The 1,128,284-nt window shown below is 38.6% G+C and overlaps 53 protein-coding genes and 2 long non-coding RNA genes across 92 annotated transcripts in view; 20 read left to right on the top strand and 35 right to left on the bottom strand.

The window, feature by feature from the left end:
• Window positions 1–28,197: 28,197 nt before the first annotated feature.
• On the bottom strand, window positions 28,198–72,623 carry tbc1d22b (TBC1 domain family, member 22B). 2 transcript variants are annotated; one of them, XM_056772562.1, is made up of 13 exons: window positions 72,354–72,623; window positions 69,247–69,303; window positions 68,484–68,839; window positions 68,176–68,343; window positions 66,234–66,304; window positions 64,264–64,392; window positions 59,121–59,186; window positions 57,572–57,686; window positions 47,662–47,768; window positions 44,340–44,415; window positions 41,760–41,887; window positions 34,493–34,588; window positions 28,198–32,384 (listed from the first exon to the last, which is right to left on the bottom strand). In XM_056772562.1, exons 1-13 carry the CDS (start codon window positions 72,407–72,409, stop codon window positions 32,256–32,258), a joined length of 1,554 nt encoding a protein of 517 aa, XP_056628540.1. In that variant the 5' UTR covers window positions 72,410–72,623; the 3' UTR covers window positions 28,198–32,255. The 2 variants fall into 2 exon arrangements, with proteins under 2 accessions (XP_056628540.1, XP_056628541.1); XM_056772563.1 differs by lacking the exon at window positions 69,247–69,303.
• A 10,684-nt stretch (window positions 72,624–83,307) lies between these two features.
• On the bottom strand, window positions 83,308–87,004 carry pim1 (Pim-1 proto-oncogene, serine/threonine kinase). The gene is made up of 6 exons (XM_056729894.1): window positions 86,641–87,004; window positions 86,342–86,448; window positions 86,165–86,215; window positions 85,709–86,075; window positions 84,861–85,037; window positions 83,308–84,772 (listed from the first exon to the last, which is right to left on the bottom strand). The coding sequence occupies exons 1-6, from the start codon at window positions 86,711–86,713 to the stop codon at window positions 84,585–84,587; spliced, it is 963 nt and encodes a 320-aa protein (XP_056585872.1). The 5' UTR covers window positions 86,714–87,004; the 3' UTR covers window positions 83,308–84,584.
• A 78,872-nt stretch (window positions 87,005–165,876) lies between these two features.
• On the top strand, window positions 165,877–170,561 carry si:dkey-8e10.3 (serine/threonine-protein kinase SBK1). 2 transcript variants are annotated; one of them, XR_008904547.1, is made up of 5 exons: window positions 165,877–165,959; window positions 166,867–167,044; window positions 168,074–168,276; window positions 169,452–170,149; window positions 170,334–170,561. XR_008904547.1 is itself a non-coding variant. In XM_056729518.1 (4 exons), the coding sequence occupies exons 2-4, from the start codon at window positions 166,876–166,878 to the stop codon at window positions 170,094–170,096; spliced, it is 1,017 nt and encodes a 338-aa protein (XP_056585496.1). In that variant the 5' UTR covers window positions 165,877–165,959; window positions 166,867–166,875; the 3' UTR covers window positions 170,097–170,561. The 2 variants fall into 2 exon arrangements, 1 of the variants encoding a protein (XP_056585496.1); XM_056729518.1 differs by having other exon boundaries at window positions 169,452–170,561.
• A 3,985-nt stretch (window positions 170,562–174,546) lies between these two features.
• On the bottom strand, window positions 174,547–184,701 carry LOC130440401 (scavenger receptor cysteine-rich type 1 protein M130). Its single transcript, XM_056773507.1, has 16 exons — window positions 184,574–184,701; window positions 184,367–184,477; window positions 182,542–182,751; window positions 182,246–182,446; window positions 181,796–182,083; window positions 181,381–181,695; window positions 181,038–181,238; window positions 179,297–179,602; window positions 178,840–179,139; window positions 178,266–178,577; window positions 177,873–178,145; window positions 176,566–176,868; window positions 176,325–176,432; window positions 176,030–176,110; window positions 175,848–175,919; window positions 174,547–175,744 (listed from the first exon to the last, which is right to left on the bottom strand). Exons 1-16 carry the CDS (start codon window positions 184,680–184,682, stop codon window positions 175,317–175,319), a joined length of 3,618 nt encoding a protein of 1,205 aa, XP_056629485.1. The 5' UTR covers window positions 184,683–184,701; the 3' UTR covers window positions 174,547–175,316.
• Window positions 184,702–188,886: 4,185 nt separating this feature from the next.
• kcnd1 (potassium voltage-gated channel, Shal-related subfamily, member 1) lies at window positions 188,887–233,856 on the bottom strand. The gene is made up of 7 exons (XM_056773442.1): window positions 233,719–233,856; window positions 230,995–232,861; window positions 199,030–199,192; window positions 198,306–198,389; window positions 192,347–192,439; window positions 190,667–190,902; window positions 188,887–190,567 (listed from the first exon to the last, which is right to left on the bottom strand). Exons 2-7 carry the CDS (start codon window positions 232,107–232,109, stop codon window positions 190,363–190,365), a joined length of 1,896 nt encoding a protein of 631 aa, XP_056629420.1. The 5' UTR covers window positions 232,110–232,861; window positions 233,719–233,856; the 3' UTR covers window positions 188,887–190,362.
• A 16,721-nt stretch (window positions 233,857–250,577) lies between these two features.
• LOC130407036 (uncharacterized) lies at window positions 250,578–252,403 on the bottom strand. Its single transcript, XR_008904555.1, has 3 exons — window positions 251,365–252,403; window positions 251,003–251,133; window positions 250,578–250,791 (listed from the first exon to the last, which is right to left on the bottom strand). It is a non-coding gene; the product is annotated as an uncharacterized LOC130407036 (long non-coding RNA).
• Window positions 252,404–259,136: 6,733 nt separating this feature from the next.
• Window positions 259,137–294,276, bottom strand: gripap1 (GRIP1 associated protein 1). Of its 2 annotated transcripts, XM_056772998.1 has the most exons (28): window positions 294,065–294,276; window positions 293,217–293,283; window positions 292,576–292,637; window positions 292,048–292,074; window positions 291,818–291,925; window positions 291,283–291,439; window positions 291,038–291,159; window positions 290,393–290,441; window positions 290,123–290,193; window positions 289,391–289,438; window positions 289,225–289,256; window positions 288,518–288,565; window positions 287,741–287,840; window positions 287,385–287,462; window positions 285,262–285,354; window positions 284,439–284,573; window positions 283,856–283,951; window positions 282,714–282,926; window positions 282,341–282,454; window positions 282,044–282,121; window positions 281,277–281,372; window positions 280,322–280,378; window positions 279,385–279,484; window positions 277,463–277,596; window positions 275,756–275,872; window positions 275,124–275,217; window positions 265,768–265,937; window positions 259,137–261,237 (listed from the first exon to the last, which is right to left on the bottom strand). In XM_056772998.1, exons 1-28 carry the CDS (start codon window positions 294,104–294,106, stop codon window positions 261,157–261,159), a joined length of 2,589 nt encoding a protein of 862 aa, XP_056628976.1. In that variant the 5' UTR covers window positions 294,107–294,276; the 3' UTR covers window positions 259,137–261,156. The 2 variants fall into 2 exon arrangements, with proteins under 2 accessions (XP_056628976.1, XP_056628977.1); XM_056772999.1 differs by lacking the exon at window positions 285,262–285,354.
• Window positions 294,277–294,962: 686 nt separating this feature from the next.
• mon1ba (MON1 secretory trafficking family member Ba) lies at window positions 294,963–299,738 on the bottom strand. 3 transcript variants are annotated; one of them, XM_056729607.1, is made up of 4 exons: window positions 299,359–299,738; window positions 298,385–299,177; window positions 296,466–296,613; window positions 294,963–295,564 (listed from the first exon to the last, which is right to left on the bottom strand). In XM_056729607.1, the coding sequence occupies exons 1-4, from the start codon at window positions 299,666–299,668 to the stop codon at window positions 295,382–295,384; spliced, it is 1,434 nt and encodes a 477-aa protein (XP_056585585.1). In that variant the 5' UTR covers window positions 299,669–299,738; the 3' UTR covers window positions 294,963–295,381. The 3 variants fall into 3 exon arrangements, with proteins under 3 accessions (XP_056585585.1, XP_056585586.1, XP_056585587.1); XM_056729608.1 differs by having other exon boundaries at window positions 296,470–296,613; XM_056729609.1 differs by lacking the exon at window positions 296,466–296,613.
• A 2,197-nt stretch (window positions 299,739–301,935) lies between these two features.
• ptpn18 (protein tyrosine phosphatase non-receptor type 18) lies at window positions 301,936–320,168 on the top strand. The gene is made up of 17 exons (XM_056773197.1): window positions 301,936–302,287; window positions 305,938–306,046; window positions 306,918–306,994; window positions 307,426–307,521; window positions 308,354–308,392; window positions 308,501–308,569; window positions 309,696–309,758; window positions 310,137–310,279; window positions 310,681–310,747; window positions 311,204–311,281; window positions 311,490–311,561; window positions 313,230–313,318; window positions 315,487–315,782; window positions 316,107–316,138; window positions 317,513–317,546; window positions 318,855–318,944; window positions 319,783–320,168. Exons 1-17 carry the CDS (start codon window positions 302,210–302,212, stop codon window positions 319,854–319,856), a joined length of 1,506 nt encoding a protein of 501 aa, XP_056629175.1. The 5' UTR covers window positions 301,936–302,209; the 3' UTR covers window positions 319,857–320,168.
• Window positions 320,169–339,205: 19,037 nt separating this feature from the next.
• Window positions 339,206–477,117, top strand: plxna3 (plexin A3). Its single transcript, XM_056772406.1, has 32 exons — window positions 339,206–339,379; window positions 347,236–348,519; window positions 353,154–353,336; window positions 392,099–392,239; window positions 398,705–398,805; window positions 409,605–409,728; window positions 410,037–410,193; window positions 411,663–411,762; window positions 425,488–425,602; window positions 440,475–440,675; window positions 451,338–451,434; window positions 453,606–453,796; window positions 454,126–454,274; window positions 455,858–455,978; window positions 456,807–456,943; window positions 457,226–457,393; window positions 457,491–457,584; window positions 457,663–457,902; window positions 458,471–458,614; window positions 460,420–460,654; window positions 462,136–462,278; window positions 463,068–463,324; window positions 463,401–463,467; window positions 465,717–465,863; window positions 468,607–468,766; window positions 469,008–469,111; window positions 469,247–469,343; window positions 469,799–469,989; window positions 470,810–470,979; window positions 471,158–471,370; window positions 471,820–471,970; window positions 473,266–477,117. The coding sequence occupies exons 2-32, from the start codon at window positions 347,335–347,337 to the stop codon at window positions 473,359–473,361; spliced, it is 5,679 nt and encodes a 1,892-aa protein (XP_056628384.1). The 5' UTR covers window positions 339,206–339,379; window positions 347,236–347,334; the 3' UTR covers window positions 473,362–477,117.
• Window positions 477,118–494,093: 16,976 nt separating this feature from the next.
• Window positions 494,094–501,973, bottom strand: pnck (pregnancy up-regulated nonubiquitous CaM kinase). Of its 3 annotated transcripts, XM_056773122.1 has the most exons (13): window positions 501,897–501,973; window positions 501,490–501,636; window positions 500,994–501,088; window positions 500,400–500,531; window positions 500,183–500,257; window positions 499,532–499,670; window positions 499,228–499,351; window positions 498,489–498,564; window positions 498,295–498,407; window positions 497,202–497,280; window positions 495,911–495,998; window positions 495,303–495,384; window positions 494,094–495,165 (listed from the first exon to the last, which is right to left on the bottom strand). In XM_056773122.1, exons 3-13 carry the CDS (start codon window positions 501,068–501,070, stop codon window positions 495,155–495,157), a joined length of 996 nt encoding a protein of 331 aa, XP_056629100.1. In that variant the 5' UTR covers window positions 501,071–501,088; window positions 501,490–501,636; window positions 501,897–501,973; the 3' UTR covers window positions 494,094–495,154. The 3 variants fall into 3 exon arrangements, with proteins under 3 accessions (XP_056629100.1, XP_056629101.1, XP_056629102.1); XM_056773123.1 differs by lacking the exon at window positions 501,897–501,973 and having other exon boundaries at window positions 500,994–501,071; window positions 501,490–501,787; XM_056773124.1 differs by lacking the exons at window positions 494,094–495,165; window positions 495,303–495,384; window positions 501,897–501,973 and having other exon boundaries at window positions 495,950–496,041; window positions 501,490–501,787.
• Window positions 501,974–509,876: 7,903 nt separating this feature from the next.
• On the top strand, window positions 509,877–534,503 carry slc6a8 (solute carrier family 6 member 8). Its single transcript, XM_056730055.1, has 13 exons — window positions 509,877–511,281; window positions 518,383–518,514; window positions 518,848–519,112; window positions 519,634–519,766; window positions 522,719–522,853; window positions 523,625–523,728; window positions 524,622–524,746; window positions 529,021–529,133; window positions 529,272–529,409; window positions 530,505–530,607; window positions 530,736–530,836; window positions 531,178–531,348; window positions 532,516–534,503. Exons 1-13 carry the CDS (start codon window positions 510,978–510,980, stop codon window positions 532,654–532,656), a joined length of 1,965 nt encoding a protein of 654 aa, XP_056586033.1. The 5' UTR covers window positions 509,877–510,977; the 3' UTR covers window positions 532,657–534,503.
• Window positions 534,504–537,770: 3,267 nt separating this feature from the next.
• On the bottom strand, window positions 537,771–553,112 carry bcap31 (B cell receptor associated protein 31). Its single transcript, XM_056729656.1, has 8 exons — window positions 552,981–553,112; window positions 552,152–552,260; window positions 551,434–551,534; window positions 550,823–550,967; window positions 547,631–547,766; window positions 544,204–544,333; window positions 542,632–542,732; window positions 537,771–540,404 (listed from the first exon to the last, which is right to left on the bottom strand). Exons 2-8 carry the CDS (start codon window positions 552,241–552,243, stop codon window positions 540,366–540,368), a joined length of 744 nt encoding a protein of 247 aa, XP_056585634.1. The 5' UTR covers window positions 552,244–552,260; window positions 552,981–553,112; the 3' UTR covers window positions 537,771–540,365.
• A 307-nt stretch (window positions 553,113–553,419) lies between these two features.
• Window positions 553,420–562,202, bottom strand: slc35a2 (solute carrier family 35 member 2). The gene is made up of 5 exons (XM_056729524.1): window positions 561,923–562,202; window positions 560,329–560,511; window positions 559,788–559,939; window positions 558,872–559,566; window positions 553,420–554,124 (listed from the first exon to the last, which is right to left on the bottom strand). The coding sequence occupies exons 1-5, from the start codon at window positions 561,987–561,989 to the stop codon at window positions 554,091–554,093; spliced, it is 1,131 nt and encodes a 376-aa protein (XP_056585502.1). The 5' UTR covers window positions 561,990–562,202; the 3' UTR covers window positions 553,420–554,090.
• Window positions 562,203–564,714: 2,512 nt separating this feature from the next.
• On the bottom strand, window positions 564,715–568,114 carry pim2 (Pim-2 proto-oncogene, serine/threonine kinase). The gene is made up of 7 exons (XM_056772950.1): window positions 567,858–568,114; window positions 567,524–567,624; window positions 567,382–567,432; window positions 566,678–566,895; window positions 566,414–566,583; window positions 566,151–566,327; window positions 564,715–566,058 (listed from the first exon to the last, which is right to left on the bottom strand). The coding sequence occupies exons 1-7, from the start codon at window positions 567,919–567,921 to the stop codon at window positions 565,910–565,912; spliced, it is 930 nt and encodes a 309-aa protein (XP_056628928.1). The 5' UTR covers window positions 567,922–568,114; the 3' UTR covers window positions 564,715–565,909.
• Window positions 568,115–568,765: 651 nt separating this feature from the next.
• On the bottom strand, window positions 568,766–595,039 carry otud5a (OTU deubiquitinase 5a). 2 transcript variants are annotated; one of them, XM_056773509.1, is made up of 9 exons: window positions 594,017–595,039; window positions 593,029–593,119; window positions 576,674–576,738; window positions 576,417–576,573; window positions 575,996–576,144; window positions 572,534–572,719; window positions 571,233–571,440; window positions 570,882–570,998; window positions 568,766–569,330 (listed from the first exon to the last, which is right to left on the bottom strand). In XM_056773509.1, the coding sequence occupies exons 1-9, from the start codon at window positions 594,602–594,604 to the stop codon at window positions 569,209–569,211; spliced, it is 1,683 nt and encodes a 560-aa protein (XP_056629487.1). In that variant the 5' UTR covers window positions 594,605–595,039; the 3' UTR covers window positions 568,766–569,208. The 2 variants fall into 2 exon arrangements, with proteins under 2 accessions (XP_056629487.1, XP_056629486.1); XM_056773508.1 differs by having other exon boundaries at window positions 593,029–593,122; window positions 594,017–595,035.
• A 1,012-nt stretch (window positions 595,040–596,051) lies between these two features.
• si:ch211-180f4.1 (uncharacterized protein LOC100144405 homolog) lies at window positions 596,052–611,670 on the bottom strand. Its single transcript, XM_056772407.1, has 2 exons — window positions 611,439–611,670; window positions 596,052–600,275 (listed from the first exon to the last, which is right to left on the bottom strand). Exon 2 carries the CDS (start codon window positions 600,179–600,181, stop codon window positions 597,947–597,949), a length of 2,235 nt encoding a protein of 744 aa, XP_056628385.1. The 5' UTR covers window positions 600,182–600,275; window positions 611,439–611,670; the 3' UTR covers window positions 596,052–597,946.
• Window positions 611,671–619,189: 7,519 nt separating this feature from the next.
• elk1 (ETS transcription factor ELK1) lies at window positions 619,190–632,722 on the bottom strand. Its single transcript, XM_056772408.1, has 9 exons — window positions 631,800–632,722; window positions 627,770–627,978; window positions 627,227–627,613; window positions 627,009–627,143; window positions 625,805–626,038; window positions 625,577–625,721; window positions 625,036–625,253; window positions 624,019–624,120; window positions 619,190–623,227 (listed from the first exon to the last, which is right to left on the bottom strand). The coding sequence occupies exons 1-9, from the start codon at window positions 631,822–631,824 to the stop codon at window positions 623,129–623,131; spliced, it is 1,554 nt and encodes a 517-aa protein (XP_056628386.1). The 5' UTR covers window positions 631,825–632,722; the 3' UTR covers window positions 619,190–623,128.
• Window positions 632,723–633,881: 1,159 nt separating this feature from the next.
• uxt (ubiquitously-expressed, prefoldin-like chaperone) lies at window positions 633,882–635,178 on the bottom strand. The gene is made up of 6 exons (XM_056772991.1): window positions 634,896–635,178; window positions 634,678–634,759; window positions 634,463–634,530; window positions 634,265–634,372; window positions 634,117–634,180; window positions 633,882–634,032 (listed from the first exon to the last, which is right to left on the bottom strand). Exons 1-6 carry the CDS (start codon window positions 634,973–634,975, stop codon window positions 633,970–633,972), a joined length of 465 nt encoding a protein of 154 aa, XP_056628969.1. The 5' UTR covers window positions 634,976–635,178; the 3' UTR covers window positions 633,882–633,969.
• A 200-nt stretch (window positions 635,179–635,378) lies between these two features.
• On the top strand, window positions 635,379–638,206 carry zgc:86609 (ER membrane protein complex subunit 3-like). 2 transcript variants are annotated; one of them, XM_056772990.1, is made up of 8 exons: window positions 635,379–635,798; window positions 636,367–636,424; window positions 636,503–636,596; window positions 636,694–636,798; window positions 636,927–637,008; window positions 637,099–637,178; window positions 637,554–637,636; window positions 637,785–637,919. In XM_056772990.1, exons 1-8 carry the CDS (start codon window positions 635,644–635,646, stop codon window positions 637,830–637,832), a joined length of 705 nt encoding a protein of 234 aa, XP_056628968.1. In that variant the 5' UTR covers window positions 635,379–635,643; the 3' UTR covers window positions 637,833–637,919. The 2 variants fall into 2 exon arrangements, with proteins under 2 accessions (XP_056628968.1, XP_056628967.1); XM_056772989.1 differs by having other exon boundaries at window positions 635,383–635,798; window positions 637,846–638,206.
• Window positions 638,207–638,751: 545 nt separating this feature from the next.
• usp11 (ubiquitin specific peptidase 11) lies at window positions 638,752–651,176 on the bottom strand. Its single transcript, XM_056729699.1, has 21 exons — window positions 650,971–651,176; window positions 650,117–650,226; window positions 649,896–650,026; window positions 649,648–649,765; window positions 648,441–648,586; window positions 648,183–648,244; window positions 647,013–647,112; window positions 646,520–646,693; window positions 646,211–646,369; window positions 645,821–646,045; window positions 645,461–645,544; window positions 645,234–645,328; window positions 644,837–645,043; window positions 644,118–644,242; window positions 643,236–643,688; window positions 642,718–642,788; window positions 641,822–641,934; window positions 641,565–641,714; window positions 641,347–641,462; window positions 641,167–641,255; window positions 638,752–640,793 (listed from the first exon to the last, which is right to left on the bottom strand). Exons 1-21 carry the CDS (start codon window positions 651,084–651,086, stop codon window positions 640,629–640,631), a joined length of 3,009 nt encoding a protein of 1,002 aa, XP_056585677.1. The 5' UTR covers window positions 651,087–651,176; the 3' UTR covers window positions 638,752–640,628.
• Window positions 651,177–653,160: 1,984 nt separating this feature from the next.
• On the bottom strand, window positions 653,161–685,981 carry grm6a (glutamate receptor, metabotropic 6a). 3 transcript variants are annotated; one of them, XR_008909517.1, is made up of 13 exons: window positions 685,717–685,981; window positions 679,659–680,249; window positions 668,890–669,106; window positions 668,471–668,606; window positions 666,150–666,304; window positions 665,874–666,014; window positions 664,690–664,890; window positions 663,382–663,521; window positions 662,470–663,093; window positions 659,309–659,620; window positions 657,439–657,684; window positions 654,032–654,120; window positions 653,161–653,348 (listed from the first exon to the last, which is right to left on the bottom strand). XR_008909517.1 is itself a non-coding variant. In XM_056772826.1 (12 exons), exons 2-11 carry the CDS (start codon window positions 680,199–680,201, stop codon window positions 657,442–657,444), a joined length of 2,712 nt encoding a protein of 903 aa, XP_056628804.1. In that variant the 5' UTR covers window positions 680,202–680,249; window positions 685,717–685,981; the 3' UTR covers window positions 653,161–654,120; window positions 657,439–657,441. The 3 variants fall into 3 exon arrangements, 2 of the variants coding, with proteins under 2 accessions (XP_056628804.1, XP_056628806.1); XM_056772826.1 differs by having other exon boundaries at window positions 653,161–654,120; XM_056772828.1 differs by having other exon boundaries at window positions 653,161–654,120; window positions 668,471–668,603.
• A 5,558-nt stretch (window positions 685,982–691,539) lies between these two features.
• Window positions 691,540–693,348, top strand: abt1 (activator of basal transcription 1). The gene is made up of 4 exons (XM_056729601.1): window positions 691,540–691,674; window positions 691,893–692,227; window positions 692,477–692,652; window positions 692,850–693,348. The coding sequence occupies exons 2-4, from the start codon at window positions 691,909–691,911 to the stop codon at window positions 693,216–693,218; spliced, it is 864 nt and encodes a 287-aa protein (XP_056585579.1). The 5' UTR covers window positions 691,540–691,674; window positions 691,893–691,908; the 3' UTR covers window positions 693,219–693,348.
• A 397-nt stretch (window positions 693,349–693,745) lies between these two features.
• Window positions 693,746–700,021, bottom strand: comta (catechol-O-methyltransferase a). Of its 2 annotated transcripts, XM_056773221.1 has the most exons (7): window positions 700,007–700,021; window positions 699,691–699,887; window positions 697,222–697,393; window positions 696,748–696,865; window positions 695,696–695,889; window positions 695,143–695,274; window positions 693,746–695,060 (listed from the first exon to the last, which is right to left on the bottom strand). In XM_056773221.1, exons 3-7 carry the CDS (start codon window positions 697,390–697,392, stop codon window positions 694,881–694,883), a joined length of 795 nt encoding a protein of 264 aa, XP_056629199.1. In that variant the 5' UTR covers window position 697,393; window positions 699,691–699,887; window positions 700,007–700,021; the 3' UTR covers window positions 693,746–694,880. The 2 variants fall into 2 exon arrangements, with proteins under 2 accessions (XP_056629199.1, XP_056629198.1); XM_056773220.1 differs by lacking the exon at window positions 700,007–700,021 and having other exon boundaries at window positions 699,691–699,989.
• Window positions 700,022–702,906: 2,885 nt separating this feature from the next.
• On the top strand, window positions 702,907–727,462 carry cdk16 (cyclin dependent kinase 16). Of its 3 annotated transcripts, XM_056772435.1 has the most exons (18): window positions 702,907–703,569; window positions 709,505–709,685; window positions 713,587–713,751; window positions 715,562–715,695; window positions 716,001–716,126; window positions 717,439–717,495; window positions 717,874–717,988; window positions 718,263–718,357; window positions 719,340–719,402; window positions 719,494–719,617; window positions 719,737–719,857; window positions 720,156–720,253; window positions 720,369–720,474; window positions 720,586–720,628; window positions 721,652–721,742; window positions 722,021–722,098; window positions 723,193–723,231; window positions 724,515–727,462. In XM_056772435.1, the coding sequence occupies exons 2-18, from the start codon at window positions 709,565–709,567 to the stop codon at window positions 724,550–724,552; spliced, it is 1,614 nt and encodes a 537-aa protein (XP_056628413.1). In that variant the 5' UTR covers window positions 702,907–703,569; window positions 709,505–709,564; the 3' UTR covers window positions 724,553–727,462. The 3 variants fall into 3 exon arrangements, with proteins under 3 accessions (XP_056628413.1, XP_056628415.1, XP_056628414.1); XM_056772437.1 differs by lacking the exon at window positions 713,587–713,751 and having other exon boundaries at window positions 702,910–703,569; XM_056772436.1 differs by lacking the exon at window positions 723,193–723,231 and having other exon boundaries at window positions 702,918–703,569.
• Window positions 727,463–729,524: 2,062 nt separating this feature from the next.
• On the top strand, window positions 729,525–731,489 carry tsr2 (TSR2 ribosome maturation factor). The gene is made up of 5 exons (XM_056729514.1): window positions 729,525–729,638; window positions 729,873–729,963; window positions 730,047–730,138; window positions 730,229–730,384; window positions 730,463–731,489. The coding sequence occupies exons 1-5, from the start codon at window positions 729,540–729,542 to the stop codon at window positions 730,586–730,588; spliced, it is 564 nt and encodes a 187-aa protein (XP_056585492.1). The 5' UTR covers window positions 729,525–729,539; the 3' UTR covers window positions 730,589–731,489.
• Window positions 731,490–731,716: 227 nt separating this feature from the next.
• On the bottom strand, window positions 731,717–744,427 carry srpk3 (SRSF protein kinase 3). Its single transcript, XM_056729677.1, has 16 exons — window positions 744,350–744,427; window positions 743,832–743,943; window positions 742,057–742,445; window positions 741,784–741,892; window positions 741,547–741,634; window positions 741,380–741,467; window positions 739,699–739,805; window positions 739,328–739,493; window positions 738,715–738,740; window positions 735,478–735,649; window positions 735,123–735,329; window positions 734,630–734,727; window positions 734,412–734,519; window positions 734,180–734,249; window positions 733,150–733,242; window positions 731,717–732,418 (listed from the first exon to the last, which is right to left on the bottom strand). The coding sequence occupies exons 1-16, from the start codon at window positions 744,363–744,365 to the stop codon at window positions 732,234–732,236; spliced, it is 2,034 nt and encodes a 677-aa protein (XP_056585655.1). The 5' UTR covers window positions 744,366–744,427; the 3' UTR covers window positions 731,717–732,233.
• A 542-nt stretch (window positions 744,428–744,969) lies between these two features.
• plxnb3 (plexin B3) lies at window positions 744,970–798,762 on the bottom strand. Of its 2 annotated transcripts, none has more exons than XM_056772875.1 (35): window positions 798,599–798,762; window positions 770,992–772,102; window positions 768,509–768,688; window positions 765,135–765,263; window positions 764,752–764,852; window positions 763,635–763,767; window positions 762,101–762,260; window positions 761,488–761,596; window positions 758,850–758,958; window positions 757,691–757,816; window positions 757,363–757,479; window positions 757,077–757,167; window positions 756,523–756,689; window positions 755,714–755,865; window positions 754,940–755,206; window positions 754,680–754,853; window positions 754,444–754,588; window positions 754,012–754,248; window positions 753,449–753,607; window positions 752,566–752,714; window positions 752,333–752,433; window positions 751,906–752,123; window positions 751,258–751,436; window positions 750,763–750,829; window positions 750,431–750,577; window positions 750,194–750,353; window positions 749,979–750,082; window positions 749,798–749,879; window positions 749,555–749,721; window positions 749,293–749,453; window positions 748,992–749,139; window positions 748,606–748,670; window positions 748,403–748,478; window positions 748,001–748,075; window positions 744,970–747,922 (listed from the first exon to the last, which is right to left on the bottom strand). In XM_056772875.1, exons 2-35 carry the CDS (start codon window positions 772,087–772,089, stop codon window positions 747,818–747,820), a joined length of 5,658 nt encoding a protein of 1,885 aa, XP_056628853.1. In that variant the 5' UTR covers window positions 772,090–772,102; window positions 798,599–798,762; the 3' UTR covers window positions 744,970–747,817. The 2 variants fall into 2 exon arrangements, with proteins under 2 accessions (XP_056628853.1, XP_056628854.1); XM_056772876.1 differs by lacking the exon at window positions 798,599–798,762 and adding an exon at window positions 779,757–779,900.
• A 449-nt stretch (window positions 798,763–799,211) lies between these two features.
• Window positions 799,212–812,551, bottom strand: abcd1 (ATP-binding cassette, sub-family D (ALD), member 1). 2 transcript variants are annotated; one of them, XM_056772412.1, is made up of 11 exons: window positions 812,097–812,551; window positions 810,633–811,585; window positions 810,040–810,220; window positions 808,878–809,020; window positions 808,337–808,508; window positions 807,849–807,943; window positions 805,474–805,619; window positions 803,507–803,652; window positions 803,300–803,384; window positions 802,454–802,579; window positions 799,212–802,093 (listed from the first exon to the last, which is right to left on the bottom strand). In XM_056772412.1, the coding sequence occupies exons 2-11, from the start codon at window positions 811,545–811,547 to the stop codon at window positions 801,850–801,852; spliced, it is 2,253 nt and encodes a 750-aa protein (XP_056628390.1). In that variant the 5' UTR covers window positions 811,548–811,585; window positions 812,097–812,551; the 3' UTR covers window positions 799,212–801,849. The 2 variants fall into 2 exon arrangements, with proteins under 2 accessions (XP_056628390.1, XP_056628389.1); XM_056772411.1 differs by having other exon boundaries at window positions 810,633–812,551.
• A 256-nt stretch (window positions 812,552–812,807) lies between these two features.
• Window positions 812,808–850,147, bottom strand: ccdc120a (coiled-coil domain containing 120a). 5 transcript variants are annotated; one of them, XM_056772415.1, is made up of 11 exons: window positions 849,988–850,147; window positions 823,821–823,963; window positions 823,636–823,723; window positions 822,918–823,048; window positions 822,191–822,307; window positions 821,971–822,094; window positions 819,692–819,748; window positions 818,886–819,027; window positions 818,680–818,781; window positions 817,331–818,359; window positions 812,808–815,835 (listed from the first exon to the last, which is right to left on the bottom strand). In XM_056772415.1, the coding sequence occupies exons 3-11, from the start codon at window positions 823,673–823,675 to the stop codon at window positions 815,730–815,732; spliced, it is 1,848 nt and encodes a 615-aa protein (XP_056628393.1). In that variant the 5' UTR covers window positions 823,676–823,723; window positions 823,821–823,963; window positions 849,988–850,147; the 3' UTR covers window positions 812,808–815,729. The 5 variants fall into 5 exon arrangements, with proteins under 5 accessions (XP_056628393.1, XP_056628392.1, XP_056628395.1 ...); XM_056772414.1 differs by lacking the exon at window positions 849,988–850,147 and adding an exon at window positions 836,584–836,860; XM_056772417.1 differs by lacking the exon at window positions 849,988–850,147 and adding an exon at window positions 836,584–836,860 and having other exon boundaries at window positions 818,886–819,024.
• Window positions 850,148–851,358: 1,211 nt separating this feature from the next.
• mbd1a (methyl-CpG binding domain protein 1a) lies at window positions 851,359–862,968 on the bottom strand. Of its 6 annotated transcripts, XM_056772867.1 has the most exons (15): window positions 860,903–861,855; window positions 860,303–860,566; window positions 859,559–860,046; window positions 859,344–859,443; window positions 858,823–859,259; window positions 857,107–857,177; window positions 856,964–857,007; window positions 856,078–856,128; window positions 855,887–855,922; window positions 855,725–855,781; window positions 855,455–855,643; window positions 855,098–855,361; window positions 854,578–854,670; window positions 853,161–853,412; window positions 851,359–852,944 (listed from the first exon to the last, which is right to left on the bottom strand). In XM_056772867.1, the coding sequence occupies exons 3-15, from the start codon at window positions 859,795–859,797 to the stop codon at window positions 852,474–852,476; spliced, it is 2,304 nt and encodes a 767-aa protein (XP_056628845.1). In that variant the 5' UTR covers window positions 859,798–860,046; window positions 860,303–860,566; window positions 860,903–861,855; the 3' UTR covers window positions 851,359–852,473. The 6 variants fall into 6 exon arrangements, with proteins under 6 accessions (XP_056628845.1, XP_056628847.1, XP_056628844.1 ...); XM_056772869.1 differs by lacking the exons at window positions 860,303–860,566; window positions 860,903–861,855 and adding an exon at window positions 862,908–862,968; XM_056772866.1 differs by lacking the exons at window positions 860,303–860,566; window positions 860,903–861,855 and adding an exon at window positions 862,086–862,873.
• A 135-nt stretch (window positions 862,969–863,103) lies between these two features.
• Window positions 863,104–870,385, bottom strand: cxxc1a (CXXC finger protein 1a). Of its 2 annotated transcripts, XM_056772872.1 has the most exons (15): window positions 870,214–870,385; window positions 869,626–869,735; window positions 869,438–869,538; window positions 868,965–869,092; window positions 868,153–868,308; window positions 867,714–867,863; window positions 866,924–867,031; window positions 866,656–866,843; window positions 866,361–866,568; window positions 866,145–866,252; window positions 865,966–866,015; window positions 864,567–864,663; window positions 864,308–864,460; window positions 863,842–863,989; window positions 863,104–863,758 (listed from the first exon to the last, which is right to left on the bottom strand). In XM_056772872.1, the coding sequence occupies exons 1-14, from the start codon at window positions 870,214–870,216 to the stop codon at window positions 863,843–863,845; spliced, it is 1,707 nt and encodes a 568-aa protein (XP_056628850.1). In that variant the 5' UTR covers window positions 870,217–870,385; the 3' UTR covers window positions 863,104–863,758; window position 863,842. The 2 variants fall into 2 exon arrangements, with proteins under 2 accessions (XP_056628850.1, XP_056628851.1); XM_056772873.1 differs by lacking the exon at window positions 868,153–868,308.
• A 640-nt stretch (window positions 870,386–871,025) lies between these two features.
• Window positions 871,026–876,707, top strand: zgc:113363 (uncharacterized protein LOC791449 homolog). The gene is made up of 5 exons (XM_056729588.1): window positions 871,026–871,157; window positions 873,373–873,517; window positions 873,597–873,743; window positions 873,832–874,065; window positions 875,570–876,707. The coding sequence occupies exons 2-5, from the start codon at window positions 873,400–873,402 to the stop codon at window positions 875,830–875,832; spliced, it is 762 nt and encodes a 253-aa protein (XP_056585566.1). The 5' UTR covers window positions 871,026–871,157; window positions 873,373–873,399; the 3' UTR covers window positions 875,833–876,707.
• Window positions 876,708–878,900: 2,193 nt separating this feature from the next.
• tfe3a (transcription factor binding to IGHM enhancer 3a) lies at window positions 878,901–891,899 on the bottom strand. Of its 5 annotated transcripts, none has more exons than XM_056729897.1 (11): window positions 891,395–891,898; window positions 888,917–889,024; window positions 887,118–887,337; window positions 886,734–886,958; window positions 885,208–885,297; window positions 883,714–883,831; window positions 883,371–883,406; window positions 883,228–883,284; window positions 883,016–883,091; window positions 882,416–882,563; window positions 878,901–881,812 (listed from the first exon to the last, which is right to left on the bottom strand). In XM_056729897.1, exons 1-11 carry the CDS (start codon window positions 891,520–891,522, stop codon window positions 881,366–881,368), a joined length of 1,653 nt encoding a protein of 550 aa, XP_056585875.1. In that variant the 5' UTR covers window positions 891,523–891,898; the 3' UTR covers window positions 878,901–881,365. The 5 variants fall into 5 exon arrangements, with proteins under 5 accessions (XP_056585875.1, XP_056585880.1, XP_056585878.1 ...); XM_056729902.1 differs by lacking the exon at window positions 891,395–891,898 and adding an exon at window positions 889,492–889,663; XM_056729900.1 differs by lacking the exon at window positions 891,395–891,898 and adding an exon at window positions 888,056–888,193.
• A 494-nt stretch (window positions 891,900–892,393) lies between these two features.
• Window positions 892,394–928,853, bottom strand: fgd1 (FYVE, RhoGEF and PH domain containing 1). 2 transcript variants are annotated; one of them, XM_056729895.1, is made up of 17 exons: window positions 927,816–928,853; window positions 907,856–908,062; window positions 907,174–907,360; window positions 905,978–906,653; window positions 903,956–904,194; window positions 903,728–903,884; window positions 901,490–901,628; window positions 901,220–901,278; window positions 899,894–900,040; window positions 899,451–899,543; window positions 899,292–899,371; window positions 899,057–899,087; window positions 898,857–898,958; window positions 898,644–898,772; window positions 898,394–898,552; window positions 897,393–897,539; window positions 892,394–896,315 (listed from the first exon to the last, which is right to left on the bottom strand). In XM_056729895.1, the coding sequence occupies exons 1-17, from the start codon at window positions 927,934–927,936 to the stop codon at window positions 896,046–896,048; spliced, it is 2,943 nt and encodes a 980-aa protein (XP_056585873.1). In that variant the 5' UTR covers window positions 927,937–928,853; the 3' UTR covers window positions 892,394–896,045. The 2 variants fall into 2 exon arrangements, with proteins under 2 accessions (XP_056585873.1, XP_056585874.1); XM_056729896.1 differs by lacking the exons at window positions 907,174–907,360; window positions 907,856–908,062; window positions 927,816–928,853 and adding an exon at window positions 907,062–907,167.
• On the top strand, window positions 901,486–904,044 carry LOC130407182 (uncharacterized). The gene is made up of 4 exons (XR_008904575.1): window positions 901,486–901,602; window positions 902,473–902,726; window positions 903,836–903,896; window positions 903,979–904,044. It is a non-coding gene; the product is annotated as an uncharacterized LOC130407182 (long non-coding RNA).
• Window positions 928,854–930,820: 1,967 nt separating the features above from the next.
• On the bottom strand, window positions 930,821–934,475 carry LOC130440400 (uncharacterized). The gene is made up of 8 exons (XM_056773505.1): window positions 934,231–934,475; window positions 933,695–933,868; window positions 933,235–933,392; window positions 932,537–932,735; window positions 932,236–932,332; window positions 931,777–931,948; window positions 931,539–931,688; window positions 930,821–931,364 (listed from the first exon to the last, which is right to left on the bottom strand). Exons 1-8 carry the CDS (start codon window positions 934,473–934,475, stop codon window positions 931,216–931,218), a joined length of 1,344 nt encoding a protein of 447 aa, XP_056629483.1. The 3' UTR covers window positions 930,821–931,215.
• A 1,478-nt stretch (window positions 934,476–935,953) lies between these two features.
• Window positions 935,954–948,040, top strand: mecp2 (methyl CpG binding protein 2). 2 transcript variants are annotated; one of them, XM_056773061.1, is made up of 3 exons: window positions 935,954–936,075; window positions 941,174–941,542; window positions 942,136–948,040. In XM_056773061.1, the coding sequence occupies exons 1-3, from the start codon at window positions 936,044–936,046 to the stop codon at window positions 943,358–943,360; spliced, it is 1,626 nt and encodes a 541-aa protein (XP_056629039.1). In that variant the 5' UTR covers window positions 935,954–936,043; the 3' UTR covers window positions 943,361–948,040. The 2 variants fall into 2 exon arrangements, with proteins under 2 accessions (XP_056629039.1, XP_056629038.1); XM_056773060.1 differs by having other exon boundaries at window positions 935,977–936,075; window positions 941,171–941,542.
• An 883-nt stretch (window positions 948,041–948,923) lies between these two features.
• irak1 (interleukin-1 receptor-associated kinase 1) lies at window positions 948,924–959,755 on the top strand. The gene is made up of 14 exons (XM_056729850.1): window positions 948,924–949,518; window positions 950,512–950,679; window positions 951,967–952,047; window positions 952,364–952,443; window positions 952,662–952,847; window positions 953,083–953,147; window positions 953,548–953,662; window positions 953,850–953,959; window positions 954,817–955,024; window positions 955,184–955,252; window positions 955,344–955,565; window positions 956,328–956,766; window positions 956,865–956,972; window positions 958,951–959,755. The coding sequence occupies exons 1-14, from the start codon at window positions 949,407–949,409 to the stop codon at window positions 959,040–959,042; spliced, it is 2,055 nt and encodes a 684-aa protein (XP_056585828.1). The 5' UTR covers window positions 948,924–949,406; the 3' UTR covers window positions 959,043–959,755.
• A 470-nt stretch (window positions 959,756–960,225) lies between these two features.
• hcfc1b (host cell factor C1b) lies at window positions 960,226–978,418 on the top strand. Of its 3 annotated transcripts, none has more exons than XM_056772767.1 (29): window positions 960,226–960,363; window positions 961,688–961,901; window positions 963,696–963,844; window positions 963,993–964,153; window positions 964,260–964,468; window positions 964,566–964,650; window positions 964,856–964,962; window positions 965,383–965,562; window positions 965,642–965,965; window positions 966,683–966,834; window positions 966,931–967,122; window positions 967,287–967,511; window positions 967,609–967,710; window positions 967,800–968,010; window positions 968,177–968,310; window positions 968,414–968,552; window positions 971,366–971,562; window positions 971,662–972,382; window positions 972,449–973,504; window positions 973,710–973,852; window positions 974,051–974,296; window positions 974,389–974,638; window positions 974,838–975,095; window positions 975,244–975,362; window positions 975,458–975,595; window positions 975,713–975,898; window positions 975,998–976,295; window positions 976,539–976,602; window positions 976,716–978,418. In XM_056772767.1, exons 2-29 carry the CDS (start codon window positions 961,727–961,729, stop codon window positions 976,753–976,755), a joined length of 6,261 nt encoding a protein of 2,086 aa, XP_056628745.1. In that variant the 5' UTR covers window positions 960,226–960,363; window positions 961,688–961,726; the 3' UTR covers window positions 976,756–978,418. The 3 variants fall into 3 exon arrangements, with proteins under 3 accessions (XP_056628745.1, XP_056628746.1, XP_056628747.1); XM_056772768.1 differs by having other exon boundaries at window positions 960,240–960,363; window positions 960,446–961,901; XM_056772769.1 differs by having other exon boundaries at window positions 960,240–961,901; window positions 974,392–974,638.
• A 1,171-nt stretch (window positions 978,419–979,589) lies between these two features.
• cdk20 (cyclin dependent kinase 20) lies at window positions 979,590–982,522 on the top strand. Its single transcript, XM_056773141.1, has 8 exons — window positions 979,590–979,894; window positions 979,993–980,106; window positions 980,318–980,506; window positions 980,577–980,698; window positions 980,781–980,843; window positions 981,244–981,367; window positions 981,448–981,603; window positions 981,686–982,522. Exons 1-8 carry the CDS (start codon window positions 979,820–979,822, stop codon window positions 981,875–981,877), a joined length of 1,035 nt encoding a protein of 344 aa, XP_056629119.1. The 5' UTR covers window positions 979,590–979,819; the 3' UTR covers window positions 981,878–982,522.
• A 1,043-nt stretch (window positions 982,523–983,565) lies between these two features.
• Window positions 983,566–986,799, top strand: gata1b (GATA binding protein 1b). Its single transcript, XM_056773504.1, is given in 7 exon segments — window positions 983,566–983,617; window positions 984,140–984,375; window positions 984,542–985,008; window positions 985,355–985,489; window positions 985,615–985,740; window positions 986,510–986,725; window positions 986,728–986,799. Coding segments are annotated over 6 exon segments (1,221 nt in total). The 5' UTR covers window positions 983,566–983,617; window positions 984,140–984,170.
• A 6,086-nt stretch (window positions 986,800–992,885) lies between these two features.
• On the top strand, window positions 992,886–1,003,402 carry hdac6 (histone deacetylase 6). Its single transcript, XM_056730042.1, has 28 exons — window positions 992,886–993,195; window positions 993,458–993,558; window positions 993,919–994,029; window positions 994,526–994,611; window positions 994,862–994,946; window positions 995,020–995,060; window positions 995,157–995,253; window positions 995,360–995,457; window positions 995,555–995,659; window positions 995,794–995,862; window positions 995,972–996,098; window positions 996,447–996,512; window positions 996,594–996,653; window positions 996,733–996,822; window positions 996,894–997,000; window positions 997,089–997,156; window positions 997,338–997,464; window positions 997,576–997,704; window positions 997,820–997,988; window positions 998,081–998,283; window positions 998,380–998,572; window positions 998,660–998,809; window positions 999,694–999,868; window positions 999,972–1,000,357; window positions 1,000,511–1,000,627; window positions 1,000,758–1,000,904; window positions 1,002,049–1,002,177; window positions 1,002,439–1,003,402. The coding sequence occupies exons 2-28, from the start codon at window positions 993,475–993,477 to the stop codon at window positions 1,002,505–1,002,507; spliced, it is 3,288 nt and encodes a 1,095-aa protein (XP_056586020.1). The 5' UTR covers window positions 992,886–993,195; window positions 993,458–993,474; the 3' UTR covers window positions 1,002,508–1,003,402.
• A 567-nt stretch (window positions 1,003,403–1,003,969) lies between these two features.
• On the top strand, window positions 1,003,970–1,008,132 carry lhfpl4b (LHFPL tetraspan subfamily member 4b). The gene is made up of 5 exons (XM_056729883.1): window positions 1,003,970–1,004,095; window positions 1,005,356–1,005,780; window positions 1,005,890–1,006,123; window positions 1,006,379–1,006,432; window positions 1,006,914–1,008,132. Exons 2-4 carry the CDS (start codon window positions 1,005,363–1,005,365, stop codon window positions 1,006,402–1,006,404), a joined length of 678 nt encoding a protein of 225 aa, XP_056585861.1. The 5' UTR covers window positions 1,003,970–1,004,095; window positions 1,005,356–1,005,362; the 3' UTR covers window positions 1,006,405–1,006,432; window positions 1,006,914–1,008,132.
• A 211-nt stretch (window positions 1,008,133–1,008,343) lies between these two features.
• On the bottom strand, window positions 1,008,344–1,013,352 carry pcsk1nl (proprotein convertase subtilisin/kexin type 1 inhibitor, like). Its single transcript, XM_056729882.1, has 3 exons — window positions 1,013,219–1,013,352; window positions 1,009,256–1,009,737; window positions 1,008,344–1,009,034 (listed from the first exon to the last, which is right to left on the bottom strand). Exons 1-3 carry the CDS (start codon window positions 1,013,291–1,013,293, stop codon window positions 1,008,644–1,008,646), a joined length of 948 nt encoding a protein of 315 aa, XP_056585860.1. The 5' UTR covers window positions 1,013,294–1,013,352; the 3' UTR covers window positions 1,008,344–1,008,643.
• A 2,424-nt stretch (window positions 1,013,353–1,015,776) lies between these two features.
• Window positions 1,015,777–1,017,977, bottom strand: LOC130440350 (uncharacterized). 2 transcript variants are annotated; one of them, XR_008909536.1, is made up of 6 exons: window positions 1,017,848–1,017,977; window positions 1,017,700–1,017,728; window positions 1,017,549–1,017,621; window positions 1,016,834–1,017,157; window positions 1,016,353–1,016,614; window positions 1,015,777–1,016,201 (listed from the first exon to the last, which is right to left on the bottom strand). XR_008909536.1 is itself a non-coding variant. In XM_056773422.1 (6 exons), the coding sequence occupies exons 1-6, from the start codon at window positions 1,017,894–1,017,896 to the stop codon at window positions 1,016,158–1,016,160; spliced, it is 636 nt and encodes a 211-aa protein (XP_056629400.1). In that variant the 5' UTR covers window positions 1,017,897–1,017,973; the 3' UTR covers window positions 1,015,777–1,016,157. The 2 variants fall into 2 exon arrangements, 1 of the variants encoding a protein (XP_056629400.1); XM_056773422.1 differs by having other exon boundaries at window positions 1,016,353–1,016,469; window positions 1,017,848–1,017,973.
• Window positions 1,017,978–1,024,134: 6,157 nt separating this feature from the next.
• Window positions 1,024,135–1,031,928, bottom strand: LOC130440349 (protein SSUH2 homolog). The gene is given in 13 exon segments (XM_056773421.1): window positions 1,024,135–1,024,507; window positions 1,024,605–1,024,654; window positions 1,024,657–1,024,711; window positions 1,024,809–1,024,914; window positions 1,025,073–1,025,165; window positions 1,025,793–1,025,875; window positions 1,028,050–1,028,112; window positions 1,028,490–1,028,611; window positions 1,029,102–1,029,162; window positions 1,029,300–1,029,429; window positions 1,030,065–1,030,137; window positions 1,030,276–1,030,356; window positions 1,031,756–1,031,928. Coding segments are annotated over 12 exon segments (1,056 nt in total). The 5' UTR covers window positions 1,030,355–1,030,356; window positions 1,031,756–1,031,928; the 3' UTR covers window positions 1,024,135–1,024,366.
• A 2,713-nt stretch (window positions 1,031,929–1,034,641) lies between these two features.
• LOC130440238 (protein SSUH2 homolog) lies at window positions 1,034,642–1,042,553 on the bottom strand. Of its 2 annotated transcripts, XM_056773227.1 has the most exons (14): window positions 1,042,408–1,042,553; window positions 1,042,096–1,042,193; window positions 1,041,966–1,042,015; window positions 1,039,153–1,039,233; window positions 1,038,942–1,039,014; window positions 1,038,162–1,038,291; window positions 1,037,964–1,038,024; window positions 1,037,533–1,037,654; window positions 1,037,007–1,037,069; window positions 1,036,391–1,036,473; window positions 1,035,978–1,036,070; window positions 1,035,714–1,035,819; window positions 1,035,229–1,035,336; window positions 1,034,642–1,035,103 (listed from the first exon to the last, which is right to left on the bottom strand). In XM_056773227.1, exons 2-14 carry the CDS (start codon window positions 1,042,113–1,042,115, stop codon window positions 1,034,960–1,034,962), a joined length of 1,134 nt encoding a protein of 377 aa, XP_056629205.1. In that variant the 5' UTR covers window positions 1,042,116–1,042,193; window positions 1,042,408–1,042,553; the 3' UTR covers window positions 1,034,642–1,034,959. The 2 variants fall into 2 exon arrangements, with proteins under 2 accessions (XP_056629205.1, XP_056629203.1); XM_056773225.1 differs by lacking the exon at window positions 1,042,408–1,042,553 and having other exon boundaries at window positions 1,042,096–1,042,355.
• A 2,544-nt stretch (window positions 1,042,554–1,045,097) lies between these two features.
• Window positions 1,045,098–1,066,057, top strand: grip2a (glutamate receptor interacting protein 2a). The gene is given in 25 exon segments (XM_056773223.1): window positions 1,045,098–1,046,495; window positions 1,048,032–1,048,106; window positions 1,050,129–1,050,264; window positions 1,051,672–1,051,817; window positions 1,052,455–1,052,541; window positions 1,053,268–1,053,343; window positions 1,053,772–1,053,917; window positions 1,054,807–1,054,954; window positions 1,055,945–1,056,105; window positions 1,057,724–1,057,849; window positions 1,058,109–1,058,141; window positions 1,058,144–1,058,272; window positions 1,059,613–1,059,799; window positions 1,060,206–1,060,351; window positions 1,060,433–1,060,513; window positions 1,061,093–1,061,156; window positions 1,061,456–1,061,601; window positions 1,061,690–1,061,834; window positions 1,061,946–1,062,085; window positions 1,062,203–1,062,391; window positions 1,062,717–1,062,867; window positions 1,063,531–1,063,648; window positions 1,063,894–1,064,061; window positions 1,064,139–1,064,285; window positions 1,065,041–1,066,057. Coding segments are annotated over 25 exon segments (3,177 nt in total). The 5' UTR covers window positions 1,045,098–1,046,452; the 3' UTR covers window positions 1,065,230–1,066,057.
• A 2,614-nt stretch (window positions 1,066,058–1,068,671) lies between these two features.
• slc6a6a (solute carrier family 6 member 6a) lies at window positions 1,068,672–1,085,996 on the bottom strand. The gene is made up of 14 exons (XM_056773224.1): window positions 1,085,856–1,085,996; window positions 1,082,502–1,082,731; window positions 1,082,291–1,082,425; window positions 1,077,764–1,077,998; window positions 1,077,559–1,077,691; window positions 1,076,510–1,076,644; window positions 1,076,308–1,076,411; window positions 1,076,097–1,076,221; window positions 1,075,835–1,075,947; window positions 1,074,043–1,074,180; window positions 1,073,849–1,073,951; window positions 1,072,295–1,072,395; window positions 1,072,051–1,072,221; window positions 1,068,672–1,071,974 (listed from the first exon to the last, which is right to left on the bottom strand). The coding sequence occupies exons 2-14, from the start codon at window positions 1,082,728–1,082,730 to the stop codon at window positions 1,071,819–1,071,821; spliced, it is 1,878 nt and encodes a 625-aa protein (XP_056629202.1). The 5' UTR covers window position 1,082,731; window positions 1,085,856–1,085,996; the 3' UTR covers window positions 1,068,672–1,071,818.
• A 5,521-nt stretch (window positions 1,085,997–1,091,517) lies between these two features.
• Window positions 1,091,518–1,098,230, bottom strand: abtb1 (ankyrin repeat and BTB (POZ) domain containing 1). Its single transcript, XM_056730008.1, has 12 exons — window positions 1,098,004–1,098,230; window positions 1,097,065–1,097,127; window positions 1,096,928–1,096,983; window positions 1,096,551–1,096,695; window positions 1,096,317–1,096,476; window positions 1,096,122–1,096,167; window positions 1,095,916–1,096,032; window positions 1,095,136–1,095,248; window positions 1,094,550–1,094,648; window positions 1,093,456–1,093,623; window positions 1,093,146–1,093,346; window positions 1,091,518–1,092,798 (listed from the first exon to the last, which is right to left on the bottom strand). The coding sequence occupies exons 1-12, from the start codon at window positions 1,098,057–1,098,059 to the stop codon at window positions 1,092,592–1,092,594; spliced, it is 1,431 nt and encodes a 476-aa protein (XP_056585986.1). The 5' UTR covers window positions 1,098,060–1,098,230; the 3' UTR covers window positions 1,091,518–1,092,591.
• A 1,006-nt stretch (window positions 1,098,231–1,099,236) lies between these two features.
• On the top strand, window positions 1,099,237–1,102,402 carry si:dkey-222n6.2 (intermediate filament protein ON3). Its single transcript, XM_056772851.1, has 8 exons — window positions 1,099,237–1,099,567; window positions 1,100,276–1,100,484; window positions 1,100,864–1,100,924; window positions 1,101,028–1,101,123; window positions 1,101,202–1,101,366; window positions 1,101,542–1,101,667; window positions 1,101,828–1,102,048; window positions 1,102,271–1,102,402. The coding sequence occupies exons 1-8, from the start codon at window positions 1,099,295–1,099,297 to the stop codon at window positions 1,102,350–1,102,352; spliced, it is 1,233 nt and encodes a 410-aa protein (XP_056628829.1). The 5' UTR covers window positions 1,099,237–1,099,294; the 3' UTR covers window positions 1,102,353–1,102,402.
• Window positions 1,102,403–1,103,206: 804 nt separating this feature from the next.
• Window positions 1,103,207–1,111,997, top strand: si:ch73-233m11.2 (NACHT, LRR and PYD domains-containing protein 12). 2 transcript variants are annotated; one of them, XM_056772849.1, is made up of 9 exons: window positions 1,103,207–1,103,362; window positions 1,104,657–1,106,235; window positions 1,106,321–1,106,482; window positions 1,108,262–1,108,423; window positions 1,108,542–1,108,715; window positions 1,109,013–1,109,186; window positions 1,109,401–1,109,574; window positions 1,111,206–1,111,373; window positions 1,111,457–1,111,997. In XM_056772849.1, exons 1-9 carry the CDS (start codon window positions 1,103,335–1,103,337, stop codon window positions 1,111,524–1,111,526), a joined length of 2,691 nt encoding a protein of 896 aa, XP_056628827.1. In that variant the 5' UTR covers window positions 1,103,207–1,103,334; the 3' UTR covers window positions 1,111,527–1,111,997. The 2 variants fall into 2 exon arrangements, with proteins under 2 accessions (XP_056628827.1, XP_056628828.1); XM_056772850.1 differs by lacking the exons at window positions 1,111,206–1,111,373; window positions 1,111,457–1,111,997 and having other exon boundaries at window positions 1,109,013–1,109,188; window positions 1,109,401–1,109,532.
• Window positions 1,111,998–1,112,106: 109 nt separating this feature from the next.
• On the bottom strand, window positions 1,112,107–1,117,033 carry gpd1a (glycerol-3-phosphate dehydrogenase 1a). Its single transcript, XM_056772852.1, has 8 exons — window positions 1,116,885–1,117,033; window positions 1,115,768–1,115,945; window positions 1,115,190–1,115,330; window positions 1,114,919–1,115,057; window positions 1,114,722–1,114,834; window positions 1,114,174–1,114,410; window positions 1,112,745–1,112,851; window positions 1,112,107–1,112,670 (listed from the first exon to the last, which is right to left on the bottom strand). The coding sequence occupies exons 1-8, from the start codon at window positions 1,116,926–1,116,928 to the stop codon at window positions 1,112,574–1,112,576; spliced, it is 1,056 nt and encodes a 351-aa protein (XP_056628830.1). The 5' UTR covers window positions 1,116,929–1,117,033; the 3' UTR covers window positions 1,112,107–1,112,573.
• A 754-nt stretch (window positions 1,117,034–1,117,787) lies between these two features.
• Window positions 1,117,788–1,128,284, bottom strand: part of asic1a (acid-sensing (proton-gated) ion channel 1a) — a 13,376-nt gene continuing 2,879 nt past the window's right edge. Inside the window, exons 3-11 of the mRNA XM_056729962.1 lie at window positions 1,127,879–1,128,074; window positions 1,122,931–1,123,078; window positions 1,122,730–1,122,857; window positions 1,122,508–1,122,658; window positions 1,121,331–1,121,387; window positions 1,120,948–1,121,101; window positions 1,120,673–1,120,764; window positions 1,120,306–1,120,385; window positions 1,117,788–1,119,493 (exon numbers count right to left, since the gene is read on the bottom strand). Coding sequence (XP_056585940.1) covers window positions 1,119,374–1,119,493; window positions 1,120,306–1,120,385; window positions 1,120,673–1,120,764; window positions 1,120,948–1,121,101; window positions 1,121,331–1,121,387; window positions 1,122,508–1,122,658; window positions 1,122,730–1,122,857; window positions 1,122,931–1,123,078; window positions 1,127,879–1,128,074 — 1,126 coding nt within the window. The 3' untranslated portion in view covers window positions 1,117,788–1,119,373. The remainder of the gene's footprint in view (window positions 1,119,494–1,120,305; window positions 1,120,386–1,120,672; window positions 1,120,765–1,120,947; window positions 1,121,102–1,121,330; window positions 1,121,388–1,122,507; window positions 1,122,659–1,122,729; window positions 1,122,858–1,122,930; window positions 1,123,079–1,127,878; window positions 1,128,075–1,128,284) is intronic.

Genomic DNA, 1,128,284 nt, shown 5'->3' with positions numbered 1-1,128,284 from the left:
GCTCACACCCTCATGTTTATTCAAAGTTGTATGGCTCAATTGAAGAAAGACAAAATATGTTCTCACTTTCATTCAATGTTCTGAAAAAATTGGTGGAAAACGCGCCATCATCAAAATCACAATCTGTATTTAGTTAAAACTACAGCTTATTAAGAAAAGCTGACAATTTAGCTATGTTTTTGACTCAGAAAAGGATTTGTTTTAAACATTGGGGAATTGAACTGTCGACTACATCTGTCTTTATAAATCGTTATATAAATATTGGAGGAGGGGTTTTAATTGCTAGTTTTGATTGGTTTCCAAGTTGAATGGGTTTGCAAAGGTCATTGGTTCGATCCCCAGGGCCAGATGTGCAAATATAAATGTCAACTTTGTAATTAGATTACTCACTAATTAAACTGCCTAAAAAGTAAAGTCATACTCCTACTGATTCCTCAAATTCTTATCAACCACACGGGCAATAGAAATTAACCTCTTCAAACTTTTACAATTCTGAAACTTGAGCATTGCTGTAGCAAGCTGTAAACATGACACCTTTCAATACATTTTAAAATAAATTTTAACTTTTTTCTAATGCATTTTTACAACTTATTCACAACACAAACTTGCCAAAATTTCGAATACAACATGGTTTAATGCTAAACTTTAAAGGACATCCATTACATTAATGCAAGTACATCATGTATCTGTATTTAATAAAAAATGAAGAGTAAACTCTTTACTGTATTCAGAGGAAATGTAATTGAATTACAGCAATTACTTCAATAACATCAAAGACTGAATGCAATGTAACTTACAATGCACGACACTAAAACAAAATCTCATTCGATTGAACCTTCGTGGTCATTTTAAATTCTGCGGAGAACCTCTCTTGCCAACAAATCTGAGTGTAGCCTACCGCTTTATATTGTTTCAAAGACTAGTGGCCTTATCCGCTGATCCCAGACCTGTGTATGCACGTGTTTGATGAACTAAAGCTCTGAAGTCGGTACACACGGGCCATCTGTGCGGCCAATAAAGACGCTGTTTGTGGAGCACGCTGTCAGATTTAGCACCCTGCCGATGCCTTTCCATCTTCTAAATGACCGTCGTTAAAAACTCCCTACTCATACAGAACCATATCAATAATTCAGACCCAGACCCTAGAACCATCAACCTTCATTATGGTCCACGCAGCGGTCTCATGCCAGCACAGCGTCCAGCAGAAAAGGGTCTTGGTGATCACAGACTTAATTATCTTATGTTGATGATAACGTCACCTATGATCTGAGAAGGGTGATAAAGGTCACACGTCATGGAAAGAGCGCACGAGTGAAAGAAAGACCTTTGCCACGGAAGTCTATTAAAAAAGACCCTTGGTCATCATCCCCTGGGCCATCCATCCTTCATTTTAATGGTTTGAGAGTTTGAGGTTTCAGCTCTGTCCCTGCTCGGAGAGAACCGAACGGGTCTGGTGACTTTTCCGCAGGTGTCTGGAGAATCGGCGTATTTCATGCAAAGATGGAATGTGGTTGGCGTTTGTGTGGTTTACTTTTCCTTATTAGCATCCTCTACCTCATGCCTAGAGAGAAATAAAGCACTTCATCATTCTGTGGAAAAAGCATTTCTTTTGCAAGAACAATAAATGCAGACCTCACGCTATAGTAATCAATATTTTTGCATGTGTGCCCGTGACTGTGCATCTAGGGGTTTTATTGTGTGATTTTTTCGAGTGCTGTATGAGTTATGCTTCTGTTGTCCTTCCATCTTGCCGCAACACACAATCTGCAGGTTGACATTTTCTGCCAATTTGTACGAACTGGAAATGAATAGGATCCAATTACAGTAAATAACAGTTGTGCAGAGACACATAATGGATGCTATTAGTCTTTCCTGCTATGAATATATGAATACAGTATATGGTTTTGTCAGCTACATTAGTGATTCTCATGCAGAGGTACGTGCACCTCAGGGAGCTTTTAAAAAGTTTTCAATTTTGACTTGAAAATAAAAACAAATATATTCGTAAAATGAAGCACATTTATTGGAAAAGCAAAATACCTTTTTTTTTTACAATTTTTAGAGGATGCATTTTTTTATCACGTTTATTTTTCTCACCCCACCGGCGAATTAAACTTACTCACTAAATTTAGCAAGGTTCATGCTTGTAACAAGAAATACATTTTGCCAATGCGATAAGAAAAAGAAACCTACTCTCTAAAAATAAGCCTGGCTTGTTTTAAAGGTCCAATGTGTAATTTTTGGGACGATCTATTAACAGAAACTCAATATAATATACATAACTATGTCTTCAGAGGTGTATAAAGACCTAACATAATTATGAGTTTTTCTTAAATTAGAATGAGCTATTTCTATCTACATACACCACGGATCCACAAAATTCGCCATGTTGTTTCTACAGTGGCCCTAAACAGACAAACTGCTCTACAGAGCGAGTTTCATAAATAAGCTATCTCCTTTTCGCAAAGAAGCGAAAACGAAATGACATCTTGACGTCAGCCATCTTTTGAAAAAGGAGGGGTGGAGTGGGCCTTCACCACTAGACTTCATACACTGGACCTTTAAGGACGCTTAGATGGACAACAAATCAAAACTAGTTAAAAGATTATTTCGCATCGTCTCTTCTCTGCAGCAGAGCATCCCAATCCATCTCAACAAATGTCACAGGCAGTCAAACAAAACTTAAAGTAAATGCACTTATAAATCAGAAGCTTTGCTGTTTTAAGCTGCTAGCTATTTTTCAACCACAATATTGATTGCTTTTTCATTTAAAAGGGAAACGCTGTAGTAATCTCCATTTCACTAATATGAAATATTGCTAAATGATATCAAGAAGAGTCTTACTGGTGCGCCTGCGAGGCTGCACGAGTCTGAAAGCGGCGAGCTGCGCGATTCTTCGTATATTTAAAAGGCAAACTAGAGTAAAATATATGAAACTCTCGTCATGAGCACACAATAGCAATTTGGTTGTGATTAAGAGGATTCGCTATTGGCCATCTGGTTGGCGATTATAAGAATGATAATTTGGATTTTACAATGCATTTATATTGCTTTCTATAAAATGTCGGTGGCTTACACAGAATTATGACTTTCATTAGGGCCAAATAACAGTGATGTGGAAACAACAGCATCCCATCAGTAATAAAGACCCCTCCTGACTTGCACCTCCAGTCAGTGTTGACAAACAGCAGGAATAAAGCTTTCAAGGTCAAATCAATATTATACGGAATAGCTGAAATCATAGAAACGTTAATATGAACCATTAATATTATTTTTTTAAGCGACGTTTACCTATATGTCAAAATGTTTAGACACGCACCGCATGGCCATTTAATGAAAACATCAACATCACCGTTAATTCCTTGTTTGTTAAGTCTTCACTTTAGCTGTGACTGACAGCTAAATTATTTTTTACTTCGATTAGCTTTCTCCTCACCCCCATTCCTCCCACTGGTAAAAAACACTTTTTTGATCCAAACCCTGAACGGCACATTAAATAGAGGTAAAGCAGAACAAGGTCAGAATAAACAAACAACAAACCGATGCTTCCACCCGTCTTCAGACCCGAACACTACGCTGAAGAACATCTCATCTAGTGCGTAACAAATGTCAGATATTAAAAACTTTTTGCCCACATCACGCAGATGAGATTTTTGTTAATGACCGAGCATAATAGCATGTGTTTTGAGGATGGCATTATGGGTAATCACTTCTGTTTCTTATCTCACGCCTGTTAACGACAGCGTTCGTTAAAACAGCAAAATTGCCTCTGTCAAGTGCTTCTTTCATTGGAAATGAGCTCTTTATCGGAACCTGCAGCCAGAGGAAACATCATACATCAGCTCCTCCGCTTTATCGTATTTTCAATTCTTTCCTCTAATGGAGTTATCTGCAATTTCTCTGCTATCAGCGTGAACAGTGGAACTGAGCCGGTTTGAGGAATGTGGTTTGATTTGCATTGTTTAATAGCTTTTTTTCTCTTCTAACACTTTCAATGATTGGTGAACGTACTTGGCGGACAATGGCGCCATCCCATCATTAATCTTCTCGCGCTTGTTATTGTGGGAGTGAATAATCTGCTGGTGAATAATTACATCCGCGTTAATAAGAGTAAATAGGAAGTTCTTTACACATGAAAGAAATACTCAAAACTGTCCTCATCAGAATGTGCTCTGAAATGAGATGTTTGCTCATTAAAATCCAGCGATTCACTCTGGTGTAATAACTGAGAGACGGCCAAATCTCGGCCCTTTCTTCTCCGACTCATGGGTGATGAAAAGACCCGCGCGACCTGCTCTCAAGGTCACGCCGCCATCGAGTTTTTTCCGGTCTAGTGGTTCTCAAACTTTCAGGCCAAGTAGCACCTTTGATCAAATCATCAGACCGTCCATAAATTATGGTGTTGTAAGACAGACATCGATCTCTTGATCTCAGATCAGAGCAGCATCTAACACACACACACAGAGTACCATTTATGAATTACGAAATGTATATATTTTAACTTCAAACTGTTGAAGTGGGAGCTCCAACGACTGCTAGAATGTCATTTAAAAAGGACTGCCTCGAGACAAATTTAACATTGAGGTATCACTCACAGATGTTGAAGGCAACCAATTTAATATCTTTTCTGTGTGCATTCTAATGAGCGCACAGCTTGGAAACATTAATAACCACGTTGCTGAAGTGGAATGAGCTGAGCTTTAGAGGCGAAAAACCACATTTATACTGTAAATAGATCATATATTAAAAACAAAAACATACAATTCTATGAACCACTGATCTAGTGTGTGTGCCACCAAGGACGAAAAACAAATGAATGAAATGATCAACGGCCATAAATTTCAATGACTTTGAAGAGAGAATTATCTTCAACATTAAAAGACCAAAAAAGTGGAATAAAGCTCAGGGTTGTGCAAAGAATAAAACCTACAACAAAGACAAAGTATGAGAGAATATCAAAAATTATTACATTTATCAATTAATCTTAATAATATTTAATGGTGATACTTGTTATTTTTTAAAGTATATTAACAGTTATACCAGTAAAACAAAGTTAACTAAAGTAGTTGGATATATATTTTAGTACTGAAACTAAAGCAACAACAATCTAGGTATGTTTCAAATATAATTGTTTTCATGAAACTATGATCCAGAAAGCCCACTGACTGTATTGATTTCCTGCATCTGTGGACCAAACCTCTTCCACGAATGTGAAAAACCTGAAACCGAAAAACAATTCAACATGAACATTATTAAAACATTAAGAACCTCTTCCATCCAGCTCCGAGGCAACAAGAGACAAAGATTATTTGTGTGTTTGTCAAACAGTCACAAGCTCGCATTTATGCAAATGTTTCTGGTGGAAAATGATTTCCACTGCACTGCACGGGAACTCACTGTAACAAAACGCATTGATTCAGACGCACACTCCTACACAGCGAGGGGCATGCCACACACCGGCCCTTCACAAATGTACTGCGGTATTTATATCCTGTCATGTCCACTGAAATAGCAACAAGGGTCTGTGTAAGTGTATAAGGGGAGAGAAGAGCTAACTGCCTGCTGAAGACATCAAACCCACATTTCAACCCCGATGAAAAACATGCAGCTAAAAATATGCAGCGCAGACCTGAAATGCTAATTTCAGGTAATGTGAGCAAAGGTTGTCAGTCAGTGAGGCTTCTGGTGATTATCATGTCATGATCAAACACACACACACAAGGATGGAAACATGCATATGAGGTTTACACAAACATCTTTTGACATTTTTTTATTGTAAAGAAATTACCACTTTTGTAATTGTACAATTCCACAGAATTCCACAGAAACTATATACACATACAAATACATAAAGTTGCCATTAAAGGACCTTAATTTCCGAAGAACCTTTCAGTTTCACAAAAGGTTTTTTGTGGCGGAAAAAGGATATAAAAAGGAGAGAAAGAGATCGAATGGTTCTTTGTGACGTCATCGCACCGTTTAAGCACCTTTATTTTTAAGATTCACTGAATATATCATATTTTCTCTAACTGAAACATTAATTTCTTAACTTAACCCTCCCTTGTTTATAGTTTGTATTTAGATATCGTTTAGTATGTTTATTTAGCAGTTTTCTTTCTGGGAGCATTCTTTCCGATTTAGGTTATTTTAACTGTCCAAGTTGGGACATCCCCTTACCCGTCAAATTTTAGACACACTTGCTTAGAGCATAACTAAATACGGACAATCTACTGTTTTCACATTTACATTTAGTCATTTAGCGGACGCTTTTATAAAAAGAGTTCAGGGAGCAATACGTGATATGTCATACAGAAGCAATAATACAATAGATGCTAATACAAAGTTACTAGTTTCAACAAAAGCAAGACTACTACCTGTTGAGAGAAAGTCTGTCAAGTGTTCACAGAAGAGATGGGTTTTTGATAGTTAGTTTTGATTAGTTTAGTAGCAGACGCTTTTGTCCAAAGCGACTTACAGATGAGGGATGAGTATTCATGTAATGATACTGACCCAAACCTCACCTACAAATCACATGTGTACTTTTATTTATGAATCATTATTTCCAAACCAGGATGTTCTCAAATGTCCATAAATGATGGTTTTGTAAGATAAGTACAATTTGCCCAATTACTATATCTATTTACGCAAACACACGCACACAGACAATATGCAAGAACGTGACAGAGGCTATTGTAATAGTGCTCGGTTTTAAAGACCTTGTACAGTACATACTATTGTACAAAAAAAATGTATAGTAGCACAGCCTCACAATCCAAGTTATGATGCCATCCATCTTGATTTGTTCGTCAGGCACTGCCATCATGTCATTCCATACCCGTATGACCTAACCAACACAAGGTGTCAATGCAAGATGACTTGAGGTGTTGCTGGTTTCTGCTAGTTAAAGAAGATTGGACCCAGCACCTAAAACACAACATACTCCAGGATCGGCTATAAGTAACACCTTGATATGTCAGCAGTTAATGGCTAAAACAGAAGTTTTTCTTCAAACCCAGACAGACTTTGGCCAAATCCACATGTGGTCGGTTCCTACTATTAAATTCCTGAAACAATTACTGCCGCCGTACATTGTTTGGGAAGAGATGAACATATGCTCATGCATACTCTCGTTTGTAAAACAAAAACACAAAAGGGGCTTAAAGTCTTTCAACTACCTGAGCGGCCAAGCAGCAGACAGGAAATTAAAATAATTTATAATCTTCTCATCTCTGCTGTGAGATCTTTTTATTCCTCTGGTCCATGAAAACTTCATATCAGCGTAATTCACACAATTCCATTTTTGTACTGAAATATGAAAGAAAACGTGTGTGCCGTACCCCATATTGTTTCTACTGTGCATTAAAACAGGTTCATCATTATATCTTTGAAGCGCCAGTGCACAAGAATAAAAGAATAACAAAGTCTTTGAGGAATTTACAGTCTTATATGATATCAGGCTGCAAAACCTTATTAGAACGTTCATTACATCTAAAACTAATTTGTCTCTCTGAACAACAATAAAAACAAACTCAAACGTAGTCCGACCTAAAGCATCTCTAGTCTTTCCTGGTGGAATTAACACAACAATCCCTTCATAGCCAAAAAAAGTACAAAAAAAAGATGTGGTGACTGCGTGTGGACATAATAAAATGGGTTTTAATTTTCAACTTCATGTGAACCCGACAGGAGGGAGAGTGGATATTAGAAAATGGAACATGTGAAAAATGTAGAGGCTAAAAACACTAAACCACTGAAGAGGAGCTCCAGGGCAGAGCTGCTCATAGACACTCATGTAACAATAGCTAATCACATGTGACATTAATAACTTTTTAACCTCGATAGAGCAACACAAACTGTCAGACGAATGCACTCAGAACCTCTTTAACTACCTCTTACATCATCACATACTTCTTGAAACTTAAGGGTACTCGTCTCTGTCTGTGAAGTGCTAAATTATCATTTCAACGCAGCGTAAGAAAGAGAAAGAATGACCTAAATTACGTTGGTTGGGAATAAACTGGAAGGTCTCTTTTTTGGTTAAAAAAACAACAAAAGTGTAAACCATGTCAAATCAAGGATTAGTGGTCTCTATTCTCTAATTCAACCGCAGACTCAAGACCCCCCCCACCCAGATTCTCAGCCAACCAGGCGCTGCCAATATAGGGTTCACATTAGTTCATCACTTATTGTTCAAAAATATTATATAATGTTAATAAGTAAATAAACGTTTTAACATACTGTATATAAAATTGGTATGAAAACTGTTCATATATATATATATATATATATATATATTTCGTGATGTATTGCGGCCATTCCAGTCCAGTGTCTGTTGTATTTCAACAGAATCAAACCTCAGCATGACATAAGTCATCCAACAGCAATGTGCATGACGAGACACATGAAACTGTGATTAATTTTGAACTTTTCCTACGTGTACAGATATTACTTTTATATTGCTTAAAAGTAAATAGACTTGTTTTTCTTTGCAGTATTTGATGTTTGAAAACTATTTAATTTTTTTAATTAGTTATTTTCACATGTTTCTTCTGCAAATAAATGAAAATTGAAACAATGTTTTTATTTGACATTTGGGAGACATATTGTTAGTAATTAACAGAACGAAACAAAAATTATGATTTTACCCATACACATTCCTTTAAGTATATTTAGAAACAATGTTGAAATGGGCTTTTAACTTTCTGCAGCTTTGTCGTACAAAAACACACGGATACATACGTACACACACGTACACACGCACACACAGTATAAAATGTATATATACATTTATATAAAATATATATATATATTTATGAAGAGTTTGGTTCCAAAATGAGATACTTTTTTATCATGATTTTTATTGTGCATTCCAATTAATATCAATCAAACTGCTGTTAGTTTGTTTTGATTTAAGCCATAATAACAAATAATACAGCTAACTAACACAATATAACAAAATAAAAATATCATAACTAAACAGAGTTATCTCATTTTGGAATCAAACTCATCATATATACTGTATATATACAATATATACACACACTCACACACTGCAATTCAAGTCAAGTGGTTTGAGCATTATAACATCTCATGTGTGGTCTGTTCCCACAAGACACAGAGCCTCTATTTTTCTCTTAAGCTTCGACACACAAGCATTCCTGCAGTCTGGTCTCTGTGGACGCCCCCACAGTAAACGGTTCGGTCTCTGTCTCTAACATGCACAGACAGCCTTAAAATTGTTTAGTGCTGCTCATGGAGGTAACTGAAGCGTGCGCTGATGTGCAGCGTGCTGCACGTATATCGTCCTCAGTTCAGATCGCAACGCATGATGCTGACAGTAGATCTCTGAACAACAATCGCTGGATCTTAACACTGGACACTTACTATTGCGCTTTTAAACAATAACAATATTATTGTGAGATCATTATAGTTAAATAAACAAATAATAACGTCAGTTAAAGACACATACACACTCAATTGTCACTATTAAAAGTATAGATCACCCAAAAATATATCATAATATATATATCATTTCAAACCTATATGATTTGAACACAACAGAAGACATTTTGAAGAACATTGGTAACCAAACAACACTGGCCCCCATTGACTTCCATTGTATAAACACTTCCAGATACATTTCTCAAAATATCTTACTTTGTGTTCCACTGAACAAAGAATCATATACAGGTTTTGAATGACATGGACAGTTTTTTGGGGTGTGAACTATCCCTATAGGGAATTTTTTTTAAAAGTGCAATACCAATGATTACAATGTTGAAGTGTCAGCCGGATACTAGAGATGAATTACATACATTATTATCATGTGTGTAGTATAAACACAATATCAATAATATAAGTATTAACCGTATTAATTAGGGTTCGAGCCCGAAGGGCTAGAAACCTATTGTATTTGTATTATAATTATTTTTTTACTCCGCATCATATTCCACCCTAAAAAAGAAAACTGTTTTTATTGTATAAAAAAGCTTATTTTCAAGTTCAATGTTTTTCAAATGTTTTTTTCATGATGACTTTTGGAATTTAACAGCCCTCTATAATGCAAAATAATGTCGACATTTTGTAAATATTGAATAATGCTGTTCTCATGAATAATATGCCTGTAAATTAACGTCATTATTGTAATGGGCAAAATGTAATAAAAAATTTAATGGATGGCTGTTTTTAAACTATAACTACGCTGACATTTCATGTTTGAGAAAATATACGAAAGCATAAACAGATGAAAACAAACAGAGTTCTTCAAGCATGAAGCCATCTAACAATCCGCCGCATTCATGCTGTTTTTGTTTACTGTGAACATTATACTGTGCAACACAAATCATTGTCTTGATGATTCGTACAAAAGTACATTTACAATCATTGCTTAAGCGGATTATCATTCAAACCACCTGAACTGAATCTTCCCTCTCATGTTGATACGTCCCCTCCGTCTAAAAAAAACTTCAGGTCAGGCTTGGAGTCCAGAGTGTGAAACAGATGCTGCAAAGAGCTTGTGTGGAGTTGTCAGATTGTCAGGCGGTCGGTCGGGCGAACGGGGAAACGCTCGGCTGTCTGTGTCATTTTCACTAATGCAGCTTCACCCTGACAGCGGTAGAAACCATCTCCAGGCTCGCCGCCAAGCCCAAGCGCAGGCACACGGAGCAAAACATCCATTTTTCATTGGGCTGTTTTCCCAGAAAGCAGAACACTGTCTTTAAAAATGTCCGACCGATGTCGCCTTCGGGAAACTCTGCATTCTTAGGGAACAGAATAATATTTAAATACAAATTGATTTTTTTCTTCTCAGATTGACAGCAGTTCTTATAAAACATAAAGCGCGGTCCGGTCTCGGAGCGACTCTGATTCGCTCTAAATGGCTACGGAAGCGTTTTTGACTGTGATTTTACAGCCTTGCTTTAAAACCGTGTCTCATATTTAAGTCATAGGATAAAGGTAGTGCACGCTGCCGGGCTGGGACCTCAACACAGAGATAACTTATTGCAAATGTTAGAGCTCGTGTGAGCCTCTCCGAGCTCTACACTCCCGAACAATCTCTCCCACGAGCTTCCTGCGGCGTGATACATTGCTGCTTTCCAACACCTGCCTTGAGATACTGTTTTAGGTAAAGCTTTGGCTCTGTTAGAGGCGTCCCGATAAGAGATGGCTATCATCATACCTCTTCATGAATGATGATTCCTACAGTGCACACACACACGTAAACTTAACCTTCTGCTATCAAAGCCTCAAACCTTAAACACACATGTCCATCCACCCAGTCCTTAAAACCCATAATCTCCCCAGTGGCGAGCTTTGGAGAACTATTTAACAATCAAATTTTTGCTCTCTTCTCCCAAACTGAAGGATTCCTTCCAGTTTCATCTTTTTACCCATCTCATGCATTCTGTTCATTTGCGGGTCTCTAGGGAAGTAACGCAGTGTGCATTTCAACGGCGCAACCTGCACAGACTTTGGTTTCATAATAGTGTTTGAGACTCTCTTGCCTTTGTGAGATGTTGGAGACACCGGGCCCTTTTGTCTCCTCTCTGGGCTCGCGCTTCCTTTGTTCGGGAAAGTTCTTACACCGAAGTGCCAGCGTTTGCATCGCGAGACGCTGTCTCGGTTGTTACAGCCCCGAGGCACGTCTGCGAGAGTGATTAGTAACTTACACCGTCTTTTGTTCCACCAGCAACAGCAGTCTGTTGAATAGAAAGAAACGAAGTGTTATTTTTATTTCTCAAAATACAAAGCCTTTAAAAACCACGCACGGGTTGAGAAAAATGAAAGTTCAGTCTGTAGATGGAGTCGATGATCAAATCTCACTATTATCCTCCGCTGACAGAGCGGGTAGCTGCATGCAAAATGAATAGTGTGGGGTTGCTTAGCAACGTGCAGATTCTGACGATAGGCGCGTACTGTAAGATGAAGAGAGAACCTGGGTGTGTTCACGTCACTGTGACCCAGCACAAACACATAAAGTATTGTTATTGACTGCTAAGTGATGTCGAGATGGATTTGAACAATGCGTGTTTACTGCAAGGTTTTGCGCGCCGGATGCTGTACAAAGCAGCCACTTTCAGCAGCTGGAAATTATAGGTGGAGCAAAAAGCACACAGGAACATTGCGTGGGAGAATTCAATTCGGGGTCTGTTAGGAGAGTTGTCAGAGCTGTTTTGAATGTGTAACAGAGTAAATTAGATTTATCAACCATGTGACACTATTATAGATGCAAGAGGGGGAAATGTGAGCCGAATCAAACCAAGCTGTGATAAACAGAACATGGAGTTTTGAAGTAACTGTAATGTAACCTTTACATTAACTTCCCCTAAAATGAAAAAGTAACATCAACCCCTTCCACTTCGTAAAATCGGATTGGTTAACAGGAATGTTGCTCATGGTGAAATCCCATTGTAAAGTCTCAGCAGATATCCACGACTCTAATGTGACATCATAACCATCAGGAGTCAGAATTCTGCTGGTCTCAGAGTTTGACCTGAAGGCGTATTAAATATTTTGTGACTAATGTCTCATGTTTTCATGTGTCTTGGGTTTTGGCTTTTACAAAATGGATTACTCTCATCATACAGAATTTACACCTCCTGCTCCAGCTTCAGAAAATTTAGAAACTGAAAAACTTGCATTCAGCACTTGGTTTCAGTGTCTTCCTAGTAGAAGAGCTCCTGCTTCTAAACACCAGCCTAGATCTAAAAAACATTCAGTGAGATACGAAAAATAAACAAAATGTTAATAGAGAATCCACATTATGAATGAGCTAAAGCTGCGTGATCCATTAAGCCATTTGAGTTTGGTCTCTTTCTAATTATTTTAACATCACTACACAAATTTTCGGATCCTTTGAGCTGATACTGTACACAAAACTTAAGCGTAATAAACTCTTGGAAAATGCATGCGTATTTGTCTCTATTGTATCATTTGCCAACTGACCATCATTTTCAGCAAGTCTGTACTTATCCAGACGTCCACAGGCAAGCAGATTCTCAACCGCTTTGGAGCTTGAGCTTTATTATTATGAATTGTCATTACTGTTACTTGTTATCATTGGTTTGTTGGCATGCGGGCGATTTCACGAAAAGAAAAGTTGCCCACGAATGGCTCGCCAAAGTGGAGAATTGTATGATTTCAGCCAGACTGCACGGGCCTTACAGGCATTCCTGGTTAAAAAGGAAGTCACCGCTCACCCTTGTGAATGACCCTCGTATCAACTAATTCAGATCATCATCTGGTGAACAGAATGCACCCAGCCCTGAAATGTTGATTGAAACCAGAAAGCCCTTGACATGTAAAAACTGAGCTCTTTTTCACTGAAACGGCACCAGCATGCCAGATCCTAAATTATTTTATTTTAGACCTCTTTAATTGAAACAAAAGTGGCTAGAGCCAGCATGCATCGTGCCATTCTGGAGCAATATGTCAATCAACTGAACATCCGTTGCATCATCACCAGACCGGGCTTTTCCAGCGCAGACAGCTTTGGGAGCAAACTAGCTTTGTGCCATCTAGTTTTGTTTTGCATCAGTCTTGCCAGACAGAGTTGCCAGGCTGTTTTGTATTTTTGTCATAAAATCTAAATGAAAACACTGTAAAATGACAGCATGTTACAGCTGGGTACCAGGGGGAGGCAGACCATTGCAGCATTGGCCCAATAAACACTAACTTATATTCAACACCTGCCACTGCTGTGCATGATATAAACAGACGTTTATCATATCAGGGTCGTTCCTAGAGAGACCTGAGCTTTAGATTAGAACTGAACGACAAAAAAAGGACAGAAATTGACTAGAGCTGTGCTACTTCTGCGCATGGTGTTTTGGTGCAAAAACTTGTGATACAACCACCGCCAATACGGTGCGACCAAACATTGTCATGCACTCACTGTTAAAAGAATCCTTCATCCTATTTTCTAGTACAGTCGAGAAAAAGGTTAAAAGCTGTCAGCTGTCACTTAAGATACCTTGTCAAGAATCATTTACTATACATGAGACGGAAAATTACCTCAAATATAAAGTTGTTTGGAAACAATCATCGAAATTGAGTTCATGGTTAAAATGAACATCTGCAGTTTGGGGAAAGAAAAATCATCTTATTGTTAAAGAGTAAATAATACAATGTCCTTAAAATGACATTTCATGCAGTGCGTTATGTTGCTGTGTTTCAATGTAAGCAGTCTGCCAAGTTGTAAAGCTGAATAACGAGTCGTCTGTCGTTCTAATTTCAGTTCCAGGTCCGATTTGCGTCACTCCGTGTAATGCCCGCCTACATTCCATTTGCGAAACGTCAAGCGGTAGACCAATCACATCAGAGTAGACCATCTGACCAATCAAATCAGAGTAGGCAATTAGACAGATTAACCTTTTGAGAGTCAGTCAAAAGTAAGGTTATAATAACTGCCTATTATTAGAAAAGTGTTTTCACGACGTGTATGTACATAAACTTGTTGTTGGACACTCCATAAACCAAAGTAGTACCTTAAAAATCACAAATGTTTTACTCCAAGTTCTACAATTTACCTATTGAAATACTTAATTCAGGTGTATTGGTCTTACTCCATTTGCATATATTTGTTCTTGTTTTAAGCATAAACGTACTTTATTATTTTCTTGGATTATTTTCATTGATATGTTATTGGATATTTTGCAACCTTGGAATAACTGTATGATTGCTGTCCTCCCATTTTGTTAAAACTGAGTTATTCACATATTCTTATTATGTGACAACTCATTTACAGTATGTGAAGTTTTGTCTTTATGTTGTGTACATGTCGTTTAGTAAACAAAAGGCTTGTATCTACAAAGTCAAATGGAATTCCAAAACTTTAAAAGTGTCATGAATTAAGACATCAATTTTAACCCGAGTTTTTTGTTATATAAGAAGTAATTGTATTCAAGTGAACATCCTGTAAGTGTCAGAACTGAAAACGCCCTTGTTAATGAAATAACAAGTGTTATTGACACCAGGCACAGTGAACGCCAGGTCCTTGAATGCACCTATCTAGGTTGAACACCACCTCCACCGAAGAATATCAACGACTACTTCTCTAGCCCCGCCCATTGGTTCGCACATAACAGTACTGAAGTAACAAGGTGCGTGGAACCAGATAGAACGAGCAAGCAATAAACATGCCGTTAAAGATCGCAAAATATTGTGCAGTGCCTATTTGTAGTAGAACAATATCGCTGCTTAACCTTCCTTCATATTCCGACATTAAAAATAAACTTCAACCACGCATTATTTATAGACGTTCCAGCTCACGTGGGTAAAACATTGAGCGTATAAGATTCAAGTCACTAATGCTTTCCTACATGACTATCACTGGATCTGCACCGGCATACTTTCACACCCTCGTACACTCCATCAAGATCCCTGTGTTCAGCAAACCAGCGGCGTCTTGTATTGCCTTCCCATAAGGGCAGTAAATCGCTGTCCCTCTCATTCTCATTCACAACTCCTTCCTGGTGGAACATCCTTCCTAACTCGGTCATGTAACAACATTTCTCACAACATTCAAAAAACTACTTAAAACCCATCTTTTCTGTGAGTACTTGACAGACAAAAAAATACTCTAACACTAACCCTCTCTCTTTCTCTCAACATGTAGTGGTCTAGCTTTTGTTGAAACCTGTAACTTTGTATTGGCACCTCTTGTATTATTGCTCCTGTATGACATGTCGATTTTGCTCACTAAACTGTTTATATGTCGCTTTGGATAAAAGCGTCTTCTAAATGACTAAATGTAAATGTTTGTTCACTTCATTTCACCGCGAATTCCTTTGTGAACAAGGGCCAGGTCAATGCTGGATTTGCTTAGAGACTAAAATTAAAAAGCAGTGCTGTGCCGTCAATATTGGATCCGATAGGAATGGCGCAGAAATCTTATCTGAGTAAAACATATTTGTACTATGCGTCACTATTGCATTGCTAGAGATCGCTTGATATGTCCTGATAATGTGTAACCTAACGTTACGTGTCTAACCAAATTCACAGAAGGCTCCAACTAAGTTTACTACGCAAACTGCCATCCAATCATAGCAGTGGGGGAGTTTACTTCCAAGTCTTCAATGAGGCTCGCAAATTAAAACCGAGCATTTGTCGAGCCGGCCTCAAAACCCAGGTAGAAAATAGCCTATTACTTATTAATTTTGATGTTTTTGATATCACAAGTAGACCTCAAACAACAGTATAAAACAATAAAAATGGCCAGGATATGACACCTTTACGGTTCGATATCTCAAAACTCCTCAGAATGCAGAGGCCAAGACAAACATTTTTTACTTTGTCAAAATAGCACTATGGGTCTTAACATAAACTCTTTTAGAGCAAAAAAAATTATAAAGTATAAGTATTTATTCATTTAACAGACTCTTTTATCCACAGGGACTTTCATTGCATTATACTATACATTGTATCTAAGTATGTGCAATCCCCTGGGATCGAACCCATGACTTGCCGTTGCTAGCGCCATGCTTTTACCACTGAGCCTTTTTAACCTTTATGACCAGTAAAATTTATGTTTTTTACATTTTCTTTGCAAATGCCAAGCGGTAATTTATAAAATGATCATCGAATGATGATAAAACAGAGAATAATTTGAGCTACTACAGATGACAGTGTTAAATCAATGCAGTAACAATACAGTACTACACTACCGAGATGACTTAATTCTGCTCCCTCCAAAACCAACGACCTGACATTCAAAATCCCATTCATGAACCCCTGACACGACACAGACAGCGTGTGCAAATTAATGGCTCTATCAGCGTGCACTATTTATTCTTATCAAATTCCCCCAACAATTTGGTATTAACATAGCGTGAATCCCAAAATTCCACAGAGGCACTGCAGAGACAAGTGGGAGAAAAATAGAGAGCTAGAGTGAGAACGAGAAAGTAAATACAACATATTGTTTTTTCTCTGTGACTATTTGCAAATGCATCTAATGCCCTGGGTGACAGTTTTTTGTTTTTCGCATTTAAATAATTTCCCCATCAGGATTTCATTTCAAACATTCGTGACCGTGAGGGATGGAATGTAAATGCGCGTCGAAATTCCTCCGTACGAAACGTCACACGCCTCACCACACCTGAAGCTCCGCCGCCCGACCCGAGCACGCGTCGCCGCGTTCTCCGCCATAATTGAACCTTTGCTTTCCTTTCATTTACATTTGTTTGAACAGAACACCTGGCAAGGCACAGACATCATTGCACAGCGGGAAAACTATTTGCATTGTAGCTCCATTTGCTCGAATGAATTTTTCAGAAAGATGACAACCTCATGCATACTGAAACGACGTCTCTGTTTTGCACGGAACGGATCTTAATCTTCCGTTAGGACTTAACCGCCCTAATGGACAGTTTGGGAAACGAAGAAGAGCCGATGAGTGCCAAGTGTGCAGAGAGGGATGCAAGGCGGAGGTCGATTCGAATAAGCGTCCCTAACTTCTCTTGAGGTTACGACACGGGTTCCGGCGCTCGCTAAATAATGAGACGAGACAAAAACAGTAGAACTAATCTTACTGCTTTAAAGAGTGCAGAAGAACCAGATAAGTGAGAGGAGAGCGAGGGTGAGGCGATGCGGAGAGAGAGGAAAAGAGAAGGCGCAGATAAGACATAATCAGGCGTGAACACAATCTACAGAACGTACCGATATAATTTGGAATTCCTGCAAGAGCTCTTGCGCGGGCAGTCAAGGCAAAGCAATCATCATTTGCAAGAGAACGGTCCAAGAGTTCATTCTCCACTGCGAGTGTGAATGCGAACGCATCAATCAAGATCTCAGACAAACCCCGGATCAGTGCCTTTGCTCACAGAAGCTGCAGAAATCAGATTTTCTTGGTGTATCGGACTCACATTCGTTTAGCTGTTTTTTAGACCGAACAACACATAAAAAAGTCAGGATAGCTGCAGACATTTTAGACGTTTTGTGCACTTTTAATATTCAACAACACAAACTCCAACATTCAAACACACGAATGCCAATCCGATGTCAACAATCGGGAATTTGAAGGTTGCAAAGTTTTTGGCTTTTAGTGTGTATATTAATGCCTTAGAAGGAATTTTCACCCTCCCCCAAAAAACAGCCATTATTTATTCACTTTCATGTCGATTAAAACCTTTGTATGACTCTTTCTTCCTTAGTACATAAAATAAGACGTTTTGAGAAATGTCTGATTGGTTATGTTTCCAACAATGGAAGTCAATGGGAGGCAATATTGTTTGGTCAGCGTTGTTCCAAATATCTTCTTTTGTGTTCTGCTTAAGACAGAAAGTCATACATTTGTGACCCTGGATGACAAAACCAGTCTTAAAGGATCACTCCACTTTTTTTAAAAATATACTCATTCTCCAACTCCCCAAGAGTTAATTAATTTAGTTTTACCGTTTTGGAATGTATTCTGCCGATCTCCGGGTCTGGTGATAGCACTTTTAGCTTAGCATAGATCATTGAATCCAATTAGACCAGTAACATCGCGTTCAAAAATGACCAAAGAGTTTCGATATTTTTCCTATTTAAAACTTGACTCTTTTGTAGTTATATCGTGTACTAAGACAGGCGAAAAATTCAAAGTTTTTCTGGGCCGATTTGATTAGGAACTACACTCCTATTCACTGCACCTGCTGCGGCCATGGTACAGCACCAAACTTCCTTGATTACTACGCCGGAATAGGATTATAGTGAGAGATCGGCAGAATCCATTACAAAACGGTAAAACTCAATTTATTAACTCTTCAAAATTAGCATATTTCCAAAAAGAGCGGAGTGTTCCTTAAAGGGTCAATTTTTCGAAATTGAGATTTTTACATCATCTGAATGCTGAAGAAATAATCTTGAGGGTGCAAAAAAAAAGCTAAGTATTGAGAAAATCACCTTTGAAGTTGTTAATCTGAGGCGCTGTAGCAGGCCACCTAATAAAGTTTTCATACATTTACAGTAGGAAATGAACTAAAATCATTGACAAATTTGAGATTCAGAAGATACTGTAGATACATTGTGAACTGGTTTAAATGCACATCTGCGTTTTTAAAATCCCTTAGCTCTCACTTAAACTACATGTTAACATAGCAACAAAAGTTACTACAAATAACCGATAATAATGTAAGAATGTATGCATTGGTAAACGCTTTTATCCAACCCGAGATACTTTGTGTGGCAGTTCAAACCCTGCCCTGCTTTACTCTGAGAGGAGCTACAGGAAAGTTATGTTAAACAAATTCAGCTGTTCAATATAATTAACATACAAACAACGTGTGTCACGAATCAGCCGAGCATTTCCCTGTCTATTACCAGTCCAATTGTCTTTAAGGAGCTCGCAGTCCAGCGGATGCTGCGAACACACCCCGCCTCGACACCCCCATCAAACCGTGCAGGAAAATAATGACTGAGCGCAAATGGACCGAGTTCCGTTCGCAAGCCGAATTACATCATACCGGTAAATAAAGTGACCTGTCCTAATTAGTGGACAGAATAACAAGATTGTACCACTAATCTGGGCCTGTTTTTCTGCGGCGTTGCTGTCATTGACTGAGAGCAAAAAAACAGGAGCGGGAACTGAAGCAAAAGCTATTCATTAGCCATAGTCTCCAATGCAATCAATAACACGCCTTTCCAATTACACAGCTCGAGATCCGCAGGAAATTCCTGCTGTATTTAAAGCGGTTAGCTGCGAGACTTATCCACTAGACTCCCCCTGCAGCCAAATAAACTCAGGGAAAAAAGACACAGAAACAGCTCCCAGCCCTCGCCGAGTTCTTCTCGTTTTAATACGTGCTCGCTAAATGCGTTTTCGTCTTCTTAATTGACCGCGGATTCAATACAAGCTCAGCTGCGACTCGAATACCCTTTTCCTCCCCGGAGCCATAAAATTCTCTTCACACACTTTAATCAATGTTTTCAGAGACACGTCTACGGGAAATGATTAGGATAATGAAATATAAGGCAGCCTGATGAGATCCACTCCAGCGTTATTTCGATATATTGCACTGGTCGGATTAAGGGGGAACGGACGTAAACATCGTTTTTGTTTACAAAACATCGTTCAGAAAAGCTATTATAATCGGTTCTGACTCCTTCTATTTAGAAGGGACCTAGAATTGCAAACATAACGACTAGAGGTTATGGCGTTTAGTTAGCGTGGCGTTTCTGAACCAGAATGCAGGTGTGGGGCCAAATTATGACTAGGATTAGCTAATCCCCCAGGAGTCGTAATCTGGCGGGGAGTCAAAATTCGGCACAACAACGGGTCCCAACAAACTTTCACAGGAACGTTAAAATTACTTAAAGGGATAGGCTCATAACCAAAATTCTGTCATCGTTCACTCACTCTTGTCGATACAAAGCAGAAGGAGCCCAAAAATAGAAGAATGTTGGTAAACGATCAATAGGAGCACCCATTCCCAAATAGCTTACATACATCTGGCAGACATCTATTCGACATCTGCATTTTCAACTGCAAGACATCTGCTGTTTTTACACAGCAGTTGTTGTCCAGATCTCTAGATCTTAAGCAGGCATCTCACAGATGTACAAAACCAAGGAAGACAATGGGTACCGCGCACATGGTTCGTTTATCGACGTTCTTCTAAATATCTTCTTTTGCGATCTGATGATGACTGAATTTTCATTTTTGGTTGAACTATCCCTGTAAAGGAGTTTACTTTTATGATAATTTACTCACCCCCATGTCATCCAAGAAGTGTATGTATTTGTTTCTTTAGTCGAAAAGATTTTTGATGAAAGCATTCCAGGATCGTTGTCCACATAGTGGACTTCATAGGATTCCAAATAGTCGAAATAGTAGTTCAGTGCAGCTTCAAAGGCCTTTAAACGATACCAGACGATGAATAAAGGTCTTATCTAGTGAAACGATCAGTCATTTCATAAAAAAAAAAATATGTTTTGTATACAGAAATGCTCGCCTTGCTCTGTTCTGCGATGCGCGTTCAGGACTTCACAAAATACGTTATTACGTTGAAAAGGTCACGCTTGACGTATGCAGAAGTACAGAGTCGGTGTTTACAAGTTGAACGTGCAAGTTTTCAGCGTAATTACGTATTAAGTGAAGTCATGAATGCGCATCGCAGAACAGCGCAAGGCGAGCATTTCTGTTTATAAAGCATATACATCTTTTTTGGGGGGAAATTGACCGATCGTTTCACTAGTTAAGACATTTATTCATCGTCCGGTATCGTTTAAAGCTGCACTGAAGCTGTCATTTTGACCTTCAACCGTTTGGAGTCCATTGACGTCCACTACATGGAGAAAAATCTTGGATTGTCTGCATCAAAAACCTTCATTTCTTTTCGACTTAAAAAAAAAGCATGAACATTTTGGATGACATGGGGGTGAGTAAATGATCATGAAAATGTATTTTGAAAGTGAACTACTCCTTTAAGATGTATAGCTCAAAGTGCTTTGACATTTCGTTTCACTTAACTTCCTCGGTCTACAAATCTGCCCTCCAAACACATGCCGGCAAATCAACGTCTGCATGTTTTTCAATACGAACTCTTCCAAAGGGGTCTCAGGGAACTTAAAGGAACAAAAAGCATTAAAATAGGCCATTTTTTTATTTCTTAATGTTTGGTCTTCAATCTCAGGAATATGTTGTTGAATTGAAACGGTGAGTGGGGGCCTTTCAATGTTGTTTTGAAGTCGAAAAGGTTGAGATGTAAGATTGCATTGTACTCCAAAACCATTTTCGAGATAACAGGCAGAGCAGAATAGAAGAGGAGGCGAATAAACGTTTCATTTCACACAGAGCTCTAACAAGACTATAAACAGTACTCTGAATATTATTTATGCTAGAGCAATCAGTGTTACGACCGGTCACCAAGGAAACGGACAACAATTCTCAGGGGCATAAACCGAGAAGGGGTGCTTGCGTCACCCGGTCATTCGCAATGCCACCGAGGCATGCGCCGACAGCGGCCTGTTTATTTAACCGACAGGCACAACCGCAAAGCACACACACAGTCTTCCGTAACAGCGGCGATAATGCTGTTTACATCATCTCTCACCGAACGGACGGAGACAATCGCAATTATCTGGATATATCTGAAGTGTGCGCGGTGACAGCCCTATGCGTTATAAATAGCCCTGTTGTAGCTGGGAAGGAGAGAGCGAGCGCGACTGAACGCATGCCATAACACGCTATGATGTCTTCTTGCGGAGACCAGCACCCCTGGCCCCGCCCCCCACCTGCTTTAGCTGGGTAATGAAATATGTCTGCCGTGATGTATGGCTGCTGGAGAGCTCCAAATCGAAAATTGAATCACACTAACTTAATTTGCGGTCGGGGCAATCAAATTACTTGTTTTGGCCAGAGTATTTCAACCCGTGCCGGCGATGAATTCATCTTGGTGAGAGGCCTGTCAGAGAGAGGCATGTTTTGCGGGTACCACCTCGGGCTGTAGGAAGAGCTGTGTGGTCCGGGGAGCAGGAGGGATGCTGGCTGCCACCGTGGCGAGGTTATTATCCGACACGCAGCGGAGGGAAGCGTTCGAGGGAGTTTGAGTTGCAAAACTGGAACAATAGACGAGAAATTGCTGTTTGCTCATGTCTATAGTTGAAATGGAGTTGGGCACCTGAGCACTTGAAAAAGTATGAATGCCAATTCATGAGTTAGGAAATACAAAAGGAGCTTTTTACAGAAAGAACAACTACAATTTTCTTTGTTTTACATTGTCAACACATTTGAAAGAATATTCTGGTCATTCCTTCAGCGGAAGAGGATGAGGATTGTGGCTGTCAAACTCCGAAACAACAACAAACATCATAAAGGTTTCAGTAGTCCATTTCAAAAGAGATCGCCTTGGACGTGTCTGATTTTCACAAAAGTCTTTGTGTGGCTTCAGAAATCTTGTAATGTAGCGCAGTCATAAATATTTACTACTATTATAATGTTTTCATCATGATTTTGAATATTTTATACCTTGACAGTCCAGTTCTCATTCGCTTTCATCGTATAGGCTTGAATCACGCTGCCTTAAAATTCACCCGTTCCCTAGAACAAATAAAGATATATGGGTTTGTGACAAGTCTGAGTAAATGTATAGGTTTATTTTGGTGTGAACTGTTCCTTTAAAACACAACCATTACCTACACAAACTTTCAAATGGTTCTTCAAAGAATTGTTGCTGAGCGGCATCTTCGGAGTGCAGATGGCGAAGAACGACACGGCCACTTGTTTGCTCACCCCGCTGACGCCTGCGCTGTTCGAAGAAAGAAAATCAATCACCGTGACAGACTCATCCACCTCACAAACACTCCAACACTCTCTCACCTGTCACATCATTTATCCCAACACAACTGACAGGGCCGCATGCGCACACGCGCTCCGTTCCAGTTTCATCGTCTCGGTTCTTCTCTCTTCAAACCATTTATCAGCAGTTTAAGGGTTTCTGAAGGAGAAAGAGAATATTTGAAACACGCCACGTTTGAAATTCATCCGAGTCAGGCTGGGCTTATGAGAAGAGAGAGAAAATAAATTATAAGGAGTGCATAAGTTTTCAAAATAGAAACGTTCAATAGCCTGTTTGAATATGCAGTAGCTACAATGTAAAGCATTTTTAGCACCTGTCACACACCACTGGATCAATATATAGATTTTGCATGGGTAAGGTATGATAAAATGCAATATATTCATTATAGTTTATGAATGGAAATGTTTGAGGCTATAATGTTAAAGGTTCAGTATAAAAATGAAAACTGTCAATATTTACTCACTTTCATGTTTTTTAACCGATATTACTCGATATTACGTGCGTGCAGTTCTGGGTCTGAGCCTTTGAAACATGGGAAGCTTGGAGTTGTAGATAAACAGCTGTATAAAAGTGCAAATACAGAGAGAGAGTAAAGTAGTAAAAAATATATATTTTTCTTGAATCTTCTTAAATCGGTTATAAATATTTTTTTGGTGACTTTTTGTTCCAATGTTTGTGTCGTGTTAAACAAAGTACACAACATACTTGTTTTGAGTAATTGTGTTGTTTACCTCATCCGAAGTGGTCTATGTTGCTAATCTTGGTGAACTAACCAATATGAAAATAGTAATTTGCTAATTTTTTACACGACTCATGCACATACAAACAGTAACGCAAATTATATTTACACATTTAGGTCATCGTCTATTTAAATCCTCGATTCTGATTTGCTGGAAAACCATTTAATGAACAGATAGTTCCAGTCAGTTTGATCAATGTTTAATATTAACTCCGCTTCGCATCGGATGATTCTTGGCGTCTACGTTGTGCATTAACATCCTCTAATGCACACAAAGCCGTGGATTATCCCTTACTTGTTAGCTGCTTTTATCCCAGGCGTCTTACAGTGCATATACATTTCTAATCAGTATTTGTTTTCTCTGGAAACTGAACCCGTGACCTCTTTGCCGCCAAAGTCGTGTTATTTATGTGCAAATTGATAGGAACGGTTTGATTCTACCAAGGAGGCCGACTTGCTCATTTTCACACTGTCTGGGTCTCCAAAGTTTGGCATTATCAGATCTGGTTGTTGTTGTTGTTTTGAAAGTTGCTTGGCTATTATGTTCAAACTATCACATCTTTGGAGGTGTGCGCAACATATGCTGATTACAAACTATGAGAAGCGTGTGGGAGGGTAAGGGTAGGAGATAAGTGTGAAAAATCACAGTCCATCTGTGAGAAAACAAAGGGAAAAAAAAGCGTGAAAACGTGGATGAGAATCCATAGAATGCTTGCGAAATTATTCTGCAAGATTTACGTTCGTGCATTTGCCGGGCATGTAAAAATACATCAATTACTTTCTGCATTGTTTAGGATTGAACCTACGAACATGCAAAGTGTTTTTTATTCTGGGATGTATTGCGCATGTTTAACACAAACACATGCAGCTGAAAAATATTCAGGTGCATAAATTAAATAACCTGATATTGTAGTTAATAGAATACTGTACGTTCGACTGCATATCTTCCCAGCATGCAACATTAACTTTCTCTTGCGCATTAGCTTCCAACCAGGTAAAATAATTGACATTGACTTTTAGACCCTATGTACAGGCAATGTAAAGAACACAGGACATTATTCTCTAATGTCTCTTAATGTCCTTGCTCCGTCAGCCATGTTCAGTGACTGTTCAAAGGCAACAACCAGACCATTATCCATCCATCTGCAGATAAGAGAGAAACAGGGCAGGAGACACAGGTGGAGGGAAAGAGAGACAGAAAGCGAGACAGGGAGAGAGAGGGAGAGCGTGGGCTGAACTGTCACTCACTGATTAGCTACTAGATGGGAACAGCAAGGAAATGAGGATGTAGAGAGAGTGTAGAGAACCATCAATGACCTTTCAGTTTTAGCTTTTACTCTTACCCACAGAGAGAGAGAGCGAGAGCGTGAAAGAGAGAGAGATCTCCGTCCATTATTGAATTCCTGGATCAGCCTTCCTGAATAATGGCACTCCGGAGGAGGTACAAAGTAAAGGATCTGGAAGTAGTCTCTCTCTCTCTCTCTCTCTCTCATGCCCCCGGCACACATCTTTTCCCAGCCTTTCAGCACACTTGAGACAGAAAGAGCCACAAGTGCCTCCAGCTACACCTAATCACACAAAATCAGTCACTCCGTTCATTACCTCAATGACCCGAATGCTGTTGTGGGCTTTTGGTTGCCGGTTCTTGAGCACTTACCGTGTCCCACTATGATCAATATTTTAGTTGTGGATGGGTCCATGAAGAGGCCTCCCATGATAAATATGTGCATGGTAGAGTCATTCCATGTCTCAAGCTCCTCTATCACAGCTGATGGATGAGAGCTCCAGTGCAGGTTGAGGGACCGTGTAGCATGTGGATGCAGGAGAGGTAATATTTAGACAGATCACAACGGTCCAACTCCAAATTGGTTTGTGGATGAGAGCAAACCAGCTGGAAAGACAGAAATGGAGAATGACAGTGGAAAGCGAGCTTGGGGCTAGAATTAGCAAAGTTAGCAAAGCAGGTGGAAGCATTTAGTGACTGTTTGCATGAAGTGTACAAACACGTAATCTGAAGTAGAGCAGCAGGGAATTTCATGCATGTTTCTGCAGTGTTCAGGCGCCTGTCAATTACAACACTACATATTCATCTTTGATGTTTTCTCATTTAAAAGTGCTTTCGGCAATCATTGAAACATGAGCGTCCATGTATTTTATCCAAAATCAGTGCAGAAAATGTGAAGGAAGTCTGGCCACGGTCCTTGACACCTACGTGTAAAAAAAAGTGTTGGGTCAACCCAATGGGTCAACGGCCTGTCCCTTTTTCAAACCCATAAACCAACAAATTTGTGAAAAAAGAATGGTAGGTTATTAGAGTAAAATATGGACAATCCCATTTAAACCCTCAAATTGGTTTAAATTAAATGAATTAAATTAACATTTGACTCACACATTGGTTGAAACGACAAAACATAGGGTAATGTAAACCCTATGGTTGGGTTTGTAACAAAGCGTTCGTTTTAAAGTGCAATAATGCACAGCAAAAATATTTTTCTTTCTAGTTTTGTCTTTGTTTCCTTTATTATCTTTTTTTCCCATAATGTTATTATGACACTCTGAAAATGTTTGGTTATAAACCCATAAAAAAGGTTTATATTTGATCAAACAATGGGTTAAAAATCCCAGTATATTTGGTTGAAACAACCCAACATATGTTAACCCAACTGTTGTGTTTGTCCATTTTTGACCCCATGCTGGGTTGAAATAACTCATCATTTTGGAGTGTACAAAGCAATACAACACAGATTTTCTTTATGTTTAATGTTCACACAGCAAAAAATGTAATTCTCATTTAGTATTATTGTCTTGTTTCGATTGTCTTGTTTTTGTCTTTTGGCTAGCTGATCTATTCCCTGATATGTAAACTAAGGTTAATATTTGGTCTCTGTGGGATCTACGCAGTGATATAAACAGTGGTGAACAGGAGTTTACATTTGCATAGCGGTCACCAAGGAGTTTAAAGATACCTTGAGAGAGCTCTCCATTAGCTTTAGCACTCATTTTAATGGCAGGCACTTGGCTGGCACAAGCATTCCCGGAGGTAAGCAGCCTGAATATGTGCACCTGTGACCAGCTGATCCGTTGTTGACTGTAAACACCAACTGTTAGAATAATGAATAACATTAGCTCTTGGAAAATTTGTGGTTATTATTAATAAATATTGTATTGAGATAATTGATTGAACACTCATAGTCATATACCGCCCTTTAATAAAAGCAAAAAGCCACTTACGGCTGTGTTACGATGATTTTACCACGGTTAAGGGGGTTAAGCGTTTCCCGTCACGCCTAACAATGGCCCTTCACCGTGGCTTATTGCGTTATTCTGCCATTCGGGTGCGTGCAGTTACCTTTGTTATGTTCTTGCCCTGCTGGCGATGACATACAAAGGCCAACCATTCCCCCTAATTCAAAATGACTTAAAAATCTTCCCTCATCATTTCTCACGTCCCAAAACTCTTTACCTGTCAGTCATCAGAATCCTAACCTCTACTGTACTCCCTCTCTCTCTCTCTCGCTCTCTCTCACGAGACCCGGTTGCCTCTGCGGACTACTTGTCACCTAATATCAGGGTGTCGACGAAATCACCCTTTTGTCCTTTGTTTTTTGTCTTTTTTTACACCGCAGCTGACAGGACGGATCAATATAACGCGGCACTAAATCCTAATTTCACAATTAGCGATGATGACATCCTGAACTCTCCTAAATTCGCAAGAACCACGAGTGCCCGTCAACACCGCGGTCAAATTGAATAATAAATGTTTAACGGCGGTTTGGTCGCAGTCACTCAACAGTCAACAGACTGTGGCTGTGGGCAGCGAGACGATGAGGTCATTAACCCCTTCAATTTGCTTAACAAGCGCTAATTACAGCTGACATTTCCACAGGGCGCTTCCCGATGTCAGCTGCCCGAATTCACAGAGAGGACACTGTCATCCTCACACGCAAAAACATTTGTGTTTCTATCACAGGGCCGACTTTCTATAGTTTATACTCCGCTAATGATCTATCTTCTAACCTGATATCTTACCATTGCAGCATCCTTTTTGCATTTCTATGCTTTTAATTAAGACGTTTTTAATGTGTTTTTCTTGTTGGAGTTCCAACAAAGTACATGGTTTTAGGTTTTACTGACCTTGACAGGACGTTATAGGTCCCTACACACAGAATAATTCAAGTTAAACACAGTACCAACTGTTTAATAGAATCCAAAATCAAATATACAGCAACAAATATTTCCTTTTTTGTTAAGGCTAAAAGCAGTGTGGACTACAAAAGCACTCATTAAGCAGAATCCAGCGTAATGACTAGAGGATTTTGGCATTTTTTTTGCAGAGAGAGAAAAACAACGCAAGCGTCGGGACGAACCGTGAAGCTGTTACAGAGTCTTATTTGCATTGCGAACTGTGAACACAATCAGAACGCTATGAGCTGAATAAAGCACAGCACTGTTCTTTCACACAACACGTCTACATTATCATAAAACAGCACCCGCCCAAAAATATCATTCCGATGAAACACGCCACAAGTAGAATGACTAATACAGAGAGAAGCACCATTTCTATTTGCAGACCAAAGGCAAATATTTGATCCTAGAATTACGAGTACACTTTGAAAAAGAAATCGAAAAAGAAAGAAAGTCTATCTTCTAAACACAGTCCTGATGGACGAAGCGGATAAACGAAACAAGTAATAAGGCCAAGCGGGAAGCCAGAAATGGAGAGGGGAGAAACAGAAAATCCCAGGACAAATCACAGATATAAGACAAATAACTTAAGACACGGAGGACACGTCTATAAATAGACATGCCGCTGTAGCGGCAGGGCACATCATTTTCCTTTTTCTTCTTAAGAAAAGGTAACACAAACAAATTAAAAGTAAAGTACAATCCACACAGGTCTTGTTCTCTGTATTACAACCAAATAAGCGGAATCAAAATAAAAACAAAACAAATGTGTAAATTCATGAATAACATAAATACGATTTGGCTTCTTGTCGAGAAGCCGAAAGCTTCCTTAGTATAACACTAAATGTTTTGTTCCATAAGCACATAAAAGCGGTTTAATGTGCTTATGAAAAAGGTACACCCATGAAAAAAGGCAACACGTATAATACAATCAAGATGGGCTCGCGAAATCCAGAGTTTTCTTTTACGGTTCGATAATGTTCTGGCCGTTTTTATCATGATATTTATGTCAACATAAAATAGCGTTTGCAATCAATTTGATTCTCATAACTAAGAATATGAATAGATGATGCAAATGGAGATGATTTTATCCATTAGGACTGAAGCAGCTTTTACATAACATAATGAAGCCAGACCGAATGAGAATTTACTGTGCTTTTAAACGGCCACATCCATGTTTAAGAGGCTTTTTAACCTAGACGTGAGGATAAAGAGATCTACCGGATTGTTTAACGTTATTGCTCGAAATTTTGTTACTTAACATAAAACTGCAATTAAATGATAACTGAATGAATGACAACAGCCTAAAACAACTTGTAAATGTTAAAGCTACACTCCGTAACTTTTTCCTGATAATTGGGCAAGTACATAACCTAACCATGATTCACAGCGGTGAGCTTATTATACGCATTTAAGATTTGAGATACCAGTTGTTTTTGAACACATTTAAAGTACCTAAAGAAAGCTGTAATTTTATGTTTTAAACAGAGATGGTTAATTTACAGAATGCAGCTTTAACATTTTAACAATATTTTCACCTGTGCAACATCATTTAAAAATCCGTTTCAAACTTCGAAGAAAAGTTTGTTGAATTTAACACGCGAATGGGCAACAGATCCGCCCCGCCCTCTTCAAAACAGTGATGGTGACCAAAATTATTAATATGCCTTTAATATGGACTCCATAATAAACCTACTCAGAGCCGTAACCTAACCCGCACCTTCATTCAACACGTACCACATCACAGGGTGGTAAAATACGACCCTTTCATGAATAATTACTGACCCATCTTTTCGCGGGGTCAGCGTTTTTGACCTTTTAAAATAAGTCGCTCTTTCATTAGTGCACTTTAAAGGGGTGACGAGAAAACTAATTACCATCTCTGGAGTGAATTTCAGCTCATTATAGTATGCAAAGACATATTCTAGAAGTCAACCTGAACGAGAAAAAAAACTAGCGCAGCACTGTAAATGCTTCATCAAAAATGGATTGTAACAGCAAGACTGTATAGTGCAGGTGGTCTCAAATATCACTGACAGATGAATAGGAAGAGCGAGCTGACAAATGTACATTATTCAAGCGTTTCACATCAGCATGTTCACAAAATCCTCCATTCGGCATCACTTCTGAAACCTCACTCGAATCAATACAATTCATTCCCTTCGATAATAAGAGCAGAAAGACACATATTTCATTTATTATTCAGATTATCCATGCAGGCTTTTGGTCCTCGATGATTGCCACGTGATTCGACACGATTAGAGATTTTTAATGAAACCTTCTTCTTTTCAAAAAGTCGGAGAAGAAATCGCTTTGCATTACGCGGCAATTTATAAAGATCCCACTTCCACGCTCTGAAAAGGAATGATGGCGTAATTGAAGATTCAGATTAACTTTAACAATTAATCGCCAATCAAAATGTATCAGCCGCAGTTAATAAATGTACCAGGAGGTGAAACGGGGGTTCAAAGATAATCAAATCATCTGCATCTGATTAGCATAAACATCTGCATAAATCTGTTGCCCTGGGAGACCGAAGGGACGTGCCAATGGTTGAGTTGCTTTTCACAGTGATCTCAGACTAGATTTACTGTTTCCATAACAGTACTTAAGATTATGATTTGGGTTTGGGCCAAGACCAGCTGCTCGGAGAGTGGAGAGAAGATACCTGACAAACACGGCGCAGTACCAGACCGCGCTCAGTGTCTATAGCTAAAAACTAAATCCTTCAGTTGAAAGGGACAGTACACCCCAAAATAAAAACTATTTTAGCATTTACTCATGTCATTCCAAACATGTATGACTTTCTTTCCTCTGCGCAACACAAAAGAAGATATTTTGAAGAACTTTGATAACCAAACAACATTGGCCTCCGTTGACTTCCACTGTATGGACGCAAAACCATAAAATATGTGTTGTAAATATCTTTGTTCTGTTGAACAATATAAAGAAAGCAAACAGTTCAGGGGCACTTATTATGAAGTATTATTACAGTGTTCATCAGAACAAAGACATGTATACAGATTTGGAACTAGAGGTTGAGTAAATTAACTTCTATTTTGGGGTGAACTGTTCCTTTGAGTCAGTAGGTTGCACTATCCAGTCTAATATAACCACACTAATTCATTCTTTACAAACCAGTATGAATATTTCCCCACAGCAGTCTGTGCTGGAACATTATACCTCAGTAGTCATCCAGCTAATGATAAAACTCTAAAAAGTACCTATTTCTACGAAATAATTGTGCAAGAGGGTCATATGCATACAATGCCACTTCAGAAAGAACTGGGCTCTTAGATTGTTCAAATTCACAGTCTTCAGAGTCTGATAAACATAAAAGCACATCGCTCAGTCAATTGTCTATCGATTCTTCGAATCGGTCCAAATGTCACGCTCGACTGCGTCTTTTAAAATATGGCTCTTGAAGGCTGCCATAGTTTCTTGTATTGCAGATCTTCAATAATAGCGTCTGCGAGTGATTACAGGCGGGAATCGACCCATGTACCAGCCTGTGGTACAATCAATGTCGCAATGAGCAAAGAGGCCAAGAGGATCACATTATGGTGTAATAACACAAAACATGAGAATATTGGCTGAGATTCATAAAGGCGGGCTGGTTACTCCACATCAGGGGTAAGAAATGAAGGAGGATGAGGGGAACCCCTTTGAAAATCCAAAGTACTGGTGCTTCTGAAGAATGCCACGTCTTTCAGATTTAATGTGACGCTTTCGTACGTCCGTTGTTTTAGAGCTTGGCATCATTTTGTCAGTAATCTTCTGCAATAATCTCCAGGCAAATGAAACTGTCAGCCACAGAGATGGCTTGCCGGGAGTGTTTCCAAAATATCCCGTTTGCGCTTATTTACTTTGTCTCATCCTTGATCGTGAACTGTAACAGACGACGACACAAATTCGACGTCATGGGACGAAATTGGTGAGCTCTATCTTCACCATGTCAAATTAAACTGAGCTAAGAAGTAGCGTTTGGACAGATGCCATTGTTAAGTCGTATCATTGTCTGGGTTTCCGGGGTCATGATGTCCAGCGTTGGGTTCTCATCTCTTGTAGTGGCTCGGAGCGTCGGCAAACATGTATTTGAGTCTGTAGGCCTCCGCCAGGAGCAACCCCACCTCCTCGTTTCCCCAGTGTATTGTGGGAAGGTTCTGCAGGAGGATTAGCAAGCTCTGAAAAGACATAAAAAACACAGTTCTCAAAATGACAATCATTTAGTGGCTTTTACTTGAACCATTCCTGGAGCTGCAGGTAGCTGTCGCCCGCCTCAGAAATACAGTGTTTCTTGGCTATTATCTGTTCTTTGAAATGCATTTTAGTGTTCGTCACTGTTCATGTAATCATGGTATGATTACAACGTTAGGATAATGTGATTCATGATTGGCACTACTCTGAGGTCGCTGCTGCTTGCGTGTATGAGTGTGTGTCCGCCACCCACAGCTGCAGAAAGTGCACAGTACCAAATGTATTGAAATCAGCTTCACTCTGAATCTCGGGGTCATCAAATTAGGCTCAGTACCTTCTCACGATTTTTATTTTGTAAGAGAATAAATATAGAATTTAGGAATCTTTGTTAATGCAGCTGGTTACATCCACGCACTCCAAAGTGACGCAACAAAGCTTCGAAAATTCAATTTCGCAATGATCTGACCAACGGCAACAAACACCATTATTCAAATTAAGAGTTGACAAATATTGTTTCCGTTTGTCATTGTGAATTTGTCTTTCGCAAGATGTCAACACTGGTCCAGAAGCACATTTTTTTGTTTACTATTTTTTTAATCTTACACATATAATAACATTTTAAAGATATTAATAAATCATTTTGATTCAGTTAAAATTTTTCTGTTGGCTGTATTTTGTTCAAACGTTTGAGTAGTGTTAGCAAACTGAAACAGGAAGTTCTTCTGGACCAGTATGTTGTCTACATCTTCCGAATTGGTCTATTGAGTATAGTCTATATAAACTTCCATCAATAACGGTTGTGTTATCGTAATGTAATACAAAATATTATACAATAAATAGTACTATAAATTTTATTTTTAATTTATATGAATATTGTTATATTATAACCAAACACAGACCGGAAGTTAACTTTGGTCCAGACGCGTGTGGTCAATGAAACGCTCTATAGACAACCCAGGAAGGTCGAAGTTCTGTTACTATTTAAAATAAAAAAGCAAATAACAAAACAATTCGTCATAATACGAATTCATACATATAGCCCACTTAAGTCTAAAACCGTGGCAATACCGCACGTGAGTGGTGCAGTGCAACAAAAGCCAATAGAATGCACTTTAATCAGTGATGCTCTTAATGGGTTTCTTTTGTCTTTTGTTGTGGCGCGCCGCACGAATCAAGCGTAGAAAAACTGTGTGACTAGAAAACGTTTAAACTGCCTGTAGAAAAATAGCATAAGAGAGAACAGCCAACATGGATCGACCAAATAGTCTTTCATTACATCACAGCGTGTAAACTTATTGGATAACAGTTTCGAATTCGGATATATTCAATTTAATCCAATTCGATATAGTTTTTACAATAATGCATTATATCAAATCAGCTTTACAGTAAATATAATAGAGCGAAGTACAGGCAAAACATATAAAAAAGGTGTATGAATTATAGAAGATGTTTTTACAAAAAACAACTGTGAAAACCAGTCAAAATATCTGTGTATATAAGTGATGCTTACTGTAAAAATAGTAACTGGAATGGTGCTATTCATTCTTTATATTTGATATGTATATCTAGTCTCAATTTATCTCAATATATTCAGATAAATATACATTTATTAGTATATAGGCATCTTGGGAAATAAACTCATGACCTTCAGAAAGATCACGCTCTGCTCGATCATTCCAGCTCTCGAAAGCCTTGAGATTAATCACAATTAATTATGTACATAGACAGCCCCAGTATAAACGCTGGTGCTCCAACAATTGTCCATCAAACCCTTTCCCGCACCTGACAACGAGCCGAATTATAAATGAGTGTCGAGTGGCGGAGCGGAGCCGCGGAGAGCGAGATCAGGGCTGTATAACAGTACGTTCTCATTTCATGGCCGCTGAGGTGTGGTGAATGCGCTGGCCTGTGAAATTTAGTTACAGAAGAGGCTGCTCCACTGGAGGGCCAATTATTCCGATCGTCTTTGAGGAAGTGACGGCCGGGGCACTTTCCAGTGATGCGTGCGTGTGCAGGAAGCGTCCGGCACACGGAAAGCATTTATTTACTGCACGGATGGCAGCGATAAGCAAAACGCACTAGGTCATGTGTGTACCTGAAAGTCACCCATGGAGAGGATCTCCTTGCGCCATTTGATGAGGAAGGCGGCGCAGACGTACAGGTGGAAATGGGAGAAGCCTTCTGACTCCGCCTACAAATGAAGAACACATGTTGTTTTATTCAAAGTAAAGCGCACAGCAACAACTCTTGGAGCAACTTGGGGTAAAGTGCTGATCACTTGCCCCCTAAAACAACCAAGCTTCCAATGAAAAGCCCTGAGAATTAAAGAGACAGTTCACCACTTAAAAAATACATAGTATGTACAATATACAGTAGCAATTTCTGTGCTGCCTATACACCTACAACTGTGAACTCCTTTAGCCGGAAATAAACAATACTGTTTACTTCCATCATGAGTAATAAGGGTTTTAAGGCGGCACATATTATTCGTTAAATTATTCAGCTAGCTCAAGACTTGAACGCCTACACTGGGAGCTCCTAATGTAGTTTTCCCATCTCTGTAATTTATAGGATTGTGAAATAGGTCACGTTAGTAATTCCCAATGTGTCTAAATAAGACACCACCCATTCTGTCCCTGCGCTCTGCATGCGTCCTCTACTCTTCTCCTGAAAATCTCACTTGCTTGTGTCGAGTACAGTGTGGTACATTTAGTCACTGGAGAGGCAGCGAGTGGTTATAAATAGCTTTGTTTACTTTGTTTCTACGGTCCGCCTTGAAGCAGAAAGAGAAGGGGAAACGAAAGGAGGAAAAGAGGAGAAAAAAGGGGGAGAGCGAGGGGACAAAATAAAAAAAAGTTAGATTGTGTCAAGAGTAAAAACCAGGGGGCATTTCAGTCTTGGGGTCTCAAATCATGATACAGGTGAATGTTTCAGACATCGTGTCTGGGCGACAGAAAATTGATGCGAGCGTCTGACAGCTGCGTTCAGATACGGTCCACCGTGTATCCGAGCAAATGTGCGCAGCAGGTGAAGAATAACTCTCGATGTAATAAACTTGAAAGTTCTGTTATGACTGATTAGGGATGGATTCAGGGTAAAATAATAACCTTAGATAGTACACTACGGCCCCGTTTTAGGCAAACATCACAGATTTTTAAGAGAAGACGGCCGCGAGTTAATCGCAGAATTTCAGGTGGGCTGAGATGAAAGAGGGGGCTAGAGTCGCCTACGGCTTAAGGAGTGAGAAAGTGTGAAAATAAAAAAGAAAGAGAGAGGGGGTTTTTGGACAAGGGCCCGATAATACAACGGAGGTGTAAAACGACAGATTTTTAAAGTCGACTGGTCTGTTGGTTACGTCAACAACCTTGAGGAAGCCGTGTATTAGGCTAGTGTAGGGTCATGGACGCCAGATTCCATGAAGAACATACAGTTCACACAAAAAGGAAAATCATCATATTTAATCATATTTTAACCTTTATGTCAGGAGTCTTTAACTACCTTTCTTCAAGGTGATAGTTCTGTCATTATTTACTCACCCTCATGTAATTTCAAACCTGAATAAATGTCTTTGTTCCGATGAACAAAGAGAAAGATATTTGGAAGAATGTTAGTCAATTTCAGTTGCAGGACTTCATTGACTACCATAGTAAGAAGAATTCAATGAAAGATGCCCGAGAACCCTTTCCTAAATTCTTCAAACGATCTCATTATGTGTTCATCAGAACAAAAAATACAATATTTTTTTCCTACTATGGTAGTGGAGGATGTCCCAGAACTGAAAATTGCTAACATTCTTTCAAATATCTTTCTCTGTGATTATTGAAACAAAGAAATTTATAAAGGATTGAATCAACGTGAGAGTGAGTAAATGATGATGGATTATACATTTTAAGGGCCAGAATACATAAATATAAATACGTTTTTCATTATCATATCCTTTTTCCTTTCCTTCTGTTATTTTGTATTTCTGTAATTCACTGCAGTTTTTAAAACATTCACACAAATATTGCATCAATTATTTTTGCCTTTACATAACATTTAATCAAAAGGGATATTGTCTTCATAGTTGTATTTTCTATTTCTTAATGTGTTAGTTTACCCGAAATGAAATTGCTGTTAATTTACTCACCCCCAGTCCCCCAGTAAATCCAAGATGTGGTATTGTTTTTTCAAGAAGATATTTATAAAGAGATATTTAGTTGAATTAATGCAAATCAAAATGCTAATACATTCAACACAAAAGTAATCCCTGCCCCATGTGACGTTAAATTAGCGTCTTAAAAAGCTAACCTTTTTTGTGCGACCTATCGCGTGCGCAAAACGATTGCCTGCGGATTGCCAGCTTTAACATTGTAAATAACATTAAGTCCTTGGACAGACCGATCAAATCGATTTATAAGATGTCAAATCGCTACGAGCCGCAGAAATTACTTTTGTATTGAATGCAGCAGCGTTTTGGACTTTGCGGTGTCTCCGGCTGTGCGTCTCTCCTCTTATTTGAAATGTTAAAGCGGCCACAAGTTGTCTAGCCTGCCTTATGTCATTCAGAACCTGCTTTCTTTTTCTACGCAAAACACAAAAGGAGATATTTTGAAGAACAACATTGGACTGCACTGATCTCCATTGTATAAACACTTTTCTCGCAATATCTCCTTTTGTGTTCCACAAAAGAAAGAGTCTTAACCACACAATCTTATAACCTCACAGTGTAAATATTACAACATCAATACAATTCTATTATCTGCCGTGCGATTTACCTTACTTGAACAAATACAATCAATATGGTCATTACTGCGAGTACCATGGTGTTTTTATACAATGAAATCACTGCAACATATTTGTAGGAGTAAAAAAAGTGAAGGATTTAAAGAGACAAGAAAGAAAGAAGGGGATTAAGATGAGTGAAGACTAAACAACAAAAGCATCAGAAGAAAGAAGTGTCAATGATTAAGTCCTTCATGTCATGAACTTACTCACAGCCAAGAGTTTCTCCCGTCACCTCTCGCTGGAGCCCATCTCACTAATGGAGAGGATGCTTATGAACATCAGCCAGACATTAACATGACTTTCCTTTTTGTTTTCCCGGCTCTTGCTCGCTCTCTTTCTTCATTTTGCTCGCCCTCGCCACTCTCTCTCTGGCCCGAGCTCTTTGTGCGCCTCTAATTGATCTTGAGGGCTGAGTCTTTGTGCCAAACGTGCAATTACAGCGTGGACCAGATAAAAGCACTTCATCAGAAATCGAAGTTCTATTCTTTGGCTTTAGCCTCATATGAGTGGACGAACCCATCATCTGGTCGTGTTTTTTGGTCGCTGCGCCGCCTCTCACCTGACCTGCAACTCGTGCGGTCGCTGGAGAACTCTAATGACTGCGTTCATTAACATTTGTTCTCAAAGATATTATTCATAAAACCCAAGTGTCAGCGTAACAATGATAGCTTAATACAAAAATTAACACTCTTCTAATGGCAAAAATATATTTCAATGGTCTTATTCTGCGGGATTTTTCAATGCATGCTGTTTTTTTATAATGTAGTCGTGTTTTTCCGCTTCAGAAACGTCTTTCCTTTTCTGCAAACGTCATCATCTGAGCAGGCACGAGGTGGGTTAAAAAGCAGGGCAGGTTAGGTGTGAAAATACATAGTTTAACCTTCAAAACGCACGTGTCAGGCCATAGTTTCTCCCTCAGAGCTACACTGGCCTCATTCACACCCTGCCCTCCTCTACCTCTGCAAAGTGGACAAACGCAGCTGTTACTGCCCGTCCCGACCCTGACCCCGCCGTGAAGAGGCTTTGGGAAATTAACACCCCAAAAAAGAATTGTGACCAGGAAGAGATCTCCGTTTTGATTGGATGACTTCACTATACCAGAGTAGTTGTCAGGGCGAGCCAATATGTTGATACATTCAGTCTTAAGACAGTACTGATGTAGTTTTGCTCTAGAGAAGATTTTACTCCACTAAATAAAAAAAATACATGTCAGGTTTTTGAAACAACAATACTTGTGTTTTTTACCCTCCCTCATAACGTTTTATCTGCTTGCTTAGCGAGTGAGCATTTAAGGACTTCCAGTTCCTTCGCTCCATGTCTTTGGGTTTTCTAAATGGGTTTTTGGCAAATCGCCCGAAATTAGCTCTGTGGTTAACAAGACCTCTAAATATTTTCACATTTTATTTTATGACATAAAACACACCAAATATAACCCGCTCGTGAAACCTTATTGGGTCTTAAAAATGTTGGTTGCTAAAAGCAACTTCTTCCTCTGGATGGGACCTTACACGTCATCACCCATATAAATCTTGAAAACAATGCCATATGTGTTACCATCTTTAAAAACGCAGATGCGGATTCATTTACAGAGTAATTTCTTAACCAGGGAAAACATTTTTAATAAAGTTTAAGACTTGGCTTGGTGGTGGTGACGTTGATATCGACCATAGTGTAGTCTGTTTATAGCATAATGTTAGCTTTTTACTTCTGTTGATTGTATTTCGGCTTCAAAAGTAACAAATGTTGTGTTCATTTGTAAAGATTATCTTGATACACAAAACATGTAAGCATAAAAAGCCTTTTTTGACCACAGAGCTTATTTTTTGCGATCTTCCAAAAGTCAGTGGAAAAATGCTTAGGGTTTTGGTCGAGAGAACCACAGCAGCTAACTTCCGAGTTAGCCTACAAAAACACGTCATCTCTGCGGACAGTTTATTTTAACCAAAAACAAAGCTTTAAAATAAAGTAACATTACATAAAATACGAAGCGCTTAAAACATAATTTTTAGTTTGCTAGGCAAATAAAGAAATCATCTCTCTAAATCCATGTCAACTCTTGTGTGCAAAAGGTCAGATTAACTTGCATCCACTGAAGCACACGAGATGTTCTCTGAAACATTCTCAGATCACGCCAGATAACATGGATCATCAGGTTTTGCAGTCCATGCCAGCTTGATGGACTGATGTCACTAAAGCCAAAGGCGAACATTCAAGTGTACACTGAGAACACTATGAATACCAAAAACTAAAAAAATCTGAATTTAATAATCATTTGACAATTTTGTAATCAGATAATGCATTTCTAAAAAAAAAAACGCTTTAAAACCACTGTCCATTAGGAAATGTAAAATCCTAATTGGACTATATTATCATACGATATTATTTCGAATTCTGAATTGAGAGTCATTTTTGCAATACAGTTTCAGTAAATGGTCTGGCAACCTGAATATTATAGTATGTCTACACAGAACATCCAACTCGGCAAGAAAACACTGTTTTCCATAATGTGTCCCCTTTAAGGTTGCTTAAGGGAAAATGTCCACCGCCAGCGTCGGAGAGGAACAGCTCACTGACTCATAACAAAACCGAGGACAAATAAGTGCGTGTAAATGTTCCCCTCTCAACGTTTCCTCTCTCATCACCTGAAAACCAAACCCCTTTATCTAATAAAACCTAACTTGTGGGAACAGATGCATGTCAAAACGGCGAGCGAGAGAGATGGAGCGACAGATAGAGAGCGGCAGATGTAAAGGACAAAGAAATGAGCAAGGAGAGATATCAAAGGACGCCTCAGACATCGAGAGGACACGCGCACAGAACATCAGATGAGAAGATTCACACCTCAAAAGAATATTAATGAATGACAGAATACGACCAGTTCAGATCATATTCTGCAATTTTAACAAAAAAAAATGCTTATCATACAGTCTACAAGGACGTGTTACCCATGACTTCTGAAGTGAAGTTTATTTTGGGGGCAGTTTGTATGGTTGTCTGTAGAGCAGATAACTCAAGTGACATGGAGGTGAAAACAGTCGGTTCATCGATGATAAATCAACTAGGTTACTTAATTAATAACTGTATACTTAAAATACTGACAACCAGTGCATTACACATTTATTTTGGCCTTTAAATTGTTTTATCTTTTGACATAGTGCATCCCTGATTTTCCATATGTTCACTGTTACATGGTGGGGGCGCTGTTGTGTGTCATCTGAAAGATACTAATGCAAAAAGCTACGAATGCAAAAACAAAAACTTTGACCTTCATTCTGAATCTGATCGAAAACAAAATCTTGGATAAAAACAATTATTAGGCCTTTTGTTCAAATGTTATTTTTATGAAACGTACAAACAATGAAGTGTTGATTAAAAAACGAAAAAAACTAGAAAAATATGTTTTGGTTTTATTCTTTCTTTTGATTAATGTTTGCATATTCATAAAACAAATGAAAGGAATTTCAATTTTGTCAATATAATAAAAAATGTTGGCCCTTATGGAACTGAATCACCAAATTGCAGTGTTTAAAAGTGGGGGAGAAATGAAATGCCTGAATAAAATGTCTAAGAAATGTCAAAATGTGTTTTTAAATAATATATCACACATGAAACTGACATACCTGAACCAGACCATTTCATTCCAACTCTCATGCAATTAAATTATACATTATAAATGAATAATTTAATAACGTATTCAATTAAATAAAGAATTATAATATTTTTGTCCTTAATCTATCAATCAATCAAGTTTTATGTTATCTGAATTTACTTTTAGCATACAAACTTATTACAAACATTTTGAGAAAAATGTTAATCAGTATAACTGTATCTAAGACTCGTGATTAAAGGAACAGTTCACCTAAAATGAAAATTCTGTCTTAATACTTGTTACCAAACAGATCTTGACTACCGTAGTAGGGAAAATTGCTTCATAAAATTCTTTATTCTGTTGAACACAAAAAATATATTTTGAAGAATGTAGGAAACAGTTCTGGGGCACTTTTGACTACCATTGTAATTTTTCCTACTATTGTAGTCAAAGTTGGTTTAGAACTGTTTGGTTACAAGCATCCTTTCAGATGTCTTTCTCTGTGTTCATCAAAACATTGACATCAATACAGATCTGGAGCGTGAGTAACTCGAGCATGAGAAAATGAAGACAGAATTTTCCTTTTTGGCTGAACTGTCCCTTTAAGTGAGATACAGAAGCTAAAAAAAACTGAATTACTGCAAAAATACACTGAGGGGGAGTGGGTTAACAAAAGTTTTACAATCCTGACACCAGCAGTGAGGAGAGTCTAACAAAAACTCTTAACATTATATAAAGACAAAACTACAATTCTAATTGGGAGACAAACTTAAGAGAGGTAAAATCTATTTTCAAATGTTACATCAAATATTTATACACAAAGTAATTGTAACAGGTGAAACTGATGCAGACGACCTCCATAAGAACCGACACATCTGTGTCCTTGATCAAAGCACTTAACCCAAGTAGCTTTGAATAAAATCATCAGATTAATGACGATTTTGACATAGAAGTACATGCAAAGGCATATCTCAAAGTGTGAGCGTGTTTTCTGACACAACAGTACCTGGTAGGTGTCCCAAAGTCTAATGGTACATCGCAAGGGCAGTTCTCTCATCAGTAGATTGTTCATCCAGCGGAAAGCAAACTGCAGATACTCCACCTCACACCTCTGAAAGTGCACATGGACATCCTCTGTGGACACAGAGTAACAAAACAGGTGGGATTATAGCCATCGGGTGGTCGATTCTACAAAGCGCAGTACTGGGAATAGCCTATTGTAACCCGCCAATGACCCTCATTGTTCAGAGAAGCACTCCGGCCCGGAACTTAAACCCTTCGACTATTGTTGTATTCTCTCCACACCTGTTTCGCTGAATTAACATTATAGACCCCCAACATGTGTGTAATTACATTCGATTGAATTGAGAGAGAAAGAGAGTTGGAGTTCATTGAGAGAGGGATTTCTGATAAGCTCTAGTTCGGCCTTTGAACAGAATAAGAATGGCTTTCCAAAGCCGGCGCCTTGACTAGACTACAAATAGGGAAAAATGTGACAGTTCTCCAAAAGTACAGAGAACTGAAGTTGGGCGTCAAAAAAAAAATCTATCGATCTAATAATGAATTATTCTTTTTTGACTGGGATGCAGATTAAACATAAAAAATATAGATTTGCTTTGAAAAAAATATAAAGGATTAACATTTCACCACAAGGTTGTATTTGTTAACATTAGTTAATACATTAACTTACATAAACAAGCAATGTTAATGCCAACAAAACTGATTCTGTTTAAAATGATGTAAAAATGTTTCAATGTTAAAAAATATGAAAAATGGATCAATGAATGCCATGAACTAAGATGAATAAATGCTGTAGTAGTATAGCTAATACATTAACTAGTGCTAACACAACCTTTTTCGTGATGTAATTTCAATATAATGAATAAATGCCCAGTTTGTACCAAATCTCACGACATTAAAATAATATAAATAAAGTGCAATCAAAATCAAGTCAACTAAAATGTACTAATAAATATACATTTAAAAAGTAATTTTGCCAACTTGTTGTCCCCCTTGAAAGAACCTTGAAAACACTTTTAACATCCAGCAAAATAACAAAACATTTTAACTGTAACTAAGACCTAAACCGATCTTCAGAATTAAAGCATTAAAGGTGCATAAATAAGAAAGTAAACCAGCGAAAAACAAATGATTTTATACTATAATTTAAAAATCCTTGTGGATGAACCTATTTAAAACATGCATTAAAATAGCTAACGTGCTGTCAAACACATTGAAGGCGAGCAAATGCAGAGTTGCTAAATATACTGATTTATGTGTGATAAATGACAAGTTGGATACCGTGAACGTACGTAAATATGGTTAACATTGGAACTGTCATATTAATTATAGTCATACGAGTAGTTATCTGAACAACATCAGACTTCATTTATCAAGAGGAATTACGTCAATTTCCTGTTTCTAAAAGAAGATTAAAGTGTCGGGAAAAAACAAACACATTTGGAAGAGCTTGTTTTGGTGCTCTCCCTCGCCAGTGTACATCTATCACTCTCTTGCCCTCTGAAACCGCAATTTGTTTCCCCTGGGCTCCAGCCACTTCATTCCTCTTTCCTCTCCGCTCGCTTCCATTCGCCTTCACACCCTAATCGCAGGGGCTTATGGGGAATTGATTTCTCTCCTGTGCTGCCCGGTGAGACTGTGGGGTCTGCTATTGCTCACGGTGTTAGCGGATGCTGATGGATGGAAAAGGAGGCGCTCGGCGGCTTTTACCGAGAGGCTCGGTGTGGGCTGTTCAGCTTATCACACCAAACACTCAGAACAGGGGAGGAGACGTACAGATGGCACTATAACACTCTCACAGAAAAACATGAGGACTAGTGACATAACTTGTGATTCCAGGAAGAGAAACGGCCAAAAAGAGGCAAAGTGATACACAAGATGTTCGCTTCGAAAACAATTCCTCTGTGTTTTTATGTTTTAAGCTACTATTAACAGTTTGGAAGAGCTAGTTTACCTGTTCTATTTTTAAGGCCAAGCATAAAACAAATAGGAAAATTGAACAGAATACTAATTTTGATGTTTTGCTCCCTCGGTCTTGGCGTGTTTGTGCTGAAGCGTCTGAGGATGTGAACAAAACGGACCTGTTGCAAAACGTAGAAAAGTAGCACACGGTCAGGGCCCGGAGTAGTTTACGCCCGCTTTTGAGCTGTTAATAGAAAAATGTCAAACGTTGTGTGCTGCTCGGTGTAACCGTGATGACAACAACAGGCAAAAACCTACCACAAAAATAAATAAAACAATACTTAGTCGCTATGGCTTTGTTACAACACCAAAAGTGAAAATTTGGTGGAACAGCCCTCCCAAACATTCCCAGAAAATAAATTAAGTTCACCTTAAACTATCATCATTTATCCCTCTTTGTGCATCTGATAAGCTGTATGATTTACTCATACAGACGTTCTTTCTTATCTAGGACTGCAAAAGAATCATCCTAAATATTCATGCTGTGACATGAGCTATATGATAACAGTTTTTATTTTGGGATGAACGGCTCCTTTAACTCCCCCCCCCGTGTGAGCGAACGAAACTGATGAATGATGGTGTTTGCGAACATGATCTTCCTCACCATCTATTCTGCTGACAAGCTCCTCCAGCGCCTTCACTTTAATCTGAATGCCGGGCTGAGCGAACGTGTAGTTGTCCTGATTGAGAAAAAAACAAAGGTGATATTTAGAACACAGAACAATTCTTCAGTCACTCTTTAATGCCCCGACACGTCACCGGCATCTGGACTTTAACGCTTCGCTCAACATGAGCATTTTTTAACACGCCGCTTTGACCTCCCCGTGAAAAAGTGTTGCAGTTAGAGTTACGCTACAGTGATTTTACGAGGTTGCTAGGTAGCAAGAATACGCAAAGCGTACAGAATGCAAAAAGACACATTATGTGTGCGTGTTATACATACACACAAACATACAAAGAAAATACATATGTATAGAGAGATAGACATAAAGGAGATCTAGAGATAGAAATACAGTATAAAGACAGAATGTGAAGAATTTATTTGCATAAACAGACAACACTGTTTTTAATTACAAAAATGTTTTAAGTATGTTTTTATTGTGTTTTATTGTGCTAGTAAGCAGATTTTATTACAACCCAACTGTAGTTTGATTGATAATACTTGGAATGCACAAAAAAACAATAACAGTTATCTGTATTTGCAAATAAGCTCTATTTATTTTTATAACAAGTTTCTTATAAATGTAATTTGTATATTTAAATAAATACATATTATTTAATTGAATAATTATTGCATATGTTATGTAATTACTTGATAAAATGTATACATTGCATGTCTATTTTTAACTATGTAGGTATGTGCAGTATGCAGGTTTTTTTACTGGTACCACCCACATAATACACAACCCTTGGCGATTTGGTCACCTAATACCAGCTGAATAACCAGGGGCGCTGCAGCGTCACGTTTATGGCTATTTCATAATAATTTATAATTCTGTCCCGCTTCCGCTGTGGGTCATTAAGGGCCACTGGCCGTGTGCTGTGCTGCGATTTGTGTTTTCACCCCGGGGGACGAGCGCACGCGAAGACACATTCTGTGTTCTGATCTGTACGTGCGTTCTGCCCTTCAGCCCGGTTCCGCTCAGCCAATAGGAACGACACAGCATGGCCCATGGGACAACCTGATGCCGGCCTGCATCTGACCTTTGCTCCCGCCTGCAGATGAATGCCTCGACACGCTTGTCTCAATCTAACAGGGGGCCGCCCTTGAGGGAACGCCAGCTGAAGATCTGCATCCCCTAGCATAAACGTCCTGTCTCTTTCCCCGGAGCAGGCAAATGTCTTATTCTCAAGGGTTTAGGTGCATGAAAGCCGACCTGTTTTGCTTTTTTTTTAGATTGTACTCAACTCTGTAACTCTGTGCAAAAAAACAAAAGAAAATAATGACCATTAAAGCGTTTACTGGCTCTGTTTTTATTGTGGCACTACTTTCGTATAAAGGTACATCCCTCCAAGATAACTTGTTTTAGATCAAGGCCACAATGATTATAATGTCATGTTCAATGATTTAGGACCAATTCATGAAGGCTTTGGAGATGACCAAGCGAATATTGAATAACTGCAACGTTTATTTCACGGTGGAAATGAAACCTTAGGTGGCACAATTAATAATGAATTCATTTCATTCTGTCAACCGCTTCACTAGATGCATTTTTTTTTTATACTTTCCACTAAGCAAACACACAAGAATTATAGGCTGGATGAAGGCTACATTTATTCTACGAAAACAAAATTTTAGGCATCTTAGTGAGCATGAGCTTTTCAACAGTAGAAGGAATTGAAATCTATACTGGACTCATTTGCCTGCTCTTTATTCATTATTTGGTCCCGGTATTCCATTTAAAAAATATTTAGCTTTTATATAAAACTGTAGTTTTCTAATGACAGAAATCAATGTGTTGGCATAACTGTATTTTTTAAACAAAGGTAATTTCAAACGTTGAAACTTACACGTTTAGATAAAAAGATATTATGTATGCACAGTTAAGTCTCCTTGGATAAAGGGTACATACAGCCGCAGAAAAAATTAGGAGACTATTCCAAATGTTTATTTAATAAGCATTTCAGGATGTATAGTGTCTGTTGAATTACAACAAAATCAAACCTTTGACAAAGACATCCAACAGCAAAGTGAAAGACTGACAGCATGACAAGACATGAAAACTGATAAAAATCAAGGTTACCACAAAAAACCTTTTCTGTTATTTTGACCTGTTTCTGCGGTTCATTTTCTGCACATAAAGTCAAACAGAAACAATATTTTTATTTGAAATTTGGCAGAAATCTTGTTAGTAGTTCAGATAATGAAACGAAAAGGACCATTTTATTTAAACACATACCTATAAATAGTAAATTAAGAAAAACTGTAAAATGGTCTAAATAACCATATCAAGTGTTTGGCATCTTAGTAAACAGGATGGTTTTGGGAACAGCAAATCAAGCGTACAGCGTTAGTTCACGTGAGTAAAGGCCGCATCAGCTGATCCTCATCTTCCTATAGAAATATGACGCAATCACAGCATCCCTTTAAATTTCATTCAGCTGACAGCAGCTTATCGCGTTGCTCAGGAGCAAATTACCCTCCTCCGTCCCCGGCTCCACCTCTCATTTTCAATTGGGATTCGACTGTCATTCCTATTCACAGTCTCAATTACTTTACATTATGTGTTACAGTTTAATGCCATTAAGAACTAATGACATCGGCTTGTTCTGTTCTGTTTACCCTAAGGGGGTTATCGCTGTTGCCCAGAACTGAACCATACTGCCAATCATTTTGACGATAGTGAACTTGACAGAACAGCGTTTAAAGGGGTCATATGATGCGAATACATGTTTTTCTGTGACTTTGGTGTGTTATAAGTTACCCATGCCATGTATTAGACACGTAAAATTGCAAAAATTTAAGTGTCTGAACAAAACATTCATTCTTTCTTAAAGGGAATGCTCACTCAGACCTGCCGGAAATGCCTCGTGTAACCACACCCCCACAAATCTACGTCAGTTCGTGGTATGATTTGCTTAAGACCACCCAAATGTAAACGCAAGTAAGGTGTCAGTATAATTGCTTTGGCATTAAGGCATTACATTTCCATCACAAGCTTGCTGTATTCTACCAATCACTATGTTAACTGGTCAATCACAGCACACCTCGCTTTTCAGAGCGATGAGCTTTGTCAAAAATCTGCGCGTTTCAGAGAGACGGGGCAAAGAGGAGATAAAAACATGCACGGTGTGTGGAAAATACAGCGCTTTTGAACCTTAAATCTTGTATACACATTGCATTACATCTAAACAAGCGATAATATTCGTTTTAGACTTGTCGTATGACCCCTTTAAGGAAACCGTGGTTAAAGACAAACACACACCTGAATCCCATCCAGCAATTTGCTCATGCACCAAAAGCTGTCTGCTTCGATGTTTCGTTGCGTATCCAGGGGTAAGCTCGCCATTTCAAAATTTTCAACATCCTCCTCTAAGAAAAAGAACACCACAAAAACACAAAACAACACGTGGTTAGTCAATTTATATAAACACAAACACAGGGTTAAAAACATAGAAGCAAAATCTAACTCACTGAACCCCAACTTATTACTTATGTCATGTTACTGTTCCCACTTCTACACACATACTGCTTGTGCACTCAGCAGTCTGCGTTTTCTTGGCAGGGCGCTGCCGTCGTGACCTGCATCGTATGCACGGACGCCACCAAGCCATTAGATCATTAGCCAGCAAACTGCGTTCTTTATTCAACACATTCATCAACTCCTTCCCCCAGTTCTGTTCTCCCTCTGCAGGCTTTCCCCTAGCAGCTATAACCTTTCGCCTCTCTTTAAGCAGTATGTGCTAAATGACGCTGATACACATATTATGCCCCAGAGAGCCAGACCTGGCAGCAAAAGACTCGCGTGTGCCACTCGCCACACAACTAATGTACTGCTCGCTCTCTTCATCTCGCTCTCCCTCTTTTCGTAATAAGGATGGAGGGAGGTTTGAAGGGGAAAACAAGGAGCTATTTTGAAGAAGCATTGAGGAAAGCGAAAGATAGAGAGAGAGAGGCGTGTTTGCATTCAGCTTGCGCGCTGCCGAAGCAATTCAGTCAATCACGCAACTGTTATTGCAGAACATGAGAGCTTGAACTGAAGATAAGAAGAAGGTCACGTGCAAGGTTGAAGATGCAATGAAGAAAACATGCTCGAGATCAACCGTCGATACTCAACTAAAGCCGCCAATCTCAGATTTTTGGAAGCGCAATCTGATTCGGGCTTCATTACAAACAACTAAATAAAAATCACTCCGGTGTTTAACTGGAAAATCTTGATGTTAGCAATAAAATTGTGCATGTAATACTTCAAATTTAGATATACCCATCACCTTAAAAATTTTACTTTGTCACTTTAACCATAGATAACATAATGGTATTTGAATATAAAATTATTAATTTGTCTTCATATGCATCATTTTGTGAACTAAACAGTTATTTTAAAAGCATAGTTAAACCAAAATAAACTTTCCTTAATAATATATTCATCCTCATGTCATTGAAAAGTTGCACTTGATTCCTCTTCTGTTTTACATAAAAGAAGATATTTTGAGAAATGTCTCTGTGGTTTTGTGTCCATATGACGGAAGTCAATGGGGGCCAGTGTTGTTTGGTAACCAACGTCAAAAGTGAGTACATCATGAAATTATTTTCATTTCTGGGTGTACTGTGCCTTTAATGTGGAAAGTATCCAAATAGGGATCTAGCATAAAACGATTGTTTTTGTCAATTTTGAGATATGGTAGAATTTGATATTTCACGAGAGGCCGGTGGACTCAGAGGGCAGTGGCAGGAACGGCCGGGCACCTTTCTGCTCAAACTCTATGAGAGCAAACTGTCAGTAAACCTCTGCATTGCAGCAGGAGGAACAGCTGAAGTGGGCCGGGTGAGAGCCAGGGTGGGATTCAAGGGGAAAAGAGGGATTGAGAACGACAGGAAAGGGCTGGCAGAAAGAAAAACTGGAAAAGCGAAGTAAATAGACCTCTTTGACCACAAATGAAGCGTGCGGTGCCCTGCCGGTCATGGGCCGGGCCATATGTCACTGGCCACAGCGCTGGAGACTTTCCTGATCCATTTAGCTCTCAACATTTCCACATCACTCTCTAAAGCTTTAGACACACACACACACACGACTGCTGTGTAAAGCTGCTTTAAAGAATGCAGGAAAAATCCTGTTTGTGCCACCAAAAGAGGCTTTGGTGCCCTGTATTCTCACCCGTTAGGTAAAGGTGTTATTGTGGTATGGCGACGAGAGCCTTGTTCTTGATTTCTAAATGATCTCTCAGGCCGTTTCTCGGTCACCATCTATTGAGCATTTAATGAACTGTATTATACAGCTTTTTATTCAGACTGGACCAGACACTTGTGAAAATGTTATATTTAGCCATTTCATTTCTAACTCTTTCTTTCTTACTTTCTTCTGTGAAACACAAAAGGAGAAACTCTTAAAGATGCACTGGTTAATATTTCCGATGCAATTAACACATGCGAACGAGGACATAAAAGTCATTCAATGCGACTTGAACGGTCAAATAATCCTTTCAAGTGTGATTTTTTTAAATGAATCTGATATGATGATATGTACAGTGTCTAACAAATATATCACTCCATCTACTTGTCATAATAAAGAGAAAACACAAATGTTTTCGGAATCTGTCAAAACGTATTGTCATTTATTAGGAAAATAACAAACTGAGATGACTAAATAGTCTATTCATGTTTTTCTACCCAAATTTGAGCTGGCACATTCAAATTCTCTCAGAAGTCAGAAATTAATCAAGCATAAAATTCAACTATTAACATTTGTTTTCTATTAAGAAAATAACAAGCCAATTTCTGCCTTGTAAAACAGCACATTCTTATGAAAATCATTTTTGAATTATAAATACTACCGTCAAATTAATTCGTTAAGCACTGTATAGATTAAATATATTTAATTCTAGTCTAGTCTAGTCTAGTCAATGAAAAACAGCAAACGGCAGAGTAAAAGTTTGAATATGGCAAACTTTAGAGCAAATGAGGCAGTTTAATATTCTATTCTAGTCTAGTCTAGCCTAGCCTAATCATTGAAAAACAGCAAACGACAGAGTGAAAGTTGGCGAAAAGGGCGACCTTTGGAGCAGCTGAGGCAGCTAACTATTTTTCTATATTGTATTGTACTGTATTGCATTGCATTGCATTGCATTGCATTGCATTGCATTGCATTGCATTGCATTCTAGTCTAATCTAATCTAATCTAATCTAATCTTGTCTAGTCTAGTCTAGTCTAGTCTAGTCTAGTCTAGTCAATGAAAAACAGCAAACGGCAGAGTGAAATTTGGTGAAAATGCAGACCTTTGGAGCAGCTGAGGCAGCTAACTATTGTATTGTATTGTATTGTATTGTATTGTATTGTATTGTATTGTATTGTAGTCTAGTCTAGTCTAGTCTAGTCTAGTCAATGAAAAACAGCAAACGGCAGAGTGAAAGTTGGCGAAAAGGGCGACCTTTGAAGCAGTTGAGCCAGCTAACTATTGTACTGTATTGTACTGTATTGCATTGCATTGCATTGTAGTCTAGTCTAGTCTAGTCTAGTCAATGAAAAACAGCAAACAGCAGAGTGAACGTTGGCAAAAATGATGACTGTTAGAGCAATTGAGGCAGTTAACTATTCTATTTCTGTTCACAACACCAGTCGGGACTGAATCAATCTAATTCAGTTGCCCAGTTTAAGACTCAATCTTGTCACAATGTCTTGGTTCAAAGAACACAAGTCATATGGATCACTTCGATTCAACTTTTATGGTGCCTTTGTGTCCTTTCTACGCCTGAATATTGCCATGAAAAAACGAACAGCGCAGAATTTCTCCTGCGTTATTTGGGTTTGAAATGAAATGAGGAAATGAATAAAGGAATTTCACTTTTGGGTGACCTGTTCTTTTAATATGCCAAGTTTCTTGGCAACAGTAAATAGCCTACAGTTACTTGGTGGAAAACTATTACGACTATTATTAATAAATTCATATCATCTACTGAGCATTGTAGCTTTTTACAGGAAAATGATAAAACGCATTAAACCACAAGCCACCGCGCTTTACTGATTTTACCCCCTAACGGTTATAAAAAAACAACGGTAACAGTTGATATGTGGCCAACTGCTCAAATTGAACAACACTATCCACCAACAACAAACTTGTCCCAGAAAAACAATCAATCTAACACTAAAACCCCAACCTAACTGCGCAAATAACAGCCCGTAACCGAGGGAGGCAATAAATAAAAATGTGAGAATATCGCACATCTTCTACAGCCATAAAAACGGATGTATGTGTGTGACAGAGAGAGAGAAGAGCGAAAGAGAAAGAAAGAGTGCGGGGCATTGATGCTTTACAGAGCAGATTTCCCCGCTGTCCTCTTTGCTGTCAGGGTAAATGTGATGATTTACCCTTTGAGAATATCCTCACTCTCTCTCCCAGTCTCTCTCTCCACTTCAAATCCTTCGGTACATCAATACCAACACTTTAAACCGAAGGGCGCTGTGACTCTCCTACCTGCTGGCTACTCTTAAAAACACTACTCGCTGATATTGAGCTAAGTGTGAAGCGCCAATACTCTCATCCACGGTCTCTCTCTCTCTGAGGACGTCACTGCAGAAAGCAAAAAAACGCAAAGAGGAGCCCTAGAAAACCACTGAGGCGTGCCGTCCAATAAAAACAGCGAAGGGCTGAGTGGAAGTTGGCGAAAACGGCGACTTTTAAGATCAACCGAGGCTGCTGACGCCTAAGGTGCGCGTCTGACGGCGGGCATGAAACGCAGGGCTAGAAGGCCGCCTCGCAGGTGTCGACCTCCCTATTTTATCTCCTGTTGACAGCGTGTTGGGATCATGAGGTTCGTTCAGACACATCGATTGGCGGGTCGAGCCCCCCACCGTGAGCTCGGCACCCTCGCAGGCTTCTGTAAACACTCAAATCCAGAGGATCAATGCGGCTCATTCAACCTGCGCCATTGACTCGGGCACACGCGGCGAATCCCGAAACGCGCGCATTCACAAATAAATTAGAAGCAGACAGGGCCAACCGAACGAGGCCGAGTGCCCTGGTATGAAAAATCAGCTTTTCGGTAAATGAGCTTTGTGAAGAAAAGAGGGATGAGGGGAAGAGAGAGAACTGAGGGCGAGTGAGCGGCAGCAAAAGAGAAATCGATTGGTGATCCAGGTAATCTGTGGGTATGTCCTGGTGTCATTGCGGTAGCAGCACGGCGGAGAGATCAATGAGCCTGCTGTTGTTCTTCTGTAATCCTTAACTATCCATAAGTAATTAACCTTCAGATGAGACGACAGGAAATAAATACGGAAGGGAGGGGCAGAGTGCTGCTGGAGAGAGAATAACAATGAGAAGCACACAGTCTATTTTCTCCCATGACTATCTGTCTGTCTACCTGTCTGCCTCTCTTTCTCTTCCTTTCTGTCCTTCTCTCTCCCTCCTGTCTACCTCTCCCTAACTGTCTTACTCTTCGTGTCCAGCATCTCTTTCTGTCTGTCTGTCTCTCTCTCTCTCCCCAGGTATCTGCCCTGCCTGCCATCCCTGTCATTCTGTCTCTCTCTCCCCTTCTATCCACCTGTCTGTCATCGCTCTCTGTCTCTCTGTCTCTCTACAACTCTCTTTCTGTCCCCGTCTTTGCCTCGGTCAATCTTTTATTTTTTTTGTCTGTCTCTGCCAGTGTAAGTTACTCTGAAAAAGTAATTCATTACTAGTTACTAATTACATACTCAATAATGTATTCACCGTTTGCATATTGTTTTGCACTATTTGCCTGGCCGGGGGGGCTGCTTTAGAATTCAGAAGTTAGACATAATTAATATTGCACATAGTCTGTTTAATATTTGACCTGTGGTTCTCTCTCCTTTATCCCAAATGTGTGCTTTCACTGTGCGTGTGTGCGAGTGTGTTTGCGTGTGTGCGTCTATGTCAATGTGTGTAAGTATGTATGCATATTGTGTGTGTGGACCATTTGTATGTCTGTCTTTTGTTGTTTTCACCTTTTTCTTGTTTTTACAGGTATATATGCCTTTAGTTGTTTTTCCTGTATTCAATGTGTCTCATGTACTGCTGCTTTGTAACAATTAAAATTGTTAAAAGCGCTATATAAATAAAGTTGAGTTGAGTAGTGTAGTGTAATTAGATTACTGCACAAGTTACTCTCTCCAAAAAGTTTTTAATACTGATTACTAATAACTTTCTAAATCTTATATCAATCTTTATTAGTTAGTGATTCAAGGATAGACATAAAAAGGTTCTTTTATTTCACTCAAATATATAATATAAAACTACATAAGGTAGTATTATTGACTGAAGCATTACAAATGTGAGAAGAATACATCAAAGCACAGATTTTAAAGTTAGACTTTGAATTTTGATGTCAATTCCACTATTGCACACATACAGTATTTTACAGGCAGGTTAGTTGAAATACTTCAGAAGTATTTAATTAAATTACAGAAAAAACAAGTAATCCCTTACTTTACTTTTTCCATGGGAAAAGTTATTAAATTACAGTAACGTATGACTTCGTAACACTGGTCTCTGCCCACTATCCCTCTCTTTCCGTCACTCTCTCTTTCTATTTTGCTCTACATGTTTCTCAGTCTGTCTGTCTCTCCCTCCCTGCCTATCTTTCATTCTTTCTCCCTCTGTCTGTCTGTCTGTCTGTCTGTCTGCCGTCCCTCTCTGTCTGTTTCTCACCCTCTCTCTCTTTTCTCCCGTCTACCCCTGTCTGTCTGTCTTTCCTTCTCCGTCCATCTTTCCTTCTTTGTGCATCTGTCTGTCTCTCTCTCTCCCCATCTCTCTTTCTCTCCCTGTCTGCCTTCCCTAACTGTCTTTCTCTTCAAATCCGTCATCTCTTTCTTTCTGTCTGACTCTCTCACCCAATTATCTATTTTCTGTCTGTCTCGGCCCACACATCCCTCTCAAAATAAGGTGCTAAGTAACGTATAAAATATAGAGTTAAGTTTAAAATAAAGTATATGTAACTAAACACATTGACCAAAATATAAACAATTAACATCTATATAAAATGAAGTGTTTGTGTGCATTGATTGTAACAAATTAAGGCTGTAGATTGTTTCTGAGGGTGTGCAGCAGCATGTAGCTGCTCTCTCACCTCTTTAAATGCATCACAATGAAGGAGAAAGTGTGTCTCTGTCTCGACCTCGCAGGTGTCATAGTCGGCACAGACTCGTCTTCCTTTGGAAGTCATGTTCCACCGAGTCTGCCTTTCTCTATGTCCAGACTGTGATCACTGAGTCTGTATTTGGTCAGGATCCGTCTCTGTTTTAAATCTCGAACAGCGTAGAGATAATATGCCACATTGTATTTTCTGTTTAACATTCTCGTTTACTTTGCTTTTTACTTTTCTTTTCCCGATGGTCTAAATATGACTTTTGACTTTCTTTGGTAATCTAGTTGATTCTAATTTTGGGTCTGTTTAGTGGTGCTTGTCTGAAATTTTAGAGTCAGCTGGCAGAGGGCTTTAGGTCTCAGCTCTTGGGTTTTAAGTGCTTCATATCGAAGTGTGTTAGGAGAACTTGAATTAAGGGTCCAGAATTCGGAGGAAAGTTTTTGGATGTATTTTATCAGGGGGTATCTACCCAATTCAGCCCTGCATGCATTAGCAGAACGAATATGTTTCTATCATAGCATTCTATGGTCCGATTCACATTTTGCGTTTAAAACCCCACAGAAAAACTGGAGCTGTAATGCGTTCTCCTTTTTTCCAAAGCGCTCTCCTGGCGTCTGTCGTCGCTAAGCAACCATGAGCCACGATAGCCGTTGAGACGAGGAGGTATAAACAAAGGATATATGGATTATATGGACTGAAAATACCTTGCAATAACTCTGCCACTAGATTTAGTTATGCTGGATACAATAGTTTTAAGAGAGCCTCTTGCATTGCTGTAGGACTGTGCTTCAACATTTCTGTTCTGATGTTGTCTAAAGAGAGTTGTCTCTATACAACTCTGTTTCTCTCCATGTCTATGCCTCTCCCTGTCTTTTGCCCAACTGTCTTTTTCATGTCCATCTTTTCTTTTGTATGCATCTGTCTGTCTGACATTTCTTTCTGTCTGTCTCTGCCTGCCTTCCCTCTCATTCTGTCTCTCTATCCTTCTCTCCTTTATTCTGTCATTGCTCTCTGTCTCTCTACAACTATCTTGTCCCTGTCTATACTCTCTGTCTTTCCCTTACTGTCTTACTCTTCATGCCCATCTTTTTTGTCTGTCTCTCTCTCCCCTAATTATCTTTTCTTTGTCTGTCTATGCCCGTCATCCCTCTGATTCAGTCTCTCTGTCTTTTTATTTTGCTCTACCTGTCTGCTCTTCGGTCTCTTTGCCCAACTGTGTTTCTCTCCATGCCTGTCTCATAGACTCTCTTCTACATGTATATTGCTTCACTGTCTCTTTTACTCTCTATCTATCTTCCATCCTGTCTGCCTTTCCCTAACTGTCTTTCAGTTCTTCTCTCAAAAGTGATTTGTTGTCTCAACAACCATATTGTATTATGCTAAGTAGCTTCTACTTAAAAATATACAAATTCATAAAAGAATTAGCTGAACTTAAAATCCTTTGTTCATGCAACACAAAAATATAAATTACAAGGAAAGCTCATGAGTATGCACAAAGAAAATGGAAAGTTAAAATTAGGTAAACATAACATACATTTACAGAGCAATGAACTTTATATTATCAGTTTAAAAATGCCCTTGCGCCTGAAAAGTTTGATTATTCATGCATTTTTGAATAATCAGCACTTTTTGGGTAGTTATATAGCTGTCAATAAAATGTATAAAGATATTTAAGTTGTTTTAGTATTATTGATGTTGTTTTGTTGTGGATTATCGTTTTCTGTGAAGTTATCATTCAGGTGATTCTTGTTTGTTTTGGTAAGCATAGACCCTGTTCAACCCATCATATGTTTTACCTCAATAAGGAAAACATACATCAGAAATGCAATATGTTGTGTGCTTCTGTAGAGAATCATTCAATGACTGACATCAAATCAGTCGTCAATTATTTCAATACTACTTGTTATTCACAGTGCTATATGAACATTATGGTTAATGAATTAAATATTTAAGTAAAGCCTGCCTTAGCAATGTAAGTTGATTGAACTCGTGCTACATCATTTTTTAAGTAAAGAAGGTCAAGTGAACTCATATATTTTTGTAAACGCAACAAAGATTTTCTTGTTATTTTGACTTAAAGCCTCCTTAAGTTGAAATAACTTAAAAACCATGACGCACATACTGCATATTTTAAGTAAAGTCAACAAATAATTTTTTACAGTGTATGTATCTGTCTGTCTCTCTCCCCAACTGTTTTTCTCTCCCTGTCTGTTTCCTTCTTTCTGTCTAACTGTCTTTCTCTGTGTCTATCTTTCCTCCTGTCTTCCTCTGTCTGTTCTTTGCCAACTGTCAGTCTTTCATTGACTACTTTTCCTTCTGTCTGCAATCCCTCTTTTTCTATCTCTCTTTTCTCCTATATTACTTTCGCTGTCTCTCTCCCCAACTGTCTCTCTCTCTCTGTCATCCTTCTCTTTCTGCCTCTCATTCATCGATCTTTCTCTCCCTGTCTTCCTTTTCTTCTGAGTGTATCTGTCTGTCTCTCCCTTTCCACAAATATCTTTCTCTCTCTGTATATCTTTCCTCCTGTCTGTCTCTGTAGGTCTGTCCTCCCTCTCTGTCTGCCCAATTGTCTTTCTCTCGTATCTATCTATCCTTCTGTCTGCCTGTCATGCCTCTCTGTCTTTCTCTTTCCAACTGTCTTTCTCTCCGGCCTATCTATGTGTCTGTCCATCTCGCTTGCTGTTTTTCTGCCTATTGTTTCTCTCTGCCTGATCTCTTTTTCATTTTGTCTGTCACTCTCCCTAACTGCGTTCTATCTTTCCTTCTTTTTGCCATACCATTTTCTTCTTTTAGGTCTCTTTCATCACGCCAGTCTCTCTTTGTCCATCTGTTTTAAACATAATTGATGTTCTCACATTTGTGCATCTGGCATTATTGTCTAAAGGTTCATTTCACCTGACAGAATATTGTCAAGTTTGTTAACATTCATCCAACCATTTTCCACCCCTGTCTGTCATTCAAACGCCTGTCTGTCTACACATCTCCGACTTTGACAAATCACAGGCATCAAAGCAATATTAACAGAGCAAACGATCAGCATCAAGTGGGAGGCACAGACGACAGGCAGGACACTCACTTACCGACAAATTCAGAAAGGAAAACCACAAAAAAGGGTGTAACCAGGTCATTAATGCCCTGCACGTATCCACTAGCCGGGTGACGGATGGCCCAGATGAACAGAATCCTTTCAAACACCTGAAAAACAAAGAAAATCCTGCTTAACATCACGAAATTATTCATTTCTGGTCAGAACGGTAATTATCGTCAAGAATCGTAGAAGTTCATCGTTGCATAATTTACACTCTTGACAAAGCAACAGGTCCACTCCATCATCTGCATCTTCTAGCCCAGCTGCATTTGAAGTGCTCGCCGCTTTTAGGATTGTGCGTCTTAATTAACTGAATTGAGAATGACTTGTAAATTCCTAGTGAATTTGAGTTGAATTGAGGATTTAAACAAAATCATAATGCAAATTTGAATTTAAGGAATTAGAACGAAAACAAAACTAATTTCCTATAAAAAAAAAAAGAAATTAGCCGATAACAATAACCCGATAATTCTTTAGCATTGAAATCCGATAACCGATATATTGGCATACATACAGTCTCTAAATATGAATATAAAATTCCCTAAGACTGAAACAAAAGGCAATAATGTGGACAACTGCTTATTTTTAAAATCATTCACTGCAAAAAAACAAGGTTACCATTAGTTCTCTTTCTTCCCCTGAAACGATTCTTTAAACTTCAAATTTTTCTGGAATATTTTTTTATTTAATAAACAAATTATAGATGTTCTTCCACAGCAACCCAGATTTTTTTCTTAATAGCTATACATATACAGAAAGCATGCTGACAGCAGTCTGATTCAAACAATTTGCTTTTCTTCCTTTTATTTACACATTCAAAAAAACTGAATCTAAATACATCAACAATTATTGCTAATAGCAGTAAGTGGATGATCACGACAGAAAAACAGTGCTGTACTGTATTATAACTGTGAGCAGCGTGCAGGTGAAGACGTTTAACCAGAGGAAATGATTTATCTGCTATAATACATCAACCTAAATTTTATTATCGGCCGATACCGATACGGCCAATAATTTATTGTGCATCCCTATTCATAACCAGCCTGACAGTGATGTGTGCCCGGCTTCAGAGAAAAATCAGTTCAGAAAAAAAGATTCTTCATTTCAAAAACAAAAAGGCATAAGTCAAATTTATCTAATGTATATTTTACGTTTTGTCACAAATCTAATTTAATTTCTCTGTTGCGTGACTCGGTTTTCTTCTAAATTAAATAAATTCCTCTTTCCGTCATTCAGATTCAAATCCATTAAGACAAACAACTCAAGCTCATTGTTTAAACATAAAATTTGGTTCTTTGCTTTCTACCCTGGTTACAAGCATCTGCTTCTTAAAAACACCACAGCACCCCCTACTGGTTTGCATGCCATGGCACAAAGCTCAAATCCACCGACACAAATGAAAAACCTATCCACAAAAGTCAGCTTTGTGAGCGCATGAGGCGTGCGTTGCTTGTTGCCTGTGATCAGCCCTTTTGTGTGCCGCTTTTTGTGGGCGTCTGATACAGACTCTGGTGTTGATGCAGAAGAAGATTATCACCCACCTCCTGCACCTGAGGCTGCTGGAACAAAGGAACCAACGGGTTTGTCCTCGGGATATCGATGTGAATCTGCAAAAAAAAAAACACACACACAAACAGGTAAACTCCAAAACAAACCAGTTACCGATTCGGTGTGCCAGAAACACAAGTGACCCGGCTGAAAATAAGAACGTAAAATCAATATACCCCAAAGGACAAAATTGAATTACACATGCCTTTTTCCAACCAGTAAATGGAAGAAAACCATCAGGGTTCAAACTGCACGCGGCATCGATCCGGTTCGTAACGAGCTACGCGCGAAACCTGAATGAACTCTTTATGAAAATTTGCAACGCCACCTTCGGCTGGCGACCATCTGGCTCATTGCATTTTTACTTTAAAAATGGCTCGGCAGTAATGCAGGTCACCGGACGGTCACCCGAGTGTACTTCACTTGTATTCACCGCTGTTCTCTGGCCTCTCCTGACTGTCCACACTAAAAGGTCATTTAATGTTTCTCTCCAGACAGCCAGGGGCCAGTCCAACAGCTCCGTACGACCATATAAATCCTTTTAAAGGTCTGTGTCCGATTTGTACCGAGGTAGATGAAACGAGAGGGTTGGAGCCAGCGGGCCCTGAGAGGAGAGGAAGCTGGGAATAGCAATCGACTACCAGTCTTGCACCATTAACCTGAGTTTTACAGCCTATAAGCATATTGATCTCAACTCACAACATCTGGATGTGTTACCAAGGCTATCTGTAGCTTTCTGGCAGGTATAACTCAAAGGATTGTGGGATTGACTGGGGTGTTGCCAAGTCCAGTGGTTCTCAAACTGCCAGCCCCAGGGTGGATCTAGGGGGCCACAGATTTTTTGATCATAAATTTGATGCAGTCAAATGTCAGAAAATAAGACCACCAACCAAAAGAACTAATGTCCCCCGGCATTGTATATCTGATTATTTATTCAATTACAATTCTAAGTTTAAATCCTTATTTGGGGAGCTGCTAAGCGATGAACCCTACACAAACCACTGGCCTCCTCAGCCATTGGGGACTGATGTACATGGACAAAAGTATAGGAGCGCCCCCCTTAGAAAGAACGGGTTTGACTGCTTTAGTCATTTCTATGAGCACAAATCTTAAAGGGATAGTTCACCCAAAAATGTGATTTCTGTCAACATTTACGCACCCTCTTGTCATTTCAAGCCTATGTGATTTTCTTTCTTCTGTAGAACTCCAAAGAAGATATTTTGAAGAATGTTGTTACCTGGCACCCATTCACTTGCGTTGGTTTCGTGTCCATAGAATAAAAGTGAATGGGTGCCAACACAGTTCAGTTACCAACTTTCTTCAAAATATCTTCTTTTGTGAATGATGAAAGAATTTTCCTTTTTTGGGTGAACTATCCCTTTAATGCTACTGCACATAATTATATTCTAGAGAATCAGGAGCTTTTAATTTTAATAGCATCCATTTTTGCAGAGCCCTTTCCTATTCCAACGTCCCTGTGCACAAAGCAAGATTCATAAAGAACGTAAATCTAAAAGTGCAGAATCAAATACTGGATTTGTCGACTCTCTAAATGAAAAGCTTTTCGATTAAACTGATAGCCTTGAAAATAATAAAGAGCCATTGTCATGTATGGAAGTAGGCACTCGTATAACTATCCTCCAAGGTTTAATAACTTAACTCAAAATAATCATTTTATTATGAGGCATTCAAACAGAAGCTATATAAAGAAAAATTGTTAAAAGATGTAGTGCTTTTGGAAGACTCTTCTCATCGCATTACACGGGGAAGTGTGTGTTTTAATCACAGCGAGGTGTTCTCTGCTCATGATCATTTCAGCTCCCTAAGGCCATCTGTTTGGAAACCTGTTAGAAATTGCGGAAATCATTCTGAGAATATAAACACACTAGTCAAAATAAAGATCTGTGATGTACACTTCATTCTGACAAATATATGATGGTCGGGTAGGATAAATGACAGGCCCCGATGGACATGTTTGGTTGTATGGTGGGCCACTGGGCTGTCGAAATATCCTGTCAGCTGTCAGAATAGGCCGGATGATTAAGTACTGTACAGCACCATGCAGTTGGATTTGCATTTTTATGTTTTGCATGGCTCATTGTTACTGCTAAAAACAAATGCACGGATTAAAAAAGGACTTTTAGGATCTTGCTAGCACAGGTGACATTAACAATCTGTTTTATCACCTCGTTTCTAGTCCCGTTAACCCAACCAGTGTTTGCTCATGAATTACCATCATTGTGTCTTTGAGTAAGACACATTACCTCACATTGATCCAGAGAGACTATTCCAGTAATGAAGAAAACAGTCTGCAAAATTACAGTATTATTAGCAGGGATGTACTTATGCAAAAAGTTGAGTAGAAAGTTGTGTGTATTTGGTTCAGACTTTGAGATATTGTTTCTGTTTCTAAAACTGATGTGACACAGGTACAGTAATGCGCCTAACTGACATATTCAACAACAACCTATAACTATTCCTTCGGATGAGACGTTAAACCGAGATCCTGACTCTCTGTGGTCATTAAAAATCCCATATAAAAGAATAGGGGTGTTACCCCTCATCCTAGCCAAATTCGCCCATTCGCCCATTCGCCTCTATACATCACGGCCTCCTAATCATCCCCATATGTACTAATAAGCTTCGTAACTCTGTCTCCTCTCCACCAATCAGCGGTTGTGTGATGGGCGTTCTGGCGTAACATGGCTGCCGTCGCATCATCCAGCTGGATGCTGCACATAGGTGGTGCTTGAAGAGATTCCCCCCTCACATGTAAAGTGCTTGGAGTACCTAGAAAAGCGCTATATAAATGGAACAAATTATTATTATTAAGTTCACAAAACTACCATAGCCCTCACAAAAACAAGACCGATTGTGAATCACACAGAATAGGCGTCAAAACATGAGTGCTTCTCACAGCAGGCCTATTAAAGTCATTGTCTCAAGCCTGATTCACACATACTCCGTATTTTTTTACGTGCCGATGTAAACCGATTAGATCAGGGGTCTTCGACCAGGGGTCCGCGGTCGAACTGCAGCAGGTCCGATAATTACTGTTTACTCACAGGCAACGTTGTTTAAAATGTAAAGCTTGGGTACAGAAATATTACCACCGATGTTCTCTTTAAGCTGCGCACCTGCGCAGCCGCCGGGACTCATTGAAGCTCCTGCGCATCGCAATTTTAACCTGCGTGTGTGCAGACAAAAACATCCATTCAGGCAATGGAAGAAACGTAACATATGCCTCATAAACACCTTTAGGGTTAGAATAAGTGCATTCTCTGTCTCCCTCCCGATAGAAGTACACATGAAAGGAGTTGCGTGCAAATAAAGTGCATTCTCATGTTACTGATCTTCTACTCAAATTTGTTAAAGCTGTAAAGCGCTAATTTGACAGCCAAATGACACCACACCGCCTCTACATTGTAAACCCTTACAGAACTATCGTACGTGTTTAAAATCAATAAAAAACGTGCACAGTGTAGTACTGATGGTGCACGTCAAACAAGTTGCCACCGTGTACACGTTTTCATCGCATCATGTAGCTCTCCTTAGTCTGATATGATGCTCTGCAGAAAAAATGTTTTGTTCATTTTCGTGTAACAGCCGTGACAATGAGGATCCACAAGAAAGACAACTGAGCTCGGAATTATAAAATAGCGGTGTGTTCTGCAAAACACAGAGAAGCGGAAGAAAAGAATGACTCTTAATAAAACTCTGGCAAGGTTCGATTGTAATATGAATGCAACACAGACCGAAGCCATCTAACCGAACCAAAAACAGGAAGTCATAAGATACGACCCAAAAATCAAATGATTTGGTAATATAAAAGGAGTGTTTATTAGATCTGTCTTTGTGATTGTAACGGAGGAAGTCCAGGCACTGTTTTGACTGCATTTAACAATTTACAATATCTTTGCGTGTTACCGGCTTGCTAAAAACTCCATCATATGCACAGGCACACATTGAGCTTGTTTAACCCAGCCGCCACGATTCTTTTGGATGTCCGGTAACTTCTCTATCAAAATATACATCATGAAAGCTGACCAACCACATTACGACTTATTCTAATGCAGTTCGCTTCGATATCTTCTGGTTCGCTGTTAAAACGCCAGTGTGAACGCTAAGCAAACCAGGACTAAAATGTATTTACTTTTTTTGTCCGGACCAAAACAACCAAGAGAACCAAACTACAAATGTAAACACACCCTTACATACTAAACGCAACGACACAGCAATGGCACAAGTTTATTTTATCATACTAAACGTGCCACGTGTGAACAGAACACACCTTAGAGTTTTGAAGAGAAATGTGTGATTGATGCCAAAAACTCCCTTTACAATACAGTATCTATATCATTAAAACTACACAAAACATATTTTTACTCTAGTACAAAGCTGCATTACAAGTCAAAGCGATCATTATCAATAATGCATTAAGGTAACCCGTTTAAATGCACCGAGTTTAAGTATAGCGGTGTATTAGCAGCTTGTTTGTCCACTAAATTTCCCATCTGGATCAATAGTGCGTATCTAGCTATCTATCTACAAGACAGCCGGATTTCCACTGTTTGCCTTCAGCCATCATGAATTAGACTAATTTAATTAAAAGCGGGTGATAAATACTTCTTTTAAATATAACCAAGTAAGAATCAACTAACACAAATCTATAGTCGTGCTTTGGCTCCCCATCATTTATTTATGTGGTAAGTCAGGGTTGCCTGGGGCCGTGTCTTACTGCGGTTACTCAGGAACTAGTCTTAAATAGATGGCTTAGCTATTGCCATTAAATCTGGTCCGCTTTGTTGCTTATTCTGGTCTAAGAGCCACCAATTTACACAGAACAAGGTCATCCAACTAGCATGTAAAATCCAATACAAGTGAGTTTCCCAGTTAACCATGCTCTCCCTGTTATAGAAACAGTATACAGACATTTTTCAAAAGATCTGAACCTAACGAACATCAAATGCGGCGAAAAGTTTTTCATCAAAGGCACTCACTTCACATCCCTTTACATCCCACTTCAAGGTGACTTTCGCATACATTTTGCGAAACAGTCAATCAAAACGGATCTCCATTCTCATTCCTCTCGGCAAGTGCCGTTATGTTATACAACATGCATCAGACGGCCTTTACCTGTCGATACGTATCTCTGTGGTTGTCGTCTGTTCTGGAGTGGTAATACTGCTCGATAAAGCCAAAATATTCCTCCCTCTTCCTCTGGAGAACCAGATCCCTGCGTTCCTTATTGGCCGGAAGGTATCCCTGAGAAAAAGAACAGGAGAGGGAGGAAATAAGATGGGAGATTTTGTATGCCCACTTTCACCATGCTTTTCATTCTTGCCCTGTAACCAAAACATCGCTTATAAATAATGCAAACCGAACGATATTAAAGCATTATGTAAATTCTGTCTAATCGTGAAATATGCACCCTTGGATAAAAGAAAAGCTATAGGTTGGGTAATTTCAATACAATGGACTTCTGGATTGCGTACTTCCTACATTTTGAAAGTGCATTTATCAGGACCAGACCTCACGTGAGGATAATGTTCTTTTGTGTTTTTTGTTGTGATGCTTATACAATGAAAAATGTAAAACGCTTCTAACAAGAGATGTTTAATACACAATTACATTTCTGCTCACGCATGATGAATTCCAAACTACATTACCAGCAACCAGATTTTTACTTATCTAGAGATTTGGGAAGTACAAATACAGTTCGATACTTTTGTTTTGGGGTTTGTTGAAATCCCAAACTCTTCAACTTGATCAACAGTAATATCGACGATTTCCTAAGGACTAATTCACTATTACATAAAACACACAACTTCATTAAACCACGACAGAAATATTAAACCTCTAATCATGTGGCTATAAAACTAACACGGATGAAATTGTGTAAATGCGTAGTTAATATCTACAGAAGAGTCTCTTAAGAGAAGGCGACAAGTGTTTTTGTTGAGCAGACGTGGGGGCGTTGAAGCTGTCCGTTAGAGGCTTGTCGGGCACCTCCATCATGTTTCCAAAAAAACAGTTTTTAAAGCGTCTGCGCCCTATTGTTCTTCAACTCGTTTTAATGAGCACACACACAAAGTCGCCAACTGCAGAAATACATAAATAATAACTTATATTCAGATCAGAGTCTCGAGCACGTCTGTTGCTTCAGGCGAGGAATAAATGCGTAAACTCTCAGTCCATCCGCTCTTTCCAATCTGTCGCATCAGCAGCCCTCCGAACTATTATAATGCAATTACATTTTACACTGCAAATCAAAGTGATCTTCATACGAGTTTCAAGAGTTTGTATTCGTTACCACAATATATTTTTGCATTAGGTTTGCATCTACGGCCAGCTCATTTTAGACTACTGTATGCAATAATGCGTCATATGCAAACACAAATGTGCGGTTCCACATACGTGACATTTAAACGTGAGCTTACTAGAACTCTATGCCTCCCAAAAATAAATAATATAACAGATGCACGCTCAGAAATGCTTCATATTAGGATTCTTTCAGTGCGCATCTACCTCAATAACCTTATACATAAAGAATGATTCTGTTTAATCCCCTGCAAACATCGCATAAAGCAGGAAATGCTTGAAGAAGCCGGGTTGAGGTGTGTATCTTCTTGAACAGCTTAGCCTGGAGGTGTGTGTTATTGACTGTGTAAGCATGTGCCAGAAAGTCAAATGAGTCTTGTAAAGCGCTCTCCGAGCATCCTCACGCAAGCAGTCATAACGCGGCGACCCACTCGAGCCCTTCTATGATGGTGTTGGCAATTCTGCTGACATAAATTGCTCGCCAAGGGAAATAATGCAATACAAATCAATACCGCACATTAAACTGAGAATGCCAAAGAAGTTTTATACTCTCTAATAGTCTATGCAGAATAAAATCGAACGGTTGTGGCAGACATCTTGTGCTGCATGTAAATAATGTGCAATAAAATGTGTTTTTGTAAGTAGAATTGTTGGTTATCAAATAATGACAGCTAGTGTAAATCAGAATAGAAAATATTTGTAAGTTTTTTTTTTTTATAGCTTTTTAGAACGCCGACACAGAAAGTGCAAGCATGTAAAAATTAAAAGTACAGGTATCTACTTACTGATAACAGTCTCCAGGTGACTGGCCGAACTTCACGTGGCATACCTGACCAACTATGCTTTCGTAACTCTTCTGTAGAAATAAATAAAATAACATTTAAATTACATAAACACTTAAGAGCATCAACAATTTATCTGTATGCCGTGATAGATCATCATGCGAGATGCACATCGAATAAACAGTCAATCATTCATCGCAGGACAGGCAACACTCTAATTTATAGCTCCACCCATAAAGTCAATAAACAATTATTTTTAATTAACAAACGCAGTCACACCATACCACCGTGGTCTCTGGTAACTCCAATACGACAGTTACACCTGGTACTCGACCCGGGCATCGATTAAAAAATGTTTTGCTCAAGAATACAAGTGAACGAAGAATGCCTTGGGACGTTTAAAAAAAATATGAAATAAAAAGTTTTACAATAAGTGGCAAATAGTTGCCGTTACAACTAGTGAATTTACGACAAATTCTCACGGTCTTACTTTTGAGTTTTTATTAAAGGTTAACTTCACAAAAAAATGACAATTTTGTCATGAATTACTAAACCTCAATTTGGTCCAAACTTAAATAAATGTATTTGTTCTGTTCAACACAAAGATAGATATTTAGAAAAATGTTAGCAACTGATATTTCTGGGGCACCATTGAGTTCCATTATTTAAAATGAAAATATTTTTGAATGTTTTGAAAATGTTTTTCCAAATTCTTCAAAATATCTTCTTTTATGTTCGACAGAACAAAAATAATATACAATATTTTTTCTACTATGGTAGTCAATGGTGCCCCAGAAATTTCAGTTGCTAACATTCTTCCAAATATCTTCCTCTGCATTCAACCAAACAAAGAAAATTAACACAGGTTTAGAACAACTTGAGGGCGAGTAATTCATAACAGAATTAAAATTTTAAGGTGAACTATTAACTGGTTTATTTTTACCTTGTTGTTGTTGTTATAAAGACAATAACCTGCATAAATAACAACGCAGGTGGACGATAATGAACAATACATTTCCGACCTGCACAGGTGCTGAAATTTACAGTTCCGTTAGGGTCATCACGATTATTGTGCGTTAAAACCACATCTACGAAAACTCAAATGCTCACTGATAAACATCTGGCGAGATTGCTCCAGGGTCATTTTGAGTTACAACAAACACGAATGCGATATAAAAACGCTGTTGAAATACTAATGGTTTTGGACACCTGCCAAGCGTAATACGATAGCGAAATGATGAAAGATCTCAGAAGCCATTATGAACCCTGGATTCTGCGTGAGGAACCCCCTCCAACTATATCACCAGAACATTTTTCATAAGGCACTGAGAAAGAAGTGCATAAGCATGATTTTTCTCCAATGACTGATGATCTTCATTCCCCTGTGATTTGGGCCTGTCACTCAGGATGCTCGGGGCGTGCGGAGGCTGAAACTTCGTTAAAAAGCACAGAAGACTGAGTTTCGTTGATGCGATCATTATGGTATCTGCGGCACAAATGAGCAAAGGCACTTGTTTTTTCGCTCCGTCGGCTCGCAGGTGCGCTAGAAGATAAGATCGGTTGGAGGGCGTGAAGTGAACAGAAGGGCCTCTCAGCGTGAATTCAGGAAGACTGGGATAACACCACGGACGAGACTCATCTATCCTGCCATCCGACACCCTTCTACCTGGCAAACAGATTCGGCTGGAGGCGGGGAAACAGGCGGGAAAATGATGGTACAACAAATGAAGGACTTAAATATCTTACAAACAACCAGGGGACTAGAAATGACCTGAAAAGAGGGGAGAGAGACATTTCTAATCCCTACTAGTTTCCCATTTTCTATTTCTACATTTCTGTTTCCAAAAACATCTAAACAAAATATTTCCAAGTGTCCAGTTTGAAAGACACGCCATCATGTTCTAACTTTAATGCCAAAACAAATTAGCAGAAATGATCGACCTACCCAGGTCTGTGTTGGGGCTGGCAAGCAGCTGTTTAAATTTATCCAATCGAGTTTTCTCCCTCACTGTCATGGGCGGAGCTCCTGAGGAATTTTGGTCCGAAATGCGGGCGACCAGCGGTATAAGGGGCCGGACGGGAAGTGACTGCTGTTTCTGTAGGGTACTACGTGCTGTGTGGGATGAAGAACAAAGCAAAAAGTCACAAATACTGATAGTTATATATTTTAATTGACATCCCTCTGAACACATTTGACCTTTATGATTTTACATGCATAAGATGATATCTTTTAAATAGCAGCAACTTGCAAACCTGCGTTGACATTCAGCTGAGCATCGCTGCAGGACTTCACCACCCTGCCATTGGCCGTACCGCTCTCAACATCCAGCTGATCTGCATCAGGCTTTGTGCTGATTGGCTCCTGCTTGTTCAGTGGGGGGGGCTGTGTGTCTGTGTCCTCAAGGGCTTTGGAGAGTTTGAGGCTGGGAGTTTGAGGCGTGGATCGTGATTGGACAGGTGATGATGAGGTCTGTTTGAGACCGAATATACCATCATCCTCTTCATCATCAATGTCCCATGCGTCATTGGTACTGCGTGCAAATTCATGGAACGATGATGCCTTTTTGGATTTGGTGTTGACGATGCTTGCTTTTGGAGTGTCTTTAAATCTGAAAAAAACATGCAAGACAAACAACTTGAAAACAGATGTACTGCACACAAAGACACAGGCTGGGATTCAATTCGAAGGCTGCATCCTCTGGAGGTTTATTATTTCAGAAAAGAAGAATGAAACTGTATAATGTTTTTCATCTGAACGGCGACAACCACGATGGCGTCTGGGGTCAACACATGCGACCTCCGAAAGCCGCAGCCTTCAAGTTGAGATGCAGCTATACAGTTCATGAAAATAATAGAAAACACACATATATGCTATAAAATATATGATAAAAAGATGATGCACTTCTTGCAGGCAAAACACATGTTTATTAATAGATCCGTGAAAGTAAAAATGAAGAAAATGACCGGACGAAAAACTAAAGGGGGGATGCTTGACGTTACAGGTAACAGGACTTACTGACGGTGTCTCCGTGGATCCAAAGGGGGGTGCTGTGCTCCATATACTGGCTGTAAGCTAAGAGAAATAAAATCTTACATGGACTATAGTGTGAATAGAGTGAATAAAACAGAGCTGGGTGACAGACACTATTTTTTTTTTATCTATTACTATTTTCTTTATTATAATGTGTGTGAAGCTGCTTTGCAAAAATGAAATTGTGAAAAGCGCTATGTAAATAAAATTGACTTGACACAGAACCTTTTTTATTATGAGTGCATTATGACTAGTGTCATCAAAATGAATATGTAGCATTACTGCAATATCTACAAATATCAACAAAACATTTATTTTATACATATTAGCTTCTTTAAACTAACCTGGATTTACAGTTCCTAAATCAACAAACTTCATGAGGTGCATCATGGAATGGTTTTAAATTAAATTAAAGGAATTCCCATGTTTCCTGGCCACTTGTTGGCTGACTTTTCTATTGGTTTGATTATTTTTTGATTTGGACCAACAAATCAATAAATAATAAATGCAAATCCCGTAAAGTACTTAAAATCAAAAGCATAAATATTTTTGGACAATGTAATCTGGTGACATTCAAAGCACAACAATGAGCTTAAAACGGCGCTTAACGTCTCATAATAGCAAAAACAACAAAAGGATGTGAAATTGATCGCATGACAAAAAAATTAAACTCAGTGTGACGCGAACAATGCGGCTTAATTTTTAAATGTCAAAATTATGAGGAACAAAGAAGATTGTGATTGTCGGATGTGTCACCCAGCTCCAATCATAAACACAGGGAAAGCAAAGAAGACTACAGACACAGAGTTTAAGGCAATTCTTGACCAATGACAGCAGAAAGTACAGCTCGTATTAAAAAGCTACAAAACATAAAATAAAATAAAACTCTACAATAAGAGTGGCAATTTTGAGTTATCGTACGGTGTCCGGCATAATCATAAAGTGAGTCCAAAAATTCCCGTACTAAGCAGAATCTTCAAGGCAACACGGACCAGTTGGTACTTTGTTTGGTTTTTACAAGGCCATTTTTCTGTTGATAACCGCTGAAACCGTCCAAATAGTAAATGTATTATGTGCAAATGGAGACTTGAGATAATTGGCAAAAGAATGCACAATGCATTCCAAACTGGTCTCATCAATTTTCACACAGCTAGGTTGAATAAAAGGTAAATTACTTCCAGATATGTAAGCAAGCAGAATGCATTTGCATTAAATATTGGGTTGTGAGCGAGGAGCACGTTGGAGTTTCCCAGAGGGCACTGTTATCTTAAACACGTAGTGTTCCTTCCTCTTGTCTACACACATTGGGCCTTATCACACTACACATATAAAATGGTAAGAAAAAAACGCAGACAGAATACAAAAATGAATTTCCCTTCAAAAAATTATAGTAAAGACACGCTCTTTTGTGGCTCATATTGTTTGGCAAAGCACAAACTACAGTTGCTCAGAGGGATCTAGTAACAATTTGGCATCCTCTGTCCTTTCTGTTGACTGAGATAAGTTGGGGGGAAGTAACCACACCTCTTATGCACTTATGCTATGCCTACAGTGTCATCCAAGTGCAACGGATCCAGCCAAACAACAATTCAAAACCACTCCCTAACAAGGCTGCTTCTGCTCGGGTTGCTTATCTTCCTTCATCTCAACGGGGAATTCCATCCATTTTTCCGACATAATCACTCCATTCATAATAGCTGTCCAGACATCATGAGGACTACACTGGTTGTGATGTAGTGTTCGTGAAACCAAATGATTAGTTACTCATGAGAACAAATATTATCTGTTTTGGTAAAAAAATATTTTGGAAGCCACTAGAGTGTGTGGGACTTAATCTCTCCTTTCTACAACAAATGAACAAACAAAAACGTTCAAATATTGGTGACACTCTGGAGGCGTATTCAAGCATCTTTTGAATAATTTGAGAACCCTTTCTGCCCCAGGATAAGATTAGTATGATAAAGTGCATCCAAAAACTGACAATACAACAATTTTGTTATTTATTATTAAAATCTTGCTTTGGCTGTACACACGGATACAGTCGACAAGAGATTTACTAGTATATGCATGTAAATCCTTTCGTCAAACGCCAAACTGTCTCTACAACTCAAAACAAGACCTTGATCGATAATGACTAACATCAAGGTCAAATGAATAAGATAATCAGAAGCAATTGAGATATCATATGATCAGGAAGTTTCTGTGCCATAAAATTGCTATTTTTTATATATATATAAACATTGAGTCGGACTGAACCCAGACTCAGTGCTAAAACATCACTAAAATAAGGTGGAAATGACCCCTACGTATTTATCTTAAAAGAGTGCCATCATAAAAGGAAATCCACTTAAAATATATTCCACTGTTTTACGTTTTAATGTTTTCAACTGTAGTACACATGTGGTTAAAGTAATGATAGCAAAAAACTGATTGCATGCAAGTTCCTCTTAATGACAATTATGCAACCGCCAATGTAATATCCAAACTGTCCAGTCATCACAAGCAATATCCAAACTGTCAAGTCATCACAAGGGTTTTGATACAATCATCATCTCTCACTCATACAGAGTTGAACAGATTCTCATAAAACTCCAAAGAATCTGCAAAGTTAACAACTCTGTCCAGTCAAAACAAAAAGGTCCTTCACATACAGTTATGACACATTATAATTTAAACTAGCAGAACATACAAGCCTATGAGTTGAGTGTTTTGACAATAAGATTGCAAACAACAATTCATAACAACAATTACTGCCACAGTTTTAACAAATTGTATTGTTAGTTTTGATAGTGCTAAGTCTAGCTAGTAAATTCAGTAAGAGTTAACGAAAACCACGATAACTTGTAGGCATCACATGGCAACAAGTTTAAGACATAATAATATATTTCTCTTATGCCCCAAATAATCGGACTTTGTGCGTTAAAGGCGCACAGGCTCACAAATGCGGTCTAGTTAGTCAGCTCACTACATATTGAAACACAGCCACAGGGTTCAGCAAACAAAGCAGGTGGTCAGAGCTAAAACTAAATATGTAGTCATCTATAAGCATTAAAGTGTGTAGTTACGCGAGGGAAAAATATAATTAAATTCACCTTCCGGGAACCTTTGCGTTCCTTCTCCAGAAATGAATCCTGTTGTCGGTGGCCATGGCAGTAAGACGCCCGGATTCCCCTCTCTCTCAAACCGCCATAAAACCCGACAAAACGCCGATCCCCCACATGTGCCAATGTGCAGCAGCGAAAACGGCGCTATTTGTTTTGTCAGCAAATGTGTAACTTTGTTTCGATGAGTTATTGCTCGTATTTTGTCAACATAGAATAAGCATACCGCTGTTCTGGATGGACGCCGCCATCTTGGTGGCGCTTGAGGTCGCGCTGTGATTGGCCGAGATGAACAGGTGCATTGAAGCGAACCAATGGGATCAAAGCTTTATTGAAAGGCGTCGTGTAATTCAGTTGTGACAGTTCAGTTGAGTATTTCCGGAGTTTTATTTTCACAACCTATTTTATTTACAGCTGTTTTGAGAAGACTGATCACTTTTCTGAGCTTTGTTTTTTGAGTAAAATGTGGTTACTCGTTGCTGAAAGAAGATACAGGACATGGGCACGCTGAAGAATTATGTGTTACCATTAATATGAAGACAAATATGACACTCCATGTCACAACAAATGTATATGCTTGTTATTTCACGACTGGTGTTGTGCATGATATGAGGGGTTTGTTTATAAGATGATCTTCACTTGCAGCTAAAAAAGGTTAATAAATGTATTAATGTTATTAAATTAAAATACACTAATGGAAGCTTCATAACATTTATTTAAACTTTGTTTTAATCTCAAAACATTGATGCATTGCTTTAAACTGGTGACACTGGTCTTCACTTTTTACTGAAGGCTATTCCTCAATTGCAACACTAGATGGCAGTAACCTCAAATAAAACAAAGACCCTCCACATTAGACAGCGAGGCATTGGTGAAAACAAGAAGAGATGTAAAAAGTAACTGCTTCCGAAATATATTAGCTTGTATTGTTGACTTAAATATATATATATTTTTAACCCTAAATAAAACCCAGAACACAGACCGAAGCTTTATCTTTTCTATTGCAATTATTTGTGTTATACGCAAACAGAAGTGATGTTATATTTATAACATTAATATATAAAAAATATAATATAAAAATAGTAACAGAACTTAACATTATACAAATTAATATAAATATACTTGGAAAAAAACAATGCACGAACAAATCAACACAGATGCCCAGCGCAATATAGGCAGAAAATTTGATGTGGAAAGTTGGAAATAAGTCTGGAAATAAAGCACTTATGATTCCTAGAACATGTTGACTCAAATAGCTTTGCTATTGTTAATCTACAAGGGCCTTTAACAGGGAAGAGCTTTATCGACATTCATATTGTAACACTACCCCTCTCATCCGAGTTCATCGGAGTGCATTGCATATCACCACTAATGTGATGTTGACCTTCAACAATCAGCAAGTTTTTCCATTTACAATGTCTTAAAGAGGTGATACGGAAACTTTGAGGTTTGTGTCAATAGTGCACGTGGGAATGAGTGTTGTGGGTGTGAATGAGTTTGCTCCGCTCCTGTGTTTGTGTTTGTAAGACCCTCCAGGCTGAAGAGTCGCCCCTCATTACCAAACTCCCCTTTTTGACTTGACACACACACACACGAAGCAAACAGATGAAAGGTCACGCAGCCTCTGTCCTTCAGGAAGGTCTGGCATCTCTGGAATTCTGCAGTCTTTTCCTAGTAATTCCCTGTTTTTTTTTCTTTGTGGAGTGTGTGTGCGCGTGTGTGGAGGGGTTATCAAGTACATGCACCGGTCAGGTCTGTATGTGGTCAGCAGCTTGCATGAAAGACAATATCCTGCAACAATAACATGAATGTCATGCTACTCCAAAGGGGAAAAAACTCTGCATTAGCACTTTAAAGGCCACACAAAGGAAATGTATTAGTCGGAGAGAGAGAGAGAGAGAGAGAGAGAGAGAGGGAGAGAGAGAGAGACTACATTGAGTTCTTAATTGTGTTTAATAGAGAGACACATTGTGCTGATATAAAAAAAAAACAGATAATGGTTTAGATACATTATAGACTTCAAAATATAAATGTGAAATCACTTTGTAAATCATCTCTTTGATCATTTGGTCTTGGAAATATTTGATGAGCTGAGTCTTATAATGTAATAAGCAACTGTTAAAAATCTCTTCTGAATGTTTTGTGACATTACTGGGCTTTTGTGTCAAGAGAAAAAACACAAATTGCTCTACATTTAATCTCATTGCTGCATAGGAAAAATGAGACGGGCAAAACATAACATTATCATTTTTTCCTATATTTATATTCACACTGGGAAGCAGTGGAAAATAATCGCAGACTAAATGAAATTATTCAGTCTCAGTATGTTCTTTTACTCAGTTCCTGATACTTACAAAGAACTGATGAAGGGAGTGTATAAAACCTGATTATATCCCGGCTGGAACGTTCTGTGGTGCTATCTCAATGTAAATATTCGGAACTCCAGCAGATTCTTTCACTTTAATGACTGCCTTAAAGTCTGACACATCACAGTCCATAAAGAATGTGAACTTCACAGCTCCTCGCCAACAACAGTTTAAAACCACCCACGGAGAGTGTTAGTCACCGACTCCGTCCAGCACGAAATCTGTGTGTGTGTAAGAGAGACTCACAGATTTAAGACTGAATGGCAGAGAGTTATACAACAGGCCCGGTTGAGCCTGGCACCGCCAACGGATGGTAGGTCAGTGGTGATGCGCAGGAAGTGGGTCATAAAAGAAAGGAAGAAGGTCACAGCCTCGGTGCAGTAACTGGAAGAGCTGAGGAACTGAAAAAAAAAAAAGTGGCCACCCTTGACCTCCTCAAAGATGTTCTGTATTAAGAGCAGTCATATGAGCGAGTGAATATTTCACTACACCGGTCTTTAGACAGTAAGGAGATTAAATGGACACTTTGCATAAATCTCCTGCTTTTAAAAGAAGGTCAGGGGTGGGTGGAAGTTCGGGAAGCAAAGAGCATCTTTTGCTGTATATGGTACAAAGAAAATCCGTTCAACATGCGCTTTAAAAATCATTAAATATGAATACTGTTTATTCTTTATATATGATTAAATAAAATAATATTTTTAAAACATTCGTCGCGTGTCATGACATGTACTCAGTTGCTTCATCCAACTTTGAGGATTTCTGAATGTTTTAACACAATGGGAGGATTTTGCAACTGACGTCTATAAAATGCCAGAGAAGTGCCCCGACTACTGAACGTGGGACGCACCTTCATTTAGAATTCAGATCTTGTTTTTGTGCTTGAGTCATATGACAGTTGAGAAACTTCCAGAAATATAATACATTTTAAAGGTCCAGTGAGTGCAATTTACCTGCATCTAGAGATGATGTTGCAAATTGCAAGCAATGGCTCTTTCCACCCCTCACCACTGTTTTCGAAGCACTACGGTGGCTGACACAGGAATAAGATGTAATTTTGTTTTCGTTTCTTTGCTGAAGGAGAAACTTATTTACGAAACGCGCTCTGTAGAGCAGTTTGTCCCTTTAGGGGATTTATGGATGGTCTTTATACACCTCTGAAGACATAGTGCGTGTCAAAAATTGAACCTTTGACATAAACTTAAACACTTGTTCCCTCGGTTGCACTAAATATTAACAAGGTCAAAGTCTATACCTCATGCGGAAGGGCTGTCACCGGGACCAAAGGTCTCAGTCATAGCCCCACTGTTTACTTTTATAGACGATGACATTTTATTGTGCTGTTTAATAACATAATCATCACAACCGCTTCCTCTCACTTACTGTCCACGTGTTTTGTGTTCTGTTTGAAGAGTGACCACCATTTAGTGACACACCATTTCCTCATGTAATGTGACACAATGCGTCAAGAGGCAGAAGTTTTGCCAATGAGGAGGAACAGGAACCTCCCCCAACAATGTGTTCTCTATGGTTAGTGCAAGTAAAGGAAAAGTGGCGTTCTCGTGGCAATATATGGCAGATTTGAGATGTTACAAAATCTGTATCTTAAAGTTCATGACATTTCATCACGTGCCGTTCAGATCCGAGTGTTTACAGAATCTGGAAAACCCACATTGCCTACATGTCCAATGACCCTAGAAAGTACGCTAGGTTGCCACACATGTACGATTGACATTGCAATAGACATGAGAGAACAAAGCATGTGGTAACTGCAAACACATAACGCTAGAACTTTAAGAAGAATTTGTTTTAATTCAAAAGGGTCTTTTTGTGCCATTACGTTGAATCAACATGTGCCAGCTGAGTTTAGTGGATTTACACAGGTGTCCTGGCAGATTAACCACAGGTGTAGTTTATCACGTTAACTTGCATGTTTCAAAAAATTCTAAAAGCCAACCACAATGAGGGTTATTGAGCATTATACACATTGTTCTATTTGAAACCTAATAAATGCCTCTTCTCTGTACTCTGATAAAGTATTAAAAAGTGTTTAGTCCAAAGTCATTGTGTGCAATTAATCTCTCAGTCATTTGTACTCTCACCTGCAGTATTACTTTCATGCACCACAATTCATTCACTACATGAACCGCAAAGTCATAAAACGTCTTTCTAAGAAATGTTTGTGTTATCTTGTACCCACAACAGTGAATAGCCGCTCATGCACCATAAAGCAGAAATCTTCTCTGAAAAGGGAACGTTGAATGTATTTTGTTGAATTTATGTTTTTGGTGTATCATTGTTGTTTAAAGAGGCCACCTATCATGCAGGAGCGCTGGAAAGAGGAAGAGAGTGCAAGTATTCACTTGTCCATTTCTGAAGATAGGCTGGGGAATGAGGAAGCGATGCACGGCTTTACGGGAAACTTGGTAGGAGGGGCTGATGGGAAGGCATGGTATGTAGGATGTCTAACGACAGATGTCTAAAGAGATGTGTTCTGTTTGTAAACTCTTGTTGTGAAATCTCATTTCTCACTGAACATTTTTGACATGTTTGAAATTCTAAAGCCTTTCAGGAAAAGTTTCACTTTTAGGGCATTTCGAAATTCACACGCACTGAACTGACAAGTACGTCTGATAATTGGTTGAGCAACAAATATGTTTGAGTTTTTAAGGATGAGCAATCTCGTAAAACAGAACGATTCTTAACCTCATAAATATTGCCATTATTTTTTTCTAGATATCGGCTTGTTGCTTAAGTCTCCTGTCTCTCGGATATTTCTCCTGAGAAAAAGAGACTGAAATCTCACAAACGTCTTTAGAGTTTTAGAAGAGATCTCAAGAATATCAAAAACTGAGCTCAGATTTGCCAAAGCAGCAATCAAAACTCAATATTATTGAGAACCGAATACGAATTTCAACATTTCTCATCAATCTGAGGCAAATCCAGATTTTTTTACCTTTGCAGTCTACTTTCATTTTACACCTGCAATGGTCTCATTTGTTTCTATTTTTATTTCTCCTAATGACTTTTAAGAGAAACTTCCTACATAATCAACTTCATCCATAAGAACCATGTAAGTGCATACTTATGTTTAAATCTATTTCCCATTAATTTCAACGCGCTCATGAATATCTTCGCTTAACAACGATTCCACCCACCACAAGTCATTCTCCACCATGGGAACTGACTCCAGTGGAGTTCTCAAGTCACTCAAACTCCCATAAGTAATTCTGTTTGGGAAGAGGACACACAGGACGGTGTGCAAAACTCAAGCTCGTCCCATCCCTCATATTTGTCCGAACTTGACTTAGCTATTTACCCAAGCATGAATCACAAGAGTTTCGTCAACAGCCGCGTGTTTGCCGTGGCAGGTCGGGATATCGATTCCTTTGATTGTGCGGCAGGAATGTTGTGGAGGCGGGCACGCCTCTGCCCTAGCAAAACTGTGTATGCTCTCGGCCGGTGACCTTTAGCCTGAATGACTGATCTGTGATGAGCACTTCATCGCGGTGGAAAGAATGCTGGGTAGAAAAAGAAGCCGTTCACATGGGAGAAAGAGCTTTAACAGGTACCAACAGACTGTGATTAGAAAAAGAACAAGTTTCACTCCTAGCAACGCATTCCACACCGAGCAGCTCCGAAGGGTCCTGGAAACACAGGAAGAACAGCCTGGAAGCAAACACTGATCTCACTCCCACAGTCCTTTTCATTCAAAGACACACTGTGCATGTTAATGTGTTCCCAGAGGAAACTTTTATTGCTCAATGGTCGCTCTTTCATGATAACTCATGTGACTTTATAGAGCTCTCAGGCTTGTTCGCTTCTCATAAAATTGCTTAGGAGAAATAAAAACAGAAACGAACAAGACCCTTTTTGAAATACATGAAGAGTATGCAAAATAAATGTAGATTATAGGGATAAAATGATCTTGATTTTGGTACATTTGGTTGGAAATGTTTGAGTTAAATGGGTGATATCAAACGGCTGAAACGAATATTATCGTTTGTTTTAGATGTAATGCAATGTGTTTACACGATTTAAGGTTAAAAAGGCTGTATTTTCCACATACCGTGCATGCTTGTATCTCCCCTTTGCCCCGTCTCTCTGAAACGTGCATATTTTTTACAAAGTTTGTCGCTCTGAAAAGCGAGGTGTGCTATGATTGGACAGTTAACCAGTGCGTTGTGATTGGTAAAATACTGCAAGCGTGTGACGGAAATGTAACGCTTCTTACCATATTTGGAACATCAGGTTCCAAAGCAATTGACGGCTACGCCCACCTTACTTGCGTACTTATTTGTGCGGTCTTAGTCAAATCTAACCACAAACTGATGTAGATTTGTGGGGGTGTGGTTACACGAGGCGTTTCAGGCAGGAGAGCATTCGCTTTTTGATAGAATGAATCTTTTGTTCCGACACTTCCAGTATCTCATACCTGCATGGGCAACTTACAACACACCGAAGACACAGAATAACACGTATTTGTGCCATATGACCCTTTTAAAATTGAGATCATTAATAATATTGAATTTCAATTGCCGACTTGAAATATCTGAGCTAAGTTTGTGTTGAGATCTCTTCTGAAACTCTAAATGAGACATTTTTGAAACAAAGGAGACTTAAGCAAGTTTCCATTTTTACTCCATTTTATCTCATTTATTGTATGTAAATAGGGATCACATCTGTGACTTTTCTTTGTTATGGGTTGTTAACATTTCTCACCATAAAAAGCTTGAAAAAAGTCTGTTCATCTTTTACCGTCATATATCATGTCAAAGTGAAAAATGGGAAATTGTTTAACTTTCATATGAGCAATAATAATAATAAAGCCTGCCTTTGTAAACACAGTGGAGTATGTTGCTTTACTTTGTGTACACAATCATGCATGATGATTGTTCAGTTGAATATTGGATTTATAGATGCAGCTGAGCATGTGAGTGAGCAGCCAATCACACGCAACCACACACGCAAGCACACACATGCACGTGAAGCGCACAGGATGTAATCAGTGCGAGGCCACAGTGACCTTGCCCAAATCATCGTGCCCGTGTGTTGCAGAAACTCAATTATACAGGTGTACCCAACAGACACACCTGCAGCTGAGGGCGAGACTGAAAACTCTTTCAAAATTTAAGTCTCTTACTCTCAGTTCCTTTCCAGGAGAGTTTCAATTTTGTTAAAACTGTCCATCTGTGTGTGTGTCTGTGTGTGTGTTTGTGTGTGAGTGCTTGCGTGCGTGTGTGTGATTACCTAACAGATCCGGTTCTTTAAGAGATAGGTGAGTGCACATTGAGCCAGCTTACCATTTCCCAGCAGTGTGAAAGAAGAGCTAGAAAGAGAGAGAGAGAGAGAGAGAGAGAGAGAGAGTGAGTGAATGGAACAGCAACTAGAACTAGAACTCTTAACCCAAGCAGTGGAAATTCAGGGTCAGTTGAGTTAATATGTTAGATCATGTGGGTCTGATTTTTCCATTCGTTATGCAATGAATGATATTTACACTTTTTATGTCTACATTTAGTGCAATTAATGAACAATAAATAAGATATGTTTAATCACGGAAAAAATTGTCCGTAGGGTGTGAGTGCGTGAGTGAATGAGTGAGTGTGTGTGCCCTGCGATGGGTTGGCACTCCATCCAGGGTGTATCCTGCCTTGATGCCCGATGACTCCTGAGATAGGCGCAGGCTCCCCGTGACCCGAGGTAGTTCGGATAAGCGGTAGAAAATGGAATGTTTAATCACACGCACGGTCTGACAAATGTTCACAAACAATTAGAAAACAGTGTAGTGATTGTCAAAAGGATTGCTGGGAACTTTTGGTTCATGCAAACAAAATGACTGCTATTTAAAGAATACTCCACCCAAAATTCTGTCATCATTTATTCACTCTCAAGTTGTTCTGATCCTGTATAATTTCTTTGTTCTGAACACAAAGAAAGATATTTGGAAAAATGGTAGAAACTGACATTTCTGGGGCTCCATTGACTACCATTAAACAAATTCTACTATAGTAGTCAATGGTGTCCCAGAACGTTTTTCCGAATATCTTTCTTTGTGTTCAACAAATTGATACAGATTTTGAACAACTTGGTGTCGAGGGGGACGTATCCATTTAAACACTTTCATTCACATCCATCCATCCATGACAACATTGATTCTTTTTTTAACAAGGACTCTGTTTAAGCGACAGTTCACCCAAAAATTCTGTGAAGTTCTGTCATTATTTACTCAACCTCAAGTTGATGTATATATATATACAACAAATAAATGTATATAGCTTAAAGTCAGAATGTTCATTTTTGGGTGGAGTATCCCTTTAAATTTCATCCCCTAATATAATAATTTTATTATGAAAGTGCAAAACACACCATTTAATAATAGGACAAAGGTCGCAAAGTGGAGCACAAGCAACGCTATAAATAGTACACTACGGGTCAACCAGAAACAAGGGTAATGGCCACGTCGACATCACCAATAACACATCGTCTTTGTAAAGTGACATGAACTGAAAATGCTCTCCTGTGTGTACAGCTTCAACACAGCTTGCATTTGTAAATACTCAGAACATTCGTTTGGAAACTTGGGTGTGTTTATACTGTTTTGTGGTGATTATGCAACAGGGGCCAAAGTGATTCAGCAGCCAAATGTTCTCTATAGCTGGAGAGAATCACTCATATATTCCAAGCATGCAAATACCAGCTATTTGACTCTCATTTTAAAACCAGTTTGCATGACGCTTCGCTTTGCATTATGGGAGAGATGGCGTCCATTGACTAGTCTTTCCATTGATCGAAAGTCCAAACTAGGAAGCTGGGATTTGTTACTCAAATAAGATGTTGCTGTATCTCAGTGTTAACAGTGCATGGGTCGTAGGTTTGATTTCCAAAAAAACATTTATTGTTAAAAATTGTTTGGATAAAAATATTTTGCCAAATTAATAATGCAAACGTGTTAACAGGCCACAGAAGCCCAAACTTTTCCCAGTCAACACGAAAACAAAACTGACCCTGATTACTTTCTTCAAGAAACATGTTCATAATCCTGTGAACAATTCATTTTGAAAATAAATGTTTTTTGGCTGTTGCTTAGGCATTACAGAAAATCACTGAAGAACTTTTATTTTTAGTGCACGGCCCACACACACATCCCATCGACTGATCCTAAGACTGCCAGTTTATTTCCCAAAGCTCAAAACAGGATGTGTAAATGAATCAGATTGTGTTTCTAACACCTCTTGACAAGCTTAGTTAAAAACCATGTGAATGCCAGTCAGATCCCAACCAATAATCGCCCTCGGATACTTAGGACCTGAGGTCATATCCATTGTAATTCATTTAGAAAATAAACGCTGAGAAGGTTTTGTGAGAGGATTAATGAAGGGCTTAACAGGAACGTTCCCTGTCGGCGTTGTGTTTGTCCTTATTGAGAGGGCAGAGGTTTTGGGCCTGGTGGGGGATCAGGTCAGTCCGCCCCATGCTGAGGCCATGCTATCCTGGGTCATTCAGTCCATCGGAAGACTAATCTTACAAAAAGCATATACATTTTCTCCTCATAGACGGGGTAGACCTTTTAAATCAAACCTATCACAGAGATTGAGATGCTTCTAGTGTGACTTAAATGTTTAAAAGCCAAATTCCTGGATAAAAACTACATTACCCATTATCATGAATTTGCAACAAATCCAGAAAAATATCATTTTGTAACCATCGTAAACATTTGAATGGCAAATTTAACATTCAATGTTGTCTATGGCTGTGTCTCAATCAGCTCCCTAGCTCCTGAATCAGTATATCATGTACATGGGTTCGGGCACAGACTCACTTCACTTTGGGATATTGTTAATTTATTGTACTGTGATTTGACAGCTTAAGCGCGTTGTGATAATTCACAGCTGGTAATTATCACCAGGCCAAAACCGACATCTCTCTGACTTTATTCTTTAAATAATGGTTGATATACATTAAGAAAGACTTGAATTAATTTGTTACATATCTGCGCACACATTTGCTCTAATATTAAATTCAACTGTTAAGTACATTGTGTTCAACGCCTGTCTAGCAATGTTTGTTTATACATAAAATAAACGTTGTCTTTCAAAAGTTCTGTCGCGTTTCATTGAGTTTATTGAGTAGGCTTATGCAATTTCGGTTAGAAGGTTTCCAAATGAGTCATGCGATTTCCGGGAGCATAGTCAGTTTACTGGATGGATTTTGCGAATTAGACAGCCCTTAAAATGGCCAACTCCCTGACTACCGAACAAGGGACCTGATCGAGACGCACGCACCCTATAAAACGCTGATAAAGTTAAAAGAAATCAGGCATTTCTGGTTCAGAGTCCACCTTCAAGAAACCTGGGACCCCTGAGGTCATGATAATCCCAGATTAAAGATACACCATCAATATAAAAGGATAAGAATGTTATTAATCTTAGTTTAATGGATTTACAGCCAATACCGATGCAATCTGTCTAATTCTGCAATGACATCTGTTTGTTGTCAGATTAAGCCTTTTATTAGGGCCATAAAAGGATTTTGCAGTGGTTGTGAATTTGGGTGTGACTGTCAGTGATTCAAGAACACCAAGGTGAACGTTAAAAAAATATTTATTGACAATTGTGTAAAAAAATAGCTTTCTAAACAATTGATATTGCTAAAACAAAAAGACAAAATCCAGGTTGCATTTATGCCTACTAAAGGTGAAGGAAACACAATTTAACCATTCGGTCCTCAAACATTCACGAGGTAATTTCCTCCAACATATGCACAGCAGACAGTCTTGATGAGTTGGCGAACATGACAACACCAGACTGGTATCGTTTACCATCAGTAGACATTCAGTACACCATGCATCGAGAAACAGAAGTGCTTTCGAGGATTATTTACATATGTACATCTTTCTCAAAAAGAAAAGGCTTTAAATATGGTAAAAATACATTTAAATAATTTGTGGGCCCTTCAGTGGTGGAATGAGAAATTCTTCTGCAAAAAGTATCTATAAATAAATAAATAATTCCACTTCGATCTTTCATTTTAAGACACTCAAATAAATATAATTTACACATAAGCCTTGTCTTCGAAATCGAGTCATCCGAACAAGCCGTAACATATTTACATTATAAACAAAAATTTAAAAAGCAGAAAATGTAGTCTTTCACGTTATAGTTGCATTGCTCTGTGCATCTGTGACAGCAAGTGGTAGTTGTTGACGGTTACTCAGTAAAAAGAAAAGATACTCAAAGGGTTAATTGAAACAGTGAGGTAAGACTTTTCGTTCTGCAGAGGTTTCGTGAGGTCGATTTGTTTACTCTTTACGTATCAGAGTAAGCCCAACAGTTACCTGCACGAAGCAAGTAAAGTGGAAGCATGAAGGTAATAAAAAGACATCTGGTTAAGGAGTCGAGTGTTACAGTGGCTTTAACTCAATTCAAGTATTTCCACACAAAAAAAAAAAACTTGATCTTGCACAGAAGGCACTAAAATTATTAAACTCTGCTGATCTGCTTCTGTAGCCGCCACCTCGCAGCAGATTGGCTAGCCCTCAAAACAAGCACGGCTCATCTTGGTCCGCCCTGCTTCTCTACACCGGTCGAGGTCAAACTACCCGTTGTCATCTGGTTCCAACAAGACAGACTTTTGGAACCCTGAACCGCGGGTTAGCAGCAGACAAGACCCAACAGATCTTAAAGGTGGGCCTCTTCCTTTGGTGGCCTGGCCTAGCCTAGCCTAGCCTAGAACGGCCCCCTCCCGCCCAGCAGCAATGCTCAAAACAAAAAGATAAACATGTTTTTTTTGCACTGCTCGATCCAGAGATCCACGGGTGGCTTTCTATTGTAATGGAAAGTCTCTGCATGTGCGTTCAAAGTCATTTGCACACAGTGACGGTTGTGAAAGCAGCAGACTGATGCTCATGGCTGATGCTGTGGAGCCTGATCTCCGTGCCGTCCGTAGATGGCGCTGTGCTCTGCATCCACGGGTGGTTGATTATGTCCTCAAAGGACGGCCGCTCTGCAGGGCGGATGGCCAAGCACCACTTGATAAGCTGCTGGCATTCTGTAAATGACAGGATGAGAGATTATGGCACTGCAATAAAGATATCAAATCCTTGGAAAACGGATGTCATGTGACCAGCGTGTCTTACCTGTGGAGATTCTCCGCCTGAACAGAACCTGGCCACGTACAATCTCTTCGTCTTGCTCGAACGGGATGTCCCCGCAGACCATGTCGTACAGCAGAATGCCCAGAGACCACACAGTGGCAGATCTACCGTGGTAGCGATGAAATTTAATCCACTCTGGTGGGCTGTAAACACGAGTACCTATAAAAAAATAATGGAGAAAAATTAACAAATGTTTTTTTTTTAATCACAAAACAGAGGTAAATCCTCTTTATTAATGTATATAAACATATATAAATAGATATTTCATTTAAAAGCATGAGAGAAAGGACTATGAAAACAAACATTGTAGTAAAAAGGTGCGGCAGAAAAGGTAGGTCTGTTTGAACATCATTACTACAGTCATGCGCGCAGAAGTGTGACAGTAGGCGTGCTCGTGTGTGGAAACTGGTTGCCATGTGACTTGTGTTTACAAACTTTGAGTTGTAGCAATTCCGTCTCCCACCAATGGGGGCGACACCACGACAACTTATATTATCAAAGACAGATGTATCTGGCGTTTTAGCTTGACATGTGTGACCAATGCTGAAAAGGGTTTTAATCGTGTGTGTATATATTTATTTATATATATATCAGGCAACCAATGATCGGATAGCTTTGACGTGTTGGTTTTAAAAACAAAATGCATTTTTATCTTACAGACTGGGATTCAGTCTAACGTCACAATTTATATCAAAGACGAAAAATATTGGTTACTCCCTAGAAAATGTCAAGGCTTTCACCGATATTCAAAACGTTTTTAAAACGCATTACACTTGATTTTCCCATGAACGTGGGAACCCAAACGTCAAGGTCAAGCAAACGTCCCTTACCGTCGAAATCGGTGTAAACGGTGTCTTTGAGCAAAGCCCCGGATCCGAAGTCGATCAGTTTCAGATCGCCGCCTCGTAAATCGATCAGAATGTTCTCGTCTTTGATGTCGCGGTGCACGACGCCGCTGGCGTGGCAGTGACGCACCGCTTCCAGAACCTGGCGGAAAAAGTTCCTGGCCAGCTCCTCGGGTAACGCGCCCTTCTCCGTGATGAAGTCAAACAGGTCTTTGACGACCTCCGGTCTCTCCATGACGATGATGAAACTGTCCGACCGCTCGTACCAGTCAAGCATCTTGATCACGCCGCGGAATCCGGTGCCGACTTTTTTCAACAGGACGATCTCCATAGGGACACGGGCGCCATTGGGCTGAAAACGGGGAACATTGCTGTTTAATCGACGGCGCCTTAGATATTCAAAACACGACATTTGAAAGATGAAACCTTTTAAAAACTCACCAGTTCTCCCCATTCGGTCACGCGATCTTTTGCAACGTGCTTAATGGCAACCTGCAAATTGTAAATAAAACATTCCTTAGACATTTTTATAATGTTGCGAAATTAATTGCAAAAATAAGCAAACAGAGGGTCCATTCGGAACAATCCGTGCAAATTAGGTGGAAAAAAGACACCTACCGGCGCGCCATCAGCGACTCTCAACCCCGCGTACACCGTCCCGAAACCGCCGCTTCCGAGCACAGAGCCGACCTGATAAACCTTCTCGAAGGGCTCTTTCTCCTTCACTGTAGATAGAATAGAAGATAAATCCATAAGAACAAATATATCGTACATAAATATATAATAACGTGGGAATCTGACGCACGACTGGCGCTATTCCCAGCAGTCCTGCTGACGGGAGCGAGCGCGAGACCATAACACACACACACACACACACACACACACACAAACATACGCACAAGAAAATGTCCTCTAACCTTGAAGCTGGATCTTCGCCGGCATGTCTACGGTGGAGATGTGAGCAAACGTGTTTAATTTCGACAGGAGCATCTTGTTATAATCCGAAATGCAAATTCTTGGCGATTATTCCAATGTTGGGTGTCGAAATCCGTCGTGTGGTGAGGTCTGTGTCAGGCGTCCACGTTGCTGGGTCGGCTGTGGAAATCCTTTCTCATCGATGCGCTTTGATTTCTGAGACGAACCGCAAACGACCGCTCGAGGTCTATTCCAGCGTGGAATAAGCGAAAGCAAAATAAAAACAAACGATTTCGGTCGATTTTAATATAAATATTTACTTAGCGATGCGGACGCAACAACCGGCTTTCTAAAACACGAAGGGGGGGCGAGAACGGTTATATACCAGTAGTAAAGAGGTGGGGCTTCTCGGTGTACGTCTGCGAGGCCACGCCTGTAAACATGAATCAGCCAATGAGTAATGCGCCAGCCTCTGCAGAAAAGGTCAATCAAATATGAAAATAAAGAAAAACGTAGCAGAGCTCGACGACGTGGCGGGAATCAAAACGCGCCAAACAGTTCAGGTTCTTTGAGGGCGTGGGGAAGGGAGACGGAATGAATCATATCGTTTAACAAAAGCCTCCACAACAGATATGGGGAATCACTTTATAGAGATATGAATATACAAAAAAAATATGCTCCGTAAATGCAGTCATTTTTGAACGGGTGTTTTATATCACGAGCTGGTTAATTCGGATGAGTTTGCACGTTTTAAACCTGCTCACTTCAAATTATGGTCGCAGTGATTTGCACGAAATATTTCCATTTTGTACATTTCACCGATCTTCCCCTTGATCTTTTCCCAAACTGGGAATAATAATAATAATTCCCAAACTGGAGGGAAAATAAACGTTTGCATAAAACAATACAAGTACTTACAGGCAAAACTCACAATAAATGCATACAAAAATAGACAAAAATAAACATGCTACATTAAGTTAAATCTAGTGTTTTGCATTATGTTCGGCAATTTGCTTTGTAGGCTGCATGACGCATGCGTCAACTCTTCGGTTTGTTGTGTTTTGAAGTAGGTCGACAAAGCCTATGAACCTCGTGCACTCCATTACCTCATTAATCTCAAATTAGCGCGCAAAGTTTGTCTTCCCCATTGGCGGGCAGCGGCTTTTATTTAGATAGAGAACAATGCCGGTCGCTATGGAAATGAGGCACATACCAGGAATTCCTTCAAATTGGGTGGCCGGTTTGAAATTCGTCGGCAGGATGTGGGAAACTGGAGATAAAAGACTTAAGAGCCACCCCCACCTCTCTTCTCCTCTCTTTCCCGCGCAGATTATTCTTTCTCACAATGGCACTTGTCCTGTGCGTTTTCCACGCCCTATATTCCAAACATAAACAAAAACAATGTAAGAAGTTTCGTGTAGGAACAGCCAGCTATTGAAATAAAATCAATCGTAATAATATCTTGCAATGCAATCAGATTCTTTTTTTAATATTTATCACGATTTAATAATGTGCAATAGCCAGACAACATTCACTGAATTCAAATTAATAATGCGACAGGTCACGTGACTGCAATGTAACATTCTACTGTTACAATGTGTTGTTTTCTTTCACACACTTCATAAGAAGAAAATCATAAGATAGTAGACATGTAGTATACACTATATATTATAGTGTGCAGTAAGCCAAATGCTAATTTTACTTTTTGAAGATGGCGGGTGGGTCAATAATCTGAGTGAATCATATAATGCATCGTTTGGCTTTTGTGCCTGTGCGGCGTTTCTTTATTTATCCCGAATCCTATTTTTGTTCTGTTCAATCACAGCGTTCGCTTTCCGTTTTGATGACTCAGAGCTCTTTTTAGACAGAGAGCAGAAAGAAAACATTTTCAGAAACAATTGAGAAAGTAACAAAAAATCTTACAATTTTAAAAGTAACACAATGACAGTCGACCAAAAGGCTTTTGTTAACCATCCCTCAAATCAGCGTTAAGTCTTTTATGCTTGTCATGTACATTTCTCCGAGTGTGCATTAAGTCGTGTACATTATCCTCCGGTAGCCCCCATCGGGACTCACTCGGGCTGATTTAATGGAGGTTGTTTAACCGCTGCTACCCACTATATGAGTCGCCTTATGCACTTCAGTGCTACAGACCGGGATTTGGTAAGAGCGAGAGAAGCCCTGAAATAGAGACGCACTGGGGGTCTATGTAATATAAAGCTGTACAAGGGTACGCCAGCACTGACGTCTATGGCTGCCTGCTCAGCAGAGGAGAGACTGACAGCCGCACGGTGGCCCGGCTCATCTGACACGCACCGCGTTCTGCTCTTTTATTAGCCCGGGATGATAAAGACGACTCGGGTGCCAGTTTGAAACTTCAGTCCGCATTCCACCCGTGTCATTAAGTTTGCGCGACCCCCCTCTCCACCTCCCTGACTGGAAGAAGGGGATCCATGGGAAAAGCCATGAGTGGACATCAAAGCCTGGGGTGATGTGGGAAAGGCTACCGAAGAGCAGGGGTGCATGGGGTCAAGCTTAATGGCGGGGTCAGAGGTCACGGACATACCTGTTCGGCATTCAACAGCCCTCCTTCAGGAAATGACCCTCACTTGTCTCAATCTGTGGGGCCTCCAGCGAGTACGGTCTCGCTTAGAGCTCACAGCAAGTTGAAGAAGGAAATGTTTCCGTCTGTCAGGGCAGGACTGTCAGAGGACAGGATGGGTAATTTATTAAGATGTCTCCGCTGTTTGTTTGATTGTTCCGGGTTTGATCCTGGGCAAATAACCGATTGAGCACACATCAAAATAATTGTTCCCAGAGAAAAACCGAATGTAATATCTCGCCTGTTTTTCCAAGACACCAATGAGATTAAATGCGAGTGCTTGCTTATGGATTTTCAAACGGACTTTTGAACATGTGTAGTTTCTCCAATGAGAATATATATCACAAGAAATGACACAAACTGGATTCAGATATGCTTTTAAACAATATTGTTGTAGACTATCCTATTTGTCTGCCCTGTAGAAAAATGTCTCATGCTCCATTATTTCATAGTTTTTCATGGCAAGGAGCCCCAAATGTGATGTATCTTGTGTGAGAGACCCCGTTTCTAAAATACATAGCCTATCTATTTTTTGTCTCCGGATCCCAGTTTGACAACCTCTGCTCTGGATAAAAGCATCTTCTAAATAATAAATGTGAATATAAAATGTGCATGATTTACAGCATCACGATAATTGTGATATTAATAATTGTGACAACTGATATTGTGTGAATAATTTAGCACCAGTATCTGGTTGATACTCCATTATGGTTGAACCCAATGAACCCATTAATATTTGGTGTTAAGAGGCACAATGGTTACAAACTATATCTGTAATATAGTTAATGGTCTCTCTCTCTCTCTCTCTCTCTCTCTCTCTCTCTCTCTCTCTCTCTCGACAGTCACATTTTGAGTTAGATTCATTGGTCATCAAAAGAAAACAAAATAAAACATGAATGTGACTGATAGCATCATTTGTTTAATTCCAATAGATAAGGTGATATTAACATTATCATAAATTATTTTAGGAGTGATAATCGTGTAGTGTAAATCTGATACTGTGACAGCCCTAAACCCAACCTTGTAAGATACAGAAAAGCTGTCAGAAATGTCACTGCTTTGTGTCTCGGACGGCTTCCTATCAGCATTAACAGACACACTATGGTCGGCCGGCTTTTCTGGCCTCCCTCCCGCTTCACAGCAGATCTGCTGATATCCATTCACTACTGTAATGCTTTTAGTGGTTGCAAAGCGGCAAATTGTCCTCTGGAATGCGAGCCAGTGCAGAACGGCCCAGAATTCGCCAAAGCAGGTGTCATTCGTCTTCTCAGACGGAAGAAAAATGTCAAAGTGTGTTTGTCTGTGTACATTAATAGCTGGTCACCAAAAACAGAATGTTCTAATTCCTCCTTATCATCCTTCAACAAAACAAATAAAGTATCCATCTGATGTATCATCATGTTTTTTCTGCTCTGTTTTCAGTATGATTCATTACCTCATTCTGTTTTTGTGTTCATCTCATTTTTAGACAAGGGGATTTTTCGAAGTCATTTCCTCGTGATGACTGCCGGACCACCGGATCAAAGTTAAAAACAGAGACGTCATAGTTTCTCAACTTCATGTTAAAACCCCACACAGGCCGGGGGAGCTCTGAGCGCTTCCTGCTTATTTGCGTCACGAATGAATCCAACTGTCTGACTGCCCTGCCAAGCAACGGCCAATCACGTTGTTTGGCAACAGGAAGCCGTCTGACCTCACCGTAGAGAATCACTGTTGACATTTAATTTCTGCTCCCAGATGGAAAACAGTAGAGTTTGAGCCACATTCATGTTATGTCCCTTTACCCTCATTTAATGGATCCAATTGAGGTGATTTGGAGTTTCTGATTGTTTTGACAAGCTTTTAAATTGTTTAACATTTTGACCTTTCACTCTTAAAAGTTGTGTCAATCTATGAATGGGTGAAATATATACAAACCCAACTGTTGGTTGAAATGAACCTAGAAAATGTTCATATTTGACCAGCCATGGTTTTAAACACCCAACAGCTAGGATTGGCCATATTTTTTTAGGATATGTCCTATATTCTTTATTGAAGTTAAATTACACCAAATTTCCTGCGAAATCCTACTTGATAGCTCAAGATATATATCAATTTAACACACTCCAAGTTGGGTTATTTCAAAAAACTGACCCAAAAATGGACCCTAGAGTTTGGTTTTAAATTATCCTATGCTTTTTTATTTCAACCCATAAGGTAGTTTTAACCCATCGTTGGGTCAAATACAACAAAAATTGTGGTTTAATTTAACTCAACAGTTCCGTTTGTTAATTTTAGGATCCAATACTACTAAAATAACCCAACATTTTAGAGTGTAAAAATAAAGGGAGAACACTTTATTTAGGTACTTGCTCGATAAGCGATACCAGCTTATTTCTAACCAAAAAAGTTAGATTGCATCTTTAAGGAAACCATGTGGTTAAGAGGAGACATTTTTGCATTCAACAGCTGCAAAGCTGCACAATGGTACGGCACAGACGGCAAGGTCTCGTGTCTGTGTCAAAGGCATTTGTTTAAATTTGTTTAAATTCAATTTGTTTAAGTTAAACGTGATCGTAGTGGTGGTGCTGTAAAAGGGATTTGTTTAGAGACTTAAAGGAAGGTTTCACATTGCATGCTGTATAAAAATGTTTGGTTATCTCAACCCATCGTTGGGATCAAAAATGGACAAACCCAACCTTTGGGTTATAAAATCACTTATGCTGGTAATGTTGGGTTGTTTAAACACATTGTTGGGTCAAACATTAACATTCTCTGGGTTTATTCAAACCCACATTGGGGTTTGTCCATTTTTGACCCAATGATGGGTTGACATAACCTAACATTTGGTAATGTACAACAACACAAACAATATGTAAGAAAAACATGAGATAATCATCTCACCTATTCTCTAGTCAGTTATAACTCTTTACAGAGTTTATTTCGGTCATTCATCTAACTGCAGCTTTACAAGGTATAATGTACATGTATCTATTTTAAAAAAGTGTTTCCATTTAAATTTATTTTCGTTCACGTTTCGCCTGCTGCACACACGCACGTCATCATGCCTCCACAACTATTTTCCTAGCACAAGGGAAGCTCCTGCATGAATGTTTACAGTCCTTCATATTTTACGCCTGATGGAGCGGTTGCAGTTCTCGCGTGTTCCTTATAAGGAGGGTGTGAGATGTGTACACAGTCGAATGCGTATGGTTAAAAAAACTGTGTACATCCATCAAAGGGCGTTTCCCTAACATGGCTAAAGTTCCTTGAAGTAAAATCACTGATGGGATAGAAGTTACACCCTCCAGTCAAATATACATCAGCTCAAGAAACGTCACTGAGGGTGCTGTGTGTTTAGGGCTTAAGGAAACTCTACAAAGCATCATTATTGATCCAGGAGGGAAGATGCACCCCTTCATGCTGGAGAGACAGCATACAAATCTTTTATTCAAAGCTACGAGCCTTCATGATAGACGATTGATTCGTCTTCACAGACGTGGGGTGGTTTGGAGCATTGGAGATGTTTGCAGTATTGATTTGCACCGGCGGGGGTCATGTGCTTCGGATTTACTTTCCTTTGGGAATCTCATTTTGCTTGGAGCTGTGTACACCTTGATGCTATTTCCTGTTGCATGTGAGTGAATTGAAAGGAAGGATATACCGCAGTTAATGAAGTGTAAAAACTTGAATGCTGCTGAGGGGTCAAAAGACTACAGGCCTGTTGACATCAACAAACGAAAAAGCAAAATGAACAGCAGACAAAGAATTATTCGTACCAAGTGCAAACCCCCCCCCACATATTCATCCAGATGTTTTAATCCAAGATCAGCCCGACAAGACATAAATTACTTGCTTTAATGAAGGAATAAGGTCTTGATCTATATACTCTTGGTGATAACAGGCACTAAGACAAGAGTGTTAGCAGATGAACAGCAGTCAACAATAGTCACCATTGCCAAATTACTTTAATAGTATCAGGCGTGCACGTGCACGGCATCTCTTACGGTTCAGGTCTAGTCATGTGGTGATTTAGAGTGAGATCCTGTGTGACACAGACGCTAATACTCACAGTAGCGCTGAGGTTTATGACAGGGTCATTCAGATGAGCCCAGTCACGGGCCCACATGTGTCGCGCTCACATGTCTGCTCGACACGCTGTAGGCTTGACACCGAAGAGATGATTTTTTAACTATGTGCCTCTGTTCCAAACTCGTCTATGGGAGAGTTTCAGCACATTAACAGATTATTAGATGCATATTCTGAACGCTGAATATATGAATAAAATATTACAATTCTACAGACAAATATTTGAACAGATATTATCGCTAATGTAAAAAAAATGTTGTAAAAAAAATATATATAAAAAGTGTTATGAATAAGATCGTACAAATTCATCCAAATAGTCACCTCGTATAATAGTTATTCCCATGAGATGTGTTCTATAGTACATCTTATTTAAGTATTCTATGCCATGGAATATAATGCAATGTACTGTAAGTTGCTGTGGATAAAAGCATCTGCCAAATGCATACATGTAAACGCAATAGTGGAAAACATCTTTCTTTGAAATAAATTAAAATTACAGTCAAATTCAGGTAATAAAATAATGAAAACACATTATGAAATATATAGAAAACATTGGCTGCATTGAAAAGGTCAAATTAACTCCCACAGTGTATATATAATCAACACTGGAATATATATATATACACTGTGAGTGTTAATGTTACATTTTTTAACACTGTTCTATATATACTTTATTATATTTTCTCAATATTTTCTCATTACTTTCTTACCTTAATTTGACTGCATTTTTAATGTATTTCCAATAAAGATGTTTAGCACTATTGCATGTACATTTATGCATTTGGCACATGCTTTTATCCAAAGCACCTTACAGTATATTGCATTATGCTAGCACCATGCTCTAGCCACTGAGCTACAGGAAAGCTAATGCAAAAATCTGAAAATGGAGGTTTTGTTGATGTTTCATAGTATCTTTCCTGATACTGTAGTGGAGACCCATTGAAATATGTGTCATAAGATACGGCTGTAACAGCTTGAATATTTGTAGTTACAACCAGCTAAATAAAAATTTGATTTCATATTTTTGTTATTTAAAATGTGATGATATGAATTTCTCTCAGCAGACAAATCAGACAATCATGAGATGCAAACATAAATTTCCTTTTCTAAAGCTCATTGTTGACTAGAAACTGACTTTTATCCCGTTTCTGTGTCTCAAGATCGTTTCTAAATCCTTTTCCATTTATAGCCAAGACAGAACTTCTATCAATAGCCGGTCTAAACACACACACCGATACAGATTTAGAAGTTCCCATTTTTCCTGTTATCCGCCAACCTCCTATTCTCTCGCCCACTCGCTTTCCTACAAAACAGAAGCGCTCAGAAGGGAACAAAGACGTAAGGGCGGTAGAATTAAGCCTCGTCCATGTTTACAATCACGATTGTGGACGTCACCAGCAGAACACATCAGCACACAGGAGATGTTCTGTTTACTTATTAGCCTCATGGAGGATGCACATTAAACAAGAGGGAGGGTTAACTGTACTGGAAACAAACACATTGTTGACGGGACCTTGGCATTGACTGGGATGGAGATTGAGAAACTTGATCCGTCAGCAGACGTCACGGGCGATGACTGTCTCTTCTCAACAAATCCGCCGCAACATCACCGTCACCTTTGTTCTGCTGCTGACCTCATGGTTACAAAAACAAAACAGAGACAGCAGGTGATTAAAAATGGCTTCTCTTTTGTGATGTCATTAACATAAACCCCATCACCTGCATGTAACATGGAAGTGTCTGATACCTGTGTAACATGGTTCTTCTACTGTGTTTTTAAACGAATCGTTATATTGTGTAATATTTATATTTACAGCTGCTGTTATCCAGAACATTCAAGGTATGTATCATATTGTGCATTCTCTGGAAATCGAAATCAGGACTTGTTCTCTGCTAACACAATGCTGTACCTTTTCAGCTGCAGGAATATTATTATTATTATTGTGTAATGTCTCATAAAATATCCATCTATTTATATAACATACAGTATATTGAGATGTCCTTCTGTTGCATTTAACATAGTGTACATAACTCAATTCAATTCAACATTTAACAGAAATATTTAAATTCTATAATGTGTAGTAAGATTTAGGTTAACGTTTGTGGTTTGTTTGTGGCATAAAACCAAGCACCATCCAAACACTCTAAAAAATGTTGGGTTATTTATCTTCAACCCAGTGTTGGGTCAAAAATGGACAGACCCAACAGTTGAGTAAAATCAACCCAGAATTTTTTTATATTTGACTCAATATTGAACAAACAAACAACCAAGCAACCCAGTATTGGATTATTCACAACTCAGGGAGGCATTGAGTTTGTACATTTTTGACCTAATGCTGGGTTGAAATAATTTTGTTTTTTGAAGGAGCTCATTACATTAAATGAATAAAATAGTACAATGATTTTAATTGCTTTTTTCAAAAGTAGATGTTTGGCTTGGTTATTTCAACATAAACTTCTGTGAGTTCTGATTGATTCTAGGGGTCAAAAATGGAAAAATGAGATGTAACTAATATAAAACAAGTCTGATTAACATTGTAAGTAAATGTCAATAAAAACTCAAGTCAACATGAAATCCAAAATTGGCCCTTGACCTTCCCGATACAAATACCTGGCCTTATGACTCATTGGTTCAAATTTAACCAAATTAAATAAACATAGTTTTTCCTTGCAATCCTTTATCAAAATGTAAATACCTGCTCCGCTTCTGAAATGACATTTCTTTTGGCTTAGGTCACAATCACAAATGCTTTTTATTTTGAAACAACTCCCCTCTAAACAGCTGGATCTGTTCTGGTATGTCACGCCCACTTTTCACAGTCCAATAAAATCTTGATGGCTAACCTAAATTTTTGTCTCGTATTGAACTCAAAGTGAAGCATATCTGTTGACGGCATGTCAAGAGTTGCGAAACTGGAAGCATTAAACATGTTATGTAAAATAACTTTGGATAAAGAAATCCTTTAGCACAGAAGCAGGTCATTCAACAACACAACACACTGTTTACATGCTCCTGTACGTTCTTGAATTCAAGTATAAATATATTGAATGTGAAGTATAGATTGCTCAAGCAAGCATTGACATTTAAAAAAGCACAATAATACGAACACCATTACATACATGAGTGTGGACATACATCTGCATGCTTTGACACACAAATCTCTCTACAACATGCTATCTATTGTGGCATGTTTTAAAGGTTATCTAATTCAAGATACAGTGTTTGGTCATTGTGTACCGAAAAGTAGGTGAGGAACTGCTCGCGTGTCATGCCGCCCCCTCGACCCAGAAAAGAAACTGGATCTCAACACACTACAAAGAGTCTGTAAAATAAGAGGTCAGTTTGTACCACTGACTGTCTTATATGGTCTTACATTAGAGAACTGAAAGGTGCACTCAAGACTTCCAAGTATTGAGGGAACGGCATGTCCACTGAGCTGATATAGGAGGCCGGGGCATGCCATCAATTGTTCACTGTGTTCTGCACAAAATTTTGAGATATCAAGTGTGTGTGCTTGAGATATGAGTACATGTAATAGAGAAAGTGTGCTATTTCTGTAAATGCAAGTGAGAAAATGTGCATTTGAACACCACACAAATTAATGAAATTTAGTTATACTAAGGGAATAGTGCATCGGTATTGTTCATTGCCAAATTGCAATTAATTCAAAAAGCAAAAACTCCTTGGATAGCATTTCATAATGCCATGCAAAACATTTTTTATATTTTTTGAGAATAACATTGACATGGACTTTATTTTTTTATATTATGAGTTTAATGTATTGCTAACTTTAATTTTCAGAGTTTTGACATGAAAACAATTTTACAATGCTATGACTTTATATTTTATTTGAACTATATTAAAAAAATGTTAGGACTATCATTTTGTACAGCAACAACTTTATTCTCGAAATTTCAACATATTCTAAAAATATTATGACAATTATAATGCTATGACTTCATATTTTTACTTAATATACTATATATTTTAACTTAAATTATTCTCTAAATATTAGGACTTAAATTTTGTAAGGCTACAACTTTAGTCTTAATTATTACTTGATCTAAAAATATTATGACTTGAATGTCTTATCACTATCTTTAATTTTCATAGTTTTGACATTACAACTTTATTTTACAATGCCTTATTTTTTATTTTATCTATATATATATATATATATATATATATATATATATATATATAAAACGAAATATTAGGACTTTGATTTTGTACTTCTATACGAGGCAATTCTAGGTTTTCAATATTAGGGGGGATATATATTACTAGAATAAATTATTAAGAAAGTACATTCTGTATAAAGACAAGTTATTGTTATTAAAATGAATATAGCATTAATCGATCAATCTATAACATTTACATCGTCTTTCCGGTGCTCTCAAAACTACCGTCAGCTCTCTATCCACTTTATTTTTGGCATAAATGTGGGCGCCGCCATCTTTGACCTGTTTGTGTTTATACTGCCGGTGAGCCTCTACAGCTAATGGCAGTTGTATTGAGAATGAGACGCGTGGGGTGTTGTGACTGGGTAGTTAACATATATTATGGAACCCAAAGATACAAGCTTAATGTGTGCCATTGCCATAATGTCTGTTGCTAACACAAAAAAATGTCTACAAAACATTTGTTTTGACCATAATCCAGGGACTAGACCTGAATCTTGACGTTGCGCACCCTATGATCTGCATCTATCCATTATTTTAGCCTACTGGATGCCCTTTCTCCTTGACAATTGACCTACTTGACTACAATAACTAATAAACATTGTTCAAAGGCAGGCATTTACGGGGAGAGTGACACGAATTATAATTTCAACAACATGAACAACATGAAATAAATTATTCATTTAATAGACATAAAAACAGACAGTTATTGTTTAGTATTTGTTGAGTTGTTTTTAGAAAGTTGTGATGTATGCTGCAGCTCGGTGGAGACCTGCGATGCAAGAGCAACTAGCCGTCCGCATTCTTAGGTTATTAGTTGTAATGTTCCAGGAATGTTTGCTCCACTTTGACTGGGATTCACATTTGCTTTGTGGTCTGTCCTGACAAATTTCGACCGACTTTCCCAATGTGCATGGAACGTTACTGGTATGTCTCTGTGCTTTTATAAATGCACATGCAAGAACCGTCAACTCCGGAAGAAAATACGAAATAACTGAATTTATCTTCTTTATGAAATATCGGGCCACTTCATCCTCCCACTGTGTAAGAGTGCTTTGACACCTGACTCGTTTTGTACGGTTGAATCGCAATAGAGTTCGTTTTTCTTCTTGGTACTGTTCGTTTGGGTAGGTGTGAATTCTGCAATCACGCTCGTATGCGCACCAAAAGCAGACCACATAAGCGTAACCAGAACCCCTTGAAGAGGTGGTCTCATTACCCTTTCAAACGAACCCTGGAGCGGTTTGTTTGTGGTGAGAATGTGATTCGACCCCGAACAGACCCAAATGCAAAAAGTAATGCACTTTTTTGGACTAAATCTGCTGCTGTAGTCATGGTCTGAAGACCATATTACATCCCAACTTTCAAAAATTCACAAGAACCGCAAGATATTTTCATTGTTTAGCACAGATCTGTGAACAAAGCCGGTTTGAGGTAAAGAAACTCCGCCAGCGGTACATCGAAGTGCAGGATGTACAAGTTCCCCTGGTACAATGACCTCGATAATATATTTGGGACGTAACCGGCGGTTGACCCAGTGGATGTTGTTGAGATCGCCATCGCCGCTAACAATGATGCGAATGATGCTAGAACAGTTAACAGTGCTAATTTCCACATCTCACACGCGATGTTGATGGTGAGTTTATTTCGTTTAAAAAAACAGTTTAGGAAATACGTTCTCGCCAACGAGTGATGTGGATGTCACGTGACTGCATTTTGGTTCGTTTGGATCGGACCAAGCAATCAGTGTGGTGTGAAAACAATGAATAATTTTTTGCAATTTCTTCGGACCAAATTAACCGAACGTAAGGTGAGAAAGCACCCTAATACATCCCTGGTGTGAAAAATATTTACCAGAACTGTTTTACTTAGTGTTTTGAGCGTGCTCCCACGACACCCGCATCATACAAACAAAGAATGACAAAGATGCAGATGTCATGTTAACGCACACGTTGCACTCTGCTTACGACGTTCACTCCACTCTTTGCCGCTGTGAACTGAAGAATGCGCTGAATAATGCAGCCTGCCGCCGTTTTCATAATAAGAGTCTTCAAGAGGAATAAAACGATCTTTGAATTCATGTACAGATTACATAATTACACTGCTTCTACAACTTTATTCAGGCTACAACTTGTATTTATGCATTACAACTTATAATTTTGATTTATAATAATTGTTTTTATTATTTTGAATCTAATTCTCAAAAAATACTTTCATCATCTTGTTTGTTATTTATTATACATGGCACTTCAATCATCGTTTCGACCCGAAATACTTCACAAATAAAATCGGTTGCAAACGCCATTTCACGTAAAAATAAAAAAAGGACCATCCACAGTGAACAACAAAGAGCTATGAGTCATCTGAGAGGAGCTTTCATCCGATCGGAACTTCAGTATGTGTTCAATCCCACTGAAACTCGTACATGTGATGAAACAAAGAACAAACGAATCAGCATAATCGCCGTGAGAAAACAGCCCTCGCTAGGCAGTATTATGTCCTTCTGTTTATTTCTTAGGGTCACTTATGAATGGTGGCATTCTCAGCCTTTGATTCATTTAGAAAGCGCTGTATGTCTAAAAAGAAGGAAGTTTGGTTAAAGCTGACCTCAAAAGAAAAACAAAGATATCTCTGAAGTGAACCATTTGCTGATTCACGCAGCAATCGTTTCCCTATCTAATCGTTCATCCTCCCTATAGCTTCTAAGAGGAATGCTTGCTAATGATACAGTGTCCAGAGCAAACCTCCTTTAATCACTTACTCTTGCTCACTATTATGGGAAAGAGCGTGTGTAATATCTGTAGGGATGCCAGTAAACTGACACCTTGCATAACTATGCTATCCTAACCATGAGAAAATCCGTTAAACCACGCATTTCTGGAGGAACCCTCTTCTGCAGAAATCTCCCAGAGCTTATCTTTGCCAGAATTTATTCTTCCTCAGAGCCTGTACCGGCAGGTGTGTCTTACATAAACTTTAAAGGGGTCATATGACACAGCTAAAATGAATATTATCGTTTGTTTTAGATGTAATGCAATGTGTGTAGACGATTTAAGGTTAAAAAACTCTGTATTTTCCACATACCATGCATGTTTGTATCTCCACTTTTCCCCGCCTCTCTGAAACGCGCATATTTTTTACAAAACTCATCGCTATGAAAAGCGAGGTGTGCTATGATTGGCCAGTTAACCAGTGCGTAGTGATTGGTCGAATACTGCAAGCGTGTGACGGAAATGTAACACCTCTTACCATATTTGGAACATCAGGTTCCAAAATCATTGTACTGACAGGTACGCCCACCGTACTTGCATTTGCATTTTGGTGGTCTTAGTCAAATCATACCACAAACTGACGTAGATTTGTGGTGGTGTGGTTACACGAGGCAGGTCTGGGTGAGCATGCGCTTTTAGATAGAACGCATATTTTGTTCCGACACTTTCCTTTTTGCAATTTTACATGTCTAATACATGCATGGGCAACTTAAAACACACCAAAGACACTGAAAAACACGTATTCGCGCCATATGACCCCTTTAAGTAAAAAGAAACCTAAAAATTATTTTAATAATTCAAGCGAAACTAGAAATGTGCCTTTAGCAATACAATTAAATAAGTTGAGGCACAAAAACTCCAAAAAATTAATAAAATCGAAAAAAATTAATAATAAATAAATATAATATTACTGTTCATAAAGTACATCAAACATTACTCAAAATATTTTTTTTATTAACATGAATAATTTTTTTTTTTTTTTAATATTAATAAAACCACACTGAAACAAACAAACAAACAAACAAAATCTAAAATAAAGCAGATGACACAATATAGTTGTGAATGTATGGAATGGTCTAATGCCGGCGTTCACAGTGTCAGTGATGAAACCTGAAGTGACATCAGCGAAATTCCTACAACACCTAATAGGTGTCTACGAAAATTGCATTTGCATAGCGTCCTTGTGGTTCTCATTGTTTGCATTTTATCAACATTCAATGCTAACTTTCGCCCTTGATTTTAAATGACAAACAATAACAAACAAGAATCCAGTAAAAACAACTCAGACATTCAAATAAAAAGGCATTGGTTCACTTTCTACGATGAGATAAGTGTGCTGGAATCTAACACAATGTCACAATGACATACTGACCGACTGCTGTTTCTAAGGGGGGAAGTGACTTCATTACGGTCAGAAGTGTGTGTGTGTGGGGTAGCAAGACTGTTAAACAGCTGCGAGGGGCACTTAGCAACAAACAAACGTTTCATCCTGCTCAAAGAAGCATTTGTTGCTCAGGACTGTATTAAAAGGCCATTATGGCTCAAGATAGTGGGATGAGTCACCTGGGTCAATATGGATGGTAAACACACACTCACACATCTGTGTGTGTGTGTTTCATGGTGACGCACAACTCCCTGCGGTAGATACACCAAAACAAACAGTAGTGCAGGGTAAAGTTTCCAATCACAAAAGCATTCATCATTACATGACAGCACATGTGAACTCAAACTCCGGTAATTCACATTAAAACCGTCAAGCAATATAAGGTTCATATCTCATTTGCATCTGAAAAATTAAGTCTTCAGGACCATTAAAATTGTAATTCTTGTAATGACAATTAGGCACAACCGCAGCTCCCATTTTTCAGGAGCCTAATGTAACGTAAGAAATCTAATTCACATTACTGTTTTTATAGAAATGTAATTTAAATTGAAAGTTTTTCACGATGAATGTATAATATTTGCATTTTTTCATTTAGGAGACACTTTTATACCAAGAAACATTTAACATTTTGCCTTAAGCCACAATCCCCAAATGTTGCCTCTATGTCGCCATCTCTCTTTAAACATACAACTGCAGGTTAAGACAAATAATGTCAAACTGCCATTTCCAGCGAAATCGAACTTGACAGCTCAACTTATAAATCATTATCATAAGCTTACCGTTATGAATCAGACTTAAGAAATTCGCTTGAAAAGTGCTTAACTGTAATTAAGACACATTACTAAAAAAAATTATCTTTTGCAAAATATATGATATTAATAAAAATTCAATTTCTATAGTTTTGGGCTAAAATATGACCCATGCACTTCTTATAAGACTCATCTCAATTTTGCATTATTTTATATATTCTATGTAAGTTTTACAAGAAAAAGAGTATTGCATTGTTTACAAAGCTCCAGTAGCTGCAAACACAATCCCCCCCTGGGCACTTCTCCACCCCAAACAAATATTTTACTACTGCCGCCTCATAAAAGAGACACTAGATAATCAGACGGATGAAAAACTATGAGGCAACATCAAAAACACAGTCACATGCCGATGCATGTAAAAATCAAACGGTACAATGAGTTTCAATACCTGAGAATGCACACATCACAACTAATCTCTCATCACGCTGATGAAAACATCATGAGCCAATAAGGTCTCACCATTGTTCCGAGTTTGTTTGGGTGGAATGCTTTAACAAAGAATCGCCAGGAAATTTAAGGACATTGTTTATGATTTATTCAATTGTTCTGAGATACCCAACCGCAAAACAAAAGAAACGAAACCGCCGTTCGCACAGAGAGTGCAATATTCGGGAGTCACACCTGAAGGCGGGGTCAGGTGAATAGATGTTTCTGGGCGTTTGTTCATCTTTCAGAGGGAAGATGTGCAAATCTTCCCAAACTGAATATTTGACAAATGCTGGCACGGGTCCACCAGGGTGCGGTGAGAAATAGTACAGGTTGGGTCGTACATTTAAGGACAACATAAACCGTGTTGCTCAATGCATTATTTACTAAACAGAGATTCTAGTGTCAATACAAAACTTTCGTGTGCTTATGATCAGTGGTGTAGTCGAGGGTATACGCAGGTATAAAGCATATACCCACTTCTTTATCAGTCGGCATTTAATGATTTCTCATTCTTTAATTCTGTATCTATATTCTTTAAATGTTACCTGTTTTAAAATAATAAAAAACAAGTATCTGCAACTTTTGTAATTTGATGTTATTTAACTCAAAATGTTAAAGGGAAAGTTCACTCAAAACTGGACATTCTCTTATCACTCGTTTACCTTTGTCATTTCATACCCAAATGCTCAGGAAACTTAGATTGTATAATATTTGTATAAAAATATTGACCATGAGTTTATTTTTTTACTGATAATCATGAATTGACAGACATGGTTGTAGGTAAGCTATTGTTGTATCTAAATTGCTCTCTAAACATCTTAAAATGCACATAATATATAGATCAAGAAAGTAATGCTAGTTTTGGACATTGGTATTTCTAAAATCCTGCGTACTGCCCTGGGGTGCGTTTCCCAAAAGCACCGTTGGCCAACTGTGGTCGTAAGTTCCATCGTTCCAGCATAGTTACATAACGATTTGAGTGTTTCCCAAAATCATCCTTCGAATGATCAATCGCAAGCAGCATAGCAAAGTTGCGTGATTGGAACTACAGGTCTAGAGCTGTGGTAAGAAGCATCGTTCCTTATTATTATGATATCTAGACTTACATGCATCAAGCTTTTGATCAAAGTAAGCAAGCAACATGCAGCGCATTCCACATCCATCACTCGAAAAATATACAAATTTAATTGGACATCTTTTAGTTCATCAAGGAAATAGAAGCACTGTTTTTTAAACGTGCGCATGATCTGTGTGCGTTAGGACCCTGGGGAATCCCTGGGCGGATTGATGTAGGAGGACACTTATGAATGAATTAAATTTCATGAAATAAATCAACAGATAACAAAAATAGGATAAAAAAGTAGTCCTTTAAAGACATGCATGTTATTTACAGCAAGAGTTTGACAATAATTCGATCTGAAAGTATTAGTACAGGTCATTTCTCCTTCACCTGTGTGGCGACATCAACTAGATTGCTGAACCAACTTGGTTCAAACAATTGATCTCCGACAGAGTTACTACGGTTTCGGGACACAGTCGTCAGTACATCGTTAATTTACCCAATAATACAACTAACTATGGTGGTTAACCAGCGAGTTATGTCGTTGTTCGGGAATCACACCCTGGTTGTCTCTTCATATAGCCTGTATATGCCAAGATTAATAGCAGAATCTGTGGCCATCACTCATTTCAGATACGAAACTTCAAAATGTGCTTAAAACCAGGGAAACCTGGCTTCATTATTACACCGTGGCGTTAATCCTTTGCTGGGCCCCTTTGGGGGCATAAATGAACATTATACCCACTTCTCCAGACACCACTAAACCACTGCTTCTGATGTACATGAGCAGTAAATTAACATAATAACACATTACACTGGCCAGGACGCCTCTCAGATTAAGAAGTTTCCCCCATAACAGGTGTAGAAACACCAGTGATTTGAGCAGATAAAGGGATTTCACACCGTGACCCACCCAGATGTTGCTCACTTTTAGTAAACTGTTGAATCAGCTCCTAAAATCACACAGATTCCTGCGCTGACATCCCAAATAGATTCATGTATAAGTAACTGAAATCTTAAATCAGGGAGCCTGCTACAGTAAAATTTATGACCGTTCATTGCTAGTGCGTGATAAAATTGTATATATATATATATATATATATATATATATATTTGTATATTTTATTATTATTCCCAGTTTTCTTTTTTATGCTTGTCTATATATTCACATTATTTAAAACGGGCATAATGCAATAACTTATTTTATGAATATTTAAAAGAAGTATGCTTCAAACAGAATCATCATTTGATCTGGTCATTTGTACGTGCTCCAGCAGAGCATAAATATTATCGCATGCATTTACCACTTATGCATGAACAAATGTTAACAAAGGAATGAACTAATGTAAACAAATTCAACCTTAAAGTGCTTCCTATAGACGGTTTCATTGAACTCGAAGTTAACATTCCATAAGAATTTATTTTATATTTATATCAATATTTATTATACATTAATTGTATTAAATGAAATGAAAACTATACTCAATACTTTCTTTGGGCCACATAATGTTTGTTTAAGTTGTTGCCACGGAAACGTCTATACTGTATATTGTTTAGACCATTTTGGATGACGTAAACAACACTGGTCCAGAAGCATTTCCTGTTTTTCTTTATTTCAATTGTTAATTCAAAATAAAACCAAGAGAACATAAGAATTTGAATCAGCGAATTAATCATTTTAAGATTTATTTATATGAGTGAAATAAACACAAAAAATTGATGTTGTATTGTATAGTATTATATATAAATATATAACCAATAAATATATTTACAAAACATTATTATCATTACCTTTTTCATTTTAAAACAATGTATTTTTGTAAAATATGAAATGACAACAAAGTGGGACCCTGTCATTGAAAGTTTCAAAATCGAATTCTGATTTCAATCTTTAACATGGTCTTACTCAGTCAATATGAAAGATATCAAGTTTCTATAATTATTTTACAAAATGTTCTTTACACTATGTAGGATGGTTTCAGCCTATATGTAAAACAGTAAATCACTTACTTAATACATTTCTTTAGCTTGGTTTGCACGACTAGTTCACAAACAGTTTACACACGGTCACAATGTTCAGAGCATCCTGGAAGAAAACAATAACATCTCAGTCCTGTAATGATTAACGCATGCTATTTCAGTTCACCTGTACAATCACTTGTGTGTCACACGTCTCTATTTTCGGGATATGAAATAACAACGCTGCCCTCTCTGCGACCTCTCTGCCGCTTCAACTGGCGCATTGCCAACAAAGATTCTGAGTAACTAGACCAGCATATAAACACAAGCCATGACTACGGCAACAAAGTGAGAAGGACGCACGCACCCGGAGCTTTGTTTACATCCCAGCACCTCTGGCGCTCACTCGACAGCACAGCCAACACACAGAGAAATTCTGGGGAAGTTACGACCCTAGTGCTTATCTGTCAGTGTGTTTTTCTTCCTTTTCTGTGTGTGTCAGGTTCCATGGAAGTAAGCGAACGTTATGAAATGAGAAAGGGGGCTGGGAGGAGGTGTTTCAAACACGTGCTGATCGGCTCCAGGTAACCGTTACCTGTTTCAATGGAAAGTCATGGGGCCTCGATTCTGTGCACCGTTATCATCTGTTGAAAGGATCAAACGCTCGCCGCAGCCACGTGAACCTGCGTCTGGTGTACATATCTTGTGTTTTCGTGGAAAAGAGGCTTAAAAAAATGTCCCTGTCAATCAATAGTGCAAGCGGTCAAGGTCACTCACAACACAGAGAAGCATTCCTGGAAAATGGCAAGACCATTACTACATCCCGTTTTATTTACCCAGGTTAGACTAACACCCGACTTTAACCTCCACCTGTCCTTACTTTTTATAAGCTCTCTAACAAGCGCAACGGAAACCCCACTACTTTATCAGTGGCCTTGAAGTCATTTTTACCCATTCCGTTTTTCCACAGGGATATTGAAAAATTCTTAAAAGAAGGTCAAAGCAAAGTACTACACGGCTTTAAGACAAAAACTTTACGAACTTGAAACAAATTGAAAACACTACCCATGAGAACCCTATCCCATGATGCATAGCAAAAATATATAAACCTAGGATAATTTATTATAAAATATAAGTTACTGGGTTTGAATGAGATAATAAAGGAGGTTCATAAAGGACAACTTCTCATAATGTTTTAATTATGTACCTTTCTGAATTATCCATCAAAAAAAGAAATGCTTTTGTCGGAGCCGGTAGCCTAGTGGGCAGTGCGCATTGGGCAACCAAGTTCGATTCCTGTCTCGCGGTCCTTTCCCGAACCCACTCCCTTCTCCCTCCCACTTCGCTTACCGTCCTCTCTACTACTGACCATTACAAATAAAGGCAAAATGCCAAAAAACAAATCTTAAAAAAAAGGGGAAAAAATGCTTTTGAGAAATACGAATGCAACAAGGTATTATTTATTGGTAATATTTATTGGTAATATTCCAAAAAGGTAATATGTCTGTGGTGAAAATGAACAAGATTTTAACTTCTGAAACCCAACCTTGGCACCGCTCTCCAGTTTCGCACCTCTTCTCACACTCTGATGACCTCAGAACAGAGACACAGCGTTCGCAGTCCGGAGTTCCCAGAAAGCATTGCTAGGTGAGCTGGAACCATAAGCATTCTTTCAATAAGAGATCACTTTCCTGAACTCTTTTTCCTACACGCCCTCTCTCTACAGGCCTTCTTCTGACCCCGCTGAGCTGTCTCCACAACGAAACTCCAGATAAGCTGTTTTCCATGAATATGCTCTCTGAGTCACTGTCTCTGAATTCCAAGGTTTGGTGGAGCAGCACACATTCTTAGTGGTACTTTGGGTGTCGCCCAAGTACATGAACGAAAGGAACCAATTAGGGTCATTCCTGCTATGCGGTAAATTCTCATGTGCACATCAAATAAAGTTTCTTAAATATGAAAATGCTATTAGTTTATCTATTATTTTAGCTGGATACAATTAAGTGAATATGTTCTCAATTTATAAGTTAACCATTTTTTATAATTTCCTTTTTTTCCAATATTTACATTTACAGTTATGCCTTTGGCTGATGCTTTTATACGAGTGCATTTAAGGTTTACATTTTATGCATGCCTTATACGCCCTGGGGTTCAAACCCACAAACTTTGTGTTTGGCGGATACCAAGCTCTACCATCTAGAAAAACTAGATATTAGTCATATATTAAGCGACATTTTACTTTATATAAAGAAAAATGTGCAGGGAGTTAACAGCAGGCAGTCTGAACATTATCCCGCTTATTACACTGCGGCTTCCATCATAAGTAAGTTATTGAACAATGAATATTGATTTGAAATATTTTATGAGCTGGGCAATTCCGTGAAAATGTCACACATACCACGAAATAAGAAAGTTTTTACCAGGGGTTTTTACTATGGTAACGTTTACTAAAGTTTATCGCTTTCCAAAAAAGGCGTCCTTTTTTAGTCACATCCATAACGCATGTTTATTTCACTTTTTTTAAAATAGATTTATTTTTCATACACTGACATTTTTCGATGTTTAGACTCTATCAACAAGGGTTTAGTAAAATATAAACAGATTGTTCAATATTATAGTAACAAATTCATTCTCTGAGCATTTTCATGTCATGAATGCAGACCTTCCGCGAGGAAAACCTTTTTACGTAGGGTTTTAAAGGTCAAGTGAATGAACGTTAGTGGCATCTAGTGGTTAGGGTGCGAATTGCAAACAATGGCTCTCTCCACCCCTCCCTTTCAAGGACACTATGGCGGCTGACACTTAACTAAGATGTTGTCATGTTTTCACTTGTTTGCTGTAGGTGATAACATATTTACGAAACGCGTTCTGTAGAGTAGTTTGTACGTTTAGGGCTACTGTAGAATCAACATGGTGAATTCCATGTAAGGGGACCTACGGTGTATGTAGATAGAAATTGCTCATTCTTAAGTAATAAAACATAACGCTTCATTATGTAAGGTCTTTATACACCTCTGAAAACATTGTTATGTATATTATATTGCATTTCTGTCAATAGAAACCTTACCAAAAAGTACACAATGCCACGATTTGGTTTGACAATGTGTAAATATAATGTCATATATGTTATTAAAAGAAATTTACATTTAATGTCTGTGTAATACTAAACCATGCCTGTCAAATGATTTGCAGACTCTGGGTTACCAGGTGTTAGTCTTGAGCGGTTGTTATCTGGGAATATCCGACCTTGGAATGTAGGGATTGGCCACTCAGTATCAAGTATTCCAGAGTGCAATAAAGTAATATACATAATTTACAGCATATGCATTTTCATACATATTTAAAAGCTCCTGTAACAGCAATGACATGTTTGAGTATAAATAATCTGATTAATCAGACCGATCAAGTAAATTACAATTTTCAGATTATCATTTTAATCCGGTTATCAGAAATTATGTTATCATCACAACGAGTTTCTGTGTGCTTTTGTCAAGACAGACATAACAACCAACGCTACCTGTGTCCAAAACAAAAGGATGTCTGTGTAAATAAGCCTAATAGAGCAAAAGTCACAAATACATGCAATTAAACAACTGTGAATGTGACTGCATTTGCACATCAACATTCAATACACAGAACAGATATATTTGTTTACATTAGTTTTGACATACAGTCCCCAACTGGGTTTAGATGAAAGAGACAGTTGACCCAAAAATAAAAGCCTATCATCATTTATTCATCCTCATTTCATTCCGAACCTGTATGACTCGTTCTTTCGTTGGAACACAAAAGAAGATATTTTGAGAAATGTCTCAGTGGTTAAGTGTCCATGCAATATAAGTCAATGAGCGCCAGCAATGTTCGGTTACTATTTTCAAAATATCTTCATTTGTGTTCTGCAATTGACAGAATGTTGCAAACTGACGTAAGGGTGAGTAGATGAAAGAATTGTTATTTTTGAAACCCGGCTGCGATGGTCAGCTTGATGTAGTCATCGTACAGGCCTAACTTCTTGCGAGACATTGAATACATATGCAGATGTTTCAAAACTGTGTCTTAGGGACAGGAAAGTGGCCAGACTCCGTCAAGCTTTCGAGTCAAAGCGTCTTCATCTGAAATATATCTTATTATCAGCTTCCTTTCGCTCGGCCTGTTTGGATCTCTCACTGTCAAGTGCTCTCCCGAAAGATCCTGCCAGGCTTCTGCTTAGTGTTTAAGTGTCTCTCTCTTACTCTCCCTCTTTTTCCTCTCTAAAATGCATTACAGACACATCAACATTTCCATCCCTGTAAAGAAAGAGGTCATATCAAACGTAAAGGCTTTGAGAAGCCGTGTCCTCAGCTCGGGGTTATCGTGTCAATCAAAACCACAATGCAGCACCCGACCTCATCCTGTTTCTCACACATTTGAAGAACCTCTCGCTGCAACTTTCATAGCTGCAAAGATATTCAAAACAAAAACAACAGCGAGTTTCAGGTCGAAGCCTAAGCGAGTGTTTAGTCAAAGCATGAAAATGCTGCAATAAAGAGACAAACAACTTATTTACAGAGAAGACACGCCCCTTATTTTTACAAGCAAATGTGATATAAATGGTGAAGCATGTTAACAAGCGTGTGATTTATCCCAATTTGTGTATCATTACACACAACGCGTGCCAATATCTAATAACATTTCACTTCAGAGGATGCTAAATCATAACAGAGCTGTGGGAAACGTTACTGATGAACTTGTAAAAGCAGCGTGACCTGGAGGTAAGGTGAACTCAAACCGACTGCAGATTTTATTGGCAAACGCCCGGAATGTGCTCAGGGCGAGCGGCCAGGCCGCATTAACAGATGGACTGCTGACTTCCCAGAATACCACCACTCTACAAGTCCATTCCGGAAACGGCTCTCGCTCTTTATCTGCACAGGGGATGAATTAAGTGCCGTGACGTGGTTTCCCCTTTATAACTCGCTCTTCCTTCAAACCCTGAGACATCCAACCTTCTCCCCAGAGCTTGGAGAGTTTTGATGCCAGATTTGTAGAGCTCTTAGATGGGGGAGGGAAGAGTCACCGCTTCTCTAATGGGCCAGAGCGAACCACCAACATCCTCAAAGTCTAAACATCACGTTGTCTCTACCGCTGAAGAAATGTCGAGTCGTAGAATTAAATCTGCCAATGAGCTGATGTGAGATACAGCAGAATGCCCTTTGATTCAATGAATCATCAAACTGAATATAACGATGACAGCGTTTGCTGTGAAATTGAAGTCAAGTACACATCAGGGAGAAAGTTGTGTATAAAGTATAGTAAAGCATCTAATGTGACTTTTGTACATTGAGATGCCAATAGGTTGATGTGATGATGCACAGTGATTCAATGAATCATCAAACTAAATATAATGATGACAGCGTTTGGCTGTGAGGCTATAAGCAGAGGTCTTTTACACGTGTTTTATTACTGTTTGATGTCATATAAAGAATAAACATGATCACTTTGGTGAAACATAATGTGTCCAACGCATTTCACCAAAAATGCTTTTTAGGCCATGTTCACACTTGACTTATTTTTTGTCTGTTTTGAATAAAATTATTGAGTACAGCTTTCCTGTAGCTAAGTGGTAAGAGCATGGCGTTAACAACACCAAAGTCGTGGGTTCGATCCCAGGGGATTGCACATACTTTGATCCAAAGTGAATTGCATTGCATTATTCTATAGATTTTTGTTTTGAAGCGTCTGAGCTCTTTTTTAAACGTCAGCGCCAGCATCTTTTTCTGCAGCTCAGATCGTGTTATGAGGTCGAAAAAAGTGTTCTGAAAAAAGTGGCACTACGTCAAGCACCTTTTTCCAAAGCTAACCAATGACAGAGACCTTGTCGTTTCCATGAAAACATGCAAGGAACGTGATTGGTCGGGAAGGGTCAAGCCCGAAAAAATTAAATGGTGGCCGAAACGCCCGTTGGAGCACAAGATTGGATATAGCAAAGAAGCTCTCAGTTTATTATTCAGAAAGACTTCCGTCACACTGACTATGAAGCCTGTGTCTTTGTATCTTTGAACATTGCCAGCTGCTATTTGTAAACACAACGCTGCAAGTGTTTTTTAAATTAAAAAAGCAACATTGTCAATTCTTTCTTGTCAAAAAAGAAGTCAAGTGTGAACACAGCCTTAAATGTGCATTTATATCTTTTGTTGTGATGTGTCAGCGGGAAATGTCCTTATGGATTTCCAGACATTAACTGTAGTAAGTAAGAGTCATACAACAGATGGTATATGGACCACACACAGATCTGATTTCACCATGAAGCCGTTCAGGGATTGCATGAAGAGATCCCAGAATTCCATAAAAACTGTGACAACATCTCCAAGATGCTTCTGTCACGCTAAAGCAAACAAATATATAGAATTTGAATATAAATAAATAAATAATAATTGTTATTATAACTGAAAGATGGCAGAGATAGGGATTATATAAATGTAGATTGAGTTAAAACATTTAAAATACAGAGATGTTGGATAGATGGAAAGATTGGTTGGGAATTTTGATAATACAGTGAAGTTTGGGCCTTGAGGCAGAACATTATCAGGAAGGTATGTGCAGGTGGCAGAGCTCTCAGTGATTCTCTCGCTCTGTCTGTCGTCTAGCAGGAGCGCCGTGTTCCGTAACAGACAGCAGGAACAGAGTGTAAGAGATGATCTGTACGGATCTGCCACAGACACCCACTTCACAGCCCTGTGGAGGAGCGCAGGGGTGAGACAGCGTCTTGTGCTTTCAGACTGCGTCTGCTCCTTATGACACACTCACACAATCTGCAGGCGGGCAGGAAAAAGAGGAACAACAACCATGAGACAATGAATATAGAACAGGAAGGCCAGAGGCAGACAGTCTAAGACAGCCTCAAACCACATGCAGAGATTTGCTGCGTGTAGACGACAGACCACAAGCACACAAACCGTCGGCACAAACAGCTCGTAGGTGCCGACGATGAAAACTTAAATCCTGACCCAGACGTTAAACCTTATGCATTACACATCGCTCTCTCTCGCTCTGACTCACATCTTGGCAACATACAACCAAACACTCTTTAATTAAAAACATGTGGCGGTATAGAAGGACTTGTTCGTGCAGATTTGGGAAAGGGACGGCAAGTTTGAGCTCATCCAGAATTCATTCGGCTTTGGATACGGGCCCGGCGTAGCAGGAACTCAACATAACAATGTCTACGCTGGGTCAGGTAAATCCATTTCAACCCTCTCATGAACTCGGCGCCCCAGACTTGGGAGTCGGGGGGGAGAACTGGCAGCTGTTTGAGAGCCGTCTGCCTTTGTGAAATGCTATGAAGCACATTCCATTGTGTCTGTGGCCAGACATTGTTTTTATCAGTGTTTGGGGGATGAATAGTTGCGCATGGGGTTGTTTGGGTGGCTGGATCTTTCGGGTGTGTAAATAAGGGAGAGTTGAGACATCAGGAACATCTTCCAACACACATAAAAGCATGACGTCACAGCAGGCGCCGCAGACAGCGAGGGTGGAGAAATACGGCGATATTAAAATAACTTACTTTCATTGCCCTCGGAAAACAAATATTTGTTGTGGGTTTGCGGCTATGTTACGACAGCCAGCTATCCTGTTTTTAATGCACACTACACGCTGAATGACGTAACCAGGACGTTTTCACAACGTTATTTCAGCCCGCTTTTGGATTTTGATGCAATTCTGATGAAACTGTTTATTGTGATCGCCAAGTTTGTGGCGATGTCATCAAGATACTTGTTAAATTTGTGTACAATTGTGTACAATGACCAAGATTCACTGTGTAAAAGTTAAAGGGGTAGTGTAATCTTTTCATGCTTGACACGGTCAACTTGTCAAAAATGAGATGGGCGTATTACGTAGTACTTCTGTGCTCGATACACTCCCCCAGCGTTCGTAGAGGTTTCAGATTTTTTTAAATATAAAAAATCTGTTTCGCAACAACTTTTCCTAGTCCCCTATTGGGCAATTATACCGGAAAAGCATCCCACGGCAAGGCAAAAGAAATAGCCCGCCCACGCGCCAACCGTCGAGCGATAGGAAGACCCGCTTGCCATTTGTTGTGAGCCTGCAGCTGCAGTTCGTTACTCTTGCGATAGTGAGAGAAGTTGAAGTGTGTTTGTTTGAAATGAATAGATGGCGCGGTCCCAACGGTAAAATATTCTAGACGAACTGAGTCATATGTCTGTGTTTTGTTGGCAATGGGTGCGCACGTACTTTAGTTCGGACCCCCCATCCCCCCCGCAAGCATCGTAGGTTTTCTGATATAATTGTACAGCTTTATCTGTCTTTCATAAATGTGATTAAACTAAAGACTTATTTGAAGGATATTTGAAGGGTGTGATGCTATTCTGTAAGGACTCAAGATTAACATGAGATATGCAGAAATGTCTCAGTTATGGCCACTTTAACATTTCATCACACCACAAACAAAAAAGAATGCAGTAATGATGGCATTCGTAATGTATTTATGATTAAATTGTTAAAAATATTTGAGAAAGCGCTTCAATCGCCTCTAATTTATAATAGCCTGTCCCTCTCCTAAGCTGAACTGTGAACTTCAGTTACCTCTGAGGTAATGGCAACACCACGGGATTTAATGCGCTCCTATCCTCTCTAGAGTTCCAACCGAAATAGCACTCAAGCAAATGGGTATTGCTTACAACGTTAACCCTTACACTGACAATGTCAGAGCTCAAACCGGTGCAGACGAAACAGGCTTGTCTCCGTTTCTCGAACAGCTAATTCTCTGTGTTGTCTTTCGATCGCAGGTTCTGGCAGGAGGCCATGCACCCGCCGCAGTCTTACAGTGACCCATTTTCTGATAACCTCAATTTCCTGCAGAAAATCCTGCAGACGCTCCTATCTGGAGGTCATTAAGCTCTGATTAAGAACAGAGCGCTTGGATGAAATGGCTTTGTTTTCTAATATCACTTAATATGGAATTAGCGTGACCTGTTAACCGATTAATGAAAGAATGAATTCATAATGACAATGAAACCAAACGGACTAATAACCCAGATGAGGAAGTGAGGAATGGCCTTTAAAGGGAAGGTTCATCCAAAAATGAATATTCTTTCATCATTTATTATTCACCCGCATGTCATTCCAAACCTGCATGACTTTCTTTCTTTTGCAAAACACAGAAGATATTTTGAGTACCATGTGTCAAAACATCACAAGACAAACCACAATAAAGTTGTGACAGTCAAGAACAGAGGTTACCTCTTTACTCAATCCAATTGATGTATAATTTATAATTTCTATCACTTTTTTCTCAAATGTCTAAAAAAAAATGTTGAGGAAAAATAAATTAAATATATTTATTTAAAAATAAATATTTTTTTCATATATTTGATATGTCCATACATTTTATAATTATTTAATGAATAACCATTTAATTATTTGCATGGTATATTTGGCTAATAAAACTAAACATTTAGATTATATAATATATATATTTTAGAAACTTGTATATACATTTTTATTATTTCATTTGTATGTGAATTTCATAATCATTTAATTAATGATGATTTAAATATTTGTAGTAAATATTTGACGATATAAACTAAACGTTAGAATGATATAAAATACATCAAATAAATATTTATTTGAACACCTGCATTTCATGTGTGAGCCGTGAGTTCACAATGTCAAGATCTCATCAGTGAAACTCATTAGCATTGGCCCCTCCCCCAAGATGCAATTAGCTACATATATCTCACCCACCCCCGCCACACGCTAACACACGCTATCACGCAGCACAGGCATTCCAACATGAAATATATATGGATGGTCACAAAATCCCGCCAGCTACCAGCTGCGTTGGCACCTCTAAACAAGTCTTACCCATTTCCCATACATAAATTCTCTAAAATCTCAAAAGCAGCACAAAGCTCACTTTAGTAGTGCCGAGTGTGTTAAATTAATTGACGCCTGTCGTTTTGTGCCCTTTAACTCCTGCCAAATGAATGCAATGTCACCGAGCTGATTGTGAAGCCCGCGGTCCCGGTATATATTCTCCATATCCTGACCTTTCAGCGCAAGTCGGCGTACTGCTAGTGAGCTCGAGACATACAGAAGCCTTCGGGCTCTTCTCAAGCTAGATTTTCTGGCCAAGAACAGAGCAGAGAAGGAAGAGGAGTGAGATACTGGCGGCTTCCCAGCCCCCATCTGAAGCTCAGTCCGCAGGCCTCATATGGGCACCATTTGGCATGTGAATGTGCAGTTATTCAGCACAGCAGGTTCTCGTGAAACATTCTACCTGCTGTTGAGTTATGTGCCCGACATTACGTGCTTGGTACTCTATGCTCACATTGATTTTCTGCATTAAATTTCTCTTTCAATATAAAAATTGTGTTGGACATAAATGTTTTATGATCCCAACTTGCGTTTTATTGCAGCGGGTGCTGGTTTTACAGACAAGCACAAACCAACGGGGTCAGATTAGGGCCGTACTGTAATATTACATGAGTACATCCCTATAATCTTTTTAGAATGTGATGATACATAAAAAATGATTTCATTATTTCTTTACGATGACGTTTTATAATCCCAGGATGGTATTTGACCTGAAACAACAGCTATATTACAGCAAACATGCATTATATGCTTGTATATTCCACATATCCACGCATAAAGTGAGATTTTTTTTTAAATAAATACAGCCGCAATACCACTACAATGTAGTATTTCTAAATTATCCCTAAATTTTGAAAAAAAAAATATAATGTTTCTCCCAAATTCAAAATGAATATATGCATTTTCATTTATTTACAGAAAAAGGAAAAGAGACAAACCTGTCTAAATAACTAGAAGATGAAATGTTTGCAGAAAAAACACAATGCTAATGTTTTTACTACTGCATTTTATGATTTCAAAAATAATATAATCTTTTTTTCACAGCTTTCATGCATCTTTGCATCCTCTCAGTTGTTCACTTTGCTGTTGCATGACTTCCTGTGGTTAAAGATTAGGGGTTTGAAATTATTTTGGTAAAATAATAACCGTGCTGGCATATTAATTTCATCATTAGAAAACAAACCAAAATATTTAAAATAATAATGAATAAAAAGCATGCAATATGAGCTCACAGAAAAGAACCCTTCAGAACCGTTTAAAGGAGCCATTCTTTTGCTGTTTTAGAGACTTTGATTATATTTTTGGGGTGTATAAAAATGGATGATCATGTTTCTTTAAAAAAAAAACGCTTTATATTTCCCATATTTCAAGGCTATCACTCACCGTTGTCCTTATTCTAACAAAACGACTGGATGTTTTCCGGTCTATATAAAGTCCCTCCTTCCGAAACGCTCTGATTGGTTAAGCTGACCAGGTCTGTCGTGATTAGTTCCCCGGTTAGACTGTGTGTGTGAAGATGTCCCACCCATACCATATCAGCGAGCTTCCGCTTCTCAGGCTGTTGTGATTGGTCGGCGCCCCTCACGGTGCATGTGTATTCATAAACATTTGCAAGCAGGACTTCAAAGGACGTTTCATAGAAGTGTTTTAGAGGTAGGCTATGCTTACACACACACAATATCAGTGTATTACTATATGAGAATGTGTGTAACTGAATTCTTATTACCAGCTGTAGGACTGTAATGAAAGTGAAAGTAGTTTAGCTTGTAGCTCAGTCAAATGTGTACAATCTCTGATAACCAAACTCTAAAATAAGTGAAATGCCAGATTATCACAGGCCAATAAGTAATAACCCAAGAACGAACCACGCTAGCAATGCCATCCACATATCAACACACTAAAAGCCATTTTAAATTACCACCTTCGACAACAGCAACCATCGCCAGCATTTTCTTCACAGTGTCTTTCTAAGAAATCTAGTTTCTAAGATATACAGTAAGAAACAAAATTCTTCTTGCATCAAATGTTTTGTAAACTATAACATTGGGTTAGTACAGAATAAAACAACAAGACCAATGCAGATAACTTCTCCACAATCATTTGCATACATTTACATGTATGCACTTGGGAATCAACTTCCTTTATTCAAATGACAAAGTCAATCCCTGTAAAGGAAAACTGCCGATATATCATAGGCACGGAACAAACAATCCTTTGACCGTAAAAGACTGAATGTTGCACCCGGCGCCCGATCTATCCGACAGACATCTTCATCCCACGACAGTTCTGTTTCTGGCACAGCTCACCGCTAATCAGGGTTAAATTAAGCATCAGCTCTGCCGTGCCATACAGCAGCCGCAGCGAGCATCCTCAGCTCTCGTGAGACCTAATGAAAGCTTACACTAAACTGCAGGAGAGTTTGTTGGCAGATTCTGACCCTATACCATCTGCAACCCTTTGACATCAAAGCATGCCATTGATGAATAATGCATGCCAGAGTATGTGTGCAGAGTATAAGGATGCATGACTACGATAAATGTCTTCAGTGCACCGCATACGCCTAAAAAAGGCTTATGGTGGTTGGAGAGAGTGCAGCAGTTTCGGGAAGTGCACTTACGTGTCCACCCGCACGGAGTGAGCAGCGGCAAGTTGCCGTTTTTTATTTATTGCGTTGAACTGAGTGACAGGTTTTGTGGAGGATTGTGAGATTGACGATGCAAACAAATCCTTCATTCTCATGCAAAATACATTTTTTTAATCAAATGATCTCTGCAATAAAGATAATTTTCTCACGTAATTTACTCACATTCATGTTATTCCTCATGCATGTGACAAAACATGCATATGATAACTATGCTTTAATTCAGATTTCAAATGCATGATAAATTTGACATTTAGACATAAATTCATTCATAAGCATAAATTCAAGCTATATAATTTAGTGACATGATTTAATTTGCAAAATAATACTATTTCAATTTTGCAAACTGTAATCATCTATATAAGCACTGAACTGGTCTGAAGTTAACTTTTGATCTGTATTTGGTTACAATTTGCCTTTTTTTAATTAAATTGTTTAAATATTTTATTGTATATTAATTGTATAACATTAAATTAAAACAACTCAACAGTTATTGGTTCTTTCCGGAGGTCTACCGGAAGTTATGTTTTGGCCACATGACGTTGCTACATACATGCATTCATTCATACGTGGACATGTTGGTTTCATACACATCCATATGGTTGAACGAAATCCACAGTTTATGACTAATTAAAATAGTTCAATCAACCCAGTACAGATAAAATGAGGTTAACCATACAACATGAACCTCGCATCAACTGCATACGATTCCGCCATGGATGAGTGACTTATAATATCTTGTTTTGTTTATATACCCCCTAACAAGTGCTGATGCTCAGGTCAGCAGTTTCATCCCGTGCGTGATGGTGCACAGATGGCAGGTTGCATGTGAAGTACTGCAGGCATTGTTAGATAAAACAGATCAAATGTGCATTCATACGCACCGGCGACAAAACAAAAGACTGCATGGCTACCTATAGTCACCTGACACGCTTTCCTGGAAATTGCGTGTATGTGACACTAGCGCTGATGAGAGCTCAGGTGCATGCACATCTCCAGGGGATTTTCTGCCACTTTCTCTAATTGCATACAGCTAACCGTTCAAGCTCTAACAATGATTCAAAAACCTAGACTATAGACGTTAGGTTTTTAAGCATTTGAAGTGGACAGAACGGTGAGAATCTAAACCGAAACCGCATTAGACATGTTGGTTAATGAGCTGTTATTTGCTCTTTTTTGAGATTCCCGGCAGCCAAATCGTGCCCTGCAGGCCCATCCCTCCAACTATCTTTGTTTAAAAACAGTCTTGTTAAAAACAATTTTCGCAATATCTTGTATCAACATTACATCAGCCACACGGCTCTCCAAATATTAGCATTGGCCTTGACCAGAGAAAAACCTGTATTGGTCAACCACCACTTCTCACAGAGAAGTTTGACATGGAAACTGACTCTCTCCAGGGAAATACCCGAGACAGAAAAATCACAGATGAGAATGTAACTGACTTATTTCCCCTAAACAATGAAGAAATTAAATGGAGAGCAAATAGAAACTTAAGTTTACTCGTTTCTGAGATCCTTCTGAAAAAAGACCCAGAAATCTCACAAACGTTAGAGTTTCAGAAGAGACCTTAAGAATATCACAAATTGAGCTCAGATTTGTCAAGTCTGCAAACACAATACAATATTAATGTAGATCTTAATATGTACATCTCATCAAATTTACCCAAATCCAGATTATTTTACCTCTACAACCTACATTGATTTTACACCTCCATACTCTTCATGTAGTTTAAAAGTCTCCTCATATAATTCTTTTTTTATTTCTCCTCACCAATTTGAGGATGAACATCTGAGATTAAGTCGACACTTAACTAAAACACAACTGAAACTTCTCTTGAAATCTCTTAAGCTGTGAAATAATGACTAAAGGGCTTGGCATAGACCAGCGAATTGCACTTTTGTTCTGTGTTTTGGGGTAAAACAAAGCTCGAAAACGTTGAGATGGTTTACATGATGTAAGCTAAATAAAATTACAAGTTATCTTCCACAGACCGGGTGGCGCTACAAAACACACCCACCTATTATGTAATGGCCATGGACCAATGGTGGGTCGAGGGTGTTTACCGGCCAACACCAACTTTCCAGTAGAGTTCTGTTTGGTTTGCTGCAGCGAACTAGTGCAACGAATTGTCGTTTGGACCAGATTTTGTTCGAAATCAGGTCATAGACGGTCGTTTATCAATCTCGAATGTAGTATGCTGAGCCTTTATGTGATACAGTTTCCCTAAAACTCCATCTTCTCCATCCGAGATGATTTTATAAGACAGAATCTCCTGTCATGTTAATCACATTCATAAAGTAGGCCTATTCAAACGGACGCTCTCTCTCTTATATTTACGTTTGCGTCTCTTGAAAACCAACTTGAGCTTGCGTTAAATCTCCCCCATCTCATTTCCTCCAGATGAGTCTATATTGCTTTTGAAAAGGGCGGGTCGTAAAAAGTCAACAGCGAGACCTCTAGTAAATTTAAGAGCCTCCGGGGACTGTAATATATGCAAGGCAGAGTGTTTGCTAACATCTCAGGTCAATTAAAGAAGGCCTGTGATGTTCGAATATAGCCGCCCTTCTTTTCTCAGCTCCTCCGGGACGTTCGCGTTATTCGCACCTGCCGGACGACCGGCGTCACGCTCTGTTCCCATTAAATTACATGTCCACCGGCAGCCAGATGAACGCTGCTCAAATCCCAAGCCTCTCAACGGCTGTGACGCTTGTCAAAATGCTGCCACAGCAGATAAGCCCGACTGCTCAATGCATAATAAAGCAGTTCAGCGTCGGCTTCCAGAGGACCACTGATGCTGGGGTCAGCACATGCAAGAGGTGCTCGTGTGACGCCCAGTGGTGCAGGTGATTCTCGTGACAGGCTGTGTAATGTGCTTTTTATTAATAAAAAGAATGAACTTTTTCAGAGGCGTGTCATTGTGAAAAGGTCATGTCATTTGTAACTCTACTAACAGGGTTTTTCTGTTGAAACCGTAATGTGTTCATGCTTGTGTTCAACATTTGAAGGGAAATGGTGAAAAACTAATGGGTTGCTGAGAGAACATGCTACAGCTGTGAGTCAAGAACAGTTCATATAAAAATCAAATTTGGAAAATCATTTACCTTGATGTCATTCCAAACTCGTTCTTCATCTGTAAAGCGCAAATAGATTTGAGATAAGGAGTTAAGGTAATGTTCTTTCAAATCCAAGTGCAATGTGAAAAACAGATTCAGTCCAGCTTTATCTCAAGCTTTCATTGGTATTTTACGAGGTGGCTAATTTGTATGAATTCATATGATGGAAGTCGTACAAAAATGTACGAACATACATACCCCTTAAACAAAAACATCGGAGGCCCAAAAGCAAATCGTACTAAAAAGTACAAAAACTAAAAAATTTAAATTGAAGAAACACTCATTTACATACAATTAAAACCACTTAAAAATGGATCTGCCAAATGAATAAAAGTAACTAAAAGCATTCCCAAGCAATCTCTCAATAGGGAGCCGCAGAGATGACGTATTTTTTTATGCAAACCCCAGAAGCGAGTTAGCATTTTAGGATTTCCAGTTCCATCGCCCCAAGTCTACGGGATTTTTTTAAATGGGTTTTTGAAAAATTGCCTGAAATAAGGTCTGTGGTTAACAGAACCTCTAAATATTTTAATGTTTTACTCTATGACATAAAACACACCAGTCATAACACGTTCGCAATTTTTTAAAGCCTTATCTTTAAAACGGATGTTGCTAACAAGTTGCCAAAAGCGACTACTTCTCTTGGCAGGGACTATAGACATCATTGTGCATATAAAGCTCACAAATGCAACATGGACACAAATCTCTAAAAGCGTAGATACGGTTTCATCCAGGGAATAATTACTTAACAGTGAACACATTTTAATAAAGTTTGAAGAAGCTGTCGGAGGGTTGGTGTGGTGATGTTGACATCGAGCGACCATAGTGTAGTCTTCTTATACTGTAGCATCGTGTTAGCTTTTTACTCTGCCGATTGTATTTCTGCTTCAAAAGTAACACATTTTGTGTTCATTTGTAAAGATTATCTCATAGACAAAACGTATAAACATCACAAACTTTTGTTAATCACAGAGCTTATTTTTTGTAACCTTGCAAAAGTCTATGGGAAAATGTTTAGGCTTTCGCTCGAGGGAACTACTGCAGTGCTCATCTCCGGTAGAAGCTTTCTTCAGCCAAGGCCCACCCAAGTGGCCGTATGACTGACAGGTAAAGGAACCAATCATGTTTTGAAGCCGTGTCATGTTTAGAGGCGTGGAAATGCCCCCGCAGTAACAGACTGGTGTACATTCACAAATGTGTCAAAAGTTAACAGCAACGACGATTATAAGTTTATGCCGTGAACCTTGCACACTTTTAAGAATTAAGCATTTAGTCGATTGTGATGAATTCTTATTGCGACCGTTAATGAACGCGACACGCAGGTCTGCCGGAAACCCTGTGAAATTCAACTAATCAGATGATGACTTCGAACCTGCTGAAGTGTTTCCAGAAAAGTGTTCCTTATGCATCCGAGATTTAGCCAAGGGTCCAAGGGCATGACGTCTGAGGCTGAGACCACTGCAGCACTAACTTCCGGGTTGACCTACAAAAACACTCTGCAGCTCTATATAGACTGGTGCAGGGAATACGCATTTTTTAGGCAAACCCAGAAGTTAGCGCCGCACTGGTTCACTCTTACCGAAAGCCTTTGCAGTTTTTCCATTGACTTTTGGAAATCGCAAAAATAAGCTCTGTGATTAAAAGGATTATGATAATTACACGTTTGTCTATCAAGATATCTTTGAAAAACATACATAACATTTGTTATTCTAAGTATAGTCTAAATACAATCGGCAGAAGTAAAAAGCTAACTTGATGCTATAAACAGACTACACTATGGTTGCCTTGATATCAACGTCACAACGTCACCACCACAAAGCCTCCGACAACTCTTTCAAACTTTTAAAACCGTTCCCTGAATCTCCATCGTTTTTGATAGTTGTGCCCATGTTGTAATATTTGTTAGATTTATATGCATGCATCTAATGTCCCCGCCAAAGTATGTAATCACTTTTAGCAACTGCCGTTTTTAAGACATTGATAACGCTATAAAACACACAAGCAGGCTATAACTGGTGTCATATAATAAAACATGAAAACGTTTTGTTTAAAAATTTTGTTAACCACCGACCTTAATTTAGGAATTTAACCAAAAACCTGTAGAGTTTCCGCAAGTCTTAAATGCTAACTCGCTTCCAGGTTTTGCATACAAAAATACGTAATCTCTCCGGTGCTTTATATACAGAACATTGAAAATAAAGGTATCTGTTGCTAACAAAACAAAGATAAACATGAAACGAGATCATTTTCGTAAATCTTTTCAAATGGACGTTGAGGTCGTGTTGAAAGAGAGATGAAGATGAGTAATGTTTCACGTCCATGTGAGGCAGTGATGGAGAATGGGAAAGTCTGGGATATCACGTGTATGCATTTAAAAATATGTGCGAGGGATATTAATGAGCACAGAAGCATTAATATTTATAATCAATCTTACAAATGAGATGAATCATGGCACATTTTGCTCTATTTAGTATCATGTTTTGCTAGTGAGAGCTAATATGTAATTACAAATGCGCATCTTTGGGTAGAGGGACGCAATTATTTTGAAGGATTTGCATTTGAAAGATTAATAGATTTGCTTTATGCATTAAGGTTCTTCAAATAAGTTGCCTTCTCCCATAATGCATTGGAACAAGCTCAGATAGAAAATAAAGCTGAGACAGCAAACAAGTCATAATAGAAAAATAACCAAAAATTTCATTAAACACTGAAAAGCATCGACAAAGTAGTTTAAGATTAATTTAATTAAACGCAAACATAAATGAAGTACATTATGTGTCACACAGACTTGCTCCCTAGGTTGTGCATCACATTAAATCGATCACTTATGAAATTAGAGGATGCAACCTTTTCAAGGCAACAGCACATGTAGTTGAAGCCTCGCAGTTTCGAAAAAGGGATTAAAAGTCATCGTGCCACAAACATTTGTCACGAACACTCCAGGAGAAGGAAACCTTCTTGAATGTCTTTCTGTTCTGGATAAACAGACCACAGCGATCACATAAAGTACTTCTGTGATGAGGTGCGGCATTTCTGCAAGAACACAGAGAGAAGAACAAGATAATAAAACAGCTCATTCTAACAGGGCGAGATGTTCTGATGAACTCACAACGTTTTAATCTTCTATAACCTAGCCATCAATCACGGGGAGCGAGAGGAACACCGAGAACCGTGGCAAGGATTAAGATTTGTCTTCGTCCTTTTTTATGTCTTAATTGAAAGAGAGAGAGTGAGAGAGTATGTGTAAGAGAAAAACATATGGCACCGGCTGGAAGGCAAGAAAAATGAATAAAACTTTTAACAAGAATCCTGCTGTTTGAGAATAGTAATCACAGTATTTCTTTTCCAATCTATAATTTAATTGAGGGAATTCAAAAAGGTCTTTCAGTCTAGAACATCTTGACATCTTGACAGCCAGTTCCTGCCATTATTGAGCAAGGTTTTTATCTTAAGAAAATGTAAGTGGTGCTTGGCCATGCAAAATCCACTGCCACAATGACACAATGATCCGTCTTCTGTGATTCTGTCATCATTTATTCACCCTTATGTCATTCAAAATCTCTTTCTTCTGTTAAAAAAAACATTTTTAGAAATGTTTTAGTGAAGGCAATGGAGCTCAATGTTGTTTGGTTACCAGTAGGGCTGTTAAATCGCATCCAGAAGAAAAGTTTGTTTTTACATATGTTATGTAATGTATATATATATAACATGTATTTTAGAAAATATTAGCAAGTATACTTAAATATAAATATGTATAAACTAGGGCTGCCAATAGTTGAAATATTTTTAATCGCGATTAATCGCATCCTTTTCGTGCGATTAACTGTAATTAATCACACATGTAGAGTGAAATTAAACACTATTTATTCTAACAGGTAGGAAATTTACAGAAATAAAAATAGCTCTCAAACACAGTCTTTACTGCTAAATAAATGAAATACAGAAGAAACCTCATTAAATATAGTTTAAAGGCCTTTATATGAATAAGAGCGTGATTATATAATGTAACGCTAGACAAAGATGACAGAAAAAAGGATGTTGCGTTAATGGCGGTAAATCATTTAACACGTTAATCTGAAAAAACAATTCCATGTTTTAACGCGTTAACACCCCCTGAATAAATATTTATTGTTTGTTATATTTTTCGTAAATATATACATGTATGTGCATGTGTTTATAAATACCCATTTAAAATGCCCTGTACACGGACCTATATTACGAAAAAACTTATGTTGCGTTAATGGCGTAAAATAATTTTAACACGTTAATCTGAAAAAATGAATTGCATTCGTTAACAGCCCCTGAATAAATATTTATTGTTTATTATATTTTTCGAAAATATATACATGTATGTGCATGTGTAAACGTATGTTGCGTTAATTGCGTAAAATAATTTTAACACGTTAATCTGAAAAAATGTATCGCATGTGTTAACGCATTATCAACCCCGGTATAAATGTTTATTGTTTATTATATTTTTGGTAAATATATACATGTATGTGCATGTGTTTATAAATACCCATTTAAAATGCCCAGTACACCAATTATTCGGGATGTGATTAATCGTGACAGCACTAGTTACCAACATTCCAACATTAGTTGCCAACTAGTTGCCAACATTCCTCAAAATATAATTATTTCTGAAGATGGTCGTACAGGTTTAAAACGACACAAGGAGGAGTTCAATTTTCCTTAAATTTTCATTACTTTTTAAAGCACTTTAATAGTGAATATTCGGGCGGGTCACATGGCTTTCCGCATAACAAACCACCTTTTATAAGACAAAAAACACCTTTCAAAAAAAAAAATCTGTCACAAGATCCGTTTCATCTCTCCGGCTTTCCCCAATCCCCCACTGGAAGAGGGTTCCTCAGGCACAGAGAGGATTGCACAGGCCATTGGTCCCGCTGTGAGAGCAGCTGGAGGAGAGATCCATCAATTAATCAGTTTCATCTGGGTCGGGTCGAGGTGTAACCCTTGTTGCTTTCTTTGAAAAGAAGCAATTTTATCAGATGTCAAGGTTTCTTGTAGCATGTTCATTATAGATTCAACGGTTTCTTTCCTGACGCAATCAGCAGAAAATACACAGAAACGGGATGTTTTTGCTGTGAGATTGTGTTGCACCCACATATGCTGTTTATGTGTCGCCGATTGTTTGTTTTTAAAGACGGTTCTTGTGTTTTTAGCATGTTGACCTGTTTTGTCCGTTGTTTATTGGCGGTGATGTGATGATGAGGTGTGTCTGGGTGAGAAGTCAGTCAGTATCACTGTCTGAAAAGTGTGCAGTGAATCACTGCGATGGTCTGGACATGTTTTCTCACACCTCAAAGAGCTGAAACGTCACTCCTGGCCTTCAGTCTCAAAGAACCCGTCCACGTCTGTTTGAAGTGATCGTCACATCATACAAACACAACAAACAGATACATGTAATATGTAATGGCCTCCTCCTTTGATACAGCCATCACAATTATAACATGACATCATAAGCCTTAGAGACATTATAAAATATTCTTTATCTCATCAATAATGTTATATAGTCTTATTGTACTCATGTTGTTTGTATTACAAAATTCTGGGTAATTTTGAACTCTGTGTCCGATAAAAGGGAAATCCAAACATTGAGTCATGCTGGGTTGTTTCGACCCGAGTTTTTTTCATAACCATCGTTGGGTCAAATATAAACATCGTTCGGCTTAATTTAACTGGGTTGGGATAGTCTAGACCCAACGCTGGGTTTGATGTAAATATCTATATTTGTTCAATTTTCACATACGTTTAGATTTTGCAATTGAACGAATTTTTTTAGAGACCTTTAACTAAAGGTTTTTGGGTAACAAAAAATGGTTCTATGAAATTGCACCTAAGTGTAATTTTCCATTATGTAATTTAAAGACATTTAATTCTCAAAGCCAGATGGGCAGGGAACAATTATTTAAACTGTAATCATTAAAAGACAAAACAATTAGGCACTAACAAGTTTCACTCAAAAAGGACACACTTAAAAGGCAGATGTGCTTTCTATTTTGTCTTCCTTTCAAAGATTACATGAAAATAAAAATAAACGTTGTGCCATTATTTCATACTTTCATACATCTGCTGTTTAAGACTGGGCTCAAAAACTGTGCATCACAAAATCGTCCTTAAAGCCTCAACCGCCAAAGGCTTACGCACAAACGAACACACTCCATCACACCCCCTGCACACACAAGGGCCTCTCCATCACGGATCAGAGCACGAGGCGAGGATGGGCCAGGGCGTCGTCACCACGGCAACCGCGGCAAAGCCATTTGCCGAGACAGCAGCTCGATCAGCTAATTGAAGCAATCTCAGAAGAAACCAGACTGCTGCGCCAGATCAGATAACATCACCCATCCCCCTCCGACACAAGCCCCTCCCCCATCCTCGTTCTTATTCACAATTCAATCAGTTCCCATTATCCACCACAAATTCTCTCAGCGTGGGCTTTTCTCAGTCATTACCGAGGAATTGATTGGAGCAGGTTATCCTGTACGTACGCCGGTGATGCATGTGGCAGCGTCGTGTTGCTCTTTAAATTGCGACTTTAACGCCGCATGTATGAGAAAATGAGAGAGAAGCCATTTTTCTATGGAACCCGCTGAGAATGTCACTTTATACAGATTTTAAAGAGAAGTGAGAAAAAATTGTGAGCTAGCTGTGTAGTGCCTAAAGAGGCTTAAGTCAGCATCCTTTAATAACTGAAATCATCTAATTGACAAACAACTTAAACCGGCTTAAACTTGAGCCAGGCTTGCTGGTTTTAGGAAGGTTGGTCACTTTATGGGGTTTAAAGAGCAGCTAGACCAAGTTAAGATTAGGGGGGTTTACAATGATAGAAAAGCAAAGTACCCTTTCCAAAACTACACTTTTGCACCTAAAGAGTCCCTATTAGTACCTTACGTATCGGTACCAAACTTATATATATATTTACAGGCATGAAAAATATTTTGACCTGTTTCTCCAGTTTTCATTTTCTGCAAATAAATGCAGATATAAAAAATAATTTAACTTAAATTTGGGAGAAATATTGTTAGTAGTTCACAGAATAAAACAACTATTTAAAAAACATAATAGTAAAAAACATTTACTATTTACACATAAATAGTAAATTCAGGAAAATTTATTTTGAAATGGTCTCTTATTTTTTACGCAGGCATATTCAAGAAGGCATCGAAAGCCAAAAACTCCTTTTGACTCATAAAATACAAAATTGAATTAAAATTGACCATTGTAACCAAATTATAGTGTGTTTATGTATTTTTTTCATATTCCATTATCATAGTCAGGTTACCAACATCATAAATCAACAATCTCATGCTAATTATGAGAGAGAGAGCGGGAGAGAGAATTCAACAGACACATGTGAGATAGAAACAGACAGCCTGCGGTAACGTTATTAAAGGGTTGGTCGTGCACATGCACGGTTACTGCTATGTATCCATGTGTTTTATGTGCATGTTAAATGCATTCTGTGTGTAATTACTTTGAGATGTGCATGTCAGTGAGAGATCAAGTGTTTTTACTGGTCTGTAAATATGCACGCTTACGTGTCCCTTGAAGAGGGCGGCTACTTCCATGACCCGCATGAAATGTTTCTGGCCACACAGATTTTTTCAGAGCAAATGAAGAACTAGAATGATCTCGGTACGGCCTGCGACAGAGAACGTCTCAAGCACGCCTTCGGGCGAAGAGAGAAAAATATGTAATTATGGGTTGGTTGCAATATGTGAAACCATATCATTGAGTCACGTACATAAACAAAAAAACATAGATTATCTTATTTGTCCAACATAAGATGTGAACACTGGCCGACTGATGTATCAAATACATTTTCTATGTGTGTGCATCCTTAACAGGCTGTTCACCCTACGCCAATAGATGATATGTTATATTTCTTCTAAACTTGCATGCTGAAGTTGCACATATTCAACATTTGTAATACTAATAAAGTCAATTTTATTTTGATTGCCTGTCCATGTTTATCGTCCAACGCCTAGAAAAAAACAAAATCACAGTCCAAAACTGTACCATATTCTCCTAGATTTAGAAAGATTTATAAAAATTACACTAATCATCTTTGGTGTGAACGGCCTCAACACTACAATGTATAAAAATCTTCCATACTGGAATCTCGCCTTCTGATTGGCTAAGAGGCCGACTCTTACTACTCTATATATAATTGTAAAGCTTTGTATAAATTCAGCTGCTCATCTCTATTCTGCCCAGCAGGTATTCAGCAGAGAGAATTGGACAGTGCTGTTGTTATCTAGTACCGGCACATGTCAGCATGTGGACAAACTCATCACTGTAACCACTGGAGCGGCAGCCATCTTATCACAAACATGACCTGTGCTGTTCCTCCCTTCGTTGCCAAATTGTATCCCAGTGGTCACCCTGAATGGACTTGAGTGGAGCTTCTCAGCTCTTGACACCTCTCTTAACAGTTGAGATTATAGACGGAGGAGGCAGACGTCATTCTTTAGAACTGATTATCAGTCCCTGACACACCGTACATGTTCTGCATGCCTTGGTGTGATAATCTCGGTGTGTCAAAATGATTTTAAAGCAATTGGCTTGTATTAATCGCCACAATTCGTGTAAAACCTAATCTGAGTTCAAAATGTCCTTGATTTAGGAATTCCCAAAGCTCCCACTGGGAATCCCTTTACTGAATAGGTCATAGGCCCAAGTATTTGTTCACCCAAAAATAAAATTCCAGATATCATGCATTCACCCACGTGTCTTTCAAAACATTTTTATTTTGAGTAACACAGAAGAAGATATAAAATGATACACAATGCAGGTCAATGGGGTCCAATGGTGTTTGGCAACCAACATTCTTCAAAATACATTCTTTTGTATTCTGCAGAAATAAGAAAGACCCAAAGGATTGGAATGACATGAAGGTGAATAAATAATGGAGGAATTTTACACCTTTTGATAATTGCGCCTTTAAAGCATGAACACAGTAACAAAATCAAGCATTATTGGGTTATCCGGATTACACCGGAAAATGAGAAAAGTATCATTTATAAAAATTGATCATGAACAGAGAAGCAGAGTTTTACATTTCAAAACAATAAAGATTATTCAAATGTCACTCAGAGATCTTGTTTTTCATTGCCACTACAGAAAAAGCAATTTCTCAAAAGTAATGTTTTATTTACAAACATTTTGTGATATCTCAGCACACAAGTATTTTTAGATCACCCTTAAAGATCACAATTACTGTAACTAGAACTTGTCTAGCACTTCCCCACAAACCTTTGCTTTGATGGAAAGTATAAAGAGCAGGGGCCTTTGGAGCACATGTGAAGCTGAGGTTTATTATGAGCGAGGTGAAATGTGATATGAAGCCGCAACATTTTCCTCGCAGAAACTCCCCATCTGCTCAATAATTCACACACGGTCTGCCCAATTCGCCTCTCACAAGCCTTTAGTGACAAAAGCAGTGACAGACACCAGAACTGGAGCGGGTGACTGATGCACAGGAAACGCAGGCAGCGGCCCGAGGGCGGGGTCACAGGCCGTCACTCAGGGCATCTCCGTGACGTGCGCTCCCAGTTTACCACTTCTCTGACACACTCTTTCTCTCTATATATAGACGTGCTCTCGTTCTGTCCACCTGCCAGAGTGTCTAAATATAGCAGGGTGCTCATTTTCCTTCGCCTCCGCACTGGGCCGGCCGCTCAACTTTCAGGTCTGTGTGGGGAGGGGGTTCGAGGGGGTAGATCTGGCAAGATAGAGGGATGAGGAAACTGATATCCTCCTAGTTGTACATGGGTTTCACAGAAGGCCCAAAGCAATGTGACAATAAACAAAGCTCAACGAGTTTACCTTAAAAAATGATTTTTTTTATGATTTACTCACCTTGTGTCAATCCAAGCCTGTATGACTTTCTCTGTAGAGCATAAAAGATGATATTTTGAAAAATGTTGGTAAACCAAACAACAATTACCCCCATTGACTTCCATTGTACTGACACAAAACCACTGAAACATTTCCAAAAATATAACATGCTGGTTTTCAGCACAATTAGGATCAATAAATGATGAAGAAATTTTTATCTATTCCTTTAACATAGGTGAAATTATGTTTCCTGGTCATATGCTTTATTATTTATATTATTTACACAGCGTGACTCCATGTTTGCTTATTAAATACGCATAAAACATTTCACGTATAAGGATTCGTTCCAAACTGTTAACCAAGTACTCTTAAATATAATGATTTACTTTTTAACTCAATTCTAAAGAATGTACGAATAACCAAACGCTTCCTTGTCCCGCTGGTGTCTGTATCTTTGTGTCTATATGGGATACGGAAGGTGAAACTGGTTAAAAAGTAAAAACAAAATAACATTACCGTCCCTAAGGAGAAAGTTTCCTTCTTCCTGATCACGACGTTCGGCCCACTGCTCCTAAGCGCAAACAGGAAGAAGGAAACTTTGTTCTGTTCCATTCCAACAGGAAAGAAATCCCTAAAAAGATCTCATGACATTGGCATCAAATACCATAGGGAAGATGGCCATGAACACTTTGAAAAACAGTCAAGCCAAAAATACACAGTTAAATCTGTTCGCCGTTTACCGTAAACGCAATGCAGCATTTTCCACATGAGACAAATAGCTTGTCAGGATCTGGAGAATGAAAGAAACGCTGCCCGCAAAGAATGGCCTCTTTCCTTTTATTCACTGCCTAGAATTACATATCGCATTTAGAGGGCTGGGATTCTTTACCGAAAATTACACATTTTCCTAAACATTCCCCGGAACATCACTCTAGAAAAAGTCAACTTGGGAATTATGAGGCGGGTCTTGACACTTGAGTGCTTGTGCTGATGGAAAGATAACATGAATTTGCTGCTATTGAAAAGTCAAAAGTGATGTCCAACTTTGGAAAATGAAATCTTCTTCCTTTATTCAAACATAATATTAAAGATGTATTGCATATTTTCAGAACAAATATTATGCAAATATGCCCTCCTGACACCATTTTGGCCACTACTGTCTTTCAAAAATAAATGAATGGAAAACTGTATTTGAAAAGCATTGATTTGTAACACATGAAGTTTGTTAAGGGACTGAGAAGAAAGAATAAAAATAAATAGTATAATAAAAAATAATATAAAAAATAATATTTATATTGTATAATAAATATATTATATTATATAACAATTATATTAAATAATAATAAAATATATAAATTTGATATAAAAAATAAAGAAACACAAATAAAATAATAACTCAATTTATTTTTTTATTTTTTTGATAAAATAAAAATTATAACGATATCTCTTCCTACAGTAACTATTAACTATGCAAAATTGTGAAAAGCGCTTTGAAGTGCTTGAAGTAGCTACTCTAAAAGGGATATAAAAGTATACAAATAAAAACAATTGATTGTTTTGTTGTTTGCTACACGAATCCCATATATTTGGATTTTATATTTGATTTGTCGTATGATTTGTTGATCTACAAATGGATCCAAAGCATTAAGAACCGCTCCATCATTGTAATGCTTCAGGGCAGTGGTTTGCATCGAGCCCAATCCACAACACCATCTTATTCAAAAGACCTAATTTAATTTCTCATCCTATATGCCTATCTGCTAGTCCTTTACAGCTACTACATACACAAGAATGCTTCTTAAGATCTATGCGCGACCACACGTGTAACATAAATCATTTATTAAAACTGAATACATTGTCATGCCCCAGTGGTGAAGAGCATAATGGCTTGAGCCTTTTCGACATGGGGCAGGTCACGCGACGCATTAATAACATCTGACAGACCGGAAGAGGTACATTATGGATCGGATGGGATTCAAATGAACAAACCAGCAGCAGGAAGAACTGGTTACATTAAGATGTGCACAGGACATGTAGTGCTTTTAATACACCATGGATGGGAATCAATACCTCAGCTTCCTGGAGCAGCATCCCTCGTTTCACTGGAAAAGAGAAATGTGATGCTTTGTTGTGTCCCCCGGGGCATTATCATACAAATTACATGCAGCATGGAGGCTGAGTAGTTTAAGTGCATTGTTGAGGGATATTGCATCTAAAACGCGCTTTGAAACAGTCAAGGAGCAGCGTATCTCAATTTAGCTCAACCAAATGACTCTGAAAAGTGTTTCTCTATCAATGTCTCTATTTGAAAGATTAAAGTTTTTGAAAAACTTTGGTCCTATATTCCTACAACAAAAATTATGGAATGGTATACTGGACATGTGGAAGCACGCTTTTTACCAGAAAAAACCTGGTTTACAAGAGTGATGAGTCCGAAATGACTGTATTCCAAGCTGAAAATAACCCTGAAAGTTATTTTGGATAGAGTAAACAAAACAAAAAAAACACAAGGCCCAGTTGCCGTTACCAACACAGACACATGTCTGATCCATAACAACCAGTGCACACATGCCAGCCTATCTCCCGTCAATGTCCACAGAGGAGGAACAAAGCAGAGCTAAAGCCTGAAGCACGGCCTCTTTCAAACTGTGTAATTGGAGGATAAGAAAAAACCATAAAGCCCACAGACAAAAACATTAGAGAGGTCGGGATTGCCTGTCTGTGGACACACTAACCTCAGCGCACCGCCTGGCTTTAACTGGCATTCATTCAGGCTTCAAAGCATACATGTGCCATGACATCAGCCGGCCGGCCGCCCTGCTGAACGAGGTGCATTCTGGGGCCAATAATAGTCGGCAGCTGAGATGAGCTCAAAGTCTTCTGAGTTCAGGATCAAAACAGCTGTTGTGCTGAATGACAGACGGGGCCATGCGTCATGCGTCAGGTTTAGCTGCTGAAAGAAAGTTGAGTATGTGTTGTTGTGTAATAGAAAAATCATCTTTCCATTAGTCTGTGTGTGTGTACTATAATGCAAGTCTATGAGGACATGGGGCACTGCACTAAAACAAACATTTAAATTGTATTTAAAAGTCCAGTGTATGAAATTTACTTGCATCTAGTGGTGAGGTTCTGAATTGCAACCAATGGGTCACTCCACCCCTCCCTTTAAAAGCACAATGGTGATACAGGACTAAAATGTCGTCATGTTCTCGCTTCTTTGCCAAAGGAGATGACGTATGTACGAAACACACTCTGTAGAGTAGTTTGTCCGTTTAGGGCCACTGTAGAAACAACATTGAGAATTCCGTGCAATGGGACCCGCGTGTATAAAGATAGAAAAAGCTGATTCTAAGGTAATAAAAACACAACCATCATGTAAGGTCTTTGACATAATTATGTATATTATATATCATTTCTGTCAATAGATCCTCCAAATAATTACCAAACGGACCTTTAAAAAGTTGATTGTTTGGTCTGTTACATATGATAAACCTTACGCTTTTGATAAAACAATCTTACCGGGCATTAAAAGCAACTATTGTACTACTATAACCCCTCTGATATCGTTTTTGGCCATTACTGTATACACATACAGTTTTCTGGCTAATGGATGGAAAACCCGCAAACATACACACACACACACACCCACACACACACACATATGCACAAACACACACAGACAAAGCGAGAGAACCATGAGCTGTAAATATGGTTCTCTGTTATTCTAAGCCTGATGGAATATTGTTAATGGACTGGAACACAAAGACTATTTGGAAAAAGGCCATAAAATGGATTTTTAATAGGTTTTTATGACGTGCCCATGAAGCAGCGTTGGCTTTGGAGAGACACTCCTTCAATACATTTCATGTCACACCTGAACAGAGGTGTGACATGAAGTGGAGTGACACTCCTTCAATACATTTCATGTCACACCTGAACAGAGGCTCTATGAAGAAGAAAGAGGAATTGAACGGCTTTGGACCTCCGGGAGGAGAGGATCCGTGAGCATTATGATTGGATGAAGTCAATTAATGAATATTTCATTTATTTGATGCCATCGTTGCTGCTGACTGCTTTCCATTTACTGGTGTTTAACAAGAAGCAAGGAAAATTAAAACGAAGAATTTCCAATTAGCCTCATAAAAAAAAGGCCACATTTGACAACTCAGATGGCAACCCAATGTACCGTATGATTCATGAAGGGTGTTACCATACACTCGATGGGACACACGATACTGGGTTGATGATTATGAAAATTAAACAAATTGAAAACAAAATTAAACAGAAAATAAGTAACAGATCTGTTTTGAAAAAAATTACATTTATTAATGAATTGACAACATTCAAGGTTTAAGTGAATCTTCTGTGTGTAAATTTATTAAAATGGAATAGATCTGTCACTTTAAGAAAATGCAATTTTATGATGAAATTAAGTTGTAGAAATAGTAAAATCACAACATAAAAAAATCTAATCATAAAAGTAATACATTGTGATACAATATACATCAATAAATCATCACACCCCATGATAAAAAACAGTTTTATGTAATTTTTAGGAGTCAGACTGTCTACTGTTACAAAGTGTGTACCATCACACCGCCCCACATGACCTCACAATGGATGGACTGGCCCTGTATCCACTGTAAAAGTGCACAGAATCCGGCGTATCCCATGCAGACACGAACATAGCCTGTTTGATAAGGTCATGTGGGTAGAGAATTACACTTCCTGTTCTCCCCCACCGCCTCAAGCAAACCGAACATCCCTCATCATCCGACATCACTGAACGAACCTCTGCAGCATCCGCTAAAACCGCAGTCACAGGGGGGAGATGCGAGCGTCCACTCAGCTTCCTGTGTGCTATTAATACTGTCCAACCTCTCCGCTCCCCACCGCCCGCTCACACACATGTCCCAGCCAGAGACAATCAATATCCCACTCTGGAACATGTTGAGTATAATACCTGCCAGGCCCGAAGCTTTGACATGGACATCCTGTTCAATGTCACAAAGTTAGAAATTAGGAAATAACTGGATTTGATCCACAAAATCTGATGTCACAAGGGATATCGGGAATGAAATCTAATTTTAATAACAAATTAAATAAAGTAATGTTTTTCGACATTTAAAATAAAGAAACAATCAGATCGGAGACGAAAAGTTTCTGTGGGTTGATAACCACATCTTTGACCATGTTTACGTTTACGCATTTGGAAGACGCTTTTATCCAAAGCAACTTGCATTGCATTGTACAATACATTTGTTTCTGACTACCTGCCATCCCCTGGGATCGAACCCTTGACCTTGGTGTTGCTAGCGCCATGCTCTAACCACTGAGAAACAGAAAAGCGGAGAGGAAAAAAGTTAACTTTTGTTTACAAAATTACCAGATATGTGATATGTTTTCAAATCATAATTTAGTTGCATTGTAAGTCTTCCAAATGCATAAATGAAAATATATTGAAAACAATGTTTTTTTTTCTAAAAACGTGAATACAAAATGTATTTTCACTAGTGACTTCTGACTTTCTTAGCATTTTTTCCTGTATGTGTATTTCATTGCAAGACAAACAGTTGGCTGTACGCATGTGTAAATACTGTAACAGTGTCAATAGTAGTTACTGACACTGTTCAAATATTTCAAAGAACTGGATTCGCGGTTAGTGACGGTTGTGTAACCATTGTGAAGTATAGTGGCGAAAGACATAAAACAGCATCCCGACCCATTTTGCTTTTGTAATGGGACTCCTAAATGACACACAATATTCATTTGAAAAATGTAGGCCAGGGCTTGAGTTGATCTTTTGGGAATTGACTGGATTTTGAAAACTGAGCATTCCAAACCAGAATGGATCCAGACCTGAATAAAAGATGCAGGCGGATGTACGGACGACGCCCCTCCCGAAACCCCATCTACACCTGTAGGCTGAAACTTCGGCAGCTTTTGTGACATCATACGAAACTGAAAATCTGACAGAGGTTACTTTGAAACATGACTTTATAAATAAAGACTAAAGGCTCAGGGATGATAACAATGAAAATTCTTTTTCAATCCCATTGGATGGACCATGAGCGTTCATCGCTGTGTCCTTGAGAAAGACATCTAAGCTCTGGTTGCTCCACTGAGATTTTCCCAGTTGCATGGTTGTGGCCGCTTTCTGTAAATGGTCATCACATGAACACAGTCAAATTTAAGTCCACCAGTCATGTTTTGTGGTGAAAAAAATATTCAAATCTATTGAAATGTAATAGTACGCATTACTGTAGCCAGTTTTCAAATACAGATTTGCGCGAAACTTAAAGGAGATTCTAGCGGTAATGTTGAGAAATTGCAGCCAACGGCTCACTTCACCACTTCCCTTTCAAAGCAATACGGTGGCTGCACAGAACTAAGATGTCGTCACGTTTTCGCTTCTTTGCCAAAGATAACTTAAGCGATATTTTCTAAATGTTGATTCAAAATATTGCGAAATGACAGCGTTTCCATTAAATGTGTATTTTTATTCCATTAAAGTGTAATTATTCACTTTTTGCAAATGCAAAATGATGGTGTTTCCATTAAATGCGAATTTTCTGCTTTAAGTGTGATTATTTTCTTCTCGCTATAAGGCGTTCTGGCCAAACTTCTTTATAGGTTTTATGGGAGGTTGCGTATCAACTTTAGAGCTGCATAGTGCCACCATGAAAGAGTGAAGAGGAATGTCTATATCTCCCAATATGTTTTTAGATTTACTCACCGTTCCTAATAGATCTCAGTACTACACAGACACTTTTTACTGCATTGGCATATGGTATATGATATTACTTGATTTGAATTCCTTACATCGTATCTTTGCAAAAGCTCAGGCTAAACAAACTGCGTGGGCTGTAGTCAAGTCCACCTTTGTCGAGTACAAGACCAGGACTAGTCGAGACCGGTCTAAAGAGGTTTGAGTAAAAGTCAAGTCCAAAGAGGCTCTAGTCCAAGTCAAGACCGAGTCTGAATAAGACGGTCCAGACAGAGTCAGAAACAAGAATCCTCTTCAAAAATTAAGACCACATTCTATATTTGTAATGATCAAAAAGTGGATCAAATTAGATAATATTTATTTATTGTAAGTGTTGAAATTTTACCAAAGTCACAAAAAGCCAAAGTCCAACTTTCAGTCTTTTTTATTCTAGTGTAACAATCACATTCTGGGCTTCCAATGGAAAATATTCTCACCTTGTTGGCTTGTCAGTGGTAACTGCATTGAATCAACATCACTTTTGCCACCGCAATTAATGTTGAAAGAAAGTAGTTTCAACAAACATCACTATTGTGATCAGTATTTTCTTTAGCTGGGTTCTTGATTCTTGTGTTTTAACGATTGGTTTTCATTGTCTGTTATAACAGTGTGCTAAAATACAATTGTTGAGGCACAGTAACAGTTTAATTTGACACAGTATTTTAGCGTTGTGGACCACAACACTCAAATCAGTCATTTAGTAAGATTGTATTTAGCATTATTTTTCATCTTTTTTAACAGCTTGATACCCATCACAAAAAGTAACCAACTCCAAGAGGAAAGAGAATTAACTTAATGAAAGTCACGAAGCAAACATAAATGCTTCATCAATGGTTTAGTTTGGAAGGAGAAAATATCATCGGACTCGGACGAGACCAACTAAAAGATTTGGCGAGTCCAGATACCAACGTTCTTCGTACGCCACACGACTTGTAAACACGACAAAAAGTGTTTCCATCGCTGTTTTGCAAAATACGCCTTTATCTAATAAAACACCTCATGCTAGCTTGAAAATGTTCTGTGATATATGGGAGTTTTTGTGAACTTGACGTGTTTTCATTGGACGTGCAATATGAATTTCACATGACTGCTCTTATTCTCATCCTTGCATATCCAATAAAATTTTATTTAATCAAGTTAACTCCGTTTAATGTTGTAAACCATGAAAAATGCTGTCTTATGTTATTCTCGTCTAGCTTCTTTACATTATATACTTGCGAACGTAGCTTTGTGCTTCTGTTGCTTCTTAGGCAAATTGTTATACGCTCCCTCATTCGTAAGTCCCTTTGTACAAAAGCATATTTTACATGAAAACATGCAATTGCTGCTTTCATCTTATTTTTTTTTCAAATTTATTGTGTTCATTTATAATAAAGTCATGACGTAGATAGTTCAAAATGCACCCACACACTTAATAAAGTTTGACAAAACCACAGCACTGCATCATTTTCATTAGTCGTGTTGAGTCCTTGCGTGCTTGAACTCAGACTCTGGCATGTTATGCAAACGTAAGAGCTGGTGAAGAACAGCTCCCTGTGGCTCTCCTCAAAACAAGGCATTACACGTGTGAGAAAGCATGTTCACTCATTCCACATCATGAGACTCATCAAAACAAGACGGACGGAAAGAGCCGGAGGAAGGACGATCACATAGCTCTGGCTCTTTTATAACGGTGATGCTGCGACTGTGGAGAGCAGTACGACGTGCAGTCACGAGCGCGTGATGCCGCTCTAGGGGGGAGGGCGGCAGCAGCACAGAACAGCCCTCTCTGCTCATTTCTGTGCCAATGCGGAGGGGGCGTGCGGCACTGCTGCAGAGCAAAGACTGATTATAAAACCTGTTCGTGTCAAGGAAAAAGCCATGTTCTCTTCAGCCCGTGACGCAAATGCAGAGAGTTCTAGACTCCTGTATGACGCATACACGAGCTTGAACGCAGGTTAACTGCAGTGTGATTCATGAGCTCGTGAGCGTCTATCCGAGCGAGAGTACCGTCAGACAGCCAATCAGAGAGGAAGAGTCTACAATCATCATGACTAAAAACAACAACATTGGCATTTGACCATATTTGGAAATGTTCTGAGTGTATGGCAATGCAAAAAATGCTAAGTATTGTATAAATACACAGTGTCCTCACATTATTCGGAGCAATACTGTTATATGTCTTCTGAATATTGCTCAACAGCCTGTAAAGTCTAAAACGCAGTATATAAACTACAAACGTTGCAAGAAAATCATAAATTTATGACAATTTATTTGATTGATTTCCAATCCTTTTGCTTTTATCAAGAGCGGCTAACAGCTACTACAGTTGATCTGTTTGTGTGTTCCCTGAGAATCAAACTCGTTTCTTTTAAGATACTAATGCGATAGTTCACCAATTGAGCAAAAATAACTGTTCATTACAATAAAAGAACAACGGGCAAAACTCGAAGTCTACGGTTCCGATGTTAAATTCTGATCAGAGGATCTTTTTCTAGCTTTTCTTACGCATTTAATGCCCATGGTAAAGGCCTGTTCAAGGACGCTAAAGATGACTTCAATTTAGAACAACTTTTATCATTGTAGGTTAAGGAAATAAGGGAGAACACACCACAACTTCCACAAAAATGATACAGAGAAAGAATATCATTGGAGCCATTTATGACACTTACAAACCACAGCCTTAGAATAAAAATAGCAAATATTTTGTAGTTATCATTTTGAACATTCATTCTCTCTCTAAACTGAACAAATTCAATCCAAAGCAAACCAACACAAGCCGATTTCTGCACACACAGTTATGAGACGCTAGTGTCTGATGACAATCAAGCGCATTTAGCTGGCTGCCCTCAGTAACATGATGTCATGTGATAGATGACAAATCCTGTGACCCCATATTTCTGTCACCAGTCACACACACAAACACGCACTGAAATTCTGACACTGAACCCCCCTAGGGTCACTCATTATCCCCATGACCTTTGAACTGGAGCTGGGTTTGTAATGGGTCCCCCTGCTATTTCTACTCTGCCCTGATGTAATGCTCTTAATTTGGTTGAGCAACGTAAAGACGCCTTTCTTAACAAATGTTGACGGTCTCGCTGCATTCCATTGATCGATGTACAATGGTTTAGAAATTGTATAGAAAAATATTTCAATACTTGCTTATATTTATTGTAACTAATAAAACACGTTTTCTTGGTTTTAAAAAAGACGCTTTTGACATCACTACAGCTAACTATACGTGTCTGAGAACAACTGGCTGATATAAAAGCATTGCGCGTCTATACAAGGTAATTAAAATGCAACACTATTTACTCTAACAATGAACATGGGAATATTGATATATTGGTATTGTGCCAAATGACATTAAAGAGACTTACTTATTCTTTAGATACTGGGTACCTCGAATATAAGGGGAAGAGAGATACATCTAAACATCTAAAGGTTAATGTGCAGTTCGTTATTCCTTACATAAATATGTGTCTGTATGTGTACATCAAATGGATATATAATTAGAATTTAGAGAGATTATATATCATTACATCAATTATGTATAATGCATTCAAGTATCTGTGTATGTGCGTATTTATGCAGATATAAACAGACATGTTAATGTACACTATGTATATGTACAGCAATATAATGCACAGTTCATCATTGCTTATTATATGTGTCCTTATGTGTACATCAAAAATATTTATTATTAGAATTGAGACAAATTATGTGTGATATTACACATTATATATGTATAATGTATGTATGTGCATACTTACGCAGATATATACAGACATGTTAATGAACACTATGTATATCTACAGCAATATAATGTACAGTTCATTATTGCTTATTATATATGTGTCCTTATGTGTACATCAAAAATATTTATTATTAGAATTGAGACAAATTATGTGTGATATTACACATTATATATGTATAATGTATGTATGTGCATACTTACGCAGATATATACAGACATGTTAATGAACACTATGTATATGTACAGCAATATAATGTACATTTCATTATCCCTTATTATATATGTGTCCGCATCTTTACATCAAATAGAAGTGTTATTAAAATTAAGACAAATTATGTCTGAAATTACACATTATATATGAATAATGTATGTATGTGCCTATTTTCGCTGATATATATACATGTTAATGTACAGAATGTATATGTACAGCAATTTAATGTTCATTTCATTATCCGTTATTATATATGTGTCCGCATGTGTACATCAAATAGATATTTTATTAGAATTAAGACAAATTATGTGTAATATTACACATTATATATGTATGTATGTATATTTATATAATGGAAATATCTTCCCATGTGTATTTATATACGCAGAAACATATACACGCATGTATACATTCATACAAACTGAACATATAGTGTAAATCATGTGTGTGATTGCATTATTATTATTATATATTAACATCATATATATATATATATATATATATATATATATATACACCCCCAACCTTAACACACGCACCCATCCAAGGTCTACGCTTCAAACTCAGGCAGCCATTGGACGCAGAGTGGGTGGGGCCTGCTGCAGAGGCAGAGAGCGGGGGAGGGAAGGGATGGGCTTCCCCGCATGATCTGGAGACATGCGGCGGGTCTTCCCTCCTCGCACGCTGTGCCAGAGACGATGAAAACCAGCCCTCCTGCTGACACATCTGCTGTAAGGAAACATCCATATTCTTACAATCACTTGCCTCCAAGCAACATCGACACCAAATCATCAACGTGCAACATTGCCCGTGACATTTGCCCAATCCCCCGGTGGGATTTAAAAAAGACATGTGATTGTGAAGACCTCATCCAGTTATGTGCAGTTATGCTTTCTTGCGCGTACGGCAACCTGAGCATCAACAGCTGTTAGCCGTGAGGACTAGCTAGTGTTACAGCCCACTACGCCCTTCTCGGCGTGCTTCGCCTTAGAGGGAGACCTTACACCTTGCTGTAGTGACAGCTGCTAGGAAAGATGCGTGTTGGGGGAGGGCTCGCAGAGCACTCTTTCACCCTTGCTTTACCCGGTCCACTAACTGTACGGCATGGCGAGTTAATGCACGCAACGATGGTCGCCAAACCCGACGAATTCCTGCAGACGTAAATGTCGAGTGACATTTAGGGCCGTTAATTTGGACATATCGAACCCCCATTATTCAAATGCGACAGGAGGTGTTGCCATGACGAGGTGGGTGGATGTCGGGCTGTCAATCACGCCGTTTTTTCCCTGCAATATCAGCAGTACAGCTGGCTATGACATTTGGAGGGGGAGGGGTAGAGGGAGGCATGCACCCAAACACGCAAGACAGAGCAATAAGGTACAGAAAAAAGGATCGTTCAATTATACATGATCCATGCTGGTCTAAAGCAAACGGCTAATATCATCTCTATGACCGCCCATATATGATATAAGGTGGACGCTAAAACGGTTTGGTCGAAGCAGATGTGACTGATGAGGTGAGAATGAGACATGAACATTTTACTCGCAAATTGATATTAGTTGAGACGAGGTAGGCGTGCATTTAAGATGCATGTAAAAAGGCGGGACATTGCTTTTTTTGTGGAGACAGCTAGCATTAACTTAATCTGACGCATGTGTAATGCAAACCCATTGAATAAATTAAACCGTGTAAATCGCCAAGCATTTCTCTGAAAAATGTGCAAAACCTTCCTAAAACGAAAATGTAATATTCAATCACACCATCTTTTCGAAACCCCAACCCACACAGACATGTCAGCGCAAAATGATTGACAGGCAGAGAACAATTCAGATTGGCTCGGTTTTATGACTGCCCAAATGAAAAAAATAGCAGTGCCCCCTAGAGTCCAAGACCTACATCTGATACAAAAATAATTATAAAATGTCATAAAAAGATCAATAATATTACTCGCAGGTTCTTAAAATATCCTATTTTTCTAGGTATAACTTTTTATATACCCTTACAAAAAAATTATCACTGGGATGCCATAGATAGAGCAACCATTATTGGTTCCTCAAAGAACTATTTCTTAGGTTGTATTTCTTGTAATCTACACAACATTTTGTGCTAAAAGTTCTATATAGAACCGTATTGTTCTTCTATGGCACTGTGAAGCACCCGTTTAGATTACGTGATGTTAGATTGACAGGTTCACAAAACAATGTGCAGTTCCTCGATGTCAAGACTGTAAACTCTTACAGCTCAATTCATGGAAGGCTTCTAGTCGATGTCATTATTTCCTTCTGAAACAGACTAAGAATAACACAGCTAACAACAGAAGCGCAAGGCTCCATATAAGGCCAAAGAAAAGGAGGCCCAACATTAGACCCGTGTCTCCACGGATGGATCACAAGCCGTGTCTCTAAGTTGTGATGACGAACTAAGGGGGGCGAAGCGCTGGCCCGTGACTGAGGAATGCGCCACTGGAATGCACGGATCGGGAATTTGGTGTGAGGGACACGTGAAGCCTTCAGGATTTGATAAGATCATGAGCAACGCCACCATGTCCTGTCCTGTGATTCCGTTGTAAGGTCAGCAGATTACAGAGGCAACAGAGGCCTAGTGGTGGAATCACAGGAACTGTATTTTATAAGCGCTGACTTAACCGGCTCTGTGCATGACAAAATTGTATTTAATTACAAAGTGAGCGTCCTAAAATGGTTGTATGATGTGTGATTGGTTTACATTTATTAATATAAGACTTAAATCCAAAGAGACTTATAAATGAGACAGCATTAACATTTGATCATTTTGTAATTTGTTTAGCAAATATATCCAAGGTAGGGTGGAAAGTTAACTCTTCAACCCAAAAATATCCACAAAAATCATCATTTGATCAACCATCATTGTTCCAAACCTGTTTACATTTCTCTGTTCTGCTTAACGCAAAGAAAGATATTTGGAAGAATGTCTGTAACCAAACAGATCTCATCCCCTATTGACTTCCATAGTAACATGAGATCTGTTTGGTTACAAACATTCTTCCAAATATCTTTCTTTGTGTTCAGCAGAACAAAATAAATGTTTACAGATTTGTAACAACTTGAGGGTGTGATTTTCCTTTTTGGGTGAACTTTTCCTTTAATGTTTTATGGATTCAGGGAACCTACTGTGAAAATAAGCCTGATTTCCCAGGTAATTTACATCACAGAAGTGATATTAACATCATTTTAAATAGGTATAATTTATATATTTTTTGATAAACTTAGCTCTTCCTTGTTAGCAATAAATATTACATTTATTATCTAATAAAATAACTTGTATAATATAACTCATCTTTCACGCTGTTCTCTTCTCCTCTACAGTATCTTTAACACAATTCCTACATGCTGATTTGTCCATTAAATGTGTGCTCAGTGTTGGCTCTTAAGGCAGAAAATGAATTCTCTCATTTGCATGTCGCTCTGGATAAAAGCGTCTGCGCTATAAACAAATGAAAACACAAATCATATTGCTTCTCACCTAAAGGACTTTTCATGAAATACTAAATTAAACAATATGTTTAATGTTTGATGAAACCAGTCAGACCAATTATTTATTTAATTATTTTGTCATTTTGGGACTTTTAAAGCATCCATTACGCAAAAAAATCCTTGAGATCTTTTGTGTTCCGTCAGCCATAAAGAATGAGGTTTGGGTTCCTTGTACACTAACCTTTTATTTCAGGGGATCTCAACCTTGGGGCCGTGACCTTACTTGTGCTCACGTGGTCTCCGTGTAGTCGACACTAAACCAACTGCAAGAAACAAACACTATTCCCTGTATTTCTTCTGCTATCAGTGTGACCTTAGCCTGAATGTCAGTGTCACCTCGTACAGATGAGATCAAACATTTTAGATGAAATGCAATCAAAACTCTGGAATGTAAACATTTGCTAACTATACCAATTTTATCGTAAGCTTGTGGGGCGTGACAGTCCTCAACATTTATTAGCGATAACAAGGGGTAATGCCCTCACAGATGAAGGCATCATCTCCCTGTTTCCATAGCAATGTGACTCTCAACACCTGTCTGACTGTTTATGGTACAGTACGGACCACCCCAACGGATCACATGACCGGACTGTTTCTCATTAAGCGTGGCCCACCTGATCTCCCAGCACGACACTTAGCATTCACTGTACCCTCTGCTCCTGCAATCACAAAGCACAGCTGCTAAAACAATTACACCAGAGACACCAATGCAAATATCGCGGCTTGTTGAAAAGAGCTTGATTCCAAAAACACAACAATGATACTGCATAAGCATATAATGAAACATCACTTGTACACCCAGCAATGGTGAAAGCATATAGGACTATGATCTTTATAACAAAAGCACTGTTTCTCTTTGATATATCATCTGAAATGGTTCTGATGTGGAAAGAAAGAGAATAAAAGATGACCGGGACCTGGTGCATAAAGTGCATTAACTAGTCTTAGAAGTTAGTCATCTCCTTATTTTATTCAAAACTGGTCATACCTTCTCTAACTTAGTTAAAATAAAAGCTAGATTGCAAAATTTCAATATGAAAAGTAAGACTGAATTAGTCCTAACTGGTTGCTAGTCACTGAGACTAGTTGTTAACTTAGCAGCTAAGTTTATGCACCTGGGCCTGTTTAAACTTTACAACAATGAGCAAAATAGTTTTTTTAGTAAGTATTAATCTTTGTTAATGCCAATACAATTTCTCATGATAATTCATTGTCTCACCATCTAATTTTAACTAATATTCAATTTTTTTTAATTTAACATGAACCAAGAATAATAAATACTGCATTTTCATTGTTAGTTCAAGTTAAATAATGCATTAACCAATGTTAAGTGCAACCTTATTGTGAAGTATTACCAATGGCTCCTATAAAAATGCATCATTGGTTTTCTTAATTCGGTCAATAAACAATACATATGTATGCATTTTTGAAACACACAGAATTTTTTTATAATCTCAATATCATTACATATAAAATGCACATTCATTTTATTAACTGTAAATAAACATTTAGGTAGTGAAATAATCTCATATAGCAATTATTGAGGGGCTTTTTGTAAACGATGACTACGTTTCCATGCACCCTATAATGCAATTAAAATAGGATTTAAAAAACGATGCTCTTTTTCAGGAAATGTAAAAATTACTGTACTTTTTAAATGATCAAACACATTTTAGATATTTGCAAGACCCAGTGACAAACATAAAGGGTACTTATAATAATGATTAATAAATGATTGATGAAACTTCTTTATATAAAGTGCACAATTAACACTAGTGTCACTGATTGACACTTAGATTTTTTGTAACCTTTGCTGTACTTTATTATTCATATACTCGGGGATGAAACGGTAACCTACGGTACTTATAATATCCTGACACCTTTCTGCAAAGCTAGTTAATTGGGTCAAAAACTGACCACTTTAATTTCTCTTGGGGCTCATATTAAAAACCATCTTCAGCATAATATTATTACCTCCTGTTCCCCTTTTCCCACTGGCGGTTCTAAGACAAGGAGTCGCTCTGTCTGTGATAATAAGCTCTTTGCTCCTTGCTAATGAACATGAATGTATTAACCAGTCCACTTTTATCCAGCTGCTACACCTGCCATCAGACTCGCTCGAAACCTCAACTCTGAGTCCAGCTCCAACACCATCACATCATCTGCGATCTAATGAGGATTAATGACACGACTGATGATGGATCACAACTTATGAACCACATGTACTAAAAGAGACTTCTCTGTAACAGGTTCTACAGACTTATTAGCTGTCATGACTTTATGTAGTTGCCAAGGAGAAAAGTCAATATGGGAAGTTCATAAGGGTCAGCAGTCAGCAGGTGGAGGCGGCCAGGTGTGGAGTAACAAATCTGCATTGTTGTGTCGCAAACGACAGGCCCAAGCAGGTGGAAGTATGTCCGACAGCAAAAGGTGAAAATAAGAGAAGGAACCTGGGAAGATGAACAGGTGTTAAGCGACAGAAATGGGGTGATGATTTCACAGGAGGTGTCAAAGGTTAAACTGATGTCGTGTCCACACATCGGGAGAAAATGCGGGGGGGGAAAGGAAAGAACTAAAGAGATTACTGTCAATCATAATAGCTCGGTCCAAAAAAAATAAGGCTGCCTCATAGTGCACTTCCTACATAGTCAAGTCCATAAGCATCCTGTGAAGTGTTTAAATGACAAAGATTCTCATTTTGTTATCTTTTATTTTCTTATTTTATAAAGGCTGTTGGTCACAAATTGACACAAATTGAATTAGCCTTCCTTTGAGCTTTCTCTGCAATACGCTTATTAGCATAAAAATGCATCATGGGATAGCCTTGCCTCCAAATGATTTATGCCATGCTGTGTTAGTATTTAGAAAGGAAATATTTTAAAACACAGTCTCATTTAATTAAGTACGAGCGTAGTTCTGTCTTGGTTTTGGAGTCCATACTTAATCCTGGATAAATTAATTTGTTTGCCATTTATTGAATTGGTTATACAGTCCAGAACAGGGGACTTCTGAAAATCACCCGTCGTCTCACATGCACAAGCACACACGTCACACGGCTAATTTAGCAAAGGTTGAGCATGAGGAACGTGGTAACTGATGACGGTGAGGTTATGAATACCCCAGAGGTCTTTTCTAAACCAGTGGCCTTTCTCTGATTCTTTTGAAATACAACTCATGGCCTTTTTGCTTTGGAGCACATGACCGATCACATCTCACGGGACAAGAGACCCATGTGTGAGCTCCGATACCCCGCCGCCTGTCAAACACACTCATTCACAGCCGACAATCAGAGGCATGTGATTGTGATAGCGAACTTGTGTTGTTTAATAGCTGCTCTGTTTCTTTAGATTGCAATATTCCCATGTGATGATTTTTCATTAACCAATTTCAATAATCTATGGGCCGCTCTAATTGTGAGGAAAAAATAACACGTGCTGGACTTGTGTTTAGATCTCGATTACGAATTAGGCCATTTCTGCACGGCGGCGATACGAAACACGAGACGAGATCTATTTTCACAAGTCCCTAATGGAGAGGTTCTTGACAACAGGGGTGACCCGCTGGTAATTTGGTAGAACTCCCAAATCGACCGCAGCATTTCAAACGTGCCGTTGGTTAATGAATGACCTATTCAGACGCACAGGCATTATAGAAGAGAGCAAACCGAAAAAACATCACTGATATGCACAATCTGTAGGTTCAGTGGGGTGGGGAGATAGCATTATTCCCATTCTTAAAACACACAATCATTAATACGGTGGTTCGGGAAGTAAAAGGAGTAAAAGTCATTAGTGTATTTCTAAATTAACACACTCAGAGATGCTTATGCTTAAAACTAAAGACAGCTGATTGGTCACAAACACTTCTGTCAAAGGTACAAACATAAAAAGCAAATAAATAAAATAATACATTAAAATACATTACTAAAACTAAACAAATTAAATGATGATTTTCATAAAAAAATAAGTAACTGGCTAACTGGTTGCAATTTAACAAGAAAATACGTGTCATAAGTCTGACGATTGTGTTTTATGAAAAATGTAATTAAAAGTACTCAACAGGTATTGATTCTTTGCGGAGGTCTACCGGAAGTTTGGGCCACATAACATTTTTATGTTGATGCCGCTGAAACCCATCTAAACTTACATAAAAGTGGTACACACTCCACCATCTTAAGCTAAAAATTATCATTCAATCTCATGTGTGACACGTTGTTTATCATCAAAGAAAACCAAAGATATTAAACATAACTGGTTAAAGAGTTTATAAAGGAGGGCTTAATTATTCTAACACTTTAATCTCAATGTTTGATCTCTTGGTTTATAATTTTTTTAATACTTTAATAGGAGGACGAGAGAATGAACTCCGATCTATTGGTGCAGAACTATTAAAAGAACAAATGCGAGAAATTAAGTAATTGAAGTGGACTAGTCTTAGAAGTTAGTCATCTATATTTTTCTTCAAGACTGGTCGTGATTTCTTTAAATCAGATTTATAAAAAGGTCTATTGGGCTGATTGAAATCTGTAAAGTAAGACGGATTATCCCTTACTAAGTGGTAGTGAGTGAATAACTTGGCTGACGATTGATTGTCTATAAAAGATTTTTATAAGGCTTTGACATTATATAAGGGGGTTGCTATGTAGATACAGCAAGTCTGGAAACTAAAATCAACAAAAACAACAAAATTACAAGGCTAATACAACTCAAATGATGGAGAAATTATTTGAATGAACCGTGAGTGCAGATCAAGGACAGTGGATGTACAATGAAGCAGAGACTACAGATCACCCTTGTTTTCTAAGATTTCACAATAATTGCGGTTATGTGAAATAATTGCGATGAGACGATTATTTAATAATTGCGGCAGCCCTAGAAGGAAGGTAATAACTGCCTGTTATTAGAAAAAGAAAGTGTTTTTACGCAAATGTAGGCAAATGTGTTGTTGGACCCTCAATAAACTAAAGTAGGACCTAAAAAAATCACAAATTATTTACTCTTTAACAGCCAAGTCTATGCAACGGGGCCCATGTGACCTACGGCACCAATTCGCCCCAAAATCGCTCCATTAACACAGAACGAATGACTTTTTTACTATGTCCAATTAAACACTAATATGTTTCGTGTTAAAGAATGTGCCATGCAAGTGAAGCAATAAATAGCTTTCATTAAAGTCAATTTACTGGGATTGAAAAAAAAAAATGTCGTTGACTGGAATTACTGGAGCACCAACATGAAGCTCATTAGCCAGAAAGAAAGGGATAAATTGTGGAATTGAAAAATAATGAGAGAGAGAGATTGTGCTGTGATGCATGCGAGTATCGCCACAGGGGTCCTTAAAAAAGAATGCATGTGAAATCAAAGGAAAGGAAAGCCCACCTCTAAGGAAGAGCTAACAGCCACTGTCTCATATTTGGCTCTCCTATTGCCCTCTGCGAGACCCTGGTATTGTCCACATGCCCATTTAACCCACTGTGAAAGGAGCCAGCGGCTCTCCATCGAGGGTTAAGCACTTCAGAAACACACTGTTACAAGTTAATGGGAGCAGTTAAATGATCTATGACCCCAGACGCTCTCTCTCTCTTTCTTTCTCATTCTTTTCACTCCTCGTCTCTGATCTCTTTCTACGGCAGGGGGGTGGTGGCAAACGCATAATACATCGCTCAGACTTTTAAAAGAGTTTTTCAAAAGGTCCGACATCACAAAAGAAAAGAGATGCTTGGGAATGCAGATAAACAGTACCGTGGTACAGTGATGCTATCAGATACTTTGATATGTTACCATGAAAGTGGAAGATTATCATATTCATACCATAATATTTACAATCTGTACTGTTATATTAGAAAAATGCCACAGTCTTGCTGAAAAACACCTAAAACAGACAAAAAAATATTATGGGATTTTCCAAGTCTGAGCACCATAATATAACTGTACAGAATTCGTGGAAACTGCAGTTATAATGGTGAATTTCTGTGACTACATACTGTATTTACCAGTGGGTAATAATCTGTTCCTCACAGGAATGTATTGAAAGGCATTGACTGTGAAACCGCACTGATGGGAGGGTTGTGATACTTGGCGGGAATTCTAAAAGAATTCCCATGATGCACTGCTCCCTGTAGCTGCACGGAGACAGACAATGCTGGCTGTTCCAACTGCCTGAAGGCAGAGACGTAATTTTAGTATTCCACATTAGGCTCACGTTTTCATGAAAAATACGGTTGACAAATGACAGAAATCGTTTCTTAAATGTGTTAAAGAACGCTACGATCTTCACAAATTTACAACAGTATCCATCATTTCCGACAAAATAGTGAAACGATTACTTTATTTACACGTGGTTGAAAATATGGTTGAGAAATGGCAGAAAATGTATATTAAAGAATGCTTCGATCCTCATAATGCACCGTTTAATGACAACAATTGTCACCAATATACATTGCATTTAGCAGATGTTATTATACAAAGCAATAATATAGTTCAAATAACGTTACAAATAATTGTGCACAGGTCCCTTTTAGAAAAGCCACAAGTTTCACATGTGGTTTTAAAACATTTTTATTCCCATGTGAAACAGGTTTTTTATAAAATGTAAAAAAAAATAGATAATAACAATGCAATATCAAGTCACCACAATTCTCCTATTATACACATTAATAAATCATTAATTTCAACAAAATATCATAACAGGTCACATTATAAAAAATACAGACATAAATCTCACAGTCGCAGACAATACGGTTTACAATAAGGCAAGCCATTAGGAATCTAAGACGCAGTGTGAGGTTTATATATTTCTCAGAATAATATAGCTGAGTGCTGTCTATAGAGGCATAATCTCTGCTGCTTCAGCTCTCTAATGAGAGCAGATTGAATAAAAGACACTTCACAGCCGGAAGAGACAATGCAAATTGGGGCTATTCTCAGCCTGGACGTCTGTTTCTTGGAAAGCAGAGATGAAGAAATCAAACTCTGATGTTTATTTGATTTATGACCCCTGTGTCCATCCTCGACCAAACAAAATAAGAGAGAGACGTGTGTTTGTCTACTATTTAAAGCACACGAAGAAGGATGGAGTTTGAAAAGAGATCCCGTTATTCGTTTAATACACTAATAAAATGTAAAGGGGGTCAATCTTGAAAATACATCAAGCTGAAGTATATTTACAACAGTCAATAAACTGCCATGTTTCATAAAATATTAACGTAATAATTCTGCATTCAATTATTTTAAAAGAATCTGGAGGATTGACGTCCATTATCAAATTTCATTTTTTTGGTCTTCGTTTAGTCCAGCCTTTTCACTATTCAAATCACAACGCATTAGCGCACAAAGGCCCAACGAATGCGCTGATATCCTTTGATAGCTGCACCCTGCCACCCCACCGTCTTTGGTTTTCTACCCCGCTTTTGTGTCTTTGAGAACTTGGCTTCTTTGGGTACCCTCACAAAAGATTCCTGAAGAGCGAGGGTCTCGATTGTCACCGCGCCACACACAGACTCCAACTCACTGACACAGTGGGATGCCGAAACACACGCCCGATGCGCTCTTTCACAGACATCGGCACGTCACAACCGCTTAATCGCGGCAATGCTTTGCACTGGATGAACTCAATAACCCAGAAAGAAAATGGCGGGAACAAACTTTTTTTGATCTGATACAAAGAAGCCAAATATTCCTTTCAAAATGTGCTTTTCCGAGATGCAAAATGTTAAATAAGAAAACTTAAAGACTGTCTAAAGTACAAAACATATATTATAATATAGCAAAATATATATCAAATTTATATATATATATATATCACATTTTTTTCTTTCTTATAGAAGAACATTTTACTTGTGTGTTTTAAAAATGGATACACAAAGATCATAAAGAGTGCTTTTTAAAACTTATAGATAATGAAAAACTACATGCAATTATAAGCAGAGGATAAACTCTTGTGAAAACTTCCTACTTGGTTTCCTCGGCTCTGACCCCATCCATCCATCCCACCCACAATGCCCTGCTGGAATTCCAAATGGGAGGTGGGAGGGTGAACTCGGGGGGGGGGGGGGGGGTCGCTGGTGCTCCCAGCAGCATTCCGGCGCATAGATTCCAGCCAATGATCTAGATTGGAGAGGTGGAGAGAGAGGCGGGGGTTTGGCTTTGCAAGCTTCTTCCCATGAACCTCATGGAAACGTACACCAGAAGACAGCGTGCTCACACAGACTGTGAAAGAGAGTCCCGTCAGAACCAATTACAAATGACGGGGGGTGTCAAAGGAGACCATGGCCATAGGATGAAATTGGGGTCACAGAAAAGGTTCACAGGGGGCCTTCATGGGTCCAAGAGGTTACGGAGCAACTCCTGTAGCTTTTTGTCTTCTTCAATGCATGTGTGTGTTTAAAGATGCCTTACCATTAATAAAAAATGTGTCTTGAGGAATTATTACTTGAAAAAAGAGGAAGATGGATTGGGTTGAAAGAAGTGTTGCTTTGACAATTTTAGGCATACAACAATAGCAGAAAAGTGTGCTTGGCAAAACTATGGTTGTGTACTCCACTACAACGCAACAATACTGTAAATCACAAAATAATTGAAAATAGATGCTCAACCAAAAAATAAAGAGGTACAGCCACAAATCTAAAATTCATATTAATAAGAGTAGAAAATTAGGTTGAAAAAAACACTTTAGAACGAGAGATAAACATTATAACTATGCTAATAACTATAATATTAATAAAGTTTTACAATGCAAGTCATTTATTATTAATAGACGAATATAACAATACATCTTTCTGTTTATTTGTTAAAGGTAAAAGGTATGCAGTGTGCAAGTAATGTTTAACCTGGACTTACAACAGACAAGTTATGTAATTTGTCATCGTTTTATTTCAAAAGCTGTTAAATAAAAGAAATTGTAAGACAAAGAGGTTCAATTGTTTTTATATTTTTAATAACAAAAATGCAGGACAGGATGCATCAAATGGTGACCATCTGAACCGTTATCGTGAGGCACTAAGCCAGGTGTCCTAAAAACACCACATTTTCTAACTTAGAAGGGACAGTTCACCTAAAAATTTAAATTTTGTGCTCATTTACTCATTTACCAGATCTGTAACGTTTTATTTGTTCTGATGAACACAGAAAAAGATATTTTGAAAAATGGTTGTAACCAAACAGTTTTTGGCCATCACTGACTACCATAGTATGAAAAATGAAAGAAGTCAAAAGTGCACCAGAACGGTTTGCTTTCCAACATTCTTCAAAATGTCTTTTTGTCTTCAACAGATCAAATAAATGTATAAAAAATCATACTACAGTAGTCAATGGTGGCTAAGAACTGATTGTTTACAAGCATCCTCCCAAATATCTAAAGAAATTTTTACAGATTTGGAACAAGAGGATTTTGGAACAGACAGAATTTTAATTTTTGGGTGACCTGTTCCTTTAAAAAGGATACCTTAGTTTGCCCTTCCTCAGGAACCCTAATAAGGGGAAAGGAAAAGGGAACTGACACCTCGGTCAGTGCCAGACTGACTAATTCATCTGATAGCAAAATGTGGAAATAAGAGCCTTTTATGGAAATGTGGAAATGTTACAAACACAAAACAATGCGAGGATTAAATACCTCACTTCCTTCTCACCAGCGTTCCGATCAATGCAGAACCAAAAAAACAATCCTCTGCAGCTAAACACTGAATAAGAAATTCAAAGCTCTTTGAAATGGAGCCAGATTCACAGGACCTGCAGTAGGTTGACTTGCCAATAAGGCACAGAGTTCATTCCCTCAAGGGCGCCACCTGTTGAACAACTGAGGTACAACTGTGGCTGCTTCTCCAATGTTGCCGTCTTTAACACAAATAATCTCTTTCAAAGACCCTTTTCCACACATTATACTACAACAATCGAAGGCATGCTTGAAGATTTAAGGTGATGATGCAAAATAAGCATTGTACCTACATGTATCTTTCATTGTTGATGTCAAACTCCTGCTTCCTGTTAAACTGTATTTTGACACATATTCCTGTCACTTGATAGAAGCCAAAATTAAGCAAATGAAAACTCGGTCAGGTTGAGTAACCTGCTCCCAACCTCGGAAACTAAAAAAATATATATATACATACATATACATAAACACATACATATACATATATACATATACATATACACACACACACACACACACACACACACACACACACACACACATATATATACATATATATATAAACATATACATATACATACAAATACATATACATATATACACACACACACACACACATATATATAAACATAAACATATACATATACATACATATACATATACATATACATATATATATACACACATATATATAAACATATAGATATATATACATATATACACACACATATATATATAAACATATACATATATATACATATATACACACACATATATATGTAAACATATACATATACACATATATATATATATATATATATATATATATATATATATATATATATATATATATACATATACACACACACATATATGTTATATAATTGCGATGACGATAATAACATGCCAAACACAATTTTGGTACTGTATTCGGTTGTGACTTGATCATCTACATCTGAAGCAAATCCGGTTTGAAGAGACTGCTCTAAAAATACTCGTCACGCACTATAAATGACGTGATGGAGATTATTATACTTATTAAAAAGCAATGAATAACACACTTACAGACTGAACATCATTTGTTGACGCACTTACTCAAACTCTAGTAACCTGCCGTTCTAGAAGTGGAGGAAATATAAGAAAGGGCAGAGCGATGATGGTTGTATTTATGTCAAGTGTTATATAAAGAGTGTTGTGCGTGTATATTTAGCTCTGATTCAACAATGCTATTCAATACAGCGCAGGTTATGGCTGGTGGCCAGACACCTCGGTTACCATGGGAACCATTTACTCCAGTCTAGCATCACAAGAACCTTACGGCCCACAGGACGAAGCACCAGCTCCATCTGTGCAGAAGGGAGATGCACGTAGACCTGTGATTCAAACTCAACATCCTGGCCGAAGGTTGACAACTATGTATTAAAGATTTTGTGAAAATGGTCAATACCAGATGTCCAGATTTCAACAAAAGCAAAAAACTGTCAGCAGTTCTAGGAACAAACAGTCATGATCTCTTGAACGGGAATCTGAAACAAAAAAATCCAGGGCTATTCCATGGAAGAGGGAATGTGTCAACAGTTTGAAGTTACATCCTATAAGGGATTATGACGAAAAGCACGATTATAAGTGGTGGATATAACCGTAACTACAACAACATGAAACATTAAAGAAAGGAAATTTAAAAGAACACAGAGACTAAAATTGAAAGTGCATGACCTCATGAGGAATGAAATGATGATAAAATCACCTAAATTAAAAAAGCTTTGGGGAATCATTGGGAGCCAAGAATGTGATTCAGTCATACAGCGCCTCCTGCTGGAAATACCTGAAATAACAAAGAACACTGAAAAAAGTTCTAAAAAACTCTTATTTTCCATAAAACATTACGTTGCATATTCAAAGGCTAAAACGTTTACTCACGCTCTTCAAACATTGGACATTGTAAATGTTCAGATCTTATGGGATTTTTTTCTAACCCCAAAAATGAATACAGGGAGAGTCAACTATGCTTTCCTGTAGCTCAGTGGTAAGAGCATTGCGGTTGTGGGTTCGATCCCAGGGGATTGCACATACGCATGTATACATGTATAGGATGATAGGATAAAAGCGTCTGTCAAATGCATAAATGTAATTGTACTATTGATCTACTACACATTCACACCATATTGTCATAGGAAACAAAAAGTAACGAAAATAAATGTAAGTATCTTATTTCTACAGACATTACTGTCAGGGTTGCTATATTGTTGTTGTTTTTTATTTTCGTTTTATTATTATTTAAATGACATCATTTTAAATATCCCTTTAATCCTTTTTGTAGCTCAGAATTGTTTGACAAATTTCAGGTCAATATATGATTTTAAAAAACGGAAATATATTGAACATTTTCATTTTGTTTGTGAAATATGTGGAAGTGAAGCTTTAGTGGAAACTGGGAGGTCTTTTCCAGTAAAAGACCATTACACTTCTTCTTTCTGATCAACCGAAACTCTCACTTTTCATTTTCACTGAATGAGCTTCCTTTTTTATAATGTCAACACCAGGTGATGCTCAAAAGAGAAGAATGAGCAGAATTAACCTTTTTCACTTGTCTTTATGGCAGATGCAACTCGTCTTTACAATTGATATTAACACGGAATCAAGTAGATAAAATCCTCACACAGTACTGAACAGGTGCTCAATATTTTTTGTGGATCAAACCCGGCTTTCGCACAATGCACTCATATTTTTTAATAATCCAAACAAATGGATCGCAAGGAAGAGGCCTTGGCAGATCTAAATCCTAAACGTGATATATATAAATATATAAAACATATTTAAAGACATCACTTTTCCCTTCATGCTCACTAAAAAAAACTTTATTTCAACAGGTATTGTCCTAAAAAACTATTGCAAACTTGTTTATGAAATCTCACGGTAGTGCTTCCCTATGATGAATCGCTTTGTTGCTACAAAATGTCATTCCTTCTGACAAAAAAACATACAGTATGCATACTAGGTCATTTAAATTGAACACGTAATGATCAAAAACCATGAAAGAGATCAAACAAAAAAATGTAGGATACTATACTATAAACATACTAGGATAGGATGACAATTAAATTTAACATGCAATGATCACATATCATGAAAGAAATAGAAAACAATCGATGCATTATACTGTACAGCTGCACTACAAGATCTGCTTTTGAATATCATGCATACTGTAAAATGTTCCCACTAACTGACAAACCAAATTTTGTTTACAAAGTACAGCAAATATCTGACCACAGCCCACAACAGGACAACACAGCCCACAGTTGAACAAGCGAAAGCAAGAATCAAATCTAATTCTACACTTCATCCACTAGAGGGCTGTGTTGTTTGTATCTCTGTTGAAGTAAACCCCTTATATTATCTGTCTGATGTTATTCACAAAACAGGTTACACAGGCAAATATCATATAATAGTATAATACCCTCGTTCAACTTTTTCCCCATAAAAATGACTTGAAAGTATAAAAGATATAGAGCATTATTATTTTATAAATAACAACGTTAACATAACATGGGTTTGACTAAAAACAAACTAATATTAACTTTTTTACATGGCAGAGAAAACAAATCTATTTTCTGGACACTGTTCCCTAGAGCTGCTTCACATGCTTCAGTCACATGAAAGAGTCTGAACATCACAATTCAAAGACTCCCGAACTGAATATAAAACCAAACATCTCGTATTATTCACACAACGAATGCTAGAAGAAAGCTTAATATTATAGCAACAAGAACAAGTTATTCAAGAATATTTAAAGTGCAAATGCAAGTTTGTGTTATGTTCAGACAATGTACAGTGCACAAGTCGAAAAAGGTACACAAGATTGTACTTATAAATGTCCAAAAACGTTATGGTATGGACCAAACTGAGATCTGATCTCACCATCATCTGAGCGGTCTCTGTTCAACATCTATGAGTACCACAAGTTCACAACCGTGTAAACATAAAATGATGTCCCCTTAACTCTACAACCCTGTACAGTCAGACATACATCTCTGAAAAGGTTGAGATTTCCAGGACGTTCTGTCCATTTCAAAGTCATCCACACAAATCCTCAGCAAATGCAGGTTTTACTCTCAAACACTTTAATGATGTGAGGTGTTCTTTGTGCTCAAGCTGTCGTCGCACATGATTCTTCACACTTCATTACCCACACTCATAACATTCACAGGCCACTCGCTATAAATATTCTGCAGAGCCGCAGGAGCCACTTACAGATCGAATGGCAGTGACATCAAGATCTCCAAAATCCCCTCCTGATTAAAACATCAGTCTGAAAGGTTGCGATGCATCTCAAATACACACTGACAAATACAACAGAAAAATCACTTGATAGCCTCATAAAGGGTCTAGTAGAAGGCCCTTTCACACCAAGAATAGGGTTGGGAATTGAAAATGAATTCCAATTCCGGAGTCTGAAACGAATAGGAATCAATTTCTCTTCCACGTTTAAGAAAATGCGCATGTGTTGAAGATGAATTGTATTTTTACTATAATAAACAGTTTAAGTATGGAACTCATAGTAAAGCATCCAATAGTACACACAAATTAACCATAGTTTTATTATTGTAACTACAGTTAACAATGATTTTTGTAGTAAAACTATGGTAATAGAAATTGGTCAAAACATGGTTGCTATGCGTGTACATACAAAACTGTTCACACACATATATACTGTAGATATACACTGCCCGTCTCAAAAAAGTAACGCACTCTAATATTTCGTTTGACAACCTTTCGCTTTGATAATGGCACGCATTCACTATTGCATCGTTTCAATAAGCTTCTGCAATGTCAATTTTTTCCAATCCAGAGTTGCATAAATGTTTCGGCAAGATATTGAATTTACAACGGGAAAGTCTGACTGCTGCTCAAAGCAGATCCCAAAGATTCTCAATGGGGTTGAGGACTGGACTCTTTGGTGGCAAAACCATGTGTGAAAATGATGTCTCATGCTCCCTGAACCACTCTTTCACATTTTTAGCCTGATGAATCCTGGCATTGTCATCTTGGAATATGCCAGTGCCATCAGGGAAGAAAGAACCCGTTGATGGAATAACATGGTCATTCAGTATATTCTGTTGGTCAGCTGACCTCAAACTTTGCGCTCATAACGTTGATGAACCTAGCGGTCCTGCAACGCCCTTCAGCTTTATTGTGAGAGGGTGCGTTGACAGAGAAAAACTGTTTTGATTGACCGTGTTGTGTGATTGATTGTCAAGTTCCGCCCGTTTTTTGTGTTCGGTATGGACAAACAAATTGCTTATCGCAGGAATCTCATCGCGTTTGGTTAGGATGTGTTTGGAAAAAAAACTATATTAAAGAAACATTGGCATCCAATCAAACGCTTTGTAAATTGAAATAAAAAATTGAACTTGAAAATATTGAAAACATCGAAACTACGGCATTCAAGTTAAGAAAAATTATCCTCGCTTGGTGTGGATGACGCTAATACTATTATTGTTATCTTAAAAGTTATTTGTTCTTGTTGTGAACAGGACTTTAGTTTTCGTATTACACTGCTGAATCAAACAAAAAAATAAAGCCCCCAAAAAATAACATTTGCATTTAAAGCCTGATGTAGTGCTATTAAAATGTACAGTTGATGTCATCATCCTGCATTGACCAACATGAAGCAATTTATGGTTCTTTTTGAATAAGTTAATTTACAAAGTGCTTGTCAACGTTTCCCATATGGAAAATATAAATCAATTCATTTTTGTTTCGTTTGATGTCAAGGAAAAATATGACCCAGACATTTCCTTTGACACTCTCTGGCGTGTGAGATTTATTCCCCGCTGCATCTTTTCCAATATGGCTGTATTGCTCTCTATTTCAACCTGCGCATTTCTCAACGTGCTTTATATACAGCGATCATCTGGATGCACAGAAGCTGGCAGAAGGTATCGCATGTCACAGAGGTTGAAACATTAGCGTGCATTTGTTTGGCTCACGCTACAGACTCTTTGTTTGTTCCGATGACTAGATGGATAGACATTCCCCGACTGCTTCACAAGTGATAGCTGCTGTCTGTACGATCACACCATTCCTGAGCTCCAGTTAAACAGCTCTCTCACATTCTACGTAAGACAACACTCTGCTACCAAGCGCTTTGTTGACAAAACACTTCATACCTCGCTCGCTACCAACTAGGGTGGGAGGTCTGGTGGCCCATCAAGTAGCTCTGTGTTAAAGTGTGAGACAGAGAGGACGATATGAGAGTTTCAAACATTTTTGTCACCTTTTTTTTCGTAATCCTACTGCCACACTATTCCCTCGTAGCTGGCGTTCTCCTGCTGGGTTTGGCAGCGGGGGGCTCGTGCCATGCGATTCTCTACCCTTAACGCTGAGGAGGACTTCTGACTCCTAGACATTGTTCAGATCGGACTCCAATGTTGTAAACTATGCGTTACTGTTGTCTTACCACAAATCCCAGTAATTCTCTTCAAAATTAAAAGTTGGTGTAACATGGCAATGTTTTATTTTTAAGTCCCCATGTAGTCCAAATGTTTTTATTTTGGCTTTTAGTATGAACTTGTTAGGTGTGACTCTAAACTATAGTGCGATCCAAAAAATGGACAAAATTCACATTAAGAAGATATAATCATTCAAAATGTTGTTATGACATGATTCTTCACTTAAGCTTCACATTAAAGTTTTCTGACCAATCAAAAGCTCTCTTGAATCTTTAGAATCTTACCACAGCTATTGCTTATTTTAAAAGGGCAGAATTCACGTCCTATGTCCCACCCTGACTTCTTGTTTTAGAGGAAATTATTTCAAAGCATCAAACAAAGATGCAGATTTTAAAGGGGTCATATGGCGCAAACAGGTGTTTACTGTGTCTTTGGTGTGTTATATGTTGCCCATGTATCTATTAGACACATAATGTTGAAAAAATTAAAGTGTGGGAATGGAACATGCATTCTATCTTAGAGGCGAATGTTCTCCCAGACCTGCCTGAAACGCCTCGTGTAACCACACCCCCACAAATCCACATCAGTTTGAGGTATGAGTTGACTAAGACCGCCCTAATGTAAACGCAAGTAAGGTGGGCGTACCTGTCAGTACAATTGCTTTAGAACCTGATGATCCAAATATGGTAAGAGGCGTTACATTTCCGTCACACGCTTGCAGTATTCGACCAATCACTGCGCACTGGTTAACTGGCCAATCATAGCACAGCTCGCTTTTCAGAGCGATGACTTTTGTTAAAAATCTGCACGTTTCAGAGAGGCGGGGCAAAATAGGAGATACAAACATGCACGGTATGTGGAAAATACAGCGTTTTTTAACCTTAAATCATGTACACACATTGCATTACATCTAAAAAAAATGCAAAAAAATTTAGTTGTAGCCGTGTCATACTTTAAAGGGTCTGAAATTTCACTTCAGTTGTTCTTAAAAAAATTCTGTTCGCACTTCACAGAACCTCAAGAATGTTCTTAGCAGAGTTGTTCTCTTCAAACTACGTCCCCATTGATTTCCATAGCATGAACTGCTCCTTTAACGTGACCTTAAATTTGACTCTCATTTATTTGTAGGGAACAGAAATTGTTTTTCAAACCGACCCTTTTTATCAGAAATATTTCCTGATAGATTACTTAACAGAATCTCTGCTGTTTAACAAATGATTCTAATGCAAAAACTATATCAAACATTCACAGGTAAAAGGCACTTGGCACATAACTCGACTGCTTCTGACGGTGTTGATGTTACTAAAAACCTCCTTGTTCATTACTGACATTCATCCGTCTTCAACAGTCCAACCCAAATCCAGTTTAAGCTCGAATCAGAGAACGCTTGCCAGCGACAGTAATTAGCCTGTAAGAATAGCACCTATTGAATCCGCCGCTTCTAAAAGTGTGCTCTACAGAGACCTGCTGCCCTGTAATTCATCACTGGAGAGGACAGACGGACGGGCAGAAGCTCGCCCTCGAGCACACACCCAGAGGGCCTGCCAGCATGTGGAACTGAAACCATATCTCATAAGTCTGTCTTCACCTTCTCCATCCATTCTCAAAATGCATCTCTTCTAAAATAAACCTTTTGCTCTCCTTGTTCTAACCTGCTCACTGACGCTCAACGCGGCCCAGAAGTCACGCACATCTAAGAAGTCACACCGTCACCTTGTATTAAGATTAAATGTGATGCTTGTTGTGCATTGCAATAGTTCTTCGCTAAAAAAATTGAGATTTCTGATCTAAAATTATTTTAATCATTATTTCAGTTTTATAATCTAAAATAAAGTAATTTTTATTTCGTCAGCCTTTCTAGATGCATTGTGGCCATTCCAGTCCAGTGTCTGTTGAATGACCAGGTGACAAAGTCATCCAACAGCAATGTGAAAGACTGACAGCATGACACAACGCATGAAAACTGTGATAAAAATCCAGGTTATCACATTAAAAAATATATATGTTACATACTAATAAATAAATAAAAATGTTACTGTTGTCTTTGCAGTTTTTGAGGTTTGAAAAAACGGAGCATCTTTTCTGTTATTTTGACCTTTTTCTCCAGTTTTCATTTTCTGCAAATAAAAACAATATGTTTATTTGATACTTGGTATAAATATTTTTAGTAGTTCACAGAATGAAACAAAACAGATCAATGTAAGGAAAAAGTATCTTAATTGTTTACCGTAGCGGTTCATTTATAAAATATATGATGTACAATTGACATTAGATATCCAGAACTAACACTTGTTTGGACAACATAAAGTACAGTGTATATTTAGACATTTAAGTCAAGGTAAAGTGTATGAATGTCATCGCCTTACAGAGTGATAATTAACTTTCGACTTTTTGACGTTATCCCTTTTCAAAACATTAAAAATGCAGATTACGTTACAAACTTCTCTCTAAGCGTGTTAAAGTCAAATGACATCAGCAGTACCACAAATAATAAATCCTTATTATAAGTTTTGCATTGTGAATCTGGGTAGTTTGAACACAGTTTTTTTCTTTACTTCCTTAATTATTAATTTCTGTTTGTTTTTAACCAAGAGAGTTATTGCAGCCTTAAATACTTTAATTTGAAACCAAACTTGCTAAAAAAAAATACCAAACCTATATTTAGCCAATGCTTTTAAACAGCTGGAATCAAGCATACATATTTTTTATACACTACAGAAAGTGGCAATAGTCAAACCACAAGTTGAAATCAGATGCCAAATGGCACAAATGCAATGGCATTTATTGACATTAAATTAAGTACAGTCATTTCACATCTACAACTTCACAACACCTGATGATCTGATCGAGCAAATGTCTTTAAAAACTACGGCAGTATAACTTACAACATAAATGTGTGCGCACATACCACATGGGTCACACACAACACATAGGCACAGTGCGGAAATCGATACGTAACGTGATTAAAGTTAATCTATTTTATAACAGCAGGTGGAAAGAACCCAATACGGTACTCACACCATGTGCACAAGTGCAAAACGAAATCACCTTTTAAATCCAGCTTGTGATTTTAACTCCATATTAGCATTCCTTTGGCGATAAAGTAAGATTAGCTCATTGTAACCATTCTATGTACCCGTGAACATGATTTGTTTTCCTTCTTAATTTGCAAATCGCATTCCAGATCCGTGAAGATCACAGATAAGCAGTGTGTCGCATATTTTGGAAATTATGATTCGGACGCGGCAGCAGGCATTGACTGACTGTCTGTCTGCACCAAACTGTAATTCCATTCCCGAAGGCCTCACAGGAAATGTCAGGAAGACGCTGACGCCCGTAACGCTGTCCCTGAGTCTAGAAGTTCTTGACCAACGTGACATAACTGTGACTGCTTATAAGACTGATTGAGCAAGGAACGATGTGTTTGTGGTATTGAAGTTACCATGAGACAGACACAATTCACTAAGATCGAATCCTTAAACTATCACACAAACAAGAGAGTTGATATGAATAGAAGTGATTTGGCAAAAGGATTACATTTTACGATCACCTCCTATTTCAATGCTTTGAAGTTACTTTAATGGACTTATAACTCAAATAATGCCAAGTCTCTTTTGTGAAAGCACTGCTGAATGAAGATAAGAATAGAATCTGATGGTGCCGTTTGTGTATGCTAAAGATGTCGATACGATCGAGCTGATAAACTGCACTTGGACGGAGGGAGAGGGTGTATTTGTGTTCAACCTCATATGTGACCTTATCCCTAATACAACAGTATCAGATCTGTTTATTTACTATTCTGAACTACAAAAAGTATTCTTTGAATCCTTTATTGTCCAACATCAACATTTGGTCCCTGTATACATTCACAACTTACACATGTTTAAATTGAGGCATTTTTTACACCATGCATTTAATTTAAGACCCGAGCATGTATATGCATGCCTATAATGTAAAGAATATAAACCGAGCGTGTGTCTGCTATATGCAAGAGAACGTGAATGAGCATTAGTGCATGTGTTTACATGTTACGTACCCCTGTGGGGGGAGTCAGCCCCACAAAAGTGTAACTTTCCCAGAGTGTGCGTCTTCCATATAAAGTGTTTCAGGAGTGTTCTGCTCAAAGCCGTCGATTGGAGAGGAGATTTCACTCAGAGCTCGGCATTAGCTTCAGCTGCAGCGGTGGTGCTTCTGTCGTTTATCTGCGTGTCCTGCACAGCTGCAGAGAGGTGAGAGAAGGACAGAGAAAGAACATTGATAAAGTTAACTACTGGGCATTTTTCTGCATGCTTCTAGACACAAACACTACTGTTCACAGTTTTAAATGCAAACTGCATGCGCCTAATTTTTGCTTTGTTTGTTAGGCTCATCGCTGTTTTGTGATTTGTAAAGGATCTGGTTTGGAATGGTTTTCCAGATAAGCAAAAAGAAGAAAATCTAAACTGTTGCACCACATCACATGGCAGATTTTGTTTGTTTGTTTTGTATTTTGTTGTACTTTCGGAAACGCATTTGTATTTCTAAAAATGTTAAATTTCTTCAAATCAGTAAATCATTCCACGGAGTGGGCAACTGTTATTTTCTTATACAATAAGCAGACAACAATGTTGATTGCATTTGATTAAATACACTTATATAATGTAGATTACAACAGACATGTTGTGCTTAGGATAGCACGCAAGAAAGAATTATTTGTTTGGTCGGCTGGTCTTAACATGCGAGACATGTAAACATGCTTTGCATGCTTGCAGAGTATCAGAATACAGAACCACAGCAGGTTTAGAATGATCTGGAATGCATGTAGTAAGTGTTTAGGAGATGTGAGGGTATGTGCTGATTGTACAGCGATGACAGGAACATTGTAAGAGATTTAAGAGGAAACGCACAAACAGGCTCTGTGAGTTACACGCACAAAGAGTTGCATGAAAAGTAAAAAAACTTTATGACCTCTTATAATAAAAGTGTGTAATTGCTATTAATGGAGTAAACATATATCGGCTATAATATCATTTTTCGCCAATTCAATAGTCTATTTAACAACGGGCACAGTTTGGAGAACCGTTCTGACACCGAAACTGAACTTGACACTCTCTCAAGTGTGTAACAAACGAGTGTTGACTATTGTTTTGTTTTCAGTACAGTGAGATGATTGAACTGGGCTCAGTGGAGGAGGGCAGCAGTCTGATAGAGGAGCTCATAGAGTTAACATCTCAAAGTTTATGCAGGCTGGAGATTAAAGAACATTTCAACATTGTTAAAGAGATCGGCCGGGGCAAGTATGGCCGTGTGATGCTGGTCACCCACCTGTGTAAAGGTAAAGTCCCTCAAAACATGTATACTGTGGCATAAAACAACTGAATGGTTTAAAAAAAAAAGAAGTCACAAAATCCCTAAAAACATTTACGGCAACAATACATGGAGTTCATTGTGCAATCAGCCTCCTAATGAGCAATTTTAAAGACGGTTCCCAAGGTTAATTTCCGGTCTGTGTTTGGTTACATTAAAACAGTTTATTTGAGATCTAATTAATATATTAATTATTTATTTTAATATTCTATTGTATAATAATTGTATTCAATTACATTAAAACTACTCTACAGGTATTAGTTCTTTTGTGGAGGTCTACGGCATGTTAAGTGTGGGCCTCATTACATTTGTTGTTGAAGCTAAAACCGTTATAATATAGAGTATATAATACATCATTTTAGAATAGCCTAATAGATTTTAACGAAAAAAATAAAAACCAAGAATAGAGATAAAACTAAATTTCTGTCATGAAACGTTCAGTGTTTCAAAACGCGTGGAACATTTGGCACGTTATAGAATTTACTCACCGCCATGTTTGACTTCATAAAACAAGGATTATAACCCATCTAGACGCACATTCGATGATATGAGCCAAATATAATAGCTTGAGGTTGATTTGTGAGGTATTAAACCAAACATGAACCGCTATAACACATTCTATTCATTTCAATTTCACGTGCAGGTGCGCATGTTTGGTTTGAAGTTCGGTCTCGGCTTCCGTAGAAATTAACAGAAAACGCCCGTTCATGTAACCGCACATATGAGACTTGCATAGATTTTTTTAAATGCCAAAGGAAAATATGGATTTGAAAGGTTAACAACCTTTTTACATTTTCAATGTAATACAGCACTTGAATAAATATTACTATTTGACTATGCTTCCAACGCAATGCACATCTGTGCTGTAAATTAATGTAATATTAATCAAACAAGCTTCTGTTTCATATGATCCTATGATTAAATGTGACGATTTATTTTCATCTAGGGACTGACTAAACCTTATCCAGAAACACAAAGTCTTCTGTTTATCTGACAGGAACGCCAATGGCCCTAAAAGTGTTGCCCAAAGCTTCGACCAAACTGCAATGTTTCCTGAGAGAATATTGCATCTCACTGCTGCTGTCATGTCATCCCTGTATCGTGGGCCTGTTCGGCATCGCCTTTCAGTCAAACGAGCACTACGGGTTCGCTCAAGAGCTGGTCGAGGGTCGAGATCTCTTCGCCATCATTCAGCCACGGGTGGGTGCACAAACCTCATCATTCACAAGCTCTAAATATTGCAATAATGCATTTTGTCATGAGGCCTAACCCTCTTTTTAATGTCAAACCTTTATGACTTTTTTCTTCAGCAGAACACAAAAGAAGAGATTTTGAAGAATGTTGTTCTCTAGGACTCATTCAATTGCATTGGTTTTGTGTCCATTCCATAGCTCCGTTTATGTCCAGTCAATTGAAGTGAATGGGTGCCACCGCTGTTTGGTTAGCAACATTCTTCAAAATATCTCCTTTTGTGTTCTGCAGAAGAAAGAAAGTCATACAGGTCATACAGTGAATTTAAATCTACAATAGAGTGTATTGTGTCCTTACCCTTGTGTCCTTGTCCCAAATCAAATAATCATTTTTTACAGATATGTTAATCCGAATCAATTTCTTTGCAATAACTTACTGAGGATGTATGTGCCCAAATGAGGAGCTAGAGATAAAATATAAAGCATGTGGTGTGATACAGTGAACAAAACATCACTTTTCATAAACTACATAGAACTATATTAGCAATGTTTTTGGGTAGATGGTTTACTATTTAACCTTAATTTTACTACAAATACCATGGTAAAATGCATGAATATTTTGTTGTTAGGATTTTAGTGATATGCCATTGATAAAATACATTACAATTTTCCACAGAGAGAATAATATAATCTCAGATGTGTTGACATTTGTTTGATCGCAACAACAAAAAAAGGACATAAAAATGTCACAGCCACGCGACTTGAAACACAAGCACCGAATCCTGAAACTCACATCAAGTGGTCTGTACTACATGCAGGCATGTTCACATGCTCTTTGGACTGAATAAGAAGCGGAGAGTATGTCTGACATATTTCACATGTTCACATGTCCTCTTAGAAAATCTTGGAGGGTGTAATGTGCTGGTAAAGAGCAGACCAGCTGCTTTACTCTGTCAGCAATCGGGTCTCTGTCACTTCAGCAAATCCAGTGAAACTCTAAGCCAGACAACTTGAAAAGATTCAAGGGGGAAATAAAGCACCAGGGTTGTCTAAACTCATGCAACCTTATATTTTAATTTATCATGTTATGATCTGGCCATGTGCATCATTCACAAACTGTGAAATCTAAAAACGAGACTAAACATATTATTTTACTCATCAAGTTTATTGTCTGCATCTCTCAAGGTGGGCATCTCAGAATGTGCAGTCAAACGCTGTGCGGTCCAAATCTCCAGCGCTCTAGAGTTCATCCATCAGCGTGGCCTGGTGCACCGCGATATCAAACCCGAGAACATTCTCCTACTGGACAACCACTGCCGGCGAGTCAAGCTGGCTGATTTCGGCCTCACCCAGAGACACGGAACCTTCATCCGTTACATATCGGGCACGCTGCCGTATATGGCCCCTGAGCTGTGCGCCATGGTCATGGAGGAAGGCCAGACGGAGGTGAAAGCTCCTCCGCTCAGCGTGCAACCTAGTTTAGACACATGGGCGTTTGCCGTTCTGCTTTTCTGTATTCTCACTGGGTTCTTTCCTTGGGAGCGCTGCCTTGACGGCGACGATTTCTATGAGGAGTTCGCAGACTGGCGCAGGGCGCCCAATACGTCCTCCGTGCCATCTCAGTGGAAAAGGTTCACTCCCATGTGCTTGGAGATGTTTAAAAGGATGTTAGCGCTGGATGCCAGTGACAGGTGCTCGATAGGGGAGGTCAAAGGTTATGTGGTCGAGGACTGGGTCAGAGCGAAGGACATCAACGGATGGGTGGGGGGAAACGGGGAGGTCGGCACCCGCACACCGAGTCCTTGCAGAAGCAGCCGCAGTGGTGAATAATGAGTCATGCGATTCATGGAACAGCAAGATTTGGTGCTTCCGGTACAAAACAGGTTCCTATAGACTTTTTATTATCAATACATTTCCTCCTGATTTTCTTTTCCTCCTGAAATCTTTCACTTGTCCCTTTATGACCTTTTCATGTAACCCCGGTCATTCATCATTCACACACATACAGAAAATAGCACTGCAACCATCTCGGTCGAACTTTCAATAATCTCCTGGCATCTGTTACAGTTGGTGAGGTATTGATGGATCCTGACGTGGTGTTTGTTTTGGTCCCGCTCCAGAGAGACTGTCTCGGTGGGCTGTCGTCGTTCTGGAGGTCAGGGGGTGATGTTGATGAACTCCTGAGCTCAGCAGCTCCTTTTGCTATGCTGCATATTTAGGGAGTTACACTTACCAAGATTGTGTTACCTCCATCCCTCTAGGGTGGCCCACACACTTATCATCAAAGGTCTTTATAACTAAGTCCCAAACTGATTTTTTTTACTAGAATCTACTTAATAAAATCTTTGTAACAATTTGCATGTTGTTTTTTAAGTAAAATTTGCTGCTATAATTCAAGTACAACATACTAACCAGAATAAAGTAAATTCTACTTATTAAATAGGCTACATTTAGCTCTTGTTAAAATATCAAGTAAATGTTACTTAAGTAAACAAAAAGAATCATGCTGAACAAAAACATGTGTCTAACTCAAACTTCACAGATCAATTACTTTCGTATTGAAATATATTATTGTCAAGGAAGAAGAGACTGGTGTCTGTACTATCACAAGGACAGTTACTGCTCATTCATGACTGATGCCTCCCTCATCCCTGCGGCACAAGCACTGCTCTTCTGAACAACTGTGACAATTAAAAAAACCCAAACTTAAAAATAATATCAAAACTCTCCTAAATCTCAAAGATAAATCAACAAAAAATAAGAACGAGTCTTTATGTTAACTGAAAAACACTTCAAATGAAAGTTAAACTGGAAAATTAAACTCCTAATCAAGTCAGATCAAAGCTTGATGGGAACTACAGATCAACTGCTACATAAATGATTTATGTAGTCTCAAGACAAAACATTATATATTTTAAATTATATATTTACGTGTATAGTGGCCGCATAAAGTATTAGGACAAAGTCATACTTCAAAGCTATGAAATGTTAGAAAATAATTCAAAGCAGATTTTATTTCAAAGAAAAACTTTAAGAGAAAATAAGTAAAGAAAAGATCGAAAAGAGATTTGAAAAAGATTAAAAGAAAACATTTATGAATCTAGAACATAAATCTAAAAATAAATATATATATGATTACATTATTTAAATATATATATACAAAAGTGTTTTTACATATTTTAACTCTTTCCACATTTACTACACCTGCTTGAACTTGAGAGAATTTCTATCATAAAAAGAGAATTTTAACATTATTTTTTGTACAATAATCACATATTTATGTGAGATCAGGCTGATAAAAACTTTTAAACTCTGCTTAAAATGGCTTAAAAACTCTAAAACAAAATATTACTTAAAATAAAATTAAAAAGTGTTATTACATCATAAGGAATGTTCTCACTCAGACATTTGGCCAACGCTTTCTAAAGTTCTTATCAAAAATGGAAAGTTCACAAAAAAATTCTGTCATCATTTACTCAACCTTGAGTTGTTCCCAAATCTATATCTAAAATTCTCTGTCCAGTGAACATAGAGAAAGATATCTGGACAAATTATTGTAACCAAAAACATCTTGGTCTACCATAGCAGGGAAAATGAAAATCATAGTCAAAAGTGCCTCAAAACAGTTTGCTTTCCGCCATTCTTCAGAATATCTTCGTTTCCATTCATGATTAAGAAATATATAGAAATTTAGAACAAATTTTTTCATTTTTGGGTGAACTTTCACTGTTAGTGTCCGAATACATTTTGGCACCACTGCTGACCAACAAACCACAACAATGTTGCTGTCGCTAGTAAACATGACGATATGGTGTCTCTTCCTGGAACTCAGACTCTGTCTGACACCGGCTGAGGTGGAAATGAAGTCATCACATATTCACAGCAGTATCAGACTGTGGGATTACATCCATACGAGCTTTTAATTGGCCAATAAATTCCACTCAATTCTATACGACAGGTGAACACAGGTGGTTCATTATTAGATTATATCCACCCGGGTCACAAGTTTGATTCCCAGAGAACAAGTAATGTACTTTAAGCTTTTTGGGACGTAAGCATCTGCTAAATTAATAAATGTAAACTCTGACAGACTTGACAAGTCATCTGTCATTTACACTTTTTATGTGTTTTACGACGATACTAAAATACCATCCAGCGCAGCGGCCGCAGTAACACGAGTCAAACTAAATCTTCACAGCTCAAGTTAATAGCCTATAAATTCAAGTTTCAGATATATGAATTGCTTATTCACTACTACGGCAGGCTATAAAGTTGCATACAATAAATTCATCCTTAAATACTTCATTTACTGATCTTCCTTAGGGGAATAATATATTTGCCTTGCAATAAAAATAAAAGTGATTTCGTCAATATTTAATCAATACTATATTAACTTTAAAAAATAAAGGTGCATATATTCAAACTCGAAGCACATGTAAATTAGGTCTCTGGTTAAACTTTTTAGATGTTTTTTTTTTTCAGAAAACAAGCAAGAAGTCATGCCTTTTTTCCCTAAAATACGAGTTACGATACGTTGTCATTATTTTGAAATATATTCCCAATTTTGTCCCATGTAGCAAAGTGTGAACGTATTTACATCATGTGATTGGTTATATGACACATCCCATGAGGCTCTGAGGAACAGTTTAAATGTGCCACCAGCCTATAAGAAGGCCAAAGAGACGACGTGTCCCATTTTACAACCAGCCCCTCGTGCAGAGCAGTGCTACTCGCAATAAATCTTTGCGGTGTTATGGAAAACTTCATCTGGCGTCCAGTCTCGCAGCCAGCATCATCTTATAAAACCAATCCACAGGCATGTTTCTGATGAAGGTTATTTTCTGCTCTCACGGGTTGTGTGCTCGGACACGTGGAAACTTTGAGCAAAGCATCATATGAGATATGTTAAGACTGTAGCACTTCACACAGAGTGTCACACATTAACAATAATATGCATGAAGGTTGTTTATGGGTTGTTATTATGTTTATAGTTTGTATGTCGGGAAAATGTTTTAAAATAATTAAAGGGCTAGATATAAAAAACGTTAAGAAGATTATAACAGTGACTCTAATAACATCCCTGGGCCTTCCATAAAAGATGCAGAGTGACAATGATAAATGCAAGTACAACGGTTGCAGGGGCCAAAGGATTTTGTGGACATCCGCACAAGTTTACTTTACCTTAGCGATCTTAAGCTCTTCATGGAAAAGAGCGAATGTTCTATAAATCCTGGATAATCCTCTCTGAATTTCAGAATGTTCCCTGCTCTATTTCGAGATTCGGCTCCCTGCAGACACATCATTGGCTTGCTCTTCAAAAGAAACATGTTCTGTTTACACATAGCACTTATAAATGAGTCCCTCCGGATAAAAATGACATGCAAACTTCAATGGCTTCACAAAGACGTCACCAAACAGTGCCATACAGTAACCAGCACTACCAGTTATAGTACAACACAGCTGTCGGTTCATGTGTACAGTAAATGTGGGTCTGATGAGTAACACAAGTATAATTAGACATCAAAACATACAGCTTACATCAAAAACACATTCTTGATGAAATACAGAGAGCAAACTCATGCGCTGTGTATCAAACTATAGTCTTATGTAATAATACAGTTTAACACGCAGCACCAGAGCGGGTCTCCACACACATTCCCTTTAAGTTTCTCTGACAGCAGACATTCATTGGAGAGAAATTTAGCTGGATCTTTAAAAACATGCTGTAATGTAATAGAATCCCAGCAGTCAACACAGTTCATGTCAAATAAATGTTCAAATCAAATCTGTTTGAAGCAGTTTGATTCCAAAGCAAACTCATAAAATTGCAGAGCAAAGTTTCACAAGAGCAAATTGTTTAAGTTTGTTACAATCATGTATAATAAATGCAAACTAGGAAGATTTGATCTCATTGTAATGGAAAAGAAGCCTTTGAAAAGGAGTGTTAAGAAGGATGAAAAGGAACGCAACACTTTATGCATGCTCATGAATAAGCCGGGATAAAAACGGCTTTTTACATTTTGGGCACTGCACAAGAAAGAAAGAAAGAAAGAAAGAAAGACATTTACAAAAACTTTTATTTTAACATTCTTCTTTTTTTTCCTTCCTTAATTTTTAAAAAGCATGTACATACAAAAAACTTTAAAGAGCATTTACACATACACAATTCATTATCATAAAAAACACCAGAACCTTATATATATATATATATATATATATATATATATATATATTCCCATGAATTAAAACTACCAAATAAAAATCAGTCCTTCATCCTTAATCCACAATGACCAGTGCTTCCTTAACACACCATCTCCAATTAAAGAAGAGGATATCATTAATGTGATTATAATACGTGTATTCCATAACCACACGTGATTTCACCAAAGATTTAAACAAAGCCACAACACAAATATGAAGAAAGAAAGGCATTTGCATAAACGCTAAAACAAAACACAGACATAAAATCATAAAATTCCTTCATATTAATACAGTATATTATGCCCTATTATCAAAATAGTAAAAAAAATATTAAATGGAGCCATAATATTCAATAAAGAAGCACATGGGGGCAGGGAATGTATCAAGTTCAATAAATTTAAGACATCTGGTAAGAAATGAATCAAAAAATAATTTACAAAACCTATAATGAAGCATTAGTCTGTTCCACTTAGTATCTTAAAGATTTTCTCAAATATACAAATAAAAAATACAACATGTCTCCTTTTAATATTTTCTCTAACACCCTACATTGAAAGGGTAATTTATTCATTCTAATGTCATTCGAACCTGTTTTAATTTCTTTTTACAGCAGAACAGAAAAAGAAGATACTTTGAAGAAAGTTGGTAACCTGTCCATTGACTTGCATCGGTTTTGTGTCCATACAATAGAAGTCAATGGGTATAGACGCCGTTCAAGTTACCAACATTCTTCAAAATATCTTCAAAGAAAGTCATACAGGTTTGAAAGGACAAAAGGGTGAGTAAATGACGACACAATTTTACTTTATGAACTTAATGTGGAAGTTCCATGGTTACTCATCTTTCTGGTTAGGCGTGAACATCTACCTCCACTACCTCAATATTTGCATTTGTTTCAGCATCCATGATTACATCAGCTTGGGCTGGCGGGTCTGCCGTAGGTGTCCCTGCGTTCTCATTGGCCAGAGCCTCTATGGGAATGGCATCATCATAGTCCTGCTCTCCTTCTATCTCCACTTCATAGGTGACCTCATCTGCAAAAGTCACAGATATTCTCTCATGTGCACAAAAACAAAACACACACACACACACACAATGAGGAGGTTTGAATTTTAATGCTGTACCAAGCAAGGTCTCAGGTCTCTTGGGAAGCAGTGGAGGGTCAGGGTCGTCCTCATCGTGCGTTTGAGAATGGGAGACGTCATGGGCTTGTTCCTCAATGTCATCATATTCTGTACCAGCAGAACCTGCACTTTTATCATCTGCATCATCTTCTCCTGGTAAAAAAACTGATTAGATTGACAGATAGACCAAGAGATAGAATAGAAGACAGAATAACAAATGAAAAATATAGCAATAGACAAACCAGACAGATCTCACCTTTTCTTTTGGTTATGGCATCCACTTCCTCATAATCATCCTTTTCAAACAATGACACGTTTTCCTCAGAATCTGAAAAATGAGCTTGCTATATTTATTGCTGATGGATGTTTTACACGCACGAGTAACACTTCATGAACCATTAGCAAAAGCATTGTGATGAAATAATTATAATGGCAGACCTCTGTCCTCTGTCTCCATATCATTCATCTCATTTGCATTTAAGGTTTTGTCTTTGGCATCTTTTTTTCTGTAGCGTCTTACTAAAAAATGAAAAATCAAACAATTATGAATTTGAAGGAGATTGGGGTAGGTTAAGGTTATATTATTAGATTTTAGATTAACATGAATAGAAAGCAATTCAAATTTTAGTTAGATAAGTATTGGGAAACGCTGCCCACAGCAGACTAAATCGATTATTTAAATGTAGTCAAAATACAGAACTGTTTGTTTCTGTAATGTGCAAGTTGTACATACAAGCTGAAAGTAGTCGATTTCTCTGTGAAATCACACCCAGCAATCCCAGAATGCCCAGCAAAACACCGACTATAAGACCAACGTTTACTTGAGTTTTTTTCACTTGACCTGCCAGTTTAAATACACAGTTTAAGCCACTAAAGCAAAATGTTCAGCTTTGCAAAAATAAACAAGAAGAGGTGAAATAAACAATATAAGCTAAACTAGATTTTTGTGTGAGTACTGGATATAATGGATTTACCTTCACAAGTGATTTTAGCGCGTCCATTTTGGCATTTTTGATTCTTTTCTTTTTGTAAAAGCTGCACACACTGGTTAATGTTTTGGTACTTTTCAGGGCAGGTGACCGTCACCTGTATATCATTAGCCATCATCTCTGCGAATTGTTTTTCATCCAGTGCCGGACCTTTCTTGCAGTCGAGTGCTTTACAAACCTCCTCATTATCAGACTCACTAATGTTTCCACAGACAGATTCCCATTTATTCCGAAATTGGACCCCAAGAAATCCTCCGCATTTTTCTGTGGTGTTGAACTTAACACTCTCTGTTCAACAAAAAGTGGGAGTCAATTATACATACAGCTATATATAAAGCACAAACAACCATTAAAGGGATAGTTCACCCAAAAACGACAATTCTGTCATCGTTTTCTCAACCTCTTGTCATTTTAAACCTGTAGGCTACGAATTTCTTCTGCAGAACACAACATAAGATTTTTTGAAGAAGGTTGCACACATTAAATTGAATTGATGGTTTTGTGTCCATACAAAAGAAGTGTATGGGTGCAGGCACTGTTTGGTTAACAAAGTTATTCAAAATATCTTCTTTTGTGTTGTGCAAAAACAAGAAAGTCATACAGGTTTAAAATGACATGAGAGTGAGTAAATGAAGACAGGATATCCATTTTCGGATGAACTATCAGTTTAAGAGCACTCTCCTGTTTAGAGATGACAGAGCAAGCCAAAAGCTGTGATTAAAAATAATAATTATTTATTATTAATTTTATTATTTTTTAAGCATTGTGTTGTTAAAAATGAATAGGATTCAAGATTTGAAAAAAAATTGACCAGTTTGAACAGTTTTCAATGACTGTAAATGCTAATAATACATATATTTTTTTGGAATATGAGAGAAATATACACAAAACAGAAATGATCATTTTACTTAAACATATACCTGTGAATAGCACATTTTGAAAAACAAAGTAATTTTGTGAGTGGTCTTTTAATTTTTTTGACTATTTTTTTATTTTGCACAAAACAATACCAAAAGTTTTCTTTCTAAGCATTAATATCAATCTTTGACGGTCTCAATATTATTCATGTTATATTGTCACAGAATATTTTTTACAGTATGTAGGCCTAATGATTTTTAAGGTTCAAAGGACCCAGATTTTTTTTTTCTGAAAGTACATGTCTTAATATGTATAAAATATAGATACATATTTATATAGATTGATATAGATTGTGATATATTTATGCATGTCTCTGGGTCTTTACTTTTGGAGCCACTATAAATGTATATACTTTATAGGTGCAGTATACTTACTTTGACAGGCCATAGAGGTGGTATGATTACACGTGCCTTTCCAAGAGTAGCACTGCCACAGAAATGTCTCGTGTCCAATACAACTAAAATACCAGCCATTACGAGCAATCGGCCTAGTCCAGTCATGGATGACATTACCAAAACCGAGGTTGTTACATAACTGACTAAAAAGGACTTCCTTCTCTAACGAAACATACACTGCACACACATGCTCCTCATTTATGAGCATGTCCCCAGTGGATAAACCCGAGAGCGTAACGTTTGGATGTTTACCTGAAAAAGAGCAAAACCAGAGAACTAACCGTTACAGCAAATGCCATCTAGGATCAGACATGAGGCAGGACATGACTTTTTATACACAATACTGTTTACATTTATCCATATAGTTCTTACCATCACATTTGATGTTTAACTGCTTTCGCTCTATAATCTTCTGATCATCTCTTTCGCATTTCCATATATTTGTCGTCCCTGAGCAATTATAGGTCTTGTTCCACCATTCTGAATCTTCGATTGAATCTTTCATTGTATGAGATTTGTAGTTTCCGCACTGTAGATACTCGCACAACACCTGTCCTTCCTTTTTGGTCCACCCTTGGCTACTGACAAGCTTTACACTTATAGTTTTTTCTCCTCTGGAGCTCAGAGCGTGCACAGGACCACTGCATGCGTCTCCTTTCTTATAGAGAAACAGTCTGGTCCATCCTGATACACGAGGAGCAGAAACATCAGATGTCATCTACAGTATCTGTTTGTGCGTTTAAATGATAATTATACTGATCTTTACTTATTAGGACTGAACCTTAAATTTGTGTTGTAACGGAGTTGGAAATAAACTCTTCAAATGTAACCGCGCTACTCATCCAGGCTCACATATAGATACAATCAAATTTTTTGTCGCTAGTTTTGCACACAGAAAATGTCTGCACATGTCACTCCAGAAAAAAGAGATATGATAAATCTATACCTGAACATTTGAGATAGCCAGCGACGCAATCTTTTTTTTCCAAGTCATTGAGGTTACATTTGGCAACCGAGTCTGGGTTACTTTCACACTTGATTCCTGACAGCCCTTCAGTTTGGGAGAGTCCATACCGAGCCCCTCCAACAGATTCAGCCTGACCGCAGTTCAGTTCCCTGCAGATCGCATTCTGAAGACCTTCATCAAGACTGTCCTTGCAGACAGGCATCATTATCCCACCGTAAAACAACTTCACATTTCCGGCACATTTGTCTCTCGGATCCACCAGTTCAACTTTAATACTGTCTGCAAAAAAACACTGTTTATTTGGGGTTTCATAGGACGCTCAACCGTTAAAGAAATTTGATTTCATTTTACTGAAACATAAATCATATTCTTGCTAATCAAATACTGAACTTCACATATATAACTATTATATAGTATACTGTAGTGTGAACTTTACCTTTGCAAATCAGTGATGATTGATCCATGCAGGAGGAGTCTTTGTTGGGAACAAATTTGCACATGCTCAGATTTTTCATCTCCCCTAAACAGTACACACTATGGACCGTCACTGGTAAGCTTTTCATCTCGATGGGGTAAAGTGTCTTAACTGGATCTCCACAGCCCAGGTTTCCACAGATTTTCTCAGATTCAGTTGTTCTCCAGGTGTTTCGGCAGACCCCTCCACACCTGTTATCTCTACATACTTCCACTGTCCCCCAGCATCTCTCCTTGTTGGGGTTTGAAAGCTTCACACTCACTGACCCTACAGCCACACAAACCAAATATGTGACCCTGGATCACAAAACCAGTCTTAAGTAGCAGGGGAACATTTTTAGTAAACAACAAAAAAACATTTTATTGGTCAAAATTAAAGATTTTTCTTTTATGCCAAAAATCGTTAGGATATTAAGATCATGTTCCATTAAGATATTTTGTAAATGTCCTACCGTAAATATATAAAAACTTATTTTTTGTAAGTGCATGGCCTGCCACAGTATCCCTGATTAACAACTTCAAATGCAATTTTCTCAATATTTTTATATATTTGCACTCTCAGATTCCCAAGTTTTAAACGGTTGTATCTCAGCCAGATATTGTCCTAATCTAACAATTTATACATCAACAGAAATCTTATTTATTCAGCTTTCAGATTAAGTAAAAATCTCAATTTCTAAAAATGTACCCATGAGACTGGTTTTGTTGTCCAGGGTCAACATATATCTTTAAGAACATATGCATTTGTGACATTCTTATACAGACAATTTCTAATGCCAGTTTCCTTCCACTCGGACCATTTAAGCTTTCTTTTTACTTGAACAGAACTACTAGTACTATCAACATTTTTCAAAATATCTTCTTTTGTGTTCTGCAGTAGAAAGAATGTCATAACGGTTTAACTTGACAAGGAGGTGAACAAACAATTAAAAGGCGAATTAAGAGAAAATTTGATAACACTTCAGTATAGGGTGCAATTCTCACTATTCAGTAGTTGTTATTAGCATGACTAATATTGGCATATTGGCTGTTTATAAGTACTTATAAAGCACATATTCTGTATGACCGTACTCTACATCCCTTATCCTACACAATACCTACAGTAAACCTAACATCTACCGACTAACTATTAATAAGCAACAAATTAAGAGTTTATTAAGGAAAATTCAATTCAAGATTATTGAACTTGTGCATCCAAGGCAGCTTTCCAGGAGCAAAAAAGAAAAACAGAAAACATAGAAAGGTAAAACAAAGCACAGTGCATAGTGTTTATAGAACAAGAAAGATCATTCTAATAAATAATTAAATAGCGAGGAACCCAAACTCAAATGATTGATTAATGGAGAAAAAAATGGTTTGTTAATAGCGAGAATTGCCCCTTATACTGAAGTGTGACCGAAAGTATATATTTCAGCCTACTATTAAACCACAGCTATAAACTAGCTGAACTCAGCGTTAAAGTTTATTTAAAAGTACACTTTCATGAATTAAAATGGAGCTAACTTAGTCAAGTATACTAGTAGCATTTCAGTCCCTACAAGTATATTAGCTCTAGTACGTACACTCTGCCATTTATTTTACCCTCAAAACATGTAATCTTTACCAACTGTTCTGTTTCCTAACTCTGATGGATTTGCAATACATTAACACAAAAACTTCATTGTGAAGAAAAGGTATTGTAAGATGAAATAAAACCTGTGTACCTGCGCACTTGACAATGGGCTGGTTGGTGGTGTTTTCGAAGAACCCTTTGGATCCACAGCCCATTTCTTCGCAGAAACGAGGAGCCGTTTCATTGTTTAGTTCAACTTGTTTTTCACGTGAGATGTTCGTTCTCTCAAATGACAACTTGCGAACTCTTCCCTGGCAGGGCCGGTCACCTTCAATGAACACGAGTTCTTCCTCTGGTAAAAGGAAAGAAATAAAAAACCAGCAATACGTAAACTTACAAAATAATAATAATACAAAAAATGATGTTATGTTAAGTATATCGCATTTGCATATTATTTATTTTAGCCATGAATTGTATGTTAGATTATTTCTTACTTTGGCAAATGATTTCCTTTGTGATCTCCTTGGCAAATATGTTTTGATTTTTGTTTGATTTCTGAAGACATTCATGAAGCTTTGCTGAAGAGCTTTTGCATCGGACCATCCAATCCGTCCTTACCTGTTTCCCCTCTATAAACAGCTTTTGAGTTAAATCACTCGCTTCCCCGCAATCAAGATGTTTACACACCATATCAGAGTTCATATTGGTCCAGTCTTTGGTGCTTAAAGATTTCCAAGATCCCTCCAGCTTTACCTCTACACGTCCAGAACAGCGACCGAAACCATCTTTCAGACGCACCTCCAGACTATCTGACATCATTATAACAAAATTATAGTTCATTAAAACCATTCAAATAATGTTTAAGGTTATATCCAGATTGAAAAAAGTTGAATGCATAATGGCATGTACCTGAACATATGACTGTGGCACTTTGACATTTGGTGATCTGGTGTTTGGCCAGGCAATGAAACAGCGATTCTTCATCGCCTTGACACTCGACGTTACTCAGCCAGCCGTTTTCTGTCCACCTGTCCTGTTTCACACCAAACACCTCACCACATTTAAGCTCTCGACAGACCACTTTCCCCAGGTTATGGGACAGGTTGTCACTGTAACACACTCCACGATCAGAGCCATTAACAACAACAACCACAGGTCCAAAACATGGAGATGTAAAGTTGCGCAGCTTGACGACGTCTGCAAACACACAAACAAAAACTTGAGCTTAATATTTGAGGTTAACATTCAATCAAACACGAACTATGTAGAACTAAAATGATACTGTAGCTGTAACGGTATAGAGAGAGAGATTTCAGCTAAATATATTTTAATTGATGTATGTTGATTTGGACAAGTTACCTTGGCACGTCAGGTGTATGCTGGGATTTGTGTTTTCATGTGTTATCTTTCCAATGGCACCACAATTCATCTGTGCACATATGCTTTCTGGAGCAACGTCTATTTGCTGAAGAGAAACCCAGGATCTTGTAGCGACATTGTACTCTTGCAGTGACCCGGAGCAAAGATTGCTGCCATTCTGCAGTCGAAATCTCCTGTGTTCTGTGGAGAAACACACACATTTCTCTGTAAATGGCTCTCACCCGACGAACCCCAAAAAACGTTGAGAGAGCAATAATATAATAGTGCACACTTACTGGTGCAGATCACACTTGTGTATTCCGAGCAAGTGTCATTGTATGGCCATTTCATACACTGCCATAAGAACTTTGTGTTGTCTTTTCCCATAACACACTGTAAGTGTCCACTGTGACTGCTCGGTTGACCTTGAAAAATGTCCGATTTTGAAATGTAATGACTTTCCCCACAACCAAGTTCCTTACATGCGCTGTTTGCTTTCTCCTCATCTGTCCAGGATTTAAAAACATAATAATTGAATAATTGCACATCATTTTGTAGTAGTATAGTGTTCTTTGATTGTGAAAAGGTTGAAATCAGAGCAAATCATGTACTCAGTAAATTGTCCTCAAAGGATTACAAAGGTCATTATTTCATTTTAGATTACTCATTGTAAAGGGGTCATATGGCGCGAACAGGTGTTTGTCTGTGTCTTTGGTGTTTCCCATGCATGTATTAGACACGTAAAATTGCTAAAATTAAAGTGTGGGAATGTGCGTTCTATCTAAAAGCAAATGCTCACCTAGACATGCCTGAAACGCCTCGTGTAACCACACCCCTGATTTGACTAAGATCGCCCAAATGTATATGTAAGTAAATTGGGTTCCTTACTGTCAGTACAATTGCTTAAGAACCTGATGTTCCAAATATGGTATGAGACGTTACATTTCTAGTTAACTGGTTAACTGACCAATCATAGCAAACCTCGCTTTTCAGAGCGATGAGTTTTGTTAAAAATCTGTGCGTTTCAGAGAGACGGAGCAAAGAGGAGATACAAACATGCACGGTATGTGGAAAATACAGCGTTTTTTAACCTTAAATCGTGTATACACATTGAATTATGTCTAAAACAAACAATAATATTCCTTTAAGCCATGCCGTATGACCCCTTTAATACAAACTAGACATACCTTGGTATTTAACACAATGCAATATATTGCGGTAATAAACATGAAGGGTATTGTTACTGTGAACCTTTGTTAAAGTAGTTTATTATTCTAATTGTTTTTATTTTTAGGACACACAAGAGTGTTTTCAATGAGCCAGTTCAAATTGACAATGCTGTGAATACTGTTAATGTAAGTATGAATAAAAAAGAGACCATAGACGCCTGACAGAAATTAAGACATTTTAGTCAAAAACATAGTAAAGCGGAGGTCAAATATTTTACATTCAAATACTAATTCTATTTTTTTCTTCTTTATTTGTGTTCAATTATATTTGAAATGACTTCTTTTGAAATTTTATGTAAATATTTGTTCATATTTTAATAGGTTTTCAAACTTGATATTAAAAGGGAATACCACAGTCAAAGACATCAGGACACTTTTTGGCCAACAGTGTTGGTTGAATGCTGAGGTGGGAAGGTATCTGTAGTTTTTGGAGAAATACTTTTCTGCATTTATTTTATACTGTTCACAACATTTTATAAAAAAAAAAATATTTTAACACATTAAAAATCTACTTTCATTTGACTTAAATAAGGTAAAATTTGAAAGTACTTAAATAATGAATTTAATGAATATGTATTCACCAAACGTAGTGCAACAAAATGCATGATATATGCTTTATAATGTAGTGAATAAACACTGTCCAAAGTAAAACCACTGACAGAATACACATTTGAAAATGTACTTTAAAGTAAAAATACTCTTAAAATACACTTCTGGTAGAACGTGCATGTAGTGATGAAAAATAAATTAGAAAATGTGGCAATAAAATGAAGTTCAGCTGTCATTTGTTTATCAAAAATGTTGGGTGTCACTTAGATATGAATTAAACATAATTATTTATGCAAACTCTAATGATAAAAATCTGTTGTTTATTGGTGCCTCACACACTTACCCCACCCGGAGTTACAGATGCCAACAACACCGATCTGTGTTGTTGAGAACTGAACCACACCAGCACATTTATCCATCTGCCCATTCATATTCAAAGTCAGATTAACACTTCCTATGTAAAAAAATATTACATGTTAAAATAACCATGAGCTTATCTTAATTAATTCAAAAAATATTTATTCATCAGTAATCCTGTCGTAGCACCTACCAGCACATTCAACAACAACAAAGTTATCTTTGCAATTTCCATACGTTGGCGAAACATAGGAGCAATCCTCAAGTCTCTCTGATTCAGATGAACACTCTACCTGATCCATCCAGTATTTTTCAGGCAGAGAAGAATCTTTGTATTTTACCAGTTCTTTATCGGTAACCTCAAGGCCCCCGCACCCCAAAGATTTACACACCACCTCAGCGTTTCTGACACTCCATCCATGATGACACACCAAACCCCACTCCTGTTTATGAAAGACCTCCAGTCGGCCTTTACACGGGCTGACGGACCCCCGTAAAACCAACCGATCCAGACCTGAAAGCAGATTGTAGACATTTTAAGAAAGAAGAAAATTACACTCTTCAAAATGTCTCTTTTGGAGAACCGTTCTTTATTCAAAGGTTCTTAAATTAACCATTTAGTTTTATACGTTTTCATAGTCAAAAAAAACGTTTTTCCACTTCAGAACACTTCATGAAACACAAAAGTTTTTTCTTATGGAACAATACAGGCAAAAAAGTGGTTCTGTTATGGCAGCGTGTCGTGCGATTCCTCTGAGCTTTACAACGTAATATAAAGAATAAAAAAGTAATGATACATAAATATTAGCAGTGTAAAGGTGTCTTTCGTAACCTTATATGGTGTTTGGAAAATGTGGCTTTGAACTCTGTGAGTTGAGAGCTGAAACCACACAGTGTGCAGAAAGCGTGGTTTGTTATCTGTGGCCTCAGCTCTGAAAGTTTGTCAAGTTGCATGTGTTTGCAGATTGAGAGATAAACCCACTTCACGGTTATACCTGCGCATAACCACAGAAATAACCGTGCTTTTTAACACAGGCTCTGAGGGACTTGACATGATAACCAATGCTGGTCACTTTATGTTACTTAACCTGTTTTAATATGTTTTATTAAAGGCGTGAAATGCGTAAATTTGCTCTAATGTGTGTTCATAAATATATACAAACAACTACATGAGGTGATGCGCAACAGGGACGGTTACATGTACAGTGCAAATAACTGCAATAATATATGAAGCAACCAAATTAGAAGTTATATAAAGCATGTACATATATTACATCCACAGTAAAAAAAAATCTGTGTTTTCCTTAATATCAGTCTCAAAAGTCTAATAAAATGACCATTTTGAAATAGACTGAATTAAAGTTTTGGAAATTTCACATGCGGCTGTTAAAATACAACACATATGATATAATTAATCAAAACCTCATCTGAGCCAAGTGAACAATGTATATAGTCACTAGAAACTGTTTAGTTGAGGTTTTCGGATAATTTTGTACAATATTATTAGACTACACTGTCAGAAAAAAGGTTTAAAACTGTATCTTTGTACCTTTACAGGTATATAAACATGATATAATGTTTTAACCTTTTAGGGTTCCATAATGACCTAAAGGTACAGTTGCGTGTCTTGTACCCCCAATATTTAACTGGCACACAATAGGTCCTTAGGGTACAATAATGTACCTTAAAAAGGTACCGGTAAATTTACCGGTAATTACAAAAATGAACTTTTAAGGGTACACTGTAAAGAATTTCTTTAGAAATTACAGTACTGCTGGCAGCAGTTTGCCAGTAACTTACTGTAATTTTACATTTATGCCATTTACTGGCAACAGTTTGTGCAAAAATATATGATCATTTAACATTAACAAGTCTTTATCCCTACAGAAACTAAACGATAAAATAATAGCCTCATGCAAAGCATTCTGGGAACCAAAATTAGAAAAAAAGCTGAAAAAGGTTTATGTGGATTTCTGGTTAGGCTGCTATTTTATCGTTTAGGTTCTGTTAATGTTTAATGTTCATTTATCTTTGCACAAACTGTTGCGAATAAATTAGATAAAAATAAATCTACAGTAAGTTACTGGCAACTAGCTGCATAACTAAAGCAAAAATGTTTACAGTGAACCGCCTAAGCAACACAGCAGTCTTAAACCAGCGTATAAAATATATAATGTTCTTATTATTATTAATTTCCTGTTTCTTTTTAAATAGTTTAGACATTTATGTACTTAATGTCCAAGACAAAGTGCCCCTTTTATCTACAATCAGCATGGAGGAAACATTATTGTATAAATATTAAAGTATTGCAAAATGTGAATCTATTAAGTTTATTATTAAAAATGTAGACAAAGCAGCCATGTGATAACACTTTCTATAAAGACAGAGTAATATTACAGTCATTATGCTTTAAACTACACAGCGTATTTCAATGTTTCACATTATTTAATATTGTCATCGGGTCTAATGAAGACTTTCTAATGAATATATAGTATATTTCTAAAGAAGAATTTTAGGAGCAATGAATCAGTGTGCTGACACTTACCTTTTTTCTCTTGTTATTCATGATAATTTATAATTACAATGAGTAAAAAGGACTATGAATATATAGATGGGCTCCATTAAAATACCATTATAATAAGTTTTTAACAGGATTTGTTTAAATTAATGTATATGTCTTTTTTGTGTACAGCATTATCAGAAAATTTAAAGTGTCACTGTGATTTTCACACTTTAGACAAACCCCGAATGTGTGAACTAGATTTCCAACTGTAAATAAGTAAATAAACAAATTACTGTTACTATAGTTTATAACATTACTATATTCACAGTTAGTGTTTTAAACATGCATTGAAAAATAGATTAAAAATATGTAAAAAATTTAAACAATGCAAATCATGTGTGCTGCGTTAACAATACATGTTACTTATATTTTTAACAAGAAAAACAATAAAGATTCAGTAAAAGTCAATAATAAAGTCAATAATGAAATCTAAATCTGAGGACAAATTAAAAGGTAATATTTCCTAATTTATTCTGATCAGGTTTTGCACAAATCAGGAAATCCAAGCTTATTTTTTTACTCAAATTTTTGCAAAACATTATTTGCAATGAAAAAAATTTAATTTAAAGAAAACTGCATTCTACTAATGGTCCCTACCATATCATAAACGCACAGTTATCTAAATCAAATAAATGAACACATAAAATGACACTTGCCTTGAGCAGCAAATATTTGCAAATGGATAAGCAGAAACCACATGATCGCAGAGATGAGAACACAGAAAGAGAGAGAAGATTAAAGTTATACCTGCTTATAAGGGCTCTGTGATGTCACATCCTGTTCCCGCTCTTTCCACCTAAAACCAACTTCATTTCATTTAAAAAATGACCTTTGTAGGATGTAGACATTTACTCATTAGCAGACGCTTTTATCCAAAACAACTTACGGTGCATGTGTCTTTTATCAGTATGTGTGTTCCCTGGGATCAAACGCACAATCTTTGCATTATAAGAGCAAATAATGACATAACATTCATTTCTTGGTGAACTATTTTTTAAATCTTGCTGTATCTTGCATTCTCTTTCAATAACTAAATGCCGTTAAAGGGATAATTCACCCCAAATTTAAAAATGTAATTTTTAATTTACTCACCTTCGAGTTGTTCCAAATCTGTATGAAACATTGCTTATAACCGAACAGATTTTGCCCCCCATTGACTCCCATAGTAGGCAAAAATGATATTTATAATTATAAGTAATTATATATTCATAAATGTTTTTTGTTCTGTTGAACACAAAAGAAGATATTTTGAAGAATGAAAGACAGCAATCAGCTGAGTCAATGAGGGGCTGGTTATATATAATCTGTCTGGTTATAAGCATTCTTCCAAATATCTTTCTCTGTGTTCATGAGAACAAAGAAATGCATACAAATTTGAAAACAACAGGAAGGTGAGTAAATGATGACAGAATCTTCATTTTTGGGTGAAGTATCCCTTTAACAATAAAATGTGAGGGCTATATGTTGTTTGCAGCTAGAGGTCAGTGTTTTGTAACCATTGAATACTAACACTGATTAAAAATTATAAATAATTCAAAGATTTCTATTTTTAATCATTTGTAAAATAACATTAGTTGAAGTAAGAGGAAAAAGAGAAAGTAAGACATGAAACCAGTTAGGCAGACAAATATGAGGGAGAGAAAGAGAGAGAGAGAGAGAGAGAGGTGTAGTGTCTCTCTGCATGTCTGATCTGTCTCTACTACATGTCATTGGCCGTTCATCGCTATATTAAAAAAAGTACAGATTTCAACTCTAACCTTAATCATAAAATCACCAAGTTTATGGTCAAGTTCAAGTGACACAAGTGACATCCTGAAAAGAATGAACAATAATCTGCAAGTTTGAGAAGATATGAGACCTCAAACAGAAAAAAAAACAGAAAAATAGAAGCACTTAATCGAAGCAAAAAATGCACATCAGATGCCATTGAGAGGCGACACACATTCAGCTTCTGAGTTCACTTTATTAGTGAAATAGACTTTACACATCTGTGCTTTTGTTAACTAACTCTTTCATCTCCAACCGGGAGCCGTTTCATCCAACAATCCCTGCCGAACACAAGAGCAGGTCTGACCAATGACTACATTTACCACTTTACACCAGTTTAATGAAGCGAGAGAACCAACATTAAAATAACTTAATGCATGTAAACGGATTAACAATATATGTCTCATTACAGTCAAGTGCAAATTTGCATTCCTTACATTTTTTTTCATTTTCATATACAATCATATCTTACAATATTATGTTTCGTTTCTTTTTTAGTACAAAATAATTACAGTATTATTGCCTGTCTCGCTGCCGCGTATGATTATTAAAACCATAACAGATGAGCATCAAAACAAACGAGTGACCATGTTTTATAAGCATGTTAGATGCATTTACTGTAAAAATAGCCAACTGGGGTTCGCATGTACTCATCAAGCTAAATGAAAAATAAGTAATAACAGTGGTAACATCCTTCCGATCGCTTCGATTCAGAAAGACATGATGCATTAAAAACCCTCATTTTTTCCATTGGAGAAAACACATGCATGGATACCGCTGCGGATATTTTTACACCGTATGAGTGATCAATTAAAACAAGTCTTTCTCAATCACTCCTCATACACTCACACGAAGCCGCACCTCAGATGTCTGCGAAAAACATGCCTGAATGATTGTTTTTTATTTATTTCTTGTTCTTTTTTCTGTTAATGTGCACATCAGGGGCATCATATTTGTTCATTGCTACTCTTAAAATATCATTTTTTCAATGTCAAGAAATGAGGACGAACCAAACGAGTAAAATAAGTCACATGCAAAACTATGTGAGTAGCATGTCGGCGGCCTCATTCTCTGCCATGGAGTCTACTATACATCAACATGCATGTTCTGGGTAAGATTTGTCAGAATTTCTTTTTTTTGTGGGGTTTGAAGATGCATGTGCTCTAAAGAGATATGATACAAATATTGATACATATACACCATCTCGTTCATCATTTCCACAATCTGTTGCCATCAAATGCGGAACGCAATGTTGCATCTACAGTTTTGACATACTGTCATTATGACCTTTCGTAATCTCGCCACGCAACTGTGTTATACAGTGGACATATAGGCATAATTCCTGCTTGTTTAACATTGCATATTTTTTAAAAGGTTAAAGGCCTTCGATGCCACCACGACTGTAGATTTCAATGTCTCATCTCATCCACTCAGCGTCCAAAGAATGACGCTTCCGTCCGGTCTGCGTGAGTTGTCCGGGCGTCTCTGCCTGAAACAGGGTCACTAAAGTCAGGTCACCCGAGTCCACGCCTACAGATCTCCATTTTAGATTCGCGTCTTGTCTTTTCTGTGGCATTACGATCGTTCCTGGGAGAAGCCTCGTCCCCTTGGTTTCCATTGTGCAAAAGGGGAAGGTTTTGTGCTTGTGGTGGTTATAAGGAAGAGATCTTCACGGTCTCGTGGGTGAAGGAACCAGAGCGCGAGTTGCGTAAGATGCTGTGGAAGGCAGGAGACGGGGACAGGCTCTCGTCGGGGGTGTTGGCAGGAGGGGTGGGTATGCTGATTATAGCCGCTGTGAAATCTCTATCGTCACAGTTTAGCTTTAGGTCTTCTGTCCGGGCGTTGAGACTGGACCGACTGCACACGCACACACAAGAATTGTGCATTAATGATAATAATTGCAATAAAGTACTTGGATTTGCAAAACTGATTTGTACAGGGTTTGCGATGTCGTACCTTTGGTGTCTGAAGGGTTTGTGCACCTGCAGCGTGTCCAGCTCCTGCACGCTGCCGCGGCTGACAGATACGGTGGAGTTGGCCAGACGGATGGCTCTTCTCTTGGCCCTGCGGGGGCAGCAGGACGTCGACATCCCCTGCTGGCTGGAGATGGAAGTGCTACGGCTGGTGCGGTAGCCGATGGATTCTGTCATACACATCTCACTGAACGTAAGCTCGTCTGTGAACTCGTGGTTCTGTGGAAAAGAGACATCAAGAGGAAGATTAAAACTTTCATCCATTTTAGAGTGCACAAAAAGCATGTATTTATATTCAAGGGGTCGAATAGGTGTTTTTCTGTGTCTTTGGTGTGTTATAAGTTGCCCATGCATGTATTAGACATGTAAAATTGCAAAAATTAAAGTGTCAGAATGAAAGATGCATTCTATCTAAAAGCGAATGTTCACCCAGACCTGCCTAAAACGCCTCATGTAACCACACCCCCACAAATCTACTTCAGTTCGTGGTACGAGTTAACTAAGATCGCCCAAATGTATATGTAAGTAAGGTGGTGTACCTGTCAGTACAATTGCTTTAGAACCTGATGTTCCAAATATGGTAAGAAGCGTAACATTTCCGTCACACGCTTGCAGTATTCCACCAATCACTACGCACTGGTTAACTGGCCAATCATAGCACAGCTCGCTTTTCAGAGCGATGAGCTTTGTAAAAAAATCTGTGCGTTTCGGAGAGGCGGGGCAAAGAGGAGATACAAACATACACAGTTTGTGGAAAATACAGTGTTATTGTACCTTAAATCGTGTATGAAAATTGCATTAAATCTAAAACGATAATATTAATTTTAGCTCATAAAATGACTCCTTTAAAGTTGTGTCCTGCACACGGAACATTTCGTGATTTTGTTAAATTTCGAGACAAATTATAATATGTAAACATACTAAATATTATAAGCACAATACATAAACCATAACTGTATTAAAAGGCAAATTCTACAAGCAAAGTCTTTATTTTTTTATGTTTACTTATTTTTGGCCTTTAAAGTTTTAAACAGACAACAGGAAACGTGAGATGATAAAAGGGGAACAGAATGGTGCCCAGAGCACCATTGTGCAATATTTTGATGCTAAGTCTACTTACTGTAACTACTGCCACCAATAATGTTTATTACAATTTCTTACATTTTTAAGCACACTGTAAACATTTGTAGCCAACTAAAACTAATTTGGTCCAATTGATTTGTCCCATCTATTTGATTTAATTTTTTTTTGAGTGTGCAGTCAAATTAAATCTTCAAGGCAACTTACTATTTTGCTGTTAAAAGTCACCATAACTGCTTAATTTTTTAAGTTGTTATGAATAAGCTGCATTAAAATAAGTTGAAATCCAAAGTAAGTTAAAACAACAACAACAACTGGGTTGAATACAAAAAGGAAAAACTGAAATAATAAGTTGAAATCACTTGTTAAGGCAATTTGATTGTAATTGATTTAAAGGTTTTTTTGTTGTTGTTGACACTCTTAACAAAGCATTGCAGAACTACGAGTATGGTTATTTCTGTATTTTTACAAATGTTTCAAATGTAAAAACACCCCGTTTTCTATCACCGGCGATAAACAGAGTTTTCAAACTCGATGGAAGTATAAGAATGTGGAAAGAGACGTTCAGGAGATCAGTACTCACTGTGGTTTTCTCCAGACAGTGTAGCAGGTGATGATGTTGGTGTTCAAAAGTAGACCTGTTCTTCAGAAACATACCGCCATCGCCGTCTCGATTCTGAAGCATCAAAAACACAAGAATATATTTAGGACAGACATCTTTTACATCTTAAAACAAAACCCTTATGTTAATGCAACTCTATTTAAAGAATAAAGTGATTATTTTCAGGCTTCAAAGCATCGAAATAAGAGTAGTACATCACAGCTAAGGCATCTACTAAACAGCTGGATGTGTGTTAAACCCAAACACTGATTTTGATGTATTACCGTAGTCACCAAAAATTGATAAACTGTCGTCTTCGATCTTTATTTAAAAATGAGATCTGCCAAGTCTGACCGTGCCAAAGGTTCGACCTTGCTTCACCTCCTGTGACAGATCTTGTCAAAGCCATTGGCAGGTATCCGGTAACTTCTAAAACATCTTACTGTAAACCGATCACAGGAGAGGATGTTGTGCTGTAAAGAACCAGTCTGAAGGAGCATCGGTCACCGTGTCTTTCCTTTGTGCTTCACTGATATCATCTGGCCCCAGACTTCTTTGTTGTTCAGGTGTTTTACCACTATATCCCTGCCCTCATCTGGAATTAGCCTATCAGGAGCCTTCAAAAGCAGCAGATCTTATCGAGGGAAGACATGACGGTCATTGTAAGTGGGTGCCACGGTCAGGAAGGAGCAAGGACTTCTATGTCTTCTACGCGAAAAGAGCGACGTAAGCCAAACCTAAGATGAGTCCGCCAAGGTTTGGATGATAAGATCTTCAATAATCAGAGTAGGTTTGTTTTTGCTAAACTCAAACTCGCTTTATACAGGATTTGAAAGTTTCATCACGTAGGATGTGAGTTGGAGCGAAAAGCAATTTTACTTCTCTGATGGAAAATCAACACGTGTCAATTCTCAATCCGGATCCAACAGAACCTTCCAGATCTAGATCTGAGACCGACACAACAACTAACCAAAACAACTTATTCCAATATAATTCAACGCCACAAGTGTCCCAGAGAACCGCATATTCCAAAATTCCCCAAAGTTGCAAATAAATTCGAGAGCTGTTTCAATAAAGAACACAGTTTGTTATCTTGACGGAGCACAGTTCATTCCGCAGCCATGCGAAATGAGAAAATTAAAGAATCTCCATTTGTCATAATCTATTTGCTGTCTGACTGGAGTCGCAAAGTGAATTGTTTTGCCACCCGATCGCAAGTACCCAGGTTATAAATCCCAAATAAATACATTTCAGTGAAATCCACCGGCCACAATCCTCTCCTCCAGAACGCTCCATCAGGAGAGGAGATTTTCGTCACTGCAGAAGAACCTGAGAGCGTATTAAACCATTAATCACTGGCATCCCATTGGTGAAAAAGAGCCGATACGGACGTCACATTAACAACACTATTTTCTCAGTGGAGATAAGAGATCAAACCACTGGATAACAAAACTAGCATCGTCATACATGTACATAAGTAATTTATCACATCACAGGCCGACTAAATCTAATGTCCCTCAGGAAAATAAGAAGGGTTTTTATTATAGTAAAAGTATAGTAACAATGTTTCTAGGCAGATTTATTAACAATCGGATTACCATAGTTTTACTTCTACAAGCATATTAAAAAAATGAAAACTATGGTTAATTTTTGTGGTTCACAACATTTTTACCTTTAAAGCTGTTTTTACAGATATACTCAATCTATATCAAAAAGGTGTTAACATGTGCAAAGCTTGCCTTTATGATGCTGGTTATGACTAGAGCTGTCATACGATTCATCGCATCCAGAATAAAAGTGTGCAGCGCATACTTATTGTGTATTTATAAACGCAATAAAATACACATATTTATGAAATATTTATTAATTTAAATTATATATAACTGTATGAGAAAATATAATGTATACATGAATGTATTTGGATGTTATTATACATACAAAATGAACATACACAGTACACAGACCAATATTGTGTACACAAACACAATTAATGGCGATTAATCATTTGACATCCCTATGAGTGGTTTCAAGAGCGTTGCTTTGATGTTGCTAAAGTGTTGATAACAGATCACTATGTTGTTGCTACGGTTTTCTGGGTTTTTGCTTTCCACGTCTCACCTTCAATGTAAATCGATGGGATTTTCTTGTCATTGCAGTCCTAACTATGAGACTACAACCCAAAAAAAAAACATTGATGTGTCATTTTGCTGCAGGACTTTTTATTTTAAAGATATCTTTCATTTTTCACCCTCATTTCATTCCAAACATGTATGACTTTCTTCTGCGGTTCTCAAAAGAAGATATTTTGAAGAATGTCTTTATCAAACGACATTGACCTCCATTGACTGGACTTCAACTCAACTTTATTTATATAGCGCTTTTTACAATTTTCATTGTTACAAAGCAGCTGTACATGAGACACATTGAATACCTGAAAAAACAAGAAAAAGGTGAAAACAACAAAAGATAGACAAACAAATGCTCCACACACACAATATGCATACATACTTACACACATTGACATAGATGCACAGACACAAACACACTCGCACACACACACAGTGAAAGCACACATTTGGGATAAAGGAGAGAGAACCACAGGTCAAATATAAAACGGACTATAAACTCTTATATGCAATATTAATTATGTCTAACTTCTAAATTCTAAAGCAGCCCCCCCGGCCAGGCAAATAGTGCAAAACAATATGTAAACGGTCGCGAGGAACCCAAAACTCCAATTGAGAAAAAAATCTCAGGAGAACCCAGGCCCAACTAGGGGATTCCAGTTCCCCTCTGGCAAAAGCTGCTGCCTCTGCACAAGCTCAACAGTACTTGCACGACAAGGCTAAATAAAAAATAAATAAACTTACTAATAAGGTAAATTATAGATTTAAGATTACCATTAACAATCTAATAGCATTTGAAGTGTTGTAGAAAAATCTTCACTGAAACAAAATATCGAAATATCTTCTTTTGTGTTCTGCATAAGAAAAAGCCATACAGGTTTGGAATGACATGAAGGTGAATCAATATATTTTCCTAAAAACGTATATGTAGTCATCTATGCATTGGTTTACAGAGATTTTCCTATCGTCCTCTCAGCAGAGGTCGAGACTTGTGTGTTTTTCTTGAGCACTGAACGACAGTGTTGAGTTGCAAAGGAGAAATCAAATCCAGAACAGACAGAAGGCTCGAAAAAAAAAAAAACTTGGCCTGGTTTATAAATAGCACTGCAGGCCGGTTAGTAATGGCTTTATAGATCCGTGCTGAAAAAATACCCTCACTCGAGGATTGTAAATATTGGATTATTGTGGTTTTCACAACCTGAGAAGATTCTTGTGAATAATACCTGCCGCATTAGTGATGCTGTGGATTGAATCTCTCTTCATCTCTCTCTCCGTCTCAATCTCTCTCGGCTGCGGATAAACATTTGAATACAGCTAGTTTCTCCTGTGCCATGAATATAGATTTCAGTGTGTTTACAGGATAAAGCTTTGCTGTAATCCCTGTGGTTATGAATATGTTTGTGATGAAATGACAGCCAGCAGGCCAGTGACAGAATTTAAGGCTGCAACATTTTAGCATGAAAAGAATAAAACGAGTGAACAAATCTCATACTGTACAGACTCTATAGAAGCCTGGAGGAGGATTTTTATACATTTACATGATGTGTTTGCATTAGGGAGACGGTTTTATCCAAGGCGATTTATACTGATAAAAACAATCTATGCATGTTTTTATCAGTATGTGTCTTCGTCTTTGTTTCCTCTTCACATCCACAGGTTGAACGCTTAACTCAGAGTTGGTCATGTTGATCTAGTAGTACATTTCGAGTAAACACGCCCAAGGGCCGAACTGCAGCGCACGACATAAACACACATCCACAAACAGATATTTTAACACGCTTGTTTTCCCCAAGACGGAAATTACAGTAAAATAACTCTAACAAGCCAGTCACCGCAAAAGTGCATAGGCATATTTTTATTTCAATATAAAAACTGCACTTAATCTATCTTATCTCAAAGAAGAAAATATTATTATAGCAGAAAGGATGAAATGGCAAAAAGATATTTCCCGAAACGCTGAATCATCTTGTGATAAACAACCCTGTATTCTTACAGCAGATAGGAAGGAGAACCAGGACAGAGATACTTGTGCCGGATACACGTTTTTTTATATCTGTCCTGGTCCAAAAACGTCTCTCGATGTTGGCATCACTGCCCTCCCATCATTGTTATCGTTGTCAAGGTTACACACATCATAGTGGATGTAGTATGTGTGGAAAAGTATTACATTAAGATTTCAGCATTTATGCATCTTTTGTCCAAAGAGATGTAAATAGTGGGGAAAACAATAAAACAAAGTGATTCATCTTAAAAGGAGAGGTCACCCAAAAATACAAATTCTGTCATCATTAATACACATTTGCAATGACATGAGGGTGAATAAACAATGAAAGAATTCTCAGAGAATTTGTTTCCCCCTTTATTCTCTGTGCTGCTATTGCTCTTCTTCTTTCCTTTCCTTCAGTCTTGTTAATGATGTTTCCTTTACAACAGGTCATGGACCCGACGGAGAGTTTAGCTGACTCTAAATGTCATCGGTCGGATCTGAAACGCAGCCGTGCTGGTATTACAGAGTACATTTCAAACTGACAGTTTGTTCAGGGTCCAAACATCTGACCTTTATAATTCCTATAACGCTCTTTGATGAGATCCAAAAGATCTTTATATCTTATAAAACTGTTCGCCGCTTAATAACTGCTGGCAGTGATATACTGTTCAGTTATGAGTTGATAATATGCTTTAATGGCCTTTCATCACGATCCGGTTCCAGAAAGACCACGCTGTGAATATTAATACTTTAATGTTCTCTGGTTGCTGGGTTTGATTTGAAGCTTTTGATTAGATTTAATGTTTAAAATATATTCTTTTTTTATATCCAAGAAGTTTTGATTTATATTCCAATTCTTAGCGTTTGCCAGTGACCTTTGACAATTTAAAAAAAATGATTTTTGAAGTTTTTGCCATCAAACAAATTCGCACCGTTGTCATTCAGACGGCATGAATCCACAATTACCTCAACAGAGAAACGTTTTGTTATGGAAGATTGAATATCAAAGATTTCTGCTTGAGGGAAATATTGAGGCATCTATTACACGGTGTTACTGGAGACTGGATGAAAGAACATTTAAAGACTCCATCTTATCCAAACCCCTTTGCAAAATACACACGAATATCCTTCATCTGTATTCTAGAGAAGATCCGCCCACTTTGATTGTAAGCTGTTTGACTGACATGTACGGTGACCAATTAGGGCAGTGGTTCTCAAACATTTTAGCATTTGGTACCCCTCTTTATGATTTTTTTCAAGCCATTACCCCTTGACCAGAAAACAACATTTTACTTTAAAATACAGTGAAATGACAGTTAAACCTTTATTATATCTAATAATATTATCTAATAATTATATATTTTTTTATGCATCTTTGGGTAGTTCTAATTTCATATATAAATACTATTATCATAATTTACTGATTTTTATTATTTATTCCAAAATGTCAGTTTCTCTTACGTACCCGCTGCAGTACCCCAAAGTGCCCCTGGGGGTACGCGTACCCCCATTTGAGAACCACTGAATTAGGGTAAACACTTACAGTGAATGAATGTGAATTAAACATGACCCGTCAAACAAAACACAAACGTAATACCTTACAGCCCATATAGGAACTAATATGACAGATTGATGAAAATCGAATGTATTTCAGATCATTTTCCACCCAAAAATAAGACACTTTCATGTCATTTTGAATGGTCTGAGGCATTATTGACCGACTCTTTTGTAAACGAGGACTTTTTATTTTAGTGTAAACTATACCTTTACTGAGTCATATTCTCAATGTTTCTGAAAATATCACAGCACTAATAGGGAGATCATTTACCTGAAATCCTCCTTCTTCTTTATAGTGTAGAAAGGCATTAGTGGTTCCCTTCTTGGACAAGCGAATTCTGGCAAGTCGCACTTTCTGTAAAACAGCAAAGAATTTCTCTGAATCGATCGTGTTAGCAACACCCCACGTGGCGGCCAAGAGGTGAAATGATGCCAGTGATAGATTTCACGGGCTGTTTACATTAATAATGAAAAACAAAACCTGCAAGCTAACTGTTGATTTAAAACATTTCCAAAATGTATATAATAAAATTTCCACAAAGTTAAAATAATATATTAAAATACGACGTAAAATGAAATATTTGATTATTTCAAGACTGTCTTCGTCCCATGGCAAAGTAGGTTGCCCCACCTGTGTGAGATAAAAAACACCACCTGTAGATGGCGATCTATCATGTGAATCTTCAAATGAAACTACAAAAGTAAATCAATAAAAAAAATCTTTAGTCCATACACTTAAAATCTGACTGCTTAAGAGAAAAGCACAGATTCGCTAACATCCCTCACTAGAGCGAGTCTGTGAACTCATATTTAACAACACTGTCATGAATCTTTATCTTATACATTTCTCTTATAGCATTAAGACATTTTTAGAAATCCAGCTGAACTCTTTTATGAGTCAGAAACAGTTTTGCGGATGACTTTGCTTGTAAAACAAAGAAAAAATCATAAGATCTAAAACAGATCTGCCGTGGAATGAAAAGATTCTGTGGTACCTGCTGTGCTCGCATCTTGTCGGCTCTCTGGTTTTGATGATAGATCCGGCTGAAGTTGGACACGATGACCGGTACCGGAAGCGCGATGACCAACACGCCACTGAGAGAGCATATAGAGCCAAAGATTTTTCCAGCTATGGTGTTAGGAACCATGTCTCCATACCTGTAACAAACGTCAACATCAGTCAGCTGCAATAGGATGGACTTTGTTAGTGCATGTGAGAGAGCGAGAGACTAGTTAAATGAATATCAATACAGTGCTTTATTGACCAGTTCTTGCTCAGGATCTATTTACTGTAGCATGTAATCTAATTGTGCAAATTAGTAGGAAAACTGCTCTGCGATTTCAATTCACAAGACCCCCGAGCTCATCTCTGTGACCGACCGAGGGGCTACAAGACCCCTGATACAACCCATTACCCATGTTCAATAGCATAGTACACCATCAGCATTACAATCAGCTATTATGCACACACAAACACATATACTGTACTTTATATAAGCACGGTGACATTACAGAACCAGTCTGTCCTCGCAAGTAGAGTTAACTCATCATGTACAGGGATTGTCATACTTCAGCTGTAACCTGTAATCTTGAGAGTACTCTGAGAGTGAAAACACTTATTACGTTGTCGATGTACACAAAAACAATACCATAGGCCAAAATGCAATATGCAACAGAGCACACAGATTACTACATTACATGGTATACTGTGTCCCACAATGCTGTCATGATTTGGGTGAGGCACAAGGACAGAGGACCCAGGCGCAGACAGCGGGTAAGGGGTTAGCCCTTTAATGCAAAGTACTGAAATGCCTCAAAAATGGAGGTTTAAGTAGTGTGTGGTTCATATGTCATGTGTTAAATTGGGATTTGTTATATGGGGGGATTTTGAGGGGTGCGTATAAAAAGCTTATAATCTTGTTAATAGACAAACTATAAAATATAAATTGAGAGAGCCCTCTGCTATGAACAATAAAGTGCTGATCAAACTCATTCTGGATCCCAGCAGTTTACAGCTATATGTAAGAATAAAATCTTTCTGCAGACCTGTGCCATTTCCTTGCGTCAATATCAAATATCTTTATTTATTAAAGTCCACAGAATTGTACTTAAATGACCTGTTTATTTCCTGTACTGTTCTGTCAAAACTTCAAGCAACATTCTCAATGATTGCGACAACTCTTTAACTTGTGCATCGTTGCTGCCGCACACACCATGAATAAACCCCTTTAACTTCTTGAATTTGATTCAATGACCTCATTTGGAAGTCGAGCCTTTCTTCACAAACAGCTCATTATGACTTGAAATTTTAAACAACACTGCGCACCGGACGAGAAGCGGCGCATCATGTCTACAAGTCGCAAATAGGCAGTGTGTGGTTGGGCGCTGCAGAAAGGAAACACAAGCGCGCAGATACTCGATGCTTTCCGAACAGAACGATCTCTGGTCAAACTGCATATTTGAAGTTGAGTGCAATGCATTTGTCATGGTTCTGCCACTAGACCAAGAAAGACATGAAGAGGCAGAACCATGGCAGATCCTCATGTTTTATGTGGAGAAAGGGAATTTTGGCACTTATGGCCTTCCATACTCTCTGCTCTCTTCTTTGTCCCCGTCCCCTCGTTTCCTCATTATTGCTTGTTGTTGATTTCATGCCCTACACATGTTCCCTCTTGATTTGATCCCTTACTTAATGCCCCTGTGTTCTCTGTCTTGTGCTGGTTCATTTCGTTTCATGTGGTGAGTTCCTGTTTGAGTTCGGTGTAGTTATTTTTACCTAATGTCAATGTTTATCTTTAGTCTTGTCCAGTTTAGTTTAGTCCGTGTTCCTGTCACTCTGCCATGTTTTACCTGGTCCTTTGTATTTTACTCCCTCGTGGGTTTTTGTTTTGTCTTTTGTTAATGAATGTCTAATATCATATATTTTTTTAACATAGATGTACCGATGATTCAAATGATATCTGATGATGCAGATTCTTGTCCTGCAGATTGAATGAATATTTTGTAACTTTCTGAATGTTATTATTCATATAATGATTTTGTGTTTCCTGTTCTCTTTAGATTGACAGGATGTATTGGGATTGACTGTTTTTAACCTATCAGCCAATAGCCAAAAGTGTAAAAATTGCTTTAAACATTTATAAAATAATTAATTAAAAGTTGTATCTGTTAACATTAGTTAAAGGTGGGATGGTTGATGTGGAAAGCGCTAACATTAGCCTGCTAGCACATAGATTATAATCCCACCCTTTATGCGATTCGCGTCCAAAACCACGCGTCCTCCAAACTCATGAATGTGTTATTTGGTTCTACTCCTTACATAGACGAAATATGATTATAAAAATATTATTTAACCGCCATACTTCTTGATTACTATCTAGATGTAAAGAGATTTCCAATCAACATGACAAAAAAAAATTCTGGACTGGATCACCCACCATGCCTTTAATTCACATTGAAGAAACACGAACAATTGTATTGGCATTAACAAAGATTATTAAACGCTGAAAACTATGTTGCTCAGTGTTGGCTAATGCAATTACTAATGTTAGCAAAACAAATGTTATTGTAAAGTGTTAGCTTTTTTTTTCAAAGTTTACAAACATCCCTACTAAACAGTCTTCACAAAACTCAGATTGTATAATCAGATTTAAACTGTTTGATTCTAACATTAAGTTTCTTCAGAAGTATGAACCTCCACACCGAGTAAAAGCACAAGGTGAGACAAAAATTCCTTCCTTTGATTTCTTTCATTAATTCTGGTGTTTATGCATTCATCTCCACGACATCTAAAAGTTTAAAAGCAAGCAGTTTTTACGGCTTAGTTTATGGAGGAAGTTTTTCGTTTTAAAAGTATTTTTCATTCTACAACCCACTCTTTTACGTCGAAAGATCAAGGAAAACTGAATTCCTAATGATGTGAACCCTGAACATTTACGCTGCCCACCACATCAGCAGAACTTTTGAAAAACATTAGATCTGGTCTATGAACCATGACACGGTCCAGGCACAAGCTTCACACAAAGAAAATGGCAGACCTTTAAAAATCATTTGATGTAGCAGCAAGCTTCCTGGTGGGATACACATTTCCCTCTGCCTTCAGATCAGTCAGTGACAACACAACAAGACACAGAGAAAGAGAAAGAGAGAGAGAGAGAGAGAGAGAGAGCTAGTTCAAGTTCACATTATGTTCCAGCCCTTCACAGGAGACCGATCTGCAGGTGGCATAAATTAAAACATTAGTTTTCACAGCTGTGTTGATGTACAACACTTACTGTATATCATGCACCTGTTTACAGCATCATCAAACCAAAGGTGTCAGAAATATTCGATTGAATGTTACGGATTGCAGGAACATGGAAACGTGAGGATGTTTTACTGCAACCGAGAAATACACAAAGGCGATGTGAAACAGATGTGTGGCATTGCGGTGCTCAATGAAGACCGAGAGTGATGGACAGAGAGATGGAGCGATGCTGCATCTTACAGATGAAGACAGAAACCCTTTATTCTGGGACTATACTACAGAGAAAAATGTACTGTATGTATCAACTGTCAATCTTTTAACAACTTAAGTTAAGAAATTAAATATGAATTAATTATTAATGAAAATATTTTCTGTGTCATTTTTGACACAGCGCGTCCCAGCAGTCGACAAGTTTCCTAGATTTCAATGTTTTCACTGTTACACCGTAGGGGGCACTGTTACGCATCGTCTAAAGCAGGCAGGGGTTGCCAAGGACCCAAATAAGTGGAACCTTTGTGAGGGACCCCATTTTTCTATCCGTCTATAATTTTTTATGTGTAAAAAATCATTCAAACTGTTATGTTAAGAGTAAATGTGATTTTATATATAACACATATTTTTTTCAAGCTTTCACTTTGAGTACCAACAAAGGATCTGTTGTGAGAAAAACTCACTAGACATATACACATAAACAATTCTGGAATCTATGCATGTAGTAAAAAGACTTAAACAATTATTGCTGCATTTTTTCCTTGAATTTTTTTGGGGACTCTTTGCAACATTCTTGATTCCCCCGGACCCCAGTTAAAACCACCTGGTGGCCTAGATGTACAAATCCAAAAAACAAGCAAATAATCTGTTTTGTCATTATTCTGAATCCGGACAAAGTGTTTGACAAAAACACAACTTTCTGTTTATTCAAAATGTTATCTTTATTAAACTTTAAACACTGGCAAGAAATGAGTTAACAAGCTTTTCACAAAAATACTGTTTTACTTATTTACGCTGATTTGTTTTAAAACAACCTGTAAAATAACAACCTGCTCTCTTAACAGTACTCATACTTCATAAGTGGCACATATAAGTTTCTCATATAAATCATATAAAACATTTTAGGGCTTGGCACTTAAATAAGATGATCATAAACGACTGATCAGCAGAGAGAATCAAACACACCCTTAATTTTCTTTCAATACCCACAAACTCTCCACAATCATCTCCAGCATCCATCATTCGCCGGCCCCTCAGGTCACACTGCGCTCCCAGGACTAATCCACATCAGCCCGGGTGCCTAATCTCGTTCCCAACTGGAAAACGTCCAAATTACAGAGGTAAAGCGATAATCGGCCCGGGTGCACAGAGAGGGCAGGAAGCGGATATAGATTTTAATGATGACAATGCTTTTCATCCCTCTGATGTTATTTAGTTTTCTTGACTGTTGAATGTTCATTCCGTTGATGGTTAATGCTATTTCGAAATGCGTCTTTAGCTATAAAACAGAGATAAACCTCCAGCTGTTAAGCAAAAAAAAATTAAGCACCAAAAGAAAAGGTTCATGAACTCAACAACTCAGACATTCAGGTAACTGCAGCATCATAGTTTTATTTCACAACATTCATGTGTACCTTCAGGCATCAGAAAGGAGAGCTCACAAATTCTTTAATTTTCCCATAATAGACTGTCTTGGACAGACGTCCCGTAGGGAAGGAAGAGGCTGCCTGGCCTAGATGATGGTCTAGAAGGGGGTCAAGGAGGTTCACGGTGAAGATCAAGCGCTAAACAGCACAGGAGATTAAAGTGCAAAGCGAGGGAGAGCCGATGAGAGAAACTAAACACACATTTTCTCCCATCTGCTGATGTTGTCGATTTTCCCAGCTTCTCGTGAGCTTCCAGCACAGTAGCGTCACTGCTTACTCTCTCTAGCCGGAAATCTTATCGGAGATAAAAAGGACATTTATTTATCGGAGTGGAGGGCAACATTCAGAGAGCCCGAAATACATCTCCTTGGTCTATTTTTGCTCAGCCAATCTGACACAAGCGTTTTTCTCCAGCCTTGAAACATGACATCATTTCAACTCAGCAAATTTCAGCTATTAATAGCAGCAGATGTACGATTGCGACCGGGAGTGCATCCTCGTGAAGTCGTAGCATCCTTTAGTGCATGAGGAGAAGACTATTATTCTGACAACACGTGCACAACATTCTGATGGATATGACGGTATTAACTGTATACTGCAAATTCTGTGAAACCTACATATAAAGAGAGATAGATAGAAAGAGAGAGAATGAGAGGAAGAGAGAAAGAATCGGGATCAATAATTGGGGGTTGAAGTATAAAAGACTCAACAAGGTTGCAAAAAAAGTGATAAATCTTTAGGGAACACTGATACATAATGCATAAATAGTTTAGAATAGCACCCCTACGCAATTCCAAACATAGCCAGAGACAAAAAAACTGAGACGGAAAAGCAGTGGGAGGTCAGGGGTTAACTGGTGTTTTATCTTCCAGTGGAAATGGTGAACGCTTGAGCACAGATTACACTGTGGAAACAACACTTTATGGATTTCAGCACGGCCGTTTTTGTTCGGCACGGCCATTTCACCAGCCATCAATCATTCTCTTTTTTTTACAACCTTCATCTAACCCTCCCTTTGCATCCCTGCTGAGGCTGGTGACTCCTGATACAAATACATAGCTCTGACTGAATCCATTCTGACAGCATCCCGCCATCCAAATTCACATGCTATTAAATACTAAAGCATTTCAGAGTAGAATTAGTATGTCCCAAAATCACAATATGCTGAATTGAATTCTTTCAAGCGCCGGGAGGGTGTGCTTATTCTGGTGAAAAGTACAGATTCATGCAAACTAATGGATGATATCACCTCAGTGCGAGGAGTTCATTGATGGTGTACAGAATAAATAAATGATATCATATTATAAATATTACACAAGAAACAACAAATGAAGGAAAGCTGAATTTTAATTTAGTAATTTTGCTAAATCCATACACTTTTCCTATGCATTGTGCAACCAAATATACGCTATTTCCTATTTGGAAAAATAGTGCATACTTTTATAAGTAGACGAATTAGCATGTGGGCAATTCTGTGAACATATGGTGGTTCAAATACCCATGTGAGATCTCTCTTCAAATTTTTAAAGCATGTTTTATTTTTGGTGCATGATTTTTCATAGTCAGGTAAGTGACATTTTCAGGATTCTCACATCCATAAGGCTACATATTCCTCATAAATGGACACATGAAAATTAATATAAAGTAACTATTTTATGTTCTATAAAGAGGCATCCCTTCTCCATTCATTGGGTATTATTGCTTCAGGATTGCGCATTTTATTTTACAGAAATCCTACAAAGTTTATCGTCTCCCAAACAAACGTGTCCTTTCTTTGTCACATCCATAACGCACGTTTTATTTTTTTAAATATATGTATTTTTCATAAGCTGACAATTTTTTTATGTTTAGACTCTATCAACAAGAGTTCAGTAAGATATAAACAGACGGTTCAATATAATTGTGACAAATTTATTCTCCAAGCATTTTTACGCAAAATATCACGTCCACAACACTGGAATTGCCCATGTGCAAATGAACAGACAGATAGAAGCAGGTCTACAATTGGATGGCATGTTTTCTTCTTATGCAATGACTTCAATTGAAGTTTCAGCTATTGTTAAGTACCCTACATGGATTTTTTTTATTTCAAAACATTTAAATTTAAATTAAGAGAAGTCAGATCTTTTGACACAGGATTAAAACAATTACATTTATGCATTTGGCAGATGCTATTATCCAAAGTGCCTTACAGTGCATTGCAGACCTTGTCTATGTGTTCAGGTAAACTGATCGATTTTGTTTAATTCAGTGAACTTCTGACACAATTTCTCCCAAATTTCATTTAAAAATATTTGCGTTTATTTGCAGAAAACAAAAACTGGAGAATTTGTTTAAAATAACATCAATATATTTTCCCAGACCTCAAATTCTACAAGAAAACAAGTTTGTATTCACGTTTAGCACTACTATGTATAGTTAAAAAAAGTTTTTATAACTGCTGTGTTTTGTCACTTGTCAGTTTTTGGTGTTGGATGACCTAGGTTTGTCTCTATCGCACAATGGTAAGGTTGCTAAGCCAAATAAATGGCAAAATGCACCCAAAATATTTTAGAGATAAAATCCCTTCTGAGTTTCTGTGAGAAATATACTTATTCAGTGAAACTCTTTCCTTGACAGCTGCGCTCACCGTACACTTTCACTGGGGAAAAGATCAGCTTGGGCATTTAAGAACCGAGTCCATTTTGACGTGCTGTCAACGTTTTGATTACATCGTCAATACATAAACATCAAGTAATGAGCTACAAGAATTGCTCTGGAAGATAACGCCTATGTTGACAAAGCACAGGCCATGTTAGACATTTTTTATGTACATCAAATATGCATGAGGAGGCCGCCTACAATTACAAAGTCAGCGGTTGGGTACCGTTAACTCTAAAACACCTTATGAGAAAACATAACACTCAACGTTCAGCCTTTTTCCAAACATCAGCTGTCACTGTTAAACGTGTTGTGACACGGCCGCCGATTACGTTTGACAGTCCCGATTATCAAACGCTAGTCTTGCGGAGCTGACGTCCTTATGCTAAAGCCAGCGACGTGTCCAAAAATTGCCGCTTGACTTGCCAAGCGTTCCCATTCAAAAGCTGATCTCTCCAATCCTTCCCGCTCAGATTTAATCACATATAAGTAATTACTGATTCAATTATGAATGGGCAACTGTCAGCGCGTCCTGAAAATTAAATGAGGTGTTGAAGTTTCCACATGGCGTGCTAATATCATTAATCATCTCTGCTTAGAAAACACCTGGTCACCGCAAGCATGCTAAACACTCGGTGTATCATTAACTGCTGGGATAGATCAGTATTTCATGTGGATAAACCCGAGATCACCGGATGCTCTTAACTGTATTATGTGCCTGATGTTGGTATGATTAATTATGCTCTGAAACCACAAAAGAAAATACAGTAGTGGCCAAAATTAACAACCGACTTTGGAAAATCGCTTTATTTAAGTATATTATTAAAGATATATTAAAATGTTGTATGCATGTCTTTATGCTTGGAGTGTAAGAAGAATTGAGACTTGTCAATAGAAAAACACAAAGCTTGCAAAGCAAAGCTTACTACAATAAATAGGAAAATATGAATCAAGAAAATATGAATATATGATAAAAGAAATCCTGTAAGTATATGGTTTATCCGCATTTTTTAAATATTTGAAGAAAACAATATTTTTTGCCAAATACCCTAATGATAAATAAATAACTTAAAAGTGTACTGTTTGTTAATTTTCTACCATACAACTCATATTTTTGTTGTTTAATCTAACCTCTAAGCAAAGATTGTAGAATTATTTCATCCAGGCATCTTTTTTGGCCACTTCTGTCCACTTCAGAGAAAAGAAACTACCATATTTTGGGAATCTGGTGCATTATTAGAAACAATCAACAATATATATTCGATCACAGAGTCAATAATAAAAAAATGTTATGCATAAGGGAACAGTACACTGGCACTGCAATTTAAGTTTGGGCACATATATGCATTCTATATTAAAACTGTTTTTCTCAATATAGAATTGTCAAGTAGGAAATATTAAATAATAAAGGAACAAATTAATATTAAACAAATCAAAACCGTTTCAAAGTGACCATTAGTCTAGCTTGCTCGACAAACTTCTTGATGGGCATTCTGGGATAGTTTTTAAACCGTTTGTCTACACTGTGAAATGTTTTGCAGCAGTTTGCCAGAAACGTACTTACTTTTTTTTTAAACATAACGTATTTTTACAAGTTTATTAAACATAAACTGGATTAGTTCTTATGTTTTTTTCTAAATATCTGTAATACAACTCCATAAAAGGGAAGGAAGGAGTCGGGAACTGGAAGACATTCAAAACATTTAATAAAGTAATATAACAGCCGGCGGCCCCTCACGGACGACCGCCAGCGAACAAAACATAAATATAAATACAAATACAAATACAAATACAAATACAAATACAAACATAACACAAGTTCGGGCCCGGTCCTCTCTCTTCGACGGTCCGGTCGCTCGTTCCTTTTATATGCTCCCATCTCCTACGTGATTCTAGCCCGGTGTGCGCACAGCTGGCGCTAATTCACAATTACTCACCGGACTCGAACCACGGTCTCGCCCCGCCTACTCTACTACAATATCTTAGTTCACTTTTCTTGCATCGTAATTTAAAAAGTTTCAAATATTTTAACAAAAAGGCTTATGAAGACTATTTTTTGTAGTATTGTTGTGCTGATGCCAGACCAGTCTCTTGCTTATTTTGAATCTCAAACGTCATAGTGTTTTAATTTTGATTAAAGTAAAGTTCCACTCAAATTGAAAACAGTACTAATAGGAAAATAAGTTACTGGCAAACCTGCAGCAAAACTACAGAAAAGTTTATGTGGGTTACATAATGAATTATGCTCAAGTTGTCCACTTCAATTTTTTTCATTTAATGAATAGCAGGGTGGATGTTCTGGGTGTCTCAGAGAAACATTATGATATTCCTGCAACCGACCACATTCTGGGCTGCCAACACAATTGATTTATGAATTTCTACAGAATACAGAGAAATACATGTGACTGCTTCCACAGATCTCAGGTTTGACTCCTGTTTATGGGCAAGGTTTGATCATCTGATGGATAGAATGGAGAGACTTAAGTCAGGTAATACAGTTGTTTGCCTATTTTTGCTTCCAAACCTTTTTGATGTTCTTCTTTGTAAAACAAAAGTAGATGTTTGACAAATTTTAAATTTTACAGAATGTCAGTTAGGCTTGTCAATATTATAATAACATGTCCTATGTACAGTGTTAAAATGTTATGTCCAATGTCAAATATGTTCTTTTGGTTTTATACTTTTGCAAAAACTAATATTTTACAGGTTAAAAGTATTCCCGCAAGTAACAACTGCAAATTGTGTGGTCTTTAAACCTTGTGTAGTCTGTAAACCTTGATTTGCAGGATAAAGCCTGACTCCCACTGAAAACCATGTAATTTAGAGTTTACTGTCACAAAACACACTGGGCAACTTCACAAGAAACTGAATCTCTTTGGAACCAACCTTCCAAATACACCTGTTCAATAGCAAGTGACTGGCAAATATTATGTCTCATCTGTGCAGTAATGGATTTAATTTTTTGTGCAAGCTGACGATTTTTTAATTTGGGTTTGAGGAAGAAACAAAGTAATTTTTAAAGCAAGATCTCTAGATATTCACAAGGAAGTTGAAAACCAGTCAAATGGAAACGTTGTTTTTTCATTTTCTGTCCGAGTGGGGCTTGACTTCATTATCTAAAACAAATCAGTCGCTGCCTCCTTCTTTCACAAACAAAACCCAGTCTTAATCGCTAAGGACGCAGACAGTCAATGGCAATTCATTATAGAGAGATCTGAATCGTTTCCATTTCCAGAGCAATGGATTTGAAAGACCAAGAAGGGCTTAAAGTGGAAATAAAGAAGTTCCAAAGTCACAAAACAAGAATAAACAAACAAAGCGCTAAACCACTAAACCCTTCTCTGAAATCAAACAGGACCAGGAGTTCTTAGAGTCATTTGCAAGTCTCTACAATGTCTAAAGAGAAAAAAAGTTGCTAGGGCATTTTGGCGAATCCTATTGCTTTGATGCACGGTTGCTATCACAGACATCCGCCATCTTGAAAAACAGTCTCGACAAGTCGATCCCCGAACGATGAGATTCCATGAGATTCCAAGTCACAGTTCATCACTTAGCACAGCGTTCATGGATCGACTTGTCGAGAATGTTTTTCAAGATGGCGGATGTCTGTATACGCGTAATGTACTGTCTTTATAAAGTATCTTCTTATTAAGCTGTTTGTACACTTACAAAGTTCTCAATGCTTCGGTTTGCGTGTAGAGACCCTCATTATGCTACCGTGTTAGTGTGAGGCTATTTTGAGCCTTGTTAGTGGTATTAACTAGCAATTTAATTTGACTTACTCTGTGCCCCATATACTAGTGCTATAAACTAATTTTAAGAGATAAAACTCTTTAAATTCGATTTTCATGAAAACGCATCCCAGAGAACGATCTACTCGGTAATGATGTGTTAATTACCCCTAGGTTCATTTTTCACCGGAGTTGTCCTTTAACCACAATACAAGCAAAAGTCAGAGAAAAATATCTTGCAACATTCATATTGGTGAGCCATTTGGAAAAAGTTCAATTTGCACTAGACAATACACAAAAATCGCTTTGAAATAAACACCCACGATTACTTAAACACACAAATTGTGACGACTATACACTCAACTCAAGATCAACATATGCTGCCATATTTACAAGGAGCCTCGCTGGTTTAAAGCAGTTAAGTGTGTGATTATTCAGCACTTTCATGTGAGATTTTGGCTCTAGATGAAAGCGAAGGAAAAAAACACCCAAAGGAGATGACATTAAACCAATCCGTTTTTCTCTGCATGCTTTGGGCTTAGCTCTTTTCCCTCGCTGGTGTGAAAAGCCATTGTTAACATTCAATTAAGCAGCGCTGTTCACGAAGCCGAGCGTGATCAGAAAAGAGTTTGGGGTCAGGTGTCATCCCTACTGGACTGAGAGCTATATTTATCATCCGCCCTCCTAGAGCCACGCAGCCTAGGCAACTGAACCTCATGTTTCTCGTCTGCAGTACAAATCACAAGTGAACCATTTTAGGATATCTTAAATGCATGCTGCAAAACAACTAAAGTAGGAAAGAAAAAAGAACAAAGTGGAGGTTTATGATGCAGTTTTGATAGACAGGAACTGAATTAAAAATTCAATTTCAGGAATGGAAAGAAACCCGTCGAGAAAAGGTCCTGTTCTTCAAATCAAATGTGACGTCATTCATTCGTTTAATTTCAGTTATTTGTTTAAAGGAATAGTTCAAAATGCAAAACACAAAAGAAGATATTTTGAAAAATATCGGTTACAGTAAACCGTTGGTCCCAAATGACTTGCTTTGGTTTTGAGTCCATACAATAAAAGAAAATAACAAAAGTTTTTTAAGTTCCCAACATTTTTCTAAATATCTTCTTTTTGCGTTTTGCAGAAAAGAGAAAATCACACAGGTTTAAAATGACAAGAGGGTGAGAAAATGATGACAAAGTTTTTATTTTAAAGCGGAACTATTCATTTAATTGCAGTTAACTACTGTACTTTCTAATTGTATCATTTTCATTAAAGAAATTATTATAGTGCAAAAATATATAAACTGATGTGAAAATTAGACCACTGTATTATAGTACTTCATTATGTTAATATACAGTACTGGTGATATATGCTGATATAAAGAAATAAACTATCCCAATTGTTGCAATTATTATTTTTAAAAAACATACGTTTTGGAAATAAAATTGTACTCATTGAATACCTTTGCAGCCTTCCTATGCAGTAGCAAACTTAAACTTTCTATAACTAACAAAATAACATTACATCTGCAAATGCACAAACTCCCTAAAGAGGAAACAATAAAGCCAGTATGATCAGAAAGAGTTTTGTGGTATGCTAATGTAAATGTGACCTGTAGGACTGCTGATATCTGGGAAGAGAATCTCTGTGAAGTCTCTCCTAAATGAAGCTCCCTCATCTAATAAAACGAAAGCGATATGCATTAATGATGCAGATTATTGCTGCAACTGTGTGAGTTTTAACAGTCCACCCGTCAGGCAAACGATAAGCAGCCGGAGGTTTCACATATTAAGAGATTGAAGGGGATTGTTGGAATCCCAATTTAATACAGTGTGAAATATTACATATAACCGAGGAAGCTTTGCATGCGGAGAGCTAAAGAAACTCAAGATGAACAACAATCTAACAACTAGGCAGTTCAACAAGCTAAAAGCTAAAAGCATCAGCCTCAGGCTTTTCATTGTGTGATTCATCTATTGTGTATGCTGAATGTCATACAGACAGAAGGGCCATAACTTGAAAAAGTAACAAAAAAGTATTTTCAGTGAAAAAGCTACAAATATTTTGGATTCAATCACAGCTTCCTTTACATCAGACTGACAAATATTGGTCCTCAAATTGTATATGTTTAAAATTTGTATATGTCATATTAACTTAAACGCAAAACCAAGTTGTTTGTTGATTCAACGTCAATTTTAAGAACAATTTATATCATAAGATCCTCAATGTTGTAAGTTACTATGGATCTGCTACAGTACATGTAAATCCTGTAAACATAACTGACACCAAACCAAAAATGTGTTCTAAACCAAACTAGATTTGATATAAATGTTAACTTAAATATAAATAAATTCACATACTTTCATTTTTTTGTATTTAACTCTTTTCAAACATGTCTACCGAATAGCACAATTTTTCTGTGCGCCAATTCACAGAAATGTATAAGGCTTGAACACACAGTTTTTTGCATTTAAATGTAAATCAAATACAAAAGTTGATTTAAAATCTAAATAGTAAAGCTTTAAAAATGATTATTGCAAATGTAATTTAAATGGTAGAGCAATTTGTTAGCAACACAAAGATCGTGGGATTAAGCCACTGGTTGCAATTCACAACCTCAATGCTAGATGCCGCTAAATTGCATACACTGGACCTTTAAAAAAATGTGAGTAATATTTAACCAAAAAGTCTGATTTGTTTCTATAAAAAGAAAAGCTTTCCTGTAGCTCATTGGTAAGAGCATTGCGTTAACAACGCAAGGTTGTGGGTTCGATCACAGGGGATTGCAGATACCCAAGTATACATGTATTGGATAATGCAATGTAAGTCGCTTTGGATAAAAGCATCTGCCAAATTCATAAATGTAAATGTAAAAAGAAACTCAAGTCAATCAGGTTCCGCACATCTACCTGTATAGATGACAAAGAAAAATCGATTCTCTACCTGTGTGTTAATCACATCACATCCAAACAACCACTTCCTCCTCATTACAGCCTGATTTTCTTTCTTTGCCACTAACCATGAATAATAAATAACACAACGAAGAGCGCCAAAGTATATTTGTGCTGCTTTTACTCCTGTCCTTCAAGGTACCCCTGTTTAGGAAAGAAAATGCAACCCAAGCCGATCCAGACTGCTTGGCCTCCGGCCCAAAGCCGGAGACTGGAGTAATGTAGCGTCAGTGTCGGACCACACCAACAAGCTATTTAGGACGAAGGTCAATTTACATACGTTATGAAGAATAGAACGCCATGCGCAACATGATGCTAAAGGCTGATTTAATGTTTCAATTAGAGCGAGGTGCTATAGGGTTTAGCCACCTGAAGAATACAGGGGCTATCACATGTTTTGTTTATGATACCGCGGCGGCGCGGGGGAGAATTCAATATCAATGCATGCTTTATAATGCATACACACCACATAATACCTTTTGTTGTAAAGGATACGTCTTGATTGTCATTACTTAGTCATTATTTGGAAATCTTTGACTAATTGTAAGAGGCATTTACATTTACATTTAGCAGACGCTTTTATCCAAAGAGACTTACAAATTGGGTAAACAATGGAAGCAATTGGGTCAAACATTACGAAAAACATGTCTCACAAAGCCTACTACAGTGTACAGAGCCATGTTTAGTTTATCTAAGCTTAAATAAGATTTTGTGTTCAATAAAAGGTAAACCGGTTTTATGCACCCCACAGACTCCCCCACAGAAATGATGTCGGACACCAAACCAAAAATGTTAATAATTGACATCATTTAGCACTTTTTTTACGTTTATAAATCACCTTCTTAAAAAAGATCAATACTGTCTTTAAACAGCAGACTGATTTGTGTTTTGTTTCCTTAAAAACATTACGAAAAGCAATGAGATTAAATCACCACTCATTTGAATTATTAATGTTTTTGACCTTCAGAATGTGGGTGTGAGTTAATAAAGGACAAAACAACACATCAATGTCATCAAGGAAATCCGCTGCTGCCTGAAACACAGCATCCATCCATCAGAAAAAGCTTTGGAATCCGACGTCTATGAGCAAAACAAAACAACAGATAAAAGATAAATGCACTACACTTTCTCGGCATTCAGCTGTGAGCCCACCTCCACTTAACCTCTTTTTTCCTGGTGCTCATGAAAGACCCCCGGCTATGATTGACCTCTGCTCGACAAAAGACACCACAGGCTGGGGAGGAAGTGAAGTCATTACCTGAACTCCATCAGACCCAAAGGCACTGCAGCTACTGCTTGCAAAACCACAGGAAGACAAGGTCTCCTGCGGGATGTGTGAGGACAGGTTTTACCTGTGTCAAAGTCACAATTACAAAATGTGATTTATGTCTTAATATTTTTAAAGACCAAAAGTTCACCCCAAAAATATTCACTCTGAGGTAGTTTAAAACCTGTATATAACTTGGAAACGGAAAAGAAGATATTCAGAAAAATGTCTGCAGTTTTCTATCAATATAATGGAGGTCAAAGGAGTACCAACATCCTTCTTTTGTGTTAAAAAAAGGATGTTAAACTTGTTTGGAATAATATGAATGAATCATTTTATTTTTTGTAGGTGAACCGTACCTTTAAAATGAACTTGACTATAATTGGTTACACCTGGGCAATTCTGTGAGAATGTCAACCATACCATGAAAAATGTACGTTTTTACCGACGGTTCTTACTATGGTAACAGCACAGATATCAACAATCGATGGTTCAAATACCCCTTGTGAGGTCTCTCTTCACGTTTTTTTATCTCATGATTTTTTTATAGTCAGGACAGGATTGTCACATCCATAACAGTACATATTACTCATGAATGGACACATGAAAATTCAATTAAAGTCATTATTTTAAGTTCTATTAAGAGACATTCCTTCTCCATTCATTGGGTATTATTGCTTCAGGTTTGTGCATTTTAATTCACGGAAAGTTTGTCGTCCCCGAAAGACGCATCCTTTTTTTGTCACATCGATAACGCATGTTTATTTCCCTTTTTTAAAACAGAATATTTTTTCATAGACTAACGTTTATAGACTCTATTAACAAGGGTTTAGTAAAGTATAATATATTCGTAACAAATACATTCTCTGAGCAGTAACGCAAAATGTCATGTCCATTACGCTAGGATTGCCCACCTACGTAAGTACTTTTTACGGGTCAGATCAGGTAGAAATAGATTTTCACTTTGATAAAAACAAAAAGGAAAGAATAGTAAATGTATTGGTAATGTCCTCGCTGGAAAAAATAAACTGTACATACATTTCGGTGAACATTTAAACACAACGCAATTCAGTGCAAAATATACTGTACAATACAGACAAAACTAAAAATATATACGTTAAAATCTCTCATACTTATTTACTACATTGTACCCTGATCTTTTTAAACTGTACCTCTGCATTCTGCACATTTTCAAAACATTAGAAAACAAAAGAGGAAGGCAGAGAAAATGGGCTGTTGCTCTCATGCTAACAGGAAGCAGCAGGTGGAAGAAACAGTGGAATCATGACAGCTGCTTCTCAAATGTGGACGAGCTCTCGCACGAGACCGGATCCCTCACGGCCCGTAATCTAGCTGGCATGAGCTTTGAGCAAAGCAGACACATCTACTACAGGAAGATTTTTGTGAAGAAACGAACTAGCAAAGCGCAATGGAAAACGTAAAATATCAGAAGTTTATCTACAGTAGGATATCCAAAGTGGATCCCTGATCCAAAATGTGATATGTAGGCTACACTTGCACAGAGAGACTAGCACATATCTTATAGTGCTGCCAGAGACATATTGATCTGTGATGTTTGATAAAGATCAGCGTTGGGCGATGTCTAACGAATTGGTATCGGACGATGGCAACAGTGAAACATGGCGGATGATGACATCGCCCTGCGGTGTTATAAAGTAAGACGCGTCTCGCACATCTTCTTTATACAGCGCAAGCTCCACAGTTATAAAGTCAAGCTAGTTTGATCTGTGAAGTTTGAGGTTTTATGCCCATTAGCTTTGTATATATTTGTTCACAATGCGATTTCGTCACGTGACGAAATTGTAGGAATCACGATTATCATTCACCTGCTATTGTCCACTGGGGCAAAATTTAATTTTAGACAATGCCAGTAGCTCTTTTCAATGCCAAATTTGCAGAACACAAAGAAGGTCAAATACACCATAGGGCTCATTTATTATGAAGACACTTGAGGTACAGTAAGGTAAAAAAGTCAATACAACAATGACAACAGGGGTAAAACCATAAAACCTTCAAAAAAACTGATGCACATTTTGGTTGACTAAATATCTGCAATATATTCTGATCCGAATATTAGATAACATATCATGACATTACAGTCTCTGCGAGAGAGCGTTGGAAAGAGATTTGGCGATATGTCTGATTTCTGACTGATCTCGCCGCACTTTGACTTAAACTAAATTGACAACAAAAAGAGGCGTTAAGCATCAAAATGTGCCTGTGAAAGAAAAGATGCACTGAAACCAAATCTCTTCCCGAGGAGAACAACAGAAATTAAACTTATTTATAGAAGCAGGGTTTATTTTAGCTCCTTCTCTGGCCGCAATATCAATACACCTTCAGGGAACGGGTCGGATCAGCACGGAAGACGAATCACCTTCGTCTTTGGGTCATTGTTTTGGATTTTTGTAACTAACTTTAAAAGCTTCCGGGCAAAAGTCTACAGGCTCCTGTTTCACACATTCCTGTTCCACCTCTGAGACGTCAATCTGATGCTTCACATTGTATCCGAGCTTCGATACAAAACAATCGGGGCTGAGGATGGGCCATAAAAGGAAAGCAGATGGTGATGTTACATTGTATAAAGCCCGTTCTCTATCTACATGTGTCCACAGGTTTAATGGACCACACACATGCATAAACTAAACAGTATTCAAATCAGTTTAGGAATGGAAACAGGCCCGTCGCCAACTTATTTGGTATTAGATGGGCATCAAGGTAAAACATGATCTGTACACACTACTACTGTAAATATGAGCGTCGCGCCATTAAACCTGAAACGTAACTCCGTGTTCAAACTAAATATTTATAAAAGCCTCTGATCAGATATGGTGGTCTGATTGGATGACATGTTTTGCGTGACCGATTTCAATCTTCCAGGTGACATTTACACATGTTCTCACAGACTGTAAACAAAAGGTGATATCATAACAGCTCCGTCCTTAGCAATTAACAGATCTAAACAATGTGTGCATGAAATAAACACCAATAACGGGATAGTCATGCTTTTTTATACTAGTAGGATTTCACAATGAAATCTATCATTGTAGTCAAAGTTACTTACGAGACTGTATGTACAGTATTTGATACAAAGCTTTAGACTGCAGATTGTGATTTTATTATAGTCTATTAAAGTGAAAGTTCAACCAAAATTTTGAATTCTGTCATCATTTACTCACCCTCTTGTCATTTCAAACCACTATGACTTCCTTCCTTCCTTCCGCAGAACACAAAAAAATATATATTTTGAAGAAAGTTGGTAACCGAACAGCACCGGCCCCAATTCACTTCTATTGTATGGACACAAAACCAATGCAAGTGAATGGGGTTCAGTCAACAATGTTCTTTAAAATATCTTCTTTTGTGTTCTGTGGAAGGAAGTCATACAGGTTTAAAATGACAAGAGGGTGAGTAAATGATGACAGAATCATAACATTTTTGGTTGAACTACTTGACATTAACCATGAATCTGGTGTCGTCAATAAGCCGTTTACCGAATGTACTATACCTGCTAACAAATCAATCCCTCTTTATTGGGTTTGCATAGTTTTTGGTTTATTAACTGGGTCAGAACTAGAATTTATACTTTAAACACAGATTACTTTGTTGGATATTGAATGGACACTATTGGTAGCATATCAGCTAATCGGAACGCCTTGTTTTTTTCATTTAGAGACCAATGGATATGAAGTCGCAGCTGAACTATGTTGCCAAAACACTACATGCTCGAATGCCGGCCAAGATAAAGACTTTATACCCAGTGTTATTCGCTCAACATGTGAAATTGAATTCCCATTTCCTCATCAAAATGAGTTTATCCATCCGCAATGTGAGCACAGCCGTAAATTTAATTGAGCGGAAAAAGTGTCTTTTTATTGAAGAACCGGCCAGTGTTCCAGTAAAGAAATGTTTAAATGAAGGAGATCGAACTCTTAGAGGGAGACTAAACCGATTCTCAAATAAAAAATATTGGAAATAGTCTCGGAGGGCTGTTTTAATCTGCTTTCATCCTTTTCTCGCGTGTCATTCTAAAACTGTATGACTTTCGTTCCTCTGCAAAACACAAAAGATGTTTTGACACTGGCTCCTACTAACTGTTATTGTACGGACACATAAAAGACATTTCTAAAAAATTCCTCTTTTGTGTTGCACAGAAGAAAGAGTCATTTACGAGTTTTGAACGACGTTGCGTGAATTTTAAGATATGGGTGAACTATCATTTATACGACAACTAAAACATTCACATGAATTACATTCACAGTGCTTGTTTTCTTAAAAGGTTTATAACAAAGTAGTTGTGGTATCTTGTCTTTTTCACGAACTGCCAAGATCTACTGACTTCAAACTAGAAACTACTACAAAACTGCCTCATGCCATTTAAGTGCTACCTTGTGGAAGATGTGTAATATTTTGTGATGACTTATTAATGGGAAGAGCATAAAAATAGCAAAAAAAGGGATTGGAATTTCATGTTCTTCCTTCAGATGCTGATACTGTAGTCTATTGTTTACACCAGCTGCCCTGTTGGATCGCCGCTCAAATCCAACATCAGCCAGTTCAGACAGCAGTGGCTTTAATATGCAAATATCTAATCCATGAATTTGAGTTTATCAGCCAAGATCACTAGTATAACCTAATTTGTATTTGTCAAAGATGGTTTTCACGTTCCAGTCATGTATTATATGAAAGTAAGGTGAAATACAGGTCAAGAAAAAGATGATTTAAATATGATTTAATTTACAGGACCCAGATTTACTCACTGTAATGATATTAGAGATTAGCCTAATTTATATGACACTGACCTTTTATTTTCTGCAGTACGAACGAAAGACATTTAAGAATGTCTGTCTGGCAAAAATAAACAAAACCATGCACACATCCTAACAAAAAACTGTTTTTTCCATCTCAGTCTCACCATATTTTTTCAATCATTACATGCTAAGAAACTTCCCAAAGAAAGACATTCTGCAGAAGCGTGCAAGGTAAAGAAATCTAATCTTCACAATCCTGTGCATGCAATTCAACACATACAGTACATCTATATAAAATTGCCTATTGTGTCCATGCATAGAACTGTCAGATTCTTCTCACATGCGTGCAGACCGTTGACAGAATGCATCAACGCTTTCATTTAAAGCCGATATGGTCAGGCTGTTCCCCGCACAGGAACACACTCTGGCCAAATCGTACAAGCGCTCTGAATAAAAAAATGTTTCACGACTGCCATTCATCCTGATTACTGTCAGGTAGAGCAGTGGTTGTAAATGAAAGTCTTTTCCAATCATGCAGAAAGGTGATAATGGTGAACTTGAATGAATCTGGTGCAAATATTAAAAATGTCATAATGTCTTTTGGTACACAAGATCTTGAAATGAAACGTTGAAGAGCACACTACGTGAAACCTTTTAAGGGACACCCTGTAAATCCAAACCGAGCAAATATATGGATATAAAACAAGGGATATTTACTTCATAGATGAACAAGTTGCTTAATGAGGTTAACCAGAGTTTCCATGTAAACTGCAAGATGGAACTTTCCGATGACGTCATGTGCATGCGTATTACGCGCTCGATCGCGCGAGTATAGCCAAAACAATATGGCGGCTTCCAATACTGCGAAATCTCGCTGCTTGACTATTTATTAACGTTTCCCAAGCAAAAGTTGGATTTGCTGCAGCAATAAGACCAGGGGAGACACACTATTTACGCCAGACACATATACGTGGACAAACGGTATTGAAATGCAATTTTGCCTTATAACTGTGTATGTGCCAAGGTACGTCCTGTTTCTTTACACAACAACATCTTCATCAACTGGCCTGGTGTGCATACTACATCGTTTTTATCCGTTATCCTAGATCTGTGTAAATGCAGACAGACATGTGTTCGTGAGATTTTTCTAAAAAACGCGATGGAAAACTTATCTGTTTTTCATCGTGTAAACGTGGCCTTAGTGTGCATGTTATCACACTATACGGGGCAAGTTGTCACAATTTAAACTTGCAATGAAACAGCCAGTGAAGGCTGTTTTAATCAAAATGTTAAGTGTTTTTTTTATAAGAAAATAAATTATAAAACAATCAAACAAGTATATGTGCAATTAGACTTTTGAATCAAAACCTACAGTAATAGCTACCAAGGAACAGCCCTTGTGGCAACTTGCCCCGGTCACCCCCATGAAAACTATTTATTCGTTGAAACCCTACAAAACATGTATTTGTTTTGTTAAAAAAAACATCTAAAACGAGCTTAAAACTATGTAAAATAAGCTTACATTACATAATATCCTATACAAGTCAGTACACATGCGTTTGGTTGTTGTACAGGTGACACAAAGCGCTGCGTTTTCCCTCCAGAACTGGACACGTTTAGAAGGCCATAAATCAAACGAACAATGAACAGTTCTCTTGATGATTACAGTCATTAACTATCAACTAGAAAATGAATGACTGAGTGCCTTAGTGCTAACTGGCTAGTAATGAGAACATTAATAGAAGCTGCCTGGAGACGGGTGCACACAAGGCGAATAAGATACTATCACTACCAGGCACTATCCAGATTCAAAATAGTAAACTGCTAAAATGTAACATTGTGAATTACATTTACATATAGAAAGCCTTAAACATACATGTATATAAAATACCTGAACACCTACAAAACTCTACATTTGAATGAATTTGTTTGACATGAATGGCACTGCATATTTCCAAAGTCAAATGAAAATTTTAAGATTTTGTGATTTTTGTTTGTGTTATATTTCTATGTTTGATGGCATCTGATTAATCGATTCAATTCACGAAATGTGCCAAAAAATGACTTTCTACAAAAAAACGGAAGAATGTCCCCTAGATCTATAAGACCGTTATCTGCAAGGCGCTCTCCACAGAAAACCAACACGCACAACACTACAAAACTACTCACCATCCTATCAAATAATAAAACTAGGGATGCACGATCAATTATCTGCCATTTCTGTAACGGCCGATAAATGGTCATTTTTTATGTGATCAGTATCATCCGATAATAAAAATTTAGGCCGATATATTATGGCCGATAAATTATGAATCATTTCCTCTGGTTAAACTTCAGCTGCACGTTGCTCACAGTTAAATCCATGTACTGTACTGCTATTAGCAAAAGATTATTGATGTATTTTGTATATTTATGAATGTGTAAATGATAGGAATAAAAGCATATTGTTGCATGAAGTTGAGAAGTTTAAAAATCTTTAATTAGTCTAAAGCAGGAATAATGCATGATCTCCAGGGAAAAATGAATTTTCATTCTAACTAAATATGCTATATGAATATTTAGATACTGTACATCAGCCGATATATCGGTTATCGGATCTCAATGTTCAAGAATTACCGGTTATCGTTATCGGGCAGAATTTCCAAAGGGTGCATCCCTAAATTAAATATATAAAATCTTATAATATCATACTATCAATTTCACTCTGAAACACAAGTATGTCCCATATCTGCTGATCACTGAAACAAGGATTACAAAACTACTGAAGAAAATTGTGATATATGTTTATAAAATCAATTTGACCAATATTAAAATTTAACAGAAAATTTTATAACCAATATACAGTAAATGTTTCACATCTTCTTAAACTTTTTCATTGTAAAGCCCCCTTTGTGTAGGAAGCTTAGACCTGATCTTAAACCTTAAACCTAAAGGGCCGGTTTCACAGACACAGCTTGGCTTAAGCTTAAGCAACTATGGACTATGCCTTAGTTGAAATAAGATATTTATGTCGCTTTTGTAAAAATGCCATAGAAGAATACATTAATGGTGTGCATCTTGAGACAAATTAATGGCACTAATATAATTTAAGATACTTCTGGGCATGTTATATTGAGTTAAGACAGGTCACACACTTAGTCTGGGACTATCCTTAAGCCTTGTCTGTGAAATCAGGCCAAAATCTTTAATAAACCAAAATCATGTGTCATTTTACAATTCTGGAAAACCAATTCTTTCTTCTGATGTTTGATTGCAAAAACCTTATGATAAATTTCTATATTTCAATAAATGCCATGAAACTTTGCCCCCATTTTGAGAACCACTGCAACAGATCCAACGCAACCACTAACATTTAATCCTAAAACTGGACTATATGTAATGTCATTGTTGGAAGAATTAAAGTCATTTACTTATTGCCAATCCAATTTTCACATTTGCAATATTTCTGATTTACCGTTCAGCCCTACTACACAAGAACTACCAACAATACCCAACTTTACACAGCCATGTAAAGTAGTGTAAAGTTATTAACTCTAAAAAATAAACATAAATATAAGAGTCTACACAACAGCCGCAATGAGATGCATGCATCAGGAAAAGATTTTCCATCGCACAACCGCTATCAAATGAACATAGAAACTTCTAAAAGCCTTTAAATCATTCTGCAAAGCCTTTCACAAAACACAACTCTATCCCGTGTTAATGGAAGACACAAGATAAAAACATAAATCTACATTAGCTACTTCACAACGCTTGCACTTATGTCTCACAGATGACTCTGTGTTTATAAACACTGCGGCAGACTTCCCTTCCTCGATAGATCCTGTGGGAAAGGTGTGGGCTTAGCCGAAAAGCACTAGCATGAGAGGAAATGATGTCAGCTTTGTCATTTTTCTCCATAAAGGCAGTAAATGGGTCAGGCGTGTGCACACAGAAGGACCACAGCGAGGGACCACCTGACTGAGCAGCTACACTTATTTTTGGATAGGGAGCGGGTGCGTGTTGGCCAAACCGTATTCGGAGTGCTAAAGAATTTTCAACCTGTTAAAAAAGACTTGAAGTAGCTCATGTACTCCTCATGTACATACAGAATACATATACGGTAAATACTCATGGGCGGTACATCTGGATGTCAGAAACTAGTATCGAGCTTCAGAGGAGCCCCCGCTGAGAATTAAATGCAGGAAAATAGATACATGAAATGATTTTGCACTCTGAGAGATCTGGATCTCCTGCCCGTGAGCTGACCTTCACTGTGTGATCAGATAAAAATGTACAGCTTTATTTTCCATTCAGAAAGTTCTCCTACATTCTCTGACCTTGATAAAACGAGCAAAGCCGTAGAAACCCTTTGCACTTATTTCCTTTTGAGGTTTCACTGAAGGACTGCATTGTGACACAAAGCAGCTTGTGCAGGGTGTGCTGCATTTCTCACTATTATCAGTGACAAACAGATTTAAAACATCTGCTTCATCCTGCCCACTTACCCTCATCTCATGATTTACTAAATATATACACTGGATATTTGCTACCATGCGTCCGATAACATCTATTTTGTTTATTTATTTCACTTGCCATTAAAAGTCTTTCTTATTAAACACCTGAGCCGACCGAAATGACCAAAATATTCATGATTGGATAGAGTTGGGTATTGTTTTTATCCTATTCCATAATACAGCACGACTCTTTAGACCGTAACAAATCTCTTTATCTGTGATGAATTCCTCCTCTGTAAGATTACAGTACCCCTGAGAGCCGTCAGGAAGCCAGCCTGAGTGTGAACAACTATTCAGTCTCTATAATTTCGTACAGATATGCAGAAACGGACATTTACAGATCGGTTTCACTGTATTATAAGAACAGCTCACTTTGCAGGTTTAGCTACTGTATATACACAAGTATACAATTGCACACGTTCAAAGTCAGTATCACACCTTGATCACACCTTTAGCCTTGCGAGAGCGAATCAGGTAGCACAAGAGTCAGGACACCTGACTGCCCCCCTCATTATCACGGAAAGATTACAGACAATCACAGACAGAGTATCAGAGAAACACAGATAAAACCAAATCACAAATATAACATCTCAGACACAATAATCACAAACAAAAGATCACGCCTTTGTCACGATCCTGGCTCGCTTTGTCATGCTTTTCTTGTCCTGTGTCAGGATTTAGACAGTCGCACGTGTTTTGTGTGCCTCTATGCCCCTCACCTGTTACCCTCACCATTAGCTCCCTATTTATTGCACTTGTGTTTGCTGTCTTGTGCAGGTTCATTTTGTGACCATTGCACTACCTCTTGTGACATCGTGTTTTGAAGATCCCTGTGAAGTAGTCAGTCTAGTCCAGTTTTTGTCAAGTTTAGACTAGTTAAGTGAGAGGGTCAACAGACGTACAGTACAGTACAGTACAGTAATGATCATCTTAAAATTAAATATGGGATGTGTTTTAACTCACGATGGCACTTTATTTGTAAAAAAAAAATGAAACTTTGTTTTACAGTGCCCGTGTTACAGTGTAATTATACATTTAAGTACCGAGTACTAAAAATTAACTATATGTACATGGTTTGCTTTAGGGTAAGTTAAATGTATTTATGCATAATTCATAGTAAATACTATAGTAAATAAAAGTAACACGTAAAAGGGCACCGTAAAATTAATTGTGATTTTTTATTTTGTTAAAGATTTGACAACATTCATGGGTTAATTCAACCATTTTTATGTAAACTAATATAGGCTAATCTGGATGGATCTGTGACTGAAAAAAAAAAATTTAACATAAAAATTACAAATATATATATTTAGTTAAAAAACATATTGCCATAGCTCTACGAAACATATTTTAATATTTTTGTATTGCGATACATTGATATATTGTTGTGCCCCTAGTTGTACGGTATTCGCAGTCTTTGTCCTTTAAAGCCATTTGCACACTCTCTATATGATCCATCCCAAATCTTTCCTTCGAACTGCGCCAACTATACACCTGAATTTAAATTACTTTTTAAAGTCATCGTCAATCCTCCAGCCAATCACGGCAGACTTTACATGGCACCAAAAACCAGCATGTGCTGCCCGCACCCTCTTTCACGAGATGCATTAATGTACCTGAACTGAACCAAATCCAGAGACACATTACATTGCTAATACATAACTGTGACAGGTTTTCAGTCAAACAAAGAAACAAAAATAACAGTCAGAAACCCATCAGCGAGCCTGACGACTTCAATGGAGTGATAAGTTGAGTGGTTTCATTTACAGACATTAGCGCTTAGCGCCTGCTGTGAGGTCCCCCGGGTCTTACTTTGTTCAAGGGCGACGCTTTTCCCACAAGACTCTTATATAAGCCAACAGCAGATGGTGAATGTGCACTCCAGAGACAAGAGATTATGCAATGGGACAACAAGTTTTGTCCTCATTTAAAGGGAAAGATTAAAGATTCTCACAATCCGAAGTAGCTTTGAAAAATGTTCACCTGTTTTTAATAAAAGACCAAGAAACGAGCAAGAAGTAAAAGAGCCATCACTAGATACTGTACTATTGTGGTACCGTGGTAGAGTACTTCGAATTACCATTCAAGGGAAAAACAATTCATCTGTTAACTATGTCTGGGATTAAACAAATAAACTTGTGAATTTAATTTCTGTCCATATCAACCATGTGCAAAGTGAAAGCTATTATAAAATGCAAATTTTGCACAAATACGATCATATAAACAGTATATTGTATACAAATTGCAGATAGTGAACCTAGAAACGCTTTACAAGAAGGTTTTATTTTTTGACATTGGTTATCGACATTAGGGTAACGTATTTAAATTTAGAAACTAGCAAATGAAACTAACAATAGGAAATATTTCAACAGCATTCATTCATTTAGTTCATTAAAAAACAAGCATTGAAAAAAAACTAAGTTTAGTGTTTAGCATTCAAAACACAAAATCAAAGTTTAAAAATCTCCATATTTCATTGTTATTTTTTTTTGCCATAAATCATTTTTATTTGTTATTACCATACCCCCTATGTTTGTCACTAGGCATTAAAAATTTCTAACCAATAAAAAGAACAACATCAACTGCGACAACAAAAAAAATTTGAACATCAGAGGTTTTGAAAGGACAGCGACGATGCAGTGTGTGCAGGAACTAAAATGAATAAGCAATGAACAACTGCATTTGTGTCAATTAACCTTAACAAGATTATCAAATGTAGTAAAAATATATATTATTCATTCTTAGTTTGTGTTAGCTAATGTGTTCGAATGTATGAGAACTTATTGTATATTGGTGCCTTGTAAAATGACTCTCAAGGCTTTATCGTCTTATTGTATTTTTCTTTGATTCATTCTTTAAACAAATGGCAGGTAACAACATTTTCTCTCTTGTCCATCATTTCCGCACATCTTGCAGTCACTTAACTCCCCCTGCCAAGAACAGTTTGAGTAGCTTCTCAAATCCCTTACATCGGGTTACTGTATCCTGCTTTCTCATGGGTCATATTAAATAATAACTTAGAGAGCGCATTAAACTTTTAACACAAAAGGCAAATGGAACGAGGCAGACATCTTCATTCAGCAACCCCGCCCCTGTCAAGGGCAGAGAGAGGGACTGAATGTTGTTTATAAGGTCCTGGCAACGTGAATTCCACTCAGCTGTCGACACAAAATTGTCAATCGAATTGTGCACTTACTGAGAAGTCTCTGAAGACTCTTCGCTCCCTGCTTTGATCTGCATACATTACGTTCCTTTCTGCACAGTAAGGCTAAAGCCGAACGCTCATCTGGCTATCATCAAAGGGACGGTGGCCAATCGACCCCGGCTGGGCTAAAATATTAATGCATCAGGTAGCCTCAGACCACCACAGACCACCTATAACATACTCCTCACAAAAATGGGATTTCTCTTATCTTTAGAAACGTTGATAGTCTTCACACAATCATTAACATGCAACACGACAGAGTTATTTGCCTTTTCATTGCCTGTGATTTACAGCCAGAAATGCATAATAATATTTGGGAAATCTGATTACAGGTAAATTAAAGGAACAGTTCTTGGAGCGCTGTTTGTCATGCATACCGTTTTCACATATAAATGCAAACGGAGGTGCTGGTTTGCTTAAATGGAATATTGAACATTTTCCGACATGACTGTTTCCAGATGCGATTATCTTGGGAGACAGCACAAGGAGTCTATGTAAAAGCAATTAGCTTGAGGGTGAAAAGTCACTGATTTGGTTTTAAAATTGCAGAATAGCATCACAGATCCATAGTCTTCAAACACACAACTGCTTTACTACAGAACTTAACCAGTCAGTCCCAGAGGACAAAATCCCCAGCCACTTGTATGTACAAGAGGTGATTGCCTCTTTGACACCATAATGCTGCTGTTATATCACACAGAACATCATGAACATCTGTTTGAGAAACGCTCCTGCTGAGACTAATAAACTTACATACAAAACATTTTGTTTGATATTCTACAACAGGTGGAGCAGGTCATGTTATCCAAAAATGCCGAAATGCAAAAAATGCTAACCTGATCTCGCAGGAATTCGGGGAACGAATCATTTGAGAGTCAGTCAAGAAGAATGGTAAGAATAACTGCCTATTATTACGAAATAGTGTTTTTACACCTTCAACGTACATAAACTTGATGTTGGACATTCCATAAACCAAAGTAGGACCTTAAAAAACCCTAGTTATGTACTCTTTAACAGTGTTTTACCATTTACTAGCTAGAAAACTATGTTCTGAAAGTGAACCCAACTTTATCTTTTTCGTTCTAGTGTTGTGAACCCTGTTATTCTCCTAAATGAAGACAGGTATTATTTTAAAATGTTATTTTTACAGTTACAGTTACCGTTATAACGTGAACAGCCTTTATTCATATGAATTCTCATGTTCTGTATCGTACAACAACATATGAGTAATAGAAAAAGCAATACTGAAGCCACACCCCTAACCGTCACCGGCGCAAAAGCAAATCATACTAAAATGTATGAATGCGATTATACAAACTAGCCAAAAGTAGCCACGTTGTAAAAAAGTTACCTTTTTGCCGTGAAATTGTGTAAAAAATGCTGAATATTAGACATTCTTGTCTTACTTGTACAGTGTCCATCATCCTACATGATCCATTCAAGAATATTGCAGTATTATATGTGCATTGTAAAAATCCCAGAGAAGCTGATAGCAGGTAACATTTATGTACAGTGTGTACGTGCGAGAGTCTGTGTGTTACGCATGAGTGCTTCTCACATGAGCAGAATGATGTATTGCTGAGGAGCACTAGAATACTAATACTCCTCTCCTGCTGTTTGCAGGTCAAACTGAAATATTACGACTATTATGTTACTATACCGATACATTTATATAATGCATAAAAATATATGATTCAGTTTAAAAGCAGATTGTGGTCATTAACACTAATGTGAATCACATCATCAACCTTCAGACACTGGTGAGAAGCACATCGTACAGGTGCAGCATCGTATCTGGATATAAGATGTGGAACAGACGGAGCAAGGGTTGGATGGAAGAAACGATTACGTTTGTTTACATTTAACCTATGAACGAGTCTGGTTATGTTTGGTATAGAGTACTGGCACATGTACAGTGTGCAATGGACACAGCCTGCTAACTTCTAAAGAGCATTTGAAACGTATACAGTTTGCAAAGGCAGAGATTTCAAAGAATACTATGCTACACTGTTGACCTAACTCCAAATCATGCTAACCAAATAACAAGTCAAAATCAAATGTTATTTCAGTAATTTTGCCATATAATTTGTGAAAATAAAAGGTCATGCACATTGCATTGTGGGATATCTGACAGTGCACTGTGTGTTCTGTAAGCAAAGTGAAAACATACCATTTTAAAGAGTACAATCTAGGGATTTTTAAGGTCCTACTTTGGTTTATGGAATGTCCAACAACAAGTTCATGTACATAGAAGGTGTAAAAACACTATTTCGTAATAATAGCTAGTTACTATTACCTTACTTCTTGACTGACTCTGAAATGATTCATTCCGCGATTCATCCGTCTAATCCCCTCCTATCCGCTAGCCTATTCAGCTGTGATTGGTCTACCACGAATGAGGCTCACGAGATACAATGTTTGGGGAAGAAGAGTGAAGTAGGCGGGGACTATATGTACTGACGTAAATCCGCGGCGGTTCGCAAATCGGACTGGGGATGACTCGTTTGCGTGATTCAGAGTCGACACCCTTTTTTCAAGCCAATAACTTTGTTTTTCATTCACCTTCGGATTTACAACTTGGCAGCGGCTTACTTTCAAACACGGCAACATGAAACACTGCATGAAATGTCATTTTCATGACATCATGTTATGTACTCTTTAAATATGACCTAGTCCTTTGTAGTTCACAATTCTGAATGATCCTCATTTCGCCACTTACATCTGTTTGGGTGTTCATCTACCCAACAACAACTTAACAAATAGCATCATATCTGGCTGCAAAGATACCAGGGAACACACACACAAAAGATGACTAAGCTTCATCTATCCTCCTCCTCTCAAGCGTAGTGACAGTGTCCCACTCTCCATTCAGCAATCTGAGAGACGTCACTGTATCAGTGGGCAGAAGACTCACATCATATCTGCTTCTCTAAAGTTTGCCATTGACATGACATAAGAGAAACCAAAATGAAAATGATTTCATCGTTTACTCACCCTTGTGTCATTCCAAACCTGTATGCTTTTCTTTTTTCTGTAGAACACAAAAGAAGATATTTTGAAGGATGTTGGAAACCAAACAATATTGGCTCCCGCTGACTTTAACTGTATGGACACAAAATGACTTTCTTTGTGTTACACGGGTGAAAAAGTCACATACAGGTTTGGAATGACATAATGGTAAATAAATGATGACAGAATGTCTATTTTGGGGTGAACAAAGCAGAACAACACACTGAGCAAATACTGTAAAGTGTTTTTAGAAGATTTAAAAATATGACTGGAAAAAATCTCAGATTTCTCTCAGAAAACAACACAGTCTGTGCAAATTATAAAAGTCACGTGATCCAAAATGTGTGGCAGATTTTCTGTGAAAAGTTTTTATGTCAACGGTTTTCAATAGATTGAATATTGCTTTGAGCATCAATAAATGTTTGCACCATTTGTAAAAGTTGTATGTAAGCCCCTCAATTATTGTAAATGTTAAAACCGGGATCTCAGCATCATATGGAAAGAAACATAATATGCAGTTAAAGAAGGATATTTCATAAATACTTGGCAACCTCACCACTAAGGGACAAAGCAGGGCTCACACACTATCACAATGCATAAAACAGTCATTCATCAAGGAAGCGACACACCACAATAAAAACCAAGGAAATGTAAACGTTCGTTCAGTTATAATTATGTCTGTGAAATATGTGTGAAACTGCTTAATCAAGGCAACACAAGATACAAAAAGGCACAATTTTGTCATTTCTCTTGTTTTATGACAATTAATGTGCAGATTCTAAAAAAGGAAGGCAAATATTCACTCAAGCTGTACTGCAGGGACTGATTACGGTGTCAATAAGATCTCAAATAATGAAGAAAAACTCTTCAAAAGGGAAAAACTGACCTCCCGGCTATTTCTTTACAATTCAAATAAATGCTCGCCAGGCACAGAAAACACCTTAGTTTACAGAAGACCTCACTGTTGCATATTTCAAGCATCAAGCTGCAGATATGAAAGGAATGGACTTACCCAAGCGTTGTCATGGTTACAATGGTGTACCAGAAGGAGGCTGGGATGCTAGTGAAGTTGGTTCCCTTGGTGCCTTTCTCAGCATAGAACATGACGGTTGCAAATATGATGATGGCCATGGTGAGAGAAAACAGGAGGAAGCCCAGCTCGGACGCGCAGCTCTTCAAAGTGTAACCCAAGATCCTCAAACCCTGAGAGTGACGTGAGAACTTGAAGATTCGGAAGACGCGGAAGACCCTCAGCGTCACGAACGCTCCACTCACGTCCTCGTTCTCAGGCATAACCAGGCCGATATAATAGGGCATGATGGCGACGACGTCGATGACGCTCATGACCGAGCGCATGAACTTGCAGCGGCTGGGCGCGGCGAAAAGCCTCATCAGGTACTCGAAGGTGAAGATGAGCACGCACGCGGTGTCCATGCAGAAGAACGCCAGCGAGTACTTTTCGCCGTATGGCAAGTCTTTCTTGCTGCCTTTGATGGGCCAGGTAGGAATCGTCTCCACCACGTTCGCTATGACCGACACTGCGATGAAGAAACCTGTGACGTAGTAGAAAACCAGAGCCATGGTGCTCGTGTGAGGGTTCTCGAAGGCACGCCACAAGCGCTCTCGGCGTGTGCTATCCGGCGGGAGTGGGGCGTCCGTCGCATTCTCGGCCTCCGTGTCCTCTGCCAGACGTTCCTGGTTTTCCTTCTTTCGGTCCCGGTACTCTTCCTGGCAGCAGTCTCCGATAATGTCCGGCACAATGCCGTAAAACGCAAGCTCCTCATCGAAGGCCTGCACGCACTCTTGTCGAGGGTAATGCAACTTGCCCGTACGGTAGAAGTTCAAAATGTGGCGAAACATCTCTGGGTCCCTGTCGAAAAAATATTCCTGAGTGTCCTCGTTGAAGAAAAATTCCTTTTCCGAGCTTCCGAGCAGTGTGTCGGGATAGCGGTCCAACGTGTTTTTCCACGTCTGAAAACGAAGGCCGCTCACGTTTACGAAAAGAATCTCGTCGTTGCGGCTCTTTTTTTCCACTGGTGGTTTGGGCATGATTTTCGTGGCTAGAGGAAGCCAGCCAACTGCAGCCGCCCTGGCAAAGGGCAGCCATGTTGCCACTCCGGCGGCCATCTTTATGTTGGTTGCTTGACCTTAAATATACTTAAATATAACGATATGGAAAATGCCTAGCGGCCCTGAGCAGTTTTGCATAAGAAGAAAGTAAAGGTATTTCCACATCCGAGCTGAGGGTCTCAGAGGCCGAATTAGTTAGTTTAAGTAAGTCAGCTTGTCTGTCCATTTATTATGCTAGGAGGAAATCCTGTCAGGTAAATGGAAAGATGTGAATGTTTTCATGGTCTATAAAGAGGTTACAACATGTCAAGGAAAGCCATTGGGATCTCAAGTAAAACTGCTGTCCATTTATCAAAAATGATCCTGAAATTAACCATAAAAATTCACAAATTCACTACTCACTGCTGTGCATTGTATCTTCAAGATGTGGTTGTTGCATGAAATAGTTCAGCTATGTAAAGGGTTAACTCTCTTAGCCATCGCTTGCACGCTCGGACAGAGAATACTGATTTGTTGCGGTGCTGTGCTGTTTCAAATGTGTAACAGTCTGGATGATTCTTTCTGAAGTTAGCAAGAGGCTATTTCTCCTCTGGTGTGTTTATTCTTTCTTTCTGTTGCATTTGTTCTTCGTTGTTTTTGTGCCGCATTTCTGGTTGGATAATAAGATTGCTACTTCTCTCTCTTTATCTCTCTCCTTGAGCTTCAGGTACCTGCTTGATTTCATAAGAGGCAGAGAAAGTTTTTGCACAGAGATCTCAGAATCATAGAAGCCTTGTTTCCTTGCATGGACGTTCCTTCATGCACCTGTCCTGAAACAAGACAATAACATCCTGGGTGAAGCGCAGTTCTGATGTCCGAGAGAGACAAGGGTAGAAATAGTAAAGGTTTTTGCTTCACTTTTCAAGCTTTAAATTCACTTTCGTGATATTTCTCATGAGCAAAAATCATTTGTGCCTTCAGCTATGTGAGAAAATATGTACTGTTCATTAATACAAAATTAACATAATGCTAGAAATTGTTTAACATATTCTAGCACAGAGAATTGTTTTGATGTATTTAACACCGATATAATAAATTAAATTGTTTTTGTAATTCATTTATTTGCTTTTATGTGATCAATAAGAAACAAATAGTCAATAGATAAAGTGTTTATCTAGTTCTTAACCAATGCAACTCCCTGTTGCATCCAAATATCTAAACAACCTTCCAATAAAAAATAAAAAACAAATACAAAAAAACTTTCTAACAAGACACATCATAAAGGTTCTAGCAGAGGACAGGTGACCCAACCCAGTCCCAACATAATGCATGTCCAGAACAACATGCTCCCACAATCAAAAATCAATAACGCATTACTCTACACCTCCTGCACCACGCACCCAACAGCAAATTGCGTTTAAATACAAAAGGTTGCGTTTTCCATAGACGCAGCTTTACTCCAAAACACATCATGCAACTTATTTGATAATTTTCAACGCAAGACAAACACAAGCATAAAGGCGCCCTTTTTGCTTTTCTTCAAGTCCACGTCCCTTAAGTACTTCTCAAAATGAGTGACATCTCTAAATAAAACGACAAAAAAGTGCCAATGCACTCCTTTACGAAGTTACGAGGACATGCGGCTTTGCCTCAAGAGTGATGATCTATATTTTAAAATCTTGGTTACCTCTGAGCAGGGCTGAGATAGAGGAGAAGATGAAGAATCCAACGTGAACGAAAGCAGATGAAAGAGCAAAAAAGGATGAAACCAGCAGCCGCTCTGCAGCAGTCCAGGCATATCGCATGCGACCGTAATGCCTTGCGCTTGCCTCTCTCTCCTCTGCTACTCTGTTGCATTCGTGCGCTGCCTCTCTCCCTTCCGTGCTCACTCATTTGCTTGCTCTACCTTCTCACTCTCTCTACCTCGCTCTCTCTCTCTCTACACTTATACACATCCATTTAAAGCTTAATATCTCTTGCAAACGCATCCCATCCTACAATGGGTCAAAGAGAAAGAGATCAGGGCTCAGGTTTCAGTCAACCTGAAAATAATGTTACACTGAATCTACTCACGCTCTTTGTTGCATCTTACCGCATTCACACACACACTTCATCCTCTCCTCTTTCAACAAACCGTTTCAAGTTGCTCCACCTCTCTCGACAGTGGGAGCAGCACATGATGAATGTAATTTTTATTACAGTGTCGCTCAATTGTGTTTGAACGTGTTGGGGTGTTACTCTTACCAAAGGCAGCATGTGACGTTAATAAGCGGAGGTAACTCTCCAGAACTGTTGAAGGGATGACGGATGTGGCACAGTAGATGGAGCACCTGGAAGAAGATGATGGCCTGCTCTGGGAGACAAAGTGAAGTTTATATTAGTAAATAGATTGATATCAATCTGTCTGGTTGATAATTGGCCAAATACAAAATCCCACTTTAAATATCTTTAGATGTTTATAGCTTTCATGCGTTCCATGCCCCTTGATGGTTTTTCTAGTATAACATACCCCCCAAAACCTAAATCTAAGCATGAAATGCCAAAAAACATCTGCAGATTCCATCTAGACCCATCAATGACCAAAGCATAATGTAAAATCAACTTTTTTAATTTTTAATAAATGTGTATCACCAAAACGAAAATGAGATGAACCTCTGAAATCCCCATTCCTCATCAACAGCGGCCATCGAACAAAACGTATCGGTTCTAGCACTAGTTTACATTCGCAAGCTGTACTTTATCCTACACATTGAATTATTCATGCGGACAAAGGCTGAATTCAGCAGACTGACAATCATTCATTTAGCATTTATAACGACTGCACTTTCCACTGCTGTCTAGGACCTTTACTCCGGATGCATCAGACACATGGCGGCAACTGGGGGTCCGGGTCCCAAAAGGCTTGTTGAGTTCCACCTAAAATAGAGAGATTTGATTACTGCTGTATTTATATCTGTCGTGTTTACCCTGTGGAATTAACCATTTGATGAAATAACACACACGTCGTGTATACTGTACACACACACGCACAGAAACATTGTCTCGCTTCAATTATAGAGCAGGCATTGAGTTTCTTAGGGAGGGGTCACATCAGGGACAGGAATTAACAAGACGTGTAAGACGGAGCTGTCAGTTTAGTTAAAATACCTTAACATGCGAAGGCAGCTTTAATGAAAATGTAATCATTCTTATAATGTGTAAAATATATAAATTGCTTAAATTTTATATAAATTGTTTTCCAAATTTACAATCTTGTTTGCCATGTCAATCCTTTAGAATAATCTTTAATATCACTTGTTGAAAACGAGTTGGGGTAGCTCAAAATCTTACTTCATGGAGGTAACAGTGGCCTCTGTAATTCCCTTTGAAAGCCTTTTTAATACAACTGAACCTTGGATGTTTTCTGAGTTCGATCGACTATCGTGATTTTGGTTGAGGTAAGAATAAACAGAATGCTGACATTAGGAACTCCAGCCGAGTGAAACAGAGTACAGTAAGCCAAAAAGATAGCAGAATTTACTGGCCGCTCGCAAAGTCAATGGCTGAGTTACAATTACAATCTACAAGGAAACCTGAGTAAAAATAGGCCAGCCATGACAGAGATAAATTCAGCTTAAATAAGGAAACAATAGTGTATGTTATTGTGTGTCAAATTTCATGCACTCAACCTTATAGTGGTCAATAAGGCAGATTCAGAAGCCGATCTGTAACTTAAAATATTACATTTATTCATTTGGCAGACGTTTTTATCCAAACTGACAAGTAGGAGAGCAATCAGAGCATATTCACATTTTGTCAACACTTTAAACACTATCGTTAGTTTACAAGGCCGTGCTACTAGGAGGATTGATGCTGGAGTAAGTAAAGCAAAGAAGAGAATGAACAACTTTTGTTTTTTAGACACAAGACAGACAGTTGTTTCTTTGTCAAATGAATGCGGAACAGGTATGTTTTGAGCTGATTTTTGAAAGTTGGGAAGGATGCTGCAGTTGCTGAGTGGATGCTGGAAGTTCATTCCACAACAGTGGAACAGAATGAGGGATGGGTACCGAGAACAGGTACTTTTATGGAACTGTGATAAACTTCATGACAAACGATACTGTTATCGATACTTGCGTTGTTTTATTTCTATGTATTCGGGTGTTTAATGGCGAATTGGAGGCAGCTGGCTGTCATTTTCCATCCCTGAATGAAATCCGAATGGGTGAAGTTTGCTCGACGTATGTGTGATGGGGCATATGATGTATTTGTAATCTGCTTGTTTTGGTGTTTATGGATGAAAGAGTGGCATGGTTGGGCTTGTAGAGCTTTCATCATCTTCGTTTCACAACGAGGAAGCTTCCGTCAAACACCCCTTTGCCGCAACCCCTCAAAATAAAAGTCTTAACAATTTGAATAATTTGGCAACGGAATATATTTACTTACTTTAGTAAATTGAAGTGAATGTGCTAGTAAAATGATAAATGTTTTTACATATCATAAAAAAGTACTAAAACCAGAAAGGAAAAAAGAAATATGTCTACCAGCCAAATAACCAGAGTGATGTTCAAGGTGCAGTTTGTAAGAATTTTGCAATAAAATATCCAAAAACCACTAGGCCAATGTTATATATTTTGTTCAGCTGAGTACTTACAATATCTCAAATGTTTCCAACTACTTGTAAATCGTGGGAAAAACACAATTCTAAACAGTGACATGGGACTGTGCAGTCGCCTGTCAATGGCGTCATATCCACGTTAGCCTCCTTTCATGACGTAGAAACTGCATGACAACAGTGTCGTGGACAAATGCGGAAGTAGAGTCTAGCGTCTAGCAAGCCACTAGCTTTTTCCAGCAGTCCCTTGTTTATAGACCACAATTATTTGCAACATTTATAAGACTTTAACTCATCCGCTTACATGATTTCTCTTTCAAATCTGATTGATAGGCATCGGTGGTGGAGTTGAAGACAACTTATCCCATCATTCCACGCTCCTTCACAGCGTCGTCAAGCTACAGCATTGTTGTTGTTTTGATCGTGCACCCTCTAGCGGCGGTTTCTACAAACTGTGCCTTTAAGTAAATATCTTGAATTGCATTATGATGTGTTCCTATGCGCATGCTAAGTGCCGTAAGTGGTATGCTATGGAACACACACACGGTTTGTTATGTGTTATTTTCTGTTTGCTCGGAAGCGTTTGTAAACTGCAGTTCTAAAGCTCAGCTGTGACAAAGAAACTTGTTTAACATCTTTTCACATCATGTGTTTTTGCATCAAATTATAGAGCGTAGTATCGATAACAGTATTGATAAGTACCGATATCGATAAGCATTATATCGATAAAATCTTAACGATACTCATCCCTAAGAATGAGTAAAGGTTTTCGCAAGCGATTTGGTGCCTCGCTGTGATGGAAGGTGTCGCTCATTTTTAGACCGAAGATGACGAGAAGGGATGAAGACCTGGAGCAATGAGTTAAGGTAAAGGGTCAAATTTGCCGTTATCCTTCTGAAGGCCATGTTTCAGCAATTTAAACTTGATGCGGGCGGCAACTGACAACCAGTGAAGTGATATCAGGAGGGGTGTTACATGGGTTCTTTTAGGGTGATTGAAAACTAGACGGGCAGCTGCATTCTGGATCATTTGCAAGGGCTCGACTGCATTTGTTGGAAGGCCGGCTAGTAGAGAATTGCAGTAGTCCAGTCTTGATATGAGCAGAGCTTGGACTAGCAGCTGAGAGGCATGCTCCGACAGGAACGGCCTGATTTTCCTGATGTTGTAGAGCACATACCTGCAAGTTCAAGAGGTTGCTTCGACGTGGGAGGTGAATTTCAGCTGGTCGTCGAACATCACCCCATTGTAAACTTGGTGGGTGTTATAGTTGAGGATTCGACCTGAATGATAAGTTCAGTGGTGTTCGATTGATAGGTGGGCCGATATAACCAGGAGTTCTGTCTTGGAGAGGTTGAATTGTAGGTGGTGCTCTTTTATCCAAGAAGAGATGTCCAGAAGACAGGCACGAGATGAATAGCGAATAAATCATTGCTTTGTGTTTCAGTCAGAGCTATATTGAACTATACAACAACAGGGGGATATTCCAATAAGAAGTAATAACAGATTACGTATAATATATGATCATTTCACAGTACCACTATGATTACATTTCCAGTCACACCAAATGCGAATGAGCATTCACAACTTATCTTATGCTAACTTTATGATTGGCATCCATTTAATATAAAATAATCCTTAAATAAAATTATGTGAGATGTTCTTAATAAATGTAAGGCTTTAATTAGGTTTAGGCCTATTAATAAATCTCTCAATATAATTAGATGCATAAATAGTATGTACACCTTACAATTCTTGTAATTTAAGAACAATTTATTAAGCATTTGGATCTCATTACTTACTAATATTATGCATCTCAGGGCAGTTGTGGTGTAATGGTTAAGAGAGATTTATAGCCCAAAGATTGCACATAAATGTTATTATGGTTATATCACCTATGGCATATTGTTTACAGATTTAACCTCCATTTATCACTTTAATTCAGATACATAATAAATAATAAATGACAACAAATGACAAGTGTTTTCATACTATCTGCATTTCTTAATAATGTTTTTTTCTGATCCTCAACCTCCTCTACGGTATTGAAAGGCTTTTCTCCAAATTACAATTTTTCATTGGTCTTTCAAGATAGGCCTTTTATACCTCATTTAACATTTGGAAAGTCATGGCCTTATAGCAAACAAAGTCAAAAGAAAAAAAGAAAAGAAAATGTATATTAGGCTACATGACATTTTAGACATGTGACTGGGCTTAACATTTTAAACCTCTACATCGGTCACAGCAGACCTTCAGCCTCCACTGCAAATGAATAATCATACATAGTGTATTGTACTGAAAAGCATTACACAAGTTTTTCCAAAGTTACGACAACTGTAGCAGTTTCAACAATTAAAAGTCTCCATTGATATGACTATATCAGCAACTGCTGCAAATAAAGCTGAATGCAAAGTCAGTTTAAAAATAAGATAGATTTTTAAGGAACATTCAGAGAAGGAACAAAAAAGAGGTTTAATTCTACCTGCAAAAGTATCAATGTGCTACACAAGTATAGTTACACATACACAACACAATTTTGGTAAAAAAACAGACACATTTAAATAACAGTTACAAACATCTCAACGTATTCGCACTTTTTGTAAGAAAGATGATGAGTATATTTTTAATACACATACAAATTAAATAATATGCTTTTTATGTTTTTTAATCCCGCACTTTATACATGGATGCAGATTTAATTCTTCGGTGGAAAAAACTCTTTGATTTTTAACATTGTTTTACGATCATAAACTCTAAGCTTCACAGCTGCTAACAAATGCAGAGTTCAGGGTTGAGCTGACGACACTGCTTTCTGAAATACCCCCAGAAAGTTTACTATCTACATAAAGACACATAATGGGATTATTTTGCAAACACTCTGTGTGATGAAAGCGATAAACAAAACCTGAAAAGAAACGTCCGCTGTATTTATTTACCTGACAGGATTGCACGAGTTGTTTCCGGTTGCAGGTGTTGGTGTAACTTTCGTCAGCACGTGACATCCACAATTTCTGCGATAGTGATGTCTGGGCTGTTTTATCATTTAAATGCTGTAGCGTTTCCAAAAAATAGCGACTTTCAAGTAGTCCAGAAGTTTATAGAGATCATTGGTTAGCGTTATGAGACCTGTGATGCCATTAAACTAACTTACGCTGCTCTCATGACGCACAAATCCTTTTAGTGATTCACTTTATTAAAACGATTCCGTGGTGCGATTCACTGAAGCATTTACAGCTTTTTGTGTGGTGATCTTCAAAATAAATACTGTAGCTTTGTATATCTAAAATATGAATGTTTCTATAACAGTATGTATCTTCCTCAAAACTGGTATGACAAGCTGTTTTTCTGACACTTATGTGCTGAAAGTTTGTCACTACTGTTTCTACATCCCGTGGGTCTCATGGGATGCCTCAGGAATGGTCCAAAATTGCATTTACTAAAGCGAATGATTTGCTTAATAGGACTAGATGTTATAATCCCTCTCAGCACAGTTGAATTGCCCAATAGGACATTTCCCACGCCTTACACATGACAGGGAAAGAAGTCAAGAATATGAATAAAGGGAAGGTGATCTGAGGTTTCACTGGGTTCCTCAGGTAGATATCCTTTGTTTTTGGTGTCAATGTGACACATCGTCAGAATCAGAATCAGAAAGAGCTTTTTTGCCAAGAATGTTTGCACATACAAGGAATTTGTTTTGGTGACAGAAAAACACTAAAACAACTGGAGAGCTCCACACCGAGGCAGCCATCTGCGGCGCCATCTTGGATTTTATCAGTTGGTCAGTTGTGCATCTCAGCCTCATTGGGTGTTTTGTCCCTTTATCACAAGATTCTTTCTTTCAAATGCTTCATCAATGGCGTCTTCCCAATTCACAGTCAACTCAACAATGAGGACTGTCCAACTGGAGCTGGACCACAGAACCATGTCCGGCCGCATGTTCGCTGCGATTTCCAAGGGGAAAGTAAATCTGTGGTTTAAATCAACTCGCATTTCCCAATCCCTGGCTCAGCAGACCTGAATCTGGGGATAAGGGCTTGGCCCGCGTTTTCTGCCATTTTAGCATTTGGCATTTGGGGGATGGCATTTGCTGCCACTCTCTTGGTCTCTGCTGGTGGAGAAAAGCACTTTCGTACTTGATTGTGGCGCCATGTGTATCTCCACTGCGTCAAACTGGATGCAACGGATTGAATGCATATAAACTGCGCTGCTTTACTGTGCCTTCAACTCACACACTGGGTCATATTAATAAATGATTATTGATAGTTCATTTTTACAGGAGATATTCGGTTAAAATATTTATGAGATCCGCATCAAACCTTTCACGCTATGATAATAAACAAAACAGGACAGAAACAAGCACATATATCACATAATATCAATGATTAAAGAAGAGAAAAACATTTTCTTTATTGCGATACTGCACTTTGGAATAGCCTGGTAATACCTACAAACCACAAGATCATTGGGGGGGCTAAAAATGAAAACTTTTCAGTTTTCAATGTTACAAAACATATAAATTTGCATTTATATATATGTGGATAAACTTTTTTATATAGCAGCTGTTTATGAATTCTACACCCTAATCCATATCAACATGCATGTCAGTAAATTGAAGCGATTGAGTATGAGTAATACTCTGGTTCATTTTCATCACCCCTTTTTTCCATATCAAGTTCAGTATTCATAATATATTTGTGCGACAGCGAGAGCACTGGTGCAGTTTATAAGAGTCCCTATTGTTGATAAATGAAATGTGAATGCTCACAACCTATAGAAAGGTTGCCAAACTCAAAGTTAAAAGCCGTGGATATGGGATCAGGAGTGGATTCACGATAGCGTTTGACAGCATGCTTAAAATTCAGGGCACAGTCTTCCAAATGTCTGGAAAGACAACCAGCACAACACTAGTTCCATTTATTCCACATCTGCAGCGCTGTTCGACCCTCACCCGATAAAAGACTGTCTTCAATGCCTCCAAGCTTAAGAATAGGAAAACCGAAGCAGAAAAGACAGTAAGCTTGGTAGCATAGCAAATCAAAAGGGAAGTTTGTCGGTCTGAAGTGAAACAGGAATCATTCTTTATTCTAGTTTATTATTCTGTAGGTTTCTCAATGCTGGTGCTACACACCAAATACATCAACCAATAATCCACAGTAAAAGATTTTTTATAGGTGAAAAGGCTCTGATGCCTTCATATGGTTGTCTGTCTACGTGCATGCATTGTTTAGTTGAGCAGATGGTAGAAAGAATAAAAATGGCATTCATTTGAGAGTAGAAAGAATTAATTGAGGATTTGGTTTCTACTGAGACAAAAACCCTTTTAGAAACACTGGAAAAACAGCATTTGTTTCTGTAATGAAATCTTCTATAGCTGCTAAATGTCATTATCCACTTTCGACAGCTGTTATATAAAAAATCAACACCCAACACAACTAGGATTTATTATACCACATACAGAAATGTCTCTAATACAGCATACACAACAAGTCAGAATTGGTAATGATCCCATGGCTAATGCAAATCTAAAGGATCCCGAAAGAAGTCCGAGTTTGGCCAGCCTGTTGTTTGCATCTGCCATAAATTTTGTCACAAAAAGGATAAATCGTGAATAAAAGTTTAATCTGAGCTGCAATGCTGCCGTAGACTTTCTCCCCCCTCCCAAACAATCTAATTGATGGATGTGTGTAGTCCACACTCTTATGCAGATAAAAGCACCACCCCTGCTGCTGATGTTATTACAGGCAGTGTTATCGTGTGCCGGGAATGAGCGATGAGAAGCTCCGAAGACTCGCAGAGCACGAGAAGACATAAACTTTCCCCTCGATGTCACATTTTCACCTCCCTGGAGAGACACTTCATTTGAGGACCGGCTCTCTACAGCCCAAGCAGATTTGCAGAATGGTGTGGGGAGAGTTGGCAAACAGAGATAACATCATTTACGATAGCAGCCGCTGTTCCATCAAAACACCACAGTTAAAGCTCTGGATGTTTGAAACGTTGCTTATTTTAGAGTTCTGCCTTAATGTGCAGAGACAACTGTAAATAAACCATTTTAGCGTGGTTAAAAGTAAAGAACAAAGTGTCAATACTGGGGTTCTTTCAAACCTGTTCGCTTGAGCATCTAGATTGGCTTTGCCAAGAATCTTACTTCGCCAAGCTAGAGATATGGTCAGGTATTATTCATAGGAGATATTCTTATTTATGGTTTATTGACCCTGGAACAATATTATTTAAGAATATTATAACGGTGGCTTAGTGGTTAGCACGTTCGCCTCACACCTCCAAGGGTTGGGGGTTCAATTCCCGCTTCCGACTTGTGTGTGTGGAGTTTGCATGTTCTCCCCGTGCCTTGGGGGTTTCCACCGGGTACTCCGGTTTCCTCCCCTGGTCAAAAGACATGCATGGTAGGTTGATTGGCATCTCTGGAAAAATTGTCCGTAGGGTGTGAGTGTGTGAGTGAATGAGTGAGTGTGTGTGCCCTGCGATGGGTTGGCACTCCATCCAGGGTGTATCCTGCCTTGATGCCCGATGACTCCTGAGATAGGCGCAGGCTCCCCGTGACCCGAGGTAGTTCGGATAAGCGGTAGAGAATGGAATGGAATGGAACACTTTTATCCAAAGCGAATTGCATTCTTTTGTTTCTGACCATGTGAAAACCCCTGGGATGCTAATGTTCAATTTAAAGTAAAATAAATATAATTTATAGAAGTAATATATAGACGGAATACATTCACAAACGATAGATTTGTAGATATAACAAGCTAAACAAACAGATGGCTTAACTTTTCTCTCCAATATAACGAATTTAGACTGCAATACCGTTCAGTTCTTTAAATACGACAAAACAACAGGAACCATTCAAAAATTCTTTATTTCAAATTATTTAATAAAACCAACGCACTATAAAATTCAACAAATAATTTATGTAATACACTTTACAAAAAAATTATAGTAGACATTAATATAAACATAAATCAAATAAAATATAAAAAGTTACATTATTAGAAACCAGCCAAACACAGACAGGAAGTTCAGACGCGAAGCAAAATAGCAAAGTACAAAATTTGTTGGATTTATGGATTATTAAACAGCTTTTAAAAGTCATAAAAGTTTTATCCATTTGAACTTTCTTAGCCGTTAAATATGATGAATATGATGTTTGGACTTTATAACATTTTCTGGAGGAAACCAATTGTTGACGTGGTAAACATAGTTTCTGTATCTAATAATATGGCATTGCTTACTGGCCGTTGTGTAACCATCTTTGATATTCAGGTCCACACATATGGCTCGGGTCCTTCCTTTAATATAAGTCTTAACTTTACCACCAGAGTTGACTAAAGTGCTGTACAATGAAAATATAGGTACAATAGAAATAAAAAATAATACAGTAAATGACGATTGAAAAAGATGCACAAATTTTACATATGCTACTAAGATAAAAGAGAACAGAGCACAATGGTCAAGACATTGTAAAACCCAGAGAGATGTACAAGAAGATCTACCATGAGAAGAGGATAGTGATATTTGTATGGAACGTTCAGCAGATAACCTCCCAGCCTAATAACATTTGACATCAATATTTCCGTAATGGCAAAGCGACTATAAGTGCTCTGAGTGCAACTCCACCAGATAATTTCCAAGAAAAAAAGCGGGAGAGAAGTAATTAAAACAATACAACTTGGAAAAGTAAACCTCCATAAACTCAAGTTCAATTCCATCACCTAAATTTGCACATTATGTTCAGAGCACAACAACAACACTGATGCTCTCCACATTTATTCTTAGAACACAGTCTACACGGCTAAAACATGCCTACACAGTTGCCATGGTTCAGATCTTTCACAAAGAACAAGCGTAATTTCTCCTCCAGTGATTCAGACGTTTTTATAATGACGTACATGAGTAGACCAGGAAAAAACACTCCATCATTTTGACTCTAAATTGCTCAGTTTTCCCATCAGTTTGTCTTAGTAAAGAACGTTTCCCCAACGTAAGACAGCGATTGAAAGTTGACTCATCAACTTAATAAGATTTCAATCACGCCGCCCTCTCTCCCCCATTCCAGAACACACAGAATGAACGGGAGGAAACCCTGCTGAGGAGAGTATCGACGGAGAGATCTGGAGAGCAAGAGAGATAGTTAAGAGAAAGGAAAGAAACAGGAAACATTATTTATTCATGATGTCTCTATAATGATTCCTATTACCAGATAGATTGCCTACTTTTAATGGCCACTCTCGTTTACCCCCCTCTATATTTCTGCTCCATCATTTTTATGCACTACAGCAAAACGTCAATACGGCAACAGCAGACACCAGTAGAGCTCGAGGATGTGTGTGGTGCTGTTTGGAGCTTGGGATCATATAGCCCCACTGTTTTGACTATCAGCATTAAGTCTTGTTCACATTGCTTTTAAAAAGAGTTGAGTTGGTTAACCCATGATTGGGTCAAATATGGACAAATCTTAAAAATGCAGGGTTATTTTCAACATAGCGTTGGGTCAAAATGGGACAAACCCAGACGCTGGGTTGAATTAACCCCCCAAAAAAGTTTTTTTGACCCAAAAACCCAGCACTTTGGGTTGAAACAACATTGCATTCGTCTCTTATCGCCCCAACACTGGGTTGAAATAACCTAGTTTTTCAAGTTTTTTGAAATCGATTGGCTAAAATGAAATAGATATTTCACCCCAAAATACATTCAAAACTGCAGTTGACTCCTTCTCTTCTGTGTTACACAAAAAACGATATTGTAAAAAATGGCTCATGGGTTTTGTGTTCATACAATGGAAGTCAATGAGGACCAGTGTTGTTTGGTTGCCAATGTTCTTCGAAATATCTTCTTTTGTGTTCTGCAGAAAGAAATTCATGCAGGTTTGGAATGACATGAGCGGGAATAAATGATTAAATCAATTTTTATTTTGGGGTAAATTCCTTTTAACCTATGTTGGGTTGTTTTAACCCATGAGTCAAATATAGACAAAGCAACAACAGTTGCAACCCAGCACTTCTTATTCATACAGATGCAAAATATTTCATTTATTGAAAATTGACTGTGCCTCAAATTAAACTCATGAATGCGAGATTCAATAAACTTTTGCAATTATTGGCAAATAAAAACATCTCATTCATCTCAAAAATGTTCAAAGGCTTTTTAGTTTTAATATGACCTGCCAAAGTTTGCAAGGTTTAAAAATATTTAATAACTGTTTGAGCTAAACGTTTAGAAACGCCTATTTTTTAAATAAAACTTAAAGACTTGTTTGTATAACAGACAAGGCTTAAGGCTATAGTCCCAGACTTAAATAAATGTTTGATTAGTCTCAACTTAAAATAACTTGTCCTACCAGATCTTTAAATATGCCATTGTTTTGTCTAAAGGTGCACACAAGTAATGTTTCTTTCTAAAGGATTTTTATAAAAGTGATTTAAATATCCTAATCTAAAAGGCAAATGGGCCAAACAGTTGCATAATATACATTTTTTCCTAGAAACTTAATTTGAAAAGAAATCTAAATAATTAAAAAAAGTTCAGCTTAAAGCATAATAATACAGCCGAATAGAATGGTTCTAACAACAATAACTTTTTTTTATTATGTTTTATTAAATGTAATTTATTATTTATAAAAGCTTCCATGAAATTATCCTAAATAAACAAAATAAAATGGAAAAAACAGCTTCAATGTGTCTCTATTAGTACTAAATCATTATCTGATTTATCATGTGTGTTTTAGTTTCAATAGAATGCTTGGTCTGACATCATCAAAGACAAGAACTTCATTTTTTTAAAGCTGCATTCAAAGTTAAGTACTATTAAATCAGTCCAGTGTACTTTAAAACAAAGAGAAATCTCCAGTAAAAAAGTCACTTTGAGGAATCAGCTCTTCATGCTATTGGGTAATAGATGAAACCAGGCGCTCATATCAGTCAGATGAAGCACTCTGAGGTCTTCTTCACTGGCCCCAGAGACGATAAAGCTAATTTAACTCCATGACATCAGACAGTAAGGAAGTCTCAGGGCCAATTGCTTGATCCTTTCTGACAACTGTTTACCAAACGCCCCTTTTATTTATGGAGCCCTCTTTTTCAAAACCTACAGACGTGATGGCGATTTTTCAAACGGGTCGCAGACTTTCGTAGTTTAATGTGTTTCAATCATCACAGACAACCAGGATGGAAGCCGCCGTATACATTCATGCGGTGGCTGGAAAATGGGTCAAGCATTCTAGTGGATCATGTATCAGCTACTTTGATCGTATAAACGGCTTAGTAACACGAGAGGAGTTTCTGGTAAAGCCGTGATTTGTTTTGGAATAATGTCTATTATATGAATGTCAGTGGGGCTCGAGCATCCGATTGCACATCAGTAGCGTGATACTTCTTCATTTCCTTCAACTTCACCCTGATGTGTTAATAGTGCCGTGGCGTACTGTGACTTTCTATCTTTTGCAGTGTTCGACGTTCTCCTTTTTTTAAAAGGGCGGTTCAGGTGCAGATCCGGTCGTGAAATCAATATCGCCAGTGTTCAGGAAGAGCCGTTCCATGACCCCTCCACAGCTCAGATCCCGTATCTGTTCATTATCATGTTTGACTGTGGCATTTTAACCTTTCTTAAGCCTCAAGAAGATGATAGATAGTGAATGAACCCACAGGCTGAATGTGCCGCCGGTGTCGTGCCGAGAAATGCACCCCTGCCAGATTAGGATTGAGTATGGGAAGAGGATAGAAATAGCCGATCGGACAGCCGTGTTATTGAATAATCTGGCAGGGGTGAATTTCTCGGCACGAGACCGGAACGCAATTTAATCTGCCAGTGCCGCAGCTAGACGGGTGTAGAGTTCATGCCCAACCTGGTCGCAGGCATGTTTACTGTTGCAAGAGTCAGACGGGAAGAGAGCTGAAAGGGAAAAGATTAGAGAATGGGGAAGGATGTCAAAATATTCTGTTTCTAGTAAAAATGTAGCCTATTTAGATAAGTAACTTGAAAAGTGATACATTTATGATTGGCTTAAAGGGAGAGTTAATCCAAAAATAATCATACATAATAATAATAATACTATTTTTTTACCTTCGTGTCATCCAAATCCGGCATGCAACTCAGCGGAGCACAAAAGAAGATATTTAGAAAAATGTGGTTTTGTTTCTTGGAAGTCAATGGGGGGGCAATGATGTTTGGTTGCCAACATTCTTCAAAATATCTTCTTTTGCCTTCGGCAAAAAAAGAAAGTCTTACAGGTTTGAAATGCAAAAAGGACGAGTAATTGGTAAAAACAATCATTTTTAGGTGAACTTTCCCTTTGAATGCCCTCAAATCTGATCTGAAAATGTTAACCCATGTCCATGAAATATGATATGAAATAATATTACTTTTGAAAGTCATATTCACACAATATTCACACTCTGAGTATAACAGAACCTGAGAATATGATGCTTGAAGTTGGTTTTGCTGGGAATTCTTGCTGGAATTCTGGTCATTGCGGTGCTTTATGGTGGAGAATTTAATGGACGGTCACCATCAATATCATGGCATCATGGGATACGGCTTTACAAGCGCCCGCTGGCTAATGGTTTGGACAGGGCGAATGGCCCATATGAAGGGGAGGAGTGAACAGGGCACTTCTGTGTTGTAAAATTGACCATCGGGTTGAATTAGTCATCTGCTGAGAGCCGTAAAACAGTTGTCATTAGGTTCTAAACGTTGTCGTTCATGGTTAAGTCACAGTCTGAATTTAATCCCAGTGAAAGTCCCACCTGAGAGTGTATACGGTTCCAAGCGAAGGCTCGCGTGACGGTCGGCCTCACGTACAATAATCTATGGCTGAAATTCCATCCCGGGATGCAGACGATGGGAGCGCTCTTCCTCTTCACACAAAGAGAAATAAGTACAACCACATCTACAAGAAAACTTACTGCTGTAGTCGCTCAGATGCAAGAGACCATCAGGAACGTGGAGGATCAGGAGAGAGCGACACCCCCAGAAGCGTGTGGGCTCGGAGAGTAATATTATTATTATAAAAAAACATGTGTGAATCTTACACAACCTGTCAGGAACCTGTCTGATTCATCAATGACTCATATGAAAGAAATATATAAACTTACATTTAAAAATTAAAAGTAATTTAACAGAAATTAGAAATACATTTAACTTTACATCCAAAATAAATTATGCTTGACTATAAAAACAAGAGATCATTTTAATCATTGAAATTTATGTGAAATATTGAAAAGCACCAATCAAGAAAGTCTTGAGCATTATTGTGTATCTATATATAAACTGTATATACTAATAACATGACATTCCAGTGTATGTTAATCCCCAACTAATGAAAATTTCATATTGAAGATGAAATTACATTTCTTAACATGTTTATTAAACACAATTATTAAAATTGAGTTAATAAAATAAATATATCTCACATTTAAATATGTAAGATTAATGATGCACCATAGCTTAAATGTCCAATAAAAGGATTCAATTATTGTTTTTTCATGCCAGTGAAGAGCATCATTTTATCTCTGGAGTGGCACATCAGGATCAGTTGGCCATTTCAGGACAGACTTTTTGACTTCTTACTCGATTTAGACTCAGATAACCTGCTCTCTCTCTCTCCTTCACGGTCTCTTCATCCAACATCTTTCCTGTAGTCTATCACGCTATGCTGCAATGACACAGTGCATGTTCCTTCCGGAAGATTTTCTTACACATCAACGTTCAGATGAGAAGAATCAATACATCCTTTTACACTTCTTTGCACCTGCGGGGTACAAAACAATACAAAGACAAAGCAGAGAAGAAAAAAAAGACAACGAAAAACACAACCTTTGCTGTAATGATTTACATTCTGAGCTACATTTAAAAAATATTTGATCGCATAATTAAAATTCTGTCAAGATTTTCTCACTTTTATGGCATTTCAAAATGTTTTATTTCTTTTTTCTATGGAACAGAGGAGAGGCTTTTTGTTTCACAACTCTTAATGAAAGTGAATGGGGACTGGAGCTGTGGAGCTCAAAAAATGAAATAAAAGCAACAATTTCATATGACATTTCTGCTACCGTCCAAAGTCAAGTCGAAATATATAGATTCAAAAGATTAGGAATATAGTGTACAAGAATATGTCATTTTTGGCATTTAACAGCTCCAGTCCCCATTCACTCCCATTGCAAAAAAAGAGCAATGTTAACATTTTGCCTCTGTTCCACAGAAGAATGTTATACATGAAGTCGAGAACCCAGACGATCACTACACAGGGCTGATTTTGAATCTCTAGCAAACATGGTTCAGCAGAGCTCAGAGAGAAAAATAATCAACAGTAGATAGTGAACGGAGGACAGATTTCTGGATGACTGGGAGTAACGTTGTGTTGTGTTGTTGTGTTGTGTAGTTTAATACTTTACTGGCAGCGGAGAGATGAAGACGCCGATGGGCCCTCGTACAGATGTCTCATGTTGATAGCTTTCTTTGCAACTCTGAGAGAAGATGCTTTTTATAGAGGCAGTAAAAAAGAACCGAGAAACTGGTAAATTTTTAAACCTGGTGACTCAAGTCTCTAATCTCCCAGTGCTCTTTTCTCCTCTGCCTCTATCGTCACAGGTCCCGTGTAAGGAGAGACTTGAATCAGTCAGTTTAAAATAGTTTCACATCATGTGCACATACACTGTAAAAAAAATCCTGTAAAATTTACAGTAAACTACTGGCAGCAGGGTTGCCAGCCAGTTACTGTAAAATGTACAGCCACAGTACTGTAATTTAATTTACAGCCATTTACTGTAATTGCAGAATACAGGAAAAACTGTAATTTTGAATAGTAACAGTATAATGCTGTATTTTTTACAGCAAATTGCTTGATTTTAATTTACTTTATTTAGAAGAAATACATAAATCACTGTATATCCAGTATGTTTTGCATACTGGATATACAGTATTTTTTTTTTTTTAATTGATACAAAAATACATTACAGACAAATTGTGTACGTTGTTGTACATGAAATAATTTTATTCAGTAACAACTTCATAGTATCCAACATGGCTCTTTAAACATTCATGTTTAAACAACACGTTAACCAACATTACCATCATGAAACAACATTGCAAAACAAGGCCAAAGTGAGTCTGTAAAACGGTCCACATCTTGATCCATCAGAGCACAACAAGTAGCTGGAACTATGGAAACGAAACAAGAGAATAATGTTAGATATTCAATTTATAGTCAGAGAAAAACAGAGGACAACATATACAGTCAGAGAATAATAAAATGATGTAATTCAATGATGAGATCTGTGTGTGTGTGTGTGTGTGTGTGTGTGTGTGTGTGCCTGTGCCTGTGTGTGTGTGTGTGTGTGTGTGCGTGTGTGTGTGTGTGTGTGCTTCTTACTTTTCATCGATTACACTGAATATTCATCATTGTGTTTAGAAGAGCGGCGACATGTGGGTTCACTGCAACCTGTTTCTTCTGTATCCTGGCATTTTAGATGACGCTTCTTGTTCCACTCTCTGGATTAATATCTACAAAGAGTCAGGAAAAACTAAATGTTATATATTAAATGTGCAAAATATATTATATTAAAACACATGAATTAAATCATCAGCTTGCTAGTGTTAAATAGGGGAGACTTCTAAATAATTTGCCCCAAAAAAATGCATCTCTCGTTGAGAAATATTGTTTTAAAGGTCTTAACAGGTATATAACATAAACATATCTATAAAAAGCAGGTAAGGAAGTTGTTCAATTAATACCTTTCATTGGACTCCAAGTACATGCTGCCCCATCCTGGTACTCAAGATTGAATATGTAACATGCTATGAACAGAGTGGTAAGGCCAGACATGAAGCTGTGCTGAGCACCGTCACACACAACCTAACCTTCAGTAGTCAGCATCCAGTGGCCTGCATGGCAAAGTGTGTCCTAAAACAAACAATTATACATGTGACAATAGTAATAGTTAATAGTGACTATACAATTATCTTTAAGCATTTTACATTTAAACTACATTTTAGTATAAGTGACTCTACAAACAAACTCTAAGCAAATTAAACAGAGTAACTTACACTTAAAACCGTACTTATACAGAAATGTAATCCAACTAACGTTAGGGATGTCACGGTCAAGAAATTGTCACACTAGTATTTTGTAACGGGTCTCACTCCCACCCTCCAACGGTCCTATTTGGGAGACAGGCCTGCTATACAATGAGGGTGTCGCTAACGTCTTTTGCTCAAGCTCTCAGCTGGCCTCCGATACATAAACTGTATATCTAGATGGTTACGTACATTAATCACTTTACCGGGCTATCCTCCGTGAACATCGACTTACCTCAAGCTATGGTGACTCATTTTAATTTGGGCGCTCGATTTAACGGATGACTGCATTTGCAAATTTGAATTACACCACAAAATAATCACGAGCGAGTGTGGTATCCCAACTGTCGAAGCATGTAACTTTTACCGAGTCTACGGCGGGCGCGATGTTCAACATTAAAAAAACAACCGTCAACTTACTAATACAATGAACTGTAGCTCGTCACATACGCCTTCACTCCTGGTGTGAACAAAAACTCTAAATAACATGAACAACTTCTGTCCTCAGGTGCTATAGCGACGGAGAATGTTTGAAATCTTACCGCGACGGCGCTGCTGAAACCCCGCAAGACTCCTTCGGTCCCCGCGGATGGAGGTTGAATCCGGGGTTACCAATATGAAACGCGAATTTAGATACCTCTATATAAAGTTACCAGCATGATAGTTACCAAATATGGAAAAAAAATACGTAATAAGTTACTTACCACAGGTGTGAATCATTCATTTTGAGCACTACCCCAATCTCGACTGTTGAAGATCATCCCGCCATTGTAGGTTTGAAATTTACAGCAATATTCTGTACATTGAGTTAATCCGTCACGTGACTCCAGAATGCATTGCACTTTACAGCAATATTCTGTATTATTTAAAATACAGTCAGCTTCTGTAAAATAACGCTGTAGTTTTTACAGCAATTCGTTACAGTGTAGTAAAGAACATCTTAAGATTAGGGAAGTTTCATAATTTAAACATATTGTGTAACAAGATATCTCTTTGCTACAGTTCACTCAGAAAGAAAAACTCTATTTGTCTTTCTGAAACCGGTGTTTCTTTTTTTTTGGAACTTTTAATTTTATTTCAGTTTTTGACAAACATTCACATCTCCATTTTCTAACCCTTAACACACAAAGAAAATATATATATACAGTATATACAAGGGGTATAAACGAAAAAAAATGAAAATTCTCAATTCCATACACAGAGAAAAGAGACCAGATCTGTCTGACTACAAAAAGCTTTGAGTCAACTTGTGACAACTAGCCTCGGTGTCCTCCAACTATTATTTGTGGGTATTTTTGCATGTATACAGTAATTCTCTTTATTAAAATTAAGCCTTTTTATCTATTTTCTAAAGCATGAATAAAATTGCAACTGCAAGCCATTAAAAAAGAAACGGTCACCGTTGTATACAGAATAACGTAATAATACAAAATGAATAATGTTTTGAGGAGAATGTCAGAAGAAAGCACAAATGTTCTGCTGAAACAAGTGACATTTTGTCACATCCGGTCGCCTGGTTTGATACATTTACCACCAACAACTCCTGACAGATTTGTCCACACATTTCAGGGTAATACTCGCTCCAGTGGATCTTGGCCGGGACAACAGGAACTCTTGTATTTTTGAGCTTTGGGTATGAAAGTCAGGCTTGATTCCACTCAGATTCCTCTCACATTCAACATTTCTCATCTTTTGACAAGAAATAATTGAGCTATATTTTGTTGTGACAGTCTGAGGAAGAACAGATGATAGCTTCCATTTTTCTCCCTCAATCTTTCGATATTGTCTGTTTTGTCATTGCATGTGGAGATATATACGTGAAAAAATATTGATACATTTCTAAAGCTCAAAGTCAAGGACCCCTTAAAGGGCAGAAAGGAGGAGTTAAACTGAACACGTAAGCTTTGCCCAATAAATCAAGTGAAAAAGTGCCCTATTTTAATATACCAATTTTCTACATTTTATACAAAAACAATGTTTTTAGTACTACTTAAGATATGTAAGTGTAGTCTACTCAGCTGTGCTATTTTGAGACGCCATTAAAAGAATTACTAAAAACTTGAATATAGTATATTAACGGGACAGTTCAACCGTTAATTAACATTTGGTCATGAATTACTTCCCACAAGTTGTTTCAAACCTTTAAACATTTATTTCTTCTGTTTCACAAAAAGAAAGAATTTTGGAAGAATGTTAGCATCTGACATTACAGGAACATCTTTGACCACCATAGTAGGAAAATTGTAGTGTAAATGGTTGTAAAAGGTGCTCCGGAACTGTTTGCTTCACAAAATTCTTAAAAATAACTTTCGTGTTCAAAACTATATAATAATCTTTCCTATGGCAGTCAATGATGTTTCAGAAATGTCAATTGCTAATATTTTTCCAAAAATCTTTCTTTGTGTTCAACAGAACAAAGACTACAGGTTTGAAAGAACTTGACGGTGATTAAATGATGACAAAATTTACATTTCTGGGTGAATTATCACTTTAAGCATGATGAATTTGTGACCTTTGAGCTCTGTCAGTACATTATAAAAGGTTTAAATAAAGTTTTCTTAGTGCACTTTTTACCACTTAACAAAGTACATATTATATATAAATGGGTTTACATAATTTATGATGTTTGCATTACAAAGATATTAAACTAATCAAAGTAATACTGTTAAAATACTGTACAACATTTTTCATTGTGGGAACTTTGTACTCTTCAATTAAAAAAATTATAATATTTATTATTAATTTCGGTAACAGAGAAGTAAAGGGACCAATTCTCACTATTGACTAGTTGCTTTTAAGATGCCTATTTTTTAGCATATTGGCTGTTTATCAGTACTTATAAAGTACATATTCAACATGACCACCTACTTCCCTAATCCTACCTAATACGTAAACCTAACAACTACATTACTAACTATTAATAAGCAACAAATTAGTAGATTACTGTGGCAAAAGTCATATTTAATGGTTTATTAATACCGAGAATTGGACCATTTAAACAAAATGTGACCTTAATTTCTTATTGATCTAATTTGATATCATATAAATTCATACAAACTTACATTCAGGTCTGTCTCCATTCATCTTTTCACACTCTAAATCAAAGCCCTGCTTTGTCCAACTGGCCATTGGACAGTCTGTATAGTTCTGCCTCTTTTTTGTTGCTGACGTCATGTGTTGAAGAGATGTCGTTGAGAGAAGAGCTAAACGTTTTTGATGAAAGATTACAAGTGCAAATGAATCTAAATATCTAAAAATAGTGGTGTGCACTGATAAATCATTTATAATAATCACTGCAACACCGTTAAAAACACTTTAATGACTTTAACGAGTGGACCTGCAAAGAGAAAGAGAGAGAGAGACACCAAAGGGAAATTAGAAGGAGTTTCTTGATGGTCTATTGAAGGCCGCTATCTAAATCTAACACAGGGACATTGTCTACAGCAGCAGTGTAATTATGAAAATGTAACACCAGGCACCTCGGCCCGCTGCGTTTAATTAAAAACAGATTTCAAAGGTTGCCGAGAGTCGCTTCAATTAGCCTTAACATCTGAATTCGTCGATTTCTTTCACCGGCTCAACTCGATTGAAAGTTGGGTTCACTTTGAGACACTTTGATTCCCAGCGGTGTAAAAAAAGAAGAAGAAAATACTGTACATAATGTACACACATAAAAGAAAGCACTTACTTTGATCAACATGACACCATTAACCTAATATTTGCTTTCTTGCGTACTTTTTCTTTAAAACTAGATAAGGGCAAATGTTCATTGTACATTGTAAATGATACAAAATCACTATACATTCCATTGTATAATCATATACATCAAACGCTAACGTTTTTCCAAGTTGCATATGTGTGTGTGTGTTAAAACTACTAGATTGAATTGCCAAGCTTGAGAGATGTTCAGGTTTTATTTGCAAAAAAGAGGTCCTTCATCTGACTGGACTTTCTGTTTCCTCATCGCAAAAGCTGTTGGTATAAAATGACCAAACGCTCTCTTACACCCCAGCATCCATCTAGGCATCTGGGATCCGCAGTGTTTGGCAATATTTATGTAATCCTCTCACCCGGCCCCTGTGTTTGCCGTCTGCATTCAATATTTCATAGAGCTCACCTCTGTTAATCTTTAATGGTCTGCCCTACTTCAGCCCCACTATGGGTTTTTCTATGTATCTGTCGAGGATATCAACACTGTGTCCCAAACCAGGGTCACCATCCAGGGTCGTATTATCAGAGAGTTTAAATACATCACCGAGCAATCCAACACCACAGAACCTTCCAGAGGACGAAGGCAACTGGATCTCTTTGCTTTCCAATGATGGAAATGTGCTGGCGAAATATTTTAAGTACATTGGAGGAGAACTCGATTTGGAACTATAAATGCACAGATCAATATGATATGCAAATATAGAAACACAATTCCTGAAAGGTATGCGATTGTTGAAAGTCACTTCGGTTAGATATTATTTGGGGCTTTTGTTCTAGAAAATTTGTGACTTTTCTGCTTTAAATTTGCAGAATTTTCACACCACCCCTGGGTGAAGCCACATTTCACATTTTTGAAGAAACTCAAAACTGCGTTGATAAAGAGAAAAAAAAAAGGGATTCAGATACGGACAAGGGCTGTCAAAAGATTTATCGCGATTAATCGCATCCAGAATAAAAGTCTGTGTTTTTATAAACACAAACATGTACACAAATATGTTTATATTAAGAAAATGTTTATCTGTATTTATTTATATTTGCCAATCATTTAAATTATATATAAATGGTTGTTTATTTTTTATCTTAAATAAATGCAGTGTTTTTATAAATACAAAATGAATATGCACAGTACACAAACATGCATTATGTTAACCCAAACTTTTATTGTGGAAGCGATTAATCGTGATTAATCGTTTGACAGCCCTAAAAAAAAGTGAAACCCCACGGAATAAAAACATGTCAGGGTTTTTTTGGTCAGATTTACTGCAATGAAATTCCCATAAGCGTCAAAGGAGCATCAAACATTCTCATTTTCTGAATGCAGTAGAATTAAATCACATCTGATCTGTACAACTCCTGTCAATGCGAGGGTTCACGGCTAAAACACAAAAGCAGACGGCAGTTACAACACCCATTTCGATCAGCTTTGAGGCTTCTAACGTTTTGAATTTACGACCATGAGGACACCTAACTCTCTGAAAAGAATAACCAGAAGATATTTATGTGAAAGCAACTCCAATCAATGTGGCAAATCCCTAGTAACCCGTACACCGATAAAGCACTTGAAAACACACATCTAAATGTAGATTGATATGAGCATTTAAACCTCAGTGGTGCGCTTTAACCGTGACGTAAAGTGATGAGAGGCGAGAGGCCAACAAATCCTAAAGGTGTGTTGAGTGTGGATCAATGTTTTTAATCACGTCATTGATAGTGTTGAAGAGCACCCCCTCGGTCATATAAAGCCAGCAACTTAAAGTAATGTAATGTCTGAATATCTCCTCAAAATTATTTTCACTCTCTTTTCTGTCCTGAATAACTACTTTGTTTATTAGGTATTGACACAAAGACTGCATATTTTGTCATTAAATAAACTTCATTGGACGGTTTCATAGGACGCATGCAACTGGCCTCAAGTTAACTTCAGGTCTGTGTTTGCTTATCGGTCTGGCTTGTGGTGAATTGGTCAATTTATGTTATATTTAATTTACATTCGTATTAGAAAACAATCTTAAAATATTAGAAATCATCTTCAGGGATGTTCTTTGCGGATGTGTACCGGAAGTTAAGCTTGGCTAAGAAAAGCATGCATGCGCAGTAACATTTGTTTATGTCGCCGGTAAAACCGTCTATAAGAAACAGTAGCTGTCTTTAGGCTGATTAGATTTTTTTTATTAGATAAACCTAATAACAGTTTTGAAAAGTATTTGAATAAATTACAACACAAATGATCCCCATTTATTAAGAAGTCATTTTATATTTTAATCCAAATTTATTTTAAAGTACTAATTTTTTTGATTTTATCCCAATTTATTTTAAAGTACTCATTTTTATATTTTATCCCAATTTATTTAAAAGTACTCATTTTTATTCCTACTATAGAAAGCCAATGGGGGCGAATCTTTAAGCGAACTACTGCTTTATATAATCCCATTGTTACAGGATATACCCAACAATACCTAATGCACTACTTAACAATTTTACACTGTGACGATTTGGTTTAAATTCATATAAAGTGAAAACAAAAACATAAAAAGCATGAAGATCCATCCAAACTAAATACAACCATTAGTGAGGCAAAAACTGACCGTATGAAAACGTACAAATAAGATCGTACTAATTTATAAGACAAATTCAGTAAATTGTTAAAAAGATACTAACCGTCATAAGGTTTGGAGTCAGTAAATCTAATTCACAATTTATTTGCTATTGTCATTTCAAAGTAGTCAGAATTGTGTATACCTGAAACTCAATAAAGAGGATTAAAGAGTGTTGATTGAGGATTAAGGTCACGTTCACACGCAAGTGACAAACATGACAGTATTACTGAACAGCCTGACTTCAACAGCTGCTCAATGATACGTGTCATTTGTTAACACCGCTCTTCAAAGCATCACTGAGAGTGCAGTGTTTTGGACCTGAAACAAAATTATACTTCAGTTATGTGAGGAGTGAAACAGAATATCTAACAGGAAAAATGAAATGTAAGACAGGACTTGATTAAATCATTGGGTACTTGATCATGAACAGTGTTCGTTCAATTCCAGAAAAATAATGTCAGAGCTGACAGAATGTGAGATAGCATTTGATGGCGGAGAGGATTATGATCATACTTTCACATTGAGATTGACAATCTTTCTGATCAACCAATAGTCTGCACTGCCTTGATGACATCAGCAAAAATGAATTTGGCTTTAAAAACAAAATCACTCACTTCAATGTAAGGGGCTCTTTGGTTACGTGCACCGAACACCGAAATGTGTACTAAAGGGTCAGTTCATCCAACGGATGTTGCCATTATCTACTGACCCTCGTGTTTTGTCCAAAGCCCTGATGGCTTTCTTTTCTGATCTACGAAACCAAAAAGTCAATTTCAAGACTCATCAAATAATGGACTAAATTTACCTTTTCCACCAAATCCATTTATATGCCTTCAGGATACTTGGAATAAACGGCACGGGTCCTGTGGAGTGAATGCTTTTGCATCATTTGAAGCTTGAGAAGGGGGTCACAATCCACTCCTATTAAATAATTCGAAACAACTCAAAAAAAAAACAGCCTTTTGGTTCTAAATGACAGCCATCGGGGGTTTGTATGATTTGTATTGACATGAGGAATCATAAATAAAAAAGAATGTGTGAGTAATAATCTGAAGTAACTGTATTATTAATTCATATTAATTAAATCAAATCCACAATGCTTAAAGAATCCAAATAAACAAATGAAGGTTTTCCAGCCATTCTTTATTATCACTGCAAATTAGGAAAGTCTTGTTACTCAACATGACAAATGCACAGAAATAAATATGAATACTAGAGCAGGTAGTGGTGGATCGGGGATTAATATTATCGTTTATTTGTATTAGTGATGATCCTGATTAAAGAAAAGCTCAATTTGGCAGATATTATTATTAAAGACTAGGAAGGCAAAAAAAGAAATAATCTGAGCCAAGCAAACATCCTTCATCCCGTGCGAGCGTGATAATCTACAGTAAATGAATCATTACTGGAATGTCAGTTTCCTCAACAGCGATAGTAAAACAACACAGTTTTCCCACCTGTGAATGAAATGTGAGGTGTGTGATCGATGGGAAAACTATAAAAACATTCAGTCAGGATTTCCTTTGGAAGCCAGATCAAACAGGCATATTACACAACATGCACAAGCGTTAGGTTCACAATCCCATTAACTGTTGCCTCAAAGTTTAAAGCATTGCATTAACTCAACAAGGGTCTGAAATAAACAAAATGAGATCTTGCATCTCACAAATTATAAAACCTCATTTTGCTGAAACGATTATATGAATTTGTCTAAATGAATAGAGAACCGTTGATGAAAGAGGTGGACGTGTCATCTAATGCATGTAAAAAAAATCAGCTACCTTACTAACTGACTAAACAATCACTATAGCTGTTTGGTCATTATTCAGCGCATCTACAATATCAGAGAACCTAACTCAGCGTGGACAGCATAATTCATTTGATACAAAACAAGGCTGTGAAAGACAGATATAGTCCGTTCAATGGTTCGTTTCAGATCTTTGCTCAACTCAATCCGTTGTTTTTAATGTTCATTTTATTCAAATTTATTTGATTAATATCTTGTGAACCTTAAGATCAACCCCAAGTAACAAGACGTCCATCCTTATTCAACTTTAGCTTCATTTACATCAAATTGAATGTAGTGTCTACGCTGACCGAGGTCCATTGTGCGCTGGTTGACAATTTGAAAAGTCGAGCCGCAAAAGCGATTGACCGTGCAAGCAGTCACGCACAAAAATATGAAGAGACGTCCTTCAAATGTTTTTAATAATCTCTGTGCACTGTTGCATTTGGACTATAGCGTCCCTTTGATTAAATAATGCGACCGTCTCAAAATAAAACACCGTGTCAGAATTTAAAATGCGTTCATAGCTGTAAACGTAAAAACGGGATGATGACATTCCCAAAACGACAGGGGTGCCAATGCATACGCTATAACAGCCGTAGTTTTCTCACGAGTCGAGCGGGCATTGTGGGAAATCGCTGACTTCCTCAACAGTGAAGATGCTTGTAAGATAGATGCGGAGATGTCACATTGAACAGCAGAGACATTGCTGCATAATGAGTGAAAGTTCAGGGAGCCGTTTTTGTCAACGGGAATATTTCGAGAGCGACCACAAAATTAATTATTTCATTCAGAAGCCCACAAAACCTGTCAAAGAAACGTCCCGCTCGTGGCAAAGATACACACACTATGCTGGATTTTCTGGCATGAATAAATACAATTTGGATGTTTGGATCTGTACTTTACCCCACACACACATTCACACAAAACAAGCTTCTTCAGCAAAAACAAATATACAAATGAGGCATTACAGTGACGGCAGGAAGCGCACGCTGAACCGTTAGACATTAAACAATCTCCTCAATGGGGATTTTAGTGGAGAGGTCCGTCCGGACCACGAGGCCACGCCCCTGTCCAATCACACGTATAAAGCAGCCGGGGACGGTACCGCACCCTCCGCGTCACCAGTTCTTTCCAGTCACAAACAAACATATAAAGTGTAACGTTACATTCAGTAGTATGTAAATCTCAGATGAACACGATCGGTTCGGAGCCTCAGTGCTCCAGCACATCTAAAATTCCAGCTGGAGGTCAGGTCTTGTGAAAGATGGGTGTTCTTCCTCCCGGTAACCGTGAAGAGATGAGAAAGAGCGAGAGACAGGAGGATACTGAATCATGGGACGGACGGCGTCCGGTTTAACCCGTGGCTTTGGAGCTTTCCCCAGGGGTGCCGTCTTTACCCATATGAACGATCTCCTGAGACAAAACCTCCAGGTCCTGCAAGACAACAAAAAAAGAGTTAAAAAAAAAACATTTTTGAAAGGTACAACGCTAATGAATAATGCTGTTGATTTGAGAAAACTATTTCAATAGAGTTCTCAGTGTGTACCAAAGAACAGGCTCTTACAGTAAACACATAAAACGCACAAGCTAGAAGGCAAGCAGCCCGGGTTAAAAAAATAAGAAATTTGAGCATACATCTGAAAATCACATGAACCAGGTTTGATATTCGTGACCCTCGATCACAAAACCAGTTTTAAATGTGAACATTTTTAGTAAAAGACAAAAACATATTGTATTTTTCTTTTATGCCAAAAATCATTAGATTAAGTAAAGATCATGTTTTATTAAGATATTTGGTAATTTCCTACCTTAAATATATAAAAACTTTTTTTATATATATTTTTGAGAGTGAATGGCCTGCTAAAGCACCTCTGATTAACAACTTCAGAGGCAATTTTCTCAATATTTAGTTTTTTGGCCAGATATTCTCTTATCCTAACAACACATAGAAAGCTTATTTATTCAGCTTTAATGTAATGTAAAGTTTTGCATAAAAGAATTTTGAAAAATTGACCCATTAGACTGTTTTGTCGTCCAGGGTCACATTTAAGCTTTAAGCGTTTTTTAAAAAGTCTAGGTGGTTGTACATTACTGATCCAATTGTGGCAAGTTTTAGAGACGTGATATGACCTATGCGTTTCATTTTATATGCTCATCCGTATTTTGTCTATTATTTCAAATTGACTCTGAATTTTAGAATATGCAAATCAAAAGTTCTATAAATAAAATCTGCGGATATGTTTTGCAGAGCCTCTGATGGTCCTGTAAGTGATTCGATCGCACCTCAATCTAACACGTGTAATGCTTAAAAGATCCGGTTGTGCTGTCCAACCGAAAACACTGTTGCATATTCGAAATGTTTATTTGCAATGTTGCTTCCATTGTAAATGTTTTACTGCTTACTATAAACTACTGCGTTTATGTTTGTTTACTTTATGCCTATGCCCGTCCAATATGTAATAGAAAGCAAATAAAAATGTAAAACAGGAATGACGAACAAACAAATGTGAAGTCAAATGAAATGAGGAATGACAAACCAAGAGACGAGTCAAAATGCTAATAAAAATATTTTCTTGCATATTCAACATAAAAGGTCTCATCAAGGCTCGAGTTGAACTATAATTTCACACACGTAGAGACACCATGTGCCCTGCGCTCGCTCTAAAGCAAAAAAGCCATCAAATATTAACCGGGCTGTTTGTTTCAGGGCTGACTGCCCCATCAGGCAGTAAATATTCATCAGATGCTTTCTTGCTGGTAAAGCGGGATTATAGAGAGGCGTCCCAAGCCCACAACTGCACACAGTGGCCATTTTCCTCTGGTTTTTGTTATAGTTTCTCTGGCAGAACCTCTAGAGATTAAATTACACCTTGATTTCTTATTTCGCTACTCAAGAAACGTGAAATACACTTGGGCTTTGATGAAATGAGGAGATGCATCTAAAAGAGAGAGAGAGATGCCTTTATATTCTCCTTCGCGTATGTTTTACACCGGCCTGCGCCCTCGGGTCACCCGTAACCTCCACTCCTACAGATGCAACAGAAATGAGGTTTGTCAACACTGAAACCTTCACTTACTGTAGCTTGAATTCATCAGCGTTTAGGCAGCGGCACTTTTATCTCATCTTGTCTACAGGAAAAACGAAGGTTTAATCTGCTGTTAACAAGATAAAGACATCATCACTGCTAACTGCGGGATTATTGCTGTACATCAAACATCATCCACACACCGAATGTGCAAACAGTTCTATTCCGTTTCATTTGCATGTAATCTAAAGCGTGAAGAAGATCCTAAGCTTTCAACATGACAGGCTAAAACTTGCATACATAGAAAGGAAGGAGGAAGCAATATGATAAGATAACAGTGTTCCATAATAATAAGCTTTAATAATAATCACATATAATTCTTCTTAAAGGAGTAGTTCACTTTCAAAATACATTTTCGTGAGTCATGAGCGGGCATCATAGCAAGGAGAGCAATTGTGTTTATAAAGCATATGTTTTTATTTTTTTAGGAAAATGAACGATCAATTCGTTAGATAAGACCTTTATTCATCTGCTGGTATCGTTTAAAGCCCTTTGAAGCTCTACTGAAACTGTCATTTTGACCGTTTAGAGTCCATTGAAGTCGACTATACGGAGATAAATCTTAACCTTCATTTCTTTTCGACTAAAGAATAAAAAACATTAACCTCTTGGATGACATGGGTGTGAGTAAATGGTCATGACAATGTTTTTTGAAAGTGAACTACTCCTTTAATATAGTTCATTAGTTTAACTCTAAACTGCATTCGGTTGCCAAGCAACCTGGTGCATCCGAATAAAACTGATGTGAGATGTGTGTGTTTTATAAACATCCAAACCGCAGACATTCATGATTTTAATATAATAACCAAGTTTGACCCTTGAGAAGTGTGTGATGTTTCTCGATAGGAATCTGGAAAGTTTGCTCCAATGCAACATTTTCATCGCAAACTTCGTCTCTTCATCTTTCTCTTAGTTTGCATGGTTGGCCTTTGCCAAGGTTACGTAGGTTTTTGTAACGTACAACTAGCCCTGGGCAACAACCAACCCACACACACACACACACACACACACGTTACACTCCGCCAAAATCCAGACAGTCTCCATCAGCTCGGACGCCCCCTGACTAAACATATAATTCATGTACACACAACAGAGCCCATTTTCACACTAGCGTGCAAAAACGTGTGCTTCCTTCCATACAAACATAACTTCCTCCATCCGAGTGCAAAGCGACCATTTATTTCAATTCGATAAACAAACGACAGACTTTGAGGTGAGAGAGAGTCGTCACCGCGGCAACACCGCTGCCATTACCGCTGTACTGAAAATATCAAGAGAGGTGTGAGAGGTTAATTGTCATCAGTGAATCTGTCTGATGGTGTAATCCCATCAAACGTGTCCCCCCGCAGGCCGCCTGACGCGCGCTTTCTATTCCTGCTCGCGGGAACGCTTTACCGTTAAAACACACCCACCCTCTGGCTGCCGTTGAATAAGAGCTCTCAGGACCGCACGACAGCGAGCCACCTACACACACACGCGATGGCACGCTCTGCCCATCACACATAAAAGCAGCTTTTATGGTCAGCTCACCTCTGCTCACCTGAATGAGTCATCGCTCTACACCAACCTGCTATTTCTTCTCTGTAGAGTCTCAAGTGAAAACTTTACTTTTTGAAATGAGTTTCTGGTCAAGGATGCAGGCATTCGTGAAACCAGTTTGGCATTTCTCTTTCTTTCTTTTCTGTTTGCTCTAGTGTAAAATGCACTTTCTGTGAAGCTGCAATGCAAACATATCTGACGATACGACATCAGCTGATGTATCCAGATTTCAAGTAGTATCAGGAAACTCTAGTTGTCATAAAAATTTCATAAATCCAAATAAACACAACCCACATTTTGAATTCTTTATAGACGCCTTTATTGTTAGTAAACATTGTGATGCGTCTTTGTGGGCAGGGGTTAGGTGGAGGCAGAAAGATCCCACAGATTTTTGTTCAGTTTGCTTGCTGGTTTGTATTGGCCGCCCCATAGTTTTTGCTTTGTTTTGCCTCCAGCTAATGTCGTGACGTAAGCGTGACACAGCCGTAAAAGGGTCTATTAATGAGAATTAATAACTAGCTATAGACCACTTCGAAAAACGCAAACAACGCTGGTTTAACGCTGGTCTAGAAGAGCTTCCCGTTTTAGTTTTCAACATTACACAAAAATTTGAACAAAATACAGAAATATCTTAACAAAAATAAAATAAAATGAAACGCTTCTGGACCAGTCTTTATATCTTGTGAAGTGGTCTATATACAAAAACTAAAGACCAATCATACAAATAGGATGAAGCAAACCCACATGAAAAATATGATATAACATTTTATCAGTATTAACTATAGTAACTGGATACTAAGTAGCTGTAATATACTTTAATGTTTCCTACGGTAAGACTCAATAACCCTGTAGTGTCTGGAAATTTTACTACAGTTTACAATAGTATACAAAACATTTTAATGCAAAACTAATTCAACACGCAATGTAATGTAATGTTAGACTTAATTAAATGTGGAACTAAAAGGGCGAAAAGCAAATGTCTACATGAATCGTTCAAAACATGGATTCATTTAGGAACAACAATTCTGTACTGTTTATAACTAGTTTATAACTGGCTTTCCTGTAGCTCAGTGGTAAGAGCATGTCATGGGTTCGGTCCAAGGGATTGCACATACTTAGAAAACAAATGTTTAATATGATACAATGTAAATCGCTTTGGCTAAAAGCGTCTGACAAATGCATAAATGCAAATGTGGTATTATCTCCGGTATTGTGAATCTTTAGCATAACAGTTCTGCACAGCCCTGTTGAATTTTTCAAATCATAAGCTTTGCCGACCTGAACTGACCGATTGTTTTCAATCAGGTAGGTTTGTTTACCCCACACCAACTGGTTTTACCTTCTGGAGGTGCATGTTCTTGGTCAGTTGCTCTTCCAGCATGTTCTGCAGTTTTTTGTTCATCTCACGCAGGTTCTCGTCTCCGGGTTTCACCAGGTCCCTCAAGACGGAGCTCAAACCTCCACGCTCTCCCTGAACGGCATGAGCCAATCCAACTCCACCTGACACATCTGTGAGAGAGAGAGAAAGACAGTTAACATTCTTTTACGGCAGCTTGTGCTTTTTATCCGTGTTTTCTCCGGTAATGCCTGAGCGTTCATGAATAAACATGATCCCTATCGGGAGGCCATTAGCGTCTGTCGAGTCTGAAGACTCTCGCTTCATACACTACACACAGCAACCTTTACGGGCGAGTGGAGTGCAATCACCCTCGGGTTTGACAGCAAGGCGTTCGCGTCTCAGAATTGGTTAATAAACGTCACTTCACTTTACTGCGTTAATAAGAAGTATGGCATCTGCTGTGAACGAATTCAAACCCTGAACCGTAACACAAACCCCAAACGAGGCCTGACGGTGACGGTGACGGCGGGGTCTGTTGACAGGGTTCACAGCAACACACAACCCCATATGAAGAGGTTGAAACTGAACAAGGTGCCTTGTTAAAAAATGAAACATGTTGTTTAATAGATTAATAACAGAGGGCAGAGAGGAAAGAGTGAATGGAAGGACATCAGCAACCTAATGCTTTTTATTACGGGTCGGTTACCGAAGTGTTGGTCAGGTTCCTGTTGAGCTGTCAGATACTTTAGTGGAGTTTTTCCTCTGAGGGAGAGCAGAGAATCGAGCCGGCCAGTCTCTGCATGTCAAGGGCAAAAGCGATAAGTTCGATCGGACTGCTTCTTTCTCGGTTTTCAGTTCATTTGGGTGAGCACAGACAGTCAAGGTCGGCCGAGCACTGCCTTCCTAAATGGTGCTGTCAAGTAACTTCTTACACCTGAAATCCGATTACGGGGAAATGTACCACTTCCTGTGGGGGTCTCTAGGACGTATCAAATAAAATCTTATTAGATTTGTTTTATTTGAGATGTAACTATATAGCTTTACATTTTTTTTGCATTAATGGTGTTTGCTATTACGCTTGTTTACTGGACATAAAACAAGTTATTATGATATTCGGTTGCCAAATATAACTCAAATCCCACCTCAATTCCACCTAAGATTTTTCCAAGCATGGTAAACATTTTCAACGTCTTATTTTTAAAACATCAAAAGCTGTTCGCATGACACACCATGTCATGGTAAGCAGAAGAGCTTAAAGCATTATTACATCACAGTGTATCAAGCTAAGTGCTCGCAGTCTCACGCCTCTTTAACCTTATTAGATTGCCGTAAGAGTGGACGTCTGGCTAACAGAAGAGCATCACTCCTGTTAAAGACTAGAGCATTGACGGTCAGTGCGAGCCGGTCCCGTTGCTCGAAGGCACAAGAATGAAGTACAAAGTGACACATGGATGCTAATGGAGATGTTAATCTCAACCCCCTGAGGTCTGTTCAACCTTTGAATGCACGGCTTCAAGCGTTAAGTCTTACAGTAAACAGCACGAGATAACAAACAAGCTCTTAACCTCTGTGAGTTTCTTTCTTCTGCAGAACACTCAAGAAGATATTTTGAAGAATGTTGGTATTAGCAAAACAACACTGGATCTCGTTGACTTCCGTTGAATGAACAGAAAACCACCTTGTGTTCCAGAATAAACGAAAGGTTTTGAAGAATACATTGTGCCAACATTATAATTACTTTCATTATTTCATCATTTTTGAAACGAAAGAACTGAATCAAATAATAAAGAAAAACGAGACCAGCTTGAATGGGAACTACTGTTTTTAAAAGTCAGAACATCATTTTCAACTTTTGCCTCTATATCGCCATCTCTGTTTATGAAATAAACTGCAAGTGATTTATCTTAAAGTCAAATGAAGTCGAACTGAAATTTCCTATGAAATCCTACCCAACAATACATATTTATATATACTTGCCTATAATAACTGTTTTTAGGCATAAAAGTGGTGTATTGTAGCTTTAAGTTTAAGGCGTAAATGGCCCTAATCCTTTGTAGTCCCTAGAAGTGACCAAAACAGTCGTGTTTCCCGTTACAACCTTTTGTTGTTGTTTTTAAATTTATCCAAATCAATTTATAAAGTGCAAATAGGCAATGTAAAAATTTCAGCCTTAAATTTCGAAGCAACCTGCTTATACCTATGAGATAAATAGCCCAATCCATAATTCTATTAACATCAGAAATCACAGAATGCACCCCCACATTTCACCACCTCCTATCAGGAAGAACTGTTAATGCATCTAGCTCTTTGGCGAACGAATCCTTCTCCGGCTACAATCACCATTCATGCTAATGACATTGCGAATGGAAAACAGCGCACCCGTCTGTAACCGCTATTTCTTCCATATTGATCAACAGCATTATTTCTAATTTGCAGGAAGTGGGTGTTAGCCCTGGACGGTGACGCACGGATAAATCCACAAAGCAGCAGAGGGCTCTAATGGCTGGAAAATGTTGGTGCGATGCCTTTCAAAGTTGTGGAACGGTGCCAGGCACTCATGCATCCGAGATCCGCCATGGAAGAGAAGCCGCCGAGAGAAAGTCAATGGAGATGGGTAGGGAGGCGCTGAAGACACGCAGCGGATGTTCCTAACTCACGACTCGGGGGAGCCCTGATCACACGCTCGGCTGGGTTACGACAGACCCGCGTTGAGGTCACGTCCACGAAAAACAACCTGGAGCTTAACAGAGGAAAGAGGCAGATAGTGAAGTCCCTCCTGAATGAGAGGACAACGATAAAGACAGAGATGTCAAGCAGCGTTTGTCCTTGAAGTGTGTCCCCGTCAGACCAATGCAAGTTTAGAGATAACAGAAAAATACTTTCCTTGCATGCACCATGTGATCGAACTAGAAGTCTGCAGAGACAAGACAAGAGGAATCTTATTCCTAGTCTCGAATCAGACACAACGTCTCTGCACATTCAGTACGAAATTTTCGTATGGGTATTTTTGTATTTGGCGCTCGTTTGTACGGTGTCTCTGAATTGTCAAAACGCCTCTCAAAATGGTTGCTACGCATACGAAAAATGCAGAAAATTGAACCCAGTCCGATTTTTTTATGACGAACAAAAATATCGGATCCGTACATGTGATTGACACAACGTGAGGTCGTATATATGCATATTTTATTGCGCAAATTTCGGACTCTTACACAGGAAAGATGACAACAACCAAACCCATTGCCGGAGGCAAACAAGCGTTTTGTTTTTCATCTCCAAAACAAGATTCATTTCAGGACTGAAATTAAACCTACACTTCTGTTTCCCGAATGTTATTTTTTTATCTTTCTAGGAATCTCAATGTATGAAGGGCCTGTTGTTAGCTTATGCCCATTAGCACACACTCCCAGAGGTCTAATTCTCTCTTAACTGGGGCGAACCTGCTTACCGAGGAAATAATAATAATTCTCGACTGGCACGCTTTCCCATCATCTCAGTGGGTTCTGGAGCTACAGGGCAGAGGATAAGGATAGTTTCTCCGTTAAATGATGCATTACGGGTCGGAGTACACTGAAAGGTTAGCTCACTTCACGCATCAGTAGAGGCCTAACAGGGTAAGAGGGTTTCCAGACTGCGGCAGTGCCCGAGCGTCTCTCCCCGGCTGACTTTTTCTGCAGTGAGGAACACTCAACCGGAGTGAAAACTGTCCAAACATGACTCCGGCATGTTGAATGGCTGATGAGCTGACGTCGTGCTACTCTCAACGCTCGGTCACGCTGAGAGACGATTGGTCCTGCAGCTGTCTTGCATCACAGGTGAGGCTCTTCAGATGAACGTTCCTACATAGTCATGTACCGCTTCATTTTTTCTGTATTTGACTTACAGGACACATGTACCAAACATCACTAAAGATAGAAAAATATCAATCAGTTACATGTATGGTTTATGAAATACTGCAAAAGCGTTTCTATCAAAGTGCACAGATCTCTTTAAAGTCTCAGTAAAATAAAAATGACAATTCTTATTCTTCATGAAATATTGCAGCGTTTATAGTAAATAGCTTATCAATGTGGGTCATTTTCTTTTTTAAATTCATATAACCGAATAATCTTCAGTTAAAATCTGAAAATGCACTTCCGCCATGAAATGACTATCCATATCAAATGACGTAAATTAGATGGCTTGGGCGGAGCATCCGTTAACTCCTCCCTTTCAACTGTCAGTCCGCACAGTTTTTACACATCCAATCAATTCGTAGTGAAAAACGCAAGCCACGCCCACTCATTTTCTCCATTGAAATTCCTTTTCACTCGGAAATGTGTCAGAATACGGAAGTAAAACAGATCGCAACTTCTGGTTCATCGGGACTTTAATATCATAGTAATTTCTCTTAGACATCAATGAGATTAAATAGAGAGCCAATGGAAACGTTTGGAGTAATGATATTTCTCTTGAGAAAAAGAGTCAGAAATTCACAAATGTCTCAGAAGAGGCATTTCAGAAATTTCAGAAGAGATCTCGACAATGTCACAAACTGAGCTCAGATTTGTCAAGTCTGCAATCAAAAGTCAAAATAATTGAAGATCTCAATCTGAACTCAAACATTTCTCATCAAATTGACCAAAATCTAGATTATATTCCCTCTACGAACTACATTTCTAATGGCTCAGTTTTTTTTCCTCTGAAGTTGATACTCAAATAAAATACAACTGGGAACTCCATCAAAACTGCATCTGAATTTAAAGCACTGAGTGCTCAACAATTCTCCATCTGGAGCCATGTACATCTGGCTATTCTCTTACGGCCGGTGAAACATTTCCTGACTTTCATTTCCTCACCGTTCCCGGTGACAATGGAAACCGTTACCGACGCAAAAGGCTTCGTCTTCAATAGAACGTTGCACTGTTTAATCTGTTATATCACTGGCATGAATTTACGGGGGAAGCGCGGCAGGATGAGGATAAAGCAGAGGAGAGAGGACGGAGGAGACAAGAGGTGCTCAGTCTTTCTGCTGCATTATTGAGGATAAGCGTTGGGCTCACTGAGGCATGTCGGGATTCTGAATCATTTACATCCTGCTAATGTCAGCTCTCATCTAGTATGGCTACCTTCTGCAAAGCTTTCTTCATTTTTCTACTGAGTTTTCACCTCTTCCACCTCATTTTTACATCTCCCCAGGTCTATCCCCAACTGGTGTACTGCAGGACGGTGTCTATTGTTATTGGAAAAGTCTTCCGGCCGTTAAACATGAGACTGATGGGCTACATTAAAGATCGCAACGTTTCAGATAGCTTCGGATAAACAATAAAATTGGGTTATGTGCTCGTACAAATTCTTTCACAGTCAGGGATGATCTGCTGAAAAGATTTTTCTGGGTTTTTTTAGAAAGCTTCCCTGTGCAAACATCCCGCTTTCACTCACCTTCTTTATTAAATTACATTTAAGAACGAAAGGTAACGGTAAATAAGCTAAAAAACAAAACAATGTTTGGAAAAAGAAATGCCATTTTTTACTTTCATTCATGCAAGACCTGTATGCTGTCATCTTTACCATGGAACAATTTTAAATACTTGTAATTAATTATATTATCATTTATATTAATATTATGCATTAGATGTTATAAGAAACGTAGGCATTTTTCATTGTTTTTTTTGACTGTCATAAAATGTACTTATAAGAAAAAACAACAGCATACAGGTTAGACAAAGCGTAAGGGTAAATAATTTTTGTGGTGAACATAGAGAAAAAACAAAAATAAACAAACACAGTTTTATGAGCTCTCTTAAAACCCCAAAGGAACAGAGATCTTAAACTTTTATAGTACAATATTTACAACGACAACAGCCTTAATGGAAACTAGTCTGCAAGTAAATGTTAAATCAGTCAGTCATGAAATTAAAACAGGAGAACACATGGGAGGGGGACGGATAAGATGATGTAACATTACGGCTGTCACTGTTCGCAGGGAAACACAAGATTGGCGTTTGAAATGATGAAATGAGTCATCATCACAACCATGAGTGAGAGTCACAGTACTACTTCCAAAGGGAGAATTGGAGTGAGCCATTGGTTGCAATTCACAACTTCACCCCTAGAGGCTACCAAATTTAATCCAATGGACCTTTAAGATATATTTTTCTCACCAACACATCTTGCCCATTTCTTGTCCTAAAAAGATGGACTCGAGGATCCTTATCAATGCAGACTAGTTTACAGAAATTACAGAAACGAAGCAGCAACAACTTCTCATTCAGAAATCTTTGTAATTATTACCAACAGAAACCTTTACTACAATCGCCCACATTGTCATATTAACACCTATTTGTATTCTGAATCTCGAGTGGCCCTGTTGAAAAACACTACGAACTGTGCCAGTACTCAGATGTTAGGAAATAAATAAATAGAAAAGACGCCATTAAAATGCAAATGACAGTATTAATCATTAGTCAGAGAGACTGGAAAATTTAACAGTTAAAGAACTATAGAATCATTTATATAAGTGGACTTCATGGTAAAAGCAATAGATGTTGGGCTATGTACCAAATGGGTACAGTATACCTCTTGTTCAACAGTATCATTGTTAGGCAGGCACCAATTTAAAATTTACAAAAATTGTCATATATACAACTTTAAAAGATTTATACAACTTTACACAAGTTTTAAAATAAACTTTCACATAAAACTAAAGTTTCTGTAGGTGAGTAGTTAGGGTGGGGATTTCTGTTCGTGACAGATGAAAGTACTACGGCTATTTTCCTACTAGGGTGAAATGTTTTTATAAAACTGTAAGTTTGGGTGCAGAGATCTCATACCTCAGACCAAACCAATGTCTGTGAGACAAGAACCACCACACCAGTATTATTAGGCTGAATGTTTTCATGCACACAAGCAAACCAAGCTGTCAAAAACTGTTTCGAACTCTAAAAACAGGTCATGATGTGTCAGTATGCTTGTCCACCCGAAATGCAAATTTTACTGAAACCTGACAAAAAAAAAGTGCTAGAGAGAGTTCAAATTGTGGTTCCGAGCAATATACAACTGCAGAAAAATATAAGAGACCATTTCAGAGACTGTATGTAAAAAATGTACTATTTATAGGTATGTGTTTAGGTAAAATGATCACTTTTGTTTTATTTTGTTAACTACTATTCTCCCACCGCTTTCTTTGGCCAAGGCCCGCCCAAGAGGCCATATGACTGACAGTAAAGCAACTAATCACGTTTTGTTTTGTGCCTTGTCATGTTTAGATACGTGGAAATGTCCCCGCAGTAACAGACCGGTGTAAATTTAGAAATGTCTCAGAAGTTAACAGAAACAATACTTTATTAAGTGTTAAGTCGATCGTGATGAATTCTTATAGTAACTGTTGTAAACACGACAGCTTACTTCTTAGATCAGACAGCTTTGTGTTGTTTCCAAGCGGACCTTTAAAGAATGCAACACGCACGTCTCCCCGAAATCCTGTTGAATTCAACCAATCAGATGATGACTTTGAACGTGCTGAAGTGCTTCCAAAAAAATATGCCTTATGCATCAGACGTTAAGCCAGCGGTCCGTGAAGTCTGTGGCTAACACTACTCAACTACAAACAATTTGAGGTTTGACTTTGTTGAAATTCAACAGACACCGACTGGAATGACCAAAATACATCTAAATGCTGATTTGAAATGAAAATTTGTATTGGTCTTCTAACAACTCCACCGCTGCCAGCCATGCCCAACGCATCAGCGCCTTCTCCCTGCTATTCCTGTTCCCTCTAACCAAAATTTTGATTCTAGAACTACACTCCCCATGATCCCTTGCACCAGTTCACACCATCTTTGATTACAACCGAACCTGAGACTGATTCTCATTCCCTTGGACTAATAAATACCCTGTGTTTGTTCCTTCTTTGGTCTTATTCCGATTACACTTAATAAGCTGATAAAAAGTCATGTAATTGCGTAAAATGTTTTTCTTATCTAGGAAAGCTCAAACATGGCGTTAGCAAAACCTGATCGCTAGAGGTAATTTTTTGCCTTTACCGGTTTTCTATCAGTTTGTTAATGTGCGGATGTCTGACATCCTTATAGTAAAAGTCCCAAACGGAAGTTATAGTAGAATAACGCTTAAAAGTCCGCTCTGGATTCATGCAGTTGATGTTGAAACGTCAAAATGAAGAACTATTGTTGCATATGCAGGTACTGCGGACATGAGAAGAGATGTAAAAATACAGCTTCTGACCATTTTCCCACTGCATTTTTAATTACTAAACAGACGGTGACGTCATTGCACGCGAGAAACCTGGCAAATCTAAAACTTCCATGTAAACGCAGTTTTATGGGTAGCTGGTTTATCACTATGCATGCAAACTGGTGAAAACTGTGTTTTTGATAGATGCCATTTATTTTGTGCATGTAAACCGTTCATTCTCAGCTAGTTGTTGTTTTGGGCTACCACTCAGACAAATCTATAATATTCTTATTATCATTCATTCTTATATTGTTAGCATAATATTCAAAAGCATTAAGAAATAAAATGTTCATAACGTCATAAGCATGCTAGCGAAACATTCTTAAAACATATTTCTGTTAGCCGGGAATCCGCTCAATTCAATTTAGCATTTACTATCAAATAACTTAAATTTTAAGTTACAAGTTACATCAAATTTCATACAGTAATTATTTTATCATAAGGCTTTTAGGACGCAATCTGTATTGCAAAAAGCACTTTATAAAAAAATGACTTTGTGTTTACAATGATCATCTATGAGGAAAGACACTACACAATTATAATTGTATGCACTGTAATGCATCAAGATTTAACCATTATGCATCAACAAAGGTGTTGTACAATGTGGATTGTGAACGGACTGTAGGTGGTCCATGCATGTGCCGTCTGAGATTGAGACTATAAATCCCCGATCAACAAACCTTGTTACAACTGGAGAAGATCATGTAACATTCACAAGTTTATTAGCTCTTGTTTTTTCTACTGCAAAGTGCTTTTCAAGTGCACCTGAGAACAGTGGCACCAAAATAGCAGCATTATAAATAGGAGCAAATTAACATTTATAGGGTCATTATATGAGATTGTGCAAAGGCACGAGTTCACATGCTAAAATAGAAACACACACAAAAAAACCTGATATTAAAACTCAAGTTTGTATGCAAGTTCTATGCATAACCCCAAACACAAATGTATTTCAAATGTCAGCTGTAGAAATATAGTTACATTAGTTGCAATTTCACATTGCAGTTCACATAAAATATTCAGCAAGCAAAAAGCAACATTTGTTTATTTCATATATGTAAAATGAACATAAATATAACATTAAGAGTTTCTAACACTAAATTAAAAAAAGAGAGAGAGACGCTTACCTCTCCGGCTGTCCATGACGTATGTCTCGATTATGGAGCTCTTTTTACAGATGTCATCGGCCATTGAGGCACAGCTGACCTCCAAGTGCTTCACCTGAACACAGAAAACACAGATAAGATCTTCTGCACGTCACTGCGACACAAACCTGTGAAATGATCACTTCAACCAATCTCAACATTGATCGCTGGTTAAAATCGGATCTATTTTAATCATTAAATGAATTTTTAATCTCTCATAAACCATAGCAATAAAAAGTTTGTGCGATACTTCAGATATAAAATAAAGCTATTCTCCATACTAACATACGACATAACAGACCATTTGTGACGTAACACACAGACTGACATTGACGTGTTTGGACATCTCTTTCAAAGCAGAAGTGATGTAACTTGTCCAAGCTCTAACAACACGATTCCATCCTGATAGTTACTGAACGAGGCAGATCGATTAAAATGTGAAAACGTCAATATCTGCATGCATATTTCATGATTCAAAGACACAATTCTGCACTTAGAGCCCCCCACGGAGCACACGAACACTGCTGCAGTATACAGGCTGAAACCTTCTCTGCTCTACAACAGTAGACTTTTTTCTTAGTAACACAAGACATTGGTCAACCCAAATGTCATACCTTCTCCTCCAGCATCCATTTCTCCTGCTGGACCTCCGCGAGTCTCTGGAAGAGCTCGCTGACCTCGTCGTCTGATAGATCAGCGGGTCGTTGAGATTGAGGACTGCTGGTATTAGACTGCGGAAAGAGAGAAAGCAAATGTTGATGTCTAATCAACATTTTTGATGTTTATGTTGTTTATGTGATGTTTATGTGATGTTCTATGATGTTTAAACTTGGAGAAAAAGACCAAACGTTTCAAATGTGTATAAGAAGCCCCTAAGTTCACACCAAACCAGAGGTAGATCTCTGAAACTGTCTCTGGATGCCACTTAATACCGACGTCCCTTAAAAGTCACAGGAACCATTTCTATTCCTAGGTTTGTTCCTTTCAGACCATTTCAAGGATCTGGAAAACATCCAAGCAGAAGGTCACCTCTCAAATGTCCTGTGTGTGCTTGCTCTCGGTCCCTTGAGACTCGCTGTCCATTTATAAATGAGCTTCTCCTACTGAAGGATGATGACAGTTAAATACATCTTTCAAGTCTCTGTCTGGCTCCATTATGTTTTAAATTGATGGCCGAAATCAGGAGCTTTGACAATGTTGTGCTTTTGATAAATGCACCTTAAAGTCTATTAGATTTTCACTATGGTTGTCAACTGCTTATAAAAAGTAATCTAATTATGCACATGATAGGAAGATTATGAATCATTCAAAAGGGAATCACATTATTGAAGCAAAAACTCATTAATTAACTGAATATTTTGAATATACAAATATATTACAAAAAAACATTTCAAATTAGTTTCAGATGTCTGAATGTGCTTTTTACAGGCATATGTGAAATGTAAATTAATTTTTGTTTCACTATATGTCTATTAAGCAATAATACAGTATTTGGAAAACCTTCTTTTATGTAATAATCTTGATTTTTATCAAAGTTAAAGAACATTGCTATGCTATTTAAACAACATGGCGCAGGACGTGAAAATGAAAACTGCGTCGGGCTAAAACAAGCAAAGAACACTTGTGTCGCGCCTGGTGCCGCATTGCGCCAAATGTATGATAGGGCCCATTATGTCACTCCTAAAGGTTTGATTGTGTTAAAATTCAACAGACACCGGACTGGAATTGCAACAATACATATAGAAATGCTGATGAAATGAAAATTTGGAATAGTCTCTTGATTTTTTCTGCGGCTGTATTATTGAATACTCGCTCTGTTGAGGGTCCGGGATCATCATTAAAAGCCCTTTTTTGTTTGTTTTTCTTTATTTTAAATAACAAACTGAACAAAATGAACTTGTTCAATGTTTCATTTTGCTGAAGAGTCAAGAGGCAGTGAAGCATCTCGCATGAACAACACAGGATGATGTATATGCTTAACATAAAATATAACATTCAGGACCTCTAAGTATGGCCAAATGCAAAAGTGAGGCGTTATGGCACGCATCAAAAATGACCAAAATGTTCTCAAGGTAAAGGACAAATCATTAGTTTTGTTTTACAATAAAAATGCCATAGACCAAACTCATGTGCCTCAAGTTACTCCCAGCATGCCTCAACAAACAGTTATCGCGTCCCTGTTCATTCACAGGCACACTGTATTTCTGGAATTTACACTGTTTGAAAGTTTATTAACAACTTCCGGAGGACAGAAAAGCAGTGGGAGTCCTGGGAGATAACGCAAAGTGTACAGGTCACGACACCCCAGCGGGCGGCTCTACCTTATTGGTACTGGGTGCCGACGCTCCGTCTTTCATGATCTCCCTGTAGCTGAAGGAGGAAATGCTGCTGCTGTCACCGGTCTGCTGCGTACGGCTCGGGGAACTGATTTCTGACAACACCAGCTCCTCCAGACCTGCGTACAAACAGACAGGAAGATTTTAACAGATGAGATGTGCCAGTGGGGTTTTTTTTGGACTCAGATGGAATCTTCAGGCACTCTCTGCCTCTCCAGTGATGACTTTTGTTGGAAACATGGTGCAACTCTGCGGGCTGGAGAGAAACGTGACAAAAAGTACTGCACTCTTATTGGTAACTGCAATTGGTAAATGAATCATCTTCATAACAAATACGAACACACGCAGGTTCTGCTGAGCTTGTTGATTCCATGTGGTGTTGGTTATCACTCTGTATGTTCTGTTGCTTGAATCAGGTTCTTTAGAGACTTAAAGTGTAAAGTTAAATTTAAGTATGTGAATAAAAAGTTTAAAAAGCCGTTTTCACTTTTGCTCTAAACTCCAACTGTATCTAGATAACAGAAAGAAGGTCCCTAAAATAGAAAGTGTTTTGTTTCATGTTTTTTACTCGTGGGGAAAATATTGGTCAATAGGTCTGCTTTTATGAATGTGGTTAGATAGCTTTAATTCCATTTGCTAATCGCTTGAACAGAACTGAACTGAAACAGACTCGAGTCTAAAGCGAAAAAAAAGCCTAATAATACAATTTACACCCTGGATATTTCTAATGCACACAATCCATTAAAACCAGATAACAGTGCAACTACATTTGCAGTCAAATACATTACAAGTAAATACAACTGAGCAGTCTACGCAACACACATGCAGCAAAGCATTCTAACACAGTGATGGACAGACAATCTAAAAAGGAAATAATAAAAACAAAGTTAGATTACACCCATTTAACTCTTTAACCGCCATTGACGAGTTATCTCGTCAATAAAAAAAAACGCTTCCCTGCCAAAGACGAGTTTTTACGGCAATCAGTGTTTGTACTGTTGTACAGCAGGTAGGGCTATTACACACCTTTGGGGAAAAGTACAAAAACCCAGAACCTAGAACGTATATGTTTTAGTGGTTTATAATGATTCTTCTGAGTGTAATCTGGGAGGAATCTGTGACAAAAAACGTTAATTATCTCAGCTGTTTAAACAAAATGATGCATTTTTGAAGAAATCTACCCACATCTACGGAGTGATAAAAAACGAACAAATACATTTGGACTTCAAATCCTTCTGGCCCCTTGACAAAGATAAAGGCTCCTACTTTAAAATGTCTGATTCTAAACTTTCTGTAAAGCAACCATTAAACATTTAGAGTCGTTTGAATTATAAATGGCTCAGAAGAGGAGTGCCCCGGCACGGCCAACAATCTACAGAGAGCAAATGCACGTATACACGGATCCGTAGCACTTTTTATAGAGGGGGGCTCCATGAAATATTTAAGGCGCCTGGCTTTGGCTTCTTACGTGTTGGGTTCGCCCCCACAGGAGTTACCGATTTGAAGGTGCAAATGACCAAATGCACCACAGAACTTCTTTTTAAGAGAGGACAACACGTGTCGGTTTTTGAGTCAATGTTGAACATAAATACATGGACACTAGAAAGTGAAGTCTTGCGTTGAGTTCACATCAGGTTTGAGGTATTCGACAAGCATCCACAACTTATAATTTCTGACCTGGAGTTTTATAAATGCTTCAATTTATCAGATTTTGTCTCACGTCAAAGGACGTGACCGAATGTATCTGCTTCCTTGTCTATGCATTTTTACATCTGCTTTAAATGTTTCATGTTGTCCATCTGTGATGTAACAGCAACTAAAAGCGCTGATCTACTGCTTTAAAACAGACATGTTTCTAATACTTATTCTCAAGTGTGATAAGCAAACAGGGCGGAAGAGAAGTTTACCTGTGCGGGTCTTAGTGTTGGTTAGAATCTCCTGCAGGCGCTCCTGAAGTTTATCCGCTCGCTTTCTCTCCAATTGAAGTTGCCTTTTCAAGTCCTTCAGCTGCAAAACACAAGAGGTATTTGTAGATTTATTGATATTATGGAAAAACATCTCTTGTTAGCCAATGTCACGTTGGAATGATCAATTCAAGACGTTATTGCGAAAACCAACTACAATTTGTTTTGCTGGCATTTCGTGTACAGTAGATGAAAAACAGCCACAAAAGCCTTCCAGTCAATGTGACTCATTTAACCAGATGATAAGACTTGTGTGGCAAAAATACATTTGTGTGGGAAAATCAGAAAGGAAACGTCCTTTTGAAGCAATTGGTAGGTGCTTTTAGCATCTCACAGTGCATTTAAGGTACACATTACATAAGTTCCCGAGCAATGTGCTTCTTGGATGTGCAGACTACACACTTTTAAAACCGACTAGGTGGTGGGTTGTCTGAACGCGTAGGTTGTAAAGGGTTATTTAACTTATTCACCCGTGAAAACAGCTTTCCTCAAAAAACGCTTTATATAAGGATTAGTCCGAATTATGAACTTCCCAAGAGGACTTGAAGACCACATTATAACCCAGACTAGTAAATGTTGCCAAACGAACAAAAATAAACTTCCAATCTATAAATCTTTATTTATCGAGCTTCTGTAGATGGAAACAGCCGCACACACACACACACACTATCGATTAAGTGTCAAAGCAGATTGACAGTGATGATGGTACAGGACATAGCGTTGATGAAAGCAGAAGGTAGGTTTCATTACAGGTCTGTAGGCCAAAGAGGTGTGCTGCCTATCGTCTTGGACTATTTTAATTCACTTTCTGGGAAATGGAGAGAGGGAAAGTCCTGACTCATCTATTTTTCCGAGCCGTTAAGAGTTTGCGGAGCCTTACCGCCGAACTGCCTTTTTTCTCCAGGATTCTCTGTCCATCCACTACGTCTTTCATTTCCTGGAAAACACACAGATGTTACTGCAACTTTACGTTTTTTAAATGTCTCAAGGTTTTGTTCAGTTCAAAATTTTCATTAAATGGACAGATTTTCGTTTTATTCTGTATAGACCTCTTTGGATGACGTAATCAACGCTGGTCCAGAAGTACTTCCTGTTTCAGATCTTTAACTCAAACAATTGAACAAAATACAACTGATTGTAAAAACTAATTTACTTTTTAAGATTTTATTATATATGCAAGATAAAAAAAACGAATCAAAATTAAATAAAAACTAAAACAAGAAAAAGTGCTACTGGACCAATTACATCTTGCAAACTGCAAAGTGGTCTATATTTTTAGCTTCATATTGGTAAACGTAGGAACAGAACATTCTCATATTATTTAAGTCCAAAATACATAAGATATTTTAAGTACCTTTAACCAGAACAATGCATCTTAAATGTGCTATATGAGAAAGTATTTTAATAAAAAGAAGTGACTTTTCAAGGAAAATTAAGTTTAATTTACTTTCTTTAGAAAAATTTTAAATCAACAGTTTCATACATAAACAGTATCAGACCAGTTTCATCACATAAAAGGTCAGATATACTAAAACCCTTATGGCTGCTTTAAATGAAGATCTTTGTTGCTCTAAAAAAAATGACATGCCCTGCAACGAGTTCAGACACACAAACAGAACAATCCCATCATCCCACTGTTGAGTCACGCATCCTTCTTGAGTCACATCTCAAATTACTAGTGAGCTCCAACAATCCCACCCCCATAATATCCTCCATGTGAACGCTGCTTTATTTAGCATCTTAAAACACATGCTTTCTCATCACACTGAGCAGCAGACGCTCCAGCAGTGCCGCGAGGAAACCGGCAGAGAGACGATACTTCTCTGCTCACACACCTGTTTCAGTTTGCTGATTGTGTTGTTGAGATCTTCTCTTTCCTTCTCCATCTCCTTCACTTGCTGTTTGACTGCATCCACCTCTGCAGCTTTAGCCTGAATGGAGGAGGTGAAATGGATTTGCTTTCAGTACAGAAATGCGACAACTGATGTATATACTCAAATACTAAAACCCTGGAGGGTTGGAGATGACATAAAATAAAAAAGGAACCATATTGACTCCCTATAAACTAGCTTTTGATGATTTCAAAATGTAATAACTGATCCTAAAATAACTTTTCCTTGCTGATGTAACCAAGTGTGTGTTAAATCCTGCCTTTCTTGATCGCCCACTGAACACTTTTTATTAATTGTATGGATTTTTGCCTGTATTTGACAGCACAGAATATGAAGAAGAAAGCATGAGGTGAGATCAGGACCTGACCTGAGCAAAAATTAAAAATTTTGTCGCCCACACATTCCCGCGTGTGCAACATCATGGAGTACGAGTCTCCGACCCCAGATTCACGTGGACATGTCATATTATCAATGTTAAATGTACTGTAATGCTGTCTTGAATGCACATTAGTTTTATGTCCTGCACGGATCAATTACAGCCCTCTGGTGTGAGAGTGCGAGACCATTAATATGTGGGACAACAACACATGCATCATAAACTCCGGCCCTTAATATCTGTTGAAGATAAATATGCTGAAATACAAATAGCGTTAGCCGACTGCACTTACTCATACTCATACTCATACTACATGTTGTGCAGTTTTGTGTACCTCCAGCTGAATTGTTTGTTCTCTCTGCAGTCTCTGAATCTCGTCAGCGTGCTCCAGAGATTTCTTCTCCATGGTCTCCTGCTCAGACACACACACAACCACCAAAACTGTCACTTTTGGAATACGAATGATGTGACATTTCTTATAAAAGCAAACATAGGTTTAGTTTTGCTTAATCATTCAAACGTTGAAGTTAAGTGAAACCAAAAAACAACACTGACATCAAGTGGTCAGATTGATACTATGATGTAAACAACAGTTTCAAGCCACACAACTCTGCAGTATAACACACTGTACCTCTGCTTCCTTGAGTCTGCGTTCAAACCAGCCCTTCGTTCCCTCCATCGACTGAACCTGAGCTTTCAGCTCCTCCACGTACGGCTGAAGGCCCTCCAGCTCTTTATTACGTGCCTGAGAAGAAGCAAGACGTTTAGAAGCTTTTTATTTTCTGAAGTGCCCATTACAGTGTCAATAACTCTGGAGTAAGTTGAGGTTAAGTGCCATGTGATGCCGTAGTTTAAAGATCAATCCTGAGGGGTTCGAACCATTAACATTTCAATTGCTGCTTCTGAAAAATATGTTGAGTTTAAAAGAGAATTATTTCAATTAATCTCTCAGTTTGCAAAAATTGAGAGACGTGCAAACTATGTCCTGCGGTTGCATCCCTCACCCTCTCATCTCGCAGCTGTAAGCGGAGCTCGTCTTCCGTCCGGTTCTTGTCCTCGTGGAGGCCGCGGAGCTCCTTCTCGTAGCGCCCCCTGATGCTCAGCACCTCCTTCTCGTGCTGGAGACGCACATCACTGAGCTCCTCTTTGTGTCGAGACTTCTCCTGAGCCGTCTCGATGGCCAGTTCATCCAACATGACCTTACGCTTATCTGCAGTCTGGAAAAACAAGGAAACACACATGTCTCTGACTAATCATCAGTTTGGCTAGAATTCGATTGAAAAGTTCGAAAAGTTGAAAAGTTTCAAAGCTTCAGCCATTCTGAAATGACTGTACAGGATCATTTTTTTGCATTACGATGTTGTGAATTTAGGGGTGACGTGTTAAACTTTCAAGAAAATTATGTAACAATGCCTCAAAAGGCATGTTCTTTATGAAAAATACTTTGTATTTGGGAGAACAAAAAGTAACCCAGAAATTGTTTGTGAGAATTAAAATACATTAAACCTGTCAATCATAGCAGAGGTTTTTTACATACATTAAAAAATGAAATGGTCAAGTTTAATTCTAAGGATCAGTGAAAAGGTTTCCAACTAAATTGACTACTTTTGTGCGAATAACCTTAACTGGTTTCAGGAAAAGCAATAAAATGATGTAAAAGTAAAGATATGAGTCCTTTGAAATAAAAAAACAGGTCTATCTTCCAAAACTCATTTAAGTGTATCAGATTGTGTCTTTTGTATTAATGGAGTCATTATGATGGTAAAAAGATCAGAATATGAACTGATGGACTCACAACAGGAGCTTAAATGAAGACAAAGATGGTGAGAGCAAAAAACATCAATGTAAAATGAATTTGACCTTCTGCTGTTTGAATTCAGAAAGGATCAGAAGGGTGTGTGTGTGTGTTGGCTTTACATATATCAGCAAAATACTATTTTGAAGTCAGTGGTTCCTAATAGAAAAACTGATTAATAAACATAGTAAATGATGTACATTTACTAGCCCCCCCCAAAAAAGAGTTAGATTTAGTTGTGTGGTTAGGGTAAGCAGATAGAAAACCACATTAGGTCCATCTAAAAACAAAAGAGGTCTATGGCACGTCCCCATAAAAATACCAAAACAAACATGTATGTGTGATCGTTACCTTTCTGGCTTCTTCTAACTCCTGCTGTAATTTGTCTTTATCTAGTCCCACTTCAGTGAGTTGCTCCAGGAGTCGAGTGTTTGCTCGGTTTGACTCCTAATCAGTGGAGAGAAAAACATCAAGGACTCCAGAAATCCATAAACAAATAAATCAACATTATATGGTTATAACACACAGCCGTCAAAAGAAGTTACTTATACTGCAAAATACACAGCAACACATTAAAGTGACTCGCGCTTATCCAGCGAACATCATGTCTGTTTTACGTTACTTTACTTAATGTTTCTTTCTGATAAATGAGAGAAGACAGTCGAATCAAGGGAATCGGAAGTCTGAGCCAGACCTTTTAAATGGGAAGCGACTACAGATAACTTAGAAAACTTGTCTGAAATAAACATTTGGAGGAACGACTAAAGTAATTCAGCTTTTCTTTGTTTAAACAAGAGGGTTAACCGTATGTATAGTATCATACAATAGGATTTCAAACTTAATGCATAGTGACATGAGATTTGTGGACATAAACAAGGCTGTGTGGATATAAAGAACAGTGTCAGAACTCTTTGTAGTTAAACTGAATGTTGACCTGTAGCTGTGAGTTCAGATCATCTCTTTGTGCCAGGAAGCTCTCCTGCTCTGTGCGTTTCTGCTGAAGCTCGCTGTTAAGTGCCATGTTTTGCTCTCTCAGCAGATTCTGTTCCTGAGTCTTCACAGTTTGGATCTGAGAAACAAGACAGGTATAAAAGTTAAACACTGAACTCAGTCTTACCGGATGAGTGGGAAAATGTGAATCGATGACAAATAACCCATCCGTCCTAATATGCCTACTTCTCTACTTTGCAGTATGTGGAAATCAGTACACAAACTGAGTATGCCAAAATCCCCAGTTTATAGGTTAAGCATGGTTGTGCAATTCAGCACAAATCAGAATTCAATATCAAAATAAATGCACCCATGAGTGCTTCCAAGCTAAATATAACCCTTCATGCAACATTAATATAAAGTGTGGGCTTGAATGTATGTTTGACTATACAAAATTTCCAGGCTTGCTTAAGTACACATGTAGGGAGGAATATATTAAAAGTGGATATGTTTTAATAAAACGACTTAAGTTCTAAAGTGCTGCTTACAGTTGATTTTGTAGTCGAAGTTCAGAAGTTCGTCTTCTCTTGCGAAATCAAAATGATATTGCCATGGAGTGTATCCACAAAGAGTTGCTATTTTGAATACATTTACATTTTTAAATAAAGGGATTACAATTGGGACTGCTAAGGAGCGACGGATGAAGCATTAAAATGTCAGAGAATTGCATCTGGGTAGTGGAAATATGATGGTAAAAAGAAGTAGACGCAGAATGATGGCGATGCAGGGGCTGATGAAGGTTGTGATGTCATATCTTGGGAAGGTACCTGTTCCAGAGCCGCCAGATTTGTCCTCAGAGCATCATTCTCAGTCAGCATACCCTCCACCTGTTCCTGACTGACAGCGCTCTGACATGCTACCTGCAGCTCCGCCCAAACACCACCCAACAGCAACAGACAGAGAAAGAGTATGGAAGAGATCGAGGAAGGAAAGAAGACCAGACATACGTAAACAGAATGAAACAGACAGGAAGAATGACAAAAAGAAAGAAAAGAAAGATGTAAAGATTAGGAAAAAGAAAAAAGAACAGACAAATGGAAGAACCGACGCAACAAAAATAAAAACGAGAAAGAACAAACGAAGAAAAGGAAAAACAAAGGAAACAAACAAACATCAAACAAAACAACATACAAAAGAAGGAAAGAAGAGATTGAAAGAAAATTAAAGAAGGAGAGAAAAAAAAAAAAACAGACAGAAGGAAACACCCAAAAAACAAAGAAATAACAGACGGAAAGGAAGAAAAGACAAAAGAAAGAACACACACAAAAGAAAAATAGAGCAAACAAATGAAAGAAAGAAAGAACAAAAAATAAAGAACATTCAAAAGAAAAGATGAAGTAAAAAGAGGAAAGAGAGAAAAAAAAGAAAGAACATACAAAAGAAAGGACGAAGTAGAGAAAGAAAAAGAATTGAAGAAAGTATGGAGTTGAAAGAGAAGGAAATGCAGCAGGCATGTGTGGGATGAATGAAGACAGACGTGTTGGTGTGCAGCGTGGGAATGTGAAGTGAGCGATGATGAAAACAGGAAGAGAACATCAGTGGGAACAAAAGAACAAATCCAAAAAAGTCAAAAGAAGACAGAAGAAAACAGGCTGAATTAGAAACTCAAGTCAAACAGTGAAGAAGTTTTTATAGATCCAGTCAAGCACTTTTCCACATCAACAAAACAGCTTATCTGTGGCTTCCTAATTAACATGTGTGACCTCATGAAGGAGGACCAGTCCTCAGGGGCCCATGTGTGCCCCTCAAACCACCTGCACTGAGCCTCACTAATCCTTCATTATTCACATGATCTTAAGCACCATCTTTTTGAAACGCTCCATTAAACAAGTTGCTCTCCGGGTATTAATAAACTTCAGAAACTGCTCTTTAAGCCAGACAGAGAGAGAGAGAGTCTGCTATAAGCAGAAAAACTGATGAATTAATTGGCATGCTTCCTGAATATTAAAGAAATATTTCACCCAAAATTGACCTTTCTTTCATCTTTATTCCCATCTTTACGAGCAGAATGTGAGAATCTTTCAGGATCTTTTCCAATTGAGGACAGACTCATGCACTATATTAACGCTCATAGATTTATAGCGGATTACCCATATTTATATTATATAAACTTTCTATATACAAATGTGAATTTTGGACTAATCATTTATAAATGAATATCATAAATGTTCATGTAATGATATATTTAATATTAATATTTTAATAATTGTATTACCATTTATTATTCATATAACAATATAATTCATTTCCCGTAAACTATTCCTTTAAAACTGAAGAACATTTGGCAGAGAAGGAAAACAACAGATTTAAAAAAAGCATCCTACATTTAAATGAACGTTCCAATTTTCACTATTTATCTTGTAAGCATGCAGCACTATAAAAATGTAATTATGTTCTACACTGCTTACAACACCCACAGGAGCCTTATGTGCTTTATTTGTACACTGATAAAACAAAGATTATAATTTCATCCATTACACCTATTATCATTACAGCACTAACGCTCTGCAGATTTATCATCTGCTCTCATTTATAAGCCTGTCAGTACACAGCGAACCGACAGACGTGAAATTGCAGATGAATTCTCTTGAGATGTGCTAACAACCATCTGTGATGAAATAAACATTTAACAATCAAAAACTAAAGTTGAAATGAACTTTTACTCTTCTGTATTTTCCCCATAGGTCTCTTTGGCTGCGCTCAGAACACAGTACTAGAAACGCAAGAAACTACTTCTTTAAAATAGCATATGCAGTACACAATGATAAACTTTTTGTAAAGTCCAAGCACATTGCACTGTGGGATTAAGGATTTGTGTAGTATTCTTTATTTCTATACAGAATATCTGCAGATTACACATAACGCACAGAAGGAAGGGGAAGATGACTACCTGATCTTTGAGCGAGTGGATGGCCATCTCATGCTCTTTCTGTTTACTCTGCAACTGTTCCTTCAGCTCACCGACATTCTGAAATCACACACACGAGCCGCCCGTCAGCCGGGAAGATTCAATGCATTTTTAGTATGACATTGATGGATGCAGTACAGTGTCTATGGCCCATTAATCTCTCCAGATACACCCCAGAGTCAGAGTTCCTTCCTTGAGCACTGACTGCACTCTCAGGGGTTTGCAAATGTTTATCGTCATATTCCCTCGGTGGCCATCCATCGATCGGCCAACGATACCTGCAACAAATGGCCTGTAATAGAATGGAATTTGGCAGGGTGGTCTCCGGCAGATCTCACCTGGTTGGCGGCAATTAAATCTGCCTGCAGTTTCTGCACGCGAAGGTTTATGGATTTCAGCTCCTCCTCTTTCCTTTGCTGGATCTCATCAATTTTAGTCCTGTGGAAACGAATACATCACATGCCATCAAGGTCTTGAAATGAATAATGTTTGGAAGCTCTGTTTCCAGACATGGCTAAATGATTGGTCAAATAATAGTGCAAAATCAACGGAAATAAATAAAATGAAAAACGACGTGCAAATCCTGTAATGTGACGACATCTTAGTCCTGTGTCAGTTCCTATTGTGCTTCGAAAAGGACGGGGAGGACTGAGCCCTTGCTTGCGATTCGCAACTTCACTAGATGGCGCTAAATTTCATACACTGGACCTTTAAACATTTTATAGCAAATTTGAGTTTTTGAACACCAGACTGATTTTTCTGATTTTGTTATGAGTAGCATGCAAGTGCACTTACAGTTTTATAACACTGGTAGTGATTTTTGTAAAAGTATTCTAGTTTTGTAACATCAGCTAGCTATCCACCTATATTTAGCGGAAAGAAATATGGGATGTTGTAGCATAAAACCTTAAAAAAAAAAAATACTAAAGTAATATTTTTTTAATGAGAAAACACCTTCTACATGTGGGTTCCTTTCTATGCTCATACAAGTTATTGCTCCAAATCAAATGCTAGCTGGTTTGGTTCAAGAACGTGAATTTTTTTTTCTGAAATCCCTATGGAGAAAATAAAAGATAAAGGCGGTCAGTGCTGAACCCTTCTGGTTTGTCTCTCACCTGCTGTCATTGTAAAGTGCTTCCTTTTCAATCTGTAGCCGCTGAAAACTGAAAGAGAACATAAAGAGACAAGACAGTGATAAATAACAGCCAGTATCTCAGATCAGGAAAAACGAGCTACGTGTTGAACAGAAGCCTGATGCAGCATCTGGAGCCAACGTGAGTTCATGTGAGAATCTTTATTGTGTCACGAGGACTGTCGCCAGGCCACAGCTGAGTTACCACAACACCCAGTATATGACAGTTCACCAAAAATAAATATTCTGTCTTCATTTACTTACCCTCGAGTTGTTCCAAATCTGTAAAAATTCTTCCAAATATCTTTCTCTGTTTTCATCAGAACAAAAAATTACACATTTATTTAGAACAACTTGATGGTGAATAAATGAAGAGAGAATTTTCATTTTTGGTTGAACTGTTCCTTTATGTAGTAGGTGGAAGAAATGACAGTGATTTATCTTGTGGAGGTAATGTGTTTGAAATATAATATCGTCCATTAGCACTACCTGTAAATTTGATCTTTGATCCATATCTAAACTGGTGTGTAAATCACTTTATCCCTGTCTCTCTGAACAGATCGCTGTATGATTACGTAGGTTTCACCAAAACAAAATGCAAGATGAAATAAAACAAAATGTCATTTTTTCACGTTGCAAACTTCTCTCAACAAAGATTTCGAAGCAAAAAGAAAAGCCACTAGCACTTACCTCTCTTGTTTTTTCTTCAATTTGTCAGTCAACTATAAAAAAAAGAAACATATGAATCCTTAGCAATCATAAATATTAAGCCATTTTATTGAAACATGAACCGTTAAATCATGCACAACAAGAAAATAAACTTGAATGCTTTGTGTGAATGCCACGTCAGACTTACTTTAGCATTCTCTTCTTGTAGTTTTGCCATTTCTGTCTGCTTAGTTGTCTGAAAAGGAAGATTACTTTTTTTAAATGCCAGGACAAACATTTTAAATTTCAAATTTTGGGTTGAGGCCCCTTAAAAATCGACATAATCAAACGTCTGTATTCAATATTCAATTCAGCAATTAAAAATATTTAAATTATTCAATTTTGAAACTTGTTTTAGTATTATTATGACTAGGTAACCCTGGAGAAACAGGTGAAATTAACAGAAAAGATGCTCCACCTCAAATACTGAAAAAAAGAGGTCATATTCAATTTAAAGCTATACAACAGTATTATTTCTACATGTGTTGAAAACTTTACAATTACAAATGTTTGTGATATCACAGTTTTCATTAATTTCAGTTTCTTTTCATAGTCTTTCCCATTACTGTAGGATTACTTTGTTACTCCTGAGGTTAGATTTTCTTGAAATTCAACAGACTCTGGACTGAAATGGACACATTTAGAAATGCTGATTAATATTAAAATTGGAAATTGTCTCTTAATTTTTTTCACAGCTGTATATATTATAGAGGTGAAGGGTTTTTCTGGTGCAAGGTGAGAATGGACATCCAAAACAGCCTCAGCAAGCGTAAAATCACACAAACTCTCATCAGCAATCTGCACACTGGTGTTTCTAAAACGTCCTTTTGTGTGTCTCCTGCAGGCCGGGGGAATTAGGAGGGTAACATTAATGCTTTACCTCCAGTGTTTGGAGCTGCTCTCTTAGTAAGCATTTCTCCTCCATCTCTGTTTGGAGCTTCAACTCCACCTCTGAAAGTCAACAAATACATATAACACACATTACACTCTTGGCTGTGTTTAAATTACGTTCTGTCATGACATTGTCCAAACCAAGTGCAGCTATTCAGAGAACCAAAGGACAACCTTCAGGGGTTCTTCTCGAATGTCTTTTCTGCGAGTTTGATGAGGACACAACTTAAAATCAAGCTTTCACAAAGAAAGTACTCACCGCTCCGATCATTATCTCGCTGTTCTGCGTTCACATTCTGCACTTCAGCCTGCAGAAGACAGGAGGACATAAAAAACATACAGACTTGCAGTGAGTAAAATGCCCAGTTAACACTGTTTTATGTCGTCTTTAACAGAAAAGCAGACCAGTCATTGCTCTTCATTTGCTAATGCTAACAAAGAACCTGCTCACTGGTTAGCTGTCCTAACATTGCCTTTATATTTCCTGGAGTGTTGCCACAGAAACAGCTGATGGTGGTGTCTCTGCTGTGTCTGCCTATAGTTAACACAAAATCTGAGGCCTCTGCATTAAACATGACCTCTGAGAACTCCAACGGAAGAGAGCTGAATCAACGTCTATCAAAGCTTTTAACTTTAGGAAACTACAAGCCAGTTTAGAAACAGCTTTATGGCAAGCTGAAAAACAAATATTTACATTGCAAACATCATGGTTCCTGCAGTCCTTACAAAAGAGTAAGATAAGACACAATGGCCAAAGACTAGAATGCTCTGAACTTTAGTGCAAAGAATAAACATATCCTTCACAAAGCTGTCATTTGGATAATGTTCCAGGTAAATGATCATACCGGAAAAAGAATGTGCATATGGTGAATACGTTTCACAACTCAAACCCATAATCTGTTACCTGGTCTGGTTCATCACTTCCTTGGACAGCGGAGTCCTCACTGTGACTGCTGGCATCCGATTGGACACCGTTAGTGTTGGCCGCTCCCTCGATGACGACATCCGAGCGACATTCTTGAAGAGCTTCATATATACATGCAGAATACAATATCAATATCTCTTCAGGCTTCTCATGCAAACGTTATTGCAAATGAATTAAATAACACGTTGAAGAATGTTTGCCTGACAGGGATGAGCTTGCCTTACCTGTTAATTTCTTCTGCAGGGCGGAGTTTTCAGCCTGGAGCCGCAGGAGCTCTGCATCCACTGGAGCAGAGGTGGGGCTAGAGACGGGTCTTTCCAGACCTTGGCCCTCCCTAAATCCTCTATTTTCGAATTCTAACTGCTCGATCTGGGAACATAACTACAACAAAACATGGTAACCGATTAGAAAAGGCTGATTAACTTCTGGTTACGCTTTACAGGTGTTACTCAAGAGGATGGATATTATTATTATAAATATTAACCCTTTGTGGTATTCCTTACCCATTAAATGCATTTTACAAGATTCACCAGCTTTATAGGGTTATCAAGAAAAAAATGAAGGAAATATCTTTGGACAAACAATGTCATAATGTTTTAGCAAACGTATTTTCAGCATGTTTGTATTACGTAACTTGCAATAAACTTGGAGCATTCTCTTACAACATTTTACCCTTTTCACATTGTGTGTGTGTGTGTGTGTGTGTGTGTGTGTGTTTGTGTGTGCATGCGTGCGTGTGTGCGTGTGTGTGTTCAGCACCTTGGAGAGCTCTTGCATAAGGGTGGTATTTTGGAGTCTAAAATCATCTTCCTGACTGTGTAACTTGCCCTGAAGCATCTTGTTCTCACTGAGTAAGGCATCCACCTCCTTAATAGACAGAAAGATCAATATACAACAGGCATATACATCCTTCTATACTTCTTTTGATATCCCACATTCCGAGCCACTGAAGTCCCAAATCAAATATTTTTTTCAGCAGAAAAGCTCACCTGTGCTTTCTTGCTTTTATTCAATGCCTGGGGGTAAAAAAAATAACATTTACTACAGAAATCAAATCAATCAAAATTTAAATGCAATAACCCGCTACTGCAAGGAGGCAGAAGACGCAGAAAATCCAATGACAGATGCAACTTCTCTGTTTTTTCATTGACCATTTGCACTTTAGAGGAGATAAAGTGGCGATGTTAAAGTGTGAAACTTCTCAAAATGGAAAGTATGTCTATATTGAGGTTTACAAATCTGTGACCTTTGCGTTGCTAACACAATGCTCTAACAAATGCCACAGAAACTCTTGAAAGCAAGACTCTCTTGTGCTTCAAATGTAACAGCACTCAATGTAAAAGTGTGAAATAGAAAAAATAGTGCAAACTGAAATAAACCTACACAGTCAATGACTCAGAGCCCATTAAAATAAAAAGTGAGAAAAGCACATTCCCAAGGCCATACATTGAAACAGAGTACAGCAGCAAAGCCTTGATCTCATGAAATCGGACAGCTGGAAAAAGAGCATACTTTACCTTCTGTGCTTTGACATAGTCTTTCTCCAAGGTCGAGATCTTCTGACGAACACTGTTGAGCTCTAAAACACAGAATATGACGTTTAACTAAAAAAATTAAGTATAACTTTAATATACGAAATATGTACTTTGTTCAATAATTGCATTCTGTTGTCAAATATTTGATATTATGACCACTAGCTTGACTGTTGTCCTTGAAAACCAACACTCACCCGTTCTTTCTTACCTCATGATACAATTACTTTAACTAAAATCAATATTTAAGATGCACCTATTTTGGCAAGCGACTCTATCAACAAAGATAATATCAACCAATAATTATATAGGCAATACAGGATCCTGATTACAATATTCTGCCATTACTAACAGACTTAACACAATGTTTTACATTAATTTACCACATCTACAGACCTAACAAATAAACATAGGCACCTAATAAACAGATGGCATGTTTTGCAAACAACAGCCTTCACCCCGCACAATGATGTCTGTGCATTTCTTTGGCAAAAAAACACGGGACAGAAATCATCTAACATGTGGGTATAAAGACGTAAATTACAGTATGTTAAGCAAATAAAGTCTGTGTCTGGTTGTCTTGAATAAGTAATAAATAAAGGTTTGGGTTTACGGTCTTTACTCACCCGCTGTATTTTTCCGCAGCTCATCAGATAACTGGTAGTTTTGCGTTCTCAACTCCAAGAGCTGAGCCTGAGAAAACACATGTCAAAAGCAAGATTTAACAAATCACTCTACTATAATGTACATATTGACAAGAATGTAAAAACTATGGAAATTAATTGAAAAGAAAATAACACATCATCACAAAAAAAGGAAATCCCTGTATCTGTTTATGTTATACATTCATTTAATATATTGATTTTCAACCTAGAAAATATAAATTTACGTAATGGTAACATTTACTCAATAACCTGGTTGCTATGGAACTGAACATTAGATGAAACTGGATGTAAACAAGATGATGCTAATGCAAAAACAAAACAATTCCATTTTAAAGACTAAAAACAATAATTTTAATCTAACTGAAAGAAAAGTCGTTAAAATTCATCACATGTGTGTAAAAAGGTCACTTAGTTGCCCCCAAAAAGAAATATAACAGCGTTTCGCTAACGTTGCTAATGGTCATTAATGACACATTAGCATGCTAGCAGGCTAACGCACATCCCTACAGTACACATCCAAAACCCCTCAATGTCATTTCTCAAGACGGTCGTCTCGCAAACCATTCTATTCCATTCATTAATTGATACCTTCCAAAACATCAATAAAATACATTTCCATCTCAAGAATACAGTTAGCTGGTCGTGCTAGCGGCTAAAGCTAACAGGACATCTATCCGCTAAGATGACCATCCACATCTTACAGCCCCTAAGCGAAAACACCTTTACATGCAGAACCATTCTTAAACACATTAACGATCTCGTATCTGTAAAATAAGCTACATTAAACCCGTAAATGACGCTGTTTGCACCTGCATACGATGAAACTCCTCTTCAGATAACGCTTGCGCCATCTTCACCCACAGCAAAACACAGACTGACGAAATAAACACACTCTCCGTGTAGTATTACTGTATATTCTGACAGCTTTGCGTTTCAAAAAGAGGTGTCATTATGATCAAATGATGACTGAAGCTACAGCTGCATGACTTCCCATCTCAACGTCTTGGTTTGTTGACAGAAGCGCGTTCATGTGTATACCTGTCCTGCAGGTGGCGCGCTGACACTGTCCAGTGATGTTTGTATTGCTTGAGGGTGTGAAATAGGCTGTGATGTATAAATTGTAGTAAGCTGGCTAGCTAGAAAGCATATGTAGGTTGGAAAAGAAGGCAACTTTATAGTTTTTGATGCCCTGTTTAATTGTCATTATCTTTAATCATTACATGCTAAGTTATGTATCATTTGTAAATGGGATGTAATTCATTCATTGGTTTAGTTTGAGCAATCAACAACTTAGGGTTGCTAAGTGACATGGATTTCTAAAATGTCATATATCTAGTTAATATTTTGCTATTATGAATATTAAGCATGGCAATAACTGTAATGTATTATTGTGGTGAAACAGTTAAAAATAAAGCAGTTTAGAAGACTTGATAGTTTTGTTTCAACTAAGCAGTGGGCTTGTAGTTGAAAACTGTACGTTTAAATCCTACTATGGCTATGCTAAATCGCCACTGGGGTCTTGTAAAGCGCAAATCTAGTGTACTGTAAGACCCTTTGGATGAAAGTGTGTGCCATGCATACTTTCTTATGTTTAGTAGGAACTTGAAGAAGCAAACACATCTTATACATGAATGTCTGATAGGCAGTCGTTTTTACTGTATGGTTAGATTAAACATCAACTTTAGGTGTCACACGAGTAGTTAATAATTCACTTTAAACAGAGTATTTTCACAGTACAGTATAGCCTACCTGTGGCTTTTTTGTCTCAAAAATGTTTATATTAACATTGTGAGTTCTATGCACCGAACTATAATTTTAGTATGAAAACAACTTAACATGTTATTGCTCCAAAGAGTTAAAAGTAGCAGCAGGTTCCCCTGTACAAAATAAACTATCTAGACAACATTGTAGACTCAAGTCAATCATTAGCAAATACTTTTCCACATGACTTTCCCAAACATTCAAACAGACCCACTGAATTTGCATGTCAGCTCATAATTCCTCTAGCACAAGCAAAGCAGATTTAAATAATGAAACAAACCCACCACCCATCCACACGGAACTGAAACTGTTACTGGGTTTGTATCAATGTACTGTGTCTTTATTATATTATGATCTCAGGAGGTTTATGATAAAGACAGTGAGCTACTGTCTGTTTGAGGGGTGGTGGAGTATTTTGGCAGGGAACAGATGAAGAGACGGTCCTCTTCCTTCTTTAGCCATCGCAGGAGTCTGGTGACTTCACGGATAGCAGATCTCTTCGTGACCAATGGAGAAAAGCAAGCATACAGCTCGAACCTGCTAGTGACCTAAAGTACACAACAAAGCAGGAGAATGAACACGCTTATTGTAATTACATACCACAGTGACACGTAATGCAAAAAATACAACTGGGAAATTGTCTTAGAAAGTATAAAGCAGTGTTCCAAGTTCAAAAAATGTTAAGGATAGGCTTACATCAAAGATACAGCAATCTGCAAAAAATGATATTCTTATTAAGCACTTTTGTCTCGTTTTTAATAAAAAATATCTCAAACTTCTTTAATATATAATATATCAATATATAATAACTTGACAAGAAAAGTGACCCAAGATTTTCGGTTTCATTTAAAGAAGAAAAATATAAGAATTAAGTAAATAGGTTACTTTTCTTGTCAAGAAATGGAATGTGTAGATATTTGAATCTCCAAAAAAAGACAAAAACACTTTTTTTTTGCATTGTGGCACATAATCTTAGCACAGGAAGTAGTTTACTAATATTCTCTGAATCTTTAACTGCTTCAGCGTTAGTCAGACTAAATCTTCAACAATTAAACAAAATCGCATTCTTTATGTTAAACATTTCAACATAGCTTTTTTACTTGTCCAAACACACTTGGTATTAACTTGGTTATGGACAGACATTCTCAACTTCACTTATTTTGAACCTATAATAATGCTTTAAAAGGGACAGTTCATCTAAATTTCATTCATCACTTAGTCATTCTCATTCAATTCCAAACCTGTACGACATTCTTCTGCAGAACACAAAAGAATATATAGACCTTTGGCCTCCATTGCATTCCACTGTACAGACACAAAATCACTGAGACACTCTCAAAAATATTTGGTATTCGACAGAATTTTTTTTATGAGGAACTGACATGATTGTGAGAGAAATTGTATTTTTATTTATCATGAACTACTGAAAATAGTCTGTTTTGCACACACCCACGTCAACACAGTTTCTCTGTCTGTTGAATGGTAAATTAGTTTCATGGGCTGTGACGCACTGTGAATCCGCCTTTGCATGTTGCGATACAGATCCAGTAGATGTATTCTCTCCTCCTGGCTTCTGTACGGCATCTCCATCTCTGGACTGAACAAAGTGTCAGAGAAAAGCATCATATAGCATACTTGCATCCCCTAAATCATTGAATATAACAGCAGCTTGCAACCTCAATGCACACCTTGCATATCAAGCGGTACACATACATCTTATGGAAACTGACACATCTGTGTAAACATAGTCCAAACCAAAAATATAAGCAGGCCGCACTGTTCTAGTCACCTTAAAACAGACTTGCAGCTCACCACAGGCTTCTATCATACATCACATTGCTCGATGCTTAATCAAATCGCTTTGATCTTATCCGTTAGATGGATACATTTGCTTGTATTTTTACATATATATTAGACCTCACATCTTTCAAATATTCCAGGCATGTGATTAGCCGAATCAAGCGATTACCATTGCAGAATTCATGGCACTGTGGTTTAATCTTTTGCAGAATGTGGAAATCCTGGCTAATAGGCCATCATTTGTCAGGAATTAAAGTCCCATCTGGTGTCTTTGATGGCAAAGGAATCACTGATCCAGATAAACAAGAACTAAAGGGTCTTTGAATGAGCCAAATGACTAAAGATTCAACTGTCTCATTTTACTGTAATGTTGTTTATAATTATATATACCGACTCTGTTAATTCCAAGACGTCAAAGAAAACATTCAACATCATTTGCAACCCACTTCAGAAAAGGATGGAGTTTAAAACTGATAAATTGTGTATTGAAGGGATAGTTCACAATTCTTTTTTTTTAATTCTGTCATTATTTATTCACCCTCAAGTTGTTCCAAACCTGTATACATTTTTTGTTCTGTTGAACAAAAAGAAAGATATTTAGAAAAATGTGAGCGTCTGAGATTTCTTGGGCATCATTGACTGCCACAGTAGAAAAATGAAATGGTTGTCAAAGGTGCCCCAGAACTTGGTTTTCCTTAATTCTTCAAAAATAACTTATTTTGTGCTCAACAGAATAAATATATACATTCATTTCTTTGTATTATGGTAGTCAATGGTGCCCCAGAAATCTTAGTTGCTAACGTCCTTCCAAATATCTTTCTTTCTGTTCAACCAGGCAAAGAAATGTCTACAGGTTTGGAACAACTTGAGGGTAAAAGATGACAGATTTTTCAATTTTCTGTGAACTATCATTTTAGGAATGTGAAACGGGGTCTATTTTAATTCATGTTAACTTAAATGTTGACCCATTAAACGGACAATTCACCCAAAAATAAAAATTCTGTCTTCATTTACTTACCCTCAGGTTGTTTGAATTTGGATATACTTTATTATTCCCTTTCCTGGGAAATTTTTCTTGGACATTGTGACACAGCCAGTGCACAGCTCACATCCCCACAACACAACATACAGTAAATAAATGGCACATTTAAAAACAAATACAACATTAATAGCGACCTGTGTATATTTCTTTGTTACGATGAACAGAGGGAAATATATTTGGAAGAATGTTAGCAATTGTCAGTTTTGGGACATCACTTTCTACCATAGTAGGAAAAAATAATGTTTAATTTTCTATTAAACACATAATGAGATATTTTAACACATAATGAGATATTTTAAAGAATATAGGAAAACAAACAGTTTTGGGGTTCCTTTGACTACCATTTAGTTTTTCCCTCTATGATAGTCAATGATGTCCTGGAACTGAAAATTACAAACTTCTTCCAAATATCTTACTCTGTTTTCAACAAAACATAGTAATGTATACAGGTATGACATTACAAAAGGGTGAGTAACTGATGACAGAATTTTCCATTTTGAGTGAACTATCCCTTTAAGTCACTTACCATGTGAACTGAGAAAGCTGTCGATGGTGGTCTGACACATCAGAAGGCTTGTACAGGAAGTGCCTCAGTTTAGCCACGCCGATATTGTCAACACTGTATAACTGACAGTTTGCTACACACTGCAAAGCATTCTGGGACATGACAGCCTCCTCGATTTTCTTCTTGCATTCAGCCAATGCATAAAAATCTTCCCTATCCGTAGACAAAAGTACGAGGCAGACACGACATTGCGGTGGGTCCAGGTACGACACGTAGGCATAAAAGTAGCAGTCATGATTGAACAGAGGCAGGCAGACAGGCGTCCATTTCTCTCCAGACTGTAAAGCAGAGGACGCCCTGATGAGGTTGAAGAGGAGGTGAAGGTCTGTGGGTTTTAACCTAGCATCCTCCACGACCATCTTCTCCTGAACGATTGAGACGAGAAGGTTATTGGAGATAAGAATGGAGAAAACCAAATTTGGGGTGATGGCTTTTTGCAGGATGCGACTCAGAGCATCTCTTGAGGAGGATGCTAGAGGAAGACACTGGACGGCAGAGAGGATGAAGCTAGGCTCAGAATCCACGGCATCGAGAAGACTGTCCAGAACTTTCTCTGAGCCGAAGAGCAGACGACGCAGGTCGTAGTTCTTGCTGTGTTCAAAGATGCGGTTTATGCAGGCCTGGGTGAGAAGGCTGACGATTTGATGGTAAACATGGAGCAACTCGCTCCGGAGCTGCTGTTCAGATTGCCGGTTGGCGGATACGGATACAATCACCAACGGTCCCTTCTGGAGGAAGACAATCGTTCGCTCATCTAAAAGAGAAGGACAAAACTCAGGACTACTTACTATTGTGTCTCATTGCTTTACATCTTTTGAGCTAAAACAGGTTCTGTCATACAATTTTCTTCTGTCAACACGGCCACGTCCAAAGTGCTGCAGGAACCTTTTTGGTCAAGACACTATCTACTTCTAAATTAAGTTTTTGGTTCTCACCTGAAAAAATAGACTTGATCATGTTGCCTCCAGCTTGGATGAAGGATACCAACGCCATCATAACCCCCATGGTGGAGGAGAGGGCCTCTTCGCTCCCAAAGCGTGAGTAGATGGGCTTCCCAGCCTCACTCAGCACAAACACATGCTTCCTGTGTTGTCTCCAGCTGTCTGTCATCACATCCTCATCCAGACCGGACAGACTCGGGTCCACCGTACAGTCCTCTCTCTGCCCATGGGGTTTTTTCTGAGTCAAATCGGCTGAAGGTTCAGATTGAAACTCACAGCTTCCTCTTTTCTCACTCAGGAGCATGTTGCCAGTGTCTCATATCCGTCTGTCAATGTCTCCAAACTTGAGTTGGTTCTCTTCTAATGGTGCAAACATTTATCCTATTGATGTTACACAAAGGACCTTGTGGCTCTCTGTTACATCTCGTTCTGGAATCCCGAGGTATCACATGATCCTCTGATATCATAGAGCGGTTGAAACTGTGTAATAGGATAAACATGATTCATTTCTCACTGAAAGCATTATTTCTCAGCGGCTGTGCTCACGACAGAGAGGTCACGATGAGACAAGAACATAACTGTTTGAAATTTACTCTGTCAACATTGGGTACATGTTGACTTTACACGATTTAATAGAAAGATTATCAGAAAAATAGCCAATAATAACTAGATTTGTGTATAAGATAGGCCCAGGTAGAAGTTAAGTTGGCAATTTGAAAAAAACAGTATCAGATTCAAGTCACTACTTCCTGCTGACATGACTTTTACTGGATCTGCACAGGCACACTTTCACACCCTCCTACACTCCGACACCCCATCAAGAATCTTGCGGTCAACAAATGAGAGCCGTCTTTTATTGTCTTCTCAAAAAGGCAGTAAATCGCTTTTCCGCTCATTCTCCTTCACAACTCCTTCATGTTGGAACATTCTTCCAAACTCCAGTCAACAACATCTCTCATGCACAACATTCAAAATACTACTTAAAACCCATCTCTTCTGTGAACACTTGACAGGCAAATGAAAAAAAACACTAACCCTTTCTCTCGTTCTCTCAACAGGTATTGTTCTGGCTTTCGTGGAACCTAGAAACTTGGTATTAGCACTTATTGTTGCTCCTGTATGACATATCGCTTTATGGAATCAGAATCAGAAAGAGCTTTATTCCCAAGTATGTTTGCACAAACAAGGAATTTGTTTTGGTGACAGGAGCATCGAGGACACAGAAACAGCATCAACAGTACAGAGACTATAAAAAAATAGAATACAGTACACAGAGGATTTAAAAAAGGGGTCTTTGAAAGCGTCTGCTAAAATGATTATACTGTATGTAAATGTTTTAATGGTTTACATTTTACGATACAAAACTGTGACGTAATGACGTTTGAGCTCACATTGCTTTACAGAACTTCTTAGCATTGCGGTGTTATATCGAAACTAACCAAAATGGTTTCGCTGTCCCTAGTGTAACATGCAAACACATGCTCAAAACCATAAGATGATAAATAGATTATATGTGAGTACACAGAGGTTATTTTTTCTGATGCGACAGAACTCACAATCAGCCGGGCCTACAGGATTGGTCCCATAGCTTTTCTCAATGAAAGCATGATTTAAACCTTCGTCCGAAGATGACATACTGAAAATGCTTTAAAAAACGCATTCGTAAATATAATAAAGACTGCTGTATCTTGTAATATATCATATCACACCTATGTATCCAAATGTCCGCCATGTTGGAACGGTCAAATGCAATCCGTGAATATTCAAAAACAAGCTTAACTGCATCTGTCAGGTCAGTTTAACTATGTACATCCAAAAGAAGGCACTCCATTGTGCGGTCTCCATTTTAATCCATTGCTGCTCTTTTTTTATGTTTTGCTTCCATAAAAGAAATCCTAATTTATCGTGTTTGACATGTTTTGGACATTAACCGTTGTGCATCACCCGCTTCCAATGTTATCACTCGATTGAATTATCAGTGGTTATCATATATGAGAAGGTTTTTTATTTACATTTACATTTATGCATTTGCCAGATGCTTTTATCCAAAGCGACTTGCATTATCCTATACAATTATACATAGGTATTTGCAATCCCCTGGGATCGAACCAACAATCTTGCTCTTACCACTGAGCTACAGGAAAGTTTTATATCACCACCTGCAAAATACATGATTTGGCTTATTTTAATGCTAAACAAATTTAAATGTTTCTCTCATCATTAAAAAAAAATCATCTAAAAGGGTTCAAGTAGATTATCAAGTAATTATTTTGGCTTGCAGTCCGTTTAAGGCTGTAATATAAACTTGTTAAATGTGGTTTGTTGCAATGTCAAATTTCCTCTTCCAAGAAGAACAGCTTAACAGCGGTGTGAGGGTTTGTTTCTGTAAATGGCAAGTTTGCAGCTATTTTTGGTGTTCACCAACAACCAAATTCACAATGCATTCGGCGTCTGACAGCGAAGTACCGCGAGAACGAGTCAGTGGCGGTACTCTCGCGGTACTTTAATGTCAGACGCCAATCGGTCAGCGCAGCGCCACATTCTGACATCGGATTGGGTGGAATGCGCAAGTGGGCGTGACTTGGCTGATGATTAACTTCACGTTTGCTATAGAGATGCGATGTGAGCGACTGACGGTCATGATTAGAGACCATTGGGAGAAACTTCCCTGTGTCTGTTGTGCTGGCCGGACAACTTTGCAAAGACGGAAATAGATTTGCTTTTGTAGTAAGACGCAGCTTACATTTATAGTAAAGCCTGTTTAGACCCTCACACTGGTTCGGTAAGTTATGTTTGTAACTGATGACTGAACGTGGATGCTGATGATGACAGCGAAGAGTTGGTGATGGAGACGCACCTGTTGAGATTTGTGGAGCGGGTACGCTATGTGTCAGGAGATCAGCTCATCTCCAATGAATTTGCCGTGAGTTATCCATTCACAGAAGTTTATTCCATCATTACGTTTGTGTTGGCAGTGCTTTATTATAAAGTGCAATGATTATAAGTAGCCTAAGGGATAATGTACAGGCAGCCGGTTGTTATCGCAGAAATACGCCCCGACGGTGTGACCCGGACCCGACGCAAGACATGAAATGTGAATTTGAATATTTTATTAGCTATTTTTTTACCGAATAGCTTTCGCAAGGAAAAGTTAACTTTCGGTTTGAAGGTAAGAAACGAAATGTAACGATTAGGCAAATTGGTTTAATCATTTGTAAATATAAAGTCATGTTTGTTATTAAAAGACATATTTAAGTAACAAGCCCCAAGAAGCAGTGGGATTGCTTTTATAAAACGGTTATTTGTAGCAAGGTCTCATAATGTGACTGTCAGCCGTTATAAATCGGTGTATTTTATAACTGCTAAGAACTCGGCTCAGCCAATGAGAATCAAGGACCAGAACTGACCGTTTTATATTTAATTTGAAATCAAAATGATTTGCTACATCCGGCTTACCGTGTGTTAAAGGGAAGGTTCACCCCAAACTCCAATTTGCTGTATTTTGACTTACCCCCAGGCCATCCGAGATGTATGTGACATTTTTTCTTGAGTTGAACCATAAAGAAGATTGTTTGGTAAATCCGCAGCCCACTTTGCTTCATATAATGGGAGTCAATGGGGTCCACCTGTCTAAGAGTTCCTAAAGCACATAATTCCAAAAGAGCGCCTCCTGGCGACATGTTGACGTCTTCTGAAGCGAATCGTTCAATATTTTCATAAAACTGAACGTCATTTTTAATAATTTTAGTCATACTTTGCAGCCTCTGCACACGTCCCGATCACCGATTATTGTAGTATTTGGTGGCGGATGGCATGTGAGCGTCTGGTGCGTTTAGCGCCAGCGAGTGTTGAGCGACAATCGCTTTTTCGGATTTTTTAGGGCATCCAAACAATCTTCTATATGGTCTATCAAGAAAAGAATCTCACCTGGGGGTGAGAAAATAAACAGAAAATGTGAGTTTTTGGGTGAACTATCGCTTTAAAGTTTGAGCGGTTGTTATCTGGGAAAGACGAACTTGCCAAGGATCCGGGAAACAACAACCTGCATGTAGGCCTACTTTTATATGTTTACAATGTAATGACTAACATCATCATATCATTGAAATTGTGATTACATAACTTAGTACACTTGTACTACCATGAGTTTGAAAACTTTCTTGACAGCAATACCATTATGGTGTAATTGTGAATGGTCTGTTTATATATTATGCAAGGTCCATAGTGTAGAAATCTGATAGCTTCCCTCTATGGTACTGCTAATTTTTTGTGATATGAGTATAAATTGACTCTAGACTATATTTTGACTCCTAAGCCACACTTTAAAACGTCTGAATGTATAAACTGTAAATGACAAACTGTCAAACAAAGTGTAGTGTGCCAACACAGGATGCAAAACGTTTTCACAGACGTGAGCTGTTTTTGCACAACTTTTAATCATTTGGACACAAATGGATTGTATGAGATTGCAAATAAAAAATGCCTCAGAATCTTGAAGGTGGATTTGCTTACATGCAACCAAAATGAAGAGTGACTGAGGCGGTCGGTTACTAGCATTCTGCCCAACCTTCCCAAGTGTTCAAAATAAAAAATGTCTTTAACATGAGTTTACTTCGTCAATTTTAAAGATATCAAGATTATATTTTACCGAACGTATAGAAAACTGTAAATCATGAAAAATGACTTTAAGTAGGTTTACACAGGCTTGTTATTTTAGTTTTGTTGTCTAATTTATTAGATGTGTGTCAATGCAATTAAGCGTGCAACCTGGATAAGATTTAGGGTTTTCTTAACCTTTAAAGTGAAAATGAAATTAAAACCTATCGTTCTAACTGTTTTACACAATGTTGAAGTATTTATTATAATTTATCCATGCACATCATTATTGATTATTTTATTTAATTGCAATCTTTAATAAAACCTGTTAACCTCGTTCCCTCTCGAAACGACCTCTCTTCACTTCGGGTCACGAGGAATAGGGGGAGGATGGGGCTGCAACGACTGCAAACTGGCGTTCAAAACTTTCGCCTTTTAACGATTCAATCAGCTGTCGGTGGATGAAATCAAGTCCTGTCCCAACATTTTTTTCTCATTTCAGAAGTCGTTTCACTAGGGTATACGTCAGGGATGAGGATTAAAAGACGATCGCTACTTCCGTTTCATTCTGACTTTAAGGGATGTTGAAACTAGGCACAGGGATGATCACACAGTATTTTTAATGCTCAACACCTCTGATGATATAAGCTATTAATCTGGCTGATATATTAAATAACCTCTTACTCTCTTTATTATTGGTAATGATATAAAAATCATCTTCTCAGACCTATCGCTGTTATCTTTTGCTTTGGTTTACACTTAGCCCAGGCATCAGTTTTATAGAAGTGTTTTTTGCATTTATTAGTGCAAGTGAGAAAGTATTTTGGACACACACAGATGTGAGTTCCTCATCTGGTTGTGTCAGTTGTGTATTCACCTCAGTATTCAGAACACTAGAGACTAAATGCGCTTGTGGTAAAGAGACAGAAGTGACTAGAGATGTTCTGTGGCGGGTTAGACTGACAACCAACAAGTATCTTACTGAATAAACTTTAGAAATTGTCAGCAGTTCTGCTTTTTGAGAATGGAAGTAAAAGTAGCTGTAGTCACAATAAACCTGCTTCTCTGTATTGAGTCTGTTTACAGCCATTTTTACATTTACTGTACACATACTCATGTCCCGGAAGCATTTATCAAACAGCATTACAAGGTATAGATTTTATCAGTATGTTATCTATGGGCTTTGCACTGATAACTCAATGCTGTACACTGTACAGAATTTCTGTAGAAATGACAGTATTAATGGCAGCAGTTTGCCAGTAATTTACTGTAGTTTTACAATGTAATTTACCGTTTGTTCAAAGATAAATGATCATTAAACATTTACAAGTCTTTATCCTTACAGGAAAAACTTTACAGAAACAAAAAGCATCATGCAAAGCATTCTGGGAACCAAAATTAGAACAAAAGCAGAAAAAGGTTTATGTGGATTTCTGGTTCCCAGAATGCTTTGCATGGGGCTTCTATTTTATCATTTTGTTTCTATAAAGACTCACTGTTCTCTTACTGTTGTAACTGGCAACTAGCTCCATAACTACAGCAAAGATGTCAACAGTGTACCAATTCAGCTATTTTAACAGTTTAATACTCCCTGTATGCCCTTTTGATCAGAAGAGGCAAGAATTGAAGACCAAGATTCTGCTTGACCTGCCATGACACATTGTTGTATGTCTGGTTTCAGTGTGTTCGTCATAGCAGCGTAACATTGCATTTATAAGGGTTGGTTCTTCAATGTTTCACAAACCACATCACATAACAACAGACTTGTGTTATAGGCATTGAGCCCACCCTCATTTTTGCTTTCATGCTCTGCTCTGATAAGGAAGCCATGGTGATATGTGGATGCAAGCAGTAGGACACCACCTTGTGGTCAGATGCTGTCAGCAACACGTTTCACTAAAATGAGAGAGAAAATGTTGCATTTACAAACCATATCCTTGTGTTTAATGTTACACGTGTGCTTTCTCTTTACTTCTGCAGTTAGTGCGAAAGAAGAGCGGGTCAATAAAAGAAGACTATGGCCTGACCACCGTGGCAGGAGGAATCAAAGAAAATGCGAAGAAGAACCGCTATAGGGATATTTTGCCCTGTACGTATACACAAAGATTTTCGTAGCGTTTCCATTTATCCAAATAGAATCAATGTATGATGGACGTAAAATCAATTAATGTAACTGTTTCTATTTGAATTCAGTGCAGTTGTGTGCATATAGTCAAAGCAAGATCTTTTGCAAGAAATGTTATTTTGGGTATTACAGATAATAGGGGTTTGTCGAACATCATTATTTAAAGGAAGATTATTTAACGTTGTGGTTAAGTTTTTCGTTTTTATTTTTACTTTAATATTCCTGGTAAGATTTAATGTGACTGGAAGACATTTTAGATGAGGACTCGGCTGTCACTTTTTCACAAGGCATGTCAACTACCCACATACTGTATGTATATAGACAGAAATACAATATGGGAACTGCACCACTCTTATAGGGTACTATACTAGGATTTCCTTGTGGTACAGTTATATAACAGTGGTATCAGATGATATACATTACATGTTTGACATGCCAAAATATTTACATAACTGGAAGAGTATTATATCCCACATATACATACATATTAATGGTGTTTTATGGTGCTTCGTGTATTCGTGTTTTAGCATCACCAGTAGGCACAAATCTCTGTATGGTGCATCAAAATTATTTTTCACATTGGAAATATTCAATGACATAATAAACCAAATCTGTCAGAGCATGCCACCTATAGATACTATACTGGTTTTAACCATATTTCATGTTTTGTTTTATAACAGTGGCACTCAAATAAAAGTGTAGCTAATAATAATCGAGCCTCCGAAATGTGTATGGTGTATTTATACCAAAACCACGATCAATCACCCTGAAGAGAGAATCATTATTATAATCGTGCCATTCCTTGATACTTGTCTTCTCTTTTCTTGTATACCAGATGATCAGACCCGAGTGTGTTTGACTCCAACAACATCTGAATATGAGTATGATTACATTAACGCCAGCTTCATCAAGGTACTGCAACGTTTTTCACTTTAAATTGTGTATTTGTGAAAGTGATAAGTCCAGTGGTGTGCCAGATACATACATATGAGCTGTTGGTTAAGGAGGACCCGACCCGGGTCATGTCCCGATCCCACTCCCCAACTCTTACCCTCATACTCCTCTCTGCCTCAACTGTCCTATACATATAAAACAAATTTACCGTGATGCTTAAACTATTCTCTGCATACATTTTTAATCACATTTTATCAACGTTGTTTAACTGACTGATGTGGTTTAAACAGATGTATGAATAAATATGCTGATGTCTGACAGCCATGTTTAGATATTTGTCATATCTAAAGACATAGAAAGTCAGAAGAAAGAAAACTGTGTTTTCATGTGTTCCATATCAAATGAAATATACAGTATGTATATATTTATTGGATTAAGTGCTTTTCTAGGGAGCGTCTGGAGGCAGGACATATATCGCTACTCAAGGTCCTCTGACCAACACTGTGGTGGACTTCTGGCGTATGATTTGGCAACACAATGTTAAGGTTTGTGTTGTTAAAAGCCTTTTTAAAAGCCTAAAATTTTAATTTTGATAATTGCACAGAATTGCTTAAATCTAGTGCTGGGCAACGATAAAAAAGAAATGACCCCATGACTTTTCATTGATTAATCGTGATTAATGGCATTGTTTAGCGTAAAATTCAATAATGAATTCAAAAGTAGTGTATTGTGCACTTTTGTTTTAAAAGTACCGCTATACGAACAAAAGTGCAATAAGATTTGGTTTGTCAAAACTTTAAACAAATAATGTGCTTTATACAACAGTATTTCCTTTACAAGATAGTATTAACCATTTTAAAGTAAAACTTTATTATGCTGCTGCCCCTTTAAGAGCGCTCTATGCAGATATACAGATCTAATATACTTTACTGTGTCGCGTCCGTTTTGTTTCCCAGCTGTTCATAAAACGGACTACTTTTACATGGACCCTTGCTAATATGATCATTTTGACTTAATTTTGTGTTTATTTGTCCATTTCAGAGTAAGAAGATGTGAAAGAGAACTCAGTTTAGTTGTGACTCTCTAGGCCGCGCATGTTTAAGCATGTTTTCTGCATTAGCCGCACACTGCATATGCAACACACCCAACACAATTCGCTATCATGGCGGTTTTGTACCTTACACTTTTGTATTCTGCAGGCTATTGATTGCATTAATGCACGATCAAATAACTCTCAGACGTTAATTAATTAATTAATGCGTTAACAAGATTAAAATGCGTTAACTTGCCCAGCCCTACGTAAATCACATTATAAAGTTGAATGGTTGGATTAAAAAGATTGCCTTTTTTGTGTTTTGGTTTGTGTTATTCTGACAGGTCATAATCATGGCTTGTAGAGAGTTTGAGATGGGAAGGGTAATCTTCTTTAACTTTTCTACAGCTGAGATGATAACAGTTTTATACACACTAAATATAATACATAATGCATACTTCAGTGGTCTTTAACGATGTTGTTTCTTTTAGAAAAAATGTGAGTCCTACTGGGCATCAACCACAGAGACATCCGTCTTCGGCCCCTTTACTGTCTCGACTGTAAGTGTTTACAGTGTTCTTATCTATGAACATCTATGAACAGTGTTATCCATCATTTAGAGCGCTGCTACATGACTAGTGTTGGGTGTGACTTGCTTACCAAGTAATTATTTACTGTAATTAAATGACTTGTTGGTAAGTTACTGTGGAAAAGTAATGAATTACTAGTTACTAATTACATACTCAATAGTTTTATTAGATTACTGCACAAGTTACTCTCTCCAAAAAGTATTTAATTGCTGATTACAAATTATTTTCTATATCCTATATCAACCTTGATTAGTTAAGTGATTCAAGTATAGACATGAAACGGCTCTTTTATTGTATTAAATAAACAATAAAAACTACATAAATTACTCTTATTAACTGACCGAAGTATTACAAATGTGAGAATAATAAATTAAAGCACAGATTTTAAAGTTAGACTTTGAGTTTTGATGTCAATTACACTATTGCTCACACATATATTACACAAAGCACTTAGTTTAATTACATCAAAAGTAACTGTAATTTAACTACAGAAAAAACAAGAGTAATCACTTACTTTACTTTTCAAGGGAAAAGTAATTAAATTACAGTAACTAATTATATATATAAACACTGTGTGTAATATATGTGTGAGCAATAGTGGAATTGACATCAAAACTCAAAGTCTGACTTTAAAATCTGTTCTTTAATGTATATTTCTCACATTTGTAATACTTTGATCAGTTAATAATATTATTTATGTAGTTTTTATTTTTTATTTGAATGAATTAAAAGAGCCGTTTCATGTCTATCGTTGAATCACTTTACTAATCAAGGTTGATGTAGGATATAGAAAGTAATTAGAAATAAGTATTTAAATACTTCTTGGAGAGAGTAATCTACAGTAATCTAATTACACTATTGAATATGTAATTAGTAACTAGTAAGGAATTACTTACCCAACACCGGCATGACACACACAGGATGTTCACGTTGCACAACAGTTCTATTTGATGTTATCTGTGCTTTCTTAAAGATGGATGTTTTTGTCAGTTTCACGTCCGCCGTTTGGTGCATGTGTAGTTTGTACATGTTGCAATATCTCACAAGAGGAAATCTACTGATAAATGTAATAATTACTGGAATTTTTCTACTGCAGCTCGAGGAGTCCCGTTCAAATGATGAAATCATTGTTCGGACGTTGGTTGTGCAATATTCTGACGTAAGTGTCTTCTCTTTCAAAGTGAATATGATATAGGCATGACCTAATGACACTGAAATGTATTTGTTCTCAATTGTTGCTCAATTGAAACCAAATGAGTTTGAGACCATGGCGTAAGGGATCAAAGTTGCCAAGTTCCGATTGTGTATATTTGCTATCGTTTGTTAAAGACGTCACACCGCTTTAATCGAATAAATAGCCCAAAGTTGATACTCTGTGTACTTATTATTTGTTCCAAATAAGAAACTTCTGTATTTATCTCACTGTGATACATTTCCCATTTTAATTTGCGTCAGGCGTTTCAATTCGATGAAGAAATCCTACAAAATGTGCACTCGTGGCTGTTCTGAGGTCAAAATCATTCATTTTTCGGCACAGGAAACTCGCAAAGTTTCTCACTTCCAGTACACCGCCTGGCCAGATCATGGAATTCCAGACGTGCCGGATGGCATTCTGGGTATGATGGAGTTGGCTCGCCAGAAGCAGGGCGACCAGACGGACCCCGTAGTCGTCCACTGCAGGTCTGTGTCACACACACACACACACCCGCGCTCCGTTCAGCGATTGCCTCTGTGTTTTTCCACGCCTCTGACAAATGACCCATCTGTCCATGAAAATTCATCAGGTCGAGTCCATCCGTGTTGGTAGGGCGCAGCAGGGCCGGCCTGTGTTGCTCCGGTTCCATGCATTTTAATGTCACCATTTAGATGAAGCGAGACATGTTAAATATTCAGCACCTGATGTGGAGCTGGAGAAGCGGTTAACTTCCAGACTTCGGCACAAATTCACTCATTACCCTTTCTTTATAGAGAAGCTCTGCTCGACAAATAGCCCATAATCCCCCCGTTGACCCTTTGAACTGAAATTTCAGGAGAGAACTGATCAAATCATGATATGGAAATCTCTTCTTTTGGTTTTGCAGCGCCGGTTGTGGTAGAACGGGGGTCATTTGCGCTATTGACTATGTCAAAGATCTACTGCTTTCAGAGGTATTAAACACACATACAAACCCAGAATGGCATGATTTGGTCCAAAATGTTTATTTACTGTCACAATGTTAGATTTTCACTACATGCTTATTTTGAATAGAGCAGAATTTAAAATAATATTATCACGATATCTTAATGAATATGCTATCTGCTCAATTAAAATTTTATTTTGTTTATTTTGTGTTTGTAACATTGTGGTTTGAAAATTTAATAGGTTGAATATTAGTGTCAACCAGATATTGATGCTGAATTATTATAATATTTGTTATTGTCACATTTTTGTCAATACTGTTATATTGTGACATCCCTTATATTTATCTATGTATATTTAAAGACGTCATGTGAAATATTATTGGTGTTGAATGCTTAATTTTCAGTTCAATATACAAATTTACTGTAGAGAGAAATAGAAAATACAAGAAATAGTAATGATAATTTTTGTCTTTTTTTTCTCAGCAAATCAAGGAGCATTTTAATATCTTGGACCTTGTGTTAGAGCTCAGAAGACAACGACCTTCAGCCGTGCAGACCAAGGTAATGTCTAAATATGTTTTTACTGCCAAAATAGTGATCTTAAATGACATCGTGGGTTCTTGAAGTGTAACGAAGGCTATTTTTTGAATAATGAAAAGTCTGCATGTGAAAGTCTGCTTGTGTTTTTATGTTCTCATTAAAACTCATGCATGCACACGTTTATTTTTCATTCCATGTTTACACATCTGGTCTTTGTGAATTTCCACAGGAACAATATGAATTTGTCTATCATACAGTGGCTCAGATGTTTCAAAAGTTCATGCAAGACAAAAACAACAAGGTAAGACGTAACTACAGTCGTTGCCAGAAGTATTGGCAGTGATATAAATGCTGTGTTTTGCAAAGTTTCTGCTGAAGCTGCGGCTGTGTTCATTGACATTGTTTAAAGATTATTATGCAGAGTGATCCCATGCATTATAAATAATTGCACAAAAAAAGCAACTACCCAGATGTCAATCCTATATAGTGAACCTGTGGTCAATCCTTAAAAGTGATTTGATAATCAGAAGCCCACAAATTGTGATCATCTCAGTGGCCAGAAGCTAATATGCAGCGTGCCAAAGCGAAATTACAGAGGTTATGAGAAGACCCAACAGTGTAAATATTGACTTTTTGCATGTATATAGTATGTTTTTTTCTCAATAAACGCTTAATTATACAGCTCCTTGGAATGCTTGATTTTGATTGGCCAATCGAGACATTTGCAGCTTCATTATTCCCAGATAACAACCTCTCAAAACTAATAACACACTGTGACCCGGATGCTGTAAATCATTTTGACTGTTTTTTGGACAAATTAAATATAAATATGTCTTTAATAACACATTAGATATTATATTTACAAATGATTACCAAATTGCCTGTTCTTGACATTTGGACTTCGTTACTTAGCTTAAAACCGAAATAAATGGCCTTTCCTCGCGACAGGTCTGTATTTGGTAAATGTGAGGTAATCAAATATTTCAAATTGACATTTCACGTCCAGTTTTTTTTCATGCGCAAAGTAGCTGTGTAATAAGCGGGATAATGTACAAGCAGCCGGTTGTTATCGCAAAATAAGCCCCTCCAGTGTGACACTATCGAGGCCTATTTCTGCAATAACAATCAGCTGTCTGTACATTATCCCTTACTTACGATATCCAGTATACCATAGAAACGTAAAACGAATAATTATCTATAAATAACGAAGCAGCAAAGTTTGCAAAACACAAAATTGATGTCGCTGTTGATACTTTTGGACACGACTGTACATCAACCTGAAAATCTCAGACGATTTGACTATTTGTGCAGAACCTGTATTGAGAAAACAGTGAGAAAAGCTTTATACAAATGAAATGTGATTAAAGTGTTTATGCTGGTGTTTTAAATACAATAAAACTGAGCTTCACAGATAAAAATTAGCTTGAATGATGCTAAAGTCCACTTGTTGTTCTGCATATGAAGTAGCGCTACATAAACCCCATTTGCTTTAATTGTATAAAAAGAGAACTGCCTTTTGTGTTCCACTGAAGTAATAAAAGTCATGTGTAAACAATTACACAAATTGTTGCTTTCAAAGGTTCATGATCTTTACTAGTTGACGTTAAACAAAATGTCACATAATGTAGTTGTTTTATTTTCTTGGGTAGTGATTTTCCAGTCATTGTGGTTACATTTACTGATGTCTAAAGAGTGGCGACACTGCTTTGACTGCGGGCATCTGTGATTAAAACAACTCTGGCTTTGACTATTTATACATCACATCATGTTTTACTTCCTCAAGACATTCAGCACAGAGCTTGAAAAAAACAACTTCAGCAGGAAACACTCTTTACAGTGTGCTTCCTCTATGCAAAACGCTCAGTTTAACAGTTTAACACAGACACTCTGTGTAACTGCCTTCTTCACACACTGTGCATGTGTTTAACTTTTTTCCTTTTGATCCCATTTTATATCATTTAAACAAAAGACTTCAGACTCCTTCTACATCAATGCGCTTTCCCCAAAGACTCCGGTGAAATCAGGATCGCTAAGCAACGCCGTATCTCCAAAACCAAGGTAAGACCTTTTGTGTGTTTTCCGACCATGCTTGACCTTTTGAAGCTGTTTGTGATTAAGACCAACGCTGGCAATACACCGTTTGCTTTAACATTGAAACCAAGCAAAATTCTGCTAAGAGCTTGGTCATGGAGGGTGTACGTAGTCATAAAGTAGTCTCGTACGCTACGGGGAGCAATCTCAACTTTCCTCATCTGATCCGATTGGTAATGCGAGGTATTCTTGCCCTTTCTGTAATTGGTGTCATTTTTAAAAGGTTTGTGTGGTTCATAATGTTTGCACTGCCGTCATTTGTATTTCTTGCCGTGGGATAATGCATTCAGCCCATTGCTTGTTTATGTGTTGCGTACGCATGAATGTGACTTTTGTAATGATGATTGAGCAAAATATTTGAATGTTAATGCCGAGATTATACAGAGCAAACAAAGCATTTAATCATTCTTAAATCACCCTGTTATGCCGTTGTAGTTCCCTGTGGGTCAATAGCATATTTCAGGAGAAACATTGAATGCAAATGGTGACAGTTGGTCATTAGACGTTGCTGTAGATATGGTTCCACACTTCACTAATGTATTCAACCCACCCCCAGCAAAATGTTCAAGAAACCATTTTCTTGGTGTCAGAAAAATGACTTTATTCCACTAGATAAACTACAGAATGTCGCTGAGGCGTAATGATTTATAAATCACCATCGAGGATGATATCTCTTGACCATCTGGTTATGAGATATTCATTTCTGTACTGTTCATTCGGTAATGAGCACACAAGAAAATAGTGCGGTTTCTGCATCTGATTAGATGCAAAATTCATCGCTGTGGTGTCGGGGATGGTTGCCAAGACATTGCTACGTAGTTTCCTTGTTGTTCTGAGTCCAATTTAGCATGTTGCTATTGTACACACTTGCTGGACAATTGAGAACTGTTTCAAAAGCCCGACCTTCAAGTGTCTCTGGCGTTTTGGTCAAAGATTATGTGTTCCCTTTCATAAAATCTGTATGTGGCTCTTTCTTTAGTGGAACACAAAGAAGATATTTTGAGAAATGGTTTTGTGTCCACAAAATGGAAGTCAATGGGGTCCAATGTTGTTTGGTTACTGACATTCTTCAAAATATCTTATTTTGTGTTCTGCAGAAGAGAGAGTCAACCAGGTTTGAAGCGGCCTTAGGTACATGACTAATCATTTTCGTTTTTTGGGTGATCTATCATTTTGACAAGATGCTTTCGCTCCAGTTACACAGATCCCGCCTTCTAGTAAAAAGGGCCAATAATCAATCAGTCATTACAGAGCCATTGAGAGAGAGTTCTGCCAACGGAAGTCCAAAACGCTGGAGCGTGACGGGATTCATGGAGCCTTTAGATAGTTGCAGGAAGTTATGTTTTCTCTTTAAATCCTTTATTACTTTCACTTTTTATTAATTAAATGGTTTTCATCTTTAAATGGACTAAAAGTTTACATAACTTGGTCTGTTTCGTCGCAGCTCCACGCATTACTTCCGGGAAATATTGAAACTGTGAAAAAACTGTTCCATTGGAGTCAACGGAGAAGATGCGACTCTCTCTATCAATGGCTTGAGTCATTATAATCTATAGATTCTTTGCGGGAGGTGTTCTGGACAGAATATTGTGAGCCTTTGTGCATGTGCCGTAGCTGGAGCAACTTCAATTTCATGATAATTCATTCACCCACATGTCAACCACTCCCTTACACTGAATTCATCATGTTGTTTCTACAGTAGCCCTAAATGGACAAACTGTTCTACAGAGCACATTTCGTAAATACATTATCTCCTTCGGCGAAGAAGCAAAAACATGACAACATCTTAGTTCTGTGTCAGCCACCATAGTGCTTCAAAAGGGAGGGGTGAGCGGTGGAGAGAGCCGCTAGTTAGTTTATATAGTTCACTAAGCATTAATGTGGTTTTATTATGAGCCATTTTAAAGATATCTGTCATCTCCCATTTAAGTAAATAGTCTCATTACTAAAATAGCTGGCCGGGGGTGTTGAAAACATGGCCTTTGTTTTGGTTCCATATACGGCTAACATCTGTATTTGAGAACCGTAGGTCAGTGAAGAAAAGAAAGGCCATGTCTCTTCTCAACACAAACGAAGCTGAAGTGAGAGATTTATTCAAAAAAGTATTTACATCATTTGTGTGTCTATCTTTTCAGAAATCCAGCTCTCAAGCCCCGACTGTCTTATCCTCCGCAGACCAGTATGAACAACACTTACGCGGTGGTCAACAAGCCCAAACCGCTCCCGCCCACCGTTCATCACTATGACAATGCTAATGCAGATATGAGCAATAACAACGCTCTTTACAGTACAGTCAAACCTAAAAACAGAACTGTATCAACGTTACCCCCTGCTTTACCAACCACACCTTCCAATGACAGAACAACAGCCAATCAGAGAGGAGGGAAGGCACCCAAAGTGACAGACAGCGAGGGTTATGAGGTGTTGCCAGGTATAGCTTATTTGAATTCAACTAGATTTATTATACGGTACTTGGTGTAAAGGACTTTTCACTGAAAGCATGTAAAAAGAAGAAACAAGTTTGTCATGTTATCATTCTGGACAAACAAAAGCCACATTTGTTTGTTCTGCTTCGGGATTTTAGACTCACATGCTCTCTGGGTTGTGTAACTTGAAACGTTTCTGTTATTTTGAAAGAAAAATATCATAAAATAATTATACATTGTCATTTTTTTGTACTTGTGGTTGTAATTTTAATTTAAAACTTCTATAATTTCTATAGAAACATTTTTGTTTTATTTGTTTCTTTTTTTAGTGGAGTTGAGCATGAAGAACAGAGACGCACAGGTAATTCTCATCATAATGTTTTGTTCAGTGTTGGGTGTAACTAGTAACTAAATAATTAGTTACTGTAATGGAATTAATTTCCCCTTAAAAAAGTAAAGTAAGGGACTACTCTTAATATTCCTGTAAATTCATTCCGGTTATTTCTTATGTAATTGAACTAAACACTTTGATATATACGATAGTGGAATTGACATTAAAATACTTGTGACGATTGACGAGTACTATTGACACTTCATAAGAGTGCAAGATCGAATCCATCGAAATACATTCACATCGATATCAGATCATAACTGCATTTTTTCAAATGAGTAACAAAATTAAGAAAATATTTAAAATATGGCTAACAGGTGTTTAATATTAAAGTGTGTGGTGTGGTTCAGGGAAGTAGAGAGGTCCTTATTGTCCCAATTTGTTGTCATCTATTTAATCCTTTTAATACATATAATCATTTCCCTTTTTATTATTGTATAATGTACAAAATTACTGTTCACATGTTGCATGTAAAAACATGTGCAAAATGCTTGCATCGTCGCTTTTTCCATCTTTCTTCATTTTTAAAGGTTATTTTAGAGCTTTTGCCATTTTTTGACAGGCAGTGGAGAACAGATAGGAAAGCTTTGGTTAGAGACAGGGGAGTGGAACCGGCAAAAGACGCTCAAGATTGGTAATCGAATAGGTGCCTGTCCGCAAGCCCTAAAAACAGGGCTATAGCAACACTTTTTCCCTCTTCCTGGCACTTGGGAGTTGCGCTCCCTTGGGGTCCGCCGTTACTATTTGAGCGCGATTGACGTGCATTAACAAAAATTACTAACCGTGTAAACGACCTATGTCCAGTTATGTGATACGCCGTCGCGAACGGAAAGAGGTGGCAAGTTAAAACGATTTTTGCATATGGACATGTACCTGTCTAGCTACGCAAGATATGTGGAGGTCTCTGGGCTAAGCCCCGAAAATCCACACATCTATGACCGTCCCGGTTATAAGTAATTAAATACTTTTTTGAGAGAGTCATTTGTATAGTATTCGAATTACATAGTTGAATATGTAATAACTAACTAGTAATTAATTACTTTTTCTGAGAAACTTATCAAACAATGGTTTTGTTGTATGTGATCTATTATCTGATAACCACCGCCCACAAGAGAACAATTGAAGATCTATAGGCATTTATAGATATAGATGCACTTTATCAACACTAACATGTGTCAGGTTTATGTCTTGTTTGCGTTTCTCAACAGCGTTGCCTCTTCCTGTGATATGAGGCTTGTAGCTGAGATCACACTTAAGTTAACAAGATTTAGCACACACACACACAGTACCATGCACTAAAAATAACCGCGTGTAAATAAATAAAATATTCTTTCTTTTCCTCAGCTACCCCATCATCTGTCAAGATCTTCAAGTGCAAGTAAGGTTTTTTTCATTTACTGTACAAACTGAATTTGTGAAAACACGTAGCAGTCAGGGACGGATTAACGCACGTGCATACTCGGCAGGTATCCAGGGCACTAGACCAGCAGGGGGCCCTGGCAAATTTAATGCGTGTACATTTTTTATTCATTTTATTTTCTCTATAAAACAGCGCTGAATACTGTGGAATAAAGGGATTATTTTTGTGTATTTACCGTAACAAATAAATCGAATAAATAATCCTAATGGTGTTGAAAGGGACATCTAGAGGCTGAGTAATAGAAGCACGCAGAAGTCACGTGTAGAAGACAGCAGATGGCAAAATACCAAAATGAGTTTACAGAAATGTGTCAAAGACATCTCAGTTCGCTGTATTTAATGGCCATTAAATGCAATCTTGGGAGACGGCTGGATTTGGATTGCGTTGTGGAAGAGTTTTCTCTGAGGAAATCTCAAAGATACCTCTCAGCTAAGTTAAAATCAACTTTTGAGAAGATAACGTTAAATGCTTCGGTGATTCCGATTGCTTCATTTGTAATGTATTTCTTAATGCAGAAATGTTAGAAAAGAATAAACCTATTCCCACGTAATATGAGTTTGAGAGGTCAGAAGCTTTTGTGAGGTGTCCAGTACTGCGAAATATGAATAAACCAATTTGTGTATTTTTTTGGTGCATTTTACAGAGAAGATGTTTTTCTATTTTGCTGAACAATGTTTGTATTGTTTTCCTGTGTAAACACGCCCTAGCCGGATGTGTTCAACTGTATGCCTGCATCCTGCACTGTTTGCATCTCACACATAAGAGCCATGGTTTTAATACGCTGTGTTGAAATCATTTATATTTTTACACACAGCTGGTGTGAAAGTGCTCATCCATGTCAGTTCCACAACAGTGGACCAATCAGAAGAACCCGAAGGCAGGACAAGCGGAGGAAGTGTATTTTTACAATAGCATGATGGCATATGGCACAAGAGTGCCAGGAGTCCCTTGCGGTTTGCGCTGCGCATTTCTGAGTCGTGCGTTTTTAGACACCAAGATGCGTTCGGTGTGTATTTGGGCATAGGTGCACCACTGTTGTCGTAAAATATGTGCCCAGGGCACATCAAGTCATAATCTGTCCTTGGTTGCACTGTAACATGTCTGTGTGTACATCATTTCTCAGACAAAAGTTGTTGGTGGCTTTTGTATCTTATCACCTATTGAATGTGAAGAGATATCACGCATTAAACAGGAAGTTTCACTCTCACACAAAGATGCACAAAAAGTCTTGTTGTTGTTTATCCTCTAACTTTGTGCTTTTCTCAGATGAGAGTCATTCCACTACAGACGATGATTATGAATATTTGACGGCCAACGTGAAGGAGACAAGCAACGTGTTTTCACCCGGCAGTCTGGGTGGGTAACACAATATAAAGAGCCATGGAAAAAAATAAGAAAGTTTTCCAAACGTTCATTCAATCAGCATTTCTGGATGTATTGCGGCCACTCCAGTCCAGTGTCTGTTGAATTTCAACACAATTAAACCTCACGAGTGACATAAAAGTCATCCAACAGCAAAGTGAAAGATTGACAGCATGACAAGACCTGTGTCAAAAATCACATGATTCACATAAAATTTTTGAACTTTTTAAATACATGTACAAATATTGCTTAAAGGTGAATATGAATTAGTTTTCTTTGCACTATTTGAGGTCTGAAAAAAACACTTTTTTTCTACAAATAAAAGTAAATAGAAACAATATTTTCATTTGAAATTTGGGAGAAATATTTTTGTTTGAAATAAAAATGACCTCTTTGCCTAATCACATACCTACAAATAGTAAATTCAGAAAAACTTGGTTTGAATTTTGAAATGTTCAACTGTATAGTATATTTGTTATATGTCTTATTTTCTGTCTTATATTTCTAAAAGCATTAAATAAAGCAAAATAAATGTTTGCTTTGCAAAGGGTAAATAGTTTCTGATAAAAAAGCGGTTTATATTAAAAACCACAGAAGAGCTAGATGACGGTGTTGTGTCGAGACCACAGGAAAGTATCAGAGTCATAATCTTTCTGCAACACACATCTGAAGTTTTTTAGTTCTGCATACTTAAGCAGTCTTTGATGTGACTGTTGGAACAAAAACTGGATGCAAGATCCATCTCGATCTAAAACATTCATATACCAACCTCTGGTGTGATTTTGTGAGTTTCTGATTGTTAGTTGATTTATAACGTTGTCTTGTGTTTCAGGTTTCAACAGCCGAGTTAAGAAACCCAAAGGCCCTCGAGACCCTCCGGCCGAATGGAGCCGCGTAGAAAGATGAAACAGTTAACAGGTTTAGGTTTGTTCAAAACCAACATGGGCCACTCCATTAGATGCAGCTGTTTTAAGACTGTAACCCTCAGTGATTTCAGGGCAGTTTTGATTTAATATATATTATATAAATCATTGTACTTGAGATAATTTAAAAATGAAAAAGTGTGTGATGGTGTGAGATTTCAAAGATTTGTTAAATTTCGATATCAATGTATTTCTTTTGTTCTTATTTAATTCAACCTCTTTAGCAGATGTCATTTTGTAAATGTTGTCGATTGGGTACAGGTTAGTTTTAATAAATGTTTTTATTGTACATGAACTTTATTTCAAAAGATAAGAGAAAATTATTTCTCACTATGATCCGTTTAGGTCCAAAGTGCGTGTGGTATTGTTGTGATGTGCTTCTTATGTCAGTAGAGGGCAGTGTTGAGGTGATGAGTTTCTCATCTTGGCTCTTTAAAAAAAACAGGGGCTGGTCACTCAGGTCATGAAAACAAAGTTATCAAAAGACACTAAAATGTTGATGCCGCATCACATGAAGCTCCTTCATGAATTGACCTCGTTGATGTTCGACGGTGCACTCAGTATTTTTTCTTCATTAGAGAGATTTCACACAAATGAATAGTAAAGAATAGGGGAAAAACAACATCGGGCAGTGCAACATAAAGAATAAATGACGTAAGAATGTGTTTTCACACTTGTGTTCTCATATAACGATTTATATGCAGTGCAGACAATCTGTTCTCGTCTCAGAGATGAAACTATAAAGCTTGCCCTCTAAACTCGTGTGCGATTTTATTTCCGTCATGAAAATCAATGGAATCTTAAGTTGTGCACAAAGCAGTAACCGTGTTTTCCCAGATGCACCGTGTGTTGGCAGTGTTCCTGGATGTGTGTTTGATGATGAATCAATCTTTCTGTATGGTAACAGGAATATAATGCAGATCTGCTGTGAGACGCTCTCTACTGTTGTTTACATCCTATCATACAGATATCACATGCTCAGGTTAAATTGCTTTATAGTGGCGCGGCAGACAGACATAAAGTGATTTTCTCTTTCTGAATGCTGATTGGTCAATGCTCTATGCATTAGACTGATGTAATAATGATGACCTGTTGGCCGCTGCTTGAGACAGTTAGCGATGTGAATATATAATCGTAATATTTTATGTCACATAAGATTTTAAAATGTGCGGACACCCAAGAAGTAAGAGCAAAATATATAGTTATTTTATATGCATACTAAAGCATTATAGGAATGGCCATTGTGATTATTCTCTCATATCGCCGCTGTCCTTACAACCTCGTATCTCCATATTTTGTGACTTTTATCTTTTGCCATAAATCTATTATTAGTCTCACTTTGTGTTTGACAGTGGGTTTTGCAAATATCGAACTAATAAAAAGGTATTGAAAAGTGCTTGTTAACTTTGACATCACAGTATTTGTTTATTTGAAAGTACAGGTTTTCAGTGCTTTAAAAAACGAATTTGGACATCTGAGGTTTTGGAACGCGTCATTATGCCATTTTTATTATATATAAAGATGCAATTTGTAACTTTTTGTTTAAAAACAGCAAATATCAGTTAATGGGGAAGTAAGGATTGTGACTAACAAATAAATCACTGTGTACTTTTTGTGTACGCTCTTGATCGTTGAAGTGATAATGGCAGCCAAAACAGAACTAACATGATTATTACATCAAAATGTGATTTTAAGCCGTAGGGAGATTATCTTTGAACGTGTTGCAGTCAGCGGAGACCGCATTTTTAGTCATGCGGTGAATATTATCCAAAACATTCAAGCCCTGCGTCAACTCCACAAAAGTGTGTGTGTGTGTAACAGAAAGGGAAGAGAAAGTGATCGTGAAAGACTGAGTTTGAGGACACCAGACACAAAGAAACAGAGAAATCGAAAACAAAAATGCCAATAAATAAGAGTCTGAGAGGAGAGCTAGACTGTTTGCTAGTGTTGAGCTAATGGCTGCTCTGTTAGCACTGAAGCCTGTAGGGTAAATGTGTGTTTGTGTGTGTGCTGGTGTCCTCTGAGTTTCTCTAGCTGGGTAATCCCATTCAGCGCATGCTAATGTGAAACCAGAATCTAATGACCTTCTGCCATGGCTTTTCAACCCAGGCCTGGAGCTATCTCACAGCAACATCTCACCCGTAGACGCTCTCTCCAAGAACGCCCCCACACAAGCAAACTAGCGAACAAACTCCTCCATAAAATCTCTCTTATCCACACCATCGCTGCAGAATGGGTGTGACTGTACGCTTTAAGTGATTTATTATTGTAATTCTACAGTACAGACACAGTTTCTGACTGCTTCTCGATTTGCACACTCCTATGTAGTATCTGAGGATGAGTTAGGATTAGTGCATACCAGACTATAGGTTGAAAATGGTGTGCCAAAGTTGTGGTGAATGTTTTACTGGGGCATTTCTGAAATATGAAGGTGCGCATGGCTTACCCTAGTAAAAAAACAAATTAAAATGCATTTATTTCATACTAAGTATAGTTTAAATGTATGAACAGATTTACTGATGTGACTTCAACAAAACCAGTCTTATGGGTCAATTTTTAGAAATTTAGATTTTTACATAATCCGAAAGCTGAATAGATAAGATGTTTATTGATGTGTGAGTTGTTAGAATATGATAATATCTGGCTGAGATAAAACCTTTTAAAACTCTGGAATCTGAGAGTGCAAAAAATCAAAATATTGAGAAAATTGCCTTTGAAGTTGTTAAACAGGGGCGCTGTGACTGGTTATCCACTCACAAAAATAAAGTTTTTATATTTTAGGTTGGAAATTTACAAAATCTATTCATTGAACATGATCTTTACTTAATATCCTATAGATTTTTGGCATAAAATAAAAATGATAATTTTGACCCACACAATGTATTTTTGTCTTTTACTACAAATGTTCCTGTGCTACTTGGGTTTTGTGATCCAGGGTCACATATATAGTTATAATTAACCGTTATTTGGAATACTATTTATACACAATGCACATTTCTTCATAATAAGCCTGTGTTTAAATAAAGTGTGTTCTTATGTCACTTTTGATAAGGATTTTGTTTTTTTTGTGAAATCAATCTTTCAATGCAAGATATTTAAAGTGTACCTGAAGCATACTTGCAATAATTCCACTTTATCACAATAAAATACACTTAAATGTATCTTTGGTTGGACTTCAGCACTTTTTCTGCACAATTAAAGTATATTAAGTACAAAATTTGTTGTTCCAATTTAGCAGACTTTAAAAATACCAATTTAGTAAAAACATATTTTGTTTTTGCATAAAATGACACTAAATGTATTGATGAAATATGCACAGCATTTATGTCTTGGATAAAAGATGGAAAATCATAAAATTTAAAGGTGGAACTCCATCCCCCACACCCTGGACTCTGGTCACGTTTCGCCATATTTTCAGCCCTCGATATGTGTACATAGATGCCATATTTGACCACTCTGTCTGCCATCTCGGAATGGTTTAAATTTTAGTTGCTGTCGTCTCACATTAAAAATCAATGAGTTCTCCGTGTTACCACAACATTGTGCATGCTTGACTTGTAAAAATCACTTTGATTTAGATTCTTATGGGATGAACTTTCACAATCACAAGTGAGAATGGGTTGCTTTCTTGTTTTATATGCATTAGAGTGATAGTTCATCCAAAAATGAAAAATCTCTCATCATTTACTCACCCTCTTGACTTACTTTCTTCCTCAGAACACAAAAGATATTTTTAAGAAAGTTGGTAACCGAACAGCACTCACTTATATTGGGTGGACAGAAAACCAAAGCAAGTGAACGGGTTCAAGTTAACAACATTTTTCAAAATATCTTCTTTTGTGGTCCGTGGAAGAAAAAATCATACAGGTTTGAAATGATAAGAGGGGGAGTGAATGATGACAGATTTTTAATTTTTGTGGATATTGATCACTTTAACACAACATGAGCGGTTTTTAAACTCTAGTAACCTTGAATGTCATGTTAGCTTACCAGGGTTGGTTGTAACTAGTTACTAAGTAATTAATTACTGTAATTTAATTACTTTTCCATTGAAAAATGAAGGGATTACTGAAAAAAATCCGTCATTTAATTACAATTACTTCTGATGTAATTAAACTAGATACTGTAAGTAATATATGTGTGTGCAATAGAGGAATTGACATCAAAACTCAAAGTCTAACTTTAAAATCTGTGCTTTAATGTATAATTCTCACATTTGTAATACTTTGATCAGTTAATAATACTACTTTATGTAGTTTTTATTGTTTATTTAATTAAATTACAGAGCCATTTCGTGTCTATCCTTGAATCACTTAAATAATCAAGCTTGATAAAGGATATAGGAAGTTGTTAGTAATCAGTATTAAATACTTTTGAGAGAGTAATTTGTACAGTAATCTAATTACACTATTGACTCTTTGTCAATATGTAGTAACTAGTAATGAATTACTTTTTCAGAGTAACTTACCCAACACTGTAGCTTACACCATTGCCTCTTTGTGTTTTATTAGTTTAGCAATACGTTTGAGGCTACACTAGCATACGCTGTAAGAAAATAAACTTTATAACTTTTAAAATGTATAAAAACATGCCTTCAATTTTTGAGTGATGTCAAATTGGCTTCATCAGTCACATGACTTCAAATAAAATCAAACTGACTCAATAAATCTAGTTGCATTTTGTGTAATTTGTCAATTGAAGCTGATGTTTTTTATTAAAACACGTTAACATGCCTTACTAAAGGCATTTTATATTCAAACATGCTTAAAACTACGGTAGCAGACATACTCTTGAGTGTTTTAAGAGCGCTTGTGACTGTTTCAATATGATGGACATACAGATATGTCTATGGTGCAAGGATTTTGAGGCTATTATTACCCACAAGCCCTTCCGTTACAGGAAAATTTGTGATCGCTTCATTTAAAAAAAGTTTAAATATAACGTTACGCTACTTTGAAATGCTGTGCATTGTGAAAAGCGCTACACAAACAAATGTGAATTGAGCCTTTTTAAATGTATGACCGTTAAATATATCAATGCATGAAGCAATTGTAAATTCGAAGATCTTGAAGCTAGATGGCAACATTTAAATGAAAATGCATCACATAACAATGTGTTTTCTGGTATTTTAATATAGTTTTATTATTGTGGTGTGTTGCTATACTGGTTTCTTACCGGTGGTCATCGTCCTCATGTCAAAACTGGAGAATAGCCAGACTGTAAAAACAAATTTTTCTTGTGTTGTCAGATATATAATCATTATCAGATATTTGTCATACACTGCAGTCACATTCAGCTTTGAATCTAGGACTTCACTACAGAACAAGCAGAACAGTTGGTACATTTACCATCTCTCACAACCGGGGGGGGTCACTTAACACCGTCCGTGGTTCTTCATTGTTGTTTCAAAATGACTTCACAGTGATCAGTTAGATTATTAATCAGGGCTCGACTTTAAAAAGCCTTTAGTGGCCGCTAAAGAGGACCGCCGGACTCTTCATAACCCCCCATCATAAGCATCCCTTTCACCAGCGTGTCCACAGTGAGTAAATGGTCATCTCTGATGAAGACAAAGGCTTTTAGTTGTGTGTGTGAGAAACACAGAGAGATGGAGCAGAGCGTCTGTGGCCCTCAGGCTGCTTTGGATCCCACAGACAAGAGAAGCCTGTGTTCAGTAGAGCACATGGATATTGATCTGTTCCCCGCCGTCTCACCGCCCATCTGTTTGGGTGAAGGCTGCGATACCTCTATGCTACGACTCCCGCCAGACGTCTCCATGGAGACAAATCCATTTATCCCAGTGAATTACAGTATCGGGCAACTTTTGTTTTAAGAAAACGAAATCCACTGTGATGAATATGAATATGGTTTTATCTTATTGATTGGTGCGGTTGTTTTTTAACACGCTTAATTGGAGAGCACATGGCAAGCCAACACTTGTAGAGTTAATTATTATATAAAAATAAACCAATACAAACTATTTATATATTAACACACTGCATTCGAACCTGTTTGACGTACCTGTTTTCTTTAAATGAGCACGGTGTGTGTTTTTCGAGTAAGTGGGCACCCGTCTGCTGTTTTGCAGTGTACCAGCCGACAGATGTGTTGTGCCAAAATATCATTGAGTTTCATGGGATGCGCGACCTTTGACATCAACAACACACAACATGGTGATGGTTTTCACCCTTTTCACAATTCATAAGAGTTTATTTGGCTATCCTATCTATTGAAAACGCAACGGTGCCTTTTGTTTATTTATTTTCCATTGTTTTTTCCATTTTGTCTAAAACTAGACAAGTTAATGTAAATACTGTACTACTATATTATGTTTACATTTATTTATTTAACAGATGATTACATAGAAGAGACAACAATATGTCCCAATAAAGAGGAAATGGTTAGGTTGAATAAATAATATTAAAAGTCCCCAAAGTTTCTGTCGCCCCAAATGTTTTAATAACATTTTCAGCCTCTCTCTTAGCCTTTAAAATGAAGGAATAGTTTACCCAAATACTGAAATTCTCTCATAATTTTCTCATCCAGATGTATATGATATAAATGCACTTTTTATGAGGATGTCAGCATGAAAAAACTCCAACATTTATGTCTTCCAAAGTAAAAAAAAATTGCGAGAGAAAATTATTAATATTTGGCCTGATCGGGATGTCCCATTTCCATGGTAACTCACAGATGGGGTTTACTATGGATTCAATGTTGATAAAAATGATTCCCATGTCTCGTGCTTGTGCAGTCATATGTGTTTGATCATGAGACAAGAACCAATAAGATTTGACAGTACGCTTTACTTCCGTATTTGAATTTATTGAATTTACTGCTGTGAGTAAACTATAAGAGAAATTTCGTATTTGTGTGAATCGTTCTGGCTGTTTGTTGATACTTTAGCTTTAAGACTTAAGACTAAATGGGCTTTACAAAAAAGCAAAGAAAATCTTATATCTTTAACAGAATATATGCTTCATATGCGGTTCATTCCTGGTGAATGTGTAAGGTACTGCCGGCTCTTTAGAAGAGAGAGGGAAGCGGGTCATCCATACGCTTTGATGAGTTCTTTTGGACTCAGATTAGAGAGAGCTGCTTTAGGGGGGTGCATTTTTCCAAAAGTTTAAGGGCCAAGACTGAAAGAGAGAGAGAGAGAGAGAGAGAGAGAGAGAGAGAGGTTGCAAGTCTAAAAAGATGACATGTTTGCTGTAAAACAGTCAGGGCAGAGGTTCAGTCTGGTTTTGATTAGGATGTATTTAAGGCCCAGTAGTTTGAATCTGACACACAGCAGTGAAAGTTCAGTAACTGTAATAAAACCCAGATAATGAATGAATAGATTCACAGACGTTTAACATTAAAACTCCAACACTGCAGAGCTACATCTGACATCTCATTGCTCAACATACATACATGTGTTCTTCAATATTCCAGATGAATTCTTCAATTAAGTTCAACAAATACCATGGCAGAAATAAGTGTTATTAATATGCAAGAACATAGAAAGGCAGTTAAATGGATCACAATTCATTATATCTTAATTATTTGTGACCATGGACCACAAAACCAGTCTTAGCGCAGGAATTTTGTGACAATAGCCAACAATACGTATAATAGATTTTTCTTTTATGCCGAAGTCATTAGGATGTTAAGTTAAGGTCATGTTCCATGTAGATATTTTGTAGATTTCCAACTGTAAATATTTCAGAACTTTCTTTTTTTGGAGGATGCAGCAAAATAGCCAACAAAAATGACGCTTAGAAAATTCATCTCATCCCTCCTTTCTGTCAGATATGATTGGTCAGATGGTCTAGTCTACTGTGATTGGTCTACCCCGTGCAGTGTTCGAAAAATGGAACGTAGGCGGGCTTTACACAGAGTGACGCAGATCCGACCCGGAACTGAAACTAGAACGACTGACGACTCTTTCACATGATTCAGAGTCGATTCATTTTTTCCCAAGCCAACAACGTTTTTATTCGTTCACAACTCGGCAGACTGCCTACATTCACACACGTCAACATTACACGCTGCATGAAATATCATTTTAAGGACATTGTAATATATATTTTTTAAATAGTTGTATCTGAGCCAAATATTGTCTAATCCTATCATCATTGGAAATCTTATTTATTCAGCTTTTAGATAAAGGAAAATGTCAATTTAGAAAAAATTACCCATTAGATTGGTTTTGCTGTCCAGTGTCACATTTCTCCAAAACATGAATGATTTAACATGATTTAATTCACAAGAAATGTCTCCAGTGTCTCCATTAGAGTTTCAAAAGAGATGTCAACAATGTCTCAAACTGAGCTCAGATTTGTCAAGTCAACAATCAAAAGTCAATATTATTGAAGATCTCAAGATGAACTCAATCATGTCATCAGATTGACCCAAATCCAGATTATTGTTCCTCTACAATCTACATTTATTTCCCTCCGTGCACTTCATGTGTTTGAACAAATTGTCTCATTTGTTTCTATTTTTGTTTCTCCTAAGCAACTTTAATAGAAACTTCTGAGACTTTGATGACACCTAAATGGAGGCCATTGCTTTTGGATCTTCTTTGTGTGTCGCTGAGATCGATAACCAACAAGGCTCCTTGTCCTTAACACTGCGAAACAGGGTCAAGAATTTAGGTCTTGTCTTTGACTCTGATTTATTATTCGAAAACATGTAAATTCAGTTGTTAAAGGAAGTTTCTTTTAGTTCCGATCCATCGCCAAATTAAAACAGTTTCTCTCGAAGAAGGACTTAGAAATAGTGATTCACACACTCATCACATGCCGGCTGGATTATTGTAACTCATTATATATGGCTCCAACATTACCCCTGTGATCATTTCCCTGCATCCCTGCAGTTAAATACAGAATTTATTTTAAGGTTTCAATGTTTGTTTTTATATCTCTACATGGGTTAGCAGCCCAGCATATTGTCGACCTCTTTAAACCGTACTCTGTATCAAGATCTCTCCGCTCTGGAAACCAATTCCTCCTTTCTGTTCCTCAATCCCGGTTAAAAACCAATGGCGATAGAGTTTTTGAATGCCCTTCCAGTTGCCGTAAAATATTCTCCCTCGTTGGTCATTTTTAAATCCAGATTGAAAACTTGTTCTCTTGGGCTCATGGTGTTGCATGAGAATGTCGGTGTTGTATAGTTGTTATGTTTTGTCCTGTTGGCTTTTATTTGTGTTTGTATGAGTTCTAATTGATTTTAAAAAGTTTTTATACTTAAAATGATGTTTATACATTTTGTAAAAAAACGTGAACTTCAACTTAAATGAAACAGAACTTCTAGTTCGGTGTTTCGAGTGAATCCTCATCGGAATGTGCAGTGCTGTTTAATTACGTGCCTCTTTGTCTTAATTGTCTTGTCAGATTTCTCTGACATCATTTGCTTTTGTGTCTGACTCACTTAAATTTCCGCTATGTGCCAATGTACCACAGGTCGGGACGTGTTGTAGTGGATATATTCATTAGTGTTCTGTGTTCATATTCGTTTGTAACGCTCAAAGCCTGAATAAACTTTTGCGGAATGAATCGCAGATGTAATTTAAAGGGCTGAGGTAAAGCAGATGTAATCTGTTATGAGTAAAATATAAAAATAACTTTGGGATTTGTTTATATTGAACACTTCTAAGCATTCCTAAAAACAATAAAAAGGGATATCTTTAAAGGAGTCACAGCTAAAACGAATACTATCGTTTGTTATAGATTTGATGCAATGTGCATACACGATTTAAGGTTAAAAAAGGCTGTATTTTCCACATACCGTGCATGTTTGTATCTCCTCTTTGATCCTCTCTGAAACATGCAGATTTTAAACAAAGCTCATCGCTCTGAAAAGCGAGGTGTGCTATGATTGGCCAGTTAACCACTGCGTAGGGATTGGTCGAATACTGCAAGCGTGTGACGGAAACGTAACGCCTCTTACCATATTTGGAACATCAGGTTCTAAAGCATTTGTACTGACAGGTACACCCACCTTACTTGCGTTTACATTTGGGTGGTCTTAGTCAAATCAAACCACATACTTTTTGTGATTTGTGGGGGTGTGGTTACACAAGGCAATTCAGGCAGGTCTGTGTGAGCATTCGCTTTTATATAGAATGCATCTTTTGTTCTGACACTTTCATTTTTGCAATTTTACTCGTCTAATACATGCATGGGCAACTTATAACAGATCAAAGGCACAGAAAAACACGTATTTGCACCATATGACCCCTTTAACATAATTCTATCCATCTACAGTATCTATCCATCCATCCATCCTCCCACCAACCCACCTACCCGTCTATATCAGTATCTACAATCCATATATTGTAATGTCACGGGCTGCTTTTCTTCTTGAAAATCAAGCCCTTCCCTCGTGCTGTTCGGTCATGCAGGTTGAAGTGTGTCTACTGTGACTCAGAGATGGGCTGTTATGAGAGTATTCAGACCTGTGGTTAACTACAGATTATACTCCCCTAGGGATGCCAAGCGGCATACTGTGCAGCCCGTTTACCTCATATGTCTCTCTCTCTCTCTGTCTCTATCATAGGGGGGCTGCGCTTCGTGGCGTAGGCTGAGCTCTGGGTGTTGGCTGAATGGGGTTGAAGACAGACCACAAGCCTGAGCGCTCATGTGTGTGTGTGTTTGTGGGAACAGCAGCTGGTGTTGAAGTGGAAATCTCTAAACTCACTCAGCTCTTGTCTTACTTTTCGGGGGGCTGTGTTATATGATGTTAAAATACGTAATCCCATTTTAAAATGCAGATAACTTGACGTTTAGTCACTGGGGGAAATGTGTGTGTTTCATTCTCACTTGTGTTTCGTTTCAAGAGATTTCTGTCATCATTTACTCATCCTCTTTTAAAAGAAGATATTTTGAAGAAAGTACAGCACTGGAACCTATTCACTTCTATTGTACGGACACGAAAACCAATTCAAGTCAATGGGAACCAGTTAACAACCGTTTTCAAAATATCTTCTTTTGTGTTCTGCGGAAGAAAGAAAGTCGTACAGGTTTGAAATGACATGAGGGTGAGTAAATGATCTCAGGTTTTTTTATTTTCGGGTCTACTTTCCCTTTAACAATCAACAGTTGTTCAGTTGTCCTGAAATTGCTGTCAGGAAATAACACATTTGGGTTTAATTTGGGTAAATTTGATGAGAAATGTTTGACTGCATATTGAGATCTTCAATCATGTTGACTTTTGATTGCAGACTTGACAAATTTGAGCTCAATTTTTGATCTCTTCTGAAACTCTAAAGGAGGCGAAAGAGATTTCAAACTCTGAGACACAGGAGCAAAAGTTTCCATTTGCTCTCCATGTAATCTCATTGATGTCTAGTAGAATTAATTAAGAAATTGAAGAGATCTCATCTTTTGTTTTTCTTAAAACTTAGGGGATTGTTGAAATCAAACAGCAGTAATAAAACGATCTGAGTGTTTTCAGACCAGAGGGCCTTCTGGTGATCTCAGGGTTTTAAGCAATGCTTCATTCAGTTCCAGCAGGCAGCTTGTTCCTATTGAGACGCTCTCAGAGAAGCCCAAGCGCCAGGCCAGACTCAGCAGAGTGATGCCAGGACCTGGCACTGCCAACCCCCACTCTCTCTCTCTCTCTCTCTCTCTCTCTCTCTCTCTCTGCCTTACAGATGTCCATGGCTCCAGAAACAGACATCTGTACTCATCCACACTGACAGAAGTGCAAACGACTTCATTACCGCACACTTTCACACTCACATCGTCTCCTGTTTATCTGACAGAGTGTGATTTTAACAGGCTTTTCGGAGGACGGGAAGAAAAACCCGGTTTGAAAACCACATTAGGAGCAAAAGCATGCGCTTAAGGCCACGGTCCCTTCTGCAAGTCATTTTACATGAACACAAACATGACTTTTGCTCAATAGTTTTGTAACGCTTCGTTTTTCGGGAACCTCAAACGAAAAACAGTACGCCGCATTTTAAAAAGGAAAATTCCAATTAAAAATGGGGTTTATGGCCTGATGTCATACGAGAAACATGTCTGAGTTTCACAATGAGCTTTTTATTCTTTTTTTTTTTTTAAGAAAACTATGTACTGTGTATTGAAAACTTTGTTGTCTATTGAACACAGATTTTACGTGAAAGTGAAAACATTAAGTGTTTATTGTACAAAAGTCAACAAAAAAGTTATTTCAATTGTAGTAAAAACCCAGCTGTGTTGTCAAGTGTCTAATTTGTTTAGTTTCAAGAACCGAGGAAACTTTTATTGAGGTTTCTCTACTTCAGAGCATTTACTGTTTTTGTCATGTATCAACTTTTCTTTCCTTGTAGAATTAAATTACAAATTAATCTGATTGCAAAAAACAAAGTAGAAAACTGATATAAAATCCATAAAGAGTACGAATGTGCAAAATTAATGTAGATTGTAGAGGTAAAATAATCTGGATTTTCATCAATTTAATAAGAAATCTTTGAGTTCATATTGAGATCTTTTCGTTGCAGACTTGACAAATCTAAGCTAAATTTGTGACATTGTCGAGCTCTCTTCTGAAACTAATGGAGTTTCTCGAGAGAAACATCTGAGACACAGAACACTTATTTTCTATTTATTCTCATGGGATTTATAATTGTTTATTCACTGTAATCCTCAACCTTTGCATTGCTAATGCAGTGTTTACCAATTGAGTTACATGAACACAGAGAAACAACTTACATGATCCAAAGATGCTGCCAGCATCACTGAAGACCTTTTATTTGTCAGACTGTACTTTTGCAGTGCATCTTCTCGTTTTCAATTTCAATTTTATTTGTCCTCTCTTATTATGCTGTTACTCGTGGAATCAATAACTGCAGTGGATTCTGCTGACACTGTTTACTCCGTGTGTGCGTTCCAATCACTTCTACGCCGCAGTTCTCTGCATTTGGCACTGTTGCGCGCTCCACCTGTGACTGCGAGATTTAGAGACGGCGACTGACGTGTCATTTCTCTGCATGTCACATGAGCCGATTACCCATACACCCCCACGACGGCCCTCTTATCTGGCATTATTTATTTTCACTTCATCGAATACAGACTTCCTGGTGGTTGCTAGGTGACAGGTAATTTTCAGCATGTGTTTTAATTAACAAGGGCGCAGAGAAGCCACATAAAACAGTTGTTCCAATTCTACAACAAGCAGGATATTATATTAAGTCTCTGCTTTCAGCTTGTATCGGTCTCATCTAAAGATCTACAGTAGAAGTGCTAGTGTGCCGTGAGATGAATTTCAGGAATGTTTGTTATTAATGCAATGTGGATGGAAATCATATATTAGAAAGAGACCATAGATGGTTTCAGTGGCAACAACATAAACAAATGTTACGAGGCCCAAAGTTAAGTTCTGGTAGACCTCCACAAAGAACCAATAACTGCTGGCTAGTTTAAATGTAATTTAATGCAATTAGTACACATAAAATTGTTATATGTATATAAATAAAACATAAAATAAATTGTTATTTTAGGCCTATAACTAAACACTCTTTGGGCAGTGCATGTGTCCGATGAAAGCGTCTATATCTCAAGCTGCTTTTAGGAATCTTTCAAATTCTTGTGCATTGTTGCAATTCACAATGCATTGCATTATATGCATTTGGATATTTATAAAAATTCTATCACTGTTAATAGAAAGATACATTTTAATTACAAAAGAAATACCGACCTGTAACGGAACATGCATTCATGTAAACATAGTTTCGTACTACATCTGCTAAATTAATAAATATAAATGTAAATATATTATAATACACTATTAATGTTATTACTTTTTTAAATTTTAAATTTATATAAAGATATTTTCTGTAATTAAATGTATAAAAAATAAAAGGCCTGTTAATGAAAAAAGGATGAACATGTGGTTTACGTGTAAATGCATCGAATTCATTGTGGGGTCCAATCTTCACGGACACCATCGAGACTATCACTGTAGTTTTTTATTCAATGTTCTGTGGAATATTGAGCTCCCAAGTAATTCCCAGAGGACTACCCCACTGACAACAATGCTGTCCAACCTGCTGTTCGGGTACTGTACAAAAAGAATTGTTGCTTGGCAACTGTTTGAGCAGCACTTTGAAGTTTTACAAATGTTTTCCGCAGGATGGCAAAAAGCCATAAAGCGACGCGTGAAAACTACAGCCTAATATACCAGCAACAATATGCCATCCAATGTCTGATTTCACATTCTGCTCTTTATTAGTACTCACGTGGTTACAGATTAGTTCGTCGTACAGACATGAACGATCCCTGAAACCGTGTGGCTTCTTTAGGAAAGTGATCACAATTATAATTTTCAACATCTTGGAATCACAATGGCTAGTTTTGAATGAGTGCTAACCGCTCGTTTCCATTGACTACAATCTTTTTTTAATTATCCCTGGCACGGTGTTCTGTGTTTAGATATAAAACGAGACAAAATGACTTGAAAGCAGAAGATGAAAGGAGGAATAATATACAAATAAAGCGACGGAGGCTAATGAAGGTCGTTTAATAAGATCCTTCGTCAGACACGAGGCCAGGAGAGACCCCCGGTTCCTTGCGGTTCGGACCCTCCAAAGTGCACACATAATTTAGCTAACAGCTGCAGTGGCTTATGGGGCCAGATGTGCATTCTAAGAGGGTGGAAAGGAAGCCGAGTGGAGCGGTTTGGGGTGAAAAAGCCGTCCCTTGTCAGGGGGCCCGAGTGGCCTGCAGTAAAATGAGAGAGAGAGCTATTGTCATGCATGCTGCCTGCTTTTTATGGTGACTTCTGCAAATTACAAGGACGTAGGCATCAATTTTCACATCGGGGTTCACCGCGACTGAATATCTCCATGTGAGGCTGGTTGTGTGTTGGGTTGTGTGTCGTTCCGAAAACATTTCCAAATTTACACTTGCTTTATGAGACATGGTACGGTGTTTAGTACTTTCACCCCCAGAATTCTTTGAGCCTATTTGGTGGGAATGTGGAGGCACTTAGACGACAGTATCTTTTAAAGAGGGGCGGTATAAAAATAGCTGAAGTTGATGTTGTTTAAACTTGGAATCTGAAATTAACCCAAAAATAAACCGTCCGAAACTGGACGGGCGTAAAAGTGTGTTATTATAGTACTTAGAATGTATACACAGAGTAAACCCTGTGTTGTTTGAAAATGTAGAAGAATATCACAATCTCTACTTTGCAATAATGGGTTTATCAGAGATCAAGCATACTTTGAAGCTAAATTTAGATTAGTGTTGCATTTTTTATTTTTTACATTTAAGGGAACATTACATTTTTTGTCCAAAAGAGCCAACAAAGCTACGTTTACAAGTAGACATAAATTAAGAGCTTATTTGCAAAAACATTTTATTGTGTAAGCATTTTTGGAGTTATTATCACTTAATCAAAACAACTCAACTGCAGTTTATTTATATTAATCGGAATGCACCGGAAAAAACAGTAAGATATATCTGTTTTTGCAAATGAACTTCTAATAAATAAAGCTATAAAAATGACACCTAGAATAAAACACAAATAGTGTAAACAAGCCTACATGAAAATGCAAACTTTCAAAATAGTGTTATTATTGTTTACATGCCAACAGTGTGATATAATTATTATTTTTATGTGCAATTATATGTAGTTATTGTATGGTAAAGTATGTTTGCATGGTATGTAAGAACCAGAAATTAATTTACATGTCACCAGCTTGTACATGTCAGTATGTGTCATTTCTTCCTGGTTAGGAAAAACCTGAAACATAAGATGATTTTTATTTCGCTTGACAAAATGTAATAAATATCATCCCTGGAGCTTGTAAGGAACGTGAAACATTTATATTAAATGATAGAGAGTTATGTATTAAAGCATTGAATAAACCTCTTTATGTTTACATTTCAGTTTACAATGTGATACACTCATACATTCACAAGCTGCTCATTTCACATGCAATGTCTATTAGTTCTCTGACAGGGATGAAGTATTGCAAACACGGCTGTTTAACATGAAAAACAAACAAACCCAGACAGAAACATTATACTGCGATTAGTAATCTATGTCTAAATCCACGTTACCATGGCAACCACAAGGCCCTGCGTCTTCCCAGCCATATGCACTCGGTACATTAATGCTACATCATGAGTGAGTAATGAAATAACACTCCTCCAGCCAGCAGGGGGCAGTGGTGGGCTCAAATGTGTGCACACGTATGACTGATATGACTTCATTCAAGGCAAGCGACATGCAAAAGTGGCACTGCTGTCGAGCCATAAATGTGAAGAATCTCTCTCCGTGGTTTTACTAGTACTGAACACAGAACACAGCACATAAAACAAAGAGTTACTGCAGCGTTTAAGACTTTGCCAGAGTTAAAATCGACTCGCATAAATGAACACTTGAAACCGAGACACAACAATGGTTGCCAACAACCATTCGGATTCCCTCTCAAGGTTAATGAAGTTTGAATGAGACCCGGGCGAGCTCACAAATAGACTGTAAGTGTGGCATCTCTCCACTGTTATCTTTTAAATATGCTTCACCAGTCTCCCATCTCGACCTTCAGATGCCGCGTGACCTTCTGCAAAAACGTTTTACTGGGAAAATCAAATAACCGGGGAGTTGTAATAAATCAAGATTCACCGTGGGACTGTATGACATGATAAAAAGGGAGCAGACATCAGATTTGATGAAAAAGTTGTTTTATTCACCCTGAGACCGCCGTGTAGCTTTAAATGAGAGGTCATCGCACAAATTAATTATTTCAAAGGAAATCCAAGATTAGAACTAACTTCAAAAAAGGGTTTTGATTAATACATTTTCTTTGTTTAAATATATAAATGTATTGATGTGTTTTGTATTGAAATGCGTCTCAAATGGGGGTCCCCTGTTCTGTTCTGAATGCAAAAAATAAACTGCAACCGGCCATATAATCATATAGTCAGGATGGCAAAGTAATTACGCATATAAACATTTGAAAGGGTGTAGAAAACGCTTCCCATGTGTTTTGTTGTTGACTTCAAAGGAAGGCCGTACGGCGAACCACAATCTGTATTTTGGTGAAAATTCATCCGGCACATGGTAGGAGACGCCAAACGCTGCTGCCAACACGGACAGATTGCATGACCTGGTCTTACCCTTGAATACTGTAATAATTAGAAATGCCAATGTGTGATGTTAAGGACATTTTTGTTTAGTTTTGTTTTGCTTGTGCATGTGATATCCAAGGTAAAATCTGGCCCTTAAAATGAAGTCTGTTAAGAAGCAGTGTTGCAGAACGTGTTAACATGACCAAACTTGGAAGAATTGAGTCACATGAATAACACTGTTAGAAGATGAAAACCTGATAATAAATCAGATTTCCCAATTAAACTAACAGTTAAACATTAAAGGCGTACGGGACACACACGGAGGAAAACGTTGTTGCTCTCTGGTTGCTCTTTTAGGAGAAATGAAAAAACTGTTTTATTAAAGTATCAAACGCCTGTGTTTTGTTCTTTGAATTCTCTAGAAGAAATAAGAAATGAACAAAAATGAGACAACTGTTGACATGTGTTGCTATATCGTAAAGTTGGTTTAATAGTTCATTTTCTCTTTATAGTTCAGTTCATTTGTGTTTTCTTAAACCTACAACTTTTTTTATTTCATCTCTTGAAATATCCAAGATTTTTCTTTAGAACGTCATCTTTCAGAAAGCACATGATCACATTTTGGGATGTGACAACGCTGTGCTCTGGTGGGGTTTAAGTTTTCGTGAAAAGCCAAGATCTTCTCTCTCCGCTCTCGTGTGTTTCTCAGATATTCCTCCATTTTTGTCTTTTTTTCCGGCTGTGCGCTGCAGCTCCGAGCAACAGTTCCTGCATGAGCCCGATGTGGTTGAAGAACTGAGGACTACGGGCGGCTGAGCTCAACTGGCTTCAATTACAGATGCTCACAATTACAGAGTGAAGGAACGGGGCCGGCCAGAACGTGCCAAGTACAAACACTGCCTGGATCACAGGAGGAGAAGGAGGGGTAGAGAGGAGAAGTCAAAACGCTACCATCCTCTCCCACCCAACCGCTGTTATTTTGGGTCCTCTGTAGTTGCAGCATTTAGATACTAACTGGAATTTAGGAACTGTAGGGTACCAAAACATTTAAGCTTTGTCTTTAAATCTGACATATGTGAGTTTTCCGTCTCCCCTTCAACTAAATCTGCTGAAAATGTTTCCCTTCAGAGTTGTAAAATGCATATTAGCGAAGTCATTCTAAAGGCTATTAGAGCTTATGATTAAAAGCGCCATCGGCACGGATTGGTAGATTTGCTGTGTTTACATCGGGACGTTTTTGTGTTTGTTTACCGCCGAGTGTCATTTTCCCTAAACAGCCATTTGCCGGGCCACATGATTTGAATAAGTGGATTGCGTAGCTATTTGCTTGCAGATTACATCAAACTTCATTAAAGGCAAATAGCATAGGACAAATCTAATGCAGGCTAGTCTCTCCTACAAAGACAGTAGAGAAGACAGTCTTTATGCTCTGAACCACATCATAGACCCCGATGTCACCATTTCATTACTGGCAATCTAATGTTGGAAAGCTTTGAGATGTCCAAAACACAGAAAAAACGTCACAGCTCAGAGGTTTGTCTTTCACGGCTCCAGAGGCCCATATGGTGTTCTCAGTTTTGCTTCATTGAAATATCAACATTTCCTTGAAAAATTTATTGGGAGACTGTTGACACAGTAAGAACAGTTCTAAAATAAATCTCTTACATAAGTATCCAAATATATGCACACTTTTAGTTTTTTGTCTGTGTTAAATGAGATATTAAAGAAGTATTGTTTGTCATTAGACTTTACCACAAACCTGCATCTTAATACAATCTGGTCTCCTGAATCTCATCCATAACACGCATGCCTATATTATGAAATGTTTGTGTGATATACTCAGTTCAGATGATCAAATCTGAACCGATCAGACTGCTGATAAGCAAAAGCATCCAAACAATATCTGATCTCCCGGTGTCATGACCTTAATGATTCTAATCCAGACATATCAGTCTGTCTTCGTGGTCTGCCTTCACTACTCAACATCTGGGTTGGTGGGGAATCCTAAATGAAGGGCGGGGCGATACCATTCATTACGACTGGCGTGATTGACAACTACCCATAAACCACATTTACTGATTCCCTACCAACCCTTTGACATTTGTCACAGACCTTAAACACACATGTAACAAAATACAAATAATAGTCGATTACATTATTCTAAGCCCTCGCGTATGTTTTTATTCTTCACAGAAGCGTCCAAGCGCACCCCTACTATGAGAGTGGTACGGTCCATTTTAAAGCGATATCAGCCGAGTCCACGCTTCCAAAGTAAAGCGAGACGCTTTCTTGAGGTTGAGATCGGAGAATAACATGCCATCGACGCGGTGAGCGCATTTACGGCGTCGACTGAGTGTTTTGCGCACGAAAACGATACGGTATCTCTTCACTTGCTTGGGAAAACGCCGGGCGGCTCTTGAAAAACACGAGCGTGGATGTAACTGTTGCACTTTGAATACAGGTAGGTGTGCGGTGATACATTGTAACGCGGATTCATTGAGCGATCCGCAAATAGTCGTGCGATTATTCATTCCGATCGGGACGTGCATGTTGCGATTTACCAACATTGTGAATGCGTGGACTGGAGGTGTGATGCGTGCTTCTTTTGCGACAAAAATAACAACGCAGTCTCCTAGAAGAGAGAACGAACGGTTGTTGTGGAAAAGGTTGTGTTGGATGTGGTCGTAAAGCAAGCAGGAACAAAGGAGAGATTAAAACGAGTGTTTTGTTAAAATGTGATGAAATCTCCATGCATTTGTGTTGTGCTTTAAGGAATGCGTTTAAAATCGCCAAACCCTCTCCGTTTCTCGTGCCCAATACACAATAGATGATTATTACGGTCTCGCCTGTTGGTGGTTGGGGATGCGTGGATGTTTCACACATGCAGATTTGTCATTTCTAATGCAAAGTTCATTTCATCAAAGACCGGTGCAACGATGGCTTGCGATTAAAGACAAAGTGAGAGATCTTTTGTGAGACATATCATGTGGGATAGAAAGGTGAGGATATGCGGTATACACGAGCTCTGTCACATCTGTAACCAAGCCAGTCACATGACTGAAATATTGTTTTCCTCAAGGCAAATGACCCAAATATTGCATATCTGACTATTAATGTCTACGTTAAACATTAACCGTAATCGCCCATTACGCGTTTTAACGCCGATTGCGTTTATTTCCCATAGCTGAGCTGGTTTCCTATGCGTGGGTGATTTGCGCGTGGAGATCTCGCGTAAAGGATGCGATTGATGAGTTTGAATCCGATCGGATCATTTAAAGCATTTGGGGCCGGTGTGTTTGATGCGTGTGATGGCGAGGACGAGAGGGGCTGTGGCTGCGCATGGCAGCGGGTTCAGGGATGTTGTCGCCCGGGCTGAGATCGCCGTGAGCTCCGCTGGTGAATGTGAGATGCTGTGGAGGAGGGAAGCGTCAGCAAACGGGCAACACGCTGTTTTTAACACTTTGCCGAAAACAAATGTGCCAAACCTAAACATTCTGATCGCCGTATTCGCACATACATTACTAAAATAAAAGGCAATGTATGAACAACGATCATACCCTGCAGTTTAATGTATACATAAATCGTATATAATTATACTTAGTAATACGTAGTTGTTTGTGTGTATTATGAAAATGTATGTGTTCAAAAAGCATTTTGATATGATAAGTACACCGATATAAATATTTTCTCCTCTGTATGTGTATATTGCCAACTGCATTTCTATGTGCATTGGAGAAAAGAACTGAAGAAAATAGAGATCTCGCATACATTTGGTGTCTTGCTCCATTGGCTTCTATGTGATTTTCTTCAGGCCAGATGAAACTTCAGCGTAGCAAAACTAAATGGATTCATTTAGGCTGGGAAAACCTTCTATGATGATTAAATCCGCGCATTAACCGACAAACTGTGTAGAAAATTGTATTAAAACGTGAAGACCGTCTGCCGTTATGTTTAGATGATGTTGTTGATGTATGCATTGCAATTATCTGATATACCCCTCACCTAAACAACGGATAACTCACAGGCACGTTTCCTATGTTTCGCCCCAGCACTGAATTCAAAACAACACGCGCGCACGAGACGTAAATGCGTGCGCCTTTAAAAAAGATAGAAAGCCGTAAGTACTGTTCAAGAAGTGCATATAAACCAGATGAGTCCTAGAATTGTGGCATTATTGGATGATGGCGGTTTGATTAGATCAGTGCTGGCTTATGAATAACCCGTCTTCATCAATAGAAGCACAGTTCCTCTGACCTTGCTGTGATCATCTCTGTATCAACACACACACAGCGTCTGTCGTCTCTCATCAGGCCTCGTGCTATTTAGCTGTTTGTTTGAGTGAAAATCTCAGCTGTAAATCTGAACTGTGATTTGCTGGTCAAAGGTTTTGTTTATTGTCCGGCGCGGTCCGGCCTTGCGGTGTTTAAAATAGTGCCCGCATCCTTGAATGGGATCATAGTGCCGAGTCTGAGTAAACCGTGACTACAACTGCCATGTTGAGTCAGTATGGCTGCTAATCTGTGAACAATATAGCTCTCTCTCTCTCTCTCTCTCTCTCTCTCTCTCTCTCTCTCTCTCTCTCTCTCTCTCTCTCTCTCTCTCTCTCTCTCTCTCTCTCTCTCTCTCTCTCTCTCTCTCTCTCCCTATCTCTCTCTCTCTCTTTACCTATCTCCCCCCCCCTCTCTCTCTCTCTCTCTCTCTCTCTCTCTCTCTCTTTACCTATCTCCCCCCTCTCTCTCTCTCTCTCTCTCTCTCTCTCTCTCTCTCTCTCTCTCTCTCTCTCTCTCTCTCTCTCTCTCTTTACCTATCTCCCCCCCTCTCTGTCTCTCTCTCTCTCTCCCTATCTCTCTCTCTTTACCTATCTCCCCCCCTCTCTCTCTCTCTCTCTCTTTACCTATCTCCCCCCCCCTCTCTGTCTCTCTCTCTCTCTCCCTATCTCTCTCTCTCTCTCTTTACCTATCTCCCCTCTCTCTCTCTCTCTCTCTCTCTCTCTCTCTCTCTCTCTCTCTCTCTCTCTCTCTCTCTCTCTCTCTCTCTCTTTACCTATCCCCCCCCCCCTCTCTGTCTCTCTCTCTCTCTCTCTCTCTCTCTCTCTCTCTCTTTACCTATCTCCCCCCTCTCTGTCTCTCTCTCTCTCTCCCTATCTTTCTCTCTCTCTCTCTCTCTCTCTCTCTCTTTACCTATCTCCCCCCCCCCTCTCTCTCTCTCTCTCTCTCTCTCTCTCTATACCTATCTCCCCCCTCTCTCTCTCTCTCTCTCTCTCTCTCTATACCTATCTCCCCCTCTCTCTCTCCCTATCTCCCCCTCTCTCTCTCCCTATCTCTCTCTCTCTCTTTACCTATCTCCCCCCCTCTCTCTCTCTCTCTCTCTCTCTCTCTCTCACTCTCTCTCTCTATACCTATCTCCCCCTCTCTCTCTCCCTATCTCCCCCTCTCTCTCTCCCTATCTCTCTCTCTCTCTTTACCTATCTCCCCCTCTCTCTCTTTACCTATCTCCCCCTCTCTCTCTCCCTCTCTCTCTCTCTCTCTCCCCCTATCTCTCTCTATATCTCTCCCTCGCTCTTTCTCTCCCTCTCTCTCCATCTCTCCCTCGCTCTTTCTCTCCCTCTCTCTCCATCTCTCCCTCGCTCTCTCCCTCCCTTTCTCTCTATCTCTCCCTCGCTCTCTCTCTCTCTCCCTTGCTCTCTCCCTCCCTCTCTCTATCTCTCTCTCCCCCTATCTCTCCCTCGCGCTCTCTCTCCCTCCCTCCCTCTCTTGCTCTCTCTCTATCTCTCCCTCCCTCTCTCTCTCTCTCTCTCTCTCTCTCTCTCTATCTCTCTCTCCCCCTCTCCCCCTATCTCTCCCTCGCTCTCTCCCTCCCTCTCTCTCTCTCCATCTCTCCCTCGCTCTCTCTCTATCTCTCCCTCACTCTCTCTCTCTCTCTCTCTCTCTCTCTCTCTACCTCCCTACCCCCAAAGCCAGGTGGATTTAGCTTTAAATATTGATGTGTAGTTGTAGGTGTTGTAAATTTGTGTGGCGACCACCGCGGTAACATACAGGCGTGTGAGGTCACAGTGGTGTGATCCAGTACTCCTAATTCAACTGCCCAAAAACCTTAGCAACGCCCTAGCAACCAACCAGAACGCCTTGGCATCACAGTCCTTTAAGGTCTAAAAAAAGCGTCAACAGAAAATCTGACCCTGACCTCATAGGATGAGAATGGCAACTGAAACAACAGAAAAAGGAAATTATCAGAGGCCACACGCTGGTTTCTAAACTGTCTTGTATGACCCTGAAAGCTCATATAGCTCTGAGTTACGATCTCTAGAACTGAATTGCACAATATTTATGTGTTGCTGATCTGTGTGGAGGATTTGGTCCTTTGTTAACTCTTTAGATCTGTGGTCACTTGAAGATGGAATCGCTTTTAGCCACAGCTGCATGTTGCCAACAGATACAGCATACGATATGCTGTTAGATCGAATGGCTTGACTTTTCTCCTTTCTCTTCTAAAACAATATTTTTGAAGAGAACAAGGAACAGGCATGGAAGGAATTCGCGTCAGTTTGAAAGCATTTGGTTGGCTAATTGTTTTTGGTGCTGCAGTCTATTAATTGAAACGTTATGATTAAATTAATAATATGTGTGTTAAATGCGTAACAGAATAATAATTGTTTATCTCTATAGCACTTTTACAAAAAGAGCAAAAACAGCACGAGGACACGCATACAATATACATCCGCTAAATAAAACCTCACAGGGTCAGATAAAGTAAAATGTTTACAAAATTGCAAGACCTGTACGACTTTCTTTATTCTGCAGAACACAAAAGTCATTTTGAAGAACGTTGGTAACCAAGCAACATCCTCTCTCTGTTTTCGGAACTGTTCTGTTTCACTTCATCCAGCTTTCACATCGCACTTGAACGGTTGCTTGGAAAGATTCTGATGTCCTTGTCTAGCATAGCTAGAACTTATCGCTGCTTTCTATGGCTAAGGCCCGCACGAGAGAACATACACCTGACAGGTAAAGCAACCAATCACGTTTCGTTTTGTGCCGCGCATCATGTTTAGAGGCGTGGAAATGTCTCTGCAGACACAGACTGGTGTACATTCACGAACATGTACATTTATGCCGTGAACCTCACATTTGAGAAGCGTTTAGTCGATAGTGATGAATTCTTATAGCAACCGTTGTAAACACAACATCATGCTTCTTAGATAAACCGGCTTTGTGTTGTTTCCAGGCAAACTGTTGGAGAACCCAACGTGCACGTCTACCAGAAATCCTTTGAAATTCAACCAATCAGATGACGACCTAAAACGATCAGAAGTGTTTCCAGAAAAGTGCGCCTTATGCATCAGACGTTGGCATGACGTCTGAGACTACTAATGTCCTAACTTACATTTTGTATTTGCAGTTGTGTAATGAATAGCTTCATAGGTCAAAGACTAAAGTTTCCCATGCGTTTCCCATTCGTTTCCTATGTTTATGTAACTGGGATTTGGTCAGTGTGTCCCTTCACATGAAAACCTGAAAAAATGAATGATTATATGATCTGGGAAACACCGCAGGTCATTGCAGTCCCGAACGGATGAGAAAGCACTGTTATGATGTGTACTGCTGCCTTATGATCTTTTTTTTTGCTTTTGGGCTGATGTGTCTCAGTGTGTTATTGTGTGAGGTTTAGGGTGAAAAGAAAGAACTTGATTGTGTCATCTTTCTAATCAAGAGCTGTTGACCTTCATTACAGACGTGTGCAGGAGAGCAATATTGTGAGTCATTAGATGAACCAGTGACCTAGTGATGGTCTCTCTCTCACTCGCTCTCCCACTCAATAAAGGAAACTTCAGCAGTTTCTCTTCCCTTACAAAAGTGAAGTAAAATCATTATAATCATAATTCCTCACATGTTAACGTGTTTTTTATTAGTGGCATTTTGATTCAGCCTGTGCTTACCGTGGTAAAATGTTATACGGGTATTTTTTTACCAGGTTCCGAATCATTTAGTGAATTCTTCCTATCACAGCATACAAGTTTTGAAACTACTTTCACGGCAAAGCTATTAAAATGCGGACGGAAATAGATGGATATTTTGTGCGTTATTGATATTTCGTGGCATTTGATTCACCCGACTGTAGCGAGTCAGGGGACTGCGTGAACGTTTTAAGGCCAGCTTTCTCTCTTCAGAACCGCCAACCACAAGAGCGCTCCAATGCCTCTCTTTTTCCTTGCTTTTTTAATGTGTCTGATGGTCTAGATCTGATTGATGCGCTCATTCAGCAGTGATTAACAGACAAGCTGAAATTAGTGCTAGATGGGTTTATTTCACCTGGGTGCTGTAAAACCGGCCGGGTGCGGTTGTGCATGCGAATCGCCCGCTGGGTCGTTTTATGGGCACGGCAGCGCTTGTCTCAATCTTCTTGTTTACAGTTGGGCCAGGCAGAAAGGGCAGGGCGTTTGTCAAAAATATTGATGCGTCTGAAACATCGCAGAGAGGCAAATCGTCGGTCATGTTCCCAAATAAATATTTGTTTTGATTGGGAAAGGGCACAAGTCTGGCCCGCGACTGCAGGCAGCTTTGATGTGTCGAATGATGTTATTGTTTTAGTTTTGCCTGGTTATCTGATCTCTCTGTGTGTTGATAGGAAATTTAGTAAGAATGATTTCGCATTTGTTTCGTTTTGATATTGCTTGGTTTTGGCCAGTTCTGTGACCACCCAGTGAGTGTTTAGCGTTATGAAAATAGTTAGAGAAACAGTAAAGGAAAGCTTAGATTGTAGCTGAGACCACAATGATTCTCTCTCTTTCTCACTCTCTCTCTTTTTCCTCTATTTTTCTCTCGCTCTCTCTTTCTGACTCTCTCTCACTCTCTCTCTTTCTCCTCTATTTTTCTCTCTCTCTCTCTCTCTTTTTCTCTCGCTCGCTCGCTCCCTCTCGCTCTCTCACTCTCTCACATTCTGCTAGCTAAGGCATTCAGATTTTTCCACTGGCACCAGCCGGCTTCCACTGTGCTAATGAAATTACAGTGATTGCTGTTCAATAGCTTCTCCTGCGAATCAGGGAATATATTACAATACATCATTATAATACAATGAGCAAGGATTTTGGGATTTTAGAAATCTGAAGGCAGCAATGATTTTTCCAGCATTGTTTGCCGTGTTGAATTACTGGAATCTGAGATTCTAAGGCATCCGTTATTAAATAGCCGCCGTGTAATTGACATCTTTCTTGTTTAAGATTATGGTTGAATTAACGAACAGCTTGTGAAGATTTCCACTGCTTATTTAGATACGTATCTGATCGGGGTTATGGAGTACATAAATGAAGATGATTTGGATGTGTTTTGAGCATCGAGACAAGTTTTACGGTGTGAATACAAAAATAACGACTCTCTTAGGGTTCTCCCCTCCCTGCACTTGGTCATAAATAGGAAGTCCTACCCCAAAATTTGAAGCATTTGTTTAGCTTCTATTGCTCCGTCTGGATTCAGAAATGAATAGTTTCATAACATTTTCCGGTATGCTTGCAGACTTGTAGTCGTTTCTGTTAGAACAGAAGAACATTAGACTTGGAGAACATTTGAAAACATCTCCAAAATGACTTTGAAGGTGCTGCCAAAAAACTTATCTGAAGGCTTTAAGGCCCAAACTATTGACCCCTTGCGATTTTTCTAAAACCAGTGTATTCAATTTCCCCCTTCCCTTACCTTACCATGGGTTTACGGATGGATTTGTCTACGATTTGGATTTTTTCACAGACTGGGTCACAAATGTGAATAGTTCCTAGTATTTTCATTTTTTATTGCATTATACTATTTATTTGTTTGTTTGTTGTGTGATACAATATGTATGATGTATGGTCTGTTGACCTGACGTGCGTTGGTATTTGGTATAGAACCCCAACTGGAACCAGAAATGTTAAATTGCTAAAATTCTCGTTCACTCTTCTTAATTGACAAATGTGCTCAGGATTAGTTCTCGCTATGACCATGAAGTTATTAGCAAATCCACTGAGTGAACGCATTGGGAGTGACAAGGATTGGCACCATCAGAAGCCACTCGATCAATACGTACCCCCAAAATCCCTTCACCCTTCTGACACACACTGGCTCATGAGTGACTTGTGTTTTTAGATCCATCCAGGCAGGCAGTGAATTGAGTCCAATGCAAAAAAAGGGTTTTAAATGGTCGTTCTCTGCATGACGCGTGGAATCAAATTTCTTCTAACAACTTCCTTAACATGACATGAAATTTATTTCAATTAAACTTGTAAAGACATTGCTCTCATTCTCTCTACATCATTCATTCTCAAACTTACTCTTCTTCTTCTTCTTGCAGACATGAACCACTGAGACGGCAAAAGACAAAAAGCCTGGAACACACTTGAGGGAAGAGCACCGTCTCACCCCCCCCCCCCACAACAGAAGGTTTGGAATCATGAAGTCATCGTGGCTGCTGGTATGTTTCTTCTCTGTTTTGACCAGGACCAACATGGCGTTTCCCATGTCACCTACTGAACCCCCTGAAGTCAGCGGGACATTCGGGGTTAAAGACACGAGCCTCACGCACCTCACAGTGCACCGCAAGACGGGCGAGGTCTTCGTGGGAGCCATAAACCGGGTCTACAAGCTCTCTGCCAATCTAACCGAAATTCGTTCGCATCAGACGGGACCAGAGAATGACAACGCCCAATGCTACCCGCCTCCCAGCGTTCGGAACTGCGCGCAGAAACTGGAGTCCACAGATAATGTCAACAAGTTGCTGCTGGTCGATTATGCTGGCAACCGTCTGGTAGCGTGCGGAAGCGTCTTGCAGGGAGTGTGCAAGTTCCTGCGGCTAGACGATCTCTTCAAGCTTGGTGAACCACATCACCGTAAGGAACACTACCTCTCGGGAGCCAAAGAGCCAGATGGGATGGCTGGAGTCGTGGTGGGCGACGACGACGGAGATCTGAAGAAGAAAAAGGAAGGTGCCAGTCGGCTCTTTATCGGCGCAGCCATTGATGGCAAATCAGAGTATTTTCCCACTTTATCCAGCCGTAAACTGGTGGCCAATGAGGAGAGCCTCGATATGTTTAGCCTGGTCTACCAAGATGAGTTTGTGTCCTCTCAGATCAAGATCCCGTCGGACACCTTGTCTCAATATCCAGCGTTCGATATCTATTACGTCTATGGGTTCTCCAGTCGCACCTACATCTATTTCCTCACTTTACAACTAGATACTCAGCTGACCCAAGTGGACGCCACCGGCGAGAAGTTTTTCACTTCGAAGATCGTCCGCATGTGCTCCAATGACACAGAGTTCTACTCCTACGTCGAGTTCCCGCTCGGGTGCACCAAGGACGGGGTGGAATACCGACTCATCCAAGCCGCATACAAGCACCGTCCGGGGAAGATTCTGGCCCAGAGTCTCGGCCTGTCTGAAGAGGAGGATGTCCTGTTTGTGATCTTCTCACAAGGTCAGAAGAACAGGGCCAACCCACCCAGAGAAACCGTACTGTGTCTGTTTACACTGCGCCAGATCAATCTGGCCATGCGAGAGAGGATCAAGTCGTGTTACCGCGGTGAAGGAAAGCTATCTTTACCGTGGTTGCTGAACAAGGAGCTACCTTGCATTAATACAGTAAGTTCAAATTCATTTTTCAAATATGGCTACATTCCTTTCTTCTTGACATAAAGATCCTAGTTTGTTCTTTTGTCCAACTCTTATCAACCAATCCCATTGTAGGGTTGGGTTTAGCTGGGCTACCATGGTAATTTGTTTTCAGGCCTGAAAGAGTCATTTGAATTTTATGAAACCTTACAACAAAGATTTTTATGAATGATCTTTAAACTATATACATTATTTTTTATTTCATACATCTTTTAAAAAAACAGGCAAAATGGAACATCTAGCCTATTGTTGAAATCTCTAAAATTAACCATTCGTTTTGGTTTATTTGTAGCAAACCCACATGAAACAATACCGATGTGTACTTTATTGTTACTATAGTAAATTGCAGTGAATTATTATAGTTATTTCAATACTTGACTGTAGTATACTTTCATGGAATTTTACTTCAGTTTACTATAGTAGTTAAGCATGCTTACAAAAAATTCTAGAGGGAAACCATAGTAACCACAAAAAACATGGTTTTAGTACAGTAACCATAGTATAACCATTGTATTGTAACAAAATGTAGTTTATGAGAGCCAATTCGCCCAATGTTACTTCACTTTTATTATTGTAAAACTGTAGTTAACTTTCCTACGGGATGCCCAACATCATCAAACAAGCAAAGGTGCTGTTCCTGACTCTAGCCAAATGTTGATTGATAGTATTTAAAAAATGAAGCTCTTTTTTTCTGATTTGTTGATGTGAAATACATAAAAGGATGTTGTTCATCCAGAAAGTTGTCTTGCCAAGTTACTATGACAAAAGACAATTTAACTCTTGTTTTTGTTGTTGGATGTGTAAAACTGATTTGCGGATGCTATACATGATAGCCATCGACCTAATTGTGACGTGTTGCAGACTCTTCAGGAATGCCTGCGCAGGAGAAACTGTCTAACATGATCACACATCTTAATCTGATGTAATGTATCTTTGATGAAAAATCTATTCAAACCAGACAGGGTGGGAAGCAATCGCTTATTACAAAAGAGATGAAGAAGGTGGCTAGACGTCAAAATCAATATGACTCTGACATTTTAAACCAGTCAAGCGTAGCACATGACCTGCCTCTGGTTACACACTTTCTTAAGCACTTTGAATTTGGTGGGCAAAGACAAAGAACAATTATGATATAATAAGAATTATGAATTTAAATTATTGATCTGCCTTGAAGATGGCCAGCGGCTGCTTTGACAGTTTGCATAACCCGAGTCTGTTGGCAACAAAGAGGTCCAGGAGTTATTGTTTAATAATACACTGTGTTTAGGAAAGTTTAAGCATCCTTAACATTTTAAAAGATAATTACTGTCTAGTTTGAATTTTAAATGTATTTTAAATGTACAAAATGTGTTTAAAGCGGAAATGAATTATTCAATCAAATGTACATTATTTAGTTAACTTATTTTCACTTAAATAAAAAATCATATAACAGACTCGACACATGTCACCTTTAAATAAAAACAGTGATGTTTTGTTATGGCTTTTGGAGCGAGGGCGCCGCCATCTTGCAGCGCCACGGCATGTGACATCACGGGGTTGATTCTCGACATTGCACACTGCTTTTTTTTACTATTTGTTTTAATTTTTTAGGGCTAGAATTGCTTTACACTGTTCAATTTCTCAGAACCATCTAATGCTGACTTTCCGATAGTTTCTAAAATCATTTTTATTTTTATATATGGTGTCTATCAAAAATGTTAAGTTGTAACCCTTAACTTTTGTCTGGATCGCCATCTCTAGTCAATGTACTTTTCTTTATATGTGACAAGAAGTCAAATTACATAATTTCCTGCAAAATCGCACCTGACAGCTCAAGTTAAAAATCATTATTATAAACTTACAGTTGTGATTCAAGATAATAAAAGCATTTTTTTATGTTCTTGCTTAAATGTTATTCTTATATTAAACTAAAATGAATTCATGGTCATTTTAATCAGTTTAGAGTTCATGGATTGGCGTTTTATGTATAAGTGTGTATTTTTTTCCGTGTTAATATTCAGTGTTGGGTTCGGTTTATTATTGGTTGTCTGAAAGTTTATGTGCAACTGTTGGCTTCACTGAGATCAGAATACAGTAGCTTTTTACCCCATAATATAACCAACATCAGCAGCACAATAAACATTAATTTTACGTTGGCTGGAGGACAGATGAGAGGACGGGATTGTGTATGTAATTGCGACTGGAACAATAGCGCAGCACCTCGCGGCCCGAGTGGAACAGATGGGGTGAAGATGGCGTGGTTCGATGACCCCGTTCCTTCGGGGGGGGGGGTGGCTGCGGTTGTTTTTATGAGCAGCAACAGGTTTCCCCGTGACTGATGCAAATCTGCTTCTGATTCCAGCTACGGGCTGCTAGGGTGTTATTAGCTTTTCCTCATGCGCGGCGACGGACCTCCGCCTTATAATGAGAGCGTGCGTGTCCGCCGCAAGCTCATGCTTCATTTAATACATTTACCCTTCATAAGCATGCAAAAAACAAGCCGTTCACCCCCACCTCCATCATCATTCAGCACCACGCTCTCAAGATGCTTCTAAGAATTTGTGCGGAAGGTGCCAAAAGATTTAGTCGTGGCTGTTATTAGCGCCACAAATTGTCTTTGGTTTGACTCGATAGCTGCTATATATAGTAAATTGAAACTCATTGGCTGGTAAAGGAAACGGAAAATAAAAAAGTGCTCCCAAGCAATAATTCTGTCATCATTTATTCACCCTCGTGGAGATCAAAATCTGTACATGACTCTTTCTTCTGTGGAGCACAAGAGAAGATATTTTGTGAAATGTCTCAGTGGTTTTGTGTCCATACAACGGGAGTCAATGAGATCCAATATTCAAAATACTTATTTTCTGTAATGCAGAAGAAAGAAAGTCATACAGGTTTGGGTGAGCTTTCCCACCAAAAATACAAGTACAAACATCATGACACATTTGTGTTTGTGACAAGTGTAGTTTTACAGAGAAAGTATTTATGGTCAATAAGCTCAGCTCTCCCTTGGCTGGTGCTTATAAACCCTGAGCTCGGGCACACATCTTGCTGATGTCATACACATTTAAAGGGGAGGTCTGCCCCCTCCCTGCTCTTTACAGAGGTGAAAGGATTTTTGCGAGCGGTTGGAGGGCGAGGGTCCAGAGAACGGCAGGATTAAAAAGCTCTGTGTTTTAACAGCCCAGCTCTGAGACGCCTGGTAATGACTCAATAGTTCACCTCCGGGATGAACCGGGGACTAGGTGGGCGCTTGGTGACATCATCATTAGTCAGATTGATACGCTGCAGATGTTACAAAATTGCTAACACAATTGATTTTTTAATAACTCTTCCGACATCTTGAGGAAAATGACATTTTAATATTTTTTCTCCCTTCGTGTCAGTGGACACCCATTAAAATGCACTGAAATGAGGCTTTGCGGAGACGTTCGGAGGGTAAATTGTGCCTCGATCAGGAGAGAGCACATCTAAAGCGATAAAGCACTGACGCTAAAGCAAATTGCAGGATGATGTCATGTCTCACCGAACGGTGTGCGTTTAATCCCCCCGAGCTCAATTTCGCAGCCCCTGTTTGGGTGGCTTTTCTCTGCCCGATCTATTAGCTGGCGCTTCCTGTCAGCGATACCGTGATTGGAAGATAGCCGGAGAAAGCTATCTTCAGGGTATTTTTTTGCTTCAGTGGATGTGTTTTTATTTTGGTGATGCATTGAACATGCATAATGCAGGCAAATGCAATGTTCAGAAAGTGCCATTCGCTCTAGAAGCTTTCTTGACTTTTGCCAGCGTTATTTTTAAATTGCACGTTTAGGCACATGTGCTATTTTTGTGCAATACTTTTCAAGCCATTAAATTAGGAGTGCAAAGTGAACAAAAAATGTAAAGAGTTACTCTGACGTGCAAGTGCTGTATGCGTTTATATGAACAACTGCTGTATGTGTTTGGAACAAAAGTTGTCACATTATCAGATTTTCAAAATGAATCATTATATTTTCATGGTATTTAAAGAATTAAAATACATGTTAAAAAATTGTGTAATACATGTGTTTGCTGTGTATAATAATTATGTATAAAAAAATCCGCACAACTTCATGTATCTATTAAAGATGTATTTACATGCATTTTATATTATAAATTAATATTTAATATCGAAATATATTTTTTTTCTCAAAATTATACTTGCATGTGTGTGGATCTATATATACATAATTATTATGCTCACACACAAACGCACAATGCAAACAAAAACTTTTCTTTTGTATACAATAAGTCGCGAATAGACGTTTGACAGCGCTAAAATTCAATTAATATGTAAGTCATTTTTCATCTTCGTGTTTTCTGGACCTTACACTAAATTATTTGTCATATTTTCATATGTGGTAAATTACAACATCATCAATAATTTTACAACATTGTCAGTATCAGTACATTTTCCTAGCCAAATAAGATGCTTATAAATTTGTCCTCTGAAAACATGATTGTGTTGTGTCCTTTGTGAAGAGTCTGTAAACTTCATCTAACAGTATATAATAACATAATTCATATGCAAATATTTTAAACATACGCCTTTCCTTGTTACAAATATTAACCACATACACTTCGTTTTCTCTTGTGTTGTCCTGTAGCCCAAGCAGATTGGGGACGATTTCTGTGGCCTGGTTCTGAATCAGCCTCTCGGAGGGCTGAAGGTCATCGAAGGCACTCCTCTGTTTGAGGATCGGACCGACGGTATGGCATCCGTGGCTGCGTACACCTACGGCGATCACACCGTCGTGTTCGTGGGCACACGCAGCGGCCACCTAAAGAAGGTAAGAACGGTTTAATCTCATCAAATTTCTTTTAAAGGATATGTCCATGATCCATGAGCTGTTGGTTGTGTTTTGGTTTTGGATGGTTGGGAATCCACAGTGACGTGATTATGCTTTGTATGACTGAGTTTTGTGAAGATTGAAGCGCAGTGATGGACTGCAGAACTGTCATAATAAATCCACAAGGAATTATACTAATCCCTCAATGATGCTATTTAACCGAAGCCTAGTATTAACAAACGGGATAATAAACATTAGAGAGAGCCTTTTTCCCTTCCCGATACAGAGTCTGATACCTCGGCTCAGGGTATCAGCCGATATCGAGTACTGATCCGATACCTGCGTGTGTATCTATATACGGCTGTATTTACTACTAGCCCAGTGTGGATTATTTTACGGTGTGGTTCAGAATTTCGACATTTTCATATGCGTTCTTTCCGATTTGGCTCTTGTTTGTACGGTGTCTCTGAATTGTTAAAAAAGGCCACTCAAAATGTTTTCTACGGATGTGAAAAATGCCGAAAACATCGGAGGCAGTGTTTGAATGTGATTGACACAACGTGAGGTCGTATTTATGTTTTAATAAATGCATGGCCTTGTAAACTAACAGTACTTTTTAGCATGTTGACAAAATGTTTAAATGCTCTCCTACTTGTAAGTCGCTTTGGATAAAAGCGTCTGCCAAATGAACAAATGTATGAAATATTTGTGAATGTATACTATGCTACAATTGAAGGCTAGTCAGGATTAAACGCTTTAAATTTTGTATATTTCACATATTGCGAAGTGAATCAGGAAGAAAATGAAGCCGGTACCAAATGTTCAGATCGGGAGATGTGGGCTTTGTCGGGGACAGTTAAATGAGACATTTATGATGTCAGCCAAGAAAATAAATTTTCTTAAGCGGTGCGAGATTTTACTACCATATTTGATGAAAGATTACGAAGACAAACATGTTGGAATAACACGCACAGGGAGACTAGGAATGTGCATTAGCTCAAATTTGACTTCATGTTGATTTTAAAGGCACATGTCACCCAAAAATGTCAATAATTTACCCTCATGTTGTTCTAAAGATGCATGACTTTTTATCTGTTGGTCACAAACGACAGTCACCATTCACTTTCATTGAACTGTGGTCGTCTTTGAAACATTGTTTTTGCAACTTGTTTTATACATTTTGTCCGCTATTATTCCGTTAGAATCTGTGTAATTGCATTGACTTTGTTTCTAATTTTATAAAGCAGCCTTTTTTGGTTATATTATCATGTGCTTTTTACCGTAATCTTCATTAAATATCTGCCAATAATACTTCCTTTATATTATATATTATAATACTTAACTTAATCGTATTTTTTTTACAACTTTGCGCTTATAAATATTAACCATGATTTACTATAGTACAATTGTAGTGACCATGTTTTTTTTTATGTCCGATTCTTTACTACTTGTATTAGGATACTTGTACTGAAAACATCATGGTTGTGATTGTTGTAATAAGACAATGTACATTTGAGGTTAGTATGGATTTACTAAAAATAAAGTTATTATAGTTAAACCATGGTTAAGGGTTGAGCAACATGATGGTGAGATGAAATTTTTGGGTGAGCTGTCTCTTTAAATTCCTACATGCACCTTTTCCCTTTTTTCCTCGCACACATATAAACCACCAACAAAGCAACAATAAAAGCTCACCACCTTGTGTCTCATTCCATTCAGGCAACAGCTGTGGATGTTTAGAGAATAATGTGCCCACTGGTGAGTTTAAGCAGATTCTCCACAGAAGTTACAATCTTTTTTCCTCAAACAACAGCTAACAGCTTCAGTTAGTTGGCTCCCTCATAGCTAACATTTAAGCCCATATATGCACATTTAACCTCAAGGGAACCAAAGTGAGAGGGTGGAGTCGTATGTTTTTTTTAGTCCGTCGTAAATAGTTCAGGCTGTGAATGAAAAGAGAGCCAGTGCCTTTAAAGTTAACATTAGTCAGCAAGCAGCCCTGTAATACGTGACCTATATGAGGTCATCGCAGGGAACGCGCATTGCCATGATTTCACGATACGGTGGAATCTCGCATTAAAGAAATGAAATTAGGTTCGACGTGGCACTAATCGTTCTGAGAAGACGACTTGGCTCTTTCTCAGCAGACATCATAATTAAAATGAGGTAGAAGGGAGGAAGTATGATACAGTTTTGTGAGCGCCCGGTTTTGTCCAAGCACGCAGCTGGAGAATATAAATGCGATCGCAGTCAGAATAGGGGGCCGGGGGTCAGTCCTGTGGGAGCCGTCCTGTTTTGTTTCTGGTTAGGATTATTTACGGGAGTTCGTGTGTAAACATGTTCGGATATACCACCCATCCCCGGTACATTCGCTGGTGATCAAACTGTTTGGAAATACGGACGCGTTTGATATTGAATTTTGAGTTGTTGGCAGACCGTGGTAGTCGTTCTATTGTCTGATGTTAATAAACAGAATAAAGAGTTTACGTTTTTTCTGATAATAACCAGCTCTGTTTGTTGATCAAGATTATACGATGTTACAAAGAAGCTCTATATCCACATGGTGTTCATATTGACCGCAAATCACAATAAACACGCTGTGAGGGGAAAAGCTTCATGTTTGTATTTCTCGCAAACATTCTGTCAGGATGAAATGCTGAACGGTTTGTGCGCGAATCTGGACGGTGTTAAGCAGAGACTGGGTCTGGGTTTGAAGGATGCCGGGAGTTGTTTTGTAAAGGGGTGTTTTATTAACTTTGGCCACTTTTGTCCTTGTGGACTTTTAAAAGATAAACTGTTGGTTTGTTTAACTAGTGCACTATTTTTCTGTGAGTTATATACATGCGTCATGGGAGAAATTGATCATGTTTCATTTTTTGTCATGTTTTTAACATTATATGTCAACATCCCTGCGGTTTAATATCTGAACATTTTGAACATGTTTTAAAATGTTTTTAGAATAAAATAGGAGACTTTTTTTTCCATTAACTTTATTTTTTTAGATCACATTTTCTGTATCGTAAAAAGTGCACAAATATTATTAACTATGTATGTTTGTATATTTGGCACAGTTTTGATTTTAGGCTTGATTTTAAAACATTTTTTTGAAGAATAATTTTTTTGCCCCTTAGTTGAAAAAATTTAAAGGGATACTTCAGCCAAAATTAAAAAATATTTCCGGAACATCGGATGTCCAAATCACGAAATGAGAAAAAAACACTCTACTTTTTAAATGATTAAAAACTATGTTTTTCTAGCACATTTTAATACTTTTTATTGTTCAGATATATGCTACCCCACCTGTAAGTCGCTTTGGATAAAAGCATCTGCTAAATGTCTAAATCTAAATCTGCTAAACCCATGACAAACATAAAGGATTACTAATAAAACGGATGAAAATAATCACAAAATATGGACTCAAATGTATATCAGTTTCAGAAAAATGTATGTTGCTATATATCTAAAATGTCTAGCAAATGCATACATGTAATGCAAGTGACAACAGGAAAATCTTGATATTTCTTTTTTTGACGACATTTTCAATCAATTATAGATTGTTTCTTACAGTTGCCCTTGTTAATTTCCCTTCGCAGATTGTTTTGCCAAGCATTTTTGTGTAACCTGTGTTTTCTATAGTATATTTTCTTCCTTTTTTTTATCATTAAAATATGCTTAGATAATTAAACCCCCCCTCGCTCAGCCGCAAGAAAGTGCATTTAGTTGTTGTGTAATGGTGTGCTGTTTGTTGTGGTTGTGTAGAGTGGTTTCAGAGTGTTGGGTACCTGCTATAATGTGGGCGAGAGAATACAGGAGGAGGCTGGGTAATTACCCCCTATCTCCCCTCGCAATAGCTTGTTTGTTTTGGCAGGAGAAGAGAGACAGAAAGCCGCTTTTCTCAAGCTGTACGGAAATCACCCAGGAGTCCTTAGTACTTCCTGTCCCCAGTTGGCTGCGAGTCGAGTCTGCAGGGATGTAGTTTTGACTGCATGAGTCAAAATACTGGAGAGTTTTGTTACAAGCCATTTTTCTCTGTCCTACGTAGTTTTTTTTCCCCCCGTGAATTAACAGTGTTTGTTGAAGCGGGCACTACTTCTGTAATCGCTCATATTTAGTAATAGTTAACAGTATCGACTTTCTGAACCTTAATTGTCTTGCATTGTTTGTGCTACAGATACCAAAGAGGAGAGGTGAAAGGAGAGCTGTTTAATTTCCAAGCAATCGAATCGCTTGGTAGACCATAAAACAGGTGAATAAATCAAATAAACTTAGGATCCACCTAACAACCACACAAAACCCCCTAGCAACTGCTTAGAATTGGCTTGGCAACCACCCAGAACGCCCCTGCACATGTACCCGCTCACGTTTCCTTCATAAAACGTACCAATCTAGTTTTACACCCCACACGTACGAAACAGACAGCACGGTATTTTTGATAATCTACGTCTGGTCTTTGAGGGATTCTGTCCCTCCTGTTGTACTTTTACAAGCCAGCGTTTAACCGGTAGCCTGGCGCTGTTTTCTGGCCGCAGAGATATTGAGCAGCCAGCGCAAAGCCAAATGAAAATAAATACGGCAAGTTATTTTCCCCCGCACCTGTGCTGTTCTCATGCCGGTCACAGAAGCGCCGGGCTGCTTGCGAATTCTGCAGTCTGAGCCGGGGAGGCGGTGCAAGAGAGACGGGCAGGAGATAATCTGACCACTGGGAAATAAACCCAAGGTTGTCAGGCTTTTTATGGAATGCTTTACCAAGCGGGCGGCACGGATGAGCGCGCGCTCGCGGGCTTTCCACGTCTGTATATCATTGGGGTACACACACAAATGGTTGTATGTGGCTGCCATTGAATCCTTAATCAGGTGCTTTTATGTTGGTTTATTGTAAAGTCTATTTAGCAGCTAAAAGGATCTCAAGGTAGATGTAGTATGTCATCAGAACGGCCCTTCTGTGCTGACCTCCTCGTCTCCATGACCTTCTGGTCTCTGTGGAGACTGGAGGTGGAAATCATCAGCGGTGTTCGGAAGCGGCCTGAAATGTAGTCTTAATAATTTTTTCGAGTTTTTGTGCGGCCCTGAGTTGAATATTGTGTTATTCTACAGTAAATGTTTTGAACGGTAGGACTAACATGTGATTTTGTCATGTGATTGTGTTGCATTGTGGGTTCTTGGGTTTCGGATATTATCCAAATGTTGTTGGTTTTTTTGGATTTTAAAAAGGGATCGTTCAACCAAAAATATACATTCTCTTTTCTATTCACGCTCATGTCATTCAAAACCTGTATGACTCACAGAACACAAACGAAGATATTTTGAGAAATGTCTCCGAGGTTTTATCTTCATACAATGGAAGTCAATCGGGATCAGTGTTGTTTGGTTACCAACATCCTTCAAAATACCTTTTTTCTGCAGAGTCAAATGGATTTACGATGACATGAAGGTGAGTAAGTCATGAAACAAGTGTGTTTGTATTTAGGGAAACGTCATACTGTACGATTTAATACTATGTATGCTATATAATGATGAAATTATAATGGTAGTCTGCTATTCTACACATAACAGTTGTGCAATTTTGTATAAAGAAACGGATCCTATGCCGGCATGATCCGGTAAGATCATGTTTAGGTTTTATAAAGATAAATGCGCTAGGGTGGAATTTCTCATTCCGTGCCCAGCCGCAGACGCATGATACACGATTGAATCCAGCAGATTAGTTTCCCTGTCTCAGTGTTCAAATTGATTAATGCCTCTCAAAATGCGTCAAATCCCTGCGCTTCGCCAGAAACCGTGCGATGCTCCGTTCACAATAAAGGAGGTTTTCTTATGAACACGTTCAAGTGAGTCACCATAATCCTCGTAGTCGCACACAAGATGCAAGAATTTTAATTTCCTTCTCATCACCTGTGTTCCCTGGTTTTTATTATTACCGTGTTCGAGTCTTTGTCTCCAGCCCACAGAAACTCCAGAGCGGAGCTGAACCTCCAAGAGTCTAATGGATTCACTCAAAATAGGTCAAAGATGACCACTTGAGCGGCCATTTTGCGCCTGATTTTCGCTCTATTCAAATCCGAGTGCGATTGGCCTGGAAATTGGAGCTAATTTAGTGATGTAAATCAGCTCACGGTGAGCGGAAAAGTGAGGCGCGGGCGTGCAATTGGCCAGGAGGCTGATTTACGAGCAGGCTCGGCCCAGAGCCACGTTTGATCATGGCTGAATCTGTTTGCTGTAAATCCGCTGTCATAGAACAAGTCGGGGAAAGAAGCGTGTCTTGGGTCAGGCTGCACCGCATGAGTGTCATCCTGTCCGCGACACGTTACGACCGCTTGATAATGAAGCCCCTTAATCGGCGCTCGCCCCGTGTCGTTGAGAACGATGGAGTTGGAGTCCTGCCGGAGGTTTTCACTGTATAACTTTGATTAGATGACTGACTTCTCCCTGCGAATCTGATGCCTTTCTGTCGGCGGTGGTGTGATGACACACAGTGGCTGGGAGATGACTTCTGGCAGGGCGCTTGACACCTTGGAGCTGTCGTGATGTGCGGGCCATCTGAGTACTTGTTGAATTTATTTTTGGTGCAGTTTTAGTGGGCTAGCATGAGTACAAATGATCATTTAATAACCCTTATTTCACAAAAAGAGCTTTGAATAGTTACACTTTACGATATGGTTGTATTTGTTAACATTGGTTTTGTATGTTTGTAAGAACAGGCTATATGACATTATATGAATGAGTGAACGCTTTTGCTTAACGCTTTTGCTTATTGAGATTGCTTATTGAGATTTTACACCCATCTTATTGATGGGTGTAACTATTCTCTTGAAAAAACAATATTCTCCAACCTTCAAATAGATAAATACAGTATATGGTGCTTTAATTGTTTGTAAGCATGTTACATAGTCAGGTTCTTAATCAGACAAAGAGTAACAGCTTTGTAGGTTTTAAAGAGCCACGAACCACTAAAGAACATTTATTTAGATGTAAACAAAGTTGGTTGTGTTGCACATCATAGACATCAATGTAATATTACAGTAGAGAAAACTAGTTAATTTATAGCTTTTTTGCGCTGTTTTTGCCTTCCGGGTTTAAAATTCTCACCTTGCCAACGCCAACGGATGTGACGTAGCGATGACGCCTCTTGTGTCTCATACTTATTTACGAGACTGTGTTATCTTGACCAAAAAAACGCATTCACTTGCATTCTTTTACAGTTTTATTTTTTATATGTTTATTATGTTTCAGGCTTTCTTCTAATGAATAGATATAAACTCTTTTTTTTTTTTTTCAATTTCACCTCGCTCAAGATATCACAGAAATGTCTTTGGATTTTATAGAAATCTCGGTTTAATTTTGACTAATGTGCAAAGACCAAGGCCGGTCAGTTTTACACTGTAATTGTGTCTGGCATTATAATGACACTGTACAGGGTCACGTCCAGGCGTGAGGTGAACCGTCAAATTTAGACTTTCCAACATGGCTGCCTTTGATCTTTCTGAGGCGTTTGGTTCAATGTGCATAATGGAAAATTGCCTTTAAATACTAATTTATACTTTCATTAAAATGGCTTTAAGTGAGTTTATGAGGAAAGAAACCAGGACACGTTGCAAGCCAGACTCAAACCACAACCGCCTGAGCTTTAATTTGCAATAAGCACATTTAACCTCTGGATCCGGAGTCTTTGCCCTCCGCTCCAGGCATTCGCAATAATGGATTTACCTCTCCGGCTTGGCTGTTGCAGGTTCAAGCTAATAAACACGAGCGCGCTTATGTGTGTTGTATTGTAAGATTAAGGCCAGACCGTGCCACCTGCTGTGCTGCTCCAGCTCTTATCTTGCCTCCTTGTCATAATTTAATGGGATCCTTGATAATTTCATTAAAGGTCAAGACAGATGCATCTTATAAACGGATGCTCTGCGTTTAGGAGAGCAGCTCTTAAGCACCTGTCTGCCGGTAAGAGCCCTGGGCATGTGCCCACCTTCCTTCTGATTCATAAACTGGGCTGTGCAGACCTGGCACGTGCTCTCAGAATAGGAATCATTCTATAAACATTAAAAAAGATGTCCGCCTCACAGTACAGGTGTAGATGTTTCACTTTTTTCTAACCGCTGTACAAGAGGCTCCCATGAGAACATGACGAACCATTTTTTTTCCCTCAAGTTTGACAGAAAATAATGTCACGTTTCAGTCAGCTGCAGTCTGCCCGCTAGCAGGTCGACGCTTCTTATCATTCAGTTCCCATCCTGCCGTGTCTCAATTTCCGCCCGGCCTCACCCTGTGCCGGAGCTAACCTTGGAGCCGCGTGCTGAAAATGAGCCATAAGATTTGCCATTTGTTTCTCGTCCTCGAGCTACCGCAACCTCGACGCCATTTATTACATCGCCGCTGCCCGGGAGGAAACGACCCTGTTTTCCTGGATGCAGACGCATTAAAACGGCTCATAATAAAGCCAGTGGCGTATCATCACTGGAGATTCAAATCCACATTTGGTAGCTTGAGAAGAGGCTGTTATTAATAACGTCTTGGTTACGTATGTAACCTCAGTTCCCTGATGGAGGGAACGAGACGTTGTGTCGAGAACGACAGATGGGGTTCGCCCTTGAGAACCAATCAACTCTGACTACTATAGAAAAGGCCAATGAAATTTGGCGAATGCAATTTGCATGCGGGACTCCGCCCCCGGAAATCCGGTATAAAAGGAGGCCGGCGTGCAGCATTCACTTACCTTTGTTCTGAAGAGCCTGAGACCTCTCAAACTGCAGCAGAATCCGATACGTGTTCGTGGCATAAGGGACACAACGTCTCGTTCCCTCCATCAGGGAACTGAGGTTACATACGTAACCAAGACGTTCCCTTTCTGTCGGTCTCTCGACGTTGTGTCGAGAACGACAGATGGGGTTGCCTATGGAAAACGCCACAACGCTGTATCGCGTCACAATCTCTAGCGAAGCGACGGTAACAAGCCTGGGCGTGTCATCTCGAAGCTTTCGTGAGACTGTAACCTTCCAGTGTGGTGGTCGGGGGGTTCCAGAGCTTTCTTGGAGAAAGATGGGTACAGCCCTGACCGGTAACTTTCACGGACGGGGCCTTAGCTCTCTATAGGCGAGAGGCCGTCCGGATCAGTTTACACCGGGTAAGCGCGACTCTTAATCAGAGAAGCGCTACAGAGGCCACCTCCTACCCGTGGGGAGCAATATGGTGGATAAAAGTATGGTCTCGTCCTTGGAGGAGAACGCATGGAATGTGCGGACTGGGTAGTTAACCGCGAGGTGGAGGTCCACCTGGGGAAGTTCATGGGTTACCATGTGTGGGAACCATAGTCATGAGAGTATAGCAGACGGAACAACCCACGGTGGGGGTGTTGATGCGTCTGACAGCACCAGGCCGGTTAGAACTATCTGTGATAGGTCATATGGTATCCCGGCCTAAGGGAAAGGTTGCTCTGCCCAACCAATCCGCAGGGGGTGCTTTGCTTAGTGATGGATGGAATGCCTGTTCTTAACCAGAGTCTGGGTAAGAAGGGAGGCTGGTGAAGTACCGATTTCCTTAGCCATGTGATAGGGTAAGAAGAAAAGGTATATATAGCACACTGACCCAACCTGCTAGAGGGTGGGATGGTGCTTTCGCAGGCATACGCCCTCCCGGATGCCAGTCCTACATGTCGCCACGTAGGACGTGGGCTGACACCGGGTTTACGCGAAGATTGTAAAACCTTGCGAAGGTGGTGGGCGTAGCCCAACCCGCAGCTCTACAAATGTCTGCTAGAGACGCGCCTCTGGCCAATGCCCATGAGGAGGCCAGACCCCGTGTGGAGTGAGCCGTAACCGACAGTGGGCATGGGAGATTCTGTGATCGGTATGCCGTCGTAACGGCATCTACGATCCAGTGCGCTAATCTCTGCTTGGAGACAGCCTTCCCCTTCTGCTGTCCTCCAAAACAAACAAAGAGCTGGTCAGAGCTGCGGAAGCTCTGTGTGCGGTCTAAGTAGAGGCGCAGTGCGCGTACTGGACACAACACGGACCGGGTTGGGTCTTCCTCCCCGATGGGGAGCGCCTGCAAGTTCACCACTTGGTCCCGAAAGGGAGTAGTGGGAACTTTGGGCACGTATCCGAGCCTGGGTCTCAGGACAACGTGAGAGTTACCAGGCCCGAATTCAAGGCAATCCGGGGACACAGAGAATGCTTGGAGGTCCCCTACCCTCTTGAAGGAGGCGAGCGCCAACAGAAGGGCCGTCTTACTCGTCAGGTGAGGAAGATCGGAAGCTTCAAGGGGCTCGAAGGGAGGCCTGGATAGGCCCCCCAGGACCACGTTAAGGTCCCAAGAGGGTACGGAGCGGAGACGAGGCGGGTTCCGCCTTCTCGCGCCCCTTAGGAACCTGGTGATCAGGTCGTGTTGTCCTAGAGACCTTCCATCTACTGAGTCGTGATGAGAGGCAATTGCGGCTACATACACTTTCAGCGTGGAAGGGGAGATGTTAGTCTCCAATTTCTCTTGTAGGAAGGACAACATGATACCGATCGAGCATCTCTGTGGGTCTGCTCCTTGGGAGAGACACCAGGATGAGAAGAGGCGCCATTTGTAAGCGTATAACCGCCTAGTGGATGGCGCTCTGGCCTGTGCAATGGTTTCAGCCACAGCGGGGTGTAACCTGCTCAGGATCTCCTCGTCCCGTCCAGAGACCAGACATGGAGGTTCCAGAGGTCTGGTCTGGGATGCCATAACGTGCCCATCCCCTGAGAGAGCAGGTCCTCTGTCAGGGGAATGGGCCAGGGGGGAGCTGTTGTCAAGAGCATCAGCTCCGAGAACCAAGTGCGGTTGGGCCAGTACGGCGCAACCATTAACACTTGTTGCTCCTCTTCCCTGACCTTGCACAGTGTGTGTGCAAGGAGGCTCACTGGGGGGAAGGCGTACTTCCGCTTGTCCCGCGGCCAGCTGTGCGCAAGGGCATCCGTGCCGAGGGGGGCCTCGGTCAGGGCGTACCAAAGCGGACAATGGGTGTTGTCCCGGGAGGCAAAGAGGTCTATCTGTGCCTGGCCGAACTGTACCCAAATGAGCTGAACTGCGCGGGGGTGGAGTCGCCACTCTCCGCAGGGCGTGTACTGGCGAGAGAGCGCGTCGGCTGTCTCGTTTAGTACGCCTGGGATGTGTGTGGCCCGCAGGGAGCGGATCACCTGCTGACTCCAGAGGAGGAGGCGTCGGGCAAGTTGTGTTAGCTGCCGAGAGCGTACGCCACCCTGGCGATTGATATACGCTACGGCTGCCGTACTGTCCAGGCGGACCAGTACGTGCTGGCCCTGCACCAGAGGCCGGAGCCTTCTCAGTGCAAGCAGCACCGCCCACAACTCTAGGCAATTGATATGCCAGCGCAGCCGGGGGCCCGTCCAGCGCCCCGCTACTGCGTGCCCGTTGCACACTGCACCCCAACCCTGCAGCGAGGCATCTGTTGTCACCACAACGTGCCTCGTAATCTGCCCGAGGGGAACTCCCGCTCGGAGAAAGGTCATGGAAGACCATGGGTTTAGAGTGCGTCGGCAGACAGGAGTTACCACCATACGCCTGTTGCCGGTGTGCCACGCCGTCCTCGGAACTCGACTCTGTAGCCAATGCTGAAGCGGTCGCATGTGCATCAATCCGAGGGGTATTACCCCCGCGGAAGACGCCATGTGTCCCAGGAGCCTCTGAAATTGTTTCAGGGGGACCGCCGACTGCCTGAAGTGTTCCAGGCAGTTCAACATTGACTGGGCGCGTGCTGCGGACAGCTGCGCCGTCATGGTGACAGAGTTGAGTTCCATACCGAGAAAGAGGATGCTCTGCACTGGGGAGAGTTTGCTCTTTTCTCGGTTGACCTGAAAGCCCAATCGATCTAGGTGCCGGAGCACCATGTCCCTCTGCGTACACAACAGATCTCGCGAGTGCGCCAAGATAAGCCAGTCGTCGAGATAGTTGAGTATTCGCACGCCCTTCTCCCGGAGAGGAGAAAGGGCGGCTTCCACGATCTTCGTAAAGACTCGTGGAGACAGGGACAGACCGAAGGGGAGGACTCTGTACTGATATGCCCGACCCTCGAAAGCGAACCGTAGGAACGGTCGGTGTCGAGGAAGAATCGAGACATGAAAGTAAGCGTCCTTCAGGTCGATTGCCACAAACCAATCCTGACACCTGATAGATGTCAGGATGCGCCTCTGGGTTAGCATCCTGAAAGGCAGCTTGTGAAGGTGCCTGTTCAGGGTACGTAAGTCCAGAATGGGACGCAACCCTCCGTCTTTCTTTGGAACGATGAAGTACGGGCTGTAAAACCCGCTGTACATCTCGGCTTGTGGGACGGACTCGATCGCCTGTTTCGCCAGGAGGGTGGAGACCTCTGCCCGAAGCACGGAGGCGTCTCTGCCTCTGAGAGAGGGGGAGATGATGCCCCGGAACTTGGGAGGGGCCCTGGCGAACTGGATCGAGTAGCCGAGACGGACCGTCCGCATTAGCCACCGAGACAGTGTGGGCAACTTTTGCCAAGCTCCCATGGACTGTGACAGGGGGACCAAGGGGACGGCCTGCTTCATCATTCCGACCGAGGGTGGTTCGTTGGCAGGCAGAGCCAATCGCATGTCGCGGAGGTTTCCCCGGAGGGATGGTTGACTCCGCCCTTTTGCCTGCCTGGCGGGACAACGGCACGCACTGTCGGTTTGAGAGTGGTGACAGTTGTCGCATGTGTACGGCCTCACACCTCGCCAGGGTGTGAGGTCGGTTCGCCGAGCACAGTCCGGTGGAGTGTGCGATCGGCTGGAATGAACGCCCGGGGAAAGCAACTCTCTTTGTGAGTAAGTGGGCGCCAGGCCCTGAAAAGGGCCTGGCTGTGGAGACGAGGCAGGGATCGTCCCATACCGACCGGTCAGAGATGGTACTGTGAGGGTCGGGCCAGATGTTGCTTCCTCCGGTGTCTTCTCGTCAGGGCCGCTTCTTCCTAGAAGGCTGTTGACGAGGAGGAGGTCTTCCCTTCGGGCTCTTTTTCCGGGGTGCAGCACGGGGGTGCACTTGAGCCGGTGCAGAGCTCGAAGGGGTCCGGGGCTGTCGGGGAGCAGGTGGTGCGCGGGAACTCGGAGGCCTGGGGGCGGCCGAGTCGCGACGCGGTAAGATATGGCTTATAGCCTCCGTCTGCTCCTTCACCGCCGAGAACTGCTGTGCGAAGCTCTCGACGGTGTCACCAAACAGCCCACCCTGCGAGATGGGTGCGTCGAGAAAGCGGACTTTCTCGGCGTCACTCATTCTCGCAAGGTTGAGCCAGAGGTGTCTCTCCTGGACCACCAGAGTGGACATCGTCCGACCCAGGGCCCGCGCCGTCACCTTAGTCGCCCGTAGAGCGAGGTCAGTGGCGGCACGGAGTTCCTGCATAACACCTGGGTCGGCCCTGCCCTCGTGGAGCTCTCTCAACGCCTTAGCCTGGTGGACCTGCAGGATGGCCATGGCGTGGAGAGAGGAGGCGGCCTGGCCCGCAGCACTGTAAGCCTTCGCCACCAGGGATGCCGAAGTCTTACAGGCTTTGGACGGAAGGCGAGGCCGGGTCCTCCAGGTGGCGGCCGTCTGCGGGCACAGGTGCACCGCAATCGCCCGTTCCACCTGGGGGACGTCGACGTAGCCCTTGGCCGCCCCACCATCGAGGGAGGTGAGGGAGGCGGAGCTGGACTGAGAGGAGCGAGCCGTGAGTGGGGCGCTCCATGTCCGACACAGCTCCTCATGCACCTCCGGGAAGAATGGAACCGGGGGTGGGCGTGGCTTGACACCACGATCCGACCCCAGAAACCATGTGTCCAACCGCGAGCGTTGGGGTAGAGGCAGTGCCGTACACTGCAACCCAATGCTCGCGGCAGCCCGGGTTAGCATGGCCGACATCTCAACGTCTGCTTCCTCCAGAGCTTGGCCCCCCGTAGGGGGAAGCTCGGATTCGTCATTGTCGGATGCCAGCAGATCTCCCTCCGATGCTGCGATAGACATCTCATCTTCGCCACGCCCCGTTTCCGAGTGCGTGGATGAGGATCCGGACGGTATGCCACCGCCGGTTGGGGAACGGTCAGAAGAGCGTGCTGGGGTGTGAACGGCCCGTGAGCGCTTGGCTGGCGGGTTGACGCTCACAGTAGCCCCCGAATCACTAACGCTGCTAACACGAGAGGACATCGGGGCCGTAGCCACAGATGCCACAACCCTGGTAGCAGACGAAATGTTGGCTGGTTCCCGGAGGAAGACAGCCAACCGTGACCGCAACTTCTGCATGACAATCTGCCCGCAGTGCGGGCAAGATGTGTCAACGAACGCTGCTTCAGCGTGCTGGACGCCCAGACACCTAACACAGCGATCGTGTCCATCCCCCTCCTCGATGAGGGTACCGCACCCAAGAGAACAGCGGGACATGCCGCGCTGTAGAGTGCCGAGTCCTGAAAAGGACTTTTTGGAAATAGCTCTGACACCACTGGAACCACCGAGACGCCCAGGGGAAGGTCGCTGCAGGAGGGACGATCCGCTGCAACACGTCGAAGATCCGGTAGTGAAGTTTGAAGAGGATTTGAGAATCCTGAGATGTAATCATGAGCGATGGCTCTGAAGAACAAAAGGTAAGTGAATGCTGCACGCCGGCCTCCTTTTATACCGGATTTCCGGGGGCGGAGTCCCGCATGCAAATTGCATTCGCCAAATTTCATTGGCCTTTTCTATAGTAGTCAGAGTTGATTGGTTCTCAAGGGCGAACCCCATCTGTCGTTCTCGACACAACGTCGAGAGACCGACAGAAAGGGAACTAAATGTTTGTCAGTGTAAATGGTGTTTTTATATTTGTAATCTGATGTGTTTCTGTGTGAAATAATAGTCACCATTTAATTTAGAAGCAGACTTGATTCTAGAAACGAAATTTAGATTATAATTATATAGCAATAGATGGATAAAATTATGCAATTTGGTTTGACAAACCTTTTGCTTTGTAATAATATGCACAGGTGAATCGATACGACCAGGATTTCATGTCGTATTTCAGAGTCTTTCACGCTGTTTATATTTTCAGTCAAACAGTGTTGTGGGTGTATTGCATGCCGCAAGCTTACAGTGAGTGTGGCCGTTGTGGTTTTGGCAGGCAGAGAGTAAATGTATCTTTCTGACCAGTTTTCTGAATTGAGATAGTGGCACTCTACAGTCATCTGAATGCAGACTCTGTCCTGGTAAATAGATCAAGTAGATTGGGTCTCCAAAACTCCCCTTACAAATAGTCTGCTTGTCACATGATTCCAGATCAGTTATTTAATAAGGCATTTCACAAAGGAGAGTTCTGTGGTTGACCTGCGTGCTACCATCACACACGCTGCTCTCGTTCTCTCGCTCGATTCACATCCCATCCGCTTCTGTAGAGAAATCAGCCACAGACCTGCTGAAGTACAGAATAGGTGTCTGCGTTTAATGCCAGATATAGTGGTTTCAGACGGTGACGGAAGCAGTCACTGTTGAGAGGAAATGTGTCATTGTTCAGCAATTGTTTTCTTCATATTGCATTTGGTTAGGGGATGTTCACGTCTTTGACAGATCGTTTCTGGACGGCTGTTAAAGTTCAACAGTTCTAATATAAAAATGAATTTGTTCCCCCTCACGTTTCATTAAAAACTTAAGTTGTTGACTTTCTCTATAGCACAAAAATAACTACGAATGTGCTGTTTTTGGTTTTCTATGCAATTGCAACGAACTAAAAATAAAAATGTTCATTTTAGGTTGAACTGTTTCTTAAATGTTTTTACAGCCTGTGGCTCTCGTGTGAGGCCGTGTTACCAACGACACGTTAGGATCTGCATTCGTACGCCAGCAGAAGTTGCAGATTTTGTTTGCACAGGTTGCGTTTCCATCTGCTGGTTCGTAGCTTCTGACTTGACAGAATAACACAGAACATCTGTTATTTTGAAGAAAGCCCTTAGAATGAAGAACTTCCATTTGTTAACGTTTGACAAATAGACACCACCGTAGTTCTGGACAGCCGGCTGTTCATTAGGTTTTCTTTAGTGGACCCTTGAGTATGTGTGATGTGTCCGGACGACTCTAGTTTATCCCAGTGGGTTTTCACTGCTGGTTTGTTGGGAGTTTTGAAGATATTTCGAGAAATGTCCCTTGTTGTTTGGTTACCAACATTCTTCAAAATATATTTTTTCCGTTCTGCAGAAGAATCTCATACAGTTTTGAAATGTCACAAGGGTGAGGTAATGATGTTTTCGGTGAACTGATAAATAAATAGGTTTACGTTTAACACAGTTTGCCCGAATAAATATTGTGTTTAGGTCATATTGCCAATACTAATGCTGCTATGCAGAATTTTACCCAGTGTTTTCATATGTTTATCCTTTGGTTTTGTTGCATATCCACAATAGCATTTGTATGTTGCTGATCCTACACAGTTTGTTGAAATGTGCATTAATGTGTTTGTTTTAAAATCTCGGATATTGCAGCACCAGTGGTTTAGTCTTTCTGGCTGCCTCCAGATCCGGTTGTTTACGCTTCCCTCTGTCCCTCTGTGTTGATAGAAGCTTTTCTGCCTGTCCAGCACGCCAATAATGGAAAGCAATCCGCTGTGAGTATTTAGATATGGATATGGTTTGTCCAAGGTAATTAGCTTTGGCCAACTCAAGGGATCAGATCTGATGCCGTAGAATAACTGGAACAGACAGATGGTGCAAAGACGCGTCATCCTGCCGTGCCCCCCGCTCGACAGCGGCCCCTTCCAATTCGGTCTTGGTTAGACCCTTATTGAAACGGTAAACAAGAAAAACGTTCGTTTGTAAATATGCTTTAGTAAGCCGAGAGAACACAATACGCTTTATAACCCGACGTCAAAACAAACCGACCCGCTGCGTCTGATTACACGTCGATTTCGACCGCAGCGCTTTTTCCTTTCAGTGGTGCAGATATTAATGCCGTAGATAGCTTCGCTGGAAATATTTCATTTGGTTTTCTCTGTTTTGAATTTTCAGCTTCCAAATGCATTGGTCACGGCAGCTGCCAGACCGAACGGAGTGTTTAGGTAAAACAAGAAGCCTCGCTCGGCTTTCCAGATCCTGAATTATCAATGCTAGATATTTCTCTGCCTTTTAGAAAAGAGAGACTGGTAGAAAAGGTGAGAGAGGATTCGCAGCGTGCAGGCCGTCGAATGTGTTTGTTCTCGGGGGAGAACGATTCTCCTCCATTTTGTTGGGCTGGAGGAAAGCGTTCTGGCTTCTTGTTTGATAGCACGGCTGAAACTGTGCGACTCGTATCTGAAGACTTAAACAGCAGGAGGGGTGAAAGTGGATTTTTTCGCACCGTGTGTCAGAGCCAGGCACCTGGAACTAGGTCATTTCTCCAGAAGAGAGCAAGAGGGGCGAGTGAAAAGAGCGAGAGAGAGATTGAAATGGGGGTTGCGAGGGGTTCTGCTCGTTCATGCGGTACATTTCTGGATCTGTCTGTTTATCACTGCAGTTGCTGGTAAAATTGCTACGTGTTGGACGGCCTTTATGGGTTTTGCATGACATATTTGCAAAAATAAAACCTGTATGCATTGTGAACAGTTCATAGGTTCACTTTTTTTTTCAAGAAAGTTTTTCTTTCTCAACTATAATCATGATTTGCTCCATCTGAATGACTACCCCTTTAAGGTGATGTCACCAATGGCTGCATTGATTTCCACCAATGGGAGCCATGTTTGTTTCAGGAGGGGAGCGGCCCTCCACAATTGATTTAAACTGATGTATAAAACAAATTCAAGTAATGATTAAAACCCTGACCAACATTTTGATCTTTTTAATATTCCGGTTTACTCTGTAACGCAACACATTGGAAGTAAAATGAGTTTGGGGTTTTAATGTCATCTTGAACTAAAAATAAGATGTTTTGTCTGACTAATACTGTATATATACATATATATAAGAATAAACGTATCTATATATATATTCATTGCAAATATGATCAAATGGCTCCCATTATGGCTTGCGTTCCGTATTTTATTTCCCATAAGCGTCCTCTCATCGGCTCTGAGTCATATACTCTGTATGAATCTATTTAAAGTGTCTTAGTCAAAACCACAACCAAATAATTCATGTCTCCGCACCACCGCACGTCTGCGTCTGAGAGAGTTACAGATTGAGAAACAAATTAGGAGCAAACATGAAGAAATGCATCCTTGCTGGGAAAACCGTCCTGGAAATTGACTGCTTTTGATAATCTTATGAGGGATTGAACTAGAAAATGATTCTCAGTCAAATGATGCGGAGTTGTTAACGCTTTGAGGCATTGTGTCTTGTACTGCACTGTAATTCTATGATTACGGGACATTGTTCGCAGCATTGTCTCGCAGGAAGTGGAAGGCAGGAAAAGGTTCTCAACAGAACATAATACTGCAGAGTGACAGGACAAACAAAGGCAGAGTCGCTCTCCTTTGACTCCATTAACAGCCATCGCATAAAACCTACTTAATGAACTTGTTCTCATGCGGCCTGTTAATGAACTACGTTGAACCCTCCACCAATAAGAAACTCGCATTTTATTTGCAGAATTAAGAACCGGCCTGGACCCGTTTTATTTAAGAGGCCACAAGTGGCAGACCTGATGGATGAAGAGTGGACAGGTCAACTTATAAATTACTATTATGAGCTTTCATCTAACAAAAGAACCGTATAAATGATACATTTCGATATTATGTTGATTCTGTACATACTGTAAATAATTCAGCGCCTGCTGAATTGGATTAATAGCAGTGTATATTTCCAAAATGCAACCGATATCGCGATAATACCGCCAGTGGATTAGTCCAGTCGCAATAACTGTGTAGTGAAAATCTGATATTGTGACAACCATTGCTCGAATTGAAGGGGGGCTGGGTGGTTCCGGGACCCCCATAAGGCACTAGGGACCCCCTGAAGAAGTAAAAAATTGACTTTGGGGGGTCCCTCACATATTTGTATTGGATCAAAAATTATACTGTCAAATGTAATCAAATTCACGCAACGGATGTGGTAAATTTTGTCAATTAATTATTTACAATAATTTATATTAAGTTTGTTTAAGGGCTAGTTGTCATGTCTCTATAAATTTGAAACGCCCGACCCACGTCTAAAGACCACTAAGCACAGGACAGTAAAAGAAGACTGTTCTTCTATGTAAGCCTATTTTAAATATAATCATAGTTATGCATATTATTGTCAAATGTATTGTGTATTTTGTGTCAATTGTATATTGTGAGACTAACCCCCACCTCAAAAAGTCTAATGAAGGGGACCCCCATAAGACTTGTTTAAATTCGAGCACTGTTGACAACCTCAATATACATGTGTTCCTAATAGCTCATAATAGTCATTTATAAGTTAAACTACCTGTAAACTTTCTCGAGCTGAAACTAAACCTATTTTCTTTTAATTGGACATAAATACTTTCATCTGCTCAGATCTGGCAAGCTTCAAGTATGACAAGTTATCAAGAACAACTCTGTTACTAGTGTTTGTGTGGTAAATGATATACTTTCAAAGCATTCACAGGGACTTTGTGAGATTGCATCCATCCAGAATAGGAACGAAGTGAATAAACAGAATCTCTTTCAGGCGCGTTCATTCTCTCCAGATGCGACCGTGCTCGTCTTGCCAGCTGTATTTGGTGGCTGTGCCTCGTTTGTGTCTATATTGAAATCCGTGTTGAGTGACAATGACTTCCTTCCCCGAAAGATAATTAATTACTCTCCTCCAAACCGTGCTCGCGCTCTTTCCGAGGTGTTTAGCATTCCCGCTGCCAGGAAGTGACGGATGACGCCGCAATTGTCTCTAGATGGATTTGTAAATGAATTGTGGCCGTTTTCAATAGAATGCATCTGAATGGCAGTTTGCACTGTATATCTGAGGGTCCCTCGAGTCAGCTTGTAACAATGCACATTTTGTATACCCTGCCAGCTAAACACAAAGTGCGTCTTTAACGTGAGCTGATGAGATGCCCTCGTGCATTTGAGTGAACGAATATCGCTGCATGACAATTCGCAAATTTTGATGCGTCCGTGAGTGCATTTTATACTGTTAATAATTTGCGTGGGGATGTTGGAGGCTGAACGTTAATTCTTTGTTGACTAAATCGACGCAGAGACTCACGCAAACTCGTTTTATTGCGCTGAGATTTTGAGCTTTTGTCTGCTGCCGCGTTTTTTGCTGGCAGTGGCCCAGTGCCGTGTCTACTGGTGAGGTTTTATCTGAGCTGACCAGACGTAGCGAACGCGGCTGCGGAGGGACGTCGGCGCGACTCTTTCGCAGCTATTGCATCAAACCGGCGCAGCCTCTCGTGTTTGGTTGCATTCTAATCGTTTGTTTGCTCACATGGCCGCTAGTTCCTCTTCGCCTCGGTCGTCTAATGAAACGCGTTGGTGTGACCTTGGGGTTTTAATTGTTATATTTAATGATGAGAAAGTTTGACCGTGGTGAAGTTCTTTTTATCCGTGACATCCGCATATCAGCGCAAAGCGATTCTCGCTACGGTTGGTCGATTGTTTGGCGTTTCTTCGCACAGTAATTATGAATGTTAGTTATGGTTTGTTTTCAGGCGAGATGGCAGATGCTACTTTGAAGTGTGCATGGGGGTGATATTCCAAGTTTTGTTATAAAAAGCATCTCTCACTCTCTCTCTCGCTCTATTTTTCCCCATCATCCCTGAGTTTAATCGGCCTTGACTGACTGGCAGTCCCTTAGAGTGCATTCTCGGGCACCAGTTCCCAAAGGAGGAACCCATCAGACCCCCCCTCGCTGTCTCTTATATACATGCATCAGCCACTGTGCCTATAGATGTTACGCATTCATTTACTTTGAAGACAACTCATGGACTTACAAAGCATATGTTTTGAAAGGAATATTCTAAATGAATGGCACGCATGGTGTGTACCCGTATTCTGTCTTAGTTTTTTAAATAGTCCACACACACAGTTATGATCATGCAGCACAATGATGAAAATAGTCTAAGAAAACTTTTTTTTAGAAACTGAACTGAACCGAACGTAATGCCAAGCAGTTCAGTGTAAATCAACCATTGTAAATCAAATGGAAATTGTCATCATTTACTCTCCATCTTGGCGAACCTGTATGACTTTCTTCCTTCTGCAGAACACATAAGAATATCTTGTGAAGAATGTAGGTAACCGAACAATGGCGGTACCCATTTATTTCTGTGGTACAGACACGTAACCGATGTTTGTCAATGGGTAAAAAATATCAAACATTCTTTATAATATCGTCTTTTATGTTCCTAGGAAGAAGCAGAGTCATACAGGTTTGAAATAAATAACATAATAAAATATTTGAAACCCTGTGTTTTCTTCTCAAAACAGCGTTTAAGCAGATATCTTTGAGGAACATGTTGATGTGAAGTTTTTGATTTTCGATGTCAGTCTTCGTACTGAATTGACTGTGAACATCTCTCTTAATCCAAAAGACTGAAGACAGACGCCATGCGACTCGTAAAGCTGTTAGCACGACTGCCTGTTTGTTTTACATCATCGCTGTGTTCTCGAGGCATTCAGACACAGTCCTTCCTGAAGTGTTTGCGTTGCGTCCAATCTTTTTTTTCAAATGGCCTTCGAAGTGTTTTACGGTTTGTGTATCAGGCTGGAGGACAGATGTACCGGCGAACACATGTCAGTACGTCTGTGAATCAGAGTCTGGTTCTCCTCACGCTGAGATGTTTCAAACCAGACCGAGACATCTTCAATTAAATGTCCTGTTAACCTAAACAAGCCTTATCAGTGGAATGTCTCGCTCGTAAAAAAAGGATTTGTGAAGGACGACTAAAAAACTGCATAGTTCAACAAATGGCTTTTTGTTAGTTTAGTATTATGGACATTCTTGGTGTGTTCTTCAGATCTGAGTGGTTCACAGAAACGCAACTTTTTATTTTGGAGAAGGGTTATGCAAAGCTCACCTCCTCACACAGAATGCGTGTATTTACAAAGGCTTTCTATATGTCCCTTTCAAAATTCAACAAAAATGAAATGACCAACTCTTCCTTTGACATCAGACACGCCTTATTCCCATCATGCATTGCTTCTGATTATACACCGGTGTGAATTCCACATTCCCCACCAAATCCAGTTCCATCCCTCCTCCCCCAGTCCAGACGTCACCCAGCACCAGCAGTCCTGAGATTGAGTCACCCCATGAGCTCCGCCTCACACCGCAGACATTTACAGTTCCCCCGAGCCCAACTGCCCCATGCACCTTCTCTCCTGCTCATCTTGATGAAGTGATGGAGGGTCTGGAATCCACATTGACCCCCACAAAAGGCCAGGGCGGCAGTATAAAGATGAAGGAAACTAATAAAAATCAGACAGAAATGTCAAAGGAATATTAAACGTGTCATAGCTGCCCGGAGTGAAAAGGTGATCGGAAAAGAAATATGTGTCAGATGAGCTCAGGGCAGGTTGTTTTTTGGACATATTCGGGTCAATTTTTTTGATGATTTTGGGGGAGAAATAAGAGATTTGTATTTTGCAATAGGGATTTGTTTTTGTCAAACCCCACCCCCTTTACTTTCATTAGCTTAATGCGTCTTATTTATCGTTACTTATTTATTGTATTCCTTGTTATTTGAAAATGACTTGTATAAAAAAAATTTTTGCATTACCATAATGAGAATTTAGGGGAAATTAAGATATTCATAAAATTAATATTCTAAAGATTGACTTTTATTTTAGTGACTTTTGCCTCTTTATCTGTTTGAAACATACAATTTTAAGTTTGTGTAAATCAGATGACGTCAAACTGACATATTGTGCAAAAGCCTCTCATTTGTTTTAAGCAAACATTTTTAATGTACTTTCTCAAAAGATTGTATTGAAGTATTTAAACCCACAAAAATACAGTTTGCAGCTTGAAATAAAATCAAGTGTCTTATTTTTCTATTGATATTGGGGTGAAATATGACTGATATTTTCTTGACACATTTGTTGAAATCTCCCTTGGGATTCCGGACATGTGCGTCTTCCTCCAACTGTACCATCATTGTTTGGTTCGGCATGCCGGCAAGCTCGCTGGCAGTTTGGAAAAATGAAGACCTCCTTGCGTTCTGCTACACGGAGCCTGTTTTACGGTCTCGTTTTGTAAATTGTTGAATCAGCAGTGTCACTCCGGCTGCGTTCTCAATTAGCCTCTGGAACGGGGACCAGATAGTTGCCAGCGTCGAGCCTTTTGTTAACAAAAGCAGAATTGAATGTAGCTCATGCTAACCCGAGCGAATAGGCGTTTATGCACATTTGAATTGATAATGTATTTTTCCTCTTTCTTGTGGATTATGAAGATGCGTACGTTCTGTTTGGTCAGCACATTCGAAAACGGCACGCATCGTAATACTGTTTAAGCTCGTCTCACCGGAGTCTTTTCTTGGTATTAATCTGTGTCCGACAGGCAGTTTATCCTCTCCCAATTATAAAAGACCGATTTGAAAATATCTTAATCGATCTGCAAAGTTCTTCTTTGAAATATAGCCCTGCCATCAGGGAGAGAGTCTCGGCACAAATAAACACGCACACGTGTGGCTGAGTTATATAGTAAACATTGCATGGCTAGTAAATCGTTCTCAGGTTCGGGAAAGCGAAAGCTGTTGTTTAAAATACGACACAGTCATTCTCAGGGGCAGGAAATCTGATATGGGAGGCTGGATGTTGGGCGGTAAATCAATTATTATTCTGTCGTCTAGACGACGGAAAAACGCGAAAACTGTCGCTCTCCCAGGAGAGAGACTTGTTTCCATTCATCTCGCTGCCGTCTCTGTCTTTCTCTCTCTCTCTCTTTGAGATCAGATTAGTATTGTCGTGAGGAATGCTCTTAGAAATCTCCCAGAATGCTCTGGGGCGTCTGAAGCAGGATTTGGTGGTAAAGCCTGGGAGTGTCCCGGGCTTTGTTGCACGGCTGAAGTGTGCCTGCTTTGGGCTCGACCTTGCACGGCATCTCCCGGGCCCGGAATAAAACGGGGACGAAAGCACTGAGAGCTGCTCATTAAATTATTTAAAGCCCCCGTGAGGGGAAAATGCGACTTCAACACCATGAAATCGCACGAATGTGACGCTTCCCGTCACGTTTGAGAAATTAAAGAAAACTAAAGGTCCCGAAAGCAAAGAGAACCCCACTAGTCCATAGAAATGCTTCAGAAATCAAAATCGGCAGTGGGTGTGGAGTCAACCAAAACAATACAATGCTGTTTATGTGTTCGTGATTGCTTGTTTTGCTAAAATAGAGATCTGTAATTTAGTTCTGGCATACACGGCGAGCTCATTGAAAGAACGAATCATTAGATTCAAACCATTAGCTTGAATGATTCATTCAAAGAAATATTTGCTCTTTAATCTGACAGCAGCGGTCGCACGCCGTGTTTGTTTTTAATGCCGGAGACGACAGCGCTATTGAAAGACTATTTTTAAAGACGTTTTCTATGGGTATTATTTTACAGTTTTTAATCTTATCACACTCGATTCTAGAAGTTCACAAAAGGTAAAAAAATTGATCTAAATTTTACTCCAATATGCGAACGCAGTCCCCAAATCAGGTATTCTCTCCAAAACACGGCGGTATTGATGGCGAGATTAAACATCTCCCTATCAATCCTTTTATTCATGCAGCCATTGTCTTCATCGGGCCACGTGACTGATAACATCGGCGGATTTGCAGTCAGGTCACCGCATGTGTTTAACACACTGATAGCGGCCCCGCCGAATGATAGATAAGGCGCCGAGATGGGCGCGGGGGGCTGGGCGAGGTTGAAAGGGGGTCGGGGTACTTGGGTTGATTTCAAGGAAATTCACGAGCCCCCTCCCGGCTCCCATTTCTCACCTACCTCTGTCTCTATCAATTTGGCCCGATGCGGAACCGCGGACGAGACGAGATCATCTCTCCCTGGGTGGGGAGGTGAAGAAAGATGTGAAGGGGGGAGGGAGGTTGCAGGCATGACTGCGTGCCTCAGAGGCAACTCGCGGTGGTCCCATCTTTCTGTACCTTGGGTTTTGGTGGAGCATCTTGTGTCTGTGTGGCGAGGAGGGGGTAGGATGCAATTAATGAGCTTTAAACCTCCCCGGCATGTCAGTGTCTGTCCTCGAGGGTTAATGCTCCACTGAACAGTTCCCTCAGGTCCTGTGATAACACACATACACACACACTGTGATTTGAGATGAGCAGACAGGATGACTACCCACAAACACTAGAGTCCTGTTGGCTCTCATTGTTGTGTACATCTATTGTAGCGGTACTGAGGACAATGACTTCATTACTGCCGCCCATTCGGTGGTGTTCTGGGTAATATGTTATACAGATAAGCACACATGTGCGGCCCGGGCACCATAATAGCTACCAGAACGTTCTTAAATGATGCTCTGAAGGAAGTGGGTCAGCGAGAGGTAAAATCCTTAGCGGTTCGTTCCTCGTCCTGTTTTTTTTTTTTTAACAGGTCGTTTCATCCAAAAATGGGGTTTATCCCACACGTTGCCTGGAGCATTGATAGATGCATACAAAGGGCTTACATAGAAGTACCGCAGTGGGTACAGCGATCATACTTTAAATAATGAATGCTTGAATTTCAATTGAAAAAATGTTTTATTATATTTTTATAAATTCTGTTTTCTATATTTTTATATACAAGTTTTGAACTTTTCCTAGATGCATATACATATATGTATCGCTTAAAAGCGAGTATGATTTTGTTTTCTTTGCTGTATTTCAAGTCTGAAAAAATACAGAGCATCTTCTCTGTCATGACCTGTTTCTCCAGTTTTCATTTTCTGCAAATAAATGCAAACAGAAACAATATTTTTTTTTATCAAAAATGATCATTTGACCTAAACACATACATATAAATATTAAATTATATTTTTTAATAATTAAGAATATATATATTTTTCAAATACTATCAACAATTATTTCACGGGTGGATTTTAATTATAAAATGTATTATATATATCATAGTATAAGAATATGGTAAAGATTTAGTACTATGGTATTTGCATGGTACTGCCACGAAAATTAGAAGTGTCTTTTAGGTTTTCAGTGCTTATAGTTTATTTTAATGCAAAAAAAATATAAACAGGTCTCTTGATTTTGTCATCTTCACCCGTGTAGCTCAGATTCCAACGCAACGGTCCTGAATGAACTATTTAAGTTATTTCTTTTTATAATTGGTACAGTCATTGTGGGATTACATGGACATGTGTTTGGGAAGCGTTGAATGAGTTGTGTGTAACTGAAGTGTTGTGTAGCTCCAGGGCCGGCGGTCAGCCCCGAAAATAGGCCTCATGTGGAGCGAGCACCTGTTCGGTGGAAATACGATAGGAGCCGACCGCTGCTCGCAGAGCGACTCAATGTGCTAATAATCAACAATCACACTTCCGTCATAATAATAACAGTTATTAAAATTAATGTTTGTATACGAGCGAGTGTTGCTCTCTCATAATGGTTTGCCCTTGGACTGAAAGAGATTGAAGGAGATTTTCTTGTGTTAATGAATGTTAAAGGAATTCCACAGCTGTGTGCTGCTCGACGTTGCTGTGATGCTGAATGAAGTCTCTCACAGATCCGATGTTGTCCATTTTGTGAGGTTTTCTTTGAGAAAGAGGCTTGTCATTCTGTCTCTTTATCTCCGCTCTCATGTAAAACCTTGTTGGCGGTCAGTGAGGCTTTTGTGTCAGTCTAATGTCGAAGTCAAAGACTTTCAGAAAAGCTAAATGTGTTGACCTTTTAATCCGAGAGAAAGGATGGTGCACGGGAACACACACACACCGTGTTTCTAAATCGGATTTGTGAGCGAGTTTGGTATTGTTTCCTAACTAGTCTGGACTTTTCCAGCATCCAGGAATTTTTCGGTTCTCAAGTAAAAACATTCAAAGTCCGTCAACATATTCGATTTTTATTGTTTATCAAAATAGAATGGGATTTTGGATCAGTTAGATTTCACTGTGTAAATGTTTTTGTAGTGTTTCAGCTTCCATGCGGATTAGTTTACTTCCTAACTTAAAACAAGGATCCTTTTTGAGTACAAATCTTAAGGCTTCCCGGAGGAAAATGTTATTGCTCAGATGTTGCTCTTTTGTAGCTCGGGAGATGTGACGGAGTTCTCAGTTGTGTTTCATTTAAGTGTCAACTTGGTCTCGGATGGTCTCCTAAAATTAACAAAAATAGAAACAATTGTTGAAATCCGTGAGGAGCATGGAGGTTGTGTAGAGGTAAAATAATCTGGATTTGGGTAAAATTGATGAGAAATGTTTGAGTTCATATTGAGATCTTCAATAATATTGCAATTTTGATTGCAGACAAATCTAAAATTTGTTTGTGACATTGTTGAGATCTCTAGTGAAACTCTAATGGAGATATTTGTAAGATTTCTGTCTTTTTCTCGAGAAGAGACAAAGATGAGACTCAACCAAACATTTCCTCTCCATTTGATCTCATTATCATCACAGTTATTCGTCCTAGATATCAAAGAGATGTCATCTGTGATTTGTCTTATGATGTTTAGCAGTTGAGGGATTGTGTAGGTCTCAGTGGAAGCTCTTAGTGAGAGATTGAAGTGTGTTGTATTTTAAGTGTTTAATTAGGGGCTGTGGACCCCTGATGAGGCGCAGCTATTATCACCTTTAGCTAACAGAGACTGTCTTCATCTGCGCTTGAAGGGTGGGGGTGCGTTGGTTTCTGGGTATGGTTGTTTGAACATTTCCCTTTCCTTACATTTATAGACGGTCTTCATATATACGTCATTCATAATGTAATCTGTTGTGATGCATTACTCGCATGCTGATTGTTTTCGTCTTTCTTGCACATCTTCAAATCATATTAGGCGTTTTATCACCGTTTATGTGTTGATTCTTTTGTACAGCTGAAAGAAAACAAGACATACAGGGCATCATGACAACAGCCAAACGGCGTTTATTCACAAAGAACTTAAGGCTAAAACTTTGCAAGCAGCTCTGGTAAATGCAGGGAAACTAAAAATAAACAAATAAATCAATTATTGGAAATGAGCATATCGCTCTGGTTTGAGATACATTTGGTGATAGCTGAACAATTTGAACACTTAATAATGTGAAGTCAATGATTTAGGTTGAAGCAGATACTACAGGAAGCAGATTTTTCATTGTTTGTTTGTTTGTTTGTTTACATCAGTGGTTCTCAAACTGGGGGACCCAAGAAAGATCCAGGGGTGCCACAGATTTCGTGGTATTTGCATAAAATGTAAAATAAATTTAAATGTTTCATAAATCAAACATCAGACAAAAAAGACCACCAACCAAAATAATTGATTTTCACGGATTGAATAAACAAATATGTTTTGTAGAGAACCACTGGTTTACATTAAAATACATTTTTTATAAACGGCAAACGTTATAAATGGCTGTTCAGTTTAAGGAGTTGCATTGATGTTTTCTTTCCCCAGAGAATGTGAAGTATTTGTTAGTTACATAATTTTCAGTTTTTAAATATTGCATAGCGCCTTATTCAATTTAATTCAAGTTTATTTTTATAGCACCTTTTACATTGTGGCATTGTTTCAAAGCAGCAGGTTATCTCATACCACATTTTCACATATTTTACTATCATATCAGATATCAAAAATGTGCGATCTGGAAATTCAAGCTACCTCAAAAATACTATGGTTTTACCATAGTAGATAGCCCTCAAGTTTTTTTTACATGTGTTAGTTTTTCTTCTTCCTAAACTCTACCACCACTCTCTCTCTCTCTCTCTCTATCTCACGCACATGTGGACTTTAATGGACTCTGTACTTAGAACGTTTGTTGACAAAGCATGTTTTGGGTGGAAGCGGGCCTCCGTGTGAAGCTCTTCCGGCCAGATGTCAGTCAGGAGTGCGGCTGCTGTCTAAACTGTGAGCCGATAGAAGGTGTGTGTCGATATTAAGCTTTCTCCAGCTCACAGATCCACCGAGAGCGAGTAAACCCCTCGCTCGGATAACAGTTTCGCTTTTTATTTAAACGTGTGAGTCATCCGCAAACAAGAGTCTGTCTCTCACATTTCTCTCACCTCTGCGCTTCTTTGGACTTTAAGTGATATAAACCGCTTTCCTAATAATGCTTTTCCATTTCTGTGGGCCCTTCAAAGATGTTGCAGAAGTCGTGGGCATAGCAGCCCGGCCTGCAGAGAAAGGTCTGAATTAGATCACAAAGGTTCCAGATGGCTCAAATGTAATTATTTAGCACACAGAAAACCAATTCGGGTCAGCCTCAAATATATAGGAAGACTTGAAATGGGTTCCATATCGGTGTGCGCTTTTATGAGGGCCGGGAGGCAGTAAAAGTGTTAGCGGTCTGCGCCGTAAACGCATGTTCTGAGGGGTTACTATTCTGTTTTCTTGTGCGGGGTTGCAGAGATGGAGACCTGTAACAACGGGGCCAATCATTTGCTCTGCCCGCTTCCCTGTCTGCTCGACAAAGCGGCGTAAACAAAAGCCAACACACTTAGGTGCCAATTTCATTGTGCAGAAATGAAAAACGCTTGGCATGCTTTTTCTTTTTTCCTTTCAAAGGTAAAATCCGTATGGAAAGACGAAGAACGACTTGGAAGCAAAAGAGTGCCTTGTTCTTCGCCAATCCTAGCGTGTTGACAACTCATACAAAGTTTAAGTTGAGCTTAGGTGAGGTTTAAAGCCGCAGGTTAAGTCCCAGATGCAGACCGGGACATTTTAGTACCTTAAGACGCTTTTTAAGATATATGCGATGTCCTCTCTCAACCTTTAAGAGCTGTGAGGGATATTTCAGAGGTGCTCAGCTTTTCAACTTGAGTGCGAGGAATGTCGTCATGTCATTTTATATGTCTGTCGGAGAGCGAGAAACACGGCCACCTGGACACTTTCAGTCTCGCACTAATGGTTTTGTCAACGGTTTGGGTTTCAGAGCTACACTAAGCATAACAAAGAGGAAATCATACGTTTGAATTTGTTTCGAGAAACCAATACGGGACCTAAACGCTGATTTACATGTCTAAGCAACTGTATTTTAATTTGCTTATCGTAAACGGTGATAAATCAAGCTCTGCGTTTCCCATTATGGTGATCGATCTGCTGTTTGTGACTCGTGCCGAAGGCTTTTTCATAAAGCTTGAGAAAGAGCATTGAAATATTTTGAATAGATAAGCTAATGCAGTCCCATTGTTCATATCTGACGGGCTAAAAGAGGAGCTAGCCAACATGCTACAAGGCTCGTCTGCGTCTTGTTAACCCGAAAGGCACTTCAGCAGGGCGAGAGAGCTATTAATTGTGTTTGCTCTCAAACATGGCGACATGATTATTGTTTGTCCTTCTTGATTCCAAACACTGTTTCAACACATAATAAGTAGGTCGAGCTGCTGACTTAATCATGTGTGGAAGAAGAAATCTTATACCGTCGCATAAACACGGACGTTGAAAGTGAGATACCAAAATGCCTAAAATACTGTATGTATTGTACAGTGTGGTCATCTAAGGAAAACTGTTGAATTATTTCATATATAAGCTTTATTCGATTGTCTGCATGTGCCAATACCATTCTAGGGTGGTTTTTAGGGCATTCCGTGTTGGTTTCTAAGGTGTTCTGAGTGGCTAATAGAACATTCTTCATGGTTACTAAGGTATTCTGGGATGTTACTTGGAGGTTCTGTGTGGTTACTAGGGCATTCTGGGTGGTTTCTAGGGAATTGTATTGGTTACTAAGGTGTTCTGAGTGGCAAATAGAACATTCTTCATGGTTACTAAGGCATTATGGGTTGTTACTGGGATGTTCCGGGTGGTTTCTAGAGCATTCCGAGTTGGTTCCTAAGGTGTTCTGAGTGGCTAATAGAACATTCTTCATGGGTACTAGGGCATTTTGGGTTTTGTGGCTAGATGGGATACAGCTATGGGTAAATTCTTGCTGGATGAGTTTTGATTTTATGCTAATCCTACCCCCATACGTAACCCTAAACTAGTGAGATTTTGGCCTTAACTTGTTCTGGCTGATAACTAGTGCATGGTAACTGGGCGGTCGGTGTGGTAACTGGGACTTTTGGAGTGGTTTCTAGGGCATTCCGGGTTACTAGGGTCCTGTGGGGGGTTGCTAATGGGTAGGGATTTGAAAGAACCACTGACTGCCAAAGTAACCATTAGCACTGGTGATGCTTTATTACTAAAATATTGGCCACATTGTAATGGTAAGACATTAAGGCTGGGTATTAGCCGCACACTTACATTTAAATGAAATGTTGTATTTCCAAACCACCTTTCATGATAATTGTCTCCGACAACAATTACTTAAGTGACCTGCCGAGAAGAGCACACTCAAATCACACGCACATTTAAACAAGCCTGTCCATCTTTACAGGAATGTGTGGAATAACAAAACTCCTGTAAGCCCGCTGAACTAAATCACAGTTGCGTTAATGTCAATTTCCTCTTTAAATCTCCTGCGCTTCGGGCTGACGCGTATTCAACGTAGATTTGCATCGTCATCCATCAGCCCTGGATTAAAAAATTCATACATTTCTTCTCGCCCTGACAAAGCAGCGACTCTGTAATCGACTTCCATCTTTGACTGAAGTTGCTCTCTGATGAGTTGCAGAGAAGAATGGATGTCGCCTTTTAACTTTCACTCTTTTAAATTTTAGGGTAGAAAGTGAAGTCAAACTGGGTTAACACCATGGAAACACTGTTTTAAATTGCCCAGGAGTTCCTGGTAAAACAAACGTAGGCCTTCTATTCCAAACATATCTCTGATGGTGTGATTGCACGTATAGAAAAGGTTTGTTTGTTGTGCATGTTGCAGCGAGGATGTGCAATACCAGCACGCAATTTCCTGCACAATTAATTCCAGGATTAAGTTTGGTTTCATGTCAGCTTCTCCTCTGTCTGGATCCGGGCAGGAAAGGTTAATAAGCTTACGTTGGAATTCCAGGCGTCTCCAAGGGGTCATTGGCAAACTTTTTGTCTGTGTTTTCTTTCTTTTTTCACCCCCATGAAATGTCAGTGTATAACAACAGTCGCCCGAGAGAGAGGTAAATCCTGAAAGAATAGATTACCCAAAAATGTTCTCCTAATATTCTTTCAAACACTATTATATGAGACCTGTGTAGGTATATACATTTTCTTTGGGTTGAGCTGAAGAACAATTTACATTAACTTAAAACGTTTTATATTTAGTAGTTTATTATTTATATTCTAAACAAAGTACATTTTTCGACAGAGCACACATAATGTTATATATTTTTTTTCAGTGTCTAAAACTATTTTAATAATCTGCCTAAAATGGTTATTCCCCAAACGGTAGCTGGGTTTTATGGTATCAATTCTCAGATGCGGAAATCTTGCGGGCGAAACTGTTTTAAATTACTTTTACATTTTTGATGAGGTCCTTTTTTATGTTGGTATGTTACAGACTCTTATCTTTTCATTTCAGTAGATAGCAGACATCCTGAAATGTAATTAAGTAGCGTATATTAGTTTTACCTCTATCTCATTTCTCCTTGCCTAGAGGACGACTTAAGGACGGACATAAGCCCAGTCCTTGAGATGTGTTCTCCTCTAGGATGAGTTGTGAGTTTGCAGACGTTGCCTTGGCCGTGATCCAGCACCTGAGCGGCAGGTCTGTAGCGATCAGAGAAGCCTGGCTGGTCTCTGGCCCGTGACAAGCGTGTGAGAAAAGTAACATTCCTGTCTACACACGTTCTGCTCTGTGTGACAGCCCATGAGATGGCTGAAGTCAAATCCCTTCCAGCAGCCGCTCCACCTGTGCACATGCAGGGATTTACAAAACCATTCCGTTTAAGATGGCCTCTTCCGTCCTTCCTTTTTCTTTCTAAAGAGAAGAATAGGCTATACCGCTCATGGCAATGGCAAGTGAATTCAGCCATCGATATTTCTTAATGGTCATATTCAGTTTTTTAATATATACGTTTGGTCATGAGGACAATGAAGAAGGAGGGTCACATTATAGAGCATGGGATTTAATGCACTTTATAGCGAAAAACATTTGCAAAGGCTTCAGGAGATTTGGATTTTAAGTTGTGGTTCGTTTAATAAAGTGAAATTGCTTTGGAGAAATTAAATGATACACACTGAAAAAAACTACTTGTAGAATTTACTTAATAAAATCCTCTAACAATTTGCACGAATATTTTAATAAGTAAAATGTGCTGCTATAATTCAAGTAGAATTTACTAACCAGAATAAAGTTAATTCTACTTATTAAATAAATGTAGTATTTGTTAAGATATGAAGTAAATATTCCTTCAAGTAAACAAAAAAGATTCAATTGAACAAAAACATGTTTAACTCAAACTTCACCGCTCACTTACTTTCATTTTAAAATAAACAATTTTTTACGCAATTTTACCAATTTAAATGGGTTTAACATGGTAAAATTTGAATTGAATTGGATTTACTTAATAATTTGTTCAAGTAAAATTACTCAAACAAAATAATTAAAATCTAAACAACCCAAATTAACTTATTTTTTTAGGTTAAAAACAGGTACATATAACCGTATATTTTTATTTAAAAATCATAAAATCTACTGAGGCACATACATTTTTTTTCATGTACAAAAGATAAGTATGGAGTATGATGCTAAAAAATGTTCATAAATGTGTTGATTTTCTTTCTTTTTTTATTGAAGATATGGTATTTTGAACAGGCCGTATTTTTGCTCAATGGCCATTTTCAGTTGGTTCTGTTTTGCTCCTAAATTAAGATAAAAAATGCACATTAAGAAAAAAAAACCAAACTGTGCCACTTCCATTTGAACCATCTCAAAATATGGGTGTTTTTTGGGCGAGGGGGCCGTAATTTCCTCCATACGAATATTCAAAACCAACAGAAAATGATAATTGAAAGGTTGTTCCCGAAAAAAGCGTTCCGGCGAGCTTGTAATTTGGGCATTATACAGTGGCGGTTTACATGACTGGCTCTGAGTAATTGCTGTTTAGTGAAACTAGACGCTGGTGGAGGGTGAAGGGCACGGGAGGATGTGCGGCGGAGGCTGTCGCTTGGTCTACACACTAAACGAAAGAGATCTTTGAGTTCACCGCCCAGGAAAGCCCTCGACCATGTAGGGCGAACAAGTGAACAAGTTATGCCGTAGTGGATGAATCAAGGTCTGCGTCAGATGTTTGTTTAACCTTGTTTTAACGTGACATAAGAGAGTGTTGTTGGATTTGGAGAATAAAATGTGGCTGAGATTTTTGGACATGTACATTTTAAGTAATGTGTTTGCTTTCGTATGTGTGCCTTGTGATGCTGACACAAGCAACCCCCACCTTAGCAACCGTACCCTAGCAACAGTCTATTTTCATTCCTTATAATTGACATCTTTTTCCCCGTAATGCCTTTTTCTAAACCCTGTTAGCGAAGTGCATGCATTTCTGAAAGCTTTAAGACCTCAGAGTCATGTGACCCCCACACCCTTAAAACCAAACCATGTGCAGACGCTCAACGGACCTCCGCGACACGAGAGTTCAGAGGTGAGGCCCGGTCAAAGGTCACGGATACCATCGAAAGTGCCCACAGCGGTAGAGGAAGAGGGTGTTGATGGTTTAGCTGGTCGTGTTTGTTAGGTTAAAGTGAGACAAAGCAGGTGTTGATGGTGTGTAGTCTGGAAAAACTGACGCTGACGTCCATCTCTCAAGCTTGATCTGAGAAAATGGGATGAAGGCTGTAATTGAATTACACACCCTTTGTTCGGTTCCCGGGGTGCGGAGCCTTTGTCTTCTTTACTCTCATAAGAGGATGATTTTGCGGCTTGAGGATTTTGACCTCATTTTAGAATCGGTGGAGGGCTTTTTTCATTACTGGGGTCCTCATGTAAAATACGCAGAATGGAAGACCTCTTTAAGGGCTCGGATATATCTGAAGAGGTTCAAGAATCCGTGATGGGGTGGATGTAATGTAAAGCAACGGAGTGATAGTCCACCGTGCTGCTCTTGACAAAATATATCTCATTTACCCATAATCCCTTTTTTGTGTGGAGGGCTGCTGAGGGCGGTTGTTACCACTGATCTTTTGGGACCCCAATATTCTGTAGAAGTGGCGTTCTGCACAGGGTGAAGAGCTCAAAGCGGATCATTTTTAAAAAGTACAACATTGGCCCTCATTGACTTATATGAACATTGTTATATTTGACATTTCTCCAAATATCTTCTTTTGTGTTCTACAGAAAAAGTCCTTCATATATAATATGATTATTTTATATTAGTTTAATAAGCTATTAGGCACAGTGTTTATATTTTAGTTTGTTTCACTTTTATTTTTGTCTTTTAACATCTGCTCTGAAATGCAGATCTTTACTGAGATAAATCAATAGTTGCGCTTGTCACATGGTCTTATGTTGTCATGATAGAATAATTGAGTTTTCAGAATGCCCTCCCGGTTTATGCCCACAGAATCCTGTTTTATCCCTCGATCCATCACTCCTCCAGCACGCTGCCGTGTCTTTCACACTTTTCATCCACTATTTTTCTTCCTTTTCTCCTCGCTTTGATCTGAGTGATAAATGAGTCTCTGGTGGGCCGCCCCTCCCTCACATATGTCAGTGTTGTTAGTCAACACTTCGTCTCTCTCACCTTCTGTGTCTCATTCATATTCATTCAAACACTCATAGTTTTCTGCTTTTTGTTTTAGTGCCTTTTTCTTATATCAGGAGTTTTTTATTTATAATATAATAATGGATTCTTTTGAAATAAATTCATTTAAATATAAAAAATGAACATGACAAATTTATGAATGTATGCAAAAATATAATATATTGTTTTAACAAACTTTAATAACTAAAATGACAATTATTAATGTATACAACTTTTTTTCTTTAAACTAAGATTTATACAAAAAAAAAAAAAAAAACATGACAGATATTTATGTATATATTTTCATATAATTTTCTATTATTTAAAACTAAGATTTATATACATTTACTAATTTATGGTCATTCTTGTTTTTAAAGTAAATGTTCTATTTTTGTGATATACATATTCAAAATTAACATTAAAAAATATATATGTGTTAGTTATATATTTTTATTGTCATGGTCATTTATCTGATTGTATTTGCTTTATTTATTTTTATTATATATATCCATTTATGCTGTCTTCCAATAGAAGCTGTCTTCCTCTTTTTATCACGAGTAGTTTGGAATGTCAACAATAAATGTATACATATATGAATCTTAGTTTTAAATAAATATTTAAAAAATGAACATGGCATTAATATATATGTTTATATTTTCATATGGTTTTATATAATCCGGTTTTGTTTTGTTTCAAAAAGAGAGTGGCTACCCTTTCTGTTACTAGTAGTTTGGAAGGTCGAGTTTGAGAAAGAGAGGCAGAAAATGAAGCCAGCTACACTTAAGTTCCTTTCAGCTGCTCGCATGCACTTCAAATCAATAAAAACCCCCCAAAGGAGAAAAGCCGCCACCCCCCGTTCCATTTTCTCCAGCCGTAGTCATTTCCCTATTCTCTTTGCCCCCTCCGTGATCGATGAAGGAAAGATTGGGCTATGATCGAACCCGTCAGTCTTCTGTCCACTCTCCACAGCTTACGGGTTACAACTCCACGGCAGGTTAATTAATAGATGGATAGGCGGTTCGACGCCACCCGGCATCATTTGAGTGGCAGAGAGGCAGAGGGGGGAAGGTAATATTTATCTAAATTCCAATTACCCTCATCTGAGCTGTTTGATGTTGTCGTCGGGTCAGCTCTCGACAGGTCGAGCAAGCACTTTGAATTTCAAACACTCGAGCGTGCCGCGAGGACATCCCAGCCTGCAGAAAAGAGTACACATCTTCAGCGTGTCCTCCTGAAAGCCATTTAAGTTCACCACTGACGTTTTTCTTTTTTCAGGCTGGCAGAAAAGTGCAAGTGATTACAGGGGAGCAATCGCTGGGGTTTTTGGGCTCCATAGTCCCCATTTATTGAGCGAGAGATATCTGACGGGTTTTACTGTCATTTTGGCAAACAGACCTTAGCAATCATGCGCTGTCCAGTTTTTATCTTGCTGAAAAGTTGCCACTTTTATTTTCACCTGTGCAATAGTTTGGATTGTCACAATTAGAAAGAAAAGTTTTGAGAAAAGTTTTTTGTGACGGAAGTTCACTTTTCCTGTGTCATTTAAAAATTGTGAACACAATAACCAATTAAAATTTCAAGTTGATTGTATAAAATAAGCATTTGGATTCATAGTAAATTCACATGAATCTTTCTTAAATTCTATTTTGATGTCACAACGCCATCGTCAAAATGAGCGGTCTCGTAAACAAAATACAGTCAAAGCTTTTTATCAGATTCCCAGCGTATCTTATTGAAGTAAATCGTGCCAGAGCAAGCCATTTTGTTTAAATCGGGACTCACTCTGTTCTGTAAATTTGAACATGTACCAGTTTAGTCTCGTCTCCATCTCCGCGCAAACGTTCGACCATTCTCCAGGAATTATGTTTGCATACTGTAAGCGTTCTATTAAAAGAGCCGTGACACAGTGGCACTGCTGGTGTAGGATTGTTTTCCAAGGTACGATACTCAAATTTCCCCACATTCTGACGGGCTTGCGTAACCAAAACGAGAAACAACGTGATCGTTTACAACTGAACGGCCTTGAACTTATTTGCAAATTGATCACATTGTGCAGGTGGCGTCAAACCGATCCGCTTAAATTGACGGGAGCGTGTAGATGAAGACTGCGAAACGCGACACTACAGCTGGCGGCGCATGAATTGATGAGGTGCAGACGCAGTCCGTCTCGTTTCAAACCCTTCTGTCCTGCTGCCCGGAGAGACGTGGGCTTTGACTTGGCCGGCAGTACGTGACACCCAATATGGCAGACTTCGACTAATTGATGCCACCTTGTCAACCCTAATTACTGCAACTGCTGCAATGAGAAAGCAGCTAATTAACAGACTAACGATGTTTGTCACTTCAGACCGACCCAGATATTTAGGAGACGGCCCAAGTCCGCTGCCAACGCATCTGCTTGTGTGCTTGTTTTTCTCTCCTTCCTTTTCGTTTGGTTCTCATCGTTTTGATCTTTCTGCATACCTTTTTCCGCAGGAAATGAGTTTACTTACGCCCTTATTTCGCTCTTCTATCACGTTTGCGTCAGAATCGATTAGGACGGAGGCGCCGGCTTGCGGTTTTCAGGTGAGCTCTCTGACTTTAAATGGGGTTGTCAGGAGCTCTCTGGATTTTTTTCCTCCATCGTCACTTCAAAGATGCTTTGGATTTTGACACATCTAGAACTCTGTTCCTACCCGGCGAGCTCAACTGCTCTAATTATCTGTGTGAGGAAACAAGAATCATTGGTAATGATGAAGCAGCATGGGGTTTGTGTGTGTGTTCGAGTGTAATTGATTTTTATCACACATCTGATCATATACCGGAATCTGTTTTCTCCGATCTCCGCTGCTGTTTTGCGTACATTCGGCGTTCGTTTTCTAGGTCAGCTGAAGATTTCTGCATTCGTGAGGAAAATGAGATAATCCTGCGTGTGTCGGGAAGCATTTCAGATGTGTAAACGTTGATATGCGGAGCTTGCTGCCAAACAGAAACACCTTTATGATCTCCATTAGGCTAAAAGTGGCTATAATTTAAAGTCGTTCACTGCTAAACGCCCTACTTTTGCTTTTAGAAATTGATGCATTTTCAAGTGGAAAAAAAACTATTACCTTCATTGTATCTCTTGGGATTGTGAAACGAGGCTGTTGTATATTAGAATAAAGTGTGATTTGTGCTGATTTAAAGTGTCTTGAAAGTATTTTTAATTTCTTGTGGAATATTTGTGTTTCTTCTCAGATTCGAGTAGATGACACACCTCCTTCGCCCGAGAGTGCACTGCTGTACGAGACTGTGAGTGTCGTGGAAGGAAACCCGATCTTACGTGACATGGTGTTCAGTCCAGAGTACCACTACATCTACCTGCTGAGCGAGAAACAGGTAAAATGATGACGCTTTGTCAGGTTTAGTACTAATCGGCTCAGTACAGCTCACTTCACTTTGGCTTAGTTTGCTTTTCCACTGCAGTTTAATAAGCTTATCATCATAGTTGCTACTGCCGTAGCATCATCGTGAACGTGACACAAACAAAAGCACAACACCGGATTAATGGAACGAATCGATGGCGGATAGGAGCGAAACGAAATACTGCTAAAAACACCCGAGAGTTCATACATCATACAGCAAAGAGCAGACTACGATCATTTGGTTTGCTCGACGGCGTACGAGGGTAAGCTAATCTTGCCGCTCATTGCGCCGTATTGTGCAGTACTTTGCAGTGGAAAAGTAACATTTGAGAACTAGTTTGTGTGTGTAAGCTTGTCCATTATGATGTCACTAGAACCAATTAAATGATGATCCATCTTTTCAGTCATTTGTAGATCTAGCAATATAAATATTTTGCTGGATATTTTTATGGTGGGTAACTGATATGTTATGGCCGGTGTGGAATTATGAATGCGAAGGAGAAAATATTGATAATTTTTTTGTTCTTTATGAATCTTGGAAACAGAAAAGGTTTAAGCTGATAATGCTATTGCTTTTTTAAGTATCATAGTGACTTATTAATATCTATAGAAATGATGGGTAACACTTTCCTTGAAGCATGTATGTATAATGCATTATAAAGAGTTATTAAAGTGCAAAATGCATTATAATTCTTCATAATGTGTGCTGTAATGCGTTATATGTAGTTGTAAAGAAGTAAAACCAATTTAAAATGTGTAGTGTAACAATGAACTGCTAAGTGTTGTAATGTTTTAACTGTAATACACATTATTTATAAGACATAACAATGCGTTGAAAGGTGCATTACAATGCTTTTAAACTATTTTTGTAAAACATTATGCAAACAGGCTTTAAGGAAAGTGTTACCAAAATATGTATTTATTTTCCTTTTACCTAAAGTTGTAGAATGAAAATTTCTGTCAAATTTGGTAATTCAGTTGTAACACTTTTTTGTTTTTGATTCACCAGTTGTTGTTTGTCACTAATTTAATCGCTATAATAACGGCAGCTAAAATATTCGCACCACACAGCGAGTAAACGAATAAAGACACATTTGTGTGGAATGAGTGAGCGACACCCGGGCCCTGTCTCCAAACTGCTTTTGTTTCAAGACCCCGACCAGAATCTCAAATATGTTGTTTTAACATCTGCGAGACAGGAAAACAGAATATGAAACGCTGGTTCACGACTTTGAATGAGAGCCCCAGCTGCTCGGCCCTAATAAGAAATGGCGGGGAAGCGTTTCCATCCAGCGCCGTGCGGAATAACAGCCTTCCCATAATGCTCCATTATGCAGCTGAAGGAAAGGAAGGATAAATGGATGTTCCTCCGCTGAACAGACGCAGACACTCTCTCTCATACAGTACAGCTGTAGACAGAATAGAGCTCTCTCTTCTTGTTCCTTTTCCTTCCTCTCAATGCTCATTTATTTCTCGCAGGAAAAAAGAGACGAGCAGAAATTTGTTGTCCTTGTGTATTTTTTGAAAGGCTTCATTTTTGAGTGATTCTTTAAAACGTGGTTCGAGTGACGCACTGAAACGGGAGCAAAGCTTCAATCTTTTAGCGCAGGGGTATTTTTAAATCCTTATCTGTTTGATTCAGTGGAAAAACTGATAGAAATTGTAATGTGCTCCAGGCTTCAGAGGAGCGTGGGCAGGAATTAGACATGCAGATAGTGGTATTAATTTCATGAGCGTTTACGCTTGAAGGTACAACTGTTCCATAATGTGTACTGTAACAGAGATCTGGGACATATAGCTTAAAAAAAGGGTCCGTTTTTTTTAGCCTTTTGAAGATATTAAATATTAGATGAAATTAGATGCTTAATCGCCAGCAGCTCCATTGTAGAACATTCCACTGGCAATGCAACAGTTTTGACTTTCAGTGAACACACATGGGTAGTTGACAAATAAACCGTTAATTTGTCTAAAATTTCATTTAATTTTTTTCTATAATATATATTCATAATTTGATTATATATTAAGAGAGATTTGTCTTTATTGTTATTTTGCTGTCCCACCATAGGACACGTTTACGGTTCATTTGTCAACAATCTACATACAGATAAGAAAAATTTACAGCTTGAACGCAAATTTCTTATATGTGACCCCGGATCACAAAACCAGTCTTAAGTAGCACGGGAACATATTTAGTAAAAGACAAAAATATATTGTATGGGTCAAAATGATTGATTTTTCTTTAATGCCCAAAATCATAGTATATTTGGTAAAGATCATGTTCCATGAAGATGTTTTATAAATTTCATACTTTAAATATATAAAAACTTTATTTATTTGAGTGGATTGCCTGCCACAGTGCCCCTGATTCACAACTTCATAGGCAATTTTCTCAATATGTATATTTTTTTGCTCTCCTAGAATCCAGAGTTTTAAATTGTTGTATCTCAGCCAGATATTTTCCTATTCTAACAACTCATCCATCAATAGAAATCTTATTTATTCAGCTTTCGGATTACGTAAAAAAATCACAACTTCGAAAAATTAACCCATAAGACTGGTTTTGTTGTCCACGGTCACATATTGAAATCACTATTTTGTCTTGATTTCAAGTTCAAATATATAAAAAATTAAATAAATTGACCTGAGATTTTAGATTTCTACATTAAATTAAATATATATGTGTTAATGCTTGAAGCAAGAAAACAATCTCCCAATAGGTAAAGAAAATATAATTCAGTAAACGGAATTTTGTAATACTCTTGTTATTTTCATTTTCTTGTTTTAGGCATACACTTTGACCATCCTTTTTTTTGGAAAACAAGACTAAAGATATGAAGTCATTTTGCTTCTAAATTCTTGAATCAAGTACTTTTATTTCCATTGTAAGAACAAGAGAAAAATTCCAAGAAAGTAATACATTTCGCAGTGCTATTATAATATTGCATTATGCATTTGGCAGATGCTTTCATCCATACCTTCAAACGTTCAATATATCTCCTAGATACTATAGAAACATTTACATTAGCATGATGTGAACCGAGAGGCCATCGCTCAAGAGAACGGTCGAGTTCAGAGAGGTTCTGGATTTCTCATGGATACAACTCAAACATAAGTGAGAAACTTGATGAATGTTCTCTCTCTCAGTCTCACAAAAGCATCGCTCGTGTTTTAAAGTGCCATCGTTGAGCACCACGCATCCAGATTTGTGTCGAGAAGTGAAAGAGATGTTCATGTTAAAACATCAGACTGCTCTGAACAGAACGCTCCATGGTCTCGTAGCCGAACAAAAGCTTTTCTTTGCATTTGGATCATAATGAGTAGATTCTGAGTAATTCTCTGAAAACATGAGACGAAGGTTTGAGCTGGACCGGACCTCCTGAGAAAGATTACCTCTCATCCTGTGGTGTCAAAGGTTGCTATTTATGAGAGAAAAAGTTGACATCAGCAGAAAGAAAAGAGAATTATATTCTTATTTCTTGGCTTAAAAGCACATTCCTGTCGACACGGCATAAAATTTTCATTATGTCATATGCCCGAAAAGCTTCTTGTGTTTGTCAGTAAGTGGAAAAGAAAGATATTACACTGAATCAAATATTATACTGAGTTTTTTTATGTTTAAAATTACTTGGACATGCATCACGTTGTGACAACTTCTAGGTTTTGTAGTTCAAATTTACATTTATGCATCTGGCAGACGCTTTTGTAAAGCAATGTGAAGCGCACCCATGATTTTTTTTTATTTCCAGGAGGAAAAGAAGGCAACATGTGTGCTGTAAGAAACTAAAATGTTTTTTCTTCCAAAGTTCTGTATTGTAGAAACACATTCTAGATGCATTTCATCTGTTGTTATCTCTCACACATGGAGATGTTTCAGTGCAGCCAGTTCTTCTGCTAACCGTTCAAAGGGTCGTCCCGATCACCTCACTTCACAAGGAAGGGTTTCTCCGCCGCTCCGAATCTTTGTGAGTTCCCTCTGTAGATGCACAATGCCCCGCTCACTTTATGAAACATGAACTGAGAAGAAACGGCCGTGAGTCAATAATTCATATCTTGCACTGACCACTGGAGTTGCGGCATTTGAATATTTCATTTGCGGCAGGTGCACGGAGAGGTGAGAGAGTGGGTATGCTCCGAAAATGGCCCGCTGCCACTCAGAGCCTTTAGATGGGTGTCAGTAAAAAGGTCTGTGAATGGCAAGCTTTCCGAGCGGCGTCATTATTTACCATCCCGCTCCTCGCATCACATCTATAATACAGCCATTTCTTTGGAGAGAGAGAGCGAGAGAGTGAACGAGAAAAAACCTTTCATTTATCAAACGTTGTGCTCATCCATCAGAAAGCGACGGTGCGAGTTGTGGTGCTCCTGGCTGTGTTTACCGAAGAATCATTTTGCTTTATGATTATATGGTTACCAATAAGAGCAGACCCAATGGACTCTTCCTGCACGTATACGTCGGTGTATGTTCATGTGTATTTTTGTTTGTGTATTTCGGGTGCGTTGGGATCTTATGACCGCGTTATATAACATTGACACTTGACAAATGCATTTAAAGGGCTAGTGCATCCAAAAATACTTTTTTAAACTTGCCATTTTAAGGGTTAAAAATAAACACAAGACTGTTATTGAGCAAGTACATAACAATATCAGTGTTTAAAACTGTCTCACTTCTTTAGTGGAAATGGTATAATTATGATAATTGACGTTTGTCCATTTTGTGGACGCACGCACCTGGTTTCGAAGTTAACTTCCGCTCTGTCATTGGATATAATATAATTGAATATTTATAATAAATTAATAAAATCTATATTTGAAGTTTAAATATAATAAAACAACAATATTTTTTTTCTGTTTCATTTAAATTATTATACATTTATATTCATATTTTATTGTATATTAATTGTTTTAAATTAAATCAAAACAGGTAGTTCTTTGCCGAGGTCTACCGGAAGTTAAGTTTTGGTTACATAACGTTTTTCTTTTTATTGCCGCTAAAACCGTCTATACAGGTAAAGTAACGTGCAATGTTATGTTTCAAACAGAGATGGCGATAAAGAGGCAAAAGTTACAGATTGCACCTTTAAGTTTCTCAAATATTATGCTGTTTTACATGCAGTGAATGTAAATAGGGACCAAGACTGATCACCAAAAATAGCGTAAAGTGGTCATGGTGCGTCCTGCAAAACAAACAAATGAGAGTAAATTAAAGATGACAGCATTTTGACGCCATGTTGACTTTAAGTGCCATCAGAGGTCTACACTCGATTACAAAACCGTACATTTATGCATAGCAATGTGGCGGAATAAATTAACATGGGACTAAACAGACTGCACCTCACCCACCCGGCCTGACTTGCTGACGCAACACACACACGGGTACACACACGGGTACACACACACACACATACACACACTGTGGTGAAGAGCCAGCAGCCACTCACTTGAAAGGCTGAGCTGTCCCTTTTGGGTGGGGGTGTTTTTTTGTGCCTCTTGTTTTTCTCACTCTCAACTGTAATCTTGCCAGCGATCAAAGGCGATTACAACTCCATGGAATGAGCGTTTATAGAACGGTTCTCAAAAACAACAACTTTTGGGTTTCGCCTTCTTTCCGAGCATTATGTAAGCCAGTCGTCAGCCCCGTTAACAGCCCACACCAACTTTGATCTGAAAACCTCCCTTTAAACTTGAATATATTCATGTTATTTTTGTCTTAGACCTCCCACTACCTCAGTCTCCCGATAATCATTTATATAAGCTTGTGTTTTTTTGAAGCAGGGATGAGATGATTTTTTAACGTGCCATCCTGTTTGGCGATGGCGTTCCTCCCCGGCGCACGGCCACATCTGCAGCGATTATAATGTAACCGTCCTCAGAACGTGCGTTTTTACGAGTCTCCTCTGCATTGTTGTGTAATATTTTCTTTTCTCTGCATCAGTTGACGCTGATATTATAGCAGTCTGGGCATATGAATGTGCCTGGGAATGTTTAACGGCCTCTCCGCTGTGTTTCTCTGTACCGACAATCCTGACAGTTTGAAAGTGTTTACAAACAACTGAAATTGTTTGCTGCCGAATTCTGGACATGTGCTGTTCAGATGGATGACGGGAGCTTTGAATGAAGACGCGTGTCGAGATGAACTGCTGTTTGCTGCGTCATGTGACTTTCAGACGCTCTGATCGGACCTTTGGGGATTATAGCCAAGGGGATAGCCATGTTTTGATATTACACAATTTTCCTACAAGAATATTCAGCGCATCTGTCGTATAAATGACATGACTCCAGTTGTCTGTACATATTAATCTGAAATACGAGAATGTGTTAAAATGATGAACTTCCCCTTTAAACAGAACGTCTATTTTAAATCCGTTCCATATGACTAGTAGATAAAGATGTTCGCCTTTGTTTATATTAGTGTGACATGAGTTGTATTAATGTGTTACAGGTGAGCCGTCTGTCGGTGGAGAGCTGTTCTCAGTACAGCACCTGTAAGACGTGTCTGGGCTCCGGGGACCCTCACTGCGGCTGGTGTGTCCTGCATAACAAGTGAGTTAACGTCATCTCCCTTTCACAGGTTCCAGCTTGTGCTTTACAATATGTTTGAATAGAAGAGTGGAAGGAGTTTTTTGCGCGAGTGAATCTCATTCATCCTGGTACTGTTGAATACAAAGTCTAGCGAGATTTGTTTTTATATACATACGCTTTCGTGTGTGCATTGCTACGCAAAGTTGTGATGTTGAGTGTGGAGCGAAAAATAGTACCAGTCGAGAAGGAAATGCCGTTGTATTTTCCGCAGGTTTAATAAAGCTGATCACATCATCATACTCATCAGTGTACATGCTGATTGAACGATGAAAACATAAGACAACACACGGTCGTCACAAAAACAAACTGGAGGAAAATAAAGGACAGAAGTCGGCAGAGCTGATATGTCGTCTCTCGTTCGGTCACTATCTCATTTAGTCCATACATGCAGCCATGCGCATGCCCAGTTCTCCCAGACTGTTACAGTATACTTAGATGGGCACTTAGGCTTAGATGTAGATCAGAGACAGATGCATATATGTGGATACACATAGATGTAGATTTGTATAGATACAGTTGCATAGGTAAATATAGATACGTAGGTGTAGACATATACAATCTAGATGTAGAATTAGAAACATAGATGTAGATAGACAGATGCATAGATGTGAATACACATAGATGTAGATTTGTGTAGATACAGATGCATAGATAAATATAGATACATAGGTGTAGACATATACAATCTAGATGTAGATGGCATAGATGCATAAATGTGGGTACACATATATGTAGATTTGTGTAGATACAGATGCATAGATAAATATAGATACGTAGGTGTATAGACATATAGAATCTAGATGTAAAATTGGAAACATAAATGTAGATAAACATAGATGCATAGATGTGAATACACAGATGTAGATAGACATTGATGTTGAAATAGATTCATAGCATGATATAGATACATAGATGTAGGCATAGGTCCATAGATGTGGATGCACATACATATAGAAAGACATTTACGTAAATGTAGATGCATAGACTATAGATGTGTAGGTTGATTTACATAGATATAGATGCATAGATTCTAGATGTGGAACTAAAAAACATAGATGTAGATAGACAGATGCATATATGTGGATACACATAGATGTAGATTTGTATAGATACAGATGCATAGGTAAATATAGATACGTAGGTGTAGACATATACAATCTAGTTGAAGATGGCATAGATGTAGATGGCATAGATGCATAGCTGTGAATACACTGATGTAGATAGACATTGATGTAGAAATAGATTCATGGCATGATATAGATACATAGATGTAGGCATAGGTCCATAGATGTGGATGCACATACATATAGAAAGACATTTATGTAAATATAGATGCATAGAATATAGATGTGTAGGTTGATATATACACATAGATATAGATGAATAGAATCTAGAAGTGGAAATAAAAAACATAGATGTTTATAGACATTGATGTAGAAATAGATGCATAGCTTGGTATAGATACATAGATGTAGACATAGCCAATCTAGATGTAGAAATATAAACATAGATTAAGATATAAATGTAGATTGACACAGATATACACACGGAAACATAGATGTAGATGGACATAGATAAGAGAATAGAGGATCTGGATCTAGAAATAGAAACACAGATGTAGAAACAGGGAAGTATTGATGTAGATAGACATGAATAGAAATAGATGCATATATGTAAACATAGAGAAATGTCGATGGATCAGTGGATGTGTCTGTTTCTAGTATATAATAATAAAGATTTGATTTAAAGAGTTCACAAGAATTTCAACAGTCATGATGAATTTGACATGTCAAATTGTTAAGCTTTGATATGCAATCTGCTTTAGTGCGAGCCATAGCTGTAGTTAAGCCATCCCATGAAAACATGCTCCGAATTCATTCATTAAGTTTTCAAGACACCTCTGAGAATTCTGGAGCGCAGCCAGCCAATCGGAACGCGGCGTCGCTGGTGACTGCCATTTCGACTACCTCATACAGGACTTGGCAGGTGACAGCTTTCCCCACATGTTTGCTTCTCGTCTCTTTCCTCCGGTTGATCCCCAGGCAGCAGCTGGTCAGGGGGCTGGTGACGGCCGTCAGGGGAAACAGGAAGCGTCTGGCTATTGCTGGCTTACTGCCACCCCACGTTGCCTATCGCCTGTCATCAGAACGCCGGGCTCTCTCCTGTAATGGATGAACTCTAGAAGAAATGCCGTTAGAGAGTGGGCTGTGTTTAGTCAGAGCCGGGGAGGAAGAACATGTGTGATCTTAGAACACGGCGGTTAATTTATGGACTGTTTGCTGGAATGAAATGAGAAAGGTTTTGACTTAAGTGTGTGCGGGGCAGAGGGGCGGCGGTTAGGCCTTCGTTTAAGAAGTATTAAAAGTTGATGTCTTTTCATCTGTAAAATCTGTACAGTGTCTGGCTTTGGTTTCCATTGTGTTGCACAAATTGGAAGCAGAGTCGCAGCGTTTCCGAACGGTTTGACAGCGGCGTATAGACACAGATAAAGTTATCCAGAGGTAAATGATAGAACAGCTTTGTTCTGCTTTCCTGTACGGCTTTCAAGACCATTGTTTAGTTTTATAAGTCAGAGAAAAAACCCCGATCTGATCTGCTTTAGTTTCACGGCTATACGTTCAGCGAGATAAAAATCTTTAATTAAGATGTAAATCTGGAATTGATGGAATAATTAGCGCGAGCCTTTCCTGCGCACGATGGAAAATGACATTTGTTTGCATATTAATAGCGTATCCCCAGACTTAACATGACCTTGTGACAGCCGCTGCACGTCGCAATTAGCAACACATCAAGCAAAGCATCCGATTTTAATGTTGTACTCGGGATCCCGTCGGTTGCTATAACAGGTCGTGACCTTCCACCTTAACGTGAGTTCAGCGTGGGTGTCTATTTTTATCCAAGTTCAGGAGAAACTGTGATGATCTGGGAGTGTAGACGATCAGCGAGCAGTCAGGTCACATGCAATCTGCCATGCGTCTCCGTGTCGTTCGGACCGCTGAGACCGCGAGTGGATGGAAACTGTTTGCATTGACAGTGAAAAGATGACCTTGAGAAAAACCGGCTCAGAAGTGTCTCCGCTGTTTAGGGCCGTCAAGCCTGTTTTATTAAAGCGAAGCTCTGAGTATTTGAGTGTATCAGGTTTGTCTGAAGGTTGGGTATTACGCTGAACGTTTAACTCCCAAGGCTTAACAGAACAAAAAGTGACCTTTTATGAGTTCCTGTTTTAACATAATAAAAACGGGCTCAAAAATGGATTGTGCACTGTTGCATTAGTAGTGTAATTTGAAAGACAGGTCACACGTTTTCTATGCAAAACAATTGAGCAATCTTTGAAATCCTGGATGTGACTCTAAAACGTCTGTGAATGAGTGACATTATGAAGTGTTTTTTATTATTATTAAGACTACGGCTTTGTGACAGAGTTAAATAGAGAGTTTGAAATGTAATTGCTTTGGCGTTTTGTTTTGAATGGAATTATACGGACGTTCTTTTGCAAATATTTTTTAAACTAGATTTATTGCTTTTTCTTGACAATGTGAGTGTTGCTTGTGCTGAACTGACCGTAAGGGTTTTGTGTGTAGGAACCAGAACAGAACACTGCTTGAAAGAATAGTTCACCCAGAAATAACATTTGTGAATAAATGTTAGCATTCTCATGTAACTCAACCCGTTTAAGAAGATATTTTGAAACATGTCTCAGTGGTTTGTGTTCATACAATGGAAGTCAATGATGCCCTCTGATGTTTGATTGCCAACATTCAAAATGGGTGCTCACGTGCTTTGGTTCAGCCTACCCCTCCCCCCCCGCACGCGCCTTATGTTTTTTTAAACAATTGTACAGCTGTGACTATCTTTTATAATGTGATCAGACTAAATACTCTTCGAAGATACGAAGTATGCAATACTACTCTATAGGTGCTCAAGATTAATATGAGATTGGCAGAAACACTGTGCGTTACGCCCGCTTTAACATTGCCTTTGTATTTTGTACATTGTTGCTGGAATGTTTTAGACTAAAGGAAACTAGATTGCATATACTTGGACTGGAATTCGGTGAGAGATTGTGGGTCCTGTATTGCAGACATTTAATCCTCCTGTGATTTTCATAATGTAAGCATTTATTCTCTATGACATATAGGTTGAAAGCCTGCCATAGTAGGGAAAATGGTAGTCAAAGGTTCCCAAGAATTTATTTTTGTGTTCAACAGAACTAAAAAAAATATACAATAATTCTTTCTACTATGGTAGTCAATGTTGCCCTAGAAATCTCATTTTTCCAAGTATCTTTCCTTTTGTTCAACGGAACAAAGAAATGTATACAGGTTTGAAACAACTTTAGAGTGAGTAAATAATGATGGAATTGTATTTTTTGCGTAAACTATCCTTCTAAACTTTAAAGTTGATATTTTGTATAAATATGGTGAGCATTGACTTAAAATGCTAGGAAATGAGAAAATGAATGTATGACAACATGCAGGGAAAGGAGTTGCTGAGAGTCGGCTCATAATGTACAGAGTCGCATATGGCTCGATGTTCTTAGCATTTTTTTGAGAATAGTCAGAAACCGAATATTTAAATGCCTGAATCAATCCTTTGAGGACATATTTTGCAGAAATGGTTTCCTGTTGTAAGGCGATAAAGCTTTGTTCTCATTACTTTCGCCTCACTTAGTAGTTTCCAATTACAGTCGGCATTATCAAGTTAAAATTCTGCTGAGAATAATGACATTGAATAGTGTTAGTCTACAGACGGATGAGTTTAAACAGACTGTTTCACAGCTCTGTGTGTTTTAAAGGAAAGATTGAAGTGGAATGAAATGGTTTGGGACGTACGCTGGCAATCCCACAGTGCACGGCTCATAGTGTGTGTGTGTGCTGACGGACTTAAGAAAGCACCATGTTTCTTTCTCGCATCTTGTATAAATGGAATAGGTTGGAAAAAATTGTTTATGACTTCATCTCTTTTTCATTGCGTGTGAACTGTTTTAATGAAATCTCTCGTCGTAACAAAACCGTGTTTTAATTACTGGAACAAAAGCTTTTAACCTTTTGTGTTTGCTTGTTTTTTCATCTTCGCAAATCAAGATAGCCTCTGTCATAAGTGGCCTGTTATCTTTTATCAACGCACATAATGCAGAATTATGACGGCACGCCCATGGTTTTGTTCAATGGTTATTATGTGCCTTTGTTGACAAAACGGAACCGCTGTGAATAATAATAATAATAATATTTGGACATGTACGCATACTATCTCGATGCCTCCTGTCGACACGATGCTGTTCTCCGCCTTGTGTTTTCACTAGGATATAAAAGCTGTGTCAAGCAGATGTTCGGTTTATATTACAGTCATCGTAATTTCAGCTTTTTGTCACAAACCAAATAGCGATTTTTTTCGAAACCTGCCTTTTGCCTGCTGATACAATTATGAGCATTACGCTTCGGATGTTGGACATGTTGGTGAGATTTCTGACGTCGGTCAGGGTTCAGCGACGGGCAGACGGCTGTATGCGGAGCGTGGCCCACTTTCTTGAAGCCCCGTATTTTTGCATGCTTTCATTGCGTTCTCTGTGTTTTTGTTGCCTTCACCTCCTCAGGGATGAGCGCCGTTGCCATGAGAGATAGCTTTTCGCAAACAAGCATTGCCAAACACTTACTTCTTTTTTTGGCTAGGGCAGCTCTGACCTGCATCTCTTCTTGTTTTTCTCTTGACTTTGTGCTCGATTCTCAGAAGGGTCTTTAGCCTCTAGCCACTGACACGGCCGAGCCAAAGAGGGAGAGAGAGAGTCCAAGTGGAAGAAGCAGGTGGAGGGGTGGGGGCAACAGAGAAACGCGAAAAAACAAAGTGTACCTCTGGAAATGGTTTTGTGTCCATGGCAACCAGGGGAAGCTGAAAGATGGATTTGCAGTGTAATTCAAATCAGCCCCATTTGTTGATGGAGGTTGTATTGTATTACCGCTCCTGCGGAGGGGCTCTTCTGGATTCTGGAGAATTAGTAGTAGTGTGTTGGGTAAAAGTACTGTGGTTAAAAGCTTTAGAGGGGCTGTTATTGTTCGGCTGCATTTCGGGCTTGTTGTGGCTTTGGTTTGGTTCTCTCAATCTGGCGTGTGGGTCTCTGTAGACGGAGGCTCTCGTCCCTCAGCGTTCATTAATGTTCTATTCATGGTTCAGGTTTTTTATGATGCTGTTTACATCGGTTGACCTCAGCGACTGGAAGCAGTATGCTTATGGTAATTTGGCATGTGTTAACTATGACGGTGGTTTGCAAGCTTCTGTCCGGATTGCCAAGACTTCTGTGTGCACTTTCATCTAGGAGATGCTAATTCAGATTTTTTACTCATAAGAAGTACTGCGCTGAAATGCTCATGGACAGATGTTAAAAAGACATTTGCAGACATTTTTGTGTGACGTTTATTAGATGTTTTTACATCTGGAACATCTCATAAGTATGTCTATTGGATATGTCCAAAATGTTTATTCATTATATACTGTACATGTTATTTTTTTTTTTAGAGTTTCAATGCGCATCACTGAAACATTTCCAGTCGGATATTAAAATGACATTCAGCAATCTGTTTCTAGTATTAAACATTTACGAATTACAATGTTTGTGGTTCTTTTTTTAAAGCACATGAGAAAAATAATACAAATAATACAAATAAGACCTTTTTAATTTCTCAATTATTTATCTTGGACATTAGGTTGTTGATGGACATGGACAGTTAATGCAAGTTTGCATTATAGTCTTCTTCTCAAAAAACTCACAAAAGTCTCCATTAAAGTTTCAGAAGAGATTTTCTCAACTATTGTTGTTTCCAGAAGTAAAGTAAAATAAGTCTTTTAAGTCCCTGATGATGTCTGAGAATCTGTAAAGGTCATGTACCAGACAGACTTCCTGAAAGAAAAACAGTCGTCTTGTCAATAGGTTTCCTCCATTGTTTCTTTTGTTAATCAAAGTCAAAGACACAATTGACCCAGACTCTCAGAGCACTTAGTCTTTTACGTATATCAATTAATGCACGACATTGATTTTTCTACCTCCGTCTTTTACCCCCTCACTCAATTTCACCAAAATGTCCACCCTCTCAGTCACCAGAACACCGCTATCTGACTTCTCCATTATGAAAGAGCTCTGAAGTTTTTCAAGTCTTTTAGCTTTTACTGCCCTAGTTCATCATTTACAAACACTTCACTGAGCCGGTTTCCATCACACTGGTTTTATTTGCATTTGGAAGTTCCGCATCAGAAACGAGTGATGGGAACGCTAAATTTGGAATTAAAAACCCTTAATTTGCTCGCTTGAGGGGGTTTTACATTTTTGCAAAAAAGGGTTTATGTGAATAATGGGAGATGGAAACGCATTTGGCAAATAAATTCCTTCAAAATGTCACGTAACTGCACTATGAGACGGCGTACCTGACTAACCAGAGGACTGATCTTGTTACACAGCATCAGAAATATTGTTATGGTCATTCTTAAATGCCTGAGCAAAGTCGTTAAAGTAGTTCTGTAATTGCCACTGACACGACAGCAGGCATCCACAAAAGCATCGCATTTATCGTGTTTCGTAATCGTATGCTTGTGCAAGTATTATTAAATATATGAAAAGGATTGTATTCAGTGGCTTCTCTTACTTTTCTTACTGATATTTAGTGGCAGTTTATTAGGAAGTGACGGTTGACTAGTTGGATGGAAACGGTGCTTATTCGCGACATTCCAATTTTGCGCACAGACTCAATTCGCAACTTTGGGTGGAAACCCGGCTAATGTGATCTTAAAGGGGATAGTTCACTCAATTTTTTTTATTATTCCAAAAAATGTATATGAATCACAAAAGATGATATTTTGAGAGATGGTTTTCTGTCCATTTCTGTCCATTGGTTTTCTGTCCATACAAAGGAAGTCAATAGCGGCCTTCTAAATATCTTCATTTGTGTTCTGAAGAAGAAATGCATACAAGAGCAACATGACGGAGAGTAAATAATGAAAGATTTTACATTTTTGGCTAAAATATCCCTTTGTAATATTACTTGAACTGGAAAGCAGAGATGGAAAACCACTGGAAACTCGCTCTGGAATTATTCTTAGAGAAGGACACCAAATATGGAGCCGTAATGGATTTCTTGGAAATGAAATGGCTAAGCTGGTTCTTTTAGTATGGAGCTCTCAGCTGGAGAGAAATGAGTCCATTCAAATTTGGTTTCATAACGGTTCCTCAACCTAGTTCAGATACTGGAAACACACAGAGGTTATAGAAGACTGAACTGAATCGAGATGAAGGTGAAGAAATAGTTCACCCTGAATAAATGACAGTTCTGTCCTCATTTACTCAAGACACTCTGTACCTGTATGAACATCTCTGCTGCTTTTCTTTCAGTGAAAGTACTTTGTTGTGGTGCTTTTTATGTTTTGAATGCGTTTAAATTTATTTATCTATCTTTATCTATAAACACGGACGTGGCCAAAAGTGATGCCTGGACAATTGGGTAGTTGATAAATGCCCTCTCTGGATAGTACTTATTGAGAAAATACAATTTAAGATTTTTATGGGAAATAAAGCAAACATTGAGTACAGTTCTATCGGTTATAAATATTTTGTTAATTCTCTCATTTTTGACTATAGTATACGTTTTTCTGGGTCTTGGCTCAGTAAGCTTTGCGTATGTGTTGTGTTTTTGTGTCTTAATTCTTTTCAAAAGCAGAACTTCAGTTTGCAACTATGCATACAACATTTTAAATACATCTTAAATAATAATATATATTCATATACAGTAAATGTACATCTTTGCCCTTAATTTAAAGTTGCACATCTTTTACTACTGCATATTGTTTTTTAAATATTGTTTTATATTATCTACATCAATATCCTTTTTTAAACCTAATGGAGATTTTGATGATGTGAGGGTGAATAAATGATGACGGAATGTTATTTTATCATACCAGTTATTATAGTTTTGATTTTAGTTTTGATATTTTTATAATATTTTTAATTGGCTTTTTTTAATGTTGAATTTAGGAACGTTTTAGCAATTTCGTCATTATTATTATGTATTTGTTCATTTTTTATGTTGCTATATGAGATTAATTTATTTTTGTTTTAATGTAGTTTTTGTTTATTATTAATATTTTAGTCCCTTAAACTTATTTGAGTTTATCTCCCAGGCAACATTTCAATTTTTCGTTTAGTTTAACTTTTTAGGCCAATAATTTATTAGGTTTCAAACAGAACCATTTTCATAGTTTTCATTTCGTAAACTAAAATAATCTTTCATCGCAGCCCTTTCCTGTTCCTCCAGGTAGATTCTTCTTGTAAAATGTACTACAAGTCATAAGCACTTGTACTGAGCATTGTTTCTCTTCTGCATGTTTCCTGTCAAAGGCGATTTATAGCCCTCGTTGACTTCCCGTCCCAGATTCTGTTCGCTGTACATGACGCGTGTTGACTGGAATCAATACGTTCTTACAGAAACATCCCCATAGTCTCCAAGCATCGGGCCGCCGTTATATCGCTAAATTGTTGTCACCACAGTATTTATGTCCTGGTCTATAGTTAAGACCACCCTACCTGGGTAAAGTGGCAACGTATCATAAATCACATTAGTTCCAGTTCACCAGAAAGACAAGCGCGGTGTAATTGGACAAAATCTCATTTCACAAAACGAGGAAAGGGAAGAAAAAACAACGGTGAAAGGCGACGGAGAGTCCTTGAAGGTGCATGTACCGAGAGAGATCTTGTCTTTTTCTGTCTGTTTAATTAAGACTGCTCCATTTTTTTGTCCTTTTAGATATATGGGCATAATTAAGGGAAAACAAATCATTACTGCTGTGTGCATTGCGGGTGAATAATGGCTCCTTGCGTATCGACTGCACTTTCTTCATTTAACAGACAGACGAGCGCGCCGGAGGTAAAAATGCGACGTTTTGCCATCGCTGATGGAAAATAATGCGATCTTGGACATCATGATAAATTAGGCGCCCGATCCTTCCGCAAATATTTGCCTTGCTCGCACGCACCTGATTTTGAGGCGTCTGATGTAATCCGGTCGGCTGGATGTGTAGTGTGCTTTTACAAGCTTGTTCTTTCTCTCTTCTGTGTGCGTTTTTCATTAGTCTCTCTGCGGAGCGGCCTTAAAATTAAAACGCGTTTAATTTACTGAACCTCGCTGCGCATCATTGGCTTGTACTGTACCGCTCGCTTTTTTCATAAAACTGTAATCAACAATAGCTGCATTTAGGGGAGAAGTTGCAAAATATGAATTTACTCTCAGCGGAGATAACAAGGAATACGTATTTTAATCTGCCGTGTCACGGCTGTTGCGTAAACGTAGTTACTGTCATTATGATAGATGATGTAGTTCAACCACGGGTCGGGTTATGCGTAAAGCTTTGCATTCTGCAAGTTTGCAACATTTAACTCTTTATGTCTCACAAACATGCCATGAATGTTAATAAACTAATATTCATCTTACTGGTTCTCTCACTCATGGTCATACAGTGGCATTATCATAGCGACACATTTATCTGTATCGAGGATATTATATGTTTTTGTGACGGTTTCTGATGTTGAAAGGGACTCTGGGTATTTGACATGCACCGGCTTGAGTGAGCAGGGAAAAGCAAAATCTTGCTCACTGAAGCTTGAAGGAGATGCAGCTCTCGCCTCTTATCAGCCGAGCACCGCCAACCGTGAGCCATTGTGGTGCCAGGATCTTTCCGTTTACTCATCCGTTTGTTTGTTTGTTTGTTTGCGTGTTTATTTCCAGGTGCTCCAGAAAGGAGGCGTGTGAGAAGTGGGCGGAGCCTCTGCACTTCAGCTCTGACCTGAAACAGTGTGTTGAAATCACCGTCACTCCTAATAACATGTCTGTGACCTCCGCTTCTACGCAGGTGAGCGGATTTTACATCCCACTCGAGACGCATAAAAATCACAGCGGCGTGCTGCCGCCTTTTATAGTGTTTTTATATCACATGTCCGCAGCACAAGCATTGCTTTTAAGTGTGTCGTAATAAATGTTTTGATGTAAAATGTGTTAAGATGAATATCAAGGGGATGAGATGTTTTAATAGTGAACGGTCGGTTACGTGACACAACAGAGCAGTGATAAAATCTCTTTCATGTAAAAAAATCTAGGCAGCTCATTTTTTATCATGTCTCATGTCGAAACGTGTGTTTGTGTATTTGCTTTCTGCTTCAGCTGAGTGTGAAGGTAGCGAACGTCCCGAGCCTCTCCGCGGGAGTCACGTGTGTGTTTGAAGAGCTGACGGAGAGTCCAGGTGAAGTGTTGGCTAAAGGACAAATCCTCTGTATGTCCCCGTCTCTGCGGGACGTCCCATCTGTCACCCAAAGTTATGGTAAGATGTGATGCATCACAGTCATTTCAAATGCATTTCACCTCCGAGCGAAATAATAATTTAGCTGTGAACAAAGTATTTTAATTTGTCTGTTGGGTATCATAAAATATCAGATTAAGATATTATCTTTTTTAGATTTGACTTCTGAACTAACGTAATTTAAAGAGTACATAACATGAGATTATAAAAATGACATTTCATGCAGTGTGTAATGTTTGAAAGTAAGCAGCTGCCAAGTTGTAAATCCGAAGGTGAATGAAAACTATGAAAAAGTTATCGGCTTGAAAAAAGGGAGTCGACTCTGAATCTCGCAAACAAGTCGTCCCTAGTCCGATTCACCAACTACATATAGTCCCCGCTAACCTTTTGCTACGACCTCACTCTTCTCCTTGTCTACCCTCACTGTAGTGTAAACATGGAGAGAATTCTTTCTCAGCCGCCTCATGTTATTTCTTTAGTCTCTGGACAGAATCAAATCCTTAGGCTTCGGTCTTCAAGTTTAGCTCTTTTGGTTGAGTGCTAACTGCCAGCAGTAATAAGTTCTTCAATCGTCATAATGTCATACGGCTAATATTATACATAATTTAAGGCTTGTATGAGCTCCCCCGGTTTAGTTCTCAATGTTTGTCTCAATATTTACTTCACGGGCCATTTTACCACCGTCGACTTTAGATTTTCAGATTAGACAGCTTTTTTATTTTGATGTGAACAAAATCAAGACGGTGTTAAATAATAAATTGTCCAATATTTCTTACTACCTTAATTCTTTTTATTAAAAATGTCTTTCGTTTTTTTGTCAAAATTTTCGACTAGTTAAATAGACTATTTTTGCCACTCAAAGTGTCATTTTCATTACTGCCAAATTATATTCCTCTACCGCTCTCACGAAAGTCTGTAAAGCTACTTAAAAAAAAGTTTTTTTACATTTTAATTCAATTTGTTTTCCGTTCTCCTCATTTTGTTCTTGTGCTTTTGTGATGACTGATAATTACATGAATCTTGTCTATATCCGAGTCGCTGAAGCTTCAGGAACGACTTCATTTTCCTTTTCCATTTTTCTCTGTTTTTAGGTACTCTTAAGAATACGAAATTCACCGCTGCTAACTTTTAGACTCCGGATGCCTGGTATTCCCATTAATAACAATTATTGCATCCACAAATGGAAATATTATGTCAATTATAGTGAAGTGAGGCCCACGAGTATAATTTGATGGGCAGAGATGAAGTCATTATGGAACTGGAAAGGGTTGCGGAGTTTGAAACCTAAGTGCATTTCTCTCGTAGATGGAAGAAGTGGATAAATGGTCTCGCAATCAAATATATTAGAAAAAATGAACATTATGGAGTATACGTGAGGAGAGGAGGACATCAGCGAGATGGGTTCAAACAGCCCTGATCACGTTAACCTCGTTTCTCGTGCATTTTCGCTCTCTTTCACTTCATTACAGTCTCTTTCGCTTCTCTTGCAGGCGATAAACGAGTCGTGAAGCTCTCTCTGAAGTCCAAAGAGACGGGTCTCAAATTCATCACCACCGATTTCATCTTCTACAATTGCAGCATCTTGCAGTCGTAAGTATGACGGTCGAAAATGTGTTTCTGACCTCCTTGCACAGGGTTTGATTGGATTGGTTGGCAGGGTTTGATGTGCTTCCTTAAAGATTCCCTTGCAAACTCTGCTTGGCCGCTTTGTCAGCGTTTTCTCTCTGGATTCAGCACTTTTTGCACCTGACATCCTTGCTTTTACAACAGCGAAGCTGAACTTTTTAAACAAACTATTAGTTATTATATCGAAGAAAAGTTAATTGATAAGACGTTCTGTTAAGGTTCACATTGGATGTTCCCGGTTGTGTCTGTTTGGAAGTCAATGCTTTGAAGAACCCATTACATTGTTTGAGGAGCTTTCCTTACTGTATTTTAAGTATTTCTAAATAGCAGCGAAATAAAGACCGTTTCATTGGACTGGCGCACCGGGACTGCAGTTATCTTCCGGCCTGTGTTTGGGTAGTGTCTAATAATATAACTATTTATATTTAATTTAACTGATATTTATATTAATTAATATTACTTTTTTATTTCATAATAATTGTATTAGGTACATTTCATATTCATGTGTTCTTTTAATAAATAAACAATCTGTGGAATGGGTCCTGTAGTTTGGTCGCATTTAAAGAAACCATATTGTACATTGACATCTAGTGGTGGAACTTGGAATCGCAGTCTATATTCTAAATATTGGAGAGACAAGTTTAGCCAAGTAACAGTTTCTTTTGATAGTTATCAGAAACAATCTACATGCAATTCATTGTTTGTGAATGGGTACCGGAAGTTAAGGGCAGTCCACAAATGTGTAAAGTTTGTTTATGTTATCACTTTGAAACCGTCTATACTTGTGTCAAACGGACTAGCTGTTGAAGGCGGATGTTTAACGTTATTTGATAGCATAATTTATCTGATAACATTGTCATATTTTATTGCCAACACAATCTCATTGGAATTCATACCTTTTTACGAGATGGCCAATTGTTATGAATTCATATTATCCTACTCTAACTTATTTTCACACCAGTGATGTTAGGTTAGGTGTGGCGTTGGGAAAGAAGCTCAAGTGTGGCTTTTTTCTTATTATCGTATGTTATCGTAAGATTCATATCGTGCGTAAAATACGTAAAATAGTTAAGAATTCCTGTGTGATCAGATCTTGTATTACCAATATAAAGTAGTTCAGCTGAAACCAGCCTTAACTGGGTGACGGATTTAAGATGGTCTCCCAGTCTGGTTTTAGCTGGTTTAGCAGGCTGTTTCAGAGAGGTTTTGGCCACTGTTTGCTGGTCAAACTGGTTTTAGCTGGACACACTGGAACCCGCTAGCTAAAACCAGCTGAACACCAGGCTAGAAACTTGCTGTTCTTAATTGGTTTAAGATGGAAGTCGCTTTTTTAAGCTAGCTTTTAAAAAGTCAATTTATGGTCCATTGGTATTTAGCTAGTTTTGGCCTTTGAGTTCCATCCTGACCAGCTAAAAACAGATTAATAAGTGTCCATTACCTCTCTAAAACCAGCTTGCTTAACCAGCTGAAACCACCCAACCAGCTTAGGCTGATTTTAGATGTAGGGAAGTGAATCTTCCATCCAACTCTTTTCATTCTTTCAAATCAAATATCTGAATGTTTTGGCAAAAGTTTTTTTTTTGAGGTTTATTGCTAGCATCAAAGATGCAAAATATGTAACTTGTTTTGTTTAAAAAAAACAGGGAACGTCTATAAGTCATTCTACATTCATCATAATTTTGTCCAGAGAAACTTAATAACTTTCCACATGCTGTTTTTCTAAAAGTAAAATTCTGGCTGTGCCTGTTGTCAGTTAATGAGTGTTCCCTTTCTGTCGGTCTCTCGACGTTGTGTCGAGAACGACAGATGGGGTTCGCCCTTGAGAACCAATCAACTCTGACTACTATAGAAAAGGCCAATGAAATTTGGCGAATGCAATTTGCATGCCGGGCTCCGCCCCCGGAAATCCGGTATAAAAGGAGGCCGGCGTGCAGCATTCACTTACCTTTTGTTCTTCAGAGCCATCGCTCATGAGTACAACTCAGGATTCAATCCTCTACAACTACACGCTGGTGCTACGACGTGTTACAGCGGATCGTCCCTTCCTGCAGCGACCTTCCCCTGGGCGTCTCGGCGGTTCCGGAGGTGTTAGAGATTTTTTCTAAAAGTCCTTTTCAGGACTGACTGAGCATTCTCCAGCGCGGCATGTCCCGCTGTTCTCTTGGGTGCGGCACCCTCATCGAGGAGGGGGATGGACACGATCGCTGCATTAGGTGTCTGGGCGTCCAGCACACTGAAGCAGCGTTCGTTGACACATCTGCCTGCACTGCGGGCAGATTGTCATTCAGAAGTTGCGGTCACGGGTGGCTGTCTTCCTACGGGAACCAGCCACCATTTCGTCTGCTACCCGGGCTGTGACATCTGTGGCTACGGCCCCGATGACCACCCACGTTAGCAGCGTTAGTGATACGGGGAACTCTGCGAACGTAAACCCGCCAGCCAAGTGCTCACGGGCCGATCGCACCCCGATTCGCTCTTCTGAACGTTCCCCAACCGGCGGTGGCATACCGTCCGGATCCTCACGCACACACTCGGAAACGATGTGTGACGTAGATGAGATGTCGCTCGCAGCATCGGAGGGAGACTGGCATCCGACTCTGCCGAATCCAAACTCCACCCCCAGCGGTCGAGTTCAGGAGGAAGCAGAAGTGATGTCATCCGTGCTAACCCGGGGATACGTGGTTCCCGAGGTCGGTGCGCGGTGCAAACCGCGCCCACCCCGGGTGCCATGTTTTTCCCGGAGATGCATGAGGAGCTGTGTAAAACTTGGAACGCTCCACTCACGGACCGTTCCAGTGAAACCAGCTCCGGCTCCCGTACTTCCCTCGATGGTGAGGCAGCCAAGGACTGCGTCGAGATCCCCCGGGTGGAACGTCCGCCTGCGGTGCACCTGTGCCGCGGACGGCTACCACCTGGGGGGGGATCGACCACTCCTACCGTCCAAAGCACGTAAGACTTCGGCATCACTGGTGTCGAAAGCTTGCGAGGTTGCGGGCCAGGCTGCCTCCTCTCTCTATGCCTTGGCCATCCTGCAGGTCCGCCAGGCCAGGGCGTTGAGAGGGCTCCACGAGGGTAAGGCCGACCCGGGTATAATGCAGGATCTCCGTGCCACCGCTGACAGCGCTCTACGGGCGACTAAGGCGGCGGCACGGGCCCTGGGTCGGACGATGTCCACGGTAGTGGTCCAGGAGAGACACCCCCGGCTATACCTTGTGCAGAAGAGTGACAGCAAGGAAGTCCGCTTTCTTGATGCACTCATCTCGCAGGGTGGGTTGTTGGTAACACCGTCGAGGACTGCGCTCAGCAGTTTTTTGACGGCGAAGCAGACAGTGGCAATTAACCACATTTTTTTCACGCCGCGACTCGGCCGCCTACAGGCCTCCGAGATCTCACGTGACGTCTGCTTCCCTGCAACCCAGGACCCTTTCGACATCGGCTCCGGTTCCTGTGCCCCCACAGGCGGCACCCCGGAAGCAGAGGTCGAGGGGGAAACCTCCACCCCGTCAGCAACCTCCTCGCGAGAAGGGACACTGACGGGAAGACCCCAGGGAGAACAACATCGGGCCCGAACCTTCACAGCCACGGCTCTGATCGGTCGGTACGGGACGACTCCTGCCTCGTCACCAAAGCCGGGCCCTTGTTAGGGCTTGGCGCCCACTTACTCACTGAGTTTTCTGTTCTCCCCGGGTTTACTTGCAGCCGATCGCACACTCCACTGGACTGTGCTCGGCGAACCGACCTCACACCCTGGCGAGGCGTGAGGTCGTACACATACGACAGCCGTCACCACTCTCAAACCGACAGTGCGTGCCGTTGTCCCGCCAGGCAGGTAAGCAGGCGGAGCAAAAACCTTCCCTCCGGGGACTCCCCGCGACATGGTTAGCTCTGCCAGCCGACGAACCACCCCCCGTGGGAATGATGAAGCAGACCGTCCCCTTGGTCACCCTGTCACAGTCCCTGGGAGCTCGAGAGCTGCCCACACTGTCTCGCTGGCTAATGAGGGCGGTCCGTCTTGGTTACTCGATCCAGTTCGCCAGAGACTCACCCAAGTTTCGGGGCATCATCTCTCCCTCTGTCAGAGGCAGGGACGCCTCCGTACTTCGGGTAGAGGTCACCACCCTTCTGGCAAAACAGGCATCGAGTTCGTCCCTCAAAACCAAGATGTTCAGTGGGTCACCACCCGCACTTCATCGTTCCCAAGAAAGACGGCGGGTTGCCCCCAAAGGCTGCGTACCCTGAACAGAGCACCTTCACAAGCTGCCATTCAGGGTGCTCTCACAGAGGCGCGTCCTGACATCTATGAGGTGTCAGGATTGGTTCGTGGCAATCGACCTGAAGGACGCTTACTTTCATGTCTCGATCCTCCTCGACACCGGCCGTTCCCACGGTTCGCGTGCGAGAGGCGGGCATATCAGTACAGAGTCCTCCCTTTCGGTCTGTCCCTGACCGCCCTTTCTCCCTGAGAGGAGGAAGGCGAGCGGGTACTAAACTATCTCAGCGACTGGCCTATCTTGGCACACTCGCGAGATCTGTTATGTACACAAAGGGACCTGGTGCTCCGGCACCTAGGTCGATTGGGACTCCAGGTCAACCAAGAGAGGGGCAAGCTCTCCCCAGTGCAGAGCATCCTCTTTCTCGGTATGGAACTCAACTCTGTCACCATGTCGGCACACCTGTCCGCAGTTGTGCCCAACCAGTGTTGAACTGTCTGAAATGAACATTTTAGGCAGACAGCGGTCCCCCTGAAACAATTCAGAGGCTCCTGGGACACATGGCGTCCTCGCGGGCTAATACCCCTCGAGTTGATGCACATGACACCGCTCCAACACTGGTTTCAGAGTCGAGTTCCGAGGAGAGCGTGGCACACCGGCAGCAGGCGCATGGTGATGCCGCCCTGCTGCCGACGCACCATAACCCCTAGTCTTTATGACTTTTTCGACGGACTCAGGTCCCTCTGAGCAGGTTATGAGGCAGGTCGTGGTGACGACTGAAGTCTCCCTGCAGGGGTGCGGTGTAGTGTGCAACGGGCACGCAGGTGGGGTGTTGGACGAACCCCCGCCTGCGCTGGCATATCAATTGCCAAGAGTTGTGGGCTATGCTACTTGCACTGAGCAGGCTACGGCCTCTCGTGCGAGACATACACGTGCTGTTCCGAGGACAGCACTATAGCTGTAGCGAATACAGATCGTCAGGGTGGCGTTCGCACACAGCAGCTAAACACAACTTGCTCGACGCCTCCTCCGGTGGAGTCAACAGGTGACTCGTTCCCTGCAGGCCACACACCCCGGGCAAACTGAACTAGACAGCCGACGTGCTTTCTCGCCAGTTTATGCCTCGTGGAGAGTGGCGACTCCACCCCCGTGCAGTCCAGCTCATTTGGAGGCTGTTCGGGTAGGCCCAGGTAAAACCTGTTCACCTCCCGTAACACCACCATTTGCCCGCTTGATAGTCCCTGCCCTCGGCACGGATATCCTTGCGCACAGCTGGCCGCGGGATGGGCGGAAGCACACCTTCCCCCCCGGAGCCTTCTTGTACAGACTCTGTGCAAGGTCAGGGAGCAGGAGCACCAAGTGTTATTGGTTACACCACACCGGTCTAACCGCACTTGGCCTCAGAGCCGATGCTCTGGACAGCGACTCCCCCTGAACCATTCCCCTGACAGAGGACCTGCTCTCTCAGGGGAAGGACACGTTCTGGCATCCCAGATCAGACCTCTGGAACACCCATGTCTGGTCTCTAGACGGGACGAGAAGATCCTAAGATGGCTACTCCCCCTATACGGCTGAGACCATCACCCAGGCTAGGGCCCCATCTACTAGGCGGTTACACGCCTCTAGACGGTGCCTCTTCTCGTCCTGGTGTCTTTCTCAACGAGAAAGACCCACTGAGGTGCTTGATCAGGATTGTGTTCCCCTCCTCACGAGACTGGAGACTAACATCTCCCTTCCACACTGAAAGTGTATGTAGTCGCTATTGCCACTCATCACGACTCAGTCGGTGGAAAGTTTCTAGGGCAACACGACCTGGTCACCAGGTTCCTAAGCAGCGAGAGGGCGGAATCCGCCTCATCTCCGCTCCATACCCTCTTGGGACCCTAAGTGGTCCTGGGGAGCCTCAGGGCCCCCCAAAGAGCCCCTCGGAGGTTCCGATCTTCCTCATAGAGTAAGACGGCCCTCCTGACGGCGCTCACTTCCTTCAAGAGGGTAGGGGACCACAGAGCATCCTCCGTGTCCCTGGATTGCCTTAAACTCGGCCCTGGAAACTCTCACGTTATCTTGAGACCCAGGCCCGGGTGCGTGCCCAAGAAGTTCCCACTACTCCCTCCGGGGCCAAGTGGTGAACTTGCAGGCGCTCCCCATAGGGGAGGAAGACCCAACCCGATTAGTGTTGTGTCCAGTACGTACTGGACCGCACGCAGAGCTCTGAAGCTCTGACCAGCTCCGTGTCTGTTGGAGGACAGCAGAAGGGGAAGGCTGTCTCCAAACAGAGGCTGGCGCACTGGGTCGTGGACGCCGTTACGACGGCATTCCGATCTCAGAATCTCCCATGCCCATTGGCAGTGAGGGCTCACTCCACACGGAGTTTAGCCACCTCCTGGACACTGGCAGAAGCGCCTCTCTAGCAGACATCTGTAGAGCTGCGGGTTGGGCTATGCCCAAACACCTTCGCAAGGGTTAACAACCTTCGCGTAAACCCGGTGTCAGCCCACGTCCTGCGTGGCGACATGTAGGACTGGCATCCGGGGGGGCGTATGCCTGCGAAAGCACCTTTCCACCCTCTAACAGGTTGGGTCAGTGTGCTATTTACCTTTTCTTCTTACCCGAACACATCGCTAAGAAACTGGTACCTCACCAGCCTCCCTTCTTACCCAGACACTGGTTAAGAATAGGCATTCCATCCATCACCAAACAAGCACCCCCTGGGGGCTGGCTGGGCAGAGCAGCCTTCCCCCTTAGGCCGGGATACCATGTGAGCTATCACAGATAGCTCTAACCGGACCTAGTGCTACCGGACGTCTGTAACACCCCCTCCGTGGGCTGTTCCGTCTGATGTATCCTCATGAGAATGGTTCCCACTCCTGGTAACCCATGAGCTTCCCCAGGTGGGCCTCCACCTCGCGGTTAACTACTCAGTCCGCACGTTCCATGCGTTCTCCTCCAAGGACGAGACCATACCTATATCCACCATATTCCTCCCCACGGGTAGGAGGTGGCCTCTGTAGCGCTTCTCTGATTAAGAGTCGCGCTTACCCGGTGTAAACTGATCTGGACGGCCTCTCGCCTATAGAGAGCTAAGGCCCCGTCCGTGAAAGTTACCGGTCAGGGCTGTACCCATCTTTCTCCAAGAAAGCTCTGGAACCCCCCGACCACCACACTGGAAGGTTACAGTCTCACGAAAGCTTCGAGATGACACGCCCAGGCTTGTTACCGTCGCTTCGCTAGAGATTGTGACGCGATACAGCGTTGTGGCGTTTTCCATAGGCAACCCCATCTGTCGTTCTCGACACAACGTCGAGAGACCGACAGAAAGGGAACGTCTTGGTTACGTATGTAACCTCAGTTCCCTGATGGAGGGAACGAGACGTTGTGTCCCTTATGCCACGAACACGTATCGTATTCTGCTGCAGTTTGAGAGGTCTCAGGCTCTTCAGAACAAAGGTAAGTGAATGCTGCACGCCGGCCTCCTTTTATACCGGATTTCCGGGGGCGGAGCCCGGCATGCAAATTGCATTCGCCAAATTTCATTGGCCTTTTCTATAGTAGTCAGAGTTGATTGGTTCTCAAGGGCGAACCCCATCTGTCGTTCTCGACACAACGTCTCGTTCCCTCCATCAGGGAACTGAGGTTACATACGTAACCAAGACGTTATTACTCCAGAGGTGTGAGTGCGGTACTGATGTGTAATTGCAGTGAGGTTCAGTCTTCAGGTGGCTGGATAATATCAGAACTCAGATGGAGTCAAGGGCTCAGGTTTTATTTGTGCTGGAGTTCATGTGTTCTGGTTTTGTCAGAGTAGAGGAATCACGCACCACGAGTCAGAACATCCAGATTTATAGTGTGCAGATGGTCGATTAACACTTTATTCTCGATGCGGTACGAAGTTCTATAAAGGCCAATACAGAAAGCATTAAGTTGCAGTTTAATGGGTTGAAAATAAAACCAAAACCGACAAAAAAGTAGGTAAAGTAATCTGGAATTTTGAGTTGTTTACAGAAATAGAGATAAAAGACAACATGTTTTTTTAAGGCTTCTGAGATTAAGTGGGTATAAGATGCAAAGTGAAGTTGACAATTCTATGCCTTAACGGCAAATGATCAGATTTACATTTTTGCTTGTTGTTTATAAACAAAGATAACAGTACAGTCCATTCAAACTTTAGTGTCTCTCTCTATATATGTGTGTGTGCTCATTTGCACTTCAATCACTGAGGAGTCAATACAGTGACTGAAGACAAGTCTGTTGGTCCCAGAGGCCAAGCACCCCCATGTTTATTTCCCCCAGCCACTCCCCCATTGAGCCGGGCGCTTTACATCACTTAACCCAGTCAGCGAGCACAATCACGCATTGTTAGCGCCTACTTTGTTTTTCTGACCAATTTCGACTGTGATTTGCATCTGTGCGAAGGGAAATGTGAATTGGCTTTTCAATGGCAGCTAAACAAAGCAAAAAGGGCCGAAATGCAGCGGTAATTGGAAGGAAAGCACCACGTGATAAACAGTTCACGCCTAGAAATTATGAGCGCTTCGTCGGCTGTCGGACTACACAACGATTTTTTACACGAACCCATTCGCGGGCTCGACAATCTGCTCTCCGGCGTGCATGTGAGTACAAGGGCCCGTGCTGATGCGCGGAGCCGGGCTCGGCAGTTGCCATGGCAACCCACGTCCGAGCGAGGCCTGCTACCTTGCCAGTGGAACTCGTGCCAGATTTCCTGTTTCCACAAAAGCCCTGTGGGAATGTTTAGCCCTGCAATTGTTTTCGCCTCTGGTGTAGCCGGTGAGCAGCACTCGCAGGGCTCTGTCTTCCATCTTCATTTCCCATAATTCTTCGGCCACCCTGGCCTGCAGGAACCCAACCCCCAACCTCATGTCCCCCTGCGGGATAATAAGCACCTGTGAAATAAGCGCAGGGGATCTGAGAGCGGGGGTTTGAATTTTGTGATGTTTGGTCTCGGAAAACCGAAGTGCGTTCGAGGACGATTGTTATGAAAGGGCTTATATAAACCTTTGGAAAACAAATGTAGTCCGTTTCATCTTCTCAGGCATCTGTTTACAGGGATCTCTGTGTACTAGTTAGTTTTGGCTCGAAGTTTGGTCATTCATCCAACATGTGATGCTCTTTTGTGTTTTATTACTTAACCTAGATTTCAGGACGGGTTTATTAAAAGACAGTTGTTTGGTTAGCCTTTTTTGTTAAACGGTGGACAAGTTTCAAGGTGGAATTGTTGATCACCGGGTTAGATTCACTGGAGTATAAGTTTGAATAAAGAAAACATTTGGGGAGAAAGATTGTCGACTGAAGCACAAAGTCCAGGTTGGTTTATTTAAGGGAGAGTTCCGTTTAATGTGCTGTATTTAGAGTAGGGGGCGCTGTTTTTTGGGGGGCTAGGGCTGAAATACGGTTTGAATTTGAGTGCGTGTTGCGCATAATTTATATCATCCCTGAAAGCTTGAATAATGCGGGAAATTTCCTTTATCCCTTGTTTTCATATTATCTCTGATCAAATAATAAAATAAACTCGCTGACGCAACCAAAATGAACTCAAAATGCGAAACATTCTGTCATTTTCTAGAATTTAGTTCCACAGTCAGTGCTGCACCGGCCTCCTCCTGACCATGTCTATAAAATACTATTTCATCTTGAATCTTTCGCTGGTTAACATTCAAAGGCCACAGGTTTTACAAAATGGCGCATGCTGAATTTAGGCGTCTGCCGGTGCACAATACCTGTGACACGACCCGTTTGCTTTTAAGAAACAGCATACATCACAGAGAAATAAATGTTATATTTATGCACTTATAGTTAAAGCAGAGTCTGGTGTACGAAACTACAAGCTGCGCGGCGGCAGCTTAACATCAACCTGTAATAAATCATGGGCGAACCATTCACGTGATTAAACACTACTGCATGGCCACAGCACATAGAGATCCGCCCGTACACACACTGACTGTAGACCTCTCACCCACAATCTCAAATAAATAAATATATAATTGTCTTAATGATGGCCTGAATGCAAAACTCCAAACATGGCCTTCCTCTTTCGAGGTTGACGGTGATAAAGTTCCGCATGAGGGCATTAATGTCCAAGCTGTCCGGTACAAAAAGTCATTCATGTTTTTAATAAATATTAGTGAATAGACAAAAGAATACAATTTATTTCATTTTGACACTGTTAGGTTTTTCTTTCGCTCGACACCACTGGGTGCTGTAGCCCCCTCAGCACCCCAACTTCCCACGGCTACACCCAAAAATAAGATATCTGTCATGTATTCACACTCATTCAAGACCTTCGTGGTTTTCTTTCTTTAGCAGGACACAAAAGATACTTGAAGAATGTTTGTAACCAAAGACATTCATACAGGTTTGAAACAACTCGAGGGTGAGTCAATCATGCCAGATTTCTTTTTATTTGAGTGAACTGTCCCTTTAAGTGAAAGTCGTAACGCACAAACTCATGATTTGATTCTCCATTCCATCGATGTTAAAAAACTCACTTCATCAGAGTGTCGCCATTTGGCCGCGATGTGTTTTCAGCCCATGCTTAAATTAAAGCTGAGTGAATTGATGGGCCTTAAACCCCTGACACAGCATATTGCATATTTCAGGCAAGACTTGCAGGTCCGTTTGCAGTATTTACAGTGTGTTTCAGCACCGCTCGCCTCCTCCACCGGCTCCGGTTTGCGTCTTTACCTTGCATCTCATTAGAGAGCGCACCCACGCTGCATGCCTCACGGGCTGTGGTATTAGATTTAATGCCGCCCTCTAACCGAGTTAAAATGCATCCATACAGCGAAGAAACGGAATTAACTTGTTTAAAATGACCCATGATAATACATACGCTATTTGTGTGGGTGAATTGTTTGAAACTATAAAATAATTGTTTTTTATGTTTCACTACAAAATCGAAGAAGGTCATTTTCTTTAAGCGTGAAAATTAGGCGTGCTTTTTAGGTTAATTAATTTTGTTGGCATTAAGATGCTATAATTATGACATTCAAAGGGACGGTATTTTTTTTATTGTTAAAACTAATTTGAGAGGGATGTAATGTTGTCATTTATTGTTGAATGACTGTCTATCTTATGTGAAGCATAATGTAAGTGACCGAAAGCCTTTTTCATACAATGGAAGTCAGTAGAAACTGACTGAGCGTTCACACCAGGCGCGACTTGCGCGAATATATTGTGCGTAGTTGAGCTCTTTAAAAACATTTTGTTACTCGCTTGATTCACTTCACAACATACAAGAATTCGCGTCATGGGAGGGGCTTCTGCTCAGCTAAGAGCATTTTTACAACTTACCAGATTGTCCGACCTCCTCACTCACTTTCTTCCAAGCAAGATCCTTTTTATTCCTATTTCGATAAAAGTAAGAAGATGTATCGTACAGCTCCAGGTATCCACATACAGCAACGATATATTTGTCCTCCATTGTTGTTTCGGATTTCTGCCTCCTCTCGCTATGTCGTAATCACGTCACTACAAGAGCAAGCTCCTGATTGGTTAACGCGGTTCCGAATAATCGCCAAAGTTCTGATTTTCCAACTCGCGCGATTTTGTGCTGCACAAAAAAACAATTTTCTTACAATCTTCAATTTTAATTGATTAATTTTTATCATAAATGTATGTACAGAATGATATTATTTGATGCACTACCTTAAATGTATAGTTATTATTATATTATATAGTATAGTTAATAAATAAAGTTCAGCAGCATTGTTTTACTTTAACTCTTTCAATGCCATTGACGAGTTATCTCGTCATTTAAAAAAAACTCTTCCCCGCCAAAGACAAGTTATTTCGGCAATCAGTGCTTTTACTGTTGTACAGCAGGTGGCGCTATTACACACCACTGGGAAAAAGTACAGAATCCCAGAACGTATATGTTTTAGCGGTTTTTAATGATTGTTCGGAGCGTAATCTGGGCAGAATCTGTGACAAAAAAACGTTAATTATCGCTGTTTAATCAAAATGATGCATTTTTGTAGAAACCTACCGTCATATACAGAGTGATAAAAAATGAACAAATGAAGATAGAAGAATACGGTTTCTTTTGTTTAAAAGCTGAGACTCTGTTCTTTCATTTGACATGTTGTTTGTCCATGTATTCTTTACAGAAAATTTACCGTGAGCCATACAATTTTGGTGAAAATGTTAAAACACGCTGGCGGCGAATGAGTTAAAGGTATAGTTCACCCAAAACTTTAAGTTTGTTTTTCCAAAGATTTGTACCAAATAGATTTGCGGCACTATTGAGTACCATAGTAGGAACAAAATGACATTTTGGTTTCCCACATTCTTCCTTTGCGTTCAACAGAACAAAGACATTTATAAGGTTATAAGGTTATATCATTTTATTTTTCTTGCTCCTTATGTTTTTAGGGTCAAATATGACCCAGACATTTCTTTGAAAGATTTTCGTAAGATTAACTGCGATATTTTTCTAACAGACATCGCTCTGTGAGAAATCTGAGAAGAAAAGTGGCCGGTACCATTTTGCACCGACCAGGAAGCCTGCGAAGGCTCACTGCAAACGTCTCGGATGTTTCAAACGTGACCACCAGACCTTCTTTTCTCCTCCCGCGGGTGTTGCAAGAGAGTGAAAGAGATTATAGCGAGCAGTGCACCTCCAGGTCTGGTGTGCCTAGACTGTTGAGTGCTCTCTGAAGGCGATTTAAAGCGTGCCTCTGGAGACACGGATGTGATTAGTATGAGATATGGCTCACACCCCGGCCTCCGTGTGCCGGCGCTCGCCTGGACTAAAGACCGGTGCGAAGGCAGACGAGAGTCAGCGTGTGGTGAAATAATTCACGTCCGCAAAAGGTTGTGCGTTTATGTCACAGCGTGTGCTTTGTGTTGTGATCTGCGCTTCGTCCTGCGAGATCACAGGTGTCGTCTGCTCGCGTTGCTCCGTGGGATGTGACCATTTAATTGGGAATTTCATTAGGGCCGACGTCTGAAAGGCCTTTTCAGGGTTGAGTTAATGACTAATTGAGAAGTGGCGAGAACGTTTCGGGTGTTCAGTGGCCCTCAAGGATTAATTGTGTGTGTTGTTGTGAAAGAGGGGATTTGTGACATATTGACCACTCAGATTTCCACAGCAGCGTCTTCATTCACGCCAAGAGTCTGCTCGAGTTATAACTGACCCGGGGTTACCTCTAGAAGCTTTAAAGGACAATGATGGGATTTGTAGGATAGTAGTTTACTGTAAGGTTTGAAGGGAAGTAAAGAGTCAGAATTTTATTTTGGGTGAGCCGTCCCTTTAAATGTCATTCACACAGAGCAATCGTGCAAATTTTGCAGACATGTCCTGTCTATGTTCTGGTGTGTTGTGATGTTAGCTTTCCTGTAGCTCAGTGGTGAGAGCATTACGTTAACAATGCAAGGTTGTGGGATAAAAGCGTCTGCCAAAGGCCTACATGTAAATGTAAAAATGTAAATGATGTAACTCTCTATTGTTTCTCCTCTTCAGGTGTTCGTCATGTGTAAGCAGTCCGTTTCCCTGTAACTGGTGTAAATACCGTCACATCTGCACTAATAATGTGGCCGAGTGCTCCTTCCAGGAGGGCCGAGTGAGCAGCGCTGAGGTAAGAAGAAACAAAACTTTTGCAAAATGCATGTACAAAGTTTTAGCGGATGGTAGGACTGAAATCTCAGTAACTTGTATAATAATTATTTTATATCTGAAAATAAAATATAAACATAAATTTATGTTCTGCAAAAAACTTTTGACGAAATGCAACCCAAAAAATTGTGTTTGAAATGTTAACTAAATTAAGATCCAGGCAAGTGAATAATTTCGCATTGAAAAATCTGGTTCTCCGTTTTTAAATGTTCAAAAATCATAATAAATTTTTTTTATAGAAAGTTTTATAGCTGTATTTTTTTGTTATTATTATTGAAAAAGGGATTCAATCAAGTTTTTTTTTAAACACATCTGCCCTCATAAACGTTCATCAGAAACGTTGACCTCCCCCCACAGAAATTTCTTAATAGGATTGACCGCAAACTCATATTCAAACCGGCTCCATTTTGTTGGAATCGCCCATCCTTCAACGATCCAATCAGTTCTCGATGTGGGAAATCAAGTCCCGACCTAAATTTTCTCTCGTTCCAGAAGCCGTTTCACACGGATAAATGCCTCCATACAGAAAAAATACAATTGTTACCTCCGTTTCATGCAGACTTGAACCAAAACGTCCCAACTGCAGTTTGACTGACGTTACTTGTAATGCACATTAAAAAAATATATATTTTTCTATCAGAATCATGTTTTTTCAAATGAACTCTTAAATATAAAGTTTGACTACAAACAGTAAAATAATTGTAATGCATTGTTGCCTAGCAACAGTAAACGTCTTGCCTCACATACAGTTATCTCTGTGCAAGCAGCATTGTGTGTTTTGAGAAAAACTCAATGACATGATAATTGTATTAATATTTTAACAATTATTTTACATTACCTCTTGCAATAGACTTTGTAGTGTAGTCTGTTTTAAGTGATTTGACTCGATAAAAATGTTATACCAACATCAGTTGACATAGTGTATGGTACCAAGCTTTGGTCTCTAGTGATCCAGTAGCAAACCGATCATGTTGTTTAATCAAATCCAGATGTATTATGTCTCGATTTTCATTGTCAGTGATTCAGTGTGTCTCAGATGACTCATTAGCTCACTGTCTCAGATGTGAGATACATTCACATGTTCTAAACGGATCTCCTGTTCTCAGTTTCCTGCATTACCCTGTGATATCCCCTGAAGCATTGGCATTCTTTTAAGCAAAGCATGCACGTCATTGTACCTCACAGGAAAATAAAGTGAACACAACAGAACTGTTTGTGCATCCATGTGAAATCCACATACACCCCTTTAGACCTGGAGCCAAACTCACATCTGTATCTGTCAATCACACAATCGGTTCTTTCAGTCAGAAGGAAGCACGCTGTCCGTGGAACACTGGGAACTTTCTCACACGCTTCATTGTTTGTCTCTCTCGAAACTTGCTTGAGATTTCCAGCCAAGACATTTTTCCTCGATGAATGTTTACACTGGATGATAAGGGGAAGAATTGTTGCAAATGTCACTGTGGTTCAGAATAGAAATTCAGTTTTTAAAGGCTATCATTTGCAAGAACGTTTTACATATCGTGACAGTCTGAGTGTTCCTCAGAGACGCTAGGCTTTGTTGTGTTACTTCAGGTGGTCAAACCTACCCCGTTTTGAAATCTGGCTGTTAAGAAAGGGACTTTTATTACTTTGGCCAGTAAGCAACCACCCAGGAGACCCCTAGCATCATGAGCAACATTCTTTTTCCCCCTGACGTTTGAGAGCACAAGTCCCTGTGCACCGGAAGTTGCGATCGTTTTTACTTCCGTATTTGGACGCATTTCCGAATGAAATTGAAGTTCTGATGAGAAAATGGTGGGTGTGGCTTTCGTCTTTCTCTGCGATTTGATTGGATGTATAAAAACAGTTGCATTCTGAAATGGAACTGGCAGCATACTGCCAGTAGGAGTTTACGGATGCTCCGCCCAAGATCCATCGTTTAAGATGGACAGTCATTACAGGAAGGAAGTGAATTTTCAGATTTTAACTGTAGATTATGAGTGCTATCGCATTTTAAAAAGAGAATGACCGACATTGATAAACTATTTACTATAAACGCTGCAATATTTCATGAAAAAATAAGCATAGTAAAGTTTAATTTCACTGGGACTTTAAAAGTACCGTCTAGGCGATTTCTTTTCACTGTGCACCTTTAGTATCAGTCAATCATGCTTTGTGGTGCAGTATTGTGGATGAACAAGCGCTTTCGGGTTTCGGCTGCGTAATTTCTTTCAGAGTCTCAGGTGCTAATGGCTATCGAGCCAAATAACTTGGCCAACTTTTTGTTGCTGCCTTTTGTTTGTGGTTACTGCCGCTTGAAATTGGCCCAAGTGCTTAATGTCTAGGTTGGTGTCACGTTGCCAGCCAAGATTCTGTTGCGGCGAGGAAAATAATAGTCTTTGCACAGATTTGGCCCAATCTGTGAATAGATTTACATCTTGTATACCCGCCTTCTACTGTCTCTCTCTCTCTTGTCTTTCTTTCTCCACTGTGCTTTTCATCTCCTTGACTATTTGTGTGAGCGCATTACTGCACACTCGACTGAGCCGTGGACCGCTGGCTTTTGAGGGTTGAGAAGTTACTCCTGCGCCTTGTCAGAGTTTTATTGCACCTGATGATTGAGGCGAATGAAAAGAAAACAGCATATGTGATTTTTAGCTGCGTGGAAACCAGATGCTGGATGCATTTGGTTTATATATATCTCTTGCGTTTCTTTGCTTCGTGATTACAATTTAAAGCTTTAGTTTGGACCATGTATCAATTTAAAGGGATAGAAAAATGAAAACTCTGTCATCATTTACTCACCCTGTTGACATTTTAAACCATAAAATGTTCATTTTTGGGTGAACTGTCCCTTTAAGCAAAAGTGTTTTTCATAATAAAGTTGTATCAAACCATGCATTTTGTTAATATATATATTATTTTTTTAATAAATTGTGTTCCAAAAAACACTTTTCTTGCAGTGTAAATTATATCATTTGCAAGAGACATCGACCAACATAAAAGTGAACGCTTAGAGAAAGAATTTGTGTTTTGAAATGTCTTTTCTTTAAATTGGCTAGTCTGTTTGGTGACAAATCATGTTTTCAGCTTTCACATGCGCTCCCAAACACATGAATATTTCATCGGGTCAGTGCCGCTGTTTCACGCCACCATTACAGCAACAGAAGCTGCCGGGCAACTAAGTGTTTCATATCTGTAATCCTGACATTAGCGTTTTTCAATTAGAGAAATTATTAACCGCGCGTCCTCCAACCAGGTTAATTGGATCTGCAATCAGGCCGTGTAGATAATAAGCTTTAATGATAGCCATATGAAAGATTAAAAATGATTTGATATATGATTTGGACTTTAAATAAGCACAACAGGACAGACAGCCATACAATTAGCACCTGCTTCATTTCACAGAGCGAGAGAGAAAGAGAGATGCACAAAAAAGCCAAGGCGGAGCTAAAGAGAAAAGAGGCAGTGCTTCCTATTTTTGTTGCAGAAGGGGGACAAATTCCACACGCCCCTCAGCTTTTGGCACATTTTAATTTTACACTTAACTGAACATCAAAGAGATGCGTTATCGGTCCTTATCAGAGCCAGGCAGCAGCACCACGATATGCCCATCTCTATCTGTCGCCGGGTTTCTCTAACTTCCCCTGCAGCTGTAGGTCTGACAATCTTCTTATCAAACCCGCCCTCCTCGGTTTGTGAAAAGACTTAGTCAGCGAAACGCGGTGAGTCACTTACTGTTGATGCTGGAGGGTCGAGTGCTGGAATATCGGGCCGACAGATTCTCCGCCGGTTTGTTTTGAAACGCACGCAATGCACGTGCAGACCAACTTATGAGTGTTGCGTCTGTGAAAAAAGATTTAAAGAGACAGTTCACCCAAAAATGAAAATTCTTCCATCGTTTACTTGCCCTTTTGTCATTCAAGACTGTATGACTTTCTTTCTTCTGCCGAACTCAAAAGAAGATGTTTTGATGTTTGATGAAGAATGCAGGTAACCAAAAAACATTGAACCTGATCACGAAACCACGGAGACATTTCTCGAAATATCTTCCACAAAGGAAAGAGTCATATTTAGTTTTCGAACATCGTCAGGTGGCAATTTTGGAACTGTTTTACATTTAGTCATTTAGCAGACGGTTTTATCCAAAGCGACTAACAGAGAGTTAAGCGAGCAATAAGCGATATGTCCTACAGGAGCAATAATACAATAGGTGCTAATACAAAGTGACTAGTACCTGTTGTAAGAAAAAGCTAGACCGATACCTGTTGAGAGAAAGAGAGAGAGAGAAAGTGTTTTTCTGCTTCTTGGTTTAGAAACACAGTCTTATGGAGCCGGTTTGGAAACGAGCGTGCTGTCATTTGTCATTGGAAGCATTTGCCGTTGGGCAGAAGCTCGTGTTGGTGTGGGTGGAGAGCATATGTGGGCTATTGCTGTGATTATTGCACAAGCTTATTTTTACATGTACAATGCGCAGTAGTTGTGTGATGGGTGTGAGTCAGTGATTTCAGACCCTTAAACTGACTGCGGTGTTTGTGTGTGTGTAAGAGACAAGCTCAGTGGAGTGTATCTTCTCCAGTGTAAGCTCTGCCCCAGTGCCTTGGCCCCGGCCTTTGAGAGGTGCTTCAAAAAACAGACATAAAAACACTTTTCACACTGTAAACAGTGCAAGTGTGACGGGTCTCTCCAGATCCCAGCGGCCTCCAGAGCCGTGGGCCTAATCCACTGAAAAGCAACCATCCCTCTATCTCTCTCTCTCTCTCTCTATATATATCCATGTCTGTCTCTCTCTCTCTCTTAATGTCAATTTAAAGGTCATGACAAAAACTATAAATTTCTATTGCCAACGCATTCGCAGCTGTGATGCGTATATAATTTACAGTGGGCAAATACATAGTTTACAAAGAAGTACTGGTGCCAAATACAGTGAAATTAATATAAAAATCGAGATAAACAAGAGAAATTATAAAAAACAGCCAAAATATTAGCACATTTAAATAACAAAATTTGACCCCCGATCACAAAATTTAAGTAGCACAGATTTTTTTTCAGTAAAAGCCAAAAATACATTGTATGGGTCAAAATTTTTCTTTTATGCCAAAAATCATTAGGATATTAAATAAAGATCATGTTCCAAGAAGATATTTTGTAAATTTCCTATGATAAATATATAAAAACTTTATTTTTATGAGTGGATTGCCTGCCACAGCGCCAATTTTCTTTTATTTTGATTTTTTTGCACTCTCAGATTCCATAGTTTTAAACGGTTTTATCTCAGCCAGATATTGTCATATTCTATCAACTCATACATCAATAGAAATCTTATTTAATCAGCTTTCATATTTTGTAAAAATCTCAATTTCGAGAGATTGACCCATAAGACTGGTTTTGTTGTCCAGGGTCACAAATAAGGAAACATTTTAAATGATTCAAATCTTCTTTCTCTCTACTTTTCTCTCTTTCTGCCTATTTATCTCTTCTCCATCTTTCTCTAGTGTATTCCATTGAGTGTTTTATGGCAGCTTTTTGAGTGTTCTCCAAAGTCAAAGTGATGGATTGTAGGTCTTTTCTCCAGACTCGACCCCAAAATGACATAAGGCTCGCTTTCTGTTGCAAATTGGGTCATTATTGTACGCTTAAATGTAGAATAAAACACTTTAATCAGAAGTGTTTAGAGTTCAGAGTTCAGTTGAGGTTTAGTTGTTTCACAGAGGGTTCCCAGGAGGTCCAAGTGTGCAACACAAGTACATTTAGAAGAAATTCTGTCATTCGTATTTTCTCATGCAGTTTTGAAACTGTATCATTTTATTCTTTGGTGAAACACAGACGGCAACATGATTATGATTATCCGAGTGTTGACTTTTTTATTCCATACATTAAAAGTGAAGTTTAATGTACATTAACAAGCTTAATAAATCTAGTGTAATGAGGGCATCATCCGGGTACATAAAGTGCACTTCTTTTTTGAACAATTTTAATATGAACGCACCTTCTCACACTATTTATTCTACAAAATGGCATAGAACGCATACAACTATAGAGAAATATTTGAGGGTAAACTGAATTTAAGAGACGGAGCAAGTGTTTTTACTGTAAAATGTTTAAGAAAACAGGTAGGACATATTAGTACAATAGTAGACGTGTGAGGGATGTGATGTGATGTGAAAGAGCGTGAATGAGCAGCGTAGCACAAGGTGGTGGGTTTGGTGAGAGATAATTACGACAAAACAAAAGACACAATCACATTGTGATATTACAGTGCAACAAATACAAACACAAACAGGTGTAAACATGCCAGCAGATGTTTTACCGCGGTGACGAATTTTCCAGTCTGTCAGTCGGTATCCATGACTTAGGATACGGCAGTAAGAGAGTTTGATGGCAGATCTGATTTCGAGAAGAATCGTTGTACTGTAACATTTTGAGAATCTATCCCAAAATCTGTTATAACTGCGATTTAAATATTAAGTCAATTTAAATATATTGTTCACGGTAAAGATGCAAAATTATAACAACCCAATCCAGTGTCTGACATTCACACAAGTCACATAAAAAAATTCCTCGTCTGTTCATTTAAATGCACATGCGCATACTTTAACCTTCAGCCAATTAAAACAGCCGTAAATTTGTCCTTTCCGGTTTCAACCGGTTCTGAATGCAGTTTGCTGGCGTGTGTTCTAATAAGGGTCTCATTTTCCAGATCCGTTGTATTAAAATGCGTTTCATTATGCCTGTACATCAGCCGCGGATATCCTCCTACACGCCGCGTCTGTTTGGCAGTTTTGTCTAGTTGATGAGGCTGCGGCGTGTTTGTTAAGCACATGGTTGGTGACCTCTGGGAACAGATGAACCGCGGACCCCTAATTACAGCCCACCCTCTCGCCCCGCACTCCTCAGCGCCTAAAACAAAGCATTCCTGCCATCTGTAACCGGCTCTCCATCTGATTGTGTGGTCTCGGAGATGGAAAGTTTTTTGAGCTCTTGGGTCAAGCGGGAGCCATAAAACTGTCTCTCTTTTAATGGAGAAACAGAGCGATAGAGTAAATATGATGTTCCTTTGAGGATGGTGGGTGCATGTTTTTGGTCATTAAGTACCTTTGACAAAAGTAAATCCATGCGATATATATACACAGATTGACAGATTTAGGGGATTGTTTTGAGAGAGTCTAGTAAAGAATATAAATATTTTGCTTAACAATGTATCTGCAGAATTTTGTATATATTTCAATTTATATATATGTTTCGATATATATAGAATGACAAATTGTGTTTGTTTTTAACCATTAAACTTTCTTTTGTTGAGAGGATTGCGGTCACTTTTCTAAACAAAGCAATTTAAAACTTTGGTATGTGTTTAAGGGTAAGATTTCTGTTTGCCTGATGCCCTAGACATTCATTCAAGGAGGGACCCGAGGCATGTCAAGAGACCAGAATATCATAGAGGCTTGTGTATGGGCTCTTTGGATTTAAGCCTGTAAGCTCCCACCATAGCAACTGCATAGGAATGCCCCGGCAACCACCCATAATAATAATGTCACTGTGAAGCCGTGTTTTGGATGAACAATGTTCATACGTGTTCTATATCAAACATGTATTTTAAGCCCGAGCCTAAAAGCCTGTTTTAGGAATTATGAATTATTGGAATCCAGCACAAGAACGATAAAACATTGACAGCCAATCAAAATCCAATTTAAAGGGGTCACACATTTAAAATGTGAAACTGCAAGTTTACAGTACATTATCATCCTTTGGCGTGAATGCTAGTATAGTTATGATTTTAGTTATTTTTATAATTATTATTATAATTATTATTATTATTAATCTTCACCCTAACGTTCAACAAATTTCTTTGTTCTAATGAACACAGCGAATTGGACGAATGCTTGTACCCAAACAGTTCTTGGCCATCATTGACTACCATAGTAGGAAAAATTGCTTTTGAAAATTTCTCTGTTGAACACAAAAGAAGATATTTTGAAGAATGTAGGAAAGCAAACCGTTCTGGTCCACTTTTGACTACCATTGTTATTTTTCTTTTGAAGGTAGTCAACAGTGGCCAAGAACTGTTTGGTTACAAGCATTCGCCCAAATATCCTTCTCTCTGTTTATAATAACAAATTTGCAACAACTCGAGAGTGAGTAAATGATAACAGAATTTAAAATTTTGGGCGAACTGTTCCTTTAAGGTCATTTGAGTGTGATTTTTCTGACTCCCTGCTTGGCTAAAAGCTGTGTCATTGATTGACAGCTGGCCTGTTATGCTGTAATAAACTCTCTCCCTCCGTAACATTTATCATTACAGAAAGCTTAATTAGCTTATGTATGTATTTAACCTTAAAGAGCAGCACAGCGGGGACACGATTCACCAAGACTAATGACCACGGTGAGATCGCACACGTTTTCAAACTGTACCAATTTCCCAACGGGACCCCGGCGCCTCCCCACTCCTCTTTTCCTTCACAGCTTCCTCTCTCATTCTCACTTTGATGCTCTCGATTCCTCTCTTCCTCCGATCTTATTTCCAAGATAGTATCTCTCTCTCTCGTTCCGTCCGAAGTCTCGTCTCCGTGGGGCGAGTCTTTCATTAAGGAGCTGCGGGCGGAGGTAATTAATTGTCAGATGAGTGACAGTGACGCCATTAGCTCAGCTTGAAGCACGCTGGCTGCCGCGGACCTTCAAGCCGGGCCCTTGGCTGCACAGGAAGTGACAAGGGGGGGCGTCTGTCAGCAGCTAGGCATTACATAGCTAGCTTGTTCTGAAGCACCCCGTGGTGAACCGGCTGGCACGGAGATGCCGTGAGTGGCCACTTTCATGCGGACTGGCCCTGGTTCTTTTATTGTCTTGTGCCAAAAGCTAGTGATAGGCTATCTTGTTTTTACATTAGCAGACACTTTAGTGTTACACAGAGAAGGCCAGAAGGGATGTTGAGATCGGATGTTGTTCTTCTGATAAGAGACTTAGACCAATAATAGACAGTGAGAGTGCTGATCAAGTGCTTTCTGCATGTTTTGAGTCGTATGTGCCAAAAAAAACTGTTGATTCACTTGTCCACTAAATAGGGTTGTGTAGTATTTTGTGTGCATCTTTTGTGTGGTACCGTTTCATACCTACGAATCCCACGGTGATGTAAAAAATGCTTAATGTAACCTTGGGTTATCCATCGTATACCTTACAGTATATTTTCGGGGGAGTGGGGAATTAAAGTAAATTACATTTCTATTTTTTGGGGGGATTGTTAATTCGGCCCCGTAAAGATCTGTTATAAGTAATACTTTGTAGTTTATTGATTTGCAAGTTAGCTTAATTAGATATTATGATGTTGATTTAGTAATATGTCGTCAGTAAAGCTCTGATATGGACAATAAGTTGTAGTTTATTTTGTACATTTTTTTGTATAAACTATGATGTTAGATTATTATTTCGGCGCCTGTAAAAATATAATGTTGACTATAATTTGTAGTTTATTTACAAATCACATAAATTATATTTCTTATTTTGTATAAACACAACTCAGTTGGAATATTAATGCGGCGCCTGCAAAGATCTGATATGCACAATAATTTGTAGTTTATTTATTTACATGTCAACTAAATCATATTAAAAAAAATTGTGTGCTGATATGATGTTTGATGATTAATTGAACCCATGTTAAGCTCTGACACGGACAATAATTTGTAGTTCATGTATTTGCAAGTCACCACTTGAGCAAATTCATGCAATCGGAGCTTTCAAAACTCACCCGACATCTCATGCATGCCATTTAAAAACCAGCCGAAGAATAAGGTCAAAAAATATCATGTAACATTTAATTGGAACGGCTCCCAAGTGATCCGCAGTCTGATTTATTTTCCTCTCTCCCTGCACGGAGGCAAGGAAGCATATTTCATGGATTATGGCTTATGAAGACCGAAAATGGGATTAACAGGGTAGAGGAATGGAAAAACGTGAAATAGGGAGCGAGTGAGTGAGAAACCCACTGCTTGGGAAATTATATATGTAAGCAACAATTCATTTTTTTCTTGCAGTAAAAGATTGGATTTCTCCTGCGTTCCGTGTGTGTGTGTATGTGTCCAAGTGTGCGGCATGAATTTCTCAGCCTCGCCCCGCTCGGGCTTTTTATGTTTCAACAGAGAAAAGTGCTTAGCTCTGTGATAAGCTAGATATGCACAATAAGGTTAATGGAGAGACTGTCAACAGGCAGTAAGCTGCCAGGCCTCTCCTAATGGGGTGCTAATCAGTGTGAGGGAAAAACCCAACTGGGGAAACAAGCAGCTGCTCGGGTGGCTGGGTAGAGTTACCGTCGCAGCGTACGAGCGTAAAAACACGGCGTTACGATGTTACGCAGGAAGCCGTTGAACATTGCTTGAAAGCTAAAACTTGAGTAATCCGTGGTGCCAACGCCATTTAAGTCGCTACGAACATAAACACGCTGGGTGTTTTTACTGGCCAATGTTTCGTTTTCAAGTGCATAATTGCAGGTTGCCCTTTTCTGTTTATTTAGGCAATAAGACATGAGAGGCGGTTGAGAGATTTTATCACGGTTAAAGGTAAAGTGTCTCGCTCACATCTGCTCATACGTGTATGAATGAGACTGGGGTATGCGAGGAATGAAATTTGGTAGACGTTGTAAAGATATTTCTGTGCTTTTAAAGGGATGGTTCACCAAAGAATGAAAATGATATCATTATTTACTCACCCTCAGATTGTTCCAAACTTGTATACATTTATTTTTCACACAGGGGGATATTTGGAAGAATGTCAGTAGCCAAACCGATCTCATCCCCCCATATGACTCCCATAGTATTTATTTTCCCTACTATGGCAGTAAATGGGGGATGAGATCTGTTTGGTTATTGACATTCTTTCAAATATCTTCCTTTTTTACAGGTTTGAAACAATCTGGGGGGAGTAAATGATGACAGAATTTTCATTTTGGGGTACTCTATCCCTTTAAGGCCACCCCTATTGTTCACAAGAATATTTAACAGTATACCAAATACAAATTCTAGAGCTTGCTCAGTAATAGCAACACAAATAACTCTATAAATTACCTCGATTTTTTGTTGTTGTTCTCGTCTTACCATCAATAAATGTAAGATAAATATAAAAAATATATATATATTAAAACTTTTTATTAGTATTTTATTTTAATGTCCAATGTAATATACTTTAATATAAAATTAAATTGATATAAAATAAATCTTTATTATGTCTATTTTGTTGAGGGCACCTGGTTTAAAAAATGACAATAGAATTTAAAATAGCAGCCTCGGGGTGAGACGTCATATCTTGTTGTCTTAAAGGGAAGCTTCGCCCTTAAATAAGCGTCATCATTATTCACCTTTATGTTATTCAAAAACCTATATATGACTCTTTTCTCTGCAGAACAAAAAAGAAGATATTTTGAGAAATGTCTCCGTGGAAGTCAATGGGGTTAACGGCTAAATATATATATATTTTTTAGCTGTACTGTCTGTTTACAGTTGCTATGCCAGGTTGGATAGGTTGTTGTTATTGCGTCTGCCACTGTGACCTCAATGCATGAAGGGTTATTTGCTGGTAAACGCTGGTATAACCTGTCTGTTCTTTAGTTAACAAGCTCTTGGGCCTATCTGTAACCTTTAAGCAACGTTGAGCAAACACTTCATCCTGGGCTTGTTTAATTCATAATGAAGTCGCGATTGGAGCTTGTTAATGAGAACAAGCAAACTGACATTAAGAGAGAGTGTGCATGAAATGTCTTCAGGGTGCCGTTGTCTTCAATTTAAACACCGTATATATGGGGAATGGCTGTCATTACTGGCTTTATGAGAATACGGGGTGGGTTATAATGTATGTTAGTCATAGCAGAAAACAATCTGTCAAACAATCATGTTGTGTAATCATTTTCTGTGCTTGTTTGTGCAAGTATAGGACAAATTTGAGATTCTTTTATTTGATATCCTATCCGTCTGTCTGTATGCATAACTATTCAGCGACATCATTTGTTTTCTTTCCTCATTAAATTGCGTTTGAAAAGTGCTGCTTCGGTTCCAGGCGACAGTGTAAGATTATTAGTTATGGCCAGAGGAATTATCAAGAGAGGGTTTTTTGGCCAACGATGGTTTTGGATGGAACTAATGATGTAATCTGCTCAAACTTCTGAGTGCGCACACATGATGGAGCAGCTGCGGCCCGATTGTAAACGGCAAAATCTTGATGAAAAGCCCATTACAGTCCATTAGCTGAATCACCTGTGCTAAATATCTATGACTGCAATCTGTTAGCGCTCCTCAACGGGCTGTAATGCTTCCCCCTTGTTTTCAGCATCTTGAATCAGCCTCTCGTGGAGGTGCTTTGAAACTTTTAAAGAGATGGATTTGAGCCGGAAAGCTCTTGTATTATCTGATGGAAGTAGCGTCAGGGTCAGGTAATCGTGAGAAATGAGCGCAGCGTTGGAAATTTCTTCTGTATTTGCCAAAGTTTTCATTGAACTTTTTTAGTTGTGCATATCCGTGCAAAACAGTCTTCTGGGTTTTCTCTATCATGGGTTAATGTTAACGTCGACAGACGTCTGTTGTTCTGTTTAGACGTCTGGGTAGCTCCACCCTAAATTCAATCGTATTTGTGCAAGATCCTGTTCCACTTAGCTTTATATTAAACATTAATTGACTATCATTTTGTCACTTCATGTCACCAATTAATTGCTGACTAGAATGTCATGTAAACCATTAATTCAAACATGCCCAGTTGCATTGCAACCCTGAGGCATGTGCCACTCATGACGATACGCCCGTCCGTGCGTTTGATCTCATCAGATACGTCTTCACGTTCACTCCGGTGGAAGTGATACAGGACGGTGTGCTTTCACAGGCCTCCAGTTGTGCGTCGTCATTTATCATTAGCGGTTCTACGTTGTCATCGTTTGCCGAACTAAAGGTGATTCATGGCTCTCATTTCGCAGCATGAAGGCATGCTACACTTCCCATGCTGCCGTGCCACCTGTGCACCCTCTGTGACTCCGCCAGGAGTAAATCCTTCTGTACAAACACCCAATATGAAAATGAGATTTATTGTTGCACTGATACGCAAACCTGTGCAGATGGATGGAGGTTCGGGTTAAGGAGTTGCATCATTGTTAAGCGTGCAGGGTTTTTGGCGCCTGCAGACAGTGAGCTGGGCGGCAGCCACTAGCCGTCCAGCCGCTTTGATTTATGTTTGTTCTGCCTGCAAATTGCTTTTACTGCTACCCTGATTATTGTTTGGTGTTAAATAGATTACACATCGCTCTGAATATTCTTTAATACACAGTTGAGGAGGAGAGGGCTTGGTAGTTTTTAAATACGCTTTTTTTGCCCGTCCATGAAGAGTTGGTCAAACTTGTGGGCTCATTTATTATGCCCCCAACTTTATTGTGTATCTTAAATATTTTCCCAAATATTTAAGAGCATTAAAAGATTCAAATTTTCAGAATTTTGTTTTTACTATAGCACATTTTGCAGTTTATTCAATAATTTTTAATTTGATATATTTATCTAATATTCAAGCCGCAATCCATAGCTTTTGCCTCTTTGTCGCTACCTCTGTTTTGAAACATAAATTGCAGGTTACTTCACTACCTTTTCTTTTTTTTCTTTTATAATAAAATATTTGGCAATTGTTTTTATAATATTCAAGCTAAAATTCATAATATATCTCTATCCATATTTCATAAAAATGCAGGTTTCTTCACATACTAATCTTTACATTGGTTGAAGTCGGATTATTTTTTTAATAGAATATTTCTATTTAAAATATTTATAATAAAATAAATGAAATATTACCAATAATAAAATTGTTTGTTTTTATACCATGGTCTGTTTGAATACTCGATTGTGATTTGGCTGGAAGGTTCAAACTATTTAATGCACAGGTAGCTTCAGTCAGTTTGATCAACATTTGCAATTAACTGACAAAAACAACTGGCATTTTCTGTTTAAAAACATCAATAACAGCTTTAACTTGGTAAATGACCATTGTATAAGCGGGATAACCCACGCCTAGACTTGCATTAAAGGATTTCAATGCACTGCGGAGAGTTGTTCTTGGCCTCCACGTCGTGCATTAATATCCTTTATTGCACGGTTAGCCATGGATTATTCCTTACATAATTTATCAATATGTCATTTATTATTTCATTTTATACTTTATACCAAAAAGATTACGGATTTCAGTTTTAAAATATATTTTATATTATATTTTAAGTTCATTTGGTACTTTTTTATGTCATATATTTTTTGTCATTACCACAGAAGGTGTTTTTAATATCATTATTAATATATAGCAGACGTGTTAGCAAGCCAAGGCTTATCCAAGGCTATTATGAGCTTCCTATATAATGATAGTTTTTTGTTACTGTAGCTTACCTTTTTTCTTCATCAGTTGTCATGTCAATATGAGTGTCTGTGATAAATGCAGCAGTCGGTTTCAGGAAGAGTAGACCGTAATGAGCTCTTCTAGATCGGGCCGACGCGCAGGACTAAAGAAGATATTCATTTAGCGCTTCATCAGTGAGAGAATTTGCCGTGAGAATCTGCGCTTCGTAAAACTGAAGATGAACGCAGCTGCTGTGTAATAGGGTTTTTAGCTTTAGATTGCTGGAATTTAAGTTATTTCTTGCAGAATAGTCTCTATTTCTCATCCTGCCGTTTCTGGCTTGCGTGTGTCTGCATGAATACGACATCTGTAGGCGAAGTTTCAGTTTATTTATTGTACCTAACACAATAAACTGGAATCAGTATCATCTTTGAGTGAATTATTAGTTGAAATATTCACGAGCCGTTAACTAAACCTGAATGAATTATAATTTTAACTTTTACATTCTTTTTTTTCAGGGCTGCCCACAAATTCTACCCAGCAGCGACATCCTGGTACCGGCAGGAATCATTCGACCAATCACGCTGCGAGCTCGGAACCTGCCCCAGCCTCAGTCGGGTCAAAAGAACTATGAGTGTGTCTTTAATATCCAGGGCAAGATCCAACGCATTCCTGCGGTCCGTTTCAACAGCTCCTGTATCCAGTGCCAAAACACTTCAGTAAGAACAACATTCATTTCTCAGACTGTGTTTCTCTGACACATCATAAATAGTGATTATAAATGATACGGCTCCATTTTAAAGGAACAAGCATGGATTTTCTTCATAAAAGAGCTGAGTTTTTAAAGGTTAAGGATCATTTTGTTCTTAAAGGAAGGCCCTCTTTTTTTTTTGAGTCATGTGGATCACTTTTATAGGGTTTTTATGCCTTTGAAAGCTTGACAGTCACGGGTCATCTATGTGAAGAAAAATAATAGTTTTTAAATCATTTTAGTTTGGGCTGAACTGTCTGTTTAAATATATCATTGATGTCCTTCTGAAACCTTGTACGGTGTAAAAAAACACTGAACTTTTTCAATGATCGCATACTGCGTCATAGTTGACAAGCAGTTTTTAATACTTTCTGTTAGTCAGAAATATGCAAAATCCAGTAAAAAAAACATGAAGGATGACTAATAATGACTTATGGCAAAAACTACTAGATTTTAGAAGGTCAGCAGCAAAATCCTAATTACCAATAATGTCATTTATTAATCTGCATATTTTGTATATCTAGCTTCACTCCAGATCATTATTATTATTGTTAGATGCATTGTTTTGTCTCATTATATTTAGCATTGTGACTTTGTTTCATTGTGAAACATCAACATAAGTCTACGATTGTTGGCTGTAAGATGAAGAGAGACGATGAATCTTTCAAATTCGCGCTAAAAAAAGCCAAGGTGACTTTTTATGGAATCACTGATATTAAAAAATAAGATCCAGGAAATCAGAAAAGACATCAATTTAGACATCATTTTCCCCTCGTGAAAGATGGTGCATGTTACCATGTTGACATTGAAAACATCTCTCTCTTTTTCTCTCTCTCTCGGTGTCCTTCTTTTTCATATGCGGGTGATGCAGACTGTCGCCGTCTGTGACCCATCTGGTTGTCACGGTAACCTCAGGGAAGCTTGTAAGATAATTAGCTAGGCGCTGGATGCCCCACATAATTTGGCACAACTGTGTGACCGGGTAAAAAGGAATGCGGTGATCTCGATTTGCTTGGGGGGAGGTGGAGTGTGTGACCTTTGGCCTCGTACTCTGACGGGGGTCAAAGGTCATTCCACTCGCCCCAACCCCGCGACAAGACAATTGATGTCCCGTTGCAATTTAATAATGAGGATCACGTCCGTGGGCACACCCTGGACAAAATTGATCGTCACCCTTTCCAACACTGACACATGCTCACGCGTGGTTCACGAGACGCCCCCCTTCCCAGACCCCGGAACGGAGAGCAACTGTTGTCCTTCCATCTGTTTTGACTCATCTCCTCCTGTTCATCTCTCGCTCCGTCTCTGACCTCCGCCTCGCTCTCTATGCATTTAAATTGGAATTGAAGCGTAGCTGCGCCGGGCGACGTCCGCAGACTCGGACGTGAAGGCATTTAGATGCAAAGCGAATTCACCAACTGCCTGTCAGTGGTGATGCTGGTGCATATTGACTGTATAGAGGGCAACAGGTATTTTATTTATTTATCACAGATGAATATTGACATAGAGATTTATGGGTTTATGGTCTTGCAGATTTTCAGCAGAGACAAAAAAAACCTGTGACATGATATATTGCATCACCTCTAAAAAATGCATCTGTATGTAGATAGAAATAGCTAAGGAAATAAAAACATAACGCTTCATAACGTAAGGTTTTGATACACATCTGAAGACAAAGTTATGTATATTATATTGCATTTCTGTCAAAAATGACACTGGGATTTTTGTATGAAATGAATATCCCCCAGCATCTACACATGAACGCTTGTTTTAAATAATGAATTGTCTTCTGACAAATTTCAGAACGTAGAAGAATGTTAAATAGAGGATGCATAGCTAAAGTGTTTGCATACATGTGTCAAAATGAGACGATGCGAAAGGATTCCAAACCCACGTTCTGTGTCTCTCAAAGATCTCCTCCCTGTTTCTTATGTTGAAGTCTCTTCGTCTCTCACTTCATTGCTCTCTCTCTGGCGGTCAGAGAGGCTGTACAGATTAACTGATAGTATGATTACCGGTGACACAACATAGAATTGCACATCTTCCCAGGCATGCCTCGCATCTTTTCTGAATAGCAATCGAGCATCGGCGACGGCCTGATACAGATTACACTCAATCCCCAGAGAGCCTGTCATCGGCCACTCCCTCTCCCGCGCACACGCGAGCATCGATCAATGTGGCCGTCCGGACGAATGGCACAGAGTCGTCTTCTGGGAGCCGACGGCAGGTGACTTTGAGACCGTGGGGTCCATGCTAATGAAATTGTGAGCGCCCTTAGATGGGCGACGGCGGATCAATCAGATTCGTTTTCAGTTCTCATGTTGACAGCAGTATGAAGCGATCCGCCAGGTTTTTTGGTTGTACTGTACTCTAGCAAGCAAGAGGGTCGCTAGGTAGCTAATGTTATTTTATGACCTCTGTAGGTGAGGTAAATGGAAAACAGATGCGGCTTCGGAGGTCATACTGACTCATTTTTCAGGGTCAATACAACATCGGATGCCTTTTGTGTCCTTCGGTAATGATTAAATGTGTAAAAAAGACAGTTAGCAGACAAGTTTTACCATTTTTAAAGACTAGATTTGCATGGAGGTTTTACTTTATTGTTTTCTTGTCTCCGTTCTTTTCTGACTCGAAGGTGGTGAGATTAGATGTGTGTGTGGGTCATACCATCTGTTGCTGGATGTCTTGTTCATACAGTAATTGTACTTAATTATTACAGTTAATGGCTAAAAGTGAGTTTGGAAGTCTTTCTACAGATACACTATAAAGCAAAAAATATAAATGAACATAAAAATGGTGATGAATTTCATGCATCAGACTTAAAAAACTGTTTTTGGAATGAACCCCTTGTGATTCCTGTTACATGTTTAACGTTGAGCGTTGAGTTGCTGACTTAAGAATCTATGTTTTTGTGTTGCTGTGGTCCGTGTTGAAGCCTCTGGTGTTGTATTACAGCTAGTTAATCAGCTCTTATCTGATATAACCGCTGTCCCATAGGGTCCCAGGCTCATGCTGGAATTGAGGGGTCATTATTTGTGACAAAAATCAAGTTAGCCGCTCCAGCATTGTCGCTAATTTCTCAGCTGCGTCTCCTTCCTGCCTCACCCCAGAATTTCGACAGCTGCCCTTTCAGCGTGTCACAATGCTGCTATTGTGTGTCTTTGACATCTTTTGCGTTATAATGGATTTTACTGTACTCTGCTAGTCAAGTAGACTGAAGTACAGTATAACGGAGAACCAGTTCAATAATGCATTGACATGCTGATAAAAGAACCGCTTCAGTAGACCTGGAGAGGTGGGATTTCGTGGTAAAAGATCAGGTCTAAGAATCAAAAGACAGCCGAAGCGTCTAAAAGCAAAACTACGATGGTAACCTAGAAAGTTATACTTCAGGTGGATTTTCTCGGACCATAAGTTTGGTTGTTTATTAAATATATGTGGTATTTTTTTCCAAAATTACATCTCTGTCATTATTTACTCGCCTTATTGTTGTTTAAACCTGGATGCATTTAGTTTTTTTATGCGGAACACAGAATAATACATTCGGGGAAAAGTAAAGTATACCGTGACTCTTGTTTTGGACTCCGTTATTTAGACAAACAAGTCACGCAGGTTTGAGATCACATTAGAGTGAGTAAATGATGAACTAACTTTCATTTTTGAGCCGCCTATCCCTTTAATATACACTCTTAAAATAAAGGTGCTACAAAAACTAGATTGTAGAGGAGATTTTTTGGTTCCCTATCAAAACATTTGATCAAAGGACACATTTTTTCTAACATTTGTATAGTCTTGTGCAACACAAAGGTTTACATGATACTGTCTCTGTACTGTGCATATTCATTTTGTATTTATAAAAACATACACATACATGTATATATTTTTCGGAAGTATTTGCATATGTTAATTTATATTTACCAATAATTGAAATTATACATAAACGATCATTGATTTTTATATTTGTCTTAAAGGGATAGTTCAGCCCAAAACTTAAATTTGCTGTTTATTTACTCACCCTCAGGCCATCCGAGATGTAGGTGACATTTTTAATTGAGTAGAACCATTGAGGAGACTGCATTCATTCATTTATTTATTTATTTAGAAATTAGATATTATTTATTTTATATTATATTATATTATTATTTATTAAACACCATGCACTGTGCTGTGTTCTAACTTATCTGTTTTTCCTGTTTGCCCCTGTAAAGCTGCTTTGAAACAATACACATTGTGAAAAGCGCTATATAAATAAACTTGAATTTAATTGAATTGAATAAAGAAGATTGTTTGGTAAATCCGCAGCCCTCTCTGCTTCATATAATGGGAGTCTAAGGGGTCCGACGTTCTTAGAGTTCCTAAAGCACATAATTCCTAAAAGTGGCTCCTGGCGACATGCTGACGTTTCGTGAAGCGAATATTTTCATAAAACTGAACGTTTATTTTTAATAATATTATCCATAATGTACAGCCTCTGCACACAATCGCAATGGCGGATGGCTACCAGCGTCTGGTACGTTTAGCGCCACCTGCAGAAAGGGAGTGTTGAGGCTGTACAGTATGGATAATATTATTAAAAATGACGTTCAGTTTTATGAAAATATCCAACAATTCACTTCACGAAACATCAACATGTCGCCAGGAGCCGCTTTTTGGAATTATGTGCTTTAGGAACTCTTAGGCAGGTGGACCCCATATACTCTCATTATATGAAGCAGAGAGGGCTGCGGATTTACCAAACAATCTTCTTTATGATTCTACTTCAGATAAAATGTCACCTACATCTCGGATGGCCTGAGGGTGAGTTAATAAACAGCAAAGAGTAGTGTTGGGCTGAACTATACCCTTAAGTGTAAACAAGCATGAGTATGCCTTTATAAATCCAAAATGTATAGTCTTGTGCAACAGAAAGGTTTATAAATCCAACATTCATGTGCACGGTACACAGACGTATAGTATGTAAACACAAACTTGATTTTTACATAAACTTAGACTTGACTTGACGATTAATCGTTTGACAGCCCTAACTTTATTTTCTTGGGTGCATTTCCTCAGTTGTGTGTATGCAGTACACCCCACTTCTTTACTCATTGAATCCGCACAGCGCTGTGATATTGCACGCTGCTCACATTTGACAAGAAGAACAGATGTCGAGTCATAAGATACTCATCTGATACTTGACTTGCAAATATCTCCGAAGATTGATTTGTGGCCGTGTCAGCGGAGTATATGAGAATTCTAATCCAGGTTAAAAGGCAGACGGGCGATGTACACAGCTTAAGTCTGAAAAGTTGGGTTTGATGCATAACCTGCTCATTCCTCGCCCTTTTAAACAAAAGATTAATGTGTTATTCTGTGCTGGAACATGTTCACGGTGAAACACGATGAGGACTTTCTGTCGGTGCGCACTTTTTGAAATTTTAGGCATAAAGTACGTCTGCACAAGGTGTCCCGAGGTGAAATCCAAAGTAATTCGTCTTTTTTCCTAAGAACACCGGCGTGCAAAAAACTCCAAATGAGTCCGCGAGCGTAAGCGTTGCTAAGCGCCGCTGACCCCTTAGCGACAGGCACCGGCCGTGTTACCGGGGAAACGTACAGCGAAGGCCTTTATTACACAATGGCCAAGTTCTGAACCAGGCTCTTGATGGAGAGGGTACTTGCAAAGAAGCCCATTATCCTCGGCGCAGGGTAGCGGAAGCTTTTTGAATAAAAACACTTACGTGTTATATTTGTCAGGCATTTTTAAAAACCTTACCCTCATTATTCTATTATTCTCATCAAATGCTCAATCAGGCATTCGCCGTTGTCTGCCGCGTGACCGAGAGAAACCTGTTTTAACCATCAGCTAAGTGGCAGGCGAACAGACAAAAAGTTTAAGTTCCTGACGCTAGTATGATGAAAAAATGATTTGGTTATTTGTTGCCACATCACCAGGACTTGAGATTTGGGTGCACACGCTGGTTGCCACTTGGCGTAGTTATTTACTATTAATTTGTGTCAGAATGTAGCATTAACTGCATTTTTCATGCTTTTAGAGTCTCATCTGTGCTCAAAAATGAGACGTTAGAAAGCTCTGCTAGACATCGACGCAGTCCTCACATGGAAAGAATGCTTTGGTTTGCCTTGGATCGGTGCGCCCGCCATACACGCGTCTCTAGATTCGTTGCATATGTGTCCACGTGGTGAGCTTTTCTACCCGAATCACATCATAGTTGGAGTGATGGACATCGACAGCATACGCCGCGGCAGCCTTTTTATCGCAACCCAGAATTCCCCTCTGCAACCCAGAAATGAAGCAATGACGTACCGTATGGTGAAGTGAATTATGTAGTGTTATAGCTGGGCTGTCTTTAGTAATAAGATAGCCGTGATTCAATAATTAGGTTACAGTAATGTGCCCGCGCACACACCGGGCTCATTTTACGTGTAACGTTGTGTCTTTCTGCTGAGTCTGGTCCAGTCCGTAACTTAATTAAATGTACAGGACCTCCATCATTAAGTTCTATTGATTTTCATTTTGTCATGTGTAAGAGGCGCCATCGACGGAGACGAGCGCGCACGGAGACCAAAACCTTGTTTTAAAACAATATAATCCTGCGAAACAGTTGGAACGCAGTTCCGGCGAGTTGCACTCGAATTAATTGCAATCACTTAATTTCAAGCGAAGGCTCGGTTTTTAAGAAGCAGCAATTTTCCCCCCGAGTCAATATCTGCGTGCGGTTATTCATCATAGGCAGGCCCGTAAACGCCGCGCTGTATCAACTTTGCTGCAATAAGTGGATTATTGAGCGCACCCATTTTTAAGAGTGGTTTCTTTAAAAAGCCACGTGTGGGCAGTCTGCATTACACTCTTTGATTAAACACGCAGACAAGATGGAAATATACCCCGGGGATGTGCGTCAAGCTAAATCAAACGGCTGGAAATGGTTTTTATTCCCGTTTGATAGGAGCTTTCTTGTGTCGCGTTTGGGCTGCCGATAAATCGAGGACGGGTTTTAGAGGTAAGATTACCGCTTTGTCGCTTGCCAGTCGTTCTCAATGAGGCCTCTGACAGAACCAGGCCAGCCTGTCTGCACGTACAGCGAGAAGACAAGCTGGAGGAAAATCAATTCACTACTGGCAGAGATAAGCGGTATTGTATGGACAAACACAAAGGCTTCCACCCATTACACATGCAGGCTAATCTCTTGATGCTCAGACCTTCAAAGAAGGAAAGAAAACGCAGCACGCAACTGTCGCAAAATACACCGCCATGCGTGGATTTATTTCACGTCATATTTTTCACAGTTTTGTAAGTGCTTTAGTTTTCGTAAGGCACATTAATGCAACAAAAACGTTTATTTTTGATTGATTTTATTAACTTTATCAAATCTTCGCTTAGAAGTTCGTTCTGCAATTATTGTCAAAATTTAGTTGACGACTTACTGCCGAGTAATTCGTTGTGGGACTTTGTAGATACAACTTTTTTGTTTTCTAAAAAAGTCAAATTGGAATGTGTAACAAACTTCATTATAAGGAAGGAAGGAGTCGGGAACCGGCAGACATTAAACACAAAGCTTTAATGTAAATAATAACAGCCGGCGGCCCCTCACGGACGACCGCCGGCGAAATAACATAAACAACAAATATATATATAAATACAAACGTAAAACAAGTTCGGGCCCGGTCCTCTCTCTTCGACGGTCCGGTTGCTCGTTCCTTTTATATGCTCCCATCTCCTACGTGATTCGAGGCCGGTGTGCGCACAGCTGGCGCTCATTCACAATTACTCACCGGACTCGAACCACGGTCTCGCCCCGCCTACTCTACTACAGAATGCAAAAACGTTGAAGCTCAATTCCTGGAAAATATGCAGGTAGAAGTTCGTCACTACACTTTGCCTTTCGATTTTGTTGAAAGCGTAGTTCAATTTTTTCATATTATATTTTTATTCAAAGGGGTGGTTTCCCGCGTACAGATTATTTTAATTCAGGACAAAAGCTTAGTGAATTTAGAACATTTAAGTAGTTTTTACAAATATGGCTTTCAAAATCCCATCACTTACGTGCATTTGAGACAAAACAATGGCACTTATGTATTTTAGGATATGTCAATGCATAATGTTTTCAGTTTAGATAGCTCTAACATTCACTTTAGTCTAAGACTAGTCTTAAACCCTCTACGGGAAACCACCCCTCTGTGTTTTATGTTTAGTCGAAGTTATAATATTGTGAGTTTGCTATAAATAAAGTCTTTTGTATGGCATTAAAGATAAAATAATTACATACATTTATTTACTTTATGAAACACATGAAAACTCATTTATTTATTTTTCATTTTTTGAAACATTTCTATGTACAGCTCATTGAATTACCTTCTGTATGAAATGTGTTTTATAAATAAACTTGACTCGCCTATTTGATAACATATTCTTTTCTAAATAGTTGTCGTCTTATGCAAATTAAGCCATTGACAATTCAAAAGCGTTCTTACAGACTGTCGCACTGAATGTGTCTTGAAGGCAGTCAGCAAGATTGTAACATTTTCTACATTTACAAAGAATTTACTTCAGTTTGTGTTTGTGAATAAAAGCCCATTGTGTGAATTCAGCTAGAAATAAACACTGTTCATTTGTTGAATGGGGAGTTTTATTGATATGATCAATAAAAAAACATTTTTAAATCCCTCTACTGTACCATTTCCCCATTCCCATAGTTGTTCTTCCAAAAAACACATTTCAAGAAATGCATCAGTAAACCGAGCAACCTTACAGCTCGGGTTCAAAATTGCTCTACAAATTCCAAGAAAACGTAATGATGTCACAGGCGTGACCTCTCTGACCCAAACGGGTACCCAGGGCATCCGCCATTGACCCCAATTAAGTCGCCATGGAGCCCAGCTGCTGTGTCACAGAGATGTGTGGCTGTTGTGTGCCTGGCGTCAGCAGGTTGACCGAGGTTTAGCGCGGCCTTTCACCGATTATTTTCCACAGCCAAGCACGCTGGAGCTCCTCCTGGATATTTCCCCGCGAACAGCTGCGAAAGATTCCAGCTCGCCACACGCACGGCCGTTTTCCACTCTTCAGGGCCTCTCGGACTGCCAGCGGATGACTGTGGCTGTTCTTGTTTTTCTCTCCCGTGATTTATCCGGCCTGTGTGGATGAATAAACGCTGATGTAACAGCTGACGTTTGAGTTAAAGCTGATGGCTGGGTGAGGATGGGGGTTTTGTCAGGTCAGGGTGTTCCTTTGCCTGCTTTTAAAATAGATTTCACTTTGGCCATAAATGGAAGTAGATGCGGCAGTTCGACTGCTATGAATTTGTTAAGAACGATGCTGCAGTTTAATTGCGTCATTGATTCATTTTTGCAGACCTTTGCAGGATCGGTAACACAATGGGTTAAAGGATGAGAATGTGCTCATTTGTCCTCGTGTTTTGTTGACTTGATGCTGTGTATTCTGTGAGCGTAACCTCGACGTGCAGTCGCGGCAGTTTGTACTGCTGAATCCAGAGCTGTTTCCTCTCCTTCTCTTTACTTTCCCATCTCACCTTGAAGTCTCTTAAGCAAGCGGCCTGCGATCGATGAGCCCGATCAGCGATATTCTCTCAGGGTTGCGTCGGCTAAGTACTCGCAGTGTTGTGCTAATTAACACCCAGACAGTAAAAACCACCGTCACCTGCTTTCTGCTGCACCTTACCAACAGCGGCCGCATGCTTGGTGAGATGCCATATGTGCTGTCTGTATCCGACTGTGTGCTTTTTTCTTTCTCTCCATCAGGGCGCATGTGTGTCGGGCATCAATTGTCGTATTGGTGTCGTGTCTTTGTTATTTGTTGATTGATGGGGTGCGTTTATTTTTGTGCAAACGTAAACAATTGGGTTGCCGTGATTTACTGTGTGCTGTTGTTTTGAATTCTGCTGATGTAAATGTCACCAGGTTAATATTATTCTGACTGCGTAGAACGGATTTGGTTTTAGGGTAATTACAAGAATGATTGTAATTCTATAAATCGATCGTGTATTGTGTCATATGCCATTGTTTTACTGCAAAAACATGCTTATGAATTTATAGCACTAAAAACGAAATATTTAGTGTGTATAAAAGTAATCTGTTTCTTTATATAATGCAGGAAATCATTTCTAGAAATTTTTAGTCTATGTTTTAACAGCGTTATACCATAGCTGAACCTTTTTCGTATTAAAACCACGCTTAAATTTAGTTACTGCTTACGATGAGCATGAGTAAGGTCATGACTTTAATTCCATCTGTCAAATATTTATATGTAAATTGAAATATTATTTTACGTATACACAGTACACTTTTGATGCTAAAAATGTAAGTAATAGGGCAAGTAAATATGTATCCAGATTCTCTATATGTCTGTTTTTTATCACTTTCATAATAAAATAATTGCTTATTTTCATCGTCACCTCGCATACATTTGTTCACTGATGTTCAGATGATGTCAGTTGCGATCGGACACATGTTTTTAGGAGAGCCGTTGTGTTCAGCATCTTTTTCTTGGTCAAGAAAGATGACATCATCATGTGCTCAGGACTGTCATGTTCGGCTGAAGTGCTGTCAAGTTTCAAATCAACTGTTCCGCGTCAGAGACCCATGAAAAGTAATCCGTGTTTTTTGTTGTTTCCTGCAGTACTGGTACGAGGGGAATGAGATGGGTGACCTGCCTGTGGATTTCTCCATCGTGTGGGACGGTGACTTTCCTATCGACAAGCCGCCCTCCATGAGAGGTGAGGGTCACCACCTACATTTTGTAACTTTGTAACATGTCTGTTTTCCATTTTCTGAGATACTGCAGTAAGACAGGTTTGATACAGAGCTTTATCCGCTTTACATTTATTTAATTTATAATATTCTTCATTACATGCATCTTATCCATAAGTATACATAAAAAGGTCTAAAATACTGTGAGTTTATTGTTAAATATTTGGATTAATATGAATGTGTGAGTTGTTTAAAAATATATGGAGACCGTCTCGATTATGTAAAGTTCTCTAGCTGTGATTTTCATTTCCATGATAGCAGCAGAGAACAGACGTATGGCTTCTACATATGCATATATCATCACATTACTATTTCAGAGTTTATGCTCGATCCGTCTTGATACGCTCATACATTATCAGTCTCGTTTTTGATAATGAATGGAATTTATTTTAGTTCCCGAACTTGGCGGTTTAGCAGAACGACATGCTTGTGCATCAGATTTCCGAGAAGAGCAGATTGTCGCCGTCCCTTTAAGAGCAGATTTTCTTAAAGACCTCTAGTGATGTGTGAATAGCGGCCCTCAAAGAAAGATTGAGGTTATCCTCTCCGCATTCATATTTGATATCCGTGTCCCCTTCATGTTGGAGAGCATTACCTTTGCATAAAGTGGAACTTAATACATCTTTTATTTGATTTCATCTGGATTTCGCCATCCGTTCAAACACACTCAGTCTGTCGGGTGTTCAGTCAGTATGAGCTACATATTTTATTGATAACAAGACGTCTGTCTGTTTCAGACTTATATAACAGCACATTAACGCAGAGGAAACGCTCCACAAAACACCCGTTTATATTTACCTTCACCACTTTAAGAAAGAACCCAATGATCTCCAGGAGTCCATACATCTCCGGAGAAGTTTATTAAGCGTTCTATTATCCAGAGTTTCAGACGATTGGAGCTGATAGAGAAGCTCACAGCGTACATTGTGTCTGCAGATACCATCTTTGTGGTAAATGATTGGTTTTGTGTGTATATTAGACCGCGATCGTGTTTTCAATGGCCTTTCGTTTGAAGCTCAGACGGGCAATTCGTTCTCTAACCCGTCAACACAGAATTGCTTGATTCTCAAGATCGGTTTCAAACCACAGCCTTACTACTTTTTTAAATAAAAATATTTTTGTTGTCTTACGATTCTACGCACCATCAAATTGGCTTTTGGTCAATCGTGAGATGCTGTTAGTATTAAAAATAAGTTAAAATTGCTTAATTGGATGAATTGAAGAATGTTAAAATGTAAAAAATGATATTACTTTCTAATACAAATTTGGTTGTAATTGAAATTTGTAATTCCAGTGATTACAATTCCAATAATTTCCAATGTAGAATTCGTTTTAGTTGTCAAAGGTATAAACGTTTTTGCAAAAAAGTCCACGAATGCATTGCAATGGAAAGAAAAGCTTTATGAGCTGCTGCCTAATAGACAGTTTCCCTTATTTTTCTGCTCTATGAATTTTTATGCTTATTAAATCATTGATGTTATGGATGTGAGTGACCGTGAACAATAACCATAACCGTGAAAATCAAGTTTTAAACGCCTTTAAAAATGTACTTCGCAATTTGAATTGTCACGTCTACACCACAAATACAACAATGAAGACACAGAACTATATCGCTTTGATTTTTTGAGATGAGGACCGCAAAAACATCAATAGACAATCAAAATCTTCTCTCATTTAAAATGTGAAACTGCAGCACATGATCTTAGAATAAACAATGTTATCATCCATTGGTTTGGACACTAATATAGTTATCGTTATAGTTATTGATTTTAGTATAAACGGCCCTTCGAAAGCGTTTCATATCATTTATCAGCCTCCGCTTTCATTAGGATGTAGATGTTTAACAGCGAGGCGGCTCACGAGCTTCTTTATGTAAAGAATTTGACCTGAACACCCACTACACCAGAACCGCCTTAATTCCTCTCATTTGCATGCTCAGGGTCACACGGGTGGGAAGAGTACCGGATCACGGTACAGTAAGCGCTGGCGTGGGTTTCTCATCGGCTCCCTCTCCCTTACAGTTCAATTATCGATTGGCACCGTTCAGTTGGCTTCGGTTCAGACATGTCCTGCGTTTAACTGACCAGCTGAGAGTATCTCACCATCCCTGTGTTTGTGTGTGTGTGTTTGTGTGTAGCTCTCTTATATAAGTGTGAAGCACAGAGAGACAGCTGTGGACTGTGTCTGAAGGCAGACAGCACGTTTGAATGCGGATGGTGTTTGGCTGAAAAGAAGTGTCTCTTAAAGCAACACTGTTCCGCACCTGAAAACAACTGGATGCATCAGGGACGACGTAACATACGCTGCAGTCATCCTCGCATTATTTCGGTAACGCACACACCACACCTGTTTATCTAGTGTTTGATGACTAATGCTTTATTTTATACTAATTTGTTATTTTGTTTAATAAATAAAATTAAATGATATAATATTTTTTATTTTTTATTGTTTGAAAAATAATAATTAATAAATAAATATTCATTAAATTATATTATATTTAAAAAAAATACTTTATTTTAACAGAAGATAATAAAATAAAAAATAACATACTCTATTACTCAATAACATTGTATGCACATTTTGGACCAGGAGCGTTGACTTAAAGTGAAAGAAAGTCATTTAAATCTTACTGTACATGTTCTTGTCTGTTCCTGTAGATCCGCCCACTGACAGGTCCGAAAGAGGGCGGCACACGTGTGACCATTGAGGGAGAGAATCTGGGGCTGCAGGTTCGAGAGATCACGCATGTGCGTGTGGCGGGGGTCCGCTGCAACCCTGCTGCTTCTGAATATGTCAGTGCTGAGAGGTGGGAATAATATGGATTTCGGTTTCATCTTAACAACATAAACCAACGTAACTGCGCATGTGCACGTTTGTGACCCCAACTGTACTTCCGGTACACATTCACAAACAATAGAGTGCCGGTAGATTATTTCTGATTACAATCAAAAGTAATTCGAGAAGAACCGTTACTTGGCTAAACTTGTCTCTACAATATTTTAAATTTAGACTCCGATACTAAGCTCAACCACTAGATGTCAATGTTTCATACGGTTTGTTTAAATGCAAACAAACTAGAGGACCCATTCAACAAATTCTTTATTTAATAAAATGAACATACAACAAAATTCAACAAATTCTTTATTTAATACAACAATTATTTTATAAAATAATAATGCAAATTAATATTCACCTAATTTAAATACAATATAAATAGTCATATTATTAGACACTAGCCAAACACAAACTGGAAGTTAACTGGGGGTCAGAGCACGTGTCTGTAGAGGTACCATAGCGATACACTCTGATGCCGGAGTACTTTTTTTGTATGTACTTCAGAGAACCATGGTTTTCCATAGTGCCATATCCGAATCATGACCAGGGTAAAAATGTAAAAAAGAAATTGTAGTTATTAAAGGTCCAGTGAACACTGCAAAAAACAACATTCTTACTAAGTCTCTTTTTTAGGAGAAAAATATAATATAACATATAAAATCTGCCAATGGGGTGAAAAAAATAAACTTCAATTTGGTACTTGAGAAAAAGTTTATTTTCTCACCCCATTGGCAGATTTTTTTGCTTGTTTTTACCATAAACTTATTAAATTCTTATATTTTTCTCCTTAAAAAGAGAATAAATATCTTGCATCACATTTCTGGTCAAGTAATTGTATATTAATTTAAGAAGTTTTTACTAAAACAAGACAAAAATGCTTAATAAGAATATCATTTTTTGAAGTGTATAAAATTTTGTAGCATCGAGTGGTGAGGTCGGGTAGTGCACCCAATGGCTCACTCCACTCCTCAATTTCGAAGCACAATGACGGCTGAAACGGGGTAAGATGTCGTCACATTTTCGCTTCTTTGCTGAAGAAGATAAAGTATTTACACAACGTGACACTTCCGTCAATAGATCCTCCCAAAAACTACACACTGGACCTTTAAAAGACCCCACATGCACTGCAAAAAAAAACAATATTATTAAGCATTTTTGTCTTGTTTTTAGTCAAAGTGTCTCAAACATCTTAAAACAGTATACAATTACTTGACAAGAAAAGTGACCAAAGATTTTTAGTTTTAAAGTAGAAAATATGAGAATTAAGTAAGTTTATGGTAAATAAAATGAATTTAGTTCGAACTTTTTCACCAAATTCACGTTTTTTTTCTCACCACATTCCTAGATTTTTTTTGGCCTGTTTTTACCATAGACTTGTCAAGAAAGTCCATCTTGATTTAGAGATGTTAAGATATTTATACTAGAAAAAAACAAACACTTCGCAAGAATGTCGTTTTGTGCATTGTGTTGGTGGTCTGTTTGCACAGGGTGATTCGTTTTTATGTTTAGGGGCTTTTTTCATCATTTATATTTTTATTCTCACATTCTCTACAGGATTGTGTGTGATATGGAAGAATCGCTGATGTCAAGCCCACCGGGTGGTCCGGTGGAGTTGTGTATTGGCGACTGCAGCGCCGAGTATCGCACGCAGTCTTCTCAGACATACTCTTTTGTGGTAAGTCCTCTCTTATTGATAAAAAAGCATTATTACAAACATGTACAAGTAGGCAAACTTATACTAAAATCCCATCTGCATAGTGATCGACTGACCGCCCATGGATGCATCTGTCTTCGGTTTTGGAAACGTCCATTATATCATTATTGCATAGATTTTTTTCCCTCTGTTAACATTTTGTTGGTGGTGATTTAGGCACAGCTGATCAATAAGCGTGCATCCTTTGAGACTCGCAGCCATTCGGACGTTGCACTCGAATCCGTTCGATCCGTTCAAAGCCCACTTCTACAACCTGTTACCCAATCAAATCGTCTCTAGGTCCCCATGTGTTTACATGGTTCACTTTAGGGAAAAGGGATGTAAGAATGACACAATTACCTCCTCCTCCCTGCTGAATTTTAAGCGGTGCCCAGCATGAATAGGGCATTAGTCTATTATCTTGAGCTAAGGGATGTGCACACACGTACACACACACACACTTAAATAATCACCCTGCTTGTATACCCTGAACATCTAATCAATAGCGTCCAGGCGGCTTCGGTCAGGCAGTATGCTAAAGCGAATGAAATCACGCACCCCGACCAATTACATCCGTATGCAACTAATTACTGTGAAAGGACAGTAGCGCAGCGATGCTTGACACGACCTGCTCCGAAACAAACGAGCCCTGAGCGCGTCCACACCCAACAGGACAATTCTATTACAGTGATGTGTAATCTCTCCGTGTAGTAGCGAGATAGAAAAAAACGAGCGCGCCGAAGTGTTTGCATCACGCTGCAGCGAGCTCCATCTGTTCGGAAGTAACCGCGCTGTCTCTCGTCCCTCCAGACTCCCAGTTTCAGCCGGGTGCGGCCGGAGAAAGGACCCGTGTCAGGTGGGACCAGGCTGACTATCTCAGGCCGACATCTGGACGCCGGCAGCGCCGTGACTGTGTTTTTGGGCCAGGAGGAGTGTCTGTTTGTCAGGTGAGCAGCTTTTCGTTGGGCGTCTGCCAGCGCCGGATCTTCATGTGTCCCGTGACATCTGTTGGATGCGGTCGGACTTCAGGGGAGGCAAAATGTGTCATTTCCGCATAGGATGAAATGAGTACACATGGCCGCGCTTGAGATGTCCACATGCTCAAACTCGCAGTGATTTCTCGAGCCGGTGGAGCCAAGAAACGTGATGCACGTCTAGTCAGAGCAGATGGGTTGGAACGGGTGAAATAATATCAACATATCTTAACGTCCCGTGTTTTTGGGTGACAGGAGAACGGTGCGTGAGATCGTATGCGTGACCCCGCCGTCAGCATCGGGCTCCGGGGCTTCATCCCTTAGGCTGTTGGTGGACAAAGCGGAAGTCACCGGCGAAACACGTTTCATTTACACCGAAGATCCGACTATCTCCTACGTAGAGCCCAACTGGAGCATCATAAAGTATGAAAACAAACACACACATTTACTCGGCTTCCAATCCCTATTAATGTTTTTTTTTAAGTTGGTAAATAAAATGTTGTTGATTTTTATCTAATAGTGGAAGCACCACCCTCACGGTCACAGGAACCAATCTTCTCACCATCCAGGAACCTAAAGTCAGAGCCAAGTATGGAGGAGTGGAGACCATAAATGTAAGTTTTCAGCCAGATGTCATCTTACGAGACCTCGTATTCTCCACATCTCCAACACGTCTCAATGTACCTCTACAGGTTTGTACTGTGGTGAATGACTCTGTGATGACGTGTCTGGCTCCGGGCATCATCTACACCAAACGGCAGGCTCCCGAGAGCGGTCTCCACCCGGATGAGTTCGGCTTCATCCTGGACCACGTTTCTGCCCTCCTTATACTTAACGGAACCCCTTTCACGTACTACCCCAACCCGACCTTTGACCCCCTGGGGAATGCTGGGATACTGGAGGTCAAACCAGGATCACCAATCGTTCTTAAGGCACGACCTCTCTATTCTGATCTTATTATCTTTAGGTTTGAGTTGACATTTGACATTTTTATCATTTTCTTGTGAGATGTACAGAGTATATATATATATTTTTTTTTATTGTGCATTTCAAAAATTATGTTTTTTTATTGTGCATTTCAATTAATGTCAATCAAACTGCAGATGGTTTGTTTTGATTTAAGGCATAACTTAGGAACCTTTCTACTCAAAAATCGACTTATAATAAGTCATAAAAATATATTTTTCTTATGATCTTCTATAAGATATAAAATTAAAAATACATCTTTATTAAGAAAAACATTTAAAAGGAAAATATATTAAATCTTTTTTACATATTTTAAAAAAACATATTTTTCTTTGTTTGTATTTGGAAAAAAAATCCATAATAGATAAAAATAAAAGTTAATGAAGGGTGGTTTGATTAAGGCTTACTTTTCTTCGTTTAATAAAAAATATATATATATATATATATATATATAAAATTTGTATGCATTTTTTTATTTTGTATGAAATAACATTGAAATTACCCCTAACTTTCCATGTCTTTATCTCACAACAGGGAAAAAACATCATCCCTCCAGCCCCTGGAAACGCCCGGCTCAATTACAGCGTCATGATTGGAGAAACGCCCTGTCTGTTGACTGTCTCTGGATCTCAGCTGCTCTGTGATTCGCCGGATCTGACAGGAGAACAGCGAGTGACGGTGAGCTTCACTCAGCTGTGACATTTCCCATCATGCATTATAAACAGCCTAATCCATAACAAACCTCCCTTTCCAGTGAACGTCGCCTTTCCATACAGCGACTCAGACTTACGACCCTTCATTTATCTCAACATATATCAGCTAATGAACGTGCCAATAAATGAAAAGCTGGCCATAAACTCTGCAAAAAATGCTGAATGTTTCGCATGGGCTACGCGTGCATTATGCGCCTTATTTAATCAATCTGCTAATAAATCGCTGGCGCGTGCGGGACCGTTTTTGCCTAATGCTGAAACAGAAAGCGTAAAGGTCAACCGGAGGAGGCCTGTCATACATTTAAGTGCTTATTAGGATTATAGGGCCGCGCTGATACAAGCAATTTTCCACGTAATCTAGGTCTCGGCTCTTCATGCGTCTCAGAAAATTATAACACGCAGACGACAGAAATCCTTCATAACCTTCATGAGCCCTGACACACGCTTTGAACGTCTGAGAGATGTGTTCAGCCTCCTTCATTGATGATGATTACTATTATTAGCGCATCTTGTGAAGGCAAACATCACTTTTTATTGCTCAGAGTTCGAGTTAGAGATTTAAACAGACCCCTGTCTTTGTGTATTAACCCTTAGCACATAATCGCACATCATTCATGTGCCAGATGTGATTGATACCACAATCGTACGACTCGCTGAGGAAAGACGACATGTTATTTATTATTGAAATTTTAATTATTTAATCGCTTAATATTTTTATTAGCACTTCCCAAATGGAAATATATCTATATGTACAGTTCAGCGTTGTGATCATTTTCTTCTGCCGAACACAAAGGAAGATTATTTAAAGAATGTTGATAACTGAACCACAGCGGTACCCAAGGACTTTTGGTAAATGGTCATTTGTGCGAGTAGATGATGACAGAATTTTCATATTTGGTGGTGAAAGTCTCGCCTGGATGTGTTGAAACGAGGTCTACGTAAAAGTTGGACTCTTACGCCACCAATTAAACATATTTTCCAGATCGTTTAAAATGATCAAATGAAAACCTTAATGCACAATATCAAGTTGAAAAATGTAAATGCAAACACCATCACATTTGATTGGTCGGCACAAATGGCATAAAAACAAAATCCATGTATAAAATACTTTTTTGTAATTGTAAGCGTCAAGTTGGATGATACTAATCGAGCATTACAGCATCCTCAACCAACACAGAAAAACCAAAGAATGAAAAGCCGAGGTGAAATTGGGAATGCTGGGACATCTCCGATAATTGACCTAACACATATCGACAGCTCTCCGGGTTTTACTTTGTTCCCCTCTGTCTCCAGGCCTCAATAATTCATGCATCCATGCGGGGCCGATCAGCTCCGGAAAGGTGAAACTCGTTAGGATGGGCGGCAGGACGCCACACTTAATTGGTCTGTGAATACAGTACAAGGCCGAGCTGGCGGTACCACGCCTCACTCGAACCAAATCTCTGAGTAGACCTCTGTTACCTGCTGATTTCAAACTAATTGCCGTCACACCTGTGCCAAAGTGACTTTTTAAAGTAATTTGATGAGGATTAGCGGTCACGGAGGCCCGGCGGAGGTACGCCACGTGAAAGTGTCAAACGAGCGCATAATTCTCAAGTAATTCTAATTGCGATCTGATTTCATCCAAGAGGAAACAGTGTGAGTGCCCTTAGCCAATCAAAAGCCCTCATTATGACCCTCTGAAGCCAGCGGGATTCAGAGACTGCGGGGCGCGTGCTTGTAAAGAAAATGCTTTGTGGAGCTCTAATGGTGTCTTTTGTCGTTGTGTAGATTCTGGTGGGAGGTCTGGAGTATTCTCCTGGAACACTTCACATTTATTCCGACAGCACCCTCACGCTGCCCGCCATCATCGGGATCGGAGCAGGCGGAGGCGTCCTTCTCATCGCCATCATCGCCGTGCTCATCGCGTACAAACGTAAGACGAGGGACGCCGACCGAACGCTCAAACGCCTGCAGCTCCAAATGGACAACCTGGAGTCCCGGGTCGCGCTGGAGTGCAAGGAAGGTAAGAGTTGGAGTCCGAACTAACTTGCTGCCTAGTGACGTTAAAGTCCCAGTGAAATAAAAATATTGGAGCGTTTATTGTAAATAGTTTATCGATATCGGTCATTCTCTTTTTTAAATAAGTGTGCCCTCATAATCTTTAGTTAAAATCTGAAAACGCACCTCCTTCCTGTAATGAGCATACATCTTTAATCGTATGTTAGATGGTTTGGGCGGAGCATCCGTTAACTCCTCCCCTTCAGCTGTCAGTCTGCTGCCATTTCCATTTCAAAATGCAATGATGGTTTTTATAAATCCAATCAAATAGCAGAAAAAGACGAAAGCCACACCCACTTTTTCTCCTTAAAATGCATCATTCTTAAACTCAAAAGTTCACCTGCCCTGCACGGCCGGCTGTTTTATAGTTCAGCATCTGCTGTACATATGGCCGTGCCAGGCTGTTTCCGACAGGTGTGTAAAGTGCTTTAATTGGCTACTAATGGTTTTTAACCCATAGGATAAATCAAATGTCACTGTGATGTATTATTTTATTGTACACGAGGTCTCTGCAGGCACCCGGCCTGCGGTGTCGAGTTAGACGTTCTGTAACACTGCAGATCCGAGACTCTTGCTAAGTTTGACGCAGTCTGTGTGGAGAGACTGAACTGGGTCATGACATCATCACATCCTCATCCTTTTGATGCCGCTTTTATTCACGGCGTTTTAAAGGATCCGGAGCTCCGGCAGAAACAGTGCTGTTATTCTTTCATTCGTTAATAGGATGACATGTGAAACTGGGAAGAAACGCAACTCTTCTGCTTGGTTATGTGATCTTAGTTCAAGTTCATGTTTCATATGGAATCCGCTTGCCCTCAGGCCCATTTCACTGAAAATGTGCAGCAAGGTCTACAGGGATCATTGTTATGATGTAAATCTTAAGTCACATTATGAGTCATTTTTACACTGATTTATATAAATCACATGTGGTTACTTTTATGTAAATTGCACTGCGATGCAACGGCAATGTTTGCCTAAAAAATTAAATCGAAATGCTTTACAAATTAAAAGTACTTTTTTATAATATTTGTTTGTATTTTATAACGTATGATTATTGATAACAAATGAACTTTTATAGCTGCTCAGTGTTTTTGAACTTCTCCAATCTGTACAGGGTTGACTTAAAGAGAAAAAAATAATTATTTCATAATTTCCTCATGTCATTTTAAACCTGGATGACTTTTTCATCCGCAGAACCCAAAAGACGATATTTTAAAGAAAGTTGGCATTGGCCCTCATTGACTTCCATTGTATGGACACAAAACCACCGAGACATTTCTTGAAATATCTTCTTTTGAGTCATAAACAGGTTTTGAATGACATGAGGGTGAATAAAATGATTAAAATTGTCTCATTTTTGGATGAACTATCCCTATGCACGACGTATAGAAATTAAGATACCACTTTTATATCTGATGGTCGTCTTTCGATATTATTTCTTCCCAGCGTTTGCCGAGCTCCAAACAGACATCCAAGAGCTGACCAACGACATGGACGGCGTAAAGATCCCCTTCCTGGAGTATCGTACCTACACCATGCGTGTGATGTTCCCCGGCATCGAGGAGCACCCCGTTCTAAAGGAGTTAGATGTAAGGGGGCTTTAGAACCCACTGGTTCACTTTCTCCATCGCCAGGTGCTTTCTGTCACTCGCAAGTGGCAATAAGTAGGTTGCCATAACTCAAAGAACGTTTTCTTTTAATCCCTCTGCCAAAAAAAGAAAGCATAGAAGTGCTCGAAAAAGCTCTGTAGCTCCCGTCTCAGTGGTGTGCTTCAAACCATACGTCCCTCTTTCAGCACGCTTTTTAATTAAAACCTCAGGCAGAGTGAAATCAGCAGCCCTGCCAGGCCCCGGTGGAATAGCCGTCTGCAGACGTGCCGTACTAAAAATGTTTTGAAAATAGTCAGCAAGAAAGAGCAATCCCTTCAACAATTACATTTTACAGCTATAGTTTTTTCCAAGCGTGCGTTTGGGGGCAAAATTTTCGTGCGCGTTTCTTTCATCTCCTGTCTGCTTTTTTCATTGTCTTTTTGTTCTGTGCGTTAAAAGGAAAGCTCATCCAGAAATAAAAAATCTGTCATCATTAACTCCATCATTTTCCAAACCCATGACTTTCTTTCTACTAGGAAACGTAGATGTTTAGCAGAATGCCCAAGGTTTGCTTTTCAATGCAATAGAAATGTTTTTCTCTTTTGCATATTTTTACATAAAGTTTGTCTGTATTTCTTTCTCACACGTAAAATAGTCCGAAAATCACGCAGAATGCTTCTATGAGGCTTTTCGTAGCTAAAAAATTCAAGACCACATTCATTTTAATAGCCTGAGAAAGATCATGAGCGTGAGGATTTCGATCAAATAAGTCTTGAATCTCTATTTCAGTCTCCGGCTAATGTGGAGAAAGCCCTGCGTTTGTTCAGTCAACTTCTGAACAACAAGATGTTCCTGCTGACCTTCATTCACACGCTGGAGGCTCAGCGGTCGTTCTCCATGCGGGACCGCGGTAACGTGGCCTCCCTCCTCATGGCGGCGCTGCAGGGACGGATGGAATACGCCACCATGGTGCTTAAACAGCTGCTGGCCGACCTGATAGAGAAGAACCTGGAGAACCGGAACCACCCCAAACTTCTGCTTAGACGGTGAGGGACGCTTCACATCTGATTGTGTGTAGCATTTATGGAAGCAAAATTTGAGTCATTTTATTTGTTTGGGCAGAACTGAATCCGTGGCCGAGAAGATGCTCACCAACTGGTTCACCTTCCTCCTCCACCGTTTCCTAAAGGTTAGTTCATCGCTTCTCATTCAACACATTGGTAAAAACACGTAATCTTGCGCGAACGTGATTTGTGAGAAGATTTTGGCGCTTTGACGTTTTTGCCAGTTGACTCAGCGAAAGCCGCTAATAAATCTCTCCGAAGCCCACACTCCAGATAGCGACTCTGGAACGCCGTGGCTTGCACCCAGCCCTGACATCATTCTCCTCGCGACGGCCCCTGCTCAAACCCACATCCTGTCAGGTGTTCCAGATCCGTCCGAGATAACCAGCTTGTGTCGCTCAGGCCTCTGTTGTGTATTCTGGGCTGGAATCGTCCCACAGAATGTTGCCCTGGCTGGCCGCCCGGTGTCTTTAAGTCCCATCGGTGCAGATGTTAAAGCATTTTGGCCACCGCACAGAAGTAATTACTGTGAAATGCTTGCTCAGGGTTATGGCTCTATTGCACAGCCCGGTGTGGATACTTAATAATTTGTTTCATATTATGTGAGCCAAAGCGTTTGCTGTGTCTATATTTGTTGCGAATAATATAGCCGTACTGTATATTTATATGTACTGTAGAGCTTTACCTGAGGTGATTTTGACCAAATCTGAAGGCGTTTGGGTCTTTTTGGGATGTTTTTTTGTAGATTCATAGTGTTCACCTCATGGTTAAGATTATATGTAGATTTTTGCAGATATTTAAAGGGATACTCCACCCAAAAATGAAAATTCTGTCATCATTTAATCCCCCTCAAGTTGTTCCGAACCTGTACACATTTCTTTATTCTGTTGAACACGAAGAAAGATAGTTGGAATAAACACAACCTTGTCATCTGTTGGCGTGAACGTTATCATTTTTGGTTTGAGCCTTAATGCCCAACCTGTGAATCCTACCGAATCGACAAACACTAGAAAGATTGAACGACTTTAAGATGCCGCTTGTTTAGAATGACTTGCTGTCCGTCAGTAGTGCTATGAATGCTGGGTAACCCGCTCCTCCTGTGTTAGAAGAGCACAAATCAGGATGTCACGCTGTAATTAATAATGTCAAGCAGATCTTGCCTAAGAACTAAATAATAGCCCCCCTCTGTATCGCTGTTTAGTCATCAAACGCTTTTAAATGGGTAATTGGAGACTTCTGCACACTTCACAAATGCCGTCTGAAAAGAGGCGCGATCGGCCTTCTCGCTGCCGCTCTTACTTTTTCCGTATCACTTTCTCGCGGTCCGAACACGTATTTTTCCTCTGCTTTTACGGACATGTTTCGTCGGTTGTTAAAGGTGCAATTAAGCGTTTTCAAAGTACATGAAAATTACAGCTTGGTGTAATTAATTGAATTGCCATTCTGTGGTATTTGGCGCAGGAAGCGGGCTGGAGTTCTTTCATGTGTTTTTTTAAAGGTAAAAGGTTTTCAAGGAGATATAAATGGACAACTAGATTGTCTTGCTCTTTTCAAATAAGAGAGATTCGCAGTGCAAAGTTCGTTTGTTGAAATCAAGCCGCAAAACCGGGTTGAAAATCTTCACAATCATTTCACGCCAACCACAAACCTTAAAGAAGGCGAGTTTTATCCTGGTAAGAACAAGAGTAAAGTTTAATACATGATAAATGTTGGTTAGCCAATCGTGATCATTTCCATATAAGACTTTAGAAGGTACGATAGCAAAAAATATCCATTTAAATGGTCACTTTGTCATTTCTATCCCAATTTTGTTTCATGAATAATTAGATGATGTTATTGTGTTAAAATCATCATGAGAAGAAACTGGAAATGCTTCACTTTACTGTACAAAACTGTTGGATGTTGCATGTTTAAAACTCTCTCCCTCTCTTTCTCCCTCTCTTTCTCCCTCTCTCTCCATCTCTCCCTCTCTCTCTCTTTCTCTCTCCCTCTCTCTCCCTCTCTTTCTCCCTCTCTCTCCATCTCTCCCTCTCTCTCTCACTCACCCTCTCTCTCCATCTCGCTCTCCCTCTCTCTCCCTCTCTTTCTCACTCACCCTCTCTCTCCATCTTGCTCTCCCTCTCTCTCTGTCTTTCTCTCCTTCTCTCTTCAACTCTCTCTCTCTCTCCCTCTCTTTCGCACTCTCCCTCCATCTCGCTCTCCCTCTCTCTTTCTCTCTCTCTCTCTCTCTCTCTCTCTCCTCCTCTCTCTCTCACTCTCTCCCACTCATTCTTTCTCTCCCTCACTCTCTTTCTCGCTCTCTCCCTCCCTCTCTCTCTCTCTCTCTCTCTCTCTCTCCCTCCCTCCCTCTCTCTCTCTCTCTCTCTCTGTGCAGGAGTGTGCTGGGGAGCCTCTCTTCATGCTTTACTGTGCTATAAAACAACAAATGGAAAAAGGGCCCATAGATGCCATCACAGGAGAGGCGAGATACTCCCTGAGCGAAGACAAGCTCATCCGGCAACAGATCGACTACAAGCAGCTGGTCAGTGTCCCCACGGTTACATATCCCAAAATCCCTCTTCCAGCCTCCCTGGACTCATTGAAGAGCATGTTTGGCAGACCCAGTGTTTGACTTGAGCTTAAATATAAATTTAAAGGAGAAAGCCTATATTTCACCTTCTCTGATGTGTCCTGCTAATATAAAGACTCTATGTACGTCAGGTGTTCAAAGGTGTCCAATCACAGATGATCTAATCTCCCGGTCAGCCAAGATTGGAACGCAATTTAACTTTTTAAATGCAATACATGTGTGTGTGCTGTCTTTTGAGCCATATGGTATGCATTATGGTATGATAAGTCACTTTGGATAAAGTATTTTGAGGGAATATGCTGCCGCGTTTTTTTATAATGATGGAAACAAATCGGATCATTTGTCACGACACAAATCCAGACAACCTCAAAGCTCCCCATTTATCCACCAGACAGCACAGAAACAGCTCCTGATCTACACTGATTTATCTTTTGTCCGTACACGCGCATTTAAAAACATCCACACAAAAGAGCGGTTAATGCACAGCCACCTGTTTCGCCCAGAACAGAAATACTGACACAAATCAGAGGCGGCGCTCGGGGCATATTTACTGTCTGTACCGCCAGAGCATTGATTTTGAATAGAACAATACCAGCCGACCGATGAATGAGCTTTAATTTATTGCTCCTCGATGGTAGTTAAAGCTACAGTATGAGACAGGCCATCAATTCAGAATAGTTTAGCTTAAAGAGATCAATACATGGCACAGTTGTTCGGCTGTCAAGCCTCGTGAGAAGACCACCTGGAAAGGTCAGATTCACCTGTGTGCACATGTGGGTTTATGTATAGTTTACGGGTTTATTAGGGGTGTAAATATTTTCTCTCCCTGTGATTTGATTGTGATTGTTAGTAAATGTTTTAAAGCTTTATGAGTATAAAGATCCAGTCCTGGATGTTGACTGGTCGAAATGGGGATTCTTAAAGGGACGGTACACCCAGACAAGAAAATCCGTTCATTCTTTACTCACCCTCATGTCATTGCAAACCTCTACAATTTCTTCGTCTGGAGACAAGAGATAATATTTTAACCAAACAACACTGGCCCCCATTGAATTCCATTGTATGGACACAAAATCACAGAGACATTTCTCAAAATATCTTTCACTTAAGAAAGACTCGCATACTGGTTTTGAATAACATGGGAGTGAATAAGTGATGGCAAAATAATGCAACTGAGAGCTCAGAGAACCCACATACAGGAATGTGTGTGTGTCTGTGTGTCTGTGTGTGTGTGTGTGTGTGTGTCTGTGCGTGTGTGTGTATGAATGTGCTAAAGTCACCTTTACACCCTCCACCTCCTTTCCTCACACAGCCAGCAGGCGATGAGCTCCGGTTCTTACGCTGTTAATCGTTCATAAACCCTCATTTCCTCTGTGCTGAGAGTTTCAGCCTGATCCAGTTCCTAAACAAGTGTCCTAAATATAGCTCGCTGAAGAAGTTCCATAATTTACGGTGTAATTTGGTTTAAATCGCAAAACCCTCGCATGATTCCCACTGGGGGGAGAATTGTTTTGAGTTCGCGATCGGCGAGTTTCCATGATTGAATATGCACAGATGCAGCTGCATTGTTTTAATCACACAATTAACACACAAAGGATCACCTCATGAATTTATATGGACTGTTGTCATGGTGCGAATGAAGATGTATTAAAGCATTTACTCATCCTCATGTCATATAGGTTCGTATATGGCTTTTTTCTTCTGCTGAACAAATTTTTTTGCATATTTGATGAATGTCAATAATCTAACAACACTGACCCCCATTTACTTCTGCTGTGTAAACCACGAATACATTTCTCAAAATATCTTCTTTTGTGTTCCACAAATGAACGAGTCATATGCAAGTTTTAAAAGACATGAGGTGGAATAGATAAAATAAATACCTTCAAGTTTCTCAGTTACATTCAGAAGTGTCACATGATATCGGTCGGATCAATCGACTGTTTGTTTTTATGGACCGTTCTATCAAAACCTTTTTACATATTTTGGGCACCGCTTTGCAGGGGGATAAATATTTCATCATTGACAGAACAGTTAAATGTGAAAGCCAAAGCAGGGAACAAGATCCAGATTAATCTTTGATACGCTGGCAGATCAGGGTGAAATAGAGCTTCCAATCTGACGGTGTATAATAAAAATGTGTCTCTGGATCCTTCCACACCATTTTAAGACTAGTTGTACGCTAGTACTGTATATGTGGGCGGCATCAGAGATTTTAAAAGTGTATGAAAATTAGCGGCATCTAGTGGTGAGCTTGTGAATTGCATCCAACGGCTCATTCTCCTGCTCAACCTCCCTTTCGAAGCACTACATGTGGCTGACACAGGATGAAGAGGTCATCACGTTCTCGCTTCTTTGCCGAAGGAGATAACGTATTAACGAAACGCAGAGCAGTTTGTCCGTTTAGGGCCACTGTAGAAACAACATGGAGAATTCCATGTTAGGGGACCAGCGGTGTATGTAGATAGAGATAGCTCATTGTATGATAATGAAAACACAACGGTTCATTATGTAAGATTTGTATACACCTCTAAAGACATAGTATGTATATTATATTGTATTTCTGTCAATAGATCCTCCAAAAAATTACACATTGGACCTTTAATGTAGACATTTTGATTTGACGGATGGTGACCTTGTCAATCAGAGTTGTTTCGATTGAAGACTATATTCTCTCTCTCTCTCTCTCGCTCAGACACTCATGTGCATTCCTCCAGAGGGCGATGCAGGTACGGAGGTTCCCGTTAAGGTGTTGAACTGCGACACAATCACTCAGGTGAAGGACAAGCTGCTAGACGCCGTGTACAAGGGCATCCCGTACTCACAGCGGCCACAGGCCGATGACATGGACCTCGGTAAAGAACTCATATCAATGACGGATGGTTTTGGGAAATGCAAGATTCATAAATTTAACATGAAATTAAAATGGATCAATTTACCTTTCATTATAAAGGCAAAAAAAAAAAATGAAAAATTTGTATTGCAAAATTATATTTGTTTTAAAAGTTACTTGATGATTGTTATGGAAGAGTACCCAAGATATTACAAAAGGATTGAAAAACCACATGAACTCAGACCGTCATGTTTATTGTTCAGAATGGCGGCAGGGTCGACTCACCAGAATCATCCTCCAAGACGAAGACGTCACCACAAAGATCGAGAGCGACTGGAAGAGATTAAACACGCTGGCACACTATCAGGTTGGACAACATTTCCCGGCAGCTGCTCTGTAACACAAATATCATCATCATACTGTTTTACGGCCGTCAAAAATAGACTCCCGTATCCACAGAGGAACGAAGATGTTTTTAATAGTTCTGCTTTTTTGATCTCAGGTGACAGATGGTACTTTGGTGGCTCTGGTTCAGAAGCAAGTATCTGCTTACAACATCGCCAACTCCTTCACGTTCACCCGCTCGCTCAGTCGATACGGTAAGCCACGCGATCCTCGGCTTAAGCTGTGTTTGTTGAGCGTATCATGGTGACTTACGGTGTTTTGTGTCGTCTGAATCTGTCTTGTTCTGTCATTGGTTGTGTTACAAACCCTAGTGAGATAAGGATGCATTTTAGTTAGGATGCTGTTTATGTAGACAAGTACACACGTGCGTAGTATGCATCAGTTCTGTTCAAGAAGGTTAGAATACCTGGAGCTTTAACTTCAAAGGTGGCACACAGAAACAATTTTATATTTCATTTCAACTCCATTAGTTTCGTCAGAACTCACAGCGGCTTTTGAACAGATGTCAGTAGAGGCTTCTTGTTGCCCTCAGAATAAGATTTGTTGAAGCATTAGACTGATAACTTTGCATATACTGCCAAGATATCTAAGCTGTGTTTATGTATGTGATGGGTTGATAAAGAATCTTGATTGTGCCGTTCTGGTTTAGAGAGCCTCTTGAGGACATCCAGCAGTCCAGACAGCCTGCGGTCCAGAGCTCCCATGATCACGCCGGATCAGGAGACGGGCACTAAACTCTGGCACCTGGTGAAGAACCACGAGCACGCGGACCAGCGTGAGGGCGACCGCGGGAGCAAGATGGTGTCAGAGATTTACCTCACACGCTTGCTGGCTACCAAGGTATATCATAAAGCGCACCGCACAAAATGTTATGTTTTTTTTTTATTAAAACCTACTGTAATGCACAGCTGTGGATTCTTGTTTTTAATAATAATTAAACGTTTTATTTATTGGCTCCTTTTACTGCACTCAAGGACACCTTAAAGCTAAAAATTGAAAACAGAATACGTACAAAAAACATAAAATATACAGCTGTGGAAAAAATGAGAAAGAATTTCAAAATCATTTTAATTATTTTCTGAATTGACTATTTATAAGTGTGTGTTCAGGTAAAGTGATCATTTTTGTTTCATTCTGTAAACTACAATATTTTTAACAAATTTCAAGTAAAATATTGTTTCTATTTGCGTTTATTAGAAAACAACAGAAAATATACTCTGTATTTTTTCAGACCTCAAATGCTGCAAACAAGTTCGTATTCACTTTTAAGCAATAAAACAGCAATATTTGTACATGTATTAAGGGAAAGTTCAAAAATATTTTTTTGTGATAACCTGGATTTTTATCACACTTTTCGTGTATTGTTATGCTGTCAGTCATTTACATTGCTGTCGTATGACTTTGTCACTCCTGAGGTTTGATTAGGTTGAAATTATCAATCACTTGACTGGAGTGCCCACAACACATCTAGAAATGCTTTTCAAATGAACATTTCACAACTGTAAAAATGGCTCATCGAATTGTATTCTAGAATCTGAACTATATATTAATGATTTTAAGAAAAATTCTCAGTGCCCAAGAAAAGCAGAAATCTTTGAGAATACTATGTAATGCAAGACATCATTTTCGTGATCTGCATTTCATTTGTGTGTTTTTGCAGGGCACGCTGCAGAAGTTTGTGGACGATCTGTTTGAGACGGTGTTCAGCACGGCACATCGCGGCAGCGCTCTTCCACTGGCCATCAAATACATGTTTGATTTCCTGGACGAGCAGGCAGATAAACGACAGATCACCGACCCGGACGTACGGCACACCTGGAAGAGCAACTGGTGAGATACTCAACACTTCCTGTCTTTGACCTCATTTCCTGAAATGTTCATGCTGGGTCGGCAGCTCAGTTCTAGTTTGATAAATGCAGGAAGCCCTCGGTACAAACGTTACGTTTCCCTAAAAGCTTTTTGTTTTATTTTGGATGTGATCACATTTCTCTCTCTGTCTCTCTCACAGCCTTCCTCTGCGGTTTTGGGTCAATGTGATTAAAAACCCGCAGTTTGTCTTTGACATCCATAAGAACAGCATTACAGATGCCTGTCTGTCTGTGGTGGCTCAGACCTTCATGGACTCGTGTTCGACGTCAGAACATCGCCTGGGCAAAGACTCTCCATCAAACAAACTCCTCTACGCTAAAGACATCCCCAACTACAAGAGCTGGGTGGAGAGGTGAGAGAGAGAGAGAGAGAGAGCTTTGTGCTGGGCATCTGTCATTACAATCTGTATCATAACACTAAAGTTGTGACAAAAATACAATTTATTACATCCTTTATAACCCTCCTGACATTCCCCTGAGTGTGAATTTAACTTCTGTGGAACACAAAAGAAGATATTTTGAGAAATGTCCCTGTTGTTTTGTATCGAATGGAAGTTACCAATCTTTGGTTACCAATGTCTTTAAAATATCTTGTATTGTGTACCGCAGAAGAAACAAAGTAATACAGGTTTGAAATGACATGATGATGAATTAATGATGATAGAGTTTTCCTTTTTGTGTGAAGTATCCCTTTAAACCCAGCTTACACCCAATCAATTAGTTTGGCATTATAATGAACTGTATTGTTTTGTAATTTGTATTCTTTTTATTATAACCGGGATATTTGTGTCTTGTTTTCAAGATATTACCGAGACATCAGTAAGATGCCTAGTATTAGCGATCAGGATATGGATGCCTATCTGGTAGAACAGTCTCGTCTTCATGGCAACGAGTTCAACACACTGAGTGCGCTCAGTGAACTGTACTTCTACATCAACAAGTACAAGGAAGAGGTGAGACATGTGACCGTTGTTTGTTGACTTGCTTTAGAAAAATAAAACGTTTGGCCAACGTCCATGTCGGCAAATGTTTGAAAAACAGGCTTATTCGTATACAGTTCGAATTAAAACTAGTAACTTGGTATTAGCACTTTATCATTCCAGGGTTTTTCCTGGCTCAACACATAGGCTTACCGTTCCTTTAAGTGTCTCGACCAAAGTGACTGTGCCGTATTAAAAGTTCTTATAAAATTTGCTTAAAATGACAATTATTAAGATATATAGAACATTGCTTTTGTTAAACCAAACAGATTTTTTTTTATTCAAATCAATATTTTTTATCATTTTCAAAAAAAAAAAAATTCAGCCCACGATAGCCAACTGAATTAACCAGTATTACTCTTGCATTCTCTGTGGTTCACTTAAAATAATTCGATGATCTCTTATATTGGCCAGTGACTAAAAAGTTCAATAGTTTAAATGGATCTGTTCAAATGAGTCATTCGTGTGCGAGTCGTGCTGAATGCAATGTGTGTTTATGATGGCGAACTCACCGTGTACAATGAATGCTGATTCAACGATACGACTGCACAGCTAAAGACATTACAATGATGTACGTCATGTTCATTTAAGAAATTTCAAGAAATTAAACGTACTTGGATTCAAAACAAACAGATGTGAAACACAGCTAACTCTTGTTCTGCAACTCTTATTAGCGCCTCATTGTGCTTATAACAAAACAGCGCCACTACTGGGCATTTCTTGTAAAGACACCTGATATATTTTGTCGAGAGCCTGAGGCGGCACAACATTTGACAGAGGCGGCCGCCTCCAATTTCTCTATGCAGGAAAAACCCTTGTTTCCTAAATTCCCTCAGTCGCTTTGGAGAAAAGGGTCCGTTAAATAACTAAATGCAAATGATTATATATATATATTTTTTTCAATAAAATGTAACTAAATTTCATGAAGTTCAACTTGATGAATCAAACTCACTCACAAAACACGAATGAGAGTATTGCAGACATAAATCCAGCAGTGTTTTGACTCGTGACCGTTAGCATATATCAGACCATCACTGAGATTTGAATTGAATTGCAAATGTTGTTTCTGTATTAGTGGGTTTGATCTTGATGAATGTGTAGCGCTGTATCTGATGAGGTCGTTTATCATTGTCATTATGAGCTCTACTGAGCGTCTCCAACTCTCATGCTCCGAAGATGGAGAATATTGAATTATTACACGGGTTCAGCCCTTACTTAATAGCCTCTCTCTCTCTCTCTCTCTCTCTCTTTCTCTCTCCCTGGTACAGATTCTGACAGCACTGGACAGAGACGGCTACTGCCGCAAACACAAGCTGCGACACAAACTGGAACAAGCCATTAACCTGATGTCCGGCAGCAGTTGAGGGCAGTAAATGATTGGACGGGAGGGGAGGTCGAGTGGTCCGGGGTTGGGGAGGGTCGACACGCCATCCGACGGACTGATTCACGGCAGAACATCCGCTGCTTGTGCTAGCATGTGGCGAGGCTAAAACACTGGACAATCAAAAAGGAACCACAGCACAGCATATGAAGCCCAATGTTTTTCCGGACCACGACCTGTACGCCCAAACGCCCTCGCTCCCTAATGCTCGGACCTCTCTTCTGCGCTGACCTCTCCTCACGCGCCCTTCGCATCGACGCAACTGCCTAACAAACTTTATCAGATCGGACTACTGTGGATCAGACACATTCCAATGAGAAAGGTGCACGTGCCAAGGTGGCGCCATGGAGAAAAATGACCGGCTTTGATTCTGGGAAAGAAACGATTTACATTGACCCGCAAGATATGCCGCAAGAGTTCAGGAACGGACGCGTGCATGGACGGCGAGCTCCGTTCATAGCAAAAAAAGACCAAATGTTGGGGAGAACTGCGTTGTGGGTAGTGTTGAGGCTGGGCAGAATGGGTGGAACCTTCACCTCCTCGTCTTGAGAATGCCATAGACGTATAAAGAGCGCCTTTTCTCTCTTTTGTTGTTTCTCTCTTTTTGTCATTCTGGGGCCAAATGGACCTCTTCTGGAGAAGAGGGTGTGGATCGGCATCTTTTGACCCGCTGGGAAAGGTGATCCTGATTCTGGACTCCTTGTACCCTTCCTGCGCTCTTTGCTTTTTTGTACACCGCTGTGTTACTGTGAGGTTTGGAGTGTTGACTCCGTTTTCGTGCGTTGGCGAGGACCAGTCGCTGTCCCTTGGTCAGGCATCTTTACTGTAGTAAATCCATCTAGAGCAATAACTCTCAGATTTTCCTGCAAGCCATGAGTTTTAAGTTCCCCGTGTGTTCGAATTCACCGTCCTGACTCCACGACGTTCCCGACGTTTGTTAGCCGAATCGTTCTCATGTTCCTGTCGTTCTGTCAGATGGACAGCCAAACACGTTCACGATGCCAAGCACAACGAAGCGGCGACTGTTCAACTCGCTGATCGTTTTTAGCGCTGTTTCACGAGGCCGATGCAATTTTTGACATTGTAGAGTAACTGCAGGAGTTCACAAATCTCATCCGCACTGTTGTTGAAACGTTTCTCAGTCGTCCGCATAAACCTTATCGTGAACCCAGAGGTTCTCGCTTCATTGAATATGAAGATTGTGTCAAATCTGTCTGTATACACAAACAACAAGGCCTTAAGTCATTTCCTCTTATCCGCGGTTCGTCGTCTTTGCGACGACAGCATTGCCCCCTGCTGCCCAGACGGTGAACTGCTATCAGTTTTATTCCAGGTACTCTAGGTGGGTGCTCCAATCGCGATTCGTCGTTTGAAAAAATTCTCAGCTGTTTTCTATTTCTTGCTGTATGTGGTTCTGAGTTCTGCCACGACTAACTGCGTGTCGATTGCGTTTTTGAGTAAATCCACACAACGGAGAATGTACCGCATGTTCCGCTTTTAAACGCGAAATAACTTCAGATCAAAGGCAGGACTACAGGGAGATCTATTTGTTGTCAACACAGTTTTAAAAATAATTTTAGACTCAAGCAAGGTCAGTCCAGGCAAATAAAGACCCACCAAAGCATTCATAATGTGGGTTGATAAACAGTAGGGGCCTTATTAGTTATGCTTAGAGTTTAAATGGAAATGTTTAATGATGGTCTCGCTTCGATTAGAAACCCAAGATGTATATATTGTTATGAACATTTTGAAAGTTTTCATACTTTTCATGTTTGCCTTTATTTTATTCATGAAGAAAAAATTATACTTTTATAATAAGGTTCGATTTTTTACATTTGTAAATGCATTAGCTAACGTAAACAAACAATCAGTTATATCGTTTTTTTACTTTGTTAGTAAATGCCAACACAATTGTTCATGCTAGTTCATTGTGCAATGAATAAATTTAACATTACAATATATTATTTAATACTAAAATGAACATGAACCAAGATGAATAAATGCTGTAGAAGTATTGTTGATTGTTAGCGCATGTTAACTAATGTGAAATAATACAACCTTATTGTTAAAAGTTAGCCAAAGTCACTAAAAGAGGTCAATTTCAGAAGCGTTGGGGGAGTTTAAAAACTTGATCTTGATATAATATACTACAACGTTTCATTGAATGTAATCCATTCTGCCTATTTTTTAAGTTAATGCTACAAGATGATAAAGCAAAAGTTTCTACTCAGATTAGTTCTCGATGTGGCATCATCAAAGGTTTTTTTAAGTCATGTTTTTGTTCGTATCAAGGCTAAAAGTGTTGAATTATGAGGGCTGGTTGTTCTAAAGTAAATGTGGGACTCATTTACATATGAAAAAGTTTAGGATGATAATGAAGCCGTATCCTTTTGAACATTTGTTTGAGTTTTTATGTCGCTATGTTTTGGGTGGGGGGCAGATAGGGTCACCTCGGCTCATCTTCGACGTTTCAGCCTCGATGCAACACGATACGCATCCATTAGGAATAACTTACTGCCTGTTTGCCAAAGCTGCGCAGTCAGCAGCGCAGGTGTGGTCTGGACAAACCACTCTGAAAAATTGAACACAATCATAAATCTACATAAAAAATGGAAAAATAAGCATTGGCGGTTTAATTTTGATTTAGCACCTCTTGGTTGAAACCACGCCGTCGGGTTTACAACAGATTTTTCTATACTACTGTGAGTTAAGCCAAACGTACTGTGGGGAAATGAATTTAGCTCGGTTGCGAACATACTGCCTGTAAGAGAACTTTACTATTGTTAAGTGCAACTGCCCACCAGGGTGTATTCAGATCAGACCAGTCGAGAGAGAAAGAGAGAGAGAGAGAGAGAGAGAGAGCTAATGATGCCTCGGCCGATAGCCATATATCAGAAATCATACAGCAGAACTCAGAGCCAAATGAGGCGCTTTGCGGTTTGTTTTCGTCGCGTGGTGAAACGGTATATTATTAAAAGCACCTGTTACTTGTGAGAAAGAGAAAGGAGCGAGTGGAAAAATTACTGTGGTGTTTTTTCAGTAGATACAGTAGAAGAAAATGTCTGTTTTAGATCCATAACTACATTTCAGTCAGTGTTGTACTTATAAAAGAAGAAAAAAAGTTGTCTCAGATGAATTACTTCTAATTTATTTGTCGGTTTGTCTCTTTATCCCAAATGTTTTAATCGATTTTATTGTAACAGACTTGTTTACAGTTTCAGAAATATATGAAGTTTATTAACGTGTCTGAAGAGCTTTGTGACTGACTGACTGGCTGACTGAATGACTGGTCATTGGGCAAATGCTTTGCCTGGTCCTTAATTCTATATAAATATATAAATATATTTTGTATAATTATTGGACTGAAATGTTTTTTTTATTTGGTTTAAATTATTGTTTTAAAATGTGTTTGTTTGTTGGAGGTGTGCGAATGAGTCTGAAACGCTGGCTGCAATGAAGTGTTTTGTATATATTTGCATCTTTTTTTTAATCGGTGCGAGGTTTTCGAAAGAATGGATTCTAACTTAACGTTCAAAGGACAAGCATGGGGATTTTATTTTGATTATTTTTCCGTTTTTTTGATTTTGCTGATAAAAGTGTATGTGGATGATGCTGTATATTTCTTGAATGTTTTTTTTTTTTGTATATATAATCATCTGCAAGGCATATTTTGTCTCAAGAGCTTGATGTTTTCATTCAAATAAAGACAAGTGTCTTGGTGAAATCTACGCAAATCGCACATGTTGTGAGAAAGAACATTTTTTTTTATAGTGTGCTCGCAAACAAGATGTGAATATACTGACTGAAGTAGAGCTAACTCTTATGTGTGTTTTTAATGATGTGCAAGATAACATTTTGTCTATTGAATCACTTTGTAATTGTTAATTTCCTTTTAAGTACTTTCAATTGTTCCCTAATGAAAAGAAGATGTGAAGCGCAACAACTGAATTTGATGTCCATCTACAGATATCACATCATATACATCACCTCAGAGTAGGGCTGTTCAATGTCTAATCGCGTTAAATCTCACCCAGAATAAAAGTTTGTGTTGACATATGTTTACACTGTATGCAAACATTTAGTCATTATTATTTTTCTTATATACAGTATGTGTGTGTGTTTATAAATACAAAATGAATATATTATGTAAACACAAACTTGATGTGATTAATCGCGATTAATCATTGATCAGACCTACATCACAGCAACAGAAATGCAAACTTCGTCATTGTTACGTCGCATTACTGTTGGTTTAAAGTTAAACTTTTCTGGTTTCCAGCGGTCATTGTCACTTTATTGCTTAACATGCCTCTTCTCATTGAAAATGAAAGACGTCCTGTGGTTTTGTCACTGCTAATTACTGTCATTGTAAATATGTCTAGCGCAGGAGTGAACGTGGCACATAACCTTACGCAATGCATGCTAACAGACCTCCGCTGAAGCCGTCTTGTTTTCATCTCCGTTAATTGGAACTGATTAAAATCAAAGACGTTTTGCCATCGGGCAAACTCTTAAAAGGTACAGACAGAGATCTCAGTCTTCAGGTAATTACAAAATGACAGGTAGAGTGTTATAAATATTCATAAAGTCATTTACATTTTACCGGCTTATAGGCAGCCCTTTTTTGAGGGTTAAAGGAGGAGTTAAAGAACCACTTGTCATCCTTTACTCAACCTTTCAAATCTGTATAAATTGGAAAGATATTTGGAAGAATGCTTGTAACCAAACACTTCTTGGCCACCGTTGACTACCATGGTAAATAAATTATAATGGTAGTCAAAAGTGCCCCAGTACTTCATGCGCTTCATTTTGACTGTTCAAATTCGTTAGTGGCGTTGTCAGCCACACTGACTATGTCGACTACAATACATTTTTTTTTATCATTAAACCATTCAACTTTTTTAACGTGACACTTGTTTAAGTAAGTCGAGCAGTTACTATGTCTCATAGTTTTTGTTAAACTGTTCAAATCGACAGGCTAATAATATCCTACGGACGTACGTTAAGAAAGTTAAAATAAAGTTAGAAAGCAACTACCTTCAATGTGGCTGACAACTCCACTAACGAATTTGAACAGTACAAGTGAAGCACGTCCCAATCAGGTGCATCAGTTTTGCGGTCCCCCGGAAACACTTCCGTTGTCGTGTGTGCAGTGCGTTTCTGTGTTTGTTTGTGTTGCGAGAATTTGCAGCGCGTTTCTGTGTTTGTTTATGTTGCGAGAATTTGCAGCGCGTTTCTGTGTTTGTTTGTGTTTCGAGAATTTGCAGCGCTTTTCTGTGTTTGTTTGTGTTTCGAGTATTTGCAGGGCATGTGTCGTCAAACTAACGCGAATGCTTTCTGAATTTGCTTGTGTTTTTTTGTGTTTGCATGTGTTTTCTTCTGTTGCAGCGCAGTGACACCCAGCGGCCACCGTAATTTTTTCCTACTATGGCTATCAATGGTGGCCAAGAAGTGTTTGGTCACAAGCATTGTTACACAGATTTGGAAACCCTTGAGGATGAGGAAATGATGACAGAAATTTCATTTTTGGGCGAACTGTTCCTCTTAACAGTTTTGGTGGCCTGGTCAAGTTGAGCTGTAACATTCACACTAAAAATGCAGGGTTCTTTTCAATCCAGCGTTGGGTCAAAAAGGGACAAGCAGCCTTTGGGTGATATTAACCTATGGTATAAATTTGACCTAACAATGTGTTAAAACAAGCCAGTATAGGTTAATTTACAACCCAACTGTTGGGTTCGTCCTTATTTGCCCAACAGTGGCTTGAAAATACGCCACTGGGTCGAAGATAGACCCAACCGTTGGGTTAAATTAACCTAGACATTTCTGAGGTGTAATGATTTAACCAAGCAGTTTTGTTGAAATGTCTAGGTTAATTTAACCCAACGGTTGAGTTTGTCTTCCTTTGACCCTCACATTTATTAATTCTGTGACATTGCTGATCGTTTGCAAAGGTTTGCTAATCTGTGTAATAGTTTGAGAAAAAAGGTCGAAAAGCCCTAAAGTTACAGCGAAGTTCTCTAAATGATCGACTCCAGCAGAATGTCCGACCGAATGACGTAATTTCATTCATTTTAGTGAAACTCCAGTTCCAAGCATTAATTAAAAAGAACATGTCGTTCTTGGAAGCATGAGTGACGTCCGTTTATTCCACCAATACCACAGTCTACTGTTGGTAAAATACATCAATCTGTCCGCTCATCTGCTATGTGAACCCGTTCCATCATTTGTTTGCAAATCTCTCTTTATCTTTTAGCTGGCTGCTATTTTGGGAAGACAAAGCAGCAGTGGTAGAATAATGATGCCGTGGAGAGGTGCAGCATCTGAAGGGGATAAACGGGGAGAGAGAACGGAAACGTTGCTCCCCGCAAACAAAAAAGAAGGATTACATAAATACAGAGAGAGGGGGAAAGCGTGCAGGCAAAAGGCAGGACGCCTCTGGGGTGTGAAGCTTATAAATAAATAATGCATACTGATGGAGGGGGGATGCTCATTAACACGGCTCTCTCTATTCTAAAGGGACGAAAAATGGGTTCTTGCATTGCGTGACTACACAACTGCTGTATGACACATACTTTGTCTGAAAAATACATACTGTGTAGCTACAGCATGCAAATCACTTTTCTTGTGTTTCCTGTTGAAGCGTAAAGTTTGGGCGGTATATCAACTTTTGCCAATAGGCTTTAGTTACATTGCAGACATTACCCATTATTTTCTGTTTGCAGGTGGTTTTAGGAGGAAGGACATTCTCGCGTGAGAGAGAATTGGGACAAAATCTGTGTAGTGCAGCATGAGTCATCTTTTGGTCCATTTTCCTAGAAGACTATGTCTATTTGCTAAATGTGAATTTTTATGTTATTGTTGCTTTTAATCATACGTCTTATTGAGGAGAGGTGTGCTCTTACTCACTTTTCACCGGATAAGAGAGTAAAAAAATCCCTTTGGATTTGAATTGAAAGAGGGACCTGAGCCATGTGTGAATATCAGAGACTTGGTTGTGTTCCAGCACAACAAACCCAGAACACTTCGGCAAAATAATGGACTGTCATCATGACCGTTTTTGCACAGGCAAGCACTCGTGTTTTCTTCATTTAGAAAATATATACAGTAAGTCTAGTTTTGCACTAAAAGTGAAGAGAGCTGGAGATTCAATTCTCAAGGAATTGTGGGAGATGCTGAAACCTGTAAAACGCAGTTTTCTCTGTCCTGTCTCAAAACGCTTTTCATTTTACCCTTTTCACGACCTACTTTCCCTAAGTGTTTAAAAGCAAATCTTCAGAGTTCACAGAAGTAGATATAATATTGGTAAATTATTTATTTTTTAAAAACATTCGCAGCAATGTAATCAAAGCAAGTGAAGTTACCAGGAGAAGAAAACCATTGCTCATACGGTGTGGATGGGCTCTTTTTCCCAAATTCACATTACAAAAATACAGTATTTCCTGTATTTCTTTCTCAGCAAAATTTAAAACCAGCGATTAGAACGGAAGGGGTGAGAGACTTTCTACCAAAGCACTCCATCACTGCAAATATAATTTAATCCCAATCCGAAGGCGTCAGACACTGCTTTGGAACCACTTTGGAAAATTAAAAACTGCCTCTTCTGGTAATATCTCTTTGCCAACCTTTTGCCTCGGACGGCAAGCATCAGCCGTTTCAAATATTTTGCATTTCATTGATTTAGCTCGAGTTTCCATCTCTCTCCCATCTCCTTGAGATTCTCGCTCCATTGATTTTCTGATTAATGAAAGTTGACCCTCATGAGCGGCACATAGAAGAGGAACCTGAAATGGAACCTACCAAAAACCAGGACATCTGTTAACAGATTTGACTATCATATTACGTTTAGAGGATGGTTGCATCCAATTAGGTAATTGCATTTTAAAAGTCGCTTGTCACAGGTATTCTTGCTCATTCTTAATAAATGCGTATGATTCTGTTCGGCATCAAAGACATTCCTGGCTAATTCATGAAATGAGCTTCACAGACAATTATTGCAAATTGCATAAAGGAAAATAAAAGTTCAATTTTGTGTGTGCTGACAATATCCAAAATAAGTTCTCTTCAGGTTGTGCAGGTAAGCTTTCTTCTGGTCTCACACAAAATATAGTGCATCACAATTTCCATTTGTACAACAAACTTCACTGATTTGTAACGCTTTAATGTTTGTTTTTCCTCTTAGTTTTAGGAGATAACCCTGAGAGACATCGGCAATAATGAACATCAAGAACCATCAAATGAGGTACAGTACAGAATTTCATATTCATCGTCGGAGGGATAAACTATTATTTTCTTTGCTTTATTTAGTAAGTGTTCAATTAATATATGTATTTAAAACCAAAAAGACGTATGCTGTCAGTATTCTTTTTAATGTGCTTTAAATTTACACTTGAGTTTCCTTAATCTCTACTGACAGAAACATTGGAAGTATATTTTACTTCTGCTCAATCCTTTGTTCAAGATCATGTACACACAATATACTGTAATATTCAATATTTTCTTAAAAATGTACAAGTCAGCTTTAGGGCACAGTTAAGAGTTTTAAACAATGGTATACTTAATGTGAAAAAATAATAGTTCCCTATAATCTATGTATGATGTCAAGCAGAGGTATTATAGTTTTGTTTATTAATATTTTTAAATAACTTTTATTTTTGAATATTTAGTTTTATTGTTCATTTTTGTTAAATGTGTATGCTTTTTATTATTTATTTGTTTATTTTTGATTTCGCTATAAAAAAATATTTATTTTAATTTTAGTTTTATATCAGTTATTGTTTATCATTTTAATTTTAGTGCCTTAAACTTATTCTAGCGTATTTCTCATATTTCTTATATCAAGTGTTTCCAATCATTTTCAAGCCAACATTTTATTTGATTTCAATAAACAGAAACATTTAAAAAAAATCATTTTAGTAAATAACAGTGCAGTTAAAGGAAACTTGCAGTATGAAAGAAGTAGGTAGTTGAAAGTATACTACTGTGCTACCAGTATTAAATTAGTGAACTGTCAGTATATCTATAAATTCACTTGTATATAATTGCAGTACAGATGATTGTAAACTAGTTGTGTACTTAAAGTTTACTGCTGTTGCACTTCAAGTATATTTAAATGTATAATTTTATAACCTGCAGGACCATTTAGTCCCAAGTAATATTGAAATACCGCACTTACAAGTACTAATATTACTACCACATTTTATATTCTACCACATATTAGTATACTTACTTCATGAAGTATTGGCTACAGATATACTTGAACGTATGTTTAGAAGGCTAAAGAAATGAACTTGCAGTATACTTGGGTTGTTATAAGGGTTATTATGATATCCATGCAGCAAACTCTCATGCAAAGTTCATTTAAAGAAAATGTAAGATCATTTTAACCTCAAGTTTAACATTTACTGAAAATGTCATTCTTTATTGACAGCATAATTTGGTTGAACATCATTTCAGTTTCCATAGTCATTCTTAAATTGCAGCTGCAGTAATCCACTTGCAATGGAAATAGTAAATGATAATTTGGGCTGGAAATACCGAACGGTTTCAAATCTAAAACATGACGTTTGTGAAAGCACATCTTCTGGGTAAGTTTGCATCATGTACACATTGCTGTGAGTACAGCAACATCAGTGATGGGACTTTGACCTCTAAATGCTGGATTGGGTTAGTGAGTGCATGAGTTTATTAAACACTGGATGCAGTTGAGAGAGCAGCGCTGGGTTCTGGGGTCTCTAAGACTCCAACACTCTTATCGCTCTCCAAGTTCTGCAACGGTGGAGTCAATGACCTGTAGTTGGAAGAAACCGCTGCCAAATCTCCCCCATGTGGTCCTTGAGCTTCATGTCACCACAACTACAGGTGCCATCGAAGGACTTGAACCATCCCAACACACCAACTGGCCCACAGCCATGAAATAAATGGAAGTCAATGTGAATGCTTCTTTGGTCTAGCTAGATTTCAATTTCAAAAGAATTTAATGCTGATTTTTTGTGAGTTTGCATTTTCTTATGAAAGTGATCAGTATGCGTTACTCTTTTTTTATAAATTCATTCATTTCTGTTGTGGTACCAAAGAATTAAGAGTTAGATCTAATTAAATATGCTGTCTGTTTTCATCAATATAAAAATGTTCTTGTTTTATTATTAAAAAGAATGGTGCATTTAATATTATTCATTTATTTATATATATAATTTACATAAAAAGTGTTTCATGTCCAATTTACACAGACATTTGTTCTGCTTATTGACTCATAAGACCCATTTAGTGTTTCTCAAAATGGAAAAAACACAAACAATTCTTGTCATTTTTGACCCTGGCAAACACGGTCACTGGATTTCCATGCGACTGTTTTACTTCTCATTTTTCTAACAAGCTCCAGTGATTAATTATTTTGCCGTTTTAATACTGAATGATAAATATCTTTGGGTATATTTTTGCTCCAATAACCTCGGCGCTGAAAGCATAAAATCGCCAAGGAGATAGATCTCATTTATCAATTAATGTCTTCTTGTAGGGCAGTAGGAAAAAATCATTATCTCCACACACTTAGTTAATGTACCTTCCAGTAAGTGTCCAGTTCCTCGTAGGCCTTCGACGTAATAAGCAAAAGGTCAGAATATAACTGTAGGACAGTATAAAGCATTAGCACACGCAGGCTTTAAATGACACGGGAAAAAACATTTATCAGAGGGTAAAGGATGTAATTGGCCTTTCTACCAAATCCTGCACCGTTTGATAAATGATGTGGCTCGTGTTGTGGGAATTGGGGATGCGTTGATATTTGGGGGTTGGCTGATCTTTAAGCTACTTTTTAAATGGCTTTATTGGTGTTATTTTATTATTATAAAAGTTTTAAAAGTGGCACTGGTGCCTATATTTTAGCCGGTTATGCTACGGCTTAAACTCCACAAAACTTTCATTGTTACGTTTAAATGTCCCTCGAATGTGAAACTACACTGTTAAACATTTCGAATTGGTTAAATTTAGAACCTAAACTTCACCTGCTGCCGTTAAACCGTGAGTATACTGAACTTAAACATATGAGTAGTTTCAACATAAAATGGTGATTAAATTATGGTCATTTGTTGTTTCAACAATCTGAGTTTTCAACAATCTGAAATCTATATTAAAATTAAGAAATTAAAGAAAACTCACTTTACTTGTTGAAACTAATTCTCATATTGACTAGTAATGTTATTCACACTAAACAAATAAAAAAAAATTAAAAAAAATTAAGATAACTATGATAATTTAATGTATTTTTTAACTGTATTTTGTATAACTGGATGAAATTAGTGAGGTAGAACAGATTGGCAAGAAAATGGTTGGAAATAAAGAAATCACACATGTAATTTATGTACAGAACACAACTTTAAAGCTTCAAGAAGTGTTAACTGTTTTTAAAACCAATTAGAAATCCCCGGGGAAACCCATGGCTCAAAATGTTCATGCACATTCATGTTTAGGTCTACAAACTGATCATCTCTATTTCCACATGCCATCGCCTTCTACAAAAGTCCCTCAAGACCCGAGCATCCGTCCGTCTACAAAAGAGTGTCGATGGTGTAATGGAAGCAGAAATCTCAAAATAAAGGTGTCTGCTGAGGCCTTTCACCCCTCCCACATTCTTCAGCGTGAATGCGTCGCCGCTGAAGGTTGCGGGTCTAATTAACCTAGCGGCTGCGCCCTGACATGACTGAATCCGGATTGGAGTGCCAACAATATGTTTGGTGTCACCTTAAAGATTAGCGGGCGTCCGCCTGGAAGTTAGCAGTGTGCTAATCGCCCACACCCTTTGATGTCGCCCTCCTCGGCGTGTGCAAACTCTGGGTAATAATTGAAACCATCAAAGGCTTTCACAAGTAATCCCTGACTATGGCAAATCCCCTACTCTACATCCTTCTCTCTCTCTCTCTCTCTCTCTCTCTTTCCCCCTCTTCAAACCACACAGAAAAAAATAGAAAAGTCTAAATGGATGTGCTTATAGCTTTTCCATCAAGACATGACAGATCTTTGCAAATTATCCCTTTGAATAGGTCACGGTTTCACAGTTTTTCTCAGCTGCATTTCTTCCACTCCTCCCAATCTTCTTTTCTTTTTTTTCTGCGTTCCTCTTTTCATATTTTCTGGGGTTTCATTTGTCATTTGAACATTGATTTGAGTGCAATCCATTTTTGTTTCTCTAAAAGCATTAATACTCTCTGGATTCGTCGGAGAGGAGACGACTGCACTGTCTACCGAACGTCTTTTGTGATTGGAAAATTTTGCATGATTCATGACCTAACAACTGAAATGTGCTTTGACAGGCGCAATCCTTCTGTTTGATCTAGGCCGAATTATACGTTCTTCGACACACGTCAATCATTGTCAGTTTTAAGTTCTTAAAATAATGCTAACGTGTTCATTTGTAAATTCTTTGGCGTGGATTCATTTCAAACTGGTTTTTGATCTTTGAAGACCTTAAATGTAAAGAATCCATAAAAGAGAGCGATGATACCATCTTTTGTAGTAGACATTCTTGTGTATGCATGACATGAATGACTTTCTTCTGTAAAAAATAAATGAAGATATTTTGAAGAAATGTGTTGTTAAGAAAACATCATTGTACGATATATTCTTCCATTGTATGAACGACTGTAGGGCTGACACGATTTTCTCTACACGGTTATTGTCGCCAACGTAATTAAGGGTACCGGTATTATCACCATAATTGTATTTTAGTTTTTTGGTTAATTTACACAATTTATTTACTAATTTAATGGAAGAGAGAGTTGCCACTCTTTAAAGAAAGATGTAGTCATGTGCTAACAGAATATTACGATATGTGTAGAATTCACACAGTATCGATGATCGTAGTTTATCACGGTTATTGACAATACCTGCAGTAATGTAGTGTAATGTGTCATTACTCCAGATATCTTCATTTGTATAAACACTGAAGATTTGAATAAAATGTATTATTGAATAAATAAATTATGACCAAATTTTATTTAAGGTGATTGTCCCTTTAAGGCAGATGTTCACACTGCCTAGATATAGTATATCCTATTGTATTTGATGAAGGGAAAAAAGTTTGAATGAATAAATCTTCACGGATTTGTGAACATGAATATAAACTCTTCAAGTAAAACATACGAGTAATATATCCAACAAAATACATTAATTATTGTATCACCCAACACAACTTCAATATGTGTTTCAAGCATATGCTCAGGATTAACCTCTTAAACCTGGATTAAACAAGTCATAGTATTAATAAACTAAAACCCCAAAATTACACCAACACTGTTGTCGCACGTCAACCATGTGACTCATTTATCTCACAGTCATGTCACACCGGCGTGCGCTCTGAAATTGCATTTTCCTAATCCTTCATTTCGAAAGCTATTCCCCCAAAACCACAAGCAATTATGATAATATCGGGCGAATTTATCATGGTTTTCAGCTTGAATATCTTACAGTGAAATGTGAAGTAATGATGCTGATTATTCATGAAAAGCTCATTGTAAATTGGATCTCCGTGTGTTTCTTCAGCATTTTCTATCAGATCTGCTTAGAGGATTATGGCCATATGGTCAAAATCAGAAACGCATCATACTGTATTAATTTAAAAATACAATTGGCTCCCAACGACCCCACTGAAAATCTGGGATTGAGAATCAAAATTTTGGCATATTTCACTCAGTTTTGTATTAATGTAATGATCAAAGTGTTTAATAAAAGTGGGAAATAGTAGATTTTTGAAACTGAACTAGGATTTAAAATCTGAAAATAGAGGTTGAGAAGCGAATCTATGGTGTTCAATTATCCAGTCTTGCTGAGCTCCTAAGCTTTAAATTGTTACCCAATTATACTGTTTGATTAAACGAGTCGATGTATTTGTTCATATTGCTAAACTGCCATTCCCAAATGTCAATCACGTGCTTGGCCACATAAGTGCATCGATCGCACGTCGACAAAACGAAAACCCACAGGCGCGCCATTTGATAGACTCGAAGCTCTGAATGGACCCGATCGATAAATGGGCAGAAAAATATCCAGTTCAGCTTTCCCACAACAGGACATCACAGTTGTGCGTCTGCCTCCGCATAAAAACAGACAAAACCTTCTTTATCATCCTAACTCGACGACACAATGGCCCTGCTCTCTGCTCTCTGCTCTCCACGCTGGAGACTCGATGTCAGGTCCCTCCCCCCCCCCCAACAAAAGCTGTCTCAAACACCTCCCAGACATTTCCATAATCACTTCATCCGCGTGATGTGATCGGACTCGGGTAAAGAAAGGAAGACATTACCCCCGTTTTGAACCGCTAAAGCTTTGGCAGAGTGGAGGGCCTGTTTGGGGCAGATAAGAGGTTTTGGCAGGACAGGGACGGTTGAAAGTGTTGAAAACTCAACCAGCTGATTATTACAGCTTCTGTGAGACGGAGCTTTCTGTTTTTATGATGTGATTGTGCAAAACGGTGGGGCGCGCTTTTGTTTCGATGTATTTATTCAAACCGCGCGACTTGCGTTTATGTGGAAGTCAAAACACGTGATTTTGTGTGATCATAACTCCATGTGCGTTCATTGTTGATTTTGTTGTTTTGAATGAGTCAGTCTGTGTAGATTCTCTTCGGTGTTAAATCTCCGGATCTCGAGCGTTTAATGCTGAACACATGCTGCTCGCCATGTTCTGTCGTAATATCACAAAAACATGCTGAGCTATTATTGTGTAAATTGTTGAATTTGATGGAGGATTGTTATTGCGTCATCAAATATTTATGACATTCTTCTTTCTGCAGAACACAAAAGACATTCTTCAAAATATCGTCTTTTGTGTTCTGCAGAAGAACGAATCAAATACAGGTTTTGAGGGTACCTTTTATGATTTCATGCCTTTAACACTTATAGCCCCCCCTTCCCTTAAGGTTTTAGCACTGTAACTAGGCAACAACTCAGATGATGCTTTACTTTAGGATGTAATAGGATGATTTTTCTTTAACTAACAAAATGTAAAGATTGTTTTTTATTGCTAAATAATTATTAATATAATACATAGTAATTTGTAGTTTTTTATTATATTATAACTGTGGTATAAGTTTTTTCTATTATAAACTGTTTCACAACTTTGTTTGGATACTAAAGACCACTGTGCAAGATGTAAACACTGGTCCAGACGCACTTCTGGTTACATTTTGTATTAAATAAATTCAATTTTATTTATATAGCGCTTTTCACAAAGTGGATTGTTCCAAAGCAGCTTTACAGGAGAAAAACATGTAAAATGTAAAATGTAAAACACTGCATAGTGTATGGTGTTTATAGAAAAACAAGATCATTCTAATAAATAATATCTTATAAAAGCAGTCTCCCGGTGAGCAACCAACTGGCGTTGAACCCAAACTCCAATGATAAATAAATGGGGGAAAAATCCTCGGGAGAAACAAGTCTCAGCCGGAAAGACCAGATCTCCTGACGTGTCACAGCTGCACTCAGTGACTTTGATTTAAAGTTATTGAGTAAATGTTTATGAAAAATAGGGTGAGCATATTATTTGAAAAAACTAATAAGCTTTCTCCTTTTTTTACTTTTATTAGTTAAATGTTTAATGTTATGTATATTAAAATCTTCAAGATGTTTATTTAACATTTTGATTCAGTAATAAGTTTTCTGTTGTTTTCTGTTCAAACGTGTTAAAAACATGAAACAGGAAGTTCTTCTGGACCAGCCTTGTTTTTTCTGAAGTGGTCTATAGTGTTAAAGTATTAAATACGTAATCAAATTAAGAGTTCATTTGAAAAAATACACAACTCCGTTTGGGTTTTTTAAATCATGTTTTTATTGTGTTTTCTTGTGTCAGCTGTATTTTTAATATTAGTACTGAATATCACAACAGCAGTCTGATATATTTTGGAATGCACAATAAAAAAAGGATTTTTGTTGTTTTAGCAAATAAACTCTTCAAATATTGAAGTATTGAGCAGTATTTACCACAGTGTATCAATTTACTGTACTTCAATATACTGTAGCATCAACAGTATACTATACTACATCAAGTATCTAATTTACTCCAGTATACAACAAAATACTATACATTATGCATTATACTATACATATTATGTTTAATGTAATTACGAAAGTATACAACAGAATCTTTTCATTTGGGTATATTGTTATGATAATTTTGGATTGTTTAAGTACTATCATTAAACAGGTGTGGTCTATATTTCTGTATTCTATCTCTGTCAGGTACATTAGAAACTGTAAAACCAAAACCCCTATAGATGCATTAAAGCCTCTAATTTTGCTTAAAAAATAACTTAACGATACATACAATAATTCTTAGGCTTTTTTTGGCCACAAATGTGTAATTTCTGCCAATTTATGACTTGTAGCTACAAGTGGGAAGTCCACCGGTAGTATATATTCATTCATCTATTAAATTATAAATGAGATTATTCATCTACATAATAATATTAAAGTGTGTTAAGAATGAGTTCAAAAGAACACATCTACCTGCCTGATGTGTCTTTGACGAGAGATGTTTTTGGAAACGGACCCCAGGTCATTTCTGAACCTGATGAAAATGTACACCGTGTTTCATTACCGTGTCACTTTCTCTCTTTCATAGGTGATTATTAAGAACAACTTGGAAAAGATTTTGCAATTGGTTGCATCGGATGAGCCTGTGTTCCAGCAAGACGCAGGTGCATTCGGTCAAGTCAAAGTGTGTGTTTTCACACTCTTACCTGCTCTAGAATAAGTGGATGGTTATCCTCCAAAGTGGCCACTCCAGCGAGATTACCCGAGCAACGTCTCTGAGACCCTCTGATGTGAGATTTCAGAGGCCAAGGAGGACAGAGCGAGCGCTGTTTTTCTCTACTATTTCGAGCATTAATGGATTTTTCTGTTCGCGCTGTCATGCTAGAAACATCTGGCTCTATTGCAGGGCAGTGAAGCATTATAGCGGCTACGACGGCTGTCAGAATCGAGTAACGACACGGCGTGGCCTGCTGGAAGTTGTCATGAAGATGGACAGTGGCAGGTGTTCTCAAACACACCTCAGCATAGTTGCAGTGCCCATTGTCATCCAGAGACATGAAATGAACATGACTAAGATCTCCCTTAACTTTTCTCTCTGCTCTTTTTTTCGAAGGAAACACACCAGCATCTTAATTAAAGAGTTATGCCAGATGGGTAGCAGATTGTGGTATGGAAGTGGGCCAAGATAACAGTAAACACGGTTCTGTTAACAAGGCTGAACATTTTTTGACAAACATCTACTGTATGAAGGGCGTCATGGTGGTCTTTTAAGACCTTGTCTAAGGTTTTGCGTCTGATGTCCTGTGGTTTCTCATAGGAGGGAAAAATATCTTGAGATCTCTTTAATCTCTGTTGTTTCTTCAAGACATCAATGAGGTTTAATGTTTGGTTAAATCCAGTGCTCGAATTGAATCAAGTTTTATGGGGGTCCCCCTCATTTGGGGGGATTAGTCTCGCGATATACAATTCATACAAAATACACAATATATTTGATTATAATATGCATAACTATATACTATTAAATTAAAAACAGGCTTACATTAGAAGAACAGGATTCTTTCACTGTCCTGCGCTTTGCGCTCTATAGGCGTGGGGCGGGGCATTTCAAATTTAAAGAGACATGACAACTAGCCCCTAAACAAACTTAATTTAAATGATTTTAAATAACTCATTCACAAAATTGACCATATCCATTGCATGAATTTAATCACATTTGTCATTATAATTTTTACTCGAATACAAATATCTGAGGGACCCTCCAAAGTCCGTTTTTTACTTCTTATGGGGGTCCCTAATGACTTATGGGGGATCCCTGATCCCCCCAGCTCCCCTTCAATTCGAGCACTGGTTATATATAATCTGTGTCTCAGATATTTCTTTGAGATTTTGATAAAAAAAGACAACGAAATCTTACAAATGTTTTTTTTGTCCATATTATTATATACAATGAAAAACATTAAACCTCCTGACTATACTTAAACCCACCATGCAATCAAACAGGGACATTCTAAGTGTTTAACACAGAGTTGTAGTCATTATTATAAATAATTTATCCATGCATTTTTTTTTATTTGCACTCGTAATCTTTAATCAAAACGCTCCTCTCCCCCTCTCAACAATAACTCTTCACCACATGACGTCAGCAACAAAAAAGAGACAGGACTATAATGACTGTCCAATGGCCAGGCACGAACTTACAACAAACGGGAAGGCGAAACTAAAGCCCCGCCCTATAATTCTTTCTAATTTCAGGTGCCGTTTCACTCGGATACACGTCACGATACGGTAAAGCAGTCACGCAACTTCCGTTTCATGGGGACTTTAAATAAAACACAATTCCATCAAATCTATCAAAGAGAAATCTCTGAGCAAAACAATTTATAGAATAGGTCCAAATTGGACTTTATCTTATTTTTCTTTCTCGAGGTTATTTAAGACTCAGACAAATCGCAGACTTCCGGTAAAGCTGTGAACCACATTTACGCGGACTAGACCGTTTGGGTGTCTAAAGCTGTTAGTGGCAATCCAGGTCACACGCCACTTTCCCTATTTCCATTCCTCTCAGACTAATGAAAATACATTAGATATTTATTCACTGCATTAGCTGTGGCTCTTCTGGTCGCATGCATGCAGTTTAAATCACACTTCCGGTGCGCTGCGTTCCCATTGGCCGGTAAGAAATTTCCTCCCGCCAATCAGAGAGGTCGTTCACATTCTCTGCCGTTGTTAGACCTAGCAACACATCCTGATTGGAAGAGCGTTTTAAAAAGGGTTAATGCATAATTGCCTGCGGTGCTTTAAATTGCTTCCACATGCTTTCTGCAAAACCAAAACACCTTAAAATGTTTTATGCACAACCGGGAGCTGTTTTATTAAACTGATGTCCCTTGATAAATACGGAATGTGTTGCTTTAAATACTTTCCATTTCATTTAAGTCATTTGTACTAGGTAAAAGAAGTGCGATTAGGAATATTTGTGCACTCTGAGGACCACAGCTGCTAAAATAAAATAAAATTGCTTTATATTTTGTGTAGAGTGTAAAGCTTTTAGGGATCTGTTTTGTTAGAACCAGGATGGATGACTTTTAAATGGCATCTGTTTTCGTGTGCTTAGGTTGGTTGTTTTACGTTCTTATGGTGTGAAACTGTTTGACGTGTTAATCATGATGAATGAACGATGTCTTTAAATATTGATGAAGCATTAATCTCTAATCACTTTTCATTCATCTGACAATTGGGTCAGACGTCTTATAATGGCAATAACATCACGCTGGAATTGTTGAATACTTGCTGAAATATAATCAAAGCATTTCACTCATGACGTTTGTTCAGAACAATAATGTGTATATTTTACATTATTTGTCATCAAACGTTTATCGTGTGAACCAAGTTTGAAATTGACATAAAAATGTGAAAAATGTTATTCTTTTACGTTTAATTGTTTAAAAACATACGTTTGGAAATATGCACATCTACTAAAGAGTGAGCTACAGTGCCCCCTATTGGATTAAAGCGTTCCAGCTTTTTTAAACAGCACAAACATAAAGTACATTTGAATGGATTCAAAGGTGTAATATGCAACAAAGTTAAACTCTATTTGGCAAATTTGAATGTGAATAAATATAATACGTTTAGGTTATAATGGGTTACACTGAAGAATAAAAATAGTTTGGTGTCGGGCTTTGGTTAACTAACCACTGCACATGAAGGATGTGGTGTTGGTCATTTAGGCCCAATGTAGTAAATATATGATATTTCTTAAAAGATGAACAGTATCTTTTTAAAATCATTGCGAAAGGCATTTATTTGCGGTTTATGATAAGCAAGTGAACCTTTTACTGTTGCTCATACTTCTGGGATGTTTGACTTTTGTAAACACCTAGGCTAACGTGTCAAGTATGTAACTTGCCCTCTTGTGCGCTTAGATTGTGCAGCTTGTTGAGAAAAATGTTTTTATTTGCCTAGTGAACTATTAAAAATGCCACTTCGAAGAATTGAAGGGACTTTAAACATCAACTGATGATAACATGATAGCAGTCACATGGCATCACTTGCTGTTGCTATATATATATATATATATACACAAACATCCTTAACAGTACATGATGTTCAGATCATTTTCAAAAAGAATGAACTGAATTATCAGCCTAGAAAATAATTCATTTTGTTGACGGCTGGTCAATGTCCACGAATAAGAGGGGGCGGAATATCTGTCGTATGGACCTGTTATTACTGTCAGTGCTGGATGTCCTCTGTTGATCTTAATTAATGCAGTGTGTATATTTCCGTACATTTACATTTATGCATGTGACAGATGCTTTTATCTTAAGCGACTTACATTGCATTATAAGATAAATTTGTTTTTCAGTAAGTGGATCGAGCCCATGACCATGGCATTGCCATCGCCATGATCCAACCACTGAGCTACATCAAAGCTATTTCTGTAAGTTTGCTTAAAGTCAAAGTGATATCAAAACAGATCCTACTCTTGTGTGTACTGCAAGCATTGTTTTTGTAAACACACATTCATGTCTGACCCCATTCTGTTACAGAATGTCTACTTTTAACATTCAATTCACCTTTCTAATGGAAATGCAATATTCTGTGCGGTATGTTCACATCAAAATATGATCTTTTCCTTGCTCTTATTCTCCTCGGCACCTTTCCAAATAACAGAATCCGAGCCCATCAGGAATATCCATGTATTTATTTATCATGTACACATATAAACAATGACTTCTTATTTACTACTACTAAAACTATTTGTTCTCATGCTGTGGAGTATTCTGTCCTGTAAAAGCGCTTGATACGCTCTAAGGTGACAGGACTTGACAATACTATGACTAAATATTCAGTTCCGTCACATGGCAGCATGCTGTTACACATCAAATACAAGCACATGGGGAGCAGAACACTTATGGAAACACGGGTTGTGATGGAACGGTTATCCACGGAGGATATTTCTACAGTGGCAGCTCAGCGAAGTGCAACTGAATGATCACGGACAGCATTTCATTTTAAGCTCAGGTACGTTTCAAAATCCTGTTTCTGGGCAATTCTGTGAAAGTGTTTACTAGTGATTTTACTATGGTTACAGCACAGATTTTAACATTTGGTGGTTTAAATACCCATGTGAGATCTCTCTTAAAATTTGTAAAGCATCTGTTTTATTTTTAGTGCAAGATTTTTCCTAGTCAGGTCAGAGCCGTTTTCAGGATTGTCACATCCGTAACGCTACATATTCAATGAAAATGAATATAAGTAAGCATAAGTAACTATTTTATGTTCTATAAAGAGGCATCCCTTCTCCATTTATTGGGTATTATTATTATTTTACAGAAATCCTACAAAGTTTATCGTCTCCCAAAAAACGTATCCTTTTTTTGTCACATCCATATCACATGTTTATTTCCCTTTTTTTAATATTTTTTTTCATAGACTATGTTAAGACTCAATCAACAAGGGTTCAGTAAAATATAAACAGACGGTTCAATATAATCGTAACAAATTCATTCTCTGAACATTTCTATGTCACTTCCATAACGAAAATGTCACGTCCATAACACTGGAATTGCCCTTCTGTCTTTTATGGATTGCAGATTTGCTGTGAACAATTTTAATTTAGTTCTGATTCACACAGCTATCATATAGCTTCAGGACACTTGGACAAAGTTGTACTCGATGGGTTTGGAACATGAGGGTGAGTAAATAATGACGGAATTAACATTTTTGGCTGAACTCCCAAATGGACCCTCAGATGGTCCCTGCAGAAAAAGCAGAGAAAAATCATTTGAAAGCAATAATTGATGTTCAAAGATTACCCATTTAGGCATGACATGCCGTATGCTGTCATGCGTATGTCAATTCAAACACATAAACAGTGACCTTTCCTCACGTGTACCTGTGGCTTTATCTCCTTCATCATCCTCCGGGTGGGTTTTCTTGGTTAAATGACGGACGATGATCGTGGCATTAAAGGCTCTCTGAAACACAGGACAGATTTAACGTTATTGCTGTGGTCTTTACTGGATGTATTGAAGCATGCAGATATCTTTGAATCGGTGAACCCGCATGAGCAAAGGACTCAATGTAATGTTGATGAGTCATTTATTGTACAGGCGCTAAAAGCCTGATCACAACATTAATTACAGTTTTGCCCTTTAAAGATTCAATCCATAATCACAGGCAGAGCTGTTATTAGGAGCGAAACAACAACCAGCGTCGAAGAATAACAAAACATGTTTACATTAGTAATTCTATCCTTGCATGCAAAGTGCTGAATCAGAGATCATTAACTGCTATATATATATATTTCTGTCTTGTTTACCAAGAACAAATATTTAAATTCTTAAAGTATACATATTTTTTTAACCTAGTTTTGCCCATGCTTTTTGAGTATAAGAGTATGTCAGCCAAGGAATTTGTGCCAAAATATGTGTGTTTGGACACGTGTCATTTCCACATTACAAGTAATCCAACCTGCTTTTGTTATATTAAAGTCACACTAACCTTCCACTGACTCTTGGCAAAGGTCTTCTGGATCTGTGCTGACACTGAGCCATGAATGTTCTTGTCCAAAGCCGCGCCCCCTGATATCCTACCACCACAATACATAAACAGGAGGGATCTAAACAAAATGCCTGGATTTGCCAAGAAACCAAAGGAATAGTTTACCCCAAAATGTAATTTTTGTATCATTTTCTTAACCTAATGTCATTGCAAATCTGCAGAAGATATTTTGAAGAATGTTGGTAACCAAAAAACTTTGCCCCCATTGACTTCCTTTGTAAAGACACAAAACCACAGAGACATTTTTTCAAAATATCTTCTTTTGTGATTCACCGCAGAAAGAGTCACAAACAGGTTTTGATTTGCATGAGGGTGAATAAATGATGTCAGATTTCTTTTTCATTCAACCTTAATTTAACAATAGTTAAACGGACAGTCCACCCAAAAAAGAAAATTCTGTCATTGTTTACTCACCTTCGAGTTGTTCCCAATCTGTATAAATATCTTTGTTCTGATGAACACACAGAAAGATATTTAGAAGAATGCTTGTAACCAGACAGTTTCTGGGCACCATTGATTACCATAGTAGGAAAAATGACAATGTCTCAGAACGGTTCTTCAAAATATCTTCTTTTGTGTTCAACAGAACAAAGGAATTTACAAAACATTTCCTAATTTGATAGTCAGTGGTGGCCAAGAACTGTCTGGTTACAAGCATTCTTCCAAATATCTTGCTCTGTTTTAATCAAAACAAAGAAATCTATACAGATTTTTACAAACTTGAGTGTGAGTAAACTTCAGTGTTTAAAAAAAGACAGAATTTTCATTTTTGGGTGAACTGTTCCTTTTTATGTCTGTGGTTCCCATAACCTAACTAAGCTATCTGGAATTGGATAATATGTGATTCATTTCATGTCTTTTAAGGGTGCAGGAGAAACACAATTCTAATGTATAGAGGAAAAACCCCGTAGCAATACAAAGCTTCTGTGAGTATACCACAGAAAATCAATGCCTCAATTATTTATCTGCATTTCGTCTGTATTGCTGTTCTCAGAATATGTTCCAATCAATTCCTGCCCTGAAACACAATTGTTATGCTCTTTTCAATCCCACAATAGCAAACTGTTTTGCAGGTGAAGAGACATCTGTTTATCCTGCATTTCATAATCCGGTTTCTGTCTGCGCACATCCTCCTACACACAGCTGTACAGCTGCGACGCCGCTCTTCATCTGTTTATCAAGGTCATCTTCAGTTTTGCGGCCGCCTCTCTGCTGCTATTTATGGACTCACCAAGGATGCTGCAAGGCCTGGTCACTATCGAACCTCACGGCCGGATCTTTCTGCAGTAAGTGAAGTATGAAGTCTTTTGCTGAAGCATTAGTGGGCAGGAGAAAGCAGAGAACACCGAGATCAATACCACTTAATGTGCCCGGCATGTGGCATGTCTAGGACTGCATTATAAAACACTGCGTTTTAATTCAATGGGTGAAGTTTTCAAAACCACTCTTGAAAGCGTCTGTGCACCTGTTGCTCCACTCAGCATCTTGGCAGCGTATCTCAGCATATAAAATTATGTTTAAAGTAATTTTCAAGTAAATGGATCAGAAGCGTGTGTAGATGTAAATATACTGTATGTAATGTATAGTAGATATCTCATATTATTAATGGAAAATACAGCAGTGGCAAAACTGATGTCCAGTTTATTTAATTGACATCTTTGCTCTTCATTTAATTTTTTTATTAAAGATGTATTAAAAATGTTGTATGCATGTTGTATCGTTGTGCTTGGATTGTAAACTTAAGCTCAGGTTTAAGAAGAATTTAGGGAGGCTCGGCCACAAATTACAAAAAGTCAAGGACTAGGAGAATGACTAATGTAGTCTAAAAGAAGATGATCAAAAAGTTAATTTATAACTGATAAAATTATAGTCATTGTCATATTTTGTGTTCATTCGTGGAAAAATTGAAAGACCTTTCCATATTTAATTTTGAAGACAAGACACAGGAAAACTGTGATAAAAGTTATCACGTATTTTTTTTCACTTTTCTTAAAAACACGTACAAATATTACTGCTGTATCGTTTATACGTGAATATGAACTTGTTTTCTTTGCATTATTTGAGGTCTGAACAAATACATGGCATCTTTTCTGTTATTTTAACCCGTTTGTCAAGTTTTAATTTTCTACAAATGAATACAAATAGAAACACTATTTTTGGGGGGGGAAGAAATATTGCTAATTCACAGAATGAAACAAAAAGGATAATTTCACCTAAACACATACCTGAAAATAATGTGAAAAGGTCTGTTAACTTTACCTGCGGCTATTTACAATATTTTGGGTTTTGGAAACAGCAAGAGTCAAATGTTGTTGTGGTCTTACCTGAATCTGAAATGTCATCCCAATACGGCGAATCAAATTCATATTCAGCCTTCATGATCAGTTTGTAGAGTTGTGTGTCATTATCGTCGTAGAACGGAGGATATCCACACAACCTGTAAGACACATCACAGCACTGAAAGACAGTGTATTCTGAGCGGTGTGGAGTTTATTCAGACTGATGGATAAACACTCACAGAATGAAGGTAATCACCCCGATGGCCCAGATATCCACCTCTTTACTGTATGTCTTCTGCTGTAGAAGTTCAGGAGCTGTGATCACATGACCGGCATCACAATCAGCGCCACACATTTAAAAAAGGTTCTTCGGTGGATCTTTGTGGCAGTTTGGGTTCAACAAAGAACCCACTTGAGTTGCTACATGATTCAAGAAAACATATCCTTGATCTTACATTAGTGTTCTTCACATGTCTTGGTTTCTCATTGATTATCATGCTATTCATTTACTGCATATTTTATATGCAAATATAAGCCAAAATGAGTTTTAATAGCATGAACTGTATACCATAATAATCATAGCGATCTCAAAAGCCACCAAATCGTTTAATAAATGGTGTATTGATAATTGCACTGCTCTCATATTTATTTTATTAACTATGTTTTTACTCTTATTTTTTTTTCAAAATGTTGGGTTATTTCAACCGAGTATTAGGTCAAAAATGGACAAACCCAACCGTTGGGTTATAAATGAACCTATGCTGGGTCTAATATAACCATATTCTGAGTTAAGGTTGGGTTGGTCCTTTTTTGACCCAACGATGGGTTCAAACAACCCAACATTTAATTTATTGCTCGTGTGTCTTGCTTGACTTTGGTAAAACTAATTTGCTAATAGTTGTGTTTTGGCAACACAAGTAAGATACAGTATGTTATTAACGGTGTATATGCAATAGCGTTTGAAGATTTTACTCTTACCAACATATGCTGGTGTCCCACAAGCAGTCGACAGAGCTCCTTGATCTTCCATTTTAGACAAACCAAAGTCACTGATGACAATTTTGGAGTCTTCTAATGGAGTTTCATACAACAGGTTCTCTGGCTGATGGAAAGAGAACTCACTACGATTTTAATAGACTCTTATCTGCAATCCACCCACATTGAGAAGCATTTTAGTCGATGTTTTATTCAAAATGTTCCCAAGGACGGTCACTACATTACCAGAAAATGTGTTCAGCACGAGAGCTGTTTAACTTAACTAAAGCGTTTTTTTCTTGGGTACCTTTAGATCCCGATGCACGATGCCCAGCTGGTGGAGATATTTCACTGCGTTCAGCACCTGAAATATCACCCGACTGGCATCTTTCTCAGTGTAACTGCCTCTCTCCAGAATCCTGTCCAAGAGCTCTCCACCAGTCAAACTACATGACAAAATAATCGATCATCTAATACATGATGTGTCTGTTTCTCTGTCTGTCTATGTCCAGTCAAACAGGAATTCTAAGGGGTAAATACATTTTATAATTATTTCTTCACACTATATTCCCAAACACTATATAATAGAATGTTCTTAAAATTACACACATTAAACATATGCATTACATAATATATCATTTTGAATATACAACATTAACATACACACACACATGTCTGGTTTATTATCTCAATGGGGACATTTCATAGGCGTAACAATTTTTATACTGTACAAACTGTATATTTTATTCATAGTAGGGTACCCAAAACATCATAGAAAACTTTTGCATTTTCAAAAAATATTGTTTTGTACAATTTATACGCTTTTTTGCCGAAGGGGACCTCAATTTTGGTCCCCATAAATTGGTGCGCCTTCAGGTTAAGTCTCCACCGGGATATAAAAAACACAATGTCACACTCAAACAGTATTTTTGATAATTCTCAGTAACATTTCACTTACAGTGTCATTACCAAATACAGTTTTGTAGGCGTCTCAAAAGTTTCCTCCAAAGAAACTATATTTTCATGGTTTATTCTGAAAAAAAATAAACAAATAGAAAATAATTATGTTTTTCGGATCATTAACATACCATGCCCGGTAATTGTCCGCCTAACCAAGAAAAAAAGTCCATAAAGTCAAATATTCAATCAAAATATATGTTTGTAAAAGGCCTGACCTTCGTAAAACAGCGATCTCATTCTCCAGCATTGATTCTTTGCCCTTCAGCGCCCTCTTGCGGATACACTTCACAGCTACAAGCTTGTGGCTGCACTTATGCTGAGCTACTCGAACCTCAGAAAATGATCCCCTAAGACATTATAAAATCATGTTATTCATAATTTACTGTTTTCATATCAGTGTTAAAAAGCTTCTGTAGCTCAGCGGTAAGAGCATTAAGTTGACAACACAAGGTTGTGGGTTCGATCCCAGGGATTGCAAATACCTATGTAAAATGTATAGGATAAAGCTTTGGATAAAAGCGTCTGCCAAATGCCTGAATGTAAATGTAAATGTAAAAATATGGATAATCATAAAAGTAATCCGGCAATGCTTGAAAGCCACAAGATACTTGGTCTGTCTGGGTCTTTTAAAAGCATTTTATATGAGTAGTATTATAGTTTCTAGAGTGCCAAATATGTTTGGATTCCACTAGACAAGTCTTTAAGTTAGCTTGATAACGTAAATTGTTGTGATTCATTTTGCATATATTTGGAATTTTTAATATTTTGCATTTTTAAATTGAATGTGCAAGTATAAATAAAATACTAACTCTCCCAGTTTCTCTCTGAGCTCATAGACAGCATTGATGTCATCTGATTTTCTCCGAGGGTCTTTCAATAGTGGCATTCTGACGCAGGGTGAGAGCTTCACATTAAACACACACACACATATGAGTTGCAAACAAGCACCTAAAATGATCAGCACTTTCATTTCTGTAAACTATAGTCACACATTTTGCCCTCTTTCAGCAACAAGCACTCAAGAATGTTTTGACATGCAAATGATGCAGATACTGTATTTCCAGGTTTGAATGGCTCACAAAAAGGTATGTTTACTTTTCCCTTGCAAAATTTCTCTCAGAACACACACCTGACGCTTCATATCTGCTGGCAAAATGAGCTTCACTTTTCACATGCATAATCAAAGCAATTGAGTTGTGTATGAATGAAGGAATAAATGACACATCTCATACACCAATATTTATCATTACCGTTAGATCAATATCAAGTAAACACTTTATAAAAGGCGCCAAGGGAGAAGCTTACCTGATCAAACTGCCGACTGCTGCTGTAAAAAGCTAAAAATCTTCTGCAGAAACTCCCAACAGTCTCTCTGCTCTTCAATCAAACATCACATTCGTTTTACACCGTTGACCTTGGACGCCCACATGCTTCAGAGAGGAGAAATAACTTCTGAAAAAGGGACAACAAGCAAGCAGGCACAAAAAAAGAAAGGCAGATGTGAGCAGAGAGTTACACAAATGAGTAAATCTGTGAGAATACAAAGAGAGGAGAGAGAAAAGGAAAGGATGAGAGAGAGAGAGAGAGAGAGAGAGAGAGAGAGAGAGAGAGAGAGAGCTGGTCAAGCCAAGACTCACACTGACTTTCTCAATGTGATGCTGTTGCATGATAAAGAAAGATATACATTGTTTCAATTCAAGAAGAGTTCTCACATCATTTATTCCTTTAGCACATTAAATATGTGTTCTTCATCATTACAATGACTGTTTGCAGAAAGCGCTACTGTTTAGAAATACTTTCAGATTGCCAGAGGCCAGAAGCTAGTCTATGTTTATATTATTGAATCTGTTTACAGTAGTGGGACAGTGGCAGTGATCCAGAATTCTCTCAGATTTCCTTGTACGGTTAAAGGAATATTCTTCATGAGTATTACATTCCACTGCTTTGCCATCTTAACACTGCACATATACAGTTCTCACTTATAAACTACAGACTTTCTCATGTGTTGTAAACCGGCTAAGTAACAAAACATCAAAAGTACATTGTTTACATTTATTTTATTACATTTTGGATGTTCTTTTTGTGAAGGCTGAATGTTACGTTACTTATATATAATGTGACATCAAGTAAGGGGTTTACAATAAAAAGTATAATTAGAATATGATTAAGTATTTAACAGGGTTGTTAAGCTTGATGTGATCAATAGTGTTGAGGTGCAGATCATTTAGGATTTGATGATACAAAACTAGGTAACAAGATTTGTAATAAACTTCTGCTGGTGTTTTTCTCTTGATGACACACGTGTTGTAATGAAGTATCGCCACTAGAGGGAAGCATTGGTTTAATTCTGTTTCCCAGTAACAAAATACTTACAGAAAACATTACAATATGTCAACAAGAACATTTAACACAGCTATATCATGTTTTTAGTATTTCATATGATTATATTAGTATTTAATAATAATAAAATACATTTTTTATAAGAATACAATACAAAATATAATAATATATATTTTTATGTTGTGAACACTTTTAGAACTGACACAAAGAAAAGAGTCGTTTTTATGTATGGTTTTTTTGTTGATGTCTTAGATGACGACTTTAATGCTGTGAATGTTTGTGTTTTTTACCTTTTGTTATCATCGCTGGCTAATTTAAATTCTCTCTGTAAACCATTTTTGTGACTGCAGGGTTTAGAATTTAACAGATTGCTTTTGCTGCTGTGTTTTGTAGGATTTGTAAAAGTTAATTACCTTTACTTTATTGACTTACTTCGACATATGCTGGTTTAAATGAACTTTTTGGCTGAATGGTTCCATAAAGAACCTTTTACATCCATAGAACTTTGTTGTGGAGGGAGAAAGAAAGAAAGAAAGAAAGAAAGAAAGAAAGAATGAAAGAGAAAGAAAGAATGAAAGAGAAAGAAAGAATGAAAGAGAAAGAAAGAAGTGGTTCTTGGGAGAACCAAAAATGGTTCTTCTATGTCAGCGCTTTGATTTACATTCTGTATCCCCTATACATTGCCCCTCTCAAGTCACAATCATTTGGGTTTTTAGTTGAGTGATGTCCCAGTTATTGACATCCCATAATTCAAATGTAGCTGTTAAAGTCGTTTAACCTTCGAACGGAATGTTATGTTCACACAAAGTTCTGGCATGATGAAAGTTTTAGTGTTGCATGACATGACCAGATATGATGAACAAGATGTTCATGGTCTGTCGCCAGTCACTAGGCAATAATGTGAACGAGGATGATAAGGTCAGAATGTAAAATAGTAAAATAGTTATTATTACAGTATTCAAATATTTTAGTACTCATTACATGTAAATAATAGCAATATTTAAATTTGGCGGAATCAAACTATTCTGAGGTGATCGGCTGATGCAAGCTTGACTCACGTCACCTGCAAGAACTGACGCTATGTTTGATTTCTCAAGATTTTCGTCGTGAGGCCCCTTTTTAGAGAGCATGATCGCCACGGCCCTCAGTTTGAGAACCACTAGTTTAAACGGTTACTGCACCCACATGAGCTAAATAAATAATGGAATGGCCATAGAGGAACAGAATCTCATGTTCTCCAAATCCTTTCTGCATCTGCTGGGTGTTACCGCTCCCCGGCAGTGCCAGCTGTCATCACTATCACCCTCTCATTACACACACGCTTACAGCCCATAATGAGACTATTACAATTGTCCGTATGGAACACAATTATACGACCATAAAGAACTTCAACAGTGACTATTAACAGCAATTAATATTTCTTGCGAACAGAAACAGCAAGTGTTGTTACTGAATTCACTTAAAAATGTTAAGAAAACTGTTTTTGATTTATATGAATTACAGGAAAATTGTGGAGATTTTAGCGCCATCTAGCGGTGAGGTTGCGAATTGCAACCAATGGCTCACTCCACCCATCCACCCTAACTTTTGTTTTTGTTACTTCCTGACCTATTATTATTTTTTAGTCCATTCTGTTTTCTATTGGTTCTTAGTGATTGTCTACCCAAGTGTTTCTTGTTTGCTTGTTATCCTGTCTACATAAGAAATAAAATAATTTAATATGTCATGTGTCAGTCGTTGTTGCATGTTGCACCTTGCCTTTGTTCTGGATTATCTTGTTTCATTTTTCTTTATGTCTTTTTCTTATTTAATCTTGTACTGCATGTGGATCCTTATCCTGCCTGGTTACTCTGACTCTCATGTCCTCTAAATTATATTGCATCCTCCAAAATATTACCCACCGCACCTTTAACCTTAGTGGCCTTTTCTAGTGACAAGAATGTAGATTTGAAACAAATGAAACCACAACTTTACAGAAACTAGTATTTGCTCCTTAAAGGCTGTTCAAAAGGGCAAGTGGGATTTCAGTAAACAGCACAGGTCAAAGGGTGAAATACATGAGAAGTGTGCTGGTAAACATCTTACAGTAGAATAAATGACCCTCTGTACTGTCCAGGGTGTGACTGTACTCATGTGAATGGCAGTTTTGGTGAATTGCCAGCTCTTATCTCTAGCACACTAAACTTGTGACCTAGGTTGAAAGAAGTTGTTCCCCCCACCTGTTTGCTCAAATAAAACCACACCGTTATCTGCCAGCAACCTCTGCATTGCTCTGTAATTGCAAAATGATTTTCTAAGTGGGTCTCTATATGGCTAGTTTAGAATCAAGTGAAGTCCTGTTTGCTGTCGTGTTGACTCTGAATTGCTCAATGCCAGTATGAATAATCTGTGGACGATCAGCTGGCGCTTGACTGACAGGTCAACTTTTGTGACATGTGATGCGAAGCGTATGACTTCATCTCACCTTGTGAGAGTTAGTCATATGGTGAAGTCCTCGAGGAATGTTCAGCATATGGCAGGTAAAATTATAGGCGACTAAACATACACCCATATCAACGTTACAAGGGGACTTTCATCTAGTACTTAGTCACTTACCCAAATATGCAAAGTGCCTTAGCTGTCATTTGTGCAAAATGCAATAAAATATAAACATCCTTTACTATTATTGGGATTATTAAAGTACTGTATCAGCACTCAGTATTGACAATGTACAGTGTGAGGGGTGTTGAGGAGAAGAGTTATGCTCGGGTTATGACTCCACGCAGCTGCTGTTTCGCAGGCGCTATTAAGAAGGGATGTAACCTTTGGAGGGCAGCTGCTTCTGAAGTCACGGGGTCTATTCTAAACTAAACTTAGATTGATAGAAACGTTAAAGTGCAGTTGTAGCAGAGCTGTCCCGAATGCTCTGACGTCTCACATGAGAGTCATGTACGGTGACTTTAACAAAGACTTCTGAGAACGATGATGTGTGCAGGCCATATGTTTCGCCACTTTTTCTCTCTGTGCATTTACACATGATGCTTCGTTCTGGTCTTTAACGAAAGAGAAAAGTCAGCTGTTCTTGGAAAAGCATCAGAATCAGATGGAAAGTACAAAAATTACATTTGAGGCTAAATGGTGCACTGAGTGAGCAAAGACGACTGAACTAAACAGATTTAATCCATTTGATCCATTAAGCCCATTAGAAAATTTAGTGTAGTGATAACACGAGTTTATTTTGTGATAATGACTGGCTGACTGACTGACAAATACATGTACATTTAACATTGATTCGAGTGTAAATGGTTTTATTATGTGAGGAAACTAATGTCAGAAACTGAGCTAAACCACACGCTTTTTATAGCTCTTTTCAGTTTTCTCTTTTACTTCTTATAGCATCAAAACAAAAACTCTCCTCCGCATTTTAAAATCTATCCTAACCTGACAAATTTTCTTGATAGTTTGTGTGTTTTCATTGTTGTTTTTTATTGAGCAAGGTGTCTTGAGAAGCTGTTTTAAAGGGATAATCCACCCATAAATTACAATTCTGTCATGAATTACATCCGAATCTTTGCTCTGTTGAACAGAAAGAAAGATATTTGGACAAATGTTAGCAACGGACAGTTTTGGGCCACCATTGACTACCACAGTAGAAAAAGCGAAAATGGTAGTCAAAGGTGCCCCCGACTGTTCATTACATTCTTCATAATACCTCATTTGTGTTTAACAGAATGAAAAACTGATAGTATGGTAGTTAATGATGTTCCAGAAATGTCCGTTGCATACGTTTTACGAAAGATAGCTTTATGTGTTCATCAGAACAAAGACATGTATACAGGTTTGAAACAACTTAAGGGAGTAAATTCATTTTCATTTTTCCATTAACACTATGTACAAAATAAAGTTAAGCTCTAGCTACAGTATATTTGCAGCATACAAGAGCAATGATGCTGTCTAACTTTAACACATGTGAGTCTTGTATTTCACCTGACCTGTGAGTTAACAGAACCCTGTAAATTATATTTATGACCAGGCCTTCTTTATTTCATTTCCCGGCTTCTGAGATGCACACTTACAGTTGATGTATGACACTGTTTTATTTATAGTTGAAACATTTTAAATAATTTTGCTTGAGTACTCCGATGTGCAGAATCGAATCGAAGCTTTGAGAGGCCTTTATAGTGTAGTAACATTATTATACTGTGAAGTTTATGTTAAGGTTATCTTCATCACCAAGATAATGAATTAAATTTAAATGTAACATAAATCTGTTCATTATTGGTTTCTTGATGAGTTTAACACCATGTTGTGTATTAAGATTTATGATGTTTTAATTCCAGTATATCCATGTCTGGAACATTAACATGTCACATATATTAACTCCAACAAATGACAAATATTTATTTACCTGAAGTTAGGTTATAATTTATTTTTTCATTGTGTAGATGTGTTTTTTCCTCGAACCCATACTTCCTTGAACATTCGCACCCATCTGGCATTTTGCAGAAAACATACTGTAATGTGCAGTGATTTTATGGCCAATAAGATTTGTTTTAAAGGTCACCTTATAAAAGACGACTGCTCAAATATGCTTGTCGTTTTCTATGAACGTGAGTTTCGAATTTGATGGACAAAAAACTGTTTCTACACATTTTGGGTTGTGTTGCTGATCTGTATGTATACGTGGCACTGGAAAGACAAGATGAGCCCAGTTCTCACCGTAAACAATCCTAAGGTGCTCATCCTCATGTCCTTTCATTCACACCTGTATGAAGAACGCAAAATAAGATATTTTGAAGGGAAAGAGAATTTCAATTGATACTTCATATAAAATGAAAATGTTCATTTACTGTAAGTTTCCAGAAATGAAAAACAGCATCTCGTGTGGTCAGAATGGGGAAGTACTTTGATATGCAAAAAAAGCCACGAGTGAGCTTTATGACTAATAGACCTCACGGCGCTACGTATCCTGAGAGGATATGTTTGGAATACCATAATACTGATAATGCCCTGCCCATCACGTGCTCCCCCCCCCCTGTCCTATTATCTGCTTTTCTATTGCCCAAAACGAAATATGTTTAAGACGTGGACGTTTTTAGCGCTGTACATATACAGTTCAAGTCTGTATGATTGTAAAATTAAAAATGTATTTATTTAATGTAATAAAAAATATATGAAAGGTAAATCTGGTGACGCCTGAAGTCATTAATTAAAAAACTGCCTAATTGCTGTATTTTAATATTTGTGATAGTAAAGTTCTGAAAGAAAAGCAGTTTACCATAGTGTTTATTTTTCATGTTTCAACCGCAATACAAAAAAAAAACTTAGAATTTTATTTATGCTGATTTTAAAAGGAAAACTTTTATGTTTCAGAACCCCCAAAAACATTGTTTTTATCATTGAAATAACTTAAAAATGCAAAAAAAAGTCTATCGTTACTTTGACGGTTCGTTTTCTATTTCGCAAGAGTTGGGGCGAAAACATGTCCATGGCTGCATACGAAGGGCGTACTTCCTTAATATAGGCCTTTAGTAGGCAAAAAGGAGTAGGCGAACGCACAGTGGGCATTTTCCAAACGGCATTTATGTTCCCTTGAAGGGTCCTTCGCGAAGGGAACATTTGTAGGGGGGTTCCAAACGAAAGTGAACACCTGAATCCCTCACAGAAGGGCCCTTAAGAAGTCCGTTAGCGAAGGGCACATGCCATGTACACTTCACGGAAGTGAGTTCCGTTTGTGGTCACGTGATCTTGGATTGCGAGTTCTCGCAACGCATTTTAAAGCACATATGCGGGATTTTGAAATTTCCTACAAATGTAAGTACAATCATTTTGTATTTGTTTTATACTTTTTTATCAGTGATACATATGATTTAAAATAGTAAGAATATAATTAAAATATAATTTCGTTTAAAGGAAAGAAAATGGATAAAAATTGCTACTTGTGTATAGGTTTCCTTTATCATATATTCCCTTTATTCATACCAAGTGGACTGAAAAAAAACAAAAGTGAAATAAGACATAATTAAACAATATTTAACAGGAAGTATTAAAAATGTTTTTTATTTTTAACAAACAAGGGTTGAATTCATAGTGCACGTGCGGCATTGTCAGGTTACATTTGGCCGGTCATTTGCTTTGTGAAGAGAGTGCCAAACGCATACAGAGACAGTAATGCCCTACTCCCTTCGAAGGGCTCCATTGGAAGGGAGTAGGGCATAGGGATGCTCACTTCCGTTTGGAAAATGCCAAGTTTGTCCGAAAGGTCAGTGAAATGCCCGGTGGTGGACTATTTCTCGCGAGATTTGGAAGTGCGTATACTGATGTTGCGTACGTATACGCATACTTACATACTATGTAAGAAACACTACTTGAACAGAATGAGCTAGTATGTGCAAATGTTAATCATTCATAAAAGAGTATGCGAGAAATTCCCGGATGATTTACTGGTTACGCCCAGATTCTGAAAGCACTCAGCGATGCATACTTGCATGCTTCTAACCCATGAGCCCACGGGGTATATTTTTAAATAGGCATAAATATTGAGCTTATTTTCAGCAGCTAATTTACGGTTGTGTTTTATATGTATATTTCCCCTTTACAATATTTAATATTGCTTAAATGTTTTTTTTTTAACTCGCAGATATAAAAAAATACATGACAATTATTCACCAGATCATTATAATCAGGTGGCTTTAACCGCTTTCAATTCAACTTTCTAATCACCTTTCATAAACGAATAATCACAAAACACAAATAAGTCCTAAACCGATTAAATACTGTAAGTAAATGACTTATTTATCCAAACGAGAAATGAATAGACATGTAGTTTTTTGGACAAGGAAAGCAAGAACAGATGAGGAGGAAGTGAAAGTAAAACGAAAGTAAAATAACATTTGGATAACGTCCATGTTTTAACATACTTAGCACATACAAAAATATCAGAGAAGAGATTTTCTCGTGTTGGTTTTAATACTACAATAACATGTACATTAGAAAAACATTGATGTATCTACGTGAGAGACATCAACCAATAGGCAGAATGCAGACAAAATAATAATTAGCAGAAGTTTACATTCAATGCGCATTTTTCAAGTACAAAAATAACATTTTATTGGCATAATCATTATTCACAATTGGAAGTGTGGATGACCTAAAGTTTTTGTATTCCTTTTATTTTGTTACTTTTATCAAAAGCACATAGCATATATAAGCATATAAAATACATGAAACTAAAAGCTCTGAATGTGTTGTACTTTAACAAATTTGAAAGCTTTTTTCACGTGTTGTTTATTTGTACAAACCCATAGTATGTAAGGTTATTTAACCTATCTCTCATAAATTGTTGCGATTGTCATTAAATCACATGGCTAAATCTCCGGCCCACACTCCAGTAAAGCAGGTGGCGGATATGCAGCTCAAACGTACGTTGCCACCGACCGTTAAAAAGTGAAAGAAGAAGAATTACGTCACATGATCACGTCAATATGGTGGACAACGGTCGATCGCATGCATGCTACACCCATTCAGGCAAAACAGTACGTACCCATTAATCCCTCGTAAAGTACCTACTTACTGATATTAAGTACCTACTCCCTGAGTTGCCATTTAGGACGCAGCCCATCCTTTCTAGGAGAAGCGCTTGAGTCAGAAGCGCCCTTTTTATTTAGTATACATCGTGTAGTATGCAGGAAGCAGCGGGTCTGTACGTGAGCATTTCGCTCACTGTTTTCCAATAACGGGACGGAGGGGGTGGGATGAGCCGCACGTGACGTTAACGATCCTGTTAAAACACAGAGCTTCTGCGCACCGCCCCAGACAGTCAGTCCGCGCGCACAGAGGGTCAGAGCCGCTACCGCCGCACCTCCTGCAGACACCGAAACCCGTCTCTCATTTATATCATATTCCGTGTGTTATACCGGAGAGAACAATGATCTGAAGACACCTAGACGAAAGATTCTTGAATGTAAAGCCATTACATTCATCTATTAAGCGCGCGTCAACGTCCGCTTTGGTTTTCTCGCCTCCGCAGTCGTCTTCTCTTTAAGAGATATAAGTGCTCATGCGATTCTTCAGACTCACATTTAAGTGTTTCGTGGATTGTTTTTGAAGGTGCTGTTTAAATCCAGTGTCATTTTCGTTTGCGACCTATTATTTGTTTTTCAAACGCGCATTTTGATTAATAGACCCCAATACCGTTGCCAAATCGCAGAGAAAAGCTCACTGCCATCCCGCAATAAAGGCTTGACATTGAGGAGAGGAAAATCGTTCTTAAAGAATAACACTGTTGATTTTTTTTTTTATTATTAAAAAGGATAAAGGACCAGATCCTAACAGGGTCGTCTGACGAACAAAACGGACATCTTGGTGTGAATAAGAGACTTAGGATAAAATAATAAGTCAGAGATATCAAATATTTATTTTGGTTAAAATCCTTGTGGTGACAAGGTCGAGGGTTGCTTTTGTTTACAAGTGTGATGGAGAAGACCTCTTTAGACGCAGAATGCTGCGCCCTGAGCACTGTCCTGGTGGAGGAGAAAAAGGGTCATCTCATTCCCAATGGAAACGCGCATCAAGGCGTCAATGGGAACCTCATCGGAGGGGCCAACGGGGTGCCTATCTCGGCGTCCCCTGGAGCCATAACAGCGGCGGAGAGAGCAGGTTACCCCGAGCGAGAGCAATGGACCAGACAGATGGACTTCATGATGTCCTGCGTGGGGTTTGCCGTGGGGCTGGGGAACGTCTGGCGCTTCCCGTACCTATGCTACAAAAATGGTGGAGGTAAGACATGCACATCATTCTCCCTACATTAAGATACCTCAAGATCGCCCACCCCCCATATCTGACGTCACTACACGGTGGAGGACACCTCCTGGCTGTCTGAATTGAGTCGTTCATTCATTCATGCCATTTTAAGCAATATCTATCTATTGACATGTGGAAGTCGTTTTTACAACAGATTTGTTTATAGCACATTATGTAATGGTGCACTAGACATATATTTAAATATGAATACATGGAGAACTGATTAAATACAATTGATATTTATTTTAAAGAAAGATTGCAAAAGCACAACAAGCAACATATGTCACTATTCATGTTTTCGTTTAAACGATACAACTGTAGATGCTATGTAAGGACAAAAAAGCATTATTGTTACATTGTGGTCAATGTGAGGAAATGCTCACTCTCCCTCGAAGCCAGTGTGAACTTTGTAATACATTTTTGGTAATGCAGTCCAAATGCTGTCTACGCAAATAAATTATAAATGTACATATATGTCTCGCATTGAAGTTTTATGACGTTTCCAAATGCAAATCAAGTTATAGTTTATTATTGTATACTTTGTCGTTTTAAATGGCATTATAAAAGTGGAAGCCTTGAGCTACGTGCTGTGTGGCAGGTTTGTAATGATGGTGATGTTCAATGTTTAGGTTTTTCCTTTAGACTGGGGAGGCGTGTCTTAATCCAGCGCTCATTTATTGCTGCGTACTGAGTGCGCAACGGCATTGCGCAACACCATGTGCGCGCTCCCGTTTTATATCACAGAATAAAATAAAATGCATGGACAGAGAAGAGGCACTGCGACGCTGTTCTTATCATAAATGCGTCGAATGCAGTTCATGATAGCACATGTAGAGGTCACACATTCTCGTGCCACCTTAGAGGTCATACATTCCCATACAAAACGACTTTGAGATGAAACCAGTTTAATGTTATATCTAGGCAGCTATTGTTCAAAAGTACATGTTTGATGATTTTTGATGTGCTTTTTATTTGTAAATTGAACACATCTACCTATATAATGGGATATAAAACTATACACAGTTCAAATGACTCCTTCACATCATCACACCCCATAGGACACAATCACAAATGATTGTCTCTAATGACAAAAAATGCTCTCTATGCTGGCAGCTCACTATGTTTTGTATCCGACGGCTCATTCCGGTAAAGCATTCTTAAAGCCTGGTGTACCGCTCATCATCAGCCTCGCTGTTTCAACACTCTTGTGCTGTATGAGTCATTTTTTGATGGATATAAAATGAGGCCATGTCTGCCTAACACTTTAAGACCCCGTTAAAAGAGATCCATTGTATTTGCCTGAATGACAAGGCTGTCTCCCAGTGTCCACGAACCCTGGATGCTGTCCAGAATTTGCTGAATGAATGGCCATACGTTAGCAGCGCAGTTAGTTAAAAGAGTTTTTGTCATCACGCATGGAGGTACACTATGGGGATAATAAGCAGACCCTGATAGAATCTGTGATATCTGGGACACTTGTGGAGTGGATTTAAACTTAGTGTAGTAATAATTTACAGAATGGATAATTCAATCACGTGTCAGGTCATAAATACAGTATAATGAAAGACCGACATCTTCTCATGTTATGTAACAGACACAGAATGTGTGAACTGTAAACGTGATCCTCGTACCTTGTCTAAAAACAGTATTTGTCTTTGGCACCTGCTGGGTCCCCGCAGTGAGTGAAATGTCAAGACTCGGTCAATGTTGTGTTAGGTTTAATTTCCATTCACACTTGATGGCTAACTTGATTTAATTCCCTGTGGTTATTTAGACAGAGAAGATGTCCGTGTGTTTTGGACCTTAAGACTCACCCACCTGTGGTAGGGTCATGGAAACCAGCCGATGGGAACGTTTCACGAAAAACATCAATTCTTCTGAAAACAATAAGCGATTCAAATGGCACAAGAAAAATGAGACGCATGAGCGTCTAGAGAGAATTGGCCGAGCCTTTGAGGTCCCCTACACCAAATACTTGCTTTACCCCCAACAAGGAGCTCTAAGGTAACAAATGACGCGTCTCCTGGTAGGTCGCCAAACTCCATGTGCTGTCTTTGTGTTTAATACTGATAGGCCGCCGGAATTGTTTCGCCAAATAAAATAAGAGCTCTTAAAGACGCAAAAGGTCTCGCTGGCAGGCGAAGAGTAAATACGTATCATGTCCCACATTCTTGTGTTCTGCGCTCGCGGTGTGTGAGACACTTGTGATATTTACCGTTCCATTTCAGGAGACAAATTTAGATGCGGACAAATTCTCACCAATTCAGACACAGAAGCTTTTGTTTGTGGCTTTGTGCATTAGCAGGTTTTGTTCGTCGCGTTACTCTATATATCTCAGTGACAGCCAAAGTTATAAATTCCTCCAACAGCGTTTTTATATGAGATTACTAAAAGTGAAGTTCACCCAAGAACATCTGTCATCAATTATTCACCCTCATTATTAAAAATCTTTATATGACTCTTTGAAACCCAAAGATGATATTTTAAGGAAAAGTCTCTGTTGGTTCTGTCCATGCAATGGAAATATATGCCATGACGAGTAACATGAGTTTCATTTTTGGTTGAACCGTCCCTTTTAAAGAAAGACACAAGCAATATCATAGCTCTAATCTGTACTTTATTAGGGTTTATGGTGGGGTGAAAGGTCACATTATATGTTCTTTATACAGCTTTGCCGGCACAAAGACCTGCTCTGCTCTTGCTGCGCAATCTGAGGTCACAAAACCTTCATTGAGATGCGTTGACTGACTGACACGCAGTCTACCTGTGAGACAGTTAAAAGTCTGCTCTCTCTGTTGCTGGGTTACCGCCTCTTTAGCAGCATTAGCGGTACATCAGTGTTCAAAGAATCCACGCTGAATGGAGTGGCCACATAGTCTGTAGATTTATGATCTCTACAGTCCTCTACCTGCCCTTGGCTGTTGGGACCGCAGTATTATATCACATCTGGGCTATAGGTCGCTCGTACACAAGCAATCTCTATCCTGAAGCATCAGTGCTGCAACACATCTTTATAAAACCATGTGGTATTACAATAAGCGTATAGACATAACAGATTTTTATTCCTCATTGAACAAAAGTTGGCAAACTAATTTTGAGATTTTGTCATATTTTTCATATACTGTAGTTTTTCTCTTTTGCAAAATATTTGTATAGACATCCTTTGCTTTTTTTGAATAACATACAACAAAAACTTTTTCTATCTGAAGAATGAACATTAGCTATGACTTTAACAATTACCAAGAGTTTCACAGAAAATGACCAAAAAAGGTTTTACTTCCAAGATGAGTTAAAACTACTACACCTCATTTTAAAACCTGTAATGATCACAATGTGCTCCATTCTTGTCTAAATAAAATGTGTGGAGGTAACTGCTTAATGTTGATTCTCAACGGTTAAGGAATGACAATGTATTCGAGGCCATTACAGTGATGTTAATGTTGGCATTTTGCCCCGACTGACATCAGTTTCTCGCTCCACGTGGACTAGAGATTAAGAAGAGTCTGTTAATCTTTTAATCCCCTTTTTCTGACAGCGACTAAACACCGGGCCTTTTAAGCTTCACCCATTTGAATGTGACTTTACCTTACAATATATGTTGACAAAAGTAACATAGTTTTTGAAACATATTTCAGTGGCGCTTTAAAAAAGATCACTTCAATTTTAGCGACAAAAATAAAACAGAGGTTTGGATTAAACGTTGCCACGTAACCGTCCTGTAGATTTGAATGACATCATGTGACCTGGTTTAGGTATTTTGTGACCATCAGAGCAACAAAAAGACTTGGGAGTGGACACTTTTAAATCAGGAAGTAAGCTACATACAAACATGTTGATAAATTTGACTGAGTCAAGTTTTAAGTCAGGTTTATGACAAGTCTTTGGTCCCAAGTCTAAACTATTTCACAGGAATAAAATGACAAATGCTTTGTAAATCAATCTTTATATCACAATTTAAGATAAAATAAGGCAGTTAAAAACCATTTTCTGTCTTAAGAATTTCCTGTGAATCCCTCCACAGATTTATAAATCCGAATGTTAATAAAAAGAAGACAGCACTATCACATGGTACTGACAATTTCATGAACAAAGAATTTTGGGTGTTCGTCCTTTGGAATTCAAAACTGTTCTCACGGTTTTGTAATATTTGTGGTTATGGTAGATCAAATAGCGGGAATTTTCCTTCAGTTAAATTGATATCTTCCTTTCGAATGGGCGTTGCAGTAGATACAGGTATAACCAGTTAACATTGGTAAATCTTTTCTTTGTATCACTAAGATCAACTGTATTTCCTAATCCACATGATTGATATAATATTTGCTGACCATTATTCGGAGGTTCGACTCTGTCAATCAATGTCGTCACTATGTGATTCATCACGTGACATTTACAGCGGGTGCGATTGGCTCAAAAGTTCAAGTGGCATATTTCAAATGACATTTTCCAATAGGTCCAGTGACAAAAACGAAAAATAGGTGCACTTTTATGTCCACGATCCGGAACATTTTCCTTCAATGAAATGAATGTGGTCATGACTGGTCACAGCATCTTTATTTTCAACCGGCTAATACATGAAAAATGTCTTCAGGCTGATGAGCTGAGCGCCATATGTGTTCACAGAGCGTCTTCATCCATCTGCGGTGTTGGGGGAGGTGTGGGGATCTATATTTAAATTATTGGTCCCCTCATTACCCGAAGAGTCAATCAGATATGTCTGTGTTTTGTGGTTTTAGACGGGCTCTTCAGACATGAATAAAGATGCTGCTGAGATTGGGTTAAAGGATGCTGTAAATTGCTCAGCAGGTCAATTTCACTGACTGGAAAACTGGTTCCATCACCCTCGTACTGTTTTTAGCCCATCCAGATTTGAAAGCTCGGACTATGTTTAACACACTTGAGATAGCTGTCTTGTCGGTTAAACTGTATATTGGCTTGACTTTGTGCTAAATTAAATCAGAGATACACATAAGACAGCTCAGCTTATGTTACAATTTTGAGTTACTGTGTGTCTTGATGCTTTTTATATTGAATTTCATCCGAAAATGTGATGAATGATAAAGTGTGAGCATGTTCAAATTCAATGCACATAAGATGAACCATCCATGTACTATTATTGACACAAATTGAACAATTGAAGTTTACTGTGATATTGCTAAGCATGATTATTGAGACCTTGTTAATCTTACACAAATGCTAATAATATAAATATAGTTCGTGGCAGTTTTGTACGATTCCCTAAGAGCCACGATGTGTAATTCACCGTCGAACAGAATTTGACTGATGGCATCATTTTTTCACTTAAAAAATAAACAATTTCGACAGATAACGTGTTAATCTTGCTATCGCAAATTCCTGCGTCCACGATAATCGCAGTGAAAATTTCATATCACGACAGCCCTCATATATAGCACAGATCAGCGCAGATTTGCTTTTGTGTTTGAAGTGATTCAGGAGATTTTTTTATATCTCTTACACGCACAAGTAAAAATTGTGAAATTGTGGTTATCGTGAAGTGTCCACGATGACCGTGTAGTAAAATGATATTGTGAGAGCCGTTGTATACTGTGCACAGATCAGCGCAGATTAGCTTTTGTGTTTGAAGTGAGTCAGGTGAGCTTTTTCATCTCTGGCGCAGTCACGACATCAACCGCTGCAGTGCGTGCCGGACGTGCTGGTGTGTGTGAGTCACTCTCGCTCTTATTCCGCTCTCTCGCGGTGACCCCCAGTCACATTCTCATGCATCATCCGTTTGTAGGCACTGCTCCCTTTTGTTTGCAAATCCGCACAACCCACGTTTGCATATTTCCTAGTTGGCTTTACTAAGGGAAACAGACTCACGTCAGGACGCGTTTCCAGACATGTCCGTTGTTTCCCAACACACGGGACGGTCCCGAGATGCGTATTGTGCATTTTGTTTGGTGTAGGCGGTTCTTTAAAAGTCTTCTTTCTGTGCAACGACAAAAGCTCTTTTATTCTGGAATAGAGAACGGGCAAGGCTCCAAAAGACACAAATTCATTCATAATCATTTTAAAGATTAAAGACACATTAAAAAGGTTTAAAAGCAAGAAGTGGACATTTTTATTGTTTTTTACTGTAAGGGACTTTTAGTTCGTGTTTCAACTCGCCTGCATAGTTTGTATTACATAACAATGTCACTTTGTAAAACGACTCGCTCTCCATCACCCTTTGCTGTCACATCTCTTTACTCTTTGCTCTTTTATCTCTCTCTCTTTCTCTTCTCCCTCTCTCTCTCTCTCTCTCTCTCTCTAATCTCCCACAGTCGGCATGGCCTTTGTGTGACAGGTGACATCATCAAGAGTTTCATTGAGCACGTTTTTTTTTCAGCGGCTAGGAAACCCGTCCACCCCCACTCCCATCAGTCGGTTTAGCTGCTCGCTGATGTCAATCTCAGATCTGTCAGGCAAAGCTTCATTGCCACCGACGCGTCTGTGGGCTGCCGCTCAGAGGGTATGATGAATAATAATGCGGCCAGAAGCAGTCAAATCTTAAGTGCTGTGCCAACGTGTGATAGTGTTAGTGCACAAATAGCATGTGAGACAACACCTACGGTGCATTAAAATGCTCTCTTGCACTTGTTTTTTGTGGGTTAATGTGCAAAATTTACATCATGAGACCTCGCTTTATAACTTCAGTGGAGTCTTTTATTGGACCATGATACATTATGATGCCTCGTGACTCCTTTGCATTTATGTTATTGACCCTATTTACTCTATTGACGCTGATGGTAAATCTGGCTTAAGCTGGTTAGCTGTGTTTTTAAACACGGTTTTCATGCTGGTCTGAGCTTGTATGAGCAACATGTGGATGGTTTGTTGCTGGTTTAAGATCACCAGCCAGTTCTTGCATCAGCTACCATTTTAGAAAATAGAGCTGCAATCTTTTTTAGTTGCTCCTTTTGTTCTCCATTGGTCAACATCATCAAACCAATTTCCCCAACCACCTGTCATAACTTGAAAAACCACTATCAGCATCCAATCAATTTCCAGCTTATTGCAATAAAATTCCCTGAACAGTGTTTTGTAACATATGCCATTGTGTTTTGATGTGTTTTGCAGGGGTGTTCCTCATTCCATATGTGTTGTTCATATTTCTGGGCGGCATTCCCATATTCTTTCTGGAGATTGCGCTGGGTCAGTTCATGAAAGCTGGAAGCATCAACGTGTGGAACATCGCCCCACTTTTTAAAGGTTTGTTCTGTTCAACCTGGACTGTAAATGTCCTTTGTGTTTTTGATTTGTGACCATTTTCTCTGGTCTTACTAACTTATATAATTCTACAGTATACTTTGAATATAATTTTTTAACCACATTGGCAGATATTTTCTTCTTGCATAAATTCTCTTCGTTTTGATACAGTTTTAATAAAACAACACATTATCTCTTGCATAATTCTACTTCTTAAGTAAATGTACCCAATATACATTTTTCGATGTTTTTACTTCAAACACGACAAAATTCAATCAAATCCTGATTTAATTCGTCAAATTACAGCAGTTAAACCAATGCAAATGATTTCTCTAGGACTTGGTTACGCCTCAATGGTGATTGTGTTCTTCTGTAACACGTACTACATCATGGTCCTGGCCTGGGCTTTCTATTACTTCATAAAGTCCTTCAACGGTACGCTGCCCTGGTCCACCTGCGACAACCCGTGGAACACAGAACATTGCATTGAGATCTTCCGCCACGGCGACTGTTATAATGGAACCATTGGCAACTCCTCATTTGGCAACCTGACGTGCGAGGAGCTCGCAGCGGGCCGTTCGCCTATCATTGAATTTTGGGAGTGAGTGTTTGATTTGCTTCATTCAATTTATATTAAATGGGAAGTGAATTAGAAGAGTATACTGTCAAATATAAGTCTGTAGTATACTTATATCTGCTATAGTAAAGTTCAAAAACACATATTATGTAAGAACTTTACTTGAGTTTACTAAAATATGTACTATTGTATTCTAAAGTATTTTTCATGTTTCATGAGATGTATGAATCCACAATTAGTCATTTTTTAAAAGATAGATTATTCAAGGCCAAATCTTATCTTTTGGAAGGGCAGATATCTATTTGAAGTGTACCAAGCTCATGGATTCCCTCTATAATGTGGCTTACGTTGTGTTTAAAAGGGTTGCATCATGTTGGCTCAAATTTTTCCTGATCTTTGGGATTTTAAAGCTTCATGTACAATAAAAAATATGGCAAAGATAGCTCGTCCGACCGCATTGATGTTCACACATTAGTGATCAAAAACTAAATGCTATACGGATATGGGTACAGCGTTTTCATTCATGAATGTTATTTTCATCTCAGGAACAAAGTTCTGAACATCTCAGAAGGACTGGATAAGCCAGGTGCTATGAACTGGGAGATGACGCTGTGTCTAATGGCCGTGTGGGTTATGGTGTACTTCTGTGTGTGGAAGGGCGTGAAATCAACTGGAAAGGTATGGACACAACGGCAAGGTCATAGGTTTGAATCCACTTACTGATAAGATGTTGATTCGGATAAAAATGCATTGTGTGCAAATAGCCTATTAAAGCCAAACCTTCTATGGCAATTGAAACTATAGCTGTCATTCTTAAAGAGACAGTTCACCCCCAAATGAAAATTTGGTCATCATTTTAATCCCTCGTGTCATTCCAAACCTGTATGAGTTACTTTCTTCTCCCGAACACAAAAGAATGAAGAATGTCCGAAAATAAACAACGCTGGCCCGCATTGACTTTCATTGTATGGACACAAAACACATTTCTCAAAATATCAGGTTTTGAACAAAATGAGGGTGAATAAACGAACTATCCCTTTAAATACATAATGCCACCCTGCTATTCTAACTGCACATTATGTTACAGTTCATAAAAACGATGATTGTAAAAACCTCATCTTTTTTCTTTAACCTCTATAAACTCCTGTTATCGAATTCAATGTGACTTACATTTGTAACCTTGATTCGCATAGCTCCTCCCACTACTGCTTCCACGGTGAGGCAGAATGGTTTCCATAGCAACATTATTTACAAAGGGGGTGTGGCGGGGAAATATTACAAAGTGCCGTGTCAGGGAGCTGCCGTGTGATTGGTCAGTCACGGCGTGTGTCTGCAGTGGAACGTGATAAGCTGCTCGTGCAGACAGCCAACAGTCATATTCTGTTTCTGGGAGGCGGGCTTACGTGAACCTTTAGTAATATAATAACTTTATTTTATTTCTTCTGCTCTATACAAGGTCATCTGTTTTCCTGCATCACAGATAAAACTCGTCTGTGTATTCAAAGCGGAGTGGTAAACAGTGGAAATTACACACTGGCCAGATTGTTTGAACTGGTATTAAATTGCTGACTTGTGTTTTTCCCTTATTGTGTTTTTTTTTCTGCGATGCAAAGGTTAGCTTGAGTAAGTGTTGAGTCAGACTCATTCAGATGGAACGTTAAGACACACACACACATACGCAGACACTAAGTCTGTGTTACTGTAAGCTAATTGGCTATTTCAGAATCTGATTCATTACTACGGCCGCAGATACAAAGCAGCAGATTACCCCAGATTCGCAGGCCGTGTTGAAAGCGAGATTGTTTACTGGAGGTATTTTTAGTTCAGTTTCTGCATCTTTATGGTCTCGTAAAGGAAAGCAGTACAGAGTAAAGTTACGAGTGAGCTTATTAAGGGGTGATTCACATTTCTCATCTTTTGCACGGGCAAGGTTCGTCATCTTAAATGCATACATGCGGCTCGCAATTTTTTTTAGGCACTGTATCAAGATGGATATAGTTAAACTTTTCAGTGTGCCGCGGTTCATTTGACTTGAGAAAGTGGTGCGGCGTTTTTAGACGCGAAATCACAAAACCAGTCTTAAGAAGCAAGGGAAAAATACATTGTATGGGTCAAAATGATCGATTTTTCTTTTATGCCAAAAATCATTAGGATATTAAGTAAAGTTCATGTTCCATGAAAATATTTAGTAAATTTCTTAATTGAAATATATCAAAACTTTATTTTTGTGAGTTGATGGCCTGCTACAGTGCCCCTGATTGATAACTTAAAATGCAATTTTCTCAATATTTTGATTTTTTTGCACTCTCATATTACTGAGTTTTAATCAATATAAAGTTTCTTTCTTCAGCTTTCACATTATGCAAAAGTCTCAATTTCGAAAAATTGACCCATAAGACTGGTTTTGTTGTCCAGGGTCACAAATGTGAATCGCCTCTTAAAGGGTTATGGCAGTAGATGCAAAACTGTTGTGTATCTGACAAGCTCATGAAAGATTTGCAAATGTAACACATGAAAAGTCTTCGAAGTAACTTCAAAGAACTTTGTTGCTTTGATGTCAGGACTCTTTATAGCTCTGCTACACTTAAACAAATTTAACAATGGTTTTACTGTGGTATTTATAGTAAAACCAAATTAACCACACATTTACCATTGACTTCAGAAAGTACAGTGTTGTTTAACAGTGTTATCTGTCGTGAAAATAGGGGTCATAAAAGAAGCAATTAATCTTCCAAAAGACATATGATTCCCAGCACAAATGAACATAAGCGAGGTCCTTTTCTAAGTGAGATTCATCCTTCATTCATCCACTTTTTTTCTGCGCATGAAGTAAGACTGACATAGAAAGTTAGACTTCAACAAGAACCTGAAGTTTAACACATGGTTACCACACTTTTAATTTTTCGTTTTCAAAAGGAGAGAGTGTCATGTTGTATGCACATGGTTCCAACATTAATATCATTTTTTGCGTACTCCCGTTGTGGGGATGAGACAGTATTGATAAAATGTAAATAAAAAATTCAAAACGGTCTCGGTCCACAACGCGGTTTAGAAATAGCAGCCGGGTTTGTTTTCTAAATGGGCGGTTTTGTACTTTAAGAGCTCGTTCTCCTATGGAATTTAGGAGTTTTGTAGACACAAGTGAGGGTGAAAACTATGTCTGATAGTTGCTTTAACATGATGGGTTTGATCTAGAATGGCTGTCCTATTTTCGTATGTGGAGCAATCACAGAAGGCTGCCAGAAATACCAAACAGAGACATGAGAGCCACGCCGCTCCTGGTCTCATTTACATCCCCTGATAACAGCCCGTCTCGCATCGTCTGGGTTTAAAGTTCAGAGCAACAGCTCATTCAGTAAACGTCTTTCTGAAGAGTGTGAGACGTGTGCTACATGCTTCCTGAAGCTGTGCACATGACAGAACGCTCGGCGCGTGACTCGCTTAGAGCCAAAACAGATTACAAGTATTTTAAAAAGTTTGACAAATCTGATGATAATATTCACCTGTATTTCATCAACTGGGATATATGTTTATAGTTAAGGCTGGCACACTTTCTACTGTCAGTATCAGTATAACAAATGCTGTCTGAACTAAACATGTCAATGCCTTCTCTCTCTCTTTTCTTCACAGATTGTATATTTTACTGCCACATTCCCATATGTGGTCCTGATCATTCTCCTGGTGAGGGGCGTTACTCTGCCCGGCGCTTATGATGGCATCATGTACTATGTCAAACCTAACTGGTCCAAGCTAGGAGAACCGCAGGTGAGATGTTAAAGATGTCAACAAAAATCCTCTTGAATCCTCAGCCATCAGAGGTAGGCAGTATGAACAAAAATCTGTGTCACGGTATGAGTATGATTTTATTTTTGTGGTAACAATACATATCACAATATAGTTGGATAGTCGGATATAAACACAAACCATGGTCAACACAACTTTGGGTCCACCTGATTCACATTTTGATGTTCCATTCTACATCTTCAGTCTCACATCATAAGTCCACTCAGTCCGATGTGTGGAAGTGAGATACATGATTTAGCCACGCCCACTTCCCAAACTGCAGTCAGAGTTATTATTATTATTATAATATAAAAAAATTGTAGTTACGGTAATATTCGGAATAAATATATATATTTTTTTAGTTTACATGTACTTTTATTTTTAGCAGTTTTTATGTTCTTTTGTCATATATTATTGATTTATATTTTAAGCTAGATTGTTATTGGTTTTGTGCACAGTATATCCAGATAGTAATTTAAGGTTAAACTTTGTTCAACAATTTTCATTTAGTTTAAGTTTTTCAATAATAATAATAATTTATTTTATTATTTTATTATTTTATTTTAATTAACAGATTCATTTTAGAAACAGATTTACAGACTTTATCGAAAGTTATAGTGCCACTTTTAATAGCTCTAATCTCCGACTTGTTTTGGATAAAAGCATCTCCTAAATAAATTCAAGCAAACACTTTGAGATCAATAATCATTTAAAGTTCCATCTGACTGTAAAAAATATCTGTGTCTTATTCAGGTCTGGATCGATGCAGGCACTCAAATCTTTTTCTCGTACGCTATCGGCCTCGGGGCTCTCACCGCCCTCGGCAGCTATAATCGATTTAACAACGACTGCTATAAGTAAGTCATCACAGCAACCTTGCAGAGACGAGGGCACATTTTGTTATGACGTTTCGTTAACGTTGTGTTTTTTGTTTTGAAAGAGTTTTGTCTGTTCGTTCATGCAGTCAGTATGTCCTGGCCTTGTCTTATCTGAAGTTGGATTTGAATGACGTGGCAATCCAACAGAGTGAACTGCTCTCATTTAATACGTCTCATATTTCTGGATCCATTAGTAGTCAGAAGCGTTGAATCAGCAGTTCTTTGCTTTGGCTTTGATTGCAAAAAGGACTTCTATGACGCTGACAATATTCTGAGTATTAATAATCAGCAACATCTTACTCTTTTTTTATATGATGTGGAAAATACATAAAAAATCTGGGAATTTGTTTAATTTAAACATTATAAAATTGTAAACTGTTCTGTTCTGTTTATTTCAAAGCAAATATTGCAATGTAAATAAGAGGAAATTCTGCATTTCTGCATAACATTTCTTTGTTACAAACTAAATACACTTAGTTAGGGTGAAGGATTACATAACAATCCTTTTTCAATAGATTACATGAGGTTTAACTTGGGAAAAAGCTTTATATATATTCTTTACAAAATAAAAATAACTAAATAAATATTTTTTACCAAATCATAGGATAATAAATAATAAGTTATACATTTTATTTTATTATTTTGTGTTTTATTTTGTTTTATTCTTTATTTTTTTATAATAATAATTAATATGATAAAATTAAATATATTTTATTATAGAGTTTTTAAAAATGTTTATAGATTATACTACATTACCTGTTTAACTGTGTAAGGTGCATAGATTTTTTTACTGCATAAAATGTTGTTATATTTGTTTTTAACAAGAATTACCCGAATTGTATTGTGTAACATGTCTTATCCTCTTCCATCAGGGACGCATTTGTACTGGCTTTTATCAATAGTGGCACCAGTTTCTTTGCTGGTTTCGTGGTATTCTCCATCCTGGGTTTCATGGCGGCCGAGCAGGGTGTAGACATCTCTAAAGTAGCTGAATCAGGTAAGAGTCCACGACGCCTGCTGTTATATTCTTCATTACATGTGACAGATTATGTTGTCTAAAGGATTTGAATGGTAAACTAGAATATGTTTATAAAGAAGCAGATATATGTTCAGCCTTGATGTTTGTACTGTACCAGACCTGAACACGTACTATATCTGAATGCAAGTGTTTAATAATTTACATCGGATCCACTTGATTTTGCTCAATACCTTTTTGACCCAGGGCTGCTTACGGTACATTATTTATGTCATCAATATTTTATGAACTGCTGAAATGAGTGAATGCATTGTGAGAAACATTTACATATGTGATATGATGATATTCTATGGTAAATGAATTTCAATGCAGCATGATATGTGACTCGCATTGTGTATTACTGTTAATGTTTATTGTTGGTTTGATATGTTATTGAAAGTGGGTTATAAATGAAAATCATGTTTTGTTTATTTGCTCTTAAAGTCATATTCTTGTAAAGGGGACCTGACAATTAGCACTTTGTTTTATGTCAGTTTGGATGTATTTGTCTGGATAAATGTGTGTGTGTGTGTGTGTGTGTGTGTGAGTGAGTGAGTGTGTGAGTGAGTGTGTGAGTGTGTGTGAGTGTGTGTGAGTGTGTGTGAGAGTGTGTGTGAGTGTGTGTGTGAGTGTGTGTGTGTGAGTGAGTGTGTGAGTGAGTGTGTGTGTGTGAGTGAGTGTCTGTCTGTACTCTGTATGTGTGTTTGTGTCTATTCTGAACGTGGTTACAGTACGTGTGTCTGTAGGAAAGACATCAGTCTCAGAATAAAAATTAGACCAGTTTCACTGAATCCCACCAACTGTAGCCTCCATACAGATCAGCATTTTTCCCAGAATGCATTGCATTGTTTGCACATGTAAAACATTTATCTTCAGTATTTGTTTTAATGCATCCAATTGAGTGAGACACTTATATTTCATGATGAAACATTTATTTCAGATATTTTAAACTAGACTAGACTAGAATATTTGATTGAATTTCACACCCAGCATGTTTCATTCTGGTTCGTTTACGCATGCAAATTGTGTAATCTAATAACGCATGCCCACATGTGTCACATGTTAAGTGTAAATAACACATGTAGGCTTTCTATCATTCAAATTCTTTGAGAGGTTTGCTAATGTATATATATAACAACCATCTACCAGTGTATGACTAGTTTTATAAAAAAATATATATTTGCTTGAAGCAAGTTTCTAATGTTTTCTTTAAAGATAAGAGTAGTACATATAAATATTTAATTGAGTCCTGCTGAGAGCTGCATCCTATATAATATAATATAATATAATATTTTATCGTATTATTGTATTGTATTATATTATATTATGTTATATAATATAATATTAATATATTCATATAATAGAATATTAATATATTAACATTATAATAGAATATATTTCACTAAATGGCCACATGTGCAAACACACACATGTGCTTATATATTTCAGTACTGTTAGTGTTCTGTACAATTGATTTGTTAAGATGTTTTCTAATATTGAATGTTCTAATGTTGAGATATTAAGATTATTAGATTAACATTAATTTGCAGTTTATTTTTACAGTCTAAATGTAAAATATCTCTATATTTATGTACTATACTGGACATTATTGTGCAGCAATTTACAATAGCAGAACATTTACTATGACTCCTCTAGCCGGTTGGTTGAAGGTCACTTATGCTTTATAGCTGTTTTCTACATGTCTTATATATTACTGTCCAAAAGACACGTAGGTATCAGAAAGATTCATATTTTATTCCATTACATGACATAAAATGTTTTAAATCTTCATCATGATACATTACTAGTATTAAAGTTTATGTAATGGCATTATTTAATGCGAAACAAAACATAAACATTTTAAGATCATGATCTAATCCGGAAATTTCCTTCGTTCTTCCAGAATAAACAAAAAACTTTGCCAACCATAAACCGCACGTTTATGCTACATTCAACAGTGTTTTGTATCAGTAAAATGATTAAACCATGTCATCACGAATGCTTGGGCTATTTATGCTTTGATGTAGACCCCAGAAATTGATGTTCAATGAAGCTTAACCTCATCATTGAATATGACTCGGTTATGAAAAACAAGCTGGATACGTAGATTTTTATTGTAACTGGATCTAGTTTGTCCCTTTAAAGTCAGAATATATGCATTCTTTAAAAAGTTCCACTCCTTTTCTCTCTGGATTAAGATCAGTGTGACCTTGCGGCGCTGTAGCAGAGCACCAGAGCTCCAGTTTGTTGATGCTCAGTAGGGCACAGAATGTTCTTCGCCTGAAGGAGAGACAGCGAGTTAGAGGACACGACAAAATGATCATAGTGATAATATTTTTAAATGACCTGTAACATGTCACTGAGTTCATATGAGTGGCCTTCAGGTCTTCCAATGTCTACAGTAAGCATCGAGGATGAGAATTGATAGTATGAGACTAAATCCTCAAATCTGAAATGAAAAGTGAAGCGTAGGGAAAGCGATAAATAGTGATGTTTATTAGAAAATATTAGAATATATATGAAGTTCATACACACAATCATGTTTTGAATTTGCGTGTGTGTGTGTGTTTGTGTTGTCTGTCTTACAATGTGTTTTAGTATACAACGTATCACTAAGCTTTTCTGTGAGTGTGCGTGCGTGTGTATGTGTGCGTGCGTGTGTGTGCGTGTGTGTGAGTGTGTGAAGAACAATGTTGTGATGTCCGAGTGGGTCGTGACGTGAGAAAAAACTCAGAGGAGAAACCCATTGACACATTATTTGTGGCTTTTTCTTATTTTTCATTATCCTACAGCACACAATCGGTTTACAGTTACAGTTAGAGAGAACGAAAAAGTTTCCCCATCATAAATCTGATGCTATGACTAGTTTGAATGTCTTCAGTCCCGTTCTATATCTTGTGATTCATTTATATCTCTATATCTATATTTTGGCTTTATTTAAGTATTAATTTAAGGATTATTTAACCAGGAACTTTGCCTCTTGAGATGTGCACATCTCGATTTCAAGAGGGGTCCTGGAGCAGTCTGCCAATGCAGGTAAACCTCTGATATCTAATGTTAGCATTTACACCTCTGCTACAGTCAGCACCTGTACTGTACGACTGTCCGCCACATGTGGACCTGACACGGGCAGGCCGAACATAAGTCCAGAATTACCCTCATCCATCTTGATCTCGGCTAAACTGAGAGACAATATGACGTAGGCAGTTTGGAAAACAAACGTGACCCCAAAAGTGCCGACGAATCAGTTTGCACCCCGAAGCAACAAAACACGGTAACCTCTCGCTTATTTGAACGTATTTTAAACTTTGTCCATTGAGAGTATAGTGGTTGAAAAGTATAGCAAAGTCATTTATTTTGGTAACTTCTTTTTGACTATCGCAGCATATTTCCGTATTTCATGATGATAATTTCAGTCTTAATACTTTGTGTGATGCATTTCACATTGAGGTTGTTATTAAATCATGACTTGAATGGACTTGCCTTCTGTTTATTATTCATATGTAAAAAGGGGACGTTTTAAAGCACAGAAGGAAAAACGTTATCATAGGCTGGTAAATTGTCATAATTTAGCAAATTCATGTATTTTTGATCAAAACTTAAAAAAAAGAATAATCTTGATGTGACCCCTTAATGTGATGTTATGTTATTTAGTTATGAAAGTCATGGACAAATAACTGACATACATTTGATCATTTAAGATATTTTTGCAGCATCGGTCGGCTCAGTCCAGTTTACATTGACATCTATTCATACGCAATTCATTAAGCTTGTATTTAACCTTCAGAAATGTAAACAAAGGCTTAAAATGTGTCTTTTAAACTAACAGTCATCAGAATTCATCTGTGTTCTGTGATACTTACCAGTATTATGGCAAATTTAACTGAATTAGTTTGACTTCCTAAGTATTAACCCACTTCATGCATTAAATGCTTTACAAATAAACCGCATTACAACATCATTTATTAAGCAAACGCAGCAATTCATAAACCATAACGCAAAATTCCAAACGCCAGTCGAAAACCTCTCTAGAGTAAAAAAATACAAATAAAATCTCCCTCGCCCCTTTTTCCACAAGCTATCACTCGTTCACCTCATCCAGGTGCTTCTCTCTCTCTCTCTCTCTCTCTCTCTCTCCCTCTCTCTCTCTCTCTCTCTCTCTGTTCCGTTGGTGCTGTATGTGTGTATGTGCGTCTGAGTAGCGGTCGGACTGTGGCCGTGGTGACACGCCTCTCATCTTCCTCTTCTTCCCGCAGGACCCGGTTTGGCATTCATAGCGTACCCGAAAGCCGTGTCTATGATGCCCGTGGCTCCGGTCTGGGCCGCCCTGTTCTTCATCATGCTGCTACTGCTGGGATTAGACAGTCAGGTTAGTTTCCGTGGCAACCGTACAGAGAAATGTAAATCCCGTCTCTATTTCCTACCTCTCTGTGACACAAAAGTGAAGAAGATTCTTTTCACAGTAAATTCTAACGTAAAATGAAAACCACACTGATCTCTCCTGCAGTTTGTCGGTGTGGAGGGCTTTGTGACTGGTATTCTTGACCTTTTCCCTGGAACGCGTTACATGCGCTTTCAGCGTGAAATCGCGGTGGCGATCTGCTGTTTATTGTGCTTCATCATTGATCTCTCCATGGTTACACAGGTGAGTTCACAAGAGCTGTCGTGAGTATGTCAGAGATCTTTCTCTCGCGTCATCATCAAAGCTTTGTGGTCTAATAGTCCAATATGGTCATGGGGCGTATCTGGCAATTGAGGTTTATTGTCAGCGTGTGGGAATCAGATGAGTCAGGAAGCTTGTGACACGTAAGGTTTCATGATATACTTTCTAGCTTCAAACTACACCTCACAGGCTGCGTATGTCGGGGTGATTTATGGATGCTTGTTCGAACTTGTCTGTGCTATGCTTTCAACAATATTAATATTAACAATGCGCCACTGCCGTTACAATGAATGACGAGGAATGCAACGGTTAAATGTTCACTATAGCGAATGAAGTCCTGCATTTTAGTAAAACGAGCCAATCGTCAATCAATAAAGACTGACGATTCTATGGGGCGGGGCTCTCGTGCGGCGCTTCTACCTGTCCTAAGGCGCCGGAGATTAGGCCACCTTGAAAAAGATGATTTTAACGCAATCTTAGTTTAGCAAACCCAAGTTATAATGCAAGTTAATCAATGAGCGGAAATCTGCTGTTTAATTGTGATTTTTGCCAGCGAATTTAGAAATATCTGCCTTCCCCGTGCAAGTAGATAGGACTGTGGACTTACTATGACGTAAATAGATGCCCAGAGGCGTTGCAAACATGGCCGCCGAGTGGCTCGACTTCCTTAAACTGACTTTGTTTGAACTTCCGCAATGTCACAACGTGCGAAACAGAGCATTCAGAGGGAGATAATACAGGGTGGGACTTCTATTTACTGTATTACGATTTGATTGTGGAAATGGCATGTTGTTTATGTTATTAATATATAAATAAAATAATAAAGTAAATAAAATAAGTATACCAACTTTCTCAATCTCTGATTATTTATTATATTAGTTATTAATATATTATATAAGCATATTTTTTTTATTTTGATTTATAATTCATTTTTCAAATAAGCATTATTGTTTTATACTAAAGGTTAAGGAAGTCGTACAATTTCTGACGATAAATAATTTATTATTAATAATATTTGTATTTTACATATTATTTTTACTGAAATTGGAAAAGTATTTCTTTATGATTTCTTTCTAGGGAGGGATGTACGTCTTCCAGCTTTTTGACTACTACTCAGCCAGTGGAATGACCCTACTGTGGCAAGCATTCTGGGAATGCGTGGTTGTCGCGTGGGTTTATGGTGAGAATCGCTTCTGCCGTCTTATCATGTCTTGTTTTCTCTTCTACTTTTACAGACATTCATTTCACAATTATTTTTGCAATCAAAGACAAAAAGTGAATAACAATTTAAACTGTTCTTGCGTGCAGGTGCTGACAGGTTCATGGATGATATTGCTCGTATGATCGGTTACCGGCCATTCCCATGGATAAAGTGGTGCTGGTCCTTTATAACTCCATGTGTTTGCATGGTGAGTGCTCGAAACCCCCCCAAAAAATCTGATGACCTGCTTCAGGTTTATGTGTCTTTAATAGTGCATGACTCGTATGGCTTTTAATGGCTGATATATGCAAAATACCATTTTAAATATACAAACTACATTATGTTTTTAAACAAAAAGGTAGAAGAAACATATAGCACAGAAAAAACACTTGTGTTAGGTTAACAGTTATTGATTAATGTTAAAAACACACATTCTGGTCTGAGGATATAGGAAATTCTTCACCTCCTCTCGTTCACTTTAGCTTCTCTTATTCCACTGTTTTAAATACAGCACTTATTTGGGCTTTGATCTTCTCTTCTGTGGCTCAGGGTATCTTCATATTTCACCTGCTGAACTACAAGCCTCTGACCTACAACAATGTGTACGTGTACCCGTGGTGGGGAGAGGTGATCGGATGGTGCTTGGCTCTCTCCTCCATGCTCTGCATCCCTGTTAGCCTGGTGTACAAGCTCGCGGGAGCCAAGGGAACATTCAGAGAGGTATGCAAAGCAGTTACATCAAAAGACCACATCTTTTGCTTCTGGTATTATGACAGCAGTGTTGTTTTCATAACACGATCCCAGACAAACGTGGAACCAACAGCACTTCATGCACATCAGTAAACACTGCAGTCGAAATCGATGTGTGATTTTATAGTAACTAGACTAATGGTTGTCGTTTCTATTGATGAAGCCACAAATCCTTTATCCACCTCAATGTTTGCTAAAGAATACAGAGCATTGCATTCAAATACATATATTAATGCACATGCAACATGAGGCGTCTAGTGTAGGATAGTATATGTATATATATAGGAAGATCTTCCTCTTTTTTTAACAGATTTTTTGTGAATGTTGCGGAAAAGAATGCTTAATTATTATAATTTTGTGATTAAAAATTGTAGTTTTTTTTTGTGGAAAAATTACTACTTGATTTGGCAAGCAGGGTTCTTCTTTTAAACTAGCACCTGTGATAACATTAGTTAATAGTTTATATGATTAAAAGATGCAGCAGACAATGTTTACACACTAATTTACTTTAATTGAAAATAATTCAACAAACATTGCATCAACTCATGCAACAACATTAAGCTAGTTTCGCTAACTGAAGATCTGGGAACGCCCAACACCAAGTGGTCATATGACTGACAGGTCAAGAAACCATCACTTTCGTTGGGCTTTTAGGTTTAGGAAACTGAAATTTGAAACTTGAATTTATGCCCTGAACTTTGCATACGTTAAAGAAAACAAAGTTAAGTCGATTGTGATGAAGCTCATTGTCACTGATATAAACACGACAGCTTTCTTCATAGATCACATGGCTTTGTGTTGCTTACAGGCGTACTGTTAAAGAAAGTGACACGTGTGGGAACAGATTTTTACTGAATGCATGATGTGATGACGTCACATGTGGTGCATCTTTAGCAAAATCGTATGGAAAATCTGCGGCAATCTTTTCTTTCAATTCTACAATCGCAAAATCCAGCAGGGACTGAAATATGCAAAATAATAATATTTTTTTTTTAAATCACATTTTTTTGTAATACATTGAGGTCTCGTAATGGATACATTAGGACCCAAAATGCATTTATGTGTATTTACATGTTTGTCTTCATAAAAAAGACAAAAAGAGAACTCATGGATTCATTTGCTTTGTTTTTCATGCAGCGCTGGGATCATCTGACCAAACCAGTGTGGGGGAACCATCATCTGGAATACATGGCCCCTGACATTGATATTAAAAGCCTTGCCTCTCTGTCTCCTGGAACTGAAGAGAACAAGGTGATCATTTTCGAGAGTGTTATGTAAATACAAATCAAAGGGAAAGCCTTCAAAACCCCTCCTAAGGCAAGCTGGTTAAAGAAATCATCAGTATTTCACAGAGTTGTGACCATTTCTACAGTCTTAATACAAACGTGTACATGATCAGATTAATTTATTCGTTCACCAGTTCAGACTACACACTAAACAATGTTTTGCACATATCAACACCTGGATGGGTTAAATCCGCTTGTCTTTGGAGGGCAAAGTGTCTAACCTGACAACTCATAGTTTTGTGCCTGGGTTAACCTGGGAGTAGTACATCATTTCAGAGAACGGGGCACAATTCCCACAGGCCGGTTTACTGAACGTAAGGGTCTCTAACTTTATGAAAATTAGCCATGTTTTTAATGCAAAAAAAAGGTTACTATGTTAACCATGGTTCATTTGTGGTAACCATAGTTTATTCAAAAATCATGTTTATACAATACAAAAACTTTAACTATGATAAAATCATGGTTAATTTTCATAAGGGCTTGCATTGACACATAAAACAAATCCTGACCAGAATCACACGCTTACAAGTGTTCAAACGACCTGCAAATGTTTTTTTAAAAATATAACAACATCCAAATGACTACAATCTTATGGAGATTAAATCAACTAAAATAATGTTACAATAAAGAAATATGAAACATATACTTACAGTATTTTACTGATCATTCAAAAGAGAGTCTAAAAAAATTGAACTGAATGTGTCATTGCAGATTTACGGCCACCAGTACTTGCCAAACACTGAAAATGAATTCTTGTAAAGTTTCAGCTTTTGCATGATGTGTCTTCATTTAAGACAGGTGACCTTAATACTCGAAAGATATCATCGTGTGCCAAACAGAGCAAGATTCTCCATCTCTGTCTGCAGAAGATGGTTTTGGTTGCCATAAAATCTACCTAGTGATTTGTGTCTGGAAACCTCTAGAGAGTATTGTTGACATGACGGGAACGTTTAAATAAGAAAAGTGGCACTTTCTTAAGGTGCTAGTAAACCAAAAGTTGCATTTTGTAAGTATCAATTTCAAGTTGGGGCTCAATATTTATATAAGTGCCAGTATTATGATGTTTTCAGATTTTTTTGTAGGATTTTAAATTTTTGTTTAAAAAGAGCAATGCAAACAAAACCAAAAAAAACGATGTTAATATGTAGCTTTAAATAACAGAAATGAACATATTTCACGGTTTAAAAGCACATTGTCTCGTCTCGACTTGAAAGAAACAAACCCCAAAATGTTAACAATTTGACAACGTCAAAAATATCTTTCTTAGAAACAGCAAGTTATTATTTCTATTATTAGTAATATCTTTATTATTTTTGCCAATGCTCAACACAAGAGAAGTTCTGCTGTAATGCCTGTGATTGTGTTTTCATTGCACAAGCGGTACATTTTAGGATTGACACATTGCCAAACTCTGCCTTTAATTGTCTTAAATTGAGAAGCCATCCATCAATAGCCAAGGTGTCCCAAAAAAACCCGCCTCATCGTGACCTGTGGGAATTCTGCCCTTTAGAAATATCACTTTGTTCACTAAATCATCGTGACATCGTAGATGTAATAAGAATGTACAAATTAGACGGCATAACGTAAGGCTTCAGAATACATTTGCACATTGTTGTAAAATAATCTGCTAGCACTTTTTAATCGTGTTAGGATGAGTTTTCATGTTGTTTATTTGTTTTATTTTACAAACTGTAAAATAAATCAGAGATTTATTTTGTGAAGGCTTTTATTTTGCTTATATGCATATATATATATATATGAATACCTATTGAATATCTGTGTGTTCTATTTGAAACGTTTGAAGCTGTATGTACTACTTTTGATAAAGATTGAAGTATGGAGTGGGAATTCTTCTTGAAAAGCTGCAATGCAGTTGCAGAACGAGTGTGAGATGAAAATGAGTTTATTTTAAATAAAGTGCTACAGGTGTTAAATGTGTTAGATTGTGTGTGTAAAACTCCAGTATTTTTTGCCGACCACCCAGAATCCAGCTCGGTTTGGTTCATAAAGATAAGACTTTGCACCATTATTTCACTTCTGTCTGTGATTTTATGAAAGAGAATTTGATCAAAAAGAGCAATTCAGTATTTCTTAAATGTCCATTATTCTTTTCCAAAGTATTACCCACAATGTCATTCAATCTTAAAAAGATTGACAGCTGCCCATTTGATGAGAATAAAGTGCTTCTTTTACGTATATCTAAGGAAAGACGAGACTTTCTTGACTAGGAGCCTAAACATTTTAATTCCAATGTGACTCAAACCAAACTGCATTCAAATCAAAATAAAGGTCAGATGGGGATGAAACAATTTCAACCAAGTTCAAGATGATCCTCAATCTTCATTCTTTTCCCCATCCAAACACGAGCTTGGGTTGGTCAGTAGATCAATTATTATATAGTGATCATGTGTAGAAATGTTTATGTAGAAAGAAATGTTAACAAAAGAAGAAAATGTGTGCTCTGCCAAATTCATTCTCGACAGTATCTTTGCACTAAAGGTTCATTGAATGTGGCTGGTCGAGATGTAAGGAGCCAAATTGACAGCGTGTAAACACCTTCACTTAACTCCTTCACTTCAGTTCAGAATGCAGTAAAGATATTTCTGTATCTCTGTTTACATGGACTCAATTAGACTCGGTTCCTAGCAAGTCTTCCACAGACTGATTCGGAGAAAATGTTGGAGTTTGAGAGCAGATGGATTATGTTTAAAAGCAGCCCCTGACTGGCTCTTTCATGTGATGAAGGAAAGAAACTTTTTGGGTGAGGATACTGTCCTGAAATAAACTCACTGATGACCTGGTGATAAGATCATTGACCTCTTTCATTCCTGCGGTGAACTGTAACGTAACCATGGATTTCCATTTCTCATTGTAGTCATAATGCAGCTAATGTGACTGTAGAAGTAAATGTGAGTGCTCCATCTTACAGCATCCCTCTCAATGTCAGGGGGGCATCGATGCTGAACACCACTGTGATTTTGTGATAATCCACCTGCCCCAAATCAAAGCAACAAATGGCAATAAACTAACTCCATGAAAAAGGTCTCATTATTTTTGCTTCATATCAAAGGTACGGTATATGTGACACTGCCTTTAAACCTAGCTAAAGTCATATTTTTGTGATTTACTGTTTGTATCAGGGAAATTATAACCCTGATATGTTATATTGACTAAGAAAGACCACTTTAAAAGTTCAGTGAACCGAATTATTTAATTTTTTTTTTTATATAAGACGGGATTTTACAGGCAGGGTCACAAATACGTACAATTTTGTTCAATTAAGAACACGGAACAAGTTTTAAATAAGCAATTATAAGATAACTAAATAAAACAAAAACATTATTCTTTTATAAAACTGGTAATATCCAACCATGAGAATGGGGGTCTTAATCTTTATGAATTAGACTGTTTTGTTACCAAAATGCGTAAGACAGTCGCCATGAAAAAAGTGTGAACTTGATCCTGGCCACTTCTGCCATTCAAAAAGAAAAAGAAAGGATTTGAACGTTTGTTTGAAGATCTTTTATTATCTTTTATTGTATAGGGGTTAATACATTACGAAAGGTATACTTGTGAATAAGATCATTTTATTCAGAATCTTTAAGCCAAAATGAAATTTAAATTTATATTTGAAATATATTTTATGTAGTTCATACTAGTGTACTTGAATTACTACTTTTTCTATCCAAAGTGGGACTGGATTGCCCTAAATAAAGTGTTTAAAGGATAGTTCTCTCAAATAAAAAATGACTCTTTTATAATTCAATCACCCTCATGTCATTTCAAACTTGTATGACAGAACATAAGATTTTTGGTAACAAATAAACTCCATCGACTTCCATTGTATGGCCACAAAACCGCCGAGACACTTCTCAAAATATCTTTTGTGTTTCAGTCATATACAAGTTTTGAAAAACACGACGGAGTTAAAATTTTGGGGTGAACTATTGCTTAATAGTTCAGCGTTTGTCTGAGAAACACATTGAATGTCAATTAAAAGTGTTCTTTTTACTTAGAAAGAAGTACAGTAGCCTAAATTATAGTACAAATAAAACTTTTTTAGGACGGGACAATAGTTTCAATGATGATTTTTGTTGGAACGGAACCTAAAATAATCATTAGCACATTTTGTGAGGGCCGTTCGAGCCAAGATATTACTGTTAACTGTCCTGTAGACAATTTTCCTGGCCGTGCAGTTCTTGGCGGATTCAGACCTGGTAACCGGGGCGGGTGGGAGTCATTACACCCTGTCAGCGTTAAACAATGCAGGGTTTGTCAGGAGAAGCGCAGCTGCCATATTAAGCCGAGGCTGTGGCTGGCAGAAGTTTGTTGACTATGTTTAACTGAACTGCTCGACGCTATTCCTGTCTACAGTTGAGAGCAGACAGAAGCTCGGTCCTGAAGCACGACAGCTGAAATCAACTCCCACTCATTTAACATCAGCTAGTAAACAATACAGACAAATATGAATGTGGAATAACATAGTAAATACTGTAGCAGAGTTTACACTGGGCCAAACACGTTTCATGAATCAACTGAAGATTTGCAAATGATGATAATAGAATTCATTCAGGTTTCACACTCCAACGTCTGATATAGAAATCTCAACTTTACACCCACTGGTTAAACCAATGATGCTGTCCTGTGCTGGTCCAGATACACAGATACAGAACATACAAATGGCTTTTTTATGAATGATGTATTTTTTAGCTAAATGGTTTAACTGACAAAAAGAAAAGGCTTTAATGCGTGGGAAGATGGCCTATGAATGCATGTTCATGACAGATAGAAAAATGATTGATTATCAAAAGGGAGTTGCTCATTTTGTATAGAAACACTGCATTGCTCAGACATTACATAATATGTGGTTATGTAATACAGGTTTGAAAAGGCCTCAAAGTGTTTTGACAACAGACCACTGGCAACAAACTCAACATTGAAATGGTTTCCCTGTGAATGTATACAGCAATTTTACATTCCTTAAACACTTCTTAAACACAGAATAATAGAATATCATCGTTGTTTAGCAAATATTGCAGGGAGATCAGGTTAAGAGCTTGTAGAGACTTTGAGCCAAATGTTCAGTATTATGATGTGAGAATGAAAGACCGGGCAGCCACATCTGTTTAATATCATCATTAATATCATCATTTATATAATCATCTTCATACTGGTGACACAAAGACTCTCGACACGTACAATTCAATGCTTTGAATCATTTAACCAGTTCAAGGTCAAATTTACCAAAACTCGATATATTACTCAACTGAAACCGACTGAGCTCAAAGGTGTTTCACTTCGGTCTTGGGACATTTATATTTATAATCCTAAAACATCATTTATATACCAAAACAAACATTATCATTTCTTATTTTTAAATGGGTTAGTCTGTACAAACAAGTGTACTGTACACGAGAACTCATACTGTTTACAAAGCATCCCAGAATGTGGTTGAGTGAAAGAACAGAATGCACAGAGCTGTGATCTCGGTTATTTTAGTAGGTTTGCATGGTTTAACATTTACTCATTAAATGTGAGTAAATGTTAACAGATCAGTAAAAATGAAGTGCTAGGAACATTCAAGAGAGTTTAATTTTTGTTGGATCTTTTGACTAAAGTGCACTATGATATACATACCTATGTCTTCAGAGGTGTACAAAGACCTTAGAATGAGCGGTTATTTTTCTATTTATGGAATTTATCATGTTGCTCCTACAGTAGCCGTTAACGGACAAACTACAATGTAAATGCGTTAACTCCTTCGGCAAAGAAGCGAGAACGTGACGACATTGTTTGTTCTTTGTCAGCCAGATGGGAAGGGGTGGAGTTAGCCATTGGTTGCAATTTGTAGCCTCACCCCTAGATGCCGCTAAATTTCATATACGTCTCTCTCTTGTTTACATTGTTAGTATTTTTGCACTTATCTGAACCCGAGTTAGTCCTTGGCAGCACAGTAAGAGAGAGAGAAAGAGATAATAATGATGAGATCCGGGCAGTTTTCCGTCAGACTAAATGACAGATAACCCTAATAATACAATCATTAAAATATGTAACTAATACAATATAACGCAGCATTTAAGATGACAGACTTTATTTATTTCGTTTCGTTCATCAACATCCCAACTTGACCACATGAAACATAAGATACTCATGGAGAAAGATGCAGCGTCAGTTTCCTGATGACAATAGAGGAAGATACTGACTATGGAAACACGCCCATTACGCAAAACTGATACATCAAATATTGAACAATTGCAAAGTTTTCACAGCACTCCTTTTTCCCCTGCAAGACACTAGAAACACTAATAAAAAGAAGAACTAGCTACATTTGGAAATGCATATAAAGATGCCCTTTAAAGGAGTAGTTCACTTTAAAATAAGACCCCATTGACTTTTCATAGCAGGAATAGAAATTACTAAAGAAAGTCAATAGTCGGTTTCTAAACGGATTTGGTAAATACGCAACATAATATCAAAAACATCAGTTGATCACAAAAATCGAAACGCTTCGCTGCTTTAAACGCCTGCTTTCATAATCGTGCATTGACATATTCATTGAACCTCTCAAGTAAATGCTTTACTCATATAACCACATGTATAGCAAATACAGTCGTGACATATCGTCATGGCAGCAGATGGCATTCCTCGCATTTTTATTATCGTTAACAGTCAAGGAGGTCTGGAATTTCAAGCATCTATGATGTCATTATGATGTCGACGCCACAAATCCAAACAGGAATCTAACTCTGGGATCGCAAAGCTTTCTATTTGACACGCTTGAGCCACAAGAACCTTTGCAAAACATCCCATCGTATTTGTACTGATGTTGAATCAGAGGAGTTCAATGCGATGACCTAAAACGGTGGCCAATTTTCTTAACGCGGCGTTGATATTGTTTCGAGAACTAGAAAGAGAGAGATACAGTGTGTTGTGTTTTGAAATGTAATATCAGCTGTGAATGCTTTACTGTTCCAGCCAAAGTGGTGTTATTACCCGCTGTAACAGCTCTGCCAGGCTCATATCAGATTATACTGACTCTGTGGCCTCAAACAGGACGAGACTGGATAGAACCCGTTCTCTCCGCTCTACACCCGCCCAGAAGAGAGGGGTTCTATTCCATACAGGGCGAACAACAAAGATATCTGCCTATAGATAGAGAACAAGGCGGGAGAGAGTGAAGACGGGACGTAAACGTTCTCAAGAGTAGCCTGTATCTAATATAAACCAACACATGCATGTTTACCGCTACCATATATACATATTCATTTCCTCAAGGAAATTAAAGCAGAAGTTGTAAACGCTGTTATTAGGAATTAATAATGAACTTGTATCAAAACATTCAATGAAGTGTTTTTTTCTTTGTCCTTTCTTTGTCGTCATTACAGAAAGCACATTTTCTCTGTATATTGTTTGTAACACCGTTCTTACATAAACCATGTACAAATTATACATATCACACAAATCTGGAAAGGACATGTTATGTTGTCTTTATGAGCAACGCTCTGGAAATAAAAATAAAAAAACAGCAGAAAATCACAGCAACAACAAAAATAAACTTGCAAGCTTGAATAGAAAATCAAGTTTTTTGAGGAACAGAACCCTGCTTGCACTCAACAGCCTGCCGAGTGACACACAGCCCGGCGGAGCTGCTTTCGGCCAATGAGGATGCAGGAAAGAGGCCGAGTGCACTGTGGTCTCCGTTTAGTCCGATTTTTTATCCTGCTCGGCTTCGTATTTGGCCTGCGTAGAAACAGAAAGATCTTTAAAATTTAACAGAGCCGCAGATTTGCACAATCCGGTAAGATTTGGTAAGTGACTTGGGTAGCGACATGTGAAGCTGAGCCAGCCGGGTCCAACGGTTTGACCCGTTAGATTAACCTAATACTACTAAATAATAAGTTTGTATTTTTATCCTAAAATTTAAAGGGAAAATGGGCCTTAATGTCACAAAAGCGTCTGTTTTCTTTACGTTTTGGAGTGAAATAATAACCCTCATAACACATCAGATTCAAACAGCACTTATATGTCTTTTGATAATAGCGGCAAAAATAAACCGGTGCACGGATGCAGTAAGCACCTTATTGACATGTCTGGTGTGTGTTGAGTGTGTAATGTGTATAACCAGAGCACATGCTCATGAGTCATGACCTCATGCTCATGATGTGTCTGTAAACCCCCTTGCAAACACACACACATGCATGCATATGCGCATGCACACACACACACACACACACCTTTTTTTGCATTTTCACAATTTAGTTTAATTTATAAGCAGTTTGGGAACCAAAATGTCCCTACAAGGTCAAAAATGACTGACATCTTTGTGAGGACATTTGGTCCCCACACTATAGGGGTTACCAGCACCACGCACGCACACACATAGAAGGACCCCTGCAGTCATATGATAAGATCTCCAAAGAGGGCAGTTCAGAGCAGGTGCACCGGGTTCAGAGAAATAAACGCACATCTATGACATCTGTGGGAGTATAGATTACAGTATAGTTTATTATGACTCAAAACAGAAAAATAGACTCGATTATTTGCGTTACTGGCAAGTATGCTCGAGCCAGGCCGGTAAACCTGTGCAGCATAAAAAGTGCTGGAATACAACTAATTCCGAATTTCTGCCGTGTGTTGAAATGATTTATGTTAACTATGATTCGTTGTAATATTATGTGATTTATAACCCCGAGCTGGAAGAAGTAGTGTGAACCTGAGATGCAGCTATAGTGAGCTACTTTGAAATTGACTCTCGATCTATAATTTTAGAAACAGGCGGATGACAACACGTATGGGATTTCCAACTTTACTCGGTACCAAAATGTCAGACCTTCCATGAAGGCTCACATCCCATAACTTCTTGGCAAAATGTAAAAAAATAAAACATTGCCGATGATCAGTTACACTATGTGCCTAAAAGCCTTTATGGCAGCATCGGGACTAGGGGGGCATCGAACGACCTCAAAAGTGAGGCTGCTCTTTGATCGTCCCCTGGTGGCTGGCTGCAGTACAGCTCATAAACCCCGCCCCCTCCGTGTACACAAATGAGACAGGAGCCAAACAATAAAATCCAATTACACTTCAAATCTTTTTTTTTCCCAAAGATGTTTTCAGTTCTTTTAGACGTTTTTATCACGTTAATGCTCTGTTATTAAAAAAGTTTGGCTTTAGTAAATTATAAGATGTTATAAAATGGGGTGTGGTAACATGACTTCTTCGTTTGCGAATGAGTCATCAGGGAATATGGGGCGGAGCTTGATAACGCGCTCCACTTGGTGCTCACTGTTGCGCACATTGACGATTCCTTCTGCGAATGCAGAGGCTCCAAACTGACGTTTTTGCGTAACATGTCGCCGCCAATAGTCTGATAATTTTACGTTCGATTCATTACAATGGAAGGAAGCGGCATCACACTGTCCATCTTTTTTACAGTCTATGATCGGGACGTACTATAATAGCATTACATTGAGTCTTGATACCGTTTCAAAATATTTCAGATACAACCCGCTATTTGATTTTAAATAACTGTAGTTTAGGGATGCATTAATCTTACATACAAGCAATTATACAAATCTGCATTAGGCCTGTGATATTTGTATTTCTGTAGTGTTAACACAGATGCGCCAGTAGCACTTCTTCACTAACTCGACAACAGTGCCATCACATCTGTTCTCGTAATTGCTTGATTTCAGACGAGTGAAAATGAGCAGCTCTGCAAAATATTCTGACACATTTACAATTTATTTCATTTATCCAAGTGACCTCCAGTGTATCAAAGTAATCATTTTATCAGAATTTCTGCGTTTTCAAATTTTATCAGCACAAAAAAAACATGTGTGTGTGCGCGCCCCTGTGATCCTGGTAAACCTAATATTATGGGGCCAGAAAGATTCTATATTAAACTAAATTATGTTTATTTGAAAAGTAAAATATCTTTCCCAATGTGTGTGTGTGTTGAAGCACTGACCTGCAGTCTGGCGTGTTCCTCCAACAGACGGTCATATTCTGTCGTGAGGTTCTCCGCTTGTTTCTTCATGGCCTTCACGTCACTGTCGGCCTTCTGATGTGCTGCAAACACAAGAAAACAGAGTCAGAATCAAAGCAACAAAAACAACCTCAGAACTCAGAAGAATATTTCTGCAGCACCCTGTCATTTCATTACAGCATCATCACAAAGTCTCAGTCAACAAATCAAACTGGCGCTTGTGTTCCTGAAATGATTTGCTTAGCATTATTGCGCAAAGATGCAAAACGGTCACATTGAACTTTTTAACAGATGTACACACCGGTCCAGCAGTCAAGCTTTTTTAAATCTTATATATGTAATAAAATCAAAAAATCTGCAAATGTTAAAATCTTTATCATTTTGATTCAGTCAGTTATAAATGTTTTGTTGGTGTTAAAAACTGAAACAGGAAGTTCTTCTGGACCAGCATCATTTATGTCTTGAGAAATGGTCTATAACACTGTGTCTACACCGGATGCGGTGACAATAGAATGCATTACAACCCATTTTACATTTATCCACACTGGATGCAATACTGTGTAAAATGTCAACATGCTGTATGTGGGTATTCAGAGGGACGCGACCTTCAGGTTTACTAGACTCATTTGTCAGTGAGGAGTTCATTCTGCTGGTGTAATCTTGAGTTACTCACCGCCGGTTTATCAGACCAGGTTGGGTAAACCTTGTAACACTTGCTATCTATATTTACTCCCGACTGACTACGTCAGCTGTTAGGAGTGTGAAGAAGACAGAGGTTTCCTCCCTGTTCTGTTCTGACAAATAACAAAACTGATTTAATGAATTTTAAATCTTTATGAATATTTCAAGGGTCCGATCAGTAAATAGGGGCTTTCGGACCGCAGGAATGATTTTGTAGATCCGGAACGACTTGCCAGAAGTACACGCTTTTCCGCAGGAACCGTCCATAAAAAAAATTCTGACCTTTTTGGAAGAACACTTTAGCTCCTTCTCTGAGGCAGGGTGTAAACTGGCAGGAATAGACCCGTGTGCAAGCAAACGCTGATTCCCTGAACTTCTGTTGTTTGGTTGTTTGTCGTTGTTCGACGGACGTGCTTAAATCACGTTGCTGTGGAACGGCTTACGTCACTAAATAGTTCCTTTTGCTGGTGCAAATGCTATCGGGGAAAATGGCCCGAGGGAAAACTTAATTCACGCCCTCTTCGCTCATTCCAGAACCTTGTTCCTGAACTTATCCTGTCGAAAAGCGCCTAATGTCTCCCCAAAATTGCTCAAATGATGTACAGTGACATTTCATCCAACAACCAAAACAAAAGAATTAACAAGAACATTTGTTTGAATTCATAAAAGAACGGTTCACCGAAACACCTTCATCATTTACTCATGTCATTCTTCTGCAGAACACACAAGAAGGTATTTTGAAGAACATTGGTAGCAAAACAACACTGACCCCCACTGTATGAACACAAAACCAATGAGACATTTCACAAAATATCTTCTTTTTGGGTCCACAGAAGAAAGATTATTTTATGATGGTTTCAGTATTTATTTCACCTTTCTTAGTTGCCTCGAGTTCATCCTTCAACTGTCGGACCTCTACAGCAAGTTTCTTCTTCTCCTCCTCTGCATTGGTCTTGGCCTTTCCGCCCACCTCCGGCACCTCCACGCCTGCCTCCCGCAATTTCTGCAAAAACAGGCAGAATCTATTAGTCATATCATGAGACGGACGTGCGGTTATTTCTCAAATGTGTCATGAAATGTCTTGTCACGTCCCCAGTTCCTCTGGAGATGTATCCTCAAAAACGTTTGGCTGTTACCCTTGACCTTTCAAAGTCAAAACTGGCCCCTTCAACACATGTTCCTGGTATTGCAAATCATTAGTTTTTGTCTCTGTAACCTTTAATCTGCTTCTGAAACACCTTTCCTGGACTGTTGATGTCACCTAGGCAGCACAAACTACTAAAAAACGTTAACCAATAACCAGAAAGCTGCAGTTTCAAATTCTCATTCAGGTACGGCTTCGTTCATAAAACGTTTACGAGCACTTCTCTTGGATAAAATCAAGCACCTACAGCTTTAATAACACCAGTCAACCGTGAGCTGTCATGTCACATCTCAGCTTCCCTTTGTTTTGATTTAATGTCAAGTAAGAAGAACCGTGCTCTTACGTCACTGAACTTACTGAACTTGCTGTACTCTCGTACTCCTTACAAGTGAACATCATGTCAGAAGGAGTATTGCGTTAATCCTGTCAAGGGTCACGAAACTTCCTCGTACGTGAAACTAGTCCAAGTACATACTCCAGAAAATCATTCGAATGTGACCGTGTGAATACTTTAAGGTTAGCTAATCGGACATATTGCAATGTAACAGGACCTGAACAACAGAACATACACAGGGGGGAACATACATCTAAAGGTTGTGTCCTGCCCGCTGGGAACAACATGCTTTTGGATGTGGGTCAGATGTTTTAATGTTAACTGGAGATATAAGAAAAATTATAACACGTTCAAGCTGAAAAGAGTGGGACAGGAGCCAGGAGGATGAGTTTTCAAAACAAATTTACCTAGGCTAAAAAAGATGAGTCAATGTATAAAGCGCAATTCACAGAGACAATGTAAAAAATTGTCATGAAAATGACTTCAATGAAATCTTGTTCTAAAACAAAAATGCTAAATATAAGACACATTGCTTGTTTAAGGGTGCTAACAGCCATCAGCAAAGGAATCTTGTAAGCTAACAGTCATTTAAAGTATTTATAAACACAATGTCACATAACTTATAACTGCTATATGTGACCCTGGACCATTAAACCATTACATTTTTTTTGCCAATAGTGAAAAATCATTAGGATATTTAGTAAAGATCAAGTTCCATGAATACATTTATTTTTGTGAGTTATATGTTATCTTAAGGACTTAATTTGGACAACTTTACGGTGTATCTCAGTATTTGATTTTTGCACCCTCAGACTCTAAATTGTTGTATCTCAGCCAAATATTGTCCATCTAACAAATCAACAGAAAGCTTTTTTGTCCGATTTTGAAAAGTTGACCCATAATACTGGTTTTGTTGTTCAGGGTCACAAATTGTGAATGAGATTCTTGTAAAAAATAATCATCCTATTTACATTTGATAAAATGTGAATCCACTTTTTGACATTGAAGTGGAAACCAAGACGCAAGCACCTGGCCTGGTAGTAAGAAAACAATTGATTTTAAAAATGCAATTTATAATAATATTATATTGTAATATTTTTGGTATAGGAATTATATTAACTTTATTTAAAACTACGAAACTAGGATTCTTTGCAGATAAAAGAAGATATTTTGAAGAAAGTTGGTCACCGAACAGCACTGGACCCCATTGACTTCTAGTGTATGACCACAAAACCAAGTGAATTGGGTCCAGATAACAACATTCTTCAAATTAATTTTCTTCTTTTGTGTTCTGTAAAAGAAAGAAAGTCATACGGGTTTGAAATGAGAGGAGGTTGAATAAATGATGACGGAAGTTCATTTTTGGTTGAACTATCACTTTAGATTTGTGCCACATAATGTTTGATTTAGACGTCTTTAGACTTCATGTATAAACCAGTCAGGGTTAGAACGGTGCTTCACTAAAAGCCATAGGCTAATGTGATTTCAACTCCATTCTTAAAAATGATTGTTTTTTAAAAATAACTACCCTTGATCCAAAAAAGCCAATCAGAGATGTGGCCACTGTCACCATGGAAACAGAAATCATGGCAAGAAAATTCAGCAGCGGCCGCCCACTCCCGTAATGCAGTCCGTCTCTACACTGCCTTGATTTTGCATATATCTTCTAAAAATAATCTATCAATGATATTCATTCATATATCAGTATTAAGTTTTCATACTTACAATCCATTAAGAGAGTTTAAAATAATACTACATACTAAAAATGCTTCCTAGTGTTTTAAACGTTGCGATTTATTATGAAACAGTCAAGGTCAGGCAGGTCATCTCATCCTGCTCACGTCCGGACCACCCGTCTGACCGTTTCTCACGAGCGGAGCGGCCACAAGCTGTGTCTGCGGGAGATTTACACACATCATTCTGCAAGGGTCAAACTTCATTTACTAAATTGAAATATTTCAATATCTGTCATCCGGCACGGCTTGTGCTGTTTATGGCTCTCTATGTGGCGTTACAGTATTTGACAGACAAGAATGATGGCGACATGAACGCATATGTGTGTGTGTGATAACCACGTGCGTCGTGCCTCTATGCGGGGTGACACCATGCAAAGATCAATGCGGTGACTTTCTGCACGTCAGCACTGTAATTGAGCCGCCCATCACAGTGTGGCCCTGCGGAACTATCCCAGCATTCTCCTCTGCACACTGGAGCTTTTTGCACACCAGTTGACCTTGTGAAAAGGTCTTTTTAAAGGTCAGTTTTGACCCTGAGCGAAGTTTCGTGTTCGGCTTTGGCTATTGATTTAATTCATAAAGGATTAATAGTATAATTTCGTACGATGAAATCAATCTAATTGTGATTTCGCTCAAAATCAACCGTTAAAGGCATATTTCATTCAAAAATGAAAATTCTTGCATTATTAACTCTCCCTGATGTCATTCACAACTTGTGTCACTTTTTTCATTCTGCAGAACACAATAGAAGATATTTCACTAACCTGAGTGTGAATAAATGACATTTTTATTTATAGATGAACTATCCCTTTAATTTGCTGCCCTCTAGAGGTAAACATCAGCTTGCTTGAGTTCAGTGACCCACTTTCACTGATATGTTGATGCACTATATTTCTCAGAGGAAAACCGAGATGGACACTTTCTTCATAAACCGGACTGACGTATGATAACACGTAAAGTTTAATCATTACGACGAAGTTCCTATTGAGATTTCAAATGAAACCCCATGACAGTCATTAACCAAACACAAGGGCGATCTTTGGAGGTCCTGGTAAAACTGGAGAATTGTGTGTCGATCTCTCTCACCTCCTGCAGCGTCTCATTTTCATCCATGTATTTCCTTGCGGCGTCATTGGCTCCCTCCGCCTGCTTCTTAAAAGCTTCATTAGAGGCCATCAGTGTGGCCTGCTGGGACAACAGAGTAGCCAAACGTCTCAACAGCCTGCAGGAGAAAAACAACAACTATTTTATGACAAACTATATACACGTTTTAACAAAACCAGAGTGAATAAATGATGACTGAAGATTACGGGTCTGCATGAGATTTATCTGGAACGGCTCTCCCCACCATAACCTTGAAATTCAACTGCAATAAAAAGCTTTGGCGTATGTGCTTAATTCGAATAGCATACGTCTCTCACTCTTGGCTGCAAACCTAAAAAACAGAAGTTAAAACAGAGCCTTCAGGCCTTCGTGGAATTTGGAAATTGATTGCAGCAATAACATCCCTCCGGTTCAGAGCAGAATGGTCTGGTTCACATACACAAAGCAGATCAGAGATTGAGTTAAGCAGCATCGAGGTGTGTTTAAATCCCCTCCGGTCGATGGCATGACAAAAAACCAACAGAAACAAATGACTTACTCAACCATAAGCAAATACATAACCACTTGATGCCTAAAGGCTATTTTTCTCACGTTATTCAATCTTTTCTATCAGAAATTTACTTTTATATTTCCAGATCAATTAAGATCATTTAGCTTTTGCATGTAAACTTAAATCCAGAGAGCATGGGCCGTAGCTGTCGCTTTAGTGTTTTGCCAACATGTATATAGGAGTTCAGGGTTTTAGAGATGTCTGTCGCAGCCAGAATACAGATGGGTTTGGTGGGGTTAACCACGGAGAGCCACAACTTGCAAATATGCAAGACACTGTAAAAGATAACTAGGTCAAACCCTCAGTATGAGAGGTCACCTTAGGTAACATTCACGTTTAAAAAATATTTGTATTCAACAAATATAAAACATATTAAAAACTGCTGGTAAAACGACTGGCACATTAAAGATATCTGAAAAATCTATTAAATTAAAAAATAGATTTCTTTATAAGCACTAAATATTTTTTGTTTACAAGTATAATGTTATTGTTTTTAAGAAAAAAAAATATTATTATTGTTGTTGTTATTATTTTTAGTAGTAGTAGTATTAACAAGTTATCAGGATTTTTGGAAAACTACTTTAAATAAAAGAATCAGCATAATTAATCATTATTAATAATAAATAAATAACTTGTCTTTTTGAATTCAACTGAATAAGGAAAAAAATATTAAATAAAGTATATAAATAGATATATGTATATATAAATTATATGTGTGTTTTGGACAATAATTATTTTAGCTCCATTATTTAGTTTTCATAATTGTTGGAAGCCAACAATACAATTAATTGCACAGCATAAACATAACATTATCATGATGTGGAAGCTTATATAGTAATATCTTATATAGTAATATATCTATCTAAAGTTATAACGTATATGTGCCACAAAAACGAGGATTCACAATAACAATTTTAGGGTGAATACTATTTAATTATTTATTAGTTATGATGACTTTTTATAAGATAACACTAGACGCACATGAATAAAATATCTTAACCCTTCCTAACACAAAGGTGCAAAACAGCAGTTTCCAAAGCGTTATCAGATCTTTCTCTGCTGAAATGAAACAGAAACGTCTGTGCGTCAACCGCTACATCCCAACACCTCTGTAGCATAACTCAAACTGTCACGGGCCGCTGCAGAGGTGCTAGCGGTCCGTTTTGTAACAGGAGTCGTGACCTTTGAGCCAGTTGGGATGCCATGTACACGGGCTAAATATACTAGCCGTCATCATTGGATTGATCACATGTCCTGCACCTGTCCGCATGGTTACAAATATGACACTTGGACCTGGCAGTCAAGGGAAGTAGTATCGCTAATGACGTAGTAGCCTTCCGGCCGGGTATAAATAACATGCCATTCAGAGAGTCACGGTAAACCCCTGTAAGGAAAAACTATGCAGACCAGACACCCAAGCTGGGAGACACTTATTAGTTACGCGCTGTACGAAAGGTGAACAGACCTATCGGGCCGCAGGACGTTATGTATCCATGTGCTTTGTGAATGGAAACAGTGTGGGGGACCCCCGCCGGAATCAACATCAGCGTTTTTTTACACATTCACCTTTTTTAACCATAGATTATGAAGCTGGCTGGGTCCAATCTAATATACAGTAGAACTATCAAGTGGTAGTGTAGTTTTCAGAACACAACCTGACCGTTCTCGTAAACCTCATCGGGACAGAATGAGCACGACTGCAGAACCCCAAGACCTTGATAAGTGCCAGAGAAAAGTTCACTCCACTTCACTGTTGGGTGCCATCGGCGAAAATACAATAAGATTGTGAAACCGATTGCTTTCAACTGCTGCCAAAGCTTCATGAGGAGAGACATGTTGTGGTGAGAAAGTGAAAGGGGACAGAGAGGATTGAGAAACGAGAAGCATTTTTACTCAGAATGAAATTTGTGTTTTACAAAACAGAAGCAAATATTTTTTATGACTTTCAGTTCTGTTAACAGTTCTTAAATGTGCATTCTTCTGTCGATGTGTCGAAATACATACAACCTCATTCACTTTGTCTATAAATAATCTCACTGTATTACTATTCAGCAGTCTGATTCAAACGTATGACTCTTAAAGTCCCCCCGTGCTCGATAATTGTATCCCTTAAAACTAAACTTTGACCAAAAAAATTACATATTTAAAGGTTTTTTCCTTTGAAATTGTCCCTTAATATGAATGTAAACCTCATCTTCAATAATCTTAGGCAAAGACACGAATATGCAAATTAGCCCCGCCTCCATTCAATCACAGTCGGCAGTTCCAGACTCTGCTAAAACTGAAACTGAGAGCTGACTCAGCACTGCAGCGATCTTTTTAGGCCGAATCTTTTGCCTGTTTTCCCTTAAACTGCTGATGCACAGGGATCAAATGAGTTGATGTGATTGGTCACAAGTTTAAGACGTCATTAACCGGAGCAGTTTCAAACCACATTTTGTAGACTCCCTTTTGTAAACTGCAGTTTTATGGAGAAAATACTCTCCAATAGTTTCAGATTGTACATTTGCACCTGGTTTGTCTTAAATCATATTAAAAACAATACACATTAAAAACTTGATTTTCATCACAGGGGGTCTTTAACAGGCGGTTCTCTAGAGGAAGAGCGAGATTAAAGCACTCACAGACAGAGCAGCAGAGCAAAACCGGCAATGTATTCATTCCTTTGAGCTCTGAACAGCTTCATGTGGATGTGCTCGACTGCCACAGGGTTGTTGCTCAGGTCAACCTTCTCGGTCACGCTGTACTTTCTTACTTCTCTAAAGGCATCTGTCAAAAGCAGAAACATAAACACAAGTTTCATTCATTCACATTTTCTTCTAATTCTATCAATACTTCCAGAAAGAAATGGCAGGAATGAATATGCTTTGGCTGGTTTTGATAAAAAGGAACACAAATATTGATGACTCATCCTGCAGATACTCTTTTGAATCTAGCGCTATTCGTTTTTTCATATAAATACATTTAAGTCATGCTGATTTACATGTCACCTAGTATCTAAATGGCTAACATAAATGTGATTGTCCTCTCTTTCTAATAAGAGTAAGCTAAGAATGAGTTGAATGGGATCAGTCATATTTTACATTATTGCAATACAGAATTTAGGCCTTCACCAAGCCATATAAAGTTCTCTTTTTGTAGCACGTGTAATGCCACAAAATCACTTAAGTAGTTCACTCGAGTAAGCTCAAACATTATTTATTCAAACAAGGTGAGTGAAAGTGCGTAACCTCACCTATGAGTAGAAAGACGAGGATACAAATGATCACAATGAAGGCTGTGTTTCCATACGTCGTAATGACAGCGACAAGCCGGGATTTGAAAATTTTACTCCATCTAAAATAGACACGATGATAACATGATACAACAACAACATGATAAACGGAGGCCAAGAGGCACATAAGATAAGATTAAGGTTTCTTAACAAGACCAAAGAACAAACATCATGATTTGAATTTTCTTTCCAACAATGATAAACTGGCGTCCAAAGATGAAACAATCAAGCATCTGTCCTGTTTCTGAGTCTTGGTTTTCACAAGCACAAACATTCTTCGCATTTTATTGCGATTCTACAGTCCCCATCTTTATATAACTTGCTAAATCAATTAAAAGGTCATAAGATTTCACATTTAAGGAATTACATGCGAAAGTGTTGGGTGTTGAGCTGGAAAAAACAAAATGATGGCTCAATAGCCACTCAGAACTTGAGTTGGAAAAATCCTAAGAGCGTTCTGCAGTGAGGAAAACGTCTGTAAATGAATATCGTAAATCTGAAATGACAATACGCTTTAAAAGCTCCGTCTCCAAAAACATATACAATTGAATAGACTAGATTGGGTTAACATGACAAAATGGGGTGTGGCCTCAAATCTTCATTAAATTGTTTCCCCTTTTAACATGTGTTTGATCAAACTTGACAGATGCCTTAACATATACAAAAGTGAAAATCTTACCTTTTAGGGGATATGAATGGGACACACAGCAGTAATACAGCAAATACTTCTGCATAAAGAAATGTAGCCACGGCCGTCCACTGAAGACTCATGACAGCAACCTGCTAACCTGTGAGGACAAAAGAAATGATCAGTCTGACTGGAAAGTCCTGAAACAATCCATGTACACCTACAAACATGTCAGATAAGGAGAAAATGCATTTCATCATGGATAAAGTAAATCCTTGAGGCACAACACACTACAAAATGCGGACATTCAAGTTGCATCTATTATAACTGACACAACAGCACCATCTCTTGTCTACAGCAGAAAAAAACATCACACAAGAAATAACTAAACAAATTGAGGCCTTGACAGAAAACACAGTTTGGCTGATTTTGGGGGAAACAACACTTTCTTTCATAGTTCTCTAAATTGTGTATTTTTTCTCCCATCTGAACATATATAAGACTTGTAACAGGTACATAAACACTGCTTTTTAAAAAAAGACCAGTTCTTAACATCAGGATTATAAATGAAGGTGATTAATATTTATTTCTGATCTGAGATCAGATATAAGGTAGGTCTCATACATTAAACATTTCAACCAAGAATACATAAGCGTGGACATCTGATTTTAAACCAATAGATAGATATATCACATCTGTAAATATATATATACAAACAGACGAAATACATTTGCGAACAAACACACACATAAAGAGTTTTGCACAGCTTTACAATAAGCAAAATCGCTTTCATTATTGTACACGCCCACTTTATGGCGCTTTTTAAAGTGCGCATTGTGGTTTAACATAACACAGATCAAAAAAAATGTATAACACTTACAGAGACTGAAGGAAAAAGCAAAATAATTCACAGAAAGGCCTGTGAAAATCTGTCAAAACTTCTGCTGTTGCCTAATTCCTGCTCGTTTCAATCTGTTTCCGGTATGCGTGCCAACTCACGCTAACGACAGCGTGATAACTTCCGGTGTTATGCTAGAGTAAAAGTCCCCAAAACATAAAAAAACGAAAGGGAATTAAGAGTCACATAAAGACCATTTGATTCCAAAATAATGTATATTCAAAGCGCAAACAACCATATGAACATTACAACAATACTTGTCATCGGAAAGTATTAAACGTTTAGACACATAATCTATAGAACAAAAATAAACATGTTAATTATTATTATTAAAATAGTTACTGTACATTTGAAACATTATTACTTGTTATTGTTATTCATAAGAATGCAAACCAAAGTGGAAATAACAATAAGAGTTCTTGATGATATTTTTAAGAGGATGACACCACATAGTTTCAACGAAGGTTTATTTTGTGACAGACAAATATGTTGACTGTCCAGCAGAGGGCGCTAATACGATAAAGAAGTGAAACAATCTGAATCATTCTGATCTTGGACGCAAAAAAATGTAGTTTTCAAAGCACTTTAATTCACAAAAGAGTGTATACAACAAAGACTTCTTTAATAAGGACCCAAGGCATATCAAAAATGCTAATGAACACATTACAACACACTTTATGAAACATTAAACTAATGAAAATGATTTTCATAATGAGGCAGCACCTTTGGAAATCGAGGTTTGAGAAGGCCACTAAATCATAGGCATAATAACAGCTCACAATTTCAGTCGTTTTTCAGTTCCAGCAAATAACACATACAGTTTCCTTGCTGATCACATTAGTATTATAACTTCAGTCAATCACAGTATAACCACTGGAATAAATGTTTAACATAAGTGAGGTGTGATATTGAGATTCAGTCAGTTATGTTAAATTAGTTAGGATTCAAAGTTTAGAGATTTATATTAGAGTAAGCATAACAAATGCTTTTGAAATGTATCCCTCAAGGATCTTTTGTTCAGAAAATGGGGCATTAGCGTTGGTCTTTAGGCACAGAGTGTTCTTATCTCTTCCGGTGTAGACGCTTCATATATCAGTTTCCTTTCTTCTGTCCTGAAAACTTGGGACTAAACGTAACAGGGAAGGATGAGGGAGAGAGAGAAATACGATTAATTTCTTAGCTGAAGCAAAAAACAAGAAGCACGACATAATATAATTTTGGGCAATATAATTCTTGACTATACAGTCTACACACATGGAGCCGCTCACAGAATGTAAGTGTGTGAGTGTTATACAGAAAGGAATTAGATATATTTTGAGAAGTGTGCATTCGCACTGTTAAGCGAGATTAAAATGAAGGATTTCTTCAAATTGTTAGTGTTCTCAGCCAGGCATTGTGCAAAACCAGTTCTAACAACCTGTTGTGGTTGATGTCAGCATGTGCCCCAAAAAAGCCTTTTACTTGTTTGAATGTCTGTACGGAACACAACATTTGACTGAATGTGTTTAACAAGCTAAACCGGATTTTAAAGTGAGAACAACCAATCAAACAAGTTTAACGCTCAATAAAGTAAGAGAATGACCTGTCTTGGACAAATATTTAATTGAAAAAACTTTGAAGTAACTTTACATTTGTAGCTTGTCATCTACTTTTACTTGTTTGCCCTTATGTTTGCTCTGCAAAAATGTGTTCACTTTCTGCTTTAATACTTAGTTCACTCAAAAATGAAAATTCTTTCATCATTTATTCACCCAACTTGTATGACTTTCTTTGTTCTGAGGAGCACAAAAGAAGATATTTAGAAAAACATTTTCATTTTGGGGTGAACATTTCCCTTTAAGAATGTGACTTATAAATATCGCTCCAATAGGTAGATGCTTTGGGTAAAAGCGTCTACCAAATGTGTAAATGTAAAAAAAGAGACAAATGTGAATAACCTTTAGGGGCCACAGGCTTTATTGTTTTATGCAAAAAACTATTAAAAAAGAATCTTTTGACTTTGTGACCTTCACTTTTTTATTAGCTTTCTTATTTATTTGTATTATCATTTGTGTAATTGTTCGATACAGACACACACATACAAGATTCACTTCATACCAAAAAACAGAAACTCTATTCTTTATCCCATGTTTATTATTATCTTCAAGAATGAGGCCACTATAAGAAATCAGCCAGATGTGCTGTATTTTTCAGACTATTTACAATATATATCATATTGTCGAAGAGTTTAACAGAGGCTGTACTTCATGATTTTTCAGCTGTCTATTACTACAATTATAGTATGACATGTTGACAGTTGTCATAGAACATAAAATTTAACAAATCTCATGTGCAATGTGCAATGTTCTATATTTCCACATGCAAACACCTTCAACCAGAGTTATAAAAATCGCTCTATTCACCAATGAAGAAAAAACAAAGACAATATTTTCAGTTTAAATGGTAAAGCTGGATTATCCAGAATGCACTTGTTTCCCATATTTTTAACCCTAGGTATTCACGGTGATGAATTAGGTCTTTTCTGGGCCATGTTCTGACATACAACCACATGCTCATTCATAATCATCATAAAAATCTCCCATTAACAAACATGAAAGATTTACATAATGGTCAGCATTGCACACAGGCGTTTTGTGTCAGAATATGGCTTATAGTAGATTCTCTCATCCCCAAACACACAGACACACATACTCATATATATCTGTATAACATACATCACACACAATCACTTTAGCTGCCTGAGGCCCTTGGCTCATACATTTCAGACAATGACTTGAAAGAACATATAATGATGATGTTTAAATGATGTTATAGACAATCAACTTGGAAGCCCCTTTCAAAGCTGCAAGGATTCAGGGACTAACAATGCTACAAATTGGAATTAAATCCACATACACATTCTGTAAAAGAGGATTATTGTAATGTTAAAAAATGATGGATGAAATTATAATACACTGAGCTGATTGGATAATGAAAAAGTGCCACTTTTGAGGTCAGCATTAAAAAGTTTGAAACAAAGTCTAAAATAGCCATTTTATCCAATAGTCTATGCAGCCTATGTGACATCATCCAAAAAGTTATTTGCTTAGGAATAACAAAAGTAATATGTATCCAAAATCTTTTAAGGTTAATTCTGAGCTTATGTTGATTTATAAAAATAATTTAGTGCCAATGACAAGCAGTTTTGATGGCCTCTGTAAACAAGCAAAAAGTCCTAATGGAATTACTTCCACTGCGTTTCTTCGTCCAAAATATTGAAGAAACCAACCAACATCATCCCTAAGCAGCGCTTAACAAAATCCTTTAAAAAAGATATCTAAGATGCATTCGATCCCTTTAAGAGCAATAAAAGTACACTATACAGTTCACCAACCCATAACGTGTGTTCCATCACCTTCCCATCTCCACACACAGAAAGCGCTCCAAAATAAATAAATGTTTGATACCAGTATGCGCTCCCAAAGTGTGTGGGGATTTACCAAGAACAATTTTGGCATATTTCATATTTGAACAAAATGATTTGTACAATACATAACATCAGACAGAACAACAAACCTTGATTCATTTTTGCATCATAAAAGGAAGATATATATTGATATTATATACAGTGTAAGATCTATATTAATATTGGCAACTTCCATTCAGTCCAAGGTGATAAAAAAAGGCACGGCGTAACTGGTCCCCCTTAGATAAATTGACAGGCATACAGATACAGTATGCAAGAGGGAGAGAAACAGCCCAAACAGTACCATTAGGTTAGAAAATGACCAGTTTGGACAGTTCAGAAACAGAATACTCTGCATGTTAAAACCGTCAGAGATAAAGGTGATAAAGCAAGGATTTCAAACTTAACGGCACACAGATATCAAACTCGTTCTGGTGTAAGCCTATAGATATTTGACTTATAGATTCATAAACTGCATTATTATGGTGTCGCAGGATATAAGTTTAGTGTTTATTTTTGACAGTTTGGGAAAGAGATAAATGTTTGAGATAGACTGATATAGTTTTAAGTATTCTACTGTTTGTATAACATCCCAACATCACATAATATGACACTGAAAGCAAACATGCAACACAGTGCTGCGAAAAGCCAAGAATGAATTTGTTATACTACGCAAAATGATACCTCATTAGGTATTGCCGTTTTTTCCTTCCTTCATATTCTATAAGTGTAAACGAGGAGGACAGCTACATCGATTTACAGCTTTTCGTTTCTTATTTCTTTCTGTTGTGCAGAAGAAAACAGTTTTGGCAAAGGGCTTCTTCTACCAGTGGATAAATCTTACAAAACCTGAAAAGAATTCCCCAGAAATGAAAAGAGATAAAAATAGATTTCTATTAGAACTGATAAACATTTAAAGTATTATACCACAGCAATGTAAATCATTTTTAAATACAAATTTAAATAATTTATATTTTAAATAAAGAAACCTCTTTGTAGGAAAAAACCTTTTTTCGTTGCGAGTTGTAACAATTAAATTATATGATAATATAATTAAAAAATCTTAATGATTCAGACACATTTGCCCTAAACATGATTTTTTAGGTGTTGTAAGATTCATTCAGCTTTTAAATCAATCCAAACAGCCCTACAATATCAACCAATTCTTCTGCTCAGTATGCTAATGTTCCTGTTAAATTCATCCTAAAAACCCTGTCGTACCAAAGTTGTTTAACGTGAAAATGCTTTTTAAAGGGATAGTTCACCCGCAAAAAAACTTCTGTCATCATTTACAACCATTCGATTTGTTCCAAATCTGTATAAATTTCTTTGTTCTGATGAACACAGAGAAAGATATTTGGAGGAATGTTTGTAACCAAACAGTTCTTAGACTCCATTGACTGCCATAGTAGGAAAATTTAGTTTATAATTTTTTATGTTCTGTAGAACACAAATAAGATATTGTGAAGAATGTAGGACAGCAAATAGTTCTGTGGCACTTTTGACCACAATTGTCATTTTTCCTACTTTGGTAGTCAACGGTGTTCAATAACTGTTTGGTTACAAGCATTCTTCCAAATACCCTTCTCTGTGTTCAGCCAAACAAATACATTTATATAAGGATTGGAACGACTGGATAGTAATTCACAAAAAAAGAAATTGGGGGGATGAACTGTCCCTTTAAGGCAAAGAAGGAAATGAGATGAAGGACAGAAATGCTTAATGGATTTGCAGAATGTCACAGTTTTTGGTATCAAAAATATATATATATCAATACATTGCAGCCTAAATCTACATCTTTCTGGTTTGTGCTTTCAAAAACTTTAACTCGACTAAAATTAGGGCGTAGCAGCCGCGTTCATGAATGATCTAATCTGTGAACGCTTGAGGAACTGAATGGTTTATTGTGTATTTAACTGGGTTTTAAGTATTCTACTGTTTGTATAACATCCCAACATCACAAAATATGAGACTGAACTCAGCAAACATGCAACACAGTGCTGCGAAAAGCCAAGAATGAATCTAGACATCTCTGTTATACTACGCAAAATGATACCTCATTTGGTATTGCCATTTTTTCCTTCCTTCATATTCTATAACTGTAAACCAGGTGGACATCTACATCGATTTTCAGCATTTTTCTTATTTCTTTCTGTTCAGCAGAAGAAAACAGTTTTAGCAAAGGGTCCTCCGAAGCACCACAGCCACCAGACAATTCAGCTCTATGAGACAACAGCATCAAAACCAAGAACCCGCAACCAACAGCAGCAGACAGAAATGGGAAACAGAAGCGGAGATAAAGGAAAATAGAAGTGGAGAGTGTTAGGACTGCCAGGATCAGAGATAAAGAGCAATTAATGGGAGATGCAGAAGAGGACACAAACATGCCGGTAGGTGGCTCGTTTTATTTCACTTCACCAGCACTGACTTTGGGAGAAAAGCTTCCAGTTCCGAGACGCCTCCTTTTCTGTGTTCTGATGAAGTCGTGCTAATGCTGGAAACGACGGTGTTCGGTTTGGGGAGACTGTACATGTAGACGGCTCCAATGACCAATCCCGCACCCAGCGTAAACACCAAGTCCACATGGAAACCGAAGAGGTAGACGGACGTGATAGTGGACACAATGATGGAAAATGAGGTGGCAAAGCCTTTGAGAATATTGTCCGCGTATTTTACAACTACGGCCACCAGGAGCCCGCCGAAGGCCTGGTTAAAAATAACGCCCCACACAAGAGACGTGTAGCCGAACAGGAAACCTTTCTCAGCGATTGCAGTTCCGTTGCTCCACCACAGGCCCAAAAGACCCAAAAGAATTCCGAAGATCCCGAGCTGCACGTTCCTTATCCATACCGAGGCAGAGCTGCCCTTCAGGATCTTCTCGAAGTAAACACCGGCAAATCCTGAAGATAAGCAGGAGATGATCACTGAAACCAGGCCTATGACGTAGTTCTGGTTGGGGCTGTTCAATGTCTCCTTCTGTTTTCCACTCTCCTGGTCCACCTGGACGATGGCCACTCCGGCGAAAAGCAACACCAGAGAGATCCACTGGATCTTAGACAGGCTCTTCCGCAGCATGAGCACAGAAAACAATGCCGTGGTCAAGATCTTCAGCTGATATGTTACCTACAGAAAAAGGGAGAAACGTACGATGGAAAACAAACACCTAACAAACTGATAAGGCATTTTGAAAGTAATCTTGGTTTGTTACATCACAACTACAATCTCATTATCATGACCTCTCTAAAGGAACAGGCCGACGCTAACATTAACATGTAATGTGACATGCAATTGACATGCAAAAAACAATTAAACTTACCAATACGATAAAGTAAAAAGAGACTCACCTGGAATGTAGCTGCTGGTAAATTGGAAATGGCCACATATTGCAAATTGTTCTGTAAAGTGTAGATGAGGGATGGAACTGCTAACTTCAGTGTGTCCAAATACTGGACGAATAAAGAGTTGTACAGCAACATTGCAAAGTTCTTCAAATTACCTGTACAGCAGGAAAACAAGAATAAACACCACAAACAAACAAACTATTGAAAGCAGGACAATACTGATTATTAAAGAATAAACCCAGTCATCTACACAGGGTGGTGCAGTGCTTTTCACATTTTTTCATAACCACTGTGAATTGATTCATCATTAATTTACAGTAAACAACAGAACAACATAATTGTGCTGAAAGGAACTTCAGTAACAACAGTTATCATGAGAATTCTTCAACAATGTGCTACTTTCATGTCTCTCGTATCACTCCATCAGAGTCATAACTTTCCATTTTATTATTAATAGACGGCCTGACATTGGAGTTATACTAAGCGATATGACTTTTCTTTTAATCATTAACCTTTTGATTGAGAAACTAAATACACAACACACCTTTCTGCTGTATGAGAATTATAACCAGACAGGTGAACACTTTGAGAACTTCCGCCATGACCACAGCCGACGTGGTAAAGAAATGATCTCCCGGCAATGTCCGCACGTAACGGATGCTGAGGATGAGCGATGCATTCTGAATCACCAGAATCGCCAAACTGATGTACTTCAACTTCCTGTTAACTGTGTGGGAGACAAGAGAAATTAATTTAACAAAATAAACATTTAATCATGTTTAAATACAGTCTACAGTAATGCACTTGCAATGGAGGTCAATAAGGGAAGACCAAATTGCGTTCAAATTGAAGAATAACTGGTAAATGACAATATGCCACAGTTGCTCCATTGAGCACCACACAAACATTTCTTTAATGTCACAAATATGTCCGTTAAATACTTATTTATGGTATAAAACCTGAAAAACTGCCAACTTTTCTGAGCTTTAGATGTCAGAATTACACTGGTATGAATGAAGCTAGTGAACATTTACGACACACCCACATATGCAGACAGCAGAAGTGTGTTGCCTCAAGACAGAGGCGACGCCCCTCTATACAAATGCTTCATTCATTTACCCCGTATACAAGGTATAAAATTACTTTCCTGGCAAACAAGCCAACCAGGACACGGGCAATTACATGTTTATGCAAATAAGGTTCATTTATCATTGCAGTTAAACCAGTGTTTAATCATTCTGAAATAACATTACAATATTGCTCCAAAGTAAGGCATGATAAGAGTTAGAAATAGCACAAAACTATTTTCAGGTAAATATCAGAGTCACTATGAATATCACCAAACCGTGGCAGATTTTACATACAGGTCAGCCTCAAGTGTGCAGACGAAGACAACAATAAAAACAACGTTATGAAAAGGAGTCGTGTTCTTTTTTTTGCAAGTCTTTTGTTCTGTAAGAATGCCATTAGGTTTGCACCCAAACTGTCAGCGGTCCCACCCAATCCACTTCCATTCTCTCCCTACCAAGCACGTGATGCATTTAGACAGCATTACACTATTGACTGAATTCACCTGTAATAACTGATAAATGAATGCTTCTGTGGGTAAGATACAGACAGGCGAAGTCTGTGAACAACCCTTTCTATACTCACTGAAACTGAAAGAGCTTTACATGCAACTTCTCCCAACAATGGGGAGTGTGTGTTCATTCAACCCGAAAAAAGTGTGGAAAAATAACTGTTCATGGTTGATCAGACATGCTGTCTCGGCACTTTGATGCTATGTTACTGATTTACTTGTATATATTTGCATGGTATTCTGTGGTACAAACTATTACAGGTTGGGTATTGTGGCAAATGTGTGATCTCGGTCTTTTTAACTTAGTTGCAACGATGTATATGTAACATTAAGTCATACAAAAGCACGTAACCATGGTACAGTAATGGTCCTCGGTGAATCCAAGCAATATTTTAGGCTAATGCATTAGGATGGTTACTATAGTTACCATAATACTGTTTCTATGAGGATCTTATTGCTACAGTCATTAGAATTACATGCGTTTAATCTGACATCCACGTCAACGTGACGCTAATAAAGCAACGAATGGCATTAACAGAGTAATGTGTGCATGTCTTACCCTCATTCTGTCTGTGAGATAATGTTTTATCTTCACTTCTGTCTGGACTTTCTCTACCTGCTGCCATCGTCGTCGAACATGGACCTGATTCTTTCCTCTCAAACCCGCACGGCTCTTCCTCTTCACGGTCGATCTATGATGATAACGGAGGTTAATTTTTACTTCCGCAACGCTGCTCCATCAAACGGCTCCCGGACACAGTAAAAAAGGTAGGAACGGTGTCCAAGGGAAAGTGTTGACGTCCCCAAAACACATTTCCCTGTTCGCGTCAGAAAAAGCGACCAATCACAAGCGCTGTTACTGTCTGTGAGAGCAGAGACCATTCATATAGGCTGTTAGCTTCAGTCAGTGCAGCAACCAATCACATCGCTTGTTTGCTTCTTCGTGATTTCCGTGCGTTCCAAAGGGGAAATATCGCCCTCCGTAGGGTGTTCGTGGAAGTTGACAGCATCACACAAAACGATCCAATAGGAACAAGTCTTTATTTTTTCCTAATTGGTTTGAAACATTAACATTGATTTGGATTTATTTCATGAAAATAGAGAAATCTTATCCTATGAAGACTTACAATTTTCATATTCCTATTAAATAATTTAAAAAGCTGTGAAAGCTATGGATTAATTCAGTTTATGGAGAGTCACCTTACATTTGGGAGTAATGAAAGAATATTTTCTGATCTGTCAGCAGATCTTATTAAAGTATTTTCTCCTTCAAGTAATAATAAAAACATAGATTATTTTTTCAATTCAAACGTAAAATCTCTCCCATTTTGTAATGCTCAGATCCCAGATATTTATTGGAAATCGGCATGGTTAGCTCCCTATAAATTCTGTATCTACAACAAAATCAAAGAAGTGCACTTTAAAAATCTGCACAAAATTTACCTATGTAATTTTTATCTATATGTATGGACATTAATAATAACTGCACTTTTCATAATGTGCAGGAGGAAAAATTGGATCATTTATTTTATAAATGTGATGTAACTAAAATGTTGGTCTGATGTTGGCTCCTTTTTATTTACCTCCAAAATTAGTTTATATGTTATCTCTTTAACAGTGTTCGGTAAGTTACTCTGAAAAGTAATTAATTACTAGTTACTACTTACATATTCAATAGTATAATTAGATAACTGTACAAATTACTCTCTCCAAAAACTATTTAGTTACTTATTACTAATTACTTTCTATATCCTATATCAACCTTGATTAGTAAAGTGATTAAAGGATAAACTGCATTTTATTAACTGATTAGAGTATTACAAATGTGATAATTATGCATTACAGCACGGATTTTAAAGTAAGACTTTAAAGTTTGATGTCAATTTTATCATTGCACACACATTTGTTACACAAAGTATTTAGTTTAATTACATCAAAAGTAAATGTACTTAAATTATGGAAAAAATGAGAGTAATCCCTTACTTTACTTTTCCAAGAGAAAAGTAATTAAATTACAGTAACTAGTACTTAGTGACTAGTTACACCCAACACTGCTCTTAAAGATACTGTTCATATAGGCATGTACAATGTTTTAATATGTGGTGAACTTTAATATTTGATATTCATAGAAACTTTTTTGCAAATTCTGTACTTAATATGTTTTTGATAGAAATGGAGACTTTACAAAATTCTCTGTTTCTTATAAACAACAAAAAGAATGATTGGCTGTAACAATATTTTTTTCAAATTAACATCCCGCTTTTTACCATACAATGTTTTTTACTAATGAAAACTTGATGCATAGTTTGTTTGCCAGGCTTTTGTACGTATTTGCGGTTTAAATATTATTAAATGCAATTCTCTACTTGTTCGTGTTGTAGAATCTATTCAAGCAACAAAAAACACAAGCAGATGAACCTGTGAATTCTCGAAATGTCCACAGTGAGCAGTGCACTAGGGGGCAGCATCACCACAGTCTATGACCATTACCCAGCTGATTCTTCATTGGCCTATCTATTTATATAAAGGAAAAGTGCCATTCATTTGAATTTGTTGGAAAACACATCTCTGGTTTTACCTTCAAATTAAATTTAACCTTTAAATGCACAATTTCCGGTCAAATGTGTGGTATAAATGTGTTATATTTTAGTTTATCTGTTAAAAGATGACTTGCTTTGAAAATAACAATATGTCTATGGTTTATATAGTCTGTATGGTTTGACTTTGGTTGCTCACCGGGGCCAAAAACATCTCAGCTTTAAGGAATTCTCACTTAGCTGCTCAACAGTGAAAACATAATTTTCCTGCCAAACTGCTTTCAAATGATGTGCGTCAAAAAAATATATATATATAAATATCTTGACTTGCATCTGACCAAAATGTCTGTTGGTAAACAAGACCAGCCCGTGTGACAGGTGCTTTATTAGTTTCAGGTAATCTGGGCGGGTTTGTTCTGTCTTTGCCGTAAAGCAGAACAAGGCATGACAGGCATGCGAACAAGGTACAAATATATTTTGTCTTGTCAAGAGATACTACGTGACTTAACTGGAGCACCCTGTTCAAATATTCCCATACAAATTCTTTCAGGAACTATTACTGATTAACAACTATGATCACTATTCATGCTTAGTGACCCTTTTTGCGCACTGAATGTGAAAGGCAAGACAGCTGATGTTTCTTTAAATATAGACTTCAGATCTATATTTTATTTATAATCTCTTAAATTAAACATCACGTGACAAGTGCCACATTACATCAATCAATACACAAGTATTTGACACAGAAATGCAACCCAAGCGAAACTGCAAGGATTTTTTCTCATAACAAAAACAAATGAAAAACGTCACAATATCAATCATATCCCAGGATTTTAATGGGTGCTTTAAACAATATGTTGGCAGAGGTCCAGTTCTAGTACATTTGAAACATGTTAAAACATTTTTAACTTCGAACAGATGTGAATTGACAAAAATCTCATTAACATGCCAACACATTTCAGATCCAAAGCACATTCCACAAAACACCTTGTAGCAAAGTTCAAGTGTTTATGCAAAAAAATGCTATTTGCAGTATGCATTTAAACAGAAAATAGATATTTTGCATAGGGAATGTTTACCTCAAACAAGGGAGTGTTACTTCATTCTTTGGTGTTAACAAAATCAAACAATTAGAAAACTACGTTTGACCCTTTTAGCAAACACAGATGCTGGGTTAGTGGTTAAAGACCTCGTGACATTAATCAACACCGACTCTCATCTTTCCAAGCGAAGATATAGATCTACAGATCTTTTCAAATAAAGTGTCCTGACAACATTTTTTTAAGTTACAGCCTTGACAACAAACAATACAGACTGAAACCAAAATTCAGCTGGCTGAAAGATTTCAGGAATCTAACTAGCGAAATGGTTCATTCGAAGTAAACAGGATCAACAGGAATGTTTATACTCCTTGCACTTCCTTTTGAGAGTGTGTGTCAATCAATGGGAACGGATCCACGTGAGGCTTAATTCTTGTTGTGCTCCATCAATTGACTGGAAACAAGATCCAAAGTCTTTTTATCATCCCTTAGAACGGGGAAAGTATATCACTGTACAATGAAAACCTGTAAAACCAGGTCTCATCATATGCTGATGGACTTAAGTTTGCTCATTTCTTAAGTCATTTAGAACTTAAAAACAAAACAGAGAAACAGTTTACTGCTTCTGAAATCTCATTAGAGTGCAAAAATAAATTAGTATACGGCTGTCAAAATAAATTACCAGGAATAAATATAAAAGATCCAGTCCCAGGGTTGCATGGTACTATGCAGGCCGAGGATGTTGAAAACAAAAGAACACTGCAGCAATCCAGGGCTAAATTTGGTGATTCTAGACGTAGCCTGTAGATCCCAGGTCCATATGAAACAAAACGAGGCTCGTTGAAGTTGGCCAAACAAAACAAATAAATTAGGAAATTTCCAGAAGGCAGTAACTAGAGTTCAAGAAGTCCAGTGTAAAATGAAACAGTGTATATGGAATTCCTTAAACAAGTCCAAAGTCCTTCTGAATCAAAGGCTTGGCTTAATATTGCTTTTCTCTTGCAAATCTACAATGTCTTCCGAATTCTCCATCATCCAAGGATGCTTCAAAATCTGCTCCAAAGTTGGCCGATCCTCTGCCCTGTATGCAAGGCACCAGCGAATCAGAGACTGGCATTCTGTTACACAAGAATATTCAGTTCTTTAGTACCAAATCTTATTCACAGCATCCCTTTGTCACTGCAAGAAGAGGTGATATTTGGGAACTCACCTTTGGAAATGCGTTTAGTAAAACTTGGAGTGGCCTGTATGATGTCTGCATCCCTCTCGAAGGGAATGTCTCCACACACCATGTCAAATAGAAGCACGCCCAGCGACCACACAGTGAGCGGACGGGCGTTGTAACGTTGGTGAATGATCCACTCAGGAGGGCTGTAAACTCTGGTTCCTAAAAAGAAAAATTGAGCATTAAATACAGGGAAAGCTTCCATTTTGCAGTTATCTCATTCTGCTACTTTGTTAGAGCTCCCTTACCTTCAAAATCAGTGTAAATTTTGTCCTTCAGTATAGCGCCGGATCCAAAGTCGATGATTTTGATGTCACCGGTACGAGTGTCAACTAGGATGTTCTCATCTTTGATGTCCCTGTGCACAATTCCCTTGGAGTGGCAGAACTGCAAGGCTTCAATAACCTGCTTAAGGAAGCTTAAAAAACAAAAACAGCGAGATTTTAATCGATATTCTACTTTAATAACGAAAAAGAACAGAAGTATAAAATAAGGATTTTGTTTTTCCTCACCTCTGTGCAACAGGCTCCTCCAGTTCTCCACGTTCTGTGATGAAGTCAAAAAGATCCTGGCAGGGTTGGGGTTTTTCAAACACAATAAGGTAACCTTGACCCTGCACCTCAAACCAGTCCAACATCCTGATGATACCCCGGTGACCGGGTACCAAGGTCCCTCCTCCAAGAGACAAGAGAAGAGCGATCTCAATCGGGACCATGTTTACTTCACCAGGCTGTGAGGAGCAGAAAAAATGACATATTTTAAATGTATATTTTCATTGTAGCCTTATTCTACATTAACAACAGAGAATAATTGTATAATGCTTCTGCAGAAAGGTTCGTCATTTGGTACTGCAGGTGTACAACAAGGGTTTGTTTTGACACCCTAAAAAGGGAACTTTTAATTTTTAATTCGCAGTGATGTTATGAAACCAAATATATCTTGCGTGTCAGATCTATTTCTATCAAGCTGGTTTTGACACGTATGGGAATATCCACCAAGTTTCCCTTTAGCGTTGTTTTGAAAAATCCGTAACGTCACCACTGCGTCACTTTCTGTATATGGACGGTGACTTCCGGAAAAATCAAAACAACCAGTAGAGGGCACAAGTCTTTCAAATCAACGTTCCCCGTGAACTTAATGTTGAATAAAATTCCCTCACTTTATACATACGGACAGAATATGACAAAGAAATATTCATTTAAAAAACAAAACTCACCAGTCTTGCCCATTGTTGAACTCTGTCACGGGATATTTGTTTAATAGCGACCTGAAGTAAATAAAAAGGTAATTATTTGGAGGAGGGCTTACAAGATAACACGTTTTGCATATGTTTATTTGAATGTTTCTATCTTTATTACCTGTTGGCCGTCTGAAATGCGCTGCCCGGAGAACACGGAGCCGAACCCGCCGCTCCCCAAAAGCGCTCCACACTTATACTGCTTCTCAAAGGGCTCTTTTGCTGAAAATGAACACAAAAGCACGATCAATACAATAGTTTTAAGAAAATAACACAATATTTAAGAACATATGTAATTTGAATCGATTGTGTCTGAACTATTCATTTAAAACTTGAACTATACCCAGGAGTTTAATACGTTTAAATTCAACTTGTTACACGTTATAATACACAATATATACAACCTATCGTACATCAAAATACACTGTTGTTGTTCAGCATTTTAAAAAACTCACCAGTTTTTGCTTTCGGGTCTTCCAGCTGATTCAAGCGCAGATCCACAATGCGTTTGTCCAACATGTTAAATAAAACGTAAACTCTCAAAATACAACGAAAGGATAATTTCAGCTAATACACTAAACCCCTCAGCAAAATGTGTCCATATCCATCTATTATTGTTCGTCGATATCTATTGTTTTATATTCCAAAGTATCAGTTTAAGTAACTAAGCGATCGCTTCTCTTACACCGACTGGATAAGACTGTCAACCTCGCGAGTTTGTTGATGTTGTAAGTGTACGCGTGTAAACACGCCCACTCAGACACCGCAGCCAATCGCGGGCGAGACGCTTGGGATGTTTTGAACTGGGAACCAATCAGAGAGGTGCTAAATGAATATTGATAAGCTGCGGTCAAAATTCTAAGAACTTTATTTTACCGCCTTCACAACGTCCAAGCGAGTGAGCGCGCGCGCGCTGACAGAGATACCGTTGAATTTTGCGCGTGCTTTAATTTTAAATTCCTTCATGCACAATAATATCTAATGTTATATTAGTGTAATATCAGTATTAATATACATATTTTAGCTCATGAAACTATTTTCGAGCAGTCTGAAAAGTTTTGATGACTCATGCGTTATTTTGCACGGCGCTTTTGGGACTGTCCCAGATCAGCGGTTAGCGTCATCTTATGTGGTTTATGAGTCTTATGAGTCAGTGATCTCCATCATCATGTTATACCAAGAAAAGCGGATCTTTTATAAGATAAGCGATGGTGTTTGATAATGCCTAATTATGGCGATATCAGGTCAGATGGTGCTGAAGATATTTTGATACTCAGAAGGCTTCTGTTTGAATGCATTCAAGACCTCTCTGTTTTATTCCTCCCATGTGTCATACCACGACAAAATAAAACACCAACAACCATTAACGTTTCTTCAGAAAGTTCTCCTTTTTTATTCCAAGGAACAAAAGAGCATTTTCATCCCAAACAAGAAAAATAAAATAAAACAAGATTATATTAATCAATTATTAAGAGGATAAAGTATGACTTTTTTCAATCTCTTCGTTTTCCCATGTGTTCTATAATGATATCAGTCATGTTTATATTCACATGCACCTAAGAAGTCCAAAGATGGTGTGAATGGCATACGAAAGAAAGGAGTGGTTAAGCATGGATCACAACAATGGGGCATTACGTTTCGATGACTGGGGTCAGCGATGGAGCGATGAATGGATGAAGAATGGTGAAGAAAAGGGAAGACAGTGCGGATTGCATGATGATGGATAGAATGTGATTCGGGTGGATTGCCGTTAATCTGCCTTCTTCGTGACGGGGAAAGAGCAGATGGAGGCTGAACCGTCCTTTATCAACTGCTGTCCGGGGAAGGTTCTCTATGCATGGCGTTTTTCTTCATGCTTTCGAGGTATTCCTGTTGTGACACTGCCAAAACGGAAGCCAATATCTCGTCGTCTTCCCAGTCTGTAAGACCTGTTGCAAAACACAAGAAACAAGATGTTCTGACCACACTGATGTAATCATGAACAATGTGATGTAAATATGGCTGCCACTTTAAAAGCTGTAAGACTGTTGTGCTTTCCAAACATGACTCTGTTTGTTTGAGCCTGGTATAAAAACAGTGGCTCAACCGATGGCTTAAGTTTGAGGTGGGACGGTCTGTTTGGTTGGCTAATGGTGGGGGGGAGTCTTACAGAAAACTGTTTAAAAACAGTCATTACTTTTGCATGTCTGTTCGGTGGTGCTTGTTGCACAACATTAGACGATTCACCTTCAACAATTCACATTTGTGTAACAATCCCACAAGAGCGGGATAAATAGAATCCATTCACTCCCTCTTTGAACCTTCCCAAATCCAAAACAAAACAAAACTGATGTCAACAGTAGCCGGGTGTGCCGATACTCAACTGCTATTAAGTGTATTTAACAGTTCATAACAACTACACACATGCAACTAATTGATGTTGAGTGATTTACACACAATATTTACTGGATGAATTTCACTCAGTTGCACACTGAATCACACAGGAGGGATAAAAAATAATTATTATAAAAAATTGTTGAATTTATTGGTGGGTCAATCCTATTGGTTTACTTTGCATTTTTGAACGTATATGCGGACCCTTTAGAATTAGTTTATGTACATTTACTACTTCTCTAACAAACCAGTTAAACATTGTGTTTCTTAAAGTGTTACTTTCAAAAGTAATTACGACATGCGTCCTTAAAATTACATTTCATGCCATGTGTAATGTTGCTGTGTGTGAGTGTAAGCAGTCTGCCAAGTTGTAAATCTGAAAGTCGAATAACGAAGTTATTGGCTTGGGAAAAAAATGAGTCGACTCTGAATCCGACGAACGAGTCGTCTGTCGTTTTAATTTCAGTTCCACTCGGTGTAATACCCGCCTAGGTTCCATTTGCGATACTCTACGCGGTAGACCAATCACAGCAGACTACACAATCTGACCAATCAGATCAGAGTAGGCTGATAAACCAAGTGGGACCTTAAAATCACAAGATATTTACTCTTTAAATCCTTTTTATACCGGGGGTCCAGAGTCTGACTACAGAGTCCTTGAGTCTCTTGAACCAACAGCTAACTAACAAACAAACAAACTAACTAACTAACTAACTAACTAACATAGCGCAAATTGTTCCATACCTTCCTTAACAAATACAATTTTTTTTTAAGACTTTAAAATACTTTTCTGCATCAATTACATTAACCCCCAGAAAAATGATGCATATTCCCTCTGAAAAGTTCGTTTTTTGCTTTGTGGTTTAAGTGCATTTATAGCATAAGTTTAGATCACCTTTTTAAACTTCCAGTTTCATTTTCGGATTGTCAACAAGAATTTGTACTTTTACTTTTTATCTTCACAATAGTTTGTTTTCAAAAATAACCCTGCCACAGGCATCACATCATAGATGAAGTTGATATATGAGAGGAGGCTTAGAGAGAACCACTTTAAACATTCCTAAATTCCTCGACAATGACGCAGGCAGACGGTATGACTTCCTCACCAAAAGCAGTAGGGGACATCTCTTGCATAATGGCCCGATACCCCAGTGCGGGATACAATGATACCAGGGAGGATGATGTGGGTCTGTCTGGTCCTACACAAGCCTGGTTACTGGGACCTAAAGAGAGTTAAAAATTCAAAGATTTAGTTTCCAAGCTTCCGCTAAAAAGTCTTCATCGCTTTACTGTATTCTTTATTTTGCTTGTATTTACTTAAGCATTTGCTAAAACAATTAGTATAAATTTCTGTGAATGCTTTGGGACATACAGAGTTTACATTCAGGCTGCATAGTGGCATCCAAAGAGGAAATGCATCATACAGTAAAACTCATTATGAAACGCAGATAAGAGACCTGGTGCACATGGCGATGGGGGTTTGGATAACGCATGGGCCGCTCCGGCCGGAGAGGTTGTGTCTGTGTCTGTGTCTGAGTGCGAAGGATCTGGAATCTCAGGAGAGGGGGCGGAGCTGCGTTGCCGCGGGGATCGTGCATTCCATTCTTCCAAACAACTGGAGGCTGCGGCCGTGGCGGAGCTGCACGTCGCGCTGGCCTTTCGAGGCTGACAAAACGAAACATGTTCATTAACAAATTAACTGACATTAGACTCTTCTAACATTGAATTTGCTTTGCACCTGAACACCTGTACTGGTCATTCAAAACACTCAACATGCTCACGTAACACATTTCATGCACGTACACTATATATACATTTTATGTAGTGTATGTACAATGTTTATTTATCTTTAACACTTTCTCTTTTGTTTTGCTGCACGGCTGATTTATAAGAAGACCTTTTGTTTCTTTTAACAAGGGTCTTCTTGACAGTTGGTTTTAAGCGTGAAGACGCAAACCACATGACAATAAATAAAAAAGAATCCTTAAGGTATCTGCATCTTAACCAACAACGCATTCAACACATAGTGATTGAGATGTGTGACTTTCAATATCAAGCCATGTACAAGTTTTTTTTGCTCAGAGGTTGCTCTTTCGTAGCTCTAAGGATTGGATAGAGTTCTCCGTTGTGTTTTATTTAAGTATCAAATTTGTCTCAGATGTTGCTCTGGAGAATTTGTTTGAATCCACGAAGAGTATGGAGGTGAAAAATGAATGTAGATTGTATCGAATGATCAGAATTTGGGTACATAGATGTTCAATAATATTGACTGTTCAATATCAGTCTGTGACATTGTTGAGATCTCTTCGTAAACATTTGGGAGATTTCGGGCTGTTCTTCTCAAGAGAAATGTGAGATAAAAAGGTGTAAGCAAGTTTCAAATTGCTCTCCATTTAATCTCAGTGATGTCTAGAAATACCCGAGAGATCTCATGTGTGTCTCTTAGAGATCTCATAGTTTATGATAAACAACAGTAATAAACATTTGATGACTAGAGCACATGCATCGTTCATTGTTAGTTCATAATACCTATTGCATTAATGTTCACAAATTCAATCTCTGTTTAAAGTGTTCTGCATGACAGAACAGGCTTGAAAATCTGTATTAAAACTGCTCTAATTGATGCAATTATGACACGTCAAATCACAGACTGCTTTATAATGTGCAATTTGTTTCTCTCGAAAGATTTGAATTAGTAATATATAGTTGTATTAGTTAGGCAGGATTAGAGTTTGAAAAGCTGCTGGCATTTCCACACCTGTCGAGCCTGTTTCTCTTGGTCTCTAAGCCACTGTAAGTAAGACTCTCTGGCCACTTGCTCCTCTATGGCCTCATTGGTCGCCTCCCAATCCGTGGCGCGTTTTTTGTCCTCCAGCATCTGTTGCTCAATCCAGGATTCTTCTGACGTTTTAATGGCATTCTTCATAAGTGACTGGTCTGCAAACTGCTCAGAGAGCGAGAGAGAGGTAGAAGAGATAATAAGTCAGAGCATTCCACTGGAGGCAGCAGGTGAGAATGCTTTACCCTGAAGCTTCTCACTGCGTCTGAAATGTTATTTATAGGCCACTGAAAGTGGCCTGAACTTGTAAGAAAAGCCCAAGCATTGGTAGCCTACATGCAAATTCAACAAACATTTTTTGAAGGCACATTTTTGACATGCTTTCGCAGACCATGCTCTGCATCCACGGCAAGCAAGGTTAAAGGATGGTTTCGATAGGCTTTGATGTTTTTGTGTCGTAGCTGTTACTAAATTGTGCATTTTATTAAAGATGGAGTGCTAATTCAACCGATCATAATCTGGGACCCCTCACATTTTAGTTAATATTTTATTATATCGTTTCATGTGACAACACTGAAGAAATTAAGTTTTGCTACAAAGTAAAGTAGTGAGTGTACAGCTTGTATAACAGTCTAAACTGCTGTCAACAAAAGTGAGTACACCCTTAAATGAAAATGTCCAAATTGGGCCCAAAGTGTCAATATTTTGTGTGGCCAACATTATTTTCCAGCACTGCCTCTTGGGCATGCAGTTCACCAGAGCTTCACGGGTTGCCACTGGAGTCCTCTTCCAATCCTCCATGACAACATCACGGAGCAGGTGGATGTTAGAGACCTTGCGCTCCTCCACCTTCCGTTTGCGGATGCCCCACAGATGCTCAATAGGGTTTAGGTCTGGAGACATGCTTTGCCAGTCCATCACCTTTACCCTCAGCTTCTTTTGGGGTCGTTATCATGTTGGAATACTGTCCTGCGGCCCAGTCTCCGAAGGGAGATCAGTGGGGGATCATGCTCTGCTTCAGTATGTCACAGTACATGTTGGGATACATGAACTGTAGCTCCCCAGTGCCGACAGCAGTCATGCAGCCCCAGACCATGACTGTAGGCAAGACACACTTGTCTTAGTGCTCCTCACCTGGTTGCCGCCACAAACGCTTGACACCACCTGAACCATATAAGTTTATCTTGGTCTCATCAGACCACAGGACATGGTTCCAGTAATCCATGTCCTTATTCTGTTTGTCTTCAGCAAACTGTTTTTCAGGCTTTCTTGTGAATCATCTTTAGAAGAGGCTTCCTTCTGGGACAACAGCCATGCAGACCAATTTGATTCAGTGTGTGGCGTATGGTCTGAGCACTGACAGGCTGACTCTTCAACCTCCACAGCAATGCTGGCAGCACCCATACATCTATTTCCCAAAGACAACCTCTGGATATGACACAGAGCACGTGCAACTTCTTTGGTCGACCATGGCGAGGCCTGTTCTGAGTGGAACCTGTCCAGTTAAACCGCTATATGGTCTTGGCCATCGTGCTGCAGCCAAGTTTCAGGTTCTTGGCAATCTTCTTATAGCCTCGACCATCTTTATGTAGATCAACAATTCTTTTTGTTCAGATCTTCATAGAGTTCTTTGCCATGAGGTGCCATGTTGAACTTCCAGTGACCAGTATGAGAGAGTGAGAACACCAAATTTAACACAACTGCTACCCTTTCACACCTGAGACCTTGTAACAGTATAGAATCACATGACACCGGGGAGGGAAATAACTAATTGGGACAATTTGGACATGTTTGGCTTAGGGGTGTCCTCACTTTTGTTGCCAGCGGTTTAGACATTAATGGTTGTGTGTTTTTTTGAGGGGACAGCAAATTTACACAGTTAAACAAAGCTGTACACTCATTACTTTACATTGTAGCAAAGTACCATTTCTTCAGTGTTGTCACATGAAAAGATATATTTTTTTACAAAAATGTAAGGAGTGTACTCGCTTCTGTGATATACTGTATATATAAGAAGGGTTGGGAAGGTTTGATGACAAAAGTGTAGCATAAATAGGGCGGTTTGAGTTCATCCACCGATATTTTGTGTCTTTCTTACTCTCTTTGTTCTCACTGTCCTCTTTTCTATCTGTAAGAGGTACATTCCTCATCTTCTGGAACAATATGCCCATGTTCTCAGTACACTGTCCTTCTGGTCTATTCTTCAGTTGGACACACAGACTATTACAATACAGTCAAAGAACGTAATATGGGGGAGTGCTTGGATGATAAGACCTGCTGTCACACATCGAGTGCCAGACACACACCACTAAATCTCATTAAACCTCTCATGGCCGGTCTGCTGTCACCATTCATGGTTTTTCGCATGTAGTTCTGGTCTTCTTCAATGTCTTCTACAAATCATCCATTCATCTGAATTACAAATAACAATTAAGCAATGTTTTCTGTATGTTTCTCTCCCTTACTTGTAAATGTGAAAAGCAGTTTCGGTTCAAAGCACAAGTCTTGTTTCTATTTGGCGGCGTTTTTACTAGAAACATCGCTATTAATCCACACGTTGCTTGAAGATTAATAACGGCAATACTCCCATCCGTGCTTTCTCTTAGTCAAAGTCCCCAATACGTACACACTCCATGTTTTGCAGTCTTTGAAGCTGCTCTGCCTTAATAAACACTTAAATAAAACAGTGTGCTGTTAATAGGGCCTCCCCAAAAACCACAGACGTGTGGAATGTGTCCCCCCCTCCTCCAGTAGGGCAATCTGGGAAATGAGACACTGCATGTCACACTTTGTCGTCTCTTTGTGGCTTTGATGGCAACTCCAAAACTCAGAGACCGGAACAACTGACGGCGCAGCCGGAATCTCAGTGAACGGGAGGGAGGATGCCAATCCTAATGGACTTCCCAATTCACAAAACCACAAAAATTTCACTTCACAAATGAGAGACTGTATTATAAAGCATTCATGTAGGCAATGAACTAAAATGTAAACAAGTAAACAAACGTGACCTCTGCTGAGGTTCTTGCAGAGAGAGATGAAGGTGTACGTGAAGGTATTCACGTACACAATAGTAACACCAAAGTGTTTTGAAGTAGTCGAGTTCAGCGAGGTCAACCGAGGCAAATTAACATTGAAAATGCACACATCACCACAGCTATTCTCACTTAAATGACACGCTTATAAAAAAGACTTCCTCAGCTAAGAGAATGTACGAGAAGAACTGTGAAGCTTATGTTGTTTTACAGAGTAAGAAAACTCAAATTAAATTACTTGTTAGTGTTCCTGTTCCTACTGTGCAGGAATTTAGTGCACATTATTACAATAAAAAAATAGTCAATCTTTTTACAAATCTTTCTTGACTTTATTAAGCATTCTGTGTAACTCTGAAAACAGGTTATAAAAGTAAAACAAGGAAGCGAAGTGCATGTTGCAGGTACCCACCCCTGGTTTGAAAGCTGGAAGTCCAAGCCCAACTCCAATCGTGGCTTTGTTGGGGTTCACCACCGAGTTGTAGTGAATGTTTCTGTGATAACTAACTCTGATTGGTTCGTCGTTATTTTGATGGATGCCATGGAACGTGTTGATTGGTTCTAAAAGAGAACATTACACTTTTGTATAGACCAATTTTCTATCATCAGATTTGTTGTCAAGACTAATCAGTAAAACACTAACTTCATGAAAACTTCATGCAGCTAAGGCCTGTTAAATGCAAAAAAACAAAAATGTTGCATGCGGCTACGTCAACTTTTGATTTCATCTTAAAACATGTCTGCAGGACTGCAACAATTTGCATCAAAAAGTCTGCAAAACAAATGAAATCCATTACAAATATAATGTACTATAACATGCGTGCAGCGCTCACCTGTGCCGTACTGATAAACTTCCACTGGACGATTGTACATCTCCGCCATGGCCTGCATCTCAATGTGGTTCCCATGACAGTTGTTCTTCCTCTTTCTGTTGATGTATGTAGTGAAGTCCTCTGTGACATAGTTTGAGAAGTAGTCTGCGTTTTTCGTCTAAAGTAAAACATGACCAAAATCACAAATGCATAAAAGATCCTTTTTATAAAAAGTAACCAAGTAAGGTTTAGGTAATGTTGGAGGAAACATCACATACCAAGTAATCCATGCAATGTTTGCGGACGACTTCGTGCATATCTTGGTCTCCATAAACTTGATCAGCTGCAGAAAAACAGAAGCAATCAATGTTTTAATGCAATTATTATTGCAAATGTACAATATTATTTCTGCATTAATGCAGTATAACTGTAGTTAAAAAATGCATTTATCTTTAAAAGTCTTTATCCAACTTAATTACATTATCAGAGTAAATTAGAAATAAACACAAAACGATGCTTTCAGAATTCAATGGCACTTAAGAACATTTTACTGTTATTAAGTATTAAGTCTTTGTACCTTATAATGAACACAAATGTAGTTTTTTATTTGTGTATGCATGTAGCAATAAACACACTATGATCTTTGCAAAACATAATTTCACACCACAGCAAAGAATTTTTTATTGCAACTGTTGCATTCATACCAATTATAATTTATTGAATAAAATGGAATTAAAAACAAAAGCTTACAGAGGACACGGACATGTTAGTTCTCACTAATGCATGAAATACAATTTTTTTGAGTCTAAGGGGTCTGATAAAAGGCAAACACTGTTCTGCATGCTTACACAGCTTTTGGCGGGCTTTACTCATTTATGTGCCAGATATGACTCAAAAACAAAACCAGGGGCCCAGATGTAAACAAACGGGTATATGAGCTGCTCTCGGAGGCGACACCTTTTCCTCCCAAAAGCGGCAATATGCAAATTAACCACAGCCTCAGAGCGCATTCCGGCTAGTCACATGATCATTCCCCGTTAAGATTCTCAGAATCTCTTAGTCAATTTCCTCTTTCGTAGCATTGGCCCACTTCTGTTGTGACACTTACGAAGATACTAAGGAAGTTGCCTTTTGCCGCGCTTAAAAAAGGTCTACATAACAGTATAGACCAAACACATCTATTCAGGTGCCTCTGCTTTATTTAAAGACGCTTTGAGTTCTGCGAAGAGGCCCCATAAACCCGCATTTAGTTATCTGACAGGTTTGTTGGAAGGAAGAGGAAATAGTTACTTCAGGTTCAGAGACTAAACCAAATGGCTGATAGAATACGCCGCAGCAAAAGTGTAAAAAAAAAACGAGCGGCAAGATTATTTTATTATTGGAATTATTCTCTCCAATACGCATTACAGCAATGATAGAACACTGTGTTTCTTACAAAATTAATTTGATAGGGGCTTGAAGGAGCACGGCGTTCTGTTCTCTGCACGAACAATGGTTTGCATTTTCTGGCAGGTTCACGCTGTTAGCTATGGATGTCACTTTGAAGTTTTGTTTGTTGTTTGTGTAAATTTGCTTCTGGAAGCCTTGTGGAAAAATGAGAGGCTAAACGCTGCGAGCTAAAAGCGTGTTCATCTGCAGGCTCAAAGTTGACTTCCAGCCTGTGTTTGGTTATAGTATATATAACAATTGTATTGAATTAAATGAAACTACGCAACAGTTATTTGATCTTTGCGGAGGTCTATCTGAAATAGGTAACGTTTATTTATGTTGCCGCTAAAACAGTCTATACGCAGATGCAAAACTCCCTAAGAAAGGTTGGCCTAGTTCATTGTTATTCGGTTTATTGAAGTGCACCTTAGTGTAATGTGGTACCAAAGTTGGTTTCCTGAAGTCATTTCAACTGTTGTAAATAGGCCAAGCTCACCAACAACAAGAAAAAAAAGTGGCATGCACTCCAACACACTAAAATGCTGGATTGTTTCAACCAATAGTTGGGTAAAATATGGAGAAACCATATTTTCTCCATTGGTTTAACCTAACCCAGAAAATGTCCATATTTGAACCACTCATGTATTGAAACAGCCCATTTATTTTGAGAGTTAAGACAAACAGCAGTCTGCAGGTCACATGTAGGTGCAGAAAGTTAAGCTTGCTTTTGGTTCCCCTTCTGGACCTGTTGTGTGTATTTTCCGTCTTGTCTTGCCCTTTCCATTCATAACAGCAGCGTGAGCGTGGATCTTCAGTGGGCGCTTTAGGGGAAAATCAGGGATTCCCCTCAACTCCATTTGCATTTTTCTGACTCATATGTGTTAATAAACACTGCCTTCGTTTCTTTCCTGATTTCGACCTGAATTTGAATAACAAACAGTTTTAGTTTGGTGGTGCGGTCATGTGTGCCATGAAAGAGTCTTAATGCACAGGCTTCACGGCACCTGTGTTTCCTGAGATGAATGTCTGTTGACCTAACATGCATAAGGGGTTTTCCAAAACGTATTTTGCCTAATTTAAGAATTGTTTTATTTTGGCCTGTATATATTTAGGTCCTTCCTGCAAGTCTATACGACTTTTTCTGCAAGCGCCACTATTTTTTTGGAATAAAAGACTTTCCTTCCACACTGACGTTGGTTTTATAGACTAAATAGAGAACATTTGCATTGCCCATAAGACTAGGGTTTCCGAGCTGATCCCCCCACACTTTAACCGAGAAGAGGCAGACATTACTGTCATAGCTGCAGGAAAAAAACACAGAAAAGCCCACCGCAGTGGTACCCCTCATAGCGTTGACATGCACATCTGGTCACCCAGCAAAAGTCAGTTGCTCAATACCAAAAATGGGCGGTTGACCTTTCTGGTTGAAACGGATGAATTGATGAGAAGTCAACAACAAAAAAGCGGAATAGACATTCGCTGAGCGGGTCTACCACGAAATGCCGATAGCGCTGATAGAATACGTGAGAAAAGAGAAGAGGTCCACCAAGCAAAAACAAAGCCACAAGCGCGCTTCCACTAATGTAGGCCGTAGATAGCGTCTCGATGGTTACGAGAGGGCTTGCTTCTAAGAATGGGGCGTGTCCGAATTTCAATTACGGAGGGGAAGACAGAGTTCACACCTACACTGGTGGTCTGGGGGCCATTGATAAGGTTTATCCTCGAAAAGCAAAGCCACAAGTATGTAAGTTAAAAGAATATATTCGCTCATAATTCCCAGGAACACTTCCTGCACGCTTAATGAGTTTGCATATTACTCTAGAAGGAAATCTATCATGAGACAACAGCCACCGGCTGCTATGAGGAAAACTAGGCATAACAAAATGCATTATCCAAACGTTTGTGGCCACTTTAAACATCTAGAATATTTACCCATTTAACCCTTACAAAGATTTAAACAAAGATTTAATTAAAGATCCAGTGACATTTTAATATTTAAAGGTCACTTATCAAATGCAAGGAAAATTGTGATACCATGGTAAATCCTGTGTACAAAATGAAGCATTTTCTTGCTTAAGAAAAAAAATCTCACAAGAAAAAAATTGGTTTGGAAATCTTTCATGGGTCAATAGTTTTTGCACAATTTTGTGAAGACCTTGCCAGCTTAAGTGCATGCTTCTTACTAAAGTGGGGGTACACACGGAACCTAAAAAAGCTCATTAGTTTGTAATGCTTTATTGCATTCGAAAAAAGCCAAATGTAAGCAATATATCAAGTGGGCTTGCGATACTCCATTAAGACCACAATGTATTTTGTGTAAGTGTATTATAAAAGCAACGAACCAAAAGATGCTGTGCATCACAGTTTTACCATGGCAAAAAAGTGCCACTTACATAACTTAGAAAAGAAAAACTAATATCAGACATAAAAAGTGCTAAAACACATCAATAATACTAAACATAAGGTGACAGCGATCGTTTAAAATAGTTCAATTGATGCGTCTATGCTTGAGCTCTTCCTCCATGTGTGACCGTGTGGAACATGAGTTCATCCAGAACGCTCCGAGGGCAGCACTCTGACCTCCATTACTATGTGTTTCTGCGTTCCGACTGCCCGAATGAACATCTGACAGGACACGTCCACCTCGACCCGCCTGATCAGTAAATACTCCTTACAAACAAGTAAATCGATCCTTCAGTCTAAACAAACAGAGTCACAACAGATTCAAAGGTAACTCTACTCAATGGCCTTATCCAAGTCTTCACTCATCACTGTTCTCTCATTAGACTATGAATTTGAGATTATGATCAAATAGATCAATGTGTATTGATTTGGAAGCACGCCACGGGGTCATATCACAACTGTACTTTAAGTCTACTGTGTGCTTTCTACTGCTAAAGAAGTGTAGTTATGGTTCAAAAAATGGCTGCCGTCCTACGATTGTGCCAGCAAACGCATTCGCTGATCATGAGAGCATTGAGTAAGGCAAAGTTAACTATTGCCATAGAAACACATGCTGGATCCCCATGCCTCTGAAATATCCGTTAAAGATCATAAGACATCCCTGCAGCCGGGCGCGCCGTCTTGCAGAAGTGTCTACTGGCACCATAGGTGCAAATCCCGGAGGCCCGCTGTACTTTTGAGTTCACGCTCTGGCGTAAACTCCAGACTTATGGGTCTAAACTATTTCATCAACAGACAGTTTTGTAAGAGACGTTGCCAGGAGTCGGCCATTATGGGCTTTTCATCATCTAAATAAGCCAAATGTGGTCGTGGTGGTGTCTAGGTGAAAGGCTCTCTTTTTTTTTAAAGAAAAAGGCAGTAAGTACTCCAGATGTGTGAAAGTTCACGAGTCACTTACGAGCAAGAAACTAGAAAACTATGCGAAAGGGTGCAGACGGTCTTATCACAATCAACGTCTGTCATCGGGTCCAAGTCTATCCTAGGTTAAATGGGCATTATTAAGAGTGTTGGCTACTCTGGATCTATAGTTATACAACTAAAAAGCTATAGAAATCAAATTTCTCCTACTTCACACAAAAAATAAATTCTGTCATCAAGTTCTTCCAATTTTTTTTGCTCTGATGAACACTAAGAAAGATATTTGGGAAAATGTCAGCAACTGACATTTCAGGGACATCATTGACCACCATAGTAGGAACAAGTATTGTATAATAATGAGGAAATTGTTAAAAATAAAATGAGATATTTTGAAGAATTTAGGAACTTGAAGAATTTGACAACCATTGTTATTCTTCCTACCACGGTAGTCAATGATGTCAAAGATATTAGACAGGCTTGGTACAACAAGTATTTCATGACAGGAATGACATTTTCATTTTTTGTTGACATATCCCTTCAAAATCTATCAAGACAACGAAATATGCAAAAGAAGAAGTACACATCATTTTGACCGGTTCACGTCGGATCTAACTAGTCAACGTCCATCAGTTCTTTCCCATTTCCCATCTGACGGTAACTATGCCTTAAAACGTTAAGATGTTATGTGAACAGCTCTGGTGTTGTAATCTGTGCTTTCCTGTCCTAGCAGAAGTTGATCAATGTAATGACAAGGAATCTATGTGTAACCCTTGATTCCAGCATGGCTTCAAACTTTGGCACGTGTTTGCCACAAAGCCACAGTACAAGATGTCAAGGAGTAAAATATCATTCTGGACCAATAAAAAAACCAAACACAGGCAGATAGCAACGACAGCTGGCCTCTGCTTCCTCAACACACAGACACTTTTCATGTTGCCTTTGTCCTTATTATCGAACAGAACCCCACTAATCTAGAATGTTGACCGGCTAGTGATTGATCTTAAGATTTATGTAATTTACAAGGGATGCACATTCGACCATTATTTTCTTTGGGAAAAGACACATCAGAGAAGACACATACAAAAAAAGCATGTCAAATGTCTTTGGATAAATACTAATCTGCCAAATACACATGTAAAATGAATAATTCCTAGAAAAACTTCCAAATAAAGCATGAGATTTGATGTTAATAAAACAACATTCGACCATTATATACCCTGTTCATCACCCTGCAGTTTGAAGCTGCCAAGTAACTAAGCACTAAAATCAATCAAAAAGTTTCAATCGCTGATTATCCAATCAGAATGTAGTAAACGTAACCAGCCTTTATAATTGACATGTAATTTTTTCGTACACTATCTTTTTCACTTTCCTCTTACGGTCAACCAATTGATTTTTCGAGTTTAAGTACCCAAGGGCAAGGTGTGGAGGTACCATAGAGGAATGCAGGCAACACCTTCGCTTTAAGACCGGGCCGCATGTGCCACTCCGTCAATTCATGTTATGGCATTCGTAGCATGCCCCTACAATCACAACAAGATGACGAACAGTGAAACGAAAGGAATGCAGCCCAGCTGTCTGTTCCAGGTTCACTACAGGGCACGGGCTGCTTAGTTGGAAAAAAACTTGCAGTCAGTGCGTGCAGGGCAAAACAAGCCGGGCCTACAATGGAATGTGATTTGCATACAGTGTGGATTTTCATAAACAGTTTCCAAGTCATTGGTCAGTCTGGTCTTGAGATAATCTTGACTTGATTTTCACATACAGACAAAGAAACCGGAACATGACGATCCTTGATAGTGGGCTTATTAGAAAGGGCCAGGATTTAGGATTTCTCCACTTACAAAATCAATTTTAGAATGTCGGTAAGGTGACACTTGACAATATCGTAAACATTAGCAAACGCTTTGAGCAAAATAGTTTTTTTGCATTTAGTAATCTTTTGTACTGTTAGTCAATGCCAAATGACATTGCGGTAATTCAAGTTCATTGTGCATTTACAAACGTCAACATCTCCAAATTCTTGTAAAATAAATGTACTAAAATTAATAAATGATTTAGAAGTATCCTTTACTGCAAGTTCATGTTAGCAAATACAACCTATATACAGTATATATTTCAAACAGTCGCTGTCCTTTAGAAACCATTTACATATCCAAATTGGCTGTTTTTAACACTGTACTTTTTTAAATGATTTCATTTGTTGTCAAAATTGACAAGCACTTTTTAATACTTTAATACCATAAAAAAATATGGACACAAGGTTTCAGAAGGACATCAGCAATATATCTATTTATTAAGTATTGCTATATGTATATAATAGGTATATAAAAATATTATTATTATTTAGAATAATGTAAAAAAATGACTTGGTTTACTCGCTGTAGAATTTAAATTATGTGTGTTTTTTTGGAATTTTGGAAACCGAAAAATGACGCATTGACTTGCATTGGTTTTGTTTCTATACAACAGAAGTGAAAGGGATTCTGTCATCATTTACTCACCTTTGAGATGTTCCACATCTGTATAAATGTCTTTGTTCTGATGAACACAGAGAACGATATGTGGAAATATGCTTTTAACCAGACAGATTTCCCCCCGTTGACTACCATAGTAGGAAAAAATACAATGGAAGTCAATAGTGCCCCAGAACAGTTTGGTGTCCTAAGTTGTTCAAAATGTCTTCTTTTGTGTTCAACAGAATACAAACAATGATAAAGTAATTATTCCTAATATGGGAGTCAAAGGGGCAAAATCTGTCTGGTTATAATCATTCTTCCAAATATCTTTCTCTGTGTTCATCAGAACAAATTAATTTATACAGATTTGGAACAACTCGAAGGTGAGTAAATGATGACAGAATTTTCATTTTTGGGAGAACTATCGCTTTAACATTACTTTGTTTAAACTTGAAGGAATATTTCACATTCTGTCAACATTTACTTACCCTGTTGTCATTTTAAACCTGTGTGATTTTCTTTCTTCTGGTAAACTCAAAAGAAGATATTTTGAAATAAGTTTGTAACCAAAAATCGTTGGTCTTCATTGCCTTCTATCGTATGGACATCAAACCAATACAAGTCAAAGGGGACCAACGGTTCTCTGTTACCAAAATTTTTTCAAAAAATCTTCTTTTGAGTTCTGCACAAGAAAGTCATATCCAAATTGGCTGTTTTTAACACTGTACTTTTTTAAATGATAACATTTGTTGTCAAAGTTGACAAGCACTTTTTAATACTTTTTATAAAAAAAAAACATCACAAAACAATATGGAGATACAAGGTTTCAGAAGGACATCAGCAATATATTTATTTATTAAGTATTGCTATATTTATATAAATATTATTATTATTTACTATAATATAAAAAATTGACTTTGTTTCCACGCTATAGAATTTAAATTATATGTGGTTATAAGTTATTTCAATGCTAATACTTTATTCAAAGCTAAATATTGACACCACATAGTGGACAAGTAAGCTGATTGATAAATTGATAAGATTATTTTAACTGGAACGGACATCAAACATAAAATCATACATTTATACAAGATTTCATTACAATCCAAGAATTTGCCCACTTCCATCTTTTTTTACCAGGTCATCTGTATCAAACAATTCAGGGTATATCGAGTGTCTATATATGGCACAGCATTACAGTTTTAAAAGTATAAAAAGACTTTGGCTGGGTCAGGTCACCCCACTATCAAGTTTGTGCGCCGGTAACGGTGCCAATACTACCTTATCCACCAGAGACCAGGTCGAGCTTGAGAGTGGGACGGTGCTCTGAATAACCAGCAGAACAGCACTGGAAATGAGAACAAATGCTGGGAGCCAGGGCTTGGGCCGTACACATGACACCACTTCCCACGTATGAAAAGAAAAAGCACATTCCAAAAGAAACTCTCCCGACACAAAACCCTGTACAACAATGATTACCGTACAGAATACAGTAGTGAAAGCTTCTATCAAGGATGTGGTGATTCAGACTTCATTCAGGTGTTCATAACAAAACTGTTTTTGATGATTATCACATGGCCGGATAAAACCACACTAAAGCAGGTTTTACAACTGTTGTTTTTAAAGGAACATTGTAGGCGGACGCCTTGATTTTAAACCTGGGCCAATCAAACAGTCCCTGAAACCACAAAACCTTTCGAAAGTTTTCTTTGTAATACCAAAACCGAAACCACAAATGGCAAAATTCTCACTACCAAAAAAACAACACAGGTGTGTCGATAAATGCGTTGGATTCTGCAAAAATGAAACAGACACCCCATGATACTGTGAAAAGTGACGTGTCTTCTTATCAGAGGCTGAATGCCAGCACTACGTGATCTGATGGCACTAAAAGTTAACGTGCACTTCGGTCAAAGTCATGACAAACAGAGCAGCAGCCAGACATAATTCTGATCATTATTAATAAACTAACTTTCAAATCCTTTATGAATATTTCTAGTGTTCCAGCTAAACATTTGGATACAATTTAAAGAACATAAAGTTACTGAAAAAAATGAAGAGGCAGGTCTGAATTTACCATTTATAGGTTTAACACTGTGTCTACACCGGACACACATTAGAACCCATAAAAATTGAGCAATGGGTCCATAAGCTGCGTTCAGATCATAAGCGACTTTGACTTTGTTGTTATTCCCAATAGTGGTTGCCCGTGTGACAACATCCACCGATCACATTGGCTCTACCATCTTCCTATTGGCTGTCCCTTCTGAAAATCGCTCTTCATTTGCATGAAGTTAAAGATTTCTCAACTTTGTCGCGTTGCTAGACATGCCCATCCGGTCGCCAATAGTTGCGACTGCTCGTGTCGCCGGCAGTCGCCAGCCCTCCATTAAAATGAATGGGATGATGTGGCATTGTCGCTTGTAATCTGAACGCACCTTAAGAACAAGCAGGTTGTCATGTCGCATTGCCCCTGTCGTGTCCGGTGTAGACACTGTGTGAGTAAAATAATTCACTTTAATGTCATTCTGTGAACTAGTGACGTTTCTCCCAAATTCCAAATGAAAAAACGTTTTTAATCTCCATTTGTTTGCACAAAAATGAAATGGGACAAACAAGGTTAAAAATAACAAAATAGATGAAATGTTTGCAGATCTTGAATACTGCAAAGAAAACAAGTTCATATTCATGCTTAAACAATACAATTATAATGTTTTAAGTGTAATTTAGGATCAGTGGGATCAAATGGATATATGATGGAACAAGACTGATTTTTCGCAAGTTTCATGCGTCTTTGCATTTTTTTAGTCTTTCACATGACTGACTATTAAATTTGTGTCTTTTATAATTAAACAGACACTGGCCTGATATTGCCACAGTACACACAGAAATGCAGATAGAAGGCAAAACTGGAGTGATCTCTTAATTTTTTCGGTGGCTGCATCTGTTTTCTATAACTTTAAGGTCTTTTGATAAATGGCATGTTCTTAAATGATTGAGTTAAGCAGACTAATACAAACTGTATATGCATGAATTACTTTGTGAGTTAAGAGGGTTGTAAAGGAAGAGGAGCCGCCCAGGGTATATAGGAACTCATTCAATACTGTAACATCCCAGCATGCACTTGAACAACATGACTGAGAGAAAGACCACTGAGTGAGCAGGGCTGTATTCTTAGACAAAGCTAAAATTGTTATGTTATTGTATGGTCTATTCACAAATTTCCGATCATCTTGTTTTGATGTACGCTGTTATTGTAACACGAGGAAAAGAATAATAAAGAATAAGCAGGTGTGGCCAATCTACAGACTGGGGTTGTATAACACTACCGCAAATTACCATTGATATCCCGACCACTGATGATATAAACCCCTGTGAGATAAAATACCTTGGAAAATAATTTGAATAACACTGCACGAACATCTGACTGCACCCTGCTGCCATTTGCCTCTTCTGACGAGGGGAGAGCTTCCACCGCATATGGCAAACTGAGTTACAACATGAAGAACTAAGCATTCAAGCAGTCATTCAGGGTTCAGAATGACATGCAATTCTTCAAAAGTTGTGCTTCTTGATAGAGAAGCTTGCTACATCAAACTCGCCGTTAAACAATGAGTTGCAAAAAACACGTTTAAAAGGGATAGTTCACCTGGTCAATTCAAAGCTGTACGACTTTCTTTCTTCTGCAGGACACAAAGATATTTCAAAGAATTTTGGAAGACAAACAACGACGCATTGACTCGCATTGGTTTTGTTTCTATACTAATAGAAGTGAAGGGGATGCTGTCATCATTTACTCACCTTCGGGTTGTTTCCAAATCTGTATAAATGTCTTTGTTCTGATGAACACAGAGAACAATATTTGGAAAAATGATTATAACCAGACAGATTTTGCCCCCGTTGACTACTATAGTAGGAAAAAATACAATGGAAGTCAATAGTGCCCCAGAACGGTTTGGTGTCCTAAGTTGTTCAAAATGTCTTCTTTTGTGTTCAACAGAATACAAACAATGATAAAGTTATTATTCCTAATATGGGAGTCAAAGGGGGGGCAAAATCTGTCTGGTTATAATCATTTTTCCAAATATCTTTCTCTGTGTTCATCAGAACAAATTAATTTATACAGATTTGGAACAACTCGAAGGTGAGTAAATGATGACAGAATTTTCATTTTTGGGAGAACTATCGCTTTAACATTACTTTGTTTAAACTTGAAGGAATATTTCACATTCTGTCAACATTTACTCACCCTGTTGTCATTTTAAACCTGTGTGATTTTCTTTCTTCTGGTAAACTCGAAAGAAGATATTTGAAAAAAGTTTGTAACCAAAAACCGTTGATCTTCATTGACTTCTATCGTATGGACATCAAACCAATACATGTCAAAGGGGACCAACGGTTTTTGGTTACAAACTTTTTACAAAATATCTTCTTTTGAGTTCTGCACAGGAAAGTCATATCCAAATTGGCTGTTTTTAACACTGTACTTTTTTATATGATAACATTTGTTGTCAAAGTTGACAAGCACTTTTTAATACTTTTTATTAAAAAAAAACATCACAAAATAATATGGAGATACAAGGTTTCAGAAGGATATCAGCAATATATTTATTTATTAAGTATTGCTATATTTATATAAATATTATTATTATTTAGTATAATATAAAAAATGACTTTGTTTACTCGCTATAGAATTTAAATTATGTGTGGTTATATTTTATTTCAACGCTAATACTTTATTCAAAGCTAAATATTGACATGTTTGAAATGAAAAGGGGGAGTGTAAATAATGACCGGATTTTCATTTTGAAGTTGAACTATTCCTATAATTGGATTCATAAAACGAAAAACAAATATTCAAAATTCAACACTATGCATCACTAACCCAACAAGAATATTTATATTGAATTTGCTGCAAACATCTCTTTACAAAAATCATAATTCGAAAATGGTCATTTCTTAGTTATGTTTTTCACTAAAATGGCTAAGCAAATAATATGTAATAAAAAATTTATGCAAACTAAAAAAAAATGCGACACTGAAGCATTTTCACAAGTAGACTCAGACTTCTGAAAGATCATGAGTGACTGTTATTCAACAGCGCCCCCTAAAACTGAGATATCCAGATCACACAGGTGGCGACAGAATCAAACCCCGCAGCTTTCTTACCATTTGGGCAGTTATATAACATGGATTGCTTGACTCAAACAATTGTTTGGAGACGGATAGTTTCACACCTGCAGAGTATAGACGATGGCGCAGTGTCCCCGATGGGAACGCTACAAGTAGGTCAGACTCCGCACATAACATGTCTGTCTTACAAAACCTGTACAAATCTCACACAAGGCCCAAGATAGATGTTCGATTGTGTGTACAAGTTTGGCTACACGTTTTTTGAATAATCTTCAAAATATTCAACACGTGATAGAAATCAGGGCTCGTCCGGGACAACTGAATATTGTTTTGTATGGGCAAGTGAGAGCGAATTTTACCTGCCCTACGGGAATAATAACAGTGCTACGAAAAAATATTGGTCCGTGCTAAGAATATTAAGAATAGGTGCATTAGACAGAGCTGCGTGTTTATGTGAAATGCGTTTGTAATGGTTGTTTGTGTGTGACGACACACATCTAGTATATGCTGGGTTAGGGGCTGTATCCACCGAGGCGCTTTTACGCGACTGAAAACAGCAGGAGCTCGGCTGAAAACGCTCACTGCAGGCGTAGTGTTCTATCCCCAAAATTTGCATTGTTCAACTCTGGGCACCCAGTCCAACTCTGGGGCTGAGCATTGGAAAAACGCAGAGCGCCGGCGCTGAGCACGGAAAAAAAACACCAGCTGTTTCCATTGGAAACAATTGAAAAAAGAAACGTCTTGGTGGAGACAGCCCCTTAGGTATGTTTTAGGTTTTACCAGGTTAAAGTGTCACGAAACCTCCCCTTTCAGCTGCATTCTACCTCATGGTCATTTCTGAAAAAATGCAATAAAAATGGGCGTGAACGCTGCGAGAAGAGCCGTTAAAAACCGGCAAAGGTTCCGGCAAGGGAGACAGGCGTTCCAATCACAGGGCACTAAATAATTGTTGGTTAGTGTTTCGTGGCTATTAAACCAGCTATGAACCAGGTAAGGACCGGCACATGACCATCTTAAATCATCACAAACCAGCATCAAAACATACCAAACCAGCATATGCTGTTTTCTTTCAAAAGTTGAGTCCATATAACCAGATGTGGAATCCTGTTATTTAAATATGTCATCTGGCTGTTCTGAGTGAATGAGCTGCACAGGTTATCATACTACACGAGTGATGGTCGAGGATTTGTCTGCGTCTGCGCTGTATGAGGATAAAACACATGAACTTCATCACCACAGTTGCTCTGAGAGTTTATTTTACAAGCATTTTACTGTTTGAGTGAAGCTAACGTCAAGCACACACTAAACTCTAGCGTTTTCATGACGACACGTCAAAATAGAAATGACATTAACTTGAACACTCAGACGAAAAAATACTGTAGTATTTGCTTAAGGAAATTGTAGTACCCTTGTAGTAAATTGATTAACTGTAAACACGTAGTATACTATAGTAGGGTTCCAAAACAGTATGGGGAGGTTTCCCGGAGAGGCCTAAGACTAGTCCTAGACATAAACAAATGATAGAGCTGTCTAAAATTAAAATAGCTTGCAATGACGTATTTTAAAGGGGTCGTATGGCGTAAATACGTTTTTTTCTGTGTCTTTGGTTAGTTATAAGTTGCCCATGCATGTATTAGATTGGTAAATTTGCAAAAATTAAACAAAAGGTGCATTCTATCTAAAAGCGAATGCTCACCTAGACCTGCCTGAAATGCCTTGTGTAGCCAAACCCCCCAGAATCCACATCAGTATGTGGTTTTATTAGACTAAGACCGCCGAATGTATAAGCAAGTAAGGAGGGCGTTCCTGTCAGTACAATTGCTTTAGATTCTGATGTTCTAAATATGGTAAGAGGCGTTATATTTCCCTCACACGCTTGCAATATTCTACCAATTCCTACGCAGTGGTTAACTGGCCAATCATAGCACACCTCGCTTTTCAGAGCGATGAGCTTTGTTAAATATCTGCACGTTTCAGAGAGGAGCAAAAAGGAGATACAAACATGCACGGTATGTGGAAAGTACAGCGTATTTTTAACCGTGAATCGTGTATACACATTGCATAACAGCTAAAACACACAAAAATATTCGTTTTAGCCGGGTGCCCTTGTTTTGTCTCAAAATTGTAAGGCATGGCTGTAAAAACTGCTTAAATGTCCTAATTTAATTTAGGTTTAGTCTTGGTTTAAGATAATCCTTGTCCGGGAAACCGGCCCTATAGTATCTAGGAATTTTACTGGAGTTTACTATAGTAAATATCACTATAGTAGGCTCTACTACAGTATTTTATGTGGCCAATATACCTCTATTGTGTAGTAAAAAAAAGAAATACACTGAACTTAGGTACAAATTTAGGTCAACTAAAAATGATATGGCCCTAATTTATCCATCTGTATGTAATGTTAATGTCATTTGTCAGTTACCTGCCTATTCATGTGATGAACTGCACTTGCATATTTTTTAAATGATGACAGAGGTGGTTTTATACTTGTGCAACAAATGTTTGGCCTGTGTTACAAAACTTTAAACCTCTGTAGCACCAGTGCTATGTGCAAAAAAAGTTAACGTAAAGCCCTGACACTAAAAGTAATTACTGCTTGCCTTATTTCTATAACAATCATGGAGAGTATTAACAAATGTAGGTGGCCGCAGCACACACTAGGTAAAACGCTTATAAGCCATCTTGACCAATCAGGATCAGAAACAATTATATTGACATCTTCGGACAAGTAATATTTGTACTCGGACAAGTGAATGACAAATTTACTTATCCGTAGGAAAACCACATGACAATGCTTTACGTCAAGCCCTGGAAATATAAGCTTGGAGAGAAACAGAAAGTGACCAACATGACAAAAGCAACAAAGCTAGATAACAGAGACAGAGAAATGTAATACAGAATGATTGATGATGCAACATAAATATGGCATATTGAGATATAGTTGCTAGAAGTTGAGATGCATAGATACACTATACAGTCAGCTTTTATATGCCACTAACCAAAACACAATGGTATTGGTCTTAATTCAAATGATTTGTCTTAAATGTCACACAAACAAAAAACTATTTGGGGTCAGGATTTGAGGTCAAAAAACAAAATTCATCTGCACATTTACAAGCTGGAATTAAAGTGTGAAAGAACATCAACAGCTTTCACAGTATGGTGTCGAGTTTTGTTTCGAGCACCTGCCTGCAGAACAGTACAAATATGCAGGTGAGTAGCGCCACCTAGAGGAAGTAGTGTTTTGGTAGTTCTTAATGAACTTAATATAGTCTGGAATGTCCAGTTTAAATAAAAAATCAATTACCGATTTGGCGGACCATTTCTTTTACTATTCGGACAATTATTCATAGAATAATTTTCACGCATTATTCATGCACAACAGATTACCATGTATTCTAAAATGCAATGTATTGTATAATTTTTCTATTTTTATCCTACATTATAATTACTAGATCTATATGTCTTGTCTGTTTCCAAAATGTGTTTTCTGTACAGCTGCTTTGGAACAATGCAAATTAGAAAAAGCGTTATGAATTAAAAAATATATAAAAAAAAATATATATATTTTTTATATATATAAAAAACAATTTATGAATTTCATTACATTATGTAACACAATATCAAAAGTAAAATAAACCATTAAATCACGAATCAACAGACCATTTGTTTGCAGATATATTTTGCTTTTTTATATTCTGTTATTCAGTGCATTCCCAGTCATACATTTTGAAGTATTTCTTTTTCACTTTTTCTTCAGACGGTTTTAGCGGCAACAACATAAACAAACTTTATGTGGCCCAAACTTAACTTCCGGTAAACCTATTCAAAGAATCAACAACTGTTAAGTAGTTTTAATTTATTTGAATACAATTAAATTTCAATAAAATATTTTATATTTAATTTATACTTATATGAATTTATATGAACAAGTTATTTAATAAGCAAACACAACATAAGTAAATGTTGTGTTTGCTTATTAAAAGGAAAAAGCAAACACTTACTTTTATTTTAAACTGAGTTTTTGTAACTCTACACACACAACCTTTAAATGGTTAGCTATTATAGATGAAAATACACCCAGACATGTCAAATGTAAAATCCTGTGTGTTGCAAGTTCAGTGTGCAGTGGAGTTTATCATAATGTGAGCAAATACCGTCTGTAGAAGTACAGATAAAACAACCAGGTCTGGTTGTAGAACAGATGATGGCTATTTAATGTGGAGATATGAACTGGATTGCATACAGTTTACTCAATCAATCTTTCACCAGTGATTGGTTAATGTACCCACCGACAGCTCTGAAGAGGCAGGCACCATCTTCCTTCATTTTTTTGATGACGAATCCTTTCTTTTCCCCGAGCGCTTTTTCGAACCAGTGTTCCTGCTATAACACAGACAGAAGATCAGAATTTCTTAACAAAACCAGCAGGTGTTCAAATTCATGTTCTGGATAAACAGACAGGAATTTTATGATGGAACTATTGCTGAAAGCAATCACGTATGTTGTGTCAAGACACTTAGACTGTAAATAGTGGACATTATCACATTTTTTTATGTATACTAAAGCTCTTTGTCCGACCACATCATGTCTGAAATATTCTACTTTTCTAGACTAGCCATAAATTATATTCCACATTTTATTACATTGTGTTACTCTACATAAAAAGATTAGATTTTATACCTCTAATTATAAGTAATGAAATAATGGTTAATCTGTGGCATAACAGTGATTTTCAATGCAAAAATACGGTTTGAGGATTAAATTATAAATTAATTATAAATGATTGTGTTGATGCTGGGTTTTCCCGACTGGGTTTTCATAGCACAAAATGAGAAATGTTCAATCAAAATTGAGATTTTTTAGGTTTATCTGTATCCCTAGAGTTCAAGGACGATGCCACACCATCTTTCCATCTAGTTTCTATATATCTATCTGTTTATCTGTGTGTTTACATTTATGCATTTTACAGATGCTTTTATCCAACGCTACTTACATTGCACTTAAGGTTAAGGTATAAAACTATTTTACAGATTAAGCTGTATGGAATCAAACCCATGAGCTTTGCGTTGCAAACACAGTGGACTACCAATAGAGCTACAGAAACACTAACTTATCAATTTGTTTGACTTACTTGGTTTGTTCACTGAATTGTCTATCTGAGATACTGTGTCTGTCATGATAAAAAAATCCATGTATCTGTCTGTACAAATGTCACTAACAATGTGTCAAGCATGTAAATAAAACGTAACGTGTCTGGTGACGTCATCCATCACACACCTGTTCCACTGTGGCCGGGTCCTCTGACTGTAGTCTGGCAGCATTCTCATACTCATCCTCGCTGTTGTACCCGGCTCCTTCCTCCCGCTCGGGACTGGTACCCCCTCCTCCTCCAACACCACCCCCGCCGCCTCCGCCTCCGCTTCCTCCCCCCGACGCCCCGGGTCCGGTCCCTCCACCGGCTACCCCACCGGAGCAGGTCGCCTGTCTCCGCCTCTTACTGAGCCCGGGCCCCGAACAGCACCCTCCCATCCCTCCTCCGCACCCCACCCCGCTCGACAGCTCGCCTCGAGCCCCGGACACGCACGACATACCGCCCGCATCCCCCTGACCGACCGGGGACCCGGCGCCCACCGGCGGAGGAGAGGCCTGCTGCGGCCGGGCACTAGATTCATTCCGCCTGTCCTCTCTAGACGCCGGCGGAGCGGCTTGATAGGACCAGGGCGGCGGAGAAGCCCTGGGCCTCGTGCCCGGTCGGACGCCGTGGGAGTGCTGGTGCGGGTCGGAGCCGGTCCGGCGATCGGAGTCGTCGGGGTGATCCGACACACCGACCGACGAGCTCGGCTTCTTCTTCGGCAGGATCGTCATGCTCGGGGAGGGGGGTCAGGGGTGACGCTTCCTCCGTTTTTACGACGTCTAACGCGTTTGAACGTCCGACTCGAGCGTCTTTGACGTCGTGGAAATCGCTCCCGTCACCCCGGAGCGTGTTTAATTCAACGCGAGGCGATTTTACCGTTTAAAACGGCCGACAACCGAACAAAAACAAACCGTCTTCCCGTCCCTCAGTTCTGCTGTTGCCACAAAACATCAACATACGGATGACGAGACGATCGCGTCACTTCCGTTCCATTCTGCTTCCTCTGTTGGGCTCAGTTTTTTTAATTTCAGATTTTATTTGACTTGTTTGTATTTTTGGACATTTGTCATTAGATTGATTGTTCAATTTTTCATCTCAGCAGGTGCACGTGTTTGGTTTGTTCAGTCACACTGATCCACTGCCCTCCTCTGGTATTACTGGAGCATATCATGTTTATTATGGGAGAATATGGACTGAATAAACTGGTGACAATGAAATAACAATCAGTGCATCACTTTTAATATCTTCACTTTCTCCAATCCTTTCATGAAAGAAGAAGAAGGTTCTAAGACTTATGTTGACATCTTTAATCATAACACATGGGTGTAGTTTATCAAAAATAACCATTCATTATTCACTATTTTTGGCATTCTGGAATTTTTTTTTTTAAAGGGTATTCCTAGTTGTTTTTAATTAAAACCAATATACCTTAAATTTTATTCTAAAAGGTGTGCTTGTGTTGTCTTTCTTTAAAATAAATATCACTCAATGTAATATTAATATTGTGATGAAATGTCGATTCAGTGTTGTGACTTGAGTGTCCAAATATTTGAGACTTATATAAAAAATGCAACTTCTTCACTTCTCATTTCAGAATCATAACGTGTCATTATACCAATTCAAAAATAAGTCTTTGCTAACAATACTCTGTCTTCTGGAACAGGGTTTTCAAACTAGGGTCCGGGGGGCCTCCAAGATGTTCTAAGGGGTCCTGAGAACATTTTGGAGAAACAAAAGTCAGCAAAAGTTGTCTAGGAGTTTAAATACTTGTGGAAATGCATTTAAGAAAGGTGTAACATATTTGGGGGTCCTTGGCATGAAAGCCCCATATAACAATAAAGTGTTTCTGGATTTGCAATTTGATGTGTGCACAGTCCAATTTGCGTCAAATCTCATTTTGCTTTGAGGAAAAGAAATTTCATGCGCTTTGTATATTTTATGTTATTTGTATACATCATAGCTTAGATAATAGACATCACATTTACCCCATGATGCATCTGAACCGTTTCATAATGAATTGATTTGATTAGTCAGAAAATTGTGTAATAGTTGAATAGTTGTATGGAAGTAAATGGAATGAATTCCCTAGAGATGGAGGATAATTTAACATTGATGATTTATGACTCTCGCTTTTAGACATGCTTTTAGTATTTGAACAGACGATTCAGAAAAACAGGCTGTAGTGATATTGTGTTTATTTCTTTCAAATGTTTCTTCAGACAGTAATTTCTCCTGAACTACTCAGCACGGACGCCACAACACGTCTTAAGAGTGTAAAACCATTATTGTTGACTTAATCGAAATATAACAATAATATTCTTCTATTACAAAATACCCTGCTATGCTGAGATACAGCAACTTGTGTAAGACGTCATTAGTGTTCTCCGCCACTAGAGGGCAGAGTTGTTGTGATATAGTTTATGCTTAATCTAAAGTGACATTTTCTGTGTTCTTCTTCCAATAATAACACACAATTTGATCTACAGTCAGTGATGAAAGAATATGTTAAAAACATATGACAGGAGTATGACCATCTTCAACATTTCACACCAGAACTGACTACTACGTGCCAATTCTACTCTATGTGTTCTATTCTAAATGAATTGAATGCCAATTATGAGCTCCAATTACAAAATAAATTACAGCATAGAAGCTTATTTTAGACAACAAAAAGATAATACACACAACTGAGCAAACATGTAAAGAAAACATATATCATGACATCTTGTTGACTGTTAACGATGAGAGAGATTTAATGTGTCTCACCTTTGGTTCAAAACATACGGTTTTCAAAGGTACATATTTGGAAAAAACATATATTAAAGCAAAATTTGGTTATATTTCAGTAATATCTGGACAGATGACTTAAAGCTAGAATCCATCCCCCAATAAAGTAAAATACCAACTAATTCTAATGGTTGTAAATCTATCTATGTCTTGCATAACATTTGTATTAAAACAATATAAATACAAACATTTGTATAAACCAGTACGATCTAGCATTGTCAAAATCTCACAGGTTTAATGTAACAGCAACAGATCTGATGTGTGACTATTGTTTTGAGGGAAAGGTTACGGCTAGAAGTCAAACTAGGCGAGGAAAAAATTACACTTGATTTATTTTCAATTTTCTCGCCCACCACACACTTCTGTTACCTAACACACGACATCATGCTTTTAACAAAAAAGACCTGTGTCAATATTGAATTTGGCAACATGTTTAAATGAGACCTGAAGCAATTCTCTGTAATTGAAAATGCCAAATGCATACGGTGCAAAACAGACTCAATTATTGGTGGGACAGCAACGCTAAAAGCCTGCAAGTAAATGTCATTTGAATGCAATGATCATTTTGATTTCTATCAAATGTGGAATATATTTTCAGTCGGTACAAATAAACAGTCAGAATCAAGCACTCTTTAATAAATTGATATTTAAAAGTGATATTAAAATGCAAGCACAGCTGTGGTGTTGTGTTCCAGAAATTAATTTCACGTGACGGCAAATTAGTTTGCTGTAACTGCAACCTCGTAGCACCTGGCAGGTTTGGTTTAAGTTTAATTTTCAATACAACGCCGGTGATAAAACGTGACAGAATGAAGACAATTGAGGGCAATGAACACACATTTCCGTCACGTTCTCGCACCCTGTGTATTTTTAGAAGTGAGAAAACGAAGAAGAAAAAAACTCTCCCTGCTATCACCAAAACATCATGCAAAGCTTTCATGCAAAAGCTGTGATACTGATACCATGTGATTTGATATGTGTGAGGTGATATAAATGGTGTCGATCTGTATTAGCTTGCTATAAAATGATATGAAATAACATGTTCGCATGCTTAACGTTGTATTAATCGCAGAAAACACAATGTAATGCAAAATCATAGACTGTGTTTCGCTTCCCACATCTGTACATTTGAACAAATCACAACTGCAACCAAGTGTGCTCTGTGTCAAAGGGTGCGATCTAAAAATACATTTATCTCTCACGATGACGAATCAGTAATACATGTCATTTATGTTCAAGACAGCACACGCAGTGTTTCAAACGTCTCTCTACTTTCTGCAGTGCAGCTACCACATGTACGTTTTTGAGGTGTCTATCTGTAAGTTTTGAGGGTCGACCGGTCCTTCTTTCTCTTTCTCGGTCTCCGTCTCCCAGAGGTTGATGAGAGGTGGATAGAGCTCGTTCAGGGGGATGGAGGTGGTGTGCTGCATATATTTCTTAAGAGAGTGGTGACAAGATTTCTGCTTCATGCGCCGACCCATGTAGAACACCAGCAGTGCCATGATGCATATGGCGAACATCGAGCCCATGACCGCCGCTAGTGCTACGTTGGTCTGCTGGGCGACCATCTCCACGGCAAAGCTAGCTTCCTTGGTGGTCACGTTGATGCAAGAGTGCTGGGTTTGCTCATTGGCGGCCATGGTGAGACAAACTTGGTACTCTGTGGAGGGAAGCAGGTGTGTGAGGTTATACTCTTGGACATCTACAGGAACCATCGCGGTGTAGCTAATCTGTGGATTGTCGATCTTAACGGTAGCGCTTAGCCACTTGGGTTGTGTCACCTCATGGGTGACCGAGGGGGCAGATGGGTGGACCTTCCATTCTAGTACCACGGACTGGGCATGGACGATTTTCGCCAGGACTATTAAGGATCCCGTTCTGTTCACCACCCCATGATGACCTGAACTTTGGCGTTTCCCTTCAAAATTAATTTTATCGACATACACCGAGACGCTCCGAGTGTCCGCCCCCTCCGCGTTCCAAGCGACACACGTGTACAGCCCAGCATCCTCCGGTTCAATGTGTGGGATCTCCAGAGCGCCTTGGTTTTGCATCCGGTGCTTCTTCTTGATTCCCTCGCCCTCGTTCAAGGATGGTGAAACGGCTTCGGATGTTACTTTGTCACCGGTGGGCGTCACCCAGTAGAACTGCGGCGCAGGATCGGCGACAGCCCAGCAGCTGAGTGTGAGAAGCTGACCTACGGTGACGTTGAGCTGTGGAGGGAAGGCATGCTGGGAAATCAGAGGGAGACAGGTATTGCTCGCCCCATTCCAACTTGCAGACACTACTTCCTGTAGAGACTGGCCAATGAGATGTGGAGGTGAGGCACAAAGAGTTATTTGGGGTTCTAAAAGTTTGAGACTGGATTGGTTGCCAAGGACTGGGCCCCAGTTTGCGAGACAATCGCACCTGAGTGGGTTGCTATGGAGACTGACTTCGTCCAGACTGGGGAAGGCAGATGTAATCTCATGGGGCAATAACGTGAGGTCATTGTTATGAACCAGTAAGGTGCGCAGGCTGCGCATGTTCCCAAAAGCAGCGCGGTCTATAAGAAACAGGTGGGGGTTGTTGTAGAGCTCTAGTTTGGCCATCTGTGGAAGGTTGTAGAACGCCCCCTTCTCCACAGACACCAGTTCCTCCATGTTGTTCAGACTGAGCTCTTCCAAGTGAGGAAAGTCACGGAAATCACCTTCCTGTATGCGGGCAATGGGGTTCTTATTGAGGTCAAGAAACTTGAGGCTGGGTAGAACACGAAGGGCTTTTCTCGGTACGGCTGTTAGCTTGTTATCGAAGAACGAGAGACTCTCAAGATACTCTAATCCCTGGAATGCACCCTCAGGGATTTCCCTGAGCCCCATTCCCGCTAACACCAAACTGTGTAGTTTAGAAAGGGGGTGAAAGTTCATATCCTGAAGCCCGAGAATCGGATTCTCCCCGATCATCAGGATCTCCAGGTTGGGTAGGGCCTCGAACCAATGACTGTCTATGGCCACGAGCTTGTTGGAATTGAGATGGAGCCTCAACAGGTTCCCCAAGCCTGAAAACGCATTAGGACCAATAGAAGAGATTTGATTGTGGTTAATATAAAGCTCCTCTAAGTTGACCAGATCCTTCAGACACAAATCAGGCAGCTCCTTTATTTGGTTTTCCTCAAGGTAAAGCGTGACCAGTTGGGTTAGGTTGGTCAAGCCGACATCTTTGATCTGCGTGAAGTGGTTCTGTGAGAGATCCAGTTCCGTGAGATTGACCAGACTACGGAGTTCTGAGTTCACCCTGGAGATGTTGTTGCTCTGAAGAAGAAGCACCTGAGTGTCGACTGATATGTTCCAGGGGATTCTGCTCAAATGGAGTTCGTTGCAGTCAACAGTCTTGGCTTGATGGTAGACCGACTGCGGTGTGTACCATGGGCGGGTCTCGCAGACACACTGGGCAGGGCAGAAGGGAACGGCAAGGGAACAGCGACACGCAGCCAAAAGCAAACAGACTGTGAGCAGTGGAGTGGAAATGGCAGTTCTCTCCATATTGAGGATCTCTGGGGTGCTGAGCCCAGTTGGAAGCTGACAGTTGGAGGGAAGATTTCGACAAAATGGAAGATGGGAACTTTCTCATCCAGCCCTGCAAAAAGCAAAACATAAAAAGGTATTTAATTATACATGGCTTATGATGTCTGCCGAGTGACAATGACATTAAAGGAAAAGTGCACCTAGAAATAAAAATCATCACATACTGGAGCTCTTTTTCATGTAAAAACAGAACAAGCATAGAAAAGCAGCCCGTTCACATTCAAAGTCCTTTTCTCATTTACAAATCAATTTTCAGGCTTTATTCATTCACTAGTCAACTGCAATTTCTTTAAACAAATATAATTGCACAGGTTGGATGTCAATAGCAATCACAACCATTGGTTCTGTCATGACAAGACTTCATATTTGCTAGAGAGAGGTGCATGCTAAGTTGCATGAATTATTCTTCAGTGAAAAAATGTTTAAATTTCGTTCTGTTCATCTCTCAAAGCAGTCATATTCAGACTTGAAAAACGTAATGCATGTAAAGACAGACTGGAATTCTTTTATTTCCAAAAAAGATAACAGTATACAGATTTTAAAATAACACAATGTCAGAATTTTCCTTTTTTAAAAAGGAAACTAGTCATTACCAATTACTTTTACAACATACAGCCGCAGGGAATAATAAGAAACCTTTATAAATGTTCATCAAATCAGCATTTCTTGATGTATTGTGGTCCTCTCAATCAAATATCTGCTGAATGTCAACTTAATCAAACCTCAGGAGTGACATTAAGTCATCCAACAGCAATGAAAACCGTGATACAAATTCTAAAAACGTTTCCTAAAAACATGTACAGATATTACTGTTGTACTGCCTAAAAGTGAATATGAATTTGTTTTCTTTGCAGTATTTAAGGTCTTAAAAAAACACAGAGCACCTTTTCTTTTATTTTGACCTGTTTGTCCGTTTTTTTTTTTTGAAATTTGGGAGAAATATCGTTAGAAGTTAACAGATCGAAACAAAAATTATAATTTTATCTAAACGCATACCTATACTGTAAATTTAGTCTCTTAATCGTTTCTGCGGCAGTTCATAGTTATTTTTAGCATCAGCTGCTGCAGATGCGAAAAAAAAAAATGTTTGCTCTTCTTACGATCACCGCAAAACAAATCAAAGCAAATAAATATGAAATAAATATATGAATGCAATAAACATCCCGAACTGACATTTTTAATATCCCACAATTTTATCCCCGTCGTTCCCCTGCCAGTGCTCACGGATGCTCTCTGATAATTGATTATTCAGTCATCTCTCATTCTAGTCAAAGAGGGAGCGATTGTAAGCGAGCACGCAGCATCGCTGCGGCCTGCATGCAAATACACCTGCCAACCTCTGACAAACAAATGAAAGGAGCCACACATCAAAGACCCGAGCGTGCCGCATCGCATGTCTCAATAACATCTTCCAGTAAGCGTTAGTCCACCTGAACGAATCCCAAGATCTTGTAAGCGTTAAGTGTAACAGCTCTCAGAGGGGCTGTAACTGTAAGGCAGGACGGGCAAAATAAACAGCAATACAATAAACCAGATCCCGAGCACTTTATCACACTTTAAACATCCGTGGATGCAATATTTCGAGGCGTTTCTGGTCTCAGGGGCATTTAGCACTGAGCATTTTGACCATTTTAAAATTCGCTTACCACCAACCGACACATATTCAATCTCAGGCCAAAGAAACTAAGACATTTGCCCTAAAAATAACCTTTGTTGATGCATAGTGGCATTTGTCTTAGTTCTTTTTTTACAGGCAACAATCTGTTTTGTTTCAAGAGTAATGCCCTGGGTTCAGATGGGAGTCTTTGGTGATGGACTAGCGTTTGATCCCCCTCCACGCCCGGGTCTGTGATGCATCACTCCACTGATTGCCGTTCGGTGCTAATGAGCTGATCTTAACTAGCAGGAGGTGCGAGAGAAGAAACGGAGACTGTGAGCTGTTAATGGGCCATGACTCAGACAGACAATACACTACCAAAACCTACAAGAAAAACAGCATGTCTTCTATCGCTATTCTGTGAGTAAGAGTTAAGATCAACGGCATTGAAGGAACTGAAGTTCACCTTATTCAAAATATTGCCATTTATCCACCCTTATGACTTTTAAGATCTAACCATCTCTACTGAATCAAATATGGTACCATTAGATGCGATGCATAATTTATGTCTGGTGATTTTGAAAGTCAACAGCCCAGGTGCACATTTACCAGTATCACATGAAAGAATACAAAATTGATACTGAATTGATACAAAACTCATGTAGGTTAAGAATAATTTGGGAGCAAGTCAAAGGGATAGTTCACCCAAAAATGAAAATTCTGTCATTTATTCAAACCTGTATAAATTGTTTGGTTTGGTTGTACAAAGAGACGATGCTTGTAACCTATTTTTGGACCCTATTGACTACCATAGTAGGAAAAATGACAGTGGTAGTCAAAAGTGCCCCAGTATGCTTTCCTATATTCTTCAGAATATATTTTTTTGTTTTCAAAAGAACTAAACATATTTAAGTCATTTTTCCTACTATTGAACTATTCTTTTATTACAGCAATCTCAATCACTTCATAAGAATCTTCCAGCGACTTTTATTATCCTTGTTTGTTATATATGACAGATGTCAAATGAGATCTAATGAATGACAAGTGACACATATTGTGCACCTCAGGTAACAACAACTTTGTTCAAAGCACATTGCTAAGATGAACAAAGTTTGTCTCTGGCACACCGCACATCCTGATAGCACATTAGAAGAGACTCACTGATGCAATGAGGCGCAACTTCCCTTTCTGTTATATCACACGCAAAATAAGACACTAACAAGGACAGCACTAAACCTTGATGTTGCATGGGTTTGTTGCTTCTAATTCTAATGATAATGAATGTTTATCACGCCACTGAACATCTGTTTTTCAACTGCTTATTTAAACAATTCAAAACATTATTTTGGTGACTAGAAATAGAGAGAGAGCGAGAGAGAGACAGATAGACAGATAGACGGACAGACGGACAGGCAGACGGATAGACGGATGGATGGATGGATAGATATATAGATGGATAGATAGATAGATAGATAGATAGATAGATAGATAGATAGATAGATAGATAGATAGATAGATAGATAGATAGATAGATAGATAGATAGAGAGACAGACAGACGCACGGACGGACGGACGGATAGACGGATAGATAGATAGATAGATAGATAGATAGATAGATAGAGAGACAGACGGACGGACGGACGGACGGACAGATAGATAGATAGAGAGACGGACGGACGGACGGACAGACAGACAGACAGACAGACAGACAGACAGACAGACAGACAGACAGACAGACAGACAGACAGACAGACAGACAGACAGACAGACAGACAGACAGATAGATAGATAGATAGATAGATAGATAGATAGATAGATAGATAGATAGATAGATAGATAGATAGATAGATAGATAGATAGATAGATAGATAGATAGATAGATAGATAGATAGATAGAAAGATAGATAGATAGATAGATAGAGAGACAGACGGACAGACGGACGGACGGACGGACGGACAGACGGATAGATAGATAGATAGATAGATAGATAGATAGATAGATAGATAGATAGATAGATAGATAGATAGATAGATAGATAGATAGATAGAAAGATAGATAGATAGATAGAGAGACGGACGGACGGACGGACGGACAGACAGACAGACAGACATACAGACAGACAGACAGACAGACAGACAGACAGACCGACAGACAGACAGACAGACAGACAGACAGACAGACAGACAGACAGACAGACAGACAGACAGACAGACAGACAGACAGACAGACAGACAGACAGACAGATAGATAGATAGATAGATAGATAGATAGATAGATAGATAGATAGATAGATAGATAGATAGATAGATAGATAGATAGATAGATACATTCCACAGAGACTCAGTCTTGATAGATAGATGGATGGATGGATGGATGGATGGATGGATAGATGGATAGATAGATAGATAGATAGATAGATAGATAGATAGATAGATAGATAGATAGATAGATAGATAGATAGATAGATAGATAGATACATTCCACAGAGACTCAGTCTTGTAATCTGCTGCGATTAATGTTCTGTGCAGCGATACCCTGTTCAAAATTCTCTGAACAAAGATGCTCAGACTGCACTGGCGCTAGAAATAAAAACACGACAGGAAAAAATTAGCCCACCCTAAACCACCCCCATCCACACTGTGATCTTTTCATGCATTGAACACAAATTAACTCCCCTGAGAGGTGTATAGAAGAGGGGCAAAATGAGACGGGGGGAGGGGGAAAAAGAGGGTCCCTATCTGCAGCCTGCCAAATATGAACAGCAAAGAGCCTCAGAAGTCTGATGTTCCTCAAAGACTTGTGTTGTCATCTGTAGATATGAGTTCAGAAAATGAGAAAGAAATCGTCAGGATTGTGCTATTGTTCAATTTCATGCAGAAGGATTGGATTTTAATAACTGTATCACAGTAAAAAAACATAGGCTAATCCAAATGCAAGCCCGTAAATCTCGATTTTACACCTTGTTGTGTCAAATATGCAGTAGACACTGAATTACAACGAAATTCAGCATCTCAGGTGCCTCAACGGTGGACATTACAGACAGACTGCAGAAATATTTGCTCGAGGATCAGCCATCTTTGTTCAGCCCATCCTGCTGTTACAGAGATCTGATCACCTTCAGTCGCGAAGAAAGGTGGAGTATTTGGGAGTTTTAGAGAGGTGGTGGTTGTTCTGTCTCAGGGTTAGAGCTTCATCTTAACCACAGTGTGGCGTTGCGTGTGACACTACACAGCACGCCTGTCTGATCGCATTAGACAGTGGGACGATCGCTCAGGACGTAACCCCCTGGCCACCTCTCGGCGGCAGGAAATGGGGGCACCTTGCCTGATACCATGGCAACCTGACAGGAAGAAGCAAAAAGGACCAACCCTGGGGCTTCTTTTTACATATGTGTGAGGCTGGACACACAGCAGAGAGAGAGAGTGTGAGATGAAATAAAAAGAATAACCTGACCTGAGTACTATACAGTAGGTTGATGAATCTGAGCATAAAAACAGAGAGTTGAAAGAAGTAATAAGGCCCTAAAGGACAAATGTCAGATTAAACTGACAAAAATATATAGAACGATATCATTAACAGTTATGTAACACTATAGGACACACGTACCATATATTTGTCAACTATGTTTACCCATATAGGGCTATAAATATTATATAAATTCAAGTTACATACTAAATGTGTCAAATTAACACGGCATAGTCCTATTCCTTAAGTTTATTATCTGAGATAAACATAAGAATAATACTCAAGTTTAATTAACTTAAACCACTTAACAATCAAAAGCTGAACCTAAAGCATTCTTGATTAACATAACATACCCATGTAAATATAAATAAGTATGAGACAAAGTTGGTTATTGAGTTATTATAATTCAACCATTTCAATAACAATACGCTATTTATTCGTCTCTTAGCAATTCTGTTTTTCTAAGTGATGCTTTTGTTTCCCTTGCTTTAAATCCAACTTAATGTTTTGCTTTGCAACAGAAAAACGAAATACTGAAATCATGGAATGTTTTTTCTACAGAAGACATTGAAGGTGGCGCCACTTACGCATTCTAAATTGGATTCATGTTAAATTAACCAAGCACCGATGTTTAATATTAAAGGAGACATGAATACAAATCACAATTTTAACCCGAGCTTTTGTTATATAAGAGGGAATCGTATTCACGCGAACATAATATAACATCTGATAATATGAGATAACATCTGTTATTGACACCAGGCCCAGCGAACGCCAGGTTCTTGAATGCACCTATCTATGACGACATTGATAGTTTGAACACCTCCTACACAGAAAAATATCAACGACTACTTCTCTAGCCACGCCCACTGGTTGGCGCATGACAGTAATATAGTATCAAGCTGCGTGGAACCAGGAAGAGCGAGCAAGAAATAAACAAACATGCTGTTAAAGAAAGCTGAATATTATGCCACCCCTGGCTACGGAAGAATACAGTCGCTGCATAACCTTCCTTCGGATTCCGATATTAGGATTAAATTCACAGAAGGCTCCAACTACGCAAACTGTTATCCAATCAAAGCAGTGGGCGTTTACTTGTTTAATGTGGCACGCCCATTAAATCTGATCGTTTGTATAACTGGCCTCAAAACCAGTGAAGAAAATAGTCTATAACTTATTGATTTTGATGTTTTTGAATGTAAAAATCACGTCATAACTAGACCTCATACAACATATAAAACAAAAAACAAGGCCATTTCATGAGTCCTTTAAAACATAAGAATTAAGTCAATTTATTTTATGTGTGTTGTCCTGCCTGATATATAACTGGTAGTCATGATAACTGCATCGTAACAGTCGCATTTTTGCACAAACAAACGCGGTTAACGACACGTTTATTTTAACATTACTTTATTGTCGCACAGGAAATGCGCAATGAATGACGGGGGAAAATCTCAGGTTTAAAGCATACGGTTGTTTATCAGCACTCGCCCTCCAACAACAAATAATATTTCATGTGTTGTGTCAACGTTTCCAATTACATTATGTTAGTAAAAGAAAATCACACTTGGTGGTAAATGTTGCATTCTTGTACAGATGTTGGTCGATTCACTGTGTTTCTATAATGAAAAAGTTGCACCACTTCTCTTCAGGCAAAGTGCATTGAATGGCTTAAACTGTAATTTAAGAGAGATTATCCAGCCAGCTGTCCACAAGTCTGTTTCAAACTTCTACCACTAGATCTTGCAACTGAGTTCTAAAAGCAATTCCAATGTACATATAATGTCAATATTCGGTTACCGAAAACCAATAAACAGTAATATGAACGTTCATAAATGACACGTGACTATAGATCACACCGCAGTATAACAGGGAAGGGCAAGCAAGACAATGATGTTATTACCCGCGGATGTGCCGTAACACAGCAGTGATTGGAGAATAGAAGCGTGTGTAACCGATAACCCTCTGAGGCTAATCTTTCAGTTGCAGGACTTTCCTTTTTATTTGCCATGCCTGAACACAGCCCCTCGCATCTGCAAACGTATTGGAGACGATGAAAAATTGATGGATGGGTTATTAATTATTGAGAGCACTGCAGGCAGGTCTTTAATTTTCATCTTTGCCTTTTGCTATTCGGTTAAAAAAGGGAAGAAACTGCTGTTAATTGGTGTGAAGGAGAGATGCATCTGGGCCATCACAATTTGTCAACACTGCACGTCCTCCCCCGGCCCTCCATTACCCTCTGATGCCTTCCGAACCTCATCCTACACCTGCCTGCCAGGTGCTGTCTCACAAAGTATGAACGGTTTTATTTATATGAATCCAGCCTATATCTAACATCCTATTGAGAAATAAAAAGAGAAGGTAATGTGTATAATTTCGGACTTTAAAATATAGTAAAATGCAGCTTTAACATGCGGAAACAACTATAAGTGAGCCATTAAGTTGACCTTTCTCAGTTGGAAAATCAAAATATAGCAGAATTAGTGCAACATATGGCTACCTACCTATATATTTAATTATTTATTTTATCCATCCATCCTTATTTTACCAGGAAGTTCACAGTTAGATCATTTCGTCCTCCACACCCTCATGCCCAAGATGGCAGCACATAACTGTCACATAAACTAATATCGACAAAAATGTTTTTTTTTAGGCAAGAGGATGCCCTGAAATTAATTTAAAAGCCATCCATGGCACCTGGCAGATGAAGAAGATGGTGATGTCACTTTTTAGGCAAGACCTGTTCAAAACAAGAATTACTCTTTAATTGAATTAATTTAATGATGTGGTGCTGAAATAATACCTTTTATAAGTGCATTTTTAGGGTGCCATGAGCCAGCGCTGACACACTGCTTTACATTTACATCCTTTCAAAATGCAGAACTGTATAGAAAAGTTGAAAACGTGAACTAGAGCTGGTGCAATAAATAGATAGCATGAATACTGAATCACACAAAGCGAATCTTTTGGGCCTGCGATTTTTTGCAAAGAGGACAGCCCTTAAAATTCAACACTTATTTCTTTTCGAAGTCTATAAATGTGATTGGAACTATGTACCCATTATTGAGCTGATTGATAAAAAGAATGAGTCTAAATGCCACAACCCTATTCATCCACACGCACCCACTTGATAAGTGTCCATACATACTATATACACACTTACTGGTTTCATATAAAGAAGAGTGAACTGTTGCTGTGAGAGTGGGCTGAGTGAAAAAATAGATCTCTGAGTCATTATTTAAGTGTCTCTAATGAAACATTACAGTAAAAACATTCTGGCAATATTTGAGGCTTTAAAACTGACTTGGCAGAAGCCAATGTGTGCAATATACACAATTTAATTGAGAATCTAAATTAATTATATTATTTCATACCAAAGACAATGCAAAACTGAATTGAAAAATGAAAAAATTGAAAAATGAAAAATGAAAAACAATACACTTTTTACATGCATTTCGAAATCCAATTCAACATCCTGAAGCTCAGATCAACCTCTGTCTCTATCCGACTGAAGTCGCTTCTCTCCCTCTGCCCTGTTTGTGCCCTTTGAAAGTGGAAATCCTTTTTGATTAGAAAGATAAGCACTGGAAGTGGACCGGACATGAAGAGAGACCGAGAGAAAGTGAGCGAATGACACGAGCCGACCGAGACATGCAGAGCTAGAGAGAGATGGAGCTGAAAGCATCTCTCTGGAGAAATAGACTCGCTCAAGGACAAGTCCACGAGATCTTTCATGATCCTTTATTCGGGCCCACAAAAGACCTGATGCATTTGTCCACCCACTGCACATCCCATTTACGAATGCAACGGTGCTGCTCTACAAAGACGTAACTCTTCGGTGGCTTGTGCAAAGCACCCTGAGAAACCATTTCTCAAGCTGGAGAGACTCATTCTGCATGCGGCATGATCGGGAGGCGGGACAATCCAACAGATAACACACAGACACCTTAACTTACAGTCACCTCTATAATGGGAAACTATGCAGAGTAAGATTTGATGAGGTCTTTGTGTCACTTTGAGCTCTGTGGGACACATTTATTGCTAATGCAACTCCAGCGGTGCAATGTCGGATTTGGCTTGATGGGCTTACTTTATACAAACAGAGAGTTGAGTACAGTAAATATGCACTATTGTTAAATGCGGCGGCTCGTGCAATGCACTTGAATTCATCAAAAATGGATTGCATGGAAAAGAAAACAAGTTCCACTTGTGTATAGACATTTTTTAAATGTTTTTTAAGGGGGTCATATGACACGGCTAAACCAAATGTTATCGTTTGATTTATATTTAATGCAATGTGTATACACGATTTAAGGTTCAAAAATGCTGTATGTTCCACACACCGTGCATGTTTGTATCTCGTCTTTGCCCCGCCTCTCTGAAAGCCGCAGATTTTTATAAAGCTCATCGCTCTGCGAGGTAAGCTATGATTGGCCAGTTAACCGGTGCGAAGTGATTGGTCGAATTGGTCGGGGTGTGGTTACATGAGGTGTTTCAGGCAGGTCTAGGTGAGCCTTCGCTTTTAATTTTACGTGTCTTAGACATGCATGGGCAATTTAAAACACGCCAAAGACACAGAAAAACACATATTCGCCCCATATGACCCCTTTAAAATGAACTTAATCAGCTGTGGCACAAAGTGTGCCAAAAAATGCGAGAACCGTGCATACAAAATAAAATATAGTTTGTATTTTATACTGCAGACCAAACCTCTGACATCAGCAGGGCAGCTGTACAGTGTGAGTTTAACAGTCATAGAAATAAAATCTCACTTTGGGATTCTGTCACTACAACAAGAAAGAAACAAGAAAATGTGCCCAAGGAAATAAATCTTCACTCAAAGTTATCAAATGGAATGTGAGGTCACGTGACCTGAGAATGTAAGCATCCATTATGACTGCTAAGGGTTTCTGTGCTGTCTCTGCAGCGTTCACTCATATTCCCATGGGCCATTTTCTCCTGGTTTGCTGCTTTGTAGGTCTTCCGCACGGTTTATTTAGAGCAGCTATAATTAAACAGCATCTTTCTATTTGATGCATATAACCGGAAATATCAATGCACTCAAACAGGAAAACATCACTGAGGCCTCGGGGCCAAAAGAGGTCCGCTGGATTTCAAGGAAGTCATGTAAATCATATTCTGAACGTGCTCAATATGATACTTTACGACACAATTGTAAATGCACCCATAAAAGGTAAATGTTAAATCATCAAAACACCAATATTGTTTAAAATGACTTAAATATGGTTGCATTTTAACATGTTGAGGGGCATAATTTGGGTGTTAATGAATTCATATTACACAACATTTTAGTACATATGACTTTGGAAAGTTGTAATGACAGGCAGGACAATTTGATTGTGGTTGGCTTTAAAAAGTCTACAGGTCACTCAGTTTGTGACATGACATAACAGCTTGACCTTCAAACAAATAAATGACGGCCACACTTGACAGTTTTTCGTTTTGCTCAAATCATCTTTTTTAAATGAATAAATGAAAAAAATATATAATAATGTACTGCCCCACAAAAAACACATGTAGTTATGGAATTGTCCAAATAGAAGTTTAAATAAACTATGCAATTATACATAATTATACATAAGTGCAAATAAACAATTTACACAGACAAACAAATAAATAAAATGTTATGCAAACAAACAAATTTGATGTTAATTTTAATGTTTAATTCCAGGTGCTTTCAGGTCCTGGTGTCTCTGAACGGGTACTGAGGATTTAATGCCCCCCTTAGCTAAATGAACCATAGTTCATCATCATCGCATTGAAGAAGTAACCTATAGTATCCTTGTTTTTGGCAGATTGATTCAAACACTAACACAGATTGTACTAACACAGTTTTACAAATACCATGTGTAAACTATGGTTATTGTGGTCAGACCATGTTAAATTTGTGGTTGCCGTCCTTTTACTACAATTAAAACCATACAAACTATGGTCACTAGTTCAACAATGGTTAATTTGCCTCCATTAAAACACAGACGAGCTCAAAAACTTCAGAGCACAATCTTTTTCTTTAAACAAAAACATTGCCTGTCGTTTTTCTTCCTTCCATGACTTGTATCAGTTTGTAACTTTATAACTTTTAAACTAAATATCTCTACAAAAAAATGCGCGTTCAGAAACGCCCTTACCTCCAGCGGTCGTGGGATGGATGTGAACCAGGGTCTCACTCTCACCGTTGTCTGCGATTCTTTAGTTATTTCAGCAAATTCTCGCTTCTAGCGATAGGCAGTGGACAGAATTTCACGTTTGTTTATTTGACGCTAAAAATAAAGTCCATCATAACCCTGTCGGTCCGTTTCAAAGCTTTGCCTCCGGTGTGAAATTATTCTCGCGTCCCCAGCATCAGCACCAGCATCAGCATCTTCCTCTTATGCATCTTTTACAGTGCATTTGAAGCGCCCTTACGCCACCAGACCACGCCCCCTCGAAGCTTCCTGTAACGGTGTCATTAACCAATAGAAATGTCAGACCTGGTCGCTCCTCCAGTAAAATGTTGTGGGCGGATCATCGTGCCATCTCATAGCGATGATGTAATGGTCCAGGTTGGAGCTCCTGCGGCAGCGTCAGGCGCACAAAATAACCCCTGAAATCATCGCTTAGGTCATTGAGTCTCGTGTTTCTGTGTGAGACTAAATCACCGCGTTGTGACTTTAATATGATATCACAATATCACCTGATAACCTCTGTACCAACAAATCATTTTTTACTTAGACACAATATTTGTGGGACTTATTAGACGTCTATTCTTTATATACTGATGTAATTATATTTTCTATACCTCACTCTAAACGTAACCCACACACATTTTGTATTTTTTTCTAAATTATGAACACATTTATCATAAAAAAATGTCTATTGCAGTTTTTACTTTTATAGGTGAGCAACCTATACCTGTACAGTATAATAAGCTATACATTTAATCAGCATGTGTGTCTCTTTGGATTCATTTTAACATCCAATAAACCTTGCTGTTGTATAATATTGTACAAAAGGTAAGAATGGATCTATGAAGAAGATTTTTCCTAAAGGTTCTTTGGATGGCCAAAACTGATTCTTCTCTGCCATTGCCGTTAAGAGTGCATGCTCAGTTTTTGCCATCGTCATACAAAAGCAATAAATGTCTGTTTCAAACATTGCATCGCATGTGTTTTGACGCTGAGAGCCTCAAGTTGCTGGTTTAATTTTGTCACAAAGGATGAAAGAAATCACAATCTATAGCTCTAGAACAGCTTGATGACATACGCTTTCTCTCTGTCAATGACATTACAAAATAAAAGATTGCAACATCAAATTTTGCTTTAATAAACATTTTGCAGGAGATCTCAATTATGTGGGAGCATTTTAAACATTTTGTGCGACGCCGGATGTTTCCGCAGAGAGTTCGAAGATGGAGGCCATGAAAACAGCTTGAAATGAGCAACAGAAGCAAGGGTGACTAATAGCGTCACCCATGGGGCTTTACCATAGGAAGATAATGTTTACAGCCTCATTACATAACAATAACAAGTCATCTTTCTTCTCTGACAAATCAAAGATTGCTTGGAAAGCACATACATTAAAAAGCTTGTGATGTCGTGATGTTTCATGATGATCTACATGGATTGCTATACATGGGGTGAGCAAATACCTTCATCGTCAAATCATGCATGGAATTCCTTGCATCCAATTCCATTTTATAATAACTTATATAAAAATCTACTCATTGGTCTCTTATGCATAATAACCTGAACAATGTCACATTTGCTGATGTTGTGATTTGAGTTTTGTATTCTCTAGAACGCGTGTAAACGGATTCAAGAGTCAGAGTGCAATACATGAGAACTGGGTTGAAATGAGATTAAAAAGATTTGGAAAAGATTATGAAAAAGTTTGATTTTTAGGCTTGTTATCTCGCTGAGCCGAGCTCAGTAACTGTATCGCTTCCCATCCATTAATACAGACAGAAATCCTGTGACCTTCTCATGATCATTAAGACATTGGTTTTCTTTCTGAGCGAGAGTGCATGCTACCTATTTACACTGCATACTAATTAAGATCAAACTCACACGTAATAATTAATACATTTACATTATTTGGCAGATACTTTTTTTAAAAACAAAAAGAGATAAAGTCAGTTTGCATGTCAAGGATACAGGTACCCAAGGATACAAGTTGAGTTCTTAGGACTAAATTTCAAAGTGCTTGGCGACAGAATGCTTATATTTATTATTTACAGTATTTCACCATCACATTCTTTCAAAAGACATTAAAAGAATGTTTGTGATTCAAGCCAAGCTTCATGGGCCCCACAAAAAGAAATGTATTCAAGTTTGCAATTCGTTTTCTTCTTTTAAACTTAAAACGAGAATGTACATTTACAACCTATAATTTGAAATATACTTTATGTACATATCAGAAAAATGTTGTAAACTAGTTGTGTTTTTAAAGCTTACTAAAAAGTGGGCCCGGTCAGTCCCAAGAATTTGAAGTAGTGCTTACTACATCATAAAGTATACTAACTACATAGGCTACTTGAACTTTACTTAGGTTCACCTAATAAAATGAACTTGAAATATATTTATTTTTTATATGAGCTCTGATGATCTGGCCCCGTATTCTTTAAGCTTCTAAGAATCCTCTAAGAAAGCTCTTCATCTTAGTTTTTTGCAGCAAAGCAGCGATGCAAGAAAACAAAAACCAAGATAATAAAAAGTTGAACACACACACATGCAAAAAGCAATATAAAAATCTGACAAACCTTAAAAGTAATATGGAAATTGTCAGGCATTGCAATAATCTCACTTTTCGTGTTTCGTCCATGCTGCTAAAGAAATGTCTCCTCGCTACTCCCAAAATTTTAAACCTCAAGATCTCTTTTAAGGGTTAAGATCGTTTATGAATTACTGTTAGAATTTTGTCACTACGAGCAACTCATTGCGCTAAGATTGTTCATGAATACGGGCCCTGATGATTTTCATGTAAAATAATTTTCCTTACAACATAAGTTAAAAGGACTTGGCAAGAAACTCTTTGGAGCAAGGAGATCTTAGGAGTTTAAAAACAGAAATTGAACAGTTTTTTACAAAAACTCACAAATGTTTTTTTAAGTGTTTAAATGTTCAATTTTTTCGCTGTAAACTTTCTCTATTAGTTCTGGGACCAGAAAAAGTAATTCATTACTAGTTACTTATTACATATTTAATAATGTAATTAGATTACTGTACAAATTACTCTCTCCAGAAAGTATTTAATTACTTATTACTAATTACTTTCTGTATTCTTCATCAACCTTGATAAGAATCGATTCAAGGACAGAAACGGCTTATTTAATTATTAATAACTTATTTAATAAATAACTACATACAGTATATGATTCTTATTAACTGACCAAAGTATACCAAATGTGAGAAGGATACAATAAAGCATACATTTTAGAGTAAGAATTATAATTTTGAAGTAATTTCCACTATTGAATACATTACACAGTGTTTAGTTCAATTACATCAGAAGTAACTGTAATTAAATTACAGAAAAACAAGAGTAATCCCTTATTTTAGTTTTCATGGGAAAAGTAATGAAGTTACAGTTACTAATTACTTAGTAACTCGATACACCCAAAACTGTCTGGGACTATGCTTCTGCATGAATGAAACTGAAGTCATTACTCCATCCCTCATCTCATGATGTGTACAAGCGACTCAGAGGTCGTCGTCTTTGTTTTACTCATTTGCGCCCCCGTTTTTAATACAGCTTGAAGTGGAATATTGACAGATCACCCTCGTCATGCCCTGTACGTGTTTCAGCAAATTGTGTAGCACACATCTAGTGTTAAAAAGAAGACCAGTGACTATCTTTACAGCTCGGCCACACTAAATGAAAAACAATCACAACCCTTTGGGATTAAGTGGGATTAAATATTAATTCTCAGTGGGCTGCTGGGATTTCCAAAGCAAGCTCACATGCACACATATAATGTGAACAAAAGTTTATATCACAAATGTCTTGCTACTTCTCAACTGAGTAATAAACCCTCTTAGTTTTCTTTCTTGTACACTGCATTGTGTGAACGTGGGTATTGTGTGATGGAGGTGATGTAGTCGGAGCAGATGCAGGGATGCTGAATCATGAGGGCGGGATGTAAGAGGATGAGTTTTCTGCTCCTCATCATCACGAGTCAGTCCTACACACATTATCATCACACACGCGTCTGACTCACTGGAGGCCGTTGGGGAAGGTGTGAACTTGAGAAGAGACACAACATGTCTGTTCTGTCATGATGGAAGGAACATGATTGTTCAAACATCTATTATTAGTCACTTTCTGTGCTGTTTTGGAAGTTCACATTTTCTAAGAGGATTGATCTTATGGGATATCGACATCAACATGGCATAGTTTGTGTCTCTTAAAATCTGCCTCTTTCCAACTTTCCAACTGGTCTGAAGATGAAACTGCATTAAAGAAAATCTGTAGTCATTTATTGTCTTATGTGGAACACAAAAGAAGGTATTTTGAGAAATGTCTAAGAGGTTTTGTGTCCATGCAATTTAAATCAATGAGGGGCAATAATATTTGGTTTTCAGCATTCTTCAAAATATCTTCTTTTGTGTTCTGCAGAAGAAGAGAGTCATACAGGTTTGATTGACATAAAATTGAGTAAATAATGGAACTGAAAGAACTTTTATTTTTGGGTGAACTATCCCTTTCAATTACAACCCACAAATCAACACTTATTAATTTGTTTGGTTCATCTGATTTATCTTACGTTTAATAATTAAATGAACCCAGTTAATAACTCAATAATCTTCCACCACTTATGCAAACACACATATATTACGGTGAATACTGACATTACATTACCATTATCATCACATGTTATTCTGACGCTAGATCGAGTGCAGTTATTTAGGAGGGATGTTTGCTGTTTATGAGACCCTGTTGCAGTCATGTTTCCTAATGACTGTCATCTGCACATACAGTCTGTTCTCTCTGGCTCTTTATAGCCCGACATTGACAAAATGGGTCATTGTAACTCCGTTTAAGCTAAAGGACACGGGATCACTGGAGCGAAGCAGCAGGAACCCACGAGAGGAAACAGGAAACAGAGATCGCTGCAGGACGCCGTTCACATTGGGTTTAAAAGCATCTGAAGTCTGGCATGCATGCGAGGCTCTATTCAGGGTTATTATGAATTTTTAACTACATTTTCTTGCGTTTTATGAAGCATTCTCATTTGATATTCCTCCAACTCTCACATAGCGCTCGTGCAGGTTATAAAGAAGGTAAGGTCATTCTGTAAATGGCACAGAGTATTTTACATCTTGTGAAACTGCCATGCTGACAAAACATTAGAAACCCAATAGAAACCATCAAAGAAATTTTTATGGTTTCCAACAAAGTAAAATGAACCAACGAAAGCATTAAAGAAGTTGTAATGGTTTTGATGGTTTTAAGGGGATTTCTATTGGTTTTAATGGAAGCTGTGATGGTGTCTACTGGTCTGATGGATTCTATTGGTGGGATGTTAATCCTACTCAAATAATACCCAAAACACACTACAAAAAGGCATTTTGTAATGGTTTTACTGGAAAAGGTCACTGGGTTGTAATGGTATTCTAATGGAAACCTTTCTATGATGTTTTCTATTGAGTTACTGTTTTTATTCAGCAGAGTAACTTCTTTCATTAAAACCATAAAAAAAATATTTTTTGCAGTGTGTCTCCTGCTGAAGAAAAACAACATACCCATCAAAGAAGTTGTAATGGTTGTAATGGTTTTAAAGGGGTTTGTGTTGGTTTTAATGGAAACTGTGATGTGCTTACTGGTCTATGATGGATTCTGTTGTTGGGATGTTAAATCCTACTGGAATAATTCCCAAAACACAGTACAAAAGGTAATTTTGTAATGGTTTTAATGGAAAAATAAATTGGGTTGTGAGGGGAAACCATTAGAATTTCTGTCAAAGTTTCTAGTGGCTTTCTGTGTTTTTTTTTCAGGAGGGGAGTCATACATTCAACCCAGATATGTATTTAGATATGAATACACACACGCATCACACTTTTTGCACCCATTTTGTGCAAAAACAATGATCTAACAATATTGACAGTATGTACGCTGAACAGACACAAGCAGGGAGTGTTTACAGGTGGTGCTGTGAATAGGGTGTTAATTGGGAGTTAATGAGCCTTACTGAAGGTCTTCATCAATGAAACCTTGGGTGAGGCACAATTAAAGCAAATCTGCAGTATTCAGCTACTGAAGTCCATTCAGTGCAATAAAAATCACTGACCCGCTTCACAGGTCTCCAATGTGCCATCTGTGCCAGCCCAGAACAATAAAGCAGGACCTTATGCTTGTTTATATTCTTCCTTCAACTAAAACAAGAATATGGTATTGTTATTTGAAATTGGGAGGAATCTGATTTTGACCTTGTATTGTTATATGATTTCTTGTGAAGACACTTGTTTTGTTTGGAATGTATTCCTGAGTAACATGCTGCCTAAAATTGTTTTGAAAATAGTGAAGAGAAAACGTGCAGAGGCGAACAATTCAAAGTCTATGTTTTGATATATTTACTTTAGCAAATGATAAGTCTCCAATATTGTGATGTTTGGAAATTTCTTTTCATTTTTTTGGTCATTTTTTTAACCTCTGATCAAATGTTTAATCATTATTATTAATAAATCATTATTAATAATAAATTAACTTCCTTGTGGGATACAGTATTCCATGTGCTTTGTTTATATTTCACATTTCGGCAATGTTTAATATGCTATGCATCCAGGGTACGATATTACTGCATTATGTAACATGCATTATGTAGTTCAAAAGCTAAAAAAATATTTAAAAAATGTAAAGTTCAATGTAATTGGCTTTACAAGTCACATGAATTTAAATTGTATTAAACCGACTTAAAATGAACTAACAGGTTATCGAGCATATCTACACATCAATATCCAAGTTCTTTAAAAATAAATGCAAGTTACAGAGCTCTAGGGGACAGTAAATATCCTAAATATCAGAAAAGAAAGATTATGTTGTCAAATGCAATACAGTGTTAATCAGTAGCGTAAATAAATGACTTCTCAGTAACATAAAAAACTTGCAAGGCCTCAAAAATGGAGTATTGGTCATACGAGAACACAAAACTAGTACCTTCAAAAGTAATTAGTAATGCAATATATTACTTTTGAAGAGATACATAATATTGCAACACATGACTTTTTAAAATAACTTTCCCCAACACTTCATATTATACACTGCCAAAATAAAAGAACAGTGTGCTAGAAATACGCTGTTATTTGGAACATTTCCAGCCCCAGTTCATGAACTAAAAGTTCTTTCAAACTTTCCAAATTATGCGCCAATTTATCTTTAGAAGGTTATTCCAGGTTTGAGTCAGGGAATCCAACCCTCGTCTGCATTTCTTCACAATATCAACTGTTCTCATCCTTTCAGTCTGTCAGTCGCTTACGGCGCCAACATCCTCAGCAACACGTAAAAGGAAGTGTGGCGCTTTCATCATTCTGTGTTTTCTTTTCAGCACTCGGTCATGAGAAAAGAAAGTGAGTTCTTTCGGTTAATCAGTGTGTTGTGTGTCGGCCCTACTGCGTCTAAATCTTAGTCTGCCTTTAATTAATATCTGTTCTCTCATCCTCGAGGGCTGCCTAACGGCCAGGAGGAGCGACACACGAGACAGACTCCCTCTGGGATCAGTTTGGGAAGTTTTTTCTTCATTTTCCTTTTTCTCCACAAGGAAACACCTTTAATATAGTATTTTAGAGATCCTAGGCTGAAAAAAGAGGACATGGAATTATTATAACAAAAGGGTGTCTTGGTCTCTGTGATTGTGACGTAAACCGTGGGAATTTTCTGATAAATTAATGACAATGCATGCATGAAATAATGTAAAGACCAAAATATCATTTTATTCACTTTTCATATTAGTTACAAGTCTCTTTTGTCTTTATAGAAAACAAGATTAATATCTATCACATACACAAACAAGTATGATGTGCAGATGAAAATAGTTTTATCTCTCTTTCCAGTACATACAATATAGCATTTAGACAGTCAGAAAAATAAAAGCCTCTCCGTCCCTTCGTGAAATAAACTCCCAGAGAGAGAAAGAGAGAGACTCTCATCTGGGAAAGGGACCTCGGGCCACAAAAATCTGCTTCTCAACAGTCCATAAGCTGAACAGGGCTGCATGTTCGTTCTTTACACAAACAGCAGACGTTTTGTACACAAGTATATACGCATAGCGCAAGATTTCCCAACACGTTATTGAATGTAGTCATACAATACATAACAGTTCCCACATAAAATTTCAAAGAGAAAAACAAGTGAAAAGACTCATTACATCATCTGACGCAGCAGACGTTCAAATTCAGTAACTTGAAAAGCAAAACGAGGCAAATATGTCTTAACAGTTTGTAGCCACAACAGGTTCAACTCTTTCATCTGCGATAGGTTTGGTACTTGCACTTCAACAGCAGGTAACAAGCATTAAACAGGTTTTTCTCAATGAGACATTTCAGTAAGATTAACAGCATTTTATGAATGAAACTTTCACCCTGACGGCAACAAACCATTGCTGGTATTTGGAAATAATTTATAGACACTTATCCACATTGTCTCAGCCTATAAATCTCTATGGCCCAATCGATTATTTCATAAATGGCTTTTTATGTAATGCGTCTTTATTTGCATAAAGGAATATTTACCACATGCTGGTTCCCAACATTTACAATTTCTTTGTACAGTTAAAACAAATACAATTTTTTGGTTCTCAAAAGGGAACAGGGTATGGAAACAGGCATTAAATAAAAATTTGAATTGAATTCATATTTTGTCTAATAAATATGACATCTCCACATGAAAATATCATTCTAGGATGACTTCAGATAAAAAACAACTCTTATCACTATTAATACCAGAGGGTTTGTCACTGAATGAGCACATAACCAGAAATCCAACTTTAAGGCCTATTAGAAATGTGGTATAAAGATACCCAAACAGTCTTTGTAGGTCCAGAGACGTGCAGCATGAGTTTCATCATTTGACCAAAGCTCATTAAAGTTACAATATTCAACCTTTTTTTTAGACATCTGTAAAATTGTCTTAGGCAGTTTATAACAAACCCATAACACGATCCTTAAGTCTTCTAAAATACATCTCTTATGTTTAATTCCTTTTTTAGCTCGTATAAATGTTCATTTTAAAAGTGAAAAGAATTTAAATGTATATGGCTCACTATTTCAACGTTTTTAAGCTTGCTTGGTAACAGGGATAAATGAAGTCATCACTATCTAATAGTTTAATTCGGGGAATCGTGCACAGTATGCCGTCACCATATTGATTTGTGCTGATGTACAGTAAACAGCAGCATCGCAGCAGGGTGAAGAAGCTCAAAGACATCAGCAGTAAAACACATTCGCATTACATTACAGAGCTCAGCTGCGCAGCTAAAGTGAAGTGGACGTTCTGAGGCACGAACAGTCCGATCCACTTCCCCTGAAATCCAGAGGGAAAAGTGACAGACTGAAAACAGAGGCGGCACCGCAACGCATTAAAGATTTAGCATGAAGAAAGTATTACTCAAAAATCCCTAAATCGACCAGCACAGTGAGTTATCTGATATTGCCGGTTTGTACCAAAAGTAACTCACCGATGACGATACGTTATACCGATAATCTCTCTGAACTCACCAAAGAATTTAATATGCGGACACAAAGTCCCTTGCCAATTTATACGAATGAGCTCAGCGTGTGGTGATGTGAGAGGGCAGAACGCCCAAAACACCCCTTGGACAAAACATTCAATGTGTCGTGGGCATCCGTGACATCATCTGAAAACAACAAAGGCTTCCAGGACCTGTGATGAACTGAGCTGATCCTCGAACAGTCGTTAACTGGTATTAGAAAAATTTGCATTGACTGAGGATGTAGCACATCGGCTGAATCTTGTTTAAGGGGTATAAACTAAAGCCCAAACAAGATAAAACAGAAATTATCCAAAGAATTAAAGGTGACATACAAAAACAATGACTTCATGCTTTGAGCAGAAACCTCCACTTCGGTACAATTATGCAGATATCACACCAGAAGTCTCTTTAAACAACACAAGCAGCCAAAATCAAGTCACTGACCCCTAAATGTAAAATAAGGAGATGTGAGTTAACTAAACTCGGGTGATATGAAAGGATGGAAACGCTCTGTGTTTGGCATCGTTGACAAAGCACCATTCAGTCGGTCTTGGGCTGTATCAAGCCAACCGCTGTCCATCAACAAGACACAGAATTCCGTTTATAACCGCCATCATTTCCCCACAAGAAAGCTTCTCAACAACCGTAAGCATGAGAAAATATGCAAATAAACGTTGGCTTTGTTTGTCAGTAGGAAAGAGTCTCAACATATTTGAGTGCCTGCCTTGACTTTGACACGTCGAGCTGTTGACAGCTTTGAGGTAACAACCGTATGTGTGATTTTAACACATCAGACGAACATAGCATAATAGGCGAGCCACGGTTTACACAAAGCTGAAGCTACATACTTCCTGTTCTTCCATAAATAACTTCAACTATTTACATTGTTATTGAATTTTACACTTATAGCTGGCGAGTTAGGTGTATCCGATATTTACAGTTTAAAAAATTGAGCGTTTTGGTAGCGTTAAGGTTCTTGTAGCCCTTTAATGTGGCAGATTAAAAATAGAATTGGAGAAAGATGGAGAGAGTGAGAACCAAAAGGAAACATCGATGGATTGTATGCAGACAGTTGGTCTTTGGTCTCCTCCGGCATTTTTTGTTTTTAAACATGAAACCGAAACAGCTTGGATGAAGCGCTTCTAAAATCCACATCTTCTTTTAGGTTGCTGCTAGAGAAAGGGTTCCTTGATAGTCAGGGAAGAAAACAGGAGATCTAGAACAACAACTGAATCTGTTCAAACTGGAATGGGTGCAAAATATATTTACAAAAAGAAAGTTTTAAAATAAAGGAATGTCCCAGATTTTTAAAAAAAAGAGTATTGATACATTCCAGATCTTGATATCTTGGCATGACTCCTCTCTTGAAATGTGTCCAGCCTGTTTCTGCCTCTTCGGTCCTAGAAATTATCATTTCATTCCTTGGGCATTTTCAATGCCTCCATAGCAAAACTGACTCATTTGTCCATAGAAAAAATGCAGAATGCTATAAAACAACAGTGCGTCATGTCCTTTAAAAACTGACAAATCCGTTTGTGTACAAATTGTGTCTCTGCAATGCCAAAGAAAGAACTGAACTTGCACTTAAATCTGGACGTCTTCTCTCAGACTTTAAATGCATGCTTTCCATTCACACCAAAAGAAGAAATGCAGTTCGAGGTAAAGAAATACTCTGTCTGTAAGTAAGGGCATTTCATGCCTCTATTCAATCAAAGGTTTCCTTGTGTGGTCCATAAATCGTTGTTACGACAAATTAAAAAAGGTGATATATCCATGTTCCAAATTAAAATATCATTATGAACATTCTGGTAAGTGCATCTGAAGAAAGCCAAAATGCGTTACGAATCTTTTCAGACAACAAAAATAAATAAATAAACAGACGAACATATAAAAAAGGCAAAGGGGAAAAATAAAGTGTAAATAGTCTTAATAATGCCACCATCGAGCCTAGAGCTGGGCTGCTCTGTCAGCCAATCATAAGGAGAGTGCAATCCTTGTGCTTTGTCATCACTGGAGCAGATTCCCCATTAATACCAAGCAGAACTAACGGATTCTTTCATGTTCTGTTCGTTAGCATCTCATTGGCTGGGGAGGGAAACAATCACCATGTTGCAAGGCAAGGAAATTAATAGAAGGTTATGGTTTCTGTGGTCCAGGGGAGAGAACAACAGGTGTGGACAAGCCATCTACACTCAGGGCTGGAATCTGGATCTGATTGCTTCCGTTAGAGGGGAACTGTAAGAATAACAGGAAGTAAAAAAGTGCATCTGTTAAAGAAATATTCATTTACTGTCAATGTAGAGCACTCAGTCCATCACCTAATTATGATAAACAAGAAGCATAGATCACCCTTTCCCCTTAACAACTGTGCCTGACAAACTGCAATGCTGTTTGTGTCCGGCAGAGGGCGCTCATATGCTTACGCTCAAATAGCTTGAATTTAATAATCGGATGGCAACAGCACTATGATAAAAGATATCAATGTTCAATGAAAAATTATATTCTAAATAGTTAAAACAATAACACAATTAATTTCTGCCAAGAAATATACGACAACCTGGCACTGTAATTGTTCAACCCAATTAACCCAAATGGTTACATTTGTGACCGAAATCTTTACATTTGTGACCGAAACTGGGGCATCAACAGTCACATGACCACTGAATTCTAGTTTGCATCAAAGCTTTATAAACATGGTAACTAAAATGTTTGATGATATAATGAAAAAATTGGCTTAAATATATAGATAAATATACTCCTGTGTTTAAATAGGGAACTGATTAAATTCACGTTCTAAAATACATAGAGACAGAGTTTGCTACGTTAAGTAACATTTTCTAGATAAAGAAATAGAAAAGAATGAATAATTATTATTATTTGTAAACTTGGAGTTGCATATTCATAAAAGCTTATGAATATGAACGGAGGGAAATCTCAGCCCTCTGATGAGCAGAGTGTGTTTGTTGGGACAGATGGTGCGCTGCTGCCATGCTGTGGACAGAAACTGTGTGGACAGGAAGTGTCACCTGAAAGGAGAGCTTGGCAGGGCTGCGTGGAGCGATAGGACTGAGCGTGCTCCAGAAGTGAATGGTTGATGGCAGCGGACTCGGTGTCAACAGCACTGGAGTCTAAGAGAGAGAGAGAGAAAGAGACAGAGGGAGGTTTTGTGTGTGTGTAAACTGCTTTACAAGGTCACTGTGCTGTATCTCTTTGTTCTTGGTAATCTGGTAACACAAGCACTCATCTCTCTGTGCTGCACCAACAGAGACCTTTATAAAAATCACAATGACCGTGTGAACAAAAGTTCAAAACAACTGAAGCATCTATTCATACTGCACAACATACTGTCACCATAAAAAAGAACAAGGTATTGCTAATAATTACAATATGGTAGATCTGGACCTCCAGCTTTTATAAGTGAGATTGTAGGATAATGCTGAATGTTTTTGAGTGTTTTATGAGTGAAGCGATCATTAATTTAATAGGAGAGTAATACTCTGTTTAATCTCTTTTTACCTTGAACACAGTTCAATAATACTAATAACCTTACCTTCACCTTACAAAAAATGCAGTGTTTTAAAACCAGAGCTGCATCTAGGAATTAACATCTATAAATGTAGTGATTTTCTGGTAGTTAACATGAGTGAATTAACAAGAAATGATCCTAAATTCACCTCTAAGTTCACTTTAGGTAAATACACTCTGGATTTGATGTATAACTAAATGACCCATTAAGAAGCTCGTTCTCCATCATTTACTGATACAAGAACTCACCTACAGGATTGTTGTGTATCTACTGTGTATCTACCACCAGCCCATCTGTGCTGGCACTTTTATTCTGGCCAATCTTCATCAAATTAAACAGTAAACAATCAAACTGTGATGTCAAAACAGACTAGATAAAATAAAAAAAATGAAACCATCAAATTACGCATTTTAAAACTCAAAAAACAGGAGTGAATTCCAAGACGACCGACTCTAAGGCCGGTCTAATGAGTTTAAGTGTCTCTGTCTGATGATATGGTAACACAGTATTGGCTTACCAGGGCATGTGAGGTGATAACTGTAGGTGTTAGGGTATTAGCAGCACTGCCGGTGGCCAGGAGACTGTTCACCGCTGCATTAACTTTATCCAGTGAGAGTCCAGGAGGCAGCAGGGTGGACGAGGACGGCAGCTCAAGCACGCGTGGCTTCTTTGATTTAGGAGGCTGCACTTCCTGTGTGCTCAATGGGGGAGAGGCTGATGCTGTGCTGGAATCCTCTGAAAACAGTTAATAACGGAGAGCTGAATCAGAGTCAGATTTTCTCTTGGGTTACATCAAGCTATTTTAGTGATTTTACACATGGAGTGCACTCACAGGTGTGCGCATTTTGTTTATTTTTGACTGGCTAACCCAAACAGATTCTAGAGTGGTGAAGTGTTTTATAAACAAGAGTATGTGGGACTAATTCAAATTAAGAGTTGTATTATGTTTATTATTGTTGGGTTTTCCTTATGAAGAAATGACACAGTTCTTTTAAAATACCAAGTGTTCTGGGCTAAGAGTTTTTTTTATTGCAGAAACTATAACACATTTAACTAACCAGACAGCTCTGACTTTTCCTTGACCTCTCCTTCCCCGACGGGCTGGACCGCAGACTCCACGCAGGGTGACGGGGCGTCCACAGGGATCGGTGCTTCTTTTACTCCAGGAACTGCAGATACTGACCGAGCTTGTTGAAGAGACGGCTGAATTAAAATAAAACCGCACTGTCAATAACTTGCTGAACACATTCTCTCTTTGTAATAATGCATTTCGAGCGACTGTTCACCTCAACCTCTGCTTTTTCGTCCAGATCCACAATCTCCAGCAAGTCGTCCTCAGGCGAAAGGCCGGAGTCTTTGGTCGTCCCTACATGTGGAGGTTTAATGACCACAAAGACCTGCTGAGGGGGGACCACACATTCTCCATGAGCCAAAGGAATGAGGGAGTTAAGAGAGCTGGGATCAGACAAGTAGATCTGTGGCGGGTCACCCAAATTCTGGCTCTTCTGTGCTTGAGCGTTCTGTGGGATGAATAGATGAAAGATTATGAACAACTTAATAATCACTGTGTTAAAGCATGGGTGTTAGAATGCAAGCTGATTAGCTGGCTTTGACACACTTTTCCACCGGGAGACAACATCATGTTTACGGCCAGCTGCAATTTAAAGCAACGACTAAGAAGGAATCTGACAATCTGCACAAATGTTTGTGATTTTTTGGCACTGAATCCTGAACAGATATTTAAGGTCAACATAAAACAGCATTCACAACTCACTATGTCCAAATGTAATATTTTTCAGATTGAAAAAAGTGTAATACAGGACCTGATTCTATCCTTTGGGAATTGATTGGATGGTGTGAAATGATCTCTATATGACAGGTCGTTGGAGAAAAGAAGGAATTCATTACTTCAGATGAAGAGGACGAGGACGATCATTCAAGGCAGCGCAATTTGGTTTTAATGAAATATTACAAAGACATTTTTTGGGGGGGATGTGCACAGTTGAATCATGCACATTAAGATCAAATAAAATGTGTTTGAGGTAGTCAAGCACAGCTTCATATTGCACTCTATTTACAGAGCAGTATCAATAAAACAATCAATTGTTATTATTTTTGTATAGACACGAATTCTGAACTGTCTACAAACATTTTCCACTAATATTATCAGTTGTTGTCTGTGGGGCCTTCCAATGAGCCATTATTTGAAGCACCGGCATTATTATCTGAATGAGGTCCCACTTTGTTTAATAACTATTCTTGTGGTATTGATTCACAGCATTTACACAGTCGAAAACATCAAAGATAAAGCTCATTATAGTGGTCGCTTCACATGTCGCTGCATTAGCAACATGCCATTAAGTAAACTGCTGCCATGAGGGGCTTTGTGAGACTATACACCATTGTACACCATTAACAGGAACATAAAAAGACTGCTTTACTGCCTTTCAATTATCACTATATGATGAGCATTAATGAGAGAATCCATACCGTGGCTGCTGTGGCAGTGCCAGCGGGTGTCTGGGGACTGAGGGCGGGTGTAGCACATGGAGACGGGTGGGTCACTATCACCTGCAGACCACTGCTCTCTACAGTCGGCTGGGCCTCTGTCTGACGCACACGCACCTGCCAAATGCAAACACGCATGAAAACAGTGAATAAATACACACAGGAATGTCCCAAGCATTGAGATCCAAAACAAGACTGACCTCATATACTGTACGGTCCGCTGAGGCAGCGTTTGGGCTGCCGTCACTCAGGAAGTGCTCTGATTTAATGGATCTAGTTGTGGTTTTACAGGGTGTTTGCAGGGACTGGATTGTAAACGTGGAGTAGAGACCAGACTTCATGTAATCGTTGCGTGAGCTGCGCTGCACTGAGCTGGGCGAGGTGCGCTGGACCTGCAGGCTCTTGGAAAGACAAGGGTTGGTGGTGTTAGCGCCACCTACAGGTTTGGTCTGGATGGAGAGCTCCAATTTCTCTGCATTGGCCATTTGGGAATCCTCTGGCCCTCTCAGGCCATCAGCGGAGTTGGGGTCGGGAAAGGTGACAAACTTGTAGACAAACTTCTGGCCGCTAACCTTCTTAATAATGTTCTGTGGGTGTACGAAATAAGAGACTAAACATCAATGTGCACTAGACATTATTTCAAGCTTTTGCTCATTGTCATTTTGTAAAATCCTTTAATCAGCTGGATGAACAATGCGTAAATGTATCTCATACTAATATATCACCAGTTACACCGTTAATACCTTGTCATAGTAATATCGAAGTGCTCTGCTCAGTTTGTCATAGTTCATGTTGGTTTTGTTTTTTCGGAGCCCCCAGAGTCTGGCCACCTCCTCAGCATCCAGTAGCTTGAATTCTCCGTCCCCAGACGTCCAGGAGATCAGGTGCTTTTGACTCTGATCATCCAAAAGGTGTAGCAGGAACTGCCACAGTGTAATGGACGGATCCATTGCTACAGGGGACAGATATCTGACCAAGTTAACCAACGAGTGGTAAAACAATGGCTAAAGTGCTAATCTTAAGGTCTTAGCTTTAGTTTAACGTAATCACAATAACTTTAATTATTTGGTATGTTTGAGCAAGACTCAAAACCTTATTACAAGGTCCTATTGTAGATGCAGTTGGTACACTGTGAGGGCGTTTTGAATGTAAAAGAATGTGCTAAAAGGCACATCGCTAAATGGTGACTATCCAAATGTTAAAAAAAGTCTTTCTGTATTTGATGTGATTTGTCATAATGAGAAATGCAAGCTAAATAATGCTCAAACAAATCAATAAATATCGGGGGAATTGAAAAAAAAAAAAAAGATTCTGAGCAGATGCTATAAGCAGAAAGTACACACTTCTCTAGTCTCTTATAAATGATATACTGTACAACTTTAGCTTTATAATCAGTGCAAAAACAGAGAAAAAACAATATGTATAAAGCTAGAAAATGCTCAATGTTAGAAGGACGAGGTTGTATTACATTGCTTAAATACCTAGCAACTTTGTTTGTCAGTGGACTTTTGTTCTAAAATTGTTTCTCTCATCCACAATACAGTAAAAACTCTATTTCTTTAGACATTTGTAAGCGCTGGACTATGGACATGAGTAGATGTGAACATTTTATCTGCAGTGAAATCACAAAGAACAGAAAGGAATTAATGGTCCTTCAGTCAGCAGAGAAGAGGACGTGTATAACAAGTCCAGAAAGAACATGTTGAGAATGCAAATTAACCTTATTACCATTCCCCCCGTCATTTACGTAACTCATAACCAACACCTTAGAAGCAATCACCATGGTAAAAACGTTTAAGCAACAGTTTCTAAGGAATGAAAAGACTCCCCCCACCCCATTAAGCACACTGAACCAAATAAATCACAGGGAATTACTGATGACAATGACGAGAACTGTTTTCATTTTAACCAGCGCGCAAAATCTCATTAATTAATATCCATGTTTAATGAGTTCAAAGTATATTAACAGCAAAACCTTTGTCAACAGATGGTGTCATACTGGGACTGAAAAGACAAAAGAGAATTACAAGTAGTGTTTTTTTACAACTAAACAATAAATCAGACAAACAAAGGTCCTTGCAATCCAGATGTAGTCTTTAATGGGATTGAAATGTCATATTTTCCTGTAAACCTAAAATCAACACTTCCAACATCTTACAGCGGAGGGTTTTATAGGGTTTTAGGAGAGCATGTCTAATTGGACATCAAAGACATGCGGAGTCCCACAAGGCTCAATTCTTGCGCCACTGTTGTTCAGCCTGTATATGCTCCCACGGAGTCAAATAATGGAAAAGAACCAAATTGCATGTTACAGCTATACAGATGACACCTTGATTTACTTAGCCTTATCGCCACATGACTACAGCACCATTGACTCTCTCTGCCAATGCATTGATGAAATTAACAGATGGATTGGCCAAAACTTTCTACAGTTAAATAAGGAGAAAACTGAAGTCATTGCAAGTTCTCAAGGTGAATGCATACCTTGATTCTAGGGGTTCACTCTAAACAATGGGAATCAGCTTTTAGCTTTTATACCGCCCGTAGCTGGAATCAGCTTCCAGAAGAGATCAGATGTGCTAAAACATTAGCAACATTTAAATCCAGACTCAAAACTCATCCGTTTAGCTGTGCATTTACTGAATGAGCACTGTGCTTTGTCCAAACTTTTTACACTGTATTTCATGTATAATAATTTTATTCTAAACTGTTTTAATACACTTTAATTCCATTTTTTAAATCATTTTAAAAAGTTTTTAATTCCTTGTTTTTATTGGTGTGATTATTTGTATATGATTATTTAAAAATTTAATTTCCATTATGTATGAAATGTGCTATATAAACTTGCCTAGCCTTGCCCTGACCTGCCTTGCCTTGCCTTGCCGTTATAGACCTCGTGACTGCTTAAATGTCCATAACACTCTACATGCGTGATTACTAGAGACTCTAGAATATAATTATACATCAACCATGAGTAGTTTTTTAAGTATTTCTCAGTAATTGTGTAAATATACACTATCAAAATAAACATTAATTTAACCTGTGAACAAAAATGTGCTTGTTTCATAAATGAGAAATATTAGTAATCGTAGCTCTATTATCCTAAAATAATCATCAAGAACATGGGATAAAAACAAGTGATGCAACAGATTCATTAAATGGTATAAAATTAATATATTTAAAAATGCAATGAATGCAAAGAATAATGAATAAAGAGAATAAATAATGTTTAGGCTGATATACTGAAACACACAGCGATGTATTTTAACAAATACACGATACAAACCAATACATAATAAAGAACAAACACTTCTATGGTCATTCAACTGGTTTGCTGAAGAAAAGATTCATGCAGCAATTTTGTGGTGTACTCGGACCAAACGAGACAAACGCCACACTTCTACACCTTCATTAAATTGTTGGATCCAGAATATAAAGGCGAAATCACCAGAGGGCCACCAGACACAAAAATCGTTTGTTAAAGTGCAGCCAGAACCAAATAAATCCGACTCGCATTCGTCTAATTTACACTTCGATTATTCCCTAATTCGCCTTGCAGTGTAACATTCAAGCACCAGAGCTATAGCATGACTAATCAAGGGACTAACACACCACAGCTTGCCTTGGTATAATGCATCCTAAATCACAGCCAGTACATCTGAGAAAGGCAAACAGAGACAGATCTGTTTTTTCCCCGTCAGACCTTATTGCCTTAAGACTGTTTGGGGACCACAATGCTCAACAGTCAATTATCTTGAGTTCTACGCTGTACGCCTATGATGAATGAATGAATGAATTGCCTTCCCAAAAGAGGAGAGAACCAGACAGAACTGTGATGTGAGCAGAATTAATCCAGTGCTAAAATATCAAATAAATCCCTAATAAACACATGCACTCCGTCGCCTAATTCGCAATTAAAGAGTTCTCAAAACGAATGGCTTGTCAACAAGGTGCCAACACCGCCTGTGGGTTGGGTGCTGTCTGCTGGTTCATATCAGATATGACACTGGTTTCATTTACACACACAAACAGGGAGGACATGCTGATATAGGCATTGCAGATGACTGCAGTAGGCACATTCCTTCAACCTTGTTCAATGCACATTTGCTGAGGAATCATAGGCAGTCATTACACGCAGGTCCTTATTATATGTAACGGTGCAAAACTCGAGATTTTATTTTAAAAACCTTTTAAATTCCAGTATCACTAAGGTTCTCTGGGTAACAGAGCTGGACAGCAAAGGTGCTGAAACATGATAAATAAAAGAACAAACCTTTACCTTGCCTGTCTGGAGGCTAGACTACTGCTTTCTTTTAAGTGACAGGTATACAGAGACATGAACTATATTGTATATGTACTGAAGCCAATTCCATTCTAATAAAAATATTATTCACTCAGTTTGGTGGATGATTAGAAAAGAAAGTCTGCAACCATTTGGCATTTGTGTCATCTTACGATTCTCTAAACAACTGAACGTAAAGACACACAACCCGTCATTTGGTTTGCAAAACACTCATAAACAAACACACCTTTTTTGTGCTTCCAACAGGTAGGCGGGGGTCACGTTAACCCACCCTGAATAACGCTCCATTCAGTTAAATTGAGCTCCTATCACATGGATTTAACTGAACGTCCTGGTTTACACATAGACCTGCATCATTCTGCTAATTTACAAAAGCGACTCGATAAGAGCAATATGTAAATTTGCTCTGCAATCCCTAATGCAATTACTCCTCCACGACCAACCTCCTCGAAGAAGAAGAGAAAACTTACCACTGATAAGCGAGTTGGACTCCATCTCTCGTAAAACAACGTGCTTACGTAACTTATTGTCTTATTCTTTCGCGATTAAATCGCGTCCATAACTGGGCTTGAGAGGTGTCAAAAGTCGGCGATTTAATTGCATTAGGTTGTTATGTAACACATGCACCTCTCCCTCCATGTTAGTTGACATTAGCAGCTAAGTCGCTAGCTCGCGTTAGCTCAGCCTGCCTGCTCGTGCATTCACTCGCTAGTCGCTGCCGTCCGCCGTGGCTGTCAGGAGGAGCGAGGACTTCTTCAACGTCAAAATACTCCTGTTAAATCGAGCAGGGCCGCGTTTAAAATCTACAGGATCACGCCCTGGCTTCAACGTGATAAAAAAATAGCGCGGTGGGGTCCATTCCTCTACGGGAGAATTAATAAACCGAGACCCCTGAACTGGTAGCCGTTGTTCCGTCCACTTCTGCGCGCAGCGCGAGCTTCCTTCCTTCAGCGGTGTCCAGGCAACGGACAGAAAGTCCTCGCGCTCCAACCGACCGCAAGTGTTGACAGTTTCAAAGCGCAAAATCACGACAGAGTTGCCCCTTAAGTTTTTTATCAACAACCACCCCTGATTGGCTTTACACCGCTTTGCTTCCTGTTTTCTCAAACGCCTCGACTTCTTCTGTTCTGTTACACTTTTTTGTTTTTTTTCCACCTCTCTCTCAGGTCCGCGAGTCCCTGTGCTGCCCTGACGTCACTGCGCAGGCATGACGTGGTCGGCTTTAGAGCAGAATTGAAATGAATGAAAAGAGGGGAAACTTTTGTGCCGTTGCGTTTAGAGTTTGAGTGCGCTTTTTCATTCATCACCAAGGTCGGATTAAAAGGTCGTTGCGCAATTAAAATGATCACAAGCTTCATCGTTTTGCGCAGATTCTCTCATGCACGCGGACGGTTGCAATCCACAGGTGTCTGCTGCAGAAGCTGCAGTCTTGAAATGTTGCTTATAATGCACATGTTTAACAATGTGTGATCAGAACAAATAACAATAACAAGAAAATGTAAAGCACAGGTAATTTTACTGCCGTTGCATTTGATGTTGAAAATTGAAAACCTATGCGAGAAGGTATATTTAAAATAATTTCTTATTCACTTTAGTACCACGATCTGCAATGCCAGTGCTGACAGCTTCACATTAAGATTGCATTGTATCATTGTGCTGAAATGCGGCAGTCTTTGTACAAAGAAAAATCTATTTCAGGAAGCAAGTCTAACACTGCTGCCACAATTCAACATCCAGTTTCCATGGTAACTGTTACTAGTGTGACAGGGTAGCCGTCACACGGATACTGCAGAAACTTAAAATGAACAACCGTCTTCAATTAGAAGAGCCGAAATAGCAGTGCAATTAATAATCGTCCAATTAATCGCCACGGCTGCATACGACAGGTTGAAACGGGTCTGTGAGCATTATACAAGCATCATACTGACCAAACTGCTTGTGCTATATTCTATACGCACACGCTATACCTTGAAGTATACGGATTCATTTTATGCTAACACATTGTCTACAACTGCACATTTTTAAGTTTTCTCAACATTTTGTACTAAGATCTACAAATAAAGTGTATTCAACTTTCTTGTGGTTGTGGTACTGTGTGTACTAAAACGAATGATGACTGTATTAAACTCTTATCTAAAAACTAGATATTGCATTACTGTCTTTGATTGTAAATGCAAGCAGTAATATATAATTCCAGACAGTATTACACACGTTATATACATGATTTATAATTAAATATATATTTATAATTCAAACAATTGATCCAGTGCCATAATACTCTAGAGAGCACAAGAGTAAACAAGAACCATATATATTTAGGAAGAGCAACAATTTAGTTATTTTTTCTAGGTTACTGAAGCTTTTGCGACAAAACCTTTGTGCTGTAGATATTTTTAACATTTGTGTATTTATGTTAAACTCTTGAATTTGTTCTAGTCATTAAAATCATCACCAAATTGCTCCAAAATATCTTCTGAAAATATCGCCATTTTATTCACCTAATTTTGCAAAACAACAGTATAACCTGTTAAAAAGGCAAAGTTCCCCTGAACTAGATTGCTTACATAGTTTATTACAAACATGATGACACTCATAAGTGCGGAACAAAAGAAGCCACTTTATACTTTTATTAGTTATATACTAAAACACTTCTCTGCGACTGGTCTCCGGAAGATCCTTCAGGTCTTGCAACTCCCTTAATCCCTGAAAAATAGATTTATATACAACTTTCTATCACAAAAATTACTGAAATGAGCATTTACATAAGTGCACAGTAATCATCTGTACCTCCAGAACCATGCGAATATTGGCCTTTATTTTTGCTGCGTCTTTGGTAAGAACTTCAGTATACCTGAAAGATTAAAGTATTGATAAGCATCTCATGGCAATCAATGAATAAATAAGGACACTTCATTAAAGGTAAATACTCTCTCACTCTGTGAGCTGATTCGTCTTCTTTTCTATGAACTTCAAAGCCTCAGCATATGTGAACTCGACAAAGAATCCATATCCAACTGCCACATTTATTTTTGATGTATCGGGTCTGAAAAGCGATCACGTTTTCATGAATCTGCCCTTACATTATTGTTTAAACTAGACGTTGATGCAGAGATGTTTACGAGACATCACTCACACATGAGCCTGTACGTAGAAATTGCATCCAAGGTCAACATCTGTTTTGAGTTCTTTGCTGTCAGCTTCCTAAATATAAATAAAATACAGAGATCTTATGAAACAGAGACGAAGCCTAACAATATGGGTTACAGAGAGCGTATGTGAAGTGCTAATACATCTTGCCAAATGAAATGACTATTAAAAGAGAAACATTGCAAGTCTCTGTAACGTTACCTGAATGTTTTTAATTGTATTCTTGAGCTGCAGGTATTGTGCTATTTTTTCATACACACCATCTCTTTGCTCCAACACACTCCTGTTTGGATAAAGTCGAGTAATGATAGTATGATGCTATAGAAGTTATTATGACTGTACATTGATTTATAAAGCATGGTGTTATACTGCATTACGGGAACGTTTCTCCAACGTTAAGAATATAAAGTTATACTTACTGTAAGTCCTTCCTCAATACGTCATTAATAAAAGTTTCATACTGCAATACTTTTTCAATACTGTTTTTCCCAGAAGTCATGATATGGTAGCAGAAAAATATGGTAGAAGTGCGAAATTGACTTGAGTGTTATTCAACGTATCTAACCCTAACGTGCACTAAACTACAAAAATGTCATTTAACGTTATTTAGCGCAATATGTTTCGATTAAATAGTTTCAGTATGAAAACGTTCCGAGGCGAATGTCTTCATGTGGCTCTCCACTTGTTTACAATTAACCGGAAACGCCGCAGAGACCGGAAGCTACGTCAGAGCATTAAAGCGTTCTTTCTTTAAAATCATTAACGTAACTTTCTTTATTTAAAATCCTTTTTCCGAAACGTGATATATATTTATATATGTATTGATACGTAGTTTTTTATTCAATTCGAATATCCTCAAAATAAAACGTGAAGTATAGTTTACATGTTGAAGGTTTAAAGGTCAAACAGCAACTGCGCAGACGGCGCATGTTCATGCAGCCATGTGCGGTAACTTAACCGTCGTGAAAAGTGCACTATTGTTAACATAGTTTGATTTCTCTTCGACACGTTGTTTAAAGTTTTAACTTAAAAACAAGAGCGGGCTAATGCACAGTTATTTACAGCCGAGACTTTGGATTGTTAACCACGTGGTTAAGTTACTGTCTTCGGCTCTAAAGATCTAAACGAGTTTTTGACGTAAGACAGTAAAGGTTAGTGTTAGCAGTCATGTCTGGTCCAGAACTGCTGTTAGACTCGAGTATTCGTTTGTGGGTTGTTTTGCCAATAGTCTTCATCACGTTCTTCGTCGGCGTCCTGCGTCATTACGTCACTCAACTTATTCAAAGTGAGAAGAAAGTGGATCTGCAGCAGGTGTCGGACAGGTAAGACAACAAAGGGTGAACTTTTTCAAATTGATATTTTTAAATAATCTGAAAGATGAATAAATAAGATTTACATTTATGTGCGTTTGTTAGAATATGACACTATTTGGGGGAAATACAATTTTGTGAAAATCTGGAATCTGAGGGTGCATAAAAATCTCAATTTTGAGAAAATTGCCTTAAAAGTTGTTCAAATGAAGTCCTAAGCATAGCATATTACTCACAAAATATCTTCATGGAACATTAACTTTACTTACTATTCTAATGATTTTTGGCATAAAAGAAAAATCGATCATTTTGACCCATACAATGTATTTTTTGGCTATTACTAAAAATGTTCCGGTCCAATTTAAGACTGGTTTTGTGGTCCAGGGTCACATATTCAGATTAATAAATGAGGACTGGGTAATATACCCAGATCATTTTTTTAATAATGGACTGCTGCACATAATGTTCCGCGAAAACAACGTTTATGAAATAAAATCTCTAACATATTAGACTTAAAAGTTTAACGTACATGTTCAAATAATACAAGCAGAAGAAATGAATCCAAGATTTTCATTTAAAGTCAGGTGTTACTGCGCAGCCGCATACTGAGAGAAAATGGAAAGTACATTCCCAAACAGGTATTGTTGAATTTTGAATTACAGTGCCTTATTTGTGCATTGAATATATAATATGTCAATGATGCTGTCCTGTTTCAGTCATTTACCATGAGAAAACACTATTTCAACAACCCTGAAACTGGATTCTTTAAGAAGGTCAAAAGAAAGGTGATTCCCAAAAACCCCATGACAGGTACGAGCTACTATAGCATACAGGGAATTCACCAGTTTCATGATTCACACTGTTTAATGATTAATAATGAATTGCCGTAATGAATATTCACTTGCAGATACAAGCATGTTAACTGACATGATGAAAGGCAATCTCACCAATGTGCTGCCAATGATTCTGATTGGAGGATGGATCAACTGGGCTTTTTCTGGTTTTGTCACAAGTAAGGCAGATGGCCATCATTTACTCTCATTTTACCATCATTTATCATCGTCCAAACCCCTTTTTCCTAATAAATTGGATCATATTCTTATAAATATTGTTTTAACGTTGTTATATGTTTCCCTGCAGCTAAGGTTCCGTTTCCATTGACGCTGAGATTTAAGCCAATGTTACAGCGAGGCATCGACCTGCTATCGCTGGATGCCTCCTGGTACACCGTTCACATGTTTCCCCTCTTATCTTCTTGTTTTATCACCTGATTTAGGTTGTGAAATAAAATCTGTTTTTATCGCTCTTACAGGGTGAGTTCAGCTTCCTGGTATTTTCTCAATGTCTTTGGGCTCCGAAGCATGTACACTCTCATCCTTGGACAAGATAATGGTTGGTAGACTCTGTCCATGATATTAAGTAAATTAATAATTTGTGGGTATTACATGCATGTTTTTTTTCAATGTACAGTATATAATAGACATGTTATGGATGGTTTCAGCAGCAACAACAAACAAACGTTATGGCCAAACTTAACCTCCGGTAGACCTCTGCAAACACTGTTGATTTAATACAATTCAATACAATGAATGCACAATAAATATTAGTAAATATTAATGTAAATATAAACTAAATTGTTATATTGTAGCCGCTAGCCGGGCTGATAACCAAACACAGACCCGAAGTTAACTTTGGGCCAGGCACGTGTGCGTTCAATGACTTTGTCAGAAACTGAAACCTTCCTAAAAGGGTTTCATTTATTTTTAGCTGCAGATCAGTCAAGAATTATGCAGGAGCAAATGACCGGGGCTGCGATGGCTATGCCCCCTGATCCTAATAAAGCTTTTAAGGTATGCAATACATGAACTTCAATGTGTGATAAACTATAATCTTTTCGAGCTATCCTAAGAACTGGAGGAAACTTTATAAGTAGTAAAGCATTATGGAAGACTTATTGCACTCTGTTCAGATCAAATTCATTTGGACTTTATTTTCCAGGTGTGTAAATCATTGCTTCATGCTCATTCCATCATGTCTGATCCCTGACTTTCTTCTACAGAGCGAGTGGGAAGCCCTGGAGATTGTGGAGCACAAATGGGCTCTGGAGAATGTTGAGGAGGAACTCGTGTCCCATGATCTGAACTTCACAGGACTCTTCAGCCATCAAGTTAAAACGATGTTCTGATGTGTTATTACTGTAGCCAGCACACTAATTACTGAGACTGTTAACAAGACTTAAAGGTTCTGCTCAAAGTGTTCACTTGAATGATACCGACAGTGTTTAGTTAATATTATGTGAACATCTTACGAAGGAAGTGTTATTTAAAAATGTAAAAGACAGCATGCATACATGATTACCCAAAAATTGTTGAGGTGAACTGTAACATGAGCTTGAAATGTAATAAAGAGAGCTAAATATGTGCCTTGTTTCTGCGTTTTTATGCTGTTTGAACAGTTAATAAAGCAACCTGATTTTGTTGATGTTTTTGATTGCATAGTTGCAATGTGGCTGAAAAACTGAAGGCTGTTATTTTCTTTTGTGCTGGTTACGCTAAGCACTTCAACCATCTTTCAGATGCACAATTATAACAGCAAATTAAATGTAGCAGACGGATACTATTTTTGAAAGTCGTGCAGGAGATGGAGAGATCAATAAGTGATGTAAATATGTAATAAACATTAAATGGAACCTTGAGGTGAGAAGGAAATTAATTTGTGCCCGAGAGGAAATGATTCATCTGAGGAATCATTCTGAGCTTGAGTTCAAACAGCCGAATCAAATGTTTAAACTTATAACTTGTGAAAAAATAGGTTATCTGGTTGCGTTTTGAGTGAAGTCAACCCCGAAATATAAGTCAACATCATGTTTGCATCAATTTCATTGAGTTAACTATAACTTTTAAGTTGACTTTACTCAAACTCATAGTACATAAACATTCTTATTAAAGCTAAACTGGAAGCAACACAAAATGCAATTTTTTTATTAGGTCACTTATTTACAGTATTTAATTTCTATACAAACAGTGTCCACACGGCACCTATTGGGATTCATTCTGGCAGTTAAACAGGCTTTAAAATATTGTTACAAATATCTGTATTTACTGGCGAATTCGTGTATGCTGTACGAATTGTGAGTCTATACAAAATAAATTGCTCTAACATTCCATTTACTCATCCTAAGCTAACCATCTCATGATAGAGTTTACATTCAGTTTGATTTTGTACATTTCACACAGTTTATCTTAGAAGTATTAAAATAAAGGAAAGCAGTTAAGTTTCTTACAGCTTTTTAGTTTTTCCTAAATGCATGAAATTGTTAAACCTTTTCATTAAAACAATCAACTTCAGTACACTTATAAATATAAGTAGTAAAACTGATGCATTAACTGAATGGTTGAATTCATTTAGACTCGAACAAAGTGGACAGAGAAAAACTATTTAAAACAGTCTGCTGCAAGGCACACCATAAATATTGTCCAAATCATTTGAGCAAATCTGCATAATAAACTGGATGGGGTGAAATACGACACGTATATGTAATTGACAGGTTTTGTGATGTTCACCTGTGCATCAGTATCCTGTGTATATTAGAACTAACTGCATATTTAGAAAAGTGCATGTGAAAAGACTAATTTACTAAAACTAAAACAAGACTGTGAACAGCCGACAAGTCAATATGAAATCAGTACAAAGCATGAAAATGCATTTCTGCCCCTTTATTCAGAGGTGAAACGTAATGGAAGCCAAATCTGTCCGATCGAAGCTCAATTTTATAGTCATCATTTATTCATATCAAAGGTTGTGTATACAATTATATATATATATATTTATTCTAGAATTATTAACAAAATAAAATGCAAGCCCCCCTCTTCCCAGCATCTGATCCAGATGACCGAAGATAATACAACATCTATTACAATACAAAAATACTGTACAGAGGCGCCCTAAAAATCATCATGCAAAGCTCTCTATCCAGAAAGCACTTTGTTGAAATATTCTCACTACTCCAAAGAGTTCGTTAGAAATTGCACACAATCAGTCAAAAAGAATGTGATATTTTAATCCTGTTGTGTAGTTTCCTTTCATCTGAGATAAAAAAAAGACCTCTGTTTGTATCCCGCAACAGAGGGTGACTGAAGCTGGAAAATGCTGAAAATAAAAATGAAAGATCTGTAGAGGCCTTTAGACGCTGCTCTTTAGAATTATAGCTCTCTTATTAACTGCACATCTGTAAATTAAGAAAATAAATAGTTTGAATAAACAGAAAGCTATTTTTTCTCCACCCTGGAAAAGTCTCCCCCTCTTCACAGAGTAATAGCTGGATTTTTGTCCTTGATGTCCCTGATATGAGAAATGAGGGCAAGCACCCATCTGTCCCACCCGGCTAATAGCTACCACGCTAAACGCAACTACCGAGACCAATGTTGTGCATTTACATCAAGCATCATCATTGTAGACAGCAGCTGGGCCAGCTCAGAGAAGAAAGCCTGAAAAGATGAGTGCAGTGCGCTTGGACTGCCCGAATGAACGCCGTGTGCTGCGATGTAACCTAATTCACTACATTCTCAGCATTGTTGAAATAAGTAATCAGTGTGCGATCTCTGAATCCACCACCGCCGGCCTAACCCGTTTTCATGAGTTTGTCATTAAGAAGAAAACAAACCCAGCATTCCCACCCCATGATGCTCGTGCACCAGCCTGAGAGAGTTGCCCCCGTCTCCCGCTTCCTGACAGAGGAGAGGCAGAGGTTCAAGTGTCCGCAGAATAAGATGAACAAAAAAAAAAATCTCTTGAATCGGATAGAGGTGGATGATAGAAGAGAATTTGATGATAGGACAGAAGTCAGTCCGTCTCCATGCTGACACAGGAAGAGTTTCCGTCAACGTCATCGGGGGTCTGTGCAGTAATGTGGTTGACTGGCTGGGTGGTTGAGGGCTCGGGCGGAGGGACGCTGGGCTGACGGATCTTGTCTTGGCGCTGGTAGAACAGGAGGTAGGCGGCATTGGTCTAAAAAATGAGGGAAATTAAATATAAAAACATTATAATTAAAGATTTTGTATGTGGTTTGTGTGCATATCTTTTAACTTTAAGATCATCTGCATGCGAGCGTGCTACTATAGGTGACAAAAATAATATCTATATATTTTTGCACATTTTAAAGTAACAACGCTAAAAAAAGCTAGAAATGAACTGGAAAAAAATTAAATGAAGATGAAGGTGTTATCGTGAGAGTGAACTCTGATGCGTAAGGACACGATATTATGACAATATCACCAAGCTCCCTTGCATGTTCATGCTAATAATAGCATATAAAGGAAATCATATCAAATATGAAAACTAATCTTCAACAAATGAAACAACTGAGGCACATTAATCTTACCATGATTTGTTCCTCCCTTGCAATGGTCACCTTACTATCATCAAAGTAATACCACTGGCCGTTGTCCTTGTTCCGGGCATAACTAGTATCTATAAAAAAAAAAGGACTGTCAATTGATTCCAATACTAAGTCACACTCTTATAATTGATGTGATGCTGCAGTGGCTTTAGTGACACATACAGTGTCCGTCCCTGAGTCCGCCGTAGTGGTTCGACACAGAGATCAGGTCATACGTGCAGGGAGGATCATCACTGTTGACTGTTTTCTTCAGGAGAAAATCTGAGAAGTCCAAACCCCTGCAGACACAGAACGAGAGGCGTTTTCCTCTATAACATCATTTCACCTGAAAAGCAGGACATTTACGAATCGTAATCAATCATGAGAGGACCGCATCATACCGCAGAGGAAAATCCACAACGGTATCCAGTTTCTCTCTCGAGTACTTTGTGTAGGAGAAACGCTTTAGATGAATGATGAGCACCTCTGGCAAGGACCACAGATCCAGTTTCTTAGTGGCAAGCTGATGTTTCTTACACATTGGGCAGTACCTGCACGAAACATAAACGCATATAACACATACAGTATATACAAATACCGAGGATCGAACATACGATTAATGCAATGCTGTATCGAGTGCACTATTTGAGAGAATTACCAGGGGTTTTCCTCTTCCAGTGTCTCTACCGTGGTAAAGAGCTCTATACATTCCTGTAGCTGCACTACGGTTTGCTGGTGAGGGATGTCCATACTCGGATGCTTGATGTATTTCTGCATAAACACACAAATATCATGTGGGTGGAGCTTGAAAAGATACAGTCAACACAGTCAAGAAACAGAAAGGAGTGAATAAATAAAGAATTGCTACTTTTGTGCAAACTGTTGCTTTGATACAAACACTGCACTAAAATTTCAGTAAATTTTTGCAACATTTGACTAGATTCGAGTGATTAGAGTAAAATACAAATATAACTTGTGCAAATTATGAGCCAGTTTGAACAATTCTTTCTTTGTTTTGGCCCAGCAGAAAAGACTCTAAAGCAGTAAATCATAGATCTGACTAGCCCACTTTATAGACTGTTTCACCTTAATAACAACATAAACAAACGGTACTGCGCATGCGCACTTTTGTGACCCGAACTTAACTTAATCAACAGTGCCTGTAGATTATTTCTGATAACAATCGAAAGAATCCGATTGCTTTGCTAAATTTGTCTCTGCAATATTTTTTATTTAGACTGCGATACCCAGCGCGGCCACTAGATGTCAATGTACCATATAGTTTGTTTAAATGGGTTTAAATACAGCACCCATTCGACAAACTGTTTATTTAATACAATTACTATACAATCAAATTATAGTATAAATTAATGTAAACATAAATTAAATATAATTAGTTATGTTATTAGACACTAGCCAAACACAGACAGGAAGTTGATTGGGGCTCAGCCGCGCGCGCATCTGATGAAACGGTCTATAAGAGATTGTTCATTCCAAAATGGAACAGCAGACAGAGCGATTCTTACTGATCAAAGAGCTCATTACAGAACTCACCTCGGCCTCGTTCTCATTGTAGTATTTCTTCTTCATGTCAGGGTCCCAGTCAATGGCGATGTATGTCAGAGCTGAGGAGAAACAGTGACTCATATCATTAGCTGAAGATTTTTATAAAGAACTACACTCTGAATAAATGTGAAATTAATAAGGCATAGAGATGAAACTCCATATCACAGTGTTAGAATTTGTCCATACATGACTAGTCTAGAGGTATACAAAAGCGCCTTAGGCAGAACTTTGGAAAGGTCTTTAATAGACACGAATGGGAATCGCCAAAATTTAACAGCATTTCTCATATTACAATGTGTTATTTTGAGATGTTTTTTACACCCCTTTAATATGTTTGTACAATATACCATACTACATTATATATTAAACATGAATACTTAAACAACATTTTCATGCATTTATGAAAAAAAATACATGCTGGTCTATCATGTAGAAATACAATATGAAAGGAAAAAGTATATTTTCGAGCCTTTGCATTATTTCTCTAAACTCTGAAGTCTACTCACAGCTAAAAGAGAAGCTGCCATCCACATCCGCAGTTCCTCGCTCTGTGGTACCGTTCGAGTTTACCATCTGAATGGTAAAGAGGGCTTTCTTGGGTTTTTCAGCGCATCGCCGTCTTCCCACAGGTCTCGTATTTGGTTTAGAGTATGCTGCTGCACCTTCTCCATCTTCCTCCTCCTCTTCCTCCTTTCCAGAAGGTTCCGCTCCAGCACCTTGGTCCCCGTCAGTTGCATCTTGGGAAATGGTGTCGGTGCTGCCGCATGCTGATTGGGCCTCCTCCGTACTGCTGCCCCGGTCCTGTTCGCTACTTGACTCGTCCTCCGCTCTCTCCTCCCCCTCGCTGTTCGGGCTGGCTTCCAATTGGCCGCTGCTGTGTCCTTCAGTTTGAGCAGTCTCTGGTTTTTCTTCCTCTTTCTTTGAAGACCCCGCCTCCTTCAAATCTTCCTCAACCTCATCTGCACCAACAAATCAAACATTGTCAGAACATAGAGATGAAGTTTGATCGTGCATTCACACACTGAAACAAAACACAAAGGAGAACAGACAGACAAGGGAGGAAAAAACAAATTCGATCTCAATGATTTAGAATAAATTTGGATGCACTCAGAAATGTGTACTTTTACTGACATCTAGTGGATTCAGAGTCACACAAAGGCAGGACCCACTTACCAAGAATCTTTCCGTGCCAGCAAATTTGTAACTTGTATTTTCTGCACTCACAGATTCCTTAACTTTACTTTATTCACTATGACTGCAGATGTTATTTTCGGCGATCGTGAGAATGGAAAAGGGACCTTGTTTACTTGCTCACACAGATGTGTTAGTAAATACAGTGTTAAATTCTAACTCTCTTGAGTCCAGTTTGATGAAAAACCAAGTCATACCATCACGAACTCCATTGGTCTGAGCCGTATACAACTCTTCTTCTTCTTCCTCTTCCTCTTCCTCATCCTCATCTTCCTCTTCCTCTTCTACTTCTTCTGAAGGGTCAAGTGGTCGAACATACCGCCTGTGAAGGAAAAAGAACTGTTAAGCCCATTGCATATTGATTCCGAAATTTGCATCAGAAATTCCTTCACGTTAAAAAATAAATACGTCCTCACGTTGTGTCAATCACATTTACACACTGCATCCGTCCGTCATAAAAAAATTCGGACCGGTTCGATTTTCTGCGTTTTTCGCATCCCTCAAGCATTTTGAGTGGCCTTTTTAACAATTCAGAGACAAACGAGATCAAAGTACTAAACAACGCATATATAAAATTCGGACTGTATGTGCAAAGTTCTTAAGGCCTATTAATAACACAATTGTACAACAAGCAAACCTGTGACTTTATTTTGTTAGCAGAACACAAAAGAAGATATTTTGAAGAACGTTGGTAACCAATCATCACTGGACCACATTGACTTCCAATGTATGAACACAAAACCAGATTTCTCAAAATATCTTCCTTTGTGTTCCACAGAAGAAAGATTCATATACAGGTTTTAAACCACATGGGGGCAAATAAATGATGACAGAATCGTTATTTTTGGATGAACTGTCCCTTTAAGACAAACTAGTCCATTTCACACTATACAAGTTAAGACACGGTGTGACTTACGTTAGTCTTTCACGGAAGAGCTCATATAGATCATCTCTTGTGCATCGTGTGCGCGATATGGACATCAGCAGCGGGTGACCGAACAGGGACGTGCCGTAGCTGTTGCTTCCTGACCCGTAATCTCTGTAGTGAGAGCGCTCGCGCATGTAGACGGCCAAAAGCACCTCCTCACTGCCCTGATCCAGAATACCACTGCTTAACTCGTACCTGCAGTGACAACCCACAACATTCATGCATTTCATACGAAGGCTGCCATCAGTTTTGTATAATAATAAACTGCATAAATACTGTGTTATTTAAAGTTAAATTTGGTAGAACGCAAACTGCAGCCATCTTCATGACAACAATGTGTGTGTGTTTATACGATTGAGGCTGTTTACTGAGGTTAGATATTTACACAAATATGTCATCCCGGTCCAATATACAGCTCAAGGACTCATCGGGCCGAAAAACCCTGTAGAATCGGTGATTGAAAACATCAGCCACAGCCATCTGAACAGAGAAGATCAAATATTAACACATACATGACTTCAATCCCAAAGGTTTTAATTCTTAAGAACACGAACATGAAGCGAAATCCAGATTCTATTCATTTGTGAATGTGTTTGTAAAGGCTTTTTAAACCTGGTTGGGTGGGACGTCGGTTGCCTGCGTGAGTGCAGAGCACAAATCAAATATCCGGCCAGCTTTAGGGACGGTCAAGCGATACTGCAGGAGGGTGTGATACAAATGAATGATCAGTCATCACGTACAACCACAATAAAATAACAACAAGCAAGTTACCAGGAAGTAAATAGATTAAGCACAAAAAAGCATGACTGCTCACATTTGTGTCACAATTCCAAAGCTACACACAGTGCATTCAGATATACGTTTATCATATTCTTTATTCCTGTTCAATGGGATCGCACTCATGACCTTGGCATTGCTAGTGCCATCCTCTACCAGTTGAGCTGCTTTAAATGTATATGGAACGATACACACCTGTGTTGGCTTGGCCATAGGATCCAGCGAGACATAGAACACCTCCAAAACCCTTTCTTTACTGACAGGTAACGGCACGCTCAGGTAGCAAAAGGGGTCAAAGGTCACAGAGACCTTGCGGCACTCCGGGCACACTAGTGTTGACTTGAACAACCCGTGGAATGTGTCAACGATGACTGAATCGTTCCGTCTCAGGTGGTTGCGCCACGCCTCCTCAGCTACTTCCTGTGATACATCAACGCAACCAATCTTCTTATGGCTTTATCGACAGGACAGTAGGTTATTTCTTTCCCGAGTTGTTATTAGTTGTCTCTCAAGGAATACGACAATTAATTTGTACAGTTTTGATTGATCTAGACTACGTCGATATAAGTGCAGGTGTATAAGCACCTGGTCAGGTCTGCCGTCTGCATCCCTCAGCTCAATATACTCCTTTTTTTTCACCCGGTTGAGGTCTTCATGAAGACCGTCCAGCAGGAAGGACAGAAGTTCTTGAGAATCGTGCTGCTGGTAACCCAGGAACTGTGATGCAAAGTGGCCCACCTTAGTCTGCACGAACACACAGCAATGTTGTTAATGCACGTTGTGAAAAGCACTATACAAATTAAAGACATTTGCATATGATCAGCATTTAGTTGAATAGTTTTTCTAAATAATAAAAAGAAACAACGTTTTGTGAGCGTCACACAATAACGTTACCTTAAACACCCGAGGAACCACCGAAAAATGCCTCCCTGACCACATCTGTTTGACGACATCAGCGTAGGCTTCTGCGATCTCTCCCTTCATGCCCAGTGGGTTGCTAAAGTTCAGCTCCTCCAGATAAAGGTTCTTCAAGAAGTACTCGGTCAGTGGCGGCGTGTTACTCAGACACTACATTGTTAAAGATAAAGAGGAAGTTGGCTTTAAAAGGGCTTTGTAAAAAATGAAAAGACCACTCAACGTTTGGTGCCCAACTGCAAGTTTTAGAGCCTAGATATTTGGTTTAAGGTAGAATGCATATGTTGCTGGGCAAGTTAAGTGACCAAGTTAGTTTTGGGTTTGTTTAAGTTGCTAGCTGTAACTATGCTTTTTAAGGTAAGGTTGGTTTCGTGCTTGTTGTGTTAAACAAAGGGAAGAATCAACCTACACAGTTATCTTCAAAAGTCACAGATATTTGTGAATGGGTGTGCATGAGTTCATAACCTCTGACCTGTAGGGCTGAATTCATGAAGCAGGTGTTGCCCAGGTTGGTAAGGCCGCACACTCCAGGAGACCCTCGATACGAGTCCTGATCTTCAGTACAGTTCCTCCTGGAGATAAACCATCTTATTACGAGGCTCGTTGGAATGCTTGATTCTGATTGGCCAGTCGCGACATTTGCAGGTTCGTTGTTTCAAGATAACAACTGTTCAAAACTAACAATGCAGGGTAACCCGGATGCAGCAAATCATTTTTTTTTTGTTGAGAAAATTAAATTAAAATACGTCTTTTAATAACATTATATTTACAAATGATAAACCAAATTGCCTGTTTGTGACATTTGAACGCCGTTTCTTACCTTAAAACCGAAAGTAAACGGCTTTCCTTCACTGCATTCCGTAAAAATGAGCTAATAAAATATTTCAAATTCACAGTTTTTTCTCATGTGGCAAGTAGCCGTGTAACAAGCGGGATAATGTTCGAGGAGCCGGCTGTTATAGCGAAATAAGCCCCTTCAGTTGAATAACAACATATAATATTTCTGCGATATAAACAGAAGGCCTGTACATTATCCCTTACTTACAATATCATATTACCAACTGAGCTGTCTACACCGTGTACATCATATTCACATTAAAATGTTATATGTTAACATAGTTTAAATGCTTAGGTTCACGGCATAAATCCTAAATTAGTCTTTGAGTTCAGTGAATTTCCTTCAGCAATTTGGGTTTTTAAATATTGAGATGACTTTTCATTTGCCTTCAAAGTCCAGTGATTGAAATTCAGCGGCATCTAGTGGTGAGGTTGCGAATTGCAACCAATGGCTCACTCCACTGCTTCCCCCTCCCTTTCGAACCATTACGGTGACTCACACAAAAACTTTTCGCTTCTTTGCCGAAGGAGATAACGTATTTATGAAACACGCTCTGTAGAGCAGTTCGTCCGTTTAGGGCTACTGTACAAACAACATTGTGAATTCCATGAAAGGGACATGCGGTTGATGTAAAGATAATAAAAACTTCATTGTGTAAGGTCTTTATACACCTCTAAAGACTGTAATCTATTTTATTTTGCATTCCTGTCAATAGATCCTCAGAAAAATTACACACTGGACCTTCAACAAAAAACTATTTTACTCTTGTGAGTGACAAAGGGAAGCCGAAATCTACAAACTCACATGATCTGAGGTCTGGAAGTTGGCCACGTACCATCGGCATTCCTTATCTCCATAATCACTGTCTGAAGAGTAGGAAATGCTTGTTAGGACATGATAACTTCTTCACACTAGCATACACATGAAAACATTCAGAACAGTCATTTTCAGTGTGAAGCAGGTGGGTATGTACATGTCACGGTGCGATTGCGCGTGTTTTTTTGCTGGGACTGTACTAGATTGTTACAGAGTTCTGAATTAAACTGGGAGGTGTGTGTTTACCATGCCAGAGCTGAGACAGGCGTCCAGGACTGTCATGTTAAGGTTGCGTAACCTCTCAGAACTTGTATCCGTATTTCTCATCCACAGCCGACACTCAGAGGACTCGGACACTTTAAACTGTTGCTGTATATGTTGCTGGATGGCATCTGTTAAACACAAACATACACATAATTCAACACACCTGATTGACAGGGTTCACACCGTGTAACCATAATTACATTCCAAACACAAACAAAGATCTGTTAAGAAAACCTGCATATCAACTTGAACATTTAGAAAATGCCAAACGCTACCTGTCTGTTAACTTCTTTTAAATATCATTCACAAACAGTGTAAACTCAGATTGTGGCTATAAAAAATTATTAGCCACAAAATTTTTGTCACTGCAACAAGTGTCAAACCAAATGAGGTCACTTCCGAAGATTGACATCACATACAAAACAAGCTAAACATTTTTAATGAGTCCATAAGCATTAATTACAATTATTGCAGTGTGTAATGTTGAAAGTAAGCAGTTTGCCAAGTTGTAAATCTGAAGGTGAATCAATAACAAAGTTTTTGGATTGGAAAAAAGGGAGTCGACTCTGAATTATGCAAATGAGTCATCCCTAGTCCGATTCGCAAACCGCTGCGGATTTACATCACTACATATAGTCCCCGCCTATGTTTAGCTAGGACTGTCCGCAAAAACTTCACCCTTCTCCCCCAAACACTGTAGCTTGTGAGCCTCATTCACGGTAGACCAATCACAGCAGACTAGACCATCTGACCAACCAGATCAGACTAGGCTAGCGGAAAGGAGGGGATTAGACAGATGAATCACGGAAAGAATCATTTGAGAGTCAGTCAAGAAGTAAGGTAAGAAAAACTGCCTATTATTACGAAATATGAGTGTTTTTAGTACACCTTCTATGTACATAAACTTGTTGTTTGACACTCCATAAAGCAAAGTAGGACCTTAAAAATCCCTAGTTATGTGCTCTTTAAAGAAGTGTGGTTGTCAGATGTACCTGTCTATAGCTATTGTGATAAACTACATCTGTGATAAGACACCTGTGTGAACATGAGAGGAAGTGACATCATAACCATCAATTCACCAGTCATTTAAAAGCAAGTGCAACTGCTTTAAAACATACAGCCATTTATGAATGTGATGCGTGTCTAATTATGTTTTGGGCCGCTGTACAAGTTAAAATCCTTCACTCACGTATTTTGTCTGCACGACTGAACTGCGCAAACACAGTGTTCTCCAAGTTGCTAAAGAGACAGAGGTGGACCTCCACAGGGTAGATCTCTACTTTGACAGTGCTGGGAAGGTCAATGACCTGGAAATGAAACGATATTTGAAATAAACCACATTTGAAACTTCACACATTGTTTTTGAGCTTATTACGTTTTGATAAATAAAACATCACAAAAATAAACATTTCACACAAACATTCATGATAAAACTACCTTTCTCTCTAAGGCAGGCTGGTCATCCGTCATGTCATACCATGACAACAGTCTGTGCCAAGCTTCTGCCGGGAGCAAGACAAAGTCTTCATTCTCCGCCAGTCGTTCCTTCAGGTGGTATGAATCCAAATCTGCAGAAAACACATCAAATGAATTAAAACAGCGTTGGCAGCCAGAGTTTAAGCGCAGATTTACTGTAAACATCATGGGCACTGACTTGCCTTCAAAAAGCTCAGCGTTATCAATCTTTCCCGGATAAGAGGAGGAATTCTGGTCCCCGGTGTCAACATACTCTTTCCACTGGTCATACCATCTCTTCTCCAACAAATACCTGTAATACAGATAAGCAACCTATAACAGTTAACACATCAACGCAGCTTCATGAATTGCACTTTCCTGATGACGATTATTTGCTTGTAAAGCCATCCAACGAATTCATTGTTTACATTAAAGATAATGGGTTTCAGGTCAAATCTTTTTCATGTCAACTGAGCAGACTGTGATGGGGACATGGATTAAGACACCAGAAGCATGTCGACTGCTTTCAGAGAAGGAATTTAATCAAACTCTGTCTTTCCTGTCCGGAGCACAAATCGAAAGTAACTTTTCCACAGCAGAATGACACACCTTCCAAAGCTGGAAGTGAAAGTGAAGTGTATGCCACATTACAACATTTTAAAGACCAACTAAACCAGACGATAAGACGATCTGCTCAATGAAAACAAACCGAAAGAGACTCGAGCACAGGTGAAGATATTAAAATCTGACAAGACACAACTGTCAAACGTAAATCGAGTAAAAGCATTCATTATAATTGTAAACATACCTATTATTAGCTTAAAACAAAAAAGCTCTTTTACTTTCTTTTACGTTACTTCATTTCTCTACAATATGAAACTCTGTTGCCATTGGCCTGTCCGCTCAAAAATACCTCTAGACCTCAGGCTTCAAAAACCCAACCTCGTTTATCTCGTTTTATTAGTTATTCTCACCGACAAGTGTTTATTTACTATTTGTTAACTGTTTACTATTGTTTGTTTGCTTGTTTATAATTTGGAGGTGAAGTTTCTCTCACCAACTGTCCCCAGCCCGCAGCTGCTGGTTCCGGTTCAGGTTCTCGATCTCCCGCCGCTGGGTCTCTAGTCCGGGAGGTTCGGTGGCCGAATCGGTGCCGCCGTTAGCAGCCATCATCTCTCATAAAGATCCTAAAAGCGCCACTTGAGCCCACCGCCGCATAGAAACAGCGGAATGTTTTGACGCAGGAAGCAGGAAGCGCTTGGGATGATGACTTCCGCCCTGCTTGAGAGGGGCGGAACTGCGGGGGCGTGGCGACGATGTCGATCGTCGTTTGATTTGATTATGAAGGCGCTATTAGAAAGATTTGTGTGTTAAAAACACCTTCCGTGTTACTTTTTTTAATATTAATACAATAATATTATAGATGTAGTTTAAATATACGAATATTTTATCATTTTATTAAATAATAATATTTTTATACAGACACACTTAAAATGTTAAATAACGTATACATTCACCAGAAAGTACCAAATAGGTCAGTTTAAAAAAAAAAACTTAAATAATTTAATACGAGTATCCAGTTCAATGTTTTGCTTAACAATACACGGTCCACCATGTGGCGGTGTTTGCCAACAATGCACAGCCACTTGAATTAATGAGAGTTTTATTCAAATCAGCTATTAGATTTGCTCTTGTTTACAAGTCTAATTGATCTTAAACACATAAAACATGCTTTTAAAATACATTTAAAAATGTCTATTTAATTCCTAAAAATAATGTAAGCGCTTATATTTCTGTCATTCCTGACATTAGATAAAGACTATAATGATAGTGTTCATAACTTTGTGTGAGACATTAACGCTTCTCTGATTAAATACAGTGAAAATAAGTTATTTCTGATCTTCTGTTCTATTCTCAGACCAAAAAAGGCCTTGAATTGATAGCCCTTGAACCTTTGGACAAGCAAATATATCATTTTGATAACTTCATATTTTCAAGTCACTGCTCCGTGTAACTGCCCAGCAGGACTGATGAGTGAACAACTGCAGTTAAATGTTTAATCTGCTGCGCATTTCAGTCAATCTTTAGCAGTGGTTAAATTGATATGCTGTCTTCATATTTCTTTACCTCAAAGGGGTTTCATATGCCTATAGGAAGAACTGGCGTGAGTTGAGCTTACGCCGTCTTTTAATTGTGTTGAAGGAGAGAGAAAGGCTATTGTCATAAAGATCATAATGTTTCCATCAACATATTCTGTCACACATGATTTAAAGTCCCAGTGATATTAAAAATGACAATGCTTTGTTTTTCATAAAATATTGCAGCGTTTATTGTAAATAGTTTATCAATGTCGGTCATTCTCTTTTCAAAATGCGTGTCCCCTCATAATCTTTAGTTAAAATCTGAAAATGCACGTCCTTCCTGTAATAACTATCCATCCTGAATGACGCAGCATCCGTTAACTCCTCCCCTTCAACTGTCAGTCTGCTATAATTTCCATTTCAAAATACAACGGCTGTTTTTATCCAATTAAATCGCAGAAAAAGACGAAAGCCACGCCCGCAATTTGTACAATTGCAAATTCGAATTCACTCGTAAATGCGTCAAAATACGGAAGTAAAAATGATCGCAACTTCTGGTTCACGGGACTTTTAACAACTACACTCTTTAAAAAAATAGCTTGAAAAGATTTTTCGATGCCATAGAATACTTATTGGTTAAGTGATTTGTGAAATCACACAGCAATGCAATATAAGAGCATATGAATTTGGACCTTTGGATTTTGCATGTATTAAAATAAATACTTTTTTACTTATCATTTTTCACACCCACCTTGACTCAACTATTACTTTATCTATAAAACCATAAAATACCAACGTATGGTATTATAAAGAATAAATATATGCAAATGTTGCATTCACTGAACTATATATATATATATATATTTATATATATATTTGTGAACATACTGTGATCAATGAATAGATCATTGATTCACAATTTGTGTCAATAAATGTATGTCTAAAAGTTGCTGTAGACCTTTATTTAACTATTTTTGAGACCTCAAAAACATAAAAAAAACATAACCTGTAGAATTTCAGAACAATATGTTTTATTTACAACACAGAACCATATTTCAGGAAACAGTTTATTCATTTACATCATGTCTGTTTGCTTCGTCTGTTAGTGGTTTTAACATTTACCAAACAATTCAGAACAATTTATTTATCAAAACAATGACATCATACAGACACTTCCAATGCTTTTAGTACATTTCCTTGATAAACACCAACTCAGAATGGACCTTCTAAAAAACAAATATACATATGTCAAATCCTTATTAAAGTAAAGTGGTAATACATACAGCAATCATGTTACACACGTAACACAATAAGACTTCATAGCTTCCCATGCAAACTGTCAAACACAAAGTACCTGGAACACACAAAATCATAGCTTACAAAGTCTTTTTCTTCTTTTAAATTCTTCTATTTACAAAGCAAAGCAGTTTTCATGTATTCCCTCAGCGCATTCTGGATGCCGTACTGAACATTTTTCAGATTTTGATACAGTAACATATTGTCTGAAAAAGAGCTCATAGATAATGTGCAGTTATAACAATGCAATTAAATATTAGATATATAAGATACACAGGCTATTAAAAACACAGCTGAATCAAGTGTCTAAAATAATCTGAGTTTGTAATAAAATTGTGAATTATGAGAAAGTTTGAGCTAAAAAAGTTGTGACTTTGCCATATGGTTATAAGAGAGGGTCTGTTTGTCTTCAGTATATTTATCAAAACTTTCCTTGGGGTGCTAAGGTCAACAACTGCGCAAGTTGTAAACATCTCATACTATAGTAACATAATAAATAAACCATACACAAAAAACTGAAAAAAAATCAAGAAAAAGAGATATTAAGAGAAAAAGAGATATTAATTCATATGACATATGACTGTGCTATCGGAAAAAATCCCCTGTATGAGAAAGGCTTCTGGACACATTATATCTATGAAGTATTTCAAGTGTTAAACAAAGATGCTCGATGAATTATTTTATGTTCGCAGCGTTTGCAATGTGTTTTTCACAGCATGTTGCCTTTCTTACCATCCTCACCTGGAACAAACAAAACACAACCCAGCAAAACGCTCCCTTTGATTCAGTTCCTCTGTGTTTTGAAAGTAAACAGCTGTTCCAAGGGTCACCTGTAATTACAAAAACACACTTACGTAAATATGAGAAACTCAGCAAAAGTCAGCAAACAACGTTGGTTGGCACTTTGTCAATTTTGGCACTTTGGGCTTGCCGCAAAAGAATTTGACCCAATACAAAAATATTTCACCCAATCACAGGTAAAACAACCCATCAGTTTTAAGAGAGCATTTTTATTTTATAATAAATAAACGTTGATATTTTGTTATCTTCCCCCCCCCTATTCCATACATGCTTTTATACGTGCTGGGGCCACTGCATCATGTTTCCTTCTGATGCTTACAAGTCTCACAACGACTCATCAAAAGTTTCCTTACCAACATCTGAGAGCTCTTTTGTGGCCTTTTTAACACGAGTCCAAGCACAAAAGGTCATGCAACGACTACAATTTTGTAAGACAAAGTGAAACAGATTTGGCTTCCGGACAAGAAAAGTCTCGCCGACACACTGATTCTTCCAAACAACTTCCTCCTTGGAAGTGACACCCACGAGTGAGATCTAGAGAGAAAGCAAGACGTGGCATCACGGCTCATGTGTCCGCTTGGAACAGATCAGAGCTGTTTTTACATCAGGCTGTTCAATGCTCCTTCGGAAAAAAAAAAAAAACGCTTCTTGGAGTCGCTCATGGTGGACGTGGGTGTTTTCTCTTATTACTAAAGTGAATCATGAAGGTTTGGTCACATATCCCATGACTGCAGTATCTTACAGCGGAGGCAAATACAGTCCTCTCATGGCTACATCTTTTACGAATAGACAGCCATTATAGTACTTGTTTTATGTAATAGTCATTTTTATATCAGTATGGGAATACCACCAAAATGCTGCTTAAGGCATAGAAAATGTTTTTCTGAGAAAAAGTGTTACGTGTGATTCAACGTTCTACCTCTTTGCAGTCTCGGTAGGATAAAATGGTAAGAATTTTGAAATCCTAAATCTCAGACAATGAGAAAATAACACAGGAAAGCAATTGTTTGCCCACAGTGATGCTAGGGGTGCAGTGGCTGGTTGCCAGGGTGTTGCTAAGCAGCTTTCTGAGTGCTCAACTAACCCCTACATTAAACAAATCTAGTGACTCTGTTTTCATACTAATACTACTCAACATAAATCACAAAAAGCATTTGAAGCTGAAAAAGAGTCCACATGGCTATTTATTTGAGCAGTAGTTCCACCAGCTGGCTGTTTGTCCAGAGTGATTCATCATATACTGACATCAGACACTGTCTCGCTGTGCTTAGAAATAAAACGACTTGATTAAGGACACAGGAGTGATACAACTAGTGTGAGAGCTCACAACACACAGATCACTACTTATGTTTCTGATATATACAGCTGTGACAAAAATGAAGAGATCATTACAAATTTTCATTTAGACAGGATTTCTAGATGTATTGTGGTCATTCCAGTCCAGTGTCTGTTGAATTTCAACAAAATCAAACCTCAGGAGTGACAAAGTCTTCCTGACAGCGTGACAAGACACACAGGTTAACGCATCAAAAAATAATTGTTGTACTTTTCCAAAATACATGTACAAATATGACTGTTTTATTGCTTAAGTGTGAGTAGGAATAGATCTGAAAATAAAGAGCATCATTTCTGTTATTATTACGTGTTCCTTCAGTTTTCACTTTCTTTATAATTTATATTTTTATATAAATTAATAATAAATTAATTATAAATTAAATAATTTAAATATTTAAATATTTTTTAATCTGGGAGAAATATGGTTAGTAGTTCAGAGAATGAAACAAAAATGATCATTAAACCTAAACATATTAATAGTAAACTGTTCTCCTTTCCCCCGACTGTATATTTACCTACATACATTTACATTTACATGTCGTCATTTAGCAGACGCTTTTATCCAAAGCGACTTACAAGTTGGGTAAACAATGGAAGCAATTGGGTCAAACATTAGGACAACAAAAAACATAAGAGCAATAAAAACATGTCTCACAAAGCCTACTACAGTGTAGAGAGCCAAGTTTAGTTTATCTAAGCTTAAAATGTAAGCCTACATAAAAATGTAACTACAAAGGAAGAGAGAACTCAAAATACTGTCTGTCAAAAATAAAAGTTTGGTTTGGAAAAAGAAAAAATATTTTATTTAGTAAATGTTTGATTTATGTTTATTCATACAGTAATGATCATTTATACACCTATAACTTGCTATAAAAAAGCTACATTTCTAATTTCTTATGGCTTCAACAGTTTATTAAAATATCAATTAGAGTTTTAATTAGTTGTCGTATTAAATGTGATTTATTCTAAGCACTTGCTTATAACACTAAGTGTTATGCAAACTCTTTGAAGCAATATTTCATTGCAACCTGGAGAAGTATCTAAAACAGCCAGCATCATTTTAAGAATTTTGTGCAGCTTTACTGATTTATTACTTCCAAAAGCTCAGTAATAGGGAGATGTGTTGCTTTAGACTTTGTGTTGTGGAAGCAAATGTGTGCTGGAGAGATAGAGAACCAGTAGAAAAGAAATCCAAAAGCATTTCTCTGCAAAAAAATAGGCCAAAGAGCCATGGAGAGACAGAGAAAGAGAGAGGGAGATGTTATGGATCTGGAACGGGCACTCAATACAACTCACTTAAAAGGATTCAGGGCACCTTAAATATTGATTTTAAGGCATTGAGTCCTCCAGTAATCCCATCTCCGGAGCTTTGAGGACAGTATATTGCAATGAAATTTATTACTGAACGACATTTCTCAGCAGATTTACTGTAAGAAGTCATCTGAGTGCAGCTTGCTGTAAACCAATTGAGCCAGTGCAAGAATTCACTCTTTGTTGCACGGACTGGGCAGTAGAGAGGTTAAAAATATAATTTGGCTAACTTTGCTTCTCTTTTTGGGCCTTTAAAGGCGAGGGACTCACCAGTGGTGATTCTGGTGCTAAAGATGTATGTAGAGTCTAAAAATGATCCATATTCCCAAAACTGCATCAAAAGAATAAATAAATTATATAAATGTATCCATCATAACATATGTTATACACAGGGCTGTCACAATACCAGATTTTCACTATGAGGGTATTGTAGCTCAGAATACTAATAGTGCAATATCTATTAAAATATATTTTATTAAATAAAAAATAAATGTATGATATACTTATATAATTATTTATAATTTATAATTAAGAATAATATATTATTATATCTAATATGATTTTTTATTATATAAATCATTATATATTACTATAAACAATATTCTATTATATTTGAGACCTCTGTTTTATTGCTCCCCTAATATGATACTATAAAACGTTATTATCTGATATGATAAAATATTCCAACATAATTCTGTTACCTGCTACTGAGTCCTGTCTGGCTCGATCTTGGTCTCTCCGTTCTGCTTGTCATTGAGGGATTTCTGCGAGAGCCGCGAGGACATGGTGGCGGCTTGGACGACGGCCTTGAAGCTGCGCTTGCGTTTCTGCACGTTCTGCTCCGGGTGTAAGACGATGACGTAGACTTTAGGTATGTAGAGCATCCCCAGAGACACGGAGGCACTGAGACTCATGGACACGGTCAGTGTCGTCGTCTGGATGAACATCTACGTTACAAACAAAAGCATTACCATTAAAACGCTCAGGTGAGTTCTATGTTTACAAACAGGATCTCCTATCTCAGTTATTTGTAATTCCTATAGTGAGCAATCCCATGTTCCTTAAGGGCCGGCCATGGTTGCATATCAAGACGCCAAAGCCATAAGAGAAAAAATACAGCCTGCCAACAAAGAGGGCATTGTCAAACCGGAAATAGCACATCATTCGGTATTAGCAGCATGTATTTAAAAGTATCCTAAGTGGGAAGCTACCTGGGCCGTTTAATCTATTCAGGAACAGCTAAAGCTTTAATTCCTGCTGACAAGGCTTCTGGCTCAATTAAGATGTAGAGCAGACATTGTCTTTCAGGTTTTCCGAACATTCCCGTTATCAGCCACCTCCCACAGTAAACCCCTCAGAACCTCATTGGTGGGCGGAGGCGCCTTTGTCTCTGTGTCACGGTGTGTCTTTGGGAGATAGAGGGGAAAAAAGACTATTTTCCTCATCTCATCCCTTTCACTGTCTCGCATATCAAACGGCTCTTCAAAACAGAAACTGTGCGTAATACAACTTGGACTTGTTATCATGAGACCGGCAGGTTGTTGCTTACTTCAATGTCTTCGTATTAAAATGACTTCACTTCCTATCATTTTCTACTAGAGGAGTTAAGCGTTGACTCAGCTCCACTCTTTTGTTGACGGATTGGAGCGGAACTCAGAGCGCATGCTGTTGAGTAAACACAGAGATCCCGTCGCATATAGTTTCGCATTATATTTAGCTTTTTAGATGTGGAAGACTTCTGAAACTTGAATGTGCAATATTTCTCTCTATTGTAATGCATGAGCACAACGGGAATAATTTTCCCACATCAAATATCTGAGTCATATTCTCATTTTTATTGCTCTTGGGAAATTTGATGGAGTATTATTTGAAGCATCAACTTAGGTCTCTTTCACACTAGAAGTTTAGTTCGGAACGGGGCGCGGTTCACATGAAAAGACGTTAATGTGAAAGCTGTCAAACGAACTCTGGCTACAGAACCCGAGACTACCTGAAGGAGGTGGTCTGAGTTTGGTTGCTCTCGAACTGTGGCGGGGTTCACATGAATATGAAAGCATTATAACATTTTGGCTCATCTCGTATTGGCCAACGAAAATGAAGAGATATTTTAGAATGTTTTTTTTTCTAAACCACATTTAGTCTCGTTTTTATTTGACAACAATATTGCATTGTACATTTAATTATAGTCATCGTCACATGACCGGCATTTACGTTGCATCTCGTCTCATTTTGTCAAGTGAAAAAGGTTTTATGACGACCGTAATTCGTCAAAGTCTTCGTTGACGAAGGCAACACTGAATAGCACCAAATTCTCTTCTGAACTCTGAAACTGTAGACATGTAGACATTTGTGAGATTTCTGCCTCTTTTTCTCAGGAGAAATATCCGAGACGAAGATGAGATTTAAAGAAGAATCTGATTTTCTCTCCCCCTTTTTGATGTTCAGGAGACAAAAACGGAGATATTGAAGAGATCTCACCGGTGATAACATGCTCTGATTGGTCAATGGATGCTAAACCAATAAAATTTCATGCACAGAAAACACAAAATTAGTATAATATCAAATTCTGACCTTTTCTGTGGACTGTGCCGTGCCAAAGAAAATAGGCACAAACGCCAGCCAAACAATGCATGTGGTGTACATGGTAAAGCCGATTGGCTTGGCTTCGTTGAAGGTCTCGGGCACACCCCTGCTCTTGACGGCATAGACAGTGCAGGTGACCATCAGCAAGATGCTGTAGCTCAGACAACAGATGAGTGACAGGTCAGACATGTCGCACTTCAGGATGCCACGCGCCAGCTCTGGATTGGGAGGCCGCAGTTCTTCGTAGTCCACGATGGTGTGCGGGGGCACCACGCCGAACCAGACAAAAACACCCACGACCTGCAGAGACAGAATGAAGAGATTATTATTAATGCTGCAGAAGAGAGAGGAACAGATTGGATTGCTGCTGTTAGATTGATGGAGAGTAAACTGTGAGAGAAGCTGTGTTTAAGATCTTCTCCAGGCACGACTGTGTACAAGATTACCGGTTCAAATAGGCAACCTTTCAGCTCAATTGCTCTTAATGATAGGCTTTAAAGTGCTTTTTTGAGAAAACAAAAGAAACTTTTACGTCGGCTTGTTGCTTTATATTGTAGCAAAGTGTAGCTGTGGAGGGTCATCGGGTGAAAGCAGCTGTTTAGCAGTGGCGTTGGGTGGACATCTGAAATTAAATGTGAAAAGGAATTTCAAAGGAGAAAATTAGTGGGCGGGGCTTGCATTTGTCCTGCGAATTGATTGGATGTGTAGAAACAACTGCTGCATTTTGAAATAAAAATGGCAGCAGACTGAGAGTTTAAGGGGAGGAGTTAACAGATGCTCCGCCCAAGCTGTCTAGTTTATTTCATTTGAGAAGGAAAATCAATTCAGGGCGGAATTGCATTTTCAGATTTTAACTGAAGATTATATGGGTATATGAATTTTTTAAAGAAAATGACCCACATTGATAAGCTATTTACTTTAAACGATGCAATATTTTTTGAAAAAATAAGAATTGTTATTTTAAATTTCACTGGGACTTTAAGGCTCATTGGCACAATTTACACAGTTATAAAAGGAACCATTACTACAGTGAATTTTATTTGGTTTATACTATGTTTATATTAAAATACCATTTATTAAAAAACAAACTGTTTTGCCAAACGCCCAAAAAAGCTTCTCAGATTCTTGGCAGCTGTAAGGTTTCAGATATGATCTATAAAGCGTGTTTGCCAATTCTTTAATCAAAAATGTTAACATTTTCCAAAAATAATTCAAGTGCAAGTTATTCAAGCTATGTTGTTACTTTTCTCTAAGCAATAAAATGTTACTTTTGGTGTGCTGATATCATTGAATAAGACAAACTGGCAATAAACCATGTATTTCAGTACCATTTTTCGTCCTTATTTGATTTATTCATCTATTATTACTAATATTATTATTTATAATGCATGTAAAGCTGCAATATGAAATACATATTAATAATATAATATTTTTTTTAATTAAATTATATTGAATTGTTGGATGTTATTACTTTAAATTAGTGGTTTATACTTTTTATTTCAGTTTTATCCTCAAAAAAAAAATCGTATTATATGTTTGCCTCCCACTTGTTTTGCAGAGGCACTAGCTCGATTCGATCTTCAGCAAAAAACGTCTCAAATGAAACATCATCCATGGCACCTCTTCACAAAAATCTCATAAAACAGAGTGACTCATCCCCATCAGGTAAGGTGCGAAACTTTATGCTAAACTTCTGCGTGCCGTAGGAGAAGAGAACAGCAGCCAGACGGCCGGTGTGTTGCCGCTGAGACAGATGTTGCTGTCAAGAAGCTCGGTGGAGTTTCGCTCTCCACACCGCATCGGTGACGCATCTGCCAGCGAGCGCTGGAGGAGGTGCTGGAGGAGAAACGTCCTGCTGTCAATCATTCTCACCCTGACGTCCCGTTAATGTCGCCTCCCCCGCGCGCTGTTCCAAGTGAGTCATGCGCATAATATTGGGGCTAATCTACAAAAGCTTTCCAAATATTCCTTTGAGTGAGTTTAAATCAGGCGGTGTTTATCGTCACCCACAATTTTTTTTTTAGCCATTACTGAAGCTGAACGTGTCGCTTTTGCACATTTAGCGTGGCTGCCGGGTTTGCTGGCACAGGCGAAATGAAGCCAAGCACTCAACATGATGATGTGTGCAGGAAGCTTATCAGCATCTGCAGAGTCCAAACGGAACAGAATCGGCCTGTCTGGACGCTGTGGTTGACAAAACCTCAAAATTAATCAACAGAGACATGTTCAGAGTGGATTCACGATATCGTAGCTTTAGTTCATACAACCAGACTTGCCTCCATATTCCCTTCAAACCTGTTTGGTTAAACATATCATTTGAGTTTATAGGAGGTCTCTGTTGAGGTCTTCTGGTTAAATATTAATGGCTTGCCTTGTGGAAGCAACCGCAGCAATTTTTAAATAGTCTTTAAAGGTAATAAATTTCATGGGATCAAGATGCAATTTTATGATTTGGTAGTATGGACCAACACTATACTGTCTTAGTCCATATGCCAGCAAAAGGATTTAGTGTGCAGGATGAGTCCTAAAATGATAGGGTGCAAAGGGTCTAACCAGTTTTTGTGAAACAATTAAAAAAAACTGGACTGAAGCAATTTATAAAATTTCTTAATAAAAAGTAACTTCTAATACTTATACTCAAATTGTGCAAATCCATTCATATTTAACCATTTTTTCTAAACTGTAAAATGCAGTAGTGGCAAAAAGTGATCCAATGTTTTTTACTTTTATTGGCTACTCAGGTTTGATTAAAATGTGAGTATATAGTACAAAGTATTGTATTTGAGAAGTATTTGGCAAAAAGGCAAACAATAGTGTATGAGTGAATATGGGTTTTATCTAATATACATAATATTCATTAAGATTTTAACAGTTATTAAAGGTACAGTTGACCAAAACATTAAATTGTCAATAGCGGCCAAGAACTGTTTGGTTGCAAGCATTCTTCCAAATATCTTCATAAAAAAATTATTTATACAGTTTTTAAACAACTTATGAAGAAAGAATTTTCATTTATTGGGTGAGCTGTTCCTTTAAGACGTCCTGATTCTTATGTCACATACTATTTCAAGCATACTATGTGAAATAGGATGCAGCCTACATAAAGCAAAACGAAAATTATCATAAAAAACAGACACACATTCCCTCACCTGCACTGAGATCAGTACAAAGGTAATCACAAGTTGCGATGTGGGGCTGATGAATTTTGGCGGCGTGACAGACTTTTTGCCCTGCTCGAAGATGCGATAAATGCGATTGGTCTTGGTGAGCATGGCGGAGTACGTAATGGACATGCCCAGACCCAGTAGCATCCTGCGGAAAGCACACACCACCGTCTCAGGCTCCGCGATCATGAGGAACGTGATGAGGTAGATGAGGAAGATTCCCGTCAGGAGCACGTAGCTGAGCTCGCGTCCCGCGGCTCTCACGATAGGCGTGTCGTTGAAGCGGATAAAGGTGATGATGACGAACAGCGTGGCCAGGATGCCCAGAATGGCCAAGAATAGAGGGATGATGGCCCAGGCCGAATGCCACTCTAGTTTGATGATGGGGGTGGGCCGGCACGCCGTGCGATTGGGGGTCGGACGCATGTCGAAGGGACACATCTCGCAGTTCAACTCGTCGGCTTGGTACTGATAGCCATCGCAGAGTTCACAGTGCCAGCAGCAGGGCACACCCTTCACCATCTTCTTCCTCTCGCCGGAAAAACAGGGAAAACTGCACACGGAATCCGGGATCTGACGGGATCCATCGCCCCACTGCATGTCCTCCACCTGAAAACAAGATATATAAAAACAATGACATGAGTAGATGACTAACAAATCCTTATGTTTTATTTCAAATGTATGGGTAAGGTTAATGGGAAATTTGATTTGTGACCTAGAATATAATTTTAAATATTTTTAAGTATTTTTCACATGATTCATTTGTTTCACACACCTTATCCAAAAATCTTTAAAGATGTTTAAAATAGTATTCATTTTATACTCAAGGTTTAAAAAGAAACCTAAACCCATATTTTAATTTTCGTGAAATGCGCTGTTTAATAGAAGTACATTTACATCGAGTCGCAGGTTATTGGTCCATTGGCCGATGACTCTGTATCCTGGATTGGTGGTGTTGGTCATCTGGTACTGAAAGATGTCGTAACGTCCAGGAGCATCGCCGTTTTCATTAAACAGAACCGCTGTTCCGGCACTACCTGACAAACCCAAAACAAACCGGAATTAATGAAATAATCAAATCCTATCACTGTTTGATATTTCACATTTGAACAGTAGGAGACAAAGCAGGGAAAAAAGACAAACAAACACTTACAGAAATAAAACACTTCACCGTTCATGAGATACTGTCAAGATGCTATTAGAAATGATTAGGCAGAGTATAAAAAGAACAGTAAATGAAGAACGTGATATCTTGTGTGACCACAGCCAGAGATATCATGAGGAGACGTCAAGTGTTAGAAACTCTGATCACCTCCTCTTCCTGTCACTCCTTTTCCACAGAGACTCCCGAACATCTTCACTTTGCTCTAAAACCATCTGTCGTATAGACGCTCCATTCATGCATACTTTATCCTGCTGAATATTACATGTGGTGATATCTGTTTTAGTCCGTAATAGGATTTGAAAGGAATCGAAAAATAACCAACATACGGGAATCATTTATTCACTCGTTTGTCATTTCAAACCTGTATGACGAGGGTTCGTTCATACATAAGGACTTTCCTCAAAACATCTTTTTAAAAGCATAATAAAAGTAGTCTATACCAGGGGTTCTCAAGCTGGGGTACGTGGACCCCCAGAAGGCCTCCAGAATGTTCTAAGAGCCCCCCAATATCACATCACATTAAAACCGATGACCTGCTACAGTAAGCCCTTAAGACCTAAAATAAATGTTTTTTTCTTGTTTTGACTTCCTGTGTATGAAAGGAAGAAACTTCATTTGAAACTCTGGGGTAAAAATATGGACATTATTTTCATATTTTGTCATTTTTTTGCAACACAATAACGCATATTGCTTGTTCAGATGGTTCCCTCCAGGCAAACACTCAACGAAATGGTTTCAAAATGACAGTCGAAGTGCGACTGCTGATGGGAATCCCTTCACGGAACGCTTCAAAACATCAGAACAAACACAGATATATTTCCAATGTCCAAAAAACGATATTAAACATCCGAAAAATATGCATGACCAGTCAACATTAGCCGGGACTTGATTTGAGCTTCAGAAACATCAATGTGAATATGTACATTATATAAAACACTATACTTTACCAACCTCAAAAAAAACCATCTCTACAGGTGATCTTCAGATTGATGCCAATGTTTATGACAGTGAGTTACTGAAACGATGTGATGTTGACTCACCGTTGAAGTTTACTGAGCGGATGTAACTGAGCAGCATCCGTCCCTCCACCGGATCCATCTTATCGCACACGCCCGTAGCTCCCGGGCACAAATCCTGGTGCATGTTGTGTAAAGCATGAGCCATGGCATATACTGCATCGATTACAAACTGGACCTTTCCTTCCTGCTCGTAATGGGAATCGCGGTTGATGCGTTCCTCGCCTGAAACAGAGAAAGCGAGAGATTCAAATGCAAAAGTTTATTTAGATAAAACCTGCATATTAACAATTTGATGCCATGAGTTCACCCTGCAAACTCTGATGGGACTAGCTTTAGACTAAAATAAGGTCTGTGGATGACATAAGAAATCTTAAAGCCCCCGTGAAATTGATTTTTTCCTTTTATTAAAATATGTTAGCCATAAGGACGTCAATAAAATGATATGCTCCTATGCGATGACAAAATTCCCATTCTACTCTCGTCAAAGTTCTAGTCCAATCAAATCCACTTTAGAAACCCGAGTGTCCAGCCCCCTTCACTATGAGAGCTGCGGAAGCGGCGCCTCGTATCAGCCACTTGTTCGCACATTGATTATGTCCTACATGGTGAATGAAACATAATGCACAAGATGGGAGATGGTAACATTAACATTAAAGTCTTCATTTCGCATTAGTGTCACGCAAGCGGTTGCAGGTGAGGTCCTCCGGTTCAGAGACACAATAGCACGGCACTAATCATATGCGCCGATCATACACGCTAATCCGCTGAGAAAACAAAAGGTATCTGACTCGTTTCAAGTCTACACAGAATATTCAATGTTAAGGCTCTTAACATTAAGGCACCATGTAAATAACATGATGTCAAATGACATCACTGGTATCACTGATCTTCCCATTCTTTTCAATGGACTTTTACACAACTGTGGCTTTATTCCACGCTGTTAAATGCAACTTTGCCAGGCAGACTATGCCGTAAACTAAACGCTATTGGTTATTTCCAAAGGGGGCGGGGTCACTCGATATGTCTCGCACTCTCAGCATTTTTCAGTCGAGATTACGTCCACACATCAAACAATGCTGCACATTCGGTTCACTGGGACTTTGAAGGAGGCTTTTCATTTTATGATACAACTCGTTGAAGTCTTTTAAAAGTGTGGCTTAAGAATTCACATTACCGGTTGGACATGTAATTTACATTCCTCTCACCTGTGCATTTCTTCTTCTCTGGGTCGATCTTGATACCGGGACGTGTCAGCTTGCACCTGAAATCGTCTTCCCAGAATTCAGCGAACCAGATATTTCTGCGGTTGTTCTCCAGGGATCGAGAGGTGAAGTACAGGTCAAATCCTGAATGGAAAGTGATAAGAAATGTATTTATATTTACAGAATATATTTATATGCATGTCCTGTTTAATGTTGTCTTTTACACAAAAATGTTCAGTGAGTACACATGGTCTTTAGGACACCGAATGAATTTCAAACCTTCAACAGATGCTCTTTTGGGCAGAATGGTGACGGCACCCTCTGCAACCTCCTCCTGGTCCAGGATTGGAGAGCTCTTTGCCCCCCAGCTGTCTGATCCCACAAACTTAAAGTGACCGGTCAAATTTGACTTTTTTGCTGCCTCCAAAACCTGCCTGGACAAATAATAACCAAATTACGCTTATAGCAAAATCATAACACAGCAGTTAACCCCAGAGGAAAATGATAATGCTCAGATGTTGCTCTTTGGTGGTTTAGGAAATTTGAATGAGTTATCAGTTGTGTTTCGTTTAAGTTTCAAATTAGTCTCAAATGTTTTACCTAGAATTGCCTATGACAATTAAGAACGCATGAGGTAAAATAATCTGGATTTGGGTAAAGTTCATTTTGAGATATTCAACAATATTGACTGAACCGAAATTGATGTCTAGGAGAAAAAATGGAAATATTAAAGATGTCCTGTGATTTTTCTTTCTTATGGGATGTTAAAGTAGGATGAATCATACATTTTTCTAGGTCTTCTGAAATAAAGTTCAATGTTTGCTGATGTTCACATGTCATTTACATATCAACAAACAATAATTGTGTATTTTAGTCCCGGTTTCTTTGTTTCTCCTCCTAAATTTTGCTGCGTGTAAACCCCTCAGGGGAACGTGTCCTGGCGCTTAAGGGGGGTGTGTCCGGGCGTGTTCACATGCGAAAGTGACGTCAATGCATATCCTCTATTGAGAGCCTCCATGAACCGCCATTGCTGTGAAAAAATGTGTTCCATTAGAGCTGACGCGACTCTCTCTCTCAATGGCTCTGGACAGCCCCATGTATTTTGTCTAAGCCCCGCCCCCTTGTTTCCTTATTCATTAGCCGATTATTACTTCACCCCCTTCACCTGTCTTCACCTGTTTAATTTCATATGTTTTATTTTCATCATGTATATAGTTCCGGTTTTGAGTTGTGTTTTGTCCTTATTAAATAAAGAATATTTTTGTAAAGAGCTTTCATCACTTGGGTTCTGTTTCACACGTATCTTGACAGTCGGCCAATCATAAGTTTGGCTAACACAATACATCAAAATGTTTTAGTTAGTGACTTTTAACTAAGTTTAATGAATAAGTCACTCAGTTATACGTTTGATTTCAGCCACAGAAATCAGTTCTGACAGTTCAAGCGGTGCGGGCGACAGCTCCTGTTCACAGGACCGCTTTAATGAGGGAAACTTCATCTGCGCCGACGTCGTCTTCATCATGAGCCGTCAATGAGCTTGTCGGCACAAACCATATGGATTAGAGAGAGGGTGACACCCAAACACAAAGACGAAACTGTCACTCACAAGAGCGGACGCTGATAGCAAAGTATTGTCTCCACTGCTGGGGCTTTCATGGTTCTTCTGAATGAGGTCAAAGATGGAAAATGACAAATCACATAATGAGAAGAAAAATACTGGCGGGTGGGAATGAACTTTCTGCGTTGTTCCACAATCAAATTCACTATTACAGACACTTAAACAGACTTAATTGTGATTGTGATGACATCAGACCCTAAAATCCTTCTATTTCTATGTTTGAGAGCACGGGCATCGTATCTTTTTAGGTTTGTTGGTCTAGAGCCAATTCTATTTACATGCAGACAGAGCATGTGTGATGCAGTGCACATCAAAAGACAAGCATCCCATATTGTTTTATTGGTACATCAAAGGCTGTTTCCTCTAATCACGTTCATTCTGAACACAGATGCCTGTTCTCCGTTCACCGGGCGCACTTTGCATTTTGCGGTGCCGTAATTTGCATTTGCATCTATTCTTGTGTAAAATCACCCCTAACTGTTGAAAGAAATAAAAGTGAGGTCAATCATATCAAATAATCCAAATGCGTCCCCGCTGCCAGCGAACCGTTATCAAATCTGTGGAATCAGTCTGTTTACACCACAGACACAGATGGACGAACCAACACATGAACGGAGTGTTCCAGACACAAAAAACACTATGAAAAAGGAATAGATATATTCAAATGCAGCTGCTACAAAACAAATTCTCTGGACATTTCATATAAAAATGCAACACCGCCTACGCACATAAAGAGCTCAATGATACTAAAATAGCAATATTCCAGGTTAATTCAAATTTATGACATTTTTCTCTTATTTTGTGTTAAAATATACAGACAATTGTAAATGTAAACTCTTTGGGTTTTTTGTGCTACCATTTTAATTGTAATTTTTAGATGAGAAAGCTTTTCTAGGTAATGCACTCCTTATTTAAATTTTATTCAACCCAAAACATTTCTTCAAGACTTTGGTGATCAAACGTACTTTTATCCATCACTTACTTGATGTCATCCTCATGGGCGAAAATGATGACACCTCGGGCGTTGGGGGTCTCCATTAATCGCCTAATGATCTTGTCAAACTCTCCGGGTTTGGGCTCTCGTGGGATCTTCAAAGACTGGGCGATGCACAGACCTCCTTTGTCAGAGAGACAGAGACGGACATGCATTCTGAAATTTTTCTCTCTCCAAATGTGCCTCGCTTTCTATTTATATTAATGACCGCCATGAATTTTTGGCAGCAGATGGGTATAAATGCAAGTAGCTGTCCTAGTCCTGTTCCTCTCTGAAACTTTTTGAGAGATAACGTATTAATGGGATGTCTAATCTGGCACTATATAATTATACTACTTTGTGCTTGATTTTTCATCAGCCTGCTTTACGTCTGAAGCACATCAGAATTGAAAGTTTGCTGACTGTACCTGCCTCTCGAGAGATCTGAACGAAGGCATCAACGCCGCTTTCGCCATAGTTCCCCTCTGATGCTAAAGTGGACACGTAGTTCCAGCCCAGCGCCTTCACGATGTCGACCATAGCTTGGGCCTGGTACGAGTCTGGCGGTACCACCCGTGAGAAGAAGTCGTAGCGGTTATTGTCGCTTAGTTCAGGAGCTGTGGAGGCATAACTGATCTGGGGGATCTAGAAGACAAAGAGGAGAGATTTGGATAATATTATAAACATTATATTTGATGCTTGTGTCCCTTCACCTAAAAGGACATACTGGTCAACCAGCTTCAGTCAGAAAGACCATATTGGCCGGCTAGGTTCACCATAAAGACCATACTGGTTGAACAGCCTCACCAAAAGATTATACTGGTCAAACAGCATTGACAGAAAGTTAATACTTGTCAACCAGCTTCACCGGAAGTCTATACCGGTCAACTAGCTTCTTCAGAAAGACCATACCAGTAGACTAGCTTTAGCAAAGACAATACAGGTCAACTAGTGTTACCAAAAGACTATATTGGTCAACCAGATTCACTAGAATGACCGTACTGGTCAACCATCTTTACCAAAAAGACCATACTGGTCAACCAGCTTCACCAGAAAAAACATACTGGTCAACAAGCCTCACCAGCAAAACCAGTGAACAGTAAATCGTTTTTAATCACTGGTCTAGATAAACATGTTAATGCTATAATATCTTATAAGGACGCTTGCCCTCACATATGCTTCACCAAGGGATTGATAAACCTGGATTTATAATGCTCTTTTTTAGCAAAGAACTGGAACTATAAGGTCTTGGCATGTGGCTGAGCTCCAGGAGCAGACTTACAACAGGTAGATGGATGAATGAACACACCATTTGACAGATTATCTGTGAGGATTAGAGGGGTTTTAGGTATATTAAGTTAGGCTGAGAAGCAGATACAGCGGGGACTAGGGTGGGGGTTTCTCAGCCATTGATTTACTGCTGCGTTGCTCACAACCCTCACAAATGAGACTTAAGCTCAATGTTAAATCCGGCACATTTCAGGTGTCACACGCAATTCAGGTCAAGGAGTTGAAGGTGGTGTGTTAAATAAGTGACCATTACTAAAAATGAAGAGCCTTGCAGTTGCTGTATAAAATAGTAATGCCAACGTACTTTGAAAACTTTGATACTCTGTCCTCAATCTATAAATAAACATGTCTAAAAGGCAAAACAAGTCAGATTCTGCCTCAACAAAACGGCAAGTTTAAAAGTAATAGTGTAAATTACTCCACCCCCCTTTGGGGGAACACTTTGATTCCCCGGCTGGATGGGATGCAGGTTCAGACACACAAAGGTGTTTAACATTCTGCACTTGTTCGTGCACATCAGGACTCTACTGTAATGGGAATATTCACTGCCACCCTACAGAGACTCTATGATCCAAATCCAATCTTTTAATCACAGTAATGGTTCCTGCCTGCCCCTGATCTGTGCCTGTGTGTTTAGCCCATGCATGTAGTATGTGTGTGATTATGTGCCAGTGCTTACGTGTCTTACCATACCGCTCAGTGGGTAACATGAAAATATACATATTAGATATCATTCATTTTCTAATGGATTCTTCAGAAATATGTTTAATGGAAAGCAAATAGACAGCTCTGATTCAGCCGTCTGTTCCTTAAATGTTACTCATGAAAAAAAGACCCCAATCACCTGTCTCTTCTTGAGTAACCATACAATGACCATACTAGTCAACCAGCTTAACCAGAAAGACATTCCTGGTCAACTAGCTTTACTGGAATATCCATCGTAGTCAACCAGCTTCACCAGAGAGATCATACTTGTCAACTTGCTTCACCAGAAAGAAATTATTAGTCCAGAATAAATCCCGAAAATCATCCTGCCAGGACAAGATAAATCTGCCAGCAAAAGTCAAAGATTTAAATATAAACTCAAACGTTTCTCATTAATTCTTTTTAATGTAAATATATATGAAATACTACTAATATGATAATTAAATCATTAGATTTCTTTAAGCTTTTAGGAGAAACTATTGAGACATTAAAGCCAGAGACTATGTCCAGAAAAAAAATACTTTTTAAATGTATACGGAAGTCAAAACATATAGATATGACCTCAAATATTTACCTCCAAGATCAAATTATGCTCTTACACCGTATCTAAACCAGATGCGACAAGTTTGGCCAAATTTTAAATCATAATGGGTTCTTGGGTTCTATTGTCTTTCATCAAGTTTCGTTGAGCTGCTTTTTGATGCTCTCGACAGCGATGGTCTGAACGCAAAGTAACTGTAAATCAACCGTTTTTCTTCTCAGAAATATATTTGATGAGAAATGTTATAAAACAAACTTGACACTTTAATTCAACACAATTGGTATAACTAACTTATCTCCAATAAGTCTCCTGAGCTCAGAACGATCAACCTTTGAGCAATAAAATGCTCCTTTGGGAGTTCATCCTCTGTCCATCCTGATGTAATTATAGGTTTTCTTCAAATGACCCGAGAGCAGTTCAAATGAAGTTTGAGACGACTAAATCCCACACGCGCTCCTCGCCAAAGGCGTGTTTCTGAATCATTGGTTGAAGCCCACAGCTACGGTTTTGTTGATTAATTAGACACAGCAGTTAATGAGAAGCTTTGAGCCAAGACTGAGGCTCCCCAGACAAACATTTGATAAAAACATTTCTCAACATGCTTATCAAAAACAAGTTTTCAAACATATTAATCTTAAACCAAAAGCTAGTGAAATGTACAATATTTGTTATGAAATATTCACATTTATAATTTAAACTCTTGGTTCAGGCATTTAGTTAATTAACTGCTCTTAAAAATATTTAATACACAAAATGTGATTATGTAACCTAATGAAGTAAAATAGGAAAACAATTTCCATATGAAGAATGATCTAAAGTATAGGCACCAAACAGAGACAACAGCCCAAAATCTAGCAACTGCATAAGCACATGCACAAAAACACGTCTGAAATCGCATACTATGTCAGTTCGTACTAAATTTGAAGAAGTACCTACTATCGACCGTTACAACCGTACGTTCTTTATAGTATGAGTGGGGGTAGTATGAATACATTTCGGACATACTGCATGATCCACCATGTTTTATTGTCAAGTGACACGTATGTTCCCTGACCTATGATGTAATAACAACAACCTTTGCGTTGGCGTAAATAAAAACTTAATTTAGTCAAGTGAAATTCCTTTTTGGGTACTTGCATTTGAAAATGGACATCCTGCTTAAAGATTTCCGCTATTTTTTAATTTATTTTGACATTTGACCGTTGCTTAGCTCCCGTGGCATCATGGGATAGAGAAGTGTCCCTCCGATCCACACTCACAAATTCTCGCCTACTGTTTTGTGCATGCTGAGGTTTCGGACATACTTTCCATGACTCTCGCCTACTATATAGTATGAAAGAAGGCGATTTCGGACACAAGGACTGAGAAAACATTAGTAACCAAAATCAACCCTAGCACCTGTATAGCAACATATAGACCACTTTGAAAGATGCAAACACTGATAGGTAATATGCACAAAAACACTCACATCATATAACACCTTAAAAATAATTTATGTTATTTAACTTATTGTAAATGACACCCAGATTTTTTGTTGTTGTTGCTATAATACAATTGAATATGTCACAAGGAACTGAATCATGAGAATCCTCAAAGGTCATCTCATAATTTGCAGTGTTTGTTATGATGTGTTAATGATGTCTGTTTGTCTCCTGGGCAGACCTTGTATTTAAGGTCTTGTCCTAACAGTTTTTTGCATCTCTAGGGTATATGTGTCCCTAAGTAGTGTGACTAAGTACAAACTGCTCCCCTCTCTCTCTGTCTCAGTATAGAGGCAAAATTAATGACACAGATTTACCATAAATTTCCTAAATCAGACATGCATATGGCTAGCTTTTTGAGCAACTACTTTCCCCAGTCAAGGTAATTTTTAATCATTTGCTAAAAAAAACATTCCAGACTACCAAAGTGAAGCTCTTTCTCCAGTCTGTGCTGTGCCATCTACTATAAAACATATGCCAAATATTGTGTATTGTGGTTCTAACCATGATTTTTGCTTTTACACTTTAAAAGAAGTGTTTGTCTGTTACACCTGACAGCATTGGATGCTTTTGAATAAACAACATTAATTGAACCCAGGAAATACACACATGTTGTGTTTAAGGCATGATGCACATCTAGCAAACAACAAACGAAAGGAAGATTTCAAGTTAGCCATTTTTCCTGCAAGTAGGAAAGACCAAAGCACTTCACACAGAGAAGTGAAAATTGTACAGCTGACAGCCAGATAATGCAGTGTCTCAACTCATAATAATAGCAAGTGACACAGGAAAGTTTGCACAAAAGCGTTCCCTCAAGATCAAAAATAAATAGCCACGGTTTTCTCACTGCCTTACAGACATCCGAGCAATTACTGACCATTTACCTCCAAATAACGCCAATTAGAGGAAACTCGGACCACAAAAGATTCCTGAGGAAATCGTGTTTCTAAAAAACGACTAATATGATGATTATTTATTCACAAAGAATACTGTAGAAATCTTTAATCAAAACATAATCCCACATTGACCATCTTTAAAATGACTCATTTGCAGACGGCCGCCTCACAAAGAGATTCTGCTCTTGAGCAAACTCTGACTGTCAAACATTCGTCACTGTGATTTGAAAAGGTCCTGTGCTTTTCTTTCTTTATCACTTTTTGAACGGATGCCAGAGGCTTATTGTACCAAAAGGTCCTGTAATTGTGCAGCAAAGAACTGCTTGATGTGTTTTCTACACCGCGAGTCTGCTTAATGGCTCAGGCTGAAGAAGTTTTAGACACCAAATAAAGTATGTGAAGTAAGTAAATGCTAATGCTCCTAGACACACAGAGTCTCAAATTTACAATTGTAATACGCTAAAATATGTCCGAATGCATTCGTAACGAAACCCAAATACGGCACAAGTTGCATTTTCTTTTTTTTCATTTTCTCATAATTAAGTTTTCTTATCAAGGCCTTTTGAAGGGATTTTATATTTGGGATTAATGACACAAGCATTTAAGGACGAGTTTATTGCTCTCTGATGTACTGCTGTTTGTAACCAAGCAAAAAAAGCACTGACCTCGCATTTGTGTCTGGTTTATGTTTCTGCCGTAAGCTGTGTCGTACTTTACTGTACATGTTTGGTGAAAACACAGAATTTCAAACCACAAGTCCTCCTTTGAAAGCAAAACATGCAAAAAAACTCCTTAAATAATTTGTGTCAGGTTTTAGGACAGACTAAAAAAACTAAAAAAAATGCCTCACAGGGGAGTCTTGGTGTTCACAGAAAAATCGTGTAATATTAATGCTGCCCGGATTTCTGTGCCGCCAGTTCTTCCACCCTGTTTCCTCAATCTGTTCGGATAATTAGAGGCTCAGAGAAATATACTTCGGGCTGTACATAAAAAAAACACTTGTGTCAATGTCAAATGGACATCCGTCTCACATACTGTAACATTCACTGTCACATCCGATACCTTTGGTGGGAGACAAACATCTCAGTATGCCTTATAAAACCAGGAGTTAAAGATGGTTTTTTATGCCACATAAAGACAAGATGTTAAAAAATTAAGTACCTAGAGCTGTTTCATGAACTTAAGCACTAAGTCTTATCATTAAAAAAACATGCGGTTTGCTACCGGGACCCATGCAGCCGGAGCGGCCACAGAGACCTTCACTATAACACAACTGCGACCTGCCAAACAGCTTAAGTGTTGAGACTTCTTTCATAACAAGGTCTGCAATGCACATGAGAGTGTGTGGTTCTGAGAATCACACATGATAAAGGCATATGTATAAAGCAGCTTTTTCTCACAGGAATTTTTAACTATTTTACAAGATGTGAATCACACAATGAGACACTGACTCTCTCTGAAACTTTATAAAAAGTACATGCTTTTCCATCACCAGCAAAACACATACGTCTTGCAGCGTAGTGGAAGTGTGTTATTTAATACACAGCCCGATGTTCCTTTCCAGACACACAGAAATAAACATGAAGACAACCCTACAACGTCACAGAACACAAGGGCCTCAGACCGATGGACAGGTGTTTGCCATCAGACACATCAAAGAAATTTCCCGAACTTGTGCTCCCAATCTGTCTCATGATATTTTCATGATATTCTGACACATCAAACAACATCGTTACAATCCGCCGTGTAAAAATATCTGCGTAATAACAGCCTTTTCGTATGCAAAACATGGGCTAAATGAACGTTTCGAGTGTTTGAGACCGTCCCAGGCATATTTAAGCAGCACAAAACAGGACAAATGGAAAGACGCGGCTGTCGAACCTTTGTACATGCTTCACTGAGCAATCTGTAGACTGGAATAATCAGTCTTAGTGGTTCAACGCTTCTCATCATACGAACGCAAAATAGTCAATTTAATGAAGATACACGGGCGCAGGTCCGCTGTACCTGTGCTTTTGTTCTGCATCCGTTTCAGACTCTATTCCACATGTGTTTAATTAGAGGGTGGACTAGCGACAGCTGTCCCCACAGACTGAGCACATTGTTTCAAAGCTTCCTGTCATTTAACAGCACAATAGGAAAAAGTCCTGTGAAATTGAAAGGGATATTGTGTTTTCCAAATGAAATTGAAAAACGAGATGTATACAGACACCTTAACCTGATCGCTTTTGGCTACATTTAGAAAACCATACGTGGTAGCATTATGGTACACTGATAGAATGAGAGATGAAAAAATACCATGGTAATGTATGAGTGCAATATTTATACAATATCTCTTGCTGTAATTAGGCAACCATGATTTAACTGGTCTCACTAATGTACATTAGTGGCCAGGGGCGGACTGGCCAGTCGGAGATTCTGTACCACCGATGGCCAGTCGGAGATTCTGTACCACCGACGGCCGCGACCAGGGGCGGACGTGATTATAAACGTGGATGCACGCAACGTTAAGGCATTAGCGGGTCGATTATGTAACGATGAATTATGACTGTTTTTCAGAAAGGAACATTGCACTTTTAAATTTGTTAAATACTGTGTTGTCAAAGTAGACAAGCACTTTTTTTATTTGATAGATATTTGCAGATCCAGTGGCAAACATAAAGAGTTTCTAATAATAATGATTTGTTGTAAAAAATCTAAATCATGAAATATGGAGCTACGAGCTATAAGAAGGACAGCAGCGATTTATTATTAAAGACGTGTTAGAAATTTTCTGTGCGTGTTGTGTAGTTGTGCTTGGAGTGTAAATTAACACACACAAACAAAATAATTCAAGGCACAAGAGAGTGAAAATATTACTACAAAAGATTATCAACAGCCTGTTAATAACTGGTAAAAGTGTAAAAAATGTTTGCATATTCATTTTCTTTTGTAAATTGGTGTAAAACCATATATCCGAACGCTGTAGTTTGCTATTTTGCCAAATTATTGTTTCCAACAAATACCGTAAAAAATTGTGTTTTGTCAATTTGTACCATACACCTAATTTTTTGATCTGAGGGGCAATGTTGCGCAAATATGCCCTCTGAACATCATATCTGGCCACAAATGCAAAAAAGTATGGTTTAAAAATGTAAGAAAATTAAAATTCACACCACAGCTCCCTGTTTGATATTATTCTCTACAAACAGTGCTTCAAAAATTCTAAATATCTTGTTTGCGATTTAACAATTTTATTCATGGGTCCCAATCCAGGATCACCAAAGCTCTTTAATACTAAATAATGCACAGTGAGAACTCACATGGCAACACAACATTCACTTAAGCTTATTTGGGATTGTATTAAGAAAACACTAAACAGAAAAGCCATCTCACTCACTTGTCCTGTTCTATTAGAGAAGAACGAAAAAAAGCTGTATTAATCTCTCATTCGGTCGACTTTAATAAAATCTATTTCTCATTTCACCTCACACAAGAGAAAAATAAACCCTCTATATGTGCTATGAACAATATGGTAGCCTCTCATTCCTCTCCAGCTGTAAGAACTACAGTATGTAGGAAGGGATTTGAGTCTCGCAGAACCGTAGGATATAGACAACGAGAGCCCTTTCAATGAGCTTACACTCGGGAGGAAAATCACTGCATTCGTCACAGAGATTTCTTATTTCTCTGAGTGCCAAATGCCAGCGAGACTTGTGTTCTCAGAGAGAAAAGAGTCCAGCTGAGCTGAATGATGGAGACACCAAATCCTGGCCATTTGGGAGAAACTTGGAGCTCTTTCAGAATGTACAAAAACAATACTTTTTCAAAACTCCTAGTTTTGCCAAAAGTAATTTCCAGTTGGGATATAGGGTCCAATTCTGGTCAAGCTTTATAAGATGCATGCTTCTAGTTGTCAATAATGCCTTATCGAAACCAAGTCCATGCCAATCGTTTCTGTTTTTTTGCTGTAGCCAAAACCCCCCAAAAATTGGGAATATGGGAATACATGAATTTAGTGATCTTAGTCCAAAGCCTGAACTGTAGATCTATCAACAATTACACTCGCCAAAGTTTCAGGCATGTATTATTTGACTGAAATTCAAAAACCATATAGACAATTCGAGAAGTTGGAATGGAATAGCAGGGGGTGTTGAAGCTTTGCATGTTTGCATGTGGATCATTTAAATGATCACTGCTAATGAATATGGCATTAAAGTTTTCGACCAACATGGCGGACGTCATTGTAGATGAAGATGAAACATTTGTCGCCACAACATGTGGAGCTTTGAACGGCCTGCCCAGTGCTCCTTTGGTCCAGTCGCTCGCAAAGCCTTCCTTTTAAAACTCAACACCATCACAGTTTGATATTACAGGGATATCCAAAAAGAAAACTTCTGTCATGATTTACCTTCCCTAATGTCGTTACAAATCCATATGACTTTTTTCTGTGAATCACAAAGGTCAAATCTTTGCTCAAATTGTTTGAGATGCACCTTGAATGAATCAGACAATAAATAAACTTGACACTTATAGTTTACACAAGTTGAATGGATGAATGATTAGTTTACAAATTTTGTTCAACTCAATGACTCAATGAGATTAGTGATATTTGACTTCAGAAAACTTTAAATATATTACGGAAATCATAGGAATTATACAGAACATTTCTATAGCAGCTCCGGTCCCCATTCACTTTAATTGTGATTAAAGTCACCATTATTCAAAAAGTATGGAGAATAATATATTCCTTTTTGATTTTTCATAATCATAGCATATTTAAATTATGAAGATGAGGGCAAATTAACCACCATACCTTTGCCTTTAACAAAGAACTGCAGCAACAATCTGCACAAACTACTATTGCAAATTTTAACAATAAAGTTTGGCAAAACACCCCACAACATAACAGAGCGCTTTAGGGAATAAAAATCATCATAAATGCATGCTGGATTTAAGACAAAGCTGAACTAATTTTTCAAAGACCTACAGGATAGAAGAGAGCCAGAGGACGACAACATGATTACTTGCTCTCTCTAAATCCTTATTGTCAATTAACTGCTTGTCCTGGCCCACAGGCGTCAAGATCCTGTCAAGCGTCCATTTCCAAGCAGATTGGCTAGTATGGTGGAGCAAACACATAATAAAAGGAACAGTTCAACCAAAATTGAAGCATTTGTCATCATTTACTCTTATGCCAACTCTGTATTGTTTGTTGGAGAGTCATTTTAAATGCCAAGCTGTAAAAAAATCGTCCCTACAAAAATCGTGAATATACAGCCGTTTTTCTGAATTTACCAATATGTGGTTTGGTAAAATTATCATTTTTGTTTCATTCTGTGAAATACTAACGATATCTCTCCCAAACTTCAGGTAAAAAGATTGTTTCTATTTGCATTTATTTGCAGAAAAACACTGGAGAAAGTTATTATTGACTGGCGATATGCGGTATTTCTTTTCAATATGGCTCAATCACAACACACACCACCAATGAATGGTCTCATAAAAAGCAATGTTGTTTGGCATCAGGAAAGTCAGACAGAGAGAATCCTTTGGTTGCATTAAAAATAAGCTGCTGGAAGTCAGTAAATTATGTGATTTTTGAGTGAACCGTTAATTTTTGAAATAAAACAATTTGTTTTTTGCCAAGACAGACATATTCCCTGTTCAACATCTTTTGTTGTGGCTGAACAACATTCCTGTCAAACACGCTTTTCTAACCTATCCATTAACAACCAGAGTAGGTTGATGTTGAAATCATCTCTAATTTAACCTTTATATCTGAACAGCTGATGTGTTATTGTACCAGAAATGGCCAAGAAATATTTTCTACTTGGCAAAATTACAGTACACTTTAGAAAACACTCACATGTACAGATACAAAATGCTAAAAGTCCAAGTCTATAATATAATTATAGACTTTGAATCATTTAACTTCTTCCTTAAATATGACACTACAGGCAACTATATTATGAGTACCAAAAATTAATAACATCACAGATATTTGATGTTTCCTTCATTTGCATAAATGACAGCAGCATTTTGAATTGCATGGACTGACAAATCTCATGATGTTTTCTCAGCATGATCTGAGAACGTCTTAAAGAGCATGTCTCAATTAACGACATGAAAACTAAAAAGGAAATCTGTCACAAATTTCCTTACTTAATAAAGTGATCTGGAAAGAGTACAGAATCTTGTTATGTTACATTTTTATGTCACAACCTTTATCAAAACCTAAAATTACATTTTGAATGTGCAGACTTTTGAGCTTCACTTAACTTACTCACACACATTAATCTCACCTCAAACAACCGCAGCACATTGGCCACCATGATGGACACCGAGCTGCCCGATGCCCCTATCACGCCCACCACGCGCTCTGGCTTGCGTATGATTGGCAGTTCACCGTTGGAGCAGCGAATGTCAGATGTGTCTTTCTGAATTAGCGCTTGGACAAACGTGAGGGACTGCTCTAGCGCATAAGTGTCCCTAGAACACGTGTCGAGAATCCGAGCCCCGAGCGTGATGTTGGGAAGCAGTTCGGGGTCGCTGTTGATCTGGTCCAGTGCGTACAGCATGGCCTCCATACGATGGATTCCTTTCTCCTTCTTGATTTCCCCGCACGCGACTCCCGCAGGGCCTCTGGCGTGGACTGGAAAAAGCCCCCCCAAGGTGATGTCCCCAGGGATCTTGATAGAATGTGGGTGTGTTTGTTGGTGGGCCCAGGAACATGGGCTCAGCCACGCCCAGAACATCCACAGGAGGTGTGGCCATGAGATCCAGCTTGAAGCCCAGATCATCCCGACCAGACGGCCTATCGACAACGGAAGTGTGTGTGATGTCATGATGGCAAGGACTCCAACATTCAGGGGTTCACCCACTACCTGACCAACCTGTCAGAGATAAAAATAATAATATTGTGAGCAATAAAGAATAAAGAAGAATGGCGTTGTGATATCACAAACCATGTGTGTTTTCCGTATTTGCCATTTCTCAAATGTCTTATTTTGCTTTCCAAAGAAGAAAAAAGGCCATACGGGTATTGAATGAAATGTGGGTAAATATTATATGACATCATTTTTATTTTTGTTTAATCCGTTCATTTTAACACACCATCCCAATCACATTTAATGTATCTCTTGTAATCGGACTATGTAAACTCTACAGACCATCCTGCAAAAATGAATAAAACAGCTTCAATTTCTACTCCGATCAAAATTGATTCAAGTTTCATTCATTCAGAGTGCATTGAGCTGGCATGTGCTGGAGCTCCACAAACACCAAGCGCTCTGATGTGCAGCGATTGCAAGAGCAGCTGTGGAACGAGAGCCCCTCGAAAGGGTTTAAAGGTCAGAGGAAAGACTGGATTTGATCAGAGAGCAGTGAGAGAGCACACAAGACAGAGATAAAACTACAGAGAATAAAAGCCTGTGAAGGACTGGCCAGTAGCTAAAATTTACATAGAAGAAAAGTGATGTTGCGGGTGCATAAAATGATGCTCAGATGTATGACAATAAAGTCATCCAAAGATGATCATCATTTCCACCAAATCTCAAACTAAGGTATTGTGTTTAATGTCATTTTGTTGGGAACATTATATCTTATACAATTCTGGAACAACTGTATCATTTGGCAGAATTATTTGGTACAATGAAAATTTTATGTTTCTATTATAGACGGTTTCATTAGACGAATGTGCCTGGCCTGAAGTTTACTTCCAGTCTGTGTTCGTAGTTTGGTCTGGCTAGTGGTTTTAAATACAACCATTTATATTTTCTTTTATTTACATTATAACTTTTATTGTATTAAATAAACATTTTGTCGTGTAAGTTCCAAACGGAAGTGAGCATCCCTATGCCCTACTCCTTTCGAAGGGCTCAGCCCTTGAAGTGAACTCTTTGAAGGGTGTCTGTCTCTCTTGTTTAAGTTTAGAACTCCTGTCACAAAGGGAATGACTAGCCAAATGTTACCTTGACTACGCCATATGTGCACCCTGAATCCAGCGTTCGGTTGTTTAAAATAAACAATATTTTTACGATTTCTTGTTGAATATTGTTTAGTTATGTCTTTTAATCACCTTGCTTTTTCACTCTACTTGGTCTTAAAAAATGTAATATGTGATAAAGGAAAGTATCTTTTATTAAGTAGCTATTATTAAACATATTAAACTAACTTATCTATAAACTAAATTATCTTATACTATATCTGAACCATCTTAAATAATATTTACTGACAAAAATTGTGTAAAAGACTAACTTATTGTACTTACATTTGTAGGTAACGTTAAAGTGCCGCACCATATTTGCTTCAAAATGCTTCGCGAGACATTGTAATCCAAGATCACGTGATCACAAATGGAACTCACTTCTTTGAAGTGTACCCTTCGCTACCGGACATCTGAAACTGCCCTTCACGAAGGGATTCAGTTGAACACTTTAGTTTGAAACGCCCCTACAAACGGTGTCCGCTTCAAGAATTGCTCTTCAAGGGCTCATAAATGCCATTTGAAAAATGCCCTTAAGGCTAAAATTCACTACAAGACTTTTGCTCAGATTTTGCCCAGATTTTCAGTCTGGACTTGTTGCAGAAAGTCTGTGCCAGTCTGCAGATTGTATCAGTAAGTGTGTTTCTATCTGAAAATTTCAAAATATCTGCAAGTGTATGTTGTATAGTTAAAAAAAAATCTGTTCAGATTTTAAAAGTCTAGTAGTGTATTCCAGCCATTATTCGCATTGAAGCTAAGCCAAGTAACGGGTCTTCTACTGGTAACCCAAAATAATACTGGCAAGACATACAATTAACTTGCAAGCTAATGTAATTATTTATTTTGCTTAAGTTTGGGCAAAAAACGTGCATGCACAGTTAAGTTTGTGTTGTTGCTTTAAAACTGTTTATAATGTCAGAATAATCTAGCATGTACAGTATTTGGAAATGTCCATGTTACACACACGTTCACAAAGTCTGTATGCAATATACATACTACGCAGTGTGCAGAAAGAATGTACGAAATGCATAAAAATAAATAATCTGCTGCAGTTGCTTCCTGCAAGCTCAAAACTGCTAATCTACTCGGTGTACACCTGCAACTTCAGATATCCAACACAGTAGTTCCTGTCAACCGAACATTCTTCACGTGGAGCCTTGACTACATTTACAGTAGGAGCTGGATATTAAATTTGCTGCAAATAATCGAATCAAATCCTGAACCGTTCACTTTCAGCTTGCCATTTGGTTTTGATTTCGCCTTTCCTTTAAATTCATTCGTCTAACACAAATCAGATTATATATGGAATGTGAAGAAATAAGTCTCTTGCGCTGTTATCTTACTTGCTACGAGCTGAAAGGGTTCGTGACTACGTGTGTGTGTGTGTGTGTGTGCCAGGGCTAGTCATTGCTTCTCATCAAATTAAAAGACATATTTAATATTGCAAACTAATTGTTTGGGAAGAGGGTTCATTTCTTCATGAGGTCTAATTTGATTCTGAGTTGGCAGTAAAGTGGCAGAGGCAGAACGTCGGATTGTAATCGGAGGAGACAAGCTCTCCCCAGCACTCTCTCTGGTAAATATCATTTTCACGGTGATAAAACATCATTTGAAGCTGTTAAACATAATGGGCTGTTTCAATAATCCGTGGCGGCATTCTCTCATCGCCGAGATCACAGCTTGCGGACAAAAGCTGCACGTGCAATAATGTGACAATGAAATAAACATTACATGTTTTAAATAGTGATGGGCAAAAGGTTTCTGTTGGTATGGCACCTCCCAAAACTGACACCAACTGAAAAAAGAAAGACATGATTAAAGCCGAAAGCCCACCTTCTACACCCCCCTACCCCCTCATACCAACTTCCCAAATAAATGATATAGCTGTGTGTTTGAGATATTTCAAAGGCAATGCTAAACGCTTTCTGAGTCATTTGCACATCAGGGGATGTTAATATAACTAGCGGTAAAAGTCATGCTGTCTACGCTATAACACTGGATGGATGGCGGATCCTTTCTGTCTCATCTCGCAAGACAAATTTCTCCATAACAGTATGCAATTAACTGAAGTATATGACTATTATATAACTATAAGGACTTGAATTAAACCAGAAACCTAATTATTAGGATTGGCCCCTGCAAAAATGATTCATTTTAAGCATTTCTTTAATCCCTCTCTGATATTTTACATGCCGAACCAAATTCCCACTTTCATTAACTAGTCTGCGAACAGAAGCCTTGTTCGTTTTTTTTAATTCATCGGCTGAAACTATTAATTCCCATTCGTGTGTCTGGGCTGGTGACAAATGGTAAGGTCATTCATCACGACATACTTCAATTGAAAAATAATGTAATCGCTCTTTACAAATGAGGGCTGGAATAAGGGATCATACAACAAATCGCTGGATTTCTGGTCCTTTGTATTAGACCTGGATGTTGCAACTGATATCCATTATATCCAATTCCTTCTGAAATGAGCGAATATACAGAACATTAACAAAGTGACCCAGCAGAAAAGGTGTCATCCATATCTGGATTAAGATGGTCTGATATAAAAAGGTCAGCAATTCAGCTGTAAACTCGGTGTGTTTGCTATGGACTGTCCATAACTGTTGCAAAATAGAGTCTAAATAGAGCACATAGAGTCTTTTCAAACCTCATCCATCTTCTTGTTACCTGGATATAAGGCGACATTCAGGATAATATCTGAGAGATGAATTTAGCAAACCCCCATTGTGCACCAAGCAAGAGGGAATATGAAGAAAGGCAAAAACTCTAATGCAAGTCAAGCTTCACACACAGCTTTTGGATAGAGTAAAGGTAGCAGTTCACCTAAACGCAAAGTTCTTTTATTATTTACTGCTGACCATGTTGTTCGAAACCCATTTTTAACCCAATTTATTCTATGTGAAAGAAAAATAAGCTATTCTATCCATACTTTGACTATGACAAATATCATATAACTTAAACAAGGAAAAAATATGTGTTTTTGGTTTTTGAGCTCGAGATACATACAATATCTATTAGAAAAGAAAAAAGCACATACTGTATCTCTGTTATATCTCAATAATTTCCTCTAATAACATTAAATGTAGAGCAAATGGAAACTTATCCTTAAGTCTCGGCTATTTCTATAAAGAAAAAGACCCAGAAATCTCCTCTAGAGTTTCAAAAGATCTCATATTAAAAATGTCAAAATAAAACTCAAATCAGATTCAAATCTGATTACTTTATCTACACTAATTCCAATACGTCATGCTTTTAACAATTGGCAATTTTGAGGAAAATCTGAGACTAAGTTAAAACCTTTATGAAACACAGTTGAGAACTCCATCGATCTCTAAACAAAAAACATGGATCAGTATTAGTAAGGATCTGTGTTAAAATAAGAAAATGTGTTTGACATACAGTAGAACGATATATTTTACTTTTACCAATTATTTCTAGACCAAAATTTAAAACATGAATAGCAAAATTATGCATTTTTATAAGTAAATGGACCTGTGCCATCTCTGAGGGCACAGACATCCTCAGAAGAAGACCTCAGACACTTTGGATCCTTGACATTATCTGAGAGGACACAGAGAGCAGCTACTACACATCTGCAAACATTTCTACCGACACATGACATTGTTCACACAAAGGGAAGCCTCTTAAACGCTGACCTCTCATGCATGGAAGCATGACACAGCCGTCAGGGGGTTTGCGGTTACAATAATTCAAAGAGGCACTACAGATCTCATAGCATGAACTAAGACACTAGGAATCCATTCGTCAGGACACCGAAAGCAGATAAAACAGCGGTAATTCGGTAAATTCACAAAGGGAAGCACAAAGGTTGTGTATTTTGCAATGGCTGTTAAAGCGTAACAGGAGGTACTTGACTGATGCTGGATAAGTCAATGTCTATGACAATCCATATTAGGAAATGAGGCATGCCTGGGGGTTCATTCAGGGCTTTTAAATGTTTATATACACATCTTGAGCTCACAATTTTGCTTAATACAGGCTCCCAAATACATTAAAAGCCCCGCATGAATGAAGATGCTTTAATGACAGAATAATGGGTTTGCATAAAACTCAAGGTATTAGATGCTTTTGTATTGTTATCCTATTATTTTGTCATTTTTGTATATTTGGCAAAAGTAAAGTGGTAGTACCAGACACTACTCTACAATCCTCAAAGCAATTTACATTGTACTTGAAGAAGAAACATAATATCCTTGTACATTCCGAATGTCCATGGCAATGCCATTTTGCTGTGCATGTTACCAAAGAACGTCTGCTGATAAATCTTTCGTGAAAGGACACGGCATATGGTAAAAACATTTAAAGCAAATATAAGTAACACATAGCCGTAATGTGTCATTTCTTACCTATTCATTCTGATGTTGAACTTTCTCCAGAAGACGCGGAGTCTGCCTTGACATCCACAGTTTCTCATCAAACCCTCATGACGAGTCATTTAAAGCAGATTTGTGTCCCGTGTTTCCTTCAACTATTACCTGTTCAGATCACTTAAGATCCGTGTAAAAACGCGCGAAACTCTTCTTCATATTGTTACAATGTTGCGCGTCATCGAGTCTTCCGTTCCGTGCGCGCGCGCTCTGTGATTTCAGCATGAAATGAGATTCATATTGAACAGACAATATTTCTCAAAACTGTGCGCTTCTAATCTCTATCAAATCTCTTAAAAGCTCGGTTCCCCCCAGCACCACATCTCTCTCTCTCTCTCTCTCTCTCTCTCTCTCTCTCTCTCTCACTGCTCAACGCACTCTGTTACATTTTGCGCTTTTCACTTTAACCACCATTTGATTTAAGTAAATGCTTTTTTATATTGCATTTACAATATATATATTCTCCCGAGCAACGTTATTTATCAGGTTGGGATTATAGTAACATGCGGTAAAACACAAAGAAAAAAATTGTCATATTATGGAAAAAGAAAATCAGATAGAATGTTAATCTAAAAAGTATATTTAAATAACTAGGAACCCCTTCGAATAAAATAAATACCTAAAAATCTGGATCCACGAATGCATGCACACCTGCCTACAGGTTTAGTAGGTTTCGCGTGACGTCACGCTCTTTTGGGAATGCCCACTCGAAGGCTTTAATTCTTCCTAGTGCTGCTTGTCTATTTTATCAGGTTTGATAAGTCAAAATGCAAATACTTTAGTGTTTAATCGAACGAGGAGACAAGCCTGTGTTCTAACATGGAAAAAAATCGTGACGTGAGAGTGCCATCGTCCCTAAGCAGTGCAAGAATGGCAACCCTCAAAGTACAAAAAATGTGTATTCAAGATATCATGAAGTGACTTAAACACAGCGTGTTTAATTTGTTGTTTTAGTCTTTACATCTTTCCACAATTGCCACCCAACTTCAGTATACCGAACAGGTGCTGGCGGAACTCTCACATCCCAAACTGCATCACTACACTATTGGACTATCCAGAACTAAAATATATGAACTGTCTGTACTTTTATACATTTTCATCTAGGCGGCAGTGTAAGGAGAGGGATCCTCCAAGATGCAAACATCGCCAAAGATGAAGCTCTGACAGGTGACGTTAGGCTACTTTAGGCTACTGATTTTACGCTCGAAAGAGTTCAAAACTTGACGCTTGCTCTCATATCTTTGTCTTCTTTTATGACATATACATATGTGTGAAATAAAGCCCATGAAAGTTTGACAGGCCTGGCCTACAAGTTTACGATGCGTCCTGCGTTACTTCAGTGACTGAAAACTGCGGGGGTGCGCAAACGGATCGACAAATGACAATAAAATACCGCGAGAGCGGACTGCTGCGTATTCTCGTAGTCGGATTTCCTAAACTTAATTCAGTTTTCCCCTACAATTGCCTTTCTCAGTGAGGCCATTGATGCTGTATGTTCCCTAAATCTATTTCAAAAGAGCTTGTCCCAAAATACATTAAAAAAACATTTTGTGATATATTGTCTTTGACTCTTTGCAATGACATATATCATTGATAGAATTATGAATGTTTTTGGCCCGTGTATGAAAACTAGAAGCATCAAACACACTTATAATAGATCATTTAAATGTGGGAACAAAGCCTAGTTTATATAATCTATATCTTAATTGAGGCTCCATAAGGTCAGCTTGAAGAACCTGCATTCTTCCATGCATAAGTAAATCTACCATTGTATTTTTAGTGAAGTGGGAACTTTGCAGGATCTGAAGCCATTAAGGTTGCATTACGCAGCATCAACCTATACCAGTTTACTGGAGATCAGAATAATTCATGAGACAGGTTTCGTTAGATCGTTAAACATTGAAAGAATAGTTCACCCCAAAAGAAAAACTCTATTTATGCACATGGTGAAGCACATAAGCAGATATTAGTGAAGGAACATTGTCACATTTGCTTGGATGAGGACTCCTGGAGTGGATTTGGGGATTTGAGCTACCCTTGATGAAGAATGAACTTACATTTACTCGTTTGGTAAACACCTTTATCCAAAGTGACTTACAGTGCATACACATGCCTTTACCAGTATGTGCGTTCCTTGGGATCAAATCCCCAACCCTTGTGTTGCCAGCACAATGCGCTACCAATTGATCTCACGCATGCTGTGTTACGTTCAATCATTTTGGTGGGTAGTAACTTTTGCAAATACAATACAAGATCACACTCAGTCTTTCTAAACACGCAAAGTTTGATTCACACTGAGATGCAACCTCATGTTGTGGCACATTTCGCATTTATATGAAATTGAACAGTGCCTCCTGCAGTTCAGTTTCACATTTGCTCCCCCCACCCTATCAATATTTAAAACATGTAAATAAATCATTCATGTATGAAGCCCCTCAGGTAGCAGAGAGTTGGTGGTGTTTATCTGTGCATTTGTTTTTCGCATTGCTCAGCGTCTTCACCTTTGCGTGCGAGTAAGTGCATGTGTAGAAGGTCAATACACCTAACGGTATGTGAAATGCAATAGGTGCTGTGTGTGATCGTGGGGGTCCGAACAGATGGCTCTGTGTTTTTTCTCTGTGGTTATGCCTGCAGTTATGAATGCTGTTTGATGTTTGCGTTGACAAAGTCAAAGCTTGCAATTCCATTTATTATCCTCACATTAAAGGGGTCATATGGCGAGAATATGTGTTTTTCTGTGTCTTTGGTTTGTTATAAGTTGCCCATGGATGTATAAGACACGTAAAATTGCAAAAGTTAAAGTGTCAGAACAAACGATGCATTCTATCTAAAAGCGAATGATCACCCAGACCTGCCTGAAATGCCTCATGTAGCCACACCCCCACAAATCTACGTCAGTTGGTGGTATGATTTGACTAAGACCACCCAAATGCATACGCAAGTAAGGTGGGCATACCTGTCAGTACAATTGCTTTGGCACAAAATGTTACAATTATGGACGGAAGCATTATATTTCCGTCAAACACGTATTCGACCATTCACTACGCACTGGTTAACTGGCCAATCACAGCACACCTCGCTTTTTAGAGCGATGAGCTTTGTTAAAAATCAGCACGTTTCAGAGAGGCGGAGCAAAGAGGAGATACAAACATGCACGGTATGTGGATAATACAGCATTTTTTTTACTTTAAACCGTGTATACGCATTGCATTACATCTACAACAAACAATAATATTTGTTTTAGCCGTGTCATATGACCCCTTTAAATTATGTGGTCTGCTTCTTTGGGGTTCCCCACGTTATTCACATATGGGATTTGAGAGGAATCAAAACAGTGACTTTTCTTTTGGAGATCTATATATGATGTATGAACCGAATGCATTTGACAGAGAGTTGTGTATAATGTGATAACATCAGCTGCTGTTTTCTTTGTTCAGCACTGTTGCTTGTCGCAATCTATTCACACCAGAACCAACCCTAAACCGTTCGGTGTGCGTATAAATTAGATGGACAGTGTAGTGTCAAAAACATATCTTAAGTTGTCAGTCACCCCGCACATAAAACAAACACGTCCAACAAAGGATTTCACATCTGCCAGGCGTTTCAGCTGGCCATGACCCAAATGGACTTTATCCATGAAGATGACTCATAATAATTCCTGTATAATTTCAGACTGAAACATAAAAGTCAAAGTAGGTTATTTGTTATGGCTCTGATGTTATATTTGTATTTTCATTTAGTTCTGCTGTATAAAGGGTTGTTTGTGAACATTTCCCTTTTGCAAACACTGTGTGCTTACGTGCTCAAATCATTATGTACTTCCTTTTTTGACCGTATCATCTCATCAACCCAACTTAAATACTTAAAGGGATAGTTCACCCAATAACTCCAAGATCTGAGATGTAGGTGACATTTTTTCTTGAGTAGAACTATAAAGAAGTTTGTTTGGTAAATCCGCTGCCCACTTTGCTTCACATAATGGGAGTCAATGGGGTCCACCTGTCTAAGAGTTCCTAAAGCACATAATTCCAAAAGAGCGCCTCCTGGCGACATCTTGACGCTTCGTGAAGTGAATCATTAGATATTTTCATAAAACTGAACGTCATTTTTTATAATATTAGCCATAATGTGCCGCCACTGCACGCATTCTTCTTCTTGTAGTATTTGATGGCGGATGGCTACCAGCGTCTGGTACGTTTAGCGCCGCCTGCAGAAAGGGAGCGTTGAGGCTGTACAGTATGGCTAATATTATAAAAAATGACCTTCAAATTTACGAAAATATCGACTGAGTCACTTCACGAAACATCAACATGTCGCCAGGAGCCGCTTTTTGAATTATGTGCTTTAGTAACTCTTAGAACGGCGGAACTCATATACTCCCATTATATGAAGCAGAGAGGACTGCGATTTACCAAACAATCTTCTTTATGATTCTACTTCAGATAAAATGTCACCTACATCTCGGATGGCCTGAGGGTGAGTAAATAAACAGCAAATTGGAGTTTTGTTCTGAACTTTCCCTTTAAAACACTATGTTATGTTTTCAAACCTCATACAGTTTTAATGAAAAAAATGGAATACAGTCAATTTCATCCTGCGGTCTTAATACGATAGCATGAATAATGGGAGAGAATGAGTAGTGTTCTGTTTATGAATTACCTTTAAGCTTTATTTACAAAAGAAGGCTCTTTTTATTTCCTTAAAAGAAAGATACAATTCACACAACACTAGGGCATGTTGTCACAATGGAAACTGCTATTCAAAAGACTAATAGTCTGTCTACTTAATGTAAATGGTAAAAGCTGTTGAACAAAACAATACATTATACAGTAAAAAACTGGACGCTTAAAACACTTATGACAACTTTCCAAACTGAAATGCCTCCTGAGAACAAAGTGTGAATATATAGCTCCCTCTCCCCCATTTCGTGTTGATTAAAACACTGCCCTCTCTCCTGACACGATCGAAGTTTACAGCAGTCACTTCTGCTGTAAAGAGAGTTGCTATGTTCCCTCACTTTGTGATGATGTAATTTCTGATGGATCCCTGGAGCCTGTGGCCCTGGTTCCTGGGTTTAGATTTAAATAGACAGATGTGCCTGTGACAGAACTGCCGCAGAGCTCTCAGAAAAACCAAGTCATCCTTTTCAATAATGGAGTAACACACATGTGTCGTGCACAGGGCCATGCATCTAAAAGCAGAGGAACCTGCGGGCAGAAACACACTCCTGAGTTGTGATAATAATGGGTAAATATGTGCATCTATGAGTGCACATTTCTAAACATGTTTCTCAATATTACCTTTTTCACTGTGCTATTTCTGTAACAATTCTTCATGTATAACAACTAGTGGATCAGTGGTGGGTGATGTCCTAACACGTTTTTTTGTTGCTAAATGATGAATGAGTACCACATGTCTTCATTTTTGTCTAGTATATTCGATTGTAAATACTTTTTGAAGGTTGTGGTGTGAATTTTGTCTGCTTTGAATTGATATGTTGGCCCTACATCAGACGAGATAGTACAGTAATTCATAGATCCAAAAAAATCGTTGGTTTATGTCGCCACCTGCTGTTGAGTGTTAGGTACTGTTACAATAAGTTTCGCCTTAAACAATCTATTCCTTTAGTTATGTCTAAGATATAATACATGCTTGATAGATAAAACATGGTGTACACTACTATATAAAGAATATCGCGAATATTTAAATGTATTGAGAACAATAATAAACAATTTAGTGAGATTGTTGTAAAAAGAGGTCTTTCGCTTTAAGAAAGCCTCGTCGGTTCTTGTCGCGTGATTATGACGTTGCAGCGGGGCTCGCTGGACCACGCGTGTTACGAGTAGTTGAATTTATTTCTAAATTTATAGTGAAATACACTGATGATTTTTATATGGAATTTTAATAGTTTCAGGGCTTAATTAACCTTATTTTACGGTAAGAATGACATCGAGTAAAAATGGTTTATTTCTGGTTGTGTTGTTTAAAACTAGTAACTTAGTGGTTTTAGGTGTCTGTTTATTGCACTAAACCAATTAACACCGTTTCAACATATTGATTTTTAAATCGTATTTTATTCCGCATAGACCTTTTTTATTACCTCGTAAATACAATATCAAATGTCTACTTAATATCTTTGGCTTTCTTTTTTTCAGACTGAATGTACTGTCGATGATGTCTTTGCCGGAGATTAATGAAAATAAAACTGACCAGGAATCAAAACCTATGGTCGCTGATGAAGAGATGGATGACTTTAACCCAATTTTTGAAGATGATGGAGAGGAGGAGGACGCAAACCAGAAGATGAACCGTGAAGTTGAAGCTATTGAACTGGACCCTTTTACAGAAGATGGATTTGAGAAAAAAAAGAAAAAATGTCTTCCTGGTATATTGTATTTGGGGCACATTCCTCCTAGGATGAGACCCAAACATGTACGGAATATGCTGAGTTTGTATGGGGAGATTGGTCGGATATTCCTCCAGCCTGAAGGTTAGACTGAATACTGTACCTTCTGTTACTGGGACTTTACTTTTAAGACCTACATGGTAGTGTGGCCTTTGTCCAAACAAACATTTAGTAGACAGACAGTGTTTTAAAGAGTCATTCTGTTTTGGAAAAATGCCTCAAAAACAAAATACTCATGTAAACCTACATCCTTCTAGTTAGCAGTCTTAAATCCTGGAACACCTGAGGCCAAGCTCTTGGTTTTTAAATATTTTGTTGTTTTGATTCCTCCAGATCATTGTATTAAAAGAAAGAAAAAGAAAGCTGGAAGTAAGTCAACCAGTTTCACAGAAGGCTGGGTGGAGTTCAGAGACAAGCGGATCGCCAAGAGAGTGGCAGTCAGTCTGCACAACACACCAATGGCCAACAGGAAGAGAAGCCCTTTCAGCAGTGACCTGTGGTGCATAAAGGTAGAAATACTTATCTTTTTTTGTTTGCAACAGTCGCACATGACAAATGAAGAATGATTAAATACTTCACACAAGTTTCTTTAGTCTTAATATCCAAACTAGGGGAATGGCAGTTGCTGAGTATTAGAGGCTTGGTGCATTTACACAGACATGGCTTCAAGTGGACTGTTTAAAATGTTCTCGTATTTCTGTTTAAGTACTTACACAGGTTCCAGTGGTGCCATCTCAGCGAGAAATTGGCTTATGAACAGACCGTTTTTCACCAGCGTATGAGGACAGAAATATCTCAGGCCAAGAAGGAGACAAACTTTTACCTGGCCAGTGTGGAGAAGAGCCAGAACATTCAGAAACTCAAAAAGAAGAAGGAAAAGAAGGGAGAGGTTGTGGAAGAGAAGAGCTGGAACTTTAAACAGCGGCCTACAGAAATGGAAATCCAAATGAAACGCATCAAGGATAAAGGCATGTCTGAAAAGGCTCAAGAGAAGAGCAAAGCCATTCAGGAGAAGTCCCAGTCCAATGTGTCGCTCCTGGCAAAGATCTTCAACCGTGGCAGGGCTCAGGATTGAGATCATTGTTCAGCAGTATTAAAAGGACATTTCACCCAGAAATAAAAACCTTTGCATCCTTTACATACCCATTCCAAACATGTATGACTTTCATTCTTATGCAGAACCCCAAATAAAATATTTAAAGAACTGTGTCAGTGGTTTTGTATCCAGTGGAGGTTAATAGTTTCCATTGTTGTTTGGTTACCAACATTCTTGAAAAACAAACAAAAACAAGAACAGAAATAACAGAATAAAGAGATTAACAGAAACAAAACAGACCAGTTTACCTTTGTTTGTTTTTTCATACTGTATATAAATAAAAGCTCTTCTATCTAGAGAATGAATGGATAATGTTTAATTCACCATTATGTTGATTTGTGTTGTCATTATTGGACACTAGGCTCTTACAGACTCATGCCTACTATAAATATTAGAACTGTGTTTGTAAAACTCATTTGTTCTGGCAGAGGATATTTATGTAAAACTTTGTCATATAGATGTCAAATTGTTGTTAATGGGACAATGATTTGATGCTCTCGTCTAAATGAAGATTTATTTGTTTTATTAATGCATTTCCCTCTTCGACAACCCTGGAAACTGATAACACTAATGTACAAATAGAATAAGCTTTGTATCATTTAAACACAGAGACATAAAAATCAGCATATGAATCTCAACAATGGTAATGTCTAACATTAAAAGCTTCATGCTGCACGCTGGTTCCATAGTACAAAACTCATCCACAACACCCAGAATGCATTACGGTACAAATAAATGAAACGTATGAACTCTTATTTCTGTTCCACAGAAATCACTGGTTTGGTATCATGAAAGAATTTTATTTGTGGGTGAACTATAGCTTTAAGAACTGTTGTTTAAGTGATAGTTCACCCAAAATGGAAATTCTGTCATCATTTACTCACCCTCTTGTCATTTTAAACCTTCATGACTTTCTTTTTTCTGCAAAACAAAAAATATGATATTTTGAAGAAATATCCCCCATTCACTTCTATTGTATGGACACAAAACCAACATCTTTCAAAATATCTTCTTTTGTGTTCTGCAGAAGAAAGAAAGTCATACAGGTTTAAAATAACAAGAGGGTGAGTGAATGATGACAGAATTTTAGTTTTTGGGTGAACAATCATTTTCTTTATTTCAGAAAATAAGTGTTCTTAGATTTTCTTCTGTTTATTGTAAACTACATGTAGACTTACACTGAAATTCCTCCCTATTGTGGCCAAACTGATCTCAACATAAATTTAATAGTTCATTAATCTAAATACAATATGAAGGACCATTTGGAACATTCTTTGCTTAAAAAAACAGAGACTGAATGGATTAAATGTCCCTGTTTTATCAATCAACACAAACATGTTGTAAAATAATACAAAACATCAGTCTATATTATAAAAAATCTGAAGTGTTTTATATGAGGGTGGAAATTAAAGTAATGGTGTATGAGTAGATTTTTTTTTTTTATTAAACTAAATATATAATTTGGTAAAAAAATCAGCTTTAATATCTTATCCTAGTAGGTATGGCATCACATGATTCAAAGTTTTTGGGGCATTTTAGAGAAATCACCGCCTGTGTCAAGACCTCCTATTTTATTAAACATTTGGTCAATGGAGAAACATTCTAGTGTGCATTGATCATAATGGTGAATAAAGATTGATCTCATCCTAAGAAAACAGATTTCTCCAGGCCGTCTTCTGCTTTGGTGTACTCCAGGTAGGACTGGAAGTATTGGCTCTTATACCGTGGACTGTTCCTCACGTATTCCAAATATTCTGGAGTTCCGGGGCAAATAACGTTGTCTGCGAGCAGGACAGAGCCTTTTTTGAGCAGACCGCAGGTCTAAAATGTAAAAGACCAAAGTTGTATTTTTTTTTTATGTTATAAGTTTCTAATTAAACAACGTGTATTTTGAGCTTCTTACCTCTAGAAGTTTAATATCTGGAAGATAGCGATCTTTCCAGTGGTCCAAAAACACAAAATCAAGAGATTTTATTCCAAATTGTTCCTTGATTTTGGGAATCAGATCACCGGAGCCTCCCTCAACTAAAGTAACCTTTAAAACAACAGAGTAAAGAAAGATTTGTTTTGGTAAAAAAGAAGTGTAAAAACATCCATGTACAGTATAAATATGTGTACATTATACGAAAAATTGCATTTTCTTACAGCATCTAGCTATACTAGTGGGGCTTGCAACAGTAAAGTGACTATCGCTATTGCTCTCTGAACGTTCTATGAGTCGCTTTGGATAAAAGCGTCTGCTAAATGACTAAACGTAAACTAATTGGTTTGAGTTGCAATTACTTTGGATGAAAGTGCAGAATGCTTAAATGTACAATTATTTGGATTAAATAGCAAGATATTTCCAAAATCTTGACTCCGGAAAAACTGCATATACTTTCTAATAGTAGAAAGTGTACAGTATAAACCGTGAGTATTCTTAAGGTTATGTATCTACCAGCTGTTTTCTCTCTTACCTTGTTCTGAAGTCCGGCATGGGCGATGATCTGCCGTGCAATGGCAGCGTAGGCTGGGTTGAATTCAACAGTAATGAGTTTAGAGCCAGGTGACAGCAGCCGTGCGATACGAACAGTGGAATAACCGCAATACGTGCCGAGCTCCAGAGCCGTGCTGGGATTAACCTCGCTCACCACTGAATCCAATATGGGCCCTTCAGAGACACACAGACGAATTTGGATAAGGACAGTCGAGACAGCTGATCAATGAGGTGGCTAATGGTGTAGTGGAAACGTCATTAGGGCCTTTCTGACCCATTAGCAGCTCTGTGTCATCATTTAATAATCACTGCCTGTTGTTAGATGAAATTGAGCTGCTAATATGGAAAAACCAATCTTCATCCTTTTGTTTCATGTAATGGCCCCCAAAGAAAGCATTTGGACATGTGAATGTCATTCTATTAGATCTGCTTCCCAAACCTTTTACAACGTGCAATGAGGTACAACCCGATTGTTTTACAAAATCATACAAGCTTGAATACAATTTAAGATGATTTAAAAGAAGAGTGTGCTCAAGTGGTCTCTTCTGAAACTCTTATGGAGACAATTGTGAGATCTCTATTCTACCATGAAGAAAATATCTGAGACTTAGAAAACGTTTCCATTTGCTCTCCATTTAATCTCATTGATGTCTTAGAGAAATTAAAGAGATCTCATCTGTGATTTATGTTTTAACTCATCTGAGACTCGTTTTAATTCATTTAATGTACGGAACCGAATGGATGTCAAAGAATCCAGGGAACACATCTGAAATGAATTTATCCCATAATGCATCACTGCATCTGACTGTGACAGTTGTGCCTCGTGCAGGCACGAACATGCAACACGTGTGCAGCCATGCGGAAAGCGTGCACCAAAAGACAGAGACTGCCATCATATCTTATTGAGAACAACATGCTGTGAAAAGCCTTGCAGGCATGTACTCAAGAGCGCATTAGAGATATATTTGGGAAAGAGTCAGGCACAGGGTGAGAGAATCAAAAGACATATCATAAAGATTGGGAGACTGGTACCTTTATCGTCACCCACGTTCATAGCCCACTCTTTGTGTCTGCAGTAGTAGTCAATGGCTGCGATGACACTCTGGGGGTCGCCTTTTGTGGCGTTCTTCTGAACAGCTTTCAACATGCGCTGCAGTCATTCAGGAGAACAATACTGAGACGCCAAGATAAAAATGCAACTAACAAAATTCCATTAATTATTTACTCTGGCTTTCAGAAGTTTACAGTAATCAACAGTTCCTTACAAAACATTGCAGTGGTGATAAAATGTGATATGCCGACTGATTAAACAGGTACTTTGATATATCTCGGTCAAATGATTGGTATATGGTATTACTTTACCGTTTTGATGTTCCATAAAACAATTATTTGCTGCCATGGCAGAGGTAAAATCTGGTAATACTTTATTATTTTTTCAGTGCTGTCTTTGCATCCTTGTCATAAAATAATTCTGCATAAATGAGCCGTACTGTAAGAAGGGGTCACCTGAGGTCGTGATAATCCCGTCAGGATGTTAAGGAAGCGCTCAACGATGACATCGTGCCAGATGAGGGCCAGCCAGCCACTGTTCTGCACAGCTGCAGGGATCAACCATTTATACAGGACGTACAGCACAGCTGCTGAAACCGCAGTCACAGCCAGCACATTCAACAGCATCCTTAGATTGGAGACACAGAGAGCGTGTGTGAGTGAGGGAGGCTTCCATGGTCATTTACACAATAAATGATTAACATTAGCATAAAAAAGAAGGTGAAACTTATAAAAAGTAAAGGGATAGTTCACCTTCAAAATGAAAATTCTGTCATTATTCACTCACCCTCATTTCAAACCTATGACTTTCTTTCTTCTGCAGAACACAATAAAAGAGATTTTGAAAATGTTGATAACAGAGAACCGTTTGATTTGCATTGGTTTTGTGTCCCTACATAAGAAGTACATTTTTTAGAATAGAAGTGGGCTTTTAGTCACCAACATTTTTCTAAATATCTCCTTTTGTGTTTTGCAGAAGATGAAAAACCACATCGATTTAAAATGACAACAGGGTGAGTAAATGGTGACAGAATTTTCATTTTGAAGGTGAACTATTTCTTTAAATTTTATTTCTGATATGAATGATGAAATGAGCCCTTTTTTCAGTGCCATTAGGATTTGTTTTACAATCAGGCTGGTTGACATTAGTAAATGTAACATTTAAAAAATGAGCAATATGGTTTAATAATTTAAGCATTAGTCTTTGTTAATATTAGTTAATGACAACACAATTGTTTATGTTAAATTATGTAAATAACAGTAACAACTTTAGCTTTTCAATATGTACTAGGTTGATATATACTAAGATTATTAAATGCTGTGGATTGTTAGTTTGTGTTAGCTAATGCATTAAACTTAACAATTACATCCATAGGGTGAAGTGTCCGTTTGCATTATTTGACATTATTTACTTAATTAGCATTAATGGTCCGAAAAATCATTTTCCTGATTCAATACCCAGCCCTTTTTTTGTGATGTTCCCCAAAGCACAAAATCAAAAGTGATTTCAACACAAATGTCACCTAAACCCAATGAAATACAACCTTTGGGCTTAAATTATTGATTAACTTGAGTCTCTTTATGACACGCAGCCGCACCTGTGTAAATACCTCAAGCTGTGACAATATAGTGCAAGATGACAACATCATCATATATATCATCAGCGATAATGTTCAATCTATTAAAACACAATCAGTAACGCAACATAAGAATTACACACTGCGTGGAATACAACAATTAAAAAGCGAATGGGAGGAGTAAAACACGCTCTTGATGGTTTACAATACTCCTTCCATTCACATTTAAATGCTGTAGCCTTACTGAAGCTCAAAACAGTGTTTATTCCTCAACTGTGAAAGAACTGGCCACATGCCCGGAGAAAGGAAATAAACGTCTTCATCCCAACGTTTGATTTATCACTTACACAAACACAGCATGCTTTGTAATTACTGGCAAATTGATGATTCAGATATTTTTATGTACGTTTCCACTAGCCAACTTTTTATGCCTTCAAATTTATGGCTGATCCTTGGAAGTCTTCCAGACTTTGGCCTCTATAGTAGCTTTCTTGAAGTTCTTATCATCACTATAGGTAAAGCATTGACTGCTTATCCAATAGTACATGTCTACACACAGTATAGGAAATCAATAAAGTGATCTGAAGAACCTACGATTTAACATCAAGCACATTTTTGATTTCCGTACAACCATGCACAGCTCAAAATGTTTCCTTGAGTACAACAATACTGGCAAGAGATATTAATCCTATTACTAATGTGACTGAAGCTCATAATAAGGACTGCAGGTCGTGCTCCGAGTCCCATGCAAACACAATGGGGTGCTCATGAGAACTCCAAGCACGATCCACTGGAGACACACAGGGGTGACAGTGGGGGCCTTTGCGCTGTCAGTGCAGCTTAAATTAAAGATGGTATCACCCCCCAGACATGCAACTGCAAAAAGAGCTAAAGAGAAGAGCATTGCATGACAAAACGACAGACGAGTCTCTGTTTTACAGCTTCTGTTCTGAAACAGCTGCTCCTTCGCACGTGTTGATAGAAGAGCCGTTATTGATCGCACGGCCTGCCAACGACGAGTGGACTTTAAGCAGGACTGAATTTAAAATACAAGGATGTATGAATATTTAACTATCCTGGTGTGGTGCTGATATTTAAAGACTTTAATGTTGTGAAGTGCTAATCCAATAAGTTGACACTTAGACATCACGCTCACATGCTGTGTGCTGAGTGTGCTATAAAGAATAATAGTAATTTGTGTCTAAAGTTAACGAGACACAATCACAAGAAAGGAGTGAAATACATAACAAATACATTCAAATATTTAGAGCATGCATTCGTGCATAAGGCAAACAAAGAACAATCTGATGCATTATTGTGCCAAACGAAATCTACAGCAATATCTTACTTCCTATCGAAGGTGTCACACAGATGAGCTTCCCTTTCGCCTCGCACTCCACGTTGCTTATTGCCTTTCCTGTGAACAAGTCTTTCTTGTCGGTCTCTCTCTACCTCTCTCCCCTCCCTCCTCTATTTGCTCTTTCTAACCCGTTCTCCTGCTAAGCCTTGATATGTGCGGAGAGTTATGTGCAGCTGCAGGTCACGCTGGAGAAAGAGACACGAAGCACACACATGTGTATATATATACATACATGCAATAAACAACATATAGGCTCTTACACACAGGCACTAAAACACACGCATGCACAGTCACATGTCTGAACCTGAGCCAAATGGGCTGAGTTTTAAATCCTCCTTTAGCCAATCATGCTGTAATCCCTCTCTTGCATTCTTCCACCCCCTTCCTGCCTCCCTCTACGTATTTTCTCCCATTTCTTCGCATCGCTCCACCCAGCTACCCACCCCACACACACTTTGACGAATGGATAATGCTGACAAAAGAGGGGCCTCCGCATCAACCCCCTCCAGCATATGCAGGGATGTCTTGAGTTCTTTAGAACGTAGCATGTTTTCCTGCAACCCCAAAGATATTCGAAAGAAGATATTTTGGTTACATCGCTATGATTTTAAATTATATATGATTAACAATATATGAAGAGTTTGGTTTCAAAATGAGATTTTTTTCTTTTTTAAACATTTTCAAAAATCGTGTTTTTTATTATGTTATCATGTTTTTGTGTGTTATATTGTGTTAGTTAGCTGTTTTTTGTTTAGTTGTTATTGCTAAAATCAAAACAAACCAGCTGCAGTTTGATTGGAATACGCAATAAAAAAACTCTTCATAGGCTATATGTGCGGTGAATTCATTGCATAATGCAAATAGGAAGATTCATTTGTCTCTCTACTTATTACATGATCACATAGTTTGGAGATTAAAATGTGCATGCAGCATTTCAGTACAAATGAAGCGTTGGAAGCACAATGTTCCAAAACCATATAAATGTCACATTTTATTTATCCCATCAGAAGGGTGTTCAAACCATTATACATAACACGCTGACATGAGCCTGGCATGATGCTCAAAAGAGAGATAGAGAAAGAGAGAGAGAGGTTACATATCTCCTCCGTACATGTCATTCTTAATCTAAATCATCCACACACGCGCCCCTGTACAAACACAATGATGCTTCTGTTGCTTTCCTCCGCACACAAGTATACCAGAGCTCGGCTGGAACGCTATTCTAAATCTCAACTGTGATTAATGTCACTCTTGACATATTAAAGATGGTGTACCATGCTATTTCATGCATTCTTTCTTACACTGTTAAACCTTCTGGCTTCTCGTGCTTAACATGGTCAACATGGTTAAAAATGCTAGTTGGACTTATAGTATATTTGTGTGCAATCCCCTTCCCGAGCTCTTCAACTTGGTTAGGAAAGATTTTTATATGTCTGGATCCGCGTGTCACGCCCACGTGTCATCCACCGAGCGAAATACCACGCCCACACTCGAGCGTGAGAGAAAGACCACACCCATGCGTCAGCCAGTCACAGCACGCCTATCAATACTGCTTCACTAGGCTGACCAAAAGTTAATTGTGTTTGTTAGCTCAGTGGATTTCGGTGATGAATGTTACACAAACGGTGGATATAAAGCTGGATTTGGAGATGGATAGATGGCACGGTCATACACCTGTATCTCTCTTTTATAAATTTGATCACACTAATACTCAAAGAAAATACTTCAAAGATACGAAGTATGCAATACTACTGTATGGGTCCTCAAGATTAATATGATATTTGTAGAAACTGCGTGTATTACCCCATCTTTAAACACTTGTATGTGACTCTACTAACGTATTCAACACATGCATGCGTGCGTAAGTGTATTTCTGTTCATTTAATTCCTAATGACTGCAGTATTATTCACAGGATCACTTGTCATACGAAGTATTAATAAGCATGAGATTTTAAAGTCTCTTGACCTGGCCGAACAGTGGCTACTGGTGGCCATGAGATGCATTTTCTGTAAATCAAGGTCAGATATACAGCCTGCCCTTGCCGATGGCTAGTTACACGTAATTAAGAATACTTGAGCATGGTTGTATAAAATCAACACACTTCTGTGCTTTGCATGTCGGTAAAGTGAAAAAAAACATACCTTATATGTGACCCTGGATCACAAAACCAGTCTTAAGTAGCACGGGAACATTTTTAGTAAAGGCAAAAAAACATTGTATGGGTCAAAATAATTCATTTTTCTTTTATGCCCAAAATCAATAGGATATTAAGTAAAGATCATGTTCCATGAATAGATTTTGTAAATTTCCTACCTTAAATATATAAATATAGTATATAATTAAATATATAAAAACTATTTTTGTAAGTGGATGGCCTGCTACAGGCAATTTTCTCAATATTTCAATTTTTTTTGCACTCTCAGATTCCAGAGTTTTGAAAAGGTTGTATCTGAGCCAGATATTGTCCTATAACAACTCATACATCAACGGAAAGCTTTAAATTTATTCAGCTTTCAGATTATGTAAACGTCTCAATTTCCAAAAATCGACCCATAAGACTTCTTTTTGTTTTGTTTTGTTGTCCAGGGTCACATATAAAGATCAAATTTATACAACATTGTGTATTAAAAAAATCCCTTTAATAATAAGAATTGCTTGGTTGGTAACATTTCCAGTGAGCTTTATTTTGCAATCATGTTTCGTGCACAGAATCCAAATTTCCAGACTGGAATGTCTTTACTTGTGAGGTTAAATAATGTGAAGTAGAAAATGAACAAAAGAAATGTTAATTTGCATCCAAAGCACACTTTCACAACCCCATTCAGAGGGTTTCCAGTACCGAAGTTACTGCTGGGGGCTATGATGCATGCCAGAGAGATGACTCACGGAGGGGCTCCACTGCTCTACATCACACACACTCTCTCCTCTAAACTGCTCCAGTTTAGGTCCCCCCTCAGCTCTTTGAACCCATCACTCTTAATTACCACATGAATTCATGTTTTCCACTGCAATTATGAATTACACTTACATTCTCTAATAACCACACATATCTACTATCTAATATGACGCTTTTACAGCATAACTAAATACACCGAATTATGTTTATTCATAAAATGATACATTGTATTTCTTAGGATGTAAAGATGGTGAATCTGTGTGTTACGTCAATGTAACCTGATACACCGAAAAAATATTTTGCCATTTATAGAACAGCCTAATTCGACCGCATTTATCTGTTAAGCAATGACAAATGAAAAATCTAAAAGCTCAGCGTTACTGGCTGACAGCGTTGTGCGGCAGTCAATCCAACCGGCGACCCCCGCGCATTCTTCCTGAATGGTACAGCCCGCCTTGCTCGCACAGAACTCGGGTCAGCCCACTGTAAATCGGTTTTAATTTTGCAGGGGGGTATGCTTTTAGTTTGCGTTGACATTTCGCGACAGCAACGACGCAAACCACTAATCAACCCGATCGAGCACACATCACCTCAAAACATCGGTCCAACATATAACTATTCTATTCAAACAACCGTTATCACGCTTTCCTTCACCTCACCTAACAGCCCGAGTGAGTGACTCCTGAATCTATTCGCAGCTGCTCCGTCGCTTCCACGATCCACTCCACTCCGGATTTGGCTCGGATAGGAACAGCTGCTGCAACGTTTGAGCAATTTCAGGAGGTAAGACACAGGCAGCGGAACATGAGGGCTCTGGTAGAGTCGCTGGAGCAGCACCGGAGACCGGTGGAACGGCACTAGAGGATCATGGCCGAGGACTATTGGGAGTGCACGGCGGATTCGGGATATTATTACTGCTGAGATTAGACGACCGACACACATACACACGCACAGGATTTCAAGTCCACAGGTAAGAAAACCACATCAGATATCCACCTGTTCCGCTTCTACGTGTCGTTTAAAGTCGAGCAAGATGCGTTAGATGAAGCGGATAACGTGGGGCCGTTCTGAGTGAGTTTATTTGAGCCGGACGGGTCCGTGTGACCGGAATCCAGTTCGGGTCGCTTTAGAGTCTGAATGAAAACTCCAGGGACTGACGTGGAAGAAATGCGAAGAAAGACAAGAAAAGAGAGAAGGAGGGAACGGGATGGAGGAAAAGACATGCCCGCATTCCTGTGCATGTTTAACACACAACGGGCGTTGAATGTCGCTCTTTAAAGCCAGCTAACGTTAACTAGCTAACCTGGCTAGCTTGTTTATGTGCGGTTAACGGTGGATTAGCCAGCCGTCGTGCCACGATTAATGTTTAATTTAACCAACCGTGATGATTTTATTTATTCATGGCTTGCCTGAAGAATTAGGCAGTTTTAGCCTGAGGGAGGGAGGGATGTTTTTATTTAGTCATGGTGCACTTAAATGTCAAGTCTGAATAACGTTAGATGCTTATCTAAGTTTAGGTTAACCACAGGTTGTTCCGGTACATATATTCCTGTTTAAAAGCGCAATCGTGTCGTTGAAAGCCTGTGAGAGGGGAAACGTCGTCAGTGACGTATGTCATTTATGACAGCGTGACGCCACCCATTCAACACATTGCGTGATGTTACATAAGTCTACGTCATAGTTATGAGTTTTATCAGTGCCCTAATGTAGCCTTGAGTGATTGCTGGGCCCTTCCTGGCACTGTCAGGTAGACCGTCCTGGTGTCTCCGGCAGGTGAATCTACTAGTGGTTAAGTCAAGCAATTGGAATGGGGAAGAAAGAGGAATGATCCAGAACAACTTGATAAAAATTCTTTGTCTGATCCTATAATGTGAGGTCAGATGCTGGCGCCTCATATTTGACTCATTGCGCTTCTGGTAAAATGGAGCGGCACGTTTGACAGTTGTCATGAAGAGCCGCTCTGACTCAGAATTGGCACGTTGAAAGTGTGGGTGAACATTGGGTGGGTGGTTTTAGAGAATATAAGGTTAAAAAGATAAATGGATTTGGTTTTGAATTTTTTTGTTCTTTTTCTAACAAGCACAATGTTGTAGCACTCATGCATTTGGTGCAGTAGAAAACCCAGAGTTCATTGCACCGTTTTAATTGGTGGCTATCGATTGCTTGAAGAGAATTAGGGAGAGAGCTTGACCTTTTGACTTTTGCGCTGGGAGTGCTTGCTTGGATCACCGGTAGACATTTTTGTTTAGCTTTGGGATTTTATAAAAAAAATTGTTTTGTTGACATTTGCTTAAATGAACACATCCCATTTCCCATTTTTATGGTACTTGTAAATAGGAATCTTGTTAAAGGGGAGCAGCCGTATTAGTGATGTTGATACATAACTTCTCCCATTTCTGCTAAAATCTAGACACTAGAAAATCCTATGTACTTGTAGTTTGGTTTTTTGACCTGGGCTAGCAAGCCACCAAAGCAAGCCTATAGCGTGCATGCCTAGTTTAAAATATCTTTCAGATATAAAGTGATCACTGTTCTTTGTGAGAACGGGAGTACCCTGATGTATCTCAACAAATGACAGTTTCCAATTAAACAGAATTATTTCCAGACCTGCCATGTGTCACCATTTTAAGAAAGTGCTGCAGCGTACAGACATTTTCCAGATTACTTTTAAGCCACAACAGAGAAATGACAGCATTTGCGCTTAGAGCACTGCCTGAACCTGGCGTTCCAGAATCAGTCCCTATGAAGGTCAACCCCGTCACTGTGTCACCTTGTGTTTGGATGCGTGTCAGTCTGTTTAGAGGAGGATGCAGGGGCCCATGGCCAGCACAAACCTATGCTTTGTTTACTGCCTGGCCTGTGTTCTTCGAGACGAATGACTTGTTTGAAAAATGGCGGATTTAATATGATGTTTTGCAGAAAACAGTCTCACGTCTATCGCTTGGCCTGTCAGATTATACACTCGTCCACGTGAGTGAGGGTGCTTTGTGCTTGCTCTTGATTCAACCAGTGTCAGCCGCCGGAACCCCGTGAAGTGGATAAATGAGCCTCAATCTGTGCTGAATCGGTGTGGGTCAATTACAGAAACATTGTGCTTCTGAAACCAAACCTTGTCCGTCAGTATGTTGGGAAGTGAAATGGCTGATAGTGCTGCGTAGGTTAGCACAGCACTGGTGTCACAGGCTTGATGCTTGACCACTGCGGGCAGTAATGAAGTGAGGGAGTCTTAAAGAGTCATCAACTCTGATTAAACACTGTTAAGACGCTCGCAAGAGCTGTGAGCGGCCCTTGACGTGGTGTAGACCGCTGCACTACGCATCTGGGGCCGCAATCACTTATCACCAGAGAGTGAATAAGTGGTGGAGGGTGAGCAGCAGGTTAATGCTCGCGCATGGCCTCTTGTTTGTCTTTTAGCTATTAGTTTTATCGGACTAGCAGATCCATTTTGTCGTTGCTTCAGATTTAACATGCTGCTTGCTCTACTGTTTTCCAGTCGACCATGGATTCTTTTGCCAGTTGAATTGTACACATTTTTTGGTTTGACCCTTGAATAACAGTTTTATTCAAGTCAGGCTATTCAGAACTGTTTTTATATCTGTTTGCTTACCACCCTAAACGTATCTGATATTAAAATGGTTTGTCCTCATTAAATGTTTTTTGTTTTGGGTAACATAAATCAATTTTTTTTTTCCAAAGCGTTCCATTACCCTGATTTCTATTTGACTCTGTTTGTTGAAACGAAATAAAGTTGTGATATGCAAAGGATGTTAAAAAGGCTCGCTTGCTCTCAGACGTGTATATTTGTGCTGTTCATCCCTCATGGAAAAATGAAATACTTCAAACTATTTCCAGAATTTTAACTATCTGTAGTATTTTTGCTGTAGCCTTTCCACAGTTTTCCTTACGGAACTTTGATCTTTTCATTATGCAGCACCTCAGGCTTTAGATCGAGATGACATGACTGTATGCTGTTAAAACTAGAAAAAATAAAGTTCACAGTAAATATGAAAATTTGGCCTAATTAATAACAAAACGTCTTTCCCACCAAAATGGAAACTATTTCATTATTTATTCACCCTCATATCATTCCAAACCTGTAAGACTTTCTTCTGCTGAACATAAAAGAAGGTATTTTGAAAAATGTTGGTAAACAATATTGGAGCCATTTGACCTATGAACACAAAACCTCTCAGACATTTCTCAAAATATTTTAATTTTTTTCTTGATTTTGAATTCCATAATGCTTAACATTTATGTCAGCATTTTTTTTTGGTTGAGTAAAGTATCCATTTAATTGCAGTTTACTGTCAAGACATGTTGGAAGACCAAGTTATTTGTTTTTCTTGAAATCCTCCACTTATATACACTTCTTTTTCTATCTCTAATAAAGTTATTTAATTAATAGTGGCTGTTGAATTGGTTGTTAACATCATAACTAACAGGCATTTAAGTAGTTTTACTTTAAGCGAGGTTCAGACTGATTTTGTGCCGACCCAGACGATGGATGATAACCGTGGCATTTCTGTGGTCGTGGCTCCTAATCGCCGGTCCTACGTGGTACAGTGAGAGCGATTGAAAGACGGCTGTTCTCAGGGTCTTGCGATCAAAGACAGCTTGCGATAATATTCTGGCAGTGTCAGAAATTTTGCTTGATCGTGCAAGCTACGCCTACGGAGTAGCCAATAAAATTGCAACATGAAATGACGTTTTAATCAACACTACATGGCAATAAAGTAAAATACCACAGATTCAATTTTTTTTACAATTTGCACATGCTGATGACGTTTTCTTATGTTCGCCGTAGACTAAGATTCAGTAGGTGTAATCATTGTACAGTGTACATGCATGTCATACCCAAGTTTATAAGATCCATGTCACCCAGTTTGACCACCTGTCATGACATTATAAGATCGCTGAAATCGTCTTTAGCAGGCTTTAAACCTATTAAGCCTGGACACAAATAAAAAGAGCCTGTGTTCTGTCACTTATGTCATAATGTTAAATCTCTTTTCGTGTGAAGTTGAACCGTGATTTCTTGCTGCCCTGGAAACCTGTGTTCCGGCGCTTCTGTAGGATCCCGGCCTGATGCATCTAGATTAGTGGGTCACCTTTGATCGAAGGACCCAAAGCTTGGATTTGTGCTGGAGATTGGTGCTCATCTTTTTGCCAAACCATGTGATTAACTGAAAGGAAAAGCACAACCTTCTGGCATTTTGGCTGTTTCCATAGAGAAGCCCCAGTTTTTCCCAAAAGCAATGAGTTTAAGACTTTTTAGAGTCTATTTTTCTCTCTGTTGCTGCGTCCCAATTCACATACTATTCGTCCTTAATAGTATTCGAAAATAGAATTAGTATATCCCAAATCATAGTATGCTGAAATGAGTATTCTCAAAGTACCCAGTTGGTCAACTGTTTCCGGTGAAAATTGGAAGTGTGAATCCATGGAAACGTTCCGACTGATGTTACCCACAACTCACCGCCAGAGAGGCGGGGTTTAGTGACGCTACCCTGCATTAATAACACGAAATAAAAGATTCATTGGGTAAATTAATGAATTTAAGTATACGTTATACGTTATACATTGTACAAAATAATAAATTAATAAATACTTAAACGTAAGGAAGAGCGGTATTTTGATGTTCGCGACTGTGAAGGACCAACGTGTCGTCTAGGCAACAACGGCCACTTCCGTCTTACGTTAGTATGTCCCAGTTCGTACATACAGTTGTGCTACGCACTAAAAAGCTTTCCTGTAGCTCAGTGGTAAGACTATTGTGTTTACAACGCATGGTTGTGGGTTCGATCCCAGGGGATTGCAAATAACTATGTAAAATGTAAAGGAAAATGCAATGTGATTCGCTTTGGATAAAAGCGTCTGCCAAATGCATAAATGTAATGTAAATCTAAAATGTATATACCTTTTCAAAGCAAAAACAGTACATACTTTAAGGGCATAGTATAAGTAGGCGAATGGGGAGGGAGCATGTGTTTTGAATGGAATACTTGTTTACTGCATACTGGTCAGTATATACTGCATGCATTTTTTAACAAAGTGTGCAACAAAAAGCAGCGATAAATGTTTCAAGCATGGTTGTGTTGTGACTTGAGCTCAATATGTTAGTATGTCTTGTAGAGTTGTTTTTTCTTAATGTTGGTTTTAATGCTTGTTTTGGTAAGTCTTGCCACCTGATTAAACTAAAAATACTTCAAAAATGCAATGATAGTATCGGGTAGTATGGGATGCCTTTCCTTTCCTTTTAATTTGGTTTATTTATTATTTCACAGAATGAGTCTTCATGGTTCAAATCTGCTGTACCATGATCTTAAACTTGCATTAGTGTCTGTCTGCTTTCACCACACAGACTCTTAGACTCTTTGAAGTGTCTTAATGGAGTTCATCGTGCAATTATTAGCATGTTTGCTCTGGAAGAGCGTCCCAGTTGGATTGCTCGCATTTCCGGCCTAAAGACACTGGAATGTAAAACGTCTGCACTCTGCAAGCGCTTGATTTATAAAAGCAAACGTTCACACATGGAACGATGAGTGTGATGACAGTGTTGCTGATGTGAGTAATTAAAGTTGGCTTGGGTTATTTGTTTATTGTAGGTGATACCGCTCGCTATTAGACTCATCTAGTGTATCTCACTTAGATGTGTTCTCTGTAGAGCGTCATCCGTTCCAATAACATCCAAAGCCCTATGAAATAAACAGATTTGTCCTCTGAATCACCTCCCTGCTGTAGACCTGTTCCAAGTACGTCTCGATACGTAATTGCGTGTTGACATGTAATTTTAAGCTAATATTATTCCTGGGATTTTTAACGCGCATTGCACTACAGATGATTTGATAGCAGGTTACGGAACATGCCGCACTTAACGTCCTGATGTTGTGTTTTTATGTCTACAGGGCGCTTAAACAGTGGCAGCCCCTCCACCCCCCTCATCTCGTCCCCCCCTCCCCCCACTGATGGACCGCATGAGGAAGATCAAAAGGCAGCTGTCCCTGACGCTGCGAGGGGGTAACAGCGGGGACAAGACCATGAACGAGACCATCAGCTCTCAGGACACAGGAGCACACAGCGATTCCGGTACGGTAACGTTTCGCAGCGAAGGCCACACTTTATTTTAGCACACAACTGTGATACTTAGTAGAATAGTACGGTCAAAAAAACAATATGTTTAACTCAATTTAAATAAGATGCACGTCGCTATCAACGGAGCACAGAAACATGTATGCATTGTATTGTGTTTCCAAAGAAAGCTCCACATCTTTCCACAGAATCTGCTCGCCTGTAATTCATCATTTTGCATAACCTGTACTCTTAAGCTTTTGTGTAACACATTTAACCCTGTTTAAATCCATCCCCTGTATTTTGTCTCACATTGGACTTCATGTGCAAAACTTTACATCGATTTCATCCTTAAAGGGACAGTTCACCCAAAAATTATAATTTATTTTCAAAAATAAAGAAACTCCGATCTTGTCAGTTCAAACCTGTATGACTTGAAGATATTTTGAAGAATGTTGGTAACCAAACAACAGCGTTTCTTAATCACTCCTACTGTATGGACACAAAACCAATTATCCAACATTCTTCAAAGTATCTTCTTTTGTGTTCTGCAAAAGAAAGAAGGTTATACAGGTTTGAAATGACAAAAGGGTGAGTCAACGATGACAGAATGTTCATTTTTGGGGTGTGTGTATGCGCCGTCAAGTGTGTCCGTGTGGTCTTTGCGTAAAAGTTTATTTTTTTTAAATCCCGATATGTGCATGGAGAATTAGACGTTTATGCAGCCGGCCTAGTCAGTACAGACAGCTGGGCGTTCTTATCAGCGTAATGACCCAAGTATGAAAAGGTTAAAAAGATAAGAGTTTGTGTGACATAATTAATCAAGCATTCCTTCAGTTAACATTCATTTGCGTTGATTATAGAACTCAAGATATTCTGAGAAAGAAAATCTTTTCTCCAAACAATGCACAATTTTGAATTGCATTTGGCTTTGATATGCTTATGAATTGATGCCCTTTTGTGTCGTTTTGATCGCCACCGCCACGATGTAAATCCTTTCTTACATATATTGGGACGTGCATGAAAACTTGCATGTAATATTTCCAGCATTCTAAACAAGTGTGTGTGTTTGTGTGAGTGTAAAGGCATCCTTGTCGGAGAGACTAAAAAGAGCTCATATTCAGCGCCATCTGTACAATCTGTTCCTGTGTTTTTATGTAATGATATTGAGAAAGTTGCCAGAATTGTTGCTTATGCTAATGCATTAGTCTGTCAACATAGGTATTATGTGAATTACAAGTGTTGTAATTTTCAGTGAGTGAAAATGTTTGAGATAAAATACTTGTTTTATCCCTATGCTTATGGATTAGGCCATTAGGGCGATATCTTGACTTCAGCTCTACCCGACTGTAAAGTTGGAACGGACTAGCTTTGAGATTTATTTAGCATTTACTTTATAGCAGTGTTTCTTAGATGGTGTTTTGGCGTCACTGCTGTGTTGACACAGAATTTACATCAACTTACAATTTACAGAGTGTTGCAATTGTTGTAATACATTTGAGAACAGTCGATTGGAGTAGTTCTTTCTGTGAATCAAGTCAAAAGAGTCAAAGCGATTACTAAATTAACTTGGGAGTCATTTTCAGACAATGTTAGTATGATTGTGAAAAATTTGCTTGTGAGTATGTCAGCTAGGTCTGTCACAATACACAATTATTACAAAGAAACAATCGCATATCTGCCAATCTCATATTAATCTCGAGTGCCTATACAGTAGTATTGCAAACGTCGTATCTTCGAAGAGTATTTAGTTTGATCAAATCTATGTACAATTATTTCCGGATAAACACAATTTGCTTGAGGTGGGACTAGTGGGGTGAGTGAGATAGAACAACAGCACAAGCAAGCAACACATCATCACATTAATCGTGTTTTGTACATTATGCATATACACGCCGATAGCCAACAGAACACAGACTTACAGTGTGAGGTTCAACTCCAGCTTCTTTTATCACTGGGACCGCGCCATCTATCAGTTTCAAAGGATCTCCAAATTCAGCATTATATCCACCGTTAATATAACATCATATGCTATCACTATCGCAAGAGTAACGAGCTGCAGCGCAGCACATCTTGACACAGCGCAGATAACCTTGATGGTAAGCGGGTCTGGCTCGTCGGTTGCCTCGTGGGCGGGCTATTTCTTTCGCCTTGCTATGCTTTTCCAGGAGAATGGCCAATAAAAGGAATATTTCAGGATCCAGAATTATAAAAACTTTCCGAACCAATTTGGAGTGCTGGGGGAGTGTATCAAGTACAGAAATACTACATCATACGTCCAACAAATTTTTAAACAAGTTGACCATGTTAAGCATGAGAAGCCAGGACGTTTAACAGTGTAAAAAAGTCAGAATGCATGACATGATACCCGATCTTTAAGAAAACTTGTTAAATGGGTGTAATCCCACTACCTACCAAGTTTAAGTGTCAAAGTGATACCCAGTCTACAACCAGATGCGTGCCAAACGACATGACAAGTTCTTTAAGAACAGGGCATTTGTCGTGTTGGATTGCACCACATCCCGTGTGGACAATATTCCGAATTGTAATGTGTTCTTTTCGTCGCGTCGCATTATTTACAATATTGTCGTTTTGTTTATTGGTTGCACGAAATCAAAGATCCCAGTTATTAACATCACATATATTGTTAATATCGATATATATGTTATTCTTAGCAAATGCAATGATTAGTAATTTGGTGAAAGACAATAAAAACTAATTTGTAAATAGTATATAAGAGTATAATATTTTACATAAATAACTTACAAAAGTGAGCAGTGCCTTGGTCAGTATATGGACTCAACCAGGTTTTTTCATCAAACACAGGAAGAGTTTTTCAGGCATTAACCGCTATCGTTTGTCATTCAACGCATACATTCACCTCTTTCTCCCTTCTTGTTCCCTGCCAGTTTGATTTAGTATGCAAAAAAAATGTTAAATCACTTCATCAAAACATCCAAATGAGTTTAAAAGCAAGCCTGTCCATCAGATTCAAGGGCTGACTATGGCTCCTGAGCTCCTGTATCCTGCCTGCTCTTTACCCCGTCTGACCAATCAGCATGTGTTTTCCAGCATGGCTCCCATTTCAGGCTAACCGCACGATTCTGCTCATCTCTTAAATCCGACAGTCTCAGCAAAACAGCTTCAGTTTGACATCTATCTCCACAACCGTCTCACCTTAAGCTGGCGCTAAAAAAATCATTATGCATTACATGTGAAAATAAATCAACATAATGACCCCAAAAATCCATCTCTTTCTTTTCCAGTGTGTTCTGGCATTTCTCCAAACCATGCCCAGTTTTGAAATGCTTTTGGCTTTGATATGCTGATGAATCGATGCCCTTGTGTGTCGTTTTAATCGCCGCCACAGCTCAGAGTACCATTAGAAACAATTAACGGCAGCCAGATGACGAATTTATCTGTGTTGTTGCTCAATAATTGAAGCCCTTGTTCCTCATTTACTAACACTGAAGATGTTCCTTGTAAATTCATCCTTCAAATCTTTGGTTTGTTTTGAAAAACTGAATGCATTGTTTCCCTGTTGATTTCTCTTTTTAATTTGATATTTCCTCTTTTCTTGTTTTCATCCTCTGATCTCCCAACCTTGTTTTTCTTCCTTATTTTTTATTTTCCTTCCTTATCAATCACACCCACCTTATTCCACGACCACATCACTCATTACTAACCTACATGTGTGTGTCTTTTCTATTCGTCCTTTAATACGTTAATCTTTATTCATTCCCTTCACTTTTCTACCCCCACAATTATGATTCCACTCACTCCGCTTCTTTTTCTACATCCTACCCATAATGCATTATTCTATTATGCATCCCTCCACTTCTACATTCTCCCCCCGGCTCCTTCTCTTGCCCTTCCCCCCCCTCCGTGTGTCCTACACCTCCCCTCTCCTCCCTCCCAGAGGCCATGCCAGTTGGCAACAGTGGCGGTCTGCGGGGTTCAGTGAGAGGTTCGGGGGGTTCCTTCAGCATGCACTCCCTCCTGCAGTCGTACAGCAGCGCTCTGCGCAGACCACGCAGCCTGGGCCGCAGTCTCAGCTCCTATCTCAACCACACCACGCGCCTCGGTACATCCACGCACACGCATGCACACAGAGGGGAGAGAGAGTGTGGTGTGTGTGTGTGAGGTAGCGCAGTAGGGATGGGAATCGTTGGGAATTCTGGTTCCGGTTTAAATTACATTGTGGTTTAAGAAGGATACATTTTCTATTGGGGGTGTAAAGATATATTGTGCTGTTTCATATTGCGATTAAGACATTTTTTTAGATCGATATTTAAGTTGAAAGCATCTCGTGTCTAATCCTTTTGGTTGAGCTGATAGCATGTGACATGTCTGTAGTATAATGTTTAAAAAAAGTATTTTATTACTTTAAAAAGGTTTTCTCTTAATTCCTTTATTTTCTGTTAAAGTTCGGTTTGAGTTTCTCAATAACACTCGTGTATTTCTATTAATTTACACACTGAAAGTTTAGACAAACAGATTAACGTTTGAGAAATAAATCTCTTGTTTGAGGTTTAACTTTTCATTTTGTTGAATATAATATGATACTATATTAATCGTGAACCCAGTATTGTGCATTGAGTCAATCGTTACACCCCTAATTTTTAGCTATAAATCATTCTTCCATGAATATATATATATATAATTAACATATAAAACAACATCAAAAATCAAGAGACCATTTCAATATTATTATTTACTATTTATGGATATACGTTTAAATAAATGGATAATTTTTGTTTCATTCTGTGAAAAACAAACAATATTTTCCTACAAATTTCACATAAAAAATATTTTTTGTTTACATGTACTATCAAAAAATTTAAACTGGAGAAACGGATGAAAGAAGTGAAAAGAAAATATGCTCTGTATCTTTTCAGACCTCAAATACTGCAAACCTGGATTTTTATTTCACGTGTCTTATCATGTTGTCAGTCTTTCACATGTTGGATGACTTTGTCACTCCTGAGGTTTGGTTTTGTTGAAATTCAGCAGACACTGGACTGAAATGAACACAATACATCTAGAAATGCTGATAACATGAAAATTTGGAACGGTCTCTTAATTTTTTTACCGCAGATGTACGTTGGGTCATTTTATGCTAAATGTATTATTTTTTATTTTTTAATTAAAAGATGGGCTTGACCAGCCATTGTTATTGCAAAAATAAATCTGTGCCCTTCTCAGAAGTTCTTTGTTATGTATCGTCATGACTCATATTATATATTTTTGGTCCATATGCGTTGGCAGAAGTTTCAGAACTCTTCAAACAAAACCAAATCTCTTAAAATTCTAAAAACGGAACCAGTTCTGTATTTCCAACCCTATTGCACTGAGCTCACATATAATCCAGCATAGATATTAACTTTATTATACACGGGCAGACAGACTGTGTGTGTGTGTGTGTGTGTGTGTATGGAGAGAGAGAGAGAGAGAGAGAGAGAGAGGTGGGTGGGAGGTTGTGTTATGCTCTAATGGGGGGGATGGGGGCAGCGAGTGTATAAATGACTCAAAGATAATGACTTCTATTTTTTTCCTTTTGTGTGGGTACGAGACGCATCTCCTTTCACAGTAGTTTCTTACATGAGCTATGTTTTGATCTGTATCAAATAACCCTTTCGAGAGAGTGAGAGAGAGAGAGAGAGAGAGAGAGAGATGAACATATAAATGTGTGAGAGATTCATTTGGGAAAAGTTGCAGCCTCACAGATTATACATGATTACTTTTCCTCTTAAAATGGGATGATGGATGGAGGTTTAAAAGTAGAAACATTATATTTGATTTATTCACTAAATTGCATCAGTAGCATCGCAAGAGTGACGTCAGCACGGGAAAGCCGATGATGCTTATGTGTGTGCGTGTGCTTGTAACTACAGAGATCGTCCATGAGGATGTGAAGATGGGTTCGGATGGAGAGAGCGATCAGGCTTCGGCCACGTCCTCCGATGAGGTGCACAGCCCCGTCCGAGTGCGTCTGAGAAACAACCCCGGCCGCAAGATTTCCTCAGAGGTACTATCATCTTATTTTCATGATGTAGGCAAATAAATACACTGCACGGGGGGCTGGCTGTTTGTGACCAGATTTTGGATTTGTTTATTTTTAAGAGGGTGCCGCATAGTAACCATTAGCTTGTTGATTGCTATTGAACATACATGACTTGTGCATGACTGATGGTGCATTGTGGGTACTATAAATGCTCCACAGCATGGTAGCCATCAGTTGGATGACTCGCCTGCGGGCTGAATGTGTTATTACTGCTGTGGAGAGTAACAAAACCTCCAGGCCTGAACTAATAATGCTTTCCTCATTCTTAGGACATAAACAAGCGTCTTTCTCTGCCAGCCGATATACGACTTCCTGATGGCTACCTGGAGAAATTCAACCTCAACAGTCCGCTGTTTGACAAACCGCTCAGCCGAAGATTACGCCGAGTATCTCTGGTAATGCCTCTCCTGTGTCTCTATTGGTTTGATCTTTTTTCTGCTTTCTGTATTTTTTGTTCTTACCTTTCCTTTGCTGTGTTCACAATGCAGATGTCTAGTGCTATTTGTTTTCTCCGATCTTATTGACTTTTCTTAATTCATTATTCATTATTTTGTAAGGTTGTAAAAGTACACAATAATAAAACAGTGAAGATTAATTCTGGCCTCACTGTTCACATTTATTTCATTATGTGCAGGTTGAATCTGATTTCAGATGAAAAAACAACATATTTTTGTTCTCTCTAGCTGCAATTTGAATATTTTGTCTGGCTTTATCTCTTCTCTCTTCCTTTACTTTCTACTGTTTTTATTGCCTGCAGTTCTTTTGCTCGACCTCTCTCTCTCTCTCTCTCCTCTCTCCTTCTCTCTCTCTCTCCTTCTCTCTCTCTCTCTCTCTCTCTCTCTCTCTCTCTCTCTCTTTTTTGAGTGATTTCTCTCTCTCTCCTTCTCTCTCTCTCTCTCTCTCTCTCTCTCTCTCTTTTTTGAGTGATTTCTCTCCCTCCCTCTCTCTCTCTCTCTCTCTCTCTCTTTGAGTGATTTCTCTTCCCCTTGACTGGTCTTATTTCTTCAGGGTCTCGTTATCAGAGTTTTGAAACCAGTACAAGTACTTTGTCTACTTTGTTTGTGAATGTGCGGACAAGACAAATTTTCACAGCATTTCTCACTGCTGTTTTATTCGTTAAATGTGCAGAACCTCATGCAGAAATGCCCAGTTAATGTTTATGACCGTAGTATGAACCAAGACATAATATTAAGTAAAAACAAGTCATTTTAGGACTATTGCTTTTTCATGACAATCGTAAATTCAGTACCATAAATAACACAATTATGAACCTTATAACGAACAGTTTACTACATGATTTTTGGTTAGTTTTTGATAATCAAATTGGGATTTTTTTGTTTCATGATTTACAGTGCAGTTGATGCAAGCCACTTTTTATTTTTATTTAAGTTTTGTAGGATTTATCCATAAAATCACATTCATGTTTTTACTGTAAATAAAACAAAACTAACTTGCCTCTCACATGTCGTATCCCAGATCATGAGGTTGTTTAGTGCTGACCACACTTTGATTGTTCTCAGATTATTTTAGGGAAGGATATTTTGGCTCATCTTCGCTGCATGGGTTACATAAGCTATGTCCAGAGTGCGGCACTGGCGTCTGAATATAGGAACAGTGTGATTTGGGCATCAGTTCACAAACGGTCTGAATTGTATGCATGTGTTTACCGTTGGGTTTTTTGTAATGCTGTTGTACTTGTGTTTGCAGTCTGAGATCGGTTTTGGGAAGTTAGAAACGTATGTGAAACTGGATAAACTGGGAGAGGTAACGTACAAGTCAATTCTTTACATGCTTGAGTTGCTCCAAAACTCAGCGTTTCTCTACCACACCACATACAAACGCAACATAAGTATGCTCTGTAACGATATTTATTTGACATTGCGTGTCTCCTTTAAAGAAAAGGCAATCCCATAAGGCATTACAACGGATCTGTTTTTATTTGAGATTAAAAAATTTATTTCTGAAGTTTAATCTAATATTTTGTACAAGCGCTTAAATTAGCAATAGATGACAAGACCGCTCACTAAGTTTCGGTACAGAGCTTGTGATTCCATAAATGTCTCTGTTGACATAAATCTGTTGGGAAATATGTCTCATCTGACACACAGAACATCAGAAAGCAAAGTTTGTGTGTTTCCTCAGGGTACCTACGCTACAGTTTATAAAGGGCGCAGTAAATTGACGGATAACCTGGTGGCTCTAAAGGAGATCCGATTGGAGCATGAGGAAGGTGCTCCATGCACTGCAATTAGAGAAGGTGAGATACAGACTCCCCCAAATTACCCACAAGCATGTGGATGACATTTGCGCCACGTGTGTTAGATGAACCAGCAGACTTTGTCACATGTTCATTTCATGTTGTTTAATGATTTGCCATACCGTACATGACATGACTGCTTCCATTCCATTCACCCATCAGTGTGAGATTATTCTGTTGTGTAGCTTCAGTTTTCAATGAATCCCCACATAAGCATGTGGAGTTCTCGAGGTCACTCGTTCAAAATGTAATTTATCTGTCTGTGTCTCTGTAGTGTCTCTTCTGAAGGACCTTAAACATGCCAACATCGTGACTCTTCATGACATAATCCACACTCAGAAGTCTCTGACGCTCGTGTTCGAGTACCTGGTGAGTCACTTCTTTAGGCTGTATTTTTTCTCTTCACAAACCTACCGGTGACGAGACAGACACTACGTCCATATTGTATACAGTCTATGGTTCAGGCCCATTTTGGCGTGTTGCTATTTTTATGCAACTGAAATACACTGGGCCACTGACCAACTGAAAACTGGTCTAAAGTCAAAGGCACAATATGTTTTTGGTTGTTTAAAGGGGGCGTTAGTAATATGCGCCTATATGAGGGTGCACGCGCTCATACGATCTGCTTATTACACACAGAGGGATGCGCAGTAGCACACAAACATGGTAATTAATGGACTACAATGTAAAAAAAATCTGACTTGTCCTGTAGATGGTCTGCTAATGATCTTTAACCTCGCGCACGAGCAGATGCGTTTCCTCTCTGGAGAAGCGTCCGGTCTTTCCACTGCAAATGCCATCATGTAAATAGAAAACCAACATGGCGCATGGGCGAATGGGAGATGAGACTCTGATTGGTTTACTGCACGTCTGCCCAAATAACACCCAGGATTCATTAAGAAAATAGGAGCAACCCTTTTAGATCATGCCCCTGGCGCGCTGACAGTTTTTCCTGTCCTTAAAATAGCAAAAGTGGATTTGGAAACAACCACTCGCCATGCGCTTTAGACCATATGCTTAGATCATCGTTAAAATAGGGCACATAGTCTGAACAGTCAACACTAAGCATAGGACACAAAGCTACATTATACGCAGTATTTAGTTTAGTAATTGTAATGGGAAGCATTTTGCGGATATAAGTATCCGGCTAGAGAGGAGACAATCTAGGACTCTAGTACATGTAGCTTGCTATTAAAAATATATTTGGGTTGTGTTAAGGTCGTACTACTGAAAAATATTTTACATTTTAGTTGGTAATGTCATCTAAATTTTCAATTGCTCTAAACATTTATATTTTAGATTTTTTTAGTCTCCATCTTTTTTTCTCTATTTTAATGTGTGTTTTTTTTAGGATAAAGACCTGAAGCAGTATTTAGATGACTGTGGAAACTGCATTCATATGCACAATGTCAAGGTACATCCTCTACGACAAATATCGTTTGTGTCTGTGTGCTGCACACGAACATCAAAGATGCTGTCCTAACCTGCGTGCGTGTCGCTCTCAGCTCTTCCTGTTTCAGCTGTTGCGCGGTCTGAACTATTGTCACAGGCGCAAAGTCCTTCACCGAGACCTCAAGCCCCAAAATCTTCTGATCAACGATCGTGGAGAGCTGAAACTGGCCGACTTCGGTTAGTAACACGCAAATTCACCATAGATTTGGTCTGGATAATTCACAACTATGAGATTTTTGCACTATATTTTTAGACATTGCAAACTATTTTAATTTGGGTTGTTATTTAATCTTTAGGTCTGGCACGAGCGAAGTCAATTCCCACGAAGACCTACTCCAATGAGGTGGTGACGCTCTGGTACCGCCCACCTGACATCCTATTGGGCAGCACTGACTACTCCACTCAGATTGACATGTGGTGAGCATTTGACATCCTGTACATTAATATGTGTTTTATGAAGTAACGGTCAGAATATGAGATGTGACTTCAGTATGTCGACCTCTGCTGTTATGTTGTGTACAACTCGACTACTGAACTTGAATATATTGATATAAATAAACCAATTTGAACATGTCTTTTGTAATATTGCTTTTGCTGTCATTATATAAAAACACTAAACCAAAAAATAGTGATCAAGTATTCCTTTATTATATGACATGCTGTGTAGAGATGAGATGAGTGTGGGATGTGTTTTAATGTTTGTCTGTCTTTGCAGGGGTGTTGGGTGTATCTTCTATGAGATGTCTACGGGTCGGCCCTTGTTCCCGGGCTCCACAGTAGAGGAGGAGCTTCACTTTATCTTCAAACTGCTCGGTACCGCGCTCTCCCACTCTCTCCTCCTCCCGCTCTATCTGGCTCCAGATCTGACAGTTTGTGCCTCCGAGTGTGTCCCTGCGATATTTATAGACCCCCCTGTATCTTTTCATAGGTACGCCCACCGAAGAGACCTGGCCTGGAATAACCTCCAATGAGGAATTCATCTCCTATAACTACCCCCGTTACCGCGCCGACTGTCTCCATAACCACACTCCACGGTAAAAACAGCTGTTCACAGGGCCTGATGCCCGAAACTGTCCCCGTTCCTTATGTTAAAAAGCCATACGCCATTGGAGGTGACTTATTGTATTTGTGATTTCTCTTGACAGATTGGACAGCGATGGAGTCGAGCTTCTGTCCAAACTGCTGCAGGTAATCTGCCTGTTATTCAAAAAGAAGACCGTATCAAAGTTCATTTCTCTGCTTATCTATCAAAAACAGCGTATATCAGTTATTTGAATGCGTGTATATTTTTTATGAGTGTACATAGAGATAAGTAATGCCACATACATTTACCTAACAAATAGTACAGTCAACATTGTTAAAGTCAACATAAAATCCAAACGGAGACGGGTTTACTGCCTTACGAGACACACTTTATTATTCTAAAGGAAAGATGCTGTTGTAATCTTTCTCGAAAACATAACTTGTTTCATTATGATTGACAACCAGCAAGCTACAGTTTTGCCAGAATGTTGGATAATGTAATAAATAATAAGGCAAAAACAGGAAATAGCAGATTCCATTAATATTACTGCCTTTAGCAGACGATTTTATCCAAAGCAACTGTTACAGTGCATTTAAGGCCACAGATTTTGTGGCATTTTTTGAAATATAGAAATTGATCTTATATTGTATCCAATCTATCTGTAAAATAAGACCACCAACCCAAATAATGGATGTTCTAGAAGTACAAGTTTAAGATCATAAGTTGGGGGGGCAAAAAACAATGCACTCTGGTGGCCCTACAATGAAAAAGTTTAAGATACATTTCATCCGTATAATTGTTATTTTTCAATCAAATCCATGATCTTGGTGTTGCTAAGCACTTTGCAAGCGGAGCTAGAGAAACCCACACCAACAAAACTTCATCCTACATTTTTCTCATTTTTGCATCTTGGAATGTCAGAATCACATTATGTTGCTGTGCAAAAGTTGTCTTTAAACACATTTCATGTTGACTTCAACTTGTGAGGGAGCTTGCCAATAAAGCACCTCATTATTCTGAGCTGTGTGTTGTTTAGTTGTTTGTTTATCAACTGGTAGAATTGCATTAGCAAAAAGTTCACACATACTCATAACAGGTACTGTTTACCTTAAATCCAATATATGTAATGTTGTTTTTGTGATGTTGTCCATGTGTGTCCGCTTGACTAACTCTTCTGTTTTGTTCAGTTTGAGGGGAAGAAAAGAATCGCGGCAGAGGAAGGCATGAGACACCTTTACTTCCACTGCCTGAGCGAGAGAGTTCTCGCTCTGCCAGACAGTGAGTTCTCACACACACACTGATGGGAATTATGATGCTGTGAAATAACAGATGCATTTGCACAAATACATATACTGACGGTTAGAATTATTAAAGTGCCAGACCGATCTTGCACTCTTCTAACGTGAAAGACGTTTCATTTTACAGAGGCGTGATGTGCTGATCTGTATTTACTCTTTATTTTTTTTTTAAATAAGCTTACACAGATACTCTGATCTTAACATTCAGCACAAGTTTGTTTCAGTGTATTAATGTCACGTTACGTTTCTCCCTGCCAGCTACATCAATATTTGCACTTCAAGAAATTCAGCTGGAAAGGGAGCCGGGCATGAGGACGAACTCTCTGTCAGAATCAGGTAAACCAACACAATGAATGATGACGAGAGATCTAATGTTTTTGTGGAGCAGATCATTAGATTTAGTGTGTGTAGTTTCTTATAGCCAGACATTAGACCATAAACGTAAAGTTTGGTTTGATTTGATGCTTATTTTGGCTAAGTACCGCCTACTTGGGTAGGGAGGAAGTGATTGACATGTTGAGGAACCAACCACAGCTGCGATGTTATAGAATAATACTGACCACTGATTATATTGAGGAACTCCAATGTTCCGTGGTCCATGAGAGACTAGAAATTTACTCTTACATTCGAATTCGTATTTATCATACCAGAGATAACTTTTGCTCATCATGATGCATCTCATTTTTTCTGCACTCACATTTTTCATCTTGTCTCTTGATAGTTTTTTGTTACTGAATTTCTCATCTCGTCTAGCGGCTGTTGTCTGAGATCTTGAGGTCTCTGTAACTTGCTATTTTTTGGCTGCTTCTCTCTGGGCCTATTTACAGCTGGTATTAACACCCATTGGCGGTGATGTGATCTGAGGTCAGGTGAGACGGATGGGCATTTACACCTGGTTGTCCACTTCAGTTGTAAAGCGATCTATTCTTTCTCTTCTCTCTTTGATCTCTATACATCTCATGTCTTGTGTCAGTAAGGCACAGTTACAATGATGATGATGTGTCCGATGTTCTCAGGAGGAAGTGCTTTTTGGGAGAAATACACAAGGTGCATTTAGGAAAATTCTGGTCACTCTTTAACATAAAATGACAAAGCATTAGAAATCAGTATCATTAAAGGGGACCAGACAACTGTCACAAAAGTCAAATCTTTTCAATAAAATTACATTTATTCAGAAATCCAAATTATTCAGAAAACGGCATCAAAGATATTAGTTAAAGATTCACCTTTGTGATCTATGTTAGAAAGTCATACAGATGAATAGGCCGCATTGTTCCTGTTAGCTCCATGTATTATTCACTGCTAACTTTGTTTTCTACTTTGCCCTTGCTACGATCTCTCAGTCTTTTCTCTTTTTGTCTGTTTGTATGTGCTCTTGTGGCGTTTTCCACACGCTTTGCGATTTAAACCATCACTTCACTGCGCTCCAGAGCTTTTGCAAAGATGTCTAAGGTTCCGTCACACCTTAGGTACATATTTGTCACCCTTTGCTCAAAGCAGAAGGTCACAAACCACAAAAAAACAATTTCTTCCCCTCATTTTCTGTTCATCTGTGTTTACTGTCTGGATTTTCCCCACATGAATGACATGACAAATACATTATGAAATGTATTGAATTTTGTGTTTTGTAGTCCATGTGTGTACATGCTAGTGTACTCCTAAGCTTAAACACGATAAATTCAGCAGATATACACATTCATTGTTACCTTTTTCATGTATTGAATCAAATATATAGATTTGTATATCAAGATGTTCCTTAGAATGAGAACTTTTGCGTCAGAAATAAAGTTGGAAATACTATCAAAGAGAAATCAAAACATCACTGCACAAAATTTACTTTAGTACCCTTATTCTCATTGGTTGTTGAATGAATATTTGTTTAGTTTGCTTGAAGTCATATGTTCCCCCGAAAGCATCCATCACCTTTTTTTGTACAATGATATCACTCATTTATTGATCCCTGTGACGCTCTGCATGTGCATGTCAAAGCAGGTTGCAAGGTTGGTTTTTAACCAACGGGTACCAGTTTGTGTCCAAATGAGAAAGCCACAATCATCCAACAACAAAGCAGATGTAAACATTGAGATGTGAATTTTGGCGAACATGTTGGGTTTTTGCAAGTGAGCAGATCCTAGTGAGGTAGAGCTTGAGAGTCTTGAGACAGATGAGTTTTTTGTAGTTGGGTGCAGGTTAATGATTTTGAAAGGAAATAACAGACACTCGAGGACAAATTTGTCCATGACAAATAATGGTAGAGACAACCTACCGCCGTGAATGACGACTGTGCTCGCAGGGGAGCGCTAATGCTAATGTGGCCTTTTAGCCTGTAGCTGTAATGAGGACAAAAACTGAGGAGAACTGCTTCCTGTGTGAAAACCTGTCGTCACTCATCAAACAAGAAGCCGGGCTTCTCTAGAGCCTTAAACTGAGCATGGATGACGGCTTGTGTGTGGCCGGGTGTTTGGGTTTGCCGACCTCACGCACAGCTCATGCCCAGTTCTCTAAATGAAGTGAGCGCTGGTTTTTTCTTTCTCTCTCCTTCCTGGGACTCCATATACCCTGGGATGTACCCTAACAGTGATTGTACTTTTTTTTCAGTCTTTCAATTTACCAAGTTTAATATTATGAATCCTGACCCCTAATTGTCCAATAAGGAATTTTTTTGTGAGTAAGTTGAGTAATCATGATTTGTAAAGGATGGACGAACCTTTTGCAACATTTGAAGTAAATTTCTCTCTCTCTCTCTCTTCAGTCAACAGCATATCTCAACGACAGAGCCTGCTCTTCTGAACCCACGGGGCGGAAAGACAGGAAGACAGAAGATACGCCGAGACGTTTCCTGTTGTGAAGATGAAGGGATGTTTTTTCATTGCTAGTTCTGTGGCATTATGTGCTTAGAAGGGGTCACTGTAGCTGTTTACATAGAGAGGCTGACGACGATGTCATGTTTTGTTCATTGATTTGTGTACTTGTTAGTTTTGATCATGATGCACCCTGCCCCCTTATACATTTCATGCATAAACGTGTTTGCTATTCCTTACCAACGGAGTTGTGTCGATCCAACCACTGTAATCACATGCTGAATGTTGTTGGATATCGGCTGCTTTCCTGTGCGTAGCCTCTTCTTTCATTGACAGACGCTTTTTGCAATACTCTTCAAGTGTGATGCCTGTTAAAAGAAGGCCATTTTATGAAGGAATATGTCACAAAGCATAAATGGAATATCAATCGACAATAAGCCAAGTTTATAAAGTGATGGAAATCACTTTAGTCTTCCAGAACAATATTCCTCCTCCTTTAGTGTAATCGTCCAAAAGCCAACATTTTAGTACTATGCCAACATATGTTCTCTGTGATCATTAAGCACACAGGCTTTATTTGTGTTCATCAGATTTTCGAAGTCTGTCCATTTTTTACTTTTGTTTGCAAAATCATTTCATTTTTAATTGTTGTTAACATGTTTTTTTTTTTGCCATGCAATACATTTTGATAATCTAGAAAATGATTTCACCAAAGACCCCGCGTTTCCTCCCACTTGGTTTAACCTAGTTTGAGCTTCCAGGTCCACCATTCACCCACCGAAGAATCAGCTGCACTGTGTCGAGGACGAACATTGAGCCTCCGATGTGCTCCAGGCTTTTCCCGTGAACACCTGGTCCACGCCATGTTGATAATTCTTCCATTACTGCAGCACTTAGAGCCGTCACTCTGGGTGAAGACTGAGCTCGCTTCAGTCTGTGAGATGAGGACTTATAAATGGGATTCCAAGGCTTGTGTGGAGAACGGGTTGACTCGTACAGGGCTCAGGTTTCTGTCACTCTGCCGAACAGCTGAGCGGGCTGGATAGTGTTCCACATGTCGGGCCGGTTGTTCATACTCTGCAGGGTTTGGAGCGCATTGGTGTTGCGTTACACGCTGCAAATTTATCACACAGGTGTACCAGGGATGAGCAAACCAAGGCCTCGGTGCACAATATCTGTCATCTACAGTCCCACAAATGTGATTTTTGGGTGTCTGGGTCATGTCACACCTCAAATTCAAAAGAAAACGTTATTCTACATTAAGAAAATGAGGTCCACTTTAAGCGGCAGTTTTAATTTCAAACTTTCCCCACAAATTCTTATTACTGTAATGCAAAATAAATAAATAAAATTTACAATAGCAATTTGAAAAGTAGGATGTTCAATGTTGTTAATTTAAGTATGATGCATTTTGTTTGTAAATTGTATATTATTTATAATATATGAGAATAACGAGAATTACAAAACAAGCTTTTAAAGATGTCCGGATACTTTGTCTGGTCTGCTTTATTTAGGGGTTTACATCAAATTGTATTGGTTCCAAAATAAGCTTCATTTTCTTTATTTGGAAAATATTTGTCTCTTAATTTTGAGGTGAAATGTGACCCAAGCCTCGTAAAATGCGCCATATCAAAGATGAATGCTGAGGAGGTTTCTATTATTTTTAGTAAATCTATAGTTTTTTATTTGATATTTCAAGCAATTCTAAAATGTGTGGTCATGTGGTGATAGATCGTGACCTCCCTTCTTCCCTGCTGGAGATAACCTGTGAATACCTGTTTGCTATATTTGTGTGTGTTTGAGAGAGATGATGGGAATGCGGTCCTGCATGGCAGTGTTTTAGACTTTGGTACATTGTAAATAGCCTTAGAATGTTTTTTTTTTCTGATCAGAAGAGTGAAGAGTGCAATGAAACGATCCTCATAACAATGTATAATTTTTGAAAGAAGAATATCTTTTTTGTTATACTTCTCTTTGATGACATTGTTAATTGTGTTCTCATTTTTTTTATGAGATGTAGTAACCGAATTATGTTACTAGGAGATTTACGTGCTGTAGATATTTGGTTTTGATGTTTGTTAGTTCATGAAAATGGCTCACACTGATTTAGACTTTCATCTGGAATGCGTAAAGTGAAAGGGCTTCAGTGGCTATATGTGCTTGTGTGGTAGCCAACTTTTCATTACTGCGCAATAATAGCTAATTTACGCAATAACATCGATTTGTTTATTTTTTTATGAAATTGTCCTAGTTTTAATTTCCCCCCAAATAAAATGGATCCACACACATTTTACACCAGAAGCAGTGCAAGAACACATGGCTGTTTGGCCCTTTCATAAGTGTGACTTTGAATGCATTTGTACATGGAGACGTTCTGAGCCAGTAAACATGTTCAGTTCTCTGTAATGTGTAAGGTTATGATGTTCTTGAATGGGCATTCTGTGCTAGAAGAAACTTGATCATTGATCAGTATTATTTTCTTTTCCTATTTTTGTAAGCGTTCTCTACAAGATCCTAAAGTTTTAGGATTTTCAGCCTTGTCACTGTTGTTTTCTAGCTGGCATTGGTCTGTGTGAAATGCTGAGGAATTAGAGTTGCAGTCCGCTGTTCTATAAATATGTTGAAAGCAGTATAGGCAAACACGTAAGCAATACTCACTGTAAATGCACATCTCACATCTCATGGGTATCTTATGCAGGAATCACTCTCAGATGGCCATAGTATATTTTTGGTTAAAATTAAGTTATGCACATATGAGTGGTCATTCTTTCTGAATAAATCAGGGGATGTTTACTCCACATAACAATTGTAAATGTTTAATACAAAGCTCCTTTTTTATATTCTTTTGAATGCAATAGTTAATTCTTTCATTAAAAAAAAAGTGGTTCAGATGTTAAAATGGAAAACCTTTAATTTCATGCAGAAATATTGCTGACTGTTATTTCCTGATGCTTGTATGGAGCTCATTTCCAACAAACTTGATCCATCTTTGACAAACTCTTGAATAATGGCACAAACAAGCTGTAAAGGATTCAGGTGCATAAAGACAAATGTGAATCATATTTTGAGGAAATACAATCGATGACCCAAACTTGAGTTATGTTTTAGTTAATTTTATGATTCATTTTGGGTTTACGGACTTGTGCTAGTTTGAATAAATGTAATAAGAAATATTCACACATTCAATTGACATGTACATTGGGTAATTACAGTTATTTCCGCATCTCATTTACAAGTCCACACATAATCTGTTTAAGTACAAAGTCAGTATGGGGTTATACTATAACTGCATGTTAATCAATTTTGTATTTATTTACAAGCCCTACATTTAATCTTATCCTGATATGTTTGATTAATCATATTCACTTGTTGGCAACCCCTACAAGGTTTATATACAAATCAGAGGTATGATAAATGATTTCGGTCCAAGGTTGAAATGTGCCTTCCAAATTCAATACAAAAGTATTAAAGTTTTGATGTGAAATTTTGTTTGCAATGTCAAACACATTTGATTTTTTCAAATAACTCATGAATGGCACAGTCGATTTGACCCATCAATAAGTCCTCTTCATTTTTCTACTTATAAAAGCAGGGTTTATATTTTTCTTGAGTGAAATCATAAATTAATGATTTTTAACAGGCAGATCACAGTAACCAGAACAACTGAACACCAGGGTTAACCTTAAAAATGGATACAGAAGAAATCATTTCACACGTTATTTCATATTTCATTTAAAATCCAAATGTCCCTCCATTACACACTGGTAATATTTTGTGATATTTTTAGGATTTTAACTTGATGTTCTGTCTCTTGGTATAGCAGTTCCATATCATGATTTTTAAACCGTAGATACGCGCTTTCACATGTATTTTACAGCAACGTGATTTGGTGACTGCTTCTTAGCTTTTGCTGGTGGTCAATGCCAAAGTTATCTGAAGCCTTGCATGGGTTGGTGTTTAATTTTTCCAAGGAATGTTACAATGCTGACACCCTGCTTTGTGTTTCTTACTGAGCCAGTTTTACTGCTGTGAATTACTGTTATGATAAATCTCATACTTATAACCCCAGTATTCTTAGACACATCCTTGAAAATGTTACATAAGGCCTAATTCTGTTTATTAATCCTATCAAAGCTATACAATTCAATAAAGGTATGTACATTTCTGAATAACAATTTGTACTTGTATTTTGTTTTCATAGCAGGTAAAATACATACGCAAGCTTGTGTTACATATTAAACACACAAACAAACATTAACATTAAAGTAAAAAATTTAATTGTATTCAATGTATACAATAATTAAGTAAAGGAATTCTTGAATAATAATTTACACCTGTATGAGTGAGAGGTAATGTTATGCTTCGTTTAAGACACCTCGGAAGTTGGATACTTTCCACCACAAACGCGGAAGTCTGGATTTAGTATTTAAAAGTATTTATAAACATTAAACATAACAGTTATCTGTTAACATTAAAAGAGAACAGTTCCGGAAGATGTTTCCGGGTTAAAGTGGGAAGTATCGAATTTCCGAGCGCTAGGTCCGACACACTAAATCCTTGGTGTTTCGGGTCAGATCACCACAAAGACTAAAGACATTAACAAGACACCGCAGTTGTATTACAACCTCTAGTGAAAAGTGCAACCTCAGTACGGTAGCTTTAGCGCCGGAAGTGCCGCCTTCCGGTAAAAAGTGCCAATCATCACTCTTTAAATAAGATTTGAGGTAAATACTATTTGAGACTGCTGCTAAACTGTTCATTTGCAATAGCTGGATCAAACGTTTTCGAGCACAATTTGAGCTTAAGCTTCAGTACACTTGATATAATTTGCAATTGTTGGTGTGAAATATGTTGTTTTATTGTGATTTCCGCCGAATGCGGAGACTTTCCTTCAAGGGACTTTATCCAATTTCAACGGTTTCTGTGATTGATTGCATTTGCCTGGTGACATCTCAGAGGCGCTCGCTCGACTGTTCATGTCTGGTGGTTTAAAGATGGCTCCGCTCGCATCTTCAACACGTGAACTGTTCTGTGAAGCAGTTCGGGCGGTATTAGAAACGTGGCCGGTGCTGCAAGTGAGTGAATAAATTGTCATCTCATGTCCCCAAAAAGGCATTTTTATGACAGTATTTGTATGTGTCCTTTTAAGAGAGATTAAATCGATTAGTTTATGAGTTTGAAACCACACCGCTATTCGGTTAGCAAGTTAGCTACGCAACGTATAAATAAACAAGAAGTGAATGCAGATGAAACGTATTAGTATAATAGAGTTAATAAGTGCGGGAATAATTGACTATATTTTCTTTCAGATCGCCGTGGATAATGGGTTTGGTGGCGCTCACAGTCAGCAGAAGGCAGACTGGATGGTGGATGTGCTTCAGCAGTATTTTAATGATAATGGTTAGAGCTGTCAAATGACTTTCAGACATCTTTCTGTGACATGATGATATCAACAGACAACGACTGTGTTTTTCTCTCTGCAGTTGACCTGCAGCCGTGTGAAGTGGAGGATTTTATCTCCGACCTGATGAATAATGAATTTGACACTATGGTAGATGATGGCAGCTTGCCTCAGGTGAGTGTTGACTGAGAGTGTGCAGACTGCCCGTCACATCTTTCACGTATTTTTTATGATTGATTTCTGTTTTCTGATGTCCAACCTCAGGTGGCACAGAAGGTGTGTTTGATCTTCCAGCTGTGCGAGCGAGGTAAACTGACAGATGTCAGAGAACACATCAGCCAACTCTCTCAGAAAAAAATTGCTGGCCGGGCAAAAGCAGCACCTGCAGGGGATGATGAGGAGGCCAGTGATGATGAAGAGGTGTGTGCACTTCACGTTTTTTTGTTTATATTCAGTCGCTTTGAGAATGTGAATAAATAATCTGGTTCTTTTTCTCAGGCTATGGAGTGTGATGGAGAGGGACCGTCAGTCAGCAGTACGGCGCTGAAGGAACAGTCTCATCCTCAGGCCGTGAATAATGATGAAGAGGATGATGGATGGACGGTTGTGAGCAGGAAAAAATGACTCGATTTTTTGGAATGTGTAACGAGTCTGTTAAAGACATTTAAGGGATTTTCTGCCGCTCTTGGATTCTTGTGAAACTCATGATATGATTAAGCTGACTGACGTCCTGTCAGTTTAAAAGCTCGGACTGACTTCAGCCACTGCAGCTTCTGTGCAAAAGTTTTTATTACCTCACTGCATCTGGTGGGGAAGTTTTTCATGAGTGTCTATCAAATAAGTCCGAGTTACACATGTATTGGCTGTAGTCAGGTCTTACCCAATTTATATGCGCTTATTAGGTAATTTACCATGACAACTTACTGGCCTGTTTGTCTTTCTGATTTGATGGATCCCTGTTATTTATAACATGGTCCTTTATCACCCCCTTGTGGCCATATGTTACATATCACCACAACTGTTGGAGAAAGCAGGGAATTCATTGGTGGATTTTGATTTAATGTCATGATTTCTGTTGTATGCTGTGCGCAATTGACTTAATTTGATTTAACAATCCTCATCTTGAAGGACTAGATCACCTCAAAATGTCCAGAATTTATAAAAGAATTCATGGAAACCGATTGGTCAGAATGGTTGTGCCATATTTACTCCAATCAATGGGAAGTGTGAACCATTTTAAGTTGATATCGTTTACTTTTTAATAGTTTTCATGTGTTTTGCTGTTGTCATTTATTTCAAACTTTATATGACATTAGTCGGAAGCATTCTACCAACAATAGGACGCTGCACAGTTGACAGGAGGATGTGAAAAGCTCAAGCTTATAACGAATTAAAACTAAATAACTCTTTAAAATGGTTAAAACAATCAATTTGTCTAGCCCATCTCATCAGAAGAGAGCCCAAAATCCATTATTTGCACCTCATGACTTTTTTATTTGATGGCTAAATAAAATATTTTTGTGGATTTGTTTTGTGAAACATTTTCTGTAAAGCAATATACATTGGGAAAAAGTGCTGTAGAAAAAATATAAATGATTCGAAGGAACTGGGACTCAACTTTTCAAGCTTTAGAAAATCCATAGCTGAATTATTATAGTAACCTTCTTTGTACATATACATTTATGTATTTAATTATTGACATATTTAGCATTGCTGGTGTATATTATAGCGAGACCAAATAATCTGACATCATTTCTATATCATAGTGGTTCTTTATTCTTCAGTACAGGGTTTAAGATCTCAAGTCTTTATTGAATTCAATCAAGTATTCGTTCAGAGTTCTGCATGTTCACAAACAACAAGCATTCCTCACACATATTGGCAGACAAATATAAAAAGGTGAGGGTGGTTTTTTTCGTTTCGTTTTTCTGTTTTTGCAGATGGCATGTCAAGGCACTATTTTAACATATAAATATGTGACCCTTCTACACGATTAGATGACAACACAATAAAAACATCTGACAGATTACAGACATTTTACCCCATCATGAACAAAGTCCAAAGCCTCATTAAATATATATTTATATACTGTATATACGTATAAAACCAAAAGTTTGAGGTTCTAGCTAAGTGTGTGTGCTCAGAATACTCGCCATCTTTGAGCTTTTGCTCTGGAAGTTGGACGTGTACGGCTGTAGACCTGTAACGGGTGTGACCTAAAGGATGCAGACCGCACAAATGCAGTGAAAATGTGTTTTACGGGAGAGGGTTAGGAATTCATCCAGGGGTGCTGTAGACACTTGGCCGCAGTGGCGCGGTTTTCTGGCAAGAAGTCAAGCATGGTGAGCAAAAAGTCGCTGAACTGTGCCGCCTGATCCAGTGGCCACTCGTACTTCTCCAGTAAGACCTCGAACAGTGCCCAAGGCTTCAGGTTGGCGATGTGTCGCAGCTCACCTACACAAACACACACAATTCAAACTCATGCAAACTCAAGGACGGCACAACTGGCAAACGTCAAGGTGGCCTATTTTCCATTATAGTAAAACAATTGCTCGGTGCTGCATGAAAGTAAACAGAGAATGAGGATTATGGTCAGAGAATTTGGTGATTCACCACAGAAAAATTCAATTTGAAGTGTGGCCATTAAAACTTATCACTGAAGTTAAAACAGTTAAACTAAGGCTTGATGTTGGAGAAGATGAGAAAAAACAGATGAGAACTATAATTATATATGACACCATTTCAACAGTCCTGCTGCTCACAAGTGTTTCGTCCACATTTCTCAGCGGATTAGTAACCAAACGCAGACACTTTGCTAATGGGCTGATCTTCTTCACGGCTGCGCTGAGCTAATAATATCCTAACATATCATCATGGCACTGGAAAACTGTGATAGAATAACCGCTGCTCTCATAAAAGTGTTCACAAAGCCTTGATGCCCTTTACAGCTTTAAGTTGCTTTAACACGACAAACAACATGTTTTTTACTTGAAGGAAACCAGCAAATGGCAGTAATTAAATCAAAAGTTCAGGGATGTGCAATCCTGCTTCAGTTCATAATATTCATGTTAATATTCACCCTGTTTACCTGCTGTTGATCAGGACAGGACTTTATATCATAGTCATATCTGTGACTTTATCTCATAAATGTACACTTTTAGACTGTTTATTTCAGTAAATCTCACCTCTGCGGTTGAAATATTCTCTGGAGTATCTGCCTGAGAGGGCGAAATGTGGAGGAATGGTGCCCAACAGCTCAATGATGTGAGCTATGTGATCTAGAAAAAAGGAAACAATATCACAAAAATCGTTTTAAAAACTACTGTGAATAATCATTATAAATATCGCTGCTGTCCTTCTGCATATTTTGTGATATTATTTTTTGCCATTAATCATTATCATTAGTCATCTTTTTCTATCAGTCACTGGGGTTATCTAACCAATAAAAAGTATTCAAAAGTGCTTGTCAACTTTAAAAATACAGTAACAATTTAACATTTATTTACTAAATTTATTTAAAACACTGTAAAAAAGACACGTTTTACATAATTTAAAGCGTATTTTTAACGCAATATTTTGTGAATAAATCAAGTAAAATTACCTCAATTATTTAGGCACGTCACATGATAAACTTAAAAAAATAAATACTAATTTGAGCATTGGAGTTAACTTCTTGTTCTTTTTTAACCTCAGTTTAACATTTATTTTTGTTTAAAACATATATAATGTACAAGTAAGCTAAGCGTTGTCTCACTACTGGCATTAGCACCACCAACGATGAATGTAGTCCCACCACAAAATCATAAAGTAAAGAATTGAGAGTTGAATTCGCTCAATAATTTGTGCATTTAGAATTCCAAGTTTTTTTCTATAATTTTAACTTAAATTTTGGTTAAAAAGCAAGAAAACAATTTTATTAAGTAAAGTTTACTCTATTCATTTCATGAAATCTACTACGACACAGAATCAACTTTTAAAATGACTTAAAACTTAAATCTCATACTTTTAGGAGCGCAGAATATGTTTGTGATGGAATATTACCAATTTTTATTACAGTGAATTATGAAAATATTATATCTTGATGACAGTTTATATGTTTTTTATATCTGGAAGCTCCGAAAAGGCAGAACAATATTGACTTTACTTTGGCTATCCTATCTGTCATCTCTCTAAGGTCAAATTCATTTCATCATTTTACAAGCCAGGATCTCTGACCTTCATCTCTAGTGTAGTCCTCTCCTGAATGAGGTTCAAACAGATAATCACCGGTCGCCAACTCGAACGCCTGTCGAGAAACAATCACAACATGCAACACCTTTAGAGTAAACAGAATTGTTCAGATACGGATATGCCAAACAACAAGTAACAGCGGTTACAATGGTTGCAAGGTTTTTCGTTGCAGTGGGTTAGTTTGATGAACGCTGATTAGAGATGAATGAGTTCATACCATACACCCAGTGCTCCATATGTCAGCAGGTGGTCCGTATTCTGCTCCGATCAGCACCTCCAGAGCTCGGTACTGACGAGTCTGGATGTCCTCTGTAAAGTGCTTGTGCTGAGAGACAAAAGATTTCCCGGCATCAACACAGCTTTTTAAAATAATTCAAATATGTGTAAATATTTCAGAGCTTGTTATTTTACAAGCAGGGAATAAGATGTGCTTACCACCCAGCATGCATTGCCAAGATCTGCAATCTTAATGTGTATCTTGTCCGCATTCTGAGGGTCCAGAGGATTCACCAAGAAATCAGCAGCAGAGAACGCTGGGAAAAAAACAGTGACGACGATAAAGATGTAAGGCTCAACTCACATCAGCTCAAAGAAGTTCATGTATGTGCTGCTTATTCTAGAGGAACGCAAACGCTGTGATGTGACGTGTAGTAAGAAGATGGCAGCAGTACGTTTGTAAAGTAAAACACTGTACGAAATCCCAAAATCAGCTAAATCATATCACAGAAGCAACACCGTACACATTTCAAACTTGAGCTTGAGCCAAAATAAAGGATGCCCCCTAGAAATTTCACCCATGGTATTTCACTTCAGACAGGGCTGCAACCAAACAGACTAACAAAATGTCATTTCAGGGTCGATAACACACAACTGCCCATAACTGACAACTGTAATTGATCAAGATCCTTCAGCAGACAGCATCACGTACAGTTGGGCGATAGCAGCGAGCGTTCTGTGGAGTATCCCGACAGAGCGGACACAGCTGACTCAGAGGTAGCAGACAGGAGGGATCCAGACAAGCCAGACAGAGCAGAACCGGAACTGGAGAAATCCAGCGGTCCACAGCCATTACAGCTCTCCTCCAGCCATGATGAGCCCGACTCTGGACTGCCTTTAGACGGACCGTTACCATTCACTGTAACACACAGAGAAACATCATTTCTGAAGGATGCAGGAACATTTAACACCAATAGGTATAGACAAAGTGTTTCTCATCAGCCTGTGACTGGCCATCTTCTCATCATTATAAAATAAGTAAAGAAACATCACGCAATTCTGCTTACTCTGTGTGTTTTCTTCATCCTCTTTTGCATCCTCGCCGAGTCTCCAGGGCGCTGGTCCAGAGTCCAGCTCCTCCATCCTCTGAAGATCCAGCAGTCTCTCGTCCAGCAGACGCTGCTGCCGCTTTGCCTTCCTCTTCAACTTCTTCTTCTTATTCTTTGACAATTTACCCGTCTAGACACACACACACACACAAGTGGAAACAGAGAGTCAGGGGAGAGATTTACAGCATCAAAGTGCTGAGCTACAAAACTACAAAACCAAACTGCAGATCCATAACACCTCGCAGGAAGCCACATCAACACGTGCAATTAGGATTCTCATTAAGTTGAATGAACAAACTCATCTCATCAACTTCGAGAGGATTACGGTTGATCTGAAGGTGTTGTTACTGTGGTGTTTGCCAAGACAAGAGTGGCAGATATTAGTGCAAAAATTGGTCTATCATTGATGTTACGTTAGGCATAAATGATACCTTATTAAAACATTCTTATGGAGGACGTTTTTAAAGATGACTCATTATTTAAACATAACACAGAATTGAGGAGAGGACCTGTGCCATGAATATGAGTGAGATTCCTGCTTAGCAACACCCTGGTTACCAACTACAGCACCCTAGCATCATGGCAGTGAGGTTAACATGGACAAGCCATCCACACAAATGTAGTTTTGTTTGACTGCTCTTACAGAAACTACTGTAGAATAAGGTTGGTGTGGTGTAGCTATAAGGTTTATAGTTCAAGCTGTAAACCCCTCAACTAGTCATTTTCACATCATCGCTAAGTATACAATGATGCAGCACATACAGAATTCTGAAGAGGGGGTTATCTGACACCGCTGTGCCATTTCCTGCTCTGGGACTATTTTGGGATGGCAGCTCTGTTGTTGGATGGACCCGTGACCCGTCCACCCTACTAAAGCTTACTGGACTGACCTCATGAACTCATGAACGTCTGGCACTGTCTGTAAAAGCAGTGCTGAGAGTTATAAATGACACCTCCTGGAGTTAATATATTTATTAGTGGAACAGGACTTTATTCCAGGTGTTGTGCTTCCGTTACTGTACATCAAATAAGTCCAAAACTTCTAAACCTTGACTTTTATAAACGCTGAAGTCACTAACACGTAAAGAGCAATGACCGATAACATCTTTAGTTCCTCTAGTGAGGCTACTGCTTACAATCTAGAATGCATTTGCCATGTGCATTAAATTAGAAATTTAGCTGCATCTAGTGGAGAGGTTGCGAATTGCAACCAGTGGCTCACTCCAACCCTCTCTTTCGAAGCACTACGGTGGCTGACACAGAACTGAGATGTAGTCATGCTTTCACTTTTTGCCGAAGGTGATCACACATTTATGAAACATGTTCAGTAGAGCAGTTTGTCCGTTTAGGGCTACTGTATAAACAACATGGTATGTAAATAGCTCATTCTAAGATAATAAAAACATATTGTTTCATTGTCAATAGATCCTCTTAAAATTACTAGCGATGCACCGAAATGATGCAGAATAAAAATTAAACACTTAATACCAAACATGGCTTTTCGTATTTCTTCTTTTATTGGGCCAATTTTTTATTTGCATGAACCGAATGCTCAAAATGCTTTTTATATTTTGTATTGATTTCCAACATATTACAATACAACTTAAAACTTGAGCAAAACGAGTAGGCCCTTCTTGAACAGCCTATATTAGGCCTATGACTGACTGCTGAAAGACTGTACTGTACTCCTTACCACTACAACAAAACACTTCATTAAAAAGTGTCATTCAACATTATAAACAAAAAATATGACAAAACGACAACTTATCATCGGCTACATTGCAAAATGATTTAAAGAAAAAGAAAACAATCCATTTAAATAAAAATTCTGACCGACAACCATTTCAGGTCACGTCTCTCTTCCAAACCCGCCCACAAAAGCTGACTGTCACTGTTCTCTCAGAAGGTCTTCTCGTGGTTGGGATGCACAGAACATACTTTGATAAGTTGTTTGGTCACGTTACATGGAATTGTGTGCACGCGACAACTTCCTGATGTCAAAGGATGTCGCGAGCAGCGGGGCTACAGACCGCCCGCTCCAGTCTGAACTACACAAGTTACCGACCAATAAAGACGCTTTCATTCAGAAATTTACTCCGGCGCAGCAAGTTCTCCCTCTCTCTGCGCTGGTTGATGCTTTATCATATAACACTACATAGAAAGAACACGCAAATCATTTATAAGTCATTGCTAGAACATCTCAGAACTTTCACAGGTGAAGAGTAAATCAAAACGCAGAGAAAACTACATCAAAGTAAGACATAATAAAGTGAATATGAATAACATACAGCAGATCATGGATTGGATCAACTTTAGGCACATTAGCAGTTCTTCACTTAAAATACGATAACACATTAACATAATACGGCTTAGTGAACCACGACACCATTCATATTTCACATACCAGCCTTCCATGAAAATATATCTCAGCTATCTTTTTCCTCTTTCCAATTGCAAATTGCTTTTATGTCATTCATCTCATTTATATTCAGGAGAGAGAAAAAAAGTGACAGTCATTCCTGAAATCGCGCTCAACCACGAGGAGGTGCCTGAGGTAAAAGCAGGACACAGGGAACACATTCATGACGTGAGGAAAGATAACGTTCCTGTCTGAGAAAAGCTAACAGCAGACGTCTACTCTCGATAATGTCGTGTTAAACCTTTCTTTAAAAGAGTAAAAGGGGAAATAACAGGCAGATGATCAGGCTGAAGAAGGAGCTTGTTTGATTCCCCAGCATGCAAAATCCTTTAACAAGGTCTTATGATGTTAGTAAAGAATTCACAGTGTAAAGTCAGCACATGTGTGGGGCGGCACAGACCTCGACACCAAATCCACTGATGGGGTGAATAAAGAAGAAAAAAAAATCAAATCGAATGCACTGCAAGCAAATATGTAAATGTCTCTCCATATGTAGCTCGTGTGTTTATGTGTTCATTAAATCAGGCGTATAAAATGTTTATCAGTACCAGACAAAATCCAACAATAAAAAAAAGCACATTTTAAATGTGAAACGACCGCTTTCCCACATCAGTGGATCTGGTCTCAGCCGTGTACATCCCGCACCTTTCCCAGTCCTTCATGCCCATATATCTAAAGGGGCGGGGGTGAGTTAGGGGTCAGCAGGCACATGTGTCATTTCACCAGGACAATACTACATCCTCTCTGTATTTCAGCAGGCACAGCTCTCAACGTACCTGTTTTTCCCTGGGGGCCGTGCTAACTGCCGTCAGAACAGAAGAGAAAAGAGGGAAAGGACAGAAGACCATGATAATAAATACAATAATTACAAACGAAAACAGAGAAAGAAAAGATAGGACACAGTTAGAAACCAAACGGACAACAGCAAAGAAATGAGAAATGATGGGCTTCATATTCACCAGAAGCAGAGGAGAAATGACCACCAGCATGCACATCCATTCATCAGCACATTTCTAAGCAAACTCATCCGACAGATTTTTCATCTACAAGATCTTATTTGTTCAACTAGCATATGTCCATGACTATTGCAAAAGCATGTCAACACGCACTGAGGTTCAATTTCTTTCAGCGAACTAAAGATACTTTCCAAAGAAGACACTATTGCAATTTTTGGATTAACATTTGTACATGCATACTCAAATCACTTCTAATGTATTTAAGCTAGTCCGGTTTTTGGGTCTCCCTGGATTCTGCCACTTCTCCACACATTATATAATCTATACACTTTCAATATCGTCTATTTTGTAATGCATCTATTATGTAAGCAAAAATATGTCTTACATAAGCCTGACTTGAGTCACACGACCAAACTGAATTTTATAGACATACCGGAGGAACCGGAAGGAGGCGGAGCTCCAGCTTTCTGCCATAACGTGGCTTCGGCGGCCAGCCGTCTCACGTACACCTCATTCACATCCAGCAGGATGTTCTCTGGCTTTATATCTGTGTGGATGATCTTGCATTTCGTGTGCAAGTAATCCAAACCCTCAAGGACCTGGAGGAGAGAAAAAAGGAAAAATGAGGTCCGAATCATATCTGATGAAACATTGAAACGCTGCTTTAGGCTCAAGTGTGTTCAAGTGCAAGAGTAAAATAATTGTAAAAAATTTTTTAAAGGCTGAAGTATAATCCAATTAGTCAAGATATCTAATTAATGCAGAACTTTTGTTGGTTTTAATCTGACTGTATTTGAGACTCGCCTGTCTGAGAATGCTCTTCACACAGATGAGGGGCAAACCCATGTAGTTTGACTTAATGATCCATTTGAGAAGCTGGTGACCGAGCACCTCCAGTACCATACACACATCTTACATATCAGAGAGTCAAGGAAGAAAAGAGCTCCGGGTGCAGATCAAACACACATGCTGCTTTAAAAGTGTGAATATGAAAAGGTAAATCGAGTGCATGAATGAAAATTCAATGTGTATTAGATAAAAGTGATTTGAATAAGATGCAAAAAAATACTGTAGGATGGGGAGACTGTATTTGATTGAATTGTTATATCAGAGCTGTTGAATGTTACACTTGTATATTCCAACGTGTTTCATGAAAACTAGGCTGTCAAACGATTAATCGCATCCAGAATAAAATTTTATGTTTACATACTATATGTTCATGTACTGTGCATATTCCTTTTTTTTGTAAACACATTCATGCATTTATTGAATAAATATGTAAATATAATATACACTTTTGTAAATATGAATAAATTAGGGCTGTAAAACGATGACTCCCGATTAATCGCGTCCAGAATAAATGTTTGTGTTTACATTATATACGTCTTTGTACAGTGCATATTAATTTTGTACTTATAAACACATACATGTAAACATATCAAGGAAATATTTTTAAAAATAGTATACGTACTTATATTTATAAATAATTCAAATTATATAGAAAGGTTTATTAAATAAATGCATGTATGTGTTTATAAAAACAACATTTATATGTACTATTTCTTCTAAATATATGCACAGTTCCACAGACATACATTATGTTAACATAAACCTTTATTCTGGATGCGATTAATCGCAATTAATTGTTTTACAGCCCTAAAATAAATACATCTAAATATTTCCTAATATACGTATATGTGTATTATACATACTAAATTATCATGCACAGTGCACATACAAACATTGGGCCTCATTCAAGAAACATTCGTAAATATGAAATTCCGAGTAATTTGAGCGTAAAAAGGACCTACACGTATTTGAAGTCACAAATACTTCGAAAACATATGATTTCGTAGTCAAATATGTTTATGTTAATGAATACCAATCATTCCTTAACAGGGCGCATGTTCGCTCATTGACAATTAGCATAATAGTTGGCCAATGTAGTGTTTGTCCCGCCTCTTCTCCACTGTGATTGGACGACTGTGTAAAAAAGCACAGTGACGTGCTCTGCTTTTTACCCAAAGTTAAAAAATAATCAAAAATAAAAGACACGGCAAAAAAACTTGTGAAATATTGTTATATTACACAGTGCATCAAAATGCAGTGTCATCAGTTTGTCTGAAGATTACAGAACGACATGACTCATGTGCGGTTTTACGCACAATTTACACATGGTATGAAGCTTGTGTACATTTTTTTGGCATCAACCAACATTTTGAAAATACGAACATTTTAATGAATCAAAACATTTATGTAAGAATGACTTTACGAACGATCTACACAACAATATGTTGTACACGTGTTTCATGATGAGGCCCATTATGTAAACAAAAATTATTCTGGATGCGATTAATCGCAATTAATCGTTTGACAGCCCTAATGAAAACCAATGTTTTTTTGTAAAATAACACGCAGTCATAAATCATGCACAAAGCGACAGGGACATTGATAATGTAAAAAGAATGATGACCACAAAGGATACGAACACCGTTGACGCCAGAGATTTTAAAATCATCGATGAGCTGAACTATCCTCTCACGTTTAGTGTCTGTGGGGTCACTGTCTCTCACCTGAAATAAAAATCAAATTGGTCCAAGATGCATACCATTGCAATCAACGTGTTTTCATGGATCAGATTCTCACACTTACACATTTCAGTAGTTTAATCTCATCCAGAGCTGTTTCTGTGTAGTGCTGGGCACTTTTCACCACTTTAAGTGCAACAAATCGTTTCCGTCTACAAACACACCAAAATCATCAAGCTCATTCATACGCATAATCTGACATCAAGGCATAATGGGGTGATGGAGAGTCATCTAGTACCAGGACAGCAGTTTAACCTCGGAGATTAAGATTAAAACAGATTCTGACATGTAAAGTACTCACTGTAGATCCCAACACAGCCATACAGTAGAGAAATGACCCCAGCCCAGTTTTCTGACCACATGATATCTGCCGTTAAACAGATCTCCAATCTTCACGGGATAATAGCCTCCTAAACAAGAGACAAAACCGGATTATATAAACCTAAAACAAAGTTATTTAACCAGACTATAATGCTCCCGAGTCGTAAAATCTATGCCTTGCAAAACAATAAAAAACATAAACCGTAAAATCCTCCCAACCCTCATCCCTCTTTTTTTCCAATGTAAATCATACCTTTACAGTAATCTGACGGATTCTCTTGCTCCTCATCATCTGACCCGAGTAATTCAACCGGCGGCGGGGAAAAGTCTGGAGGGGGAGGGCTCAAAGCCTGCGGTGGCGTTGTCTGATTGGACAGGGCCTGTGGAGTGGGAGGAGTTGTGGAGAGAACCGAAGAAAGGCCAGGTGAATGTGCGATGGGAGTTGAAGGGCTTCCTGCGGATGAGACTGTGCAGGCTGACGAAACCACTGGTATGGCAACGGAGTGTGGGAGGGGAGCCGGAGGCTGGAGGTCTGGGGGGCTCTGGGAGAGGTTTAACGGGGGCGTCGGTGGTGAATCTGGAGGCGTGGCAGATCTGTGTATGGTGAGAATGTGGCACAGTTCATCGGAAGGGATCTGGGATCTGTAGGGCAATAAATTAAAACGAAAACGTTTACACGTCACAGTGACTTGTTTACATAAACAGTTCGACCCTTTACAAAATGTAGCGTGTGAGATATCTGTAGTCTAGCACAAATGTAATCATGAGGTATAGCATGTTACTATTTATAATCAAGTATTGCAGATGACACTCCATAAATAATAAATGAGCAGTTTTTTTATGAGCCGTCTCCAGTTGTGGTGTCTGGTCCTATGGCTTCAAGGGACAGTTCTCCCAAAACTTAATTTCTTTCATATTTATTCACCTTCGGGTCAGTCAAAACCCGCATATGACTCTTTCTTCACTGAACACAAAAGAAGATATTTTGAGAAATGTGTTGGTTTTGTGTCCATACAATGGAAGTCAATGGGGACCAGTGTTGTTTGGTTACCAACATTCTTCAAAATATCTTCTTTTGTGTTCTGCAGAAGAAAGAAAGTCAGACAGGTTTGGAATGAGAGTCTATGCTCCAAGTCTATGCTATCATCATACAGTCTTAATGTAAAGCCGCTGTAATCGACCAATGAATTTATTTATTAATAATAAACAACAGCATCAAAGATTGACATGAATAACTACATTTAGCAACATGTAAGCACACCATTTAAATGCGTGTCATTTCTTGTTCTGTTCTACGTGACATAAAATGTAATGTAAGCAACTACTGTAAATATAATTTCTTCTTAGAATATGATCCTAACACGTACAGTATACTGTACATCTGCTCTACACATTTGCATACTTCTGAAATGTTGTATGACCTGTTATCATTTACCACAAATACATCACGTACAGTTTTTATTTTGTGTTAACTGCGTTTTATTTAAACTAACCAGACAAATTTAGTGTGTGTTCGAAATCAAAATAGGAGACCATTTTTTTTGATCATTGACGGGACAGCTCACCCAAAAATTGTGTAATCTTTTTCTCACCCCAATGTCATTCCAAACCTGTATGACTTTCATTCTTCTGCAGAACACAAAAGAAGATATTTTCGAAAAAATGTTGATAAAATTGATTGGACCCCCATCCTTGACGTCCATTGTGTATAGATACAAAAACAAAACATTTCTCAAAATATCTTCTTTTGTGTTCCTTTTGAGTCATGCACCGATTTTAAATGACAGGAGGGTGAATAAATAATGACAACTTTTAATTTAGGGTTAACTATCACTTTTACACGATATATTAAGTCTATTTTTCACATTGTTTTCACGGATGTGTTAAAATAAGCTCGACATGCATGTGCAGAGAGGAGGGCCATGAGTCAATATGTCTATCTGAAGAAGTGACTCCCATGGCCACCCTCCTTTGTATTTTTAGCAGCAACTCAGAGCAGAAACTCAGATCAGGATCGGACGCACTCACCCCAGCTCCAAACCAGAGACCCCCACTGCTGCCCCTTTACGGTGCTTCTTAGTCTTCTTCTTGGGCTTTTTGCCGTGATTGTGCTGAGCAAGGCTGTTATTACTGGTGGTTACTATCAGAGAGAATATATCACATTATAACACATTTAGACACGGCGCTCCAGCAAACGCACCCCCACCCCCAGTCACTAAATATACGCAAATAACGTAATGGAGGGCAATCCAACAACATGCATGACCACATCGAGGGTTTTATTCCGACAGCAGCGTATTAAAGTCATGCATTCATCAAAGAGCCATTAAATACTTCAAACGAAACAACAAATCACTGGAAATGAGATTCTGTACGCGTGCTCGCGCTTAGCTCAGTCGCTAACACGGGCTCCAGTTATCAAAACAAGCGTCATTTAAACCGCCTGACGTGACGACACACTTTTGTTTATACTCAACACGCATAATTATGAACATGTGAACATATCGACGGTTCTTTGGTAGTATTTGAATATAAAACATTCTCACCGTTCATCGATATCATCGGGACAGCTGTCACCGCGCGCACGTTAACGCAAGGAAGCTCTGCGCATGCGCGCTGCGGCCGTACTGACAGCAGCCCGTGTGTGCGCGAGGAGATTCAGGGAGGAAGATGTCTAGCTTTATGGCTCATAATAAAGTTATTTGCAATACATATTATGAATATGTGTATACATATTTGTTTATATCTTAGAAGAACAGTTCGAATATATCAAAGAATTATCTTTCACTAATGCTACTTATTCCTACTTCAGATGTTTTGAAGCCAAAAATGTATGCATTCATTTTTTACAAACAAGCAAGCAATCATATTTGGTTTATTTGCCCAAAATGTAATGAGATGGACACTATCTTTATATTTTGTTGTGATTGCTGGCTGTAAAAGTAATTGCCCTTGGGAAAATAAAGATAACCTTGACTTCTTCTATGACATTGTGAAGATAACCTTTATTTTTGACAGTGTAGACCGAGACACAACCAAAAATGTATTAATATCGAGTCAAAACTGATAAAATAAAGATCTCAAGTTCAAGCGTCTATTCTTTTTTAGGAAAGCAAAAATGTGGGTGCACGGTCAACAAATGCACAAAATAAAAACACAATCGTCATCATTGTTAAAATTATAGCTTTATTTTTTCCAGATACAAATTTCATTTCACTCATTTTAACGTTTCAAATCGGCTCCCAAATACTCCTCAACGAAGGGAGTAAATCTATCCAATTTGAAAAAAAGACAGAAAAAGAACATGTTCTCTTGACAATATGTACAATCACATATACACAATTGTTAGCAAACTATACACAATACAAATACAAAAGAGTAAGTCTTGGGTCCAAGTTCTCTTTTAAGCCCAACTTCATTAGAAAATGATCATATACAGTATTTTTTTACCCTTGTATAAAAAGTTGTGTAAAACCCGGTGCTTTATTCACACCCACGATCCTTCACACAATGGGCTTAATTGTATATCTGCAAAGATAAAAAGCAGTACTTCACACGACAGGTCAAACAGTAAATTGTTGTAGTCTGTACAAAACGTTGCTTCGCTGGGTTAAGCAGTCCCTCTGCTTTCTCTCAGAGAATTGAGTGTAACAACAGGAGATTTCAAAACCTCACCATCATCTACAAAAGCGCGACTAATACTTACAAACTCACATGCACGCACACACACACGCATCTCATTCGTAGACAGACACGGAGGGCTACACTTGTGTTTATGAGACTCATGCACTCATAATGCAGACTGTGGAGCGAACCTTCCGTAAACCACGTCAATCAAAAAATCCAATCAAATCTCAAGCATGCATCGGTCCATAATCCTCAACAAAATATCAAGAGGCCAATAAACACACATAGGATAAGCAAATGAATACGCTTAGAGTTATTGTTTACCGTTTTAAAAACACAACCCCGTGCATACATTAGTATGATGAAGCTTGACAAGCTCAGAATCGCATAAACAAATGCAGGATCAGAGAAATACATTTGATATAAATGTCCGGATAGCATCTCAACCGTATAAAGTAACAATCAGGGGTTTAGCGGAGACCCTTTTAAAGATAAATGAGAAAAAAACATCCCCCCATTTTTTACATTAAAGACGCTGCTGTTGAAATAAAAACATTATGGGTCAGCCAACATGTAAACACAAAGTGCTTCGGGCAAACACAATTCGTGAGCAAATTTAACAAGCAGAAAAGAGTCACAAAACACAGTTTAATGTCAACGCTAAAATAATTACAATTTACGTCTTCGTCATCACCTTTGACATAAGTCATGGTGAGAACAGATCAGTGTGGTGAAGTAAAAATGAATCAGGCTACATAAGAGCGCTTTGTCCTGAATCTGGGCCCTGTGATCCTGAGACACACGCGCTTTCGCCCAACACGGCACAATTCATCTCCAGATGTGACCCTGATCTTCACAAATCTACAGGCAACAGAGTTCATCGACTCCTCCATTTGGCAAGTAATGTCAAGCATGTGTACTTGAATTGGCAGACATTATAAAACGTAACAAAGAAGGCACATTTGGCATTGGTGTATAAATAAGCAATATTTACAATATAATAAGTTAGTATCTATTCAGTGTACGATATACACATCTCTCAAGTCTGCTTTTCAAATCACTGAAACGGGGCGAAACGCAATTAAGATCTCTTCGCTTTTCACCCTAAAATCCACCGATACAAACTGTCCCAGTTTCCTTTCAATATTTTCTGCACATCCCAGCTGCGCGTCTTTGAATTTAATTTGAGTCACATAATGCGTGACATTGTGTCTTACAGCAGCGTTCTCTCTTTAGCAATCGAATACCGAGCAGACGTTACAAGAATCTCACAAACCCTGTCAAGAACATGTCTCTGTCATATTTCAAAATCAAGAGAAATGAAAAATATATCTAGGATATAATTAGGCTTATTTTGAGTATTACTTTGATTTCAGTAAAAATGGTTCTTAAAATGCCCTTTTCTTAATTCAAAAGACAATTTCTTCTGTGAAATAGGACCTGGACCATTTGGGAAACCGTATAGAAACAGGCACCCTGATGTGAGAATAAATATAGTGCTACAAACCAGAATTCAGTCCCAAAGGTCATACTGTTGAAGCATTTTCATCTCCGCGTGTGAAAATCTAGACATTTGAGATTCTAACAACCGCCGAAAACCAAAAATTGTGATCAGTCATTTTTTTGCATGCACACATAAAGCTACACAACGGCGTGCAAGACAACTTTTGTGCTCTTTTAACTCGTGGCACTTACGCACGAAGACATTACAACTCTACAATGTTCCAATGTAAAAGTTGCAGATATAATACTTGTACTTTGATCTGCTATACTAATGTGAAACGTTAGGTATAAAAGGTCAATACCGCACGGCCATGGACACTCTTTGAGTCTTGAGATTTGAAAATGAAAGAATATGGATTAAGATGAACATTTCCGAAACAAAATACTTAACACAGAAAAACCAATAAACAAAGGCCGACATGATTGTAACGCTTGAACGGAGGTCTTCATGTGGCAGTCTGTGAAATCAATGCCGTGGATTTGATCGCTTGAACAGAAGAACGGTAGAAAATGTCTCCGTAGCATTATGAAAATAAACATGGGGTCAGAAAGTTCGAATCAAGTAAACTTCACATATTCGCCAGCTCCTTTCAGCTGAAAAAACACCACGTTAACAAACATGCACTTACACACACACTTTCATTCAGTTGACACTACTTCCAGCAGTCCAAAGCCCCAGTCTAAAAAACGTTCCATCTCTGAAAGTTTAATTAGAAGGAAGTGACATTTACATCACTTCCTGTTCCCTTTTGAAGAATTTGCAGAATGTGAGATGTTGTGGAAGCACGCAGGGAGGAGTTTGCAGTTGAATGATCAGTCAATACTTAAGAAAAAGCATTGATTGGATTCCTAGATGGGATATTGATGAGCCTAGAGGTCAAGGCCTAAAGGTCAGTGACTTTGTTCTCCACCAGGGCGGCGACCTGCTGGAGCCGATAAGCCAACTGCATCTTTTGCCCCGCTGCATCCTCTTCCAGAGACATGATGATCTACACACAAACATCCATTAATGTGAGAAATACAGACATTTAACACAACAGGAAAAGGTGAATGATTCACACACTGACCTGATCGTAATATTTGTTGATATACTTGTACAGCTCATGCAAAGCCACCAAACTGTTCATCTCTGATGCAAAGCTCTACAAACACAAGAATGAAATAAGTCAGTTTTAAAATATCAGATAGAGCAACGATACTCATGTCTGTGGCAAATTCTAACTATAAGCAATAGTAAAACACCAGGCGACACATGATGATTCTTGGTATTACAAGCAAATGTAAATCAAATGTAAAAAAGGTAAATCAGACCTTGTAAATGAACACTGTCCTGGCACAAATTAGTTTGTTTAAAAAAAGCTCAAAATCGTTTTCATAATAACATCCACCCAGCTAAAATTGCTTCCAGTTTACAATTACGTTTACTTCTAAAATAACGAGAAAGGTTAAAAAACAGTCCAAGTGCTTACCCCTGACAGCTCTGTGAGAGTGGAGTTCATCTCTTGGTAACAACCGGACACAGCGTTGTGAATATCACCGTAGTACCTGCAAAATACGTGACGCGTTAATATAAAATATATGAGGCAATGATAGGTCGTGATTTATGTGACTTCCTGTTTTTGCTTTGACGCGTAGTATAAATGTTTTGCTTTGATGAAAAATGCTTTCTCACCTCTCCACTAGCTGCTTGTATCGTGGAATTTCTCTGGCGTACAACAACTTATTTACAGGCGAATCCTGAAGGACAGAGAAGCAGCAATACGATGTTTAATACTTTCATAGGGTCTCTGGATTGACCACACTTTCTTTTCTTATTTCCACACTCACGGACACGCACAGACACACACGGACACGCACACGCACACGGACACGGACGCACATACGGACACACACACGGACACACACACGGACACACACACGGACACACACACGGACACACACACGGACACACACACGGACACACACACGGACACACACACGGACACACACACGGACACACACAGTCACTCATAATGAGGTCACAGCTGGAGCGGTCACGAGGTTAATTGCTGTACTGACCCGGCCCACTTTGTGCTCAGATGTAGTGCAGGAATCAATGAAGGTCTGCGCGATAACGGAGAGGACAGCGTCGACGCTATCTGTCACCTGCACGTCAAAGACGAACTGAGGATTCTTTAAGATGTTCACCCAGAAACGCAGAGGTAAACTGAAGGTGGAGAAGACAAGGGTGCTTATGAACAAGTGTTCTGACCAATGAATAAAAAAACATTTTCTGAATCAGCATCATCTTTTCAACAAAACGATCCTTTATCTCAAAAACACGTTTGTAGATCCAAGTGATCGCGGCGGTTCTGCTAACCTGTTTGTCTTCCAGATGTGCACCGTCTCTGGGTCGTCAATACCGTGTTTTTCTGCCATGTCGTCCAGAAAGTCAAAGAAGAATCTGACGGCAATCGGTGGAGGCCGTTTTGTGCTCAGTATGGCTACGAACACGTCATCCACAAACTTCTGCAGAGTGCCCTGAAGAAACGTATTTATAAACACAGATGAGCTTTCAATCATACAGACAGTCACCAGACCTTGTCCGGGCCTTTCTCAAGCTCAATCGCAGTGTGTCGTACCTTCATTGAAAGAAGTCGTGTCAGGTAGATCTCAGGGATGGCTTTTGCTCGCTCTCTCTCTCTCATGCTACTCTTCCTGTGTTTGGGGATCTCGGGGTCTTCGCTCGGCTTCACTAGATGCCACAGTCGAAGACCCTCCTCTTCCTCGCCCTCCAGCATAGGCGTTTCTAAAGCGATTAGCAGAAGAGGTTACGCTAACGAACTGGAAAAGGTCGCAGATGGACCAAATTGTTTCGGACTTACTCTCTCCTGTCTGATAGACCTGCTTTACTCCAAGAGAACTCTGGGAACGAGGGATGAGAGCCACCGTGGCCTCGTCAGGCACCTGAAAACACAAAATGAAAGATGCTCAACTAAAAGAATAAAATCAAACGGGTCAACGATTCGCATATTAACGATTCGGAAATGTCACGGTACACGGTACCTTGTAGTGCTGTAAAGTGTTAATTCGTTTCCAGCGACCCTGAACGATGGCGGTGACATCATCATCAGAAAGAGTCAGGTGACCCGCTTGACCTGACCGCCACTCTGAGAGCACAACAAGTAGTGTTAAAAGTCACAGCATTCGAACAAATGATAAAGAAATGCTCAGAGATTGTTTTGAATGTCACGTTCCCCATAACAACAAAAAATACGTACCGAGATCCAACGAGTCAGCAGCTGGTCTCTGGGAGTATGGAACACCTTTATAAATCTGGTCCAAGATTTTATCTTTAACCTGCGTGATGGTGTCAGTGTCCAGTACTTTCACAGGGCAGGGCTGGACCTCCACACCACTCTTCACCAGCACTGTCAGAGTCTAAAACACAAAGCTCTCTATAAATAAAAAGTGTTTCCGGCGGCAGGCGGCGAGATGGAGGCATTACTGAGACCCACCAGTGAGCAGTAGTCTATATCCTCTCTGAACAGATGGCTGTCGTTGAGCGTGCGCTTGGCTTTGCCCGTCACTGCGTCCACGGGTCCTTTATCCACCTGGTATTTAATAGCTCTGTATAACTTGTAGAGAGGCTCGCCGGCAACCTCCTACATGAACAAACACATGAAAAGCAATTTGATAACACACCAATGTTTAGCCATACAAATTGAGAATTCATTTGATGTGCGTCACAAGCGTGTCAGTTATTTGGCTCATCCCAGTCAAAACTCCCAGCAAATGTGACCTCATAGATTTTATGTGTCAAGATGTGAACCATCACATGACGTGATACCTTGAGAAAAGAGTACAGACAGATAGACATCCAGTTGGTGAGCATCTTCTCCACGACCGTCTCAGTCCTGGAATATTGTTTAAGAGTACATTTCATTCGATCAGATCAGGAATATAATAAATAAAATAAAAGTTGTGTCATCATTTACTCACCTCGAGTTTTTTAAATCTGTAAAAATGTCTTCGCTACGATAAACACGGAGTAAGATATTTGGAAGAATGCTTGTAACCAAACAACATAGCAGGAAATACTGCTTTATAATTTTCTTTTGAACACAAAAGAAGATATTTAGAAAAATGTAGGAAAGCTAACAGCTCTGGGGCACTTTTGACTACCGTTGTCATTTTTTCTCCTATGGTGGTCAATTGTTGCCAAGAACTGTTACATATATTCTTCCAAATATCTTTGTCCATGTTCATCGCAACTAAGACATTTATACAGATTTGGAAAAACTCAAATACCATTTATTGTCCAAGTGTTTTTGGTAAACTGTACCTGCGCAGCATCAGTTTTGGATTCTTGGCCACGTATTGCTGCATCAGATCTCCCAGAAGAGTCTTCATGACATCCGTGAAATATTCCAACTTATCATGGAGAGCCATCGTGAGAAGAGATGCCACGTAACCTCTGTCCCTCTGGGAGAAACTCTGCTGCGCTTCCAGCGTGTGAATGAACTGCAGAAACACAGAGAGAAGTTTCTCATCTCACACACTCGAGTCGACTAGTTTGACCAATTTCCTTCAAACACCCGAGCTTTCAAAACACAGCACGCGGAATGTGTCTGCGAAGTACAGACTGCAGCTCTGGATAAATATTTAAGATGTTGAGGTGCAACATCATTCTTCACACGTCTGCCGCATTGTTTCGCAGTTTAAACTCTCTCATCGAGAGGTTTTCGAAACCTCAAACGCATTCTGCACTAAATAAGGATCCAGCTGCATTGGATGTGAAATGAATATTACATTTGCTTTCGGTTTCATCTTTTGTTTACTCTTTGAGGTGAAATAATGGCTACAAAAAACCCACTTGCATCAGCCGCTGATGTGCGGAACACGCCTCTGGCGTAAACATTGTAATTTCATTTGTCTTTTTTCTCTCTACTGTAAGATAGCGCCGGCAAAACTCTAAAAGCGTTTCACTGACCCGTATGAGGAAGAGTCTGTTGTTAAGCAGGTTATTCAGCTGGCCCAGTCCCTGCTGTACGGTCTGTCTGCGAGAGTCAGGCAGGTCCAGGTTTTTACTCAGTGGCGCCCCCTTCTGGCCGGGGAAGAAAACGCGCTCTGCGTATGTGCGGTAATCCAGAAATGGGATGCCTGGTCCGCCGACATCACTGCTCAGATCCATCATCTCTGTCATTAGATCTGGAAAGGAAAATGAACTGGTGGTTATGCTATATAATACATAACATACTAAAAATACAGAAATGACATTAAGTGTCTTGTTGCTATTTTGAATTCACATTATTTATCATAGATACAGAATGAATAGTAGCAGTATTCATTTACAGTAATAAAAATCACTTTACTAACAAAGGTATTAGCTATAAAGATAAAATGCAGTGCTGACATACCAGTGAACTCTTTTCTGCATTGATCTCCGACATTTATTTCCAGAGTCTCCAGCTGCACGAGAACCTTTTTATAGTCTCTCAAAGCCTGTTTACTCTTCCTCCTGTATAAACCCGAGAGCGAGCGGAAACACGAAGGGTCAGGTATAAATGGATGACATTACAATCCTTCTGAATGCTGGATCAGGAGTTCACGGACTCATCGTCATGACGACGGCCGTGTGATTTCACTCTACCTGTACATGAGAATAATGACCAACACGATGAGGACGACCACCGCTGCCCCCGCTGCCAGTCCGACCTGAGCGGCCAGAGGCACCGGAGAGTGCAAATCGTTGTCGTATTCAACTGGCCCCAAATCGAACTCTAATTTTCCCATTAAAACCTAAAAGAAACCCATAAAAACATTGTATCTGATTGCCAAAATAAAGACAAAAACGTCATTTAAACAAGATGACACGATAAAGCGGCAAGCAGATCATTTGTCATGTTAATCAGATTTTTTTGACCGTTTACCAAATGACATTTTTTGACACATCTCGTTGGTCCAAACTCTCACTCCATATTAATGAGTTTTCTGATTGGCTGTTTGCTAGCATTTTGCTTTTTTCTTAGGAGGAAGTTTAAACTCTTGTTTTATCTGATTTGAATGTGATGTTACCCCACTCCATAGACGGTTTCAAGGCAACAACATAATCAAACATAACGGCTGCGTGCGCGCATTTATGGCCTAAACGTAACTTCCGGTACACATCCGTAAAGAATAGAGTCCATGCTGATTATTTTTGAAAACAAGCCAAATAAATAATTGGGTAGCAAGATATAAGTATGTCTACAAAGTGTTATTTGGGTTACCAGTAGAAAAACGTTACTTCGCTAAACTCAAATGCAGCAAAGTTATGCAATCTATTCAAAAAATTGTTAATTAATACAATTACTGTACAATAAAATATGACAAATTAATATTAATATAAATGAAATATAAATAGTTATATTATTAGCCACTAGCCAGACAAACTCCCTTAAAGTGTATAGACGAATTGCCAAATGAAACAATTACTTGACCACACGGATAATTATTAAACTCTCCAGTCGAGGCCATTTGACTAGACCACTAACTTTGAGTCTGGGTTGGTCGTCATCATCCAGGGCGAGCGGCTGCACCTCGGGCGGTTCGCAGTACAGATGGGTGTTATCCAAAGTCTTTACGTCACACTCTTCATTTCCAAGCCGAGCCCGAACTTCTTCTCTGCTCATGGCGAGTGTCAAACCCTTCCCCTTTACAAAAACATAACACACACTCAGTCATACAGCAGCGCTTATATTGTCTCGATTGCTTAGTCTAAACCCCGAGTTCAGTTTAGCGCCGTATCTCACGGAATCTGGTTTTAAATATTCTTATTTGATCTGAACCGATACAGTTGCAACTCTTTCACTTGAACGAAGTTAGTCACAACCAAAATAAAATCATTCTAGTCATTTTAGCAAATGTATCAAACATCACAGCATCAGTATCCAAATTAAACAATTCGCTATCAGTATCGGTTCAATGGCGCAGGTTTTTTACAAACGGTTCGTTCCAAAAGTTCTAGTATAAAAAAACTCCAAATACATCAGCATTCAATGGCACAATCCTCAAATCGATCTATTCGAGTTTATTTTTATATCTAGATAAAACAAACCTCTACTGCCAGGACTCCGCCGGGTTTGAAGCGAATGGCAGTTCCCGGAGCCTCGCTGTTCAGCTTGAATAATTCTGGGTTCGGGTAGTATACGAATTCTTTGTTCTTGATGGTTTTGAAGTCGATGTGCACGTTGTCCATCTCAAACCACACTCGCGTGATCCGCGAGTCCGGCGGCACGGAGGGGGTCCTGCAAATCATCCGCTCCCAGGTAACATTGGTGCAAGGCTCCTGTCTCTAAAGACACAGATAAACGTACAGCGTTGAATTTCTAAAAACATTCTCTTTCATGAGCTTTGAGACTGAGGGAGTACAAATATACTTCAATTACAATAAATATTTGAACCTCTGAGAGACCCTGTATGCATTGATTTGTACATGAATGTGGCGTTTGATATGTAAAGCTGGATATACGTGTGAAATGTGTTTTACCGTTTTCAGGGGACTCCTGACAGAGACGTGACTATATCTGCGTTTTCTGACTTCAGAAGCGTGTCTCTGCTCAAAGGAGACCGACATCTTCGGCTGCTGGACGACGTTAAGGTTTTGTCCAGTCACACCTACAGCACGTCCCCCCCTGCATTCAGACACGAACAATGTTTGAGGAACACAGGCTCATAATGTAGATGTAGAACGAATGATTTTCTGAGCAATGAACAGATTCGCACCCGTAGAAACTCTCTGTAGGGGTCGCATCAGTAATAACCGGGTCTTCCATATAACTGAAAAGGACACTGCCCACAATCCTCTCTGCTTTTCCAAATATCACCTTGACTGGCACTTTTCCAGTGTGGTTTGAGTGACTGGTTCGACAGATCAGCCAAGTGTCACTCACTCCATCTCTAAGAAAAAAACACACGTCACAAATAAAACGAATGTGATGCAAGAAATGACTAACTTTTTACTTCAAGACACAATCGACGCTTACATGCGACAGGTCTGTGAGCCCACGAAAGCTTGGAGGCCTGTGATTTCGTCGCTTCTTTGTTCCGTTCTCTGTCCCGTCAGCAGTTGAGATCCATGAATGGTGAGCATCGTGCCTCCCGCTAAAGGTCCCCTGTCAGGCACAATCCTGTTTAGCCGTGGGTCCTGATATGAGAACGTCTGCTGGGATTCTCCTCTTTCTGAGCCTCTTACTGTGATGACGACCGGCCCAGCGGACACGTTTGGGCTCGCCAGCAGCTCACACACGATGCTGAAACACATTAGAAGAAAAAAATGCAATGGTTTAGAAACGCTGTCATACGCTAATCTGTCATCCTGTCAAAATTCTGATTATTTATCGCACCAAAAACACAGTCACTTAGAGGGATAGTTCACCCAAAAATTAAGTTTCTCACCCTCAAGTTGTTCCTAACCGGTCTAAATTTCTTTGTTTGGTTGAACATAAAGAGCAATATTTGGAAGAATGTTAGCATCTGAGATTTCTGGGACATCATTGACTACTATAGTAGAAACAATATTGGATTACACAAAATTAGATATTTTGAAGAATTTAGGAAAACCATGCTGGTCAATGGTGCCGCAGAAATCTGACTTGCTAACATTTTTCTAAATATCTTTCTGAACAGAACGAAAAAATTGTAGACAGGTTTTGAACAACTTGAGGTTGAATAATTCATGAGAGCTATTTTTCTTTTTGGGTGAACCATCCCTTTATGAAACTGAGAAGAAGATGTTGGATGTGCTGCTGTTAATGTACCTTGTGGAAATCCGGTAAGCCTCGAGGAGAGGCCTGCATGAGACCCCTGCCACCGTCACTCCGGCCTGGATGTCCTGGAAGCTCTGGCCGAGATTCGAGCCCTGGATCGTCAGCAAAATGCCGCCCTCCAGTGGCCCGGTCAGCGGTTCCACCTGACCACACAATAAACAAACGAAGTCTTGAGAAACATTAATTACTGTGATTAATGAAACTCAACTCAAAATTGAATTCAGTTTTCTAAATCAACTTTTAGAAAGGGCCCAAAATAAACTCCCATTATATAGGCTTCATATTTCTGACTAACTGGTTTACACAATAAAGGACTAGCAGTTAAAGTATTTGATTGACTTCCAAGACAGATGAGAAAACAAAATGGATTTATTTTGGAAGCAAACAGACATAAGATACTGCAGCTTGGTTATTTAAATTTAATAAAATGGTAAAACAATGAATGGGGTGGGTAAAAACAATTCAAAGAGAAAACAAGTTTAACAAGTTCCCAATGACTAATAATGTTCAAGCAATACATTTTCAGATTCAGATGTACATTGTACTGTTGATAAGAATGTTTTGAAAAGATAAAAAAAACGATGTAAGCAAATTAAAATACTGTAATACAGTCAGTGAAGTTCTTCTGCAGATCATTTGTATCACTGACAACAATGAAACAAAGCTCAGTGCAACTTTACAATTTGAAGTTTAGTGAGAAACTAAGTTACTATATAGTTGCTATACCAGAACTTCATGAGCTGACACATCTCTGATCAAAATATCTGGAACAAACCGGCGGGCCGTGTGTGTGTGCACACCTGTGTAATAAGAGGGGGAGGACAGGTGTCCACCGTTCCACTGGCACACGATTGGTTGTACACACAACCAGGTGCTTCATCAGCACACCACACACACCCGTAACTCTCTGCGACCGCGTGACACTGACTGCAGTCGGACTGCCCCACTGCGCAGTTGTACAGCTGCACTGTTACACGGAAACAAAGAACAGATACAACACTGTTAAAGGATGAAAAAGTGTGCTTATTTACAGACCTTGAATCGCATAAAAAAAATCTGTCATTATTTATTCGCCCTCATGTTGTTAAAAACGATGATATTTTGTTAAATGTCTCAGTTGTTTTGTGTTCATACAATGGAAGTCAACGGGGGCCAATGTTATTTGGTTACTGACGTTCTTCAAAATATATTTTGTGTTCATGTTTGAAATGATGAAAGAATTCTCATTTTTGCTTGCACTATCCCTTTAACTTCATCACTTCAATTATTCTAATTCTTTTTTCCACCACCTCTATTGGACCATCATGTTTGTATTAGGATGAAATAATCATGTAGAAAAGGTCACTGTACTTACGGCGAAGATGTGGCGCTGAATCTATACGTTGCGTGCCCCATTGCAGATATATCGGTGCAGAATATTCAAACTGCTTCCCTGAGTACTGAAACTAAACACACACACAAAATCAATGTGTAATCAGCCAAGTGCATACCGACAAATAATGTGCACAAATGGATTGCTGTGTTTTGCAAGGTGGAGCCATAAATTACAGTTATTATCAGTGCAGACGTCACACGCAAGTCTATATTAGCCGCTGCGGATGTGGCGTGATGCGACAATAAATGGATGCTATTAATATCACCTGATGAGCTGCGCACTTGAACACATGCGCCCCCGTCTCTTCGCTGCGGTCCAGCGTGGCCGCTAACTCGAGCTCCTGGCCTTCGATGACCAGCACGCACTTGTAATCTTCCTCATCCTGTTTGGAATATCAGACCGTATGTCACACGCTAATCACGGGCTGTCTCCAACCCCCTCACCCTCTACATACATTATCATAAATGAACACCCACATCGAGAGCCTGAAAATAATGGCCTCTTTAAATGCACGGACATGAAATGACCAAGGCCAGCATATTGACTGACGTACAATATGAGGGGCGGAGGGTCAAACCGCAGATGATAATCACCTCGAATAGGTCCAGGTTTTTGCCCTGCAGAGAGAGCTCGGTGTCAAAGCCGACAGGAACCAGAGGTGAGGTCTCCAGAGCCCACACGCAGGGGCAAGAGTCAGATCCACGGGGCGTTAACTCTTCCTGTACACAAACACATAAGATGTCAGGACTTTAATGCAGGTAATGCTCACATACATCTATCCTACAGTGTTTAGAATATTGTGAATCTCTCATGGTTAAGTAAATGGGTAATTGACGGAAAAAAATCCTATGGTGTGAAATAACAAAATTTTGAAAACAAACTTTTAAACATTACATTGTTTTATATTACCGATACTTATATTGATCATTTACATCCTAAACAGCAAAATACTGATTTATCTTTTTTGTAAAAAAAAATGTACAGTCACATATGCATATAAGTCAACTTTTTGACAGACTAATTGACAAAAAAATGTACCGTGCAAAATATCCGAAAGCTAAAGCACAACAGGGTGTAAGAAGTCTATTGAAATCATCAGCACTAAAAAATACAAAAAACTAGATGAACCCATCAACCTCATTATTTGACTTTACGGTGTTCTATTAATCTGTTAGGCTGTGTCCACCAAAGCGTTTTTCCTAAAACCATCATATTTTTCAATTGTTGGAATTAAAAGGACCACGCTTTTAAAAAATGGCAGCGGCCAGCGAGGCACTGAGAGCTTATTCCACGTGAAGTGCTCATTTTTTCCCAGTTGCCAAAAAATGTCCAACGTTTTTCAGTACAATGTTGTACCGATCCCCTGTGATCAGTTCTGGGTGGGACGAATACCAAACAAACAAACCAACCAGCATCATATGTGTAGCATGACAGATAAACAATGCAGAAGTTGTTTTTCGAACATCAATTTGTGTACTAGACGATATATCCCCGGGGTATCACAATATTAGCACCTGTTCATTACACAGGTTCATTAAACTATCTTTGTAATAAGATACTATTAACACATTACTCAATAAATATATGCTGTATCATAGCAACCAAAGCATCTCAGCTGAAAAAAACAAGCTGGTGAAAAATACTTCGGTGAACACGTGGCCTCTTGCTGCTCAAGCACAGATGACAATGGACCTCTGTGACTGTCATGACCCCGATGTGGACTGTGTGCAAGCCCTGGGTAAAGTCTCTTACCCTGCTGTTATAGATGATATGCTGGCTGGGACAGCTCTTCTCATTAGCGCAGAGTTCATCCTTTACACACCAGTGACACGGCCACATGCTGCTAACACACGCCATACACCTGCAACATATCACACATGAGCCACAACAGACAGTTATTACCAGTTTAAGGGGGTCGTCATAAAAACCTTTCTTCCTTGAAGTTCACTTATAAAGTCAATCAGTGTTTCCTGCATTAAAGGAACAGTTCACCCAAAAATTAAAATTTGTTCTTAATCGGTATAAATCTCTTTGTTTTGATGGACACTAGTACTTCCATGAAAGGAAAATTTTGGTTTGTAAACACGTTTGTTCTGTTGAACAAAAAATAAGATATTTTTAAAAATGTAGGAGAGAAAACAGTTCTGGGGCACTATGGACTACCAATGTATTTCTTCATACTATGGTAGTCAATGGTGGCCAAGAACTGTGTGGTTAAAAGCATTCTTTAAAATATATTTCTCTGTGTTCATCAGAACTAAGAAATCTATACAGATTTGGAACAAAGTAAATTATGACAGAATCTTCATTTTTGGGTGGACTGTCCCTTTAAATACAACTATCATTTAGTTTTAACCTGTTTTTCCATAATCTCTCTGATCAATCTCCCGAAAAAATGCTTACATCACATTTCACTCACTCGCAACACTTCTTTTGTTTACAGTTGTAAATGGACAAACTAACATTGAGCAATTTAGTTTTTCAGCATGTATTAATCTTTGTTAAAGTCCCCCTGAATCCGAATTTGCAATCGTTTATTTCCATATTCCAACACATTTCCGAGTGAAAAGAAATTCAAAGGAGAAAATCAGTGGGGGTGCCTTGCATGTTTCACTGCAAATTAATTGGATGTGTAAAAAGAGCTGTTGTATTGATTTTGAAATGAAACTGGCAGCAGACTGACAGTTGAAGGGGAGGAGTTAAAGTATGCTCCGCCCAAACCGTCTAGTTTACGTCATTTAAGATGAATAGTCATTTCAGGTCGAACGTGCATTTTCAGATTTTAACTGAAGATTATGAGGGTACATGAAAAAGATAATGACCCACATTGATAAGCTATTTACTATAAACGCTGCAATATTTCATGAAAAAATAATTATTGTGATTTTTTATTTCACCGGGACTTTAAGGTTAAAATACACTACAAGACTTTTGCTCAGATTTTGCCAAGTGTGGATCTGTTGCAGAAAGTCTGTGGCAGTCTGCAGATTTGATCAGTTAGTGTCTTTCTACCTGAAACTTTCAAAAACTCTGCAAGTGAATGATGTTTTTAATGTTTTTAAAGTCTTGTAGTGTATTCCAGCATTAGTCTTACTTAATTTCAATACAATTATTATCATTAACTCAAGTTAACAGTTACATCAACTGATTTTAAAAACGCATTTGTAAACACTGAAATGAACATGAACTGAATGAATAAATGCTGTAAAACAGTGCTTCTCAACCAGGGGGATGCAGAGGTACTGCAGGTGGGGCATGAAGGTTTTCCCGAAACCCCAACCTTTGGAACTCTATGGCGAATGCACGGAGGAACGCGATTGAAAATTGACGGAGTGCAATGTTCCGTCTGAAGCTGCGCTTGTGAGTGGCCGCGCAGACTCATTGTAGGTTCTGCAATGTGCAGTGCAATTTTAGGCTGCGCACAAGAGCTTAATATCTACAGGAAAGTAGGCAAACATCCCCTCAGGAAGCAGCAGCAATTACCTCGACATCATCTTCAGAAACAGGTTGATCATGTAATTATGTTTGTCTTTCCGACTGTAATTTTAGAATAAGCGCGTGTCTCTCTCTCCCGATGAGTTCAGAGTTTTGTAAAGTGAGTGATGTGTAAATAAAGTGCCTTTTCATGTATTTCTGAACTTGGACGGCTGTTTAAAGCTGTTGACAGTTATCAAAGATGTTAAACGCTGTTATCGACAGGCAAATGACACCACACCGCGTCTGTATTATAAACTGTGAATAAACTCTCGCTTGTGTTAAAATTATGAAACGCGCACCGTTCTTGTGATCTGGCAGATTAATCCTTTTGGAATAATGCCCAAAACACTAGAATTTGGGTTTTAATGCAAAAAGCGAACGGTTCACAATGGTATTTTAATGGATCCCATTCATTTCTGTGATAGTTTCTCTTGTTTTTATCAGCAGGGTTGTTACATTTATAATCTATAATCTAATCTCTTGAGATCAATCGGTCATATAAAGGTATTTTTCTTTATATAGTTTATATATTTAACATACTTTACACATCATTTATCTTATCCATCCTCACTGTACAGTTTGGGGGGGGCGCAAGTTCTTAAAATGGGTATACGGGGGAGGCGACCATGATAAGGTTGAGAACCACTGCTGTAGAAGGTTGTTTATTGTTGTAAATTCACGTTGGCAAATTCATGCTAACTAATGCAAAAAAAATCAACCTTATTGTAGAGTGTTACCGGAATTACTTATAAAACCAGCCGCAAAATAATGCTACTATACTATACACATAAATTCACACAGCAACACAACAAACAATACTGTGATGTATAAATATCAATAGTGTCTATTGTTATATAATACAGCAATTACATTTTATTTCTTCAACAGCAGAAACATGTGTTTGTGTTCTTACGGTGAAGTAACATTGAGCCGTCCGACCGCTTTGCAGTCATAAAAGGTGATGTTTGTGTGCGAGAAAGTCACGTCTCCAAACTTCAGTGCCATCTGGACAGAGACGTGATCTACAAACAAACCGGCAGAAGAAAAAACAGCTCAACAAAATGAATAAGAGACACGTTTACCCAACACATTTAAAACAAGCATTTCTTCTTGAATATTTAACATTCCTTTACATTTCAATATTTAACCATCCCTGATATTTTCAAGAGCAAACGGTGGAGATTCTCACAGTGGACATTCACAACTTTTGAGTTGTTCGCTTAAAGTCGGCATTTGGAGTTCCTAAGATTGGCATCTTCAACTTTCAGAGAAGACAATTTATCAGCTTAGCGGCAGAAATATCTTTCAACATCAGCCTATCTCTCACAATCACATATTCTATAAACAAGCGGTTATCTCTGAATCTTGCTGTGCATGCAGATTAAAACATGATAACCAGTTTTACATTACCGCGAAAAGGTCAGGGATGTGTTGTGGGTGCAAAAGAAGCGGTTTAGGTTTCAGATCAACAGTTGATTGCGAGGATAAAAGTGACTTGGCAATGTTATTGTGTCAGCGTGCCTCACCGTTGCCTGGCAGGCTGGGGGGGAGCTCCTTGGGCGCCGGTGATTGACATGTGATTCTGTTCTCCATGACAACCGCAGGTTGAGCAGCCAAACTCCCAAAAGCACAAGATAGAGACTCATCTTTTGACAGGACCGGCAACTGAAGGACTGTGAAAGAGACCTTAAAAGCAAAGAAGGAAAACATTTGACACAATTAATGGCCAGTTTAGCAGTGTCGGGCCAAGGTTTGTCCTGTGAATACTAATCCGAGATGTTGTTGATACTTTTGTTTAGTTGTTTTTTGGGTTTGCTTGTTAAGACCAAAGTCTTCCTGTGTATATAGAACGCTTGTGTTTACAAAACTGTCTGTGCTTGTGTTAAGAACAAACAGACATCTGCTGTGTCCGATCTGTGCTGTAATAAACCCGGCTGTCTGGATTCCTTTCTGGTTATGAGGATTTTCTTCAACAAGTGACCACAACCATGTTAAAAACCCAGGAGTTCACTGATTTTAACATGGAGTTGTTTTTTTTGTAATAGATTTGTTTGCTTACATTTCTATGCCTTAAAGGAACACTCCACTTTATTTTTTAAGTAGGCTCATTCTCCAAATCCCCCAGAGTTAATAAGTTGAGTTTTACCATTTTGGACTCTATTCAGCCGATCTCCGGGTCTGGCGATAGCACTTTTAACATAGCTTGGCATAGATTGTTGAATTCAATTAGACCAAAGAGTTTCGATATTTTTCCTATTTAAATCGTGACTCTTCTGTACTTATATCATGTCCTAAGAAAAATGAAAAAGTTGCGATTTTCTAGGCATTTGGCAAGTAAATCGCAACTTTTCATTTTCCACCAGTCTTAGCACACGATACAAGTACAGAAGAGTCAAGTTTTAAATACTAAAAATATTAAAACTCTTTGGCCATTTTTGAACATGATGCAACTTGTCTACTGGGATTCAATGATCTATGCTAAGCTATGCTAAAAGTGCTAACGCCAGACTCGGAGATCGGCTGAATAGACTCCAAAATGGTAAAACTCAACTTATTAACTCTGGTGAGTTGGAGAAGGAGCCTACTTCCAAAAAAGTGGAGTGTTCCTTTAAAGCTAAACACACTAAAATCCACAAACTTATGAAGTTTTATCACAATTAAAACATCCAATTCAACTGAAGCGTGTTGCATAGTAAGACTAGACACAGGTAAACCTATAATGTAACCGCAGCCTCATATCACACGACCACAGAACCCACAGACATTCATGAAATGATGCATACTGCACACAAACAGTTTACTGGCTTTAAACTAGTCCACCTACAACAAAGTGTTCACAAGACGGCACTATTGAAAATGAAAATAACAGCCAATAAAAATCTATCTGAAAGTCCAATATAAAGTTATTTTGGCAAAATGATACATCACTGCGGGCGGAGCTATCAAGCATCTTGACAACAATGAGTTTGAGACAAACATTCGGAATAACACCCAAGTGAGCCGTGCGATTGTGGTGTAGACATGTATGACTTTATGTTGATCTGAGATCATTTTATGTACCTCTGTTTGCTCTTCTCTGCTTTGGATGGCAGGTGTGATGTTCTCTATGGACACACACTGACGCTCGTGGCCGTAGCTCCAGATCCAGTGGTGTGGTTGAGCGTGTCGCGCACAGTCCATCTTCTGCGTGCATCTGACACACACATACACACACAATAAGATTAGACTCCGCTGAATGTTACTGGGCATATGAAAGCTCAACTGAATGAGCTGCGGAGGCCTCCAAGATTTAGAGATTTCATTTAACAAAGCTTCATGGGACAGTGTAAGGTCAGCCCGTGTTAAAGAGGAACGAAAACCATTTTCTCACCATCATATCCTACCACAATCATATTAATTTATTATATCCATGGTTCTACATACATCAAAAGTGAATCGGGATTTATACTATTTAGACCACTTAGCCCTCGTTTTCTTTTAATTGTATGAAGAACATCCTAAAATTGTCTGTTGTGGGTTGTGGGTTTGGAAACACATGAAAGAGGTTAATCAATTTTCATTTTTAGTTCGACTAAAGCCCTATTCGCACAGGGTTAGTGTTACCTTGGGACCTCTAGTCATTTGTAATAATCTTGATCCAGCGCAAATCTTCCATGTCTGTAATTTGTCAAATAAAATTTAAGATTCATTTAAGATTCATTTTCGGGGGCTAGGTCATATCCACACCTGCCAACACTGCCACAGGTCTCAAATGCTTACAGGTATGGTCAATATCGTTATATACCATACAACTATATACAAACTGTACGCAAAGCCTTGCCATCATATCCTGGAAATAAGTTATATCAAGTAAAATACTAATAATTTTACTAATATAAGTAAAAAATTGAATCACAGGATTCACTGATCCAGTGCAAATGCATCACATGAAATACAGATGTGGGGAGGTAATTTCTAAATCACACGAGGTATAAAACTATACCCATGCGAATAGGGCTTGACACTTTAAAACATATAAATGCAGTACCTAGAATAACCCCACAAAAGATAAACTGACAAATATTCACGAACGATCTATGGGAATAAACATAAGACAATTGTTTATGCAAAACTAGGGGTGCAGTCTCATGGGAGACAAGTGTTGAAAAGGTGAAACGGTAGAGTTGTGTTTGATTACCTGCCCTCCAGCAAACACCAGCCGCAGTAGGGATCTCTGTTCGACAGACAGGTGTGGCAGTCCAACTGCTTCTCGCACTGCGCAACATGGAGCTTTGTAACCTGAAATGCACAAATATCACAGGCCCTGAGCACTTTTCGCTTTGCAAAGTGATAAACGCAAGCGAGCGCAACTTTTGCACGACCGAGCAGCGTGCCGAAAAACCTCAGATTCTGATTGGCCGTCAAAACGATTCCACTGGCAATTATTCATCGCATAAAGCAGACAGCTCAACTATAAACATTATCCGCAGAGCAACTGTCACTCAAACCATGTTTGTCAAAGTAAACGTGTAATCCTCTGAGAGATCGTGCGGTTGAAAGGAAACGATTTGTCACTCTTACCTTTTTGTCAGTTAGCACGTAGACATTCTGTTTGGTTTTGTCCAAGAGTAGGTCAGCGTTAATGGCGCTCTCGCTATCCACTTCCACAGTGGCGTATTTGGTGCCTGTACCGTTTGCATGGAGGAACACCTGCAACAAAAAAACAAACGTTGGGTAAATGGACATGGACCTGGCACACAGAGAGAGGAGAGATAATTGTCGAAATGTATCCACTTTAGAGACAATGTGGTTTTCAAATATTTTCCACAAGCGCTTTTCTCTGAGGTCCATGAAAGCAGAACATTACACATGAATTAGATTTTAACAAAATTGTACTTGGTTGCTAGGGTGTTGCTATAGAGTTGCTAGGAAACATTGCTAAGTGGTTTTTGGTCTTATTTTGTTGGCTTGGTACATTTACATTTAATCCAAAGCATTTTACAGTGCATTCAAGCCATACATTTTTATCAGTCAAATATAGGCTGTCATGATTATAAAATCTGGCCGACAATTAATTGTCAAATAATTCATTGCAATTGTGATGATAGTGACGTAGACTGTTCAGTCATGAGCAGCAAAACTAAAACCGAGATAGAGAACAACATCCTCTGCCATGAGATGCATTGAAGTTTAGACCGACTTTCATCAAAACGAGCAAAAATACAAAGTGATTCAACAAACTCACAGTCAAGACAGTCTTGATCAATGCCTTTACTATATATGCCTTTACAATGCCTTTACTATATAAAACCATTTTGTGTCTCTTCAGCAGATTTGTATTGAATCCGTTCACTGCTATTCAACAACATACCTCTGTATCAATGTCTTTCAGCTGTTCCTTTATCATCTAATACCTAAATATGCCTAAAAATTGTATCCATTTAGTTTAATCCTTAATTAAATCCTTTGTTAAATAATTGTGCTGATAAGACTCAGACGATGAAATTAGAAATGGTGAAAGTAGAGGCGTTTCAGATACACATCCTGTTTTATCTCTTAAAAGTGTGCAGTAACTGCGGTTATCTGTAACTGTGATTCAGTGAAATAACTGCGATCAGACGATTATTTAATAATTATCACACGCTTAAAGGTCCAGTGTGTATTATTGATAATAAACGTCTTTTGGAGGATCTATTGACAGTAGATCTATTGACTATGTGTTCAGAGGTGTATAAAGACCTAACATAATGAAGATTATGTTTTTATTACCTTAGAATGAGCTATTTCTACATCTACATACACAGCGGGTCTCCTTAAATGGAATACACAATGTTGTTCCTACAGTAACCCTAAACCGAAAAATCTGCTCTACAGAACACGTTTCATAAATATGTGCGAAAACGTGACAACATCTTAGTTCTGTGTCAGCCACTGGAGTGCTTCAAATAGGAGGGGTGGAGTGAGCCATTGATTGCAATTCGTAACCTCACCTCTAGATGCCACTAAAATGTAATCCCTTTGCATTGCTTTCCTGTAGCTCAGTGGTTAGAGCATGGCGTTAGCAACGCTAAGGTCATGGGTTCTATCCCAGGGATTTCACATACTTAGAAACGGATGTATAGTGTATAGTATAATGCAATGTAAGTCGCTTTGGATAAAAGCGTGTGGCAAATGCATAAATGTAAAATGCTAACACAATGATCTATCATTTAAACTACAGTAACAGGTGATCCTATATAGGTTAGTCTTAGCATCTACTACAACAACATCTTGTTTCTATATTATTCTGAATAGGAAGATTACATCATTTGTATCTGTTATTTTGTCTAGGTGAAACAAAAAGCCTTGGTTTTGAAAAAAAAACGCATGCAAAAAATGCATAAATTAAGCTACAATTCACTGCCCGCAGCACAAACAGATGCTGGCTTTAAGGTTTCTTCACATCACTAACTCTAACTATGAGCGATAGCCATAATAACACCTTAGCAAACAGCAATAGTGAATGTTTTAACACACACCCCACGCATTGACCACAGAGCTAAGGTGAATTGCAGACAGTGCATTTCAGAATCTTCCAGGGAGGAAGTGATATCGTGGGCTGCCTGTGAGGAGTTTTGCCCGAGGAAAGTTTGGAGCGCTAAACAAGCAGCTGTTTCAGTGTTTTGTAGTTAATATTTCATGCTGAACTGGAGGGGATTTGGGCAAAAACAGTCCTCCACCCAACCAGCCGGCCAGGAGAGCTCCTCATGTGACCAGTCCTACTGGGGCTTGTTCTCCCCATGGCACCTAATATGAGCGATCAGAACAAGTCCTCTCATGCTGATGAGCATGCACACACACACATACACACACATACACACACACACACACACACACACACACACACACGCACATACACACACTTCCACGTGCACACACATGATCACACGATTCACACCCCCCAACCCAGACTGGCTTTGAGCTGTTCAAACCCTACTGAGCAGTCGCTACTGAAGGCTGACTTAACAAACACCAACAACTATGTGATGCAGTCCTGCATGTTTCTTGCAAAAGCATAATTTTTTATTATTTATTTATTAAGAATAAACTCTTGAAGGAAATCCTAACATTTTGTAAGGGGGTTAATTTGTGTGAATACATAAGAGGCGTGTCATTCAAAAATGTATAATTATTTGAGAAAGCGATAATGAAGCATGAAGAATTTGACATTTCAGCTTTGCTGTTCCAAGGAAATACACTAACATGAAAGCAAAGAGTTAAAGCATGAGGGTAAATATATCTACAATAATTTTTGTGTCAACAACCATTTTAATGAAACTTTTTGAAACCAACACCTAGCGTGCAAAGAAGAGTTGCTAATCATGTATTTTCTTTCATCTCCCATGACTCACCTCTTATTAAGAGCACAGACGCTTAAGACGTGCGTGCACCCTCTTGTCCATCCAGCCGAACATAATTCAAGCTAAAGTGAGATCACTTCCTCGAATATCACATGTGTTAAGGTTTGTTACAAACCACTTTAAAAGTCTCAAGTTAGCGGCCTTGAATACCAAGTCTGGTTAAAACATAATACAAAAGTATCCAAGTGACGACACTACAATACCTTTTACCAAAAAAGTTATCTTCCAATTTTCACATCAAGGCCAAAAGATAAAGCTCTAAACTTTGTTGAACTCTGAACAAACCAAAATGTGTTTATTAACATTTTTAATATTAAAATAACAATATTTTCTCGTTACCATCGAGTTTCTGCTTAATGACAGATTATGAGTGCTGCGTGTGTTTCAATTAAATTACCCTTAATGACAGTAAACGGTCTTTAAATGTCAGTTTTCCATGCTGATTTTGCCATTATGCTTTTAGAGATGGATAGTGGGCGTGTGATGCGAAAACACAATTTGCAGGTTTGGCCTCAATGAGGTGCGATTCAAAGCATTAAATGATCTGAGTCATACCTTGTGCAGCCGTCCACTTTTGTCTCCCAACAACACGATGGTGTGGCCGACCTCAGTCGCCGTGGTGACAGCAGTGATGGGTGGGATCCAGGAGAAAGCAGGCGTGGTCTCGAGAGCAATTGCGCTGGCGATGGGGCTGGGCGTGTGTTCTCCACCACATGGGTACTCATTCACTGAATTCTAAATGGCCACAGAAACATTGTATTATAGACATCACCATATAGTTTTACCCTGCGGGCAGGTTTATTTCAGATATTAAATTGTTCTTTAATCATACTAAAGGAAAAAGAGAAAATAATTGGGGTTGTGATGTTGCAGACCAAAATCGTGCTAGGTGATTTGAATACAAGCATCTGCCAAATGTACAAATGTAAATGAAATGTAAATGATTCTTCCAACGTCTGAACCACATGTGCGTTTCCATGAATGTATCATAGCTATATTTTGCATTCAGTCGAACGGAATAAAAAGTTTAAGAATTAATGAATGTTAAATGTTTTGGAAATAATGAGCTACAAGCACAGTGCAAAATCACACAGACAGACAGCTGTGCCCACATGGCTGCAAAACCTTGACCGATGATGCGTTCTAAACAAATACCCCAAAATACATGTTGAATAATAATCTCAAGTAAAAATTCTGTCCAAGTGTTTTCAAAGTATCCACGATCAGTAACGTTACAGAAACATCCTGTCCTCACTGTGCACGAAAATCAATACCAAAAAAGACACGCTGCTTTTATAACCGTGTCTGACAAACTCAGTCCATCATCTATCTGTGGCTGGCAGTGATTTTTAGATGCACTCTCGCTGGAGCCAGAGGTCTGTGTTTCCTGACCTAATGCTATTCTGGAACTGCAGCTGTCAGTGGAAGGACAGACACAATACCACAGCGGATCGGTCAACGGAGCGACTGCGCATGAGAGCAGCGACACATGACTGAAGTCAAACGCATCTAATGCTTGGAGATATCAAACAGCCTTCTGTTCTGCAACACTTCCTTTAAGGTATTAAAACAGTTGCAACATCGATCTGAATTCGAAGGCGCGTATCCTTCACATAGGCCACAATGCATTGCAACAAGCACCAGTTAAAACATCAAGCAGGCAGAGAACGTCAAAGAAAAGTCAATTATACCATTTAATATCTATAAAACATTTTAATTAGTATTGATCTTTGTAATTGAATTAGTTTGACTCGATATTTGGTTGCCTGCACTCAATATTTGAAAGCTTTTAAGATTATCACATCATTAGTTTATCCACAATTGAACAGCAAACTATTGAAATCAGTTGCAAATCTCATTTAAATATTTATGTAGGAAACAAACTGGCATTTTATATTGTGCATAACAAATTGCCTACAAATATGGTTGCATGATACTGTATTTGTAGGCAGTTCATTAAGTATTGGACAGAGATGCATAGCTGTGGTAGCGGCACGGTAACTATGAGGTCACAGGTTCAGTGGGATTCTGTGTGATGATGAGAGCTCAGAGAGGATGTGGGTCAGGGGAACTGAAACCATCTGCTACGCTAATCTGGATTTAAACCTTTCCCAGAGCATGCGCACATGCACCTTTCCAATATATTCCCAACTTTCTACTAATAATACTACACCTTTTCACAAAACAAAGGAGACAAAAATAAAGCATTCCCAATCTCCATTATAACCGCCTTACCTTTTATTCTTATTCTACCTTTTGGGACTTGACTCAAAGCAACTCGCACTTGAAATTTTTATAATCACAGTTTAAAAAAACTTCACTACTGTTGTGTAAATCATCAATATATACACTTTGATTAAAGAAATTGAAGCCCGAAATATCATCACGATTTCACAAAGCGCAGATCTAAAACCTGCGATGCGCAGACATCTGGGTCTATTCTCCAGAACTACCGCTGCATTTGTTGCGTTGCGTGGATTAGCACTGGCGCAGACATCTGGACGCTAATCTGTGTCAGCACCGGGGCAGCTGCCACTCGTCCGGACTTAGCCCCCGTCACAAAAACCCAGCCGACCCTGATCTGTCGCCAATAAACTGTGCCACCCTGCTGTCTTACACGACCCCGCTAATAGCACGATGTCTCACGGTTTTGCCGGCTGTATCTTCCAATTTAGAGCTCTTTAGCTATGGATTTAACCCTCATTAAAAGCGCTACACTTGTGCTGCCACTCCCTCGGTTTGCTAGCATCTATTGAGGCCACGCTGAGGTAGGAGGGTACGATTGGTTGTGACTGGCAATTAAAGTAGATAGCCAGTGAAGCGACAGCCAAAAGCATTAAAGGCTGCTCTTTGATTGGCTTATACTAGAAATAAAGTGGTATAAAGAGGAATTTCCTCTGGATGGTGGGTTGGATTTCATTCTCTATGCTGAGCAAAATAAGGCAACAACGGATCATTTGGCATGGACATCAAAGGAAACAAGCTAATGAATATCAAGCAGTATGAGAAATGATTGTAAACCCAGTCGGTCAGCTTACCCGCGGGAGTTTAAGACAGCTAGAGGACACTTCATACTCGATGTAGGCCTTTTCCTGGTTATTGGAATCCTTGCCCTCCTGTGTGTAACACAAGAGCTGGGCATCGTGCAGGGCTTGATCCAGTTCTTCCACCTTGTAGACACAAAGAGCCGAACTCTCTTTGGGTGTCGGTGTGGATGGTTGCCCTGTGGCCATAGCCACAAACAGGTAGGGATGTTCACGGTGCGTGCCAAGCGTGGCCGCCTGTGCCAGATTGTATCCTCCGCCGCAAGCAAGCGGCACCTCGACGTAAGAGTAGAAATTAGGGTCGCCCGCACAAAGTCTTGAAACGTACGTCCTGTACTCTCGTTTGCCCCACACGTCACGGCGATAAAAAACGAAGTAGATGTAATTGTTGTGTTGGAATGATTTCACGAAGTGATTGTTGTACTCCGAGTAGCTACCGACGACCAGTTTACCGAGTTCTTCGTGAGAGAACGCTGGTGCCGAGTGGTGGGCGACTGGGGCTAAACGTCTCATCGTTATTGGAGGAATGCCTCCTTTGTTGGTGAATCCCCGGCCAACGAGCATAAGCAGGACACCTTTCTGCTGCACCACCACGCCCACTGTTGTCACGCGATCGTTGTTTGCAGCCACATACTGAGTGTCCACGGGGTTGTCGGTCTTGTACAGGATCTGAGAGACGTTCTCGAGGCTCCGCTTCTCGCAGATCCCCTGCAGGACTGACCCGCACACTATGAGGCTCAGAGGCTGCCCTCCTTGAACCTGCTCTAGCAGTAGAAGTTTGTTGGTGTTGTCCGTGGTTGCTGCTAGGGTGCAATCGACATGGTCGATGGGTGGGAGACAATCAGGGCTGTCCAGTTTGGGTCCCGTTTTGCCCCAGGAGAGCAGCTGCAAATCTGCTGACAAGTGATAAAGCATGTTGACCGCCCCCACGTAGATGTGACCCGAGGGGTGGTCGATGAGAAGGTGATTGAGACGGGAGTCATTGAAGGGGGTGAACGTTGGGGGGCCCTGAAGTTGACCGTGGGCCGGAGGCAATACCAGAGGCCACCACAAGATGGCGAGGAGCAGCAACAGGGGAGCAGCAGCTGGCATGGCACCCCGTCACCTGCAGAACAGAGAGAGAGAGATGAGGTCAGTTGGAGAGAAACAACCAGAAAAACAATACGGATACGCAAGTTAAGGCAAAGCGGCAAACTACAGGGATAAAACTTCAACGAGATATAGATAAGAGCAGTTGAAATGCATGAGGAGTGCTATGGAAAAAAGCGGGGAAGACGATAAAACATTGAAAGACAGTAAGGAAGCCGGAAGGAGGCATGGAAAGTTGAGTTGCACATGAAAAGGAAGGAAGTCTAAGAGTCAGACGGCAAAGAGCAATACTCGGCGTTAGTGGAAACCAGAGAGAGGATATGATTCAAAGGGTGCATGGAGGGAGATAGAGAGAGAAACAGAGAAAGAGAGAGAGCCAAAGAGGGAAAGCGGACGATAGAAAACAAATGTTAGGTTAACAAAAACACTGCAGAGAATACCAACTCCCGCACATCTCTATGCGGCACAAAGAGTGCGAGCTTCAAACGCGTTCTTTTGTTCTTCAAAGTCCTGCCACCTTCACACAGTGAAGGATGCTTGTGACTACCGGCTTTGGTCCGGTGCAATAAAAGGCACGTGCCTGAGACCAAGAACCTTGCAAGAGTACTTCATAAAGTGAGAATGCCAGCGCGTGAATGATGAAACATACGATAGCGCTGTTATCATGAATATCCTTACTAGTGTTTGTTAGTCTCAGGCAGTTTGACTTGCTCTTAACTCTTCACGACATGATTCGAGGATTTCTTGAAATCACAAAGATAAAAAGGTGATGGAAATAGAGAGTGCAAAGGGGGAGAGAGAGTGTGCAAAAATCTAAGGACGCTGATAAAAGTAATAGAGGTGTGAAGGAGTTATGTGCTAAATTATGCATGATGCCTGTGGCTGAGAAAACAGTAAGTGTTGACTGCTGATTCACAGTCAACGCTTTAATCAACCAATCAAAAGCCACGAGCGGCAGATGTTACATATCAACCTTTTAACAAAAGAGATAAAAAAACATAGAAACAATACGTCTGATGCCACACCAAAAGAAGAAAACGTGGCACATTTATTCTCTGTTATTCTGGTCCCTAGATATGAGTGTGATACTTTGAAGCTTTCTATTTCTTTTAACGTTTTATTTAACGCGAAAGCAATAGCTCATCTGTCCAAAAAAACCTCAAGAAGATTGAGAAGCGACACGTACCACAGCATTTGTTCAACACGCACTCAATCAATTCCGCCACAATTTGAAGTCAGAACAAGACAAGAATATAACTGAGCAAAGCAATAAAATCTGAAAATATGGCAATATATCAGAGTTTTCAATAACCACACACTATGACACTAAACATAAAAAAGCGAAATACATCATATCACGATGCCAATAACGATGTAATACGGTTTCGTCAGATCCCCGCTGATTTCCGCTCCTAGTAATAGCGATGCTCGAGCGAGAACCAATAAAAAAAGTCAAGTCCAGATACAGGCTTGACTAACTTCTGCCAATACGCTGAACATGATTTCATTTTTTGAAGGAGAAAAACCATCAGAGGACACCGTGTATTGAAGCGAGAAAGTTATAGAGGGGAAAGTGAGAAAGATTCATCTTTAATTCATATCACAGCAGACGCAGAAGTCTTGGGGGCCTCGTATATGAGAGATGAAGAGAAGAGCGAAAAAAATCCAGAGAAGCTTGGAGTCTATCAGTATGCATAACATTTTACCTCGTCTCCACCTTCAAAGGGGCTGCTGGGTGAGAAAAGGACAGTTTGACATGCTGGCAAGATTAGCCACTTCTATTCAATTAAGCTTTGCATAGGAGAGTTCACGCGTCACCTTGTTTATGAGGATTGAAAGCAGAACGCTGCTCTGTACTCGATGGCTTGCGGACTCATGCTGGCCACGTTCAATGAACATGATCAAAAGGAATGAGAGAGGAGAGGCTATGGGACATTTGCGGATTTTTATCTGCTTCGTCAAGGTCTTGCACAACAGCTCAAGAAAAGCTCAATGATGTCGACTTGCATCTTGAGTGGACGCTTTAATGATGGACTTCGGATATTCCAGAGTCAGCAAAGACTTTACGACTCTTATATAGAGGCATTTCATGAAAAATTAATTTTTCTTTGATATTTTAATTAAAAAAAAAAAAAAAGTTTGATGAAGGCTACTATGTGAACATACTCTGGATTTGTTTCTTTTCATTAAGTGAGTGTATTCAATGTAACTAAGCTGCAGGGTTAAAATCTCAGGAAACACCCATTCTGGTTCAAAAAGTTTACATCCACTCCTAAAAAACAAAGATTAATAAAATGTTTCTAGAGTCCAAAAAACTTGCATAAAAGATACTTGGTAATGGGGAAAAGTTTTATCCGACCTTGGTTCCTCTTTAGCATTGCGCTTATAAAGCCTTTATTTTTAGACTATTGGATGCACACTTTTCAAAGGTTTCTGCAAAATACATAGATATAAATGTAAAAGGTATGTTAACAAGTTAATTTTAAGTCTAAGCAAGGAAACACATGGAGTTTAATGTAAGAAATCTTAATTGCTATTATACGTGGACTTCACAGAAAAAATTGTCAACCAAAATACGCCCTCAGGTTGTTTCAAACCTGTATAAATTACTTTGTTCTATTGTTCACATGAACACAGAGAAAGATATTTGGAAGAATGTTAGCAATTTTCAGTTCTGGGACATCATAGTAGGATTTTAATTTTAAAAAAAATTGTTCTGTTTAACACATAATGAGATATTTCGAAGAATTTAGGGAAAAAACCAGTTCTCGGCACCTTTGACTACCATTTTATTCTTTCAATGGTATACAATCAATGATTTCTCTGAACTAAAAATGACTAACATTCTTCAAAATATTTTTCTTTGTGTTCATCGGAAACAAAGTTATTTATACGGCGTGAAATTACATGATGGTGAGTAAATGATGACAGAATTGTCATTTTTGGGTGAACTATCCCTTTAAGTGTCATTTTCGAATACATAAAACCCAGCGAGCTATCTACTCACTGATTCAAAAGGAGGGTGTTTACCACCAGATCTGCACCAAAAAAGAAATTAGGATGCCAAACAGAAGCAAAGCGGGTAGCAAACGACTGAAACGCACCCCATGCGCTGCCTTTACACATATACTCCCAACAGCAGCAGACAGGGTGAGAAGAGAACAATCGCGTCGGCTGGAGGTCTCTCATACTGTCAAAACAGGCAATTTCACAGCTTGAATTTAGGTCGAGCTTTTGCAGCATCAGCATTCATCTCCATTTTTTTACTTAAATGGTAATAACCGTTTCGAGGCATCATGGGAGAGAGAGAACACACTCTCTATTGAGGGGAGAGAAGAAGCTACTGCCTTTGTGCGAAGAAATGGAAAAAGAGCCCAATATATATTGGAGACGAGCGCTTCCTTGCACACACACACAAAGAACTGGAATTTGACAAAAGGGGAGATGCGAATGGAGGCTGGTTTTGCAGAATATTGTTAGAAAACTCCGTCATAATGAATGCATACAGCTAATATCAGATTTTACAATATGAAAACGTGCTTTAAATTGAGGTAACAGAGTTCATCGATACTGAAAAAGCCATTTCGGTTGCAGGTTGACCTTTGACCCTATCTTGGAGCACTCGCTCATCTCTTCACAATCTGCCTGCCGCTTCCTGTTTAATCCCTATACACTTCCTGTGCTAGACAGCAGCATATTACAAAAAGCACATAGTCATTAAGTTGCCAAGTTCACTCAACATTCATTACGCCACAAGCACAAACACTAGCAATTATAGCGTGTATGCGTGTCTAATTCTTGACTACGCAATGTAATGGAACGGTAAACACAACAGCAGACACAATGCTTGCTCAGACACACACACACACTTTCAGAAAGAAAAACGCACGCACAAAAATTGAAGGACATCACACAAAGCACCTAGCCAGCGCATTCAGACGTGAAGCAAAAATTCTCAGTGCATTCTAAAAAAAACATCAACAAGCATCCAAGTCAATGACTTCTCCACAGGGGGGGAACCAACAGACAGACATGTGAACCCCACCCATGCTGTGTGTTTGGATTATCAGAGGAAGGAATCGCGTTGGCGAGCTTTCACCACCAATCTGACAAGACGTCACTCCTAATTTAAAAGCACAGTGTCTGAACCGATGGGGCAATATGGTCGAGAAACATTTATTTTGTGGTACCCCTGAGACATTGAGGAGGAAGCAATAGGAAAGCAAAAAGAATGCATTTAATTAAATATTCCCTCTAACAAAGCTTTACTGCTAAATTCTGCATCTGTAAGCAGTATTTTTCCGAATGCTAAATCGCTTCCTTCTTGCCCAATTAAAAAAAGACAGCCATGACAATTTTTGGCTTGATCGCAGTCAATTCATCATAAGGTCAAGGTGAACTTCCAGGCTAGGACGTTGTGTCAATTCATGCCGCACAAAGAGGGCAGCACGGGCGGGTCATCGCAGCGTGTGGGGGCAGAGAGACGGTCCCATGCTAAGGCAGATGTCAAACTGAAGAATCTGACTGGAAACAAAGCAACAAAAAAACGCTGAGAGACAAGACAAAGCGTATGAAGACACACATTGCTGTCTCTCAAGGTTCTCTGACAAAACATCTCTTTCTTAAAGCCGGCTGCAGTTTTTAAACGCGATCATGTGGCGGTGCATTGCAAATTCTGCATGTGCCAGCAGATTAGTGAATTAATAAGCTAATTATTCCATTCTTGGAAATGTGCAAATACAAAAAGCGAGTCATAACAGAACATTATTGCTTAATTGCGCACACATTCTCATAGGTTGAATGTGTGAACTGTCAAGGCAAGACGTTTCCATCCAGACTTAGAAAGGGTGGCACCGGCTCGACACAGCAGGTGAGACTCAGGCAGGTGTCAGGGTGAGGAATCTGCGAGGAAATAAACCTGGAAATGTGCGAGACAAAGACAAAGCGCCTCGCAATTCACCATCTCACGAAGATGGGCATATTGCGTTGACGCCGCTTATTATTACAGCACTGGCATCGCCTCTTTCAATGCGAACTGAAAGTGAGAGTGACTGGGATTTATAAGTCTCTTTGATCCCAGGCATGAAAGTGTCAATGTGTGTGTATGTGTATATGTATGTGTGTAAAAAAGAGAGCGAGCATGCCTGGGGTGTGCAGCGGTTAATCACCACCTCTGTGCGGAGCGAAGGGGGGGGCAAGTTCTCATTTCCATACTCTCTACGCCCAAGTGGGAAGGGAGGGTGATACTTTGGGAAATATGAAAACGGGAGTGTGGGTAGACAGCGAAGGTAGGAAAAATTGAAAGAAAAAAAACAAAAGAGCGTCTCGCTCTTTGATAAACGGAAAGGGCGAGAGAAGGGGAGCGTGATAAAATACAGCGATTAGCAGTGTAATCTCTTACATATTTTATTGCTGACAGTTGTACGGTACTTGGATTTCGACTATTTTCGACTATTTTATTTTACTAAGAATTCCAGTTTCCGCTTTACTCGATCTTCATTTCCTTCGCATCTCTCTCACTCTCTCCACGACATCTGAACTATCTTTATCTCTCTGTTGCAATCTGTCCTCCAAAACCACCTCTTCATCTCTTCTTTATACTCTCCAACTGAGCTCATGAATATTTCTCGCATATTTCACACACGCTAGATGCCTGATATCATCGGGGCGTTTCGGCAAGGATGGGCTGCCATCGCGCGGAGGTTAGCGGGGTGCTGTGGCGCGCTGTTCGAGTCCTGCAGTACTTTCTGGTGTACACGCTTTTAGACAAACTAACAGAGTCAGGCAACCAATCATGTTAGACTCCCTGTAATTATCACCTCTTCAAACAAACAAACATGATGACATCTTATTTTGATGGTAATGAGCCATAATGGCTACAACGGGAGATATAATGATGTTCAAGCACAGCATTCATCACTACGGAAAACAACACAGGCTACTTTCTGAAAGCAATCACAGTATACCTTTAGATAAAAAAAGCGATATTTCATTTTTTACGGTGATTGAATTCAGCAGTTCCGTCAGGTTAGAGAGGGGCGCATCTATATTCATAAGCTGGATGAGTGCGAGGAGTGCGTCTACACTCTGTGAATTTTAAAAACAGTTCTGGAACCATCAACCGTATGATGATGATTATTAGGTTTCACCTTCAGCTCTAATTTTCACGCTGCCAGACTCTCTCTCTCTCGCAAACGGCCCAACGCTTTCATCACCACCTTGACAAGCATCTGCGTGCATAAAAATGCAACATTAATTACGTGACGGGGGCAGATAAACACTCTCACGCCAGCGAAAACGACAGGAAGGGAGCTGACGCTAAATTCACAGACTGCTTCTTACATTACACACCCTATTTAATAGCTGTTTTAGTGGCTGGAAACAACGAAAACAGCTGTATGTTTTTGTCCGCCCCGGCTGGGAAGCGTAATCGCTTGAATGAAGGTTCCCCAGTGCGTTTACAAGCCAAACACTTTACAGGATAAGGGATGCTTTGAAGATCTGAAAAAAAAAAATGCAAATAAGCAGACGTGCATTTTCAAATTAAGGACTGAAGAGGAAAACTCGTCTGTGGGCACGGGCCGCGCTAGACAATAACAGAAAGCCAAAAAAGCAGCAGATTACACCCCCCATATGCTGAACGCAAGGTGAAAACCCACCACTCCTGAGGGAGCGCGAGGGAGGAGGCGTTTAGAGGAGAGACAATGGAGTCATAACAAGAAGGGGAGTGGAGAAAGAGAGCGTGTGTGCGTGAAAAGAAAAAGGGAGAGAGTTCAGATTTCACCGCTGCGGGTCTGAAACTTGGTAGAGCTCTGTGAACAAAACATAATCCCAATTGTGACTCCAGAGAGGCACGTCACGCCTCCCAGAGGGAGCGATACAATAACCACAAGCTGCTGATACACACTGGAAAACCACCGAGTAAATGTGTGATTAAATATCTAGTTATCTTCCAATTAAGGCTGAATACATTAGATACACTCCACAACAGGTTAGCGTGCCATTTGTGGGTCTCCGACATGTCACCTTGCACTTGAGTCTTGGGAATTCGCTTTGAAAGCTGTCGTGCTGCTTTTTATCTGATGTTATTTATCTAGAATTACAGACCTGTGAAAGTTTAATACACAGAACCAGACCTGTAGACCAAAAAAACTATTTCTTTATAATAATAAAAGAAGAAGAGATGCAAATAGTTTGGCTAATAGCTCTCCAGTATTTACTTTTAAAGGTTTGTAAACAACATTTCAACAACATCTTTGCTAGCTTGTTAGAACTTTGAGGATATTCATTGAATTTTTTCTTGCATTCTCTTTCAAAGGCTTTTAGCAGACCTTCTGCAAAGAATTTAAATTACAAAGGACATGCTCGCTACGAATGTGCTTATTAAATCACAGAAACAATACAATACTTCCCTATCACTGCCATAAATGTTTTATTAACTTGTGATGATTTTAGTCAACTTCCCCACAGACGTTTCACCGCAACTTCATGCAACAATTCTAAAGATATCACACAAAAGAATGTCAACTTTTAACGCAATTGTTTATATTTCACATCAAAAACTGAACGTGGCCGGTGTGACAAGTGAACGATCTAAACAGCAACACAATTCAGCGCGAGCGCAACAAACAAAACGCACAGAAAAGATCCCAGCGGATTATTTTACTCACTTTAGTCAGTGACACTGCGTTTCATCCCCTATGAAGTCAATAAGAAACTCGCGTTATCTTTATAAACAACAACGACAAAAGCGTTTGAAAGTGAAGCCGGTAAATCCCATTATGCCCGTGTTACATTGTCGCGAGCACCACAGACTTGCGCGTGGACCTCAAAGCGGCTGAGGGGGAGTAGGCGGGGCTTCAAGAGCGCTCGTGGAGGGGCGCGGCTTGGCCTGACTTGAGGAAAGAAACTACAGGTGATTTTCTATCACAATTCCTGATGAGAATTTTCAAGTCTGACTATCCAGATTCTAAGTAAGTTAAAACTAAGTTTTTATACTTCATGTAGATATTGAACCATTGAAAGCGGTTGACGTACGATTTAGAGATCAATGCGGCATTTCCTTGTAGCAGAATACAATAAAATATCACTTGTAATGACTTTAATATATGACGGATGTCACTAAAATAACTGTTTTGAGAAATCACACCCCTCTGTGACAGCTCCGGGCTTTGTAAAAACAAAGCAGAAGCGGCGCCCCGCCCTTTTAAGTCAACCAGAAAATGTATCCACTCACAGGCGCTCTTTGCCTGTCAATCATTTTGTGCCTTCGGGTTGGAGAACGTAGGAATGTCTCAGAGGGCGGGGTTTTGAAGGCGTGTGGTTGAAGTTAAAAAAGCTAAAACGTCTCGCTTATATCTTTTTTTATAATACATTTTCATCATCTGCACATAATAAAAAATACCTTTTTTAATTTTCAGTTTTAACTTGTTTACGCAAAATTAATCACAAGTCATGATCTCACACAAATTATCACTTTCTTTTTTTCTAATTCTACTATTTGATTTGATGGTTGTTAATACTAATTTCTGTCAGAGAGTTTTTAAATCAGTATTTCATAAAAACACGTTTTTTTGACCTTTTAATTAATACAACCTTTTCCAAAACTATTCTGACAACGAGCAGAAAAATTATTTAAAAAGCAAAAGGGTCTGCACCTATACTCAATAATATAAAAAATGAAATGTATACATGTAAGTTATAATATAGTTTGGGTTTTTTTAAAGTTTGGGTGCTAAACCAAAGCTGAATCGAACCTATAATGGCTTTCAGGCAGGAGGGGGGTTTGGGACACGCCTCTCCGCACCGCAGCTGGAGGGAGCAGATGGGACATGTCACCCCCGCGTGTTTCAGTTGCACCGGGGCTTTGACACGAACACTATCGAGTTCTCACAATGCCAATTGAAACAAACGCAGATCTCTCGAATGCACCTCTTTTAATAGATTCTTCGCCATCCGCTGGGCTTCATTTGTCAAATGTCACCCGCCTGTGACATTTCCCACGGTGTCGACCTGCAAATGCCTTTAAAAAGGACGTATGTTAAATGCACCGATCATTGACACAACATATGCATACCTTACTGTAAACCTTTTCAGTACATTTTCCAATTTCCCAAGATAAATTGCAAAGGCCTGCAAGGCCCCCAGTAAATCCAATCGAGGGGCCTTCAACAAAAGCTAAAGGAGGCTGCCGCTCGACACAGCAAAGAAATGAAGATGGCTCATTGTATTTAGTTAGTGCCCGAGAAGAAAGCGATAGAAAGAGAGAGAGCTAGTGAAGGGGAGAGAGAGATGAGAGAGAACGGTTCCCTAGCGGGTTTACTGATGAGCAGGCATGCAGGGAGTCTGGGGGGCTCAGCTGGGGCTGTTTGCCCAGCAGTGAACACCCGTCATCAAGGAGCTCATAAAATATTAATCCGGCACACAAAGACACAGTGCAGGAGGCACCAGACTGCGAAGAAGACGGACAGAGTGACCAGAGAGAGAGAGAGTGATGCAGGCCGAGCGACAGCAAGTGTAATGAATGGTTGGGGAAGGAGGGGGCTGCGGGGTGAAAGGGTGACATGCAGTAATTGGGGGGAAATCTGTGCAACGGTGGGTGGAAACTATTATTGGCAGGTGGAACAAAAATGGACGCATCCCTGAAATAATGAAGTGAGGGGGAGGTGAGGTGGGAGGAGATGCGAGGAAACATGGGAGCAATAGATGCGAGAATTGGCTCTCATTTAATTACAATTGCTTTTGAATAAAACGCTACCGGTTTGGCATGACAATGGCACGGAATTAGAAATAGCGACACATTCAGACTGCGGAGGGCCGTGTTTGGAGGAATGGGATAGGAGCGTATGTTCTCATAAAAAGTTTTGGCAGCGAACAGAGCGCCCAACAGTTGTCTGTTTACACTCCTGGAGCCAAGGACTGGGCCTACAACAGAACAATGCTGATTTGTTAAGAGGACTCTAAACTGGCTCTTCACGACCAAATACGCGCGGATACACAAAGACAGCCAGTGAATGGAGCGCACACACTCGCAGAAGAATGCGTCCAATGCACACACACACACACTAAATCAGACATCAATACATATCCAGAGCATTAATATTCCGGAACTGAGGGCAAAGCTGTTAGGGATGCTTAAAAGCAATAATCAATATTATTCAGATTGATGATTACGGTCAGTGGACAGAACGTTTAAAACTAAAAGCAAGACCAACAGATATAAAAATACACAAAAAAATGTGAATGTTTTAGGTTCGGGTGCACAATGTTGATCTAATCTTCAACTTCTGTCATTCTTTCACTCTTTTTCACACAGGAGACAACCAACTGTAATGAAACCTTACAATTCATATTTCCATATATACGTATATATGAGGTTTATTTTCTGTCAAGCTTTAAAGGGACTGTTCACCTAAAAGAAAAAATTCTGTCATAATTTATTCCCCCTCATGCCTTTTAAGACTCTTTCTTCTGTGAAACAGAAATGAAGATATTTTGAGAAATGTCTCCATGGTTTTGTGTTCATACAATGGAAGTCATTAGGGTTCTGTGTTGTTTGGTCATCAGCGCTCCACAAAATATCTTGTTTTGTGTTCTGTACAAGAAAGAAATTCATACAGGTTTGTAATAAAACCAATTTAACAAGAATATTCATTTTTGGCTGAACTGTCCCTTTAAGTAGAACAAGAAAACATGGAATACATGTTATCACATTGACTGCTTTTATGATGCAGTTAGGAACAGTTGTACCAGATCCGTTTTGAAGGGATAGTTTACCTGTTTAGGGATGTTTTAGTTTTACCATGTTGTTCAAAATCTACATATGACTCTTACTTTTGTAAAACACAAGCACGACATGAGAATAAATAATGATGTAACGACAAACATTTGTGGCTCATTGCTTCTTTAAGAGCATCTGTGTTTAAGAAACCTCAAAAGATAAACACAGAACAGATAAAGAAGAAAAACATAACCCCCGGAGAACATGCGCACTTGGTCAGACATCAAGCTTTGATGTAGCTCAAAATAAAAGTATCAGCACCCTTGAACTTGTGGTTTCTTGCTGATGCAAAATGACTCACTGAAGTTTCAGCTATCACAAGTTTCGCACTTTGCAGAACCTGTGGTTGAACTGAAAAAAAAGCCACCCACAAAGCTAAACAAAATCATAATTGCTGTCAGAGCAGAATGCAAAAAAAGTGTGAGTGTGATTATGCATGTCCGTCCTGCAGCAGGCCTGGCATTGCCCAAAACCCCTCTCACAATCAATAGAAACCCAAAATTCACTCCACATTCCTCTCTCACTCCACTCGGCTCTTTCCATCCGACACAGATCAGTCTAGTCACGGAAAGGCGCCTAATGCGCAAACCGCATGCCTATTACAATATCAAAGCTTGACTTGATAAAGATGACAGTGTGTGTGTTAACGGAAGCGCTGTGACCTCCCCGCACGTTGGACGACTCTAGCCGCGGCCTGAATGCCGCTTCTGTGGCTCGACATGACTGCTGACCTCTTTCGTTTCCTTTTTACATGACGAGCCAAATATCTCTTGCGCGCCCGCCCTGAGAGGAATAATAATTCGTTGCTGCATTTCTGAGGATGCCCCGATACGGTTTGCGTCTCTTACCCAGAAGTCCCTGAGGCTACAGCATTCGAGAAGTTTTCTGCACCTCTCACACGATAGTAAAGCGACCTTTTTGGAATGCTTCGTCACAGCAGTTTGGACACGTTAATTGACTATGAATTAAATTTATGAATAATTGATGTGTCGTAACAAATTCCAACAATAGGAGAAAAACAGCAGTTAATGGAACTTGTGTGTGCAAAAAACAATAGTTGTCTAAAAAAGATGGATTTAGCTAGAAAAACATATTGCAGCAGTCATTCAAACTTGAAGACAAAGGGCATGCCCGTGCAAAAGTTGGTTACCAACATCATGATGCTGGCGTCTTTGGGTGGTTTCCCCGGTGTTCCGGTATCTTGATGTGGTTCATGTCCTTCACTCAAGAATTATACTGCAAAAACTCATATGAAAAATTTGCTTATCTGGTTTTGCAGTTACTAACCTTTGAGTTGTTCCAAGTCTGTATAAATGTTTTTGTTCTGATGAACACAGAGAAAGATATTTGGGAGAATGCTTATCACCAAATAGATCTCAATACCCGTTGACTCCTGTAGTAGGAAAATTACTTAATCATTTTTTTGTTCCGTTGAACACAAAAGAAGACATTTTGAACAATGTAGGAAAGCAAACAGTTTTGGGGGCACTTTTGACTGCCATTGTTTTTTCCCCTACTATGGTAGTCAATGGGTGTTGGGATCTGTTTGGTTATAAGCATTCTTCCAAAAATCTTTCTCTATGTTCATCAAAACAAAGAAATGTATGCAGATTTGGAAAACTGCACACAAATGAATAAAGGTGAATAAAAGATGACACAATGTTCATTTTTGGATGAAGTATCTCTTTAAGTAGCACGTCAAAATTACAGATTTTTCTTTAATACCAAAAATCATTAGGATATTAAGATCATGTTCCATAAAGATATTTTGTCAATCTCTTAACGTAAACATATAAAAACTTTTTTGTGAGTAATGTGCTTAGCTATGCTAAGGACTTCATTTGGACAACTTTAAAGGCGATTTTCTCAATATTTGGATTTTGTTGCACCCTCAGATTCCAGATTTTCAAATAGCTGCATCTCGGCCAAATATCGTCCTATCCTAACAGAGCATGCATCAACGGAAAGCTTATTCAGCTCTCAGATGATGTAAAAAATCTCAATATTGAAAAATTGAGCCTTAAGACCGGGTTTATTGTCCAGGGTCACAAACAATAAAGGGATAGTTCACTCTAAAATAACAATTCTGTTATCAGTTATATACCTTTATGTGGTTAAAAATTTTATGACTCTTTCATCTGTGGAACACAAAAGAAGACATTTTGAGTAATCTCTCAGTGGTTTTGTGTTCAGACAATGGAAGTTAATGGGCTCATTCTTCAAAATGTCTTCTTTTGTGGTTTGCAGAAGAAAGAAAGTCATACAGTTTTGGAATGACACGAGTGACTGAATGATGAAATCATATTCATATTTTGATGAACCGTCCCTTTAAGAGTGTTTAGATATTTATTGATAAGATTATGCAGGTGTCCGTTCAAACCATGCAAAGTGATGTTCCATTTTTTCTTTTTTCACATGTATGCTGTTCATATTTCTATTTACCCAAAACAATGTCATGACAGCCCTCGCCTGACCTTAACTTACTCTGATCCAGCCAGGACAAAAAGAACAGACACACAGACACACACCTGCTATCTCACTAGTTGGTCAAAGAAAAGACAGAATGAGGGATATTAGAAAAAAGACCCTGAAACACTATAGTGCTCTCTATACCCTCAGTAGACTATCCAAAAGCCTCGGGCAAGATACTGTACACGGTGAAAGAATGAGAAACGGACAGAGAGGGCGAGAGAGAGGGGGGGGGGGATATGGGATAAGTGGAGCTAGCAGCATTGCTGACAGCACACCTCAATATCATCAACGTGGCAAAACGGGTTTGACAACAAAGGCAAACAACATGGCAGTGAAACACGAGAACATATTTGATCCCTGAAAACTCTCAATTACTTGGAAGCGGATGTTATTGCACCAAGACCCCACCATACACACAAGGAAATCTTTATTTATTACGCAACGTAAAAGTGCTTGAGGAGACCCTGGCAGCGTTGTCATCAATCACAACGGATTCAATTACAAAGAGCACATTGCAACCGGATTGTATCAGAAGAGCAAAACGGGAGCAGAAGACAATTTGAGGGTTTTACTGCGGGAAGAACAGGCAATCGTTCATCTCAATGTGGAGAAATCAGGCTAGATGAAGAAAGACGTTCATATATGCACAATTACTTCCAGACGTGCAGTCATATAATGTTCGGATTTAACAGCTCATTAAAGCAAATCAGAAAAAGATTTGTGCACACATTCTCTTGTCTTGTATCATATCTCAACTACTGTTTTAAAGCGAAGAAGTGCAACATAACAAAAGAAATGTAACATATGATGCTACGCCTTCAAAGGAACAAAATATATGATTTTGGATACAATGCATAAGGTATATGGACTTCCATCTCAACTTGACATTAAAATATCACCATAGCATGTTTTTTTTTTGTATTGTAACATTAAACACATTTTTTAACGAGTTCTGATTTAAATTTTTACTCTCAAAACAGCACGCCATCGCATATTTACTGCCATTTATCTTTACATAATCACAAAGCGATGAGTCAAAAACATTTAAGTGGTAGTCAACAGCGTTTCACAGACGCTCTACATCCTTTAAGACTTCATTGACACACATAACTGGGATTCTTCAGCTTCAGAAAAATCAATAACACAAAGGGTGCAAGAGATGCCATATGTATGTGCGCGAGCGGCGAAACAGATGCCGTCGCGCTCAGACAGCTGTGGAGTAAAGGCACCAATTACAGTGGCAGCCCTGGCTCTGACACACACTATTATACACTCTATAATCTACCCGGCAAATCTCGCTCCCACGCAGTGTCAAAGGGTAGCGAGAGAGAGCGGGAAAGAGGGAGAAAAACAAGCGTGCGGAAAGAGACACGAGAGCTTAGAGACGGTGGAAACTAGACGAGAGACTGACGGACGGGAGAGAACTCAAAAGAGTGGAAACGCAGAAACATAGGAACCCACAAACAGGAAGTGGAAGGCTGAAAACAGGAAGTACAAGAAAGAGGGGATCGAAAGACGTGAAGTGGCTAGTGGAGGAGAAGATTTTGGCTGAATAACTTTTTTTTGTGGGTCCCTCTAGGCAGAGATCACTGTCATTAGGCTGCTACATGAGAAACCCATCCGGTTGTGTGTGCAGAAGCCTGGAGAGTGAGCGAGCGAGAGAGAGAGAGAGGTTTGGGAAGGCCCTCTCCTGTAAATACACACATACTGTACACAATCCAGCTCAGATGAACACTCGCTCGCCAACAAACCGCAGGCACGCCTCCAATTTAGCTCAAAGAGTAAATCACCGGCGAAAGACTGCAACTCTCCAGGGAAGAGAGAGAGAGAGAGAGCGCGGGCGAGGGAGCTTTGTCACGGGTGCTAATTTTACATTCTAAATGACTCCGTCTACACGCTAACCGTGTTAGCCTGTTCCAAAACTTAGTGAGCTGCCTACCTAGACGCTATTTCATGCATAATTACGCTGCCTCTTACCTTCTTTTTTTTGGACGAATTCCGGCATCGCGTGCATTCTTCATGGATAAAGCTGCAAACATTAGGCCCTGCAAAATTACCTTAAATGGTTTACGCTGAGAGAAGTAATTTGATATTTGGCACAGGAATATATTGCACGATTTGTTGCTCATGTAGTGAAAGAAAAATCAGTCACCTTAGTATTCCGTCTAGTAAGGGAGAATAAAATAGAACAGAATAGAACACAGAACAGAATAGGATGGAATAAATAGAATAGTATAAAGAATAGAATCGAACAGAAGTAGGAAGCCTGGCAGCACACTAGGTTTCGGCAAAGAGTTGTTCATTTGTTAAAGGGTTCACTTGAACTTTGCAGATAACAACACAAAGCAAATTGGCTTCGCAACCTTGTGCCCCCTTGACCCTGTTTTGTGGCTAAAAAGCCAAATTGCGTTTCGTACCTCATAGACAAACAGCCTGAAGTGACCACACACACACTTAACAGTTGACAGCAGAGAGGGAACGGTCGTGAGAGACAGAAAGAGAGGAAAACGGGGCTAGACAATTGCAGGAAAAGAACCCGAAGGCCTGAAGAGGAAGAGACCAGGAGACAAAAAAGACAAACAGAGAGAGAGAGAGTTTGATGGGGAACAGAGTTTGTGTGGCGCACACACACCCAGACGGCGACCTTTCCCGTTTTACACAGCGGTTTGACTGTAAATGTTCATGTGGCCGGCGTAGCCCAAACAAATAAAGCACTTCAAAACAGCTGCGAAATGTATTCGTCAGAGCCGTGGCCATAAACAGCGGCTAACAGAGGCTGAGTTTATGGGCGTGTGGACGCATTTGCGTGTGATAAAAACAGCCCTGGGATTAACCGGCTGGGCGGTTATGGGAGACGGAGCTTTGTTAAACACTGCGAATGGAAAAGCCCTGCCTTATCATCAGATAACAATGAGCCACGGAGAGAGGGAGGAAAGGGGAGAACGAGAGAGAGAGAGAGAGAGAGCATGTAAAAAGACCTCTGATATGTGTTGTGTGGTAACGTAAGTGTGAAATCTCATGTAGCTTCATCAGATTGAATCATCACCCGGAGGAAATAAAAACTTTGCTTCATGTTTCTCCGTGAATTCCCTTGGAAATATACAAGTAGATTTATACATTTTCTAGGGCTCCACAATATATCTGAATTATTGAAATATCACACATACATATCGCAATCATTCGCAATAACTGAATGATTTAAACACTTTTTAAAGTTTTGGGAGGATGCAGACAGCAGATATAAATATATTTTAATACACTTCAAATTGATTTGAGAAGAACTGTCAAATTACATATCGCTGCTGTCCTTAGACGTCCAAATTTGCTGTTTCTCAGGAAATGGAAAAAAACGCTGTACTTTTGAAATGATTTATTTCCCTGTTATTTCAGTTGACAAGCACTTTTTAATGCTTTTTTACTTTGATGTTTGCAAGAGTCTGAGACAAAAATAAAAGGTGACTAACAATAATGAAATATGGTGAAAAAAAGACAAAAAGTAGCAATATTGTATATGATATAATTTTAAAAAAAATGGCATTTGCCTTAACGTTTCTGAAAACACATCGCCTCAACGCAACGGGGGATGTGTGTGTTACTATATAGTTTCTAAGGTGTTCTGTGGGGGTGGAGTTTGGCTAACTGTTCTGGCTGGTTGCCAGGGTGGAGCTAGATGGTCGCTAAGTTCTTCTTCCCATGATTCTGTGTAGCATCTCAACAATTTTCACCAAAAAACACTAAATGATATCATCATTTATTCACCCTATGTCTGGTGTCCTTCTCAAACCTCGTATCTCCATATTTCGTGTTTTGACATTTTTTGTCATATATTATTATTATTATTAATAGTCATCATTCATGTTTGTCGCTAGGTTTTGCGAATATTTAACCAATAAAAAGTATTAAATAGTGCTTGTCTTTAGCAACACAGTGTGTAATCTTCTAAAATGACTGTGTTTTTTCCTGAACAACTTTGAAACAGGACATCTGAGATTTCAGAAGGACAGCGATGATATGACTTGTTCTTCTGTGGTAAAAGAAGATACTTTGAGAAATGTGTCACTGGGGCGATTTGTTCATCAACAATCTTTAAAATATATTCTTGTGTGTTCTGCAGAAGAAAGTAAGTCATACGGGTTTGCATTGACATGAGGGTGAGTAAATGATGACAGGATTTTCCTCTTTGGGTGTACTATCACTTTAAATACACTCATATTGCATCAATTGAACTTAATGTGAATCCTTTGCTCTTAGTTTCGCAAATTGAGGAAAAATGCCCCACAATTCCATGTCAATCCATCCAACCAATATCAATTCATCCACATCACATTACTTCCAAACTTCTGAGCAGCGACGTCCCAGGAGGACCTGAAGGCAGCAGAAGCCCCCCACCAGTAGCTAAAATGGGGAATCTAAATTCCCAGTTTACGTGCGCTGTGTGATTGCATCTATGCGCCTTGGAAATCGAATGAGTGCAAACAAAGAGCTGCAGTTGATAATGCGACGTTACAGCAGGACTGGAGAGCGTTTGGAGGGCTTTAGAGTTTCAAGAGCGCATTTCATGTGAGGGGCGAGCTGCCGTGAGAGACAGAAACAGATGCAAGCGTCCGCCTCCGCTTGCTTCTACTGTAAGCACACTGTTCCATCATCCGCCAGGGCTTTCATTTCTGCTATTTTGGCGGCCCACCGGGGGGCTAAATACCATGTTTTCGCCTAAATGCATTCTAGATTATTCCTGAATAAATCCTTGGGCTGTGTGGTATCTCCAATCCTCAGATGGAAGAGGGATTTGGAAAACAGCTGCCACTGGTCAGTGCGTCTGTTTTTTACATATTAACTGGGAATAAAACGAAATAGTTGCAGTGGGGATTTGTTGTAAATTTAGCCAGAAACATCCGATAAAAATAGAGTTCTGCTTAATTACAACAAGTCGAACCGTAAGATCTCAAAGACACAGAGGTCTGTTTCCAACACAATATTAATTGCAGCTTATATGGAGATTTGCTATTGTTTGGAAAGGAGAGGTGCCCTCCCGGAACCCTGCTGGGAAATGCACGTGATATCAAAAAAATCATGCATTTTTAATGCCACCTTGAGCACATCACGGCAGAAGTTTTGTGCCGGGTGCATTATGACAGGCGATCGGGAGGGAACGCCGCGGTTGGCGTGATCAAGAGCTCACACGCAGGCGAACGCGACTCCGTCACCGCACTTGACAGGATCCACGTCTGAGCCGTGAGCTTCCTAATCTGTCTGAACCCCGCGAGAAGGCCCGGTTCTCCTTTATCTCCCCGCGAGGGGGGAAACCCGGGGGTCCCGCCGAGACGCTCCCCTCGCCCTTACAACACTGCTAACCACAGAGCAGCCCCGACATGCCCCAGCTGATCCACAAAGATACCAAATGACCCGTTATGACATCACAAAAACTGGTTACAAAACAAACCGAGATCTGAGAGGAGACACAATGGTGTGATGTTATCAGGGAGCGGCCTGGAAATATGATTCAGAGTGATGTTCATCTGAAATTCATGAGGCTTCCGGGGCAGGGGAGGACGGGGGGTTTGTTTGCTGTCTGGACATTGACACACAGGTTGAGTTCTCCTTTAATGGTTTGCTTTCCAAAGGAACAGATTTAAAGGGACAGTTCACCTAATAAAAGAAACCCTCACCTTCACGTTTTTGAAAAACATATTACACATTTTTTTCTAGCACGGTGTTTATTTTTTCAAACAATAAAAGTGTATGGTGACCAGAGGGTAAGCTTGAAAATGATCAATATTAAAGATTTTTTATTTTTTTGTCCGTATTTGCTCACCCTTAGGTTGTTACAAACCTGTATACATTCACACTTTACATTTTAAGCATTTGGCAGACACCTTTTTCCAAAGAGACTTACACTGCATGACACCATACATTTGCATTTGAATATGTGCAATCCCATGAATTGACGTTGCTAGTGCCATGTCCTAACCACTGTGCAACAGGAAAGCATTTCTTTGATTTCTTAACATATTTTTAAGAAAGTTTGTAACTTAGCTGTTTTGGGTCACCATTGACTCCCATAGTAGGACAAAAGACTGCTATGGGAGTCTATGGTGACTCAAACCGGCTTAGGCTAAATCCACACGAAGCCAGAGCTTTCCCTATCCAATCTTTTCTTTCCTTTTCACGGCATCATCTCAAGACATATCTGCATACACACGAATCCGCTAAACCGACTCAAAACGATGTAGCATACAACGAACATCAGTATGTGGCGCTGTAATTCTCCCACAGAGATACGCTAAAAACGGAGGAGAAGACTTGGAGCATGTGCACAAACTTTACTCGCGGGGGTGATGACATCATCGTTTAAAAAAATATATGGATCGGCTGTACACATGAAAACACAAGGGATTTAAAAAAGTAGCAGTTTCAGGCTCTAAAAGGCAGGATTTGTGTGGACGTAACGCAGATACCATACAAAATCTTCACGTATACGGCCTCTGTGAGGATGGCCTCTAAGTAACAAACTCTCAAACCCTGTTTCCTGAAAATCACTAATTGTTATCATTGATCAAAAAAATGCTCTTAAGATGCATGCTAACTTTTAAACACTTTTACGGATTGAATATTTTGTAAAACAAACGAAACGTAAAGGGTTACGGGTGTGATCCTAATCGATTTACATGTGATGTCATTTTCGAATCTTAGAAATTCAATTTTGGGATAATTATTCATATTCTGTCGAAATACGAGAATATACATTTGTTTCACATACTCCCTATACAAATATTTAGTTTTTTAAATGACAAGATTTAGTTCATTTTGTCAGTAAATCAGAGTAATACACCGCATGAAAGCACTCAGACGAGTCTTAACCTGGTGATGTCCTGAAAGAAGCACAAACTCCTGTCTGGTGTCTGGCAAGGACTTTTGTTTTCCCAATTTTGCCCTGGGATGTTTCACACATGTGACGTTCATGCACACAGACACAAGCGAAACGGATCAAGTATGCTCGCGTGTTTTCAGGGATAAGACACTAAATAGCAAGGGTGAGTTAATCTTGTTCTGGAGCAGGTGTATGCACACAAGCATGCTTAAATCTGTCCCCCTTCCCTCCCTACTCCTCCTCCTCTTGCCCTTTGGCCACTTGCTGGGTGTCGAGCGTGCATTTTCTCTTGTGGAAGTTGCATGGATCACCCCCTCCCCCTGCTGTCATTCTTGCGCGCACACACACACTCGCAACATAAACACAGACAAAAGTGCACCGTTTGACCGGACAGACCTGTATGCTCGCTTCCACTACTTATTTCCATTCTTTATCATCGCGGCGGCACTTTGCATACTTGTATGAATGCGTTGTCTAGCGCTCTTCAAACAAGCACAAACGGCACAACAGTAACCAAAGTGACATCGGCCGTTGACACATGTGAGCAGCCGTAACAACGGCAGTTGTTCAAAGCTCTCGAGAACATCGACCCATTGGAAGACGGTCTATATCCAATAGCCTTGCCGTATCATGAGGGTCTTCATTAATTTAATTTCAGAGTCAATTTCTGCTCTCTGTGAAGAGACGCGATCCTTGGAATAACCCTGAATTCGTACACAACTGATTAACAATGCGCTAACAGATGTCTTCTTTGTGCTTGTACAACGTGTGTGTATGTATGTGTTGGAGTGGGGGGTTGGTAGGTAAACTGGTGTGTGTGTGTGTGTATGTTCTCATCCTTTGGAAAGGAAATCTCATTATAATCCAGATTGAACACGGAGGGCAGTCAATGTCAAACACGTAACCTCTTCAGCATCTCCAGATTTAAGCAGTTTGAATGAAAGTAAAATCAGGCTTCAAATCTAACAATGAAAATCTCCTCCCGTCCTTACTTAAAGATCCACGGCGCTCACAGGAAGCGGCTTAATCACACGCGGGTCAAATATATCACACTCTGGATGTAAGTAATTCATTTAGCGCATCATAATCACCAATTTCGTATGTAAATCAGACACTCGTCGGTTCGCATATAATGACACCAATTACAGTTCAGGACTACTTCTATTCTTTCCCTAGCTCATCCTAGTGCAACTTTCTTCATTTAAGACGTAGTTTAGATATAAATCCCACTAAAAAAATGTTGTGTTCATCCAAAAGAAAACAATTCTGTCATCATTTATTGAGCCTCATGTCGTTGAAAACAACAAATGAAGATATTTTAAGAAATGTCTCAGCGTTTATACAATGGAAGTCAATTAGGTCTGGGTCTCCATTCTGATGTTTTCCGATTCTGTATCACAAGCTCTCGATTCGATTCGATTCTCAATAAGAGTCAATGATTATAGATTTAATACAAATAATAGATATTTCTAAAAAAAGATGAGTAAATATCAGATATCAGGAATGCCACAAACCTGTTTATTAAACTTTAAACACGATTTGGTAAATTGAAACAGAACATGTTCTTTTACTTTTAAGATAACTTATAACAAACAAAATTTCACAAAATTAGCTGTACAGGTGGGCTGCATCTTATAAAACGGCTGGCTTTTATGTCAAGGTGATGTTAAATTTGACAAAATACCACATCCTCCACATTAAAGGTACAGTTTGTAACTATTTTGCATTAAAATATCGAAAAACAGCTAAGCTAGTGTTATATATTTTGTTCAGCTGAGTACTTACAATATCTCAAATGTTTCCAACGACTTGTAAATCGTGAGATAATCGCCCTTCTAAACACCGACACGGGGCAGTGCAGTCGCCTTTCAATGGCGTCATATCCACCTTCCCCTTTGTTACCGCCTTTACTGACGTAGAAACCACATGACAACAGTGTCTTGGACAAATGCAGAATTAGTGTCTAGCGTCTAGCAAGCCACTTACTTGTTTGGAGAAGTCACTTATTTAGGGACCACAATTATTCCCAACAATTATAAAACTTTACCTCATCTGCTAACATGATTTCTCGTCCCCATCTGACGTGTTCAATTTGTAAAAAACGCCGCTAGAGGGTGCACGATCAAAACAACAACAACGGCATAGCTTGATGCTGCGAAGGAACGTGGAATGATGGGATCTGTTGTCTTCAACTCCACCGCTGATGGCCATCAATCAGACAGGAACAAGTATGTTAGCGGATGAGGTAAAGTAATACATTTTTATAAATGTTGCGTATTATTGTGGTCCATAAATAAGTGACTGCTCGAAAAAAGCTAGTGGCTTGGTAGACGCTAATTCTGCATTTGTCCACGACACTGTTGTCATGCGGTTTCTACGTCAGTTAAGGTGGTAACAAAGGGGAACACGGATATGACGCTTTTGACAGGAATGCACAGGCATTTTTAGAATGGCGATTTTCGAAAGATTTACAAGTAGTTGGAAACATTTGAGATATTTTAAGTACTCAGCTGAACTAAATATATAACACTGCTCTTGGATATTTTACTATAAAATTGTTTCATACTGTACCTTTAACCATTACGAAAATATATCAAATCTTGGTTGACCACCAATCTGAATATTGGATGAGGCTGTACGTGCTTGTAATTGTTTGGGATCTTTCCTTTAAAATGCAGGAGTTTTCGATTCGCTGGTATTGATTAAAGGACAAACAATACCGCGTAATCCATCAGTACAGACACATGGGGGGTGTCGTATATTCAGGACGGTGAACAAAAGGATTTTGGTGCTTATGTCACAACCCATATGGACATGAACTATGATAGGGTGAGGGTCTACACAGATCTAAAAAAACTCCACAGGATTATGATTGAGAATTACATTTTGAATCTGTAGCTTTTGAAGAACAAAGCAAACACCAATAAGACCAATAATTCAAAATTTGGAATAAAAGGATTCTGTTGACCTCTAACTGACAAACTCCATTGTTAAATTAATCCTGTGGAATGTGATTAATAAACTTATATTCTATGATAAGGAATACAATGACATCTATAGCCACTTATAACAAACATCATCTGTTTTGAGAGGGCTAAATGTTTCCAATCAAAACTAAACAATCGCCTGTTTGGGGCTTTTTTTAGCAGATGGGTAGCTGAAAATTCACAAATATACTGTACATGGGTCAAAGACGTTAAGATGTCCCAATCAAAAGGAATTTACAAACGTGATTTTATCTCTATAGAAAGCACACTAAATGCAAGTAAAATACTTTGTGGTATCATCTAAGTTTTTGGAGAATAAAGTCAAGATTTGGTTGAAATAATGTTACATTCCTAAATTAGTGTAACACAAAATGTTTGTACAAATTCAAACAACATGCTTATACTGACTTGTACATATTAAAATATATAAAAGATAAGGGAGGATATTACGTTTTATTGTGCTTTAAATGAGTAAAATCTAAATAATTCTTATTGCCAAATGTGCAAAAGCTAGGATAGTGGCAAATTAAAATAAATATAAAATTACAACTAATTAGCATTTGGGGAGAAAGTAATTAGTCTTAAAAAGATATTTGTTGTAAATATGCCTGACAAGATTGTTACACTGAATGACATTTTAGTGTTTTTCTTCTGTAAATCAGGGGAAATGTATGATATTTATTTTTTGCTCAGAAAAACAAAAATTCATTTAAATTAAACAGAAAACTATTTAAAGCAGTATTACACATATTTTTTTATGCTTAACCCTTTTTTGTAGCAAAAATGATAATAATACATTATTTATGCTGTCACACCATACGACACATTATTGGTTAACTACCCAAATACAGATATATGTGATTACTCTGAATTCAGCGGATGCACATTCTATCCATTTATTGACAGGCTCACTACAAACATTTAAGAATAAAAGTGTTAATTTGATCTTTGCAAAACTCTAGATATCAGCATTAGTATTGGCCATTAAAAACCCATATTGGTCAACTGCTAGTTACAGTTCACACGGGACCCCCGGCCTCATTACTCAGTATTGCAGCGCTAAGCACACGAGAGAGAAGCAGAGGAATGAAGATTAGAGATTATTAACAAGAAACAATCCATCGGTTCTGCAGTAAATCCCCTCGACCACAAGCAGAAGAACGACGGAAGTTAAAGAGGAACAACTGTGGTCGGCCCTATATTTATAAGCTCATGAATCTGTGCAATTTAGAGAAAGAATAGATATTTGAGTCTAAAAAGAAAATTGAAAGAAAGAAAGAAAAGAGAGGGAGACAGAGAGAGAGAACCAAAGAAAGAAAAGAGAGGGAGAGGGAGAGGGAGGGAGAGAGAGAGAGAGAGAGAGAGAGAGAGAGAACCAAAGAAAGAAAAGAGAGAGAGAGAGAGAGAGAGAGAGGAATGAATGAATGAATGAATGAAAGAAAGAAAGAACGAAAGAAGCAAGAAATGTATTTTGAGAAAAAGAGAGTCATTTGAGCAGAACAAAACTGCAATTATTGTGTTGATGTTGCCCCTCCTTTTAGATCCATTTAAATCTGACAGTTTTCATAAGCAGTCATGTGTAGATGCATAATGTACCGAAAAAGAAAACAAGAGAGTGAGAGCGAGTGAGCGAGAGAGAGAGAGTTTCTGGCATTGATGAACTCTGTCTGTGTTCACACATCCCTCTGGAGTGTGAAGGACTGACTGCGGCGTCGATTTGGTGAAAATGAGCCAAAATGCTTGAAGACATCCCTGCTTGATTCAGCAGCACATCTGCTCAGAGCTCATTACTCTAACATGAAGCTCGCTGAAATCACTACCACACAACCCTCATTTCTCTACTCTTACATTACATCTCCACATCTTCACAACTATTCAGTACCCCCACAATGTGGCATTGTGTAGTGATGGTATCAGATTTAAATACTAGTGTTCGTCTGTATAAAGCAGCATAGTGACATAATATTATATTTTCATGTCTTACAACCCCAGTTTTATACAGTATAAATCTAGTAACCATGGTTTATTTGTTGCAGAAAAACCTTGTCTTGTACAACCACAGTTTTATCAAATATCACTAAATTGTAACTTCTGTCATCATTTACCAACCCTCACGTCAATCCAAACCTGCATGACTTTGTTTTTCAGCAGAACACAGAAGAAATGATTAAAGAATGTTGTTACACCATACAACACGACCTCATTGACTTCCATTGTGTGAAACCCACTTTCTCCAAATGTCTTCATTTGTCATACAGGTTGTGAACGACATGATTTATCCTACTTTTAACATGAGAATAAATCCCACACACTCGCACGGACGGAGGAACCTGAGCCATCCCTTATGAAAAAAAAAACACAGAGAAACATCATAGAAAGTCTAATGTCTTCCATTAAAAAAACATTACGAACCATAAGCTTTACCCATTAAACCACTACAAACTTCCTTTATGTGTTATCTTTTAACCATTATTCCAGTAGGATTTAATATCCGACTAATATAATCCATCACATACCAATAGACACTAGTTTCTATCCAAACCAATACAATTCCCATCATAACCAGTATCCATAAAAATGTCTATTCTGTTCTTGGCAGGATTTTATTGGGTTTTTTTCAGCAGGGATATCTGTAGACCAAAGTGACCACAGAGACTGAAGGGTGGGGTCTTATGACCTCCTCCAATAAGCAATCACATAGAAACGAGCCAGAACACCTTAACAACCACCTGCTCTTCTCAGCAATATTGACTTTTTTTGTCAAGAATGCATTACTTACCTACAAAAAGAGTTTAAAAGGCTCCAAACCAAAGCAACTTCATGCATGTGCACTTCACACGGCTTCATGTTTTATAGTCCCAGTCAGAAATGACTCACTCTTACTAAAGGCTTAACTCTGAACATCACAAACATCAGCTGCACACACAGACACACACACGCAGACACACACAGACAGACAGGTGGACTGAGTCAAATGTGTTTGACGTTTTAAAGCTCACGTCTGACTGAACTTCACTCGGAGGTTTGAAACAACAAGATCTTTGATGCTGCCTGATTACTTCCAGCAGAAACACCATCAGCTCGCGAACGAGATGCTGAAAAAACACTTCAGGCGAGGAAGAATTCAAACTATTTCCAAATGTACAAGAGTCCATCAGGCATGACATATTCAGCTCTTCTGATGAGAGGCTTTGTTAAGTCACAAAGTATAACAATCCTGATCCTGACACAGCTGTCAAATCCCGTCAGCAAGTTTAAACAGACAACGCAATGCTCATAAGGGACACATGGACAGCGCGCCGCAGTTTGATCAAATAAGAAACGTGTGTCGCTCCAACAAACGCAACACTTGTAACATTCACGCGCTCAATGTAACGAGATGGTTTTCAACGAGGCGTCTCTTACCTTCAGTCCGCCTGCCTTGGAAATACTTCGACACAAAGTGCTCTCGTTAACGTGTGTCAGACATGGGAAAGTCCGACGCGACGGTTCCGATCTCTCCTCTGGGTCAGAGTACGGTGCGTACTCGAACCGACAGCCAGGACGCCGCACGCGCAACGCAACACGTGGATGACAAACAGACGCACTGAAACATGGAAAGCCGAAAGTCTTTTCTCATTGGAATGAAACTGAATGCAGGGAGCGGTGCTGAAACTACACACACAGCACCACAGCGACACCCTTCGGTTATGAGATTGTGTCAGATGGACAGATTTCTATGAGGAGGTAGACATGCAGTATGGGTGAATGTTTCTAGATGTTCTGGTCTCTCTCTCATGATGTTTAAGAATCCTTTGCTCTGAAGAAGTCTGCTTAAGTTGTGCAAACATATTCATTTCTTATATTACAACAAAAAAGCTTTATTAAAAATGCTTTTGAAATGGATGACTAGGAAAGACAATGTAGTCTGTAAGAGCAGGGAATAGATAAAGGTCCTTCAATAGTGTTAAAAAGAATCTTAGGGTAGGAAGCTGCTTGAAAAAATGACAAAAGAACAGTTTTACACATTCACCAAATATGAGTAAAATATAACAGTTTGATTTATTTGTCATTTTCTTTAGTCACAACATAATTTCCACACTTACATTCGTTTTTAATGAGTTTACCAATATATGTATTTTAACATTTCCACGTAAGGAATAAATATCTCTAAACTCCTTAATGATTGTGTATATTTCATAAAGCTTTCTCTAAAATCTATCACAATTTGCAATGTATGTATAAAGAAAGTTATCTTTCACCGAGCACGTTTCTTGAACTTTATTACTTTCTGATTGCGAAAGCCATAAAAGCACGCAAAAGAATGGAGGGATGTGTTCTCAAGAGGATACGTTTTATTAAATTGCAAGAATATGTTTTTTTAATAATTCGGGCAAATAGGCAAGGGTTGCAATAATGATAGTCATCAATTACATTGCAATTAGTAATTTTTATTGAACCCAAAGAAAACACAATACGTTTCTATTAGGAAACGTATAATGTTGGATTAAAATGTCCCGTAACGAATCACTGCAATGAAAATGTAAATTCTGGTTTAAAATGATCTGTGCAAAATCTCGCATTATACAAATTTTGAGAAACACAGACATTATAATATTTTTTTTTAGCTTATTTCTTTAAGAGCAGTGATTCTATCATCAATCGTCTATCATCTTAAGAGACTCACATTTCTAGGTCAAATGCAACAATCGACAAAAGCATTTTGGTTTGAAATGCTAAAGACACTTTAAAGAAATTGCTGGTTGGGTCTCGTCCATTGTTAAGATTTGCTACAGTGGTCATCACATTTAAACATTACATGGTAGATGTAAGAAACACACATTTCAGATTGCATCACTTTGGACTAAAATGTGTCAAAGACAACCAGAAAATCAAGTCCTTGCTCATCATTTCAAAAAACTCGTATCGCATCTTCCCTCTGACATTTTCTACAACATTCGAACGCCAAACTTCAATGATTAGAAAAACATTCTCCTCTAAATGACATAATTAGAGATTCAAGTTCAACTGATGTCTATCTTATGAAGATAAATGATGGGAAATTAAATTTTAATGGAAACATTTGCTCGTAAGGTGCTTCGTACTGACTGTTTAGAATGTTACAAATAATCTCTTCAAATGAAATAAAAAAACAGTTTTATACTGGAAACGTCTTTATGACCATGTTAACATGCACATCATCTTTTCATTTTATGCATCCAATGGGGAAAAAGGATGGACGTAGGGGCCAAAATGTTTGTGAAATTGACTCCATTATGTGTCCCAAAGCTGAGAACAATTCTGATATACAGTAGGCATCCGTCAACCCATAAAAATGTCAGAGAGACTTTCAGAAATCTAATTCAGAAATACAATTGACAGTTGTGCTTCTGAAAATCCAATCTACTTTATTCCCACCTGGTTTTAAACTGACCCGGCTCTTTCAAAACAAATATTTTAGAGTCCAATCCATCAAACACTTAAAGCTTTCTATAGGGTTCAAAAGTTTACAAGAAACTTCACTGGATTAAGGCACACGTTACTGTAAATGTGCATGTGGTAATTGTTCAAAAATATCTATTAGCGTCTGACGAAAACAAAGATGATTAAATATACATACTAAGATTATTTTTCTGCTATAAAACCTGGCCCTGGATTTCAAAGACAGCATAAGTGACAACTCCTTAAAAGAAACAAAATATCACCACTGCCTCTCGCTCTATCCCTAAAGACACACACAGTCAACAGGGTCCTGCAGATCTCCAGAGATTTCTTCAGAGAACGAAGCAGAGAAACAGCTTTCATAGGTGCTTTCATCATCATCCGCACCTGGCCGAGTTGGCAGCTGTCTCGTATCCCCCAACCCCCCCCCCAAAAAACACACGCAGTCTGATGTACTACCATCAAACACACGCTCGCATATAAACAAACACAACACGCGCACTGAATGCAATGTCTTTGTGCAGCTAACAAAAGCTTTAGAAATTCCCTGCTGTGCGTTTTATGTTTTGAAACTTCCAAAGGGAATAATAAGTCTGAATGAAGTTAAGATCCGATTGGCTTCTGTTGGTGGTTGTTTCAGTAATATTGAGGAGTGAATTAACAATATTTATAAAATGACTCTTATTGCGTTCACTTCAAATTCACGTCAAATTTGGAGATTGTGTCAGACAGCAGAACAATATAGTGAAGAATAAAGTGTACAGTTGTTGAAAAAACAGCAGATTCACATTTATTGTAACTAACTTTGTTATCTCATTATCTTATTTTTAGGCTTGGTACCACAAAGATAGCAGCATAAACCCAAAAATGTGCGTTGACTGACTTCAATTGACAAAAAAAGAAAGTTGCCCAGCTAATAAGATGCATACGTATCACCATGACAACGGCTCTGATGTGCGCGTTACATATTTCATAACAGTGTTCCCTCTCGACTCGACGGAAGAAGGCAGAAGTTTCAGAATCGAATTTTATGAAAATCCTTCGGTCTCATTACTGCTTCTTTTGTGTTTCAACAAAAGGAATCAGTCCTTGATTCCTAACCCTATTAGCGAAACAATCAACTCGATCTATGACACACACACACCTGGCCTTGATCACATCTGTCATGTGTCTGTAAATCACTTCATAAGGCCTTAGTCTTTTCCAGCAGCAGACACTCCCTCTCTCTACTCCTGCTATTCCTCTTCCTCCTCCACCACCCCGTTCTCCTCCTCCGCCTCCTCCGGGCTCGGCAGGCTGCTGTCCTCCCCCAGAATGCGGCACAGATCCACCAGGCGCTGCTGCATCTTGGGAATTCCAGAGAGCTGCGTCTCCAGCCGGTGTTTCTCGTCTTGCAGGGAGAGACGTGTGGAGGCGTCCAGCTTCTCAAAGCGCCAGCCGCCCTCACCGTCGAACTGCAGCAGGTGGGAGTGGTACTTCCTGCGAGCGGAGGGAAAAATTAAACATGTGGATGAAATAATCAACGTTTCTTTTCTGTCATCTTTCAAAGGGACCATATTCTACACAGAGGATCGACAAAATCAAATTGTGCCATTTGATGCTGATGGTGCGATTTCTAAAGACACTCACAAATTGTATGCATCTATAAATGTTCTGTTTGATCTGGTGGAGGAGTTTCATCAAACACTTGAATTTCAAAAGAGCCCAAAATAAATGTTCTGTAATATGGCCCCTTTACACATACACGTTTATAATTCCAGATATTATATAGTTCCTGGAAAATATATTATTCTTTCAATAAAGCAACTGCTCTTCATTTTCATACGATTGAAAACTCACCAGAGAGAAGGTCGGTGTGTGATAGATAGAAGCGCAATCCCAGCGTCCTTTGCAGCTTCAAAGATTTTGCCTTCCACATCAATACTCACAGCACTGGTGCACTCATCCAGGAGAGCATACTTGGGTCTGTTAAAGATAATTCAGATTTATCAGCTTTAAGCACAAAAACTGAAGTTGTTGGAGACTCTTTAAACAGACTTAAAAGCAGCAGAATACACAGTCGAATTGTTTTATTATATTCTTACTTGGCTAATAAATATCTTTGTGGTTCAACCATAATCTCCCCCAAAGCAGCTGCTTGCTTCAAATGCAAATGATAAATTGTGAAGATGCCAGAATCATGAACTGAATCCACAAGACACAGTTAAATGCTAATAACATTTAGTAATTGAATATTTTATCACTTTAATGACTTTATGAAAACCATGAGACGTTTTTCTTTCCTGCAGTTTTTGCATACATTAGCATTTAGCATCGTGAAAGTGTTTATTTTTCTTTTAGGAATAAACATATTCATTAAAAAAATGATTAGACATAATTACTGCAAGAACATAAAGATTATCATTGATCAAAAGAAAAATAACTAAATGATATCACATTGGGAAAATCATCACACCTGAAACTGTTAAACTAGGTCATGTTTAACCCTGTGATATTTTGTTTCTTATTTCACGCTGTTCCTGGGTTATCAATTTATAATGCACATCTTTGCTATCACGGGACTTTATAATCCAAGGTTAAAACCAATGCCAACCCTTTTCTATCACTGTGAATTCAGACAAAATAATTTCACAAACATACATGAATCATGTCAAATGTCAAAAAAGTCAAAACCATGGATCATACTTGTGATAAAACATCCTTGCCATGCCCATCCTCTGCTTCTCTCCTCCAGACAACACATCCTTCCAGTCGCTCACTGCATCCCAACCTAATGACGTAATAATGTTTTAATACTCCATTTAAGTTTATTAATTAAGAAATATATAAATAAATAAAATCACAATATGTAATGTTTCTCATCTAATGTGAGGCCGTTGTGATGTCACTCACCTTCTTCTCTTTCCAGGATATAGCCGAGATTCACAGTTTTGAGAATCTCCTCCAGCTGCTGATCTGTGAGGTTCTTCTCCTGCATCTCCTGAACTGAATGAGGATAGATGACCTGATCTCGAAGGCTTCCCACCGACATGTACGGCCTGCATGATTACAAGTGCAAACAAATACACAATGATGAACTGAATCAGAAGATATCATCGGCTGGCTCCTCGTGATGAGTTCAAAGAAACATCAAGACACCGTTGTGAATTTAATGGATTAAGATGGATTCTCTTCTAGAAGACACTTCACTGCTGGATAAGGCATTCAGATCTCTTGCTGTGAACGTAATGATATTTTCAGTGTGTGATCAGTCTGGCTGTGTTGTGTTTGATTTATGTGTCCCTCACTCCTCGGCGCTCTAACATCTGTGTTCACTTGAATAAGACCAAGCCAACAAGGCTGAAATTGGTGCTAAAATGTGTAGGCTGCTCGAAAGACGTGTAAATTACATGGTGTTTGTGGTTTTAGGCCAATGTCCACAGGTCTAGCAGACCATGTAAAAAAAGTATGTAAAAATACTAATACACTTTAACCCAATAACAAGCAACATAGACAGCAAACATGGTTAATATTGGTCATTTACCTTTGTTAAATACATTAAAAGGATATATGGAAATATGGATAAAACCATGTTTATTTTGAATAAAAATAAATGCCCGAGGTTGAAAAAGCAAAGAATAATTGGACTAGAATCAAGTCCAATAATATTCCTTGCAATTCCCATTGTTGTCTTTCTTGTCCTTTTAAACAGCCTTGATATAATGTTCATCGCGCAGCAGTCGGGCAAATAACAGAGAGCAGCTGATTTAAAATAACGTTGGACACATCTCGTTGTGTGATCTGAGCAGGAAGTGAGAGCGTGTTCCTGTCGGTTCTGTAATGAAGCCGACATATAACACAGTCACAGGAGCACCATATGTGCTGACTGCTTTTGGATTGTGCTTCCATTTTTAATCGCACTCTCATCAGCGCTAATTAACCTGGCACGGCGTGGGAAATGAAAATAAACACATGCACGCACACCCACGTTTGTGCATTCTAATTGATCGTAATACTTAAACAAAATCCAGCAGACTGTGTCTCGACACAGGGCCGTGAACCTACACAAAGAAAAATCACCTGCCTTCTGCTCTCAAATCCCAATTCACACTTTGCATGCAACTGGCATTAACATACTATTCTGTACCACATAGTACGTAAGATATGAAATAGCTCATCCTAAATCAAATGATGGTGGAAAATAGTATGGTATATTGGTTTTCAAAGTATGCATGTATCATTCGGGTAACAGATGTGTTTGTCAAAAATCGGTGTTGTGAATTACTCACTCTTTGTTTGGTTGAACACAGAAAAAGGTATTCTTGCTTGTAACCAAACAGTTCTTGGACACCATTGACTACCATTGTAGTAAAAATGACAAAGGCAGTCAAAAGTGCCACCAATACTGTTTGCTTTCCTACATTCTTCAAAATATAATATTATGTGTTCTACAGAACAAAAAAATAAAGTAATCTTTCCTACTATGGGGGCCAATGGGGTCCAATAACTGTTTGGTTATAAGCATTCTTCCAAATATCTTTCTCTGTGTTCATCAGAACAAGACATTTATACAGACTTGGAACAACTCGAACAAAGTGAGTAAATGATGACAGAATTTTAACCTACAGTTGAAAAATGTAGTATTAGTTTGTTGGAATGTATAAACCTAAAACAACAGTAATGCAATATGTACATACTGAAAAGCATGCGTACTAATAAATTATTCTCTGATTCTGGTTTATTAATTCCATTAATGATTTTTGTACCTGCCCCTGAACAATACTTCTTTACTAACAGAGTTTCAGTCTCTCTATCTGCCGTTGTTCTGTTAAATCCAGCCAGTCGTGAGAGTGATTCTAAGTGTGCGGTCACAGCCGTACCTTTGAGGTATGTAAAACATGTGCTCAGGTGAAGGTTTATAGAGAACGCCGCTGTAGACCGGCCACAGTCCGCTCAGGATTCTGAACAAAGAGCTTTTGCCACAGCCATTGGGTCCCGTGATCAGCAAATGCATTCCTTCATCAACCTGCAAAACCAGAGAAGTAAAACCCCCCAGCGCTGTTAAAGAAGACACGTGACCTTAAGCAACACATCCCATAATGCACATTATAACTGCACAGTTCATTGGATCGCAAAACAATGCTGTTCGGGTTTGCTCTCATCACATTACCAGTTTAGATTAGAAATTTGATGCAAATGTACGATATTGTAATGTGAATTCAACTAATAAAAATGTGTAATTGTGATCACAAAATCAAAAGGAAAAAAATCAACGATTATGGTTTCTGTCAAAATCCTGTGGGCTAAACACAGCCTTACAAAAATAAAAAGAGGGAAAGACACATGGAGGGACAAACCACAGGAAACAGCCAAATGTGTTTATAAATTCAGTTAAACCGCAGGGTTAAAAGGAGTCGCTCTGATGGGAAAAGCTTGATGGTTTTCAAAGGCCTCTCGGTACAGCACGACACACTGAGCAGAACTCTCTCTCTGAAGCCTATCATTATGTTAAAGCCACTCACTCGACACGCACAAACAAATCAGCGCCGCATCCTGCAATAGCATCAATTACGATTATAAGACCATCAGCACATAAAACCAATGTGAATCATCTGGGTTCACATCATCTAAAAGCAGGGCCACAGAAACAACTAAAAATTTAACGTTTATGGTTTACAAAAAATTCTGTTAAGCTCCAAGAAGCGAGATTAAAACATAGCCCATACAACTGGTGCAATGTATTCCAAGTTATATAAAAGCTTTTGGGAGAAACAAACCGGAGATCTTAAAATTTGGCATATCCTAAGCGAACGTGATGTGCACATTCAATTTCATAAGAAATTTGAAATACAGTCATATTGCAGAATTAATGGTACCTTCTTAGAGGTTAACATTCATTCCCTTTCTATGGAAAAATGTACCTAGGGGTATTTCAAGCTTTCAGAAGAAGCTAAACGGCTTTTAAGAGCATGAACATTAGTATAAAAGACAGAATTTACGTTTCTCGGGACATTACATATAACAGCAGAGAGATGGTCTCGATTACGACCATGCACACCGCTGATTCTGTTCAACTATCTATTCTCACTCCTAGCGTGGTTTTGTCTGTGACATCATCACTGTGTCTTCCAGGCTTTATTCCTTCTGGCCTGTGGGAGTTTAGGACCTTCTTTTGGCTACGCTGCTGGTTTTAAGGAAGCATCTGAGAGACCATTGTGGGTAATGTGCATTGTGACATGTGCACTGCGTGACTGCAACATCAGGGCCGTGAGAGGGTATTAGCACCATACCGCCCCTGCGGATTCGAGACGCGGCCGTGGAAACTTTAAAAGCACACCAACGCACGAGCTGAATATAATCAGCACATTGTCCGCTGCAGACCGGTGGGGGTCACAATGTGATGCTCGTGACCCATTTCTCAGAATTTAGCAGGAAACATGAATGAATCATGAGGGAGCAGACACTCAAAGCAGACTCTAGCGATGCGTTCTCTGAAGTCCAGCGCATGGACTTGCATGCTAAAGCTCGCATCGCGATCATGTCGTGCATTCAAAACTAGCACCCGTTTTGTGATCATCAAACTCGCTGACGTACAAAATTAGACGACAAACAATCTGTCATCGCTTTTTGCAAAGTTAAAGAAGAATGTTAAAGAGCGGGTATCTCTCCAGGTAATGTCTAAAATATGTATTAAAACAGCGGTAGCGAGAACAGATCTGCATTCCATCACTGCACTTATCGTGCTAGCTGACTTTATAGCTTGAAGTCCTGCAACACGCATTAAGTCTACTTTAATCTTTAACAGAGTACATGACGCTAATACTTCATCCACGTATTCTAAAAAAGATGAGAAAAATTATCACCACATAACAGAGCGAATTAATACTTAAATATAGCCCTACAGCACATGTGATTCTCTCCGGGGGTCTTAGCAAGTAAGAAAATATCTTCACCTGAACTTCGAACTGTCAAAGGTCAGAAACTCAAGCACACTGCCGCTATCAGAACTGCTTAAAATAAATCCCAACAGATAAAAGTCTCTTGACTTATTCACAGTCTATGCACAAAAGTCAAGCAAAAAATCATGAGACCAGACTCATTAATTGTACAGGAGAACAAGATATTACAGCATAAATGTAAAAAATAATTTGTCTCCTTTACAGGAATTGTGTGAGTTGCACGGCACATGATATAGACATGGATGTTTGGCCCTGGGTTAAAGCAGAATCAAAGTGTTTAAATGAGAGGAGTTTACCTGGATGTTCAGGCTTGTCACCACCACGTCTCCTGTAGGGGTTATTATGGGAAGGTTCTCACATTTGATGCCCTTTTCCACGTCAACAACATGACCTACACACACGTATAAGACAACAGCTCACTGCAACATGTATTATGTTAAGATTTAAAACAAATGTACTGTTTTCGTCACATTATATGCTGTACACTTCCGCATACATAGTGCAGTAGTGGCCAAAAGTGAAGGTCGTTTATTAAAATTGACATCTTATTATTCAAGTCATTTATTATAGATGCGTTTATATTTTGTATGCGTGTTGCATTCATATACATGATACAACTGTTCTCAACGTTTTCTTCATTCCCTGTCAGCTTTCCAATTATTCCCATAGATGAAAGTGTTTTCTACATTTTCTACCATTAAATTCGTTTTTTGATGGTTTTATTTAACCCGGGGGGGTATTAAAACCACAACACGGCTTGACATGTTTCACACGCATGTCGTACCTCTGATCTGCAGCGGTCCTTCCACCCTCATGCCGTGTTTCACCTCCTGGTCTCCTTTCGTCGTCTCTGGCGTTACCTCCTCAGCCGAGCGGCGGTACACGCCGACACGCACATCCTCAAACACAGTGAACATCTCATACACACGGGCAGTGTAACCAGCCAGCTCTGTAACCTGTGGACAGGAGGTTTAAAGTCAGGGAAGGCAGAGATAACCCTGCCCAATTAACTTTTCCACTAAAACGACCACTTCTGATATTCTCATCAGCATGATTTTTTGACTGTAATTACAAGTACGGAAATAGCAGAGCTTGAATTGATTTGAGTTGTTTATTTTTTTATATCGTGACACACGATGGCACATTTTCAACTCCCACATCACATAACCAATAATTAAACAGCATGGAGTAATTGCATCGGCTCATAAATATACCCTCAATAAAGGTCCATTTAAGCCACAAATCAAGTCAACAAACCAGATTTCTAAACCATGAGCAGTAAAATACAGTCAAAACTGAAGGAAAGTCAAAGTTGACAAACTCACCTCTTTGTAGGAGCTCATGATCCTCTCCACCGCATCAGCTGCGGCATTCAGAAGGTTCCGGGCCGTGGTGAAAGCCTGTGTGCGTTCGCTCACCAGATCCTCCTCCTTCATCCCCAGCGCTGCTTGCTTCACATCTTCTGAATCTGTTTAAACACAACACACAAGTGAATAAGTCAGAACCACTCGATCTATAAAGTTCTCGATTAGGTTAGGTTAACATTCAAATTAGCATATTTGCGGTTTCTAAAATCCCGATTGGATAAATACTGTAGCGTCAAACTGACTGAATAAAAATAACCGAATACGCTGTTGTTCCGCATCCGGGGGGAAATGACACCTCACAAATCCTAGGACGTAACTTACTCAAATAAATAAAAAAATTCAAAGGACTGTTTACACACCGCACGGAGTTTCTGTGACTGTGTGTGCACAGCTTGTGAAATGAGGTTAGGGATGTTCAGTTTTTGATTGGGTGTCCGTTGCTCAGCGTCTGGTCGTATCATTCTACACCCGCTTCGTTCACACCGCACCCGTTTGACACCGCAATGTTGGGTAACCCAGCACAAGCCATGCTAACCCTGCTTCGGACATAATCCTGGGTAAAATGCAGGGATAACCCCGCTTCAAAATTACTAGTGTGAAACTTTCGTTTAACCGGGAATAAAAGCGGGGTTAAGAATGAAGATAACCCGGGGTTAAGTGCAGTGTGAAAAGCCCTTTTGTGTAAAAAAGTAAGTAAAAAATGTAAGAGGTCTGAGAAATAAAACATGACAACATTACAAAAGCAATTAGGGCAATAAAATCACCTCATTAAAATAAATAAATTAAGCATTAGATATATTGACACAGTTCACATGTTGGCAGCTCAACCAATAGAATCAACCAGTTGTTACATCATAATCTCATGATCAAATATCATCATCATACAAAATAATGTACATTTCTGTACGATGGTAAATTGTGCCAAGATTTATCATTACACCCCTATATTACAAACTATACTTCTAAGTTTTGATACCCTGTAACTTAATACATGGAGTAAAAATATAAAAACCTACAAAACAATCCCCTTAGGATCAAGGTGTTCAAGGACATTTTGAAATGAAACCATAGACAAAGAGAGGAAGACAGAAAGTCAAGATAATCAGAATTCAATCAATACCGTATTTCGAGTATCCAGTAGCAGTGATGATGGGCACGGCGACCATGACCAGACCCGAAGCACTCCAAAGATACTTCATCAGAAACTGCTCCAGCATGACGTACCACAACCTCTTGAACAGGATCAGGTTAATCTGCTCGGACAGCGCGCTGTAGCTCCTCTGCAGCTGCAACATCTCGATCTGCGCAGGGCACGCACACAGACACGGCAACACGTGCGCAGACACGCATACGCGCAGAAACACAGACAACAGGACAACATCAAGATGAAGAATATGCCAGTGGACTCGCACAACAATAATCGGCACTTACAAGTTGATCTTGGCTTTCAGAATCATTCTGTCAGCAGTCACAATATTTCTCTACTAATAAGAAAAATCTGTCTTTTCAGGGGTAACATCTGATCATGTGCGGAGCTGTGGGTCACAAAGGCGCATGCTGCCTTTTTCTCCATTTCCATGGGCTTCTTTTTTGTTTACGCGTCACATGATCTCTTTGTGCCCTATAAACACGGCCTCTGATCACATGACCGCCCTGTTCCTGAACATTTCTCATTGCATGAACACAAAACGACCAAACAATGAAAATACATACCTTATGACCACCGTAGAAAGCGATCTCCTCGGAATTGGCGATAATGCGTGAATGCATGTATCTCAGGTCGCCTTTTCTCCTGGCTTCCTCAGCCACCAGTTTACCAAAGCGGGGCGAGAATGCCCTCAGAACCTTGGCGGTGATGGCCACCACAATACCGGCTATCATGGAAGGCCATGTGGTGTTGGCACCTTTGGACTCTGCGGTTTTCAAGAGCGTGTAACAGGTCACCACCACATCTAGAATGGGCTTGGTAAGGTTGGAATACAGATGAGCCACAGAGGCCGCAAACATGACCATGTCTTCCGTCAAAGACTGATCGGGGTTTGCCAGCCTCCCGTCCATGTTGCTGACCCGGTAGTACGTCTGATCGCCGAAATACAGCATGTAGGCGTGGGTGACCAGCCGGGTGCGGAAGGCCAGGCTGAGCTGACCCTCCAAATATCGAATGGCACTGTTGACGAAGGTCGCCGGGATGGCGATGAGCAGCCACTTGCTCAGCTCCACCCCGAACGCCCTGGGGTCTTTCTGCACGATGGTTTTCACGATTTTGCCGTCCAGGTTGGCCACGTAAATGGACAGGAAGGTGCGCGAGGCGAGGGCGACCGAGTGGAAACCCAGCAGGCCGAGCTCTTTGCAGAAGAAGCGGGGAAACAGGATCCTCAGGAGACATAGCAACCTCTCCCAGAATTCTCGGTTCACGGCAGGAGAGCTTCTCTTTTTTCTGGTCTCCGCAACTTCTCCGTTGGAGGTAATCGGGTCAGTGGCTTTAGGTTGCTTACTAGTCCTTCCTCTGAGTCTGTCATATACATAAGGGGAAAGTTTCCTCGCCCCATACAGGGCGACAAGGAGGAGAAAGGTCTTTCTTACAAGAGGTTTATTCAGCTGCGAAGGCAGCTTTGAGTATACAGACATGGTCTCTGTAGCTTATTGATCCTTTCGACAGTTGAAATCTTAAAACCAATGAGATGCAAATACAATTTTATTTAAACCAACTTGAAAGGCCTTTAAACAGATTGATAGCAATTTCCTTCTATAACAACAGCATTGAGATTAAATGGAAACGGTGGAGACTTGTCTCAAGCTTGACCCTGATATCAAAGTCTGCATAGGAGACTTTAATACAACTTACTAAAATTAATTTCGCAACAATTATACAACGCTTACAATGACTTTTATATAATGTTGCAAGTTATGTCGGTTATCTGTCATTTTACCGTACGTCAACAAACTCATTTGTGCCTATATAAGTTCGCCCCTACGATAAAGTGATCAAACTTTTAGCTTTTTGAAACTTACTCTGAGAAGAGAATGACTTGGTTAATAAAACCGTAATACTGCAGTTATAATATCGTGGTTTAATCAATGTTAAACACGTCCTGAAAACAATCAAGTCAAACAACTCGTCCTGAGGTAACATTAGTTCACGGGAACCGCTAGCAGCGCGCGAGCTAACTTACTCACCGTACAAACACGAACAACAAACTCACAAAACACGAACAAAAGTCACTCCAAATCCCATTTACACCTTTACATCTTCACCGAGAGTGAACTAAAGTGCGTGTAAATGTCCAACAAAGGTCGTTTGAACCGAGCTAGCGCTGCTGGCTAATTCACTTGAACTTCCTCAAATGAACTTTTCCTGTGATCTTCTACCCGGAGGTCATTTCAAAGCAGATGTGAAATATGACAGGACAGCTGAAGCGTGACGGACCCACATGGTGGCGATCGCATACGGTCTCTATCGTTCATCGTCCCGCGGGGGAATCAGACGCACCGGGGTTCACGAGAAAAACAGTCGTGACAGTGACATTGAACCGCGCCGATAGGTGGAGTTGATTCTGTCATTTACACTACAGGCTCTTTTCACAATCACCGTCTTATCTTGTGTGTTTATTGTCGCTATCCGTTTTATTGTGTTACTTCGAGATAACTTTGCGCTGCGGTTTCACTCGCGAGATTGATGACGTATGCATGCACAGCTTGATACAGTATCTATAATGTACGGCTCTATGTGCGGTGTGCTTCACGATATAATGCTATTGCTATCATATCGAACTTTTTACTTGGCAATGACAGTGTGATCGTTATGGAAATTCTTTCAATGTATAAAATGTCTCAGTCAGTCGGTCTGCGTATAGAATATGAAGAATGACAGAAGCAAACGTATCTGACCAAAACACTTTATTATACACAAACTCCGTACAGTCTTTGTTCTTTGATGTTTTTTTTCGATAGAGATATAAAATGTCAAAAGAAAGGAGGAAACAGCAAATTATGTACAGATTGAAAAAGTTCTTCACACACACACACACACACAATCAAGCAATAAGAGTTAAACAACTGTTTCAGATACAGAACTAAATGAAACCGGGGAAATCTGAACCTAGATGGCACAATCCATCTGGTTTACATCTATTTGACGTCTTCATTTCAATCTGCAAGACATCTGGAATACATAGTTTGCTCCTTTGCAATACGTCTCGGAGACGTCTGAACGTCTGTAATACGTCTGCTAAAGATCTGGAGATCTGCTGCATAAAAACATCTACTAAACATCTTAGAAAGAGCAGCTTTACATCCATTCTAAATCATACTCATCTTACAGACATCTTCTAGATGTCTATATAAACTCTGACACCAGACATCTCTGAGATGTATTGCAAATGAGCAAACTATGTATTTTAGATGTCTTGCAGATGTAATGGCAGACGTCAAATAGACGTAAGCCTGATGTATGTGTGGTATAAGGGAAGAGGGTCCAAAAATGGAGGGAACATCTTGAAAACATGTCAACATTTGGTACCGTGATACCCAAGCAAAGATTTTACAAACATCATTGGTTTTATTTGCCTTCGGTGTTCTCGTTTTTATTCATGACCTGAAAAATGAAACCGAGAATTTCTATCCCGTTCAACATTATTAGATCATAAATGTAAGTTTAGATGAACTTTGAAAATGACACATGGCCTAAACATGTTCTCAACAAGCATAAACATTCAGTAACCTTCTCACTAAGTTGTGTGTTAAGGTGTGGTTATATGAAATACAAAAGTCTGTGCATCAATGGTGTTGGACAGGCCATCAAAGCAGCTTTCTATGTAGTCCTGAGACAAGCATGGCAGCATTTGGTGACAATGTTGAGCTCTGCGCTCAGCATCTGAGAAGGTTTGGATTGCTTCGGTAAGTTCAACTGTCAGCGCGTTTCTATGGTGAAGGCATCTGACATGTGGAGGCTTTTAAGTTACCTACGTGATGCTGTCAATAATAACACAATAAACTGAGAGTCAGCGTGATTTTATAGGGAAGGTTTTTTTTAAAAGGAATAACAGTTAACAGACACCTGCATGCATTGGAATAGCAATGATTTATCAAAGGGAACACTACCACTATCAGAAACAAAGCAGACCATAATAATAGAGTGGATCAGCCAGCAATCACAACTCTTTTTTTATTGTCGTTTTTCAGTCTTTAACCCAAAGAGGGAGTAAAATGAGATGGTATTTTCTAAGCAGGAGCCTAATATTTAACCTGTATCTGAGGAATCCACCATGATAAGCTATCGTTTCCATTTGGAGATGAGTAAAGTCCTCTCCGCTTTCTGTGTTTGCTAGGCACAATGGTCAATGTTGGCATCCTGGCATTAATACGCTCAACCACATTCTGAGTACGGCAATTCCTCAATTAAATGATATTCTGAAAGGGCGGTGCAGGAAAATGACTGGTCTCGAAAAGATCCCAAATTGTTTAATTAGTCTTGTTCATTCCGTTCAATTTAATTGCTGAGAAGTACAGTAAATATTGACGCCTGCAGTCAATCCAATTGGAGAAACAACACACAATTGCAATTAAAACGGTCTACAGAAGAAACTGGTTATTCTGCACCTGGCAGCGTGTTTTGCGTTTGCTTTAGATCCAGAACCCCCCCAAAACAGATGAAGAGGCTCCTCCTAGTGGTCTTTTACACATCTTGACAAGTCAATTTTGGCCAAAATATCATTAGAAAAAAGGAAAATAATTTGCATAAAGAAAACAAAGCCTATTAAGAGCACAATGTTCTCTAGCATTTTTCTCATATGAAATAAACACAGCTCTCATTATGAAAACGCCCTGATGTTCTGTATTTCTCATTTTTATTAATGATTACTCTCATTACGGATCATGCAAAAAAATATATTTTTCCAATAATATATTGCATGTGCATGTAACATTTTTCATTTGAGTTGAACCTGATTTAGTGCGCTTTTTGTTAGATATATAAAATGCGACGTTACACATTAATGTTGATTTTCTCAATTTTTTCCCTCATTGCATTTGGTAATACTGATATATAACTAATCCTGAGGTTATAGAAACCATGAGTGATACAGATAAAGATTCATTTGAGCCGCACAGCGACCGTTGTGCCATTCTTAATGACATCACCCTGAATGAGCATCTTCATACTTATCCAATTTGTCAATAAAGATACAATGAATTTCATTAAATACTGTCAGTCATTGGCTCTCTAACAGTCTAAAGTTTAAGATTTGGCTTGGCTTTTTCATCACGGTATTAACGTGTCAACACACAGTCTTCTTAAATGTAATTTGCATAGAAACATTATTTCCTAAAAACATTAAGAGGATCCTGATTCATTTCAAAGGGCCAGAGCAATTTAAGGACAGTCACATACAGTGACCAAAACTGTATTTCTTTGTTTATGCATTGAAACACAGCTGGATATTATGTAATTTATAGAAATTGTTTGCTACAAATGGGAATGTTGACATATTATACTGTATTAGTGGCTTTTATTCTTTCTCCACCTATTCTCTGACAGAACCTGCTGCGACTTGATGATTGACAGGAAGATTACTTAACAAGAGACGGTGTGAGGTGTGAAGAAGACAGCTTGATTGCATGCTGGAAAAATATCTTAACTACAACAGTAGTGACTGATTTCTGTCAAAATGATTTCATTCTGAAACTATGGCAAAGGAAGCCAATATTCTTTCATTTTGACAATCTATACAAACAGAAGCTGGTGTTTGCTTTAGTCTCTGTGTTAAATGAGATGCACCGGGCATGTGTGTGGAGGGTTGGTTTGTTTTCGTATTAGACCAGCGTGCCTGGTGTGGGTCTGTCAGTACTCGTCTCTTGAAGTGTCACCTCCTGCATTTTAGATGAAAAGGTTTCTTCAAACAACGAAAGCTCCATCGTCCTATTTGGGACAAAAAAGAAGAATGTAAAAATGTGATGCGTATCTCACATCAGAAATATAAATAAAAAATGTACACGATTAACACACGGAGTAAAAGATGTTGTAAAATCACATTAAAAGTAATGTAAAACATCTTAGTACATGTACGAAATCTGTAAGAACTTGTATGAAATATAAGATAAAACATAATTATAGAAAATTAATAAAAGCATGTAAAGAGTGTAAAAGAAAAACAGGGAATTATGTGGATGTCTGTTTTTCACGATGTTACTGTAGTTAAAAAAGTATTTTTTACCTTCAAAAAAACATGTTTGAACAATATTTTATTATAAAAGTTCCCTGTTAAATATATCATAATTATCCCCTTGACTGTAGATTTGACATCGTTTAAAAATAAAATTAGAGGTGATTAGAAGTCAAATCTACTACAAGTTTTTAGTGTATATGAGATGGTTTTTTTACAATCAACTAGGGATGTCATTCAGAATAAAAGTCTGTTTTTATGTGAGTGTTAATAATTTTGTATTTATAAATGCATTCACATACATGAACATATTTAAAGAGTAGATATTACGAGATCATGTAAATTACATTTCATGCATTGTGTAATGTTACCGTGTGTAAATTTAAGCAGTCTGCCTAGTTTTAAAGCCGAAGGTGAATCAATAACAAAGTTATTGTCCTGGAATAAAGGCAGTTGACTCTGAATCACGCAAATGAGTCGTCCTTAGTCCGATTCGCGAACCGCAGCGGATTTACGTCACTACATATAGTTCCCGCCTATGTTTTGCTAGGACTGCCCACGAGAACGTCACTTTTCTCCCCCAAACACTGTAGCTCGTGATCTTCATTCATGCTAGACCAATCAAAGCAGACTAGACCATTTGACCAATCAGAGTAGGCTGGCAGAAATGAGGGGATTAGAAGGATGATTCAGTCAAGAATTAAGCCAATTATAACAAAATAATTGTGTTTTTACACCTTGTATGTACGTAAACTTGTTGTTGGACACCACATATAAAAATAGGACTTAAAAATCACAGAATATTTTTTCTTTAAGGAAAAGATTATATATAAAAATTAACAAACATTTATATATGATTTAAATGAACGGCAAGTATAAATAAACATATGTAAATATTTCCTATATATATACATGTTTTTTTGTGTTTATAAATAAAAATAAAAAAAATGGACCGTACACAGACATGTAAACACAAACCTTTATTCTGGATGCGATGAATCGCAATTACTTTTTTACAGTCCTACAGCCAACCAGCTAACAATTAATCAAGTAGCGTTTTTTTAGTTAAAGTTAAAAAAGTGATTTTTTTTGGTGTATTAAAATTAACAGGTGCACGAGTTGAAGCTATTTCTGCAAATCTATTGCTAGTGTCAAAAAATGACATGCTTTGATATTAGTATCTTGATTCGGGACGTTTTTCACTATTATGTCACATGAATGTAGATTCTACTTCATCCGATCTGTAATTACCTGGTATGTAGCGGATGCCCGTGAAACGTGGCTGACTGGGGCATATGTGTATAGACTGTGTCTCCTTGAAAGGACTGCGGCTGGTGTTTGAGGGGCGGATGCTGGTGAGAGCCATGCAGAGAGGGTGTTGTGCGCCTGCGCTGTGTCTGCGTTCCCTCTTTCCCCTTCGTCCCGCTGCCCGTCTGCCCCAGTGCGTTCCGCAGATACCAGTCTCTCAACCCCTCCAGCGCCAGGGCCTTGTGCAAGCTGCGTGTGGGGTCGTCGGGGGTTGTGGGGGCTGACGACTCGAAGGGGTAATGGGGCGGTCTGTGGGGGTGGTCAGTCTGCTGGTTATGCGTCCCGTTTGCATTGGGGGTGTGTGCATCTGTGTAGGCCGACAGTAGGATGGATTCTTGCTGGTGTTGCTGGAGGGGAACAAACGGGCCACAGGATTTTGTGCGACTCACTTTGACCCTCCGTGGCTCGCCAGGTTTACCCCTCAGCATTAAGGGGCTGTAGGCCGGAGGGCCCAGAATAAGATGCTGTGATTGGCCATTCCTGTAGGGAGGGGGCGGAGCGTTGGAACCTTCGGGCCACGGGCGAGTTTTTGGAGCGTTCTGGACCTGCAGTCTTTGCTGTCGCTGAGTCTGTATCTTCTGCTGCTTTCCCCAGACGTAATCCATGAGGATATCGTTGTAACCGGCACCTACATTCGTTCCTCGTCCTCCCGCGGCCGAGCGAATGCGACCCGGATCGGCGTGTCCGTTGACCTGGCGGTCAGGGCTGCTCCTCTGTGCCTGTTTTAAAGCGGAGTCTAGCAGTGCTTCTGAACTCTTGTATGGGCCGTTCCGCGACCTTTGACCTCCCTCTTCGGTGGCGTTCCGGTCTAGCAGCGTCTCCGAGCTGTTGCTGCGTCGTGTTTGTGAGCCCCCCGGCCCGTGGGACCCTGAGGAGGTCGGGAGATCCTGAGACTGCGAAGGCACCAGATGTGACGCTTCGGGATTGTCTGACCACTGCCTCACAGGAGCAGTGCCGCTGGAGGATTCTGACCTAAACAAATAAACAACAACCGTAAATTTATATGATAACAAATTCAAACATTACAATGAAGAAACAAATAAACTGAAGGAAAGGTTTACAGCTCCAGTCCACTCTGTACATGTAATTAAATTGAGTGGAGAATAATGGGGCTTTATGACTGACGTCCAACCGCATCCATTACTTAATTATACGCTATTGCAAATAAGTCTAAACGTTTGTGCCTTAATCAATTCTGGCCTTTTTAAATGTAATATGAACCATTAGCGTCTCAAATAACAATGAATAATGCATTAAGCCCTGTGTGTGTTGTGCACGTGTGTGTTTGTGACCTGATGTGCACTCCCGTTAGTCCGTTCCGGGACAGGAGTGGAGTTGCTGGTACGCTTCTACCTTCTAAATTCGACACACTCCTTGGAAGTGTATGACTCGGGCTGGTAGAAAAACAGAAGTGTGGTTAGGTCGCCTTAAGAATCTAGCACACAATGGGGTTAGAGGGATTATAACAGTTATTTAACAATTGGATGTAAAAGTGTACCTGGCTGAGCTGGCCACAGAGCTGCGGCGTGTTTTTATCTCATAGTAGATTTCCACAGGAGAGAGTTTTCGAGAGAACCTGCTGTCTGGGCTCTCCGACACCAGCAGGGATTGTGAGGGTGACAGGCTGTCAGAGACTTCTTCTGGTGCAGAGAGAGAGAGAGAGAGAGAGAGAGGTGAGGTTGACACAGAGTCTCACTTTTTCCCTCATGGAGATTTTTTGAAATGCATGAAAAACTAAAAGTACTAAGACCTTCCAAATAGTTTTTTTCCCAAACCAGAAAATATACAGCCCTGCAAGACACCACTTCCACATTATTTCAGTTTTTCTGAATTTGCTCTTTACAGGTGTGTGATTATAGAAAAAGGATCATTCTGCATTCTATGAACTAGTGACACAATATCAAAGATTGTTTTTAATTTACATTTATCTGTAGAAAATAAAAATCAGACAAACTGGTTAAAATAACGAAAAAGATGCCATGCTTTCAGACATTGAATACAGCATAGAAAACATGTTTATTTATATTTTTAAAAACAACACGATACTATTCTTTATTATTATTTAAGAATAAGAAAAATAACACTTAATGGATTAACCCAGCTTTCATGCATCTTGCCATGCTCTCAGTCAAGTTTTGAGAAGTATTGTTAAAGAAAGAAAGATAAAGAAAACGAAAGAAAGAAAGATAAAGAAAAAGAAAGAAAGAAAGAAAGAAAAAGAAAGAAAACTCATTTGATCATTTAATTCTTCTTAACTCACTCTCTTACATAATAAGGCACCATGTTAATTGTCCCATAACTCACCTGTGTCCTGATTGGTTGAATCTGACGGGGAGCTACTCTCTGACTTTACAGTGTTATCTGAAGATATAAACATTGTGTTATCTAACCAAACTGATAAATGATGACCATTAACACACTCAACCATTAATCTGTATCCAGTCTAGTCATGCTTTGTGGTTTTGTCACCAGAAGTTAAAAAACGATGGTGCATAGAAAAATTAATAGACGATTTCAAAATAAGTTTCAGTTGTTCCGAAATTACTATTTATAGGCATATTAGTCATTATGGACAATGATCTTTTTTTATTCTGTAAACTACTAACAATATTCATCTCAAGGTTTAAATAAAAAATATATATATTTGCATTTATTGGCAGAAAATTACAAAAAAGATTCTCTGTATTTTTCAGACCTCAAATACTCCAAGGAAGAAACAAGTTCATATTCACTTTTAAGCAACACAACACTAATATTTGTACTAAGTATTTAGGAAAAGTTTAAAACTATGTTGGTATATGATAACCAGAATTTTAACACAGTTTTCATGTGTCTTGTAATGCTGTCAGTCTTTCAAATTGCTGTTTGATGGCTTTGTTTAATTCTGTCATCATTTACTCATCCTCAGATGGTTTCAAACCTGCGAAAGTTATTTTAAAAAAATGTAAATAATTAAATCTGATAAACACAGAGAAAGATATTTTGAAGAATGTTAGCCATTTTCAGTTCTGGAACATCATTGAATACAATAGGAACATTTTAAATAGTAGTTAAAGGAGCCTTAGAACGATATGTTTTCCTTAGTTCTTTAAAAATTTCAAATTTTGTTTTACAAAGAACAAAAAATATACCTTTTGTTTTCTACAAAGGTAATGGATGATGTCCCAGAACTGAAAATTGCTAAAATTCTTCCAAATTACTTTCTGTGTTAATAAGAAAAAAGTAATTTATACAAGATTAAAAGAAATGAGGGTAAATAAATTATGACAGAAATATAATTTTTGGGTGAACTATCCCTTAAAAATTTTTAAGACAATGAACTAGAATGGCCACAATACATCAATAAATGCTGATTAAATAAAAAAGAGGAACATTTATGAATTATATTTTAAGAGTTTATCTGCAAATTATGTTATCATGTTTTTGTTGTGTTAGTTTGCTCTGTTTTTTGCAGATTGACATAACTTGAAATGCACAAGTAAAATATATACTTTTTGCAAATGAACTTCATAAATTACAATAATAATTGCATCACAAAAATTGTAAATATTTTTCATTCTAAAAATTCTAAAAGTTGGTGTTAGTCTGTCATTACATATAGTTTGATCTAAAAACAATACAATTCTTTTGTAAAGCACATAAATAAATGTACAAGCTACATAAATGCCCGCATGTTTATTTCTCACAAAACCAGCATCGTAATTTTATCAAAACAGGTCAGTACTCAACACATCCGGTTACACAACAAACCCACTTCTCATCTGAGGTGAGACTCTCTTCCATATTTGTGCATGTGTGAAAACTCTCTTCTAAATTTACACCACCACATTCACACATACGCAAATCCATATTTTTCCCACAGACACGAGGCAGACTTTTTCTTGCAAAACTGATCCGTTATAAACCTCTATGTGTGCTCGACATTCACAATCTGATTAGGTCATTTACTCTAGATTAATTTGTGTTAGTTTAGTACTGTCTGATCTCTGATATCTGACATACGATATCAGTATAATGTTGATGAAATAAGATTTAATCTTTGTTCTTCTCTTTGTAATCTCAGTCGAGTCTGATCAAACTCTGCATTATGGCTGTTTGTTCAACATAGTTCAGTCTGATCTTTATCTGTGTAGATTAGTCTGATGTATAATCCTTCGCTAAATTTGAACTGTTGTTAACACAGATAAATGAGACCGTAGAGTTTAGACAAACTGAACAGTGTACTTAAAGGGCGTTATGAATACATTTAAAAGTGAAACAAAATTCAACTATCCAACCTATTAAAGACGAAAAAAATTATTTCACATAAAATAAAATAAATGGTGAATACTTTCTAAAAACTAAGAAGTACTTGAATGCTTGATGTACTGTTTACTTCCACCAAAACATTTATTGTGTGGGTTGTTATGTAGAGACTGTATATATATATATATATATATATATATATATATATTTGTATTTTGGCTTTCATTTGGTTCATTTTATATATGACAGAAAGTGACAATATCATAAAGTCACTGTACATTTTAACCGTCCATCTGTCAGAAAATGGCATTTATTTAGTCTTTAAAGTTTAAACCCACCTGTGTGGCATCCTCTATGAACCGTTCTTTTGCCGTGTGAAGGATGTTGTTCTGAATCGACGTGCCTGCGGAGGGCGCCACTGAACAGTGTTTTCTTTGTCTTGCGCTGAAAGATGTCCTCTTCCTATGCCATTAAAAACATTGGGCAACTTTGATATTTATCTCGAATACATCCCGTATCCAATTAATCTCCCCCTACCATCGTCTTAAATCCACACACCTCATTTCTCGTGTTATGTTTGGAAGAACTGCGGGACAAACCGGCTTTGCGGCGCACGTGGGGGAATTTCTCGCAGTTTTCTAAAGGATATTCATGAGGAACTTCACCTGTCAGTTCCTGCCAAACGAATGAAAATCAAACATCAAATGGCATACTTTCTTTAAAATGATAGATAAAGTTTGTATTTTTGTATAATATAAAACAGTCTATTTAGCAAAAATGAAAATTCTTTTATCAGTTATCCACCTTGTGCCAAAACCTGAATGACTTTCTTTCTTCTGCAGAACACAAATGAAGATACTTTGAAGAATGTCGTTCACCAAACATTGAAATCCCATTGACTTCACTTGTATGGATTTCTCAAAATCTCTTCTTTTGTGTTCCACAGAAGAAAGAGTGACATACAGATTCTGAATCACATGAGGGTGAATAAATGATGACAGAGTTTTAATTTTGGGTAAACTATCCGCTTTAAGAAAATTGTATCTATAAAAAAAATCTGAAATAACACATATATCAAACACACACACCACAATACTCCAGGCAATAAATATCAAAACCATAACAGTCGTTCCAAATTCCAAAAGCTTGTTAAGTATGTGCAGAGATTAGCTGGGCATGTGGCGACATCTCTGTGCTGTCACATGAGTTGGCAGCTCACCGACAGGCCAGGACACCCGAGAGTTTACGAGTGTAGTGAGAACATGTTTGTGTGCGAGACACTGACCGCCTCCTGCAGACACACACGTTTCAGTTCTGCCAGTCGAGTGCTGAGCAACGACTGCAGGCTCCTCCGCCTCTCCTGCAGCTCCACCATCCGCTCGGCACGCTGCTTACTGTCCATACTGACCTGGATCTCTGTAGACGTACACACAACACACACATATTCTGTTAAATATCACAATGGACACTTCAGATTTACAGATATGGAAAAAAATGTCTACACTTTTTTAAGTATTTAACATTTTTCTGAACTTACTATTTGTAGACGGTGTTTAAAATTATCATTTTTGTTTCATTCTGTGAACTTTTAACAATATTTATCCAAAATGTCTAATATATATATAGTTTCAATTTGCTTTTTTGGCAGAAAATGAAAAGTGAAGAAACAGGTCAAAATAACAGATCACAAATACTGCAAAGAAACATCTACATAGAAAATCAACCGTAATATCTGTCCATGTATTTAGGAAAAGTTTACAAAAGATTACAGTTTTCATGTGTCTTTCACAAAGCTGTTGGATGACTTGCTCACTCCTTGATTTAGTTCAAATTCAACAAACACTGGACTGGAATGACCACAATACAATACATTCAATAAAAATGCGGAATGGTCTCTTCATTTTTTAAAATAATAATCTGTTGGCATTATAATATAAAATAAAAAAAATATATATATTTGGATGAACCTTTAACCCCACGCACAATCACTCATAAGTGCTCACCCGGCCCTCCTTGACTTATCAGGTGACTTTTGACCTCCATGTTGTGCGTCTTGAGCGTCACCTCTTAGCCTCCTGATTGTACGTTTATCTACAAAGGGGCGAAGCAAACATACATGATAATACAAAAACTACTCAGCAAAATAGAGATTGAGTTAAAAGTGTAAAAGTCAATGTGTTGTTCTTACCTTCTCACCTTTTTGTAAAAGTCATACGTATTGCAGATGTTTAGGCCCGTGGCCATGAAGCAGATTGGCAGCGCTGCACTACTGCGATCTGCCTGAGGGTAGAGCCACTGCGCTGCTGTTTAATGCTTCACAAACTCGATGCCCTGAAACAGAACACAACACGTGAGATGCCAGTGCGGACCCGCATGTATATCAGAGCAGTTGAAAACAGAGTTACGACACTCGCATAGACGACCGTTGAAAGTAGATTCAAACACTGCACTTGAAGCCCATTTATTTTAATGTCTCTCAAAAGCATTTGATGTAAAGTTGTTCAACATATATTCATAGACTTTATATTCATAATAGTTCTCAGACAAAATGCTGCTATAAATCAGAATCAAAAAGAGGAATATTGCCAAGTGTCCTTGGACACACAAAGAATTTGAGACAGAGACCGCACATGGTTAAAAAAGTGTCAAGGCACAGGTAACAAAATGTAAAAAATAAATATGTAAGAGAGAATACACATTTGATGAAAAGAACAATATTAGACAAAAGGACAATAGACAATATTCTGTATGTACAGATGTGCTTTATACAAATTTTACTGTCCTAACTCCGTTTTCAATGACTATTGTTTTGACTTTGAAAAACAGAGTTGCGACACTCGCACAGAAATCTTTGTGAAGAATGGAATGCGGAATTAACTCGTGTAAAACTGGTGTTTAACTATAAACTAAATATTTAAACTAAATAAAAATGCCTTTTCTTGTGTCTGATTGAATGATTTTCTATAAAGACTACTAATTAAATAAAATGTTATCTACCCTTTCCCTGTATGTCTTGCTCGTTTTTCAGCGTTCTTTGTGGTGCATTTACTTGCTATCATTGATTATTTCTTGATAAATTACTTTTGCATTTTTATGTGAATGTCATTACATAATTTAACATTGGTATGTACTGATGATAATAGAAGCATAAGAGACAGATAAATGCATGCATACTGTTAATGTATTGCACATTGTGCATCCTTACTAGTCAAATTAAACACACAAAACTGATTAATACTTTCTCTCTAACACTTATCAGACCATATGTTATTATAAATTGAATCAACAAAGTAAACAGTGCATGTATTGTGTTGTTGTTTAGTGAAATTTGCTGCAAATACAGCTGCTTCCACCGTCTCCCGCTTAAACCCATTCCAACAGACTGACAGTATGGAACTATTGAGAAATCCATAAACCACACGACGGCGAGATCAACGTGTGTCCCAACTCTGTTTTTCAACAGCTATGCATGCAAGGGCCCTGACTGAGAGTGGGCTTTAAGGATGAGGAAACAATATTATCAGTTTCACTACAAAGTAACGCTTGTAAATGAAAGAAGAGGTGATGTAACTGAGTACTTGGTTGTTATTTTACCATCAACTGTTTTCCCCCAACATTGTCTAAACATAAAAACAGACACAAATGTGACAATAGCTTATATTAGATAAAACTGGTCTTGCACCTTCTTATGGGACACATTAACAACAGTTGTTAGCCTATTTTCATAGACCTGAGGTTTGTGTGCTGTGTTAAATAAAGCATACAATGCTATCAGGCGTCACTCATCAGTTGGAGATTTTCTGGAACAGTGAGTTTATTTTAATTTCAAAACCTTTACTTGACCGAGATTCATATCTAAAGCTTAAACTGTATCCCCCCCCATCACATTCACATGGATCTGCCTGTGGGAACTTCGGACAGGAAACAGGAAGTGGCTCGTGAAACAGGAAGTGAGTGCGGGAAACAGAAATGGGAGGCTCACACTGACCTATTACAACAATGCTGAAAGAATCCTCACGCGAAAAACACTCTAGGATCAGCCATAGACACGAAACCACGGACAAGAAGAAAAGGGCAAAACCTCAGAGCTGTGTCTGAAACTGCACCTAATGCTATTTCCTGAAGCCACCTACATAAACACCAAAACACCAAAAGCCCAGACCGTTCCAGATTTAACACCCAGTGGTCGATTCCTACTTTCCAACGTAGAGTTTCATGCCCAAACGGTGGAAAGTGGCCAGCAATACCTAGTTATTATCTCAATTTGAAGGAGACGGGTGGATGTCTGAAACGCCCAGAGAAGCCCTTTGTGTGGATGATGTGTGTCTTACAAAAATGTAGAAGATTGTTATTCTGGACTCAGATCAATACTTTTATTTCACAGAAGGTCTTGTTCAGAAAATAGCAACACGAAAGTGAAGCAAAACACTGACTCACCCTCATTCCAAATCATACATAATGGTGAATTTTTTTATAACTTTCTTAAAGTTTTTATGAAATCAAATTCAAATTTATAACATCTATTCATTTAAAATGTAGTCCCGCCAAAACAAATATTAGATTTTTATGACATCATTGTGCACTTCAGCTTCACATTAGATTCCAGGTAATGAGGTGAAGTAAACGCTATTGGCTATTTTTAAAGGGGGAGGGGCCACATTCTATGTCTCGCCCTAACTTTCTGTTTTACGCAGAAATTATATTTCGTCATACTTTAGTGTCATTAAGTAAGGAAAATAACTGGTGTGCCATATTTGTGTTATATTTGCCTTACAAACCCCTTCTAGGATTTTTTTATGTTTGTTACATTTGGAGCAAGACTTACTTTCATTATATTAAATAGTGGTCATGACCTTTCGTGTCCTAAGTCATGCAAATTTGAAAAGACATAAGTATGTGGTATAGGAAGAATAATGCGTGTTTTGTATTATGACTTAATCATGCCCACGCGCAAACACACACACTGAAGGTCAAGGGAGGGACGGATAAAAGCGACTCAGCCAATGAACGTTAGACAAATATGTGTGTGTTGTTAGAGCAAACATTGGCTTTCTTTCTGTCTTGGTTTGTCTAGTGTTGGGTTTCATCTAATGAAGTCACGCTGTTGTTGAGGCGAACGTGATAAGATCCTGGATCCAGAGCTGTAGAGATGTTAAAGAACTGTCTTCCAGCAGTATGTCTAAACGGCAAACATTGGCTTTCGTTGCAGATATCACAGAACCCTCCAAATGTTTTCATTACACACTTTCTCAGTATTAATCCTCTCTGAGTCGGTCATTAGGTTATTTTTCATAACAGCAGTGTGCTGTGCTGATCTCACATTCATGCAACGATTTGTTTCTCTTGCAGTGTGAAAAAAATCAATACGACAGATCATATTGTGTTGTAAAAGTGAGACATAATACATCTTAAATAGACAAAACAGACGTAATAAGTTATAACCAAATTAAATGAAACAGTTTAAAGCCAAGACTGTTGCTGCTTCCAATAAACAAAGTAAAAGTGTAAAATGTTAGTTTTTTTATTTCAAACAGATAAATAAAAAAACAATAGAAAATGAATCCACACAGCAACACCCTAGCAACCAGCTTACAACCACTCGGCACACTTGAGCATACGCATAGCAACGCCCTGGCAACCACCCACAAAACCCTTGCATCATGGTGGTGAGTTTTGCACAGGCAAGCCCCACAAAACAATATTTCATGTAATTCTGCCAACCAGGATTCATTTGAATCTATAAATATGGACTAGACAAGCTGTGCTGTGTGTATGTGTGTGTGTGTGTGTGCGTGTGTGCGTTTTACCAAATGTCAGGACAAATGGTCTGCGATTCTCAGTAGGTTTGCCAGCATTCCACTCGCTCATGTTGGAGCCTGTATCGCCACTGCTGTTCAGATGTTCATGGGAGAAATATGTCCATATTTCAGATATTTTAGAATTAAAGCGATAGTTCACCCACAAAATATTTTTGTTTCAGACAATTCATTTCTTTAAATACTCCAGCGAAGTATTCCACTTATTATTCATGTTCCCTATAAACGTATAGTTTTGACATTCCTGACGTTACATTTTTTACATCATCTACTTGAACTTGATAAGCAATTTCAACGTATTATATTCAAAGTCAATTTGTCATCATTCAGGCCTTTTCATAAACAGCACCGTTTGAAGTGAATAACACAAACTAACAATAAAAGAATCACTGCAACAGTATCCATTCATAGCATCTATAGCTTTCCATGGCGAACACTTTTAATAAATAGTACGGGTGGACAGGCGCTCAAGCTTTGCATTGTGAATGTTACAATATGTCCACCTAACAAATCAAATGCATTAAAAAGGAAATCCTGTCTTTCATAATACAGACCCTGCAAGATTCTTCAATGTCAACTGTTATGTTACGGACGGAACGACACATGCATCTTTTTAAGCTTCGTTTCTCGTCTGTTTTCTCTGCTCAAATACAATCTTATTCTCGCAATCTAAGCCTTCAACTTCAGCAGTTTTTTCTTCAGGACTGCAGAAGCTCTTGCTTGCTCTCTCCTCTGGGAACACAAGGTTTGCAGAAAGCGCCGAGAAGAGGAGGTCAGCAGATTTCTTTTGGCTCCGTGGACTCTCAGCGACCTCTCTGATCCCGGCAGGGTCTGAAAGACGCGGGACCCGTGTCTCCGGTAATTAATCCAGCTCTAATGAGGACGTGTGGACACAGCTGTGTTTCCACATCACCGCAGTGAACTGAACCATGAGACTTCAAAATCAAATCTGGCACGGGTTTGGCCTGGTTCATGTCCTTCGAGTAAGTTACAGTACATGGGTCACTAAAATGACAACTAGATTTAGGTAGAGCAGTATAACTGACGTTGACAGTGAAGTACAAAATGAACTTTTGGGAATGCTTTGTATTTAACTCTTTGATAACAAGTCTGATTAATGGTGTTACATTACTGTAACTATTATTTAAATGTTACCGATTTGAACATTTGGGGTGGGATTTTTATATGCCATCACAAACTATTACAATGCATTCAAAATACCTTAACCATAGCATAGATCGGTCTGAGCATTGTAAACAAGCAAACCAATGAGGTCAAATAGTAGAGTACAGACACGGAATGTAGAGGAGACTGTTTACATCACATTCCTAGAGATTTTGAGGTTTCCACTTTCCCAAGCAACATATTCCCAAAATACAACTGAACATATCATTACAAAGCCACTGCTCTTCAAAGGAAAGTGCATTTCTCAAACTGCATACTGGATGGTAAAGCTTTTGAAAACATGATTCAACCAAAAGCTGCTACAATCTTCAGTCTTTTCTCTACTCATTTACTCTGAAGCACGTCATCGTTGCCCAATTTGTGAAGATCAAAACCATGAAGCACCATTCATTACCCATAAATCACAGATGAGATCTCTTTAATATCTTGATTATTTCTGCTAGACATCAATGAGATTAAATGGAGAGCAACTGGAAAGCAATTCGTATCTGCGTGTCACTAGCAAATGTCTTCATTAGAGTTTCAGAGAAGAACAATGCTGAACTGGATTTGTCAAGTCTGCAATCAAAAGTCAATATTATTGAAGATCTCAATATGAACTCAAACAGATCTCTCCAAATTTGCCCAAATCCAGATTATTTGACCTGTACAATCTACATTCATTTGACACATCCATACTGTTGTCTTCGAATGTAGACTTTTGGTCTCTTAGCAAATCTGAGCACAGTTTGAGATACTTAAAATCTTTGCAGGAGACAGATATGAGATTACCTAGTTCTTGTTATCAGTAGCATTGTCTGAAAAGCAAGATTTGCTCTGAACTTTTTCACAAATTGGTGTGAGATAATTGTTGATTTTTTTGGTCATATAAAGTGTACAGCGTTGAAAGGAGGTCTCTCGAGAGCTCTGAAAGGAAACGTTAGTTTCCACCTTGATGATCTTTGCTCTGCACTTCCCCGCCTTAATGATATCCTCCATGTCTCTGTTCCTCATCGCTCTGCACCAGAAACCCAAAAATTAGCTCCGCCTCCATCCCCCCGTCTCTTCTCAGCAGGCTGGGTGGAGGGCACATTTCCTCTGACTGGCAGCAACAACAGCTCCGGCTGAGAGGAGTCAAGACGACTACAGACAGCAGATGGACCCAACACATGAACCATTTCATCATCTCCAACAGAACCTAAAGCAAACATCGTATTTACATTTTTCCTACAGTATATGTGGATGAGATTTGATGCGTTGGTGTAAAGTTCAAATGATTTGAAATTACCCTCAAAACTGACTTTCTTTCTTGAGCAGAAAACAAAAGAAGATCTTTTAATGAACTTTGGTAACCAAACAAAATTATCTCCGTTTGACTTTAATTGAAGAAACAAAACAGCCTACGGCGTAGGTCCAACGCAGAACCATAAATTGGGCTTAATTTGTTCCTTTTTGTGTTTAATTGTGAATTTATAAGGAAATGAAAATGGTAAATTAGTTATTTTGGCTCCACAGAAAGAGGAACAGGTTTTAGGATGAGAGCTGTGGCCACATTTTGTGCGAAGCAAGCCAAACCGTCAGCTGGCAAAATGCATTCATAGGTCATGTTGGGTCAAGATGCCTCCGCACAGAAACATGAAAACAACGTATTTCCAAACACTAGCACAATCAACAACTAGTTAAAAATGGGTTATGACATCACATTTCTCAAAATATCTTCTTTTGTGTTCCACAGAAGAATGGGTCATAAACAGGTCTAGAACAACATGGGGATGTATAAATGATGACAGATTTTTTATTTATGGGTGAACTATCCCTTTACGAAACAGGAGCGAACAGACAGAAGGTTGAGTGGAATATTTCAAGGACTTTAAGGGCCAGATCTGCTGATCCAGAACATCTCCAGCTGGGTACCTAACACATCTCTTGGGTGAAGATTTCAACCATGCACTGTAAAATCCCTACATTCCAACATTTACTTACGTGCACTTTACAGTCTAATATACACTTTCAGGAAACCTAAAAACAGACGCAAAACACGGAGAGCAAAATAATAGATATCATTCAACCCTAACACAGTGTTTTGGTAAAGCCCTGTGGCAAACCACTGCCAAACCACAAATTAACTTCAAGTAATGATCAAAATAAAGAGTTTATCCAACAGCAATGTTAAGTTATGTATACAAAATGGATGCTAGCAATGCCTTACAGCTAAAGACCGATTTTTACTTTTACGTCGGACCAAGTAAACATTAATTTTTGTTGCAGATTTGAGATGTTAAATACAGAAGAACAAATAATTTACTTAGATAATTCATTCGGACATGCGTTTGAGTAAACATGACTCTTTTTGGACTGAGGGAAGGGGTTCAAACAGACCAATCACAGCTCTTGCGGTCCGTGTTGAGTTGACGCATTGTTAAATTTTTGTAGGCTTCGACGTAGGGTAAGCGGCTCTGCGTAGGTCTGGCGCAGAACCATAAATTGGGCTTAATTTGGTCCTTTGTGTGTTAATTGTGAATTTTGAAGGAAATGAAAATGGAAAACAAGTTATTTTGGCTCCACAGAAAGAGGAACAGGTTTTAGGATGAGAGCTGTGGCCACATTTTGTGCCAATCCTTCAGTGTGCTGGCGCAATGCATTCACAGGTCATGTTGGGTCAAAATGCGTCCGCACAGTTTGAAACGTGAAAACAACGTATTTCAGAACATCAGCAGAAACAACAACTAATAGGGTTATAAAATCACCCGCATGAGCACATGTCTATATGATCACTAGAGTGTTAACCTGTAAGCACATATTCAGAAAGTACTGCATGCTGATGAACGATGTCATCATGCAACTTGCAAGTTCAATGATTTTACAAGCAAACATCTATAACGATAGGGTGCCCAAAAAATACTTTTTAATATTACATACCCACATGTTCAAAATGAGAGATCAACCTCCAAATGATTCATTTTTGGGTGAATTATCCCTTTACAACAATCCCACTCCAGCATCTTTCGATTTTCCAAATTTCAACCTGGAAGAATGTGGAACATGTTTTTCCAACAAGCTTGAAAAAACAATTATCCCCGTCAAATATCACCGTCAACCTAATCACAGATGTTTTGTCAAACGGTAGACGATACACGGCTCTTTTATCTCACACTCTTGACGCACACAAACTCTTTAAAGTCAGGTGATGGGTAGGAAATGGAGTCCCATGGGGGACAGACTACAATAACTACCTGTACATCTGGAAGCCACATGTGGCCAAACATCTCTCTTTTGTCCCGGAAGCTACGAACGACATCGAAGAAGAGCACAACGCCACAGCTTATCATAACACTGGAGCTATCTACAACAAGAGCCCTGAATCACAGCTGATCCAGAGCCAAAACATTTGATTAAAAAATACAGTCGAGATAGAAAAACAGGAGACAATCTGTGGAATGCACAACACCGCTGCCGTACACAAAGATCCAGAAATCGATCTGAAGCATCAATAATCTAAGTGAGGCTTTCATTACAATGCTTCAAAACTGCACAAATCAGAACACTGTGTGTGAAACATTTACAGGCACCTGATGCCTGAAGAAAATTTATGCCTTTCTCTGAACCCCTTTGAAGTTCCTTTTGAACATTTCAGCAATTATTCAGGTAAAACCGAGGAAGATTTTAGCACCAGGGCAACTGTTCCCTCGCCAGGAAAGCCTTAAAACAAAACCGCAGAGTTTAAAACAGTAAAAGATCATAAAACTACCCACAATGCTCTAGTGTTGTCAGCGGTTGCCAGAGCATCAATGCAGTTACTAACATGTTCTGTAAGGTGTAGCATGTGGTTACGCAGTTGCTAAGGGGTTCTTTGTGGTTGCTAGGGTGTTTCTGGCATTTTTTCTACGTTTTAAAACATGAATGAAATAAACAGATTTAAATTTATATTTATTTATACTTATAAAAGTATGTACAAAGACGTCTTTGAATTGTTCAACTAAACTACATTTTGAAACACAAATTAAATAAACCATTTTATAATCCAATTCATTTCTCAATTTAAAAAGTGATTCATTTGTTTACATTTTTATGCTTTAATTATTCATTTGGTCAATTGATTCTTCATTTTATTTCTAAACGGCACTATTGGTCCTCCATATTTTGGAGGTGGTTATTTGCTGGTAATAAAGTCAAAAGAGTCCCACTCTATGATGCTCTCTTACTAACTTTAGATCCCTTAATTGAAACATTCTGACATTTTTGTGGTTGTTTTATTGCACACAAGGCAAAAATCATAAAAACAAATAATTAGAAAAGAAAACTTAAAGTGAAACAAACTTTGTAAAGTATAAGCACAAGCAACAGTGAGGCTGGTCTATGATGAAGCGTTTCAAACGTTTATTCATAAAGCTTTGTGACACTTCAAAACGGCAAAGCGGAGGTGTACCCAGAAGGGAAGACGCATTGAAAACATGAGATAATTATGAGCGGATTAGAGCTCAAAGACAGAGCGAGCTCATTGAGACAGCAGCGAGCAGCTGGAATCACACGCATGCAAATGTGAAGCTGATTTAAATATTCAAAGCCACTGGGAAGGATTTTCTATGCTTGTGTTTATGTGTGTGTGAAGGTGATATTATAACATTTCAGATGAATGTTCACTTTTGACAGCTATGAGTGAACTGTCTGATGTAGTGGGTTACAGTACTAGCAACATAAATTATTGCTCAGAGGTCGCCGATGTTTCTACACAATTCAAAGTTTGAGATATTGAGATCTTCAATAATATTGACTTTTAATTTCTGACTTGACAAATCTGAGCTCAGTTTGAGACACTGTTGACATCTCTTCCGAAACTCTAATGGAGAAAATTGTGAGTCTTTTTAGGTGAAATATCTGAGACAGAGATAAGACTTAAGATAAAGTTTCCATTTGTTATCTATTTAATCGAGATATGAATTAGATTTATCATCTTTTATATTATTTTATATAGCCACGTTGTACGTTATTTTTTTGTTTTTATACTTTGGATGGTTGCATATACAGAGACAACTACAATATAAGTCATTTTTAGACTGATTAGTTTAAACTTATTAGTTTAATCTACTATTTATAAAAAGACTTCACACTATATTTATACGAAAGTGCTTCTTTAATCTAATACAAATGGAGGTCAAACTTATAATCATTCTATCACAAATTAAAGTTCCCAGTAAGTTAACTAGTAAGTTCCCTCAGTAGTGGACATGTGGTTGTTCAGCCCATGTGACTTCTGTTTGTCACATTTGCTGGTTGAGCAGCTGATAATGAGAGGAATGGAGCCGAAGTCACACACTGTCGTCCCGGCATCCTCATATCAACCCATAAACCCAGAGCGAGGTGTGTCTCACACGGCTGTTTCTGACACACACAACACATGTGCACATAACAGACTAAAGCTAAAGTCATTGTCAATAACATTTACTTTCTATTTCTATTATTGGTCCTGTAGATCAAAGTGGTAGAGGACATGAGTTCGATAAATAAAAAAATAAATGTATACGATGAATGAAGGCGTCTGCCAAATGCATGATTGCAAATGCTCATTAAAGCAGAGTGATATGTCCCTGACAGCACACTCCATTTGGCCATCGTCGATTTGACGTCTGCATATACTGTACATCTCCAAGACATCTGCAATACAGAGTTTTCTCATCTGTAATACGTCTCTGAGACGTCTAAAACATGCCTGCTAAAGATCTGGAAAACATCTGGGGCCGCATAAACAAACATTCTTAAGAAGAAATTTCTTCTTAACTAACATGATTTTTCTTATATTCAAATGTAAGAAAAAAGTTAGGAATGTTACGTATTCCCGGAAAAAAACTTTTTAAGACGGTTCTTTAAAAAATTCTCAGGAATGATTTTAGGGAAAAAAAGAGAAAATTCTCGAAACAACAGCCTCATAAAAATATCATCTTAAAATGACGACAGCCTCACGGTCGACTTAAATTTAGAAAAAGTAAGATGTATGCGATGTGCTTGTTACAAACATAAAGTTTATTAGATAAACATCTACAGTTACCACATGAGCAAGCGAGTGTAATCATGTTATTTTATTCTTACGACAAAAATGAAGATGTTCTTGAATCTTGAAGAAATGTTTGAGAATCGCTCTCACGAACATACTTACGAACTTCCTATATCTTAAGGACCATCTTAGATTTTGCCTTAAGAAAAGTTTTGTGAATCCACCCCCTGCTGTTTAAAAACATCTGCTAAACATCTTAGAAAGAGCAGTTTTTCATCTATTCTAAATCATAAACATCTTACAGACATCTTATATATGTTTATATGATGTCTGACATCAAACGTCTCTGAGACGTATTGCAGATGAGAGAACTATCTATGGCAGATGTCTTGCAGATGTACAATCAGACGTCAAATATACGTAAGCCAGATATATGCGTGTTATCAGGGCTGGTTGCTAAGGTGTTACTATGTGGTTGTTAGGTAGAAGCTCAAGTCGGATTTGAGGTTTGATTGAGCACAAATGATGGAAGTTTATTTTAAAATGACTATTTAGTTATGCAAAGGGTTAAACTGTATTAAAAGGTTGAGTTGACTGGGCTATGGCGTCAGGGTTAAGTAGAATCATCATTAAGAATAAAAAAATGTGTGGGCTGATGAACAATCACCAATTCAGCAGAACAACATTTGCTTAAAGGAAACGAGGAAGTGAGCTGGAAATTACATTCAGCAATGGCAACAAAGTGATGTTCAACATACATGCGAACGTTTGCAAACCTTATAATCATTAGTCATCATCACGATACAGATCAAACACAGATCAGACAAGGCGTGATAATGTTACCATTGAATGTTAGCTTTGCAAATTATAGTCACCACATCAGCTGAGTGATAACCTCATGATCAATAGTCAAAGAAAGGTTGACTTTCAAAACCTTAACAGACAGACCATTCTTTTCCTTCCACAAGGAGGTTAACCAAAGTCCGGCTAACCAAACAGAGCGTTTTCAGTGTGAAAACTGTCACCCTTAAGTCAGTGAGCAAATGCTTGTGCGCTACAGTCCAAGTCCCACAAGGTCTTGTTAGTACAGGTTTGTGTGTCCGGCAGACACAGTACATCGGTACAGACCACCTGATACATTCAATAATAAACCTGTCATCACATCCTCTTCCCTGAAGAGTTGGATTTTCGGAAGCTTGGCATCCTAATGAAGGAGGATCCTGCACAGATGTATCCGGACCTCGTGTCCATGCAAACAGTGGACTGTCATAAAACAGTACCTACTGCCTCACCAAACACCTCCAACACTCCTCTATAAAATGTGATTATGAGAAGACGTAATCACTTCAAATGCAAAACAAACAGTGTGATGGCCTGTTACTGTTTCACAACGATCATTTACGATAACTCTCCTGTTGGAGCCTGTGTTTAACTCGCCAACAAAATTATACCTCAAAAGATCTAAACAAGCTGTTACGGCAGAACTCAACAACACAATTTATCTGAAAGAACGCTTGCAACACACCGTTGAATTTTAATAGGGTTTATCTCACTCCTTAGTTACTATAACACAAAAAGCAATGTGGTAAACTGAGGCTTAAGCTTATAATACCATGATATTACAATATTTAAGAACCACAGTCGTTGTGTGGCATTCCAAACAAACTCCAATGCAATGGTACTACAAATTAAAAAAAGTAATAAAGTAAATGTCACCTATATGAAAACATTATAAGCAACCTACGTGAACAAAAAACTTTAGTACACTTTACTACAGTAAACTAGATAGATACTGTAGTGTTTCATGACCCTTACCATATATTAAAGTACACTACAGTTTAACTAGTTTATCAATTCACTAGTTAATATTACAGAATACTGTAGTAGTATTTAAGTGTCTCATGTAAAGGCAAATAACTTACATTAAATGCACACTTTCACGTGAAAATGTGCATAGGTCTTTATAAGGTCAAGCATCTTACCTGTTTGGAGATGATCTCATGTTCTGTAAGAGTTTAAAGTTTAAAGTTTAAAGCTGATGTGTTTCATACATCAGCGGTCAATCCGCGCAGGTAAAGCCGGTGGCAACAAGCGCTCGCGCTCGATCTCTGAACGCAACACACCATAAAATCATCGCGCAATAATAAAATCATTTCACTGACCAAGTTAAAACGTCATGAAGTATTGACGTGAGAAGTTTTCTCAAGATACAGCCCGCAGCTACTAATGTCAACCAACTTCACTGACTTTCCAGCGCATTCTGGCGGACGAACCCAATTCACAAACGGGGCTAAAGCGCATGTGCAGAGAGCGAGCGAGCAAATCCTACTATGACAAAGGTGCACGAGGGGCGTGGTTAAGAATAATAAATTAGGACACGTCAGAGGAAACGTCAGAACATGTACCAATCAAAGTAGGAGAGTACCATTTATATTTATAAGGTTAGCCTCGGCCATAGTAAAACATGCAAATATCGGCGGTGTAGGCTAGTGGTGGGGAGATTTAAACGTTGTTCTCGTCACTTCGACTGTTGAGCATCCATTCTGTGGTGAATAAAAATAGTAATTAATGTAGTCTTAACAAAAAAAAGTAATTAAATAAATCGATTTCGATTGTAAAGTCGATTTTCGAAAGTTGAAAGTTGAATTAAAATCCCTGACAACTATCACGTGGTTTTAAAAGACGTCCTAATAGATCAGTAAAGTAGGTCGTGGAAATTGAGACCTTTATTATCATGAGCAGCAGAGCCTTCATTTGCAAACCAATTGGCTTCAAACAGAGAATTTCTATTCACATGTAAAAGATTTCTTCTACATGAAACAAAAGATTGATCCTTGATGCCCCGAGCACATATTAGGCCCACACTGCAACAGACTGTTACAAACAAACACACAAAGAATCGTATTTGTTTTATAATTATACCATATATTATACCAGATTACTTGGGTCCAGTTGGCAGTGCCTTGTGTTTGCTGTGCAAACGTTCCCCATCATCTGGGATGTTCATCGCAAGGCCGCAGTTTTAATATGAAGAAGGATTTCAATAGAGGGAAGTTTAGCCTGAGATCAGAACATCTCCTGCCCTTCCTGGAATTCTCTACAGGACATTCTCTCACAGCGTCCCGGTGAAGGAGAGAGAGTTGGAGAAACCCTGCTGGGAGCAGACCCCTCGGCTTTATCATCAATCACTCGACAGGACAGAACAACAGTATTCTACTAATGAGACAATACAAGCCCAGTGTCTGAGCTGGCGCTTCCTGGTTTGACTTTATCCCATTAAACATTAGCAAAAGATCAAATCTAAAAATCTAGTATACAGCACTTTGGTTGGGTGATGAAAACACATTGGTCATTAAATACAAGTTGACTTGTAAAAATGTATGACTTTCATAACATAAACACACTGTATGTGCAGTAACAACACCTTGGCACACAGACGTCTATCCCCAGCACATCCAACCTGGAACGTTCCCTGAAAATGTTCTTTACCAATCTTGAAAAATGTGACACAGGGTCATCGGAGATGTTTTCAAAGCATTTATAAAATGAAAAGCCCCGGACAAGCAAAGAGTCAGAAGAGGAGATGAGGTTCACTTGAGGAGGGTCAGAAGATGTGTCGCTGGAGGAATGAGCTACGGTGAAGCCAAACGGAGACGTTTGGCATCTGTTAAACAAATCGGGACACGACCCCCCTCCCTGTTCCCACAGGTGTTTGCTGTTAACCACAAATGCTGACCAGAAGAAGTGACCCTGAACCAAACACGTGTCCATCCATTCAGTCCCCCCAAACATAAAACTCATCAAAGAACCACAGATCTGCTACTTACAGCTCATTGAAAGAATACAAGCTATGTGAAATCAGAGAGACGTCTTGTGAGCTGGCATGGGATGAAACTGGGACGCTACACATAGTTGTGTTTTCATGCTTTATTTGTGAGCCGATTGAAGATACGCACACGTATCTTTGATGTTTGAGTTTCAAGAACACATGAGATTTACAGGGACCAACACAATAGCTCCACCGCAGCCAAGAATCGTAGGAGGGGGATCTCAGACCAACAGCCGATTCTGAATTATTTAATTCTGCTCTTTTAGTTTCACAGCCAGTTGGCTCGACCCTCTCACTCTTTTCTCTCTTTAAAACCTCTCTGGGAGTAATCCGTTAAAAAAGCTCAGGGATATTAAGTCTAAACGCTCCTCTACACTAATCCACAGCCTCAAGCTCGCTGGGGGTTGTGGTGGTACTGGAAATGTGGTCATAGCAAACGAGTTAAGTCCTGATGACAATTTTCATTTAATTGATTTATTATAAGACCTAATGACCAATACAAGGTAAGAAAAGTACCTTTGCAGAATGAGATGATTTACATTGAGATGTTAACATCATCTTAAATGAGCTTTCTATTGATATATGGTTTGTTAGGATAGGACACTATCTGGCGGAACAACTTTTTACAATGCTGGAATCGGAGGGTGCAAAAAATCTAAATATTGAAGTTGTTAATCTGAGGCACTGTAGCAGGTCTTCCACTCACAAAAATAAAGTTTTTATACATACATTAGAAAATCTTCATCGAAGATGATCTTTAAAATCTTACATTTTTACCCATAATATGTATTTTTACTAAAAATGTTCCTGTGCTACTTAAAACTGGTTTTGTGGTCCAGGGTCACAATGTAGATTTAGAGAAGCCCCAACCTGTATCCAACCTGGGCCATTATGTAACCACCTGGCAACCACAAAAACACCCTTAAATCCACATTGCACCCTGACAACAACGCTCTCATTGGCATAGAACTAAAGCGTCGTGTGCTTTCTATACCTTTTCAAAATTGTTAAATAAGAATCTATAAAAAATATAGATATCATATAAAACAAGAATACCGTGGAGAAATATCACACGTTTAAATATTTTCATTGAACATGATCAACACAGACCTAAAAAAGTTATATGCAGAATGTTGCCTAAACAAACAAAGGGAAACGTTTTTGGATATTAAAACCGGCAACAACCAAAAGGTATAAACCTGTTCTGATAAGGTTGCCAACAATGCAACATGCAAATAATAAAATGCAACTGACCATACAGCCCTGCAAAATTAGAATAGCAAAACAGATTGATAGTCAATGTCCTTTTGGCATTGCAAGCGAAGACAGACAAACATCGGTGTAGACAGGCCTCAGAGAAACGTTTATTTAAACATAAAATAAACGTTCAAAAGTGCCAATTTATGGTCAATTCCTGTTAAAACAGAATAAAATCTTTGTTGAAATTGTTTAATATATTTTGCATGATTACCACGGCCTTTACCACAGCCACAGACTACATTTCAGTATTTTGATTATTATTTAATGCGGTGTCCCACTGCCCTTGCTCTGAATTTCTCAGTTACGAGCACGATCCCGTCAGGAGTTGCTGTAGACATGCGAGCGTAGCTTCAAACGGCATGCATTCCCCTATTCGCTTTGCTTTGATTTCGGACGGGAGGGGAACGGGTTGCCAAGCAGAAAAATCCAAACGCTCCGTCCTCGCCTCCCCACCACCCGCTGCTCCAGAGCCAACTTATCACCATCACATCTCAAGACTACATAAAATAACACATCCACAGATACAACATCATCACTGTAGTAGTCTTATGTTTGGAAACAACTAAGAAAATGGTGCATTTAGATGGTTACTGGATGTTTTCAAACGAGTCAAAGATGGATCATTTCGGATGAAGAAAGATGTTAGGTTGAAGATTTCACGTGGAGAGACTTTGATGTACTTTAGATCATGCTTATGTTTGTTGTGGAGAGGTTTAACAGCTGCAGCTCATGGGGGAAATGGGGGATTTGATAACCTCTGAAAAATACCAGTCTCTTGAACCTGTCAAGACCTGTAGTTCCCAGAGTTAACCCTGCTGGGCCTTATCATCAGGGATGAATGAGACCAGTGATTATATGAATGTAAATAAACCAAAGACATTTTTGGTGTGCGTTTCAGTTTCCTTTTTATAGCAGAGATTAACCAAATGAAATATGTTTTGATGCAAATTATTTTTGTACATAGTTGGTCTTTTGTAGCCCAGGAGATTTAATGGAGTTCCCGGTTGTTTTTCATCTCAGTTTTAGATGTTTAGGCTAAACTTGAGAACAGAAACAAATGAGTCAATTGTTGAAATCCATGAAGAGTATGCAGGTGTAAAGTAAATGTAGATTGTATAGGTAAAATAATCTGGATTTGTGTGAATTTGACGAGAAATGTTTGAGTTCAAATTGAGATCTTCAATGATATTGTCTTCTGATTGGAGATTCGACAAATCTGAGCTCAGTTTGAGACAATTTTTCGATCTTTTCTGAAACTCTAACGGAGACATTTGTCAGATTTCTGCACTTTTTCTTAGAAGAAATATATGAGGGCCAGAAGATTTAAGCAAAAGTAAAGAAACATCTCCATTTAATCTCAACGATTTCCAGAATATTTGCGATCACATTTTTCTTAAGAGCGAGTGAGTAGAAATAAGATGCAAAGACATACTGACACAAAACCGAATAGGCTGTGCCCTTAACTAAAATTCTTTCAACCAGTTTCCAGGCCACCTGCAACGTTTCATTCGTCATGTTCTTTTGGAGAAAGTCCAAAAGACGATTGGGCAGAATTTAATAATAAGGTGTTAAATTATTCAAACTGCTGTAGATTCATGGGATGTCTTGCCTGCCAAGATCAGACAGGTTTCAGTATAAGCAGCCTCCAGAAATAGAGACAGAGCATTAAACCATTAAACCAGCCAAAGTCAAGATGAGTTGGTGCAGTGCAGCAAAGAACTCCGGTCTCAAACAACTTGAATAGACGGAAAGTTGCTTTGGATAAAATCCATACATATGCTGGGAATGAGAAGCGTGTTTTAGAAATCACATGTAAAGAAATGCTCAGGTTGCCAAATCAGGCACAGAGTTCCCGTGTGAAACAGTGTTTGAAGTGCAAGTACGTCCCCTGTGGCCGAAAGACACATTACAACAACCTGCCTGCAGCTCAGAGGTGTGCAGCATCTTGCAATCAGAAGAGAAAAGATGTTTAAAAATGGATCACCTACTGTTCTCATTTAAACATACCACACTGAATCCACACACAGTTTATACAACATGATGCATTTAAAGGGAAAGTACACAAAAACGTATGATTCTGTCATGATTTATTAACCCTCGTGTTATTCCAAACCTGTATGACTTTATGACACCTCAAAAGATATTTTGGTTTTGTGTCCATACAGTGGAAGTCAATGGGGTCCGATGTTTTTTGGTTATCAATGTTCTTCTTTTGTGTACTCCAGAAGAGAAAATAGTCATGCAGCTTTGAAACTAAATGAGGATGAATAGATGATGACAGAATTTCCATTTTTGCATAAACGATCCCTTTAAATGCAGGAACTGTCAAATCAGCGATAATTATGATACAGTAAAGTAATGTGGAAGAATAGAAACAACAACAGACAGACAGATAATCTTGTTTCTGTGCAAATACCACAATGTTTTCCACCTACACGGATAACCGAAAACATCTGAACACAAGCTCTTCTATCCATGCAAACATTTGTATGAAGTAAAAGCATCAGAGCTCAAGGTCACGCTCCAGAAATAAACTTGATCCAACAAATACATTTTACATCTGCCAAGGCGGTTTTCAAGGACGGTATTGTACAAACCGAACTACATCTCAACTACGTCTCTTTGCATTTGAGGGACATTTCCTGCACTTAGCTTTTGTTTCACAGTCTATATTTTCTAGCAAGCTTTACAACTCTACTCATTCTTTCTCTGCCAGGCAGCCTATCCTTGACACCACCGCAATGCTTTTGTACGCTTTTCTTGCCCTGCTACAGTCACACCCACCCCACGTCTCCCTCTCGCTCACTGGATAACTCCTCTACCAGGCGGCCAACAGCAAGTGAGGTAACATCTTTAAAATGTGCATGCTGGAGTAGGTTTTAATGCCCCGTAGCCAGTTTCTCTCTCTCACGCTCGTCTGTATCTCTAGGTGTTTCGCTTTATAACGTGACCTACATTTTTCTGCTCGAGTGAAGCTTAGAGATCCGTCACAGTTTGCCGTGATACTCGGCGAGCTCAACTCAGAGTGTACGAGAACGACGCATTGAGCAGAGAGCGATCGGGGACGGAAGCCAACCGCTGCATGGCAACAACGCCAAAAATCCCTTACTAAAAATAGTGGCATATCGCAGACTGGCAGCGCTGACTGCGCAGCCAATAACCTTTCACCCCTGAGGTGCCAGCGCGAGGAGGGCGAATCTGGGCCGACGTCGGCGTGTTTGGGTGACTGACTGTCGTCCAGATGTCTGCACTGAACCGATGGGGTCAAATTTATGTTCGCCATAGCAACGGCCACTTGAGTCGGTAAAACTGCACAAAAATGCCAACCTTGCAAAATGGAATGACACACAATGAAGCTGCGTTTGTGAGTGTCTGCTCGGCTTTGAGACTTTGGGACAGGTCCCTTCAAATTTCCCGGAGGCCTTTGTAGCCATCGGTCACACTGCTTGCTGAACTGTTTTCCCGATTTGCCTCATTCTGTTGATTTTCTTTCTACCCCGTGAGGCTTTTACGATGGCTGTAGGATACAGTTTGTGTCTGAAACACCCATCAGATTCTACAGACTCTCTACCTTTTATTTAATTTCCTTTATTCAAAGCTGAAGAATTTTTCATTGTTAAATACTCTCTCCCATCCTAAACTTCAAAAGTAAGCTGTGAGTTTGGGGTGGCATCCGATGGAGGACTAGAATTGAGATACGTTTACCTGTTAAAAAACAAATAAACAAAAAAAGAAAATGATTGAGAGACTATTAAATAGACAATATCTATTAAAAAGTATAATATAATAGATATATAATCTGACATATAAAGTTAGGAAATCACGAAAAAAAAAACAATAGCCTATACTTTTCAACCTAAAAAACTGAAGTATACTTTCAGTCACGTTATGTGTACTTCTCAGAAGAACTGTTTGTATTAAGGTATATTTAAACTAAAACCAAAAAAAAATGGGGAAGTTTAGATATAGTACACAAAAGTATACTGGTATTTGAACTAACTACATAAAGTACACAGTTCAGACTATTACTTAAAACAAAGTATTAAAAATAATAAAAAATGTATATAAAGTTAAAGTTCTGTGAACCGTAAGTAGCGATCGTTTTTACTTCCGTATTCTGTCTCCTTTTCCAAATGAAAAAGAATATCAAAGGAGAAAATTAGTGGCTTTTTTCACAGCGAATTGATTGGACGCGTAAATTACATTTACATTTATATATTTGGCAGAAGCTTTTATCCAAAGCGACTTACAAGTAGGAGAGCATATAAACATTTTATTAACACGCAAACAGTACCGTTACACCATGTCTACACCGAACGCGACCTCCGGGTTGTAATATGATTGACGGGCCGCATCGCGCAACGTCCGGTGTGGACAAAATGTTAAATAATAATGTGTTCTAATGCGTTCTATTGTCTCTTGTCGCATCGCACCGCATCCGGTGTAGACACGGTATTCGTTTACAAGTACGCATTTTGAAATGAAACTGGCAGCAGACTGATAGTTAAAGGGGAGGAGTTAACAGATGCTCCGCCCAAGCCGTCTAAATGACGTCATTTGAGATGGAGAGTCATTTCATGGCGGAAGTGCATTTTCAGATATTAACTGAAGATTTTGAGGGTACATGAATTTAAAAAAGAAAATGACCCACATTGATAAGCTATTCACTATAAACGCTGCAATATTTCATGAAAAATAAGAATTGTCATTTTTTATTTCACTGGGACTTTACAAAAAATATTTCAGTAAGTAATATATATTTAAAGTAATAGTTGTGTGTTCTGTTCAACAGGTGTTTCATATCATAGTTCCTGATTCATCAAACACAATATTTAAGCATAACACGTCCATTGTCGCCCCTTCAGAATCCATCACCAGAATGATCTGTTTCATAGTAAAATGTATTAAAATTCATCTGAATATCCATCACTGGATTGCTTAAACTTAAACTTGAGGTTTAACTATAGTGTGGTGTGGGATCAGAGCATGAAAAGTCCATTAACTGAAACAGTGTGTAGTTAAGTAGCAGGTTTTTGAGGAACTGATCCGTCCTTCCAGGAGTTAATGCTCAAAAGGACGTGGGAAAAGCCCTTGAAAGCCACTAATCTTCTAAAGTCCATACCACACACCATCCCAGAAAACAGCATTTAAACAACATCACAAAGTGACTTGTAATAATCATCTCATTTTGTCTTTTGCTTCTAGCATTATACACATTTTGACAAAAATCCCTATTCTACTTTTTGGAGAGATTTTGATATATGACATTTCTGCCCTTAACATAAAACATGCCTTAAAATTTAGAAGAAAAGAAAGACAAAACGAGAGAAAAGAAATTGTTATTTTTTCCTCAACGTTGTTCTTTATAGCTCAGGAGGATTAATAGCATTCATGGTAATGTTTTGCGTTTTGTGTGATATGTTTCTCCTGCAATTCTAAGGAAAAGTAAAAATGAATGAGATTATATGAGAAAATTGCAAAACCAGATTATAGAGCAGCAAATCTAATGTGAATTTGATGAGAATTGTTTGCATTAAGATCTCTGAGCTTTATCTGCAGCCTTTAGTTTGAACATTGTGTGTGATGTTGTTGAGATCTCTTCTTTTTAAATATAGAAAGACCCGACCTACAAAAAAAATAATGTTGCCACGTATCACCCAATATGATTAAAAACACTATACAGCCAAGAAAGTCAATGCACAATATTTACAACTGAATACATGCAAACCTTATGAACATGTAATCTCTTGTGGCATTAATATTCATGTATGTTCCTATAGCATTTCAGAACAGGCCAAATGTCTGCATAAATAAAGTGTCAAGGGCATGATACTGCGTTAAAAGTCAATACTATGGTTAATTGCCAACATGAATTCACAGATGTCTAAAACATTGATTAGCTTTAATTACATCACGACAAATTAACAACTTTGTCTCCACAATGGATATTAGTTATAGTTGATGAATATTTATTTTTGTTGTGAATAAAAAAAAGGCTGTAAGGGAAGTCACACAGTCCGTAAAATGGGTCACAATATTAACAAAACATGTTTTTTGTCCACCGGAATTTTGTCTATTTTAAATGATTTCACAGTCACACATGGAAAAATACTATCGTATATTATACTATAGAGTGATATATGATATATTATACTATTAACCATACACTTTTTTGTAAACTATGGTATTTTATAGTGAACTATAGTAAATACTAAAGTATACTACAGTCTTTACTATTGTAAAGTTCAAAAACACCAAAGTATCTAGGAATTTTCCTATAATGTACTAAAGTAAATACTAAAGTATACTATAATATTTACTATTAACTGTGACAAATTGTGGTACACTATGGTATATTTTAGTATACTAAACTGATAAACTGTATTAAATATTAAAGTATACCAAAGTATTTACTTTAGTAAAATTCAACAGCACTATAGTATCTAGGAATTTTCTATTGTAAACTTTTCTATATTATTCACTACAGTAAATTGTGGTAATCTATGGTATATATTATATTATACTCTAGTAAATTGATAAACAGTAGCATATACTAAAGTATACTATGGTCTTTATAGTAAAGTTCAGAACACTACAGGTATAGTGCCCAGGTATTTCACTACAGCGTACAATAGTAAGTACTATAATATTTACTATAGAAAACTGTGGGAAACTATGTAGTAAATTGTAGTAAATTGATAAACTGTGAAAAAAACTAAGTATGCAATAGTATTTTATAGCAGAGTTCAAAAACACTATCTAGGATTTTCACTTAATTTTACCTTAGTAAATATTAAACTTAACTATATAATTTACTATAGTTAACTGTGGTAAATTGTGGTAAACTATTGTATATTAATGATAAACTGTGATAAAGTATACTATAGTAACAGAATATACCAAAATCGTTATTTTTTTGAAACACCTGAACTCATTGAACTGCATCTATCCCAATCAGAATCCATTTAATTTATGCAAAATAAAAAAGGCCATGAACATTATAACATAAAAATTATATATTCTGCAATTGATACACTTTTCTTAATAAAAAAGCATAAACGCATCTTGCACCAGCATCACGCGAACATCACTAGGAATTATGGGTAGAAGAGCAGATCTCATCCATCTCTGCCTGATAATCTACTTAATGCACACGGTTTTCTGGATCATCGTGACCCGTTTTCATTCTGTCTGATTTCCCAGAGCTGTTTCGGATTACCATACCTCTCTCTTGTGCACACATGCACGCAGGACACCAGAGGTGTACTTATTTCTCTTTGGAAGGCATGACAAATATTTGTGTAATAACCTGCATGGGGTTTAGGTGATCTCTTCCCCTCAGATGCCTCACAAGCCCTCATATTTCAATAACAACAGTTCAGCAGCGCAGCGTGAGTCTCAGCACAAATTCCAGCGCTCATGTGCCGGCTCTGCGCTCTCCCAATCTAACCCTCCAGGCCATAAGCATCCTTCTGACATGAGAGTGATTACAAACTCATTAAGCAGAGCCGAGAGCGAGAGACGCAGACCGAGTGTTGACCCAGCTTTGCCACCGACACCCTGGCACAAGACACAACACTGACAGCGCGCTGTAAACCCAACCGCACGCTCTTATCTCCACAGCACCTCTCGAGCGGGCACCGATGGGTAAATGTTACAGATCTCTCATGGCTCCACTCCGGCTGTGTGGTTTATTACGTGCACTCTTGTTTTTCGACCCCCAGGGGTTTTGAAAGCACAGTTTCCAAGTGCTAAGGTACGCACATTCTCTGTCTTCATTATGCACAAAGCAAACCTCATTCTTTCCTCTATCGTATAACACATACCGGACCGTGTGTCGGGTGAGATTGGGATGAGACGGGGACGGAGGCCAGTCTTTAAAATATTCCAGGAGCCTTCATTGACATGCCATGCTCAACCTTGAATGTCAAACGAGACTTTCTGATGTTAAAGGACTCTTTTCTTCTTTCTCTCTTTGACTGTCATTTCCACTTTTCAGCACAGAAAACTTGGCTTCAGGCGACACACTTACAGTTTGTTCATAACTCATTACGTTAAAAACAAATTGTGATGTTGTATAAGAGAAAAAAAAGAGATCCCTTTGATATCTGAATTATTCCTTTTAGACATCATTGAGATTAAATGGAGAGCAAATTGAAACTTTTAAGTCTTATCTCATATAGTGTCAGATAGTTCTCCTTCTCATTTAAAGACGCAGAAATCTCAACAATGTATCAAGCTGAACTCAGATTTGTCTGCAATCAAAAGTCGATATATGATCTCAAAATGAACTCCAACTCTATACATTTCATGGATTCATTTTTTTCTGTTTTCTTGCAAGCAATTTTAGGAGAAACATTTGAATTGATCCTTAAATGAAACACAACTTCGTCAAATCTGTGATGGGGCGATAAGCAACAACTCCGATCACCCAAGCAACTCCATAGCAACGTGATGAAAACTCCATAAAATGTATTTTAGTCTGTGTGAAAACCTAGTCTATTCTTGTCACTCTGTCTTCTAATATCCCACTTGTCCCACATTCTTTTCAACACCATATTTTACAACTAAAAAGTTAATTTAGCCCTAAAGATAAACATATACAAACACACAGGTGGAGATACATGTGCCAGGTCCCAACCACATGTTTGGCCCATACATTTAATCTGCCAACACCCATACTCTCTCTCTCTCTCTCTCTCTCTCTCTCTCTTTCTCATAAGGGCAAGATAGGCAGATTAGCACCGAGCGCTCCTGTATATAGGTTAGCAGAATTATATAGTGAGAAAGACCTTTTCAACCCGACTGCGGCATAACCCACTTTACACATTCAGAACTGCTCTTTCTCTCCCGTTCTGTGTAATCCTGTGATTACATTCATGAACTGTAAAGAGGATAACTGGCAAAGATTTGGGCTCCTTCAGCTAAACTCCTCAAATAGTGAGTCAGAATGTATTAGACATTTAGTGATATTCTTGTGCTGTAGAGAACTAAGAGAGAGACTTCAAATATTTACATTATAGAGTAGAGGTGTTTACTGTATCATAAAGGTGTCATTTCATAATATGACTTCCATTGTATGATGCAAAACCACCGAGACATTTCTCAAAAGATCTTCTTTTGTGTTTCAAAGAAAAAGAGCCCTAAACGGGTCTTGAAGGACTTAAAGGTTAATAAATGATGACAGAATTTGTATTTTTGGGTGATCTATCCCTTTAAACAACAACATGTTTCGTCTTAAGTCTCCTAATATCTCCGATACTTAATATGAGACAGCTTTTATACACTTTACTAAATAGAAACATGAGCACACAAACAAGAAAGCATGTGAATTATCCATATCTGAAAAATTATATTACGCTTGACAGCATAGATCTAGTGCTCAAGTTTTATTCAAATGCTGGATCAGAATTGCAAATTAAAAATAATATTATTAGATATTGAGCAACCAGATTCAATTAAGTATGCAAATATTTCCATTAAATATGCAATTAGAATAGGTTATAATGTGTCCAAAAACAGAGAGACCATGTAAGTTTAAATGAAGTACACAGCGGGTTATGATGCATCAATTTGCTATTTAGGGATATGGATGAGAGTAAACCTTCTATTTAATCTTAAATGTTCAATCCTTAATATTACTAAACTGCTCAATAAAACATTAAATGTGAAAAAGCGCGGATGATTCGTGAACACACCCAAGTTGTCAAGGAGAAATGCGCACTGGAACAACTGAACGTCCCCATGCGATCCCCATCTTCAAAGTGCGCGTCCATAATCTCAACGAAAGACATTTATGGATAAAAAATCTATTTTATACACTTTGCCGCAAAACTAAAACAACAACAACGCATTAAGGTGTGACAGTATGAGAGAGCGTTATAAACTGATCATGCGCTTCCATCTGGAGACATTTGCACCTTCAAGTATCATGTCAACATCACCGAGATCTCTCGATACAAATGTGTACATTACTGCATCATTCAAAACTTCAAAGGAATTATCTTGATATTGCAAATAATGATTAGAAATAGAAAATAGCAATTAAAGCATAAAATATTCCGCCGTTCAGAAATGACAAAAACACCATCAAAGCGCAAATACGCTAACCTGAAGAACTCTAACACCGACATGTACAATAGATGCATCGATTATAAACACTTCGCACAGCACGTGCGTAAACAACAACACAATATTCATAGAGAATGTGTCTGTTTGTGCTGGAAACATCAAACAGCATCTCTAAACATGAAACACAACATCTGCATCTTTTCTGCATTCCTCCGAAGACACATACCTGCTCATCCGTGCACGCGAGGTCCTCTGCATCATTTCAGGAGCGTCTCTGATCCTTCATTGAGTTGACAGTCCTCTGCTCATTGATTCACGATCATTCTCATCCTCATCTTCAACACAGCCCGTGTGTTTACACCACACAAAGCATGCTGTAGCGCCAGCCCCCTCACACCCTCCATCTGCAGGGGCTGTATATTTTATCCAGCCTTGATCTACACACAGGGACCAAACCAATCACATTTCATCCACATTTAGTATCTGGTGTCGGCTTTAACCCTTTCACTGCCACAGCAGAACGCAATGATGAACACACCCAACAAAAACATCCAACAAAACGTAAACATAAATAAGAGCATTACAATAAAAACTGTGCAAATGTCCAATGAATATAAATTCTCTTTAAATAAACACAGTCCTATAAAATCCAGCCACCAAATTATGTTTCAAATTATTGTATGAATGCAAGAGTATTATCCTTTTCGTATCAATGCTTGGTTCATGTTGTTAAAAGCATTGTTTGCCTGCTGTGTATTACATTGAAAAGGTTTCTTGACTGTCCAACAACATCTGTGCCCTGATGATGGTCCATGACTGTCTCCTCTGGCACACATGGGGTTAAAAAGCAGCATTAATCCGTAAAGCTCTGGTGAAGATTATGAATTGGTGGGGAAACCGCAGGTTCTCATTCAATGGAGTTTGATTTGTTAATGGTTTTCATCTACAAATAAAACCTGAAATCCTCCAGAAAACTGTAATATCTGAGCCCTAGTAATACAATTGACTTAAAAAAGAAAAATGTTTCAGTGAAATATAAATTGGCATCACATTATGGAACCCGAGGCTTATCATAATGGAAGTTTTAAGAGACCATGTAAAAACCAAGTGTACTAAGAGTTAGATTAAAAAAATAATCAAATAAAGAATACAAATTAAAAAGCTTAAACAGCAACACTAAAGAGAATATCAAACAGTGACTCAGAATGCAAAGACAGACAGCATGGGGAAATACACTCGGGCTCTTTTTCTGCACTTCCGTAAGGAAACAAAGCAGCTCATTCAGGTTCAATGTCCCTCTACATCATGAATGACTCTCTCTCTCTTTCTCCATCCTGTTAAACACACAAGAATTGATCGCAGGTGTGTCAGAGCAAATTTAACAAAATCTATTTTGCTACAAGAGTAGTAAGCAGAAACGAATGCTGAAAACTGAAAAGAGTCACTCCAAATGTTTTCATTCACAAACATCCATCTTTAACTTTATATCTCATGAGAAGGGAAACTGGGCCACCTTGTGGTAGGTACTGAGAAAACAAAGATAAATATACTTTCTGATTTCATCTCCTTACTGTCCTAAGAACAAAACCCAGAACTATTTGCAATAGAAAAAAAACTTTAATACAATTTCACCACCCTTCATAAAAAATATACCTTTACAATATGTTCTAAAACTTGGTGCAAGGTCAAGATTTACAACAGAGATGCTTCGAACATCTCCAGCTTCCAAACTATATTTATAAATAATTTCAGACAAACATGCATTTATTCCTATGTCTGGGGGGACACACTTGCATTTATGTCAATAATAATGCAAATCATCAGAAAACGAATGAAAAAAAGGATAATTCGATTTCACAATTTTGGAACGATTAAATTAACACAAAAGCGTTTAAACGTAATCAAAGTGTCGAAATGTAACTTTTGCTATTTTTCAAGTTTACTGCTGGCTAGCCTGAGATTATTACAGACAACAGCACAAACACACAAAACTCTGAACTAATGCAGTTTGCCGGCGTGAGAATTTGTAGTTTATCATCCGTAACACAATTCAGTCAGAACAGCACAGGTGTGCGATGATCATCAGGCCAAGAAAAGTCCAGAGGACATCTTCAGTTTTATGCATTCGAGAACTTTTTCTATACACAAAGGCACCCAGCTAGAGACAAACAATCAGAAATGGAAATAATACAGCCTGAGGTATGATTAAAAGAAGACATGGACAGTTTCTAAGAGGATAAACATTTTGGTTGTCTTCGAACAGTCTACGCAGTGTTAGGTTTGAAAGTCCAAGCCCAAAATTACTTCGGTAAAGCCAGTGTTACATACAGTACAAAACAGCATTTTTATTGAACTACATCCACTACATTTCATCAAACAGTTTCGTTTCATTGAATCTGAATATCTGCACCCGGGAGGTTCAAGGTTAATGTTGGTCCGTGAAATCATCCAGAGGTAGTTACAACGAAAACCAAATTACTCCATGTAATGCGATAAAGCTCAGTTTGCTCCATAGATCTTTTAAGCCACAGTAAAACTAAGAAAAGCACCATTCTGAATGTTGATTCAATTTGAGGTTTGCATTAAGGGCCCTAGACATCTGCCTCACTATAACAGAAGGGTTACAATCTTTAAATAAACGTAAAGACTGATGGAAGATTCTTTCGAACGTCTCCAGATTCTTCAAAATTGTGGAAGAAAACTGTCCGTCTCTCACACCTCTTCAGGATGAGCACACTTCTCGCACTGTTCCTCATCCTTGGGTATAAGCAAATCACAAAGAGCCGCTCGCACACACATCCTGGGCTCCCAGGGGGTCCCGAGGTTGAAGTTCTGGTGACCCTGACACACGCTCATTCCCTCCAAGTCAAGCAAGAGCGACACCACGTCACCGACGGAGGTCAGGCAGGTGGGGTGATGCATGTAGACGGAGTGCATTAGGAGGAGAGGCTGGTTCTGAACGCTGACCTGGTAGAAGAAGCCCTTCTCGATCTGGATGACCGTGTCGGCCATGGTTGAGAGTTTGGAGCACTGCAGGAGCTGGAGAATGGGCCCTTTGGCCATGACACCCACCCAGTGAGCGGGCAGCACGGTCTGACGTAGAGAGTGGAAGAGGTCCATCAGGCCCGGGTCTCTTTCAAAGTCACACTCTGTGCCGATCGCCAGACTAAAGATTTGAGTTATCTAGAAAGCAGACGTGAAATGCGAAAGGAAGATGCTATAAATATCAAGAATCTGATATACGATAAACAGACAGAAAAAAAAAAAGAGTATAAAGCTACGTATAGTGAAAACATGATCAACAACATAAGAACATAAAGAACATAAAAAAATCATCATCCAATCTTGATCAAAGGAAAACATGTGAAATATCATTTTAGAAAAGCAGCAGTCGCTCACCACTGGCGTGTGTTCAGGTGTAATTTCTTGTTGTTCAGGTTGCGCCGTGTTCTGAGGTTCAATGAATTCCGACACCGGTGACCCGACTCTCACCATCTCAATCTGCAGAATATCATTTTGAGTGATGCCCACAGGCAGAGGACCGGCCACTCCGCCGGCCTCAATCGGCGCCTCTGGATTGCTGTTACACAGAGTAACAGGGCTGAGCATACGAGACGCCTCCGGGACACCAGGCAAGGTATAATAGATCTCCTTTAATTACAAAAACACAGTTTGGAGAGCATCAACACCAGCTGTCCATAACGGGATGTTATAAATACATTTCCTTTTAAAAATGTCATTTTTAATCATTCATTTAATTTGCCTGCTCCCAGAGATCCACATATGAGAGTTTGCATTCGGAGAGTTTGCATACAACAGATTCGGGGCTTAAAATTAACTTAAGTTTAAGACACACCTTCTGTGTTCTGGCGATAAACTATGACGAACACTTCTCTTAGAGAAGTCTAATTTCAGCTTTATTTTAAATAGTAAATATATTTTAACTACATTACCCATAATTCTCCAGCAAGAGCCACCAAACACAGAGCACTAGAGTATATATTGTAATAGATATTGTATTTTTGTAAAGCCTATGCATTTTTCCCATAGACTTTTGAAAGATCCTTGATTAACAAAGGTTTATAATACTTTCGCTTAAATTAATCATTATGGATTAACACAGAATTAGCTAGTTTTTAAGCCTAAATACAATCGCCAGAATTTAATAGCTAACATCATGCTAAACACTGACTACACTATGGTGGCTCAATGTCAACATCACCACCACCACCAAGCCTCCGACAACTTTTGTTAAACTTTATTAAAACGTGTTATCTGGTAAATAATTTCTCCGTGAAAAGAATCTCCATCTGCGTTTTTAGAGATTTGTGTCAATGTTGCATTATTTGTGGGTTTTAAGAGTGTGAAGACGTCTAATGTCCTCACCAAAGGTTGTAGTCACTTTTTCAACCACTGTTTTTTAAACACAAAAATCACAAGCAGGTTATAACTGATGTGTTTTATGTTTTAGAATAAAACGTGAAATATTTAAGAGGTTTTGTTATCCACCTACCTTATTTTAGGCATTCAACCAAAAACCATTTAAATACCCAATAGACTTTGGACCCTTAAGTACTAAAATACTAACTCGCTTCCGAGGTTTGCATACAAAATTACGTAATCTCTGCGATACTCTATTGGGAATAATTTACAAAATAAAACGTTTGTTACACATTTATTACTCATAAATAATTAATCTTTCATTTCTACATGTTCAATTTTTGTACGGTCTTCATTTTAAAGCCGTTTGTTTGGTTCAGAGCTTAATCATACAGGATAAGAAAATCCCAGAACAAAGTGAACAGCCTACACTTACCCGAGACTGAGGTGGCTGGGTGACATTAAACGCACCGTTATTGTCCATCACAAGTTTCATAGGCTCATTCCGAACCAATGAGAGAGAATCAGACTGTAAACAACAAATCAAATAAAAACAAATTATAAACACAAAAGTTTGAAACAGCTCACAGCAACATTTGGTAAAGCAGGCTTTATGTCCTCTCTTCTGGGTTTTTGTTTAATAACACAGTTAAATGACTTTAACACTAAATGTTTGTTCACACAAAGAACAAAAACTTATTAGCCCGCACCAATGAACAATAGTGTTAACATTTCCCAAACTTCCACATGTTTAATGTGTGAGCCTTAAAGAAGATTTGAATTATGTCTGATAGTGATCCCAACATTCATTATTCCTCCCTTTTGTTAAAGTTGTGATTGGACTATAATAAATGTAAAATAATGATTCTTTATATCTCTTGTTATTGTCCTTGGTGTAAACAGGCCTACAGAACGGATTTAAACTGTATAACAAGTAACAAGGAGAAGTCGGAAACCTCATCTGGTTCATCTTCATCCACCACTGCTTCAATAAACATCTCTTCCTCTTCCTCCTCCTTGAAACTGTAATTCCATTTCTTCCTTTGTCTTTTCCTGGTGCCTTTGGTTTTGAAATGTTTCAGTTTCGTCTCATATTCGTTATCGCTGCCGTAATCTTCACCGTCAACGTCCCAGGGGTTCTTTGTGGTTCGTCGTCTTTTGGGTTGCCCTGGTTTTAACTTCTTTTTGATAATATTTCTTCTTCGTGGACTTCGTAATACCTACAGAACGTCAAAAATGCAACACGTCAAACCATAAACTACACGGCAGGGTACTCCGGTGACGACAGCACAGTCGTGCCGAAGAATGCGTACCCTTGGGACCTGATGGTGAAGCCTGGACTGAAACTGGCACTGACGCAGACGACACTTTTGTCTTTTCTTGTTACTGCCACCAAACTTGGGCTTGTCCATGCAGAAGTCACACACGCCGCAGTCGGTGCCTCTCAGACACGCGTCACAACTACGACACATCCGCCGATTCTTTGAGCGTTTCCTAGACATCTAACCGCAGAAATACAGACAGTAAGGAGCATGTGACGCACAGATGTTTGTTTTGTGAGTGAGTGATGTCACCGGACTCACCCAGTTGCATTCATCATCCTCATCCTCGTCATCACCCCCAACATCAGGGACTAAATCCTGAACACAGCAACACACAGATGGATCAGTATAATCACAGAAGGTGTATTGACGTTGTTTAAAAAACTAAATAGAACACAAATTTACATGAAACATATAACGCACCTTTTTGATCACTTTCTTGTATTTGGGAGTCGCTTTCTGAGGAGACAGAGAACGTGATGAGTTTACATGTCCAGCAGTTCACATACGGCAAGATTATTTGATGATCTTTGGCAATGCTTTTGTGTTTCCTTGAGTTTTACCGTTCGACCCCACTAAATGCTTCTATATCTACATATTATAATGATCATTACCAGTTTTTTTGGAGGTTTTGTTTTCCCCACCTCCCACTGATCTTGCCCCACCTTAAAAACAACAACAACACATGACAGTACAATGAAAATGCATGAAGATGATGCAAAATCAACACACTCAAATAAATGAGTTGCCAGTGAAGAAAAGATTCAAGATACGACAATTAGGGATCATCTAAAGGATAGGCTCACACTTGTACTCATTTTGCACAGTCTGTGTTGACATGCAGAGAACCGTGAGAGGCATTAATGTTACTTGACATCCAGGGGCGGACTGACCGGTATGACATAATGTCAAAGTCCATAACCCACCGACGGCCATAACCAGGGGCGGACGTATTATAAACACGAATGCACACTACGCGAAGGCCTTAGCGAATCTGACACTTATGAATGCAACGACCATTAATTCCTCCCAACCCCCGTCGACGGAATTGATGGAGGGCCGAATATTCCACTGTCGAGTTTGCTTCCCAGTCCGCCCCTGTCGACATCTAAACAGTCAAAAGTATCGCCAAAGCCGTCATACAACTAACACAAACACACAATGATAAAGAATCACAGCAAACTATAAAACCACACTGATAAAAACATAGACAAAACAAAGATGACCGATACGGGCCATGGATACACCTGCAAGAAAATCCAGAGAGTTTGCCAAGCAGATTTCACAAACTTTCTATTTCAGTCTTTATCATTTTCTATGATTATAGACTTCACTAAATAGTCTTTTGAAACATAATCTACTGACGGTGAACAGTTTACCCCAACACAAGTGTTTAGCACATAAACTTCTTTGCAGTTGTATCGCAGGACCTCATAATGTACAGCCAGGCTGACAAAACATAAACATGGCGTAACGCAAACACTAATAAAACATACGTACCTTCCTAAATACAATGTTTGGAGGTGAGTGTTTCTTTTCCACTGCTGAAGTGAAAAATAAAGGAGATAAAACTCATTTTAAAATACTACATAGGAACCTATTTGTCCTCTTCTGTTTTCTGACAAAATGAAGCGTTAACATACGTTTGCATTTGTGACACAATGTGTCCCCAACTTTCTCCGCTGGAAATGGGCCTCCACAGCCAACGCAGTCCCTGTCGAAAGAGAAATAACTTACAACCAACCGACTCCGTGATCTCAGACACGATTTGCACCTCAAAATTAGATCTATTTCAGACGATCCACAGTGCACAGTACTGACAGGTTTAAGCAGTACCAAAAACAGAGAGGTAACTGAAACACACACACACACACACACATATACATATATATATATATATATATATATATATATATATATATATATATAAAACATCTGTAATTAAAATCACGGATCATGAAATGTGATGCAGAATTATCTAGCAAGACTAGAGTTTAATAAAAGTGATTGGAAAGTCAAAACTTTTTTTGCGTTTTCGCATTTAACTTTGAATGTTGTATGTAAATTATGCTTCTTTTGTGGATTTTTTAAAAATATTTATTCGAAATGCAAAACATTTCAAGATATACAGTATTACATATATATTTTTTAAAAAGCACATTTCCATTATTCTTTTGCAAGAGCAAAACCTATAAATAAAAAGCCAAAATTTTGAAAAGATTTATAAAACACATGTTTAATTTTGAACGCAAACGTAATATACAGCACCGGCCACATAGTTATTATTAACACTTTTGCGTCTTTCTGAAGCTCAAAAAGACACAATCCACTCTCTTTATAACCACAAAACATTTTACAGCAAAGAATCTGTGATTTAGTTAGGGAAAACTTTCAAAAATTTCAACGACATGAATAAATAAATAATAATGATTTTTTTTACGATTTATTGGAGGTGCTTTTTGTCTTTATTTCGAAGAGTACAGTGGGAGAGTGGACAGGAAGTGAAGACAGAAAAGGGGAAAATTTAAAGGGGATTTAAGGGGATTTAAGGGGGATTTAAGGGGATTTAAAGTACTTCGGAGTACTTGCCCACACCGCTGTAAAGGGATACTTCACCCAAAAATGAAAATTCTGTCTTCATTTACCCCCTTTGAGTTGCTCCAAATCTGTATACATTTCAATGGGGGGCAAAATCTGTCTAGTTATAAGCATTCTTCCAAATATCTTTCTCTGTGATCATAAGAACAAATACATTTATACAGATTTGGATCAACTTGAAGGTGAGTAATTGATGAAATAATTTTCATTTATGGGTGAACTATCCCTTTAATTATACAGTTTAACATACAACGATTGATTATGATAACGATTGACAACGGTTAGTCTTAGTGTTAAAATGTAATTTTCTTAATTTAGCACGAGTGTCATGAATATATTTACTGAACAAGCAGTAAACGTATTTAGATCATATGACTAAATAGTTATAACTTAATTTGATGAATTACATCTAATTCATTATAATGAAATAAAATTGCGTCATCAAACACAATACTTATAAAACGTATTACTTCACATCATCCATAAACGTGATTTCTGATTCACGTCTGATTGATTATTAGCAGTGAAGTTGAAGACGACAGTTCAGATTGCTCCACGCTCCATCACAGCGTCATCAAGCTACTCCGTTGTTGTTTTGAACATATCTGTTCTGAATGTGCACCCTCTAGTGGCGGATTTTACAAATAGCACCTTTAACAATAAGAAATTTCTTGCAAAATCTAAACACATCTCAAGAGACTACAGTCGAATGAAAGAACAAACAAATTTTGCAAGCCACGCATATTAGAAAATGTGCTCACCTCATCAGAAGCAAGATTTCTTCTTTTTCTGGCTCACTTTCATTAAGATCGTCATCCGGAGAATCCGGCGACCCTATGGTCACGGTCTGATCTACGAATGCTTCTGGAGTCTTTGGAGGGCTGATGGGTTGCAGAGGAGGGCCCTGCCAGATATGAAGGGGCATCTCAGTGCCATTATTCCCCGCTGTGGCAGGGCTTATCTGTTGGGAATCGCTGCTCAGCTGTAAAGATGGAGAGTGACAGGGTATCTGAGTCCCGTCGACATTGAGCGGGGAGACTCTTGTGAGGCGCGGAGGACTACAAAATACTGGAGAAGAGAAGATGGTGATGGACCCTGTAGGCAAGGTGGGAGTGTGCTGTGGTCTGATTGGTGTGGACATCCGCCTCTTGGCAATTCTGGCAGTTGAACGTTTGCTGTCGTTGATGGTATCCACACTCTACACATAGCAAACATCCAGAGAGAAAGGAGAATTTTAGAAGTAAAACAATAAATCAAAGCAACACAGACTCGGCACACGTACCATCTTTTGTACAGCGCTGCCTTGCGCTTTTATCATGTTGAGTCGTGCGCGAACAGTTTTGGGGAGAGGAGGTCGACCTCTTCCACGCTTCTTTTTAAGACTGAAAGCACACGTGAGAAACAAACTTGTTTTATTTTTCAACTCAACACGAGCAACGGCTGATATGAGTATACACATTACATCCCACATTACGCAAATAAAAATCAGGCACAAACATGTTAGGAATGGTCTTCTTGGAGCTTCGCTCCATGGTCTTGTCACCCTCAACAGCATCATCTTCCTCCTCCATTGGCTTCAGCCAATCAGGAATCAGCTCAAACGTCACAATGCTGGGCAAGTCGTTCTCCATCGTGTGTTCCACGACGGCAGTGACCCCATCTGCTCCGGTGGGCACAGAGTCACGGCGATCCGTCTCCTCCCGGTCAGATGATAACCTGTTCAGCTCATCCGTCATTACTGATCCCTTAATCTGACCTTGAGGCCTTTATTTTACATCAGATTTATATCAGACCAAGGCTTTTGAGACATTCCAAGACGAGCTGGGGTAAAGAACTGGAGGTTCACATCTTTAGTACGAACAAGGTGACTTATCCATAAAACCTGGAAGGAGTAATTCCATCTCAAACTGTTAGGGAGCGTCTGGGTTGCTTGAAGTGAGGATGGTTAGTCCATGTTTTTTTGGTTAAAGATCATTATAGAGCACCTGTAAATAGAACACAGATATGATTCAACGTCATAAATTTGTTATAAAATTGACATTTATGGCGTGGCAATATGGGGTTATTTTAGCTGCTTTTTAATATGAATTTATTCAACCATACTTTATTACACACAAATATAGCATGACATTGCAAATTTGAGAGATTTAAGTCCAGCAAAATAGTAAGCATAAATATTAGGTACAACGACAACTTGCATCTCAACACAAGCCACTGTTTTTATATAACGCTTCAGCTAACCTTCTAAAGGAAAATGTTTGCTGAAGGTACCGAATGTAAATAAAATCCCTCTAGAAATCTGGCCTGCCGGAACGGCTCGAGCTAGCAGAAACACGCTAGACTAGCGTGAAGGAGAATATTTATAGAACGGGGCAGAGACGAGCGGTTGCTATGGTGATGGATTTTTCAGCGAGCCCGGCAGCGAGCGACAGTGGGGAGGTCGATAGAAATGGCCTGAGTTTCGATGTCTGCAATGCAGCGCGATTACTATGACAGTGAAACACGCTAGAGTAAAGACAGAGTAACGATAGATTAACCTATAAGCATTTAATATAATACAAAAATTATATTCACAAATACAAAAATAAACAAACAAAAACAAAATATGATGGATAAGATTCCCACATTAAAAAATATTGTAGCACACTATAGCAAACTGCAGTAAAATTATCTGGATCTTATTAAAAAAAAACTATAGTATTTCTTGCAGTTGAATTATTTCCTATAGTTAATACTACAGAATAGTATAGTATTAATTAACTAAATGTTGTAATTATAATATATACATTAATACTTAATACTAAACTGATTTAGTGTAAAGGTCAGCAATTTAGTACTCACCGAATCAGACCACAAACTAAACTTTAAACTATAAATTAAAGACGGAAATGCTTCCTTGAAAGTATTTATTATCCACCAAGTGCACCATTTGGTATTGTTTATGCATAAATGAAAGCAATATGTTTTAAACGCACTATAAACAAGAATTCCATCCAAAACATGAACAAGAAACGACATCAAAGTTGTGCGTGAAACTCCAATATCTTCACATTATATTTAAAAAGATTTACAGTACATGCACAGATTCAGGAAAAAACAATGAAGTAAACAAACAATGAAATCCCATAATTGGGATGACATAAAAACAACCAAGAATGTTGCATTACATCATAAATTATATGTTAAAGATTATATGTTAATATATATTACGACCTCTACTTTATTTACATTTAAATGAACTGATGAACTGTGAAATTTTAACTATACTCAAAACTTATTTTTTTATTTAACTTTGTTGCTTAATTAAATTGATTACATTTCAGATACGAATAACGCACGTGCGAATTTTTTTTTTTAAATTAAGTGTCACGATAATCGCGTCTGTCCTCTTGACGGTCGTAAGGAAAACACGCGTGAACAATTCGCTTAAAACTGAACCGAGTGGAGCATCGGTTCACTTCGATTCAAACAAACAAAACTTCTTAAAACGTGACTAATTTCAGCGATTCTCTCCCCGTGTAAATCCCAACATCAATATCTCGCGATAAAGGGATGAACATAGTCGAAATTAAACAAGAGGCGGTCGGGAAAAAATCGACACGAGTTTCGCTACCCTCCATTTCAGTAATTTCAGAATGCTGCGCTGAACAGCTAACGAAACGCGTAACGTTAAACGTCGTAACACTCACGTTATTATTTTATAACACACCCACACCCCGTACAAACAGCGCGTGTCGCTGACAATAACTCGTGCATTTTCAACACACGCTAAGTTTATTTTACACGAGTCACAACACAACCTCCATTTCGCTTTAAAGTGCCCCCGTCACTGTTGACCCTCCCCACTGCTTTCAGCGATACCGACTTTCCGAACGCGTTCGCCTGAGCGGAACCGCGCCGATCACGCGATTATTTCCCTGCAGAAATATCGTGCAATTGTCGCGTTGTCTGCATCGCAAATACGCGCTCTTGCAACGCATAAACAATTATTGTTTTAATACTTGCAGCATTGTAACATTCTTACCGCTGACGATCTTGCTGTTCACCCGCGCCTCGTTCTCTCGAACAGCGATACTTTCCGTGACCTCGTGCGCATGCGCAGACGCGAGCGTCGTTGGAAGTCGATCCCGTTCGAGGTTGCGAACAATTACATTTAGCGATAGAGCGGTCGCGAGAAGTTGAATCGATGCAATAATGCCGCTCAAACCATCATGTTAAACGGCATCAATTTTGGTTTAAAAGTAATTTCAGGTCATCGACGTGTTTCATTGATAAGCGTTTACGATTAAATTAAAATCGTCTCAGCGAAAATGATATTAAATTACTTAAAACGTTTTCACAAACCCACAAAAATACGTGATGCACAATAAGCATAATTTGCCAAGTTATAAAACCAGTAACGTTAGGAGTATCCTTTCGTTGACCACATGCTGTCGATATAGATTCCATTTTGTGTGGAGATCTGGATCGGATAGCCGAACACATTTGGAAATTTGAATAATGCTTTAGCTCAGTGCGTGGCGTTGGTCATGGGTTCGATCCCAGGGATTGCACATATTTAGAAACAAAAGTATAGTATAATGCAATGTAAGTCGCTTTGGAAAGAAGCGTCTGCCAAATGCTTAAAAACAATGTGTCGCGTGAATTACACCTAGAATCTGTACTCGAAATTATGCACATTTTAGCCTGTGAGATGTACACATTTTCTTAAGAAAAAATCTTTCTTAATAAATTCGACGATATAAATACAAAACGTTACATCTTATTATTCTTAATAATAACTTGTGCATTCATAAAACTAATCCCGATCAGATATTCATTTGGATATTTTCAACCATTTCCTCACCTCAGAAACAAGAGGCCAGATTCACGTGTGGCAAGAGCAGAACAACCACAGCGTATAGATCTACATATTATAAACGTCTGATATTAATATTTAGATATTACTAAAAGAAAATCGTCTTTTACAAACAAACCTTGTGGGTAAGGTCCCCAAACCACCAGAAGAACGAAATCAGCAGAGTACCTTACCAACTACTTAATAAAGTTGCAATATAGTTCATAGTTTAATTTTAATTCACAAATACACTTAGAATAATACAAAGTCTAAAAGAACAAATGTTCGGTTACAGCACCGTTTTAAAGTGATACGTCACCCCAAAAATGAAAATTCTCACCTTTGAGTTGTGCCAAATCTGTACACATTTCTTTGTTCTGATGAACACAGAGAAAGATATTTGTAAGAATGCTTTTGACCAAAAAGTTCTTGTAACCACTTTACACCCTTAGTAGGAAAATTAACTTTAGGATTTGTTTTGTTCTGTTGAACACAAAAGAAGATATTTTGAAGAATGTAGGACAACAACAATTCTTGGGCACTTTTGACCGTCATTGTATATATTCCTACTATGATAGTCAATGGGGGGCAAAATCTGTCTGGTTATAAGCATTCTTCCAAATATCTTTCTCCGTGTTCATCAGAACAAATTAATTTATATAGATTTGGAACAGTGCAGAGGTGAATAAATGATGACAGAATTCACATTTTTGGGTTAAGTACGCCTTTAAAAGAAACCAAAGATTACATTAATTTTACATAAAGATTACAGTTTCATTGATCAAACAACTGCTAAAACATGAGGACCGACATTTCTTCAAAATGATGACGTAACTTCCGCAGCAATTGTCCATTCAACGCTGTAAAAGAAAAACGGACCATATGGTTAAAAGGGTGTTTTCGTAGTTTCACAGATATGAAAATAAAACGGAATAAAAATAACCTTATCTGTCCTTGCTGGTTCTCAGGTCTGTGGTAATGGGGTCATGTTGAATGGTCTGGTGAAGCATGAGGGCCATGAGACCAGCACGATTTGTCATGGCTGTTCTTACGTTGCGTTCCTGCTCGAACAATTCATCCAACTTGTACCACTGAAGAAGAAGACAAAAGTTTTACATCTGTTCAGAAATGTGAAATGCAAAAAAAACCTGTCTAAATCATGTGCAGGTTCATCAATACTAAATGCCATTGAAACGTGTCACATTTCACACAAAATTAAAAATCTCATTATTTACTAACACTTGGTTGGATGGTTTAAACCCCATATGACTTAAATATCAAATAAGTCGTATGGATTTTTGTAATAATACTTATAATATGCATTTGTGTCATGAAGCTTGAGGGGTTTAGCACAACATCAGATGGTGTATTATGATGGTGACAGAATTGCAGGTAAGAGATGCACTGACCACTCTGACTCGCTCAAGGTCCACTTCAGCCCTGCGGAGTTTCTCCCAGCAGTAGTGTTTGTTACACTTGCGTTTGGACACCCTGCAGTACTCACCGGTGGGCTCAAATACATCACGGACCAGTGGACAACCACAGACTTCATCTGCAGGGACCTGCAACGTTCAACATTTAAAAGACAATTTAAGAATAAATTTCTCTATAAGGTTCTTAAAATCATTGCAATGTAAATCTATCTTTTAAATGAAATGAAAATGTAACCTTTGGGTCTCTGGAGTGCTCTGGACAGAGAACCTGTAACCTCTTGCAATAGGTTTTACTCTGTGGATTGTAAACATCACAAAAGAGCCGCGTAGCACTGCACAAAAGAAGAAAAACCCCAACATATAACATTAGACTGAAATAAAGCATCTTATTAATAAAGTATGCATAAAACGCAAGTACATTTTTTTGTTCAATTTTGATTTCATGCCGTTTTTAATTATTATTTTAGTTTGTTTGTTCACTTGACAACTATTTTTTTGTATTCACACAAGGCAATACATGTCTTTAGAACTATATGTCATTTCTAACCTTCCCATAAAAGTGTAATGAGCTAAAGGGGCTTTGGAACTAAACTAAAAAAAACCAAACATTCCTGGTATTATTGTGCACGATTCATCTGCCACAGTATTTTACAAACTAGTGTCCTAGCATGTTCCAGACCACTTTAAATGATCAAATCAATTTGCAATGGATAAAATCAAATCCTGTCAATCAAATTGTGTTGATCAATAGAGGGTGTGAATTGACGTCACGTTCCCATCGTGAACACGCCGGGACACGTTCCCTTGACACCGTAGCTGTGTCTGAATTCACTCACTTGTTCACTGGTTCACTATTCCCTATATAGCAAATGCTAAATAGTCCACAATATGGGGAAGAAATTTCGGACACTTAAGTAATATATCCTGTTTCTGACAGTGCTGTGGTGGACATTCGTCTTAACACTCATATTACACTTGTTTGGCTTTATGGATTGTTTATAAAATAGTAAAGCTCATTTTCAAGTTATTTGTCACGTTTATTGTTTTAGTTTGTTAATAAACGTGGCAAACATTTGCTTTATTATAATCACATCTATAACGTTAAATAAAATTACTTGTATATATTTAAAATGAAATACTATTGTTTATAATGTCAATTGAATCTGTTTATTCCAAAAAGTAGAAAATAACTGTCAACCAGAACAAACACAAGTGTATAACGCTTACTCTCCTCTAGCTAAATCTATTCAGGTGGTTGATTCGCATTATAGGATGGGAAATAGTGAGTGATCGAGTCAGAGGTACATTCAAAATCAGAGTGCATTGTGGGTAAAAAGTAGTGAACGAATTGTTCACTCTGAACACGCAATTATTTGCTGAAATTAAAAGCAGTTGGACTCGGAAGTGATTTTAAAGTTACAAAGGAAACAGGTGTCCGTAGACATTGATATGTTGCGATGAATTGCATTTCCTGATATTATAAGCAGACATTTTACTGAGTGTTTTGTCACTCACGGCGGCGTGTCTTGGCATGTTCACATGGGAAAGTGACGATATTATGTAATTTTACAGTAAAGGTATTGAAACCTTACTTAATGTTTCTGGAAAATATAGAGGTGATCGCGTAAACTTACCCTTCTATACGTGTGGGATACATGGAGCCAAATGATGTTTGACTCTCATACTGGTTAAAGGGACAACGAAACATGTAGATATGATTAACATCATGTAAAACAAATAATTCTTAAAGTCAACTTTATAGTTTATAGTATATTGTTGAAAGGTAGCATGATTTATAAAAAAGACAATTCACCTTGGCGTAGCACCTTTCCATGTGACGCAGCGCCACCTTGGGGTTCACCGGGTGACTGCAGGACACACAGAAGATTTGCAAATCTGTGTCATCATCACCCTCATTCACCTTTAAGAACACACAAAAAAGAGGAGTGTCAAAATCAGAAAATCTGAACGTCTCGTGCATTGAATTTAGATGTGATATGTGATGGTTGTCATGGCGATGAGCTCTCACCTCTTCATCATGCTGTACGACCTGCTGCTTGGCTTTGGCGATGATGCCCTCCAGCTCGTGAAACCGTTTCTCCATATCAGTGAGTCTCATTCGAGCCGCCTGTTGCTCGCGGCGAATGCGCTCCAGAAGTTTCTTCCCCTGTTCCTCTGCGATGCACGGGCTCTGCTGCCACTGCTGAATGCGCTGCGGCAGGATCTCACAGATGCGGCTAGCAAGAAAATAAAATACAGGAATGATCAGAATATATGTAGTCTCTTAAGGGTTTATAATGGGGATTGTTTTTTTCCAGTCTTACTTGGCAGCGAGCTTCCTACCGCAGCTGTCAGAGCAGTATTTGGAGTTTACACGTGCAGCTTCAACACATCCGGGTCCGAGACACTGTCTGGCCCCTGCGCTGTCTCGAACCTCTGCCCTCTCGCTGTGTCTCACCCTGTCCTTGTGCTTCTGTTTGGGTTTGTGCTTCCGGGACTTACTCTCCTCTTTCTGACAAATGAGTCAATGCAGAGTCCTTTTTAGCACAATGACTCAATGATTCAGGCATTTATCGGCTTGTAGATCTTTACCTTTTTTTCAGATCGCTTTTCTCTTCTTTTCACATTCTTGACCTTCACGGCTCTCTTCCTCATGGATGAATCGCAGTACGAACCCTCATCCTCGTCACTGTTCCAACCCTGGTGAGAAAAGCCTTCAGAAATCACACGGAATGTTGTACATCTTAACCTTCAGACATTGTTATGTACTTACTGACCATCTCTAAAATGGCAACTTTCAGGAAAAATAAATGGCAGAAATGAATGTCTTTGCTTTCATTTAAAAGACACAATCATCTTGGCCTCTCTTGGTCTCTACGACAATCCCTACTATTTCGATTTAAGATTTGAGTCGGATTTTACAAGAGGGTGCATGAAACAATTCAATCCAAGTGCAAATAACACTGCAGATTTAATCACTGTGATAATGTGGATCTAACGTATGATATGGCGTCTGTAAAGCATTAATTCTTCTCACATTTAGGCTACTTTCTGCATAATTTGTGTTGCCAATTCCCCTTGTCTCCAGAATGTGCGTACGCATGGGTCAGAGCTTGCTTACATTCTCTCATCAAGTTTGGTTTTAATAGATCATTCACAATCTTTGCGTGGAAAGTGGTGTACGCACATTTCCATGCCCATTTTGTGCGTTCACAAGTTTTATAAATGATACTCCTGAGCTAAAGAAACTAACGTTATTTTATATGTTATGGGTGATTTAAAGTATGTGTTTTAAGCTTTTCCTATTCAAGTATAGTCAAATCTGTCCAGAATCATTACAGAGACAGCCACTTAGTAGACATTAGCATAAAGAGGGCTGTACCGTGCTGTGGTCTCCATACTGGCCGGCACAGTACTGTTGGTAGAGCTCCATCTCATTTTCACTGTAGTCTTCAGACAGATCACCATCGTGATAGCGATAGTCTCTATCCTTAGACATGGAATATTCCTCATCCTTTACTCGTAACATTTTCTGCAACAAAACAATAACGAGTGACATAGTGGTTAAAGAACTGGGCTGCAAACCGAAAGTTAAAGATTCAGTTCTCAGTGTCAGATCGAAGACACCTAACACCAGCTTCTTACCTAGAGTAAATAAATCTAGCATGTCTAAAAAGTGACAACATAAGACTTGACTTATACTCTAAGAATATAAGTAAGTCAAGAGTCACAGCAACGACATCTAATGAAATGGATGAATCTGTGAATTCCAAGTCGAGCACAATGTGGTTTATTTTCTATGTTATAATGGTGAAACTCACCCTGGCGCGCACTTCGCATTGTCTCAGGCGACATTTCTGCCTGATCCTGTTTGGGCCGCCGAACTTCTTCATGTCTTTACAGAAGTCACATAGTCCGCAGTCTTCAGTGCGCATGCAGGGTTCACATTCGCCACACATGCGAGCAGAGCGCTTAATCTGCAGCCGAAAAACAAATCCCCTCACTCAGAGCTTTAAAGGGTTCATATGACACGGCTAAAACGAATATTATCGTATGTTTAAGATGTTATCCAATGTTTCTGCACGATTTAAGGTTAAAAAACGATGTATTTCCCAGAATACTGCGCATGTTTGTATCTCCTCTTTGCCACGCCTCTTTGAAACGCGCAGATTTTTTACAAAACTCATGGCTCTAAAAAGTGAGGTGTTGTATGATTGGCCTGTTAACCAGTGCGTAGTGATTCATCGAATTCTGGAAGCGTGTGACGTAAATATAACGCCTCTTACCATATTTGGATCATCAGAATCTAAAGCAATTGTACTGACAGGTACGCCCACCTTATTTGCGTATACATTTGGGTGGTCTTAGTCAAATCATACCACAAACTAACGTAGATTTGTGGGGGTGTGGTTACACGAGGTGTTTAAGGCAGGTCTGCGTGAGCATTCGCTTTTAGATAGAATGCATCTTTTGTTCCGGCAATTTTACGTGTCTAATACATGTATGGGCAACTTTTAACAAACACGTATTCGCGCCATGTGACCCCTTTAACAAAACACCCGCATTCTGCCAAATAATAATAATGCATAATGCAATAATAAGAGAGCTGTTTCTATAAATCATAGTATCTCACTCGTGACCCGCGCCGCCCATCTGTCTTGAAATCCGGAGTGTCTGGTTGACTGTCTGTACGGTCAGTCTCATGTTCTTTTTCTCTGCTTTTCTTGGGACGATATTTGATCTCCAAGGATGGATCTTTACCTGGACCAAAAGCATATGTGTGTAAAGTTGCATATAATACTACAGTGTAAGAAAAGGGTAACACTTCAGTATAGGGGGCAATTCTGCCTATTAACTAGTTGTTATTAGCATATTGGCATACTGGCTGTTTATTAGTACATATAAAGCACATATTCTGCATGACCATACTCTACATCCCTCATCCTACCCAATCACTAAACCTAATAACTACCTTACTAACTATTAATAAGCAACAAATTAAAAGTTTAATAGGGGGAAAAGCAATAGTTATTGGTTTGTTAATAGCGAGAATTGCCTCTTAAACTGAAGTGTGACCAAAAATGAATTGCAAATAAATATTCTTACCTCGACACTTTTCACAGTACCAGACACGGATGGTTTTGGCCGTCTTCTCTGATATATGAATGCAATCTCCGTGAAACCATTCATTGCAGCTGTCACATCCACTATATAAAAAGAAAAAGTTACAAAAAGGATCTAATTTAAAGATGCAAGCAACCCCCCCCCCCCCCCCCCGAATAAACACATCTTACATCATAAAGCAGTTGATGTCTGGTCTGCGACAAACACAAAACACGGGTGCGTTTCTCCTGTCCAGCTTCTCTGGTCCTGGAGGTTGATCGAAGTCTGAAACCTCGCTGTCCTGCAACATAAGAGGTAAACAAACAGAATGTGGGGATTGTTTTGACATGCACACATCGGCAATCAAACTATACACTGTTATAAAGTTTTCTGTATGTGACAGTTTGCCTGCATCAATCTTCACATACATTTACATTTGGCTGATGGTTTTTCAAGGCATTCTAGGTAAAGACATCAGTATGTGTGTTCCCTGGGAATTGAACTCATACCATTTAACCCAATGCTCTGCCCTTTGAGCTACAAAACACGCACGACGTCACTGTTTACTAAAAATACAGTTTGCATACTTATTTATAACATTTGAGCATTCGTCTTATCATTTACCCCGTAACGGTACATCGTATTATTTATTCAACACAGCCCTGTATTGTATATGATATATTGAGGTACCATAATATGCACCATACAATCTCTTTATATCTTATAAAGACATATAGAGGCCAGGCAAAACAAACGAACTCCAAAAACACTTAACCTACCATCGTCGATCTTTCCAGTTAAAGTCCAAAACTGAAGTATATTACTAAGTCAAGAATGACATCTGAAGTAGAGACACATAATCAACAGTTGTGATTAGTTTATGTGCAGTAATAAACCTAGCATTTCGCTCCTTTTGTTTACACAGCGGAGCAGCGCAGTTACTTCCGCTTCCGCTGATTCTTCGTCTACGGTTTTGATTGACGCCGTTAACTTCGCTGCCACCTGCTGGACACATACGATGCTACCCTTCTAAAACTCACACACTACACGGTGCGTAGAATGTCATTTGGAACACAGCTATCGTCTCCTTTACATAATCTTTTAGTATTTATATTAATTGCAACTTTTACTTTATTAAATTTTTAATCTAAATAAATTATTTTGCTCATTGCTCTGTTTTATAACTAACCTTGTTTTATTATTTTGCGAAAACATGAAGGCTCCTTTTAAAGAGGCAACATTAAGTGAATTTATATAACTAAGGTATGGCCTACGTTAACGCAAATATGGAGTTTATGGAGTATTTTCCTATCAAATACTGTGTACACAATACATTAAAACAAACTTTCCTGAACTCTTCTACACGAATATATAATATAATGTAGGTTTACAGCACTGCTAAGTATACAATTTACAAAACATAAACATAAACACAACATTTAAAAGCGATAGTTATTGCAGTCAATAAGTCAAATTAAATTGAATGAGGATGCAAAGAGAATTATAGATTTAATTTTTGTTTTAAGTTGTTGATTCTCAGCAGTGCAGGAAGGATGTCTTGCGAGCGCGCGCACACACGCGCATGAGCACCAAACACACGCACCCGCTTCATTGCAGATGCAGCACGCGCTCGCATAGAAGAACAACACGAGCAAAAGTTCATTCAAAATAAAATTGTGAATTTAATCTTCCTCGGTCCAAGACTGGATTTATTCGAGTTAAGGTAAGACTTCAGCTTTGTGTAATATCGTGTCATGAACGCAGTATAGCAACGGCTTGTCACGTTATCTACGCTTTTTTATCACGTTTTTAAGTGCAAAAGTATAATTTATGACTTCCATTCTTGCTAATAAACCGTGGTTTTATTGTGACCAGCAACATTTGCACCGTGAATTGAATCATTTTAAATAGCCACAAAACGTCTGTATAGGGCGAAAACGTAAAAAACGTTTTTTGACGTTTATCATTTTTCAATTAATTACTCTGCATTTTTTTCTTATTTTTAAAACGTTTCATTTTTTAAAACATATTGCTTACTATGTAACTTTATTCAAAATAAAATATGACTATATAAAACAAATACTTTAAATATTTCTCTGATAATAAAGTGTTTTAATTGTTAGTTTTTCAGCAATATAACGTGTATTACATATTGCAGGTAAAAGTGATCTTCAGGTCTTAAATTAATGTGCAAAAAAGCATGTATTCCCTGTTTCTCTATGTGATACATGTTGTCCTTCTCAGCCTTAGGGTAAGAGGCATTATTTATTTCATTCCCTAAAAAATTATACTGAAAATATGAAATGTATGAGTAGCCTATGATTGGGTGCTCTGTAAAAAGTGGACATCCAAATGTCGCCTTATGGGCTAATTTACATTTGGTTTAACTCTTAAAATGTCTTTAACTCTTAAAAAACTGTTCATTTAGACAAAAGGCACATTTTGTACCTTTTTTAATAGTTTTAAAAAACACAAGTGTTGCGAATGTTCAACTAAAGATCAAAGAATACCAAGAAAGTGTTTGTTGTGACTCCTGATCATGATCTTAGGGCTTTGGGGATGTGTTCAGTCCTCTGTGATTCAGCGGGGCGGTGTGATTAATCACATCCCTATCACATAAGTCACTTTCCCAAACCAGTACAGCTCACAATAAATACAGCATTTACACAACAAAAACACAAAAACAAATACTTTTCATGTTTCATGTGAAATGATGGCAAAGCTGTCTCATGGTATTATGTGTTATTATGTTGTTTCAAACTGTTTTAATGTATTAATTGATGCTTTTGCTTGTGTTTATTAAATGCCTTACCGGAATTCTTGATTATTTATGATGTCAACTGTTTTGTAGAATCACCACTGATCTGAATTATATTGGTTCGGGATAGTCCATCCTACAAGAGAGAAAAAACAAACATGAGATTTCTCAAATAACTAAAATATATGAATGAAGGGCAAATGAAAGCTTTTAAGTTTCCTGCATCTTAGACATTTCTCCTGAGAGAAAGGGAAATCTTTCAAATGTCTTCATTAGATTTTCAGCACTGAGCTCAGATTTGTCGAGTCTGCAATCAATATTATTAAAGATCTCGATATGAACTCAAAACATTTCTCATCACATTTACCCAAATCCAGATGATTTTACCTCTACAATCTAAATTCACGTTTCTGTTTTTATTTCTCCTAAGCAGTGTTGGGTAAATTACTCTAAAAAAGTAATTAATAACTAGTTACTGATTACATATTCAATAGTGTAATTTATTACTGTAAAATTACTCTCTCCAAAAAAGTATTTAATTACTTATGGTAACACTTTACTTGAAGCATGTATGTATAACGCATTATAAAAGTAGTTTTAAAACATTGTAATGCACCTTTTCATACATTGTAATATCTTGTAAATAATTGTTATTACAGTTAATGCATTATAACACTTAGCAATTTATTATTACACTACACATTTTAAATTGGTTATAATTCTTTTCAACTACATATAATACATTACAACACACATTATGAAGAATTACGAAAAAACGACATAAATTATTCTTATAAACTAACCAAAGTAAATGAATGTGAGAAGAAGAATAAAGCATACACTTTAAAGTTAGACATGTCATTTTGATGTCATTTCCACTATCCAAAATAAAACACAGTATTAAATTCAATTACATCAGAAGTAACTGTAATTAAATTACAGAAAAACAAGAGTAATCCCTTTCTTTAATTTTCCAAGGGAAAGTAATTAAATTACAGTAACTAATTACTTAGTAACTAGATACACCCAACACTGCTCCTAAGCAGGTTTATGAGAAACATCCGAGACTAAGTTGATACTTAAATGAAACACAACTAAAAACGTAATAAAATCTCCTGAGCTAGAAAAGATCAACCTCTGTTATCTATGCTAAGATTGTTCTCTGTGGATGTCTCATCAGAGTTAGTCTCAACAGGAGACAGAAGCGATGGATGTCCAGCAGCAGGATGAAGGGCGGGACAACACACAGCTCACGACCCCGGAGAATTCAAGTCATGTCCACACAGCACAACCAAAGGCCACTGGAAGACCTCAAGAGATGACAGGTGAGAAAGATATTTAAGAGACCTTTAAAAGTTTACTTAAGAGTATAATCTTAACTGCGGCTCTTTGATTGATTGACAGGTCCTGCATCATCAGAGATGCTCTGCGCTGAGCATAACCTGGATCATGGAGATAGCAGCGAGTCTCTAACAGACGCTGTCATAACCAATGATGATGCTTTACTGCTTCCAGACCATATACCTACAATTTCACACAGAATAGAGAAAGGTTACCAGATTCACAGTTGAACAAAAATATAAATAACTTATATTTATTGTACTGTATGAATACTAATAAAACGTTTCACATCATTCAGAAAAGTCAAAACTTCACAACGGCTCTCCTTCTTCGGTCACCAATGGATCAGCTGTCGTGTGCACGCCACCGTCAGGAAGAACCAAAACTCGTACAGCAACGCCGCAGACGTGCAATGGACATACAAAGAGCAACGGACACAGACACCGGCACGCAAAACACACGCCTTCCACCTCCAACAGTCAGAAGAGCTTTAAAGGCGACGCCTCTCAGATACAAAGAGTCGCAGGAGATGGTACTTTAAACACACACATGTCTGCTTTATTATCTTCGTGGGGACACTCCATAGGCGTAATGATTTTTATACTGTGCAAACTGTACATTTATTCCCTACCCCTAAACCTAAAGATCATTTATTGCATTTTTAGATTTTCCAAAAATATTGTTCTGTACGATTTATTAGCTTTTTTGTGACACGAGTCCCCACGTGTTAGTGTGTATTCAGGTTCATGTCCCCACCGGGATATAAAAACAAGACAGATGCACACACGAGACCTCCACCCGCAGGACTGTTTGTAAATACAGCGCTTGCTCTTATCTCACAGCAGCAGAACAACAAGCCTGTGGATTTATCTTCATGTGTTTAATGGGTCCTCTACGTCAGCGTTTGATAATTCTTTCCGTTAGGTCACACATTTCGGTTCCATGACCGAACTCGCAATAAATATTCTTCAAGGGTTCAATGTGGTGATAAAAGTTGATAAAAGAGTGTGGGACATTATCATTTAGACCTTTAGATATACAACCACAGGGAAGATGAAGAGACCGTTCCAAATTTTCATTTTATCAGCATTTCTAGATGTATTGTGGTCATTTCAGTCCAGTGCCTGTTGAATTTCAACCAAAACAAACCTCATTAGTGACTAAACGTCATCTAACAGTAATATGAAAGACTGACAACATGACAAGACATGTGAAAACTGTGATACAAATCCAGGTTATCACATTTATTCATTTAGTCTCTGATGTTTCTCTTAAACCTGCCTAGGAGGGAAAAATAGAAACAAATAAGACAATTGTTAAGATACATTATTAGTGTGGAGTTGTAAAATAAATGTAGAAAGAAAACATTTTTTCTTTTCAAAGATGAGATCTTTAATATTTCGATTATTCCCTCAACGAGAAATGAGAAAAGGGTACAAGGAAACATTCATTTAAGTCTCATCTTTGTCTGAGAAAAAGAGTCAGAAATCTCACAAATGTGACCCTGGATCAGAATACCAGTCTTAAGTAACACGGGAACATTTTTAGTAAAAGCCAAAAATACATTTTATGGATCAAAATAATATATTTTTTATTAGATGTCTCTAGGTTATTTTACCAATAAGATATTTTTAGTGACATTTCACCCTAAAAAGAAAATTCTGTCATCATTTACACACCCTCTTGTCATGTCGAACCTGTATGACTTTTTTTTCCCCTACAGAACACAAAAGAAGATATTTTGAAGAATGCTGTTAACCTGCACCCATTCACTTTCATTGGTTTTGAGTCCATACAATAGAAGTGAATGGCTGCCGACCCTTCTCTTTAACCAAGGTTCTTCAAAATATCTTCTTTTGTGTTCTGCGGAGAAAAGTAAGTCGTACAGGTTTCGACACGACAAGAGGTTGAGTAAATGATGACAGAATTTTCATTTTCGGGTGAACTATCCCTTAACGAGCAACATCTGAGACCAAGTTGATATTTAAAGAGTTTTTTAAATGGGTGTTTAAAAGTGTCTGTGATTTCTTTTTCAGATTGCTGTGCACACTGTATACTGGCGTGTCTATTCTGTGAGGTGATGTCGTGTTGTTCTGTGGTGGCTCAGTGTTTGGCCTGTGGTCTGGAGTGTGATGCTCTCTGTTGCTGTGGAGAAGCCGCCTCCGGTGGTCTCTGTGTGTGCTGCGGTGAGGATACCTGCTCCGCACTGTTGAATTGTGGGATACTGGAGGATTGTTGTCAGTCGTCCGAGTGTCTGGAGATCTGTTTGGAATGCTGCTCTATCTGTTTCCCAACCTAGAACTAAACCAGCCGACAGAAGGATATCGAGTGCTCATAAGACTTTATAAACAAACCGACGACGGACGAATGCTGACTTTGCTCATGCTGTGTTGTTATGCATTTTGTATTCATTTAGTGGAAAAGATGAATTTGCTGCTTAGAACAAAATCTGACGGTAAGGCCTTAAAGTGGATGTGTGTCATTTTAATGTTAATATCAAAGCTTAATATGCAGAGACAAATACTCCCTGTGTTCACCAGACGTCATGTTGCGGCCTCATGTCCGGAGTAGACAGGGTGTGCAGTTTTTTTTACCAAAATTACAGATAAATCAACAGGTCTCTGATGCACTTTTTAATCATTGCTTTGTTTGTTTAAGCATCCTGGCAACATTGCCTCCACCCATGGTGTGAATTCAGAACATCAAAGTCTTTATTTACTGCGACTATTGTAGAAATTCACCTTTCATGTTGGTCACCCATTTATTTGCAACCAAAAATGTCTGAAAATGGGAAGGTAACAGAGATCAAGAGAAAAGCATTCAGCAGCCACCACCACCAACGTCCAGCCCGACACAGACTGAAACTTTCTTTTCTTTAGACATTAAACGTTTTGAAGGAAATAATGACTTTGTTTACTTCGAAAAAAAATTATAGTTTTCTTCCAGGAAGCTAGTGCCAAATGATTGCTCTTAAGAAAAAATGTGATATAAATCCTTTTTGGTTACATACTGTACTCGTGTGCATGTAAGCTAAGAAATGCCCTTTTACTGCATTAACAATCACTGTGATATTTTCATGCTGAAATGTTTTAGAGAATAAGTTCCTGGAACATTTTCTGTATAACAGGATCAAACGCATTTCAGTTTTGTATTAAAGTCATCTTTTTAAATACAGTTGAGATTCTTTGTGTTTTTCCATTCTGCAGTCTTATCTAAAGTGGGTGCTGATGCAAAAATAACCAGGCAGGAGTCTAAAGCCATTACATATTCCCCTGGGGATGTTGAATTTCACAGTCTCTCTCCAGATGACTCTGCCCATGGCCTGGTGTGCTGTTTAGATAGCGGGCACCGCTCTGTAGAGAGATTGCTGATGTTGAATCTGGCAGTGTGACAGAGATCTGCATGTCCAGTGCAAGCAACTGAACCTCTACCCAGCCCACCTCCTGTATCTCCATCCTGCTGTGAGCTCGTGACATCATAAATGGCATCATGATCGTCAAATGTTATATGTGCTAATGTAAAAAATTAAAAAACATTTTCTGTCTACATAAAAGTTAAAAGTTTCCATTTGCTCTCTGTGTTGTCTAAGTGATTTCTAGGAGAAATAAAAGTGATTTGTCTTTCAAAGGATGATTTGCTATTTAGTAAAATATTATAAGAGAAATCACCTATGGGTCAGGCTGATAAGAGATGAGCATCAACTCAGTTAGGTGTGTATGTGTGGGGTGTCAGGAAGGCAGTGTTTATTGTACAGATCTGCCAAGTGGCGTCAACAGGAAGTAAAGGAAGTGACTGAAATGACAGCGCTGGGACGACAGGATAGAGCCCACACAGTCATAATCTAAAGCCAGTTCTGACCCAACACTCCTGACCACTGCGCTTCAAAGAGACGCCGCAACGCCGTCTCTCCAGAGACAGGAAACATCAGTCCTCTAAAACAAAAAGGTTTAATATATCCAACCTGAAATGTCAAGTCAGTACGATAGTGGGTCTGCTCTATTTAGAATAATTCCACCTACATTTATGTACAAAAATAGATTGTTAGAGGATATAGAAATGTTACATTATAGACACAAATAATTAAATGACAGCGCGTTTAGTATATCAAACGTATTTTGAGAATGAGAAATCAAGCAGCTCTTAAAGTTACATGCACCCAAAAAGAATCTTGCGTCGTTTATATCATGTATGACTTTCTTATGTGGAACACCCAAGAAGATATTTTGAGAAATGTCTCAGTGGTTTTATGTTCATACAATGGCAGTCAATGGAGCCCGGTGTTGTTTGGTTACCGATGTTCTTCAAAATATCTTCTTTTGTGGTTTGAAAATGCACACTTTCAACAGTTGTCAATCTGTTCATTGATATTACATTAATACATATAATTTATATATAAAACAAAAACATGTTCTAGGATGTTACGATGTAATATAAAATAAACGTTTACACATATAACAGTGTGATCACACTCCCCGTCCCTGCTGAAGGATCGAATGAACTATTCAAACATATTGTAGAAAAGCTTCCCAGAATGCACCGTGCTTCAGACTCATGCAGGTCTGGGTTACACTAACACACGTCTGTGGGCTCGAGGTTTCATCCAAAACTAACAGTTAAAATGGGGAAGTGAGATTTCAAAAGAAACAGCAACAGGTTTTATAGCAGGGAGGTGGTGAGCTGTAATAACAATAATATAGTGTTTTATACTGTGGTCAGATCTCAGGCAGCATGTTGACCTCTGGGCTTGACACAAAACAGCTGTAATTTCCAAATGAGTTTTAATATGAATATAAACAAAAAAAATGGTTTTATAATTATTGACTGGAATCATTAAGTATTAAAATTTTGATAAGCTGAGATGATACTGTACACTGCAGTTAAAACACACAGAATGGAGAGACTTCTGCTCCCTGCTGGCTCACTGCCGTACATACAGCAAGGTAAAAAAATATCAGACATTGTCTTTAGTTTCTAAACCTTTTTTTATATACACTGCATTCCTAAAAACACATTGGGCTGATGAATGATCACCGTTTCATTGTACATTTTATTTCAAAAATTGAGAATGTATCAAAGGAATTATGGTTTTTGTTTTGTCCCTGCTGTACATAGAGTAAGGTAAAAAAATATTTTAGACATTATTTTTTGCCTTTTTTTCCCATTTATATACTGCAGCTCTGAAAAGACATTGGGCTGATGACTGATCAAAGCAAGTATTGGGATTTTCTAACAGTTCTGCCCACAGATTTGCATCCTTAAAAATAAATAAAATATTTTATTATGTAATGCATTAACCTTCATGCATGTATTAGTAAGTGTCTCAACTCCATGTATTCCTTTATTAAGAAAAAGACGCAGGCACGAATCAACTCTTACAAAATCTGCTTTACAACTTTATTTAGACTTTTGCTCTAAGAGTATAGACAAGACAGTAATCTGTGTAACTGTTGCTCGGGGTAAAAAAAAAAACACAGGAATAAACATCCACAAACAATGTAGAAATACTGAAATACAGAACAGACACACATGTTCCCTTTGCTTAAGTCTGGACTTCTACGGGAAAAAACTAGAAAATATTCATGAGATGATTGTAAACATTACCTAATTCTGCTCTACTTAAAGCAGTACAGATATGCGGTGTATTGCGAAAGCGTTGATCATTATATAGATAATGCTTTAATACAGCACAGACCACATAACGGATGGGTTTGGGACATTTTAACAACCTGAAAAACACACGAGAGAGATCAAAATGGCACACAGATTACTCCTCAGTCATTTAGTAGGAAATATTCAAAAGAACACAGAGACTCCATGTGATTCAGGCAGCTCTGAGCATTTTTAGTGCTGAACATCACAGCTGTAGTCTCGTGTGAACACACGTGTGCATTACGAAGACAACAGTGTCAAAACCACCCTGAAGCTTTAACACAACACAATTCAAACGCGTGCAAGCACGAGAGATTGACATTACATAGATGTGACAGTCATGAGAACGTATTTACTTGATGGCATCTGTTCTTTCATTTTCTAAAAAGCTTCTTTTAAATATTTTTTCCAAGAAAATCTATTTCCCAGCCAGATACATTCTTTGAAAACAGCCACGAAAATGTATTTTGTGTGACGTTAAACACAAGTTTTTTAGGTTGATCTGTGGAAGGAACGCTATACGTGGTTGAGACTAATCTTAAAAAAATCTACACAGATGTTAGTTTTTGTGCTACACAAGGATGTAATATATTCAATATATATTATATACATTATTTACCAGGGCACAACATACATGGCATAGATAAGGTGATGTTTCCCCTGATGCTATTTGTACACACAAACACACAAAAAAAAGCTCTTTGTGTGTTTTCGTTCATATAAAAACTCATTGTTCTGCCATATAAACATCATGTGTTTGTAACAATGTTATACAAACGTATTGGTCAAAACCAAAACCATTAAAAGGAAGCGCTCAACAGAATGTGTGAAACCAATCTAATAAACATTAAAAAGCTGTTTAAACAATACAGAAGAGTATGTTAAGTAATAAATTGGATCATGTTAAAATATTTATGACATGTTTTGGATTGCCATAGCACATTTAAAAGCATGATGACGGTTTGACGATTCAATAAAATGATTATTTTCTGTCTGGTTGAGACTAGAGGTTCTTCTCTTTAAAAGTGACGTTTGTCTGTTTACATTTACATATTGTACTTCAGAAGGGAAGTACTTGCATAGACAATTCAGTACATAACAAGTGATCTAAATGTTTTGGGTCTCAATTCTTCAAGCATGTCTGCAATATTAGCCAGTACAGCATGAAAACAAATTCATTTGTGCTGTGCAGAGAAATGACGGTTTGGATTTTAGCACAATATTCTAGCATACTTTTGGGCTACAAGCTTTTCTACGTATTCAAGAAAGTTCTTATTTAAGGGGTTGCACTTAGTGATGTGGTCTTGTAAATAAAACACACAACTTTTTAAGCTTTAACCGTCTCTACATGAAACTGCTATCACTCCGCAATCAACGTCAGCTATAGAATATTAAAAACTTTCCAGCAGGAAATGTAAGAAGAGGTGAACAGGATGTTCTGTTGGTTTTCCTGAGGACATGAACAGAATTTAAGAAAAAGTTTACAGCCACACTGAGCAATCGCACTGACGTACAAGAGCGCGTTCATACATTAACTGATATAAAAAATTAAACTGTCCCTTTCATATCTGATGAGTGAGTAAAACAATGACCACTGGAAGAGTCAATCGAATTTTTCACAAATTTGCTGACATCACATCTGTGACCATAGACATTCAAAAACCTTAACTTCAAGATTTAACAAACTTTTTGACTAAGTTTCAGATGCAAAAACAATTCAAAGATGATGCCTTACATAGGTAATGAACTTGTCTAAAATCCACATCCTATATTTGCCATTCAGGCATTTTCTTTCCATGATATCTAAAAAATGATTATAGTGCTTGTTACTTTTCACACAACACCATAATAAAAACACAAAATAGATATTCAGCACTAGATCTCTACTGTTTGTACATATATTCTGATACATATCCATCAGATGTCTTGATAATAAATGATTCTCTGAACATCCAACGTCCGCTCCAGAACTCTCCCCTCTGTTGCCAGATCAAATGTAATGCTGAGGGTTCACAACGTGCGGTTTTGTTTACAAGACGTCTACAGTACGATGATTATTAAATGACCTTTGTCCTCTACTGGCCATCAGTGGAGTGAGCGAGCAGGAATGGAGACGGCGGGTTGCTTAGCAGCTCTATCTATTTAAATCCCCCTTAGGTGACTCCTGTCTGGGTTTAGGGTTGTCACAAGTCCTCTTCCATGCTGAAACTGCTTCTACGACTGCTTGTTTTGGAGGCTCCCGGGGACACTGAGGAAAGTAAGGGATCGGCGCCCCCTACAGGCGACAGAGCGCCACTGTCATCCATCAGAATATCCCCCAAGCCCATTTCTGCCATGAGGGCGGAGTTAAACACTGAGGAACCGGGGTCTTCTAACTCGCCAAAGCTGAGTGTCCCGAGGTCCAGAGGGCTAGTAACTGCCCCGCCCACCGAGGAGGTTGAAGAAGGCGGAGACAAGAATGAAGAGGGAGTGATCTGGTTAAGACCCGTCCCGTTGAGAGACAGTAGAGTTTTGGAGAGGAGGTCATCGCTGGGATTGGGGTCCAGAGTTAAAGCCTGTTGCTGAGTGAGGGAAGCTTCTGAGCTCTGAGACGAAGTGATGCCGTGGAGACGGGCTTGCATCTCCAGTTCCTTTAGATCCCATAGAAACAAACATTAATAGGTGATGGGAACTTTAACACACCCAAAGAATGGATATGTATGCAGTGGTGCTATAGCTCAACTACAAGTGCATGGCACTAGAAGTGTAAACATCGCTGTAAAAAGTACACATCTCCAATGCACAGTAAGTCGTATTGGGTTTAAGCCTCTGCCAAATGCATAAATGAGCCTGAGCCAAGAAAGGCAGTCTGCATAGATCAGAGAATCTTTGTATCTGGATTAAAATATGCTGAACTGTGTTCACTAAATATGACTACACTCTTATCAGCAGCTGAAAGCATTTTTAAAGCTATTTCATTCTGAATAAACAGACACCAGCATTTCAACATTTCGATGCTGAAGTTGCATGTTGAGAAACTGACTCAACAAAAAACAATGAACAATAACTGGAAATTGTTTGCAGTTGGATTTCGTTCACAATGGTTGAGGCAGTGCTATTTAGTTTCATTACACAGAATATTTTATAAATGAGAAACTAAAGGTGTCAGTATGTGCAGAATTTTGTGCATGACAGGCATTTGAAATGAGTTTTGCGTGGAATCCTGCAGGTGTCAGTTTGTACGTGCAGCATACCTGAATTCGCAGCAGCAGGCTACGGTTAGAGTGTTCCAGCTTCTTCTGTCTCATCTCCATTTCTTTGGCTCTCTGCTGCTCCTTCTGCAGCTTACGGATGTAGTCGACCGAAGCCTTCAGGACGGTTCCCTTATTCCAGCGCATCTCACTGTCCAGAGAACACAAAAGAATGAGCACTGCGGCACGGTCCTGGTTTATTATGCCAAAAAGATTAAGTGCTGAATCTAGTGACAGAGGAAATATCGGCCAGATATACAAATCAGCCAATTCTGAGGTCAATGACTTCATACTAAAACCATGGCGATTTACAAAGGTATTTTAACTTAGGATAAAAGCATGTGGCAAATGCATATGTATGTAAATACATAGATATTCTGAAATTCCTTGCATGTATTACTTGTCGTTTTACTTTTTGTTTTGCATGTTTGCTTTACTTGTTGATTATAATCTATTTTTTATTTTTATGAAATAGAAAGCAATTTCTATTTTATTGTCAGACTTTTAGGTCACACTGAAAGTGAACTGATCTAAATGAACTCCTTCAGCATTGACTAACAGTTCAACACAAGAGAGAAGTGAGAATTAAACACGGATACTGACGGGTCAGACGACTTTGGAATGAGAGCGCCGAGTTCCTTAATGCGGTCATTAATGTTGTATCTTCTCCTTCTCTCAACTGCACAAACACACAAACACACACATTAATTAGATGACAGACAGCCCAGATTACAGTTTCAGATAAACAGAAATGCAACGACTGAGCAGTGATTGTCAGACCGATTTTATGAGCATCAAACAATGTAAAAACTCACTCAGGTTGTGGTTGTCTTTCTTCTGCCTCTCTTTTATAAAAGCTTTTGCTTCGGCATCTAAAAAACAACAACTATTTCTTTATTCATTCATATACATGTTTGACTAAAAATATTAATTCATAAACAATTTGTGCATAAACTACCTATATGCTGAGATGATGGAAAACGTTGACCATTATCTATAAAACAAGTTTTAAATAGTTTTTATTGAAGCAAAAATGAATGCATAATAAGATGAAACACTTAGTCACAAATTCTGCAGAAGCACAAATGTACAAGACAGTGAATCACAGGTAGTGATGATTTGTTCTAGCAGCGGTTTTGAGTTCATCTGAAATGGGAACTGCTGCGAAACTGGGAAATGGCAAATGTGGCACATACCCCGCTGATTCAAACTGACTCAACTGGCCGGTGAAGGTCTGGTTGGAGAAAAATGAGGAAGAGGAAGCAGATGAGATGGAAAGACTGTGATAAAAGGTTTCGTACCGCTGAGCTCTTGTTTGACGTTGTGAAGGTTTGCAGGGCAGGAGTTACTGACGGTGATGGTGGGCGCTGCCATCCCTGTACTGCTGTACACATCCAGGAGGTTTCCTGAGACCGGCAGCTGCAGAAGACCAATCACAACGCATTAAATGGGATCCCGCCCACTGCATTATCTGGAAAGAGACTCTCCCCATTGTTGCATGGTGTACCGGGCGGATAACCTTCATTCAACTACGATAACCACAAACACAAAATAACGTACATATCTGAAGGACAACATCTTGAGAAATGACCAAACGGTTCTCATGTGCACGTTTATGTGAAAGTGAAACAAACTTGGAAGAAGTGCAAGAGACTACTTCATGGGGAACGAGTGTTTGCTTTTGAAAATGATCAAGATATTTGGAGGCTTTCACAATTCACACAATTATTTTCCACAAAATAACACAATGGGATCTATAAAACAGAACTGAAAAAGTTACAGTGAAATTGAGTAAATTTGATCCCACACATTTTTTAAATGATTCAACTATCTTATCATAGTAACAGAAACAACCATAAACATACTTAAAATCTAAAATATGCAGGTTTAGCAGAAAACAGATTGAATTGATCTTGAACAAAAGCTGTACAAAAATGTATAAAATGCACCAAATCTCTTATAAACCTGCAGTCCTTAAAGATGTTCACCACACAAACATTGTACATTTTAAACACCATACTAACATGATGTAAAACCTTCACAGTATCACACAATATCTCGTCATCTTTCTGCACTAAAGCAAAACTAAAACACAAACCTGCCGTACACTTTTACAAAACTTCGACAGCACTGTTTAGCCAAGAGATCAATTTTACCTCAATCTTGCCTTTTTTCTTGTCATTCTCTGGCAGCAAAACCAGAATCCTCATGTTCTCATACACACCCGAAGACTTCTTCCGTTTTCTACACGCTTCTCCGTAAAAAGGGACGTTCAGAAATGGGGAAATAACTTCTGGAGTACAACAACGCTTACCACAGAAATCTATCAGCTCACACACACACATTGAATGACTAGTGTTCTGTGTGGGCCAGCTCTAAGCCCCTCCTCAGCGGCGTGCCATCCCCACCCATTGTGGGCCATGTGTCAGAAGGTTATGTTTGTTTCCATAGCAGATCTGGATTCCAGTGGTTCCTGCACACATTCAACTCAAACGCTCCAAATGCAAACACTACACCGACAATACGCAATCCCATAAGCCTTCCGAGAAGTTAACCTGACCTGTAATCATAACTGGTTTAACAACCGCCTACCTGAACACCAACTGAAAAAAAATTGCTTTTGAAGGTATACTATGATAAACAATAACAAGTCACAACATGAAGAAATTCATAATTGGACACAATTGAAATGTCAACGCACACTTGCTTATTCAGCTCTTGAGACATAACTACAGGTATTTCCTCAATTTTTCCATAGAAAATAACTGGTGTATGTTTTAGATTTTGCTACATACCGTGTTAGGAAGTTGCGAGTCGATCAACGTCATAAATTCATCGTTTAGACTTGACTCCAGGCTGATGATGTCGTCGATGACGTCCTCGATCTGTGCATTTATGAAAAAAATAAGTTATCGGAGCATATAGACTCCTTGCAGTTCATAAACTGTACGTAATCTACTGCTTTCCTGTAGCACAGTGGTAGAGCATTGCGGTAACAACGCAAGGTTGTGGGTTTAATCCCAGGGGATTGCATCTACCTATGTATAAATGTATAGAATAATAAAATGTAAGTCGCTTTGGATAAATGCGTCTGCCAAATGCATAAATTTAAATGTAATATGACAGATGGATTAACAGAGATATAAAACCAGACATCCTATTTAAAAAAAAAAAGTCTCAAACCTTATCCCGCTTATATTTCATCATAGGCCCTGCAGGCTCTTCTTCCATCAGTACATTAACAGGAGAGCCGGTTTAAAACTAAACCCACCCAACGTGCGAAGTGTGCTGGGGTCATTGAGATGGGAGTGTGATATTTACAAGCACAATGTGGTACCAAAGGCAAAGTGCTCCAGAAAGTTTGGCCAACTTCACACAGTCTTGACAAAGCACCCTATTATATTTAGCAAACGCAGAGCGCATTCTTTAAAGAGACCTGAGCGAAACTCTTAATGTGTTGTCTTGCATGATCTAAATGACTTAAGAATTGAAAATATTAAGACTATCAATACTGGTTTCTCCAGTAAATCACTGAACTGTTGCTAGCAAAACAAACAGGTTTGAGAATCAAATTCTATGCAATCCCTGCAGCTCTGTTTGACAACCAAATGGTAAACTTTGACTGCTTACAATTTAACTTTGTATTATATAGAGCTTGCAGGCTGCTTTAGATGTAACACAGATACGATTCAGACCTGGTTTACTATTGAAATAACATTCAGCTGTTTGTTTCGAGAAGTTTAAAAGCTTTCTCTACAGTAGTTACTCAATTCCAGTCTTGTAATACTGCATGTGAAAGTAGGTTAAAGTATTACAGTACGCTCTCAATGATACTGTAAAACGGATCATCTTTTGGCACACAAACACTTTATTGTGTTACAACTGTGATACCAGTAACAAGTACCACTTCAAGTATTAATATGAAACAGGAAATGAGTCATTTATAAACACAAATTAAAGCTCTTATGATAATACTTTCACTACAGTTGCCTTAATCTTCCATATTTCTATGGATATTAATGTATGTTTTGGTTATATGTAAGCAGCATAATTACAGCAGTGGTGGTTTGCTCCATGTAAACAGTAATTTGTAAATTGGTCTGTGCCCCTCTTGTGTCCTTTTTTGTTATGTGTGAATGTAAGCGTGTTTGAAACTTCTCACGATCATAAAAGAAGTTTAAAGATGGGAAACGCACATCACCACATTAGCCTTATGTTTACACTTATAATGTTAAACGGCTTAAATAGTAAGAGTATTTGACATGTGCAATGGCCATGTCTTAATGCCCAAGGTATGATCTGATGTGGGATCGGTTCTTACCTCTTCTTTGTTTGATCCCAGGCTAAGCACAGCCAGCGGGCTGCTGGGGGTGCTGCTGGCAGCGGGTGCCAGCTCTGGGGCGGAGCCAGCCTGGGGCGAGGGTGATGTCACCAGGGTCTGATTGGGTAATTTATTGCCGAGGGTGTGAGACAGGTACTGCTTCACCTGCTGTCTCTGAGCCTGTTGGATGTGGTACTTTGTTGGGTTTTCTAAATGAGTTTGAACCTGGGATGAAGATAAGAACAAGAGGCTCAGGGAAGAAATACAAGGACACTCAAATGCATTATTTATTAAACACAAGAATAGTCGGCCACCCATAGAGACCAACTACTAATAAGTCATTATGTCTTGATCATATTAACGTCATTTGTAAAGCGGTCGTACCTTCAGGACTTCCACGGGCACCTGGGTGGGCGTGGCGGGCACGTTGGAGTTAACCGAGATGGCAGGTGTGGCGTCGGCAGAACGCTGCTGAGCGCTGGAGGCATGTTTCTGAGCCTCCCGTCTCTCCTGGTCCTGAGCCTGCTGTCGCATCAGCTCCTGCCGCATCAACACGCGTGACGTCATCACGGGGGTCACGGGGTCAGCAGAGGTCAGAGAGCCACTACAGGGGCAGACGATGAGAAGCAAAATCAGCATAGAGTACCACGCTACACCCCCATTCTGTAATCATATTACTGCAAGCTATTTCTGTAACACGCCACTGAGATCCGTTCAGGAGAGACAGCGTGAGAACAGAAACCTGGAAAACGAGTCGACGGAAATAATTTTCCAATTCACTGGATCATGAAATATGCATTTGTTAAAAGTCAAACAGCTCAGCGGGACGAAAAGCAATTATTTTACTGTCTGACAAGTAATAAAATGCAGTTCGGTAATCAAAAGTGAATTAAATACCTTTTTTATAGATAATAATAATACATTTTATTTATAATGCGCCTTTCTCACACCCAAAGCGCTACTACAATACATTACAGAAATAAATGTTCCTAGTCGTATTGTACAATTTATTCTAATAAAAATGAAATACTTTTTAATAATTAAAAGGCAATAACAGGTCAGGAAAAATAATACCAACCAATAATATTACAGTCTAACTTCTATTTATATAATCCTGATGAATTTCCTCATTTAATATTTAGTATAAAATGCCTCTACATCACATGCCTTTTGCCCATTTTTATGTTTAAACATAAAATCGATTGAAGAAATGTAGAACTATAATTCACTGCAGTCCAAGAAAGCCTACTGCTATCAATGAACACTGACACTGACATAAAAACACTGGGAAATACTGGAAAATAAAACAAATCTCTTCTTACAGCTCTTGTATTTCCAACCAAACACCTTGGCTTTTCTTTCCCGGTGAGTTGTGTTTTTGTGCCGAGTCATTCTGGGCCGTCCCCAAGCGAAGAGAAAACAAGCAGACAAGACCACGCTGTCTTTGTCTCTAACAGCGTCTTTACAACCAGCAAATACAAAGATCACCGTGTCAGTAAGAGCGTGTGAACTTTGAAACATGTCTATAATTGCTTTATCTCTTAAAAAGAAAACACTCAGTGATGTAATGCTATCAACCTAACCCACTAACTTCACAATATATAAAACCCCATTTCCTACAAAAGACCAATGTCATTTTTTTTCAAAGGAGAGATGGAAAAAAGGAACTATGATTCTCATTACTGTTGAATCACCGGGAAGTCCCTGGACACAGACGCTGGGAAATTCTGTCGACAGAAACCCAACACGTTCTCTCTCATCTTCAACACAGCAAGCACTGACCTGCCCTCATCTCACTAAACACAAACACACTCATACTGTGCACACAAATCACATATTGAACCTCCTGAGAATTGTAAATATAAAATAACAATCGATTGAGTGATTTAATGCATTAAGAACTACAGTAACTTCCAGTGAAATACCCTCACGGGACTTCCTCTGATATTACAAAAGGCTAAACAAGTCACAGATATTCAACAAGACGTGATGAAACGCTCCTTCGCAACTGATTATTTTAAGCATGCAGGAAATACAAACAAGGTTTTCTCATAACAATCTGGAATGCATTCACGTTCTTAAAAAGTATTCGGACGGTAAATATGTAAAGGGAATGTGCATGTATAGTAAGATCATTCAGTTGAGATACTTGTGATTTTTTGTTAGGGTGTAAGCGAACCCACCTCGGGGTGATGGGTTGACTCTTCAGCTCATAGAAACTGTCTGAATCCGTGGTGAAGTCCACCTCAATATCCGCCACGATTCCTGACTCAGGAAGAAGAGGTTCAACGCTGGGAGGAAAAACAACATGATTATGTTAAATGCTGTCATTTACTGTAAGTCTCTGGAAAACATGTTGATACAGAGCAGCACTCTTCTATAGAAACAGGAGGGGTCTGATGTAGAATCCTGGTAATGACACGCTGGAATGAAAGAAGGCATGGATAACTGGGTATTAAATATTAAATAGAAACCATGCACGTTATTATTGATGGACAATCTACCTATTCAGTAGAACAGAGCCAGATGTTTTGCATGTCATCATACACTTTAAACAAGCAAGACACGATGTTAATGTAAATACACATGCAAAAACAACAACGGACACATGGTTTTGCATGAAACCTACTGGACATCATTTTGGTGACCAGCATCAATGTTCAAACTGACAGTCTAGATGTTTCCGACAAACTTTTCTATTGCAAAAAGATAAACAATCAGAAAGATCTCAAAAGAATGAAGTATGAAGTGTTTTCACCTAGAACCTCCTCTGGAAACAGTGAATAATCCAAGTGATGTAATCAGATCAAACGTTGTCACACGATGACATTCCCTTTGATCCGGTCTGCAAACTACCGCATCCAAATCCTTCACACATACGACGCGGTTACGATCATATAAACGCTGTGGGGACGAAACCGAGCACCGCTTTCGGCCGTATTTTGGTTACACTAGGTGGCCATGTTCGTGCGTCTCCATACACGCAAAGCTCCACCGTCCTCCCGTGAAATTACGCATTCTACTACGACGAAGGCGTCGACCGGAAGCTCCATTCATGTACCAAATTAATATTCATGAGCCAAGCCCCTCGCCGTTGAGGGCCAACCGACCATCGCCCGCTCTTTTACCTTTCATCCAATCAGCGAGGCGTTTAAGGGGAGCGTCATTAATATTCATGAGCCGAGCCTTCACAATAGTACGCCTCTACGTACACAGGCTGAGAGCTTGTCAGATAGCGGATCTTATTTCGCAATCATAAAAATTCTAGCAAAATGATGAGTACCGTCTTCGTTACTAATTTTAAAAGTGGAATATTACGTGCTTTACAATCGCGTCAAAAACAATCTCCTCAAAGACAAATGTTACTAAATATAGAAAAATGTACAATTGTTATATCAGTGACGACCTTCAGAGGGCGCCATTGCACCAATCAGACAAACAGATTAAGGCATCTGTTCTTATTTAAGTCAAAACGAATAAAACAAATTTAACAATTAAGTGTTATGCAATCTGTTGAATATTATCAGAAATATTTACATATTTATACTATTGCTGCTAAACAAGGAAAGAAGACAAACTTTTGATGACATTTGCTTTGCTTACAGTCTTTTTTGTCTTTACAGTGTAAATGTGGTCTGTTGGTCATGAACATATAATGTATAATGTAAAATATGTTCGTGTGACAATAATGAAACTTCAACTTTGAACTTGTATTACGCAACACGAACCATGCACAACATAAAAACTTTCATGATGACTGTCGTGTCTTTTTCCCTCTGGATGGCGAATTAAAAACATTCCTTTCGGGTACAAAAGGAGCAAAATAACATGTGCTCAGCAAACATTCGGTCCATGTAAGCAAGAACTGCATAGGAAGTGGAGCAAAAACAGGGATACGGATAAAAGGGAAAGGAAAAATGTGTGGGTGGATTAGCTGAGTCATATCCCATGAAATGTGAGGATCAGGACAGAATCTGACAAACAAATTCTGCCGGTTTCAAAGGCCCGTGTGGGTCAAAGTAACAGCGTCAGGCATTCCACGGGACTTAATGTGGGAGGGTTATATTCTCAAAACTTATTCAAGCCTCATAAAAGATTTCCTACACAACTTTTTTTTCGAAACAAAGCAAAAACATATGTTCGAGGGTGTGGTGTCTGAATATTATATAAAATATAATGGGTTTTTGTAACCCTCATTGGTCCTCACAGTTTTAACTGTAAATCTGTTCTGCAGTTAAACAGCAAAACTACACAGCATCCTGAAAACTCATATGTAAAATACACCATTGTTGTGTCAATCTGATTCATTCAACAATCAGCACAAAAGATGCTGATGGCATGCAACACTAAGTATTTAGGTTAAATGAACTCTTTGTAAAGCATCTCTTGAGCAAATCTTCCAAGAGATGTCAATACATGCATGCAACCCCTATTGGTCGATCCTGCATCACAACACAACAGCCCGAGTGGACTTAATTGATTGAGCATCATTAGTTTGTTTAATCGATGTTTTACAACGTTTTTATGATGCTTTGTTGTCAGAAAACTGCATGTACAAAACACACCTTGTATAACAAAAAATATTCACATGCATCAACAAGAAAAGACAAAATGTATTACAACTACATGTCTGTGTAATTCTGTGACGCTCGTGCTCGTACCTGATCAGATTGACACATTCAGCCGATGTGTCCAGTATGACGTAGACTGTCTGAGGACTGATGTTCTTGGGGGGAGAGGCCACTTCCGGTCTGCCCTTCTCAGGTCTGCTGGTGGGCAGGGTGGACATCTCTTCAAAGGGGGCAAAGTTTTTTTTGTTTTTTTTTAAGCAACAAAAATAGAATAAGCGAATGAACTGCTTTTCTGGTACGACAGATGTATCTAAAGCAGAGGTAAACAGGTAAATCCTGACGCAGAGTAAAAATGGCGAATAATCTGAGGTAAAGTTAACTAACGTGAAATAACGTTATCGCTTGCGGGCGACGTTACGCAAGCTAGCTGTTTACTGCACGAGCGCTGCTTCAAATTCCCGTTTCAAAGCTTGCTTTATCTTCCAAGACTAGAGCCTTGTGAAAAATAAATGCGTTAAAGAAGTTCAAAGTCCTCAAGTGTCTGCCCGTCTGCTGCGAACACAGATGTGTTGCTTCTGTTCTCCGCGCACTGCACTCTTCACAAGTCAATCTGACGGGAAACCCCTGCATGACGCTCTGCGATCAGCCGAGGGTGACTGACAGTGGAGCGGTCCAATAGCCGTGCGACGGGGGCGGGACCTCGCGGATATCTGCCAACGGCCGACCGATATAATCCTTGTTTACATCAAACGTGAGGTCAGCCTTTCATGTAACGTTGCAAGGTATTTCGTCATTCTTTAGATAAGGAAATTGATACTAAAATTAGAATAATGTAAGCTTCTATTAGTGACAAATTTGGTATTTTATTGTATATTATAGCTTTCCTGTAGCTCAGTGGTAAGAGCATTGCGTTAACAACGCAAGGTTGTGGGTTCGATCCCAGGGGATTGCAAATACCTATGTAAAATGTATAGGATAAAGCAATGTAAGTCGCTTTTAAAGCAAATGCCTAAATGTAAATATTATCCGATAAAGGCCATTCATAACAGTGTGCTTTTTATTATTTAAAGGACTGATGTTGACACTCAGTTGTTCTTTTATTTCTTTATTTCATAAACATTTTCATGATCTTGCACAGATTTCATTGGGATATTAACATACAATGGTACCCAGTGGCCTGCCACTAATTTAATTAACAATAATAATAATAGTACTTGAAATAACAGTAATACCCATTATGTGTACAATAAAACAAGTTTCATGAGGAAAAACAATAGCATGTATAACTGTGCCATATAGTGTGATGGTTTGGCTAATAAGCTTGGCAAGACATACATATCAAAGCTCATCATGGAGTCATTTGTTGGTCGTTGGAGGGAGTCTTAAATAACAAGGTCTCGTCCTCGAAAAGTTCTACTTGGGCTGTCTGGCAATGTTTTACATATTCCGTTCTGCTGATTTCTTGCAGCAGCAAAACATAAAAAGGTCAGAGGATTTTATCCCAGTACACCTCTTGTTTGTCATGATGTGAGGATGTGACTAAGGGGAGGGGTAAATTCAGGTGATCATTAACATCTATGAGCAAACCAAAGGTCTGCGAATTCTCTCAGAATTAGCACATATCTTTCTTTAGTGTCTGTAACACGTCCATATAAAAGAGATACAGAAGACTGATGACAATAAACAGGTTTGAATAGTACTCAAACTCATGGTAGAATCGAATCTGGTGCAATAAGATTAGGACATAAAATTGAATAAGAATTATAATACTCGAGTAAAAAGATCAGGTCTTGAAACATCAACAGACTGTGCTATCCATTCAATCTTTTGGTATGTGGGTTTGAGAAAGGATATACAATATATACACAACATGACATTCATCTGTTCTGCACAACACAGATAAAATGGACTCTTCCAAATGAACATTGCTCCCAAACATTTCTTGCTCAAATTTGACCAGGCTGCCATGTGAATAGTCCTTAAAACAGTACCATTATTACACCACATTAAATACCGCACTGCTTCGAAGCTCTGATTACCTATAAAGCCTGTTTATTTAGGTAGAGCGATATGCAGGAAAACTGAATTCCTGATCCCATCATGTCATTGTGTTATTTATAAACACAAAGCGAATCCCTTGATCGAAAATCGAGAAGCAACTCTTTGTCTTCGCTTAATGTCAGATCAAAGATGCTTAAATGCACATTTGGTAATGTTGTCTTACTAAAATTACTTACAGTGTCTTACTTTCGGGGGCACATGTAGTAAACTGTAATCGTACATTAACCTTTGAGTAAATCGATGAATTTCAGGGAATTATCTACCCTTAAAACACAACTAAGTAAAGAGAATTTTTGAAAAGGCTTTTGTTACATCAAATTGTGAATTACGTCTGATTATCGTGGGACTACAGAATACAGAAACAATTAAGTATAGGCCCGGTTTCACAGACAAGGTTTAAGGCTAGTCCCAGACTAAAATGAATGTGTGACCTGTCTTAACTGAATTTAACTAGCCCAGAAATATCTTCAATTATCGGTGCAATTGTTTTGTCTCGAGATTCACACCAGTAATGTATTCTACTCAGGCATTTTTATAAAAGCGACATAAATATCTTAATTCAACTAAGGCATAGTCCTGGTTTAAAATAAGCCGTCTCTGTGAAACTGGGCCATCATTTCTGTATGGTGTATTTACTTGAAGATTTGTAATGTTTAACTTTGTTTGAGGTGTCAGTTGTAGATGACACCTCACAAAGTTTTACAAGCCTCACTACAAATAGCATAAGGAGTAAAAAAAGATAATAAATAAAGGTAGCAAAAAATCTTACAAACAGAATAAAACTGTGATGGTCACAAACAAAACGCACACCGAAAACGACCGTTCAATTTCTAATACACATATTCTGCTGTATACTTTGGCAAAAAGCAGTAGTGAATAGTAACAGATAAAAGCAGGATCGCAACATATCATAAGGCAGGGTAGCAAGAGCAAAACACAGTTAAAAGCAGAACGATGAAAATTCATGTAAAGAGTGAATGACAGGCAGGCTCAGCTGAGGACATGGGATGACCAGTACAAATCGTAAACATGTAATCGTTCGCAGGCGATCCTTAAAGCCATCGGCTCTTTAGGAAACAACAGGCAGGCTGGTGAACTTGGAAAAACATCGACCATTTCCCTCTTGACTTCTAACCAAGTGATGTCTTTGACCACGAACGGCGAGATTAAAGCAATATCAAACACAAAAGAGTTAAAGCAGTTCTGAACCAGCCTTTAGGTGTTCACATTGGCAAATGCATTTCGTAAACTTGATTCAAAAGTGGAAACACGACCTCATTCCAAAACACCTAATATCAACTTCTCAAATAAGCGGTACAAAAGAGTAAGTATCCTAACCTTTTCTTTACCACAACGCTCGTGAGTCCATTTAAAACGGCACGTAACAAAGATCAAACACTGAGCTCATTGACAATACCCAACCCACAAAACTGGGCTCAGAGAAATAAGTTATATATACAGCGGAAATTGTCCTTTAACCTTTGCACTTTTCATACACAAATACAACACTGTTGAAAACGTTTGATAGCCTCATGAAAACCTGTCCCGCGTCTTAGTTATATATCTAGATATATAATCTATATTTATCAAAAAACGTCAAAGTAAGGCAGGGATATCATTGAATTCACAATGATAAAAACAAGCCTGATTCATACACACCCTCATAATCTTCATATAGTATCTGCAGTCTTATCAAATACTCCAAACACCACGTCATTCATAAAACCCTTGTGCACTCGGACAACAAGACGAATCTCGCGCTCATCCTCTCGATAACATTCCCATTACACACATCTCACTTCTCAGAGGATTTTTCCCATTAGTTTAAACAGAAGGGTCTGTGCACGGCTGAATGTCCACATGGGGGCAGAATAAAGACCAGATATTTGTGTTATGGGTGGTTTAAACCCGCTTAATAAAATCTTCCTGCCGTTTTCCAGGAGCTCGGTTTCTGATGACCACGTGTACACTTTCTGAGGAAAAAGCAGGCTTGCATGGCGGCCAACCCTTTGACAAATCACCGCTCGCTGTAACAAACGTAACAAAAATCCAGTATTTGATCCTCTTTTCGAGCGGATTATTGCCATAAATATTGGTTAACCTAGTTTGCTTACATTTAAATACATTTCCAATCTGTGTCAGTGGCTCTTTAAACTGCTTTTGGGGTATTACACCGTAAACTCTGTGTCTAAACCTTCTTAAAGACTCTTAGTATCTAAACCTTTCATGAAACCACACCGAAACATTCACGCGATGGTCATCTCACCACACAGACATTAACACAGAACCGTCTCGCTTTGCTAAAAAAAGACTGCAGGCTTGCAGAGATCCATACAGAGTTAGAAGAAACCACTTCACAGCACCTTAAGATTCGGCAGAAACAGTTGGTTTAACATTGAGACCGCTAGTGGCTGATGCACATTGATGCGTATTATCACATGTCCTTTAATAAGTCGTCTCTAAAGTGTGCACGCTTGATTGTTCCAAACACTGGTCACTCACACGAGATGAGCAATACACGGAGAAACATACTGTAGATATTTCATGCAACTGACAATTAATACAGATGTGTGTTAGAGAGAAGGTCTGTGTGTGTGTATGTGTGTTTTTGTCTATCATATCCTGATGTTGTGATCACATTTGTAGTTTTTGTGTGTGCAAAATGATCGTTTTCAGCCAATCATGTGCTTTCTCCCGTGAGCGCTGGCTCCTCCACTTCCTCCTCGAGGGCTTCGCAAATCGAACTGTTGGACTGCAGCTCCTCGCCCCTGCCGGCCCTCGACAAGACCTCCATCCAGCGTCGCTGCAGCTCCTCGCTGTCAGCGCTGAAGTAAACGGTCAAATGACTCTGGCTCATTTTGAAGGCGAAGCGGCGTTCCAGGCGGTCACCTGACTCGGGAGGAGACACCTCGAACCCGATGAGGGGAATGCTGCGTTGGGCTTTAACATCCTGATCATACAGACAAGCACACAAAAAGGACAAAATAAATACTAGTACATGTCTGATAGCTGCACACTATTTACAGACTAAATTAAAGTGATAGTTTGCCCCCAAAAAACTATATCTGTCATCAGAACTCACCGTTTGTTGTTTCAAACATGTATGAGTTTCTTTCTTCCACAGAACACATAAGAAGATATTTTGAAGAATGTTGTTAACAGCTACGGCACCCATTCACATGCATTGGTTTTGTGTCCATACAATAGAAGTGAATGGGTGCCAGTGTGGTTTAGTCACTAACATTGGTCAAAATCTTATTTTGTGTTCTGCAGAAGTAAATGATGACAGAATTGTCATTTTTGGGTGAACTATCCGTTTAAGAGATCATCGCATTTCAGTTTTTCTGAATTTACCATTGAGAAGTGTGTTTACAAAAATATATATTTTTTGTTTAATTCTGTGAACAAGTGAGAATATATCTCCCAAATTCCAAGTATTCTTGTTTAAACAATACAACACTAATGTTTTTATATGTACTGTATATTAAAATTATGATGAAATAAGCCTGCTTTATTCACAACTTTCATGCATCTTTTCCTTCTCAGTCTTTCACATTCCTAAAGTTTGGTTCTGAACTTTTGATATCTGTCTTGGGCGGTGTGATCACAAGTAGTTAGGCGAAACAAATCTATGTCTGCTTTACTTGCTTGTGAGTATCAAAAGGACCATCTCATATTTTGTGTTTGGTTCAATCAAAATCAGCCGCGGAAAAAAATAAGCGACCATTCCAACTTTTCATTCAATCAGAATTTCTTTATGCATTGTGTCAGTTCCAGGCCAGTGTCTGTGAACCTTCAACAAAATCAAACCTCAGGAGTGACAAAGTCATCCAACAGCAATGTGAAAAATACATGAAAACTAAACAAACTAACTTCAACTTTTCATACATAAACATTAGTGTTTTTATTGTTTAAAAGTGAACCTGGGAAAACAAATATAAGTACACATTTATATTTTGTGTCTCTAAAGTGACTTATGTTATGATAAAGATGTAAATTATTTTATGCATCCGTTTGTTCATCATACCTGTGGAGCACCATAGATATACAGCACCAGTGGTTCGTTCTCCGGAATGACAAACCAAGCCTTCTGCCATCCACGGCCACTTCCCTTCTCCATATGATGCAGAAAACTGCACAGCACACTGTTCTCAGCTGCCACAGACGCCTGTTTCTGTACGACAGGAAAAAACAGATCACACTTTACTACAATTCTATCTTACATCCAAACAAAACCAGTCTTAAGTAGCACGGAAACATTTTTAGTAATCGGCAAAAATACTTTGTAGGGGTAAAAATGACAGATTTTTTTCTTTTTACCAAAAATCATTAGGATATTAAGTAAAGATCATGTTCCATGAAGTTTCCTACCGTAAAAGTATAAAAACTTTCTTTTTTACTTTGCTTTTTTTGCACCCACAGATTCCAGCTTTTTAAACAGTTTTCAGTCACGCCAGATAGTGTCCTATCCTTACAAACCATATATCAATAGACAGCTTATGTCTTCAGCTTTCTGATGAAACATCTATATTTTGAAAAATTGATACCTAAGACGTCCAGGGTCACATATCATCTTCTCTTTGATAAAAGTGCATGTTAAACGAATAGCCCGGGTTATTTTTATGTATGTGGTTTACCATGTGGATTACTATAAACAATTACAACCCCCTCAGTTTGTAAATAAAGAATGAATAATGTGTTTACAGTAAAGCACTGGGCTGGAGGATTATGCCTGCATTGTTGTTAAAGTGCTTACATCAATTATTCAAGCTCTTAAGTTCTCTATTGTCGAAAAAAGGTGGGACTACTTTTCTAAGTGGATGGACATTTCTGTGGGCAGGGTTTACTGCAAGTTAAAAGAAAAGTAGCCATATCTTACAATTCCGACAATGTTACACATTAAGCAATAAACCTTTTTTAGTGGAAGAATTTATATAATAAACAAGCATTGTTTACGCTATTACAAAATCACGTGTCTTTCTATTGAACTATATGTTGTAACCTCTGACATTTCCTTCGTCTCTTTACCTCTAGAATGGAGCGCCGCCTGTATGCGCTGTTTGTTAAAGTGGCCGGAGAGGGCGGGACTCCCACGAGTGTAGTGTAGCAGTCTATACACACGCGGTTGGCTCGATTGTTGTCGTACAAAAGACGGGCACGAAACTCCGAACACTTTCCACACACCACCTGAAATAAACATCACGCATTGGGCTCAGCATCAGTAAGTCTTGTTTAATTGTGGTCATTATTAATGCGTTTGGGATGTCACGTGACGTACGTGTCCGCAGGCTTTGCAGTGATGTCGTCTTTTGGTGATGGAGTTGAACGGCTCCTGACACTTCATGCACAGCGTGACCTCTTTCTCCCGGATCGGAGTGGGCGCTCGCTTTCCGAGCTCTGTGCAATTCTGACGGTTCGGAAAAAGAAGATATTAGAGTCACCCAGAAACACTTTGACCCGTGACATGATTTGTAGTTTATCCAAGACCGACCGGAGAGTGGGGGGGCGTGAAATCCTCCTCACGAAATGAGCAGTTGAGCATCCGGAAGGTCTCCATCGTCTGCTCGTGTCTCTGTATAGTGGCTTGGATTGCCTGTGAGAAAGAATGAGACGTGAGAACAGTGTGAAATGTGTTTGAGACACACGAGAATCTGTGGCGTGGCGAGACGTGCAAGAAAAAGAAAAGCGTACCTGAATCCAATCTCTCTTTTCTTCCTCCGTCCTGGTGAAACAAGAACAAACAACAGACGTTGTCTAAAGCCACACATACTTTTCTCATACTTCGACAGATGATTTGCATTCTTTGGGTGTTTAATCCGAATGCCCAAGATATTCGAAAGCATAAATCAACATTTCTGTGCTTGTTTCTCAAGCTCAGATTTCCTTTACAAGCGTATGAAGCACATTCCCTCGCATTGAAACTCACCTCGCCTGCAGCTCCAGCGAACGCTGTTTTCCGGACACGAGAAACGTCCGGGGTACATTCATACTGCTGGTTTCTTTCAGCTGTGAAAGAATGCGAGTCAATAAGCGATCGGATAGAAGCAGATTTATTTTAAATGCAAGAGATAAAGAAATGACGAACCTCCATTCCATCTACGTCGATCCTCGCTCGGACCCCGAACTTCTGTCCTATCAGCCTCAGTTTGGGGACGCAGTACAACAACCTGTCATTAAACTTCACAAAAAAAAATCATGTGAGATAAACAATCCTGCACTTTAGACAACTTGATTTTTACAGATTTTCTTAGATATGTACACCTAGATGCCACATTCAACAGCTCCAGACATGTTGACGTGCACGTCGTCATAAACAGGCAACATTTGAGTTTCTGTTGTCGCTAACAGTAAAACCACTAGAAACTTATTTTCTAAGATGGTTCCAATGGCAGACATCTATGTTTAAATATCTATACGTATCAAGGTGTTTCTGGGTGGTTTGTATAGTTCAGGATTGCCATGTGATTTTCTAGGGTGTTGTACGTTGTTGCTAGACCCTTATTGAGCCCTTGTGGTATCTTCACTCACCAAAATGAGGTATCTGTCCTGTGAAGTCCCGTTCTTGGCCGACAATTTCAAGATGTGTCCCTCTTTTATGAGCTCATTAGTTGGGTTAACAATGTCCTCCTCTCCACCGAGCAGCTCGTACACCTTCAACAGCTTTCTCATGCGTTCCTGACCAACCAAACACGCACAAAGACTTGTTTAGACATTTGTTTATTATACTGTATAACCATACATCTTTTCTCCCTAAGAAGACATTTATTAACTAATTGGAGTCTTCTGGATAACTTTATTATGCATGTGCTTTTACAGCTTCGGCACACTCTTAAAAAAGGTGCTTCAAAAGGTTCAACCTTTTGGTTTTATAAAGGACCTTTAACATCTGAAGAACCTTTTCTGGATTCTTTGTTGCGAAAAAGGTTCTTCGGATTATAAAAAAGTAAGAAAGAGATGGTGCTTCCAAGAACCTTTGGCTGACTGATTCTTTGTGGAAGTCAAATGGTTCTTCTATGGCATCACTGTGAAGAACCTTTTAAGCACCTTTATTTTTAAAAGTGCATCAGAGTCCCATATAATAGAGATAACATGATGGATTTTTAATATATAATTATTAATTTGTGTTCAATAATGAATAAAGGAGGTTGTTTAAATCTGGGATGGCGTACGGATGTGTAAATGATAAAAGAATCGTCATGTTTGGGTAAATTATTAATTTAAAGGGACAGTTCACCCAACAATTAAAAATCTGTTTTAATTTGCTCACCCTCCAGTTTCTCCAAATCTGTATACATTTCTTTGTTCTAATAAACACAAAAGAAGATATTTGGAAAATAACAGTTCTTGGATCCAATTGACTACCATAGTAGGATGACCAATGTCAATGGCAGTCAAAAGTGCCCCAGTACATTCTTGAATATATCTTCTTTTGTGTTTAACAGAACAAAAAAATTCATAAAGCAATTTTTCCTGCTATGGTAGTCAATGATGGCCAAGAACTGTCTGGTTACAAGCATTCTTCCAAATATCTTTCTCTGTGTTCATCAGAACAAGACATACAGATTTGGAACAACTTGAGGTGAGTAAATGAAGACAGAAATTTTGTTTTTGGGTGAACTATCCCTTAAATGTGACATTGCCTGAAAATTCAGTTTCTCTTGGCAGGAGCAAGCGTCTCCAAACGTAAAATATCAAAACTCAGGCTATTATCAGTTTCAAATGAGAGACACACTGCACATTAAAGGCAAGCCACGTTTAATTATAAAGTGATTCTACTGTATGTGGCGGTTTTGGTTTTCGCCCCGCAGGGTGTGAGGCGTTGCTTTGGTTCGGTTCATTTTGAACTCCACTCACCATCTTCCTGATGGCTGCGTTGGAATGCTCGGCTGCTGTGGCGATCAGCTCCAGAGATTCTGCGAAGGACAAAGCAAAGTTCAATCCAGACAGCTCTTGATATTTACAAGACCCAATTTTCCACAGCCTTTTATCTTGGCCTGTTAACCTTTGTTAAAACTTTTCACTGAAATACTTCCAGGCGCACGCATGAATAGTTGAAATGAAATGGGAAAGTGGGCCGCCGTGGTCGATAAGGGCCATTTCAGCGTTCCGGTGCGCTGAACTTACTCTGAGCGTCTTTGAAGTCGTCCGCGTCCTCTGGCAGACGGTGCAGATAGTCTTTGAGCAGGAGCTCGTAGCGAGGAATCCTCTGCACCGGCTCCAACATGTGGTGCTGTAGGGTGAGATTCCCACACATCTCTTCTTTCTGCAACACATATCCAATATCAGAAGATGAGAAAAAAACATTACCTGCCAAAAACACTGCGCATTTGACTTTTTGTTTGTAAACTTCACTTATTTGAATATTTTTCATTAAAATCGAATAATTTTTTAGGCTCTGTAGTGAGTTTTCTTTTCCTCTGAAGGCCTTGTAGCCGGGAGAAATAACCAACTAAAGTGCTGCTTACCCATGCATTACTTTGGGTTTTTTCCATTGCAGATTTATTAATACTTTAAATTAACTTTTGTTTTTATACTTGAAATTGTTATGTTAATTTTAGTTTAAAAAAAAAAATCGAAATTTAATGTGCTTTAGTTATTGATATCTATTAGCTTTTATTCTTATATTTTGATTTTTCAATGTAAATATTAGTATTTTTTGGCAATTTTTTATGTGCTTTTGTCATTTTTTTAATTATTATAAAAATAAGGCTACATAGGTTTAATTTTGTTTTATATCTGTTTTTATTTAATTTACAGTTATTAATATTAAACATATATATGAATTATATATATTATATATACAAACTGTTAATAATACATTCTTTTATATTAATCACATTTATAATATTAAATAGCATAAGCTAGATTTAACTTAATTGTTCACAGGGCATATTAACGATTTATTTGTCAACTAAACATACATTTATTTTTTATCCCTAATATAATAAATAACTATACTGCTGCTCTGCTCTATATATACTGCATTACCCATCGTGTTTCATTTCGTGCTCATTACTGAAGCAAACACTTCAAGCACAATGAAAATCATTCATTTCTAGCGTGACCTTCGCGTGCTAGAACCCACGACATGCTTGATCTCCTTACAGCGTTCCTGTGATCTCAGGCACCGGGCTTCTCGCACTCTTAATATTCTACACACAGTGGCAACCAAAGACGTTTGAAGTACAGCAGGCCTGGCTGGGGTGCTATTAGTATTCACTATAACATACAACACCCACGAAACGCTTCTCCTGCCCTAGAGACTCACGCTTTCATCTGACACCATCAATCAGCGCTGAGCCGGGGGTGGGATCTTGTTATTTTCGACGCTGATGCTCGACTCTAACTTCAGACTCTTAAGGTGAGTCTCACGGAAGCAAACACCTGCTGGATGATATGACTGCATGACTAACACACCCTCTGTGGATTCGGTCCACGGGTGTGAATTATCCAATGTCGCACGCAATTAACACTCATAATAGACGGCGAGGGGTTAGGAGGAGTGTTTTTCATTTTCACACATTTCAGCTGAGAGTGTGATTCTCTCACCATATCTGACTTCCTTTGGATTTCTAAAGAAAATCTGAGTTTCGAAGTGAACGACAGTTATTTTATCGTATGTTCTATTCTCATTGTGATGTTCAGCTCAATTTGTAGAGCATTGTGTTTGCGGTGCAAAGGTTGTGGGTTTGATTGGCTTTGGATAAAAGCAAATGGATGCAAATTTATTGTTCGCTTTGTACCTGGAAATGTATTCAGAAATCTATGAATCGTGATTAATCGCATTTTGTGTTTCAATATTAAATTATGTCCGTGCACTTTGCATATTCATTTAGAATTTATAAACACATACATGTTTATACTGTAATTACGAAAATAAAAAAAATGAATCAATGTTTGTATGTAATTTAAATTATATATAAATAATAAAATATACATGCAAATATTTCCTAAATACTATATACATGTTTGTGTACGTGTATGTGTTTATAAATACAAAATAAATACGTACAATGCGTATTACATAATTGTAATAACGTTTATTATTATGTCAAAAAACTTTTATTCAGGATGTGATTAATAACGATTAATTGTTGAGCAGCCCTACTTTAAATTATAGATTTTACAATATAACAATTTAATCAAATAGAATATTGTTTATTATTTTTATTATTACAGAGTATTAATTCAGCTTTTTATAATAGTGAAACGAACGATTTTATTGATGCAACCGCTTCTAAACATTGATTTCAGTCTCTGAAATGGATTTACTCAGTCAACATTTTAGATATCAATACTGTATTTATATAACGTAGGATGATTTCATGTAGAAAACAGATCACAAAAAATCAAACATTTTACCTGGATGTTATGAATGATGGCTTTAAATTGCGAGCACCGTTGCATCCAGCTATTAACCAGCTCCATAGACCTGTCGAAATTCTTCACATACTCTCCGTACATCTTCAGGAAAGGAGCCAGTTTCTGCAGGATGTCACCGATGCGAGGGTTCTGATCCCTGAGGGCAGAGGTCAAGATTAGTAAAACTCTTTGCTTTAAATTCTTTCTCTATTTCTTCTTTCTTCTCACCATTCCTCCATGCGTTTCTCCAGCGCGGGCAGCAGGAACTGTTGGTGAAAGCAGTAGATGGAGCAGATGTTGGAGAAGATGCCCATGACCACCTCACAGGGGAAGGAGTTGCGAGCTCGGGCCTCCTCCATCAGCTGAGCGCAGAACACCTGATCCAGGAGGTGGAGTCTGGACACGTACGCCTTCTCGGTGTGCAGAAGCTCATTGGCAATATTAAACACCCGCTGCTGGACCGACAGCTAGAATCAGAGAGATTAATTCATGAATAATGGCAGTGTTTATAATGTCTTGTCGGTTCCTTATGTGTTTATAACATCTTATTCTGATACTGATATGATTTTGTCGGTCATCGCATTGCACATTTTTACATTTTCGGACAAAATAATTAATATTTGTATTGCATGGCAAATACGACTTTTTAAATTCAGTTTAGTACAAAAAAGTTATTGTTCAGTGGTTGCTCTTTTATACCTCAGGATGGCGTATTTGATGATAAAAGTTTGAGTTCATATTCATATCTTTATTTATATGAACTATTGATTGCAATCATTGTCGAGATCTAACGGACTCTAATTGAGACATTTGTGAGATTTCTGGCTCCTTTTCTTGGAGACGGAGATGAAACTTCCTGAGCACTTGTGAGATTGGATTGAGACAAATGAATAGCATTAAAGTTGTTAAAGTCTGAGTGAAATTAAAATGCCTATTTTTTCATGAAATAATGCAACGTCTTTTGTAAATGTGATGCGATCTGGGAAAACCCGTCGGATGTCATGCTGACGTTTTCAGGAATATCAAAAAATAGATCGAAAGTCAATTTTTTCTCAAAATAGTTTTTTCTATATTATTACTTATTATTAGTTATATTAGTTTTTTAAATATTATTCTACAACCTCTTGTCTGTCATCTCTGAAAATACGGTGGCAAAATTTACTTTTAAAATAGTGATTTATAGTGGCTAGCTGATGTTAAAGGACGAGCCGGCGGAGATGCAAAAATTACTCATAAATTCCCTCTATTAACACTAAAAGATAAAACTATCAAAGTAAACCACATAACATGAAAAATGAAGGCGTATCAATGCACATTTCTCGCAATTCCAGTGTGAACAACTGCATGCAAAGTTTTTATACAACGTTTTCGTGAGATGGTGGAGCTCACTCTTTGGAGCACTGCTCATGCGAGCCGCCTCCGGACCACGATCGCAAAACATACAGGGGATGATTAAAAGTTCAGACACTATGCCCATGATAAACAATGTACTACTAACTTCACTACTGGCGTCCTTGTGTAGTGAAGGTGCTCTCAGCACTCCTGACAGAGCTCCCATTCTATAAGTGTGCCCAGCACCATTTTCCCTACTTTCGTTTTATTCAAACAGTTAATACAGTATTTTCAAAGACTTCAACACTAGGAAATGTTTTTTTTTTATTAAATGTTTATTTAGAGCAAGTCGTGACTTTTACTTGTTATACTTGACTGTTGTGCTTTAATTTCATCAACTAACTTTAAACCCGTTTTCTCCAAATTCCGTTCCTGAAAATCATACCGCTCAGCCGACTTTAGATAGATATATGACTTTGTTTGATACAAGGTATGAGCAAAATAAAAACTGAGCTTTCAAATGGTTTCAAAAACTGAAATATGTACATTTTCACCAAGTGTTGGTTTTCAAAACTAGTTTATCAATATAGGTCATTCACTTTTTAAAATTCGTGTGCCCTTATATCTTCAGTTGAAGTCTGCACTTCCTTCCTTTAATGACTATCCATCTTAAATGACGCATGTTCACGGCGTGGGCGGGGCATCCGTTAACTCCTCCCCTTCAACTGTCTGCTGCCAGTTCGATTTCAAAATGCAACAGCTGTATACATCCAATCAAATCGCAGAGAAAGACAAAAGCCACACCCACTATTTGTATCACTAGAAGTTCCATTTCACTTGGAAATGCGTCAAAATACCGAAGCAAAAACGATTGCTACTTCCGGTTCAAGGGGACTTTAACATCAGACGCAAGCTCACCTCTGTCGAGTCTTGTCTTTCCGCTTTAAGAACTGGCTGTAGGGCCAAGGGGTTCATCTCACTTTCATCTCCGCTCCCCTCTTCCAAATCACTGTCTCCCTCCGAGTCTCTGCCCCCGTCCACACCTCCGGCTCCCTCACCTCCGGATCCCTCCGTGTAGCCGCAGGAGAGTCTGGGCCCCGGGCTGCACGGGCAGATCTCTCTCTCGTGACCGATCCGGTCCTCATCCCCAACGAAACATAACTCCTCACTGTGCGAGGGTGAACTGATGCTGTCGATACCGCTATCCCTATTGGCCAGCTTCCCATCCATCTGGGACGGTGGGAGGGACAGAAGCTCAGAGGGGATTTCTGATTGGTTGGCGGTCAGGTCTCTCATTTCCATGTTGTCCAGCAGTTTATCGGAGGCACCGTAGCCCGATTCCATCGAGAGACGCTTTTCAGAGCAGGACGCTCCGAGCTCGCTGTCGTCCTCCTCGGTTTCGTCCACCTCTTCTTCTTCTTTTTCGGTCTCTGCCTCAGCTAGAGGTGCTTCCAGCGGAGCATCAAGGGACGTGCAGGGCAGGATTATCTCTGAGGGCGAGGGGCTAAATGCCCGAGCAGCATCCTGGGGGTCAGGGACCCGTGGGGTACACATCACTCCCCCTGTGATGTCTGGTACCACTATGATTTGCTCCCTGAAAATGAAAGCAAAAATCCATCTTTAATTTAAACTATCATGACAATTCTTCATACATAACTATAGATATTATATATATTATATATATATATGTATGGACATATTTAAAACATTATTAATATTAGTATTTCTCTCATTTTACAGGAAAAATATCTAGAAATCTCTACAATAAAATAAAATAAATTTACTTGGTCTTGTAAATGAAAATGTTATTTAATTTGATAAAAATTAGTAGTATTTTCTTGCAAATAGTTTTTAACCCCATTGTTTTGTAGCTCTAAAAATGACAGACTTAGATAACTCTAAAGTAAATTTCTTTTCTTTAATGACATTTAGTCACTTTTACAAAACAAGAAAAAAATACTGAGTAATATTGTCCCGATCAAAATACAAACAGAGACCTCACCGCCTAAGAAGACCAAACCAGATCTGATCGTAGATAAATAAAAGAATAGCAACACAAGTACCGTAATCTAAAAAAGCGATTCCAGTGACAAACGTTCGTCTGCTCATCTCACCTCTCAAACTTCTCGATAAGCGAGAGAACACAAGTGGGGGAGGAGCTTCCCTCTGCTCTGGGTAAGGTGGTGCGTGATTGGCGGGGGTCGGCGGGTAGCGGACGGGAGGGTGGTGGCGGGAGGGGCTTGTCAGGGGGGCGTGGCCGTCGAGCGCTCTGCTGCTGTAGATGAGGTGGTTTCGGGGGCACTGAGTGAGACAGAATCAATACGGAAATCAATACAGTGAGAGTGATGGATGATCACATGACGGCACCACAGAGAGACAGAGAGGTTACATTGGTTCAGCCGGGAAGAATAACAATTTTTATTCGATTATTCTACTTACATATATTATAGATCATTTTCTATCATTTAGAATCCCACAGTACACAATAAAGGACCTTAGATAGTCTTGGTATTAAAAAATGATGATAATAAAATAATTGTTTAGCCAAAAATGAAAAGCTAGTGACAAAAACAAGAACTCATTAATGAAGGTTGTAATATAATACATAATTTATATATATATATGATTTTTAAATATATTTGTATGCCTTACTTTACATATTGATTACATGTCCATGTGGTGTTTGGTTTAATCTATGTGTGCTAATACTGAAGAATGCTAAATAATAAATAAACAAAAATAATAAACAAAGGTACTCTATTCTATTCAAGCCCATATCCATAAAAGCAACATTACCTTGAGGCTTTGGCCCAGGTAAAGGTGGCCGTGTTTTAGGTGGTAGCGGAGGGACATCCTGCGGCCCATTTTCACTTGTGCCATTGCAGTGCTGTGATTCCAGGGGTCCCGGGTCAGAACAGAACGGGGTCTCATGGGCTCCGAGGCAGGGGCCTGGCTCAAGGGACAGACTCTTGGTTAGGAGCTGTGGACTGGATACGGAAGAGCCTGACAGAAAGAGGGAGTGCAGGCTTGCTTTCATTTAGAGAATTGAAATATAGAAAATGGGACAAACCGATGCCTTATGTTGCTAGCATGGTTCGAGGTATTTGATCAAGTAAGCATTTGTCAATTCAAATTTAAGATTTTGGCAATGGTTTCACTTGAGCTTGTTGTTATCAAAATGAGTCAAAATGTGAATCTGTGTTTTTGCCTTTTCAATTCGGTTTCAGATTCAGTCACTATATCACTCTCTCTTTCGTAGCCAGTCCAAAATAATGCGCAAAGCGCCAAATGCAGTCGAACGAATAACTCTGGCGAATAAATAAAATGATTGTTTCTCACAAGTTGGCCAGTAACTTGATTAGGAACTGAAAAATAATGTATTAAAGAAATTGTAAAAAAAACAACAACAATGGCGGTTATGCGTGTCATGAAATAAAGACAAATAAATCAATCAATAAATGTACATCTGTACAGCATCCTCATGAGCAAAAATGTTTTTTGTATTTAAAGTTTTTTGAAAACGGCTGGCGAGTATAATTTATGGCTAGAAAAAGGTGCTTCGTGATCCCATAGAAGAACCATTGAGGCTGGATGATTCCATAAAGAACCTTAAATATCCGAAGAAGCTTCCTGTTTCACAGAATGTTATTTGAAGTAGAAAAAGAACTTATATTATAAAAAGAAAGAAAGAAATGGTTCTTATAAAGACCTTTGAGTGAATGGTTCTATGATATTGCAGTACAGCCCCTTTTCATGTTGGATCCTTTGTTACAATTATGCAAAAAAGTGTTATCATGATCATGTCAGGCAGCAATCTATTTCAAAATCAACAAGAGAGAAGAAACGAGACAGTCAAATTCAATTCAGCCTAATGTAATGCAGCCGCCTGGGCGTAATGGATTACATCTCGGTCGAGTGAAGCATCTATGAGCCCAGAAACCGTAAACGTACAACAAGTATTCACATAAATCACCGCCGGGTCATTAACTGTGCATGTACAGTCAGTCATCAGAGCGTTATGTTAATCTCAGGTTTAAATTACACATTTAGTCTAGCTGACAATCTGAACATGACATCCAACTATAAAAGACTTTTGTGTAAACGTGGGAGGCGGTCGAGCTCTTGTGTGTTAAGTAGGTCAGTGTGTTAAAGTGCCAGTGTCTACTGCTCCATCAATCCATTACGGGGCGACGTCACGCCACAGATCTGACAAAAAAAAAGCTCAACTAAAAAAAAGATGTAAAATATGGAGAAAGAGGCCCATGTATGTGATTTAAATATAGAGGGCTGTGGTATGAAAATAAACAGTGCTGGAACTTTTGTCGGAAGTGGCACGGACAGGTCAGACGAGTCATCTAGAGGATGTTGCCATTTAAAAAAAGCCCCGCTGTCCCATACAAAGAGCTAATTGGTTCCGTATGTTGACTCTCATACCAACTTGTGCAAGCAGGGGCCTGAAATGACTTCCACATGCTCCTCCGAAATTACTTAAAGGTGAAGAAAAGCTAGCGAGGAAGAAACCAAAGTTATCCTGACCGCAGATTGGGATTTGCAACGTTCGCCGTTTTCCCCATGTGCTCGGCACGGAAAAAGGCAAATGTGCTGGAGGGATGTGGAGTTAAATATATGAATAAAAAAAACATGCACATGTAATCCCTACAAGCATAAAATCCCAGATGAGTTATTTTTAATATCTTAATTATTTCTCCTAGACGTCTGTACGATTAAATGGACAGCAAATGGAAACTTTTGATTAAGATATTTCAAAAGAGATCGCCACCATGTCTCAATCTCAACTCAGATTTGCAATCAAAAGTCGATACTATTATAGATCTGGACTCAAACATTTCTCATCAAATTTACCCAAATCCATTATTTTACCTCTATAATCTACAGTCCACCTCCTTATGGATTTCAAAAATGTATTTTGTTCTCCTTTTGATGCTAAACATCTGATACTAAGTTGATTCTTAAATAAAACACAACGGATAACTCCATCAAATCTTGAGCTATGAGCTGGAACTTTACAAGAATTTATCTTCCGCAATCTCACATTTCTAGGAAATCTTTCACATGGTCTTCAAGACAGACTTTTTTCCCATAGCCGGCAAATAGCAGACAGAGAAAAAAAAATCTTTTTTTACAGACACAAAACCCAAAGTCGACTGAGGCAGCGCGGCCTTGACAGGAAAAATCCTCCTCTATTATTTTCTCGCCCCAAAACAACAAGCATGCATCTAATGAATACTAGACATGTATGCACACAATAGTTAGAAGGTCACGAAAAATAATCTGTTACAGACATCATACAGACTGAACTGACTGAAATGTTCATGCCCCATTTCTCCTGAAGACATACAGGGCAGACGGGGAGGGGGTTACCTTCATAAAGATAAAGTAGAGACTGACATACCGCTGGAATAAAACACGCTGTACTGCGCTTCTATTCACAAGACTAATCCTTCAACTGCTTCGGTTGCAGTTTATTAAAGGAATACTTCACACTAACTGCGTGTCATTTTTGGATGCACTATTTCTTTAAAGAAGTCTTTAGTCACACAGAGGTCTGTAAGCCTATTCTGAATTACCCATGATTCAAAGCTGCCTCGCCAGCATCCCTGACAAAAAAGAACCTTAAAGACATCCAGTCCCAGATTTACTATTGACTGTTGTAGCTTGCATTTCAATAACAAGACCTGTGGGTTTGGAAAACTAAAGATTTCCAATCAAAAATGTCTAAAAAGAAAATCTATAGAAAATGTTAATGAGCAATTAGGACGGCAGAGCAATTTGACCGACACAAAACCATACTATAGCCAAGACCTGATTTAAAGGGACAGAACACCCAAAAAAGAAAATAATTTCATCATGAATTCTTTCTTTTTTTTGCGGAACACAAAAGAAGATATTTTGAAGAATGTCAGTAAACAACATTGACCCCCATTGACTTGCTTTGTATGGACACATTACCACCGAGTCATTTCTCAAAATATCTTCTTTTGTATTCTACAGAAGGAAGGTTTTAAACGACATGAGGGTGAAGAAATGACAGATTTTTCTATTTAAATCCAAGGGATTATTCTTCAAGGTCAAATGCTGACTCTGAAGAATGCAGTATATACTTGCACCTGCATTGTAAAGAAATAACTATACAGGACAGTCACTTCATGCTTCAAATTTTTTCCCTATGCGGCGCCGAGGGGCTCATAAAACTGAGCCGTGGTACAGTGGAGACTGATGGAGGTATTGCTCGGCCGGGATTTGACGACATCTTCAAAAATCTCCACCCTCGGGTCTGATCCTTCAAGATATCTCTTACATCTTCACAATTCAGACTGATATCCACACAATGGCATGAAAACACCTTTATCTGAATGCTGATGTGCTTGTTGAGCTTTACACACTGGAGATATAAAGGTATACGATCAGAATTTAAACCAGGAATCATGTGGATTTCTGCTCCGTTACAAATTGGCTGCTCGGTGAAGCTATTAAAGGAGTAGTTCACTTTCAAAATAAATGTTCGTGATAATTTACTCACTCACATGTCAACCAAGATGTTTATGTAAAAAAAACGCTTGACTTGCTCTGTTCTGCAATGCGCGTTCACGATCTTCACGTAATACGTTATTATTTTGAAGATGGCACGCTACACGTAGGCTGAAGTACCGAGTCAGTGTTTACAAATTGAACGTGCAAGTTTTCAACGTAATAACGTATAACGTGAAGTCATGAACGCGAATTGCAGAACAGAGAAAGGCGAGCATTAGGGATTATAAAGCATATCGATTTTTTTTTTTAAATGATTAATAGTTTCGCTACATAAGACCCTTATTCATCGTCTGATATGGTTTAAAGCCCTTTGAAGTTGCAATGAAACTGTCATTTTGAGCTTCAACCGTTTGGAGTCCATTGAAATCCATCATATGAGAAAAATCCTGGAATGTTTCATCGAAAACCATCATTTCATTTCGACTAAAGAAACAAATACATAAACATCTTGGATGACATGGGGGTGAGTAAATGAGCATGAAAATTTATTTTGAAAGTGAACTACTCCTTTAAATCAAATCTACTCCAAAGGATCCGATTAAAGATCATGGGAAACAAATAAGAGTCATATAAATATCGCATCTCACACAAAGCACCCAGTTTAGATTTTTAGATTTGATTGAAGGAAATGACACGTGTGAATGAATTATACTCAACTTTTCTCTCTGTTCGGCATTATTATTTTTAAAAAAGTGCGGAGATGCACGTTTTGTTTTTCCAAGCATGCAGTTAGAGGCGAGATAGTCTGTTGGATGATGTCTATAGATTGGAGCATCTTCAGGTCACAATAACACCCCCAGTCAGTATCCCAGTGCCCTGTCAGTCCACAAAATCAATATGCCATTTGGTAAGCTTTGCTGATTCATCTATCTGCTTCGACTATGAATATTTCATGAACTGACTGATATAGAATGAGCACTCAAAAAAAGCCAGACCGCTTTACTCATCCCGACATACTGGAAACATAAAGAGGAACAGCAAACACGTGGCCATGGAAAAACACTCCAAAACAAAGGTTTGCTCTTTGATAATATCTCTCCCGCTGCAAGCATAGCCATGTGTTGAAAACAGTACGACTATTTATATCCCCGCACTGACAAGACATTCAACACACTGTCACCACACGAGTGCAGTCTCAGATACGCTTTCAGGCGGAATGACACTGCAGAACAATGTATAGTGAAGTGAAAAGACTAGTCCCTATAACAGGACCCGAGCTTTCCAAATTTCCGCAGAGATACATTACAGCAATTCAGATGCTGCGACGTGAATGCAGTAACATCAAGAGATTCTAACATACAGCAGGTAACCTACTGAGGATTGTCAATAATGTAGACTATAGCAGTGGAGACATCTGAGCTTCTATAGTCTGCATTAATGGGGTAGGGCCTGGCCTAAAACCACTAAACCACTGCACACATCTGTCAGTTTTTCCCAAGCTCCAGATAAGCAAATAAACACATTGCATTACAGGGATAAAAGTTCACCCTCAAAAATAACAGTATTATTTACACTCCTTCATATCATTCTAAACCTCTTAGAGAGAGAAAAGAGAAATATGACCATCGGACCATCCCAGCTCAGACCACTACATCCCCAACCAAGAGCAAAGACGGACTATTTGTCTTATTAATGCTGAAGTTACAATATTTGGTATTAAATGCTAAACTTAAATCACATGTCAGCAGTTTGAGTGCAGCTATGACACGTCAGAGGGGATCTGGCCCTCCCGGTTGAGTCTGGTTTCTCCCGAGGTTTTTTTCTCCATTAATCAATCATTGGAGTTTAGGTCCTCGTCACAGCAGGGCAGTGTTGGCCTGCTCACCGGGAGACTGCATTCATTTATTTATTTAGAAATTAGATATTATTTATTAGAATGATCTTACTCGTTGTTTAAATACAATGCACTGTGCTGTGTTTTAACTTTTCTGTTTTTCCTGTTTGCCCCTGTAAAGCTGCTTTGAAACAATACACATTGTGAAAAGTGCTATATAAATTAACTTGAATTGAATTAGACTTTCTTTCTTCAGCAGAACACAGCAGAAGATATTTTGCAGAACGTTGGTAACCAAACAACATCGGACCCCATTGACTTCCATTTTATGGAAGCAAAAAACGGTCATTTCTCAAAACATCTATTGTGTTGCACTGGTTATAAATGACATGAAGATAAATACATAGACAGAATTTACATTTTTGGGAGAACGATCCCTTTAAAATAAAAAGAAAGATTAGCCTCCTGTAGATTCACTGCACACACACATACGCCAGCTGCAGTGCATGTCTCCCTGCATCCCTGTGCAGCAGGATGCACCAGTTTGCAAAATGTAGGTGAAGCACAAATGCACATACCCCGGCCTGTTAAAAATGTGCATGTGGACGTGATTTATCATGTGCATGACACAAGATGTATGTTACAGGAGCATGTCCTAAATTTTTAGGCTATTGGATGTACCTTAAAAACATAAAAATGTAAGTATATGCCTATACAAGGCATCAATGTAACCCTTTACGCATGATTGAAGAAAGCACGGTTAAAATAATCTCATGTTGAATCAAATTATCAGTAAAAGGATGCCAGCTGGTGTATGCACCCCCTTCACATCCTGACACACTGAACTATTGAACATGCATGGGCAAGACGGTGTTTCATGCTGCACAGCATTCAATGAGCAAAATACACACTAGAGATCCCCACACTGCAGAATCCGCTTTAACATCGGATAAATTACACTTTTACATGACAAAACATAATATGGGAAAGCGGTTAAATGAGAGTATCTTACCCCGCAGCACACTGGTTTTATCCATATACATCGCGCAGCAAAATACAAAACCGGTCATGAAAATACAGAACGGGAGACACAATCACCCCCAAACGCTCCAAGGACGAAATAAATATCGAGATGACACGATTACAGCGAAATCAAACGCGATTCCGGTTGTTCCACCACCGGCAAATGACCTAAGACGCGAGGAGTATCCGCGCTCTCCACGCGCAAAAGCGCATCTCAAAACCAACGCGCTTTAATGCAAAAATCCCACTCCTCGTGCGCAAACTAAACCAGAGCGAATATTTTGCAGGTTTTGCGGCGTTGGGCCATGATGACACCGAAAATGCGGATATAATGGTTAGAAATAAAATCCACCCGGGCGCCCCCCCACCCCTCTCTGACAGCTCTGATAGCACAGACAGCAGCAGGACCCTGGTCCTTCCCCCAGCCCCCTCCTCTCCACCATTCTCATCTCTGTTTCCTTGACAACAGTTTAGAGGGTTTAGTTTGGACTGTGGGTGCGTGTTGTGATACAGCTAATATTATCCTGCAAAGCGCAAATGTTTCTGGTATTATGATTCGTTTCGACATTTTCACTTAAATGCATGCATTTGCCAAATGCTTTTATGCAAAGCGAGTTGCGTATTCAAGCCGCAGATTTATTCTGTATATGCGCTCCCAGGGAGTCGAACCCATGACCTTGGCATTTTCTCCCTGCAGATCTACCTTCACAATTTACTATATTCGCTTCACACAAAAATACACTGCATGGTGCATATAAAAATCAGGCAACTATCATGGTACCATGTCCAATAGACTCCTACTACATGATATATTGCAATGACATTTTTTTCATTGAAATTAAATACAATGTGATATCCTACAAAACGATATCATCATAATTTAAAAACAAAGAAAATATGCAAAACCATGTATACTTTTCTCGCTTTGCTCCAAAATAACGCTGATACGAAGTGTACATACATTTTCCTCTATTACGAGGATAAAACTGAGCTGATGTACATGAAATCAGAGTATTAAAATGAGTATGACAGATCTAGGGCCTGCGACTCATGACCTTCTCATATAAACCACAGGCGTGGTGCTGTATAATTAGGTTTTAAGTAAAAATAGGCATCTCAGACATCAGAAAGCTCACACAAATTCATCACACACATGACCCTGTTTGTCATCATCATGTGCCGACTTCAACTACAGAAAAATGAGTCAAATTGTAGAGTTTAGGCTTAACAGAAGCTAAACAGACTAGGCCAAATATAAATCCAATCTTTTAGGTAAAAGAATCATCTTGTTGATAGATGTGCGTCACTTTCTGTTTTATTACTTTATCAAGCACATCCACTAGCCAGAGAAACCTAACTATGGTCTATATAAATGTAAAAAAACAGAAAACTTGAATAAACTATGGGGAGACCAAGAGTTTGTGAAATGTTGAAATGAGGATATCCAGTGAGGTTAACACTTCTAGTGTGACTGACAATAATCACAGAAAAACCATCCATCCAGATGGATATCAAGCCAGATTAATGGCGAGTTTAGGACAAAGTAGACACTGAGAACACAACAATGAATTTTAACACAGAACATAAAAGTCTGTCACAACCAAGCTCAAGAATTAACACCCGTCAAATGTCCATAAAATTTAGAGTTAGCAAATCTACCATTAGCATTTAAATTGCGGAATCAAAAAGAGCTTTATCGCCAAGTGTGCTTGCTTGCCCGCACAAGGATTTTTTATCTTGGTTATTTCAACTTTTTGTACGCACATTAAAATACACAACATATAACAACAACTAAAGAGTAAAAACTAAAAGCTATAAAAAGACAATTATAGAGGATTAATGATTCTTCCAAAGCATTTATGTTTTGAAGGAAGGTCCACACATTTTTATCACCCGTATATATTTATAGCTGACGAATATCAATTTAATGTGATGTAGCAACCTAATTCCAGTTTCTGGTTATGATTTCGTTGCTATGGTGATTTGATACAAGGAGACTGCACGGCTGATGTCTGAAGTCACACAATTTACACGCAGCATGCCTCAAGGAGGGACTTCATTACACTATTGTATGTCTTCGAGTTTACATGACACGAGGGCAGTGTCTCTCTCTCTCTCTTTAATTTCTCTCACCCCTGCTGGGTCACTATTGCTTCTCTCTCTCAGGCCCTGGCGCAGGTTGTAGGCTTTAAATGGAGAGATTTACCCCCCTGATTTCCCTAGAGAGAAGACCATCTGCCTACTGTCACCCGGCCTAGTGTTGTGACTTCTATCCTGCGCGCATGCGCACTGACTGCGCTTCTAATGCCAGAGGCCATCGAGTCACGCATGCACGTGTTCTTCTTGTGCCCGACACAGGCAGCGAACAGCATTTACATTCATAAAATCACAAAAACATGATTCATTTACAAGATTTTATAGAATTCATACTTGCATTATTTCTGCATTGTAAACTCTAATCCCCTGCAATAAATGGACGTGAACAGCAAATAACAATGAAAATGTGCACATTTCCAGTATTCAATTATTAAAATGACCTTCACAGCTGAAAACATCCTCGTGTTTACCTCAAGGCCATGCAATCCAAACAACAGCCTCTTTGGATGAATATAACAGAGCTGTAGTAAAGTTCACTTGTCTTTTGTTTGCAACAGGAGGGGTGAACTAAGAGTTAATGATGTTGACCTTCGCTCGCTGCATTCATCTCACTTTTATCATCCCCTTGACAAATACACATATTACTTGAGAATAATTAACAACACAAACTAGACACAAGGCTTGTGCAAAATGAATTTCAAGTGCTACGGTAAAAGGCACAAATTTATAACGGTTTAGTTTAATATGATTAAAAGATAGGACTCCTGGCACTGAATTTAATTTCCATGTTGCTGGTATACTTATGTCTGGAAAAGGACTTCAACACAAGTACACAGACCTTGTGAAAACTAACTATGGTTTACTATAGTAAGTGATAATGTACAGGCAGCCGGTTGTTATCTCAGAGTATCACACTGAAGGGGCTTATTTCACGATAACAGCCCAGCTGCTTGTACATTATCCTGCTTATAACACGGCTACTTGCCACATGAGAAAAAAATGGACTTATATTATATTAGATCATTTTTACTGAATACAGACCTTCTGTAAGGATGAATGCAGACCTTCTGTTAGGAAAAGCTGTTTACTTCCGGCAAGGCAAGAAACGACATTCAGATGTCATGGACAGGCAATTTGGTATAATAATTTGTAAATATAATGTCATATGTGTTATTAAAAGATAAATGTACATTTAATTTGTCCAAAAAACAGTCAAAATGATTTCCAGCTTCCGGGCTTCCGTGTGTTATTAGTTTTGAGAGGTTGTTATCTGTTAATAACCAGAGCCATTGGGAGAGAGAGTTCTGCTAACGGAAGTCCAAAACGCTGGAGAGTCACATGATTCATGGAGCCTTCAGATATTTCCAGAGAGTTACGTTTTCTCTTTAAATGCTTTATTCCTTTATTATTTTTCATTAAAAGGCTTTCGTCTTTAAATTGGTTAGAAGTTCACCTCAGTTGGTCTGTTTAGTCGCAGCTTCATGCATTACTAGTAACTTCGGGAACTATTGAGAGCCTCCATGAACCGCCGTTGCTGTGAAAAAACTGTTTCCTTGACTAAATTTTGTGTTCATCAGCACCTACATACAGGTTGTATTTCTGAGCGCATACAGGTCACATGACCAGAAAACATGGCGGATGCAGTATGGCCGAAATGTATTCATGCTTCTCACACTATATAGAACATACCGTTTTAACAGTCGATAGGTAGGGACTTATTCAAACTCAGTCGTACTGTCAACATTATGCAATTTAAGACGCAGCTTCAGGGTACTATACATAATATACAGTCTCCCACAATACAGTCTGACATACTGCTGAGCAAAACAGAATATTCAATGAAGGAAAAATGACTTATCCTCCTGTATCGGATCATGACAAATGGCTGTTACTTATCAGAAAGATGCCAAGAGGTTGGAAGGGAAAGGATGAAAAATAAGAGATACTGCTGATGTCAGCCAAAAAAATAGGGTCAATTCTATTTTATTCATATAGCGTTTTGTATAATTTTGCATTGTTGTAAAACAGCTTACAGTAAATAGATAATAGGACAGACTGTATAGAGAGAATGAGGAAATAGTATAGAAATAAAAAAATATATGAGTTTATAGAAAACATAAAAATTTTGAAAAAACACACTACTACAGAATACACTGTAACATGTAAAACTAACTGGTAAAATGTAAAACAATGACAAACACAGCTTCAGTAAAGCATGTCATTTTGTTCAGACGATCAACCTGGATTTTTATAAATCAATGCTTTATAACAAGACAATATTAAATAAAGATAACAAACTAAAATTATATTTCGTGTTATGGATTTTCACATCTAAGTTAGAATCCTAAATACATTTTTTGAACGTGTGGTAAAAAGTAAACTGAGTGAAACACATTGAGTGAGGCTGTCATAATTCATGCATGAAAAGGTTAATACTGACTTTAAACGGCATGTTAGTATTTAATTCCTAACACATCTCTGCACAATGGATTTATGTCTAAAAACGAATGGAGTAGCAGGAAGCATGACAGAGTTTGTCCTCCGCTGATGTACAGGAGGTGTTGAGTACACCAGTGGATTAAGGCCGGCTGTTGTGTAGTGTTTGTAATGGAGATGGTGTGAGTGGTGCGGGGCCGGTCGAGGCCTTGAGAGTCTCAGCTGTTTGCTTGCTGATATGTTGAACTCAATCCCAGAGGGCTCCATTTGTTACGCCCCCTTCACCAGATGTCTAACAACACTCTCAGCTAGAGGGGGCTGGTTGTCAGCTGACTTGTGAGAATACTCAAAAAAACATGATAAATAATATCCGGTCCTTTTAAAAACAAGCCTCTTATGACCTTCACATGACTTTAGAATAAAAAACTAAGTTTTGAGCAACCCCACCAAGAAAATATTTTTGGGACTATGAACAAATAAGAGTAAACCAGGCTTAAAGATATATAAACAAAGGACACTACATTTGAAATAATGTTAACTAATACACAAAGTAAAATTAGACCCAAAAATACAAATTCTGTCATCATTTATGCAACCGCATGTCATTCCAAACCTGTTCATGACTCTTTCTATAGACAAACAGGTTTGGAATGACAATAGTGAAGCGTAAATAATGAAAGAATTCACATTTTTGGGTGAACTGTCCCTTCAATAACACATTTTGATTGAAACAATCAGCGTTATTTTGTATGGTTCTCCAATTGCTTCCATTGTTTATCACATTTGTAAGTCTCTTTGGATAAAAGCATCAGCTTACTGAGCAAATGTAAATGTAAGATTCCTTATCAACTAAAAGACTCTGCATTTGAAATAGGTTTTACCATTTTCTTCCACAAATAAAATCGGTCACCACTCCGCACCTCTACAGACCTTCCCAAAATGACCTACTCAAAGATTCAGTCTGAGAAAGAAACAGCTTGCAGATATTCAAGAAAGACATTCACGGTGCACAAAAGGTGAAAGATTTATGATATCATTGATTTTTTCTTGCTAGAAGCTTCACTTACATCTGGAAGAGAATCCATCTTGCTTTGGTTACAGCGTTCATTCTTCCATTTCAGTTCTGATATACTGTATATATAGATGATGCTCTGTTTGGAATGCGACTGCTTTGTTTAGCGCAGACGGGCTGGAATGTGGGTTTAGTGATCTTTGACTTTGGCATTTCAGAGTCTTAAATGACTCTAGGAATGGAAGTCTTCAAGACACTGAGGCGAGGAAAATATTAGGTAATGCATTTAACAATGTTAACAAATACAAACTTATTGTAAAGTGTCAATTTTTATATCACAGATTTGAGATGATCAACTTTCACAAATGACTGAGTAACAGAATTCAGACAGTCTCCTCAATATATAATGGTAAAATATTTCCTGCGTCTATTTAAATTTTAATCCGCATGTTATGTAAAATAATTGTTAGGGAACTTGGGGTTAAATACTAAGATTGCTTGCTGACGTAAATCAAAACAGCAAGGTGTTTTACATAAAATAGATTATAAATAATTAATAATACCAGGATCATGTATTAAAGCAATACTTCACCCGAAAAAACACATTTCTGTCATCATTTATTCCCTCATCTGGTTCGTAACCTCAATGTGCAAACAGGTAATGTGCCTTTGGGTTTCGTTCATTGGCATTTATAATCAGCTGCCAGTCCGCCCCTGGGGACGGCCATTCTGGACTTTAACAGAATGTCCTACTGGTCAGTCTGCCCCTGATATGTGTATTTTTTCTGTGGAACAGACAAAGAAGATATTGTGAGAAATGTCTCACACAGCCAATGGTGTTTGGTTACCACCAACGTTGTTCAAAACATATTGCGTCGCGCATGACTACAGATTTGTTATGACACGAGGGTGAGTAACTGATGAAATCATTTTCATTTTGGGGTGACTTATCCCTTTAATAGACATAAATATAGGGTCAATGTCTATAAAAGTCTTGCATCAGACAGGGTCAATGAAGTCATTATGATACAACTCATCATATCATATGGTTTCGTCGTTTACAGAAATCCGAAGACACGTAGCTTTGGAATCTAACTAAAATGTCTAAAATGCCACACGTATAGGAAAATCCATGCTCAGGCATCCGTCATTTCATTGCAGCTGGAAAAAAGTGGGTTGGAGGTCAAATTTGTCTCGCCAGCCTTCTTTCGTCACGTTTCCTCCTGCCGAGACAGAAAGCAAGACAGAGGTTCTCGACACTCGTGAGTTTGAGTCCCCTCTCTGTATTTACCATACCCTCCCCCTGTGTTTAGCGCAGCAGATTAAAGCGAGCGGGATTTGACTGAGTGGTTTAAAGCTCTATCTGGCTCCTCTTGAGCGATAAGAGCTTCTCTGAGCTGCTCTCTCGCTCTCCTTTCTCCTGCCACGTTGTCTGTGGTTTCAAACGTCAACGCGGCATTCCCGCACGCCGACACAGTGACACACTCTCTTTGCTTTCCCCTCATTTTCCTCTCTATCCCCTCGATCCCGACCCCCTCCTCTCCTCTAGTTTTGCTCTTCTCCTCCTCCTCTCCTCACAGCTGCAGTAGCAGATAGCATTAAAGCTCATGTCTTTAGCAGTCACCCGCGGACTTCCTTAAAATATTTACATGCATAACCAGAGTGAAGTGTTATTAGTCAAGAGTTTTCTCTTAAGGAGATTTGATGGAACTCGCAGTTGTGTCTTTAAGTATCAATGTAGTCTCAAATGTTTCTTCTAAAATTTCATATAAATAAAACAAAAAGACATAAATGAGTGTAATTGTTGAAACACATGAAGAGTATGGAGGTGTAAAATTAATGTAGATCGTCGTAGATGTAAAATAATCTGGATTTGTGTAAATTTGATGGGAAATAATATTGACTTTTGATTGCAGACTTGACAAATCTGAGCCCAGTTTGTGACGTCCTTGAGATCTCTTAAACTCTAATGGAGACATTTGTGAGATTTAGGACTCTCAGGAGAAATATCTGACGTAGGAGACTTCGGCACTCCATTTGCTCTCCATTTAATCTCACTGATGTCTAGGAGGAATAAACACTATAAAAAAGATCTCATGTGTGATTTGTCTCTCTTACAGGTATCGCAGTTTTTTTAAACCACCTTACGGACACTTGTATTGAGAACATTTGATAATATTTATACCAAAAAGAACCAAGAGAAATGGTTATACAGCTTCAAAAAAGCAGCAGAAACATGGTGCTACTGAAGAAAGGAACTTGAAACAGAAGGGTGAGAACAGCAAAGACGTCTCGCTCCGTCACGCTGTCACGGCAAGCTAACACTCTCTCACAGTACCTGTTGAAACACTCGACGATGAATCACGTCCGCTTTAGGCTATCACACACATTACCAACCAAACATTTATACACTCCTAGCATAACCTTGAATGCTGAAACAAAAGAACAGCATCGATGGGGAAATCTAAAAATGTGACCAAAGGGGAACTATGTGTGGAAGCCATTTGGTTTAGTAAGGAACTGAGGGTCAAAGGTCAAGTGTCCTGCTCAAGGGCAAAATTGGGTTCTCATGGTGTTGTGGGTTGACATAAACGCTTGTGTGGAATTTAGAAAAACTGGTGAGTCTTGACTCTTGTGTAGGACTCATCATTCGCTCTGTATTCTCGTGTCCCTCTGGATCTCCACTATGAGCTCCGGCCAAACCTCAGTGGTTTCTATTTATACTCATGTGACCAAACTGTATGTCAGTTCCCTTTGATAGCTATATTTTCTCATTGTTTTATGTCGTGCCATCCAAGTTCTGTATGACTGGAAAAGAATCATATATAGATATATGTTGGTGGTGTTTGTTAGGGCAAGTGTCACTATTGCTATCGTTCATTGGGTTTGAGGGTGTGTTCAAATCACTACACCCAAGTATTATTAAAGTTTGGAACGTAACTCATCCTGCACCATTTTAGCTACGGACATCAATCACACCTCAAACCAAGTGGCCTGTTGGGTAGAGGAGTGGCAGTTTTCGCTGGAGGAAGATAAAACGCAAACAAATCCTCACATACATTAAAGTGATTGTATATTCAAAAATAAAAACTCATCATTCACCCTATTGTCATTTCAAACCTGTATGACTTTCTTTCTTCTGCAGGACACAAAAGAAGATATTTTGAAGAAAGTTGGTAGCCAAACACACAAAACCAATGCAAGTGAACGGGTTTCGGTCAACATTCTTCAAAATATCTACTTTTGTGTCCTGTTGAAGAAGAAAGTCATACAGGTTTAAAATGACAAGAGAGCCAGTAAATGGTCTTCAGATACAGAAATGAACATTCTGTCATCAAAGGTCTTTTTTTGCAATCACCAAGCAACACCCTAGCAACCACCCTAACATCTTGACCCTGTTTCAATCCAACATTATTGGATTTGCTCATTCATTTCATAAAGTTCTGAAGAAACTGTTGTTCCCCTAACCCTGAAACGGCTGAATCGCAAAGCAAACAACCAACCCAAATAATGGTATTATCTTTCATACACTCCCTTCTGTTTATTTCGTAACCTGCACTGCACAAAACCTGGAAACGATTATAAATCAAAAATGATACATGACTTTCATGGGAATGTTAGAAAGAGTACAGTTGAGCATCATAAACTCAGCTCCCTGTTGCCCCATTGACGCCACTGTTTATTTCCCCGAAGGCTTCTAATCATATAACCCTATGATAATAAATACAATGTAGACCGAGTCGGAATATTACGCAGGGCTGATAAATCAACACGCTGAAAGAAAACTGCAATCAGATAAACTTTCTGTCACACTTTTCACTCCTTGTGTAGTTCCAGTCTATTGAATACTATTCATAGAGGGAATTGTTTTGGTTTTCTGATTTTTTTTTTATAACATTAGGGAATTAATGGTGGACATAATAGTCCACCCATACATCACTTTTGGCCCGCAACTGTAAGTTCAGAAAAATATTATATATATTATATTATAAGTCCTGTCACTCCCTGACAAACCAAATCGTCAAAAGGAATAGTTCACACGCCTTTTTGTCATTGCAAACAATATATCGTCTTTCTTTCTTCTGCAGAGCGCACAAAAGAAGATATTTTGAAGAATGTTGGTAACAGAAAACCGTTGGTCCCCATTGACTTCCATCGGTTTACTGTCCATACAATACAAGTCAATAGGGACGAACGGTATTTTGGTTACAAACATTTTTCAAAATATCTTCTTTTGTGTTCTGCAGAAGAAAATCACACAGGTTTAAAATGATAACAGGGTGAGTATACAATGACAGAATTTTTTATTTTGAAGATGAATTATCCCTTTAGTGTCAAAGCCTTGTTTAAATCGTTAACCCTGAACATGAGAGATGGTGAAAGTGATGCTAGTAAACACCAAGTGACCCCATTTTGATAGATGTACTTACTCTACAGATCTAACAGGCAGATGTATGCGCAAACATATAATTTAATTCATAATATTAGAAATATAGTCACATATGTGTGCCAGAACGGAAACAACCGCCTCACAGTAATCCGATCTCTCCACCAGATGCCTTTTATATGAGTATGTGGGTGTTTATAAAGGTCTTCAAGGGGACGGCCGCTAAATTAAAGGCATGCTTCTGTCTCCATTGTTACAGAGGCTGACGCCGGCAAAGCGCTTATCAAGACCAAAAACACTTCAATCTGTCACTTGCTTAAATACTCTTGTAAAACAAGACAAACACTAATCAGTAGAATGAATTTCTGTAATAGTGTGAACTACAAATGTCCTACGGGTCACGCCTTCTGTAACTCATCAAAGTAAATCATACTACTAGATGTTTAAGTAAACTAAGTACTGTAGCTCCGTTTCTCTCCCTCCTCTGTATTTATAAAAAAGGCTGAGAAGGTCACACGTGTGGGTGTGTTTTGAATACCGGCCCTGCTCAGCAAAATGTGTTACAAAGCCAACATGGAGATGGTCTCCTTCACTCCCAACCTATATATGGATGCATGTCGAGCACTGTTTCTTTAACAGCGCTCTGGAGATTTACAGGGAGTTTGGCTCATTCACACAAGTGTAACTCTCCAGCCGAGGAGCCAGACAGACTTCCTACTCATCTACCGAGTTGGCTGTGAACCAATGAGAACTGCCGCGCTGTACAAATATCAGCTCCGAATGAGCAGGAGATCGACTGAGCCGACAGAGTTTCTAAACTCATAGATGCTTGTGATATCTGTCAGGGAGGAGATAAGATTGTCTTTCCAAAAATTATGCGACGATGATCATGAGAGTTTGATCGCTGGCAGGCTGTTTAAGAGATACACACCCTCTCAGAAATAGACGGGTCCAAGTTTATGCAACACGTTCTTCCCTCAATTTCCGACATTTTCCAGTAAAACATCATCATACAAGGAAAACAAGTCTCAAGAGAATTCGGTTTAAATGATGGTTTCTGTTATTATTTCAACAACAAGATCATCTTGAATCCAAGCGTGCACTGTGTACAAACTAGAAAAAAACGCATTTCAACCTAATTTCTAATATCTCCTGGTAAAGCGGTATAAATATTTCAAGATTAGTTATATTCATATTTTTTTTATGTTAAATGACCATTTGCAATATTTCTCCCAAACGTCAAATGAAAATCAGGTTCTTATTTGCAGAAATTGAAAACTGGAGAAACAGATCAAAATAACAGAAAAGATGCTCTGTATTCTTTCAGACCTACATAGCATATTTTCTGTTATTTTGATCTGTTTCTCCAGTTTTCAATTTCTAAATGCAAATAAGAACAATATTGAAGTTTATATTCACCTTTAAGCCATACAACAGTAATATTTTACATGTATATGTAAAGTTTAAAATTATTATTCATGGGATAACTTGTTTTTTATTACAGTTTTCATTCATCTTATCATGCTGTCAGATTTTCACATCGCTGTTGGATGACTTTTTGTCACTCCAAAGGTTTGATTTAGTTGAAATCACAGTGATTGGAGTCAATTAGCCACAATACATCTAGAGATGTGAATCTGAAAAATGGTCTTTTAATCTTTCCACGGCCTGTACATCTAAACACAAACTGCCTTTCTAAACAAATGCGATCTTGTTCAGTTGTAAAACTGCGCATTCCTGCGCAAAAGACGTCACCAGGATGTTGCTTAGGTGTTCTGAAGGGCTTCAATGTGTTGCTATGTGGTTGCTAGGGTATTGCTACGGGGTTAGAGCCCACCCATGTCTATGTATCTCCATACTCTCTAAATATCACCCGGTTCTCATTATAAGAAAGTCTGCAAAATGTTTTCCCCATTTACCAAATATCTCTTCACGTAAAATCACACTGATGTGTTTGTAGCAGCCGCTAGTCAACATGGTGGTCAGCACAGACACAAGTCACCGCACCGCTCCGTACCCCAGACTTTAATTGGATTGCACTGCACTGCCTGAGTAAATAACCCAAACTGACAGAGCCTCAAGGAGGCACACAACGACACACACAAGTACAAACATGCATGCAGCACCAACAGAGCAAAGAGAGACCCCGGGCAGGACGGTAGGGCTCCGCTTCAAGGTCTCGTTGCCTTATCAGTGAGAGAGCAGCGAACCACGTGAACATCATTATGTGCACAGTAAACATCTGACGGTCTGCAGATACCAACACCTTTGCATGTATGATGGAGAGTTGTTTTAGCTAGTAGTAATGTATTTCCTTAAAGCATTCTCATACAGTAATATTATATTTAGCACGAGGATTATAACAAAATACAAAAACCATCACACCGAAACATCGAGCATTGATTTAATGTCAAGCTCCACTTGGAAACAAACATACAGGTTAATACTTTGTTCTTTTTTGAATGAATATCTCGTCTTTAAACAAATCCACCCAACAGCCGCTTGGCTCAGTCAGTGTTCTATAAATAAGATGAATGGTGATTTTTTTCAGTAATCATTCGAATGAGCTCCACCTCCTCTTAATATACTTGAATGCGATTTAACCTCCGCAACAGCACACTTGAATCTTCACTGAGTGATAGCATCTTAAACGGCAATATTTCTTTCATTTTTTAATCAAATGACGGGGTCAAGAGTAGATGACTTATTTTGTGTGACCTAAAACCAAGGTCCAAGTCATTAACCATGTACACATTTTCAAGCATACAGAATCAAGACTCATAATGACTGGAGTGGTTACATTTTTCTACACAAGTAGAGTCACATATCCAGCACCGTGGTTCATTTTACACAAAAACGTGTTGGCATTTTTTACATTTAGCAGAAGCTTTGTCCAAATCAACCTACAGTTTGGTGGATTGTAGGCACATTTGCCAACATGATCCATCATGCGCTATACTGTGTACTTACCCCTTATAAGAAAAATAAGCATCGTTTATTTTACTGAAATTGTAGTAACCATGTTTTTAGGGAGATTATCATCTTCGTTTTACAACAAATACCATTTATAAATTTGTGGTTACTATAATTCCAATGCAAGTAAAAAAAAATCTTGAGAAACAAATCAATTCTAGATGAACTGTCATTCGAATGAAATGTCCTCTGTTGGTCTCAAGTGTTACGTGGGAGACAATCACTGTAAAAACTATCCAAATAAAGATTGCAAAAATCTCCCAGATAACAATCATCTACATATTCTGTCCTCTAGAAGTAACCAGAGGTTAAGTGTTTAACACAAGGACACAGAAGACCTTCTTGGATCAATCATCAGAAATTCACCTCTATAATAGCCTATTTGTATACATCACTGTTACCCTCACTGTTGTTTCTGGTATCCCTGCACGAAAGTCTCTGATGTGGAAAATCAAAATGTCACATAGCCTATATTAAGAATGTATATATAAACCAGACTCACCTATTCTGCGCAGGGCAGGCTGAGGGCTGCTGATGTGGTAGGAGAAGCGCATGGCTTTGAACTGGTTGGAATACGACGGATCACTTGTTAGATGAGCGCTCTTGGGTCGATTCAGCTGCATGCCTGTCTGCTCAACCCTCACGCAGGCATATATGACACACGACTCCAGGGAAAAAAGACAACGAGATGGGGGGCTTTATATCTTTGGTACAAATATAAAACATTCACAAGAGTCCAGCGACACCAGACGCACTTGCGTCCCGACAGTCTCCTCTTCCCGATGCTGTAAACGGTAAATCACGGAGATCAATGTCCCCCGATCAACCGGTGCGGTGTAAATCCTATCCAAACCGCTCAGAGCAATATAAAAAGCCATCAACGATCAGATTAACCAGAAGCACATGTACGACCGAGCCAAGTTTATATCAAGAACTCAACGGACGCGTAATGACCTTTACGGAAACCACGATATTCCCTTTGTAAACGTATGGTTATCCGAGCAGAATATGCACTAACAGAAGCGACGACTAACATATGCGTATTAACCGGTTACGCGTCCATAACCGAAGCAACAGAAGTCAAATCTCAACAGACGAATGTTGCATTGCGTTTTCAAAAGAAGCACTAGGTCGAATAACCCACATTCTCCTTCTGTTAGTGACATTCCTGTAAATCCATTGACAGTATCGGTTTTAAAGCAAACTTTCCCGTCCAATCCTCCTCAAACTTCTGCTTTCCGAATGTAAAATACCGCCGCAGTAAAGATAACCGCGCATTGCCGTTAATATTCCGCCCTATCCTGACGTTTTCCCCGTTTCCTTTCGGTACAACCGTATCCAGAAATATGCACACTCAGCTGCTTCAAACAAATCCACATTCGCTTTGTTTCCAAACTTCTCGGAGTGTTTGAATGTCTTCGGAACGGAATCCTCAGAGACAAAGAAGTGTTACAATGTTGCAACGTTCCATTGTTCAAATGTTACAAATGTTACAGTTCCGCGCTTGTTTGTTTTCACCGGTTGCTTGTCTATTCTTTTGTAGGACACGACAACGCCAAAGTGTGTTAAAGTGAGAGCCCTCCTCCTGCAGGACATCTGAAACCGCTTCACCCCCTCTATCCCTCTCTCTCTTCCCAAAGTCTGTTTCTCATTTTTTTCCGTCTCCCTTTTCCAAACGGCTCGCGCTTGAAATGTGATGCTAAGGGAACAATTTCAAAGGACTTGAGGGCCGCCGTTCCTGAAAGAACGCATTTTAGGGGTATATCTTAATCGCACGAGATGGTTTACATTTAAGAAATTAAACATTTACACCCCATAAAAATATGTGGATTTGGAGGGGCGGTTAAGTAGGCTCGTCCCGTTTGACCTGAATTGCACCAGCAGCTCGAGTACAGGAGTGGATAAATAAAGACAACTTCAGTTGAGTTTTAATGCGAGGTAATTTTACAGTTGGGTGGATCTAATTAGGTGTCATTAAGTTAATAGCTCCTCCTGATCTTTCAACTTGTTAAACTAAACTTTTGTGCACACTTCAAAACAGCTCCTTTATAACGAATGAGTGATCTTGCAGAGATCTAAATAAATTCAAAACTCAAAAGAAGATACACATTAAACTGTCTTCTTTATTTTTGTATATTTGCAGAATATGTTCTTTTCTATTAAGCACAATTCCCCTCAAATTCAAATTATTACAATGCACACTTGATTTTACTCTAAAAATCAACAAAAAAGTAAAATATTAATAAAATATACATTGATAAAATACATTACAACTGAAGATAATTGTATAAATTAGGACAAATGTTTTTAAATGTATTGCACTGTGATTATGGGAATTTGGGGGGTGGGAATGTCATGAAAATTACAATGCATAATCTCCAAACGATCCTAACATATGTATCTTTTCTTGTTTTCTTTAAGCAAAATCTAATTCATTATCAGTGTGGGATAAATCATATTATCACAGCCATATTATATTTAATATTATTTTGCTCATTCCATACCTTAAACTGGTTTGAACCTGGCTTTAGGTATTTGTCTTTCATAAATGACGATATGAGAAAAACAACTTCAAAGTCAGCGGTGTTTATATAAATTGAGTTTGTACAGAGTCAGTAGCAGCAGCTGCTGCAGGACTGGGTCCCTTCACAGGTCACTGTGCCTAACACATTTTGGATGTTTATCTTTTCTGCTTAAACATTAGTAGAGCATTAATGAGGTCATGTTGTATGTTACACATCACATGGTACAACTGTGTGTCCAAGACAGGAAACTGGTTCAAGCTTCTCTACAGCGGCCGGCCACAGCTACACTGATTGCCCATTAGATGTCAGTCTTGCTCAGAGTTTCATTAGTATCAAACAGCAGGAGGTTAAGATCATTACTATGATGGTTTAACAGTCAGCTGAATGAAATGCTTCTTTCCACTTAAAAGTGTCACTGAAATTCATTTATTGTATTAGGTAAAAACAAAAAACATGACATCAAAACAATGTTTAAGGTTAAAAAGCAGCAAACATTTCAAAAAGTCTTTCAAAGAGTTGTGAACTTTTGGATGATGGATTTTGGATTTTCTTGGGTTCTCGATGGATGAATGTGACTTTGGGATTTTCTAGGCAAACTTGGATCAGAATGGATCTAACTCTTTCAGATATTGGGTATCACTGTCTTATTTCACTAACCTGTGGACCACACAATGATCTCCGACTTCTAAGGCTATACCTCGGCTGTTAGGGAAGCAATAAAACCTCATTAATACACATACTGTATGTCTCTGATCAGAATACAGCTAAACACAATTAAGATTCCAGTTTGTAACATTCTAAACTACATCCACAGAAATATTTTCATTCAACAGAGAAGTGTGAAATAGAGAAGTGTTTAATATAAAGAAAAGTTTTTATTCGTTAAAAAAGAAAATTACTTAAGAATATCCTTACTTCATTTAATTTTTTTTTTAGAATTTAAAATGACTTGGTCTGAATCTTCATTTAAAGCCTGCTTACACCAGCGGGTGATTGATAATGATTATGTTGTGTTAATTTTAAGCTCATACATGTGTTGCGGTTACAAAGACGGATACAGATGACCTGCTGATGTTTTATGTTTTGCAAAAGGGACACTAAGTCGAGGGAGATGAGAGAAGCTGCGAGTATGTTGTCATCTTAGATCAGTGCCAAAAAACAACACAAAAAATATTTTAAATCGTTATATTTATCATCCATAGTGTGAATGGCCCCTAACACACTTGGTCAGTGTGAACTCTGTGTATAAAAGGTGCCGTTTCTAAATTTGTATTTAGTGTTCGACAGGGAAAAAAGGGTTTGGAGAAACATATAGGTCAATCATGACAGAAGAATTTTCTTTAAAAAAAAAAATAGTTCAAATGTATTCATGTTGTTTTACAGCACCTGATCATCATCCACCAGCACACTGTACACCACAGCGGCAGACGGCCGCACACGAGACCCTGAAGTGCGTCGCTTGCGTCTCGTGGGTTCTGTGGTACTCTTTGTCTCCAGCGATGGAGAAAAGCTCTCACAATGCTGGCCTAATAACATACAAACACATTTCCATCAGGTTTAGGATTAAAGTAATCTCTGTTCACCAAATATTACTCAGTTAGGTAAACTATATTACATAAAGATGAACTGCATAAAAAAAAAAAAATGCAAATTGATCCCTGCTCAGATGAAAATGTCACACATTAAGAAGCTGTGCTTACTGTCACGAGAGCCCGAGAATGTCGACAGAGCTGAATTCACAACACTAGAGGGATGTAAAATAACTAAACTGCCATCGCTATCTTCCTGCTTGCATTCCCAGCGATTTCGTCTGGTTCTCTTCCATTCATCCACAGATGTCGACAGACATTCTAAAAGACATCAGAAGAAAGATCCACAACAAATTCGAGAGACTTAATAACCCTGTAAATTTTGAGGAATGTACTCTCCAGGAGACACCTGCTCTCTGGAGGGCCTGCTGAAGGTCAGAGCGAGTCTCCTTAAGCTCTCGCAGAATCTCCAGACTTTCTCTGCTGATGTTCCGATACCGCAGAGCGAAGTAAAGCAGAATGAGACAACCGATTAGAATCATAGCTCTTCTTAGGATTCCAACTGAAAAGGTGATTCTCTCCTGGGCAAAAAGAATCCTTATTGAAATAATTGGCAAATCACAAATGTCTTGAACAATTGTTCAATTATTTTGCTTAAAAAAACAAAATTAGCTTTCATAACAATAGATTTTACAAATAATACACTTACAAACTTTAAGTGGACCAGACAGGGAAGAAAAATATACGGGATACATGGGAACTCATTTAATACTGTTGAAAAAGCATCCCAGCATGCATCTCAACAAGATGGTTGAGAAATGTGTTTATTTAATATGAAGACAACACTAAGCAGTGTTTATATAAGTACCATCTGTTGATAACCTTCATCCTCATTTTCCAAAACCATCCGACAGATCATCCTTTCCAGATACACATTCAAAGCCACGATTCCGAAAAGAAAAAATCTAAGATGGAAAAACCTTTACTATTAATTTGTGTGAACGAAAAAATAAAGATGATTTTTGTTTATTTAGATTATTTTATTTCACAATAACTCTCATTGAATTGAAAGGCATCATAAGAATAAGATATTAAATGATGACTATCACTACTACAATTTTAATAATATAATATGATATTAGAAACACAACATGAAGAGAAATGCTGACCTGGCACCAGCTGTACGCTGCACAGAGGTCAGAAAAAAAGAGGCGACGATGCCCAGAGCGTTGTAGAAGAGGGAACTGAATGTGTGGGTCTCGGACATGATGAAGCTCTGGAGAAAAGCCACACGGTTAAAGATCTCGGCAAACGCCACCTGCTGCTCCTGAGCAGAATGCCTCATTTCTGCAAACACATCTCTCAAACCTGAAAGCAAGCATTTTAGAACAGTCTGTGTTACTGCGCAGATAACATGCAAAGAATAAGAGAAACAGACAACAAATACACACGCATACAAATTCACGCATACGATACTGCAATTCAATGTGAATAATTCCAGGAAGCATAGGAGCATATTTGTTTACATTTCTCTGAAAACAGCTTACAGCTTAGCTTACATTAGCATGCTCTACCACGATCCTAGCTCATGGAGAGCAAGTGTAAACAAAACCTAAAAGGAAAGTATGTACATATGTTTTCAACCATGCTGATATTTATAAAAGCAATAAATGAAAAGCTACGTGGAGGCCAAAGTGTTTCCATGAATATATTAACCACATCCAAATACTGTGACATTACATGATACAACAGGACTGGCCTTTGGAAAAACACGTTAAAAATTATATTGCTGAAACCCCTTTTACGATCTGTAACTCAAAAGCAAACAGCATCCTGCAATATTCTCTCATTTAATTGAAAGCAGCACCTTGTGTCGAGTCCTGCAGCGTGCTCTTTAGCTCTTCTCCATTGCGTAGGATGGTCTCCTGGGACTTGAGCGCCGCGCTTTGGGCTATAACCAGATCTTCTGCCATCCGCTGGGTGGATGTCAACTGCTCCGCCACCCCAGCTGAACTCTCGGTGAGCCTGAGATACACACAAACATTTAGTCTGACGCATATTTCATAGGGAAAAGTGGGGTTAAGTCATCCTATAGGCAAACAGAAATTAGAAGTGAAACTAAATGCTACTTTTTATTACTTCAGGATGTCTGTTACAAAAATGCATTAAAGGATATAATTTCCACCAAGGATTAATATTCCAGTTCAGCAAAAAAAAAAAATGTAGAAAATTTCACCCGACAGAAACTTACTATGTCAAACAAAAACATATTGATGCAGATTTTTTGTATGATTATTAAAAGCTATAATCTTGTGTTGAGACAGTACCTGTGAATGGTGTTTTCTGCTCTGTGTTGCCAGCGTTCACTCTGCAAATAATGACATATACTATGTGCATGAGTGAAAAACTCAGTGTACGTGTTGAAGGCAACAGAGTCCATGTCCTGTGTGCATGTTTTGACGTCACTATTTTCAGGACACTCTGGAAAAGCACGACCTGACCTGCAACAGACAATTAAACAATGCATTAAGTCATACTATGCTGTCAAAACAGTGGTCAACAACAGGATTGGTGTATTGCATGGAGGTCTGTTTCTTCACAGGAAAAACAAATTTGTACAAATTAAAGGGAAACCATAAAATGACCCCGATGATGCCACATCCACTAGTGTCTTACTATTCAGCCTATATCATGTTAAAATTGTGCATATTACCGGGACTCCTTTAAGGAGACTTGGTTTAGCTTTAAATGATGAATAAAGGGTAAAATTGTAAATAATTTAGTGCAAAACCTGGATTCTGAAGCATCATTGACCAGCTCAGTGGGGGTTCATGTTAATTGCAGTAAAAGAAGCAGATATAACCTTTGCAGGTGGCAGTGTGTGAAGGACAGCGCAATTTTGCTCTGCACATCCTCATTGAACTGACTGCAGCTTGACTGAATGTACTTCAGCGCGCGGGACCAGCACGCGCCATAGCGGGGTTGCGCCGCCAGTTCACGCGCTCTGAGAAACTCAACGCGGCCTTTGTCCTCTAAACTTCTGTCGATGCTCGTTGCACATACGAGAACAGAGACGCCGAAATATGCAAAAATTCCAGTGGTCCACATCTTAAGAGCACCTACAATTATCCACACAAACGAAATTAAATCAATGTCTCACTTAATTAACGGACGATTTACCAAACACTCACTCAGTTCCCAACGCACTCAGTTTGATGCCACATTTACCAGGTGAGGGGTGGAGATCTGGGTGGAGTGTTAATGGGTGGGGGTGGTTTCATCATTGATCCCCAAGGTCATCAAAGGTGTGGTCGACTTCATTCGGTAATGTGCGTCTCATACACCAAACATACACCAAGAGCTGTGATATTGCTGTGCTATTAATCAAAGAAGATGAATAAGGGTTATAATAAATGGTTAGTATTAGGGTTTTCATTTATAGAAAAGGAATTAAATTCAGCTTATTTACGTGTACCATAAAGTATTTATTAATTCAGTTTATTAATGTATTGTTTGTATAGGCTATAACTTTTTTAAGTTTTTGCTTGTACTATTGCTTTAAATTAATTCATTAACGAAATTAAATTAAAGAAATGAAATATTCTTACATTTCTGTTAACACGGTACCATACCTTACCATAAACAAACCTCCTACAAAATTTAGATTCAAATGTTAGACAGTATAAAAATGTAATTTAAGAGAAAAATAACATATATGCAAAGGAATTTTAGACTCCTTTTAGAATGTTTAAAGTAATTGATTCATTCATAGTATTTGACACAAATGCCCTCATTGGGGTTGATATTTATCTGATTTATTTCTTTATAAAGGCAATGTGGCGAATTAAAAAAAAAATTAACTGGTACTGCAACATTTATGAATTTATATATTTTTATTGGATAAATAATAGAATGATGCCTGTAAATCACCACTTTCATGGGACATCCCCACAGATACATGTGTCCTCTTCTTTCTGTTCTTTCTTACTGTATTAGCACATTCCTTTAAAAAGCTGAATTCGATGACACCACTCATCTGCATTGGTTGACTTTTTACAATAAAACGTGTGATTATGTCAATGTATTTAGGCTACAACTCTTAACAGTTATAAGCAATATATAAGAAACAAAGAGCTTTATAATTTCTTGTATAGAGCGTGATTTACAAAAATGGATAAGAAACAGTTATATTTCATAGTTTATTTAGCACAATGCATTGATAATTGTTTCCTTCTTTTATTAAAAGTGGCACTACTAGTTTTCTTGTGGGATGTGTGGGATGTGTGGACCTTTTAAAATTTTTACTTTGACCTCAAGACCAGAATCTCAGAAAACAAATAAGAACGATGACAAAAAAATTAACCTTAATATAAATATATTCTAAAGCATCAATACTTTACCACAGAACGAAACTCAGACATAATTAATACAGTTTCCACGATAATTCTGATGTGCAATGCAGCTTTCGTCGGCCTGGACGTTTCTCCCCTTCAGTATTTATCCGCTTCTCCGGTCTCGCGAGAGCCTGCGTTTTAACCCCGTTTCCTTCAGCCCCACCTCTCGCGATATCTCGCGGCCCGAGGATGGTGTTGTGTTAGAGGGAGTGGGAGAGGAGGGTGAGGGGTACCCACAAAGATGTTGCGTGATTTTTGGGGAATTTATTTATTTAAATAAAAATGGCCGCCGCAGAGAGCGGAGAGGAGAGACTGTAAGTGTGAAACGCATAATTTCCATTGTCAAGTGTTCCGATGTTAGGCGTTGCGAGCGACGATGGCGTAGCTTTTGATCGTCGCTGCGTTATTTAGTCAGACAGGCACGGGCTGAGGGGAAAATGTTAGCCGCGCTAGCCCGCGAAGGCGTCGAGAATACGTCACTCGTATTTCCCCGCTCTTTTTCCACATCATGGATGATCGGCGGCGACTTTGTGCGGCACGAGAGCCGCTCGTGTTAGCTGCGCTCGCGCTAGTGACAGCAGGTGTGTTCGGTGTCATTTTCTGACGTTACTTCACAACTCTTCAGATATGTAGAGCTGCCTGGGGGCTCACACGTACAGGTTTAATGTCAGATGTTTTGTTTGTGCGGATATTATCTGCTGTTCTGTTGAGAATTGCATGTGTTAATGCTAAGTTAGCTGTCAAAAACAGACTGAAGTAAGTTAGCTTGCTAGTGACGCTGTATACAGCTGCAGGACAGGGCAGGGGACTGAAAGGAGATTTGCTCCACATATAGCTTTCTGTCATGGCGTGGAAGTCATTTTTAAGTGATTAAAATGTGCGTGTCGGTCGTGTGGAGACGTGTGCCGTAGGTTTCCTGTGTCTGTGTAGATGCACGGCGTCAGGTAGCAAGTTTGCATATGCAAGCAAGTTGAGCAGTGTGCTATTTTTCTGCCTGATGTCACTGTGTGTCTGTTGTTGTTGTTGTTGGTGCTCATTTGGCCCCTGCAGCATGCGAGCTGTATAACTTCATACAAAACACAGTGTTTCTTATCACATTAATGAAACGGATAACTTGGTAAGCTTGCAGAAGACGCTCCCGTGTGAGAGCAGCCTGATGATTTTCTCAGCAACGTTGTTGAGTTGACTTCCGGTACGAGCTAACAGATTTAGCAGCATAATATTTGTCAGTATGTGTGTGTGGTCGACCGCAGGAGGGGGGAGCAAAAACTGGGTGATATGCAAGATACAATGGTACACGTCTTGTACAAACACACACACACACTTGTGACATTATGTTTTCATCCTCTGCAACTTCTTCCTGTGTTGCATGCCCCGTGCATTTCATGCCAGAAGTGACGCTGGGTCATTGGGTGCATATGAAAAGTGGGGTAAACCTGCCTTTGGACTATTTTATAGTTTTACAGTGTTGTGGTTTGGTAAGGATTTCCAGTCATGAATTATTTGCACAAAAATTAAATGTTAAGTGCCATGTGCCACCAACGAGAATGCAACAGATTGTAGTCTTGATTATTGTTATGTTGGAGGGCAAATATAATTTCTTATAATTATCACTCAATGAGGAGTTGAATTGCACAGTAATACAACTTACATGTGTTCAGAAGTCTTTCTGGCAGTTGTTGGTGTTTATACACTTTATTAGGCCACTGCGTCTTAAATTGCATACTGTGATAGTAAGTTCTAAATTGAATAAAGTCCCAAGTGTTTATTTGGTAAATCAGTTTGTTTTATACACAGTAGCTGCATTCCTTTTGATTGGGTCCCTACGCAGTGTGGACTGCTCCCTACTCCCTAAGCAGGGGATATCTGTTGAATTGGACTTCGCTGACCAAACCGCACGGCTGCGCAGAATATTATAATATAAATAAATATTATAACTTACATTTAAATTTATAAGAAATAACGATAATCTTAACGTGCATTATTTATCTATTCAATATAATCTTAACGTTTGTTTATGCTTGTATTTTGTTATTTGACTGAAACTCTACTGTTACGCAATATCAAAATTCATTTTAATTTGGTCAACTATGTGAAGATGTGTTCTTAATACATGGTCGCGTCCGTCTCATCTCGCTTTTTCCCCTATGTGGTGCAGCCGTAAAAATTCCCGAGGTAAATAACATAACGTTATAAAAAATGAACTTCCGCTGCTTAGTACTTTTAACGTTACATTAGTTTGTATATTAATAGCAAAATGGATGAATCCTTACACGCATATGAAAACTACTTTTTTCATTGCACAATAAAATATAAATACATTCATCATCTCGAGTGTGTAGCCTAAGTTTTTACAATGCAACAAAAAGTAAAATAACATATTTACGTTAAGCAAACCATAGTAGTTAATGTAACTAACAATAATCAATGTTCCCTGATTTCCTACGCCGTTCGCAGTGCCCTTCGAACTGAACAATCACTTCGGATTGGAATTTCACTTAAGATGGCGGAACACCCTGTGAAGTCCACTTCGCAGTCCATTTACGGCCAAATGGAACACACCTAATGTGTGTGTGCAGTATGAATACTTTACTGACATGCACCATGTTTATATTGACATTCAGCCTGTATGTTAGTTGACCTACCTAAAACCTATGATTTTTTATTAACAACAGCCATGAAATATACAGAACAATATAACAATATAATTATACTACATTACAATATAACCAAAAGAAATACATTTCTTTGTAGCTACCAATTAAACTTTAAAAGAGCAAATCGACTCTCTTTTTTTATTTATCAACTATTTGAAATTTGTGGGTCCTCGTTTCCCGTGGCCTAATGGGATAGCATGGTGTGCATACTAAGCATCTGGATATTTCTCATATATGTAAGATTTGCATATTGCATTCTGCTATATTTGAATTTGTACGCAGGGATACTGTAATTGTTTTTATTTGATGGTTATTCTCCTGTATTGGTAAATGGCCAATATGCAAATTTTATGAAACATTCACGGTAAAGTCTGTCCTAAATATTATATAATTGGACACTTAATGTGATTAACATAAATACATGGATGTCCAGATGAGGTCAAAAGCTCAAAGTCCTCATGATAGGCTCTTGTGAGTCAGCAAACCGTAATTACAAGGTTATGTGTGTTAAAGTGATTATGGCCAGTATAAATTAAATGTGTAAATGGGAAATTTCATGTAGGTATTTTACCATTATTGCGTTTACGCTGAGAATGATGGGAAATGGAGATTGGTCACACAAGTCTGTCAACTTAAGGCCTACATGATTAGTATATCCTGCCAAGTTTTAACACTTGTCTTTATCAATAGAACCCCTAGTGTGCATGAACAACATTATAAAGCCATCATTGACAATAAAAATGTAGTTATGACTAATATTACTAATAACTTTGCGTTGCAATTGAAAAATTGGCATGCTCCCAGTTTGGAAAGTTGGAACTATTTGGTTTCTCAGTGGTAGTTTTTATGTGCGATGACAATGAGCTTGTCAGTACAGGGTTGCCATTATCATTGAAAATCTAAAAGGGAATGTAGATAAAAACATGGTGTTCTTTTTTTTGTAAGCTACTTTTTGGTTCAGGTCTTTCTTTTCACTGAACTTGTTGAACTGTTTCACCAATGTAGGCCAAATGATTCAATTTCAATCAGAACGTTGTTTTAATCCAAGTATTCACAATGGAAATAATGGTCAAAACAGTTTAAATCTGATGTTTACATGTATGTTCTTTAAGCTTTATCAACATTATTTTGTAAAGTGAGTTGCAAAAACGTACTCGTGCTCTGCAGTAACATGTTTTTTACCGTGATCTTGATTCTTACCCTTTAAAGAGTTTTTTATTATGATGTCCCTTGTATGTGTCAATAGGCATTATGTACAACTCAGAGTTTCCTATTTTACATACGTTACGTCTCTTCAGGTTGTCATGCAGGTTATAAATCTCTTCACATCCTAATAGCAATCAAGAAGAATAGTGCTCAAATATTTTTTTTAGAATGATATATCGTCTGTACCAAAAACCAAAAAACGGTTGACCAATATAAACATATAGAGCCCCCCAACAGCTTTTGGTCTGTGCGCGTTCATGTGTTTTGGAGGAGGCGTGGCTTTGGACAGCGATTCGCATGGAGGGTGGGATCATGATTACATCTTAATTTATGATGCATTCTGCCTTAAACAAAGGTTTATGATGTTTACACGTTTTGTCTATCAAGATAATCTTTTCAAATTAACACAGCTTTTGTTACTTTCAAAGCCGAAATACAATCGCCAGAAGTAAAAAGCTAACACGATGCTATAAACAGACTACACTTAAAGTCGCTTGATAGATAGCTTTATATGTGCGACAACGTCCAACGTACCTGCTAAAGGAATTAGTTGTATTTAGAAAATTGTTAGCAACTGACGTTTTTAAGATTAAGTTAAGAAGTTTCTGTATACACCTTCCAAACTTTGTGGTTGTGTCCCTTACAGTACTTTCTGACATTTATCACTAATATTAAGCAGTAAACATATGTGATGATCTCAGTATTCACTTTTAAATTGTGTTTTACAGTAAATAAAATTGTTACAAAGATTTCCGTTGATTTAATCTGACCTTGTTACGAACTAAAGACCTGCTTTTGAATGATTGAAGAAAATTGCAAAGATGTGTTTTTATATACAGTACTTTAGTTTGAACCCACATATATTTAAATCATAAAAAGAGCTAATTAAATTATCGCTTTAATAATTTTGTTAATTGTTCAATATTTAGACACCATGTGGCCAAGAACATGCAATAATATTTTGAGTCATTGACACACTTCAAAGCAGTGAAGATAACTTTTGTGCAAATAAACATAGTACATCAAAAGAGTTTGGTGTCTGTGTAAGGAAAAGCTTCACACAACTTGGAAATTCCTACATTCTTTGAAGACGCCTCTTTGAATGTCTCGGCCTCTTTGTCGTGGTTTTGCATACAGAGGAATCTGTCTCACACCCTCAGGGGGATTTTCCTGTGTGTGTACATGAAGCAAGAATTAAACTTTCTTAAAGTTACTGTATAAATGCGTCCTAGACTTGGCTTTCACATGACATCATTCCAAACACGTTGAACCTCAAATTGGATTGCTTTATGTGATTATGATTAAGTTGGGGAAGGTTTGACGCCAACAATTTAAATTCTGTGCACATGTCTTCTGTCCGTTGGTGGTATTTAATAGAGCTCATGTGATCTGACAATTAGCAGGCTTTGAAGCCGAAAAAGTGCTCTGATGAAGACAAACATGCTAGCAAAGCACTACTGTCAGTATTCCATGTACTTCATAGACATTTAGACAAGCAGTTGTTATACTGTCAACATGTCTCAGAATGTCACTTTTGTGTTGTCAGCAGAGGTGAGGACAGAAATGAAGACCAGGAAGGCTCCAAAGACAAGACCCAGAAGCAGAAGAAAAGCAAAAAAGAACGACAAGACGTGGAAAAGCTGGAGGCCACCGTTTCCGTTCCTCCAGCTGCGCCTCCGTTCAGGCTGGCGGATGACGGACAACAGAGAGAGCCGGGAAAATCTGAACCCACTGACCCTGAAGTCGGAGCAGCTCTCAGTGCTCCAGAATCTTCCGCCTCGGCCAAGCAGCGGCGCTCAATCATTCGGGACCGAGGGCCACTGTACGAGGACCCTTCACTGCCTCAGGGTTGGACGCGGAGGCTGAAACAGCGCAAGTCGGGCCGATCCGCTGGCAAATTTGATGTCTATCTGATCAAGTTAGTACAAGTTAGCGATGCTTACAGTTTAAAAAAGAAAATGACGGACCAGTTCTACCAAAGATTTTAATGTCTTTAAAAATAGTTTGTTGTGGAATAGAAAATGTGTCAATTATAGCAGAAATTCCAATTAAAATTAAAAATTAGACTCATTGTTCTTCTGCTTCCAGTTTAGATACAGTGTATCACATAATGTTGTAGAGGTTGTGTCCCGACAGCATTTAAAGTGTAATATAACAACTCAGTGGTTGCTCCATAAATCCAGATTGCATGTACAGAGAGAGATTTGTTTTTTAGAGCTGTATGGGGATCAATGCACAAGACTATTATAAGTAAATAATTCAATATTGAGAAGTGCTCTGGTCTACCAAACAAATGTGACATTATGGATAAGAGTGCTTACTGATGTGTCCAATTTCCACCGAACAGCCTAAAAATCAAAGAAGACCATATTTTAAATGTATATATTCATGTTTCATTTTTATATTTTATATACTATCTCAAACTTTACTATACATCAAAGGTTTTATTTTTTTATCTTTTTCAATAACTGTCACACACTTTTATTAAAATAGTTTTCTTTGTTTTTTCAGCCCAGAAGGGAAAGCCTTCCGTTCCAAAGTGGAGCTTATGGCACACTTCCAGAAGGTTGGCGACACCACCACGGACCCTAATGACTTTGACTTTACAGTCACGGGCCGAGGATGCCCGTCCCGAAGAGAAAAGAGACCGCCAAAGAAGCCCAAAGTGGTGAAACCCTCCGGTCGTGGGAGGGGCCGGCCGAAAGGCAGCGGCAAGATGCGACAGGTCACGGAGGGGGTGGCGATGAAGCGTGTCGTGGAGAAGACTCCAGGGAAACTCCTCGTAAAGATGCCCTTCATGGCCCCTAAAACTGAAGCGGGGGCACCTTTGGGGCAAGTGCCGGTTGCCAAAGCACGCCGAGGACGCAAAAGGAAATCAGAACAGGAGCCGCCGAGTACTCCCAAAAAACGTGGTCGCAAGCCTGCGGCTGCATCTCAGTCGGCAGCAGGGACGGGCTCTAGCGCCGCTTACGCCGCAGCTGCCATCCTCACTGCTGAGGCCAAGAAGAAAGCTCAGAAGGAGTCTTCCGCAAAGCCTGTACAGGAGAGGGCGCTTCCGATCAAGAAACGAAAAACACGAGAGACTTTGGAGGAACTGGAGGGGTCTGCCGCCTCGGCAACTGTCACATCCATGGCGTGCGCAGGAATGGGGGTATTGAAACGACCGACAGTATTAACTGTGACCCCAGCAAGGGAGGAGGTGGAAACGCCACAGAGGCCTCACAAGCATCTGGGAAGGAAGCACAAAGAGGTGTCGCCGGATCCCGGGAACGGCAGCAGCGGGAGTGGTGTTCCGAAGGGTCACAAGAAGAGAGATCAGCGAGGGCAGCACTTTAAACATCACCACCATCATCATCATCACCACCCACATCAACACTTGCAGGCCGTGCCACCCTCCACCTACACTCCACAGGCCCACCAACTCTCCCTGGGTCACTCCACGCAAGGGGGGCCACCCGTGCCTGTGACAGCAGAAAACGAACCCCGTGACTTGAGCGCCTCCAGGCCCAAACAGGAGTACGCAACCCGCATGGAAGAAGTCAGAACTGACAGCTCCTCGGGCAGGGACCCTCAGAATGCAAGCAAGATGGCTTCCACTGACCCTAGAGGGCAGCAGACGACTGTGACGGGGGACGGCAAGGAGCTGAGAAACATTGTACCGCCGTCCGCCGTTCCGAGGCCAAGCCGAGAGGAAACAGTCGAGTCCCGGACACCAGTGAGCGAACCAGTGAGCTGACTGACTAACTGACCAATCAGCAGCAGCTTGTCGTGTGAAGGAAATCAAGGCCGTCGCAGCGAGACGAGTGATCTTACGTTCTTTTTTACTGAGGAAAAAAGAAAAGGAAACAAAAGTACACAAAAATGTAAACGTACTTCAACAAAAGGCAGCTGTCGTGTCCCGTTCTCTCTGTGGGTTGGACGCGGGGCGATGATTATCTTTGACGTATTGCTTCCGGGTGATTTCTCTGCTATCCTTTTTCTTTATATTTTCCTTTTTTTCAACTATATCTTTGTGTTAGTATATCTTAGCACTCACCTGAACCGTTGTTCCTTTGTCAAAGCTTGTAGGAAATAGAAACACGCTCAAGTGGTAATGGATGCACAAGTCAAACGCCATAGTTGTCGTAAAGCAAAACTTTCCCAATCGAAATGCTCTCGAAATGTTTAAAACGTGTCGTCTCAAGCCTAGGATAGAAGGTGTCATATCTGTGTTTTCCTTTCGTGTCATGAGGATGACAAAATCTGATGGGCTTCGCGAAAGATGGAAGGCAGGCTATTGAGCAAGCTGACGGGAAGGGCCATGTCACCTTTCGCTATAAGCTGGGTCCACATCCTCGCGCCGTAACCTTTCAATCAAAATAGCTAGCGTGATTCAGACAGAAAAGAACTTCCTAGTTGCGGGTTCATGCTAAGCTGACATTTTTATTTATTGAATAGATTTCATAGTAGTATTTCCATTGTTTTCAGTTTTTCCTTAAAAGCCAGTTTTGGGATAAAGTGCAACTAGAGCGGACGCTTAAGGATCTGGTGAGGACGCTAAAGCACAAATGTATTTGTTAGAGAATATTGAAAGCACATGTGGTATGATGTATGGAGTATAAATTCATTGACTTAGAAAAATGAATTCGTTAGGTTTACCTGCTTGTTTCTATGACGTACAACTGAAATAACGGCCTTGTGTTCCAACAACACAAATCCCCCCAGAAAAGTATATTGTTTTAAGTGTAGCTTCTTGTTTGATTGTATGTAGTTATAGATTATTCCTATAGAGCTGCTGTTTTAAAAACAGATTCAGATGGTATAAGTTTATAGATGGCTATATTTATATAATGTCTTGTCTGGCTAGATATGTCAGATGCATGAGTTGCTTTAGGTCTACACACAAAATAGTTCTTTATAACAGTATTTAGTCTTTTCTGTACATAAAGGCGTATAAAGTCAGGTACATCACTGATGGCTACCAAAGTCTACATGTTGTAGAAATTTAAATTATGAACAAACATTATTGATTAATTGGCTATTTTGGCTTGGCAAAATAGAAAGGAAATTATACACCTGGATATAATGTAATGTTTTTACTGTCCACACCTTCTGGTTTTCTCTCTCATAAATACTAGACTAGATTTGGTAAAAGATTATTTACCTAGAATCAAGGACTACACATTCAATTTCCATGCATTCATTTTATGAAGTTGATAAAGAGTGTCTCAGAATTTATAGAAGATTTTGAATTGTACATTAGCGATGGAAATTAATTCTAAGGAAATTCTGAACCAAACTGAGGAAGTTCTTCTTTGTTCGTGATGTTTAGGATTTTACAGTAACCGCTTCTGTTTCAGTTTTCTTTCTTTTCCATGACTAAATGCACCTTATTTTAACTAAATAGAAAATTGTATAAGTTGTGAGAGGCCCATCCATTTATTTGCAGATATTTATCTCTTTAGACTGCATAGACTTCTGTTTCATGTCCGGAGGTGGTAGCTTTCTTTATTTAGTAGTAACAAAGAGCTGCTTTTGTTTAGTCTTTCATTTCCTTAAAAACCTAACCCCGACCATAAAATAAAATCTAAAAAAATAATACACATGGTTTGCAACGCTCATGTCAACATTTATTTTTGCCATAATTCGTAATACGAAAAGAAAATTCTACTTTTAATGTGCTCTTTTCAGATAAAATATGTTATAACTGATGTGAGTATTTGAATGCCAGTATCCGAGGGTTTGACCTTATAAATGTATTTTATAAGGTTTTGTTTGTGTACTACAAATTCATGGTTATTGTGGCTTCAATGAAGGATGTGCGTTTTCATTGTTTCAATACTGAAAATTGTATATTCGAATATTTATCAATCAGAACAGAGAGAATGACACTCAGCACTCTGTAAATCTCTTTATATGTCTGTTTGTTCTACTATAGAATAGGATGTTGTTTTCGATATTTGCTGTCGTCCGGGGTTCAAATGCATGCGACAGAGTCTTTTGTTTCTCTTTATTTAAAAGTGTGTTATAGGATAGTGAGTGCCTCATTATCTGGTATTTTAAATATGTTTAAAGGAAAAAAAAATATTCTCACAAAATCTGTAGATGGAATAAGATTGGATAATCCCACGGGACATTACATAATTTCCCCCTTTGTGTCCTCGCCAAAACTATGTTTAAGGTTTCATTAAGAGCGAAAGCCGTCCGGTTCCATTCTCTCCCTCACAGCCCTCCCCTTCCTCGAACCCTCACCACTGGGAAAGAGGCACAATGGATTAAAGAGCGTGTGCGCTCTGAACAAGGGCTACGTAATCATTTCAAATAGTCAGGAGCAGATGGGGTAAATGGATTTTGAAGCTCTTTATCTCCTCCATTCTGTAAAAGCAAACTGCTTGAAGTCAAACAAGCGGCTTAATGTCAAAAAACCACTGGCTCACTCTGTGTCCTTGTCAGAGTTTGAGCGCTCACTTAACCAGCGGCTGACGTGGTGATCTGTCCACGGTGAATGTCTCCCTGGTCTGGATTACTTTGGGTGGGTGAATGGGGGTAATAGAATGGATCCTTTCGACTTTTACTTTATGTGAGGTACATTTCACACTTTATTCACAGTATTACAGTAAAAAGGAAAGGAAAGAAACCTCCCGACATGAATTGAAGTGATGACCCTAGAAGCTATATCTGTATGGCTGCAACAGAAAGGGTAGTGCCTTTATTTTGGGAGACTTACTAAGGTGGTTGAAGTGACCTTTGATTCTAAAGAAACACCTTTATCCCAACAAAGCAAAGAGGAGGTGAATTTACAAAAATGCTTCGATTTTCATAGGTAGGATGTGCACTGGTGTGTGTTGTAACTAGATGTGTTATTGTTCATTTTTTTCCATCAGCGGGATGTTTGTGTCCATGTATAAGTTGTGTATAACTAGAAACCCTCTGCTTCATGAACTTCCTGCCTTTTGTAGCGCTCAAAGCCCACTGACAAAAATGGAGCCCTACAAATGGGTAAAGACAGAATTCCTTTATTTATATGTTTGGGATTTTTTTTGAAATATGCTATGGAATGTCCTTGTGTCCCTGTAGCCAAAAATACATGCTATGTACGTAAACATGTATCAATATGCATGATTGCCATTAGAAGATAGGACATTGCTTGCCCTTTACTATTATATATAAGATGTTTTCAAACAGCGCTCCAAGAGCTGAGCCCCACCATGCCAACCGAATCCGAAGGGTTTCATGAGGTATAAAATACTGAATGTGTTCCGTTAAATGAAGGCTAGCTGTGCACTTCAGTCTGTTTTGTGTGTTTTTTTCTTCTTTTTATGAATTCTGAAGTTTATAAATGCCACTATATGTGTCAAGAACTGTGTAGTGGCTAGAATATTTTTTTTGATTTTTGTGTTAGATTTGTTTCTCTTAATGTTATGTTATTTTTAAGGATAAACCCAACATTGTTATATTTTATCTTCATAGCAATAGTATAATAGTGAACCAGCTGATCCGATGTTTTTTCTTTATGTTTTTAGTTTGTGTAATGTGTTAAAGAGTAAAAAAACGTGCAAAGTTTACCCACATAAATGAAGTACAGCACTTAAAATCATACAAGCAGGACAATTTAAAGTCAGATGAATAATTTAAACTATAAGAAATAGATTCCTGTTCCACCGTGATAGAAAGTTCATGGTCTATTTAACATAGTCTTGTGCCTTGAAGTTTCTGTAATAGAATTTATCTTTATACCGTAGTTGTATTTTTATTCAGAGTCATGTGTTTGCCTCTTGTTGGTATTCAGTGCTTTGGATGTATTAAGGATTTCTAGAGATCAACAATATGTTTGCCTTGCTTTATTTTCCTAAATGAAAAAAAAAATGCATTGGACAACATTAGAGAGATGTATTTGGGCAATATTGATGATGTAAAAAGCTAAAGGATCTTGATGTTTTTCATCCTTGGTTTATTGAATGTGTCTGGTTATTGTGTGAAGTGTGTTTGTTGGGAAATATTTTTTTTCTTTTTACCATCACCATAAATAACTTTGCCTCAAACATAATCTTCCAATCACGACTTGAGAAAAAAGTTTTAATTCTGACCGGAAGGACGAGTCTAAGATCTGCACTTTATAAAGTATGTTTCCCGGCAAGACACCAATTAACTCTTTGTATGTATTTTTTACCTTTGTCCAAAGCTGTTTTCTTTTCATATTATTTTATAATTTAGTTTTAAATTAAAGGGATTAGTAGTATGTATCTAAAAATATGTTATTTTAACCAAACAATCCCACAGACTAGGTGTCAGTGGTTAATCACCATCTGTCAAGCTGAGTCCTTGCCTTCCTGAAAGTGAAAAGTATAGTTTGTGTCTACTTTTATAGTACTGTGTTCCTGTATCATTTGTTTGCCGTATGTAACAGATACACAATAGTAAACAACATTTACCTGCTCTCTGTCTAAAACTTTTATTTCACTCTCTTGAAATGAACTACATTGTGAGTCATATTTAATATTGATATGTAATTTACAAATATACAGTGTGAGAACTAGGAATGCGAAAGGAAAAATAGTAAATCATAATTTTGTTGTTGTTTTTAATTTATTAATAATCTACAGTTATCTATTATACATTTTATAGATCTAAATATAAAAACGGAATTTAATGCTTAATGTCAAAACGAAAAACAACTTAATTGAAACCATGTGGTCATTTTGCCTTTTCCTGATTTAATGTAATTCGTTATAAATTTGTCCAAAACACTAAAACGGATATTTTGATTATATTTTATAGCATTTAACTAAGTTTGTATTTTCTTGTAATCAGTGTTGGGTGTAACTAGATACTAAGTAATTAGTTACTGTAATTTAATTACTTTTCCCTTGAAAAAATAAAGTAAGGGATTACTGTTCTTTTTTCTGTTATTTAACTAGATTTACTTCTGATGTAATTAAACTAAATACTTTGCGTAATATATGTGTGTGCAATAGTGGAACTGACATCAAAATTCAAAGTCTTAAATTTGTGTTTTAATGTATAATTCTCAAAATTGTAATACTTTGGTCAATTAATATTACTACTTTAGATTTTAATCAATTAAAAGAGCCGTTTCATGTCTAGCTTTGAATCACATACAGTAACTAATCAAGGTTGATATAGGATATAGAAAATAATTAGTAATAAGTAACTAAATACTTTTTGGAGAGAGTAATTTGTTCAGTAATCTAATTACATTATTGAATATGTAATTAATAGATAGTAATTAATTACTTTTTCAGACTAACTTACCCAACACTGCTTGTAATACGTGTGAAAAATACGCACTTATGCAACGTGGTTTGCGTAATGAGAAGTTGTCACGGATTTGTGGCATGTTCGTCACTCGGATTTTTTTAAGCACAAAAAATAAAACAATAACAAAAATTACCCCGAAATGCCTAACAAAACACTTAAAAAATAAAGACCTGTCAATAAATGTATAAAAGGGAAGTGAAGGTTTTTGTAAGTGAAGGCGTAAAGAGAAGTGAAGATGTGTACACGTTCGATGTATCTTATGAATATTAATTACGCGCCTGACGTCATCTTGAACGAACGTATGGCGTCGGCAATGAATTTTAACGAAGGCGACATAATGAATACCTCTGACTGCTATGGTGGTGAGTCATAGCAGAAGAAAACGACCACCAAAAATGTGACAGCCGCAAGCAGGATCTCTACTGTCAAGAATCGCGAATTACAATAACAAAATATACAAAAAAGCAATTCTACAGATAAGAATAAAACACAACAAAATCATTAAAGCGCGGAGGGTTTTGAGAATGTCTCGAGCGGAGTTTAACGTGGAGTTTCTGTACAACTTACCCGCGTGTGTTATCAATGACTTTACACGTGTAATGGATTCACTTTCCCACTCTGACTGGATGTCATTCGGTAAGATTATTGTATTTGTCTGTGTATTAACTGTCCACGTGTTTAGTTTATCTAAACATCTTTAATTCCTACAAAGGCCTGTTGATTAGCACGCTCGCTAACTTGCTTAACGTTAGCCGTCTGAATTGCGTTAAAAAGTTCAGTTTTCGTGATAATGTTTCATTGTTACAGCGACAGTTTATTCGCTTGTTTTAAGTCAAGTTTGTAAATCTTCGCCACGATGTTTGTTTTGGTTGTGTTGGTCGTGGGTCAGATTTATTTAAGTCTTATTTGTTTTTGCTAAATGTCAGTATTGTTTTTCTGGCCTGATGATTGATGACGTCAGACTACACAAAGGCACATAAGTAATAGCTCATATATTTAAAGAGGGGTAAAGGTGGATCACTATTAGTTGTCACTTGTAGAAATCTGTCCGTGTATGTGCTTGTTGAGATTTGATACTATAATATGGATATACTTTTTAGGTTTTGATTATTATTAGTACTAGTTACCATCTGGGTTTGTACATTAGTTTGAAAAGGATGAAATCTTTTTTTATTGGATAGTTCGCCCAAATATTATTTTATCTTGTTATTCCAAACCTGTGTGAATTTAGTCCGCAAAACACAAAAGATGTTTTGGCCCCAATTGATTTTTTATTGTATGCACACCAAACCACATTTTCTCCAAAAATCTTAGTTATGACTGTTAATATTAGTCAATGTTCAATAAACTAAGATGATTTGTTAATGCATTTATTAATGGTAACAAATACTTGTTGGATGTCTATGAAGTTAAATTTGCCAACAAGCTGTTACTGCAATGCCGTGACATTAGGCACCACTGTCAACTAAATATTAAAATTGAACCAAATGACAAGATTCTGAAAGCTTCTATCACTTTCTGAGAGAGCGTGCATAGTCTTATATTCTCTGGTATCTACGGTATTTTGAAGGAAACTGTGGTCACCATGGTATATTTTTGGGTGTTTAAACTGATTTATTTCTGATGCAGCTTCTCGAGTAATATCTGATCAGACTGAACTTCGGCTTTTGGAGCAAACCAGCAGACGGACTGAGACGCTCATCCACACATGGGGCTGTCGGAATGGAACGGTTGGAGAGCTCGTGAAGGTTCTTGAAGACCTGCGGTGGTATCGCGCTCGTGATGTCATCGTGGAACGTATGTCAATTTGATCTCATTGTCTCTGTCATGCTTTCACCACCTGAATTATCAAGTGGTTTCTGTGGTTGATGATGAAACCCACTTCATAATCCTAATTCAGATCTTCATTAAGGCGAGGTGAATTCAGGTTGATTTGAACACTTTTTGACAGTAATATTCATAAAACATCCTAGAAGTCACTTTTAAGATTTACAGTTTGAAAATGACATTCTCAAAATGCACACATACTAATTCAGCACCTATTCATATTTAGACCTTAATGCCCATATTTACTTTTTTATACATGTGCATGTATAATACATGCATTCACCATCACAAGTGCATGTTATTTAAAAAAATTGTTTTGTAATAACTAAAGAGTGGGGTATCCGATGGGCATTATACTGCAGATGCATATCTGATGTATGCTTATAATGTATGCAAACATTTTAAACAATATTTGCTTGATTTTCACAAAGAAAGTATTTAAAAGCCATTTGTGTATAAGTAATAATTATCCAAAATAATATCATTTTGTTTTGTGTAGCAGGGTTGTACAAAATTCAGAATTTAATGGAGAAAGACCCCCAAATTCCACTATCAAATGTGAATTAGAATTTGAATTGAGATTGCAAACAGTAAACTGAATTGCAATTCAAATTCAAAGTAGAATTGGAATTCCATAAAATTGTATTGAACAATGAAGCTTTATAGTATATATTACATATGATTACAACATGAATTTCATACATATATTATTGAATGGACTTTATGTACAGAATTCTTTATTATAGTAAATAGGCCTATTTCTTTTCACCACAAATTAACATTAAAAACATACTCTAAAACAGATCATTAAAATTGTAATAACTTTCCAATTGTACAAAACATTTGAGGGACCGTTGACCATTGGATGCAACAACTTTACCCTGTAAAGTTCTTTAATAAATGATCATTGCATTTACCAAAACATTGTTTCATTTGATTACTTTGAAATGAAGATATTGCTGATTATTCAACATTAAGGGAATGTATGCTTAATGTTAGTGTCTGTACTTCCATTAGGAAGAAAATGTATGTTAAAAGTATCACATTCTCTCTGATATGTGATCAAAATTAATTTCTCTTAATTGCAATTAATTCAATTCCACTTCCTGTAATTCCAATTCAATTGGAGGGTGGAGTCAATTCAAATTAATTCATTTAATTGAATTAAATTCTGAATTTTGCACAGCCCTGTTGTGTAGTCACGACAGGTTTTTGGGTTATGTATGTGCTAATGTTCTTCTTTGTGCATTTCCACAGACGTACGTATCCAACAGTCTGATTCTGATCAAGGGTCGTCTTCAACAAATCCACCAAGCATTACGAGCAGTTTCAACACCGGTAAAATGTTTTACTGAGTTTTAAACAATGATTACATTACGTTTTTCAACCAAATTTGACCACATATTTGAAATCCAAGATAACGTCTTTAATGTCATTATGGTATTGGGAGCGTCAAAGTAATTCATTTCACTATGACTCGCTATGCCTTACTTGGTCGATGTTAAAGATACCAAGTTTATATTTTCACAGAATATTCTTTACAATTCAGAACGATATTTTGTGACAAACATGATATAAAACTTGATTCAAACATTATTTGGCCATTTAATTCTTGGCCATTTTTAATCCCAATGCATGCCGTGATGTTTTTCAGAAATTCCTCTACCGAAGCCTGGTCCTCCACCCCCTGATCTGGATTCCATAATTAAAAAAAATCCTACTACGTCAGGAAAGGTGCTTCATCAAAGACATAGACCACAAGACAGATAGACCACAACCTTTTTACATTTGTACTGGAACGATTATTCTCAGTGTTTTGGTTGTGTTAGAGAGCCAATAGTCAGTGTATACAATTTTAATGTATTTTTTCCTTCATATTTTTATATCCTTCTTGCCATCATATTTTCTCCCTTTCAGTTTCTTAATTCAGTAACGCATTTGTGTGTTCATAGTGCCTGTGTGAGGACCCCAAGGATTCCTCACCTGTTTCCTCAACTGCGATGAGCTGGCCGTTAGAGGAAGTACAAGATGGCACATGCAACTTTGACACGTGCAGGCAAATTGGGGAAGGAGGATTCGGACACGTGTATCGAGCCACGATGAGATACACAGAGTTTGCTGTCAAGAAGCTAAAAGAGGTACTAATGAAGGAAGGATGGAAGCATTTAACACTCGAAGACGTGTGAATTTTTTTTATAGTAATTTTCAATGTATTTTTTTGTCATAATCTAATTTGCATCATGCTTATATTGAATCAGGTAATAAAGGTTTAGCTATCAGCGAGTGTGGTGCATTTTTAGGGAATTTTCTTCTTTGTTTTCTAAGATAAATTGAGCTCAGCTGACTTTCTCCGTTTCATATTGGTTTCTGCAGGACTCTCATTTGGACTGGAGTGTCTTAAAGGAAAGTTTCACGACAGAATTGGAGAAACTCTCGCAGTAAGAAACTTTCTCTTGAAGGCCTCTGCTTTTGTGGCTTGATTTTTCTGCTCCTACACCTTCAGCTTTTCCTTTTTTGTTCTCTTAATCTGCTCTTTCGCTGGCTGTGATTCATTTATGTTTGTTCAACAGAAACACAGAATGGGACTTGCCCGCTTGAAAGCTGTTTGCTCTTTATACACCACACCTCTCTTCATGACCTGTAAAAAATGAGTCTCTCCAGCCCACTGCCAAACCGTCTGTGGTTAGTCGTCATGCTTTGTCTGTTAATGAGGTCAATTTTTTCTAATGCTTCAGCCAACGCTTTCAAGCTTTCCTTTCTTCAGCTACTGCTAAATACTCTCATGAAATATTTTAATTTACTGTTAAGCAGTAGGTTCACAATCTTTATACCCCGCAGATACAGACATCCCAATATAATGGAACTTGTTGGCTACAGTATCCAAGGACAAATTTATTGTCTTATATATGTTTATATGCCAAATGGCTCTTTAGAAGACCGGCTACACTGTGAGGTGAGCAACTAAATTTTACAGAAAATATGGTATGGTTTAATAAACTTAAGTTTTAAAAATAAAAAAATTAATATACTCATATAGTATAAAACGAGTGCGGTAAGGACAGGTTTGGAATCACATGAGGTTGGCTAAATCATGATGAAACTTGAATTTCACTTCAAATCGTAATGTCTGTCTCTTTCAGGACAACGCCCTCTCTTGGTCACAGCGTGTTAATATTCTGCTGGGGACAGCAAAAGCTGTTCAGTACCTGCATTCCTGCTCACCTGTCCTTATTCATGGAGATATCAAGAGGTGAGTTCAAAATGAATGTTATAAACACCATGTTAGATAAATAATAACCCCTTTTGATTTTTATATTTGAAATCATGTCACCTAGAACCCAGCCATCATTTGAAGCTTGAATCTGTTGCTCCAATATACTTAGATTGTCATATTTCAATATCTTTCCAACGTTTGACGATACTCTCGCTCTCCATATCTATAGTAAAGTTTTTTTTTATTAATTCATTAAAATTTATTTAAAAAGGGGATTTTCTTTTGCCTGATTAAAAAAAGTGTTTTTGCATGGAACATTCAGAATAGTTACTGCAGGTTATGGTTTAACCATGTGAATTCTCTATTAGGGCCGTCTTTGACACATTGATCATGACAATTTTTTTACAATATTTAAAAAAACAGATACGCTGTAATTTTATATCATTAGCAAAATTATCTTGATTGTCTATAATATTATAGATATTATGTTTTATGTATTCCTAAGAATGAAAGTGTTCATGGATGCAAACTCATTATTTACCTGTGTCTTTACTCGCACCCATCATATTTATAAAACCTGTAATCACTGGAGAGGGATGCATTTAATAGTTTTGAATCTTTCAGTTTAATCTACTTGTTTGCCACGGGTGTCACTAAAATGATGACAAGACAAATGGTGCGAGAAAGTTACAATTTATAGGTAATTTACGGGACATTTCCAAATGGCTTTTTAAGCAGTATTTAAGGATGCAAGTTTTGCAGCCTGCTAAAGGGGAATGCTGTTTGTAGTATTGGTTAATGTCAGGGAATAAAATGGGTTTGCAAATGAGATTCTATGTTGATATTCCCACCAGGCTTCTTCTACAAACCCGTTCATGTTTCCTCTATTACAGCTCTAACATCCTTTTAGGGGATCATCTGGAGCCCAAGCTGGGGGACTTTGGAATGGCGCGGTTTTGTCGCAACCCCAAAAAAACACCAGGCAAGACATGTAGCGTCGCACAGACTTCAACGGTACGGGGAACCCTCGCATACCTCCCAGAGGAATACTTGAAGGACGGACAGCTGGGGGTGGAGATCGATGTCTACAGCTTTGGTGTGGTAAGAACAATCTGAAATGTATTCAGCGTTGGCATTTAAACGTACATTGTCAAGCTACAAGAGACAACAGTAGTGCGATGGATATATTTTCTGTAAAAATCAAATTGTTGATAAACTCCTTTTCAAAAACATAACATACCAGTTTATATTTTACCACAGGTCATATTAGAGGTACTTACTGGACGAAAGGCCCTAGAAGTCGATGGCTATTTTAAGAATGTTTATTTGGTGAGACAATAAAAAAAATGTTTTTAATTCTTATATTATATCAATTTTGGCTGTGGTTGGTGACCCATAAATAACCTTTTATTTCTCACAGAAAGATCTAGTAAAAGAGGTGGAGGATGATGACAGAAGCTTCAGCAAAGGAAGGAACTCGCAGGAATTGTCCTTGCAAGCGGCTGAGAACATCTGCAAGAAACACCTTGATCCTCGACTGATGACCGAAGGCACACCTGCCCTACATGGATCAATGGAAATCTCCAAACTGGCATGTCAGTGTCTAGACAGGCGGAGGAAGAAGAGACCACCCATGACCAAAGTAGGATGATGTATTTATGCAATATGATTAACTGTAATTGATACTTTTTCATTCTTTCACTTTTTTGATATACTGACATGACCGGAGGCCCAAGTCACTTTTCAACGTGCACCTTTAATGGTGTCATGAACTGGCCTTGTTTATTGTTTTATACTGTTGTATGAGGTCTACCTATGCATTGTTTTTACATTCAAAAACATCACTAAATCATTAATCGCGGTCGCGGGTCTCAAATGTTACGAGAGTTTCCATGATATATAAACAAACGGGAGACTCCCGGACAAAACAACAGTGTTGGCAGGTAATTTATGGATATCACCCAGCACTCGAAAAAATATCAAAAACAGCCTCCATAATTCGCAAACGGTGGAAAAAACCTTGAAAAATGATATATGAGCCCGCCAAATCACAGAGATTCCAATTCACACGGGACTAATATCATCACAGAACCTCTATGTTCATCAAAATAGGGTTTAGGTAATTTGTGGGATCATTTTTACTTTTCAAATTACAGACATGGCCGATTCGCACGGGATTAAGATCACAGACAACCTCTGCAATATTTACAAACGAGTATAGGTCCCCAGGTAAAACTAATTTCCTGGTGTCAATGACAGTTTTAATTTTAGTAACAAGGGCGTTTTCAGTTCTGACACTTACAGGATGTTCGCTTGAAAACAATTTCCCCTTATGTAGCAAAAGCTTGGGTTAAAATTGATGTCTTCATGACTCTTTTAACTTTCTTTTGTTTTTCTTCAATAGGTTTTCAAAGAACTCCTAGATTTGCATTCAGGGTTGAAGACGTCCGGCAGATCCACTATAATGAAAATGGCTTCAGTATCATCTGATCTGTCCACACCGGAGCCTCTGCGTTCTGAAGACAGCTCCCTGGACTCTCTCACCAGCAAATTCTCCAAAATCTGCCCTCAAGAAAATACTTGCCCCTGCCTTCATAAGCCAGTCTTTCCTTCCTTGACATCTGTAGTGACTCAGTCAGGAGAGTCTGGGTGGAATGCTGTATCGTGGGCTTCACAGTCCTCTGGAACGCCGTGTGAATCAGACGAGAGTCAAGGTTTCTCTCACTATCTCTCAAACACTTGTAGCAGAGTCCAGCCTTCGTCATGCGGGGCCTGTGATATTCAGAGGACTAAATCAGGTGGATCTCTACTCGATGACCCATCACAGTCCAATCAAAATGGAGGTAATGAGATATTAACTCAACAAAATAAAAAAATGGTGTGTTGAATTAGCCTGTTTGCTGAATGTCTGACTCTGTATTTTCTGTCTGAAACTTTACAGATTTTTCTAATCAGGAAGTTGTTATTAACCCTGTGAGACAGAGGCTGGTCCAGAAAATGGAGCTTTATGAAGAGGGGAGGATTTTAACTTCTGATCTGCTCTCATCAGGTGACTCATTAATGGAATCAGATTAATTTAATAGGACTAGGTGTTATAATCCCACTATTTCAGTACAGTTTAATTGGCCAATAGGACATTTCCCACGCCTTATGCATGACAGGGGGTGCAGTCAAGAATATGAATAGAGGAAAGGAGGTCGGAGGTTTCACTGGGGTCGTATGTACCTCGGTGTATGGGAGATCTATGATTAAAGAAATACATACCTTTCCTTGCTATTATCATAGAGACATCTCATGAGTTGTGTGTCAGATCCCACTTTCATGAGGTTAAGATGCCTTTTGGTGAGGTGGTGCTGTTAATGTCCTTTCTATGTTTCCCATCAATGGGAATACATCGTCAGTTGTGCACTTCAGCCTCATTTGTTGTTTCGGCCCTTTATCTCAAGACACCCTCAGCCAAGGGAGGCACACGGCAGGTTGATCCTGGTCATCCAGCAGCCCATGCTGTGTCCATCCGCCTCAACCAAGGCCAGTGGCTTCTTCTTTCCGCACCACTGGCCAGTTCTTGATTTTCCTCCACTGGACCTGTCCTCTGAACCCTACTTCCTGTGTCAATTAGCTCATCCAGATTAGTGGCTGCAGCCTCGCTTGCTTTGCTGGTAGCTCTGTGGCATTAAACCTCAATACAACCATATGTTGGCTATATGGTTGTATTGTATAGCCTGTTGGCTAAGGCTATTCTAGCCCACTGGCACCGTTAATGCATGCTCACTGCCCCCGGTTTCATATGGCATATCATTACAACACATTAGCAACATCAACGTAACCATCTCGCCAAACCGTTGGCTAAGGCTGTTCTAGCCCCACTGGCACAGTTAATTCATGCTCAGTGCCCCCAGTCCAGTTTATCTTTCAAGGATTTCTTCTTTTTCTTTGAAATAGGACAAGTCTCTCCTTCCTTAAAACCAAATGGCGATTTCTGTAGATTTGTGGCATTGCACAAACTCTGAAGTTGTAGACAGGTAAATTTAAAGGGGTCATATGACACGGCTAAAACAAATATTATGGTTTCTTTTAGATGTAATGCAACGTGTATACTCGATTTAAAGTAAAAAACGCTGTATTTTCCACATACTGTGCATGTTTGTATCTCCTCTTTGCTCCACCTCTCTAAAACGTACAGAATTTTAACAAAGCTCATCACTCTGAAAAGCGAGGTGTGCTATGATTGGCTAGTTAACCAGTGCGTAGTAATTGGTCGAAAACTGCAAGCGTGTGACATAAATATAACGCCTCTTACCATATTTGGAACATCAGGTTCTAAAGCAATTGTACTGACAGGTACGGCCATCTTACTTGCGTATACATTTGGCCGGTCTTAGTCAACTCATACCATCAACTGACGTAGATTTGTGTGGGTGTGGTCACACGATGTGTTTCAGGCAGGTCTGGGTGAGCATTCGCTCTTAGATAGAATGCATCTTTTATTCCGACTCTTTCATTTTTTGCAATTTTACGTGTCTAATACATGTATGGGCAATTGATGTAACAAACCAAAGACACAGAAAAACATGTATTCGCACCACATGACCCCTTTTACTTTCAAAGTGCAGGTGTTTGACATATAAGCCTTTGTACAAGACCATAACCTAAAAGAACGGTTCACCCAAAAATGAAAATTCTGTCTTCAATGATGAAGACTGTCCCTTTAAGACCCAGTGTCGACACCAAAAGTGTGTATTGGTGAAATAACTTTTTTTAGTCAATTACTTAAGTTGAAATGTACATACTGTGAATGCAACAAAAACACTTGTCATACATTTGGCCACATTGTCTGAAGAACCTGGGATAGTGGTTGCTGGTTGACATGATAAAAATCTATAAAACATTTTTTTTTAAATCTGAAAACACTAAAAGAGTTTTATGTCAACACAGTAGCTGCATTTATATTTTGGATATTCCTTATTAACTGTATGGCTTGAAAGAAAAAATCATTAGTGTACTTACAGCTGTTCATTCTGTTTTAGGGATGAATACCCAAACAAGAGAGCCAGAGGAGAGTGATGAATTTGCCAGCGAGACTTCGGGAACCAGCCTACTGTCACCAACTGTGGTATAAGACTGGAAGTTTGGGAAAGATTAACCAAAATATCAAATAATTTTATTCTTGACATTTCTTTTATGGTACTTTCTGTTTTTGAAAACGTTAGAGAAGCATACTTTCATAAATACCTCAATATAGCAAAACTGCAGTATTATGTCATTTTTAAATAAAAAACTGGGATATAGTAAGCTCAAGTTGTGTAGATGTAAATGTTGAATGACATATCATAGACATCTCTGTATTTTATAATGATACGCCTGTTATTTTGGCGATGTGATCTCTCTGTTTTTTTGGGGGCCTTGTTCTCTTAGAAATTTCATTTATGAAAGTGTGGTTTTAAGTTGTTTGTAGACTATGACTTAAGCACATGAGAAACTTCTATGTCTAACCTATTTCTATTTAACTACCCTGTTTAACACTCTTGCATAAATTGTAAAGAAAGGTCAACATTTACATTTCCTAGTGAAAGTGTTCATGAGTAACATTTTGAACGTATGAAAGGATTGATATGAGAATTTGATTAGATTAAAGAACAATACCAACACTGTGGAAACTATTTTAGATTTATTTTAACTTTTTTGTTGATTTTGATGAAAGCATGTGCCGAATGAATGTAAATGTCATGTTTTTATTTCAGTTTATTCTTTTGTAAAGTAAAATTTAACAATGAGTGAATAGAAGCAATTACTGAATCTACAACTGTAATAAAAAGAAGCACAATTACCCAATTTGGAAAATCTATTTAAACATTTCACTTTTGTTAATTGAATATACACTCATATGTTGTGACAATAAGTGTTTTAGATTTATACAATATACTCCGGGTGAATTTTGCAGAGCAATATTGACGTATTATTAAGTGCAAAAAATCAGAAAGAATTGCCAAAAATATATATATTACAGCCTTTGCAAAAAAGTTCAGTGATAAAGAAATATAAAAGATGCCCAAGATTTTTTGAGACACTGTAAGATCGTTTATTTACAATAGCAGTGAGAACGCTATTAGTTATAAAATGAGCCCTGAGCACAGTTCATGAGGCAAAAGATATTGATAGAACATTATTGTAGATTTTCACAAGTAAATACATTGCTAATGAATATGACAAATGACAGATATGAGCGCTAAGATGATGAACGTGATGTTGCAGCAGCGCTCAGGAGGCTGAACCGCTCCGCCGTTTAATAATTGAGCGCTAGTCAAGAAGATGGCGGCTTCCTGGGCGGCATGATAAGATGTAGAGTTAGCTAAATCTACAGTAAAAGGTGCACCCAGGGTTGAATTCGTTTTCTGAGTCCTCCCTCGCGATTTTTATAGTAAATTAGCAAATCGGAACGAGTAAGTATTTTGTACTACGGAATGAAAGAATCATATTTTGCAGCTTTCTGTGACGGCTAACGGTACATTCGCCATTTTTTAGGGAAGCTAAGCGTGTAGCCAGGGACGAAACAATAACTGATGGTGAACTGTGCAACTCGAATACAATGCCACTTGCTATTCTAACAGTAAATAAAACAGTAAAATGAAACATGTAACATTTTCTCTGTTATGCCGAATAAATATGTAGAATTGACAGCGTTTGACGGAATATTTGCTATTGAAGCTAACTGGCTGCCCACTGAATCTCATTGAACATTTTAGCTAGCATGCTAAAAACTAGCAACCAATGTAAGTTGGATTTTAATATTATTTTGTGGTGAAAGTGTAAAATGAGAAAGTGTAATGCAAGACAGCCTATTGTTCAGTAGCGTTTGTTTAAATGGTCTTTATTTAGAAATGCATATATGCATTTGGATCATTGAAAAAATCGCTAGATTTTTCTAAAAGGGGTGGATTGTTTGGTTTGTTTATCAAGATGGCGGCACCCAGACAAGAGAGGCATGAAAATCCACATATCAACACTTAACACACAATCCTACAAAATCTACCACTCTAACAGCATTTTATTTTGATGCATACTTGAAATATTATTTATACGCCATATAAGCAAAGCCACATTTAACTTTGCCGTTTATAATTACGTTGTGATATTTCATTGTAGCCACTTAAGCGAAATGTGATATTTTGTTTGGTTCACCGCCCATTTTTATTCGTTAGCTTGTGTGTTAGCATAGCCGCTTAGCTGCTAACTACTGGGCGCTTGTGCTGCAGCTAGCCTCGACAAGATGGCGGCATTTGCTTCTTCGTTGTGCTACTCATTTTCTCAGATAAACATTTAAACCAGTGCCACAAATTTCTTCCAAAAATGCACGGAAGGCCAGCTGCATGTGACGTTAAGGATTTGGGATTGTTTTTCTTTATTACTCCCCGAATGAGCATTTGTTGAACTGCCGGTATTTGTCTGTTATTCGCTCGTGACCGATAAGCTTCTCTTGCCGCTAAAATGGCGGTTCGCGCATATTTGAGCTAACGTTAACCGGCTAACACCAATTACGCTCGCGTTTTCGTTATATTTTCTACATTTGTGGTGTAAACAAATACAACATTTAGGGTTTAACGAACATTTAAAGTACGACGGCTACCGTTTTGGGGGGAAACTGTGGTTATTCGCCGCATTTCAGTGACCTATTTAGCTCGCGAAGCTACGTAGCGCGCTAATCCTGTTAGCGCTAAACAATAGCTTTTGACACACGAATGCTGTTTCCATCCACACGAAAACCAGGGCTGTACGTGGGATTTGTGTCTCGCTAGAGAAGTGGAAATGGCTTCTTCAGGCACCACGGTTCTGCAGCCGCGCTGGAAGAGAGTTTTGGGCTGGTCCGGCCCGGTTCCGCGCCCGAGACACGGACACCGAGCTGTGGCCATTAAAGAGCTGATGGTGGTGTTCGGCGGAGGGAATGAAGGGATTGTGGATGAGCTGCACGTTTATAACACAGGTGATCAGTTTATGTGTTATTTGCAATAAACAGGTTAATTACTTGCATGAACCTTTTTTTAAACGGGCCATTTTTGTGCAGCATTCCAGCTATTGTTATTTTGTTAGCCAGATAACGTTATTCTCCTGCTATGACTTGGTGGCCAGATTTAGTATTTTGCTGCTTCTGTTCTTTTAAAGTAAAACATATTCGCCACTGAGGAGGTTCATTTTGAATGGTACGTACAGGCACAAGCACAGATTAAGTTTTAATTCTCCACCATCTAAATTGATTCCTGGAATAACTTAAATGTTTACAGCCTTAGCCCGGCTGCATTAGCTCGCCAAGCGGTTAGCAGCTAGCCACCCAGGAAAAGAAAATCTGCATAAATTATCAGCTACCCGAGCTAACTAGCTGCGAGGAATGTGCACGAATTTTGCTATAAATAATAAGTGGAGGACTTGAGACTCGCAACTAACAGTCCTCGCATCACACTGGAATTTCATGAATGAATTTGAAAAATAAATATGTTGTGTATTTGGATGAGCTGCTTTGTGTTGTGTATAACCATCAGAGGGCTAAATGCATGTTAAGGTGTCAGCTAGCCAGCTAACGCTATAGCACTAGCCGTATTCAGCTAGCCAAGGTACAGAACTTGGTAACGTTACGGCAGGGAAAAAATGCAAAGAGAAATGGCGGGTTAAAAACAACGCCTGTTACGTCATCACAACACACGAGCCCCGCCCACCGTATTTCCCGCATTGCTAAATAAATACAGTGGAAAGAATGAATGAACTATAAACAACGCAGTGAGTTTTCTAATTCCATGGAAACTTATTAAATATGTTCCGTCTAGGAAATGCTATATGTGCATGTTACACATGTGAGAAATACAGCAACCCAAAATAAGGCAGTGTTATAGAGGAAATTTGTGAATGTAGTACATGCAATAGATTAGGTTAAAGGGGTAGTTCACCAAAAATGAAAATTCTGTCATGATTTACTCACCCTCTAGTTGTTCAAAATCTTTAAAAATGTCTTTGTTTGGTTAAACACGGAAAGATATTTCAACTAATGCTTGTATCCAAACGGTTCTTGGACCCCATTGACAACCATAGTAGGAACAATCACTATGGTAGTCAAATGTGCCCTACATTCTTCAAAATATCTACTTTGTGTTTAACAGAAATAAAGTTATTTCCTATTATCCAGTCACTATATAGTCAGTGGGGTCCAAGAACTGTTTGGTTATATATATGCATTCTTCCAAATATCTTACTCTTTGTGCATCAGAACAAAGACATTTATACTGGTTTGGAAAAACCCGCATGTGTGTTGATGATGACAGAATGTTTAATTTTGGGTGGACTATCCCTTTAAATATAGTAATGATTATATGATTGTTAGTCTGATTATGAAGTTAGTAAATTAATGGGATGAGAGATAAGATTATCCTTCTTTCGTCATTTGTTCTCCCTCATTTCATTCCCAATCGTTTTTCTTCTGCAAAACCTAAAGATATTATGAAGAAAATTTATAATTAAACAACATTGTCCCACATTGACTTCCATTGTATGGACACTAAACCACATTTCTCAAAATATATTTTTAATGTTTTGAATGACATGATAGTGAATGTTGACAGTTAATTTTATATACTATCACCAGCTGATCATAATATTGCCTTTAACTTGTTTTACATTTTACATGTGAGGAACTTTAAGCATTTGAAGCAAAAACTCATTGCATCTCACCAGTGAATGGGCATTTTTCATCACAGCACGTCACATAACACAGTTACATGTTTCTCAACAGCCACCAATCAGTGGTTTATTCCTGCTGTCCGCGGTGACATTCCTCCTGGCTGTGCTGCCTATGGGTTTGTGTGTGATGGCACCCGACTTCTTGCCTTCGGGGGTATGGTCGAGTATGGAAAGTACAGCAATGACCTTTATGAACTACAGGTAAGCCTATCACCATAGTTTTAACAAGTTAAATGTTGTATTCAGTCTGATCTATTTTCATCAGCTCTGGTCATTTGCAGTTATTGAAGAAATAATTGTCAGAGATGTTAACTGCCGTTTTGGATTAAAGATTGTTTTTTTTAAACAGGCCAGTCGATGGGAGTGGAAACGGTTGAAACCAAAAGCCCCTAAAAATGGACCACCGCCTTGTCCCCGTCTGGGTCACAGTTTTTCTCTCGTTGGAAACAAATGCTATTTGTTTGGCGGGCTTGCTAATGACAGTGAAGATCCCAAAAACAATATTCCAAGGTACAAAACCAATTTTTACAGTTAAGCTTTAAAATGGTTTCGACAAGGTCTTATAAGAATGCTAGAGGAGCAGATCCAGAGTTCCAAGTTCTTTGTCATACACCAGATACTTAAATGACCTGTACACACTGGAGCTTCGTCCGGGATCAAGCGCAGGAGGCTGGGACATCCCTATTACATACGGCGTTCTGCCGCCACCTCGTGAGAGCCACACTGCCGTTGTTTACACAGAGAAAACGTCCAAAAAGTCTCGTCTCATCATCTACGGTGGTATGAGTGGGTGCCGCCTTGGAGACCTCTGGACTTTAGACATAGGTAAGTAAAAGAACTGGATCAAATCTTTCTTTTTGGAAAACACTTTTTGTGACTGATTTATGTGAACTTTTTGTAATGATCCTTCTCTGTTGTGTAGATACTTTGACCTGGAACAAACCCGCTATAAGTGGCACAGCACCTCTGCCCCGCAGTCTGCACTCCGCCACCACTATAACCAACAAGTGAGTGTTTTCATATGTGCTTCATCATGCGTAGTTACATATTTACTTTCGGGAGAAAATGGTTTAGATGTGGTTCTTAATGTACAGTAATGATCTTATTGTGCTTTGTGTTGCGGTGCATGTCATTTCACAAATGGTAAAAACATTGTGACGGATTGGTTTGTGTTTTTTTTTTTCAAACTACTTTTGCTTATTTTCCTCATAGGATGTTTGTATTTGGTGGATGGGTCCCTCTGGTAATGGATGATGTCAAAGTGGCAACTCATGAGAAGGAATGGAAGTGCACTAACACATTGGCATGCTTAAATCTAGGTAGATACATTTATCTATATTGTTCAATAATCAAATGTTTTTAAAGGAGCAGTTCACCTTCGATAATAAAAAGTCTGTTATCATTTACACACTCTCTTGTCATTTCAAACTTGTATGACTTTCTTCTGCAGAACGCAAAAGAAGGTATTTTGAAAAATGTTGGTAACAGAAGAGCACAGCCCTCCATTCATGTTAAGAACATTCTTCAAAATATCTTCTATTGTGCTTCTGCCCTTTATCTGTTTTCAGTATTTTGCGTGTAGAATTCTGCATTAAAATGTGATTAATATGTACGTCTTGGGGAGATGCTATATGTTGCCTTTAGTAAAAACACAACAATTGCCTGTGATGGCTTTAAATGCAGACTTAATTGGTTTGTAAACTGTAAGTCATTAAAGCACATTACTTTTATACTCTAAGATGCAATGACTTGGGAAACTATCTTGATGGACACACTAGAGGATAATATCCCAAGGGCCAGAGCTGGACACTGTTCAGTGTCCATTAACAACAGGCTGTATGTCTGGAGTGGCAGGGATGGCTACCGCAAAGCCTGGAACAATCAAGTTTGCTGCAAGGATCTTTGGTACCTGGAGACAGGTAAGCTTCGCATAATCGTAAAAAAAAGTCCTTTATTACATCTTATAAAAATTAAAAAGTATAATCTTCTCCTTATCAGATCGTCCTCAGGCCCCGTCGCGGGTTCAGTTGGTCCGTGCCAACACCAACTCTCTTGAGGTCAGTTGGGGGGCAGTGCCCACTGCTGACACTTACCTGCTACAGCTGCAGAAATATGACATCCCTGCTGCTACGGCTGCCACATCTCCGACTGCCACCCACACCCCTTCTCTACCCGTAAACTCGCCCAAGAGCCCAGTTCCGGCTGCTGCCGCACCTGCCGGTCAGAGCATGCCCCTGTCTGGGGTCACACTGTTACAACAAGTTCCTTCACCCACCACCTCCATGCCAAGCAGTCCGTTGGCAGCCTCACCCCGTGGACCAGGTAGAAGATCACCTAATCATGCCAATAATCTAATCTGAGATATGAATGTCATTTTTTTATTTAAACTGTAAAGAACCAGTTTGTGGTATTACTTCAATCACACTTACTCATTCTCATATTACTTCTCTTTTGACGATAATGCCTTGTTTTGAAAAAGCTATAGCAGTATTTCCCTTGAAATAGGAATTATTGATACAATGTCTTGCACTTGCACTCTTATCTAAGTGGAATAACATAATTTGTCTCGTCAATCAAGTCAACTTTATGTATATAGCGCTTTTTACAATTTTCATTGTTTCGAAGAAGCTTTACATGAAACATTGACAATAAGCAAAACAATAAAGTTATACAAGTGAACACTAAAGATGTGAACACACACAGAAAACCGACATGCACACAGGTACTGACACACCCACATGCATAAAACACAACACTACATTGCACAGAGCACAACATTTACACTCAAGCATGCACAAACATACGCGCGTGCACACACATGGTGGTTATTACAGAGAAGCACACATTTAAGATAAAGGATAGACAAACACGGGTCAAATATTATACATATAAATTCCTATATGTAATAATACATAAATTAAGTAAAATTTTATATTAATAAATATTAAAATTTGAAATTCTTATGGTGTTTTCAGCAGCCAGGCAAACAGTGAAAAGCACTTTGTAATAACAATGTCCTGATGTTTTTTTCATTCACAGCTATTCTTAAAGTGGCAGCACCTCATTCAGCAGCTGGGGCTTCAGTTGTTACGGTGCACCAGACAACCCCAGGGGGCAAATCTCCAGTCACAGTTACATCACTTCCTGCGGGAGTCCGCATGGTTGTCCCTGCGCAGAGCACCCAGGGAACTGTATGAATCCATGTTAAAGATTATTGCATTTTTACTTTGAAAAGTTTCTGTTGATTTTGTTTTTAAAACGTTTTTTGGTGCTGTTTTACTTTCTAGCCAATCGGCAGCAACCCTCAGATGAGCGGCATGGCTGCTTTGGCTGCAGCTGCAGCTGCAACACAGAAGATCCCGCCCTCTTCCACAACTATGCTAAATGTTCCAGCTGGAACAACCATCATGAAAACTGTTGCTATGACCCCGGGATCCACAACTTTACCGTCTTCGGTCAAAGTAGCTTCACCTGTAATGGTAAGCAAAATGGGGGTGTTGAACTGTATGCAAGCACATTTAAGTAGAAATTTATGAACAGTGCATACCAAATTTCAACTGACCCTGAATACTAAATATTGCATCCTTTTTTCACTCTGATGTTTCTGTCATTGATGTGTCTTGTTCCATCTATACTGTTCTAGGTTACTAACCCTGCTACCAGAATGCTGAAAACGGCAGCAGCACAGGTCGGCACTTCAGCCATCACTACTCCAAACACCCCAACGCGCCCCATCATCACTGTGCACAAATCAGGCACGGTGACTGTGGCTCAGCAGGCTCAGGTCGTCACCACAATGGTTGGCGGTGTCACCAAAACTATAACTCTTGTTAAGAGCCCCATCACTATGGGTAGCGGTGGCACGCTGGTAAGAGGACAATTTAGAAATTCAAAGCAGTTTATAATAATGTGTCAACCCCTAACACAAAAATGAAGCTTTTTACTGAATCATTTACTGTTTATAGCTCTCCAGCCTTGGAAAAATGATGTCTGTCGTTCATACAAAACCTGTGCAAACCTCTGCTGTGAGTGGGCAGGCTGGAAACAGTCCCGTCACGCTAATACAGGTTAGCTGCGCCGCCCTTATGGAGGAATTTAAAGGCATGGCTCTTAATATTAATGCAAGTTAGGTGAATTTCCTTGGTCTTTCTCTTAGACAAAGACTCCTCTGCCTGCCGGTACCATCCTGAAGCTGGTGACTTCCGCAGATGGCAAGCCCACTACCATCATTACAACATCCCAGGCAGGAGGAACCGGAACGAAGCCCACTATACTGGGCATCAGCAGTGTCTCTCCAACCACCACCAAACCCGGAACAACCTATATTAAAACCATTCCCATGTCTGCCATTCAACAAGGAGCTACAGGTCTGTTTATCTGCTCATAAAATGTGTGCTTATGCAGAAACTGAATTGACCTGCTTCTCAGTGTTTATGTACTCTCATAACGAAACACTCATAAAAGAATTTAGTTTATCTGAAACCGCGGTTATGATGAACAACTTTTATTTTTATTTTCTGACTCTTTTTTTAGGTTTGACCAGCAGTGCTGGCATCAAATCCCCCTACACAATTATCACCACAAAAGTGGGCACTCCTGGCACACCTGGCAAATACATAACCTCTATGCCTAAGCTGACAGGCGCTGGACAACATGGAGTCACGCAGGTGAGTACTGTTTAACCTAATGAAACTTTGAAAATGTAACCGTCATAACAAATAGATCAGTGATTCTTAAGCACTCATCCAAACGTATTGTATTTGTTCTAAGGTGGTCTTGAAGGGGGCACCGGGTCAGCCAGGCACCATCCTGCGCACAGTTCCTATGGGTGGAGTGCGTCTGGTTTCTCCAGGCACTGTTTCAGCTGGTAAACCCACTGTTACGACACTGGTGGTCAAGGGCACCACAGGTATGAATATTTAGACTGATGCTAAACATATACTCTAAACTCTATTATATAGAGCTCCGGAGGCATTCTCTTTACACCACCATACTGGTAGGCAAGGACAGCCGGGAGTGAATATAAAATGAATGTCACCAGCATGAGTTTCAAAGCAACAGAGTTCACTGCACACGTTAATTCAAAAGACATAGACATGTATGTACATAGCAAAACTGAATAGATTAAACGTAACGGGTCCCTATAATGCCCCCGGGGTGCTTTTACCGTGAATCAATAAAGCAGTCATACTCAAATCTCTCCTCAAACTAGGGATGCACCGATACTACTTTTTCCTTTCCGATCCGATTTCGATATCTGAATTCTGCGTATCTGCCGATTCCGATTCTGATCCGATACTAGCACTGTTTTTCATGATCAAAGTAGACTTGCATATTTTAACTTTTATTCCCAGAGGTGGATAGTTAAGCATGTTTACTTTCAAGTACATTTTAAAATATCTGTACTATATCAGAGTACTTTGGACAAAAAATGCTTTCCTACAGTATGAAGCACATCATACTTATTCCACTACAGTCCATAAATAAATGTTTTTTTTTTACTTTAAATCCATGAGTACATTAAAATCTACCATTTTCCTTTACTTAAGTATTTTTACTTAAAAGTATGATTTTTTTAAATGTAATTAAGTGCTGTATTAAACTTAAAAATACATACAAAACAAAAATGTGGTCTCATAAAGCACAGATACTTACAAAATGTTTAACAAATAAATCTCTGTTTATTACACAAAGCTATCACATTATAAAAGTGTCCAAACTCGCTCATGCACATCCTGGACACAAAATGATGCGCTTAATACATTCGCTTCTACGTTATTTAAAGTCATGCGCATTGGACGCAGAATGATGCGCTTAATGCACCCGCTTCACTCACGCACATCCCGGATAGAGATGATCCTGTTGTCGCGGGGATATTTGATTCCCAAGTTCAAAACAGTTATAACACAAAGTGAAGAGATATGTTATGTGTTTAAATCATAGAACATTGAATCCATCCTAAAGTTAAAAGTGATGTATGAATGACGCATAACATAGTCCGCTTCCAGTGCTTGAATCTAATAACGTTACACTCAGCGATTGCTGTCTCCGGCAAAATGCATTTTAAACAAAACCACAATCTATTATCTAGTGATTATGAAGAATATTGAAAACTTTGTAACGAGTAACGTCCTGACTGTTCCCGGACACGCGCATGCTGGATTGAGATTGACAGATGACCGCACCAGCGGAGGTCAGAGTTTTTTATTTATGCTATATTGGTTTATTCCTCGCATAAAGCTATCAAGATACATGACATCGAATACAGTGCATGACAACGTTTATGGTAATTTCCTGATAGTTAGTCCTTTATGAAGCTGTAGAGTAACATCCACGGGTATCGCAACGGATCGGACTGAAGAGAACCCGTCAGTCCGATACCCGATCCAGCAAAAAAGACCCGGATCGGCCCCAATTCCGATCCAGAGTATCGGATCGGTGCATCCCTACCTCAAACACACTTTGTCGTATTTACAAGTCAAGTGGCGTATAAAAAGTTACATGTCTATTCACGGTATGTTTTGGCAGAACATTTGGAAAGATAGGATGTAAGGAATTCACATTAAGTAATATATTATATTGTGGCCCAAATAAACGAAAACGAGTAAGTGCAGTATGGAGATTTATTAGGAAGAGTAAGGTGATATGGAAATATGTCAAGGAAATATAGACATTTCTCTTCACCCTTTCATCACTGTAGGTGGCACTAAAGTTTGTTTGCAACCTGCCACAAAACATACAAAGAAGTACGGCCAGAATGACTTATCGCGAGAAGAATCAAAATACACTTTTTTTTCACATAACATAATTTATAGAGTACATAACTAGGGATTTTTATGGTCCTACTTTGGTTTATGGAGTTTCTAACAACAAGTTTATTTACATAGGTGTAAAAACACTAATATTTCATAATAATAGGCAGTTATTCTTGTCCTTCTTCTTGACCTACTCGTTCCCCGATTAATCTGTCTAATCCCCTCCTTTCCGCTTGCCTAGTCTGATTTTATTTGTCAGATGGTCTAGTCTGCTGTGATTGGACTACCACGAATGTGGCTCACGAGCTACAGTTTTTTTTAGGAGAAAAGTTTTTGCGGGCAGTCCTAGCAAAACGTAGGCGGGGACTATATGCAGTGATGGAAATCTGAGGCGGTTTGCAAACGGACTAGGGTTGAGTCGTTTGTGTGATTCAGAGTCGACTCCCTTTATTCCAAGCCAATAACTTTGTTATTCATTCACTTTACAATTTAGCAGACTGCTTGCATTCAAACACGGCAACATTACCCAATGCATGAAATTTAATCTTCACGATCTCATGTTATGTACTCTATAATGGAAACGCAGCCATTCCGCAATATTGTTTTAATCAACGCAAATTGTTTTAAATTTTGCGCAAATCTGTAATGAAAACCTGGCTACTGCAACAAAGGAACAGATGGCGTTCCTGACCTGCACTATCATGATATCTAACGTTACAACTACCTCATCAACTTTTCCTCGTTCTACTCCGGAGACTCTTTATAAAGCCTACAAAAGCCTGGAGAGGTACAAATGGAGGCGGCCCAATTTTGTGATAAATATTCAACTTTGGAGTCTGCCGGCTAAAACCTGCTTTATCTTCATGGTTGTGATTAGATTGCGTGCAATCAACCTCCCAAGCTCCATATGCACCTTTCTCAAATCATGTAATAAAGCTTACATACAAATTTCCCTGTATGAATGTAGGTGTCACGACTTTGGGGACAGTGACTGGTACTGTGTCCACCAGTGGGGTTGGGGGCAGTGTGGCAAGCACAAACGCCACCCTGGCAACTCCCGTCACCACCCTTGCCAGCGTTCCTACTTTATCCAGCCAAGTTATCAATCCAGCGGCTATCACTGTATCTGCTGCACAGACAAGCCACGCCACCACTACGATACAAGTGAGACATCTGATCATATTTTACAGCATTTACTTTATAGACTTATTAGCAACACATTTTTTTATTCTATTAATAACAAATATTTCATTTTTCCAATAGTCTGCTGCACAGGCTACTAAAGTTACTCTGATCACCACACCAAGTGGTGCTGAGGATCAGCCCGCACAGGATCTTCCTGTTTCTATCCTGGCATCTCCCACCTCCGATCAGCCCTCAAACACTGGTGCTGATGCTGGTGATGCCGCTGGCGAAGGTGCTGCTACAGTTACTATCATCTGCTCCAACCCACCATGCGAGACCCACGAGACCGGAACGACCAATACGGCTACAACAGCTTCTGCCAAGATCTGTTCCAACCCTCCCTGCGAAACGCACGTCACAGGCACCACCAACACAGCCACGACTGCCTCTGCTAACATGGGCGGAGTGCAGCAGGTGTGCACTAACCCACCCTCAGAGACCCACGACACGGGCACCACCAACACAGCCACAACTGCCAGCTGCAACATGGGCTCCACAGAGATGGGCACGGTGAACAGTAAGACAGATTCTCCTACGGCGGGTACATCCTCAGCCTCTGAAGGCAGTTCTGCTGCGGAAGGCAGTTCTGCTGCGGAAGGCACTTCTGCTGCGGAAGGCGGTTCTGCTGCGGAAGGCGGTTCTGCTGCGGAAGGCGGTTCTGCTGCGGAAGGCGGTTCTGCTGCGGAAGGCGGTTCTGCTGCGGAAGGCGGTTCTGCTGGGGAAGGCCGTTCTGCTGGGGAAGGCCGTTCTGCTGGGGAAGGCCGTTCTGCTGGGGAAGGCCGTTCTGCTGGGGAAGGAGGTTCTGCTGGGGAAGGAGGTGGGGAAGGAGGTTCTGCTGGGGAAGGAGGTTCTGCTGGGGGAGGAGGTTCTGCTGGGGAAGGCAGTTCTGCATCTGGCACCAAGCGTCCGGAGAATCAACGCACGGGCACCACCAACACAGCCACCACTGCCAGCTGCAACATGGGCTCTACAGAGATGGGCACGGTGAACAGCAAGACAGAGTCTTCTACGGCAAGTACATCCTCAGCCTCTGTTTCAGAACCAGCAGGGTCTGCTGGGGAAGGCACATCTGAATCTGGCTCCATGCGTCCTGAGAATCACCGCACAGGCACCACCAACACCTCCACCACTGCTCGCTCCAACATGGGCTCTGATCAGACAGGAACAGTTCAGAGCTCTAGCAAGAGCCAAGCTTCAATCTCTTCCACGATGTTGCCTCTCTCTTCTAGCCCCTCTTCAGAGACGCTCCAGACCAGCCCTGCAAACCCAGATCCCTCTTCTGCTCCAGGAGACGTCAAAAAAGACTGCTCAAATCCACCTTGTGAGGCACAAGAAACGGGCACAACCAGTACTGCTACACAATCAACCTCTGCGATGGGCAATGTGCAAACCAATGTGGCGCAGAAGGTGTGCTCTAATCCACCTTGTGAAACCCATGAGACGAGCACTACCAACACACTCACCCCAGCCTCATCTAATATCGCCCCTGGTCAGAATGCCACTGTGGAAAGGGAATGTTCCAATCCACCCTGCGAAACCCATGAGACGGGCACGACCAACACAGCCACCCAGGCCTCATCTTCTATTGGTGACGGACAGAATGCCACTGTGCAAAGGGTATGTTCCAATCCACCCTGCGAAACCCATGAGACGGGCACGACCAACACACCCACCCAGGCCTCATCTTCTATTGGTGATGGTCAGAATGCCACCGTTCAAAGGGTATGTTCCAATCCACCCTGCGAAACCCACGAGACAGGCACTACCAACACGCCAACCCAAGCTTCATCTAGTATTAATCCTGAACAAAATGCCACTGTGCAAAGGGTGTGCTCCAACCCACCCTGTGAAACCCACGAAACGGGAACTACAAGTACAGCCACCACAGCTACCAGCAGCTTAGAAACTGGAGATGGAACTGGTATGTACCTCATTCCACTGGCCTTCTTTCTTATCCGTTTATTAAATCTTAAGATGCTTATTTTTAAATCAAACCTGTCTAAAACAGCTTCTTAAAATTTTGTTGAATCACTTTTAATTTGGTGTGAGCATGTCAAACATTGCAGTTGTGCTTTATCAGCGGTGAAGATTGTTGTTGATTGTCGTCATTGGTATTGGTCCTTCAGCTCAGCAGGGTGCTGAAGAACAAATTGACAGTGGAACAAGCTCAGAACCTACGTCCTCTACAGAACCAGCCAATCCCGCAACACAAAGCAGAGCCATCACCACAGTGACACAAGCCACGCCCACTCCAGGACCATCAGTACCGGTATGAATTTGTCATTGCATAAATTCAGATGTTTTGAGGTGCATGATATCATATAATTGAGAGATCCGTGATATAATCACCAATTGAAAACCTCTCGGTCTGGTTTGATGAATTGAATTACACAAATTCTGTTTTCACAGATGCTCAGTACTTGAAGATTTTTTGTTTCTGATTAATTTCTCATGTTCTCTTGTGCAGGAGATCTCATCCATGGCTGGTTCTGCAGTAGTGGCTGAGGTTCCAGGAGAGTCAGAGGCTATGGAGCAGACCAGTGCTGAAGCTGCGGCCTCTGGAGAAGAACCCATGCAGACAGAGTGCCAGGGAGAACTGGGTGAGGGAGCAGCCGTCAGGGTGGTTGCCATAGATGAAGCTGCGGTTGAGGGCACCATGGTGCAAGTTCATGTTGCCATGGAAGCGCAGCAAGGCCAGGGAGGTCAGGCTGAGGTAACACCTTGGAAGAAGGTTGACGATAGAGTAGTTTGTGATTTATTTTCATATCGTGCAGCCCTAATCAAGCCATTGATTTCTTGTTAAAGCAGATGGAGGCTGGTGTTGAGGGCGCGGAAGCGATGAGTCTTGCTCCTCAGGACTCAGAAGCCCTTTCTCTACCTCAGGAGCTGATGTCTGCAGAAGGTCAGCAAACTACACTCATGGTGACCGGACTGACCCCGGAAGAGCTGGCTGTGACTGCAGCCGCTGAGGCAGCTGCGCAGGCAGCAGCTACAGAGGAGGCCCAGACCCTCGCCATCCAAGCCGTACTGCAGGCAGCTCAACAGGCTGTGCTCAGTAAGTTAAAACCAATTTACACCAGAACTTTGAAAGTTTATACCACATTTATGTTGTCCTTTGTTGTTTAGAGAGAGACAGAAAACCAAAATACACCTTCCAGAGCTGTTTATTTGCAACCAATCAGATGCTAAATACAAATGTCACATTTGCACAACATTCTCACCTACCTGCCATTTCTGTCGATGTTCTGTATCAGGTGGAAATTCAGGTCAGGAGCAGCGGACCACCACCATCCCTATCGTCCTGACACAGCAGGAACTCGCGGCTCTCGTTCAACAGCAGCAACAGCTGCAGGCAGCCCAAGCCGAAGCGGCCGCAGCTGCGCTGCCCACTGAGGGTTTGGCTCCAGCAGACAGCCTCAACGACCCTGCATCTGAGAGCAATGGACACGAGATGGCGACTGCCGTTACGGCAGCTGTGGCGAGTCTCTTACCGCGTGCTGCTGCTGCTGAAAGTAAGACATTTCCCCAATAATATTACATTTATAAAGTATGTTATTTATATCACAATTTGATTATATTCTGGTTAATTCACTTAAATAAATCAATCTTTCATTATATTTGTGTGATGTGTGACTGAAACATTTCATATTTTTACCGAAGCTCTGGCCCCATCGAGTACTTTCGCACTATCTCAGCCCATGGTGGTTGCCAGCCCTGCTAAGATACAAGCGGCCACTGCTTTAGCTGAAGTGGCCAATGGAATCGTGTCAACATCTGCGGTGAGTGTAGCCATGGATCTTAATAATCAATATCTGAGATGAGTGTCAATGCAGATGACAAGGTTCATATTTGAATTCAACTATTCTCATTTCAGAAGCAAGCAGCCCCCCCTGCAGTGGTGAAGCCACCTGTGAAGAAAGAGAATCAGTGGTTTGATGTTGGTATCGTTAAGGTTACGAACACGGTTGTCACTCACTATTACGTGCCGGCAGATGATTCTCCTGTTACTGATGTAAGTAAAAATGCTCCTTTTTCACACTCTAACTTATGTTTTTTAGTAGTTGATCAATATTTGTGGTGCCAGTTTTATATTACCTATAAAAATATCTTCTTGGCTGTGATTTTGCAGGATGACTCTGGTGCCATGCCGGACTACAGCCGAATGAAGAAGATAGAACTGTCCCCTGGCACTGCGTACAAGTTCCGTGTAGCTGGTATCAATGCGTGTGGCCGTGGAACGTTCTCCGAGGTCTCCGCTTTTAAGACCTGCTTACCTGGCTTCCCTGGAGCACCGTGTGCCATCAAAATCAGCAAGGTTGGTCACCCCAAGCAAAAGACGTGTATAAAGCTAATCTACCTTTTGAGTTTGTTTTTGTTAACTAATGTATTTAATTCCTCAAATCTTTGCTATCAGAGCCCTGATGGTGCCCACCTGACCTGGGAGCCTCCTTCAGTGACATCAGGGAAGATCATAGAGTATTCAGTGTATCTGGCCATACAGAGCTCGCAGACAGTCGAGGCGAAAGCGTCTGCTCCGGCACAGCTTGCCTTTATGCGGGTGTACTGTGGACCCAGCCCATCCTGCCTGGTGCAGTCGTCTAGTCTCTCCAACGCCCACATTGACTACACCACCAAACCAGCAATCATCTTCCGCATTGCCGCCCGTAATGAGAAGGGCTATGGTCCCGCCACGCAAGTCAGGTGGCTACAAGGCAAGTAGCTCAGAATCTTTGTTTTGAAGGGTCCCTATTTTTGAGCATTTTATTGATTGCAAAAACAAGTTCAGAACATAAATGTTGAATGTTAGCTTTCAAATGATGCATTGTTTGGGATAGTTGATTGAATAATAATAGTAATTCAAAAGAAAATGCGTCAAAAAACGCCATTTTCATGTGCCCTGTGCATCTTGAAGTATTAAAGCTATGATAATATTGCTTATTGGTGTAATTTTGCAGAAACCAGTAAGGACGGCTCAGCAGCCAAACCAGCAGCAAAGAGACCAGTGTCTTCACCTGATATGTGAGGTTTTTAAATGTCTCTGTAAAAACGTACAAAATAATTGTGGTTGTGTTACTGTAGCTGGTCCAGACTTAAAAAACATTCAACGCGTTTTGAACTTCTTTTTTTTGTAGGAAAGGCACCGGTATAAAGAAAGCCAGATCTGACCAGTGAGAGCTCACATGACTTCTGACCCCGCCCGCCTCTGAGCTAAACCGTGACTGAACTACACTTCCTGCTGAATGACCTTCTTGCTTCCACTGGCTCCCCACTTTCATCCTCTTCAACAGGAAACGGGAGCTAAAAATAGAAGACTGTTTCAGACAAAAAAGGATAATCCATTCGTGAAAAATCAGCTCCCATCACCGGACATATTGGTGCCATGGACGCCAACTGTATTTTTTAAACGAATCATAAATGTTCCTTCCTCCAAGTCGAAAGCACATGCTTTTGCTTTTCATGACAATTTTCTGTAAAGAGATTTCAATGGCAGTGTCAGTCTAGTTATCAGATATTCGTTCCTTATCCATCCTTGATATTCATTTATTTTTAAGCTTATTTCAATACAAGCAATAGATGACAAGAATAACATTTGCTCTTGGTCGGTTTGTTGATGTTTTCATTATTTGAACAAGTCTGTATATTTCAACTGTGTGCTAAGAAATGAAGGAGGAAGCGCGGAGGATAAGACTTCACTGGGAAACTTTGAAATACGATTACAATGAAAACGAACAGCACTTGGTGACGCTTGAGAGGGAAAAGACTCTGTAATTATTCATTCACAGCGAGTTCAGTAGCTTGTTTTACATCACTGTGTTCATACAGTTGCTGTGAGGGACAGAACTGAGAGGCGTAATGCTGAAGAGAAAAGGACTTCAACCCATGTAGATGAAATCGTACTACTTTTGCATTGCGTCAACTAGATCTTGTATAAAGAGCAAAAATCCCAAAAATAGTAAATGGTGATACAGGAGTTCATCGTGTGTGGTTTATTTTTGTATTTTTTTTTTTAAAGAAATTGTCTTTTTTCCTTAATTGTGTATGTGTGCTTCATAGCAGCGTTTTAAACCTCACACTTCTCCTGTCCTGAAAATGTTACCAGCTCATTCCTGAAGTCATCTTGATTGTGGATTTAAAGCCCTGGCCAGTGTCCGAAGGCCAAAGTTTTTCATATCCCATCGTTTATGAATGATTTCAACCTTAATTTGGGAATTGTAGTATAAAATGTATGTATTTGTTCTGAATGTTTTCCCATCGCAAGTTAGATGAGTGAGAAAATCTTTGCAACCTTTCGTTTCCCCTGTGCATTTTCATTCTTGGCATTTATAGAAGCCTACGTTAGACAAAGATGCTTTTTTATTTTAATCTTCTCCCTGTCACCCTTTGCCTAGTCTATAGTTTAATTTAATTTCACAATCTTACCTTTTAAATCCTCGGTTTTGTGCGTTGGTAGATATGAACCGAGAGTCTACTCAAATTGTGCGGCAGATGTTTTCAGAACCTTTTCTGCCGGCGGTTTTGGGATGGGTAAGGATGCAGGCTTGTGTAAATGCTTAAGTGATGGGATTTTAGGAAAGGTGTGACGGACATGTCATTTTTTTGGATGGATATTAGAAACGGGTTATTTCTGTTTCTCTAGTGGTTGGAAACTGTTAAAGACGGATTGTTGGCTTAGCCGGAGTGTGAACTCCGTTGTAAATTAGTTATTTCACATAGCAAGAAGTAAAACGAAAAACTCTTTGCCTTTTTTTATATAATTATCTGTAACAAGATGTTTTTACATGTTGTCATCTATGATTGCTTTTGTGTCTTGACATATAAAAGTAATGGAATTCTGTGGGCGTGTTTGTGTCCTGTGTTGCCTTCTGTTCACTTTTTGCTTTGCTTCATTCTTTGGTTTGTTTTGCTGGTTCTGTCTTATTATTGTCCCTGAGAAATGTTATGTACCATGAATATAGATTGACCAGCAGTGGATTAAAGTGATTTATATTGGGGAAAAGCAAAGTGTTGGAATACTAACATTTGCCAATACAGTAGGTAAAGAGAATGTTGTTATTGAACCCAGTTTTATTTAATTACAAATAAATGTAGTATTCAAGGTTGGATTGGCCTTGATTTGGCTTTCAGAAATTGAAGAAAAAAAGTTTGGCTTCAGTAACTTGTTAACTTAAGATGAGTGGATCTACAAGAGATGAGGCTACACATTTGTAAATCTCACTTGTCTTAACATGGACATTTGAGTGGTGTTATTGACTTGCATGAAGAAATGTACATTTTTAATTTACAAACTGTAACGTGCTATTTATTTCAAGCAAGGTACTTCAAAAGAGTAATTAATCAACACTAGTTACTAGTTAGGATTTAAATTGCTCAGCAATTTATTTATTATTATAATCTTGACCACGTGGACCAAAGAAAATGTTCAAGTATCACCAACCCTGTTCAATCGTAAATTCATTTTTTAACAGAAAAGTGCCTTTTAATTCAATATCGTTTTGTACAGAGTCGTTGAATGTATGGAATAATATTTATTAGGCAAAGTGACAACCAATGAAAGTTAATCTTCGGGTACATTTACATTGAGTCTCAAAGAACGTTTACCGTCCATTTCGAAATCAATATTGCACGCGCTCTGAATTCCTTAATTCTGATTGGTCCGTAATTCCCCGGTCCGTTATCATCTTGATGCTTCTTGTATGTTTATTGTATAAAACATATACAACATTGTTTAACTCCCCTGTGTTTTTGTAATAAGTTTAAATTGGTAAACTTTACAAATAAGCTAATTAATCAAATAAGCTAATTAAGTATAAAAATAAACGTTTTTTACTCGTGTGGTAAGTAGACCTGTAAAAAGTGGGCTTTTATCGCAAAATAAACCGCGGCTTTATTTCACTCGACTAAATTTAATCTTTCTTCTCTTAAAAAGTGAGTGAAAGTATTTTCTTAAAAACTTACAATTGCACCAAACTCTGCTCCCTTGAAAGTGCGGTCTTCTAGGGATAATTTTGGTCCCGCTCGCTCGCCGTAGAAGAACGGATTGTCATGGTAACAGTTGCTCGCTTACTGCAGCGCAGCTACCTCTTTAAAACAGCGTAAAATTTAGCGTTTCTTTTCATTTTCTTCTCATTTTAATGGCTGTCATTGTTTTATTGTCATATATTAAAGAATTACTTAAAGTTGCTAATGTTTGAAAGACGACGTCCTTTTCGGCGTTGTTAGCAAACTGTCCAGCGTAATGGATCAGTACAGCATCCTCGGCAGGATTGGGGAAGGAGCTCATGGCATTGTTTTCAAAGCCAGACACATCGAAGTTAGTCCATGTTACTGTGCATTTATAGCGCGTTAATAGACGTTCATGCTCGGCTTTCTTAAATATCTGAACAAGCTGGTGATGAATCTGTTTTTTAGACAGGAGAGACCGTGGCTTTAAAAAAAGTGGCCTTGCGAAGACTTGAAGATGGAATTCCTAACCAGGCTCTCAGAGAAATCAAAGCCCTGCAGGAGATTGAAGATAACCAATATGTAAGAATGTCATTTGTGCCTTTAAACATTGACCACATTTGTAAGATATATTCGGAAAGAAATTGCATCATACCTCACTTTTGTTTATGTTTTCTACAGTTGTTCATGTTTACTAGATGTGAATGTAAACAGATGGGTGTTTCTCAGTTGATTTATGCTTAAAATGACAGAGGAACATCCTGTTGTCTGGAATAACATATGATTTCTATAGGTGGTGAAACTTAAAGACGTCTTCCCCCACGGCACCGGCTTTGTGCTTGTGTTTGAGTACATGTTGTCAGATCTCTCAGAAGTCATAAGAAATTCTCAACGTCCTCTTACCGCGTCTCAGGTCAAAGGATACATGCTGATGCTGCTAAAGGGAGTGGCCTTCTGCCACGAGAACTCCATCATGCACCGGGTAAGACCCCTTTGTCCGACTTCACAGTGTCTCTCATGTGGGATCTGTGCATCATGTGTTTTCCTTCTAGGACCTAAAGCCCGCAAACCTTTTAATCAGCTCGACCGGTCATCTGAAGATTGCTGATTTTGGCCTGGCGAGACTTTTCTCCAATGAAGGGGATCGTCTGTATAGTCATCAAGTGGCAACCAGGTGACGGTTCACCTCTGTCAAGCGTCATTGAAAACTGAGACATGATGATAAGATTATAAATCTTCGCTGTGTCATGTTTCAGATGGTACAGAGCTCCAGAACTTCTGTATGGTGCTCGGAAATATGACGAAGGAGTTGATCTCTGGTAAGTACCATGAGCTTTATTAAAGTTTATATTAATTACATTTTTTAATATATGATTCTTGTGTCAATTTGTTTTGGGCAAATTTTGGGATAGTTCACCCATACATAAAAATGATTTCATCATTGATATTTACTCAGCCTTGTCATTTCAAACAATGAAGAACATTGGTACCCAAACAACATGAAACTCAAAAGACTTCCATTATATAGACACAAAACCTCTGAGACATTTCTCAAAATATCTTCGTTTTTTGATCCACAGATGAAAGAGTCACACACAGGTTTTGATTGATACGAAGCTGAAAAGATGATGACCTGAGTTATGTTGATCTATGCACTGATTTCAGCTGTCCACTAGATGTCAGAAGTTCACACTTAACACAGATTGCTTGTTGTTGCAGGGCAGTGGGCTGCATTTTCGGGGAGCTGTTGAACAATTCTCCTCTGTTCCCTGGAGAGAATGACATTGAGCAGCTGTGCTGTGTGCTCCGAGTGCTGGGAACTCCTAATCAGAAAGTTTGGCCAGTGAGTTTTTTTACACATCTGTCCATCTTTATTCATTCAGCTTTTCGCTGCTTATTAGAATCCCTTACATTCATATCTAGGAAATAACAGAACTGCCAGACTACAATAAGATCACGTTTAAAGAAAACCCACCCATTCCTTTGGAGGAGGTCGTGCCTGATTCTTCACCTCAGGCTTTGGACCTACTAAAGAAGTTTCTTGTCTATCCATCCAAACAGCGGATCAGCGCCAGACAGGTGCACACGCTTAACATACAGTGAGGTTCTGTACAGAGAAATGTCGGTGGTTCGGTGACACTCATGATGTGTCTTTCTACAGGCTTTGCTCCATCCGTATTTCTTCACAGACCCTCTCCCGGCTCATCACTCAGAGCTGCCCATCCCTCAACGCGGAGGAAAACCCTCCGGACAGCGCATGCAACCCCCCAATGAGTTCACTGTGGATCGACCCTTGCATGAGAGCTTGGTGGACCCTGCGCTGATCCAAGGGCATGTGTGGGGTTGTTTCTGATTGCACACATGTACAATTTTGTGTACTTTTTGTTTACTTCACAAAAAAGCAAAAACACCTAAAATGATACTTTATAGTTAACTATATGCATTATACTGTTTGTGAACTACGCACTTCATTATTTTAGTTATTTATTTCGACACAGTTACACATGTTAGGTTCAAAGGAATTGCCTATTTGACTTGATAGTATCTAAAGCAGTTTGACCCTTCAGTGAAACAATTTGTTCTTTCTGTAGAACAAGCTTTAACCTCATCGGGTTATGGGAGCTTGTTTTAACTTATCAGGTTGTATTCAGTTAGCAGAGTGGGGTCATACAACTTTGTGCCAACATGGTGTAAAACTATCTACTTTGTTTAACACAAAATTTTGGCAGATATTTCAAATGAAAGAGAATATCATTTTACAGTTACAGATGATAAGGATTTTCTCTGGAAAATAACTTCCTCCATTCCTTTCTGAAATGCAAAGACAACTTTTGGGAAGTCATTCGTGTGTAACAAATGACTTTGACGGCCGTGCTGTGTGTTGATGTGCTCAGACTGTACATCTTTATGATGACTGCTGCGTTTGTCTCTATTTGCATCGCTGCAATCGGCTCAACTGTCCTCTTGTGTTACATATTAAACTGCGCTTTGCATTTTTTATTGGCTGCATTTTCCCTTTTGTTCCTTTTGTGGTTTGGCTTTTATCAAAGATTTTATTGTGCCGGTTTAAATTCTCGGGTTTCTGGTAAGTTTAAGGACTTTATTTTTGACTGTTTGACTGTTGATAAACGATCCCTCTGTAATATATGAATATTGATTGCATATGCCAGTGTTAATGTTTGGGTGTTAGTTTTGGCTGCCGTGTTACACCTTTACTAACTATTTCTAGCAGATTTTAACAGATCATATTTTTGAGGTCTTTTTTGTATTTTCTTATTAATCCGTTTTTTGAGTGAAAACTTGTATTTATGTTCGGTATATGTATAATATTTAGGGATGGACCGATACCGTTTTTTTCTGGTTCTTTCCGTCACCGATACCGGTATCTTTTCACAACACAGTGAGACCAATAAAATAGAATAACTTCTTAATAACAAAGAGTTCCGACTTAAACACATTATGAAAAATAAACAATTTAATGTGCTTTTCACAAACTTTCAAAGCACATTTCTGTCAGTTCTGGTATCAGTCTTTGGTATCGGTAGTAGTTTATGTGTAAATGTATAAGTTAAATGTGTAATGTCATTAACAATGGGAGACATATTTAATTATTTTTGTATGTCTACACATATAGCAGAATGATAATAAAGCTCACTCGACCAAATACATTTTCCTTTATGTATTCTGTATTCTATATTGTAAATTAAAGTTATGCATCTTACTTTTCAGAAACTCATACAAAAACAAAACAAATAAAGTATTAGACCTACAAACTGATATTCTAATGTTTGAGATTTTTCTTAAACGGCATTTCCTTCCCTAACTTTTGCTCTCAGTATTTTTGTAAATTTGAAAATGCTGTGATATTTCCAGACTTTTTCATATTTCCACATACACACATACTCCTGTGAAGCAACACATATCCTAAAGCTGACCTGTGTGTCGCTCCGCCCACCAGCAGCACATGTCTAACCTAAATCACCCACAAAACCAGAGCACATAAACCTTCACACATGAAGTTCTGATCCGTTATAGCAGAGCTTCACCCCACACTGACACCTGTCCTGCTCACGGACTCAACAGATAAACTCAGGTATGTCACATTACGTCATTTCATAACAGTCTTAACATTCAAAACAAAGTCAGCGAAGCTGTGTGGTATATTTAATATTGGTTATTTTATTGTTTTGTATATTAAATAAATAAATCTTAATATAACTGATGCAATAATATGTATATATAAATATAAATGTGCTTTACTTGATAACAATTTCTTTTGAAACGGTGTCACGCTGTTTAAAATATGTGGTGAGTTTATTTTTGTTTAAACAACTTTAAATTTGAAAATTAACCTTTACGATAATACACCCATAACTAGCAATTCTGTCATCATATATTCACTCTTGTGGCATTCAAAACCTACATTTGAGTCTTGCTTCTGTAGAACACAAAACAATTTTTCAGAATGGTTTTGTGTGTTAAATGGAAGTCAATGAAAGAAAGTCACACAGGATCGGGATGACATGAGGGTGAATGAGTGATAAAATTATGTTCATTTTAAATACTTAATTTCCGTATGTCTAATCGATTGTTAACATTTTCTGATGAAATACAGCTATAGACTCCAAACATTATCCTTGATCGTCATGGAGACATCCGTTGAGTCTCGCTGGGCATCATCCTCGATGATGTCATCAGAGATGATGCCTACCTACCCATCTGAGTCCAGTTATGTGATCCACACTGAAGACGGCTCTACGTTCCCCTTCACTGAGACCGATCACACCAGTGTGTCTGCGTTCACAAGCCCCATCCACAACCGTGGCCCTGGTGCTTTTCAACACAGCCCGGGTCAGTGATGCACAGAACACAAATAAGATGATAAAACAACTGAATAAGAACGATCTAGCTGAAAACGTTGGACATTAGGCGTTACTTTTAAGATGAAGAGAAATATAAAAGTGTATTGATGATTTGTTCTTATTTAAGTAACATTCTTATTCTGTTTCTCTCTCAGTATATCCCATTTTCTCTTCTCCGTTCCTGTCCTGGCTGGAAGGTTCAAACGGTCCCCCTCTAACCAACCTCCTCCCATCATCTCAATCGTCCTGGAACAACAACAGCTTCTCCAAGACGACCTCTTCATCCCTTCATGTCTCCAAGCCCCTTTCCTTTTCCAAACAACCTCGTTCTGCTCCATCTCCTACCCTGGACCACAAGGAGACCATCGGCCTTCAGGAGAGCATGAAGGTAGAGAGGCTGAGTCCTCCTGGAGGTGGGGAGGTGTTTGGGGGGATGTACCCTCTCAGCACATACAACGGTCCACACGCTCATCCACATTCACAGTTAATGAGTCACTGCGGTCCATCTGTGAGATTGAGCCAGGATTACAACAGTTCACTTCTCTTTGCATCCTCACCCTTCTCTCCCAAATTACACTGCAAGATGACATACTCAGGTGAGAGCATCACTGACGGCCGGATAGTTGTGGGTGATGATGGTAAAGGATAGAATTGCATAGGACAAATGAAATATAGAAAGAAATAGAGTGTGGAGGTGTAAAACGAATGTAGAGGTGAAATAATCTGGATTTAAATTCATATTGAGATCGTCCATAATATTGACAAATCTGAGCTCATTTGAGATGTTGTTGTTGAGATCTCTTCTGAAAATCTATGTGATATATCTGAGATGCAGGTGACTTAAACAAAAGTCGCTCTCCATTCAATCTCATTGGTGTCCTGGGAATAAATGAGACATCTCACCTGTGATTATGAAAAAAATGATTACATGAAAAAGTGACGCTGGTTTCGTTACAGACACGCGGGAGTGTGTAAACTGCGGAGCCACGGCCACCCCCTTATGGAGACGTGATGGAACGGGTCACTACCTCTGTAATGCCTGTGGACTGTACCACAAGATGAATGGACAGAACAGACCCCTTATCCGACCCAAAAAGAGACTGGTACACACACAACGACCAGTGTTCATTTATGTATTTTCTTGTTTGTAGCCAAATCTTGTTTGTAATTGTTGGCTCATTGATAAAGAACATAAGATGAACGCTGGTCTCTGACTCTCTTTCTGTAGGTGGTCAGTAAGAGGACAGGCACTCAGTGTGCAAACTGTCAGACCAGCACCACCACGCTCTGGAGACGCAACGCTAACGGAGAGCCCGTGTGTAACGCCTGTGGTCTCTATTTTAAACTGCACAATGTGAGACTTCTTTTGTGATTTTTTCCACTATGGTGGTCAGTGATGGCCAAGAACTGTTAGGTTACAAGCATTCTTCCAAATATCTTTCTATGTGTTCTTTAGAAAAAGACATTTAAACAGATTTGGAACAACTCGAGGGTGGGTAAATAATGACAGAATTTTCATTTTTGGGTGAACTGTCCCTTTAAGACAACAAAACAAATATTTTGTCATTGTTTACTTAAACATGTAGCATTCTTTGAGGAACACAAAAGAGGACAGATTCAAGATGGTTTTTACTTCTCTTTCTCCCCATGCAATAAAACAGACACAAATCCACTGTTTGGTTTCAAAAGACCAATGGCGACTATACTGTTTTATAAAGTTTTGCACTTATTTAAAGTTATAAATCTTTGCTCTTTTTATGAAAAAGAGTAGTCTAAAGGGTGATCGCTCACCCAAAAATAAACATGTTTTCGTCATTAACTCACCCTCAACACTTTCTTTCTTCTGCAGAACACAAAGCAAGATATTTTGAACAATGGTGCTAACCGAACAACAGTAGTGCCCTATGAAGACATCTTAAAATATCTTCTTTTGTGTTTCACAGAAGAAAGAATCATATGCATGTTTTGTACGACGGAATGTTTAAATTGGGTTGAACCATCACTTAATGTTTCCTTTTTTGTTCCAAGGAAGAAAGAACCTCATGCAAGTTTATTGCGATGAGGAGTGAACTAGCCTTTCATGAAGTCTGTTTGCATCTAATACCTTCGCTTCTTCTCACCAGGTGAACAGACCGCTGACAATGAAGAAAGAAAGCATTCAGACACGCAACAGGAAAGTTTCCACCAAGAACCGGAAAGAAAAGAAACTCAGTGCTGCGGAGGAGAATCTGTATTCCGATTTCCCCAAAAGCCTTGTCTCTGATTGTGACTCCTATTCTCTGGGGGTCTACAGTCACTCCTCCCATTCACTACCCCAAAATACTGCCTGCCACAGCCATGCCACCCTGCCCTACCCATGCCACTTGTCGGCTGCCATCTTACCCAGCATGCTATGAGAGACGAGATACTATAAAACGTTTATGGAATGATGGAAGAGCTTTGACTGGAGTCATTATGCAAAATTTCCCGGTTGGCCTGCTATAAAATGTTTGCTTATATACTTTCTTTGTAACTCAGTTGGCATTAGCAGTGTAGAGGTCATGGGTTCAATCTCAGGGAACAAACTTACTGATAAAATGCATGGATTTTTATTAACTCTTTGGACTAAAGCATCTGCCAAATGTGTAAATGTAAACTGTACAGTTTTTAGAAACCCTTTTCGCTGATTGTAATCTTTCCACTACAATAAAGCATTTTGAAACTGTATTTTTGTGTAATATCTTTGATTTGGGTAAATAAACATGAAAACCAAAACTGCATGAGCGAGTGACACAAGAAACTTCTTTTTAAAGGATGTTTAGATGATTTTTATGGAAAACAAGACAAACAAAAGTAAATCATTTACTGTATAAGTCTTTAAATAACCTGCTTTGCAAGAAATCGTGTTGACATTTATTTCACCGAGTAAGTTGCTGTTAGCCGCTCTTAAAGAAGAAGTGTAAAGAGTCAATTGAACAGACTTTGAAAACTAAACAAAAAGACGTTTGACTAAACGCTCACGTTTGACGTTGTGGTTTTTCTGTGATGCCATTGTGAGCGTTGCAGCTTAATTGGTGTGCAGTGTTCGGCCGTTACGATGTGATGTGACAGAACGTATGCAAATTCAACACTTTCCGTAATAAAACAGAGCAGATCATGTGCTACATTGATACGCTCCAATGGTTTTGTTTGGTTATCATGCAAAGGAAATGTCATCTATGATTTATTGTTTACACTCATCTCACACACAGTCCTTTTACATTTTTCAGTTGTTTCATTTAAATATCTCTTAAATAACTTGCTTTTAGGAAAATAAAAACAGAAACAAACAAGACTGTAATTGTTGAAATATGAAGAGTATGTTGGTACACAACGAATGTAGATTGTATAGAGGTCAAATAATCTGGATTTGGGTAAATTTGACGAGAGTTCATATTAAGATCTTCAATAATATTGACTATTAATTGCAGACTTGACAAATCTGAGCTCAGTTTGAGACAATGGAGACATTTGTGAAATAGTAGCCTTTTCTCAAGAAAATGATCCGAGACGCAGGAGATTTAAGTTTCTATTCGCGGGCCTACTCACAATTTGATATCCTTGATGACTAGTGGTTGGTGGTCTGTTCAAATCTGTTAAAAAGTGATGCTAGTAAACCACTAGCAAACACCAGAGCAGTTCACCTCTCCTCATAACTGTGGCCAGGCTCCTTTAGCAGACATCCTCCTTGCATCAGCCCATTCTTAAATTGACATTATTTTGTGCAACATACAAGCCAAAACCGCCAATGCAGGCTGGGTCGAAATGGAAATACACCCCAAATGCCATGGAATATGGGGTTAGGTCTCAACGACGTTGAACTTGGGTAGGTGATGGTATCTCTGATGCTGCCCCTCCCCTCCCTTCTCCTCCATCTGTTTCCATCTCTCAGGGTTGACCACACAGCTCTGCTACCCTGGCTTCTAGTGGAGCCTCATTGTGCAACGCAGGCAGCTTCTGGTTTTCCGGACTCTATAAAAAAGTACAGAAGGGAAAAGGAGATGCACAGAAAGAGGTGGCAAGTGAAGGCTTGGGCCTCGCTCGGTCGTTTTTTTTAAGCATGGTACACCAGGCACATCGTTCGCTTTTTTTGTCACTGGCTTCCTCCGTTTAGGGTGAACCAGTGTTATCTGGTTTACTGGGCAACCTAGTAGGGGGAAATGATACTGAATGACTTGGAGAGATTAGCAACCACAGGACAGGTCCAGCCAACATGCAGGCCTGTACGTTAGCGCTCAGCCGCTTCTCTCGCTCGCAAACTTGCCACCACTTCTTCAAACAAAGAGAGAGAACGCAATGCGCTATGAAGGGTTAAAGGCTTTTTAAATCCTATTAACAACGATATCTCTGTATCTGTTCTCCCCAGGTGGTTTGTTCAGGGCCCCTCCTTCAGGGGAAGCCATCATCTTTGGCTTAAAAATGTGTCTGTTCCGTTTCAACCGGAGTATGAATAAACTGTTGTGGTGTGAAAATGGCTCATCATACAATAAATTAACTGCATGTCTGCTATTTTCAACATGTTTGCTCTTTCAAATATTCCATAAGGCCCAAGATGATCACTTTAAATGCTTTAAAATCCATACTTAAACTTTTTTCATTACACAAACTTGTGTTTGACTCTTTCAATTTGTCTTCATATGCATACATTCTTATAGTTTTAACATGAGTGGTTTTCTTTCATTTTTTCTACTACACCATAAAGATCATAATTGATATTCGCCTAAATTCTGATTCTGGTAAAATATCAGAGTTGGTGCTGCTAGATCTTGGTGCTGCATTTGACACTGTCGATCATAACATACTTCTAGAGAGACTAGAAAATTGCGTCACTCTTTCTGGGTCCACAAATGGTTCAGTTCATACTTAGATGTCAAAGGTTATTTTGTGAGTATAGGAGAACATATGTCTAAATGGACGTCAATGACATGGGGAGTCCCACAAGGCTCAATTCTTGCGCCACTCTTGTTCAGCCTGCATATGCTCCTATGGAATAAAATAATGAAAAAGAACCAAATTGCATGTTACAGCTATACAGATGACACCTTGATTTACTTAGCCTTATCGCTAAATGACTACAGCACCATTGACTCTCTCTGCCAATGCATTGATGAAATTAACAGATGGATTGGCCAAAACTTTCTTCAGTTAAACAAGGAGAAAACTGAAGTCATTGCATTTGGAAACAAAATTGAAGTTCTCAAGGTGAATGCATACCTTGATTTTACAGGTCAAACGACTAAACAACAAGTCAAGAATCTTGGTGTGATTCTTGAGTCAGACCTTAGTTTCAGTAGTCAGGTTAAAGTGGTAACTAAATCAGGATACTACCATCTCAATAACATTGCACCAATTAGATGTTTGTTTTCCAGCCAAGACTTGGGAGAATCTTGTTCATGCCTTTATTACCAGCAGGGTGGATTATTACAATGGTCTTCTCACCGGCCTTCCCAAGCAGACCATAAGAATGCTGCTACAAAGATTCTGACCAGAACCAGAAAATCAGAGCATATTACACCAGTCCCCAGTTCCTTACACTGGCTTTTAAAGTACTATTGCTTGTTTATGAATAACTAAATGCCCTAGGACTGAAATACATTGCAGATATGCTCACTGAATATAAACCTAACAGACCACTTAGGTCACTAGGATCAAGTCAGTTAGATAAAGCAAGGGTTCAGTTCACTCTAAACAATGGGAATCAGCTTTTAGCTTTTATACCGCCCGTAGCTGGAATCAGCTTCCAGAAGAGATCAGATGTGCTAAAACATTAGCAACATTTAAATCCAGACTCAAAACTCATCCGTTTAGCTGTGCATTTACTCAACTAGCATGTCCGAACTCACTGAACTGTATTTCATGTATAATAATTCAATCCATTTTTTACGTTTTTAAATTCCTAGTTTTTATTGTTGTGATTACTTTTATATGATTATTTTAACTATTTGTTTGTAAAGCACTTTGATTTACAATAGTGTATGAAGTGTGCTATATAAATACACTTGGCTTACACTACACTAAACATCAAGAAAATCTTGCAACAAACCGGATTCCTTTTCACATCGACTACACTAAACATATTCAATAAATCACAATAAATAAAAATAACATAAAAACAAAACCTATTGAATATTGTCTGTCTAAGGTTCATTTAGATATGAGAAAAAAAACGTAATAGTGTTTATACTGTAGAAACAGTTCATAGTCTTTATACTGTTGTGTTCAAAATTATTCAACCCCCAATGCTGTAAATGGTTTTAGGGAATTTAGTGTACATTTGTAATTGTATTCAGAATGAAATCCTACAAGGACTTCTTAAAGAACCATATGCAACTAAAATGACATCAATCAGTTTTGTAATACAGTAGTAAATGTTTCTTTTGTGAATTCTTCATTGACATAATTATTCAACCCCTTAAAGACTACCACTCTGAAGAACAGAGGTTCAATGAAGTGTTTTCAATCAGGTATTGAAAACACCTGTGGATATCAGGGAGCAGCAATAAAGCCTAATAAGCACCAATTAGGCAGCTTTAAAATGACTGTGATACTCAGCTCCTTCTAGACATTTACTGGTGTGGTTACAAACATGGTGAGGTCAAGAGATTGGTCCAGGAAGACAAGAGAACATGTGATTACTCTTCACAGGAAGGGCAATGGCTATAAGAAGATTGCAAAGATGTTAAACATACCAAGAGACACCATAGGAAGCATCATTCGCAAATTCAAGGCAAAGGGCACTGTTGAGACGCTACCTGGTCGTGGCAGAAAGAAGATGCTGACTTCGACTGCTGTGCACTACCTGAAGCGTAGAGTGGAGAAAAGTCCCCATGTGACTGCTGAGGAACTGAGAAAAGATTTGTCAGATGTGGGTACTGAAGTTTCTGCTCAGACAATACGGCGCACCCTGCGTAATGAAGGCCTCCATGCCAGAACTCCCAGGCGCACCCCCTTGCTGTCCCCAAAGAATAAGAAGAGTCGACTGCAGTATGCCAAAAGTCATGTGGACAAACCACAGAAGTTTTGGGATAGTGTTCTGTGGACTGATGAAACAAAATTAGAACTGTTTGGGCCCATGGATCAACGCTATGTTTGGAGGAGGCCTATGAAGAAAAGAACACCTTGCCTACTGTGAAGCATGGCGGGGGGTCAATCATGCTTTGGGGCTGTTTTGCTTCTGCAGGTACTGGGAAGCTTCAGCGTGTGCAAGGTACCATGAATTCTCTTCAGTACCAGGAGATATTGGATGACAATGTGATGCAGTCCGTCACAAACCTGAGGCTTGGAAGACGTTGGACCTTTCAACAGGACAATGATCCCAAGCATACCTCCAAGTCCACTAGAGCATGGTTGCAGATTAAAGGCTGGAACATTTTGAAGTGGCCATCGCAGTCACCAGACTTAAATCCGATTGAGAACCTCTGGTGGGACTTAAAGAAAGCAGTTGCAGTGCGCAAGCCTAAGAATGTGACTGAACTGGAGGCTTTTGCCCATGATGAATGGGCGAAGATACCCGTAGATCGCTGCAAGACACTTGTGTCAAGCTATGCTTCATGTTTAAAAGCTGTTATAACTGTAAAAGGATGTTGTACTAAGTACTAAGATTGAATGTCACTTGGGGGTTGAATAAAACTGATAATGATGTGAGCTCAGAAAAGACATTTGTGGTTATTTCATTATAAATGTTGTTATATCTGTCTGACCTACACCTGCCTCTTTGATTTAATTGTAAGCAGGATGACTGAATGATCATAATCAATGTCAAACCGACCAAAACAATCAATTTCAGTGGGGGTTGAATAATTTTGAACACAACTGTGTGGAAGGGTGTTGATAATCTTTAAGGTGAAAGTGCTGCTTTAAAATAAAAAATAAATAGCGCAATAACGTAAAACAATCTATAAAAACGTATCTCTCTAAAAGTGTGATTAGATGTACAAAAACAATATGTAAAAATGTTTCGTTTACATATTTGATGTACTGTAAAAACGTAACTGTGACCTCCAGCGTCACTGCTCCTCTGGGCGTGACGTCGCACACGGCTGCGCGCAAACATAAAACATTTCGACTTTATGCAGCGATGCACAGACTGCTCAGCGTATGACATCAAAGCACCGCGACACCTTGTCAAAGCAGACTGCTCTGTATCCTCTCGCGGTACTTGATATCATTATTAATAATTGGTCTAAGTTGTTTAATATACCACATTTTAACCCCAAATGTGTATTTTTAATCGAATCTCTAACAAAGTACCTCATTATGATTATTCTGCGAAATATTCTCCCATGAGTCATCGCGCGGACAGTTTAGTCACATGATATATTACACTTTACTCAACGATGTTGAAAATAAACCAATAATAGTCCTTTGCAGTTACTTGGTAAAATCATTATAAATTCGTTGTGCTTATTTTAAAAGTGTATGACAAATAATTACAAATAAATTTAAACACGAGCGTTCGCGTTTAGCGCCCCCTAGCGCCCACAGACAAATATGTTTTGAAGCGAGTCAATGGCGCGCTACTAGTGACGTGAGCTGTTAGCCGGTTAGCATTTCCAAACACAAAATATTGCTTGTTTATATCCACACTGATGAAAATTGATCTCAACGTTTGTTTTCGCTATGTTGCCCCGATTTTGGCACGTCCAGTCCTCACTTTTATGTCCAGTGCAGAGAGTAAAAGCAGACATGGAAACTTAAGGGTGTGTTGCTCATACGACTGGCAGATCTTGAATCAGTTTTGAATCGCAGTGCATTTTATCTGTGCAAACATTCGCAACATATTCTAAAAGCAGTAAGTAAATCTCTAAAAAGTTATTTCTAAGCAATGTAATACTACAATGGTTTGCAACTTTCTTATTATAAGTATAGTAAATATATGCATTTAATCTTTTAAGGTTATGCTATATGTATAGCTATATAAGATATAGTTCTAATTTATTCTTGTACTGTTATACTACACCATTTATTCTACTGTACATTTTTCAGAAATGCCATTTTTAAATGAGGAAATAAATCTGATAGGCATTACATCTCTTCTTTGATCTTTGCTTCAGAGTCATAAAGTCCTGCAATGGATTCTGTGCCTGAAAATGTCTCCGGAGACTCCAAAGGTTCCTCTGGATCTCCAAAAGGGACACAGGAGATGCGGAGCACCGTAAGACATCATCCATTACCAGATGTTTCATTCATTATTTCTTATCAATGCACAGTTCAGCACCTGTCAGTCATTGTATGCTGATGATTGACTTTTGCCTTTTCAATGTGACACGAGTAATCTCATTCATTAGTAAATAATCCACAGATACGTTTGGAGTTTGCCCACTTGCTCTGCGCAGTTTCTTGCTCTGTTAGCGCCTTCAAAACTTGTCAGGCATAACACATTTGATTCTAAATATTAGATTCATCATCTGAATATCAAGAGTACGTTTAATGGGCAATGCTTAACCAGTTGAGCTACAGATACCGGTTTGGGGGGTTGATCTTTGTGTTTTAAGACTTCTTCTGTGCTCTCCAGAGAGAGAACAGCAAGCCGAGCCATAGGAATAGCCTGCAGGGGGCAAGGAGGAAGGGAAGAATGGATCAGAGTAAAGCAGAGGAGGAGATGAGGAGTCAGCTCCAAAACCTGGTAAATTCATGTTCATCAAGAACCAATTATTGGATCAAAATAGGAGCCCAACTGTTGGGTTAAATGAAGCAAGAAACTATTGGGTTTGTCCCTTTTTGATCCAGCCATGAAAGCATTTTTTCCAGAACATCTTTTAGTTTCTGTTGTGCTTACATCTTGTTACAGAACGGTTTGTCTATCTGTAGATAAATTAATACAAATGTTATATGTCTGTTACTAATAAAACAATAGTATAACAGTAAAGTAACAGAATGATATAAACTTAAATAAAGGAAGTAATCAGGAAAGCTCAACCCAAAGTTTTTAAATGAATAAAAGCACAATATATATTTACATTTGATGTGTCGATGCAGGTCACATATCGACAGCTTAACCAATTGTCCATAGGTTGATCAGATCTTAAAAATATTGCCAATACAAGTGGTTTATTTATTGTTTTGTGATATACCCACAAAGATGGGCTTGTGTGAGTGGGATATGTTTTGATCTGTTTTAGGATGTCCGGGGGAAGACTAAAGCAACAGGAACCGGTCTCGTCTACGTGGACGCGTTCATTCGCTATCACTGCCTCTGGGACAGCAGGTGAGGCTTTAATGTTGTCTTTTTTGACTGGATTCACGTATTTTAGATTTCACGGGCTATACAACATTCCGAGACACAATAGAAGTGAGCATTTATTAAAATATGTGTAAATAAATGTCTTTTAGTTAAAAGCTTAATAAGACCATATCTACTATTCTTCACTTTTAAACCATATTTCACATAGGTCACATAGTTTAATTACAGTTAGTATATAACAGAAGATTGAAAGTTGTCTTGTTTTATTTTTCAGTCATCCAGAGCGCCCAGAGAGAGTGGCTGTTGTTATGGACACGCTGGATAAAGAGTGTTTGCTGGCACGCTGCGTACGGGTCGAGGTACTTCTCTTGTGATTTTATGTTTTAAATGGTCCTTTTATTGTGCTTCAAATAATGTTTGTGTGTGTTTCAGGCCAAAGCTGCATCAGAGGACGATCTCTTACTCGTTCATACGTACGTAAACATTTACATTCAACACAGACGCTTTTCATCCGTTTCTTACTGTGCATTGAAGAGTAAAAATCTGAGTAATCTATTTTGTTTGTACAGGAAAGGGTACATCGAGCTGATGAGATCCACACAGAATATGACCGAAGAAGAACTGAAGACGCTTGCCGATAAATATGACTCGGTCTATCTCCATCCTGTAAGTCCATCATCACAGGTCTTCTTCATGATTATTCATTCAAACATTTTGGACAGAAGCTTTTGGTTTTAATATAGAAAGATTGTATCTTTGTTTGTGAACACAGGAACTTTTCACTTCGGCTTGTCTGGCGGTGGGATCGGTTCTCCAAATGGTGGATAAGGTGATGATGTCACAACTGCGTAACGGGTTCTGTGTCGTCAGGTTGTACAGCACTTTTTCTTTTGCATTACCATCATCTTGCATTTTGTTTGTTTCGAATTACTCATAGATCTGTTTTTGTTTATCTGCATACACACAGGCCTCCTGGTCACCACGCTCACGTAGATCAGATGAACGGCTACTGTATGTTCAATAACCTGGCTATAGCGGCACGATACGCTCAGAAACAGCACGGAGTGGAACGGTGAGTGATGACTACTTTTAATACACGTACAGTATTATTTTTTTCAGGCCAACCTCATTTTCCACAGAATATTCTGCAAATGATGTATTTTCAACCCGGTTTGACATGCTTGAATGTCGCGTATTTTCCCCCAGAGTTCTGATTGTGGATTGGGACGTGCATCACGGCCAGGGAGTCCAGTATATTTTTGAAGAGGATCCCAGGTACACTTGTGTGTTTACTCTTCTTGTTTAATCGTCAGCCACAGATTAAGCACCGCGTGTTGGGCAACGATGTCATCGTCTCATCTCTGTTCTCTCTTCTTGTGTTCAGTGTGCTGTATTTCTCAGTGCACAGATATGAAGACGGCTCGTTCTGGCCTCACCTCAAAGAGTCTTCGAGCAGTTCAGTAGGTTCAGGAGCGGGTCAGGGCTACAACATCAACATACCCTGGAACAAGGTGAATATCACAAATTCCCCCTCCAAAGACATCTCGGTGGTTATTCGACCACCCGTGTTTACATATGAGCACGCTTTCTATGTTAAGCAACTTATTTACCGCCCAGATTTTTGCCAAAAACGCTATTTGAAAGATTAATTTTTGTGCACATGCAGCAATTATACAATTATGCAAGTGATGATTTTCATACAGATGTCTTAAGTTATATGTGTGTTACCCATTCTAAAGGATCCACAGGAGTACAACCTTCATATTATAAGGAGAGCAAATTATCAGGGAAAATATACAAATATAGAATATGGCTCCTTTAAGTACGGCACTTGAGTGACCTCTGACCTCTGTTTTCAGACAGGAATGGAAGATGGAGATTACGTGGCAGTTTTCCAGCAGGTCCTCCTGCCGGTGGCGTACGAGGTACGAACAGCTCTCGGATGAATCGCATGGACATTGGATGAAGTGTTTGTTTAATAATTGTGTTGTGTGTGTTCCGCACAGTTTCAGCCACAGCTGGTGTTAGTGGCGGGAGGCTTTGACTCGGTGATCGGAGACCCGAAGGTGTGCAACAGATGTAATATTTGATGCTCTGCATATACCGTGACGTCCTTTTGTAAAGCAGTTCATTTGGTATGTTTAGGGTGAGATGCGAGCGAGTCCACAGTGTTTCTCTATTCTGACTCACATGCTGAAAGGTATTGCACAGGGGCGACTCGTGATGGCCCTTGAGGTAAAATCATAACACGGAATAAAAAAATTGCACAATATTTCTTCTTGTGATTTAACATCTCGTTCTGTTAGGGTGGATATAACCTGGAGTCCACCGCTGAGGGCGTTTGTGCATCTGTGAGGTCACTTCTGGGCGACCCCTGCCCTCATCTGACCTCTCCTGGTGCTCCGAGTGAAAGGTGAAGAAACTGAGACGCTCATGGTTTATCTGCATTGTATCTTCCTTCTGCATGTTGGTTTTGAAATAGTTTTCTTGTATTGTTGCAGTGCACTAAAGTCCATCTCACAGACCACCTCAGCCCTGTATCCATTTTGGAAGAGTCTTCAGACACTTGGTATGAGCTCAAAATAATTATTTACAAACAAATACCTGATCGTTTTATCTGTGTAACATGTAAAACCAAGATCCTGTCATCCTTCTTCAGTCCTTTTTTAGTTTTCCCAACATTCCCATAAGAGTTTAAACTTGTTTCATATGGCAACAAAATTTCAAAACGTGTGTATGTTGATGTTTAGAGGGCGGTCCTCTGTCGGATGTCACACCCCTGCCCGCTCCGGTATGTACAGAGGTAAAGATCTCTTCCTCCGTCACCGGGCTGGTTTATGACCAAATGATGATGCTGCATCACAACATTTGGGATAGGTGAGAGCCGAGCGGCGCTGATCTATATCATCCTGCATCTTTGTGATGTGGGAGAAGAGCATCCCTTGGCGTATGTCGTCACATCAAATAAGGAAATATCTCTTCCCACAGTCATCACCCAGAACTCCCTCAGAGAATTTCACGAATCTTTGCCCGTCACGAGGAGTCGGGCCTGCTGTCTCGCTGCCATCGGATACCCACTCGCTTAGCATCGGAAGAAGAGCTGGCACTATGCCACAGGTAAAATGTGTGCAAATATTGTATTTCAGTAAAATATCTGTATTTTATTTGCGTGATAAATCAAGTTTTCTGATCGTTTCTTGGGTTAATGTATGTTGATTCTCTCTCGCGTCAGTTCGGAGCACATCAGCACGATGAAGAACACAGAGCGCATGAAACCCAGAGATCTTCATCGACTGGGGAACGATTACAATTCTATTTTCATCAGTAATGAGAGCTATAAATGTGCCCTGATGGCTGCCGGAGCGTGTTTCAACTCCGTACAGGCCATTCTTACAGGCCAGGTCTGTGTTATTGATTCTTCATTACAAAACTTTACATCTCAGTTTATCTTTGCTTATATTTGAGATCGAGAACTGTTTGTTTCGTGTTGTAGGTGAGAAATGGTGTGGCTATAGTCCGTCCTCCAGGTCACCATGCAGAGGAAGACAAAGCCTGTGGGTTCTGTTTCTTTAACACCGCTGCGCTGACGGCACGCTACGCCCAGAGCATCACCAACCAATCGCTGCGCGTCCTCATCCTTGACTGGGATGTTCATCACGGAAACGGCACACAGCACATCTTTGATGAGGATGACAGGTTTGCCTAAATTACAGTTTTGCTCACATTTCATTTAAAGTCATCTAGTGCATTATGGGACATTTTTCAAACGTAAAAGTGTTTCCTGTCTGCCAGCGTTCTGTACATCTCTTTGCATCGCTACGAAGATGCAACGTTCTTCCCCAGCTCTGAGGATGCTAACTATGATCAGGTGGGACGAGGGAAAGGAAAAGGTTACAATGTCAACATCCCCTGGAACGCAGGGAAGATGGGAGACGCTGAATACCTGGCGGCTTTCCATCATGTAGTGATGCCCATCGCCAGAGAGGTATAACACACGCACACTCATTCTCAAAGACTTCATATTCAGTGTCTAGAAACATGTTAGTTGGTAAATAAAAATTTGGGGTTGTAGTTTGCTCCGGAGCTGGTGCTGGTATCTGCTGGGTTTGATGCGGCACGGGGCGATCCGTTAGGAGGGTATCAGGTCACACCTGAGGGTTACGCCCATTTCACCCACATGTTAATGAGCCTAGCAGCCGGCAGAGTGCTGGTCATACTAGAGGTGAGTGTTTGGAGTTTTGCCTTGTTGTAGTTTTATAAAATATTTTGAATAAGCTATTATGTTTATATTAAAGCATTTTTATTGTTTGCTTAAATATTACCTAATTATTACTTTTACCATTTCAAATATTACAGTTTTATGTTTTTTGGCCAACGAATCCAGATTCTCATGCTGTCTATTTATATTTATGCATTTGGCAGATGCTTTCATTTAAAGCGACTTAAATTGCATTATACTCTACATTTGTTTCTAAGTATGTGACATCCTTGGAATCAAACCCAAAACTTTGGCGTTGCCAGCGCTGCAGGAAGCTTAAAGTGATGGTTCATTCAAAAATAAAAATTCTGTCATTATTTACTGACCCTTTCGTCATTTTAAACCTGTATGACTTTCTTTATTCGGCAGATCACGAAAGAAGATATTTTGAAAAATGTTGGACCCCCATTCACTTGCATTGGTTTTGTGTCCATACAATAGAAGTGAATGGGCTCCAGTCCTGTAAGGTTACCAACTTTCTCCAAAATATCTCCTTTTGTGTTCTGCAGAAGAAAGTCATAAAGGTTTGAAATGACAAGAGGGCGAGTAAATAATGACAGAATTGTAAAAAAAATGTAGGGTCAACTTTTACTTTAAGATTTTATAATACGTGTTATATTAATAATAATATTAATACTTCAGTTATTAATATCACTATTATTGTTAGTATTGGTATATTGTGAAACGTTAGCCTCAAACTAAATGTAAATGAGAAACACCGTAGCAATAAACTGAAAGTTTTTCAAATAATATTTAGTCCAATATTTTAATAAATGACAATGGATAGTCACTTGTCTTGGTCTGTAGTATTTTAAAGAGATTTTAACTTCTGCCGTGTTTTATTGCAGGGAGGATATAACCTCACCTCCATCTCTGAATCCATGTCCATGTGCACCAGTATGTTACTGGGAGATTCCCCTCCCGCTCTGTCCAGCCTAAACCCTCCTCACCCCAGTGCTGCTGTCACCATCAACAATGTCCTCCGCGCTCATGCCCCCTACTGGAGATCCCTGAGAATACAGCGTGAGTTTGCACTGAACTGAGGCGGACAAACAAATGCATCACAAAATGTAGAATCATATCTGTCAAATCAAATGTATATCATTGATGTGTTTGTCTGTTTCAGTACCAGAGTCTCTCCGCTTGTCTTTACCATCTCCAGAACCCAAAAGCAAGCGGACATCAGTGGGCAAAAGCAAGAAATCTCCTCGCCAGTCCACCCCCTCCCAAACTCTCAGACAGGGACCGCAGCATCACGTCTCCCCCGAAGCCTCGGCTCCGCCCACTGCTGCACACGAGCATTCCGGCCTCGATGACCTCGCTCAGGGCATGCTCGCTCTGGATTTAAACACGAGTGCCTCGTCTAACCCCAGCCCAACGTCAGTTCCCATTGGAGGAGCTAGACGTAAGGTGAAACCTTCAGCCGGACAGATGTCAGATTCACCTCTGAAATTGGTGTCAGAGAACAGCAAAGACGAAAATGGGACCACGGCCATGACAACAGTGGGATCTGTAAGCATTCCTGTTAACAAAAGATTTTGACTTGCAAACATTGTTTAAATGTTTTGTCAACGTTGTTAAATGTAGATAAAACAAACAGAGGATTAGGATTACTTTAAAACTCAAGTTTAAAATATGATGTTCTCTCTGTTAAATATCTGGTAGACGCTGAAGTCTGAGACCACAGGAGAATCAGGTGGTGCCGGTGACCATAAAGGGGCCTGTGGGTACACTGAGAAATCCGTGTTTGAGCTGGTGTGTGGAGCCCAAGATGAAGATGGGGTAAAGAATCTTGAGTCCTCTCTGTTTCCTGTGTGTAATGTAATAGCAGAGTGGCGTGTTTATCTCTGCTCTCTATACCCCTCCACTCAACGATTTGAGCGCTAATCGAATTATTTGTCTTTGTTGCCAGGAGACGATGTTCGTGGTGGACCCGTTGTCATGGTGCCCACACTTGGAGTCCGTGCGGCCGGTGCCCGCAGGTGGCGTTGACGTCTTCCTTCCATGTGAAGATTGTGGAGGGGATGCTGAAAACTGGACCTGTCTCTTTTGCTACAAGGTTACTCATGTGCAAATTACACGCGTGTATTCTGACAGTGTGCAAAACTAATTTAATGGAGCACCAGTGTTAGAAGGACATTTTATTTAAACATGAAAATCCCATAATTTACACAGACTAATGCCATATCAGATGTTGATGACTTTGTTTCCTCTGTTTAATTCAATCAAAAACTTTTGTTATCTTCTAATATGGAAGATATAAGTCCTTATATGTGACCCCTTATCACAAAACCGGTCTTAAGTAGCGCGGGAACATTTTTAGTAAAAGCCAAAAATACATTGTATGGGTCAAAAATATAGATGTTTCTTTTATGCCAAAAATCAAGTAATGATCATGGTCCATGAAGATATTTAGTAAATTTCATACCGAAAAAATATAAAAACGTTATTTTTGTGAGTGGATTGCATGCTTTAGTGCCTCAGATTAATAACTTCAAAGGACATTTTCTCAATATTTAGATTTTTTGGCACCCTCAGTTTCCTGAGTTTTAAACGGTTGTATCTCCGCCAGATATCGTCATATCCTAACAACCCATACATCAATAGAAGGCTTGTTTATTCAACTTTAGGATGAAATGTTATCAATCTATCTATAATGTAAAAATCTCAATTTCGACCCATAAAACTGGTTTTGTCATCCAGGGTCAAATATATATGAGACAAGTGTTAAAACTTTTAAAGCAAACACATCCAACATTAATGTAATCCAAATGTGATTTGAAAACAATGTTTTTGTGAAAGAAAATGGTTAATGTATGAATCCTGATTAGCAAAATTATAACCAAAACAATGGCATAAGAATGTAACATATTGATAATGTAAAATCTCATTGGTTACCGATGGGTTGCCATATCTTTTAGCTTTTCATATTTTATGGCATTCAATGCTTTTCTTGTTTTTGTGTCATGTAGATTCCATGTTGTTGCTGTCAGGCAGAGACTTTAACCAAAACCACTGCTTTTTAGGAAATGTTTTTTAAAGTTAGTTTTATTATGTGAAAATGACCAAAAATAATGAATTATGAATAATATAATGCTTAAATCACAGCCAGTTGACAGTGAGAATATGAAACGTCATGTGGTTGAAAATATCATAAGAGTGCGGTTTCATATGTCTGTGTTTGTGGTGTGGACGGTTTTCAGGTGCTCTGCGGGCGTTATGTAAACCAGCACATGGTGACCCACGGGCAGCTGTCGGGTCATCCTCTGGTACTGAGTTTCGCTGATCTTTCGGTTTGGTGCTATGCCTGCGAGTCATACGTACACAACAAGGTGAGTTTATCTCAATGACGGACTGACATTCTGACTTCTGCTCAACGTCACATTAACATATTTATGAGCTTAATTTAGTCACGTACAGCGGTTAATGCTGTAATCTGATCTGACTTCAGAGAGGATTTATTCTTTACTGTGCGATTTCTGTAGGCTGGTGAAGATCAGGGGCACACGTGGCTGTTTAACAAAAACAAAAGCCGTCATAAATTCGTCAATTCACCTGTATTAATCTCTCTTTCTTTCTCTCTGCACATGCAGGCGCTCCATGAAGTCAAAAACTCTGCTCATTTAATGAAGTTTGGAGAGGAGATGGCTCCTTTCAACTAAACCTGCAGACAGCATTCATGGCCAAACAAGCAGAAGAGATGTGTGTGTTATTGTGTGCGTGTATTTTGTTCTGTGGTTTGTGTGTTAAATTCAAGTATTTTTCTCTATTGCGTGTTTTTCTCACTCACTTCTGTCACCTTTATCTTCATCTGGAATGATGTTCTTCATTGGTTGTTATCGTGCCAACGAAGGCCATTTGCCAAAATACTTCTTTTAGAATTATGTTGCAAACTATCCTAAATCTTGATCAAAATTTTAAAAGTCCTGTGCAAATTCATGTGTAACTTTTTTAATTTCCTGTCATTTTATTTTATACAGTTACCCCGAAAACAATAATAGTTTACCGGAAGCATGGTGCTTAATTCACAAATTTCCATCAACCTGCTTTTTAGGATTTTGAAAGAATTGTATATCAAGTCACAGGCAACGTTTTACACTGTACTGTTCACATTTCCTTTTTTATTGCTCAACTCCAGGCCACGATGATCAGATTATATAAAATATAATACCTTAATGATAAAGCAATATATAGTGCAATATATCCAGTAACAGTATGAAGACTCTGTGTAGCTGAGCTATTTTTCTGTTACATTTCCTTTTGTTCTCTTTGCACATGATATAGTAACACAATTGTATGCTCTTATGTTGTCTGAAAATCAACTTTGTAACTTTTGGTACACATTGCAAACTAAATAATAAAACCTTCAAGTGTTCTTACAAAGCAATGTTTATCTTATGATCTTGTTTGTGAAAGGCTTAAATCTTCTTTTTATGCATTTGGCAGACGCTTTTATCCAAAGCGACTTACATTGCACGATACTACACATTTTTTTGTTTTTGGGTATGAGCAATCCCTGGGATCAAACCCATGACCTTGGCGTTGCTAGCACCATGCTCTCACCACTGAGCTAATATTTCAAATATTAAAATATTTTTGCTTCACACTGCAAAAATTATTTTCTTAATAAAATATTTGTTCTGCAAAAAAAGACAAAAATACTTTGTGTTTTTTACGATACATTTATTTGCAAAGCAAAAATACATGATATTAGGCCTTGCTTTGTAAAAAAACAACAAAGTGTGATGATTACTTGATATAATGTTCTTATTATTTTTCTTACACTCTTTGCAAACATTTGTTCAGCGTAGACTATATTCTAAATATATTTTTTCCAAAGATTTGCTTCTCAAGTAAATGTGACTAAAAAACAGATGTGATACACAGATGACGTTTCAACCTAATAACATTCAGATATCTAATGGCTTCCTCTTCATCTCTCCATCTCTTGTTCTAACGTACTGTACATCAGCCCTGCATCACGTCAGTCTCTTCCCTCACATGACATCTTACACGCATGACTCTCTCTCTCCTCACAGCAAATGGTAAATCATCCTGCATCACCCATCTCTGCTTGCCTGTGTGTGTATGTGCGCAGAGACCCTTCCCACCAATCAGAGCATCCCTGACCTCCCCCTCCCTCCTCTCCCTCCATTTGTACTCGAGGAAGATGGTTGCCACTGCTGTGGGCCTGTTTTTAATGTCGCACGTCCTGCCGTAGTCCCACAAGAAAAGAAGCCCTGCGTTCAGGTCATTTTCTCTCTTTCTCTCACACACTGTTACTATAAGCTGTTCTGTGATTAGATATTGTGTTGGTTATTGATTTGATGTTTGCCATTAATTTCCTGCAGAGCCTCACTTTTCTATTTATTTCTCCTGTTTACATTGTGTAATGTACAGAGATAAGCTTTTGTGGTTTGGGTTGTGATGATTTTCTGTTAGCATTATATTTCGTATCTACCTTTCTCGCTTTATTTGGCACTGTTTGTGTTTTTCTTTTAGTGTGTGTGTGTTTAACAAGCTGGACTTGCGACATAGGCAATGATTTCATTTAAAGGGCCAGATCTGTGTCATTTATACAAAAGGTCATGTTTTTGCTTCCATTGATGCCCACAAGATGCTTTTGAAAGAAATCTTATTTCCTCACAAAAAAATGGAAAAACATCACAAACTTGTGGAGTTCAAGTGCTGCTGTTACTGAAGCAAATATAGTTCATGCATAAAAATTCCTTAATTAAATATTTCAATTCAGTTTTTCACAAAAATTGTTATTTTGGTTTTCACGAATTATTATTTCAGATTATACTGTTGAAGACATATCAATTCAAACACTAAAACAGAGCTTTACATGCATGAGAACATTTTTGCAGGATTTTATATTAAAATATTACTGAATGTACCGTACAAGAGGATGTATTTTAGATGATCTTGTCATTAAACGTTTTAAAATTACTTTCTTCAAACAGCATTTACAAATTCACAATTAATGTAGTTTGAGCTTATAAAACAACAGTAATGATCAAAAGAGATGTGCAAAGGACATTTTTGCAAAAATACAGTATGTGCTTTTATTTGTATTCTCAGCCTAGATTAAATCATCAAAATCTGGTACAAAATGGACCAAACACTTAACTTTAAATTAATAATTGGACAAAATTATTTAACATAAAAGCTATATCCGAGAATATGGGTATGTATACAAAAACATACAGAACAACAAAAAGCTCACAGTAAATAAAGCATACAGCGACTACAGTTTTATCCGTCATTAAAATGTGTTCATCCTGTATTGTAGTCATATTTTGTAGTCTTTTCCCCGGGCCTTGACTCAATACATTTACTATCAAAGTTGAGCTTCAATTTAGCACAAAATTGTTAAAACATCTTTAATAATTTATGAGGAGGGACGTCCAACACTCAACTATCAACAATGGAACCAGATAACGCGGTAAATATTATTGCTTGTGAGTATTGAGTGTGTTACTAGAACAGACTGTTTTTTCTCTCCAGCTGCAGAATGCTGCATCACTCCCCTGAAGTGGCCCGTCTGTATCAGACGGAGTTTATCCGGAGTGCCCGGGCGGTGGGAATGCTGTGGGCCATCTGCACTCTCTGCTTCGCTGTTATCGAAGTGGTCATTCTCATCCAGCCGTCCTGGGTGGGCACACGAGAACTGCACTACAGAGGCGGGGGTCCGGCCCCTCTGACCGGGACCCTGGGCCTTTTTGAGATCTGCTTGGACACGGATTGGCCCAACCCGGAATGCCGGGGGTCTCTTCGCACCCTGACGCCTCTGCCTGCGTTCCAGTCTTCCGCTGTCCTGGTGTGCATTTCTCTCACCATGGTGTGGGCCAGCGTCGGCTGTCTCTCTCTCTTCAGGTTCTGTAATGCAGCCACCGTCTATAAAATATGTGCGTGGCTGCAGCTGACGGCAGGTGAGACTGTTTTTTGTATTATTATTACATTTTAAATCAGCCTCTTTGGACACCCCGAGCATTACATTGACAAAATATCACAACATGCATTTATTTGATGTAAGTACAGGGTTCTGTCTGGCCCTGGCGTGTGTGTTGTTCCCTGATGCTTGGGCTTGTGCTGAGATGAGGGCTCTTTGTGGGCAGCGTGTCAGCAGTTTCTCCCCGGGAAACTGCTCTGTTCACTGGGCTTACATACTGGCCATGCTGGGGGTGCTGGATTCTGGTATACTGGCCACACTGGCTTTTGTTTTGGGAAATCGACAGGATGCTCTGCTGCCAGAATATGCCAAGGATGGAGAGGGTAAACACATCATCATTCCCTGATAATGTCTCTGTTTCTTCATTTATTTTTTGTATAATTTTCCCACTTGTAAAATTTTCCCACTAGATTTTCCCACTCATTTTGTAAATTTTTGCATTAAACTATGTTTTTATAAACAACAATAAATATTATAGAAGTGCAACATTTTGACAAAGTTTCAAAGGGTATCTGATTTTTGTTTTATGAGGATGTTTCATGAAATGTTTAATGTTGTTTCCCTTTTCACTTTCACAGTTACTGGACTGTTACTGTCAGCGTGAACCAGACACAAGCTATCAGAACCCACTGGCAAGTTATTTTTTTTCCGAAATATATCTATATTTTAATGTATTTACAAAACAGAAATGTTTTAATATGTTTAGTTTTAGTTAACCATAAAATGTACTTCATAAATTAACTTCTTATATTAAAGAGTGTAGAATTGAGAATTTTATTTGGAAAAACAGATAGTAAAAAACCACGATTTTATCAAATTTGTCAATGTTATCATGTTTTATTGTGTTTTATCATGTTAGTTAGTTGTATTTTATTTGTTGTATAATAAATATTAATTGGAATGCACAATAAGAAAATCAGATTTTTTAAAAGTTGTTAAAATCTGTGTTTGCAAATAAACTCTTAATTTGTAATTTGGGAAACATTTAGAAATAAATCTGAGCTGTCACCTATAATGTTTCCGGCATTTCTATCACGAGTGTTTTAATATTTGCGATACCTCCTCTTATCATCTCTGTTTTTCTGTAATTGATGTCACTTCTTATCCTCTTAGATGGCCGTTTTATCATCCTGTTGTCAACATCTCTCCAGACAAATAATGATGACAAAAAGGTGCTATGAGATGCTTCTCTCTTCCACCCGAGCATTACGTCATCATCCTGTGAATTCTGCTTACATAAGCTGTCTGCATAGAAACGGTCACCAGGCAACTGCGTCTTTTCACTCCGAACGGAGGAACCTTCCTCTGGTTTCGTGGTGGTTTTTAGTAGAGCAGAGAACAGAAAGAGGTCACAGTATTTCAGTTTCGACTTAACTACATTTATGCTGAGTGTAAATGATTTTTGATTAATTTCTTGGGATGCACAAACATAAACCAATGTGATTTGTGTCAATAATGTGATGAATATCTTGTCAACGATCAAAATGACTATTTTTATGTCTTCTGTTTTAGAAATGTCCTGTGCATGAATACACTTTGATGTTTTGTTACGAGACGTGCGAAGAACACTTTTTCTGCATTTGTCAGATTTTAATGTTTGTTTCAGTCTTTACCTTTAGTTAACAGATATTTTTTATAATCTTGAATGTTAGTGACTGATAGGCTAACGTGTACTGATCTAAAACCGCATGAACAGATGTGTTGTATTTGCATTTTTCTTCAAATGCTGTAAATTCTAACCATAGTCTGGTTAAAACAATCTGTTGTTTTGTACAGTTTAGATTTTATTTGAAGATTCCTTCCTTAAAATGCTCATTTACCATCATTTTACCAGCCCTTATACGTTCAATCTTGAACGTGATTTGAGATTTTTGCTTGCACTTACATAAAAGCAAAACAAAACATTTGTGTTGACATACATTTTATTAACACTTACAGTGATTGTGAGGATTGACAGAACGTACAGTGCAGAGAAATGTATTTTCTAGACAAGGTTTCAGGACTGCATGGAAACCAAACAAGCCAGAGCCACGATTTCCGTCACAAATTCACTGCGTCACTCCGATTACAAACCCAGCAGGCACCAGGTGGGACAGAAAACCAGTTACTATACGACAACCAGATTGATTTCAGGACACACATCTCACTCTTCACTGAGAAGCTGGAACTACCACAACCAATAAGAGGAAAAGAAAACCGGAAACTCACTCTGTAAACGCGTCATCCGGCGCAGATGATCTGAATGTGTTGTGGAGTTTAAACATGTAGCAGTTGTGAATGTATCTGTTCTGTTATGCAATAATAGTGATGTTGCAATAAATCATTCCAGAGATTTCTGTCTGAATGGATTTATTAAACTGTGTTAAAATAGCGTTAAAAATGCTCCAACCCATGGTTGGGTCTTGCAACCCAACGGCTGGTTTAAATTAAGATGGGAAATAACCATATTTGATCCAACCATGTTCTTAAAACAATAATTTTTTTACTCTTTCATGACCTTGATTGTAACATAACATTATTCTAGTCAAGAATCTGAACCAAGATGGTGTTAATGTGATTTTTATCGTGTTGATTCTGACACATACAAACACATGAGACACTTCTACAAGCCAATGGCTAAAAATTTAAATGATCCATTTCAATTAGATCATGTTATGCACAAAATGCATGGTTTTGAAAAACAAAAAGCACATTAGATATGCTGTTACGTGTGGATTTTAATATAGTATAACATCGAACCTTGGCAAGCAGGCCTGGACTGACTTTGATGACAATGCTGGCATATCTGTAAGCGAGTGAAATTTCCCTCTCTGTCTATATTCTTTCCCCTTCTCGATATCTCTTTAGGCTGGTAGGTACTGCAGGATGTGCTGTGCGATCAGGTTGGGGTCGTAGGTCAGAGCCCTGCGCTTGCGGCTGGTTTTTTGGGGGGGTGGCAGGTCAGTGTCTATGCGCTTCATCCTCTGCAGGCCGGCGTGTGGCGTTCTGTTGCTCTGGCCTATGACACCTTCATCGTCGTCATCATCGAGCCTCTTCACCCTTAACAGCGAGGCCTCGGGCTGTCCGGAGGGGATGGGGGCGGAGTCCAGGGAACGCCGGGTTCGTTTAAGGGAGGAGCCTCCAGCTCGCTCCACATTGGACACGACGGCCAGGTCGCGTTTTGCGCGCTGGTTGGAAGATCCTGCTTGGTTGCCGCCCGATGCCAAACCGGAGATGATTTTCTCAACAAGGTACCTTTATAATGCACAGGAAAGAAAACCGTCAGATGCGAAATACGCGTGGACGAGTTAAAGGGAGAAAAATACTGTCATCGTCTTTGTGGAACACAAAAAAAGATATTTTAAGAAATGTTATACTGGTTTTGTGTCCAGTGTTGTTCGGTTACCAAAATTCTTCAAAATATCTTCTTTTGTGTTCTGCGTAAGAAAGTCATACAGGTTTGTGTGTGTCAGTACCTGAGCATCCCTTGATCTCTATCCTGGTGTCTCTCAGGAATCCTGTTGGCACTTCCGGCCTGCATCAGCATCTCTTGTTTGTAGCGGTTAAGCAGAGCTTGAGTGAGTTGAGGATCGAGAACGCCCTGCCATGATGCCTGGGGCTTTGCCATACTCACCGCCTGCTCCGTCTCATCGTAGTCCTGTGGGTACGGAACCTGGAAATCCTCCTCATCCTCTTCCTCCTCTTCTGCTTTGCTCTGTCCGTTATTCTGCGCCTCGTTCAAGAGGCGCATCAGAGATGCCAGATAAGCCGCTTCCTGTTCCCGCCTCTGGTCGCTCTCCACCAGTCGCTGGAGGGCTTGACCTAGACCTTGAGCCCTCAAGGCCTCTGGCTGGTAGTAAAGATCGTTGCTTCTCCCAGCGGCAGGATATGACATCATCTGCGCCTCGTAGGGCGCTGCGTCACGGAGGTCTCTGCGAAGACGAACTACAGATAGAGACTGAGCACAAGAGATGAGAATGTTTAATTTGTTTTTGTTTATCGTCTTGTTTTTTAAAGACACCTATTAGTTTGCTTACATTTATGAGCCTCACTGGGTTTAGAATTGAACAAATGTTACTCACTTTCACGTTCATCATGTTGTACCTTTTATATGATTTTTTGCAAATACGCGATCACTTCCAGAGGGGTCTATTTCTGCCTCATGTAACTCTTATAAAGGACTTTAGTTGTTGTTCATGTTGAACTTTTTATATGATTTTTGCAAATACGCAAACTAATGTTGTAGGGATCATTTAATCCCCTCAGAAAGAAAAAATCTTTCTAATATCTCTATATTGAAACAGATTTTTCAAACCGAGTTCAGATTTATGAAGTCTGCAATCAAGTCACCGTTATTGAAGATGTTAATGTGAACTCAAACATTTCTCATCAAACTTACCCTTTATCGTTTTATCTCTACAATCTACATTCATTCTACACCTCCACACTCTTTATGGATTTCAGACATGAATGCATTTGACTCAGTGTATCCACATTTCATTCAGAGGAAGCATTAGTAAGCGTGTTCTCATCTCATTTACACCTCTTCTCTATCCTCAATGAATCAGAGGTTCAATTACACACACACGCAGCTGCTTCAGAGTGAAAAAGAGTCTTTTTTAGGGCCCGAAATCACTCCGGCCTGCACAGCAAGCACATTCAGTCAGTGTGAATGATCTGCTCCTTCTCCGCCAATATTACTTCTGTGACTGATGCTGAAAATCTCCTTCCACCATTACTGCCAGAAGACCTGTGTTCCTCTGCCTGTGCTGTGATTTAATGTCTTGATCAATTCATTTTGGCCATTTGAAACTGGAAATAGCCGACGCCTGGGGTTATCACCAAAGTGCTGATTGATTCATACTGTATGAATCAATACAAAGTACAAAGTACTAAACTGCAAAGCAAGCACTAAGAGTCGGCTGCCATCTGTTACTGCAAACATATTCAGCATTGGCTACGTACAAATGATAAAACAGTCAAGTTATACGCATCAAGTCAGTTGGGTTCCTGACTGTTTAAATCTTTAAGTCGTGTTTAATTTCAGTGTCTGGAGGAGTTGCTCCGATTAATAATGAATGAGGCAGACAGTGACGCACACATTCAAGGGAGCAGGATTCCTCTGAGCGTTATGCGAATCAAAGAGCCGGTGAGTCAGTGCTGGTGCATTATGACGTCTGTACCTCCCCAGACAAACACACGGTGTGTGGGTGAGAGATCTCGCTGTTCATATCCTGACTTGAGATTCATGTGCTTGATATTCTTTCCTCACCATCTGTTCATTAGTGCACCTATGAAAACATTTCCATTCTGAAGTTCTGACATTGAGCAGCAGCTTAAGATCTAAATAGGTCTTTTGAGTTATTATAAAATTCATTAGGTTCATGAATAGAAAAAATCATGAATTTATAAAAAAGTTACCATGGGAAAAATCACTTTAGTATTTACTATAGATACTACGGTGTTTTAAACCTTACCATAGTAAATAATTAAGTTTACAACAATATTTACTGCAGTTTATTGATTCACTGTAAACATACATAACAAAGTGTAATCATTTCTAAAATGTACTAATGTAGTATTTGTCTATGTGGGTTTGGTTTTACAATATGATTGTTTAAATTAAATTATTTCTAGTTAATCTATTTTGCAGAAAGCACTATACAGTATAAGCATCTAATTGTCTCAAGACGGAGAGAAAGAGAGAGACACTGACTGTGTTCTCTGAATGCAGTTGCTATGGTTGCGTTCCTCCTCCGCTTGCAGCGAAAGGCCGGCTGTGTTTTCTTTTAATGGCATTGTGTTTGCACCCCTATTGATTGTATTCAGTGTTTTGTCCTTCAATACAGCTTCTCATCCTCTCTCGTTTCCTTTCACTTCAATGGCATCTACATTCAATTCAACTGAGCTCCGGCTGCTGTCCATGGTGCTGAATTTCGTTTGAGTTTACTGCACATCTGAATGAAAAACTGTTGTGACTGCCGTCCACACATCTCTCCAAATTGTAAAATGAAAGTATTAATTAAATAATTTTAAAGTATTAAAATCAATCAAGCAATTGTCCTACATTTTTTTAATAATGCATGAAACGGAGCTATTACTTTCCCCTACTTCGAACAATCTTACTTTGGGAGAAATTGAACTATAGATGAAACAGAATATATTGGAGAGTACCAAACCAACCAAAACCATTAGGACCATAGCAATCATATACAGCAGCGCTCTTAAATCCTCTAAGAACACCATAGCAACGCTTTGGCACGACAGTTCTCAATGTTATCTTTCTTGCGTCGTTCATAGATACACCTACATTATCATCAATTGTCCAAGACAAAATATCAGCAGTAGTTAAAAGATTCACTTATTTATATTTGTAGACCATAAATACAGAAAAGTCCACTCTATTTCTGTGTGAGATTTGCATAGTGTTTGGAGGTAATTACATGGCTAAAAGAGGAAAACCCTTTACATTTTGATTGCATAATTTGTTGATTCATACTCAATGACAAATGGACACAATCCCTCGTGAATCATGCTTGACGTTATTGATTATTAAATAAAATATGATTGACATTTTATAAAGGCTTGTTGCAATGACAACTATATACAATATGCAAGAATGCAGCTCACTAAAAACACCAGACTTGATATTTGTACAAATAACGTGTCGTAGGATACACATGCTTTTATCCACGATGAACCAGCGTTGCATGAGTAAACATAAACAAGACAAATATCCTCTCGAGCACAGGAGGAGATTTTTGATCGCTTGTTTTGATATACCTCATTTTATGTGCCACGGACAAGAAACCCTGAATGTGTTATTAATAAAATGCAACTAATGTACAACATTACTGTTTATCCAGTTGACCTAATGTGATCTCAGGTTGCTGTTTACCCTCCAATCAATTCTGGCCATTGCCTTCTGAGAAACTTCCAGAATTTAATGAGAGGCAACAAGGCCTTGTTGATTTATCCTCTGTGTTGCCAGGCAATGTTGATATGTACGCCCTATTTCACACCATCTGGCTTGAGCGATCTCATTGCTCTAAGTGAAATATCAGTTATGCAGAAATTAAAAAGGGCTGTCATACGCACGCATGCACATCAAATAGATGAATATCTTTTTACAGAGAGCACACCGTGTTCTTTACAGTATGATGCACACTTACATATATTTAAAAAAAAATTAGACTAAATGCTTTGTATAACCATCATATGTTTAAAATGGCATCATGGAAAAACCTCAACACAGTTTGGGTTAAAAAAAGGAATTTAACACTTTTCAAAATTAAGTAAACATGCAGAAACACAACCCATTTATTGTAATAAAACACAGATGATGAATGTGGTGTTATAAATCCCTAACTCTTTGTAAGTCGCTTTGGATTAAAGCGTCTGCTAAATGTCTAAATGTAAATGTAAATGTTATATGTTACCTTTGCCTCTAGTGTTGGATTTCTGAGCAATGTCAGGGAGAAGAGCAAAAGAGAGCTGGTCAGAAGGCCCGACATCCTGGAGATGAGAATGTAGCTGCCCCTGCAGTGAAGAGAAATGAAGAGAAACAGACACATACACGCACACACAGCAAGGCAAAGAGGGAGATGGGGGCCGGAGGGGGTGTGGCCTGGAACGGTGGGTGGGGCTTAGTTGTTCATCTGAACAGAGATCCTGGTTAACCATTTAGACAGAGGGAGGGAGAGAGAGAGAGAGAGAGAGAGAGAGAGAGAGAGAGAGAGAGAGAGAGAGAGAGAGAGAGAAACTATGTGTGTGTACAACTATTATATATAATATTAACATACGTCATTTAGATGCATCAGGAGTGCAGATAAATGACCGAATAAATGTTCTTATTTCGAAAAATATAACACTAATGTCATTGTGAAAGGGACGCAACTGTTGAATTCCACGCAAAAATAAACATTTAGTCATCATTAATTCATCCTTATATTGTTCAAAACCTGTATATGGTAAATTAATCTATCTAAATATTTTTTACCAGACATGCAACACTAACAACAACTGGACACAACACACATCTGCTCCCTACTGGACGTTTTCTAACCATTCAAGTAAAAAACAAACTTTGTGCATATAAGAGTTCATCTTAACCTTGTAAGTATTAATCTTAATACAGAATAGCTATATAAAGTTCTCTTTTGCCTTTATGCCAAGTTCTTTGCGTTTTAGGACTAATAATACATTGAATGATTGATCTCAGAGGAACTTGTGAACATATAAGTGCATTTGGTGCACACACAGTACAACGTTTTTTGTATGTTTATAGTAATTGAAGCATATAAATGAAGTGCTTGTGAAGAGTTAAAATAGTCTCATCATATTCATAATTTTGTCCTCTTCTGTTTCCTTTGCTCTGTTCTTCTTTCTAAGAGCATTAAATTCATGATTAATATTTATAGTCATTGTTGGTAGCTGTCATGGTGGGTTCTGTGTTGTACAAAGAATTTGAGAAGTTACTTCTATAAAGAAGGAGAAGCGAAAGGTCTGGTGTGATATATAATCCACAACACAGTGTCAGTCATATAGATATAAAGTATAAATTAGGGTGAAGAGTCAGACATCAGTTTTTGAAAATCGGACACCACCTTTCTTTACAGAACATTTTAAAGGTTTTTTTATCAAAAGTTTCTCAAGATTTATGAACTTTTTCACTGCAAACCAAATCTACCTTGGTACAAATAAAATTACCTGAACTTGAAAGTGTCTAACAATTTCATATGAATAATAATTTTCAAAAGAATTAATTTTTACAAAACAGGCTTATGATACCTTACACAGTCCACAGGACCCAGAATCAACCCTAGCAACACTAACAATCACATGCTATAAAAAAATATATATATTTTTTTACATTTGACTGTATGCTGTTTTAGAACACACACACATACAGACAGACCAAGATAAAGAGGGAGGCGGGAATGAGCATATAACCCCGGTTCTGTCAACCTTGCACTGGTTACCTATAAAGCATCGCATTAACTTTAAGATCATGCTTATTACCTATAAAGCCCTACATGGTCTAGCGCCGCAGTATTTGAATGAACTTCTATTGTATTACAATCCTCCATGTGCATTACGCTCTCAGGCATCCTGTCAGTTGGTAATACCTAGAATTTCAAAATCGAGTGCAGGTGGTAGATCCTTTTCTTATCTAGCGCCTAAACTTTGGAATATTCTTCCCTGCACGGTCCGGGAGGCAGACACACTCTGTCAGTTTAAATCTAGACTAAAGACTCATCTTTTTAATCTTGCATACACTATACCTCCATAATATCAATCCTCAGAGGATTTAGGCTGCATTATTTAGATCAACCGGAACCAGGAACACATCCAACAACAAATGATGTACTTGTTGCATCAAAGAGTGCAGAACAGTACTCTACTCTCAGCCAGTCTTGTCTCTTTGTTCCAAGGTTACCGCAGGATGCAGTTCATGCCCAGACCTGATGGCAGAGCTGAGAATGGGAAGCGCTGACCTGAAAAGAGCTAAGAGGATAGAGCTGGATAAAGGACGCGACAACTTTGTTTTTCCTACAACATTTAAAATGCTATTAGATTGTTAATGATAATCTTAAATCCTTAATTTTTATATTTTATTAAGCCTTGTTGTGCAAGCACGGTTGAGCTTGTGCAGAGGCAGCAGCTTTTGCCAGAGGGGAACTGGATCCCCTGGTTGGGCCCGGGTTCCCCTGAGGTTTTTTTTCTCGATGGGAGTTTTGGGTTCCTCACCACCATTTGCATACTGTTTTGCACTATCTGCCTGGCCGGGGGGCTGCATTCGAATTCATACTTGTATTCAATGTGTCTCATGTACAGCTGCTTTGTAACAATGAAAATTCTAAAAAGCGCTATATAAATAAAGTTGAGTTGAGTTGAGTTGAATAGGGAGTGGTGTTGACAGATCAGGTGGGAGGGGCTTTGTTAGTCATTAACACATTGAAGGTATTTACTACACAAGAACAGTTTAGAGAAAAGGTATCCTACTTTATTGATTGTTACAAAACCATACTTGTTAACTTGGTTTCAACAATTCTTATTCTCTAATGAAAATAAACATAATTAGGACTTCTTTGAAACAAGTATTATGCAACAAAATCAAAAGCATGAAACGTGTATAGTCAGATGCAACAACAGCTATAGCATAGAATAATTAAACCAGTGACTATAAACCTCTAATATAAAGTTAAAAAAAAAACGTTGTTAAAGAACTAAGAAATATTTAGTAAAACACCTGGGTGTTGTAAACTCTGTAATAATAATTTGAATAGATTTTTTACACACATTCAATTACTGATCAGCTTGCTGTGTTTATTTCTTCCTCTCTTTATCTCTCTTCTTCTTCAGAAAGCTTCAAGATTTAGGCATTCTCATAGTCATTGTTGGTTGCTCCAGTGGTGGGTTCTGTGTTGTAAAAACATTATTATAGTTATTCTGTTGGCTCTTACTGCTATAGAAGGAGACGGGATGGATCTAGCTGATGAAACATCTAATGCTGAGGCCAGACCAAAACAGAATGATGTTATAAATGAATAAAGATAAGAGGAATAATGACCTTTCGAGTTCCTCTTTAAGCTGGTCACTATCACAGCCACGGTCATTAAGATGAGACCAACGGCGATAAAAGAGACAAAGCAAATGTAGAATGAAGACACTCCTTCCTCGAGATGACCTGAAATTACAAAGAAATGCAAAACCAATGACCGGCAAAGCAATGTTTTGGCTTGTGAACTTATAACACACAGACCACAGGACACTCAAACCTTGTTGTTTCTAGTCTGACACCTCAGCCTTAACCATGGAGACTATCTATACCCCTTGAACACACAAAAAAGAAGTTGCGTGATGTTGTCTGACTAGAAACACCAAGAATTTTGTTAGAGCCCACAGGACCCAGAGTTAAGCCCTAAGAGACACAATAACAATCACACACTATTTATGAGCTCTAATTTATGGACTATTATATTCAAATAAAGACAGATCGGTTGTGTCAAAGGAAACACTGAGAATCATAAGATCAAGGATTGACAGATTACCTGAGACCCTATTAACCTGGATAGTCGGATGGCCAGACTCATTGAAGCTGTAAGTTTCACTGTGCAGTTCTGTGATGTTCCCTGTGGAATCACCCTTTTGCACACAGGTGAAGGAAACAGGTGGACTCACTGTGACCTTATAAACTATCTCTGGGATTGTAAATCTAATTCCTCTCTGCAGGGTGTAGTTATTATCACTCTCTATGGAGAGTTCAGGAGAGCTCCATAAAAGATTTCTCCACAGTATATCTGTGCATATCACTATAAAATGTCCTCTGTCCTCCACCTCCTGGAACACTGTAATGTTCGGCGACACCAGCTCGTCTGAAAAAAACAACAACAAACCAACATGCAATTGAATGATTTTTTTGCCGTTTTATGTGTGCTTTTCAATATTGTGCATCTTTATTGAACATCCTAATGTGATTGTGACACTGGATAGTTTAAAAATGACTAAAGTTTTTTGGAAGATGTAATGTTAGTCATCTCAAGCCTTATTTACAGAGTTTCAATGCTCCTTTCACTGCATCTCAAAAACAACTGGGAGAATAAAATAGGTTCATATACAGTTATAATGCGTGACGTGATGTTGCTTTTCTCGTGGTACTAAAGAGACATTATTTACAATCATTAAAAACGAAAATAAATTAAACTGTACGACTTTGTAACTAAGCTTTTAAAGGACCTTCACTAAAATTTGATTACAGTTGCTTACCTTCCGCAGGGTCATTCAGATCATCCAAATCATCAAGAAAACTCCTAAATATATTAAATCTAAAATCACTGTCCTGTCCAATAAAAGAATATAAAAAGTTAGGAGCAGAATACATTCTACTATTGTAGCTTCATCAGTTATTTTAACTTACATCTTCATCTTCAGTCTCTTGACACTTCTCTAGACACAAGAAAGATGACAAATTAGAATATTTAGCATAACAAATGTACTGTATCGCCATATACTTTAAACACGCACAAAGCTAGTGAGTATAAACAGAGTATTTTTTTTCTACTTACGAAATGTAAGCCAAGTGACCAACAAAAGAGAATTAAAGAGAAACTTCATCTTGCTTTAAACTCTATGACAGTATTAAACACTGATCAGCAGCTTTTGAATTTTCACTTCACTGTCTATTTCCTGTGGTTAAAACAGCACAGCCAAAAAAGATTTGTCTTCCTTGTTTGCAACAGAAAGCTTTGAGAAAATATCTAAACAAGGTTTTTATGTAGATTTACATAGTTTCCTTTTTGAGTATGGTGTTTATTGGGAAATATCAACAAAAGTGCAATATAATGTGGAGATGGTGGTCTAGTGGGTTAAACCACTGAACTGGTAAATCAAAGGTTGTTGGTTCGATCCCAGCATCCACCACCAGTGTGTCCTTGAGCAAGACACTTTACTCCATGTTGCTCCCGGGGGATTGTCCCGGTAATAAGTGCACTGTAAGTCGCTTTGGATAAAAGCGTCTGCCAAATGACTAAATGTAAATGTAATCTGGTTTCTTGATGCGTCACACATTTCATGAATCTAAAGGAGGGAAGATGGAAATAACCCCTACTGTACAGGAAACATTTCTGGTAAAGTTTCTCAAGATGTCTGAACTTGTTCACTGCAAACTAAAACTAAAGTTTAAAACAAGTTTTGTTCAGCCATATTGTTTTTGTACATTCATATGAATAATACACCGCGGAGAAACCTTTTTTTATTTACAATAAATTCTTGTCAGCTTGACTTCTGCATTCGCTATATTCAGAAACTGTGTAAGATCACCAAGTCATTCAACTTCCCTTAAAAAACTGTGAAATTTTATGAAGAGTCTTAACTTTCAATACTGTCTAAACTTTCCTCTCGGACTGTATCTCTTTAACCCCCCTTGAATTGCATTCAAATAACACGCATGGTTGTATAAAAAGTATAAATTAGGGTGAAGAGTCAGACATCAGTTTTTGAAAATCGGACACAACCATTCTTTTACAGCAAATTTCTATTTTATTTCTAGGTATTTTTATCAAAGGTTTCTCAAGATTTATGATCTTTGCTTGGTACAAATAAAATAACCTGAACTTTAAAGTGTCTGACAATTTCATATGAATAATAATTTTTAAAAGAATTAATTTTTACAAAAAAAAAGCAAAACAGGCTTATGACACCTTACACAGTCCACAGGACCCAGAATCAACCCTACCAGCACTAACAATCACATACTATTAAAATATATATATATTTTTTACATTTGACTGTATGCCGTCTTAGAACACACACATACAGACACACGAAGGAAAAGAGGGAGGCGGGATAGGGAGGGATGTTGCCATGAAACTTTTATAGTCAGATACTACAACAGCTAGAGTATAGGGTATTTAAACCTCTGACTAAAAACATCTACGTATTTGTATAAATGAAACAAAATCTTAACACAAAACCACAATACTTTGACCGACTGTAAACAATCATCATTCAAATCTGCAGAAGAATGAAAACAGTCGAAAAGCATAAACATGCATTCAAGTGTGAAAAGTGTAAAAGAACAAAAATAGAATTCTAGAAATGTTTCTTGTTCAAGTAAAAGTTAAAAAGAACAAGTTGTTAAAGATATAAAGAAATTAGCAAAATATTTGGTAAAACATCTGTGTGTAGTAAACTGTGTTTATACATATTCAATTACTGATCAGCTTGCTGTGTCTATTTCTTCCTCTCTTTATCTCCGTTCTTCTTCAGAAAGCTCAAGATTTAGGCGTCCTCATAGTCATTGTTGGTTGCTCCAGTGCTGGGTTCTGTGTTGAAAAAACATTTTAGAGTTATTCTGTTGGCTCTTACTGCTATAGAAGGAGACGGGATGGATCTAGCTGATGAAACATCTAATGCTGAGGCCAGACCAAAACAGAATGATGTTATAAATGAATAAAGATAAGAGGAATAATGACCTTTCGAGTTCCTCTTTAAGCTGGTCACTATCACAGCCACGGTCATTAAGATGAGACCAACGGCGATAAAAGAGACAAAGCAAATGTAGAATGAAGACACTCCTTCCTCGAGATGACCTGAAATTACAAAGAAATGCAAAACCAATGACCGGCAAAGCAATGTTTTGGCTTGTGAACTTATAACACACAGACCACAGGACACTCAAACCTTGTTGTTTCTAGTCTGACACCTTAGCCTTAACCATGGAGACTATCTATACCCCTTGAACACACAAAAAAGAAGTAGCGTGATGTTGTCTGACTCGAAACACCAAGAATTTTGTTAGAGCCCACAGGACCCAGAGTTAAGCCCTAAGAGACACAATAACAATCACACACTATTTATGAGCTCTAATTTATGGACTATTATATTAAAATAAAGACAGATCGGTGGTGTCAAAGGAAACACTGAGAATCATAAGATCAAGGATTGACAGATTACCTGAGACCCTATTAACCTGGATAGTCGGATGGCCAGACTCATTGAAGCTGTAAGTTTCACTGTGCAGTTCTGTGATGTTCCCTGTGAAGTCACCCTTTTGCACACAGGTGAAGGAAACAGGTGGACTCACTGTGACCTTATAAACTATCTCTGGGATTGTAAATCTAATTCCTCTCTGCAGGGTGTAGTTATTATCACTCTCTATGGAGAGTTCAGGAGAGCTCCACAAATGATTTCTCAACAGTATATCTGTGCATATCACTATAAAATGTCCTCTGTCCTCCACCTCCTGGAACACTGTAATGTTCGGCGACACCAGCTCGTCTGAAAAAAACAACAACAAACCAAAATGCAAATTAATTATTTTTTGCCATTTTATGTGTGCTTTTCACTATTGTGCGTCTTTATTGAACATCCTAATGTGATTGTGACACTGGATAGTTTAAAAATGACTAAAGTTTTTTGGAAGATGTAATGTTAGTCATCTCAAGCCTTATTTACAGAGTTTCAATGCTCCTTTCACTGCATCTCAAAAACAACTGGGAGAATAAAATAGGTTCATATACAGTTATAATGCGTGACGTGATCTTGCTTTTCTCGTGGTACTAAAGAGACATTATTTACAATCATTAAAAATGAAAATAAATTAAACTGTACGACTTTGTAACTAAGCTTTTAAAGGACCTTCACTAAAATTTGATTACAGTTGCTTACCTTCCGCAGGGTCATTCAGATCATCCAAATCATCAAGAAAACTCCTAAATATATTAAATCTAAAATCACTGTCCTGTCCAATAAAAGAATATAAAAAGTTAGGAGCAGAATACATTATACTATTGTAGCTTCATCAGTTATTTTAACTTACATCTTCATCTTCAGTCTCTTGACACTTCTCTACACAAAAGAAAGATGACAAATTAGAATAATTAGCATAACAAATGTACTGTATAGCCATTTACTTGAAACGTGCACAAAGCTAGTGAGTATAAACAGAGTATTTTTTTTCTACTTACGAAATTTAAACCAGGTGACCAGCACAAGAGAATTAAAGAGAAACTTCATCTTGCTTTAAACTCTATGACAGTATTAAACACTGATCAGCAGCTTTTGAATTTTCACTTCACTGTCTATTTCCTGTGGTTAAAACAGCACAGCCAAAAAAGATTTGTCTTCCTTGTTTGCAACAGAAAGCTTTGAGAAAATATCTAAACAAGGTTTTTATGTAGATTTAGTTTCAATTTTGAGTATGGTGTTTATTGGGAAATATCAACAAAAGTGCAATATAATCTGGTTTCTTGATGCGTCACACATTTCATAAATCTGAAGGAGGGAAGATGGACATAACCTATACTCTACAGGAAACATTTCTGGTAAAGTTTCTCAAGATGTCTGAACTTGCTCACTGCAAACTAAAACTAAAGTTTAAGAACAAAATAAAGTACAAATCAAGTTCAGCCAAGTCTTGGGATACATTTCAGCCTGTTAGTGGTCAAGACGTGTCTCTAAACCTTTTTCATAATTCATATGAATAATACAGAGAAACTTTTTTATTTATAATAAATTCTGGTCAGCATGACTTCTGCATTTGTTTTATTTAGAAACTGTGTAAGATCAAGTAATTCAACTTCCCTATTAAAAACAGCTGTGAAATTTTATGAAGAGTCTTAACTTTCAATACTGTCTAGACTTTCCTCTCTGACTGTATCTCTTTTAACCCCCCTTGAATTGCATTCAAATAACACGCATGGTTGCAATATTGTGCCCGATTCACATTTGGCGGGCAGCAAGTTTGATTACATGTACATCTCAGAATATCATGAAAAATGTCAATATTTTTGTCACTCATTTCAGAAAGTGAAACCCATAAATTATGTAGATTCATTACGCACAGAGTGAAATATTTCAAGCCTTTGTTTCTTGGCTAACAGATAATGAAAACCCAAAACCCTCTTGACAAAACCCCATAGATTCTGTATTGGGTTCAGCTCAGGTTGGTTTGCTGGCCAATCAAATACCTTTGGCGGCAAGGAGAACATTGCAGTAGTCCAACTTTGAGATTACCAGGGCCTGGACAATGAGTCGACATGACTGTGTTGTCTTTGCAATGTGATCATTGAAGGACATCCATTCATCAAATATGACTCTGAGGTTCCGGGCTATTTTGGAAGGAGTGATTGGTATTGCCAAGCTGGATGGTGAGATTGTGATGCACCGTGGGGTTTGCCGGAAACAAGAGTAGTTATGCCTTGGTGTCACATCTTAGCTGCAGGGAAAACAGGAGAGTGTATCCTCAAAGTTCATTAATAAATCTATGAGTAACATCCACAATTAAAGAAGGAACACATAGAAGGCAACACAGGCGTGACAAAAACAAGGATTGAACCAAGCACAACGGAACAAAAGGTTCAATATATACAGGAGATGAGACACAATTGAAACCAGTTACAATAATGAGACACATGGCATTATGGGAAAAGGAGTCCTACAAAACACAAAATGCTCTTTCATCCATGCTGAGATGACTTCTAGGCAGGCAGTAATGCGAGCTGCTAAAGTGGTATGTCTGGGTGAAATGAGATGTATTCAAATTATAATGAACTTCTGTATTTAGATAAAGTTTACCAATAAACATCATAGCAAATATACATAATTCGTCAAGAAAACGTTGTTAAAACTGTTTACGTTCTTAATTAAAATGAAACAGAAATATTGCAAATCCAATTTACAGAAGCAGGAGAGCACATGCATGTTCACTGAGCTCCAAAAAGTAAAACAATCTGAGAATAAAATATTTGGAAATTATATAACGTATACAGTTAAAACAATCAGTTACCTGTGTGAGCTGGACTGCTGTTCACTTTTATTGCTATTCAGAAACGTACAGTTTTGGTTATACTGTAGTTGATATTTCAATGTTAAAAATAATTAAACTGATGCAAGTTATTGTCTACATAAATTAATCCATAATCTTTTCTATTGAACAGAAAAGTACATTATCAAAACACAGCTACTGCCATCTGCTGGATATTATTATTATATCATCAACTTCACAGCAGTGATCAAACAGGAAAGCATGCAGATGTTTTATTCATCATAAAATATGTCAAAGGTGTATTATTTTTTCAGTATTTTTCGATATTTATGTGTCTCATTATCAATGTTGGTCTCTCATGATGGATTCTGTGTTGCACAAAGAGTTTAAGTTATAGTTTGTCATGTACAATGGCTCTTACTCTTGAATGAGATGGGAAAGGCCTAGAATAACATCTAATGCTAACATCAAAACTCATTACACACAAGGTTTTAGGGACTAAAACTGATTGAAGTAAGACAAAGTAAGTCTGAACTCAGAAACTAAAGACATTGATTATATTGAATGGGACAAGTTATACGGATGTTAAAACATGAAAAACAAATCCAAGCTTATATGTCTTTAACATTTATACATGCATATTCCACATCTTATGTATAATAAAGTACCTTTGCTTTTAACATTTCGAAACCACAGAGTTAGTATTGACATAGTTTTTAAACCCACTGAATAACAATCTTGACTAGTTTGAGGTTATTGTTTCTGGAAACAGGAAACAATTAATGAAAAATAAGTCTCCAGAACATTTAGCTCTGCAACCACATACACCAACATCGGCTTACCGCTGATATTTTTTACATACAAGACTTTACATTTAACAGTAGAACAAAAGTGTTCAAAACAGGAAGGACTCCAACTATCCTCCGAGCTAAAACAAATAAAACATCATTTAATGACTGTTTACAGGCCCCCTGAAACTACAAAGCAGACGTTTGTAAACTTACAATAATCTTGATTTTATATGATATCAATATGACATGGCATGTGTAATCTATTTCAGAAGAAAAAAGGCAAATTGGTGATATGTTTCATGTATCAAAATTTTAAAAGTTTATTTTGACGACAAATATCAACTGCGTCATTATCTCACAGTTTTAGTCATTCACATTTACATTATAAAGGTATGTTATACATTGTGGATAATTGCTCCTCTTTCTTAATTCATTCTCACATGAATTAGAATCTGACCTCAGATGAACAGACGCATCATGATGATGGTTATGTGTGGTTATGTCAATATCCATCACAATCAGGTGTGTTACATCACAGAGCAGCAGCAGGTGGCTGGGTAATCTTCAGCGTTCACTTCAAACTCATTTCCATACACAAAGTACACATATGATTTTCCTTTCCACATGTAGTTTACTTTGGTGATGGGAATCAGCTCTATTGTCTGTCTCTAAAGAAAGAGTTAGAATACAAATCAATTAACATTAAAAACTGATAAAGGAGAATACAACATCAACTGTTATGCAAGAACACAACTACATCCGTACCTGTTGTAAAACACGGGAGGTTTGGGCGTATTTGGCCTGGTGCTCTTCAGAAAACGGTCGGAAGCTTGTGCGACAGACACATCAGGAAAACCCAAAACTGGATACAACTACCGCAAAGACACACACTGTTAATTATTCTCTTCATTATGCGATAATACTGCACAATGATACAGCTATGTGTACAATGTATATGTTTGTGATTACCATATATTGGGTATCTTGAAAGAGCTGCTTTCCTGTAACGCTCTCCAGGCTTTGCTCTTTCAGACCGCTTGACTGCTGTGCTACAAAATTGTCCTTCTCAGTAGTCCTGTAATGATCAAACCCATTAAGTTTCACTTACAGGACTGACCTGAATCAAAAGAGCTCAACCTCAAATCTTTGTATTATTTTGGTCCTTATAAGGCATGAGTTTCTCCGTAAATGTGAATCTATAGGATTTTGCCATCCACCTGGAAAAAATCTTACCATTTAACATTGACATTGATGTAGACGAGCATCTGTCTCTTCCCTCGACAGGTCTCACACTCACGGTTGCCTTGACCATTACATGAAGAACAGCTGAAAGACATCAAATAAAAACTCAGATTCAAGAGCTGCATTTGAATTTAACAGAGTTATGCACAATACTGGTAAAAACTTAAAATCTAAACTTAAAAAATACTTTTAAGGTATCCATAATGAAAATAATATCATCCTTAATTCACCCACATGCAGTGAATAAAGAACCTAAAAGCAATACTTTAATAAAAGTACAAATACCTTGCCAGAAAATGACTTGGATAGAAGTGAAAGAAACCTTTTAGAAAAGTCTCAAAAGTATCAGATAAATATTGTACTGAAGTATCCAAAGTACCTTTATTTTGAACCCACTTAAGTATTTAAAGTAAGGTTGAAGCAGACGTTATTAATAAAATATATATATTTTTGGCATAAAGATAAACAATGGTGCTTATATAGAAACGAACAACTTTGAAAAAGCTTGGAACAACATGATGTCAAATTGCTAAACAATAAAAATACAGAAGTTCAGAAACCACAGCTTTATAACTTTACTTATAACTTTAGCATTGTCATGGTAATTGTCATTACTTTGTTACATAACATTTCAAGGATTATCTTGTGTTTCACAGAAGAAAGAATAATCTAGAAATAAAACACAGGTGAAGCTCAAAGAGCTCAATTTACTTCTCTCGTCCTCGGCCCGAGCAGTGAATACAGCGGTCGTCGGTCTGATTATGTCCAGTACCCTTACACGGGCTACACACTTTCTGCACATGCACAACAAAAAGACAAGTTTCATGAAAAGGATTTTAATTTATTTGCACTGAATAGGGATATAACAATATTATCAAAGAATTGTCTGAATATTATGGTGATCACATGAGTGTATGCAACGATTGGCCTTTCAGTGTCATGACAAATCAAGTCCACTCTCGAAATCGGCGACCTTTAGGACCCCGCGTGATTCTGTTGCCTGTCGCTACACGATCCGTCACGGAAACACGATTTGTTCCGCGCATGCGCGAAAGTGCGTCTACTTCCGGTAAATCCCGTTTTTACGACAGTCGACTCGATGCGTTTCAATTGGCACCACTTCCTGTTATCGCAGACGTTTTACGACAGTCTGTTAGTGGTGATATTGGAGAGTACAAAAATGGTTGACTGCGCTATGGATTCGTTTGTGTTTTATGAACGACTTCAGAAATTTCTCTTAAAAGGAGAGATTCCTGACTGTCCTTCAGAGCGTCGTTAGGTTGACTGTGGGTGGGGTTTGGAATAACCAAATGTGTAAATAAATGTAATAAATACATAAATAACTTTTTCTGTGTGTTTCTTAAACGCATACATTTGTTAAAATATTAGAAATGTTAGGTCAATGGCCTGTTCCTCAATCAGCAATTTAAGTAGATTAATAGATGTTTGATTGTGTGATTGACAGAGGCTGGGTGGGGGGGGGTTTAGATTTAGTGAATGACTAAAGAAAATAAGGAACAAATGTATAAATAAATTGGATGAATTCTGAAAATCCTGCTTGTCAAGGGTAACCAGGTAATGATTTCAATTATTTAATTAGGTTATCAATTTGTGCCTCATATTAACCTTGACATACTTTGCCAAAAAAGGTTTTAAGAGAATCACTAATAAACATTCATTTTAAGTTTTATAGTTTTTCTATAAATAAAGAAGTATTTTTATTTATAAAAATCAGTTTCTCACTCCTGACATATAATATTTTGTCATATTGTATTTTCTTGGAATCAAAAAATATAATAAAAAGCAACATAAAGATTATTAGAGGAAAACTACTTTCCACACTTTACAGGATTCTTTGTGTACCCCTCCGTACGTTTCACCAAACCATTATTATTTGTAATGTGTTTAATGTCTTTTGATGTTAATTGCTGTTTTTTTATACAGAGTTTATCTTAAAAAAAATATTTCCGGTATGGACAAACAACTTTTTATTAAAACTGCCGTAAATTGTTTCGAACAGAAGTCGATGGAGTTTCACGCATGCGCGGAACAAATCGTTTTTCCGGGACGGATCGGGTAGCGACTTTGCCTAAAATGACTTCTCAAGGGTACACTTTTAGCGCCTGATTGCAATTCTTTCGCAATTACGTTACGATTTATGTCGCTAGTACTTTGTTAAAACGACCATTATTGTCTTTTTCCACTTCATATAGTATGCCATAAAGGAGGCTATGGGTAGTGAAATCAATCTCTTATTACTGTTTTAGTTATTTACTATAATAAAACCACGGTCATTTTAAAATATCAAAAGGGATGTTTTTGTTTGTTAAGCAGATGTTGATCCAGACATACTGCCTTCTATGTTGCATCAAGCTTATTGATCATATGTTTTTCGTAATAGATGTCATTTTAATTTTTTAATTTACCCAGTGTATTTAGCTCGCTAGAAGCTAACTCAGCCTCGCTTAGCAATACAACAGCATATCGAGATAACAACTTTTTGATCAGGCATTACAACTATTTACTAAATTGGGTCCTAAGCGGGCACAATTATCAAAGGGACCGAATTTTTTATGACACCGGGCCTTACAAAGGGAATTTTTGAAAAAATATTAGATGTTACCTTTGGCAAGGTCCATCTGGTGCAATTATTTTATTTTATAAGAGGGATATTTAGCTCTTTTAAACCATCTTATACTATAACTAATCATAACTGTTGCTTTAGATGTATGAGGATAAAGAAAACAGGATGCTCATGGCACTTTTCCAAGTCATCATTTGCCACTTGAAAATATTGCAACTAATACCGCACCGTGGACGGCACCGTGAGGTATTACCGTACCGTGAGATTTTTATATTGTTACATCCCTAGCGTTGAATAAAATTGTTTTGTAAATGTTTGGCCTGAATGGTGATGTTTAACTGAGAAAAGAGACGCAGAAAATCAGTTCCTAATGATGTCACTCACGTTTCCAGCCCCAGCGCATGCTGTACAGGGACCTCTTCCCATCCCGAGACATGTGTGACAGTTCTGAAGAACAAACAGAACATAACTCTCTAAAATATGAATGAATAAATGTAACATACCATTTGACTGAGCGAACATCGATATTGATACCACACAAAAACATAAAACAGTCATCATTCACCCTCATGTCATTCAAAGCCAGTTTTTGACACTTTCTTTTGTGAAACACAAAAGAAGATATTTTGAGAAATGTCTGGTTTTGTGTCCATACAATGGAACTAGACAGCTGCCAATTTGTTTGTTTCCAGCATACTTCAAAATATCTTCTTTCATTTTCTGCAGAAGAAAGAAATTCCTACAGGTTTGGCATGACGAGACGATGAGTCTCTTTTTGAATCTAAATGTATGTAAAATCTAAATGTATGGTTTCGCGATCTCACCTTAACTGAGGAGGTGTAAGGCACTTTGATGTCCTGCTTTTGGTCCTGAAAGAAAGTTGGAGGTTTGGTTGCGATTTGCCACGGCCCCGGGGCAGGCTGAACACCGGCATCCACAGTCTGCGCTGTCAGACAGAGCCGATGAGTTATTAAGAGACGTTAAAAAGCGAACAGTTTTATCATATTAAAAATATGCTAAAGATTGTACACATTATGCCTCTATCTGAGATCTGTCAACCAATGGCATGAATATTGAGCCATCACACCAACATGCAGTAATGATGGTGAGATTCGTCAGAACATGTATAGAATAGAATTCCTGTATTGCAAGACGAAACGCCTCACCTTACAAGAAAAAGCTAGAGTCATATGTCTGTCATCATTTACCCCACCCTCAGGTCTTTTGAAACCCTTCTTCACAAAGGTTATATGAATCCTAAAGGCTGCCTATGCTGATTTGTGACCACGGCTGTGAAGCAGGCTTCGGTATTTCACAAAGAAAATCACGTGGGTTTGGCACGACATGGTGGTGAGTACATGATAGTGTTAGTTTGGGTGAACTATCTCTTTATGTAAAATCTACACCGCAGTGAATGATGTGATTTTATTGACTACCTGTGTATGGCTCATTTCTCCATTCAGATGATCTGGACTCTGTGAACGTCTCCAAACGATACTGAGAACAGATAAAGAGCAAAACAGACCTCTGCTTATCACTATTAAGCCTTACTTCAACTCTAGTTCTACGTGTGAACATGGCTTTGTAAAAAGATGTAAAAACATCAGTTTGCATTCATAATGATAAGGTCTCACCCTGTAGGTATTAAAGATTTCCATGTTGGTTATAACTCCTTCATCGACAGGACCGGAACCATAGCAACATTTGCTGGAGACGTACGTTCTGAGAGCCACCCGAGCTCTGTCCTCTGAGATGGTGGGAATTCTGTTACAAAGGAGAGAAAAATCAATACACCTTTGACCAAGAATTTCTGCTATTCAAATTGGTGTGACTGAGTCTAGTGAAATGCTATCTAATCTGGCCCCGGGAGGCCACCTACCAGAGTCATGTTTTGCACTGCACTAAAATCCAATTGTGGTGCAGATAACTTGTGGTTTGCATTTTTTGTTATTATTGTTCAATCTTTGTTGTTCTGTCTATGTTTCTAAAGGGTCGACTTTTGTATTATACTGTACTGTCTTATGCAAAAAAAAAGAGTGTGTTAAGTTGTGTAAAAGGAGGGCTGCCAAAAGATTAATTGCGATCAATCGCATTCAGAATAAAAGTCTTTACAAAATATATGTCTGTGTTCTGTGCATATTAATTTTGTATTTATGAAAACATACATGCATACATTTAAGAAAAACATTTATATGTAATGTAAATTATTGCTAAATAAATACATATAAATATTTCCTAAATATACGTCTATATGTATGTGTTAATAAATACAAAATGAATATGCACAGTATAAAGACTTATACATTATATATATGTATACACAAACTTTTATTCTGGCTGCGATTAATCGTTTGACAGCGCTAGTTAAAAGTCTTTAATGACAGCATAGAGAAACTCACTGCCAGTCTGGCTGACTTGGGGCTTCGGGCATAGGCATCGGTACAGTTGGCATTGGTGGTGGAAGATACCCACCTGTTTTAAGAGACACATTAATTACACAACTAGTACCCACGAGCAGATCATTTACAGAAGTGCTTGAGATGAGATAAAGAGCTCTGAACATTATCTGAGTCTGAGGGTATTATATCCAAAACAGATGCTTCTTACTACCTCCGCCGGCCAAGGTTCCCTCATATCCTGGGACTGTGTCGAACATGCTCGAAGGGGGTGCGGTAGGTGCGGCCGACATTGCTAAATGATATACAAACAAACCGGTAAGATCAGTCTTCTCTTGCCTTTGCATCACAAATGACACCACAAAAAACATTTCAGTTTAACAACCACAGATATAATGTTGTTTCTGTTGTATTGAATGGCTATGCACACAATACATATGCATACTATATATTGATACTATACAAATATATTTACTTGTTATTAGTGGTGGGCATAGATTATTTTTTTTAATCTAGATTAATCTAGATTAAAATGGCTCATTTGAATTCTGCCGAAGGCATTCAGAATATGTGTGCTACCCAAATAATGACTAAAAGTAAGTCTTTGAGAACGGGTTTCTCAAGCCAGGTGGCGCATTAGACCAGGGGCTCATCTCCTGTTTCCAAAATGCATCACAAACTGCTAGAGAAAGCTGTTCTACTATGATAATTGGTGATGAAAATAAATTATGTTCAATAAGATGAACTTGTGTTTACTTCCGCATTAGCTAAGGGATGATTTGCGTTTAGGTGGTACTTGAGACTGGAAGAGCTCCTACAATACATTTACATTTAGTCATTTAGCAGACGCTTTTATCCAAAGCGATTTACAAAGAGTGAGGGAGCAACAAGCGATATGTCATACAGGAGCCATAATACATTAGATCTCAATACAAAGTTACTGGTTTCAACTAAAGCTAGACCACTACCTGTTGAGAGAAAGTGTTTTTTTTAAACCAATTCCGCATTGCACAAGGTGCAAACAACCTTAGTCTTGTCGATGTTTCTATTGGGAAGCTTCTTAAAAATGAATATTCCCTGAAGCAAACCCGGCGGCTTCATAGCTGCATCCATGTTAGCACGTCACGTTTGATGCGGTAATTTCACAGTAACGTTATGTTGTGTTCAGACCAAACGCGAATGGCGTGTCAAGCGCGAGTGATTTATATGTTAATGCAAAGAGCCAATAGACCTACTTGATGCGCGAATGAAGCCCTGGTTATGAGATGATGAGGGGGCTTCTGCTTCCGCGAATGACGCGAATCACGCGAGTTGAAAAATCTCGTTCTCGCCCCGTACAGTGCAGTTAAGCTGGTATACATCCGCGCTAAAATATCAAGGTGAAAGTCATCATAGCTTGCGTAGTATAGACCCAGCTCCCAACCCAACTTTGAGAATAGATTAACGGCGACATTTTTTTTATCGCGCGATAAGAGGCCCACCACTACTTGCTATATAATTCATCGCAATATCTAAATTGACTTACAGTATTAATGGTTTGTTTAAATACAATTTAGAATCAGTTAAACAAGAAAACAAAAATAGCTCAATATAAACAGCTGTTGTGTAGGCAGTTATTATTAGTATTCAGCTGTTCAGACAGCTCGAGGATTAAAATTATGCAACAAAAAACTGCAAAGAGCAACAGAACTTACTTCTCTTGAATTGCGAAAAAATCCCAAGAGTTTAAAGTTTAAACTAATGTAGTTGAATAAGAATCCAGAAGCGATGTTTTCTGGTGTGGAGTGTGTCTGTTGGCTATATGCACTGAAGTACAAACTTATGGGTGACATATGAGAGCTGCTGCTATTGAACAATGAGGGGTGGGTGGGATTATACAGAAAGGTCTTTTTCATGAAACAAGTCATGACCAGCATTACTAGAGAGAGAGAGAGGGAGGGAGAGAGAGAGAGAGAGAGAGGGAGAGAGAGAGAGAGAGAGAGAGAGAGAGAGGGAGAGAGAGAGAGGGAGAGGAAGAGAGAGAGGGAGGAAGGAAGAGAGAGAGGGAGGGAGTGATGAGTTCCAGATAACCCTAGGCATGTTTGTAATGGAATGTTCTCATAAACACAGTGAGAGCAGTACCCCCCTCACTAATATTCCTGAAGAAAACTATGATTTTCCTAAAGTAAAAATTGTAACAACCGTTTATTTTAATAGCTCGATCACTATTTGTATTAGCAAAGTTTTATAACAAATATCATGGTTAAACTATAATAGTACTGCTATAGTAAGTAAACTACGAGTAAACTCCTATAGTAAGACAATGGTAACTTTTTGGTTGCTATGGTTTTAATACAGTACAAGGTCCGTGTGCGTCTTGTTAGTTTGATTTTCTATTTGAATGTGAACAAACAGGAAGGAGAAAACAGCGCATTTTTCGTTCGTTCATCAGACTCAACGATTGCCCATTATGAAATGTAACCAAAGATAGGCAAACAATCCTATTAACGTTACAGTTTAAGTGATATTAAAGGGCAGCGGCCGATTTGAGGTGTATTTCCTGCCATCAAGCTGTTCTTATGGCACGCCCACACCTTTCGGCACGCCCCGTTATCCGACCTGCAGAAACCCCGTCTATTTAATCGCGTGACTGCTTTGCAGAAGGTTTCCGTCTTGGTGGTTCAAGTGTCGCCGCGCAGCTAGTTTTCGCCCAATTGTGCTTTGGCTAACTGGGTTGATGTGTTTGTTTTTATGCTGTTTTGGTTTATCAGTTTCTGGGCTATACATGAATAGTCTGACTGAGGACGCGCAGAGCACATTGGACGGAGGTCTCGTGTCTTTACGTAATTTGAGCCTAAGGGTGGGGCTCTGATGTCGATTAACATTAACAATCATACTGTACATGTAGAGAGCCAACATAAGCCATTGTGTTGAAATACCCTGTGGAAGCCAATGGTAGTCTCTCATGACGTCACCCAATCTTACTACTGAAGCATGATTGCCTTCATGTAAACCGTCATAATTTGCACATCTGCAGTTTCTTGTGTATATTAGGCTATAGGCTACATAAAATAACATTTACACAACATCGTTCATAGAAATAAATCCAATTCAATTGTTTCCTTGACAGATCAAATTAAAAAAAGATGTGATAAAAAAGAAAAGATACTGAAGAAAACCAAAACAACCCCGAAAAAATCACGAGCGCAGATATATAAACAACATTTCAAGAAGTGAGTAGTTGCAATGTGGTTTATATTGTCCTTGAGTCCAAATTGTAATAAAATATCATCTGAAATGCAAACTAAGTAACAATTATTAAAAAATGTGTAGCCTAACTGGTTAGTTGACAAATAACGAAGGCTACATGTCTCATGTTGTGACAAAAACTGTTAATATTACATTACTTTATATTATTAATATTTTTGTTTATAATACAAAGTTTCATAAAGATTTATCTTCATTGCTAGTTTTTCAAAAATTTTGCTGTTACACAATAGGACAAATTTTCATAGCTATTAATCTTTCTCTACCCTACTACCCTACTGAAAAAACAAACCAAGCTTACAAATTCATGTCTTTAACATTTATAAATGCATATTCCTTAGTTTTTTACTGTATAATGACGTAACATTGCTTTTAACATTTCAGAAAGTTTGGATTGACGCAGTTTTTAAACCACTCAACAAAAAAGCGCTGAAAATTATTGTCAGGTTATTGTTTCTGGAAACAATTAATAAAAAAAAATGTTTTAGAGAACATTTAGCTCTGCGACCACATACACCAACTGCAAAGGCTATCAAACCACAGAACGCAGCGGCACGCCTCGTCTTCCGACAGCCCAAAAGGGTTCATGTGACACCCCTTTTCATCGCTCTCCACTGGCTACTGGTTGAAGCTCGTATCTGATTAAAAAAATAGACTAACCCTCTCTCTCTCTCGTAGTGGTCTAGCTTTTGTTGAAACTAGTGACTTTGTATTGGAACCTATTGTATTATTGCTCCTGTATGACATATTGCTTATTGCTCCCTAAACTCTTTGTTTACATTTACATATAGGCATTTGGCAGACGCTTTTATCCAAAGCGACTTACATTGCTTTATCCCAGGGCTATTCAAATCTTACCCTGGAGGGCCGGAGCACTGCAGAGTTTAGATCCAACCCTGATCAAACTTGCACACCTGTGATTTTCTAGCGATACTGAACAGCTTGATTAGCTTGCTCAGGTGTGTTTGATCAGGGCTGGAGCAAAACTCTGCAGTGCTCCGGCCCTCCAGGGTAAGATTTGAGGAGCCCTGCTTTATCCTATACATTTATTAGCTAAATTACTAAATGTACATGTAATGTAACCATAAGGCTTGCCGCTGATATTTTTTACATACAAAACTTTCCATTTAACAGTAGCACAAAAGTGTTAAAAACAGGAAGGACTCCAAGTAACCTTCAAGCAAAAAGAAATAAATCATAATCCAATTTACAGGGCCCCTTAAACTACAAAGCAGACGTTGGTAAACATACAGTAATCTTACTTTTATATAATATCAATAATGACATGCGATCTGTAATTTATTTCAGAAGAAAAAAGTCATATTGGTCGTATGTTTCATGTATCAAATTAAGTTTATTTGGACGCCCAAATTTCCCCTACGTCATCATTTCATAACTTTAGTCAGTCACATTTACATTATAAAGGCATTTAAGGAATAGATTTTGGATAAATACACTACATAAGATTTAAAAAGAGCTTCTCTTTCATTATTAATTGTCGACTGAATTAGAATTTGACCTCTAATGAACAAACGACTGCTGATGTTCAGTATGCGCATCATGATGATGGTCGTATGTACAGCTCTGTGATTAATGTGTAAAGTGAAGTTATGTCAATATCCATCACAATGACAAACTGTATGTCAGGTGTGTTACATCACAGAGCAGCAGCAGCATGTGGCTGGGTAATCTTCAGCATTCACTTCACATTCATTTCCGTACACAAAGTACACATAGGATTTTCCTTTCCACATGTAGTTTACTTTGGTAATGGGAATCAGCTCTATTGTCTGTCTCTAAAGAAAGAGTGAGAATAATGATTTAATGTAAATTATTTAATGTTAATAATCAATTAAGATTAAAAACTGATAAAGGAGAATACAACATCAACTGTTATGCAAGAACACAACTACATCCGTACCTGTTGTAAAACACGGGAGGTTTGGGCGTATTTGGCCTGGTGCTCTTTCAGAAAACGGTCGGAAGCTTGTGCGACAGACACATCAGGAAAACCCAAAACTGGATACAACTACAGCAAAGACACACACTGTTAATTATTCTCTTCTTTATTTGATACAATATACACAATGATACAGCTATGTACACTGAAAAAAATAACTTGTAGAATTTACTTAATAAAATTAATGTGTGTAGCGTTATAACTTGTCAACGACAAACGCTAAAATACACATAATTCTGCTGAGATATGCAGTGCCGGATTCCGTGGATTTTAGCAAAGCATACACACACAACGTGAGCGCTGTTTGCTGTGACATATGTTTTAGTCTCCGGACGCACGTTTTGAGCAGGAACATAATTATATTAAGTATATTTTAATAATTTATTTTCATGAAATCTTCTTAATAATCCTTCTTCTCAGTGTACAATGTATAAGTTTGTGATTACCATATATTGGGTATCTTGAAAGAGCTGCTTTCCTGTAACGCTCTCCAGGCTTTGCTCTTTCAGACCGCTTGACTGCTGTGCTACAAAATTGTCCTTCTCAGTGGTCCTGTAATGATCAAACCCATTAAGTTTCACTTACAGGACTGACCTGAATCAAAAGAGCTCAACCTCAAATCTTTGTATTATTTTGGTCCCTATAAGGCATGAGTTTCTCCGTAAATGTGAATCTATAGGATTTTGTCATCCACCAGGAAAAAATCTTACCATTTAACATTGACATTGATGTAGACGAGCAGCTGTCTCTTCCCTCGACAGGTCTCACACTCACGATTGCCTTGACCATTACATGAAGAACAGCTGAAAGACATCAAATAAAAACTCAGATTCAAGAGCTGCATTTGAATTGAACCGAGTTATGCACAATACTGGTAAAAAGTTAAAATCTAAACATCAAAAATACTTTTTAAGGTATCCATAATGAATGCCACTCCAAACCTGTTCTTCAGAACACAAAAGATTATTTAAAGAACGTTGGTAACCAAACAACATCGGCCCCCACTGACTTCCGGTGTATGGTCACAAAAGCACAGAGACATTTCAAGGATTATCTTGTGTTTCACAGAAGAAAGAATAATCTAGAAATAAAACACAGGTGAAGCTCAAAGAGCTCAACTTACTTCTCTCGTCCGCTGCCTGTGCAGTGCATACAGCGGTCGCCGGTCTGACGTAGTCCAGTACCCTTACACCAACTACACACTTTCTGCACATGCACAACAAAAAGACAGGTTTCATAAAAAAGTATTTGAAGTTATTCTAATAGGGATGTAACAATATTATCATATTGTGTTATCGCAATAGCAAAATTGTCACATGACTGTATGAAACGATAGGTCTTACAGGCCTATCATAGAGAATGTTAGAAAATATTATAGATGTAACCTTTGGCAAGGCCCTCCTGGTGCAATTATTTTATTTTATAAAAGGGATTTTTAGGTCATTTGACCCATCTTATACTAGAACTCTAATCATAACTGTTGCTTTAGAGGTATGAGGATGAGTATGAGATGCTCATGGCACTTTTCCAAATCATCATTTGCCCCTTTAAAAAGTGCATCAAATACCGTACCGTCAGTGTTATACCGAGGTATTATCATACAGTGAGTTTTTTATATTTACACATCCCTAGCATTGAATAAATATGTTTTGTAAATGTTTGGCCTGAATGTTGATGTTCAATTGAGAAAAGAGACACAGAAACACAGTTCCTAATGAAATTCCCACGATGTCACTCACGTTTCCGGAACCAGCGCATGCGGTACAGGGACGTCTTCCCATCCCGAGACATGTGTGACAGTTCTGAACAACAAACAGAACATAACGCTCTAAAATATGAATGAATAAATGTAACATACCATCTGACTGAGCGATATTGATGGCTGGTTTAGCACATAAAAACATAAAACAGTTGTCATTTACCCTCATGTCATTCAAAACCAGTTTTTGATACTTTCTTTTGTGAAACACAAAAGGAGATATTTTGAGAAATGTCTCTAGCTTTGTGTCCACACAAGGGAACTAAACAGCTGCCAATGTCAATTTGTTACCAACATTCTTCAAAATAGCTTCTTTTGTTCTCTCCAGAAGAAAGAAATTCGTACAGGTTTGACATGACGAGACGATGAAAGGATTTTTTGTGAACTGTCTTTTTTTTGTACCTTACAGTAATTGCCATCATGTATATGAACAAATCGATTACAGTCAGCCAAATGCATGAATCTAAATGTATGTAAAATCTAAATCTATGGTTTCGTGATCTAACCTTAACTGAGGAGGTGTAAGGCACTTTAATGGTCTGCTTCTGGTCCTGAAAGAAAGTTGGAGGTTTGGTTGCGATTTGCCAAGGCCCCGGGGCAGGCTGAACACCGGCATCCACAGCCTGCGCTGTCAGACAGAGCCGATGAGTTATTAAGAGACGTTAAAAAGTGAACAGTTTTTTCAGTGTAAAAAATGTGCTAACATTGTACACATTATGCCTCTATCTGAGATCTGTTAACCAATGGCATGAATATTGAGGCATCACACATGCAGAAATGATGGTGAGTGTCGTCAGAACATGTATAGAATAGGCATGCAAGTTCTAGGTCTGGGCGATTTGGCCTAAAATGAAAATTTCGATTAATTGAACATTATCTCTTAATGACGATTATTGAATGATTATTTTGTTTTTGTTTATTTTTGTTTATTGACTACCTGTGTATGGCTCATTGCTCCATTCAGATGATCTGGACTCCGTGAACGTCTCCAAACGATACTGAGAACAGATAAAGAGCAAAACAGATCTCTGCTTAACACTACTAAGTCTTGCTTCAACTCTAGTTCTATGTGTGAACATGGCTTTGTAATTTTTTTTTAAAACATCGATTTGCATTCATAATGACAAGGTCTCACCCTGTAGGTATTAAAGATTTCCATGTTGGTTATAACTCCTTCTTTGACAGGAGTGGAACTATAGCAACACTTTTTGGAGACGTATGTACTGAAAGCCGCCTGAGCTCTGTCCTCTGAGAGGGAAGGAATTCTATTAGAAAGGAGAGAAAAATCAATACATGGGTGATCTTTGACCAAGACATGGTTTTTGACTGCGTCTAGTACTATATTATCTAATCTGGCTCCTAGAGGCCACCTTCATAGTTAGATGTCCCAGTAACTCAAATCAGGTTGTAGTGCAGTTTACTTGTGGTTTGCATATTTTGTTATTATTGTTCATTCTTTGTTGTTCTGTCTATGTTTCTAAAGGGTCGACGTTTTGTATTATACTGTACCGTCTTATGCAAAAAAAGAGTGTGTTAATTTGTGTAAAAGGAGGGCTGTCAAACGATTAATTGCGATTAATCGCATTCAGAATAAAAGTGTTTACAAAATATATGTCTGTGTATATTAATTTTGTATTTATGACAATATACGTGCATATATTTAAGAAAAACATAAAATAGAAAAATGAATAAACATTTATATGTAATGTTAATTATTGGTTAATAAATACATGTAAGTATTTCCTAAATATGCATATGTGTACGTTTATGTGTATGCGTTAATAAAAACAAAATGAATATGCACATTACGCAGATGTATATCATGTAAACACTTTTATTCTGGGTGCGATTAATTGCGATTAATCGTTTGACAGTCGTAGTTAAAAGTCTTTAATGACAGCATAGAGAAACTCACTGCCAGTCTGGCTGACTTGGGGCTTCGGGCATAGGCATCGGTACAGTTGGCATTGGTGGTGGAAGATACCCACCTGTTTTAAGAGACAAATTAATTACACAACTAGTACCCACGAGCAGATCATCCACAGAAGTGCTTGAGATGAGATAAAGAGCTCTGAACATTATCTGAGTCTGAGGGTATTATATCCAAAACAGATGCATCTTACTACCTCCGCCGGCCAAGGTTCCCTCATATCCTGGGACTGTGTCGAACATGCTCGCAGGGGGTGCGGAAGGTGCGGTCGACATTGCTAAATGAAATACAAACAAACTGATAAGATCAGTCTTCTCTTGCCTTTGCATCCCAAATGACACCACAGAAAACAATACAGTTTAACAACCACAGATATAATTTTGTTTCTGTTGTTGTGAATGGCTCTGCACACTTAAACACATATGCATATTGTCGGGGGTTATATTCTGTTTTTATATGGTTTTGTCTTCTGTTTCTGATGTCCTTATTAGTTCATTAGTTCCTCACCTGATTCTCATTACCTGATTCTGTTCCCCTTTGCATTTAACCCAGTCTCTTCCTTTAGTTCATTGTCCGCTATTGTTTAGGTTACGTGTGTTTCTGTTCATTTCTGGATTTATTATTAAAAACCTGTGTTTTGGATTATGCCGTGTCGTGCCCTTCGATTCTCCCCGCCACAAGTGACAACTATATATTGATACTATACAAATATATTTACTTGCTGTATTATTTATTGCGATATCTAACCTGAAAAAAAACTTTTCCATTTAGAATCAGGTAAACAAGAAAACAAAAATAGCTCAATATAAATAGCTGTAGTGTAGGCAGTTATTATTAGTATTCAGCTGTTCAGACAGCTCGAGGATTAAAATTATGCAACAAAAGACTGCAATGAGCAACTGAATTTACTTCTCTTGAATTGCAAATAATCCAAAGAGTTTAAAATTTAAACTAATGTAGTTGAATAAGAATCCAGAAGCGATGTTTTCTGGTGTGGAGTGTGTCTGTTGGCTATATGCACTGAAGTACAAACATATGGGTGACATATGAGAGCTGCTGCTATTGAACAATGAGGGGTGGGTGAGATTATACAGAAAGGTCTTTTTTCATGAAACAAGTCATGACCAGCATTACTAGAGAGAGGGAGGGAGGGAGTGATGAGTTCCAGATAGGCATGTTTGTAATGGAATATGGGAGGCCGATTAGGGTGAAATATATGGGAGGCCGAATAGGGTGAAATACATTAAAACGCTTGCGTTTTTAAATTATACTTGTGCTGACATGTGAAACATGTTCAAATACTCTGGCTATCGTTTGAAAAGCTAATTTAGTTTTGTATGAAACAGACGCTGTCCCACAACCAGTTGCACCTGCACAAAGGTAGTGCACGCATGCACTTGTGAGGCAGAGAGCGCAAAAATACATTGTGACCGGAAGTCGTTTCGTTGTTACCGGAAAACACTTTGTTGTCTCTTCGAACTCGTGTAATGAATGTAAACAATGAAGTATTTCTTATTATTGGTCACGGTTGGCTTTTTTATGTGTAATTATCAGCCTGTTATTGCTAACTATGACGAATTTTTTAATCAACCGCGCTTCCGTGTACACTGAAAAGACTTCCGGTCACACTGAAAAACTCGTGAATGCACTCTGGTGCAACCTTGTGCAACATTATAAAGGCCGATGTTTCTGTTTCATAAATATTGAAGCAAATATGCTTTTCTAAAAGGAGCCGTTGTATTTGAACGTGTCTTGACCGCGACTATGAGGCCCTATTTATACATGTAAGTGCGCACGTTTTTAATGTTTTTCGCCCTAATTGGCCATGTAAGTGCGCACGTTTTTAATGTCTTTCGCCCTAATTGGCCATGTAAGTGCGCACGTTTTCAATGTTTTTCGCCCTAATTGACCATGTAAATGCGCAAGTTTTTTTCATGTATTTCACCCTAATCGGCCTCCCATAATGGAATGTTCTCATAAACACAGTGAGAGCAGTACCCCCCCCCCCCCAATAATATGCCGACTACTATGATTTTCCTATTGTAAAAATTGTAACAACCCTTTCTTGATTACCATTTGTATTACCAAAGTTTTACAGCAAATATCATGGTTAAACTATAATAGTACTGCTATAGTAAGTAAACTACGAGTTAACAACTATAGTAAGACAATGGTAACTTTTGATTTGCTATGGTTTTACTACAGTACAAATCCATATTTTAACATGATCACTGCAGTAAAACCCCGCTATAAGGGACAATCATGGTAGATATAAAGTATTGCAAAAATTTACCATGGAAATCACAGTGTGTCTAATACAGAAGTACAGTTACACTTCAAGACGTCGTGTCTTCAAACCAAAGGAAATGATGAAACAAAGCAAGTGAAAGTTTTTCAAGCACAGTGTGAAGCAGATTTCATACTACAGAGATGATTAGAAGTTGAGTAGCATGTAAAATCTGGATGAAATGAGGTGTGGTGAAGAGCGTGGGTGGAACACTATGCAGTCCTAAACTAAAGAGCCAAACACATTTCCTCTACAGGACATAAGACAAGCCCGGACAGATGTTAACATGACTCTTGAGAAGAGAGGAATAAAGCACTATTGTCGTAGAAAATGACTTTTTGTGTTACAAATTGACAAAGATACACAAGATAAATAGTTGTTAAAATGTAGCATTTCACATGAAAAAATATTGTGGCATTTTAAACTGTAGTAAACTGATATGTAGCATAAACTAGAGACATGATAAACTGTATATAGCCTACTCTAGTAGTAGTATACTTGAAACTATTGTATCACTTTCTACTAGAGTAAATACCCCAGTAGGCCTATGCTACAGACTTTTTGCATGTGGTGTATACGGAAGTTACATTGGTTATTACAATGAAATTGTCGTATCTTGGACATCATAAAGAAACGATGGAAAAGGTATTTTTAAGCATCTACGGTATAAAGGAATCGTTTCTGCCATCCGCGAACAGCTCGAGCAGATCGCAAACTCTTACCTGCTGCTCCAAACACTGGATTGACGGTCCCATAACCGTGTCCATGGTTGCTTTCAAAGAAAGTTCACAAAAAAGTTTAGTTAGTGCATTTAGCCCACCATGTATATATTCACTGCGCGATATCTCTTACCCATCGATTGGTTTCTCCATTTTGGCAAAGGAATGTGTAATGGTTCCTTATATTGTTATAGCTTCCTCTTGCATTACAACATCATGTGATCGTTTGGCCTATTGAATAATTTTAAATAAGTGAAAACATGCAAAGTAAGTGAACAAATAGGCGACTGTTTTTATTAGATACCGTTACAATGACACATTGTATTTTAGAAACGAAACAAACTTCACTTCGGGGAAGTGCTGGGCTTGCGTAATAAGTGCAAGTTAGTTTCGTTTTAGTTTAGCGTGTCTGCGTGGGCTTTTACATGTAAATCAATTAATTTACCTCAGTAGTATACGCTGTTAAACTGTATTAATAACAATATCTGCACTAGTAAAAAAGCAAAAACTCTTAAGATAAAAAAGCGCAGATTTCAACGGTGGGCGTGGCTAGGTAACAACAAAGCGGAAGTGTAACATGATTCCAGGCACCCAAATCACAGGCTACCCTCGTCTCTCACTAAATCATTGGTGTTTCGAGTCTGACGTCATAACGCAACCGTGTTTTTTAATTAAATTAAACAAATTCATCCAGCTGACACTTTTTGTGGTAAATATTGTTTCTAGATGCGGAAAACTTGTAATAAAGCAATACTCTTTTTCAAAAAGAAATAATTAGTAAACCAAATATTGGTCTAGATATGTTGGATCGACTGATAGGAAAAAGGTTTGGTTGTTCACCAATACATATTTAGTTACAAATAAGACTAAATAAATCTCTTTTAAAATATTGCACACCTTTTATCCTGCAAAGCACTTTAAAAAAAAGGAAAAGTAAGTCATAGATGTACATTGTTCCTTTTCTTTGTTGCGACCAGAAACCACGAAGAGGTTATGTCAGGATTTTTCTAAATTTGTAAAAGACAAGCTGTTATGCTGTTTTGTTTTATTATATGAACATGTGGAATTCGGTTTCTTTAATTATTATAAAAATTGGAAAGCTAAGTATACATAATTCATCTTATGATATACTGGTTAAGTATCATATTCATCGGTGTAAATTTAGTTAGCAAAACCCTTTCTTTCTTTATCGTTTTGAGGCTTCGAGCCTAGTTTTGTCAAATTTAGTTGATGAAACATGAGGTCGAAACCCCCCAAAAATAATTAAAATGACCCGGGCTCATTTTATAGTGAATAAAAATACTATTTCATCTTCATTAAGCAATTCAGTGACAGAGAAAGGTAAGTTTGGACTCCGTAAGGACTTGGCTTTTGTTTCATAGTTCAAGTCAGTTGCAGTAGCAACATTATGCATTACATTAATTGGAATAACGTCAGGACTAACAGATAATGTCATGTATTAATTGCATTAAAAATCGACAAATATGGTTTCAGATAATTGTAAGTGTGTTGTGTCTGAAAAGACTCTCCTGTGGTTCAGGCAGCCTGTATCTCTGTAGCAGGCAGCATCCCTCCATCTGTCCAATCTATGCAGCCTACACACTCTCTCACACACACAACTACACACACAAACACACATGCATATGTTAGTGCACCTATCATTACATTCTGTTGACGGTTGTTTTGATAGTGTGCCAATGATATTTTCCGTTCATGTCCTGACAGTAAAGCAGTTGTCAGTGTTTCCACATTATGACCCTTTCATCTTTGTAACATAGCTGAAGGTAAAACAAACACATCCCAAGCGCAATACCAGACCTTCTTAGCACTGTATATCCATCTGAATGTGTTAATCCTTAAAAGGCTCATGTTATGAGTCTGTGTGAAATGTCTTCTCTTATTTATTAAAATAAAAACTCTATGATCTGCACTCTCTAGGCAGCATTATTTCCAAAGAGAATGAACAGGCAGCTTTGCAAGAGTGGGGAGAGAGAGTGGAGGAGGAGAAGAGGTAGAAGATGACGAGACAACAGAGACTGGTCATATTGGACAAAACAAAGCTTCATTGAGGATCCCTGTTATACGGACCAGAGGAAACTGAAAGAAGGAGCATGTGGCGTGTAAGTTGTACATTAAATCCCAAAGTGCTTCCAGACGGGGTCCCTGCGTGGGGGGGCTTGAAGAAGGGACTTCTTCAAGAAGGGGTGAAAGGCAATAGGAGAATGTTTTCGTTCTCACTGCGGTGTCGGATGGGAGTCATCAGAGGAAGAGTTAAAGGTAAGATGTGCTGGAGAATATATGATGTGTGCATAAGGTGCGGGGCGTTCAGGTTTATGAAAGCTTGTAGGTGTGTTTGTGCAGGTGTAAAGGCTCAACTTTATTATCTTAGTGGGTGCATTCTTCAAGTACGGCTAATGATTATGTGTCTGTACAATATTTTCTATAGACCACTTTGGAAAACGTTAGCAACGCCAGTCCAGAAGAACTTCCTATTTCAGTTTTTTAAAAATACACAAATGTTTGAACAAAATACGATCAATAGAACATCTATAACCAAATCAAAATGTTAAACAAATATCTTTAGTTTAAATGTAAGATTAAAAGGGATGTGCTTCTGGACCACTGTTTATGTCTTACGAAGTGGTCTATAAATTTAGATATTTTTTTCACTCTACAGTTTTACATTCAGGCCTTGAAAATAATATTAGTTGTCATGTATCAGCTGACCCCCATAACTAACTCAGCCACACGGGGGCAGTATAGTTTCAGAATTACTTGCGCTTGCAGCTTGTCCAGCTTCAATTCTCTACAAATAAATGTGAATTAAAACGATATTTGGACATTTGAGGAAATGTTGTCAGCAGTTCATAGAATTATACAAAAAAGATAATTTTACCAAAACACCTATACATAATGGAGTTTTAGATTTGTTTTTAGCATTTCTATAAAAAGTGTAAGGAAATAACATCTCTATGAGGACAGCAGAGTGGAAATGTAATCAATTTAAAATAATTGTATTAATCTGTGGTGTTAGTAAGTCCATAATCATGTCAGTACAATCACAATCCGCTTTCCAATAGTCGATATTGCAGAATCATAGATATGTTGATGTAATGTATGCTGTTTAAAGGAGTAGTGCCATATAAAGAAATGTGTCTGCAGTGTGTTAAAGGAAAGAAAACAGTTGTCCGTTGTCTCCTACGCATACAATGCAGCTGTCAAATGAAATAACCCACCGACCCTAAAAATGAAACTTGAGAGCAGTTGTTCATGGACAGTCTCTCAGACTCTCTTTGTCGCTCACTTCCACATCCAGTAAAGTTTATTACTCCCATGTTGTGTATAATAAACCCAAAGGCTTAAACAAGCTAACAGGATCATTCAGATGTTGAAGCTCATTGTAAAGATTTTAAATGCTTTTAAGGACAGGATAATGTACAGTCAGCTGATTATTATCTAAAAATAAATCAACGTTAGGGGTTTTGTTTTACGGAAGCGAGTGGCTGCCTTAACATTATCCTGCTTATAACATTACTGCTCACCAAAATGAATCAATGATCATAAAATATAGATTGCCCATGCAATTGTGTGTGTGTGTGAGAGAGAGAGAGACAGGGCGGAGTAAGTGATTTTGAGCGAGGCACGTGGGGTCGATACAGTAGTGAGAGAGTTTGTATCTGGGGGGTTATAATTTGCGCTCACAAGCCGGCTGGTAAAAATATACTCCTAAGCACAGAGCGCATGAACGATTAATAGATCTGTGCAAGAAGGAAGAGCACATCTGAACAGTGAGATGGTACAGTGAGTGTTAGGAAGGAGGGAGGAGAAGAGAAATGTGAGTCTGGTGTGTGGCTTTGCTGTCTGGGGCGGATCTCTGTAAAGCACTGAAGCGTTCGGCTACATTCCCACACTGCAGTGCTGTCATAGCTGGATAAACTACCATCTGCTTCTTCTGATGCTGCAAACACAGGACTGAAGCTCTGATCTGTTCAATGGAGACTAGTTGCATGTTCGGATTTTCAGTTGGTGTCTGAAAGAAGAGAGGACCACGTTATGTCGATTGGTAACAGGAAATTGGAGTGACACTGGAATATCCACTGGGAAAATCCTATGGGACAGACACACACAGTTTTATTCAGGCACATGTGATGCTGTTGTAAGGAATCCGCAGATTCGTAAGAACTTGGACATTCTGTGTCATGTCTTTGTGGATTTAATAGCATTATCTCAAAGTGTCCAAGTTGGAGTTTTGCCTTATGACAAGCTGAATGGATGCACCCATTATGTTCCAAGTAAAGAAGATATTTTGCACACTTTTCCTTTAAGGGAAGCTCCAAGGGATTCTACCTTAAGTTACTGACGGTGGTATAATTAAATAGGTTATTATGTTCATTTCCACTAGGGAGATTTAGCAAAGGTAGTCACACGGTTTAGTCAGTTTTAGTCGGTTCACAAACTGGCGTGTGGCAGAATGGAATCGTGACATTCACATGATGCTTTGTGGCTTGAGGAAAGAGGGTCGCAACAACAGCGGTGAGTCACGTTTTTTGTTCATTAATATATAAATATATCCATATGGAGGTGCAATTGCTTGTGAGCCAATTGGTTGTGTCCTGACTACACACAGATGTGAAATCAAAATCAGTCTGACATCAATGTAAATGGTGTGAGGGTTGGTTAACATTGTACTTTTACATGGTACATTATAACTGTTTTCACATATTATTTTTATTTACTTTCCATTCACACCATGGTACACATTCAGAAAACGGTTGTTGAAAAGCGATAGTTTGCCCAGAAATGAAAATGCTGTCATCGATTACGCACCCTCTTGTCATTTCAAACCTGTGTTGTGACAGAAACAGCGCCGGTAGTTCGATTCACCTCAATTCACTTCTACTGTGTGGACACAAAACCAATGCAAGTGGGTGCCGGTTAACAACATTCTTCAAAATATCTTCTTTGTGAGGAAGAAAGAAAGCCAAACAGGATTTGAAATGACAAAGTGAACTATCAATCAAAGTACGTGGTTGTTCTTTATAATATATTGTGAAGTTGCTTCCCATGCTCATAGCTTAAAAAAAATCATTATGATCAAATCATTAATATTGTCATTTCCCCCCAAAGATTCCCTAAATTGTCGCTGGTGTTCAGCTCTCAGAAATGTATGACAACTGGGGCCTCCGTGGCCTCTAAAAATAAAAGCCTGTCACTGAAAATAGACCCTGAGCTTCCATTTGCATTGTTAGAACATCATCCGTTTAACCTACATCAGGATTGGTGTCAACACAAGCAGGGCCGCTGCTCCAAATTACTTTCAGAGTTTTAATAGACTTGGAAATGAGTTATCATGACCCGTAATGACACTTTTACTCTACGATGAGTTTCAGAGACATGGCTTCGTCTGTTTCTCTCTTGCCTAGAACTTTGAATCCGGAAGGTCTGGGTCTCGAGTACTAAAGTAGAGTTTTGATGTTTTGAGCTTTTGACCTCAAACAAACGGTCTGGCGGTTTATTGGTTTGTTGAGGCTTTTGACCTAAAGAGCAGCTGAACCATCGCCGACCAACAGAGATTTTATGGCTTATTAGCACTCCGGAGGATGTACCACACTGAGGTCTGTTGACCTTAATGTATTTATTGGCTGGCAGGTACCGTATTAATTCAGTTTCTCGAAAATATAAACTGACAAAGTGAACAATCAGGTAATAGTCTGAAACAATGCACAGAACAAAATGGGTTATATAAGCAATTAAATCCTTGTTTTATTGTGAATAACTGCTACAGCACAAGCCCGAACTTTGTGTAGGAAGACACAATGTACGATTCAGACGTAGATTGTCAGACGTGCACTGAGAAGTCAATGATTCAAACCCTCCAAAATGCATGAAGTCTCGATCCATCATCATTGTGTTGCTCCAGGTGATCTGTCCGGTCAACCTGAAACAGCATTTGCGACGAAGATGATCGGTCCCGTCTGATGGGGTTCTGGAGTCATCTGTAACCTGTACGGTGGCTTGGTGTGCGCTGTATAAAAAGTGAATTATTTAATCATTTCCTCTCTGTTTCAGATGATGGCCCATACACAAAGGAAAAAAAAGACTCGGCTGCGAGTGACGGCCTAACCAAGAGGTGCAGTCTCGCCGGTAGGTCATCAATAGACAGAATCTCCTGATGTTATTGTTCTGCGTGTCCCGTTTCAGACGTTTCTTCTGTTGTTCTGCACAGAATAGTCTGTCATCGTTTACTTGGAATTTACTGTAATACACAAGTCATTTGGACTAGTTTTGTGATATGTTTGGGTGCTTCGGAAGCCCCAGTCCCCATTCATTCTCATTACATCACAAATATTTCGAAATATTCAGGATATTTTTCCTTAATTGACCTTTCGTGTTCTACGGTTCATAGAAAGTCATCAGGTTTGTAACCACGTGTCTGCATGAGGATAGATGATTTTCCTTTTATAGTGTACTGTCCCTTTAAGAGTACCGCGTGCCTCAGCTGAGTTTTGTAGCTTAAGGTGAAGAGACCATTCATCTGTAATAATCCTGATATTTGATTTCCTTAGACTGCTGCTGCTATATCCCCTCAATCGCTCTTTCTCTTTACATTTATCCATTGGTCTTGTGAAGAAGGATGTCAGCTCATTTGACCACACAAGCACTCAATATCGAATGCTGTCGAAAATAAAAGCTGCTTTGAAAGCGATAGGGAAAATATATCAGTAAGGTTTATGGAATCATTCTTGTTTTAATTCTGTCATCATGATGTATGAATTATTCACATTAAATCATTTAGCAGACACTTTTATCTAAACATGTTCAACGAGATTAAAACATGATTAATATTTATCCTGTACTCGTGTGCTATCGTAAGGATGCCCTTATTATTATAAGGGGTATTTTTTGGACAATTGGGATTATTTAGAACAAATGCTCTCAACAGGGGGGCCGTGGCCTACAAGGGGGCCCCATCTGACCTATAATGGGCCTCAAGATGACTATAATAAGATAAAATAAGCATTAAAATACATTAAAACCAATATTTGTATTATTATTTGGCCATTTTTATAATGAATATACATTTTTCCAGTTAATGATACGCTCTCAAATATATTATTGGGTAAATTTTATGAGTGGAAGATGGACCTTTAAAAATTGTTTAATACAATAGGGGGCCTTGGAGTCAAAAAGGTTGAGAACCCCTGATTTAGAAGACTACATTTACATTACATTTATTTATTTGGCAGATGCTTTTATCAATAGTGTTTTATGGTGCATTCAAGCGGTACCCTAATATGTGAATATTAATATGTGTCTTCATGGGAATAAAAGTATAATGGAAAAAATCCTGCACGCTTTTATTTAAGATAAAATTGGAAATGTCTTGGATCAAAAATGATCTAATAGAGATGTTTATCAAATTTAATATAAAGGGAAAACAATGGGATGCAGATCTCTTTGTCTTTTAATATTTGATATTTGATATATATCCTGCACCTAAGAGATCTGAATGTGGAATTTTTTATGGGAATCAAATCCATGACCTTCATCTTGCTAAAGCAATGCTCTACCAATTCAAAATCCTTTAATTGTTTTTTTGTGTATTAAACTTGAATGAGCAAAAGTATATATTGATACTTTTATATTGTTGTAATTGTCCAGATTTCAAGATTTAGACATTACTTGGACACGGCTTGTGATTATCCCATCGTGTTCCAATAAACAAGAAAACCAAGTTCATATGCGAATAAAATATTTAACACACTACTAATATTTTTACATCTATTAAGGGAACAGTTTGAAAAATAAATGTTATTTTAATCAAAACTTGCTTGCGTCTTGGCATTCTCAGTCTATTACATTACTTTTGTTTGTCTTTGTGCCACTCCTGAAGTGTGTTTTTGTTGTAATTCAACAGACAAGAATGGAAGGGGCATACAGATTATCTTTAATAGGTCAAAAAATTGAAATTCTTTATATTATAGTAATAAAAATATATATATAAATAATTGGTAATGTATCCTCGCAAACAGTCTGCCATTGTTGTCCTACTACCATCTGTCTTTCAGGAAATGTTTCACAAGCCCTCCCAGAGGCCCGGGGTTGAGTAACCTGCTGCATAGTCAATGTTCTGACTCTTGTGTTGTGTGTTTTGTGTGTACACAGATGAACAGAGAGGTGTGACGACTGTTGAACTGATTAAAAAAGAGGGCAGTAGTCTCGGCCTCACCATCTCCGGAGGCTGTGACAAGGATGGCAAGCCGAAAGTGTCAAACCTGAGACCCGGAGGTCTCGCAGCCCGGTGAGAAAATGAACACACACACATCCGTTGACAGGTGATTTAAGAGATTGCTCTTTCATTGCTTAATTTGACTTTATGATTAAAACGTATTTATATTGAAATCTCACACTTTTAATTTAATGGCAACTTTGGTATCTTGCGCAATCTGATCACAGTTGGAGACTTTCTGGAGTACAATGATGTGAGATTACTGGGGTCTCTCTTTGCTTTCACTAGTTTAGATATTTACGAGATTTTATTAATGATTTCCCTTCCTCATGTGTCATCTATGCTAATAAGGCTGGCGTGATGACAGAATGCTTATAATATTTGGATATTGAAACATTTTGTAGGTCTGTTCAATAGAAGTGTGTTATGATACCAGATTTTTAGTGTGTCGTGTGTTTTTGGAGGTTTTTATGTGAAAGGTTGTTTGCTGCTGCTGTGTGTATGTGTGTGTTTGTGTGTGTCACCTGAGTATGCGGGATGCTGCATCACATCAGCATCTTAATCTGTGACAAGAGGATGATGTCTTAACGTAACCGCTCTCTCTCTCTCTCTCTCTCTCTCTACACATACACACACACACACACACACACACACAGATGAGGAATTTTACAGTTGAACGGTCAAGTTGACCTGTAGGCATCTACAGGAAAGATCGTGAAAGATAGTGTTCATGTTAGTTTCGAGAAGAAATGCAGACATTGATAAGTGGACAAAATCAAACTTTGTTTTCTCCAGTTCCTTCTCGCAAACTCGCAAAAGTCCTGTCCTCCTACACATAGTTGGGAATGTCCTATTAACCACCGACTGTATAAAACAATACATGAATCTGTTTTGTGTCATAGTATCATGTATTGTTTTATACATCATACAGTATGATGTGAGTTTATGCTTCATGTTGTTCCGCAGTCCTCATACGTAAAACTCAAGTCCAGGTGAAGAGGTGTGAGGTGTATTATTGCTGTTAAACTCTACGCACGAAACCGTGTGTTTAAATATTCCGTTTTGCCTTTAGTTATGTGCTCATGTAAATAACCTACTGGTCTGTTGCCATCGTGTTGCATCTGAGTTTGTGTTGTTCGCTGTGTAGTCACAGTTAACATGATGCTTACAGGCAAAAATCTGACTGCTGGCTGGCAGAAGCAGCTTAAATTAGATTCTACAACACTCCACGAGGAGTCAGCTCTGCTTACATCACACACACAAACACACAGACACACGTGCGCACACATACACAAACTAGGTATGCTACACTAAATAAAGCTGCCACACCTTTCTATTGCTAGATTTCTAACGGCTTGCTTCTATTATTTGTAGTAATAAATGAACACACAATATTTATATATTACATTGTGGCAAAACACAAACATTTTGTTTTGTTTATACAATTCTTTTCTATGTCTGTGTGTGTGTGTGTGGCAGGAGTGACCAGCTCAATGTTGGTGACTACATCAAATCAGTCAACGGGATAAACCTGTCCAAACTGAGACACGATGAGATCATCAGCATGCTGAAGAACATCGGCGAGCGTGTGGTGCTGGAGGTTGAGTATGAGCTTCCTCCGTTCGGTACGGACACACACACACTTGTTAGGTTTCTTTACATTGTGAGGATGTAAGAAATTATGACTTTTATACTACACAAACTGTACATTCCATTAAACCGTACACAAACCTTTTAATTTCAAATGAGCATCATTTAATATTCGATAATTATTAATAACCATTTTAAACACAATTCTTATAGATCAGGTTTTTGCCTTTCTCATGGATACAAACCTACACACACACTACTGCAGATTTCAGATGTACCTTTATTTCCATTCACGCTATGCATCCCAGAGTTCAGATTCAAGTTCATATTCATCCACACTTTTAAAAAAAAATCTTGCCAGAATGGCACAAACCAGACTCTACCAGGAGGGCCAGTTCTCCTCTGACGCATTACAGCTGCACTTTTTGATTAATGCGTTATTTAAGTTTTTATATTTCTTTTTACGAATAAATGTTCTTGATTAGTGAGTAGAGCTTATTAGATGTGATTTAATAATTTTTTATTTGTTTGAAACTGTTTAAGTCTAATTTTGTTGAAGAGGATTGTTCAGGCAGGAATAATAATAGTGGCTGAGTGCAGCTAAAACTTCAAACTGCTCTCAAAGTGAAAAGAGATTGCATTGTAACACAGACTTCTGTTTGTGTGTTTTAGCTCCCAGTAATTCATGCAGTGTGATCTCCAAGACCATTGAAGTGTGTGTAGAGAAAGAGGGCAACAGCTTTGGTTTCGTCCTGAGAGGTACTGAACCATCAATGTGTCTGCTTTCACAATTAATCAATGACTCTAAAACTTTTTATAGGCACGCTACCCTTAAGACTAAAATATTCACATCAAAGCCAAAAAATGTAACTTTGATTTCATGGGGACTTCACTTAAAACAAAGTTAAAGTGATAACTTACCCCAAAATAAAAATGCTGTTATAAATTACTCATCCTCTTGTCGTTTGAAACCTGTATGACTTTTGTTCATCTGCGGAACACAAAAGAAGATATTTTGAAGAATGTTGTTAACCGGCACTCATTCAGTTGCATTGGTTTTGTGTCCATACAGTAGAAGTGAATGGGTACCGGTACTGTTTGGTCACCAGCTTTCTTCGAAAAGGTTTGAAATGATAAGGGATGTTAGTTAATGGTGACAGAATTTTCACTTTTGGGTGAACTATCCCTTTAAGACCAGTTGACATCATCTGTAATGTGCTAAACATTCGACAATAATTCTGACTCTCTTCAGTTTGCAAATGAACAATAACTCATATACAGTGAAATTAAACAGAATTCCTGTTGTTAATCACAGCATTTACCTTTTCTTGAATATATCTTAAATCTTTCCGAATGTTATTCAAAGCATGAATGTGTGTTTGCTCAGACCAGAAGGTAGTGTGTGTTATTGTTTGCGTGTGAGATGTGTGTTATGACTCAAGCGATCAGCTTGGCATGTCAGGTGTGTGTTTTACATGTTTTCAGGGGGCTTCCATGAGGACTGGCATAAGGCTCGACCTCTAGTGGTGACCTACGTCAGGCCCGGAGGACCTGCAGACAGGTGAGATCATGACTCACTTCACTTCCGCTTCATTCTTATGCCAGACAGTCGGGGATGGAAGCAAAAATGCTTATTTTCGACTCTCTCATTTTCTTTTTGCCTGTTTGTGTATCTGTGCTGATGTGATGTCTTTGTGGGTAGGTGTTTATTTAGACATTGTTTTTGTGTTATCTTGGTGTCACCGTGAAAACGGTATTGCGTGTGTCTCATTCAGTCTCATTTGTTTCGATTTTATTTCTCCTCAGCCATTTTTGGAGATACATCTGAGACTAAGTTGATACATAAAAGAATCATCAAATCTTTTGAGCAAATTTTCTTCTGGAACATTTTGGCCATGAAATCTCCTTTATGATTAAAAAACAAGCATGTTCGCTCATGCAACATGACTTTTACATGGTGTTTATATACAGAGTCTGTCTCTCCATCAGGGAGGGAACCCTGCGCGCCGGCGACCGAGTGTTGAGCGTGAACGGAGTGGCTCTGAACAGACAGAAACATGCTGACGCTCTGACCCTGATCATGCAGAGCGGCCACGAGGCTTTCTTCCTCATCGAATACGACATCGCCGTCATGGGTGAACAAACACGCAGACGCGCACGTGCATGCAGACACACTTCAGCACGCTCGTTTGCACACAGACTCTCACGAGGCTTTAATTAGACCAGAAACGCACTGTTTCCCCCGCTGGAGTCTCGTAGGAAAGACGAATCGTGAAGATGACTTTTTGGTTTGTTTTTTAAATGCTTGAATAATCCCATTTACGTCTCCAGTATAATTCCCATGTCTGTGCTCAGATTTGGCAACATACCAAGGTTAAAAGATCAAAAGTGTGTCAGATTTACTGGTGCAAGATGTGTTGTCCACATTCATTTTATAGGTCTGATTATAAAAATGTGTTTCTGTTAAAAGATTTATCTGTGACAAGGTTTACAGATCAATAATGAGATCACTATATGTGTTATTCTCCTAGGGATATAACAAAGTCTTTAGAAATAGGCTTAAATAATTTTCACTTCTATTTTCCTTCAAAAATGTCATGGCCATCTCATAGGATCAAATATAAATGTCTCTAAATATTAATGCAAATATTTCTGATAAAATCATCCTTCCCAAAGATGTTGTTCATATTCATTTTGTAGTTCTCCTTCTCTGTGACAAATCTCACAAGTGACAAATCAAAAAGAATCTTTAATACTGCTTTAATTGTCGTCCTTTAATAATCTATCGCATGTGTATACTGCAAAAAGAGATTTTGCAATTTGAGGAGAAACACCTGAGAGTTTACACTAAAATGAAAAACTGAAGTCTATGAAAGAGCAATTTCTGAGTAACAAGAGATCTTTGAACTTTGGATCAATTTTCCTTTTTTCGACTGAACGTAATCATTTCTATAAACTGTTTTCTCATCCCGTTGTTGTCTTTTTTTCCCTCTGCATGTCACGATTTCTTTCACCTGTTTTCAGATTCAGTGCAGAAGTCTTCTGGACCGCTACAGGTGGAGATATCTCGCACCACAGGCTCAGTACTGGGACTCAGTCTCACTTCCTCCATCTACAGGAACAAACAAGTCATTACAATCCAGAAGATCAAACCTGCTAGTATCGCCGACAGGTGAGGACACACCGGCACACATGATCACAAAGAGAATTCCTTTTGATTTTACAACAGTTTTCATAGACGTACCTGTAAAAGGCGAGAAAGAAAGAAGTGGAAGAGTTATGATACTTCATCTATAATAATCAATCGATGTTTGGACAGGGGATTCAGAATTGTCACGTTAAAATTGTAGCCGTTCCTAGTTCAAATTGAAACATGTATGTCTAAAGAAGTTTTGGCTTTTGAAACTATAAATAATCATGGGGGATAATATGATAATATCATCAGGTTTTGTTCATGATCTCGTAGAGCCAGATTGAATGTCGTATAAACCTTAAGTTGTTGTCAAGTTGATACTGCAAAAAATGATTTTCTTACTAAGTGTCTTTGTCTTGTTTTGTAGTACAAATATCTAAACATTCTTAAATCAAACTACAACTTCTTTACAAGAAAAGTGACCTAAGATATTTGGTCTTGTTTTATGAAAAATAATGTAAGAATGAACTAAGTTTATGGTAAAAACAAGGACAATATCTCCCCATTGAGTGAGAAAAATAAACTTGATTTAGGTAGTTTTTACCAATTTTGTCTGTTTTTACCATAAACTTACTTAATTCTTATATAATTTTTCATAAAACAAGACCAAATATCTAAGGACACCTTTCTTGTCAAGTAATTGTAATTGATTTACGAAGTTTTAGATATTTTCATTAAAAACGAGACAAAAATGCTTGGTAAGACTGTAATTTTTTGCAAAGAAATAGCAGTGGTCTCAGACTTTAAATCTCACTATATTTCGGTCTTTACAGGTATTACACTGTACCATCTCTTTTCCACCATAAATCTTTCCCATCACACCTTTCCAGTTGTTGACTCACCTCCTGTGTCTAACATTGCTACTTATAAATGACTTTCTCACTTGTTATCACATGCTATTTCTCTCTCTTGCTCTGTCTATCACCTGCCGCATCTCTCTCTCTCTCTCTCTCTCTCTCTCTCTCTCAGGTGTGGTGCTTTGCATGTTGGCGATATTCTTTTAGCTATAGATGGCATGAGTACAGAGCACTGTTCACTGATGGAGGCACAACAGCTCCTGTCAAACTCCTCTGAACTCACCAAACTAGAGATCCTGCCCTCTCAACACACCGTATCTGTGCACGATACAGGTCTGTCTGTAAAACCCACACGTGTAGATAATACCTGAAAATATATTTGATGTGCACGTGGAATGATGACCTAATAAATTTGTGAAAATGTGTTGGATATAACAATCATCACAAGACAACGATGAAACATTAATGTTCACATCTTATAATTCACAGCTGCTGCTCTCTCTCTCTCTCTCTCTATCTATCTCTCTCTCTCTCTCTCTCTATCTATCTCTCTCTCTCTCTCTCTATCTATCTATCTCTCTCTCTCTCTCTCTCTCTCTCTCTCTCTTTCTCTCTCGCTCTCTCTGACCTTTATGTGTGCCAGAGTGAGTTTATAGTGGTTGTTAGTAATCTGCTTTGGGCTACTTTAAAACATGTATCATGAGTCATTTTAATATGCAGTAGCTAAAAGCAAGATTTCCCCTACCCTACAGACTTTAGTCCAAACACGCGGACACACACACACACACACACATTTTATGGTGTATGTCAGATCAGAGTGTTCGCTATGTCACCAGAAAACTGCATTCTAACTGTATCATTGGATTTTCCAGCAATGCAATATAAACACGGGCTGGAGCTGTAAAATGATTTGTACACCCTCTTGCATCTCTCTGGGCGTCTCAGTCTGTCTCTGATAATCTCACGAGTGTAATTATTTTCCATGCACACAGATTATACGTTGCAGAATTGGTCATGTGACCAAACATGGAAGTATTAACAACAACATAGGCGCAGATGAAAATATAATTTATTTGAACATAACATTAACATAATTTATTTTTATTTCATTTACTTTTGATATTTGACCGTTGCTCAGCTCCCGTGGCATCATGGGATAGAGAAGTGTCTATCCGATCCACACTCACAAATCTCGTTGGAGCAGCAGACCATCCAGGAATTGCCTACTTTTTTTGCATACTGAGGTTTCGGATTCATACTTATTTTCACCTTATATGTAGTATGGAAGTCGGCGATTTCGGATGAAGAATATGTCTATGAAGCTTACTGTGTACTACAAAGTGCACACTTTACTTAGCATGAGAAAACAATGTTGCATCAGAGATACTTTTATTATAGGGAGATGGAAGGGACTGTAATATTTCCAATTGGAGAACCCGTAGATGCTAACAAAACCCATTGACATCCATTCAAAAAAGTAGCATCTGGTCTTCTTTCCTGCGTTCTGACGAAGCGGCTTACCTTGTAGTGGCTTTGGTTGTATATTTTGTTGGGTGTGGCTTAATTGTTTTGGCATGTTGTGGTGGGCGTGGCATGTTCTAACGAGCTCAATTAAGCATGATTAGCAGCAGGGCTGTGTAATAGAAGGATGTGTTGTGTCAGTACACCAAACAACGTCTCTCATCCTCTGTGTTTGTTTCTATCAAAAGAGAGTCTTAAAATGCTTCCTCCACTGCTGTCAGCATTATTACAGCTGGCCAGAAAATGTAAGAAAGACAAAATGGAGGAAACAAGCATGCGTTGTGTATAAAGAAGTGAACGAAGCACAAACAATAATAAGTCTCAATGAAAATTAAAATTAACATCAGAACTTGTGTGAGTGCTGAAACATAAGCTTGTGTTTAGCAGAAATCATCCACTCAGCGTGTTTGTGCATGTGTGTTATCTGCAGTACGTGTCCAGAAGAGCGGTCACCGTCCATGGGATTCGAGCGAGAAGTACATCACTGCTCCTCCACCCTTTCAGAAGACCCCTTCAGCCTGGAGTCACACCACCCCAACACCATCACACTGCCGATGTGAGTCACTCCTGTGTGTCTTTGCATAATGTACAGTACTTACATTGTGTGTTGTTAACATTGAAACAATTATTTCCAAGGTAAATGTCGCACAGTACAATTTGAAATTGCCTAATGCATATTGTTTAACATACTATTAGTATGGAAGGTACAGAATTGTGCAGTAAGATTGCATTTTGTTTAAATCATATTGAACATTATAGTTAAGTCTGTTTGTTTGCTGTCTGTCTGCAGTCTTAAAGTTTTCTCTCTCCTCCAGCTGTGACGTCTGGAAGCTCCTCAAATACATCCGGCTTCACAGTTATAACTGCGGGACCCAGTACCCCAACACGTTCCCCAACAACACCCTGCCCTCTTACCCCGCCAGCCCTCGCTGTACGGTCACTAAGAGGAGACCCAGGAGAAGAGACCACAAGAGCTCCTGTGAGTCAAACACTGCGTTCCTCTTATCGCCTTTCAGCTTTGATCAAGTTTAAATCATGCACACTTAAGATCGCATATTTTGTATCATTGTGTATTATATATTACCATATGCATGTAGTGCTGTATACAATATATAACCCTTTTAATGTAAATATGTAAAGTGTATTATTATTATTTTGGCAATACATAACAATGGTTTTACTGTATTCTAACATGTTTACTTAAAAACAACTTTGCAACAATCCAAAACCGATTTTTTAGTTATTAGATATATTTAGATATGAAGAGTCTTTCTCCAAAATGAGAGAACTTTTTCAGAGACAGTGTTTTTGTTATTATATTTTTATTGTGTTTGTTACCAGTTTTTTAGTTATGGCTTAAATCAAAACATACCAACTGCAGTTTGATTGATATTAATTGAAATCCACAATAAAAAACGTGATTTTTTTCTTAAATATTAAAAAACGTAGTTATCTCATTTTGGAACCAAAGTCTTCATATATGTAACCCTGGAACAAAAATATGGTTACATTTTTCGAAATTGAGATTTTACAGTTTAATCTTTCATCCAGGAAGGATGTATGAGTTGTTAGAATCTGACAATATCTGGCTGAGATACAACTGTTTAAAACTGTGTAAGAAAAAATATTGAGAAAATTGCCTGTTAAGATGTTAATCGTGGGGCAGTGGCAGGTCATCCACTACAAAAATATAGTTTTATATATTTAAGGTAGGAAATTTACAAAATATCTTCATGGAAAATGATCTTCACTTCATATCCTAATGATTTTGGGCATAAAAGAAAAATCAATAATTTTGACCCATACAATGTATTTTTGGCTTTTACTTAAAATGTTCCCGAGGTACTTAAGACTGGTTTTGTGATCCAGGGTCAGATATAGATATATTAATTATAGATGCATTTAATTGATATACTTAAATTTTAATTAAAATTCTATCATAATTTATTCACCCTTACATTGTTCCAAATCTTTATAATCAAACTACATTAAACTGGTTAGCGATATATGTTTGCGAGATATGGTGTTTTATTGTTATCATATTTTATTCTGTTTAATTGTGCCAGTTATGTTTTTTTTTTTTTTTTTATTACTTCATCAAAACAACCCAACTGCAGTTTGATTGATATTACTTGGATTGCACAGTTTTTATTTTTTTACTGAGTTATGTTTTTCAGTTTTTCCAAATGAACTCTGCATTTATTATGCATTATATTATTTGAACATATATGATAAAATTATTATTATAAATGAATTATCAACTGAACTTTTGTTATTGTTTTTCTCGCTCTTTCTCTTTCTCTCTCTTTCATATATCAGTATCTCTGGCATCGAGTACAGTGGGCGCCGGTGGTCAGGTCGTGCATATCGAGACCAGTGAGGTGGTTCTGAGAGGAGATCCTCTTATCGGCTTTGGGATTCAGTTACAGGGAGGTGTGTTTGCTACAGAACCGCTGTCAGCGCCCGCCTGTATCCGATTTATAGAGCCCGACACACCTGCTGAGAGGTACGAATCCATTGAGATGTGATACGTGCTGACACGATTGTCCTGTACGTTCAGACAACTACACACACACACACCTGCCTCCCTGTATGTGATGCTGAGACTTTGATCTGATCTGTAACTAGATCACCTGTGACAGTTTGCTAGAGGCTTTGTGACCTCATAATATTGAAGTAAGTCACAAATTTGCAACCCGCAGCGTTTATCAAAACCAAAACATGAGGAATCAAGAAGAGCATTTTCAGGTTCAGCTGAATTGTAAGGCAACATCACGTGTGTCCATCACAGAGAATGTACTTCCAGAATGCACTGCGACAAAAATGTTATCACTTCTTCACTTTAGGCCTGTTTATAATAGACTGTATGAATACACCCACATGCATGTTGACATGTGTCGTTTGTTTTTCAGGTGTGGAGTGTTACAAGTCGGAGACAGACTTCTTTCAATTAATGGAATTCCGACTGAGGACGGAACACTGGAAGAAGCCAATCAGCTTCTCCGAGATGCTGCGCTGACCAATAAGGTCACGCTGGAGGTGGAGTTTGAAGTTGCAGGTACAATATGACATTGATTTCAAGTGCCAGTCAATGGATTTGTGATGTGTAGTTCTTGATGTTGTTTTGTGATTCACACAGAGTCAGTTATCCCCAGCAGTGGCACATTTCAGGTGAAGATGCCCAAAAGACGAGGAGTGGAACTGGGTATTACTATCAGTGGTGAGTGATGGCCATCAGGGGGCGCTGTTGATTTATTGATTTAAGTAAAATCCCAGAAAAGTTTTTTTTCTAATCTCAATTATTTCTTCCAGACATCAGTCAGATTGAATGAAAAGCTGATTTTTTGAAGTTTCAGATGTTAAAGTAAAAAAAGAGTCAGAAATGTCATTCTGTATCTCAATAATGTATCGGTTTCAACAATGTCTTAAACTTAGCTCAGATTTGTCAAGTGTAAAATCAAAAGTCATCATTATTGAAGATCTTAATAAGAACTCAAACATTTCTCAGGAAATTTTACTTATTCAATTTGCGTTTATATTACACCTCCATACTGTATTTCAACAAGTATTTCAACAACTTCATCTAGTTTCCTCAGAGAGGCGATAGTAATGTCTCGCCTTTCTTCTGCATTTTATTTATATATGTAAGTTTTGTCCATAATATTACCTTCAACACAAATTGCCTGCCTACACTACATATGTATCGTCAGCGTTAAATTGCTTAAGTAACTGCATTGCCTCTCCAAAATCTCGCCGATACTAAAAATTGTATACATTTCATATCACTTCTGTCTTAAAGCCAGCAAGAAGCCGGGAAAACCTCTGATCATCTCCGAGATACAGAAAGGCAGTATTGCACACAGGTACACCTGCACTACAACACGATCACTATTGCTTCAATACGCCTGCAGGATTTTGTCAGAATGTTTTAAGTAAATAAATTAATAAACACTTATTTTGTTTCTATTTTAGTTATGTACGGTTATACATAGGGGCCATATTTTAAAAGAAAGCTCTTAAGTAAAGCGAAACTAGGATAATAAACGTTTAGAAATCTTGCTGTGAATTTACCTATGTCCACAGGCTTGCTGAGGTTTAGAGTATAGAAAATAAACGTGACCAAAAGCTTTACTAATATAGTGAAACAAATGTGTGTTTGTAGAATAGGAACGTTGGAGCCAGGTGATCGTTTATTGGCTATTGATAATGTTCGACTTGATAACTGTGGGATGGATGAGGCCATGATGATCCTCCAGCAGGCCGAGGGGATGGTCAAACTGCGCATTCAGAAAGATGAAGATAACCTGGGTGAGTGTGTGAGTGTACCGTCATGCTACATCATCTTTATATAACTGTTTTCTTATTTGCGATGTAAATGTCAATCTGTGTGTTATAGATGAACTGGAGTCGTCCGGTTCGGTCATCTTCACCGTAGAGCTCAAGAGACACGGAGGTCCACTCGGAATCACCATTTCGGGCACAGAGGAACCCTTCAATCCCATTCTGATCTCCAGCTTGACCCGAAACGGCCTCGCGCACAGGTGCTCACACGTGCATCAACTCACATGGCACCTAGTGGACAATCTGCGAACTGCAATGATGTATTGTAAGGTGAATGCATGAGATTCCAAAGCATGGTTGTGTGTGCGCAGGACTGGTGCGCTTCACATTGGCGATCGTGTGTTGGCGATCAATAACATGAGTCTGAAGGGAAAACCTCTGAGCGAGGCCATACATCTACTGCAGACCGCTGGAGACACCGTCACACTCAAAATCAAGAAACGCTCTGATCGTACGTGTCAAACACTCACACCAAAGACATGTGATGCAATCATAGGAGCATCTTCGTGAATAATTCATAACATCCCATGCTCTGGTGACCTATATGTGTGTTTTCCTCTTGCACTAGCTATGCTAGAGTCGGACAGAGGCAGCCCGTCCAGATCGGCTTCATGCGTGAGCGACACGGAGGACGACCAATCAGATTCTCTCAGGCGGGGAAAATACTCTGAACTTCGCCTGACCACACCGACCAGTTTGGATTCGGCAATGGACTCGTGGGATAGCTCTGCTCTGGACCCTGGCTATGGAAGTCAAGGTGAGCAGATTCGATTATGAAGAAGTTAATTGAATGCTGACTAAAGTTAAACAGAAGGTCAGGAAGGGTAATGAACTCATTTGGACATGAATCGAGTGGGGTGGAGGGTTTCAGAAACTAGAATATGTCCCGTGAGCGTTGTGTGATTGGGGTCATTTAAAGACGTTTGGTTAAATTAAGAAATGATAGACAATCATAAACGGGATAAAATGGTCCACACGTCTCATTTTATACGAAGGTGACAGTATTTTCATTTTTTGGTGTACTGTCCCTTTAAGTCAACCTTTTTGGTATAACACAGCTTAATTCAAAGTCTTGTTTTTAGGTGTTTATATCCATAGAGCAAATGATTTCGCCCTTCAACCCAATGACTGGAGACAGACCAATCCCAGAAGCCCACTGACCTCCAGAAGACACGCCCATCGAAACGCGGTCTATGATGGGAGGTTAGGTGAAGAGGATTGGACATACTCTGGGTGAGAGTTGAGTCAAAGTCATTCAGAGTCATACTTTGAATTTGTTTTGTTTATTATAGGAATATAGTTGCATTTATTTGAACATTCTGGCATGTTTTTGTTGCACACACACACACACCATGTGGCTGTTCTTCTTTCTCTTTTTTCTTTCTCGTTATGCTTTTTGGAAATGAAAGGTCCTATACAGTATGCTTATCAAACCTTCTGGAAACATTGCACATCACATTTCATGACAAAAATTCAAATACATTTTATTTGATTAGAAAATTAGAGAACATTTTTGGACATTGGGATGTTTTTATTAAATGTCACGTCAATCATATAAACCTCATGACTATTTTATTCCACTGTCTGTATTTTCCACTTCTTTCTTTTTTCTTCTCAGGTTTTCTGTGTCTCGTCTGCCTTACTAATCATCTGTGGGCCGCTCGCTGTCACCCGTCATTCTCTGCTTCTTCTTTTCTACTGCTCATGTTTTATCCTCCTTTCACTGAGACTGAACTATCTCACCGTCTCTGTGTTTCTCTGCCGTTTTTCTTGTGGTTGATAAGGATTTATTTCAATCATGCCCTGCATTACAGTTATATAAAGAGAGAGAGAGAACATTATACCACAATGCTACGCCAAGCCTGACATTACCTAGGTTCCTTTGCATTGACACAGATCTGTCAGTCCCGCACGCTGTTACAACAACAATACAGACGCTCAGGAGAACTATTGGTCGCAAGCTCTTCAGGACTTGGAGACCTGTGGCCAGTCCGAAATCCTCAGAGAGCTTGAGGTAATGTGATCAAAATGTACACCCCAAATCTATTCATTATAAGCCTGTATGACTTTTTTCTGCAGAAAACAAAAGATGATATTTAAAAAAAGGTTTTTACCCAAACAGCCCTATTGAGTATCATTGTACGGACATTTCTCAAAATATCTTCTGTTGTGTTCCACAGAAAAAAAGTCATATACAGATTTTGGAGCATGGGAGGATAACTAAATGTATGTTTTTTTGGGGGTATGTTTGGGTTGCAGGCCACTATGATGTCAGGGAGCACATTGAGCTTGGGAGAAGACATTGAAAAGCAAAATGAAATCATGACCAAAGCTCTTGCACCGAGCCCAGAATGGATCTCAGAGAACACAGTTGGATCAGAGTACATGAGAGACACCAGTCCTTCTCTGCCATTAGAGCTTCACAAGGTAACGTCCACTTTGCCAGACGCTCCAGGTTTATCAAAATATCAGATACTGTGAGTTTTATCATTCTTTCATCTCAGATCTGTTTACGGAAAGATCCTGACAGCAGGGATTTTGGCTTCAGCGTGTCCGACGGTCTGCTGGAAAAGGGTGTTTACGTGAACATGATCCGTCCCGATGGGCCTGCCGACCAAGCTGGGTTACGCCCATATGACCGTATTCTACAGGTGATACGCCCGACTGAATTCTAGCTGACGCGACCTGTTTTTAAAGGAATAGTACACCCCTACATCGTGGTAAAAGTGATATTAAAGCTTATGTTAAAGCTTACCATTTTGAATTATAGCAAGATAAAGGTATAAAGACAAGGTATAAACAATGTACTTTCTAATAACAGATTTGAATTGTAAAACAATGAAATTTACAGGTTGCACTTTAAATAATGACAGAATTTAAAGGTCCCTTGTGTAGTTTTTCGGAGGATCTATTAAAAGAAATGCAATATAATACACATAAGTATATGTTCAGAGGTGTATAAAGACCTTACTTAATGAAGCGTTATGTTTTTATTACCTTAGAAAGAGCTAATTCTATCTAAATACACCGCGGGTCCCTTAACATATAAGGCACCATGTTGTTTCTACAGTAGCCACAAGCGGACAAACTTCTCTACACAACGCGTTTCATAAATATGTGGTCTTCTTCAGCAAAGAAGCGAAAACGTGACGACATCTTAGCCCTGTGTCAGCCCCCGTAGTGCTTCGAAAGGGAGGGGGGAGGAGAGGAGTGAGCCGTTAGTTACAATTCTCAACCTCACCACTAGATGCCGCTAAATTTCACACACTGCAAAAAACTGATTTTCGACTGAACTATTCTTTAACCCTTTAACAGGTTTTTGTGTATACTTTTAGTGTTCAATTTCAGTATAAATAATAATATTAAAGCCTTTACAAAAATATTTTCTTGTCTAATTTTTTTCCAGGTGAATCACGCACGGACACGTGACTTTGACTGTTGTCTTGCCGTGCCGTTGATCACAGAAGCCGGAGAGCCGCTGCAGCTTGTCATAAGCAGAAATCCTCTCACTCAGGCACACGTTTGGCCACCTAAAGACTGTCAGGACCCTTACATTGCACTTCCTACACAAAACCCAAAAAGAGTTGACCTCTGATTTTCAATCATGAGCACAATTTTCATAGTTTTTTCACAGAACAGTTCTCTCTCTCACTTTCACAGGGTCAATCTGACACAAACAGTAGCATTGTTTTTGTGATTCATGTCTAAGTTTATTCAATATTAAGGGTCCAAAACCATTTTCTTCACTACGTTGATGATTTCATCTTCTGTTCGTCTTCCAAGTTTATTTGACCACTCTGAGATTATTGCGCATATTTTGTTTTTGTTCACAAATTGTCACGTGACTTTATCACACAAGCAGTTCATATTTTATGAAAGCCACTTTTATATCTGTTTTGTTTAAATCCCACATACATGTTTAGATTTTTTGTTAGTATGAATGCTATGATAATCCAGATCTGCAGGTTCTTTCAAAGAGATGGGTCGCGTGTCGACTGTTAAAAATATGCGTATTCTTAAGAAATGAAAGCTTGAAAGTATGACGGTACAAAGAGAGAAGCTACGTGAATATGCACTAAAAAACACACTCTTCACATGCGAGTGTTATTTTAATGCAAATATTTCAGGTTTATGTGAGATGGTTTGGCGATAGTCTGTCATTACACATTTGACAGTTTTATGACTTTACATCCTGATAAGCACCAAGAATAAATTCAGATTTTAAGTAATCGAATTCCTTGCAAGGAATTGGTTTTAAGTGTAACTTTAAAAAGCAAATAGTAACAATCCTCTATTCTGCCTATGAAGCCCTTTTGTCTGTACTGTAGGTAGTGAAGGATGTTTATGTACAATGTGTATTTATTTATTTTGAATTAGAAATTATAATTTCCTTTTTAAATGAAAAATAAAGTATAAAACAAGAGCATTTGTTACCGCTCTCTGTGTTAAGAATACAGTGTTTACAGAAGCTGGATGATGTGATCTTTCCACCACACGAGTCTGGCAGAACAGAGTTCAGAGGTTTGATTCTGTTGACAGCGCTGGCACAATGCCGTCTCACACCTCACTGCGCTGTCAAACGTGTGAATTTAAAGCTGCTCAACGTGACGTTTATTTTCGTACCACAGTGGAATCTGATTCAAGGAACTGTGATGCTTTTTTAAGTGCTGTGAATTTGATATTAAAGGGGTCGTATTGTCATGGGGGTCACGGACAAACAATTCCACATTCTGAAGCCAAATAAGGAAATCTGAAGAATAAATGTTACCTTTCACCTCCAAAGAAAGACAATTGGTTGAAATGTATTGGTTTATTTGTTATTGTCCTAAACAGAAATGTACAGTTATGCATTTGGCAAATCCTTCCAAAGCATCATTTAATATTTTAATCCAATAATCAAATTTGTAAATAATTAAAATCATTTTTATATGTGTGGACACCTGGGCCCAGTTTTTCAAAAAATGTTATCTGTACGAACTTGATCCGGATCTGGAAATCCCATGTTTTGCTATCCAGGATCAGCTGATCCACTTTACTTTTATGCCAGTTTTTTCAAGGAACATTGGATCACTGTGATCCGAATACCAAATTTCAGAAATACTGTAATAAACAGAAACATTTTACATTTCTTATTTTGTTATAATGTTAAATAACAAAACATAAACAATACTATCCAACAGTCAAAAATAATTTACAGGACAGATACCATCTCTTTCCATCTGAGTAAGCATGATTTGTTCTTTACCCAGTTCAATTTGTACTTTTGCTCTTTCGGTTTCCCGTTTCAGAAGCAACCCATGGCTGTCACCATCCAGGTTTGTAGCTGAGGAACGTTATATAATTTATATATCATCTGTAAACATTGATTTTGTGACTATTCACTTAAAAATAACCTCTATGATGTTATTTGTTTCGAAAAATCACGACTGAATCCATCCTTCTGATGGGATCAGGATAATCCTGTTTTTTTATCAAATAAAACCAAAACAGAGTTTAAAGTTTTGAAAAACTCAAAGGCCAGGTTTGATCTAGATCACATGTAAAATCGGATTACATGATCTGATCTTAGTTCGGAATCCCTCTTTTATTTTTGAAAAACCCATTTTCAAGATTTGATCCAATCTGCCATCCGAAATCCCACTGGATTACTTTTGTAAAGCTGGGCCCTGGGGATTGAATTTGGGAGTTTTGTGTTGTTGAAAAAATTGAGTAACAAGTACACAGAAAATTTACATTTGAGCCTAACTTGTATGACTTACTTTATTCGGCAGAACACAAAAGAACAACAACACTGGACCTGACTTCCATTGTATGAACACACAGCCACCGAGGCATTTCTCAAAATATCTTCTTTTGTGTTCCACAGGTTTGTAATCACATGAGTGTAAATAACTGACAGAATGTTTTATTTTTGAGTCATCTAAACATGTAAAGTATTCTCTCTAATGGGGTGTTGTTAAAACTCAACGTGTCGTGTTATTCTTAACCCATTGTTATTCTATGTAGCATATTTCTAGTAACATGTTATGTTTAACAGATTTTGGGAGAGTACAGCACTCCTGAAACACACCACCAACCATTTTTGAGGAGGTTTATATGATTGAGACGGTCAAGTTCTCCCTCCAGGGCATCTTCACATACTCCAGTGTAACTGCATTTTCAATCTATTGAATCTCTATATGGTTTCAAAGCAAACATAAAAAAATTCAGGTACACATCTGCAAAGAATGAAGACCCTGTCGATTATTTCTGATAACAAGCAATTTTATTAACATGTTAAAAGTTTAGCCAGAGTTATTTTGGGTTGCCAGAGCTGCAGTTAAACGATCCATTCAATAAAATTCAACAAAATCTATATTTAATAAAAGTATTATACAATGAAATCTTAATATAAATCAATTATAAATAGTTATATTATTGTCGCACAAGTTTGGGCAGGCGCGTGCGTCTGATGAAATCAACTCTATAGCAACTGATATTGGCTTTTATTTAGGGCGGTCAAATGATTTATCGCGATTAATCGCATCCAGAATAAAAGTTTACATAATATATGTCTGTGCACTATGCATATTCATTTTGTATTTTTAAACGCAAACACATACATGTACATATTTAAGAAAAATAATAAATATAAAAATTAACAGATGTTTATATATAATTTCAATGATTGGTACATATAAATAAAAATATATGAATATATAAATAAATACATCTAAACATTTTCTAAATGCATATACATGTATGTATATGTTTGTGTTTATTAATACAAAATTAATATGCACAGTACACATTCATATATTATGTAAAAACAAACTTGTCCTTACATGAAATCTCATCTCTCTATATTTCATGATTTTTAGTTTTTGCCGCAAATCATAATTATAAATCACTCTTTTTGTTTGTTACTGGGTTCTGCAAATACATAACAAATAAAATGTAGTGCTTGTCAACTTTGTTTTGAACTATTTCAAGTGTATTTTTCCATTTCCTAAAAAACTGTCAATGTGGACATCGAGATTGCAGAAGGACAGCAACCATTTGCTTTAATTATTTTATTATGTCTAAAACATTCATGCATTTTGAGATGTTTTAATCCAAAGTGACATTGTAACAATACATTTTTCACAGACGCATTTCAAACACAAACACACATTTATCATTTTCGTTTTTTATTTCATATCTGAAAGATGCATCATGCATCTTGTATGATGTCTGTCACAAAACTACTTTGGTTTAACAAGATCGTTTAATCAAGTTTTCTTATTACAGCAAAAAAGGAATAAGCCATTTAGTTATGACAAAGAAAAACCGTATCTTGAACTTCCTGTTTCAATCTGGCCACATTTTCCATCTGAAATGATAATAAAAAAATGGAAAAGCCACTTGTTTACAAATATTGCACACTGCAAGGTGTATAGGCTCACACTTGTTCAAATATAAATTTCGGAATACATTCAGAAAAATACGGCAAATCACGTCAGGTACAGTATAAAATGGTTAAATACAAAAAGGCAAGTTTTAGATAAATGAAATGCTAAACAGGAACGAACATGAGTCTTAAAGAGAAGTGTGTGTCTTTGTGTAGTGGGGACGGGACAGACGGTTTAGCTAATCTAGAAGGGGTCACAGGTCACATGATCAGACAGTTGGGTCAAAGGGTCAGGGTTGTATTTTTGGAGGGCAGGGTTGTCTGGGGTAAAGGACATGGGAGTATTATGAGGGGCAGTTCTAGCTGAAATATTTTACGGTTTAAGGCTCATTTAAAGTGTTTAAAGTGACAGTCGCACGATTTGAGATTTGAGCCCGAGAGGGAATTGGCAGTGTCTCTGTGCATTGATATAAAGCCCAGGATTATTAATCCTGAAAGCTGATGATTGTTACAGTCTTGAGCGGTTCGGCGATAATGGATCACGTGTTGTACAGAAGGATCCTAAAGTCTGAGACCACGTGAAAATTAAAAAGAAAGAAAATGACGCACAAAGAAGAACTATTACTGGGTCATCCGAAGTTTACCTTAAGGATACTGGTTTAAACTTAAAAAGTGTACTTATATTTACAGAAACGTATTTTTGAGATATAATTTGAGTATACTTGGGTTGTAGTTGTGATTCCTCTTTTGATTGAAAAGCCTATTCAATACTTTTTCACATAATTTTATTTACCGTTCTATAAAGGTACATGTTGGAGTTTATGTAGGGTTGTATCTTAATAAAATCCGTGTAGCTACACCGTGATCGGTGGAATTTATTTCTAGCCAACTTCAAGCAGTTAAAGCTACAAAGACATGAACATAATAGTATACTTATTTATTACTATTTATATCATTGTGCACTTTAAGGATGATGAGTAGTATACAAAACTAGTATTTAACTCAGAGCGAAATTCAAAGTGAACTTTCATAAACTAAAATATGTGCTCAAATAAAAGCTACAACTGTCAGTATATCACTGTATCAGTTCACTGAAGAATACTGTAGTATCAGTACAAAAATATAAAGCGTAACTAGTCGTCTATTCAAAGTTGACCACTTTTACACTTAAGTATACCTAAAAGTATACTTTTATAAACTAAGTGGGGCAGTTTTTTCAAGAAGTATGAAAATGGTACACTTACAAGTGCACTACATTAATATTAGTATTCAAACGTCCACTGTAAACATTCGCTGTAGTTATGCAGCTAGTTGCCAGTATCTTACTGCATATTTATATTGATCTAATTAACTGGCAACAGTTGTTAGAAGATAAAAGAATATTAAACATTGACAAGTCTTTATCATTACCGAAAAAAACTATAAATAACAGCCTCATGCAAAGCATTCTGGGAACACATTATCCACATACACCTTTAACATCTTTTTTTCTAATTTTGGTTCCCAGTATGCTTTGCATGAGGCTGTTTTTTAATCGCTTTTTTCTGTAAGGATAAAGAGTTGTTAATGTTTAATGATCATTTATCTTTGAACAATCTGTAGCCAGTAAATATCATAAATGTAAATCTACAGTAAATAACTGGCAAACTGCTGCCAGTAATACTGCAATTTCTACGGAAATTCTTAACATTGTAAGGTTAAAATATACCTGAACTTATATGTAGTAAAATTAATTTATATTTTGTATAGGTTGACTCTGTCGGGCCATTCTAAGACCATTTTGATTTAATGCTTGCTTGGTATTATCATTTGTAATATAAACAATTAGAAAGAAGGCAAAAAGCATTTTCACGAGTGGTCTCAGACGTGTGTGCTCCAACATACAAACAGCCCTGTGTGATGATAATAAAAACAGCTCTTTGATGCCATCTTACAGCACATGAAGCTTATAATACTGCTTCAAACGAGACGTATATTCAACGTGAACACAGCTGCCTGCAGTATAACAACATCTTGTGGCAGTGATCACAACATTCAAGAAGAAACTTCAGGACAGAGCGTTACGCTTGTGTGTTTCATACTGTGTGTGTTTGTGTGTGTGTAGGTGTGTACGCGCACATGTATGCATTTGTAAGTTGTGCAGAGCGTCCGCCCGAAGCGGAGGTACATTCGTTTTTCTTCGAGACAAAGAACGTTACGAACCCCATCTTACAAGACTTACTGCCACAACCACGGACAGACGGTATTATGTAGCTAAATGTTTAGTTTGCTGCTGTCTTATTGTAATATTTTCCCAACAATATGAAGCTTGAACTGTTTACAAACAACTCTCACACTTGAATAACGCTGTCTTCCAAACAGGCGAGACTACAGGGAACGCTTTCGGCAGAGCGACACGACCAAGTCTGAACGTGAGGGATGTGTGAGACCATCGAGATTCAACTTGGGGCTAGGAAGACAAAGATAAAAATAAAAGCAAATAGCAAAACGTCTCTTTAATATGGTAAAATAGCTTTTATAGTCGCTTTGCCGTGTCACCTCGCCTGGTCAGAACACAGAGGAACAGCGCACAACAGATTCAATAGAAACTAAACACATCGATTCATTCCAACATCGGCGTTAATGCCGATATCAGTGATTACAGTTATAATACAAATCCTACATGGCAAAAAAGATATATGGATTTATGAAAATTTCGTTAAATAAAGACCGACTCAGATTGTACTAGTACAGTGAGGGAGAAAAGATACAGATCCGGGATCTCCAACAGGAGAGGAGAAGGAAGGGAGAATTTGGGAATCTCTCTTAGAGAGCGTCACATTGTGGTTTCTACAACGGTGTGGGTGTTTTTGGTGAATGCGATGATGCCGTTGGGGTCCAGAGGATGAAGCAGCTCGCTGTTCTTCAGGCTGTACTCCTTGGGACGAGAACTTGCGCCCCCTTTCACTGGCGCCGCCACGGCTTTGATCCGCTAAACACAATGAAGATCATTGTAGTTATATAGCGTAAGAGTTGTTTTTTTAAGAAGTAAGATTGTTTCATCTCACCTCTATCAGCGAGCCGTCCGATTGGATGATTTTAATGACGACCATCATCGGGATGCAAATCATAGAAGCCAGTGCGAGAGCCCAACCCAATCCGATAGACCAATTGGGATACTCGTACTGCTTGTTGTAGGTGAGGGGCTTGTACTTCACCAATGAAAAGACAAAACAACCCTAACAAAGAAAGACAAGAGATCACGAATGATGCACAGGTTATCATATAAAACACACATCCAGACACGCTTACCACACAAAGGACCGGCGTTATAAACATCCAGCTCCACTTCATCCAACCATTGGGTCTGTAACCAATCATATCCTCTATAGCATCGTAGAAATTATCAGCCCCTGCAAACAATCATATACAGTATTTAGAGTGACCCCGGTATAGTATAAAAAAAATATATAAAACAAACCAATGATCTAGTAATTTTATTGAACGTTTGAAGCTATACACAGGCGTAGTTCATCACATCGGACATCTATGGATATGTCCTCATCTGACGTGTATGTAAACATAAACAGTATGTTCTAAATATGACACTTCATCTGATATTTTATCTAATGCCATGTTATTACTAATGAAAATTATCTATGGTTTTACAACAAATAAAACCAAAAAACATGGATGGTTATACCATGGTGACCACAAATTAACAAGCGTCTTGCTATAGTAACCATACTATAATTTTACGATGATATTTTGAGTAAAACCAGGGTAATATGAATGGTAATCAAAATCTGCCACAAACATGTCTACTTTACTTTTACTACGGTAAAACATGCCTACTCTACTTTTACCACAGTAAAACAGGATCCTACACTTTTACTACGGTAAGACATGAATATGACACTTTTACTACGGTTAAATATGGATACTACACTTTTACTACAGTAAACATGAATACGACACCTTTAATACAGTAAAACATGAATATGACACTTTTACTATGGTAAAACAGGGATACTACATTTTTACTATGGTAAAACTTATAACTACACTTTTACCACAATAAAAATGGATGCTATTATTTTACTATAGTGAATACAAGAACTACACTTCTTTATGGTAAAACATGAATAACTACAAAATTTATACGGTGAAACATAGATACTATACTTTTACTATGGTAAACATGAATAACTACACATTTAATACGGTAAAACATGAATACTACACTTTTGTTACAGTAAAACATGGACTCTACACTTGTAATACATTAAAACATAGATACTATACATTTACTACGGTAAAAAATGTAATACTACACGTTTGCTATTGTAAAACATGCATCCTTCATGTTGTACTATAATAAAAAATATTATAAAAATATATATATATAAATTTTCATTGGACATTTATATATTTTGGAGATTTCAGAAGTTTTCAGACACGTATAGGGTTTACTGTATGTATTAATTGTCAGCAACAGAACGGTTTGCAGATCTTAAATCTCTCCACAGAAACATTTCCACAGAATTCTGCAGCTGTTCAGTGCAGAACATGTGAGAGAAAGTTTCATATGGGACCACTCATGACTGCAAGAGTGACCTGAGATAATCCCACACGTCTGATTTGATTATATAAAACTAAATAAGATAATATCAGATTAATTCCAGACAAACACAGCTGAGAGAGATGAAGGTGTACGTGAGCTCTGTATTTATACAGTAAACAAACCAAAGGATCTTATTTTGTAAAGCATACAGTGTGTCTCCGTGTGTGTTTTGATATGATGATCCTGTCAGAGGTGGATTTATCTGACTGCACATTATCAGAATCTTAAAAAGCAATGCTTACCGTAAACCCAGGCTACTGCAACACATTCAAAGAATGCAACCCAGAGAAGACAAACACCGCTGGCCGCGTAATAGTCGAACAGCTGAAAGACGTACATGCCACCCTGAGAGAAACACAGAGGGACGTTAAAGTTCAAAAGCTGCACAGTGACATAGAAACACGTTCTTTTCTTGGCCCCTCACTGTGACTCTTACTTTAGTGACCATGGTGAGTCCCAGCAGGTAACTGATGACGCAGATGACAGCGATGAAGATTTCTCTCCGGTATCCCTTCCTTAGGAGGGATGGGTACAGATCAACAAGAGAGGTGATCTGACCCTCCACTTCTACAAACTGATGGAGAAATGCACACGTCACTTAGCAGAACTACACATATTCAAGCAAACTTAAAAAGCAGCTTGAGAATCTGTATTATGATCTGACTCAAATACTTCATGTTCTTTCACCCATTGTGATATTTGGAGACTTTCTTAAAGCGACAGTTCGTCCAAAAATAAAATTCTGTCATCATTTATTCATTCTCGTGTAACTCAAAATCTATGTGTGACACAAAAGAAGATACTTTGAGAAATGTCTCATACGATGGAAGTCAAAGGGGTTCAATGTTGTTTGGTCGCCAACATTCTTCGAAATATCTTCTTTTGTGTTCTGCAGAAGTGAAAAATGTTTACAGGTTTGAAATCACAGGAGAATTAATAAATGATGAGAGAATGTGATTCAGCGCATATGTCATATGAGACTGGAATAACTTCAGCGTCTCGTGATGCGAGTGTGCGGGCGTGTTTGTGGGTGGAAGCCCTAAATATATCGATATAATTCTTCAGCTTTGGCTCACGGCCGCCTGTGAAAGATGATGTTTCACATCAGGATTGAGCGGTGTGCTTTAGAGTTATGAGCTGCTGGCTTAACTCTCTCAATGTTTGCAATCTTCCATTCCAACACCACAGTCTCATATGTCACACACCTAGAGGACTGTTTTATTGCTCGCTCAATGCTCGGGACACTTAATAGAGTCCTCACTTTGTGTTTCTTTAGACGTAAAAGTGAAATGAAGCAATGTTGCCATGTTTGGTATGCATTTATGGATGCCATTTTCATATAAAATTCAATGTGTGTTCACAGGTGTGCAAACGGCAGTTTTTCTGAAGTGTTTCTTCTGCAGAGCGTCATATCATGATGCAACGAGTCCGCGTTACTTTTTAGTGCAACATGTTTGAGGTACACCATCAATACACGGTCAGCATTTCATTGACTTTAAACACGTACGAGTTTTATCAGAGTTTACAATGCAGAAGCGGCGTGGTGTCAATTCCCTGTCAAATTAGCACTTTACAGCATTAACAAATTTGAACAGAAGTTCAGAAATATATGAGAATGCACTTTACTTGTACGCAACTCCTTTCATGCGTACTCCGAACTTTTCCGAAGGCCCCGCTATAGAGCATATAGTATAATGAACTACCCAGCTAACAATTAATTAATATATAAAATAAATAAATACATATATAAAACCCCCCAAAAATGGAGCCATGTTTTGCTAAAATTGATATTGCGTCATGAAAAAGTGAAACGATGTAAGTATAATATTTTATACCAAAGTTTCTAAACCTTTCAAATGTTCTAAAACATTAAATGTTGAAAAGAGGCTTTTTTAACGTTACTGAAAGAAAATATTTAACTTTGAGAGAACGTTTGGAAAACGTAAACCAAAGTCAATTTTAATCCTATAATTCTGTAATATGTTATTTTCTATTATCATTATGTAATTAATGATTAATATGTAATTAATATTATCAGTTATTCATTTAGCAGATGCTTATCACTATACATCATATATATTATAAAATTGTATTCATTTTCTTTTGGCGTAAAAAAATACCCTTTTTTCGCTCCTGTGTCTATTAACAACATCTGATGAGTCAAAGGTTATGCCTTAGGTGATGCTGATGTTACTGACCAGAAAGTGCAATGACGTGTGTGATCTCACCTGACTGTCAAGGCCTAGCAGCAGAAGCATTATGAAGAACAGTATCGCCCAGACCGTTGGCAGTGGCATCATGGTAACGGCCTTGGGGTACGCGATGAAAGCCAGACCAGGACCTGAGAGACACACAAGTTACGCCATGTGCTCAAGAGGACACAACACGAACACACTGTAACAAGTCACATGTGCAGACAGCCATGAGTGTAAATTCTGATTCTGCACAATGATCTGTGAGGAGCCTGTGACCTTTGACCCTGAGCATTACCTGATTCAGCAACATCTTTGATGGCCACGCCCTGCTCCTGTGCCATGAACCCCAGCACAGAGAAGATGGCAAAGCCTGACACGAAACTGGTACCACTGTTCAGGCATCCGAGCAGCAAGCAGTCTCTAACACACACAACATAAAATAATATAAACTACAAATATAACGCATACAGTCAAGGATAAAAGTTATATAGTGAATTTACACAAACCTGTAGCAGTTATACTTGTACTTGTTGTAACTTCCCAGCGATGTCATAGCACCAAGACAAATGGCGTAAGAGAAAAATATCTGTGTGCCGGCATCAATCCACACCTGCACCGAACCACAGACAGTCATGTTTTCTTCAAATGTAAAATGCATCTTTGAAAGAACAGAAAACTAGCCGACCAACAACATCTCTCTCTTGGTACCTCAGGGTCCTGTAGGCGGGTCAAGTCGGGATAAAGGTAGAACTTGATGCCCTCGGCAGCACCGGGCAGCGTCACGCCTCGAACCAACAGCACGATCAACATGAGGAAGGGAAAAGTAGCTGTGAAATAAACCACCTGGACAGAAGAAGGTTTCACCTTATTTGTGAACATAATTTTTTTCATAAATTGTTCACAAAGCCACCACGTCTTTATTTAAAAATCCCATAAGATGACTTAAAATGTTTTAAAATAAGACAAAAAAAGCATTAAAATAAGTGGAAAACCTTTTTTTTTACATTTCTTAGTTACACCATACGCAAAGAAAATACAATTCTTTAATGTATTAAATTCTTTAATATTTATAAGAAAATATGTAGACTAATAAATTGTTAATATATTACAGTATATCGAGTTGTACAGTGACGCTTTATTGTATTTCGAAAAATACAAGCACTTGGTTTCAATAATAATTATTTAGTAACTGTAATTAAATTACTTTTCCCTTTAAAAAGTAAAGTCAGTGATTACTCTTATTTTTCGGTAATTTAATTTCAGTTACTTCACATCTAATTCAACTAAATAATGTGTGTAATATGTGTGTGCAATAGTTGAATTGACATCAAAGTTCAAAGTCTAACTTTAAAATGCATGCTTTAATGTATAATTTTCACATTTGTATTACTTTGGTCAGTTAATAAGAGAACTTTATTTAATTTACATGATTACTTTGAATGAAATAAAAGAGCCTTCATATGTCTATCCTTGAATCACTTTACTAATCCAGGTTAATATAGGATACAGAAAGTAACTAGTAATAAGTAATTAAATACTTTTGGAAGCGAGTAATTTGTAGAGGTATCTAACTACACTATTGAATAAGCAATAAATAACGAGTAACGAATTACTTTTCAGACTAACTTGCCCAACACTGTTGGTAAGGGTCGCGATTATTTTATTTGTAGAAATGCATTGGTTATATTTTCTTCACATATTCTTGTGGAAAAGAACTGGTTATGAACCGTCACATAACATGTTTTTCGTTCTCTGACCTTGCCGGTGGATTTGACTCCTTTCCATATGCAAAAGAAGCAGATGATCCACACGGCTAGCAGGCACAGCGCCAGGTCCCACTTGAGCCCGCCGACCTCGTCGATCCCTGAAGATATGCTCAGGACGTTCCGCCTACAGACGACAGTGATGAGTACGGGTGCGCACACAGCCTCAGGTCACCGCGCCCACGCGCTTTATACTCACTCCCAGAATTCTTTGACCGGCGAGGTGAGGTTGGTGGCGCTGGCGGAGAGCCAGAGCGTTGTGTTCTTGCGGACGGTGTCCTCTACGCAGTTCGCCGTGTTCCAGCTGTGCCGGCAACTAGCCCACGGCAGCTCGTGTTGGAAACACTGCAGCAGGTAATACAGACCCCACGCCAAGATCACAATGTAGTAGATGTTCAGAAGAGACACAATCACAACTGAGGCGTAGCCGATTCCTGTCACGCACAAATGAGATTGTCAACAACTGGTCATTATAAAGTACCCCTCAGTAAAATAAGTTTATTCCAGTGTGCTATTAGTATACTTTTTTATATAATAAGAAAATGTATATAAAATTAAATTAAATTAAATTTAATAAAAATAATTTAAATTATAATACTTTTTTTAATTATAATAAGAATGTATCATTTCAAACTACTTTTTAAACACTTCGGAAATATACTTTAGAGTATATTTGAGTATACCCGAGTTTGGAGTTGTTTACTCTTTTGAACGAGTTTAAATTACAATAAATCCGCTTTGGGGTGGACAAGCTAAGAGTAAATAAAGCTTGCATGGAATTGATCCTGATCTTCTTCAAGTACACTTAAAAGTACACATTTCAGATATAAAAAATGAACAGCTAAACAGGATTATACTTAATTAAAGTATTATAATTAAATGGAAAAATTATATCTAAATAGTTAATTATAAGTAGGATGTTAAGTTAAAACTAGAAAAACCATTAAGTGTAAGTGTACTTCAAAGTGTACTTTCCTAAACAACAAAAACATTTGCTAGTTAACTATTAGTCTATTTATAAGTTCACTTTTAATATAGTTGCAGTACAAATGAAAAACATAGTTTTTAGTATTTACAATACTGTATTCTCATTGCTTACTGTCACATAAAATATGCTTAGACATATTCTATTATCAAATAAAAAGTAGTATTGAAATAGTCCACTTACAAGTATATTGCAGGTAAGTTGTTTGATATTCGCAGACTATTGATAGTATTACTAGATCAAGTACAGTATACCTAAAACCATCTTGAACTTTACTCAAGTTTACTTAATAAAATGAATTTGTAGTATGCTTTTTTGTTGTAAGGGTAGTCACATCAACAGAGATCAACCCTCCATTCTGCGAAACTATCGGTTTCATCATGTAAACAAGGAAATCTTGATCTAGAACTAGGTGAACTACCATGTTAGGTCTAACAACTGAATAACTTGCTCTCTAGTCAGCACTTGTCAGTAAGCAGTCTGTGGGTTTGTACTGGCACAAATTGTCCCTATGGAGCAAACAAACCTCACGCACAACGCTTCATCAACCTTTAACCTTATAACAATATGGTTCTTTAACCATAACCAAAACATTTAACCTGCTCGATTTGTCAAGTCTTGTCAATAATACTGAAGATCTCAATGTTATGAACATTTCTCATCAAATTTACCCAAGTCCAGATTATTTGACCTCTACAATCCACATTCATTTTACACTTCTATACTCTTCATGTGTTTGAACAAGTATAAGGAATTTATAAGGAATTTTAGGAGGAACATCTGAGACTGAGATGCTCTAAATGACACAAAACTGAGACCTCCATCAAAACAATTCCAAAGGAGCAAAAATAAAAACAGGTATAAAAATTACCTAAAATAAATACACAAAATAAAATACAGCGTTTTTTTGAGTGTATACACGATACCGATAAACGATCAAATTTGTTTCAGCCGTGCCATATCACCCCTTTAAAATCTGAAAATGCACTTCCGCCCTGAAATGACTATACATTTGAAATGACGTTAACTCCTCCCCTTCAACTGTCCGTCTGCTATTAGTTTCATTTCAAAATCAATGCAACAGCTGTTTACACATCCAATCAATTCGCAGTGAAAAACGCAAGCCACGCCCACTCATTGTCTCCATTTGAAATTCCTTTTCACGGAAATGTGTCAGAATACGGAAGTAAAAACGATCGCAAATTCCCGTTCACAGGGACTTTAGGCTACGGTTTACATTGTATGTATTTCGTATAATTTTTACATCTTGTTATGTAATTTTCTACTAATCAAAACATTTTCAATAAAAACAAGAAATTGTAAAAAGTGTTTCTTGCCGTTTCTGCTGTTGTAGATACCACAGACACAAGAACACGCAGTCTCAAGGGAATTCGTGACGTTTTCACAAATTGTATTCTATAAATTCGTGTTCATGAACATGAATTTCCCCCTTTTCTTCATATCAATCAGCACGTCTTTCAATCCCACGTATTTTAACATGTGGTATCTTTTATAAGTATTATTATATATCAACGCAATCTGATGGGAATTCATTATAAATATATAATTGTACAAGTCGCAGTGACACAGAAAATTGGAAATTCATTCCATGAACACGAATCAATAGATTCCGAATTTCGTGCCTAAGCTTTGAACTGCCTTGAAACTGGGTTAGTGCATGTCAACAGATATTTACAGTCTGTGAGGCATTGTGAGAGCAGGTGACTCGGGTTGTTTTCTCTGATGGCCCTGCTGTGTTCTAATGAGTCAAACACAAATGAAGCTTCTTCACCTGTCGACTTCAACACCTCTTCATCTGTTAACTTTTTTGTGTGACTTTTTTTAGGGGAGGCCAGACAAAAGGCTGGACGCCAGTTTCACGCTATAATTAATACAATGTGCCACAAGCTCACCACGCGGAGCCAGGAGCTCACTGTGACAGCTGACAGCAGAATTCAAAAGGTGTGTGTGTGTGTGTGTGTGTGTGTGTGAGAGAGAGAGAGAGAGAGAGAGAGAGAGAGGTTGGTGCCTGTGGGGTGTGGGGTGATGAAGCCTGACCCTGCGTGTGTGTTTCTGTGTGTCATTATTGTCATGACTGTTTCTCATGGAACACAACAGGTGAATTATGAAGGAATATCCTGACCACTCTTTCCACATCATTACAGTGAGACTGTCAAGTTTAAAGCAACAGGACAGAAAAGATCCAATAAAGTAGGAATCACCAAACTAATATCTCGCCGCTTTTACATCACAATTCATGCTAATGATTCATATCAAATTTATATTTTATTGGCGATATATACGTTCCTGCCATTTCATGCAGTATTGGAATGATTCTAGTACTTGATGTTGAATTGCCGCATGCCCATTTAAAGGAATATTTCACCCCAAAATTGAAATTATTTTGTCATTTTTTCACTTGCAAACCTGTACGAGTTTCTTTCTTCTGCAGAAAACAATTGAATATATTTTGAAGAATGTAGTTGACCAAACAACACTGAAACCCCCATTGACTTCCATTGTATGGACACAAACCATTTGTTTCTCCAAAATATCGTCGGCCACAAAAAAAACACCTTAAACATTTTTAATGACGTGAAGGTGATAAACATGACAGACTTTTCAGAGAGGGATAAGCATGATATCACATTAGTATTGACTTTGGCAGATACTATAAGATCGGACCTAAAATGTGTTATCATGCCATCCCTACAATACACTATCATTAAAGTGGTTTGTGATGAAAGCTGTACTCAAATTCTTCTCTCCGGTGGCCTAATTCACCCTCTACTTGTAGACGTGTGAGAATAGTCAGCTGTTATAAAGTCTCCTAACAAAACCATTGGATTAAAGGGGGCGCTGCAGGGGCTCACGATTCCATAAAATATCGCTCATCAGCGCCATGCATGCTAATTATAGCCCGGCCGTGACAGCAGGGTGTGCGTGAGCACAGAATGAATATTAAGATTGTAGTCAATGAGACACCTCCGTCTGCCTCCATTTGAGCTTCCGAGCTGACACTCTCCGAGCAGGAGATCCAATCTAAACCATCTCAGTCACCTCTCACGGCTGTTGCCATGGCGATCAAAGTACATGTCCAAATGTCGAGTGTAGACGAGAGCCAGAGTTGGATGTGAGTCAGAGCGTGATTGTGCTCGGCAGAAGTGCAGCGCAAACAAATGATGGAGAATTAAACGCGCATACAGTGTGTGCGCCAATGACCCGTATCCTTCCCTGCGCAGGCGGAAAAGAACGGGCCCGGGTCGCAACGGGACACAAAGACGCGTTTTAAAAGAACACAGCATCTTGTAGGGTTGCCTAGCAACCGCAGCGGATGCTGAAAACAGGTCACAGTGAAGATGTGTGTGAGGAGATGCCTTGTCAGCCAATCGGGCTCATCCGTTGCATTTGTGATGTCGCAAAAAAAACAATATGTCAGAATGCACTACTGGAGGAAGATGGATTATGGCTGCAGAAAGCACATAACCAGAGATATTATAAGAGATTTAATCATCCCTTGAATTTTTTGGGCTCGATTTTAAATTTATATTAAACAGATCACAGTAACGGCTGTGCTGATTGGTCGATGCTGCCATGAGCCCCCGCAGGAGGGGAATAAAATATGAAACAGACAAAGATTTATGCAGATTAAAAGAACCTTCACACAGACAAGCCATTAAATCAAAGCCAGCCTGCCTGACTCTCTCTCTCTCTCTCTTTTGATTCATCTATTTGTCTCACCAGTGAAAATGGGACACAGTTTCCCCCAGCAGGTGATCCCCCCTTCAGAAGTGAACTGGCCAAGCGCCACCTCCAGAAAAAAGACCGGCAGACCTCCACCGAACAGAAATATGAAGTAGGGGATGAGAAATGCACCTGGAAAGACCAACAATGGGTAAGTGTACAAGCACAAAAACATGAGTACGTTACAGGCATGGTAACACACACTGACCTCCGCCGTTCTTGTAGCAGAGGTACGGGAAACGCCAGACGTTGCCTAAACCTACGAAACCTCCGGCCACTGAGAGCACAAAATCCATTTTGCTGGCCCATTTCTCCCGCTGTGGTGGTTTGCCCTCCGCCTCATCTTCTGGACGTGTGCCGGGACTCTTACCGGGAGACGGCTTCAAAGTGTCTTTATGGAAATCTTTAAGACACTGCAACTTTTCCTTCTGTGCCATCCTGAAAATCAAACAGAAAAACGTGTCACTGACCTAAAAACGAGCAGTCAAAAGAGCAGAATAACATTCATGCATGTGAGTTTTACCTTTGAGATTTCATATCACGCGGTGCTATTATATAAAACACAGAGCACAAAGATTCAAATAATATCTGCAAATCTCACCAGACAGCTAATGCCTGAAGCAATGATGGTCACACAAGCACAGCAAAAACATCCTTAAAGGGATACTACACCCCAAAATAAAAATTCTGTCATTCTTTACTCGCTCTTTTGTCAAACCTGTATGACTTTCTTCAGCAGATCACGAAAGAAGACATTTTGAATGTTGTTAACTGGACCCCATTCACTTGCATTGGTTTTGTGTCCATACAATAAAAGTGAAAGGGGTCCAGTGCTGTTCGGTTACCTACTTTCATTAAAATATCTTCTTTTGTGTTCTGCGGAAATACAAAAGTCATAAAGGTTTGAAATGTCAAGAGGGTGATTAAAATGAAGACAGTAATCTCGATTTTGGGTGAACTGTCACTTTAAGAATCAAGCAAATAACACAATATCTCGAAAGTTTCAATAAAATGTGTATGCCCATGAAAGCAAACTAATTTATAAAGCTTTTCTTCTTGGTTGTCCAGGTGCTTCGATGAGTTGTATGTTGTTTTATTTATGTATAAACTTAGTCTCTGATGTTTCTTTTCAAATTGATTAGAAGAAATAGAAAAATAAGCAAATTAACTCTTGAAACTTTTCAATAACTGGAAGCATATGTGACAATTTTGGCTTTTACTTTTTCTTTAGAAAAAAGTCGGCTTTCTTTCCATTTACTTATTTGATGATCCATGAGAAATCAGATATTAAACAGATCTCACGTGTGATTTTCTTTCTTAGTATGGCTCATATCGGGATTTTTTAATGATGTGATATTTTATTGTTTGATTTTTTTATATTACATTTATTGCAAAATACAATCGAGAAGATGACTGATCCGTTTTTTTCAAAACGATGTGATAGAATAAAGCTCTTGAAATGAGATTCAGACCATGCAGGAAACTGAGAAGCTTGTTCTTCACCTGCCGTCTGACATTGTGTTGGAGACCAACACTCACATCTTCAACACTTAAACTGATAATCTACCTCACGCGCACTAGTTTTTTTTTAAACTCACTGGTGAGTGCATGACTTTTTAATGTCCTTTTCTATTTCTATAATCTCATTTCAGTCCTCTGATAATGTGTGGACATATCCTAGTTAAATTTACAAGATAAACCCTGTCTGGTAAACACATAAATCACATCTGCGTGACGTAGCGTAGCCTCTTGTTTTTACGACATTAGATTCCAACGAGCCATTAAATCACAATAAACTGTCCATCTTATCTTGTCTAGAGAGTAATGTGTCAACATTCATTGTGAAGCTGATAATAATAACTAACTGAAAGATTGCTAGAAAACCTGATTCACACTACTTTAAACGTCCTTGTGCCGAAATGTTGTGGTGACCATTCCGTAGGGTCACAGCTCAGCTTAACTCATCCACCATCATTCAGAGCCGTTTAAATGAGCTCTCGATAGCCTTGATATAGATAAATACTGATAGCTCACTACAAACAAAAGCGCTGAAACGCTTGTTTAATCAACCAATGTGGAAAGCAAATGAGCCGTGACATAGTATCAGAAGGTCACAACAGAAGACAGCTGCAGTTAACCTTTTCTGGATGTTCAGCTGTGAGATGTTTGGAAAGCAATCGAGGTTATAGGTTATACTACCAACTGTACCGTTACAAGTGCAATTTGAAGTGTATTTAAGTCCACAAATGCACATGATAGAATAGTTAGAAGCAGTGATGCATCATTGTCCTTCTATGCCCGAAAGCTCGCAAAATATGAAAATTAATATTTATGCAAATTAGATTTTAAAGGAAGCAGCAACATGAGATCTAAACTGGAAGGTAACAGCTATTCTTTGTTGTCTCTACCATACACAATCGGTTCAAGTTACTGTACTTTAAAGCAAATGATTGGTAATAATACAAAACAAAAGCAAGGAAACTCAAGAATCTCTGTCTTTTATTTCATGCCGTGCCACACTATGATAAAGAGCAACTCCTCTTCTATCAGAGATTTTGAATGTTTGTTTCTGCAAGGTCATCGAAGGGCACGTGTTAAAAACCAAATCTGCCTGCTATCAAAAACTAAACCTTATTATACAAATAACCCCATGCAAGGCGCGCCACAAGGTGCCCTGATTCTCCACGCGCGCTCCTGATGAAATGACATATTTTTACGCGTTTCGTATTGTGAACCCACTGAACCCAATGTCCGGAATAAAATAACGACATGATCGGGTTTTTATGATGTTGTAAGTCTGCATAATAAACACATCCATTGCACATGGCACAATGAAAGGCTGCGCGCTCGGACACGCCTCAAACCACCCATTTAATTTCCCAACCTGTTTTATCTCTAATGCACATCCATCAGGCCTGTGCATTAGATCCCTGCGCACAATGAGAAGTTAAAACCTGTGTCCCATTAACCTACATTGGGTATTTCGGTGTGAAGCACTTACGTGACAGCTCTGAGACTGAACTATCTCTAATGGTGTCGGTGTGAACATGCAGGACAATTTCACATGAACCTTTATTCTGTTCATCTGGCATGCGCTGGTGGTCCTCGTGTGACTGTCAACAAGCGTTTTATGGAGATGCACGAGACCGGCGCAGCGTTAACCAGCGTTTAAATCATCTTTCATTACAGAGCAACCAAAACAAACCCATTGCATTTAATATTTAATGACACTGAGCATGCAAAATCCGGCGGGAGCACTTTAAAGAATGGAAACGAGCACTAAAAAGCGCGCACAAAAAAAAATGAATATTTCTGCGCAACATATTAAGACAAATGCCAGGAAATGAATGCAATGTCAAACCCCCTTGTAATTGGAAACGAAACATCATAATTCCAAAAACTACTGAATGGCAAAATATTTTAATACATCTGAAAGTCTTGATAGTTCATAAAGGATACATAATATACTCCACAGACACGCAAAAAACGAGTTTATACAAAGAGATGCGCTTAAAGATGCAGACCACACTTCAGTGGCTGATGGCTTGAAGGTATCACTCACCTGTCTGTGCAATTTATTCTTTAAATCCCTCTGATGTTCTTTTGTCTTCTGGTGAGATTACAAGGCAATGAAAATATTCTTATCGCCCTCTCCCCCAGACTTGTCTTATATGGGGAGCGCATGTAATAAGGCAGACAGTGGAAAAACACCAGGCTCGTGCAACAGGAGCGCGTTTCTTAAAGAGACACGCACACGCTCGCGTCGCGCTCGTCGCCTCCATCGGTGCGCGATTTCTGTGGCTTGCTAATGGAGATCATTTCGCTACAAGCCTCACCGGAGTCCAAAATACCTCATTCTGGATCGAGTCCCATTCAAAACACAGGACGTACGATGTTTATTTAGAGATGCAAGTGCTGTAAATACACGATTGTTTAACTGTGTTATAGGTTGAGAAATGTGAGTGAGAAACGAATGTAAATCGGTTTGAAAGAAATCTTCATAAATTACGTTTAAATAGCATTATTCGGTAAGCACAAACACAGGTGTTTCTGTTCTGTACTTTCTGCACAATGTATAAAGAGTTTGGCTTCCAAAATGAGATAATCATGTTTTTAATTATGTTATCATATTTTTATTGTGTTGGTGTATTTTAGTTATCGTGGCTTAAATAAAACAATAAAAAACTGTAGTTTGATTGATATTAATTGGAATGCACAATAAAAAACATGATTTTGGATTTTTTTAAACAAACTCGTCATCTAAATTATGAAGGAATGAAATGTCAATGATAACTTGATTTAAAATAAATTAAAATTTACTAAATGATACTTCTTTTGATCCATTTTTAAGGAGTAAAGGATAATGGCAGCAGGTTGTAAGCGCAAAAATGAGCCCCGACAGATCGTGACCGACGCGAAGCGTCTTGTTTCATACTGAAGGGACTTATTTCGCGATAACAGCCGGCGGCTTGTACATTATCCGCTTTACACGACTTCTTGCCACATGAGAAAAAAACTGGACATAAAATGGTAATTTGAAATATTTGAATAGCTCATTTTTACCGAATTTCCGCGAGGAAAAGCCGTTTAGTTTCGGTTTTAACGAAGAAGAAACGACGTTCAAACGTCACGAACAGACAAATTGGTTTAATCATTTATACATATAAAGACATATTTATAATAATGTTTTGTGTAATATTAAACCGCCCCTCTCAAAATGATTTGCAGCATCCTGGTTACAGGGTGTTAGTTTGAACGGTTGTTATTGAATAACATAAAATTCAAGGGTTGTTATTTGAAAATAACAACCCTTGGCATGTCGCGACTGGCCAATCAGAATCAAGCATTCACATGAGCCGTGTAATAATAAAAAATAAGGACCTTTCGTCCTTGTGCACGCGCGTGCTCTGACTCGGGATGGAAGTCCTGCGTCACTGTCCTGGAAAGCAAAGGAAATGAATGCATGACATGCCGTCGTGATACCACAGTGACTGACGCAGAATCAAATATTTCTGAGGTGGTTTTGAAGCTTCAGTCCAGTGTTGAGGTCTTGACTGCTTAAAAAATTCCCCACTGAGGTCACATGAAGGGGGTCGGTGGCCTTATTAGGGGATAATCCGCCCAGACTCCAAACTTTGGGATCAACTGGAGAAACAGAAAGAGGGGGTGGGGATAGCATTTTGCCAAAGTCTGATTGTATGGTTACAGAACCCCCCCCAACCAAATGTGTCTGCCAATCAAAGCCAAAGGATCTTGATGGTATTTCTTTAGAAGAGCTTAAGTTTTAAGAAATACAATACAATGACATTAATGAGCTCCAAGGTCATATGACCAGCAACCCACAAAGGTCTGTTTTTGAGCTCTTTTACTTAAAACCAAAATTGAAAAATGACTATATTGGTTTTAGTTTCATTTCTTTCTGTTTTTACAGACACATCTTGGCTGCAGCTGATCTAATTATCTGTATAATGAAGATTTTGATCCTTGGTATTCTAGTTTTGTTCTGACATACAGTAGGCACATGGAAGTTTGTAGACAGATGGCCGGTCCATCCTCACTGTGCATCTCACCAGGACATTACACAAAGGGTGAGCGCTGCCTCTCTTTCAGCCTCTTGTGGGTTCTGTTTTATTATTTTACACATACATCCACAAAAATGGTGTGATGTCATCTGCATGGTTTAGTCTGACAACAGGCAAATGTTGGTTCAATGCTGTAATAATACATAATTAAGAGTGAATACAATTTATTAGAATGTATATTTTACATTCTTTGTCCATCTAAGACATCTAGTTCTATTAAAATCAGAATGTCCCTTTTGTGAAGTATTAACACCAGGTCAAGTCAGCAAGAATTCTAATAGTTTTGCCCATGCGGCGCAAGTATTCAAAACCTTTTTTGGAAAGGTTAAGCGTGTCTTTATACCATGTTGCCAGGTTTCCTTACAGGTCTCTTGAGCTACCAACGCAAGCTCACGGGAGGAGATTAAAGAGCCGGTCTAATGGAACGGGTTCTTTTCAATCCTTGCCAAAATAATAACTGTAAATCAGCTCAGCTCCGGAGCGCTGAGCCATGCGTGTTGTGTAACGTTCAAGTTCAGTGTGATCCCTGTTCTCTTGTGTGAATTTATGTGAAGTGAATTTGCTGGAGTCAGGTTAATAAATTGTTGTTTTCGCTTCATTTGGCTGATGTGTGAAGGTGGGTATGCTGGAGTCATGTGATGTCATAGATAAGCCTCTTTTATTCTCACACACTCTTACAAATCGTGTTTGGGACTCTTGGGAATACTGAAAGAGTTTGTTCACACACATATTCACACAAACAATAAGGTGAAGCACTGAATTAAACGTACAAGACAACTTGAATAAAATTTCAGCAGGACATATATTGTTGTAAATGCTCTGTTCATGCACTTTTAGAGAGATTGAAAAAGTACATTGAGTAGTATTGGAAGTGATTGTAGTTTTATGCGAACATTTTTACTTAAATAAAGATTAAGATTAACTCTGAAAAAGGACCATTGTACATGGATTCCTGTTGGTGACTGTAGTTGTTTTTTATTTGGTCAGTATTAAGGTATTTATAACATGTTCCCTGGCTGCATGTGTTGCCAGATTGTTGTCTGCTGTGTTTGTTTTTGATAAGCTTAATATGAAAACAGCATTACTGGGTTGTGTAGGATTTTAAATAGTAATACTAAACACTGGACATCTTGTGGTTAAGAAGCACTAAAAGGAAAACAGTAACCAGACTTTTTAATGACAATAAAATTATATGTCTATGCACTAGAGAGAATTGAACATATGAAGAGTTAATTTGCAAAATCAGATGACTACATTTTTAAAGGGGTGATATGACTCGGCTAAAACTAATATTATCGTTAACTTTAGATGTAATGCAATGTCTATACACAATTTAAGTCTAAAAAACGCTGTATTTCCACGTACCGTGCATGTTTGTATCTCCTCTTTGGAACGCGCAGATTTAAAAAAAATCACATGGCTCTGTAAAGCGAGGTGCGCTATGATTGGCTAGTTAACCAGTGTGTAGTGATTGGTCGAATATTGCAAGCGTGTGATGTAAATGGAACGCCTCTCACCATATTTGGATCATCAGGTTTCTCTTCAATTGTACTGACAGGTGCGCCCACCTTGTGTATACATTTGGGAGGTCTTAGTCAACTCATACCACCTACTGACGTAGATTTGTGTGGGTGTAGTTACACGAGGCGTTTCAGGCAGGTGTGGGTGAGCTTTCGCTTTTAGACAGAATGACAGATTGTTCCCACACTTGAATTTGTGCAATTTTACGTGTCTAATACATGCATAGGTAACTTATAACCAGTGTTGGGTAAATTACTCTGAAAAGTAATTCATTACTAGTTATTAATTACATACTCAATAGTGTAATTAGATTACTGTACAAATTACTCTCTCCAAAATGCATTTAATTACTTATTACTAATTACTTTCTATATCCTACATAAACCTTTATTACTCTACACACCAGAGACAGAAAAACACGTATTCGTTCCTTATGACCCCTTTAAAATGTTGTCTTTTAAAAAAAATTGTTCACGTTATCTGTACATTAACTCTTCATATCCACCAAACACATCCAGAAGAAGTATAAAAGATCAGAAAAAAATGATTAAGGTCTTTTTCCCAACAAACCTTAGACCCTTAGAAACATTTACCATGGCAACTGCAAAATTAAATGTATTTCAGTCCTTGTTATTACAAAAAACCTGGTAATAGTCATCACTGTCTTATTAAAAGACTAAAATTGACAAACAGACATTTTTAAGATATGTACAGTAGCCAAGTCCAACTGTTAACAACAAATTTGAGATGGTTGTATCAACCTACTCAGAACAAAATATCAAATGACTGTAAACTCACAAACTTTTTCCACAGGAGATCCTTTCACAAACACCAGACGAGATGTATTGTGATATAAAATATTCAGCGTCTGACGGAGCATGAATAAATAACATTTAGATTTAACAGAGCTCAACAATGGTTGTTTTTAGTGCTGCTATATAAATAAAGTTGAATTTAACAAGCTTTTTCATCCTCGGCGAGCTTCTCTTAATCTCTTCAAAACAGTGAATTCTACAAATGTGATATTTCTCTTAAAAAAAAACTCTCCACGGGATATGACGTGGCGTGATGGTGGGCGATGCTGTAGTGGTGCTGATGCTGAGAGGTTTGTGTGAATACTGTATATTGGCAAGATATCTGCTCAACTATGACCTAGTTAGCATCCTCATATTTAATCTCTCTGGTAAATTGCACGCGTCTCATGACTCAAGGACCTCAGTTATACAAACACACAGCTTTGGTGATAAATGAAATACTGCTCTGACAAGCTCCATCTCTCTCTCCTTGAGCTAGTTGTCATGGTAATTCACACTCCTGTTGCCTGGAGAAACAGGCAAACCAAGAGTGAGCCCCTCTTCATCATAACAAGTTAACAAACTCCAGCGAATATATGTACACTTTGGATTTTAATGCTTGGAAATTATCTATTTTTAGGGTAAACCCTGCTGGAAATAACTGCAGAAAACTTCACTAATATTCAACTGGATTTAATAGTTACCAAGGTTCATTATGCTATTTCTAATAAAAATTATAAGAATTATAATACAGGTTTTTTAGCAGGGTTATAAATAATATATCGGGAAAACCTTTAGTAATGTTTGGTGATTTCTAGTTTTTTGTTTGAACACCAATACCAAACTCTAATCCATTAAATAAATAACTCTTAATAAACTACAACACATAAATTGTTATAAGACTTTGAGATGAACTGATGCATGCATGTCAGTCACTCTGAGCTGATAAAAAACATGGAAATCTTGGCAGACGCATGTACTGATAGGCACCGTCTTCAGGGACGTTGAGTTACGAAACATTTACAGATGAAGTGACGTCTGATAAAAAGCCGACTGCTAAAAAAATGGCAGAATAACAATAAGATTTGTCCTTCACTTTGTGATGTATGAGAGCTTTTCAATCGTACAGTAATACACAGCGCTCCCTAAAGGCCAAAATGAACAATGCATCTAACCTTGATCGATTAGGTCAGATACAAAATGTTGTGGTCCAAAAGTGAGACAGCACATAAAAAGTCATACATATAAAGAAAAGTCTAATTATTCATAAAAGTTATGGAGCAATATCAAATTTAAGAAAATAAATATTCAAAGAATTCCACAACAATTACATTAGTAAATATTTATTTTCTGCTCACCTATTTACATCCCATCCCACATGAACTCACATGAAAGCAAAAATGCCATCTGGCAGTAAACAATAACAACTTAAAACATTCATACACATTAAGTGTCATTCGTGGGAATTTATCTTAGCACAGTTCAGAAACATAAATCTGTGCTTACAAAAAGTGCTGCTAATTAAATGAGCTCAACCTCCTGCTGTCATTTAAACCACATCATGTCGACGTGCCTCTTTAAAACCAAAGAAATAAAAGACATTGAAATCAAATAAAATCGTTGTAAGAATAAGAAGCACGAGCAACGAAAGCAAGATGAGGGAAAATGAGGTTTAGGGAGAATCGTGCTCAGAGTGGGTACAGAAGTCCGAAACCGGAAACGCAATGCTGGAGAAATATGTATATCAATGAGAAAATAATCTGCTTCAGTAAACGGTCCTCTATCACACAAAAACATCAGAGAGAATGCAAGTGAAATTCTTTTGGGAAATAAAATCTCCTCGATAAGTCCTTAAGCTTTCCTAGAGACCATTTAAAATGTATTCCTGTTAAACAAATCGTTCTCATCCTGTTTACAATTCCATTAATCCGTGTCTCATACCTGATGCTTTAACAGCTTGACCTATGATGCGTTCATTCTTTGTGCTCGACACGCGTGATAAATCTGCATGATAAATCTGGAACAAAGAACGGCACGTGCCCAAACATAATCACGGCATCACACGGATGCTAATATCAACCTTTGAAATTCAATTTCATTTCTCTGCAAGTGAGTTTATTCACAGGAAAGTACAGATACTTCTAAATGCTATTAAAAGTTCCCATAATTCACACCAGCAAAAAACAGTACCGTGCCAGTACATGCACTCTTAATATCTGTTATTGAAAGAATCTGCTGTTAAAATCGACCATGTTAGTGTGTAACTGCTAACGTGATGCCAGCTCGCAACACATGAATCTTTACTGTGCATGTAAAGCTCTTATTTTGTAAACCACTAGGTTCCCCCGACCTCATTTCCACACGCTCTCCATGTCACTTCCTCTAGATTTCTTATTCTTTCTTAGCACTCGAGGCCGATGCTGGCCAGCAGGATCTCAAGGGCGTCGAATTTCTGGTTGGCCTCTTCGATGGCGCTGTACGTCTGAACGTTGCTGGCGATGTGGAAACGGATCTCATCCACCAAAGGGATGGAATCTGTTTCCTGTCTGGCGGCCACATTCCCAGCATCCTCTCTGATCATATCTGCAAACTCGGATTTGTCCACCAGCTACAACACACAGTAAGAGAAAATCAGGTTTATAAATTGCACATAAAAAAATTGAAAACAGGAAAACTCCAAAATGGTATTAACGCAATTCTTTCCCTAAGTGATGTGTACTTTAGCAATGCTATCTGTAAAAATACATACTACATTTTAAGAAGAAAGGTATCATATGTTGAGTACATATAGGCTTATTCAGAAAAAGTTTATAAAGATAAAGTTTATAAATTCTCCATTTGGATTTCATGTTCCCATGTGTGATTCCATGTTGACATCAGAAGGACACGTGTCCTTCAGAATCATCATACAAGTAAACACAGACATAGTTTCAGTGATGTATGTTCTGTATATACCCGCTCGATGATCTTGGCCATATATTCTGTGCACTGATCTTCTAGACGTGACAGCCGAAAGAGTTTTGCCGTCTTCCACATGTGCAGCACGTTCTCCTCATTGAGCAGCGCCGCTAGAGTCCTGCCGCACAGACGCTTCAGACCGGGCAACAGGTACATATCAGCTACACACAGAACCTCATAGACGTTCTCATGCGACAGCTTGAACACAGTGAAAGAACTTTAAATAAGTGTGCAGCAACCATCAATAGTGGCTTTATTTCTGTCCTCATAATCCTCCGTTTGTGAGGTCACGTAGAGTTCCGCGTACCTGGGCGTTGTCGCTGTAGATGTAGTAAAGGATTCTGGTAAACAGATCATGTGACACATCATGCAGGGTGATCGCAGGAATACCAGGAAGCGCAAGCAGAGTTTCACCTTCACTAAAATGATCCTCAAGCAGTGCCTTGAAATAATCGCTACGGCCGCAGAAAAACGCCTGCGGGAACAAACACACAAACAAACATTTAATTTCCCTTTTGATTAAATTACAAATAAAAGCAATGATTGGAATGGGCTTATATACATTTAAATTATCTATGCAAGAGATCTCTTGAATGCACAGGGATGCATCCTCAGGGATGTAACATGGGATCATCGGGTGTTTGGGGTCTCGCAACATCATACGCCCTCACCCAGGCGTCCCAGTAGCATTCCACAGATCAGCCCTCTTTATCAAAAGCCACCTTGTGGCCTTCTCTGCGGCTTCGCTCGCGGACTGAATGGCCCTCTTCTTGGCCGCCCCTGTAACGCCCAACCTACTGAGGACTTTGCAAAGTGAACGTCCTGCATAGCCTCTACAGCCAACTTCTATAGGCTCATAGAACATTCTTCAGCCTCTCTCACTGCACTCCTTCACAAGTTCCTGGTACTTAGCGTGTTTACTCTCATTGGCTTCCTCAATACGCTCTTCCCAGGGCAACGCTAGTTCCAGCATGATCAGCTGTTTTGAAACCTCGGAGGTGACTATCATGTCTGGACGGAGATTTGTTATTGCAATGTGCTGAGGAAACCTCAGCTGTTTACCCAGGTTGACCTTCAGCTGCCAGTCCGAGGCTTTGTGGAGAAGGTCTGTTGTTAATTGTTGGCGCGTCCTGGTGTCTCTCAAGCTGTAATGTAGGGGACTGCCTTCTTTCTAGCATGATGGTACTTGCTGGTGCTGATGGCTGAGGCTAAGCTCTCAGCAATTGCCTTAAGCACCTGGTCATGGCGCCAACGATAGCGACCATCAGCCAGAACCTTTGGGCAGCTACTGAGGAGATATTCTAAATTATAACAAACATTGAAGTATTGGATTGACGTCAGAAATATTTGCTGTCTGGCTTCACTGACGTTGTCCCGACTGTAAGGTTAACAAACACTCACCTTATGACACAGAAAGTCATAGCCGTCCACCCGGAAGCAAATGTCAGGATAGCTCGGAAAACTGTCAGTCAGATCGAAAGGAAGCTGACCGTATCCGACCTATGAAAACATTTATGAACAATTCTAAAGCATGTGACAAAACAAACAGGACTCAAACTCTCATGGGCTGGTTGGGATACTAGTTCATATGCGTGTCTGCCCAAATCTTGATTCTTCAGCCTTCCTTTGTGAGACAGGATCTTTGTTGATGTATCTAAATCAGCAGTAAATCTTCAATACATCACAGAAAAAGGTTTGCAGTGACAATAAGACGTAGTAACAACTCAGCACTGACCCCACAGATGAGTCCACTTGTCTAACACCGTGTCTACACCGGGTCAGTGTTGAGTTGTTACGACGTCTTGTTGTCATTGCAAACCTTTTTCTCACATGGCTTGTTTAAATAAGATTGTTGCGTCGCACCAGTGCGGACAAAATGTAAATATATAATGGGTTCTAATGCGTTCTATTGTCTTTTTGTGGAAACACGGTGTAAAGCTCTCTAACTGTCCAACCTTAAAAATCTAAGGAAAATAACAGCGCTCACCCTGAGTTCATCTGGAAGAGCGCTGTCAGCCAGAAGAGCCATTCCATCCTGCAGCTGAAACTCATGAGGGTCTAGAGTCAACACCTTCACACATGTGCCCGGCTTACTGGACACTGAGACAGAGAGACAGAGAGAGAATACGAGAGAGGGAGAGCGCGAGAAAGAGAGAGAGAGAGAATGAGGGAGAGAACATAACACATGAGAAACAGAATAAGATGAGTGCCTCGAGTTTATTCTGTTGTAGGGATGTAACAATTTACTTAGTTCATGATACAAAAGTATTATGATGTTGAGCAATTTTTTTTTAATAAACTAAAATTCAAACATCAGATTTATCTTCTAAACATTATCAATTATCAATAGCCGTTTTTAAGGGCTGTCAAACTATTAATCGCATCCAGAATAAACGTTTGCGCTTACATAATATATCTCTGTGTAGTGTGCATTAATTTTGAATAATTGAAGTGATATCGAAATGTATATTGATTTTCTTATTGTTTATTAAAAAAAAAAAAAATCTAAATGAATATGCACAGTACACAGACACACATTACGTGAACACAAACTTTTATTCTGGATGCCATGAATCGCAATTCATCGTTTGACAGCCCTTCAGTTTTGTTATAGAATTGAACCTGTCACTAAAAGGTAAAAGAGAACTTTTAAATAAGTTTGTAACATTGTAAAAATCTACAAAACATAACAAAATGTTGGTATGGAAGTACATTGCGGCACCCCTGAAGCATGTGTGAACTGTTGTACATCTGAGCAGTTCCTCACCGAACTCATAAACCTGTTTGCATTTCACCTCCAGCTCCTCAATGAGTTCACCGATCTTGCACTGTTTGGCCAGACGCTTGCAGTCCTCCACATAATTCACATCAATGTCCAATCGACCTGCAAACAAACCGGCACAGAAAAACTACAGTCTGACACTGAACAACAGACACCTCTGAATGTACAAACTCATGTGATGTGACGCTCACCAGTGTAGAAATACTGCAGGATTGCAGCGAATGCAGCAGGATTCACCTTGGAGGCAAAAAACGATACTGGAACTTTAGATTCAGTTTAGACTGTATATTTGAACTGAACTGTAGATGCATGCTTTAATGGATACAGATAGTATGCGTGTTGGAGTTTAATTTGGCTTTCACAATGACTGTGATGTTGGCGCCTACCAGTGGATGTTTGAGAGCAATGGCGCTCTTCCCTTTCCATTTGGTCTCCAGCATGTGAGCAAAGTATTCGGACCGTGCGCTCAGGACACAGCGGTGGGCTTTAAACATCTCACCGTGCACCATAAACGTGACGTCGCTGTAATTACCTAGCTCCAAAAGTCTGAAACAGAGTATTGGATCGATCAGTGCATGTCGGCGGTTTGTGTTTTCTGTGTGGTTGTGTGATGGTCTCACGTCTGCAAGAACTGGTCGTAGTAATCTCTCTGCATGGCTTTGGCTGTGATGCGCTTGTACTCCTTCAGCAGGCGGCGGATGGGGTCGCTCAGCGCGCCGTAAAGACAACGCTCACCATCGAACGTGTTCGCCTCACATTTCGCCCCTGCCACAGATACAACACGCATTAAACACAATCAAAACAAACCAATTATCTGCCATCTCTTTTCAGAGGCCACAATAGATTTGTTTTTGTTGAATTATTTTTCATCGTAACACAATACCTGTAGGTACATTTGTGTTCTCCTCAACATTATTCACATAAAAATAGAAATAAAGAATGAGCAAGTGACCCTAAACCTTCGGCAGTGAATGTCGATGATGAATGCTGTGCTTACCGTTGGCGAGCAGGTACTGCACCAGTTCTTCATGTCCACACAGACATGCATAATACCTGAATCAACACCAAAAACATCAACGTCTCAGGCTTCCTCTCCACCTTAAATGCACGGCAAAGACAATACAAGACACTTACAGAGGTGTACTGTCCCATTTATCTCTGATGTTTAGTTCCACATCCCTCTGCTCAACCAGGTATCTAAAGAAGGTGAGACAATAATAACAAAAAATGCAAAGAGATCAGATGAATCACGGACCAGGGAGTACCAGTCACCGCAGTGGACGAGCACATTTGCATTGACATGCATATTCATGATTTATAGAGAATCTATGAGTCATATAAATTTGCATAGGGGTTAATGACAAATAAGAAAATGTCAGGTGGTGGGAGCATATATTAATTTAAAATAATATACATTTAATGTATTTAGCACTGAGTATTTTTCCCCTCATATATAAGAAATTTAACATAAAATCATGCCAAAATATTTTATTAAGAATTTTATTGAGAAAATTAACATTTATTTCTCAGTTTTGTTCTCTGTTTGTATGTTCGGACGGTCGCACCACCTGACATTTTTGGTCTTTCAAACACCAAAACTCAAAAAATCTATTGAATTTCAATAAAATGAAAAGGGTTTCTTATAAAGGACATATTGTAGATCCATTTGATATATGACATGTATTTATTCAAATTATTTTTAGGAAAATAATGAATTTGGACACAAAACACGTCATTGACCCATAGACAGTCCCTAAATATGGTTTGATGTTAACTTCTGTAAACATTTGATTCCATATGGATATTGAGTAGCTATAGACTGAGTAACTCATGTATATTGTCCTTGGTATGCACATTAACAGACTATACACAGACTATGGATGTGAAGTTAGTGTATTAGGACTAAATAGGAAATGTACGTTCGTTTTGATGTACGTGCAAAACTACAAGACGAGGTACATTTGTGCTCTGATATTCACATAAAGTTGTTTAAAAGCTACTTTGGAAATGCACGTCGGCCAAACTGATGCATGACGCCGAGTTAAAACAACAGCAAGTCCATGATGATCTGACCTCACTCTGGCAATGTCGCCCTTCCTGCAGCTTGAAAACAGATCAACGGCGTCCATCTGCGCGGAGATAAAGGTTCTCTGAAATGCATTGAAACGGCCTGTCTAACTGACAGGATCGAGTGCAGGTACTGTATAAACAAACGCCGAGACTCTTCTAAGGGCCGATGTCTGTTCTGTCTTGTTCTGAAAGTTCTTGCAAAACGTAAACAGGAAGCACATTTGTGACAAAGTCCCTTTAAGGAAAGTCTCCGCGCTCGGCGGCCATATTTGGAGCTATTGCAGTCATGTAAGACCCAAGTCCTACCACCTTTAACTGGGTCGTTAAGATATCTCTTGAATCGCGAGCGAAGGTCACAACCAAACAACATATTTTTGATCAGATTTTACATTTAATTACATTTAGAATACGTTTTGTTTCTTAGTTTCAAACTTCGCTTTAAAAAACACATTTTCTTTGGTGCTTCAGCTACCACGCATGCGTCAAATGTATAACGGCGGGAGCTCCTACGCGTTGCACTTTTCCTTACGAATTTGTCGACGGTCTTGGTTCTTCAGCACGCGCCTAGATTTTTAAACTATTCCTATACGCACTATTTTCGTCATGTAAGCACGAAAAAGTGCTGATTAATGTCTAATATTGTAAATATTGTCAGATATACCAGTTGTAAATAAAATACTTCTATAGCACTTTTGAGTTTTATATTGTTGCAAAGCTGCTTTACAATAACACATTGTGAATTGCACCAGAAATATTTATAATAAAAAAGGAATAATTAAAATATAGAAAAAATAATTAAATGTTAAATACTTGATATAATATAATTGATGAAACTCAAAGTTGAAACTTATATATTTTTTGATGTTAAAAATAAATGTTAAATAAATATGATTCAATCTGTATCAAGTGTTGCGTTAAAAAAAAGTTTTAACCTGTTCAGGAAGGTAGAACATTTTAGCAAAAACATCCTGAAAAGCAGATATTGTGTATTCATGTTGAACAGATATGCTGGGGCTTAAATCTCTTGACATTGTAAACAAGCTCTGTTTGTCATTTTTTGTGTGCTTGATCATGTCTGAATGTGGAGAATGTTTGCTTTGGACATGTGGTGTGACGAACAGGTTTTTCAAAGAGAAGAATTCTGGTTTATTCTCATTTATACACAAAGACACACCCACCAGTCTGCACATAAGCCACCTGCATCAAAAAGTGATGAAAACAACCAGCCAAGTCCACTGGAACTACACCACGTTATCTCTCCATATCACAGCTCTCTGTCTGCCTCTCTCTGGTCATGAGTGTCCGTAGGTCCTCCGGGTCTGGCTCCAGCAGCTGGTCATTGGGCTCATCTCCATATCTCGGAGCACAAATACCCCGTCAGGGTAACTCTTATTTTGGCTTTGCTAACATGTCAGCGGTCGGGGTCCCCATCAAAGCTGTGTCCGTTAACAGGAGTCTTCTCACCCCGATGGATCTTCAGCTGGACCCAACAATACAGTCTGTGAGAATCCATGAGAAAGAACAGATCAAATCTCTCAACAACCGCTTTGCCTCTTTTATCGACAGGGTGAGAAATCTCTGCCTACTTTTGTCACAAAATATTGCTGAGTATGTTGAAGAACAGAATTGAGTTTTAATTGTATTTTTTTTTAAACTTGCAAATGGCAAAAAGGTACTGAGCTATGTCAATAAGTTTAACAGGCTTTTTCATCATTCATGCACCCTGCATCAGTTTCAGTTAATACCAGAGAAACAAGATCAACAACAAACAGGACTGTTTCAGATAAAGGGCGAAATACAAAATCAGTTGTTTTTCCTAAATGGTATCTTGTAAAGTTTCAGAGAGCATCCAAACAATGTTTCAAATGGTGCTTTTTATGCCCAAGTCTGCAAACAAAAGTCAGAGACTTTTTTATTTTGCTTTTTTAATAAAATGCAAAATTTAATGTTCTTAAATGATGCAAAAAGACTTTTGGATTTATGGTTACAAGGAGACTTTCTGTTTCACAAAAGTTTCTTTATAGTGAACAAAGGTTTAAAAAAAAGATAATAAAAGCTTAAAGATTCCTAAACATAAAAGGTATTTTGGAGAAACAAAAATGGATCTTCTACATCAATTACTGCAAATAATCCTTTCATGAAGGTTTATTTTCAATAGTATTTCCATGTTTATTTATTTTATATGCCTTTTATGTACTCAAACTGTTTGTCTTTTTTTGTCACATTGTTGTAAAAGGTATTTAATAAAAGCATTTGTAACTGTCTTCATTCTCAGGTGTGTAAACTGGAGCAAGAGAACAAGATGCTGGAGACTAAATGGCAGCTGCTACAGAGCAGGTCTAAGCCTGATTCTAAACTGGAACACATGCTGAAGTCATACATCAGTACCTTAAGGGCACAGCTGGACCGTGTGAACAAAGACAAAGAACACCTGGATGTAGACCTCAAGAATGTTCACGTGCAGGTGGTGGAACAAAAGCAAAGGTCATTCATCAGACGCTTTAGTCTTAAATCAGAGCACGGAGGGTTTTCATGGTTATCAAACCACAAAGCAGTGAAATTTGTATTAAACAAACGCAAGTTTGTGAAGAGCCTGTTCAATCAGAAATGAAATTTCTTTCATCGTTTACCCCCCTTTGTCCCATTCCAGACCTGTATGATATTTTGACACATACAATGGGAGTCAGTGAGGTCCAATGTTGTTTGGTTAGCAACGTTCTTCAGCATAACTTTTGTGTCATACGGGTTTGGAATAAATTATGAAAAAAAGTTTACTTTTGAGTGAACTACATCTTGATGTATTTTGAGAGAAAACAGTTAACGTTGTAAATTGTTGTAAAACCGATGTGTTACATTTATACAGGTATGAAGATGAGATCAACAATCGGAACAGAGCCGAAAGCGAGTTTGTTCTTCTGAAGAAGGTAAAACAGACAGTAAAATAGCGTAAACTCTATCTGATGCTGTCACTTTTTAGCGTCGTCTCATTTTCAATAAGTGAACATGTGCGCGTCTCTTTCACTGCAGGAGGTTGACTCAACTTACTTGTATAAAGTTGCCCTTGCAGATAAAATTGCGGGAATCTCAGAGGAACTGAACTTTCTAAAGAGCTTCAATGAGGAGGTACACTGAGACACATACACATCTGTCAAACATCGTCAGAAGGTCTTCTTAAATATCTCTCACTCTCTCTCTCTGTAGGAGCTGCGTGAACTTCAGGATGAGATACAGGAAACATCTGTCGTGGTGCAGATGGACAACCGCAGATATCTCAACATGGAGAAGATCATTGCTGATGTGAGGAGCCAGTATGAAGAAATATCAGCGTGCAGCCGTCAAGAAGCTGAGAGCTGGTATAAGAACAAGGTGAAGATCCCTCAAGCCTTTTTTATATTGTACAATCTTGAGCACAATTTGTAGAAATTTCATTTGCAACGAGACACATTACAATACTACTTAGATGTTTTTCTCATGAGAAACATGTGAAAAGCAGGTACAATATACTTCTTAAGCTTAACATCTTTCTATCTTGCTCCCACAGTTTGAACTGATCGCCTCACAAGCCGACCAGAACAACAGTGAACTGAGAAACAATAAAAGCACAATCGCTGACTTGAGAAGACACATCACGCAACTGCAAAGTGAGATAAACTCGGTTACATCACAGGTAGCTGCTCGCTAATATAAATAAGACTTTTTGTTACCATGGCAACACAGCATCCTCACTGTACGCACATGAGCTGCTTCTGTGGACGCCAGAGTGATTTTTAGAATAAAGTGTTTAGTAAATGAAACTTTACGGTTGTCATTCTGTGACATCATTGTAGCGTGGCAGCGTTGAGGGCCAAATCAAAGAGGTGGAGCGCAGCGTTGAGGAGGCGGTGTTTGATGCTAAACAGCGAATCAAAAGCCTGGAGGATGCGCTGCAGAACGCCAAACACGATATGGCCAAACAGATTCGCAGCTACCAGGATCTGATGAATGTCAAAGTGGCTCTGGATATAGAGATCGCCACATACAAGAAACTACTGGAGGGAGAAGAGAACAGGTGCAAATAAGCAACTTATTTATTTAATCTTGTTTAGTAGCCTATCTTTTGTTTGAGTTATATTACAGTATATTCTTTTATTTTGTAGTGTTATAATATTTATTGGATTATATGTAAATTACTGTAGAATTTATGAAATAAAGTTAGTATAAGCAAAAAGGCTTATGACTGAGTAAAGATTGAATGAAGTGTACTAATAACAATTGTCCTCTCTATCATCAGGTTGGAATCCAGTATAAACATACGTCCAGTCCATAAACGCTCAGCAATAGCAAGATTCTGGCAAGATTCTTCATATAACTAACTTTTTGCATCTTAGTCATTGCTGCGAGAAGACAGCAGTGCTGATCAAATAACAGAGAAGTAAAAAGGGAAAGATATTTACATCATATATAAAAACTGTACTCACTTTCCTATACGTTTAAATAAACACGTTTGTTTGCAAAAATGTAAATGTTTGCCTGCTGGTATTTTACTACTACACTGTTAATTACTGTAACCACATGCTTTTCTATGTAAGAATAACAATAACAGTTCTCAAGAAGATCTGTGGCTGGAAGCCTAACAGCTTTAATCACTACACAGTTAAGCACCGTTTTTTGTAATCCTGTCCTGAGGGAAGATAAACAGGTTTGATAGGATTCCGCAGGAAATAACAAATGGGAACAAAACCCACTCGAGACCTTTGGACAGAAATGCACAGAGACAAATGTCAAAGAACAAAAGAAAAGAAAAAAGCATTACTATGTATTTATATTGCACCAATTAAATCCTTGGCATCGTTTTTAATAGAGCATGCACGCAACACACACGGCGCACACACACAAATAAATGTTATGACGTCAGTCTGTTACTAGAGGGCGCTGTTTAGTTACTTCCTTGTGTTTGATTGTGTACCGTTTGTGTAAATGCATGACTTTTGAATCAAACTGCTTACTTTACATAATTAATAATTTATATACAGAGTTTTTCCAAAATTACAGTTAATATACGTGTGTTTCCATTAGAGTTATCTGCGAAAGATTAGTTAATGTTTTTCGAAGATGACCAAACATTATGGTTGATTAAACAAATCAGCTATTTGAATATGTAAAGAACGAGTCGTTTAAGACGCTTTTTAGGAATTATTATCGGTCTGGATCAGTTTATTGGGAAGTGTGATTCATGTTTCGTCACAGAAACACACCCACTTCCTGATTGTAACTGACTAAAAGCGTGCAGTAGTCACAGACATCTCCAAGTACCTGCAAAACAAGGATTTACAGATTTAGTGGACATCTTCAGCCATGCAACAAACACCAGAGATCACTAAAGGTGAGCAAACATCTGTATCCGGTGTGTGAAGTTTGAAACCGAGCTGGTTCTTAATTCCTGCTCACTTTCCTGAGATCGGGGATGTGACTCGATGGGAGAAGGATTTCTGCTGTGACAGATGTGATTTATTCGTTTTTTTCCGCGACAGCTTCAGTGCATTGTCTTGTCGTTAAATTAGTACATATTTACATAACCCTTTGAAGCATACTGCATGTTTTATACACTGTGAAAATAGCATGTATTTAAACAATATTCCAGAATAGTTCGCAAGATGACTAGTAAAACTATACAGTTTGAAGTGCTGTTGAAAAATATAAGACTAACATTACATTTTCCCGAGACACACGCAAGCTTGAATCTGAATTATTTCCGACAACAAAGCACCTGAACACAACCAGCTCGGAATCATGACATCATAAGTGGGAATTATCACATTTCAGAGAGCACGTGATGACAGCACAGTCTAACAGCCTCATTGAAATGCAAATTCGTGCGTCACCTGCACCGCCATATTGGACCGGGCATGAACTCGAGCTGCGCTTGTGTACAGCACGTTGCGATCGTTTTTACTTCCGTATCTTGACACATTTTAGTGAAATGGAATTTCGAATGAGAAAATAGTGGGCGTGGCTTTCATTTTTTTCCATGATTTGATTGTATGTACAAAACAGCCGTTGCAGTTTGATATGTTAATTATCAGCAGACTGACAGTTGAAGGGGAGGAGTTAACAGATGGTCCGGCCAAGCCGTCTAATTTACGTCATTTAAGATGGATCGTAATTAAAGGAAGGAAGTGCAATTTCAGAAGAATATGAGGGCACATGGATTAAGAAAGAGAATGATGCACATTGATAAACTATTTATAGTAAACGCTGGAATATTTCATGAAAAAATAAGCATTGTCATTTTTAATTTCACGGGGACTTTAACGAATTCAATTAAAAAAAAAATGTCATATCATTCAAATCCTCTGTATGACTTTTTTTTCTGGTGAATACAAAATAAGATATTCCACTGATGTAAAAATCAAAAAAACATATTAGAGTTTTGCAATGACATGTGGGTGAGTAAATGATGAAAATAATTTGATGGGTGAACTATCCATTCAAAAGCATAGCAGCTTTTAAAATTCTCAGTCCGTGTTAATGCTTTACAACTGATGTGAATTTTACATAACGTGTAATTGTACATTTTTTTTTATAAAGTGAAAAAATAGCTAGCTAGATGGAAAATGTCATAATATTAAGAAGTGTGTATCTGAACCACTTTCATTATGTATATTCCTCTTTCCTAGATGTTCAGGAGGTGCATAAGAACACTCTGAGAAGCTCTCTTCTAAGTTCAGTTCTGCCCGACTCGCTCTTAGGAGGTCAATCTGTGATCGGAAACGGCCACTACACACCCGTCTCACTGCGTGCATGTGAGGGCGAGTCTGGAGATTTGGACATTTTGGAAGATGTCATATCTCGAGAGTTTTCTCCAGGATCTGAAGGGCGTAGAGTGGTCCTCTACGGCGGTGTTGGAACGGGTAAGACTACATCGGTGGAAAAGGCCCTTTGGGATTGGACGTCCGGCACACGCCTGCAACACTACAAACTTTTGCTCCGAGTGTCCGTCAGTGAGCTGAAAGCTCCCGGAGAGAAACCTGTGAGTCTGCACAGCGTGTTAGCCCGTACACACTCTCACTTCTCCGCAGAGCATCTTTCCCTCATCCTAAAGTGGCCTCAGTCTCTTCTTCTTGTGTTTGATGGATTAGACGGGTTCAAGAACCTTCTGTCCACTCCGCCGGCCTCTTCGAGTCTCATCTGTGATGCACAACAAGAAGGATCTGTCTCTGCATTGTTGTACAGTCTGCTTAACGGCTCGCTGCTTCCAGACGTTTCAATACTTGTCACGTCCAGAGAACCGCTCAAACTGAAGTCATGGGAGAGTTTTGAGGTGGTCGGGTTCTCTCGGACCCAGAGGAGAATGTTCTTCCAGAGGTTCTTTGATGATGAAAAGCGAGCGGAGAAACTTGTTTGGCACAGTGAGGAGATGTTGGGTGTGTCTGAACAGTGTTTTCGTCCGGCCTTTTGCTGGACACTTTGTAACGTGTTCAAAACTCAGTTTGAGAGTAACGGTACCCCACCCGAGACCCTCACTCACCTCTTCGGCATTTTCACCCGCATGCTCCTGGAGAAACAGAAGATGACTGCCGAGCAAACCAGAGAGCTTGTGTCCGGTTTAGGCAGACTTGCTTGTCTTTCTTCTGCCCAAACGGTTTTCTCCTATAGTGAGGTCACATCTTGCGGCCTGCTGCCTTTTCTACGCTCCCCTGTGCTCTCTGATGTCCTGCATATCTGTGGTGATGTCACTTCCCCTGAAACCACATTCTCTTTCCTGTCTCTTTTGATGCAAGAGTTCCTATTGGCTGTCTCCTTTTACATCGACCATTCCGAACATGGGGCGAAAGGAATTTTAGAGGAGCGCTCGGCTCTGTATTACACATTTCTGGCAGGGTTGTTGGACCCAGGCCAGCGCAAAGAGATGGAGGACTCCGTGAACAGCTTTGATGAGAGTCGAATCTCTGAATTTTCTCAGTGGTTGATGGACACTGCTTCCGCAACCTTATGTAAGGTTGAACTGGAGGAGCATTTCCGTATTTTGCGTCTTCTGCAACACACGCGCAATACATCTCTGGTCAAAGAAACTCTCAGTAAGAGTCGATGGAGGCACATCGCCTACAGTGACATGCAGGAGGAAGAGTGCAGCACGCTGTCGTTTGTAGTGAATTGCTTGGGCAAGTTTGAATATATGAACTTATACAGTGCAAAACTCACAGAGGAGAAGGTTGCGAGACTGGCACCAGCATTACGGCTGTCGGAGAAGATCAAGTGAGTCTAAGGTGTTTTAAAAATGCTGTACTCAGTTCAAAAGTTCAATGTATTTTTTTTTAATTGAGCGTTTTCCATTTTTCAGTCTGTCACAGAGCCATCTCAGTTTGGCCGTCATCACCCACCTGGCAACAGTGCTGGCTGATGGCCGGATATCCTCGCTGGATATTTCCTCCTCAACACTGGAAGAGGGGGCAGTTAAGACCCTTTGTCACAAACTCGCACACTCCAAACTCAAGTCACTTAAGTGAGATCACGTTTATGTGCGTCTCTTTATTAGATAGACATGAAAATATTGGACGTGTTATATAAACACAATTCAGGTCACACTTAAATCTGCACCCTCTTTTTTTAAAGGAGTGATATGACACGGCTAGAAGGAATATTATCGTTTGTTTTAGATGTATTGCAATGTGTATACACGATTTAAGGTAAAAAAATCGCTGTATTTTCTTAATACCGTGCATATTTGTATGCTTTGCCCCGCCTCTCTGGAACGCGCAGATGTTTAAGTGCGTAGTGATTGGTCGAAAACTGCAAGTGTGTGACAGCAATGTTACGCCTCTTACCATATTTGGAACATCAGGTTCTAAAGCAGATGTAGTGACAGGTGCGCCCACCTTACTTGCGTAAACATTCGGGTGGTCTTAGTCAAATCATACCACCAACTGACATAGATTTGTGTGGGTGTGGTTAGACGAGGCGTTTAAGGCAGGTCTGGGTGAGCATTCGCTTTTAGATAGAATGCATCTTTTGTTACTACACTTTAATTGTTGCAATTTTAAGTGTCTAATACATGCACGGCAACTTATAACACATCAAAGACGAAGAAAAACATGTGTTCGTACCATATGACCCCTTTAATGCTTTTATTCACTACCAATGCAAATACATAAACACTGGGGCTGTCAACCGCTGAATCGGATCCAGAAAAAAAGTTTGTGCTACTGTTAACATAATATATGTGTCTGTGTGCTCTATAAACGCACACACATACATGCACATGTTTAAGAAAAATATCAAAATTAATTAAGGCATGTATAATTTCAATTATTGTTAAATATAAATATTACTAAATATATTTGTGTATGTTTCTGTGTTAATAAATACGAAATGAATATGCACAGCGTACAGACATATATTATGTAAACACAAACTTTTATTCTGGATGCGATTCGTCATTTGAAAGGGCGTCCAATTTTGTTTACTTGTACTATGCACTAAAAGTATGTACTGTACATTTTTGTTTTCAGCAAAACGGTATGTGTGCACTGAGACATACTAACGCAAAATAGACGAGGCCTTTGTTGCCTAGACGATCTTTGTCAAAGAACATCAAAATACAGCTCTTCTTTGCACATAACTACTTATTCGTGAATTATTTATTCATGTAATGTTCACTGTATACTTACACTTATGAATTCAGCGCAGCATCATTTATTGAATTTTATTCATGCAGTGAAGCATCACTAAACTCTGCCCTCTCATGGTGCATTGTGGGTAATATCAGCCCTTCCATGCATCGACACTTCGAATTTTCATCGGAAACGGAAGACCTTCCTGGTACTTCGATAACGCTCATTTCAGCATACTATGAGTTGGGACGTACTAATTAATAATCCTATTTCGAAAACTATTTAGGATGGATAATATAGTTTCGAATTGGACACCCACAAAAAAAACCACAGTGACGATAACAAAACAAGAAAGAAATACAAAACAAGAAAATATACAAGGTATGCAAATAAGACAAATACATTAAATAACAAAAAATAAATAGAAATGTCTAGGCTCGATAGAAGTTCAACGCTTTACAATATTATGCTTTTTACCTCGGTGATCTTTACACCCTCCAATCCTCTTGACAACACTAGCTCTTGCACCAGTAATAATATTTTCGATACACCAACTGCATATCTTGCATATTTATATAAACCTTTAAGTAGAGATTTTTCATGCCCATAAGTATATACGGATAGGTGAGTAAAGCATTAAATACATAAACACAAAATGTGATCTTGTTTAGGTTAAATGGATGTTCATTGACTGCAGCTGATTGTGAAGCGCTGGTTAAGATGCTTTCTGGCGCTTCTGAATTGCGTGAGCTGGATCTGTATGGAAATAATGTACAGGATCATGAACTCATTCAGCTCAGTGCGCTGGGGAACTGCAGACTACACAAACTCAAGTATGCTTACTGTACATTATTCATATAATCACTCTTTTTATCTAACGTGAAGTAGAGAGAAGCAATAAAATCCATCTGAGAAGCGGATGTACATGTTTGTCTATCTGTGTGTGTGCAGTCTGGATTCATGCTCGTTTAGCGTGGCATCGATGGCTGCGCTGTCTTCAGCTCTGAACGGTGTTTTTTCAGACCTTAAGATGCTGAACCTGAGCAGAAACTCATTGGACGACGAGGGAATGGTGATGTTGTCACAGGCGTTACAGACAGGACCATCCCGTCTCAACAGTTTGATGTAAATGTCACTCACAATGAAAATGATTTCGTAATTCGCCCTCAAGTCATTCCAAACCTGTATGACTTTCTTTCCTCTGCTTTATACTAAATAAGATATTTATAGGAATGTGATAACAACCGAGACATTTCTCAAAATCTCTTATTTTGTGTTCCACCGAAGGACGAGTAAAATACAGGATTTGATTGACATGAGAGTATATCAAAGATGACAGAATTTTTATTTTGGGGGTGAACTATCCCTTTCATGTCTCTTTATTGAATGTTTGTGTATTTGCTTTTGTGGTGTTAATTTCAGAATGTTTGACTGCATGTTGACTGGCTCCTGCTGCTCCTCACTGGCAGCCGCCCTCCAATCAGAACACTGCTGTCTGACTGAGCTGAACCTGTCCGTCAACGAACTCGGCCAATCAGGAGCCTTGCTAATATGTGACGCCCTGAAGTCCTCCAATTGTAGACTACAAAAATTGGAGTGTGTGTTTTGTATTTAACCAATCATTGAATCCCTTTTAGCAATATTTATTTAATATTGTAATAAATAAAATGTTAAGGAACCATTTAAATAAGCATTACGTAAAGACACGCACAATCAAAACACATCTGACGGTTGTAACGGTAACGTATTACAGAAAAAAACGGGGTTGATTCTGTTAATAGAAATGAAGCGTGTGCTTGTTTTGTTTTAGATTGACAAGGTGCGAGCTCACCGAGCCGGTGTTTGGAGCGATGGGAAGCATTTTGATGTCCGGCGTGTCGAAGCTCATCAGTTTATCAGTAGGACTGAACTCAGTGGGGGACACTGGAGCCAGACACATGTGGGAGGCGCTGAAGCACCAAAGCTGCAAACTTCAACACCTGGAGTGAGTGACAGTTGATTTGAAATTACACAAAGAAATACAGTATTTGCTGTATACATCCTCACATGTCATTGAGCTACACCTGTGAACAAAACTGCTGAGACTACACCTGTGTGAACCTGAAAATAACTAATGACCTTGGAAAACACCCAGCTAACAAAATATGTAATATGTATGTTTTGATAACATCGCTGTTAGGTTCTGAAAATGTTAAAGGAAAATGTCACCCAAAAATTAAATTCTGTCATTATTTACTCACTCTCAGATTGTGAGGGATGACATCTGTATGGATATTGACATTCTTTCAAATATCTTCATTTCCGTTTAGCAGAATAAAAAATTGATACTCAACCTAAAGGTGAGAAAAAAAGAAGAGAATTTTCCTTTTTGGGTGAACTGACCCTTTAAGGTCCTGTGCAGTTAAAGGAACAATTCACCAAAATATTACGCTTCGGTCACTGTTCACTCATTATCAGATGCCCCTTGATTTGTCATTTTTGTCAGTTTAAAATGTTCAATACTCAGTTTTATTTATTTAGTGCTTTTCACAATTTTGCATTGTTGCAAAGCAGATTTACACACATTTAGGCAGTAGTTACTGTACTTTAGAGATATTATCAAAAACAAATAAGAGACATGAAGAAAATTTTACTGAAGTTTCATAAGTTTTTAATCAGAAATTTCTATTCATGGTACTAGTAAGCGCTTTGTATATCATTTGTTTTATGTTATGTGTAGACCACTTCAGATGACGTAACAACGCTGGTTCAACACTGGTCCTGAAGAACGTCCTGTTTCAGTTTTTTAACACTACACAAATGTTTCAACAAAATACAACCATCAGAACATTTATGAGCGAATCAATTGTCAAATCATTATTTAATTATATATGAACGATTTAAACCATTTAAAATGAAACCGGAAGTGCCTCTGGACCCGTGTTTACATTGTAATTTAAAATAATATTCAATACGTTTCTATGTAGAAAGATATTTATGGCAAATACACCAGATTTAACCTTGAAATGAAATGGACGCTAAAAAGGAAGGAATTACTAGTTACTTATTACATATTCAATAGAGTAATTAGATTACTGTACAAATTGCTCCAAAAATGATTTAATTACCGATTACTTATTAATTTTCTATATCCTACATTAATTTGATTAGAATAAATTCAAGGATAGTTATGGAACGTCTTATTTAATTAATTCAAATAAATAATAATGCATTTTAAAGTTAGACTTATAATTTTGATGTCATTTCTACTAGAGAATATAGTACGCAGTATTTAGTTCAATTACATCAGAAGAAACTGTAAAAAAACTGAAAAAAAAAGTGACCCCATTCTTTACTTTTTTAAGGTAAAAATGATTAAATTACAGGTAATAATTACACAGTAACTGGTTACACCCAACACTAGACAGGAGTCAGAAATACATGTCATTTCACTTAAAGACTTGTTTTTACATTAGTAAATAAATATATGAAAAACATATATCATTTAGAAGACTATGAAACATTTATTGAATTAGCATAATATATTTCTTGTGCTGCTTTAAATATCTCATGTACTCCCAATGTCATCTGGCAGGATTACAGAAATGTGACTGTGTTTGTGTTCTGTCTCTGCAGTCTAGAGATGTTGTCGCTGACAGATGCTTGTGTTGATGAGTTATGTGAATCTGTCACTGCCAGCTGTACTTTATCAACCCTCATCCTTAAAAACAACAATCTGACTGACGCTTCTATTCCACGATTGGTTAAATTAATGCAAGACTGTCCAATAATGAGCGAGCTGAAGTAAGTTCATTTAATACTGCACATGTACATACTCTCTAGTCACACTTCAATATGATGTGATAAAAGTTATTTTGTGTTTCTAGTCTGCAGTATAATGACTTCACTGAAGATTATTTTGAGTTGATGGATACCTGCGAAAAAATACGCTACTAGAGAAAAACACATTTGGGTGGAACAGATGGACGCTTCTGCATGGCTGGAACATCTATAAGAGAATCATCCCGGCGATGCTTTCGGAAGCAGATGTGTAAACTACAGTATTTAAAGGAATACTTCACTCAAAAATTAAATTCTGTCATTGTGTATTCACCTCGAGTTGTGTATAAATGTATTTTTCTTCTGATGAACGCAAAGGAAAAATGTTTGGAAGAATGCTTATAACCAAACAGATCTCGACCCCCATTGACTCCCATAGTAGTAAAAAATACTTTATCGCGAAGACGTTTTGAAGAATGTGGGACAGCAAACAGTTCAGGGGCACTTTTGACTACCATGGGAGTCAATGCGGGGTCGAGTATCCCTATAAGACATAGTATAAACTCAAATTTTGACATTTCAAATTATTGTTAAAACACTCTCATTTTACATTGAATGTAAAAATAAACAATGTTGGATGATTTTTCATTGGACTGTTGTCAGTGTGTCACATGCACACTATACATGATGCTTAAAATGAAACCCTGCCAATGCATTGCCCTCAAATGATTGTCTGAAGTCAAAAAAGAGCAGCTCACAAATGCAATGATTTATTTTTTGCATTTCGGACTGAGGACAATCGCCATTATTCATTTTAAAGTAGATCATAACAACTTTAGTTGTTCGAGGCACTTGAGGGCTTTTTACAGAAGGACGTGGCTATAAGTATATAATTAAAGGTCCAGGTCTCCAGATATTACATTGAAAGCAAAAACTTCAACAGTGACAAAACCTGACAGTGGACCTCTCTCTCACATGCACACACACTGCTTGAAAGACCACCTTACACATTAAGATGAAAGGGAATGATAACACAATTACACAGAACAGATAATGCCCGTTTGCCAGTTTACAAATTCAACGCAGTTTTAACTGGTGAAACAGGTTGACTAAGCATCTTGGCTGTACGACATCAGGACAACGGGATCCGATACTGGAAACCAGCATGCCAAACATATAGTGAGCACCAGTTCACACACATACAAAAGCAAAACTGTCCTTCTGTCACTGATGTTCCGGATGGTTCTGCAAGCAGCGGATGAACTCGGTGACAGGCCGGCCTTCATAACAGATCTCATACACTCCATTAAATAAAGGAAACCTGCAGGAACAAAGCAGAAGGTTTAGATGTTGTGTCAGTGCGCATCACATCTAAATTTAAAGTTTGTGTCTCACTTGTCCAGCAGGCCCTTGTTTTTAAGTATGGTGTGGATTTCGGCGGCCGTGGCGGGACCCTGAAGTTTCTGACCGTTCAACATTTCCTTTTCAAGCTCCTCAAGAGACTGAAACAGAGTGGAATTGCAATTTACCCTGAGAGGTTTGTTTTGTGTAGTTTTGGTTGTTCAAAAGCAGTAGGATGCGCAAATTGAATTTTCTTTTATTTTTAGGAAAACTTTTCCTACCCTTATAAAATAATAAGCCCACTTCAGGTTCATGCTATAAAGTATTATCAAGAAAAGGTTTCCACGGTATACTTTTATGATAAGTCTAAGGCTACACAAATACCCTTACTTGCGGTCTTGGCCACTTGAGAGCGCCTGCGCGCGTCAGGAAGGAAGAGCGCAAGTGTGTCCGATGTCTTAACACACACTTAACCCACACTAGCTTGAATACCGCTTCGGAGGGGTATTAAGGCTAAGCATATCCCATCATGCATCATGTTCTGGATACGAATCATGAGACTTTTTGCTCGGGTCTCTCAAGATGTTGCGGAAAGCTTTCCAGTGTATGTTATACTACTACTTTTTAAGGTTATATCTTTATTTATTCTATGTTTGGCTAACATGTGTTTTTCTTTTGTTTTTTGTTACAATACAAATAAAGTGCTATAAAAATTAGTCTGACTTGACTAGATAATTACATGTAATTTCGTAGTAAAACATATTATTAACTGTTACATATTTTATTGGTGAACACTCAACAGTTATGCATTTTGTAAAAATGCTTTTTATGTCATGATTAGAAACCCCACATAAATTAACGTTATATGTTTGCACTTGCTAAGTGTCCCATCGGCTTAGAAATACTTAATGCTCACTTGGGATCTTCACGTCAACTAGAACACTAGTGCCAAAAACAGGATATTACGTCATGAAAGTAGTCAAGTGGTCAAGTGCAAGTGGGGGTATTTGGACACAGCCTAACTTACGTATATCAACATACTTGAAGTGTACTTATACAGTAAGTGAACTTTACTTGGAACTAAATTGGCTCAATTTTATAAAAGCATACTTTGACTAAAAGATGTAATCTTTGAACACACAAATACAGAACTACAAGTAAACTTAAAAGTGTACCGATGCTAGTTCAATACTTGAGGCAAACAAGTAGTTTTAGTTAACAAAACTAAACTTTGAAATATATTCGAGTAGTTTTTTTTTTACTGCAAGTATACTTGTTTTTAGTATATATTGATCAAAAAAATGTAAAGAGTAAACCCAGCACAAGATATAAACTTAGACTTCTCTGTCAGTAGGCTATAAGTATACTTACATGTCATTTCTGAGAAGTGCACAAATTAGTCTGAAAGTATATTTTCGTATTAGTTTAAAAGAAGTATACTGATAGCACACTTGAAAACGTTCGTTTTTGCGAGATGTCTCACTTTGCCGGTCTTGGCGAAGGCTTCTCCGACCTTGCGATTGCGTCCTCCGTAGCACGTGGTGATGAGATCAGCAACACCGCAGCTCTCCAGGAACGTCGCAGGTGTGACGGTCCCGGCGGTGCAGAATATCCGAGCAAAGCTGATCATCTCCATCAAACCCAGTCTGATCACGGCTGCTTTTGTGTTGTCACCAAAGTCCAACCCATCACAGAAACCAGCCCCCACTGCCACTATATTCTGTGGAAACAAACAAAACAGGTGGCATATTGAGATCTTCTATAATGTTGAATTTTGAATGCAGACGTGCCAGTCTCGAGCGCAGTTTGTGACATTTTTGAGTCTCCAATAAAGCCAGATTTCTGGGTGAAATATCAGGAGAAATATCTGAGACCTTTCTGTTCTGTCTCCATTTAGTCTTATTGATGTCTGTGGAGAAATAATCGAGACATTGAAGAGATCTCATCTGCGATTTGTCTTTCTCATCCGTCCTCGATCCTCTACTTTAAACGCCATGTGTGCAGTTTGAGACGAAGCGTTAACAAGCAAACCTTAAGGGCACCACAGATCTCCACCACATCTGCTTCCCGTACGACTGTGACCCGGAAGTCAGCCGTCTGCATGAGTTCTTTAAGCTCCACCCCCTGAGCCTGATCCCTGCAGCCTACAGACAAACACGCACAAAAAAGTGATGAACAACCTTAAAGGAAACAATCAGCAGAATCATTGTTACGTTTTTTGGGCTCACCAATAGTGGTCTCGCAGAATTTCTCATCGGCCACCTCATTGGCGATATTTGCCCCCATCAGCACGCTCATTCTGATGCCGAGCTTCTCGTGAATGACCTTGGAAATGAGCTTCAGTCCATCTGGTCCTTCATCTACCCCCTAAACACACACGCATGCAGAGTCAGGGCTTTTTCTGTGACGGTCTTGTGATCTTAGACAGCAACTCTCCTGCTGAGTAAGCGAGAAATAAACACCAACAAATTACTTTCACGCACGGAACGAATTCGGCACCTTGATAAGCGACATTCCAAGAGCATTCTGTTTGATTTTGCCCTTGATGGTGTCACAAACACGGCCGATGAACTGATGTGGAATCACAAAGAGCAGAATGTCAGCGGCCTTGGCTGCCTCCACCAGATCCGCCACTGCCACCTGTGAGCGAGAGAGAAAGACCAAGGGAAAAGAAGAAGAGAGAGCAAACTGAGAGAAACTTGAGGCATTTTTAATAATACATGGATGTCAATGCATTTGATGTCGTCTCCGTTTGACGTCTTGATGGGTCTCCTGCTGTCAGGTGTGACACTTGACCATTTGGCTGTCTCTCAAGCATTTGGTCTGACTGCGAGTCATAAAGCTGAAGAAACCACAGTCTACGGGTGCTTGAATACAAATGGACTGTTTTCATTTAAGAGTCTCTCTGAGCATCAGAATGTAGTGTCTCAGCACTCTTTCAACTTCTGCACGGCATTATTACTTCCCCTGCAGTCAAACTCTCAAAACCAGTGTTCAGAAACATATCTTTACATTTCCCAGTAATACAGTATATATATCTAACAATTTTCAGTTTGTTCGAATGCAAAGCATCTTACAACATTCTCTGGAAGCTTGTGTCCGGGCAAGTACTTGGCGTTCTCGTGGTCTGTGTTGATGATCTCTGTGAGTTTGCGTCCATTCACCATCTCCTCGAACACCCACATGTTAACCGTGGAGTCAAACTTTGAGTTATTCCTCGCGTTCACGCCGACTATCTTGGCAATAGCAGAGCCCCTGGGCACATAACATTTACATTACATTTAGGCATTTGGCAGACGCTTTTATCCAAAGTGACTTACATTGCTTTATCCTATACATTTTACAGGTATTTGCAATCCCCTGGGATCGAACCCATAACCTTGCGTTGTTAACGCAATGCCCCTACCACTGAGCTACAGGAAAGGACATAACTTTGGAATATTCTGACAACACATCAAAATTGCAGGATTTATTGTAAAAATGGTTATTTTGAGCTTGCTATGTGTATTAAGATTAAACTGAAAACACACTCTCGTCCAGCTCTATTTGGTGATTCTCAATATCTGCACAAATCTGGTATATAAACTACAAACACGTACACTTGGATTGCTGTCATATAAACAACTAGCCGATGTTTATATAACAAATTGTACTAGACTATCTTTAATGACTTTTTTATAGACCGAGAAAGTTTATTTCACATCACACTTTATCCAGATATCAACCAGCAATGTTCATGCAAATATTCAATAACCAGTAAATGGATATTAGGCTAACTGAGTACATAATATGCGTATAAAACAAATGCAATGTATTTTGCAATGCAATTGCTCCACATATGTTCAAAAATAACAGATGTGAACACAGGTCGGGTTAGCTGATTTTTTACCATAGATTTATGCCATATACTAACCAGGGTGACTGACTAGAACATATGTACCAGTTGTTTTGCAATGTAACGAATGACTCTTGAAAAGGTTCATAAATACTATTTAAGTTCAACCCAAAGGTGACTGCACATAAACACCTGTCGAGCAAGACTTTTAACAAAATGTGTGTACAAAAAAACGAAATATATGATGTACAAAACGTGTAAACAGATTAAGACTTTCAAGGACTTGTTTAAGATTTACAACCTTGACAGCTACAGCCAAAGGAGCCTTTTCTAAAAATACATGCAACTGTTTTTTTTACCAGTTCCCGGAGCCGATGATGCAAATCTTTTTTGGACTTGACATAGTTGATGATTCTCCGCCTGATCTGTCTTTAAATCCCTCTGGTCCGTCAATCAAACACACAGTAAACTTGGAGTGCCGTCTGTGAGGCCACGCCCCCTGCCGCTTTTGCCCCAGAGACTCCGCCCATTGTCAGCTGTTTGGAGTGTTTACAAATTCTTAAAACGAGTTTTTCATTTTGTGAGATTCCGAGTTTAATATTAAAGTGGTGTAGTCCACAACACTTACACTATTTGCTTCTGTAAGCTACTATAAGAAAACTAAGCTATCAATGACATAAAGAGTTACTAACTACTAGAATTTTAAGGTTAACAATTGTGAATTTGTGTAAGAAACAAGGGCATTATTGAAAGAAAGTCTGTTACTGTCATGTGTTATGGTCATGTGTAACTCACATGCGTGAACTTTAATCTGAGCTGCACATTAAGGCTCATTCAAGGCCAAGCGAAACTTGAGCCTCCAGGCAAAACAACACACTGATTTATCTCAAGCATCAGCTCCAAGGTCCTATCTGTTTTAACAGAACACAGGATCAAACTGTCATGTAAATGATGTCAGATTGCAAATTGTTATCCGAAATTAGACTATTGTCTTTAGGCGAAGTTGTGATTTCATTAACTAAGCAGCTGTGTAGCATACAAAGGGAGACATTCTCTGGGAACAAAATAATCTTCTGTTAGAATGCTTCCTGGGATACCAGAATAAAATTACAAAGTGTAAATCGCATGAGAAAAATAATGGCGGCTCAAGAAAGGAATTTCACTTTTTGAAGGAATCTTATGAGGAGTTATCTGATTTTTGCATAAATCTACCATTACATATGATGCACACGTACACAAAAAAAAAATCCCAGGCATTTACATCTAAGGCATACTTTTGTGGATTTTATTTATGTAAAAACATGTTTAGTACAGCCACATGGTAAACATCAAAATAATACAGAAATGTCTCAAGATGTTTAATTTACACATTTTAACGTCTGCTACCCCTTGTTGAAAATCCCTCTTCGGTAACACTTTACTTAACGCATCTATGTATAATTCTTTATTAAAGTATAGTTTTAATGTATTAATTATGCCTCGTAATGCACCCTATAATGCATTGTGATTTCTTATAAATAATTGTAACTATAACACTTATCGATTCTTTGTTACACTTTGCATTTGTCATTTGGTTCCAATTCTTTGCAAAACGATTTATTCTCCAACACATCATGAACAATTATAATGCATCACACCCTTAAATAACTATTTATAATGCATTATACATGAAGGCTCGAAGTAAAGCGTTACCCATTCTTTCAGTCTCTTTTAAAATAAACTAAACATTGGTTGACAACTAACAGAGCAAGTACACTAGTAAACCAAACTAAATTTGAAAGATAAGAAAATGATACAAAATAGGCTAAAGCACCATGACAAAATGCAGAAAACACATTCTAACAAAGCTTGACTCATATCAATATATCAACACAGACTTTAAAAACCCTGATGAAAATTAACCATAGTTTTATTGTTGTAAAAGTGTAGCAACCGTGGATTTAAGGCAAATTGGTTACCATTTTGTAAAACCATGTTTAATAACAAATACCATGGTTAAACTATGGTAAAACCATGGCTACATTGTGGTGGTTACTATGGTTTGTGGTAACCATTGTTTTGTTTTTGATGAGTAAAACCATGGTTAATTTGAAGGGAAATGCCTCAATCCGGTTAAAAACATTCTTAAACAAAATGCTTAACATCCACCCAGCCATTCCAGTATTTATCACATGTAATATACATGCACAAAAACACACATACAAACAAACACATGCATGTGCAAACAAACTTTCTCCCTCACAAGACACGAAAGACAACAATAAAAGACCCAAACGTGCAAACGACACACATACGCACATGCATGCATGCACACACAAACACACGCACACACCTGCTCCAGCGCACCAAAGCCTTAGAGACCTCACATGCATCACATTGGGAATCTATGGGTCATTCTGATATCATGCTCATTTCAGGTCTTTGTATTGTATCTCACGCTGGATGGGCTTCAAACAACACCTGGTGATATGATGTGTCTGTCACAGTCATGTCATTGCCATGACAATGCACGCAGCTCATATATACTGTAACATAAGACATGAAATAAGTCCTCAAGCTTGCAGATGCGTTTCCATCAAAACGTCCAGGCACACAAAAGATCGATTCAATTCCTATTTAATGTTGTTGACATTCTTGCTTTAACGCGACAACATCATAAACTGCTTGTTTGAAAAAACACAAAACATTTTAAAAACTCCTAGAAAGTTCTTGTTTTCATTCAGAGTAACAGAATAGACCACGACGCTGCAGTTCTGATCTGCTAGAACGTTGAAGATAATGTAGATCATCTGTAGAACATAATCTGTGTGTGTGTGGCAGGCAAACAGCTGGAGAACTGCAGGGAATGCTAATGAAATTTTGCCACGTGGCATTTGACGTCATCCAAACCGAGAACATTCCCGTGATCGGTGTTGCTGTTGTTTTGGTGCTTCTTGTCCGAACAGCGACATAACCTGTATTTCATGACCTTGATCAATCAATAAATAAAAACAAAAAAGATAAAATTGTTATTCTTAAAGGAGTAATTTTCACTAAAAGGAACATTCGGTCATCATCATCATCACGTCATTTCAAACCCGTAGGATGCTCCAGTCTTTAACCTCACTGTGTTGCAGTTGGATCTTTACACAGCGTACTTTAATATTCCTGAAGATAAATGAGATCTGACAGCTATTGTGTTGCTGCAGAAGACAGGAAAGTCATACGGGTTTGGAATGACGTGATGTTAAATGAATGACAAAAGTTGATTTGTTAGCATTCCTTTGGTAAACTACATAAAACATTTTACACAATTCCTACAACAAAAAGAAGTTTATTCAAGTCTACTATTAGTATACTTCTTTTAAACAAATACATTAGAATGTATACTTTTCGTGTACTTCTCATAAAAATGTAATTGTAAACTATTTGTCCACTCTACGTTTGGTACCGTTTCACTTAAAGAGTACTTAAAATCACACTTTAATCAATTAAAGCAGCCCCAAGAAGTGTTAAAATACTACATAGTTTTACTAGATAAAACAATTCACTTTATGGACTAAAAAGTGGGCCAAATAATTCCAAAGTGGTTTTAAATACTGTAGTACACGTATGGGGTATAGTATTACTCATACTTGCAGAACTACATAAAGCAGAGTTAACTTAAATAAACTTGAACTTTACATAACTCAGCTTTATTAAACTAACTTGAACATACATTTTTTTGTAAAGGAAATTGAAACATACACCGTTTAAAAGGTTAAAGGACGTGACTGCGGTTGAGATGTTGATCAATCTCACCTCATAAAGGTAGTCAAAAAGCTCCAAAATGGTCAGAACACTCGCTCCAATGAAAAGACCCATCTGCCCTCCAATATCACCTGCAAACACACAATCACAAAAATTAAATGCATCTGAAATCACCTACTTCCATACTATATAGTAGGTGAAAATCAGTATTCAGAGGTCAAAGAGCAAAGAGCAAACGGGTCACATGATGATAATACATGGCACATGCAGTATGTCCGAAATTAATTCACACAACTCAAACTATTACACTCTATAGGACGGTTCTTGTAGTATATAATATCACAGCATCCGATTTCGGACGCAGCTTAAGTTTTTTTAATGCATTTTGTTGCTATGGTGTTTCTAGGGTGGAACTTACCCAACAGACCGGCCACCTCATAAGCTTTCCTCTGTTCAATGGTTTCATAATTCAGAGCCTCAAAGAACACATCCAGCACCAGAACATTGTCACTGACAGAACACACAATAAAACACAATATCAGTTCAAGCACAAACAGAATAACGCATGACAAATCTTACAGACGTAGTAACTGGTAAATAAATGATCAAATGTTTAAAACACCCAAAGAGTGCTGCGATAGACGACAAACAATTTGTCACTAACATATCGGAACAATAAATGTGTACACGCACGCTATGTATTTCTCAGATTTGCTGTATTTCTTGGCGAGGTATTTGACTGATGCTTTGCTGGGGATCTTGACGAAGGACAGCTCTTTATTGTAGCGGGTGATGTTACACGGAGTCTCACAGGTGCAGTAATCGCTGTCTCCTTCAACCAGAAAATCTGCACCACCACAACACAAACATTTCATAGCACTGCATACATTACAATGATGGGAAAATTGCATTTACATATTTGAACCCATGACCGGTTCCAATGCGCTACCAAACGAGCTTCAGAAACATTATAACAAGCAAATGTGGTAAAGCAAAAGTGAATGCAATGGGTCAGTGTAGATTTTAAAATAAAGCTACAGACCTGTGAGGGCCGATTCATAACAAAAGTTACTTACCAAGTGCAGGATGTGCACATTCCTTATAACGTACAGGAGTGCAGTACTGAGCATCACCTACGGGGGCAGTAATGATCTCATCAGCAATAATGGAACCCAAAAATAAAAATAATTTACTCACCCTTACCTCATTCGGGAGAATGGCCTTGACTTTTTAAAGTACAATTGAAGTACAATTTCTGAAGCGTTTGGCTTTGTATAAAAGAGTACATAACTAGGGATTTTTAAGTTCCCGCTTTGGTATATGGAGTGTCGAACAACAAGTTTATGTACGTAGAAGGTGTAAAACACTTTTATTTTATAATTATAGGCAGTTATTCTTACCCTAATTCTTGACTGACTCTCAAATGATTCGTTCCGTGATTCATCCATGTAATCCCCTCCTTTCCGCTAGCCTAGTCTGCTGTGATTGGTCTACCAACACGAGCTACAGTTTTTGGGGGAGAAGTCCTAGGAAACCGTAGGCGGGGCCTATAGGTAGTGATGTAAATCCACGGCGGTTAACGAATCGGACAAGGGACGACTCGGTTGCGTGATTCAGAGTCGCCTCCCTTTTTCCAAGCCTTCGAAATTACAATTTGGCAGACTGCATACTTTCAAACACGGCAACATTACGCACTGCATGAAATGTCATTTTCATGATCTCATGTTATGTATTCTTTAAAGATAAAGACAATCTGAAGAGTCTGAAAACAAATTTTGTTGAAGCATTGATGTAATTTCCACTTAATCAGAAAGTTTGTGTGGGACATATTGTGACTCCTTCCCCTTTTAAGTAGTTTTAATAGTGTCAAAATCAGAATTATTTTAAATAAAACATATTATAAAAGTGTTTTTACTGTACATCCCATAGTCAGATAAGGAATCAGATGAGAAGCTGAAGTGCAGGATGATGTCATCATTAAAATCATTGATATGTATCTTGGATGTGAGAGACTATAAAATGCTTTTATCTTCCAAGTGAAAATTTTGGAGCACACAAGTTTATAGATATTCTTTTTTTTTTTTATTGCATTCACGGAGACTTTAAAAGCAGCCGGATGCCTCTTGTGCTATATTTAGGTATTTTCAAATCTCGACAGCTTTGTAGAATTCCTGGAGACTTCATGTTGAGTTTTCCCTGCTTGTTTCTCCAGACAGAGATTCAGATGATATTTTAACTGGTGCTGCAACTCACCGGGCATGTGCACCATGCGACAGTTGCAGTTTTCCACCAGGTAGCGCGTCTCGCAGTCCGTGCGGCAGGCGCTGATGCTGTACGCTTTGAAGTAATCCGAGCTCGACGGGGTGGACTTACAGCTCCCCCACGGAGCAGGGAGATACATCAGCTGAACAAAAACAGTTTGTGTTCAAATAAAACACGTTCAAAAGAACCCCTCAAGATATCCTCAACACTCACACGCTGCTCCTGACACGATACGAACGTCTGGAATCCAGGTGCCACTCCGAAGCCCAGCTGATCGATAAACGGGGGCTCATCTTGACTGTGGATCTGAACTTTGATTCCCGCCTCGAACGACGAGTCATCTAGGAGAGAACGAGAGCGTGACAAGACATTTTTATAGAGCACAAGATGTTTGTTTGGGATGTTTGTTCTCACTTGTTTCTCCCCACACGGGTAAATATTCGTCCTGTTGAATGTCCAGCATGATCTCCAGTCCGTTCCCCATCCCTCCTTTAACACTGATCTTTGGCGAATCGCTTTCACCAGAGTTAAACGTGTAACACTTTCCGTAACGCGTGAAAACCTGCAACAGACAGAAGAAACAGTCACACTTTAAAACACACAAGACAACAGACTCCATTCTAAAGGCAAAGTTCGCTCTAAAAACAAATCCTGACATCATTTATTCATCAAACTTGTATACGACTCTTTCTTCTGTTGAACTCAAAGGGAGATATTTTGAGAAATGTCTCAGGGGTTTATCTTCATATAATGAAAGTCAATGGTGGCCAATCTTGTTTGGTGCATTTAAACTAAACTTCATTGATAAAGAGGGCAATTTACATTTTAATCTAATACTGCTATTTAAAATAGTTAAAAAGACTAATTATGTTTGCTACAATATATTTGGCTATCATTTATGGTGTGCAAAACTGTTAAGTAGTAATATTTTAATAACCTTAATATTCCTGGAGCGTGCACCTAGCCCTAGGAAAATGCAAGCATGGGATCGGGACTCGGATCGGCAGATAGGCCTACTCAAAATAAAACGACTCGGATCAGAGGCACAAAAAGAGTGATCGGGACTTCCCTAGCAAGTACAAATGGACTCAACTTTAACATTACAGTTTTTAGACAATTATTAAAGTAATACCACGAATTGGAAATATTATGGTTCTTGATTATGGCAATGATTCATTCCCATAACAAAGTATATCACGAAGCACGTTGCTGTGACTTAATATTCATGATGCTATGTTTTAAAGTACATAAAGTCATGTTGGCAGGTTGCATTGTTTTCACTCTGCACTGTTAGTGAAAACTCCATTCCATAAACTTGACATGAGACATAAACAATGAGTGGAGTAGGAAGAATAAAATGAAGTTCATTTCAGACCTGCTGAGAATTATTAATGGGAGCCGGTTCCTATGGAAACAGAGGACCAAATGATAGAAACATGGAGACACACACACACACCTGGTGCGCTATTCTCTCTCTGTTCTCTTAGATATGTTAATTAAACATTTAAAGTGTCTCTTTCTCAGCAAAGAGAAATGTTTGCGTGTCGAACACCAGTTCGTGTCTACGCATTATATCCTGCGTGACCCGAATCAAAGTGACGTGCCTTGCTGTCCGCATCAGCGTCCATTAGCACTTCTTCGTGCCGTAAACAAACATTGAGCATCAGTGCTACAAAAATGACCCCGCATGCATCCGCCGAGCCTCAGGCAACCTCGTATTGACATGAAGAGAGTGAGACAGCACATGTCGCTTTCCCAATGTAATGACGAACACGCCTCAGAGAATACATCAATGAACTCCTGTGGATGAAGATAACGTTCTGTAAGTTACAAAATAGAAAAGTTGTCTCGATAAACAAATAGATATAGATATTGTTTGTGTCACAGGCTTTACATTTTTAAAGTCAACATGACATCGAAATTAATGCCATGTAATATTTTCAGTACTTGTTCCATTGTGCACAATACACCAGTGTACGCTATTTTAATAAAGAAATGTTCGTCTTCATAATATTTGATCAAATAACTTGCTCTTTTGCTGAAAAGACTTTCCTCTCAGTTAATATCCCCCAAGTGCTCCCTCCAATCCTCTGTCATAAAGACACCTTCACCATCCAATCTGTTCCCAAAAGATACCGTTTTATTTCGTTATATATCCAGTCTGACATTTACATTTTAATGCACTTTATGCATTTGGCAGACACAAACCCAACTACATTTTCTGTTTTAGTGCGCATGTCCCCTGGGAATTAAACCCACAACCTTTGAGCCAACTGATCTACAGGATCGCTCTGAAATCAGACATAACTTGACTCCAAAATGTTGCATTATCAGATTAAAATGGATCGGAAGTTCCCTCTTGGCTCTGTTCGGAAATGTCACTTTAAATCCATTTCTATATCGGAGATTTGGTTTGTCATTTCTGGTCACAAACCCTGTGCCATGTCCCTCTCGCCCTCTGTGATCTGCCACCTGAATCCCGTCCGTTTGTGTGTCCATGTGAGGACAAATCTGTCTGATTAAAATCTCTGGAAGGTTTGAGAGGTGTTCGCCACGGGCGATGTGAGGAGCGATGAAAACAGCGCTCCAACACGACAAGGATGAAGATGGATGTATGAATCTCTGACATGAGAAACAGATTATAATGTTCTTGGTCGGAAATATGAAAAACGAACATTCCTCAAATCGCTCAGCGTGTTGGGGACAGGCATGTTATTACTTTTCCAAGCGCATGATGAAACTGGCAAAATATTTTTTATTAAAGAGGGACTAGACTCCTTATATCTAAGGACCAGGATATCCTCGGAGGGGAGCAGATATGGCTTGAACTACTGAGAAGGTCTAGCAATCCCCTACAAACACATAAATTGGAAATAAGATAATTTTCACATTTTAATGGAACTCTGAGAGGAATTTTAATGGGTAACCGTGTTAAATATTCAGAGAGTCTATTAGAATTTGATAGCGTGTGCATGAATTCTCATTGGTCCTCACGCAGCATCCCTCGCTTCACAACCGGTATCTCCCCGGGCAACACTCTGGAGTCCAATTAGCCGTCATGATTAGCTGTAAACATCATTTAGGTTTGGGGGGACGTACAGATGGCATGGAAAGGCACTTTAATCACTGTCTCATCACCATTTGTGAATATTCATTACACTATAATTTATTCATCAGCCACTGAAGATGTGAAACATTGTCTAAAATCATTAAGAGAGAAGTCTAAGTCCAGCAAAGGAATGACACGTGTGTTTATATTTTCTCTTCATCTTTTAATTTTGATGCTGGCTAGAATATTTATTGAATACTGAAATTTTCTGTCATCTGGATTGAAATAATATAATTTCCGCTGTAAAATTACAGGATAAATATTTTTTCTTGCAAATTTTTTATTTTACAGTTTTTGACCGTACTTTAAAAATAAACGGTTTGGCTGGGGTGCCATAAATAAACTGTAAAATAACAGGTTATCCATGTAAAATTACATGTTGTTCCTTTTTTCTTTTCTTTTTATTAAGATTTTAAGATTTATTTTTGGAGTTTTTGCCTTTATTTACAGTACAGTAGCAGGACAGGAAACGAAGTGGGTGAGAGAGGGGGTGGGATCTGGAAAGGACCACAAACCGGGACTCGAACTTGGGTAGCGCGGAGCGCAACAGCGCCATATGTCGGAGCACTAACCACAAGGCTATCGGCTTCGGCAAATTTTACATTTCTGTAAAATTACATTTTTACAGAGTAAAATTGTGAGTTAATTCAAATAATTATTAGTTAACTCAATGAATTTGATATTTTTAAGTTGAATTAACTCAAAATTTTAAGCCAACTTAATGCCACAGGATACAAAATATGGCCGGAAAAAAGAAAAGATAAAGTAAATTATAATTATTAACCCCAGTTGGACAATCTCAACATTCTAAAAAATCTGTAGCTAGCTTGTTAACATAAATGCAACAACTTTAGTAACAGGGTTAAATTGTTGAGCTTGATTTTAAACATCACATTTCATAATCTGTAAATTTTGTTAAATAATAGTTTCAGTCAAAAAACACTGGGATAATATAAAGAGCAGTTGTGCTAAAATACTTCAGTTATCAAGGTAAGAGTAAGAAATTCTCCAAACCCATCCCAAATTTAACGGTTCAACATGGTATCTTCATAAACCTCATAAAACGTCAAATGTAAAATGAGTCAAATGAAAAGTTAGCCATGAAAAAAGACAGAAGACAGGTCATCCCTGAACCTCCATTAAAACTGACAAAGTCTGGTGCACTTCACAGGCTTATTTTTCCCCCAAAGCACTGACTCAGTGAAGTCAGAGATAAAGAATAGCACATCCCAGACGCTCTATCCCACTTCACAGCAAATCTAATATTTAACACTGACCTATTTTACAGGCTGCAGGGCGATTCGGACATGCTGCAGAAATTTTAAGCTTGGAGCAACGGGGATTTAAAGCTCTTTTCGAAAGCCTTGCATGAAAGATGAGCAAAAATTTCTAGGAAATTAGAAACCCGCCAGACTCCTTACTTATCAGGGAACTACTAATGCTTCTATAAACACATTTATATTTAGAGATGTAAAAATCCCTGCACAATATGCTCATTTTGGCAAGTAGGACGTTATCCCCCACACACACACACAAAGGACTTCAGATGCTTTAAACAGTCGGTTCCACATGTCGCCATGGAAACTTGGAGAGAAACACCGTTACATCACCAAAGCCACATCTTAGCATCCTTGTCCTAATGGTGTCACGCTGAAGTCAAGCTTTAATGATCATTTTCAGTACTCAGTTTATACTCAGATCTCCACTTACAGATTGAGGTTAAAAGTTTAACGCTCTTTTAAGTGGTTCATACGATATCAAAAATGGTGGACCAAAGCCAAGATAAGGGATTTAGTTCTTGTCATAATGTTTACTTTGAATGCACTGTAAGCCAAACACACAAACATACTCGCTGAAATGGCCTTGAGGCACAAACGAAAACCTTTATCATTCCTTTAATTAGTTTATTTCTATACTTTTTTTAAACTTCTGTAAGAAAAAACACTCACAAAAATAACTTTTTAAAAGTGAAACAAAGTTAGTGTAAAGAAAGCAGCCCATCGTTACAAATACTACCACCCTAGCCCGTTAAAAAAACGTTGGTAGTTTTTTGTTTTGTTTTGTACAAAAAGGAGCAATTTGTAAAACTACAAAACTGTAAACGTCATTCCATTAGAATGAAATATAAACCTGCCAAATATTACGCCCCTACATGTGACAAAAAGCGGAAAGACAACCAAGAAGATGCTCCAGACCCTTTCAGCACCTTGGACCTCAGTGAAAACTGTTTGATGTTTCCTTAAAGTATCTCACCACAGTGAAGTCTTCAGGACTGCATGGAGAGCCTCTGTACTGGCAGGACATCAGCATCTCTCTGATGTCATGTCCTGTTCTGTTGTAGAATTCCAGCATGTTGAAGGGTCGTGCCTTGAACTGGCGGAAGTCTGCTTTGCTCTTAAGGACCTCCAACACACTTTCTTCAACAAGGTGAGCGTCCCGAATTTCATGACTATGGAAAGAGAGAAAGACAACTGTATAAATGATGTTATTATTTAGTGTCACACAGTTTAATCAGTTGAAACCAACTTATTCCACCAAACAATTGTAAGTGGCTTAAAGCTTTTTCTTCTATTCAGCAGGGTTTGTATTTATTTTATTGTAATTTAATAAAATCCAAACCAGTTTTATTAATCATTGTTTGTATTTTAACAGATACTAT

The sequence above is a fragment of the Triplophysa dalaica genome, chromosome 18, assembly GCF_015846415.1.
Source record: "Triplophysa dalaica isolate WHDGS20190420 chromosome 18, ASM1584641v1, whole genome shotgun sequence".
NCBI lineage: Eukaryota > Metazoa > Chordata > Actinopteri > Cypriniformes > Nemacheilidae > Triplophysa > Triplophysa dalaica.
Note: the sequence above shows the minus strand (reverse complement) of the source record. Positions and strands in the feature narration are given on the sequence as shown.

Coding starts and splice junctions, on each gene's coding strand:
- mon1ba (XM_056729607.1), bottom strand. CDS start 299,668: ATGCTCCTGAGTGAGAAAAGAGGAAGCTGTGAGTTTCAATCTGAACCT. Junction 299,178..299,358: donor GATCAAGTCTATTTTTTCAG/GTGAGAACCAAA, acceptor CTTCTCTTTTAG/ATGAGCGAACGATTGTCTTC. Junction 295,565..296,465: donor GAGAAACTGTGTTGACGTGG/GTGTGTGCAAAA, acceptor TGTGTACTTTAG/GTCACTAGCAGGTTCGAGCT.
- si:dkey-222n6.2 (XM_056772851.1), top strand. CDS start 1,099,295: ATGAGTGTCCGTAGGTCCTCCGGGTCTGGCTCCAGCAGCTGGTCATTG. Junction 1,100,485..1,100,863: donor GTGGTGGAACAAAAGCAAAG/GTCATTCATCAG, acceptor ACATTTATACAG/GTATGAAGATGAGATCAACA. Junction 1,102,049..1,102,270: donor CTGGAGGGAGAAGAGAACAG/GTGCAAATAAGC, acceptor CTCTATCATCAG/GTTGGAATCCAGTATAAACA.
- cxxc1a (XM_056772872.1), bottom strand. Junction 868,309..868,964: donor ATGGGCGGCGCGGGTCACGA/GTGAGATACTAT, acceptor TTTCGGCTGCAG/ATTAAGCGCTCTGCTCGCAT. Junction 863,990..864,307: donor ACCTTGAGCGAGTCAGAGTG/GTCAGTGCATCT, acceptor CTTCTTCTTCAG/TGGTACAAGTTGGATGAATT.
- cdk16 (XM_056772435.1), top strand. CDS start 709,565: ATGGACCGCATGAGGAAGATCAAAAGGCAGCTGTCCCTGACGCTGCGA. Junction 717,989..718,262: donor ATGCACTGCAATTAGAGAAG/GTGAGATACAGA, acceptor GTGTCTCTGTAG/TGTCTCTTCTGAAGGACCTT. Junction 720,475..720,585: donor CTCCATAACCACACTCCACG/GTAAAAACAGCT, acceptor TTCTCTTGACAG/ATTGGACAGCGATGGAGTCG.
- tfe3a (XM_056729897.1), bottom strand. CDS start 891,522: ATGTCCACCCTGCCCACCAGCAGACCTGAGAAGGGCAGACCGGAAGTG. Junction 886,959..887,117: donor TGCCCGTGGAAGTCCTGAAG/GTACGACCGCTT, acceptor TCTTCATCCCAG/GTTCAAACTCATTTAGAAAA. Junction 883,092..883,227: donor GAAAGACAACCACAACCTGA/GTGAGTTTTTAC, acceptor GTGTTTGTGCAG/TTGAGAGAAGGAGAAGATAC.
- tsr2 (XM_056729514.1), top strand. CDS start 729,540: ATGTCTGGTGGTTTAAAGATGGCTCCGCTCGCATCTTCAACACGTGAA. Junction 729,964..730,046: donor GCAGTATTTTAATGATAATG/GTTAGAGCTGTC, acceptor TTCTCTCTGCAG/TTGACCTGCAGCCGTGTGAA. Junction 730,139..730,228: donor ATGATGGCAGCTTGCCTCAG/GTGAGTGTTGAC, acceptor GTCCAACCTCAG/GTGGCACAGAAGGTGTGTTT.
- slc6a6a (XM_056773224.1), bottom strand. CDS start 1,082,730: ATGGCACAGAAGGAAAAGTTGCAGTGTCTTAAAGATTTCCATAAAGAC. Junction 1,077,692..1,077,763: donor CCGGTCAAAGAATTCTGGGA/GTGAGTATAAAG, acceptor TGTCGTCTGTAG/GCGGAACGTCCTGAGCATAT. Junction 1,074,181..1,075,834: donor TGCTAGGCCTTGACAGTCAG/GTGAGATCACAC, acceptor TTTCTCCATCAG/TTTGTAGAAGTGGAGGGTCA.
- abtb1 (XM_056730008.1), bottom strand. CDS start 1,098,059: ATGGACGCCGTTGATCTGTTTTCAAGCTGCAGGAAGGGCGACATTGCC. Junction 1,096,477..1,096,550: donor TACGACCAGTTCTTGCAGAC/GTGAGACCATCA, acceptor ACTCTGTTTCAG/ACTTTTGGAGCTAGGTAATT. Junction 1,093,347..1,093,455: donor TCTACAGCGACAACGCCCAG/GTACGCGGAACT, acceptor ACTGTGTTCAAG/CTGTCGCATGAGAACGTCTA.
- kcnd1 (XM_056773442.1), bottom strand. CDS start 232,109: ATGGCCGCCGGAGTGGCAACATGGCTGCCCTTTGCCAGGGCGGCTGCA. Junction 199,193..230,994: donor GTAACCATGACAACGCTTGG/GTAAGTCCATTC, acceptor CGTTTGTTACAG/GTATGGAGACATGGTTCCTA. Junction 190,568..190,666: donor AAACCCTTCAGACACCAAAG/GTACGACATCGC, acceptor GTGCGTGTGCAG/TCGGTCCAGTCTCAACGCCC.
- slc6a8 (XM_056730055.1), top strand. CDS start 510,978: ATGGAGAAGACCTCTTTAGACGCAGAATGCTGCGCCCTGAGCACTGTC. Junction 519,113..519,633: donor CCTATCATTGAATTTTGGGA/GTGAGTGTTTGA, acceptor TTTTCATCTCAG/GAACAAAGTTCTGAACATCT. Junction 522,854..523,624: donor CCAAGCTAGGAGAACCGCAG/GTGAGATGTTAA, acceptor TGTCTTATTCAG/GTCTGGATCGATGCAGGCAC.
- otud5a (XM_056773508.1), bottom strand. CDS start 594,604: ATGACGATCCTGCCGAAGAAGAAGCCGAGCTCGTCGGTCGGTGTGTCG. Junction 593,123..594,016: donor ACCCGGCCACAGTGGAACAG/GTGTGTGATGGA, acceptor TCTGTGTTATAG/CAGGAACACTGGTTCGAAAA. Junction 572,720..575,995: donor TTCCAGCTTTCAAACCAGGG/GTGGGTACCTGC, acceptor CTCTCTGAGCAG/TTTGCAGACCAGTCACTTAT.
- LOC130440400 (XM_056773505.1), bottom strand. CDS start 934,475: ATGTGGACCACTGGAATTTTTGCATATTTCGGCGTCTCTGTTCTCGTA. Junction 932,736..933,234: donor GCTGCAGGACTCGACACAAG/GTGCTGCTTTCA, acceptor GCTTGCTTTCAG/GTTTGAGAGATGTGTTTGCA. Junction 931,949..932,235: donor ATGAAGGTTATCAACAGATG/GTACTTATATAA, acceptor CTTTTTGCCCAG/GAGAGAATCACCTTTTCAGT.
- comta (XM_056773221.1), bottom strand. CDS start 697,392: ATGCTGTTGAATGTGCTGGCTGTGACTGCGGTTTCAGCAGCTGTGCTG. Junction 695,890..696,747: donor GAACGTGGGTGACGATAAAG/GTACCAGTCTCC, acceptor GTGTCTCTGAAG/GGCCCATATTGGATTCAGTG. Junction 695,275..695,695: donor ATGCCGGACTTCAGAACAAG/GTAAGAGAGAAA, acceptor GTTGTTTTAAAG/GTTACTTTAGTTGAGGGAGG.
- si:ch211-180f4.1 (XM_056772407.1), bottom strand. CDS start 600,181: ATGGAGAGAACTGCCATTTCCACTCCACTGCTCACAGTCTGTTTGCTT.
- usp11 (XM_056729699.1), bottom strand. CDS start 651,086: ATGATGGCTGCTAACGGCGGCACCGATTCGGCCACCGAACCTCCCGGA. Junction 646,694..647,012: donor TCATGAATTCAGCCCTACAG/GTCAGAGGTTAT, acceptor TTAACAATGTAG/TGTCTGAGTAACACGCCGCC. Junction 641,256..641,346: donor CGGACTCAGGGACGGACACT/GTATGTGTCACT, acceptor TTTTTTTTATAG/ATACTAGTTATGCCCGGAAC.
- pim2 (XM_056772950.1), bottom strand. CDS start 567,921: ATGTTGGACAAACGCATTGTGGATCTGCGCTTGAATCAGCTGGAAGAC. Junction 567,625..567,857: donor AGACCCGAAAGCAAAAACTG/GTGAGTTTTTTA, acceptor GTTCATTTTCAG/CAAAAGAGCCCTTTGAGAAG. Junction 566,584..566,677: donor GAGGAGCCTGTTGCACAGAG/GTGAGGAAAAAC, acceptor TTGTTTTTTAAG/CTTCCTTAAGCAGGTTATTG.
- tbc1d22b (XM_056772562.1), bottom strand. CDS start 72,409: ATGGCCACCGACAACAGGATTCATTTCTGGAGAAGGAACGCAAAGGTT. Junction 69,304..72,353: donor AACGCAAAGGTTCCCGGAAG/GTGAATTTAATT, acceptor TATTTCTCTTAG/CTTACAGCCAGTATATGGAG. Junction 41,888..44,339: donor GCTTGTCAGCAGAATAGATG/GTGAGGAAGATC, acceptor CTGTGTCCACAG/AGGATGTCCATGTGCACTTT.
- fgd1 (XM_056729895.1), bottom strand. CDS start 927,936: ATGCAGCTGAATCGACCCAAGAGCGCTCATCTAACAAGTGATCCGTCG. Junction 900,041..901,219: donor ACGCAGCCATCAGGAAGATG/GTGAGTGGAGTT, acceptor TTGGTTGGTCAG/GAACGCATGAGAAAGCTGTT. Junction 899,088..899,291: donor TCGCTGGAGCTGCAGGCGAG/GTGAGTTTCAAT, acceptor TTGTTTCACCAG/GACGGAGGAAGAAAAGAGAG.
- gripap1 (XM_056772998.1), bottom strand. CDS start 294,106: ATGGCGCAAGCGTTATCTGAAGAGGAGTTTCATCGTATGCAG. Junction 288,566..289,224: donor TTGAAGAAAAAACAAGAGAG/GTAAGTGCTAGT, acceptor GTTCTCTTTCAG/TTTTCAGCGGCTACAGATTG. Junction 284,574..285,261: donor ATCTGGCGGCTCTGGAACAG/GTACCTTCCCAA, acceptor CTTGTTTCTCAG/ATCCAAACTGTGAAGACTCA.
- grm6a (XM_056772826.1), bottom strand. CDS start 680,201: ATGACATCACACACACTTCCGTTGTCGATAGGCCGTCTGGTCGGGATG. Junction 666,305..668,470: donor GCCCATGAGGATGACATCAA/GTAAGTGATGGA, acceptor TTATTTGTCCAG/GCAGGTTTTGGAGGCAGCAA. Junction 657,685..659,308: donor CGGCACAGTCCACAGAAAAG/GTCAGAATTTGA, acceptor TTTGTAACGTAG/ATGTTCATCCAGACGACGAC.
- irak1 (XM_056729850.1), top strand. CDS start 949,407: ATGTCTCGAGCGGAGTTTAACGTGGAGTTTCTGTACAACTTACCCGCG. Junction 953,663..953,849: donor AAGACCGGCTACACTGTGAG/GTGAGCAACTAA, acceptor TGTCTCTTTCAG/GACAACGCCCTCTCTTGGTC. Junction 955,253..955,343: donor ATTTTAAGAATGTTTATTTG/GTGAGACAATAA, acceptor TATTTCTCACAG/AAAGATCTAGTAAAAGAGGT.
- abt1 (XM_056729601.1), top strand. CDS start 691,909: ATGATGTCTTTGCCGGAGATTAATGAAAATAAAACTGACCAGGAATCA. Junction 692,228..692,476: donor GATATTCCTCCAGCCTGAAG/GTTAGACTGAAT, acceptor TGATTCCTCCAG/ATCATTGTATTAAAAGAAAG. Junction 692,653..692,849: donor GTGACCTGTGGTGCATAAAG/GTAGAAATACTT, acceptor TTTCTGTTTAAG/TACTTACACAGGTTCCAGTG.
- zgc:86609 (XM_056772989.1), top strand. CDS start 635,644: ATGTCTGGTCCAGAACTGCTGTTAGACTCGAGTATTCGTTTGTGGGTT. Junction 636,799..636,926: donor TTTTTCTGGTTTTGTCACAA/GTAAGGCAGATG, acceptor GTTTCCCTGCAG/CTAAGGTTCCGTTTCCATTG. Junction 637,009..637,098: donor CTATCGCTGGATGCCTCCTG/GTACACCGTTCA, acceptor TCGCTCTTACAG/GGTGAGTTCAGCTTCCTGGT.
- si:dkey-8e10.3 (XM_056729518.1), top strand. CDS start 166,876: ATGATTGAACTGGGCTCAGTGGAGGAGGGCAGCAGTCTGATAGAGGAG. Junction 167,045..168,073: donor GGTCACCCACCTGTGTAAAG/GTAAAGTCCCTC, acceptor TTTATCTGACAG/GAACGCCAATGGCCCTAAAA. Junction 168,277..169,451: donor TCGCCATCATTCAGCCACGG/GTGGGTGCACAA, acceptor GCATCTCTCAAG/GTGGGCATCTCAGAATGTGC.
- abcd1 (XM_056772411.1), bottom strand. CDS start 811,547: ATGTCTGTATACTCAAAGCTGCCTTCGCAGCTGAATAAACCTCTTGTA. Junction 805,620..807,848: donor TGACAAGCCTGAACATCCAG/GTAAACTCCTCT, acceptor CTGGTTTTGCAG/GTTGATGAAGGAATGCATTT. Junction 803,385..803,506: donor TATCCTGGAAAGAGAAGAAG/GTGAGTGACATC, acceptor TTACGTCATTAG/GTTGGGATGCAGTGAGCGAC.
- pcsk1nl (XM_056729882.1), bottom strand. CDS start 1,013,293: ATGTCGGGCCTTCTGACCAGCTCTCTTTTGCTCTTCTCCCTGACATTG. Junction 1,009,738..1,013,218: donor ATCCAACACTAGAGGCAAAG/GTAACATATAAC, acceptor TCTTGTGCTCAG/TCTCTATCTGTAGTTCGTCT. Junction 1,009,035..1,009,255: donor AGAGATCAAGGGATGCTCAG/GTACTGACACAC, acceptor TGCATTATAAAG/GTACCTTGTTGAGAAAATCA.
- lhfpl4b (XM_056729883.1), top strand. CDS start 1,005,363: ATGCTGCATCACTCCCCTGAAGTGGCCCGTCTGTATCAGACGGAGTTT. Junction 1,005,781..1,005,889: donor GTGGCTGCAGCTGACGGCAG/GTGAGACTGTTT, acceptor ATGTAAGTACAG/GGTTCTGTCTGGCCCTGGCG. Junction 1,006,124..1,006,378: donor ATATGCCAAGGATGGAGAGG/GTAAACACATCA, acceptor TCACTTTCACAG/TTACTGGACTGTTACTGTCA.
- hcfc1b (XM_056772767.1), top strand. CDS start 961,727: ATGGCTTCTTCAGGCACCACGGTTCTGCAGCCGCGCTGGAAGAGAGTT. Junction 971,563..971,661: donor ACGCCACCACTACGATACAA/GTGAGACATCTG, acceptor TTTTTCCAATAG/TCTGCTGCACAGGCTACTAA. Junction 972,383..972,448: donor CCGTTCTGCTGGGGAAGGAG/GTTCTGCTGGGG, acceptor CTGGGGGAGGAG/GTTCTGCTGGGGAAGGCAGT.
- pnck (XM_056773122.1), bottom strand. CDS start 501,070: ATGCCACTATTGAAAGACCCTCGGAGAAAATCAGATGACATCAATGCT. Junction 499,352..499,531: donor TCGTGCATCGGGATCTAAAG/GTACCCAAGAAA, acceptor TCTTTCCATCAG/CCAGAGAACCTGTTGTATGA. Junction 498,565..499,227: donor TGGGACACCAGCATATGTTG/GTAAGAGTAAAA, acceptor ATGTGATCACAG/CTCCTGAACTTCTACAGCAG.
- LOC130440350 (XM_056773422.1), bottom strand. CDS start 1,017,896: ATGAAGTTTCTCTTTAATTCTCTTTTGTTGGTCACTTGGCTTACATTT. Junction 1,017,158..1,017,548: donor TCTGAATGACCCTGCGGAAG/GTAAGCAACTGT, acceptor TGTTTTTTTCAG/ACGAGCTGGTGTCGCCGAAC. Junction 1,016,470..1,016,833: donor CCAGGTTAATAGGGTCTCAG/GTAATCTGTCAA, acceptor TTGTAATTTCAG/GTCATCTCGAGGAAGGAGTG.
- bcap31 (XM_056729656.1), bottom strand. CDS start 552,243: ATGAGTCTTCAGTGGACGGCCGTGGCTACATTTCTTTATGCAGAAGTA. Junction 551,535..552,151: donor CCATTCATATCCCCTAAAAG/GTAAGATTTTCA, acceptor TGTCTATTTTAG/ATGGAGTAAAATTTTCAAAT. Junction 544,334..547,630: donor AAAATGAGACGCTGCAGGAG/GTGAGAGAGATC, acceptor CTGTTTTTGCAG/AAATTGCGGGAGGCAGGCGT.
- LOC130440238 (XM_056773227.1), bottom strand. CDS start 1,042,115: ATGGAGAAACCAATCGATGG. Junction 1,037,655..1,037,963: donor GAGCAATGAGCCATACACAG/GTAGTCAATAAA, acceptor TCTGTCTGACAG/CGCAGGCTGTGGATGCCGGT. Junction 1,035,337..1,035,713: donor TTCAAGATACCCAATATATG/GTAATCACAAAC, acceptor TCTTTGCTGTAG/TTGTATCCAGTTTTGGGTTT.
- plxna3 (XM_056772406.1), top strand. CDS start 347,335: ATGAAGTCATCGTGGCTGCTGGTATGTTTCTTCTCTGTTTTGACCAGG. Junction 425,603..440,474: donor GCCGAGTGAGCAGCGCTGAG/GTAAGAAGAAAC, acceptor CTTTTTTTTCAG/GGCTGCCCACAAATTCTACC. Junction 460,655..462,135: donor CGCGCTGGAGTGCAAGGAAG/GTAAGAGTTGGA, acceptor ATTTCTTCCCAG/CGTTTGCCGAGCTCCAAACA.
- ptpn18 (XM_056773197.1), top strand. CDS start 302,210: ATGGAGACGCACCTGTTGAGATTTGTGGAGCGGGTACGCTATGTGTCA. Junction 306,995..307,425: donor TTAACGCCAGCTTCATCAAG/GTACTGCAACGT, acceptor GTGCTTTTCTAG/GGAGCGTCTGGAGGCAGGAC. Junction 311,562..313,229: donor TGCAAGACAAAAACAACAAG/GTAAGACGTAAC, acceptor TTTAAACAAAAG/ACTTCAGACTCCTTCTACAT.
- ccdc120a (XM_056772415.1), bottom strand. CDS start 823,675: ATGGAGGTCAAAAGTCACCTGATAAGTCAAGGAGGGCCGG. Junction 819,749..821,970: donor TCATAGAGGATGCCACACAG/GTGGGTTTAAAC, acceptor TTATATCTTCAG/ATAACACTGTAAAGTCAGAG. Junction 818,360..818,679: donor CTAACGGGAGTGCACATCAG/GTCACAAACACA, acceptor TTATTTGTTTAG/GTCAGAATCCTCCAGCGGCA.
- srpk3 (XM_056729677.1), bottom strand. Junction 741,635..741,783: donor TGGCTGTGTTGGGATCTACA/GTGAGTACTTTA, acceptor GTGTGTTTGTAG/ACGGAAACGATTTGTTGCAC. Junction 734,728..735,122: donor CTCGCTGCTATCGCCCAACT/GTACGTGATGCT, acceptor TTTTTTTCCCAG/CGTTCTCTGCTGCTGATTTC.
- LOC130440401 (XM_056773507.1), bottom strand. CDS start 184,682: ATGGATCAGGTAGAGTGTTCATCTGAATCAGAGAGACTTGAGGATTGC. Junction 179,603..181,037: donor GCCCATTGTCAAGTGCGCAG/GTACACAGGTTT, acceptor GTGTGGCTGTAG/GGTCAGTGAGTGTGAAGCTT. Junction 176,111..176,324: donor AAATCGACTACTTTCAGCTT/GTATGTACAACT, acceptor TTCATTTTTTAG/TAAGACGCTACAGAAAAAAA.
- si:ch73-233m11.2 (XM_056772849.1), top strand. CDS start 1,103,335: ATGCAACAAACACCAGAGATCACTAAAG. Junction 1,108,716..1,109,012: donor TCCCGTCTCAACAGTTTGAT/GTAAATGTCACT, acceptor TGTTAATTTCAG/AATGTTTGACTGCATGTTGA. Junction 1,109,575..1,111,205: donor TGCAAACTTCAACACCTGGA/GTGAGTGACAGT, acceptor CTGTCTCTGCAG/TCTAGAGATGTTGTCGCTGA.
- elk1 (XM_056772408.1), bottom strand. CDS start 631,824: ATGGAGTCCAACTCGCTTATCAGTG. Junction 627,144..627,226: donor CGGACCGTACAGTATATGAG/GTCAGTCTTGTT, acceptor TGCATTTGGCAG/GTGCGTGTGCGTCAGACAGA. Junction 625,722..625,804: donor ACGAAAAAGCAGAGGTTGAG/GTGAACAGTCGC, acceptor ATTTTAATTCAG/CCGTCTCTTCAACAAGCTCG.
- plxnb3 (XM_056772875.1), bottom strand. CDS start 772,089: ATGCCAGCTGCTGCTCCCCTGTTGCTGCTCCTCGCCATCTTGTGGTGG. Junction 757,168..757,362: donor TCAAGTGCGCAGCTCATCAG/GTGATATTAATA, acceptor GTGTGTGTTTAG/TTTCAGTACTCAGGGAAGCA. Junction 750,083..750,193: donor TGCTGACTCGTTGGATCTCG/GTACGTATTTTT, acceptor TTGTGCTCTCAG/AGTGGCGGTCAGGTCAAGCG.
- pim1 (XM_056729894.1), bottom strand. CDS start 86,713: ATGCTCCTGTCGAAATTAAACACGTTTGCTCACATCTCCACCGTAGAC. Junction 86,216..86,341: donor GAGTCGCTGATGGCGCGCCG/GTAGGTGTCTTT, acceptor TACAATTTGCAG/GTTGCCATTAAGCACGTTGC. Junction 85,038..85,708: donor CGTTTACACCGATTTCGACG/GTAAGGGACGTT, acceptor ATTTTTTTATAG/GTACTCGTGTTTACAGCCCA.
- cdk20 (XM_056773141.1), top strand. CDS start 979,820: ATGGATCAGTACAGCATCCTCGGCAGGATTGGGGAAGGAGCTCATGGC. Junction 980,507..980,576: donor AGAACTCCATCATGCACCGG/GTAAGACCCCTT, acceptor TTTTCCTTCTAG/GACCTAAAGCCCGCAAACCT. Junction 980,844..981,243: donor GACGAAGGAGTTGATCTCTG/GTAAGTACCATG, acceptor TTGTTGTTGCAG/GGCAGTGGGCTGCATTTTCG.
- zgc:113363 (XM_056729588.1), top strand. CDS start 873,400: ATGGATGTCCAGCAGCAGGATGAAGGGCGGGACAACACACAGCTCACG. Junction 873,518..873,596: donor AAGACCTCAAGAGATGACAG/GTGAGAAAGATA, acceptor ATTGATTGACAG/GTCCTGCATCATCAGAGATG. Junction 873,744..873,831: donor TTCACACAGAATAGAGAAAG/GTTACCAGATTC, acceptor CACATCATTCAG/AAAAGTCAAAACTTCACAAC.
- slc35a2 (XM_056729524.1), bottom strand. CDS start 561,989: ATGGCAGCAGGTAGAGAAAGTCCAGACAGAAGTGAAGATAAAACATTA. Junction 560,512..561,922: donor ATCTCACAGACAGAATGAGG/GTAAGACATGCA, acceptor TCTCCCACACAG/TTAACAGGAAGTTGAAGTAC. Junction 559,940..560,328: donor AATTCTCATACAGCAGAAAG/GTGTGTTGTGTA, acceptor CCTGCTGTACAG/GTAATTTGAAGAACTTTGCA.
- mecp2 (XM_056773060.1), top strand. CDS start 936,044: ATGGCCGCCGCAGAGAGCGGAGAGGAGAGACT. Junction 936,076..941,170: donor GAGAGCGGAGAGGAGAGACT/GTAAGTGTGAAA, acceptor TTGTGTTGTCAG/CAGAGGTGAGGACAGAAATG. Junction 941,543..942,135: donor TTTGATGTCTATCTGATCAA/GTTAGTACAAGT, acceptor TTGTTTTTTCAG/CCCAGAAGGGAAAGCCTTCC.
- mbd1a (XM_056772869.1), bottom strand. CDS start 859,797: ATGACGGATGAGCTGAACAGGTTATCATCTGACCGGGAGGAGACGGAT. Junction 856,129..856,963: donor CAAACATTGTATTTAGGAAG/GTACGTATGTTT, acceptor GTTGTTTTTAAG/GTGGGGCAAGATCAGTGGGA. Junction 854,671..855,097: donor ATGAAGATGAACCAGATGAG/GTTTCCGACTTC, acceptor TGTTGTTTACAG/TCTGATTCTCTCTCATTGGT.
- uxt (XM_056772991.1), bottom strand. CDS start 634,975: ATGACTTCTGGGAAAAACAGTATTGAAAAAGTATTGCAGTATGAAACT. Junction 634,760..634,895: donor GTATTGAGGAAGGACTTACA/GTAAGTATAACT, acceptor TTATCCAAACAG/GAGTGTGTTGGAGCAAAGAG. Junction 634,033..634,116: donor ATATTCGCATGGTTCTGGAG/GTACAGATGATT, acceptor TCTATTTTTCAG/GGATTAAGGGAGTTGCAAGA.
- hdac6 (XM_056730042.1), top strand. CDS start 993,475: ATGGATTCTGTGCCTGAAAATGTCTCCGGAGACTCCAAAGGTTCCTCT. Junction 996,654..996,732: donor CGGTGATCGGAGACCCGAAG/GTGTGCAACAGA, acceptor TGGTATGTTTAG/GGTGAGATGCGAGCGAGTCC. Junction 996,823..996,893: donor GACTCGTGATGGCCCTTGAG/GTAAAATCATAA, acceptor TCGTTCTGTTAG/GGTGGATATAACCTGGAGTC.
- gpd1a (XM_056772852.1), bottom strand. CDS start 1,116,928: ATGTCAAGTCCAAAAAAGATTTGCATCATCGGCTCCGGGAACTG. Junction 1,115,331..1,115,767: donor ACAAGCTTCCAGAGAATGTT/GTAAGATGCTTT, acceptor TCTCGCTCACAG/GTGGCAGTGGCGGATCTGGT. Junction 1,114,835..1,114,918: donor ATTCTGCGAGACCACTATTG/GTGAGCCCAAAA, acceptor GTTTGTCTGTAG/GCTGCAGGGATCAGGCTCAG.